This window comes from Corythoichthys intestinalis, chromosome 6, assembly GCF_030265065.1.
Source record: "Corythoichthys intestinalis isolate RoL2023-P3 chromosome 6, ASM3026506v1, whole genome shotgun sequence".
NCBI classification, from domain to species: domain Eukaryota; kingdom Metazoa; phylum Chordata; class Actinopteri; order Syngnathiformes; family Syngnathidae; genus Corythoichthys; species Corythoichthys intestinalis.
The window spans coordinates 8799465-9952897 of record NC_080400.1 but is presented as its reverse complement, the minus strand read 5'-3'; the positions used below and the strand labels follow the sequence as shown (position 1 = coordinate 9952897).

Here is a 1153433-nt window from a genome sequence, read left to right as displayed (position 1 = left end):
ACCCAAAATCAACAGGAAGTGATCCGTAAATGCCCCCAAAATCAACAGAAATTAACCAAAAATATATATTATTATTATTAAATATTGTAAATTGTAGAATGATTTTCCTGACCCATGTATCGATAATCGCCATATCGTGAGATAATCGTCATCTTGAGCCTTGTATCGCAAATCGTACCATATTTTGAGCAACCCAGAGGTTCCCACCCCTATTGTAGAATCAAACAACCTGATGGTCTTTGTGTGGACACCAGGCTAATTTGTGTCCCAAAACCTTTGTTTCAATAATCTCCCTCTTCTTCACGCATACTTATTGTACTTGTGTCAAGTGTTTTGCTTCGGTCTTTGCTCGGAGTATTTGGAGCGTCTCTGGAAAAGACATGAACTGCCAGAGGTTACCTGAGGTCGTCGTCTGTTAACGCAAATGACCCGGCATCTATCATCTCCATAGTTGCCGTCCTGTGCTTCTTGAGGGGTAAAGTGCACCGTGTGACGGCAGAACGAGCGCTCGGGCATTCAACAGCCTTCGCGTTAGTGCTTTTGTAAAACGGTCGCCACGGCAACAGAACAGGCGGAGGCCAACCGGCAGTTCGGGCGCTCACGACATTTCTCGGGTGTGAACCGCAAACGCTTATTGGATCTTAATGGCTTGATAATATTTGTCGAACAGCCTGCTTCCACTGACATCATTAGCTTGCTCTTCAGAAGAGTGAAAGTTGGCAACGGCGTGATTGCTGATTCAGTGTCTGCTTTAAAGCAGGAAGTCTCTGCAGATTTGCAGCGCTTGCATGTCAATCATTGGAAAATCCATTCAGCAAACAGAAACAATTGGCGGTAACTTAGTGTGAAAAACATATTGGCGTCAATCAAAAGCGTGTTTAGTCAATGTGAAATTTTTGTACTAGGTGTTTTTAAACATGTCATGTTACATCACTGAGTGATTAATCACACAGATTAAAAAAGGGTCAAAGTTTACCACCTAACCCCTCACTGAGGGGGAAAAACCGTGTTGGTTTTTTTCCATTAACGGTCACTTATGTGGAGCTGATGTCTTGTTTTTCCTCTGGCACCCAAAGTTTTGTAACTGTTTAAAAAAAGGTCTCTACTGTCCAAATGAACTTGCTCATGCGTCATTCATCAGTGAGTCTATTCATGTTAGCGCACTGGGGCATTGCTGTTCCAGACTAGATATTAAGATTTGAATGAGGCAAAATAACATGCTTTTTCTCCCAAATATATTGTTATAATCATTTGTTTCAGATGTACTGTAATTATTTTTGGTATAAAATTAATTTGGTGTTCAAAAAGTCTTTTTTTCAAACTTGAATCTTGAAAAAGAGGGGGGTCGTCTTATAATCAGGGTCGTCTTATATTCGGGCCAGTACGGTATATATCTGTAGTAAACCAACTAAACATATTGAACAAACCTTAACATTTCACGTTCACAATGTACCTATAGAAAGTACAACTGCTATGCGCTAGCGTAGCGATTAGCCACTCAAAGTGATTAGCGCTAGCTTCATGCTAACGGCTATTTAGTGTCCCATTAATACAAAAAATGACAATATAACCACGGTACTAGGCCTGAACGATATTGGGAAAAACTATTGCTGCGATTTTTTTTGGGTTTGCGATATATTGCGATATTATATTGCGATATTCAAAAACATTTATATATATATTTTTTCAAGATATTTTCACAAGATGACTTAAATAGCTGTTTGGAAAGACTTTAGATCACCACAGTGTACAGTCATCCCTTGTTTTTTGCGGTTAATGGGGACCAGAACCCGCCGCGATAAGTGAAAAACCGCAAAGTAGCCCACCCCCCCATTTTAATTTTTTTTTTGTGTGTGTGTTTTTTGTGCCCAATGTATTTATTCAGATTTAGCATTGGAAAGAGATACATACAGGTTGACCCAAAAAAAAGTTTACACTCAGTTGACTGCTTGTTTAAAAGCCATTGAAACATATCTAAATAGGTTGTCATGCTTAAGTGATTCATTAATCACTCAATGCAGCTGGTAATCTCTCGTCTCTACAATTCCTGTGCTTCTGCTGAAAATGAAGAAAACTTTAGCTGTACCTGAATTGCTGCGTGCCGGTCTGACACCTACTGAGATTACAGCAAATCTGAGAATATCCAGATATGCAGTCTACAAAGTTAAAAAGAAGCTGAAAGATATTGGAACAGCCTCACGAAAACCTGGGTCTGGAAGTGCCGATCTGTGCCGACCAAAAAGTTGATTGACAAGGTGATATGTGGCCACCCCAGAGTCCAGATCTCAATCCCCTGGATTATAGCATATGGGCAACTGTGGAGGACAGTGCCTGTAAGAAGCCACAAACTGCTGTGGCAGCCTTGGAGAGGTCCATTGTTAGATCTTGGGAAAAGATGACAGCATCCTACATAAAGAAGCGTTCCGCAGGCGCCTGGAGGCTGTTGTGACACTTAAGGGAGGACACATTGAAAAATAGAGTGTACTGTACATGTTCTTTACAATAACGTATAATTTGTGATTCAATTCTAATTCTAAGATGAATAAACATGGCATTTAAGTTGTATTATGGCAGGGTAAACTTTTTTTTGGGTCACCGTGTATAAGACATGTTTTTTTTTCTCAACCCCCCGCCCCCCCAAAGTGATTTAAAAAATGTATAAAAATAAATGGTTTTTAAGCACTTCAAATTTCATAATTATGATAAGTTTAAACATAACTGTCCAACCAAATCATTTTTGAACAAGAATAAAGTACTGTAGCAGATAAATGCTTGCCTTTATTAAATGCTTCTGTTTATCTACTTTAGCTGTGATCGTTGAAGTGACATGTAGAAATTTCAAACTCCTCATGATCACTTCTGGCATTTAAATGTCTCCAACGTCCCCACAGTACACACATTCATTCCAGCGCGGCTTCCTTGCAACTGTTTAACAAGTTCAACGATGATTGACAGATGCCCGTGTGAAGTCTGCTTCTTTGGCCAGATCAAAGCCATTGTTGTGCCGCAGTGACTGAGAGGATCAAAAGGCTGGGAGAGGGAGGGTAGGAGGCTGTGCGCAGACCAGAAAGTGAGGGGTATGTGGATCAAAAAAAAGAAAAACTATCGCACGTGCTTGCGATGGGACTATTGCGCACACGCACATCGCGATGGCGATGTTTAAACGATATATCGTTCAGGCTTACACGGTACCACAATAAGGTTAAATATTCCTTGAACCTCGATTTATTTTTATGAACTCTTGAACACATACAGTGTCCTCCATAATTATTGGCACCCCTGAAAAAGATGTGTTTTTTAGCTTCTAATATATATATTTTTTAATTCAAATAATATGGGACCTTAATGGAAAAAAAGAGAAAAATCCAACCTTCAATACAAGTACATTCATTCAGTGGGGAAAAATCCCACATAAAGAAAAGATTATTTGACATCAAATAATGTGTGTCACAATTATTAGCACCCCTGGTGTTAATACTTTGTACAACCCCCTTTTGCCAACAAAACAAGGTCTGGGGACTGAGATGGCCATGGGAGGAGCTTGATTTTGTGTCTGGTGAACCATTTCTATGTAGATTTGGCCATATGGTTAGGGTCATTGTCTTGCTGAAAGACCCAGTGACGACCCATCTTCAGCTTTCGGGCAGAGGGCAACAGATTTTGATTTAAAATGTCCTGGTATTTCAAAGCATTCATGATGCCATGCACCCTAACAAGGTTCCCAGGGCCTTTGGAAGCGAAACAGCCCCACAGCATCACTGACCCACCGCCATACTTCACAGTGGGTATGAGGTGCTTTTCAGTATGCGCATCTTTCGTGGCACGCCAGACCCACTTAGAGTGTTTGTTGCCAAAAAGCTCAATCTTGGTCTCATCTGACCAATGCACACGGTCCCAGTTGAAGCCTGGGATCGTGTGTATTTTTGTATGAAACCAAGATTGAGCTCCTCCCATGGCCATCTCAGTCCCCAGACCTTGTTTAGTTGGCAAAAGGGGGTTCTACAAAGTATTAACACCAGGGGTGCTAATAATTGTGACACATAATAATTGTGACACATATTATTTGATGTCAAATATTTTTTTCTTTATGTGGGATTTTTTTCCCCACTGAATGAATGCACTTGTTTTGAAGGTTGCATTTTTTTCCCATTAAGGTCCCATATTATTTGAATTAAGAAAAATATATATATTAGAAGCTAAAAAACACATCTTTTTCAGGGGTGCCAATAATTATGGAGGGCTCTGTATAACTTTAGTGAAATGACATTTATAAATACAACTAAGGTTTTAGGCCTAATATATGAGATACAGAGGAGAGGCCTTGCTTACCAGAGCTCACAAGAGTTTTGACCCGATGACACCGCTCTTCACGTCAACATTAACCAAGCGTCTTTGTCCTAACAAGTGATTAACTTGTTAAATGGTCATACAAATTAAATAATTATTGTATTATATTATTTTTGGTTTATATTAGGGCTGTCAAAATTATCGCGTTAACGCGCGGTAATTAATTTTTTAAATTAATCACGTTAAAATATTTGACGCAATTAACGCACATGTCCCGCTCAGAAAGTATTCTGCCTTTTGGTAAGTTTTACAGCAAGGCTTTTTTTGCTGTCCAACAGCGAACTCTTGTGGTCGCTTTGCGACATGGTTTATTGTTTTCTTGCCAGTTCATTATGGCTGCACGACGTCTCGGGCTGATAATGTTGTGCTTATATGATCCTTGGACAAGATTTGTCCGTAAGTATGGTTGTTGTAAAGAATGTACATATTATGTTAGTAAGCGAAATGTTATATTTTTTGTATGAGACGCTTTTTGTTTATGTTTAGTGAACCTGTATAGCGTGCTAAGCTAACGTTGTTGCTAATGCAATGCTTGTGTACTTTTATTTTGTAGTTTTACGACGGTCTAAAGAGGACAATGATTTGAGGCCATTTTATTAATAAATCAGATGAAAAAGGAAGAAGTCTAATTATTAAGGCGTCGTTCACTAGCTGTCTAGCTTTGGAAAAAGTAGACGTTTCGGAGTGAGGACAGCATAGACAGATTTAAATGAGAGTAGAGTGAAATGCCCATTACAGTCCTTATGTACCGTATGTTGAATGTATATATCCATCTTGTGTCTTATCTTTCCATTCCAACAATTTATTTTACAGAATATATATATAATTTACAGAAAAATATGGCAAATTTTATAGATGGTTTGAATTGTGATTAATTGCGATTAATTACAATTAATTAATTTTTAAGCTGTAATTAACTCGATTAAAAAATTTAATCGTTTGACAGCCCTAGTTTATATTCATACCGTAAGCTGGCTCTGCTCAGGCACAATGCTCACACCTGTCAACCCGAGGCCGTTGGCAATCTTCCAAATAGTGACGTATGCCCTTACAAATTGGTGACTAATCTTACAACGTCGTATATAGCGTGCGATATGAAACAAAAATAACAATCAATTTTTCAAATAATATGAATTTATTGGTAATATTGTAACATATAACCTGATGCAATCAAAGAACAATATCTTCAGCTACATCATGATTACTACAATTTAACAGTGACTTTTGTTATAATTGTATGGAGCACTTTTGGTAATTTCTATCATGTCTTGATGGCTGCACTTCATGACACTTCAGCTCGCAATTCAGTTTGACTTGAAGGTAGTTCGTTAGTGTGTCCTATTATAAATTAAAAAGGTCAATTGATAAAATTTACTTACCGATGCAATCTTTGAGTCAGGGAACATTTCTTTAGCTAATTCTGAGAAGTAATCAGCAATAGTTGCGGGCAAATTGTGTTCGGTAACAAATTGGCAGAATAAAATTTCCGCTTTCCTCACTGTTAATCTTATTTTTAAAAAGTAATTAATTACAGTAAAAAATTACTTCTCCCAAAAAGTTATTGAGTTAGTAACTCAGTTACCTGAATGTAAGAGTAATTAATTAGTTACTTGTCAAAGTAACTGGTGTTACCTTTCATGTTTTTTTTTTATCATTTTTTCAAAAACAAAAAACATAGTAACCTTTGCTTTGTTTGGAAGTCATTTATTGTGAATCAACTGTTAAAGTTATTAAAATTGCTCCCGTTTTTGCATTCGTTCCCTTCTGTCTACTTTCGACATGTGAAAGTTTTAAAACTGTTTCATCATTTAAAGATAGATTCAAGTCAAGATTTTGCCGATTTAGGAGTATTTTAGATAAAAAGTTACTTAGTTTCGCTAGGAAGTTTCACTACAACAGAGCCTTTCTGAGAAGTCTACTGCTTTAAAATGTTGGCTGTTTACTAACGCCGCCGAGTCTGTCATTTCGCATGTAGTTCTATATGCATGTGATTTCTAGTCGTAGATTGTAGACTGTCGGCTACAGTCAAGAAATACATTCAGGCATCGCGTTTGCTACAGCGTCACAACCAGTGTTGTTAATAACGGCGTTACAATACAACGGCGTTACTCACGGTATTATTTTTTTCAGTAGTGAGTAATCTAACTAATTACTTTTCTCATCTTGGCAACGCCGTTACCATTACTGAGGCGGGAAAGGCGTGCGTTACTAAGTTGGTTGAATAAAAAAAGTCTGAGAGAGACGGACTCACGGAGACGAGAGAGCAGAGCAGGAGTGGGGAAGACGCTGTTGCAAACGTGATGCTAGGTGGCTCCAATAATACCTGACTGTAGCTTACAAACTACGCCCACATGATACGGTAGATATCACATATTATAGAACTAGATGCAAATGGTAGACACGGCTGCATTGGCAACATGTTTTAAGGACTACATGTGTTAGTAAACAGCCGCCATCTTAAAGCAGTAGACCTCTTAGGAAGGCTCTGATGTAGAGATCCTTCCTAGCGAACCTAAGTAACTTTTTTTTTATCTAAAATGCTCCTAAATCGGCAAAATTTTGACTGAAATCTATCTTTAAATGATGAAACAGTGAAACTTACACATGTTGAAAGTAGACAGAAGGGAACTAATGCAATAGCGGGAGCAATTTTAACAACTTTAACGGTTGATTCACAACTTTAAATGACTTCCACACATAGCAAAGGTTACTATCTAGTTATCGCAATACCTTTGTATCTAGTTAAGTGGAGGTAAAGAATTGGGCTAGGGCCAATTGTCCCAAAAAACCCTTTAAACCTTACATTGTGTGACCTTTTTTTTTTTTTTTTTTTTGAGGAAAAAAAAAAAAAAAAACACATGAAAATGATCATTAGTTACTTTGCCAAGTAACTAATCACTCTTAAATTCAGGTAAATGAGTTACTAACGGAATTACTTTTTGGGAGAAGTAATTTGTAACTGTAATTAATTACTTTTTTAAAGTAAAATTAACAACACTGGTCACAACAAACACTTTCTCCGTGTCTCTGACTTTTCTCGCATCATTCAACCAACGTAGTAACACATATTAACGCACGTTGTCTTGTTGCCGAAACGGTGACAAAATCCGAACGGAGAAAAAAAAAACGTAATGCACGAAAACGTACAGATTCTGAACGTACGGCATAAACATTTAAAAATCAGTGCTCACTTGTACAAATTATGCCGAAACTGTACAACTTGACAGGTGCGAATGCTCACCGGACGAGTCTCAAGGTAGTTCTGAATACATTGAGTAACTGACCAATGACTTTCTATCAGGCATATGCGCCACCAACTGGAGAAATGTCATAATGCCTCTGAATTACATAAGTAGGTTTTGTAACAGCATATTTTATAGGGGTTAAATCATAGTCACTGTTGCCACTAGAGGGCAGTGCATCCACCTAAATCAATAAAACAAAATGCAAATACTTTAAAAACAAACCATTACAACGCCACTCAAACGAATCCTCAAAGCAGCAAAGTTGATTTTAAGTTTTTTTTTTCTAAACTAATTATTGTCTTTTTCGGACTATAAGTCGCAGTATTTTTCATAGTTTGGCTGGGGGTGCGACTTAAACTCGAGCGACTTATGTGTGAAACTATTAACACATTATGATATCATTTCACATGTTATTTTGGTGTTTTGGAGTGACACTGATGGTTTGGTAAACTTGTTAGCATGTTCTTTATGCTATAGTTATCTGAATAACTTTTAATAGCTATGTTATGTTAACATACCGGCCTCGTTCGCATTTCGTTGTTCATGCATCATGTAACATTATCATACTGTACACTTATTCAGCATGTTGTTCTCTATTGTATTTTTATATTAAATTGCCGTTCAAGATGACACATCTGTTCTATGTGTTGGATTTTATCCCCCAAAAATGCGACTTATACTCCGGTGCGACTTATATATAGTTTTTTCCTCTTTGGTGGGCATTTTATGGCTGGTGCGTCTTATACTCAGGTGCGACTCATAGCCCGAAAAATACGGTACTCGAGTTAAGCCATTAATCATTGCAGCAGTACGAGCTAGCTAGCGGGCTATAACCGGTACATTTCAACATTAATTCATTGGCTACTATTGGCGGCAATAGACAGCCGATCCAGCCCATTTCCAAAATGTCAGTGTCAGTGAATCAGTTAAGACAAAGAACTTGAGGTTTTGTTTCACATACTCTGTCAGAGTTTCATTTAACACAAGTGACGCAGTGAAATCTGTTGTCGTGTGCACACCAGGTACATATTGTTAGTCATCTCTGTCTTTTAATAACAAGCTTGACTGGTATGTGTGCATTTCCAAAGTGTTTCAGCGCTGACACTATAGGACATTTGTCTTTAAAACGTTTTATTTCTTTGAAGAATTGGAAAAGTTTCGTGACCAGACATTTATCAGTTTCAGTGCGCAGAAGTTGTAAATGAGAACCTGGCGACTTGCGCTTTAAATTCCCCCCTTTTTTTACAACCCAAAGTAGATCAATGAGACTGCTCGCATCTGATCTGGTCGATGGAGTCGGCCTCGACAGACTCTCCTTGAAGCGGGCGTCTGGCCGCTATCTCCGCATTCACTCCTAGATAGGCCCTATCTCTTCTTGGCCGTCTACTCGAAGGTCAGCCAACCACCGTGTGATTAGTACGCCCACCCCCGCCCCTCGCTGTGTGATGCATAAAGCCAGTGAGTCACATTTGTCAACAGGGCGACATCTGACCGGCCCCCGCCAGGTTAATGAGTGATGAGGTCCTGGCCCCGGCGTACAAGGCGCGTCCCTATTCCCCATTTGCCATAGTTAATGACTAATGTTGGGATTGTTTTACTGTTCTTTTGAGTTATTTGGCATATTTGACTTATCCTCAATAATATATTTAATCAGTGTGAAAAAATTTCTGAAAAAGAAGAGTAGGGCTGCAGCTATCAATTATTTTAGTAGTCGATCAATCGATGAACTAGTTAGTTCGTATAATCGAGTAATCGGAAAAGGAACATGAAAAATTAAAATACCTGAGCTGAGCCTCAAACGGAAATAAAAATATATAAATGAGGATCTATGTACAACAAAAGAACAATTGGGTAACTTACATGGCAAAAGTCCGCTAGCTTAAATGCTATAAAATGCTAATGTTTTTTTTCCAATGCTCTTAACAAATGGTTCAGACTCATATTACCACAATAAACGGCTAAATATACATATAAACTAAATTACGATTCACGAATGCATTAAAAAACAACCCAAAGAAAACTTTGCTTACGTTGGTCTTAACAGGGAGCAGTTGGATTCAGCCATGTGAAATGAGGCAGACCAGAGGGCAATGTATCCACCCTAATCATTAACTAAATGTAAACACTTTCAAAATAAAACATTACAACACCACTTTAATTAAACGAATAGTCAAGGCAACAAAATTTAATTTGAATTTTTTTTCTAATCGAATACTTGAGTTAATCGATCAATTGTTACAGCACTAAAGAAGAGTATAAGTGCTACTTAAAATATTTTTTTATCACTACAACAAGTGTGTGACAAGCTAGCAAATGAGGCAAGAAAATCTTCAAACCTTCCCAAGATGCCATTGTCAACAATAGACATAACATCCATTTTGACTGGGAGGGGTGGCAGCGATCGTTCGCCATCCCAGTTGGAGTGGGTTTGATTTCTATCACTGTAAATAGCAGTGAATGATTTAATATCTTGTTCAGCTTTCACTATTGAAAATATTTAGGATAGATCATTCAAACAAATTGACAATTTATCAAATCAAAATTAATTTTGCAATCAAGTTTCATTGTGAAATTCTACTTTTTGCCCTAATTCCACCAGTAGAGGAAACCTACGAAAAGCTTAAATAATTCAGTTCCATATGTGTGTATGTGTTCAAAATAACACAAGAACAAATAAAGGGATTATAATCAAACTTGCAGGAGATGTTTTTAATATTAAATGGAAGTGGTGATTAAATTTTGGGGTAATTAAGTAAAAGGTCCTTGAGGTAAGGAAAATGAATTTCGCAATAACGATAACACATTAGCCTATTTAGCTCAAATTTACATAGTTGGTGATATGATGAGGTGAGTGTACAAACTTAATTTGTTACTATAATTTATATTTTGATAATTGATTTGAGGCGGCACAGTGGTAGTGTGGTTAGCACGTCAGCCTCACAGTTCTGAGATTAAGGGTTCAATCTCAGCCTGCAGCCTTCCCGTGTGGGGTTTGCATTTTCTCTCTGTGCCTGCGTGGGTTTTCTCCAGGTACTCCGGTCTCCCCACCCCACAAACCAAAAACATGCATGGTAGGCCGTTTGATCTAAATTTTCGCTTGGTATGAGTGTGTGCACGAATGGTTGTCCGTCTCCTTGTGCCCTGCGATTGGCCAGCAATCGATTCAGGGTGTACCCCACCTACTGCCCAAAGTTAGCTGGGATTGGGTCCAGCACCTCTGTGACCCTTGTGAGGATAAAAGGCTAGGAAAATGAATGAATGAATAATTGTTTTGAAATTAGGGCTGCAGCTATCGAATATTTTAGTAATCAAGTATTTGTCTGAAAATTCTATCGATTTATCGAGTACGATTCCGCGAGGTGAATAAAATTACATGGATCAGTTTTTAAACTCGAGTTACTCGAGTTGCTCTAGTATTTGTTTTAGCTCTATTTGTAATAGGGCTGCAGCTATCGAATATTTTAGTAATCGAGTAATCGACTGAAAATTCTATCGATTAATCGAGTAATCTGATAGAACTTTTTTTTTTTAGGTAAAGAGCAATTATAAATATACATTAGAAAAAAAAGACATTTAATCCAATATTGAACAATTTTCAGTCAATCAGTCTTTATTTTTGATTGACATTGTTGAAAACAGCCAACAATTGCATCTCAGATGTGACTAGAGAAAAAAATCACTGCTTTCACTCAAAAAACTTCTAGATCGTATTAAAAAAAAAAACATATTTCTTACCTAAAAATGTAATTACGCTTGATAACACACATGACTTGAAAGCTATGTGTTTTTCCCATGTGTTTCAATTGACTTTCCATTTGTGTCAAACTATTTTTAAGTTCTAATTAAGTTAGTCTAAACTGTAAGTACTAATAGGATTTTGAGTTTTTGCAGTGTTCAAAATAAATGTATGATACCTGCTGTATTGGATGGAGCACATTAGGGACCAGTGCTACTTGGTGTTTTATTCAGAAATGACTACTGAGCTAAAACTGACAGTTAGCTTTATTATGTTTTAATTTTACACCCTCATCACTCTACAGCGCTGTGTTTTTACAGATTTTTACAGCAAGCCTGTATGTAAGACACGTTAGCCATGGATCGACAGTGGTCATAATCAGTAGAAACCTAGCCCTCCGAAGGGCTAACGTTACGTGAGCGAGTGACAGTAATGTTATATTTATTAGCGCTGAGAAGTGTACTGCTTAAAGATGGCGGCTATTTACTAACGCCGCCCAGACGCAGCCGAGTCTGTCATTTCGCATCTAGTTCTAAATGCATGCGATATCTATGAGACGCATCGGACACTACCTGCTACCACACTAGCATCATCTGGGCGTAGTTTTTAGCAACGTCGGCGTACTTTGTAGCGACTGTCGGCTGCAGTAAGTTTTTTTATTTTTTATTTTTTTATTGCTTCTTCCTCTACGCGCGTGACGTCAGCGCGTTGTCCCGCATTAAAAGTAGTCCGGGCAAAACGTGATGCTTAGAGCTGGCAAAATTAAACAATTCCTCGAGGTGAATAAAATTACTCGGATCAGTTTTTAAACTCGAGTTACTCGAGTATTCGTTTCAGCTCTATTTGAAATAATGTCAATATGTTGTGTGACCACTTTACCTAATATGGCGATGCTTTGAATTTGGCTGAAATGTGCTGTGTCAGGGTCCTGCGTTAGTTACTGTTGTTGAAAGGCTGTGACGACCAATAATAATATCTCGCCACTGTTTACTATAAAATGATCAAATTCCCTTTATGTAAGCCTCTCAAATATGCAGATTTCAGTAGTCCTCCATGACTGCAGACTAATTGTGGTCATCAGTATTTTTATCCCCCCTCCTTTTTTTTTTTAAATAAACCCAAACAGTTACTCAAACTTGTTTTTGGCAGCCCTTTTCATTTTTGTCGGTCTTTCGGACGATAATACTTATTACAGGTAGTCTGTCATATTTTAGTCATCTCAAAATGTGTTTCTTTGTGTAGTTTTTGTTAATGAAACCTCAAGACTAATTTCGTCTTTCAGTACACGTTTACTAAAAAATTTTCTCGTCTGTAAAATTACAAAAAATTGACTCCAAAAATTAATAAATAAGGTTTCCAACTAAGCATGTACTGTTATGAGATTTTGACTGTATGATAATCTTGAGTTTCACGGTTTCACGGTATTGCAATTATAGCTCTAAAATGTGTTGTTTTCTGTTGTATGTGGTTAAAAAAAAAAAAAAAACTTTTTTCCTTTGAACACGATTTTTTTGCAAATTGAAACATCAACATGAATATAATGTTAAAATAAATAAAATCACAAAAAAGTTAATAACTGAAATATGTTAAATAAATTTGAAATAAATAGGACTTTTAGACTAAACCACAGCCACAGCTCAAGTTGATCCACATAAGAAACACAACAACAAAAAAGAACTGTACATAAAGAATATATGATCAAATTGATTTTATGTAAAATAAAAGTGTGCGTGTGTATGACTCGTATCATGATCACTGCCATTAACATCTTGCACCGTCAACAGCATCCAATGAGTTAAATCCTCCCTTCTTTTGGTTCTGTGTGAAAGAATGGTGAATAAATGTCAACTCTATCCTCCCATTTCTTATTTCTCCGTATAAAAGAGGGCTGAACAATGTCAAATTGTGGGTCATGTGTTGAAATGGGCTCAAAGCGAAACACGTAATAAGTCAGGCATGCTTGCTTTGTGAGGCGGGTGAGTCAAGTATTGGTGCACAAAGCATTGTGGAATGCGAGGTGAAGATTTTTTGGACCCAGAATGCCGCTGTGCTACTTGGAGAGTGATACCCCCCCCCCCCCCCCCCCACACACACACACACACACGCACACACACACACCCACACACACACACCCCTCCTCCCCGCCCCCATTAGTCCAAACACAGTCTGGCAGCTCAGCCATTAAAGACAACCCGTGTTGTCTGTGCAAGGCCTTTTCGCTCTTATCACTGTTCTTTCTTGTCTGCCTCCCTCGCAGCGTCCATGTTGACACCGAGGCTGAGGAGTGCGGCGATGATTGTTGAGATGACTCACTCACCATGTCGCCTCTCTGTGTGTTCAGGTTTGAGTGTGTACACTGAAGCATGAAACTGGAGAGTAGCAATGACGACATCAGGCCTCATCTGCATTTCGAGTGGTTGCAGTAATTGACAGGTTTGAATTATTATTTTTTTTTATACCTTTAAAGTGACAAGACACTCGGACTGCAGTTATCGAATATTTTAGTAATCGAGTAATCGACTGAAAATTCTATCGATTATTTGAGTAATCGGATAATTATTATTATTATTTTTTTTTTTTTAAGGTAAAGAGGAATTAGACATATACATGAGAAAAAAAGACATTTAATCCAATATTGAACCATTTTCAGTCAATCAATGTCTTTATTTTCGATGTACATTGTTGAAAACAGCCAACAATTGCATCTAAGATGTGACTAGAAAAAAAAATTCACTGCTTTCACTCAAAAAACTTCTAGACCTTATATATATATATATATATATATATATATATATATATACACAGTGGGGAGAACAAGTATTTGATACACTGGCAATGGGAAAACCCATTGGCAGTGTATCAAATACTTGTTCTCCCCACTGTACATATATATATATATATATATATATTATATGAAAACCAACATATTTCTCACCTAAAAATGTAATTACGCTTGATAACACACATCATTTTCCCCATGTGTTTCAATTTTGTTTCCATTTGTGTCAAGCTATTTTTAAGTTAAGTTTTAAGTTAGTCTAAACTGTAAGTACTGGTAGGATTTTGAGTTTTTGCAGTGTTCAAAATAAATGTATGATACCTGCTGTATTGGAGCACATTTATTCAGCAATGACTACTGAGCTAAAACTGACAGTTAGCTTTATTATGTTTAATTTTACGCCCTAGTCATCACTCACGTTAGCCACGCATCGACAGTGGTCATAATCAATAGAAACCTAGCCCTCCGAAAAGCTAACGTTACGTGAGCATGTTACAGTAACGTTATATTTATTAGCGATGAGAAGTCTACTGCTTAAAGATGGCGGCTGTTTACTAATGCTGCCCAGACGCGGCTGAGTCTGTCATTTCGCATCCAGTCCTAAATGCATTGGATATCTATGAGACGCATCGGACACTACCTGCTAACAAACTAGCATCATGCGGGCATAGTTTTTAGCAACGTTAGCGTAGTTTGTAGCGGCTGTCGGCTGCGGGGTTTTTTTTTTTTTTTTTTTTTTTTTTTTTTTGTATTGCTTCTTCCTCTACGCACGTGACGTCAGCGCGTTGTCCCGCATTAAAAGTAGTCCGGGCAAAATGGGATGCTTAGAGCTGGCAAAATTAAACCATTCCTCGAGGTGAATAAAATTACTCGGATCAGTTTTTAAACTCGAGTTTCTCGAGTATTCGTTTCAGCTCTACAAGACACCTTTTTCAACTGCATCCATGTGGAAAGAATCTTGTGTATTCAATTGGAAAAAAACACAGAATTTCATTCTTCAAATGGCAGCGCTCAAAGGCGGTATCATTTCCGTGTTTAAACATCCAAACATACTTTCAGAAACACTTTCACTTTACGGGTAAGTTAAAATGTGTTCTCTGTCCCTTTAACTCATAGGCATCACACTCTAGGCCTGGTGGCCAAATCTGGTTCACTACATCATTTCGTGTGGCCGCAAAAGTAAATCATGTGCATCGACGTGTTTCTTGTTCAAATTCAAATTTAAAATATTTAGGGTTTTAAAAAAAAAAATCTGGTGTTTTTCATTCCAATCTTTAAATGTTTATTTTGTGGTTTCCTTTTGGGTTTAGTGTTAGGGTTTAACCAGGGGTGAAAGTGGCTAGAATTTCTGGCAGGAACTCCCCGACGTGGAGGTCGCCACGGAGCCAGAAATTTTGTTTATTTATTCATTTATTTATTTTATTTGGGGAGGGGGGGGGGGGGCTAACCTCCTAAAACTACTGAAATGCAAAGAAAACTGTTTTGGCACAGTTATTTCCATAACACATACAAAAACTGATTTTCATTCAAAATTGTATTTTTTCAATAATTTGCAAAATAAAAGTTAACAAAAACAACAATAACCCCAACCTCCATCTCCTAATTTTTATTTTCCCTCATTTCCTCACATGCTAAATGCCAAATCTCAATTTTAACTACTTAAGAACATATGATAATATTAAGATTGAAGTTAATGTAAACATTTACTTTTGCTTTTTTTTTTTTATAATAAATATATAAGTAACATACATTCAGAAAAATACAAATGACTTATATTATGCAGAGTGAAATGGAATGTATTTTTAAGATCGCGCAAACATTGACTTTTTTAAAATCATATGGAAATGAATAAGTAGCCTTACATAAATGAACAAATATAAGTCCAAAGTGCACATTGACAGCTAAGATGTTCTGAACCTCCCCATCAGAGCAAATAAAACTAAATATGACAAATAAGCCTCCTCAACTCTTTCCTTGCTCTTAAAGATTTAATCCATTTTCTGTTGCATTGCCCTTTTTTGTCAAATCAATTCAAAAAAACTTTTTTTTTTTTTTTTGGTTGCTATTCCAGAAAACATGCACATTTGAACCAATCAGAGCTAACTATCTCTGCTGATCACATGTCAGTATGTCAGCCAATTGAATGTATAAATGAGTCCAGGCATTTTGCTTTGCTGCGTGCATTCGCACATTGACGTGACTATAACTGCAGCAGCTAGGGAAACCGGCATGCCGTCCGTGGAATAAAATAAATAATACCGTGTATTGGAACAGCATTCCGACTGCGTTCCTGACCGTTCTGGCCCTCTTTCACCCCTGGGTTTAACCATAACTTTCAAGTTGTACGGTTTCGACGTAATTTGTACAAGTGAGCTTTTTTAAATGTGTACGGCGTAAGTTCAAAATCTGTACGTTTTTCCTGCATTACCTTTTTTTTTCTCCATTCAGATTTCGTTACCGTTTCGGCAACGAGACAATGTGCGTTACTATTAAAGATACACGATAATATCGGTCACCGATAATTATCGTCCGATAATAGCAATTATGACGTCACACAGATAATCCAGATAATAAAAAAATTCAACCGATAATGCAATCCGATAATTATATACTTGATTTAGCCTCCAAATGTGCGCAACCGAAGAATTCAGCACGCCGCCTCCTCAACCCCTCCCCTCTCTGAAGCCCCTGAGGGAGGAGGGGTTGAGGAGGCGGAGTTACACGACAAGAAGTAGTTGAATATTATGGCGGCTGTTACTAAAAAAACGACGCTCTCGCCATCTGCGAAACATGTACCGTAGAAGTTCCAGGCAGAAAGAAAGCGTCCTCACTCAAAACCACTAACCCAGCAGCCGTTTAAAACTGCGTCACAAAGATTTTTGGAACGAATACGAGGCTGCTGTTAGCGGGAATGCTAAGGCTATTGTAAACACAAGCTAAACTACGGGGCTTGTGACAATACAGAGTCGGGCTGTTTGGGGATGCAGCCCAAGGCGGGTGGTAAATTTGCATCTAAGGCTAAACACCGGCACGACTGTAGACCGATAGTCGGCAAGTAGCCGTCTTCCGACGGAGCCCGCCACTCTGGCCGGTCCGGCAGGCCGCCTCGCCATAGGCGGGGCAGGCCGGGCCGAGCCGAGCCCGATTTCCCGGCTTCAGGACCTCCGGCGAACACCCCGCTTTCTCGAGCGTTCCCCCACGGCGTGCGAGCAGAGCCAGGACCCGAATACGCCGCGGCGAACCAGTCAGGGCGGGCGGATTATCCAGTACGGACGTAGTTGCCGCCGCCGAGACGAGACACGGTTTGTTTTTTTTACCGAAATGTTCCGAGAACCAAAGCCCTGGATAAAAAAATAATGCATTTTAAAGGACCACCATTCTTCATGAAAAAGTGATGTCCAGTAAGCAAACTTATCATGACGGCACAGTGGTTCGATGATAATTTAACATGGAGAAAACGAAGTCAGCCAGCCAATAATGCATCCAGTATGTAAAATGACGAGCGGTCAGATGACTTTGTAACGCTGCCTTTATTTTCGGCTTAACAAAACTCAGGCACAAAACAACACGCACGCGGATGCAAGCTCCAACTCCGTCCAAATAGTCCTGCCGTGTGTCAGTTTAGCTGCTGTAAAGCAAATGTCGCGAAAGCCGCAAATGTAAACAAAGCGCTGCTGAATGGGTACATGACATCTCGCTCGTTTGAGTTAATCATTTTCACAGTGTGCAACAAAGCATATAACATTAGCAATCACTTTTCAAATTATTTAACTTATTTCTCTGATCAATTACAGTCACAGTGGATAATCAAATTCTTAAATCAACATTCTGTAGCCACAAATATTATTCAAAATCTTTCCTTCTTCCAAGTTTTTGTTTTTTTAGGATTAAGTATAATAATGTATTGCTTAAAACAAGGCTGTTAAGATTATTTTCAGCTAGCTATTTTTCTTCCAAGAAATCTGAGAGAAATACAATTGAAGCGATGGCAGATAATTTCACTTATTGTCAATAGATTTACACTTAAAACTGACTAGTTTTAAGGAGGTGTGTTTTGCAGTGTATTAATGTTATATATGTTAGGAATGGCTTACTTTTAAAGGCATTTTTGTGCAACTTAGGTATTTACTCTGTAAGTAATTGTTGCCAAAAGTTTACCATTACACAATGTTAGACAATCTGTCATTATTTAGATGTTTGAATTGACGACTTGTTCATATTTTATGTTGAAAAAAAGAGCAATAAATTATATTTTTGCACAGTAATATTGTCTTTTGTGTGTACTTTAAAATTTTACATAACTCTTTTAATAGAATTATCGGCTTGACATTATCGGTTATCGGTTGGAATGAGGAGGAAATTATCGGTTATCGGTATCGGTTGAAAAATGTATTATCGTGCATCACTAGTTACTATGCGTTACGTTGGTTGAATGACGCGAGAAAAGTCAGACACGGAGAGAGAAGAGGGTTTGTTGTGACGCTGTAGCATATGCGATGCTAGGCTAGGTGGCTCCAATACTTCCTAACTGTATCCGACAGCCTACAATCTACGCCTAGATATCACATGCATATAGAACTACATGGGAAATGACAGACTCGGCGTCGGCGGCACTGGCAAACAGCCGCCATTTTAAAGCAGTAGACTTCTCAGAAAGGCTCTGTTGTAGTGAACCTTCCTAACTAACCTAAGTAACTTTTTATCTAAAATTCTCCTAAATCGTCAAAATCTTGACTTGAATCTGTCTTTAAATGATGAAACAGTTTTCAAACTTTCACATGTCGAAAGTAGACAGAAGGGAACTTAATGCAAAAACGGGGGCAATTTTAACTTTAACGATTGATTCACAACAATAAATGACTTCCAAACATAGCAAAGGTCACTATGTTGTTATTGTTTTTTTTTTTGGTTTTTTTTGGGGTTTTTTTTTTTTTTTTTTTTTTTGGGAAAATTAAAAAAAAAAAAAAACATGAAAGGTAACACCAGTTACTTTGCCAAGTAACTAACTTCTCTTAAATTCAGGTAACTGAGTTACTAACTCGATAACTTTTTGGGAGAAGTAAGTTCTAACTAATTAATTACTTTTTAAAAGTAAAATTAACAACACTGGTCATGAAGATGAAGTCTGCAGAATGAAAAGTGACAAAAGCGGAGATTTTCTCTGCCTATTTGTTGCCTAACACAATTTGCCCGCAACTATTGCTGATCACTTCTCAGAATTAGCAAAAGAAATGTTCCCTGACTCAAAGATTGTATCGGTAAGTTAATTTTATCAATTGACCTTTTTAATTTATAATTGGACACACAAACGAACTACGTTCAAGTCAAACTGAATTGCGAGCTGAAGTGCCATGAAGTGCAGCCATCAAAAGACTTGATTGAAATTGCCAAAAGTCCTCCATACAATTACAACAAAAGTCACTGTTGAATTTTACTAATCATGATGTAGCTGAAGATATTGTTCTTTGAGTGCACCAGGTTATATGGTAAATTCATATTATTTGAAAAATTAAGTTTTATTTTTGTTTCATATTGCATGCTATACAGTATATGATGTTGTAAGATTAGTCACCAATTTGTAAGGGCGTACGTTAGTGATGGGATTTTCGGTGATCCGGTTCATTTGGATCGGCTCAGTGAAAAGAGCCGGCTCTTTTCGGCTCTCAAACGGCTCTTTTAACTTTAGCTTTTCTTTTAAACATTTATGACAAATTTAGCATATATTTTGATAAATGACTTGGTGAAATAAATATTGCACTCAACTGACTGTGAATAGCAACAATTATCAAGCAAAGAAAAGGGTTTTTTACTTATTTTATTGAACATTAAAAAGGCTCCAAGCAATAAACAAGCAACAAAATTAAACTTCAACCAACAACAATCAAACATGCTGCATCATAACAAAAATAGTGACTAGTAACTGCAACAGAAGCAGCGAACAAAACAAACATAAGCTACTCCTTGCTTTATTTTAAATTTGCATTCAAGAACACTAAATACTTCAACTTCGACGGGCTGATCCGGCTCCTTCAATCAGTAATTATTTGTCCAGTCTTTCTCATGGAACCTGCAGATGCATGTGTTGACTTGCATCCTTCATTAAAAAAAAAAAAAAATTCAAATTTCTAAATTAGTCTCAAATTAATGAAATTCTAAGTGTATCAAATGTGACACATTCGGCTATAAGGGGTTAAGTTTGCAGGCACGGCATTCTGCCCTATTGTCATGTGACTTTAACCAATTAAAATGTCTCCAAATGTTATTGCGTTTTCTGCTCATCTTGAAGGCCTACAAACCGCGTTCTTGTGTCGTCCTTTACTATACATACAGACAGACAGACAGACAGAAGGGAAAATGACCGAGCCGGCTCTCGAGGGAGGGTGCCGGCTCTCATCGTTCACTTCAAAGAGCCGGCTCTTTGTACCGGCTAGTTTGCGACCGACACATCACTAGCATACGTCACTATTTATAAGATTGCTAACGGCCTCGGGTTAACAGGTATGGTTTACCCCTAACCTCAACATAGCTACGATTTGACCCGTGACAAAAATGAGTATGACACCCCTGGTTTAACTCATTGGCTGTTATTGACGACGATAATTGTGCAATTCATCGTTCAAACTCAGCCCTGAAAATGGTAACTCTGATTTAAATCTAAAATAACAACTGATTTTTTTGTCATTTCTCTATCAGTGTTGCCTGATCGCAATGTGAGTTCTGGCAAAGGTCTTCTCCGCCGCTCCTCAGCCTCACTCAGCAGCCAATCAAATGCACACGGACAATAAACTGGCCAATCATGGCGAGCAAGGTCACCGGTGACGGACGAGCTCAAATGGCCGCTGTAAACCTGCAAGCCCAGCAGCAGGGAGCCGCCGGTCAGCCGGGCCCCAAGAACCGCCTCGCTTCCGGGGGGCATGGAGGCAACAAGAGTAGCACCGGGTCAAAGGTCGCCGGGCAATTGGCGAGCGGCGCCGGGGGGATGCTCAAAACCAAAAGCAAGCGGGAGAGGAGTGTGTCTGTGGATTCTAATGAACCGAGACAGGCTGCTTCCAAAAGTCAGGAAGCTGATACCAAAGCAGGTGAGACAAATGGGTTCATTTTAATGATCATAATCAGTTTTGGAGCAATCTGTAACCTTCTTACGCGCACTGGTTCTTAGCCATGTTGCAGATATTTTCAAAGAGTCACATTGAGTAAGAATGAGTAGAGATATGCACATTTTGGTGACGATCGGTTGCGGAATCCATAAAATGTGCACTGTCAGTCAATGTAAGTAAATTCATCACGTCGTCACGATAAACCCCCTTAAAAGGATCTACGAATAGAAAGACTTGTAGTTCTTAAAAGATAAACGGTATTATGAGTTGAAGTAATTTGATATGAAAACCCCTTTTGATGTTTTTGTTTTTATACAATTTGTAAAATTAGTTTAATGAGTAGGTCGCCATTGTTGTTGCCGTCGCAGATCGGTGACGTTACATGGTTACGCTGCCGGGCTTGCAAAGTATGATTTTGGCGACATAAACATGTCATCTGTTCAACCCTTTCAATTTGAACCTGAGAGGAACATTAATGAGCATTAAAGCACTGTTGATATTTTGCAAAAGCAAAATGAACAGGAAAGACGGGACAAGACGAGTGTATGACAAAACCGGTGTTCTGCCAAAATGTGCTACACCGGCGAAACGTGCTACAAGAGGTGAATTTGACACCCGAAGACTACCGTGCGCTTTCAGCTCGTTTTGTTTAGAGGCATACAGACAGAACATACTAAAGATGCCTTAAGAAAATGCTTACACGTTGTAATATCAAATAAGGGTGGTTTAAATGCGTATGTAACTAATGTGGTCAACAGATCAACAATCTGCTCTAAAGCTACCACAAGAAAACACAATGCTTAAAAGTATAAGAGGGAACCACATGCAAAAAGTATTTTGAGGCAATGAAAAGGTAATAAAAGACTCGATAAAAACACAACTACTAAGTACTCACCGCTTTTAACCGATGTGTGCATGTGCTGAATTGCAGAACACCGGTAGTGTTCGTCTAGTAACGGTTTACAAACTATGTCATCACCCTGGGCGTCCATTGCACGCATAAAACATGGCGGTGCCCTCCGTAAATCAAAACGTACCAAATATTACGGATTTTTAAATCAATGGCGATATTTTATGTGTTTCTAATAACATATTTTAGTAAAAGAGAACAATTGTGGCTTATTAGGGCCTAGAAGGTTTAAGGTCCAAGGTTCCCTTTAAAGAGACAGACGACATTTACTGTTCATTTTGCTTTTGCTGCTAGTTTTGTGAAATATCTAGAGTGCTGTCATGCTTATTAATGTTCCTCTCGGGTTCAAATTGAAAGGGCTGAACAGATGACATATTTATGTCGATAGAGTCATACTCTGGAAGCTCGGCAGCGGAACCCAGTGACGTCACAGCCCTGCGAAGGCAACAACAATGGCAGCCAACTAGCTGAACTAATTTTACAGATTGTATAAAATAGAGATGCACAATAATATCGGTCACCGATAATTATCGGCCGATAATGGTAATTGTGATGTCACACAGATAATCCAGATAAAACTAAATTCAACCGATAATGCAATCCGATAATTATATACTTGATTTAGCCTCCAAATGTGCGCAATCAACAGTTTTGTCCAATTCTGCTAGTTTTAAGGAGGTGTGTTTTTGCTGTGTAGTAATGTGATATATGTTAGGAATGGCTTACTTTTACAGACATTTTTGTGCAACTTGGGTGTTTACTCTCTACGTAATTGTTGCCGAAAGCTTACCATTACACAATGTCATTGTCATTGCCATTGTTTAGATGTTGGAATTTACCACTTGTTCACATTTGATGCGGAATAAATAGCACAAAATTACATTTTTGCACAGTAACATTTGATCTTTGTATACTTTAAAATTTTACATATTTGAACTGAATTATCGGCGTGACATTATCGGTTATCGGGTGGAAGGGGCAGGAAATTATCGGTTATCAATATCGGTTGAAAAATGTATTATTGTGCATCACTAGTATAAAAACATAAACAGGGGTTTTAATATCAAATTCTTTTCACTCATAATAACGTTTATCTTTTAAGAACACAAGTCTTTCTATCTATGGTTTAAACACCTGAAGCAACTTTCTTTAACTTGGTCATTTTCACTAGATGTTGCAAAATTATTTAAAGGAAGTCGATTTTTGTACTGACATAATTTGACTAACTTATAAGTGCGAGTGTTAAACCCAATGTTATGTCTTGAGATATAGTGGGGCAAATAAGTATTTAGTCAAACACCAATTTTGCAAGTTCTCCGACTTAAAAAGATTAGAGAGGCTTGTAATTGTCAACATGGGTAAACCTCAACCATGAGAGACAGAAAAAAAAGAAAATCACATTGTTTGATTTTTAAAGAATTTATTACCAAATTAGAGTGGAAAATAAGTATTTGGTCACTTACAAACAAGCAAGATTTCTGGCTGTCAAAGAGGTCTAATTACTTCTAACGAGTTCTAACGAGACTCCACTCGTTACCTGTATTAATGGCACCTGTTTTAACTCATTATCGGTATAAAAGACACCTGTCCACAGTAACAAAGGCTACTATCAGTAACACAATGCGCCGCCAGGGGCTCAAATCCTGCACTGCCAGACGTGTCCCCCTGCTGAAGAAAGTACACGTCCAGGCCCGTCTGCGGTTCGCTAGAGAGCATTTGGATGATCCAGAAGAGGACTGGGAGAATGCGTTATGGTCAGATGAAACCAAAATAGAACTTTTTGGTAAAAACACAGGTTCTCGTGTTTGGAGGAGAAAGAATACTGAATTGCATCCAAAGAAACCCATACACACTGTGAAGCATGGGGGTGGAAACATGCTTTGGGGTTGTTTTTCTGCAAAGGGATCAGGACGACTGATCTGTGTAAAGGAAAGAATGAATGGGGCCATGTATCGAGAGATTTTGAGCAAAAATCTCCTTCCATCAGCAAGGGCATTGAAGATTAGACATGGCTGGATCTTTCAGCATGACAATGATCCCAAACACACAGCCAGGGCAACAAAGCAGTCTCCAGATCTCAACCCCTTAGAAAATCTGTGAAGGGAGTTGAAAGTCTGTGTTGCCCAATGACAGCCCCAAAACATCACTGCTCTAGAGGAGATCTGCATGGAGGAATGGGCCAAAATACCAGCAACAGTGTGTGAAAACCTTGTGAAGTTACAGAAAACATTTGGCCAATACTTTTAGTATTGACCAAATACTTATTTTCCACCATGATTTGCAAATATACTTTAAAAATCAAACGATGTGATTTTCTTTTTTTTTTTTTTTTTTTTTTTTTTCACATTCTGTCTCTCATGGTTGAGGTTAACCCATGTTGACAATTACAGGCCTCTCTAATATTTTCAATTGGGAGAACTTGCACAATTAGTGGTTGACTAAATACTTATTTGCCCCACTGTATACTGTAAGTATAAATCGCAGAAATACTTAATGCTAAACACTTACACCTCATATCCTCTTGTTTCAAATGAATGGAAATGCTATTGAGACTTCAGAGGGTTCAGAAACCTTAACTGCTTTTTGTCATAAATTACAGCCCAGAGTGATGCGTTTCATTTCTTTAGCATATTGTAAGATAGACTAATATCTCGCAGTGTATCATTAGAAGACATTATAATATTTTAAAATCCATGCAAAAGTTCACTTCCGTTAGCCTCTCTGTTTCTAAGCTACCTTAAAAAAACCTACAGATGACGAGTCTTAACCTCCTCCGTGACAGGAAGTCAACGTAATATCACTGAAAATGCCCTGACCTTTCAGCGAAGTGGCAGAATTCCCCCCCACCCTTCACTTCCCCAAGGTTTCTGATAGCGGCACTGACGTGTTTTACATGAAAACACCCTTGAGTGTCCTCACTCGCAAGGCTGCGTAGCCTTTTATGTTCCCCCTCGTTGAAAAGATGTGTTTTGTGTACTTATTTTTGAGGTCACATGGAACTGTCTTATGTGTATTAAGTCACTGGCTTCTATTGATGTTATGATCATTATTTGTATGGTGCATTAAGTCATTGGAGTCTATTGATGTTATGATCATTATTTGTATGATGACATATGTGCTTTTGCACAATAAAGGTTGAGAAATACCTACCTCTGCTCTTCAAAAGCACCCGGGAGCTCAAGCAGTGATGAATTAACTAGCGATTTAACCTTCAGTTTATTTCTTTTCTAGTTCTGCCTGGCAACATCTTATTAAAATTGCAAACATTGCTAGTTAAGGACAAATTAGAATGAATAAATAACAGTAATGTATTCTTCTTTCACTTGCATCTTGATTTTGCAGATGAACCAAGAGTTTAGAATTGAAATAAAGGTCAAGCTTGTCTTCAGTTAAGCCTTACATCACTGTGCTGGACAATGCTAGTGACCAAGGCAAACAAATTGGTTCAATGGCTGACTTTATTGTAAAAAGAATCCTGTGGCTCTTGGCAACATAACATTGGCAATCAAACAAGTAATCACTGCGGTTGCACTGGCAGGAGCTCCCTCTGCTGTCCTTTTCATGTACTAATCCTGTTATTTTCACATTTCCCCTTTTTGTTTTACTCTGTGTGTGAATTTGTATGTGCTGAAGAGGGTGTCACGCGCAGTAAGCGTCGATGTGTTCTGGAGAAGAAGCAGCCATACAGTGGAGATGAATGGTGCTCTGGACCCGACACCGAAGACGATGAAGACAAGCCTCGTTTGACCACGCAACGTGAGACCAAATCATTAAAGTTTTTATTTATACTGTTGTGAACAGTTTATTATTCTGTTCTTTGGATGGTAGCACTTAAGTGAAAGACAGCACAAGTACAAAAAGTACAGAAAAAAGCATGATTAACAACATCCATTTTTTTTTTTGTTGGTCCTTTAACTTCTAGTTCTTCCATCACGTAACAACAAATGGATCTAACTTCAAGATGTACTTTATTTTCAGGCGAGCGAGGGCTGTCAGGACCTAGGCAATCTGATAATCCACCTGCAGGGACTGCCACATCTGAGCCTGTAGTGGCTTGTGGACCAGGACCAGTAACTGGACTGAAGCCAGGACCGCCTGCGCCTCAGCCCTCACAGCAGCTGTTGTATGTCTTCACAACCAGTATGGCCAACAGGTAAGCTACACTTTACAGATCTAAAATGCATTTTGAAGCATTAAAATGTAGAATTTGAGATTATACCACTTATTAATACTCATTTTTTGTTTTGTGGTTCAATAGTGCTGCAGAGGCAGTGATGAAAGGGAAGGTGGATTCCATTCTTCAATTCCACCAGCAAAATGTTCCACGAACAAAGTTGGAGCAGGTCAGTCAACAACAAATAAGTGTAATTGTATATGGCGGAAAACACTCAGGTGACTTGAAGTTCCGCTCTGAGATCCCCAATTTGGCCAAATTTCAAAATTGTCCGATATGCGTGTGTGATACATCATTGGAAAGCTTAAAATCTAAATTTTCTAGGGGAAGAAAAATTCTGAACAGGAGGGCATTTAAAAAAAAAAAATTCAACAGCAAAACCCTAACTGGAGGCGAGAGCACACGAGAGCAGAATTACAGACGCCACGACTTGTAACGAGATAATATCGCATACTTAGCTTGTTTCGATCCAAAAACTCCATGAAGCATGTATCACCGAGTGTCAAGACACAGCAATGGCCACAGCCAGATTTTTTGGGGGATTTTATGGGTGAAACATGGTAATATAACAAGGGACGCGATGCAGAAATCGCAGACAAGGAGTGGTCGAGATGTTCTTTTTCATGTATTTACCCTTTCAAACGTTATTTTTCAATTTTTCTTTGTTTGGATCGAATATTTATAATCTAAAACATTGGGGAAAATCCGACAGTAACGAAAAAAATACAGTTAAGCGATAGTTATGAGGTAGATATCGGTGACTTTTTTACAGACGCCAATTTTTTCATTGTGACGTAGTTTGTTTAAAGGTTTAAAATATGCGAGTGAATAATTTTTTAATGTCGTTTTTTGTTTAAACTAAATATTAGACATCAATTAATGATTCTAAGCTAAAAATGACAGACATTTCGAATAATAAATATGATTACTTACCTTCTTTTTATGGCTAGGTTGAAACAAAAGCGGTTGCGCGACGTCTGTAAACAGGGGTTTCCAGGGTAAAACGGACAAATAAAAAATAGTTCAGGGGCTTAATTCGCCATGAATCTGCTATTGCAGCATATAGACATATTGTTCTATCAAACACAACAGTTCTTTTGGCGTAAAATACAGCAGTTTATTTTAAAGAGGGGTGCAAGAGCAGAAACTGCTTTTTCAGTCTTGTCTGTGATTTCCGCCATATCCAATTTTTTAATATCTTTTTGTCATCTGTCTGACCACAACTCATGTAGCATGAGGACCCATTGTATTTGAGGCAATCTGGCGTCTAAACTTTTCTTTTTGTCCCATCTAGGGACATGCACTGCTTAGAACTGGTGAGAAGGTGAACTCCAGCACTTCTCCACCCGCAGGCACACCTAAATCCAAAAGTGGAACCCCTCGACCCAACTCGGCTGGAGGCAGTGTCCCACTCTCTGCGGGAACTCCGATGTCAGCAGGCCGCTCTGATAATGACTCTCCTCAGACCAGACTAAGTGGTCTGTCTGGTTCTAACTCTATTCTCCCCAATAGGCCAGAGGGAGATGGCAAAGGCACACCTTTAGGCTCAGTCTCAGGAGCTGTACACGATGAGGGTCTTCCCGTTCCTAGTCTTTCCCCATCAGGGAGTCCTTCCCTCTTGTCCGTGCATTTACAGGGTGACACAAGAAACAGAAGTGGCCCTGAAAATGTAGGCGGTCTTTCTAAGGAGCAGCTTGAACACAGGGAACGTTCATTGCAGACTCTGAGAGACATCGAGAGGCGATTTCTAGGCACTGGTGAAAGACCTCATAGTGACACGGGAGGCTCCAACAATAACCTTACGAATAATGCTTCCAATGAGATTAACAACAGCAGTAGTGAGCGAGGCGCTATTCTTGAGGACAATAACGGTACGAACACTGGGGATTGCGGTAGCATGGCACTGTCGGCCTTGGCCTCACTGGGAAACGTAAAGAAATTTGAAGAACCACTGCAGTCCATAATGTCTCAAACGCAATTGCTCAGCACTGCTACCCACAGCCCGGAAATAGACCATCACCATAATCTACAGCAGCACTCTCATCATCAGATATCCTCACCTGGTTTAGACATGGGCCCCTTACTTGGACCGGAAGGGCTTAATCAAGAACAAATTGCGTGGCGGAAACTACAAGAGGAGTACTACCAGGAGAAGAGGAGGCAACAAGAAATGCAAAGTCCCCAGAACTTGAGGATGATGACTGAAATGGGCTTGCATGGAGGTCCCATGATAATAAGGGGACCACCTCCCCCATATCATAGCAAGCCTGGAGATCAACAATGGGCTTCTCGAAACATGATGGGAGGAAGAATGGCCGAAAACGTACGAATGGCAAGTATGCATCAAGAAGGACCTGGGCGCCCAAGGTTCCTAGCACAGATGCAGAGAGGGACACCAGGTGGAGAAGGGTTTCCTGTTAGTCCAGGGGGGCTTTTATCTGTCGATGGTCTAGGACCTCAAAGGCCTACAAGGCCAGAGATTTGGCTTGATAATATGCCAAACAACATGGATGGCGGAGGTCAATTCCATGGCTGCTACCCTCCACAGCACTTGCAGGATGAGCCAGAGCATTTATTAACCCGTGAGGAATTGTTTCGGATAACAGAGAAGCGACAAATGCAGGGGCTTCCACGGTTTGAACTGGACCGGATTATTGCACAGAGGCAACATGGCAATATGGGCTCGAGAATCATGGAAAATCCAGGGGGACCAGACTTCTCCAATTTGATAATGGGGAGAGGTCCACCTTCAGATCAAGGGGATCCTTTGGACTTTCCTAGTTCACGGGACATGATGAGTTCTCCTGGAGGTGGGCCTCAGATCAGAGATTTATTGGACTCTCCCCTCGGAAGCAACCTTACTGTAAACATGAACCCACAGATGAATCTTCAACAGCAACATTTGACTCTGTCACAAAAGCTCAGAAGGGGCCAAGAAAGAGCGGGACCTTTTGGTGAGTTTATCAGTCCTGGAGAAATGGCAAGAATACGAGCGTCGCAAAATGAGAGAAGAAATATGGCAATGGTCTCAGGACCTGATGGACCATTTCGTTTTCCGACACAAGGCCCTTTCTCCAGTGGTGAAGGTCCATATCCTCAGCAGCCCCCTGAGCTGTACGGGCCTGAGCCGGAAAGCCGAAATCCATTGGGAAGTACGTCACGTCTCAGTCATATGCCAATCACTGCAGACCTCAGAGCAGGAGGTTCTGGTCCCCGGCATTCTAGCGACCTATCTGTTAATATTCACCCTCTGGCTTCTCCTACGGTCCAGCATCCTCACCATCTTAGTTCTCCATCCTTTCAACGAGATGCATCAACTCACCTTCCATCACCGTCTGCTCCAGGACAGAAGTCTCCTTCAATTATTGTCCCTCCAGGTCCTCACCCTGCTTTTCCCCCTGCTTCTGGTGCAGGAACACCTTGTTCTTCTTCCATCAAATCACCCCAAATAATGGGGCCTTCTAACCATGACTTGCACTCCCCTTCCAACTCACCTGGACGGCTGAAGTCCCCAACTGTGGCTATGGGCTCTCCTACGTGGATTTCTCCGAAAACGGATCCTTCAAGTCCAGGTGGACTTACCGGTGTGGGGGCTTCAGGTAATGGAGGAACACACCCTGAAACAGGTACTCTTTCAGATGCAATCTGATTGCATAATTTATCCTGATAGTTTTGGTGACATTTACATATTTTTGCAGGTCGATCACTACCCGCTAGAAGTTCCAACTCCACCCCAAATAGCCAACCAGGCTCGATGAATCCTAGTATGACATTCACATCTTCGCCCAATGCCCCACAAACACAGAATCCTTTGTCGCTGATCATGTCTCAGATGTCCAAGTATGCTCTGCCCAGCGCCACTCCCCTTTACCACGATGCAATCAAAACAATTGCGACTTCTGACGACGAGATGATGCCCGATCGACCTCTTCTGCCTGGTGTCAGCATTGGAGGTATTAGGGCTGCAGCTATTGATTATTTTAGTAGTCGATTACTCGATGAACTAGTTAGTTTGAATAATGGAGTAATCGGTTAAAGAACGTGAAAAATTAAAATTCCTGAGCTGAGCCTCAAACGGTATTGAAAATAAATAAATGAGGATCTATGTCCAACAAAAGAACAAATGGCTAACTTACATAGCAAAAGTCCGCTAGCTTAAATACTATAAAATGCTAACGTTTTTTTTCTAATGCTCTTAATCAATGGTTCAAATGACTCATATTCCCACAAAAAAAACAGCTAAATATATATATAAACTAAATTACGAATGCATTAAAAAAACATTAGCCCAAACAAAAACTAAGCTTATGTTGGTCTTAACAGGGAGCAGTTGGATTCAGGCTTGTGAAATGAGGCAGACCAGAGGGCAATGTATCCACCCTAATCAAAAAACTACCGTAATTTCCCGAGTATAACGCACACTTTTTTCCCCTCAAAATAAACTTGTAAAATCATGGTGCGCATTATAAACGGGTACAGGGATGGAGACAAAAAATAAATAAATATATATATGTATAAAGTCCGATTTTTTTAATTGACACTGCCATGTTGCCGACCATTACGGTACGTGACGTCACCATTTTGTTTTGGTCGAGGCGAGCTAGGGAAGGAGGCGGAGTATGTGCGCCTTGAAAGGTGGAAAAGCGCTATATAAGTATAACACCATTTAACACCATCAAACAACGGAGCTAATCCGTGTTGCTTTATTGACATTCAGGCTGCAACAAAATATGGTAGCAATGTCTGTCTCACATGCAACCTGCGGAATATAACTATCTTTCCGGCTGTTCCCTCAACAAAATACCTCCCCCGGGAACTATACAACGTGCCAACATACGTTCCGCCGGTGAATTTTGTTATAACTCGCTACACGGTAATACTTCACTCTGATAGGTCGAATGATTTCGTCTGTGTTAAATTCAGCTTTTTTCTCTCTTCATAAAGCACAGAATTTAGTTTCTTGAACTCATTTGAGTCAACGTTTATTGACGCTCCACAACTCGGACCGTAAAAAACGTAACACAACTATATCTGTCTCTCGGGAAACTCAAATCCAAATAATAATAGTTCCTATTGTTACATTCTTGTCAACAGCGATGCGCTCTTCTGATTTCCGACCTAAATCACCACCTTTATTTTACTGTATCAATCCATGGAAGAAACATTTATTCATCACGATGAAACGAGCAAGTTATACAGCAGCCTTTAAAAGAAAAGTCACATCTGTTTTGTTTTCTCCTGGATTCTGGTAAGTTGAAGAAGTTGTCAGCTCATATTATTACCGTACATATTGTCAGTTTACGGTAATGTTTTAAACTACCGATGTGCTATGCTTGTGCTGTGTTTCACCAGTCAGTAAAATGACATTTCTGTATCTGTACTAAAGATGCACCGATACCGATACTAGTATCGGCAGGGGGCGCCGATCCGGCCCGAAATGGTGGTATCTGTATCGGCGAGTACAAACAAAGACGACGCCGATACCATTTACCGGTCCATTATTGTAACATTTGACCGCAGCCTTTTTTTTCTCCTCCTGGCGCTCACTACACTCTGTCTCTGTGTTGTGTGATGACACGTGAACACCAAGCAGCTATCGCTATTGGCCTGCTCCAGACCAATGAGAACGGGCCAATAGCCACTCCTGACCAATGACAAGGCCGCTTGGCGCTGACATGGCGGCGGTCGGGAAATATTTCAAAATAGAAATCCCGTCAATTAAAATCAATGGCTGCATGCAAGATTTGCGGCCTGAAAGTTTCGAGATGTGGAGTTAAATCAGCCAGTTTCAATACCTCGAACCTGATAAAACATTTGAAGATGAAACGTGAACGAACACAACGAGTTTGTGCCTGCAAGAGCAGGACTTCTCTGCAGATGAAGGGCGCTGGACTGGAGCAACAATCTCTGGTCAGTTCATAACGTCTACTTTACTTTTATTGTCTTTTACTGAAAGAAATGCTGCATTAATTTGGGAACTGTTTCCAAAGTAGGGTTGCCACCTTTCAGAAATAGAAATTAGGGACTCCCCCTCTCCCGAAAAAAGGAGGCTAAGAGAGACGGGATGCTGTGGTCAATTATTATTACTTATTATAATTGTTAGCGTCCGCAAATGCGGAAACAAGGTTGGACCTCGAAGCGGACAACAAGCGGGGGATATGTACAAGGGTTTAATTGCAAACAAAAAATTACACGCGATCGCGGGATAGTAGAAATAACAAAAGGAGTCCGTGACAGTAGGTCGACGAAGCTCAATACTACAAACTCGAAGGTTAACTAAGACGATAGGCAGCGAGCCAAAAAGCCAAAATAAAAACACTCAAATACCTGCACAGGGTAGAGGTTACAAACGAGTGCAGCACACTAACAGAAAAAACCCAATGCAGGGGCGTAACAAGCAAATGTAGCGAGACTATAGTGCGAGATGTCAAATGGCGATCAGCAAAGCAAATATCTCAGCAGCCTTCTCGGAGCTCACCCGTGCTTAAATGATGCGTTGATGAGCCTGCATTGGATTCAGGTGCGACGTCAGGAACGCCCCCACGAACAGCCCAGCAACAAAACACAATCTAACCAGCAGCAGAATGTGACAATAATTTCATGAAAGTTGCACTGTTTGGCCTTTGAGAGGTTTAAAAAAAGTTTACTCAGTTCATTCAGTTTATTATTATGAACTTATTTTTACTTTCTTACTGTTGGGCTAGTATTATACTTTGTACTAGTTTTTTTCCTATTTTGCAAAGGTAAGCAACAGCCTGACAAAGCCTTGATAGCAATGATTTCACATCCAATTATGTAGCTCTTTGGGGGAGAAAAAAAAAAATTATATATATATATATATAAACAGGGTGGTATCGGTATGGTATCGGTATCGGCCGATATTGCACAGCCAGGTATCGGTATCGGGGCCAAAAAATGGTATCGGTGCAACACTAATCTGTACACAAGCTCTGCTTTCTTGTATTCTTCTATTTATTGGTGCTAAAATTAGGGTGCGCGTATAAACGGGTTCAATAATGTTCCCTAGATTTTACAAGTAAATTTGTGGTGCGCGTTATACACGGGTGCGCCTTATATTCGGGAAATTACGGTAAATGTAAACACTTTCAAAATCAACCATTACAACGTCACTTTAATTAAATGAATACTTGAAGCAACGAAATTCGAATATTTTTTTCTAATCGAATACTCGAGTTAATCGATTAATTGTTTCAGCACTAGATCCCATTTCAACAGTCAAACTAAGAATATCAAACCTACCCCAAAAAAAAAAAAGGGGGGGGGGGGGGGGGATCACAAAACTGTAGACCTAAGCCAACACATGTCCAGATCTTGGATTTGGTTTAGGATTAAATTTTTATCGAACTATTAGGGGTGTAACGGTACACAAAAATCTCGGTTCGGTACGTACCTCGGTTTTGAGCTCATGGTTCGGTTCATTTTCGGTACAGTAAGAAAACAATGCAAAATATAAATGTGTTAGTTGTTTATTACACACTTTTGTGCTTTCAACAATGGGAACATTTGCCTATACAAAGCTAGAATTCATTTGCCTATACAAAGCTAGAATTCTGCTCAAAAAGTAGCGGGTATTTAAAAATAATAATCCAACAACAATTTGCCTTTCAGACGTCAAAAAAGAAGTCCTGTGCTAAAGAGAAAAGCAGTCCCAATAACATTTTAACATGAATTTTACAAATGAAATGCCTCAATGAATCATTTTTTTTTTCTTATGAACGGTTTTCAAAAGCTTTATTGGTGGATTTTCTCAAGTTAAAGCGCCACGCAGAAATTAATAATTGTGCAAGAAGGATCTGTTTATTATTCATATTATTTAATTACAGGTGTTTTAGCTCATTTCAATTTATTTTATTTAAATGGGCTACTATTTATTTTATGATGTGATTATATTTTACAAATGTGAGGTAGTATTCATTTATATTGTATATTTTATGTTGTATAACATTAGTTCCTACTTGTTTTGTTGTGGTAGAAGGGTTTTGTATTGAAAACGGGGCCCTGTTGGTTATTATTATAGCAGAGAAGACAGCAGTAAATCAACAAAGACAAGTCAACTGTGCCCCGATCTACCACCCAAGAGATCTGATGGACTCAAAAAGTGGGTTACGATTGCATATTAGTTTGAAAATCGACCGGATCCACCGTATTTTTACACGAGTGACTTCCGGTCTGCCCGATACTAGCTACCGGTAGTAGTGTTGACGCAGTAGGGTCGCATCTCACGTCAAATAATAAACTCTTCCGTTCTTTTCTTGTGCGTCGTGTTGAGCCGCTTCTGGGACGCGTTTAACACACGGTTGACTTTAGCGTTTCACTGCATTCTCGCGGCGGCCACGTTGTCGCGCCGTTGAAGTTTCTGTCCTACCGTGTTGGTCCTCATTATAGTAGAGAAGACGGAGTAAATACTATCTACACATAGAAACTGTAACTCACAGCCTTGAAAAGTAAGGGTTACATTACGTCAGAAATTCGTTCGGTACCCCTCCGTTTCGAACTGAGCACCCCCGAACCGAAACAGTTCAATACAAATACATGTACCGTTACACCCTTACAAACTATTCTTTCAACTGTTAACCTACCAAATTTGTTATGCCAACAGGAAACATTGGGAACCCTCCGACATCCCAGGGCCTGGTCTCACAGAGTTCCATCGCTGCCCAGAGTGATTCCCAAAGCCCCGTGGGAATCCCAAGCCAAGGTCAGCAGCAACTATCCCATGATGCCTCGGAACCTGTGCTGTCTTCCCCAAACCCAATGGGCCTTCCTCTCATGACTTCCACCATGATGGGAGGAGGAAATGATGACCTCGGTCCTTGCAATATTTCACCAATGTCTCAAAACCAGATGGCGGTTTTTCCCCGCATGCAGCCTTCGTCTCACAGCCGTATGCGATCTCCCATTGGCAGAATATCTCAAAACTTTTCTCAGTCCAGCGAAGACATTCTTTCTCCTCAGCACCTCAACTTGCTAGGTAAAGACCCACACCAACGCCACCCTCATCCCTCAGAGACCTTACCGCCTCTTACCATGGGAGACGGCCCAGATCTGAGTGAAGTCATACGACCTACTCACTCTGGGATCCCTGAGTTCGACCTGTCTCGCATCATTCCCTCTGATAAACCCAGCAGCACCCTCCAGTATTTCCCTAAGAGTGAACCGCACCAGAATCCAAACCAGGGGCCGCAACCCCAGCAGCTCCTTAAACACTTAACTTCCTCCGGTCCTCCTCACATGTCATCATCCAACCCCCACTTGGCCAATTTGCAGAATATGCTGCCAGAGCAGCAGCTGCCTCCTCACCAGGGTCATGGCGGACTCGGACAAAATATGGCTGTCCTCCAAGGAAATACCAGGGGGATGGTGTCCAGTGCAGGCATGGGTGCTATGTGCCGTGGTGGACACATGTTTGGAAGGACAGGCATGGTTCCCCAACAACAGCAAGTCATGATGGCAAACAGCCTTCTCCACCATCCTGCCAGCCCATATACAGGAATGATGTCACCTCAGCAGCACCAGCACAATTTAATGGCGCGGCAAAATGCGATGATGATGCAGGCCAAGCAACGCAACATGCCCATCCCGGGAGACCCCTTTAGCACCCAGGGTGCTTTAATGTCCCCTCAGGGTCCCATGATGGCCCCATCCCACACGCAGACTGGAATGATGGGACCGCAGTCTCTCAGACAGCGGGGTATGTCTCTGGACAGCCCCATTGGGTACGGTCCTGGCGGTATGACCAACATGCCTTTTTGATCCACCTAAGCGTCGACGTTATAATTGTACTTAGTGTATCATTTGTTCTTTACGGTTACATTTAAAAAAAAAAAAACAATCAGTCACTGTTTTTTATTTGACAATGAAAAGATCAAATTATGCACGGATTGGCGTGACCACTTTTTTTTTTTTTTTTAGTAACGTCTGTTTTTGGGAGAAGAAAACTTAGGAACATCAGTAACAAGCTTCCTGTGGTGGACTGCTACTTTATACTTGTACATTGAAATATTTAAGAGCCTTGTAAAATGGTCCGAGATTAAAAATCTGCAGCGCTTTTCTAGAAAAAAAAAATACTTTATGTACATTTCTGAGATTTGCTTGTTTGTTGGGAATCATTTGGCAGATAAGAGTGCCTCGAATTTGTAATTTTTGTCTCTATTTCTTCAACTACCAAAAACTGCTGCGCAAAGGAGTTATATATATATATATATATGAAAAAAATAATATATACCTGCTGTATATAAAATGCAATTTGTGATTGTTTGCACTCATGTTCTGTACAACTGTGTTTTAATATGTCTAAAAGAAAAGAATGGTCAGAATCTTTGGTGGGTTTTACATGGAACGGTGGTTGTTGTTTGAGGAACTCAGACGGGACACATTTGCAGTCAAATAAATGAAAGCCTTAAATAATTCTTGGTGTGAAGACTCATCCAAACAGTGCTCCCCTTGAAATATTTGTAAATCTTCAAAACTGAATGACCTCCCCCCACAAGTTTATATTTTCAAATTTGTGCACGCTAGGGTACAAACTACCGTCCATAACAACCAACATTATTATTTGTTTAAGCTTTCTTTTAAACAATAAAACTCCCAAGTACAAACCTCTGCCTAAGCTGCGGAATTTAAAGCATCACCATATTTCAGACATCTGACCTTTGACCAGGGGTGAAAGTGGTTACAATATCTTGCCGGAACCCCCCGACGTGAAGTTCGCCACGGAGCCAGAAATTGGGGGGTCAAAACTACTGAAATGCAAAGAAAACTGGTTTGGTAAGTTATTTCTATAACACAAACAAAAACTGATTTTCATTCAAAATTGTATTTTTTCAATGATTTGCAAAATAAAAGTTAAAAACAGCTATAACCCCAACCTCCATCTCCTAATTTGTATTTTCCCTCATTTCCACATATACTAAATGCCAAATCTCAATTTTAACTACGTACTTAAGAACATAGGATGTATATTAAAATTTAAGATAAATGTAAACATTTACTTTTTGTTGGTTTTTAATAATAAAGATACAAGTAACATACATTCACAAAAATAAGTAAAAATGACTTAAGATCGCGCAAACATTGACTTTTTTAAATAATAAATCAATCAGTAGCCTAACATAAATGAACAAATAATAAGTCCAAAGTGCACATTGACAGCTAAGATGTTCTGAACCTCCCTATCAGAGCAAATAAAACTAAATATGATAAATAAGCCACCTTAACTCTTTCCTTGCTTTTAAAGATTTGATCAGTTTTCTGTTGCATTGCCCTTTTTTTTGCTATATCAGAAAACATGCACATTTGAACCAATCAGAGCTAACTATCTCTGGTGATCACATGTCAGTATGTCAGCCAATTGAACGGATAAATGAGTCCATGCGTTTTGCTTTTCTGCGTGCATTCGCACATTGACGTGACTCGTCATCGTCAGACTCAGATTACTGCAGCAGCTGGGGAAACCTCCATGCTGTCAGTGGAATAAAATAAATAGTAAATATCGGTGGAAACGGATTACGCTGCACAAGCACTTTTTTGTGCTTGTTAAAGAAGTTACAGCTCTATGAGAGCCACAAATCTTGGTTGTTTGTAGGTGACCAAATACTTATTTCCCACCATAATTTGCAAATAAATTCTTTAAAAATCAGACGAAATGATTTTCTGGATTTTTTTCCCCTCATTCTCTCATAGCTGAGGTATATCTATGATATTTACTGGCCTCTCTCATCTTTTTAAATAGCTGAACTTGCACAATTGGTGGCTGACAATACTTTTTTGCCCCACTGTGTGTGTGTATATTAGTGTACTCAAAACAGAATGAAGGATTATCAAACTTGCAGGATGTTTATAATAAGAAATAGGTGATTCAATTTTGGGGTAATGAAGTTAAGAGGCTCCTCTGTCCTCCACTGTCCTGTATTATTGGCACGTGTTTGAACTCGTACTCAGGATTTAAAAAAAAAAAAAAAAAAAAAAAAAAAAAAAAAAAACACCTGTCCACAACCTCAAAGAGTCACACTCCAAACTCGACTATGGCCAAGCCCAAAAAGCTGTCAAAGGACACACCAGAAACAAAATTGTAGACCAGAACCTCACCGGGATGACTTGATCTGCAATAGGTAAGCAGTTTGGTGTGAAGAAAGCAAGTATGGAAGCAATTATTAGAAAATGGAAAACATACAACCACTGATAATCTCCCTCGATCTGGGGCTCCATGCAAAATCTCACCCTGTACAGTCAAAAGGATCACACGAACAGTGATCAAAAATCCCAGAACCAGACGGAGGGACCTCGTGAATGACCTGGGGAGAGCTGGGACCAAAGTAACTAAGGCTACTGTCTGTAACACACCCTGCCATCAGGGACTCAAATCCTGCTGTGGCAGACGTGTCCACCCTACTTATCCAGTACACGTCCAGGCCCATCTGAAGTTTGCTACAGAGCATTTGGATGATCCAGAAGAAGACTGGGAGAATGTCAGATGGGCGGGAAAAAAACAGAACCCTTTGGTAGAAACCAACTTTTTGTGTTTGAATGCGAAAGAATTGTATCCAAATAACACCATACCTACTGTGAAGCATGGGGGTGGAAATTTCATGCTTCACAGCAATTTTTCCTGTAAAGTAGGGGTCCCCAAACTACGGCCCACGGACCATATACGGCATCCTCCACATTTGGTCCGGCCCCCTGAACAATACCAGAGAGCATTTTGATTTTTTTTTTTTTTTTTCCCAATAGTGTTATTTATTTCCTGGCTTTTTTCTGTGAAGAACCCAGAGAGGGTTATTTGGTCATTATCTATTTAATTAATAGTGTTAATATTATATTATTTATATATTATACTATATTATTTTTATTTTATTTACTTTTGTTCCGTGAAGATTCCGGAAAGGGTTATTTGATTGTGGCTTTCTGAAAAACAATAAATTTTTACATTTAAAGTTATGTGGCCCTCACAGGAAAAGGTTTGGGGACCCCTGCTGTAAAGGGATGAGGAGACCTGATTCGTGTAAAAGAAAGGATGACCGTATTTTATGGACTATAAGTCACACCTGAGTATAAGTCGCACCAGCCAAAAAATGCGCAATGAAAATTAAAAAAACATACTTTAAGTTGCACTGGAGTATAAGTCGCATTTTGGGGGGAAATTTATTTGACGGAATCCAGCACCAAGAACAGACCTGTCACCTTAAAAGGCAATTTAAAATACAATAGAGAACAACAGGCTGAATAGGTGTACGGTATGCTAACATTACATAACGCTAGAAGTTAGATCGGGCCTAAAAAAAATCCAGCCCGACCCGACCGGCCTGCCGATAAGTTAACCTGATTTGCAGGCCCGAGCCCGAATTTTAAGGTCACTTCCTTGTTAACTCATTGGCTGCCATTGACACAACTAGACGTGCAATCCATTTTGACATGGAGGGACGTTCAAAGATGAACAGCTAGTCCTTCCAGTTCAAATCAATTGGAGGTCTTCCGTTGTCAAAGGCGGGCAACAAGTTAATTTTGGGTCACTTTATTAAATTTAGGGTACTTCATGTGATTTTCTGCTGATTTTAGGGCATTTCTTTGATATTTCCTGTTCCTTGGTCACTTCCTGTAGATTTTGGGAGTCTTATCAGCTCACATCTTATTAATATTGGGTACTTTTTTCCCATTGGAAATGAATGGAGCACTGGAATTTGGAAATAAATGGGGCTGTTTGTCAGATATTGGTGGGACCGTACGTTTTCCGCAAGAACTGTATCTTTGGGACGACTTGATTTCATGACTTTTTTTAAACCCTCAAGCCTGTATTTGAAGAAGTTGGAGGTTATAGAGTTAAAGACATACAGTGATCCCTCGCTACTTCGCGCTTCAAACTTTGGGCCCTCAGTCCATCGCGGATTTTTTTTCCATTTAAAAAAATTATATATATATATATATATATATATATATATATATATATACTGGACATATAATTTTGATGAGCTGTCCCCAGCCGATCATGTAGTGTCACTCTCCCCTCCCTCCCTCCCACCCACTACCTGCTCTTTGTTCGTCAGGCAGTGCACTGGAGTTGCTTATCAAAGTTAATGATGATTGACGGACGTTTGATCTAGCCACAGATGCCTGGAACCCGAAGCTTCAAAACGCCACATGCGTCAATCATTGTATAACTGGTTAAACAGTTGATGGGGCAACTCACTGTATGTAAGTAAGCAGCTTGAGCGGATTTGAGTGGACTCACGCAATGAAGCATTTAATAAAGACAAGCATTTTTATACTTTATTCTTATTTTAAAATGATTTGGTGGGACAGTAACATATTAAAAATGTGTATATATATATATATATATATATCGGAAAACACAGACGACTGAAAAAGCAGTTTCTGCTCATGCACTCCTCTTTAAAAGAAACTGCTGTATTTTAAGCCAAAACAACTGTTGTGTTTGATAGAACAATATGTCTATATGCTGCCATAGCATATTCATGGCGCATTAAGCCCCCAAACTATTTTTAATTTGTCCGTTTTAACATGAAAGCCCCCATTTACAGATGTCGCGCAACTGCTTTTGTTTCAACCCAGCCATAAAACGAAGGTAATTATATTTATTATTCAAAACGTCTGTCATTTTTACCTAAGAATCATTAATTGATGTACAATATTTCTTTAAAAAAAAAAAAAAAACACTAAGAAATTATTCACTCGTATATTTTAAACTTAAACAAATGACGTCACAATGAAAAACATGGTGTCTGTGAAAAAATCACGGATATCTACCTCAGAACTGTCGCTTCACTGTATTTTTTTTTTGTTACTGTAGCATTTTCTCCAATGTGAGATGATAAATTATCAATCCAAACAAAGAAAAAAAAAAAAAAAAAACGTTTAAAGGGGTAGATATATGAAAATGAAAATCTCCACCACTCCTTGATGTCTGCGACTTCTGGATCTCGACCCTTGTTATATTACCATGTTTCACCCATAAAATCCCCCCAAAATCCAGCTGTGGCCATTCACAGCGTTGTCTTGACTCTCAGTGATACATGCTACATGAAGTTTTTGCATCGGAACAAGGTAAGTAAGCGATAATATATACTTAAAGGCATGACATCTGTAATTCTGCTCTTGTGTGCTCTCACCACCAGATAGGGTTTTGCTGTTTAAAAAACTTTTTTTTTTTTTTTTAAATGCCATTCTGTTCAAAATTGTTCTTCACCCAGAAAATTTAGATTTTAAGCTTTCCAATGGCGTATCACACATGCATATCGGACAATTTTGAATTTGGCCAAATTGGCGTCTCAGAGCGGAACTTTTTAACTGTTTTGTGCCATAAATATATATATATGTATATATATATATATATATATATATATGTATATATGTATATGTGTGTATATATATACATATATATGTATACATATATGTATATGTATACATATATGTATATATATATATGTATATATATATATATATATTAGTTTGTTTTTTTTCAATTATACAGTGCCTTGCAAAAGTATTCGGCCCCCTTGAATCTTGCAACCTTTCGCCACATTTCAGGCTTCAAACATAAAGATATGAAATTTAATTTTTTTTGTCAAGAATCAACAAGTGGGACACAATTGTGAAGTGGAACAACATTTATTGGATAATTTAAACTTTTTGAACAAATAAAAAACTGAAAAGTGGGGCGTGCAATATTATTTGGCCCCTTTACTTTCAGTGCAGCAAACTCACTCCAGAAGTTCAGTGAGGATCTCTGAATGATCCAATGTTGTCCTAAATGACCGATGATGATAAATAGAATCCAAATGTGTGTAATCAAGTCTCCGTATAAATGCACCTGCTCTGTGATAGTCTCAGTATACCGGCTTGTTCACGAATGGAGACTCGAGAGTTCTTGTTTTACTGATGTTTACTGTAGTCTTGCCTTTACTACAGATCCACCGTAGAACTGGTGATACAATGAAGTGGTGTACAATTGAATAAATGAAAATATACAAAATATAAAACACAAATGAAAATATACATACCACTTTGGCCTGCTCATGAACAAACAGGGAACTTTACTTGACTTATTTAGCCTTTATACGGCTTACTTTCAGCAACTCGAACGAGCTAGTGCTGCTTATGCTACAGCTTGCTGCATCGGACTTTCACTTCCTTATTGGAGAACAGGACGCGACCTGATTGGTTGTGCGTTCACTGCAATTAAACTTGGAAATTTAACAATTTTAGTTTAACCTTTCAACGAATTATTATTAACAATGTACTTCCATGAATTGTAAAATTACAACAGGAAATAAAAATAATGCACACAAAAATAATTAAGTTGCACGTCTTGTAAAAGTTAAATTAACTTTAGCGATTCAACAGCTCCGCTTGCTGGCGAAACAAAAAAGTTGCGGGACAACTTGACAGCTGTTACACTCCCACCATCACACTATTACTACAGTATGTGTGATCCTTAACATTCAAGTAAACAATATGCAATGATGAACTATTTACAAAGTCAAACATCTATTAGTCCTTAACCAGCTTCTAGCAAAAGTACCGTTTTGTGTATCGGTCTTTCTAAAACAGTCTTAGAGTCACCAATCAGAAGCTTGACCTTTCTGACTCTGCCATCAGCTCCGGGTGTGACTTCTACAACCTTGGCGAGTTTCCACTGGTTCCTCGGAACACAGTCTTCCTGTAGAAGAACGATGTCGTCGATCTTCATGTTTCTTCTGTTCTTACTCCATTTAAGTCTCTGTTGCAGGTTTAACAGATATTCCTTTCGCCATCTGGTCCAAAATACATTCGCCAAATACTGCAGTCTTTTCCATCTTTTTTGCAGGTAGAGGTCTTCTTTGACGAATTCTCCAGGTGGTGGTGTGATCACTGTTGATTTCATAGTCAAAATATGATTCGGTGTGAGCGGCTCAGGTCCTACAGGATCATTAAGGCACTCAACAGTTAGTGGACGACTGTTCACTATTGCCATAGTTTCATACATGAAGGTTCTCAATGATGAAGTGTCCAATCTTGAAGCTGACTCGTCGAGAATGGCTCTAAGAACATTCCTTATTGTCCGAATTTGTCTTTCCCAGACTCCTCCCATGTGACTTGAAGCAGGTGGGTTGAAGACGAAACTTATCCCGAGACTTTTGACCTTCTCTTGAGTTGCTTGTGTTAGGAGCTCATTCCGTGCACCAATAAAATTAGTGCCTTGATCGCAATGCAGTTGACTGACATTGCCACGTATTGCTATGAAGCAACGCAGTGCATTGAGAAAACAGTCTGTGCTGAGGTCATCCAAAACTTCGATATGAATAGCTCTCGAGCACATACATGTAAACAAAAGTCCATACCTCTTGACTTCCTTTCTCCCTTCCTTAACACAGAAAGGTCCAAAACAATCCATACCGCTGCATGCGAATGGAGGGGTTGCTTCTAGTCTTTCAGATGGCAGGTCGCCCATCTTTTGTTCTTGGTTGTATTTCCTGTATCTTCGGCATTTGACACATTTGTATATGAACGATGAAACTTCAGTACTGCAGCCAATTATCCAGATGCCATTAGCACGAATTTCATTGACTGTCATTCCTCGACCTTGGTGGTGTATCTTCTCATGACAATGTTTGATGAGCAAACGTGAGACGTGATGATCTCTTGGCATGATAACTGGATGTTTGATGTTGGGATGGAGCGATGCCTTCGTCAGTCTGCCTCCCACTCTAAGGATATCATGCATGTCAAGGAATGGACTTAACTGGTACAACTTTGATTGAAATGACTTGAGTTCTTCTTTGTCTTTGAGTGATTGGATTTCTTTGCTGAATGTCTCCTTTTGAATTGTGCGTATGATGAACTCTTCAGCTTCTTTTCTTTCTTCCAATGTAGTACTTTCATTTGACATCACTTTTGAATTCTTTGCAGACTTAACATATCTTCTTAATCTTGCAATTGCTTTCACAGCTCTTGTCCAATCTGAGAACTTTTGCAGCCGTTCAGTGACATATTTCTCCTCCTTTGCTTGTACTGTGAAAACATGCATGACCTTTAGCTCTGGATCTTCAGTGTTAATCTCTTTCAGTTTAACATCATCTTTGGGCAGTTCCTTTTGCCATAAGAAACATGGGCCAGTGAACCAGTTGGACTCAACTAATTCTCTGGTCATGATTCCTCGCGATGCGTGATCTGCAGGATTTAGTTCAGAGGCGACATATCGCCATTGACTAGGTTCTGTGCTTGATCTGATTTGTTGTATTCTGTTAGCAACGAATACATGAAAGCGTCTTGCGTCATTATTGATGTAACCAAGGACGACTTTAGAATCAGTCCAGTAGTATTCTTGAATGTCCGGTATTTCTAACTCTCTTTTCAGAAAGCTAGCTGTTCTTGTAGCTACAACAGCCGCTGAAAGCTCCAGTCTTGGAATCGTTGTCACTTTCGTAGGTGCGACTCTTGCTTTCCCCATTACAAGGGTGCAGTGAACTTCTCCAGACTTCGTCACTGTTCTTAGATATGAGCACACGCCGTAACCGGATACACTGGCATCAGAAAAGCTGTGTAACTCATACTGTTGGACTTGGTTGAATGTTGACGGAACATAGCAACGTGATATCTTGATTGTGGACAGGTTCTGGAGGTCTCTAAGCCAGGCTTCCCATTCAGGTTTGAGATCTTGTGGAAGCGGCTCGTCCCAATCCAGCTTTTCCTGACACATTCTTTGGAGGATTCTTTTGCCGACGAGAATGAATGGGGCCACAAATCCGAGTGGGTCGAATATTGAGGCCACTGTGGAGAGCACTCCTCTTCTGGTGAAGGGGTTGTTTTTCATGACAACTCTGAAGCAGAATATGTCCGATGTTACACACCAGTGAACTCCTAAGGCTCTTTCCATCTTTGGCTCTCCCAGTGCTAGATCCAGTTCTGTTGCTCCTTCTGCACATTCTTCCTTTGGAATAATAGCAATCACCTTTTCGCAGTTGCTAATGAACTTGTGCAGGTGCAGCTTTGCTGTGTCACATAGTTCTCTGGCTTCTCTTACAATCTGCAGAGCTTCTTCTTCCAAATTTACACTTAGCAAACCATCATCAACGTAGAAGTTGTGTTGGATGAACTTAACAGTGGCTTGACTGAACTTACTTTTTCCTTGGTCAGCTAAATGTTTCAATCCAAAGTTTGCGCAGCCAGGCGATGATGCTGCGCCAAACAAGTGGACTCTCATGCGAAAAACTGCTGGTGGCTTTTCCATGTTACCGTCCTCCCACCATAGGAATCTAAGGTAGTCCTGGTCTTGTGTGGCGACATGAAATTGATGAAACATGCGCTCTATGTCGCACATGATAGCCACCTGTCCTTTCCTGAAACGACACAGAACTCCAACGAGGGTGTTTGTGAGATCTGGCCCTGACAGGAGATGTTCATTCAGAGATGTATTCTGAAACTTTGCCGAGGCATCGAAGACAACACGTATCTTATGTGGCTTCTGTGGATGGTAGATGCCATGATGAGGTATGTACCATGCTGGTTGGTTGTGTAGCTCAGCTTCTGGCACCTTTTCAGCATCACCCTTCTGTATGATGTCTTGCATGAATGCCACATAATCTTTGTAGTAGCGCTCATCTTTCCGGAGGCGCCGCTCAAGACACTTGAGCCTGTGTTCTGCACAAATTTTGTTATTTGGCAATTCAGGTTTTTCTTTCTTAAAGGGTAGTGGCATTTCAAAGTGACCATCTTGCTTTTGTTTGATGCCTTCTCTTACTTTAGTCAGAAATAACATGTCCTCTTGTGACATCGACTCTTCTTCAATGCTTCTTTCAACGAAGTCCATTTCCAACACTTTAATTATTTGAGCAGGAGTGACTTCTTTGACTTTGTTTCTGTTCACAAAGTGCACTTCAGGTTTGAGTTTACAGCTTGGTTCAATAGCTGGTATGACTTGTTTCACAATAACACGATGGCTCACTCCTATTTCATCTACATATGCACTCTCGGTGTCACTGTAGCCAATAATACACCAACCAAGCAGGGATTTCAGTGCGAATGGCTGGTCTCTTTCACCACTAATGACTTCTAGTGGGAGTAAAGCTTGAGGACAATTATACCCAATCAGTAACCCTACATCGCAGTCAAGCTTGGGTGCCATCTCACTTGCGAGATGTTTCAGATGGGACCAATTCTCTGCCGTCTTACTTGTAGGAATATGTGATCTGTTGGCAGGAATGTAGTTTCGAGTATAGGTTGTGGGCAACTTGATTCTTGTTTCGGAATTCATGCCCCTTACTTGTAGGTCTTTCATCTTGTGGCTTGACACGATCTTTGTTTTAGAAGTCATTGTGGAGATCTTAAGTTTGACCGGCTCAGACTTTGTGTTTAAGGTCTCAGCTGTGTCCTTCAAAATGAATGTGGTGTCGCTTTGAGTGTCAAGCAAAGCATACACAAGTCTTTCGTTTTTTGGTTCATCCACCGTTGAGACATAGACTGGAATAACTGAAGAAGTACAACCTTGTGACCTTTGTTGCACTACTCTGTTAGACGTAACTTGTGTGGACTCTTGTTCTTCTGACACTGTTTCCTGATTTGATGTTGACCTTACTTGATCGTTCTTTGGTCTTTGTTCCTTGTCTCTTTTCTCTCTGTCTTGATGAAGACACGTTGGATGAGGCTTTTGGCACTTGTCACAAACACTTCTTGACGTACAGTTTTTGGAGTTATGACCGGACTTGAGACAGCCAAAACACAGTTTTTCAGACTGCACAAACTTAACTCTTTCTTCCACCGACTTTTCGAGGATCTTTCGACATTTATGAATTGTGTGACCAGGTTTCTTACAAAAAAGACATGTGATATTTGGTTTTTCATTGGAGCTTGTGCTGAGTGATTTAGCATTCAGCATTTTGTTCCCTCTTGGCTTCTCTTTGAACATGTACTTATCTGGTTCACTTGGCTTCATTGCCTGCAACGAAGTGATTGGATTGCATGCAATTCTTGCTTCTTTATTCAGAAATTTCACAAAATAACTGAAGTCAGGGAACATTTTGTGTTCATCTTGGAATTCAGTCGCCTTTCTATTCCAGCGTGCACTTAGCCAATCAGGGAGCTTTGCTGCTATTCTCTGATTTTCTACACAGTCATTCAACACTTGTAGATTTTTAATGCAAAGCATGGCTGATTCAACACTTGTTAGGAAATCTGCAAACTGGCGTAAATCTTTACTGTCTTTGGTGCCGATTTTATGCCACGACTGAATCTTATCTCGATATGACTTGCCAATCACAAATGGATCTCCAAACCTGTCATTGAGAATTTCCCAGGCAGCAGAATAGGCTGCATCTGTTCCAACTAAAAAGTGTCCTTCGATGGCCATTTTAGCTGAACCTCCAACATACTTTCTTAGGAAGAAAAGTTTTTCTTGAGTTGGGATATTTTTACGATCAACTAATGTTTGAAAAGACAGTTTCCAATCATTAAACTGCAGCGGGTCACCTGTGAAGATAGCAGGCTCCGGGATTGGAATTCTGTTTGCCGTGATTGCTTCAGCCAATGTCTGTACGAGATCAATGGATGTTGCAGTTGTCATTGCTGGTTGATGCACAGCTGCTTGTTGAGGTGCAAACTGCTGACTTGTGAGAGCAGCAACTTGAGATGGAACAAATGGTTTAGAATGGACATTGAGAACGCACGGTTGTGGAAGAGAATTATCGTGTTTAACTTCAGAATTGGAAACAGGAGGTTTTTCTTCAAACTCACTGTTTAGACTTTCAGCATACACCCTTAATCTGGCTTGAGCTGCATTGTGCTTTTGAATTTCTTTTAATAGTTCCACTTCTTTTTTCTTTTCCTCTAACTTAGTCTTTATTGTTGTGCTTTCTGTCAGAAATTGAGCTCTTCTCTTTGCATCCTCAACTTCAAGTTCTCTTATTTCTTCTTCACATTGATGCTGTGTTTTCATTATTTTAATGACTTCTTCAGAAGCTGCTACTTCAGCTGCAGCTTGTCTTTGTTGTAGTGAAACTACAGACGACTGTTGGGACATTCCTGACATGGACTTTGATTTATGTGTCAGTATAGAAGAAACGCTAGAAGAACTACCTTCAAAAACTGACTCTGAGTCAGGCCAGGCGATGCTATCTGGATCACCTTTTTCTTCCAGAAGACACTGAGCTTTTGCTCTGGCTGCTTCAGTGATAGACCAGCACATATCACATTTTCTTCTTATTTCAAAATCAGGAATTTCATCCCTACTTCTGAATTTGTCATAGATTTCACATATCTCAGTCCTGATAGCGCTTATAGCACTCACAGCTTCAGGTAGCAAATCAGTGTCCTTGTATTTCAGCATTCTTTTAAAACTGTTAATTTGGTATTTCCACTTCTTATAAATTCGCTCAAAGTCCTTTACCAAATCAATGAACTTGGCTTCTTGTAAGGATTTTCCTTTTTCAGTGAGAGTGCGTGCACGCTGACTTCTACGTGGAACTTCTGGATGTGTGCTATCAGTGAACATTGATGACAGAAGTGTTTCTTCTCCAACTGCTTGAGCTTCTGAATGCTGTTCTTTATTTTCATCCTGCACAAACAATCCTGCACTGCTTTGTTCAGCGGGCTGGATAATATCTTTCTTGTCTTCTGCCATTTTGCCTTGTTTTCACTTTATACGCATACAGTGACTTTTATCTTGCTGGCAAATGTGCAACCTTTTGCGTAAATGTCACCTTGGAAGTACTTGTAATACTTGCGATACACAAGTCTTAGTGCTTTCTTGATTAGCTTTAACTTATTAGCTTGCTTATTGACTTCTTCAATGCATTTCCAAGCGTGTGTAGCATGTCTTACTTGCAGCTTCTTCCGACCGCCATGTTGCCTTCTCTGGAATTCTTTCTCCAGAGCAGAAATGTTCTACTTTCACTTCTCCGAACCAGAGGTGTTGTACTTTCTCTCTCCGAAGCAGAAGTGTTCTACTATACCGGCTTGTTCACGAATGGAGACTCGAGAGTTCTTGTTTTACTGATGTTTACTGTAGTCTTGCCTTTACTACAGATCCACCGTAGAACTGGTGATACAATGAAGTGGTGTACAATTGAATAAATGAAAATATACAAAATATAAAACACAAATGAAAATATACATACCACTTTGGCCTGCTCATGAACAAACAGGGAACTTTACTTGACTTATTTAGCCTTTATACGGCTTACTTTCAGCAACTCGAACGAGCTAGTGCTGCTTATGCTACAGCTTGCTGCATCGGACTTTCACTTCCTTATTGGAGAACAGGACGCGACCTGATTGGTTGTGCGTTCACTGCAATTAAACTTGGAAATTTAACAATTTTAGTTTAACCTTTCAACGAATTATTATTAACAATGTACTTCCATGAATTGTAAAATTACAACAGGAAATAAAAATAATGCACACAAAAATAATTAAGTTGCACGTCTTGTAAAAGTTAAATTAACTTTAGCGATTCAACAGCTCCGCTTGCTGGCGAAACAAAAAAGTTGCGGGACAACTTGACAGCTGTTACACTCAGGGTTCTGTTTAAAGTGCAGAGAGCATTATGAAAACCAAGAAACACACCAGGCAGGTCCGAGATACTGTTGTGGAGAAGTTTAAAGCCGGATTTGGATACAAAAAGATTTCCCAAGCTTTAAACATCACAAGGAGCACTGTGCAAGCCATCATATTGAAGTGGAAGGAGCATCAGACCACTGCAAATCTACCAAGACCCGGCCGTCCTTCCAAACTTTCTTCTCAAACAAGGAGAAAACTGATCAGAGATGCAGCCAAGAGGCCCATGATCACTCTGGATGAACTGCAGAGATCTACAGCTGAGGTAGGAGAGTCTGTCCATAGGACAACAATCAGTCGTACACTGCACAAATCTGGCCTTTATGGAAGAGTGGCAAGAACAAAGCCATTTCTCAAAGATATCCATAAAAAGTCTCATTTAAAGTTTGCCACAAGCCACCTGGGAGACACACCAAACATGTGGAAGAAGGTGCTCTGGTCAGATGAAACCAAAATTGAACTTTTTGGCCACAATGCAAAACAATATGTTTGGCGTAAAAGCAACACAGCTCATCACCCTGAACACACCATCCCCACTGTCAAACATGGTGGTGGCAGCATCATGGTTTGGGCCTGCTTTTCTTCAGCAGCCACAGGGAAGATGGTTAAAATTGACGGGAAGATGGATGCAGTCAAATACAGGAACATTCTGGAAGAAAACCTGTTGGTATCTGCACAAGACCTGAGACTGGGAAAGAGATTTATCTTCCAACAGGACAATGATCCAAAACATAAAGCCAAATCTACAATGGAATGGTTCAAAAATAAACGTATCCAGGTGTTAGAATGGCCAAGTCAAAGTCCAGACCTGAATCCAATCGAGAATCTGTGGAAAGAGCTGAAGACTGCTGTTCACAAACACTCTCCATCCAACCTCGCTGAGCTCGAGCTGTTTTGCAAGGAAGAATGGACAAGAATGTCAGTCTCTCGATGTGCAAAACTGATAGAAACATACCCCAAGCGACTTGCAGCTGTAATTGGAGCAAAAGGTGGCGCTACAAAGTATTAACGCAAGGGGGCCGAATAATATTGCACGCCCCACTTTTCAGTTTTTTATTTGTTAAAAAAGTTTAAATTATCCAATAAATTTTGCTCCACTTCACGATTGTGTCCCACTTGTTGTTGATTCTTGACAAAAAATTAAAATTTTATATCTTTATGTTTGAAGCCTGAAATGTGGTGAAAGGTTGCAAGGTTCAAGGGGGCCGAATACTTTTGCAAGGCACTGTACTTCGGGAAACAAGTGGAAAAACTGTCTTATATGTATCTATTTCCAATGCGAAATCACAAAAAATACATTGAATACACACAAATATGGGGGGCGACATCGTAGTTTTTCACTTATCGCGGCAGGTTCTGGTCCCAATTAACCACGAAAAACGAGGGATCACTGTATTTCTTCATCTGACACTGTGACGTAACAGGTGACCGACTAAAGTATGTAAAAACACGGCTCCATTAGAAGAACTACATTTATATCTCACGAATAAACGAACATTTTTATATAAAACTATGTGAATCATTAATAATGTGGCGGGGGGGAAATGATTAGAAATTTAGTCAGCTGATTGTGGCTGTGGTAGGCGGGCTCAAAAACGAGTGGAAGCCATCTTGAAGGTTTGGATGAGAAGAAGCCTCTTCGTGCTCTCGGCTACAATTCGACACAGCTTAAACAAACGAAATAACCACGATTTACTTCGCTTATTTGAGGTAACGAGGCCGCTCGATTCGAACGCAATATGTGGCTTTAACCACCCGTTTCACATCCAGGCCGTGGTCGCTAATATTGAACGCTATATTTCGCCGTCGATAGCTAGCATGAAGCTAAGCTAGGAAGCTAACTAGGTGACGTCGACTGTAGGTGTTGTTAAAACAAAACCAACAAATGGAGCCGAATGTCGAATATCACACAAATGTCGGCTTGATGTTTGACATTTTTTTGTGTGGGGAGGGGTTTTTAATACAGCGACGGCTCATGAACGCGGAGCTAAATCTACGTCATCGTTTTTTTGAAGGCTAGGTCAGGCAAGCCTGGCTGAACACGAATAGATTTTACAGACGAGGCCTTGGATTTTTTTTCCCCATTTACTTTTAAAGTCATTTTGTATATTTTTCACCTGCTCACATGTCCTTTTTGATGGCTTCTCGCAGTCCAATGAAACCAAAGACTTATATCCTTTACACTCGAATCAAATGACCATTTTGTTTACTGTGTTTGTTTGTGGTCGGCCTAACTACTTCTGTGCTTTAGGGTTTGTATAAAATCCGACGCAGAGGACGCAGCGGCTCAGTGGAGCTCCCTGAAATGGTCAGCTTGAACAAGTGGGCCCGTATTTGAAAAGCCAGCTAAGCCATCCCCAAGTTTGGGATTCCAGACACCTGCTGTCAAGACCCACGCTCGCTTACGACCGCCGTTCCGGACTGAAATCTGTTTATAAACACTGAAAAGAAGTTCTCGCTTCATGTCCCAGAGACGGCAATATTGTGACGTATGTGGCAGACTTAAATATTTGGACACGTATCGAAAACAAAGCCCCGACAGGGAAGGACTACGCTTAATTGTGGATTAACTCCCCACTCGAGTTTCACCATTATTGAACTAAGAAACTAACGAGGAAACATGAGCACTGCCAGGATGGAGAACCCAGTTATCCTGGGCTTGTCAAACCAGAATGGACAGCTCCGGGGCTCGGTGAAACCGGCTGGCGCTCCGGGCGGTGGCGGGGGAGGCCACCAACAACAGCCGCTAAACCAGATGAAGGGCACAATCAACAATGGCAATTCCCAGGCAGCCCCAAATAGTAATGCTGTCATCAAGTAAGTTGCATGAAGAAAAATTTGGTACTGTACCAAACTGCCAAAATTGTCCAAAGAAGTCAATCAGCTAAAATGATGAATATGGAATGGGCACTTCAGTCTGAGCACAACATACCTTGATAGTAGGGCTGTCCCAAATGACAAATTTTTTGTCCGCCGACTATTTTTACGATTAGTCGACTAATCGATTAATTAAAAAAAAAAAAAAAACTTATTTAGCAATGAAATTTTTGTTGACTCTAATCAATTCACAAAAACATTTTGGAACACTTAAATTCTTTGTTAAAGTACAAATAAACACGTAAATAACAATAATAAATCACAAATAAACAATAAATTTAAATGCTGATAGCATTTACTAGTGCAAAAGAATGGAATGTAAACAGATTCAGAACACTGACTTCGCCTATTCAACATGATTCAAAACAATTCTTTAAAAAAATACCTAGCATTAATATTATAGTATAGTACTATATATAATAGTAATTATTCATTGCCAGTCAGATTTTTTTATAGTGTGTGTCATTTTGAAGCTATTCTTAGTGGAGAATCTCAATTCTGAAGTATGTGGGATTAACTCCAGAAATCGTTATTTATATGAAGAGCATGACATGCTTTTATTTTGAAATGTTCACCGGAAGTACATTTGCTAAACAGCTAATTTAAGGTTACCACTCCGCAAAAGAACTTCTTGTCATTGCATGTAGTGTCAGTAAGATTTTTTTTCATTTTTTTGTTTGCAAATGCTGTAACCAACAATTTTCCATGTTTGAAGTGTCACCTTTTAACCGCAAGTTTGCGTTTTGGAGAAGACTGATAACATTTTATAGCAGGCTAATATAGGTTGTATTTTTTTCCCCACATTCACCTTAGTATAGCAATGCTAACGTTTACGGTGTTTAATATAGATGCGTTTTCTTATTTTGTATGTGTAAACTTTAATTCTTTAGCGTGTTGATGAGCGAAAGGAACTGGAGTCTCGTATGCCATCAGCATGTATGCACGCGGCGATAAAACGCAGCCGTGAAAATTACCGCCCTCAATTTTATTTAGCGTGCGCTAAATGGACGCATTGCATATCGCGGCAGGCTTAGCAACTTCAATAAAAGATGTTGTTAGTTAGATGGACTTACTCCTGTCGTCTTCAAAAATTACAACTGGGTGACAGCATAGGTGTTCATTCACGGCTGATGTGCAGCCAAGCTTGGCATTGAAGAGACGGGACACTGCATTGTACCCTCAGTCTTTTATTTGAAATAAGTCAATGTTTTGGACATAGTACGCTTTTTTTGGCTTTGTGACGCTTTCCCGCTTGCATGCAGTTTTTAACCCTTCATTAACCGTCGACGGGATGTTAAGCTCGTCGACGGATTTACAACATGAAAGATGTCGACTACGTCGTCTAGTCGTGACAGCTCTACTTGATAGTTGAAAATGTTCAATTATATTTTTCAAATTAAATTCGTCTAGAATATTTATCACTTGTTAAATTGCAAATGACATATTTCACTTAATTATTCCTCACGAGAGTTTGGACTTTTACAGGCCTGGAGATGACTGGAAGAAAAATTTGAAATTGCCCCCAAGGGACATGAGGATGAGAACTTCGGTTTGTATTATTATTATTATTTTTTTTATAAACTTTATAACTTTTACTTGAATTAAGAAGGACATTCATAACGAGGATCCCAAAAACCTTGTAGAAGTGCTTAGATTTCCCAATTTAGGAGGCGTACCATACTTTGTAACAACTTAAACCCTGTTTTAAATATGTAAAAAAAAAAAAAAAAAAAATGAAATCTGGTGATCACCCAATTTTTATGGTCGTTGAAAAAGGTTGCTGCTCAATGTAGTGGAAAATAACTAGGAATTGTCTTTTTTTTTTTTCCCAAGAAGTTTTAATAGTACTGCTAATCCAAACTTGGGTGTCAATCTTGCAATATCTTCATTTTATTACCGGGGGCTCAATGTGGCAAAAAGTGAGTACTTCAGTGAATGGCAGAGGATATTGTAGATAAATCACTGCTTCTGTACTGAACAAATGCGCACAGTACCTACATTTACTCTATTTTTGGCTTCTATCGGGCTCCTTTCTAATAGGGATAGGAACCTCTGGGTACTTGGTGGTAAGATACGATTTGTGATACAAGGCGCATGTTAACGATCTCACGATATGGCGATATTATCGACACATGAGTCGGTCATTTTAGGATATTCTACAAAACAAACAGAAAAACAAGCTCTTTTCATCCTTCTGTGAATTGGAATTCTATCACTAGTGGATGTCCAATCAGTTTAAAGTTGAAGGGATGGAACTGAATGAATTCATTTGCTGCTATCCTTCCCACTTCAAACGGATTGGATGTCTGGCTGTCAGTGGCAACCAGCGAGTTAATTTTGTGGCATTTCATGGCATTTCCTGTTGATTTTTGGTCGCTTCCTTTCTCTTTTGGAGCATTTCCGGGTCACTTCCAGTTGACTTTGGGTTACTCAAAAGGAGGAATGTCCTCAAATGCCGAGACTGCTCCGTTCACGGTTTCTCTGCTTTCACGAAATGCTAACTGGCGTTCAGATCCGCTTCCCAACATGAAAGCAACACTCGAAACTAACGAAGCAGCGCTGGCGTGACATCAAACAAGTCCGAGTGCAACAAAGTGGACCTGTAATGAAATACCAGTTTTGCATAGCGATTAGAAATCAACCATTTAGATTAAATCAACCGAATAAATAGCCAAATTAACATGCAGTCCTTACAAGGGGTGTGACAAAATATCGAAATGGTGATATATCCTGATACTTTGTATCCCAAAAGGTTATCGATATGCTCCTGCCAAGAATCGAGACAGTTTTAAAATGTGCCAATGTCTTAAAAAATTTTTTTTAAAAATAAATAAAAAGGAACCAACAAGTTGCAACCAAAATCTTCCCCCATAATAGTGTCTCAATTAATTCTAAGGCTGCATTGACAGTGCTCGACGCCCAATCCATTTTGACTGGGAACGTTTGTTCATTCGAAACCAGAGCATTGTCATTCTGTCCGATATTTACAGGCCACTTGCTGTTCATTTTATGGCATTTACAGGTAATTTTCAGTTCAGTTTGAGTCACTGCATATTCATTTGGCCGATTCCCTTTTCTGTAACACAAAATAAACAAGAAATGACCCATAAAATACCCCAAAATCAACATGAAGTAACTGAAAATCAACAGGTAAATGACCTTAAATAGCCCAAAATTACCTCATTTGCTGCCACTGACGGCCATAGACGTTCAATCAGTTTGAAGTGGGGCCACCCTCCCAGTTCAAATGGATTGGACGTCTACTAGTGATAAACTCATTCCAATTCACAGCAGAAGCTTGTTTTTTCTGTTTATTAGTTTTTTTGTTGAATATCCTAGAATGATTTCCTGACCAATGTATCGATAATCGTTGTATCGCCATATCGTCAGATTGTTATCGTGAGTAGGGCTGTCCCAAATGACTAATTTCCTCCCGATTAGTCAGCCGACTATTTTTACGATTAGTCGACTATTCTAATAATTTTTTTTTTTTTTTTACTACTTTAATAATGAAATTTTTGTTGAAGCTTATTATTCACAAAAAACATTTTGGACCACCTACATTCTTTATTAATGTATAAATAAATAACATAAATCAATTAAATAATAAATCAATAATAAAAAATCAATAATAAAAAATCACAAACAAAGGTAAAATGATGCTGGCATTAACTAGTGCAAAAAAATGTAAACGGAAACACTGAGACTTCACCTCTTTAACAGGAGTCAAAACAATTCCCACTCTTTTTGTGGTATGTCATTGTCTATATTGTTCTAAATGTTAAAATGAATTGAAATGTCCCGGACAACCATTTTCAGAATACTTTGTGTGAGTTCAGATGCTTTTTCTGGTGTGCATTCTGCATTTTTGGGGGAGGGGAAAAACTGTTCAACTTTTGTTTGTTTTAACCTGAAAATAGATAAAGTAGAGGGCACACTGAAATATTACAACTATTTTGAATGAGAGGCACACATACTCACAGTAACAAAAATTAAATATACAGTATTAATTTTATAGTATACTCCTATATGTATATACACAATGATACTTTATAATATAAAGTGACTAACATTAGTGCAGTCATGGATTACAGTAAGCAGGCCAGTGCTGTTTCCAGATATATTTTCATTATATTATGTATATACAGGATGCATGTATATATTTTCCCCAAGTGGGAGCTTCCATTATCCTAATAAATATAATAATTAAAAAAAATATATAATTATATATATACATTAATTATTTTATTAAATAAAAATGCACGTTGGTACGACGCACATAAAGGTAACTTCCATTTTGGGAAAAACATCGTTAGAAAGTTGTATGGACTTACAATCCGCTAGCTTGTTGTTTCTTGTTGTCTTCGAAAATTATACAAGTGTTCATAGCTGACGTGCTACTGTTGTATGGGAGCTCAACTTAGCAAAGAGTACACACAGTGGCACCCTCCATATTTTCCTTGATATAATTCCAGGCTCTGGCTATTCTGGTCCGCATTTTTGGCTTTATGCCACTTTCTCGTGCCACCAATTCTGCCCTTTTTGGTAATTGGCGGTGTTTTCAACTCCTCGCCATAGTGAGGAGTGAACCGGCGATTCACTTGGCTCGTTGTCGTCGGTTCGGCCCATGTCCTCCTCAGGAAGGCGGAGGCGTGCATAAAAACACCGAGAGGTGTCGGATGGCTCTTTATAGATACTTTTAATGTCCAAAACAAAAACGCAGGGGCTGCAGCCACTGAACTCCGCGCTAAACGCGCAGTCGCGCACTTTCCAAGCTCACCAATCTCACTCCCTCTCTTTCGCTCCCTCTCTCTCGCTCGCCCACTTTCTTCCTCTTTGCTCAATCTGACAATTCCCGGTCACATTGAAATAACAGCAGCCCCCTTGGGGGTGTTAGTAACAACCGCTTGTATCGCGAGCGCCCGCCATTCTAAACTTTATCCGCATGTAAATTTTTTTTTTAACCCGTCAATACCCGTCGACGCATTTACGTCATCAATGACGTCGACAACATCGACTAGTCGGGACAGCTCTAATCGTGAGCTTTGTATCGCAAATCATATCGTATCATGAGGTACCGAGACGTTCCCACTCCTTGTCCTTACCATCAATGCTGAGAGGTGGCGGATGAGACAATGTTACGCGACCTAAAAAAAAAAAACAAAAACCTGAAGACAAAACTGAGGACGAGCGTCGTAAAGTCGAAATCACGCAAGTTGGGTACATTGTACCTCAGGTACTACCTGTATTGTCACACCCATACTTTTCTAATACGATAATTTTTTTTTCCTCTGGTGAAACTTCAATGGTTTTAGTCACCACAGGGTCATCATTCACTAAACATTGGCAACACACTCCTGTCATAAGCTCGTTCCTATTTGTTAGTGTCAGAATTGCAAGTCGTTAGGGATCCCCCTGAAAAATCTCTAAAATCAGTCACCGAACTTTACATTATCCAAGATTTTACCTTTCGCACAAGTGTTAAAAAAAAAAAGAATAGTACTTTGATGAACTCTCATGGAATTGTGTGGCTGATTACGATATTGCTCTAAATTTGACCTAATGAGCTTTCCGCTTTTTTAATCTCTCCCCTCCCCCTTTTTTCCTGGTACTCTACAGGACGTGACTGCAACAAAAGGCAACGAGTTTGAAGATTACTGCCTAAAGAGGGAGCTGCTCATGGGCATCTTTGAAATGGGCTGGGAAAAGCCGTCTCCTATTCAGGTGCCTTTCTCCTACGCAAATGTTTGATGCCAAATCTACTAGAACAAGCGTATCTTGGTATCACAATGGTGAGCATATCTTCAAAGCGCACGTTATCGCATCTGCTCGTAGGAGGAAAGCATTCCCATCGCGTTGTCGGGGAGGGATATCTTGGCCAGAGCCAAGAATGGCACGGGGAAGAGTGGAGCCTACCTCATTCCCTTACTTGAACGCATTGACCTGAAGAAGGACTACATACAAGGTGGGGATTTTGAAATGAAATGTGCCGTTGAGTGCTTATGCGTAGAACTTAAAAGTTATCAAATATTTTAGTAATCGAGTATTTTACTAAAAATTCCATCGAGTTATCAGATAAAACATTTTTTTTTTTAGGTAAAGAGCAATTGTTAATATACACGAGAAAACAAGACATTTCACTTAATATTGAGCCATTTTTAGACAATCAATTTCTTTTAGATGTATATAGTTGAAAACTGTCAACGATTGCATGTCAGATATGACTAGAAAAAAAATCCAACAAATTCACTCTCAAAAAAGTTAAGATTTTATGAAACAAATTATTTCTTGCCTAAAATTGTCATTACAATTGATAACACACATTACTTAAAAGGTTAGGTGTTTTTTTAACTATTCCCCCCCCCCCACGTTTTTCAATTGAATTTCCAATTGTGTCAAACAATTTTAAGTTCTAATTAAGTTTTACGTTAGTCTAAATCAGGGGTGCCCAAGTCCAGTCCTCGAGAGCGCCTATCCATCTTGTTTTCCATGTCTCCCTCCTTTAAGACACCTGAATCAAATGATCAGCTCATCAGCAAACTCTGCAGGAGCCTGATAACGATCCTGATTATTTGAATTAGGTGTGTTGGAGAAGAGAGACATTGAAAACAAACTAGATAGGAGCTCTCGAGGACCGGACTTGGGCACCCCTGGTCTAAGGGGCAGTTTACATGGCAACTCTGTGCCACAAAGACTCAATGACTGAGTTGCGGACTCGCCTCGCGTGCATATGGTGTCGGCCAAGACGAAAATTCTGAATCCTACCTCCAAAGTGGAAGAATCCGATTGAGGGTGGGCTTCCTCGGCATGCATATCAAGGGCTCCTGCGGCGCGAGACCGCGTTGTTAACGTCAGCACTCGTGCACGTCACATTGGGCGTGCGCAGCGGTGCTAAAAACAGCAAATATGGCAGAATATCAGCTTTAATTTACTGTTTTGATAATATTTTTAAATTAAATATGTTGAACGTTTAAATTTTTGTGCCTTTTTGAGCAAAAGAAAAATGACATTGCTTCGAGTGGGCGGGCATATTTTTTTCTGGGCTGAGGGAGCTTGGTGGGGTCCAAGTGCATCATTCTGTCGCCCAGTAAATCTGCACTGCCCCCTAGGGCCTGGCATGAATACTACATCGTTTTTATGCGGAATTGCGACATTGTTCAAATGGAGCCGCAAATGCAAATTTAAAATTGCTCGTATTCTCGGAGAGTCACCATGTAAACGGCCCCTAAATTGTAGGTCCTGATAGGATTGAGTTTTTGCAGCGTTCAGAATAAATGTATACCTGCTGTATTGGAGCACATTCGGCACCAGTGCTACTTGTTTTATCCATCAATGACTACCAATCTAAAATTGACAGTTTTATTTTTATTTTACATTGTCATTACTCTGCAGCGCTGTTTTTTTACAGATTTAAAAAAGCCTAAATGAAAGACACGTTAGCCACGCATCGAATGTAGTCAAAATGTCCTCCTCCGAAGGGCTAAAGTTGCATTAGCAAGTAGGGGTGCACGATATCCATTTTTTTTAGGCCGATACGATACAATAACCGACAATATATATAATAAATTTTCAATGCATATTCACCTGAGTTTTTGAACGCCTGTAGGTAAAAAATATTAATGGTTGATTCAGCATAGATTTGCCTTTGAGCGAACCAGAATTTTCATGATGACATGAACATTATTATAATGAACAGACAAGACCAGTTTTTACTTCAAATAAAGTGCCCATATTAATTTTTTCAAATTAATATAATTTGAGTCAATCAGAATTCATTAGTCAATATCATTGACAACTGGTTCCCCTGAACAGTGAACACCGATCTAAAACAAACATAAACCCAACAGGTATTGTGCTTTGTCAGCTGATACAACATTTGGTGCAACAGGAGAGGAGACTTTTGTCGTCTTAGTCCATGAAACTTTCTAAACCTGGCAATTCTAGAACAGCAAGCCTATAAATAACCAAAAGGCTGCAAACATTTGCTAATTGCCATAGTAAGGTTTCTAACTCGGTGAAGGAAAGATGCGGCCTCTAGAACAGTTACAAAACTTTGCATACTGGCAAAACAGGAGTTGAAACAAACACACACATCCCAATCCGACACGTGCTGTCAAGTTCAAAAATAGATCCTTAGGTAGACATTGTAAAATTACCCAAAAATAAGGAGACAAGACACTGTTTTCTTGGCCAAGGAGAGCAAGATGTGACTCGTGAGTCACCAAAATTGATCTAAAGGAAAAAAATCCTCCTTGGTATTTTATTTAGGGGTTTGTCCTAAACAAAGATGGATGTCGCCCTCAAGAAGGGGAGAGCAAGCTGGAGACACCCATGTGGTTTTCGATTGGATATGTGTGTGCATGTAGGTGGAACTAAGTGAATACACATGTGGAAGCAAGAGCTTATGTAAACAATCATGTAAACAGTCATTACAATCATATAAACAGTCAAAATAATCCAGACACTTCAGTTATGCAACGCTGCGGCCATGGAAGATGTCCTCGGATGGAAAATTGTACTCGAAGGTCTAGACAGAAGTCCAGACGCCAGGTGCTGAAGATGCCTCCGAAGGTCTAGTTACGCAATGGTGCGGCAATGAGGCAAAATAGTTGTCATCCCGACCCTCTTTTACCCTTTGTAACACTTAAGCATTATACTACAACCTGGTATAGCAAGCAATAATCATTTACTGGTTATATAAGTAAGAAAAATATGGCAATATGTATTATTTATGGTATATATGAGCACAAGCAAATATATAAGTAAGAAAAATATGGCAATATGTATTATTTATGGTATATATGAGCACAAGCAAATATTCAATCAACCAACCAAGCAAACATTTAATCAATCAAACCCCGATAATTACCTCAACACGTGCCAAAAATATTAATAGGACCGATAATATATATTGTTATCAGATTTATTGGTATGACGTCATAATTCCCATTATCGGATCGATAATTATCGTGCTCCTCTATTAGCAAGGTACAGTAACGTTAGTCTTATTTATTAGCGCTGCGTTAACTTTACCTTGTCCCGAGTATCGCTCCTTCGCTCTCAGAGTAAACGTGATGCCTTTGGTGGAATGGGGGCTAAGCGGGCTGGGTTTCGGGGACGATCATTGGTCGCGGGGTCGAGCCGGGGGTACAGAAGCGTCTGCGGGGCCGCGGGTAGCCAGGGGCAGTCAGGGGTAGTGTTATGCAAGTGCTGTCTTACAGTGAATACATTAAATGGTGTTCGCCTTGGTCTTCAACTTGAAATGCTCCCACACTTTTGACATGTTCTGCTTTTTCTTCGCTTTCGTCAGCTTCTTCGTTACCTCTATATTCATGCGTGTTTGAAATCAAATGCATGCGCCACCTCTCCCTTCTACCTCTCTATGCACGTGATGTCAGCGCGTTGTGCCGCAATAAAAGTAGTCCGGGCAAAACGAGTTACTCGAATTATTTAAGTAATCGTTTCAGCTCTACTCATGTGTTCTTCACTCTTTTGGGAGATGATGATGCCTTTTTTCCCTCCCACCTTCACAGCATTGGTGATAGTACCCACCAGAGAACTGACTCTGCAAGTTAGCCAAATATGCATCCAGGTCAGCAAACACATGGGAGGAGTCAAGGTGATGGCAACTACGGGTGGGACCAACCTACGCGATGACATCATGAGACTTGATGAAACAGGTAATGCTTTAAACACCTGGGCGAGGCTCATGACTCATTTTGTGAGTTTAATTTTTGTTATATTTTTTTCACAGTTCATGTGGTCATTGCCACCCCAGGAAGGATTTTGGACCTCATCAAGAAAGGAGTTGCCAAAGTTGGTCAAGTGCAGATGATTGTTCTTGATGAGGTTTGTGCTTTTATTGCAGCAATGACACTTACAGGTGAAGATAGTTTTTATTGTGGGGATGCAATATTTTTACCACTTTAAGAGTGGGAAGACTATTCATTTCGATGGGGCTTCTTTCAACTCAATTTAAGGGATGTCACCCACATACCCCCTGGGGTTGTTACCAGCATTCCATCGCATCACACGTTCAAATGGATGCTCAGGGTTTCCCCAGAAAAAGGCTACACAAACCTCATTTGAACTTTAACATTGCTCAACAATTTTATTTTGAATTGTAATTCATTCCAGGGTTTCCCCTCCATATTAAATATTGTGGCGCACAGCCACACCAAAATAAAAGTTGCTGCGCTGTGGAAAAAAGATTTTTTTTTTTTTTTTTTAAAGACCGTTTCAAACTAGCGGCAGCCTAGTGTGAAGGGTTCAGCAGCAACCTATAGACCAGGGGTGGGCAAACCGGTCCTCAAGGGCCGCAGTGGGTCCTGGTCTTTGTTCCAACTGACCCAGCACAGATAGTTTAACCAATGCGGTTTCAGCAGAAATGAGAAGCACCTGACTGCAATCGACTGATTGCACTTGTAAAACAGCAGATTGGTGAAAAGGTGTCCTCTTAATGGGTTGCAACAAAAACCCGCACCCACTGCGGCCCTTTGTGGAATTAATTGCCCACCCCTGCTATAGACCCTACCCACGTGACGTCACAACTCCGCCCTCCTGACTGGTTCCGCCCAATTGTCCGTCAACACATCGTGTTTACCTGTTACGGCTACCTACATTCCTCCTATTTATGGCGTGTTTTTCTGCTCGTTAACATTAATATTCAAAATGGTGAAGGTGTGTGTGGCGGTCGGTTGCAATAACAGAGAAGATAGACGGAGAGACTTGAAGTTCTACCGGATTCTGAGAGACCCGGAGAGGAGAGAGCGAGATGGGCTGCTGCAATGCGACGAGAAAACTGGGCTCCAAACGATTACCACAGATTATGTAGTAGTCATTTTATATCTGGTAAGATGCATTTAATATATATTTAGAGGGTTGGGCTGACAACCACAATTAAGATCATTGCTAGGCTAATCGCCGACAACATACACGTATGTATGTAGTGAGAGTGCTATCGCTAAACCATATAAACATTAAAAGACCTAGCTCCATTGACAAATGACATGAAATACATTAGACTTGACAGTGGATGTTAGCAAGAACAATAGATTTTGGATTGAAAATTTCGTAACTCACCTTTCCAAGCACAAGATAGATTCCTGCCGAATTTTCGTGGACGAGGACCTGTTTCACCCAACCAGCAACGAAGTATTTATAAGCCTCCAAGCTCTTAAAGTTTTTCAAACTTTCGTGAGAATAGGCTGATTTTGTGTGGACAAGACAGTTGTAAATATCAGGGTAGCGAGCAGATGTCAGGCAAATACGGCAAAGACAGCGGGTCGAAAAACATCGATTTAGGCATCAAATATGGATCTGGCGAATGGATAAACTGAATCTTTTCCACATGACGCCTTTTATGCAACGCATCAAGTGAGTTTACGGCATCCGAAAGCACCGGGTCTTCCATGAAATGCATTATAAATTGCTCGATCAATTGAGACCATTGATAATACAGACACAAAATGACGGACAAGGGGGCGGAACAATACAGTGATCACGTGATTTTGTGACGTCGGTGGGTAGGGTCTATTCATTGTGCATTGTAATGTCCGTAACTTTGCGAGACCCCCTTAAGAGACGATTGGACAGGGAGCTGTGACGTAGAAGGAAGCGAGAAGGAGAATGGGCGAGATGGTGGTCACGTGTTGTTTATTTTGTTTTTGTTTTTCTTTATAATGGTTGCCACAATAAAGTGGGTTAGCCAGTATGTACTTCCTTGATCTAAGTACATGTAAGGCCGAGACTTGAATGGAACAACACTTCTTTATTCAGTGCGCTTCTCAGCATATGTGTCCGACACATCAAATTCATTTTATACTGTAATACCACACCCACAGGAAGTGCACACTATGGCAACAGCAGTGTGACATAAGTATGTCACATCTCCAGAACACCCCCCCCCCCCCCCCCCCCCCCATCTGGGGCATTACAGTGGTTTGGATCGGACTTTTCTGCGAAAGTGAGCGCTCGACGGCCGTCTTGGACGGAACGGCAAGTTTGAATGAAATTGTGCCGAGAGGTGGGCCGAGTGCCGCTGTGCTATTGTCAGGGGCAGGCGTACTCCATATCTGTGCTATCAGGCTTTTTCGGCGGACAGATATAAGCAATCACGGCTGACGAAACCTTGATAAATGCGCTTTTTCATCCAAGTTTCGCAAGCTCTGGGGCACTCGAAAAATGACTCTCATACTTCTCCTTGCTGAGCTAATGGTACCTCGATATGTGTTTGTGTGGAAATGTAGTTCACGAACAACACCAATGCTGGGGATGGGACATTAATAAAACCAAACAGATTAGGTGAACAGGGGTCAGGGCTGCATTTCTCACCAATAAGAACCTAATTAATTGATAGTCTAAATGATCAATGCAAAAACAAACCTACTGACTTGTACTCACTTTCACACTATAAATTTATAACATTTTAATCCGATGCTTAAATCTATTCGAATAATTTTCTCCATGTTGTTTTGAGTGTTAAAGACTAGTTAACAGATTAATGGGTGAGATTATTCAATTTACTTCAGGTAAATATTACCATTTGTTCTTATTAAGCCCATACATTTAAACCTTGGTCATTTTTCACCAAAATCAAATGGAAAAAGGCGTTCAAATAATGTTTTAAACAATATCCATTCTTGAATTAGGAACATTTCTGACGAAAAAAGGTTTTTATGATTAAATGTACCGTATTTTTCGGACTATAAGTGGCAGTTTTGTTCCCCCCCCCCCCCCCAATAGTTTGGCTTGGGGGGGGCGACTTATACTTATTTCATGAAATCTGAGTAAAATTTACTTGAGGTACTGGCAGATAATTTCTATTAGCACCAGTCAATGTAAAGTGATGAACATAAATATGTTTGTCACTTTACCTTAATTCCCTTAATTCTGCCTTATTCAGCACACTTCTGTATATTCATTCAGCAATGTGAGCATTCTCACACAATGGTTCTTTATTTTAAAAGATTGAATTTGTCCTTTTCAGGCTGACAAACTTCTGTCTCAGGACTTTGTGGTCATGATGGAAGAAATCCTGGGCTTCCTCTCCAAACAGAGACAGATTTTGCTTTACTCTGCTACCTTCCCCCTCAGCGTGCAAAAGTTTATGGTACGTCCTCAAATGACTGTTTTGTAACTCAAAAAAAAAGAAAGTAACTCAAATGCTGCCATTGACGGCGTTAGACGTTGAGCTGCCAGCCTCTCCCAGGCAAAATGGATTGGACGTCAATGGCACATGAATGAATCCTAGTTCAAATTCTTTTTCTCAAACACTTTTGACTGTTTTTGTAGAACTCGCACCTGCAGAAGCCCTATGAGATCAACCTCATGGAGGAGCTCACACTGAAGGGTGTCACGCAGTATTATGCTTATGTCACCGAAAGGCAAAAAGTGCATTGCCTCAACACTTTATTCTCCAGAGTAAGACTGACTTTTCTGGTTCAATGTCACATAAAAGACTTACTTCAAAAGAGTTTAAATGTAATAACTGTTCGTATTGTCTTCTAGCTCCAGATCAACCAGTCCATAATCTTCTGTAACTCCTCTCAAAGAGTGGAGCTTCTCGCCAAGAAGATCTCCCAGCTCGGCTACTCGTGTTTCTACATTCATGCTAAGATGAGACAGGTCGGGATGCACGGTTGACTGTCACGAATTATTGTTAAACTGATGCCTTGTTGAAGATTGTCTGTCAGACAACCGTTATTTGTTTTGGCTTTGAGTTCAATTCATCTTTCTTCCTCTCCAGGAACATCGCAATCGCGTGTTCCATGACTTTCGAAACGGTCTCTGTCGGAATCTCGTCTGCACTGGTAAGAAGCACACACTTTGATTGTGAAGAAAAATCTAGATAACGTGCTAAAAATAAATGACAATAGTCCACAATTTTTCCCTAGTTCATTAAAACCCACTTTTTTAAGCAGACAAAAAGTTCAAAAGACACAGAAATAAGTTTTTCTTGGTAAACACTTAACCAGTCACTGCTGTTTTCCTGCTGTGATTAAAAGTGGACAACTGATTTCTTGAATACAGTCTTTTTCTGTCCCCTTATTTGTGCTGTCAGCCTCCAAATACCGAATTTTTCGGACTAGAAGTCCCCCCCACACACACACACACAGTTTGGCAGAGGGTGTGTCTAATACTCTGGAGTGACTTATGTGTGATTATTTACGGTCGAGTCGGGCAGACTTCTCTCTCGCCAACTTTTAAAAAAAAAATATATTCATCTACCGTATTTTTCGGACTATAAGTCGGTTTTTTTCATAGTTGGGCTGGGGGTGCGACTTACACTCAGGAGCGACTTATGTGCGAAATTATTAAATTGTTTTTTTTTTTTCGGGCTCGTGCCTACAAATAAAACATAAAATTTTGGGTTTTTCTGGACTCGGGCAAGCAAATAAAGTTAATTCATCGGGCTCGGGCCATGGCGGGCTTTAATACTCGCGGGCCGGTCTGGTCGGGCTGGATTTTTTAGGCCCGATCTAACTTCTAGCGTCAGTAATGTTAGCCTACCGTACATCTATTCAGCCTGTTGATCTTTATTGTATTTTAAATTGCCTTTCAAGATGACATGTCTGTTCTTGGTGCTGTATTCTATCAAATAAATTCCCACAAAAAATGCGACTTATTCTCCTGTGCAACTTGTTTTTTTTCCTTTTCACTGCGCATTTTTTGGCTGGTGCGACTTGTACTCATGTGCGACGTATAGTCCGAAAAATACGGTAGACAAAGGCAAACCAATTGACATGGAATAATTTGTTGACTAACGTGAAGCTAATGTCCAATTATGTGGCTCTTTTCATCCTTCTGTAAATTGAAATTAATTTCTCTAGTAGACGTTCAATCCATTTGAACTGACAGGGTCGGCAGCAAATTTACGTCTATTTCCATCAAGGGCAGCCAGAATTGTAGTCATGGTATCTGCAGGTTGACATTATGGTGGGATTTTGGTGGCCCGCTAGGCTTATAAAGGAGGGCGCTCTGCATTTGTACTCAAATACTTATAAAATATCTTAAACCTTTTCTGTTTGCCACCTGTCAGTCCATCCTCCATTCCTATTGTGCATTTCCCGCCCATCCCTGACTTTTATGCAAAAAAAAAAAGAGAAAATTGTTCAAAGTATTATGCAAATTGCTAATTTTAGATCGCTGAGATTTTCAAACGCGGGTCAGAGTTAGCCATTTTTTGATATCAGTTATACACATACACACTGGAAAATGTGAGCTCAGGTGCATGTGATAATGGTATTAATGACATAATGTGGAAGGGCGGTCAAGTAGGTAGGGATAATCACATTTGATTGGTGGAAATGGCAAAGGCAATGTAAAAATGTCAGGCGGTCACTTTCTGGAAGTACTAGGTTTTAATTTTATTATCAGTTTAGAGATGTGACCAAAAATTCGGCGCCGAAAACCTTCGGCCAAAAATAGCTAAAATTGCATTTTCGGTTTTTGGTTAAAAAAAAATAAATAAAAGTTTAGTTACCACGGAATAGTGTGAAGAACTGTAGTCCTCATGAAATGATGCAATCAAAACACGGCATAAGCAACACTACTGGCTCACAGCAAACACAATTAAATGAAGGAAAATAAATTTGCTTCATCACTGCTTTTTGTTCTGAAGTTGCTTTCCATATGTCCCGTGTCGCACGGAGTGCAGTGCATTTGAGGCCATGTGTGAGTAGTTTGAAGTTTGCTTTAATCTAGCATGCGGTATCCAAATAAAGTATTTCCAGTAAATGCATACATGTGGATTTGTTGTTTTTTAGTACAGTAATTTTATGGCACAACCACTTCCTCTTTTTGTCACATTTTATCGCGACTTCCACACCCCCCTCTGCCAGTAAATTCGGCCGGGAGCAACTGCGCTTGGCTTCGTCGCCGCGAAGTCTCAGCCCACTCGCCTGGCTCTCGATCGATTTCGCTTGTTGCACAAGAAAACGGCGGATCTTATTTTGAGGAGTATGAGAGATTGTAATATCCTTGTAAAGAGCTTTACTAGTTTCGGCGAGAGCAGAATAATTTTTTGTTGTTGCTGTGAACTACAGTTCCACACAAAAGTACATCAAGATCTCATTTAGCTTAGCAACTGTGAAGGCATAAGATCCATTTTTCGAGTGTCCCAAACTTCCAAGAAAGCGCATTTATCAAGGTTACATCGGCCATGACGTCCACCAAACAGAAGGCTACGATGACGCCAGTACTTCTGGTATAGGACGCGTTGCAGAGTTCGCCACAAAATGCTCACTGCCGCCGGGAACGTACCCTCCCAAAGGGTTTCAGAATCTGCACCTTTCAAACAAATTCCTTAAGCCTCTGGCCGGGGGTCGTAGAAATTTTCGGAAAATGCGTACTAGTGAGAATGGACCATACTTGCAACTGATCGTGTTTTAATAGAAAAAAAGCCATTAATCGGAAAATAATGAATTTTTTTTTTACAAATTGAATATCATGAATACACATTATACATGATTTATTCGGCCTTTCACTTTTCGATGTTTCCAATATTCTGTTCTGGCCAAGAATTCTGCTTTCGGTATACCCCTATATCATTGCCTTTGAGAGGGATCGCCATGAAATCCATTTGAACTGGGATGGCTGGCATTGAGCGATAATGTTTCATTGCCATTGAGGATGACAGACGTCCAATACAGTTTGACGGGGGGCTAGGGATGTCTACCGATGTTAATGGCAGCCAATTAGTTAAAATGTGTTTATTTTTTTATATATTTTTTAATTTTATAAAACAATTTTCTATTGGGATGAACATAACTCATTACTTGATAAATCAAATAACCAGAGTAGTAGTGATTTGTGTTGTGGTTGGTCAAGTGAAGCTCAAACTATGTTGAACCCTTTCTTTCAGACCTCTTCACAAGAGGAATAGACATTCAAGCTGTAAATGTTGTAATCAATTTTGACTTCCCGAAGCTGGGAGAGACATACCTTCATCGCATTGGCAGATCTGGTGAGAAACCTTTGTTACTCAAACCCCCCCTCGAAAATGCAAATAAAAAAACCTTATTAACCCCACCTCGCACAGGCCGCTTCGGACATTTGGGCCTGGCCATCAACCTGATCACTTACGACGACCGCTTCAATCTCAAAGGCATCGAAGAGCAGCTGGGAACAGATATCAAACCCATCCCCGGCATCATTGACAAGAGTTTGTATGTGGCAGAGTACCACACAGAGAGCGGCGAAGAAGTGAAGCCATGAGCCAGTAAGTGCACACCTGCGTCTTAGTCGCAGACATAGACGTCCAATCCATTTGGACTCGTAGGGCTGACAGCGATCATTCGCTGCTAGACTCTTTCACTCAGCGCTGCCAGATTGGGTTGTGTTTTCTGCCCAATTGGGTAATTTCCAAAGACTGAGCTGGAGAGAAAGGCATTAAGCGGGTTGATTAAAATTTTGGCTTTTAACATTGGCATTTTAGTGCCTCACAACTGCATGTCAGTTCTGATTTGTCAGCACACGGTCGACATCAAAATTTTCTTGCTTATTCTGGGTTATTATGAATGATTTTATCTTGACATTTTTATATGCTTCTGCTTTCAACACCAATCCCAGTATTTTTCCCCCAGAATGCCCTATGAATCGGAATTACTCTTAACATACTTAAAATGTCATGGTTGTACTTTCATGGTGATTTCGATTGACAGTCATGTATTTTTGACGTTAACTCATGTAAACACATTCAGTGAATTATTATATTGGAATGAAAATACAGTAGTTTGAACCTTCTGTAAGAACATCTCCAATGATGCTTATTGGCAAAACGGCAATGACTCCATTACAATGTAGTGTTGTCAAAATTATTGATACTGAGGTTTTTGCATCACCACAGGTCACCAAAAATTGCACTCCTTTTGATAGTAATGGAATATAATTTTGCATTTTCCTTGTTAACACATTGGCTGCCATTCACATTTCAAATGGATTTGGACATCCATGAGTGATAAGTTTATTTAAATCTTTACTATAGTTTTTAAGAGGCACAGGATTGGACATATATCACGGTCAATGGCAATAAGAGTTGATTAAAAAAAAGGATATTGAGTTTTATGTAGTACCGAAAAGGGTATAGAGTACTTTTGTTGATTATCGAGTTGAAAATGTTTGTATCATAACAATAGTATTACATCTCGCTCTTTTCTCTCTATAATATCAAAATATAAATTGAGTTGTGTAAGTGAAACTTCTTGAACTTTGGGTTGTTATTTGAGTTTATTTCTTTAAATTGAACTGTTCAGGGGTAATGTGTAACTGAGCTGGAGACTTTTTTTTTTTTTTTTTTTTTTCCTGATCTGGCAATCCTGATCCCAGTTCAAATGGATTGTGTCATCTATCATTATGATAGATAATAAATTGGCTGCCTGCCAGGCTTAAAGGGGAAGTTCAGAATTTTTGACATCAGGCTTAATCTTTAAAGTGCGTACGACAGGATAAAAGTCTTAAATAGCATTGTTATGTGAATTAGAATCCTATTTTTAGATGATTCGACTATATACAACAATTTGGCAAAGCACAGATGACGAGAAATTAGTCTTTTAATCCGCTGTTTAGCCACGCCTACCATTATAGGGCTCTAGCACCCCCAACAGGAGGATGACGTCAGCAGGGTCATGGTTTCATCTGATTTAGAATTCAGCCCATTGAGGGGGAATTATTCAGAACGAGGAAAATGTGTCGAAGAGAGCCGCAAAATGTCATTGTTTGTCTCTGTACTCCAATATTTTTACAGGATGTTCTTTTTGTCGAAGTATTTTTCCCCAATAGCTAAATAAATGGTATGGTCATGACAAATAAGTCTTGTGCTAATTGGAATATGAAATAAAATGCATTTATTCAGTACGACATGGCAAAATTACTCCATAATGGTCAAAACTGTTGACTTCACATTTACTGTCGCACCTCCTGAACAATATTTTATGCCACCCTAGTGCTTCGGAGAATGTAAACGAACCAAGAGGCGTGACAGCTAGCCGACATGCTAACCCGAACCAAGTGATGTTTCAAAGTCTTCAAAGCGAAAAATCACACAACTAGCCCGGCGCATTTCACATGGCAGCGGGGTTGTCGATTGTCTTCGCCGATCGGCAACCCGCCTGGCAGTGAGCAACTTAGAGCTCGCCGTAGCAGGGGCTCGTTTGCGGGGAAGCAGCTGGACAATGACAGCCGGACAAACCGGCCGACGTCGGAGGAGCACGTATCTGCCACATGGTCAACACGAATATGGCGTAAAATAATGCTTTACCACACGGCGAACACGTAAACAGTGAGTTATACGAGAGCGGCTGCAGTTGTTGAGCAGCTAACGTGGCAGGATGTGTCTGAAGAGAACTTTTCTACATGTCAATCTATGATCAAACGTAAGTAAGAAGTCCTTTATTTAAAGAAAGTTTGTAGTGTTTATTTTGTAATCGCTGTATTCGCGGCCATTTTTAACACAAGTTGCAATTTCTGATGGGGTTGAAAATTTGACAGGACACCGGGCACACTAAGAGTGCTGTAAGCAGAGTACAGCGCTCTCCTGGCGGGGGTGGGGGGGTGCGACAAAATGCCGGTCGTCAGCCAAGTGGCATTCTCTGTGGACAAGGATTGTCAGCCACAAAATGCAAGCCACCTCTCTATTAAAACGTGTGCCTTGATCCCAGTATTTGACAGAATACAAAACACGATGTTTACTCACTTCCTCGTAAGTCCAATGGTCCCACAGTTGTCGCACACTTGTTTTGGCCGATGTCTCGGTGAACAGAAACTTTCTGAAACCCAAAAAGGCTCGCACGCCTCTCCCAAGTGCATCTAATAAATGCCTGCAGCCGTTTGGCTGGCATGATGCAAAAAATAAACGAAATAATCAGCAAAATCAGCTGAATCCGCAGTCCATCTGCATGCCGTAAAACAATGCTGTATCGGGAGATGCTGACCCGGATGACGTGACACTGACGTTGCATTCGCATTCGTCCTAAACTCGAGACTGAAGCCGGAAGTCACTCATTTCCATTGCGCGGTATTCAAAAATTGAATATATGAAACGATCGCTTCCATGCACATCCAAGCGGTCCATTTCATTCAGGAGCATAAAACACCTCGTGAAATATGAAATAAACATGCTTTTTTGTGTCATACGCACGAAGTTGGCAGGGATTTAGTCCGCGGAGTTTATTTCAACTAACTGCATGGAATTAAGTTTCAGGGCACTGGAGTGGCTAAGCAAGCGTGAGTCAATGAACCCGTCCTAGCATGCCAATAAAAAAATAACATGCGCGCATGAAAATCACTGATGACCCATGCAATCAATAGTTTTGGCTAAGTTTTCAGGACGAAGTTATCAAAACTTACCATTGCATATCAATAACTGCAGTATAAACGGCAACATTTGTACCGTAATTTCCGGACTACAAGCCGCTACTTTTTTCTCTCATTTTGGGTCCTGCGGCGTGTGCAATGATGCAGCCAATTTATGTAATTTTCTGACGGCCGCCAGGGGCGCTCGAGCATGGAATGTGGGAGTGAGACACGTGGAATATGTGTCGAGGAAGATGCTAGTTTGCACTACTACCGGTAGTTTAACTTTGTGCGTTGTGCATGAATAGAGGTGACGAACCCTCATCTTTGTGCATGAGTAGAATTGGCAGACCTGCATCATTGAAAATGTTAGAAGAAATTAAATTGGCCATCCGAGTTGTATGGGACGCTTTGATGACGAGCGGCGAGAGATCGTTTGCCAAGACTCGCCGTATGCGAAGAGCAGCTTTGGGGGAGCCTGGCATCGTGAAGCGCTTTGAAAGAGTCCGCCATCACCAACGGGCTTTGAGGGGCCAGTCTGCTGCAAGGAGGACTGCACAGGCTGGGAGTGAATATGCCTCATTATGGGAGACATTGAAGGGGACGCGAAGGACAGACTGAGTAGGTGCGTGCATGGCGAAGTGCATCTGAGCGTCTTCATATCCGACACTGAGGGTGAAGACTTTCATGGTTTGAATACACAGGAGGAAGATGAAGATTGCTAACAATTTTATGTTTTTATTAACCAGCACAATTAGTGCTGCACTGCCATGCTGATGCTATGCAACTTCCGTGCCGCTGCTATATAAGGGTTATAGGGAATTTGTGGAAACTCATTTGCCCTTTTCTTCTGTTTCCACAGCCTCTAAATGCACGCTTCACTATTTTGACATTCTTCAGTCAAAACTCTGTAGACTGATGCTGCATTTGAGGAAGGCGGGAAATTAGTTTTCCAATCTCAGATCAGGATAAATATGAGTGGCCGAAGCACTCCACTCTATTGTGGTCTCATTCTGCATCTAATAAAATAGCCCAGCAGAATAAATGAATTACGGCAGTTAGGTGTGACATTGTTTTGGACGCATGGGTATTTTGAACAACGATCTGCATTTTGGTTTGACCGTGTTAGATCTGTTTGTATCGTTTTTTTATTTTTTGGAGGGATGCTAGGAAGGGTCCACTGACTCGCGCTAGCTTAGCCATTCCGGAGCCCTGGAATGAATAAATGCACGGAATTTGTTGATATCAACTCCACCGACTAATATAACCCCCTATAATGCGAAGATTAAGCCTGAAATTCTGAACTTGCTCTTTAAAACACATGGGGGGTGGGAAGGGGACCTTTTGATCCAAAGTACTACTAAAACAAACTGTTTCTGTCTGTCACAGATACTTTATCCACCATTCCCCTTTTGGACCCCCTCACCCATCCCAGCTTGGATTTTTTTTTCTTTTTAATTTGTTTTTGACGCCTTCATCAGGAATGTGAACTTTGGATGCGTTTTGGAAGAACTCATTTTCCTTCTCACGAGGCTCAATGCTGCACCGCTGGCACTGAACACAGTGCTGGACCAAGTTGATGGCATATTTTGGAACCCCACCCACCTCCAGCCACCATTTTCCTTCTCATTTCGAAACGGTTTCGTATGAAGTGCCTTAAGAAGAAGCAGCAGCCCAACTCGTCTCGAAGTAATAACCCTAGTCATCGATCATAACTGCATTTTTCTCCCATTTTTGATTGTCCTGCTGCGCTTCAAGTCTGGCTTATTAACATCGCAGGACAAACTTGGAACCCCATCGACCCCTACTGACAGAAATTTTTTGTTTTGATGAAGAAAGCCAGACTATTCTGAGTTTTTTTTTTTTTTTTCCCCCCTTCCCTAGGTTTGCTTCTAAAAGCTGACAATTTCGTCCTCAAAAAAAAAAAACTTGGACGACGGTGCAGCCGATCAACAACTTGAGTCATCTAAACCAGTGGAGATTTTTTTTCCCATTCACAACCCTTGCTCACCTTCCTACGGATGGCTGGACCTCTATGAACCTGTGTATATACCTTCATTTTAAGATTTTTTTAGACAAGTTAACGAGAAGGCTAGCTGACAACACAAAACCCAGTCTTCCCCACACACATACTTGTCGGCACTGGAGACTGATTACTGCCTGTTGGCCTGGGAGTTTATTTATAATTTTTACGAATGCCAGAATGGTTTCGAATTTCCAACAAAAGACCCCAATTGTCAAAGTGTCACTCAAAATTCGCCAGTCTGTTACACGGACACACGAGGACCGAGAAGAACGCAGATTTCAATGATGTCGTGTGGAAAAAGCAAAGTGGCTCATCTTGCCTGGAAAGAAAAAAATAAATGTAGCATGAAGTCCCTCTCTGCACGACCAGACTTCTTAAAAAATAAAGTGAGAACCTATCGCAGTCTGGCACTTAAAACGTTGAGTTCAGACAATGACAAGGACGTCTTTTTGTACCTGCCACTCTAATGCTAAGAAGTTTGTGGAGAAGACTTCTAAAAATTTGAAAAAATTCATGAAGACACGTAGGGGAAATGGCTTACTCGGATGATGAAATGACTCGGACTGCAAATTCAGACTGAGCCACTGGCTTGTTTCTCTGCCCCCATTTTTTGTTTGTGTGTGTGTGTGTGTGTGGGGTTTGGTTATACGTCCTCAAAAAAAAAACCCAATTTTGCACAAAAGCTCTACGGAGCTTTTTTGGAAAGTTGTGGTTCCCTTTTGCAGCGAGATGCTTGTACAGCCGTTCTGATTGTTTTCAAATGTCAACTAATGTCCTCATTTTGTCAGAACGGCCATCCCCCGCTCGCTCGTGTCTCACGTTGGCCCCTGAATAGTTGATAGATCATCCAATTAGGCGAATTTGGCATGGACGGGAGGGAGGGATTTTATGTTTAAAGGAAATATCAGTCAAAATTATAGCGAGCGAGCCGGGGATCCAAACTTTGCAGACACTAGGCAGCCGTCTGCGTCCTGGCGGTCTGTCGGCGGTACGCTAGGGTGTTTTTGTTTGAAGGTCCAACTGGATCAGCGGCTGTGGTTAAGCTGGTTTGACGCCTACCGCCGACGACCGCCATGCCGAGAACCTTGGAGACTGAGACAATAGCATCTTGCAAAACGCTTTAATTGGATTTATTCATCAAATTGCCTCATTCTTTAAGGTCGTTTTAAATTTTTGGGGGGGTATCAATTGGCTTGTTTGCTGCCCTGATGCACACGGATCCTCCGTGATAGCGGTGACAGATTCAAAACGTAACCGGCTTTTTGTCTTAATTGGGCTTCAGAATGTCAAATTCTGTCGGGGAGGATGCTGCTGATGCATCAGTTGAACTTGGGGTGCGCCTAATCTTCATGGAAATGGAGATGTGGGGGGGAGATCATGAAAAATAAGTTGCCCTTAATTTTTGTTTTTGCCCAAAGAAAGATGTACTATTCTAATGTACTCAAGGAAATTTTAAGTTCAACTTTTATTTTCATGGAAATTTGGTCATTGAAACAATTGGCAGAAATTTCAGTGAAGCTAATTTTATGAAGTTCAAAACAAAAGAAAATGTCAATAATATTGGGCTTGAAGATTGAAAGTTTTGTTCAAAATAAAGCTCACTGAATTTACTTTTTGGTCTGTTTTTCTGACGTTACCTTGAATGGAGTCCTCAAGAGAAAATGGTAAACCCAATTGTTAGATTAATTTGTCGTAATTTCATATTTTTGTTCCAAGAAGTTGTATCTTATGTCAAAAAACCTTTTATGTTCAACTACTTATCAGAATGAAACTGAACAATTTAGGTGTTGCACACGAATTTATAATTTTTATCTAGGAGTCCTTGGTGTTGGGTAATTTTTCCTCCCAATTCTTTTTTTTTTTTTTCCCTATTCAATTTTAGTCCCGACTCCAAATTAGTTTGACATTTGAGGTTTTCCCATTTTTAACTATTTATTGCCAAATGTATCACATTTGATATACCTAAAATTTCATGATTTTCAGGCTAATTCTGAATTTTGACATTTCATTTTGGGAAAAAAGAAATGATGGATGCAAGTCAACACATATGCATCTGCAGGTTCCATGAGAAAATAAAACTGGATTTAGCAAGGGTTATAGATATTGGCGCGCTTATTACACATATTCATTTTGACTTTTTACAAATTCGGAAAAGGTTTCATGAGGACCTTAATTTTGGGATTCTGATAATTGCTTCATGTTGCAGGTATTGAAGGGTTAAAAATGTTTTATAATATAAAATCTGGATCAAGGATATTTTTAGATTTCCCCCTTGAGGGATTTCCACCACATTGTGGTTGGGGGGGCGGGGTTGCGTGCCCCAGTGACCTTAAGCTATACAGTGCCCTCCATAATTATTGGATTTATAATAATTGTGTTTTTTAGCTTCTAATATTATAATATATATATATAATATATATTTATAATATTAATAAGCAAAATATGATATCCCTGGAATGACTGATGACAGCCAGCATGTGATTGTATGGTCAATTGTTTTGATGCTTCTGCGCATGCGGGTCGTCTTGCTCAGCGCATGTCGGACTGCGAATTAGTGCGCAGATATGACAAAAAATCGGATTCGTGCATTAAGACCTGTAGTATGAACGTAGCCATAGGCTTGTTGCTGTTAAAAAGAGGACACAAATAACAGGCATATATAATCCCCGCTTAGACTTATATTCAAAGTATATGGATCGATAGCATGCACGCACTGTTCGTGCATGTCACACACACATACGGGCAGTTCACCCAGACTCTCGGCCGTGTAAGCAATGTTGAAATATTGCTTATATGGAGCAGAGAGAAAACCGATCATTCTCAGGCTTATCCTCAAACCTATTTTTATTTTTTTATGACTGTTGTCAAGTCCGACCCTTCCTAAAAAGCCGTGTTCAAGGCAAGCTAGGCGCTAATAACGCACTGCTGCATCGCTACCGTACAGTCTCTCGCTTTTTTATGACGTAATTGCTGCATTAAATCAGATTTGTTGGACTGGACAGTACAGACCGCCGCGACAGTCTGGAAAAATGTGGCCCAGATCAGATTTAGACCACATATGAAAGTGACCCAGATCGGATTTGAAATGGTCCCGTTCCATGCGACTTGTCACGTTCGGACCGTCAAGTTAATGCCTCACTCGAGTCGGAAAAACACGAAAAAATCGGATTCGTGCATTAAGACCTGTAGCATGAACGTAGCCTTAAGGCTCAAACACACCAGCAACGTGAACGTCGCGTCAACGATCTCGCAGCGATTACACTTCGAAACGCGGCCGTTAAAGTCAATCAGCCAATGCACACCAGTCGCAGTGCGTCCGCGTGTTAGACGAGTCCCAGAAGCGCTAAACGCGATGCACGCGAAAAGAACAGCAGAGTTTGTTTTTTGACGCGAGACGCGGCCCCCCTGCGTCAGTACTACTAGGTAGGATCGGGCAGGCCGGAAGTCACTCATGTAAAAATACGGTGGATCCGGTCGATTTTCAAAATAATATGCAATCGTAACTTACTATATAAATAAGATAAACTGAAATGAGCTAAAACACCTGCAATTAATACGAATAATACACAAATCCTGCTACACAATTAAATTTATTTCTGCGTGGTGCTTTAACTTGAGAAAAAACATCAATAAAGCTTAGAAAAATGTTACTAAGAAAAAAAATGAGGCATTTAATTAGTAAAATACATGTAAAAATCTTTGTCATTGGGATTGCTTTTTGCTTTAGCACATGACTTCTTTTTTTCTTCTTTCAAAAAGAAAGCTGGCCAATACGCGGGGCCTGAAAGGCAAAGTGTTGTTATTACCTTTAAATACCCGCTATTCTCGCGCGATTTTGCAATCCTCGCGTGAACCGATCGAGCCGCTCCACAGACGCGCTGCTCGTGAAACGCGTCCTATGGAAATTGATGCGGAGCGTCACTGGTGCGTTATCGTGGCGGGATCGTTGACGCGACGTTGACGTTGCTGTTGTGTTACCGCCTTTAGTTCGGACGCTCAGTTGCCTTGACATTTTTCTGAGTAAGGCCAACGACGTCATGCATCAAGAGAGACAATAGCTAATTAATATGCTCACTCGCCACCCTATGGTCTGGGGTGTGAATTGCAACCTGTCAAAATGACGGATGGACTTCAGTATTTTCCGTCACCGTTTTAAAAATCCGGTCAACGACGGAAAATATTCGGTTAACGCGACCCCTGCCGCACCCTGAGAAAAATTGTGGAGAAGGGCCGATTCCAGACTTTGGGGGACCTGCAGAAACCTGGAAATGGGCTACAGGTGCCGCATTCCCCTGGTCAAGCCACTTTTCAACCTGAAACAGCGGCAGAAGCACCTGACCTGGGCTACAGAGAAGCAGCACTGGACTGTTGCTCAGTGGTCCAAAGTACATTTTTCAGATGAAATCAAGATGCCAGAGTTTGGAGGAAGACTGGGGAGAAGGAAATGCCAAAATGCCTGAGGTCCAGTGTCAAGTACCCATTGTCAGTGATGGTCTGGGCTTGGTGCCATGTCAGCTGCTGGTGTTGGTCTACTGCGTTTTATCAAAGGTAGGGTCAATGCAGCTCGCTATCAGGAGATTTTGGAGCACTTCATGCTTCCATCTGTTGAAAAGCTTTATGGAGATGAAGATTTCATTTTTCAGCCCGACCCGACACCTGCTCACAGTGCCAAAACCACTGGTAAATGGTTTACTGACCATGGCATTACTGAGCTCAATTGGCCTGCCAACTCTCCTGACCTGAACCCCATACAGAATCTGTGGGATATTGTGAAGAGGAAGTTGAGAGACACCAGACCCAACACTGTGGATGAGCTTAAGGCCGCTATCTAAGCATCCTGGGCTTCCATAACACCTCAGCAGTGCCACAGGCCAATTGCCTCCATGCCACGCCGCAGTGAAGCAGTCATTTCTGCAAAAGGATTCCCGACCAAGTATTGAGTGCATAGCTGATATAATTAATTGAATGTTGACTTTTTTTTTGGATTAAAAAACACTTTTTTTGAATTGGTCGGATGAAATATGCTAATTTTTTGAGATAGGGATGTTTTTTTTTTCCATAATCATCAATATTAAAACAATCTAAGGCTTGTACTACTTCAGTTGTGTGTAATAATTCTAAAATATATGAAAGTCTAATGTTTATCAGTACATTCCAAAAAATAATGAACTTTATCACAATATGCTATTTTTTTTAGAAGGACTTGTATAACCTCCACCTTTTGTAGGTTTCACTTACTGGCAAAGCGAATTGGCTAAATCTATCAATTAGTTTAATTTGAAACCACAATCCCACACTTATTTCTCTCTGAGGTGTTGCCTCAAAACCAGCAGATGGTGCTAGCGCACTATCGAGTTTTAATTCATACCTCCATGCTCCTGTCCAACCGACAGTGTGGCTATACTGTCAAGCAGGGGCGGACTGGTAATCTGTGGGTTCTGGAGGATCACAGAACGGCCGGTGCCCTGGACGGCCGGCGGCCGCCATTCATTATGCATCACTGTTTTTATCCCCCCTATCCTCTGATTATCTACAGTTCGCATCCAATCCGACAGGTGGCAGCAATGCGCCTGGCTTTTCACCGCCAATCTGATAGACTAGGAACGACGAAAGCACAGAGTAGCCTTCATTGGTTCCTTCCTTGTGGAAGCAAAATAGCGACGAGTGTTAATGCACAATATGGATGGTGGTGGCAAAAAAACTGAAAAGAGCAGGGTGGCGCGGAGAAGGTTAGAGAGAAAAAATTAAAGAAACTGGAGAGTGAAGCATTAAAATGTCATAAATCGACAAATATTTTCGCAAGCAGCAGTCTGGCTGCAACGGCCACGTCGGGTAACAACAGCTCAGCTCCCGGCGATGGTGAGAGGGAGCTGCAGCCGCTCTGACGTGCAGACGGTGCTGGGAGAGAGAAAAGAAGAGGGAGGGGGCAACGATAAACTGTTGGAAGTTCCCCAGACAAGCGCAGGGCAAGTAAATTGGGATGAAGAGGGTTACTTGCTCTGTAAACTGGCAATTGTTATCCATCAGGTAGCTACATTTTAAATCAAATAAATGACAATTAAAGGGTTAGTGCCAGCTAGTCGATGTACCCGTTTGCAATCGTGTCAAGTTACAGTATGCTAGTCCTACTATCCCTCTCCTAAGAAAAAATATTTTAGCCGTAAAACAATGTATGCACACGCAGCATAGCAATATTAATCCAAAAGAAATATAACAAAATATTAATAAAATGAATGGTTTTACTTTAAGGTTTAGGTAGTTAAATTGATGTTATATACATTATTAATCATTTATATATCGTTTTGTTTTCTGGTTAATACTTTCCAATGAAGTTTATGTATACAGGATTTGTCTTGAAATGTGTATTGTATTTTCATTGAAATTTATTATTTGTATGGCAAGATTAATTATGGCAGGGGTCTCCAAACCGGTCCTCAAGGGCCGCTGTGGGGCCTGGTTTTTGTTTTAACCGATCGAGTACCGACAGTTTAACCAATGAAGTTTCTGCTAAAACAAGCAGCACCTGACTGCAATCAACTGATTACACTTGTAAGACACCAGATTGGTGCAGAGGTTTTGTCTTGTTTTGTTGGAATGAAATCCTGCGCCCGCCGCAGCCCTATGTGGAATAGTTTGGAGACCACTGAATTATGGCATAAACAATGAAGTCATTTTATAGACAGAGATCTTTAAAGATATATTATAACCAATTGGATACGTAAAACTTGCTTTGAAAAATAAATTCTTTCATTTGTTTATTCAGGTTGATCATAGAGCTAGTACAGAAAATGAATCCAACTCCAGTTCAGCCTTGCAGTACTTTGAGCGCCCGTAGTCAGACAGTCACAGTCTAGACACATTTTCTTCATTTTTCTCTCAAAGTGCACGAAATTGGTGCATTTTACAATAAAATGTAAAAAAAAAAAAAAAAATTCTCCCGGGAGGGGCATGTTCCCGGACCCCCCTATGGGGTCTGTGTTTCCCTTCGTATAGCGATTCTTATGGGCTGGGCTGAGTCAAAGTCCAGGGCTGCTTTTTAGTCCCAGTCCGCCCCTGCTGTCAAGCACTTGCTGGATAAATCGTAAGACTTTACAACATATGTGACTTATAGAAAGTGTTTAATTAGACATTGTTGGCACGTGACTGGGAGATTACATGATTGCTTCCAAAGAAATGTTGATTAACTGTAAATTGACAGCTGCAGCACACAACACGGACATGTGACGTCACGTAATTGAATAATTAAACAGTCTGTGTTCACCAGTTTGCCTATCAACCAAGAGCTGTAATCTAGTAGGGTGACCAAACGTCCTCTTTTGCCCGGACAAGTCCACTTTTCACGTCCTCTCCATAGCGGCCGGCCGGGTTTTATGAATTCATGAAGATGCCCGCTTTTCTTGATTTTTCATGGGGAGCAGCGCCTGCCTGCGTTGACGTGGCACCTACTAGTAGGGGGAGAAGGAATAGCTATTATTCTTGTTTTTTTTGGCAGTTTACCCCTTTTAATATGGGGCATTACCGCCATCTAATGGGTTGACAGTTTGGCAAGAGATCAGGCAGTTACAAACTGCAGTATGGAGTATTTCTAAGAGACATTTATGTTGTTGTAATTTACAAAAATGTTTAGTTGGCACATAGCCTACTGTGTGTGTGTGTATTAACTGGACTACATTTCCATGGGTCTTCATTACCTGTAACCTGTTGAGTAAAAAAAAAAAAAAATCCATATAGTATACATTATGGCAATATATAAACATTTTTTAATAAAACAGATTTTTTTCTATCCAGACAGAGGGGGCACACTGTTAATATATTAAAGTGATCCAGGGGGGATTGACGATGGCTCCTTTGCTGGGCTGCGGGAGGAGAGATGGGCTGCGCCTCCCTCCCTCCCCGGGCTGGCTGGGTGGGGGTTGGCGCCGCTCGTCTGCGTGGCAGTCGCGTGTTTGGCGGGGCTCGCGTGCGGCTGGATGTGATTGGGCACACTCTGGGGGGCGGTCCCGGTGCCGAGACTGATGGTGGGGCGGTGTAGGGTCGGTTGCCAACGGGCTTACACTCACAAGGGATTCACACAATTACTGGGTTCTAGATCACAGAGCGATTTGTGTACACGCTACCCCTCCCAATCACTTGGCTCATAGACTTCCCCTCCCCTTCTCTCCCGGGTCAACAGGCCCCCCACATGGTGTCAACCGGAAATACATCTAGCTGACGATAGCACCAACATATTCATAGTTAGTGTAGGCGTTCAATGTATTTCTTGTTGTTGTTTGTGTTTCTTTTCTTTCTTCCTTGTGTTCCTTTTCCTCTTGTCCCCCATAACCCCTTCCTGTTAGCTGCTATGTCATAATAAACGAGATATGTTGAATGATCACAATGAGAGTATGTCATACTCTTAATGTGAAACATTAAAACTGTTCAGACCAACCGGACACTTAGACTTCCATACTCCGTGTCAAACGGCTGAACAGGAAAGGTTAAAAAAAAAAAAAAAAAAGTCATATAGGCATCTTTGAGTGAACTTTGAGTAAAATTCAAGTGAAAATTGAAAAATGAGTAAAATTCAACTGTTCGGAACAGCCAATGATTGCCTATAGATTGGACATCTATCACCGTCAAAGACAGCCAATCATTCAATGACGACAGGGCCAAGATTTGTTTGTGAGCACGTGTCGTGCGCCGATGACCTCTAAACAGGAAGTATTAGCCTCACGCACGCAGTAGATATAAGACATCTTCGTGCTATCGACCCCGCTCCTCGAGGAGACATTAGGTTTGTTATAATCAATAGCTATTCAGGATTCGTTCCTGTGCAGTTCCTCCTGCTTACAAGAGATTTAAAAAAAGAAGGAAAATCCAATCTAGTGGAAAGAGTGAAAATGAAACACCTCCACACTCCACGTCCTTGAACTTCTACACTAGGCAGATAATGGAAGGAAGACGCATTGGTTGGTGAAATAGTGCTGTCAAAATAGGTGATTTCAATCTTATCTCAAATTTTGACAGTCAATAAATTGATTAAATGGTTGGTGGGTTTCTGCCACTGTCACTGCTAGATTTCCTATCTAACGCCGGCAATAGCATTGACCAGTGGTGTTACCAGGATGCCAGGTGTGGGTGGACATTAATCTTATATTGGGGGGCAAAAAAAAAAAAAAAAAAATGCTCAAGTAGGTCGAAATTCAGCGTAGGGCTACTGCACCTTAAAACATGTTTTGTTTTCTCCTTGAGATAACTGTTGTTGTGATTTGGTCTAAACAAATAAAAAATTGATTTTATTTTATTTTACTTACAACCAGGGGTGCAAGTGGGCCAGAACGGTCAGGAACGCAGTTCCGGTATGAGATTCAGGGCCAGAACGCAGTTCCGGTATAAGATTCAGGGCCGGAATGCTGTTTCGGTACACGGTGCTTTGATTCCGAAAATATGACGGCAACTGTCAAAACGCTATGTAAAAAATAAAAACAGAACAAAAATGCTAAGCTGCCACACATGTATTTCATCTCCAAGAAGAAAACAATCTACCAACATCAGATTTACATACACAAGTGTTAACAACAAACATAATAAAATGCTTGTGTAGCATAATCCGTTTCCACTGATATTTATTATTTATTTTATTCCACGGACAGCATGCAGGTTTCCCTAGCTGCTGCAGTTATCTGAGTCTGACGATGAATAATCACGTCAATGTGCGAATGCACTCAGCAAAGCAAAACGCCTGGACTTATTTATCCGTTCAATTGGCTGACATACTGACTTGTGATCAGCAGAGATAGTTAGCTCTGATTGGTTCAAACGTTGGATGTTTTCTGGAACAGCAAAAAGAAAAAAAAAAAAAAAAGGTTGAATTCATGTGACAAAAAAAGGGCAATGCAACATAAAATGGATCAAATCTTTAAGAGCAACGAAAGAGTTGAGGCTTATTGATCATATTTAGTTTTATTTGCTCTGATGGGGAGGTTCAAAACATCTTAGATGTCAATGTACACTTTGGACTTGGCTACTTATTCATTTCTTTATGATTTAATTTTTTTTTTTTTTTTTTTTTTGGCCAATTTTTGCTCAATCTTCAAAATATATTTCATTTCACTCTGCATAGTATAAGTCATTTGTATAACTGGCTTAAGCCTTACAATCCCTCTCTCAACATTTAGAAATATCTTGGGAAGCAATGTGGGGAAGAAAAGTAGTAGTTGATCTTTTTCTTAACACCCTATTTTATTTCCCAACGCAGAGAAGATATATCAGTTAGTACCACTACGCACAGTCATGGTTGTACTTCCTGTTGTGTCGCTCCTTTTTATGTCTAAATGTAAACACTTTTACATCGACACCGAGCTACACAGACACTGTTGGTTGGTTCACACTTCTACATGTATTATTTCTCTGTTTTCTACTTTCCATACTCAACATGTAGAACATAGACAACTGATACCATCTTGTGGTAAAATCGTGAATAACATGTGCATACATAACATTTCCTTCCCACCGAGATACATTGTCAATAACATTAACTTTTTTTTTTTTTTTTTAACAGTTGTACTCTTACAAATTGCAATCAATTTAGTACCAACTTTTTAACTAAACGCTTACTCATCACAATAACGAGCAGGTGGTTTTGTAATCTTTTAGCGTCTTTCTGTCTCTACAGCTTTGGTAGGTTCCTTAGGTGGTGTTTTAGGTGGATCGGTGATCTTGGGAACTTGATCAGCATGATCTTGATGGTGAGATGAGTTAGTGGTAGCTGTGATTGAACTATCACTTGATGAAGAACTTACAGGAATGCTCACTGTAGTCTGAGATGGTACTGATGTGGAACGAGTCAGCATCTGGTCCACATGGCGTTTCCAGGTTCCATGAGGTTCCACATTTACTTTGTACGACACTGGTCCTGTTTTTTCCATCACCACACCTTGTGTCCACTTCTCTTCCCCCTTCCTATAATCACGCACAAGGACTGGCTCTCCAACATCAAACTGCCTGTCCTTTGAGTGTTGTAGACGTCGCTGCTGTTGGTCATCCTGTGATAGGTGCACTGCTTGAGCAACATCAGGTTTCAGACAATCCAAACGAGAACGCAACTTTCGTCCAATGAACAACGTAGCAGGTGCTTCTTTCGTTGTTGCGTGGGGGGTGTTCCTATATGTCAGCAGAAACGCATCAAGCCGCTGTTGTACAGGCTTGGTTCCTCTGGAAGACTTTAAAGCCTGCTTGAACGTCTGCACGAAACGCTCTGCCAAACCATTACTGGCAGGATGGTATGGTGCTGAACGGATATGTTTGACACCATTTCACTTCAAAAATGTGCTAAATTCTCCCGAACAGAATTGAGGTCCGTTGTCACTAACAAGAATATGTGGAATACCATAGCAACTAAAAAGTCCTCTTAGCACTTGTATAGTCTTACTGGATGTGATATTTTCCATGATGTGTACCTCAGGCCATTTTGAATGTGCATCAACAACAACAAGATACATACAGTTGTGGTCAAAAATGTACATACACTTGTGAAGAACATAATGTCATGGCTCTCTTGAGTTTCCAGTTATTTCTACAACTCTGATTTTTCTCCGATAGAGTGATTGAAACAGATACTTCTTTGTCACAAAAAACATTCATGAAGTTTGGTTCTTTTATGACTTTATTATGGGTTAACAGAAAAAGTGATCAAATCTGCTGGGTCAAAAATATACATGCATGGATCTGAAAAAGCGAATCATTGACTTGAACAAGTCAGGAAAGTCACTTGGAGCCATTTCAAAGCAGCTGCAGGTCCCAAGAGCAACAGTGCAAACAATTGTTTGTAAGTATAAAGTGCACGGCACTGTTTTGTCACTGCCACGATCAGGAAGAAAACGCAAGCCATCACCTGCTGCTGAGAGAAAATTTGTCAGGAGGGTGAAGATTCAACCGAGAATCACCAAAAAGCAGACCTGCCAAGAATTAGAAGCTGCTGGAACACAGGTGTCAGTGTCCACAGTCAAGCGTGTTTTGCATCTCCATGGACTGAGAGGCTGCCGTGCAAGAAGGAAGCCCTTGCTCCAAAATCGGCACCTTAAGGCTCGACTGAAGTTTGCTGCTGATCACATGGACAAAGATAAGACCAACTGGAGGAAAGTTCTGTGGTCAGACGAAACAAAAATCGAGCTGTTTGGCCACAATGCCCAGCAATATGTTTGGAGGAGAAAAGGTGATGCCTTTAACCCCAAGTACACCATGCCTACCGTCAAGCACGGTGGTGGTAGTATTATGCTGTGGGGCTGTTTTGCTCCCAATGGAACTGGTGCTTTACAGAGAGTAAATGGGACAATGAAGACGGAGGATTACGTTCAAATTCTTCAAGATAACCTAACGTCATCAGCCCGAAGATTGGGTCTTGGGCACAGTTGGGTGTTCCAACAGGACAATGACCCCCAACACACATCAAAAGTGGTAATGGAATGGCTAAATCAGGCTAGAATTAAGGTTTTCGAATGGCCTTCCCAAAGTCCCATTGAGAACTTGTGGACAATGCTGAAGAAACAAGTCCATGTCAGAAAGCCATCAAATTTAACTGAACTGCACCAATTCTGTCAAGAGGAGTGGTCAAAGAGTCAACCAGAAGCTTGTGGATGGCTACCAAAAGCGTCTAATTGAAGTGAAAATGGCCAAGGGACATGTTACCAAATATTAGCGCTGCTAATTTGCAATATTAAGTTCGATTTTTGTGATGTATCAAATACTTATTTCATGCAATTAAATGCAAATTTGGTGGCACGGTGGCTTAGTGGTTAGCACATCTGCCTCACAGTTCTGAGATCAAGGGTTCAATCCCGGGCTTCGGCCTTCCTGTGTGGAGTTTGCATGTTCTCCCCGTGCCTGCGTGGGTTTCCTCAGGGATCTCCGGTTTCCTCCCAAAAACATGAATGGTAGGCTGATTGAACACTCTAAATTGTCCGTAGATATGACTGTGTGCGTGAATGGTTGTATGTCTCCTTGTGCCCTGCGATTGGCTGGCAACCAGTTCAGGGTGTCCCCTGCCTACTGCCCGTAGTTGGCTGGGATAGGCTCCAGCACCTCCGCGACCCTCGTGAGGAAAAGCGGCATGGAAAATGAATGAATCAATGCAAATTTATTATTTAAAAATCATACAACGTGATTTTCTGTTTTTTTGTATTAGATTTCGTCCCTCACAGTTGAAGAGAACTTATGATACAAATTACAGACCTCTACATGCTTTGCAAGTGGGAAAACCAGCAAAATCGGCACTGTATCAAATACTTGTTCTCCCCACTGTAGCCGCCGAAATCCCAGTGCTCTGAAAGTCTTTTTAGCACTGCGACATACTGTGCCAGGGATTCTCCTTCCCCCTTATTTCTCTTGTGAAACCGAAATCTTTCAGCTATAACAAGTGGTTTTGGGGCGAAGTGGGATTGTAGTGCAGCAGCAATATCCCCATAGTTCATCGTACCAGGTTTTGTGGGAGCCACCAAACTGCGCAGTAATCCATACGTTTTGGGACCCATCACGCTGAACAGCACAGACACCTTCTTAGCATCCTGTATGTCATTGGCCAAAACGTAATGTTCAAAACGCTCAATATACGTCATCCATTGTTCACGAGCCTCCTCAAAAGGATCCATATGACCGATTATTCCAGCCATAATGTGTCTGCCACCAGTCAATTATACTGTAAATCCACAGTCAATTGATCGCTGGGGGGAAAATCACTTTTTTTCCCCTTCTTGCTAGCTCATTAGCATAGCCGTTCACGAGACGTGGGTGCGTCCAAAACTTGCTTCAGACCAGCGTACCTCTTGCTGCCGCTGAGAAACACTTGGGACTCCTCACCTCGTCGCCAATTTATGTTGTGTCGCTCCTTTTTATGTCTATATGTAAACACTTTTACATCGACACTGAGCTACGCAGACACTGTTGGCTGGTTCACACTTCTTCATTTATTATTTCTCTTTGTTTTCTACTTCCCATACTCAACATGTAGAACATAGACAACTGATACCATCTTGTGGTAAAATCGTGAATAACGTGCATACATAACATTTCCCATCATGGATTTGGGCAGAAGTTAAATGGCTACAGTATCATTTACTGAGAGCTCAACAAATACACTAGATGGTAGAGCAGGGCGGTAAACCGAAAATTTACCAGCACCGAAATTCTTCACGATGACCGACGTAATTTTGACCATGACGGTAAATTCGGTAATTTAATAAAACATGAAAATATAGTCTTTTCATCCCGCTTTGACTCCGTGTTGTTCGGCAATGTTCATTCCCCTTTAAGAACGCAGAAAGTGTGCTTACGTATGGAGTCACGCGGTTATCAGGAAGCCAAACAAACAAGAGCCCTGTGGCTAACGCTAGCAGCTAACGCTACAAGCAAACGTGATGGAGTGTGGCTTAAGGGAGGTTCGCCAAACTTTCACCCGACATTAAATAGACTCTTGGCGGCATCCAGACAGGCTTTCACCCGCTGTCCTCCCTTGTTCTCACGATTTACAAAGAGGATGCTTTCAATGCTTTCTACTAGTAGCCAAGCCACAGGCTAACGCTAGTGGCTAACGCTAGCGGCTAACAATACAAATAAACGTGATGGAGTCGGATAGCGGCTCTAACCTTGGCGAAACAGCTGAATTTAACGAGTGGATTGGGCACGGATTGCATCTAGCAATTAGTATGTCACGTTATTGTGTATCTCTGTCTATGTGTGATTTCTGATGGCTGTTGTGATAGTAAAGCATTCAGCATAAAGTACAATCCAACAGTGAAAATTTTAATATGACTGTTTAACGGCCCCAGCAATTTTTCTGTATGTGCTTAATTCTGTGTCATTAGATCAATGCAGCTTTAATGTGTGTGTGTCTGTGTAGGGGTTCATGCGTGCTTGCATGTATTAAAAAATGCACTGGGAAAAAAACAAACAAACCTTGAAGTAAACACTTGTGTTAAGTAAATATGTCACGGCAGCCATTAACAATAAATTGTCTTTTTGAAGTGTACTGTTCAAGCTGTAAGTCATTTGGATTACAATGACATGTTTGCACAGGCATATTGATTTTGACAATATACATTGTTCAAGCCATACAAGCTGTTATAAATGTTCATACTTGAATTCTTATTGTTTACAATAATTTTTTGTATACTTAATGTTTAGACTGCATGTACGATTGTTAAACATATTAAATTGAAAGCTAGCAAATAAATCAACAAGAAAGGGTTAATCTGTATTTCATGCATTGATTCAGATTTTCAAATTATATAACAGTCCGCTTGGGCAAATTTATCGTCATTTATCGTTATCGAGGTAAATCTGCTCAATTTATCGCGATACGTGCTTAAGGCCATATCGCCCAGCCCTACTAGATGGCAATATTTAGTCACAATATACAAGGTCACATTTATCCTTTAAGAATTACAAGTCTTTCTATCTGTGGATCCCTCTTACAGAAAGAATGTTAATAATGTAAATGCCATCTTGAGGATTTATTGTCATAATAAACAAATACAGTACTTATGTACTGTATGTTGAATGTATATATTCGTCCGAGTTGTATTCATTTTTTTCTTAATGCATTGCCAAAATGTATATGATGGGGAAAAATTATCGGGAATGATTGGAATTGAATCGGGAGCAAAAAAAAAAAAAGCAATCGGATCGGGAAATATCGGGATCGGCAGATACTCAAACTAAAACGATCGGGATCGGGAGCAAAAAAACATGATCTGAACAACCCTAGTTAATACACGTAAAGCTGTTGGAACACGAGAGGTGAATGAAGAGGACACTGGGATACACACAGACAATAAAGGTCCCTCTTAGCCAATTGGATGCTAGGAAGATGCTAGGTAAAAGCCAATGACAGAGCAGCTATAAGTATGTTACGTTCAGTAGCAGCCCATACTGTATTTTTGCCTTTCCTTATCCTGAAATTTCTATCGTAACAAGAAGCAACATTTTCCCGCTGAGGCGCGTCTTAACCTGAAAATTCCTTATGTAGAGACGTTTGTGAGTAGAGGTACCACTGTATGTCGAAACAATGTAGTAATTAGAGATGTCCCGATCGATCGGGTCCGATCACTTCATTTTGAAAGTATCAGAATCAGCAAAAAAATATTGGACATGCCTTTTTTTTTTTTAAATATACAGTATATATATATTTTTAATTAAATCGTTTTCTAATTGTATTTAACGTTACAGACAAAATGTCTTAGACTCATCCAGAGTCTTTAGTTTTGGCTTAAACTAGGGCTTTCAATTTTAAATATTTAAAGCAATTAATGCATGCGCTGCACTACCCACTCACGCATTGTCGCATTCAATCTATACTGGCACCGTTTTACGTATACGTAGAGTTAAAAGGCAACGTTAAATGAGTAGAGAGAATTTTGGCAGCCTTTGAAGCTTTTTATTAATTGGCTAAAGCTTTACAATCCCTCTCCCATCATTTAGAAATATGGTGGGAAGCAATGTGGGGAAGAAAGGTAGTAGTTGATCTTTTTCTTAACACCCTATTTTATTTCCCAACGCAGAGAAGATATATCAATTGGTACCGCTACGCACAGTCATGGTTGCACTTCCCATCATGCATTTGAGCAGAAGTTAAATGGCTACAGTATCATTTTCTGATAGCTCAACAAATACACTAGATGGCAATATTTAGTCACAATATACAAGGTCACATTTATCCTTTAAGAATTACCGTAAATTCCGGACCATTGAGCGGCCGTGTGTCGTTCGACGAGTTTCCAAAATAAAGAATTGCAACCTAACTTAACGGGTTACTATTTGTCATCGTTACAATACCTTAACTTTTCTTTCCAAACAGCGCCAGCAACACGGCACTTAGCTGACTCCTCAAGCTCACTCCTTAGCGTGTCGTCCTCTTCATCACGCAGCAGACCGGCTTTTCGGAACCCGTTGGTGATGGTGGATTTTTTTCACGCTGCTCCACGCTGTCAGACTTTTGCAAAAGTTGCTCTTCGCATACGACCACTTTTGTAAACGATCTGACGCCGCTGGCCATCCAAGCCTTCAATTCAACTCGGCACATCATATCCATTTCTTCTAGCGTGATGCGGGTATGCTAATTCTTGCCTGGCACGGCCAGACTGTTCTCCGTGTGTTTTTCAAACACTGAGAGAAGTCTGAGACCCAGCCCATTAACGCCCTCTCGAGCAAGTACAAAATCAATCGATAGATTCGTTTATTTGCGTGACGTGCTCTTAACGAGCGGTGTCACTCTTCCGCGTCGGAAGTCGTCTCCAAAACACAGATGGCGAACAGGAGAGCCGAAAATATGTTCCAATCCACGGTAAAATCTGTTTTAAATTACCAAAAACACATCGACACAAGTCAGTGACAACAGTCTGTCTCGCGCTAGCCATGTTGAATAAACTCCGCTCTCCTCGTATGTTTACTTCCGCGCGCAAGTCCCTCGTCCCGCCCGTCGCTGATTGGTCCACTCCGCTGTCTGTTTGTTGTGGCTTGCTCCGCTCTGAAAATTTTATCCGCTTAATGGTGGCCAGACTCAATAGCTGGAACAGCGGTGAGTCTGGAGTACCAGGCCATGCTAATTCTACTAATGCACAAAGATGAGGGTCTGCTACTTTTATTCGTGCACAAAGCACAAACTTAAAATACGGGTAAGAGTGCCAACTAGCGTCTTCCTCGACACACATATTCCACGTGTCTTATGCTTGCATTTTATGCTTGAGCGCTCCTGGCGGTCGTTAGAAAAATTGATAAATTGGCCGCATCATTGCATACGCCGCAGGATTCAAAATGAGGGAAAAAAGTAGCGGCTTGTAATCCGGAATTTACGGTACAAGTCTTTCTATCTGTGGGTCCCTCTCACGGAAAGAATGTTAATGTAAATGCCATCTTGAGGATTTATTGTCAAAATAAACAAATACAGTACTTATGCACTGTATGTTGAATGTATGTATTTTTCCGAGTTGTATTCATTTTTTTCTTAATGCATTGCCAAAATGTATATGATCGGGAAAAAATTATTGGGAATGATTGGAATTGAATCGGGAGCAAAAAAAAAAAAAAAAGCGATCGGTAAAAAAAAACATGATCGGAACAACCTTAGTAGTAATACCACTTTTGTTAGAGTAGTTAGTGAGTCAGTTGGTTCTTTGTTTTACAATTAGTATTTAGTTAACCAGTGTGTCAAATGATCGCTTAGTCTGACAGGGTTGTTAGTTAACCATTATTCGGTTGAAAGTTGGGTCTTTGTCCACTTTTAACATCCGACAAAAGGATTTCGGAAACATACTGTGCATATCAAAAAGTCTTCCTGAATGTGAACTTTAATGAGTGCCACAAGACGACTTCCTGTCGCGCTCCTCACAGTTGTCACGGCGTCTACGCAGGTGACTGTCATAATGGCCATCATTTATTCCCACAATTCCTTTGAGGAGATGCCCAGTGTGACGTACGGCCGCGGGTGGGCCGGGAGCGCTTTGGGGTTTTCACTCTTGATGTCCCAGCGGGGTGGGGTCTCGCGAGGTTACGCTCGGTCGTCCCACTCGCCCGCGCAAATCGACTGGAGTGCGAATAATGGGGTCGGCGTGTTTTGACGTCAAGCATCACTTGCACAAAAATCTACAAATTTAAGGAAGCAGAAGAATGCAAATTTCAAAACAGTGTTCTGAAATTAGGCAAAACATTTGAATAAAATTATGTCTGTTTTTTTCAAGATGGCAGCAAAGGATGAGATTTGTCTTCATTGTAGCTTCTCAGCTCTTTTTTTTTTTTTTTTTTTTTCAACCTGTCCTGTTCAGCTGTTTGACACGGAGAATGGAAGTCTAAGTGTCCGGTTATTTATACGTTTTTGGGAGCAAATGAGTTAAATGTGATGGTTCACTTACTTTCCCCCCTTCTGTCATTGTTTGCATGCTATCCTCAATAAAATATGAAAACCTATAAATGTTTGGGTGGTTTTAGTTAAAGCAGAAAAGCAGACATTTTTTTCTTCTTCTGTGTGAGTTTGACATAGATCAAATGACATTTGATGGTGATTTTATGCAGAAATGTGAGAAATTCCAAAAGGTTCACATACTTTTTCATACCACTGTACAGTGTTTTGTATAAGAAAAGCACCCGCGTATTCCTCTCTCTCTCTCTCTCTTTCTCTCGCTCTCTCTCTCTAAGGTAGGTAGAACTGTCATCATAATCATCCTCATTTTTGACCACTAATTCAATTTTACAAAACCCACAGCACTCCACTTCCCGCGACAATGGTCTGATAGGGGCCCAACTTCACGCAAGTATCAAAAACAGCCAAGAAGTTGCAGCAATCACCCTCTGGATGGCAGCGTGCATCCACGTTGGTGGTCCCCCATCGCACCCCCGCCCCCTCCAACCTCCCGCCAATTCTTCCCCCTGGCGCCCGAGGTTTCGGCTCATCTGCTCTCTTGCGATGTTGCCTGTAGGATGGAGAGCCTCGCACTCGTGGTGTCATCGCAATTGGCAAAAGTGCTCTGTCAAGTCATCACCCCCCCCCCCCTTCCACACACACATACCAAAAAAATTACACCCTCAGAACCTTCCCTAGAGGCGAGACCTCCAGCTTCCCAGGAAATGATGTACTGGTGGAAAGGAAAGATTTGTGGGAATCATGAAAAAAATAATACTATTGACATTCCAGTATATATTAGGTTAACATGTACATTTAGGCCAGTGGTCCCCAAACTATGGGACCCGCGGCCACATTTAGTCCGGCCCCCTGAACAAAAAATTTTTTTTTTTTTTTTTTTTTTTTTCAATGGTGTTATTCATTTCCTGAACCCAGAGAGGGTTATTTTGTTATTACCTATTTAATAAATAGTGTTATTATTATTATTATAATTATTGTATTATACAGTGCCTTGCAAAAGTATCTGTACCTGTTGGTATCTGCACAAGACCTGAGACTGGGACGGAGATTTATCTTCCAACAGGACAATGATCCAAAACATAAAGCCAAATCTACAATGGAATGGTTCAAAAATAAACATATCCAGGTGTTAGAATGGCCAAGTCAAAGTCCAGACCTGAATCCAATCGAGAATCTGTGGAAAGAGCTGAAGACTGCTGTTCACAAACACTCTCCATCCAACCTCATTGAGCTCGAGCTGTTTTGCAAGGAAGAATGGGCAAGAATGTCAGTCTCCCGATGTGCAAAACTGATAGAAACATACCCCAAGCAACTTGCAGCTGTAATTGGAGCAAAAGGTGGCGCTACAAAGTATTAACGCAATAATATTGCACGCCCCACTTTTCAGTTTTTTATTTGTTAAAAAAGTTTAAATTATCCAATAAATGTTGTTCCACTTCACGATTGTGTCCCACTTGTTGTTGATTCTTGACAAAAAAATTAAATTTCATATCTTTATGTTTGAAGCCTGAAATGTGGCGAAAGGTTGCAAGATTCAAGGGGGCCGAATACTTTTGCAAGGCACTGTATTTATATTTAGGGCTGTCAAACGATTAAAATTTTTAATTGAGTTAATTACACCTTAGAAATTAATTAATCGTAATTAATCGCAATTCAAACCATCCATACAATATGCCATATTTTTCTGTAAATTATTGTTGGAATGGAAAGATAAGACACAAGATATATACATTCAACATATGGTACATAAGTATTGTATTTGTTTATTATAACAATAAATCTACAAGACGGCATTAACTTTATTAACATTCTGTTAAAGCGATCCATGGAGAGAAAGACTTGTAGTTCTTAAAAGATAAATGTTAGTACAAGTTATAGAAATTTTATATGAAAACCCCTCTTAATGTTTTCGTTTTAATAAAAATTTCAATCAAAAAATAAACTAGTAGCCCGCCATTGTTGATGTCAATCATTACACAATGCTCTTGGGTGCTGAAGCCCATAAAATCAGTCGCACCCAAGGGCCAGCAGAGGGCGACAAAACTCTAAAAAACACAAGTAACAAGTGGTCGTTGCACTGTGCTGTCATTTTAATCTGTTTGAGCAGGCCATGTGCGTTAATTGCGTCAAATATTTTAACATGATTAATTTAAAAAATTAATTACCGTCCGTTAACGTGATAAATTTGACAGCCCTAATTATATTATATTATATTATATTATATTAATTAATTATATATATTAACTTTAACGGTGCAGTAAAGCTGTGTATTGTTTTATTTATTTTTTTATTTTTTTGTTCCTGTTATGGTCCGCAAATGCGAAGAACCAGACTGGTTGCCTGGCACAGCCAGACAATTCTCCCTGTATTTTTCAAACAGTGTGTGAAATAGTCTGGGACCCAGCCCATTAACGGCCTCTCGAGCAAGGTACAAAATCAATCGTCCAATCAGATTCGTTTATTTGCGTGACGTGTTCTTAACGAGTAAGGCCACTCCGAAAGTCGTATCTACAACAACACAGATGGCGAACAGGAGAGCCGAGAATATGTTAAAACCAGTTTTAAATTACCAAAAACTCATCGAAACGAGTCATTGACAACAGTCAACATGGCTCGCGCTAGCCATGTTGGATAAACTTCTCCGCTCACGCTAATTACTTGTCGCTTTAACAACGTCACGTCTGCCCGTCGCTGATTGGTCCACTCCGCTGTCTGTTTGCTGTGGCTTGCTCCGCCCTCGGAATTTGATCCGCCGGACGGTCGCCAGACTCAATCACTGGAACAGCAGTGAGTCTGGTATACCAGGCAACCAGACTGGACCCAAAAACCGAAAAACAGAGGGGAAGTGTTCGGGGTAGGGTTGTTCTGATCATGTTTTTTTGCTCCAGATCCGATCCCGATCGTTTTAGTTTGAGTATCTGCCGATCCCGATATTTCCCGATCCATTTGCTTTTTTTTTTTTTGCTCCTGATTCAATTCCAATCATTCCCCATAATTTTTCCCGATCATATACATTTTGGCAATGCATTAAGAAAAAAAATGAATAAAACTCGGACGAATATATACATTCAACATACAGTAGATAAGTACTGTATTTGTTTATTATGACAATAAATCCTCAAGATGGCATTTACATTATTAACATTCTTTCTGTGAGAAGGATCCACGAATAGAAAGACTTGTAATTCTTGAAGGACAAATGTGATTTTGTATATTGTGACTAAATATTGCCATCTAGTGTATTTGTTGAGCTTTCAGTAAATTATACTGTATCCATGGCCAAATGCATGATGGGAAGTGGAACCATGACTGTGCGTAGTGCTAACAATTGATATATCTTCTCTGCGTTGGGAAATAACATAGGGTGTTAAGAAAAAGATCAATTACTACCTTGTTTCCCTACATTGCTTCCCACGATATTTCTAATCGTAGGGAGAGGGATTGTAAGGCTTTGGCTAATTAAAAAAAGGCTCTAAAGGCTGCCGAAATTCACTCTGCTCATTTCATGCTGCCTTTTAGCTCTCTATATAGGTAAAACGGCACCATTACAGATTGAGTGCGACAATGCGTGAGTGGGTCGTGCAGCGCATGCATTAATTGTGTTAAATATTTTAACGTGATACATTTAAAAAAAAATTAATGACCAACGTTATCGGGATGAATTTGATAATCCTACCTTAAACAAAAACTAAAGACTCTGGATGAGTGTAACATATTATGTCTGTAACATTAAATACAATTAGAAAATGATTTAATAATAAAAAAAAAAAAAATTACGTATATTAAAAAAAAGGCATGTCCGATATTTTTTTGCCGATTCCGATACTTTGAAAATGACGTGATCGGACATGATCGGGATGCCGATCGATTGGGACAGCTCTAGTTCGGGGATTTATTCATCACAATCAAAACAAAACTCTCAAACGCTGAAAAAAGGGACGAACGGGGTCCGTGACAAGTAGGTCAACAGCAAGGGCATAGGTTTGGTCTCAACATTGGTAGGGACGATATAACGACATAACCTGCATGTACACTTTTTGCTTGGAATGGGACATTAAGTAGACCAAATAGATTATTGAACTGTGGTCAGGGTTACATTTCTCGCAAATATGAACCTAATTAATTGATAAGCTAAATCAGAGGTGCTCATTACGTCGATCACGATCGACCAGTTGATTGCAACGCTGGTGTGGGAACTTCTTTTATGCACATAGTTAATTATGATGATGTTGTGTTGTGTGAGCAACATATGAGGTTATGCAGCTCCCGCCTCTCTCTAACCAGCTTCTTGTCTTCACGTCTTTCTGGTTCTATAGTTTCCAGCAGAGTTCACTACATTTCTCACAATTGAATTAACGTTAACAGTAGAAAACACAAACAGTAGGACACGTCTCTCTAAGCAGCTTCCTACTCGAGTTTTGCAGGTTAGCAAGTTCACGCAGTTTAATGTTATGCTAACTCTGATACAGGTCGGACTTTCAGCAGCAAAATTAGTTGTGTGTTTCCCATCTCCACAACATTGGTGTCTTTTTTAAAGTACTTACAGTGGCTGCTGCTGGCTGAAAAAAAATTCTAATATCCCTCGTCTTCAATGGAGACGGAGGAGGCTTGCCTGGCACGGCCGGACTGTTCTCCCTGTATTTTTCAAACACTGTGAGAATAGTCTGGGACCCAGTCCATTAACGGCCTGTGTTATTAACGAGAAACGTCACTCTTCCGCGTCGGAAGTCATCTGGACAACAACACAGATGGCGAACAGGAGAGCCGAGAATATATTCCAATCCATGGTAAAATCAGTTTTAAATGACCAAAAACACATCGACAAAACTCATTGACAAAAGTCTGTCTGCCTGCAATTGTCAACATGGGTAAACCTCAACCATGAGGACAGAATGTGTAAAAAAAAAAAAAACAGAAAATCACATTGTTTGATTTTTATAGAATTTATTTCCAAATTAGAGTGGAAAATTAGTATTTGGTCACCTACAAACTAGCAAGATTTCTGGCTGTCAAAGAGGTCTAACTCCTTCTAACGAGGTCTAACGAGGCTCCACTCGTTACCTGTATTAATGGCTCCTGTTTTAACTCATTATCGGTATAAAAGACACCTGTCCACAACCTCAGGCAGTCACACTCCAAACTCCACTATGGCCAAGACCAAAGAGCTGTCGAAGGACACCAGAGACTAAATTGTAGACCTGCACCAGGCTGCGAAGACTGAATCGGCAATAGGTAAAACGCTTGGTGTAAAGAAATCAACTTTGGGAGCAATTATTAGAAAATGGAAGACATACAAGACCACGGATAATTGCCCTCGATCTGGGGTTCCACGTAAGATCTCACCCCGTGGCGTCAAAATGATAACAAGAACGGTGAGCAAAAATCCCAGAACCACATGGGGGGACCTAGTGAATGACATACAGAGAGCTGGGACCACAGTAACAAAGGCAACTATCATTAACATAATGCGCCGCCAGGGACTCAAATCCTGCACTGCCAGATGTGTCCCCCTGCTGAAGAAAGTACACGTCCAGGCCCGTCTGCGGTACGCTAGAGAGCATTTGGATGATCCAGAAGAGGACTGGGAGAATGTGTTATGGTCAGATGAAACCAAAATAGAACTTTTTTTTTTTTAAAAAAAGCAGAGGTTCTCTATTTGGAGGAGAAAGAATACTGAATTGCAGCCAAAGAACACCAAACCCACTGTGAAGCATGGGGGTGGAAACATCATACTTTGGCGCTGTTTTTCTGCAAAGGGACCAGGATGACTGATCTGTGTAAAGGAAAGAACGAATGGGGCCATGTATCGAGAGATTTTGAGTGAAAATCTCCTTCCATCAGCAAGGCCATTTAGGATGAGACGTGGCTGGGTCTTTCAGCATGACAATGATCCCAAACACACAGCCAGGGCAACAAAGGAGTGGCTGTCGTAAGAAGCATTTCAAGGTCCTGGAGTGGCCTAGCCAGTCTCCAGATCTCAACCCCATAGAAAATCTGTGGAGGGAGTTGAAAGTCCGTGTTGCCCAACGACAGCCCCTAAACATCACTGCTCAAGAGGAGATCTGCATGGAGGAATGGGACAAAATACCAGCAACAGTGTGTGAAAAGCTTGTGAAGAGTTACAGAAAACATTTGGCCTCCGTTATTGCCAACAAAGAGTACATAACAAAGTATTGAGATGAACTTTTGGTATTGACCAAATACATATTTTCCACCATGATTTGCAAATAAATTCTTTAAAAATCAAACAATGTGATTTTCTGGTGTTTTTTCTAAAATTCTGTCTCTCATGGTTGAGTTTAACCCATGTTGACAATTACAAGCCTCTCTAATATTTTCAAGTGGGAGAACTTGCACAATTAGTGGTTGACTAAATACTTATTTGCCCCACTGTACAAATGACTTCTCCCAAAAAGTTAGTGCGTTAGTAACTCAGTTACCTGAATGTAAGAGTAACTAGGCCTGCAAGCAGGACTGAACGGGCCCTCGCAATCTAGCGCAACTCGGACGTCACGCAACTCGGACTGTGTGCAGGTCAGGGTGGTGGCAGATCCTCCTCTCTAATCATCTCATTAGAACCTAAGATGCTCGAAAGTAGCCTATATACATTCCCACACCCAAGAGATAAAAACCCCTATTGGAGAGAGTACTACAAAAAAGGAGCCACTACTGAGCTGTGCAGCCAAGCCCTTATTCAAAACCCAAAACTAATCTTCTAAGTGGGCCAATTCGACCAAGTGTGCCAAATATTGTGGCTCTATAAGCTGCCTGAGTCTCTGAAAAAAAATATTTCCTTTAAATGGCGAACAAAGGGTCGTCACGGCAACAGACAGAGACACGTGGACATGGGCCGTAAATAAGTATTTTAATAGGTCTTGAAACTACAATGACCAACCTGAAAAGAACTGAACATGTATTGGAAAAACGAGTGACTTTCTATTGCCACTAGTTGGCGCTGTAGGTTTGATGCAAATGACCCCTACAAGGCCCTTCAGGGTATGACTCTCAACAAGCACGGGAAGTTTGGCGCAGATATGTTGTATATCTGCCGAGTTATGACTGTTCAAAGTTTTTGGAGAGAAAAATTGTTGACAGTCATTTTCACTTTCCTGTTTGGACCCCTCCGCTTCAACGAAACTTCAATATTTTTCATCAGGCACCTGAAGACAGGTCTTAAGGCTTCCCTTATGCAGCTTTGAGGTAGATTGATTTTTTCCCTTTAGAGGAGGAGTGTGTCCCGTAAAAAAAGGGCATTTCCTGTTCCCACTAGGAGGCGCCAAGCACAAATGGTAAATTTTCAATCCAGTCCTGCTCAGGCTGGTATACCTCACACACATGCCAGATTTAAAATAGATTGAACGTTGTATGAGGGAGTTATCAGTCATTTTCCGAATTCGGTGTTTTGGCGAAAAAATGGCCGACTTTGGCACCCTGCCCAGGTCAGGCCCGTGAATGAAAACACACCATTTTGATAACTTAAGATTTCATATGCCTCATGAACAGTCTCGCCAATTTTGAGAATGATCAAACTAATTCCCTAGGTGCCAAGGTGTAAAATGTGCACACTGTACATCGATAAAAATTTCACATTCAATCCAAAATACCCGATTTCCTGTTGGGTTTGGAATATGCATGCAAGAGACTTTTTGGAGCAGTTTTGTACAAGGTATCGACTCCCCAAATTTCATCACTCTCTGTTGAAAAAACCTAATAGGAAACGCCTTTTTGAAAAATTCAAGGGGGCGCCACTGAGGCATTTTGCTACATTTTTTCGTAACATTGCAAGATTATCGAACGTTATGCAAAGCCACATGTATGTCCAAATTTTTGTGAGTTTTCGTGCATGTTCAAGCCTCCAAATGTAAACTCCTACTGTGAACCGATAAAAATTTCACATTCGATCCAAAATACCCGATTTCCTGTTGGATTTGGAATACGGGTGCAAGAGACTTTTTGGAGCAGTTTTGCACAAGGTATCGACTCCCCAAATTTCATCACTCTCTGTTGAAAAAACCTAATAGGAAACGCCTTTTTGAAAAATTCAAGGGGGCGCCACTGAGGCATTTTGCTACATTTTTTCGTAACATTGCAAGATTATCGAACGTTATCTAAAGCCACATGTATGTGCAAATTTTTACGAGTTTTTGTGCATATTCAAGCCTCCAAATGTAAACTCCTACTGTGAACCCATGAAAATTTCACATTCGATCCAAAATACCCGATTTCCTGTTGGATTTGGAATATGGGTGCAAGAGACTTTTTGGAGCAGTTTTGCATAAGGTATCTACTCCCCAAATTTCCTTGCTCTATGTTGAAAAAACCCAATAGGAAAGGCCTTTTTTAAAACTTCTTTCTGTCGCCACTAGTTGGCACTGTAGAGTTGATGCAAATGACCCCTACAAGAACCTTCAGGGTATGACTCTCAACAAAAACGGGAAGTTTGGCGCAGATATGTTGTATATCTGCCGAGTTATGACTGTTCAAAGTTTTTTGCGTGACAAATTGTTGACGTTCATTTTCACTTTCCTGTTTGGACCCCTCCGCCTCAACGAAACCTCAATATTTTTCATCAGGCACCTGAACACAGGTCTTAAGGCTCCCCTGATGCAGGTTTGAGGTCAACAGATTTTTTTCCCTTGGAGGAGGAACCTGTCTCGTAAAAAAAGGCATTTCCTGTTCTCACTAGAGGGCGCTAGACCTAATGGGTAATATTTCAATGCACTCGTGTTAAGGGTGGGATACCACACATACATGCCAAATATGAAAAAGATTGAACGTTGTGTCAAGGAACTACAAGTCATTTACTGAATTTGTCATTTTGCCGAAAAAATGGTCGACTTTGGCACCACGCCCAGGTCAGACCCGTGAATGAAAACGCACCATTTTCAAAACTTAAGATTTCATATGTCTCCTGAACAGTCTCACCAATTTTGAAGATGATCCAACTAACTCCCTCGGCGAAAAGGTCTCAAATGTGCACCCTGTAAATCGATAAAAATTTCATATTTGATCCAAAATAACCGATTTCCTGTTGGGTTTGGAATATGCGTGTAAATGCTTTTTTGGAGCGGTTTTGGACAAGGTATAGACCCCCCAAATTTCATTGCTCTACGCTGACAGACCCTAATGTTATAGGCCAATTTTAAAATTTCAAGGGGGCGCCACTGAGCCATTTTGTTATATTTTTTTGCAACGTTGCAAAATTATCGAAATTTACAATTTTCCGGACGTATGTGCAAATTTTGGTGACTTTTCGTGCATGTTGAGGCCTCCAAATTGGCCGTTTTCATTTGCCCTGAAAAAAAAAAAAAAAAAAAAAAAAAAAAAAAAAATAATCCTTTGCAAAACAATAGGGCCTTCGCACGTCTAGTGCTCGGGCCCTAATTAATGTTACTGTTCATGTTTTTTTTTTTCTAATTAAAAATAAATAAAACAGTAACCTTTGCTATGTTTGGAAGTCATTTATTGTGAATTGACCGTTAAATTGTTAAAATTGCTCACATTATTGCATTACTTCCGTCTACTTTCGACATGTGAAAGTTTTAAAACTGTCATTTAAAGATAGATTCAAGCCAAGGTTTTGCAGATTTAGGAGTATTTTAGATAAAAAGTTACTTAAGTTCGCTAGGAAGGTTCTCTACAACAGAGCCTTCCTCAGAAGTCTACTGCTTTGAGATGGCTGCTGTTTACTAACGCCGGCAAGTTTATCATTTTGCATCTAGGTCTCTACATGTGCTGACGCCACTGTGTCTATTGTTTCGCAGCTATTTCTATATACATGTGATATTTTGAATCATACTGTAGCATCATGTGGGCGTAGTTTTTAGGCTATTGGCTGCAATCTGGTGTTATTGGAGCCACCTTGCATCGCGTTTACAACTGCGTCACAACTTCCTTCCCTCCTCCCCACTCCTGCTCTGCTCTCTCATCTCCGTGAATCTGTGTCTCTGACTTTTCTCACGTCATTCAACCAACATAGTAACGCATAGTAACGCACGCCTTTACATTGTCAGTAACGGTAACGGTGTTGCCAAGATCAGAAAAGTAATTAATTAGATTACTCCCAGCCATTTTCACCAGTGCAACCCCCTTCACTCTCGGCCGTTTTACTGGATTTGGACTGATTTTGCAAGGCCCACAGAAAATTCTTTCCTATTGCTATATAAACATGGAACCCTTCAAAAGAAAGATTAGACTCTCTTCTTTCAGCAGGAAAAAAAAGTTCATATCTTATTCCATTCTTTAGAAATCAGCATTAGAAAATAGCTCAGTTTGAGCAATTTTCCAATTTCTGATGACAAAAACAGAGAAATTGAGCTTTTTGGAAACGCATACATTTCAAACATAACTTTGACTTTAACACAGCTATTGTTTGCTTTAGTTACATCCCAAACATCTGAATAATGTTTTCCTTTTACAAAATAACATAAACAACAAGACAAATACAGCTTCTGATAGCAAAGTGACAAATTATTTACACATAACTAACTGAGAGATGACGCTGTTGTGGCCGCAATGGCCGGGGTAAACTTTTCCCTCATCGCCACTTGTCTCATAAAGATGGATTTTTTTGAGTCTTTTCAGCACGGACTCAACGGCATCTTCCGCTGCACTGGTGGTCCCGGTCGTTCTGCTCGGTCGTCCAGCGCCTGGCATCCCAAGCATCCTCCCGGTTGTTCTGCTCGGTCGTCCACCGCCTCTTATCATGGACATCCATTCGGTCGCGTCTATTCTGCCTCCTGCGCCCCGGCCTTGCGGCCCGCCGTTCGTTCCGTTGAATCAAGTTGGGGATCTTACCAAATGCGCTACTGCCCTCCAGTGGCCAGTTTTATTGCTTTTAAATGGATTTTCAGCTTTGTGCTTTGGAGCTAAGTTGAATCAGAACCCAGAGATGGGTCTTGTGAAAAAAAACATCAAAGACTTGGGACACTGAAACAATTAAAAATAGAACATATTGATACGTTTTTGAGAGCAAATGAGTTAACAATGCCGTCCGGGAGGGACTCTTGGTTGAGCCGCTACCGAGCCCGTTGAAGTGGTTGGGGAGAGGGAAGTCTGGTCTTACCTGCTAAAGCTGCTCCCCCCGTGACCTGACCATGGATTCAGCGGCACATAATAGATGTATGGAAATAAAGTTACAACAAAAACGAACAAGGACGACACATAATAATGTGATGGGAAAAAAAAAAAAACATATTAATGGATGTAAGTGGAAACCAGAAGGTGTCATGTTTGGCCGCCACCCGCTGCCCTGACCCGGTGTGTCAGCGGGACACGATTCTCATCTCCCGCTGAGACATGAACGTTGCACATTAAGCGGCTTGTAAACGTCCTACCATGCAAGAGTGACTGATATTGAGTTGCAGGGGGTTGGTCAGGTATGGCCTGTGCGGGTGGTCCGCCTTAAGAAGTCTGTTTCATCCTGGGATGCCCACTTCTGGAGATCAGACTTTGTTTTTTTAACAGCGGGAAATAAAAGTGCATCATTATGGAGAGAGCAAGTTTGCTGAGGGTTTGAGTTCATTTGTGTACGTTGAGCTTTCAAAAATAACAAATGTAAACAGGGCCCGGGTGCGATGAGTAAATACGGGTCCAACGAATGGACAGTTTGAGATGGTGCGGGGTACTAGGAAGAAGAATAAAATAAAATATTTTTGCCCAGACATTCAGGACAATCTATTAGTGTAACAAAAACTGAATGAATAGAGGTAAACAATTGAAAGAGAACATACATACATACATACACTCCGGATACGTTTGCTTAAAGGGCAGCTGAAGAGCTTTTCGGATTTTGGTGTAATTTCATTAATATAAACTTTGGACGAGTTCGTCAAAACAACCATGTCATTATTAGCTCGTAATTGCAAGGCTAATTTGCGTTTTTGTAGTTTTTTTGCACTCTGTTAATGGTCCCTTTCCAACCCGGAAGTGTGACATAGGCAACAGAAGACTATCCACAGCTAGCATAGCAGCAACAACGATATCAGTGATATTTCCACCAAAGGTAACCATTCAGGATCGCTCTTTCGTGACGCTATCGATGGCAAAGGCTTCCTTGAAAGATGATCTACAATTAATCCCTGAACCTGAGGCGTCAGATGATGATTTACTTGACACAGCAGACGTCGTCATAATGCCATTTGACAGCTCGACACTTCACGAACGGGAGAGTGGTAAGCCTATGTCCAGCATCGTGATTTTTCTATTTAAGAGAATGGATCACGTGGTTTTATATATTTTCCATGTTCTCCACATAGCTGAAACTGGATATTAGGTTATGGGACAGCTCCTACCCATCTAAATATGGAAAATATAGCCCAAATGTGGCTAAATAAATGATTCATGGTATTGATTTTTCCAAATAAATGACATTTTTTTTTATTTTCCAGGTGTTCCTGTAAACCTTCAAGTAATTACCCTTCCAAGAGAATGCCTGTGTCGGTCGTCAAGAGATCCTAGACGCGAGAGCCAAACATGAGGAGGCTGGAGCACTCACAGGGGCATGAATTACATTGAAAAAAATAAAACCATAAATTTTAAACAACACTGACATATTTTGTTGACTGATTAATGTATTATATTGGTATATATTACATTGTAAGACCAGGACCCACTGCAGCCCTTTGTGGAATCGGTTTGACACCACTGGGCTAGGCCACTCCAGGACCTTGAAATGCTTCTTACAAAAGCCACTTCTTTGTTGCCCTGGCTGTGTGTTTGGGATCATTGTCATCAGGCCCGGATCTAGGTTTACCCACCAGAGTGGGCACTAAGAAAACTTGAGGGGGCACCCCCAATGCAGGCTTTTTTTTTTACCCTCTGCATTTCTCCGGGTTTGGGAGTGGCGTAAGTAGGACACTGGCTTTTGTCTCGTTGAGGCTGCATTAATGTTTTTTTATTTATTTATTTATTTTCAACTATCTACTTATTCTCGCAGTCGGCGTGATGTCACGATGACGTCATCTCGCATAGCAATGTGTCGCCAATTTGAGATGGGGGCACGCACAGGTAAACATCCGTAGACAAACGTCTGAAATTCATATATTTCAACTGTGTTTTGCGTCTTTTTTTCATAAAAAAGTCTTAAACATGACTTATTATTATCATGAGTCACTGCAGACAGACGCGAGGAGGCGATACAACTTAAAATTAGCGTGTATTGGCCTGCAAATCTGCCCATATAAAGTCGCAGCTGATAGCTGGATAAACAATCCAAAGGAATTGCCTGCAGTGGAGTTCGGAAACATCTACAACTACCTCATAAAGTCACCCAGTAAGTTGACCTTTATCAAGTACGTGGAATATGTACTGTGTGGAACGAAGAAAACTGGTAGTATATACGGAGTGATTATTTCTGCCATAACCGGTAATTCGCCTCCAAGCGTTATTTAGCCGTCAATACGTCACGGCAAAAGAACCAATTCCCACCAGGCCAATAATATACCGATTGACCGATCAGAGCAGTTTAAAAGAAAAATAACGCTTTGCGAGTTGTTGGTTACGGTAATAATAACCATTGCCTAGTCTATTGAATCCTAGCAGCTAATTGGGGCAAAAAAAAAAAAAAAAAATCGATTAAAGTTTACTCACCAGTAATAAAATGTCGGCTGCAAACGTAAATGTGCCTGGATTTAGGTTCCCACTGGCGAGAACGGTCCACGGAACTGTCTTTTTACTGTTCCTCGATTGATTGCTTTCAGCCATTTGCTTGTCCTTTTCTTCTCACGAGGAAGAATGAAGAACTTCAAATGCGGCTCCGAACTCTTCCTTGTGTTACAAACCGCAACACGGCAACTTTTAGTCATTCCGACGGAAAAAAAGATCGCAAATAGGACAAAAGTTCAACGCGTTTGTACTACAATGCACGACAGAGCAACTGCTTGTGACTCGTGTTTGCCCCCATTTCAATATGGTGACGCTTTGTTGTGGCCGGTGACGTCATTAATGCCCGGATGTCCGACGGCGAGAATGTGTCTGGAGGAGAGAGAGGAAGCGCGCGGATAACAAATGAGGTCGGAAAAACAGCTTGTTTTGGTGATTGCTTGTTCAGTGTGGTTGCGGCCAACAGCTACCGTTAATCCTGCAATAAAAAAGTAGGTGACACCAACTCTCCGTGCGTTCTCTATATTCCGTGCGACGCTACAATTAGATATTCCCGACTGTGCCGTCACGATAGTCGTGGCTATGAACACCTTTCTCGTATCAACGACTCTGCAGACGTGGCTTTGTCTAAGCAGGTTTATTAACACTCAAAAGGGTGAAACTAAAGAAAACAGACAAAACAACACAATCAAAATATGGAGAATATATGAAATCTCATATGTACTGCCCTATCTGTAGCAAACTGCATATGAATATATGAATATATGAATAAACAATTAGCAGAGCGCCCGAGACGCCATTTTGCCGACCCTCTAACTCGTGGGTAATTAACATATCACAAGGTTCACGCTAAATTAATCTGTCTCACTTTTTTGCACTGAAGTACACACAGTTCACATATTTACATTTTTAAACACATTTAAACAATACATACCGGCGATGCATCCTCAAATTCAAGGCAAAGTGGTCACTGCAGTGCAAACTGACTGCGGCCGTCGTCGTGTGATGCTCTACTGAACAATGTCACTTCCGTGTTGCAGTTTTTTTTTCAAATAATGTGCGCATGAGATGCAGTAAATTAAGGCGTCCACTAGATGATGCTAATAAGACGTAAAAGCAATAAAACTTAGGTATGCAATCACAAAACCCATCACTCTGTTATGCATAACAGAACACCGACATTTTGATTGGGTGGGCACGAGTCACGTCTGGGTGGGCCGTGTACACCCCGCCCCCCCCCATACATCCGGCCCCGATTGTCATGCTGAAAGACCCAGCCACGTCTCATCTTCAATGCCCTTGCTGATGGAAGGAGATTTTCACTCAAAATCTCTCGATACATGGCCCAATTCATTCTTTCCTTTACACAGATCAGTCGTCCTGGTCCCTTTGCAGAAAAACAACCCTAAGCATGATGTTTCCACCTCCATGCTTCACAGTGGGTATGGTGTTCTTCGGATGCAATTCAGTATTCTTTCTCCTCCAATAACGAGAACCTGTGTTGCTATTTTAGTTTCATCTGACCATAACACATTCTCCCAGTCCTCTTCCGGATCATCCAAATGCTCTCTAGCGAACCGCAGACGGGCCTGGACGTGTACTGGATTCAGCAGGGGGACATGTCTGGCAGTGCAGGATTTGAGTCCCTGGCGGTGCATTGTGTTACTGATAGTAGCCTTTGTTACTGTGGTCCCAGCTCTCTGTAGGTCATTCACTAGGTCCCCCCGTGTGGTTTTGGGATTTTTGAACACTGTTCTTGTTATCATTTTGACGCCACGGGGTGAGATCTTGCATGGAGCCCCAGATCGGGGGCGATTATCCGTGGTCTTGTATGTCATTCATTTTTGTAATAATTGCTCCCACAGTTGTGAAGAGTTACAGAAAACGGTTGGCCCCAGTTATTGCCAACAAAGGGTACATAACAAAGTATTGAGATGAACTTTTGGTATTGACCAAATACTTATTTTGCACCATGATTTGCAAATACATTTTTAAAAAATCAAACAATGTGACCCCCCCCCCCCCCCCCATTCTGTCTCTCATGGTTGAGGTGTACCCATGTTGACAATTACAGGCCGCTCTAATCTTTTCAAGTAGGAGAACTTGCACAATTGGTGATTGACTACATACTTATTTGCCCCACTGTGTAAGTCTGAACATAATTAAAATAAATAATATCAGGGTTTATTCTATCCTTACATCATATGGGAAGAAAATCTAAATTACCTATATAACTGAACTAATTTGAGCATCCTAAAAAGTTGCTCATGTTATATCCCTAGGCAATGAAAACTTACATTCTTGGCTCAGGTGGGATTTGAATGTCTGTGATGTCGCCTTGCTGGATGACACCTTTTTTGCCACACTAACTTGTCAGGTGTGTCAATAATGTGGCTGAGTCTCAATAGGGCTAATCGTTACTTAGACACTTGCTAATAAAAGAAGAAGGGTGAACAGTCAGCCCTAAAAATCAGAAAGTGTGAAGAAAGCAAGCACTAGTGTTGTATCGGTCGCGAACGATTCGTTCTTTTTGAACGAATTGTTTGGGTGAACGAGACCGAACTAATCACCATCTGCACTGATTCGTTCTATGAAGTTGGTGGCGCTTGTTCGCTGCGTGGGAGGGCGTTGAGCAAGCGGCAGCGTCTTCTGACATCGCACACGACCAATCAGACGCCAGCCTCATCGCGGGCAGGGGAGGGAGCGGAAACAGAATCATGGCGTATGTCACTCATTTCCACGTGTGGCCAATAAGCAGCCAGCGTGCAGGCAGGGGGGAAAGACTGAGTTTTGTCACTTCCCGTTCAGTGATTCGGTCCTCCGGTTCCTGACCTAGCTTGCTGCTAACTTGACTTTCCAGTAATGACTATGCGGTGAACGAGTCATAAAATGAAAGGAAACGACTTTGTCACATATTTGTTAACGTGGAGCCTATCAAATGCTGCTCAAAAAGACAAAAACACCACACAAATCTAGCGAGCATGGTTTAGTGTTCTACTTTTCTCAACAGACTCGGGACTGTGCCTATGACGATATACTATCAAATTTACAGTAATTTAAAACACGCGTAGCTACGAGGCAAGCAAAACCTGAGCTGCGGTCGCGAGACGGCAGTGAAGCGGGCAGAGAACTGTCACTATATGGAGGCTTCATGGCAGCGATATGTACCTCATATGTGCACAGAAAAAAAATAATATTTAGTATGATCACCATAATACTGATTTGCAATGAAACTGTATATACATGTCAATTTTTTCCGAGTGTTTTTTTTGTTTTTGTTTTTCTGTGTCAGAGGGTGTCGGTTGGTTTGACAAATTATGTCAATCCGTCCATCATGTGCTACTCAAGCGCCCCAAAAACAAAGCGCGCGGACACGGGAGATGTCGCAATATGTCTACATTTTTCTTAACAGACTAATGAGAGTAGAAAGGCGAAATCATAAAGCAAACAATTATTTCTCGTCAGCATTTGACGATCTGAGATGCGGGGACGACAAGGGAGCTGACCGGATTATTTTATTTATTAATACCAGTGCAAAAATTCAAAACGATCATCTTAATAATAAAAAACAAAAATACAACAGAGCGAGAGGTTAATATGATGTGTTGGCCGTTCCATAATTAGAAATTAAACTTTCCGATTTATTTTTATTTTCATGACAGCAGGCATGCCGCGTTGGCTGTTAGCAGCAGCATTGTATATGTGAGCAAGATCATGCTAAAGAAAGTCCGTGCGCCCCCGACCCCAAACCCCGACTTCCCCCTCAAAAGGAAAATGTTTAACCGTGTCCTAATTCGAAATGCAAGCACGAGCCATGACTTTGAGCCCATAGAACTAGGACAGACGACGCGGAAGTTCTCCCTCGCTTTTGCAGCAGCGGGAGGGAGACGAGGCTGTCTCTGAGAGCAGAATGATATCGCCTGTCACTCATTTCTGAAACTACGACGAGTGGTCAATGTGCAAGAGAGGGAGGGACCAAGCAATGTCACTTCCCGTTCAGTTATACTGCGAAGCGGTCTTTGGTGATTCGTTCGGCAACGTCACTTCCCGTTCACTAACCGAACGATTCATTTGGGTGGGGAGGGAGATGAGGGGGGCGAACGATTCGTTGAACGATTCGTTTGAACGAATCGTTTTACTGAACGAACCGGAATGGATTCGTTTACTCAAGTGAACGACAGATCCCGTCACTAGCAAGCACTTAATTGGTTTGCTAAAAAGAGGCTCGAAACCTTTGTCTTTAAATGTGGTTGACGCACATTTCGAATGTGAACGTGTGTTCAAATGTTGTCCTGTAGAAACTGGAATCGAAATGGCTTTTTGAGTGTTAAAGTTTGCCGTCTTAAGCTATCGTCTATCGCCATCAATGATTTGCTAATCATTTGGTGGACTAAGCCAGCTTGGGATATTTCATGGTGTAGTGCAGGGTTCACTAAATCCGGACCTCGGTGCCACTTTTCCTGTCATGTTTTCCATGTCTCCCTCCTCCAACACACCTGAATCAAAAAAATCAGGATCATTATCAGGCTTCTGGAGAGGTTCCTGATGACATAATCATTTGATTCAGGTGTGTTAGGGGAGAAAGACATGGAAAATACAACAGGAAAAGTGGCACCGAGGTCTGGATTTAGTGAACCCTGGTATAGTGAGTCTCAAAAATGATGTCAAAAAACAACAACAAACAGCTCACTGCTGTGGGAATAAGCGGAAGAAAAATGCAGACAGATGCAAAACAAAAAGTTTATTGAGAAGTAAACCTCGGGTATTAAAAAAGGATAACCTACTACACTGCTCAAAAAAAAAAAAAAAAAAAAGAAAACACTAAAGTAACAAGTTGAAGATCAGAATAAATGAAAGATTTTTTTATTAAATACAGTGATACATCTACATAGGAAGTAAATTCATTCCAGGACCTTGTTTGTAATTTGAAACGGTCGTATGTCAAGCAGGATTTTCCCATAAGAATACTTTATAATTCCATTAATTCGTTTCCCAGCCGGAAAACCTACACTAAATACTAGAGATGTCCCGATCAATCCGCATCCTGATCGATCCGGTCCAATCACGTCATTTTCAAAGTATCGGAATCGGCAAAAAAATATTGGACGTGCCTTTTTTAAATATATATATATTTTTAAAATGAAATCGTTTTCTAATTGTATTTAACGTTTCAGACATAATATGTTACACTCATCCACAGTCTTTAGTTTAGGCTTAAGGTAGGGTTATCAAATTTATCCCGTTAACGCAGTACTTCTCAAATAGTGGGGCGCGCCCCCCCAGGGGGGCGCAGAGCGATGCCAGGGGTGGCACGTGTGACCTCGGGGAACATGCTTTTTTTTTTTTTTTTTTGCCGTACTAGAATAAAGTGTACTTGCACATCCACTCAGTGGGTAGCAGTGGCGCTCTCATTTTCAAAGTGCGCGCAGTATTTTTTAAATAAGCAAGAGCACATGGAAGAGACTCACGAAGAGCTGGAGAGTTGTGCGCCCTTTTTGAAAGCCGTTTTCCGGCCGGACTCATGCAGCGACCCACTGTCTTCTCCGGTTCTCACGTGTCCGCCCGAGAAGTGCCATTTTCGGCTTGGGATCGTCACGACGACCGCCCTCACCTACGGTTCTCCCTCGGCCGCCGAGAATGCGCTTTTTTCGGGCCGTTTGCCTTTTGGCTTTGACATTTAATACAGTGGTAGATGAGGAAAGACCACTGTTTACTGTGTCTAAAAATGATTATAGCGGACAGCCGGAAGCCAAATCAATTAAGGCGCCACTTAAAGGTATTAGACCCCAATCTCATTGATAAGCCGCTTGGTTGTTTTTCAGCGAAAACGTGCCGAATATTGCCAACAATCGTCCCGCTTTGTCAGTGTTATAACAGTAAACCAGTGAGCACTGTTAGCATGCTCAGTGCAAAATAACCCCACACCATTGCAAACTGGAGGTGAACTGTGAGCAGCGAAAATAAAAACTGTCCTTCTGTCCAAAGACACCTTTTTTTTCCCTCTTCTATTCAGTTTTGTTTTTTTCCATCAATTTTTTTGGGCATATTGTCCTCATGAGTTCATGTTTCTAATCAATTTGAATTTGTTATTATTTACTGATTTTATTTTTCAGAATCAAATGGTCAAAAATTTACTTTGAGTGTATTTTTACAGTTTGGATGTGACTTTTTTTTTTTAATTCAGGCAAATTGATGCGTGTTAAGTGTTTTCTGTTATAAACAAAACAATGTTAATAAAGTTATACTTTATATAAGTTGATCTCTGTTATTTTCTCTAATAGAAAAAAAAAGGATACAATATGAAGCAGAGGTGTACTTATAATAGTAATATTATAGACAAATGATACTATTTACAGTGGTGGCAGAGTTTGGGGGGGCGCGAAACATTTACGTCTTCCTTGGGGGGCGTAACAGAAAATAATTAGGAAACACTGCGTTAACGGCGGTAATTAATTAAAAGAAAAAAAATTATCACGTTAAAATATTTAACGCAATTAACGCATAAGCTGCACGACCCACTCACGCATTGTCGCTTTCAGTCTGTAATGGCACCGTTTTACCTATACATAGAGCTAAAAGGCAGTGTAAAATGAGTAGAGTGAATTTTGGCAGCCTTTGAAACACTTTTTTAATTGGCTAAAGCCTTACAACCCCTCTCCCTACTATTAGAAATATCGTGGGAAGCAATGTGGGGAAGAAAGGTAGTAATTGATCTTTTTCTTAACACCCTATGTTATTTCCCAACGCGGAGAAGATATATCAATTGGTACCACTACGCACAGTCATGGGTGCACTTCCCATCATGCATTTGGTCACAAGAGTTAAATGGCTACAGTATCATTTACTGAAAGTTCAACAAATACACTAGATGGCAATATTTAGTCACAATATACAAAGTCACATTTATCTTTTAAGAATTACAAGTCTTTCTATCCGTGGATCCCTCTCACAGAGAGAATGTTAATAATGTAAATGCCATTTTGAGGATTTATTGTCATAATAAACAAATACAGTACTTATGTACTGTATGTTGAATGTATATATTTGTCCGAGTTTTATTCATTTTTTTCTTAATGCATTGCCAAAATGTATATGATCGGGAAAAATTATCGGGAATGATTGGAATTGAATCGGGAGCAAAAAAAAAAGCAATCGGATTGGGAAATATTGGGATCGGCAGATACTCAAACTAAAATGATCGGCATCGGATCGGGAGCAAAAATACATGATCGGAACAACCCTACTTAATTCATAATAAATACTTCTGGTACTATTACAAATGGCAATTAAACATAGCAAAACAAATTATAAATAAAAATCAGAATAATAGTATAATAATATAATATTTCCTTTATTAATAATGTAAGGAATGGGGTTCTGATGTGGCTGACATGTTTTGCGTGCTGTGCCTGAATGCACCACGTGACTGACATGACAGAATGACAAAGGTGCGGTAGATATTTTACTTACTATTTCAATGTTATGTTGTTGGCGTCAACTGCAACGGACAACAGGAGTGTTGTGTTGCACAAGTTCTGAAATAAATGATTTAAAACCTGACAACGTTGGGGATTTCTCTGGCAATTTTACCTCAATCATAATTGTCACCTTAACTTACAAAGACTGGCGAACGGAGGTCGAAGGAGGTCCATCGAGATCGTAGACATTCTACGGCCGTTTTGTTGAGCCAGTTCATGGACGCGCACAACACGCTCATATTTTTCCATCACTTCCATCTTCCTTTCAATGGCAAGAGTCACTTTTTTCCAAGTTTCACCCCCTGCACTAACCTTCTGGAACCCACGTTGACCACTGCGTAAATGCAGCACACTCATAGCCTCGCATCAAATCTCCATTTCCACCATGTTTTTTTTTTTTTGCACACTTTAATTTTCTTTAAAAATATGAATCGAATAAGTTAGTTCACTTTGAAGCATTACCTAAAGTTTACAGACGTGTTTGCTAACTACCCACATGCACCTCTAAACAGTATGTGTGTCAAAAAAAAAAAAAAATCCAATGCCTATTGACCGCAGAGTGAATTGAGCTGATTGCATTTCATTTTTAAAAGGAGCTGAAGAGAAGCAATTTCATTTCCGTTTCTATTGGTTGGAAGACCCCACCAACGCCCCCCCCCCACCCTTCTTTATGATTATTATTATTATTATTTCCTATTTCTGTCAACAAGACTTTCTGAGCAGACGCTGTGCTGTGACTGATACCACCTGACCTCAATTTACTGGCGGGCTGCCATGAATACGATTAAGACGCCGCGTCAAAACCTGGCTCAAGTGGAAGGTTGACTGACGTGACGTGCTCGCACAACCATTTTGTACATTATTACAATGGAACTCACAAGACACTTCATTTGATATAGCTTGACGATGGCGTCCGAAACTATTTTCTCAAGCTGTGAATTCATACTTGCGTTCATAATGCCTCACTTAGTTCCCATGGTTGATTCGTGTGTACGATAATTTCGGTTTACATGAACTACTGTCTGAATGTGGTACTTACGTACAGTTCCCTCTATAATTATTGGCACCCCTGAAAAAGATGTGTTTTTTGGCTTCAAATATATATTTTTTATTCAAATAATATGGGACCTTAATGGAAAAAAGAGAAAAATCCAACCTTCAATACAAGTGCATTCATTCAGTGGGGAAAAAAATCCCACATAAAGAAAAAATTATTTGACATCAAATAATGTGTGTCACAATTATTAGCACCCCTGGTGTTAATACTTTGTACAACCCCCTTTTGCCAACAAAACAAGGTCTGGGGACCAGGGCCGGCCCAGGCCATTTGGGGGCCCTAAGCAAAATAATGCAAAGGGGCCCATATTTTTGGCCTACCATTTCATCACAGTGTACTGTGAAACCCATGCATGCAATCCAACCCGTACGTCCATATTTTGTATATTAATCAGATTTTGTTGCACTGCATACTTCAAACCTCTCACCCGAAATGATTGTCAGTACTTACAGTAGATAGTGCCAAACCTTTTTCTAAAAGAGGAAAGAAGTTAAGGAAGAACTTTTTTTTAAGCTTGTAATCAAGTATCAAAACTCACAAAAGTCAAATAAAGCAAACTGTAGTAAACAAAGTAGAATTTACATTAAACAATTGCCAGATTGGTGGCCCCCTAGTGGTCAGGGACCCTAAGCAGCTGCATAGTCTGCGTATAGGCTGGGCCGGCCCTGCTGGGGACTGAGATGGCCATGAGAGGAGCTTGATTTTGTGTCTGGTGAACCATTTCTGTGTAGATTTGGCCATATGTTTAGGGTCACTGTCTTGCTGAAAGACCCATCTTCAGCTTTCGGGCAGAGGGCAACAGATTTTGATTTAAAATGTCCTGGTATTTCATAGCATTAATGATGCCATGCACCCTAACAAGGTTCCCAGGGCCTTTGGAAGCGAAACAGCCCCACAGCATCACTGACCCACCCACCAGTTAAAGCCTGGGACCGTGTGCTTTGGTCAAATGGGATTAAGATTGAGCTTTTTGGCAACAAATACTCTAAGTGGGTCTGGCATGCCACGAAAGATGCGTATGCTGAAAAGCACCTCATTCCCACCGTGAAGTATGGGGGTGGGTCAGTGATGCTGTGGGGCTGTTTCGCTTCCAAAGGCCCTGGGAACCTTGTTAGGGTGCATGGCATCATGAATGCTTTGAAATACCAGGACATTTTAAATCAAAATCTGTTGCCCTCTGCCCGAAAGCTGAAGATGGGTCGTCACTGGGTCTTTCAGCAAGACAATGACCCTAAACATATGGCCAAATTTACACAGAAATGATTCACCAGACACAAAATCAAGCTCCTCCCATGGCCATCTCAGTCCCCAGACCTTGTTTTGTTGGCAAAAGGGGGTTGTACAAAGTATTAACACCAGGGGTGCTAATAATTGTGACACACATTTTTGATGTCAAATAATTTTTTTCTTTATGTGGGATTTTTTCCCCACTGAATGAATGCACTTGTATTGAAGGTTGGATTTTTCTCTTTTTTCCATTAAGGTTTGAATAAAAAAAAATATTAGAAGCTAAAAAACACATCTTTTTCAGGGGTGCCAATAATTATGGAGGGCACTGTATATATTTTCTAACGTCAGAGTGATTTCAATCAAAGTTTGTATGTATCAAAAACATGACGTTTGATGGAATACTAATGATAATTTCACAGCGAACTGCACTGCGTTTATATGAACATGTGAAAATAGCAGCGCAATGACAATGCAGTGAAAATTGAACCTAAATCGGGAGATGAAATGAGAAACTGAAAAAATATATATTAATAAAATAAGTGAGAAAATAGTGAAAAGCAGGAGAACAAAGCACATGATAGTCATACTTTAGAAAATAAAATGCAGGTGGGTGAAAATATTTAAATAGAATTATAATACTAAGGGGCTGTGAGATATCAATAGAACCGTTATGTGGTGAGATAACAAATATTAATAAAGTTAACAAAAAAATAAATCACATTCATGACCAATTATCGAAAATAGAAAATTATGAACATTTCCGAATGTCGCCCGGAAACAGCCGAATGGGGCTGTGACGTCACAGCCAGGAAACAAAAGGTCGAGGCAGGTGCCATCGTTGTTTATCGACGAGAGAGTTGTGTTCGTGTTTCATCAAAAAAATCGCTAAAATTGTTCAAACCTGTCGTGCTATGTGGTGTACAAATAGCCATTTGACGCAATGAGAAAAAGAGCCGGACTACGCAGAAAAATGGGTAAAGTTTGTCTGTGCAAAGAGGGCTAATTTTGCAGACCCAGCCACTGGCACGGTTTTGTGTGGTGCACATTTCACACCTGAAAACTATTCGAACTGTGGACAAATGAAATCAGGTTTTGCTAAGAAATTGCTGCTGAAAGCAGATGCGGTGCCCACCAAGGCTGTCAAAATTATCGCGTTAACGAACGGTAATTAATTTTTTAAATTAATCCCGTTAAAATATTTGACTTTTTTCAATTAACGCACAAATGCCTCGCTCAAACAGATTAAAAGGACAGCAAAGTGAAAGGTGTACTTGCTGTGTTTTTCGGAGTTTTGCCGCCCTCTGCTGGCGCTTGGGTGCGACTAATTTTATAGGCTTCAGCACCCATGAGCATTGTGTAAGTAATTATTGACATTTACAATGGCGGGCTACAAGTTTGTTTTTTGATTGAAAAACAAATTTTATTAAAACGAAACATGAAGAGGGGTTTTAATATAAAATTTCTATAACTTGTACTAACATTTATCTTTTAAGAACTACAAGTCTTTCTATCCATGGATCACTTTAACAGAATGTTAATAATGGTAATGTCATCTTGTTGATTTGTTGTTATAATAAAGAAATACAGTACTTATGTACCGTATGTTGAATGTATATATCCATCTTGTGTCTTATCTTTCCATTCCAACAATAATTTACAGAAAAATATGGCATATTTTATCGATGGTTTGAATTGTGATTAATTGCGATTAATTACGATTAATTAATTTTTGAGCTGTAATTAACTCGATTAAAAATTTTAATCGTTTGACAGCCCTAATACATATATATATATATATATATATATATATATATATACGTTGTAAAGATATAAAACTGAAACAAAAATTAATGTATTTAACACAAAAACATATTTTTATAATGGGTCGAAATTATTTTTCGAGCACCTTAGACAGTCATTTGCTTTGCATATATTTTAAAGTATATATTATATATATTAGCTATATTAACTTTTTGGGGGATTAAATGAATTAGACACAAATGTCCTAATCATAATATGGCCCAAACACAAAAAGGAATTGCTTCAATCAAAGAAACCTTTTAAAATTAAAAATTAAGTGTTCAAATGCAAATTTTTCAATCTCAAATATTTTTTTGCATTCAAAAACTTTTTCCTATGATTTCTATGACCATCCCTGTGGATTATCATCCATTGTGGTTTATACACGAACAAATAGTTTTCCTGTCAAATTTGGTAGGTGCGGCTTATAGTCAGGTGCGCCTTATAGTCTGAAAATTACGGTAAAAATGGCAAACTTCATATCGTCCCTTTAAATAGTGAGAGAGAGAAAAAAAAAGAAAAAATGAAGGTCATTCGCTGCCAACTTTCTAAGTAACTCATTAGCTACCATTGACGGCGCAAGAGGCTGGCAGCGATTATTCGCTACTAGCCCTCCCAGTCAAAATGGACTGGACGTCTAGTGCCGTCAATGGCAGTTTTGTCTGTGGCGCAAGATAGTGAAATAATCCTACGAGCAGCATCTGGCGAATTACGTCCCCTCATTGCCACATAATACAAAATCATAACTAATGCAAAAATGTACATTCCACCGAAAGCACATTGCAGGAAAACATCTGCTGAGCCTTCACAGCTTCGTGTTATGTTGACCATTAATGAACATACACACACACCACAACACACACAGATGACGCATTTGACGGCGATGAATATAAAGTATAAACACTCCTCGGAATGCTGCCCCCCTGGCCTCAATTTCATGCCATTATCTGAGCATAATAAACACATTAGCTCCTCCCGCCTGAGATGAAGCTTCCTGCGCTACATCAAATCATTTGCCCACGTGAATAATGCATGAAGCCCCCTTGCGGCCGAACCCCCCCCAAGAGCTCGCGGATAACCGGCCCCGGGAAGTGGACGACGGACCGGAACGTTGGCGGGTATGATGCTCGGTGTTGACTCTGAAGGGTGCCTTCCTAGCAGAACGTTGAACAAGTCACACCAAATGAGAAAAGAGTTTTACTAATAAACTGGATTGAATCTTAAAATGATAAAATAGCTGTGGAATTTAGGGTTGAACGATATTGGAAAAAAACTATCAGTATGATTTTTGGGGGGTTAGGGTTATATTGTGATATTATATATGGAGGAAAACACAGACAAGACCGAAAAAGCAGTTTCTGCTTATGCACTCCACTTTCAAAGAAACTGCTGTATTTTAAGCCAAAACAACTGTTATGTTTGATAGAACAATACAGTGCCCTCCATAATTATTGGCACCCCTGAAAAAGATGTGTTTTTTTAGCTTCTAATGATGTTTTTTAAAATTCAAATAATATGGGACCTTAATGGAAAAATCCATTCATTCAGTGGGGAAAAAATCCCACATAAAGAAAATATTATTTGACATCAAATAATGTGTGTCACAATTATTAGCACCCCTGGTGTTAATGCTTTGTACAACCCTCTTTTGCCAACAAAACAAGGTCCTCACACAAAAACGGTCCCAGGCTTCAACTAGGACCGTGTGCTTGGTCAGCATGACAATGATCCCAAACACACAACCAGGCCAATCTCAAGATCTCAACCCCATAGAATTCTGTGGAGGGAGTTGAAAGTCCGTGTTGCCCAACGGCAGCTCCAAAACATTGCTGCTCTGGAGGAGATCTGCATGGAGGAATGGGCCAAAATACCGGCAACAGTGTGTGAAAAGCTTTACAAGTTAAGGAAAACGTTTGGCCTCCGTTATTCCCAACAAAGGGTACAGAACAAAGTATTGAGATGAACTTTTGGTATTGACCAAATACTTATTTTCCACCATAATTTGCAAATAAATTCTTTAAAAATCAAACAATGTGATTTTTTTTTTTCCCACATTCTGTCTCTCATGGTAGAGGTTTACTCATGTTGACAATTACTGGCCTCTCTAATATTTTCAAGTGGGAGAACTTGCACAATTAGTGGTTGACTAAATACTTATTTGCTCCACTGTATTGTTCTATCAAACACAACAGTTGTTTTGTGTTAAAATACAGCAGTTTCTTTTAAAGAGGAGTGCAAGAGCAGAAACTGCTTTTTCAGTCCTGTCTGTATTTTCCGCCATATATATATACAGTCTACAGTATACAGTGGGGAGAACACGTATTTGATACACTGCCAATGGGTTTTCCCATTGGCTGTGTATCAAATACGTGTTCTCCCCACTGTATGTATTAGAGATGCCGATCGATCGGGTCCGATCACGTCATTTTCAAAGTATCGGAATCGGCAAAAAAATATCGGACATGCCTTTTTTAAATAAATATACATTTTTTAATTAAATCGTTTTCTAATGGTATTTAACGTTTCAGACATAATATGTTACACTCATCCAGAGTCTTTAGTTTAGGCTTAAGGTAGGGTTATCAAATTTATCTCGATAACGGCGGTAATTTTTTTCTTTTTAAATGTATCACGTTAAAATATTTAACGCAATTAATGCATGCGCTGCACGACCCACTCACGTATTGACGCACTCAATCTGTAATGGCACCATTTTACCTATGTAGAGAGACAAAAGGCAGCGTAAAATGAATAGAATGAATTTTGGCAGCCTTTGGAGCATTTTTTTAATTGGCTTAAGCCTTACAATCTCTCTCCCTATGATTAGAAATATCATGGGAAGCAATGTGGGGAAGTAAGGTAGCAATTGATCTTTTTCTTAACACCTTAGTTTATTTCCCAACGCAGAGAAGATATATCAATTGGTAGCACTACGCACAGTCATGGTTCCACTTCCCATCATGCATTTGGGCATGGCTACAGTATCATTTACTGAATGCTCAACAAATACACTCGATGGCAATATTTAGTCACAATATACAAAGTCACAAGTCTTTCTATCCGTGGATCCCTCTCACAGAAAAAATGGTAATAATGTAAATGCCATCTTGAGGATTTATTGTCATAACAAACAAATACAGTGCTTATGTACTGTATGTTGAATGTATATATTCGTCTGAGTTTTATTCATTTATCTTAATGCATTGCCAAAATGTATATGATTGGGAAAAATTATCGGGAATGATTGGAATTGAATCGGGAGCAAAAAAAGCAATCAGATCGGGAAATATCGGGATCGGCAGATACTCAAACTAAAACGATCGGGATCGGATCGGGAGCCAAAAAACATGATCGGAACAACCTTAATATGTAAAAATACATATATATACAGTATATATATACACACACACACACACATATACAGTGGGGAGAACAAGTATTTGATACACTGGGAAAACCCATTGGCAGTGTATTGGCTGGTGATGGCCAACCAGCCTGACATAGTGGTGGTGGATAAACATTAGAAGACAGCAGTAGTGATAGATGTAGCAATCCCGAGCGATAGCAACATCAGGAAAAAAGAACATGAAAACCTGGAGAAATATCAAGGGTTGAAGGAAGAGTTGGAGAAAATGTGGGGAGTGAAGGCAAGAGTGGTGCCAGTAGTGATCAGGACACTAGGGGCAGTAACCCCCAAGCTGGGTGCATGGCTCCAATTAGGAACAACGTCCAACGTCTCCATTCAGAAGAGCGCAATCCTAGGGACAGCTAAGATCCTGCGCAGGACCCTCAAGCTCCCAGGCCTCTGGTAGAGGACCTGAGCTTGAAAGGAGAGACCATACCGCCCAGGTGGGCGAGACGACAATTTATATATATATATATATATATATATATATATATATATATATATATATATATATATATATATATATATATATATATATATATATATATATATATATATATGTATATATGTATATATATGTATATATATATATATATATATATATGCTTGTATGTATATATATGGATATGTATATATGTATATGTACAGTATATATATATATATATATTTATACAGTGCCTTGCAAAAGTATTCGGCCCCCTTGAATCTTGCAACCTTTCGCCACATTTCAGGCTTCAAACATAAAGATATGAAATGTAATTTTTTTGTCAAGAATCAACAACAAGTGGGACACAATCGTGAAGTGGAACAACATTTATTGGATAATTTAAACTTTTTTAACAAATAAAAAACTGAAAAGTGGGGCGTGCAATATTATTCGGCCCCTTTACTTTCAGTGCAGCAAACTCACTCCAGAAGTTCAGTGAAGATCTCTGAATGATCCAATGTTGTCCTAAATGACCGATGATGATAAATAGAATCCACCTGTTTGTAATCAAGTCTCCGTATAAATGCACCTGCTCTGTGATAGTCTCAGGGTTCTGTTTAAAGTGCAGAGAGCATTATGAAAACCAAGGAACACACCAGGCAGGTCCGAGATACTGTTGTGGAGAAGTTTAAAGCCGGATTTGGATACAAAAAGATTTCCCAAGCTTTAAACATCTCAAGGAGCACTGTGCAAGCCATCATATTGAAATGGAAGGAGCATCAGACCACTGCAAATCTACCAAGTCCTTCCAAACTTTCTTCTCAAACAAGGAGAAAACTGATCAGAGATGCAGCCAAGAGGCCCATGATCACTCTGGATGAACTGCAGAGATGGGAGAGTCTGTCCATAGGACAACAATCAGTCGTACACTGCACAAATCTAGTCTTTATGGAAGAGTGGCAAGAAGAAAGCCATTTCTCAAAGATATCCATAAAAAGTCTCGTTTAAAGTTTGCCACAAGCCACCTGGGAGACACACCAAACATGTGGAAGAAGGTGCTCTGGTCAGATGAAACCAAAATTGAACTTTTTGGCCACAATGCAAAACGATATGTTTGGCATCATGGTTTGGGCCTGCTTTTCTTCAGCAGGGACAGGGAAGATGGTTAAAATTGACGGGAAGATGGATGCAGCCAAATACAGGAACATTCTGGAAGAAAACCTGTTGGTATCTGCACAAGACCTGAGACTGGGACGGAGGTTTATCTTCCAACAGGACAATGATCCAAAACATAAAGCCAAATCTACAATGGAATGGTTAAAAAATAAACATATCCAGGTGTTAGAATGGCCAAGTCAAAGTCCAGACCTGAATCCAATCGAGAATCTGTGGAAAGAGCTGAAGACTGCTGTTCACAAACACTCCCCATCCAACCTCACTGAACTCGAGCTGTTTTGCAAGGAAGAATGGGCAAGAATGTCAGTCTCTCGATGTGCAAAACTGATAGAAACATACCCCAAGCGACTTGCAGCTGTAATTGGAGCAAAAGGTGGCGCTACAAAGTATTAACGCAAGGGGGCCGAATAATATTGCACGCCCCACTTTTCAGTTTTTTAGTTGTTAAAAAAGTTTAAATTATCCAATAAATGTTGTTCCACTTCACGATTGTGTCCCACTTGTTGTTGATTCTTGACAAAAAATTAAAATTTTATATCTTTATGTTTGAAGCCTGAAATGTGGCGAAAGGTTGCAAGGTTCAAGGGGGCCGAATACTTTTGCAAGGCACTATATATATATATATATATATACATATATATATATATATATATATATATATATATATATATATATATATATATATATATATATATATATATATATATATATACACATTAGGGGTGTCAAACAATTAAAATTTTTAATCAAGTTAATTACAGCTTAAAAATTAATCGTAATTAATCGTAATTAATCGCAATTCAAATCATCTCTAAAGTATGCCATATTTTTCTGTAAATTATTGTTGGAATGGAAAGATAAGACACAAGACGGATATATACATACAACATACTGTACATAAGTGCTATATTTGTTTATTATAACAATAAATCCACAAATGGCATTATTAACATTCTTTCTGTTTAAGTGATCCGTGGATAGTAAGACTTGTAGTTCATAAAAGATAAATGTTATAGTTACAAGTTATAGTAATTTTATATTAAAACCCCTCTTCATATTTTTGTTTTAGTAAAATTTGAACAATTTTCAATCAAAAGTAGAGTTAATATAATAATAAGAATAATAAAAATAACAATCATAAGAATTGAGTGACCAAACTCTGAGTAATGCCAATTCACTTTGCATTGTCGTTTAGCTGTGTGAGAATAGGGCTTCATTACTACAGATTGAGGTGCTTTTCCTTTTATGAACATTATTTTTTTTTGAGAGATAGTAATATTATTTTTGTTGTGCTTTCACTAAATGATACTTCTGTTTGTTGTGAAGGAGTTGCAGAAGCGTATGCCAATGAACGGCGCAGCCCAAAGAACGCCTGTGTCCACTCGCCTTTATAACAGATATATCTCTGAGCATATCTTACCCAAAATACAACAAAAGACACATAATTGCCACTAAAAGAAAGCAAACTCACCGAAATATGTGTGGAGCACGAACCAACAGCATAAACGTCTCACAACTACTAATTCTCCCACTATTAGAAGGAATAACATTAGTATGGAACGGCGCTGCGCTGCCCCCAAGCGGCCGGTAGCATTCTCTTCACTCTTAATGTCCATAAACGGCCTCATTGAAATCTGTTTGAGGCAATGCGAGAGCAGCTCATTCAGTGCATGCGTTAATTGCGTCAAATATTTTAACGTGATTAATTTAAAAAATTAATTAATGCCCGTTAACGCGATAATTTTTACAACCCTAGTATATATATATATATATATACATATATATATACATATATATATATATATATATATATATATATATATATATATATATATATATATATATATATATATATATATATATATATATATATATATATATATATATATATATATACACATCCACATGCCATTCCCGCCGCTGTAACCTTTTAACCATCACAGTTTCCTTTTCTCGAAGTCAAAGGTCACAGCCATGACCACCGCTGTTTCAACCACGATGAAACGTTTTGCTCTGACAAGCATACCTGCGAAAAAAAAAAAATAAATAAAAGGAGTTTTAACCAACCTTTCCAGAACCGATATTCCCGCAGGGGGCGTTTAATCCCTGCTCGCGGATCACTTTGACGTGAGCCGATGCTGTTAGCGGGTATCTTAAGCCTCGGGCGAGAATTTAGTGAGGTGCGGACACGACGGAGCCTCCGAGTTGCTGATTTCATTCTTCTATTTCAAGCTGGCGGCGCGGAGATTCACTGTACTGCTGTGAAAGGTGGCGACCCCTTCTCTAAAGGAAAAGTTTTTCCATTTTAAAAAGCAATCGCCATAAAAAAACGGGATTTACAATCCTAGTCAGGTTACTCTCAATTCTGAAGGTTTATTCAAGGGCAGATGAAGAGTGTCAGATTTCGGTGTAATTTGATGAATTTTAAACCTTGGAGGATCTCGTCAAAACGACTGTGTTGTTTCTAAAGCGTAACTGCAAGAAGAATTTGCTTGTTTTTTTAGTTTTTTGGCATTTCGTCAATACTGTCTTCCCAAAACCAGAAGTATGACGTAGGGCCGGAGTGGGACTCATTTTCAGCACGTGAATTTCATGCCTAAGACCGGCCCACTTTATATCATTCAAAATAGGGATGTCCTAGTCACATATTTTTTCAATTAAGTCCGAGTCAGATGATTTTGAGAATCTGCCGACAAAGAGTCCAGATCAAATTCTCATAAAAAAAAAAAAAAATTTGAGCAAAAGTTCCAAACATGTTAGTCTCGTATAGTGCTGCAACGATTAATCGATTAACTCGAGTATTCGATTAGAAAAAAATATTTGAATTAAATTCTGTTGCTTCGAGTATTCGTTTTTAATTAAAGTGGCGTTGTAATATTTTATTTTGAAAGTGTTTGCATTTAGTTTTATTGATTAGGGAGGACACACTGCCCTCTGGTCTGCCTCTTTTCACATAGCTGAATCCAACTGCTCCCTGTTAAGACCAACGTAAGCTCTAAGTTTTTGTTTGAGCTAATGTTTTTTTTTAATGCTTTCATAATTTAGTTTATGGGTATATTTAGCCGTTTTTTGTGGGAATATGTGTCTGAACCATTTGTCAAGAGCATTGTAAAAAAAAAAAAAAAAAAAAAGCATTTTATAGCATTTAAGCTAGTGGACTTTTTTTTAATGTAAGTTAGCCAATTGTTCTTTTGTTGTACATAGATCCTCATTTAAAAAAAAAAAAAAAAAAAAAAAAAAAAACAGTTTGAGGCTCAGCTCGGGTATTTCAATTTTTCATGTCCCTTATCCGATTACTTGATTATTCGAACTAACTAGTCCATCGATTAATCGACTACTAAAATATTCGAAAAATAGCTCTTGTATGTCCTCTTCCTCTTTTTCGAAGAGTGTTTCAGACTGTAAAACGGGGATATATTTGTTTCTTTTGGAAATGCCATTGTAGTTCTGGATTATTTTGTTACTTTTTGCACTGCCCGACAGCAAGCTAACATTGAATGTCCTCCAATAAAATACAAGGCTAGGTCTTTCCCCGTTTTTGTATGAAGTCATTCGTTTTATGTTTGTGAAACTGTAACAATGAAGCATGCTTGCATTCAACACAACTGCACAATACACGCCGGTATACAAATACAATGTAGACATTACACTTCCATTGAGCTACAAGCAGCTCCCAATAACATTCTTCAGTAGATTAAAAAAAATCACCATACTTAAATGACAGCCCAAGAAGGGTTTAATGGCTGATTTTTTTGTCTGACCGTAGTTTGTCAAAATACAAGGACAAAATGGTTGTCTTACCTTATCACGTTACGTCAGAAACGCAGTGAAGTACAACTTGAATTTCATTTTAAGAGCTTGATTAGCAGCTCATTGGCTTGTTGACAGTTATTAATGAGGCCAACCTCTCGTGCGTTCGTAGTCAAAAAGCAGATCAAAGTGTAATTGCATTCAAGGCCTCAGAAGAAGTTTTTCAGGTTACTTTGCAAAAACCTTGGATAAATCTACTTGCAAAGTGCTTGAGTGGTTTGCGTTTCGCGGATTCGGTGCATCGTGGGGTTTTAAAAAGTATTCATCAAAAATGAATCTGAAAAAATATGCATTGTTTCATTTTGAGGAGCAAGAGACATTGTTTCGTTTTTGTATTTTATTTTTAAAAAAAAAATTAACCTGTCATGTTCAGCTGCTGACACAGAGAATGGAAATCTGAGTGTTTTATTGGTCTGAACAGTTTGAATCTCTCACATGGGAATATGATATACAGGTAATCCACGGTTTACGAACGACTACCGTTCCTGCGCTAACCCTAACCCTAAATCGGAATTAACCCTTTAACCCTCATGCGACATTGTCTACATTTTTTGTAAATTTTTGAATTTCTCATCTTTAAATCAAAGACAAAGCATATAAAAAAAAACACCAGAGAGCTGCCATTTCCAGGGGATGTCTAAAATGTCCTGGATTTCAAAATGCCACCTGCTGAGCTTTCTAAGGCATTGCAGCAATGAGATTTTACTTTTGATACTGAAACATAACACATTTAAAATTTTTGTAGCATAGACACCCATTATATGCAGCATAGTTTGTTTTGGTTATAGCACAGTACTGCTTTTATTGTCCATGGAGGGCAAAACATAAAAATAAAAAAATAAAAACTATATATGTATGGATAGCTCTGAGGCCACTGAATCATTTTGAGTGGTTGAATGTAAAAAAAAATATTCAGAAATGACTTAGTTATCGCGCCTCAAAACATTTACAATTGTTGTAAACAATTGTATATTTAGGGGTATTATACACAAAAACGGCCATTGCCAAAAATGGGCATTGATTAAAAAAAATTCTGTTATTATAACTCTTTGATCTTTTCAAGGCTCTAATAGTGTGATATGAAATTTTCCAATTCAATTTTGTTTTATACATATATATCCAACATAGTTAGTTTTGGTTGTAGCACAGTACTGCTTTTATTGTCAATAGAGGGCAAAAAAGTACAAATAAAATATTAAAACTATATGTGAATAGATAGCTCTGATGCCACTGAACATTTTGAGTGATTGAAAGTAAAAAAAATATTCAGAAATAACTTTGTTATCACACTTAAAAAACTTACAATTTTTGTAAAATTTGTATGATGCGTAATATATTTTTTTGCTAACACAAGGGTTAAACACCTCAAAACACCCTCTAAAAAAAAAAAAATCTATCCAAAAACATGTATTATACGTCATTGCGCTGTCCTCGCCAAGACGTTGGAGCTAAGTCCTAGCTAGACAGTGAGCTAAGCTCTGAAATGACGATGTCAGATGTTCGTGTGGTTAGCTGACTTTAGTCAGCAGCTCATGACATCAACACTTACAGAATAATACTAAAATAAAATGAAATCAGTCTCATCTTCAGTAACAGTAGTTCAAATTTGCGTTGAAAAGTAGCTGCTGATACAGCAATAACAAACAATTAGCATGTATCAGTTAGCGTCCGTACATCATGAAAAACAATCACATAAACTCCCTCCGAGTATTTGACTACAATTGAAAACACACAATAAACAGTACAAAAGGGGTTATGTACAGCCATCTCCTCTGGATGCTTTGCAAGAAAACAAATGTGCGCGCAGGCTGTCAACGCTGTCACTCAGCTGCTCTGTGTGTGCATGTGTGGAGTGGGCGGGCGCGTCTATACATGCGTTCGCTTCCTTTTCTACGCTTCCTGCGCCAAAATAAAAGCATGCATCACAAAACAAAAGGGAAAGGAACAGCATCCTTTCCCATATTTACTTTTTGCCACCCCAGGGCCCCAGCGGGGTGAGCCGGAGCAGCCTGTCCCTCCTCCCGCAGCTCTAGCAACGGGGCCGCTGTCATCCCCCTGGGACCCAGGGTGGTCCCCCGGATCATCCACGCCCCCATTAACCGGCCTTTAGGGAAGGGATGATGGGATGCGCTACTGCCCCCCTCCCATCGCCTGCCCACCAAATTTTGCTTCAGCCAAAATTTTAACCATTACTTCTAAATAATATTACTCAAGTTAAAGTACAAGTAGTCATCCCAAAAAAATTACTCAAGTACAAGTAAAAAAGTATTGGTTAAAAAGTATGGAGATAGAATAGTGCCAAAAGAAGTGAGGTTGTAAAATGAAAATTATCCCTGTAAAATGACCAATTTTAACTAAAAAACACTTGTATTTCCAAATTTTGCGTTCTAAAATAAACATGAAAAAAACTCGAAGGAATGAATTGTTCTACAAGTTGTTTTTTTCTGTTTGCAAGTATTTTTTTTTTGTTATAAAGGTGTTTTTTCTTCACTACGGGTTAAAAATTACCAATTACAAGTGCACAAGTTTTGTCACATTCTTGTCGATTCACATTCTACTCGTAACCTAGTTTTAAAATAAAATTTAAAAAAAACTGTAAAATGACTAATTTTAACTTATAAAACAAAAAAAAAAAACAACAACTTGTATTTCCAAATTTTGCGTTGTGAAATAAACATGAAAAAAACAATGTAAAAAAAAAAAAAAAAATTCTACAAGTGTTTTTTTTTCCATTTACATGTGATTTTTTTGTTCTACGGGTGTTTTTTCTTTGCTACAGGTAAAAACCACCAATTACAACCTCACGAGGAAACTCAACCAACTGTTTTGAAGCTTGATAATACAGTGCCTTGCAAAAGTATTCGGCCCCCTTGAACCTTGCAACCTTTCGCCACATTTCAGGCTTCAAATATAAAGATATAAAATTTTAATTTTTTGTCAAGAATCAACAACAAGTGGGACACAATCGTGAAGTGGAACAAAATTTATTGGATAATTTAAACTTTTTTAACAAATAAAAAAACTGAAAAGTGGGGCGTGCAATATTATTTGGCCCCCTTGCGTTAATACTTTGTAGCCCCACCTTTTGCTCCAATTACAGTTGCAAGTCGCTTGGGGTATGTTTCTATCAGTTTTGCACATCGAGAGACTGACATTCTTGCCCATTCTTCCTTGCAAAACAGCTCGAGCTCAGTGAGGTTGGATGGAAAGTGTTTGTGAACAGCAGTCTTCAGCTCTTTCCACAGATTCTTGATTGGATTCAGGTCTGGACTTTGACTTGGCCATTCTAACACCTGGATATGTTTATTTTTGAACCATTCCATTGTAGATTTGGCTTTATGTTTTGGATCATTGTCCTGTTGGAAGATAAATCTCCGTCCCAGTCTCAGGTCTTGTGCAGATACCAACAGGTTTTCCTCCAGAATGTTCCTGTATTTGGCTGCATCCATCTTCCCGTCAATTTTAACCATCTTCCCTGTCCCTGCTGAAGAAAAGCAGGCCCAAACCATGATGCTGCCACCACCATGTTTGACAATGGGGATGGTGTGTTCAGGGTGATGAGCTGTGTTGCTTTTACGCCAAACATATCGTTTTGCATTGTGGCCAAAAAGTTCCATTTTGGTTTCATCTGACCAGAGCACCTTCTTCCACATGTTTGGTGTGTCTCCCAGGTGGCTTGTGGCAAATTTTAAACAAGACTTTTTATGGATATCTTTGAGAAATGGCTTTCTTCTTGCCACACTTCCATAAAGGCCAGATTTGTGCAGTGTACGACTGATTGTTGTCCTATGGACAGACTCTCCCACCTCAGCTGTAGATCTCTGCAGTTCATCCAGAGTGATCATGGGCCTCTTGGCTGCATCTCTGATCAGTTTTCTCCTTGTTTGAGAAGAAAGTTTGGAAGGACGGCCGGGTCTTGGTAGATTTGCAGTGGTCTGATGCTCCTTCCATTTCAATATGATGGCTTGCACAGTGCTCCTTGAGATGTTTAAAGCTTGGGAAATCTTTTTGTATCCAAATCCGGCTTTAAACTTCTCCACAACAGTATCTCGGACCTGCCTGGTGTGTTCCTTGGTTTTCATAATGCTCTCTGCACTTTAAACAGAACCCTGAGACTATCACAGAGCAGGTGCATTTATACGGAGACTTGATTACACACAGGTGGATTCTATTTATCACCATCGGTCATTTAGGACAACATTGGATCATTCAGAGATCCTCACTGAACTTCTGGAGTGAGTTTGCTGCACTGAAAGTAAAGGGGCCGAATATTATTGCACGCCCCACTTTTCAGTTGTTTATTTGTTAAAAAAGTTTAAATTATCCAATAAATGTTGTTCCACTTCACGATTGTGTCCCACTTGTTGTTGATTCTTGACAAAAAAATTAACTTCCATATCTTTATGTTTCAAGCCTGAAACGTGGCGAAAGGTTGCAAGATTCAAGGGGGCCGAATACTTTTGCAAGGCACTGTATTTATTCAACTTGTTAGGATAAACATTCAATAGAAAAAAATAAGATTGAATAGTTTTATGTTTGACAATTCAACACAAACAGCAGGTATGGTCATAGGCGTTTTTGGCCTTTACACATACTATGGTCAAATCAGGTTATATACAGTGGAAAATACTGAGAAAAAAAAAATTATATATCATCTAACACACAAAGGGTTTGAAGGATATCTCTCTGTGAAGTTAGGTGTTGTACCCATAACCTTATCAAAAATATATACGTACATGCAATCAAGCTTCTTGAACACACATCTACATAAAATTGAAAAGATTATAGTGAAGAAAAAACACATATAACATTGAAAAAAAAGTATTTTAAAAAATATTGACAAGTAGTTCAGTTGAATTCAAAATTTTCAGGCATGCGACCCAATAAAGTTTTTTTTTTTTTGCGCACTCAATAAAGCGTCTTCTTGAACAGGTCACGGAGCTGCGTCACACACAATGTCACACAGCCTACTCTTTCGCCGTTTGCGCGCTGCTGTCACATCTACTCGCCGAGACGGCGACTCATCCAAAGAAAACAACGACAAATACGGCTGAGCGTCTTCCTTGAGTTTATGAAATAATGCATTAGCTTGCGCTAAATGTAGTTTTAGATTTATTCTGCACATTTCAAAATCGCTCGCTCAAACCAACCGGCCGTTGCTTGCTTCGCATGCCTCCCTTTCATTAGTTGGCGCCTCGCTCGGAAATTTATTAAAAATGATCACATTTGGTTCGTCCTTCTTGACATCACAATGGCTCTTGCGATATGTAGTCTTTTGTGTTGCTTTCGGTTTTGAAAAAGGACAAGAAATGATGGAAATATGGAGATAGATACAGTACATGGTCCATGCAGCTTTTTAATGGAAATTCCATGAGTGCAATAAAATATATAAAATTCAAATGACAATATCTTGCGTTTTTCTTGGTCAATTGACTTCAAATAAAAACTGGTGTGGACATCAACTTCCGCACTTTCAAATGAGACCAACCAGTGGCACGTGGGTGACGTAATTACAGCGTGACGAAGCTTCAAAGACGATATGCGTAAACGCGTCGCTGCTGACACGTTCGGTGTTAAAGGGTTAACCATCCAGAAATGCAAAAAAATAAACATTTGTCATAAGACCACTCAATATTGTGTGTCTAAATAAAGAAATTAAATATAACTGGAAAAAAAAATCGTAATACGGGATCAACAACAACAAAAAAAAATTGTAAGTCCAATAAATGTTAACAGCTTCCTACTTGTATTTTGCAGGTTAGCAAATTCACACAGTTTGATGTTAACTCTGTGGTCGGACTTTAAGTAGCAAAATTAGTAGTGTGTTCCCCACCTCCACAACACTGATTTCTTTTTACATTACTTACAGTGGCTGCAGCTAGTGGTCGAAACATTTCTGATGTTAAATTGAGTGATTTATTAGCTGTTGGAAACTTAAAGGGGAAATGTGAACCAAGGTTGGCCAACCATGTTTTTTAATAATATCAATGGTTAAACAATTATAAGCATATTTTCATTATTTTTTTTAACGCAACCCTTCCAGATTGTTTGTTTAACCCATAGCAACGCCCCTGACAACGAAAATGCTTTTCTTCGGAAATCTTCGGAAGTTATGTCACACCGGGAAGTGCGAGGGAAGTCCGCCATAGAACAGTATTGTTTGTTGCATTGCTTCTCGGTAAGATGCAGCGGCGGTGTGTGGTGATGTTTTGTTCTCACTCAAACGAAAAGTTGTATGAGTGGCCAAAGGATAGCAGGGCACCTAAATGGACATCTTTTGTTCGTACGAAGCGAATGAATTTCACGCCATCATCGAGTAGTGTTCTCTGCTGCAAACACTTCGAAGATGCCTGCTTCCTTAACCGGTCTGCTTATGATCAAGGATTTGCCAAAAAGTAAGTGTGATTTGTGGATAGATGACTGATGACTTTGTCAAAGCAGAGCTGCCAACTGTTGTGGAATGTACAGTACAAGCTAGCGGCGTTAGCCGAAAGCCAACTCGTGGCAATAGTCGTGGCATAGTTGTTGTTGTGTTCGCTAGTGTTACGTCCGAAGGAGGGCTCGCGTAGGGCGTAACATAAAACGAGCCACACAATTTCACAAGTGGCACAAAATGTACACAACAAACTCGCAATGAATATGGTAAATGATGTTATATAGCGCGTTTCCACCTTTCAAGGCAATATGTACAAAATGTAGATGAAGCGCGGCTTCAGGGTAAGCCCAGGCCAAAACAACAAACAAAAGGAATCTACACTTGAACCCCAACCGCTAACTAAACCCTGATCATGAAAAAGAACGAAGAAAAGACAGCCACTAACCTAGCTTCTTACGCTGAAAAAAAACAGGAGAAAACGGGTTGAACAGAAATGGCGACTTACCCCTTCTTGGTTCAGTGCTCTTATTTACAGTGGTGAACAAAAACGATCCAATAACGAATAAACAGAAAAGACCTCACCGAAAAAGCGGGAGTGTATCAGACTAGCGATCAAATGCAAACGAGCGTGAATGGCGAGCTAACAGCTGGCGAGGAGGACCGCGACAGAATGCTGTCAAATGTGAACGTTGACAGCTCAAGTCCCGCAGTGAATCATGGGAAATGTAGTCTCGGGACAACACTGAAGTGGTGCTTTGTAATCTGTTCGCTTGTGTGAAAAAACTACATTTCCTCACGCCATTAGATGCCACATCCTGCCGATAGCCCCAGGAAGTAGTAGTAGCTGGTAGTACGAGGCGAGGCGGAGATGAGCGACAAGCAAAACTTTGCGGTCGAATGTGGCGGCAGTCCGCTATTATTTTGTTTTCTTATTGTTGCCACAATAAAGTGGAGAAAGCCATCAACGACTCATCTCCTTCTTTCCCCTCAACGTTTTTATATTATTGCACGAGAGCTGCCGGATCTGCCAAAATGAACATGCAGTCTGATTATTATTTTTTTAAACAATGTCATCAGATAGATAAAAACATAAAATTATGTGCAAATGCCTGCATCTTCAAATAATGAAAATAATAACAGCCTATATCTTACCAATCTTGTAATCTCGATGGGTCTTGTCTCCATTCGATGTCAGGTAGTCTGGGCACATTGTTTGCATCCTGATTAGCGTCTGGCTAATACATGTACGATCCAACATAAAATTCCAACCTCCTCCTCTTCCTCCAACTCTTCAAAAACTTGGGTCTCCTCACTTGCGCTTGATCTATCACTTATATCGCTGTTTGAAGCATTGTTTGAAGGGCTTTGTAGGGCGGCCGTATGGAGCGCTGCCATCGCTGTTCTCGGTGTGACGTATCACTTCGGGTTCGTCCCCTTTCAGGCTCGAACTTCGGAAACAGGATTATTTTGTCAAATAAACAACATATAAATTATTTTTTCATGCTTTATTTGTTGGACAATGTTTAATTACTTTAATTGTGACCCTATTTGGCATGTTATGAAATTACTTTACATTACAGCTTTTAAAGTAAATTAAAAAAAAAACAAAAAGTAGCCATATTGGTCAAAAACTTATATCTTAAATATTGCTATTGATCCTGAAAAATATAGGTGATTATCTCTGCATTTGCAGATTTTTGTGCATCTAGTGTAAAATCTGAAGACTTTTATAGCCATTTTAAGTTAACTTATATTAAAAAAATAATCGGGATTTTATAGGGGAACGACTTTGAAATTCTTGATGCCGCTGCTCATGGAGACTCATATATGGCTAAGGTAGGGGTCTCTTTTGGTTTTAGGTCGGGAGCAGCTTTGGTTTTGAAAATATTTGAATTTGAAGTTTTTTAAAATAGGCCCCCTACAAATTGGCCCCGTTTCCAGTATCATGTCAATAGTTGTGAAGTTATGAAGTTATGAAGTCCATGTCACGTGTCACTCGAATGCTTTATGTATATTAATTTAAAGGGGTTAAAGCAGCATTTTATGTTTTAAAAAAAAGTTTGGAAGACGACAAGGTAAAAAGGAATAATAGATGTTATTACCGCTCGAACTTGTCGGGTAGCAAGGGAGCTATAGACTGATAACGCGGGAATGGAAAAGTGGTGACAGTGGTTCGCTGCCTATTTATCAAGAGTAGAGTGCATGAAATTACCTCTTAACCTCAGTTGCAAGGTCTAATTAGAAATCACACGTTTACTACAGGAGACGGTGAGGGTTGCGGGGTGTTAGATATCGAAAAAGTGGTGCGGGAGATAAATTGCACCTCCTGTGTGAAGGAAATTAGTGAGTGAGGTGCTTGTCATTAACACGAAATTTTTTCAAATGCTATTTATATTAGCAAAAAAATAAAAGTGCGTGTCTGGCTATCATTTTTTCCTCAGAAGGCTCTTAAACTATCTCCAGAAAATAAGGTACCATCAGCCAGTGTTGGGAAAATTAAACATTTCTACATGAAATTGCAGTTCACAAATTTTAAAAACTGTTCAGTCCATAATCAAATTTTTTTAACAAAGTTCATGGTTGAAACTTGAACTTTTGTTCTTTTTTTTCTCCCCAATATTTGCTGCAAGCTATTATTGAAGTTCCATATAGAACCAAAGACAGCAATTAATGTATGCACTTTAACACTGAAACTGTCAGATTCATCTTCACATTCGAGTTCAAATCCACGTCAGTACTGACCTATTCGTAAAACTCACTTCACCTCCTGAGACCAGTGTGGTGTGTTGTTAATCTGACTCGAAAATAGTCATTGGGTACAGTTACAAATTACTTTTCCCAAAAATAATTCCGTTAGTAACTCAGTTATCTTATTCTAAGAGTAATTAGTAAAGGGAATAGTATCTTTTCTTGTATTTACTGTTTGACTGTTTGTATTACTATAACACACTTAAAATAATCAACCAGGGAATGGTATCTTTTCTCATATAGAGTGGGGCAAATAAGTATTTAGTCGACCACCAATTGTCCTAGTTCTCCTTCTCCTACTTGAAAAGATTAGAGAGGCCTGTAATTGTCAACATGGGTAAACCTAAACCATGAGAGACAGAATGTGGGAAAAAAAAACAACTGAAAATCACATTGTTTGATTTTTAAAGAATTTATTTCCAAATTAGAGTGGAAAATAAGTATTTGGTCACTTACACACAAGCTAGATTTCTGGCTGTCAAAGAGGTCTAACTTCTTCTAACGGGGCTCCACTCGTTACCTGTATTAATGGCACCTGTTTTAACTCATTATCGGTATAAAAGACACCTGTCCACAATCTCAGTCAGTCACACTCCAAACTCCACTATGGCCAAGACCAAAGAGCTGTCGGAGGACACCAGAGACAAAATTGTAGACCTGCACCAGGCTGGGAAGACTGAATCTGCAATAGGTAAAAAGCTTGGTGTAAAGAAATCAACTATGGGAGCAATTATTAGAAAATGGAAGACATAAAAGACCACTGATAATCTCCATCGATCTGGGACTCCATGCAAGATCTCACCCTGTGGCGTCAAAATGATAACAAGAACGGTGAGCAAAAATCCCAGAACCACACGGGGGCACCTAGTGAATGACTTACAGAGAGCTGGGACCACAGTAGCAAAGGATACTATCAGTAACACAATGCGCCGCCAGGGACTCAAATCCTGCACTGCCAGACGTGTCCCCTTGCTGAAGCCAGTAAACGTCCAGGCCCGTCTGCTGTTTGTTAGAGAGCATTTTGATGATCCAGAAGAGGACTGGGAGAATGTGTTATGATCAGATGAAACCAAAATAGAACTTTTTGGTAGAAACACAGGTTCTCGTGTTTGGAGGAGAAACAATAATGAATTGCATCCGAAGAACACCATACCCACTGTGAAGCCTGGGGTAGAAACATCATGCTTTATGGCTGTTTTTCTCCAAAGGGACCAGGACGACTGATCTGTGTAAAGGAAAGAATGAATGGGGCCATGTGTCGAGAGATTTTGAGTGAAAAGATAAGACGTGGCTGGGTCTTTCAGCATGACAATGATCCCAAACACACAGCCAGTGCAACAAAGGAGTGGCTTCGTAAGAAGCATTTCAAGGTCCTTGAGTGGCCTAGCACTAGAAGTCCCAGAGAATTCTTGTACTCCTAATAGTCCCAAGCAATGGCCGATTTGGCCTCTACCCCGGAAAAACCCAGAGGTGGCCAAAATGGCCCAAGTGCTTTTGAATTGGCTAGTCATTGTCCGACAGACAAGAGCCGTTCATATATGGGAATATTAGGGGTATTTGTCTTGGGGAAAGGCCAATTCAGCCTTTGCTGGGTTTTCTAGTGCTAGATCTCAACCCTATAGAAAATCTGTGGAGGGAGTTGAAAGTCCATGTTGCCCAACGACAGCCCCAAAACATCACTGCTCTAGAGAAGATCTGCATGGAGGAATGGGCCAAAACACCAGCAATAGTGTGTGAAAAGCTTGGGAAGAAGCTTGTTATCATTTCGACACCACGGGGTGAGATCTTGCATGGTGCCCCAGATTGAGGGAGATTATCAGTGGTCTTGTATGTTTTCCATTTTCAAATAATTGCTCTCACAGTTGATTTCTTTACACCAAGCGTTTTACCATATTGCAGATTCAGTCTTCCCAGCCAGGTGCAGGTCTACAATTTTTTCTCTGGTGTCCTTCGACAGCTCTTTGGTCTTGGTCGTAGTGGAGTTTGGAGTGTGACTGACTGAGATTGTGGACAGGTGTCTTGTATACCGATGATCAGTTAAAACAGGTGCCATTAATACAAGTAACGACTGGAGCCTCGTTAGACCTCATTAGAAGAAGTTAGACCTCTTTGACAGCCAGAAATCTTGCTTGTTTGTAAGTGACCAAATACTTATTTTCCGCTCTAATTTGGAAATAAATTCTGTAAAAATCAAAACTTTCTGTTTTTTTTCCCCACATTCTGTCTCTCATGGTTGAGGTTTACCCATGTTGACAATTACAGGCCTCTCTAATATTTTCAAGTGGGAGAACTTGCAGTTAGTGGTTGACTAAATACTTATTTGCCCCACTGTAAATTCAGGCAACAAGGGGTTAACGCCTGGAGTATTCATTCTGTGGCTCACGAGAGTCATTGATTGGCCCTGATGGAATGTAAAACATGATCCGAGAGGGCGAGAGAGACGGAGATAAATGAAAAAAAGGATAGTCATTTTCTAAGGGCGAAGAAGCCAGAAACATTGATTAAGGTCGGGAAAGGCTCGCTTGGATTGGGGATTAATTACCGTCTTTGCTCTGGAAAAGGAAACATTGATCTGTGCCAGTGAGGAGGAAGAAGATTAATGACAGGCAGCTTTATGGTGATGAAGATGAAGTGAGACAGAGGAAGGGGAGAAGGAATCGCAGGACGCTCTCTTGGCGGCTTCCTGGGAGGCCTGAAAAAGGGCTCTTTTTTGAGCTGACATTTTACACTTTGGTGGACCTTGAATCTGCACAGTATCACACTCATTGGCGGATGCTGGCCTTCCAAGGAGGGGAAGCTCAAAGTGAGTGCTTTGTGACAGTGGAGAGACTCAGTGGCACTCGCTGCTCGGTAGGGACAGAAATTAGAGTGACAGAAGTCAGTCTCCAAGCACAAGCAGCTACAAAAGACCAAAAAAAAAAAAACAACCCAGAAATGGAAGCTCGATTTTTTTTTCCAACGAAGAAAATGTCGCTAGGATGATTAGAAAAGTCTTTGGTTCAACTAAGTACATCCGAATGAAAACTGAAAAATGCTGGAGATGTGACCAACAATTAGACGCCGAAAACATTTTGCCGAAAATAGGTAAAATGCATTAGTGGTGTTCGGTTTTGAAGACCGAAAGTTTTACCACCAAAAAGTGTTTAGATCCTTAAGGCTGATCTATGCTTCTGCGTTACGGTGACGGCGGAGCGACGACGTAGACCCTATGGCGTCATTACGCATTCGAAGTTCTACGTCAAGGGAACTCGTTGCTCTGTAATTCACTGCCATACCACTAGAGGGGTGTGGTTTTGTCTTTTGAACAGTTTGGGGGGATTCTCGTTGAATTGCATTAGTTTTCCTCTGGTCATAGACAACAATTGCAACGGAGATGGAGCGTGTCTTTTTGCAGCTGCAGCTAATCAATATTGAACAGCATATCTTGTTATGACAAATGTTGAAGCGTAGTAACATAGGAGACGTTTGCAAATGTGTCAAAACAGCGGTGTTGTTGTGCTGAACCGGAGAGTTTAAGAGGATGCTAGCTGTTAGCATTAGCATAATTTCAGGGAAGCTCAAGTTTGAACTCCGAGACATGTATCAACAGATAACAAAATGAGAATAACGAATCAGACAGCCAAGGATTGCCTACTTCGAAGACTTTTATATAACATTATATATCACGGGTACAAAATGATGACTCAGCTAGGAGATGAGATCAGCCAGAAAGTACGAAGCTGTACAATAGAAGGTGGACATTTTATACTGTGAAAAAGGGTGGTGCCGAAGCGCCCCGTGAAACGTAACTTTACCCAGAAATGAAACTCCATCTCACAAGCATTGGTGTTTTTCCATACAAAAACATCTTTGAGCTGAGACCTTGAATGCAGGTGCCGGGTGGAACGAAGATAAGAAACCACTGTACTCCCTTGCATTCATTCAGGGCACATTGGAAAACAACAGGAAAATAACAGTCCATATTTGGGCATACTGTGACACAGTCAAGGCTACACTCAAGAGATTAATGTAACAATGATGCTCAATGTTCTCATGCAAGTCATCAAAAGCATACAAAATACAATGTACAGTTGTGTTTTAAGCATGAATAAAATTCTTTCACACATAATGTTAACGCCAATGCTATTAGAGTTACATTTAGTGTGTTATGACCGGAGGTGGGTATGGTAGCCAATAATTGTACTATAGTAAGAGTAGCGTGACTTCAAAATAATTTTCCTCAAGTAAAAGTAGTCATCCAAAAAATGTACTCAAGTACAAGTGAAAAAATATTTGGTGAAAAGAATACTCAAGTAAAGAGTAACATTGTAACTGTTACAAATTTGATAATTTTACAATGGTATTTTTTTTCTCGGCACAGGGAAAACAAATTTTCTTCACAAATCTCCTCAGGCAAAAGTAAAAAGTATGGCTTAGTAAAACTACTCTTAGAAGTATTTTTTTCCCCAAAAAGTTAATCAAGTAAATAAAACGGAGTACATGTAACGCGTTAAGACCCACCTCTAGTAATGACCACACAGCACAGACCTTTAAAGGCTAAAGCAACATTGTATACAGTGGGGCATATAATTTAGTCAACCACCAATTGTGCAAGTTTTCCTACTTGAAATGATTAGAGACACCTGTAATTGTCAACATGGGTAATGTTGTGTTACGGTAAGAGCACAGATGGACACAAGCTTGGCTTTCTGAACACTCCTTTACTTCCGTATACACACATGCTAACAACACACTAACTCCACCCACATATCCCACAATCCCATGGTCTTAAACTGTCTATATATATATCTTACGGACACAACAGGTAAACCTCAACCATGAGCGACAGAATGTGGAAAAAAACCCAGAAAATCGCATTGTTTGATTTTTAAAGAATTTATTTCCAAATTAGAGTGGAAAAAAAGTATTTGGTCGCCAACAAACAAGCAAGATTTCTGGCTGTCAAAGAGGTCTAACTTCTTCTAACGAGGCTCCACTCGTTGCCGGTATTAATGGCACCTGTTTTAACTCATTATCGGTATAAAAGACACCTGTCCACAATCTCAGTCAGTCACACTCAAAACTCCACTATCGTCAAGACCAGAGAGCTGTCGAAGGACACCAGAGACAAAATTGTAGACCTGCGCCAGGCTGGGAAGGCTGAATCTGCAGTAGGTAAAATGCTTGGTGTAAAGAAATCAACTGTGGGCGCAATTATTAGAAAATGGAAGACATACAAGACCACTAATAATCTCCCTCAATCTGGGGCTCCATGCAAGATCTCACCCCGTGGCGTCAAAATGATAACAAGAACGGTGAGCAAAAATCCCAGAACCACATGGGGGGACCTAGTGAATGACATACAGAGAGCTGGGACCACAGTAACAAAGGCGACTATCATTAACATAATGCGCCGCCAGGGACTCAAATCCTGCACTGCCAGACGTGTCCCCCTGCTGAAGAAAGTACACGTCCAGGCCCGTCTGCGGTCCGCTAGAGAGCATTTGGATGATCCAGAAGACGACTGGGAGAATGTGTTATGGTCAGATGAAATCAAAATGGAACTTTTTTTGGTAAAAACAGAGGTTCTCTATTTGGAGGAGAAAGAATACTGAATTGCAGCCAAAGAACACCAAACCCACTGTGAAGCATGGGGTTGGAAACATCATGCTTTGGGGCTGTTTTTCTGCAAAGGGACCAGGATGACTGATCTGTGTAAAGGAAAGAATGAATGGGGCCATGTATTGAGAGATTTTGAGTGAAAATCTCCTTCCATCAGCAAGGGCATTTAGAAAATCTGTGGAGGGAGTTGAAAGTCCGTGTTGCCCAACGACAGCCCCAAAACATCACTGCTCAAGAGGAGATCTGCATGTAGGAATGGGCCAAAATACCAGCAACAGTGTGTGAAAAGATTGTGAAGAGTTACAGAAAACGTTTGGCCTCCGTTATTGCCAACAAAGGGTACATAATAAAGTATTGAGATGAACTTTTGGTATTGACCAAATACTTATTTTCCACCATGATTTGCAAATAAATTCTTTGAAAATGAAACAATGTGATTTTCTGTTTTATGGTTGAGGTTTACCCATTTGACAATTACATGCCTCTCTAATATTTTCAAGTGGGAAACTTGCACAATTAGTGGTTGACTAAATACTTATTTGCCCCACTGTATTTTCTCTGGCCAAGTTAAGAAAACAAATCCGAATGTGTGTGCAAGCCTTGAGACTGGAGGACACTTCACTGGTGAGTGGCGGGGGTGTGGAGGGTTAATATCACAAGAGTAACACAAGCAGACATTGCTAGGATGCAGGCTAACAATACATAAATGTGACACATTGTGAACAAGAGACTGAAACCATTGCGCATTTTTGTCTCGGCTCCTCAAACGAAAACTGGCATGAGAGTTGTTGTGTTTTAGTCTCCCAAAACATGTTTGTAGCTCGTCATCGTCTTGTCATGAAAAATGTGTTCGTTGACAAAATATTTTCGTCATCATCATCGTTGATGAAAACAACACTTAAAAGAGCTTTACTTTGAAAGTTTTGTTGTTGTTGTGGACTACAGTTCCACACAAACGTACATCAAGAAGCCCAGTCAAGTCCCATGTGGCGGAGCCTTCCAGCTAAAGCGACTCAAGCCAGAGTCTGCGTTTATTTTTCTACATGTCCGAGTCTAGTTTGCGACTCGAGTTGTGTCCCTGTGACTCGAGTCCAACTGTCTTAATATATTGTTATACAATTTTATAGTAAACCTAAACTTGAAGTCAAACATTATATTACTCCCCAATTTTTTCAGTTTAATTTATTTGATCTAAGTCAATGAAGTATAATTTAACCCAGCCTTTATTTAAATATATCATGCCCACAGAGCCGATTTGGTAACGAGCCCTCGTGACCCAACAGCCAAATGCATGCTAATCAAAACAACCAAAATATTCTGTTAAAATGATTTTTTTTTCATTCCTACAATTTCAAGAAACAAAAACTCTTATAAGGAAAATAGCACGCGGCAGAGTCATTACAAGTCCATTTGAAAAAAGTTTGATTTGAAGGCAATTGGCGTAGACACGGCAACTAAGCTCGTTTTTAGCAAAGAATTGACATCTTTATTTGTTCTGTAAAAGTCTTCATGAAGTGCTGCTATGAGCAAATAATAGCCTGGGAAAGACAAGGGACCCATATCATGAAGCCCATTAGGGCCTAGAAAACTCTATAGATGTCACTCCAATGGAGCGGCTACATTTTCGCGTCTTTACAGTAGAGCCATCATGCTGTGGAAAAGAGTGCTGACGTGGGGTTGATATCAGCGAGGACAAGGCATCTAGGGATAATAATGGAAACAATTAGGATGAAAACTTCAGAACCGGCTTAAAGCAACTACTTTATTTCTACAGGCGCTTTGGCTTGCAGTGGACACAGATGTCTTGACATTATCTTGTCTGACCTTTGTGACAATTTATGGCATGCCTGAAAAAAACAATTTTCACAAGGTTGGCACGACACGTGTTTGCTAACACATTGGCTGCCATTAACGGCAGTAGACATATACTGTATATATAGACATAGTGATCACGTAGTGGACACGTAGTCCATATACTACAAACAGCATTTGCTAACAAAAAAAAAAAAGAAAAAAGAAAAAATCAATTAGTGACACCACAAGCAATGACGAAGAGTGCTTTTTACAGAGTGTCAAGCTTTAGGTTAGTGGTTTAGCGAACGCACTTCCGGTGAACATTTCAAAATGAAGCACGCCATGTTCGTCATATACCGCAATTTCCCGAATATAAGGCGCACCCGTGTATAATGCAGACCCCAAATTTACTTGTAAAATCTAGGGAAATTTATTGTACCCGTTTATAACGCACACCCTAATTTTAGCACCAATAAATAGAAGAATACAAGAAAACAGCTCGTGTACAAATACAGAAATGTCATTTTACTGACTGGTGAAACACAGCACAAGCATTGGTAGTTCAAAACATTACCATAAACTGACAATATTTACGGTAATAATATGATGTGACAACTTCTCCAACTTACCAGAATCTAGGAGAAAACAAAACAGATGTGACTTTTCTTTTAAAGGCTGCTGTATAACTTGCTCGTTTCATCATGATGAATAAATGTTTCTTCCATGGATTGATACGATAAAATAAAAGTGGGGACTGAGGTCTGAAAACGGAAATAGCGCATCGCTGTGGACTGTAACAAGAGGAACTATTGTTATTTGGGTTTGAGTTTCCCGAGGAACGGATATAGTTGACGGACACAGGAACTCTGTGTTTTGTTACGTTTGTTATGGTCCGAGTTGCGGAGTTGCAATAAACATTGACACAAATGAGTTCAAGAAACTAAATTCTGTGCTTTATGAAGAGTGAAAAAACACAGACGAAATCATTCGACCAATCAGTGTGGTATTACCGAAACAAAATGGTGACGTCATGTACCGTAATGGTCGGCAATGGATCGCAGCATACGTTTTCTTCAACACAACATGGCCGTGTCAATAAAAAAAATCTGTCTTTAGATATATATATGATATATATACTTCGTTCTCCATCCATGTACCCGTGTATAATGCGCACCCATGATTTTACAAGTTGATTTGGGGGAAAAACGTGTTCGTTATATTCGGGAAATAACGGTAAATAACGATTTCTGGAGTTAATCCTACATGCTTCAGAAATATAATATGTAAATAAATAATTTCAAGAGGACTGGGAGAATGTGTTATGGTCAGATGAAACCAAAATAGAACTTTTTGGTAGAAACACAGATTCTCGTGTTTGGAGGAGAAAGAATACTGAATTGCATCTGAAGAACACCATAACCCATTCTGAAGCATGGGGGTGGAAACATCATGCTTTGGGGTTGTTTTTCTGCAAAGGAACCAGGACGACTGATCTGTGTAAAGGAAAGAATGAATGGGGCCATGTATCAAGAGATTTTGAGTGAAAATCTCCTTCCAGCAGCAAGGGCATTGAAGATGAGACGTGGCTGGGTCTTTCAGCATGACAATGATCCCAAACACACAGCCAGGGGAACAAAGGAGTGGCTTCGTAAGAAGCATTTCAAGGTCCTGGAGTGGCCTAACCAGTCTCCTGATCTCAACCCCATAGAAAATCTGTGGAGGAAGTTGAAAGTCCGTGTTGCCCAATGACAGCCCCAAAACATCACTGCTCTAGAGGCGATCTGCATGGAGGAATGGGTCAAAATACCAGCAACAGTGTGTGAAAAGCTTGTTAAGAGCTACAGAAAACGTTTGGCCTCCGTTATTGCCAGCAAAGGGTACATAACAAAGTATTGAGATTAACTTTTGGTATTGACCAAATACTTATTTTGCACCATGATTTGCAAGTAAATTCTTTAAAAATCAAACGAAGTGATTTTCTGTTTTTTTTTTTTTTTTTCCCACATTCTGTCTCTCATGGTTGAGGTTTACCCATGTTGACAATTACAGGCCTCTCTAATATTTTCAAATGGGAGAACTTGCACAATTAGTGATTGACTAAATACTTATTTGCCCCACTGCATGTCTCTGTAAGTGGAAATGCATCTATGATTTAAATTTCAGAGCTCTACCCATTTTTCAAGTGGATGAACTTGTAAAATCACAAGATGTGCTCCTCACTGTATGTGTGCTACAGCTTTACAAATTGTCAAAAGTGAAGGGAGCAAGAACCTTCAAAAACCACAACTGCCTTGTTTACTGTCTGTCAAGCTGAACAACTTCAAATTTAGTGGGGACAGAACATAAGTTAATAAAGTTCAAAATAAGATACTGTTGTAAATAAGGTAGGCCTACTGTTTACGCAGCTTAAAAACAAACAAACAAACAAACAAAACAAAAACTGACTGAAGACATTGATGGATGAGACTCCGGCGTCGTAAAGTCAAAATTTTGTAAATCGAGTCTGTCGTAACCCGCGGATTACCTGTAATCAATATCCTCTGAATAAAATGCAGATCATTTAATTTCTCAGCCTTCTCAGGCCACACAATATAATGTTGGCCTTGAGTTTGACACCTGTGCACTTTGCGTGACGTATTTGTTGTTGTGCTGTGAGGGTTTTCTTTATAAAATTCACAGTTTGCCCCAATTAAGGTTGGGAAACATGGGTCTAAACTCTCCAGGAGAGCCATTCATCAATTACACACCCCACTGAGCCGCCACATACTTCTTTAATGAGAAAGCTAATATTTATAATTCGCTCTAATGAATATCATCTATCCGCACTTGGTCTTGACTCCAAGCGCTTGGATTCAAGTGGACCCTCTACGCGGCGTTGCCACGGCAGCTTTTGAATTCCATACCTGCAGCTAGCTATTTGCACATCATTACCAGGCAAAACAATCGCAAGAAGACCGCCGCTTGCATCTTAGTTTGTTTATTCAAATCTCACACCGCCGACGCACATTTGGGATCCTAAGAAACTGGTTCAAGGTTGCCGCCGAGGGACTGCTGATAGTGTGGGAGAGTTAGCGAAACACGAGGTAGCGGAACGCTCGGCGCCAGTTTGCTTTGTTTCCACGCTGGCGAGCCTCGGCAGATTTAAAACGTTCATTCCGGAGAGGTGACGCCGGCAGACGAAAGAGCTGCCAAAACAAGCGCGACTGCCTGATAAAAGGGCAGCGGCAAACAAACGAATAAGTCGAAAACTGGAACGGTGCCACTCTAAATCTCACAGGAACATAGGATGTAGTAAACCCAAACGCGAGCTGGTCCAATTTGCGTTTGGAAGTGTAAATATAACAACGAGCTTTGATTTAGTTCTTCTTGCATTTCGGAAAGTCACTAGGTTTGTGTAAAGCATCATTCCGATCATTCCACATCATTACCATTTTCTGATCTCCAATTTCCAAATTTCCACTACCATTGGGTTGAAAGCAGTGTTGTTAATAACGGCGTTAGAATATAACGGCGTTACTAATGGCATTATTTTTTAGTAGTGAGGAATCTAATTAATTACTTATCTTATCCTGGCAACGCCGTTACCGTTACTGAGGCGGAAAAGGCGTGTGTTACTATGCGTTACTATGTTGGTTGAATGACGCAAGAAAAGTCTGAGACTGACTCACGGAGACGAGAGAGCAGAGAAGGAATGGTGATGAGGCAAGGGAGTTGTGACGCCGTTGCAAACGCGATGCTAGGTGGCTCCAATAATGCCTGACTGTAGCAGATAGCCTACAAACTACGCCCACATGATCAGTGTTGGGCACGTTACTTTAAAAAAGTAATTAGTTATAGTTACTCACTACTTCTTTCACAAAGTAACTGAGTTAGTAACTGAATTACTCTATAGTAAACGTAACTAGTTACCAGGGAAAGTAACTATTTCCGTTACTTTAAGTTGTTGTATGTCAAAGAATTTGAAATTTTCTAAGCAGTATTCAAGTCAGTTGAATAGAGAAGAACAGAAAGGTAGTTGTGTTATAGAACCTTGTAATATTCATTGCCCCTCACCAGCAACAGAATTATCCTACACTTGAAGTGCAACAAAAATAAACAGATTTGAATTGCTTACCACAGATGTCGAGAAAAGCTTTGCCCCGGGACATAAATTACACTTTACCTGCACGTTCTTTCCTTTAATGTCGACCAACTTGAAATAGCGTTTATATCTCCACCTCATAAAGGACAAATTTTCCTCTGAATGCTCTGCCATCATATCCCTCTGCATCTGTTTTGTGTGTGTGTGTTTGCCACACGCGCTGTTCCGGTTTGTGTGTGAAAACAATGTCTCTGAAGTCTTTTTTTTTTTTTTAAACTTTATTAACCCTTGAACACCTAAGCCTATTTTGCATGCATTTGATGTTGCCTTTATATTTCAAAGAAAAAATTGTTCACAATGGCCAAGTTGGGTCCCTTTTTTCAGGACACCTTCATGTCCAAACTGTTGTTTTCCTCACTGACCAATTATAATCCACATTTTGGACCCAAAAAGACAAAAAAATCCCAAAATCTTTTTTCAAAATTTGTAATGTTGATGTCCCATTGACAACCAAACATGCTCGACCAACCGTTTTGAAGCTTGATAATATTTATTTAACTTGTTAGGATGAACATTCAATAGAAAAAAATAAGATTGAATAGTTTTATGTTTGACAATTCAACACAAACAGCAGGTATGGTCATAGGCATTTTTGGCCTTTACACATACTATGGTCAAAACAAATAAAAATAAAAATAGTGAGAAAAAAGATTATATATATCATCCAACACACAAAGGGGTTTGGAGGATATCTCTTTGTGAAGTTAGGTGTTGTACCCATCACCTTATCAAAAGTATATACTGTACGTACATGCAATTAAGCTTCTCGAACACACATCTACATAAAATTGAAAAGATTATAGTGAAGAAAAAAAATATATAACATTGAAAAAAACTATTGTGAAAAATATTGACAAGTTCAGTTCAATTCAAAATTTTCAGGCATGCGACCCAATAAAGTTTTTTTTTTTTTTCGCGCACTCAATAAAGCTTCTTGAACAGGTCACTGAGCTGCGTCACACACAACGTCACAGAGCCTACTGTTTCGCCGTTTGCGCGCTGCTGTCACTTCTACTCGCCGAGACGGCGACTCATCCAAAGATAACAACAACAAATCCGGCTCATCTTCTTGCTTGAGTTAATGAAATAATGCATTAGCTTGCGCTAAATGTAGTTTTAGATTTATTCTGCACGTTTCAAAGTCACTCTCTCAAACCAACCGGCCGTTGCTTGCTTCGCATGCCTCTCTTTCATGAGTTGGCGCCTCGCTCGGAAATTTATTAAAAATGATCACATTCAGTTCGTCCTTCTTGACTTCACAACGGCTCAAGCGTTTACGTCACAGAATGGGGGAATCATGTGAGATTTGACAACAACGCAGCCATATTGGAAGCAGGTGTGGCTCGCGGGACATTAAACTTTTACTTGCCAGTTCGATAAAGAGAAACTCGTTACTAAGGCGAAGAACAGATATGTGATCAAACTTATGGATGTGAACAATGTTGACCCTTACGAGCAAGCCGAAGACAAATGGAGTAAAGATGTCGATGGGCTTCCACAATTACACGAAATGGACATTCTGCTGTATTTATTGTTTGGTGTGTGTTACTAAACTCATCAGCGATTCCGAATTTACAAAGCTACGAACAGTTTTGCTGCGGATGGGTGCAGGATCTGCACATTATTATGACCTAATCAAACGGCAACTCCATCGTTCTTGCAAAGGTAGGCTATGTGTGTTGACTATTTTCATTGCCATGAACCTGAACGCACCCCAAGTCTTGGATGACAAATAAACAGAGCAAAGTACACTCGCTAGGCTGGTAGTTTCTTCAATTTATTCAAAGTAAGTAACGCACCGCTTTTGACCGTCTGTAACTGTGATGGCATTGTAACGGCGGAAAAAATAATTAGTTAGATTACCCCGTTACTGAAAAAATATAACGCCGTTATGTAACGGCGTTATTCTGAAAACTGCACATGATGCTACGGTAGATATCACACATATATATATATATATATATATATATATATAACTAGATGCAAATGACAGACACGGCGACATTAGCAACATGTATAAAGAACTAGATGCATTAGTAAACAGCCGCCATCTTAAAGCAGTAGACTTCTCGGGATAGCTCTGTTGTAGAGCACCTTGCTAGTGAACCGAAGTAACTTTTTATCTAAAATGCTCCTAAATCGGCAAAATCTTGACTTAAATCTAGCTTTAAATGATTAAACAGTTTCAAAACTTACACATGTCGAAAGTAGACAGAAGGGAACTAATGCAATAACGAGAGTAATTTTAACAACTTTAACGGTTGATTCACAATACAATAAGGGGCCCTTAATTAACATTAGTTAATGCATTTTTCGACAATAACTCATTTTTAAGTTACATGACAATAATTCATTTAATCCCTTATCTAACATTTATTAATATATTAATTAACATGAGTTAATGCATTTTGAGATAATAACTCATGTTTAAATAACATTACAATGAATAATACAATTGCTTATCTAACATTTATTAATATATTAATTAACATGAGTTAATGCATTTATTAATGCATTGGTGAATGCATTAGTTAATGCATAACCAGACAGTAACTAATAGTTTGGTAAAATTAAAGAAATATATAGGCCTATATAGGGTGAGGTTTTGTTAAGTTAAGCATTTATAATTTCTTAGTTAAGGGACACATGTGCTACACTTTACAGTAAGGGTCCAAAAAGCATTCAGTAATAGGTAATAAAGGTTAAGGGGGTGTGGGAACATTTATCATTTCTTAGTTAAGGTATACGTGTGCCTCACTTTACAATAAGGGTCCAAAAAACATACAGCAATGGTTAATTAAGGTTAAGTAATACTTATGAGGTACGTTCACGTGAAATAATACCATACTTAAGGTTACCGCAGGTTATAATATATAATATGTATAATACATTACTTAACATTAATTCACATATACATTAGTGCATTAATAAATAGTTATTAATGTATACTGGTACTAGTAAGTGATTATGTTATTTTAAAATGAGAAACATTGCTCTGTGAGTCCTTGGGTGCTGCTAACCCAGTACGTCTCAAATAGTGGGGCGCGCCCCCCCAGGGGGACGGAGAGCGATGCCAGGGGTGGCGCATGTGACCTCAGGGAACATGCTTTTTTTTTTTTTTTTTGCCGCACTAAGATAAAGTGTACTTGCACATCCACTCAGTGGGTGGCAGTGGCGCTCTCATTTTCAAAGTGCGCGCAGTATTTTTGAAGTAAGCAAGAGCACACAGAAGAGAGATATGAAGAGCTGTGCGCCGTTTTCGAAAGCCGTTTTCCGGCCGGACTCACGCAGCGACCCACTGTCTTCTCTGGTTCTAACGTGTCCGCCCGAGACGTGCCATTTTCGGCTTTGGATCATCACGACGCCCGCCCTCACCTACGGTTCTCCCTCGGCCACCGAGAATGCGCTTTTTTCGGGCCGTTTGCCTTTTGGCTTTGACATTTAATACAGTGGTAGATGAGGAAAGCCCACTGTTTACTGTGTTTAAAAATGATTATAGCGGACAGCCAGAAGCATAATCAATTAAGACGACACTGGACGACATTAGACCCCAATCTCATTGATAAGCCGCTTGGTTGTTTTTCAGAGAAAACGTGCCGAATTTTGCCAACAATCGTCCCGCTTTGTCAGTGTTATAACAGTAAACCAGTGAGCACTGTTAGCATGCTCAGTGCAAAATAACCTCGCACCTTTGCAAACTGGAGGTGATACTGTGAGCAGCGAAAATAAAAACTGTCCTTCTGTCCAAAGACACTTTTTTGTTTTCTTCTACTCAGTTTTGATTTTTGGGTCAAATTTTTTGGCGTATATGATCCTCATGAGTTAATGTTTCCAATCAATTTGAATTTGTTATTTTTACTGATTTTAATTTTCAGTATGAAATGGTCAAAAATGTACTTTGACTGTATTTTTACAGTTTGGATGTGACTTTTTTTTTTTTTTTTAATTCAGGCAAATTGATGCGCGTTAAGTCTTTTCTGTTACAAACAAAACAATCTTAATAAAGTTATACTTTATAAGTTGATCTCTTAATTTCTCTAATAGAAAAAAAGGACACAATGTGAGACAGAGGCGTACTTATCATAGTAATATTATAGACAAATGATACTATTTACAGTGGCGGCAGAGTTAGGGGGGGCGCAAAACATTTATGTCTTCCTTGTGGGGGGCGTAACAGAAAATAATTGAGAAGCACTGTGCTAACCTAACCTTAAGTATGGTATTATTTCACGTGAACGTGCGTCATATGTATTGCTTAACCTTTAATACCCATTACTGAATGTTTTTTGGACCCTTATTGTAAAGTGTAGCACATGTGTCCCTTAACTAAGAAATTATAAATGCTAAGTTAACAAACTCTAACCCTAAACCCTAACCCTATACAAGCCTATAATTTTTTAAAAATTTTACCAAACCATTAGTTACTGTCTGGTTATGCATTAACTAATGCATTAACTAATGCATTATCTCATGTTAATTAATATAATAATAAATGTTAGATAAGCAATTTTATTAATTATTGTCATGCTACTTAAACATTAGTTATTGTCTAAAAATGCATTACTAATATTAATTAAGGGACCCTTATTCTAAAGTGTTATGGACTTTTTAACTGCCAATTGCATCATCATCTACATATTGCCTTGTTGATCAAAACAAACACTGAACAAAGATGGCAGTGACACTTGGCCCCTGTTTCAGAAAAATCCTAGAACCGCCACTGACTTCCAGCAAGATGCCCCCGTCTGACAGACGAGAATGACCGCCATGACATTTTGCGAGGACCTTAACAATGCTCGGAGGAAGAATCTTAATGAAATGACGAGCGCCAACCACGTACCCTGACATTTGTTTGCCTTGACAGGAAATGTCTGGTATGAGGATGGATTTCTGTTGCCGCCAAATTTTTCACATGCTTTCCACTCACGTTACTTCCAGACTCGAGTCACCGATTTTCAAAGTTGGCCTAAAGGTTATGAAAGACTACATATAACTTTGTCTTGGAATTAGAATAAAACCACCCAAATCTTTTTTTTTCTTTTTTTGGCCTTAACTTTCGCGCCTTCACGCCCATCATTACCGTTCTCAAAGATAGCAAAACTGAAAGTCGAATACTATATAATCCAAATCAACAGCAGGCTAAGACATCAGGTGAGTTCCTTATAGGTGAACACGAGGCGGAAAGAGAGTGCTGCGCTGGCGCTGATTAGCCTGACTGACAGAACAGGAAAGGATTAGCGGTAAATTATACTTCTGAGCAGCGAGTGCCCAAATTGAAATTCAACTCAAGTTCAGGTAACGTATTAGAACTTGGCTTATGTATTTCGAGCCGCTAAGCTCTCAAGAGGTGTTCGAATTTAGCCCGGCCACAGACCGCTGCCGATAGCTCAGCAGTGTCAATCAACAGGAGAGCCTATTGACAAATCAGCGCAAAGACTCTTAAAAATCAGGCCTAGGGAGTAAGAGAAGACTATTGACGGTACACTATAAAAAAAGATTTTTGTGGGTAGTAAGTATGATCCATATAAATTGTAAAAAAATTTAGGGCTGTCAAACGATTAAAAATTTTAATCGAGATAATTACAGCATAAAAATTAATTAATCGTAATTAATCGCAATTCAAACCATCTATAAAATATTCCATATTTTTCTGTAAATTATTGTTGGAATGGAAAGAAGACACAAGACGGATGTATACATTCAACATACGGTACATTAGTACTGTATTTGTTTATTAAGACAATAAATCAACAAGATGGCATTAACATTAGTAACATTCTCTTAAAACGATCCGTGGATAGAAAGACTTGTAGTTCTTAAAAGATAAATGTTAGTACAAGTTATAGAAATTTTATATTAAAACCCCTCTTAATGTTTTCGTTTTATAAAAATTTGTAAAATTTTCAATCAAAAAATAAACTAGTAGCTCGCCATTGTTGATGTCATTACACCATGCTCACTCATTGTGCTGAAGCCCATAAAATCACTTGGACCCAAGCGCCAGCAGAGGGCGCCAAACACCCAAAAACAAGTAATAAGCAGACATTACACTGCTGTAATTTTAATCTGTTTGGGCGGGGCATGTGCGTTAATTGCGTCAAATATTTTAACATGATTAATTTAAAAAATTGATTTCCGCCCGTTAACGCGATAATTTTGACAGCCCCCCAAAAATTATCCTAAAATTATTTAAGTAAGCAAGTGAACTGAAATAAATGGAATAAAATCGACTTTCTTAACCTAATTTTAATCAATAAAAACTTCATCTTCAACAAACAAGAAAATATCTACCCCAAAATATTAGGTGTGTGCACTGTGACACGAAAAAGCATGTTTATTTCATAATACACGCGGTATTTTATGCTCCTGAATGAAATGGACTGCTTGGATGTGTGTGGAAGCGATCGCTATATTTATTTAGCTTTTTTAATACCGCGCAATGAAAATGAGTGACTTCCGGCAACAGTCTCGAGTTGAGAAACAGGGCGCTGTGACGTGTACGGAGGAAGGAGTCCTCTTCACTATACAGCCGTACTGTTGTTTGAGAAGGACTAAGGATTCAGCTGATTTTGCAGATTAATACGTTTAATTTTCACATCACGCCAGCCAAACGGCTGCAGAAAAATCTTGCTGTATGAGGGAGAGGCGTGTGCGCCTTTTTGGAGTTTCAAAAGGTTCCCATTCACCGGTGGATATTGGCCAAAACAAGCCCTACTACTGTGGGAACTTGGGACTTACGAGGAAGTGAGTAAACATCGTGTTTTGTACTATGTCAAATACTGGGATCATTTTAATACGGAGGTGGCTTGCATTTTGTGGCTGACATGCTCCTTGTCCCCTCGGCCAACAACCGGCGGCTTGTCGCACATGTCCCCGTCGGGCGAGCACTACACTCGGCTTTTTCCCTCTCGGTGTGCCTGCCGTTCTGTCAAATTTTCCACCCGATCAGAAATTGCAAGTTTGTGTTAAAAATAGCCGCGAATACAGCGATTACAAAGTAAACACTACAAACTTTCTTTAAATAAAGGACTACTTACGTTTGATCATGAATAGGCATGTAAAAAGCTCTCCTCATACACAGTAGCTGCGCAAAAGCAGGATAATGATCGGTGTTTTATCTCGTTCATTAATTGAATAATGCTGGCCACTTACTTCAGCCCCAGGACACCTGGGCAGCACCATACAGCCGTTGTTGTGGAAACTGCTGTAGATGTTCTTCCAAAGCTGCACAGGGTCAAAGTAGACCAAGATCTGCTTGTTGCCGTCAGCGTAGGGGTTGGTGTCGGACCAGGTTTCGCCCTTAAGGACCAGAATTTGTGGAGACTGATCGGGATCCCCAAGGTTGCCTGCTCCTGGACACCTGCATGGTTGGACAGGTATCCGGTCTTGCGGCCCACAACCCAACACTTCTTCCCCATGGTCTTTTACTGCAAGTTATTACTTTGAAATGTTACATAATAAAACGTAAAAGCTGATTGGGTTTTTTAATATGGATGCAGGAATGTATAAGAAATAAAATTTAGCGATACAAAATACAACATGGCAGCCGTAGCAAAACAAAGAGCTTTTTCCATTGAAAATCCTTGTGAATAAATGCTTAAATCCCTGAATTCTTTATAGATATGGACATAAAACAGTCTTGATTCTTCGTTAAAAACAAAAAAAAACGTGCAAGTAGCATTTATTTGGCGTAAATATTGTGAACTATGAGGCTAGTCAGTTAGCAAGATTAGCCCGCGCCATGTGTACACAAAAAGCTTTTTCAGTTGAAAATTGTTGTGAATAAATGTTTAAATCACTGACTTCTTTATAGATATGGACGTTAAACAGTCTCAAATCTTGGTTAAAAGAAAAATAAAAAAGAGTGCGGGTAGCATTTATTTTGCATAAATATTGCGAACTATGAGGCTAGTCAGTTAGGAAAAGTAGCCAACGCCATGTGTACACAAAAAGCTTTTTCCGTGGTGCGTGGAGAAACCTTCCCTTCGATGCCTTCATGTGGGTACACTGGCGGCTGTGCCGTCGGCTGGAGTTTATGGCTCAGTGGTTGCGCTGTTTATTTGTCATCCAATGCTTGGGGTGCGTTCAGGTTCGAGAATAGCGCACGTACTTCTTATGACTCCAGGCTGTTTGTCCCTGCTCATTCAGTTTGACAATGCTTTCCAAAGCTAACGTTTCTGTGTTTGCTACACCTGAATGCTAGCCTTGTTCCCATCCTTCACCGTCAGCCAGCAAGAATGCTGCTTCCATCTTGAGGACGGCAGACGCTTTGAGGATGACGGGAGGAGTAGGGGGACGAGGCTACCTGAATGCACCCCCTGGATAGATGCGATGGAAGTGATTGTGATAGGCTGAGGGTTAGAGTCATGTGTCATGGTAAGCCAATCAGAGCCGGTGTTTTCACACACAAACCGGAACAGCGCGTGCGGCAAACACACACACGCAAAACAGATGCAGAGGGATATGATGGCAGAGCATTCAGAGGAAAATTTGTCCTTTACGAGGTGGAAATATAAACACTACTTCAAGTTGGTCGAAATTAAAAGAAAGAACGTGCATGTAAAGTGTAATTTACACTCACCGGCCACTTTATTAGGTTTAATCATGCAAGTAACGGGTTGGACCCCCTTTTGCCTTTAGAACTGCCTCAACTCTTCGTGGCATAGATTCAACAAGGTGCTGGAAGCATTCCTCAGAGAGTTTGGTCCATATCTACATGATGGCATCACACAGTTGGTGCACATTTGTCGGCTGCACATCCATGATGTGAATCTCCCGTTCCACCACATCCCAAAGATACTCTATTGGATTGAGATCTGGTGACTGTGGAGGCCATTTGAGTACAGTGAACTTATTGTCATGTTTAAGAAACCAGTCTGAGATGATTCCAGCTTTATGACATGGCACATTATCCTGCTGAAAGTAGCCATCAGATGTTGGGTACATTGTGGTCATAAAGGGATGGACATGGTCAGCAACAATACTCAGGTAGGCTGTGGCGTTCCAACGATGCTCAACTGGTACCAAGGGGCTCAAAGAGTGCCAAGAAAATATTCCCCACACCATTACACCACCACCACCAGCCTGAACCGTTAATACAAGGCAGGATGGATCCATGCTTTCATGTTGTTGACGCCAAATTCTGACCTTACCATCCGAATGTTGCAGCAGAAATCCAGACTCATCAGACCAGGCAACATTTTTCCAATCTTCTATTGTCCAATTTCGATGAGCTTATGCAAATTGTAGCCTCAGTTTCCTGTTCATAGCTGAAAGGAGTGGCACCCGGCGTGGTCTTCTGCTGCTGTAGCCCATCTGCCTCAAAGTTCGACGTACTGTGCGTTCAGAGATGCTCTTCTGCCTACCTCGGTTGTAACAGGTGGTTATTTGAGTCACTGTTGCCTTTCCATTAGCTCGAACCAGTCTGGCCATTCTCCTCTGACCTCTGGCATCAACAAGGCATTTCCGCCCACAGAACTGCCGCTCACTGGATATTTTTTCTTTTTCGGACCATTTCGTGAAAATCCCAGTAGATCAGCAGTTTCTGAAATACTCAGACTAGCCCTTCTGGCACCAACAACCATGCCACGTTCAAAGTCACTCAAATCACCTTTCTTGCCCATACTAATGCTTGGTTTGAACTGCAGGAGATTGTCTTAAACCATGTCTACATGCCTAAATGCAATGAGTTGCTGCCATGTGATTGGCTGATTAGAATTTAAGTGTTAAGGAGCAGTTGGACAGGTGTACCTAATAAAGTGGCCGATGAGTGTATGTCCCGGGGCAAAGCTTTTTGTCGACATCTGTGGTAAGCAATTCAAATCTGCTGAAGCAGGTAGTGGACAGGTGTCTTTTATACCGATAATGAGTTAAAACAGGTGCCATTAATACAGGTAGCGAGTGGAGGCTCGTTAGACCTCGTGAAGAGAAGTTAGACCTTTTTGACAGACGGAAAGCTTGCTTGTTTGTAGGTGACCAAATACTTATTTTCCACTCTATTTTGGAAATAAATTCTTTAAAAATCAAACAATGTGATTTTTCTGTTTTTTTCCCACATTCTGTCTCTCATTGTTGAGGTTTACCCATGGTTTACCCATGTTACCCAATTAAAGGCCTCTGTAATCTTTTCAAGTCGGAGACCTTGCACAATTGGTGGTTGACTAAATACTTATTTGCCCCACTCTATGTCTCACTCATATGTTAGTCCTACGTTATGTGTCTTTCATAGGGATAGAGAGAGAAACGCAATTTCATTTTCTTTGTATGTATGTGCATATAAAGAAGATGACAATAAAGCTGACTTATGACTAAATGAAGCGGGGTTTGGTACAGCCCCCTACGGGAAGGCGTTGCGCAGGGTCCGGGGGAAGTGATATGTCAATACAAATATGAAATCTATGCTTTGACTTGGCCACTCCAGAACGCGTATTTTTCTGCTTCTGAACCGTTCTGAAGTTGATTTACTTCTGTGTTTTGGATCATTGTCTTATTGCAATATCCATCCTGACAGACATCCTCAGTTTTTCCTGCAAAACATGAATGCTTTACAGCATATTTCACTTCCACCTTTCCTCATTCATTGTAAAGACAGAAGCCAATGCGAACGCTTTTGCGCGAAGGCTGCAAAGATGGCAGGGAAACAAGAGACAAAAATTTTTGTCTAAGGAGGAAAAAAAAAGAGAGGCCACCAGGGTGTACAGAATAAATATTGGCCCAGCTTTCACTCGCTGACGTGACACAAGGCGATACTAGGCCACACAGTTGCTAACCGTCATATGCTATTGTTTAGCCACAACTGGATTCCTTATTACTATTCGTCCTTCACACAGCTGCTGGAAACAGAAATGTTGTTTAATCCATCTGCAGGTGACAGGGAGATTGATTTTTGATTCATTGATGATTTTACAACACTGTTCGGGTGTGCGCTGGTCCTCATGGGTAGTGCAGCGCAGGTCCTCATGGGAAACGCAGTCTTCCTTAGGGTAAAATACTACCGCTTTTGTCCACTGGCGTTGCTAAAATTGACCAAACTGATTAGCTACAAAATGTTGCTTTAAATATATATATATATATATAAAAAAAGGAATATCTTCCATTTTACATCTAAATACAACAACAAGCAACAACTCTTGACGTACCGTAACACATACATTGTATATTTATCCCAAACTCTCGTGTTTAGTGCACGGCCATTATTAATAAAGCAAATACACACCAAGTTTTACAGCAGACTGTAGTTACACTTGGGCAAATAAGTATTTAGTCAACCACTAATTGTGCAAGTTTCCCATTTGAAAATATTAGATAAGCCTGTAATTGTCAACATGGGTAAACCTCGACCATTAGAGACAGAATGTGAAAAAAACCCTCAGAAAATCACATTGTTTGATTTTTAAAGAATTTATTTGCAAATCATGGTGGAAAATAAGTATTTGGTCTATTCCAAAAGTTCATCTCAATACTTTGTTATGTACCCTTTGTTGGCAATAACGGAGGCCAAACGTTTTCTGTAACTCTTCTCAAGCTTTTCACACACTGTTGCTGGTGTTTTGGCCCATTCCTCCATGCAGATCTCCTCTAGAGCAGTGATGTTTTGGGGCTGTCGTTGGGCAACACGGACTTTCAACTCCCACCTCACCCCGTGGCGTCAAAATGATAAGAACGGTGAGCAAAAATCCCAGAACCACACGGGGGCACCTAGTGAATGACCTACAGAGAGCTGGGACCACAGTAACAAAGGCTACTATCAGTAACACAATGCGCTGCCAGGGACTCAAATCTTGCACTGCCAGACGGGTCTCCCTGCTGAAGAAAGTACACGTCCAGGCTCGTATGCGGTTCGCTAGAGAGCATTTGGATGATCCAGAAGAAGACTGGGAGAATGTGTTATGGTCAGATGAAACCAAAATAGAACTTTTTGGTAGAAACACAGGTTCTCTTGTTTGGAGGAAAAAGAATACTGAATTGCACCATACCCACTGTGAAGCATGGGGGTGGAAACATTATGCTTTGGGGCTGTATTTCTGCAAAGGGACCAAGACGACAGATCTGTGTAAAGAAAAGAATGAATGGGCCATGTATCGAGAGATTTTGAGTGAAAATCTCCTTCCATTAGCAAGGGCATTGAAGATGGCATCGTAAGAAGCATTTCAAGGTCCTGGAGTGGCCTAGCCGGTCTCCAGGTTTCAACCTCATAGAAAATCTGCGGAGGGAGTTGAAAGTCCGTGTTGCCCAACGACAGCCCCAAAACATCACTGCTCTAGAGGAGATCTGCATGGAGGAATGGGCCAAAATACCAGCAACAGTGTGTGAAAAGCTTGCGAAGAGTTACAGAAAACGTTTGGCCTCCTTTATTGCCAACAAAGGGTACATAACAAAGTCGAGCTGAAACGAGTACACGGGCAACTTGAGTTTAAAAACTGATCATAGTAATTTTATTCACCTCGAGCAATCGTTTTTTTTGACAGCTCTAAGCATCACGTTTTGCTCGGACCACTTTTAATGGGGGACAACGCGCTGTCACGTGCGGAGAGGAAGAAGGGAAAAAAAAACTTACTGCAGCCGACAGCCGCCACAAACGACGCCGACGTTGCTAAATACTAGCCCGCACGATGCTACGTTGGTACAGGTAGCGTCTGATGCGTCTCATAGAGATCACATGTATGTTGAACTAAATGTGAAATGACAGACTCGGCCGCGTCTGGGCAGCGTTAGTAAACAGCCGCCATCTTGAAGTAGTAGAGCGCTAAGCGCTAATAAATAAGATTAACGTTACTGTCGCTACTAGCTCACGTAACGTTAGCCCTGCGGAGGGCTAGGTTTCAATTAATTATGACCACTGTCGATGCGTGGCTAACGTGTCTTACATACAGGCTTTAACATAACATAGCATTGTGGAGTGATGAGGGTGTAAAATAAAAACTTAATCATGCTAACTATCAATTTTAGCTCAATAGTCATTGCTGGATAAAACACCAAGTAGCACTGGTCCCTAATGTGCTCCAATACAGCCTGTATCATACATTTATTTTGAACACTGCAAAAACTCAAAATCCTATCAGGACTTACAGTTTAGACTAACTTAAAACTTAACTAGAACTTAAAAATGGCTTGACACAAAGAGAAATTTAATTGAAACACGTGGGAAAAAATCCTAACTTTTAAGTGATGTGTGTTATCAAGCGTAACGGCATTTTTAGGTAAGATATATATACATATATATATATATATATATATATATATATTTATATATATATATATATATATATATATTTATATATATATTTATATATATATATATATATATATTTTTTTTTTTTAATAAGATCTAAAAGTTTTTTGAGTGAAAGCAGTGAATTAGTCTTTTTTTTAAAATTCTAGTTACATCTGAGATGCAATTGTTGGCTGTTTTCAACAATATACATCGAAAATAAAGACATTGATTGACTAAAAATGGTTCAAGATTAGATGAAATGTCTTTTTTTCTCATGGATATTTATAATTGCTCTTCACCTAAAAATATATTTGTTTTATCCGATTACTCGATTAATCAATAGAATTTTCAGTCGATTACTCGATTACTAAAATATTCGATAGCTGCAGCCCTATAACAAAGTATTGAGATGAACTTTTGGTCGTGACCAAATACTTATTTTCCACCATGATTTGCAAATAAATTCTTTAAAAATCAAACAATGTGATTTTCTGAGTTTTTTTCCCCACATTCTGTCTCTCACGGTTGAGGTTTAACCATGTTGACAATTACAGGCCTCTCTAATATTTTCAAGTGGGAGAACTTGCACAATTAGTGGTTGACTAAATACTTATTTGCCCCACTGTATTTCCCCAGTATTAAACGCATCGTCTGGAAATTTAATCCCTACTGCAAATTTCCATTAAATTTAAGACAATTTAAGACCCTGATTATTCAGATTTTAAATCCAAGACATTTAAACATTTTTTAAGGACCTGCAGGAATCCCGGAATAGCTGTCTACTCTCCCTGAAAAGGTTAAATGGGGATGCTTTGAATGCTCAAATATTGTGCCATCGAACGCTAGACGTCCAATCCATTGGTGGTCCTTATATCGTTTCCTTGCAGTACTCAGCGATCTGAAGTGACAAATAAAAAGCCAGCATACTAAAAGTCACTTTTAAATGTATGTAGTATAAATAAAATGCAAGTCATCATCAATTTATTACACAGCATAACTTCATTAGCAGCTCTTGCATCTTGCGCTCTTTTATTTGATGTCGTGTTTTTGCAAATTTTTATCCTTTCAATTAATCATGAACAAGATTAATTAATGGAGCGCTTACTTTTGATGAACTGATGAATCATTTAGCTCGCAAAACTGTCTGGTGTCCGAAGTTGGATCGTGATTATTAATGAGGGATGTTCAAGAGCCATAAACAAAACAGATGCAAGAAGTTGAGAGCATAAAAACTTGAGAGTCCACCAGAATCTTGTGAAGAAAGTCGAGCAAAGTCTTCGGGAATATGAAACGGTTCTGTAGTCATGCAATTTGGAAGTTGAGCTCTGAACGAATCAAAGTTGAAAGCCTCAGATGTTGTCAAGCACAATATTTGTGAATGACACTAGTCAAGCAAACGTCCAGATGTTATAGTCAATCAGAATAATCAGCATTTACAATTCGGAATTTGGCAATTGGCCGGAAAAGGAGAAAGATTGTTGAGATTGTTTGACGTAGACAAGCATCTTTAGGAGTTGCAATTCTGAAAAGTTGAAAAACTCAAAAGTTCCATGGTTTGTAAATTGACCCAAATCTTCTGGAAATGATTCTGCTATTTTGAAATTAACCCTAAAAGTACAGCCATGAACGAAATTATTGGCACTGGAATTTTTCCAGAAAATACCGCATTTCTCACTGAAATTAATGCAATTACAAATGTTTTCAGTATGAATGGGTTTATTATTTGGATTTGCATTGGAAAAACACAAAAAAAGCTGAAGAGAAAGCCAAAATGGTCACAATTTTACACAGGATGCAAAAAAATGGGCTGGACAAAATTGTTAGCACCCTCAACTTAATATCTGGTTGCGCATCCTTCAGAACAGGGGTTCCCATCGACCGGACAGCGGACCGGTACCGGTCCGTGGTGCATTTGGGACTGGGCCGCGCAGAAATAATAAATAATTTATTAATGACTGCATTCTGGCCGATTGTGGCTGTGCTGCTTAACACACCAATATCCCTGTCTACTCGAGATATACAACTACAGGATAGGAGGTCGTCATAGAAATGCATTGATTGGACTGTTAGCCAGGGGTGAAAGTGCGCCAGAACAGTCAGGAACGCAGTTCCGGTATGAGATTCAGGGCCGGAACACAGTTCCGGTATACGGTGCTTTGATTCTGAAAATATGACGGCAACTGTCAAAACGCTATGTTAAAAAAAAATACAAAGCTGCCACACATGCATTTCATCTCCAAGAAGAAAAAAATCTACCAACATCAGATTTACATACACATGTGTTAACAACAAGCATAATAAAGTGCTTGTGTAGTGTAATCCGTTTCCACTGATATCTATTATTTATTTTATTCCACGGACGGCATGGAGGTTTCCCCAGCTGCTGCAGTAATCTGAGTCTGGCGATGACGAGTCACGTCAGTGTGCGAATGCACGCAGCAAAGCAAAAGGCCTGGACTCATTTATCCGTTCAATTGGCTGACATACTGACATGTTATCACCAGAGATAGTTAGCTCTGATTGGTTCAAATGTGCACGTATTCTGAAACAGCAAAAAAATAAAAATAAATAAATAAATAAATAAATAAATAAATTAAAGGGCAATGCAAAAGAAAATGGAACAAATATTTAAGGGCAAGCAGGGCCGGCCCAGGCCATTTGGGGGCCCTAAGCAAAATAATGCAAAGGGGCCCATATTTTTGGCCCACCATTTCGTCACAGTGTACTGTGAAACCCACACATGCAAATCAACCAGTACGTCCATATTTTGTATATTAATCAGATTTTGTTGCACTGCATACTTCAAACCTCTCACCCCAAATGATTGTCAGTACTTACAGTAGATAGTGCCAAACCTTTTTCTAAAAGAGGAAAGAAAGAAGTTAAGGAAGAACTTTTTTTAAGCTTGTAATCAAGTATCAAAACTCACAAAAGTCAAATAAAGCAAACTGTAGTAAACAACGTAGAATATAAATTAAACAATTGCCAGATTGGGGGCCCCCTAGTGGTCAGGGGCCCTAAGCAGCTGCATAGTCTGCGTATAGGCTGGGCCGGCCCTGAGGGCAAGGAAAGAGTTAAGGAGGCTTATTAATCATATTTAGTTTTATTTGCTCTGATGGGGAGGTTCAGAACATCTTAGCTGTCAATGTGCAATTAGGACATATATTTTCATTTATGTTGGCTACTTATTCATTTCCTTATGCTTTAAAAAAGTCAATATTTGCACAATCTTCAAAATATATTCCTTTTCACTCTGCATAATATAAGTAATTTGTACTTATTTTTCTAAATGTATATGTTACTTATATATTTATGTTTGAAAAACACAACAAAAAGTACATATTTACATTGTCTTCAATTTTAATATACATCCTATGTTCTTATGTAGTTAAAATTGAGATTTGTCATTTAGTATGTAAGGAAATGAGAGAAAAATAAAAATTAGGAAATGGAGGTTGGGGTTCTTGCTGTTTTTGTTTTATTTTGCAAATCATTGAAAAAATACAATTTTGAATGAAAATCAGTTTTTGTATGAGTTATAGAAATAACTGACCAAAACAGTTTTCTTTGTATTTCAGTAGATTTGACCCCCCCCAATTAATAAATAAATAAATTAATTAAATAAATTAAATATATAACATTTCTAGCTCCATGGCAACCTTCATGTCGGGGAGTTCCGGCAAGAAATTCTAACCACTTTCACCCCTGCTTTAAGCAGTACATCTTTTGTACATAGGAGTGGGAACCTCTTGGTATCTCACGATACGATACGATTTGGGATACAAACCTTACGATAACGATGATCTCACGATATGGCGATACAACGATTATCGATACATTAGTCAGGAAATCAACCTCAGATATTCTACAAATCGACTGATGAACAGATTCTGTTGTGAATTTGAATGAGTTTACCACTAGTAGACATCTAATCCATTTGAACTGGGAGGGTGGCAGCGAATGAACGAATGTTCATTTGCTGCCATCCCTCCCACTTCAAATGGATTGAACGTCTATGGCCATCAGTGGCAGCCAATGCTAGGTAACGAGGTAATTTTGGGGCATTTCAATACATTGTTTTATTGATTTTGAGTCACTTCCTGTTGATTTTGGGGCATATTATGAGCCACTTCCTGTTGATTTGGGGTTATGGAACAGGAAGTGGCCCAGGAATCTCACAAATGAATAGGCAGCGACTCAAACGCAACAGGAAGCGAACTGTAAATGCACTAAAATAAACAAAAATTTACTTGTAAATGGCCTGAAAATCACAACGAGTGACTGTGAATGCTTTGGTTTCGAATGAATGAACGTTTGTTCGACCCTCCCAGTCTAAATGGACTGGGCGTCGAGCGCCATCAATGGCAGCCATAGAGTTAAGTGAGACACTATTATAGTTGAAGATTTTGATAGCAACTTGTTGGTTCCTTTTTTTTTTTTTAACATTGACACCTTTTTAAAACGATATCTCGATTCTTGGCAGGTGCACATCGATAACCTTTTGAGATACTAAGTATCACGATATATCACCATTTCGATATTTTGCCACACCCCTATTTGTACATCTATGTGCGCTTGGCCTCGAAAATAACGTATGACGTAGGTCGTCGCCCATCACATTTGTTCCCGGAAATAATTAGCCCCCAAACTAGAATGACTGAAAAACAGTCCTTTTTTTGGACAGATTTTTTTATGGGGAAAAGGGAACCTGACGAGCCAGAAGATGAGCCTACAACCTCGAAGACAACAAAATCTACGCTACTTCCCAATCACTAAAGACCCATGAACTGCGAAGGAGTGGATTTGTGACTTGTATGTGAATAAACCAAGTGATTCCAGCATGTCTGTGCAACAGGAATATCATCTTGCAGAGATCACAAATTAGATTTGAGACAACAACTCTCCCGAGGTTCTGGATTAAAGTAATTTTGAAATATCCTGACATCGCTAAAAGAGCATTGAAAACAGTGCAACAATTTCCAACGTCGTATCTTTGTGAAGCGGGCTTCTCCCACTCTCCCATCACACATTGATGGGACCATCTCGTCTCAACAAAACAAGGTCAGGCCTCCCACTGATTCAGCAGGTGAGTTATATTTTCCCTGCACTTAACACGACGGGGCTAAAAACAAATGTTATTTTATTAGGGCTGTCAAAATTATCACGTTAACGGGCGGTAATTAATTTTTTAAATTAATCACGTTAAAATATTTGACTCATTTAACGCACATGCCCCGCTCAAACAGATTAAAATGACAGCACAGCGTCATATCCACTTGTTACTTGTGTTTTATGGTGTTTTGTCGCCCTCTGCTGGCGCTTGGGTGTGACTGATTTTATGGGTTTCAGCACATGAGCATTGTGTAATTATTGACATCAACAATGGCGACCTACAAGCAGTGTTGTTAATAACGGCGTTACAATATAACGGCGTTACTAATGGCGTTATTTTTTTCAGTAGTGGATAATCTAATTAATTACTTTTCTCATCTTGGCAACGCCGTTACTGTTACTGAGGACGGAAAGGCATGCGTTACTATGCGTTATTATATTGGTCGAAAAGTCTGAGGGAGACGGACTCACCGAGACGACAGAACAGAGCAGAAGTGGGGAGGAGGCAAGAAAGTTATGACGCCGAGCAAACGCGATGCTAGGTAGCTCCAGTAATACCTGTTGTAGGCGATAGCCTACAAACTACGCCCGCATGTTATGGTAGATATGGTAGACATGGTAGATATCACATATACTGTATATAGGTATAACTAGATGCAAAATGACAGACACGGCTCTAGATGCCTTAGTAAACAGCCGCCATCTTAAAGCAGTAGACCTTTTATTACGGCTCGTTGTAGAGAACCTTCCTAGCGAACCTAAGTAACTTTTTATCTAAAATACTTCTAAATCGGCAAAATCTTGACTTGAATCTATCTTTAAATGATGAAACAGTTTTAAAACGTTCATATGTCGAAAGTAATGAGAAGGGAACTAATGCAATAATGGGAGCAATTTTAACAACTGTTAACAGTTGATTCAGGGTAAAGGGTAAATTAGGTCAAGAATTGGGCTCAGGCCAATTGTACCAAACACCTTCACAAAAAACTTCACATAGTGTGGCCAATGTTTTTTTTTTTTTTTTTTTGAAAAAAAAAAAGTAATTATCACCAATTACTTTGCCAAGTAACTAATTACTCTTACATTCAGGTAATTGAGTTACTAATGCAATTACTTTTTGGGAGAAGTAATTTGTAACTATAATTAATTACTTTTTTTTCAGTAAGATTAACAACACTGCCTACAAGTTTATTTTTTGTTTGAAATTTTTATAAATTATATTAAAACGAAAACATTAAGAGGGGTTTTAATAAAAAAATTCTATAACTTCTACTAACATTTATCTTTTGAGAACTACAAGTCTTTCTATCCATGGATCGCTTTAACAGAATGTTGATAATGTTAATGCCATCTTGTTGATTCATAGTTATAATAAACAAATACAGCACTTATGTACAGTATGTTGAATGTATATATCCGTCTTGTGTCTTATCTTTCCATTCCAACAATAATTAACAGAAAAATATGGCATATTTTATAGATGGTTTGAATTGCGATTAATTACAAGTAATTAATTTTTAAGCTGTGATTAACTCGATTAAAAATTTTAATCTTTTGACAGCCCTATATTTTATATTTGCTATATTTTTCTGCCGCACATTGCCGGTGTTCTGACAAATTTTGCATGCACGTAATGTTAAAAATGGCTGCGAAAGCCGCAAATTCCAAAGTAAACACTGCAAACTTTCTTTAAAGAAAGGAATATTAATTTACGTTTGCCATGTTAGCTGCACACAAAAACTGCACGCAGCTCTCTCACTTAACGACTTCGTTGTGTCGTTAAGCATTAATTTACGCCATTTTCGCGTTGCACATGTTTGTGATGTAAATAGTTTTTTAGCACCGTTGGATAAAATTGAGAGTCCAACTGAATATAAAAGAGGGCTTTTTCACCGCCACAAAAGCTTTGGGAGCAGCATTTTATAAGGGTGCAAAATTTGACAGAACACCGGTCCGTGAAAAAAAAAAAAAAAAAAGACCCAAATCACACCGGTCCGTGGTGCAAAAAAGGTTGGGGACCCCTGCTTTAGAAGAAATAACAGAAAGCAATAGCTTCCTATAACCATCAACTAGTTTCGTGCACCTCTCAGATGGAATTTTGGACCACTATTCTTTTGCGAACTCCAGGTCTCTCAGATTTGAAGGGTGCCTTCTTGCGACAGCAATTTTGAGATCTCTCCATAGTTAGATCCGGACACATCAATGGCCACCTCAGAATTCTCCAGCGCTTTGTCTCTAACCATTTCTTGGTGCTATTTGAGGTATGTTTTGGGTCATTGTTCCGTTGGATCACCCATGCCCTCTGACGAAGACGCAGTTTTCTGACACTACGTCCTACATTGCGGCCCAAAATATTTTGATGGCGTCGAGCAACGTCACTCTTGCGTGTTGGTACTGTCTGAACGTGACAAGTCGCATAGAACTGGACCATTTCAAATCTGATCTGGGTCACTTTCGTATGTGGTTCAAATCCGATCTGGGCGACATTTTTCCAGACTGTCGCGGCGGTCTGTACTGTCCACTCTCCCAAATCGGATTTCATGCAGCAATTACGTCATCAAATAGCGAGAGAGATGCTACCGTAGCGATGCAGCTGTGCGTTATTAGCGCCTAGCTTGCAGTGAACATGGCTTTTGGGGAAGGGCTGGGCTTGACAACAGTCATAAAAAATAAAAATGGGTTGAGGATAAGCCTGAGAATGCTCAGTTTTCTCTCTACTCCAAGTGAGCAATATTTCAACATTGGCTACACGGCCGAGAGTCGGGGCAAACTCCCAGTATGTGTGTGTGACATGCACGGACAGTGCGTGCATGCTATCGATCCATATAAACTTTGAATATAAGCCTAAACGGGGATTATTTATGTCTGTTATTTGTGTCCTCCTTTTGAAAAGCAAAATATGACATCCCTGGAATGACGGATGACGTGTGTCATTTGTTTTGATGCTTCTGCGGATGCGGGTCTTCTTGCTCAGCACGTGTCGGACTGCGAATAAGTGCGCATGCGTAATACTTGAACGGTCTCAATGGACAAAGGCAGTCTGAACGGGCACGCCAAAAAAACAGATATGACAAAAAATCGGATTCGTGCATTAAGACCTGTAGTATGAATGTAGCCTATGTTCCAATCCACGGTAAAATCAGTTTTAAATGACCAAAAACACATCGACACAAGTCATTGACAACAGTCTGTCTCGCGCTAGCCATTTTGAATAAACTTCTCCGTTCTCCGCTCGCGCTAGAGTTTCTTGTCGCTTTACCAACGTCACGTCCGCCAGTCACTGATTGGTCTACTCCGCTGTCTGTTTGCTGTGGCTTGCTCCTGCCTGGGAGTTTGATCCGCGAGACGGTCGCCAGACTCAATCGCTGGAAAAGCGGTGAGTCTGGAGTTCCAGGCTAGTACAGAGGTGGAAGGAAAATATTTCAGAAGATTATCTACAAAGAGAAGAAAGTGGGATGTTACATTAAATTAGTCAAATACCTGTTGATTGTGAAACCAGCATGACATAACCATAATAGTGCCTAACTTCAGCAGCCGACTGTGCCTAGCTCAATCAGGTGTTCGGATCCAGCCACTAACTTTGAAGGGCGAGGTTGAAAAATAAATTCATGAAGCAGAGCAACCCCACAGGACCATCCAATAATAATGAATTAAATAATCTATGAAAAAAAAATAAATAAATAAAACTGAAATTTTTTTTTCATGAACCGAATTGCCATTTTAATGAATTAATGACACATTTTATAACAAATGTTTGCGTTTAAATCAATGGCACTTTTACTCCCCACCAGCACAGAACTATGAAATTATTAATTGTATATTTAATAATGTATTTATTTAATTAACCGTGGGACTTTTAGGCAAGGCAAATTTACTCAAATAGCACAATTTAACACAAGGTAAAAGTCCTTCACATCACTTGGAAATAAGCAAGACACAATTTTAGTCCCTCATACACTTTGTCCAACTTTCTTTAAAATGGGAGAGGGAGTAAATTTAACTAACACTAATCGACACCTGGCTGTATACTAAAAATATTTCTAAAACAACAGGCCTGGCTAATGATATAGTATAATTTAGCTTTAGCAATATGTCATTTAAACACTATCTAAATGACAGCTAGCTTGCAATTAAGCAAAGTATACAGTGGGGAGAACAAGTATTTGATACACTGCCAATGGGATTTCTCATTGGCAGTGTATCAAATACTTGTTCTCCCCACTGTACGTGTTGTTTTTCAGTGCAACAAACCTCTGTCTTTTTCACGTTTATGCTCCTCTTCTTTCTTCTTCTTTCTAAAATGCGACCCGGGGGGGTTTGTCTTTTCATGATGTTGCTCAACTGCGGAGGATTTCATAAAATTAACACCGTCAGTTAGCTCTGTGGTCTCGGAGGGGCGGTGGTGGTGGTGGTGGGGGGGGGGGTATTGAGTGAGATTAGAGACTGTGGTGAAATTACTGCATCACAGGAAACGATGAAACGGGCAGAAGGCGCATTAGAAAAATTATTTCATTATTATTTAAAGACTTATTACTATATGTGTCGTTCTTTTGCTTTATTGTCTTGTGCTAGCGTAATTTTTTTGAATACTACTATCATCAAGTATTGTTTGAACATTTTTTTCTTGACGCCCTCTTGGATGCTGCGATGCCCCTAGCATTTGCCTATCTAACAGTTCAGTTCAGTAAATTGTATCGTAGTATTGTACGTGTCAAGTCAATGAAATTAGAATTTAAAATGAGAAAGTCTAGCAAAATATTTGGAAAGAAAAAAGGAATTTGAGATTGTAAAACAGGGACAAGAACTATCAGTAAGTGCAATTCTGGAAAAACAAACAAACCTTCATTCAGTTTCAGTTTGTAAGTTCCAGAAAGTTGTCAACAATTTCAAACACAACCAGCTTACTCGCCTACGATTGTATGAATTAGAATATATTGGAATTTTCAAACAATGCCTAATTCCTACCAGAGTCATGACAGTCGACTGCAAATATTGGGAAAGACAAATGGTTGTGAGATTCGAATATCCGCCGCATTTTAGGGGTGTGCCATCTTAGGCACCCCACGATTCGATTCGATTACGATTCAGGGTGCTACGATTCGATTCTTGAACGATGATCACGGTATTGACGATGATCACGATTATCGATGCATCGTACATTACTTATAAATAAAGTAGAAAAACAAATTTTTGCCCATTGTTTATTTAGAATATCCTAATGATTCAACAGGAACGATGGAAACATGCCCATACAACAAAAAGCTGCTTTTCTATTTATTCATTTTTACAAGAAAGTGTAAAAACATTAACCATTTTAAAGGGAGTACTTATTTTCTCTCAACAATACAATAAAATTTACACAGGTGGAATGAATTCCACATTTTCTGGAAACAATGTGTCTTTAGAAATAAGCCTTCTTTTAACCAATATACTTTGTTTTCACAGATTTCTGTACTATTTCGCATGTTTGAAGTGTTAGTACAGCTGTACTTAATCATGGTTTTACTTGTTCTTCATATGAAATACACGTTAACGAATTATGTCATGAGCTTAGCGCTCGGCGCTAACTATCAACACCTCAAAAACAACAACAACAAAGACTAAACAGTACAAGAGGGTTCGTGTACTCACCTCTTATAGATGCACACAGGTCTTAGCAAAACACTCAGGACATTTTTCTATTGACATGACTTGAAACCACAGCTGGAAATCCGAAAGACGAGGAGCAACGAACTATCTCTCTTCCCCTCTCGCTCTAAAAAAATAACGTGCGCACAGCAGCCTGCCTGTCTCATACACAAATTTGTTTTCCAGACTTTTGAAAAAGAGTAAATCTCTCACTCAGTTACAAGCAGCATCCATTATAGCGTGCGTGTGTCCGTTAAAGGTGTCCGGGGGGCAGACGTGTCTTGAATTTCGTTCCGCTACGAGCGGCTGTCATGCAGTTATGAGGGAAAATCATCGTTTTTGAGCCTTTATGAATCGTAATCGAATCATCACGTGTCGAATTGCGATGCATGTCATAATCGATTTTTTGGAACTCATCTACCGCATTTGTCACCAAAGTCTAAAAAAAACAACTTTCTGGAATTACAATTCAGAAGTTCAGTAAACCCTTTGGAAAAGTCAATGTCTTACAATTCGGATGTCAGTTCCATTTACAAGATTTTTTACTGACTGATTATGCCAATGACGATTGTTCAAACGCTGCCAGCCCCTCCTGGTTCTAATGCATTGACTTCTCGTGCCATCAGTGGCACCGAATGTCTCACACGTACCGCAACCTATGATCCCCAAACACAAACTCTTCAGATTCATACCTAACTAACTTCAAAACATAATCAGCAGATCCCACTAGGTGAATTTCTAAAAAGACCACCACTCAGTGGGGTATCACTGCATTCACAGCAAACGAGTCGACCGGCATCAAAATCAGCCCAACCCCATTTTCTCTCTTGTTCATTCTTGTTTCGTCTCCATCTTGCTCCCGTCTCTCCCACCGAGTGTCGCTGTTGCAGCGTGGCCTCTGTCTACCCGCTGTGTTTGTTTTAGCGGGAAGGAGGAGTGAGTGAGAGAGAGAACATCAGTCTTTTTCATTTCTCCACATCCTCTCTTTTCCTCCATCCCGCGGCTCAGCCGGCTTGCCCCCGAAACAAGGTAGTTCTGCCTAATTGCTCAAACGCGGCCTGTCCTCATTAGACTCTTGACCTTGGCTGCGTACGATAAGAGGAGGTTGACGTGGATTAGAAGTCCACAGCCACTGTTATCCCCAGCCTCTACCTTGCCCCCACCACTCCCTTAATTCCACTTTTAAAGAAACATCTTAAATGTTTCCTTTAGGGCTGTCCCAAACGACTAATTTCCTACCGATTAGTCAGCCGACTATTTTTACGATTAGTCGACTAATCTAATTTTTTTTTTTACTAATTTAATAATGAAATTATAGTTAAAGCTTATTAATAAAAAAAAAAAACATTTTGGAACACCTAAATTCTTTATTAACGTATAAATAAATAACATAAATATCAAATGAGGTCAAATGCTGCTGGCATAAACTGGTGCAAAAAAAAATGTAAACGGAAACACTGTGACTTCAGCTTTTTAACAGGAGTCAAAACAATTCTTACTCTTTTTGCGGTATGTCATTGTCTATATTGTTCTCAATGTTAAAATGAATTGCAATGTCCCGGACAATCATTTTCAGAATACTTTGTGTGAGTTCAGATGCTCTTTCCGGTGTGCATTCCGAATTTTTGGGGGAGGGGAAAAACTGTTCAACTTCTGTTTGTTTTAACTTGACGATAACGTAGAGGGCACACTGAAATATTACCACAATTATTTTGAAAGAAAGGCACACATACCCACAGTAACAAAAATTAAGTATAGACCCTACTCACCTACGTCACAAAATGGGCGTGTCGCTGTTTCCGGCCGCCATATTGTACCTCTTTTTCAGACCTATTCTCATTGTTTTCTATTAGTCGAGCAAGTTATAGAGCAATTCATGGAAGCCCCGGTGTTATCTGATGCTGTAAACTCATTGGATCCGTTGCATAAAAGGCGTTACGTGGAAAAGCTTCAGTTTATCCATTCGCCAGATCCGTATTTGATGCCTAAATCGATGTTTTTCGACCCGCTGGCTTCGCCTGACATCTGATACCCACACAAAATCAGCCTATTCTCACGAAAGTTTGAAAAACTTTAAGAGCTTGGAGGCTTATAAATGCTACGTTGCTGGTTAGGTGAAACACGTCCTCGTACACGAAAATTCGGCAGGAATCTTGTGCTCGGAAGGTGAGTTACGAAATTTTCAATTGAAAATCTTTTGTTCTTGCTAACATCCACTGTCAAGTCTAATGTATTTCATGTCATTTGTCAATGGAGCTAGGGCTTTTAATGTTTATATGGTTTAGCGATAGCACTAACTACATACATACGTGTATGTTGTCGGCGATTAGCCTAGCAATGATCTTAATTGTGGTTGTCAGCCCGAAACCCTCTAAATATATATTAAATGCATCTTACCAGATATAAAATGACTACTACATAATCTGTGGTAGTCGTTTGGAGCCCAGTTGTCTCGTCGAATTGCAGCAGTCAATCGCGGCCTCCTCTTCGTGTCTCTCGGAATACGGTAAAAATTCAAGTCTCTCCGTCTATCTTCTCTGTTTTTGCAACCGACCGCCACACACGACTTCACCATTTTGAGTATTAATGTTGACGAGCAGTAAAACATGCAATAATAGGAAGAATTTACGAAGCGCTAATGCATTTCTATGGCGAGTATGCGGACATCATGGCGCGGGGGCGTGGCTGTGACGTCACGTGAGTAGGGTCTATATAGTATTAATTTTATAGTATACTACTATATGTAAAACTATGTAAAACTATAATATTAAATAACTAACATTAGTGCAGTCATGGATTACAGTAAGCAGGCCAGTGGTGTTTCCATATATATTTTTTATATTATGTATTTACAGGATATATTTTCCCAAAGTGGGAGCTTCCATGATCCTAATAAATTTAATAATAATAAAAAAAAATATATATATATATATACTTATATTAATTATTTTATTAAATAAAAATGCACGTTCATACGACGCACATAAAGGCAACTTCCATTTAAAATATCGTTAGAGAATTGTGTGGACTTACAATCCGCTAGCTTGTTGTTTCTTGTTGTCTTCGAAAATTATACTTGGGTGACGGCGCTTCAAGTGTTCGTTTATAGCCGACGTGCTACCGTGGTCTGCTTATGCGAGCTCAGCTTAGCAAAGAGTACACACAGTGGCACCCTCCATATTTTCCTTGAAATAATTCCAGGCTCTGGTTATTCTGCTCCGCTTTTTTGGCTTTATGCCGCTTTCACGTGTAACCATCTCTGCCCTTATTGGAAATTGGCGGTGTTTTCAACTCCTCACCGGCGATTCACTTGGCTCGTTGTCGTCGGTTCGTCCGGGTTCGTCCGATTTCCTCCTCGGGAAGGTGGCGGCGTGCATAAAAACACCGAGAGGCGTCGGATGGCTCTTTAAGGATACTTTTATTGACCAAAACAAAAACGTGGGGGATGAAGTCACTCAACTTGGCGCGACCCGCGCACTTTTCCAACTCGCCGATCTCGCTCCCTCTCTCTCGCTCGCTTGCTCGCCCACCCACTTTCTTCCTCTTTGCTCAATCTGACAACGCCACTCACATTGAAATAACAGCGGTCCCCTTGGTGGTGCCAGTAACAACCGCTTGTATCGCGAACGCCTGCCATTCTAAACTTTATCCGCATGTATTTTTTTTTTTAAACCCGTCATTACCCGTCGACGGTATGTTTTGCCCGTCGACGCATTTACGTCATCGATGACGTCGACAACCTTGACCAGTTGGGACAGCTCTAGTTTCCTTATTTGATGCTGATCTTAGTCACAGCCATACGTGGAGATTAAAGTGCGTACGAACCGAGAAAAAAAAGTCTTAAATAGGATTATTATGTGAATTAGAAAACTATTTTGAGACGATTTGACTATATACAACAATTTAGCAAAGCGCAGATGACGAGAAATTAGTCTTTTAATCTGCCGGTTAGCCACGCCTACCAATTATAGGGCTCTAGCGTCCCCAACAGGTGGATGACGTCAGCAGAGTCAGGATTTCATCTGGTGTAGTATGCAGCCCATTGAGGGGGATTTATTCAGAACGAGGAAAACGTGACGAAGAGAGCCGCAAAATGTCATTGTTTCAGTCTCTCTACTCCAATATTTTTACAGGGTATATATATTTTTTTTATCCAAGTATTTTTCCCCAATAGCTAAATAAATGGCATGGTTATGATGAATAACAGTCTTGTGCTAAATGGAATGTGAAACAATAAACATGCATTTATTCAAGACGACATGGCAAAATTACTCCATAATGGTCAAAACTGTCGACTTCACCTTTACTGTCGCACCTCCCGAACGATATTTTATGCCACCTAAATCGGGCTTATGTCATTTCCCTTCCCCGGCTTCGGAGAACGTAAACAAACCAAGAGGCGTGACAGCTAGCCGACTTTGAAGCGGAAAATCACACATAACTAGCCTGGATCATTTCACATGACGACTGGGTTGTCGATTGTGTTCGCCGATCGGCAAACCGCCCGGCGGAGAGCAATTTACAGCTCATTCCCCTGCGGACAGGAGAGCTCGCCAGGGAAGCAGCTGGACAATGACTGCTGAACATTTACATGCCAATATAATGCAACAGCAATATGATTTCTTAAATGTCCCAGACAGTCTAGTTTCTTAATGTCTGCAGCTTGTCCTGGAAGTTGACCTGTGGAGCCTAGGCCAGTTTAGACCAGTCTGAGTGACAAGGCAGTTTCATAATGAATTAAACATGTCTAAGGTAATCAAACACAATATCTTTTATTGCTGTCAATCATGAAACATTGTATTCTAGCGATCATTAATCATTAACACTAATATTTGAATGCAAGCATTCATGCTTAATGATTATCTTAACAGTGTTTTAATTTTCATTTCTTTGTTTCTCGTGATTCCATATATTTTTTCTCAGAATGGAGTGATTCAATATTTATTTCCCTGCGCTTGCTCTATAAAGGTAACATTTACTGACCACCACAATGTTTTTTATTCATTTATTTTAGTGTTTCTGAATGCTAAAGAGTTGCTCTTTCAAACTAATTCATTATTTCTTCAACCTTTTTATCTGTGTTTGTTCTACATAATAAAATCGCTGAGTGCTCATCTGACATGATTCCATACTTTTTGCTAGGGGTTGTAGCAAAACTGTCTTTAATTCATTGGCTAACATTCACAGCAATAGATGCCTGATTGGACGTTTATCCTGGTCAATGGCATAGAAAAATTTAAAGACCCTCAGGTTAAGTTAAGCCAAAGTTTAGACCTGTTAACAAGTATTGGTGATACATTTCATGAAAAGATCCAACTTGCCCGGGACTGTTATCCATTACCACCAGTCTCCATCACGCCTTTCGACTGCCACCTGATATCATTGCCTCCCGCGGCGGCGCTGGCTTTGGGAGTGGGAGGGGAACGCTGCGGCAAAGATAGAAAAGGATGAACAACAATAACAAAAAAAAATGGTACAGTCACATCGCTCCCTGAGGAGAACAAAGGGAGCGAAGTGCATTAAAAGAATTGCACTAGAGTGTTTCCGCAGGCCAAACAATAGACAGCGCATACATACAAAACAGCGAAGCACTCAACTGCAGTCGTTCCTTAACTATTCAATATCTTAGAAACGTATTCAGCACATTTTGGCTAAGGATCCAGTGGGTCATCAAATGCATGATTACTGTACATATAAGGTGTCTAATGGTGATTTCTCTAACGCACTGTTTATGCTTCTGCGTCGGGCCGACCAGCATAGCTACGGCGTCGACACCATGCAGGTCGATGAGCATATTAAAGCTTTGCGTAGAAGTGACCAGTGTTGGGAATAACGGTGTGATTTTTTCAGTAAGGGGGTAATCTAACTAACTATTTTTTTCCGCCGTTACAGCGCCGTTACCGTTACTGACGGTCAAAAGCGGTGCGTTACTTACTTTGAATAAATTGAAGAAACTACCAGCCGTAGCGAGTCTACTCTGCTCTGTTTATTTGTCGTCCAAGACTTTGGGTGCGTTCAGGTTCATGGCAATGAAAATAGTAAACACACATAGCCTACCTTTGCAAGAACGATGGAGTTGCCGTTTGATACGGTCATAATGTGATGGTCCTGCACCCATCCGCAGCAAAACTGTTCGTAGCTTTGTAGCGATTTGTAATTTCGGAATCGGTGATGAGTTTAGAAAGGGTTATTTGATTGTGGCTTTCTGAAAAACAATAATTTTTTACATTTATGCACTTCTGCAATCGTCACACTTTTTCTGTTACAAACTGACCCCGGCCCCTCATCAGAGAAGGGAAAAGTTATGTGGCCCTCACAGGAAAAAGTTTGGGGACCCCAGCTTTTGCCAAAGGCAGAACAACAGCCTATCTGCCAATATATACCAATATTTTTTTATTTCTATTAGATAAATGTTTCAGTAAAATGTTACACATTCTTGTGTATTTGCCACTTATTGCCACAGTTAACATTGAGGCTTTGGGCCTCTTTTGATCTCCTTGTGAGTTTGTAAGGTTGTGACTTCTGATTAAACAAACTCGATGCCAATCAAAACGTTTGTTCTTCTTTTTCCCCAAATTAGAATCCATAAGAGAATCGATAAAGAATCAAATCGTTAAGCAAAATCGATAATGGTATCGGAATCGTAAAAACCCTATCGATTCCCATCCCTAGTCACCGCCCCATTCGGCTGTTTCTGGAACACTTTTGGAAATGTTCGTCATTTTCGATCTATTTTCGATAATTGCTCATTAATGTGATTGATTTTTTTGTTAACTTTATCAATATTTGTTATCTTGGCACATAACGGTTCTATTGATGTCTCACACCCCCTTTGCCGTTTCATACCCTTTAATGCATTAGGTAATGCATTAGTTAATGGATAACCAGACAGTAACTAATGGTTTGGCAAAATAAAATTAAAAAAAATATATAGGCCTATATAGGGTTAGGGTTTGTTAACTTAGCATTTAAAATTTCTTAGTTAAGGGACACATGTGGGTTAATTAAGGTTAAGTAATACTTATGAGGTACGTTAATTATTATTTAACCTTAATTAACCATTACTGAATGTTTTTTGGACCCTTCTTGTGAAGTGTAGCAAACGTATCCCTTAACCAAGAAATTAAAAATGCTTATGTTCCCCCCTCTTAACCTTTATTAACCATTACTGAATGCTTTTTGGACCCTTACTGTAAAGTGTAGCACATGTGTCCCTTAACTAAGAAATTTAACTAGAAAGTTAACAAACCCTAAACCCTAACCCTATATATATATATATATATATATATATATATATATATATATATATATATATATATATATATATATATATATATATATATATATATATATATATATATTTACAAATTAGGGCTGTCAAACGATTAAAATTTTCAATCGATTTACTTACAGCTTAAAAATTAAATAATCGTAATTAATCGCAATTAATCGCAATTCAAACTATCTATAAAATATGCCATATTTTTCTGTAAATTATTGTTGGAATGGAAAGATAAGACACAAGATGGATATATACATTCAACATACGGTACATAAGGACTATTTGTTTATTATAACAATAAATCAACAAGATGGCATTAACATTATTAACATTCTGTTAAAGCGATCCATGGATAGAAAGACTTGTAGTTCTTAATTGAAAAATGTTGTACAAGTTAGAGAAATTTTATATTAAAACCCCTCTTAATGTTTTCGTTGTAATAAAATTTGTAAAATTTTCAATTAAAAAATAAACTAGTAGCCCACCATTGTTGATGTCAATAATTACTTACTCAATGCTCATGGATGCCTATAAAATCAGTCGCACCCAAGCGCCAGCAGAGGGCGGAAAAACTCCATAAAACACAACAAGTGAGCGTTTCAATGTGTACTGTCATTTAAAACTCTGTGAGCGGGGCATCTGCGTTAATTGCGTCAAATATTTTAACGTGATTAATTAAAAAAATTAATTAACGCCCGTTAACGCGATAATTTTGACAGCCCTAATATATATATATATTCTTAATTTTACCAAACTATCAGTTACTGTATGGTTATGCATTAACTAATACATTAACTAATGCATTAACTCATGTTAATTAATATTTTAATAAATGTTAGATAAGCAATTATATTAAATATTGTAATGTTACTTAAACATTAGTTATTGTATTAAAATGCATTAACTAATGCATTAATGCATGCTAATTAATATATTAATAAATGTTAGAAAAAGGATTAAATTAATTATTGTCATGTTACTTAAACATGAGTTACTGTCTAAAAATGCAATAACTAATGTTAATTAAGGGACCCTTATTGTAAAGTGTTACCAGGAATTGTTTAAGTTCATGACACCAATATTTTGATTGTTTGACTGTAAGAAGTCCACGAACGTTTTCACTCTTTTCACTGTTTAGGTTTTTTTCTAGGTTTTTAACCTGCTGTTCTCCTTTCTGATTATTCAAACGAATAGAAAGTGGAAGAAGCCGAGTTGGCTTCGCGTCATATGTGCTCGCCATCCCACTAAGCGGGACAAACGTTTAAAAGAGCTTGACAGTGAATCTGCACACACAGCGGCGGCAAAGAGAGAGGGAACTGGTACTATATCGTCTTTCTTTACCCTTTTTTGTAGATTTTTTTTCCACTACTGAAGATTAATCTGTCAATTCGTAATGTATTAATTTTGTGTGTATATTAAAAATGTGGTTTCTCAACTTCTAAAATTTTGATTTGAAGGGGCAAGAGATTTGAGGGAGCACAGCTCTCTTGCCCCTGCGTAGAGCTGGCATCGGCGTACATTGTCTGCCCGCTTGAAGTCCTATTATTGTTGGAAACGAACCACATCAAACTGTAAACCCAGCACCTGAGTGGTTGTTGCTGGCAATTTATCTCATAAGCGGATTTTAAGGGGGGCCCAGGAGGGCCAGGCCCCGCCTGGTGGCCGAGAAGTGTCATTGCATGTAATTGACTTGTCTACAAATATTCAAGTTGTAAAGCAATAAAACTGCAACAAAAATGAATGAAATTAACAAAAAAATATATTTTTATAATCGGTCAAAATTAGACTTCGAACAGATCATGTGACTAGCAACTTAGACAGCCATTTGCTTTGCATATAATTTTCAAAAAATAACTACATAAAATTGGGGAGGGAAATTTTATTTTTCAGATGATTTTTTTCTTTGATTGAAAACATATATATTTTTTTGGATTGAAGCTTTTTTTTTTTTTGATTAAATGATCTAGACACAAATATCCTACCCATAATATGGCCCAAACACAAAAAGTGTTATTTCAAACAAAGAAAACTTTTTCGATCCAAAATTAAGTGTTCAAATAAATTTTTTTCAATCAGAAATATTTTTTCGCATTCAAAAACTTTTTCCTTGATTGAAATTTTTCCTTTTTTTTTTTTTTTTTGATTGAAGTGATTTTTCTTTTTGAAAATATATTTTTGAAGCAACTTATTTTTTGACTGAACAATAAAGACAAAATGTCCTAGCCAAAATGTGGCACAAAATCAAATCAACATTACTTCAATCAATAAAAATAAAAAAAAAAAAAAAAGAAAATCAAGGAAAAATAGCTTTCACATGCATTTTTTTAAGCTTCAAATGTATTTTTGCATTCAAACACATTTTTTTTCTTAGTCACTTTTTTTGTTGAAAATATATATTTTAATTGAAGCAACTTCTTTTTTATTGAAGCAATTTTTTGTGGATTGAATTATATAGACACAAATCTACCTCCACATGGTTCCGCCCAGAGGATACAATTTTTGACTGGGGTAACTATATTGGCACGACACCGGCGGGCCTACCAAATTCAATGGATGACGATCTTGGCGAAACGTATTGCCTAAGCAGCCTGATTTAGAATTCCCCTCAAGAATGATGGGAAACAAAAAACGCTCATTGTCAACTTATTATTATAAATATTCTTGTAAGTTAATTGACACTGACACTGCGCTTCGGGGTCATCAACATGTTGTGCCCCCCCTGCCCCAAAAGTCAAACTATCTCCATAAATGCATTACTTGTTGATGTTGTAGGAAATAAAAGGCCGCACTTTCCAGACAGATGCTCCTCACGGTGCAACTCTTTTGATAAATAGTCATATTCAGATATTAAACCAAAACAATAAGTGTTGACTTTCCCGTTGTTGGCATAAGCAAGCGGGACTCGTCTTTACGGACCCGAAGGCATCATTGGCTAAGCCTTCGCCATCTGTGTCTTTCTTGTGAATGTGTTTGAGGGATTTGCTCAACTTTACGGCAAATGTCGCGAGTTAACTTTGCTTTCGAGACTCATTGGCTGCCCTTGATGGTGCTCGAAGTCCGATTATTCGCCCCTCCCAGTCAAAATGCACTGGGTGTCAAAGAGCAAAACAAATTATGAGTACAAATGGAAATAATAATAACATAACGAATCAGGTTCTACCGTGGCGGTTTTGTTTTGCATGCTGTTCCTGAATGCTGTGACTGTTGAGAGTGAGAAAGGTGTGGAAGAGTGGGACGTTTGTACTTTTTCATGTTGTTGTTGGCATCAGCCATGGCGGACAACAGTAGCCATGAAACAGAAATAAATGATAAAAAACCTGATGAAGCTGGCGACTTTCTTGCCGATGTTACAATAATAATAAATCAATACATACTAGTATATACAGTGGGGCAAATAAGTATTTAGTCAACCACTAATTGTGCAAGTTCTCCCACTTGAAAATATTAGCGAGGCCTGTACTGTAATCGTCAACATGGGTGAACCTCAACCATGAGAGACAGAATGTGGAAAAAAAAGAAAAAGACAGAAAATCTAATTTTTTAATTTTTAAAGACCCTTCACAAGCTTTTCACACACTGTTGCTGGTATTTTGGCCGATTCTTCCATGCAGATCTTCTCTATAGCAGTGATGTTTTGGGGCTGTCGTTGGGCAACACGGACTTTCAACTCCCTCCACAGATTTTCTATGGGGTTGAGATCTGGAGACTGGCTAGGCCACTCCAGGACCTTGAAATGCTTCTTACGAAGCCACTTCTTTGTTGCCCTGGCTGTGTGTTTGGGATCATTGTCATGCTGAAAGACCCAGCCACATCTCATCTACATTGCCCTTGCTGATGAAAGGAGATTTTCACTCAAAATCTTTCGATAGATGGCCCCATTCATTCTTTCCTTTACACAGATCAGTCGTGCTGGTCCCTTTGCAGAAAAACAGCCCCAAAGCGTGATGTTTCCACCTCCATGCTTCACAGTGGGTATGGTGTTCTTCAGATGCAATTCAGTATTCTTTCCGCAGACGGGCCTGGACGTGTACTGGCTTCAGCAGGGGGACACGTCTGGCAGTGCAGGATTTGAGTCCCTGGTGGCGCATTGTGTTGCTGAGAGTAGCCTTTGTTACAGTTGTCCCAGCTCTCTGTAGATCATTCACTAGTTCCCCCCGTATGGTTCTAGGATTTTTGCTCACCGTTCTTATCATTTTGACGCCACGGGGTGAGATCTTGCATGGAGCCCCAGATCGAGAGAGATTATCAGTGGTCTTGTATGTCTTCCATTTTCTAATAATTGCTCCCACAGTTCATTTCTTCACACCAAGCATTTCACCTATTGCAGATTCAGTCTTCCCAGGCTTGTGCAGGTCTACAATTTTGTCTCTGGTGTCCTTCGACAGCTCTTTGGTCTTGGAGGTTGTGGACAGGTGTCTTTTATACCAATAATGAGTTAAAACAGATGCCATTAATACAGGTAACGAGTGGAGCCTCGTTAGAAGAAGTTAGACCTCTTTGACAGAAATCTTGCTTGTTTGTAGGTGACCAAATACGTATTTTCCACTCTAATTTGGAAATAAATTATTTAAAAATCAAACAATGTGATTTTCTGTCCCCCCCCCCCACACACACACATTCTGTCGCTCATGGTTAAGGTTTACCCATGTTGACAATTACAGGCCTCTTTAAGCTTTTCAAGTAGGAGAACTTGCACAATTGGTGGTTGACTAAATACTTATTTGCCCCACTGTACATCAAATTATAATCAATAGAAGAACTTATACTAATGCGTCGTCGTAGCTCCCCGGCGTCTTTATGTGTCAGGGAGTGTTCTTAGATGGTTTTGATCTCTGTAGGCCTCCATTTAGTGCGGAAAATTAATTCGAAACTCCAAAAATTAGCATAGAAAATGCCAATGTTCACTTCTTCATCAGAGCAACGCCGGGCCAAACTGTTAGTTTAATTCTAATTTTGCGACAAACAGAGCAGTTGGTTGCTTTCTTCTACAAGAAGACATTTCTCCTACTTGCGGCGAGCCAGCGCCTTGGGCTTTGTGATAAACAAACGCAAAAGAAAATTCACTTCTGAAGACCGCAGCTGCCAAGGGATGCGTGAGGAAAAAAAACATCTCGGCTCACGAGTGCTCAGTGAGGAGAGAGAATGGACACTCAAACGTTTGCGATTTCATCAAATGTTCGTTTAAATATCTATCCCGCTCCTCCGCCGGGACGCCCGTCGACATTCCTGCCAGATCGTTCCTCAAGCAGCGACTCAAAGGCCCCCCGCGTGACTCAAACGCATTCAGAAAATCACCCCCCCCCGCATATCGGCACTTATATTGCTTGGTTATAAGCAAGCCCATGTTGGTTTACATTTACATTTGCTTTCATGCGTTTTGTCTCATCTTTGTTCTTCTGCTGACATCCGGGATGAAACGGCAAAAAAAAAAAAAAAAAAAAATCGGTAAACAAAGAGAAGCTGGTCTCATTACCGTAAATCAACCGGGAATTACAAAGACTGATTTATTTGGGCGAAAATAATCAAAGAAGGCCCCCAATGAGGAACAATTGAGCAGAGGAATTATCAGAGGCAACAAGTCTCATTCCTAGAGGGGATTTACCTTTACCGAGAAAATCCATTTGGTCTGAAAATGATGGAGCTGATGGAGTCTTGTAGGCGGATTACTTTCAATCACTTCTTCCCTGATGGGAAAATAGCAGCTTTTATTTGAGAGAGGCGTATGTCTCACCTGGTGACAATTCTGACTTGGTCAATTTGAGTAATTAGCGAAACAGCTTTTTTGGATGTGTTAACAAAATGAATGTCTGTACAGTTGTACCTCTACGTACGAAGTTAATTCATTCCAGGACCTTGTTTGTACGTCGAAATGGGCGTATATCAAGCTGGATTTTCCAAAAGAAATACAGTGGGGCAAATAAGTATTTAGTCAACCACTAATTGTGCAAGTTCTCCCACTTGAAAATATTAGAGAGGCCTGTAATTGTCAACATGGATAAACCTCAACCATGAGATACAGAATGAGGGAAGTAAAAAAAACACAAAATCACATTATTTGATTTTTAAAGAATTAATTTACAATTCATAGTAGAAAATAAGTATTTGGTCAATACCAAAAGTTCATCTCAGTACTTTGTTATTTACCCTTTGTTGGCAATAACAGAAGCCAAACGTTTTCGGTAACTCCTCACAAGCCTTTCACACACTGTTGCTGGTATTTTGGCCCATTCCTCCATGCAGATCCCCTCTAGAGCCGTGATGTTTTGGGGCTGTCGTTGGGCAACACGGACTTTCAACTCCCTCCACAGATTTTCTATGGGGTTGAGATCTGGAGACTGGCTAGGCCACTCCAGGACCTTGAAATCCTTCTTACGAAGCTACTCCTTTGTTGCCCTGACTGTGTGTTTGGGATCATTGTCATGCTGAAAGACCCAGCCACGTCTCATCTTCAATGCCCATGCTGATGGAAGGAGATTTTCACTCAAAATCTTTCGATAGATGACCCCATTCATTGTTTCCTTTACACAGATCCGTCGTCCTAGTCCCTTTGCAGAAAAACAGCTCCAAAGCATGATGTTTCCACCCCCATGCTTCACAGTGGATATGGTGTTCTTCGGATGCAATTCAGTATTCTTTCTCCGCCAAACACGAGAACCTGTGTTTCTACCAAAAAGTTCTATTTTGGTTTCATCTGACCATAACACATTGTCCCAGTCCTCTTCTGGATCTTCCAAATGCTCTCTAGCGAACCGCAGATGGGCCTGGACTTGTACTTTCTTCAGCAGGGGGACACGTCTAGCAGTGCAGGATTTGAGTCCCTGGCGGCGCATTGTGTTACTGATAGTAGCCTTTGTTAGTGTGGTCCCAGCTCTCTTTAGGTCATTCCCTAGGTACCCCGAGTGGTTCTGGGATTTTTGCTCACCGTTCTTGTTATCATTTTGACGCCACGGGGTGAGATCTTGCATGGAGCCCCCGATCGAGGGAGATTATCGGTGGTCTTGTACGTCTTCATTTTCTAATAATTGCTCCCACCGTTGATTTCTTTACACTGAGCATTTTACCTATTGCAGATTCAGTCTTCCCAGCCTGTTGCAGGTCTTCAATTTTGTCCCTGGTGTCCTTCGACAGTTCTTTGGTCTTGGCCATAGTGGAGTTTGGAGTGTGACTGACTGAAGTTGTGGACAAGTGTCTTTTATACCGATAATGAGTTAAAACAGGTGCCATTAATACAGGTAACGAGTGGAGCCTCGTTAAACCTCGTTAGAAGAAGTTAGACCTCTTTGACAGCCAGAAATCTTGCTTGTTTGTAGGTGACCAAATACTTAGTTTCCACTCTAATTTGGAAATAAATTCTTTAAAAATCAAACAGTGTGATTTTCTGTTTTTTCCCCCCCCACATTCTGTCTCTCATGGTTGAGGTTTACCCATGTTGACAATTACAGGCCTCTCTAATCTTTTCAAGTAGGAGAACTTGCACAATTTGTGGTTGACTAAATACTTATTTGCCCCACTGTATATGCTAATCGTTTGTGTGGATTGTTATTGCTGTGCCAGCAGCTAGTCATAAACGCAAATTTGAATTGCTCTTATAGAAGATGAAACAAATTTCAATTTCATTTTTAGTTTAGTTTCATTCTGGAAGTGTTGATGTCATGAGCAGCTGAATGAAGTCAGCAAACTACACTGACGTATGTCATTGTCATTTCGGAGCTTAGCTCGCTTTCTAGCTAGGACTTAGCTCCAACGACTTGACTTGATGATTTAGTCATAACCCGGAGGCTAACTGTATTCAATACTGATTTTAAAAAATGTCGCAAATGGATTATAGATCAGACCAGAACCCGTCGAGGTGCATTTTCATCCCCCAGTCCACTATTTTGATTACAGATGGACCACATAGTGTATTACTGGCCGTGTACACTCCCTTTGCGGTTTTTGTATGGTTCCCCTCCACTTCACTCCCACTTGCTATTTGGCACTGCTCTAAATTGTTTCTGTCAGCTTAGATAAACGCACCCCGGGGTTGGTCCAACTCGGCCACACAAATGCACACAAACGGTGGCGGTGATTGATCATGTTTCAGCACCATTGACGGCGACAGACACCCAATCCATTTTGATTGGGAGGGGGGCGACTGAACGAACGTCAAAATGGATTGGGCGTCTGTCGCCGTCAATGGCGGTGAATGAAGTTCACTATATCATACTTCCACTCTTCCATCCCAGGCCGCTGTAATAGACTGCAGGAGATAGCGGCGCTTTTAAAAGAAGCTTCGTGAATACACTCAGCCATTCACATCATGAATATAGACAGCTAATATGCGGCTGGTTTTATAGGCGAACCCCCCGAGGGGACACAAACCTTCGGGGGAGTTGAACACGGCTCATGTGATGTATTCTGTGTACCGCACAAATGACAGCTGACGCGTATTACGGCACGGCGCTCATATATTTTGCGCAATAAGAAAGTGTTGTAAATAACCGTGTGCCGGATTTGAATGCTATATCAAGAGTTCATGAAATTTTGCAGCTTCCTTGCCAACACAAAAACTACTGAAATACCGTATTTTTCGGATGATAAGCCGCTACTTTTTCTTCAACATTTCTACCCTGCGGCTTTAAGGAAGCGGCTTATTTATGGATTTTATTTTTAAAAATGTTTTTAAAGTAATTTGACATATTTCAAAAGAATGGCTTTCCAAATTTTGCCATGACATAGCTCTGAAGTCGCTACACTAGCACCGATGAAGCTTGCCAGAAGACATAGGCGGAGTTTGACTTTTGGGGCAAGGGGGGCACAACATGTTGATGACCCTGAAACGGAGTGTCAGCAAAAAAATTAATTTACAAGAATATTTATGATAATAAGTTGACAATGAGCGTTTTTGTTTCCCATCATTCTTGAGGGGAATTCTAAATCAGGGTTTAGGCAATACTTTTCGCCAAGATCGTCATCCACGGAATATTGTACGTCCGCCCTTGTCGTGCCAGTTACCCCAGTCCAAAATTGTATCCCTGGGCAGAGCCATATGGAGGTAGATTTGTGTCTTCATTATCCATTAAAAAAAGTTGCTTTAATTAAAAAAAAAAAGTGACTGCAAAAATAAAATTTGAAACTCAAAAAAATGCATGTGAAAGCTATTTTTCCTTGGTTGAATTTTTTTTCTTCGATTGAAGTAATGTAGATCTGTGTTTGGGCCAAATTTTGGCTAGGATGTTTTTGTCTTTATTATTCAATCAAAAAATAAGTTGCTTCAAAATTTTTTATATATATATATATATATATATATATATATATATTATTATTATATATATTATATATATTTATTTATATATTTTTATTATATTTATTGGGGTTTGTAGTGGTTTGAACGATGTGCTAATGCTAGCGAACGAATGCTAACCATTTGTTATTACTGTTATTAGCAGCTAATCATCGCTGATTTACGTTGATGCAAACCTGTTTGTTATTGGGGACGAAATTGATTTGTTTCATTTCTATTCTTAGTTTCACTCTTCAAGTGATGGTTGAATAAAGTCAGCAAATTATACCAACGTCTTCTGCATCGTCATTTGGGAGTTTAGCTAGCTGTATAGCCAGGACTGAGCCTTAGCCTCTTTGTGAGGACAGCGCAGTCGTATTCCCTCCCGATGCAGTTATCTCCACCTTGCAATGACTGCAAGTCGCTTTTTTGTAAGACACACTTTCGAGCGTTTGAACCTACGTGCTGTCATTGTTATGTTTATGGCTGCAATGCTCATGCTTACCCGTCGTAACCTTTAATTTTCACACTCTTTCCTGGTGAAGTGTAGTCAAACTTTGGAGCGAGTGGTTCTTGGCGCCATGCTAGTTTGATGCGTCTGGACAACAACACATGTCACGACGCAATACGCGTCTTTAGGAATCGTTAAAGGGATCGTTAAGGCTTTATTATTTTCATTGTGATGTCGAGGCCTCGATACACTAGGAACCGATTTGGAATTGGATTTCGATTCCCATCCCTAGCCACCGTACTTAAGTCAGTTTTTTTGGATGACTGATTTTACTTAAGTATTATTATTTTGAAGTAACGCTATATCCTCACATGCATGATCGACCATAATATCTTATTGTAGAGACTAGAATGGGACATAGGCATTAGAGGAGCAGCCCTCTGCTGGTTTAAATCCTATTTATCTAATAGGTACCAGTTTGTCAATGTAAACCAGCCATCATCACCGTATTCCAGAGTCAGTTATGGTGTGCCGCAAGGGTCGGTCCTTGGGCACATCTTGTTTTGGCTGTATATGCTTCTTTTAGGTAATATCATCAGAAAACAGCTTTAACTTTCATTGTTACGCTGACGACACACAGCTGTATCAATTAAACCTGAGCAGATCAGGCAAGTGGATAAACTAAGCACCTGCGTCCGAGATATAAATACCTGGATGAGCGCTAATTATCTTCTACTTCACCCTGAAAAGACAGAAGTCCTTATAATAGGCCCAAAAAGTGTGAGAGACTCTTTAACTGCCTAGATACTCACTCTGGACAATGTAAGTGTAGCCTCCAGCACCACAGTTAAAAACCTAGGAGTTCTATTTGACCCAGACTTATCATTTAAAGCTCATATTAAACAAACCTGCAGAACAGCATTTTTTCACCTGCGCAACGTAGCCAAAATTAGAAATATTTATATTATATATATTATATTAAATATTTTGTCTAAAAATGATGCAGAAAAATTAATTCACGTGTTCGTTACATCTAGATTGGATTACTGTGACTCCCTACTTGCAGCTTGTCCTTAAAGTTCTCTAAAAGGTCTTCAGGTAGTCCAGAACGCAGCAGCAAGACTTTGAACAAGAACTAATAGAATTCAATTCAATTCAATTTTATTTGTATAGCCCTCAATCACAACAGAGGTCTCAAAGGACTTTACAGAGGCAATATGATACACAATTAGAAATGAAGCAACAAAGATGAATAGATACAGTTCAAGTCCTGGGTATCCCCTATCCTTAAGACCCTCCATGCCGGCAAGGAAAAACTCCAAAAACTCCAGAGTCAATTGGGAGAAAAATGAGAAACCTTGGGGAGTACCACAGTCAGGAGAGATCCACTCCCAGGACGGATAGACAGGAATCCCAGAACGGCTAATGAGAATTAGCAAGCAAAATTATAGTCCGTAAAAATACAGTGGAGTAAAGGAGCATGAAGAGGTCCCTCTAGTCAGGTGAGACGGGGGTAGCAGCGAGGACGTCTATCCAACCAGGGGTCCGGACAGTCAGGAGGCTGCAGCTGAAAAATAGCCCCTCCCCAGAGGGGAGGGGGGAAAGGGGACACCGGGTGACTAGTGATGAAGAGACTAGACAACTAGATATTAACATTGGAAAATAGAAATAAAGTCAGACAAGTAGTAGGTAGAGTAAGAAAAGGAGATAGAACTCAGCTGCTGTACTGCCCCCAGCATTATAGCTTCTAGTGCAGCTTAGACTAAACAGTGAGTCTACTCCGACTTCAACTAGCCTAACCATAAGCTTTGTCGAATAGGAACGTTTTTAATCTAATCTTAAATGTGCAGACTGTCTCAGCTTCTTTAATGCTAGCTGGAAGCTGATTCCATAAAACAGGGGCTTGGTGGCTAAAGGCTCTAGCTCCGACAGTACTTTTATAAACTCTGGGAACTACCAGTAGACCTGCATTCTGAGATCGGAGTGTTCTGTTGGGGCGGTATGGAACCAGAGCATCGGTGAGATAAGATGGCCCCAACCCATTAATGGTCTTAAATGTAAGAAGGAGTATTTTAAATTTAATTCTAAACTCGACTGGAAGCCAGTGAAGTGCCTGGAGCACAGGGGTGATGTGCTCTCTTCTATTGGTTCCTGTTAAAAGTCTTGCTGCTGCGTTTTGGACTAGCTGAAGACCTTTTAGAGAGCTTTTAGGACAAGCTGCAAGTAGGGAGTTACAGTAATCCAATCTCGATGTAACGAACGCGTGAATTAATTTTGAAGAGAAGAGAGCACATCACCCCTGTGCGCCTTCACTGGCTTCCAGTTGAGTTTAGAATTAAATTTAAAATCCTCCTTCCTACATTTAAGACATTAATGGTTTGGGGCCGATGCTCACCGATGCTCTGGTTCCATACCGCCCCAACAGAACACTCCGTTCTCAGAATGCAGGTCTACTGGTAGTTCCCAGGGTTTCTAAAAGTACAGAAGGCGCTAGAGCCTTTAGCAACCAAGCTCCTGTCTAATGGAATCAACTCCCAGCTAGTATTAAAAAAGCCGACACACTCTGAACATTTAAGATTAGACTAAAAACTTTCCTATTCGACAAAGCTTACGGTCAGGCTAGTTGAAATCGGACAGGACTCACAGTTCAGTCTAAGCTGCACTTGAAGCGAAATGGAGGGTCTAAGGATGAAGGCTGCCCAGGTCTTGGACTAGAACTTTATTTAATTCATCTAATGTTTCTGACTGTGTATCATATTGCCTCTGCAAAGCCCTTGTTGTGATTTAGGGCTACACAAATAAAATTGAATTGAATTATGTGAAGTATGTGTTGTGGGAGTTAGCGGAACCTGCGTTCATTTTCTTGTACCAAGCAGGCTTCCCCCCTGGCAAGTAGCCTTCAGCTCGGGAGCGTGACAATACAAGAGAAGCATTAATCCGACCCGCCGTGATGCTGGGTGGTGCAAATTGGACATTACACCTTCAGATGTACGAGCGCTGCGTCCGAGGAGACGCTAATAAAGCAGAACGGCGCTGGGGACGTGTATTGATAATCAAATCCTACGCGACACTGTATCGCATTGGGGGTTATCGGTGGAATATTGATTAGAGTCTGCAGAGGCTACATGAGGATTAATGCCGAGCTGTGGAGCGTGATGCCTAAATGTTGTATCGTGTAGGAGAAAAGGAGGCAATCTTTAACACTTTCCAGGGCACTCATTAACGCATGAGCTGCAATTGACGGCGCTAGATGTCGGAGGCAAATCACACAGAGCTGCACGGAGAGGCGCATTCTGAAAAATGTGTGTTGGATGAACTCATGCGGAACTTTCATGGCGTGAGGTATAAACCAGCCTTTATAGACTCCTGATCAAAATCTTAAGACCAGTTTAAAAAATTGCTAGAATTTGCATTATGCACTGTTGTATCTTAAGAAGGTTCTAAGTAAGAATTTCAAAATGCAAAAAGAAGAAATGAGAGCAAGAGCAAGAGACTAAATGTTTTGATCAGGCAATTTATTGAAAAGAACAATTTAACTTAGAAAGGCTGTTCATCAATATGAGCAAAACTTTAAGACCATAGCTAAAAAAAAAACCTAAAACAAATTAAAATCTCAAAAACAGACTCAATAATGAGCAGTGTTGTTAATCTTTAATAATAAACTTTAAAAGGTTTTTGGGACAATTGGCCCTAGCCCAATTCTTTAACTCGTCACAGGGATATTGCGGATATTGCGATAACTAGATAGTAACCTTTGCTATGTGTGGAAGTCATCTCATGTTGTGAATAAACCGTTAAAAGTTGTTAAAATTGCTGTTTGTACCTGCTCGTTCGCGACCGACACATCACTAGCGCCCCCCCACCCCACCCCCGCCCCCATAGTCAAACTTCGCCTATGATAACACGGTACTTTAACGCACAGATTCTCTTGGGCGTGTCATTTCCATTTTTATACGCAAGTAGCCCGCTCTGGTCCGTGTAATGAAGGTGTTTACCGGGCACAAAAGAAAAGGGAGATTAAGACGAGGGGATTATCAAAACCCGGGACCACAAAAGACAGCCAATCACTTCCTGAAAAAAGAAATCCCTTCCTGAAATGCTGTTTACTCCTCATCTGGCTACTTATTTTCTGCTTCATGTCCTTCTTCTGCTTAAAATTTAAAGGGACAAAAAAAGCAAGCAGACCGCTTTGAGTAACCGATAACAAAGACCTGAATTGTTCTTGTATATGGAGAAACATTTGATGGTACTTTTTCATCTGCGTGACGGAAATTTTCTCTTCATTATAAGACAGCAATATGACACAGATACGCCGCAAATATCTTTTGAGGTTGAAAACAAATATATGGTCTCGCCGCACACGATGACGGAAGGTTGAATAAACAAAAATATCCCAGCTGAGTTCCAGTTCTTGAATATACTGTACACGCGTACTGCATTTTCATATGGATATTTAAAGCTGTCAAAATAAAAAATAAATACATAAATCCATCCATCCATTATCTTCCGCTTAGTCCGGGGTCGGTGAGGCAGCTTTAGCAGGGAAGCCCAGACTTCCCTCTCCCCGGCCACTTCAGTCAGCTCCTCCGGCGGGATTCCAAGGCGTTCCCAGGCCAGCCGAGCGACATAGTCTCTCCAGCGTGTCCTGGGTCGACCCTGGGACCTCCCGCTGGTGGGGCATGCCCGGAACACCTCTCCAGGGAGGCGTCCAGGACGCATCCGAACCAAATGCCCGAGCCACCTGGCTCTTCTCAACGTGGAGGAGTAGGGGCTCGACACCAAGCCCCTCCCGGATGACCGGGCTTCTCACCCTATCTCTAAGGGAGAGCCCGGACACCCTGCGGAGGAAACTCATTTCGGCCGCTTGTATGCGGGATCTTGTTCTTTCGCTCACGACCCACAGCTCGTGACCATAGGTGACGGTAGGAACGTAGATCGACCGGTAAATCGAGAGCTTCGCCTTTTGGCTCAGCTCCTTCTTCATCACAACAGACCGGTGCAGAGTCCGCCTGTCAATCTCCCGCTCCCTCCTACCCTCACTTGTGAACAAGACCCCAAGATACTTGAACTCCTCCATTTGGGGCAGGATCTCATCCCCGACCCGGAGAGGGCACGCCACCCTTTTCCGGCTGAGGACCATGGTCTCGGATTTGGAGGTGCTGATCTTCATCCCAACAGCTTCACACTCAGCTGCGAACCGCCCCAGTGAGAGTTGGAGGTCACAGCTTGATGAAGCCAACAGCACCACATCATCTGCAAAAAGCAGAGATGCAATGCTGAGGCCACCAAACCGGACACCCTCAACGCTACGGCTGCGCCTTGAAATTCTCTCCATAAAAATTATGAACAGACTCGGTGACAAAAGGCAGCCTTGGCGGAGTCCAATCCTCACTGGGAACGAATTCCACTTACTGCCGGCAATGCGGACCAGACTCTGACACTGGTCGTACAGGGACCGAACAGCCCTTACCAAGGGGCTCGGTACCCCGTATTCCCGGAGCACCCTCCACAGGACTACCCTAGGCACACGGTCGAACGCCTTCTCAAAATCCACAAAACACATGTACACTGGTTGGGCGAACTCCCATGCACCCTGGAGGACCCTGCCGAGGGTGTAGAGCTGGTCCACTGTTCCACGGCTGGGACGAAAACCACACTGCTCCTCCTGAATCCGACTTCCCGACGGACCCTCCTCTCCAACACCCCTGAATAGACTTTACTGGGGAGGCTGAGGAGTGTGATCCCTCTATAATTGGAACACACCCCAGTCTGCCAATCCAGAGGCACTGTCCCCGATGTCCACGCAATGTTGTAGAGGCGTGTTAGTCATGACAGCCCCACTATATCTATCTATCTATCTATCTATCTATCTATCTATCTATCTATCTATCTATCTATCTATCTATCTATCTATCTATCTATCTATCTATCTATCTATCTATCTATCTATCTATCTATCTATCTATCTATCTATCTATCTATCTATCTATCTATCTATCTATCTATCTATCTATCTATCTATCTATCTATCTATCTATCTATCTATCTATACACACACCCACACACACACAAATATATATATATATATATTTATACATACAGTGGGGAGAACAAGTATTTGATACATTGGCAGTGTGTCAAATACTTGTTCTCCCCACTGTATATATATACAGTATGTATATTTATATATATTAGGGCTGTCAAACGATTAAAATTTTTAATCGAGTTAATTACAGCTTAAAAATTAATTAATTGTAATTAATCGCAATTCAGACCATCTATAAAATATGCCATATTTTTTTGCAAATTATTGTTGGAATGGAAAGATAAAACACAAGATGGATATATACATTCAACATATGGTACATAAGTACTGTATTTGTTTATTATAACAAGAAATCAACAAGATGACATTAACATTATTAACATTCTGTTAAAGCGATCCATGTATAGAAAGACTTGTAGTTCTTAAAAGATAAATGTTAGTACAAGTTATAGAAATTTTATATTAAAACTCCTCTTAACTGCTCCTTAACTCCCAAAAACACAAGTAACAAGTGGACATTGCACTTTGCTGTCATTTTAATCTGTCTGAGCGGGGCATGTGCGTTAATTGTGTCAAATATCTATGTGTATATATATAAATATATATTTATTAGGGCTGTCAAAATTATCGCGTTAACGCACGGTAATAATTTGTTTAATTAATCACGTTAAAATATTTGACGCAATTAATGCATATGTCCCGCTCAGATAGTATTCTGCCTTTTGTTAAGTTTTACAGCAAGGCTTTTTGTGCTGTCTAACAGCGAACTCTTGTGGTCGCTTTGCGACATGGTTTATTGTTGTCTTGCCAGTTCAATATGGCTGCAAGACGTCTCGGGCTGATGCCTACGTTGTAATGTTGTGCTTATATGATCCTTGGACAAGATTTGTCCGTAAGTATGGTTGTTGTAAATAATGCACATATTATGTTAGTAAGGGAAATGTTATATTTTTTGTATGAGACGCTTTTTGTTTATGTTTTGTGAACCTGTATAGCGTGCTAAGCTAACGTTGTTGCTAATGCAACGCTTGTGTACTTTTTTTTGGTAGTTTTACGACGGTCTAAAGAGGACAATGGTTTGAGGCCATTTTATTAATAAATCAGATGAAAAAGAAAGAAGTCTGATTATTATGGCATCGTTCACTAGCTGTCTAGCTTTGGAAAAAGTAGACGCTTCGGAGTGAGGACAGCATAGACAGATTTAAATGACAGTAGAGTGAAATGCCCACTACAGTCCTTATGTACTGCATGTTGAATGTATATATCCATCTTGTGTCTTATCTTTCCATTCCAACAATTTATTTTACAGAATATATATATAATTTACAGAAAAATATGGCATATTTTATAAATGGTTAGACTTGCGATTAATTGCGATTCATTATGATTAATTAATTTTTAAGCTGTAATTAACTCGATTAAAAATTTTAATCATTTGACAGCCCTAATATATATATTAAGACAGTACATTATTTTCAATTAATTGTACCCACTTGGACGCCAAGAACTTTATCGAAAATAAAGTTGCCCTAGAGTTAAAGATGACGTTTGGCACGCTAAATGCTAATGCTAACAAGAACATGAATGCTATGGTATTGCTCCGAGCCGCCTTACCAATCATCATCGCGTTTGCAACGGCGTCAACAACCCTTCCCTCTTCCTCCGTCCCGCTCTGCTTTCTCCCAGGAAGCTGTGACAAAATCAAAAAACTCGCGCTTCCTTCAACCAAATTATATTAACGCGCCCTTTCACATCCTCTGTAACGGTGTTGCAAAGATGTGAAAAGTAATTAGGATTACTCACTACTGAAAAAAACAAAAAAAACCCGCCGTTGTTACCAACACTGTTCAACACTATAGTGCAGTTGGGGTTAAAGAATCTTCAACATGGAGGAGACAATTTGAGGAGAAAGACAATTCCATCTGAAATTGAAGCTCCCACTACCCGCGGAGTCGATACAATCTGTGAGCGGAGGCCTTGAGAAAAGGTCACAGATTAAGTGCCGGCCCTGTGGCGCATTGCATCGTCTCCAACTTCAAACCTTTTATTTTCTATGAATTGAGGCGGAAGAAAAAGTCAGTCGGCAATGAGAAATAAACTACACAAGCACAAGAGAATACTGAGAAACTGTTTGACCACGAAGACCAATCAAGCCAGACTGTCAGAATAATTACTTTACTTTGAGTCAAGGGCGTAGGTTTGCATTGGGACAGTAAGGACATAACACTACCAACTTTTCAGGATGCTTAAATTGTCCCCACCATTTTTAAAGCAACCTTATTACTTCACTTATATAGGTAATTTAAAGTGTCTTCCCATATGTTGTAATCATAGAATTAACCCTCCCATTATTAAGTGAATGACAGTACCGTATTTTTGGACGATAAGTCACACCTGAGTATAAGTCGCACCAGCCATAAAATGTATTTATCTATTTATTTTCCCTTCAGGCATGACAAATCCAAACAAACATACAGCATTTATATGTGTTTACAATTAATTCAACCCGAAAAGAAAAGGGCTGACGGGAAAAGCCGAGGCTTATTGAAACCCGTCCCCAGTATACCATACAGGACGCAGAAAATATCAAAAATGCCCAACGAAGCGGAAAAACATGTATAAGTCGCACCGGAGCATAAGTCGCTTTTTTGGGGGACATTTACTTGATAAAATCCAACACATAAACAGATATGTCATCTTGAAAGACAATTTAAATTAAAAATACAATAGAGAACATCATGCTGAATAAGTGTACAGTATGATAATGTTACATGATGCATGAACAACGAAATGTGAACGTGGCCGGTATGTTAACGTAACATAGCTATTAAGAGTTATTCAGCTAACTATAGCATAAAGAACATGCTAACAAGTTTACCAAACCATCAGTGTCCCTCCAAAACAACAAAATAATATGTGAAATGATATAATAATGTGTTAATGTGATCCTCTAACTTAAATACATGTAGGCTCTAATAAACCACAATTGTTCTCTTGTACTAAAATATGTTGTTAGAAACACATAAAATGTTAAATCAATGGCAATATTTTATAATATTTAGTCCATATTTTGATTGTTAGTCGGCGCCATGGTTTGCGGGCTCGCAGTGATGACGTCATTGGGATCTTTCCAAATGTGTTGCGTGTTCAACAGTTGCTTATTGCTGCCTAAACTCGCGAAGTAAAATGCCACGATGTGCTGCTTTTGGATGCAATTTCCAGTCAAATGGAAACAAGGGGAGTGAAGTGAGTGGTCAAGGTGGAATTATTATTTTTAGTGAATAAATGTGAATAAGTGGAAGCTTCTCCCCCTTTTTGGTCCCTGTATGCACGTATCCTACCCACCACTCGTTATAACTGGCGAACGAACATTTGTCCTGGATCCTCAGTCAAGTAAGGGATCCGTCTATTTTCTGGATCCGACGGTCCCACCGCGTCTGCAATATTGGTTTCGGATATGTCTATTTTTTTTTATTCGTCGGTCCCACAGCGGCTTTTCGGATCAGTCTATTTTGTGGAATCGACGGCCTGATCGCGGCTGCAACATTGCCATGGGATCGGTCTAATTACTGGATCTTCGAGTGAGTAAAAAACGCGGATTTGGATTACTATTGCTATCTTTTTTGTTGACTATTCTTCGTGGGAGTTTTCCCCAAACCATACCGAATAATCAAAGCACTATGGCACGATACAGTGACGACAGTGACTCTGACATGGACCTTACAACAATGTTGGAGTTGGTCAGGGAACACGTGTTTGCGTACTGCTGAGCTCCCGAGTGAAGAGTGGTCAAGGTGCAAATATTGTTTTTTGTGAATAAAATTTGCATAGGTGGAAGCTTCTCCCCTTTTTGGTACTTTTATACACGTATCCTACCTACCACGCGTTACAATGTACAAGACATGGATTACACAAGGTGTGCCCTTTGGCCTGTACTGTATGTAAAACACATGACAGCTCTGGATGCTAACAATCTACATAATTATATTGGGATAAGTTTGAAAACGCAATATGCTTACCCATACCTAATATAACCGGAGTTCCCAACAGCATACACTCTCGCTCCTAACCGGAGTTCTCAACAGCACTCTCTCGCATCACCAGTTTTGCCCAGCTTTTGTCTTATCTGGTATTTGCTGCACACATTTTCCCTGAAGCTCGTCTTGTGAACGACCGACAGTGCTATCCTGCTCTTCACTTTTCAGATCTGGTTCAAATAGGAAGGGTAGAACTGACGACATGTTGGGAAATCTAACGAGTGACACGCTGGAATTTCGGCAACAGGACCGGTGACGTCACGCACTGCGACGTAACAAGAATGGCGACCTATCACTTAAAATAATTTTACAAACTTAATTAAAACAAAAACATTAAGAGGGCTTTTAATATCAAATTATTATAACTCATACTAACATTTATCTTTTAAGAATTCCTTGTCATAAAAATAGACGATCGCTTTAATAATTTCACACATACAGCAAGTCGCTCCAGAGTATAAGTTGCACCGTCAGTCAAACAATGAAAAAAAAATGCAATTTATTGTCCGAAAAATACGGTACTTTCATTATGTTCAGACTTACATTGACCCCTTTTCACTTGCTTAATGTGCCAGTCCATTATTTCCCATCAAACGCACGTTTGATTGGCTGATAACTTGACACCCCCCCCCGACACACAAACTTTCACAGCCCTTACAGAAATACAAAATGCCCCCTCCTCTGCCCCCTTTGAAGACGAGGGATATTAGAAATATTTTCCCGCCAGCAGCAGCCACTGTAAGTACTAGGGATGGGGATTGATACGATTTTTACGATTTCGATTCCATTATCGATATTGTTTAATGATTCGATTCTTGATCGATTCTTTTATCGATTCTAACCTGGGGAAAGAGAAGAACAAACGTTTTGATTGGCATCGAGTTTGTTTAATCAGAAGTCACAACCTTACAAACTCACAACGAAGTCAAAAGAGGCCTCATGTCTCAATGTTAACTGTGGAAATAAGTGGCAAATACACAAGAATGTGTAACATTTTACTGAAACATATTTTTAATAGAAATTTTAAAAAAAAAGGTATATATTGGCATAGAGGTCGTTGTTCTGCCTTTGGCAATATGTGTTAAAGTGTACTATTTACCATTATATTGAAATGCATGCCTTTTAGTTTTTAGTGTGCTTTCACGCTCAAGTGGCGCTCACGTGAAGAAGAGTGCGCTTACACGCGAAGAAGTGCAGTTACAAAGCATCCAAGCGAGTTAGCGAGTTAGTGAGAGAGGGAAACACTGCTATGAGCCTACGTTCTTTGTTCATGTTTGTAAAATATCTGCAGAGGCAACGCCTGTATGTATCATCTTTTGTGTTGTTATTGTGTGTTTCCACTCGCGATCGGACACTTAAATCCAGTTGTGTAGTGGTTTGAACGATGTGCTAATGCTAGCGAACGCATGCTAACCATTTGTGTTATTACTGTTTTAGCAGCTAATCATCGCTGATTTACGTTGATGCGAACCTGTTTGTTATTGGGGACGAAACTGATTTGTTTCATTTCTATTTTTAGTTTCACTCTTCAAGTGATGGTGTCATAACGATGGCTGAATAAAGCAGCATATTATACCAACGTCTTCTGCATTGTCATTTAGGAGTTTAGGACGCTGTATAGCCAGGACTGAGTCCTAGCGTCTCGGTGAAAACAGTACAGTTGTATTCCCTCCCGAAGCAGTTATCTCCACCTTACAATGACTGCAAGTCTCTTTGTTGTAATTTTTCCTCGTGAAGTGAAGACACACTTTCGAGCGTTTGAACCTATGTGCCGTCATTGTTATGTTTACGGCTGCAATGCTCGTGCTAAACCATCGTAACCTTTCATTTTCACCCTCTTTCCTGGTGAAGTGTAGCCAAACTTTGGAGCGAGTGATTCTTGGGGCCATGCTAGTTTGATGCGTCTGGACAACAAGACACGTCACATTACGTGATGACGCAATATGTGTCTTTAGCAATCGTTAAAGGTATCGTTAAGGCTTGTTCGTGATGTCGAGGCCTCGATACACTAGGAACCGATTTGGAATTGGATTTCGATTCCCATCCCTAGTAAGTACTGTAAAAAGACGTCAATGTTGTGGAGGTGGGGAGCACACCACTAAGTCTGACCTGCATCAGAGTTAGAATAACATTCATCTGTGTGAATTTCTCCAGGAGGAAGCTGCTTTGAGAGAAATATCCTCTTGTATTTTTCTACTGTTAACGTTAAAGGGTATGTCATGCCCTGGGAAAATGTTAATATTCCATCATTTATCCATGAACGCATGCCTTTTGTATTCATATCATGCCACTTCGTGTAATTACACACAAGAAAATGAGAGAAATTTGGCTCGATTGTCAAGCTAAAACGACCGGCGCCCGAGATCTGGCAGATTGTGTGCGTGACGTCACGACAAGTGAAGAGAGTGCCACCGGCCACTTGGGGAGCAGCGCCTGTTTGCATCAATATAATTCCTTCTAGTGAGGGGAGAATTAGGGGTGTTTTGAGCTGTTTATGCTGATGCATTGTGTTCGTCCTGCACATATTCTAGGTTCCCTCATGAAGAAACACCCCTCGTTGTCAATAAAAGAGAATTCAGAATTGACAGTGAGGGGTGTTCCTTCAACAAGAAAAAGGCTCAGTGCTTTAATACTGAATGGTGGCGATGATGGCAGACAATTTCGTTTCTAGTTTCAGCGACGAATCCAACGTAGAAGGACGTAACAAATGTTCATCTAATGGTGACGAGGAGAGTTACGAAGCTTTAATCGGTGTTTTAGGTTACGAATTTGAGCCCAAACGAACGCCAATGCAGCGTAATGAAACGGTCATTGAGGGGAGCAATGACACTGATGAAACATCGGCAGCAGATCGTGTGGGAAACACCAATGATTTGTTTTGCATTTCTTTTTGTGAAGCTGATACACCGTGACCGCAAAGTAAAGGAATGCATAGAATAATTATCATTTATTGCGCTATCATAGCTTTTCGCTCCGCCAACAGACACAAATATGAATGGGATCAGAGGATTTGTTCTATATATTTTACGAACGATAATTTATTAATGTGTCCAGTCCTGTATCCAATGCGTGACATTTTTTTATTATAAAAGAGTACTCACTCTGGCCATTTCGAGCTTGGCTGCTCCCCTCCTTTGCTTAGCCTTAGCCTCCTTTGCCAGTCATCGTCCTCTTTCTTGATATCTCGGGAAATTTAGGTGGCTGCGCGTGTATGGTTGGCACCACATCTCCTTTGAGCAGCAATCTTGCAGCAAAACCCGATTTCACTTGTCCATAGTTCGAGAAGCTTTCAGGTGGAAAATAACAGAAAACCGTGCCGGAGGCTGGGTCTAGAAAATTAGCCCTCTTTGCACGGACGAACTTTACCCATTGTCTGCGTAGTCCAGCTTTTTTTTTTCGCGTTCAGGAACTCATGGATACTATATTCCGATAAATAGCTATTTGTACACCACATAGCACAGCAGTTTTGAACCATTCTAGTGATGTTTTGGTCAAACAAACCCGAACGCTACTCTCTTGTCGATAAAAAACAATGGCACCTGGCTCCGCCTCGACTTTCATTCAATTGTCGTGACGTCCCCGCCCCATTCGGCTGTTTCCGGAACACTTTCGGAAATGTTCGTCATTTTCGATCTATTTTCGATAATTGCTCATTAATGTGATTGATTTTTTTGTTAACTTTATCAATATTTGTTATCTTGGCACATAACGGTTCTATTGATGTCTCACACCCCCTTTGCCGCTACATACCCTTTAATTAAACTGTAAGAAATCTAGTGAACCAAGGATGACCCTCTTTTCCCAGTTTTCATTTTTATTTTATTACGTGGTCGTAAAGCAGCCGAAAGGAGCATTTATTTTTTTGTTGAGTTTGGCTGTGCTTGTGGACAAAAGCAGTAGTGTTTTACCTGAAGAAAAGATGATTACAACCAGATTTTTTTTAAAAGTGCGCCTTATAGTCAGAAAAAAATAGAAAGTTCTACTCCCCAACCTTTATTGCCTATTTTTCCTATTGCATTTTCCTCGAGAAATCACTCTAGAGCAGAAAAAAATGAAATAAATTGCATGATTGGTGGAAAAATAAAAACCCGACACAGCAGCAACAAAATTACTAACTACTGACAACAAAAAGAATACTTCCAAAATGTCCTTCCATGACCATCGTGGAAAAAATAAAACCTTCCTCATCTCATTCCTCCCTCAGTGTCGGATAATTATTCCAATGACATTTGCTCCTTCCCATGAAAGTAAACACTGTGGGGAGATTGAAAGGAGACGGTAAGCGTACGGCGAGGATCGGTTTGAATGAGACCTGGAACGTTCCGCCGCTGACCTTTTTCTAATTGAGTGATACCGAATCATGTGAAAGAGAGTGACAGTGGAAGATTCGCAATTCCATACATTACATTTAACGAGTGAAGTGCGCATGAGCCCCGAGTGCGTCGATTGGATTTGCTGTCAGCGCCAAGAGGAAAACAGATTTTCTTTTTGTATATTGTGAAGCATAAAACTGCAAGTGGTCTCAAAGGTCAACTATTGTTATGATTGTTATTATACTGATAGTGTGAATTGTGGTCTGCGGCGATATGACCGCTGAAAATTGCATTCTGAAGTCAAACCTGTTCAGAAGTGTCCCAACGGGCCTATTTTAAGCTCGATGAAACAAATTTCTTACCAATGAAGAGCAAAAGATTAGTTGGATTTTCTGAAAGGGTGAAGAGGGTATTACTGACTTGCCATTGATGATTGGACGTACTGTATATCGCCGTCAAAATGCTAATAAACCGCCCAACTTTGTGAGGTATTGTCATAGAATTCACTATCGGTTAAAGAGACACTCGTACAGACATTGCGCCACAGTTTCCCGTAGGGGGCTGGGCCAGGCAGAGCGTTCACTGCGATAAACTCAAACACGGTGCGTTCTAACGCCGGATTTGGTGGAAACAAGATGAAAGTTTTAGTGCATATACAGTGGGGCAAATAAGTATTTAGTCAACCACTAATTGTGCAAGTTCTCCCACTTGAAAATATTGCAGAGGCTGTAATTGTCAACATGGTTAAACCTCAATCATGAGAGACAAAATGTGGAAAAAAACCCCCAGAAAATAACATTGTTTGACTTTTAAAGAATTAATTTGCAAATCATGGTGGAAAATAAGTATTTGGTCAATACCAAAAGTTCATCTCAATACTTTGTTATGTACCCTTTGTTGGCAATAACGGAGGCCAAACGTTTTCTGTAACTCTTCACAAGCTTTTCACACACTTTTGCTGGTATTTTGGCCCATTACTCCATGCAGATCTCCTCTAGCGCAGTGATGTTTTGGGGCTGTCGTTGGGCAACAAAGACTTTCAACTCCCTCCGCAGATTTTCTATGGGGTTGAGACCTGGAGACTGGCTAGGCCACTCCAGGACCTTGAAATGCTTCTTACAAAGCCACTCCTTTGTTGCCCTGGAAGTAGATTTTCACTCAAAATCTCTTGATACATGGCCTTATTCATTCTTTCCTTTACACATATCAGTCGTCCTGGTCCCTTTGCAGAAAAACAGCCCCAAAGCATGATGTTTCCACCCCCATGCTTCTCAGTGGGTATGGTGCAATTCAGTATTCTTTTTCCTCCAAACAAGAGAACCTGTGTTTCTACCACAAAGTTCTATTTTGGTTTCATCTGACCATGACACATTCTCCCAGTCCTCTTCTGGATCATCCAAATGTTCTCCAGCGAACCGCAGATGGGCCTGGACGTGTGCTTTCTTCAGCAGGGGGACACGTCTGGTAGTACAGGATTTGAGTCCCTGGCGGCGCATTTTGTTACTGATAGTAGCCTTTGTTACTGTGGTCCCAGCTCTCTGTAGGTCATTCACTAGGTCACCCCGTGTGGTTCTGGGATTTTTGCTCACCGTTCTTGTTTCATTTTGACGCCACGGGGAGAAGTCTTGCATGGAGCCCCAGATCGAAGGAGATTATCAGTGGTCTTGTATGTCTTCTATTTTCTAATAATTGCTCCCACGGTTGATTTCTTTACACCAAGTGTTTTACCTTTTGCAGATTTAGTCTTCCCAGTTATCATTTTGACGCCACGGGGTGTGGAGGGAGTTGAAAGTCCGTGTTGCCCAACGGCAGCCCCAAAACATCACTGCTCTAGAGGGGATCTGCATGGAGGAATGGGCCAAAATACCACCAACAGTGTGTGAAAAGCTTATGAAGAGTTACAGAAAACGTTTGGCCTCCGTTATTGCCAACATAGGGTACATAACAAAGTATTGAGATGAACTTTTGGTATTGAACAAATAATTATTTTCCCCCATGATTTGCAAATAAATTCTTTAAAAATCAAACAATGTGATTTTCTGGTATTTTTTTCCACATTCTGTCTCTCATGGTTGAGGTTTACCCATGTTGACAATTACATGGCTCTCTAATATTTTCAAGTAGGAGAACTTGCAAAATTAATGGCTGACTAAATACTGTACTTATTTGCCCCACTGTAAGCAGGCAGGAGTGTCTCAAGAGTGATTTGGTCGAGGATTCAAGGTAATGACCGTATTTTTTGGACTATAAGTCGCATTTTTTTTCATAATTTGGCTGGGGGTGCGACTTATACTCCAGAGCGACTTATGTGTGAAATTATTAACACATTATTATATCATTTTACATGTTATTTTGGTGTTTTGGAGTGATACTGATGGTTTGGTAAACTTGTTAGCATGCTCTTCATGCTATAGTTATCTGAATAGCTCTTGATAGCTATGTTACTTTAACATACTGGCCACGTTTGCATTTCGTTTCTCATGTATCATGTAACATTATCATACTGTACACTTATTCAGCATGTTGTTCTCTATTGTATTTTTATTTAAATTGCCTTTCAAGATGACATACTGTATCTGTTCTATGTGTTGGATTTTATCGAGCAAATTTCCCCCCAAAATGTACTTCTTTTGCTCTTCGTTGTGCATTTTATGGCTGGTGTGACTTATACTCAGGTGCGACTTATAGTCCAAAAAATACGATATTACATAAAATAGCACCATGCGTGCACTTTGAAATGTTGTGAAAAAAATCAATGAATGGAATAAAATAGTGTAACTTTAGCTTGAAATATTTTCGTAAAATGAATGATAACTGCCTTTTTTGGCTTTTAATTAAGAATCTAGACTGTTTTACGTTCATATTTATTGAAATTCTGTGATTTACGCATTTATTTACAAGAATTTTCAACTTTAAACGCACTTTGTTTTGTGAGAGCCGCCATGTTGGACTTTGTATCCATACACAATAGCGTAACTTTACATTCAAATAATCAGGTAATTAAAAAAAAAAAAAAAGCTACACTGCTCAAGTAGGTCGAAATGCAGCGTAGGGCTACTGCACCTTAAAACATGTTTTGTTTTCTCCTAGAGATAACTGTTGTTGGGATTTGGCCCAAACTAGGGCTGTCAAAATTATCACGTTAACAGGCGGTAATTAATTTTTATAATCAATCACGTTAAAATTTTTGACGCAATTAACGCACATGCCCCGCTCAAACAGGTTAAAATGACAGCAGTGTAATGTCCGCTTGTTACTTGATTTTTGGTGTTTGGCGCCCTCTGCTGGCGCTTGGGTCCAAATGATTTTATGGCTTTCAGCACAATGAGTGAGCATGGTGTAATTATTGACATCAACAATGGCAAGCTACTAGTTTATTTTTTGATTGAAAATTTTACAAATTTTAATAAATCGAAAACATTAAGAGGGGTTTTAATATAAAATTTCTATAACTTGTACTAACATTTATCTTTTAAGAACGACAAGTCTTTCTATCCATGGATCGCTTTAACAGAATGTTAATGTTAATGCCATCTTGTTGATTTATTGTTATAATAAACAAATACAGTACATATGTACAGTATGTTGACTGTATATATCCATCTTTCTATTCCAACAATAATTTACAGAAAATATGGCATATTTATAGATGGTTTGAATTGTGATTAATTACGATTAATTAATTTTAAAGCTGTGATTAACTCGATTGAAAATTTTAATGGTTTGACAGCCCTAGTCCAAACAAATAAAAGTTGATTTTATTTTATTTGACTTAGAACACATCTATAACTGAACAGTATAGACATACAGATGACAGTTTTTTTTTAAGGTAACCTATTGTGGTTCCTCGGTTTTATTATTATTATTATTATTAGAGTTATTCTTTGCTCCGCAGCCCCTTTAAGCTCAATTTGACCCCCTTAGAATGCTTCAAAATGCATCACAATCGGCAGGCAGGTCAAGACAGGTGCAATCTTTGATACCATGTAAAGACTAATTCCAAATACACTATGTAGCGCTCCCTAGCAGTCATTCTTTGTCCCACCGACGCTTTGAGCCCTACTGTGACCCCCTCTCAATGCTTCAAAACTCAGTAAACTCAACAGCCAAGTGAACACTGGTGAAAACATTGATAAAATGTAAAAAAAAAAAAAATTAAAAAATGTAAATACGTGTAAATCTGTGTAGCGCACCCAAGGAACAAAACCAACATTTCATTTCATTTAAAAAAAAAAAAAAAAATTTAAAAGGTGAAAGAGGAGGTACCAACGCAAAGGTTAAAACTTAGAACCACATCAGTACTATATGAATGGGATACAATTAAAAATGTCCCGATCGATCGGGATGCCGATCACGTCATTTTCAAAGTCTCGGAATCGGCAAAAAAATATCGGACATGTCTTTTTTTAATATATATATTTTGATTAAATTGTTTTCTAATTGTATTTAACGTTACAGACAAAATGTCTTACACTCATCCAGAGTCTTTAGTTTTGGCTTAAAGTAGGGCTATCGAATTTATTGTGTTAACGGCGGTAAAAAAATTTTTTTAATTAATCACGTTAAAATATTTAACGCAATTCACGCATGTGCTGCACGACCCACTTACGCATTGTCGCGTTTTATCTATAACGGCGCCGATTTACCTATATATAGAGCTAAAAGGCAGCACAAAATGAGTAGAGTGAAATTTGGCAGTCTTTGGAGCCTTTTTTAAATTGGCTAAAGCCTTAAAATCCCTCTCTCAACAATTAGAAATATCGTGGGAAAGCAATGTGGGGAAGAAAGGTAGTAGTAATCTTTGTCTTTACGCCCTATGTTATTTCGCAGAGAAGATATATCAATTGGTGCCACTACGCACAGTCATGGTTTCACTTCCCATCATGCATTTGGGCAGAACAGTTAAATGGCTACAGTATCATTTACTGAAAGTTCAACAAATACACTAGATGGCAATATTTAGTCACAATATACAAAGTCACATTTATCCTTTAAGAATTACAAGTCTTTCTATCGGTGGATCCCTCTCACAGAAAGAATGTTAATAATGTAAATGCCATCATGAGGATTTATTGTCATAATAAACAAATACAGTACTTATGTACTGTATGTTGAATGTATATATTCGTCCGAGTTTTATTCATTTTTTTCTTAATGCATTGCCAAAATGTATATGAATGGGAAAAATTATCGGGAATGATTGGAATTGAATCGGGAGCAAAAAAAGAACAATCGGATCAGGAAATATCGGGATCGGCAGATACTCAAACTAAAACGATTGGGATCGGATCGGGAGCAAAAAGACATAATCAGAACAACCCTAGATACAATACGTGGTGCCCAGACTTCCGTTTGTACTACATCCAGTTTTCTTTGGGTGGGCAGAGCGTGTCCGTGGGTGGGCAGTGCCCACCCCTTTCCCCCTGGTAACGCCCCTTATTGTCTACATCCGATTTCTTAGCAAACTCATGTAAGTCGGGTACGTCGGGTACGTCGTAACACGGGGACTACCTGTATATTTGACCTGTGAGAAAATGATATGAAATACTCTAAAGGGTTTTTTCGCCTGTTATTGAGGCATTTAACAAAACTAAATAAATGTGTTCGTACTGACTGTCCTGAAACAGGAGAGATTTTGTCTGATTTGACTTTAGACAGTTAGATAAAAAAACAAAAACAAACATAATGTGTGGTTTTGCACAGCGTACAGTATGTAAACCTCAGTCTTCAACTGTCGCTTGAATTTGTTTCCTCCGCTTAAAATCAAATTGAAATCAATTAATGTTGCGCCCACAGGAACATAAATATTCATGCTATTGTTCATGTTTGCTTTTGTAAGGAAAAAATATATTTTTATATTTTACAAAGTTCAAAAATCAAAATATGAATAGCAGCGATGGGAGGAAACAGAAACAGGACATTTTATCAATAAAATCTTCGGTGTTACATGACGTCACAAAGCAGTGATATTACTTTTCCCCGCTTCATTTCCTGTCTCTACGTTTCAGAAATGATTGAAAGGACGTCGAATATGATGTCTTTTTGTACGCTCGCCATTCAAGCTCCATTCATATTGAGAAAAATGCGCATATATGAAAATGCTGCTCCAACGTGACATCAGTGACTGAAAGATCAGTGAAAATATTTACAGTACTTACAAGACCTTAAAGTGGAAGCTCTCGAACATCTCGCCGCAGAGACGCTTAAATGATTCATAACAGGGAACTTCTAAAGATTATAAGAAAACATTTTTATTTTGCATGCAATCATATTTGTCTATTTACTTTGCCCGGATCCAGGAACATTCCAGGAAGCAAACTGTATGTTTTATTAAAAAATACTTTTACCATCATAATTCATAAAGCAGGTGGGATTTATATAATACAAGGAGGACACTCGGCAGTGATATGCCAGATTGTGCGCAATTAAGCAAATCACACACCCTTTTAATTAGCTGTGAGCAGTCTGCCTTTCACTGACATTTCTCTGATTATGAGTTGCGTCTTGTGTGCGTATTTACTTTTAACCATGATTTAAAAAAAGGAAGAAAAAAAAACACCTGCAGATATTAACCAAGTGATGAATACACGTTAAGTTTGAGAATTAAATTATTCATTGCCATTGGCAGTGATTGACATCCAATCCATTTTAGCTCTGGGATGGCTGGTGTTGAGTTGCCATGATTCAGAGCCATTGACAGTGATGAATGTCCAATCTATTTTGACTGGGAGGGGCCCAAGTCCTCCAAAATCCTTAAAGCAAAGTAAAGATTTAAAAAAATAAATAAGAATGATAATAATAAGAATAAAAAAGAAATACAGTATACTGTATAAAGAAAATGTATTTGATTAGGGTGTAACGGTACATGTATTTGTATTGAACCGTTTCGGTACGTGGTGCTCGGTTCGGAATGGAGGCGTACCGAACGAGTTTCTGACGTAATATAACCCTTACTTTTCGAGGCTGTGAGTCGTTACAGTTACAGTTTCTTTGTGTAGATTATATGTACTCCGTCTTCTCTAAATATAATGAGGACCAACACGATTGGACAGCATAACCCAGAAACGTCAACGGCGCGACAATGTGGCCTCCGCGAGAACGCAGTGAAACGCGGGCGTTAGAGTCAATCAGCTAATGCACACCAGTCGCAGTGCGGCCATGTGTTAGACGCGTCCCAGAAGCGGCTCAATAAGACGCACGCGAAAAGAACGGCAGAGTTTATTATTTGATGCGAGACGCGGCCCTCCTGCATCAATACTACTACCGGTCACTAGGATCTGGCCGGAAGTCACTCGTGTAAAAATATGCTGGATCCGGTCGATTTTCAAACTAATATGCAATCATAACCCACTTTTTGAGTCCATCAGATCTCTTGAGTGGTAGCTGCTCTCTTCTCTGCTATAATAATAACCAACACGGCCCCGTGTTCAATACAAAACCCTCCTACCACAACAAAACAAGCAGGAACTAGGGTTGTTCCGATCATGTTTTTTTGCTCCCGATCCGATCCCGATCGTTTTAGTTTGAGTATCTGCTGATCTCGATATTTCCCGATCCGATTGCTTTTTTTTTGCTCCCAATTCAATTCCAATCATTCCCGATAATTTTTCCCGATCATATACATTTTGGCAATGCATAAAAAAAAAAAAAAAAGAATAAAACTCGGACAAATATATACATTCTACATACAGTACATAAGTACTGTATTTGTTTATTATGACAATAAATCCTCAAGACGGCATTTACGTTATTAACATTCTTTCTGTGAGAGGGATTCACGGATAGAAAGATTTGTAATTCTTAAAGGATAAATGTGATTTTGTATATTGTGACTAAATATTGCCATCTAGTGTATTCGTTGAGCTTTCAGTAAATGATACTGTAGCCATTTAACTGCTTAACCCAAATGCATAATGGTAAGTGCAACCATGACTGTGCGTAGTGGTACCAGTTGATATATCTTCTCTGCGTTGGGAAATAACATGGGGTGTTAAGTAAAAGATCAATTACTACCTTTCTTCCCCACATTGCTTCCCACGATATTTCTAATCGTAGGGAGAGAGATTGTAAGTCTTTAGCCAATTAAAAAAAGGCTCCAAAGGCTGCCAAAATTCACTCTACTCATTTTACGCTGCCTTTTAGCTCTATATATAGGTAAAACGGCGGCAATACAGATTGAACGTGACAATGCGTGAGTGGGTCGTGCAGCGCATGCGTTAATTGCGTTAAAAATTTTAACGTGATAAATTAAAAAAAAAAAATTAATTACCGCCGTTAACGGGATAAATTTGATAACCCTATCTTAAGCCTAAACTTAAGACTCTGGATGAGTGTAACATATTATGTCTGTAACGTTAAATACAATTAGAAAACGATTTAATTAATATATATATACATATATATATATATATATATATATATATATATATATATATATATATATATATATATATATATATTAAAAAAAGGCATGTCCGATATTTTTTTGCCAATTCCGATACTTTGAAAATGACGTGATCGGACATCTCTAGTAAATATATCTTAATTATCATAAAATATACAATATAAATGAATACTACATCACATTTGTAAAACATAAACACATAATAAAATAAATAATAGCCTATTTAAATAAAATACATTGAAATGAGCTAAACACCTGTAATTAAATAATAAGAATAATACACACATCCTGCTTACACAATTAAATTTATTAATATCTGTGTGGTGCTTTAACTTGAGAAAATCCACCAATAAAGCTTTTGAAAACCGTTCAGAAGAAAAAAAAAGTTTCATTGAGGCATTTCATTTGTAAAATACATGTTAAAATCTTTGTCATTGGGATTGCTTTTCTCTTTAGCACAGGACTTCTTTTTTCTTCTGTCTTTCAGAAAGAAAGCTGACCAATACGCGGGGTCTGAAAGGTAAATTGTTGTTTGATTATCTTTAAATACCCGCTACTTTTTAAGTAGAATTCTAGCTTTGTAAAGGCAAATGTTCCTATTGTTGAAAGCACAAAAGTGTGTACAGTGGGGCAAATAAGTATTTAGTCAACCACTAATTGTGCAAGTTTTCCCATTTGAAAATATTAGAGAGGCCTGTAATTGTCAACATGGGTAAACCTCAACCATGAGAGACAGAATGTGGAAAAAACCCTAGAAAATCACATTGTTAGATTTTTAAAGAATTTATTTGCAAATCATGGTGGAAAATAAGTATTTGGTCAATACCAAAAGTTCATCCTCCTCTCCTCGGACTCCGGACAACTCACCATCCTCATCCTCCTGGACCTCACTGCTGCTTTTGACACAATCAACCACACCATCCTGCTCTCCCGACTAGAATCACTACATATCACTGGCACTGCACTTTCCTGGTTCCACTCCTACCTCACTGGCCGACAACAATTCATCAGCATTAACAACTGCACGTCCCCTGCTGCTTCCCTACCACAAGGTGTCCCCCAAGGTTCCGTTCTTGGCCCCCTCCTCTTCATTCTTTACATCCTCCCCCTTGGTCAGATCATCCGCAAATTTGGACTGCAATTTCACTGCTACGCCGATGACATCCAAATATACATCTCCACTAAAACCATCTCACACAGCACTAAAACTACACTCCACAACTGCTTCAGCGAAATCAAATCCTGGATGCAACTTAACTACCTTCAACTCAACAGCAACAAATCTGACATAATCATCATAGACCCTACAGCTCACATCAAAAACAGTCAATTCTCCCTTACCATCGACAACTGCACCCTCCCTATCTCAACACACTCCCGCAACTTAGGTATCATCTTCGACAATAAACTAAGATTCGATCAGCACATCAACCACATCACCAGAACCGCCTTCTTCCACCTTAAGAACATAGCCCGCCTCCGCCCCTCCCTCACCTACTCTGCTGCAGAAACCCTCATACATGCATTCGTCACCTCCAGACTCGATTATTGTAACAGCATTCTTTTCGGATCTCCAGCCAAACTCCTCAATAAACTACAATATATCCAGAACTCCGCTGCACGCCTTCTCACCCGTACCCCCTACAGGAATCACATTACCCCCGTCCTTCACAAACTGCACTGGCTTCCCATCTCACACAGGATAAATTTCAAAATCATCCTTCTCACATACAAAGCACTCAATAACTTGGCTCCTCCTTACCTCACGGACCTTCTCTGTCCCCACACCCCCTCCCGTCACCTCCGTTCATCTAATGGAAACATTCTCGCACTGCCCCCACAAATAACACACCGTACTTGGGGGGACAGAGCCTTCTCCATTGCTGCCCCCTCACTTTGGAACGCACTCCCTAAAACCATCCGCACCTGTTCTGATCTTCCCACATTCAAAAAATTGTTAAAAACTCACCTTTTTAAACTAGCTTTTAATGTGTAATTCTTTCCTCTATTGTTTTGTACTGCTCACGTTGTGTGAGTTTTATTTATTTTTTTCCCTCAACTGTAAAGCGCCTTTGAGCACCGGTAAAAGCGCTCTATAAATAAAATGTATTATTATTATTATTATTATCTCAGTACTTTGTTATGTACCTTTTGTTGGCAATAACGGAGGCCAAACATTTTCTGTAACTCTTCACAAGCTTTTCACACACTGTTGCTAGTATTTTGGCCCATTCCTCCATGCAGATCTCCTCTGGAGCATTGATGTTCTGGAGCTTTTGTTGGGCAACACGGACTTTCAACTCCCTCCTCACCCCGTGGCGTCAAAATGATAACAAGAACGGTGAACAAAAATCCCAGAACCACACATTGGGAGCTAGTGAATGCCCTACAGAGATCTGGGACCACAGTAACAAAGGCTACTATCAGTAACACAATGCGCCGCCAGGGACTCAAATCCTGCACCGCCAGACGTGTCCCCCTGCTGAAGAAAGTACACGTCCAGGCCCGCCTGCGGTTCGCTAGAGAGCATTTGGATGATCCAGAAGAGGACTGGGAGAAAAAAGAACATTTTGGAAGAAACACAGGTTCTTGTGTTTGGAGGAGAAAGAACACTGAATTGCACCATGCACTGTGAAGCATGGGGGTGGAAACGTCATGCTTTGGGGCTGGTTTTCTGCAAAGGGACCAGGACGACTGATCTGTGTAAAGGAAAGAATGAATGGGGCCATGTATCCAGAGATTTTGAGTGAAAATCTCCTTCCATCAGCAAGGGCATTGAAGATGAGACGTGGCTGGGTCTTTCAGCATGACAATGATCCCAAACACACAGCCACGGCAACAAAGGAGTGGCTTCATAAGAAGCATTATAATGTCCTGGAGTGGCCTAGCCAGTCTCCAGATCTCAACCCCATAGAAAATCTGCGGAGGGAGTTGAAAGTCCGTGTTGCCCAACGACAGCCCCAAAACATCATTGCTCTAGTGGAGATCTGCATGGAGAAATGGGCCAAAATACCAGCAACAGTGTGTGAAAAGCTTGTGAAGAGTTACAGAAAACGTTTGGCCTCCGTTATTGCCAACAAAGGGTATATAACAAAGTATTGAGATGCACTTTTGGTATTGACCAAATACTCATTGTCCACCATGATTTGCAAATAAATGCTTTAAAAATCAAACAATGTGATTTTCTGTTTTTTTTTTTTTCTCCACATTCTGTCTCTCATGGTTGAGGTTTATACATGTTGACAATTAGAGGCCTCTCTAATATTTTCAAGTGGGAGAACCTGCACAATTAGTGGTTGACTAAATACTTATTTGCCCCACTGTAATAAACAACTAGCACATTTATATTTTGCATTTTGTTTTCTTACTGTACCGAAAATGAACCAAACCGTGACCTAAAAACCGAGGTATGTACCGAACCGAGATTTTTGTGTACCGTTACACAGCTACTTTCTGGTATTACTTTATAGACAAAAAAAAAAAAAAAAAAAAAAAAAACGGACTTCCAGTGTTAAAGCCTTTTGTCTTAAGGTGTGTGTCTGTGTCAACAAAATAAATAGTAAAAAATGTTCCAAATGAACAAACCACAGCCATTGCTTTAAAGGTCACGGGCCATAAAAATAAGTTTGTCCACAGTATCAGGCTTTAATGCTACTCTGTGGCAGGTCACAATGTTTCCTCCTGTACAGAATACCCACTCAGAGCTAGTGTTCACGTCGCATCAGTGCCCCTTTCTCTCCGGTGTTTAGGTAGTGTAACTACAATTTAAATCTAATAACTTTTATTTAATGTTTTTATTGTTACTCTTGACAAAAATTATATGACGATAATTACCGTTACCGTTTTGCTCACCCAGGGTCACAATAAATGCTAAATACTTTGCGCAACCATCTTTCACATGACGGTCATCTATACTCACTGTTGTCTGGCCCTTTAAGATCCCTAACCTTATATGAACCATCACTGTTTGTATTGAATTTCTCAGTTTGAAGCCTAATCTTCAACCAAATGTGACTAAAAAGAGGCAGCGAGCATAAATTTAAATAGTAATGTGTAATTATTAGGGCTGTCAAACGATTAAAATTTTTAATCACGTTAATCACAGCTTAAAAATTAATTAATCGTAATTAATCGCAATTCAAACCAATTCAACCAATTCAAACCATCTATAAAACATGCCATATTTTTCTGTAAATTATTGTTGGAATGAAAAGATAATACACAAGCCGGATATATACATTCAACATACTGTACATAAGTACTGTATTTGTTTATTATAATTGCTTTTGTTATGTACTTCCTCAATATAAGTACATGTAAGGCCGAGACTTGAATGGAACAACACTTCTTTATTCAGTGTGCTTCTCAGCGTATATATCACAGAGACATCACAGAGATTCCTTTTATACTGTAATACCACACCGACAGGAAGTGCACACTATGGCAACAGCTGTGTGACATAAATATGTCACATTTCGTATTTGTTTATTATAACAATAAATCAACAACATGGCATTAACATTAACATTCTGTTAAAGAGATCCATGGATAGAAAGACTTGTAGTTCTTAAAAGATAAATGTTAGTACAAGTTATAGAAATTTTATATTAAAACCCCTCTTAATGTTTCGTTTTAATAAAATTTGTAAAGTTATCAATCAAAAAATATACTAGTAGGTTGCCATTGTTGATGTCAATAATTACTAAAGATAATCAGGTCCGATCACGTCATTTTCAAAGTATTGGAATCGGCAAAAAAATATCGGACATGCCTTTTTAAATATATATATATTGTTTTTATTAAATCGTTTTCTAATTGTATTTAACGTTACAGACAAAATGTCTTACACTCATCCAGAGTCTTTAGTTTAGGCTTAAAGTAGGGCTATCACATTTATCGCGTTAACGGCGGTAATAACGTTAAAATATTTAACGCAATTAACGCATGCGCTGTACTACCCATTCATGCATTGTCGCGATTAATCTATAATGGTACTGTTTTATGTGTACATAGAGCTAAAAGGTAACGTAAAATGAGTAGAGAGAATTTTGGCAGCCTTAGAAGCCTTTTTTAATTGGCTAAAAACTTACAATCCCTCTCTCAACAATTAGAAATGTCGTGGGAAGCAATGTGGGGAAGAAAGGTAGTAGCTGATCTTTTTCTTAACACCCTATTTTATTTCCCAACGCTGAGAAGATATATCAATTGGTACCATTACGCACAGGCATGGTTGCACTTCCCATCATGCATTTGGACAGAAGTTAAATGGCAACAGTATCATTTACTGAAAGCTCAACAAATACACTAGATGGCAATATTTAGTCACAATATACAAAGTCACATTTATCCTTTAAGAATTACAAGCCTTTCTATCCGTGGATCCCTCTCACAGAAAGAATGTTAATAATGTAAATGCCATCTTGAGGATTTATTGTCATAATAAACAAATACAGTACTTATATACTGTATGTTGAATGTATATATTGGTCCGAGTTTTATTCATTTTTTTTCTTAATGCATTGTCAAAATGTATATGATCGGGAAAAATTATCGGGAATGATTGGAATTGAATCGGGAGCAAAAAAAAAACAAACAAAAAAAAAAAGCAATCGGATCGGGAAATATCGGGATCGGCAGATACTCAAACTAAAACGATCGGGATCGGATCGAGAGCAAAAAAACATGATCGAAACAACTCTAATAATTACACAATTCTCATGGTCATAAAACCAGTCGCACCCAAGCGCCAGCAGACGGCGACAAAACTCCTAAAAACACAAGTAACAAGTGCACATAGACCCTGTGCTGTCATTTTAATCTGTTTGAGCGGGGCATGTGCGTTAATTGCGTCAAATATTTTAACGCGATTAATTAAAAGAATTACCGCCCGCTAACGCGATAATTTTGACAGCCCTAGTAATTATGTTTTGGAATGTGTTTGGCATTTAAGGTGCAGAGCTTATTTAGATAAAACATTCATTTATACGTAGGTCTAAACAGACATTTTTTGGAGCAGCAACGCACTTTTATTTGATAACAGTAATTGCGGGTGTCCGTCGGTTCATCGCGTCACACATTTCCCCTGACAGGCGGCTTGTGAAGTTCGCAAAGCGTCTGCCAAAAAATTCCCCACTGATGTTGTCATCAAGCGCGCTCATCTGCTAACCGCTTGCTTCCATAAATCAAGAGGATAGCAGTCATAACCAAACATCTGAGCAGTTTCTAACCTAATCAACAAAGCAAATTTATCTCCGTCCGATCCGAGTCCATTATCGGCGCGAAGCTAACAACAGCTGCTCGTGTGTGATGGGAGTCTTAATTACACACATTAATTATACTTGGATAAATGCGAGAGAAAAATAGACAATATATGAGCGGTTATCATCAAAATCAATTGAACCATGCGAGACCTAATGAAGTACATGCAGATGATTGGGAAGTGTGCCAAGCTTAGGAGAGATATTAAAGCGGTGTTAACACTTGTTCACACCTCACGTTCACACTGGCATGAATCTTTTCATGCACGAAATGTCCCTTTTTTTCCCCTTGAATAGTTTTATGACATTAATAGGGACCTCAAACTTGTGCTACACAATGCTCATGTACAGAGGCAACTCAAGTTTTACTTTATATATGTGTACGTACAGAGGCAACTCAAGTTTTACTTTATAGACCCCACTCACCAACGTCACACAATGACATGTCACTGTATCCGGCCACCATATTGTCCATCGTTGTTTATCCGTATTCTCAATGGTTTCAATTTGTCATGCAATTTATAGTGCAATTCATGGAAGCCCCGGTGCTTTCAGACGCTGTAAACTCATTGGATGTGTTGCATAAAAGGCGTTATGTGGAAAAGCTTCGGTCGATCCATTCGCCAGAGCCATATTTGATGCCTAAATCGATATTTTTCGACCCGCTGTCTTCGCCGTCTCTGCCTTACATCTGCTACCCTGATATTTACAACTATCTTGTCCACAGAAACTCAGCGTATTCTCACGAAAGTTTGAAAAACTTTAACAGCAGCACTCTAAGCAACATTACCCCCGTGTGACCCTTTACTTCCAATTTTCTAAAATGGCGACAATCAATAAAAAAAAAAAAGTTGACTGCGATGGCCGACGCTTCAAGGATAGGTGGATATTGGACTATTTCTTCAATAAAATACGCAATAACTGTGTCTGCTTTATTTGCAAAGAGACAGTCGCTGTTTTCAAAGATTTCGATGTGACGCGATATTACCAAACAAGACACGCTAACATGTACAACATTTCAGGGAAGATAAGCAGCGAGAAATGAAAGCAACTTGAAGCTAGTTTAATTTCACAGCAGCAGTATTTCGCAAGAGCCCGAGTGTCGAAAGAGAACGCCACAAAGACGAGATTGTTGAAATTATGAATTTAAAAAAAATAAAAAATAAAGCAAATGTGACACACAGTAGGGCTTGCTAAAATCTGTTTAAATATATTGTTCTATGTAAATCAGCCAAGGGAGCCCCACCACATTTTTACCACACCAAATCTGGCCCCCTTTGCAAAAGGTTTGGACACACCTGTTTAACTGATGATCCGTAGACGAGGCCAGCTTCTTTCACTTGGTACCAGCTAAATATAATTTAAAAAATAATGATGGTGGAAGAAATAAGCATCTTGAATTTGAAACTGTATGTTGTCGGCGATTAGCCTCGCAATGATCTTTATTGTGGTTGTCAGCCCAAAACCCTCTAAATATATATTAAATGCATCTTACCAGATATAAAATGACTACTACATAATCTGTGGTGATCGTTTGGTGCCCAGTTTTCTCGTCGAATTGCAGCAGTCCATCTCGCTCTCCTCTCTGGGTCTCTCGGAATACGGTAGAACTTCAAGTCTCTCTGTCTATCTTCTCTGTTACTGCAACCAACCGCCACACACGCCTTCACCATTTTGATTATTAATGTTAACGAGCAGAAAAACACGGCATAATAGGAGGAATTTACTCAGCGGTAATGCATCAACACCACGAGTTGATGGACAATATGGCGCGGAGGCGTGGTTGTGACGTCATGTGAGTGGGTCTATATATGTGTATATACACAAAGTCTGTTTAAAAAAAAAAATCAATTCAGAGATATATCGCGATATTACATCATGCAATTCTCATATCAATTTAAAGGGCAGCTGAAGAGCTTTTCGGATTTTGGAGTAATTTTACTAATATAAACTTTGGGCGAGTTCATCAAAACAATCATGTCATTAATAACTCGTAATTGCAAGGATAATTTGCGTGTTTTTTTTGTTTTTTTGCACTCCGTTAATGGTCCCTTCCCAACAGTGTTGGGCACGTTACTTTAAAAAAGTAATTAGTTATAGTTACTCACTACTTCTTCCAAAAAGTAACTGAGTTAGTAACTGAATTACTCTATATTAGAAGTAACTAGTTACAAGGGTAAGTAACTATTTCCGTGACTTTAAAAAGAAGTTGTTGTATGTCAAAGAATTTGAAATTTTCTGAGCAGTATTCGAGTCAGTTGAATAGAGAAGAACAGACAGATAGTTGAACCTTGTAATATCACCCTCTGCAGGCCTCTTCATGTGGAGGACGCACTTGGCATGTTGATGTAAAACAGCTATTTTGCTTTATTTCCCAAAGCAGAGAAGATATATCCACAGGTAGCACGACGCACAGACATGGTTTTACTTCCCATCATGGTTCCACTTCCCATCATGCATTGGGGCAGGGCTGCAGTATCATTTACTGAAAGCTCAACAAATACACTAGATGGCAATAATTAGTCACAATATAATATGATTGTCACAATATAAAAAGTCACAAGTCTTTCTATCCGTGGATCCCTCTCACAGAAAGAATGTTAATAATGTAAATGCCATCTTGAGAATTTATGCCATAATAAACAAATACAGTACTTATGTACTGTATGTTGAATGTATATATTCGTCTGAGTTTTATTCATTTTTTTTCTTAATGCAGTGCCAAAATGTATATGATCGGGAAAAATTATCGGGAATGATTGGAATTGAATCGGGAGCAAAAAAAGCAATCGGATCGGGAAATATCGGGATCGGCAGATAGTCAAACTAAAACGATCGGGATCGGGAGCAAAAAAACATGATCGGAACAACCCTTGTCCAGGACGTCCTCCCGGTCGTCCTGCTCGGGTTTCCCGCACCTGGCGTCCTGGTCATTCATCCGGTCGTCTTCCGCCAGCGCCCCGGCCGTGCGGCCCGTCCGTTTGTTCCGTTGAATCGGGTTGCGGGTCTTACCAAATGCGCTACTGCCCTCCAGTGGCCAGTTTTAATGCTTTAAAATGGATTTTCAGCCTTGTGCGTTGGAGCAAAGTTGCATGAGAACCTAGAGATGTCTCTTGTGAAAAAAAACATAAAAGATGTATAAATACGTTTTTGTGACACTGAAACAAGTAAAAATAGAACATATTTATACGTTTTTGGGAGTAAATTAGTTTAATATCTGCAGAAATGCGAGGAGTGTACTCACTTTTGTGATACACTGTATGTTTCTGCTGTCTCCGGACAACTCATCTTTGTCAGATTCATCTTATCTTGGGAGATCATTCCTCGTTTAACTAGTCAAAGTACAAAGCCCGGACCAGGCTTGAAATTGGCCCATTCAATTCAAAAGAGCGCAGGCGACCCTGTATTGCTATCTTAAACCTGGCCAAATGGTTCCCGGCGGCCAGAGGGCTTTGTTTGGATCGACTCGGACAGGTGCGAGATAACCTGCCATCACTGCCGCAATCATGGATGGCTTTAAGTCCTGGCGTTTACCTGCAAGACAGTCTAATAGTCAGAGGTGGTGCAATAAGACGTCCCACCTGTCGCAAGCTCCTGGATGAAGACCCCAGCTTCGGGACTGGTACTCCATCAACTGGAGAAGTGTCTTGCGAGCAACAAAAGCTATCCAAGCAGTTATTACGCCCAACATTGTTCCCTGTGATTGCGATCACATGTCCGTATCTCGTCTCCCAGACGCTCCGAGGTGTATTTGATTTGATTTTCCTTTGGTGTTTTTTCCCTCTTGTACAAACTGACAGATGCACGCTGACAGTGTGCTTCTCTGGCTGTCATAACAGCACAAAATGAGTTTTTAGGCTGTTGCAATGAAATTGCAAGGAGGGCGGGTGTCCCCTCCAGGGACTATTTTGGTTGCCATTGTTGTGTCGGTGACAGAAATGTGTAGAACTTTGCCGACGGTAGTCAAAATACACAGATCATTGGTAAAATGTTAAATAGTATATGGTAAAAAGCTAATTTCCCATTAACTCCTGTTGTTCTGATTGCTGGGGTATGACCTGGAATATGCCAATGGTGGTGATATTAAACGGCATAAGTTACCAAATGCAAAAATAAGCAACACAGTACAAGGCAAAGCAAGGCAAATTTATTTATATAGCACAATTCAACACAAGGCAATTCAAAGTGCTTTACATCACATGAAGATCATAAAAATCACATTTAAATCAATACAACGTAAAAACCAAGACAAAAGATCGTATTTAAACACAAATGGAATAAAAATAAATAAATAAAAATAAAAGAAAAACTACTACTACTAATAATAATTGAAATCAGCAATGGAGATAAGCACAAGAGGAATAGAAAGCAGGTAGATTGAAATATATAGCCAGTTATGGATATGCAGTGCTAAACAAAAGCGTTTTTAGCCCTGATTTAAAAGAGCTAACAGTTTGAGCGTACTTCAGACGTTCAGGTAACTTGTTCCAGAGGTGGGGAGCATAATAACTAAATGCTGCCTCACCCTGCTTGGTTCTTGTTCTTGGAATATGCAGAAGACCGGTTCCAGACGACCTTAGGGGTCTAGATGTTTCATAGGAATCTAACAAGTCAAGCATGTATTTTGGTCCAAGGCCATTAAGTGTTTGTAGACGAGCAGTAGTATTTTATAGTCTATCCTTTGACTCACTGGAAGCCAGTGTAGCGATTTCAAAACCGGTGTAATGTGGTCCAGCTTCCTTGTATTTGTGAGGACTCTGGCTGCAGCATTCTGTACTAGCTGCAGCTTCCTGACTGATTTTTTATCAAGACCCGTAAATATACCGTTACAATAGTCCAATCTGCTGAAACTGAATGCATGCATAAGTTTTTCCATGTCTTGTTGAGTCAGAAGCCCCTTAATTCTGGTTATATTTTTTAGGTGGTAATAAGCGGATTAAGTGACAGACTTTAGATGGCTATCAAATTTTAGGTCTGAGTCAATAATTACGCCAAGGTTTCTGACTTGATTTGTAGCTGTAAGTGACATTGTGCTAAGTTGCCTGCTTATCTTTGACCTTTCCTTTTTTGGCCCAAAAATGATCACCTCTATCTTCTCCACATTTAACTGGAGAAAATTCTGGCACATCCATTCATTGATTTGATGAATGCATTTACTCAGGGAGACGAAGGGCCTATACTCATGTGGGGACACAGAAATGTACAGTTGTGTGTCATCTGCGTAGGCGTGATAGGAGATGTCATACTGTTCCATTATCTGAGCTAACGGAAGCATATAGATGTTAAATAAGAGTGGTCCAAGAATTGACCCTTGAGGGACTCCCCGCAGTCAAGTGCCCGTGCCGACTCCCCGCAGTCAAGTGCCCGCGCTGCCCGCTCCTGGTTTCCAAGTGGACTCCGTTCTTGGTTTCCACGCATACTCCGCTGCTGTTCCGCCTGCAGACTCAGACGACGACACTGCTGTCCCGCCAGCAGAATCAGACTCAGACGACGACTACGACGCTGCTGTCCCGCCAGCAGACTCAGACGACGACTTTGCTGTCCCGCCAGCAGACTCAGACGATGACAACGCTGCTGTCCCGCCAGCAGACTCAGACGACGACGACGCTGCTGTCCCGCCAGCAGACTCAGACGACGACGACGCTGCTGTCCCGCCAGCAGACTCCGGCTCCCCTGGTCCGCCGCACGACTCCGGAGTTCCTGACGACTCGGTTCTTGACCCGACAGACGACTTGGTTCCCGGCCCTCGCCCCGAAGGCGCTGCTCCCCCTTCCTGCCACTGCTTGGCGGCATAAACGAACGAGCCCTACCTCGTCTGGGACGCCTGCCTTATCAACCTTTGCGGTCGCCCAACGTCTGGCGGCCCAAACGCCCGCCCGATCAACCCGTGCGGTCGCCCAACGTCTGGCGGCCCAAACGCCTGTCTGATCGACCCATGCTCGCGCCCCACGTCTGGCACCCTGGATGCCCGCCTGACAAGCCCTGACGGGCTGATGTTGCTCCCTCCTCCAGGCATCCGTCTTCTCACCGTGTTTGGGACTTTTTTTTTTCTTCGGGACGTCTGGGATCCGTCCCTTTGGGGGGGGGGGGGGTACTGTTAGGTTTTATGTTGGTTCCCTCCTAGTGTGTTCCTATGATTGCCCATTGATTTCACCTGTTGTGCCTGCTCCTAGTGTATCCGCCAATCTACATCCTTCTGTGTCACCCATGTGTTCCTCGTTGTCTCGTTACCCCTTGTCTGTGTGTGTGTATATAACCTCCCAGTTTATTTTCACTCCTTGTTGCGTCATTGTCTATTTCAACGTCAATTTCAAGTCCTGTCCAAGCCCTCGTGTACCAGTCCCTCCGTTTAAGTAAGTTTGGGTTTGAACATTGCCTTTTTGATCCCCAGTCCTTTTGGTTGTACTTTGTGCTTTTGGTTAGTTGTTTTTAAAACGTTTTTGAGTTCACCGCCACCTGCCTTGCTGCTTTTTGTTTCCCTGCAATTGGGTCCACACCACCTGCTTGCCCGCGTTTTCCTGACAGCGTTTATAACTAGCTGGTGAAATAGCAGTAACAATTAACACAAACGATTAGCATCTATCAGCTAGCATCTGCACATCATCAATAACAATCACATAAACTCGTCCCAAGTCAAACGGACAAAAAACAGTACAAAAGCAGTTATATACACGTGTTTCTTCTATGGGTGCTTCACAAGCACCAAATGTGAGCGCAGGCTTCGAGCTGTAATCTTTGCCCTCTCTCTCACTCTTGTTTGCACATGCACTCTTCTACGTATGCGCTCTATGCTTCCTGTGCCAAAAATAAAAGCATGCATCACAAAATAAAAGTCAACATATATTCAGAAAAAAAAAAAAGACTGGGGAAAAAATGGCGGACGAGGTAAAATCGTAAAGTTAAAATCACGTAAGTCCGATACGTCGTAACCCGGGAACTACGTTTTAAATATTTTAAATAAAAAAAAAAAAAAAAAAAAAAAGGGGCGGGGATATGTAAACATATATTTTTTAATGTAATCAAAAAAATACACAAAAAACAATTTCAAATGAACTAGGACTGCCTGATTGACAAACAAAATGAAGAAGAGGCAATACTGTTATTGTTTGGGTAACTGGAGTAACTACAAAAACAATTCCCCAATTAAGTAGTCAGCCATGAGATTTGTCCCTGTGTACAAGTGTATGGTGCGACTGACTGGTAGGCAACCCTTGCTATAGTATTACTGTATTTGACTGTTAACAAGAGGTAAATAGGTGAGTTTAATTCAATGTTGTAGCTTTTGTTAGCATGCTAGCGGTTAGCAGCTCATCATATAAGAGCCGGCATTTATTGTTGTTGCTGGACTTGTAAATATTATGAATACTGTCAAAACATTTTCTGGGCTATAAAACCTCTCACATTTTTATACATGCTTGTTATATATGTTTTTTCTTAACTACATTTTTATGCAAATTTAGGCGGGTTATTTTGCTGGCCAGAGCTATTAGCTCAGGAGTTAGCACATTCGACTGCTGCTGCAGTGATACAGTTTGCAAGAGCGATGCAATGACAAAATAAACAACAACAACAAACCCAAATAATTTTCCAGTTCTGTTACACAGTATATGATAGCTAAATTGTTTTGTGATGAAAAATGTGTCTTTGAATCACTGTATTATGATACCACATTTATCATGTAGAAAATTGAGTGGGGTGTTGCGATTTTCTTTCCCTCACTAAATTTCATAAAAATGGTCCTTGTTGGAGGTGTGGAAATGGCCACCCTTAGAGAGCAAGAACTCAATGAATTTTGAATGATGTCTGTTGCAATATACTTGAAGAAGCTGAGGTCATGAGTTCACAACGTGTTTTACTGCTAATCACCAATTCTGTGAATAGTCGAGTCACTGACTATTCAATGCTATGAATGCAAACGTAAATGGGCAGCTGCGGCGCAGTTGGTAGCTCTAGTTGTTCTGGGACTGAAAGGTCAGCGGTTCAATTCCTGGCTACAACTGCCTACTGTTAATGTGCCCTTGGGCAAGGCACTGAACCATAATTTCCCCCCAATGGGTTGGCAGCACCATCGGTGTGTGAATGTTTGCTAATGTAAAGTGCTTTGGGCATTGTAACAATGTAGATCAGGGGTATCCGAACGTTTTGCAAAGGGGGGCCAGATTTGGTGTGGTAAAAATGTGGGGGGTCAACCTTGGCTGACGTCCTTTAAGTAGAACAATATATTTAGGCAAATTTTAGCAAGCCATTCTGTGTGTCACATTTGCTTTTTTATTTATTTATTTATTTATTATTAATAATTTCAACAATCTCGCAATTAGCCTTTGTGGCGTTCTCTTTTGACTCTCAGGCTCTTGCGAAATGCTGCGCATCTTCCCTGTAATCTTGTCGTACATGTCAGCGTGTCTTGTTTGGTAATATATTGCCTCACATTGAACTCTTAAAAACAGCATCTGTCTCTTTGCAAATGAGACAGACAGTTGTTGCGTATTTTAGTGAAGAAATAGTCCAATTTCCACCTATCCTTAAAGCGTCGGCCGTCGCAGTTAAAGGGTATTACAATACTAAGGGGCTGTGAGATATCAATAGAACCGTTATGTGGCACAACTATTAATAAAGTTAACAAAAAAATAAATCACATTCATGAGCAATTATCTAAATAGAAAATCTGTGGAGGGAGTTGAAAGTCCGTTTGACCTCCGTTATTGCCAACAACGAGTACATAACAAAGTATCGAGATTAACTTTTGGTATTGACCAAATACTTATTTTCCAACATGAGTTTGAAATAAATTCTTTAAAAATCAAACAATGTGATTTTCTGTTCTTTTTTTCCCCACATTCTGTCTCTCATGGTTGAGGTTTACCCATGGTGACAATTACAGGCCTCTCTAATATTTTCAATTGGTAGAACTTGCACAATTAGTGGTTGACTAAATATTTATTTGCCCCACTGTATTTAAGAAATGTGGTCTGGATATTGCCAACATTACCAAAGTTCATATATCATATACATACAGTATATACTGTATATTTGATTGCTGTCAGGAAGGAAGTAGCAATTATTTTGTTCAAATGCAACTCTTGGTAATTATCCCTACAGGTGGCAAAGGACAAAAGAGGAAGTACAAAGTCAATCACATACAAAATATAGTCTTACAGCCACCCCCCATCAATGCTTTGTGATGATTGCCACAGAAAGGTGTTCATTTGGTCAGTATACTGAATGGAATGAGTTGCCTCATGGGAGGTAGAGTTAAGTGGAGGCTAAAGCCTGAGTTATGCTGCCCTGTTGCGGTGACGGCGAAGTGACTTAAGGCGTCAATGAGTATTTGATAGTTCTGCGGTGAGGGAACGCCTTGCTCTGAAATTCACCGCCAAGCCATTAGAGCAGGGGTGTCCAAACTTTTTGCAAAGGGGGCCATATTTGGTGTGGTAAAAATGTGGGGGCCGACCTTGGCTGATGCCTTTTACGTAGAACAATATATTTAAGCAAATTTTAGCAAGCCATTCTGTGTGTCACATTTGCTCCACTATTATTATTATTTTTTTAAATCAACAATCTCACAACGAGCCTTTGTGGCGTTCTCTTTCGACTCTCGGCTTTTGCGAAATACTGCTGCTGTAAAATTAAACTAGCTTCAAGTTGCTTCAATTTATCGCTACGTATCTTCACTGTAATCTTGTCGTACATGTCAGCAAGTCTTGTTTGGTAATATTGCCCCACACTGAACTCTTTAAAAACAGTGACTGTCTCTTTGCAAACGAGGCAAACACAGTTGTTGCGTATTTTAGTGAAGAAATAGTCTAATTTCCACCTATCCTTGAAGCGTCGGCCGTCGCAGTCAACTTCCTTTTATTTGTTGTTGTTGATTGTCGCCATTTCAGAAAATTGGAAGTAAAGGGTCACACGGGGGACTGTTGCTTGGAGTGCTGCTGCCTTTTAGTGGGTAAATGAGGAGCAGCATTTAGTTTGTAAGCTACTTCATATGCTGGTAGCCGTACTGATGACCAATTTATTAAAGGGTATTATAATACTAAGGGGCTTTGAGATGTCAATAGAACCGCTATGTAGCAAGATAACAAATATTAATAAAGTTAACAAAATAATAAATCACATTAATGAGCAATTAATGAAAATAGATCGAAAATTACGAACATTTCCGAAAGTATTCCGGAAACAGCCGAATGCGGCGGAGACGTCACAACAAGGAAACAGAAGGTGCCATTGTTGTTCATCAACGAGAGAGTTGCGTTCGTGTTTTATCAAAAAATCGCTAAAATGGTTCAAACCTGTCATGCTATGTGGTGTACAAATAACAATAATAATAATAATAATGCATTTTATTTAGCCATTTGTCGCAATGTAGTACCCATGAGTTCCCGAAGGCGAGAAAAAGAGCTGGACTACGCAGACAATGAGTAAAGCTTGTCCGTGCTAAGAGGGCTAATTTTGCAGACCCAGCCTCCGGCACGGTTTTGTGCGGTGCGCATTTTACACCTGAAAGCTATTCGAATTATGGACAAATGAAATCAGGTTTTGCTAAGAAATTGCTGCTGAAAGCAGATGCGGTGCCCACCATACACGCGCAGCCACCTAACTTTAACTTTAACTTAACTTTCTTTCTTTTGTTGATTGTCGCCATTTTAGAAAATTGGGAGTAAAGGGTCATACGGGGTAATGTTGCTGAGAGTGCTGCTGCGTTTAGTGGGTAAATGAGGAGCAGCATTTAGTGTGTAAGCTACTTCATATGCCGGTAGCAGTACTGCTGACCAATTTATTAAAGTGATCCACTATCTTAAATACATGTAGGCTCTAATAAACCACAATTGTTCTCTTGTACTAAAATATATGGTTAGAAACACATAAAATGGTAAATGAATGGCAATATTTAATAATATTTAGTCCATATTTTGACCGTTAGTTGGCGCCATGGTTTACAGGCTCGCAGTGATGACGTCATTGGGATCTTTCCAAATGTGTAGCGTGTGCAACAATTGCTTATTGCTGCCTAAACTTGTGAAGTACAATGCCACGATGCTGCTTTTGGATGCAATTTCCAGTCAAATGGGAACAAGAGGAGTGAAGTTAGTGGTCAAGCTGGAATTATTATTTTTCGTGAATAAATGTGCATAAGTGGAAGCTTCTCCCCCTTTTTGATCCCTGTATGCACATATCCTCCCCACCACGCGTTACAACTGGCGCCCGAACATTTTTCCTGGATCTTCAGTCAAGTAAGGGATCCGTCTATTTTCTGGATTCGACGGTCCCACCGCATCTGCAATATTGGTTTCGGATCTGTCCATTTTTTTTATTCGTCGGTCCCACAGCGGCTTTTCGGATCGGTCTATTTTGTGGAATCGACGGCCTGATCGCAGCTGCGACTTGCCATGGGATTGGTCTAATTCCTGAATCTTCGAGTGAGTAAAGAAATGCGGATTTGGATTACTATTGCTATCTTTTATGTTGACTATTCTTCGTGGGAGTTTTCCTCAAATCATACTAAATAATTAAAGCACTATGGCACGCTACAGTGACGACAGTGAATCTGACGTGGACCTCACAACAATGTTGGAGTTCGTCAGGGAACAGGCACTGTTTGCGTACTGCTGAGCTCCTGAGTGAAGAGTGGTCAAGGTGGAAAAATTATTTTTTTGTGAATAAATGTGCATAGTGGAAGCTTCTCCCCTTTTTGGTACTTTTATACACGTATCCTAGCTACCACGCGTTACAATGTACAAGACATGGATTACACAAGGTGTGCTCTTTGGCCTGTACTGTATGTAAGGCACACGACAGCTCTGGATGCTAACAATCTACATAATTATATTGGGATAAGTTTGAAAACGCAATATGCTTACCTTGAATATCTGCTAATAAAACCGGAGTTCCAAACAGCATACACTCTCGCTCCCAACCAGAGTTCCAAACAGCATACACTCTCGCATCACCAGTTTTTCCCAACTTTTGTCTTATCAGGTATTTATTGCAGTTATTTTCTATCGGGCTTTCTCCCCCATTGCTTTGTGCCACTATTTATCGCCCCCCTGGTTTTAACAAGGATTTTATACAGGATTTTTCTGAGTTTTTATCAGACTTTATTCCAACATTTGGCAGGGTTTTAATTTGCAGGGATTTTAACTTTCACGTCTGCTGCTCTGCGAATCAGCTGGCGAATGAGTTTAAAGGCATTTGGCTCATTTGGCCTCACCCAGTCTGAAAATGCACCAACTCATGAGCATGGTCACACTTTGGATCTGGTGATTTCGCTTGGGCTTTCAGTCTCCATCAGAGAAATAGTGGATACTGCCATCTCGGACCACCTTCCCATCATTTTTGACTTTGCTGCCCCTTTGTCTGCAGAAAAGCAAATTTCTCCAGCTTGTTACCGCCGGCGCATCACTCCATCCACAGCAGGAGAGTTTGTGTCTGCATTTGGAGACCTACAGCAGCATCCTGACGCCGTTCTGCCTTCTCCTGTCTGCTCAGACAGTCTTCTCTCCATTTTTTGTTCCACCTGCACTGCTGTTTTGGACTCCATTGCCCCTCTACGGCAAAAAAGTAGGCGCTAGACTGTCATTGGACTGATCATGAGCTGTTGCTTGTGCGACCTTGGTGGAAGGGGGACGGGTCCCGATAAGCTTTGGCTTTTTTCCGTTCCCTTTGTCATGTCTCTTTTCATCTTCTTGGATAAACAAATATTCTTTTATTTTTTTTCTTTTTCTTTTCTTCTTCCTTTATCACATGATTTAATGCTGCTGATGATGATGATGATGTTGATGATGATGATGACAAATGACAATGACAATAAATTCAAATTCAATTCAAAAAAAAGTTCCAAACCCAAAGCCACTCCATGGTTTAATGACTATACCCGCCTACTCAGGGAAAAATGCAGGAGGGCTGAACGTCAGTGGAAAAAGGACAAACTCCATGTTTCTTTGGAATTGCTGAGGGACACCTTGGCTGCCTATCAGGAGGCCCTAAAACAGGCCAAGTCGAATTATTTATCTTCTATTATAAATAACAGCTCCAGCCATCCAAGACTGCTTTTTAACACAATTGATTCTGTTTTAAACCCACACCCCACTGTCTTAACTGATGTGTCAGGTGCCACTTGTAAGGAGTTTCTCGCTTTCTTTCAAAAGAAAGTCTTTTCGGTTAGGCAAAATGTCTGCAATTCGGGTATCTCATCGGATAATGTACGTCCTCCAGAACTGCTCACTGTTTTTGAACAATTTGATCTCCTTTCATTGTCATCTCTAAATGAAATAGTTTGTGGCATGAAACCCACTAACTCTCCGTTAGATATAATTCCAGCTGGGCTTCTAAAGGAAGTCTTTAGTTGCCTCGGACCAAGTCTGCTGGCTCTTATGAATAACTCTCTCAGTACCGGTTCTGTCCCAGCTGCCTTCAAACAGGCTGTAGTCAGACCCCTTCTTAAAAAACCCCATCTTGACTCCTCCGTGCTGTCCAATTTTAGACCCGTCTCCCACTTGTCTTTCCTTCCTAAAGTTTTAGAAAAAGTTGTTTTAATTCAATTGCAAACATTTCTCCACCCTTGACAAGTTTCAATCAAGCTTCAGGTCCAGACATAGCATTGAGTCAGCACTGTTAAAAGTGCACAATGTCATTGCCCTTTCTGTAGATAATGGAGACCCAGCAATCCTTGTTTTACTAGATCTCACAGCAGCATTTGATACAGTTGACCACACAGTCCTTGTATCTCGTTTAGAACACGTTATAGGTATCCGTGGTAAAGCTCTACAGTGGTTTAAACCGTACCTGGAACATAGGACCTTCTCGGTAATGATTGGGGAATTTTCCTCCTCAAAAACTTCTCTGTCTTGTGGGGTGCCACAAGGCTCCATTTTAGGGCCTGTTCTCTTTGCACTTTATCTCCTACCTTTAGGATCAGTTAAAAAAAATATAATATCTCTTTTCATTTTTATGCTGATGACCTGCAGCTGTATCTCCCCCTGAGACCAAACGAACAAACTGCTCTCACTAAATTAATGGAGTGCATATCCAATGTGAAGCAGTGGCTAGCGCAAAACTTTTTGCATCTTAACGAAAGCAAAACTGAATACAGTGGTACCTCTACATACGATCGCTTCGACACACGAACTTTTCGACATCCGACGTAAAATTTGACTCGCCATTTGTTTCTACATCCGACGACATGCTCGAAATACGACGACAATGGCAGCACCGCAGACGAATGCACGGCGGATTTTCTTGTGTGACAAATCAACACTGGTTTCAGAAAAAGTTGGTACAGGTGGTGAAACAAGGAAAAAGTTGACGCTTACCTTCTAAATGAAGATGCAAATGACAGAAAAATATGAGCGTAGGGTGGGCATCCGTGAAATGGCTCAACAATACATCTCCACGGTCCTCCTCCGACCATCGTTCGCCAGTCTTTATAAGTTAAGCTGACAATTCTTATTGTGGTAACATCTCCAGAGAAATCGCCAACTTCGCCACGTTTTTATCATTTATTTCACAACTTATTCAAAACAAACACACCTTCTGTCTGCCGCAATTGACGGTGTTCTCAAGAAAACATTCAAAGTGAAAGTGAAACTCAAGCTCACCGGTCTGTCTCTGGCACGTCAGCCCCGCGGTGCGTTCAGGGTCAGCAAAAAACGTCCGCCACATTAGAACCCGATTCGTTACATTAATACAGGAATTATTATTATTATTATTATTCCGATTTTGATTTATAATTTATTTGTTTTGCTATGTGTTATTGCCATTTGTAATAGTACCAGCAGTATTTTTTAAGGATTTAGTGAAGGTTTTTGGGCTGTGGAACGAATTAATGGAATTATAATGTATTCCTATGGGAAAATCCTGCTCGACATACGACCATTTCGACTTACAAACAAGGTCCTGGAACGGATTAACTTCGTATGTAGAGGTACCACTGTATATTACTTTTGGCACACCTTCTATGTTAAATGCCCTTGAGCCCAACCCTGGCACTCTGGCTCCCTTTTTTAAAACACATGTTAAAAATCTCGGAGTGATATTCGATTGCAGGCTCAACTTTGAAAAACAGATTAGTTCTGTTGTAAGAGCAAGTTTTTTCCAGCACCGTCTCTTGGCCAAAGTGAAGCCTTTTCTTACTCGCCACGACCTGGAAAAAGCAATTCACGCGTTTATAAGCTCAAGGCTGGATTACTGCAACGCACTTTATGTTGGTCTCCCCAAGTCCTCAATTTCTCGTCTCCAACTTGTTCAAAATGCTGCTGCTCGATTTTTACCAGATACACCTAGACGTGAACATATAACCCCCGTGCTATCATCGCTCCACTGGCTTACAGTGCATTTTAGAATTGATTTTAAACTTTTACTGTTTTTTTTAATTTTATTAATGGCCAGGCTCCTTCTTACTTATCAGAAATTTTCACCATCCGTAACTCTGGCAGGACTCTTCGCTCTACCAGCCAACTTCATTTGCATGTCCCGAGGTCCAAACTCAAACAGTGGGGAGACTGATCTTTTGTGGTTGCTGCACCCAGGTTATGGAATATTCTTCCCCCTGAAATCCGCACCACTACAAATTTGGGACTTTTTAAATCTCGTTTAAAGACACACCTTTTTAGACTTGCCTTTCCCCAAGATTAGTTTAGCCTGGTTTTATTTCTTTAGGGTTTTTAATGTTTTCAGATATTATCTCTTTTATTGATTTATTTGCTGTCTGACTTTAATGGTGATGCGTTGTTTCGTTTCTTTTTTCTTTTTTTTCTTCCTAATGTCATTGTATAATACTTTCCTGCCTTTTATTTTCTATGTGCCATGTTTGTCTTTGTTGTAAAGCACTTTGGGGACCTTCCGGGTTTTGTAAAGGGCTATATAAATAAATTTTATTTGATTTTGATTTGATATTTGCTGCACGCATTTTTCCCTGAAGCTCGTCTTGTGAACGACCGACAGTGCTGTCCTGCTCTTCACTTTTCAGATCTGGTTCAAATAGTAAGGGTAGAACTGACGACATGTTGGGAAAGCTAACGAGGGACACGCTGGAATTTTGGCAACAGGACCGGTGACGTCACGCACTGCGACGTAACAAGAATGGCGAACTATCACTTAAGATAATTTTACAAACTTTATTAAAACAAAAACATTAAGAGGGGTTTTGACATCAAATTATTATAACTCATACTAACATTTATCTTTTAAGAATTACTTGTCTTAAAAATAGAGGATCCCTTTAAGTCTGTGTGCGGGCCAGACATTATTGATTTTATGACGGAGGCTAAGGGCCGGGTGAAATTTGACCAAGGGCCGCGTTTGGTCCCCGGGCCGGACTTTGGACATGTCTGATGTAGATAAATGTGCTGTATATGTACTGTCCATTTACCATTTAAATGTCAGAAGTCAGTGGGAAATTGCAGCTTGCAGATTGTGTTAAATCTGGCTGAATCCACCTCTATAATTGTATTCATTTACACAAAGCTGGAGACTTTGAGAACAAGTTAACTGCTCACCGAAAAGAACAGTTAAGTGTCTATATGTGTCTATAAAACACATGGCTCCATAATCACACGCCATCTCTGAGTTCTGTAGAATGAGAATTTTTAAGGATTTAGTTGAAGTTACTTGGAAAAACCCTGTCCTGAAAAGCACATATTTTCCTCTAACATCATTGCTAATTAAAGGTTGGCCATAACCGACTGTAGGACGATCCCACAAGTGATTGATTTGGCTGAAAAAACAAAGCTAATTTGCTTTTTAATGGAAGTGGAGTGTTGAATTAAAGGGCACAGAAAGGTTAAAATCAAGTAATCGGGCATACTTATCGCCGCACCGGAGGGAGGCTCAAATTGCCGTCGACTAGCGAAAGCGGATTACAGTTCGCTCGCTAATTTTTGTTATTCCTTCTTGGTGTTGCTAATTTTAAAAACCGTCCCATCTGGTTCGTCTCAGCAGCAATATCGCCCGATGAACTTTTCTCTCCCGTTTTTGTTAAATAGAAATGAATTGGCACTCCGTCACAGGTGGGCGGCTTGTCCTACCGATTCGTGTTAACATCTTTGTCGGATGGTTACACCTGCTCTCGTCCATGCTTTCCTTCACGCCTAATCTACTGACAGGCAATCATATCAAATCAGTGTCATCTGCCTTCAAATTTATAAAGTAGGCATGTGACGAAATTTAGAAAAAAATTGTTGCTCAGCGATCATGACCAACAACATTAAAATGGGCATAAAATTTCCAGTGATGTTGTTTTTCTACATTTTTGAATGTTGAAAATTTACCCCTTAAAGTCAATTGCCAGAAATTGATCAGGACAGCCACAAAACAAAAAAATCCCTAATATTAATACGTAGAATTATACAAATGGGTTTGCATAGCGGCGGTAAGGATATAACATTACGAATTTTCCAGGATGGTCAAAGGCTAGGATCAGACCACAGGTCTTAATGCACGAATCCAAATTTTTTTGTGTGTTTTTCCGACTTGAGTGAGGCACTAAATTGACGGTCCGAACGGGACAAGTTATATAAACGTGGACCATTTCAAATCCGATCCGGGTCACTTTCATATGTGGTTTAAATTCGATCTGGGCCACATTTTGGGCCACTGTCAAGTCTCCCAAAATCTGAATTCATGTAGCAATTACACCAGCAAAGAGAGATCGTAGGCGATAGTTGTGCATTAGTATTAGCATGTAGTTTGAACTTGGCTTTTATGCTTGACCACAGTCTAAAAAAAATAAATAAATAAAACAAAAGGAGAAGCCGGATAAAACTTGCGAAATAAGCAACATTTCAGTATTGCTTGCATAGCCAAGTCGGGGCAAACTGAACATACATAGGGTATATGTGTGTCTTCCTATATGTTGTAAGGACGGAATTGACCCTACCATTATTAAGTGAATTATTTTCATTATGTTCAGACTAACATTTCCCCCTTTTCATTTGCTGAATGTGCTGCCCCCCCCCCCCCCCAAACGCACGTTTGATTGGCTGATGAATCATGAATTTAAACATTTTCAAAACCAAAGCTGCTACCGACCTAAAACCAAAACAGGCACCTGCCTTTGCCACATATGAGTCTCCATGAGCAACGGCATCAAAAAATTCATTCCCTTATAAAATCCCGAATGATTATTTTTTTTATATAAGTATAACAAAACTTAAAATGGCTATACAATTCTCAGATTTTACACTAGATGCACAAAAATCACCAAATGCAGAGATAATCACCTATATTTTCAGGATCAATAGCAATATTAAACATATCCTATACGTTTTTGCCCAAAAATAGCAGATTTTCCAGTCCGGTCCAGATTTCGTACATTTTGAAGGTAATTTCACAGTTCAGTTCAAAAAATATGTCTGAGAGTCATTCCCATCGACTTCTAATAAATGATGATTGACTCGCACAGCCCCTTATGGGCTGGCGGCGCGCGAACAACACCCGATCTTACCTGTCAAGTATCTTGTAGTCTATGTATTAACGTTAATTAAACAATGAGAAATGCAGTGAACTCTTCTAGAAACTACAGAACCAGAAAAATGTGAGCAGGAAGCTGCTTGACAGTCCAAAAAAAAAAAAATGCTAAGATTTTCTTCTTACAAATGGCCTGCTTTGGAAGGAAAGAAGGCTAGAGCATGTTGTGACTTTACACCGTTTGAAACAAATACTTATTAGTGCATTTCATTTATTAGTATTTATTTTCTACTTTATTTATTTAAAACTATTTTATCTACAGCCTATGCAGACATTTTTTTCAGATAGTCATACAGGAGTAATAATTGAGGTAAAAAGGTTGATTAATCCCGATTTAGAATTTTTCCATAATTGCTCAACCCACTGAAACACTTTAGAAATGCTTGTGGACAAGAGCGGGGGAGTCTCATATGTCTTGCACTGTGCTACACTTAGAGCGAATGAAAGAAATTGGTGGAGGTGTGGGGGCACTTGGGAGGGACCCTTTCGCTCTTCAAATGAAAATCAGCCTCCACTTAAGGCCGAGTTATACTTCCGAGTCAGACCTTCGCCGTCAAGGAAGACCCTCCGCCGTAGCCTGACATGAACCTACAGAATTTTCTGACTTGGCGTCACGCCGAAACATATGACGTGGCGGAAATGGAATGCGATTGGTCCGCCCAGACTGTTGTTTCCGGTTCAGCGCGAAATAACCTCCACTGTCAAACATGATTTTGCTACACGCCAAGCCAACGAGAGTATCAACAAAGAGCAAGTACGACAACTTCTACAATGTCTCGTCAAGACATAATGAAGATTGCCAAATGGCAAGCAATTCGTGGGAGGAGATTGCTGAAAATACGGGGCTGGAGGTCAACCAATGACTGAATAAAAAAATGGAAAAACCACCGAGACAAGTATGTGTGTGTTCGGAGGCGAATGGCCACACAAAGTGGTGACCCAGCTGGCCAAAAACTGCCAGCTTTTTATCACTTTTTGTGGTATTTTTGGTTGGTGCACTTCATCATTTATTGTGTACATATTTTTGCTGTCAGTCTGTGACTTTTTATGTGTTACACTTCAAGTATATGAAGAATAAAACACAGGTTTGGTGTCAAACGAGTTGTTTTGATGTTTATTTTTCAACAACACTCGATACATCATCACTGATTCAGACTGCCTCGGTGCTTTTATGATAACGTTAGCATCAAGGCTTCCAACGCAGTTTGGGAAGTTCCATAGCCACCAGAAATCTGCTATGGCTTTCCACTGGCTGGTTGTAGGACACAGAAAAACAAATCGGGCTCGACGGCTTTGCAGACCTCGGACAAAACGCTGGACGTAGTGCTCAACGCCAGTTTGAAACTAGCTGCCACAGCTTGCTGGTTTCCACCCGAGGCTAGAACTGTCTGTGCGGCATCAAAAGTCAGACAGACCTCCTCGAAACCGTCTTCTGCGTCGCCTGCGCCTCAATATTTGTATGATCAACATTTATTCAATGTTGATGAGCTGAAGATCCACATTCAAGTGTTCCTTGCCTGGTATACCAGACTCACCGCTGTTCCAGCGATTGAGTCTGGCGACCGTCCGGCGGATCGAATTCCGAGGGCGAAGCAAGCCACAGCAAACAGACAGCGGAGTGGACCAATAAGTGACGGGCAGACGGGACGTTGTTAAAGCAACAAGTAATTAGCGTGAGCGGAGAATGGAGTAGTTTATTCAACATGGCTAGCGCGAGCCATGTTGACTGTTGTCAATGACTTGTTTCAATGTGTTTTTGGTAATTTAAAAATGGTTTTATCGCGGATTGGAACATATTCTCGGATCTCCCGTTCGCCATCTGTGTTGTTGTAGAGACGACTTTCGGCGCGCAAGAGTGACGCTACTTGTTAAGAACACGTCACGCAAATAAACGAATCTGATTGGACGGTTGATTTTGTACCTTGCTCGAGAGGCCGTTAACGGGCTGGGCCCCAGACTATTTCTCACAGTGTTTGAAAAATACAGGGAGAATAGTCTGGCTGTGCCAGGCAAAATGTTCCTTCTTGCATTTTTAATTTATTTTTTTATCCGTTAAACTAGAAGAAGTCGACAACCGTGCCTCAAAACCATACAAACACAACGCCACATCCCTCTAGTGCAAAGATGTGCAATGTCCGGCCCGGGGGCCAAATGCGGCTTTGGGTCAAATTTCATCCGGCCCCAGCCTCTGTCATTAATCAATAACATCTGGCCAGTACACAGACTTAAAGGGTATGACAACACTTGGGGAAATGCTAATATTCCATCATTTATCCATAAACGCATGCCTTTTGGATTCATATCATGCCACTTCGTGTAATTACACACATCGCAACACCAAGAAAATGGTAGAAATTTGGATCGATTGTCAAGCTAAAACGACCGGCCCCCGAGATCTAGCATATTGTGTGCGTGACGTCACAACAAGGAAGCAACTGGCTCAGTGCTTGGTATTGAATGGGGTGCGATGATGGCGGACAATTTTGTTTCTAGTTGCAGCGACGAATCCGACGTAACGAACGTTCTTCTAATGGTGACGGGGAGAGTTATGAACCTTACTTTGGTGTTTTGGGTTATCAATTTGAGCCCAAACGAAAGCTAATGCAGCCTAATGAAAGGATCATTGAGGGGAGCAATCACACTGATGAAACACCGGCAACAGATCGTGTGGGGAACACCGAATGGCTTGTTTTGCATTTCTTTTTGTGAAGCTGATACACCGTGACTGCAAAATAAAGTAATGTAAAGAATAATTATCATTTATTGTGCTATCATAGGTTTTCGCTCTGCCAACAGACACAAATATGAATGGGATTAGAGGATTTGTGCTATATATTTTACGAGTGATAATTTATACATGTGTGCAGTCGTATATCCAATGCGTGATATGTTTTTTATTATAAAAGCGTACTCACTCTGGCCATTTCGAGCTTGGCTGCTCCGCTCCTTTGTTTAGCCTGGGGTGGTGGGGTGGTCTCATCAGAGCCAGTTATCCTCTTTCTTGATATCTCGGGACATTTAGGTGGCTGCGCGTGTATGGTGGGCACCGCATCTGCTTTCAGCAGCAATTTCTTAGCAAAACCTGATTTCATTTGTCCATGGCTCAAATAGCATTCAGGTGTAAAATGCACACCAGACAAAACCGTGCCGGAGGCTGTGTCTGCAAAATTAGCCCTCTTAGCACGGACGAACTTTACTCATTGTCTGCGTAGTCCAGCTCTTTTTCTCTCGCTCGGGAACTCATGGGTACTACATTGTGACAAATAGCTATTTGTACACCACATAGCATGACAGGTTTGAACCCTTTTAGCGAATTTTTTTTTTTTTGGATAAAACATTAACGCAACTCTCTCGTCGATAAACAACGACACCACCTGCTTCGACCTTTTGTTTCCTTGTTGTGACGTCTCCGCCCCATTCCGCTGTTTCCGGAATACTTTTGGAAATGTTTGTAATTTTCGATGTATTTTCATTAATTGCTCATTAATGTGATTTATTTTTTTTGTTAACTTTATTAATATTTGTTATCTTGCCACATAACGGTTCTATTGATATCCTTTAATAAAATGGTCATCAGTACTGCTACCAGCATATGAAGTAGCTTACAAACTAAATGCTGCTCCTCATTTACCCACTAAAAGGCAGAAGCACTCTAAGCAACATTACCCCGTGTGGCCCTTTACTCCTAATTTTCTAAAATGGCGACAATTAACAAAAAAAAATAAAAATAAATAAAAGTTGACTGCGACGGCCGACGCTTCAAGGATAGGTGGAAATTGGACTATTTCTTCACTAAAATACGCAACAACTGTGTTTGCCTTATTTGCATAGAGACAGTCGCTGTTTTTAAAGAGTTCAATGTGGGGCGATATTACCAAACAAGACCTGCTGACATGTCTGACAAGATTACAGGGAAGATACTTAGCGATAGATTGAAGCAACTTGAAGCAAGTTTAATTTTACAGCAGCAGTATTTCGCAAGAGCCCGAGAGTCGAAAGAGAACGCCACAAAGGCTCGTTGTGAGATTGTTGATTTAAAAAAATAATAATAATAATGGAGCAAATGTGACACACAGAATGGCTTGCTAAAATTTGCTTAAATATATTGTTCTACATAAAGGGCATCAGCCAAGGTCGGCCCCCACATTTTTACCACACCAAATATGGCCCCCTTTGCAAAAAGTTTGGACACCCCTGCTCTAGTGGCTTGGCAGTGAACTTCGGAGCATGGCGTTCCCTCACCGCAGAACTATCAAATGCTCATTGACGCCCTGTAGTCACTTCGCCGTCACCGCAACAGGGGAGCATAACTCAGGCTTTAGCCTCCACTTTACTCTACCTCCCGTGAGGCAATTCATTCCATTCAGTATATTGACGAAATGAACACCTTTCTGTGGCAATCATCACAATGCATTGATGGGGGGTGGCTGTAAGACGATATTTTCTATGTGATTGACTTTGTACTTCCTCTTTTGTCCTTTGCCACCTTTAAGGATGATTACCAAGAGTTGCATTTGAACAAAATAATTGCTACTTCCTTCCTGACAGCAATCAAATATACAGTATATACTGTATGTATATGATATATGAACTTTGGTAATGTTGGCAATATCCAGACCACATTTCTTAAATACAGTGGGGCAAATAAATATTTAGTCAACCACTAATTGTGCAAGTTCTACCACTTGAAAATATTAGAGAGGCCTGTAATTGTCAACATGGGTAAACCTCAACCATGAAAGACAGAATGTGGGAAAAAAAAAACAGAAAATCACAATGTTTTTTTAAAGAATTTATTTCCAACTCATGGTGGAAAATAAGTATTTGGTCAATACCAAAAGTTCATCTCAATACTTTGTTATGTACTCGTTGTTGGCAATAACGGAGGCCAAACGGACTTTCAACTCCCTCCACAGATTTTCTATTGGGTTGAGATCTGGAGACTGGCTAGGCCACTCCAGGACCTTGAAATGCTTCTTACGAAGCCACTCCTTTGTTGCCCTGGCTTTGTGTTTGGGATCATTGTCATGCTAAAAGACCCAGCCACATCTCATCTTCAATGCCCTTGCTGATGGAAGGAGATTTTCACTCAAAATCTCTCGTTCCATGGCCCCATTCATTTTTTCCTTTACATAGATCAGTCGTCCTGGTCCCTATGCAGAAAAACAGTCCCAAAGCATGATGTTTCCACCCCCATGCTTCACAGTGGGTGTGGTGCAATTCAGTATTCTTTTTCCTCCAAACACGAGAACCTGTGTTTCTACCAAAAAGTTCTATTTTGGTTTCATCTGACCATAACACATTCTCCCTGTCCTCTTCTGGATCATCCAAATGCTCTCTAGAGAACCGCAGACGGGCCTGGACGTGTACTTTCTTCAGCAGGGGGACACGTCTGGCAGTGCAGGATTTGAGTCCCTGGCGGCGCATTGTGTTACTGATAGTAGCCTTTGTTAGTGTGGTCCCAGCTCTCTGTACAGGGCGACCCAAAAAAAAGTTTACACTGCCATAATACAACTTAAATGCCATGTTTATTCAGCTTAGAATTAGAATTTAATCACAAATTATACATTATTGTAAAGAACATGCACAGTACACTCTATTTTTCAATGTGTCCTCCCTTAAATGTCACAACAGCCTCCAGGCACCTGCGGAACGCTTGACAGGTCTTCTTTATGTAGGATGCTGTCATCTTTTCCCAAGATCTAACAATGGACCTCTCCAAGGCTGTCACAGAAGTTTGTGGCTTCTTACAGGCACTGTCCTCCACAGTTGCCCATATGCTATAATCCAGGGGATTGAGATCTGGACTCTGGGGTGGCCACATATCACCTTGTCAATCAACTTTTTGGTCCGCACAGATCGGGTTTTCCAAACCGAGGTTTTCGTGAGGCTGTTCCAGTATCTTTCAGCTTCTTTTTAACTTTGTAGACTGCACATCTGGATATTCTCAGATTTGCTGCAATCTCAGTAGGTGTCAGACCGGCACGCAGCATTTCAGGTACAGCTAAAGTTTTCTTCATTTTCAGCAGAAGCACAGGAATTGTAGAGACGAGAGATTACCAGCTGCATTGAGTGACCTTAATGAATCACTTAAGCAAGACAACCTATTTAGATATGTTTCAATGGCTTTTAAACAAGCAGTCAACTGAGTGTAAACTTTTTTTTGGGTCACCCTGTAGGTCATTCACGAGGTCCCCCCGTGTGGTTCTGGGATTTTTGCTCCCCATTCTTGTTCTCATTTTGACACCACGGGGTGAGGAGGGAGTTGAAAGTCCGTGTTGCCCAACGACAGCCCCAAAACATCACTGCCCTAGAGGAGATCTGCACGGAGGAATGGGCCAAAATACCAGCAACAGTGTGTGAAAAGCTTGTGAAGAGTTACAGAAAACATTTGGCCTCCTTTATTGCCAACAAAGGGTACATAACAAAGTATTGAGATGAACTTTTGGTATTGACCAAATACTTATTTTCCACCATGATTTGCAAATAAATTCTTTAAAAATCAAACACTGGGGGGTTTTCTCCCCACATTCTGTCTCTCATGGTTGAGGTTTACCCATGTTGACAATTACAGGCCTCTCTAATATTTTCAAGTGGGAGAACTTGCACAATAAGTGATTGACTAAATACTTATTTACCCCACTGTAAGTAGTATGGAAGTAGGCATTAAAGAAACATGCTTTTATTCTAACATGGTTCTCAATGGTTAAGCAGAGATTTCCCTATTTTAAAAACAATGAAAAGGCATTTGTTCCAAACATAAATCTTGGTCATAAAAGGTTACACAAAGTGGTGGCATAGGACGTGGCAGAATACCAGACGAACCGACAAAGGGCAAGGGCAGACGCAGACTATTTGTACACAGGGTCACAGGTAGAAATGATCAGCCCGATTGGGAAGTGAAGGCAGTAAAGGTGAAACAAGGAGGAATGACATTACTAAAATAAAAGCAGAAAATCTTACATGAACGAGCAAAACCTTAACAAGGATTATGAGACATGACAACACTAATTTGTTTCCCATCATTTACTTTCACCCCTCAAAATTCTAACAATTTGGACGTCTATCGGTGTCAGTGGCACTCAAAAACAGTGGCGGACTTGGCAATATTGGGGCCTAAGGCGAACATATCCAGGGGCCCTCTTCATGGGTCAGGGGTTAAAAAGGTGAGAAGGGTGTGGAGGAAATATGTTCTGGTACACTAGGGCTGTCCTAAATGACAAATTTTCTCCTGATTAGTCAGCCCACTAGTTTTACGATTAATCGACTAATCTAATAATTTTCTTTTTTTTTTTTTTTTTTTTTTTTACTAATTTAGCAATGAAATTTTTGTTGACCATTATTAATTCACAAAACTATTTTGGAACACTTAAATTCTTTATTAAAGTACAAATAATCATGTAAATAACAATAATTAATCACAAATAAACAATGAGGTTAAATGTTGATAGCATTTCCTAGTGCAAAAGAATGGAAAGTAAACAGATTCAGAACACTGACTTTGCCTTTCCAACAACATTCAAAACAATTCTTTAAAAAAGATTCTAGCAATATTATTATTAGTATAATAATTATTCATTACCAATCATATTTTTCATGAAGTGTCCTTTGAAAGCTATTCTTAGTGCAGAATCTGTATTTTGTAGTATTTACTCAACATATTATTATATTAATTCTGAAGTATGTGGGATTAACTCCAGAAATCATTATTTATATGATGAACTTGACGTGCTTTTGCTGTTAACCAGCTGTTGGGTGTTATTGTATGACTGATTGGAACTGTACTACATTGTATTGCCACAGGGTGTGCTGTCGCGTATTTTATGTTCGGTGTGAAGTAGAAGAAAAAAGTTCAAAGAGGCATTAGAGGCCTATTCTCAATGTCTCCCTCACTGCACTTTGGCTCTCATGGAGAGCACGTTCGCTCATGTGTTCGAAATAAACGATAGCCGACGTGCAAAGTAGCAAGTGAGCTGTAAAAATAGCGAGTTTAGTGGCGTGAAAACCGCGGGAAAGCTAAGTGAAGCTAACGAACAGCTAAGCGGAACAAAGCGATGCTAAACGGCGCTAAATGAAGCTAAGCGACTGATACTCAGTCCGTCGTCGTGGAACAGTCCATTGTAGTGTGTGTGTGGTGGGGGGAAGGATAATGTAAATGCAGCATTCAAAGAGCTTTCTTTTTTGTTTTGTTATTTGTTTGTTTGGTATGCTGACATAATTATACATGACGAATAGTTGGGGGTGCTTCTGGCTCCGGTGGCCCAAGCCGTTGCTCGTTGGGGCAAGGGCAGCTGGTTGGGGTCCCCCTACTGGTTGGGGGCCTAAGGCGATCGTCTACTTCGCCAGAATAGTAGATCCGCCTATGCTCAAACATTAATATTTGCTGCCAGTTTTTAGCAGTTTAGCCACCTCTGCTCTCATAATTAACTCATGACTGTCGAATCACTCCTACAAGACAAATGGGCTCTTTGGGATAAGTATTGTGTTTTCATTTTGCTTAATTAATTTTTAAAAACCCCTTTTAATGTCGGATTACGGGCCTTAACTTTGTTTGATTTAGGTTTAAAGCTTTTATATGTTTGCTTGCAGCATCCCTCAGTAAACACACAGAAACATGAACGATCTAACGAGAGAAGGCACGCTTTGTCTGCATCGTCCTTTTATTGTCAAAGAGTACGAAACATCTAATAAAGCGATCCGATGGTTCCGGAATGCTGAGAGAAATCTGAGTTGTGCTTTTCATGCCCTAAGCTTCTTGTCTCTAATCTCACCCACTTGTTGCGGAGGTGTCTTTAGGTGTGAAATGCGCTTTTCTATGCCTTGGCTAGCGTCCTACATTGTTGCTGCCAATGGGAATCGGAGAACACGCTTAGCAAGATCTGGCATGATGCGCTAAACCCCGCAGGCGCTCGCAAAAGCGGCTTCCGAATGACAGATGTTGAGAAATCAGCAGCGGCGTGGGTGCTGTGACTTCATCGTTTTGCAGATGAAAACAATTGTCCCTCTGTCATGGCACTTAGATAATTGTTTTGTCCTGAGGAGCAACGTGGAAGAAATTCTTGGAAATTCAAACAATTTGAGTTGGCAACTTGAAATTTGTGTTTGTAGTACTGGAATATTAGCCATTTTACAACAGTTAACACTTCAAACGGGCCCCTCCGACTTCTATGGCCGTCAGTGGCAGACAATGCCAGGCAACGAGGTCATTTTGAGCCATTTCCTGTTCATTATCAGTCACTTGGTTGATTCAGGTTGATTCACCGGTTGATTGAAGGCATTTCTGGGTCACTTCCTGTTCTGTAACTAGAAGTTGAAGGGGAAACGATATCGTCATCGCACACACCATATAATTGTCTGCATTAGTCTAACACATATATAGTCTAACACATACATATGACACCGTCTAAGTGTTTGCATTACTCTAACACACGTAATATAATTAATCAGGAAATAGTATCATTTTCATATTTACGGTAGGACTACGCTACTGATATAAAATAAATAGAACACCATAGTTTAATGAGAGGAAGTAGAAGAGATACACAATGCCGTCTTATCACAGGAGTGACGCACCAACTCTGGCAAATCTGTGGTTTGTTTTGCATTTCTTTTTGTGAAGCTGATACACCGTGACCGCAAAATAATGTAATGTATAGAATAATTATCATTTATTGTGCTATCATAGGTTTTCGCTCTGCCAACAGACACAAATATGAATGGGATTCGAGGATTTGTTCTATATATTTTACGAGCGATAATTTATACATGTGTGCAGTCCTATATCCAATGATTGATATGTTTTTATTATGAAAGAGTACTCACTCTGGCCATTTCGAGCTTGGCTGCTCCGCTCCTTTGTTTAGCCTGGGGTGGTGGGGTGGTCTCATCAGAGCCAGTCGTCCTCTTTCTTGATATCTCGGTACATTTAGGTGGCTGCGCGTGTATGGTGGCTGCTTTCATTAGCAATTTCTTAGCAAAACCTGATTTCATTTGTCCATAGTTCGAATAGCTTTCAGGTGTAAAACGCGCACCATACAAAACCGTGCCGGAGGCTGGGTCTGCAAAATTAGCCCTCTTAGCATGGAACATATTTTAAACAATAAGAATTCTAGTGTGAACATTTATAACAGCTTGTATGACTTGAAAAATGTACAACATTATACAAATCAATATGACGACTGTGCAAACATGTCATTCTAACACAAATGACATGCAGCTTTAACAGTACACTTCAGACAACTTATTGGTAATGGCTGCTGTGACATAATTATTCAACACAAGTGTTTACGTCAAGGTTTCAGTTTTTTTTTTTCCGAAACATTTTTTAATACATGCACCCCCCACACAGACACAACCAGATGAAAGCTGTATTGCTCTGATGCCAATGAAACATTTAAGGTTTTATGATGGCAGAATAAAGCAAACACAAACAGAAAAATAGCTGTGGCCATTAAACTGTCATATTATATATAGGCTTCACTGATGGATTATACTTTATGCTGAGTGCTTTACCATCATGAAAGCTTTCAGAGAAATCACTCAGAGATGCCAAATAACACGACATAATGATTGCTACATGAAGTCCGTGCCCAGTCCACTCATTAATTTCAGCCGTTTCGACAAGGTTAGAGCCGCTATCCGACTCCATCACGTTAATTTGTAGCCGCTGTTAGCCGCTAGCGTTAGCCTGTGGCTTGGCTACCAGAAGAAAGCACTGAAAGCATCCTCTCCTGAAATCGTGAAAACCAGGGAGGACAGCGGGTGAAAGCCCGCCTGGAAGCCGCCAAGAGTTTACTTAATGTCGGGTGAAAGTTTGGCGGAGCTAACTTTAGCCCAACTCCATCCCGTTTACTTGTAGCGTTAGCCGCTAACGTTAGCCTACCGGGCTTCTGTTTGTTTGGCTTCCTGAAAACCACGTGACTCCATTTTAAGCACACTGCTTTCTTAAAGGGGGAATGAACATAGCCGGACAACACAGAGTCATAGCGGGATGAAAAGACTATATTTTCATGTTTTATTAAATTACCGAATTTACCAACATGGTCAAAATTACGTCGGTCATCCTGAAGAATTTCGGTAACGGTAAATTTTCGGCTTACCGCCCTGCTCTAACTGACAGCCATAGAAGTGGGAAGGGTTCATTTGCTGCCTCCCTCTCAGTTCAAATGGATTGGATGTCTCCTACCGTAATTTCCGGACTATTGAGTGCCCCTGATTACAAGCCTCACCCAGTACATTTTTAAAGGAAAAAGCATTTTGTACACACATAAGCCTCTCCAGCCTATAAGCCGCGTGTGCCCACATAGTAAACTGAAATATTTATAAAGAAATACACAGTTTTCTAAGTTTTAATACCATACTTTAACGAATCGGATTATGGTAATAGCGCGTGACTTACAGGTAAGGGAGGTGCGGAAGAGCAAGAGACGTGCTGTTGTTGCGGGTGTGTCTATGTGTGTGCTTCGGCTGCTAGAAGCAGCAGTCGTGTGTTGTTCGACGAGTTTCCAAAATAAAGAATTGCAAATTTTTTTCACACTGCTCCACGCTGTCAGACTTTTGCAAAAGTTGCTCTTTGCATACGGCCACTTTTGTAAACGATCTGACGCCGCTGGCCATCCAAGCCTTCAATTCAACTCGGCACGTCATATCCATTTCTGCTAGCATTTTCCATGATGCGGGTATGCTAATTTGAGCCTTCCTCGACATATATGTTCCACGTGTCTTACGCTTACATTTTATGCTCGAGCGCTCTTGGCGGTCGTTAGAAAAATTGATAAATTGGCCACATCATTGCATACGCCGCAGGATTCAAAATGAGGGAAAAAAGTAGCGGCTCTTAATCCGGAAATTACGGTAGTGATAAGGATAAAAATAGCTTGTTTTTCTGTTTATGAGTTGTTTTGTAGAATGATATCCTGACCAATGTATCGATAATCGTTGTATTGCCATATCGTGAGATCATCGTTATCATAAGCTTTGTATCACAAATGGTATTGCGAAGTACCAAGAGGTTCACACCACGAATTCATGCCATGACACATGTCATGAAAATGAATGAATGCTTATGGCAGATGTCATTAAACAAATTTATCACTTTCAACAGAAAATTTACATTTCAAATGTCTGGATTGAGGTTAGGATTAATTTAACATATGTCATAAGCAGTCAGTCATGTTTGTAACAGGTGTGATGTCCTGGTTATGACTTATGCCCCAGTCATAAGAATTAATCAAAGAGTCTTATGACATTGTCATAAGAAGCACTCAAAAAGTATTACCATCCAATATTATTTATAAAACTAATTTAATGGCATTAAGTGAATAAAAGCAATAATTAACTTTGTTTATGGCCCCCAATAACACTCTAAAGTGGATTTTTAGTTTTTTCAAATGTCATAGCATTTAACTCCTTGTCTGTAATTGACAAAAATCAACAATCATTTAAACAGGACTGGTTGTGAATACACATCTTTCAGTGTCGTCAACGGTAGACCAGTGTTGTTTTTGGCTGCCCTTTTTAATTTTTGTCTTCGTCTTTTGGACTATAATACTTATTAGTCATATTTTAGTCAAAATGTGTTTGTCTTCCTCGAGTTTTTGTTGATGGAAGCTGAGACAAATTTGCATAGTTTTAGTCGACGTTTACTCAAAATGTTTTAGTCTGTAAAATTAAAAAGTTTTAGTCGCCCCCCCCCAAAATAAAATAAATGAAGGACTCCAACAAATCCAAATGAATATTGACAGATGAGCACATATTGTAGCATCTACAAGAAAAACAGCAACCTGGTGATGAAAATACACACTCAGCCGGAAAACAGTACATTATTTTCAATTCTTTATCCCCATCTGAACGCCATGAACTGTGTGTAAACAAAGTAAATTGAGAGTAGTTATATACCGCATTTATCTACAGTACATTGCTACGAGGGATGTAATGGTACACAAAAATCTCGGCTCGGTACGTACCTCAGTTTTGAGGTGACGGTTCAGTTCATTTTTGGTACAGTAAGAAAACAAAATGCAAAATATAAATGTGCTAGTTGTTTATTACACACTTTTGTGCTTTCAATAATAGGAACAGTAGCCTATACAAAGCTAAAATTCTGCTCTAAAAGTAGCGGGTATTTGAAGATAATAATCCAACAACAATTTGCCTTTCAGACCCCCGCGTATTGGTCAGCTTTCTTTCTGAAAAAGAAAAAAAGAAGTCCTGTGCTAAAGAGAAAAGCAATCCCAATGACAAATATTTTAACATGTATTTTACAAATGAAATGCCTCAATGATTTTTTTTTCTTCTTCTGAACGGTTTTCAAAAGCTTTATTGGTGGATTTTCTCAAGTTAAAGCGCCACACAGAAATGGATACATTTAATTGTGTAAGCAGGATCTGTGTATTATTCTTATTATTTAATTACAGGTGTTTTAGCTCATTTCAATTTATCTAAATTGGCTATTATTTACTTTATTATGTGTTTGTATTTTACAAATGTGATGTAGTATTCATTTATATTGTATATTTTATGTTGTATAACTGTTGTTCCTATGTGAATATTAGTTCCTACTTGTTTTGTTGTGGTAGGAGGGTTTTGTATTGGTTATTATTATAGCAGAGAAGACAACTGTAAATCAACGAAGACAAGTCAACTGTGCCCCAATCTATCACTTAAGAGACCTGATGGACTCAAAAAGGGGGTTACGATTGCATATTAGTTTGAAAATCGACCGGATCCACCGTATTTTTACACGAGTGACTTCCTGTCTGCTAGCTAGTAGTATTGACGCAGGAGGGCCGCGTCTCGCATCAAATAATAAACTCTGCCGTTCTTTTCTCGTGCGTCGCATGGAGCCACTTCTGGTCTAACACGCGGCCGCACTGCGACTGGTGTGCATTGGCTGATTGACTTTAACGGCCGCGTTTCACTGCGTTCTCGTGGCAGCCACGTTGTCTCGCCGTTGACGTTTCTAATTACTGTCCTACGGTGTTGGTCCTCATTATAGTGGAAAAGACGGAGTAAATATAATCTACACAAAGAAACTAAACCGATCGACTCACAGCCTCGAAAAGTAAGGGTTACATTACGTCAGAAACTTGTTCAGTACGCCTCCGCTCTGAACCGAGCACCAAGTACCGAAACGCTTCAATACAAATAAATGTACCGTTACACCCTTAATTGCTACAATGCCCAAAGGGCTTTACACTAGCACACATTTACCCTTTCACACACATATTCAGTTCACACACCAATGGTGCTGCAGCCTTTCAAGGCGCTCCGACCCATTGGGGGCAAATTAGGGTTCCGTTCCTAGAATTCGACAGTGGGCAGTCGTAGCCGGGAATCGAACTGCTGACCCTTCAATCCCAGGACAACTTGAGCTACCAACTGCGGCTGTGACACAGTTGTCGAGAGTAAAGGGGGCTCTACGTGTGTGCGTGAAATGACGTGGGTGCGTCAGTTTGCTCATTCCGCGCACAGATGGAAAATCGAAAATTGTCAGGCTTATCCTATTCTTCATCTTATTTTTTTAAGACTGTGTGTCAAGCCCGCTTCGTGCTTAAAAAGCAGAGTTCAAGCTTGAAGGTAATGCACAGCTACATCGCTGCCGTCCTGCCTGCTGCTTTCACTTTTTGCTGACGTCATTGCTGCACAAATTCCGATTTGGGAGACTTGACAGTTCAGACCACCAGTCGCATTCTGGAAAAATGTGGCCTAGATCGGATCTGAACCAAATACGAAAGTGACCCAGATCGGATTTGAAATGGTCCACTTCTATGCGACTTGTCACGTTCAGACCGTCAAGTTAATGCCTCACTCGAGTCGGAAAACCACGAAAAAATCGGATTCGTGCATTAAGACCTACAGTATGAACCTAGCCTCACTGTGTGTGTTTCAAAACAAGCAAGCCTGAAGACTGGAGAGAAGACCGGTGACCTCGCAGAACTTCACATGAGTGGCACAACCAGACACTGCTACGATGCAGGCTAACTTCACATAAAAATGTCACACATTGTGAACATGTGACAGAAAGAATGGCGCATTTTTGTCTCGTCAGACGAAAACTAAGCTTGAGAACGATAAACCGGTTTTACAGGTGAGAGATACAGCTGTATCGATAGTAAAGTTACCATTCGACAGTAATTAGCCATTAAATATTCAATGAACCGATAGTAGAGATAGAATTCGGCTATCGCGAGCACAAGAATCGGCTTCTAATGCCTAGTTCAATGCATTGCTTAATGGGATGATAATTTAGCTTTTACTTCACATGCTGTGCTTGTGTCATTCACCACACAGCGCACTTAGATTGAGACCGCACGCATGATATAATATGGACAAGCACAACTCACGGTCGTGGTTGCCTCAACTTCCCATGCATTTCGGCAGAACCGCTACTAGTCGCCGTCATTACCCGATCGTCACGGGCGTGTCATAACAACGCGAGAGCTAACAAAACCACTGTAATGCACGCTCCGTAGCGTTTTCTTCACAGCCCAAAACGAAAACGAAACTAGTAGTGGCAACGAAGCAACATGCTAAAAGAATGGACAGTTTGAGCACCGACGCCAGCGACGTGCAGCAATTGATTTTCAACGCACCCAGGAAAAACAAAAGTCGGACTTTGAAGTGAGGCAGCCAGATCTGTTCGCATGGGACAGAGCGAGTGAGTTTTTAACCCTGAAAAACAACCCACTACAATGGTGGAAAGGACACCACGACCCTCTAGAGATTTTTTTTCCACGAAACGCAGTCTACTTAAACATTAACATGTGGATTAGTTGATCTTCCTCAAGAAAAAATCTGCCCTTCTCAAGAAAAAATCTGCCCTTCAAAAAAGATATGGACAGTGACAAGGAATAAAAAAACGTGGACGTGCAGGCATAAGTGAAAGACTGCTGTGTATAAGGTTAAAGTAATGATTATTAACCTGTCCGTCTAAAATGCCATGTTTTTATTCCCCCAATTATACCAGTGGTAAAGCATACTTTATTATTTATTTCTGATAAAATTGCAGGTTTATTTTTTTTTTCTAGAGCTGCTGCATATAATTAATATTTTTTGTTTGTAAGATGTTTACGTTGAAAGTTTGCACTTAAATTACTTACCTCTTGTGTTTGAAACACCAGGAAATACAGTAATTGAATTACTGCACTTTATTGTTGTCGGTCACTGGAGTTTTATTTTATTATCAATCCCATCCAACAAAATGACGGTCATATAATAAGCCTTTTTTTTTTTTTTTTTCCCCATAAAAAAATAAAACATAACATTGGTATGAAATTTTGTTATTTCACTTTTAGAAATGTGGTCTTTTTTATATGTTTAAAATACTGTATGAACACACACAACAAATGTTAACTATCGTATCGTTTTCACTCTGTATCGAATTGTATCGTTCTTAAACCGTATCGAATCGTATCGAATCGCTAGTCCTTAAAAATGTATCGTTTTTTAATCGAATCGTAACCTGTGTATCTAGATACATATCCAATCGGCTTCATGCCAGAGATTCCCAACCCTAACGAAAACTGGCATTCATCTTGTGTTTTTTTAGTCACCCAAGACAGGATTTTGGCTCGTTATCGTCTCATCGTCATCATGAAAAAAAAATATTCGCTGATGAAATATTTTCGTTATAGTCATCGTTGATGAAAACAACACTGTGGTAGACAATGAGTGCCCTATAGAGGGATGAAGTAGTTCCTAAGCATATCGTGTAATGGTGGTTTCTCTCAATTTGAGTCAGTTCCCATCTTGGGCACGCGTCCCTCGAGACTGTGGGTGGCTCAAACACAGATTAGTGGACAATATCTGGCTCATTCGGAGTACCCCTGTCTTTTTTAATCAGCGTTGTCAACTTGATGGACAGGTGGGGAGGAAATTTGGCAGGCGGAGACATGACGGGGCTGCTCGCAGGGTTAATTGGCAGTGGGAATAATCGGCCGCCGGGCTTCTTTTGTCTGATGGGAGAAGGAAGCGGGAAGGTCTTCGAGACATGGTCCATGCATATGCCAGATGAAAACATCATTCTTTGAAGTCGGAAAGCACTGAGCAGAAAACCAAGTACAGCCCGTGGACCACATTTTGCCTGTCTGAAGTTGTACCGGTCTACAAGGACATTGTCTAGGTAAAACGCAAAATATTTGACAATTTCCGATATTTTTGGTGACATTTCTGCTAGGAACTATAATTCTATAAAGAGACATGAGACCAGTGGCGCCTCCAGAAATTTTTCATAGGGGTGGCCAGATGGGGCCACTTAAAATCTTGGGGTGGCCAAAACTAAAAGCTATAATTTCAGGTTTTCATTATATTATTGCAGTAAAAAGGTCAGGGGAAAACTATCAGAAAGACTTAAGGACACGGCTACTGATATTCTTTGGTGTATTGTGTAATATTTCATGTTACTAATGATTTAATGTGCATAGTCCGTAACTGTACAGTCAACATTTTGAGTTCCACAACAAATCTGTTTTATTTTGTGATGTATATATTCGGCATAAGGTGTACATTTAACTAGGGCTGTCAAACGATTAAAATTTTTAAACGAGTTAATCACAGCTTAAAAATTAATTAATCGTAATTAATCGCAATTCAAACCATCTCTAAAATATGCCATATTTTTCTGTAAATTATTGTTGGAATGGAAAGATAAGACAAGACGGATATATACATTCAACATACTGTACATAAGTACTGTATTTGTTTATTATAACAATAAATCCACAAGATGGCATTAACATTATTAACATTGTTTCTGTGAAAGGAATCCACGGATAGAAAGACTTGTAATTCTTAAAGGATAAATGTGAGTTTGTATATTGTGACTAAATATTGCCATCTAGGGTATTTGTTGAGCTTTCAGTAAATGCTACAGTAGCGACTTAACTGTTCTGCCCAAATGCATGATGGGAAGTGGTGCAACCATGACTTTGTGTGGTGGCTGCAAATGCTATATCTTCTCTGCGTTGGGTACACTACAGGGTGTTAAGAAAAAGATTGACTCCTGTCATTCTTCCCCACGTCGCTTCCCACATTATTTATGGTTGCTGTGGGAGAGATGACAATGCTTTTGCCAATCAAGAGCATCAATGAACGCTTTTATCTACTCCACTCACTTGACAGTACTGCCTCTTATCTCTGTATAGAAGTAAAACAATGCCATTGTAGGCTGCTTGCGTCAATGCGTGAATGAGTCGTACTGAGAATGCATTAATTGCGATAAATATTTTCACGTGATTCATTTAAAAAAATTAATTACCGCCCGTTAATGCGATAAATTTGACAGCCCTACATTTAACAAAACAAAATAAATGCATTCATTTGGGATGAAATGCATAACTGATGCTACAACAATCTAACGATATACTGGCAAGTGGGGTGGCCAGTGGGGTGGCCAACCAATTTATAGGGGTGGCCGTGGCCACCCCTGGCCACCCCCTGGTGGCGCCACTGCATGAGACAATGGCAACTGTGTACCTTAGGGTGAGTTGAAGATATTTGTTTGGCTAGCTGTTACTGCTAACCAAGAGGACAAACTTAAATAAGTCAAGAATAATAAATATAATTGTTAAAGGCTTTATTAGTTAAGCTCAAAAGTATTTTTTGATTGCATGACTTACTTGGTGACATCACAGCAACAAGGTTGCAAACATGTATTAGTGTTAGCTTTTTCTCATGAGAAGAAGCTAGCTTTTTTGCTAATGAGGACAAACATACTCTGTAAATAAGAACAAAAATATCGCGAAAAGCTTTATTAGTTAAGCTCAACCTACATGTTGTGTTTGTTAGCTTTCTGTTTCTCTCATTGTTACGGGTTTTTTTTTTTTTTTTTGCCGTGCTTTAAATATGCCATAGAAGACCATCAAAAACCCAAATATTTATGATCCAATATATTTCTTCTCTCTTGCTTACTTTAGGTTGGGTTAGGTTTTTTTTTAACCCATGAAATGTTGTTCAAAATTTTTTTTTCTTGTACCCATTTAGGGTTTTTCTTTGGGCCGGATATTCATTTTCAATTTTAAAAATATGTCCTTCAAAAATCCCAAGAGAATGGCATAAATAATTAAAGATATTTTTTTAATTGCACAATTGGCTTAATCGCAGTAACAGGGATTGGAAACCGGTCTTACAATTAGCTTTTTCTCAGGGGTAGAAGCTAGCTTTTTAGCTAACTGTTACTGCTGAACAAAAACTTAAATATGTAAATGAGTCAAGAAAAAAGTATATATTAAAAAAAAAAAAAAGGATCCACGAATAGAAAGGCTTGTAGTTCTTTAAAGATAAACGTTATAATGAGTTAATATAATTTGATATTGAATCCCCTCTTGATGTTTTTGTTTTTATACAATTTGTAAAATGAGCTTATTAGGTTGCCATTGTTGTTGACGTCGCAGGGCGGTGATGTCACTGGGTTACGCTTCCAGGCTTCCAGAGTGTGACTCTAGCGACATAGACATGTCATCTGTTCAACCCTTTCAATTTGAACCCGAAAGGAACATTAATGAGCATGACAACACTGTCAATATTTCTCAAAACAAACAGCAAAAGCAACATGAACAGGAAAGACTGGACAAGACAGGACGGTAAAAATGAAAGCCCACCCGTCTCATCAGACCATAGGACATGGTTTCAGTACAAACTGTTTGCTGGCTTTCTTGTGTACCGTCTTCCGAAGAGGCTTCCTCCTGGGGTGACAGCCATGCACACCAATTTGATGTAGAGTATGGCGTATGGTCTGAGCACTAACAGGCTGACCCCCCACCTCTTCAATATCTGCAGCAATGCTGACAGCACTCTTGTAACGAGTCACAAGACATTTTTGAGGGAAAATGACAAGCAGTACTCAATTTGAACATTTAGGGATGTACGTAGTTTCTAAGGGGTGTACTCACTTTTGTTGCCAGGGGTTTGGATATTAATGGCTATATTTTGAGTTATTTTGAGGGGAAAACAAATTAACTTTATTATGTAAACTGCACTCAGACTACTTTTCATTGTGTCAAAGTGTCATTTTGTCAGTGTTTTCCCATGTGAAGATATACTTAAAATTCTGCAGAAATGCGAGGAGTGTACTCACTTTTGTGATAAACTGTATGCACTCTTTCAAACTTGCCAACTTGTTTCCATGCATTTTTGCATTAATACTCCGTGTGTAAACTACATTCAAGTCATTCAAATAATCATCTCAACTAGGGTTGTTCCGATCATGTTTTTTTGCTCCCGATCCGATCCTGATCGTTTTAGTTTGAGTATCTGCCGATCCCGATATTTCCCGATCCGATTACTTTTTTTTTGCTCCCGATTCAATTCCAATCATTCCCGATAATTTTTCCCGATCATATACATTTTGGCAATGCATTAAGAAAAAAATGAATAAAACTCGGACGAATATATACATTCAACATACAGTACATAAGTACTGTATTTGTTTATTATGGCAATAAATCCTCAAGATGGCATTTACATTATTAACATTCTTTCTGTGAGAGGGATCCACGGATAGAAAGACTTGTAATTCTTAAAGGATAAATGTGACTTTGTATTTATTGTGACTAAATACTGCCATCTAGTGTATTTGTTGAGCTTTCAGTAAATGATACTGTACCCATGCCCAAATGCATGATGGGAAGTGCAACCATGACTGTGCGTAGTGCTACCAATGGCGTACCGCAAGCAACACGTCACTTCCGCTCATTAATATTCATGGCATTAGCTACTGTTGCTAAGCTAGGACAAGCCACCGTTTGTCCCTAATAGGAAATGAATGGAAATCGTGTACGAAGGAGATGTTTACAGCACTAAACCTACCAATTCTCTCCGAAAATGATGTGCCTGGTGCCAAATTGACTGGCATAGATGTGGAAGAACATAAAAATGTTCAGTTAAAGAGATGGCTTTAGTGTCGAAGGCTGAAAAAGACGGGGAAAAAAACGAGCTGACCTAAGCATAGCTTTAGCTTTTTTTTATCGATGCGACTGACAATGACATTCTCCGGTTTCAACAAGCTATCCTTTACCATCAGCCCTGTCTTTCTTATATATCCTCTGGTTGTCCTACATCTCTTACCGTTCTTGGGGGTAATTTAGTTAGCTTTGTGTAGCGATCGCAAATGCTACTCACTGACAGCCAACGAACACTTTTCATTTTTTCATTGATAACACATCTTAATCCTATAATTTATTTACACTTCCCCCTTACTAAAGTTGTTTTTTTATACATACAGGTATATAACAGAAATGGTAACAGTGGCAGTCAGATACCATTGTAATTTTTTTTCAGGTCATTCATTGTCAGACAGACGCAGTACGGCACAACGTTACGCTAAAAAAATTAAGTAAAAATATAAAAATGGCTTACCTCTTTGTCCTCTGAAAGACCATGCCAACCCAACATAATGTTTACTGCATATGAAACGTGAATGGATTCGCCGAGCTGGTGTTGAAGTCCGCGCAAGTTGATTCGTTTTTCACATTTTTTCCTCCCGAGCTTTTGGTTTCCGGGAACGTATGAAGAAAACATCCTTCATGGTCGTAATGTCTAGAGTCGTTTCTACATGTTCCAAAAAAGCAATGCGTGATCGGCATGTTCGTTTTTGAATGATTACCGGCGAAAAGTAGCAGTTTTTACGTTGGGTGTAAGCGAGGGCGGGTCTATAATGTCCCACTTCGGCTTTACTTCCGCTTTACGATGCGACGTCACGGTCTAAAAATAGCCTGCGTGCGGTACGCCATTGATATATCTTCTCTGCGTTGGGAAATAACATAAGGTGTTAAGAAAAAGATCATTTACTACCTTTCTTCCCCACATTGCTTCCTACGATATTTCTAATCATAGGGAGAGGGATTGAAATGCTTTAGCCAATTAAAAAAAGGCTCCAAAGGCTGCCAAAATTCACTCTACTCATTTTATGCTGCCTTTTAGCTCTCTATATAGGTAAAATGGCACCATTACAGATTGAACGCGACAATGCGTGAGGGGGTCGTGCAGCGCATGCATTAATTGCGTTAAATATTATAACGTGGTACATTTTTTAAATTATTACTTTACTTTTAATATTACTGCCGTTATCGGGATAAATTTGATAACCCTACCTTAAGCCTAAACTAAAGACTCTGGATGAGTGTAACATATTATGTCTGAAACGTTAAATACAATTAGAAAACGATTTGATTAAAAAATATATATATATATTAAAAAAAAGGCATGTCCGATATTTTTTTGCCGATTCCGATACTTTGAAAATGACGTGATCGGACCCGATCGATTGGGACATCTCTAATCTCAACCCAAAGTAAGAGTTATCAACAGATTGGCGATATAACTGAGGCACTGCGTCCAAAAGGTTATTATTTGACAATGTAATGTTTGTTTACAACCATTTCTGAACTGGAAGATAGTCTGAGGGCTCCCAGCAGAGAGACACTTTGGCATCTAGTCAGTATAATACCAGTACATTTGTGTGAGTCTTTTGCTCATCTATTAAAACTCTTGCTGAGATTAAATTGGATACTGCGGTGAAAGTAATGACAAATGAGGCCCCTGGTTGGGACTGAGTAATTCTTATTTTCCACTGCATAGCAAGCTGAGGCAAATCTTTTTATTTTTATTTTTCACGGTTGCGTCTGTATACGAGCGCTGTAAATAAGCAAGACATTGAAATTTGCATTCCATAAAAGAAAGGAAGTAGTGGCACAGACAAATATGAGAAAAGCATTAGGAGGACATTTACATAGCATTTACAAGCAATTTAAACATAAAATTAAATAAAAGGAGCTTTTTCTGCATAACGGCTGGCTCAGTTGATGCGAAATGACGTTTGTTTACGTTTGCTGGAAACCTCGGAGACGCTTAAGCGCTGATGAATGTTTGGGTTTAGTCCGACAAACTATGCCCACTCGGGAAACTTGTTAACATTAATAACAAATGACCCGACAAAACAGGCCTGACACTATCGAGGAAGGAATATCAGTGCGAGGAGCGTTAAACTGATTTTATTTATTTATTTATTTTCCAGATTACGCATCTAATTGGTACAGCGTTGTGGAATAGCATTAATGCAAATACAGCACATCTAATGCAAAATCCAAATGTAATAGATACTGTAGTGCAAGGGCGTAGGTTTGCATAGGGACAGTAGGGACATAACACTAGCAATTTTTCAGGCTGCTCAAATTATCCCTTCCAGCTTTGAAGCAACCATATTTGCATTACGTAATGAGTTCAGTTGTATAGATAATTTAGATTGTCTTCCTATATGTGGTAAGGATAGAATTGACCCTACCATTATTAAGTGAATTATTTTCATGATGTTCAGACGTACGTTTACCCCTTTTCACTTGCTGAATGTGCCGGTCCATTTTTCCCCCTCAAATGCAGGTGTAATTGGTTGATAACTTGCATTTTATTTAAAATGTGTTTACTGCATTATTTTATTGAAAAATGATTTTAATTTTCAGCCTGTACAGACATTTTTTTTCCAGATAATCATAATCGAGGTAAAAAAAATGTTCATTTTTTTGTTGAGTTTGGCTGTGCTTGTGGACAAAAGCAGTAGTGTCCTACCCTACCATTTTTATTTTATTTTTGTTATACCCTGACTAAGAAGTTTTTTTCAGTTATATTTATTTATTGGGCATATGTTGAGTGGTCTTAATGCAAATGTTTAATTTTTGCATTTCTGGATTGATAAGAGATTATGAACAAGTTTGCATATATTGTGTATGATAATATAATTTAGGTTATGTTCAAATATTGCAATTTAAATTTGCTAATAAACTCCAGACATTTATTCCGGAAGTTCTCAAAATGTTTCTTTAGTATTTTTTTTTTTTTTTAATACACCTGTCCTGTTCAGCTGTTTTACATGGAGAATGGAAGTCTAAGTGTCAGGTTGGTCTGAACAATTTTATGTTTCACATTAAGTGTATGACATACTCCCATTATGATCATTCAAAAAACAAAGAAAGAAAATGAACATAAGAAAATGAACACAAACAACAACAAGAAATACATTGAACGCCTACACTAACTATGAATATGTTGGTGCTATCGTCAGCTACATGTATTTCCGGTTGACACCATGTGGGGGTATTGTTGACCAGGGAAAGAAAGGGAGGGTGGTGGGGGTCTCTATAAGCTAAGTGATTAGGCGGGGTGGAGTGTACACAAATCAGCTCTGTGATCTAGAAACCAGTAATCCTGTGAATCCCTTGTGAGGGCAAGCCAGTCGGCAACCGACCCTATGCCACCCCATTGGCAATCCTGGGACCGAGGCCCCCCACCCGAGTGCGGCCAATCACAACCAGCCGCGTGCTAGCCCCAACAAACACGCGACAGCCACGCAGACGAGCTGGAACGGGCGCCACACCAGGGCGGGGGGGGGGGGGGGGGGTGTTGGGGGGGTCGGGCAGTGCAGCCCATCACTGCCCCAGGATCCTGGGTGGTCCCCTGGACCACGCGCGCCCACATCAAACGGCCTTCAGGGATGGGAAGCGGGCACGCACCACCAACCCTACGCCCACCCCAATCCCCTTCCGCTCACCCGGCCCACGAGCCACAGCTGCTGCCCCCAACCGGCACAGCACGCCACAGGACCCCCAATGGCCCACCAAGCCTAAAGCCTGAGTTATACTCCTGCGTTGCGGTGACGGCGAAGTGATTACGGCGTCAATGAGCATTCGATAGTTCTGCGACAGACTGATCTGTAGCTACAGGAAGCGTCTGGTTGAAGTTATTGCTGTCGGGGGAGGGGGGTGGCATAAAATATAAAATGTGATGGTTAACATACTTATTTTTCCCCCTTCTGTCATTGCATACTATCCTCATTAAAATATGAAAACCTATAAATGTTTTTTTTTTTTAGTTTGAGCAGACACTGTTTTTTTAATCTGTGTGATTTTGACAAAGATTAGATCACATTTGTTCGCGATTTTAAGCAGAAATGTGAGAAATTCCAAAAGGTTCAGATACTTTTTCATACCACTGTATATTGGGGAAATATAAAAAAGAAATAAGATTTATGTTAATGTTTTAAATATTTTTTGATTTTTAATAAATTTGTCATACTTACTTTAATAATGCCATATTTTGATGTTTTTTATGGTTTTTTTGTTTATTATAGGATTTTTTTCATTTTTTTTCTCTAATGGTTAACAGATGATTTTTGAGCCTGTTTTTTTACATTTTATTATGTATGTTGTATGTTCTTGGTCCCTGATAAAAAAAAATAAATAAAAAAAAATCAGCTCAAAAATGCAACTTATACTCCAGTGTGACTGAGGGGCCATTGACATGGTGACGCTCGATATGACACATTTCATGTTTGCCTTTTCATAATTCCATCTCCATTTGAACGATGTCGCAATTCCGTGTGAAAAAGATGTGGTATTCATGCCAGAGCCTAGAGGGCAGTGCAGTTTTACAAGGCGACAGCCAATGATGCCTCCACGCGTTTTTTTCCCTTTTGCTTCAAAAGGCACAAAAACGCGAAAATAAAATATATTTAAATTAAAAATATCATAAAAACAGACATTTAAATCAGTAATGTGGAGTAAGGTTGGCCAACCATGTTTTTGAATAATATCAATGGCTAAACAGTTATAAGCATATTTTCGTTATTTTTTTTAACGCAACCCTTCCAGATTCTTTGTTTAACACATAGCAACGCCCTTAACAACAAAAATGCTTTCAGGCAACCCTTCCAGATTCTTTGTTTAACCCATAGCAACGCCCTTGAGAACAAAAATGCTTTTCTTCGGCAATCTTCGGAAATTACCTAGAAGTGGAGGGAAGTCCGCCATAGAACAGTATTGTTTGTTGCATTGCTTCTCGGTAAGATGCCACGGAAGTGTGTGGCGATGTTTTGTTGTCACTCAAACGAAAAGTTGTATGAGTGGCCAAAGGATAGCAGGGCACGTAAATTGACATCTTTCGTTCGCACGAAGCGGATGAATTTCACGCCACCATTGAGTAGTGTTCTCTGCTGCAAACACTTCGAAGATGCCTGCTTCCTTAACCGGTCTGCTTATGATCAAGGATTTGCCAAAAAGTAAGTGTGATTTTTGGTTAGATGACTGATGACTTTGTCAAAGCAGAGCTGCCAACTGTTGTGGAATGAACAGTATAAGCTAGCGACGTTAGCCGAAAGTTAACTCGTGGCAATCCCTGATCATAGTTGTTGTTGCGTTCGCTAGGTTAAGCGTGTTTAAATTGTGCGTCATCTACGATCTTGTCCAAAAGGGTTATTAATCCACTGTCAATCGGGAAAGAGGTGTGGATGTGTATATAAGCGGGTCGGCGTCGCGGTAAATTCACGGTCACGTTGCCGTAAGAGACACACACCGCCGGTGAGTTTGTGCACATTTATTTGTATTTGTATTATGTATTTCCACCTTCATGCTTCAAGCATTGCATTGAATTTGTACAGTTCGGCGTTTATTTCATGGTGATCGCTTGATAGCCTTCTAGTTTGTGTTTTACTGTACGAGAGCCGCTGACAGGTGACAACAACATGCGTGTTGCTATTAATGTCTGGCAGCGAATCAGCGAGCGCGCAGGTCACGCAGCGGACCATGGGAAATGTTGTCTTGGGACAACACTGAAGTGGTGCTTTGTAATCTGTTCGAAAAAACTACATTTCCTCACGCCATTAGATGCCACTTCCTTCCGAGAACCCCGAGCTGTGTTGTACTGTTGGCTCCATGTGTTAATAAAGAAACAAAGTTGTCAGCACGTCGTGTGTTCGATACATTTGTAAAAAAATGCTCATAACAAGACACTATGCATGATCCGTTTAAGAGTCGCTGGAGTAGTAGGAGGCGAGGAGGAGATCAGCGAGAAGCAAAACTTCGCGGTCGAATGTGGCGGAAGTCCGCTATTATTTTGTTTTCTTATTGTTGCCACAATAAAGTGGAGAAAGCCATCAACGACTCATCTCCTTCTTTCCCCCCAACGTTTTTATATTATTATTTTATATGCACGAGAGCTGCCGGATCTGCCAAAATGAACATGAAGTCTGATTATTATTGTTTTTAACAATGTCATCAGATAGACAAAAACATAAAATTATGTGCAAATGCCTGCATCTTCAAATCATGAAAATAATAACAGCCTATATCTTACCAATCTTGTAATCTTGATGAGTCTTGTATCCATTCCATGTCAGGTAGTCTAGGCACATTGTTTGCATCTTGATTAGCGTCTGGCTAATACATGTTAGGTCCAACATAAAATTCCAAGCTCCTCTTCTTCCTCCAACTCTTCAAAAACTTGGATCTCCTCCCTTGCACTCGATCTATCGCTTATATCGCTGTTTGAATCATTGTTTGAAGGGCTTTGTATGGCGGCCGTATGGAGCGCTGTCATCGCTGTTCCTGGTGTGACGTATCACTTTTGGGTTCATCCCCTTTCAGGCTCCAACTTCGGAAACGCCATTATTTTGTCAAATATACAACATATAAATTATTTCTTCATGCTTTATTTGTTGGACAATGTTTAATTACTTTAATTGTGACCCTATTTGGCATGTTATGAAATTACTTCACATTACTGCTTTAAAGCCACCGTTCCGCAATGTTTGCCGTCTTGAATGCTTACTAGCAGCGACTGCGCATGCCTAAAGTGACGTGTGTATAGGAGTGCTGACATCATCAGAGCGAGAACGTTCTATTCATTGGTTGCAAAGCAAATCAAATTATTCCGCTTTGGACTCCGGAAATTTTGTGTCTTCACCTTCCGTTTTCACCGTCACCATGTAAAGGCAAGGCCATTCCGCAACACAATTGTTGCGCCTCGGTGTCGCAGCATCACCGTATAAACGGTCCATAAGATATGTTTTATTTTTCCTTCAGTACGGTAATTTGTTTCCAAACATTTGCTGCCATCTCTCCCAGTTCTAATGGATTGGACATCTATTTCTGTCAATGGCAATGAAACAGTATCATTACCCGCCACCTCTCCAAGTTCTAAGGGGTGGAGTCATAACTCCCGCCCCGTTTGTCGAAAGCAGAGCGCAGGCATCCTATCTCGAACCTCCAAAATCATTATGGGCTGATTAAGTGTGATTAAGAGAAGATCATTAGCAGCTGCATGTCCTGTCCGTAACGATTACGGTGATGGGTACGTTACGCCCAATGAACTCGCCTGCCTCCAACGCTAATGGTGGGCGGCACATTGTTTAGCTCCAGGATGGAAGGTCGTTCACATCAGCGGGAGCCCGGCGTCCCAAGACTGCATTGTGTAATGAGTTAAATTACCCGAAGACATTGAGCATATTTAGTACAATTTTATATGCATTGTAGGCTTGTTGCAGAAGTTAATTCAATCACTTACATAATGGTAAAATCTCCATTTTGATGACTCTTAAAGGGATCGTTGATTAAGTGTGATTAGGGATGTACCGAAAGCAAAATTCTTGGCCGAAACAGTATTGGAAACACTTGGCCGAAAACCGAAAGATACACATACAGTGGGGCAAATAAGTATTTAGTCAACCAGTAATTGTACAAGTTCTCCCACTTTAAAATATTAGAGAGGCCTGTAATTGTCAACATGGCAACATCAACATTGACAATGTGATGAATGTGGGAAAAAAAAAAAAGAAAATCAAATTGTTTGATTTTTAAAGAATTTATTTGCAAATTATGGTGGAAAATAAGTATTTGGTCAATACCAAAAGTTTATTTCAATACTTTGTTATGTACCCTTTCTTGGCAATAACGGAGGCCAAACGTTTTCTGTAACTCTTCACAAGCTTTTCACACACTGTTGCTGATATTTTGGCCCATTACACCATGCAGACCTCCTCTAAAGCAGGACTGTTTTGGGGCTGTCGTTGGGCTACACGGACTTTCAACTCCCTCCACAGACTTTCTATGGGGTTGAGATCTGGAGCCTGGCTAGGTCACTCCAGGACCTTGAAATGCTTCTTACGAAGCCACTCCTTTGTTGCCCTGGCTGTGTGTTTGGGATCAATCATTTTCATGCTGAAAGACCCAGCCACGTCTCATCTTCAATGCCCTTGCTGATGGAAGGAGATTTTCACTCAAAATCTCTCGATACATGGCCCCATTCATTCTTTGCTTTACACAGAACAGTCGTCCTGGTCCCTTTGCAGAAAAACTGCCCCAAAGCATGATGTTTCCACCCCCATGCTTCACAGTGGGTATGGTGTTCTTTGGATGCAATTTAGAAGTATTGAGTATGAACTTTTGTTATTGACCAAATACTTATTTTCCACTCTAATTTGAAAATAAATTCTTTAAAAATCAAACAATGTGATTTTTTGTTTTCTTTTTCCACATTCTGTCTCTCATGGTTGAGGTTTACCCACGTCGACAATTACTGGCCTCTCTAATATTTTCAAGTGGGAGAACTTGCACTATTAGTGGTTGACTAAATACTTATTTGCCCCACTGTAACTGGATTCATTACATTATTGCTATTCATCCTTCACACAGCCGCTGGAAACAAAAATGTTGTTTAATCCATCTGGATCTTGATTTTTGATTCAATTATGATTTTACGACACTGCGCGGGTGTGCGCTGGTCCTCATGGAAAATGCGGTCTTCCCTAAAGTGCATATGACACCAAAAAGCATGTTTATTTCATATGTCACGTGGTATTTTATGCTCCTGAATGAAATGGATGGCTTGGGTGTGTGTGGAAGCAATCGTTTTACTTCAATTTTTTTAATCCTGCGCCATGAAAATGAATAACTTCCTGTTTTGAGGAGGAATGCGAATGTGACGTCACCCGGGTCAGCATCTCACAATCCAACATTGCTTTATAGCATCCAAATGCGGATTCAGCTGATTTTGTGGATTAATTTGTTTATTTTTTGCATCACGCCAGCCAAATGGGCTGCAGAAAATTCTTGCTGCACCAGGGAGAGGCGTGTGAGCCTTTTGGGTTTCAAAACGTTCCCATTTACCAAGGATATTGGCAAAAACAAGCCCTACTACTGTGGGACCATTGGATTTATGTCAAATTTTTAATCCCATTGTCACCCCCCGATTAAAAAGTAAACCCTGCAAACTTTCTTTAAATAAAAGACTATTTATTTACGTTTGATCATGGACAGATATGTAGACAAGTTCTCTCCAGGCACATCCTGACGTGTTAGCTGCACAACAACTGCATGCCGCTCTCTCACTGTTTACGTCTTCGCTGTGTAGTAAAGCACCATTTTACGCCATATTCTTGTTGACTTTGTGACAGCTACGCGCTCCAACGACGTCGGCCAGTTTGTTCAGCTGCTTCCCCGGCAAACGAGCTCTCCTGCCGGCAGCAGGGGAACAAGTCCGACGAGCTGCAACTTGCTCGCTGCCAGGCGGGTTGCCGATCGGCGAAGACAAACGACAACCCCGCCGCCGTGTAAGATGATCCTGGGTAGTTTTGTGTGATTTTTCGCTTATAAAGCGGAGAATAAGACTTTGAAACATCACTTGGATGTCGTCTAGCTGGTTTGTTTTCGCTCTCCAAAGCCTGTGCAGGAAAATGACAAAAGCCTGACTAACTCCGGTAGCATGAAATATAGTCTGGGAGGTGCAAGAAGGGGACAGTTTTGACCATTATGGAGTAATTTTGCCATGTTGTACTGAATAATTTTTTTTTTAATATTTCGTATTCCATTTAGCACAAGACTGTTATTTGTCATGACCATACCATTTATCTAGCAAATGGGGGGAAAAAAATACTTCGATAAAAAGAATATCCTGTAAAAATATTGGAGTAGAGACTGAAACAATGACATTTTGCGGCTCTCATCGTCGCATTTTCCTCATTCGGAATAATTCACCCTCAATGGGGTGAATTGTAAATCAGATGAAACCATGACCCTGCCGACGTCATCCGCCTGTTGCGGATGCTCGAGCCCTATAATGGTAGGCGTGCCTAAACGGCAAATTAAAAGACTAATTTCTCTTCATCTGCGCTTTGCCAAATTGTTGAATACAGTAGAATAGTGAATAGTGGAATAATAAAATATGATTCTAATTCAAATAATAATGCTATTTAAGACCTTTTTTTATCCTGTCGAAGGCACTTTAACCCTTTAACACCTATGCCTTTTTGGCCGAATTTGCATGCCTTTGATGTTGCCTTTATATCTCAAAGAAAAAATTGTTCACAATGGCCAGGTTGGGTCCCTTTTTTCAGGACACCTTGAACTTTATGTCCAATCCGTTGTTGGACATCATTTTGGACCCAAAAAGACAAAAAAAATCCCAAAATATTTTTTCAAAATTTGTCATGTTGATGTTCCATTGACAACCAAACATGCTCGACTAACCGTTTTCAAGCTTGATAATATTTATTCAACTTGTTAGCATAAACATTCAAAAGAAAAAGATAAGACTAAGAATAGTTTTATGTTTGACAATTCAACACAAACAGGTAGTATGGTCATAGGCGTTTTTGGCCTGTACACATACTATGGTCAAAACAGGTTATATAGTTTTCGATACATTCCGCACATTTCAAAGTTGTTCGCTCAATCCAAATGGCCGGTGCTCGCTTCGCATGTCCCCCTTTCCCTAGGCGGCGCCTCGCTCGGCAATTATTAAAAATGTTCACATTAGGTTCGTCCGTCTTGAATTCACAACGATCTTGTGATATGTAGTGTTTCGTACTGCTTTCGGTTATGAAAAAGGACAAGAAATTATGGAAATATGAAGCTAAACACATGGTCCATGCAGCGTTTTGATTAAAGATACACAATAATATCGGTCACCGATAATTATCGGCCGATAATGGCAATTATGACGTCACACAGATAATCCAGATAATAAAAAAAATTCAACCGATAATGCGATCCGATAATTATATACTTGATTTAGCCTCCAAATGTGCGCAACCAAAGAATTCAGCACGCCGCCTCCTCAACCCCTCCTCTCTCTGAAGCCCCTGAGGGAGGAGGTCCTAAGGAGGCGGAGTTACACGACAAGAAGCAGTTGCATATGATGGCGGCTGTTGCTAAAAAACACGAGCTCTCGCCATCTGCAAAACATGCACCAAAGAAGTTCCACGAGGCGGAAAGAAAGCGTCCTCCTTCAACACCACTAACCCAGCAGCCATTTAAAACTGCATCACAAAAACTTTGGGAACGAATATGAGGCTGCTGCTAGCGGGAATGCTAACTCGCATTTAAGGCTAAACACCGGCACGACTCCAGACCGATATTCGACAAGTAGCCGTCCTCCGACGGAGCCCGCCGCTCTGGCCGGTCCGGCAAGCCGGGCTGAGCCCAGCTCCCCGGCGACGGGACCTCCGGCGAACACCCCGGTTTCTCGAGCGTTCCCCCACGGCGTGCAAGACGCGAGGCGTGCGCCTCCGTCCGCAGCAGAGCCAGGCCCCGAATACGCCGCGGCGAACCGGCCGAATTATTTGGTACGAACGTAGCTGCCGCCGCCGAGACAAAGCACAATTTTTTTTTACCGAAATGACCCGAGAGCCAAAGCCCTGGATAAAAATATAATGCAGTTAATACGACCACCATTCTTCATGAAAAACATGTCAATCACATCAGTTTCACCACGGACATTTGGACAAGTGATGTCCAGTAAGCAAGCTTATCATGACGGCACAGTGGTGAGATGATAATCTAAACATGCAGAAAAAAGTCAGTAATTCAGTCAGTATGTAAAATGACGAGCGGTAAGATGACTTTGTAACGCTGCCTTTATTTTCGGCTTAACAAAACTCAGGCACAAAACAACTAGCACGGGGATGCGAGCTCCAACTCCGTCCAAATCGTACTGCTGTGTATCAATTTAGCTGCTGTATAGCTAGTGTCGTGAGTGCCGCAAATGTAAACAAAGCGCTGCAGAATGGGTACATGACATCTCGCTCTTTTGAGTTAATAATTTTCACAGTGTGCAACAAAGCATTTAACATTAGCAATCACTTTTCAAATTATTTAATTTACAGTATTTGTCTGCTCAATTACAGTCACAGTTGATAATCAAAACCTTTTGGCACTTATTAACACTTATCAATTTAAATATGCACATTCCTGTTGTAATGAAATAACAATAATATTCTGTAGCCACAAATATTCAAAATCTTTCATTCTTCCAAGTTTTTTTAGGATTAAGTATAATAATTTATTGCTTAAAATAAGGCTGTTATTTTCAGCAAGCTATTTTTCTTCCAAGAAATCTGAAAGAAATACACTTGAAGCGCTGGCAGATAATTTCACTTATTTCCAATAGATTGACACTTAAAACTGACTAGTTTTAAGGAGGTGTGTTTTTTCAGTGTAGTAATGTTATATATGTTAAGAATGGCTTACTTTTAAAGGCATTTTTGTGCAACTCTATAAGTAATTGTTGCCAAAAGTTTACCATTACACAATGTCAGACAATCTGTCATTATTTAGATGTTGGAATTGACTACTTGTTCATATTTTATGTTGAAAAAAAGAGCAATAAATTATATTTTTGCACAGTAATATTTTCTCTTGTGTATAGACCCTACTCACCAACGTCACAGAATGACGTGTCGCTGTATCCGGCCACCATATTGTCCGTCTGTGTTTATCCGTATTCTCAATGGTTTCAATTTGTGGAGCAATTTATAGTGCAATTCATGGAAGCCCCGGTGCTTTCAGATGCTGTAAACTCATTGGATGCGTTGCATAAAAGGCGTTATGTGGAAAAGCTTCAGTCTATCGATTCGCCAGATCCATATTTGATGCCTAAATCGATATTTTTCGACCCGCTGTCTTCGCCGTCTCTGCCTGACATCTGCTACCCTGATATCTACAACTATCTTTTCCACAGAAACTCGGCCTATTCTCACGAAACTTTGAAAAACATTAAGAGCAGCACTCTAAGCAACATTACCCTGTGTGATTTCTAAAATGGCGACAATCAAAAAAAAAAAAAAAAAGTTGACCGCGATGGCCAACGCTTCAAGGATACAGTAGGTGGATATTGGACTATTTCTTCAATAAAACACGCAACAACTGTGTCTTCCTCATTTGCAAAGACACAGTCGCTGTTTTCAAAGAGTTCGATGTGACGCGATAATATTACCGAACAATACACGCTGACATGTACAACATTACAGGGAAGATACGCAGCGAGAAATTATAGCAACTTGAAGCTAGTTTAATTTCACAGCAGCAGTATTTCGCAAGAGCCCGAGTGTCGAAAGAGAACGCCACAAAGACGAGATTGTTGAAATTAAAAAAATAACAAAGCAAATGTGACACACAGAAGGGCTTGCTAAAACTTGTTTAAATATATTGTTCTTTGTAAATCAGCCAAGGCAGCCCCCCGCATTTTTACCACACCAAATCTGGCCCCCTTTGCAAAAGGTTTGGACACACCTGTTTAACTGATGATCCGTAGACGAGGCCAGCTTCTTTCACTTGGTACCAGCTAAATATTATTCAAAATGTAATGATGGTGGAAGAAATAAGCATCTTGAATTTGAAACTGTATGTTGTTGGCTATTTGCCTCGCAATGATCTTAATTGTGGTTGTCAGCCCAAAACCCTCTAAATATATATTAAATGCATCTTACCAGATATAAAATGACTACTACATAATCCGTGGTAATCGTTTGGAGCCCAGTTTTCTCGTCGAATTGCAGCAGTCCATCTCGCTCTCCTCTCCGGGTCTCTCAGAATACGGTAGAACTTCAAGTCTCTCCATCTATTTTCTCTGTTATTGCAACCAACCGCCACACACGCCTTCACCATTTTGATTATTAATGTTAACGAGCAGAAAAAACACGCCATAATAGGAGGAATTTACGTAGCGGTAATGCTTAAACCCGACGAGTAGACAGACAATATGGTGCGGAGGCGTGGTTGTGACGTCATGTGAGTAGGGTCTATACTTAAAAATTTTACATAAATCTTTTAATATGATTATCGGCTTGACATTATCGGTTATCGGTCGGAATGAGGAGGAAATTATCGGTATCGGTTGAAAAATGTATTATCGTGCATCACTTGCTTTAATGCTTATTTATGAGTGCAATAAAACTATCAAACTAAAATGAAATTATCTCCCATGTTACTTGGTCGATTGACTTCAAATAAAAACTGGTGTGGACATCAACTTCCGCACTTTCAAATGAGAGCAACCAGCGGCACGTGGGTGACGTAATTATAGCGTGACGAGGCTTCAAAGATGATATGCGTAAACACGTCGCTGCCATCACGTTTGTTGTTAAAGGGTTAAGGCAAAACACTACCGCGTTTGTCCACAGGCGTTGCTAAAATCGTCCAAAAGAAAAGCTACCAAGTGTTGCTTTAATGGTTCATGGTGGTAAAATCATCTTTGTTTGACACTGTCAAGCAAAGACGATTTTACCGCCACATCCAGGATAATCTCCGTATTGCCTTGTTGACCAAAACAAACACTGATGGCAGCGACATTTGGCCCCTGAGGGTTACTTGTGGCTCCCTCTGGTCAGCTGTTTCAGAAAACTGGATTACACAAACATACTGCCATACTGCTTGTTTACCATAATTACAACATCACATAAAGGCAGCATAAGTAACTTGTTAATTTGAATATTTAACTCATTTTATCTCGTTCAAGTCCGCCAACACAGGAACGCTGGATCAGGGTCCAGCATCTGTGTGAGCAATGGCCACTATTTGAGGAAAAAGAGCACTACATGCATTCCAAAACCTGACACTCAAGGTAGTTTTGCATTTTTCTTCTGCTGAAATTCAAATGTAAAAGTTTGTGAAACTATCTGCAGTTCAAACTTTTGGAATGTGACACACGATGAACTCGGAGCAGAGTTTTCGCCGAAACACGTTTGAAATGGAAAGATTGAAAATGGAATTAAAAAAAAGTCGCCAGTGAGACATTGCATTAATGAGCGTGAGTGGGTGAGCATGTGTGTGTGTGGTCAACCCAGCAGCAGCCCAATGTCATTTCGCAGGTTATTTAATGAAGGCAGACATGCTGGACAGTCGTAATGGTGGCGTAATGGCGCCGCTCTGGGCACTTCACACAACACTCAGGCTACAGATTTATCAGCACTGTTTGCCTTAATAGAGACTGAGAGGATTTAATGAAGCACTACAGCAGACATCGTCCCAGTCATACAAATTAATAAACCATAGAGACACCTTTTGTTTTGCTTCTACTTTACACTATAGTAAAATGACTGAGGTGTAAATCTCAGATTATGTGAGAGTCTTGCCTGATTCATTATATTACAGACAATAATCGGAATAATTTCACAGATCGATCAGATGAATTCTTTAGTGTAAAAATGAAATTTGAAAAATGATCAAAAGGCATATTTTGAGTTTTCTTTAGGGCTGTCCCAAACGACTAATTTCCTCCTGATTAGTCAGCTGACTATTTTTACGATTAGTCGACTAATCTATTTCTTTTTTTTTTTTTTTTTTTTTTAACTACTTTAATAATGAAATTTTTCACCAAAAAAACCCAAAACATTTTGGAACACCTAAATTCTTTATTAACGTATAAATAAGTACCATAAACATCAATAATAAATCACAAACGATGAGGTCAAATGCTGCTGGCATTAACTAGTCCGAAAAAAAAATGCAAACGGAAACACTGTGACTTCACCTTTTTAACAGGAGTCAAAACAATTCTTACTCTTTTTGTAGTATGTCATTGTCTATATTGTTCTAAATGTTAAAATGAATTGCAATGTCCCGGACAACCATTTTCAGAATACTTTGTCTGAGTTTAGATGCTTTTTCTGGTGTGCATTCCGCATTTTTGGGGGAGGGGAAAAACTTTTGTTTGCTTTGACCTGAAAATAGATAAAGTAGAGGGAACACTGAAATATTACCACAATTATTTTGAAAGAAAGGCACACATACTCACAGTAACAAACATTAAATATATAGTATTAATTTCATAGTATGCTATTATATTTATATACACAATAATACTTTATGATATAAAGTAACTAACATTAGCGCAGTCATGGATTACAGTAAGCAGGCCAGTGCTGTTTCCATATACAGTGGGGCAAATAAGTATTTAGTCAACCACTAATTGTGCAAGTTCTCCCACTTGAAAATATTAGAGAGGTCTGTAATTGTCAACATGGGTAAACCTCAACCATGAGAGACAGAATGTGAAAAAAACAGAAAATTACATTGTTTGATTTTTAAAGAATTTATTTGCAAATAATGGTGGAAAATAAGTATTTGGTCAATACCAAAAGTTCATCTCAATACTTTGTTATGTACCCTTTGTTGGCAATAATGGAGGCCAAACGTTTTATGTAACTCTTCACAAGCTTTTCACACACTGTTGCTGGTATTTTGGCCCATTCCTACATGCAGATCTCATCTAGAGCAGTAATGTTTTGGGGCTGTCGTTGGGCAACACGGACTTTCAACTCCCTCCACAGATTTTCTATGGAGTTGAGATCTGGAGACTGGCTAGGCCACTCCAGGACCTTAAAATGCTTTTTACGAAGCCACTCCTTTGTTGCCCTGGCTGTGTGTTTGGGATCATTGTCCTGCTGAAAGACCCAGCCACGTCTGATGTTCAGTGCCCTTGCTGATGGAAGGAGATTTTCACTCAAAATCTCTGGATACATGGCCCCATTCATTCTTTCCTTTACACAGATCAGTCATCCTGGTCCCTTTGCAGAAAAACAGCCCCAAAGCATGATGTTTCCACCCCCATGCTTCACAGTGGGTTTGGTGTTCTTTGGATGCAATTCAGTATTCTTTCTCTTCCAAATAGAAAACCTCTGCTTTTACCAAAAAAAGTTCTATTTTGGTTTCATCTGACCATAACACATTCTCCCACTCCTCTTCTGGATCATCCAAATGCTCTCTCGCGGACCGCAGACGGGCCTGGACGTGTACTTTCTTCAGCAGGGGGACACATCTGCCAGTGCAGGATTTGAGTCCCTGGTGGCGCATTATGTTAATGATAGTCGCCTTTGTTACTGTGGTCCCAGCTCTTTATACGTCATTCACTAGGTCCCCCCGTGTGGTTCTGGGATTTTTGCTCACTTATCTTGTTATCATTTTGACGCCACGGAGTGAGGAGGGAGTGTTGCCCAACGACAGCCCCAAAACATCACTGCTCTAGAGAAGATTTGCATGGAGGAATGGGCCAAAATACCAGCAACAATGTGTGAAAAGCTTGTGAACAGTTACAGAAAACGTTTGGCCTCAGTTATTGCCATCAAAGGCTACATAACAAAGTACTGAGATGAACTTTTGGTCTTGACCAAATGCTTATTTTCCACCATGATTTGCAAATAAATTCTTTAAAAATCAAACAATGTGGTTTTCTGTTTTTTTCCCCCCACATTCTGCCTCTCATGGTTGAGGTTTACCCATGTTGACAATTACAGGCCTCTCTAATATTTTCAAGTGGGAGAACTTGCACAATTGGTGGTTGACTAAATACTTATTTGCCCCACTGTATTTATTATCGGTTTTCGATATCGGTATCGGCTTTGAAGAGCAGGAAGTTATCGATATCGGTTTCAAAAAATGGATATTGTGCACCCCTAGTTTTTTCATCTGTGTGATTTTGATCAGATCAGATCAGATCACATTTGATGGTGATTTTATGAAGAAATGTGAGAATTTCCAAAAGGATTCAGATACTTTTTCATACCTTTGTATTTAGTTTTTTTTTTTTTTTTTTTTTTTTTTTGATTAATAGGGAGATCAGTGCGAAAAGATGAAGCTGGTCATAAAGAAAACTAAAATCTCCGAGTGAAAAACTTCTTGCCTTGTGATAAACACGTTAGAAAGCAACGTGGCTTCGCCCACTCGGTGGTTTCGTAGAGCGGCTGTGAAGCGTGGCCTTTACTAATTGTAAAGTCAATGAAGCATTCTTAACAGATGCCGGTGGAACGGCTCCATTTGGAATTAGGAGGGGCTGCTGTCATCTGCATATCACCACCCCGGGAAGCCAAAGTGTCATTATCACTCCTCTCCGACCGCATCTATGCAGCCGCCAATTTCATTCTTATTAAATGCACATTAAAAGTGGAGATGGATGGTCTTGCTCGAGTGGACTTGGCGCTCAGCAAAGACTTTTGGGCGAACCACCGTCGTCTTAAGTGATGACCATTAAGTATTCATAAACGGGAAACTTTGATTGAATCCGTGGAGCGTGATGGCGGCGCGAAGGATAGCATCACAATCAACCAACTTTTGCAACCTAGAGACCTTGATACAGCTTTATAATTCCCCATAAATGCAAGAATAATTATTGCCTGGGAAAAAAACAAGAGAAAGAGGCTGCGTTTAGCAGATAAGTAATGCAATCAGTTACCCCCCAGGGGCAAGAGAAATGGGTGCGGGGTGGTTTAGTGTATTAATAAAACAAACAGGAAAGTCACAATTGGACACATTTTTCCCTAATTAGCACAAACTAATACAAAACATTAACTGCTGCACATCTCACAAGTGGAGAATGTTTACGAGCGTTGCTGTGTAAACGAGTATTTGATCGACTATTACGCAATTAGCATGCAACAATCATTTTGTGTGTCAGCCATCCAAAACAAATCAGAGTGATATTAAGCTATTATATCCCAGCGAGAGCCTGTGCTACATCATTGCGTTTTTCCCCTTTGCCACATTTAAAAGGCCATTATTTTTGTTAAAAAAAATTGCACAGCGTCACGTTGCGGTTGTCACAGTGCGCGGCGAGGCTCTTTGTGCGTGTACCGACAAGTCGTCCGCTCCTCGGGGACAGCTTTGCAACACAGGCATGTGAATATTCATCACGTCGCCACACACATTCAGGAGATGATCATCATCGGATACAACAATGCGCCTCTGATCAAAGAAAGCTCATTATCTCGGTGACGTGCTGCAGTTTGCCTGGGAAAGAAAAAAAACCAATCAGGAGCGGCTTAAGCTCCTTTCTGCCGGTTTCAGCAAAGCATCGCTTTTGGTCGGGCCACACAAAAAGCGGGATGCATTTAAATTCCAGCCTTTCACCAAAATCACATCTGAGCGCCTGCTTAAAAAGCACTTAGCTTTAGATGAAGATGTGTGTGATTTAAAGCGGACGTTGGTTCCACGGGGATAAAGTGCAGAGTTGGTCCGATGGTAAATGTCTGCCATGTTTAATTGCTAAGCGAGACGCGACATGAGAACAATTGTTCACTCAAGTGTTAGCGGCTCAAGTTGACCAAGAAGGGTTTGCGGTTGCAGGAGTCTTCTTTGGGTCATCAGCAAGGGCATAGGTTTGCACAGGGACAGTAGGGACAAAACACTACCAACTTTCCAGGATGCTTGAATTGTCCCCACCAACTTTTAAGCAACCTTACTTGCACTATATAATGTGCTCAGTTATATAGGTCATTTAGGCTGCGTTCATCCTACAGGTCTTAACGCACGAATCTGATTTTTTCGTGTTTTTCCGACTCGAGTGAGGCATTAACTTGACGGTCTGAACGTGACAAGTCGCATAGCACTGGGCAATTTCAAATCCGATCTGCGTCACTTTCGTATGTGGTTCAAATCCGATCTGGGCCACATTTTTCCAGACTGTCACGGTGGTCTGTACTGTCCAGTCTCTCAAATCGGAATTCATGCAGCAATCAAAAAGCGAGAGAGACGCTACGGTAGCGGTGCAGCTGTGCGTTATTAGCGCCTAGCTTGCCATGAACATGGCTTTTTAGGAAGGGTCGGACTTGGCAACAGTCATTAAAAAAAAAAAAATGGGTTGAGGATAAACCTGAGAATGATCGGTTTACTGTCTGCTCCATATAAGCAATATTTCAACATTGCTTAAACGGCCGAGAGTCGGGGCAAACTGCCCGTATGTGTGTGACATGCACGGACAGTGCGTGCATGCTAGCAATCCATATACTTTGAATATAAGCCTAAACTGGGATTATTTATGTCTGTTATTTGTGTCCTCTTTTTAAAAAGCAAAATATGATATCCCTGGAATCAGAGGCGTAGCAAGGGCCCCCGGGTGCCCCAGGCAACATGGGGCCCTTTAAGCATGTGCAAGTAAGGGGGACTTTATGTATGAAGAAACGCTAGCATGCTGCAATGCTGTGAGCAAACGCTAACAAGCTAGTTACAACAAGTCAAGGCAGTTAATTGGTTTAGGACATTAAAATACTACTACTACTTCTAGTCTACAGAGCTTCGACTACATTAGGACATAAAACTCTAGTAACATAGTACACTCACCACTGTCTTGCTTCCTTTTCTCCTCTTCTGCTTTTTTTTCTTTCTTTTTTCATTTTCAGCCGGATAACTTCTCTTCATTTTGCCAATTAAAAAAAGGCTCGATCGCCGCCCACTCTCACTCTGAGTCACGTGTAGGGATGGGAATTGATAGGATTTTTACGATTCCGATTCCATTATCGATATTGCCTAATGATTCGATTCTTTATCGATTCTCTTATCGATTCTAATTTAGGGAAAAAGAAGAACAAGCTTTTTGATTGGCATAGAGTTTGTTTAATAAGAAGTCACAACCTTACAAACTCACAACAAGGTCAAAAGAGGCCCAAAGCTTCAATATTAACTGTGGCAATAAGTGGCAAATGCACAAGAATGTGTAACATTTTACTGAAACATTTTTCTAATAGAAATAAAAAATATTGGTATATATTGGCATATAGGTCGTTGGTCTGCCGTTGGCAATATGTGTCAAACTTGCAGGGGTCCACAAACTTTTTCCAGTGAGGGCCACATAACTTTTCCCTTCTCTGATGAGGGGCCGGGGGTCAGTTTGTAACAGAAAAATTGCAGGAGTGCCTAAATGTAAATTTTTTAAAATTGTTTTTCAGAAAGCCACAATCAAATAACCCTTTCTGGATATTTCACGGAACAAAAGTAAATAAAATAAAAATAATAATATAATATAATGATAATTAATAATAATAATAACACTATTCATCAAATAGATAATAACCAAATAATCCTCTCTGAGTTTTTCACAGAAAAAGGCCAGAAAATGAATAACACTACTGAGAAAAAAATCAAAATGCTCTCTGGTATCGTTCATGGGGCCGGACCAAATGTGGGGACGGGCCGTATCCGGCCCGCGGGCCGTAGTTTGGGGACCCTTGTTAAAGTGTATTATTTACCAGTGTATTGAAATGCATACCCATTAGTTTTTATGGCGCTTTCACGCTCAAGTGGGGGCGCCCTTGCGCTTCCTCATGCAAAGAACAACGCGCTCACGTGAAGAAGAGCGCGCTTACACACGAAAAAGAAGAAATGCCGCATCCAAGCGAGTGAGCGAGTTAGTGAGAGAGGGAAGCACTGCTACGACCCTACGTTCTTTCTTAATGTTTGTAAAATATCTACAGAGGCAACGCCTGGATGTATCATCTTTTGTGTTGTTGTTGTGTGTTTCCACTCGCGATTGGACACTTAAATCCAGTTGTGTAGTGGTTTGACCCATGTGCTAATGCTAGCGAACGCATGCTAACTGTTTGTATTAGCAGCTAATCATCGCTGATTTACGTTGATGCAAACCTGTTTGTTATTGGGGACGAAATTGATTTGTTTCATTTCTATTTTTAGTTTCACTCTTCAAGTGATGGTTGAATAAAGTCAGCAAATTATACCAACGTCTTCTGTATCGTCATTTCGGAGTTTAGCTAGCTGTATACAGTGCCTTGCAAAAGTATTCGGCCCCCTTGAACTTTGCAACCTTTCGCCACATTTCAGGCTTCAAACATAAAGATATAAAATTTTAATTTTTTGTCAACAATCAACAACAAGTGGGGCACAATCGTGAAGTGGAACAAAATTTATTGGATAATTGAAACTTTTTTAACAAACAAAAAACTGAAAAGTGGGGCGTGCAATATTATTCGGCCCCCTTGCGTTAATACTTTGTAGCGCCAACTTTTGCTCCAATTACAGCTGCAAGTCGCTTGGGGTATGTTTCTATCAGTTTTGCACATCGAGAGACTGACATTCTTGCCCATTCTTCCTTGCAAAACAGCTCCAGCTCAGTGAGGTTGGATGGAGAGTGTTTGTGAACAGCAGTCTTCAGCTCTTTCCACAGATTCTTGATTGGATTCAGGTCTGGACTTTGACTTGGCCATTCTAAGACCTGGATACGTTTATTTTTGAACCATTCCATTGTAGATTTGGCTTTATGTTTTGGATCATTGTCCTGTTGGAAGATAAATCTCCGTCCCAGTCTCAGGTCTTGTGCAGATACCAACAGGTTTTCTTCCAGAATGTTCCTGTATTTGGCTGCATCCATCGTCCCGTCAATTTTAACTATCTTCCCTGTCCCTGCTGAAGAAAAGCAGGCCCAAACCATGATGCTGCCACCACCATGTTTGACAGTGGGGATGGTGTGTTCAGGGTGATGAGCTGTGTTGCTTTTACGCCAAACATATCGTTTTGCATTGTGGCCAAAAAGTTCAATTTTGGTTTCATCTGACCAGAGCACCTTCTTGCACATGTTTGGTGTGTCTCCCAGGTGGCTTGTGGCAAACTTTAAACGAGACTTTTTATGGATATCTTTGAGAAATGGCTTTCTTCTTGCCACTCTTCCATAAAGGCCAGATTTGTGCAGTGTACGACTGATTGTTGTCCTATGGACAGACTCTCCCACCTCAGCTGTAGATCTCTGCATTTCATCCAGAGTGATCATGGGCCTCTTGGCTGCATCTCTGATCAGTTTTCTCCTTGTTTGAGAAGAAAGTTTGGAAGGACGGCTGGGTCTTGGTAGATTTGCAGTGGTCTGATGCTCCTTCCATTTCAATATGATGGCTTGCACAGTGCTCCTTGAGATGTTTAAAGCTTGGGAAATCTTTTTGTATCCAAATCTGGCTTTAAACTTCTCCACAACAGTATCTCGGACAGGCCTGGTGTGTTCCTTGGTTTTCATAATGCTCTCTGCACTTTAAACAGAACCCTGAGACTATCACAGAGCAGGTGCATTTATATGGAGACTTGATGACACACAGGTGGATTCTATTTATCATCATCGGTCATTTAGGACAACATTGGATCATTCAGAGATCCTCACTGAACTTCTGGAGTGAGTTTGCTGCAGTGAAAGTAAAGGGGCCGAATAATATTGCACGCCCCACTTTTCAGTTTTTTATTTGTTAAAAAAGTTTAAATTATCCAATAAATGTTGTTTCACTTCACGATTGTGTCCCACTTGTTGTTGATTCTTGACAAAAAAATTAAATTTCATATCTTTATGTTTGAAGCCTGAAATGTGGCGAAAGGTTGCAAGATTGAAGGGGGCCGAATACTTTTGCAAGGCACTGTAGCTCTGGAGTGACCATCGTTGTTGACTCGATCATGAAGCCCTCTAAGGGTCGATCTCACCAAGTTCACTTCGCTGTTTAGGAAAATGGAACAGCCCTTTAGATGGCGGCGAAGATTCCCCCAAAGGGAAGTGCCTAGGGCAAGTGAGTGAGGGCCCATTTAAACGGTGATTGAAACGCAGCCTATATACAGGTTATGCTGTTATATCGTCCCTACCAATATTGAGACGAAACGTACGCCCTTGGTTATCAGAACCTTAACGTTTGAGGCTTTTGAGAAAAGTTGAAGAAACACCCTTAAAATGTTTCTCTGTTGCTCACATTTGGACCATACAAGACCAAGATCACGCCTACAAATTGGCCGGCGATACTCTGTTGTGTTTTGCTCAAGAGCACTTCAGTGGTCCTTAGGAGGTATCGCTCCAGCCTCATCATGCCAGAGGCCATAAAAATCAGTTAGGGAAGTTTCAATAACAAAGTATTTTTCAGTTGTCTCTGAATGCTTTATCAAAGCTTCCATTATATAATCCTCTTTGGCTGCGTTCCATCTGAAGGCATATCTGATTTCAATCGGATTCCTCCTCAAATCTGAATTTTAGATCTGACTTCACATTATTTTTAGCAAGCGTCCAAATCGGATCTGGGTCTGTTCAGACTGGGCCACATTATTGACCCATCTGACAGGTTGCTGTGGCAATAAAGGATTCATCCAGCATAGATTGTTGTCACGGACAGTCAAAACTCTTCTGAGCTGTTCAGACCGAGAAGCATCTTGTCCATATCGGATATGAAAATACCTCCAGTATGTTGTTTCAATCCATTTAGCAAAAGTCGGATTTCTGTGCTTTGTGACTGTTCAGACTGCAAAAGAGCCATTCAGTTTCAATCTGTGTGGGCTAAAAAATCGAATTTTGGCTGTCAATTTGAACTAGGCCTTGGCTTTCAGACATAAGGCTGTGAGCCAGAACTTACCCGGCTTGGCCGCTTTCAGACATGTTGCATGCCTGTGTAGATTTAGACCGAGCAAATTGTCACACTCGTTTACTCTTTGCATTCTGCTAAAGGCAAGGCAAAGCAAAGTGATAAACATTGACACTCAACGGTCACTTTATTAGGTACACCTGTCCAACTGCTCGTTAACACTTAATTTCTAATCAGCTAATCACATGGCGGCAACTCAGTGCATTTAGGCATGTAGACATGGTTTAAGACAATCTCCTGCAGTTCAAACCGAGCATCAGTAGATTTGAGTGACTTAGAACGTGGCATGGTTGTTGGTGCCAGAAGGGCTGGTGTGAGTATTTCAGAAACTGCTGATCTCCTGGGATTTTCACGCACAAACATCTCTAGGGTTTACAGAGAATGGTCCGAAAAAGAAAAAATATCCAGTGAGCGGCAGTTCTGTGGGCGGAAATGCCTTGTTGATGCCAGAGGTCAGAGGAGAATGGCTAGACTGGTTTGAGCTGATAGAAAGGCAACAGTGACTCAAATCACCACCCGTTACAACCAAGGTAGGCAGAAGAGCATCTCTGAACGCACAGTACGTCGAACTTTGAGGCAGATGGGCTACAGCAGCAGAAGACCACGCCGGGTGCCACTCCTTTCAGCTAAGAACAGGAAACTGAGGCTACAATTTGCACAAGCTTATCGAAATTGGACATTAGAAGATTAGAAAAACGTTGCCTGGTCTGATGAGTCTCCATTTCTGCTGCGACATTCGGATGGTAGGGTCACAATTTGGCGTCAACAACATGAAACCATGGATCCATCCTGCCTTGTATCAACCGTTCAGGCTGGTGTGGGTGTGTAATGGTGTGGGGAATATTTTCTTGGCACTCTTTGGGCCCCTTGGTACCAATTGAGCATCGGTGGAACGCCACAACCTACCTGAGTATTGTTGCTGACTATGTCCATCCCTTTATGACCACAATGTACCCAACTTCCGATGGCTACTTTCAGCAGGATAATGCGCCATGACATAAAGCTGGAATCATCTCAGACTGGTTTCTTGAACATGACAATGAGTTCACTGTACTCAAATGACCTCCACAGTCACCAGATCTCAATCCAATAGAGCATCTTTGGGATGTGGTGGAACGGGAGATTCGCATCATGGATGTGCAGCTGACAAATCTGCACCAACTGTGTGATGCCATCATGTCAATACGGACCAAACTCTCTGAGGAATGCTTCCAGCACCTTGTTGAATCTATGCCACGAAGAATTGAGGCAGTTCTGAAGGCAAAAGGGGTTCCAACCTTTTACTAGCATGGTGTACCTAATAAAGTGGCCGGTGAGTGTATACGTTTAGCACAATTCAACACAAGGTAATTTCAAGTGCAAAGAAATATTGTCACTTTACTGTCCCGATTTGGGCCCTTCATTTGTAAGAGACCAGACTGAACGCTGTCATGTTCTCAAATGCAAATGATATTTAAAAAAATAAATAATACCAAGAAGAAAATATTCTATATGCATTCTTAATTCTTTTGCTCAGCCACAGTCTCACCCTGGCCTATTCAGAAGTTAACAGCAGTAAAGTTTCTGCTAATGTCTGAATCAACTAATCAATGAATCAACTGTTGAGATTACATTAATGTCTTAGCATTCAGTGTTTCCTATATATATATAGTAATGGGGAATAGTAATACTTGAATCATTGTGACCGCTTATTATCATTATAATTAGGACCGTTGACAGAAGTATCCAATCATCATATAATCAGGGCTCCATACTTCTAAAGTTAAATATCGTTGCCCGGCTAGCATTTGATATCAATGTAAATTTTGCTCCCATGCTGACCAAGAACCACTGAAAGCTGTTGAGATGAAAATTGATGGCTAGAAAAAGCTGATTACATACCTTTCAGGTCCGTGGCTCTTTTGGTAATGGACCCCTTCACATATTATTATTAGTTCTTTTAGTACTTTCAGTTCACTCAAGAGTTGGCGGCTCAAGCTGACCAAGAGCGATTTGTGATTGTGGGAGTGTGTGTTCTTTATGTCATCAGGACCAGGCCGTTTGAGGCTATATCTGCTTTTTCCAAGAAGAAGTTGAAGAAACACCCTTAAAACTTTTCTTCGTTGCACACATTTTGACCATGCAGGACCATGATCACACCTACAAATTGGCCAGCGATACCTCGCCGTGTTTTGCTCAAGGGCACCTCAGTGGTAGCCTGGTACTCCAGACTCACCGCTGTTCCAGCTATTGAGTCTGGCCACCATTAACACACAGGGAGAACAGTCTGGCCGTGCCAGGCAACCTCAGTGGTCCTAAGAAGATGCCTCAAGTTGGCTTGTAACTTCGTAGTCAAACGCCGTGCGCTCATGTTATTGTAACCATTATATGACTCCAAGAACATTTACTTACAGTAAATAATCTGAGGAAAAGCTCTAACAACAACTTCACAAAGTAGACAATTTAATAAGAGTCGAGAACAGTAAAAAATAACAAGAACAACAATGAAAACTGTTAGGCAAACAGAGGGAAAAAACTGGGCCCAGGGTACCATTCTAGCAGCATCCTGAGAAGTGACACCTTTACAGAAATGTTCAGTCTTTTTGAAGGTTCTGGAGGCGGGGAGTCGGATCGGAGGGCCCGTACACACGGTCGTTGCCAGTCTTGGATTGGGCAAAAAAGTTTGTGATCACTGTCGGGGCGACGCTGATTATCTTCTGCTGGCGTCAGTCTTGAGTGGGCTGACTCAGCGCACGACACCAGCTTAGAACTATCTGTCAGTCTGTTATTATATGGCGAGGGTGCAACGTGGATCGTCAACGATGTTCTGTTTTTATCACCTAGGGGTCGTTTATATGGTGACTCTCCGAGAAGACGAAAAATTTCATGTTTGCATTTATATGGGCCCGTCTCCATTCGAACAATGTTGCAATTCCGCATAAAGACGATGCAGTATTCATGCCAGGCCCTAGGGGGCAGTGCAGATTTACAAGGTGACAGCGAATGATGCACTTTGACCCCACCAAAGTTCCTCAGCCCAGAAAAAAATATGCCCGCCCACTCGAAGCGCTGGCATTTTTCTTTTGTTGAAAAAGGCACAAAAATGGAAACATTCAACATATTTAATTTGAAAATATTATTAAAACAATAAATTAAAGCCGACATTCCGCCATATTTGTCGTTTTTAATAGGGTTGTTCCGATCATGTTTTTTTGCTCCCGATCCGATCCTGATCGTTTTAGTTTGAGTATCTGCCGATCCCGATATTTCCCGATCCGATTTCTTTTTTTTTGCTCCCGATTCAATTCCAATCATTTCCCGATAATTTTTCCCGATCATATACATTTTGTCAATGCATTAAGAAAAAAAATGGATAAAACTCGGACGAATAATACATTCAACATACAGTACATAAGTACTGTATTTGTTTATTATGACAATAAATCCTCAAGATGGCATTTACATTATTAACATTCTTTCTGTGAGAGGGATCCACGGATAGAAAGACTTGTGACTTTGTATATTGTGACTAAATATTGTCATCTAGTGTATTTGTTGAGCTTTCAGTAAATGATACTGTAGCCATGCCCAAACGCATGATAGGAAGTGGAACCATGACTGTGCGTAGTGCTACCAAATTGATATATCTTCTCTGCATTGGGAAATAACATAAGGTGTTAAGAAAAAGATCAATTGCTACCTTGCTTCCCCACATTGCTTCCCATTATATTTCTAATCTTAGGGAGAGGGATTGTAAGGCTTTGGCCAATTAAAAAAAGGCTCTAAAGGCTGCCAAAATTCACTCTACTCATTTTACGCAGCCTTTAATCTCTATATAGGTAAAACGGCACCATTACAGATTGAGCGCGACAATGCGTGAGTGGGTCGTGCAGCGCATGCATTAATTGCGTTAAATATTTTAACGTGATATATTTTTTAAAAAATTAATTAACGCCGTTATTGGGATAAATTTGATAACCCTACCTTAAGCCTAAACTAAAGACTCTGGATGAGTGTAACATATTATGTCTGTAACGTTAAATAAAAAACCGATTTAATTAAAAAAGAAAAAAAAAAATAAATGTATATATATACTGTATCAATTCTTCGATTCTTCTGATGTATGTATGTATATATATAAAAAAAGGCATGGCCGATATTTTTTTGCCGATTCCGATACTTTGAAAATGACGTGAAACTAGACATCTCTAGTTTTTAATGTTTAGTAGCACCGCTGCGCACGCCCAATGTGACGTGTACGAGTGCTGACGTTATCGGCGCGGTGTCGCGCCGCGGGAGCCTTTGATATGCATGTGGAGATAGCCCCCCCGTCTTTGAATTCTTCCACATTGGAGGCAGGATTCAGAATTTTTCGTCTTTGCCTCCCGTCTTCGCCGACACCATATGCACGCGAGGCAACTCCGCAACACTTATGGTCCTTATAATTAAGACAGTTGACAGAAGTATCCAATCATCTTATAATCAGGGCTCCACACTTCTAAACTTAAATATCGTTGCTCGGCTAGCATTTAATATCAAAGTAAATTTTGCTCCCATGCTGACCAAGAACCACTGAAAGCTGTGGGGATAAAAAATGATGGTTAAGAAAATGCTAATGTAATTACATACCTTTGACATTTCACTTTTAAAACTCGGAATATACAGTATATTATAATGGGGAATAGTAATACTTGAATAATTGTGACCGCTTATTATCATTATAATTAGGACTGTTGACAGAAGTATCCAATCATCTTATAATCAGGGTTCCATACTTCTAAAGTTAAATATCGTTGCTCGGCTAGCATTTAATATCAATGTAAATTTTGCTCCCATGCTGACCAAGAATCATTGAAAGCTGTTGAAATGAAAATTGATGGCTAGAAAAAGCTCACGTGATTACATACCTTTCACTATCAGGTATTTTAGTACTTTCAATTCTGTCAAGAGTGGGCAGCTCAAGCTGACCAAGAGCGATTTGTGATTGCGGGAATATGTGTTCTTTGTGTCATCAGGACCAGACCGTTTGAAAAAACACCCTTAAAACTTTTCTCTTTTGCACACTCTAACCCAAACTCACGATCACATCTACAAATTGGCCAGCGATACCTTGCCGTGTTTTGCTCAAAGGCACCTCAGTGGTCCTAAGAAGATGCCTCTTGTTGGTGTGAGACCTCGATGTCAAACGCCGTGCATTCATGTTTTTATAACCATTATACGACGCCAAGAACATTTACTTACAGACTACAGTAGATAGATACAGTAGATTATCTGAAGAAAAGCTCTAACGACTTTTCACAAAGTAGAGCATTTAATACAAGGCAAGAACAGTAAAAAAAATAACAAGAACAACAATGAAAACTGTTAGGCAAAAAACTGGGCCCAGGGTACCATTGTGGCAGCAGGCTATTCAGCATCCTGAGGAGCAGGTGTGAAAGTGGTTAGAATTTCTTGCCGGAACTCTCCGACGTGAAGGTCGCCACGGAGGCAGAAATTTTATTTATTTATTTATTTGGGGGGTGGGGGGGGCAAAACTACTTAAATGCAAAGAAAACTGTTTTGGTCAGTTATTTCTATAACATACAAAAACTGATTTTCATTCAAAATTGTATTTTTTACAATGATTTGCAAAATAAAAGTTGACAAAAACAGCTATAACACCAACCTCCATCTCCTAATTTTTATTTTCCCTCATTTCCTCACATACTAAATGCCAAATCTCAATTTTAACTACTTAAGAACATAGGATGTACCAGTATATTAAAATTGAAGATAATGTAAACATTTACTTTTGTTGTGTTTTTAATAATAAAGATATAAGTAACATACATTCAGAAAATAGGTACAAATGACTTATATTTCACAGAGTGAAATGGAATATATTTGGAAGATCGCACAAACATTGAATTTTTTAAATCATGAGGAAATGAATAAGTAGCCTCACATAATTGAACAAAAATAAGTCCAAAGTGCAAATAGACAGCTAAGATGTTCTGAACCTCCCCATCAAAGCAAATAAAATTAAATATGATAAATAAGCCTCCTCAACTCTTTCCTTGCTTTGATCCATTGCATTTGCACATTGACGTGACTCGTCATCGTCAGACTCCCGATAACTGCAGCAGCATGGGAAACCTGCATGCCATCCGTGGAATAAAATAAATGATAGATATCGATGGAAACGGATTATGCTACAAAAGCACTTTATTATGCTTGTTGTTAACACTTGTGTATGTAAATTTGATGTTGGTAGATTATTTTTTTCTTGGAGATGAAATGCATGTGAGGCAGCTTTGTATTTTTATTTTTTTTTTAACACAACGCTTTGACAGTTGCCGTCATATTTTCGGAATCAAAGCACTGTATACCAGAACAGCGTTTTGGGCCTGAATGACTGCGTTCCTGACCGTTCCCGCCCACTTTCACCCCTGCTGAGAAGTGACACCCTCTTACGAAAATGGTCAGTCTTGTTGAAGGTTCTGGAGGTCAGGAGGCAGATCGTACGGTCTGTGCACAGGGGCGTTGCCAGTGTTGGATTGGGCAAAAGAGTTCAGGATCACTTTTTAATCGAAATGACGCTGATTATCTTCTGCTGACGTCAGCCTTGAATGGGCTGACTCGGCGCACGACACCAGCTTAGAACTATCTGTCAGTCCGAGGCAAGGGTGTGACGTGGATCGTCAACGATGTTCTGTTTTTATCACTTAGTCATTCAATTCCTGCATAAAGGGCCCACACAAACATTCTTTCTCATGCACTCATATTTTAGGTGTATTTTATTGTTGGTTGCACCTAAGCTTGACACCTCCGATACGAACGGATATCCGTTTTTTCAGGTGAGAGATACAGCTGTATCAATAGCAGAGTTACCATTCGACAGTAATTAGCAATTAAATATTCAATGAACCGATAGTAGAGATAAAATTCGGTTATAGCGAGCTCAAGAATCGGCTTCTAATGCCTAGTTCAGTGCATTGCTTAATATGATAATAATTTAGCTTTTACCTCACATGCTGCGCTTGTGTCATTCACCATACAGCGCACTTAGATTGTGACCGCCGTCGTGGTTGCCTCAACTTCCCATTCACTTCGGCAGAACCACTAGAAGTCGCCGTCATTACCCGGTCGTCACGGGCGTGTCTTAACAACGCGTGAGCTAACAAAACCACTGTAACGCACGCTCCGTAGCGTTTTCTTCACAGCCCAAAACGAAACTAGTAGTGGCAACGAAGCAACATGCTAAAACAATGGACAGTTTGCGCACCACGCCAGCAACGCGCAGCGATTGATTTTCAACGCACCTAGGGAAACAAAAGCCGGACTTTGAAGTGATGAAGGCAGCCAGATCTGTTCGCATGGGACAGAGCTTGTGTGAAGAGCGGTACAGAGATCGTGAGTTTTTAACCCTGAAAAATAACCCACTACAATGGTGGAAAGGGCGGCGTATTGTTTACACGAAATGCAGTCTACTTAAACATGAATATGTGGATCAGTTGATCTTCCTCAAGAAAAATCTGCCCTTCAAAAAAGATATAGACAGTGATGAGGAATAAAAAAAAAAAAAAATGTGGAAGCACAGGCGTAAGTGAATGACTTTGCTGTGTATAAGGTTAAAGTAATTATTATAGACATGTCTGTCTAAAATGCCATGTTTTTATTCCCCCAGTTATACCAGTGGTAAAGCATAATCTATTATTTATTTATGATAACACTAGCAGGTTTAATTTTTTTTTTCTAGAGCTGCTGCATATAATTAATATTTTTTTGCTTGTAAGATGTTTACGTTGAAAATTTGCACTTAAATTACTTACCTATTGCGTTCAAAACACCAGGAAATACAGCAATTAAATTACTGCACTTTATCGTTGTCATTCACTGGAGTTTTATTCTATTATCAATCCCATCCAACAAAATGACAATCATATAGTAAGCTTTATTTATTTATTTATTTTTCATAAAAAAATAAAACAACACTGGTATGAAATTTTGTTGTTTACTTTAATCTTTTTTTACATGTTTGAAATACTGTACGAACAAACACAACAAATGTTTACTATCGTATCGTTTTCACTCTGTATCGAAGCGTATCGTTCTTAAACTGTATCGAATCGCTCGGCCTTAAAAATGATCGTTTTTTTTAATCCGAATTGTAACTTGTGTATCTAGATACATATCAAATCGGCTTCATGCCAGAGATTCCCAACCCTAGTTACACCCAGTGGCGCCTCCAGAAATGTTTCATAGGGGTGGCCAGATGGGGCCACTTAAAATCTTGAGGTGGCACTCCAAAACTAATAGCCATAATTTCAGGTTTTCATTATATTATTGTAGTAAAAAGGTCAGGGGAAAACTATCAGAAAGACTTAAGGACACGGTTACAGATATACTTTGGTGTATTCTGTAATATACACCAATAATCCAATCCACCCATCCAATCCAAATAATCCACCAATATAATAATCTCTTTCTTGGCCAAACTATTCCACATTCTGTAACTGTCAATGATACCGATGATGATGACAATGACAATAAATTTCATTCATTCATTCATTCAATATTTGATGTTACTAATGATTTAATGTGCATAGTCCATAATCCATAGTCCATAGTTGTTCAGTTTATTCCATTTTTTTCACGGCCATCTGAATAGGGTTCAGACTCAGCACAAAATGGATTACTCGCTATTAGAGCTGAAACGAATACTCGAGCAACTCGAGTTCAAAAACTGATCCGAGTAATTTTATTCACCTCGAGGAATCGTTTAATTTTGCCAACTCTAAGCATCACGTTTTGCCCGGACTACTTTTAATGTGGGACAACGCGCTGATGTCACATGCGTAAAGGAAGAAGCAATATAAAAATACCTTACTGCATCCAACAGCCGCTACAAACTACGCGGACGTTGCTAAAAACTAGCCCACATGATGCTACGGTGGTAGCACTAGCAGGTAGCGTCTGATGCGTCTTATAGATATAACATGTATGTTGAACTAGATGCGAAATGACAGAGTCAGCGGCGTTCGTAAACAGCCGCCATCTTGAAGCAGTAGACTTCTCAGTGCTAATAAATGACTGTCACTCGCTCACGCAACGTTAGCCCGGCGGAGGGCAAGGTTTCTATTAATTATGACCACTGTCGATGCATGGCTAACGTGTCTTACATGCAGGCTTTATTTAATCTGTGAAAACATAGCGCTGTAGAGTGATGAGGGTGTAAAATAAAAACTAAATCATGCTAACTCTCAATTTTAGCTCAGTAGTCATTGTTGGATAAAACACCAAGTAGCACTGGTCCCTAATGTTTTCCAATACAGCAGGTATCATACTATAACGTTGACAAAGAGTCACCCGCTTCGTTAGATTGCAATTATTTATTTTTTCGGGAACTTGTGGAACAACCAACACACGACTGCAGACTGCCGATGCACACACAGCTGCTAGAACGACAACAACAGGAAGGGCCGTTTCTCGCCGTCCCGCACCTCCCTCACCTCCGCACGTCACGCGGTGCATTCAGGAACACATGCAAATATCCCCGCTATATTATAACCTGATATGTTGCAATACATTCATTTTGAACACTGCAAAAACTCAAAATATCTGGATTTACAGTTTAGACTAACTTAAAACTTAGCTAGAACTTAAAAATAGCTTGACACAAATGGAAAATCAATTGAAACACGTGGGAAAAATACCTAACTTTTAAGTGATGTGTGTTATCAAGCATAATCACATTTTTAATATATAGAAATTAACATTTTGAAATATATATATATATATATATTTATGAGATCTAAATGTTTTTTTTGAGTGAAAGCAGTAAATTAGTCTTTTTTTTTTATTCTAGTCACATCTGAGATGCAATTCTTGGCTGTTTTCAACAATATACATCGAAAATAAAGACATTGATTGACTGAAAATGGTTCAATATAAGATGAAATGTCTTGTTTTCTCATGTATATTTATAATTGCTCTTTATCTAAAAAATTTTGTTTTATCCGATTACTTGACTAATTGATAGAATTTTCAGTCGATTACTCGATTACTAAAATATTCGATTGCTGCAGCCCTAACGCTATGCACACTTTTCGTACTTTATTGGGCACAGCAGGGCACAGCAGGAAAAACCTAAAGTAAAACATGAGTACAATAAACAAAATGTATCAGTACGTAAAGGTAAAAAATTAAATAAAATTCATCAAATAAGCATAACTTCACTTATTCTTACTATTATAACTGATATCAACTACAATATATTTATAACATAGTATGATCTTACTACTACAACACATTGATTTGAGGATTACGTATTACTATCGTCACCAGTAAATGTTACCGGGTATTTCTCATGTTAAATATATGATATGTAAACATGAATGTATAGTATAAATACAAGATGATAATTAGAGATGTCCCGATCGATCGGGGATCGGGTCCGATCACGTCATTTTCAAAGTATCGGAATCGGCAAAAAAATATCAGCCATGCCTTTTTTTAATATATATACTGTATATTTTTTAATTAAATCGTTTTCTAATTGTATTTAATGTTACAGATATATATATTATATATATATATATATCTGTAATATATATATTATATATATATAATATATTACACTCAATCAGAGTCTTTAGTTTAGGCTTAAGGTAGGGTTATCAAATTTATCCTGATAACGGCGGTAATTAATTTTTAAAAAACTGTATCACGTTACAATATTTAATGCAATTAATGCATGCGCTGCACGACCCACTCACGCATTGTCGCGCTCAATCTGTAGTGGCGCCATTTTACTTATATAGAGAGGTAAAAGGCAGAGTAAAATGAGTAGAGTGAATTTTGGCAGCCTTTGGAGCCTTATTTTAATTGGCTAAAGCCTTACAATCCCTCTCCCTACGATTAGAAATATCATGGGAAACAATGTGGGGAAGCAAGGTTGCAATTGATCTTTTTCTTAACACCTTATGTTATTTCCCAATGCAGAGAAGATATATCAATTGGTAGCACTACGCACAGTCATGGTTCCACTTCCCATCATGCATTTGGGTTGAATGGCTGCAGTATCATTTACTGAAAGCTCAACAAATACACTAGATGGCAATATTTAGTCACAATATACAAAGTCACAAGTCTTTCTATCCGTGGATCCCTCTCACAGAAAGAATGTTAATAATGTAAATGCCATCTTGAGGATTTATTGTCATAATAAACAAATACAGTACTTATGTACTGTATGTTGAATGTATATATTCGTCCGAGTTTTATTCATTTTTTTCTTAATGCATTGCCAAAATGTATATGATCGGGAAAAATTATCGGGAATGATTGGAATTGAATCGGGAGCAAAAAAAAGCGATCGGATCGGGAAATATTGGGATCGGCAGATACTCAAACTAAAATGATCAGGATCGGATCGGGAGCAAAAAAACATGATCGGAACAACCCTATTACCGGGGTTATGCTTGCATGAGAACATTATAGCATAGAGTATTATTGTTATAATAATCTGTTATAATCTTTTTGAACGTGCCTTCTCCTGGCCTTGACGATCATAGACGGTATCACCAAATGCCCAAATATGGACTGTTATGCTCTGTTGTTTTCCAATGTGCCCTGAATGAATGCAAGGGAGTACAGTGGTTTCTTATCTTTGTTCCACCCGGCACCAGTGTTCAAGGTCTCCACTCAAAGATGTTTTTGTATGGAAAAATACCAAGGCTTGTGAGATGAGTTTCGTTTCTGGTTAAAGTTTCGTTTCACGGGGCGCTTCGGCACCGCCCTTTTTAACAGTATAAATGTCCAGCTTCTATTGTACAGCTTCGTACTTTCTGGCTGATCTCAGCTCCTAGCTGAGTCATATCATTCTCTACCAGTGATATATCATGTTACATAAAAGTCTTTGAAGCACGCAATCCTTGGCTGTCTGATTCATTATTCTCATTTTGTTATCTGTTGATACTTGTCTCGGAGGTCAAACTTGAGCTTCGCTGACACACTGGAAGCCAGTGTAACCATTTCATAACTGGTGTAATATAGTAGTCCAGTTTCCCACTGAAAATGAATGTAAAGAAGTTTTTCCATATCTTGTTTAGACAAAAGCCATTTAATACTGGCTATATTTTTAAGGTGGTCATGCTTTTGCTCAGCCACAGAGTCGACAGCAGTAAAGTTTCTTCTAACATCCAAATCAACTAAGCCGGCATGTTGAGAGCATAAGAATGTTCCAGCACTCAGTGTTCCCTGTACATTATAATGGGTAATAGTAATGATTGAAACATTATGACCACTTATGATCATTATAATTAAGACAGTTGACTGATGTATCCAATCACTTTATAATCAGGGCTCCATACTTCCGAACTTAAATATCGTTGCTCGGCTAGCATTTAATATCAATGTAAATTTTGCTCCCATGCTGACAAAAGAACCACTCAAAGCTGATGATGTCTAAAAAAAAAGTTAGTGTGATTACATACCTTTGACATTACACTTTTAAAACTTGGAACATAAAGTTCCTCTGTCTCCTTGATCATTTTATCTTAATTTTGAATGAAATCTTTCCAATATGACTATGTACCGAACTTTGGTTTTATTTGTAACACTAGTCGAATTGTTTTGACACTACCCATTATCAGAATATATATTTTCTTTTCGTAGAGGTTATAGCAGTAATGTAAAGTAATTTCATAACATGCCAAATAGGGTCACAATTAAAGTAATTAAACATTGTCCAGCAAATAAAGCATGAAAAAATCATTTATACAGTGCCTTGCAAAAGTATTCGGCCCCCTTGAATCTTGCAACCTTTCGCCACATTTCAGGCTTCAAACATAAAGATATGAAATTTAATTTTTTTGTCAAGAATCAACAACAAGTGGGACACAATCGTGAAGTGGAACAACATTTATTGGATAATTTAAACTTTTTTAACAAATAAAAAACTGAAAAGTGCGGCGTGCAATATTATTCAGCCCCTTTACTTTCAGTGCAGCAAACTCACTCCAGAAGTTCAGTGAGGATCTCTGAATGATCCAATGTTGTCCTAAATGACCGATGATGATAAATAGAATCCACCTGTGTGTAATCAAGTCTCCGTATAAATGCACCTGCTCTGTGATAGTCTCAGGGTTCTGTTTAAAGTGCAGAGAGCATTATGAAAACCAAGGAACACACCAGGCAGGTCCGAGATACTGTTGTGGAGAAGTTTAAAGCCGGATTTGGATACAAAAAGATTTCCCAAGCTTTAAACATCTCAAGGAGCACTGTGCAAGCCATCATATTGAAATGGAAGGAGCATCAGACCACTGCAAATCTACCAAGACCCGGCCGTCCTTCCAAACTTTCTTCTCAAACAAGGAGAAAACTGATCAGAGATGCAGCCAAGAGGCCCATGATCACTCTGGATGAACTGCAGAGATCTACAGCTGAGGTGGGAGAGTCTGTCCATAGGACAACAATCAGTCGTACACTGCACAAATCTGGCCTTTATGGAAGAGTGGCAAGAAGAAAGCCATTTCTCAAAGATATCCATAAAAAGTCTCGTTTAAAGTTTGCCACAAGCCACCTGGGAGACACACCAAACATGTGGAAGAAGGTGCTCTGGTCAGATGAAACCAAGTATTAACGCAAGGGGGCTGAATAATATTGCACGCCCCACTTTTCAGTTTTTTATTTGTTAAAAAAGTTTGAATTATCCAATAAATTTTGTTCCACTTCACCATTGTGTCCCACTTGTTGTTGATTCTTGACAAAAAATTTAAATTTTATATCTTTATGTTTGAAGCCTGAAATGTGGCGAAAGGTTGCAAGGTTCAAGGGGGCCGAATACTTTTGCAAGGCACTGTATGTTGTTTATTTGACAAAATAACCGCGTTTCCGAAGTTCGAGCCTGAAAGGGGACGAACCCGGAAGTGATACGTCAGACCAGGAACAGCGATGGCAGCTCCATACATACGGCCGCCATACAAAGCCCTTCAAACAATGATTCAAACAGCAATATAAGCGATAGCTCGAGCGCAAGGGAGGAGATCCAAGTTTTTGAAGAGTTGGAGGAAGAAGAGGAGGTTGGACCTAACATGTATTAGCCAGACGCTAATCAGGATGCAAACAATGTGCCTAGACTACCTGACATGGAATGGATAAAAGACCCATCGAGATTACAAGATTGGTAAAATATAGGCTGTTATTATTTTCATGATTTGAAGATGCAGGCATTTGCACATAATTTTATGTTTTTGTCTATCTGATGACATTTAAAAAAAAAAATAATAGTCAGACTTCATGTTCATTTAGGTAGATCCGGCAGCTCTCGTGCAATAATATAAAAACGGGGGAAAGAAGGAGATGAGTCGTTGATGGCTTTCTCCACTTTATTGTGGCAACAATAAGAAAACAAAATAGCGGACTGCCGCCACATTTGACCGCGAAGTTTTGCTTCTCGCTGATCTCCTCCTCGCCTCCTACAACTCCAGCGTCTCTTAAACGGATTCTGCATAGTGTCTTGTTATGAGCGTTTTGTTTACAAATGTATCAAACACACGACGTGCTGACAACTTTGTTTCTTTTCTAACACATGGAGTTAATCAGTACAACACGGCTCGGGGCTCTTGCGAGGAAGTGGCGTCTAATGGCGTGAGGAAATGTAGTTTTTTCACACAAGCAAACAGATTACAAAGCACCACTTCAGTGTTGTCCCGAGACTACATTTCCCATGATTCACTGCGTGACCTGCGTGCTCGCTGATTCGCTGCCAGACATAAAAAGCAACACTTGTCACCTGTCAGCGGCTCTTGTACGTAAAACACAAACTAGAAAGCTATCAAGCGATCACCGTGAAAGAAACGGCGAACCGTACAAATGCAATGCAACGCTTTAAGCATGAAGGTGGAAATACATAATACAAATACAAATAAATGTGCACAAACTCACCAGCGGTGTGTGTCTCTTACTGCAACGTGACCGTGAGTTACCGCGACGTCGACCAGTTTATATTTATAGGCTATGCACATCCACACCCGTTTCCCGATTGACAGTGGATTAACCCTTTTGGACAAGATCGTAGATGACGCACAATTTAAACACGCTTAACCTAGCGAAAGCAACAACAACTATGATCGGGGATTGCCACGAGTTAACTTTCGGCTAACGTCGCTTGCTTATATTGTTCATTCCACAACAGTTGGCAGCTCTGCTTTGACAAAGTCATCAGTAATCTATCCAAAAATAACACTTACTTTTTGGCAAATCCTTGATCATAAGCAGACCGGTTAAGGAAGCAGGCATCTTCGAAGTGTTTGCAGCAGAGAACACTACTCGATGATGGCGTGAAATTCATTCGCTTAGTGCGAACAAAAGATGTCCATTTACGTGCCCTGCTATCCTTTGGCCACTCATACAACTTTTCGTTTGAGTGAGAACAAAACATCGTCACACACCGCCATGGCATCTTACCGAGAAGCAATGCAACAAACAATACTGTTCTATGGCGCACTTCCCTCGCACTTCCCGGTGTGACCGGTGTAATTTCCGAAGATTGCCGAATAAAAGCATTTTTGTTGTCAAGGGCGTTGCTATGGGGTAAACAAAGAATCTGGAAGGGTTGCGTTAAAAAAAATAACGAAAATATGCTTATAACTGTTTAGCCATTGATATTATTCAAAAACATGGTTGGCCAACCTTACTACACATTACTGCTTGAATTATGTGATCAAGATCTGATCAGGGCAAATTGGTCTTCGATTACCCGTGGTTGTGGAACGTTGGAAGAACACTGTCATTTTCGGAATATGTGTTTTTCTTATAGTTTGCGTGGGCGTGTGACTTGTACTCAGGTGCGATTTATACATAGATCCTTCGTTTTTCGCGGTTAATGGGGACCAGAACCCCCCCACGAAAATTTAAAAACCGTGTCCGTCGTGTCCATGTACATACAGTATAATCTCAAGTGTATGTAAAACCCTATAGGCCTAAATGAATGTTCATTAGAACATTAAATAATTGTTTGAAACATGTCAATAAAATATAAATAATAGGATGAGAAAAAGAAAAGGTTATTGGATGTAGTTAAAGACAAGGGTGAAAGTGGGCGGGAATGGTCAGGAACGCAGTTCCGGTATAGACTAAGCTTGAGAACGACAAACCGATACGACCGGATATCCGGTTTTACAGGTGAGAGATACAGATGTATCGATAATAAAGTTACCATTCGACAGTAATTAGCCTAATTAGCCATCAAATATTCAATGAACCGATAGCAGAGATAGAATTCGGCTATCGCGAGCACAAGAGTCGGCTTCTAATGCCTAGTTCAATGCACTGCGTAATATGATAATAATTTAGCTTTTACTTCACATTCTGCGCTTGTGTCATTCATCACACAGCGCACTTAGATCGAGACCGCACGCATGATATAATATGGACAAGCACTACTCACAGTCGTGGTTGCCTTAACTTCCCATGCATTTCGGCAGAACAGCTACTAGTCGCCGTCATTACCCGATTGTCACGGGCGTGTCATAACAACGCGAGAGCTAACGAAACCACCGCAACGCACGCTCCGTAGCATTTTCTTCACAGCCCAAAATGAAACTAGTAGTGGCAGAGAAGCAACATGCTAAAACAATGGACAGTGTGATCACCGACGCCAGCGACGTGCAGCGATTGATTTTCAACGCACCCAGGAATACAAAAGTCGGACTTTGAAGTGATGAAGGCAGCCAGATCTGTTCGCATGGGACTGAGCTTGTGTGAAGTGTGGAGCAGTACGGAGATGGTGAGTTTTTAACCCTGAAAAATAACCCACTACAATTGTGGAAAGGGCGGCATATTGTTTCCACGAAACGCAGTCTACTTAAACATGAACATGTGGATTAATTGATCTTCCTCAAGAAAAATCTGCCCTTCAAAAAAGATATGGACAGTGATGAGGAATAGAAAATGAGGAAGCACAGGCATAAGTGAATGAATTTGCTGTGTATTAGGTGAAAGTAATGATTATTGACCTGTCTGTCTAAAATGCCATGTTTTTATTCCCCCAATTATACCAGTCATAAAGCATAATTTATTATTTATTTATGATAACACTTGCAGGTTTAATTCTTTTTTTTTTCTAGAGCTCCTGCATATATTTAATATTTTTTGTTTGTAAGATGTTTACGTTGAAAGTTTGCACTTAAATTACTTACCTCTTGTGTTAAAAACACAAGGAAATAAAGTAATTGAATTACTGCACTTTATTGTTGTCTGTCACTGGAGTTTTATTATCAATCCCATCCAACAAAATTACGGTCATATCGTAAGCCTTATTTATTTATTTATTTTTTTCATTAAAAAAATAAAACATAACATTGGTATGAAATTTTGTTGTTTTAATTTTGCTATATTAGAAATGTGGTCTTTTTATATGTTTAAAATACTGTACAAACACACACAACAAATATTTACTATCGTATCGTTTTCACTCTATTGAACCGTATCGTTCTTGCACTGTATCGAATAGCATCGAATCGGTCGGCCTTAAAAATGTATCGTTTTTTAATCGAATTTTTAATCGAAAGATACCTGCGTATCTAGATACATATCGAATCGGCTTCATGCCAGAGATTCCCAACCCTAGTATAGACCCCACTCACATGACGTCACAACCACACCTCTGCGCCATATTGTCCGTCGGCTGTTTACGCATTACCGCTACGTAAATTCCTCCTATTATGGCGTGTTTTTCTGCTCGTTAACATTAATAATTAAAATGGTGAAGGCCTGTGTGGCGGTTGGTTGCAGTAACAGAGAAGATAGACGGAGAGACTTGAAGTTCTACCGTATTCTGAGAGACCCGGAGATGAGCGCGAGATGGACTGCTGCAATTCGACGAGAAAACTGGGCACCAAACAGTCACCACAGACTATGTAGTAGTCATTTTATACCTGGTAAGATGCATTTAATATATATTTAGAGGGTTTTGGGCTGACAACCACAATTAAGATCATTGCGAGTCTAATCGCCAACAACATACAGTTTCAAATTCAAGATGTTTTTCTCTTCCGCCATCATTATTTTTTGAATAATATTTAGCTGGTACGAAGTGAAAGAAGCTGGCCTCGTCTACAGATCATCAGTTAAACAGGGGTGTCCAAACTTTTTGCAAAGGGGGCCAGATTTGGTGTGGTAAAAATGTGGGGGGCTACCTTGGCTGATTTACGTAGAACAATATATTTAAAGAATTTTTAGCAAGCCCTTCTGTGTGTCACATTTGCTTTATTATTATTTTTTAAAATTCATAATTTCAACAATCTCGCCTTTGTGGCGTTCTCTTTCGACACTCAGGCTCTTGCGAAATACTGCTGCTGTGAAATTCAACTAGCTTCAAGTTGCTATAATTTCTCGCTGCGTATCTTCCTTGTAATGTTGTCGTACATGTCAGCGTGTCTTGTTTGGTAATATTGCGTCACATCGAAGTCTTTGAAAACAGCGACTGTCTCATTGCAAATGAGGCAGATACAGTTGTTGCGTGTTTTATTGAAGAAATAGTCCAATATCCACCTATCCTTGAAGCGTTGGCCATCGCAGTCAATTTTTTTTTTTTATTGTCGCCATTTTAGAAATCACACAGGGTTATGTTGATTAGAGTGCTGCTCTTAAAGTTTCGTGAGAATAGGCTGAGTTTCTGCGGACAAGATAGTTGTAGATATCAGGGTAGCAGATGTCAGGCAGAGACGGCGAAGACAGGGGGTCGAAAAATAACGATTTAGGCATCAAATATGGATCTGGCGAATGGATAGACTGAAGCTTTTTCACATAACGCCTTTTATGCAACGCATCCAATGAGTTGACAGCATCTGAAAGCACCGGGGCTTCCATGAATTGAACTATAAATTGCACGACAAATTGAAACCATTGAGAATACGGATAAACAATGACGGACAATATGGTGGCCCGATACAGCAACACGTCATTGTGTGACGTTGGTGAGTGGGGTCTATAAGATTCAGGGCCGGAACGCAGTTCCGGTATAAGATTCAGGGCCAAAAAGCTAAGCTGCTACACATGCATTTCATCTCATGCAAAGTGTTAACAATAAGCATAATATAGTGCTTGTGTAACGTAATCCGTTTCCACCGATATTTATTATTTATTTAATTCCATGGGCGGCATGGAGGTTTCCCCAGCTGCTGCTGTTATCTGAGTCTGACAATGATGAGTCACGTCAATGTGCCTGGACCCTTTTATCCGTTCAATTGGCTGACATACTGACATGTGATCAGCAGAGATAGTTAGCTGTGATTGGTTCAAATGTGCATGTTTTCTGGAACAGCAAAAAAGAAAAAAAAGTTGAGTTGATAAGACAAAAAAAGGTCCATGCAACCAAAAATGGATCAAATCTTTAGGAGCAAGGAAAGAGTTGAGGAAGCTTATTTATCATATTTAGTTTTATTTGTTCTGATGGGGAGGTTCAGAACATCTTAGCTGTCAATGTGCACTTTGGACTTATATTTGTTTATTTATGTTAGGCTACTTATTCATTTCCTTATGATTTAAAAAAGTCCATGTTTGCGTGATCTTCAAAATACTGTATGTTCCATTTCACTCTGCATAAAATAAGTCTTTTGTTCTTATATTTCTGAATGTATGTTACTTATATCTTTTATGATTAAAAAAAAAAAAAGCAAAGGTAAATGTTTACATTAACTTCAATTTTAATATACATCCTACCTTCTTAAGAAGGGAAAATTGAGATTGTGCTTTTAGTATGTGAGGAAATGAGGGAAAATAAAAATTAGGAGATGGAGGTTGGGGTTTTTGCTGTTTTTGTTAACTTTTATTTAGCAAATCATTGAAAAATAAAAATTTGAATGAAAATCAGTTTTTGTATGTGTAGAAATAACTGTGCCAAAACAGTTTTCTTTGCATTTCAGTAGTTTAAAAGGTTTGACCCCCCACAAAATGAAATAAATAAATAAATAAAGTTTCTGGCTCCGTGGCGACCCTCACATCGGGGAGTTCCGGCAAGAAAATCTAGCCACTTTCACCCCTGGTTAAAGAGGACATGAAGGTAGATGGAGTGAGAGCAGAGGATGCAGAGGACAGGTTAAGACGGAGACATGGTTGTGGCGACCCCTGAAGGGAAAAGCTGAAAGAAAAAGAAGAGGAGTAATAAGCTTAAAGTAATGTATCAGTAATATAAGTAAAACGTCCTCACCTCCCTGATAATCTTCTTTGTCGGATTTACCTCGGGCGGTAGAATGTGGCGGGGTCGCCACCAGTGTTGTTCATAACAGTGTTAACGGCATAACGTTTTTCTTTTTATTTATTTATTAGTGCATTGGTGTCCAAACTTTTTGCAAAGGGGGCCAGATTTGGTGTGGTAAAAATGTGGGGGGCCGACCTTGGCTGACGTCCTTTATGTAGAACAATATATTTAAGCAAATTTTAGCAAGCCATTCTATGTGTTAAATTTGCTTTTTTTTTTTTTTTTAATTCATAATTTCAACAATCTCGCCTTTGTGGCGTTCTCTTTCGACTCTCCAGCTCTTGCGAAATACTGCTGCTGTGCAATTAAACTAGCTTCAAGTTGCTTCAATCTCTCGCTGCATATCTTCCCTGTAATACTGTCGTACATGTCAGCGTGTCTTGTTTGTTAGTATCGCCTCACATTGAACTCTTTAAAAACGGCGACCATCTCTTTGCAAATGAGGCAGACACAGTTGTTGCGTATTTTAGTGAAAAAAATAGTCCAATTTCCACCTATCCTTGAAGCGTCGGCCGTCGCAATCGACTTTTTTTTGTTGATTGTCGCCATTTTAGAAAATTGGAATAAAGGGTCACACGGGGTAATGCTGCTTAGAGTGCTGCTGCCTTTTAGTGGGTAAATAAGGAGCAGCATTTAGTGTGTAGGCTACTTTTTTTTTTTTTTTTTCATTTTTTTTTTCATTAGTTTATTTCAGGACATTATTCCTTGTCAAGACAACAAATGTATACAGCTCATATAATCAAGTAACAAAAAGAGCAGCAAAGCTAAGTAACATTGTAACATCAACTACATGCCTGAAAAGGAGTGGGAAGAAGAAAACTTATATAATCCCACCCCTATTCTTATCTAATTAAGAACAAAAAATTCTTGCTACTTCCTTCCAAAAATGTAGGCCACCAAAAAATCCGTCCAAACAGTTTTGCACATACACATTTTTGTAACAAATTTTGTCCCTTGTAATGAAGTTACCACAGGTAACACCCAAACCAAAAACAATTTCATACCAACATGGTAAATGAAAGTAAAACCATACCAACAAAAGTAAAGGCCACACACACAGGACAACAAATTATAAATGGCAACAATAACTATAATGGTAAGAAACAACCAGCACTCATACCAAGACAATTTATTGATGTAATTAAGACCTTATATCAGTATACTGTGACCAGACCATAAGTTTGTATAACCTTTTAAATGTGTAGATAGTTTGGCATTGCTTGTGTTGCATTCCCAGATTATTCCAAACTTTCACTCCACACACAGACACACAAAAACTTTTACGAGTTGTTCGAATTTTTGGTATTTTGAAGTCTCCATTACCTCTCAAGTTATGAGTTCTCTCTTTCATTGGAAAAAAAGTTTTGCTATTTAATTGGTAATAATTTATTGAATGCTTTATAGAGGATTATTGAGGTATTATACTTTACAAGATCGTTAAATTTTAGCAGCTTTGATTGAATAAACAAATTATGTGTGTGATCCAGAAACCCGACCTTATGGATGATCCGCACGGCCTGTTTCTGTAAGGTAACTAAAGGATTTATCGTGCTCTGATAAGTGTTTCCCCAGACTTCAACACAATATGAGAAGTATGGGAGAACCAAAGAGCAGTATAAAGTGCGGAGTGTGTTCTCATCAAGGAACTGTTTAACTTTATTTATAATTGAGAGACTCTTGGAAATTTTTGTTTTTATATTTCTGATGTGGGGTTTCCATGTCAGTTTACTGTCATTTGTGACACCCAAAAATGTATTCACATCTACATTTTCAATTTCGATACCATCAATAATTACATGCAAATCAAGATTAGTTTTAAAGCTACCAAACATCATAGCTTTGGTTTTACTTAAATTTAATGATAATTTATATATATCCATCCATTTTTTAATTTTAATTAGCTCCTTGTTCACGACCTTAACCAACTCATTATAATTACAGTGCCTTGCAAAAGTATTCGGCCCCCCTTGAACCTTGCAACCTTTCGCCACATTTCGGGCTTCAAACATAAAGATATAAAATTTCAATTTTGTGTCAAGAATCAACAACAAGTGGGACACAATGGTGAAGTGGAACAAAATTTATTGGACAATTTAAACTTTTTTAACAAATAAAAAACTGAAAAGTGGGGCGTGCAATATTATTCGGCCTCCTTGCGTTAATACTTTATAGCGCCACCTTTTGCTCCAATTACAGCTGCAAGTCACTTGGGGTATGTTTCTATCAGTTTTGCACATCGAGAGGCTGACATTCTAGCCGATTCTTCCTTGCAAAACAGCTCGAGCTCAGTGAGGTTGGATGGAGAGTGTTTGTGAACAGCAGTCTTTCCAGAGATTCTCAATTGGATTCAGGTCTGGACTTTGACTTGGCCATTCCAACACCTGGATACGTTTATTTTTTAACCATTCCATTGTAGATTTGGCTTTATGTTTTGGATCATTGTCCTGTTGGAAGATAAATCTCCATCCCAGTCTCAGGTCTTGTGCAGATACCAACAGGTTTTCTACCAGAATGTTCCTGTATTTGGCTGCATCCATCTTCCCGTCAATTTTAACCATCTTCCCTGTCCCTGCTGAAGAAAAGCAGGGCCAAACCATGATGCTGCCACCACCATGTTTGACAGTGGGGATGGTGTGTTCAGGGTGATGAGCTGTGTTGCTTTTACGCCAAACATATCGTTTTGCATTGTGGCCAAAAAGTTCAATTTTGGTTTCATCTGACCAGAGCACCTTCTTCCACATGTTTGGTGTGTCTCCCAGGTGGCTTGTGGCAAACTTTAAACGAGAATTTTTATGGATATCTTTGAGAAATGGCTTTCTTCTTGCCACTCTTCCATAAAGGCCAGATTTGTGCAGTGTACGACTGATTGTTGTTTTATGGACAGACTCTCCCACCTCAGCTGATTTGCAGTCGTCTGATGCTCCTTCCATTTCAATATGATGGCTTGCACAGTGCTCCTTGAGATGTTTAAAGCTTGGGAAATCTTTTTGTATCCAAATCCGGCTTTAAACTTCTCCACAACAGTATCTCGGACCTGCCTGGTATGTTCCTTGGTTTTTATAATGCTCTCTGCACTTTAAACAGAACCCTGAGACTATCACAGAGCAGGTGCATTTATACGGAGACTTGATTACACACATTTGGATTCTATTTATCATCATCGGTCATTTAGGACAACATTGGATCATTCAGAGATCCTCACTGAACTTCTGGAGTGAGTTTGCTGCACTGAAAGTAAAGGGGCCGAATAATATTGCACGCCCCACTTTTCAGTTTTTTATTTGTTAAAAAAGTTTAAATTATCCAATAAATGTTGTTCCACTTCACGATTGCGTCCCACTTGTTGTTGATTCTTGACAAAAAAATTAAATTTCATATCTTTATGTTTGAAGCCTGAAATGTGGCGAAAGGTTGCAAGATTCAAGGGGGCCGAATACTTTTGCAAGGCACTGTATTACTACTACTATAGAATACATTGGTGTCATCTGCAAAAAGAATAAATTTTAGAGATTGAGATACATTAAAAATATCATTTATATATAGATTAAACAGTTTTGGCCCCAACACTGACCCCTGAGGAACACCACAAGCAATACCAAGTTGTTTTGATGTATACTGTCCCATTTTGACATACTGCACCCTTTTGCTTAAATAATCTTTTAACCAATTCCCTGCAACCCCACGAATTCCATATTTTTCCAGTTTATGAATCAGAATTTGGTGATTGATTGTATCAAATGCTTTTTTTACATCACAAAAAATACCAATTGCATATTTATTCTGATCTAACGCATTAGTGATTTCTTCAGTTGCTTCAATCATAGCCATTGAGGTTGTTCTTCCAGTTCTAAAACCATACTGGCCTTCATTTATTATTTTATGTTTCTCCAGAAATTTTTCTAGTCGAGAATTAAAAAGTTTTTCAAGAATTTTAGAAAACTGGGGCAACAGAGAAATTGGTCTGTAATTTTTAAAACTATATTTATCGCCACTTTTAAATAGTGGTTATACTTTTGCAATTTTCATTTGTTCAGGAAAACACCCAGATTGAAATGATAAATTGAAGGTATGAGTTAATGGTTTTGCAATGTAAAAGATGACTCCCTTAACCAATGTCATGTCAAGGTCATGGCAATCGGTAGATCGCTTACTTTTACACTTGAGGACAGTATTAATCACTCTCTGCTCGTTTGTTGCTGAGAGGAAGAGTGAGTGTGGATTTGGTTCAATACTTACACATCCTTCACCACCTCCGTGGTCCGGTGGTACTTCATATGCTGTTAGCAGTACTACTGACCAAATTATTAAGTCTGTGTGCGGACCAGACGTGAAATATTTTTCAATCCATTCTATGTGTAAGTGTGTGTACACTCTATGGGGCAGCTTTGAATCTCATGACACTTTGTGTAACGACAATAAAGGCTTTCTATTCTATTTTTTTCCCTAAACGAAATATTAGACATCAATTAATGATTCTAAGCTAAAAATGACAGACATTTTGCATAATAAATATAATTAATTACCTTTGTTTTATGGCTAGGTTGAAACAAAAGGAGTTCCGCGACGTCTGTGAACGGTAGTTTCCAGGGTAAAACGGACAAATTAAAAATAATTCGGGGGCATGATGTGCCATTAATCTGCTATGGCAGCATATAGACATATTGTTCTGTCAAACACAACAGTTGTTATGGCTGAAAATACAGCAGTTTAATTTAAAGAGGAGTGCAAGAGCAGAAACTGCTTTTTCAGTCTTGTCTGTGTTTTCAGCAATATATATACTCACCGGCCACTTTATTGGGTACACCTGTCCAACTGCTCGTTAACACTTAATTTCTAATCAGCCAATCACATGGCGGCAACTCAGTGCATTTAGGCATGTAGACATGGTTTAAGACAATCTCCTGCAGTTCAAACCGAGTATCAGTACGGGGAAGAAAGGTGATTTGAGTGACTTTGAACGTGGCATGGTTGTTGGTGCCAGAAGGGCTGGTCTGAGTATTTCAAAAACTGCTGATCTACTGGGATTTTCACACACAACCATCTCTAGGGTTTACAGAGAATGGTCCGAAAAAGAAAAAATATCCAGTGAGCGGCAGTTCTGTGGGCGGAAATGCCTTGTTGATGCCAGAGGTCGGAGGAGAATGGCCAGACTGGTTCGAGCTGATAGAAAGGCAACAGTGACTCAAATGACCACCCGTTACAACCAAGGTAGGCAGAAGAGCATCTCTGAACGCACAGTACGTTGAACTTTGAGGCAGATGGGCTACGGCAGCAGAAGATCACGCCGGGCGCCACTCTTTTCGGCTAAGAACAGGAAACTGAGGCTACAATTTGCAAAAGCTCATCGAAATTGGACAATAAAAGATTGGAAAAACGTTGCCTGGTCTGATGAGTCTCGATTTCTGCTGCGACATTCGGATGGTAGGCTCAGAATTTGGCGTCAACAACATGAAAGCATGGATTCATCCTGCCTTATATCAACGGTTCAGGCTGGTGGTGGTGGTGGTGTAATGGTGTGGGGAATATTTTCTTGGCACTCTTTGGGCCCCTTGGTACCAATTGAGCATCGTTGGAGTGCCACAGCCTACCTGAGTATTGTTGCTGACCACGTTCATCCCTTTATGACCACAATGTACCCAACTTCTGATGGCTACTTTCAGCAGGATAATGCGCCATGTCATAAAGCTGGAATCATCTCAGACTGGTTTCTTGAACATGACCATGAGTTCACTGTACTCAAATGGCCTCCACAGTCACCAGATCTCAATCCAATAGAGCATCTTTGGGATGTGGTGGAACGGGAGATTCGCATCATGGATATGCAGCCGAAAAATCTGCACCAACTGTGTGATGCCATCATGTCAATATGGACCAAACTCTCTGAGGAATGCTTCCAGCATCTTGTTGAATCTATGCCACGAACAATTGAGGCAGTTCTGAACAGTGTTGGGAGTAATGACATTATAAATAACGCCGTTACGTAACGGCGTTATTTTTTCAGTAACGGGTAATCTAACTAATTACTTTTTCCGCTGTTACAACGCCGTTACCGTTACTGACGGTCAAAAGCGGTGCGTTACTTACTCTGAATAAATTGAAGAAACTACCAGCCGTGTCCAGTCGACTCTCTGCTCTGTTGATTTGTCATGCAAGACTTGGGGTGCGTTCAGGTTCGAGAATAGCGCACGTGCTTCTGACTCCAAGCTGTTTGTCCCTGCTCATTCAATTAGACAATGCTTTCCCTATAGAGTAATTCAGTTACTAACTCAGTTACTTTTTGGAAGAAGTAGTGAGTAATGTAACTAATTACTTTTTTAAAGTAACGTGCCCAACACTGGTTCTGAAGGCAAAAGGGGGTCCAACCCGTTACTAGCATGGTGTACCTGATAAAGTGGCCGGTGAGTAATTGTATATTTGATGTAAAAGATGTTACAGTGTGTATAATGTAATAATGTGTAGAACATGAAAAGTAACCTCGGTTACTTTGCTGTGTAACTAATTCCTCATACATTGAGGTAACTGAGTTACTAAATTACTTTTTGGGAGAAGTCATTTGTGTCAGTAACTAATTACTTTTTTAAAGTAATATCAGCAACACTGATCATCACATACTGAGCTATCAATACAGAGGAACAAATGTTCGCCTCAATTCATACCACAGCGAATCCACTGACCTGGTGTTGTAACGTGAGAGACACTGACATTTTAAATGTCATGAGAGCAACTACTAAGTGAGATGGTCCTCACTATGCGGCGGGCAACAAGCTGTGGCTTGTTCGACGATGCGCTTAATGCGGCACTGAATTCGTAGAAGCGAAAAACCGACCCTCAAAAAGTGCTTTGCAGTGGAAAACCACCATTACGACTCCAGTAATTATCTTGTACCCCTTTTTCTGAAGCGTGAATGAAAAAGAAACATATCGCCTCCATTCTGTGTCGAACCGTGTACATTTACTGTATGTGTAGTATAGATTTACTGTCGAGCTCCAGCTAGCAGCACACAAAAGGATGCAAACAAAAACAATGGGGCATCGAAAATGATGTTTCAGCACTGGTTCAGCAGTCTCGGGAACACACACTGACACGTCGGCGAACATCTCTGTGAACAGAAGTGCTGTCACATTCATCTTTTTCCCAGGATTGCGTTCATGTTCTAAAGTGAAAGTCACGGGGCCAAATCCAATAGCGCCATCGATCCGCCGTGTTACATTACAGGAGGATTGGGCGGCCGCTCTCCAGCCTCCTTTGCCTGAAACGGCGTCCGTTTTTGATTCTCGATTACTTGCCTTAATTTAGTTTTATTTTGCCGCGCTGCTCAGCTAATGGCCTTCAACCTTCTCCCACAAGTAAGGCCCTCCCGGGGAGTTTTCTGAGTAATTTGGTTCCACCTGAGGAGACGCACATGCTCGCTCAAACGCACAATCAATATTAATCGACTTTGCCGAGGTTGAAGTCCTCAAGCAGACGTTGCGGCGGGCGGGATCATATTTTTGCCGGGCCGAAGGGTCGAATGGTGCTCACGTGGTCACCTGCGGTGTTATTGATGACGTGACCTTGAGAGGCTCCTCGTGTCGTGATCTTATTTCTGTTTCCCTGTGAGCATCGCCGCCTCCTTTACGGCGCTCCTACGACTTTCTTTTTTCTTCAGATTCCGAGATCAATTCCTATCTGACGTGTTCAAGGCGCGGAACGCTACAGATGAAATATGGATCACTAATGAGGCCTTGATTAAATCTTAAGCATGGTAGGAATGCTGATATATTTTACATATCTAGGTGGCACTGACGTTTTCAGATCTATTTCGGCATAGCTCTGCAAGCTAAAATTCTAACAGGATTACTGGAAAAAGTGAGATTCCAAATGAACTATTCAGACTGACAGTCTTTCAGCAGTCTAACAATGTTTAACGAGGTTATAGTTTTCACAAAAAGAAGTCAAGTACCGAATTGGCCCAAATATAAGACGGCCCACACTATAAGACGACCCCCTCTTTTTCAAGACTCAAGTTGAAAAAAGATTTTTTGAACACCAAATTAATTTTTATTCAGAAAATAATTACAGTACATCTGAAACAAATGATTAAAATAATATATTTGAGAGAAAAAGCATGTTATTTTGCCTCATTAAATCTTAATATCTGAACATTTAAATATGTAAACTAAAGTGCAATCACATTCGTAAATGAATGGCTTCTGGTTTTTGAAATGTAAATAAACCAATCTGTGATAAAACAACAAAATTGCAATAACTAGGGTTGTTCCGATCATGTTTTTTTGCTCCCGATCCGATCCCGATCATTTTAGTTTGAGTACCTGCCCACCCCAATATTTCCCGATTCGATTGCTTTTTTTTGCTCCCGATACAATTCCAATCATTCCCGATAATTTTTCCCGATCATATACATTTTGGCAATGCATTAAGAAAAAAATGAATAAAACTCGGACAAATATATACATTCAACATACAGTACATAAGTACTGTATTTGTTTATTATGACAATAAATCCTCAAGATGGCATTTACATTATTAACATTCTTTCTGTGAAAGGGATCAACGGATAAAGACTTGTGACTTTGTATATTGTGACTAAATATTGCCATCTAGTGTATTTGTTGAGCTTTCAGTAAATGATACTGCAGCCATTCAACCCAAATGCATGATGGGAAGTGGAACCATGACTGTGCGTAGTGCTACCAATTGATATATCTTCTCTGCGTTGGGAAATAACATAAGGTGTTGAGAAAAAGACCAATTGCTACCTTGCTTCCCCACATTGCTTCCCATGGTATTTGTAATCATAGGAAGAGGGATTGTAAGGCTTTAGCCTATTAAAAAAAAGGCTCCAAAGGCTGCCAAAATCCACTCTACTCATTTTCAATGCCTTTTATCTCTCTGTATAGGTAAAACGGCGCCATTACAGAGTGAGCGCGACAATGCGTGAGTGGGTCGTGCAACGCATGCATTAATTGCGTTAAATATTTTAATGTTATACATTTTTTTAAAAAATTAATTACCGCCGTTATCGGGATAAATTTGATAACCCTACCTTAAGCCTAAACTAAAGACTCTGGATGAGTGTAACATATTATGTCTGTAACGTTAAATACAATTAGAAAACGATTTAATTAAAAAATATACTGTATATATATTTAAGAAAGGCATGGCCGATATTTTTTTGCAGATTCCGACACTTTGAAAATGACGTGATCGGACCCGATCGATCGGCATCATCTCTAGCAATAACTGCATTAACCATCAAAGTAAAGTCTAACTGTAACTGTAGTCTTGAAACAAATCTGATAGGGCTGTCAAAATTATCGCGTTAATGGGCGGTAATTCATTTTTTTAAACTACTACAATTAACGCACATGCCCCCCACTCAAACAGACTAAAATGACAGTACAGTGTAAAGTCCGCTTGTTACTTCGTTTTTGGTGTTTGGCTCCCTCTGCTGGAGCATGGGTCCAACTGCTTTTATGGGTTAGTACCATGAGTGAGCATGGTGTAATTATTGACATCAACAATGGCGAGCTACTAGTTTATTTTTTGATTGGAAATTTTACAAATTTTAATAAAACGAAAACATTAAGAGGGGTTTTAATATAAAATTTCTATACGTTGTACTAACATTTATCTTTTAAGAACTACAAGTCTTTCTATCAATGGAACGCTTTAAGAGAATGTTAATAATGTTAATGCCATCTTGTTGATTTATAGTTCTAATAAACAAATACAGTACTTATGTACCGTATGTTGAATGTATATATCCGCCTTGTGTCTTATCTTTCCATTCCAACGATAATTTACAGAAAAATATGGCATATTTTATAGATGGTTTGAGTTGCCATTAATTACGATTAATTAATTTATAAGCTATAATTAACTCGATTAAAAAATTTAATCGTTTGACAGCCCTAAAATCTGAATAAGGAAAAACATTGCAATAAAATAATGCAAACTCGTTAAACTTGACAGTAGCTGAGATCTATCATGATAGAACATTGCTTCAATTATATCTGGCGCCATCTAGCGTCGTGAATGGATATAACGTTTAGACAGCGAATATAAGACGACCCTTACTTTTTCAGTCTTATTTCAATGCAAAAAACACTGTCTTGTCTTTGAGCCAATACGGTAATTTATGGAAAAACTTGCAGAATTTGAGGATTATGATGAGAATTCAAGGGTTATTTGGGTTAAATTTAGTAGTTTGTCCAGCATACAAAAAAAAAAAAAAAATCCAGGCAAAAAAATACTAAAACATGCATTAGATTGAATAGAAAACAATGCTTGAAAATATTTGTAAAAATGCAAAATTCATCTGGAGGAACCCCTAAAATGCTATGCTTTACTTGTCCCATCCTCCAATTGAATTTTAAACAGTTAAAATGAAATTCAAATTATTATTATTATTTTTTTTGAAAGTATTATTTGTTTCATTTCCATCTCTTGTTAGCATAAACCTTTAGCATAGTAGTATGATATGCTTAGACCAGTTCTTAACCTTGCTAAAGGTACCGAACCCCACAAGTTTTACATGTGGATTCACCAAACCCTACGGAATTAGATAATAAAGCAATTTTTTGCACATTCAAAACCAATATATCTACGCCAGCAAGCTAATATTTTAGTTAATTCTCGTTCAAAATTCTTCTCATTTTCACAGCATGTTTTATAAACAGGTCAAAATTTGAGACCGTGCTGCCCATTGGTCTAGTGCAGGTGTGTCCAAACTTTTTGCAAAGGGGGACAGATTTGGTTGTGGTAAAAATGTGGGGGGCTGACCTTGGCTGACGTCCCTTATGTAGAACAATATATTTAAGCAAATTTTAGCAAGTCATTCTATGTGTTAAATTTGCTTTATTATTTTTTTTAATTAATAATTTAAACAATCTCGCATCTAGCCTTTGTGGCGTTTTCTTTCGACTCTCAGGCTCTAGCGAAATACTGCTGCTGTGAAATTAAACTAGCTTCAAGCTGCTTCGACTTCTCGCTGCGTATCTTCCTTGTAATCTTGTTTTACATGTCAGCGTGTCTTGTTTGTTAATATTGCCTCACATTGAACTCTTTAAAAACGGCGACCGTCTCTTTGCAAATGAGGCAGACACAGTTGTTGTGTATTTTAGTGAAAAAAAATAGTCCAATTTCCACCTATCCTTGAAGCGTCGGCCGTTGCAGTCAACTTTTCTTTGTTGATTGTCGCCATTTGAGAAAATTGGAATAAAGGGTCACATGGGGTAATGCTGCTTAGAGTGCTGTTGCCTTTTAGTGGGTAAATGAGGAGCAGCATTTAGTGTGTAAGCTACTTCATATGCTGTTAGCAGTACTGCTGACCAATTTATTAAGTCTGTGTGCGGGCCAGACGTTACTGATTTTATGACAGAGGCTGGGGGCCGGATGAAATTTGACCACGGGCCGCATTTGGCCCCCGGGCCGGACTTTGGACGTGTCTGGTCTAGTGTATTCCCTCATACCAAGTGAAGGTCAACCTTCCACTGAGCAAACCAGTTCCTACTCCCATCAGATCGGGGACTAGCACTTAAAAGAAATTTAAGCCTAAAACCTAGTCTAAAAAGCCACTTTGCCTAGATTTAATCAGCATAGGAAAATAGGGCTCTGCGGTACTTTACCTTCGCCGAACCCCTTAGACTTACTCACCCAGGTTAAGAACCACTGGCTCAGACGCAGAGTTTTTTGTTTTGTTAGGTACCCGTAGAAACCATCAAATCTTAGAATATTTTTAAGTTAAAAATTAGCGTGATTTAGAATTCCCATCATTCTTCAGGGGAATTTTAAACCAGGCTGCTGAGGACAACTATACTTTTCGCCAAGATTGTCATTCATTGAATATGGTACGCCCGCCGGTGTCGTGTCAATGTAGTTACCCCCGTCAAAAATTGTATCCCCTGGGCAGAGCCACTGCGCTGCACTGATTTGCTTGATTTCCTTGTTTTGGTGAAGTTGTTATCTACGAGGTTTTAAAATAAAAAATAAATAATGCAATTCTGTCATATAATGTAACATACGTACTGAACGTAAAAAAAGGCATTGTTTTACTGTTTTACTCGTAGGATGACCTATAACTGTTATTACTGTAATTCAAGTCCTGTATGGAGTTTCTCCAGTTTAATAATTGTCGATGTCCAAAATCTATAACTGTGGTTCTTTTCTGGTTTCAATTAATTGTTTAAGTCAACATAACTCATAACTAATGTGTGTGTGTGTGCGCTCCCGTGGCCAGGGGATACAATTTTTGACGGGGGTAACTACACTGGCAAGACAATGGTGGTGGCGCTGTTGAACAATTAGAGACTTTAGTGGGGCAAATTGAGACTCCGCTCACCATTTTGGAGGTGCTCTCTGGCGTTTCATGGCCCACATTTTCAGTCTTTGGTTCTCGCTCAGTTATTGTTGTGGCTTTTGAAAGCTTAGGTTTAAAAAAATTACGTATGTTCATCCTGCCTCTTCGGTCCTCGAGTGGCTTTGACCGTCTAAGTGTTTAGTCACATGATCTGTTCGAAAAAATAATTTTTACCCATTATAAAAATATCTTTTTGTTCATTTCTAACATTTGTGTGGTTTTTTTTGTGTTTTTTATTTTTTATTTTTATTGCTTTACATCTTTTATTGATAATATTTTAACGGAAGTCTTAATTTTGAAATCTTGAATCTTTTGAAATTTTGAATATATAGGAAAGTCTCCGAGGCCCCCCCCCCCCCCCCCCCCCCCCTTGGTTGCATTCTTCTTCAGCCTTTTTACCTACAGTGGGGGGAATAAGTTATTAGTCAACCACCAATTGTGCAAATTCTCCTACTTGAAAAGATTAGAGAGGCCTGTAATTGTCAACATGGGTAAACCTCAACCATGAGAGACAGAATGTGGGGAAAAAAACAGAAAATCACATTGTTTGATCTTTAAAGATATTCCAAATTAGAGTGGAAAATAAGTATTTGGTCACCTACAAACAAGCAAGATTTCTGGCTGTCAAATAAGTCTAACTTCTTCTAATGCGGTCTAACGAGGCTCCACTCATTACCTGTATTAATGGCACCTGTTTTAACTCATCATCGGTATAAAAGACACCTGTCCACAATCTCAGTCAGTCACACTCCAAACTCCACTATGGCCAAGACCAAAGAGCTGTCGAAGGACACCAGAGACAAAATTGTAGACCTGCACCAGGCTTGGAAGACTGAATCTGCAATAGGTAAAACGCTTGGTGTAAAGAAATCAACTGTGGGAGCACTTATTAGAAAATGGAAGACATACAAGACCACTGATAATCTCTCTCGATCTGGGGATACATGCAAAAACTGACCCCGTGGCGTCAAAAAGATAACAAGAACGGTGAGCAAAAATCCCAGAACCACACGGGGGGACCTAGTGAATGACCTACAGAGAGGTGGGACCACAGTAACAAAGGCTGCTATCAGTAACACAATGCGCTGCCAGGGACTCAAATCCTGCATTGCCAGACGTGTCCCCCTGCTGAAGAAAGTACATGTCCAGGCCCGTCTGCGGTTCGCTAGAGAGCATTTGGATGATCCAGAAGAGGACTGGGAGAATTATGGTCAGATGAACTTTTTGGTAGAAATACAGGTTCTCGTGTTTGGAGGAGAAAGAACACTGAATTCCGTCAAAGAACACCATACCCACTGTGAAGCATGGGGGTGGAAACACCATGCTTTAGGGCTGTTTTTCTGCAAAGGGACCAGGATGACTGATATGTGTAAAGGAAAGAATGAATAGGGCCATGTATCGAGAGATTTTGAGTGAAAATCTCCTTCCATCAGCAAGGGCATTCAAGATGAGACGTGGCTGGGTCTTTCAGCATGACAATTATCCCAAACACACAGCCAGGGCAACAAAGGAGTGGCTTCGTAAGAAACATTTCAAGGTCCTGGAGTGGCCTAGCCAGTCTCCAGATCTCAACTCCATAGAAAATCTGTGGAGGGAGTTGAAAGTCCGTATTGCCCAACAACAGCCCCAAAACCAGGGCCGGCCCTGCCTATTCGCAGACGATGCAGCTGCTTAGGGCCCCTGACAACTAGGGGGCCCCCAATCAGGCAATTGTTTAATCTATATTCTATTTAGTTTACTGCAGTTTGCTTTATTTGACTTTTGTGAGTTTTGATAGTTGATTACAAGCTTAAAAAAAAAAAAAAAGTTCTTCCTTAACTTTTTTCTTTCCTCTTTTAGAAAAAGGTTTGGCGCTATCTACTGTAAGTACTGACAATCATTTGGGGTGAGAAGTTTGAAGTATGCAGTGCAACAAAATCTGATTAATATACAAAATTTGGACGTATGGGTTGGATTGCATGTATGGGTTTCACTACTACACTATGGGTTTCAGTACACTGTGACGAAATGATGAGCCAAAAATATGGGCCCCTTTGCATTTTTTTGCTTAGGGCCCCCAAATGGCCTGGGCCGGCCCTGCCCAAAACATCACTGCTCTAGAGGAGATCTGCATGGAGGAATGGGCCAAAATACCAGCAACAGTGTGTGAAAAGCTTGTGAAGAGTTACAGAAAACGTTTGGCCTCTGTTATTGCCAACAAAGGGTATATAATAAAGTATTGAGATGAAGTTTTGGTATTGACCAAATACTTATTTTCCACAATGATTTGCAAATAAATTCTTTAAAATCAAACAATTTGATTTTCTGTTTTTTTCCCCACATTCTGTCTTTCATGGTTGAGGTTTACCCATGTTGCCAACAGTGTTGTTAATCTTACTGAAAAAAAGTAATTAATTATAGTTACAAATTACTTCTCCCAAAAAGTAATTGCGTTACTAACTCACCTTACTTACTACTCTTACCTGAATGTAAGAGTAATTAGTTACTTGGCAAAGTAATTGGTGATAATTACTTTTTTTTTTTTTCCCTCCAAAAAAAAAAAAAAAAAAAAAAAAAAAAAAAAAAAAAAAAAACCTTGGCCACACTATGTGAAGTTTTTTGTGGAGGTTTTTGGTACAATTGGCCCGAGCCCAATTCTTTACCCTAATTTACCCTTTACCCTGAATCAACTGTTAAAAGTTGTTAAAATTGCTCCCATTATTGCATTAGTTCCCTTCTCTCTACTTTCGACATATGAAAGTTTTAAAACTGTTTCATCATTTAAAGATAGATTCAAGTCAAGATTTTGCCGATTTAGAAGTATTTTAGATAAAAAGTTACTTAGGTTCGCGAGGAAGGTTCTCTACAACAGAGCCGTCCTAAAAAGCCTACTGCTTTAAGATGGCGGCTGTCGTTTTGCATCTAGTTATATCTATATACAGTACATGTGATTTCTATCATGTCTACCATATCTACCATAACATGCGGGCGTAGTTTGTCGGCTATCGGCTACAACATGTATTATTGGAGCTACCTAGCATCGCGTTTGCTCGGCGTTACAACTTTCTTGCCTCCTCCCCGCTCTGTCGTCTCGGTGAGTCCGTCTCCCTCAGACTTTTCGACCAATATAGTAACGCATGCCTTTCCGTCCTCAGTAACGGTAACGGCGTTGCCAAGATGAGAAAAGTAATTAATTAGATTACCCACTACTGAAAAAAATAACGCCGTTAGTAACGCCGTTATATTGTAACGCCGTTATTAACAACACTGGTTGCCAATTACAGGCCTTTCTAATATTTTCAAGTGGGAGAACTTGCACAATTAGTGGTTGACTAAATACTTATTTGCCCCACTGTACCTCCGCATCTGATGGTGGTATTTTTGTGTTGCTACTCTTTCTTCTATGGCTCCAAGTCCAACTGTCCTCCTTACTTGCACACGCTCAAAGGGGCCCCATGCTGCTTGTGGCCCCCGGGGACCCTTACTACGCCTCTGCCTGCACTGTATTTTGTGGGTCAACTGTGGTTGTTTTTTTTTTTTTTGAGGGGGGAGCACACAGTCTTGTCGCCCAGGGCACCATGAAGGCAAGGAACGGCACTGGGAGCTTGGATTAATAAGGTTATGCGCTCAAGTGTTCTGGAGTGTGTTAGGAAATTAGTCATTCTTAAGAGTAACTGTTCAATTTTTATTTTGGCTTTCTTGCACCATTTTATGAGTGTCGTTTAGTATTAAGTGCTTGATTATGGGGCCGTGGTCTTAATCATTGTTTGCCTACAGCAGTGCTTCTCAATTATTTTCTGTTATGCCCCCCAATGAAGACGTACATGTTTCGCGCCCCCCCCAAACTCTCTGCCGCCACTGTAAATAGTATCATTTGTCTATAAAATTACTATTATAAATACGCATCTGCCTAACATTGTGTCCTTTTTTTTCTTCTGAAGAAAAAAAGTAACATAGATCAACTTATAATAAAGTATAACTTTATTAACGTTGTTTTGTTTGTAACAGAGAAGACTTGACGCGCATCAATTTGCCTGAATTAAAAAAAAAAAAAAAAGTCACATCCCAACTGTAAAAAATACACTCAAGGTACAGTACATTTTTGACCATTTGATACAGAAAAATAAAATGTAATAAAATCAGTAAATAATAACAAATTAAAATTGAATAGAAACATTCACTCATGAGGACAATATGCCAAAAAAATTGACTGAAAAAACAAAACTGAATAAAAGAAAAAAAGAGTGTCCTTGGACAGAAGGACAGTTTTTATTTTTGCTGGTCACAGTATTACCTCCTTTGCAATAGTGTGGAGTTAATTTGCAGTGAGCATGCGAACAATGCTCACTAGTTTACTGATGTAACACTGACAAAGCAGGACGATTGTTGGCAATATTCGGCACGTTTTCTCTGAAAAACAATCAAGCGGCTTATCAATGAGATTGGGGTCTAATGTCTTTAAGTGGCGTCTTAATTGATTTGGCTTGTGGCTGTCCGCTATAATTATTTTTTGACACAGTAAACAGTGGTCTTTCCCCATCACCCACTGTATTAAAAGTCAAAGCTAAAGGGCAAACGGCACGAAAAAAAGCGCATTCTCGGCGGCCGAGGTAGAACCGGCGGTGAGGGCGGTCGTCGTGACGATCCCAAGCTGAAAATGGCACTTATCGGACGGCGACATGAGAACCGGACAAGACAGTGGGTCGCTGCGTGAGTGAGTCTGGTCGGAAAATGGCTTTTGAAAACGGCGGTGGCACACTGCTCTTCATATCTGTTTTCTATGTGTGCTGAGTGCTCTTCCTTAGTTCAAAAATACTGCGCGCACTCTGAAAATGAGAGCGCCACTGCCACCCACTGAGTGGATGTGCAAGTACACTTTATTCCAGTACACCAGTACGGCAAAAAAATTTTAAAAATAAAATTAAAAAAGCATGTTACCCGAGGTCACGCGCGCCCCACTATTTGAGAAGTACTGGCCTACAGTATGAAATAACCCAGAGGGACTTAATTGTCTGCATTAAACATAACAATTACCATGTCACGTGTTATCTGTGGTAACCTACTAGTTTAATTATGTCAGGCAAACGTATGAATTAAAGCAAATGCATGATTATCAGTTTTTCTTTCTTTTAGAATGCAGACAGCTCCGATACAACAACAATAAATTAATCATGTTGCCAAAAAGCCCCTGCTCCTATTTGAATCGTTATTTTTCAGGCATCTCGATCCATCGGCGAGCTTTGTCCTGACAGATTCTCATTTAGACAACGGTGGCACGAAGTCAGGCCGCTGCTGATTGATGGGATTGATTGGCGCGGCACACCCAGGATGCGGACAGGTGAGGTTACCGTCCTGTCACTCAGCTGCACCGCTCACATAATTTATTCAAGGCTCGCAATTAACACACGTCTCCTCCAGACTTGAACGGAAACAGGTTTCTGTTGCGTGATAACCGAAATGTCACAAAGGTGAAATTTTGAGCCTTTCAGCAGCAGTCCCCAATTTTGAAGAAAATTGGACCAGTTACACGCAAAGCAGAATTAGCCTTCACTTTCTGGTTTCCTGCTCCAGTTTTTTCAATTAAAGGTAATCAACTATCAAAGGCTTTATTAATTTTTTTGTACACATTAGTGGCAGATGCTAGTCTTTCTGTGAGGTTTGAGGGCTGTGTATTGGCTCAGAGGCACCTGCTGCTCGGTAGGGAAGGAAAGTAGAGTGCCAGAAGTCAAGTCTCCAAACACAAGCAACTAAAATAAAAATTTAAAAAACCACCAGAGGCAAGCTAAATTTTCGCTTGTCGTTTTTAACAAAGCAAGTGTCGCTAGGACGATTCTGAAAGTTCACAAAGCAACGGAATGAAAATTGAAAAATAAGTCCCGTGGATGTTACTTTGCCAACAGGACAAAAATATTCAAATTGGTCAAAAAAGAAAAACAAAGATTGTCTTAATCTGATTACATGCGTAACAGCGCAGCATGATTTTAAGTGAGGGATTCAATCCAGGCTATTTTACAAGAATACCAAAAATAAAAGCGAAGACATATATTTTACTTTTTTTTATCTTTTTTTTTTTTTTTTTTTTTTTTTTTTTTTTACAAAAACTGATGATGTTAAACCCAGCATATCATTTACTGCTTAAATATTAAGGTAACAGGATTTAATATTTGAAATTGAGATATATTTATGATAGCAATTGCTCCCGCAGTTACAAGGAACAGAAATGAAAAAATATTATCCAACCAAAAATTAGATATACAGTGGGGCAAATACGTATTTAGTCAACCACTAATTGTGCAAGTTCTCCCACTTGAAAATATTAGAGAGGCCTGTAATTGTCCACATAGGTAAACCTCAACCATGAGAGACAGAATGTGAAAAAAAAAAAAAAACTGAAAATAACATTGTTTGATTTTTAAAGAATTTATTTGCAAATCATGGTGGAAAATAAGTATTTGGTCAATACCAAAAGTTCATCTCAATACTTTGTTATGTACCCTTTGTTGGCAATAACGAAGGCCAAACGTTTTCTGTAAATCTCCACAAGCTTTTCACACACTGTTGCTGGTATTTTGGCCCATTCCTCCACGCAGATCTCCTCTAGAGCAGGTGGGCAACACGGACTTTCAACTCCCTCCACAGATTTTCTTTGGGGTTGAGATCTGGAGACTGGCTAGGCCACTCCAGGACCTTGATATGCTTCTTATGAAGCCACTCCTTTGTTGCCCTGGCTGTGTGTTTGGAATCATTGTCATGCTGTAAGACCCAGCCACGTCTCATCTTCAATGCCCTTGCTGATGGAAGGAGATTTTCACTCAAAATCTCTCGATACATGGCCCCATTCATTCTTTCCTTTAGACAGATCAGTCGTCCTGGTCCCTTTGCAGAAAAATAGCCCCAAAGCATGATATTTCCACCCCCATGCTTCAAAGTGGGTATGGTGTTCTTCGGATGCAATTGAGTATTCTTTCTCCTCCAAACACGAGAACCTGTGTTTCAACCTAAAAGTTTTATTTTGGTTTCATCTGACTATAACACATTCTCCCAGTCCTCTTCTGGATCATCCAAATGCTCTCTAGCGAACCGCAGACGGGCCTGCACGTGTACGTGATGGTATTGTTTAGGGGGCCGGACCAAATGTGGAGGCGGGCTGTATTCGGCCCGCGGGCCGTAGTTTGGGGACCCCTGCTTTAACCTTTTAAAAGTCTGTGCCGAGTGATCATCACACTAAATGTAACCCTTAGCTTTAGCATAGCATTCACATTGCGTTAGCATTAGGTTATTGCTAACGGTGAGCGTCCTCCTAAACTCTTTACTCTAAACACTGTTTTTTTCATACAGTTCGTTGCGTCTAGGTGGGTAGTTTTTTGTATGTATAGTCACGTGATAGATTTGTAGATGCTCGTAGATGCTACAATATGTGCTTGTCTGTCAATGTTCAAACGATATAGTTGGAAACCCTTATTTCTTGTTGAAGGGAAACTTTTTTACAGACGAAAATACTATGTAGACGTTGACTAAAACTGAATTATAGTCAAAATAAACTAGACAAAGACAATCAAATTTTGAAATTACTTAAATATGACTAGGATGAATAAGCATTATCTTCCAAAAGACTAAGACGAAAATTAAAAGGGTTGCCCAAAACAATACTGGTACCAAAGACTTATTTGATAATTAAAAAATATATATATATGTTCATGCTTTCCTAACCTCCTTTTTATTTATTTATTTACATTTTTCAGATTTTGATGCAGGACATATAAAGTTTATCCGGAAACGACATGCTTTACCATTATGTAAGTGGATTATCTAACTCATTGGCTGCCATCGACAGCGAAAGAGGTCCAATCCAATTGAACCGGGAGGGTGGCAACGAATGAACCACCCGAGTTCAAATGGATTGGATGCCTACTCGTGATTGCCATTCGAAATTCACAGCAGAATGATGAAAAGAGCCACACAATTGGACATCTAACATCGTCAAAGGAACTGAAAGAGGCCCCTAAATGTACTGTTTTGCCTTTTGTCCCTCAGTCAAAAGTGAAGCCAGCACAGGACAGCGAGGATGGAAACATGCACTCAAGCTGAACAGCTGGTGTCACACTGCAAACCCGAGATAAGACGGGACCCTACCCATCGTTTTCGAACCTGTCAAAAACAACACGGGAGTTTTGTTGTTACTGCAACAATCGCTGTTTTTCACCATCTCAAGCAAATTTCCCCTGTCGGTATATGTCATTTATATGTTTTTGCTTGAACACCAAAAAGCATGAGCTTATGAAGAGATAAGAGAAGATAGACCAGGAGTCAACAACTTTTTGGAAAAAGCGAGCTATTTACAGCGTATCACAAAAGTGAGTACGCCCCTCGCATTTCTGCAGATATTTTCATGGGACAACACTGACAAAATGACACTTTGACCCAATGAAAAGTAGTCTGTGTGTAGCTTATATCATAGGGTTAATTTATTTTCCCCTCAAAATAACTCAAACTATATAGCCATTTATATATAAACTAGGGGTGTCAAACGATTAATATTTTTCAATCAAGTTAATTACAGCTTAAAAATGAATTAATCGTAATTAATCGCAATTCAAACCATCTATAAAATATGCCATATTTTTTTCTGTAAATTATTGTTGAAATGGAAAGATAAGACACAAGATGGATATACATATACATTCAACATCCGGTACAAAAGTAAAGTGTTTCTTTATTATAACAATAAATCAACAAGATGGCATTTCCATTATTAACATTCTGTTAAAGCGATCCATGGATAGAAAGACTTGTAGTTCTTCAAAGATAATTGTTAGTACATGTTATCGAAATTTTATATTAAAAACCCTGTTCATGTTTTCGTTTTAATAACATTTGTAAAATTTTCAATCAAAAAATAAACTAGTAGCCTGCCATTGTTGATGTCAATAATTACTTACACAATGCTCATGGGTACTGAAGCCTATAAAATCAGTCACACCCAAGCGCCAGCAGAGGGCGGCAAAACTCCGAAAAACACAGCAAGTACACCTTTCACTTGGCTGTCATTTTAATCTGTTTGAGTGGGGCATTTGTGCGTTAATTGCGTCAAATATTTTAACGGGATTAATTTAAAAAAATGATTACCGCTCGTTAACGCGATAATTTTGACAGCCCTAATATAAACCCCTGGCAACAAACGTGAGTACCACCCTTAGAAACTACGTACACCCCTAAATATCCAAATTGAGTTCTGCTTGTCATTTTCCCTCCAAAATATATCATGTGACTCATTACAGGAGTGCTGTCAGCTTTGCTGTAGAGATTGAAGAGGTGGGAGGGGGGTCATTCCCACCACCATGCTTGTCTGTAGGCATGACATACTTATCTTTGTACTGCTCACCTGGTCGCCGCCACACATGCTTGAGACCATCGGAACCAAACAAATGAATCTTTGTCTCATCAGACAATAGGACATGGTTCCAATATTCCATGTGCTTTTTTGACATGTCGTCAGCAAACTGTTTTGCGGGCTTTCTTGTGTACCATCTTCAGGTGTGCACGGCTGTAACCCCTCCTGGGCATATGGTCTGAGCACTAACAGGCTGACCCCCCATCACCTCTTCAATCTCTGCAGCAATGCTGACAGCACTCCTGTAACGAGTCACATGACATTTTGGAGGGAAAATGACAAGCAGTACTCAATTTGGACATTTAGTGATGTACGTAGTTTCTAAGGGGTGTACTCACTTTTGTTGCCAGGGGTTTAGATATTAATGGCTATATTTTGAGTTATTTCTAGGGGAAAATAAATTAACCCTATGATATAAGCTGCACACAGACTACTGTTGTCCCATGAAAGGATATACTTAAATATCTGCAGATGTGTGTACTCACTTTTGAGATTCGCTGTATTTTTATAGAGACCTAAGATAATGAATTTACTTTATGGATGAAGAATACATTTTACGAAACATTTTTCAAAGCTTTTTTCGCTTCATGTTATGAAAAATTACTAAGCATGCAAAAGATAGTAAGTACTCTATAAAATAATACTTATCAGTAATAAAAATCTGTAATAATTAGTACACATTTTGACCTACAGAGGGCGTCACATTTCATGCGCGCAATGGAGGCTTGGGTATGAGAGAGGCCTGTAATTGTCAACATGGGTAAACCTCAACCATGAGTGACAGAATGTGGAAAAAAGAACAGAAAATCACATTGTTTGATTTTTGCAGAATTTGTTTGCAAATCATGGTGGAAAATAAGTATTTGGCCACTACCAAAAGTTCATCTCAATACTTTGTTATGTTCCCTTTTTTGGCAATAATGGAGGCCAAACATTTTCTGTAACTCTTCACAAGCTTTTCACACACTGTTGCTGGTATTTTGGCCCATTCCTCCATGCAGATCTCCTCTAGAGCAGTGATGTTTTGAGGCTGTCGTTGGGCAACACGGACTTTCGACTCCCTCCACATATATTCTATGGGGTTGAGATCCGGAGACTGGCTAGGCCACTCCAGGACCTTGAAATGCTTCTTACGAAGCCACTCCTTTGTTGCCCTGGCTGTGTGTTTGGAATCACTGTCATGCTGAAAGACCCGGCCACGTCTCATCTTCAATGCCCTTGCTGATGGAAGGAGCTTTTCACTCAAAATCTCTTGATACATGGCCCCATTCATTCTTTCCTTTACACAGATCAGTCGTTCTGGTCATTTTGAAGAAAACAGCCCCAGAGCATGATGTTTCCACCCCCATGCTTCACAGTGGGTATGGTGTTCTTCAGATGCAATTCAGTATTCTTTCTCCCCCAAACACGAGAAGCTGTGTTTCTACAAAAAAGTTCTATTTTGGTTTTATCTGACCATAACACATTCTCCCAGTCCTCTTCTGGATCATCCAAAACCTCTCTACCGAACCGCAGACGGGCCTGAACGCGTACTTTCTTCAGCAGGGGGACATATCTGGCAGTGCAGGATTTCAGTCCCTGGCAGCGCATTGTGTTACTGATAGTAGCCTTTGTTACTGTGGTCCCAGATCTCTGTAGGTCATTCACTAGGTCCTCCCGTGTGGTTCTGAGATTTTTGCTCACCGTTCTTGTTATCATTTTGACGCCACGGGGTGAGATCTTTCGTTGAGCCCCAGATCGAGGGAGATTATCGGTGGTCTTGTATGTCTTCTATTTTCTAATAATTGCTCCCACAGTTGATTTCTTTACACCAAGCGTTTTACCTATTGCAGATTCAGTCTTCCCAGCTTGGTGCAGGTCTACAATTTTGTCTCTGGTGTCATTCGACAGCTCTTTGGTCTCGGCCATACTGGAGTTTGGAGTGGGACTGCACTGTGGACAGGTGTCTTTTATAGCGATAATGAGTTAAAACAGGTGCCATTAATACAGGTAACGAGTGGAGCCTCATTAGACCCCGTTAGAAGTTAGAGCTCTTTGACAGCCAGAAATCTCTCTTGTTTTTAGGTGACCAAATATTTATTTTTCACTCTAATTTGCAAATAAATTATTTAAAAATCAAACAATGTGATTTTCTGTTGTTTTTTTTCCCCCCTACATTCTGTCTCTCATGGTTGAGGTTTACCCATGTTGACAATTACAGGCCTCTCTAATCTTTTCAAGTAGGAGGACTTGCACAATTGGTGGTTGACTAAATACTTATTTGCCCAACTGTAGTTTGTCACCGTCACCAGACAAACACTATCAGTATTCTGCAGTTCCTTGCTATGCGGCGAGATGTCCAACACATGCACACATCGGTTAAAAAGGCCGAGTACTTACTATTTGTGCTTTTATTGAGTCTTTTATTACCTTTATATTGCCTCATAATGTTTTATGCATTTGTGTTTCCCTCTCATACTTTTAAGCATTGGCTTTTCTTATGGTAGCTTTAAAGCAGATTGTTGATCTGTTGACCACATTAATCACATAGCGTATTTAAACCATCCTTATTTGATATCACTACGCTTCAGTATTTTCTTGCGGCATCATTAGTATGTTCTGTTTATATTCATCTAAACAAAACAAGCTGAAAGCGCACGGTAGTACTTTGGGTGTAAAATTCACCTCCTGTAGTACGTTTCGCTGGTGTAGCACATTTTGACAAAAGAAAGGTTTTGTCCTTCTCTTGTCTTGGTTCATCTCATCCCGCCTTTCCTGATCATTTTGCTTTTGCTGCTCATTTTGTGAAATATCGACAGTGTTGTTATGCTCATTAATGTTCTTCTCGGGTTCAAAATGAAAAGGTTGAACAAATGACATGTTTTAGCTGCTAGAGTCATACTCTGGAAGCCCGGCAACGTAACCCAGTGATGTCACCACCCTGCGACGTCAACAGCAATGGCGACCTGCTAGTTAAACTCATTTTTACATATTGTCCATCCATCCATTATCTTCCGCTTGTTCCGGGGTCGGGTCGCGGGGGCAGCAGCTTTAACAGGGAAGCCCAGACTTCCCTCTCCCCAGCCACTTCAACCAGCTCCTCCGGCGGGATCCCAAGGCGTTCCCAGGCCAGCCGATAGACATAGTCTCTCCAGCGTGTCCTGGGTGGTCCCCGGGGCCTCCCGCCGGTGGGACATGCCCGGAACACCTCTCCAGGGAGGCGTCCGGGAGGCATCCGAACCAGATGCCCGAGCCACCTCAGCTGGCTCCTCTCTACGCGGAGGAGTAGCGGCTCGACGCCGAGTCCCTCCCGGATGACCGAGCTTCTCACCCTATCTCTAAGGGAGAGCCCGGACACCCTGCGGAGGAAACTAATTTCGGCCGCTTGTATCCGGGATCTTGTTCTTTCGGTCACGAGCCAAAGCTCGTGACCATAGGTGAGGGTAGGAACGTAGATCGACTGGTAAATCGAGAGCTTTGCCTTTCGGCTCAGCTCCTTCTTCACCACTACGGACCGGTGCAGAGTCCGCATTACTGGAGACGCCGCACCGATTCGCCTGTCGATCTCCCGCTCCCTCCTACCGTCACTCGTGAACAAGACCCCAAGATACTTGAACTCCTCCACTTGGGGCAGGATCTCATCCCCGACCCGGAGAGGGCACTCCACTAAGCCTGTCGCAATATGCAATATTTCCACTTATCGCACGATAAATAAAAAGGAAGGCGATAATTTTTCCGCTGTGATTTATCGCCTCGCGTAGACCTGCGTGCGCGCGTGCGGCTGACGTGCTGTTTAAAGTTCGGCTTCCTTGTTACCAACTACGCAAAATGCATTTTAGTTCTGTTTTTAGTTTAGTGCAGTTTAAGTTTAGTACAGGTGGAGAAAAAAAAGAAAAGGTGACGCTTACCATTGAAATGAAGATGTGAATGATAGCAAAATATAAGCATGGTGTGTGCATCCATGAACTGGGTCGTAGAATGCCGATCTCGGCCGGCAGTCCCCCTCCGTTCGCCAGTCTTTATAAGTTAAGGTGAGAGTTCTTATTGTGGTAACATCGCCTAAGAAATCGCCAGCTTCGTCAGGTTTCAAATAATTTATTCCATCAACTTGTCGAGTGTCCATTGATGTTGACGCCAGGATCGAAAAAGAAAGTAAAATAGCGCTCTCCTGCTCACTGTCAGCCCCGCGGTGAGTTCAAGTACAGCAAAAAAAGTCTGTCACATTAGAAGCCAATTTGTTATATTATTATAGGTACTGTACTGCATTATTGTTATTATTGCTATTATTATATTATTGTTTTTCTGATTTTTATTGATATTTTATTTGTTTTGCTCTTTGTAATTGCTATGTGCAATAGTAACAGCAGTACTTATTTAGGATGTAGTGTGGGTTTTTGGGCTGTGGAACGAATTATTGGAATTATAAAGTATTCTTATGGGAAAATCCTGCTCGACATACGACCATTTTGACTTACAAACAAGCTCCTGGAACGAATGAACTCCGTATTTAGAGGTACCACTGTATTACACATTGAACGCCATAGCAGAAGCTATGAGGGGAAACGTTTTCATTTGCCTAGATGCTTAAATTATTAAGTGGAATTTTATTTTTGTTAAAAAACACATTTTATTTCTTCTGTGTTTCTGTGCAGTATTGTTGTCTTTTACTTAAAAGAGGCATGGTCTATTGTTTTTAGTTGTGATTTTCTAAAAAGTATTTTTGAATTTAAGAGTAAACATTTATTGCGTTTAGATGGGTGTACATGATTTATTAATATATATACTGTATTCTCACAGTGTTATTGTATATATTTTTTTTTTTTTAATTGGGGGGGTGCAATAATATCGCATATCGCAATAATTTATGAAATAAATTATCGCACACTAAAATTTGTTATCGCGACAGGCCTACACTCCACCCTTTTCCGACTGAGGACCATGGTCTCGGATTTGGAGGTGCTGATCTTCATCCCAACCGCTTCACACTCAGCTGCGAACCGCTCCAGTGAGAGTTGGAGGTCACGGCTTGATGAAGCCAACAGCACTAAATCATCTGCAAAAAGCAGAGATTCAATGCTGAGGTCACCAAACCGGACCCCCTCAACGCTTCGGCTGCGCCTAGAAATTCTGTCCATAAAAATTATGAACAAAATCGGTGACAAAGGGCAGCCTTGGCGGAGTCCAACCCTCACTGGGAACGAATTCGACTTACTGCCGGCAATGCGGACCAGACTCTGACACCGGTCGTACAGGGACCGAACAGCCCTTACCAAGGGGCTCGGTACCCCGTACTCCCGGAGCACCCTCCACAGGATTCCCCTAGGCACACGGTCGAACGCCTTCTCCAAATCCACAAAACACATGTAGACTGGTTGGGCGAACTCCCATGCACCCTCGAGGACCCTGCTGAGGGTGTAGAGCTGGTCCACTGTTCCACGGCCGGGACGAAAACCACACTGCTCCTCCTGAATCCGAGATTCGACTTCCCGACGGACCCTCCTCTCCAGCACCCCTGAATAGACTTTAATGGGGAGGCTGAGGAGTGTGATTCCTCTATAATTGGAACACACCCTCCGGTCCCCCTTTTTAAAAAGGGGGACCACCACCCCGGTCTGCCAATCCAGAGGCACTGTCCCCGATGTCCACGCGATGTTGTAGAGGCGTGTCAGCCATGACAGCCCTACAACATCCAGAGCCTTTAGGAACAGATCTCATCCACCCCCGGGGCCTTGCCACCGAGGAGCTTGCCAACCGCCTCAGTGACTTCAACCCCAGAGATCGAAGAGCCCACCTCAGAGTCCCCAGACTCTGCTTCCTCAAAGGAAGGCGTGTCGGTGGAATTGAGGAGGGCTTCGAAGTATTCTCCCCACCGACTCACGACGTCCCGAGTCGAGGTCAGCAGTACACCATCTTCACTATACACAGTGTTAATGGTGCACTGCTTTCCTCTCCTCAGACGTCGGATGGTGGACCAGAATTTCCTCGAAGCCGTCCGGAAGTCGTTTTCCATGGCCTCACCGAACTCCTCCCATGTCCGAGTTTTTGCCTCGGCGACTGCCGAGGCCGCAGTCCGCTTGGCCAGCCGGTACCTGTCAGCTGCCTCCGGAGTCCCACAGGCCAAAAAGGCCCGATAGGCCTCCTTCTTCAGCTTGACGGCATCCCTTACCGCTGGTGTCCACCAGCGGGTTCGGGGATTGCCGCCACGACAGGCACCAACCACCTTACGGCCACAGCTCTGATCGGCCGCCTCAACAATGGAGGTGCGGAACATGGCCCACTCGGACTCAATGTCCCCCACCTCCCCCGGGACAAGGGAGAAGTTCTGCCGGAGGTGGGTGTTGAAACTCTTTCTGACAGGGGATTCTGCCAGACGTTCCCAGCAGACCCTCACAATACGTTTGGGCCTGCCAGGTCTGGCCAGCATCTTCCCCCGCCATCGGAGCCAACACACCACCAGGTGGTGATCAGTTGACAGCTCCGCCCCTCTCTTCACCCGAGTGTCCAAAACATGCGGCCGCAAGTCCGATGACACGATTACAAAGTCGATCATCAAACTGCGGCCTAGGGTGTCCTGGTGCCAAGTGCACATATGGACACCCCTATGTTTGAACATGGTGTTCGTTATAGACAAACCGTGGCGAGCACAGAAGTCCAATAACAGAACACCACTCGGGTTCTGATCGGGGGGGCCGTTCCTCCCAATCACGCCCCTCCAGGTCTCACTGTCATTGCCCACGTGAGCGTTGAAGTCCCCCAGTAGAACGAGGGAGTCCCCAGAGGGGGCGCTCTCCAGCACACCCTCCAAGGACTCCAAAAAGGGTGGGTATTCTGAACTGCTGTTCGGTGCATAAGCGCAAACAACAGTTAGAACCCGTCCCCCCACCCGAAGGCGGAGGGAGGCTACCCTCTCGTCTACCGGGGTAAACCCCAACGTACAGGCGCCAAGCCGGGGGGCAATAAGTATGCCCACACCTGCCCGGCGCCTCTCACCATGGGCAACTCCAGAGTGGAAGAGAGTCCAACCCCTCTCGAGAGGATTGGTACCAGAACCCAAGCTGTGTGTGGAGGAGAGTCCGACTATATCTAGTCGGAACTTCTCTGCCTCACACACCAGCTCAGGCTCCTTCCCTGCCAGAGAGGTGACATTCCATGTCCCAAGAGTTAGCTTCAGCAGCTGGGGGTCGGACCGCCAAGGCCCCCGCCTTTGGCTGCCGCCCAACTCCCTACGCACCCGACCCCTTTGGCCCCTCCCACAGGTGGTGAGCCCATGGGAAGGGGAACCCACGTTGCCTTTTCGGGCTGAGCCCGGCCGGGCCCCATGGGGACAGGCCCGGCCACCAGACGCTTGCCTTCGAGCCCCACCTCCAGGCCTGGCTCCAGAGGGAGGCCCCGGTAACCCGCGTCCGGGCAAGGGAAACTGGGGTTCATTAATGTTGCTCATCATAAGGGGTCTTTTTGAGCCATACTTTGTCTGGCCTCTCACCTAGGACCTGTTTGCCATGGGTGACCCTACCAGGGGCTTGAAGCCCCAGACAACATAGCTCCTAGGATCATTGAGACACGCAAACCCCTCCACCACGATAAGGTGATGACTCATGGGGGGTTTTTACATATTGTATCAAAACGAAAACATCAAGACGGGTTTTAATTTAAAATTATTTTAACTCATAATAATGTTGATTTTTTAAGAACTACAAGTCATTCTATCATTGGCTCGCTTTAAATGCTTACTTTTAAAATCTAAAATTTAAGAAATCAATAAACATATTTAAAATAAAAATAAGACTACTGTTTGATAGTTTTTTTCCCTTTTTGTTTTTAAATCTCTATTTATAAATGCATAATTAACATGAAACCTCTTTAAAAAATACCAAAAACACGCTAAAATTGATCAAATAAGACTGACTGTCATTCCCTTTTTGTTTTTATAATTAAAAAAATGTAAATACATACATTGAAAAATTAAAAACCATATAGGATATGAACTCATCGGCTGCCATTGGCAGCAATAGACGTCCAAACCAAATAATCAATCACATATTAACTATGCAAAACAAAATGTGCCGAGTTAAGTCTTAAACAAAGAGAGCTTTTGCACTATTAATACAGTCATTATTTATTTTTTTGAATGAATACATCTTGTATTAATTTGGTGAATGTGGCTCATTCCACCAGTTGTGCATTTTCAAGATACTCATTTTGCATCACAGGCACACATGAACTCTGTATCTGAGCTGTACAGTCGGACGTTGGGGGGCACCACAGGGAAAAACGCGCTATTTTCCACACTTCTGCCGGCGTTTTTAATGATCTCATAGAGAGGTAATTTATTCTGTGCTTCATTTATTTTCGCAAGCTTCTGTGGGCCGCATTGTTTATTTTTGCCGAGAGCTTCCGCAACACTACAAAGCTCGATGAATTAAGACGGTTTACAATTTGAACTCGCAGACAAGTCTCTGTCTTGTTCTACTTTTCGGAAAGATGATAATAAGAGGGAAAATTAAGATGAAATTTTTTTTTTTTTTTTTAAATCATCAAATAGACTGCAATGATTCATGGACAATTATTTCATTATCAAAGTATCGTAATTATAAGCCACTACACAAATACAGTTTTATTGTAAAATTTGGTAGGTGCGATTACACTACTACGACTTCTACTATTCTTCATTTTCATGTATCACATGGGAGATATCATGAAATCCTATTGTTGTTATTTATTATGTTTTATAGACAAGTTTCCGTGGTGCTTCCGCATTTCTGCTCGCGACTTCCATTTTAAACTTTCTCTAACCAAAACAACAGTGGAGCTGGAGTGGCATTACTCATCAAAATCCCTAAAAAAAAAGACAATTTTGGAAATACCGCATCCATCTGCCATCATTATGACATGGGAAGACAAAATGAAGAAATGGCTAAGAGTCACAACCAAAATGGTTTTGTATTTTATTTATTTTATTTGTATTTTTGGCAGTGGATGGAAAAGCTATCAGGGACCTGAAAAGCTCCAAAGCATTCAGTTGAATGTGTCCATATTAGGGCTGTTAAACGATTAAAATTTTTAATCGAGTTAATTACAGTTTAAAAATTAATTAATCGTAATTAATTCCAATTCAAACCATCTCTAAAATATGCCATATTTTTCCGTAAATTATTGTTGGAATGGAAAGATATGACATAAGACGGAAATGTACCTTCAACATACTGTACATAAGTACTGTATTTGTTTATTATAACAATAAATCCACAAGATGGCATTAACATTATTAACATTCTTTCTGTTAAAGGGATCCAGAAAAGAAAGACTTGTAGTTCTTAAAAGATAAATGTTAGTACATGTTATTCTATTTTTATATTAAAACCCCTCTTAATGTTTTCGTTTTAATAAAATTTGTAAAATTTTCAATCAAAAAATAAACTAGATACACGAAATACACCACATGGTGTCAATGCCGAGTTTTAAAGTGATCCTCTAACTTAAATACATGAAGGCTCTAATAAACCACAATTGTTCTCTTGTACTAAAATATGTTGTTAGAAACACATAGAATGTTAAATCAATGGCAAAATTTCATAATATTTAGTCCATATTTTGACCGTTAGTTGGTGCCATGGTTTGCGGGCTCGCAGTGATGACGTCATTGGTATCTTTCGTGTTCAACAATTGCTTATTGCTGCCTAAACTCGCGAAGTAAAATCCCACGATGTGCTGCTTTTGGGTGCAATTTTCAGTCAAATGGAAACAAGGGGAGTGAAGTGAGTGGTCAAGGTGGAATTATTATTTTTACTGAATAAATATGCATAAGTGGAAACTTCTCCCCCTTTTTGGTCCCTGTATGCACGCATCCTACCCACCACGCGTTACAACTAGCGCCCGAACATTTTTCCTGAATCTTCAGTCATGTAAGGGATCCGTCTATTTTCTGGATCCGACGGTCCCACCGCGTCTGCAATATTGGTTTCGGATCTGTCCATTTTTTGGATTCGTCGGTCCCACAGCGGCTTTTCGGATCAGTCTATTTTGTGGAATCGACGGCCTAATCGCGGCTGCGACATTGCCATGGTATCGGTCTAATTCCTGGATCTTCGAGTGAGTAAAAAACGCAGATTTGGATTACTATTGGTATCTTTTTTGTTGACTATTCTTCGTGCGAGTTTTCCCCAAATCATACTACATAATTAAAGCACTATGGCACGCTACAGTGACGACAGTGACTGTGACGTGGACCTTACAACAATGTTGGGAGTTCGTCAGGGAACGCGTGTTTGCTTACTGCTGAGCTCCCAAGTGAAGAATGGTCAAGGTGGAAATATTATTTTTTTGTGAATAAATGTGCATAAGTGGAAGCTTCTCCCCTATTTGGTACTTTTATACACGTATCCTAGCTACCACGCGTTACGGTGTACAAGACATGGATTACACAAGGTGTGCTCTTTGGCCTGTACTGTATGTAAAGCACACGACAGCTCTGGATGCTAACAATCTACATAATTATATTGGGATAAGTTTGAAAACACAATATGCTTACCTTGAATATCTGCAAATAAAACCAGACAGCATACACTCTCGCTCCCTATGGGGCGCCGTTTGTAAAGCAGCACATGCTCAAAATTACGACAAGATTTTCTCACATTTAGTGCCACACAGTGTTTAAAACGTGGTGTGAAATTTTTAGTCACTTTTCTTTGCACATTTACAACATTATTTAGCAACTTAAATATTCATTTTTAAATAAGAAGTTTTGGACCTGATTGTTTTAAATAAGAAGTTTTGGACCTGATTGTTTAAATCCAGAACTAAATATTTAATTTAAATCCTAAATTCATATCCTATATCCTAAATGCTAAATCTTGAAATGGTTAGGAACTAAATATTTAGCTTAATATTCAAATTCACATGACTGGAGACTGGAAGTAACAAAATAAAAGCTGGATACCAAAAAATACTCTTTAAATAGTTTCTCCTAAATATGTATTTTACCTATATATTGTTATCACAATGACTCATGTCTGAGAGCAGACTGCCACCGTTGAGTAGGTTTAATTCATTTTCAAGCAACGTAAACAGACAATCTGAGCTGCTCCACCAGCTTTTATTTTTGTTACTTCCGGTCTCCAGTCATGTGAATTTGCATATTAAGCTAAATATTTAGTTCTGGCGTTTCCTGATTTAACATTTAGGATATAAGTTTAAGATTTAAATTAAATATTTAGTTCTGGATTTAAACAATCAGGTCCAAAACGTCTTATTTAAAAATAAATATTTAAGTTGCTAAATATTGTTGTAAATGGGCAAAAAAAAGTGACTCTAAAAATTTCACACCATTTTAAACACTGTGTGGCGCTAAATGTGAGAAAATGTTGGCGTAATTTTGAGCATGTGCTTCTTTACAAACGGCACCCCATAGCTCCCAACAGGACTCTCTCGCATCACCGGTTTTGCCCAACTTTTGTCTTATCAGGTATTTGCTGCACGTATTTTCCCCTAAAGCTAGTCCTGTGAACGACTGACAGTGCTGTCCTGCTCTTCACTTTTCAGATCTGGTTCAAATAGGAAGGGTAGAACTGACGATATGTTGGGAAAGCTAGCGAGTGACTCGCTGGAATTTCCGCAACGGGACCAGTGACGTACGTCGCACTGCGACGTAACAAGAATGGCCACCTATCACTTAAAATAATTTTACAAACTTTATTAAAACAAAAACATTAAGAGGGGTTTTAATATCAAATTATTATAACTAATACTAACATGTATCTTTTAAGAATTACTTGTCTTAAGAACAGAGGATCCCTTTAAAGTAAATTAGAAATCAAGCCAAATCGTGTGTTTTGTCCCTGGACTGACGCCATAGTTTCCTGTTTACTGGTCCATCCAGTGTAATTCACGTAATTTGAGTGCTGGCTTCACAACGCACTTAACCTCTGATAGTTTGTATATTGAGAATAAATATTGCCATCCAATGTATTTGTTGAACTAAACGAAATGTTTGAATGGAGTTTGACAAAAGTCTTGAGTAAGTTTTATGTGTATGTTGCATAGCTATTTTGATTGGGAATGCCAGTTCTCTTTGCACTGTTGTTTAACTGTGTGAGAATAGGGCCTCATTTGAAGCTTTTTTTCCCCTTTTTTTCTGAACATTATTTTTTTTTTTTTTGGAGAGATATTATTTTTGTTGTGCTTTCACTAAATGATACTTATGTTTGTTGTGAAGGAGTTGCCGAAGCTTATGCCAATAAACGGCGCGGTCCAATGAACGCCTGTGTCCAATCGCCTTTTGTAATATTCTGATATAGAATTATCCGAAGCACCTTGAAGTGCACGCGGCGCCAACATGTTATTTACACACATGATGCAGGAGTTAGTTACAGTTATAGCATGCCGAGAGCCTTAAGCTGTGTTAATGTTGAAGCTAAATGTGCTAATAAAGAAACAAAGTGCCAGCATGTCGCGTGTGGTATACTTTTGTTAAGAAAAAGCACAAAACAAGACACCTTTCGCTGCCTCTTAGGTCTCAAGTGCATCATTGTAATCTGTTTGAGGCAATGCATGGGGGGGTCATTCCGCGCATGTGTTAAATATTTTAACGTGATTAATTAAAAAAAATAATTACCGCCCGTTAACGCGTTAAATATGACAGCCCGAGTCCTTATTTATGAATATGGGAATTTTGTGTTCATGAAGGCAGATGTGGAACCAACACAGTTCTAATTATTTTTAATTACAAAAACAATTGGTGATTAACAGTAATCTGTCACTTATTTGAAAATCGAAAGTTCTGACTTTAGACTTCATAACATGTGACTTTCTCCCACCATGTAATACGGTGGCGTTGACATTAAAATCCATCCATTCAGAGTGAGTTAACGCAGATAAGAGCAAGCACACTAAAAGGGCATCCATCTACTTAGCGGCAGATGGAGACATCTGCGAGGCCTGCCGCGCCAGGCTACAAAGGCCTCGCCGCCCTCGTTTTAATGACAAATAGCGCTCATTTTTCAAGCCAAGCGCTGGTCGCTGCTCCTCAGCACTTACAGAGCTTGATGTCCATTTTTACTTCAGCGGCGCGCGAGCGGGCCAGCGACCACCAAAGTGGCGCACTTCTTAAGTACCGCACTTTCCAGATGAAGCTGTCAATATTTTTGACCGAGAAGCACCATTCACTAGCTAAATGTATTGGTACAGTTGGTTTCAACTAGAGTTGTCTGATAATATAGGCCGATAAAAACATTTAAGATAGTATCGGAAAATATCGGTATCGTTTTTTGCCAGGGTGACCAACGTGAATTGTGTAGATCCCAGGAGAAAATTTTTAAGGGGTTGGGGGTCGTAAGTCCATCTAACTAACTAACGACATATTTTATTGAGGTTGCTAAGCCTGTCGCGATACGCAATGAGTCCATTTATCGCAAGGTAAATACAAATGAGGACGGTAATTTTCACGGCTGCGTTTTATCACCGCGTGCGTGCATACATTTGTGCCTGGGTGTAGATGACATACTGTATGAGACTCCAGTTCTTTTCGCAGATGTTTATTCGTCATAAACATGCCATAGAATTACAGCTCAGACATACAAAAAAAGGAAACACATCTATATTAAACACTGTTCATTAGCTTTGCTACATAATGGGAAAAAAAAGACAACCTACTTTAGCCTGCTATAAAATATTGGCAGTCTTCTCCAAAACGCAAACTTGTGGTTAAAAGGTGACGCTTCAAACATGAAAAAGCGCTGGTTAACAGCATTTGCAAATGAAAAAATTGAAAAAAAAAAATCTATTAGTGACACCACAAGCAATGTAAAGTTTACATTTAGCGGTTTAGCAAACGTACTTCCGGTGAACATTTCAAAATAAAAGCACGTCATGTATAAATAACAATTTCTGGAGTTAATCCCACATACTTCAGAATTAATACTATAATATGTAAATACTATAATACTACAGAATTCAGATTCTACACTAAGAATAGCTTTAAAATGACACCCTTTATGGAAAATCTGATTGGCAATGAAAAATTATTATACTACTATTATATATAGTAGTATACTATAATATTAATGGAATAATGGTAGATTTTTTTTCTGAATTGTTTTGAATAATGTTGGAAAGGCGAAGTCAGTGTTCTGAATCTGTTTACATTCCATTCTTTTGCACTAATAAATGCAATCAGCATTTGACCTCATTGTTTATGTATGATTAATTATTGTTATTTACATGTTTATTTGTACTTTAATTAAGAATTTAAGTGTTTGTAAATGTTTTTGTGAATTAATAAGCGTCAACAAAAATTTCTTTGCTAAATTAGTAAAAAAAATAAATACATATATAGGCCTATACAGTATATATATTAGATTAGTCGACTAATCGTAAAAATAGTCGGCTGACTAATTGGGAGAAATGTTGTCGTTTGGGACAGCCTTATTGTACTGGAACATATTTCCTCCACACTCTTCTCACCTTTTTAACCCCTAACCCATTTTCATGCATCAGCCTTTGTGCATGGCCTGGTCAAGGCAAAGCAGCAGGTCGAAGAGTGACCTCAAGATGTTTCCAACCTAAGATGCTTTGAATTTCCTTTTGTTCTGTCTAAACCGGAATTTAAAAGGGACAGCTTGCTTGACTGCATTGTTCCTTGTGGAGGCTGGCCTGACCACAGTAGTTTTGCGGGCTAGCAAGTTCACGCAGTTTAATGTTATGCTAACTCTGATGTAGGTCGGACTTTCAGTAGCAAAATTAGTGATGTTTTACCCAACTTCACAACATCGATGTCTTTTTACTAGGGCTGTCAAAATTATTGCGTTAACGGGCGTTAATTAATTTTTAAAAATTAATCACGTTAAAATATTTGGCGAATTTAACGCACATGCCCCACTCAAACAGATTAAAATGACAGCAAATTGTCATTTCCACTTGTTACTTGTGTTTTTTGGTGTTTTGCCGCCCTCTGCTGGCGCTTGGGTGCGACTGATTTTATGGGTTTCAGCACGATAATTATTATTGACATCAACAATGGCGAGCTACTAGTTTATTTTTTGATTGAAAGTTTTACAAACTTTATTAAAACGAAAATAATAAGAGGGGTTTTAATGTAAAATTTCTATAACTTGTACTAACATTTATCTTTTAAGAACTACAAGTCTTTCTATCCATGGATTGCTTTAACAGAATGTTAATAATGTTAATGCCATCTTGTTGATTTATTGTTATAATAAACAAATACAGTACTTATGTACAGTATGTTGAATGTAAATATCCGTCTTGTGTCTTATCGTTCCATTCCAACAATAATTTACAGAAAAATATGGCATATTTTATAGATAGTTTGAATTGCGATTAATTAGGATTAATTAATTTTTAAGCTGTGATTAACTCGATTAAAAATGTTAATCGTTTGACAGCCCTACTATTTACATTACTTACCATGGCTGCTGCTGGCCCCCAAAAAAACAAACATCTAATATCCCTCCTCTTCGAAGAGGGTGAAGGAGGTGGCATGTTGTCGACATGAATGTGTCGGGTTGTGTGGCGGGGGGAGGGGGGTGTCAGGTCATCAGCCAATCAAACGTGCGTTTGAAGGGGAAAAACATTGACTCCCACATTCAGCAAGTGAAAAGGGATAAATGTAAGTTTGAATATAATAAAAATAACTAAAGATACACGATAATATCGGTCGCCGATAAATATCGGCCGATAATGGCAATTATGACGTCACACAGATAATCCAAATAATAAAAAAATTCAACCGATAATGCAATCCGATAATTATATACTTGATTTAGCCTCCAAATGTGCACAACTGAAGAATTCAGCACGCCGCCTCCTCAACCCCTCCCCTCTCTGAAGCCCCTGAGGGAGGAGGGGTTGAGGAGGCGGAGTTACACGACAAGAAATAGTTGATTATAATGGCGGCTGTTAATAAAAAAACGATGCTCGCCATCTGCGAAACATGTACCGCAGAACTTCCACGAGGCCGAAAGAAAGCGTCCTCATTCAAAACCACTAACCCAGCATCCATTTAAAACTGCATCACAAAGAATTTTGGAACAAATACGAGGCTGCTGCTAGCAGGAATGCTAAAGCTATTGTAAACACTAAGTTAAACTACAGGGCTTGTGACGATACAGAGTCGGGCTGTTTGGGAATGCAGCCCAAGGCGGGTGGTAAATTCGCATCTAAGGCTAAACACCGGCACTACTGGAGACCAATAGTCGGCAAGTAGCCGTCTTCCGACGGAGCCCGCCGCTCAGGCCAGTCCGGCAGGCCGCCGCCGCCTTGCGATAGGCGGGGCGGGCCGAGCCCGGTTCCCCGGCCTCGGGACCTCCGGCGAACACCCCGGTTTCTCGAGCGTTCCCGCACGGCGTGCGAGCAGAGCCAGGACCCGAATACGCCGCGGCGAACCGGCCGGGGCGGGCGGATTATCCGGTACGAATGTAGCTGCCGCCGAGACAAGACACAGTTTTTTTTTTTTTACCGAAATGACCCGAGAGCTAAAGCCCTGGATAAAAAAATAATGCAGTTTATACCACCACCATTCATCATGAAAAACATGCCAATCACATTTTCATCACTACATTTGGAAAAGTGATGTCCAGTAAGCAAGCTTATCATGACGGCACAGTGGTGAGATAATAATTTAAACATGGAGAAAACGAAGTCAGCCAGTCAATAATGCATTCAGTATGTAAAATGACGAGCAGTCAGATGACTTTGTAACGCTGCCTTTGTTTTCGGCTTAACAAAACTCAGGCACAAAACAAAACGCACGGAGATGCGAGCTCCAACTCCATCCAAATAGTACTGCCCTGTGTCAGTTTAGCTGCTGTAAAGCAAATGTCGTGAGTGCCGCAAATGTAAACAAAGCGCTGCAGAATGGGTACATGACATCTCGCTCTTTTGAGTCAATCATTTTCACAGTGTGCAACAAAGCATATAACATTACCAATCACTTTTCAAATTAATTTAACTTATTTTTCTGTTCAATTACAGTCACAGTAGATAATCAAAACTTATTGGCACTTATTAACACTTATTTAAATATGCACATTCCTGTTGTAATGAAATAACAATAATATTCTGTAGCCACAAATATTCAAAATCTTTTCTTCTTCCAAGTTTTTTTAGGATTAAGTATAATAATGTATTGCTTAAAATAAGGCTGTTAAGATTATTTTCAGCTAGCTATTTTTCTTCCAAGAAATCTGAGAGAAATACACTTGAAGCGCTGGCAGATCATTTCACTCATTTCCAATAGATTTACACTTAAAACTGACCAGTTTTAAGGAAGTATGTTTTGCAGTGTATTAATGTTATATATGTTAGGAACGGCTTACTTTTAAAGGCATTTTTGTTCAACTTAGGTATTTACTCTGTAAGTAATTGTTGCCAAAAGTTTACCATTACACAATGTCAGACAATCTGTCATTATTTAGATGTTGGAATTGACTACTTGTTCATATTTTATGTTGAAAAAAAAGAGCAATAAATTATATTTTTGCACAGTAATATTTTCTTTTGTGTATACTTTAAAATATTACATAATTCTTTTAATAGAATTATCGGCTTGACATTATCGGTTATCGGTTGGAATGAGGAGGAAATTATCGGTTATCGGTATCGGTTGAAAAATGTATTATCGTGCATCACTAAAAATAACTCACTTAATAATGGTAGGGTCTATTCCAGGGGTGAGCAAACCAGTCCTCGAGGGCCCTGGTCTACAGTTGTGTATCCTTTCGACATATGGGAAGACAATCTAAATTCCTGATATAACTGAAAATATTATAAAATGCAAATAAGGTTGTTTAAAAGTTGATGGGGACAATTTGAGCAAAAGTATATATTAATGTGTCGTCTTTTTTCCATTCAAGTCTCATATCTTCCTTCTCTCGACTCCAGAGAAATTTAAGACTGTCCAGATTTCTGTAGCTACTTCTGTAGCTTGAAAAAACTCTCTGAATGACTGAAAAAACAAGCCGGGCCATTAAAACCAATGGAAATTTTGCATGTACAACTTATTTATCCAAATAAAAATATTTTATGTTTTAACAAGTGCAGAGGAGTAATTAGTACAGTTGTATAAAAGCTGATGTTTTAAGAACTGCTGCACGTGTTTTATGTAGGTTTTTACCTCTTTACATACAGTGGGGCAAATAAGTATTTAGTCAACCACTAATTGTGCAAGTTCTCCCATTTGAAAATATTAGAGAGGCCTGTAATTGTCAACATGGGTAAACCTCAACCATGAGAGACAGAATCTGACAAAAAAAATAAAAAATAAAAAAAAACAGAAAATCACATTGTTTGGTTTTTAAAGAATTAATTTGCAAATCATGGTGGAAAATAAGTATTTGGTCAATACCAAAAGTTAATCTCAATACTTTGTTATATACCTTTTGTTGGCAATAACGGAGGCGCAACGTTTTCTGTAACTCTTCACAAGCTTTTCACAAATTGTTGCTGGTATTTTGGCCCCTTCCTCCATGCAGATCTCTTCTAGAGCAGTGATGTTTTGGGGCTGTCGTTGGGCAACACGGACTTTTGACTCCCTCCACAGATTTTCTATGGGGTTGAGATCTGGAGACTGGCTAGGCCACTCCAGGACCTTGAAATGCTTCTTACGACGCCACTCCTTTGTTGCCCTGGCTGTGTATTTGGGATCATTGTCATGCTGAAAGACCCAGCCACATCTCATCTTCAGTGCCCTTGCTGATGGAAGGAGATTTTCACTTAAAATCTCTCCATACATGGCCCCATTCATTCTTTCCTTTACACAGATCAGTCGTCCTGGTCCCTTTGCAGAAAAACAGCCCCAAAGCATGATGTTTCCACCCCCTTGCTTCACAGTGGATATGGTGTTCTTCGGATGCAATTCAGTATTCTTTCTCCTCCAACCACGAGAACCTGTGTTTCTACCAAAAAGTTCTATTTTGGTTTCATCTGACCATAACACATTCTCCCAGTCCTATTCTGGATCAGTGCCATTAATACAGGTAACGAGTGGAGCCTCATTAGACCTCGTTAGAAGAAGTTAGACCTCTTTGACAGATAGAAATCTTGATTGTTTGTAGGTGACCAAATACTTATTTTCCACTCTAATTTGGAAGTAAATTCTTTAAAAATCAAACAATGTGATTTTCTGTTTTTTCCCCACATTCTCTCATGGTTGAGGTTTACCCATGTTGACAATTACAGGCCTCTCTAATCTTTTCAAGTAGGAGAACTTGCACAATTGGTGGTTGACTAAATACTTATTTGCCCCACTGTATGGTTGGCAAGAGGAGAACATTGGCTAACTATTTAGCTGATATAGGGAAATCTTGAGGCCGATTAGAGGAAGTAGTACGGCATATGGAATCCTGGTAGCAAGTCAACACAAATTTGGGTAATCTGCTGGCCAATATATGCATTCGAGAACAAGCTCTTTTTATTGTGGTATAAATCTGACATATAAAATGTTGACTGAAAGTTTTGGCAATTTGTATTGTCACAACGTACAACACCGGTTTTTATTTTATCTTACTTGAAATCTCCACTGACCACAATTTGGATAGAATAAAAGAAATGAAAAGTTTCATTCCATTGACATTCTTTTCACACAATGTTCAGAGATGTTCTTTCTGTGGTTAAGAGATGTCTGCTTGAAGGATGCACATTTAAAAAAAAAAAGTTTAATATCAGGAAAAAAACGCATTGGATTAATCAAAAGAGTTTTTTGAAAAAAGAAGATGCTGTGACACACCTTGGGGCGCTTCATGCACTCGATGGACTCTCGCTCTGTTTGAATTAAAGGCCCTGAATAGAATGGAAACATTAGAGCCGAGCACATGGGAAACTTTTATGTCTGCACAATGAATCATACAATAATTCTGAACATTTAGTTTTCATCTATTAAAGTCCTGTTCACTCTGGGCTTAACTCATTGGCTGCCATTGGCAACTAAGCCATTTAGGTGGGGGGCTGTGATCGCTGTCAGCCCTCCTAGTTCATACAGATTAGATTATTCACTCTTCGCACTCCCAGTTTCCTTTTCATTGAGTGTTACATATCCTTTTACAGGGATCCACTGATAGAAATATTTGTATTTCTTAAAAGATAACGATATTATAACGTCCATTTGTACAGCTTAGGAGTTCATGTGTGCCCGTGATGCAAAATGAGTGTCTTGAAAATGCACAACTGGTGGGATGATCAACATTCATCAAAATTAATACAAGATGCATTCATTAAAAAACCAAATAATGACGGTAATAATAGTGTAAAAGCTCTGTTTGTTTGAGACCAAACATTTTGTTTTGCATAGTTAATTTGTGATTGATTATTTGGTTTGGACGTCTATCGCTGCCAATGGCAGCCAATAAGCTCATATCAAATATATTTTTTTGATTTTTCAATTTATTTATTTACATTTTTTTTTTTAAGTCCGTGTTGCCTAACGACAGCCTCAAAACATCACTGCTCTAGAGGAGATCTGCATGGAGGAATGGGCCAAAATACCAGCAACAGTGTGTGAAAATCTTGTGAAGAGTTACAGAAAACGTTTGGCCTCCGTTATTGCCAACAAAGGGTACATAACAAAGTATTGAGATGATTTTTTGGTATTGAGCAAATATTTATTTTCCCCCATGATTTGCAAATTAATTCTTTAAAAATCAAACAGTGTGATGTTCTGTTTTTTTTTTCCACATTCTGTCTCTCATGGTTGACAATTACAGGCCTCTCTAATATTTTCAAGTGGGAGAACTTGCACAATTAGTAGTTGACTAAATACTTATTTGCCCCATTGTATTTATACATAGATATTTAAAAACAAAAAAGGGAAAAAAACTATCAAACAGCACATTTTGTTTTACATTGTTAATTTGTGATTGCTATTGCTGCCAAAGGCAGCCGATGAGTTCATATCAGATATAATTTTTAGTTTTTCAATGTACTATGTATTTACATTTATTTTTAAATTACAAAAACAACAAAAAGGGAATGACAGTAAGTCTTATTTGATCAATTTTAGCCTGTTTTTGTTATTTTTTAAAGATGTTTCATGTTTATTATGTATTTATAAATATATATTTAAAAACAAAAAGGGAAAAAACCTATCAAACAGTAGTCTTATTTTTATTTTAAGTATCATGTTTATTGATTTCTTGAATTTTGACCAAAGTATTTAAGTATGTAAAAGGAACCACTGATAGAAAGACTTGTAGTTCCTAATAGATCAACGTTTTTATGAGTTAAAAAAATTTTATATTAAAACCCATCTTGATGTTTTTGTTTTTATACAATTTGTAAAATTAGTTTGACGAGTAGGTCGTCATTGTTGTTGACGTCGCAGGGTGGTGACGTCCCATGGTTACGCTGTTGGGCTTCCAGAATGTGACTCTAGCGACATAAACATATCATCTGTTCAACCCTTTCAATTTGAACCCGAGAGGAACATTAAGGAGCATGACAGCGCTGTCGATATTTCAACAAAACGAGCATCAAATGCAAAATGAACCCGTGGCGCCTCCAGAAATTTTTCATAGGGGTGGCCAGATGGGGCCACTTAAAATCTTGGGGTGGCCAAAAATAAAAGCCATAATTTCAGGTTTTCATTATATTATTGCAGTAAAAAGGTCAGGTCGAAAACTATCAGAAAGACTTAAGGACATGGCTACTGATATACTTTGGTGTATTGTGTAATATTTGATTTACTAATGATTTCATATGCATAGTCCATAACTGTCCAGTCAACATTTTGAGTTCCACAACAATTCTGTTTTATTGTGTTATGTACAGTATACTGTATATTGGGCATATGGTGTACATTTAACTAGGGCAGTCAAACGATTAAAATTTTTAATCGAGTTAATCACAGCTTAAAAATTAATTAATCATAATTAATCGCAATTCAAACCATCTCTAAAATATGCCATGTTTTTCTGTAAATTATTGTTGGAATGGAAAGACAAGACAAGACGGATATAAACATTCAACATACTGTACATAAGTACTGTATTTTTTTATTATAACAATAAATCCACAAGATGGCATTAACATTATTAACATTCTTTCTGTGAAAGGGATCCACGGATAGAAAGACTTGTAATTCTTAATGGATAAATGTGACTTTGTATATTGTGACTAAATATTGCCATCTAGTGTATTTGTTGAGCTTTCAGTAAATGATACTGTAGCGACCTAACTGTTCTGCCCAAATGCATGATGGGAAGTGGTGCAACCATGACTGTGTGTGGTGGCTGTAAATGCTATATTTTCTCTGCGTTGGGTACACTACAGGGTGTTAAGAAAAAGATCAACTCCTGTCATTCTTTCCCACGTCGCTTCCCACACTTAAAAGCACGTCCCCATTGAATGCTTGTATCTACTCCACTCGCTTGACACTGCCTCTTACCTCTGTGTATAAGTAAAACAGTGCCATTGTAGGCTGTTTGCAGCAATGCGTGAATGAGTCGTACTGCGAATGCGTTAATTGCAATAAATATGTTCACGTGATTAATAAAAAAAAAATCAATTACCGCCCGTTAATGCGACAAATTTGACAGTCCTACATTTCACAAAACAAAATAAATGCATTCATTTGGGATGAAATGCATAACCGATGCTACAACAATCTAACGATATACTGGCAAGCGGGGTGGCCAGTGGGGTGGCCAACCAATTTATAGCCCCCTGGAGGCGCCACTGAAATGAACAGGAAAGACGCGATGAAATGAGACGAGAGTAGGAGGGAAAAAAACGGTGTTCTGCCAAAATGTGCTACACCAGCGAAACGTCTACATGAGGCGAATTTGACACCCAAAGTACTACCGTGAACTTTCAGCTTGTTTTGTTTAGATGCATACAGACAGAACATACTAAAGATGCCTTAAGAAAATACTTAAATGTAGTAATATCAAATAAGGGTGATTCAAATATGCTATGTGACTAATGTGGTCAACAGATCAGCAATCTGCTTTAAAGCTACCACAACACAATGCTTAAAACTATGAGAGGGAAACACATACGAAAAGTATTTTGAGGCAATGAAAAGGTAATAAAAGACTCAATAAAACACAAATAGTGCCTACTTGCTGGTTTTAACTGATGAGCGCATATATTGGACACAGGGGTTAATTTGTGCCGGATCATGCCGCAACATGTTCCGGTACCTCTTGATTTTGGACTCCACGCGTTCCGGGACTAATTTAGTCCGATCCTGCACCTTTTGAGTGTAAATATTAATGATAATATTATGCCGGGCGACGTGGAGGACAATGTGAGGCGATGAAATCATCATCGTCACTTGCTACGCTAGCGCCCTCTACAATAAATAGCGCCACGAATCACTGTGCATTGCCGAACGGAGCACCCATTACATAACACTGGAAACCACCACTCTATAGTCATGGTTGCCCAAACTTTTCATCAAGCATTTGGGCTGCACGGAAAACAGTTGCTTTGAATTGTAACGCTTGCTAAGTGAAAGCTTGGCAGCAAAAATAACATAGGAACCTTGACACTTTTTACCCCCTCATTTTATTCTTCTTTCCGCCACCCTAATGCAAAACAAACAACAAGTCACTGGCGGGCGGCTATGCAGTCCACCAATCGGAGCGGCGTGCTGGCGCACCAATAGGAGCCCCACATTGACGCATAAATTACCGTGCCGATGACAGCCCCGGTGATGCTACAATATAAAAACGTTTTTAAAAAATGTCCAGCAATCCATCCATCATCTTCCGCTTGCTCCGGGGTCGGGTTGCGGGGATAAAATAATAAGATGCAGAGATTCATTTACACAACATATCACAAGAATTGCATGTTGTTTCCAATCTGAACTTTTGGTTAGCGGTGCTTTCAACTCCGAACCATAGTAAAAGTCAACACCACGCTTCCTTTCCGTCTTTGTGTTGCTTGAAAAGCGCTCTAGAAGTACAATGTCGTATTATTATTATTATTATCTGAATTGAGGCGTATAAGTCCCACAGCTTGGCAAGTGTGCATTTGTATGTTGTTTCAGCACCATTTCTGCTTATATTCCGGGACCTGTGCCCGTCTCGTCATCACTGCGCTGTCATATGTACTTTGCGTTCCGGCACCTTATGATTTACAAATTAAGCACTGCTTGCTGCGTAAAGGGAATTGCCGTAACTCGGTAGTATTCGTCGAGTGACAGTAACAATCTACGTCATCAACCTGAGAGTCTATTGCACGCTTAAAACATGACGCCCTCCGTAGGTCAAAACATTTACTAAATATAAAAGATTTTCAAATCAATGACATTTATTAATGTGTTTCTGATAACTTATTTCAGTAAAAGAGAACAACTGGCTTATTAGAGACTCCAAGTCTATAAGTTCGAGGTTCCCTTTAAAATCTATGTCAAGTTAAAAAATAGATCCTTAGGTAGACATTCGTAAAATTACCCAAAAATAAGGAGAGAAGACACTCAGTTTTCTTGGCCAAGGAGAGCAAGGAGGGACTAGACAGTGAAATGCTAGATTACGCTGCTTAGTCACCAAAATTGATCTAAACTAAACTCCTTGCTCTTTCTTTTATTAGGGGCTTTTCCTAACACAGAAATGTGCTGCCCTAAAGGGAGGGGGAAAGCAAGCTGGAGACACCCATGTGATTTTGATTGACCTTGTGTGAGCATGTAGGCGGAACTAACTAAATACACGTGTGTAAGCAAAGGCACTTAAATAAAGTGGTCAGAATGACCCAGACACTTCAGTTATGCAACGCTGCGGCCATGGAAGATGTCCTCGAATGGATGATGTCTTCGAGAGTCTAGACGAAAGTCTAGACGTCAGATGCTGAAGATGTCCCGGAAGGTCTAGTTACGCAATGATGCGGCCATGAAGCGAGGCAGTTGTCATCCCGACCCTCTTTACTCTTTATAACACTTAAACATTATACTACAACCTAGTATAGCAAGCAATAATCATTTACTGGTTATATCAATAAGAAAAAATATGGCAATATGTATTATGTATGTATTAGGTATGTATGAGCACAGGCAAATATTCAATCAATCAAGCACATATTCAATCAACCCTCGATCATTAACTAAACAATCTATTATAAAATCATATCCTCTCAAATAGCCCCTCAGGTTTATCATTCTATCTCAGGCTAGGTTCAGACTGCAGGTCTTAATGCATGAATCCGATTTATTTTTTCTTTTTTTCCCCCGTGTTTTTCCAATTCTAGTGAGGCATTAAGTTGACGGCCTAACGGGACAAGTCGCATAGAAGTGGACCCCGTCAAATCCAATCTGGGTCACTTTCGTATGTGGTTTAAATCCGATTTGGGCCACAGTTTTCCAGAATGTGACAAGTCTCCCAAATCAGAATTCATGCAGCAATTATGTGAGCAAAGAGCAAGAGCGGCAGGCAGGACGGCAGCAGTGTAGCTGTGCATTATCATTAGTGCCTAGCTTGAACTCGGCTTTTACGCAGGAGGTGGGTTTGACCGCAGTCATAACTAGGGATGGGAATTCCCTAATTATTCCATTATCGATATTGCTTAACGATTCGATTCTTTATCGATTCTCTTATCGATTCTAATTTGGGGAAAAAGAAGAACAAACGTTTTGATTGGCATCGAGTTTGTTTAATCAGAAGTCACAAGCTTACAAACTCACAACGAGGTCAAAAGAGCCCCAAAGCCTCAATGTTAACTGTGGCAATAAGTGGCAAATACACAAGAATGTGTAGCGTTTTACTGAAACATTTTTCTAATAGAAATAAAAAATATTGGTATATATTGGGATATAGGTTGTTGTTCTGCCTTTGGCAATATGTGTTAAAGTGTATTATTTACCATTATATTGAAATGCATGCCTTTTAGTTTTTATGGTGCTTTCACGCTCAAGTGGGGGCGCCCTTGCGCTTCCTCACGCGAAGAAGTGCAGCTACAAAGCATCCAAGTGAGTTAGTGAGAGAGGGAAAAACTGCTACGAGACTACGTTCTTTGTTAGTCTTTGTAAAATATCTACACAGCCAACTTCTGTATGTATCATCTTTTGTGTTGTTGTTGTGTGTTTCCACTCGCGATCGGACACTTAAATCCAGTTGTGTAGTGGTTTGAACTTTGTGTTAATGCTAGCGAACCAATTCTAACCGTTTGTGTTATTACTGTATTAGCAGCTAATCATCGCTGATTTACGTTGATGCGAACCTGTTTGTGATTGGGGACGAAATTAATTTGTTTCATTTCTAATTTTAGTTTCACTCTTCAAGTGATGGTTGAATCAAGTCAGCAAATTATACCAACGTCTTCTGCATCGTCATTTGGGAGTTTAGCTAGCTGTATAGCCAGGACTGGGCCTTAGCGTCTCGGTGAGGACAGTGCAGTCGCATTCCCTCCCGATGCAGTTATCTCCACCTTGCAATGACTGCAAGTCGCTTTGTTGTAATTTTTCCTCGTGAAGTGAAGACACACTTTCGAGTGTTTGAACCTACGTGCTGTCATTGGTATGTTTACGGCTGCAATGCTCGTGCTAAACCAGGGTAACGACAAGTTTGTTTATTTTTTTTAGACAGCACTGGCTTCCTCCTTGGAGTCTTCCCGTGAACACCATTCTTGGCCATTGTTTTACATATAATTGATGTGTGCACAGAGATATTGGACTGTGGCAGTGATTTATGTAAGTCTTTAGCTGACACTCTAGGGTTTTTTTGGTTTTTTTTTTACCTCTCTGAGTATTCTGCACTGAACCTCTTGGCGCCATTTAGTGGATGGCCACTCCTTGGGAGAGAAGCAACAGTGCCAAACTCTCCATTTGTAGACAACTTCTCTGACTGTTGATTGGTGAACATGCAGACTTTTAAAGATGGTTTTGTATCCTTTTCCAGCTTTATATAATCAACAATCCTTGATCGCAGCTATTTTGACCGAGCCATGATGCACATCAGACAATGCTTCTCATCAAGTCAAGTCTTACCAGGTGTGTGTTTTATAATGGGCAGGGCAGCTTTAAACCACACATGAGTGATTGGGCACACACCTGACTTAAATTGTTTGGTAAAAAAATGGTTTTAATTGCACTTCTAGTCATCTTAGGCAGACGGTTCACTTACTTATTTCCCCCCCTTCTGTCACTGTTTGCATGCTATCCTAATTAAAATATGAAAACCTATAAGTGGGTGATTTTAATTAAAGCAGACACTGTTTTTACATCTTCGTGATTTTGACAAAGATCAGATCACATTTGATTGTGGTTTTATGCAGAAATGTGAGAAATTCCTACAGGTTCAGATATTTCTTCATACCGCTGTAGCACCAACGTCTTGGCGAGGCCGGTGCAATCACGTATAATACATGTTTTAAGGATAGTTATTTTGAGATTTGCGGGGTATTTAGGGGTACTTAAAGGGTTAATTCCGATTTATGCAGAAATTGGAGTTACATCGCCAGCGTAGGAACGGAACTCGTTCGTAACCCAGGGACTACCCGTACTCTTAACTCACTCCCTGCCATTGACGCATGCTCCCCTGCACATTTCCAAAGAGTTGCATGTTGCAGCGCCTTGAGCGCAGACTGCAGTATTATTGAGCATCAGTCTGCAAAGACTTCCCTCAGGACAAATCACTTCCTCCCCCGCAGAGCCGCAAATATGAAAGTGTTTTCACTCACCGGCACAGCAAAATCCCTTGCGGGAGCTGCCGGCGAGGCCCCAGAGGGCAGATGGCCAAACTGCGATTAATCCTGGGAGCCTGACGGAAGCTTTCCATTTGCGTCGGTGACACAGATGCGATCGCTGGCGGTGCGGAAGGCATGGTTAGTGCCGTCGGCGTCGCAGACACCTCAGCCCCCTCAATCTCTGCAAACAGTGAAAAATTTCAAAATGGGACCTGTTTTCATATGGATTTAAACTGCCATTATATGTTTTAATGGTTGATTTTTAGAACTGTGATTTTTATCTGGGTTAGTCATTTTAGTGGTTTTACAAATATATACAGTATTATTGCCTGGTATTAGTGTTTGACTGTTGTCAATTGGGGGAAATAAGGATTGAGTGAGGGACCACCCCAGAGATGATTGGTTGTGACCGTTTTTGTTTTTAAGAGAGGCCAGACGCCCAAAAAGAGTCAGGGAAATGCGGGCAGGCTGGTGGTGTGGACCCAAATGCAGGGAAACAAAATGCGGCAAGGCAGCTGGCGGTGAACTCAAAAAAACGTTTTAATAACTAACAAAACTAACAAAAACACAACGTGCAACAAAAAGCACTGGAGATCAAAAAGGCAATGTTCAAACAAAACTTACTTTATCTGAGGGACAGGACATCGACTTTGACATTGATGCAGCAAGGAGTGAAAAGAAACTGGGAGCTTATATACACACAGAGACGAGGGGTAACGAGACAACAAGGAACAGATGGGTGACACAGAAGGATGCAGTTTGGTGGATACACTAGGAGCAGGCACAACAGATGAAATCAATGGGCAATCACAGAAACACACTAGGGGGGAACCAACACAAAACCCAACAAAAAAAGGGACGCAACAGAGGAATAGCAAACAGGAGGAAGTGAGTCAGAGGCAGGAGGCATGATTGTGAGTGTGTGCGTGCCTGGGCACCTGGAGCTGGACTGACGTTGGCATGGATGTCAGTAGGGCAAGGAGCGGCCCGAATGGCACCGCCACAGCGAGGAGCGGCCCGAAAGCCAGTATCACAGATGCATGGAGTGGTCCAAAGGATGCTGCCACGGACGCAGGGTGCTGCCCGGGAGACGCCGCCACGGACCGATGGAGCGGCCCGGAGGACTCCACAACGGATGCATGGAGCGGCCCAGAGGACGCCACCAGCAAAAGAACGGCTGCCAGTAACAAAACAGACAAGTACTGAGGGTACCAAGGCCAGAACAGAGACCTCTGAAACTACTTGATATTTTTAATGTCTTTTAAAATGCTGTTTCATCATTTTTAAACATTAAAGATAAATGTGTTTTAAAAGTCGATAATTTGAATCCCTTTTTCTGGCGGTGGAACTAGGTCTGTGTCAAAAGAAACTTCGCACCAGCACCTTGGGGGTGACTCTTTTTTGACAGTTTGTAAAGCTGTAACACACATATGTACGCTTATGTTCAAAACGACATGCATTTAAAAAAAAAAAAAAATCACTTGACACAAGACAATTGGGTTTCAAACCTTCATCTAGTCTGATCAATATGTAAATTTAGTAGATTAAATTAGCCTCATTTGCATAACAAACATCCGCTAGCTTAAATGCTACAAATGCTAACGTATTTGTATATAATGTATATTAGCTGAAACAACTTACAGCCTGATGTAGGCAAAACCAGAGTACAACTATCCTTAATCCATGTCAGATGTCTGACTGAAGCTATGTCTACACTAGGACCGATAATGGCCTTAGACGTGTAATTAGTTGGACTATACGACATGTCGGCCACACTAGTATGCCTGTTATCCGGATTAGTTGTTAGACGGATAACGTAGGCGGGTAATGATACCCGCCGTCTACGCGCCGCCTATTATGGACTGCGGTCTCCGTACAACATCCAGATATTCAGGAAGGGATGTCATACCGTCGCTGTTTTTAGTACGGCATGACAGCATGTAAACAATGGAGGTGAACGATCACGATGTATTATTCCTGCTCCTGTTTTCTTTTCCACACATTTTTCTTGAACCTTCAAACTACGTCTCAATAATATGCTTCAATTCAGTTCTCATTTGGGGTCCTCCCATCGCGGATGAGGTGGAGATGAGCGTTTTTTATCGAGCTCGTTTCCCGAGTTAGCCAGTTGCGGGGCTGGCCCCTCCCAACTCAATGCCGACAGAACATGAGCACTGTATATAAAAATGCATAGAGGAAAATTAAACCCCAAAAAGTGACCTGCATGGTACCCCCAGTCAAAGAGGCGCACGATCAGTTTTTTTTCCAAGACATTTCTGCCTGTCAAAACTGTTGCCACTTCCAGGATCGCCACTTTTATGCACAAGCAGCCTGATTGCGGCTTCCAGGAAATATACCCAGCGCCACAACATATGCTTCTATTTGTTATTTTCCAAGTGGTGAGAGCGCAACTGAGCATCGATTGTAACGTCCTAAATAATGTCAGGCTTTCGTTGTTTTATAAAGATTTTTTCAATCACAACTTGGCTCGGCAAATCCTGCTCGTAAAAGCCGAGCGTGCTCTCCCTTCCACTCTCGCTCCTGCATGATGCGTTCGATTCCGATCACGGAAAAAACAGTGATCACAAAATAATGACAGTCTAGAACAGACATGACCAAAGTCCGGCCCGGGGGCCAAATGCGGCCCATGGTCAAATTTCATCCGGCCCCCAGCCTCTGTCATAAAATCATACACGTCTAGCCCGCACACAGACTTAATAAATTGGTCAGCAGTACTGCTACTAGCATATGAGGTAGCTTACACACTAAATGCTGCTCCTCATTTACCCACTAAAATGCAACATCACTCTAAGCAATATTACCCCGTGTGACCTTTTGCTCACAATTTTCTAAAATGGTGACAATCAACAAAAAAAAGTTGACTGTGACGGCCGACGCTTCAAGGATAGGTGGAAATTGGACTTTTTCTTTACTAAAATATGCAACAACTGTGTTTGCCTCATTTGCAAAGAGACAGTTGCTGTTTTTAAAGCGTTCAATGTATGGCGATTTTACCAAACAAGACACGCTGACATGTATGACAAGATTACAGGGAAGATACGTAGCGAGAAATTGAAGCAACTTGAAGCTAGTTTAATGTTACAGCAGCAGTGTTTCACAAGAGCCCGAGAGTCGAAAGCTTAGCCACAAAGGCTACTTGCGAGATTGTTGAAATTATTAATTAAAAAAAAAATAATAAAGCAAATGTGACACACATAATGGCTCGCTAAAATTTGCTTAAATATATTATTCAACATAAAGGACGTCAGCCAAGGTCGGCCCCCCACATGTTTACCTCACCAAATCTGGCCCCCTTTGCAAAAAGTTTTGGACACCCCTGGTCTAGAAGGTGTAGTAATTTCGAAATTTGCCACGGGTGAGGAATGAGTTTCCGGTTCAGAGGTAAACCACGCGGGCGATGACGTAACACATGAGGCTTCTCCTTTTTATGCATGCGTAGTTTGCGCAAATGCAGGCGTACCTTGCAGAAGCAGGGGGGCCCTTAAACGCACCTTAAACGAAGTGTGGACAGGTATAAAAATAGTCAGGAAAATACCCTGGAAAAAATTATCTGTCCTAGTGTAGACATAGCCTGAGTCTGCTCCTCATTCATACAAGGCGACAGGCCAGGCAGACACAACACTGCCACCAGATGGCAGCGTATCCCCCATCATTACACAAAATACAATGCTTTTGGACTTTTTGGATAGTTATTGTGAGATTTAGAGGAACTTAAAGGGTTAATTCTGACTTACGGGGAAATTCAAGTTACATCGCCAGCGTAGTAACGGAACTTATTCGTAACCCGGGGACTACCTGTAAGTAAATTAAGTTCCTTATCCCCTATATAAACTTCGAAGACAATTCGCTAGATGAACTGGTTACATTATTTTAATGAAAATCCTCCCGATTTTACACCTGCTTGAGAATTGTTTATTGAAAGCAAAACTTGCGATGATTAAAGTCGTGCAAAATTGCCCTTTTGTTATGTTCATTGAAAGGACCCCGAGGGTTAAAAGCCTCGCTTAAGGGATACATCTGTGTTTCGCTAATTGCTATCATTTATTTAGCCCTCAAGCTGAGGAAAAAAGGAGCATCGATTCTCATTAATGCTTTTTCTTCCTGTTTCCTGTTGAGGATGGAAATCAATGTGGTGTCACTGACTTTCACAGCTACAGAGTGGACAGTGGTGGCTAGTAATAAAGTACAAATGCAGTACCACATTAGAGTATTTTATGCATTTTGTTTTTTTTTAATTTCATGATCATGTTTCAGATGTTTCAAAACTCATATGTGAAGTTATAAACTTAAGTTTACAATTTAAAATTAATATAATTCAAATAATTCAATTTAAAAGACATCTGGGGAAAAAAGAATATGACAACATAAGGTAAAATAATAAGTAAATAACATTTTCAAAGTAAATTAAAAAATGGAATGAATAGAAAAAGAAAATTAAAATAACTATTTTAAATTCAACACAATAAAAACTAAAATTATAAAAGATATGGGAACAAATACAAAATTTAAAAAAAGAAGTACCATATTTTTCGGACTATAAGTCGCGCCTGAGTATAAGTCACACCAGCCATAAAATGCCCAACGAAGAGGAAAAAAACTATTATAAGTCGCACCGGAGTATAAGTCGCATTTTGGTGGGAAATTTACTTGATAAAATCCAACACATAGAAAAAATGTGTCATCTTGAAAGGCAATTTAAAATGAAAATACAATGGAGAACAACATGTTGAATAAGTGTACTGTATGATAATGTTACGTGATGCATGAACTACGAACTGCGAACGTGGCTGGTATGTTAACGTAACATAACTATTAAGAATTATTCAGATAACTATAGCATATAGAACATGCTAACAAGTTTACCAAACCATCACTCTCACTCCAAAACACCAAAATAACGTGAAATAATATGATAATTTGTTTATAATTTCACACATAAGTCGCTCTGGAGTATAAGTCGCACTCCCAACCAAACTATGAAAAACAACTGCGACTTATAGTCCGAAAAATACGGTATATGAAATAAAAATAAAATAGGAAAAAAAACTAAAAAAAAAAAAAAAAAAAAAACGAAATGATGATCATGTTTCAGACCATTGACTGTGATAAATGTCCTCCCCAAAAATACCACGGGCTTCATAATTATATTGACGTGTCAACTCTCTCAGACACTGCGCCACGCCTTCAAGTAGGGGGCCTGCCCACACCCACCATCAAGAGGAGTTATTCTCAAACACACACACGCAGCGATCTAACGCCGGATTTAGCTTGAAACGTACGAAAGCTGTACCGCATACAACAAGGGCGTAGTTTTGGTCTCAACATTGGTGATATATAATGTATATAATAGAATGAGACATTAATAAGACCAAACACATTGTGTGAATGGGTGTCAGGGTTACATTTCTCACAAATATGAACCTAATTCATTGATAGGCTAAATGAACAATGCAAAATAAATCTTGATTGAATTGCATACTACATACTTACTATACTAACATTCATATGTATTGGTTCAGGTAATACACCGTTCGATTCAAACATTTTTTTTTTTTTTTTAACTACTAAATAAACATTTTGAAAATTTCCAGAATGAATGTCTGTATTTTATTACCAAATTTAAATGTTCAATATTTGAACATAATGTAAATTACATTACAATACACAATAAAACCACACTTGTTAATAATCTCTAACTATCTAGGAATTAAAAAAAATAAAGATTTGTCTTAAGACCACAACATTGTCTGTCTCAATAAAGAGATTAAATATAACTGAACAAACTTCTTAGGGAATAACAAAAAGAAAAAAATAAAAGAAAATGGAGCCTTCCTTCAGGTAAAACACTACTGCTTTTGTCCACAAGCACAGCCAAACTCAACAAAAAAATTAAAGCTCCTTCGGGCTGCTTGAAGATAACATAAATAAAATAAAAATTCAAATTGGGGAGAAGGGGGTTAACCTCGAATCACTACATTTCACTCAGTTTAATTAACGTTAACGTAGAAAACACATACAGGAGGACGCTTCTCTCTAAGCAGCTTCTTTCTCGATTTTTTCAGGTTAGCAAATTCACAAAGTTTAATGTTATGCTAACTCTGATGCAGGTCAGACTTTCAGTAGCAAAACTAGTGGTGTGCTCCCCACCTCCACAACATTGACGTCTTTTTACGTTATTTTGTTTGTTTTATTTATTGTATTGCATTGTATTTCTGTTAGGACTGTAAGTGCGTGCGTGGTTGGGGGGGGTCAAGTCATCAGCCAATCAAACGTGCGTTTGAGGAACAAAAATGAACTTGCACATTCAGCAAGTGAAAAGGGGTAAATGTAAGTCGGAACATAATGAAAATAATTCACTTACTAATGGTAGGTTCAATTCTATCCGTACAACAAATGGGAAGACAATCTAAATCATCTATGTAATTGAACTCATTATATAATGCAAATAAGGTTGCTTAAATGTTGGTGGGGACAATTTGAGCATCCTGAAAAGTTGGTAGTGTTATGTCCCTACCGTCCCTATGCAAACCTTCGCCCTTGGCATACAAACAGGAAGGATATTCTCAGGAGTGATTTGTTCGAGGATTCAAGGGAGTTATTATGTTTTTTGTACCATGCATTCATTTTGAAACGTTGTGAAAAAAAAATCAATGGGAGAAATTAGTCGCTACAGCAGTGGCGTTCATTGGAATTCGCAATATTTACGTAAAATAAATGCTAACTGCCCGTTTTGGTTTTTTTTTTGCTCTTAACCAAGAATCGAGACTGTTTTATGTCCATATCTACAAAGAATTCAGGGATTTTAGCATTTCTTCACAAGAATTTTAAACGTAAAAAGCTCTTTGTGGTGATAAGGCGGCGCCACAGTGGCTTAAAGACTACCAGCACATTCGACATATTTATATAAAATAAATGCTAACTGCCGGTTTTTTTTTTTTTTTTGCTTTTAACCAAGAATCGAGACTGTTTTACATCCATATTTATAACGAATTCAGGGATTTAATCATTTATTCACAAATATTTTCAACGTAAAATTCTCTTTGTGGTGATAAGGTGGCGCCACAGTGGCTTAAAATCTAGCAGCACATTCGACATATTTACGTAAAATAAATGGTAACTGCCCCTTTTTTTTTTTTTTTTTTGCTTTTAACCAAGAATCGAGACTGTTTTATGTCCATATCTACAAAGAATTCAGGGATTTAAACATTTATTCACAAGAATTTTAAACGTAAAAAGCTCTTTGTGGTGATAAGGCGGCGCCACAGTGGCTTAAAGACTACCAGCACATTCGACATATTTATATAAAATAAATGCTAACTGCCCGTTTTCTTTTGCTTTTAACCAAGAATCGAGACTGTTTTACATCCATATCTATAACGAATTCAGGGATTTAATCATTTATTCACAAAAATTTTCAATGTAAAAATCTCTTTGTGGTGATAAGGCGGCGCCACAGTGGCTTAAAGACTACCAGCACATTCGACATATTTACATAAAATAAATGCTAACTTCCCGTTTTTTGCTTTTAATCAAGAATCGAGACTATTTTACGTCCATGTCTATAAAGAATTCAGGGATTTAAGATTTAAGTTTTCTTCCCAAGAATTTTAAACGTAAAAATCTTTTTGTCTGTGTTTTCACTTGGTCAGCTTTGACGGAGAAAGGCCCCCTATGAATTGGCCCCGCGCCCCGTATCCCATCAATATATTAAGAAGTCTATGAAAATACATATAGTGGGCAAATAAGTATTTAGTCAACCACTGATTGTGAAAGTTCTCCCACTTGAAAATATTAGAGAGGTCTGTAATTGTCAACATGGGTAAACCCCAACCATGAGAGACAGAATGTGGAAAAAAAAAACAAAATCACGTCATTTGATTTTTAAAGAATTTATTTGCAAATCATGGTGGAAAATAAGTATTTGGTCAATACCAAAAGTTCATCTCAATACTTTGTTATGTACCCTTTGTTGGCAATAACGGAGGCCAAACGTTTTCTGTAACTCTTCACAAGCTTTTCACACACTGTTGCTGGTATTTTGGCCCATTCCTCCATGCAGATCTCCTCGAGAGCAGTGATGTTTCGGGGCTGTTGTTGGGCAACACGGACTTTCAACTCCCTCCAAAGATTGTCTATGGGGTTGAGATCTGGAGACTGGCTATGCCACTGCAGGGCCTTGAAATGCTTCTTACGAATCCACTCCTTTGTTGCCCTGGCTGTGTGTTTGGGATCATTGTCATGCTGAAAGACCCAGCCACGTCTCATCTTCAATGCCCTTCCAGATGGAAGGAGATTTTCACTCAAAATCTCTCGATACGTGGCCCCATTCATTCTTTCCTTTACACAGATCAGTCGTCCTGGTCCCTTTGCAGAAAAATAGCCCCAAAGCATGATGTTTCCACCCCCATGCTTCACAGTGGGTATGGTGTTCTTCGGATGCAATTCAGTATTCTTTCTCCTCCAAACACGAGAACCTGTGTTTCTACCAAAAAGTTCTATTTTGGTTTCATCTGACCATAACACATTCTCCCAGTCCTCTTCTGGATCATCCAAATGCTCTCTAGCGAACCGCTGACAGGCCTGGACGTGTACTGGCTTTAGCAGGGGGACACGTCTGGCAGTGCAGGATTTGAGTCTCTGGCGGCGCATTGTGTTAATGAAAGTAGCCTTTGTTACCGTGGTCCCAGCTTTCTGTAGTTCATTCACTAGGTACAAGGGGTCCCGTTAACCGAATATTTTCCGTCGTTGACCAGTTTTTTAAAAACGGTGACGGAAAAAACTGAAGTCCGTCCGTCATTTTGACAGGTTGCAATTCACACCCCAGACCACAGGGTGGCGAGTGAGCACATTAATTAGCTATTGTCTCTCTTAATGCATGACGTCGTTGGCTATTCTGTCAGAATATTGTAGCGTCACCAGGGTCTGGCGGTGGCACCGTGATTGACACATCAACGCGAGGTTCTTATTGGTGCACCCGGTGTGCCAGCGTGTCATCCAGTTAGTGGACTAGATTGCCGCCTGTGTATAGACCCCAATCACATGACGTCACAACTCCGCCCCCCCTGACTGGAGCCGCCATATTGTGTGTCAGCTTGTCGTGTTTACACATTACCGCTACGTACATGCCTCCTATTACGGCGTGTTTTTCTGCTCGTTAACGTTAATAATCAAAATGGTGAAGGCGTGTGTGGCGGTTGGTTGCAATAACAGAGAAGATAGACGGAGAGACTTGAAGTTCTACCGTATTCTGAGAGACCCGAAGAGGAGAGCGAGATGGACTGCTGTAATTTGACAAGAAATCTGGGCACCAAACGATCACCACAGACTATGTAGTAGTCATTTTATACCTGGTAAGATGCATTTAATATATATTTAGAACATTTTGGGCTGACAACCACAATTAAGATCATTATGTGACGTTGGTGATTGGGGTCTATATAGTTGCCTCTTTTTCTTTGGGGGTGGAGTTGTTGTTTTGTTGGTGTTGTTGGCGGTAAGCAGAGTAAAAAGAGGGAGAAAAATACCACGACTTCCGTGTCTAATTTTTCGCCGCCAAGCAAGCGTTACAATATTAATTAAAAATGAATGAAAACTAAATACTATTGAATATGTCATCATTATCATTTTAAAAATTTAAGTGACGGGTAAAAATAGATTATGACCGGATTTTTATGACCCTGTCAGTCAAAATGACAGACAACGAAAATGTCTAGCGCAACCTCTGCTAGGTACCCCCGTGTGGTTCTGGGAATTTTGCTCACTGTTCTTGTTATCATTTTGACGCCACGGGGTGAGATCTTGCATGGAGCCCCAGATCGAGGGAGATTATCACTGGTCTTGTATGTCTTCCATTTTCTAATTATTGCTCCAACAGTTGATTTCTTTACACCAAGCGTTTTACCTATTGCAGATTCAGTCTTCCCAGCCTGGTGCAGCTCTACAATGTTGTCTTTGGTGTCCTTCAACAGCTCTTTGGTCTTGGCCATAGTGGAGTTTGGAGTGTGACTGCACTGTGGACAGGTGTCTTTTATACCGATAATGAGTTGAAACAGGTGCCATTAATACAGGTAACGAGTGGAGCCTCGTTAGACCTCGTTAGAAGAAATTAGACCTCTTTGACGGTCATAAATCTTGCTTGTTTGTAGGACACAAAATACTTATCTTCCACTCTGATTTGGAAATACAATCTGTAAGAATCAAACAATGTGATATTCTTTTTTTTTTTTTTTTTTTTTTTTTTCCAAATTCTGTCTCTCATGGTTGAGGTTTACCCATGTTGACAATTACAGGCCTCTCTAATCTTTTCAAGTAGGAGAACTTGCACAATTGGTGGTTGACTAAATACGTATTTACCCCACTGTGTAATGAATGAATAATAACTTTAACATCATAATGTTGTTGTTTTTTTAACTCATGCAATCAACGTTGCTGGCACCTCTTAATCAAAATGGATTGAACATCTAAGCCGTCAATGGCCGATGTCAAACACACACACACACACACACCAAAAGGGCTTATGTCTCAATTCCAACTTCCCAAAAATACAAACATAGTCAAAACACAGATTTTAAAAGTACTTGCGTCTGACAACATCTACTAATCGTATTCCCTAATCTCCTTTTGGCAAGGATTTAAAATCCACAGACTTGCAAGTGCAGAATCGCGTGGTCCGGCTCACTGGCTCGCTCGACTTTGGTCAAGGACGCGGCGGCGCAAACGGGCGCCACATGGGACGTTGGCTTTGTCACACTTTCGGCGGACGTGTATAATCGACAGCTGAGTGACAGCCTCATCTCTGAGCGGGGGTACTCAGGTGGACCGTGATTTCAAGATCATCTCGGTCACCGCTACGGTTCGGAGTCTTCCTCAAGCCAGGTGTTTGACACGTGTCAACGGTGAGCACAAGTTTAACCACAAAGTTCCATTGAAAAACAAAATAGACTCGAGTTGATGAATGAATACTCCGAGACACCAATACGCGTATATGTGATCCGAATACGTCTCAAAAAACAACAGGACGTGATGTGGTAATGCCCCAACAACAACAGGACGTTACCCCAATACGACATAAAGTGACTCTGAATTGCTCCGAATATCATAGGAATTGACATAATGTCAACAGGACATACTTGGAAATGTTCTATAATTAAGAGAAAGTGATCTGAAATATATATAGTATCTATAATATATAATATATATATATAATAATCCCCGATATTAACAGGGAGTGATATCTACAGTAAATGCCAACAAAACTACAAAAAGTGAACTGATATCAACAAAAATGACCCCGAAACAGTATGAAATGACTTGGAAATGCCCCAAAACTACAGTAAAACACTCTTGAATGCCTCCAATACAATAGAAAATGACTTAAAATCAACAAGAAGGGCATACATTTTCCATAATTAAGAGCAAGTGACATCAAATGCTTAAAATACCGTGTGAAATGGTGCAATAACAATAAGAAGTACTTGGAAATGTCCCATAAAGAAGATAAACTGAACTGAAATGACCAAAAATTAACGCGATTGACACGTATGTGCCACCAAAACTACAATAATGACATGATATCAACGCAAATCACCCCGAAACAACCGGGGGTCGCCCAATATCAACAAGAAACGACCTGGAAATCCTTCCAAAAAATCCTACAGACAAAGACTCTGAAATGGCCTTCACACAATATGAAGTGACCGAATATCAACAGGAATGCTTGGAAATGTTCCATAATTAAGAGAAAGTGACATGTGTCCCAAAATCAACAGGAAGTGACCCATAATGCCCCTAAATCAAAAAGAAATGACCCAAGATAATCGGAAGTGATTCCTAAATGCCCTACAATTAACAGGAAGCTTCTCCAGAAATTGCATTTTTTAGTTGGGAACGGACAGTGTCTCGGCATTCTCCTGCATTACCCATTACATCTCCCTTTGACTCACCTTCCCTCCTCTTTCTCCTCAGCTCTCTGTCCTCCCACTTGGTGTCCACAAGTATATACAGTGCTGGCCAAAAGTATTGGCACCCCTGCAATTCTGTCAGATAATGATCAATTTCTCCCAGAAAATGATTTGCAATTATAAATGCTTTGGTAGTAATATCTTCATTTACAGTGGGGCAAATAAGTATTTAGTCAACAACCAATTGTGCAAGTTCTCCTACTCGAAAAGATTAGAGAGGCCTGTACCTGTCAACATGGGTAAACCTCAACCATGAGAGACAGAATGTGGACAAAAAAACTGAAAATCACATTGTTTGATTTTTAAAGAATTTATTTCCAAAATAGAGTGGAAAATATATATTTGGTCACCTACAAACAAACATTTCTGACTGTCAAAGAGGTCTAACAAGGTCTAACGAGGCTCAACTCGTTACCTATATTAATGGCACGTGTTTTAACTCATTATCGGTATAAAAGACACCTGTCCCCAAACTCCACTATGGCCAAGACCAAAGAGCTGTCGAAGGACACCAGAGACAAAATTGTAGACCTGCACCAGGCTGGGAATACTGAATCTGCAAAAGGTAAAACGCTTGGTGTAAAGAAATCAACTGTGGGAGCAATTATTAGAAAATGGAAGACATACAAGACCAGTGATAATCTCCCTCGATCTGGGACTCCATGCAAGATCTCACCCCGTGGCGTCAAAATGATAACAAGAACGGTGAGCTAAAATCCCAGAACCACACCGGGGGGGCCAAGTGAATGACCTACCGAGAGCTGGGACCACAGTAACAAAGGCTACTATCAGTAACACAATGCACCGCCAGGGACTCAAATCCTGCACTGCCAGATGTGTCCCCCTGCTGAAGCCAGTACACGTCCAGGCCCGTCGGCGGTTCGCTAGAGAGCATTTAGATGATCCAGAAGAGGACTGGGAGAATGTGTTATGGTCAGATGAAACCAAAATAGAACTTTTTGATTGAAACACAGGTTCTCGTGTTTGGAGGAGAAAGAATACTGAATTGCATCCGAAGTACACCATACCCACTGTGAAGCATGGGGGTGGAAACATCATGGTTTGGGGCTGTTTTTCTGCAAAGGGACCAGGACGACTTATGGGTGTAAAGGAAAGAATGAATGGGGCCATGTATCGAGAGATTTTGAGTGAAAATCTCCGTCCATCAGCAAGGGCATTGAAGATGAGACGTGGCTGGGTCTTTCAGCATGACAATGATCCCAAACACACAGCCAGGGCAACAAAGGAGTGGTTTCGTAAGAAGCATTTCAAAGAGTACATAACAAAGTATTGAAATGAACTTTTGGTATTGACCAAATACTTATTTTCCACCATGATTTGCAAATAATTTCTTTAAAAAACAAACAGTGTGATATTCTGTTTTTTTTTTTTCCCACATTCTGTCCCTCATGGTTGAGATTTACCCATGTTGACAATTACAGGCCTCTCTAATATTTTCAAGTGGGAGAACTTGCACAATTAGTATTTAACAAAATACTTATTTGCCCCACCGTATTTTGCTTGTAAGGAAAAATAACACAAAAGAAAATGCTTTTTTTTTTTTTTTTTTTTTTTTTTTTTTTTTTTTTTTTAAATCATTATCATTTTACAGAAAACTCCAAAAATGCTCCAGACAAAAGTATTGGTACCCTCAGCCAAATACTTGGTAGCACAACCTTTACACAAAATAACTGCAAACAACCACTTCTAGTATCCATTAATGAGTTTCTTACAGTGCTCTGCTGGAATTTTAGACCATTCTTCTTTGGCCAACTGCTCCAGGTCTCTGGGATTTGAAGGGTGCCTTCTCCAAACTGCCATTTTCAGATCCCTCCACAGGTGTTCTATGGGTTTCAGGTCTGGAATCATTGCTGGCCACCTTAAAAGTCTCTAGTCCTTTCTCTCAAACCATTTTCTAGTCCTATTTGAAGTGTGTTTTGGGTCATTGTCCTGCTGTAAGACCCATGACCTCTGAGGGAGACCCAGCTTTCTCACACTGGGCCCTACAATATGCTGCAAAATATGTTGGCAGTCTTCAGACTTCATAATGCCATGCACACGGTCAAGACGTCTAGTACCAGAGGCAGCGAAGCAACCCCATAACATCAGGGAACCTCCGCCATTTTTGACTGTAAGGACCGTCTTCTTTTCTTTAAAGTCCTTGTTTTTTCCTGTAAACTCTATGTTGATGCCTTTCCCAAAAAGCTCTACTTTTGTCTCATTTGACCAGAGAATATTCTTCCAAAACGTTTTTGGCTTTTTCGGGTAAGTTTTGGCAAACTCAGGCCTGGCTTTTTTATGTCTCTGGGTCAGAAGTGGGGTCTTCCAGGGTATCCTACCATAGAGTCCCTTTTCATTCAGACGCTGACTGATAGTACGGGTTAACACTTGTTCCGATCATGTTTTTTTGCTCCCGATCCGATCTCGATCATTTTAGTTTGAGTATCTGCCGATCCCGATATTTCCCGATTGCTTTTTTTTTTGCTCCCGATTCAATTCCAATCATACCCGATAATTTTTCCCGATCATATACATTTTGGCAATGCATTAAGAAAAAAATGAATAAAACTCGGACAAATATATACATTTAACATACAGTACATAAGTACTGTATTTGTTTATTATGACAATAAATCCTCAAGATGGCATTTACATTATTAACATTCTTTCTGTGAGAGGGATCCACGGATAGAAAGACTTGTGACTTTGTATATTGTGACTAAATATTGCCATCTAGTGTATTTGTTGAGCTTTCAGTAAATGATACTGTGGCCATGCCCAAATGCATGATGGATGACTGTGCGTAGTGCTACCAATTGATACAGTGGGGAGAACAAGTATTTGATACACTGCCAATGGATTTCCCCAGTGGCAGTGTATCAAATACTTGTTCTCCCCACTGTATATCTTCTCTGCGTTGGGAAATAACATACTAGGGTGTTAAGAAAAATATCAATTGCTACCTTGCTTCCCCACATTGCTTCCCACGATATTTCTAATCGTAGGGAGAGGGAATGTAAGGCTTTAGCCAATTAAAAAAAGGCTCTTAAGGCTGCCAAAATTCACTCAACTCATTTTACGCTGCCTTTTAGCTCTCTAAATAGGTAAAACGGTGCCATTACAGATTGTGCGCGACAATGCGTGAGGGGGTCGTGCAGCGCATGCATTAATTGCATTAACTATTTTAACGTGATACATTTTTTAAAAAATTAATTACCGCCGTTATCGGGATAAATTTGATAACCCTATCTTAAGCCTAAACTTAAGACTCTGGATGAGTGTAACATATTATGTCTGTAACGTTAAATACAATTAGAAAACGATTTAATTAATGTATATATATATATATATATATATATATATATTAAAAAAAGGCATGTCCGATATTTTTTTGCCAATTCCGATACTTTGAAAATGACGTGATCGGACATCTCTAGTTAACACTGTTGTGACCTCGGACTGCAGGACAGCTTGAACTTGTTTGGATGTTAGTCGAGGTTCTTTATCCACCATTCGCACAATTTTTCTTTGAAATTTCTCATCAATTTTTCTTTTCTGTCCACATCTAGGGAGGTTAGCCACAGTTCCATGGGCTTTACACTTATTGATGACACTGCGCATGGTAGACATTCAGGAACATTCAGGTCTTTGGCAATGGACTTGTAGCCTTGAGATTGCCCATGCTTCCTCACAGTTTTGCTTCTCTAGTCCTCAGACAGTTCTTTGGTCTTCTGTCTTTTCTTCATGCTCAATGCGGTGAACACGTGGACACAGGACAGAGGTTGAGTCTGGCTGCAAGTTTGATTTAAGTTATTGCCACCACCGGTTATGTGCCACAGGTAAGTAACAGGTGCTGTTAATTACACAAATTAGAGAGGCATCACGTGATTTTTCAAAGGATGCCAATACTTTTGTCCGGCCCATTTTTGGAGTTTTGTGTAAAAGGATAATGATTTAATTTTTTTTTCATTCTCTTTTGTGTTTTTTCATTACAAGCAAAATAAATGAAGATATTACTACCAAAGCATTTGTAATTGCAATCATTTTCTGGGAAAAAATTGAGCATTATCTGAAAGAATTGCAGGGGTGCCAATACTTTTGGCCAGCACTGTATAATTAGCCAACAATAGCAACACTCTGTTCATAGGTCGCATAGGCATGTAGTAATGTATTTCCTATTGTTGTTTGTTCTTCTCCTCTTCTGTCTGCTTCCTTCCTTTCTGTCCCCCCGTAACACCTTCCTGTTTGCTGATTTCTCCTAATAAATAAAACACAATAAACAAAAATAAATAAAAAAATAAAATGACTTTTATCAGGATAGGAAACATGAAAACCACATTTTCTCTGACAAACTCCTTCATGATTAAATCCACTATTTGGCGGTAATGTAACGAGCTGGTTTGCCAAGGGAAAATACAACTGAAGAAAAACAAGGTGGAGGTGGGCAATGTGTGGGGCGGGTTATAATTGGGGTAGCGGGAAAACTTGAGAGCGAACAATGGCGAAAAGGACATTAAGTGACGACTTTCTTTCCCAACACACTTGGAGGCGCAGGGGACGTTATTTCGCATCAAGGCAGACATGATTTTCAGCCATTTTTTGTGGTATTTTTCACTATTTTTATCCACTTTAAGAGCACATAAAGGTTGCTACTAACCTCCAACATCTCTGGGGAAATGTTAACTTCTTTTTTACCATCAAATGAAACATCATATCCCCTGCTGCACGCTCTTTTTGCTCGTGAGTGGACAAACACGACCAGTGGCGGACTTGGGAATTTTGGGGCCTAAGGCGAACATATCCAGGGGCTTTTCTTCATGGGTCAGGGGTTAAAAAGGTGAGAAGGGTGTGGAGGAATATGTTCTGGTACACTAGGCCTGTCCTAAACGACAAATTTTGTCCTGATTAGTCAGCCGACTAGTTTTATGATTAATCGACTAATCTAATAATTTTCTTTTTTTTTTTTTACTAATTTAGTAATGAAATTTTTGTTGACGCTTATTAATTCACAAAACTATTTTGGAACACTTAAATTCTTTATTAAAGCACAAATAATCATGTAAATAACAATAATTAATCACAAATAAACAATGACGTTCAATGCTAATAGCATTTACTAGTGCAAAAGGATGGAACGTAAACAGATTCAGAACACTGACTTTGCCTTTCCAACATTATTCAAAACAATTCTTTAAAAAAAAAATTCTAGCAATATTATTATAGTATACTACTATAAATAATAGTAGTATAATAATCCTAATAATAAGTCATTGCCAATCATATTTGTCATGAAGAGTGTCATTTGAAAGCTATTCTTAGTGTAGAATCTGTATTATGTAGTATTTTCTCAACATGTTATAATATTAATTCTGAAGTATGTGGGATTAACTCCAGAAATCATTATTTATATGACGAACATGACATGCTTTTGCTGTTAATCAGCTGTTGAGCGTTATTGTATGACTGATTGGAACTCTACTACATTGTTTCGCCACAGGGTGTGCTGTTGTGTATTTTACTGTATGTTCGGTGTGAAGAAGAAGAAGAAAGTTAAAAGAGGCAATAGACCCTACTCACATGACGTCACAACCACGCCCCCGCGCCATATTGTCCGTCAACTCGTCACTGTTGATGCATTGCCGCTACGTAAATTTCTCCTATTATGGCGTGTTTTTCTGCTCGTTAACATTAATAATCAAAATGGTGAAGGCGTGTATGGCGGTCGGTTGCAATAACAGAGAAGATAGACGGAGAAACTTGAAATTCTACCGGATTCCGAGAGACCCGGAGAGGAGAGAGCGAGATGGGCTGCTGCAATTCGACGAGAAAACTGGGCTCCAAACGATTACCACAGATTATGTAGTAGTCATTTTATATCTGGTAAGATGCATTTAATATATATTTAGAGGGTTTTGGGCTGACAACCACAATTAAGATCATTGCTAGGCTAATCGCCGACAACATACACTCAGACGTTGTGAATGAACTACCTGAAAATATATAATTATAAGGGGATAATAAGACAGTTGTCATACAATTAATTTACAATTTCACTATTGAGGTCAAAAGCCAAAAAATAAATTCAACTAGGGACAAGCTGGAGTAGTGCTATCGCACTTCATATTTATTACATATTATATATGTATGTAGTGAGAGTGCTATCGCTAAACCATATAAACATTAAAAGCCCTAGCTCCATTGACAAATGACATGAAATACATTAGACTTGACAGTGGATGTTAGCAAGAACAAAAGATTTTGAATTGAAATTTTCGTAACTCACCTTCCCGAGCACAAGATAGATTCCTGCCGAATTTTCGTGGACGAGGACCTGTTTCCCCCAACCAGCAACGAAGTATTTATAAGCCTCCAAGCTCTTAAAGTTTTTCAAACTTTCGTGAGAATAGGCTGATTTTGTGTGGACAAGAATATCAGGGTAGCAGATGTCAGGCAGAGACGGCGGAGACAGCGGGTCGAAAAACATCGATTTAGGCATCAAATATGGATCTGGCGAATGGATAAACTGAAGCTTTTCCACATAACACCTTTTTTGCAACGCATCCAATGAGTTTACAGCGTCAGATAACACCGGGCCTTCCATAAATTGCTCTATAAATTGCACGACTAATTGAAACCATTGAGAATAGGGCTAAAAAATGATGGACAATATGGCGGCCGGATACAGCGACACGTCATTTTGTGACGTAGGGTCTATAGAGGCCTGTTCTTCTCAACTTCTCCCTCACTGCACTGGCACTTTGGCTCTCATGGAGAGCACGTTCGCTCATGTGTTCGAAATAAACGATAGCCGATGTGCAAAGTAGCAAGTGAGCTGTAAAAATAGCGAGCTTAGTGGCATGAAAACCGCGGGAGAGCTAAGCGAAGCTGACAAACAGCTAAGCGGAGCTAAGCAATGCTAAACGGCGCTAAATTAAGCTAAGCGACTGATACTCTGTCCGTCGTCGTCGTGGAACGGTCCATTGTAGTCATGTGTGTGGGGGGGGAAATAATATAAATGCAGCATTCAAATGGCTTTCTTTTTTGTTTTGTTATTTGTTTGTTTGGTCTGCTGACATAATTATACATGACGAATAGGTGGGGGTGCTGCTGGCTCCGGTGGCCCAAGCCGTTGCTCGCTGGGGCAAGGGCAGCTGGTTGGGGGCCCCCTACTGGTTGGGGGCCTAAGGCGATCGTCTACTTCTTCTGAATAGTAGATCCGCCTATGAACACGACATCCAGGAGGTGTTCCCAAATGCGTTACGCAGGCACTGTAATTAAATCCTAATTTGCAGTTTTTCACTTTTTCCAGGGGGTTCTAGTCCCCATTAACCGCGAAAAAGTGGGGGATCACTGTAATGTCATCAATAAAATACATGAGAATCAGAGCGAGAAGTAGCAATGGAATCGTAACTGTTATATTCTAATCAGAGTCCATTAGCTGCAGTCATATAATACCACACCAAGTAATCAGTACATGACCTTGTTATAAGAGTCCAAAAAGTAGATTAAAGAAAAGTATCATATTTTCTTTCCCTGTTAAGACCCATTGTGCATGTCTATTCTCGGCCCATGCACAGAATCCAATCGGGTCAGTCGAGTTGGCTGTGAGCACTCCAATATGTCAATAACCACCGAGTTGATTTGTGCCACGCTGCACTCTTTACTGAAAAGGAGCAGAGAGTTCCGCCCCCCGAGATCAGGGCCCGGCCAGCCACGGTACAAAGACAAATTTCCTGATGTCTGCGTCGAAGTTTGTTGTGAAAGCGAGAGAGACTACTTTACGCTAGCTGACAACAAGCCGCATGCATTTAAAGTAGAAATTACAATTCCCTCGCGGGTGAATGCTCACTGATGATTTTTCCCCGAGCTGAAATGCCACAGCAATAAATGAAGTGAGGAGCATTATTATGCTTGTTAATGCATCGCGCTAGATCATAGCAGTCACCGGATAGCAAACGGAAAGGACTATCTCGATAGCTTTGGCAAATTGACTTAGATTTCTTTTTGCAACGAGTAATCAAAATAGTGATGGATACACAACTCCCATAACCCTCTGGTCCATAGTGGTCACTACAGTGGGCGACTACTCAAACGTACTTCTCTTTAATGAACTGGTTTCTGTGGGTTAACTCAGTACTTCTCAAATAGTGGGGCGCGCCCCCCCAGGGGGGCACAGAGCGACGCCAGGGGTGGCGCGTGTGACCTCGGGGAACATGCTTTTTTTTCTTTTCTTTTTTTTTGCCGTACTAGAATAAAGTGTACTTGCACATCCACTCAGTGGGTGGCAGTGGCGCTCTCATTTTCAAAGTGCGCGCAGTATTTTTGAAGTAAGCAAGAGCACACGGAAGAGACTCATGAAGAGCTGGAGAGCTGTGCGCCGTTTTCGAAAGCCGTTTTCCGGCCGGACTCACGCAGCGACCCACTGTCTTCTCCGATTCTCACGTGTCTGCCCGAGAGGTGCCATTTTCGGCTTGGGATCGTCACGACGACTGCCCTCAACCACGGTTCTCCCTCGGCCGCCGAGAATGCGCTTTTTCGGGCCGTTTGCCTTTTGGCTTTGACATTTAATACAGTGGTAGACGAGGAAAGACCACTGTTTACTGTGTCTAAAAATGATTATCGCGGACAGCTGGAAGCCAAATCAATGAAGACGCCACTTAAAGACATTAGACCCCAATCTCATTGATAAGCCGCTTGGTTGTTTTTCAGCGAAAACGTGCCGAATATTGCCAACAATTGTCCCGCTTTGTCAGTGTTATATCAGTAAACCAGTGAGCACTGTTAGCATGCTCAGTGCAAAATAACCCCACATCATTGCAAACTGGAGGTGATACTGGGAGCAGTGAGCAGCGAAAATAAAACTGTCCTTCTGTCCAAAGACACTTTTTTTTTCTTCTATTCAGCTTTGTTTTTTCGATCAAATTTTTTGGCATATTGTCCTCATGAGTTAATGTTTCTAATCAATTTGAATTTGTTATTATTTACTGATTTTATTTTTCATTATCAAATGGTCAAAAATGTACCTTGAGTGTATTTTTACAGTTTGGATGTGACTTTTTTTTTTAAATTCAGGCAAATTGATGCGCATTAAGTCTTTTCTGTTACAAACAAAACAATGAGTTATACTTTATAAGTTGATCTATTATTTTCTCTAATAGAAAAAAAAAAGAATACAATGTGAGGCAGAGGCGTACTTTTAATAGTAATATTATAGACAAATGATACTATTTACAGAGTTTGGGGGGGCGCGAAACATTTACGTCTTCCTTGGGGGGGCGTAACAGAAAATAATTGAGAAGCACAGGGTTAACTGCATAGAAATCTCATGAGTGCTGATATACTCTATTGGGGTCAATTCAGTGGTCAGTTGATGTAACAAGTAAATATCCTCTGTGATAGCTGACAACCTGCCGTCTGTGTCGACTACAATTGGCATATCCTGGTAATACTTCTGTGGCTGAAGAGCAACAGTGATATAATAAAAAGATATACAGTAACATCTAGGGAAAGATAATATCTGCTTGGAATACAGGGGCGTTACCGAGTATGGTATCCCATTCATAGTACTTAGTACTGATGTGTTCTAAGTTTAAACCTTTATGTTGTTACCTCCTTTTTCACCTTAAAAAAAATGAAATGAAATGAAATGTTGGTTTTGTTCCTAGTGGGCGCTACACACATTTACGCATATTTAGTTTTTTGGTTTTTGTTTTGTTTTTTACATTTTATCAAAGTTTTCACCAGTGTTCACCTGGCTGTTGAGTTTGGTGAGTTTTGAAGCATTCTGAGGGGGTCAAAATAGGGTGTCGGCAGTGCAAAGAATGACTGCTAGGGGGCGCTACATAGTGTATTTGGAATTTGTCTGTACACGGTATCAAAGATTGCACCTGTCTTGACCTACCTGCCGATTTTGGTGCATTTTGAAGCATTCTAAGGGGGTCAAATTGAGCTCAAAGTGGCTGCGGAGCAAAGGATAACTACTGTATATTAATAATAATAAAACCGAGGAACTACAATAGGTTACCTAAAAAAACATTGTCACCTGCATGTCCATACTGTTCAGTTATGGATGTGGATAAAATCAACTTTTATTTGTTTAGACCAAATCACAACAGTTATCTCAAGGAGAAAACAAAACATGTTTTAAGGTGCAGTAGCCCTATGCTTGATTTCAACCTACTTGAGCATTGTATCTTTTTTTTTTTTTTTTTTTTTGCCCCCCCCCAGGTATGACTAATGCCCACCCACACCTGGCATCCTGGTAACACCACTGTTGGAATATGAAATATTTGTTGAAGCGGAGGGGTCCAAACAGGAAATTGAAAAGGACCATTGCCATTTTGTCTCGCCACTAATTTTGAACAGTCATAACTTGGCAGATATTCAACATATCTGCGCCAAACTTCTCGTGCTTGTTGAAAGTCGTACCCTGAAGGGTCCTGTGGAGGTCATTTGCATCGACACTACAGCGCCAACTAGTGGCGACAGAAAGTAGTTTTTAAAAAGGCCTCTCGTATTAGGTTTTTTCAGCGTAGAGCAATTAAATTTGGGGAGTCGATACCTTGTGTAAAACTGCTCCAAAAAGTCTCTTGCAATAATGTTCCAAACCAACCATAAAATCGGGTGTTTTGGATTGAATGAGAAAATTTTTATCGATTTACAAGGCGCAAATTTGAGACCTTGGCGCTTACGGAGTTAGTTGGATCCTCCTCAAAATTGGTAAGATTGTTCATGAGACATATGATATCTTTTCACTCATGAGCCTGACCTGGGCGAGATGCCAAAGTCGGCCATTTTTTAGGCAACACGCCAAATTCAGTAAATGACTAATAATTCCCTGATACAAGGTTATTATTTTTTTCATACCTGGCAAGTATGTAAGGTATCCCAGGCTGAACATAAATGAACTGAAATATTACCCATTAGGCCAGGTGCCCCCTGCTGGGAACACGAAACTGCCTTTTTTACGAGACAGGCTCCTTCCGCAGGGGAAAAAAATCAAATGACCTCAAACCTGTTTCAGGGGAGCCTTAAGACATGTGTTGAGGTGCCTGATGAAAAATATTGAGGTTTTGTCGAAGCAGAGAGGTCCAAACAGGAAATTTAAAAAGATCACCGCCATTTTGTCTTGCCACAAATTTGGACCAGTTCTAACTTGGACGCCACACAACATATCTGCGCCATACTTCCCGTACTTGGCGAGAATCATACCCTTAAAGGGTCCTGTAAGGGTCATTTGCATGAACTCTGCAGCGCCAACTACTGGCAACAGAAAGTCACTAATTTCGCTTATACATGTGCAGTTTTTTTCAGGCTAGTCATTATAGTTACAAGACCTATTCGAATACTACATTTTAAGGCCCATGTCCACATCTCTGTCTGTGGTTCGCCTTTAAAAGAAATCAGATTTTTCCATGGACTTAGGCAACTTATAGAGCCATGAAATCAGGCACACTTGGTTGAATTGGTTTTGAATAAAGGTGTGGCTGCACTGCTCAGTAGCGCCTCCTTTTTTGTAGTACTCTTTCCAATAGGGTTTTTTTCCTCCTAGGGGTGTAAACCCTTTAAAAAAGAAGCGACTTTCAAGCATGCTAGGTTCTCATGAGATGATTAGAGGGGGACGATCTGCCACCACCCTGACCTGCCTACCGTACGAGTTTGCATGAAGTCCGAGTTGCACCAAACTGTGAGGGCCCGTTTAGTCCTGTTTTCAGGCCTTTTTATTATTATTATTGTAACATCGGCAAGGAAGTCGCCAGTTTTTTCAGGTTTTAATCATTTATTTCAGAACTTGTGCAACGCAGCATGGCTACTGTCCGCCGCTAACAACAACATGAAAAGAGAATGTAAAAAACTATTCCACACCTCTCTCACTCTCTCGTCAGTCACACGGTGCGTTCAGGAGCAGCATGCAAAACACAACTGCCACATTAGAACCCAATTAATTACATTATTATTATCATTATTTTTTCTTTGTATTTATAATTTATTTGTTTTGCAATGTGTAATTGCTATTTGTAATTGTACCTGCAGTGTTTATTAAGGATTTGACATAGGTTCTTGGGCTGTGGAACGAATTAATCGAATTATAATGTATTTTATGGGAAAATCCCACTCGACATACAAACCCTGTCCTGCAACGAATTAAATTCATATGTAGAGGTATCACTGTCTATAGAAATTTATTATTAACCATGTGTCCACTGAAGTGGACAACATGCAGTATATTTCTGAACACATATTTTGAACAAATATATGGTGGAAAACACTCATGCGTCTTAAGGTTCCGCTCTGAGAATTTGGCCAAATTTCAATATTGTCCTATATGCGTGTGTCATGCATCATTGGAAAGCTTAAAATCTCAATTTTCTGGGGGAAAAAAATTTTGAACAGGAAGGCATTTAAAAAAATAATTATTATTATAAACCGCAAAACCCTAACTGGAGGCGAGAGCACGCGAGAGCAGAATTAAAGATGCCACGATTTTAACGAGATGTTATCGCGTACTTAACTTGTTTCGATCCAAAAACTCCATGTAGCATGTATAACCGAGTGTCAAGACACAGCTGTGAATGGCCACGGCCAGTTTTTGGGGGGATTTTATGGGTGAAACATAATGATATAACAAGGGTCGCGATGCAGAAATCGCAGACAACAAGGAGTGGTTGAGATTTTCTTTTTCAGATAGTTACCCTTTTAAACATTATTTTTCAATTTTTCTTTGTATGGATCGATTATTTATCATCTACCATATCGGGGGAAATGCGACAGCAACAAAAAATATACAATAAAGCAATAGACGCCAAATTTTTCATTGTGACGTAATTTGTTTAAAAGTTGAAAATATGCGAGTGAATAATTTTTAAAAGTCTTTTTCTTTTAAACTAAATATTAGACATCAATTAAGTATTCGAAAATGACATTTTGAATAATAAATATAATTAATTACCTTCGTTTTATGGCTGGGTTGAAACAAAAGCGGTTGCGCGACGTCTGTAAACGGGGGATTTCAGGGTAAAACGGACAAATTAAAAATAGTTCGGGGGCTTAATGGGCCATGAATCTGCTATGGCATCATATAGACATATTGTTCTATCGAACACAACAGTTCTTTTGGCTTAAAATACTGCAGTTTCTTTTAGAGGAGTGCAAGAGCAGAAACTTATTTGTCAGTTTTGTCTGTGTTTTCCGCCATATACATTTTATCCTCCTATTACCAATATCAATATAGGCCAATTGTTTTTTTCTTTTAAACACTGTGATCATGAAAAATACATTTAAAAAAAAAAAAAAAAAAAAAGGAAAATGCACTATTTTTTTTTCATCATTTAATAAAAAATGTATAGTTTTATAAATTTATAAATTAAAAATGAAAAAAAAAGAAACTATTATTTTTTTTTATTATTATCATTATTTTATGTGTATTTAATTTAATTTTAAATAAATAAATAAATACAGGGGACTCAATGAACTTGAACCACCACTATAGGTCCAATTATTTTTGTCTTTTAATTAAAAAAGAAAGAGTAGTCCATTTTCATTTTTCATACAATCTAGTTTTCTGATTTAACGAATTCCTTTTACCTAATTTATTCATATTTTTAATGTAAAAACAAAGACGAAAAATTAAAATTATTTTTAAACACACAAAAAAATTAAACACAGTGTAACAGTAATCAAAGCTGCATGCTTGGACTAAATTTTCCATCAATATTGTAAGAAACCATTACATTTTATCATAATCGGCTAAATTATATCATTTAAAACAAATGTATAATTTAAAAAAAATGAAATTAAATATATATGGAATGGGGTAAAAAAAAAAGCTTTTTATGGACGCATTAAAGTATGAATTAATTACGGCCCTGAAATAATTTTTAATAAACCAACCATACAACATTTCGATAACAAATCGCGGACTGGGCCACATAATAGACATAACCATCTTTCAACTAAAAATGAACTATTTCAGGTTTTCATGACTATATCCCTAAAATCTTCAGACATACTTTAGCTTAGCTTCATGAGAATCACCCAATTGTGCTATTCTTTGATTAGACAATCTTCATAGATCTCAGCGAAAATCCTCCTAAATCCGCGTCTCATATCAAGACCCTCAAAGCAGTCATGACTCCCCCTGCGGGAATACGCAGATGTGAAGGTGGCCTCTGACGCAGGACGTCCATATTTGACCAGATTATGAGGCGTGATGTGTAAATTAAAGCCGGAACCAATGGAGTGGGAGTCTTTTTGGCATTCCATTGAATAATAATTGAGGTAATTAACTGAGGTAAATTGCTATTTAGGCTGTAATTGGGAGGCGGATGACATTTGAAGTTCACGCAGAACTGAGAAGCAGTCACCCCGAACTGGACACTAATGGCCTCCGCCGACCGTCCAATTAGTTTTGGCCAATCAACCTTCTTGACAGCGACGCGGTGATCGGCGCCTGCGTCAAATTTCAGACCGGAACAGCAGTCTTGCCAATATTAACCTTCCTTTTTTATGCAATGCATCTTTCTTTGCAATTTGAGATTAGTTAGACCTCCTAAGTTTCATTACAAAACTAGGTTTTTGTACATGAAACCGTCTTGTGATAAAAGATGTGCGCATATGAGGAGAGTGGGTTTATCATAATATAAAATATATATATGTATAGGGATGGGAATTGATACGATTTTTACGATTCCGATTCCTTTATCAATATTGCTTGATGATTTGATTCTTTATCAATTCTCTTACCGATTCTAATTTGGAGAAGAAAAAAAAAGAACAAACGTTTTGATTGGCATCGAGTTTGTTTAATCAGAAGTCACAATCTTACAAACTCACAAAAAGGTCAAAAGAGGCCCAAGGTCTCAATGTTAACTGTGGAAATAAGTGGCAAATACACAAGATTGTGTAACATTTTACTGAAACATTTTTCTAATAGAAATTAAAATAAAAAAAAAAAGGTATATATTGGCATAAAGGTCGTTGTTCTGCCTTTGGCAATATGTGTTAAAGTCATAGCCGGAGTTTGACTTTTGGGGCAGCGGGGGCAAAACATGTTGATGACCCCGAAACGCAGTGTTAGCAATAAAATTAACTTACAAGAATATTTATAATAATAAGTTGACGATGACCGTTTTGTATGTCTCATCATTCTTGAAGGGAATTCTAAATCAGGCTGCTTAGGCAATACTTTTCGCCAAGATCGTCATCCATTGAATATGGTACGCCCGCCGAAGTCGTGTCAATGAAGTTACCACAGTCAAAAATTGTATCCCCTGGGTGGAGCCATATGGAGGTAGATTTGTGTCTTTATTATTATTCAATCAAAAAAAGTTGCTTCAATCAGAATATATTTTTCAACCAAAAAAATGTCGCTTCAATCAAAAATGTGTTTGAATGCAAAAAATAAATTTGAAATTTAAAAAAACTAAAAAAAAAAAATGCATGTGAAAGCTATTTTTCTTTCCACTCAGTCAGCTTTGAAAAAGAAAACCACTTGAATCAAAAAAAAAAAAAAAAAAATTTAATCAAAAAAAATTTTTGAATGCGAAAAAATATTTGAGATTGAAAATTTTGCATTTGAACACTTAATTTTTCATTGAAAAGTTTTCTTTGATTGAAGCAATCATTTATATGTTAGGACATTTGTGTCTAAATCATTCAATCCCCCCCAAAAAGTTGCTTCAATCAAAAAAAAAAAAAAAAAAAAATATATATATATATATATATATATATATATATATATATATATATATATATATATTTATTTTTTTTTCAATCAAAGAAAAAAAATCATAATTTTTTTTTTTTCTAATTTTATTTTTTTGTTGTTGAAATTTATATGCAAAGCAAACGACGACCTAAGGTGCTCGAAATATAATTTTGACCCATTATAAAAATATATTTTTTTGTTCATTTCATTCTTTTTTGTTGCAGTTTTGTTGCTTTACTTTTATACATAAAGGAAAGTCAATTACATGCAATGACAGTTTTCGGCCACCAGAGGGGACCTGGCCCCCCTTTAAAATCCGCTTATGGTTAAAGTCAGGGCCGGCCCAGCCTATACGTAGACCATGCAGCGGCTTAGGGCCCCTGACCACTTGGGGGCCCCCAATCTGGCAATTGTTTAATTTATATTCTATTTTGTTTACTACAGTTTGCTTTATTTGACTTTTCTAAGTTTTGATACTTGATTACAAGCTTAAAAAAAATAAAAGTTCTTCCTTAACTTCTTTCTTTCGTCTTTTAGAAAAAGGTTTGGCGCTTTCTACTGTAAGTACTGACAAATCATTTGGGGTGAGAAGTTTGAAGTATGCAGTGCAAAAAATCAGATTAATATACAAAATATGGACGTATGGGTTGGATTGCATGTATGGGTTTCACAGTACATTGTGACGAAATGGTGGGCCAAAAATATGGGCCCCTTTGTGTTATTTTGCTTAGTGCCCCCAAATGGCCTGGGCCGGCCCTGGTTAAAGTGTATTAATTACCATTACTGGTATATTGAAATGCATGCCTTTTAGTTTTTAGTGCGCTTTCACACTCAAGTGGGGGCGCCCTTGCGCTTACTCACGCGAAGAACACGCTCACGTGAAGAAGAGCGCACTTACACGCGAAGAAGAAGTGCAGCTACAAAGCATCCAAGCGAGTGAGCGAGTTAGTGAGCGAGGGAAACACTGCTACGAGCCCACGTTCTTTGTTAATGTTTGTAAAATATCTAGAGGCAACGCCTTTATGTATCTTGTGTTGTTGTTGTGTGTTTCCACTCGCGATCGGACACTTAAATCCAGTTGTGTAGTGGTTTGACGATGTGCTTATGCTAGCAAACACATGCTAACCGTTTGGGTTATTACAGTATTAGCAGCTAATTATCGCTGATTTACGTTGATGCGAACCTATTTGTTATTGGGGACGAAATTGATTTGTTTCATTTCTATTTTTAGTTTCACTCTTCAAGTGATGGTGTCATAACGTAGGCTGAATAAAGTCAGCATATTATACCAACATCTTCTGCATCGTCATTTAGGTGTTTAACTCACTGTGTAGCCAGGACTGAGCCTTTGCGTCTCGGTGAGGACAATGCAGTCGTATTCCCTCCCGATGCAGTTATCTCCACCTTGCAATGACTGCAAGTCGCTTTGTTGTAATTTTTCCTCGTGAAGACACACTTTGGAGCGTTTGAACCTACGCTGTCATTGCTATGTTTACGGCTGCAATGCTCATGCTAAACCATCGTAACCTTTCATTTTCACCCACTTTCCTGGTGAAATGTTACCAAACTTTGGAGCGACTGGTTCTTGGCGCCATCCAAGTTTGATGCGTCTGGACAACAAGACACGTCACGTGACGTGACGACGCAATACGAGTCTAGGAATCGTTAAAGGGATCGTTAAGGCTTTTTCATTGTGGTGTCGAGGCTTCAAAACACTAGGAACCAGTTCGGAATTGGATTTCGATTCCCATTCCTATATACGTATACAGTATATGCGCTGCTTGGCACCAGAATGCTCAATATGGCCAACACTCAATATTTTAGCTTCAAACAAAAAGTGTTTCTCCTAAAAATCAAAAGCTAGCACAATTGTTTTCATTCCCACTGGATTTGGTTTGAGTGGGACATAGGCTACTGTTGGAATTGATATGCGCTGTAAAAGGGATCATTTGTTTGTCTGCACAGACATATTCTGGTCAAGTCTGAAGACGAGATTCGGCAAATTATATGTTATATATATTATAATTATATATTATAAATTTATAATACACAACTGCCAATCAAAAAAGACAACGGCAAATTCCAAAACACAATGACGAATCACATAACACAACAGCAATTTCAAAAACACACCGGCAAATCAAAAATGGCAAACTAAAAAAAAAAAACAAAAAAAACAGCAATTTCAAAAACACACTGGCAAATTTTAAAAACACGCCCGCAAAGTTTTGTTCTGCTTCGGACAATTGAATTTTCCCAGTAAAGGCAAAATGATCAAATTGAGTCCAACTTTATAGCAGAGACATAGTTTGCATATGGTGTCGCTATTTAGCCTGTTAGCTAATTAGCTAATGGATATGGTCAAAAACCTTTTATTTATTTATTTCAAGAATTTCCTAATATTCCCTAGTTTAATTGTTCACACAAACAAGCAAATTTGACACTTGAAAGACGAGTTAGAACTATGCGTCAAATTAACTAATTCCAGAATTCGCAAACTTCTTCACCCAATCAAAATTGTTCATCCCAAAATCCTCAAATGACGACACAAGATTTACTAGTGTTTTACTTTGCAGGTTTTACTAAATAGTGTCAATTTTTTGTTATGCTACATCAAGCTAAAGATGTTATTTTTTTTAAAATTATACTATTTTCGTTCGGAAAACTTGGATGTTAAGGTTACCTGTTTGAATTTTTTTTTTTTTTTTTTTCACGAAACTACTGAAGAAGGCTTGAGCAGATTTTGACGCCATCCCTTCATTCATTTAAATAGGGGTTAAGAAGTGTATGCACCACAAGAGGGTGCTGACACCTAATTGAATATGCCTAAGTGGTCAGTTTAGTTTAGTTTTGGTTAGGGATGGGAATTGATAGGATTTTTACGATTCCGATTCCATTATCGATATTGCTTAACGATTCAATTCTTTATCAATTCTCTTATCGATTCTAATTTGGGGAAAAAGAAGAACAAACGTTTTGATTGGCATCGAGTTTGTTTAATCAGAAGTCACCTTACAAACTCACAACGAGATCAAAAGACGCCCAAAGCTTCAATGTTAACTGTGGCAATAAGTGGCAAATACACAAGAATGTGTAACATTTTACTGAAACATTTATGTAATAGAAATAAAAAATATTGGTATATATTGGCAGATAGGTTGTTGTTCTGCCTTTGGCAATATGTGTTAAGCAGGGGCCCCCAAACTTTTTACTGTGAGGGCCACGTAACTTTTCCCTTCTCTGATGAGGGGCCGGGGTCAGTTTGTAACAGAAAAAGTGTGACGATTGCAGAAGTGCATAAATCTAAAAAGTTATTGTTTTTCAGAAAGCCACAATCAAATAACCCTTTCTGGATTCTTTATAATAATAATAATAATAAATAAATAATAAAAACTCTATTAATTAAATAGATAATAACCAAATAACCCTCTCTGAATTCTTCAAGGAAAAGGCCAGGAAATAAATAACACGATTGAGAAAAAAAAAAAATTCAAAATGGCCGGACCAAATGTGGAGGCGGGCCGTATTTGGGCCGCGGGCCGCAGTTTGGGTCAAGGTGTATTATTTTACCATTACATTGAATTGCATGCCTTTTCGTTTTTGTGGCGCTTACACGCTCAAGTGGGGGCGCCCTTGCGCTTCCTCACGCGAAGGAGAACGCGCTCACATGAAGAAGAGCGCGCTTACACCCAAAGAAGAAATGCCGCATCCATATGAGTGAGCGAGTTAGTGAGAGAGGGAAACACTTCTACGAGCCTACATTCTTTGTCAGTGTTAATATCTACAGAGGCAACGCCTGTATGTATCATCTTTTGTGTTGTTGTGTTTCCACTCGCGATCGGACACTTAAATCCAGTTGTGTAGTGGTTTGAACGATGTGCTAATGCTAGCGAACGAATGCTAACCATTATTACTGTTATTAGCAGCTAATCATCGCTGATTTACGTTGATGCAAACCTGTTTGTTATTGGGGACAGCGCAGTCGTATTCCCTCCCGATGCAGTTATCTCCACCTTGCAATGACTGCAAGTCGCTTTGTTGTAATTTTTCCTCATGAAGTGAAGACACACTTTCAAGCGTTTGAACCTACGTGCTGTCATTGTTATGTTTATGGCTGCAATGCTCGTGCTTACCCTTGGTAACCTTTCATTTTCACACTCTTTCCATGTAGTCAAACTTTGGAGCGAGTGGTTCTTGGCGCCATGCTAGTTTGATGCATCTGGACAACAACACACGTCACGACGCAATACGCGTCTTTAGGAATCGTTAAAGGGATCGTTAAGGCTTTTTCATTGTGATGTCGAGGCCTCGAAACACTCGGAACCGGTTCCGAATTGGAATCGGATTTCGATTCCCATCCCTAGTTTTGGTCTAAGTTTTTTATTTTATTTTTATATTTTTTAAAATGATGTTTATTTGTCTGATGCAGAAGCATGTTGAAGTGGCCATTAAAAATAACGCAATCGGCGAGAACATTTTCTCCAAACTAACCCTAAGCCGGCTTTTATCATCCTGTGTCTTTTATTATTGCTGAAAGCCGTACATCTTCTAAATTTAAAAACGGGATCTGCCTAACAAAGGACTGAAGCAACACAAGGCCGTGGATGACCTGTTTATGAAGAGATAATGACGCAATTCACTCATCTTCATTTTCAATAGCATGGCTCACTGTACTAAGTGCTTGAGTGCAGGGGCAGAGATCCGCTTTCAAAGTTGGGGGGACGACAAACAGTAAATTCACTCCCGCCCGTTTTACTGGATTTTGACTGATTTTGCAAGGCCCACAGAAAATTCTGTTCTCTTGCTATACAGTATAAACATGAAACCCACCAAAAGAACGATTACTCTCTTCTTTCAGCAGGAAAAAAGTTCATATCTTTTTCCATTCATTAGAAATCAGCATTAGAAAATAGCTTAGTTTGAGCAATTTTCCAATTTCTGATGAAAAAAAAAAAACTGAGAAATTGAGTTTTTGTAAATGCATACATTTCAAACCTAACATAACATAGCTTATTTTTGCTTTAGTTACATCACAAACATCTGAATAACGTTTCTCTTTTACAAAATAACAAAAACAACAAGACAAATAGAGCTTTTGATACGAAAGTAACAATTTATTTACATTAAACTGAGAGATGACGCTGTTGTGGCCGCCACGGCCAGGGTAAACTTTTCCCTCATCGCCTGCTGTCTCATAAAGATGGATTTTTTTAACTCTTTCCAGCACGGACTCATCGGCATCGTCCGCTGCACAGGTGGTCCCGGTCGTTCTACACGGTCGTCCAGCGCCTGGCATCATGGGCGTCCTCCCGGTTGTTCTGCTCAGTCGTCCGCCACCTGACACCCTGGACGTCTATTCGGTCGTCTTCCGCCTGCGCCCCGGCCGTGCGGCCTGCCGTTAGTTCCGTTGAATCGGGTTGGGGGTCTTACCAAATGTGCTACTACCCTCCAGTGGCCACTTTTATTGCTTTAAAATGGATTTTCAGCTTTGTGCTTTGGAGCTAAGTTGAATCAGAACCTAGAGATGTGTTTTGTGAAAAAAAAAAAAACATAAAAGACGTATAAATACGTCTTTGGGACACTGAAACAAAAATAGAACGTATCAACGTTTTTGGGAGCAAATGAGTTAATTGTAATCAGCGGTGGGTAGTAATGTATTACATGTACTCCGTTACATTTACTTGAGTAACTTTTTGAGAAAAATGTCCTTCTAAGAGTAGTTTTAAAAGCAATATATTTTTGCTTTTACTTGAGTAGATTTGTGAAGAAAAAAACGCTACTCTTACTCCTCTACTTTGGGCAACACAAGAGTTGTTACATTATTTCTCATTTATATATATATATATATATATTTTTTTTTGCCAGCTATGCGAAGAGTAGCTCTACCAATTTCACCAATGAGACATCGCAACAATAATCACATGACTACATTACAGCAATCTGACGCAAGCTTGCTGTTCGATGATGACGCCAGCCTGTTCATTCACATGGCGTCTTTAAAGCACCGTATAAGAATGAAGTATTTGACTTGAATCGAAAGTGCGGATTTAAACCCCTCTCCCTGTTTTTATTTGGCACCGATTGACCACGGAAAACAGGAGATATGATCCTTTTAATTTCATAATAGTAACTATGAAGGGAGGACAATATTCACTATTCAAACAAGGAACTATTATCTCCACTAGAGGTCACTCATGCTCTTTGGACAACTGATGCTTAATTTCTGTCTTTTTTTCTCTCTCCTGCTGGAATTCAATGATTTTTTTTCTATTTCTTTGGCTTAATGTGGTTATGTATTGGGCTATTGTATAGTATCATTACGACTTCAGTTAATTTAGATAAGTTTGTGCTGAGAGAAAAAAAATACCATTGTTTAAATTAAGCAGTTACTCACAATGTTAGTCATTACTTGAGTATTACAGTGGGGCAAATAAGTATTTAGTCAACCACCAAATGTGCAAGTTCTCCTACTTGAAAATATTAGAGAGGCCTGTAATTGTCAACATGGGTAAACCTCAACCATGAGAGACAGAATGTGGAAAAAAAAAACAGAAAATCCCATTGTTTGATTTTTAAAGAATTTATTTCCAAACTAGAGTGGAAAATAAGTATTTGGTCACCAACAAACAAGCAAGATTTCTGGCTGAGGTCTAACTTCTTCTAACGAGGTCTAACGAGGCTCCACTCATTACTTGTATTAATGGCACCTGTTTTAACTCATTATCGGTATAAAAGACACCTGTCCACAAACTCAGTCAGTCACACTCCACTATGGCCAAGACATAAGAGCTGTCGAAGGACACCAGAGACAAAATTGTAGACCTGCACCAGGCTGGGAAGACTGAATCTGCGATGGGTAAAGTGGGGCAAATAAGTATTTAGTCAACCACTAATTCTGCAAGTTCTCCCACTTGAAAATATTAGAGAGGCCTGTCATTGTCAACATGGGTAAACCTCAACCATGAGAGACAGAATGTGGAAAAAAAAAAAAACAGAAAATGACTTTGTTTGATTTTTAAAGAATTTATTTGCAAATCATGGGGGGGGAAAGGGTATTTGGTCAATACCAAAAGTTCATCTCAATACTTTGTTATGTACCCTTTGTTGGCAATCACAAGCTTTTCACACACTGTTGCTGGTACTTTGGCCCATTCCTCCATGCAGATCTCCTCTAGAGCAGTGATGTTTTGGGGCTGTCGTTGGGCAATGAGGACTTTCAACTCCCCCCACAGATTTTCTATGGGGTTGAGATCTGGAGACTGGCTTGTCCACTCCAGGATCTTGAAATGCTTCTTACGAATCCACTCCTTTGTTGCCCTGGCTGTGTGTTTGGGATCATTGTCATGCTGAAAGACCCATCCACATCTCATCTTCAATGCCCTTGCTGATGGAAGGAGATTTTCACTCAAAATCTCTTGATACATGGCCCCATTCATTCTTTCCTTTACACAGATCAGTCGTCCTGGTCCCTTTGCAGAAAAACAGCCCCAAAGCATGATGTTTCCACCCCCATGCTTCACAGTGGGTATGGTGTTCTTCGGATGCAATTCGGTATTCTTTCTCCTCCAAACACGAGAACCTGTGTTTCTAACAAAGGGTCCTATTTTGGTTTCATCTGACCTTAACAAATTCTCCCAGTCCTCTTCTGGATCATCCAAATGCTCTCTAGCAAACTGCAGACGGGCCTGGATGTGTACTGGCTTCAGCAGGGGGACACGTCTGGCAGTGCAGGATTTGAGTCCCTGACGGCGCATTGTGTTACTCATAGTAGCCTTTGTTACTGTGGTCCCAGCTCTCTGTATCGAGGAACAGAGAGCTGGGAACAGTAAAAGAAGACGGTTCCGTGGACCATTCTCACTAGTGGGAACCTAAATCCAGGCACATTTAAGTTTGCAGCCTACATTTTATTACTGGTATGTAATCGATGTTTAATCGATTTTTTTTTAATCCCCAATTAGCTGCTAGGATTTAATAGACTAGGCAGTGGATATTATTACTGGAACTAAACAACTCGCAAAGCGTGATTTTTCTTTTGCCGTGAACTTCTCTGATTAGTCAATCGGTATATTATTGGCCTGGTGGGAATTGGTTATTTTGCCGCGACGTGTTCACGTCTAAATAACGCTTGGAGGCGAATTACCGGTTACGCCAGAAATAATCACTGCGTATATACTACCAGTTTTCTTACTTCCACACAGTACATATTCCACGTAGCTGATAATGGTCAACTTACTGGGTGACTTTATGAGGTAGTTGTAGATGTTTCCGAACTCCACTGCAGGCATTACCTTTGGATTGTTTATCCTGCTATCAGCTGCGACTTTGTATGGGCAGATTTGCAGGCCAATACACGCTAATTTTAAGTTGTATCGCCTCCTCGCGTCTGTCAGCAGCGACTCGTGATAGTAGTAAGTCATGTTCAAGACGTTTTTATGAAAAAAAGATGCAAAACACAGTTGAAATATGTGAATTTCAGACGTTTGTCTACGGGTGTTTACTCTACCCCATCTCAAAATGGTGACACGTTGCTATGCGACATGACGTCACGCCAACTGCTGGAATAAGTAGATAGATGAATGAAAATAAAAAAAATAAATAAATAAACCCCCCAAAATTAATGCAGCCTCAACAGGACACAAACCAGTGTCATACATGCACCGGTCCCAAGCCCGGAGAAATGCAGAGGTTAAAAAAATGCCTGCATTGGGGGTGCCCCCTCAAGAATTCTTAGTGCCCACTCTGGTGGGTAAACCTAGATCCGGGCCTGGTTGACTTACAGGCATTCTTATTTTTTCTTAGACACATGCCTGTATTTCTTGCTTGCTCTGTATCCCCCTCTCCTAAACCTCGATCACACTCTTTGTTGCTCATTTTGTTTGCTAGTTTTTGGAAAAGAGAACGTCTTTTTGGATCAACTCCACCTCTTCCCTTTTTCATGGTACGGAAACTTCTTGTGGCAATCCTGTCACCATAGGCTGGAATATATAAAGATAGCGAAGCATCATCCAATTCTCCAATTATGAAGCTGTCAATCCACAATAAAAACAAGAATTATGAATTAGACATGAACAAGATCAATTTAAAGGAGAAAAATGTGAACATTTCTTAATAAACAGTTGTCTATTTAGTGGGATGTCCTAGTATCTTTTTAATGTAGGCAAAATACAACAATATGCAGTGGTACCTCGACATACGATTCTTTTCGATATCTGAAGTAAAATTTGACTCGTCGTTTGTTTCGACATATGACATGCTTGAAATACGACGATTTATGACAGCATTGCAAATTCATTGTTTTCCCGCCAGACGGACGCACAGAGATTTTCTTGTGAGAGAAATCAACATGGGACCCAAGAAAGTGCTGCATAGTGCAGGTAGTTAAAAAAAAAAAAAAGGAAAAAGGTGACACTTATCATTGAAATTAAAAAGGAAATGATAGAAAATTATGAACATGGCGTGCATGAATGCAGGCATGAAAATCACTCACCTTTTGGCAATATTTGCCGTTTTGAAGTCAAAAAGGGTGACCTACATGAATTGTGTAGATCCGAGGAGAATTTTTTTTAGGGTGGGGGTCATAAGTCCATCTAACTAACTAACGACATATTTTATTGAAGTTGCTATGCCTGTTGCGATATGCAATGAGTCCATTTATCGCAAGGTAAATAAAATTTAGGGCGGTAATTTTCACGGCTGCGTTTTATCACCGCGTGCGTGCGTGTAGATGACACCAGTTGTTGTGTCCAGTAGGGGTGCAACGGTTTGCGGTTCAAAACTGAACCGTACGGTTCGCCCTGTACGGTTCAATACGCCTTTATGAACCGCGCCTTTTCGGTTTTGAAATTAATTTCATCCGAACGCTTGTGGAATTAATTGGTCGAGCTCTGTGTGAATGTGTGTGACGTGAAGCAGAGCTATGGAGAAATTCCCGCCCCCGCAAGTAAATATCCGATCGCTGTCAAGCACCTGTGTAATACAAGCCGAGTAACGTCCTCTCTCGCTTACGAGCGAAGTGAAAGTGAAACAAGAAAGAAAACAAAAAGCTATGGCTAGCGGAGGAGTGGAGAGACTGAATTTTGAGGAAGCACCGGCTTCTTTCAAATCTGCGGTGTGGCAACATTTCGGTTTCCCCGTGGACTACAATGCGGAGGGAGAGAAAATATTGGGAAAAAAAAATTAAAACAATTTGCAAGCATTGCTCAGCGCTTGTTCCCTATGCTAATGGCAACACTTATAACATGACTTCGGCACCTCAGCCGGCATCACCCACAAATATCACTTTCTCAGAGCAGGACAACCCCAAAGATGACACCAGTGAAAACATACGGCGGGCTTCGTTAATTTATTTGCAACGCTTGACCTGCGTTAAACTGTTCCCTCGCGGACATATTTCTCCAACAACGTAATCCCCGACATTTATTAAAAGGCACGCAAAGCCATCGAAGATGATTTCGCTAAAGTACATAGTTTCGCCCTGACCACTGATAGTTGGACGTCCCGTGCTACAGAGTGCTACTACCAAACTGTGACGGTCCACTATAACATTTCAGCAAAGAGACAATGCGCGTTAGAGAAAAGTCAGAGACACAGAGAGGGAAGAGTGTTTGTTGTGACGCTGTAGCAAACGCGATGCTAGGCTAGGTGGCTCCAATATTTACTGACAGCCTACAAATCTCATGCATATAGAACTACATGCGAAATGACAGACTCGTTAGCATTAGTAAACAGCCGCCATTTTAGAGCAGTCAACTTCTCAGAAAGGCTCTGTTGTAGTGAACATTCCTAGCGAACCTGAGTAACTTTTTATCTAAAATACTCCTAAATCGGAAAAATCTTGACTTCAGTCTATCTTTAAAGGATGAAACAGTTTTAAAATTTTCACATGTCGAAAGTAGACAGAAGGGAACTAATGCAAAAACAGTAGCAATTTTATCAACTTTAACGGTTGATTCACAACATTAAATGACCTCCAAACATAGCAAAGGTTACTATGTTTTTTTTTTGTTTTGTTTTGTTTTTTAAAATGAAGAAAAAAAACGTGAAAGGTAACACCAGTTATTTTGCCAAGTAAATTTTTTACTACTGTGTGTGTATTTCAGTAGTCAGTCACTACACTAGCCAAAGAGCTAAGACGCATTTTAACAGTCGAAAATGTTTACATTTTAAGTGTTTATTTTATATTCTCAAAAGCAAAAAAAAAGGCAGTTTAAAAAAATAAATAAATAAATAAAAATGCAAAACACAAACCGAACCGAAACAGTGATCCAAAAACCGAGGTTCAAACCGAACCGTGGGCTAACTCAACCGCTGCACCCCAAGTGTCCAGATGTTTATTGGTCAACAACACACCGTAGAATTACAGTTCCCACATACAAAATAAGGGAACACATCTATATTGAACACTGTAAATGTTAGCATTGCTCCACTGAGACTAATGGGGAAAAAAGACAACTTACTTTAGCCTGCAATAAAACATTGGCAGTCTTTTCCAAAACGCAAACTTGAAGTTAAAAGGTGACACATCAAACATGAAAAATCGCTGGTTAACAGCATTTGCAAACGGAAAAAAAAAAAAAAAAAAAAAATATTTGTGACACCACAAGCAATGACAAAAAAATGCTTTTTGCGGAGTGTAAAGTTGTTAGCGGTTTACCGAACTTACTTCCGGTGAATATTTCAAAATAAAAGCACATCACGTTTGTCATATAAATAACAAATTTCTGGAGTTAATACCACATACTACAGAATTCAGATTTTACACTAAGAATAACTTATATATAGTAGTATACTATAATAATAATGCTAGACATTTTTTTTTTTTTTTAAATAAGAATTGTTTTGAATAATGTTGGAAAGGCGAAGTCAGTGTTCTAAATCTGTTTACATTCCATTCTTTCGCACTGGTAAATGCTATCAGTGTGCTTGAATTTTGAATAAATATTTTTTTCCTCAGTAGCCAAGCTCAGGAAAAAAAAAATATTCCAAAAATGAACCCAAAAATAAATTATTTTGAAAAACAAAGTTGGGGAAAGAAAATATTTCAAAAAACAAACACGAAAATTAATTATTTTGAAAAACAACATTGGAATTAAACAAATTAATTAAAAAAACAACCCCAAAAATAAATTACTTTGAAAAACAAAGTTGGAAAAAAAAATAATTCAAAAACAAACCCAAAAATAAATTATTTTGAAAAACAAAGATGGGAAAAAAAACTATTTCAAAAAACAAACCCGAAAATTAATTATTTTGAAAAACAAGGTTGGAATAAAAGAAATTAAGGGAAAAAAAAAAAAACAACCCAAAAAATAAATTATTTTAAAAAACACAAAGTTGGAAAAAAAAAAATAATTCAAAAGACGAACCAAAAAATTAATTATTTTGAAAAAGGAAGTTGAGAAAAAAAAATAATTAAAAAAAAAACAACCTCAAAAATAAATTACTCAGAAAAACAGAGGGTTGAAAAAAAAATAATTCAAAAAACAGTCCCAAAAATAAATTACTCAGAAAAACAGAGAGTTGGAAAAAAAAAAATATTTCAAAGAACATCCCCCCATTTTTTTTATTTTTAATGTGAATGCAAGGCATGTTGGAGTGGCCACAACGGAATAAAAAGAACGCAATTGACGAGAACATTTCCCAAACTGACAGTAAGACGGCTTTAATGCCCTCTTTGTGTCCTTTTTAACAGTGCTTAAAGCCCTACGTCTTCTATATTTAATAATGGGATTGGCCTAACAAAAGACAAAAGCAGTAATAGGCTGAAGATGGACCATTAATGAAAAGAAAATGGCACAATTCACTTATCTACATTTTCAATAGCATGGCTCACTCTACTTTTCAAGTGCTTGCGTGTAGGGGTACAGACCCGCTTTCAAAGTTGAGGGCGACAATTAACAGTAAAATTAAAAAAAAAAAAAAAAAAAACAACAGTGAAAAAACTTTTTTTCTGTGATTAATTTCGATTAATTGTATTTTGGTCAATAACTGCAATTGATAGCAATTTACATCTAATCCATTTGAACTGGGAGGGCAGGGATCACTGAACAAGTGAATCTCAAAGTATTCATCGAAACATTAACACGATTATTTTTTGTTGTTGTTGTTGTAGTTGTGGTATTTGTATTTTGGTATCTTAAAAGAACAAAATTAAATTGGAAGGACTGGCTTTGAATGCTCATGTTTCAGTGGCAGTGAATGTTAAGTGTTGATTCACCCCTTCCCAGTCAAAAATGGATTCGACGTCTATCGCCGTCAATAGCACTGAAACATGATCAAACTCTATTCCAAAAAAGGAAAGTTCACTTCGACAGCCAAAGCTCCAAAGAAAATCAGATTTCCTTAAAGTGCGTATGACACGAGAAAAAAAGTCTTAAATAGGATTATTATGTGAATTAGAATCATATTTTGAGACGATTCGACTATATACAACAATTTAGCAAAGCGCAGATGACGAGAAATTAGTCTTTTAATCTGCCGGTTAGCCACGCCTACCATTATAGGGCTCTAGCGTACCCAACAGGTGGATGACGTCAGCGAAGTCACGATTTCATCTGATTTAGTATGCAGCCCATTGAGGGGGAATTATTCACAACGAGGAAAACACGACAAAGAGAGTCGCAAAATGTCACTGTTTCAGTCTCTCTACTCTAATATTTTTACAGGATATTCTTTTTATCCAAGTATTTTTCCCCAATAGCTAAATAAATGGCATGGTCATGACAAATAACAGTCTTGTGCTAAATGGAATATGAAATAATAAAACTCCATTTATTCAAGACGACATGGCAAAATTACTCCATAATGGTCAAAACTGTCGACTTCACCTTTACTGTCGCACCTCCCGAACGATATCTTATGCCACCTAAATCGGGGTATGTCATTTCCCTTCCCCGGCTTCGGAGAATGTAAACAAACCAAGAGGCGTGACAGCTAGCCGACATGCTAATCCGAACTGAGTGATGTTTCAAAGTCTTCAAAGCGGAAAATCACACACAACTAGCCTGGAACATTTCACATGGTACAAGGAGCATGTCACAAAATGCAAGCCACCAACATATTAAAATGATCCCAGTATTTGACATAATACAAAACACGATATTTACTCACTTCCTCGTAAGTCCCATGGTCCCACAGTATAAGGGCTTGTTTTGGCCAATATCCACCGGTGAATGGGAATATTTTGACACCCCAAAAAGGCGCACGAGCCTCTCCCTCCTACAGCAAGATTTTATTGCAGCCGTATGGCTGGCGTGATGCGAAAAATAAACATATTAATCCGCAAAATCAGCTGAATCCTTAGTCCTCATACAACAGTACGGCTGTATAGTGAAGAGGGCTCCTTCCTCCGTACACGTCACAGCGCCCTCTTTCTCAACTCAAGCCTGTTGCCGGAAGTCACTCCTTTTCATGGCGCGGTGTTGAGAGAAATGGTGGAGGAAATGTTTTGTATTCATAAATGTGTCCTCAGTTGATGTTGAAATAATGTTCCTATTGCTTGTTAATATTGACATATTATCTTTTCGCCACAAGATGGCAGGATGGGACTTAATTGTCTAAAGTGCTACATTTATTACTTCTTTGTGTTTGATGACTTTGATTTGTGGGATTGCCTGTGAAGACAGCAATGAGAGAGGATGTATCCGCATGTCAATGGAAATTAAAATACGCCGAGTTTTGGCTAAAAGACAACTTATTCTCCGTCAATTCTTCCTACGAATGCAATCTTGAGCTGCAACCACCTCAACAGGTTATGGGCCCAGGAGTCATTCGAAGGTAAAGTCAGTTTCCACCGTGTAGAAGGTCGCGAAGGACAGCGTGCTCACGGACTGCTGATTAGCGGAAAAAGCTAACAGGCAACATGGATCCTTGAGGAACAAGTAGGTTACCTTGACTGGCATTTGACGGAGATGAAGCTAAATATGAACTCTGGGAAACTAAAATGTTGGGACATTTTCATCTAATCGGGCTAAAGAACACAGTGCTGGTAGGACCAAACACTGAAGCCGAGAGAGAAAATGATGAAATGAAAAATGCAGACGCGTATGCTGAAATGTTAAAATTTCTTGATGATAAACGCCTCTCGTTAATAATGAGAGATGCGCCAAATGACGGAAAAGCTCTGAAAATATTGAGAATATTATGCTGGGAAGGGAAAACCCAGGATTATAAATTTGTACACCATGCTAACATCTCTTCAAAAGGGAACCGAAGAAAGCATAGTGGACTACATAATAAGAGCTGAGACCGCCATCACAGCATTGCGAAATGCAGGTGAAACAATGGCAGATGGTCTACTTATCGCAATGGTCTTGAAGGGGCTGCCAGAAAGTTACACGCCATTTACAATACATGTGGCGCATACCGATGAGAACATGACATTTGCAGAATTCAAAACCAAACCCCGAAGTTTTGAAGAAACGGAAAAGTTAAATGCAGCAGAAACAAGCGACAGAGTGATGAAGACCAAAGCAAGAGCTTCAAAGCAAACCACAAAAGCAAACGCTCGTGACCGGATCAAAGACGACACAGAGTTGGTGTGCTTCAAATATGGGATCAAAGGCCACCGTGCAAAATCATGTCGACAAAAGACATGGTGTAGTCGTTGTAAAACTGACACGCACAAAGACGCCACTTGCAGACGCAAGGAAAGACCGGACGGAGCGAGAAAAATTGCTGAAGATGGAGATCCTGACTTCGCATTCAAGGTGAGAGATGAACAGCCCGACACCAGGCGGCAGGATACACACAGCATCCGGGAACGAGGTCTGATGGTGGACACGGGAGCGACATCTCATATCATCACTGGCGAGACCAAATTCAAAAGCTTCCAGAAGATGTTCAAACCAGGGAACCACAGCGTCGAGTTGGCAGATGGTATCAGGTGAAGTGGAGTCGCACTAAAAAGATAAGATACGGAGTGCTACCTGATTGACAACGGATGACATGATAGCTGATGTCATGACAAAACCTGTAACAAAGTTAAAATTGAAGAAGTTTTACAGTGTTATTTTTGGAATTTGAAATTTAAAAGTTCATTTGGTTGTCCATCAACATGAGAACAAGTGGGGGTGTTGAGAGAAATGGTGGAGGAAATGTTTTGTATTCATAAATGTGTCCTCAGTTGATGTTGAAATAATGTTCCTATTGCTTGTTAATATTGACATATTATCTTTTCGCCACAAGATGGCAGGATGGGACTTAATTGTCTAAAGTGCTACATTTATTACTTCTTTGTGTTTGACTTTGATGACTTTGATTTGTGGGATTGCCTGTGAAGACAGCAATGAGAGAGGATGTATCCGCATGTCAATGGAAATTAAAATACGCCGAGTTTTCGCTAAAAGACAACTTATTCTCCGTCAATTCTTCCTACGAATGCAACGTTGAGCTGCAACCACCTCAACACGCGAGATTAAAAAAACTAAATAAATATAGCGATTGCCTCCACACACATCTAAGCGGTCCTTTTAGGCAGCAAGGCAGGTGGCGGTGAACTCAAAAAACGTTTTAATAATAATTAACAAAAGCACAAAGTACAACCAAAAGTACTGGGGATCAAAAATGCAAGGTTCAAACAAAACTTACTTTATCGGAGGAACTAATACACGAGGGCTTGGACAGGACTTCGACATCAACATTGACATAGACAATGACGGAGTGAAAAGAAACTGGGAGCTTTTATACACAAAGAGACGAGGGGTAACGACACAACGAGGAACAGGTGAGCACAGGAGGATGCATATTGGAGGATACACTAGGAGCCACAACAGGTGAAATCAATGTGCAATCACAGGGACTAGGAGAAAACCAACACAAAACCTAACACAGGAGCATAAAATACTGCGTGTATTATGAAATAAACATGCGTTTTCGTGTCACGGGCACTTTAACCTAATAGCTGCTAAATTTGTATTAAAAATCTAAGGAAACGATTTGCTTTCCACATTATTAACTCACAAAATAACTGCAGTCTTTCGCAGCTGATGGAGTCATTCATCAGCACTCCCAAAATTAATTTAATTAGGCCGACAGAGTAATTACTTGGCTGCGTTTTCAGAGGGCTAAAAAAAAAAAATGGAAAGATTAAGCATAAGCATCAGTGTTTCTTCACCTCGCTTAACACAGCCCAATATCCAGTCAGAGTCAATCAGGTGACGATGACTCTATTTGACGCCTCTCCGCACTTTGATTCTATTTTCAAACTCAATTTACCCGACAACAACGCAGCATTTCTCCCAAAGCGAATCCAGATCGACCCTCGTCTGTTCCGACATGTATTAGCTAGATCAGGGGTTCCCAACCTATTCCACTAAGGCACACTGTGGGTGCAGGATTTCATTCTTACCAAACAAGATGACAACACTTTTTCCCCAATCTGGTGTTTTACAAGTGCAATCAGTTGATTGCAGTCAGGTGTGGCTTGTTTTAGCAGAAGCCTCATTGGTTCAACTGTCTCTGCTGGATCGGCTGGAACAAAAACCAGGACCCACAGTGTGCCTTGAGGACTGGGTTGAAAACCCCTGAGCTAGATTATCGAGACGCTCGTCTCTCGTCAATTCCGGCTGATAACAAGCGCTTGAAGTGTTTGTTTCCTCGCTTACTAGAACTACCAAGGGTGGATAAATTGATACAAATCCCTTTTGTATCCAGAAATTGGTCATCTGACCCTAATCAGCATATCTTTTGTGAGGATTGAGGTCCTCATTAGTCATTCCCATTTACACTCGTAAAACCACAGGGTTGGATTGCTCCAATTAGCATCTTGAGTGTTTGCAGGGCAGGGGTGCCTTGGCTTTGTCGGACAGTGAACCGCTCAGGCATGCAATCGGGTGGACGACCTTTTTACATGTTCAAAAAGCTGCAGTTTGCCTACAGTACAAGGGATGGTGTAATACAAAACAAAACATTTTTTATGTGGTGACATACAACTCTTCACCCTTTTCCCTGGGCCAGAGCCGTATAAAGAGAGTCGCGACACTCTTTGATGTTGCCGCAGGTGGTCACGTGGTTCCTGTAGGGCATGGGTGTCCAAACTTTTTGCAAAGGGGGCCAGATTTGATGTGGTAAAAATGTGGGGGGCCGACCTTGGCTGACGTTCTTTACGTAGAACAATATAACCAAATTTTAGCAAGCCATTCTGTGTGTCACATTTGCTTTATTTAATTTATTTATTTTTAATAATTTCATCTCGCAACTAGCCTTTGTGGTGTTCTCTTTCGACTCTCGAGCTCTTGCGAAATACTGCTGCTGTGAAATTAAACTGGCTTCAAGTTGCTTAAATTTCTCGCTGCGTATCTTCCCTGTAATCTTGTCGTCCATCACAGCGTGTCTTGTTTGGTAATATTGCCTCACAATGAACTCTTTAAAAACAGCGACTGTCTCTTTGCAAATGAGGCAGACACCGTTGTTGCGTATTTTAGTGGAGAAATAGTCCAATTTCCACCTATCTTTGAAGCTTTGGCCGTCGCAGTCAACTTTCTTATTTTGTTGATTGTCGCCATTTTAAAAAATTGGAAGTAAAGGGTCACACGGGGCAATGTTGCTTAGAGTGCTGCTGCCTTTTAGTGGGTAAATGAGGAACAGCATTTAGTGTGTAAGCCACTTCATATGCTGGTAGCAGTACTGCTGACAAATTTATTAAGTCTGTGTGCGGGCCAGACGTTATTGATTTTATGAGAGAGGCAGGGGGCCGGATTAAATTTGACCACGGGCCGCATTTGGCCCCCGGGCCGGACTTTGGACATGCCTGCTGTAGGGCATGGGTGTCCAAACCTGTCCTCAAGGGCCGCTGTGGGTCCTGGTTTTTGTTCTTACCAATCGAGCAAAGACAGTTGAACCAATTAAGTTTGTGCTAAAACAAGCAGCACCTGACTGCAATCAACTGATTACGCTTGTGAGACACCAAATTGGTGAAAGATTGTCCTCATGATGGGTTTGAACAAAAACCCGCACCCACTGCGGCCCTATGTGGAATAGTTTGGAACCACTGCTGTAGGGTGTCGGTAGTTCCAAGCACAAGCAGCGCTGTAGTGGTTTTCAATGGAACTGACAGCGGTAATTGCGACATTTATGGGAAAATGGATAAAATCGCGTATCTAAGTACTAGTTTAGGTCATTGCATTATAACACATATTTAAATGCTAGTTTTACATTTGGAGGGGTAAGGCGACAACTGAAAACTATGTAAACTGTTATGAAGAAGGGAACTTTCCCATGTGGAGTGAAAGTTTCATGCTGTGTTAGCATTTGTACGAGAAATCGACTTTTACATTGAAATGCAAGATGATTTAGGTTTTTCTTTTTTCACAACAAGAATACTGTTTTTCCAGAGAATGTCTAGATTTCCTTGATTCACCTACCTGTGGTAATATATTAAAGACAACACCATGTATAACATAGTTTGTTCCCAAGTATTAAATGGCACATCCTAGTTTGTTTCGTCGCATTGACATATAAAATCACTTTTGTTTCCCAAAAAGTTGAAATTCTATTTTCCACTTTTCTTTACCTTTGTACTTTCTAATGTAGGAATATAAGAATATAAAGACGGCCCTGATTATAAGACGACCCCCTCTTTTTCAAGACTCAAGTTTGAAAAAAAGACTTTTTGAACACCAAATTAATTATATACAAAAAATAATTACAGTATATCTGAAACAAATGTTTATAACAATATATTTGAGAGGAAAAGCATGTTATTTTGCCTCATTCAAATCTTAAAATCGGAACATTTAAAGGGTATGTAACGGCAAAGGGGGTGTGAGACATCAATAGAACTGTTATGTGCCAAGATAACAAATATTGATAAAGTTAACAAAAAAATCAATCACATTAATGAGCAATTATCGAAAATAGATCGAAAATGACGAACATTTCCGAAAGTGTTCCGGAAACAGCCGAATGGGGCGGCGACATCACAACAAGTGATTGACAGTCGAGGCGGAGCCAGGTGCCATTGTTTTTTATCGACGAGAGAGTAGCGTTCGGGTTTGTTTGACCAAAATATCACTAAAATGGTTCAAAACTGCTGTGCTATGTGGTGTACAAATAGCTATTTATCGGAATATAGTATCCATGAGTTCCTGAACGCGAAAAAAAAAGCTGGACTACGCAGACAATGGGTAAAGTTCGTCCGTGCAAAGAGGGCTAATTTTCTAGACCCAGCCTCCGGCACAGTTTTCTGTTATTTTCCACCTGAAAGCTTCTCGAACTATGGACAAGTGAAATCGGGTTTTGCTGCAAGATTGCTGCTCAAAGCAGATGCGGTGCCCACCATACACCAGCCACCTAAATGTCCCGAGATATCAAGAAAGAGGACGATGAGTGGCAAAGGAGGCTAAGGCTAAGCAAAGGAGGGGAGCAGCCAAGCTCGAAATGGCCAGAGTGAGTACTCTTTTATAATAAAAAAATGTCACGCATTGGATACAGGACTGGACACATTAATAAATTATCGTTCGTAAAATATATAGAACAAATCCTCTGATCCCATTCATATTTGTGTCTGTTGGCGGAGCGAAAAGCTATGATAGCGCAATAAATGATAATTATTCTATGCATTACTTTATTTTGCGGTCACGGTGTATCAGCTTCACAAAAAGAAATGCAAAAAATATAATTCGTTGTTTCCCACGTGATCTGCTGCCGATGTTTCATCAGTGTCATTGCTCCCCTCAATGACCGTTTCATTAAACTGCATTGGCGTTCGTTTGGGCTCAAATTGGTAACCTAAAACACCAATTAAAGCTTTGTAACTCTCCTCGTCACCATTAGATGAACATTCATTACGTCCTTCTACGTTGGATTCGTCGCTGAAACTATAAACTAAATTGTCTGCCATCATCGCCGCCATTCAGTATTAAAGCACTGAGCCTTTTTTCTTGTTGAAGAAACACCCCTCACTGTCAATTCTGAATTCTCTTTTATTGACAACGAGGGGTGTTTCTTCATGAGGGAACCTGGAATATGTGCAGGACGAACACAAAGCAACTGCATAAACAGCTCAAAACACCGCTAATTCTCCCCTCACTAGAAGGAATTATATTGATGCAGACAGGCGCTCTCTTCACTTGTAATGACGTCACACACACAATCTGCCAGATCTCGGGCGCCGGTCGTTTTAGCTTGACAATCGAGCCAAATTTCTCTCATTTCCTTGTGTGTAATTACATGAAGTGGCATGATATGAATACAAAAGGCATGCGTTTATGGATAAATGATGGAATATTAACATTTTCCCAGGGCATGACATACTCTTTAAATATGTAAACTAAAGGGCAATCACATTCGTAAATGAATGGCTTCTGGTTTTGGAAATGTAAATAAACCGATCTATTGTGATAAAACAACAAAATTGCAATAACTGCATTAACCATCAAAGTGAGGTCTAACTGTAACTAGTCTTGAGACAAATCTGAATAAGGAAAAAAATTGCAATAAAATAATGCAAACTGGTTAAACTTGAGAGTAGCTGAGATCTGTCATGACACATGTCACATTACTCCTCAAATTCAGTATTCGCTTCAATGATATCTGGCGCCATCTAGCGTCGTGAATGGGTATAATGTCTAGACCCGGAATATAAGATGACTCCCACTTTTTCAGTCTTATTTCAATGCAAAAAACACAGTCTTATATTCGGGCCAATACGATAGTTTTTTACGGCACTTTAGAAATGCCACGTGATTGGAAAGCTTGTGTGTGGTCATGGGACTGTGATTGTACGTCTGACTGGTATAATGGGATTTATGTGATTATTATTGCAATGTTTCATTCATAAAACTGGTCGAGCCACTGTGGGCACATCTCTGGCTAAAATAAAGTAAAATCTAAGATGTAGGATAAGGAGTACAAATCTAACGACTTTAGCGTAACGCAAAGTAGCAGAGAAAGAGTAGCGTTTCTTCACAATCCTGCTCAAATAAAAGTGAAATGTATGGCGTGGTGAATGGCTGTTCTTCATGCTGTTTCTAGCAGCAGAATTCTCGGCGAAAGTAAGCGGTGGCGGCCGTTTTGGACGGAGCCGCAAGTCTTGAGTGGGCCAAAAATAGAAAATTGCTGTATTTTCCCAGTGTTGCCATATCGAAATCAAAAATGCATCCAACTGCAGGGGCAGGCTTACAGATATCTGTGCTGTCAGGCTGTTTCGGCGGACAGATACACTCAAGTCACGGGCAACGAAACCTTGATAAATGCGCTTTTTAAAAGTTTTGCGAGCTCTGGGACACTCGAATAATGGCTTTCACACCTTTCCTTGCTAAGCTAAATGACATCTTGATGTGTGTTTGTGTGAAAATGTAATTCATGAAAAGAAACCCCCAAAAATTATTCACCTTCTCACCCGAACTAGTGAAACTCTTTACACGGCTATGGTAATCTCCCCTATTCCTTGAAAAAGAAAAGTTGCTGTTTTCTGATGCAACAATAAAAAAATAAATTCATTTGGTGTTTGGGACTATCGTAAATATGCTCGCTTGGAGTCCACCCTCTTTTCACTTTCTGACAGTGTCTCCATTAGCCTACGAGTAGGGGTGTGCCATCTTAGGCACCCGACGATTCAATTTGATTACGATTCAGGGTGCCAAGATTCGATTCTTCAAGGAAGATCACAGTATTGATGATGATCATGGTTAACACAATTATCGATGCATCGTACATTACTAATTAATAAAGTAAAAAAACACATTTTTGTCCATAATTTATTTAAAATATCCTAATCATTCAATAGGAACGGTGGAAACATGCACATACAACAAAAAGCTGTCCCTAAGCTGCTTTTTTATTCATTTATTTTTTACAAAAAAGTGCAAAAACATTAACCATTTTAAAGGGAGTACTAATTTCTGTCAACAATACAATAAAATTTACACAGGTGGAATGAATTCCACATTTTCTGGAAACAGTGTCTTTAGAAATAAGCCTTCTTTTAACCTATATACTTTGTTTTTACAGATTTCTGTACTATTTCGCATGTTTGTAGTGTTAGTACCGCTGTACTTAATCGTGTTTTTTACACGTTCTGCATATGAAATACACGTTAGCGAATTAGCTAATTAGCTTAGCGCTCGGCGCTAACTATTAACACCTCAAAAACAACAACAATAAAGGCTAAACGGTACAAGAGGGTTTGTGTACTCACCTCTTACAGACGCACACGGGTCTTAGCAACACACTCACGACATTTTTCAATTGACATGACTTGAAACTACAGCTGGAAATCTGAAAGACGAGGAGCAACGAACTATCTCTCTTCCCCTCTCGCTCTAAAAAATAATATGCGCACAGAAGCGCGCCTCTGTACTTGCCTGTCTCATACACAAATTTATTTTCCAGTCTTTTGAAAAAGAGTAAATCTCTCACTCAGTTACAGGCAGCATCCATTATAATGTGCGTCCGTTAAAGGTGTCCGGGCGGCAGACGTGTCTTGAATTTCTTCCGCTACGAGCGGCTGTCATAAAATTATGAGGGAAAATCATCGTTATTGAGCCTTTATGAATCGTAATCGAATCGTCACGTGTCGAATCGCGATGCATGTAATAATCAATTATTTGGAACTCCTCTACCTACGAGGCTCCTCCCGTTTTGCGCTTGCTGCGGGCAGCTTTTCACGCTAGGCTGCCACTGGTGTAAAACAGCCTTAAGAAGTACATTTTTCACAAAAAGCTACTCAAGTGAATGTAAAGGAGTAAATTTAATGCGTGACTACACACCTCTGATTGTCATACCCCTGGTTTCCATCAGTTCAGTTGAATAAAAACAATTTTTCAACACTCCAAGTTAAAGAGAATGATAATACTAAGGGGCTGTGAGATATCAATAGAACCGTTATGTGGCAAGATAACAAATATTAATAAAGTTAACAAAAAAATAAATCACATTCATGAGCAATTATCGAAAATAGATGGAAAATTACGAACATTTCCGAAAGTATTCCAGAAACAGCCGAATGGGGCGTCACAGCCAAGAAACAAAAAGTCGAGGCAGGTGCAATTGTTGTTTATCGGCGAGAGAGTTGCGTTCGTGTTTTATCAAAAAATCGCTAAAATGGTTCAAACCCGTCATGCTATGTGGTGTATAAATAGCCATTTGTCACAATGTAATACCCATGAGTTCCCGAACGCGAGAAAAACAGCTGGACTACGCAGACAATGAGTAAAGTTCGTCCATGCAAAGACACCTGAAAGCTATTCGAACTATGGACAAATGAAATCAGGTTTTGCTAAGAAATTGCTGCTGAAAGCAGATGCGGTGCCCACCATACACGCGCGGCCACCTAAATGTCCCGAGATCTCAAGAAAGAGGACGATGACTGGCACTGATGAGACCACCCCACCACCCCAGGCTAAGCAAAGGAGGGTAGCAGTCAAACTCGAAATGGCCAGAGTGAGTACTCTTATAATAAAAAACATATCACGCATTGGATATAGGACTGGACACATGTATAAATTATCGCTCGTAAAATATATACATAAAATCCTCTAATCCCATTCACATTTGTGTCTGTTGGCAGAGCGAAAACCTACGATAGCACTATAAATGATAATTATTCTATACATTACTTTTTTTGCGGTCACCGTGTAGCCTATCAGCTTCACAAAAAGAAATGCAAAACAAACCATTCGGTGTTTCCCACACGATCTGTTGCCGGTGTTTCATCGGTGTGATTGCTCCCCTCAATGATCGTTTCATTAGGATGTGTTGGCTTTCGTTTGGGCTCAAAGTGATAACCCAAAACACCGAAGAAAGGTTCATAACTCTCCTCGTCACCATTAGAAGAACATTTGTTACGTCGGATTCGTCGCTGCAAATACAAACAAAATTGTCCGCCATCATCGCTGCCATTCAGTACTAAGCTCTGAGCCGGGTGTTTCCTAGTTGTGACATCACGCACACAATATGCTAGATTATCGTTTTAGCTTGACAATCGATCCAAATTTCTATCATTTTCTTGGTGTTGCGATGTGTGTAATTACACAAAGTGGCATGATATGAATCCAAAAGGCATGCGTTTATGGATAAATGATGGAATATTAGCATTTCCCCAGGTGTTTTCATAGTCTTTAAGAAGTAAATTTTTCACAAAAAGCTACTCAAGTGAATGTAAAGGAGTAAATTTAACACGTGACTACACACCTCTGATTGTCATACCCCTGGTTTTCATCAGTTCAGTTGAATAAAAGCAATTTTTCAACACTCCAAGTTAAAAAGTAAATGAAAGAAATGAAATTGACCATCTTTTCACATGGTATGTCCACCCAAGATATTGTCTAAACATTGCCATTGCGCCATCATGTAAAACGAAGCAAACGAAGAATAACATGAAATGCAACAGAAATCCTTTGCGTCAAACAAAGAAGCAGCAGGCGCCTCGCTTTTATGATTTCGCTCGACGCCATCTGCTCACAGCGCAAACGACCGCCCGAGTGGCAAAAGTGCCGCTTAAGTCCATTAGGCTTCAGCGAGTAAAGGGGGGGAGTGCTGTAATTATCCGCAGTAGCACACGTATACGTCCGGCGAGCCGTGGACTCAATTAGAGGAGCAAAAACGGAATGTTAACAGGCTCATTAGAGGGCGAACACAAAGAAAATGTCACTTTTTCTTTTAGAAGGTAAGCACAAAGACTGTTGAATGACATTATGCTATTAAGGGCTCACCTGAGGCAAAACAGCGTGGCTCATGTAGCACTTCCGTGTCTCAGAATCTAAGGACATTTGTGGGTTCCACCAGTGTTGACTTTTTTTCTCAGGGTACTTCCATCCTACTGTACGTTCTAAACAAAATACGTCTTAGTGTTATACTGTACAAGGGTTGAAATTCGTCAATTGTTCCTTCTTTCCTTTCTGTCCTAATGTCAAATTTACGTGGTAACCACAGACAACTGAAGCCTAGAGAGGGACCAAAAAAATACAGGCTTTCCCCTACATATTTAAAATCGTGGTGCTGCGCCACACCAAAATAAAAGCCGCTACGCCACAAAAATTCTAATTAATAATTTGTATTATTCGACATGACGTCTAAATGGATATATGAAGCTAATTTTTACCCACTATTTGCCATAAATCGTCTGAAATAGCACGACAAACACAAATTGTTCCTTTACACGCTTTATTTTGAGAAGCGCATCCGTTCTCCTACTGAAAGTTTGCGCCTCGGGTACGTCGGCACATGGATCGAAATGGGGAGAAAAATCCACAGAGAGAAATTTGAAGTTAATAAATTGACTTGTCATATACTGTAAAAACGAGCTTAATATTGATATTGACGTAACGTTTAAGTTCTTTATGGCGTGCTTTTGATCCGAATCGTCGCCTCCTAGCATAGCATTTGCTCGGCACTGACGTCACTCGTAATTTCAGATGAAGATTTCGAAGTACAGTTTTTTGGAAAGACAAAAGTTCCTGAATAGACCCCAATCACCAACGTCACACAATCACGTGATCGCTGTATTGTGCCGCCATATTGTCCATCATTGTGTGTCCGTATTGTCAATGATCGTAGTTTCTAAAGGTGGATTCACTTGCAAATTATGGAAGCCCCGGTGCTTTCAGGCGCTGTAATCTCATTGGATGAGTTGGATAAAAGTTGTTATTGTCATGTCATTTCCTGTTTTATTTTGAAAGCTTCACCCTCCTTGTGTCTGCGTACTTGCCCTTCCTCTGGTCACCTAATCACCTATTGTTTCCACCTGTTCCCCATTACCCCCTGTCTATATATTGCCTTAGTTTCCCTTGTCTAGTGCAGAAGTGTCTTTCGTCCAAGGTCAGTCACGTCAGCCTCTCGTCATAGGCTACCGTCATAGTCTATTATAGTTCTACTGAATGTTATCCTCCATTGGAGCGCTTTGTGTTTGAATTTTTTTTTATCTTCGCTATCTTGACTTTTTCCTCCATTAGGAGCGTTTTGTGTTTTTGCCTTTCTTCCCTTATGGAGTGCATTTTTGTTTGAACCCTGATCATGGTTGCTCTGACTGATTCCTCCATTGGAGAGTTTTTTGTTTGTACATTTCTCTCATTCCCGCATGTCAGCGGAAGAACCTGTTTTCAAAATAAAAGTTTTTGCCTGAACCTCCGCAGCTGAGTCCGCCTCGTCATCCCGGTCTGACAGAACACTTCTGCCAGAAATGGACCCAGCGGAGTTTTCTGAATTCTTTGCCACGCTGCGAGAGCAAGCGGCTCGCCTCACCCGCCAGGAGGACTTCTAGGCCGCGATGGCTGCACAGCTGGTCCACATGAACAAGCAGATGATGGAACTCACAGCCCAGCTGCTCTCAGCACACTCAGCCCCCACTACCGGATCCCCTGCCTGCCCCCCTCCTGCTTCCTCCCCCACAGTCTCTGGAAGAGGACCTAGGTTAGCGCCGCCGCAGCGGTTTTGTGGGGATCCAGGTACAAGCCAAGCTTTTATTACTGAATGCAGCATGCACTTTGATTGTTCGCCTCACGATTTCACCTCGGATCGCTCTCGTATCGCCTTCATGGTATCCCATATGTCGGGACGGGCCCGGACCTGGGCCATGGCGGAGTGGGAGTGCGATTCACTATCTTGCCAAGTCTTGTCCTCATTTAAAGACGCCCTAAAGAAGACGTTTGACCCCGTTTGTTCTGAGAGAGACCGAGCCCGACAACTCAGCAGCTTGCATCAAGGTAAAGACTCAGTCAACGACTATGCTATTCAGTTCCGTACCCTGGCCACGGGTTGTGGCTGGTGCCACACTGCGCTGTATGACACTTTTTTCAAGGGACTCTCTCCTACTATCCGGGATCGACTCGTACCACTCGACCTTCCGGAGGGGTTGGACGACCTCATCGCCCTAGCCATACGCACTGACCACCGTCTTGAGGAGCTTAGCAAAAGCCAACCTATCCACGCTGTGAGATCGCCTCCCAAGTCGCTGGAGCGGTCCGAACCTCGCTGCGCTCACACCCCGCCGTTTGCACCTCATAGGGACCATAACGATACCGTACCCATACAACTCAGACCCACACGTACATCCCCAGAGGAGCGCAGACGCCGACACCAGGAGAGACTGTGCTTCTACTGTGGGAGCTCGGGACACCTGGTGGCAGTTTGCGCCGCCCGCCGAGCTAAGCCCAGCCATAACAATCAACCTGTGTGTGCCACTCCTCGCTCTACGACCACCATTCAAGTAAAGCACGGGTCCTCCTCACATACACTCCCCGCCCTCATTGACTCCGGCGCCGATGACTGTCTGATGCCATGGGGGGTTTGCAACCTCCTGGGTCTACAGGCTGTCCCACTTGACCGACACCTGGTGGCCAGATCCCTCAATGGAGAGAAACTGTTTACCATCACCCATTCCTGCGAACCTGTAGAAATCACAGTCCAAGGACACACTGAGACCATGTCATTCCATTTGTTTCCTGCTCAAGCTCAGTCAATAGTTTTGGGACTCTCATGGCTTCGCAAACACCAACCCCACATTGAGTGGAACTCCGGGTCCATACTGGGGTGGGGTGTGGACTGCAGGGGACGTTGTCTGGGAGAAAAGAACCCTGGGGTCAAAGGTCATGTTAATGGTGAGACTGCAATTAACAAGTTTTCTCTCTCTGTCACTCCAGAACCGGAAATCGACTTGAGCACCATCCCAGAGTGCTATCACCATTTACGCCAGGTTTTTGACAAGACCCGAGCCCAGTCTCTGCCACCCCACCGTCCCTATGACTGTGCTATTGACCTTATCCCGGGCTCCACTATCCCTAGGGGGCGCCTTTATCCTATCTCCGTTCCTGAAAAAGTCGCCATGCGTGAATACATTCAAGCCTCCCTGAAAGCAGGGCTCATCCGTCCTTCCTCGTCCGCTGCTGGGGCGGGCTTCTTTTTTGTAGGAAAGAAGGATGGGTCACTCCGTCCCACCATAGACTACCGCCAGCTCAACGACATCACCATCAAGAATCGCTATCCACTCCCCCTCATGTCTTCGGTATTCGACCAATTGCAGCAGGCCAAGGTCTTCACTAAATTAGATCTGTGCAACGCCTACCACTTAGTCCGCATTAGGGAGGGAGATGAGTGGAAGACGGCCTTTAACACCCCAGATGGCCACTATGAGTATCTAGTTATGCCCTTCGGCCTTACTAACGCCCCCACGTTCTTCCAGGCGTTGATCAATGACGTTCTCCGAGATTTTCTTGACCGTTTTGTTTTTGTTTATCTAGATGACATCCTTATTTACTCCCCAGATATAACTACCCACAAGCACCATGTTGAATCTGTTTTAAAGCGTCTTCTCGCCAACGATCTTTTTGTCAAAGCTGAGAAAAGTGAATTTCATGTTAACACAATTTCGTTTTTGGGCTTTATAGTATCTCCTGGGGGTGTCCAGATGGATCCTGCAAAAGTAGAAACAGTAGTTAACTGGCCCACACCGGGCAGTCAAAAAAAGCTTCAGCAGTTCCTCGGGTTCGCCAACTTTTACAGGCGGTTTATCCGCGGTTTTAGTAAAATTGCAGGCCCTCTCCACGCTCTTACTTCCACCAAGGTGCAATTCGAATGGACCCCTGCGGCTGAAGCAGCGTTCCTGGCCTTGAAGACCCGCTTCACCACAGCCCCCATCCCGACCATGCCTGATCCCCATCATCAGTTCGTGGTGGAGGTCGATGCCTCCTGTGAGGGCATTGGGGCAATACTGTCCCAACGAGCTGAGCATGATGGGAAGATGCATCCCTGCGCCTTCCTTTCCCGCCGCCTGTCGCCAGCGGAGCGGAACTACAACGTTGGCGACCGAGAACTACTCGCCATCAAAACCACTCTGGAGGAGTGGCGGCATTGGCTCAAGGGGGCAGAGCAACCCTTCATAGTCTGGACTAATCATCGCAATCTTGAGTATCTAAAGACAGCTAAGCGACTCAATTCTCGCCAGGCCAGGTGGGCGCTCTTTTTTTGACAGATTTTCCTTCTCTATCTCTTACAGGCCGGGGTCCCAGAACATCAAAGCAGACGCCCTCTCACGCCTCTACGACCCCGAGCCTGTAGCCAAGGAACCTGAAACCATCCTGCCACTGAATTGTGTGGTAGGGGCGGTAACTTGGCAAATAGAAACGGAGGTTAAGCAGGCATTAGGGGGGGTCCGGACACCTCGGGGGTGCCCTGAGAACCGACTTCGTCCCGGCTGACCTACGCCCCCGGGTGATCCAATGGGCCCACTCCACGCCGCTTTCCTGTCATCCGGGAGTCAGGCGCACCATGCACGCCATCTCCCGGAGGTTCTGGTGGCCAGGCATGGAGCCGGAGGTCCGGGAGTATGTCGAGGCTTGCTCGGTCTGCGCCCAAAACAAGACGTCCACCAGACCACGCATGGGCCTTCTTCAACCCCTCCCGATTCCCTCCAGACCATGGGCTGAAATTTCCTTGGACTTTGTCACGGGACTTCCTGTATCCCAGGGAAACACCACAATCCTGACCGTAGTTGACCGCTTCTCCAAGATGGCCCACTTCATAGCCCTGCCTGCTTTGCCCTCTGCCAAAGACACTGCAGGGAGGTATTCCGCATTCATGGCTTCCCTCGGGACATTGTCTCGGACCGGGGGCCACAGTTCGTGTCACTCTTTTGGAGGGAATTCTGCCGCCTCATCGGGGCTAAGGCCAGTCTCACGTCAGGATACCATCCGGAGTCCAACGGCCAGACCGAGCGCCTCAACCAACAGTTGGAGACCGGCCTCCGTACCTCCGCCACAGGTATGTCACCGTTTAAATGCGTCCATGGCTACGATCCGCCTTTGTTTGCTGCACAGGAGCGAGAGGTCTCGGTCCCGTCTGCCCATGCCTTGGTCCGCCGTAGCAGACACATATGGGAAGCAGCTCGCCAAGTCCTCGTCCGCCAAGGGGATCGAGTGAAAAGGGCTGCAGACCCCGCCACCGACGCCCAGCACCTGCCTACCAGGCAGGACAGCGAGTGTGGCTAAGCGCACGAAACCTTCCCCTCCGGGCCACCTGCCGGAAGTTGGCCCCCCGCTTTGTGGGTCCATTTCCTGTATCGAAGGTTGTAGGCCCAGCAGCGGTACGTCTACGTCTTCCACGTTCCCTGAGAGTCCACCCCACCTTCCACGTCAGCCAAGTCAAGCCTGTGGTGGAGAGCTCCATGGTGCCTATGCCACGCCCTCCACCTCCTCTGGACATCGACGGCAGCCCTGCCTATCAGGTCAGGAGGTTGCTGGCGGTGCGACCCCGAGGTCGTGGCCGTCAATACCTGGTGGACTGGGTGGGCTACGGCCCGGAGGAGAGACAATGGGTTCCCTCGCGGTTCATCCTGGACCCCTCGTTGATCAGGGACTTCCACAGGGACCACCCCGACCAGCCTGGACCGTCTGGTAGCCGGTCCTAGAGGGGGGGGTTCTGTCATGTCATGTCATTTCCTGTTTTATTTTGAAAGCTTCACCCTCCTTGTGTCTGCGTACTTGCCCTTCCTCTGGTCACCTAATCACCTATTGTTTCCACCTGTTCCCCATTACCCCCTGTGTATATATTGCCTTAGTTTCCCTTGTCTAGTGCAGAAGTGTCTTTCGTCCAAGGTCAGTCACGTCAGCCTCTCGTCATAGCCTACCGTCATAGTCTATTATAGTTCTACTGAATGTTATCCTCCATTGGAGCGCTTTGTGTTTGAATTTTTTTTATCTTCGCTATCTTGACTTTTTCCTCAATTAGGAGCGTTTTGTGTTTTTGCCTTTCCTCCCTTATGGAGTGCATTTTTGTTTGAACCCTGATCGTGGTTGCTCTGACTGATTCCTCCATTGGAGAGTTTTTTGTTTGTACATTTTTCTCATTCCCGCATGTCAGCGGAAGAACCTGTTTTCAAAATAAAAGTTTTTGCCTGAACCTCCGCAGCTGAGTCCGCCTCGTCATCCCGGTCTGACAGTTATTTGGAAAAGCTTCGGTCGATCCAGTCGCCAGATCCATATTTGATGCCCAAACCGATGTTTCCTCCTGTCAGGTCCCGTCCCGTTCGTCAGAGCTCGTCCCGAGACCACAAAATTTCCAATCACACTCCAGTTTATGTCACGATGAGGAGTCGGGTACACAAAATCGGCACCGGCCCGAATATAAACCGACATTTGGTCAGCTGAGTGTCACCGTAGTCACGATTGTAAAATGAAACTTAATCGGCGGTTCGACAACGGACTGGTGTGTGCCGAAAAATAGCCGCCCCGCGTGAAATGTCCCCCCCCTGACGGGAGCGCTTATTTATAACGCTTTATTGAAGTGAAAACATCAAATGTTTTCATGGACGCATTACAGTAATGGATTTACGACTATAAGATCAGTTTTAAATAATTAAATTACACAAAATATTAGTACTGTATTTTAGTAACAAATCGTAGACTGGGCCAAATAACCATCTTTGAACAGAAATGTATTAGTCTACAGGTTTTCACAACCATATCCCAATGACAATCACACAGGTATGACATTTATTAGTTCAAGCAGAGTAAAATAATACATATTCACGGTACAAGAAAGTCGTTTCCGTGTGGGCGCTCCCGTTGTAACGCGTGGCAGGGCAGGATGAGTGCATAAAAGGTAAAAAAGGAGTAGACGTCCACTTATGCACTTTTAAATGACAAAAATAAATAAATCCAGCTCAACCACTCGTCACTCGGGAGTACAACGGACCACGCACACATGATCACACTTGACTCCCCAAAAAGTTTGTAGCAACTCAAGAAGAAAATGAACATACAACATAAAGAGGCGCCACCGTGTGGTGGATGTCCTAAGGAACAAAGAGGATCACAGAAGTGACCGTTACATAGTCCCCCCTGATGAGAAAAAGGCTGTCCACAGCCGTACACAGCTGAAGATGAACCATAAAACAGCTAAACAGCATGCTATACATAGACAACTGTAAAGGCTGAAAGGCACATAGGGCAAAGACTATATGAAAAATAACAAACACAAATGCACAGTGGTTTGTACTCTCTGAACTTCAAAACCTTTGAAAAACATGAACCTCAATTTCAACAACAAACATGGGCAAATATGGTAACCAAATCAACACATGACAAAAAAAGAACAGCAGCACAAAACATGGCCAACGACCAGAAACGGCTTACTCTGGGTCAAGTCTGTCAGTGTGAAAGGCATTGGTCCATTTACGATTAGCCCAAACAGACGCCATCCTGGGGCAATGTCTGGGCCTGAGGTCGCATCGCCTTGACGATCCGGGAAATAGACGGATCCCAAACCAAAGTCGAAACAGCCGTCGGACCATCACATCCAAGAAATAGACGGATCCTTCTCACGTTAATGTCGCAGCCGCGGTCGGGAAAACTCCCATCCTCAGAGGCACAGGAATCGCCAACAACCGTCCACGTGAGGCAGTCAAAGTCACCTTTGGATCCAAAGCTTGACAGAGGTCCAGGGAAAGAATGTTCGGGCGCCATTTGTAACGCGTGGCAGGGCAGGATGAGTGCATAAAAGGTAAAAAAGGGAGTAGACGTCCACTTATGCACTTTTAAATGACAAAAATAAATAAATCCAGCTCAACCACTCGTCACTCGGGAGTACAACGGACCACGCACACATGATCACACTAGACTCCCCAAAAAGTAGGTAGCAACTGAAGAAGAAAGTGAACATACAACATAAAGAGGCGCCACCGTGTGGTGGATGTCCTAAGGAACAAAGAGGATCACAGAAGTGACCGTTACACCGTCAGGGGGGACATTTCACGCGGGACGGCTATTTTTCGGCACAACACCTGTTGTTGTGCTCACCGTCTTGCTGCGCAACCGTGGCCACGAGCTTTGTAGTCTCCGTCTGATGATGTCTGCGATCGTGTTGGCATCACGACTATTTTCGCCGCTGTCTGACGGCTGTCGACACAAACGCATCATGGACTGAGATAAACAAACCGTGCTGCTTTAGAGATTTACCCTTTTAACAATGGACACACAGCAACTACTAAAATGACCGTTTGTCTTCTCTGTTACTGCAAGCAACCGCCACAAATGCCTTCACCATTTTGATTAACCAATGTTAACGATTGTCAGGAAGGTTTTTGGGTTCATTTACTAGGCGGTGATTCCTTAGACAAGCAGAAAAACACAGTAATAGGGGGAATGTACGTAGCGGTAATATGTAAACACGATGAGCTGACGGACAATATGGCGGCACAAGTCAGGGGGACGGAGTTGTGACGTCACGTGATTGGGGTCTATACGAGAGTTCGCTAACAAAATGACAATTATTGTTGTGGCGATCTAGACCGTCGCATTCCTAAATAATTAATTAGCGTCTGAAGCTAATTAAATATTTCAGAACGTGAGGCTCACGCTCCCCAGTTATGAAGGTATTAGCTCTCACGTTCTGAGGAGTAGAAATAAAGAAATGGTTATGGCAAGCAGTGTATTTGAATGTTTATATAAAGTTTTCAAATGAGGCAAGGTCACAGCTGGAGACGAAGATCAGGAAAGTGCACAGTTCAGCTCTCAACTAAGAAAAAAAGGAAACAATCTAGCAGGGACCCAACATGGACAGAAATGGCAAAGTTCAAGTCATGGCTGTACCACACAAATTAAGATGAGTGTTAAGAATCCTGCACCTATTATATTTTTTCATCATCAATTCATAATTGTATCATTTTAATTTAAATTCTGGTGTTGAAAAAAGGTTCATTGTCTATAAATTATAGACATTATTATTATTGTCTATAACCTGGCATATTCCTCATACAAAAAATTACAAGACAGATGGCGTATTTACATTGAAAGAAGTATTTTTCATCTCATTGAAACAAATCAAGATATGAATTTGCACTAACAATCAGAAAAGGAACTCCATCAAAGACGAGTTTGAACTGAAGTCGGATTGACCAATGTAAATTAGACATATTTGATTTGAATCCAAATGGGTAAAACATTGAATGTGTGTTCAGAATATGGACCAGGTCAGATGTCAAAGATGGCATCACAGACTGATGAATGGGGAGTAGGGTGTGTCAAGAAATAAAAGTTGAGAAATTAGAGGGGGCCCTATGTTTTCAAGTTGTCTTATGATATACTTGATCATAATCAAAAGCAAAAAAATGGTTTAGACTTTATTTACCTACCCCCTTTTTTGATTGAAAAAACAGCATTTTTTGGCCGTTTTTGCATTTTTTGACCATTTCCGCCTAAACCCTGTTTTTTCAGATATGTAATTTTTAATGCAATATTTATCATCTCCATTTAAAACCAGATATTTACTACAGTTGAAAATGGTCCCTTAAAGATAAAAAAATGGGGGTGGGCTGTTGGCAGAGGGCAAATGCAATGTCCATGTTGCCACTTCTGATAGCTTTGGTGATCCTGTATCCATAGTACTGGTCTGAGGAGAGGTCTTTGACTATTTAGGTTTAAAGGTTAAGGTTCTTAGAAAAAAATAAATGTTAAAAAAAATCTTATTTGTCATGATATGAAACAAATTCCCCGCAGCACATGATGGGGTTGTCAGACTCTGTTGCGGCCCACCACCACCACAGCTTCAAAAAAATCCTAGGGGAAACACTGAAATAAGTGTTGACCTCAGGCTAGCTGAGTTCAAAAGAGGGGTTTGTGGGAATCATAAATTTTTTTGGACTGCTTATGGTAACGCTACTTGTTTTACCAAATTTCCGGGTCACTCTTTTGCGAAATTTCGTTTCCGGGTCCGCAGTGAGTCAGTAACACGCACACTTTTGCGAAATATACAATGTTTAATGTAGAAAAAGGAAGAAAACAAGAACAACAATAACACTAGATATAGATTTTCACTTCTAAAATCCCCGCGCTACTGTTAAAGCACACAAGATATTCCTTTGAGCAATCAAAACTCTTACCGTTGACAAGCGGGCGGAGAGCCGACACCCCGGTAGAGCTGCAGAGGAATACAAGCTAGGCGTCCGTATACTAACCCGTAGCAGACTCTAACCGAAGAGGGAAAACTCCCCGGCTCTTATAGTGGTGCATCACGTCAGGGATGAGATGGCCAGTCCCTTCCCTCAGATGACGAGCCACTTGCCCAATGATATCGTTACACGTGTTGTGACACATGTTTTGCAACCACACATCACAAAGATGTCAAAGTGGCGAGGAAAACGAGGTAAAGAGAATCATACATCACAAGGACGCCAACGTGGCGAAGATAACAAGGTTGCAGTCATAAAAGGGAATCATCACAATATGCTGATACAGTCACAGGGGGAATCATCACAATATGCTGATTCATAAAGGGAATCATCACAATATGCCTGATTCATAAAGGGAATCATTACAATATGACAATTCACTCCGGGTCATATTTCTCCCATCACTACTGCCCAAATAAAGAAAGTGCAGCAGCAGAGCATTATGCATGGTTTATGCTTCTGCGTCAGGCCGATAGCATTTGAAGCTCTGCCTAGAAGTGGCGCATTGTGCTGTAGTGCGCCTCCCAGTCACTAGTTGGGTGTATGCTTATTTTTGTTTGGTTTCACAGGGCTCCACAGCGCACTCCTTAGTTTCTTTAATGTCAGAAACCGAGCAGCTGTTTCTCGAGCTGGAGCTAATCAAAAACCAAAAAGAATTGCTTTTACTCCAAATGTTGAAATGCAGGAGACACAGAAAAAGTTCATGTGTATCTCTCATTTGCAACATATTTGTCGCGCAGGTCTTCCACTTTTTCATACACTGTGCAACCTCTAGCCCAGTGTTTTCAGTGATTTCTCGTCACAAATTGTTTGCCAATTGGCAGACCTTGTAGTGTTTCAAGGTGGAATTGTAAAGATGGTTATATTTCCTTACTAGGTATTATTGTAGCCACCTCGCATCGCGTTTGCTCGGCGTCACAACTTTTTTGCCTCCTCCCCGCTCCTGCTCTCCCCTGTCGTCTCGGTGAATCCGTCACCCTCAGACTTTTCTCTCGTCATTCAACCAATATAGTAACAACCAATATAGTAACGCACGCCTTTCCATCCTCAGTAACGGCGTTGCCAAGATGAGAAAAGTAATTAGATTACTCACTACTGAAAAAAAAAAAAAACGCCGTTAGTAACGCCGTTATATTCTAACGCCGTTATTAACAACACTGCTGATAATGCCTGTAAACTGCACAAATGTCAGGGTCAGGGAATATCAGACAGGATCCTTTATCATGTTTGTTCAATATCGCTTGAATATCAGTAGACACAGAAGAAATTTAACTGATGTGTCAAATTTTATCACATTACATGCTTTGTTTCTCTTGTCCTTCCGTCCATTGCTGCTTCCTTCCTTCCTCGAGCTTTCCTTCTTGCCACTTTCTTTCCTTTTCTTCTTTTTTGGTTTCCTTACTTTCTTCTACCAGATTTCCTCTTAATTCCTTCCTTCTTTGCATCCTTTCGTCCTTCATCTCTCTGACTCCTACTTTCTTTCCAGTTTCCTTCCTACTTTGTTTTGGCTTTCTTTAATACCTGTCGTCCTTTACTTACTCCCTTGCGTCAACCATTCTTCCTTCCTCTGGCTTTCATGACTTGTTTTGTTCTTTCTTCCCCTCCTTGGTTTTTACTGCTTTTTTCTTACTTTTTTTCTTGCGTCCATCCTTCCATATCATTATTCATTCTTTTCATCTACCTTTCTTACTCTTTACCACCCTTTTTCCTTCCTTTCTTTCCTTCTTCTAAATCTCCACTTCTTTTCAGCACTCCTTCTTGCCTCTCCTCTTTTTTTTGCTTTCCTTACATTCTTTGACCAGCTTTCTTTTCATTCCCTTGTTGCTTCCTTTATTGCATACAGCATTTTCCCTTCGTTTCTCTTTCTTCCATCTCATCCTTTATTCTTTTCATCTATCCTTCTTTTTTTTACCATCCTTCCTTTCTTTCCTTGTCCTTACCTCCATCTTTCATATCCCGTCTCCCTCCCTCACTTAAGTTTGGACACCGTTATTACTAGCCAGCATGGCTGCTTATTTTCCCACATTTTTCACCTGGTGATCACCTGGCGTCCAGTCCATCTTTTCTTACCCCAGTCAACGGGGATTCGTCTTTTCTAGACATGAAGCAGAATAAAGAAGAATCCCCTCGCTCTCCACTTGCCTTTTTGTTTTACCCCAAGCACAGTGGGGACGTTAATGAATCTCAGTGAGACGTCGCTTTTCATACGTTGACACGTGCTGCTTCATATACACTGTAATACAGGTCCTTCTCAAAAAATTAGCATATTGTGATAAAGGTTATTATTTTCTGTAATGTACTGATAAACATTAGACTTTCATATATTTTAGATTCATTACACACAACTGAAGTAGTTCAAGTCTTTTATTGTTTTAATATTGATGATTTTGGCAAAAAAGTCAAGAAAACACAAAAATCCCTATCCCAAAAAATTAGCATATCATGAAAAGGAGCTAAAGAAGCTACTAAGCTAATCATCTGAATCAACGAAATAACTCAAAACCCCTGCGAAAGATTCCTGAGGCTTTTAAAAACTCCCAGCCTGGTTCATTACTGCTGTCCAGAAGGCCATCATTGACACCCTCAAGCAAGAGGCTCAGACACAGAAAGAAATTTCTGAGCGAATAGGCTGTTCCCAAAGTGCTGTATAAAGGCACCTCAGTGGGAAGGAAAAATTGTGGCAGGAAACGCTGCACAACCAGAAGAGGTGACCGCACCCTGAGAAAGATTGTGGAGAAGGGCCGATTCCAGACCTTGGGGGACCTGCAGAAACAGTGGACTGAGTCTGGAGTAGAGACATCCAGAGCCACGTTGCACAGGCGTGTGCCGGAAATGGGCTACAGGTGCCGCATTCTCCAGGTCAAGCCTCTTTGGAACCTGAAAAGGGTTGAAGCGCCTGACCTGGGCTACAGAGAAGCAGCACTGGACTGTTGCTCAGTGGTCCAAAGTACTTTTTTTCAGATGAAAGCAAATTTTGCATGTCATTCGGAAATCAAGGTGTCAGAGTTTGGAGGAAGACTGGGGAGAAGGAAATGCCAAAGTGCCTGAAGTCCAGTGTCAAGTACCCACAGTCAGGGATGGTCTGGGGTGCCATGTCATCTGTTGGTGTTGGTCTACTGTGTTTTATCAAGGGCAGGGTCAATGTAGCTAGCTATCAGGAGATTCTAGAGCACTTCATGCTTCCATTTGCTGAAAAGCTTTTTGGAGATGAAGATTTCATTTTTCAGCATGACCTGGCACCTGCTCACAGTGCCAAAACCACTGGTAAATGGCATTACTGTGCTCAATTGGCCTGCCAACTCTCCTGACCCGAACCCCATAGAGAATCTGAGGGATATTGTGAAGAGGAAGTTGAGCGACACCAGACCCAACACTGTGGATGAGCTTAAGGCTGCTATTGAAGCATCCTGGGCCTCCATCACACTTCAGCAGTGCCACAGGCTGATTGCCTCCATGCCACGCAGTCATTTCTGCAAAAGGATTCCCGACCAAGTATTGAGTGCATAGCTGATATAATTAATTGAAGGTTGACTTTTTTTGTATTAAAAAACACTTTTTTGTATTGGTCGGATGAAATATGCTAATTTTTTGAGATAGGGATTTTTGGTTTTTCTTGACATTTTTGCCAAAATCCTCAACATTAAAACAATACAAGGCTTGAACTACTTCAGTTGTGTGGAATGAATCTAAAATATATGAAAGTCTAATGTTTATCAGTACATTACAGAAAATAATGAACTTTATCACAAAATGCTATTTTTTTTTTTACAAGGACCTGTATATTACTCCAAGTGCGGGCCATAACTTGTGGTTCTATGAAATGAACAGAAATAAATTGTGTTTTTAACATAAAGGCTACCAATGACTGAGAGATGTGGTCGGCCAGGACAAATTTTAGAACAAAAGATCTTTGGGTAGATATTTTAATCCATACACTGCACTACCCTCCCCGCACAATCCCATCACAGTGCTGGATAGTAGCTGCTAGTTGGGGACCTGGCAGCCACAGTAATAGGGCGGTAGGTGGATCCCACACTTTTCTGTATGACGGGACTCCCGGGACGGGCCCTCCTCTACGTCTGGGCTGTCGGTTGCAGGGGTTGGGGGTGACGGGGCTGCGGTCATGCTCCGCCCCACGGCGACCTCTCAGCATTCTCCTCCTTCCGCCTTCCTCTCTCTTTTCTACCTGGGCATCCTCCTTGGGACCTGGTGCATATCGCCGGCTGGGTGCCGTCAGGTTAGCTTTGTGTCGCTACCTCCGGGTGTGGATCCTTTCCTGCCCTGGGCCTAGTGGGTCATGGGGGTCCCTTGGGGTGCCGCGGCGGTGGCTGGGGGTCCGGGTGAGCGGGCGGTAATTGTTTAGTTGGGCTTTGGGAGGTGGTGGCGCGTCCCCTCATCCCTTCGCTGCGGACAGGTTAATGGGGGCGCGAATGATCCGGGGAACCGTCCTGGGTCCCGGGGTGATTGTGCTGGTGCCCTTTTCCCCCCACCCCCCCCAGATTGGGTTGGGTGGTGCCGAGGCTCTCAGGCGGCCCCTGTGCACCATTTCTATTTTTCTGCAGGACTATCACACGTTTCAGTGAGTTCATGCATGACTGCGTGCAATTAGAAACACTCACGTAGAGGGATTGTCGGTGCTAGGATTAGCAATCAGGTAGCATAGAATAGGATGTCGACATATTCACACTTGCATCACTAACATACTCTCTACCTACTCAGTAACACACTAACTACAAAGATGCGCGGGGTTAGGGCGGGTTGGGATAAGGGGGAGGGTGCGGCGCCATGTTTCATTTCGCATACCCTAACAAGAATGCATATTTGCCCCCCTGTTAGGAAGTGACTTAATATCAACAGGAAGTGACCCAAAATTCCCAAAAATCAACAGGAAATGACCCACAGACCGACCAGCAAAGCATCCCTACACAATTTCACTAGAAATTTCATGCTACTTTTGTGTTGATATTGACTTCATATTCAGTTTCTTTAAGAGTACCACTCCAACATCCAATCCATTTGAACTGTGAGGGCAAACAGTCATCATTGAATTGCAGTTGAATTGCAGTAGAAGCTTGGCTGTGTTCAGATTCTAATCGCATTCTTCAACTTGAAGACTTTGCAGCCTCTTATGTATATCATGCATTTTATGCTTCATCCATTCATGTAATCTAAAAAAAACCTGGGGAAAAAACCCACCATTACAAAAGGATTTGTTTCCCCTGAAGGTTGAATGCAAATGAGCACGGGCAGCTACACCGCGCACATCCACGCTCATCTCCCTTTTCCAAACACAGCTGAGAAAACCCGAAGCGCAGCAGAACAATTGGACCAGAACGTTAGGTTAAACATTCCCAGCTGCGACCTCGCGCCGCTTTAGTAGCGGACAAATACTGTATGCAGATAAGATACACAGGAAAAAAACAAACCACTTCGGTTGACAGTTTTAACTAGATGACCACCATTGACGGTGGTAGATGTCCGAATCATTTTGACTGGGAGAGGGCAAATGAACGTTTGTTCATCATGGAAAACGTGTTACATTTACCGTATTTTTCGGACTACAAGTCGCACCTGAGTATAAGTCGCACCAGCCATAAAATGCCCAACGAAGAGAAAAAAAACATATACAAGTCGCACCGGAGTATAAGTCACATTTTTGGGGGAAATTTACTTGATAAAATCCAACACATAGAACAGACATGTCATCTTGAAAGGCAATTTAATACAAAAATACAATAGAGAACAACATTCTGAATAAGTGTACAGTGCATGAACAACGAAATGCGAATATACTGTCCTCACCAGGACGCTACAGCTCGGTCCAGGCTATTCAGCGGGCTAAACTCAAAACCCAAATGACGATGCTGGCCGTCCATATACAGTGCCCTCCATAATTATTGGCACCCCTGAAAAAGTTTTTTAGCTTCTAATAATTGTTTTTTTTTTTTTTTTCAAATAATATGGGACCTTCATGGAACAAAAGAGAAAAATCCAACCTTCAATACAAGTGCATTCATTCAGTGGGGAAAAAAATCCTACATAAAGAAAACATTGTTTGACATCAAATAATGTATGGGACCTTCATGGAAAAAAAGAGAAAAATCCAACCTTCAATACAAGTGCATTCATTCACATAAAGAAAACATAATTTAATGTCAAACAATGTTTTCTTTGTGTAGGATTTTTTTCCCCACTCAATGAATTCACTTGTATTGAAGGTTGGATTTTTCTCTTTTTTTCCATGAAGGTCCTATATTATTTGAATAAAAAAATATATATATACAGTGATACCTCGCCTCACGAACTTAATTGGTTCCCAGAAAGAGTTTGTGAGGCGAAAAGTTCTTCTTCCGAACATTTATTTCCCATAAGAAACCATTAAAATGAAAATAATTCGTTCCCAGGTCCCCATAAAACATAATTTTCTACTAAATAAGCCTTAAAACTACACAAAAATATACCTTATTTTATGTATAATAAATGTGCTATTGTATTGAAATTAAATAAATAAACTGTACTGTATAATAAAGTTTTATTTACCTTTGTGATGGTAGTTGATGGAATGGAGTGGGCGGAGGAGGGAGGGAGGGAGTTACTGTTTGGAAGGAGAGCCACCTTCCATAAGGACTGTAGGTAACTCAACCTCCGGTGTGCCACACACGCACCCTTAATAGCTTCCTTGTTCTTAAGGATGGTAGCAATGGTTGACTTAGCATACTGGTACTGGGATGCTAAGTCACACATACGTACACCTCGTTCGTGTTTACCAATTATCTCCTTCTTCTGCTCAATTGTAATTCTCTTTAGCGTCTTCTTAGGCTTAACAGTTGCCTGTGGTGGGGTCTTTTTCGGTCCCATAATAGCAAAAATACTGTACGTACATTCAATATGGTCCAAAATGTCTAACCACGTCCGCACTCAAAGAAAGGGAGGGGAACGAAGCGAGGCGCTGCTCGACCGTGTGGTGTGTTCGTCCGCCGAAAAGTAGTTCGTCAGCAGAGACTATAAATTCGCGAATTTAAAGTTCTTGAGGCGAAAAGTTCGTGAGCTTAAGCGTTCGTGAGGCGAGGTATCACTGTATATATATATGTTATAACAGGGGTCCCCAGACAAATTTTGATTTGATTTGATTTTGAAAAATTGCAATGATGCGGCTTTTGCGCATGCGCGTAACGTTAAACATAGCCGCAAAATGCGCAAATGCAGCGATTCCAAAGTAAACACTACAAACTTTCTTGAAAGAAAGGAATATTAAATTACGTTTGATCATGGGAGGACTTGTAGAAAACGTCTCCTCAGATTCATCCTGCCATGTAAGCTTCACACAACAGCTGCACACCGCGCTCACCATTAACGACTTCGCCTTGTCGTTAAACATTAATTAAGAAGCCCGCTTCACAAAGATACGATGTTGGAAATTGTAGCAAGGTTTTCAATGCTCTTGTCGCGATGTCAGGATATTCCAGAATGACTTTAATACAGAACCTCGGTAGAGTCGTTGTCTCAAATGTACGTTTAATAAGGACGCCGTCATTTGCGATCTCTCTGTTTATTCACGAACGGGTCACGAATCCACTCCTTCGCAGTTCGTGGGTCTTCGAGGTTGTAGGCTCGTCAGGTGCCCTTTTCGCCGTAAAAATATCCTTTTCGCCGTAAAAATATTTCCAAAGACGTCTGTTTTCCTGTTATCTTCGCTTGTGTGGGGGCTAATTATTCCTGGGAATAATGCGCCGCGGCCTAGTAATACGCTATTATCGAGGACAAGCGCACATAGATATATTATGTACACAAACAAGATGTACTGGTAGCATTCCAATCAATGGACTTCTATGTCAACAATGTAATCTATCCCATAGTATTATATCTAGAGTAGACAGAGATATTGGTGTGTTAAGCAGGGGCACAGGGTTAATTCGGCCAGAATGCGGTCGTTATTAAATTATTTTTTCTTTGCGGCCCGGTCGCAAATGCGCCACGGACCGGTACCGGTCCGCGGCCCGGCAGATGGGGACCCCTGTGTTAGAAGATAAAAAACACATCTTTTTCAGGGGTGCCAATAATTATGGAGGGCACTGTAATTTGCTAAATCAATTTCATCCTCGGTAAATAAAGGATAATTAGGTGCTTTTACAGCAATGACATGACACAAACGGTTAGCATGTGTTCGCTAGCATTAGCGCATCGTTCAAACAACCATACAACTGGCTCTAAGTGTCCGATCGCGGGTGGAAAACACACAACAACAACAGAAAAGATGATACACACAGGCGTTGCCTCTGTAGAGATATTTTACGAGCATAAACAATGAACGTAGGTTCGCAGCCTTGTTTCACTCTCGCTAACTCGCCCACTCACTCAGCTACATAGCTGTCGGTCTTCTTCTGGCGTGTGAGCACTCTTCTTGACGTAAATAAGTGCAAGTGCGCCCCCACGTGGGCGTGAAAGCGCCACAAACTAAAAGCATACATTTCAATATAAAAAAGTCAATAATACAATTGAACACACATTGCCAAAGGCAGAACGCGAACGTGGCCATACCTATTAAGTTATTCAGATAACCATAGCATAAAAAAATGCTAACAAGTTTACCAAACCATCAGTGTCACTCCAAAACACCAAAATAACATGTGAAATGATATCATAATGTGTTAATAACTTCACACATAAGTGGCTCCTGAGTATAAATCGCACCCCCAGCCAAACTATGAAAAAATCTGTGACTTATAGTCCAAAAAATACGGTTCTCTGTTTTACTTGAGTAAGTTTTTGAGAAAAATGTACTGAAAAAAGTTAATAAGCCATACTTTTTACTTTTACTAGAGTAGATTTGTGAAGAAGATACGCTACTCTGACTCCGTTACTTTAGGCTACACTAGTCGTTACATTTTTTTTTCCTTTATTATACATATTAGATTTGGCTGTTTGTTTGTTTTTTTGCCAGCGATGCCAACAGTAGCAGAAATCACAAAATTAATCACATGACTCCATTATACCAATATGACTCAAGCTTGCCATTCTATGATCACGCTGGCCTGTTCAATCACGTGGCGTCTTTAAAGCACTGTAAATAAATGAAGTATTTGACATAGAGGGCTAACCTCAACATGACTCAAAAGTGCAGATTTTAACCTCTCTCCCTGTTGTCATTTGGCACCGATTAACCACGTAAAACCGGAGATATGATTTATATTTTATATTTCATAATAGGAACTATGAAGGAATTATTCACTATTCAACTATTTAAACTAGGAATTATTTTCTCCAGTAGAGGGCACTCATAATCTTTAGACGATTGATGCTTCAGTTCTGTAATTTTTTTTCACTCGCCGGAATTCAATGATTTTAAAAAATTTCTTTGTCTTAAATTGGTCATATAATGGGTAGGGCTGTCAAAATTATTGCATTAACGGACGGTAATTAATTTTTATTAATTAAACACATTAAAATATTTGACACAATTAATGCTCATGACCCGCTCAAAACAGATTAAAATGACAATACAGTGTTATGTCCACTTGTTATTTGTGTTTTTCGGTGTTTTGTCGCCCTCTGCTGGCGCTTTGGTGTGACTGATTTTATGGGTTTAAGCACCATGAGCATTGTTTAATTATTGACATCAACAATGGCGAGCTACTAGTTTATTTTTTGATAGAAAATTTTGCAAATTTTATTAAAACGAAAACAGTAAGAGGGGTTTTAATATAAAATTTCTATAATTTGTACTAATATTTATCTTTTAAGAACTACAAGTCTTTCTATCCATGGATCGCTTTAACAGAATGTTAATGTTAATGCCATCTTGTTGATTTATTGTTATAATAAACAAATACAGTACTAATGTACAGTACGTTGAATGTATTCATCTGTCTTGTGTCTTATCTTTCCATTCCATTAATAATTTCCAGAAAAATATGGCATATTTTAGAGATGGTTTGAATCGCGATTAATTACGAATAATTAACGCGATTAAAAATTTTAATCATTTGACAGCCCTAGTAATGGGTTATTGTACAGTATATTAACAACAGTTCATATTAATATTTTTTTGACGAGAAAAGAATACTATTGTTTAAAAAAACAAATCATATAATGTAAGTAGTTACTCACAATCTTACTCATTACTTGAGTATTGTTTTTACCTTTTTTAATTGTAGTTGAGTACAATTTTTGGATGACTACTTTTACTTTTACTTAAATAATATTGTTTTGAAGTAACACTACTCTTACTTAAGTAAATTTTTTTTGGCTACTTTACACACCTCTGGCCATTAATAATGCTGAATCGTGGTCATTCACATCCAATCCTCCCAATTTGAATGGGGTAGCCTTGAATTTCATATAATCTGAAGCAGGTATTAATGCATTTTTGGATGTATGTCAACATAATTTTATAAAAGTTGTTAGCTCTTTTCTTTCCATTCCAACAATAACTTACAGAAAAATATGGCATATTTCATAGATGATTTGAATTGCGATTAATTACGATTAATTATTTTTTAAGCTGTGATGAACTCGATTCAAAATTTTAATCGTTTGACAGCCCTAATATACAGTGTATGTATATATATACAGTAGTACCTCTACATACAAAGTTAATTCGTTCCAGGACCTTGTTTGTAAGTCCAAATAGTCGAATGTCATGCAGGATTTTCCCATGAGAATACATTATAATTCCATTAATTCGTGCCACAGCCCGAAAACCTACACTAAATTTTTCATAAAAACTGCCGGTGCTATTGCAAATAGAAATTACAAAGAAGAAAACGAATACAATAAGAATAAAAATTGGAATAATTATATAATAATAGTAACAATAATCATGCCTGTAATCATGTAAAAATCGGGTTGTAATGTGGCGGATGTATTTTGTGTGGTGTACCTGAACGCTGACTTGACAGAGTGAGAGAGGACTTTTCACTTTCATTTTGTTCAGCTGGGGTGGACAGTCGGCATGTTCTGTAGCACACGTTCTGAAAGAAATTATTAAAAAATCTGACGCCGCTGGCTTGATTTTTTTTTTGGCAATGTTGCAATCATCATTATTGTCACCTTAACGTATGAAGACTGGTGAATGGAGGAAGACCACTGAGATTGTAGACTTTCTATGGCCGTATTGTCGAGCCAGTTCATGGACGCGCACACCACGCTCATATTTTTCCATCATTTCCTGTTTTCACCAGCTGCACTAATATTGTTGGAACCCATGTGTAAAATTTTACGTCGGATGTCAAAAAGATGTGTCGAAGCGATCGTATGTTGAGGTACCGCTGTATATCACACGTCCTTGCAATGCGAGCATTGCATATACGCACATCGCGATGACGATGTTCAAACGATATATCGTTGTGGCCTACATCCAAGCATTTTCAAGGACTTTTTACAAAGTTCCAGCATTTTTCAAACCTTGAAAATAAGACAGTAAAATTCAAGCTTTTTCAAGGATTTCAAGAACCCGTATGAACCCTTAAATGAGTGACAAAAGCATTGATAGATGAATAAATGAAATGAAAAAAAATGAATGAATGACAGACAGACATTGGATAGGCGTTTGAATGAATAAAACAATGGATGAATGATTGTAGATGGAACTGATATATCAATTCATGGATGGTTGAATGAATGAATGGCAGGTGTACAGCAGAAAAATGGATATTACAAGCCATGAATAAATGAAATGATTGAATAATGAATGGATAAGTGATACCGGTGAATGAATGAATGAATGATGGTAATCAGAAGAAAAGGTGGATGTGTCAATGAATGAAACGATCAACGAATGATTGTTGAAGGCATGAATTGATGGATGAATGACTGGTAATAGACTGGTAATAGATGATTAATTGAGCAACAATAAATGCTTGGTAGACAAATGACAAATGGAAGTGTGAATAAAGAACAAGTAGTGGAAGACAAAAGAATGGACAGATAAATAAATGGAATGAATGAATGAAAAATGAACTGACTCAGATACCGGATAAATAAGGGTATGAATAAATGAATTTAACAACGAATTTATGATTGTAGAAGGAATTGAAAGATCAATTCATGGAAAGATGGATGAATAAATGAACAAATGAACTGTGTTTGCAGAAAAATGGATAATGCGAGCCATTAATAAATGGACTGAATAACCAATGGATGACAGTAGACAGCAAACATATGTGAAAGAATGAAACAATGAATGAGCGAGTGCTGAAAGAATTGAAAGATCAACTCAAGGTGTGACGGGTGTCTGAATGAATGTTGTAATGTAGGAAAACTGAAAGATTAATCAATCCAGCGGATGAATGATACTGCTGAAAAAAAGGAATGGCATGAATGGATGACTTAATGAATGTGGTTAGAACTGCAGTAACGTACACAAGAAGGGTAATGAAAAGATGAAGAATAGATGCTAGATGAATGGTTCATTTGGAAAATGAATAAATGGAACGTTACTAAATGGTTGAATGACGATGGTCCAACCAATGTTTTCTCATCGTGATTCCCGGTGTTCAATGGAACTCCTCGTTTCCTGTTTGTCAATTTACTGAATTTGTGTTGGCGCGCAGGTGAGAACACACGGGACGAGGACGGAGCCGGCTAGCTGGTCGCCACACGTCCTATCCAAGACTGTTGGCAGATTCCCACAGGCTTATCGTCTCTCCGCAGAGAAGCTGGCTCATTCTTTTACTCTGCTCCAAAATGTCTCTCCTCTTCTTTTCTTTTTCCTGCGGAAATTAACTGTCACAGGAATCGAATATAAAACCGGTGAATTTATTAGCACGAATATGCCATGAAAATCTATAACATTTCAAGAATTGAAATGTTGCAACAGTGACAGTGACAATTGACAGTGACAGACATTCAATCCAGTTAAACTGGGAGGACTGGCTTTGTTTGCTCAGCTTTCAGTGCCATTGACGGCGATAGAAGTCAAGTCCCTTTCATAGCAGCTGAATAGCTCAGTGGTAATATTGCTGACTTTGTTATGGGAGGTCGGGGGTTCAAACCCCCCGGGTCAGGGCATAGTGATATGCAGGTGGTATATACATATATGCCTATACCTCTGAATAAGCGGAACAATCAATGATAGAGTCATACGATTACGGTAACGTGCCCGGGTTAACAAGGTTCACGTCAGGTGTTGGGGGACCAGGACAACCTGATGTCAAGTGGGCTACTGGAACATGACGGAGAACAGGGTATTAATGGAGTGCTACTACAGCAGAAAGTGGGGACATGCAGAGAATGTGGGAAGAATAATTACTTCGAAATCCCACATCCACACTGACCAAGAACCAACTAGCTCAGTGTTCTAATATCCGTAAGAAGAACTTAGAGCTATCACAGTTAGAGATTAATGAGGCACAATGTGTCTCATCCAAGATGCTACGTCAAGGGGGAGCCAGGACGACATGGTTTCATCATCACCCCCCAAGCCCCAAGAGCAGCGAAATAGAATGAGAGAGCAGCGGACCTGAGAGAGGAGATCATGAAGTCCTGGGGGAACTCAACTACCTCCTGCTGATCAGCTGATATATGCAGCAGCATCAGTCATCCTAGAGTCACTTGGCTACAAGATAAACAGTGCTAGTATTCTTCCATGGAAACAAAGGCCGGAGGCAAAAATCATGGCAACACGGAGAGAAGTTAGCCTCCTAACAGAGCTGAGCAAAGATGTGAAAACCTAAGAAAAATTGCCTAAGAAATACAGCAAGCTGTCCACACACACAGCTGAGGCACTGGAGAGTGCTAAGCAAAGCTAGCTGCCTAAAGATGTAACCAAGAGAAGCAGAGGACAGGAGAATAAACACTATGTTCTCCAATAATCCAGCTAAGGTCTACTCTCAGTGGCAGGGTAGAACAATACTAGAAGAGTACATGGGAAAAAGAGGCGTAACACCCAATGGCTGGCAGACCAGCAGTCAGAACATCGCAAAATCGCATCCCAGAACAAGACCCAGTAGTCATCACAAGACTGTCCAAAATGAAGAACTGGACAGCTCCAGGACCCGACAAGATTCATGCCTACTGGCTTAAGAAGCTAACTGCACTCCATGAACGCCTAGCAGCACAAATAAACCAGCTGCTGAAGTCGGGGACCCACACAGAGTGGCAAACCCAGGGTCGGACAGCCCTCATCATGAAGGACCCCCAGAAGGGAACAGTACCATCCAACTACTGACCTATCACCTGCCCAGCACTAAATGGAAGCTCCTATCAGGCATCATGGCGGCTAAAATGAGCAGGCACATGGAGCAATACATGCACTGGGCACAGAAAGGGTTTGGAAATAACACCAGGGGAGCCAAGCACCAACTACTGGTTGACAGGGCAGTCGCCAGAGACTGCAAAGCCAGGAGCACCATGTGCACTGCCTGGATTGACAACAAGAAAGCCTATGACTCAATGCCACAGACATGGATACTGGAATGCTTGAAGTTTTATAACATCAACAGGACACTAAGGACCTTCCTCCAGAACTCAATGGGGCTGTGTAAGAGAACTCTAGAAGCCAACTCAAAGCCAGTTGCACATGTGGGCATCAAATACGGTATCTACCAAGGAGATGCTCTGTCACCCCTGCTGTTCCGCATAGGCCTAAACCCCCTCAGCCAGATCATCACCAAGAGTGGTTTCGGGTACCAGTTCCGAAGTGGAACAACCATCAGTCCCCACCTCTACATGGGTGATGTCAAGCTGTATGCCAAGAACGAGCGTGACATCGACTCCCTGATTCACCTCACGAGAATATACAGCAATGACATCGGGGTGTCATTCGGACTAGATAAGCGTGGGCGAATGGTATGCAGAAGAGGGAGGGTGATGTCAACTGAAAGGGCTGAACAACCTGAAGAAAACACAACAGATGTGCAGGACAGCTACAAATATCTGGGTATCCCACAGGCAAATGCAAACCATGAGGAAGCAACTAGGAGGTCTGCCACAACCAAAGACTTACAGAGGGTGAGGCAGGTCCTCAAGAGTCAGCTGAATGGCAAGAATAAGATCCAGGCCATTAACAGTTATGCCCTACCAGTAATCAGATACCCTGCTGGCATCGTATCCTGGCCACTGGAAGAGATGCAGGCTACCGACATCAAGACAAGGAAGCTCCTTACAATGCACGGAGGGTTTCACCCTAAGTCAAGAATCCTGAGGCTCTACACAAAGTGGAGAGAAGGAGGCCGAGGACTAGTGAGCATCAGAGCCACTATCCAGGAGGAAACTACATCCCCCCAAGAATACATCATAAAAATGGTCCACAGTGATGACCTGCTCGGTGAATGCCGAGGACCATGAGGAGCTATCATGGAAGGACAAGCCCCTGCATGGTATGTACCAACAGTACCACTGACAAATTGAGGGGTAGGTGACATGGGCAAAACATACCAGTGGCTGGAAAAGGCCGGACTGAAAGACACCACGGAGGCACTGATCATGGCAGCACAAGAACAGGCCCTAAACACAAGATCAATAGAGGCTGGAGTCTATCACACCAGACAGGACCCCAGGTGCAGGTTATGCAGAGAGGCCCCTGAGACAGTCCGGCACATCACAGCATAGTGTAAGATGCTGGCAGGCAAGGCATACATGGAACGACATAACCAGGTAGCAGGCATAGTGTACAGGAATATCTGTGCCGAGTACGGACTGGAGACCCCAGAGTCAAGGTGGGCGACGCCTCCAAAGGTGATCGAGAACAACCGAGACAAGATCCAGTGAGACTTCCAGATCCAGACAAACAAAATGATGATGGCCAACCAGCCTGACATAGTGGTGTTGGATAAACACCAGAAGACAGCAGTAGTGATAGATGTAGCAATCCCGAGCGATAGCAACATCAGGAAAAAAGAACACAAAAAGCTGGAGAAATATCAAGAGTTGACGGAAGAGTTGGAGAAAATGTGGGGAGTGAAGGCAAGAGTGGTGCCAGTAGTGATCTGGACACTAGGGGCAGTAACCCCCAAGCTGGGTGCATGGCTCCAACAGATACCAGGAACAACGTCCGACGTCTCCATTCAGAAGAGCGCAATCCTAGGAACAGCTAAGATCCTGCGCAGGACCCTCAAGCTCCCAGGCCTCTGGTAGAGGACCCGAGCTTGAAAGGAGAGACCATACCGCCCGGTTGGGCGAGACGACGTTTTCTAACTCAAACCAAAACCCAATTTTATTTTCGTAAAAATAACGCTCTGGGGCCTGTTGTTCGGAGTCCCTAAAGGGACATCGATGGGAATGAAATTAATTTAAACCATCTGGTGCGCTCCAGATAGTGCACACCAGAAAAATCTGATAAACATTAACATTATATAGCACTTAAGCCAGCGGACTTTTGCTACGCAAGTTAGCCAATTGTTCTTTTGTAAGATCCTCATTTACTTATTTTCTGTATTTCGTTTGACGTTAAGCTCAGGCGTGCATCGGACACCAGCACTTTCGGCGCGCTAAAAATGATAATAGAGGATTAAGTTGAGCTTTGTTTCAATCTTAGACTCAATTAGCACCTGATCTTAGCCTGAAAGAATATAAGAAAAATTAATGAATGAGGATCTAAGAACAACAAAAGAACAGTGGACTAACTTGCGTAGCAAAAGTCCGGTAGTTTAAATGCTATATAATGCTAGTGTTTACCAGATTGTATGCGCAGCAGAAACAATCTGGTGAGCACCGCATATGGTTAAAAAAAAAAAAAAATTCTGTCTGGTTTTTGTGTCCCTTTAAGGGCAAGGGTCAGGAACCACATATTTTTAAATGTAATTCCGTGAGAGCCATACAATATGTTTAAAACAAAAAATACAAGTAATGTGTGCATTTTGTGTAATTTCACCACTTTTAAAGTACGATAAGTCTTAATTCTTTTTATTAACATTGTTATGCTGTTGCTAATCAATGATGAGTATTTCTTACCAATAATGCCACTTCTGGTGCTGCATGGTTTTGCTGATGGCTTTGTTGTCTGGTTGACACTTGGTGGGCTTAAGCTTCATGCAGGCATTAAGAAACCAGTGGGCAACACCGAGCCACTCAACATAGCGCTCCCGCGCAGCTCTCTCCCTACACCGGTCTCTTTCTCTCACCATACGCTCACCCACTTCTTCTTCTGCACTAAATTGGCAATGCTGGTCATATTGAAACAGGACAGCGGCCTCTTGGGGATGACGGTAACAGCACAAAGGAGTATAATGAATTTTTTGTTTTTAAATAATTAAAGATTGGTCTGTGAGCCAGATGCAGGCATCAAAAGAGCCAGATTTGGCTCGCGAGCCATAGATTCCCGACCCCTACTTTAAGGGTTCCGTACTGGTGTGGCTAATTTGCACCATACATAAATTACAACCGTATTGGCCCGAATAAAAGACAGTGTTTTTTGCATTTAAATAAGAGTGAAAAAGAGGGGGTTGTCTTATATTCGCGGTCTAGACATTATACCCATTCATGACGCTAGATGGCGCCAGATATCATTGAAGCGATGTTCTGTCATGACAGATCTTAGCTTCTCTCAAGTTCAACCAGTTTGCAATTTTTTATTGCAATGCTTTTCCTTATTCAGATTTGTTTCAAGACTACAGTTACAGTTAGACTTCACTTTGATGGTTAATGCAGTTATTGCAATTCTGTTGTTTTATGACAATAGATTAGTTTATTTTAGGGCTGTCAAACGATTAAAATTTTTAATCGAGTTAATTACAGCTTAAAAATTAATTAATCGTAATTAATCGCAATTAATCGCAATTCAAACCATCTATAAAATATGCCATATTTTTCTGTAAATTATTGTTGGAATCGAAAGATAAGACAAGATGGATATATACATTCAATATACGGTACATAAGGACTGTATTTGTTTGATATAACAATAAATCAACAAGATGGCATTCACATTATTAACATTCTGTTAAAGTGATCCATGGATAGAAAGACTTGTAGTTCTTAAAAGATGAATATTAGTACAAGTTATAGAAATGTTATATTAAAACGCCTCTTAATGTTTTCGTTTTAATAAAATTTGTAAAATTTTCAATCAAAAAATAAACTAGTAGCCCTATTCTGTCCTCAATGTGTGTAAGTACACAAATTGACAGATAGCGAACATAAGTTCCAAAAAGAAATCAGACGGTGTGGCAAAGTTGCATGGGCTTTACTGAAGTCATCTCTTTTTGACAGGAGCACGTTTCTTGTATTTTTGTAAAACTGAAAATAACAAGGCAATGTGTCAATTACTTGCATAAATCACAAAATAACATAAAATGTACACACACGTGTCCATTTGAGCAGTAGCACTAGCCAATTAGCTCACAAGCATCTAACAATGTAACTGCATTTCACCATATATGTGAACAAATTCAAATACACATCATCAATAACTATCTAATGCTCATGAATATAAGCAAAGGAGGAATATAACTCACAAGCGATGCATGTATTAGACACAAACAGTGTGATGGGGCTATGAGAACTGCCACTGAATACTGGATACGGACGTTGGCTGGTCTGAATAGCACTGTCTATTAGTGTGAGTTCGCGTCGACATATAATCACGTCAGAAAAGCGCGCCGAAACCCAAATAATCAGCTGCACTGAATCGCCAGCAGAGGGCGACATCACGCCACATAACATATGCAAGTCACACCCAAGCGCCAGCAGAGGGCGGAAAAACTCCATAAAACACAATTAACAAGTTGGCCTTTCACTGTACTGACATTTAAATCTGTCTGAGCGGGCCTAGTGCGTTAATTGCGTCAAATATTTTAACGTGATTAATTTAAAAAATCCATTAAAGCCCGTTAACGCGATAATTTTGACAGCCCTAGTTTATTTACATTTCAAAAACCAGAAGCCATTCATTTATGAATGTGATTGCACTTTAGTTTACATATTTAAATGTTCAGATATTAAGATTTGAATGAGGCAAAATAACATGCTTTTTCTCTCAAATATATTGTTATAATCATTTGTTTCGGATGTACTGTAATTATTTTCTGTATAAAATTTAATTTGGTGTTCAAAAAGTCTTTTTTCAAACTTGAGTCTTGAAAAAGAGGGGGTCGTCTTATAATCAGGGCCGTCTTATATTCAGGCCAATACGGTATTATTTCTTTTGTATTGATTATTTTATTAATTAATTTATTATGTATTACTTGATTCTGTATTACCAATTAACTAGATTGATCATCTATTTGACAGCAAAAACACAAGTGCAAGATTTTGAAATCTTAACTCGTCCACTGCCATTGATGGCGATAGATGTCCAACCCATTTGAAAGTTGATGTGGAGGTTTTTGTCATAAACCTGCTGATGATGTTGGTGAGGGTGCGCTTTGAATTTGTGAATTTTCTTATTTGTGAAGTATGTGAAACGGGCAACAATTGTAGGACAGGTAGCATTTTGAAAATCAAATATTGTATATTTTTGCTGTTGGAATTGCAGGCCTCTTTTTTGTCAAAAAACGAAGAAGATGTGAGCTTTCAATTATTTCAAATCAACAGAAAGTTAGTTGACTGACCATCGGAGGAAAGGACCCCAACGCAACTTCCACAGAAAGCTCATTTTCTAGTTAATATAATTATTATGAAGCTCCTCTTGACCTAGGTCAACAACTGCCCACAAAATGAAACAGAAACACTTCAAATGAACAGTTCAATAAGGTAACTGAGAGAAAATGGAAGCCGTGAGCAATGTGAGTCGAGCGCATGGAAAGAAAAATCCAGTCAGCGTCACTTCTCCTCTCAAGCGAAGCGCACTTGCATGAATCTGAGCATCACCTCGTGTCCTAGGGCAGGACTTTTCAAATAGTGGGGCGCAAAGTGATCCCGGGGGGGGGCGCATGACATGTGACCTTGCGGAACATACTTTTTGCCGACTACATACTTTTTGACTTTTTTTTACAATAATGTGTAATTGCCCATCCACTCAGTGGGTGGCAGTGGCGCTCTAATTTTCAGATTGTGTGCCGTATTTTTGCATTAAACAAGAGCAAACAGCAAAGAGCAGGATATATAAATTCTCCCGAAAGTTAAGACGAGGATATATCACAAAACATACGTAGCGTTTGACTTCACTTTTTAAATACTGTGTCAAAAAATGTTGGCAGCGGACAGCATGAAACCAAATCAATGAAGACGTCACCTATGATTAGACCCCAAACACAATGATAAACCGCTTGATTTTTTTTCAGCGAAAACGTGCCAATTATTGCCAAAAATCGTCCAGCTTATTTTTGCTACATCAATAAACTAGCGAGCACTGTTAGCATCATACAAGGTGGCATAACAAGTTGTTCAGTGCAAAAAATAACAACATACCATAGCAGAGGATCTGATACTGCCTGCAGCATTAGACATGGTCTCGGTCATGCTGGACGATACAAGCGCTGCAAGAATAAAAACCGTCCTTCTGTCCAATGACACTTGTTTTTGTTTAATTTTGGTTTGGCATATTGTGCTCTGAGTTAATCTTGCTAAACAATTTGAATTTAATGTCATGTGTTGATTTTATTAAATTTGATTTTTCAGTATCAAATAGTTAAAAATTTGCCTTCAGAATTTTTTAAAAAAATTATTCAGGCAAATGGATGCACTTTATAGTGTCATATTTGTTTGAGTTCTCAGTTCTTTTTCCTATATTCAGCACCTGATTGAGCCAGATGGGCGTGGTAATGCGACACACCTGTGCTGCATTAGGAAAGCTTGATATTTAAGGAAGCCTGTCACCATCTGCAAGTGTCGGACTATTACATGCCAACCTGCTTGCTTATCGCTGTGTGCATCATCTCGAGTTCTACTTGCCATTTACGGTTGTATTCTTTGTTATCACATTGTTGTGCTAGTATTTTTGTTGGACTTTGCTATCATTTAGTTTAGCCTTTTTCCGGCCCTTGTGCCTTCTCCTTAGTTTACTCGCCGACTAGGTTCGTGCCATTTTTATTTTGTATTTTGTCTCGCGTGTTCTGGCGTGCTCCCTTAGTTCTTGCTTTGTAATAAATACGACAAACTTCCACCTCTGTGTTGGATCCATGCTTAACGGCTTGCCGTATCATAACAGAATAGTCCGACCACATGGATCCCACAGACTTGGAGGGTGTTCACAATGCTCTGGCTGGTCACGACCGCATGATCGGTAAACATGAGCAATCGTTGCGCGAATTAGTGCGTTTGATCGGTTCTTTAACCACAAAAATTGAAAACATGGCATCCCCTGTACAAACTAGTGCTACTAGTAATATGGCGGCGGCGTCTGAACAATCCACCCCACCGGCGTCATTTCGAGAGCCGGTATTGCCACACCCCTGTCGTTACGAAGGCGAGCCTGGCGCATGCCGACAATTTTTACACCAGTGCTCCCTCGTCTTTGATCAACAGCCATACACGTTTGCTAGTGACAGATCCCGGGTAGCATACGCTATGAGTCTACTCACCGGTAAAGCAGCTACATGGGCCATGGCGGTAAGCAACACAAGGCCCGCGATCCGTAATTCATTCGAAACTTTTGAGGCGGAGTTCGTGACAGTTTTTGATCACCCGGTTAGAGGCAAGGAGGCAGCCAGCCGCCTGCTGGATTTTTTTCAGGGCGATCTGTCCGCAGCTGACTACTCCATTCAGTTCCGCATTTTGGCGGCGGAGTGCGGGTTTGGTGATGCAGCGCTGTGTGGAATTTTTCGGCGAGGGCTGTCTTCTAAAATCAAAGATGAGCTGGCTTCCCGGGACGAATCCTCAAGCCTGGAGGAGCTGATTTCCTTATCAGTCTCTCTGGATGGTCGGCTGAAGGAACGCGAGAGGGAACGGGCCATGGAGCACCGGGGATATCCGTGGTCGTCGCCGAGGAGCTGCCCGACTGCCATCGGTGAGGACGGCTTCGTTGAGTCACCGGTCGTCCGGGCGCCGTCGCAGAGTCCGGGCTCGATGAGGGAGGAGTCCATGCGAATCGGCGGTGGGCGTCTCTCTGCAGCGGAGCGACGGAGACGGATGAGAGCAGGTGTGTGTCTGTACTGTGGTTTGCCGGGGCACCGTCTCGCCACCTGTGACGTGGTCCCCTCGCGTCGACCTGGATCTGCTCTCCCTGGGGTTCGCCTTCCCCGAGGGGGGACGAGGTTCGTGCACGACAACGTCCCATCAAGTGAGTCTCATCACGGAGAGTTAAAAGAACAAATAAAACCCCAGGATATTACGAGACTGCAATTACAGGGGGAAATGTCGCATTGTGGGGTTAATATTGGGATTACTGCTCTGATTGATTCAGGGGCAGATGATTGTTTTGTAGACCGGAGTGTTGTAGAAGCTCTCAAATGTCCTTTAATAAAGCTAGCTAGACCAAAAAGGGTTTTGGACCTCGATGGGCGCCCCCTGGCGGACGTGAGGTTTATTACGGCGCCACTCAAAACTAGACTTTCAGGGAATCATTTTGAAATCCGTAGCTTTCTGGTTATGCCATGTAAATCGGCTCCAGTTGTGTTGGGGCTCTCCTGGTTAAAAGTGCACAACCCTAATATTGACTGGACCAAAACACAAATATTAACATGGAGTACATTTTGTTATTCGCACTGCTTGCGCTCTGCAAGTTTACTTCCCAGCCGAGCGCAAGCGCCTACCGAGCCAATTGATTTGGGGAATGTTCCGGCCGAATACCATGACCTCAAACAAGTTTTTAGCACAGAGTGTGCTAAGACACTTCCACCGCACCGTCCGTACGATTGTGCGATTGAATTGTTGCCTAACGCCCCGCTACCTAGCTCTAGATTGTACCAGGTCTCTAAACCAGAGCAAGAGGCGATGAGGGAATACATCTCCTCTTCCTTGGCTGCTGGCCTTATACGACCTTCATCTTCTCCTTTGGGGGCGGGGTTTTTCTTTGTCGGCAAAAAAGATGGGGGTCTTAGGCCGTGCATCGACTACCAGGGTCTCAATGAGATTACCGTTAAAAACAAATACCCGCTGCCGTTGTTAGATTCGGCTTTCGCCCCATTAAAATCGGCCACCATATTCACAAAATTAGATTTGCGCAGTGCATACCACTTGGTCAGGATTCGTGAGGGAGATGAGTGGAAAACTGCTTTTAAAACCCCGCTCGGGCATTTTGAGTACCTTGTCATGCCTTTCGGTCTCACAAACGCACCTGCTGTATTCCAGTCTCTCATAAATGATGTATTGCGTGATATGTTAAACGTTTTCTGTTTTGTATACTTGGATGACATTTTAATTTTCTCAAGTAATGAGCAGGAACATTGCCAACATGTCCGCATGGTTCTACAAAGACTTCTCGAGAACAAATTATTTGTCAAGGCCGAGAAGTGCGAGTTTCACTGTGGGTCAATACAGTTTCTGGGTTTTATAGTGGAAAAAGGAAAGCTCAGGCCTGATCCGGCTAAGATCCAGGCAGTGGCAGAGTGGCCGACTCCCACGTCACGTAAGCACTTACAAAGGTTTCTTGGGTTCGCCAACTTTTACAGACGTTTTATTCGCAATTACAGTATGAGGGCCGAGCCACTTACTAGACTGACTTCGAACAAACGGCCCTTTGCATGGTCTTCTGCGGCAGAGGCCGCATTTGTAGGTCTAAAACGTGCATTTACGAGCTCACCTGTCCTAGTCCACGCTGATTCTGATCTTCCTTTTGTGGTCGAGGTTGATGCATCGAGTTCCGGAGTGGGGGCCATTCTATCCCAGAGGTCTACGGTTGACCAGAGACTGCACCCCTGCGCATACTACTCCCGCCGCCTGAGCCCTGCAGAAGCAAATTACGATGTCGGCAACCGGGAGCTGCTCGCTATCGTACAGGCTTTGCAGGAATGGAGGCACTGGTTGGAGGGGACGGAAGAACCGTTCCAAATACTCACGGACCACAAAAACTTGGAGTATCTTCGGGCTGCCAGGCGCCTCAACTCCCGCCAGGCCCGTTGGGCGTTGTTCCTGACCCGCTTTAACTTTGTGATAACTTACCGTCCAGGGTCGAGGAACGGGAAGCCAGACGCCCTGTCAAGGCTGTATGAACCATTGGAAGAGGGTCCTTCGGATGAGCCGGTGGTGCCAGAGAACCTGATCGTTGGAGCACTGCGGTGGGAGGTCGAGCGTCTTGTGGAGAAGGCCTTGCGGGGTGTAAGGGTACCTGGAAGCTGTCCCGTTGGCAAGTTATTCGTACCAGACGCACAGCGCGCAGGAGTGCTGAAGTGGGGCCACGTTTCGAAGTTTGCCTGTCACCCGGGCGTTTCCCGCACATTCTTTCTTGTGTCACAGAGGTTCTGGTGGCCAGGCATGCGCAAGGACATCATGGACTATGTCTCCGCTTGTACCATCTGCGCTAGAGGCAAGGCAGTTCATCGGCCACCTGCGGGATTGCTGAATCCACTCCCTGTTCCATCTCGCCCCTGGTCTCATGTTGCACTGGACTTCATCACTGGTCTCCCACGATCCAGGGGCCATTCTGTCATCTTGACCGTGGTGGACAGGTTCTCAAAGATGGCACACTTCGTCGCGCTCCCCAAATTGCCTTCAGCTCTAGAGACTGCTGACCTGTTAGTGACTCATGTATTTCGGACTCACGGCATTCCATGTGACCTTGTGTCGGATAGAGGACCACAATTCATCTCGCGGGTTTGGGGATCATTCTGCAAGGCCTTGGGGGCCACGTCAAGCCGGTCCTCTGGTTACCACCCGCAGTCGAATGGGCAGACGGAACGGGTCAACCAGGAGCTGGAGGCTGCCCTTCGCTGTGTTTGCCAACTGCATCCAGCCTCCTGGTCATCACACCTCCCTTGGGTGGAGTATGCCCACAACACCCTCGTTTGCTCGGCCACAGGGAGGTCACCATTTATGACCGCATACGGGTTCCAGCCTCCGTTGTTCCCGTCCCAGGAAGCCGAGGTGGTTGTGCCTTCTGTCCAGGTCCACCTGCGGAGGGCCCATAAAGTCTGGAGGGACGCAAGGGCTGCACTGGTCCGCACAGCAGCCCGCAACCGACAGATTGCTGACCGCCACAGAAGGCCTGCTCCAGTGTATCAACCGGGCCAAATGGTCTGGTTATCAACGCGGGATTTGCACCTTGCGGGGACGTCCAAGAAGTTGGGCCCTAGGTTCGTGGGCCCTTTTGCTGTGGACTCGGTGGTGAACCCCGTCGCGGTCAGGCTGAAGCTTCCTAATTCAATGAGGATTCACCCAGTCTTCCACGTGTCTCTGCTCAAGCCAGTCTCCACCTGTCCCCTGAACCCTCCGCCAGTGCCTCCTCCTGCTCCTCGTGTGGTCGATGGTGGGCCGGTGTATACAGTACGTACCATACTTGATTCTAGGAGGCGGGGTAGGGGTGTGCAGTACCTGGTCGACTGGGAAGGTTATGGCCCTGAGGAACGCCAATGGGTCCCCCGCTCCTGGATCCTCGATCCGTCGCTTCTGCGGGATTTCCACTCCCTCCATCCCACGAAACCAGGTGGTCCGCCAGGGGGCGTCCGTTGAGGGGGGGGTTCTGTCATATTTGTTTGAGTTCTCAGTTCTTTTTCCTATATTCAGCACCTGATTGAGCCAGATGGGCGTGGTAATGCGACACACCTGTGCTGCATTAGGAAAGCTTGATATTTAAGGAAGCCTGTCACCATCTGCAAGTGTCGGACTATTACATGCCAACCTGCTTGCTTATCGCTGTGTGCATCATCTCGAGTTCTACTTGCCATTTACGGTTGTATTCTTTGTTATCACATTGTTGTGCTAGTATTTTTGTTGGACTTTGCTATCATTTAGTTTAGCCTTTTTCCGGCCCTTGTGCCTTCTCCTTAGTTTACTCGCCGACTAGGTTCGTGCCATTTTTATTTTGTATTTTGTCTCGCGTGTTCTGGCGTGCTCCCTTAGTTCTTGCTTTGTAATAAATACGACAAACTTCCACCTCTGTGTTGGATCCATGCTTAACGGCTTGCCGTATCATAACATATAGTGCCTGTGACACAAGAAAGCATGTTTATTTCATATTACACGTGTTATATTACGCTCCTGAATGACCACCTAGATGTGTTCAGAAGCGATCGATAATTTTTAAAAAATGTTTGAAGCCCGCGCTACGAAAATGAGAGACTCGGCCACGGTCTCGGATTGAGGAAGAAGGCGGATATAACGTTAACGGGAGACATCATCTTCACTATACAGCCATACTATTGTATGCAAAACGACTGCTGATAGGTCTGATTTTGCGGATTACCGTATTGGCCCGAATATAAGACGGCCCTGATTATAAGACGACCCCATCTTTTTCAAGACTCAAGTTTGAAAAAAAGACTTTTTGAACACCAAATTAATTTTTATACAGAAAATAATTACAGTACATCTGAGACAAATGATTATGACAATTGTTATTTTGCCTCATTCAAATCTTAATATCTGAACATTTAAATATGTTAACTTAAGTGCAATCACATTTGTAAATGAATGGCTTCTGGTTTTGAAATGTAAATAAACCAATCTATTGTGATAAAACAACAAAATTGCAATAACTGCAATAACCTTTAAAGTGAAGTCTAACTGTAACTGTAGTCTTGAAACAAATCTGAATAAGGAAAAACATTGCAATAAAATTATGCAAACTGGTTAAACTTGAGAGTAGCTAAGATCTGTCATGACAGAACATTACTCCTCAAGTTCAGCATTCGCTTCAATGTTATCTGGCGCCATCTAATAGCTGAGATCTCTCATGACAGAACATTACTCCTTAAGTTCGGCATTCGCTTCAATGATATCTGGCGCCATCTAGCGTCGTGAATGGGTATAATGTCTAGACCACGAATATAAGACGAAGCCCACTTTTTCAGTCTTATTTCAATGCAAAAAACACCGTCTTATATTCGGGCCAATACGGTAATTTGTTTATTTTTTGCGTCATGCCAGCCGAGTGTACTGCAGGCTTTTTTTGTTGTTGCTACAACAGGGAGAGTGGTGTGAGCCTGTCTGGGATTCAAAAAGATCCTGCTCACCACGAGGAATGGGCAAAACAGGAATGAAAATGGTGCGACCATTGGACAGATGAGGAAGTGAGTAAACTACGTGTTTAATATTATGTCAAAGACCGGGATCATGGCACACGTTTTAATAAGGGGGTGGCTTGCATTTTGTGAGTGACAATGCCCCTTGTCCACCAATAAGGCAGGAGTGGCCACCTCCCTTTGCCGACGACTGGTGGCTTGTCACACACCATGGTCGCCGGCTGATGAAGGTGGGGGCGTCGGTGTTCGGGCAGCCACGCGTTCTCGTCTCCGGTTGACAATTGTGTCGAGACTTCAACCCCCCTCGGCCCTCTTCGCGTGCCCGCCGAGAGAGCGCTATCGTGGGCTTGGGCCAGGGGAGCCCCCCACTCTTGTGTGCGGTTCTCGATTGTGCAGAGACTTCCACCCTTCTCGGCCTGCTTTGTGTGCCCGCCGAGAGAGCGCTATCCTCGGCTTGGGCTTGGGCAGCCATGCACTCTGACGTGATGTCCACCAAGAATGCGCCATTTTTGGCATTCGTTCCCCAGCTGCGTCCCCAGCGACGAGCACTCCTGCCGGGGCCGCAGGAGGATAACGACGAGCCGAAACTTGCTCACTTCCTCCTCCTTTGGGCTCAAAGATAAATCCGCTAAAATCACTTTTGATGATGTCATCGCCCAGATGGAGGCGCCAGAACGCTATAATGACAGGAGCTGAACGTGAATACTAATGCGATTTAAGATTCTTTTTTTAATTGTGTCACAGGCACTTTAAAGTGCCTACGACGGGATAAAAAAAAGTCTTAAACCGCATTACTATGTGAATTAGAATCATATTTTGAGACGATTTGACTATACACAACAATTTCGCAAAGCGAAGATGACGAGAAATTAGACTTTTAATCTGCTGTTTAGCCACGCCTACCATTATAGGGCTCAAGCGTCCCCAACAAGAGGATGTCGGCAGGGTCATGGTTTCACCTGATTTAGAATTCAGCCAACTGAGGGGGAAATCACTCGGAACGAGGAAAATGCGACGAAGAGAGCCGCAAAATGTCAATGTTTCTGTCTCTCTACTCCAATATTTTTACAGGATATTCTCTTTATCGAAGTATTTTCCCCCAATTGCTAAATAAATAGTATAGTCATGATAAATAACAGTCTTGTGCTAAATGGAATATGAAATATTAAAAAATGTATTTATTCAGTACGACATGGCAAAATTGCTCCGTAATGGTCAAAACTGTCCACTTTTTGCACCTCCAAAACTATATTTTATGCCACCGGAGTTAGTCTGGCTTTTGTCATTTCCTGCCCCGTCTTCGGAGAGCGTAAACAAAACAGCTAGCCGACATGCTAACCCAAACCGAGTGATGTTTCAAAGTCTTTTTCTCAGCTTTTGAAGCGAAAAATCACACAAAACTACCCAGGACCATCTCACACGGCGGCGGGGTTGTCGATTGTCTTCGTTTATCGGCAACCCGTCCAGCAGCGAGAAAGTTACAGCTCGTCGTTCCCCTGCTGCGGGCAGGAGAGCCTAGGAAGCAGCTGGACAAACGGGCTGACGTCGGAGGAGCGCGTAGCTGCCACATGGTCAACACCAATTTGGCGTAAAATAATGCTTTACTACATGGCAAAGACGTAAACAGTGAGAGAGGAGCTTGCAGTTGTTGTGCAGCTAACATGGCAGGATGTGTTTGAGGAGAACTTTTCGTTATGTCCGTCCATTATCAAATGTAAGTAAATGGTCCTTTTTTCAAAGAAAGTTTGTAGTGTTAACGTTGTAATCGCAGTATTAGCGGCCATTTTTAACATAAGGTGGCAATTTCTGATGGAGTTGAAAATTTGACAGAACACCGGCACACGATGAGGGCAATAAGCCGAGTAATAACGCTCTCCCGGCGGGCCACGAAGGACCAAGGGGGGTGTGCGGCCGAGTGGCATTCTCAGTGGACAATCAGCCACAAAATGCAAGCCACCTCCATATTAAAACGTGTGCCATGATCCCAGTATTTGACATAATACAAAATACGATGTTTACTCACTTCCTCGTAAGTCCAATGGTCCTACAGTAGTAGGGCTTGCTTTGACCAATATCCGTGGTGAATGGGAACCTTTTGAAACCCAAAAAGGCTCACAAGCCTCTGCCCTGGTGCAGCAACAATTTTCTGCAGCACATTTGGCTGACGTGATGCGAAAAATAAACAAATAAATCCACAAAATCCGCTGAATCCGCGGTACATCTGCATGCTATAAAGCAATGCTGTATTATAAGATGCTGACTCAGATTCGCAGTTGTCCTAAACCTGAGACTGGAGCCGGAAGTTACTCATTTTTATGGCGCGGGACTCAAAAATATAATATATAAAACGATATCTTCCACACACATCCAAGCGGTCCATTTTATTCAGGAGCATAAAACGCTGAATGAAATATGAAATAAACATGCTTTATGTTGTCATATGCACTTTGTCTTTTCTGTCACAAATTAAACAATGTTAAGAAAGTTATCCTTTATTGTAAGTTGATCTATATTATTTTAAATGTTAACAAAGAAGCAATGTAATGCAGAGGTGTGCTTATCATCATCATAATAATAATAATAATAGACAAATGATACTTTTTACAGTGGTGGCAGAAAGTTGGAGGGACGCGAAACATTTACTTCTTTCTGGGGGGGCGAAACAGAAAATAAGCACTACCGTACGGCCACACACTGCTGACCCTCGATGGTATTTTACTCACAGTGGCCCCCCAAGCTCAGCTTTATTGATGTTGTGACTTCACATTTTGCAAAACAATTCATTTTGTTGGCTTCTACCCGGGTGCGGAGAGCAATTGATTTCTCGTTGTTTGTCCAACTCCCGAGAGGATTTGGTTTGTTGGGCAAAATGTAGTTTGCGCCATTTTCTAGTTTTGTTTGGAAAAGATAACTTTTTTTTTTCCCGAAAGATACTGTAGCTAACATAATAAAGAGGTATTGACACCATGTCAAAAACTGAAAACCGAACATTCGTTCATTCGCTGCCATCCCTCCCACTTCAAACGGATTGAACGTCTATGGCCATCAGTGGCAGCCAATACCAGGCAATGAGTAATTTTGGGCCATTTAAGGTCATTTACCTGTTGATTTTCAGTTACTTGCTGTGGATTTTGGGGTATTGTATGGGTCACTTGCTGTTTATTTTGCATTATAGAACAGGAAATTACCTTGGAAACACCCAAATGAATAGGCAGTGACTCAAACTCAACAGGACACCTGTAAATGCCCTAAAATGAAAAGCAAGTGACCTGTACATGCCCCGAAAATCGAACCGAATGACTGTGAATGCTCTGATTTTGAATGAACAAACCTTCCCATTCTAAATAGATTGGGCGTCAAGCACCGTCAATGGCAGCCTTTATTTTATTTTTTTAATTGACACCTTTTTAAAACGATATCTCGATTCTTGACAGGAGCCTATCGATAACCTTTTGGGATACAAAGTATCACGATATATCACCATTTCGATATTTTGTCACACCCCTAGTGAAGTCTATGTATTGCCTTTTCTGTCACTTTTTTGGGATGGATTTTATGGGGCGCCATTTGTAAAGCAGCACATGCCGAAAGTTACGAACATTTTATCACATTTAGCACCATTTAAAATGGTGTGAAATTTTTAGAGTCACTTTTTTCCACATTTACAACATTATTTAGCAACTTAAATATTTATTTTTAAAAAAGAAGTTTTGGACCTGATTGTTTAATCCAGAACTAAATATTTAATTTAAATCTTAAATATATAGCCTAAATCCTAAATGTTAAATCAAGAAACGGTCGGAACTAAATATTTACCTTAATTTCCCGAATATAACGCGCACTTTTTTTCCCAAAAATCATGGTGCGCATTATAAACGGGTACATAAATGGAGACAGAATTATATATGAACCGATTTTTTTTTTATTGACACGGCCACGTTGTGTTGAAGAAACGTATGCGGCGATTCATTGCCGACCATTACGGTACGTGACGTCACCATTTTGTTTCGGTAATACTTCAGTCTGATCGACCGAATGATTTCGTCTGTGTACACGTCCACATCAGTTTTTATTTGAAGTCAATCGACCAAGAAAAACGGGAGATAATGTTTGAGTTTTATAGTTTTATTGCACTCATAAATATGCATTAAAACGCTGCATCGACCATGTATCTATCTCCATATTTCCATCATTTCTTGTCCTTTTTCAAAACCGAAAACAGCACAAAAGACTACATATCCCAAGAGCCGTTGTGATGTCAAGAAGGACGAACCGAATGTGGACATTTTTAATAAATTTCCGAGCGAGGCACCAACTAAGGAAAAGGAGGCATGCGAAGCAAGCAACGGCCGGTTGGATTGAGTGAGCGACTTTAATGCATTATTTCATTAACTCAAGGAAGAAGATGAGCCGTATTTGTTGTTGTTTTCCTGGGATGAGTCGGCGTCTCGGCGAGTAGAAGTGACAGCAGCGCGCAAACGGTGAAAGAGTAGGCTGTGTGACGTTTTGTGTGACGCAGTTCCGTGACCTGTTCATGCAGAAGCTTTATTGAGTGCGCAAAAAAAAAAAAAAAACTTTATTGGGTCGTATGCCAGAAAAATTTGAATTGAACTGAACTACTTGTCAGTATTTTCGAAAATACTTTTTTTCAATGTTATATATATTTTTTCTTCACTATAATCTTTTCAATTTTTATAAAGATGAGTGTTCGAGAAGCTTGATTCCATGTACGTATATACTTTAGATAAGGTGATGGGTATAATACCTAACTTCACAAAGAGATATCCTCCAAACCCTTTTTGTGTTAGATGATATATATATATTTTTTCTCACTATTTTGCACTGTATATAACCTGTTTTGACCATAGTATGTGTAAAGGCCAAAAACGCCTATGACCATACTTGCTGTTTGTGTTGAACTGTCAAACATAAAGCTATTCAATCTTATTTTTTCTATTGAATGTTTAACCTAAGAAGTTGAATAAATATTATCAAGCTTCAAAACAGTTGGTCGAGCATGTTTGGTTGTCAAGGGGACATCAACATTACAAATTTTGAAAAAATATGTTTGGATTTTTTTTGTCTTTTTAGCTCCAAAATGTGGATTATAATTGTTCAGTGAAGAAAACAACAGTTTGGACATGAAGTTTAAGGTGTCCTTAAAAAAGGGGCCCAACTTAGCCATTGTGAACAATTTTTTTCTTTGAAATATAAAGGCAACATCAAATGCATGCAAATTCGGCCAAAATAGGCTTAGGTGTTAAAGGGTTCATGAGGACAGTTAGCACACGACAGCTCTGGATGCTAAAAATCTACATAATAATACTGGGATAAGTTTGAAAACGAAATTGCTTACCTTGAGGAACATAAACCGATGTTCACAACAGCATACACTCTCTAGCTCCATTGCCATTGAGACATCACCAATTTTCTTCAACTCGTCTTATCAGGTCCTGTATTTCCTGCTCTCATTTAGCCTTTGCTGCTCGTCTTGTGAACGACCGACAGTGCTGTCCTGCTCTTCACTTTTCCGATTTGGTTCAAATTGGAAGGGCAGAACCGACGACATGTGGGGGTAGCTAAGAGTGACACGCTGAAAGTTCGGCAACGGGCCAAGTGACGTCACGCACTGCGACGTAACAAGAATGGCAACCAATCACTTAAAATAATTTTACAAACTTTGTTAAAACGAGAACATTAAGAGGGGTTTTAATTACTGTTGCACCGATACCATTTTTTGGCCCCGATACCGATACCTGGCTGTACAGTATCGGCCGATACCGATACCATACCGATACCACCCCGTTTATATATATATATATATATATATATATAAAAATTTTTTTTTAAATAAAAAAAAAAAATTCCACCAAAGAGCTCCATAATTGGATGTGAAATCATTGCTATCAAGGCTTTTTCAGGCTGTTGCTTACCTATGCAAAATAGGAAAAAGACTAGCACAAAGTATAACACTAGCCCAACAGTAAGAAAGTAAAAATAAATTTATAATAATAAACTCTGAATGAACTGAGTAAACTTTTTTTAAACCTCTCAAAGGCCAAACAGTGCAACTTTCATGAAGTTATTGTCACATTCTGCTGTTGGTTAGATTGTGTTTTGTTGCTGGGCTGTTAGTGGGGGTGTTCCTGATGTCGCACCTGAATCCAATGCAGGCTCATCAACGCAGCATTTAAGCACGGGTGATCTCAGAAAAGGCTGCCGAGATATTTGCCTTGCTGGTCGCCATTTGACATCTTGCACTATAGTCTCGCTACATTTGCTTGTTACGCCCCTGCATTGGGTTTTTTCTGTTAGTGTGCTGCACTCGTTTGTAACCTCTACCCTGTGCAGGTATTTAAGTAGAGGTGTGCAAAATTTCCGATTCTGAGATTATTCGCGATTCGGCTGTGGAAGATTTGAGAACGATTCACAAACATCCAAATTCCGATTATTGAAATACAGGGATTCCCCTATATTCAACAGATTGTGGCGCACCGCCACACTAAAATGAAAGCCGCCACGCCTGGCAAATGAGATGTATTTTATTTATTTATTTAAATAAATAAAAAAAAATTTAAGGCCGCTTCAAACTAGCGGCAGCCGAGTGGGAGGAGTTCAGCGGACACCTATTCATTGTGTATTGTAGCCTAATGTTCGTAACTATGCAGGCCCCCCCTTAAGAGACGCAAGGGGAACGAGTAGGAAGAATGGGAGAACGAGCGAGATAGCGAGAGATAGCGGTCGCATGTTGTAGCAGCCCGCTGTTATTTTGTTATTGTTTTTCTTTATTATTGTTACCACAATAAAGTGGGTAAGCAAATACAGACTTCTCTCCTTCTTGCCCATATCCGGGGCATTACAATAATTTGGATCGGACTTTTCGGCGAAAGTGAGCGGTGGACGGCCGTCTTGGACGGAAAGCAAACTTTGACTAACTTGCGCTGAGAGACTGCGGAGAGGCGGGGCCCAAAATAAAGCCTTGCTCTATTTTCAGAGCGTTGGTCACAGTAAACGATTTATCAGTTCAAGCAGAGTAAAATGATACATATTCACGGTACAAGAACGTCGTTTCTGTGTCCATCGATTGGTAAGAAAAGGCTGTTTGTACGAGTGACGTGTGGGCGCTCCCGTCAGGGGGGACATTTCACGTGGAGTGGCTATTTTTCGGCACAACACCGGCGCGCCAACTTCAGACAATTACGGCTGACGAAACTTTGATAAATGCGCCCCCCCACCCAAATTTCGCGAGCTCTGGGACACTCGAAAAATGACTCTCATACCTCTCCTTGCTAAGTTAATGGTACCTCGACGTGCCTTTGTGTGGAAATTTAGTTTACGAACAACGGGGAAAAAACTATTCACCTTCTCCCCGAATCAAGTAAAACTCTTTACACGGCTATTAGAATTCCCCCAGTGCTCTAAATGGGTCAGTTGACAGAAGGACTGTTATTGTTGTGGTAATGTAGTACTTATGAGGGTCAAATAAAAGGAAAAAGGAGGACTACGACGGTGGTCTGCAACCCGCGGCTCTCGGGCCGCATGCGGCTCTTTAGCGATGCTTCGGAGCTTTTTTTTTTTTTTTTTTTAAATGGAAAAAGATGGGGGAGGGAAATATATTTTTTTGTTTTAATAGGATTTCTAGGAGGACAAACATGACACAAACATTCTTTCAATTCATTCATATTGTAATGAAGTTAAACTTGTGGTGGCATAGTACAACAGAGTAGTCACGTGGTGCGTCATTCTCTATAGGATCCACTGCAGGGAAAACAAACATTTAATCATGAAGGCTAATTACGTATTTCTATAGTAGGCTAATATAGCTAGTATCGATAATTATAAGGCTTGTACAAGGCTTTTAATTTTTTGTGGCTCCAGACATACTGTATCAGTTTTTTTTGTGTTTTTTGGGGGGTCAAATATGGCTCTTTCAACAGTTTGGGTTGCCAACCCTGAGTCACTACGAGATGTAAGTCGTACTATTGCCACGAGAAAAAAAGTCGCATTAGTACATCGGGTAACGTAGCTGTAATCAGCTACGCATTTTACATACATGTACTGTAGCTGAGAGGTACAACATTAGCCTGGCTAATGAAATATTTCAAATATATCTTTGTTATGGTTCTTCTTGGGGGAAAAAAAGAAGAAAAAAAAATTCGCTGTGGCACGACATGGTGAGGCTGTCCGACTCCGATGCAGCCCACCACCACAGCTTCAAAAAATCCTAGGGGAAACACTGAAATATGCCAAGTAAAGCGGAAGTACAACACATTCAGCGCGCCGCGCGGTCTTCGGGACGGAACGGAGCGAGAGTAGCTAAGCATTATGCTTCTCATTACCCGGCCCCTCGGGTAATGCCAATGCTCAACTCACGGCTCTAGCTCAACTAATGCCACGAGATAAAAAAACACAACAACATACCTGACTGCTGCCGAAAAGCTGCTACAAAGTACATCCACATAATGTTACGGTAGATATCATTTATATAGGACTAGATGCAATATATATTCGGTAGCGTTAGCAGCACACCTACAAAAAAGCTAGATGCGTGCGTTAGTAAACGGCCGCCATCTTAAAGCAGTACACTTCCCTGCAAGGCTGTTGTAGCGAACGTAATTAACTTTTTATCTAAAATACTCCTAAATCGGTAAAATATTGACTTGAATCTATCTTTAAAATAGTTTTAAAACTTTCACATGTCGAAAGTAGACAAAAGGGAAATTATGGAATAACGGGAGCAATTTTAACAACTTTAACGGTTGATTCATAACATTAAATTATTTGAATGTAGTTTAAAGCTGCTGATACAGAATGGGGACTGGAGTTTTTTTATTTAATGTTATTTTTGTATATTTGTTTACTGCTATATGTTAACTTGATACTGAAATAGTAGTTTGGTTTAGCCTGAGAGTATTTTTGAACAATTTTGGAACTAATGTACAAAACATTAAAAAAAAAAAAAAAAAAAAAAAGGAGGGGGGTGCATCAATAATCGTTTTATAATCGAATCGGAGCCTCTGAATCGTAATCGTAATCGAATCGTTAGGTGCCCAAAGATTCCCAGCTCTATATTTAAGTGTTTTTATTTTGGCTTTTTGGCTCGCTGCCTATCGTCTTAGTCAACCTTCGAGTTTGTAGTATTGAGCTCCGTCGGTTTATTTTTCCTTCATATGAAAAAGCGCCCTTGCCATTGGTCGGAAGTGGCTATTGGCCCGTTCTCATTGGTCTGGAGCAGGCCAATAGCGATAGCTGGTTGGTGTTCACGTGTCATCACACAACACAGTGTAGTGAGCGCCAGGAGAAAACAAAAGGCTGGGCTCCAACTTTATAAAAATGGACCGGTAAATGGTATCGGCGCCGTCTTTGTTGGTACTCGCCGATACTGATACCACAATTTCGGCCTGGATCGGCGCCCCCTGCCGATACTAGTATCGGTATCGGTGCATCTTTAGTTTTAATATCAAATTATTATAACTCATACTAACATTTATCTTTTAAGAATACTTCTCTTAAAGATCGAGGATCACTTTAAGATTTAAATTAAATATCTACTTCTGGATTTAAACATTCAGGTCCAAAACGTCTTATTTAAAAATGAATATTTAGGTTGCTAAATAATGTTGTAAACTTGCTTTAAAAAAGCAACGCTAAAAATTTCACACCACGTTGTTCAACACTGTGTGGCGCTAAATGTGAGAAAATGTTGTTGTAATTTTCAGCATGTGCTGCTTTACAAATGGCGCCTCATAGGATTTATGTCCGAAATACGCCTAGCTATCATTTTAATGTTACTTGCCGTAGCATTTCCTAGCACCTTTAACCCCTCGACGTCAAAATAAAAAATACTCATTGGCTGCCGTTGACGGCGTTTAGACGGGAGTAGCTGGCCAGCCCTTCCTTTACAAATGGGTTGGACGTCTGATTGTGACAAATTCATTTCAGTTCACAGCCGAAAGATTAAAAGAGCCAAACAATTGAACGTCTATCATCGTCAATGGCACTAAGAATTGAGAAGTGGTTTGTGTGAGACTTTCTATCACAGTTGCCATGGTTACAAAAACCTTCCCTTGGTAACAATGGGTCAACACAAACACACAGAATAAAATAGACTGACTTTCTCTATGACAGACTTTTTGTTTGTGTTTGTTCCCCAATCTTTTTCCCCAAATGAAGAAATGTCAACAACAAAAGACATAGGGTCATTTGTGAGGTTTAATTTTAAACTGCATGACTTTTTTTTTTTTTTTTTGTATACACACATCCGATACGTTAATATTTACAGCAAACATGATCATAAAATTAAGTAAAACAGGTACATTTTTTTTTTCTTTCACATGAAATCATCATTCCAGTAAGAAGCTACTCGGGTGTTATCCTCACATAAATGTTAAAAAAAAGAGGAAGAGGAAGGTTGGTAGGCCTATATATAAATATGCATATTTAAAAAAATAAAAGTTACAGCCTTACAAAAAAAAAAAAAACAACACACAAAATAAGGTGAAGTCATAAGATTTGTAGGACTGAATGCAACAAGAAAAACTCAAATTTTGACACTGTTTCAACAAATCAAAACAAATCAATGCCACTTGAAGCATACTTACCGAACAACCCTATTACTTACAAATACGTACATAATCATCATCATCTTCATAGCTATATTAATTATGTGTCACAAATAGAAGACAACGTTGTGTTTCAGTGGTACAACAACAACAAGCTCCTTCACGGGGAGGTCGTACTCATTCTGTTAAGAAGCACCACTCACGAAAAATCACTTTCAACATGTTTTTTTTTTCACATCAGCACAAACACAAATGTACTTGATTTTAAATACATCGGACGTGGCCCCGAAAAAGAGAAAGAGAGCAAAACAGAAGTAAAGAACGTGCTGCGAATCTCCGACGTCAAAAGGGCTTGTGTATTTTTTACTTTATTTACGTACAATTTTACGCTTCTGTAAGGTTTCCGATGAAGCGTCACAGCGAGTGACGCCAAGTGCTTCTGTACAGTAGCAGGCTGTGTCAGGAAAAAAAAAATATTCGCAACAATCTCCTATGAGGTTTCCACTGAAAAGTTCAGAATCATAAATGCTGATAGACCTTAACCCCAAATATTGGCGAAAAACTGTATAATTTAGCAGTCACTCAGACATTGCTAATGCATCTTTTAAGTTTTATATTTAGTTTGTAAATGTTGTCAGACGATAATTTGAAATCTTAGCGAAAGATCATACGCTTTAGTAGCCAGATAGATGTCGCAAAATAACGTGAAATTTTAGCAAAGCATCGAAGTTCACCTACTTAGAAAATAGGTTGAGGTCTGAAATTTCAATCATAGATGCTTTTCCATTTATAGAGACATAATCTAGAAAAAAACTGATGATTTTTCAATAATTTATTTGTAATTTACTAGGGTTCATAAGTATTTGTACCCCTAAGAAAATCAGTGCCAATATTTAGTGCAGAAGCCTTTGATTGCAATTACAGAGGTCAGAAACTGTGTAGTTCTTCACCAGGTTTGTGCATCTGGAAACAGGGATTTTGCCCCACAAATCTCTAGATCTGTCAGGTTTCGGGGCTACTGTTGAGAAACACCAAGTTTCAGCTCCATCCAAATATTTTCTATTGGATTGAGGCCTGGAGACTGGCTAGGCCACACCAGAACATTGATATGCTTTTTACGCAGCCACTCCTTGGTCAGCTTGGCTGTGTGCTTCAGATCATGGTAATGTTGGAAGATCCAGCCACGACTGATCTTCAAGTCTCTGACTGAGGGAAGGAGGTTGTGGGTCAAAATCTGACGAAACATTTCACCATTCATCCTCTGCTTTATACAGTACAGTCGTCCTGTCCCCTTTGCCGAAAAGCAGCCCCAAGGCATGAGGTTTCCACCCCCATACATCACAGTGGGGATGGTGTTCTTGGGATTGTACTCATCTTGCCTTTTCCTAAACACACGACGAGTAAAGTTTGCACCAAAAAGTTGTACTTTGGTCTCATCTGACCGCATGACTTTCTCCCATGACTCCTCTGCATCATTCAGATGGTCCCTGGCAAATGTCAGACAGGCCTTCAGATGTAGTGTGTTCAACAGGGGAACCTTCTGAGCAATGCATGATTTTGACATATTGCACCGTAGTGATCTACTGTCAGTAGCCTTTGAAACTGTGCATCCAGCTCTCTTCAGGTCATTGACCAGCTCCTGTCGTGGTAGTTCTAGGCTGAGCCCTCAATTTTCTCATCATGAGTGATGCGCCACGAGGAGAGATTGCACATGGAGCCCCACTCAAAAGTAGATTATCAATCATGTTTAGCCTTTTCCATTTTCTAAAAATTTCTGCACTGTTGATTTATTCTCACCAAGCTGCTTTCAAATTGTCCCACAGCCTTTTTCAGCTTTGTGGAGCTTAACAATTTTTCCCCTCTGGTGTCTTTCTAAAGCTCACTGGTCTTGCCCATGGTAGCAGTTGGATTATGATTGACTGTGGGGTGCACAGGTAACAATATTGAGCTCAAACGGGTGGTGGGTGGTTGGTTACTCATTGGGTAAAGGTGGACTTTTTTTAAGGTAGACTGACAACTCTTTGAGTGTCATAGTTATTGCTGATTCTCAACGGTACAAATTTTTATGAACCCTCGTAAATTACAAATAAATTATTGAAAAATCATACAATGTGATAACCAGATTTTTTTCTAGATTATGTCTCTACGAGTGGAAATGCATCTGTGATTGAAATTTCAGAACTGTATTTTCTAAGTGGGTGTGTAGTTGCAATGTCTTGCAATATCACATGGGGTGAAAATACAGTGGGGCAAATGGTATTTAGTCAACCACTAATTGTGCAAGTTCTCCCACTTGAAAATATTAGAGAGGCCTGTAATTGTCAACATGGGTAAACCTCAACCTTGAGAGACAGAATGTGAAAAAAAACAAAACAAAACAGAAAATCAGATTGTTTGATTTTTAAAGAATTTATTTGCAAATCATGGTGGAAAATATGTATTTGGTCAATACCAAAAGTTCATCTCAATAATTTGTTATGTACTCTTTGTTGGTAATAACGGAGGCCAAACGTTTTCTGTAACTCTTCACAAGCTTTTCACACACTGTTGCTGGTATTTTGGCCCATTCCTCCATGCATATCTCCTCTAGAGCAGTGATGTTTTGGGGCTGCCGTTGGGCAACACGGACTTTCAACTCCATCCGCAGATTTTCTATGGGGTTGAGACCTGGAGATTGGCTAGGCCACTCCAGGACCTTGAAATGCTTCTTACGAAGCCACTCCTTTGTTGCCCTTGCTGTGTGTTTGGCATCATTGTCATGCTGAAAGACCCAGCCACGTCTCATCTTCAATGCCCTTGCTGATGGAAAGAGATTTTCACTCAAAATCTCTCGATACATGGCCCCATTCATTCTTTCCTTTACACAGATCAGTCGTCTTGGTCCCTTTGCAGAAAAACAGCATGCTTCACAGTAGGTATGGTGCAATTCAGTATTCTTTTTCCTCCAAACAAGAGAAACCTGTCTTTCTACCAAAATGTTCTATTTTGGTTTCATCTGATCATAACACATTCTCCCAGTCCTCTTCTGAATCATCCAAATGCTCTCTAGCAAACCGAAGACGGGCCTGGACATGTACTTTCTTCAGCAGGGGGACACTACTGGCAGTGCAGGATTTGAGTCCCTGGCGGCGCATTGTGTTTCTGATAGTAGCCTTTGTTACTGTGGTCCCAGCTCTCTGTAGGTCATTCACTAGGTCCCCCTGTGTGGTTCTAGGATTTTTGCTCCCCGTTCTTGTTATCATTTTGACGCCATGGGGTGAGGAGAAAGTTGAAAGTCCATGTTGCCCAACGACAGCCCCAAAACATCACTGCTCTAGAGGAGATCTGCATGGAGGAAATGGCCAAAATACCAGCAACAGTGTGTGAAAAGCTTGTGAAGAGTTACAGAAAACGTTTGGCCTTCGTTATTGCCAACAAAGGGTACATAAAAAGTATTGAGATGAACTTTTGGTATAGGCCAAATACTTATTTTCAACCACGATTTGCAAATAAATTCTTTAAAAATCAAACAATGTGATTTTCTGTTTTTTTTTTCCCACATTCTGTTTCTCATGGTTGAGGTTTACCCATGTTGACAATTACAGGCCTCTCTAATATTTTCAAGTGGGAGAACTTGCACAATTAGTGGTTGACTAAATACTTATTTACCCCACTGTATTTCTGCTCCTCACTGTATGCCTGTATTGACTTATCCGAGTAGAGATTTGTGTACGCCTCCCTCTAGTGGTTGGCCACCATTACTGAGGTGTTTACACATCTAGAGCAGCCCAGCGTCAAGTCGATGTAAACAGTCACGTTAGCTGCTGTTGTGTGTGCTGCTGGCGGCACACTTTAGCAATGGCAGATGGGGTACTTCTTGTCCTTTTGCTTAGATTTGCTATCTACGTGCGCTTGTCCTCAATAATGACGTAGGTGCATCAGATTTGTTCCCGGAAATATTAAGCTAACACATTAGCGAAGATGACTGAAAAACAGACGTCTTTGGACAGTTTTTTTTTTTTTTACCGGGAAAAGGCTACTTGCTGATCCAGAAAAGGAGCCTACAATTAAGTCCATCTGGGTAGCAACAAAAGTGAGAGCATTGAGAGTATCATACATCGTGGCGAACCCTATTGCTAAAGCCAAGAAACCTTTAACAATTGGAGAAGAACTCATTATGCCTGCTACCAAGGGTATTTGGCGCCCAGTTTTAGGAGAGGCCGCTGTTAAAAAAAGGTTGATTCAGCGTATGGTGAGTAAGTTTTTACCTGCAATTAATGTGTGTTTTTAGCCCAGTCGTGGTATTTTATATACACTGTAATTTTCTGCCATAAATTGCCAGTCTGTGAAAACCGGTCTGTGGTGCAAAAAAGGTTGGGGACCACTGCTTTAGATGTCACTATGCCTTTTAGATTTTTTTTTTCTTTAATGCTGAAAGAGGATATCGTGAAATCTTAGCGAAAGACCGTACATTTTAATACTCTGCTGGATGTCACTACTACAGTATGCTTTTCACATTTTTCTTCTTCTGTAAATTCTGACAACCGCTAATAGGAAATCTTTGTCAAATACCATGTTTTATTAGTAAATGCTGACAGACAACGTGGCATTTTAAGGAAATATCGTTTTAGTCGTCTGCTAGATTTCACAGATTTCTACAGTATGCCATTCAGATTTTTCTTTTTTTCGTAAATGCTAACAGACGATAACATGAAATTTTAACAAAATATCTTATATTTTACTAGTGCTTTAAATATCGCTAATATGTTTTCATGATTGTATTTTTTTTTTCTAATGCTGCAAATGTTGATAATGAAAAAACAATTGTACTATGACGATTTTTAACTTTTTAGTATTTTTTTTAACGCCATTTTTCTGACAACCACTAAGGACTACAACTAGGACTGCAAATGATGCTAACAACTGAGCAAAGTTGCTGATTCGAACATTTTGTAGCTTGGTTGTCTTAAAACGCAACTTTTTTAGGAACTACTCATGGTGATTTTTCACAATTGAAACACACACAAAAAAATCCAAATATTGTGTAGGCCTACCTAACTGAACCGAACTGTTCGGTGGAAACCAGACTTCATTGGACAGATGATTCCCAACCATATTGTTTGGAGACAGATCGTCAGGTGTGCTGCCAGAAATCATCAAATATATTTCTAACTGTGACATATCATGATAGTCTAGACACTTAAATGCTCTTCAACAAGATGGCAGAATCTACAATGGGCCTCGCAATTTCCAGGAAATTTACAGTATTGTAAACTTTCAGTGGGAAATTACGAGAATTACTAACGTACAAGTTGATTCTACTAAACCCATTCAATGAATGAGTTTTAATTCTGATAAGCAATCATGTTAATTCAGCGCGTTTTCACGTGACACTTATCATGATACAATGTTAAATTGACCACATTTCTACGCGGTATTTATCATGCTAAAACATGGATATTGAGCTTTTCGTTCTGGTGTGGCAGCAATACATTTTCTTAAAGGTCATCATTGTTTTGATATATAAAATATGCACCTAAAATAACAGAGTTTGTTACAAGTCAGGATGAGAGTGATTGTCTCGAGAAAATGAAAGATCACATTAGATCTTAAGTATCGGTGATACTTTACTTTGAATATTGGAGATGGTTTAATGTGTCTTTGGCAGCTACTACTAGAAAATATGTATTTACATAAACAAAATAACACTTGGGCAGATGGAATTAGAGAAACACAAAAGGATTCTCACGCATCGCAAGCCCTTTTTATCAGTCTTTTACGTGTGTGTTTCTTTGCAACTAAACATGTTGACATTCACCTCTAACGAGCCCGAACGTCCGTCAAAAACAGTCTCGCGACAGTCGGGTTCACCGTGACACAAGTTTTCATGAAATGCTCATGACTGCTGCAAGAGCCTAAGTGAAACAGCCAACATCAAGGCAAAATAATATATTGTTTGATATTTCTTCTTAAAAGCCAGTTTCCATGTCAACATATTTCCGTGGTGTCCGATTTTTTTTCATCAACAAAAAGCATCTTTATCAGGGATTATATCTTGTTATTGAAATGTTATTACGAGTAGGTTTAGGTGAAAATTAATAATAGAGAGATGGTTGACAAGGAAACGTTCAATTTAAACCCATTTTCCCACATACATTGGGGCGAATTAGTATTTAGTCAACCACAAATAAGTACAGTGCCCTCCATAATTATTGGCACCCCTGAAAAAGATGTGTTTTTTAGCTTCTAATAATTTTTTTTTTCATTCAAATAATATGGGACCTTCATGGAAAAAAGAGAAAAATCCAACCTTCAATACAAGTGCATTCATTCAGTGGGGAAAAAAATCCGACATAAAGAAAAACTTATTTGACATCAAATAATGTGTGTCACAATTATTAGCACCCCTGGTGTTAATACTTTGTACAACCCCCTTTTGCCAACAAAACAAGGTCTGGGGACTGAGATGGCCATGGGAGGAGCTTGATTTTGTGTCTGCTGAACCATTTCTGTGTAGATTTGGCCATATGTTTAGGGTCATTGTCTTGCTGAAAGACCCAGTGACGACCCATCTTCAGCTTTCGGGCAGAGGGCAACAAATTTTGATTTAAAATGTCCTGGTATTTCAAAGCATTCATGATGCCATGCACCCTAACAAGGTTCCCAGGGCCTTTGGAAGCGAAACAGCCCCACAGCATCACTGACCCACCCCCATACTTCACAGTGGGTATGAGGTGCTTTTCAGCATGCGCATCTTCCGTGGCACGCCAGACCCACTTAGGCTACGTTCATACTACAGGTCTTAATGCACGAATCCGATTTTTTGTCATATCTGTTTTTTTGGCGTGCCCGTTCAGACTACCTTTGTCCATTGAGACCATTCAAGTATTACGCATGCGCACTAATTCGCAGTCTGACACGCGCTGAGCAAGACGACCCGCATGTGCAGAAGCATCAAAACAAATTACACACGTCATCCGTCATTCCAGGGATATCATATTTTGCTTTTCAAAAGGAGGACACAAATAACAGACATAAATAATCCCCATTTAGGCTTATATTCAAAGTTTATATGGATCGATAGCATGCACGCACGGTCCGTGCACGTCACACACACATACGGGCAGTTTGCCCCGACCTCGGCCGTGTAGGCAATGTTGAAATATTGCTCACTTGGAGCAGAGAGAAAACTGAGCATTCTCAGGCTTATCCTCAAGCCATTTTTATTTTTTAATGACTGTTGTCAAGCCCAGCCCTTCCCAAAAGCCGTGTTCACTGCAAGCTAGGCGCTAATAACGCACAGCAGCACCGCTACGGTAAGCGTCTCTCTCGCTATTTGATGACGTAATTGCTGCATGAAATCCGATTTGGGAGAGTGGACAGTACAGACCGCCGCGACAGTCTGGAAAAATGTGGCCCAGATCGGATTTGAACCACATACGAAAGTGACCCAGATCGGATTTGAAATGGTCCAGTTCTATGCGACTCGTCACGTTCAGACCGTCAAGTTAATGCCTCACTCGAGTCGGAAAAACACGAAAAAATTGGATTCGTGCATTAAGACCTGTAGTATGAACGTAGCCTTAGAGTGTTTGTTGCCAAAAAGCTCAATCTTGGTCTCATCTGACCAAAACACACGGTCCCAGTTGAAGCCTGGGACCGTGTGTATTTCTGTGTGAGGCCAAACGTTTTCCTTAACTCTTCACAAGCTTTTCACACACTGTTGCTGGTATTTAGGCCCATTACTCCATGCAGATCCTCTCTAGAGCAGTGATGTTTTGGGGCTGTCGTTGGGCAACACGGACTTTCAACTCCCTCCACAGATTTTCTATGGGGTTGAGATTTGGAGACTGGCTAGGCCACTCCAGGACCTTGAAATGCTTCTTACAAAGCCACTCCTTTGTTGCCCTGGCTGTGTGTTTAGGATCATTGTCATGCTGAAAGACCCAGCCACGTCTCATCTTCAATGGCCTTACTGATGGAAGGAGACTTTTACTCAAAATCTCTCGATACATGGCCCCATTGATTCTTTCATTTACACACATCAGTCGTCCTGGTCCCTTTGCAGGAAAACAGGCCCAAATCATGATGTTTCCACCCCCATGCTTCACAGTGGGTATGGTGTTCTTCGGATGCAATTCAGTATTCTTTCTCCTCCAAACATGAGAACCTGTGTTTCTCCCCAAAAATTCTATTTTAGTTTCATCTCACCATAACACATTCTCCCAGTTCTCTTCTGGATCATCCAAATGCTCTCTAGCGAACCGCAGACGGGCCTGTACTTTTTTCAGCAGTGGGACACTTCTGGCATTGCAGGATTTGAGTCCCTGGCGGCGCATTGTGTTACTGATAGTAGCCTTTGTTACTGTGGTCCCAGCTCTCTGTAGGTCATTCACTAGGTCCCCCTGCGTGGTTCTGGGATTTTTGCTCACAGTTCTTGTTATCATTTTGACGCCACGGGGTGAGATCTTGCACGGAGCCCGAGATCGAGGGAGATCATCAGTGTTCTTGTATGTCTTCAATTTTCTAATACTTGCTCCCACAGTTGATTTCTTTACACCAACCGTTTTACCTATTGCAGATTCAGTCTTCCCAGCCTGGTGCAGGTCTACAATTTTGTCTCTGGTGTCCTTCGACAACTCTTTGGTCTTGGCCATAGTGGAGTTTGGAGTGTGACTCACTGAGGTTGTGGACAGGTGTCTTTTATACTGATAATGAGTTAAAACAGGTGCCATTAATACAGGTAACGAGTGGAGCCTCATTAGAAGAAGTTAGACATCTTTGACAGCCAGAAATCTTGCTTGTCTGTAGGTGACCAAATACTTATTTTCCACTCTAATTTGTTTAAATAAATTCTTTTAAAAAAAAAAGTGATTTTCTGGCTTTTTTTTCTACATTCTATCTCTCATTGTTGAGGTTTACCCATGTTGACAATTACAGGCCTCTTTAATCTTTTCAAGTAGGAGAACTTGCACAATTGGTGGTTGACTAAATACTTATTTGCCCCACTGTATGATTATCCTTATATCAGTACAGACCTGCTTCTTTTGAGTATAAATACGGTAACTTCAGAAATGTACGCTGAATTCCCGATTTTCCCCCCATCATTATTTAAATCCTATTTTTTTCATGCGAGTCGACATTCGGGATCAAGCAGGCAAGAACTCTGAAAGGCAAAGAGGGAAAAAACGGTGGCTACGAAAAAGTGTCAACAAGTAGGTGAAGTGTCAAGATATAAGACTTGTTGGTACAAGACAATAACATGCTGAAAACAGCTGGATGGGCGGGGCTACACTGCACTACACTTTTTTTTTTTTTAAATCTGCCAAATATTTCTTGTTTGTGTGGTGTTTTTGAGTGATAGTCTTCAGTTAAGATATTTTTTGTGGCTGAATTTACAATGGTTGCTGTTATTTTAGAAATATTGAATGATTGCTACAACCAGTGCTGCAACGATTAATCGATTTACTCGAGTAATTCGATTAGAAAAAATCTTCGAATCAAATTTTGAAAGTTGTTTTGAAAGTGTTTGCATTTAGTTTTATTGATTTGCGTGGATATGCTGCTATCTAGTGGTAACAGTGAAGACGCCATAGCTCGTCTAACATGGCTGAATTCAGCTGCTCCCTGTTAAGACCAACATAAGGTATGTTTTTGTTTGAGCTAACATGTTCGTTTATTCATTGGTTATTTAGTTTTGCAGTTTTGTTGTGGGAATATGTGTTCGAACGATTTGTTAAGGGCATTGTAAAAAAACAACAAAAAAACTTCATATTTTATAAGATTTAAGCTAGCGGACTTTTGCTATGCAAGTTAGCCAATTGTTCTTTTGTTGTGCTTAGATCCTCATTTATATATAGCGGAAAACACAGACAAGGCTCAAAAAGCAGTTTTTTCTTTTGCACCCCTCTAAAATAAACTGCTGTATTTTAAGCCAAAAGAACTGTTATGTTTGATAGAAGAATGTGTGCTATATAATGCCATAACAGTTTCATGGCGCATTAAGCCCCTGAATTATTTTTAATTTGTCTGTTTTACCCTGGAGACCCCCGTTTACAGACACCGTGCAACCACTTTAGTTCCCAGCCATAAAAAAGTAGGTAAGTTTTACATTTATTATTCGAAATGTCTATCAATTTAGCTTTGAATAATTTATTGATGTCTAATTTTTAGTTAAAAAAAAAAAAAAAAAAACAATTTGAAAAATTATTCCCGCGCATATTTTAAACTTTTAAACAAATTACGTCACAATGGGAAAAAAATAGTGTCTGTGAATAGGTCAAAGATATCTACCTCAAAACTATCCCTTAGTTTTATTTATTTATTGTTACTGTCATATTTTCCCTGATATTTTAGATGCTAAATAACCGATTCAAACAAAGAAAATTTAAAAAAAAAAAAAAAAAAAAAAAAAAAAAAAAAAAGTTTAAGAGGGTAAATATTTGAATAAGAAAATCTTGACCACTCCTTGATGTCTGCGATTTCTGCATTGTGACCCTTGTAATATTACCGTGTTTCACCCATAAAATCTCCAAAAAGTCCGGCTGTGGCCATTCACAGCTGTGTCTTGACACTTAGTGATACATGCTACACGGAGTTTTTACACGGAGTTTTTGGATCGAAATAAGGTAAGTACTCGATAATATCTCGTTAAAATCATGGTGTCTTGAATTACGCTCTCTCATGCTCTCACCTTGAGTTAAGGTTTAGGGTTTATTTTTTCTTTTAAAATGCCCTCCTGCTCACATTTTCTCTTCCACCAGAAAACAGAGCTTTTAAGATTTCCAATGATGTATTATACATGCATATAGGACAATTTTGAAATTTGACCAAATTGGGGGGCTCAGAGCGAAACTTCAAGCCACTTGGTGTTTTTGAACCGTAGTGTACATAATGAAAAATCCCATACGATACACTACGGTTCAAAAGTTTGGGGTCGCTTAGACCCCAAAATTTTAACGGTAGTGTATATACTAATATATATATATATATATATATTTTTTTTTTTAATTTTATTTGATATCATTTGAGGAATGTTGTTGATGAATTTAATTTTAACTACAAATATTGCTCTTTTGAAATGGAAGTGCAAATCCATCAAGTTTGAAGAAACACTGAGGAATTTTTTATTTGCATTTAATGCTCTTTTGAAAGTGTAAACTTAGCAAGCCCAAACAAATATTATTGCAAGCATAAACACTTCCTTGTTTTACATACGCTAAAATTTATTCTACAACGCATTAAATGTTCATAATCCGATTACTCAATTATTCAAACTAATTGATAGATTAATCGATTACCTAAAAAAATCAATAGCTGCAGCCCAAGTTACAATTGAAGTGATATTGTTCAGCAATGTAAGAACGTGTGCGAATTTGCAAATTGACATGAAATTCTATTCCCGTTTGATATGTTTGTCCCACTGACGTTCATGCTTGGATTTGAAATGAATTTAATCCAAAGTTATTCAGTACCTGAGTAGCTCTTTCACGGTATACTAGTTCTTCTTAACTCATTTGCTGCCATTGACGGTGCTAGATATCCAAATAATATGAAGTGGATTGGATGTCTACTAGTGATGAGCTCACTCAAATTCACAGCAAAAGAATGAAAACAGCCACATGATTGGACGTCTATGGCATCTTGAATCGCCTTTAATGGCAGCCAATAAGTTAATAAAGTTATTATATTAGTAGAGGGACTTTTTCAGACCCTTATCACCAGAGTTAAAACAAAAAAAAAAATGTCCAAACATGAAAATAACATTTGACTATGAGATGTTCATGAACTAAATAAACCAATCCTTGAGATTATTTTTCTGCACAATACTGAATTTAAATGTAATAAAGCACATACATTTACTAACTAGTACTTTAGTAACTACTTTTAAGACACTGGTGTTTTTTTTTTTTTTTTAATTTTTAGTTTTGCCAAGTTAAATATATTTTAGAAATTTTACCAAGTGTAATTCAACTGATGTAGTGACAGCTCATTTCAATTCAATGAATTCATGTGTTGCGTATTTTACAAGTGTATCTGTCTGCGGCTTGCAAGACGGGTGCACACGTCGCAACAAAGGGCTAACAATCACGCTCCTAAAACACAACACAACAGAGCAATGTTAATGCGCAGAGGCGGGGCTAGCATACAGGCAAGCCATGCGGTTGCTTGGGCCCGGCGAAAAAAGGGGCTCCCAAAATGTACTCCATAAAAACGGCAAGAATTGGCCATTCAAAATGACACCTCAGTAGCAAATCCCCCTTATGGGGCTTAAGTGTGTAATTTTACGTGTGGAAGTTTAGTTTATTAATTTATTTGACATTATTTATTAATACTATTCAATACTTTTAATCAATTTAGCATGACCTGGGTGGATCCGGAGAAAAATTAAGAGCGAAAAGTGAGCTAGACTCTTGTGCTGATTTACTGAAGCAACATTCCGCTGCCATTTTTTGCAAGTGCTACAGTATTTATTAATATATTATTTTCTGTAACTTATTCCTTTTTCAACTTTTTCCTTTTGATGTGGCCTAATTGTTTTCATATTTAATGTGCATTAATCTGTGCGAAAACCACATTTTGTGACGCACACAGGTGGGTTGGGGTCCCCAGGAATTTCTTGCTTGAAGCCCCATGAGAGCTTAACTAGGGATGTCCTCGATCTGATCACGTGGTCGGAAATAGAGCCCGAGCATGTCATTTCTAGCAGATTGGAATTGGTTTCTAAGATTTTTTTTTTTAAATTTTAACTCCGTTTCATAAATGTATTCCTAAACATCTCCCAAATTTATTCTTGTGCTCGAAAATCATTGTCCAACAAGCTTTCGCTAGCTTCCGGTAGACACCTCGTTGACGGGTGCGTGGTTGAGGTTAGGGTTACGAATAGGGTTTGCTATAGACCACGTGCCAGGGGAACGAGGGCGTGGTTAAGGTTAGGGTTGTAAATAGGGTTAGCTATAGACCACGTGGCAGTGACGTGGCCGCAGTCAGACCTTTCTGTTATTTCAAGCAGAGTTTTGCGGTGTAGCCAACATTCACTTCACAGGTAATCAAGCGAGTAATATCGGCTACGAAACGGTGACAACGATCTAGCGCGAGAGTCGGTCAACTTATCTTTCACACAGTAGAAAACGACGCAAGCTGGAAATAAGCAGGACTGGAGGGGGGTCGGCGGTGTGATCGAGTATGGTCGGGGGAGTCACACGGATTGCTCTTTAGGGAAGGTCGCTCGTGGGGGGGCGGGGGCGGAGAAGCCGGTGTTGGAGTACATGGGCTCGTTGGAGGGCGGCTGGGCGTAGGCGTGCTGAGGCAGGAAGGTGACAGGTGGGTGGGTTGGGTTTGCGGTGGGCTGACACTCGGGTAGGTGCTCCAAGTCACGCTGGTGGCTCATGTATTCGGTCGGGTTCAACGGCTCTTCCGGATGGTTTCCAGAGTCCTGTTGAGAAGAAAATAAGGAAGTAGCGCAGCGTCAGATGAGCTAGTGGCACGAAAACGACGCTACTTGCAAATACCGTATTGGCCCGAATATAAGACGGCCCTGATTATAAGACAACCCCCTGTTTTTCAAGACTCAAGTTTGAGAAAAGACTTTTTGAACACCAAATTAATTTTCATACAGAAAATAATTACAGTACATCCGAAACAAATGATTATAACAATATATTTGAGAGAAAAAGCATGTTATTTTGCCTCATTGAAATCTTAATATCTGAACATTTAAATATGTAAACTAGGTCTGTCAAAATTATCGCGTTAACGGGCGTTAATTAATTTTTAAAAATATTTGATGCAATTAACGCTTGCACTGAATGACCCGCTCGCACATTGTCTCAAACATATTACAATGAGGCCGTTTATGGACATTAAGAGTGAAGAGAATGCCACCGGCCGCTTGGGGGCAGCGCCGTTCCATACTCATGTTATTTCTTCTAAATGTGGGAGAATTAGTAGTTGTGAGATGTTTATGCTGTATGCACAATACAATGCAAATTGCTATTTGTGCTCCTCACATATTTCGGTAAGTTTTCTTTCTTTTAGTGGCAATTATGTGTCTCTTGTTGTATTTTGGGTAAGATATGTAAAGAGAAATATATTTTATAAAGGTGAGTGGACACAGGCGTTCTTTGGACCGTGCCGTTTATTGGCATAAGCTTCGGGAACTCCTTCACAACAAACAAAAGTATCGTTTAGTGAAAGCACAACAAAAATAATATTCCTATCTCTCTCAAAAAAATAATGTTCACAAAAAGAAAAGCACTTCAGTCTATAGTAATGAGGCCCTATTCTGACACACAATTAAACAACAATGCAAAATGAACTGGCATTCCATATCAAAATAGCTATGCAAAATACACGTAAAACTTAGACTATGGTCACTCTTATTTTTATTATTGTTATTTTTATTCTTCTTATTATTATATTAACTCTACTTTTGATTGAAAAGTTTATTAAAACTAAAACATGAAGAGGGGTTTTAATACAAAATTACTAGAACTACAAGTCTTTCTGTCCGTGGATCACTTTAACAGAAAGAACGTTAATTATGCCATTTGTGGATTTATTGTTACAATAAACAAATACAGTACTTATGTACAGTATGTTGTATGTATATATCTGCCTTGTGTCTCATCTTTCCATTCCAACAATAATTTACAGAAAAATATGGCAATATTTTACAGATGGTTTGAATTGCGATTAATTACAATTAATTACGATTTATTAATTTTTAAGCTGTGATTAACTCGATTAAAATTTTTTATCGTTTGACAGCCCTAATGTAAACTAAAGTGCAATCACTTCGTGAATGAATGGCTTCTGGTTTTTGAAATGTAAATAAACCAATCTATTGTGATAAAACAACAAAATTGCCATAACTTCATTAACCTTTAAAGTGAAGTCTACCTGTAACTGTAGTCTTGAAACAAATCTGAATAAGGAAACATTGCAATAAAATAATGCAAACTGGTTAAACTTGAGAGTAGCTGAGATTTGTCATCACAGAACATCGCTTCAATGATATCTGGCGCCATCTAGAGTCGTGAATGGGGAGAGTAGCTGAGATCTATCATGTTAGAACATCGCTTCAATGATATCTGGCGCCATCTAGCGTCGGGAATGGGTATAATGTCTAGACCGCGAATATAAGACGACTTCTTTTTCAGATTTATTTCAATGCAAATAAAACCCCTGTCTAATATTCGGGCCAATATGGTACTTCAATGTATTTGAATAGCATTTACTGCCATTATTAGTGATAGTCTTTCAATCCATTTGAACTGGGGGGGTCTGATTGCAATCTTTCTCAGTTCAAATGGATTGGACGACTATTGATGCCAGGGGTCGCGTTAACCGAATATTTTCTGTCATTGACCGGTTTTTTAAAATGGTGACGGAAAAAATTGAAGTCCATCTGTCATTTTGACAGGTTGCAATTCACACCCCAGACCACAGGGTGGTGAGTGAGCATATTAATTAGCTATTGTCTCTCTTGATGCATGACGTCGTTGGCCTTACTCGGAAAAATGTCAAGGCAACTGAGTGTTTGCCTGGCACGGCCAGACTGTTCTCCCTGTATTTTTCAAACACTGAGAGAAAAGTCTGGGACCCAGCCCATTAACGGCCCCTCGAGTAGGTACAAAATCAATCGACAAATCAGATTTATTTGCGTGACGTGTTCTTCACGAGTAACGTCACTCTTGTGCACCGGAAGTCGTCTCTACAAGAACACGGATGGCGAACGGGAGAGCCGAGAATATGTTCCAATCCGCGGGAAATTCAGTTTTAAATGAGCTAAAACACATCGACACGAGTCATTGACAACAGTCTGTCTCGCGCTAGCCATGTTGAAAAAATTCCGCTCTCCTCGTATGTTTACTTCTGCGCGCAAGTCCCACGTCCTGCCCTCGTCGCTTTGCTAACGGCACGTCTGCCCATCGCTGATTGGTGCACTCCGCTGTCTGTTTGCCTCTTGTTAAGCTTTTTCGGACAGAATATTAATTAAAAATGAATGAAAACTTACTACTATTGAGTATGTCATTATTATCATTTTAAAAATGTAAGTGACGGGTAAAAACAGATTATGACCGGATTTTTATGACACTGTCAGTCAAAATGACAGACAACGAAAAAGTCTAGCACAACCTCTGATTGGTGCACAATCGTAGTTAAATTTATTGTCAGTCTATTGTCATCAATAGTAGCGAATGAGTGAATTTTCAGAATAACCCTAAAAATGGACAATACATTTTCTGTTTATTGTGAAATTTCCCCTGAAACCTGAATACCCCCAACTTTCAGTGAGTACCGTATTTTTCGGACTATAAGTCACACCTGAGTATAAGTCGCACCAGCCATAAAATGCCCAACGAAGAGGAAAAAAAGCATATATAAGTCGCACCGGAGAATAAGTCACATTTTTTGGGGGAAATTTACTTGATAAAATCCAACACATAGAACAGATATGTCATCTTGAAAGGCAATTTAAAATAAAAATACAATAGAGAACAACATCCTGAATAAGTGTACAGTATCATAATGTTACATGATGCATGAACAATGAAATGCGAACGTTGCCGGTATGTTAAAGTAACATAACTATTAAGTTTTTCAGATAACTATAGCATAAAGAACATGCTAAAAGTTTACCAAACCATCAGTGTGACTCCAAAACGCTAAAATAACATGTGAAATGATATAATAATGTGTTAATAAATTCACAAATACAGTGCCCTCCATAATTATTGGCACCCCTGAAAAATATGTGTTTTTTCGCTTCTAATATATATATATATATATATATATATATATATATATATATATATATATATATATATATATATATATATATATATATATATATATTATGGCTGTCAAAACGATTAAAATTTTTAATCGAGTTAAATACAGCTAAAAAATTAATTAATCGCAATTAATCGCAATTCAAACCATCTATAAAATATGCCGTATTTTTCTGTAAATGATATATATATTCTGTAAAATAAATTGTTGAAATGGAAAGATAAGACACAAGATGGATATATACATTCAACATACGGTACAAAAGGACTGTAGTGGGCATTTCACTCTACTGTCATTTAAATCTGTCTATGCTGTCCTCACTCCGAAGCATCTACTTTTTCCAAAGCTAGACAGCTAGTGAACGATGCCTTAATAATTAGACTTCTTCCTTTTTCATCTGATTTATTAATAAAATGGCCTCAAACCATTGTCCTCTTTCGACCGTCGTAAAACTACAAAAAAAAAGTACACAAGCATTGCATTAGCAACAACGTTAGCTTAGCACGCTATACAGGTTCACTAAACATAAAAAGCGTCTCATACAAAAAATATAACATTTCGCTTACTAACATAATATGTACATTCTTTACAACAACCATACTTACGGACAAATCTTGTCCAAGGATCATATAAGCACAACATTATCAGCTCGAGACGTCGTGCAGCCATAATGAACTGGAAAGAAAACAATAAACCATGTCGCAAAGCGACCACAAGAGTTCGCTGTTGGACAGCACAAAAAGTCTTGCTGTGAAATTTACCAAAAGGCAGAATACTTTCTGAGCGGGACATGTGCGTTAATTGCGTAAAATATTTTAACGTGATTAATTTAAAAAATTAATTACCGCGCGTTAACGCGATAATTTTGAAAGCCATAATATATATATATATATATATTTTTTTTTTTCAAATAATATGGGACCTTATTGGAAAAAAAGAGAAAAATCCAACCTTCAATACAAGTGCATTCATTCAGTAGGGAAAAAATCCCACATCAAGAAAAAAATATTTGATATCAAATAATGTGTGTCACAAGTATTAGCACCCCTGGTGTTAATACTTTGGACAACCCCCATTTGCCAACAAAACAAGGTCTGAGGACTGAGATGTCCATGGGAGGAGCTTGATTTTGTGTCTGGTGAACCATTTCTGTGTAGATTTGGCCATATGTTTAGGGTCATTGTCTTGCTGAAAGACCCAGTGATGACCCATCTTCAGCTTTCGGGCAGAGGGCAACAGATTTTGATTTAAAATGTCCTGGTATTTCAAAGCCTTCATGATGTCATGCACCCTAACAAGATTCCCAGGGCCTTTGGAAGCAAAACAGCCCCACAGCATTACTGACCCACCCCCAGACTTCACAGTGGGTATGAGGTGCTTTTCAGCATGCGCGGGGGACCGTGTGTATTTTTGTGTGAGACCAAGATTGAGCTTTTTGGCAACAAACACTCTAAGTGGGTCTGGCATGCCACGAAAGATGTGCACCTTGTTTTGTTGGCAAAAGGGGGTTGTACAAAGTATTAACACCAGGGGTGCTAATAATTGTGACACACATTATTTAATGTCAAATAAATGTTTTCTTTATGTGGGATTTTTTCCCCCACTGAATGAATGCACTTGTATTGCAGGTTGGATTTTTCTCTTTTTTTCCATTAAGGTCCGATATTATTTGAATTAAAAAAAAAATACATTAGAAGCTAAAAAACACATCTTTTTCAGGGGTGCCAATAATTATGGAGGGCACTGTGAGTCGCTCCAGAGTATAAGTCGCACCCTCAGCCAAACTATGAAAAAAAAACTGCGACTTATAGTCCGAAAAATACGGTAGTGTATTTGTCAGTGTCACACTCCAGCACACACACACACCCACAGCTATTCACATGACTGTAGAAATAAAATTTCTCCCGTCTCTGGGCACGTCTTCGTTCATCTGCCCGGAAGATTTATTAGTCCTCCACTTTTGTTTGGCATCAGAGGAACACACTTGCAATTCTGCGCCAGAGCGAGACCGTTTCTTCCTCCACTCGGGAATCGCTCGTTATGAAGCGGCAAACCCGAGATCATATCGGGGGAGAAAAACAGCAACGTATACTGGTGATATGGACACAAGGCTTCTCAAAAGTACAGACATCAATCCCGAATATATTTAATGGGCTTGGATCTTGGAAGCTTTTTTTGTCCCAGATTTGGGAATTTTCTAAAAGCCAGTGGCAGAATGGATGCCGTGTGAAAGGAAACAAAGAAATGTGGGGCTGCGGTGTAAATTAGGCTGATGGATTAAGAGACTACACCAAAGAATTTCACTCTGCAGTCGCTTTGTCACGCTGCGAGCTACTTCCAAGTCAATGTGCAGCTGCTGTCTGCAATGCGCCGCTGACATGAAGATGCGGGAAGTTAAACGGCATCCGTGGGGAAAAAAAGAATCTCAGGATAAGACTTTTGCTAGTCCATAAATTTATAAGCTACACAGTTAAAAGGCGCAATGTATTGATTATCTGGTGGTTCTTTTGTCATCACGTAGCATTTTGCAGTCTGTGGTCAGTGTAACGGGACATTTTTTTTCATGACGGGAAATTATAAGAGAACCAACAACACAACAACAAAGACATAAATCTAGACATATGTCTCTCATGAGTGAAAAAATGTTTTGTTAATTATCTCATTGACTGCCATTGGTGGTGATAGATGAATCAAATCTGCTCAGAAAATGAACCTAAACTACAGAACAAGCAGGTTCTGAAGGGATTATCAAACTTGCACGATGTTTGTAATATGAAATAGTGATGTGTCGTTCGCGGGTTAAAAAAAGAAAAAAAAAAAAAAACGGCTCTCTTGAAGTGAACAACGAGAGCCGGTGTTCTGACAAATTTTGCAACCCATAAAAAATTGCTACCTTACGGTTTTGCGCATGCGCGTAACGTTAAAAATGGCCGCGAATGCAGTGATTCCAAAGTAAACACTACAAACTTTCTTTAAAGAAAGGAATATTTACTTAAGTTTGGTCATGTAAAGACATGTACAAAAGTTCTCATACACATCCTACCATGTTAGCTGCACACAGCAACTGCACCCCGCGCTCTCACTGTTAATGACTTCGCCGTGTCGTTAAGTATTAATTTACGCCATTTTCGTGTTGCACATGTATGTTTATGATGTATCTAGTTTAGTTAGCACCTTTGGATAACATTGAGAGTCCAACTGAATGTAAAAGAGGGCATTTTCAGCTCCACAAAAGCTTTGGGAGCAAAATTTTATAAGGGAGCAAATTTTGACAGAACACCGGCTCCTAATGCGGAGTCGCTCTTAATAGGAGCTGACTTTTCTTTTTTCTGTTTTTGCCCCTCCTTCGGTTAAAGCTGCACGTGATTGGTCAACATCCGTGGTAGAAGAGGGAGGGGAGGGTTTCACATACATGCTGCAGTGAGCAGAAGGGGGAGGTGTTACAGTGGGGCAAATAAGTATTTAGTCAACCACTAATTGTGCAAGTTCTCCCACTTGAAAATATTAGAGAGGCCTGTAATTGTCAACATGGGTAAACCTCAACCATGAGTGACAAAATGTGGAAAAAAAACAAAAATCCCATTGTTTGTTTTTTAAAGAATTTATTTGCAAATCATGGTGGAAAATAAGTATTTGGTCAATACCAAAAGTTAATCTCAATACTTTGTTATGTACCCTTTGTTGGCAATAACAGAGGCCAAACATTTTCTGTTACTTTTCACTAGCTTTTCACACACTGTTGCTGGTATTTTGGTCCATTCCTCCATGCAGATCTCCTCTAGAGCAATGATGTTTTGGGGCTGTCGTTGGGCAACACGGGCTTTCAACTCCCTCCTCACCCCGTGGCGTCAAAATGATAACAAGAACGGGGAGCAAAAATCCCAGAACCACACGGGGGGACCGAGTGAATGAACTTTTGATATTGACCAAATACTTATTTTCCACCATGATTTGTAAATACATTCTTTAAAAATCAAACAATGTAATTTTCTGTTTTTTTTTTTCCACATTCTGACTCTCATGGTTGAGGTTTACCCATGTTGACAATTACGGGCCTCTCTAATATTTTCAAGTGGGAGAACTTGACAAATAAGTGGTTGACTAAATACTTATTTGCCCTTTGTGAACCCCCTCAACATTTTGGAATTTTCTATTATTTCAACCTGATTTCCTAATCAATCAATTCAGTAGTTTTTTTGTTTGTTTTTTTAACAGTTGTGTTGTCGAGACTAAATTAAAAAGAGTTTTCATCCACTGATGTAGGTGCAAAATTTAACTGTTTGGTCACAACCAAAACCGCCATGTCTGGCGAAAAGTCAACACTGCATACCACCAAAAGAACCTTCTCCCAACAGTGAAGCATGGAGGTGGGAATGTCAAGATCTGGGCTTGCTTTTCATCCTCAGGACCTGGACAACTCCACATAGTCCAGGGAATCATGAATTCTGAGGAATATTGTCAAATCCTAGAACATAACCTGACGCCATCTGTTTTGAAGTTAAAGCTTGGCAGAAGGTGGATCATGCAACATGATAATGATCCAAAGCATTCCAGCAATACAACCAAGGAATGGCTGAAAAAGAAGAAGATTCGTGTTCTGGACTGGCCCAGTCAAAGTCCTGACCTAAATCCCATTGAAATGCTGTGGCGGGACCTGAAGCGAGCAGTTCATGCCAGACGCCCATCAAACCTCTCTCAACTGACTGCGTTCTGCAAGGAAGAATGGGCAAAAATCCCCCAAAGTAGATGTGAGAGGCTGATTAGTCACTACAGAAACCGTTTGGTTGAGGTAATCTCTGCAAAAGGAGGCGCAATATCCTATTAACTGAAGGGGTTCACATACTTTTGCACACATGATATCTGAGTTTTTCTTAAATCAACCACTTTTGTTAAATAAAGAATGACAATATAACTATTTCTTTTGTTTCAGTCCATTATTTGGAATGTCAGTATTGTGGATTTGGGTATAACTTAACATTTAATAAGGTTATTTTAGTTTTTTTTACAAAAAATCTGACCATCGCTGTGGGGTTCACAAACTTTCGAGCAGCACTGTATATATATATATATATATATATATATATATATATATATATATATATATATGTATAAATGCGACATTTGATAATTTCTCGTGGCACATCTGACGATCTGGGCACACCGGTTGAAAAACACTACTAATCTATATATTTATATATATTTACACACTTTGATTATATATGGTTATGATATGGTTTTTCTTAATGCCAATCTTTGCTAAAGACTAGCTAAAACTTTTACCTGGATGCTGCTTTTTCCTTTTTGTTTTACAAATTTTAATTTATAATTCGTTGTGTGGTAATCAAAGCTTACTTATGTTGTTCTACTGTAAATAGTTAAAAGCTTATAAATATACATTGGAACTTTTTGTTGACCTTGTTTTGAGATGGGTCTTTGTTTTTGTACTTATTAATTTCTTTTTTGTAGCACTCCATGTTGTATTCCATGTTGAGTATGTTCAGAAGAATAGAAAGAATATAAATCATAAATATATGTATAATTTTTACATTAGTAATTCGTTTTACACATAACTTTACATTATTTTTGGTAGTAAATTAATTTAAGCAACAAAAAAACTGAGGAGCCATTTGGGAGCCGAAAGAGCCGGCTCTTTTTAGTGAGTCGAGCCAAAAGAACAGACTCATTCCCATCACTAATATGAAACTCGCATCTTTTCCATATCCAACTCCCACGGCTGACGAAGCGTACAAACCCTCTCAATAACAGAGGGGTGTTCCAAAAACTAGCGCAAATGTAGCACAAATAAATGGCACCCCCTCAGGTCCATTTTGCACTGGGGGGCTTGAGAGATTAATGTCATGTGATCACGTGACTCCCAGCCGCCCAAGTTGGGAATCACCACCATACATGACTCAAAATCTGATGTTTAGAGGGTTAGGATTTATTTTTAATGACCAAAAGTAGTCACTGGCCCTATAATCAAATGGGTTTGATGTCTATCCCAGTCAATATCAGTAAATGGCTTATGGCGAGAGGAAAAAAAAGTGTGCACATTTAGACCGACAAAGATAAAAACTGAGTGACTCACAAACATGGTAGGGTGGCTAGAAGCTTTTTGGCTGGACATACAATAAGTGAGGGCAGGCCTAACAAGGGTGAACTTAAAAAGTAAAGTAACATTTCAGATAGTGAAAACATTTGCTCTGTCAGCCAACGAGTTGAGGATCTGACTAGGGGCTAATTAGCTGAACACGAGAAGTTGAAGTGTTAAAATGAAGAAAAAGCTGACAAAAGCGCAACAACAAATCAAGTTAATAGTTGCTGGCACCAATTTGAAAACTGTCACATTGGAACCAACAAAAGTGATACCCTGCTGTTCTATTTGTGTGACCGAGAGATCAAAACCGTGCAGCAGTGAAACTAACACGTTTTCGATTACAAGAGAATTAATTTTCACCAAAGTGAAGACAGCACATTACTCTCTGGGGTTTTGCTGCATTCACTGTTTGGTTTGTATAATTCTTTGAATTTTTCATTGTGAATGGTACTTTTTATTTACAGTGCCTTGCAAAAGTATTCGGCCCCCTTGAACCTTGCAACCTTTCAGGCTTCAAACATAAAGATATAAAATTTTAATTTTTTTCAAGAATAAACAACAAGTGGGACACAATCGTGAAGTGGAACAAAATTTGTTGGATAATTTAAACTTTTTTAACAAATAAAAAACTGAAAAGTGGGGCGTGCAATATTATTCGGCCCCCTTGCGTTAATACTTTGTAGCGCCACCTTTTGCTACCATTACAGCTGCAAGTCGCTTGGGGTATGTTTCTATCAGTTTTGCACATCGAGAGACTGACATTCTTGCCCATTCTTCCTCGCAAAACAGCTCGAGCTCAGTGAGGTTGGATGGAGCCATGTATCAAGAGATTTTAAGTGAAAATCTCCTTCCATCAGCAAGGGCATTGAAGATGAGACGTGGCTGTGTCTTTCAGCATGACAATGATCCCAAACACACAGCCAGGGCAACAAAGGAGTGGCTTCGTAAGAAGCATTTCAAGGTCCTGGAGTGGCCTAGCCTAGAAAACCTGTGGAGGGAGTTGAAAGTCCGTGTTGCCCAATGACAGCCCCAAAACATCACTGCTCTAGAGGAGATCTGCATGGAGGAATGAGCCAAAATACCAACGACAGTGTGTGAAAGCTTAAGTTAAGAGTTACAGAAAACGTTTAGCCTCCGTTATTGATCACAAAGGGTATATAACAAAGTATTGAGATGAACTTTTGGTATTGACCAAATACTTATTTTCCACCATGATTTGCAAATAAATTTAAAAATCAAACAATGTGATTTTTCTGTTTTTTTTTTCTTCTCCACATTCTGTCTCTCATAGTTGAGGTTTACCCATGTTGACAATTTCAGGCGTCTCTAATATTTTAAAGTGGGAGAACTTGCACAATTAGTGGTTGACTAAATACTTATTTTCCCCACTGAATCAGGATAACATATGTTCACTGTTTGGGTAATTCTTTTTTTTTTTAACCAATACATCATTTTTTCAAGATCGGACGATATTAGCCACTGTGTAACCGATATAATAAGACAACTGTGATGTTCGCTGTTTGGTGATGATCTTCCCCATGAAGGTCTACAGATATATTGATCAGCCAATAAACAGGTCCGATATGTGGACTTTTTTTCAAGATCAGCCGATATCAGCCGGTATAAAGCCTATATCATAGAATAACTGTCATGTTCACCAAAATGTCCTACATCGGCAAAACGTCTACATTAGGCGAATTTGACACCCAAAGTACTACTGTGCGCTCTCAACTTGTTTTATTTAGATGCATACAGGCAGAACGTACTGAAAAAATGGCTTAAGAAATTACCTAAATCTAGTTATGTCCGATAAGGACGGTTTGAATACATTTGTAAATATGTGACTAATGTGGTCAGTTGCTTTAAAGCTACCACAAAAAACCACAATGGTTAAAAGTATGAGAGGGAAATACATTCAAAAAGTGCGCATGTGTGTGGATGTTTGCCCAAGTGTGCTGAGCGTTGGGTAGACGTTTCGCCGTGTAGGAAGAATTGCCGAACAACGATTTTGTTCAACACCTAAACAAGTGGCCAGAGTGACAAAAGGACGTAGCAGAAGAATTTTCTTCTGAAACATTTACATAATCAGTGTTTCAATCGTTTTTCTGAATCAACCTGCTTTTAAAAAGAAGCATATCAGCTTCAAATATATTCTTACAAATTCGGCTGTAGACAATGTCAAACGGCTGGATTATCATTATTATCATTATTATTATTAATTTTTTTTTAATCGGTATCTGTCTTTGAAAACCCTATATTGATCCACCTGTAAACAAAACAAAACAAAACAAAACAAAACAAAACAAAACAAAACAAAACAAAACAAAACAAAACAAAACAAAACAAAACATGCAATAATAAAAAAGATAAGCGTGAAAATGGAAACTTACGAAAGTTCGTCACACATCTCTACATCTACGAAAATGACGATCCCCTCTCTGGAAAGTGTTTGGCAACAAAATCACAAAGAGACAAAGATCTCACAGTTGTTAACATTAAAGAATAATTGCTACACAATCTGCATGAAGCTTAGCAGGGGCCATAATGAACAGTTTGGATAAGAGACAGGAAGCGTTAAAGGGAATGTTTAGTAAGCCAGGAAGTAACAAAATGCAGATATTTTACATTGTTACTGATTTAAGCTAATTTTCCGAGGTACAGTATCTCTATTTGACAAAGTTAGCTAAAAAACATCCATGTCCAAGCGGCCAACTTGCATCTGACAAAGCGTCTTTGTGTGAGTGGCGGTTCTGCTACTTGCCCATTAACGTTTCCTTGAAAAGATCTTGACACTTTAAGACCGAGCCAAATGAAAAACAGACCGTGAAAGTTGCACGTCTCCACATTGTGGCTTGTAGCAAATAAGGAAGTTGATTCACTCCAGCAGTTCAATTTTTTTGCTGCTCTTTCAGCTCATCAGAAAACAGTGAACCCTTCTATGAGTCAACAACACAAATTACTTTCAACTTTGTCCATGCTGAACCAACAGTTCTATTGATTTTCTGAGGGGTGGTAGGCTGGAAAAATTAAAACTATTTCAGCAAAAGAGGTTGACACGGTAAAAAAATTGGATACAGGGAGTCCTTGGGTTATAATGTCCTAGACCAACAACGTTTTGTTACGACACCTGTGCCTCTTCCGCCATGAAGTCCCCTGTACCATTCTGAGTGCGTACGACAGGGAAATAAAAGTCTTAAATAGGATTATTATGTGAATTAGAATCATATTATGAGAACATTCGACTATATACTGCAATTTAGCAAAGCACAGATGATGAGAAATTAGTGTTTTAATCTGCCGGTTAGCCACGCCTACCATAATAGGGCTCTAGCGTCCCCAACTGGTGGATGACGTCAGCGGAGTCACGATTTCATCTGATTTAGTATGCAGCCCATTGAGGGGGAATTATTCACAACGAAGAAAACGTGACGCAGAGAGCCGCAAAATGTCATTGTTTCAGTCTCTCTACTCCAATATTTTTACAGGATATTCTTTTTATCCAAGTATTTTCCCCAATAGCTAAATAGACCCTACTCACATGACGTCACAACCACGCCTCCGCGCCATATTGTCCGTCTACTTGTCGTGTTGACACATTACCGCTACGTAAATTCCTCCTCTTACGGCGTGCTTTTCTGCTCGCTAACATTAATAATCAAAATGGTGAAGGCGTGTGTGGCGGTTGATTGCAATAACAGAGAAGATAGACGGAGAGACTTGAAGTTCTACCGTATTCCGAGAGACCCGGAGAGGAGAGCGAGATGGACTGCTGCAATTCGACGAGAAAACTGGGCTCCAAACAATTACCATGGATTATGTAGTAGTCATTTTATATCTGGTAAGATGCATTTAATATATATTTAGAGGGTTTGGGCTGACAACCACAATTAAGATCATTGCGAGGCTAATCGCCGACAACATACATTTTCAAATTCAAGATGCTTATTTCTTCCACCATCATTACATTTTGAATAATATTTAGCTGGTACCAAGTGAAAGAAGCTGGCCTCGTCTACGGATCATCAGTTAAACAGGTGTGTCCAAACCTTTTGCAAAGGGGGCCAGATTTGGTGTGGTAAAAATGCGGGGGGGCTACCTTGGCTGATTTACATAGAACAATATAGTTAAACAAATTTTAGCAAGCCCTTCTGTGTGTCACATTTGCTTTATTATTATTCTTTAATTCATAATTTCAACAGTAATGTCTTTGTGGTGTTCTCTTTCGACACTCGGGCTCTTGCGAAATACTGCTGCTGTGCTAGCTTCAAGTTGCTATAATTTCTCGCTGTGAATCTTCCCAGTAATGTTGTCGTACATGTCAGCGTGTCTTGTTATTATTGCGTCACATCGAACTCTTTGAAAACAGCGACTGTCTCTTTGCAAATGAGGCAGACACAGTTGTTGCGTGTTTTATTGAAGAAATAGTCCAATATCCACCTATCCTTGAAGCGTCGGCCATTGCAGTCAACTTTTTTTTTTTTTTTTTTTTGGATTGTCGCCATTTTAGAAATCACACAGGGTAATGTTGCTTAGAGTGCTGCTCTTAAAGTTTTTCAAAGTTTCGTGAGAATAGGCCGAGTTTCTGTGGAAAAGATAGTTGTAGTTATCAGGGTAGCAGATGTCATGCAGAGAGGGCGAAGACAGCGGGTCGAAAAATATCGATTTGGCATCAAAAATGGATCTGACGAATGGATAGACTGAAGCTTTTCCACATAACGCCTTTTATGCAACGCATCCAATGAGTTTACAGCGTCTGAAAGCAATGGGGCTTCCATGAATTGGTCTCTAAACCAGGGGTCCCCATCTGCCGGGCGCATTTGCGACCGGGCCGCAAAGAAAAAATAATTTAATAACAACCGCATTCTGGCCGAATTAACCCTGTGCCCCTGCTTAACACACCAATATCTCTGTCTACTCTAGATATAATACTACAGGATAGATTATAATGTTGTCATAAAAGTCAATTGATTGGACTGCTAGCAGTACATCTTGTTTGTGTATGTAATATATCTATGTGCGCTTGTCCTCGATAATAGCGTATTACTAGGCCGCGGCGCAGCACATTTGTTCCCGGAAATAATTAGCCCCCACACGAGCGAAGATAACAGGAAAACAGACGTCTTTGGAAATATTTTTACGGCGAAAATGATATTTTTACGGCGAAAAGGGCACCTGACGAGCCTACAACCTCGAAGACCCACGAACTGCGAAGGAGTGGATTTGTGACCCGTTTGTGAATAAACAGAGAGATCGCAAATGACGGCGACCTTATTAAACGTACATTTGAGACAACAACTCTACTGAGGTTCTGGATTAAAGTCATTCTGGAATATCCTGACATCGCGACAAGAGCGTTGAAAACCTTGCTACAATTTCCAACATCGTATTTTTGTGAAGCGGGCTTCTTAATTAATGTTTAATGACAAGGCGAAGTCGTTAATGGTGAGCGCGGTGTGCAGCTGTTGTGTGAAGCTTACATGGCAGGATGAAACTGAGGAGAACTTTTCTACAAGTCCTTGAATTGATCAAACGTAAGTTAATATTCCTTTCTTTCAAGAAAGTTAGTAGTATTTACTTTGCTGCATTTGCGCATTTTGCGGCTATGTTTTACGTTTATGCGCAGAACCGCATCGTTGCAATTTTTGATGGGTTGCAAAATTTGTCAGAACACCGGTCCGTGAAAAAAAGACCAAAATAACACCGGTCCGTGGTGCAAAAAAGGTTGGGGACCCCTGCTCTAAACTGAACGACTAATTGAAACCATTGAGAATAGGGCTAAACAGAGACGGACAATATGGCGGCCGAATACAGCGACACATCATTCTGTTACGTCGGTGAGTAGGGTCTATAAATGGCTTGAGAAGGACCAGTCAGCCCGTTGAGGGGGAATTATTCAGAACGAGGAAAACGCGACAAAGAGAGCCTCAAAATGTCATTGTTTCAGTCTCTCTACTCCAAAATTTTTACAGTATATTCTTTTTTTCCAAGTATTTTTCCCAATAGCTAAATAAATGGCATGGTCATGACAAATAACAGTCTTGTGCAAAATGGAATATGAAATAATAAAAATGCATTTATTCAAGACGACATGGCAAAATTGCTCCATAATGGTCAAAACTGTTGACTTCATCTTTACTGTCGCACCTCCCAAATGATATTTTATGCCACCTAAATCGGGCTTATGTCATTTCCCTTCCCTGGCTTCGGAGAATGTAAACAAACCAAGAGGCGTGACAGCTAGCCGACATGCTAACCCGAACCGAGTGATGTTTCAAAGTCTTCGAAGCGGAAAATCACACATAACTAGCCCGGAACATTTCACATGACGACTGGGTTGTCGATTGTCATCGTTGATCGGCAAACCGCCCGGCGGAGAGTATTTACTTCTCGTTTCCCTACTACGGACAGGAGAGCTCGCCAGGGAAGCAGCTGGACAATGTTGCTAATGTGTATGAGGAGAGCCTTTTACATGCCCATTCATGATCAAACGTAAGTAGTCCTTTGTTTAACCCTTTAACACCGAACGTGTCGGCAGCGACGCATTTACGGATATCGTCTTTGAAGCTTCGTCACGCTGTAATTACGTCACCCACGTGCTGCTGGTTGGTCTCATTTGAAAGTGCCGAAGTTGATGTCCACACCACTTTTGATTTGAAGTCAATCGACCAAGAAAAACAGGAGATAATGTCATTTGAGTTTTATAGTTTTATTGCACTCATAAATATGCATTAAAACGCTGCATGGACCATGTATCTATCTCCATATTTCCATCATTTCATGTCCTTTTTCAAAACCAAAAGCAGCACGAAAGGCTACATATCCCAAGAGCCGTTGTGATGTCAAGAAGGACGAACCGAATGTGATCATTTTTAATAAATTTCCGAGCGGGGCGCCAACTAATGAAAGGGAGGCATGCGAAGCAAGCACCGGCCGGTTGGTTTGAGCGAGCGACTTTGAAACGTGCAGAATGAAAACTACGTTTAGCGCAAGGTAATGCATTATTTCATTAACTCAAGGAAGAAGATGAGCTGTATTTGTCGTTGTTTTCTTTGGATGAGTCAGCGTCTCGGCGAGTCGAAGTGACAGCAGCCCGCAAACGGCGAAAGAATAGGCTGTGTGACGTTGTGTGTGACGCAGCTCTGTGACTTGTTCAAGAAGCTTTATTGAGTGCGCAAAAAAAAAAAAAAAAAACTTTATTGGGTCGCATGCCTAAAAAATTTGAATTGAACTGGACTACTTGTCAATATTTTTTAAAATACTTTTTTTCCAATGATATTCACTATAATCTTTTCAATTTTTATGTAGATGTGTGTTCGAGAAGCTTGATTGCATGTATGTATAAACTTTTGGTAAGGTGATAGGTACAACACTTAAATTCATTAAGATATCCTCCAAACCGTTTTTGTGTTAGATGATATACTGTATATAATTTTTTTTCTCACTATTTTGCACTGTATATAACCTGTTTTGACCATAGTATGTGTAAAGGCCAAAAACGCCTATGACCATACCTGCTGTTTGTGTTAAATTGTCACGCATAAAACTATTCAATCTTACTTTTTTCTATTGAATGTTTATCCTAACAAGTTGAATAAATATTATCAAGCTTCAAAACGGTTGGTCGAGCATGTTTGGTTGTCAATGGGACATCAACATTACAAATTTTGAAAAAGGTTTTTGGGATTTTTTTTGTCTTTTTGGGTCCAAAATGTGGATTATAATGGGTCAGTGAAGAAAACAACAGTTTGGACATGAAGTTCAAGGTGTCCTGAAAAAAGGGACCCAACTTGGCCATTGTAAACAATGTTTTCTTTGAAATATAAAGGCAACATAAAATGCATGCAAATTCGGCCAAAATAGGCTTAGGTATTAAAGGGTTAAAGAAAGTTTGTAGTGTTTACTTTGTAATTGTTGTATTCGTGGCTATTTTTAACTAAAAGTTGCAATTTCTGATCGGTCGGAAAATTTGACAGAACACCGGGCACATGAGCACAATAAGCCGAATATAGTGCTCTCCCTGCGGGGGGATGTGCGACAAGCCGCCAGTGTTGTGCCGAAAAAAAGCCGCCCCGCATGCATGTCAGCCACAAAATGCAAGCCACCTACATATTAAAACGATCCTAGTATTTGACATAAAACAAAACAGGATGTTTACTAAATTCCTCGTAAGTCCCATGGTCCCACAGTAGTAGGGCTTGTTTTGCCCAGTATCCAAAGAAAGCACCACGTGTCTGACTGGAGGGAGGGAGGTTCAATGTTCCCTCTAAACGGCGCACGTATGCAATCGCGCACTGCTCGCACATACTCAGTGCACAAGTAAATCTATGCAGCGCATACAAAATAAAATTCAACAGAAACGTATTGTAGCATCATGAGGACTACTATCGGCGCCGCAGGTTTGTGTCAGGGCGACACACCTATTGCTACGTTCGATACAGCAACGCAACAATCCCATTGGTTGGTTACTACACCACGATTGTATATAGTTAGGTAGCATGACCTGGGTGGGTCCGGAGAAAAGAGCGAAAAGTGAGCTAGACTCTTGTGCTGATTTACTGAAGCAACATTCCGCTGCCACTTTTTGCAAGTGCTACAGTATTTATTACCGTATTTTTCAGACTATAAGTCGCACCTGAGTATAAGTCGCATTTTTGGGGGAAATTTACTTGATAAAATCCAACACATGGAACAGATATGTCATCTTGAAAGGCAATTTAATATTACAATACAATAAAGAACAACATGCTGAATAAGTGTACAGTATGATGTTACATGATGCATGAAGAACGAAATGCGGATATACTGTCCTCACCAGGACGCTACAGCTCGGTCCTGGCAATACAGCGAGCTAAACTCCGAAATGACAATGCTGGACGTCCGTATAATTTGCTGAATCCATTTCGTCCTCGATACCACATAGGTTCGCATCAACGTAAATAAATGATAATTAGGTGCTATTCCAGCAATGACACCAACTGTTAGCATGCGTTCGCTAGCATTAGCACATCGTTCAAACAACCACACAACTGGCTCTAAGTGTCCGATAGCGGGTGGAAAACACCACAACAGAAAAGATGATACACACAGGCGTCGCCTCTGTAGAGATATTTTACAAGCATAAACAATGAACGTAGGTTCGCAGCCATCTCTCTCTCGCCCACTTGCTCAGAGATGCTGCGTAGCTATCTGTCTTTCAATATAAAAAAGTCAATAATACATTTGAACACACACTGCCAAAGGCAGAACGCGAACATGGCCATAGCTATTAAGAGTTATTCAGATAAATATAGCATAAAGCACATGCTAACAAGTTTACCAAACCATCAGTGTCACTCCAAAACACCAAAATAACATGTGAAATGATATCATAATGTGTTAATGATTTCACACATAAGTCGCTCCTGAGTATAAGTCGCACCCCCAGCCAAACTATGAAAAAAAAAACCTGCGACTTATAGTCCGAAAAATACAGTAACATATTGTTTTCTGTAACCATTTTGCAATGTAACTCAATGAGCAACAGGTGTCTAGCCATTAGTATGATACAGTACATTTCACTTACGCTACGCAGCCAATTGACATTGACAGTTCAGTGCATATGTGGCCTGCCCATATGCGCCGTGCAGGTTTGCTAGCTAACAATAGCGCAGCAGAGTTAAGAGACGCACATGCTAACTCCTTGTCATAGTGAAAGAACGGGCAGCTATACTACACTCATCAAGCCAAAGGCAAATAGAAATATGGTTCTTTTAAGATGGAATGGCTGTCGGAGTGTGTGCAAATAGAAGAACAAGAGGTGAAACTGATATTTATTTTTTAACCTGTCCTGTAGGCAATAGCTGTTTAGACACAGAGAATATGAATCTTGAGGGTCCTTAATGTCTGAACAATTTTAATGTGGGAGTGATATTCTAGCATTATGATTGTTCATGATGTTTTATTTAATAACTCACACATGCCGCACCTGAACTTTACCCAGGCCAAAGCAGGACTCTTCCTATTCTTTAAGCCAGGAGTCAGCAACCCAAAATGTTGAAAGCGCAAGATTGGACCAAAAAAAAGCCAAAAACAAATATGTCTGGAGCCGCAAAAAAATTTAAATCCTTAAATTAACCTAATAATGAAGTCAACAAATGCTGTATGTATCTGTATCAGCTATATTAGTCTACTATCAAGTTGGCTAAAAATACATAATGAGTCTTCATGATTTAATGTTTATTTTCCCTGCAGTGCATCCAACTCACCATGTGCCTACTCTGTTGTATGATGCCACCTCAAGTTTAACTTCATTACAATATCCATGAATTATTTAATTGCTTTTATGAAATTATTGAAATGCAATCAATCGATTTTTGATGTCATTTTTATTTTAAGGATTCGAAAAACAACAAATTGGAATGTGCATAACATGCCCCTTATATGGGCATGTCTTTGATTTTCTTTACTATCTCGGTTTTGTTATTGTCTGCAAATACGTGTTCTGATATGTTGATGAATATCTCCTTCATGTACTCACCATCTGTGAACGCTTTTTCACGCTTTATTATCTCCCGGGTTGCAACAAAACATGCAGCAGCAGTGGAGTTTGGCAATGCAATGCACTTCTTAAATCTATTTTTGCGCTCCTCTAAGTTCTTTGAAAGTAATGGAATCGCACGTTTTCTCTCACTGCCAACTGAGTACTCGGCTGTTGGTTTGTTTACAACAGCCACCTGCCTGGCATCCCGCCCTGCTGATAGAAACCTGTGTCGCAGGTTATGACGCAAATCTTCATTGACAGAAATGTTGAAAGTTAATATTTATTCTACACATTTTTACAGCATTGTAAAATGTTGAGAATGTTTGTGTCATTTTTGTTCTCCGCCAGAAACCATATCAAAACAAAAAAAATATTTCCCTCAACCATCTTTTCTGTTTTCAAACATTTTCGAAAATACTCCAGGGAGCCACTAGGGCAGCGCTAAAGAGCCACATGCGGCTCTCAAAACACGGGTTGCCGAACCCCGGTTAAAGCAAAACTCTGACGTATAACAAAGTACACATCTCATGAACAACGAAATTTTTGTCTTTTTCATTTTAAGTGGGCCAGATCAATTATACTAAAAGTAAACAAATCAAAATTGCTCCTGTAATTTCATTATTTTAACATGCCATGTAACTTGCTATGATCCCAGATTTTGAACAGGCGTTATACCGGTGTGTGGCCCCTCCGCACACATCTGGTGTTGCTAACAGTGGTCCTCAGTGTGCTCAGGGTACTTGTGTGTATGTCAGACACATGAAAATTTAGATGGAACATTGGAGAGGTTGCAGACATGTTGGCTGCTTTATTATCATACTCAATAGTAGTGTTCCGTGCTTTCGGTTGCAAACAAACCATTGAAAACCCTAACTCTCCATCCACCTCTCAGCAATAATGGTAAGTACAGCATCTTATTATTATTTTTAAGTAGGGGTGTAACGTAACGGTACACAAAAATCTCGGTTCGGTACTTACCTCGGTTTTGAGGTCACGGTTCGGTTCATTTTCGGTACAGCAAGAAAACAAAATGTCGCGCCGTTGACGTTTCTGGGTTATACTGTCCTACCGTGTTGGTCCTCATTATAGTAGAGAAGATGGAGTAAATATAATCTATACAAAGAAACTGTAACCCGATCGACTCACAGCCTCGAAAAGTAAGGTTTACATTAGGTCAGAAACTCGTTCGGTACACCTCCGTTCCGAACCGATCACCACGTACCGAAACGGTTCAATACAAATAAATGTACCGTTACACCAGGGGTGGGCAAACTATTCCACAAAGGGCCGCAGTGGGTGCAGGTTTATGTTCATGCTCATCTGAGGACAACTTTTCACCAATCCGGTTTCTTACAAGTGCAATCAGTTGATTGCAGTCAGGTGCTTCTTGTTTTCACTGAAACCTCATTGGTAAAACTGTCTGTGCTGAATCAGTTGGAACAAAGACCAGGACCCACTGCGGCCCTCGAGGACCGGTTTGCCCACACCTGTGTTACACCCTAATTTTTAAGGTATTTAGATTTTTTTATACTTAGTATTTTGACGTAAATTTTGATTTTAGCAATGAAATCTGACTTGTAATTTTAGGAAAAGTAGCTTTAAAAAGTTAATAAATAATAAATGCGTTTTTTATTAATACTGACAATTAGGGCTGTCCCAAACGACTAATTTCCTCCCGATTAGTCGGTCGACTATTTTTACGATTAGTCGACTAATCTAATAATTTTTTTTTTTTTTTTTTTTAACTACTACTTTAATAACGAAAGTTTTGTTGAAGCTTATTAATTCACAAAAAACATTTTGGAACGCCTACATTCTTTATTAATGATAAATGACATAAATCAATATAATAAATAATAATAATAATAAATCAATAATAAATCACAAACAATGAGGTCAAATGATGCTGGAATTAACTAGTGCAAAAAAATGTAAACGGAAACACTGAGACTTCACCTCTTTAACAGGAGTCAAAACAGTTCTCACTCTTTTTGTGGTATGTCATTGTCTATATTGTTCAAAATGTTAAAATGAATCGAAATGTCCCGGACAACCATTTTCAGAATACTTTGTGTGAGTTCAGATGCTTTTTCTGGTCTGCATTCTGCATTTTTGGGGGAAGGGAAAAAAACTGTTCAACTTTTGTTTGTTTTAACCTGAAAATAGATAAAGTAGAGGGCATATTACCACAACTATTTTGAATGAGAGGCACACATACAGTAAAAAAAATTAAATATACAGTATTAATTTTATAGTATACTACTATATGTATATACACAATGATACTTTATAATATAAAGTGACTAACATTTGTGCAGTCATGGATTACAGTATGCAGGCCAGTGCTGTTTCCAATTATATTTTCATTATATTATGTATATACAGGATGTATGTGTATATTTTCCCCAAGTGGGAGCTTCCATGATCCTAATAAATTTAATAATAATTTTAAACATATATATTTATATAATTATACATACATTGATTATTTTATTAAATAAAAATGCACGTTGATACGACGCACATAAAGGTAACTTCCATTTTAAAAAAACATCGTTAGAAAGTTGTATGGACTTACAATCCGCTAGCTTGTTGTTTCTTGTTGTCTTCGAAAATTATACTTGGGTGACGGCGCTTCAAGTGTTCATAGCCGACGTGCTACCGCGGTATGGGAGCTCAACTTAGCAAAGAGTACACACAGTGGCACCCTCCATATTTTCCTTGATATAATTCCAGGCTCTGGCCATTCTGGTCCGCTTTTTTGGCTTTATGCCACTTTCACGTGTCACCAATTCTGCCCTTTTTGGTTATTGGCGGTGTTTTCAACTCCTCGCCATAGTGAGGAGTGAACCGGCGATTCACTTGGCTCGTTGTCGTCGGTTCGGCCCATGTCCTCCTCAGGAAGGCAGCGGCGTGCATAAAAACACCGAGAGGCGTCGGATGGCTCTTTATAGATACTTTTAATGTCCAAAACATAAACGCAGGGGCTGCAGCCACTGAAATCCACGCTACCCGCGCAGTCGCGCACTTTCCAAACTCATGGATCTCACTCCCTCTCTTTCGCTCACTCTCTCTTGCTCGCCCACTTTCTTCCTCTTTGCTCAATCTGACAATGCCGGTCATATTGAAATAACAGCAGCCCCCTTGGGGGTGTTAGTAACAACCGCTTGCATCGCGAGCGCCCGCCATTCTAAACTTTATCCGCATGTAATTTTTTTTTAACCCGTCAATACCCGTCGACGGTATGTTTTGCCCGTCGACGCATTTACGTCATCGATGACGTCAACAACGTCGACTAGTCGGGACAGCTCTACTGACAATAGTGATATACTGTATGTCATCCTATTCCGGCTGTCATGATTAATTGGCAACTAACAATTAGAAAAACATAGTTCTATAGTATTCAAAGCCCAACTTTTCACACCGCTAATTTTTGGTTACAATGCACATTTACAGATTAGATATTCAGACTAGAGGACTATTACAAGAAAAAAATGCAAATTGTTTAGGCCTATGTGACATTTTTTTTTTGACAAACTACAAAATGATAATGAACTGAGAAATAAATTTTTTGGCATCCCTAATGGCAATGTAGTGTAAATACTTTAGGTACAGTGTGGCAAATAAGTATTTAGTCAACCACTAATTGTGCAAGTTCTCCCACTTGAAAATATTAGAGAGGCCTGTAATTGTCAACATGGGTAAACCTCAACCATGAGAGACAGAATGTGGAAATAAAAACAGAAGATCACATTGTTTGATTTTTAAAGAATTTATTTGCAAATCATGGTGGAAAATAAGTATTTGGTTAATACCAAAAGTTCATCTCAATACTTTATTATATACCCTTTGTTGGCAATAACAGAGGCCAAACGTTTTCTGTAACTCTTCACAAGCTTTTCACACACTGTTGCTGGTATTTTGGCCAATTCCTCTATGCAGAACTCCTCTAGAGCAGTGATGTTTTGGGGCTGTCGTTGGGCAACACGGACTTTCAACTCCCGCCACAGATTTTCTATGGGGTTGAGATCTGGAGACTGGTTAGGCCACTCCAGGACCTTGAAATGCTTCTTACGAAACCACTCCTTTGTTGCCCTGGCTGTGTGTTTGGGATCATTGCCATGCTGAAAGACCCAGCCATGTCTCATCTTCAATGCCCTTGTTGATGGAAGGAGATTTTCACTCAAAATCTCTCGGTACATGGCCCCATTCATTCTTTCCTTTACACAGATTAGTCGTCCTGGTCCCTTTGCAGAAAAACAGCCCCAAAGCATGATGTTTCCACCCCCATGTTTCACAGTGGGTATGGTGTTCTTCGGATGCAATTTAGTATTCTTTCTCCTCCAAACACGAGAACCTGTTTTTCTCCCAAAATGTTCTATTTTGGTTTCATCTGACCATAACATATTCTCCCAGTCCACTTCTGGATCATCCAAATGCTCTCTAGAGAACCGCAGATGGGCCTGGACGTGTACTGGCTTCAGCAGGGCGACACGTCTGGCAGTGCAGGATTTGAGACCTTGGTGGTGCATTGTGTTACTGATTGTAGCCTTTGTTACTGTGGCCCCAGCTCTCTGTAGGTCATTCCCTAGGTCCCCCCGGTGTGGTTCTGGGATTTTTGCTCACCGTTCTTGTTATCATTTGATGCCACGGTGTGAGATCTTGCATGGAGCCCCAGACCGAGGGAGATTTTCAGTGGTCTTGTATGTCTTCCATTTTCTAATTGCTCCCACAGTTGATTTCTTTACACCAAGCGTTTTACCTATTGCAGATTCAGTCTTCCCAGCCTGGTGCAGGTCTACAATTTTGTCTCTGGTGTCCTTTGACAGCTCTTTGGTCTTGGCCATAGTGGAGTTTGGAGTGTGACTGACTGAGATTGTGGACGGGTGTCTTTTATACAGATAATGAGTCAAAACGGGTGCCATTAATACAGGTAACGAGTGGAGCCTCGTTAGACCTCGTTAGAAGAAGTTAGACCTCTTTGACAGCCAGAAATATTGCTTGTTTGTAGGTGATCAAATACTTATTTTCCACTCTAATTTGGAAATAAATTCTTTAAAAATCAAACAATGTGTTTTTCAGGCTTTTTTTCACATTCTGTCTGTCGTGGTTGAGGTTTACCCATGTTGACAATTACAGGCCTCTTTTCAAGTAGGAGAACTTGCACAATTGGTGGTTGACTAAATACTTATTTGCTCTACTGTGTGTATTCCTTACCAGTGTCTAACTCATGAACTCATGGAGATGAAGACATCGAGTAACTCCCTCTGGAGAGATTGATAAGGTCAAATGGTGCACATTTCTTGAGGGCTCAAAGATCTATCAAACACTAGTCACGTTTCTAGTAAATTCACCTCTTCCAGAAGCAGCTCAACCAACAAAACACTTAGGAACAAACAGAAAAATTCAGCTGTCAAAGGTTGTTACTTTTCTGACAGTAAAATGATGGACTTAGAGAGGTGAACTCACATTGGCTAGCACGAAGGTTTGAGTTTGATTGCCATCGATTTTCCAAATGCAAGCGAAAAGTGTACTGCAACATGACCCAGCCTTGACTAACATCTAATGTTCTGACACACTGTAAGATACCATTATATTGTCAGTTTTGATGCTTTATAGAATGTATCACTGTTTTCTTTCTATTTTTGACACAGTCACAATTTCTCGACGATGGAAAAAGATGAACTCAGACACTCAGAATGTCAGCAAATTTGGCTTCCTTTTAAATTAAAACAGTTTTCTGGGTATATTCCTCTTTTAGATCCTGCCACTTATTTTTTGAATAAAGGTCAAATAAGTAAATGTATCAAAAGGTTTTTTTTTTAATCTTGTTTTTTTTTTTTAAGTTGTAATCTCTGAGAATGAAGTTGTATCAGTGGTGGAATGTAATAAAGCAAAAGTACTTCGTTACTGTACTTAAAAACATTTTCGTGTATCTGTACTTTACTTGAGTACACATATGAAGTGATAATTTTTAATCTTACTACACTACATTTTACAGCAGATAACTGTACTTTTTACTCCACTACTTTTTAAATTGTTGCCTGTGTTACACTTACTTTTGTTTCTTTTCTTTTTTTTCATTGTTAAATAATTTCATTGTGATCGCTTCGTTTTCGTGCCTCTGGTGCAATGCAATCAATAAGCCCGCTTGCTGCCTAAAAGCGTAGTTCAAGCTAAGCGCTTACACTAATGCAAAGCTGTATCGCTGTTGTCCTCCCTGCATCTCTCGCTCTTTGCTTACTTAGTTGCTACATGAATTCCAATTTGGGAGAGTGGAAAGTTCAGACCTTAGCCAAATTCTGGGAAAATGAGGCCCGGATCAGATTTTCACCGTATACGAAAGTGACCTAGATTGGATTTGAAATTGTTCACTTCTATTCGGCTTGTTCCCTTCAGACCATCAAGTTAATGCCTCACCCAAGTCGGAAAAACACGAAAAAAATCGGATTGGTGCATTCAGACCTGCGGTTTGAACCTAGCCTTAGACTCACTCGGTGTCCTACCCAGACTTGCTTATTTTGAAACATATAAGATGCGTATTCTTATCTTGGCAAGAGAAAATACGCAATGTTTGTTTATCCTTTAAAGGTCTTTGCTGACTGATCATAACACACTAAATGTAATTCGTAGAGTTAGCATAGCAACTAGCGTGGCGAGCGTCATCTTAAACTCTCGGATAACTTTTTTTATATAAAGTTTGTAGCCTCCAGGTGAGTATATTTAATTGAAAATAATGTACTGTTTTACTGCTGAGTGTGTAATATCTTCACAAAGTTGGCGTTGTCATTGCAGATGCTACAATAGGCCTAAGTGCTAATCTCTCGGTGTTTGAAACTGTTGGAAACCTTTATTTATATACATACGAAAACATTTTGAGTTTTTGTCAACGAAAACTTAGATATTTATATAACACATTATGAAATGGCTAAAATATGACTTAGACCTACATTTTAAAAAAGGGCTGCCAAAAACAATACTGATCCCTACTTCAGCCATGTACAAGATACATGGCAATGATATAGCCGACAAAAAGGTTGCTGTAGGGGACTCGGTTACAATTTTTTCAGCGTCCTGCTACTACACGTACAATGCAGTCTCGCTTGAGGCGCGACAGAAGACCAAAACAAACTTTGCACATAGTTTGTTGTCAGACCAAATAGACAGCAGGCCTAACTCCCAAATTGTTCAAACTGACTTTTAGAATTTGTTCTCTTTTCACAAACTAGTAATACATGAAAATGTGTTATTGTGACTGCATATCATGACTGTTTATGACCTACAAATTGACCACAACCGAACCGACAGCGTCAGTCGCATTCATCCATGCTTCTGTGATTGGTTCTTTCTTTTTTTTTTTTTAACCTGTCCTGTTCAGGTGTATGACACAGAGAATGGAAGTCTAAGTGCCCGGATAGTCTGAACAGTTTCAATGTTTCACATTGAGAGTCTGACATACTCCCTTTGTGATCATTCAACATACCTCATTTATTATGACAAAACAGTGAACAGGAAGGGGTTATGGGGGAACAAAAGAAAAGAAACACAAGAGAAGAAAGAGAAAAAACATAAACAACAAGAAGAAATACTTTGACCGCCTAACTACACTAACTACCAATATGTTGGTGATATCGTCAGATAAATGTATTTCCGGTTGACACCATGTTGGGGGCCTTTTGACCAGGGAAAGAGGGGGAAGAAGGTGGGGGAGTCTATAAGCTAAGTGATAGAAAGCGGGAGACAGGGTCCCACCAGGATTGATAAATCTAAATTCAAGACTTTTAAGACCTTTTTTAATGCCATTTCAACTGAAAATTAATACTTTTCTCGCACCCATTATTTAGATAATATTGAATTATATTTAAAAAATAACGCACTGAACATCAAATTTAATCTCAACTACTAAGTGTGTTTGACAAAAGAATGCACATTTATTGAAGATACAATTAAAACACATTTAAATATAAGGTCTTTCAGAATTTTTTTTATCCCAGGATAAAATGGATTTTACACTATTATTGTAAAGCAACTTCAGAAATTACATTAGCAATACAACAGGTTTCCCTTTTAAGAGGACCTAGTCAAAGTGGTACGTAGGTGATTGTCAAGTTGCCCACCTTAACTGTAAAGTGTTGCAATTGGCAGTGAAAGTTTAAAAAACAGCCACTAAATGGCAGTAGTTTACCATTAATTACCACAAAATAAAAAAGCTACACATGACCATTTCCCTTGGTAATCGTTTTTTCGAATCACATTACAAGAAGTATACAAAACACATGTTAATCCTTTGTTAGCTATTGAAGACATTTCTTTTATTCAGATACAGAAAATCCATAGTCTTATTTAATCAAGAAAAACATTTAAATATACCAGGAGGTGTTTTACCATCATCTACATTATAATTTGCCTATAACCATGCCATGTTATTCAGATCAACGTTACCCCGTACTCGTTCCAATAATAGACAGTGTCAACCGTGTTGTGTATCTGAGAGTGATGGTGAATATACGACTCCGGTTTATCCATGCTAAGGCTAGTGCACCTGCCAATACCCCATTGAACATGGCTAACTCTTGAGTTAAAACTGCATAATTCACATTCATTCGAAAGGCAAACCGTGCAGAAATACATTACTGCATCTAACACATTTTAATTGGAGAAATTGGCAACTTAGTTTGAAATGTTAAGCAGGTCCACTGCCTTCGCATGACCCATAAACTGCGACCCAAAGTATCTGGATGCGACTTGGTCGCCAATCCAATACCTCACATGCTGGTCCAACTGTTTGGACTTGGTTGTCTTGTTGAGGCTTTCGTCGAACATAACAACTAAGGCATTTGAGCAGTTCCTTGCGTTAGCACACAGTACTGTGCGACTGCCTGCAGTTATGATGTTGATGCTAATGATGCTAACGGCGCGCACGCACGAGGTGCAGTGCATCGTAAAAATTCTACGCGTCATCTTCGTTATGGATTAAAAAAAAAAAAAAACTTCGTCACGGATTTAATTTAGGTTGCACTGAGATGTTCTTAAAAAATTAAAAACACTGTGAAAAAATTCTAGACTTACGACAGCTAATTTAATACTTTTAATACCTTTAATAATGGAAAAGTAAATTCAATGCTTTTTTAATACTTTTAATAACCCGTGGGTACCCTGGTAGAGTGTACACAAATCATCTCTGTGATCTAGAACCCAGTAATCATGTGAATCCCTTGTGAGTGTAAGCACGTTGGTGACCGACCCTACGCCGCCCCATCGCCAATCTCGGCACCGGGACCCCCTGCCCGAGCGCGCCCAATAACATCCAGCCGCACGCGAGCCCCGCCGGGCACGCAGCAGGCACACAGACGAGCGGAGACGCCACGCGAGCGCCGACACAGGGCCACGGCCCCCACCCAGCCAACCTGGGGGGGGGGGGGGGCAGCAGCGCAGCCCACCCCTGGGCCACCATCGCGCCCATCTACCGGGATGGCAAGAGGGGATGCACCACCAACCCCACGCCCGTCCCCAATCCCGTCCACCCACCCGGGCCACGAGCCGCCGCCGCAGCCCTCCAGCTGACACGGCACACCACCGGGCTCCCAGCGGCCCAGCAAGCCAAGGGCAGGGCAGGGTCCCCCGCCGTAGCAGGCAACATCCAGCCGATACTCCGCCGCCTAGCCAGCGATCCGCGGCGGAGCACAGGGCGGATACCCAGTTAGAGAAGAGAACGACGAGGAGCCGCCACAGGGCGACGCGAGACCGGAGCCCCGACCTCCCCCCACTCCCACGGCTGGCAGCCCAGGCAGAGAGGAGGCCATGCCTCAGGAGCCATGCCATAGAAAGACGTGTGGGACCCACCTACCTACCAGGTTCCCGGCTGGCAGCCATAGTGATTGGTTCTTTCTGATTCAGTCTGTGCATGTTCAACCCACCTCTAGCTTCGATTTTGAACCATGGCGAAAGTCAGGCTTCTTTGCCAGGCTTTGTCAAAAAGAAACGCTAAAGTTGAGATTCAAACCTGAACCTTAACGTCTAACATAGACAACCACTAAACCCACTTTTCTGCCTATGATATGCAATGACTTTTCATATTTTCCCTCACCTTTCTTCAATTCCTACACTGATTTCAATCACTTTTAATATATTCCCTCACCTTTCTTCCATTCCTACACTGATTCCAAGAGTCATGAAACTACAAATGAACGCTTGATACAGCCACACATAAATTTGAATGTCCACTGGACTTTCACTTAAATAACTTTCAATACCTTTTAATGGCATTAATTTTCACCATTTTCATTTACAACTTTTTAATACCTTTTAAAACCTCTGCGCACCTCCTGAATACCCACCTGGGGAAGATTTAGCTAGCCCAGCTGATACAATGCATTTCTATGCAGCCTGTTGATATTCAGAGTAATACACTCCATCAACTCGATTCCATTTTGATGTCAAAAAAAAAAAAAAAAAAAAACTTTGCCAAAATCCATCCCCTAGAATGTCGTCTTTTTTGGAGATCACCTATCAGGTCCTTCCTCTTTTCCCCACTCCAATTAAAGTTCTATCCAACTCTGAGCAAACAGGGAGACCGAGGGGAACTTTATCAAGCACATACATTTGAACCGAGCCGCTAATCTAAATGAAATCTGGCTCACCTTGAAGTCATTTTGTAGTAGTTTGAAGTACTGCGGCCCCTAAACATCTGATAATGTAATAAGTCTGTCAAAGCGACACTTAAAAAATACACACCCAATCAGTCAGTGATTAACAGGCAGCTGATTCATTTCATAGATTATTCCAGACCCCAAAAAGCAGAAACACAAAAGCATTTATTGGAATTTGTGTGATGTCGAGTTGAATGAATGAGAAGTTGAATCGGGAATGCAGCGATGGTTTTATCGAGCGATGTAACCCGGGGCCGGAGTGAGAATGTCGATAGGAGACTCCCACGAGAACTTTCATGTTGCTGGCATGGCTGCGGCGTCATCACTTCCTGAGCTGCTGACTGAACACGAGGGGAGACAGACTTGCAACTCTTTATTCAACTCGCCAAGGGGTTTGCTTGTCGACATATTTAAAATCTAGCACAGGATATTTTAACTCATAAGCTTCCATTTTTGGGGATAGACAGCCCATCCACTTTGACTTGAACGGCTGGCAGCAATCATTAGCCTAATGATGTAATGGTCTGAAATGTCCAAACAAACAGTCGTTGGTGGTGCGCCCTTGAGAGCAGAGATTGCCTACCCAGACCCGTGCCACCCATAAGGCAATTTAAGCAACCGCCTAAGGGCGCACCAGAGTCCAGAAAGGCGTCAAGAAAAATATTAAAATAATATTTGATTAGAGAAGTTTTCAAAAAATTATACAAAACAATAAAACAAAAGAACAACAAAACCGTTCATAATAGTTCTTTAAATAATAATGAAATCATTTTTCTAGTGTGCCTTCTGCCTGTTTAACTTTTTCCTGTGATGCGATAAGTTCACCACGGACCCTATTCTCACCACCCAGCAGACCAGCGAGCTACCTGAAGGTGCTATTTTTAGCCTCCGCAATAGACCCTACCCACGTGACGTCACAACTCCGCTCTCCTGCCTGGTGCCGCCCACTTGTCCGTCAACACATCGTGTTGACCTGTTACGGCTACGTACATTCCTCCTATATACGGCGTGTTTTTCTGCTCGTTAACATTAATGATCAAAATGGTGAAGGCGTGTGTGGCGCTCGGTTGCAATAACAGAGAAGATAGACGGAGAGACTTGAAGTTCTACCGGATTCCGAGAGACACGGAGAGGAGAGAGCGAGATGGGCTGCTGCAATTCGACGAGAAAACTGGGCTCCAAACGATTACCACAGATTATGTAGTAGTCATTTTATATCTGGTAAGATGCATTTAATATATATTTAGAGGGTTTTGGGCTGACAACCACAATTAAGATCATTGCTAGGCTAATCGCCGACAACATACACGTATGTATGTAGTGAGAGTGCTATCGCTAATCCATATAAACATTAAAAGCCCTAGCTCCATTGACAAATGACATGAAATACATTAGACTTGACAGTGGATGTTAGCAAGAACAAAAGATTTTGAATTGAAAATTTCGTAACTCACCTTCCGAGCACAAGATTCCTGCCGAATTTTCGTGTACGAGGACCTGTTTCACCCAACCAGCAACGTAGCATTTATAAGCCTCCAAGCTCTTAAAGTTTTTCAAACTTTCGTGAGAATAGGCTGATTTTGTGTGGACAAGATAGTTGTAAATATCAGGGTCAGGCAGAGACGGCGAAGGCAGCCGGTCAAAAATCATCGATTTAGGCATCAAATATGGATCTGGCGACTGTATAGAACGAAGCTTTTCCACATAACGCCTTTTATGCAACACATCCAGTGAGTTTACGGCATCAGAAAGCACCGGGTCTTCCATGAAATGCATTTTAAATTCCTCGATCAATTGAAACCAATGCTAATACAGAGACAAAATGACGGACAAGTGGGCGGAACCATACAGCGAGCACGTGGTTTTGTGACGTCGGTGGGTAGGGTATATTGAGCGACGTTACGGTGACAAGTCAACTTCATGAAAAGAAAAAAGCCCTTCGGGTCAGAAGAAAAAGAAAGAAGACAGCAAAGATGTGAAGAAAAACAGAGGTTTGTTGTGATGATTTTTTTCAACAGCATAAGCACGTAGACTTAGCGCAACTGCAAGCTAGCGGTTATTTACATAGACCTTATATGACTTAGTGCTAAAGCAAAATTATACTGCATCATTAGTCAGGCTGTTGTTTTGAAATATTTTCAGTATTCAGCCAGCAGTGGATTAGTTTCAGTTAAATTTAACCCCCCTCCAATTTTAGAGAAATTTGGACAAAGTGTATGGGAGACTACAATTGTCTTGCTTATTTTCATGTGATGTGAACCACTTTTACCTTGGGTTAAATTGTGCTTTTGTGATTTTTTGATTGTGCTGTGATTTGCCTTGCCTAAAAGTGCAAAGGTTAATTAAATAAATACACCATTAAATATGGAATTAATAATTTCAAAGTTCTGTGGTATGGGGGAAAAAGTGCCACGGATTTAAATGCAAACATTTGTTATTAAATGTGTCATTAATTCATTAAAATGGCGATCACATTCATGTAAAAACATATTCAATGTATTATTATTTTTTTGCTATCATATATTATTTAATTCATTATTATTTTTTTATATATATATATATATATATATCTGTGCGCTTGTCCTCGATAGTGCCATAGGCATATCACATTTCTTCCCTGAAATAATAAGCCCACATGTTAGCGAAGATGACTAAAAAAAAGAGATATTTTTAGACAGCTTTTTTTGGGGGAAAAGGACACCTGCTGAGCCAAAAAAAGGAGCCAATACTTCTAAACGTTGGTGGTGTCCAAATTGCTAACACTACCGGCTCACAGCCAACATGTGTTCAATTTGCAAGTATTCTCCAAACCATGGATATGTTAGCTGTGAGCCAGTATTGTTAGTTAGATAGCGTCAACTAGCGTGTTGCTTCTTGTCGTGTTGTGATGGCGTATTCACAAGAGATAGATCCATTATCGGCCGGGCAAATTATTGGTGCCGATATTTGGAAATTTGATGTATATCTGTATCGGCCTCTATTAATTTTTGCTTTCATCTGACTGGCCGATATGAAAAAAATCCATTTAAAACTTGGTTATTTTGGGTCAGATGCAGGAACGCTACTTTCTCCTGTCTGCTGTCTCCTGCAGTAGTATTCACCTTGTCGTCTTCTGGTTAAATCAGACATGTCCAAAGTCCGGCCCGGGGGCCAAATGCGGCCCGTGGTCAAATTTCATCCGGCCCCCAGCCTCTGTCATAAAATCAATAACGCTTGGCCCGGACACAGACTTGATAAATTGGTCAACAGTACTGCTACCAGCATATGAAGTAGCATACACACTAAATACTGCTCCTCATTTACCCACTAAAAGGTAGCAGCACTCTGAGCAACATCACCCCGTGTGACCCTTTACTTCCTATTTTCTAAAATGGCGACAATCAACAAAAAAAAGAAAGTTGACTGCGATGGCTGACGCTACAAGGATAGGTGGAAATTGGACTATTTCTTCACTAAAATATTCAACAACTGTGTCTGCCTCAGTTGCAAAAAAGGCAGTCGCTGTTTTTAAAGAGTTCAATGTGAAGCGATATTACCAAACAAGACACGCTGGCATGTACGACAAGATTACAGGGAAGATATGCAACGAGAAATTGAAGCTAGTTTAACTTCACAACAGCAGTATTTTGCAAGAGCCCGAGAGTCGAAAGAGAACGCCACAAAGGCTAGTTGCAAGATTGTTAAAATTATTAATTATTAATTAATTAAAAAATGAATAAATAAAGCAAATGTAACACCCAGAATGGCTTGCTAAAATTTGCTTAAATATATTGTTCTGCGTAAAGGACGTCAGCCAAGGTCGGCCCCCCACATTTCTACCATATCAGATCTGGCCCCCTTTGCAAAAAGTTTGGACACCCTTGGGTTAAATGGTAATGGTAAATGGAGTTACACTTGTATTGTGCCTATTCCACCCGAAGCAACAATTACATATTGTTCAGTATTGTCCCAAAATTGTCATACCCAATTTCCTTGAAATATCAGGATAAAATTTTCATAGGGCTGTCAAATGATTAACATTTTAAATCTAGTTAATCACAGCTTAAAAATTAATTAATCGTAATTAATTTCAATTCAAACCATTGCTAAAATATGCCCAATTTTTCTGTCAATTATTATAAGACAAAAGACGGATATATACATTCAACATACTGTACATACAGTGCCTTGCAAAAGTATTCGGCCCCCTTGAATCTTGCAACCTTTCGCCACATTTCAGGCTTCAAACATAAAGATATGAAATTTAATTTTTTTGTCAAGAATCAACAACAAGTGGGACACAATCGTGAAGTGGAACAAAATTTATTGGATAATTTAAACTTTTTTAACAAATAAAAAACTGAAAAGTGGGGCGTGCAATATTATTCGGCCCCTTTACTTTCAGTGCAGCAAACTCACTCCAGAAGTTCAGTGAGGATCTCTGAATGATCCAATGTTATCCTAAATGACCGATGATGGTAAATAGAATCCACCTGTGTGTAATCAAGTCTCCGTATAAATGCACCTGCTCTGTGATAGTCTCAGGGTTCTGTTTAAAGTGCAGAGAGCATTATGAAAACCAAGGAACACACCAGGCAGGTCCAAGATACTGTTGTGGAGAAGTTTAAAGCCGGATTTGGATACAAAAAGATTCCCCAAGCTTTAAACATCTCAAGGAGCACTGTGCAAGCCATCATATTGAAATGGAAGGAGCATCAGACCACTGCAAATCTACCAAGACCCGGCTGTCCTTCCAAACTTTCTTCTCAAACAAGGAGAAAACTGATCAGATATGCAGCCAAGAGGCCCATGATCACTCTGGATGAACTGCAGAGATCTACAGCTGAGGTGGGAGAGTCTGTCCATAGGACAACAATCAGTCGTACACTGCACAAATCTGGCCTTTATAGAAGAGTGGCAAGAAGAAAGCCATTTCTCAAAGATATCCATAAAAAAGTCTCGTTTAAAGTTTGCCACAAGCCACCTGGGAGACACACCAAACATGTGGAAGAAGGTGCTCTGGTCAGATGAAACCAAAATTGAACTTTTTGGCCATAATGCAAAACGATATGTTTGGCGTAAAAGCAACACAGCTCATCACCCTGAACACACCATCCCCATTGTCAAACATGGTGGTGGCAGCATCATGGTTTGGGCCTGCTTTTCTTCAGCAGGGACAGGGAAGATGGTTAAAATTGACGGGAAGATGGATGCAGCCAAATACAGGAACATTCTGGAAGAAAACCTGTTGGTATCTGCACAAGACCTGAGACTGGGACGGAGATTTATCTTCCAACAGGACAATGATCCAAAACATAAAGCCAAATCTACAATGGAATGGTTAAAAAAAAAACGTATCCAGGTGTTAGAATGGCCAAGTCAAAGTCCAGACCTGAATCCAATCGAGAATCTGTGGAAAGAGCTGAAGACTGCTGTTCACAAACACTCTCCATCCAACCTCACTGAGCTCAAGCTGTTTTGCAAGGAAGAATGGGCAAGAATGTCAGTCTCTCGATGTGCAAAACTGATAGAAACATACCCCAAGCGACTTGCAGCTGTAATGGTAGCAAAAGGTGGCGCTACAAAGTATTAACGCAAGGGGGCCGAATAATATTGCACGCCCCACTTTTCAGTTTTTTATTTGTTAAAAAAGTTTAAATTATCCAATAAATTTTGTTCCACTTCACGATTGTGTCCCACTTGTTGTTGATTCTTGACAAAAAATTACAATTTTATATCTTTATGTTTGAAGCCTGAAATGTGGCGAAAGGTTGCAAGGTTCAAGGGGGCCGAATACTTTTGCAAGGCACTGTAAGTACTGTATTTGTTTATTATAAGCGGGGTGCACATAATTTTTTTGTCCAGGTTCTCAGAGGAGGACCTGGAGATGTGACTTGGCCCTCATTGAGCTTGAGAGCCAACCCGCCTGATGCGATAAATTTATGACAAGCTTTACTTAGAGCCAATTAACTTTAATTAATTATATTAACAATTAATGCTTGATTAACATCAACTGACACAACAAAATTGCCATTACTTTGAAATGTAAAGAAATAAAAAGCACCAATTCAAAATAAAGGGCATTATGCGGCTCCCACATTAACTCCAAGCCTTTTTAAAAGTGGGATGTCCTCCTCATAAGACCTCATTGAACATGCATGTTTAGCTTTGTAAAATGCGAGCAAAAACACGTTTGTCAGTGCATGTCGCTGTTCATTACCTTTATTCCGCCACTTGTCCATAGGGCGAGCGGGGTCCTGTTTGACATCGATAGTTTGCTTAATTGCCACATGCTCAGTTTTTTTTTTCGTGCTTTTCAAAGTTTGGATGGCTGAAATTCTTTGACCCTACATAAAATGCGCTGCTCTTATCGGCGACATTGGGATTCTCACAGCACATTTTGTATCGCATTTCCGTGCGAGCATCATTTGCTTCTAGCCATGGTACCTCCTACTTTTCAGCAAAAGTCCTTTTTTTCGGTAGCTCCGGTGACGTCTCTGTCGTCTGTCTGTCTTTTGACGGGGGTAGGGGAACACGGAAGTAATTACTCAGTGTGGCCTGCCTCTTTGACATTTTGAGAAGTTATTTTCTCGTGTCCGCCGCAAATACGGTGGTCAGCCATCGGTACGCAAAAGCGTATGGAAGTCGTTGAGGGCCAGTGCGTTTGTCTACGTCCGGTACGCATGCGCGCATGCGGACCACTTATGTGCACCCCTGATTATAACAATTAATCCACAAGATGGCATTAACATTATTAACATTCTTTCTGGTAAAGGGATCCATGGAGAGAAAGACTTGTAGTTCTTAAAAAAAAAAAAATTGTTAGTACAAGTTATAGTAATTTTATATTAAAACCCCACTTAATGTTTTCGTTTCAATAAAATTTGTAAAATTCTCAATCAAAAAATAAACTAGTAGCTCGCCATTGTTGACGTCGCCGAGCGGTGATGTCACATCAGGCTCCCTACCGTTCTTCCACAGTGTCTTTAACTACGTAAGGTAGTGAATGAAATACATCACAAGGTGTCAATGGCGAGTTTTAAATTACTTAGAAATCAAGCCAATTAGTGTGTTTTGTCTGTCGACTGACGCCGTAGTTCCCTGTTTTCTGGTCCATCCACATCATTCGAGTGCTGGCTTCACAACGTACCAGACCTCTGATAGTTTGTATATCGTGACTAAATATTGCCATCCAGTGTATTTGTTGAGCTAAACGAAATGTTTGAATACAGTTTGACCAAAGTCTGAGTAAGTTTTATGTGTATTTTGCATTGCTATTTTGATTGGGAATGCCAGTTCTCTTTGCATTGTTGTTTAACTGTGTGAGAATAGGGCCTCAATTTGAAGCGCTTTTCTTTTTGTGAATATTATTTTTCTTTGAGAGATAGGAATATAATAATACTTACAGTATGTTTGTTGTGAAGGAGTTGCAGAAGCTTATGCCAATAAACGGCGCAGTCCAATGAACGCCTGTGTCACTCGCCTTTCTCTGCCTCTTAGCTCTCAATGTGCACTAAACTGCGTCATTGTAATCTGTTTGAGGCAATGCATGAGCGGGTCATTCCACGCATGAGTTAAATGCATCAAATATTCTAACATGATTAATTAAAAAAAATAATTACCACCCGTTAACGCAATAAATTTGACAGCACTAAAAATTATTAGGATATAATTTTAAGGCTCTATCTCTCACCCTTAATGTACAGTAACTATGACAACGTACCGGCATCCTTGCTCACACGCCATTGCTCCTACGCAGCTCAAAACCCGGTCATACAGATGGTAGGACACTCCTGAAAATAATTTGCCCAACCATGCAACATGTCCGAGTGGTTCACTGTGCGGCGGGATTTAAGGACACCTGTTCAATAAAATGACATCGACTCCAAAAGCTGCATTGAATCAGAACAGTACTCAATTTGCCCCATACTAGGTATCGATTTTAAAAACATGTTTAGTATTGTAGTTTGCACTGGCGTCCAGCTTCACACACCGAGAGCAGTGCGACGCTACAGCCACACACACACACACACACACACACACACACACACACACACACACACACACACACACACACACACACACACACACACACACACAAAAAAAGCTAACATAATGGAATCAATATCCAGCATGAATACCTGGGTAAACATGTCCCCCCCCCAAGGGAAGTGAATGCCTCTAAATGAGGAGAGAATTGCTGCCGCTGCGACGTTTCAGCAAAACCTCTCGACCCATCTGGCCCTTAGTTGCTGGGTTGTCTTGGAGACTGTTCAGCCGACAAAGCTCAGTGGGCTCTGAATCTAGGATCCAAATCGAATTCAACTGATTGAAAGTTGACAGTAGCATAAGCACTTTACTGCTCTACTGCAAAGGCGTAGGTTTGCTTAGGGATGGTAGGAGCAAAACACTACAAACTTTTCAGGATGCTCAAAATGTCCCCACCAACTTATAAGCAACCTTATTTGCATTAATATAATGACTTCAGTTATGTGGGTAATTTAGATTGCCCCCCCCCCCCCCCCCCATATGTTGTAAGGATAGAAATGATCCTACCATTATTAATTGAACTATTTTCATTATGTTCACAGGGTCCCCCCAGAATTGATAAATCTAAATTCAAGACTTTTAAGACCTTTTTTAATGCCATTTCAACTGAAAATTAATACTTTTCTTGCACCCGTTATTTAGATCATATTGAATCATACTAAATAAATAAAGAACTGAACATCAAATTTAACCTCAATTACTAAGTGCGTTTGACAAAAGAATGCACATACTGTATAGTGAAGATACAATTAAAACTAGGGCTGTCAAACGATTAAAATTTTTAATCGAGTTAATTATAGCTTAAAAATTAATTAATCGCAATTAATCGCAATTCAAACCATCTATAAAATATGCCATATTTTTCTGTAAATTATATATATATTCTGTAAAATAAATTGTTGGAATGGAAAGATAAGACACAAGATGGATATATACATTCAACATACGGTACATAAGGACTGTAGTGGGCATTTCACTCTACTGTCATTTAAATCTGTCTATGCTGTCCTCACGCCGAAGCGTCTACTTTTTCCAAAGCTAGACAGCTAGTGAACGACGCCTTAATAATCAGACTTCTTCCTTTTTCATCTGATTTATTAATAAAATGGCCTCAAATCATTGTCCTCTTTACACCGTCATATAACTACAAAAAAAAGTACACAAGCATTGCATTAGCAACAACGTTAGCTTAGCACGCTATACAGGTTCACTAAACATAAACAAAATGCGTCTCATACAAAAAATATTTCGCTTACTAACATAATATGTACATTCTTTACAACAACCATACTTACGGACAAATCTTGTCCAAGGATCATAGAAGCACAACATTACAACGTAGGCGTCAGCCCGAGACGTCGTGCAGCCAAAGTGAACTGGCAAGAAAATAAATCATGTCGCAAAGCGACCACAAGAGTTCGCTGTTAGACAGCACAAAAAGCCTGCTGTAAAACTTACCAAAAGGCAGAATACTGTCTGAGCAGGACATGTGCGTTAATTGCGTCAAATATTTTAACGTGATTAATTTAAAAAAATAATTACCGCACGTTAACGCGATAACTTTGACAGCCCTAATTAAAACACATTTAAAGTAACATTATAAAGTCTGTCAGAATTTTTTTAAACACACACACGCACACAATAAGACAAAAAGAGGAGGAGGACAGGACTCAGACCAGCCATCTTCTGTAACAGTCTAGCCGCTAGTGCACCTGGCAAGACCCCAGTGAACATGGCTACTCTTGAGTTAAAACGGCGAAATTCACATTCATTCGAAAGGCAAACCGAAATGTTTAAGCAGGTCCACTGCCTTCGCATGACCTAAAGTTTCTGGATTTAACTTGAGCCCCTATCACATACTCCAAAACAACGGGAATATCGCGGGACTTAACCGTGCAGCAGTTGTGTGTGAAAACAATTTCCCGTGTCGACTGACATGGGAAGCAGTGTGCGTGAAAGCAGGCATTAAATTCCCGGGTCACAGCAGATGGCTGATGACTTAAATATCATAGCGGCGGCCGATGTAACTTCCTCCCTCTTCGCAGTAAGAGGAAAAACAGTAAACAAACATCGCAATTATAAACATAGCAAGCTGGAAACAGCTAAATTAAACTGAAAACATGACCAAAATTAAAATGTCAATCATTACGTCGGGCCGGGCCAGGGTTCTTTCTTGCTAACTTTTTGAAATAACTATATATTAACGATGTATGAATGATAAACTAAGGAATACTTGTTATAAAATAAATAATTTGAATGATAAACTAAGGAATACTTGTTATAGAATAAATAATTTGGATTTAAAAAAAAAAAGAAGGCGCTGTATGGTCATTGCAGAGCCAGAGCGTGCCTATACGCCCTTTTTAATCTTCCCCTCTGCGAGTCCACAAAACCACACCTGTTTATTTATATTTAACAAACTTTTCCAGCCTTATTTCGTTGTGTAAATAAATTTATAATGATCATAAAAATATGTAGTCTATTTAAACATTAAGAAAATGTGTGGTTTTTTGTTCTGCCAACTGAGAATTCGTTACAAAAGACAGGCTTTTATGCAGACATCGTCACAAATGTTATCACACAAAACGCGGGTCGGGCTATACCCGCGGACCAGTTCGGGTTGGGCTGAATTTTTTAGGCCCGATTTTACCTCTATCTTAAAGTCTTGATGAGCTTAAATTGACTGCAGTTACGAAGTCAGGAATGCTCCCTCCGGAAAAAAACACGATTTGACCAACATTATGTTTAACAAACTTTTCCCCTGTTATTTCATTGTGTAAATGCATTTATAATCATAAAAATATGTAGACTATTTAAACATTAAGAAAATGTGCGTTTTTTCTGCCAACTGAAATTTGTTACAAAAGACAGTTAAGACATTGGGAACGCTCCCTCTGGAACAAAACGCAATATGACCAACATTGTGACAGCCGATGCCGAGCAAAAATGACGTAATATCCTAAACAGATCACCAATGGACTCATTTGAAGTATATGAATGGTGGTCTGTTTTGGTGTTCAGAATCCACAATACTTCTGCCTGCAAGGTTTTCGTTCCACACATTCCTGATGCAGAGGTGGGTGGATTCTCCGTTTTGCCGGTTGTGGTGGTTTGGCACGCATGAGTTGCATTTGGATTTGTAGTGCAGTGCATCGTAAAAATTCTATGCGTCATCTTCGTTATGGATTTTAAAAAAAAACAAACAACAACTTTGTCACGGATATAATTTAGGTTGCACTGAGATGTTCTTGAAAATTAAGGCCACGGTGAAAAAATTCCAGACTTACAACAGCTAATTTAATATTTTTAATACCTTTAATAATGGAAAACTAAATTCAATGCTTTTTTAAATACTTTTAATAACCCGCGGGTACCCTGGTTCAGACTTACCCGTATTTTTCGGACTATAAATCGCACCTGAGTATAAGTCGTACCAGCCCAAAAATGTGCAATGAAGAGGGGAAAAAAACATATATGTCACACCGGAGTATAAGTCGCATTTTTCGGGGGAAATTTACTTGTTAAAATCCAACACATAGTACAGATATGTCATCTTAAATGACAATTTAAAATAAAAATACAATATAAAGTGGCTAGAATTTCTTGCCGGAACTCCACGTCGTGAAGGTCACCACAGAGCCAGAAATTGTATGTATTTATTTATTTATTCTTTCATTTGGGGGGGGGGGGGGGTCAAACCTCTTAAACTACTAAAATGCAAAGAAAACTGTTTAAGCGCAGTTATTTCCATAACCAGTGTTGTCAGTAACGCGTTACAACTCGTTACTTTCTTCAGTAACGAGTAATCTAACGCGTTCATTTTTCCAAGCCAGTAATACGATTAAAGTAAGTTTCCCTAGTGCCTGTGCGTTATTTTGTTTTTGCCTCATAATGTATGTAGAATAAAGAATACTGTAGTCATGTACGAAGAGCATTTCTCATCGGGGGAAAAAAAAAAACGGGTCACGTGTATTACGATGCTGTTTGAGGCTGTCTGCCACGGCGGTCAACAACATAGCATTCTGACGAGGTAGCGAGGCTAACAGTGAAAGGCAGGATATATACCGCAAATGGATGCCTTTGCTCACTGGAAATACAGCCATTACTTCACATTTCCGTCCAGTAAAGATGACAAAAATATCTCCGTGCGTTGCAAACTTTACGCTGGCTGAAAATGACTGTCGGTCGCTAAATCAACAAAGAAGCACTTGGAATTACAGTACAACGCGACAAAACTCGAAACAGGTTACAAGACAGCCAGCACTTCTACAGTTTGTAACCAGCCTTTATGCACATTTTATTGTCAGTGTTTGTAACCATAGGCGGAGTTTTACTTTTGTGGGGCTGGGGGCAAAGCATGTTGATGACTGAAACAAAAGTCAAAAGTTTGGACACGCCTAAACGTTTTTACGTTTTATATACTACTATTGTAAATCCTCTCTGAATACATCAAAACTATGAACGAACATGTGGAATGTCAAAAAAAGGTGAAATAACTGAAAACAGGTTTTATATTCTACATTCTTCAAAGTATCCACCTTTGAGGTGTCGCCAAACTTTTGGCCAATACTGTTCATATACATATATATAAAACTGTTCAAGCTCAGTTGTTGTTGGTTGCGTTTGAAAGCTTAGGTTTACAGTAATTCTAAATACCCATCTTGCCTCCACAGGTGTAGTTTTGGCTTAGCAAAGCAAAAGCTAGTGTCTTAGGTGCTAGTCACATGATCTGCTCGAAAAATTTATTGCTTTACAAGTTTTATAGACAATATTTTAACAGCTAGGTCTTTATTTTAAAGGGGAAGTTCAGAATTTTTGACAATCGGCTTTATCTTGGAGTTAGCGGGGGTTTATTTAGTCGTTGGGGGTTGATTTGAACAAATTCCGTGCAGTTTGTCAGTTATTTGTTAGTTTTAGGGCTCCGGGGTGGCTAAGCTAGCGCGAGTCAATGGTGGTTGAAATCAACTCCATCGACTAATCAAACCCCCGCTAACTCAAAGATAAAGCCTTATGCGAAAAATTCAATTACATGCGATGACATATTTTTGTTGTCATTTTTATGTTGAGGCAGCAAAAGGAGAAAAATTGGTAAAAAGTAACTGATAAGTTACTTTTAAAGTAACTTAGTTACTTTGATAATAAAGTAATCGGTAAAGTAACTAGATTACTTTTTTGAGGTGTAATCAGTAAGCAGTAATTAAATTACTTTTTTAAGTAATCTGTGACAACACTGTCCATAACTGATTTTCATTCAAAATAATATTTTTTCAATGATTTGCAAAATAAAAGTTAACAAAAACAGCAATAACCCCAACCTCCATCTCCTAATTTTTATTTTCCCTCATTTCCTCACATACTAAATGCCAAATCTCAATTTTAACTACTTAAGAACGTAGGATGTATATTAAAATTGAAGTTTATGTAAACACTTACTTATTGTTTTTTTTTTTAATAATAAAGATATAGGTAACATTCAGAAAAATAAGTACAAATGACTTATATTATGCAGAGTGAAATGGAATATATTTGGAAGGTCGCGCAAACATTCACTTTTTTAAATCATAAAGAAATGAATAAGTAGCCTAACATAAATAAACAAATATAAGTACAAAGCGCACATTGATAGCTAAGATGTTCTGAACCACCTCATCAGAGCAAATAAAACTAAATATGATAAATAAGCCTCCTCAACTCTTTCGTTGCTCTTAAAGATTTGATACATTTTATGTTACATTTTCCTTTTTTTGTCGCATTACTTCAACAAATTTTTTTTTTGCTGTTCCAGAAAACACGCACATTTGAACCAATCAGAGCTAACTATTTCTGCTGATCACATGTCAGTATGTCAGCCAATTGAACGGATAAATGAGTCCTGGCGTTATGCTTTGCTGTGTGCATTCGCACATTGACGTGACTCATCGTCAGACTGTGGAAACCTCCATGCCGTCCGTGGATTAAATAAATAATAAATATTGGTGGAAACGGATTACGCTACATAAGCACTTTATTATGCTTGTTGTTAACACTTGAATATGTAAATCTAATATTGGTAGATTGTTTTCTTATTGGAGATGAAATGCATGTGTGGCGGCTTTGCCTTTTTTTAAAATTATTATTATTATTATTATTATCATTATTATTTTTTTTTTTTACATAGCGTTTTGACAGTTGTCATATTTTCGGAATCAAAGCACCGTGTACAGCATTCCAGGACTAAATCTTATACTGGAACTGCGTTCCTGACCGTTCTGGCCCACTTTCACCCCTGATTATACATAATATACAACATGCTAATTGGCCCAAGACCGATAATGAAAAACCGTTTTCGATATTTTCTGATATCATTTAAAAATGCTTTCATCGACCCACATTATCGGCTACCTGATAACATCAGACAACTCCAATAAATTATGTAAAAAAAGAAATCAATTTTTAAGAAATCAAGTTGACAACTTTTATGCCTCAGACATTTAGTTTAATGATTTTAATACTTTTTAAGGCCTGGATTTTGACCAAATTCAATTAATGACTTTTAATATTTCTTAATGACCCCCATAAACCCTTAATTGTCATCATTTAGAGTTGAGGTTTTGTAAGAACTATAAAAGGTTTTCATTCATATTGCTGAAATGTTTTAGCAACAAAATTGCCAGAAATGTCAGATAGATGAAATGTAACCGATTATGTGTGACTAGTATCGTAATAAATTGATCTAAGAATTGAATTGATTTCTGGCAGATTTTTTTGTATTAGGAAATATCGTATTGTTGTCCAAAGAATTGATATGGTAACGTCAAGAAGTTGTTGATTTACACCGCTAATTATCATTATATATAGTTTTTGAATTATTATTATCATTCTATTTGTTGCAGTACCTCATCAACTTGAAAAAGGACTCTGAGGATTCATTGTAGTGTTATATGTTCATTAGAAATGCATGAGGATGTTCATTTCCGCTCCTCGTTGCTCCTAAGTGCAATATAATTGTTTTTACCACAGTGTTGTTGTTGGCAGCCCTTTTAATTCTCGTCTTGGTCCAAGTCTTCTGGTCGAAAGTACTTATTAGTCTTAGTCATATTTTAGCCATTTCAAAATGTGTTCATCTTCGTTTAGTTTTAGTCACAAAAATCTCAGACAAAATTTGTCTAGTTTTAGTCGACAATTGCTCAAAATGTTTTTGTATGTAAATTTCAAAAGTTTTTGTCCATGAATGAACAGATAAGTAAAAGGTTTCCAACAATTGAACATTGACAGACGAGCATAAAATTGTAGAGTTTACAAAGAAGATCACCATCTTCCTGATGATAATATACACCCAGGGGGAAAACAATACATTATTTTCAATTAATTAAACTCACCTGGACTCCATGAACTGTATTTGAAAATTTTCCAAGAGTTTAAGACGATACCACCACGCTAAATGCTAATGCGAACAGTATGCTAATGCTACAAGTTACATTTAGTGTGCGATGATCACTCAGCATAGGACTTTAAAGGCTAAAGCAACATGGCATATCTAGCCATGATAAGAAAACAAAACTTACCAAGCAGCACCTGACAGGTACTTCAGAAAAGGTAAGTCTGGAGCCTGGAGGGCACCGGTGAGTAAGCATGGGTGTGGGGTGGTGGGGCGCAGCAGCTCACATGACTGACATCAGGGGTCCCCAAACTACGGCCCGCGGGCCGAATACGGCCCACCTCCACATTTGGTCTGGCCCCCTGAACATTTTTTATGTTATTTATTTGTGTTATTTATTTCCTGGCTTTTTTTTTCTGAGAAGAACCCAGAGAGGGTTATTTGGTTATTATCTATTTAATTAATAGTGTTATTATTATATTATATTATATTATATTATATTATATTATATTATATTATATTATATTATATTATATTATATTATATTATATTATATTATATTATATTATATTATATTTTGGACTGTCAAACGATTAACATTTTTAATCGAGTTAATCACAGCTTAAAAATTAATTGATCGTAATTAATCGCAATTCAAACCATCTATATAATATGCCATATTTTTCTGTAAATTGTTGTTGGAATGGAAAGATAAGACACAAGATGGATATATACATTCAACATACTGTACATAAGTACTGTATTTGTTTATCATAACAATAAATCAACAAGATGGCATCAACATTATTAACATTCTGTTAAAGCGATCCATGGATAGAAAGACTTGTAGCTCTTAAAAGATAAATGTTAGAACAAGTTATAGAAATCTTATATTAAAACCCCTCTTAATGTTTTCGTTTTAATAACATTTGTAAAATTTTTAAACAAAAAATAAACTAGTAGCTAGCCATTGTTGATGTCAATAATTACACAATGCTCATGGTGCTGAAACCCATAAAATCAGTTGCACCCAAGCGCCAGCAGAGGGTGACAAAACACAAAAAAAAACCAAGTAACAAATTGACAAGACACTGTGCTGTCATTTTAATCTGTTTGAGCGGGGCATGTGCGTTAAATGCGTAAAATATTTTAACGTGATTAACTTAAAAAAAATTAATTACCGCCCGTTAACGCGATAATTTTGACAGCCCTATATATTATATTATATTATATTATATTATATTATATTATATTATATTATATTATATTATATTATATTATTATTTTATTGACTTTTGTTCCGTGAAGAATTCAGAAAGGGTTATTTGATTGTGGCTTTCTGAAAAACAATAAATATTTACATTTAGGCACTCCTGCAATCGTCACACTTTTTCTGTTACAAACTGACCCGGCCCCTCATCAGAGAAGGAAAAAGTTATGTGGCCCTCACAGGAAAAAGTTTGGGGACCCCTGACTGATACGATCAAACACTGCTGCGATGTGCGGAAACTACACATACAATAAGAAAATGTCACAAATTGTGAACTTCTGACGGAAACTATGGCATATTTTCATCTCATTCTTGTCTCAACGGCAGAAAACTGGCATTCGTCTCGTTAAGTTTTAGTCTCCCAAGACACATTTTTAGATCGTCATCGTCATGAAAAAAATTGTTGGTTGACGAAAAATGTTGTTATCGTTGACGAAAACAACTCTGCTACCGCATTAATATTACAGCAGTGATTCTCAAAACATGGTACTACTTGTATGTTTGCCTCCTCCAATCTAGATCAATGATTAGATATCTTCATGAGCCGTGATGTAAGTGATTGGAAAAAATATATAATTACCAGGCGCAAGGGCAACGGAATCATTATGATAGTCCCAGTGCTATTTCTGAGGGAAGATGGGGATAGTTTGTCCTCTAAATGAAATGATTCCAAGAGTAATTGATCTCATTGGAAAATTGCTGCGTGTATTTTCAACCCACAATATGGAAAGACCCCACCGGGTAATTTTTACAAGCCCTCGCCTAGTTTAACAGGCTAGTTTGGGTTCCGCTTTCACTGCCAAACTGCACGTCTGAGCCACGAGCGCCTGAAGGCATCTCTCTGCAGAGCTCCAAAAAAAGAGAAGACGGCCAACACCAAAGGAGAAGGTGGACAGCGGGGTCGGAGGTGGAGGAGGGGGGTTACTCTGTGTATAATTTAAGAGGGAAGTCGGCGCGAGCCACGGGAAGAAAAAGAGGAGGAGGAGGAGTGCATCGGTCTGTGTACCTGAAGGCCAAAGTCTGAGGGGAAAGGCCTATAATGGCATGCGCTAGTGTGAGCTAGGCTGGATGGTTGCATACTCGACAAGGTCCCCGGGGCCGGAGTGAGCCGAGCTTCGCGGGCTGGGGGAGGAGGCCAAGGCTGCAGTATCCAGCTCCGCGTACTGGACCTCGCAGTCCTTGTGACCCGAGTTCTGGAGACAAGAAAGGGCGAGATGCGAGTGAGGAGCCGCCGAAGAGGCGGAGGAAGAAGTGCACCGGGTCCGCGTGCCGGCCGATTGCGTGGCCAATGGACACAAATGGAATCGTACTGATGAGATGAAAAAACACTGAAGCCAAGTGTGGTGGGTATTTTTAAAAACTTACATAATGCCCACCCCCGGGTCCAAGAATATCAATATGGTGTATTTGGAAAGTGTTGGCAGTGCTTCACGTTTTCTGCATTTTGTTGCAGCCTCATTCGGAAAGCGATTATATGTCCTTCAAAATCCGAACACGCCATTAAGACAAGTCAAAAATATTATTTTCCCATTAGCAAAATTATTCATCTCAGGCTCTTGACAGTTTTTGGGGTGTCAACCTGTAAGCTGAAGTGAATTTGTAACCACTTAGTGAAAAACGTGACTTTTAAGTGACAACAAGTGGAAGAAAAGTCCTGTCAATAAACACAAGTAACGTCAAAACCTAATGTGAAGAAAAAGCTGCGTGACCAACGCAGTCAATTTCAGGAAAAGATAGAGACTTAAGAATTAAAACACCAGACATCATTACTCAGTTAGACAATCTCGTTCAAGAAATGTTAGAGCTCTAAGGTGTTATTAATGAAGATTGAAAAGATCGAATTAGTACAATTTTCCTATAGAAAATTAGCAACATTGGGGGGGAAAATATCTACACGTGCTGATAAAAATAGCATTGGCGACATAAATAGCTCATGAAAATGGTATTTAAAAACAGAGGAAAATGTTCCTTTTATGACAATACATATATACAGTGTATCTCAAAAGTTAGTACACCCCTCACATTTCTGCAGATATTTAAGTATATCTTTTCATGGGACAACACTGACAAAATTGCACTTTGACACAATGAAAAGTAGTCTGTGTGCAGCTTATATAATAGAGTTAATTTATTTTCCCCTTAAAATAACTCAAAATATAGCCATTAATGTCTATACCCCGTGGCAACAAAAGTGAGTACACTCCTTAGAAATTACGTACATTCCTAAATGTCTAAATTGAGTACTGCTTGTCAGTTTCCCTCCAAAATGTCGTGTGACTCGTTACAGGAGTGCTGTCAGCATTGCTGCAGAGATTGAAGAGGTGGGGGGGTCAGCCTGTTAGTGCTCAGACCATACGCCACACTCTACATCAAATTGGTGTGCATGGTTGTTACCCCAGGAGGAAGCCTCTTCTGAAGACAGTAGACAAGAAAGCCCGCAAACAGTTTGCTGAAGACATGTCAACAAAGCATATGGATTACTGGAACCATGTCCTATGGTCTGATGAGACCGGCAGTCTTAAATACTTACCGTAATTTCCCGAATATAACGCGCACTTTTCCCCCCCCCAAAATCAACTTGTAAAATCATGGTGCGCATTATAAACGGGTACATGGATGAAGACAGAAATATATAGACAGAATATATATATAGTTTCTTGAACTCATTTGAGTCAACGTTTATTGCAGCTCCGCAGCTCTGACCATAACAACCGTAACAACACAGACTTCCCCATTGTCCGTCAACAATATATCTGTCCCTAGGGAAACTCAAACCCAAATAACAATAGTTCCTATTGTTACCGTCGTGTCGACAGCGATGAGCTCTTTCGGATTTCCGACTCACGTTCTCACTTTCATTTTACCGTATCAATCCATGGAAGAAACATTTATTCATCATGATGAAACGAGCAAGTTATACAGCAGCCTTTAAAAGAAAAGTCACATCTGTTTTGTTTTCTCCTGGATTCTGGTAAGTTGAAGAATTTATCAGATCATATTATTACCGTACATATTGTCAGTTTATGGTAATGTTTTGAACTACCAACGTGCTATGCTTGTGCTGTGTTTCACCAGTCAGTAAAATGACATTTCTGTATCTGTACACGAGCTCTGTTTTCTTGTATTCTTCTATTTATTGGTGCTAAAATTAGGGTGCGCGTTATACACGGGTACAATAATTTCCCCAAGATTTTACAAGTAAATTTGGCGTGCGCGTTATACATGGGTGCGCCTTATATTCGGGAAATTAAGGTAATATCTGAACAATTAGATATGTAAACTACAGTGCAATCACATTCGTAAATGAATGGCTTCTGGTTTTTTAAATGTAAATAAACCAATTTATTGTGATAAAACAACAAAATTGAAATAACTACATTAACCATCAAAGATAAGTCTAACTGTAACTGTAGTCTTGAAACAAATCTGAATAAGGAAAAACGTTGCAATAAAATAATACAAACTGGTAAAACTAGTAGCTGAGATCTGTCATGACAAAACATCGCTTCAATGATATCTGGCGCCATCTAGCGTCGTGAATGGGGAGAGTAGCTGAGAGTCGTCATAACAGAACATCGCTTCAATGATATCTGGCATCATCTAGCGTCGTGAATGGTTATAACGTCTAGACCGCGAATATAAAATGACCTCTCTTTTTCAATCTTATTTCAATGCAAAAAATACCGTCTTATATTCGGGCATTGGGGGGGTGCGCGAAACGTTTACGTCTTCCTGGGGCGTAACAGAAAATAATAGAGAATTACTGCCTTAAGGGGAGAAAAAAATGCAATGGTGGGTGATTTTGTCAAGTTGTAAGCCAAGGAGTTCAAACAAATTTTCCTGTTTAAGGAGGATAAAAGGTCCAAAACTGCTCCTGCAAACTGACTTGCAAATGTATTCTTAAAGTTCAATAAAAGCTGAAAAAGTTTCAGCAAAATGCAAATGTAGGTTCCATTTGCAGTCAAACAGCAATCAGGGCAAAAAATAGAAAAGAAAAATAATTTTCATCCTTGACAATTGAATCATATATCACCGCTTCGGTACGTTGGAGGAATCCAATAAATTATGAAAGCGATCAATAAAATTAAAGACAGATATGAATTTTGCATCTACACGCGCCTTCTTTGAACGGATGGCGATGCGATGCCACCTCGCTGCTCTCCATCTGCATCCATGGCAGGATTACAGGGAAAAGATTGAGGCTTTTACAGAAATGGATGTTAATAATTCACATCTCTCCGCCGTCGTCGCTGGCGTTCCGCGCCGGCTGCCTTTTTGAATATCTGGAATATTTGTCACGAGCAGGGTGCAATCAGGGGGAAAATTACAGCCGCCTCGCATTGAGAATTGGCAGACAGTGTTTTGCCCCCAGAGAATCGTCATTAGCAACAGCCGGTGCGCTGCACGTCCCTCCCAAAATCGCAAGTGGGAAAATCACATTTTCCTCACGCCTAAAAAATGGAAGGTTTCTTAGAGTACAAGCATGATCGGGTTGACATATTTAAGCTCTACTGAGGCTGAAATTTGATACATTCAATAACTCACGAGCTCTAAATGAAGTCATCCAGGGGAAAAGGAGTATTTAGTTACTGAATAAGGCCCAGCGAGTTCAGATTAGCCATTTATAATTTTTTTTTTTTTTTTTTTTTTTAATCATAACTGCCAAAGCAGCAGTTTGAACACAATAGTTGTTTTGGCTTATAACACAACAGTTTCTTTTAAAGAGGAGTGCAAGAGCAGAAACTGCTTTTTCAGTCTTGTCTGTGTTTTCCGCCATATAAAAAGGGCGGACAAACAAAACACAACAACAAAACAAAAACATTAAGTTGCAGTAATTTTCCTATCCTATTTAATCCATTCTCTACCTTTGACAGCAGTAGACATGTAATCCATTTTGACTCGGATCTCTGCAAACCTTACCAGTCAACATGGATTGGACATACCGTAATTTCCCGAATATAAGGCGCACCCATGTATAACGCGCACCCCAAATTTACTTGTAAAATCTAGGGAAAATTATTGTACGCGTGTATAACGCGCACCCTAATTTTAGCACCAATAAATAGATGAATACAAGAAAACAGAGCTCGTGTACAGATACAGAAATGTCATTTTACTGACTGGTGAAACACAGCACAAGCATAGCACATTGGTAGTTCAAAACATTACCGTAAAGTGACAATATGTACGGTAATAATATGATCTGATAACATCTTGTACTTACCAGAATCCAGGAGAAAACAAAACAGATGTGACTTTTCTTTTAAAGGCTGCTGTATAACTTGCTCGTTTCACCATGATGAATAAATGTTTCCTCCATGGATTGATACGGTAAAATGAAAGTGAAAACGTAAGTCGGAAATCTGAGAGAGCTCATCGCTGTCGACTCGACAGTAACAATAGGAACTATTGTTATTTGGATTTAAGTTTCCCCAGGGACAGATATACAGTGGGGCAAATAAAAGTATTTATTAAACCACTAATTGTGCAAGTTCTCCCACTTGAAAATATTAGAGGCCTGTAATTGTCAACATGGGTAAACCTTAACCATGAGAGACAGAATGTGTGAAAAAAAAACAGAAAATCACATTGTTTGAATTTTAAATAACTTATTTTCAAATCATTGTGGAAAATAAGTATTTGTTCGATACCAAAAGTTCATCTCAATACTCTGTTATGTACCCTTTGTTGGCAATAACGGAGGTCAAACGTTTTCTGTAACTCTTCACAAGCTTGGCCCATTCCTCCATGCAGATCTCCTCTAGAGCAGTGATGTTTTGGGGCCGTTGTTGGGCAACACGGACATTCAACTCCCTCCCAGGGGTCGTGTTAACCGAATATTTTCCGTTGTTGACCGATTTTTTAAAACGGTGACAGAAAAAACTGAAGTCCATCTGTCATTTTGATAGGTTGCAATTCACACCCCAGACCACAGGGTGGCGAGTGAGCATATTAATTAGCTATTCTCTCTCATGATGCATGACGTCGTTGGCCTTACTCGGAAAAATGTCAAGGCAACTGAGTGTCCAAAGTTTCTTCAAAAAGCCCCAAAACGATGATGGTGTTGATAAAAGAGGTGAAAAAACAGGGACTGCACAAGCGGGCACGCAATTCAAGTCCATGCGCACCAGGAGGAAGGTGTAAGACTCCGTTCAGGCCACAGCAGGTGAACTGTTAATTTCATTGTTCCATAAGTAGCCTACCTACTGGGGCCACAGTCAGCTGTTTTTGTCACTGCGGAGAAAAAGTTACATATTCATCTGCTTGATGTGTGATGGCACGGTTTGGATTCTCTGTTAAGCTTGTTCGGACAGAATATTAATTTAAAATGAATGAAAACTAAATACTATTGAATATGTTGAAGCGGTATGCAATGTTAAGAGTCTTGTTAGCTCGAATTGCTGTGTCCAGCCGCTGTAGCTCTGCTGCTCTCAGTGAACTCTCTATTCAAGCCGGAACGCATGCCTCTGTCACGTGACTGTGTCGTAGCCGGTAACGCGCTCGGCCAAATGCCAAACAAACGATCATCACAATGTCATTATCATCATTTTAAAAATTTAAGTGACGGGTAAAAATAGATTATGACCGGATTTTTATGACCCTGTCAGTCAAAATGACAGACAACGAAAAAGTCTAGCGCAACCTCTGCTCCCTCCGCAGATTTTCGATGGGGTTGAGACCTGAAGACTGGCTAGGCCATTCCAGGACCTTGAAATGCTTCTTACGAAGCCACTCAATTGTTGCCCTGGCTGTGTGTTTAGGATCATTGCCATGCTGAAAGACCCAGCCACGTCTCATCTTCAATGCCCTTGCTGATGGAAGGAGATTTTCACTCAAAATCTCGCGATACATGGCCACATTCATTCTTTCCTTTACACAGATCAGTCGTCCTGGTCCCTTTGCAGAAAAACAGCCCCAAAGCATGATGTTTCCACCCCCATGCTTCACAGTGGTTATGGTGCAATTCAGTGTTCTTTTTCCTCCAAACAAGAGAACCTGTGTTTCTACCAAAAAGTTCTATTTTGGTTTCATCTGACCATAATACATTCTCCCAGTCCTCTTCTGGATCATCCAATTGCTCTCTAGCGAACCGCAGACGGGCCTGGAAGTGTACTTTCTTCAGCAGGGGGACACGTCTCGCAGTGCAGGATTTGAGTCCCTGGCGGCGCATTGTGTTACTGATAGTAGCCTTTGTTACTGTGGTCCCAGCTCTCTATAGGTCATTCACTAGGTCCCCCCATGTGGTTCTGGTATTTTTGCTCCCCGTTCTTGTCATCATTTGACGCCACAGGGTGAGGAGGGAGTTGAATGTCTGTGTTGCCCAAAGACCTTCCATCAACAGGGCATTGAGGATGAGACGTGGCTGGGTCTTTCAGCATGACAATGATCCCAAACACACAGCCAGGGCAACAAAGGAGTGGCTTTGTTAGAAGCATTTCAAGGTCCTGGAGTGGTCTAGCCAGTCTCCAGATCTCAACCCCATAGAAAATCTCTGGAGGGAGTTGAAAGTCCGTGTTGCCCAACGACAGCCCCAAAACATCACTGCTCTAGAGGAGATCTGCATGGAGGAATGGGCCAAAATACCAGCAACGGTGTGTGAAAAGCTTGTGAAGAGTCACAGAAAATGTTTGCCCTCTGTTATTGCCTACAAAGGGTACATAACAAAGTATTGAGATGTACTTTTGGTATAGACCAAATACTTATTTTCCACCATGATTTGCAAATAAATTCTTTAAAAATCAAAAAATGTGATTTTCTGTTTTTTTTCCACATCGTCTCTCAAGGTTGAGTTTTTACCCATGTTGACAATTACAGGGCTCTCTAATATTTTCAAGTGGGAGAACTTGCACAATTAGTGGTTGACTAAATACTTATTTGCCCCACTGTAGTTGACGGACACAGAAAGTCTGTGTTGTGTTACGTTTGCTATTGTCCGAGTTGCGGAGCTACAATAAACGTTGACTCAAATGAGTTCAAGAAACTAAATTCTGTGCTTTATGAAGAGTGAAAAAAGCAGAATTTAACACAGATGAAATAATTCGACCAATCACAGTGAAGTATTACCGTGTAGCGAGTTATAACAGAATTCACCGGCGGAACTTATGTTGGCACGTTGTATAGTTCCCGGAGGGAGGTATTTTGTTGAGGGAGCAGCCAGATTCCGCGGGTTGCATATGAGCATATGAGACAGACATTGCTACGGTATTTTGTTGCAGCCTAAATGTCAATAAAGCAACGCGGATGAGCTACGTTGTTTGATACTCCACCTCCGACTCCTTCCCTAGCTCGCCACAACCGAAACAAAATGGTGACGTACCGTAATGGTCGGCAACGGATCGCCGCATATGTTTCTTCAACACAACATGGCCGTGTCAAAAAAAAAAAAAAAAAAAAAATCGGCCTTTGTATATATATATATATATATATATATATATATATATATGTATGTATACAGTGGGGAGAACAAGTATTTGATACACTGCCAATGGGAAAACCCATTAGCAGTGTATCAAATACTTGTTCTCCCCACTGTATATATAATATATATATATATTTTTTTGTCTCCATCCCTGTACCCGTTTATATTGCGCACCATGATTTTACAAGTTGATTTTGGGGAGAAAAAAAAAAGTGCTCGTTATATTCAGGAAATTACGGTATATCGCCGTCAAAGGCAGCAAAAGAGTTAGGGTCATGATATAAAAATAATGAAATAGCCGAATGATGCCTAGAGGCCTGGCAACTTTTAGCATTTTTTTTTTTTTTTGAATGTTTTTTTGACTTTTCAATTTAGAATTAATTCAAACTTGGTGGGCTTCATGCAAGTGCGTAAGTTTGGTCTCAAGATTGGTAGGGACCATATAACAGCATAACATGCATGAACACTTTTCTGGGGGGGACGGTACATTAATAAGACCATACAGATATACAGTGATATGAACCTAATTAGTTGATCATTGCAAAATAAATCTGTATTATACTTACTTTCATATGTATTGGTTCAAGTTATACACCGTTCGATTCAAACATTTATTTTCAAAAACTACTAAAAAAACATTTTCAAAACTTCCAGAAGAAATGTCTGGATTTTATTTGCAAATTTAAAGAGCAACATTTGAACACAAATTACATAACATACTCAATACAAACTTGTTAATAATATATAAACCATCCAGAAATACAAAAAAAATAAACATTTGCCACTCAACATTGTCCGTCTAAATAAAGAAATTAAATATAACTGAAAAAATGTCTAAGTCAGGAAATAACAAAAAAAAAAAAAAAAAAAAAATATGGAGCTTTCCTTTAGGTAAAACACTACTGCTTTTGTTCACAAGCACAGCCAAACTCATAAAAAAAAAAAAAAAAAAAAAAAAAAAAAAAGCTATAGTGGCTGCTGCTGGCCGAAAAAAAACGTCTAGTATCACTTCCCTGTGAAAGGGGTGGAGGAGGCGGCATGTTGTCGACATGTATTTCTGTCGGGGCTGTGAGTGCATGTGTGTGTTGGGGGGGGCAAGTCATCAGCCAATCATACGTGCGTTTTTGGGGAAAAATGGACTGTCTCATTGAGCAAGTGAAAAGGGATAAATGTAAGTGAATATAATGAAAATAATTCCTTTAATAATGGTTGGGTCATTTCTATCCTTACATCATATGGGAAGACAATCTAAATCACCTATATAACAGAACTCATTATATAATGCAAATAAGGTTGCTTAAAAGTTGGTGGGGACAATTAAAGAACCCTAAAAAGTTGGTAGTGTTATGTCCCTACCGTCCCTATGCAAACCTACGCCCTTGGGGTCAGGATTAGGCCTGCTTGGCCTTGGAGGATGTCTGCGAAGATGTCCGACTGCTCATTTGCGGCAGCGGCTGCATAGTTGGAGTTAACATATTCCTTTTACTCGCTTCTATTGCAAGACCATCTGCTATCAAGGCTGCGCTGACCATGTTTTTACTCTCTACTTTACATGATAACTCACTTTGTTTGTAAAATATCAGTAAGTTGGAATGAATCAACAATTTTTGAATAAATATGAAGCAAGCAGGACATGGTTGCTCTGTTCTGGCCAGAGCAAAAGGTGCACAGGCAGGTAAATTCAGTCAGATGGTGATGAATATGTATTTAGCTTGTGTTTCGTGTTTTTGCAAGAAAAAAGAATCAAATTGTTGTTGCTCTGTAACCATGTCTTTTTTTGTATTGTGTTGTATTTCTGGCACTGAGACAATTTACACGATCACACCCAATTTCGTCTTGTCAGTGCTTTGCTAATTTACCTTTCCCTAGGGTTTGTGCACCTGTGATTTGGCAGCAAGGGGAAATATATTTAGAAATGACAGCTGATAACTACTCTGACATACAGAAGGAAGGTTTGGAATGAGACGTGAATAGATCCAGAGAGAAAAAAATGTGCGCAGAAAGTAACATTTTTGCAGGGGTGTGTAAATTTTTATATAAATGTCACCGATCCGATGACTTGCTCAGAGATCGGGCCAAATCACGTCATTTTCAGAGGATCGGAATAGGCTGAAAAATATACTTTTAAAATGTTAGTGTTTAAGGGCTACATAATTCAGAACTTTTAAGATCTTTTGTTGTTCCTAAGGATTAGGGATGTCCCCGATCCAATCACGTGATTTGAAATGGGTTTCGATCACATCACTTTCAAAGTATTGGAATCGGGTGAAAGACATAAGATTGAGAAAAATGTATTTAAATGTAATTATTTTTAGGTTTTAAGAGATACAAAGCAACAAAATTATCCAGAAGTACAAGTATATTGTGTGTGTGCGTGTGTGTGTGTGTGCGTGCGTGTGTGTGTGTGTGTGTGTGTGTGTGTGTATAGTGCCTTGCAAAAGTATTCAGCCCCCTTGAACCTTGCAACCTTTCGCCACATTTCAGGCTTCAAACTTAAAGATATAAAATTGTAATTTTTTGTCAAGAATCAACAACAAGTGGGACACAATCGTGAAGTGGAACAAAATTTATTGGATAATTTAAACTTTTTTAACAAATAAAAAACTGAAAAGTGGGGCGTGCAATATTATTCGGCCCCTTTGCGTTAATACTTTTTTAGCGCCAACTTTTGCTCCAATTACAGCTGCAAGTCGCTTGGGGTATGTTTCTATCAGTTTTGCACATCGAGAGACTGACATTCTTGCCCATTCTTCCTTGCAAAACAGCTCGAGCTCAGTGAGGTTGGATGGAGAGTGTTTGTGAACAGCAGTCTTCAGCTCTTTCCACAGATTCTCGATTGGATTCAGGTCTGGACTTTGACTTGGCCATTCTAACACCTGGATATGTTTATTTTTGAACCATTCCATTGTAGATTTGGCTTTATGTTTTGGATCATTGTCCTGTTGGAAGATAAATCTCCGCCCCAGTCTCAGGTCTTGTGCAGATACCAACAGGTTTTCTTCCAGAATGTTCCTGTACTTGGCTGCATCCATTGTCCCATCAATTTTAACCATCTTCCCTGTCCCTGCTGAAGAAAAGCAGGCAGGCCCAAACCATGATGCTGCCACCACCATGTTTGACAGTGGGGATGGTGTGTTCAGGGTGATGAGCTGTGTTGCTTTTACACCAAACATATCGTTTTGCATTGTGGCCAAAAAGTTCAATTTTGGTTTCATCTGACCAGAGCACCTTCTTCCACATGTTTGGTGTGTCTCCCAGGTGGCTTGTGGCAAACTTTAAACAAGACTTTTTATGGATATCTTTGAGAAATGGCTTTCTTCTTGCCACTCTTCCATAAAGGCCAGATTTGTGCAGTGTACGACTGATTGTTGTCCTATGGACAGACTCTCCCACCTCAGCTGTAGATCTCTGCAGTTCATCCAGAGTGATCATGGGCCTCTTGGCTGCATCTCTGATCAGTTTTCTCCATGTTTGAGAAGAAAGTTTGGAAGGACGGCCGAGTCTTGGTAGATTTGCAGTGGTCTGATGCTCCTTCCATTTCAATATGATGGCTTGCACAGTGCTCCTTGAGATGTTTAAAGCTTGGGAAATCTTTTTGTATCCAAATCCGGCTTTAAACAACAGTATCCCGGACCTGCCTGGTGTGTTCCTTGGTTTTCATAATGCTCTCTGCACTTTAAACAGAACCCTGAGACTATCACAGAGCAGGTGCATTTATACGGAGACTTGATTACACACAGGTGGATTCTATTTATCATCATCGGTCATTTAGGACAACATTGGATCATTCAGAGATCCTCACTGAACTTCTGGAGTGAGTTTGCTGCACTGAAAGTAAAGGGGCCGAATAATATTGCACGCCCCACTTTTCAGTTTTTTATTTGTTAAAAAAGTTTAAATTATCCAATAAATGTTGTTCCACTTCACGATTGTGTCCCACTTGTTGTTGATTCTTGACAAAAAAATTAAATTTCATATCTTTATGTTTGAAGCCTGAAATGTGGCGAAAGGTTGCAAGAGTCAAGGGGGCCGAATACTTTTGCAAGGCACTGTATATATATACAGTATATACTGTATATACAGTATGTATGTATAGGGCGGAAAACACAGACAAGGCTGAAAAAGCAGTTTCTGCTCTTGCACCCCTCTTTAAAATTAACTGCTGTATTTTATATGCTGCAACAGCAGATTCATGGCACATTAAGTCCCAAAACTATTTTTAATTTGTCTGTTTTACCCTGGAAACCCCTGTTTACAGACGTCGCGCAACCGCTTTTGCTTCAACCTAGCCATAAAAACAAGGTAAGTAATTGTATTTATTATTTGAAATGTCTGTCATTTTTAGCTTAGAATCATTAATTGATGTCTAATATTAAGTTTAAAAAAAAAAAAAAAACGACTTTAAAAAAAAACATTCACTCGCATATTTTAAACTTTTAAACAAATTACGTCACAATGACAAAATTAGCGTCTGTAAAAAAGTCACGGATATGTACCTCATAACTATCACTTAATTATATTTTTTTGTTAATGTTGCATTTTCTCTGATATGTTTGATGATAAATAATCGATCCAAACAAAGAAAAATTGAAAAAAAAAAAAAAATGTTTAAAAGGGTAAATATATGAAAAAGAAAATCTCGACCACTCCTTGATGTCTGCGATTTCTGCATCGCGACCCTTGTTATATTACCATGTTTCATCCATAAAATACCCCAAAAATCCAGCTGTGGCCATTCACAGCTGTGTCTTGACAGTCGGTGATAAATGCTACATGGAGTTTTTGGATCGAAAAAAGTAAGTATGCGATAATATGTCGTTAAAATCATGGCGTCTGTAATTCTGCTCTAGTGTGCTCTCACCTCCAGTTAGGGTTTTGCTGTTTATTTATTTATATATTTTTTTAATGCCCTCCTGTTCAAAATTTTTCTTCCCCCAGAAAATTCAGATTTTAAGCTTTCCAATGATGTATCACACATGCATATCGGGCAATTTTGAAAGTTGGCCAAATTCGGGGTCTCAGAGCGGAACTTCAAGTCACCTGAGTGTTTTCCGCCATATATTTGGCGGAAAACACAGACAAGACTGAAAAAGCAGTTTCTGCTCTTGCACTCCTCTCTAAAAGGAACTGCTGTATTTTAAGCTAAAACAACTGTTGTGTTTGATAGAACAATATGTTTATATGCTGCCATAGCAGATTCGTGGCGGATTAAGCCCCCGAACTATTTTTAATTTGTCCGTTTTACCCTGAAAACCCCCGTTTACAGACGTCGCGCGACCACTTTTGTTTCAACCCAGCCATAAAAACCAAGGTAATTAATTATATTTATTATTCAAAATGTCTGCTGTTTTTAGCTTAGAATCACTAATTGATGTCTCATATTTCGTTAAAAAAAAAAAAAAACTTTAAAAAATTATCCACTCACATATTTTAACCTATTAAAAAAATTATATCACATTGAAAAAAATGGCGTCTGTAAAAAAGTCACGGATATCTACCTCAAAACTATCGCTTAATTGTATTTTTTTTTTTGGTTACTGTCGCATTTTCTCCAATATGTTAGATTATAAATAATTGATCCAAACAAAAACAAGTTGAAAAATAAAACGTTTAAAAGGGTAAATATATGAAAAAGAAAATCTCGACCACCCCTTGATGTCTGCGATTTCTGCATTGCGACCCTTGTTCTATTGCCGTTTTTCACCCATAAAATCCCCAAAAAATCCAGCTGTGGTGATTCACAGCTGTGTCTTGACACTCGGTGATACATGCTAAACGGAGTTTTTGGATCAAAACAAAGTAAGTACTCGTTAATATCTCGTTAAAGTCATGGCGTCTGTAATTCTGTTCTCGCGTGCTCTCACCTCCAGATAGGGTTTTGCTGTTTAAAAAACATAAAAAAAAAAAAATAAAAAAAAAACCCTCCTGTTCAGAATTTTTCTTCCCCCCAAAAATCGAGATTTTAAGCTTTCCAATGATGTATCACACATGCATATCGGTCTCAGAGCGGAACTTCAAGTCACCTGAGTGTTTTCTGCTATATATATGTGTGTGTGTGTGTGTGTGTGTGTGTGACACTTCTTAGCCACTGTAGACATAACTTAATCTTACAACTGGACATCAGATTTCAGATAAACACATCCAAAATATCAGAACTGTCAGCAGATACACAATGCCACCACAGAATCTTTCTGGGCGCTTGTCTCCACTTCAACTAGCTGACCGAATACTGACTGAATGTTAAACCAAAAATGATCCACAGAAGAAAAAGCTTGTGAATGAAAGGCAAGTGTTAACAACATGTTAAGATGACAACCCCCACGTGTCGAACGGCCTCGGCGGCGTAGAAATGCAATGGAAAAAGTGGCTTTGAATCAGCTGTAGTCGCATAGCTCCGTCAAACATTTACATAACGCCCAGCGAGACAAACTCACACACACATCTAAACACACAATTCATGCTCATTGTTTAAAGCCCCCCAAAAGACTTTGTGTAACTCAAACCAGGGACTCCAGCCAAAGCAAACTAAAGCTGCAAAGGGAGTGGGGAGGACTGGAGCGTTCCCAGGGGTGGGGAGCGCCTGATGCAACAAGGCAGTCATTTCATGGTCAACACGCAGCGGCGTGATGCTACACTTATCTTCACGCGCCAGCCACACAAACGTCAAGTCATTACGGCGGATTAGTGGGAGGCAGAGTTGAGGTGAGCCGGCGTGCAGACAGCCGGGATAAAGCGTGTGACTACGTCGCCATAAGGAGAATATAGGGGTTCGACAGGTCTAAGGCAGGGGTTCATAAAATGGGCTGTTCAGGGTTAGACAATAAGGGAAATTAGCCGGCAAATTATATCACTAACTCCATTTATGTCCAGCTCGAATTTTTTACATCCTTTCAAAAGTCAGATAATTTGCCGGATAACACTACCGTATTTTTCGGACTATAAGTCGCAGTTTTTGTTTCATAGTTTGGCTGGGGGTACATTTATACAGAACTAGATGCAAATGACAGACACGGCGGCATTAGCAACAAATATAATAAAGAACTAGATGCGTTAGTAAACAGCCGCAATCTTAAAGCAGTAGACTTCTCAAGAAGGCTCTGTTGTAGAGAATCTTCCTAGCGAACCTAAGTAACTTTTTCTCTAAAATACTCCTAAATCGGCAAAACTTAACCCTTGAGAGTCGAAGGACGCGCCGGCGCGTCCTCAGCGCACGTCGTCTTTGAAGCGCCCTCACGTTTTAATTACGTCACCCACATGCCGTTGGTTGGCCTCGTTTTAAAGTGCGGAAGTTGCGGTTTACTCTCGTTATTATTCGAAGCCAATCGACCAACTAAAACGTGAGATATTGTCATTTAAGTTTTATAGTTTTATTGTCCTCTCAAAAAACATTAAAACGCTGCATGGATCATTTGTTTATGTCTATATTTCCATCATTTCTTGTCCTTTTTCAAAACGGAAGCTCCATGAAAAAAACACAAATCAAACGAACCCTTTCGAAGTCACAGTGGAAGCACAAAATGCGTTTTTTAAATAAATATAACTGCCGTGCGAGGTTCCACCGAACGAGAGGGAGGAGTGTTCTGAAGCAGCGAGGTGGCGAGCGACGGCCGTGTGGCTCGAGCAGCGACTTTGTGTGACTTTGAGAATGAACGGAAAACTAAATTTAGCGCAGGCAATTGTGCTTTTTGAGCAACTTGAGGAAGAGGATGGTCCAAATTCGTCATCATCGTCTTCTTCGGAAGAGTCCTCGAGTGAAGATAGTGACGGATTTGAACACGTGGGTGACGCCATCGACGAGCAGAGGTAAGCAAACTCACTTTTTTTTTTTTTGATGCTGAAAAAGTTTCTTTTGAAAGTTTCTTTTGATATTGCAAGACAAAGTTAATTTTGATGCAATATAAGTGTGTGTTTGTGTATATAATAATAAAATGTGCATATCAGATCAAAGTCGTACGTGCACTGTGTGTATCCAAGGCAGGAATTTATAATTGTGGTGTTCTTCTTTCTATATGAAGATTAGGGATGTAGCATATATTCAGCTATGGTATTCTTTCTATTGTCATATATATAGATTTCCATTATTATTTATTGCTGTATATATATATATATTTTAATACTTTTTTTCATGTACATTTATAGTGACAATGAAAGTAAAGTGAAATGAAAATGGAAGGGCGGAAGGGTGGAAAGAGGACCGACACCCCATGGAAGTGTGGGCTGTGTGATGTCGCCCTGTGTCTAATTCCAGGACGAAACTGCTTTTCGGAGTGGCATGCCTGAAAAAAATTAACTTGTTTATTGTAAATATTTTTGAAAATACTTTTTTTCCCAATGTTATATATATATTTTTTTTCCCCACAATCAGTCTTCTCAATTTGTGTATATAAATGTGTGTTCAAGAAGCTTGATTGTGTGTACATAGTTTTCATCAGGTGATGGGCCGCAATACCTAAACTCATAAAGAGATGACCTCTAAACACTTTTTGTGTTAGATGGTATATATTTTTTCACTGTTCGGTCTGCTGTATATAACCTGTTTTGACTAGAGCATGTATAAAGGCAAAAAACGCCTATGGCTATACCTGTTGTTTATGTTGAATTGTCAAATATAAGACTATTTATTCTAAATTTTTTTGGTTGAATGTTCATCCTAACATGTTGAATAAATATTACAAAGTTTCAAAACGGTTCGTTACGCATGTTTGGTTGTCAATTGGACATCAATATTAAAAATTTTGACAAAACGATTTTGGAATTTTTGGTCTTTTTGGGCCCAAAATGATGATTTATAATTGGTCAGTGAAGGAAATAACAGTTTGGACATGAAGTTCAAGGTGTCACAAAAAAAGGGACCAAACCAGGCCATCGTAAACAATTCTTTCTTTGAAATATAAAGGCAACTTCAAAGGCATGCAAAATCAGACAAAATAGGCCCAGACCTTAAAGGGTTAACTTAAATCTATCTTTAAATGATGAAACAGTTTTAAAACTTACACATGTCGAAAATAGACAGAAGGGAACTAATGCAATAACGGGAGCAATTTTAACAACTTTAACGGTTGATTCACAACATTAAATGACTTCCACACATAGCAAAGGTTACTATCTAGTTATCGCAATATCCACAATACCCCTGTGTCTGCTTAAGTTTAGGGTAAAGAATTGGGCTAGGGCCAGTTGTCCCAAAAACCCTTTAAACTTCACATTGGGTGACCTTTTTTTTTTTTTTTTTTTTGAGAAAAAAAAACATGAAAATTATCACCAGTTACTTTGCCAAGTAACTAATTACTCTTACATTCAGGTAACTGAGTTACTAAAGCAATTACTTTTTGGGAGAAGTAATTTGTAACTGTAATTAATTACTTTTTTAACTCATTCACTCCCAGCCATTTTTACCAGAGCAAGGCCCTTCGCTCCCCGCCGTTTTTCTGGATTTTGACTGATTTGAAACTTTTCCTTCATCGTTGTCTGTCTCACAAAGATGGATTATTTTTGCGTCTCTGCGGGGTCTGCTCGGCGAGCCGCTGCACTGGAGGTCCCTCTGGTTTTGCTCGGTCATCCAGCGCCTGGCCTACCAGGCGTCCTCTCGGTTGTTCTGTTCGGTCGGAGCGCCGCCTGGCATCATGCAGCCAGCGCTCTGACCGTGCTGCCCGGCCGTTCATTGCTGTTGAATCGGGTTGCGGGTCTTATAAAATGCGCTACTGCCCTCCAGTGGCCAGTTTTATTGCTTTAAAATGGGTTTGGAGCCTTGTTTTTTGTTTCTCAGATAGATCGCAAGCTATAGATGCTTCTTGTAAAAAAAAAAAAATAACGCAAAAGACGTATAAATACGTTTTTGGGACAATGAAGCATTTAAAAATAGAACATATTTATACGTTTCTGGGAGCAAATGAGTTAACGTAAGATTAACAACACCGCCAAATACCATAACTAGCAAAGAATGAAACAACTGGAACAGTAACTGAAGAAATAATTGGCACAGAACATGAATTTGGATAGTTCTTTACATCTGTAGCGCTACAATGCATGCTGGGAGGCATGTGTTGGGCAACAACAGTGTTGACAGCAGGTGGCAGCAGAGGTTGACTGTCTCCCCAAAGGGAGCAGTGATGGCCAAATAAAGCTTCTTGAAGCAATAAAGCTTTATAACCAATCGGTTCAAAGCTTCATGGTAGTTCATTTGGTCTTATGACAGTCGTATGATGCCGCTAGAGGGGGGAATCTTTGGGCACCTAACGATTCGATAACGATTCAGAGGCCCTGATTCAATTATAAATCGATTATTGATGCACCAAAAAACACACCCCCTCCCCGCTTTTAATTTTTTGTACACTACTTCCAAAATTGTTCAAAAATCCTCTCAGGCTAAACAAACTAGTATTTCAGTATCAAGTTAACCGTTGAAAACAGTAAATAAAATACTCAGGTCCCCATTCTGTATCGGCAGCTTGAAACTACATTCAATTAAGTTAATGTTGTGAATCAACTGTTAAAGTTGTTAAAATTGCTCCTGTTTTTCCTTAATTTCCCTTCTGTCTACTTTTGACGTGAAAGTTTTAAAACCGTTTCATCATTTAAAGATAGATTCAAGTCAAGATTTTGCTGAATTGTTTTTTTTTTTTTTTTTTTTTTTTTTTTTTGATAAAAAGTAATTAGATTCGCTACAACAGGGCCTTCTAGAGAAGTCTACTGCTTTAAGATGGCGCCTGTTTACTAGCACGGGAAAGTCTGTCATTTCGCATCTAGTTCTTGGTATATGATCTAACACGGCCGTCGTCTGTCTTTTCACATCTAGTTCTAGATATATGTGATATCTACCATAGCCGTATGTTGCCGTATGTTTGTAGCAACTAGCAACTGGGCGCTGTTTGTAGCGGCTGACGGTCACAGTCAGGTATGATTGTTTTTTTTTTTTTTTTTTATCTGGCGGCATGAGTTGAACATGATATTTACTCTCGGTCAGTTCGTCATTGCGTCCTGAAGACCGCGCTGACTGTATTTCCGCTTTACCTGGGATAATTTAATAATCGGAATTTGGATGTTTGTGAATCATTCTCAAATCTTCCACGGCCGAATCGCGAATGTAAGATAAGCTTATCTGTATGACACTTATTATGCCAGTTGTACAAGTATGCGCTCCCATAACTACTCCCAAGCTATGACGTGAATGATAGTTAAACACTGTAACAATGCATACTCACGCGGCGTGACTAATGTACATGTTCGTACTTCCCCAACCACATCGTGTGCGAGTGTGTGTGTTCAAAACAAAGTTGCTATCTTCACTTAGAGGTACGCTGCAAATCACAAACTGCCGTCACAATGACCCCTTGCAACTGATGTAATGCATGACTGTGTTGTGTAAACATAACAACGGTTCCCTAATAAAACGACGGCAGAATGAGGAGCTCAGAGAGAGACTTCGGTGAGACTCCGATTTGGCACGTTGCGCTCTCTCCGACCTCTCCCCAAGCGGCCGTCTGGTAAAATCTCACTCTCTGTCTCCTGTCTCAGTTATTTACGTCCTCTCTCGGGTCACTTTTAGGTTTAAGCCTAGTTTAGACCCAACAGCGAATAATCTAAGAATCGGAAATTTCGCACGCCTATAGATGCCGCTGTCAAATACATTGTTACCGGTTAATATCTTTTGGTGTAAATATCCCATAATACAGTGCGGTTTTTCTATGAACAAATGTCGTTTTCGTGCCAAATTTGGTGGATGGCGGCTTATAGTCAGGTGCGCCTTACAGTGCGAAAATTACAGTAGTCATATTTGGTGAAAGCAAGGTGTTAAATTTGCAGGTTTTTTTTTTCCTCCTTTGCTTACATCTTGGAGGCGGTCACCTCTGCTTAATTTTGGTCTGCTTGCAGCTCTAACACCTCTGACATCAATTCAACTATTATTACCAAACCAGCTTAGCCATAGTTGAGTGTACTGTAATTAATGTATTACGCTGACGAGGCGTTATCAGGCATGTTGGAAGTCCCTCCTAAAACCGCAGAAAAACAGGGATTATCTTTCATTCCCTTTGAGCAACGAGGCGCTGTATTGGAAGTCAACGGAAGCCCTTCCCAAGATCTTTAAATAGCGGATTTAACAACAAAGTGTATTTTTAAAACTCCTCTTATTTGGCAAATCAAAAGTTCTAAGGCCCTGACATGAAGCACCGATGTTAAATATTCGGTAAAATTGTGAGTCAATTCAATGGCCAGCTCATCGTAAAGCCTCCAATCGCTTTGACCTGCTGGGAACGGAGGTCATCGCGCTCCAAAAGGCGTTGGGTGTGAATCAATTCTCCGGAAGCACAGGCCAGCTCGGCCTCTCGCTGGCAATTACGACTGGCCGGAGGCAGCGGACGAGGGCACGCCCTCGTCGGAGACAACAACTCACCAGTTTATCGGTGAAGGGGGTCGACTCGGAGGGGGCCATGTCGTAATACGGCGGTTGGAGAGGAAGTTTTTGTATCTCCTCGTCTTTATCCAGATGCACTACCTGCAGGAGATGTGCAAATAATTATCAACATGTGTATCTGGATTATGTCATGCAAAAAGTAGACGGATACAAAGTTAACTTTGCCCCAAAAGTGCTTCCTACGAGAATACAGAGTTCAAGTTGGAGTGTGACATTGCGCTCAAGGGTCTGACATCCCTCCCTCCCTCCTTCCTTCACTCACTCAGTCAGTGAGTGAATCTGAACTTTGACAAGGAATTGTTTGCTTGACAGCAATTTCTACTTCAGTTGCTCGGCAGAACCTGGCATTTGGATCAAGTAAACTGCTTGCATGTGGCACAGAGGCATGATGCAAACAGTAGCAATAGCAAGGCGCAAATGCAAAAACAAGTGTTGGCCTTCCACAACGAGAAAATAAACATTCTTTTTTTTCCCATTCCTAAGCGTGTTTTTCGGGGGCTGTGACCCCAACCAACACAGACATAGCTACACACACATCACTACAAAAATAAAAACTTCTTCTAAGGATTCACCAATCCAGTTTTTTCACTTCCGATCCACTCCTGATAATTGATTCAGGATACAGTGGGGCAAATAAGTATTTAGTCAACCACCAATTGTGCAAGTTTTCCGACTTGAAAAGATTAGAGAGGCCTGTAACTGTCAACATGGGTAAACCTCAACCATGAGAGACAGAATGTGGAAAAAAAAAGAAAATCACATTGTTTGATTTTTAAAGAATTTATTTCCAAATTAGAGTGGAAAATAAGTATTTGGTCACCAACAAACAAGCAAGATATCTGGGTGTCAAAGAGGTCTAACTTCTTCTAACGAGGTCTAACGAGGCTCCACTCGATACCTGTATTAATGGCACCTGTTTTGACTCATTATCAGAATAAAAGACACCTGTCCACAACCTCAGTCAGTCACACTCCAAACTCCACTATGGCCAAGACCAAAGAGCTGTCGAAGGACACCAGAGACAAAATTGTAGACCTGCACCAGGCTGGGAAGACTGAATCTGCAATAGGTAAAACGCTTGGTGTAAAGAAATCAACTGCAGGAGCAATTATTAGAAAATGGAAGACATACAAGACCACTGATAATCTCCCTCGATCTGGGGCTCTATGCGAGATCTCACCCCGTGGCGTCAAAATGATAACAAGAACATTGAGCAAAAATCCCAGAACCACACGGGGGGACCTAGTGAATGACCAACAGAGAGCTGGGACCACAGTAACAAAGGCAACTATCAGAATGCGCCGCCAGGGACTCAAATCCTGCACTGCCAGACGTGTCCCCCTGCTGAAGCCAGTACACGTCCAGGCCCGTCTGCGGTTCGCTAGAGAGCATTTGGATGATCCAGAAGAGGAATGGGAAAATGTGTTATGGTCAGATGAAACCAAAATAAAACTTTTTGGCAGAAATACAGGTTCTCGTGTTTGGAGGAGAAAGAATACTGAATTGCATCTGAAGAACACCATACCCACTGTGAAGCATGGGGGTCGAAACATCATGCTTTGGGGCTGTTTTTCTGCAAAGGAACCAGGACGACTGATCTGTGTAAAGGAAAGAATGAATTGGGCCATGTATCGAGAGTTTTGAGTGAAAAGCTCCTTCCATCAGCAACGGCATTGAAGATGAGACGTGGCTGGGTCTTTCAGCATGACAATGATCCCAAACACACAGCCAGGGCAACAAAGGAGTGGCTTCGTTAGAAGCATTTCAAGGTCCTGGAGTGGCCTAGCCGGTCTCCAGATCTCAACCCCATAGAAAATTTGTGGAGGGAGTTGAAAGTCCATGTTGCCCACCGACAGCCCCAAAACATCACTGCTCTATAGGAGATCTGCATGGAGGAATGGGCCAAAATACCAGAAAATGTGCACGAAAAGCTTGTGAAGAGTTACAGAAAACATTTGGCCTCCGTTATTGCCAACAAAGGGTACTTAACAAAGTACTGAGATGAACTTTTGGTCTTGACCAAATACTTATTTTCCACCATGATTTGCAAATAAATTCTTTAAAAATCAAACAATGTGATTTTCTGTTTTTTTTCCCACATTCTGTCTCTCATGGTTGAGGTTTACCCATGTTGACAATTACAGGCCTCTCTAATGACAATAAAGGAATTGAATTGAAAATATTAGAGAGGCCTGTAATTGTCAACATGGGTAAACCTCAACCATGAGAGACAGAAGGTGAAACTGATGTGATTGCCATGTTATTCATGAAGAATGGTGGTCGTATAAACTGCATTATTCTTTTATCCGGGGCTTTGCCGTTGGGTCATTTCGGTAAAAAAAAAAAAAAAAAGTCACTTGTCTCGGCGGCGGCAGCTACATTCGTACCGGATAATCCGCCCGCCCCGGCCAGTTCGCCACACCGTATTTGGGGCCTGGCTCTGCTCCGGACGGAGGCGCATGCCGTGGGGGAACACTCAAGAAACCGGGGCGTTCGTCGGAGGTCCCAGGATGCTTCAATAGCGGCCTTAAGCTCATCCACCGTGTTGGGTCTGGTGTCTCTTAACTTCCTCTTTACAATATCCCACAGATTCTCTATGGGGTTCAGGTCAGGAGAGTTGGCAGGCCATTTGAGCAAAGTAATGCAATGGTCAGTAAACCATTTACCAGTGGTTTTGGCACTGTGAGCAGGCGCCAGCTCGTGCTGAAAAATGAAATCTTCAGCTCCATAAAGCTTTTCAGCACATGGAAGCATGAACTGCTCCAAAATCTCCTCATAACTAGCTGCATTGACCCTGCCCTTGATAAAACACAGCAGTCCAACACTAGCAGCTGACATGGCATCCCCCCAGACCATCACTGACTGTGGGTACTTGACACTGGACTTCAGCCATTTTTATATTTCCTTCTCCCCAGTTTTCCTCCAAACTCTGGCACCTTGATTTCCGAATGACGTGCAAAATTTGCTTTCATCTGAAAAAAGTACTTTGGACTGGACCACTGAGCAACAGTCCAGTGCTGCGTCTCTGTAGCCCAGGTCAGGCGCTTCTGCCGCTGTTTCAGGTTCAAAAGTGGCTTGACCTGGGGAATGCGGCACCTGCAGCCCATTACCAGCACACGCCTGTGCAAGGTGGCTCTGGATGTTTCTACTCCAGACTGAGTCCGCTCTTTCTGCAGGTCCCCCAAGGTCTAGAATCAGTCCTTCTCCACAATCTTTCTCAGGGTGCGTTGACCTCTTCTGGCTGTGCAGCGTTTGCTGCCACACTTTTTCGTTCTCACTTCGGTGCCTTGATACAACACTCTGGGAACAGCCTATTTGCTCAGAAATTTGTTTCTGTGTCTTAGCCTCTAGCTTGAGGGTGTCAATGATGGCCTTCTGGACAGCAGTCAGGTCGCCAGTCTTGCCCATGATTGCGGTTTTGAGTAATGAACCAGGCTGAGAGTTTTTAAAAGCCTCAGGAATCTTTTGCAGGAGTTTTGAGTCAATTTGTTGATTCAGATGATTAAGTTAGTAGCTTCTTTAGAGTACCTTTTCATGATATGCTAATTTTTTGAGATAGGGATTTTTGTTTTTTCTTGACTTTTTTGCCAAAATCATCAATATTAAAACAATAAAAGGCTTGAACTACTTCAGTTGTGTGTAATGAATCTAAAATATATGAAAGTCTAATGTTTATCAGTACATTACAGAAAATAATGAACTTTATCACAATATGATATTTTTTTAGAAGGACCAGTATATTTGTTTATATATTAAATTTTTATAATTGATGATAGTGACAAACTACAAAATTATGATGATACATTCACGACATAGCGCTACACTTTCACTGTCTGAAAATATTCTTTACTTTTTAAAGTCAGCTTTTATGAGCCATTTTTTTTTCTTCCTAATGTAATGATGAAGGGAGTGGGCGGTCATACCTGGATATCATCAGATGTCAAGTGTCCCTTCATATCGCTGTTCTTCTTCTTGGGTGGTGGCGGGGCGGGCTTGTGAGCTGGCGGGAGGTCGGTCCTGTTGAGAGGGAGACAGAGCACAAAAACAACGTGACACCCAGGCACCTACAGCGCCAGCCGCCTGTCATGTCCCCCTAACCTTCCACGGCACTCTGTAATAAGAAGGCCTGCCTGCACTTGCCTTTTTTGCACTCTTTCTTGAGCTTTTGATAGATCTGGACTTGGCGGCTGCGTGGCGGCGGCGGCCATGCGCCCTTGCCCTTTCAAAGGCTGCAGACAGACACTGTGCTAACGAGAGTGGGCTGTAATTGGATACTGAGGTGAGAAGGATGAGATGGCGGGGTAAAGGTTAGAGGCGGGGTATATGAGTAGAGTTTAGGGGGGTGGGGAGAAGCGCATGAGTGAGTCAGGTGCTCCGGGTCGATGGAGACTCATTGCCGACCGGCCCGTCGTGCTCGCTTGACATGTCACTGACAACCTTAAAGTTGCCTTAGAACAGGACGGGAGCATTTAACCCTGGTAGCTTCCTTCACTGTATATTTTGTTATTCAAAAACAACATTGCAACCTGGTACAGTATATAGTAAAAAGTCTTGATTATCTTTTTTCTCGGCTCAATTTCTCCACTATGAATTTAATTGGTGTTGATAAAATTGTCATGGATGTTATGGAGACCTAGCCCAGCTGTTCAATTCGGATGCAGAAGATGAGGACTTTGAGGGATTTGTGGATCGATTAAGATTGATGTGAGTACTTTATTAAATTCTTTAATAAAGTACAATTGAAATCCTGTTTTGCTCCTGGTGTCTTAAAAAAAAAAAAAAAACAGAAAAAAACAGAAAAAAACGCTAGCGCGCATGCTAGCGTGCTTTCTAGTGCGCATGCTAGCATCTGTTTTTCATAAGCCCAACAATGCGGTGCACCTTGTGAGTGTGTAAAATAGTAAAAATATCACCCCAAAACGAGCCAGCGCCTCTTGATACGGTGCGCCCTACAGTAGCAAAAATACGGTATAATTCCCGACCTCCCTTGTATAGGACCAACTGTACAGGTGTCGTAGAACTGAAGTAAACACACTGGGGCATTTAGTATTTAGTCAACCACTAATTGTGCAAGTTCTCCCACTTGAAAATATTAGAAAGGCCTGTACTTGTCAACATGGGTAAACCACAACCATGAGAGACAGAATGAGGGGGGGAAAAAAACAGAAAATCACATTGTTTGATTTTTAAAGAATTTATTTGCAAATCATGGTGGAAAATGAGTATTTGGCAATACCAAAAGTTCATCTCAATACTTTGTTATGTACCCTTTGTTGGCAATAACGGAGGCCAAACGTTTTCTGTTACTCTTCACAAGCTTTTCACACACTGTTGCTGGTATTTTGGCCCATTCCTCCATGCAGATCTCTAGAGCAGTGATGTTTAGGGGCTGTCGTTGGGCAACACGGACTTTCAACTCCCTCCACAGATTTTCTGTGGGGTTGAGATCTGGAGACTGGCTAGGCCACTCCAGGACCTTGAAATGCTTCTAACGAAGCCAATCCTTTGTTGCCCTGGCTGTGTGTTTGGGATCATTGTCATGCTGAAAGACCCAGCCACGTCTCATCTTCAATGCCCTGCTGATGGAAGGTGATTTTCACTCAAAATCTCTCGATACATGGTTCCATTCATTCTATCCTTTACACAGATCAGTCGTCCTGGTCCCTTTGCAGAAAAACAGCCCCAAAGCATGATGTTTCCACCCCCATGCTTCACAGTGGGTATGGTGTTCTTCGGATACAGTTCAGTATTCTTTCTCCTCCAAACACGAGAACCTGTGTTTCTACCAAAAAGTTCTATTTTGGTTTCATCAGACCATAATACATTCTCCAAGTCCTTTTCTGGATCATCCAAATGCTCTCTAGCGAACCGCAGACGGGCCTGGACCTGTACTTTCTTCAGCAAGGGGACACGTCTGGCAGTGCAGGATTTAAGTCCCTGGCGGCGCATTGCGTTACTGATAGTAGCCTTTGTTACTGTGGTCCCAGCTCTCTGTAGGTCATCCACTAGGTCCCCCCGTATGGTTCTGGAATTTTTGCTCACCGTTCTTGTTATCATTTTGACGCCAAGGGGTGAGATCTTGCATGGAGCCCCAGATTGAGGGAGATTATCAGTGGTCTTGAACGTCTTCCATTTTCTAATGATCGCTCCCACAGTTGATTTCTTTACACCAACCGTTTTACCTATTGAAGATTCAGCCTTCCCAGCCTGGTGCAGGTCTACAATTTTGTCTCTGGTGTCCTTCGACAGCTCTTTGGTCTTGGCCATAGTGGAGTTTGGGGTGTGACTGACTGAAGTTGTGGAAAGGTGTCTTTTGTACCGATAATGAGTTAAAACAGGTGCCATTAATACAGTGGAGCCTCATTAGACCTCGTTAGAAAAAGTTGGAACTTTTTGACAGCCAGAAATCTTGCTTGTTTGTAGGTGACCAAATACTCATTTTCCACTCTAATTTGGAAATAAGTTCTTTAAAAATCAAACAATGTGATTTCCTGTTTTTTTTCCACATTCTGTCTCTCATGGTTGAGGTTTACCCATGTTGACAATTACAGGCCTCTTTAATCTTTTCAAGTAGGAGAACTTGCACAATTGGTGGTTGACTAAATACTTATTTGCCCCACTGTACATTTAAGAAAATGAAATAAATTAATCAAATGCTTCTTTTTTATTTTGCGAACAAAATGCTTTTTCCATTCTATTTGAGCTGGTCACCACCACCTCTATTGGTAAACTCATATTTCGATCATTTCTATTCAGTCGAAATGTGTTTATATCCCTATTCCCGTTTCGGATTATATACACCTCAAGGTACTCTGTCTCATGTTGAGAAATACCCTGCCGTTAGCCAATCTACATGTCAGTCTTGACACACAATGCCATTCAAGTCTGCGTAATTAGGGCACATTCAAATGGTAAATACATCGTGATTGAAAGCTTGAAAGTCTTTGACGTGTGCCGTGCTAATTGTTTCAGAAGGATGTCCCGTTGTTAGCTGGAGTCACGTGTCACGTCCTGACACAACATGGGAAGCCATCACGGATCATGAAGAAAAACATGGCTTATCTGCGCCACTCTCAGCTTCTCATTCATGCTGCTTGGTGTCCTTATTGAATAACATGACCTTTTCCAGCAAGGCTAAGCCTGCGATTTAATGCGCGGAAAATTTGTGCATGACTGCACCAATTAACTCTTTCTTTCACGCTCTTTATTTCTGCTCACCCCGCACCCTCCAGGATAAAAAAAGACTGAACAAGGGTTCAGTTGAGATGAGATCAGCGCAGTTTGGATTGGTTTGGTTATTGGTCTGTCTAAATGTCACTCATGGACAGAGGTGGGTAGTAACGTGTTACATTTGCTCCGTTACAGCATTAACAGCATCACTTGAGTAACTTTTTGATAGAAATGTACTTCTGAGAGTAGTTTCACCACACAATACTTTTTTACTTTTACTTGAGTAGATTTTTTTAAGGAAGAAAAACTACTCTTTCTCCGCTACTTTGGACTACTCTAGAGTCGTCAGCAGGGATCCCAAACCATCGGGCCGGGGAGCGGTGTTCTGCCAAAATGTCCTCCATCGGCGAAAGGTCGTACAAGAGGCGATTTTTTTTTTTTAACCTGTTCAGCTGTTTGACACGGAGAATGGAAGTCTAAGTGTCCGGTTGGTCTGAACAGTTTTAATGTTTCACACTGAGAGTTGACATACTCCCATTGTGATCATTTAACATACCTAATTTATTATGACAAAGCAGCAAACAGGAAGGGGTAATGGGGGAACAGAAAAAAAGCAACAGCAAGAAAAAGATTGAACGTCTAAACTAACTAATAATATGTTGGTGCTATCGTCAGCTAGCTGTATTCCCGGTTGACACCATGGGGGGTGCTGCTGACCAGGGAAAGAAGGGGAGGGGGTGGGGGACACTATAAGCTAAGTGATTGGGGGGGGGTAGAGTGTACACAAATCAGCACTGTGATCTAGAACCCAGTAATCGTGTGAATCCCTTGTGAGTGTAAGCCCGTTGGCAACCGACCCTATGCCGCCCCACTGCCAATCCCGGCACCAGGACCCCTGACCCGAGCGCCCCCAATCACAACCAGCCGCACGCGAGCCCAACCAAACACGTGACAGCCAAGCAGACGAGTGGACACGCCGCGCGGGCGCCAACCCAGGGCTTGGGGATGGGGAGGCATTGCAGCCCATCCCTCCTACCGCAGCCCAGCAAAGGAGCCATCGTCACCCCCCCCGGTATCCAGGGTGGTCCCCCGGGCAACCCCCGCTCCCATCAACAGGCCTTCAGGGATGGGAAGAGGAGACGCACCACCAACCCCACTAATGTGGTCAACAGATCAATACCCTGCTTTAAAACTACCACAAGAAAACACAATGGTTAAAAGCATGCAAAAAGTATTTTTGAGGCAATGAAAAGCTAACAAAAAAACTCAATAAAAACAAAAACATTGAGTACTCGCTGCTTTTAACCGTTGTGCGCATGCGTGTGGATTATTGCGAAGCGCACTGAGCATTGAGTAGAACGTCTCGCTTCATAGGAAGAAATTGCAGAACACCCGTACCAGTCTGTGGTGCATCTGCTACCGGGCCGCAGAGAAACAATAAATAATTTATTAACGACCCCAATCTGGCCTGTACCTTTTGACTAATCCGAGTAGAGTTTTGCGTATGTCGCCTTCTAGTGGTTGGCCGCCATTACTGGGGTGTTTGCACACTTATAGTATCCCAGCGTCAGTCAACAACAGTAATGTTAGCTGCTGTGTGCTGCGGGCGGCAACATGTTTGGACAGCTTTTTTACGGGGAAAAGGCCACCTGCTGAGCCAGAAGAGGAGCCTTCAACCAAGTCCATTCTGTATAAAATGTGGCTAAAAGCTAGCAAACGAGGCAACGGAAGTGAATGCACCGAGAGCATCATACCTCATGGCAAACCGTATTGCTAAAGCCAAGAAACCTTTCACGATTGGAGAAGAACTCGCCTGCAACCAAGGACATTTGCAGTCACATTTTAGGAGCGGCCACTGTTAAAAAAAAGTTGATTCAGCGTCTGGTGAGTAACATTTTCCCTGCACTTAATCTTTGTTTTTAGTCCTTTCATGTTCTTTTTTATTTACTGTAATTTTCTGCCACACTTTGCCGGTATGTGAAAAAAGGCCCACATGACATTGGTCCATGTTGCAAGAAAGGTTGTGGACCACTGGGCTACATATATATTATATTTATAATTCAGTATAATAATAACAGTTCATTTAGATGAAATTGTGCTGAGAAAAAAAAAAGAATACCTGTATTTAAAGAAAATTAGACATTGTTAGCAGGTACTCACAATGTTACTCATTACTTGAGTAATCTTTTCAATTAATACTTATTTACGTGTACTTGCGTCTTTTATTTTTATGACTACTTTTACTTGAGTCATATTATTTAGAAGTAGCTGTTGCTTGAGTAAATTTTTTTGGGCTATTCTACCCACCTCTGCTCATGGAACAACATACCGGCAAAGTTTGAGTCACACATGTATGGCTAAAACCCACAGATACACTATACCAGCGTTCACTAAATCCGGACCTCGGTCCCACTTTTCCTGTTGTGTTTCCATGTCTCCCTCCTCCAACACACCTGAATCAAAATCAGTGTTTCCCACCAATGTACGAGACTGTGGCGGGCCGCCAGTCTCGTTGCCCCCCCCCCCCCCCCCCGCTGAAAAAAAAAAAAAAAAAGAATCAGATGCGTCAGTCAGCCGATTACGCAGCTGTAGCCCACTCCACTCTACTACCCGCGTGAGCTAGAGCGCGCGCGTGCGTGCGTGCGTGCACACACACACACACACACAGACACACGCGCCAACAGATCGCGCTCATAGACGGGACTACTAGCCTGGTACACCAGACTCATAGCTGTGCTATGCAGGCATGAAAATCTCTCACCTTTCGGCGAAATTCGCCGTTTTGAAGTCAAAAAGGGCGACCTACGTGAATTGCGTAGATCCGAGGAGAAATTCTTTTTGGGAGGAGGGGGGTCGGGAGGTTTTATTTAATTATTATTATCATCATGTGATTAACTTAGTAAGTAAACTGAGCATTTAAGAACACAGTCAGCAAATCCTTCTAGATGCTTCGCTGACGAGAACCAATCATCGGCCCAAACTGCGTTCCATTATTCCAAACGTGCGCACTCCTTACTGTACATGGAGTGCTCGGAGAGCCTTTGGTTGCATTGCAAAACTGCGAAAACAAAAAGCAGGCCTTATCCACACTGGGGCAGACCAGAGCACAGCATACACACTTGCCTGTATTTGCCAGCAGATTGAATTTGGTGAGTAATGGTTTCAATCGTTTTCACATTTTGCGATATAAAAAAGTTACTACCATTCGTTGCAGCTTGCGTTGAACACTGCCAGAGCTAGCCAAATCTCCCATGAAAAAAAATAGCTCCCGTTAAATCGGCGTCAAGCTTGTGTATTTAGCGGTAATATAAACGAAGAAACACACTGTTGAGTCAAATTAAGCAGTCACATCGCTCCCGTCGTCCGCCGGAGACGCGTTATTTTCGGCTTGGATTTGAGCTGACGGCCGGTGTCGGCACAACACCGGCCTGACGAGTGGTGGGAATGAGTCCTGCTTCTTAAAGCTTTTCAGAAATACAGGGAGCCCTCGTTTTTCGCGGTTAATGGGGACCAGAACCCGCCGCAATAAGTGAAAACCGCGAAGTAGCGCCCCCCATTTTTTTGTGCTTGTTCAATGCATTTATTCAGATTTTACATTGGAAAAAAGATACATATATATAAGACGTTTTTTCACTTTTTTCACCAAAGTATCATTTATAAATGGTTTTCAAGCACTTCAAAATGTAAGAATTATGATAAGTTTTAAACATGTTACTGCCCCACCGAATTATTTTTAAACAAGAATAAAGTAGTAAGAAAATGCTTGGCTTTATTAAATGCTTCATAGTGAGTCTACTCAAACCCTCTCAGGCTTTGGTAAACGGTGATTGACACATGTGCAAAGTTTTTCTTTTTATATATATTTTTTTGTTTGAAGCAACTTATTTGGTTGAATAATAAAGACACAAATGTCCTAGCCAAAATGTGGCCCAAACGCAAAACAACATTACTTCAATGGAAACATTTGTTTCAATCAAGAAAAATAGTTTTCAAATGTTTTTTTTTTGTCTCAAATTTATTTTTGCAATCAAAAAATATTTTTTTTATTGAAGTGACTTTTTGGGGATTAAAAGTATATACTGTATTATGATTGAAGCAACTTTGTTTTTGATAGAAGTAACTTTGTTTTTTGATTGAATAATAAAAACACAAATCTACCTCCATCATTATTGAGAGAGAAAGAAATTAAGAAAGCTTTAAAACTAAAAGCCACCGGGGAGTCTGTTTTTTTGTTTTTTTAAATATTTATATTTCATTACATAGACATGCGTCGTAGGGAAGGGAGATTGAGGGATAAAAAAAGAAGTTAGATGAGACTGCTAAAGGCAGTGGATACCTCATCAGCTGGGTGAATAGCAGACCTGGTAAGAACAAGTTTGCAAGGATAGTCGGGTATTAAATACAATTATAAACACAATTACAATGTTATTTTTCTATAAGATTTTTATGTCATTGCTTTATTAATCATTAGGTGCTAGAGTTGTTAAGTATGGATAATAATGAAATCATAGTTTTAAGAAAACTGCGCTGTTGGTGGCTCAGTGACCATCTGATGTGGTTTGTTCTCGGATGAACAAGTTGAGGAAGGAAGTTTTGATGCAGAGGTTGAAGGAAGAAAAGAGGCAGACTGACTGAGTCACAGCCAGAAAGTGTTGATGACAGTTTTGATTTCTATTCACTGTTGCCCCCTCCCAATTAAAGTATGTCACAGTCGCAGCCAATTATTATCTAAAGCTGGTTAAAATTGAAGTTATGTTGTTTTAAGGTGTATTAAATACTTGATCATGTGCCCCTTTTGATCTACGAGCACCCGCCCCTCCACCGGTCTCTGCATGGCCCTGCTGAAACACAGTGTGGGTCGACAGAGCTCAATATTTCTTTGGGGTGTACAGTTTACTGGAACATATTTCCTCCACACCATTCTCACCTTTTTAACCCCTGACCCATTTTCATGCCTGGCTATGAGAGTATGAGTCTGGCCACCATTAAGCAGAAAAAAATTTCCAGGGCGGAGCCAGCCACAGCAAATAGACAGCGGAGCGGGCCAATAAGCGACGGGCTGACGCGACGTCGGTTAAGCAACAAGAAACTAGCGAGAGACATTTCAACATATTCAACATGGCTAGCGCGAGACAGACTGTTGGTTTTAGCGACTCGATGTGTTTTTGGTCATGTAAAACGGAATTTACCGCGGATTGGAACATATTGCTGCTGAGTCTGGTGTACCAGGCTACGGGACTACTATCTGCTGCATTCTGCTGCATTTGGCGCGATCCGGCGACACCGCATACAGCAATTTATATTACATTCAGTGGTCTCAAAATGCCCTAAAGAGATACACCAGGCTTGAAAATGTACACACACACCATACCCCGAGGGTCAGAGACCCTCCCACCACAGTCTCCTAAAATCCTGTGGCAAACACTGCAAAATAATCAGGATCATTATCAGATGTGTTAGGGGAGAGAGACGTGGAAAACACGACAGGAAAGGTGGCACTGAGGTCCAGATTTAGTGAACCCAGCACGATACAGTCACTGGCTGGTCTACATGTAAATTACACCAATCAAACTTAGATCCAGTGTTCGAAAAATCTAGCAATGATGACAATTTTTTTCCTCCCCATATAATCTGATCCAATCTTGGTTAATGTCACGTTTTTTTTTTTTCTGTTTTTTTGTTGTTGTTGTTTTTTTAAATGTGTTTTTGATCATGTGTTTTAAAGTAGTTTTTTTTTTTTTAAGAATGTGTACTAAAAATTTTGGAAATTGGATCATGAACCATTTCTAATATATATTTTTTTATAATTAAGAAATATGATTATATGGTGGCTCGGTGGCCGAGTGGTTAGCACATCCACCTCACAGTTCTTAGATCAAGGGTCAATCCTGGTTTCCGGCCTTACTGTGTGGAGTTAGCATGTCCTCCCCATGCCTGCGTGGGCTTTCTCCAGGGACTCCGGTTTCCTCCCACATCCGAAAAACATGCGTGGTAGGCTGATTGAACACTCTAAATTGTGCATAGGTACTGTATGAGTGTGTACGTGAATGGCTGTTTGTCTCATTGTGCCCTGCAATTGGCTGGCAACCAATTCAGGGTGTACCCTGCCTACTGCCTGTAGTTAGCTGGGATGGGCTCCAGCAACTCCGCGACCCTCGTGAGGATAAGTGGCAAGAATGAATAGGATTATATATATCGTCTTCTTTTTTTCTTTTTTTTTTCTCTCTGTTTGAAGTCTAAATAAAAACAATGATGAAAACAGAAAAATATATTTTAACCAAAAAATTGAGTAACAAATGTTTTTCTTTTTAAACTCCACAAAAATCTTTTTGTGCCTTTAAATTTAAAAAAAAAAAAAAAAAAAAATCAGTATATTAAAAAGAAAAGTATCAAGGTTTCCTCCTTTTCCCTGCAAAATTTGATACAATGCAAGTATTTTTTCATGTACTCATGCCTGTGGAAACAGTACTTTTGCTGATGTTGCGGCTACATAAAAGCAGATTTGAACTATATACAATTTGAAACTTTTTTTTTTTTTTCCGGAAAATTGCCGTTTACGGGCGAACGGCAAATTTTTCGGGGCCGTTTGAAAAAGCTAGCGAACGCATGCTAACTGTTGCATTGCAGTAATAGCACCGAATTATCATTTGTTTACGTTGATGCGAACCTGTATGGTATCGAGGACCAAATTGATTCAGCAAATTATATGGACGTCCAGCATCGTCATTTGGGAGTTCGCTGTATAGCCAGGACCGAGCCGTAGCATCCTGGTGAGAACACTATATTACTATATTCGCATTTCGTTGTTCATGCACTGTACACTGTACAGCATGTTGTTCTCTATTGTATTTTTATATTAAATTGCCTTTCAAGATGACATATCTGTTCTATGTGTTGGATTTTATCATGTAAATTTCCCCCCAAAAATGCGACTTATACTCCGGTGCGACTTATATATGTTTTTTTTCTTCCCTTCGTTGGGCATTTTATGGCTGGTGCAACTTATACTCATGTGCGACTTTTAGTCCGAAAAATACGGTAATTAGTTACTTGGCAAAGTAACTGGTGATAGCTTTTATGTTTTTTTTCTCCATTCAAAGAAAAAAAACAATCATAGTGACCTTTGCTATGTTTGGAAGTCATTTAGTATCGTGAATCAACAGTTAAAGTTGTTAAAATTACTCCTGTTTTTTCATTAGTTCCCTTCTGTCTACTTTTGACATGTGAAAGTTTTAAAACTGTTTCATCATTTAAAGATAGATTCAAGTCAAGATTTTGCCGATTTAGGAGTATTTTAGATAAAAAGTTACTTAGGTTCGCTAGGAAGGTTCACAACAACAGTACCTTTCTGAGAAGTCTACTGCTTTAAGATGGCGGCTGCTTACTAACCCCGCCGAGTGTCGTTTCGCATCTAGTTCTATATAAATGTGATATCCAGCGTAGCATCAAGTGGGCGTAGATTGTAGGCTTTCGGCTACAGTCAGAAAATATTGGAGCCACCTAGGCTAGCATCGCGTTTGCAACAGCGTCACAACATTCTTCCCTCCTTTCCACTCCCGCTCTTCTCTCTCCGTGTCTCTGACTTTTCTCACGTCATTCCACCAATGTAGTAATGCATAGTAACTAAAGTTGCACCGATACCGATACCAGTATCGGCCCGAATTGGTGGTATCGGTATCGACGAGTACCAACATTTAGGGCGCCGATACCATGTACTGGCATCACTTGAACGCAAATGTATTGTCCTCCCTACGTGAACTTCCCAAATCCCGATGCATGACATCTGTGTGTCTTTGTCTCGAAATTACCAAACGAAATTAACGCCTTCGTCTTCAATATTAAGGATGTAAACTACAACGCATGTCCGTGATATTACGCTGCTCATTTAGCATGACATTCACAAATGATTAGCATGCGTAAGCTAACGCCTGCCGTAGTACAGCCATTGGGATCAGAAAGGCTAAGACAGTGGGTGACAAAGCAAACTCATGGTTTCATGATAAACAATGAGTGGCAAATTAAGAGGGCCGTACTTCAAACTCGTCCTGTTTATGAAAGTCGAGTGTCATATGCTGGTGTTGTGCAGTAAAGAGCAGAAGTGACTTCTGTGGCCAGAAAACACTCTAGCGGCGCAGCGCGCACAATAGATATTATCAAATAGCAACCTAGATGTCCTATGTTAGATCCCATGCCAACTCTCGCACGCATACACTAGATATCATCAAATAGCAACCTAGATGGGCTACATTAGATCCCATTCCAGTAGCTGCGTGAGCCCAGAGCGACGTGTAATCCATACACTACATCGATGAATTAGAAACCACCATGACTGAATGGAAGTTAAGCAGGCCAAATCAATGCATACCAGTGACTATATATAATGCTGCAAATACTGTTATTTCAGTACATGTTACAGATGGACTCGGACCACAAATAGGATGTTTTGCTTATATGGTAAATATAGCTGGCCAGAGAGCTGCAGCAATCAACAGTGTGCCCCACTTTACTAACAGTAAAGATACAGTAAACAGTAGAGAAGACAAAATTTCTTCAGATCAGTACGAAGTAATCACATAAATATTATGCACTAAAATGCTTGTTTATATGATGGCACTGTTATTTTTGCTTGTTAGCAAAGAAAGAAATAAATCAGTAAAATAATTATAATAACAGTTGTATTTTCTGTTTCAGAGCATTAAATGTATTGAATTGTATCAAAAATCGTACCGAACCATGACTTAACTGTATCGTTGCATCCCTATATGTACATATATATATATTTTATTTAATTTTTTTTGCAAACAGAGTGGTATCGGAATGGTATCGGTATCAGCCGATACTGCACAGCCAGGTATCTGTATCGGGCCCAAAAAATGGGATCGGTGCAACACTAATAGAAACGCACACCTTTTCTGTGCATCGTCTCTTTGCCGAAACAGTGACAAAACCCGAAGCGAGAAAAAAACCTTAATGCACGAAAAACGTACAGATTTCGAACGTTCGGTGTACACATTTAAAAATTAGTGCTCACTTGTACAAATTACGTCGAAACCATACAACTTGACAGGTATGATATCCTGTCATTGACTAGTCATGATACACAATACCAGGAATTGATGAATAACACTTGCAGAAGCTGACGCACCTCATGCAGCACTGTATCAAGCCCTGTGGCGAGGTGACGAAAACCCTCCTGCCATTGCAGTGCTTTAAAAAAAAAAAAAAAAAAAAAAAAAAAAAGGTGTGGAAATTATTTTCTCAAGTGATGCGCAAGGATCTGCAACAGCTCGAACAGGGGAATCGGCGGGCTCATTAGTCGACATTGTAATCTTGCTCCCTTGATGCACACAAACACAAAAGCTTTGACAGCTGCCTTGGAAAAAAAATTACAAAAAATCTCATTTCCAGCCTCCATCGACACAGCGTGACATCAAACCGCAGTGAGAGAAGCCGCCGAATGCCTTCTGCACTGACCTACATGTCGCTTCTTTTCAATAACATCACCCAATATTTGACACTTTTTAACATCCACCTCCATGTTGAGATGAATTGTCAGGCTGTACACACATTTTGCAGCGAGAACTCATCTTCAAACCTGCAGGGCCCTCTCATCATGACATTTCATTGGTGGCGGCTCGGAGGGAGCCATCATGTTTCACGGCCAACACACGTGCGCACATGCGGCCACCCCAGGCTTTTTTTTCTTCTCGTCGCACCTCGTTTTTCTCCTCGATCGCCATCGTCCCATGTCACAATTGAGAGAGTGAAAAGGAAAGAGGCCCCCGAGTGAGATGAAAGAGATGTGTGTTTGTGTGGATCGGGATGTCCCCGATCCGATCATGTGGTCAAATATCGGGCCATCATTTCAAGTTTCAGGTTTTAAATTAAAAAAAATATATACATATACAGTGGGGCAAATAAGTATTTAGTCAACCACTAATTGTGCAAGTGTTCCTACTTGAAAATATTAGAGAGGCCTGTAATTGTCAACATGGGTAAACCTCAACCATATGAGACAGAATGTGGATAAAAAAAACAGAAAATAACATTGGTTGATTTTTAAAGAATTTATTTCCAAATTAGAGTGGAAAATAAGCATTTAGTCACCTACAAACAAGCAAGTATTCTGGCTGTCAAAGAGGTCTAACTTCTTCTAACCAGGTCTAACGTGGCTCCTCTCGTTACCTATATTAATGGCACCTGTTTTAACTCATTATCGGTATAAAAGACACCTGTCCAAAACTGTCCACAAGCTCAGTCAGTCCAACTCCAAACTCCATTACGGCCAAGAACAAAGAGCTGTCGAAGGACACCAGACACAAAATTGTAGACCTGCACCAGGCTGAGAAGACTGAATCTGCAATAGGTAAAACGGTTGGTGTAAAGAAATCAACTGTGGGAGCAATTATGAGAAAATGGAAGACATACAAGACCACTGATAATCTCCCTCCATCTGGGGCTCCATGCAAGATCTCACCCCGTGGCGTCAAAATGATAACAAGAACGGTGAGCAAAAATCCCACAACCACACGGGGGGACCTAGTGAGTGACCTACAGAGAGCTGGTACCACAGTAACCCTCATTAACACAATGCGCCGCCACGGATTCAAATCCTGCACTGCCAGACGTGTCCCCCTGCTGAAGCCAGCACACGTCCAGGCCCATCAGCGATTCGCTAGAGAGCATTTGGATGATCCAGAAGAGGACTGGGAGAATGTGTTATGCTCAGATGAAACCAAAATAGAACTTTTTGGGAGAAACACAAGTTCTCGTGTTTAGAAGAGAAAGAATACTGAATTCCGAAGAACACCATACCCACTGTGAAGCATGGGGTGGAAACATCATGCTTTGGGGCTGTTTTTCTGCAAAGGGACCAGGACGACTGATCTGTGGAAAGGAAAGAATGAATGGGGCCATGTATTGAGAGATTTTCAGTGAAAATCTCCTTCCATCAGCCAGGGCATTGAAGATGAGACGTGGCTGGGTCTTTCAGCATGACAGTGATCCCAAACACACAGCCAGGGATACAAAGGAGTGGCTTTGTAAGAAGCATTTCAAGGTCCTGGAGTGGTCTAGCCAGTCTCCAGATCTCAACCCCATAGAAAATCTGTGGAGGGAGTTGAAAGTCCATGTTGCCCCAAAATATCACTGCTCTAGAGGAGATCTGCATGGAGGAATGGGCCAAAATACCAGCAACAGTGTGTGAAAAGCTTGTGAAGAGTTACAGAAAACGTTTGACCTCCGTTATTGCCAACAAAGGGTACATAACAAAGTACTGAGATGAACTTTTGGTATTGACCAAATACTTATTTTCCACCATGATTTGCAAATAAGTTCTTTAAAAATCAAACAATGTGATTTTCTGTTTTTTTTCCCACATTCTGTCTCTCATGGTTGAGGTTTACCCATGTTGACAATTACAGGCCTCTCGAATATTTTCAAGTGGGAGAACTAGCACAATTAGTGGTTGACTAAACACTTATTTGCCCCACTGTATGTAGTAGTTTATAGTCTACTGATTCAAAGTATAAAAATAAAAGTTCGTATGGACAACTTTGTGATGAGAAAAAAAGAATACCATTGTTTGCAAAAAATATCAAACATTGTAAGCAATTACTCACAATGTTACTCATTACTTGAGTGTTTTTTTCACCAAATAAATTTTTACTTGTACTGAAGTACATTTTTGGATGACACTTTTACTTTTACTTGAGTAATGTTATTTTGAAGTAACGCTGCTCTTAATTGAGTAAAAGTTTTGGCTACTTTACCCACCTCTGCTCATATGGAATCAACACACACTTGTGCCAAGTGCACGCAGCACACACAAACACAAGCACGCACAAATTTATCCACGCACATATGCGGTGATAAATCGCAGCCAGGAAAATTACCTATCTCATTTTTATTTACCGTGCGTTTAATTGACTTATTGCATGTCGCGACAGGCTTAGCAGAGTGGCACTCCAAAATCCAAGCCGCACCACCATTTTTTAAAGTAATTGTAAATACACCTACAATCTGGTTAGTGCTGACATTTTAAAAACTCATTGCAGACATTTGGCAGATGAGTTAATACTGGCTAATGGCTATAGCGGAGGGTGGCAAGTCTCCTTCTGTTACAGTGTCACATAGTTTCTATGCTGTAGATGCCATTTACTCCCCCTATCATCTCAGAAAATACATCAGAGAGCTGCGGTATAAATGCTGCAAAATGTGCTGCCTGGACTCTGCCTGTCTCATTTCCGCACGGTTGAAGTTATAAAGACGTTCAGAATAAATTGATGACAATAATTGATTAGTCTTACTTTAATATCTTCACGCTTTACTGAATCATGGCTCACCTATAGCCTACTGTTAATGGCGTTTTTCAACTTTTTCTTTATTTTTTTCCACAATATAGGCCTGCATCTTAAAATTCTGTTAAATAAATAAATAAATAAATAATGAATACATTAAAATAAATAATTATTTGAAATGATAACATTTCTCTAGATATTTACACATTGATTTACAAAATACATCAATTAAATATAATTTACAACTTATTTGTGCTCCTAGTAAAAAAAATCCTAGAGGAAACTGTATAGCATAGCATAGCATAGCATAGCATAGCATAGCATAGCATAGCATAGCATAGCATAGCATAGCATAGCGACAAACTAAATTAATGGGTTACCGCAAGCAACTCTTCACTTCCGCTCATTAATATTCATGACATTAGCTACTGTTGCTAAGGGGAGGACACGCCACTGTTTGTCCCTAATAGGAAATGAATGGAAATCGTGTACGAAGGAGATATTTACAGAGCTAAACCTACCAATTCTCTCCGAAAGTGATGTTTCTGGTGCCAAATTCACTGGCAAAGATGTGGAAGAACATAAAAATGTTCAGTTAAAGAGATGGCTTGAATGTCGGAGGCTGAAAAAGACGGAAAAAATGAGCCGACCTTAGCATAGCCTTAGCTTTTTTATCTACTCGACTGACAATGACATTCTCCTGTTCCAACAAGCTATCCTTTACCACCAGCCATGTCTTTCTTATATATTATATCCTCTGGTTGTCCTACATCTCTGACCGTTCTTGGGGGTAATTTAGATAGTTTTGTGTAGCGATCGCAAATGCTACTCGATGACACCCAACGAACATTTTTAATTTTTTCATTGATAACAAATTTGATTATATAACTTATTTACACTTCCCCCTTACTAAAGTTGTTTTTTTTTTACAACAGAAAATGTAATAGTGGCAGTCAGATACCATTTTAATTATCTTTTCAGGTCGTTCATTGTCAGACAGAAGCAGCACGGCACGTCACGCTAAAAAATAAGTTAAAAATATCAAAATGGCTTACCTCTTTGTGCTCTGAAAGACAATGCCAACCCAACAAAATGTTTATTGCATAAATGTTTACCGCCGAGCTGGCGTTAAAAGTCCGCGCAAGTTGATTCAGTCTTCACATTTTTTCCTCTGAGTTTTTGCTTTCGGGGAAACGTATGGAGAAAACATCCTTCATAGCTCGTAATGTCTAGAGTCGTTTCTACAAGTTCCAAAAAAGCAACGTGTGATCAGCATGTTCGTTTTTGAAAGATTACCAGAGAAAAGTATGGGTGTAACGGTACACAAAAATCTTGGTTCGGTACGTACCTCGGCTTTGAGGTCACGGTTCGGTTCATTTTCGGTACAGTAAGAAAACAAAATGCAAAATATAAATGTGCTAGGTGTTTATTACACACTTTTGTGCTTTCAACAATAGGAACATTAGCCTATACAAAGCTAGAATTCTGCTCAAAAAGTAGCAGGTATTTAAAGATAATAATCCAACAACAATTTGCCTTTCAGACCCCGCGTATTGGTCAGCTTTCTTTCTGAAAGAAAGAAGAAAAAAGAAGTCCTGTGCTAAAGAGAAAAGCAATCCCAATGACAAAGATTTTAACATGTATTTTACAAATGAAATGCCTCAATGAATCATTTTTTTCTTATGAACGGTTTTCGAAAGCTTTATTGGTGGATTTTCTCAAGTAAAAGCGCCACACAGAAATTAATAAATTTTTTTGTGTAAGCAGGATCTGTGTACTATTCTTATTATTTAATTACAGGTGTTTTAGCTCATTTCAATTTATTTTATTTAAATGGGCTATTATTTTATTATGTGTTTACTGTATATTTTACAAATGTGATGTAGTATTCATTTATATTGTATATTCTATACTGTATAACTTTAGTTCCTCTGTGAATATTAGTTCCTGCTTGTTTTGTTGTGGTAGGAGGGTTTTGTATTGAACACGGGGCCGTGTTGGTTATTATTATGGCAGAGAAGACAGCAGTAAATAAACAAAGACAAGTCAACTGTGCCCCGATCTACCACTCAAGAGATCTGATGGACTCAAAAAGTGGGTTACGATTGCTTATTAGTTTGAAAATCGACCGGATCCACCGTATTTTTACACAAGTGACTTCCGGTCTGCCCGATAAGTAGTATTGACGCAGGAGGGCCGCGTCTCGCGTCAAATAATAAATTCTGCCGTTCTTTTCGCGTGCGTTGAGCCGCTTCTGGGACGCGTCTAACACGCGGCCGAACTGCGACTGGTGTGCATTGACTGATTGACTTTAACGCCCGCGTTTCACTGCGTTCTCGCGGCGGCCACGTTGTCGTGCTATTGACGTTTCTGGGTTATATACTGTCCTACCGTGTTGGTCCACATTATAGTAGAGAATACAGAGTAAATATAATCTACACAAAGAAACTGTAACCCGATCAACTCACAGCCTCGAAAAGTAAGGGTTACATTACGTCAGAAACTCGTTTGGGTACGCCTCCGTTCCGAACCGAGCACCCCGTACCGAAACGGTTCAATACAAATACATGTACCGTTACACCCTTAGAGAAAAGTAGCACAATTAAAATGGTTTCTATGTGAGGGGCGGGTCTATAATGTCCCACTCCTGCTTTGCTTCCGCTTTACCAAGCGACGTCACGGTCTAAAAATAGCATGCGTACGGTACGCCATTGCAGCCGCAGCTTGGAGCCTTGTATCATTGTCAATGGCTCTGAAAAAGTTTAGGATTTTGATCAGGTTCAGGCAGAGGTTAGCGTATTTCCCAGATACTCAAAAACAAACAACGAGGACGAGATATTTTTGCACTCTCTTGGATGAACAGCTGCCTTGTGTTAATGCCCTTAACGTCTCTCTGCACACGTGCGGCGACGATGCTGAGTTGTTTGGAAAAACCTGCGTAAAGAGTGGGAACAAACTCACGGGAGGGTATAATAACCCATGTTGTCGGATTAAAAAGTCATCAGTTTCAATTTGTACGCCTTCGTGTCACCAAAGTCTTCAAAGCGGCAGCTGTCGGCACCACTCGAGGGAATGCTTGCCTCGCAGCTGCCTAAAGGACATCCCATCTTGGGAAGATAGAGTACAGTAGTTTTCAAAAGATGGTTTTAAGATGTCTGTACGACTTTGTTTGATTTTGTAATTCTCTTTTGTAGTTGAATCATTAAGAAAACGCAATCAATCGCAGGTAACCCACAGTTCAAATGTATTAGATGTCCATCACTGTCAATGAAACTAAATGAGTTAATTGTGATTAACTCATTGGGTCCGCTTGCATGGGTCCAAAATTCCTATTTATAATCCGACTGAAAGGCCAATATGAACTAAAAAAGTGTCATAAATAAACACCTTAGCCAAACGGATTCACCTGGATCGGATTGTATTTTGGATCGGATTGTAAGAGGTAGTCTACTACGCCAATTGATAATTCGTTCCTTGCCCCATGTAAACTGTTGAGTGTAGCGGATTGGGTTGATAGAGAGGATTGTTCAGTTTGTAAAAGCACGGTGAAGCAAGAAGTGCACCTCTTCTTCTCTTATGCCGCCTTCATGTGATTTCGTAATTATGGTAAATACTAGAGGTACGAATCTTTGGGCACCTAACAATTTGATTACGATTACGATTCAACGGCTACGATTCGATTATAAATTGATTATTGATGACCCCCCCCCCCCCCCCCGCTATTAGTTGATTTTAATGTTTTGTACATTAGTTACAAAAACTGTAAAAAAAATAAAAATAAATAAATAAAATTTAAAAAAAGCCTCGCAGGCTTAAATAAACGACTATTTCAGTATCAAGTTAACAGTTAAAAACAATAAATAATATACTCAAATCCCCATTCTGTATCAGCAGCTTTAAACTACATTCAATTAATTTAATGTTGTGAATCAACCGTTGAAGTTGTTAAAATTGCTCCCGTTATTCCATAATTTCTCTTTTGTCTACTTTCGACATGTGAAAGTTTTGAAACTATTTTAAAGATAGATTCAAGTCAATATTTTACCGATTTGGGAGTATTTTGGATAAAAAGTTAATTAGGTTCGCTTGGAAGGTTCGCTACAACAGCCTTGTAGGGATGTCTCCTGTTATAAGATGGCGGCCGTTTACTAACGCCCGCATCTAGCTTTTTGTACATGTGCTGCTAATGCCACTGAGTCTATAATGCATCTAGTCCTATATAAATATGATATCTACCGTACCATTATGTGGACGTAGTTTGTAGCAGCTGTCGGCAGCAGTCAGGTATGTTGTTGTGTTTTTATCTCGCGGCATGAGTTGAGCTAGAGCCGAGAGTTGAGCATCGGCATTACCCGAGGGGCCGGGTAATGACAAGCATGATGTTTAGCTACTCTCGCTTCGTTCCTCATAGCGCCCCGAAGACCGCGCGGCGCACGGAGTGTGTTTTACTTCCGCTTTACTTGACATATTTCAATAATCGGAATTTGGATGTTTGTGAATCGTTCTCAAATCTTCCACGGCCGAATCGCGAATAATCTAAGAATCGGAAATTTCGCACACCTCTAGTAAATACCTCTTGTCGAGTGAAAAATTACAAGTGAATGCCCACTCAAGTTGTATTTTCTGCCGGATTTTATTATGATACCCGAGTTTCCGAGATGGGAGGACCGTTTACTTTTCAAAATGGTGGAGCACGAACAAGACCTTGTGAATGGTAAGAAGTTATACATTTTTTAAAGAATATTTATCGACCGTTTGCATTTTGATGCAATATCTTTTTATTGTCGGTAATGAATAAATAGGTCTAAAACCATTTTGGCCACGCAACAAACCAAAATTAAATCCGTGACTTCTGCTGTATTTTCGTGACCATCGGGCTCATCGTATTGAAAGGCGCAGGCTTATTTTCGGGTGCACGAGATGCACAACATTATTGGGCGCATGAAAAAAATACGCTAGCATGAATGCTAGCATGAGGGCTAGCGTTGTTTTTTTTTTTTTTTTTTTTTTTTTTTTTAAGGCAACAGGCGAAGCAAAGCTGAGTTTAATTGTTCTTTATTAAAGAAATTAACAAAGTACTCACATCAATCTTATTCAAACCAGAAATCCATCAGAGTCCTGAGCAATGGCTAGGTCTCCATTATCCGTGTACCACTCGTTTTTTCCATATCAGTTTCAGAATCCAAAATCGGAAAGTGGATCACGACTTCTTATTTCATTTTTCCTTTACAAATAAAAAATTGGCAAACGAATAACGACTTGTTATTTCATTTCTTTGTTTTTGAATCCCAAATCGGATAACAGAAAATGACTTTTTTCATTTCTCATTTTCAAATCTAAAATCAGATGTAAGAAATAAGAGCACAATTTCAGCTGAAGTTATAGAAGATAAATGTCCCAAATAAATAATACAAATTCAACTGAGCTAAAATGGCCATAATTAAATACGAGGAGTCATTCACAATTTAATCACATTTACAGTAGCTACCCCAAGCCACCAGGGGCGACCAAAGCATTATAAATACAGGCAGGCAATCATAAGACATGCTAATGCAATGACAATTCCCAAGATGCAATTTGCTGGGCTTTTGCACAGTCTTGTATTTTATTACTTTTCTAGTTTTTAAGAGACTATTTCTTTCTGGTAATGCAGTAGTTATATGTAATGTAGGCCTGAACCATATTGGAAAAAACTCATTGCAATTTTTGGGGCATTTGCAAGATACCGTATTGGCCCGAATATAAGATGGCCCTGATTATAAGACGACCCCCTCTTTTTCAAGACTCAAGTTTGAAAAAAGACTTTTTGAACACCAAATTAATTTTTTATACTGAAAATAATTACATCTGAAACAAATGATTATAACAATATATTTATGAGAAAAAGCATGTTATTTTGCCTCATTCAAATCTTAATATTTGAACATTTAAATATTTAAAGTGCAATCATATTCGTAAATGAATGGCTTTTGGTTTTTGAAAGGTAAATTAACCAATCTATTGTGATAAAACAACAAAATTGCAATAACTGCATTAACCATCAAAGTGAGTTCTAACTGTAACTGTAGTCTTGAAACAAATGCGAATAAGGAAAAACGTTGCAATAAAATAATGTTAAACTTGAGAGTAGCTGAGATCTGTCATGACAGAACATTACTCCTCAAGTTCAGCATTCGCTTCAATGATATCTGGCGCCATCTAGCATCGTGAATGGGTATAATGTCTAGACCCCGAATATAAGACGACCCCCACTTTTTCAGTCTTATTTCAATGCAAAAAACAAGTCATATTCGGGCCAATACGTTATTACGCATTTTCACCACATAACTTTAATTCTTCTTGTTTGGTATCGGCCTGAATTGGAAAAAAATAACATTGCGATATAAATTGCTAAGGCTGCACATTTACTTTTTGCATTGGTGCTCCTAACTTGTGCACACAGTTTACATTGCATCCTTAACGCCATACTCTCCATAACATTCACAATAATTCATTAACCTTCCTCGCGAGGGTGCTGGAGCCCATCACAGCTTACTCCAGGCAGAAGGTAGAAGGAACTGGTTGACAGCCAATCACAGGGCACACACACACACAACCATTCACGCACACACTCACACCTACGGACAATTTTGAGTTTTCAATCAGCAGGAACCCCGAGAAAAGGGAAGAACATACAAACTCCTCACAGGGACACCAGAGATTGAACCCACAATTCCAGCACTGTAAGGTGGACGTGCTAACCAGTGTGCCACCATGCTGCCTTCATAATATGAATTATTTTCAAATAAGAGTAACTTCGAAAAATGCTTGTCTTTATTAAATGCTTCATTGAGTGAGTCTACTCAGCCTCTCACACCTCCCTCCTGGTAAGCAGTGCGACCAAACCTTTCCTGCCAGTGCAGCGGGCTTGGTACTTAAAATTAATGATGATTGACAGGTTTGTTACTTTGATCTGTTGACAAACACCTTTCTAGCTCTAAAAAAACAACTTATCCGTTGTCTAAGCCAGAGGCTGTTCTCGGCAGCGTGAGCGTCAAAGCGTGAGTGAATTTGTGGTTTTGTACAAACATTAAAAAGCACAACGAGTCCTTGCGATGCGAGTATTGCGCATCCACACACCGCAATGACGATGTTCAAACGATATTTCGTTCAGGCCTAATGTAATGAAAAGCTTTACCCCGGGACCTAAATTACACATTACATGCAGGTTCTTTCCTTTAATTTCGACAAACTTGAAATAGTGTCTATATCTCCACCTTTTATAGGACAATTTTTCTTCTGAATGCTCTGCCATGCCGACCCTGTGCATCTGTTTTGCGTATGTGTGTTTGCCGCATGCACTGTTACGGTTTGCTTGTGAAATCACAGGCTCTGATTGGCTTACCATGACACATGACTCTAACCCTCAGCCAATCACAATCACTTCCATCGCATCTCTCGAGGGGCTACATTCGTTTCCCGACAGCACCTGCCGTCCTCAAGATGGAAGCAGAATTATTGCTGGCTGACAGTGGGAGATGGGAACGAGGCTAGCATCAGGTGTAGCAAACACAGAAACGTTACCAAGACGTTATCAGAAGTACGTGCGCTGTTCTCGAACCTGAACGCACCCCAAGTCTTGGATGACAAATCAACAGAGCAAAGAGTCGACTCGACACGGCTGGTAGTTTCTTCAATTTATTCAGAGTAAGTAACGCACCGCTTTTGACCGTCAGTAACGGTAACGGCGGAAAAAGTAATTACTTAGATTACCCCGTTACCGAAAAAATAACGCCGTTACATAACGGCGTTATTTATAACGGCGCTACTCCCAACACTGGTTAACAATGAATAGTTTTTCAATCATTTCTTGTTCCTTTACTTTTGGCACCATAATGCAAATGGCCTGGTCACATAACTAATCCCAAGCATCTTAGTTTGTAGACATAAAGAGGTCAATAGGCATAACTGCTGTGCTAAATTGAGACCAACCCTCTTTCAAAGGCAGAAAGACTCTATGATCACTATGAAATAAACATGCATATTGGACCAATACTGATAATAAAAATCCGACGACAATATTATTCAATATCATTTTAAAATGCTTTTTGTTGTCCGATATTGCCGGGGTCACTCTGTTCGAAACTTTTTTTTGTGGAATATTTGACGTGGCCCACAGACCAACCGGACTATAACAAACAGCCTCCCATGCAAGAAGCCTGATTTGGGGTCGAACAAATTCATGGTTGTTGACAATTGGCTACATAAAACAATAGGATTTTAATAATTACCGTAATTTGCCGAATATAACGAGTACTTTTTTCCCCCCAAAATCAACTTGTAAAATCATGGGTGCGCATAATACACGGGTACAGGGATGGAGACAGAAATATAATATATAGCAGAACACACAGACATGGCAAAAAAAGCAGTTTCTGCTCTTGCATCACTCTTTAAAATAAACTGCTAAATTTTAAGCCAAAATAACTGTTGTGTTTGATAGAACAATGTGTCTATATGCTGCCATAACAGATTCATGGCCCAATAAGCCCCCGAACTATTTTTAATTTGTCCGTTTTACCCAGGAAACCCCCATTTACAGACATCGCGCAACGGCTTTTGTTTCAACCAGCCATAAAAAGAATCATATTTATTATTTCAAATGCCTGTCATTTTTTGCTTAGAATCATTAGTCGATGTCTAATATTTAGTTTTAAAAAATTATTCACTCATATTTTCAACTTTTAAACAAATTACGTCACAATGAAAAAATTGGCATCTGTAAAAAAGTCACGGATATCTACCTCATAACTATCGCTTAATTGTATTTTTTTCGTTACTGTCATATTTTCCCCAATATTTTAGATGATAAATAATCGAAGAAACAAAGAAAAATGAAAAAAAAAAAGTTTAAAAGGGTAAACATATGAAAATGAAGATCTCGACCACTCCTTGATGTCTGCGAGTTCTGCATCACGACCCTTGTTATATTATCATGTTTCACCCTTAAAATTCCCCAAAAATCTGACTGTGGCCATTCACAGCTGTGTCTTGACACTCAGTGATACATGCTACATGGAGTTTTTTAATCGAAACGAGGTAAGTAAGCGATAATATCTCGTTAAAGTCATGGCGTCTGTAATTCTGCTCTCGCGTGCTCTGGCCTCCAGATAGGGTTTTGCTGTTTAATTTTTTTTTTTTTTTTTTTTTTTAATGCGCTCCTGTTCAAATGTTTTATTCCCCCAGAAAAGTGAGATTTTAAGCTTTCCAATGATGTATCGTACAAGCATATCGGACAATTTTGAAATTTTGCCAAATTGGGGGTCTCAGAGCAGAACTTCAAGTCACATGACTGTTTTATATATACACATATATATATAATATATATATACAGTGCCTTGCAAAAGTATTCGGCCCCCTTGAACCTTGCAACCTTTCGCCACATTTCAGGCTTCAAAAATAAAGATATAAAATTTTAATTTTTTGTCAAGAATCAACAACAAGTGGGACACAATCGTGAAGTGGAACAAAATTTATTGGATAATTTAAACTTTTTTAACAAATAAAAAACTGAAAAGTGGGGCGTGCAATATTATTCGGCCCCCTTGCGTTAATACTTTGTAGCGCCAACTTTTTGCTCCAATTACAGCTGCAAGTCGCTTGGGGTATGTTTCTATCAGTTTTGCACATCGAGAGACTGACATTCTTGCCCATTCTTCCTTGCAAAGCAGCTCGAGCTCAGTGAGGTTGGATGGAGAGTGTTTGTGAACAGCAGTCTTCAGCTCTTTCCACAGATTCTCGATTGGATTCAGGTCTGGACTTTGACTTGGCCATTCTAACACCTGGATACGTTTATTTTTGAACCATTCCATTGTAGATTTGGCTTTATGTTTTGGATCATTGTCCTGTTGGAAGATAAATATCTGTTCCAGTCTCAGGTCTTGTGCAGATACCAACAGGTTTTCTTCCAGAATGTTCCTGTATTTGGCTGCATCCATCTTCCCGTCAATTTTAACCATCTTCCCTGTCCCTGCTTAAGAAAAGCAGGCCCAAACCATGATGCTGCCACCACCATGTTTGACAGTGGGGATGGTGTGTTCAGGGTGATGAGCTGTGTTGCTTTTACGCCAAACATATCGTTTTGCATTGTGGCCAAAAAGTTCAATTTTGGTTTTATCTGACCAGAGTACCTTCTTCCACATGTTTGGTGTGTCTCCCAGGTGGCTTGTGGCAAACTTTAAACGAGACTTTTTATGGATATCTTTGAGAATGGCTTTCTTCTTGCCACTCTTCCATAAAGGCCAGATTTGTGCAGTGTACGGCTGATTGTTGTCCTATGGACAGACTCTCCCACCTCAGCTGTAGATCTCTGCAGTTCATACAGAGTGATCATGGGTTCATCTCTGATCAGTTTTCTCCTTGTTTGAGAAGAAAGTTTGGAAGGACGGCTTGGTAGTGTCAATATGATGACTTGTACAGTGCTCCTTGAGATGTTTAAAGCTTGGGCGTTCTTTTTGTATCCAAATCCGGCTTTAAACTTCTCCACAACAGTATCTCGGACCTGCCTGGTGTGTTCCTTGGTTTTCATAATGCTCTCTGCACTTTAAACAGAACCCTGAGACTATCACAGAGCAGGTGCATTCATACGGAGACTTGATTACACACAACATTGGATCATTCAGAGATCCTCACTGAACTTCTGGAGTGAGTTTGCTGCAATGAAAGTAAAGGGGCCAAATAATATTGCACGCCCCACTTTTCAGTTTTTTATTTGTTAAAAAAGTTTAAATTATCCAATAAATGTTGTTCCACTTCACGATTGTGTCCCACTTGTTGATTCTTGACAAAAAAATTAAATTTCATATCTTTATGTTTGAAGCCTGAAATGTGGCGAAAGGTTGCAAGATTCAAGGGGACCGAATACTTTTGCAAGGCACTGTAAATATAAAGACCGATTTTTTTTTTTTATTGACACGGCCACATATGTGGCGATCCGTTGCCGACCATTACAGTACATGACATCACCATTTTGTTTCCGTAATACTTCACTCTGATTGGTCAAATGATTTTGTCTGCGTTAAAGTCTTTTTTTCACTCTTCATAAAGCACAGTTTCTTGAACTCATTTGAGTCAACGTTTATTGCAACTTGTCAACTCAGACCATAACAAACGTAACGCAACACAGACTTCCTGTGTCCGTCAACTATATCTGTCCAGGAAACTCAAACCCAAATAACAATAGTTCCTATTGTTAGTCTACAGTGATGTACGCGGTCCGATTTCCGACCTCAGTCCTCACTTTTATTTTACCATGTCAATCCATGTAAGAAACATTTATTCATCATGATGAAACGAGCAAGTTAAACAGCAGCCGTTAAAAGAAAAGTCATATCTGTTTTTTTTTCTCTTGGATTCTCATAAGTTGGAGAAGTTGTCAAATCATATTATCACCGTGCATATGAATGAATGAATTTATTGTCATTGTCATCATCATCAGAATCATTGACAGTTTCATATTGTCAGTTTACGGTAATGTTTTGAACTACCAATGTGCTATGCTTGTGCTGTGTTTCACCAGTCAGTAAAATGACATTTCTGTATCTGTAGACGAGCTCTGTTTTCTTTTATTCTTCTATTTATTGGTGCTAAAATTAGGGTGCGCATTATACACTGGTACAATAATGTTCCCCTAGATTTTTACAAGTAAATTTGGGGTGCGCGTTAAACACTGGTGCGCCTTATATTCTGGAAATTAAGGTAGGTCGGATCAAATATGTGAACTGGTGGAATCGAACTGTTGCACACCAGGCTGTTTGTACCTTATCCAGACTCTCTAGTGGTTGCACCCATTGCCATTTCCAAATTTTGATACTTCTGCTGTGCTGTGATGCAGTAATGAGGCCTTGATGTTAATGGAAGCAGACAAGCATCGTACGCCTGTGGCCAGCAGGAAGCACCATGTGGGGGAAGGGGAAAGCGTGACCAGGTTGAGCACGACTCGTGTGTCCACCTTGCAGATCTCTCGGCCACCGCGCTCGGCTGGACACTGATGCTCACGGCGGCTTAAGGGAAGATTTAAGGGGGATAGCGTGGTGAAAACATTGCTAATCCCCAAATAGAGTGAAGTAATCTGGGCGGGAGATTTACGGGCCAAGCCCTACAATGCACACACAAAAGGAGGCGCTCCTTTGACCAACATTGATGACCCAGGGGAGCAATTTTTGGCCAATCAGAGTGAAGCCCGTCGGGATCACAATGCCACTGTTTGGTGAGGTTGGAACAACATGCCCCGACGGTAGAGCTGACCCGCTCGGCTCTCATTGATTTCTGCTGATCGCAATCTTATTTGCCAATTTAAATGTTAATGATACTTTTAATTGCACTCCAGCGATGAAAGCAAAGTGATTTTCAGGAGGCAATTACTTTCCCGCTTTGTCTCGCGAATAGTCACTCACACACAAAAAAAAAAAACACACACAAGAATGCAACAAATGTCTTTTGTTCTTGGACAAGTTTATCAAAAAAAATAAAGTGTTCTGCACCATGACCAGAATTAACTTTACAATGATACATATTTGGCTTATATCCAGACCTCAGGCATTGGCGGATTACACATAGAGTACATGGCTATGACAAAAGAACACCGGAGGTAACGCAGTTCACAACTAAGCACCGATTTAGAGCAAATTTAAAACAGTGACACTTTGGTAGAAAGTTTCAAGCTACAGGATGTTATTAGCATATGAAAACTTTTGCAAGGGAATTAACATTGTTCGCGCCTTACATTATCATGTAGTCACACCTATAACAACATGTCAACTGAAATAAATTTGACGTATATAAAGTGACAACATCAGAAAGTCACGTGTATTCCGATCGTCACATTTAAAAGTGCTATCAGACACACGTATACGTGCACACATGAGCCAGTGAAGCGATATGAGATAGGAAATTGTTCTTTTTCTATTAATTAGAAATTGACACCCACACGCCACACTTTCAGTGTCATTTTTTTTTTTTTTTAACTCAACAACCCGCACTATTTTTCTTTCAAATTTCTTTTTATTTTTTTCACAGAAATACAATTCAACCCCCCTCCCCAAGCTAAAAAAAAAAGTTTCACTCTAAGTTATCCAAACAACCAAAAACGTTTCACTCTAAGTTATCCAACACAACCAACCATGAGGTCTAAGTCTAATCGTAAACGTCCAAAGAGCCATAGAAAGTTCTTCAGTGACATCACTCCCAATACATAATGGTTACAGTATCAAAGTACAGTATCAAAACAGAATACAATACAGTCCCACCAAATAGGAGCAGCATGGAAAGCGACCTTACCGTTGCCATCCTCCATAGCTAAAATAACAATACAACAATAACAATATAACAGTGTATGTCATTCCTGCACTTGTGTAGTGGTGTTCTCATAGAATAAAAGAAAAGGTCCTCATGTACAGTGGGGAAAATAAGTATTTAGTCAATCACTAATTGTGCAAGTTCTCCCACTTGAAAATATTAGAGAGGCCTGTAATTGTCAACATGGGTAAACCTCAACTATGAGAGACAGAATGTGGGAAAAAAAAAAAAACAGAAAATCACATTGTTTTATTTTCAAAGAATTTAACTGCAAATCCTGATGGAAAAAAAGTATTTGGTCAATACCAAAAGTTCATCTCAATACTTTGTTAAGTACCCTTTGTTGGCAATAACATAGGCCAAACGTTTTCTATAACTCTTCACAAGCTTTTCACATACTGTTGCTGGTATTTTGGCCCATTCCTCCATGCAGATCTCCTCTAGAGAAATGATGTTTTGGGGCTGTCGTTGGGCAACACGGACTTTCAATTCCCCTCCACAGATTTTCTATGGGGTTGAGATCTGGAGACCGGCTAGGCCACTCCAGGACCTTGAAATGCTTCTTATGAAGCCACTGCTTTGTTGCCCTGGCTGTGTGTTTGGGATCATTGTCATGCTGAAAGACCCAGCCACGGCTCATCTTCAATGGCCTTGCTGATGGAAGGAGATTTTCACTCAAAATCTCTCGATACATGGCCCATCCATTCTTTCCTTTACACAGATCAGTCGTCCTGGTCCCTTTTCAGAAAACAGCCCCAAAGAATGATGTTTCCACCCCAATGCTTCACAGTGGGTATGGTGTTCTTCGGATGCAATTCAGTATTCTTTCTCCTCCAAGAACGAGAACCTGTGTTTCTACCAAAAACTTCTATTTTGGTTTCATCAAACCATAACACATTCTCCCAGTCCTGTTCTGGATCATCCAAATGCTCTCTAGCGAACTGCAGATGGGCCTGGACGTGTACTGGCTTCAGCAGGGGGACATGTCTGGCATTGCAGGATTTGAGTCCCTGGCGGCACATTGTGTTTCTGATAGTAGCCTTTGTTACTGTGGTCCCAGCTCTCTGTAGGTCATTCACTAGGTCCCCCCGTGAGGTTCTGGGATTTTTGCTCACCATTCTTGTTATCATTTTGACGCCACAGGGTGAGATCTTGCATGGAGCCCCAGATCTAGGGAGATTATCAGTCGTCTTGTATGTCTTCCATTTTCTAATAATTGCTCCCACAGTTGATTTCTTTACACCAAGCATTTTATCTATTGCAGATTTAGTCTTCCCAGCCTGGTGCAGTTCTACAGTTTTGTCTCTGGTGTCCTTCGACAGCTCTTTGGTCTTGGCCATAGTGGAGTTTGGTGTGTGTCTGACTGAGATTGTGGACAGGTGTCTTTTATACCGATAATGAGTTAAAACAGGTGCCATTAATACAGGTAACGAGTGGAGCCTCGTTAGACGAAGTTAGACCTCTTTGACAGCCAGAAATCTTGCTTGTTTGTAGGTGACCAAATACTTATTTTCCACTCTAATTTGGAAATAAATTCTTTAAAAATCAAACAATGTGATTTTCTCCCCCCCTCCCCCCCACATTCTGTCTCTCATGGTTGAGGTTTACCCATGTTGACAATTACAGGCCTCTAATCTTTTCAAGTAGGAGAACTTGCACAATTGTTGGTTGACTGAATACTTATTTGCCCCACTGTACTATAAAACATTTCTATTCAGAACCGCAAATAATATGTCTGATTTTCTCGAGCCTAAGGTTCATCAGCACATCCCTTATCCAATGCGACGTTGTGCGTGGGGCAGCCTCCTTCCACCTCAGAAGAACCAAACGTCACGCCAAAAGGGTAGTAAAAGCAATAACCCTACACCCCCAAGTAGGCAGCCACAGACCCTCTGGTAAAACTCCAACTATTGATATTAAATGATCAGGAGTGATTCCGACCCCTAACACTAGAGAGACGCCTTCAAAAATACCCTTCCAAAATGTTTCTGAACTCGGACATAAACAAAACATATGGATCAGTGTTGCATCCGCCAGCTTACAACTATCACACAAAGGGCTGATTTCTGGAAAGATTCTGGATAATCTTACCTTACAATAGTGTACCCGATGTACTACCTTTAATTGAATCAGAGCATGACGAGCGCACATTGACAAATTACAGTGGGGCAAATAAGTATTTAGTCAACCACTAATTATGCAAGTTCTCCCACTTGAAAATATTAGAGAGTCCTGTAATTGTAAACAGGGGTAAACCTCAACCATGAGAGACAGAATGTGGAAAAAAAAAACCAGAAAATCACACTGTTTGATTTTTAAATCATTTATTTGCAAATCATGGTGGAAAATAAGTATTTGGTCAATACCAAAAGTTCATCTCAATACTTTGTTATGTACCCTTTGTTGGCAATAACGAAGTCCCTGGCAGCACATTGTGTTACTGATAGTAGCCTTTGTTACTGTGGTCCCAGCTCTCTGTAGGTCAATCACTAGGTCCCCCCGTGTGGTTCTGGGATTTTTGCTCACCGTTCTTGTTCATTTTGACGCCACGGGGTGAGATCTTGCATGGAGCCCCAGATCGAGGGACATTATCAGTGGTCTTGTATGTCTTCCATTTTCTAATAATTGCTCCTACAGTTGATTTCTTGACACCAAGCGTTTTACCTATTGCAGATTCAGTCTTCCCAGCCTGGTGCAGGTCTAAAATTTTGTCTCTGGTGTCCTTCGACAGCTCTTTGGTCTTGGCCATAGTGGAGTTTGGAGTGTGACTGACTGAGTTTGTGGAGAGGTGTCTTTTATACCGATAATGAGTTAAAACAGGTGCCATTAATACAGGTAACCAGTGGAGCCTCGTTAGAAGAAGTTAACCTCTTTGACAGCCAGAAATCTTGCTTGTTTGTAGGTGACCAAATACTTATTTTCCACTCTGATTTGGAAATAATTCTTTAAAAAATCAAACAATGTGATTTTCTGTTTTTTTTTTTTTTTTTTTTTTTCACATTCTGTCTCTCATGGTTGAGGTTCACCCATGTTGACAATTGCAGGACTCTCTAATCTTTTCAAGTAGGAGAACTTGCACAATTGGCGGTTGACTAAATACTTATTTGCCCCACTGTATGTACCCTACCCAAAACCTTAGACCACAGTCCATCTCCGATTGGTGTTTGAAGATCTCGTGCCTACAGTCTTTATTTATGGATGAGGACGGAGCTACCATATGAAAAATTAGATTAAGAATACGCTTAATTCCCCCTTTCTCTGTTGGATCTAAAGACATGATATAATCTAAAACTGTTGTAGGAGGTTTATTTGGGATAATAAACGGTATGGCACTCTTAACAAAGCTTCTCATTTACAGATATCTAAAATGATGTGAGCGAGAAATATTGAATCTTTGGACTAGCTGTGCGAAAGAGGCAAATATATCATCCACAGAAAGGTCATTTAAACGTGTAAGACCCAGGTTGGACCACGAATGAAGGGCTTTATCGACTGTTGAGGGTACAAAAAAAAAAGATTCGACGCAACTGAGCTAAAAAGGCAAATACCAAGTACACCATTTTTTTTTCCTAAATTGAGATGGTATCCGAAGGGAGTGAGATAATACTGGGTTATTTCCTGATACCTCAACTGTCAAGAGCAGTGGCGCACCACACAAGGCGGCTAATGAATTTGGGAGACATGCACATGCTTCCATCTGCACCCAAGTGGGACCATTCTCCTTAAGATGGTAATATAACCAATGTGCAATACTATTTAGATTTGCGGCCCAGTAATACAACTGAAAATTAGGAAGAGCCAAACTACAACCCGCACAATTTTTCAGGTTTTATTTAAGATCCGCGACAGTTTCCATGATAAGGATTTAGATAACCGGCATACTGTTTTTAACTCATTGGCTGCCATTGACGGTGCATAGACTTCACCATCAGTTGACAAGACAGCTCCGACAGAGATTCCGCTACATCTTTACGTAGGGGGCCAGACCAAGCAGAGCATCGTGCAGCTTTCACTGCTACAAACTCAAACACACTGTATTCAAAAGCCGGATTTAGGTGGAAAATGACAAAAATTTTAGTGCGTACAAGCAGGCAGGAGTGTCTCAAGAGTGATTTGGTCAATGATTCAAGGTAATTATTATATAAAATAGCACCATGCATGCCCTTTGATACGTTGCGAAAAAATGAATGGGAAAAAATTAGCGTAACTTTAGCTTGAAATATTTAACAGTTGGGCAAATAAGTATTTAGTCAACCACTAATTGTGCAAGTTCTGCCACTTGAAAATATTAGAGAGTCCTGTAATTGTCAAATAAGACGACACCCCGTTTTTCAAGACTCAAAATGTGAAAAGACTTTTTAAACACCAATTTTAATACAGAAAATAATTACAGTACATCTGAAACAAATGATTATAACAATATATCTGAGAGAAAAAGCATCTTATTTTGCCTCATTCAAATCTTAATATCTGAACATTTAAATATGAAAACTAAAGTGCAATCACATTCGTAAATGAATGGCTTCTGGTTTTTGAAATGTAAATGAACCAATCTATTGTGATAAAACAACAAAATTGCAATAACTGCATTAACCATCAAAGTGAAGTCTAATTGTAACTGTAGTCTTGAAACAAATCTGAATAAGGAAAAACATTGCAATAAAATAATGCAAACTGGTTAAACTTGAGAGTAGCTGAGATCTGTCATGACAGAACATCGCTTCAATGATATCTGGCGCCTTCTAGCGTCGTGAATGGGTATATGCCTATACCGCGAATATAAGACGACCCCCACTTTTTCAGTCTTATTTCAATGCAAAAAAAACCACTGTCTTATATTCGGGCAAATACGGTATATGGAAAAAGAAATCAGTTTATGAAAGCCATTCCGGAATTAATTAATTCTGTATCTCGAGGTACCACTCTACTTTGCCTCTTCCCATGTGAATTAAATAGTGTTTCAAAGAGCTGCAGAGGCTTGAACAAGTTCAGAAAGCTGGCTCCAATATTCAGCGGACAGAAGTAGAAACCGGGTACACAAAAAAGAAATTGTGGATTCTAGGGGAATAGGTTGCGTGCATTATTCCAAACTTCAAAGAGCGGGACATGCATTTTCAAATCTGGTTTCAATTGACTCAATGCCATAGTTCTGATTTTGACACATTCGTAGTGGCGCTGATATTCATGTCAAAACAGTTAAAATAGATCTGTATAGCAGTGCAACACAATAAAAAGGCAACACGTTGGAAGAGTTGGTCTCTTGGATACTTTTTGAGGCTCTGTTGCTTGTTTTTCCATTTATGGGAGGCCTCTAAACTAATAGGTTGAGTAAAACCAAACTATGTTCTATTGCAGTTTACTATAGAATGAAATTAGCAACAAACAAACTTTTTGGTTTTTTTTTTTCCTGAAGAAAGATGAGAATCAAATCACTCATTTGGTCTCCCTCTTTACATCATCATACTCATAGGTGGAGATTTGCGAAAAATTTCATTGCATTTAATTGACTTTCTTATTAATTAATTTGACTTTCTTATTAATTAATTTAAAGGTGAAGTTCGGAATTTTTTTACATAAGGCTTAATCTTCGAATCTTCGAGGGCGTTTAATTGGTCGGTAGAGGTGATTTCAACAAATTCCGTGCAGTTTGTTAGTTATTTGTTGTTTCAGGGCTCTGGTGTGGCTAAGCTAGCAGCTAGCTACGGAGCTAGTTTTGACAGTAAGTTGTCTGAAAATTGGCAAAAATGTGAATAGTTGTTTTCCAACGTAATTTTTGTACATGTCCTACTTTGACTAATAATGTATGAAGAAATCTGATAATATACTGCTCCAAAAAATAAAGGGAACACTAACATAACACATTTTAGATATAAATGAATGAAATATTTTTTATTAAGTACTTTGTTCGTTCCATAGTTGAATGTGCTGACAACAAAATCACATAAAAATTATAAATGAAAATCAAATGTATCAACCCATGGAGGTCTGGATTTGGAGTTCTCAAAATGAAAGTGGAAAAACACACTACAGGCTGATACAGCTTTGATGTAAATAAGTCAAAATGAGGCACAGAAGTGTGTCTGGCCTCCAAGTGCCTGGATGACCTCCCTACAACGCCTGTTCATGCTGCTAATGAGATGACGGCGGGTGTCCTAGGGAATCTCCTCCCAGATCTGGACCAGGGCATCACTGAGCTCCTGGACAGTCTGAGGGGCAACCTGGCTCTGCCAGATGGACCTAAACACAATGTCCCAGAGGTGTTCTATTGAATTTAGGGCAAGCGAACATGGGGGCCAGTCAATGTTATCAATTCCCTCTTCCTTCAGGAACTGTTGCATACTACAGCCACATGAAGTTGGGCATTGTCATGGACCAGGAGGAACCCGGGTCCCACTGCACAAGCTGCGCTTATGACAATGACTCCAACGATTTCATACCGATACCTAATAGCAGTCAGGGTGCCATCATCTAACCTGTAGAGGTCTGTGTTTCCTTCCAGGGATATGCCTCCCCTGACCATCAATGACCCACCACCGGTCATGCTGAATGATGTTGCAGCATAACGTTCTCCATGGGATCTCCGCACCCTTTCATGTCTGTCGCATGTGCTCAGGTTGAACCTGCTTTCATCGGGGAAAAGCACAGAGCCAGTGGCATAGTTGCAAATTCAAGTGGTCTATGGCAAATGCCTCTTATGCTCTACGGTGATTGGCAGAGCACAGGGCTCTCGACAGGATGTCAGGCCCTCAAACCATTCTCATGGAGCCCATTTCTGATTGTTCGGTCAGAAACATTCACACCAGTTGCCTGCTGGAGGTCATTTTGTAGGGCTCTGGCAGTGTTCATCCTATTCCTACTTGAACAAAATAGTGGATACCGATCAGGCTGATGGTTAAAGGATCTTCTACGGCCCTGTCCAGCTCTCCTGGAGTAACAACCTGTCTCCTGGAATCTCCTACAGGACGACAGATTGGTCCTCAGACTGTCCAGGAACTCAGCGATGTGCTGGTCCAGATCTGGGTGGAAATCCCTCAGGAGAACACCCACCACCTAATCAGGAGCATGCCCAGGCATTGCAGGGAGGTCATACAAGCATGCAGAGGCCAAACACACTACTAAACTTCATTTTGACCTGATTAAAGGACATTACATCAAAGTGGGATCAGCCTGTTTTTCCTCCTTTCATTTTGAGTATAAATCCAAATCCGGACCTCCATTGGTTGATACATTTCATTTTCATGGATAATTTTTGTCAGATTTTGTTCTCAGCATGTTCAGATATTGAAAAAACAAAGTATTTAACAAAAATATTTCATTCATTCAGATCTACAATGTGTTATGTTAGTGTTCCGTTTGTTTTTTGAGCAGTATATTTACAACTGAAAAGTTATTTGTATGTAGGGTTGTTCCGATAATGTTTTTTTGCTCCCGATCCGATCGTTTTAGTTCGAGTATCTGCCGATCCCGATATTTCCCGATCCATTTGCTTTTTTTTTTTTTTTTTTTTTTTTTTTTGCTCCCGATTCAATTCCAATCATTCCCGATAATTTTTCCCGATCATATCCATTTTGGCAATGCATTAAGAAAAGAATGAATAAAACTCGGACAAATATATACATTCACCATACAATACATAAGTACTGAATTTGTTTATTATGACAATAAATCCTCGAGATGGCATTTACATTATTAACATTCTTTCTGTGAGAGGGATCCACGGATAGAAAGACTTGTGACTTTGTATATTGTGACTAAATATTGCCATCTAGTGTATCTGTTGAGCTTTCAGTAAATGATACTGTAGCCATGGCCAAATGCATGATGGGAAGTGGAACCATGACTGTGCGCAGTGCTACCAATTGATATATCTTCTCTGCGTTGGGAAATAACTTAAGGTGTTAAGAAAAAGATCAATTTCTACCTTGCTTCCCCACATTGCTTCCCATGATATTTCTACACGTAGGGAGAGGGATTGTAAGGCTTCAGCCAATTAAAACAAGGCACCAAAGGCTGCCAAAATTCACTCAACTCATTATAAGCTGCCTTTTATCTCTCTATATAGGTAAAACGGCACCATTACAGATTGAGCGCAACAATGCGTGAGTGAGTCGTACAGCGCATGCATTAATTGCGTTAAATATTTTAACGTGATACATTTTTAAAAAATTAATTACCGCCGTTATTGGGATAAATTTGATAACCCAACCTTAAGCCTAAAGACTCAGGATGAGCGTAACATATTATGTTTGTAGCGCTAAATACAATTAGAAAATGATTTAATTAAAAACAATATATATTTTAAAAAAAGGCATGGCCGATATTTTTTTGCCGATTCCGATACTTTGAAAATGACGTGATCGGACCCGATCAATCATCTCTAGTTATTTGTACGTATTTTATCAGTTTAAGGTGAAGAAGATCCTAAACGATTGATTGGTTATCAAAGTAATTGTTGATTAATTTGCTCATCAGTTAGTCGTCAGTTAATTGTTGCACCTCTAGTTTATATTGTCATAGAACACAATATTCTGTCGGTCTTAAAAGAATGCTCAAATGATCCAAAATGGAGCTCCAATATGAGGGATCTTCATCATTTCCCTCTGACGTGCGACTCCATCCTTATAGAAAAAGTAATCCTCTGTACACTTCACTTCACTATAATTGCCGTTTTTTTACCCTGTACTTGGAATAATTCAACACTTGGGAATTTTCTCCTCTCTGAAGTGCACTAAGATACCATAAAATTACACCAAAGACCTCTAAATTAATTCGTGGAAACTCTTTGCCCAAATTAATTCGCGGAAACTCTTCTGTTTCCACAGCCTTTAAATGCACGTTCCACTATGTTGCCGTTCTTCAGTCAAGACTCCGTAGACTGATGTTGAATTCGAGGAATGTGGGAAATCGTTTTTTTCGTATTTTCCAACCTCCGACCATGAAAAATATTACTGGAACGCCTCTCAAACTGAGAGGCCCTAGTTGCGAAGTCAGGAAAAAAAAGCACCCCGACTTCACGGGTTGCTTCAATCAGACGTCACCCGACAAAGTGCGCTGCCCGTCGAAAAGAAGACCGTAAAACTAAAGAAGGCAGTTTACAGTGTGGTCTATTTACCTTAGCCGTTGTTTTTTCCTCTACTATTTGATCACTTATGAAAAGGCAGGTTTGCTGGAGGTCAACGTTTCTTTTGATGGCCAAAATAAAAAACGCTTGGAACGCTTTGAGATCGCAACTGCAACCATCCTGGTGGGATAAGTCCGACTTCCCACCTTCCTCGAATGCAGCATGAGCACAAGTGGCTGAAGCACTTTTCCCTATTGTGGTCACATTACGCATCTAAAACAAATGGTCCCACAGAAATAAATGAAATACGGCAGTTTGGTGTAACATTGTTTTTGCCGCATGGGCGTTAGATCTGTTAATATGTTTTTTTATTGGCATGCTAGGAAGGGACCATTGACTCGCACTAGCTTAGCCACTCCGGAGCCCTGAAATTAATGAGTAACTAACAAACTGCACGGAATTTGTTGAAATCACCTCCACAGACTAATTTAACCCTCGCTAACTCAAAGATTAAGCCTAATGTCAAAAATTCAGAACTTTCTCTTTAAGTACATCTGTCATGGAAATAGTGCAATTCAGGTTCATCTTGAAATTTGACCTGAAATCTGAACAAGCTGTAAGAGTGCCCAATGTTGCTTAACTTTTTAATATTACCAGAGAGGCCGCGACATTTCCCTTCACAATTGCTCCTTGCATCTTTTTTGGAGAGCATGGCGGTAACCTGGGCAACAAGCTATCTGATAAAAGCAGGTGTCTGCGACAGGGACAGTTGGTTGGATACAACGTGAGCTGTCACGTTGTCGATCGTGTGGCCTCTGCAGTTCTTCGCACAGCAAATGGATGGATGGCTTTATTTGTTTCCCCTTTAACTTTCACAAACACATACAGTGGGGCAAATAAGTATTTAGTCAACCACTAACTGTGCAAGTTCTCCCACTTGAAAATATTAGAGAGGTCTGTAATTGTCAACATGGGTAAACCTCAACAATAAGAGATAGAACGTGGAAAAAAAACTCAGAAAATCGTACTGTTTGATTTCCAAAGAATTTATTTGCAAATCATGGTGGAAAATAAGTATTTGGTCGATACCAAAAGTTCATCTCAATACTTTGTTATGTACCCTTTGTTGGCAATAACGGAGGCCCAATGTTTTCTGTAACTCTTCACAAGCTTTTCACACACTGTTGCTGGTATTTTGGCCCATTCCTCCATGCAGATCTCCTCTAGAGCAGTGATGTTTTGGGGCTGTCGTTCGGCAACACGGACTTTCAACTGCCTCCACAGATTTTCTATGGGGTTAAGCTCTGGAGACTGGCTAGGCCACTCCAGGACCTTGAAATGCTTCTTACGAAGCCACTCCTTTGTTGCCCTGGCTATGTGTTTGGGATCATTGTCATGCTGAGAGACCCAGCCACGTCTCATCTTCAATGCCCTTGCTGATGGAAGGAGATTTTCACTCAAAATCTCTCGATACATGGTCCCATTCATTCTTTCCTTTACACAGATCAGTCGTCCTGGTCCCTTTGCAGAAAAGCAGCCCCAAAGCATGATGTTTCCACCACCATGCTTGGGTATGGTGTTCTTCGGATGCAATTCAGTATTCTTTCTCCTCCAAACACGAGAACCTGTGTTTCTACCAAAATGTTCTATTTTGGTTTCATCTGAACATAACACATTCTCCCAGTCCTCTTCTGGATCATCCAAATGATCTCTAGCGAACTGCAGACGGGCCTGGACGTGTACTGGCTTCAGCAGGGGTCACGTCTGGCAGTGCAGGATTTGAGTCCCTGGCGGCGCATTGCGTTACTGATAGTAGCCTTTGTTACTGTGGTCCTAGCTCTCTGTAGATCATTCACTAGGTCCCCCCCGTGTGGTTCTGGGATTTTTGCTCACCCTTCTTGTTAGCATTTTGACGCCACGGGGTGAGATCTTGCATGGAGCCCCAGATCGAGGGAGATTATCAGTGGTCTTGTATGTCTTTCATTTTCTAATAATTGCTCTCACAGTTGATTTCTTTACACCAAGCGTTTTACCTATTGCAGATTCAGTCTTCCCAGCCTGGTGCAGGTCTACAATTTTGTCTCTCGTGTCCTTCGACAGCTCTATGGTCTTGGCCATAGTGGAGTTTGGAGTGTGACTGACTGAGCTTGTGGACAGATGTCTTTTATACAGATAATGAGTTAAAACAGGTGCCATTAATACAGATAACGAGTGGAGCCTAGTTAGACCTCCTTAGAAAAAGTTAGACCTCTTTGACAGCCAGAAATCTTGCTTGTTTGTCGGTGACCAAATACTTATTTTCCACTCTAATTTGGAAATAAATTCTCTTAAAAATCAAACTGTGATTTTCTGTTTTTTTTCCCATATTCTGTCTCTCATGGTTGAGGTTTACCCATGTTTACAATTACAGGCCTCTCAAATCTTTTCAAGTAGGAGAACTTGCACAATTGGTGGTTGACTAAATTCTTATTTACCCCACTGTATGTTAGATCTTTTAATATCTTTTTTTTCATTATTATTTATTATCCATCCATCCATCCATTTATCTATCCATCCATCCATCCATCCATCTATCCATGCCCGTAAAACTGCTGTCTGTCTGGCTTGATTTGGACAGTACGAATCATCTTGGCCAGAGGGTCTAAGAGTTTATATTTTTAAAGCAATTGGTCAAAATATCTAAAATATATGATATCAGGCACACATTGTTTCCGCCAAAGGAACCTAGCGGTCCCTAGGATATAGAGATTATTTGTGTGTGGCCATAATGCTGAGGCTGAGAGGACAGACTAAATGCTAGCGGAGATAAAACGATATTATGTGGGGCTTGAAAGTTCATTTAAAAATGCTGTAAATCAACGTGCACTGAAGCGAGAGTTAAAAAACAAAACAAAAAAAAAACTCAAAGCTAACAAACAAGAGTTTGGTTATAGATACATAACTTAACTGGTTGTGACTGGAACATCCTCGAACACGATGGGACACTTTTTCATATCATCCTTGAGCAATTTATTTTGCTTAGGTAAGTGTACATTTATGGTTTTACATAGAAAAATTGTAAACATTTTAAATGGTTGCTGATATGCCAATACATAACATTTCTGGTAAGATTTCCTCCCACTTCCAGTGTGAAAATCATGAACAAGGCTCATTAAGGGTGGTGCGCATGCATGTTTGCACCAGGTGTGAACATCTTCTTATTCAACATTTTGACTTTTTTGTGTATGATCAATATCCTCTTCTCTGCTCACGTCAAGTGTCCTTTCAGTCCCAACTGTGAAAATCTGCTGACGACGTCCAGCGTCAACAGGGTTTCCCGTGCTGCATTTACAAGTTAGCGGCAACGGCGGCGCTGTCAAAGTGATTTATCCTGCCCAACGTCTGCAACTGTGTCAATGTCAGGAAGGCGCGAGAGCAAATTCATTTCGCAAGGCGGCTTGCCGATGCTATGCTTGCCATTGTGGTAGCGATTTCAGGCGGGGGGTGGGGGGTCGTAAATCACGGCGGGTACGAGCAAGAACGATGAACACATTCTTCTCCGCCGATTGCTTTTGACAAACACCCGTCTGTTTTGATAATCATTAGACGCTCGGGGTCGCTAAACGGCTGCGTGATTTATTAGCCTTGACCGACAGCGAGTGCTGCTCGGCTGAGGCAAACACAATCAACCGTGTTGGTGTTGTCTATTTTCCTCATTTTGTAGCATTTTGTTTTGCTGTGCTAAGTGTGCTTAACTACATTTCTTAAACAGCAAATAATCTTGTTTCTGAACCACTGAGAGTAATAGACGTCAGGTCCATTTTGAGTAGGAGACATGTGCAGATAACCAGTTTAAAGCTATATCAAGGATTTAAAAAGTCACGGCATGAAATACCACAAAAAGACTTGGATTTTTTTTTTTTTTTTTTTTTTTTTGAGTGTTCACTTTGCAGCCTGCAACATATTTGCAAACTAGACCTCAGATAGCAGACCCACAATGAATAAATGTTGATTTCGCCAACAAAATCATCAGTATGGTTGACATTGAAATTTCCGACAATGAACAATGTTGAATCAATGTTGCAAATAACGATGACGCATGGCAGTGACGTTGAAACAACGTTGTTCTATGGTATGTCAGGCGATGGTTGAGTTTACATTGTTTTATAGTTGATGAACTAATGTTAACAAATAGTTGATTTATGATTGACAGGGAAATATGATCAAAAAGTAATCAAATTATAGATGAGCGGGAGTTTCGGTTGTTAAATAGTTGTGTTCTTGGTTGACCAGGAAGACAGCCACACACCTCGAACGAACTCCACTGGAAACGTCTCATTTAAGGAGAGCCATATTTAAAGGTAAGCCTGCTGCGCTTTTTCAGAGCCTTAAACAGCAAGAATGTCTTACGGTAGAAAAACCGCATTTGTCATTATTATTTGCACTGTGGGGCAAATCAGTTTTTAGTCAACCACCAATTGTGCAAGTTCTCCTAATTGAAAAGATTAGAGAGGCCTGTAATTGTCAACATGGGTAAACCTCAACCATGAGAGACACAATGGAAAAAAAAAAAAAAAAAAAAACAGAAAATCACATTGTTTGATTTTTAAAGAATTTATTTCCAAATTATAGTGGAAAATAAGTATTTGGTCACCTACAAACAAGCAAGATTTCTAGCTGTCAAAGAGGTCTAACTTCTTCTAACGAGGTCAAACGTGGCTTTACTCATTACCTGTATTAATGGCACCTGTTTTAACTCATTGTCGGTATAAAAGACACCTGTCCACAATCTCAGTCAGTCAAACTCCAAACTCCACTATGGCCAAGACCAAAGACCTGTCGAAGGGCACCGGAGACAAAATTGTAGACCTGCACCAGGCTGGGAAAACTGAATCTGCAATAGGTAAAACGCTTGGTGTAAAGAAATCAACTGTAGGAGAAATTATTAGAAAATGGAAGACATACAAGACCACTGATAATCTCCCTCGATCTGGGGCTCCATGCAATATCTCACCCCGTGGCGTCAAAATGATAACAAGAACAGTGAGCAAAAATCCCAGAACCACAAGGGGGGACCTAGTGAATGACCTATAGAGAGCTGGGACCACAGTAACAAAGGCTATTATCAGTAACACTATGTGCAGCCAGGGACTCAAATCCTGCACTGCCAGACGTGTCCTCCTGCTGAAGCCAGTACACGTCCAGGCCCATCTGTGGTTCGCTAGAGAGCATTTGGATGATCCAGAAGAGGACTAGGAGAATGTGTTGTGGTCAGCTGAAACTAAAATAGAAGTTTTTTGGTAGAAACACAGGTTCTCGTGTTTGGAGGAGAAAGAATACTGAATTGCAGCCGAAGAACACCATACCCACTGTGAAGCATGGGGGTGGAAACATCATGCTTTGGGTCTGTTTTTCTGCAAAGGGACCAGGACGACTGATCTGTGTAAAGGAAAGAATGAATGGGGCCATGTTGGGAGAGATTTTGAGTGATAATCTCCTTCCATCAGCAAGGGCATTGAAGATGAGACGTGGCTGAGTCTTCCAGCATGACACTGATCCCAAACACACAGCCAGGGCAACAAAGGAGTGGCTTCCTAAGAAGCATTTCAAGGTCCTGGAGTGGCCTAGCCAGTCTCCAGATATCAACCCCACTGAAAATCTGTGGAGGGAGTTGAAAGTCCGTTTTGTCCAACGACAGCCCCAAAACATCACTGCTCTAGAGGAGATCTGCAAGGAGGAATGGGCCAAAATACCAGCAACAGTGTGTGAAAAGCTTGTGAAGAGTTACAGAAAACGTTTGGCCTCCGTTATTGCCAACAAAGGGTACATAACAAAGTATTGAGATGAACTTTTGGTATTGACCAAATACTTATTTTCCACCATGATTTGCAAATAAATTCTTTAAAAATCAAACAGTGTGATTTTTTTCCCCACATTCTGTCTCTCATGGTTGAGGTTTACCCATGTTGACAAATACAGGCCTCGCTAATATTTTCAAGTGGGAGAACTTGCACAATTAGTGGTTGACTAAATACTTGTTTGCCCCACTGTATATAAAACCCTTTGCCTGACCCAATGTGACAAAGTTGCCAAAGTTGCCAAAATTGTAAGATGGGCATAGACGTGTCAGAATATGCATTCGCTGCTGTTATGCAAAAGTGGCTATGCTATGCCCCAGACCACCATGTGCCAAGGTTCGCAGCAAAGCTCATCAGACTGAAGAGGAGGCCTAAGTTTGCAATATGTTTACTGAGCGTTATTAAAAATAATTTAAAATTTAGACAAGTTCTAATTTTTATTATTTATTCAGTATATTTTATTATTCAGCATAGCTTTTTCTTCTCTATGTAAAAAAAAAAAAAAAAACAGGACCTTTAAATAAAGGCATATTTGAACACATAATAGCGTCATGGTTGAAAATGAAGGAAAACATGACATTGATTCACCGTTGTTCTAATATTAACAATAATCAAAATTACATTTAGGTTTTGTTAGGATTTCAACGTTAAAACAACATTAATTGAGGGTGCAAAAGTGATGACAAATCAACGTCGGGTGTCAACGTTGATTCAACGATATAAAATCGACTTTCAACATTGGTCTGCTGTCTGGGACTTAACCCATTGGCTGCCATTGACAGTGCTAGATATCCAATCCATTGAATTCATCCTTTCTACTTGTCACATTTCAAATGGATTGGATGTCTACTAGTGATAAATTAATATCAATTCACGTCAGAAGGATGAAAAGAGCCAAATGATTGGGTGTCTATCATCATCATCAATGGCAACGAAGGAGTTACCAAGCAGTGTGCCGTTGTTTTTGAAGTAAACGAGCAGAGCCGCGGGTGCAAAAGGGGGGATCAGGTAGGATCTTTGAATGTATATTTTCTCGTGTTTTACAGTGATTTATGTTTTTTGTTCAGAAAATAGCTCACCAGTGATGCAAAATTGTTTCCTGTGTATCGTTTTAAAGCTCTATTTACAAAATGAAATATACAACTCCTAATAGGGCTGTCGTTGGGTAACACGGACTTTCAACGCCCTCCTCACCCCGTGGCGTCAAAATGATAACAAGAACGGTGAGTAAAAATCCCAGAACCACACGGGGGGACCTAGTGAATGACCTACAGAAAGCTGGGACCACAGTAGCAAAGGCTACTATCAGTAACACAATGCGCTGCCAGGGACTCAAATCCTGCACTGCCAGACGTGTCACCCTGCTAAAGAAAGTACACGTCCAGTCCCGTCTGCGGTTCACTAAAGAGCATTTGGATGATCCAGAAGAGGACTGAGAGAATGTGTTATGGTCAGATGAAACCAAAAAAACAACTTTTTGGTAGAAACACAGGTTCTTGTGTTTGGAGGAAAAAGAATACTGAATTGCACCATACCCACTGTGAAGCATGGCGGTGGAAACATCATGCTTTGGGGCTGGTTTTCTGCATAGGGACCAGGACGAGTGATCTGTGTAAAGTAGAGAATGAATGGGGCCATGTATCGAGAGATTTTGAGTGAAAATCTCCTTCCATCAGCAAGGGCATTGAAGATGAGACGTGGCTGGGTCTTTCAGCATGACAATGATCCCAAACACACAGCCACAGCAACAAAGGAATGGCTTCCTAAGAAGCATTTCAAGGTCCTGGAGTGGCCTAGCCAGTCTCTAGATCTAAACCCTATAGAAAATCTGTGGAGGGAGTTGAAAGTCCATGTTGCCCAACGACAGCCCCAAAACATCACTGCTCTAGAGGAGATCTGCATGGAGGAATGGGTCAAAATACCAGCAACAGTGTGTGAAAAGCTTGTAAAGAGTTACAGAAAATGTTTGGCCTCCATTATTGCCAACAAAGGGTACATAACAAAGTATTGAGGTGAACTTTTGGTATTGACCAAATACTTATTTTCCACCATGACTTGCAAATTAATTCTTTAAAAATCAAACAATGTGATTTTCAGTTTTTTTTTCCACATTCTGTCTGTCACGGTTGAGGTTTACCCATGCTGACAATTACAGGCCTCTCTAATGTCTTCAATTTGTAGAACTTGCGCAATTAGTAGTTGATGAAATTTTATCCCACTGTAACTCAACTTGAATTCAATGGTGGTATTTTTGTATTGCTACGACTAACGGAAGTTGATGGTTCAAATTACTTCCCATAATGCACCTGACGACTACAGCCAATCAGCGTATTTTTGCCCGTAATTCGAGATAGGATGGTCCCATTGGTCCCAAACCACTTTTATTCTACTCAGTATCAAAAGGCCTTTCCATAGAGGAGATTTTCACTCAAAATCTCGCGATACATGGCCCCATTCATTCTTTCCTTTACACAGATCAGTCGTCCTGGTCCCTTTGCAGAAAAAAAGCCAAAAAGCATGATGTTTCCACAACCATGCTTCACAGTGGGTATGGTGTTCTTCGGATGCAATTCAGTATTCTTTCTCCTCCAAACATGAGAACCGGTGTTTCTACCAAAATGTTCTATTTTGGTTTCATCTGACCATAACACATTCTCCCAGTCCTTTTCTGGATCATCCAAATGCTGTCTAGCGAACCGCAGATGGGCCTGGACGTGTACTGGCTTCAGCAGGGGGACACGTCTGGCAGTGCAGGATTTGAGTCCCTGGCGGCGCATTGTGTTACTGATAGTAGCCTTTGTTACTGTGGTCCCAGCTCTCTGTAAGTCATTCACTAGGTCCCCCCGTGTGGTTCTGGGATTTTTGCTCACCGTCCTTGTTATTATTTTGTCGCCACGGGGTGAGATCTTGCATGGAGCCCTAGATCGAGGGAGATTATCAGTGGTCTTGTATGTCTTTCATTTTCTAATAATTGCTCCCACAGTTGATTTCTTTACACCATGCAATTTACCGATTGCAGATTCAGTCTTCCCAGCCTGGTGCAGGTCTACAATTTAGTTTCTGGTTTCCTTCAACAGCTCTTTGGTCTTGGCCATAATGGAGTTTGGAGTGTGACTGACTTGAGCTTGTGGACAGGTGTCTTTTATACCGATAATGAGTTGAAACAGGTGCCATTTATTCAGGTAACGAGTGGAGCCTCGTTAGACCTCGTTAGAAGACGTTAGACCTCTTTGACAGCCAGAAATCTTGCTTGTTTGTAGGTGACCCAATACTTATATTCCACTCTGATTTGGAAATAAATTCTTTAAAAATCAAACAATGTGATTTTCTGTTTTTTTTTTTTCCACATTCTGTCTCTCATGGTTGAGGTTTACCCATGTTGACAATTACAGGCCTCTCTAATCTTTTCAAGTAGGAGAACTTGCACTATTGGCGGTTGACTAAATACTTATTTGCCCCACTGTATATCTTAGAGCTTTCATTTTGATTTCATGATACAACGATATTTTTTGCTCTAGGTTATCATACCATAGATATTGATGTTGGCCCAAGCCTATTCCAAACTTCTCCAGGTAATGTGTCACACAGTTGCATGCTGTAATATTGCAATGTTGATGGTTCCCATAATCTGATAATCGGGGATTTCACTCAGCTAAGTACCCACGGGAGGCTGAGATAGCATCGCCCAGCCTTCCGCTGATAAAACTAAGAATCTCCAACATTCACTTGATTAAACATTTGAACACATTTCATGTTAAGACACTGTACAACGTGGACACTTAAAGTTCTAAGTCACATTTTGACAACAGCGCATGCACAGTTACACACCATGGACACAGCTTTTATCATGCATGGGCGACGACAATCATGCACAGCAGATCAGCGAGGGACAGTCGGAAGGGGGTTTAAGAACGATTGACAAAAGGAGAGGAGGTTGCACTACTCTTAACAAATAAAATTTATCGGAGAGATTGGGTTTATGGGAAGATTAACAGCAGCCAAATCCTCTATCAGATCACAGATGATTTTCCTCTGATTAGCAATTTGATTTGATATCTTTGCCATTAGTCTGCCTGAGCTCATCCAATCAGATAAACTTGAAGCTTTAGAGTCCCTCTTAAGGCTTTGAACGGAGTCTGATTTATCGAGTTTATCAAACGAGACAGATATATTTGAACAAAGTTTGACATCAAACTTGTGGCGCCACTTTTTGTTCCCCCTTTCTTTTTACAGCGGTGTGCTTAAATAAGTCACTTGCAGGCCGCCGTTGGAGGCGGGCAAGAGAATAGAGGATCCGGGGGGGCAAGGCTGGGCGGGGGACAGACTGGGGTCAGGTGCCTCTACTTTCCTTGTGGCGGACTCTGGCTTCTCTGCAGCCTGTGTCACGCAACTGTCAGTGACAGCGGCGACGGCGATGCTGAGGGAGGCGAGAGTGGGAAACAGACAGACAGATAGATACGTAGTTACTTGCACATCACAGTGAGAAAGACAGATTAGCAGAGGGTGGGAGATGGAGACAGAAAGCAGTATTTTTGGGTGGTCGTAGGGTTGCTGTGATAAGTGGCTACTGCACTTGCTTTACACTCAGTGCTTCCCAACCTTTTCTGAGCCAAGGCACACATTCTATATTAAAGAGAACCTCGAAGACTTGTAGGCTCTAATAAGCCACAATTGTTCTCTTTTGCTAAAATATGCTATTAGAAACCCATAAATTATAGACCCCAATCACCAACGTCACAAAATCACATGATCGCTGTATTGTGCCGCCATATTGTCCGTCATTGTGTGTACGTATTGTCAATGATCGTAGTTTCTAAAGGTGGATTCACTTGCAAATTATGGAAGCCCCGGTGCTTTCAGACGCTGTAAACTCATTGGATGAGTTGCATAAAAGCAGTTATTTGGAAAAGCTTCGGTCGATCAAGTCGGCAGATCCATATTTGATGCCCAAACCGATGTTTCCTCCCGTCCGGTCCCGTCCCGTGCGTCAGAGCTCGTCCTGAGACCACAAAATTTCCAATCATACTTTAGTTTATGTCACGATGAGGAGTCGGGTACCCAAAATCGGCACCGGCCCAAATATAAACCGACATTTGGTCAGCTAAGCTGTCACGATTGTAAAATGAAACTTGATATACAACGGGCCGGTGTGTGCCGAAAAATAGCTGCCCGGTGTGAAATGCCCCCCCGAAAGGAGCGCTTATTTATAACGCTTTATTGACGTGAAAACATCAAATGTTTTCATGGACGCATTGCAGTAATGGATTTACGACTATAAGATCAGTTTTAAATAATTAAATTACACAAAATATGAGTACTGTATTTTAGTAACAAATCATGACTGGGCCACATAACCATCTTTGAACAGAAATGTATTAATATGCAGGTTTTCACGACCATATCCCAATGACAATCACACAGGTTTATTTATTAGTTCAAGCAGAGTAAAATACATATTCACGGTACAAGAAAGTTTTTTCCGTGTGGGCGTTCCCGTCAGGGGGGACATTTCACGCAGGGCGGCTATTTTTCGGCACAATACCTGTTGTTGCGCTCACTTACTTGCAGCGCGACCGTGGCGACGAGCTTCTTAGTCTCCGTCTGATGATGTCTACGATCGTTTGGCATCATATTGATGTTTTCACCGCTGTCTAATGGCTGTCCACACAAACGCATCATGAACCGAGATAAACAAACCGGGCTGCTTTAGAGATTTGCCCTTTTAACAACGGGCACACAGCAACTACTAAAATGATCGTTTATCTTCTCTGTTACCACAACCAACCGCCACACATGCCGTCACCATTTTGATTAATCAATGTTAACGATTGTCAGGAAGGTTTTTGGGTTCGTTTACTAGGGAGTGATTCCTTAGACAAGCAGAAAAAACACACAGTAGTAGGAGGAATGTACGTAGCGGTAATATGTAAACACTATGAGCTGACTGACAGACACTATGACGGCACCAGTCAGGGGGGCAGAGTTGTGACGTCACGTGATTGGGGTCCATATAGTATTTTGTGTGCGTGTCTTTCATGACTCTTTATATTATTCATCAACAAATTAACCTACTTCATAACTAGCTAACTAACTAAGGCTAGGTTCATACCGCGGGTCCTAATGCACAAGTCCGATTTTTTTGTCATGTCTGTTTTTTTGGCGTACCTGTTCAGACTGCCTTTGTCCATTGACCCTGTTCAAGTATCACACATGCGCTCTAATTCACAGTCCGAGATGCGCTGAGCAAACTGGCCCGCATGCGCAGGAGCATTGGAGCATAGAGAATTTTAAATTCTGTTAATTGCTGCATGAATTCCAATTTGGGGGACTTGACAGTTCCGACCGCAGCCACGTTCTGGAAAAATGTGGCCCGGATGGGATTTTAACCACATACGAAAGTGACCTGGATCGAATTGAAAATGGTCCACTTTTATGTGACTTTTCCCGTTCAGTCGGGTTGGAAAAACACGAAAAAATCAGATTTGTGCTAGATTTACAGCTGAAATGGTCCTACAGATGTTGGATGATGGAGAGGCAGTGACGGGGTTGGACTCAAGTGTCCCAAATTTCTGATGATGAGGACCCAAACTATTGTCCAGGTGGCAGTGGCAGTTGTCCACCTAGAAAATCCAACTGAACAGGATCAGTCTGACTCATAGGATTCCACTTATGTGTCCTCTGAAGAAGAAAGTGTCCAAATCATGGCCAACAGAATGCGTTGATAGGGCTCTTACTAGAGACAATGACCCCCCACCAAGGGCAGAACACAGAGCCACAATATCCTCAGAAATCAGTCAGTGCCTCCACAAGGGCTTAGCACTGCTGTCTCACCAAAAAGATGCATGTGAGCTCTTCATCATTGATGATAAAATACAAGGAAGGATGAAGTCCATTGCTGTTCTGTTTTGGTTTTTTTTTCTCCAAAAAATGTTAATTGAATCATAAAGATATTTCAAGCATGAACTAATTTTTGTGTGGCCCTAAATATAATACTAACTAATATAAGTGATAATCCTTCACCAAAATGGCATAAAAACACATTGGTTCTAATATGGGTCACTTTTGACCCACTTATGGAAGATTGTAGGGTCCAGTAACTTGTGCATCTAAGGGTTTAAGTACTGTATATCTTTTCATGGGACAACACTGACAAAATGACACTTTGACACAATGAAAAGTATACTGTGTGCAGCTTATATAATAGAGTTCATCTATTTTCCCCTCAAAATAACTCAAAATATAGCCATTAATATATAAACCCCTGGCAACAAAAGCAAGTACACCCTTTAGAAACTACGTACATCCCTAAATGTCCAAATTGAGTACTGCTTGTCATGTGACTCGTTACAGGAGCGCTGTCAGCATTGCTGTAGAGATTGAAGAGGTGGGGGGTCAGCCTGTTAGTGCTCAGACCATACGCCGCATTTGAAATCAAATTGGTGTGCATGGTTGTCACCCCAGGAGGAAGCCTCTTCTGAAGATGGCACACAAGAAAGCCCGCAAACAGTTTGCTGAAGACGTGTCAACAAAGCACATGGATTACTGGAACCACGTCCTATGGTCTGATGAGACGAAGATTAATTTGTTTGGTTCCGATGGTCTCGAGCTTGTGTGGCGGCGACTAGGTGAGGAGTTCAAAGATAAATGTGGTGCATGGTGGTGGGAATCACCCCCCGCCCCCCACCACCACCACCACTTCAATCTCTGCAGCAATGCTGACAGCACTCCTGTAACGAGTGACATGACATTTTGGGGGGAAAATGACAAGCAGTACTGAATTTGGACATTTAGGGATGTACGTAGTTTCTAAGGGGGGTACTCACTTTTGTTGCCAGGGGTTTGGATATTAACGGCTATATTTTGAGTTATTTTGAGCGGGAAATAAATGAACTCTATTATATAAGCTGCACACATACTACTTTTCATTATGTTAAAGTGTCATTTTGTCAGTGTTGTCCAGTGAAAAGATATACTTAAAATATCTGCAGAAATGCGAGGGGTGTACCCACTTTTGTGATAGACTTACTATTTGTGTTTTTATTGAGTCTTTTATTACCTTTTCATTCCTTCAAAATACTTTTTGCATGTGTTTCTCTCCGATACTTTTAAGTATTGTGTTCTTTTGGTAGCTTCAAAGCAGATTGTAGATCTGTTAACCACATTCGTCACGTAGCGTATTTATACCACCCTTATTTGATATCACCACGTTTATGTGTTTTCTTAAGGCATCTTTCGTATGTTCTGTCTTTATGCATCTAAACAAAACAAGCTGAAAGTGCACGGAAGTACTTTGGGTCTCAAATTTGCCCCTTGTAAGACGTTTCGCCGGTGTAGCACATTTTGGCAGAACACCGGTTTTGTCATACTCTTGTCTCGTCTCATCCACTCTTTCCTCTTCATTGTGCTTTTGCTGCTCGTTTTGTGAAATATCGACAGTGCTCTCCTGCTCATTAAAGTTCCTCTCGGATTCGAATTGAAATGGTTGAACAGATGTTTATGTTACTAGAGTCATACTCTGGAAGCCCGGCAGCGTAACCCAGTGACATCACCGCCCTGCAACGTCAACAACAATGGCGACCTAATAAACTAATTTTACAAATTGTATAAAAACAAACACAAGAGGGGTTTTAATATCAAATTATTTTCAAATTATTCTAACTCATAAGAACATTTATCTTTTAAGAACGACAAGTCTTTCTATCCGTGGTTCCCTTTAAAAAAAGACGTATACATATGAAAGTACGGTGGTATGAAAAAGTATCTGAAGCGTTTGGAATTTCTAACATTTCTGAACAAAATCACCATCAAATGCGATCTGATCTTTGCCAAAAACACACAAATGATAAAAACAGTGTCTGCTTTTACTAAAACCACCCAAGCAATTATAGGTTTTCATATTTCTATGGAGATAGTATTCAAACAATGAAAGAAGGGGAAAAATTAGATAAGTGAGCCATCACATCTAATATTTTGTAGCCCCCCCCCCCCCTTTGGCAGCAATAACTTCAACCAGACGCTTCCTGTAGCTGAAGAAAAGTCTAGCACATCGATCAGGACTAATCTTGGCCCATTCTTCTCTACAAAACTGCTGGAATCAGTTAGATTCCTGGGATGTCTGGCATGAATGCTGTCTTTAGCTGATGCCACAGCATCTCAATGGGGTTCAAGTCTGGACATTGACTTGGCCGCTCCAGAACATGTAAAACTATTCTGAAGTTGATTTACTTCTATGTTTGGATCTTTGTCAGCATCCATCCTCTTTTAAGCTTCAACTGACTGACAGACGGCCCAATATTTTCCTGCAAAACATCCTGATACACTTTTGAATTCATTCAATTATATTAATACCGTAATTTCCCGAACATAACACGCACTTTTTTCCCCCAAAAATTAACTTGTAAAATCATGGTGCGCATTATTAACGGGTACATGGATGGAGACAGAAATATATATATATATATATATATATATATATATATATATATATATATATATATATATATTTGTTTTTTTTTTAAATTAATTTATTTATTTTTTTTAATTATTGTTGACACGGCCATGTTGTGTTGAAGAAACGTATGCGGCGATCCGTTGCCGACCATTACGGTACGTGACTTCACCATTTTGTTTCGGTAATACTTCACTCTGATCGGCCGAATGATTTCGTCTGTGTTAAATTCTGCTTTTTTCACTCTTCATAAAGCACAGAATTTCGTTTCTTGAGCTCATTTGAGTCAACGTTTATTGCAGCTCCGCAACTCGGACCATAACAAACGTAACAACACAGACTTCCTGTGTCCGTCAACTATATCTGTCCCTCGGGAAACTCAAATGCAAATAACAATAGTTCCTATTGTTACTGTCGTGTCGACAGCGATGAGCTCTCACGGATTTCCGACTTACGTTCTCACTTTCATTTTACCGTATCAATCCATGGAGGAAACATTTATTCATCAGGATGAAACGAGAAAGTTGTACAGCAGCCTTTAAAAGAAAAGTCCCATCTGTTTTGTTTTCTCCTGGACTCTGGTAAGTTCAAGAAGTTATCAGATCATATTATTACCATACATATGGTCAGTTTACGGTAATGTTTTGAACTACCAATGTGCTATGTTTGTGCTGTGTTTCACCAGTCAGTAAAATGACATTTCTGTATCTGTACACGAGCTCTGTTTTCTTGTATTAGGCTCGAGCGTTTACGTCACAGCAGCACGGGATCATGCGAGATTTGCGACAACGCAGCCATTTCGGAAGCACGTCTGCATCACGGGACATTTAAACTTAACGGCAAATACAATTCAACTACGAGTGCCAAAGAAAAAAGAAAAAGTAAGGAAAACTTGCCAGTTCAATACAGAGACAAACTTGTTACCACGGCGAAGGACACATATGTGAGCAATTTTAAGGATGTGAACAATGTTGACCCTTACGAGCAAGCCGAACACAAATGGAATAAAGATGTCGACAAGCTTCCACCACTACGCGAAATGGACATCATGCTGTATTTAGTGTTTGGTGTAAGTTACTACACTCATCAGCAATTCCGAAACTACAAATCGCTACAAAGCTCCGAACAGTTTTGCTGCAGATGGGCGCAGGGTTTGCAGATTATGACCATAGTAAACGGCAACACCATCTTTCTAGCAAAGGTAGGCAATGTGTGTTTACATTAGTCTGTGACCACGGATGTACACATTTTTTGTTGCAGAAAATGTAGCCTGTGTACAAATTCTTTGCCACTCTCTCACGTCAAAATATTACAGCTTTTTCATTTAGCAACGACAGGAATTATGTCTTATGAAGACAATGCACATGTATGCATGCTAGTTGTTTACCTGTAGCTATAGCTAACAACAGGCCGACTTAGGGCACAAAGTTACCGAAATTTGCGTAAACAAACGAAATTAACTTACTCGAGTGGAAGTGCATAGAGCAAACTCTGTGTGTAACTGGAGAATCAAACGTTATGCCCTTCCTTCTGATCGAAGCCACCCATGCCATTCTTCGACGTTTGGTAAGTTCAGATATGACCTTTCCCTCGCCTTTTCTCCATGTAGGGATCCGGAAGAAACTCAATGGTGTTCCGTCGAGCTGTACATTCTCCTTTCTATTCGATCGGTTGTTGCAATTCTTTACCGCACAATAATTTCCAACCATTTTTAAAGAGTGACCTGTGTTGAAATGCCTCACTGTTTATGTTTCCCGCTTCCAAAATGGCGATAGCGGCGGAAACCTCGCGAGTGCCACCTCATACGCTCGAACCTAATTCTTCTATTTAGTGGTGCTAAAATTAGGGTGCACGTTATACACGGGTACAATAATTTCCCCTAGATTTTACAAGTAAATTTGGGGTGTGTGTTATACATGGGTGCGCCTAATATTCGGGAAATTACGGTAATCATTCTGCTTTTATTGTGCAAAATGTTGCTTTACTTTTTAATATTACCAGAGAGGCCACGGCATTTGCCTCCAGAATTGCTCCTTGCATCTGTTTTTGGAGAGCATGGCAGCAACCTGGGCAACAAGCTATCTGATAAGAGCAGGTATCTGCAACAGGGGCAATTCGTGGGATACGACGTGATCTGTCACGCTGTCGATCGTGTGGCTTCCGCTGTTCTTCGCATTACAAATAGATGGCTTTATTTGTTTCCCCTTCCATTTTCACAAACACATTTAGAATTATTTTCGCTCAGTGACTTGTTTCCTCTCAGCTGCAGCCCTCCGCTACTTCGGCTGTGCAGCAGCTGGCTGAGTTGTACAAATGCAGATTAGCTGATAAACTTCATAGCAGGCTGTCTGTCTTAAAAATCTTACACTGGAACGCTAACAATAAATAGTGAATTGATCTATTTAAGACGCATTTGCATAACAATTTACCTCAATATTAGATCTTTATTACTGCAGATTTAGGCAAGCAAAATAAAGACTTTTAAAGCCACTTTGATGAAATAAAGGATCACATATAAACTAAATGCTGCTGTTGTATTACAAATTTTAAAGAGATGGCGCAGAGTCAATATTGCTGCTTTCTGTGTGTTAAAGTGGTAACTGTTTGAGTCTTGTATTATTGTGACACTGAGGCTAAGTTTTGTGAGGAAGTACACTGCATTTTTTATTATATGACAATGTTAAGCTAGCAAGCTTTGTGCAGACAAAGTCTATGGTTTAGCCACACATACTGGTCCTAACACATGTTTAACCCTTTAACACCGAACGTGTCGGCAGCGACGCGTTTACGCATATCGTCTTTGAAGCTTCGTCACGCTGTAATTACGTCACCCACGTGCCGCTGGTTGGTCTCGTTTGAAAGTGCGGAAGTTGAAGTCCACACCAGTTTTTATTTGAAGTCAATCGGCCAAGAAAAGTTGGAGATAATGTCATTTGAGTTTTATAGTTTTATTGCACTCATAAATATGCATTAAAACGCTGCATGGACCATGTATCCATCTCCACATTTCCATCATTTCTTGTCCTTTTTCAAAACCGAAAGCAGCACAAAAGACATATCCCATATCCCAAGAGCTGTTGTGATTTCAAGAAGGACGAACCGAATGTGATCATTTTTAATAAATTTCCGAGCGAGGCGCCAACTATTGAAAGGGAGGCATTCGAAGCAAACAACGGCCGGTTGGTTTGAGCGAGCGACTTTGAAACGTGCAGAATGAATCTAAATCTACATTTAGCGCAAGCTAATTCATTATTTCATTAACTCAAGGAAGAAGATGAGCTGTATTTGTCGTTTTCTTGGGATGAGTCGGCGTCAACAGCGCGCAAGTGGCGAAAGAATAGGCTGTGTGACGTTGTGTGTGACGCAGCTCTGTGACTTGTTCAAGAAGCTTTATTGAGTGCGCAAAAAAAAAAAAAAAAAAAAAAAAACTTTATTGGGTCGCATGCCTGAAAAATTTGAATTGAAAGGAACTACTTGTCAATATTTTTTAAAATCCTTTTTTTCAATGTTATAATTAAAAGTAGTGTGTGTGCAGCTTATTTAATAGAGTTAATTTATTTTCCCCTCAAAATATAGCCATTAATATCTATACCCCTGGCAACAAAAATGAGTACACTCCTTAGAAACTACATCCCTAAATGTCCAAATTGAGTACTGCTTGTCATTTTCCCACCAAAATGTCATGTGACTCATTAGTGTTACTAGGTCCAGGTGTGCATACGGAGGAGGTGTGCTCAAATTCGTAGTGCAGCTTTCACACTCACTCATACTGGTCACTGAAAGTTCCAACATAGAACCACATGGAACAGAACTCTCTGAGGATCTTAAAAGACATATTGTTGCGCTACATGAAGATGGCCAAGGCTACGAGAAGATTGCCAACACCCTGAAACTGAGCTCCAGCACAGTGGCTAAGATCATCCAGCGTTTTAAAAGAGCAGGGTCCACTCAGAACAGGCCTCGGGGTTGGCTGTCCAAAGAAGCTGAGTGCACGTGCTGAGCGTCACATCCAAATGCTTTCTTTGAAAGATCGTCGCAGGTATGCTGTCAGCATTGCTGCAGAGATTGAAGAAGTGGGGGGGTCAGCCTGTTAGTACTCAGACCATACGCCGCACTCTACATCAAATTGGTTTGCATGGCTGTCACCTCAGGAGGAAGCCTCTTCTGAAATGGTACACAAGAAAGCCTGCAAACAGTTTGCTGAAGACATGTCAACAAAGCACATGGATTACTGGAATCATGTCCTATGGTCCGATGAGACGAAGATTAATTTGTTTGGTTCTGATGGTCTCAAGCATGTGTGGCAGCGACCAGGTGAGGAGTACAAAGATAAAAGTGTCATTTCTACAGTCAAGCATGGTGGTGGGAATGTCATGGTCTGGGGCTGCATGAGTGCTGCAGGTGTTGGAGAGTTACATTCCATTGAGGGAAACATGAACTCCAACATGTACTGTGAAATACTGCAGCAGAGCATGATCCCCTCCCTCCAGAAACTGGGTCGCAGGGCAGTGTTCCAGCATGCCAATGACCCCAAACACACCTGACCACTGCTTTACTGAAGAGGCTGAGGGACTGGCCAAGCATGTCTCCAGACTAAACTCAATAGAAAATCTTTGGGGGATCCTCAAGCGGAAGGTGGAGGTGTGCAAAGCCTTAAATATCCGGCAGCTCTGCAACGTCATCATGGAGGAGTGGAAGAGCATTCCAGTGGCAACCTGTGAAGCTCTGGTCAACTCCATGTCCAGGAGAGTAAAGGCAGTTCTGGGTAATAGTGGTGGCCACACAAAATATTGAAAATTGACATGTTGTATGTTAATATTGACAACTTTCACTAAGGGGTATACTTACTTTTGTTGGCAGGGGTTTAGATATTAATGGCTATATTTTGAGTTATTTTGAGGGGAAAATAAATCAACTCTATTATATAAGCTGCACACACACTACTTTTCATTGTGTAAAAGTTTCATTTTGTCAGTCTTGTCCAATGAAAAGATATGGCGGAAAACACTCAGGTGACTTGTTTAACACCCAATTTGGCCCAATTTCTAAATTGTCCGATATACATGTGTGATACATCATTGGAAAGCTTAAAATCTCAATTTTTTGGGGAAAGAAAACATTTGAGCAGGAGGAATTTTTTTTTTTTAATAGTTTTTTAAACAGCAAAACCCTATCTGGAGGAGAGAGCACGCGAGAGCAGAATTACAGACCCCATGACTTTAACGCTAGATTATCGCTTACTTACCTTGTTTCGATCCAAAAACTCCATGTAGCATGTATCACTATCAAGGCACAGCTGTGAATGCCCACAGCTGGATTTTATGGGTGAAATATGGTAATATAACAAGGGTCGCGGTGCAGAAATCGCAGACATCAAGGAGTGCTCGAGATTTTCTGTTTCATATATTTACCCTTTAAAATGTTTTTTTTTTTTCAATTTTTCTTTGTTTGGATCGATTATTTATCATCTAACATATCAGAGAAAATGCCACAGTAAAAAATAAAAATACAATTAAGCAACAGTATTGAGCTAGATATCCGTGAGTTTTTTACAGACACCATTTTTTAAATTGTGACGTCACTTGTTTAAAAGTTTAAAATATGCGAGTGAATAAATTTTCTAAGTTTTTTTCTTTTTTTTTTTATGAAATATGACACATCAAGTAATGATTATAAGATAAAAATGACAGACATTTTGAATAATAAATATAATTAATTACTTTCGTTTTATGGCTGGGTTGAAACAAAAGTGGTTGCACGACATCTGTAAACAGGGATTTCCATGGTAAAACGTACAAATTAAGAATAGTTCTGGGGCTTAATGGCTATGGCAGCATATAGACATATTGTTCCATCAAACACAACAGTTCTTTTGACTTAAAATAAAGCAGTTTATTTTAAAGAGGGTTGCAAGAGCAGAAACTGCTTTTCCAGCCTTGTCTGTGTTTTCCGCCATATACTTAAATATCTGCAGGAATGTGAGGGGTGAACTCACTTTTGTGGTACACTGCATGTGTGTATATATATATATTGTATATGTATTAGGGCTGTCAAAATTATCGCGTTAACGGGTGGTAATTATTATTTTTCTAATTAATCACGTTAAAATATTTGACGCATTTAAAGCACATGCCCCGCTCAAACAGATTAAAATGACAGCACAGTGTCATGTACATTTGTTACTTGTGGTTTTTGGTGTTTTGTCGCCCTCTGCTGGCGTTTGGGTGCGACTGATTTTTATGGGTTTCAGCACCATGAGCATTGTGTATTTATTGATATCAACAATGGTGAGCTACTAGTTTACTTTTTGTTTGAAAATTTTACAACTTTTATCAAAATCAAAACATTAAGAGGGGTTTTAATACAAAATTTCTATAACTTGTACTAACATTTATTTTTTAAGAACTACAAGTCTTTCTATCCATGGATCGCTTTAACAGAATGTTAATAATGTTAATGCCATCTTGTTGATTTATTGTTATAATAAACAAATACAGTACTTATGTACAGTATGTTGAATGTATATATCCGTCTTGTGTCTTATCTTTCCATTCCAACAATAATTTACAGAAAAATATGGAATATTTTAGAGATGGTTTGAATTGCGATTAATTACGATTAATTATTTTTTAAGATGTGATTAACTCGATTAAAAATTTTAATCGTTTGACAGCCCTAATATGGATGAATATTAGAGAGAGACCGATCATCAGCGCCAATATTTGGAAATTTGATGCATATCGGTATAAATGAATTGATGGCAAAGCTCTCATAGAGTAAATGAGGAATGCCAACGAAGAAGTCAACTGATGTTCAATTTGAGTCAATCATTGTCATTCATGGTGCGTTTCATAGTCATAATTAGAGATGGACTGATTATCGGCCGGGCAGATTATCGGTGCCGATTTTTGGAAATTTGACTTCAATCTTTTTTTTTTTTTAAACCTGACCGGCCGATATGAAAAAATCCATTTAAAACTGGGTTATTTCAGCTCAGATGCAGCCGTGCCTCTCTCTCCTGCACTACTATCCACCCTGTCCTCTGATTGGTTAGATGGTAATGGTAAATGGAGTTACACTAGTATTGCGTCTTTCCCCGTTTTTAAGGCCCTCAAAGCGCTTCAGACTATATCATCATTTAACTCCTGGGACAGCACCAGGAGCATCAGGGGTTTAGTATCTTTGCTCAATGATACTTAAGACAAGGTCACCAGGGCTTTCTTTTCAATGGAAAATTTTCAGAGAGCTATTTATTTTCTTCAACTATATAAGATATGCTTCTGAGTCTAGGAAAGTCAGGCACTTCTTATAATTTTCTATTTGTGTGATTCAATAAATATGCTTTACGCATTTCAATGAAGTTCAGCGTCTGTATTGTTCAATTTTCTTACGCCAATTTTGACATTTTTACTACAGTGGGGCAAATAAGTATTTAGTCAATGAATTATCAATCCCAGTGCAAGCCCGGTTGTCTGAAGGACCTAGCAACGCCAGTCCCCCATGCCATGAGTCCACAACCAGAATGGCGATGCAACCTACTACGAAACTGCAAAACCTTGAGATTAATGTTTGTCGGGAGACAGCAAGGAATGAAAACAGCAACGAGGATTAAGTCGACAAAAGGAGGGTGGCGGACACGGCCTACCATCGGTCCTCAGCTATTCCCTATCTTCTGGATCGAATCACCTGAATAAACTAACTACTGAATTATGAACTAATCTACTGGATCTAATCAACATAACGAGCACATTGCCACGATCGACAATAGACTATTGGGAAAATGAACAATCAGAGGGGATGGTTATTAAAAAAACATTTAATCACTACGAAATCTGAATGTCAAAAACTATTATTCGATATTTTCTGCGTCCTATATGGTATACTGGGGCGGGATTCAATAAGCTTCGGCTTCTCCCGTTTGCCCTTTTCTTTTCGGGTTGAATTAATTGTAAACACATATAAATGCTGTATGGTTGTTTGGATTTGTCATGCCTGAAGGGAAAATAAATAAATTATAAATAATAATAATAATAATATAAATAAATACAAAAAAAAAAAAAAAAACACCAATGTTCCAAGTTCTCCTACTTGAAAAGATTAGAGAGGCCTGTAATTGTCAACATGGGTAAACCTCAACCATGAGAGACAGAATGTGGAAAAAAAAAACTGAAAATCACATTGTTTGATTTTTAAAGAATTTATTTAGAAGTATTTGGTCACCTACAAACAAACTAGATTTCTGGCTGTCAAAGAGGTCTAACTTCTAACCAGGTCTAAAAAGGTCAAACGAGGCTCCACTCGTGACCTGTATTAATGGCACCTGTTTGTACTCATTATCGGTATAAAAGACACCTGTCCACAATCTCAGTCAGTCACACTTTAAACTCCACTATGGCCTAGATCAAAGAGCTGTCGAAGGACACCAGAGACAAAATTGTAGACCTGCACCAGGCCGGGAAGACTGAATCTGTAATAGGTAAAAAGCTTGGTGTAAAGAAATCAACTGTGGGAGCAATTATTAGAAAATGGAAGACATACAAGACCACTGATAATCTCCCTCGATCTGGGGCTCCATGCAAGATCTCACCCCGTGGCGTCAAAATGATAACAAGAACGGTGAGCAAAAATCCCTGAACCACACAGGGGGACCTAGTAAATGACCTACAGAGAGCTGGGACCACAGTAACAAAGGCTACTATCAGTAACACAATGTGCCGCCAAGGACTCAAATCCCGTCTGCAGTTTGCTAAAGAGCATTTGGATGATCCAGAAGAGGACTGGGAGAATGTGTTATGGTCAGATGAAACCAAAATTGAACTTTTTGGTAGAAACACAGGTTCTCGTGTTTGGAGGAGAAAGAATACTGAATTGCATCCGAAGAACACCATATCCACTGTGAAGCATGGGGGGGGAAATGCTTTGGGGTTGTTTTTCTGCAAAGGGATCAGGACGACTGATCTGTGTAAAGGAAAAAATGAATGGGGCCATGTATCGAGAGATTTTGAGTGAAAATCGCCTTCCATCAGCAAGGGCATTGAATAAAAGACGTGGCTGGGTCTTTCAGCATGACAATGATCCCAAACACACAGCCAGGGCAACAAAGGAGTAGCTTTGTAAGAAGCATTTCAAGGTCCTGGAGTGGCCTAGCCAGTCTCCAGATCTCAACCCCATAGAAAATCTGTGGAGGGAGTTGAGAGTCCGTGTTGGCCAACGACAGCCCCAAAACATCCCGGCTCTAGAGGAGATCTGCATAGAGGAATGGGCCAAAATACCAGCAACAGTGTGTGAAAAGCTTGTGAAGAGTTACAGAAAATGTTTGGCCTCCGTTATTGCCAACAAAGGGTACATAACAAAGTATTGAGATGAACTTTTGGTACTGACCAAATACTTATTTTCCACCATGATTTGCAAATAAATTCTTTAAAAATCCAACAATGTGATTCTCAGTTTTTTTTTTTTTTTTTTTTTTTCCACATTCTGTCTCTCATGGTTGAGGTTTACCCATGTTGACAATTACAGGCCTCTCTAATATTTTCAAGTGGGAGAACTTGCACAATTAGTGATTGACTAAATACTTATTTGCCCCACGGTACAAATGAATATCGGCTCCAAAAATCGTTTATCAGCCCCTCTAACTACAAATAATCGGTATTGGTCCTGAGAAAATATATCGGTCAATCTCAAATACTGTATATCCATGAAGTCTTCTCACTTGCTACTTTATTGTAGCAACAAAATAAATGCACAACAATACAAAGGGCTGCTGGAGCCACAACCCATGCTAGCTCTCAGCTCCCAAATCACTCGCTCGCTACCTCGCTTCCGTATATGTCACATGCCCCGAGCCCCTCTAAAAGGGGACACGTTTATTTAAGGACATTACAGTAGGCTATCATTCATTGTCATTCTGTCATAAAACATTTTAAATAAGCAATCACAAAAATTGGTTTCACCACACCATACCTATAAATTACTGATTGCAATCTGCTTGTGCGTGCGTGCATGCTTCGGCACATGTGTGTGGTGCTGCAACGATTAATCGATTAACTCGAGTATTCGATTAGAAAAAAAAGATTGAAATTAAATTTTGCTGCTTCGAGTATTCGTTTAATTAAAGTGGGGTTATAATGGTTTATTTGACAAATGTTTGCATTTAGTTTTATTGATTTGGGTGGATACATTGCCCTCTCTTCTGCCTCATTTCACATAGCTGAATCCAGCATGTTTAGCCATTTTTTGTGGGAATAGGTTTCTGAACCATTTGTTAAGAGCGTTGTTAAAAAAAAAAGAAAAAGAAAAAAAAAGTTAGCATTTTAGAGCATTTAAGCTAGCGGACTTTTGGTATGTAAGTTAGCCAATCGTTCTTTTGTTGTACATAGATCCTCATTTATTTATTAGTTTAATACTGTTTGAGGCTCAGCTAAGCTGTTTTAATTTTTCATGTTCCTTATCAGATTACTCGATTATTCGAACTAACTAGTTCATCGGTAATCGACTACAAAAATAATCGATAGCTGCAGCCCTACATGTGTGTGCTAGAAGTAAAAACATTTTTTTTTTATACTTGAATGTTACATGTCCGTGATGCACAGTACTTTATTTTATAGTTTAATTCTCGAAGACTACCCTACAGTACATACACAGTATTTTATTTTGTTTATTTTGTAGTATAATAATTTAATGCATAGTGGTAACCCTTGAACAAAAATCCTCTCAGGCTTAAATAAACAACTATTTCAGTATCATGTTAACAGTTCAAAACAGTAAACAAAATACTCAAGTCCCCATTCTGTATCAGCAGCTTTAGACTATATTCAATTAATTTAATGTTGTGAATCAACCGTTAAAGTTGTTAAAATTGTCGGTCATTTCGCATTTAGTTTTCTATACATGTGCTGCTAACGACACTGAGTCTGTCATTTCGCACCTAGTTCTTTATACATGTGATATCTACCGTAGTATTACATGGACGTAGTTTGTAGCGGCTATCGGCAGCAGTCAGGTATTATTGTTTTTTTTTTTATCTAGCAGCGTGAGTTGAGCTTTGTCATTACCGGGGTAATGACAAGCATGATGTTTACTCTCGGTCCGTTCCTCATTGCGTCCCGAAGACCGCGCTGATTGTGTTTTAGTTCCGCTTTACTTCACATATTTCAATAAATGGAATTTGGATGTTTGTGATTTATTCTCGAATCTTCCACGGCCGAATCGCGAATATTCTAAGACCGGAAATTTCTCACACCTTTGTAATGCATATTATTTTATTTTTATGCTATAAAGCTACATGCAGGTTGTTCTGCATAAGCACACAGTATTGTTTTTTACGTCTAATAAAGAAGTGTACGTTAAAGTTATTGTTTATTACCGTATTGGCCCGAATACAAGACGGTGTTTTTTGCATTGAAATAAGACCGAAATAGCGGGAGTTGTCTTATATTCGGGGTCTAGACATTATACCCATTCACGACGCTGGATGGCACCAGATATCATTGGAGCGATGTTCTCTCATGATAGATCTCAGCTACTCTCAACTTTAACCAGTTTGCATTATTTTATTGCAATGTTTTTCCTTATTCAGATTTGTTTCAAGACTACAGTTAGACCTCACTTAAATGGTTAACGCAGTTATTTCAATTTTGTTGTTTTATCACAATCAATTGGTTTATTTATATTTCAAAAACCAGATACCATTCATTTACGAATGTGATTGCACTTTAGTTTACGTAATTAAATGTTCAGATATTAACATTTGAATGAGGCAAAATAACATACTTTTTCTGTCAAATATATTGTTATAATCATTTGTTTCGGATGTACTGTAATTATTTTCTGTATAAAAATTAATTTGGTGTTCAAAAAGTCGTTTTTCAAACTTGAGTCTTGAAAAAGAGGGGGTCGACTTATAATCAGGGCCGTCTTATATTCGGGCCAATACGGTAATACCGTGGTATCAAAATTTTGTATTGTTGTAAATGAATTACCGTAGTTTTCGGACCGTAAGCCGCTACTTTTTTCCCTTATTTTGAATACTGCAGTTTATAGTTTACTAGGGACGGGTTTCAATAAGCTTTGGCTTCTCCCGTCAGCCCTTTTCTTTTCGGGTTGAATTCATGCCTGAAGGGAAAATAAATGAATAAATAATTAAATAAAATAGTCCAGTTTTGCTTATTTGTTGATTTATTGGGTTAATAGGTAGCACTTTATTTGACAGCGGCGTCATAAGACTGCCATAATACCATCATAATTATGACATGACACTATCATATGCATTACTGAATGCATATAACAGATGTCATTAAGTATCATCCGGCTAATTATGTCCCTAACTCCATTTAAAGTGTCTCGGATCTTTTAGATCCATTCAAAAGAGATAATTTGCCGGATGACACAAAATGATTGTCATAAGCATTGATTAATGCTCATGGCAGTGTCAAGTCCTAATTATGATGGTTTTATGACAGTTTTATGGCACCACAGTCAAATAAAGTGTTAACAAATACCATAACTAGCAATGAATTAGAGCTGAAACGAATACTCGAGCAACTCGAGCAACTCGAGTATAATAAACTGATCCGAGTAATTTTATTCACCTCGAGGAATCGTTTAATTTTGCCAGCTCTAAGCATCACATTTTGCCCGGACTACTTTTAATGGGGAACAACACGCTGACGTCACGTGCATAGAGGAAGAAGCAATAAAAAAAGAGAAAAAAAAAAAGAAAAAAAAAAACTTACTGCAGCCGACAGCCGCTACAAACTACGCTGACGTTGCTAAAAACTACGCCCGCATGATGCTAGTGTGGTAGCAGGTAGTGTCCGATGCATCTCATAGATATCGCATGCATTTAGGACTAGATGCAAAATGACAGACTCGGCCGCGTCTGGGCAGCGTTAGTAAACAGCCGCCACCTTTAAGCAATAGACTTCTCAGCGCTAATAAATATAACGTTACTGTCACTCGCTCACGTAACGTTAGCCCTTCGGAGGGCTTCTATTGGTTTCTATTGAATATGACCACTGTCGATGCGTGGCTAACGTGTTTACATACAGGCTTTATTTAATCTGTTAAAACACAGCGCTGTAGAGTGATGATGGTGTAAAATTAAAACATAATAAAGCTAACTATCAGTTTTAGCTCAGTAGTCATTTCTGAATAAAACACCAAGTAGCACTGGTCCCTAATTTGCTCCAAAACAGCAGGTATCATACATTTATTTTGAACACTGCAAAAACTCAAAATCCTATCAGTACTTACAGATTAGACTAACTTAAAACTTAACTAGAACTTAAAAATAGCATGACACAAACGGAAATTTGATTGAAACACGTGGGAAAAACACATAGCTTTCAAGTGATGTGTGTTATCAAGCGTAATTACATTTTTAGGTAAGAAATAGTTTTTTGAGTGAAGGCAGTGAATTTTTTTTTCAAGTCACATCTGAGATGCAATTGTTGGCTGTTTTCAACAATGCACATCGAAAATAAAGACACTGACTGAAAATGTTCAATATTGAATTAAATGTCTTTTTTTCTCATGTATATAATTTCTCTTTACTTAAAAAAAAAAATGTTTTATTCGATTACTCGATTAATCGATAGAATGTTCAGTCGATTACTCGATTACTAAAATATTCGATAGCTGCAGCCCTACAATGAATGAAACAACTGGAACAGTAACTGAAGAAATAATTAGCACAGAATATGTATTTTGTTTGTTATTAACATCTGTAGTGCTGCATTGCATGTTAGGAGGCATGAAACAAAGACAGTGTTGACAGCTGGTGGCAGAAGAGGTTGAATCTCTCCCTCAAGGGAGCAGTGATGGCCAAATGAAGCTTTGCAGCCAATTGGTTCAACGATTCATTGTTGTTCATATGACAGTCTTATGATGGCACTGTCAAATAAAGTGTTACCGGTTAAAAACTTTTGGTGTAAGTATCCCATAACACAGGGGTCCCCATCTGCCGGATTTGCCACCGGGCTGCATAGGAATAATAATTTAATAACGACCGCATTCTGGCTGAATTAACCCTGTGCCCCTGCTTAACACACCAATATCCCTGTCTACTCTAGATATAATACTACGGGATAGATGAGAATGTCATCATAGAAAACCATTGATTGGACTGCAGCAGCAACAGTACATCTTGTTTGTGTATATAATATATCTATGTGTGCCTGTCCTCGATAATAACGTTTTGCTAGGCGGCAGGCGTAGCACATTTGTTCCCGGAAATAATTAGCCCCCATGCGAGCGAAGATGACTGGAAAACAGACGTCATTGGAGATATTTTTACAGCGAAAAGGGCACCTGACGAGCCTACAACTTCGAAGACCCACGAACTGCAAAGGAGTGGATTCGTGACCCGTTTGTGAATAAACCGAGTGATTCGAGCATGTCTGTGCAACAGGAAAATCAACTTGTAGAGATCGCAAATGACGTCGACCTTATTAAACGTACATTTGAGAGAACAACTCTACCGAGGTTCTGGATTAAAGTTATTCTGGAATATCCTGACATCGCTACAAGAGCTTTGAAAACCTTGCTACAATTTCCAACATCGTAGCTTGTGAAGCGGGCTTCTTAATGTTTAACGACAAGGCAAAGTCGTTAATGGTGAGAGCGGTGTGCAGTTGTTGTGTGCAGCTTACATGGCAGGATGTATCTGAGGAGAACTTTTCTACACATCCTTCCATGATCAAACGTAAGTTAATATTCCTTTCTTTCAAGAAAGCTTGTAGTGTTTACTTTGGAATCGCTGCATTTGCGCATTTTGCGGCTATGTTTAACGTTATACGCATGCGCAGAACCGCATCATTGCAATTTTGATGGGTTGCAAAATTTGTCAGAACACCGGTCCGTGGTGCAAAAAAGGTTGGGGACCCCTGCCATAACACAGTGAGGCTGCTGCTTATAATCCAGTGCGGGTTATCTATGAACAAACGCCGTTCTTGTGTCAAATTCGGTGGGTGGCGGCTTATGGTCAGGTGTGCCTTATAGTCCGAAAATTACGGTATTGTTTGGACAAACTGAATGAAATTGGTTTATTTCCCACACACACGCACACCTGATGAATAGTGGTTGGGAATCACTCTTCTTAAATACAAGGAGCTCGAAATACTTCACATATTTCCATGCCACATGAATTAACACTCCCAAACAATATTATGAAACCACTTAGATCCTTCTTATTTTTGTCCGCCAGCAGACTGACTAACAGCATGGTTCTCAGGATGAATGGCAGGGAGGCGGCAGCCTCTATGCACTATTAACTCCTAGCAAATGGTGTTTTTGTGCCTTTCAAAGCCCTGGACTCTCCGCAGGGACGACATGAGTTCACATCTAATCTCCCGCTAACCTCCCCTGCCCAACAACACTCTTTTGGCAAAAGGCTCTTGCTACTCACAGGTCATTATCTGTCTCCGTACGGGTCTTCTGCTGGCGCCGGTGAACCATGACCACGGTGACGGCCACGCCGATGATGAGGCCGATGGCCACGATGCCTCCGAGGATTCCGATAACGCCGCCCGGAGGGCCCCGCGCCATCGGTTTCTCTGCATGTACGGGAAAAGAGGAAGAACAGTGTCAGCATGAAGCTAAGAAAGAAAAACTGTTGCTGAGCCACCGCGGATTACAAAATGGCAGGGAAGGATGGAGACATGTGGTGGGATTCATTTGCAGTGGATGCTAGAAAAAAAAGCTCTAAACTATGCCCGGTTGTATTGTTTGTCTACAAATAGACAAAGTAGTTCTAAAAGAAAAAAAAAAAAGACAAGGTGAAAAAGGTTAGAGGACATTGGAGGGGAAACAACTTTACCGGCAGAAAAATGAGAGTGAAAATCTAATATTTGAGTGTTTGGACTCAGAAAAACAAGAGCTTACAAATGGGAAATAAGCAAATATTGCTGATACCTAATTTGAAATGCTATTGGCAGTAAATGATCATGCTTCACTGCCATTGATAGATGCCCAATCCGTTTGAATTAGTAGAGGCTGGCAGCAATTCCGAAGTCGAATGGGTTGGACCTCACTGTTAATGGTAGGCAATGAGTTACTGTGGGAAAACAGTTGTAAGAACTAGGGTTGTTCCAATCATGTTTTTTGCTCCCGATCCGATCCCGATGGTTTTAGTTTGATTATCTGCCGATCCCGATATTTCCCGATCCAATGCTTTTTTTTTGCTCCCGATTCAATTCCAATCATTCCCGATAATTTTTCCCGATTATATACGTTTTGGCAATGCATTAAGAAAAAAAATGAATAAAACTCGGACGAATATATACATTCAACATACAGTACATAACTACTGTATTTGTTTATTATGACAATAAATCCTCAAGATGGCATTTACATTATTAACATTCTTTCTTTGAGAGGGATCCACAGATAGAAAGACTTGTAATTCTTAAAGGACAAATGTGACTTTGTATATTGTGACTAAATATTGCCATCTAGTGTATTTGTTGAGCTTTCAGTAAATGATACTGTAGCCATGCCCAAATGCATGATGGTAAGTGGAATCATGACTCTGCGTAGTGCTACCAATTGATATATCTTCTCTGCGTTGGGAAATAACATAGGGTGTTAAGAAAAAGATCAATTACTACCTTGCTTCCCCACAGTACTTCCCACAAAATTTTTTTAATCTTAGGGAGAGGGATTGTAAGGCTTTAGCCAATTAAAAAAAGGCTCCAAAGGCTTCCAAAATTCACTCTACTCATTTTACGCTGCCTTTTAGCTCTCTATAAAGGTAAAACGGCGCCATTACAGATTGAGCACGACAATCCGTGAGTGGGTCGTGCAGCGCATGCATGAATTGCATTAAATATTTTAACGTGATTTATTTCTTAAAAAAAATTAATTACCGCCATTATCGGGATAAATTTGATAACCCTACCTTAAGCCAAAACTAAAGACTCTGGATGAGGGTAACATATTATGTCTGTAACGTTAAATACAATTAGAAAACGATTTAATAAAAAAATATATACAGTATATATTAAAAAAAGGCATGTCCGATATTTTTTTGCCGATTCCGATACTTTGAAAATGACGTGATAGGACCCGATCGATCGGCATCGGGACATCTCTAGTAAGAACCAGTCTCCATCCATCCATTCATTCATTATCTACCACTATATTGGTGAAAACCCTTTATCTTCCTTTCAGACAGCTCAAGTATAGTCACGAGGACCCCTGACTGTTCTCGAGGGTGCCTGACTAAATGAGTAATAAACATGAGCAGTACTTTGGATCATTGAGTCGTACAGTTCATAAGGGTGGTAGCAGATGGTGAAAACATTCAAACATGAAATATGCATAAAGCATATGTTTTTTTGTAATTATTGTATGCTATCTGGTTGGAGAGAGCCATTTCCAGAGGCGATGTGTAGTTATACAGTGGCCAGGGGTGCTGTAAGTTACTCACAGCAAGGGGTGCTGAGGATCTTTTTTAGTATTTTCCATCAAAAAAAAACCTTTCGATCCATATTTGTCATGCTCGCGTGTTTTCTCCATACAAGGCGTGCACAATGGCAGGACACACGCATGCTGGATAGTTTACGTACTACTATTAAGATACTACACAGACAGTATTCTATTTCACCTACAGTGTGTGTTGGAGTTTTTGTATTTGAAATAAAGGGCCTGTGTATTATAATGCAAATCCCCGCAGCTAGACGGCGCAATGACAGATGAACACATTTGATCATTAAAAGGGCCAATAGGCCTCGGTTTAACGCCCCGTTTCCACAACACTAAAATAAACTGCACACAAATATCCAACAGCGGCGGCAGCTCAACAGCATGAACAAATAATAATATGGCTACAACGCAAGCACGTCTAACTATTTGAAGACACCAAAGGACAATCATCTTCATTTTCGACCTCGAATTGAATTTTAGAAAATGTCGCTGATTTTGTAAAGATGCCAATTTGTTTTTATGCCATGTTAATGCCTCCTCTGTCAACAGTTTACTTCTCCGTTCCAATAGCACCTTATTCAACGTGACCAGTAGCAAGCAAGGTGTCAGGTGGTGTTATTAACAAAAAAAAAAAAAAACTTATTCAACATGTGTATTTAATCCGTAAAGTTAAATACACTATTGTTTCAATATGTTTTATTTTTAACAAAAAAAAAAAACAAAAAAAAAGAATTTACCAAAAACTTTATTTCTCTCTCCAGCTGGCCTTTTTCTGACTTTTTTGGTCATATTTTCTTTTGTACTTTATTCAATGTTTTATTTATTCGTATTATGTTTTCTTTGTCTCTCCGGGATTGTGCCGTCATCTTCTGTTCATTTAACAGAATTTTAAAAACCTGTAAAAAGAAAATGTTAATCTTTGCTTTGACTTTTTCCTCTTTAAAATCCAGCTACTGGAAATCTCTGGCAAGGATAAATAAGGGTTTATCAAGGAGGGCAAATAGCCATTTATAACATAAAATGCAGGATTCCTCTCACTGTTTTATAAGCCTGACGAGCCGCCTAGCTTTTTTAAAAATCTGGCTTAAACACTGCTACAAAACAAAGTATAAAAGGTATACTGATTTATTTTATCCACATAAAGCAACAATATGATTGGTCGAAAGCAGAAAGGGCGACTTATTATGGTCGATATGTGAACAAAGCTGTCCCAGCTCTCTGCTATTGCACGAACTAGCATAGTATTTTTAAACTGTATTTCAAGACTGTCGTTTGCAATAGTCTTAACTTCAAAATCCCTGTCAACCTAACATTTTTATTTATTTTCCAAAAATGTGATGGGCCACTTCTCTACCTGCAGGCTTTTCATTTTTCCTTTTGAAACATTTCATTTTTCTCCATATAAAATTTAGAGGTTGACGCTTTCGCCTAATTTCGGATCGCTACCAGCCAGTGACGTGCGGTCAGGGGAGGCAGGTGAGGCTCTGCCTCACCTGTCATCATGACAGAAAAATAATTATAGTATCAAATTTATATTAATATTTGTCCATTGCTCTTTATATATGACTCATTTCAAACATTTTTTATAGTCAAAATCACTTAATTTGCCTATTTCCTATTCAAATAAAGAAATGAAACGAGAGGTGCAGCAGCAACGAGTAAAGCCTCACCTCTGAATGCGCAATCCATAACAAACTGGGTCGATACATGGAATTGGAGCGTGCTGGTTGCCGTACATCTGCATGTCGGCATTATAATGTTTCCAGATACGTTTATTTGACCTGATTTTCCATAGTCTGGCTAATGTATTTAAAGTTTAATGTTTGTTAGCGCCATATTTAGTTTTGCTGATGGGAAATAAAACCGCAGTGAAAAGGCACAGGTTGCGGCAGATAGTACTCTGCCGCACTGACAGGGGGCATACGTGAAACTGGACTTTCCGTTAAAAGTGGACGCGGTTAACACAACACCGGAGCTAAAAGGTTTGCTTCAAACTACGGGACAGAAGATAACTCGCACTTTTCAAACGGACTGGTACACCCGAAAAGACTGGCTATGTGGCTGTCCTTCGAAAAATCGCCTTTGCTGCTTTCCCTGCCTTTTCTTCTCAACTTGTGCCAATGTCTGGACTAACACGAGATATTGTGACATTAAAAAACTACCACAAAGCCTCAGCAAACATGAGAGCTCGACCACTCACATTCAAAGCCTGATTGCTTTAAAAACTTTTGGAAGCTCAAGGATCGATTTGGCTTTGACGAACAACGGAAGCTCAACAGTAGCATCCACAATGCTAAGGTAAAGGAAAACCGAAAGAGTTTGAAAGACCTCATTAATGCAACCTGCATCCTTGCTAAACAAGAGTTAACATTTCGTGGTAACGACGAGCGTGTAAGCTCTTCTAAACGTGGCATATATGTAGAACGATTACATGGTTTGCTGAGAAAGATGAAAGGTTAGCTAGACATTTGGACACATCCACTGTGTTTTCTGGCTTGTCAAATAGAACACAGAACCATCTAATTGAAGCAATCCTCTCCATTGAGGCGGAGAGATTTTTTAAAGTAAAGGAAAATAAGGAGGACTTTTACAAAAAGGGCGTAGGTTTGCATAGGGACGGTAGGGACATAACACTACCAATTTTTCAGTATGCTCAAATTGTCCCCACCAACTTTTAAGCAACCTTACCTTTTTTGCATGATATAATGTTCGGTTATATAGAGAATTTAGATCTTTCAATAGTTCCATATGTTGTAAGGACAGAATTGACCCTACCATTATTAAGTGAATTATTTTCATTATGTTTATGTTTGCTAATAAAAACCAGACATTTGTTCAGGAAATTTTCAAAATGTTTCTTTAGTATTTTTTTAAAACAAAGGTTTGAATCGAACTGTGTATCATCTGAACCAATGCACGTAAAAGTTATCAGTAGATAAGGATTTATTTTGCATTGATCATTTTGCCTATTAATTAATTAGGTTCATATACATGACAAATGTGGCCCTTTGCCCCCTTCATCCAATCTGTTTGGTCTTTTTAATGTCCCGTCCCCAGCTAAAAGTGTACCTACATGCAGATTATGCTGTTATATCGTCCCTACGAATGTTGAGACCAACCTATGCCCTTCCAAAGTAACGCCGGTTTTTGTGGTGAAGGACAGGCGCAAGACCACAAACAGTTTTTATTTCGATCTTATTAAAAAAAAAAAAAAAAAAAAAAAAAAAAGCTTAGACTAAGAAAAATACAATAGAATATTTAAAAACTAAATTTTGGCCTTAAATAAAATATTCTTTGTTTTTCTTTTCACACTTTTTGTTTAGCAATCTGTAATAAATTGATTAAAAGTATCACAATTAAAAGTTTTAAAAACAACTGAATATTTCACTAAAGGTCAGAATTGAATTCTGTGGTTTTGTACACCACTCTTTATTCTCATTTATGTTGCATGAATTATAGAATTGCGACGGCCAACACATTGAGGGTGTAGAGCAAATGCATGTTATTTTCTTACTTTTACGTATCGATAATATGTACCGTGTGTGCGTGTTTTGTGAAGAATGCTGATGAGATATGAAATAACCAATAGCCAATTGAATAAGCTACCCTGTTTGGTTTATATATTTGGAAATCTGACACTAAAGGAGTCAGTGCCTCACCAACCATGAACCTCACCGCACGTCACTGCTACCAGCGTTAAAACATAAAAAAAAAATAAAAAAATAAAATAAAATAAAAAAATACAAGGACATGCTCAGAAACTCACTTAAACTCTTAAAACCTCGGATAATTTTTCAATTACAGCCGTGTCAGAAATGGCCTTGTCCGTGTCCTTTGATATCATCGAGGTTTTTCTGATCCTTCCACGAGTTGTACAACATGTCAGCGCTGGCTGTGCGAGAGTGCTCACCAGAGACCAATCTAAGCTAAGGGCTGCGAATTCTCGCAATCTCCACTCTGGAGGGGAGGGCCGCCCTCATGATGACTCCATTACAACGCGGCTATACCTCCCCGCGGTGACAAGGCAAGGCCTCGCTCGCCTGCCTCCTCGATTCACTGCCCATAATCGCAGATTCTCAGAGGACCATCTCTCAAATGAGCACATGATAGCGTGATAACGAGTCCTTGGCCACAAAAAGTCAGCCAGGAGTTTCTGAACAGACAATTCACGATTTTGAGCTCCTTCTCCCCTTCCCGGCGACGTGATTACAGTAGGTTCTTATTCACAAATTCACCGATTCTCATTATTTTTTCGATAGAACTTGTTTTTAGATATATGCTGAAAAAGTCCTTTAAAGTATTTGCAGTTCTGTAATGTTACAAAAAACACAAGATGACCCAAAAGTTGATGTATCGTAAGATATTGGTGTCATGTACAGTGGGGCAAATAAGTCTTTAGTCAATCACCAATTGTGCAAGTTCTCCTACTTGAAAAGATTAGAGAGGCCTGTAATTGTCAACATGAGTACACCTCAACCATGAGAGACAGAATGTGGAGAAAAAAAAAAGAAAATCATATTGTTTGATTTTTAAAGAATTTATTTCCAAATTGCAATGGAAAATAAGTACAGTAATTTTCGGACTATAAGTCGCGTTTTTTTTTCATATTTTGGCTGGGGGTGCGACTTATACTCAGGAGCGACTTATGTGTGGAATTATTAACACGTTATGATATAATTTCACATGTTATTTTGGTGTTTTGCAGTGACACTGATGGTTTTGTAAAGTTGTTAGCATGTTCTTATGCTATAGTTATCTGAATATCTCTTTATAGCTATGGCCACGCTCGCGTTCTGCCTTTGGCAGTGTATGTTCAATTGTATTATTGACTTTTTTATCTTGAAATGGATGCATTTAGTTTGTGGCGCTTTCACGCCCACGTGAGGGCGCACTCGCACTTGTTTACGTGAAGAAGAGTGCTCACACGCCAGAAGAAGATGGACAGCTACGTAGCTCTGAGTGGGCAAGTTAGCGAGAGAGAATAGACGGCTGCGAACCTACTTTCATTGTTTATGCTTTTAAATCATCTCTACAGAGGCAACGCCTGCGTGTATCATCTTTTCTGTTGTTGTTGTGTGTTTTCCATCCGTGATCGGACACTTAGAGCCAGCTGTGTGGTTGTTTGAACGATGTGCTAATGATAGCAAACGCATGCTAACCTGTTACTTATTACTAATAGTACCTAATTATCATTTATTTACGTTGATGCGAACCTGTTTTCTATCGAGGACCAAATTGATTCAGCAAATTATACGGACGTCCAGCATTGTCTTTTGGGACCGAGCCGTAGCGTAGGACAGTATATTCACATTTCGTTGTTCATGCACCGTACACTGTACATTTATTTAGCATGTTGTTCTCTATTGTATTTTTAATTAAATTGCCTTTCAAGATGACATGTCTGTTCTATGTGTTGGGTTTTATCAAGTAAATTTCCCCCAAAAATTCGACTTATACTCCGGTGCGACTTGTATATGTTTTTTTTCTCTTCGTTGGGCATTTTATGGCTGGATCGACTTATACTCAAGAGTGACTTGTAGTCCGAAAACTACGGTATTTGGTTACCTACAAACAAGAAAGATTTCTGCCTGTCAAAGAGGTCTAACTTCTTCTTACGTGGTCTAACGAGCCTTCACTCGTTACCTGTATTAACGGCACCTGTTTTAACTCATTATCGATATAAAAGACACCTGTCCACAATCTCAGTCAGTCACACTCCAAACTCCACTATGGCCAAGACCAAAGAGCTGTCGAAGGACACCAGAGACAAAATTGTAGCTCTGCACCAGGCTGTGAAGACGGAATCTGCAATAGGTAAAACGCTTGGTGTAAAGAAATCAACTGTGGGAGCAATTATTAGAAAATGGAAGACATACAAGACCACTGATAATCTCCCTCGATCTGGGGCTCCATGCAAGATCTCACTCCGTGGCGTCAAAATGATAACAAGAACGGTGAGCAAAAATCCCACAACAACACGGGGGGACCTAGTGAATGACCTACAGAGAGCTGGGACCACAGTATCAAAGGCTACAATCAGTAACACAATGCGCCGCGAGGGACTCAAATCCTGCACTGCCAGACGTGTCCCCCTGCTGAAGTAATTACACATCCAGGTCCGTCTGCGGTTCGCTAGAGAGCATTTGGATTATCCAGAAGAGGACTGGGAGAATGTGTTATGGTCAGATGAAATCAAAATAGAACTTTTTAGTAGAAACACAGGTTCTCGTGTTTGCAGGAGAAAGAATACTGAATTACATCCGAAGAACACCATACCCACTGTGAAGCAGGGGGTGGAAACATACTTTGGGTCTGTTTTTCTGCAAAGGGACCAGGACGACTGATCTGTGTAAAGGAAAGAATGAATGGGGCCATGTATCTATACATTTTGAGTGAAAATCTCCTTCCATCAGCAAGGGCATTGAAGATGAGACGTGGCTGGGTCTTTCAGCATGACAATGATCCCAAACACACAGCCAGGGCAACAAAGAAGTGGCTCCGTAAGAAGCATTTCAAGGTCATGGAGTGGCCTAGCCAGTCTCCAGATCTCAACCCCATAGAAAATCTGTGGAGGGAGTTGAAAGTCCGTGTTGCCCAACGACAGCCCCAAAACATCACTGCTCTAGGGGAGATCTTCATGGAGGAATGGGCAAAAATACCAGCAACAGTGTGCGCAAAGCCTGTGAAGAGTTACAGAAAACGTTTGGCCTCCGTTATTGCCAACAAAGGGTACATAAAGTATTGAGACGAACTTTTGGTATTGAACAAATACTTATTTTCCACCATGATTTGCAAGTACGTTCTTTAAAAATCAAACAATGATTGTGTGACAGTGATTTTCTGTTTTTTTTCCACATTCGATCTCTCATGGTTGAGTTTTACCCATGTTGACAATTACAGGCCTCTCTAATATTTTCAAGTGGGAGAACTTGCATAATTAGTGGGTGACTAAATACTTACTTGCCCCACTGTACATATGCTAAATTCATACACTGGTCCTGATCCTCCGTCATAGAGCCAAGATCTCTGTTGTACTTTGCCATATTTATACAAAACAAAAACAAAAAAAAACCAACAGATTTACAGTACGCATTTATGCTACCGACCACAACACTCTGCAAATGAACATGTAAATTACAGGGCTGTGTTCAAATCTCAAATGGTGCATTGCTGCCAAACTGCTGGTGTTTTTACATCCTTACAACCAAGTTAGGAACAAATTCACTTCATTTCCATGCACTTCATAGCAAACAGATTGGTTATTCAAGTGCAAGACCTTAAAAACATAATTTAAGACCAAAATATGTCGTGAAAAAATTTCCGATTAAGGAAAAAATAAAACTACAGTGGTACCTCTACTTACGAAATTAATTGGTTCTTTAAGTAAAGACCTGTTTTCCATGTAAATGCCCTACTTCGTTCCAAGCCCTCGAAAATTCAGGCATAAATCTATTAAAATTCATAAAAATGTATCAAAACATGAAAAAAAATACATTTTACAATTAAATAAACATCATTGTGCATGATGTAAAAACAAAAAAAAAAAAAATAGAGTAAAGACTCAAAGTTAATACACTCATGTAAAGCTGTCAGAACACGAGGGGCGATTGAAGAGGTCGCTGGGATACACACATACACATACAGTAGAGAACCCTCTTAGCCAATTGGATGCCAGGGATGCAAGGCAATAGCCAATGGAAGGCCAGTGGAATTAGTAAAGAAAAAAAGAAAATTATTAGATTAGTCGACTAATCGTAAAACTAGTCGGCTGACTAATCAGGACAAAATTTGTCGTTAAGGACAACCCTTGTCACCTTTTTAACCCCTGACCCATGAAGAGGGCCCCTGGATATGTTCACCTTAGGCCCCAAAATTACCAAATCCGCCACTGGGCACCCCCGCCTGTCGCAGACTGCGCGCTCGCCAGCCACGGCTGCCGGTTATCATCAGTGTCCCACCGGACACCGTGACGTGGAAGCGGACGGCCTCCGTGCTGGGGCGGGGGTGTTAATGTGTTCCACTGTTAAAAAAAGATATAACAGTTGGAAGGGTGTTTATTGGGTATCTTCGTGGCTGTGTTAACTTATCTGTGTTTCTCGACTTTTGTGTCAAAGAAAAAAAAAAAAAAAAACACTCAATTTTTATAGCAACTCTTCGGTTCATCTATAGGCATCAGTGGGAGGGAGCCAATGCGTTAACACGCATTTTTACATACTGTAGGTGAAAATTATTTCACTTTATTTACAAGTGGATAGGCGCCAATTACTGCAACTCGCATAATTGACAAACTAACAGCCTGAGACATTTTCTTTCCTATGAGACACCTGAAATCTCACCCCCAAATTAAGATCAGCTTTGAAGCATGTGACCTAGCTGCAGCATTGCATCAGCTAAGCCACAGCCGCTACTGTTTTCTAACAGAGCTGCGAGGTGCACGAGCCAGTGGGCTAAATTTCATGGGCCCTAATGCAAATGCCAGACACAATAGTCTGTTGTGTAACCAACACACACATGGACATTGACTGGATCAGCATACCATTTCCGCAGGCAGCCAGCATGGAGGATTTAGACCTCGCCCCGCATAAAGGAAGGCGGTGACTGCGCTTAACAGGTGCTATCAAAAATTACCCCTCATTTTGTGTCCACAGACTGCATCAGACATCCCAAATCCACATGTGGGAAAGTCCACGACACGGCTGGAGGCTGTTGATGGCAAACCCATTTTTTTGTCTTTTTTGCTTTCCGAAAACCAGAGGTGCAAACGCCACACAACTTGGCTTCACGTTCAATGAGGCGGATGTGAGCTTGCGTGACTGGACCGAGTCAAGCGTTTTTTTCCGCTGCTGCAGTCAACAAGTTTTCAAGGACACCGCTCAGTGGTTTCGAGCAAAGCCGTTGCTCTTGGTATAACACCAGAATGCAATATTTTGTAAATGTAAAAAAAATTTAAAAAGGCCAAATTTGGGCAACTCCTGTTTAAATAACTATGGTGACCAAATGTCCTTTTTTGCCGGACAAGTCCTCTTATTACGTGCCCTCCGGAGCGTCCGGCCGGGTTTCAAAAATTCTTGAATGTTAGGTTTTTATGATTTTTCACGGGACCAATTTGAAGAGAATCCCTCCGATCGCTAGGGGGCAGCACCTGCCTGCGTTGACATGGCTCCTACTAGTAGGGGCAGGAGAAGGAGTAGATCTTCTTCTTTTTTGTTGGCAGCAGGGCCGGCCCAGCCTATATGCGGACTATGCAGCTGCTTAGGGCCCCTGACCACTAGGGGGGCCAGATAGGGAGCAATCTGGCAATTGTTTAATTTATATTCCATTTTGTTTACTACAGTTTGCTTTATTTGACTTTTGTGAGTTTTGATACTTGATTACAAGCTTAAAAAATAAAAGTTATTCCGTGATTTCTTTCTTTCCTCTTTTAGAAAAAGGTTTGACGCTATCTACTGTAAGTGCTGACACTCATTTGGGGTGAGGAGTTTGAAGAATGCAGTGCAACAAAATCTGATTAATATACAAAATATGGACATATAGGTTGGATTGCATGTATGGGTTTCACAGTACACTGTGACGAAATGATGGGCTATAAATATGGGCCCCTTGGCATTATTTTGCTTAGGGCCCCCAAATGGCCTGAGCCGGCCCTGGTTGGCAGTTTACCCTTTGTTTCATGGGGAATTACTATAGAGTTAGATTTGTGTGTTTATTATTCAATCAAAAAAAAAAAAATGCTTCAATCAAAAAAAAAAAAAAAATGTGTTTGAATGCAAAAATAAATTTGAAACTCAAAAAAATGTATTTGAAAACTATTTTTCTTTGATTGATTTTTTTTTTTTTTTCAATTTAAGTCTTTTTTTTTTTTTTTCAATTTAAGTCTTTTTTTTTTTTTTTTTTATTGAAACAACAATATTGATTGAAGTAACGTAATTTTGCGTTCGGACCAAATTTTGGCTAAGACATTTGCGTCTTTATTATTTAATCATAAAATAAGTTGCTTCAAACAAAAAAGAAATATATTTTCGAAAGTACCATCGCAGGCACTCCAGTGAGATGCCGATGTCACACCCTCGTACCGGTGCCCTATTTTCGGCTTGGACTCGAGCAGAGTCCGATGGCTGGAGAGAGCCCTGGTGGCCATTATTCTTGCTTCATACTTTTATGCCAGTGGCGTAGTCACCTACCACTCAAACATGTCGGAAGTAGCGTTGAAGTTGAATCTTTGTGTCAAAATGATTCAATCGAAAAAAAGTGCCTTCAAAACTTTTTCCACTTAAAAAAAAAGTGTTTAAAACTTTTCCACTTAAAAAAAAAAAAAAAACAGTTTAAAACTTTTTGCTTTTTGAAAAAAAATAAGTTACACTTCAATAAAAAAATGTATATATATTTCAAATTAAAAAAATATTTTCAAAAAGATTTTTTTCTTTGATTAAAAACAGTTTTTTTGATTGAAGCAACTTTTATTGGGATTGAATGATTTAGACACAATTGTCCTACCCATAATATGGCTCAAACACAAAAAGGATTGCTTCAATCAAAGAAAACAGTTTCATTGAAAAATGAAGTGTTCAAATGCAAATTTCTGTCTCAAATATTTTTTCACATTCAAACCTTGTTTTCTACGATTGATTATTTAAAAATTTTTGATTGAAAAAATTTTTCTTTTGAAAATATATTTTTTTTTGATTGAAGCAACTTATTTTTTGATTGAATAATAAAGACACAAATGTCCTAGCCAAAATGTGGTCCAAACGCATAATTACTTACTTAATTACTTCAATCAAAAAAGTTGTTTCAATCAAAAAAAACTTCACCTAAATCAAAAGAAAAAAAAAATCAAAAATAGTTTTCAAATAATAATTTTGAGTTTCAAATTTATTTTTGCATTCAAAAACATTTTTTTTGATTGAAGTGACTTTTTCTTTGATTTAAAATATATATTTTGATTGAAGCAGCTTTTTATTTGATTGAAGCAACATTTTATTTGATTGAATAATAAAGACACAAATCTACCTCCATAAATTACCACCATCTACCGACGGTTTGGCGAGAGATCAGACTACAGTAAGGAGTTCAATAAGGAGTTCTGAAAGACGTGGCTCCATACACCTTTCTGTAAATTTATCTCCTGTCGATCACGTGTCTTCTGTTGTATATTAGGTTATATGTGTACACAGAGTTACAGCATATTGTATGAGTCTTGTAATTGTTCTACGTTAGTTTATTTGGTTTAATGCTAGTAATCGAAATAGGTGTGTTTAAGTTTTTTTTTTTTTTTTTTTTTTTTTTACGATAAACACGTATATATTGGTAACTGTTGACTTCTGTTGGAGATTTGTACTGATGTAATCTGTAAAATCCCGTTTGGTGTCGCATCTTTGCGCTGCCGATGATTGTAAACTTTTAGAGCAAAGTCTGATTTTGCCTCGGCTCCTGTACTCGCGAATAGGGTAACAATCAGGGAGCTCAGCCGCGCTAGGCATTATGGGCAATGTAGTTTTGAACTGCTGCGTTTGGAAACATGCTGGTTGAATAGCTTGTTGGTTTATTTCGGTTATTGTTTGCGTACAAATCAATTGAGTGGGAATAACAATTGTCGTAAAAGTAATTTTAAAAAATGTTGAGTTGGCACAAGAGATGTCCCGATCGATCCGGATGGATCGGGTCCGATCACGTCATTTTCAAAGTATCGGAATCGGCAAAAAAATATCGGACATGCCTTTTTTAATATATTATATATATATATATATATATATATATTAGGGCTGTCTAAATTATCGCGTTAACGCGCGGTAATTATTTTTTTTAATTAATCACGTTAAAATATTTCACGCAATTAACGCACATGTCCCGCTCAGACAGTATTCTGCCTTTTGGTAAGTTTTACAGCAAGGTTTTTTGTGCTGTCTAACAGCAAACTCTTGTGGTCGCTTTGCGACATGGTTTATTGCTTTCTTGCCAGTTCAATATGGCTGCACGACGTCTCGGGCTGATGCCTACGTTGTAATGTTGTGCTTATGTGATCCTTGGACAAGATTTGTCCGTAAGTATGATTGTTGTAAAGAATGTACATATTACGTTAGTAAGCGAAATGTTCTATTTTTTGTATGAGACGCATTTTGTTTATGTTTAGTGAACCTGTATAGCGTGCTAAGCTAATGTTGTTGCTAATGCAATGCTTGTGTACTTCTTCTTTGTAGTTTCACTACGGTCTAAAGAGGACAGTGGTTTGAGGCCATTTTATTAATAAATCAGATGAAAAAGGAAGAAGTCTGATTATTAAGGCGTCGTTCACTAGCTGTCTAGCTTTGGAAAAAGTAGACGCTTCGGAGTGAGGACAGCATAGATAGATTTAAATGACAGTAGAGTGAAATGCCCACTACAGTCCTTATGTACCGTATGTTGAATGTATATATACATCTTGTGTCTTATCTTTCCATTCCAACAAATTATTTTACAGAATATATATATAATTTACAGAAAAATATGGCATATTTTAATAGATGGTTTGAATTGTGATTAATTGTGATTAATTACGATTAATTAATTTTTAAGCTGTAATTAACTCGATTAAAAATTTTAACCGTTTGACAGCCCTAACATATATATATATATATATATATATATATATTTGTTTTTTTTTTAATTAAATCGTTTTCTAATTGTATTTAACGTTACAGACAAAATATCTTACACTCATCCAGAGTCTTTAGTTTTGGCTTAAAGTGGGGCTGTCAAATTTATCGCGTCAACAACGGTAATTACATTAAAATATTTAATGCAATTTACGCATGCGCTGCACTACCCACTCACGCATTGTCGCGTTCAATCTATAATGGCAACGTATTACGTATACGTAGAACTAAAAGGCAACGTAAAATGAGTAGAGAGAATTTTGGCAGCCTTTGAAGCCTTTTTTTAATTGGCTAAAGCCTTACAATCCCTCTCTCAACGAACAAAAATATCGTGGGAAGCAATGTGGGGAAGAAAAATAGTAATTGATCTTTTTCTTAACACCCTAATTTATTTCCCAACGCTGAGAAGATATATCAATTGATACCATTACGCACAGTCATGGTTGCACTTCCCATCATGCATTTGGGCAGAAGTTAAATGGCCTAATTATCATTTACTGAAAGCTCATAAAAATCCACTAGATGGCAATATTTAGTCACAGTATACAAAGTCACATTTGTCCTTTAAGAATTACAAGTCTTTCTATCCGTGGATCCCTCTCACAGAAAGAATGTTAATAATGTAAATGCAATCTTGAGGATTTATTGTCATAATAAACAAAAACAGTGTTTATGTACTGTATGCTGAATGTATATATTCGTCAAGTTTTATGTTATTTTTTTCTTAATGCATTGCCAAAATGTATATGATCGGGAAAAATTATCGGGAATGATTGGAATTGAATCGGGAGCAAAAAAAAAAAAAAGCAATCGGATCGGGAAATATCGGGATCGGCAGATACTCAAACTAAATCGATCAGGATCGGATCGGGAGCAAAAAAACATGATCGGAACAACCCTAGTTGTCACATATCCTACAGTGTGTGAGTATTGACTGGACTACATTTCCATGGGTCTCCATTATATTATTTTATTAATCAGTATTGTTTTTTTTTTTTAATTGTTTCATTATTTTTTTTAGGAGGAATAAAGCCTGTTGAGTAAAATTGGGCGACAAAGGCATCTTTGAGTGATCCTCGAGTAAAATTCAAGTATCTCGAGGCCGGGCCGAGTGTCCTCTTTTTTGGAAATCAAAATATGGTCACCCTAAAATGACCTATAATTTTATTAAAATTCTTTACACAATTAACAAGCTTTTGAATCTTGTCAGTTTGAATGAGTAAAATTTATAATGCTCAAATACAAAGCTGCTCAATTTAATTGCGCTAGCACCTGTAGTTTCCGTGATACAGTGATCCCTCGCTACTTCGCGCTCTAAACTTCGCGGCCTCAGTCCATGGCAGATTTTTTTTAAAAATTGAAAAATAAAAGAATACAGTTTTTTTATAGAGATGTGTCAATCTGTTCACATAGTTTTTCACCTCTCCCTCCCGCTGCTTTTCTTGCTCACCAAGCAGCTGCTTGTTAAAGTCAGTTTTTTTTTAAATGAAAATAAACTCCGCAACTACTTCGCAGATTTCCGATGATCACGGAGTGTAGGTCCGCATTAGCCGCAAAAAACTAAGAGAGCACTGAATTTTTTAGTTTTTGCACTATAAACAATAAACCGACACCCACCAAATCTGTCACGAAAACGGCATTTGTCCATAGATAATCTGCACTGGACTAGAAAACGCAGCTGTCCTCAATGTGTGATATGTACACCAAAAGAGATTAACCGGTAACACTTTATTTGACAGCGGCATCATAATACTGACATAAGACCAAAAGAACCACCGTGAAGCTTTGAACCAATTTGCTGCAAAACTTCATTGCTTCAAGAAGCTTCATTTGGCCATCACTGCTCCCTTGGGGAAGACATTCGACCACTGCTGCCACCTGCTGTCAACACTGTTTTTGTCCAACATGCCTCCTAGCATACATTGCAGCACTACAGATTTAAATAAAAATCAAAATTCATGTTCTGTGCTAATTCTTTCTTGAGTTCCAGTTGTTTCATTAATTGCTAGTTATGGTATTTGTTAACACTTTATAAGACTGTCAGAAGTCCATCATAATTATGACGTGACACGATCATGGGCATAAATGAATGCTTATAACAGATGTCATTTAGTATTATCCGGCAAATTATCTCACTTTTGAATGGATGTAAAGATCCAAGCTGGACATAAATGGAGTTAGTGACATAATTTACCGCATGACACCTGTCATAAGCATTCAGTAATGCCCACGATAGTGTTATGTCATAATTATGACAGTCTTATGACGCCACTGTTAAATAAAAGTGTTACCTATTAACCCAAATAAATTAACAAATAAGCCGCACTGAACTATAAGCCGCAGGATTCAAAATGAAGGAAATAGTAGCTGCTTATAGTCCGAAAATTATGGTATGTCAGTTTCTTTGAGGGCACCCAATACATTAGGACTTTAGTTCCATCATAAGTCAGTCTTTAAAGGCGCACAACGTCCAGCAAATGACACATTTGCCTTTGTGTTTGCTATCAAGGTCTAACTGTGAATTATTTGTTAGTAATAGTAATTGTTCAAAAATTTCTTCCGTGCCAAGCTCTGCAAACAAATAGGACTTTCTACTTCATATCAGACAAAGGCCACCGCAACAATAGGAACCAAAGGTGCGTGGGTGGACCGTGTCAACCACCGCAAAAGTGGTGGCAAACACATTAAGTAGTCATTATGGTCACTTTGTGTGGCTGTGAAAAACACATAGGGTGAAAAGAGCACTGTGCTACTTAGTGTATGTGTGTGTGTACCAGGGGTCGCGTTAACCGAATATTTTCTGTCGTCGACGGTGACGGAAAAAACTTTCATTTGACAGGTTGCAATTCACACCCCAGACCACACGGTGGCGAGTGAGCTTATTAATTAGCTATTGTCTCTCTTGATGCATGACGTCGTTGGCCTTACTCGGAAAAATGTCAAGGCAACTGAGTGTCCGAAGTTTCTTCAAAAAGCCCCAAAACGACGATGGCGTTGATAAAAGAGGTGAAAAATGAGTGTGGCCGCAGAGCGCAGATTCAGCCTCCAGAACTACATCAAAACGGCCATGAAAAGTCATCTGTCCGAGGCAAAAGTCCAAAACCTCATCACAATAGCCTCTGCAGCAATCCCACTTGAGACATTTAATTATGCACAAGCGGGCACGCAATTCAAGTCCATGCGCACCAGGAAGAAGGTGTGAGACTGCGTTCAGGCCACAGCAGGTGAACTGTTAATTTCATTGTTCCATATGTAGCCTACCTACTGGGGCCACAGTCCGCTGTTTTTGTCACTGCGGAGAAGAAGTTACATATTCATCTGCTTGATGTGTGATGGCACGGTGTGGATTCTCTGTTAAGCTTGTTCGGACAGAATATTAATTAAAAATGAATGAAAACTAAATACTATTGAATATGTCATTATTATCATTTTAAAAAATTAAGTGACGGGTAAAAATAGATTTTGACCGGATTTTTATGACCCTGTCAGTCAAAATGACAGACAACGAAAAAGTCTAGCGCAACCTCTGGTGTGTACCCAGTTTACCATTCCATCTAATAACTAGGGCTGTCAAACGATTAAAAAATTTAATCGAGTTAATCACAGCTTAAAAATTAATTAATCGTAATTAATCGCAATTCAAACCGTCTCTAAAATATGCCATATTTTTTTCTGTAAATTATTGTTGGATTGGAAAGACGGATATATACATTCAACATACTGTACATAAGTACTGTATTTGTTTATTAAAAAAATAAATCCAAAATATGGCATTAACATTATTAACATTCTTTCTGTCAAAGGCTTCCAAGGATAGAAAGACTTGTAATTCTTAAAAGATAAATATGAGTTTGTATATTGTGTCTAAATTGCCATCTAGTGTATTTGTTGAGCTAAACGAAATGTTTGAATAGAGTTTGACCAAAGTCTGAGTACTATTTTGCATAGCTATTTTGATTGGGAATGCCAGTTCTCTATGCATTGAGCGCTTTTCTTTTTGTGAACATTATTTTTCTTTTTTTTTTTTTGAGGGATAGGAATATTATTTTTGTTGTGCTTTCAGTAAATGATACTGTAGCGACCTAACTGTTCTGCCCAAATGCATGATGGGAATTTGGGCAACCATGACTGTCAGTGGTGGCTGCAAATGGTACAGTGGGGCAAATAAATATTTAGTCAACCACTAATTGTGCAAGTTCTCCCACTTGAAAATATTAGAGAGGCCTGCAATCATCAACATGGGTAAACCTCAACCATGAGAGAAAATGTTGAAATAAAATAAAAAACAGAAAATCACATTGTTTGATTTTTTTAAAGAATTTATTTGCAAATCATGGTGGAAAATATGTATTTGGTCAATACCAAAAGTTAATCTCAATACTTTGTTGTGTACCCTTTGTTGGCAATAACGGAGGCCAAACGTTTTCTGTAACTCTTCACAAGCTTTTCACACACTGTTGCTGGCATTTTGGCCCATTCCTCCATGCAGATCTCCTCTAGAGCAACCATGTTTTGGGGCTGTCGTTGCGCAACACGGACTTTCAACTCCCTCCACAGATTTTCTATGGGGTTGAGATCTGGAGACTGGCTAGGCCTCTCCAGGACCTTGAAATGCTTCTTACGAGGCCACTCCTTTGTTGTCCTGGCTGTGTGTTTGGGATCATTGTCATACTGAAAGACCCAGCCACGTCTCATCTTCAATGCCCTTGCTGATGGAAGGAGATTTTCACTCAAAATCTCTCGATACATGGCCCCATTCATTCTTTCCTTTACACAGATAAGTTGTTCTGGTCCCTTTGCAGAAAAACAGCCCCAAAGCATGATGTTTCCCTCTCCAAGCTTCACAGTGGGTATGGTGTTCTTCGGATGCAATTCGGTATTCTTTCTCCTCCAAACACGAGAACCGGTGTTTCTACCAAAAAGTTCTATTTTGGTTTCATCTGACCATAACACATTCTCCCAGTCCTCTTCTGGATCATCCAAAAACTCTTAAGCGAACCGCAGACGGGCCTGGGCGTGTACTTTCTTCAGCAGGTGGACACGTATGGCAGTGCAGGATTTGAGTCCCTGGTGGCGCACTATGTCACTGTGTTAATGATACTAGCCTTTGTTACTGTGGTTCCAACTCTCTGTAGGTCATTCATTAGGTCCCCTCCGTGTAATTCTGGGATTTTTGCTCACTGTTCTTGTTATCATTTTGACGCCACGGGGTGAGATCTTGCATGGAGCCCCAGATCGAAGGAGATTATCAGTGGTCTTGTATGTCTTCCATTTTCTAATAATTGCTCCCACAGTTGATTTCTTTACACCAAGTGTTTTACCAATTGCATATTCAGTCTTCCCAGCCTGGTGCAGGTCTACAATTTTGTCTCTGGTGTCCTTCGACAGCTCTTTGGTCTTGGCCGTAGTGGAGTTGGGAGTGTTAGTGACTGAGGTTGTGGACAGGTGTCTTTTATACCGATAATGAGTTAAAACAGATGCCATTAATACAGGTAACGAGTGGAGCCTCGTTAGACCTCGTTAGAAGACGTTAGATCTCTTTGACAGCCAGAAATCTTGCTTGTTTGTCGGTGACCAAATACTTATTTTCCACTCTAATTTGGAAATAAATTCTTCAAAAATCAAACAATGTGATTTTCTGTTTTTCTTCCACATTCTGTCTCTCATGTTTGAGGTTTACCCATGGTGACAATTACAGGCCTCTCTAATCTTTTCAAGTAGGAAAACTTGCACACTTGGTGGTTGACTAAATACTTATTTGCCCCACTGTATATCTTCTCTGCGTTGTGTTCAATACAGGGTGTTAAGAAAAAGATCATCTCCTGTCATTCTTCCCCATGTCGCTCACCACAATAGATATAATTGTTGTGGAAGAGATGCAAAAGCTTTTGCCAATAAATAGCGCGGACCCAATTAGTGCCTGTGTCCACTCCACTCGCTTGTGTCTACCTGTTATCTCTCAATATACATAAAACGGCGCCATTGTAGTCTGTTTGCGGCAATGCGTGGGTGGGTCGTTCCGCGCATGCGTTAAATATTTTAATGTGATTCATTAAAAAATTAATTACCGCCCGTTAACGCGATAAATTTGACAGCCTTACTAGTAACATTCTTATCAAAGCAAGCTGAGGCTTATCACTTCATCCACTTGGTACACTCAAAAAATGCACATGCACTATTTTATTTGGTTGTTTTTCATTGTACTGTACATATATATTAGCTTTGTGTTTTTACAAATTATTGAATCCATTATTCTATTTATCATGTAAGAGTCAATTAAAGCACTTTTGAAAACACATTGCTTGTATACACTAGCGTTCAAAAGTTTGGGGTCTAAGCTACTAGTGTACATAATGAAAAATCCCATATGATACACTACGGTTCTAAAGTTTGGGGTTTCTTGGACCCCAAACTTTTAAACGTTAGTGTATATTTATGTGATTGCACAAATTGCATCAGTTTTGTCCCTCTGAAGATGCCGTACACAGCAAAATCCGTGGAGTTGAATTTTTGGTGTAACTTATTTTTGAGTTGATCAGTGTTGATTTGGGTGTTGTTTTAACACTAGCAGTGTTAGGATCGCTCTTGGCGTAGTGTGAATGAAGTGTGTTGAACACAGAAACTCCTAATAGAGTAAATGTGCTGCCAATTAATCACCCACACCCAGTTTAGGTGCAAGTATCAAAAACAAAGCTGGTGCAAAGACTTGTAGGTGACTTATGCGTCACCAGGACTGTAAATGGCAAATGGTGTTATATTTATGTTGCGCTTTTCCGTTGTCTGGAAATAGCTGGAGTGTTCGGTTGAAAAGGCAAATAACAGTGAGCTTAGCTTCTACTGTATGCATACCTAAAGTGATCCTCGATCTTTAAAACACGTAATTCTTAAAAGATAAATATTAGTATGAGTTATAATAATTTGATATTAAAACTCCTCTTAATGTTTTCATTTTAATAAAATTTGTAAAATTATTTGAAGTGATAGATCGCCATTCTTGTTACGTTGCAGGGCGTGACGTCACCGGGCCGAACTTCCAGCGTGTCACTCTTAGCTACCCCAACATGTCGTCGGTTCTGCCCTTCCAATTTGAACCAGATTGGAAAAGTGAAGAGCAGGACAGCACTGTTAGTTGTTCACAAGACGACCAGCAAAGGCAAAATGAGAACATGAAATACAATACCTTATAAGAGAAGAATTGGGCAAAACTGGTGATGTACTCGCTGCAAGTGCGTCTTAATGATAACGGAGCAGAGAGTGTATGCTGTTGAGAACTCCGGTTTTTGTTGGCAGATCTTCAAGGTAAGATACTGCGTTTTGAAATTTATCCCAGTATAATTATGGAGATTGTTAGCGTCCAGACCTGTCGTATGCTTTACATACAGTACAAGCCAACAGTTTGACGGGAACAAATCCTGGAATCGAGTGTAATCCATGTCTGGTACATTGTAACGTGCGGTAGGTAGGATACGTGCATAAAAATACCAAAAAGGGGAGAAGCTTCCACTTATGCACATTTATTCACACAAAAAATCATATTTCCTCCTTGACCACTCGTCACTCAGGAGCTCAGCGGTATGCACACACGCGTTCCCAGACTAACTCCAACATAAAAGTAAGGTCCATGTCAGAGTCACTGTCATCACTGTCGCGTGCCATAGTGCTTTAATTATTTGGTATGATTTGGGGAAAACTCCCACGAAGAATAGTCAAAAAAAAAAAAAGCTAGCAATAGTAATTCAAATCCGCGTTTTTTCACTCACTCGAAGATCCAGGAATTAGACCGATCACATGGCAATGTTGCAACTGCGATCAGGCTGTCGAATCCACAAAATAGACTGATCCCAAAAGCAGCTGTGGGACCGACGAATCCAGAAACTAGAGAGATCCGAAACCAATAGTGCACCTGCGGTGGGACCGTCGGATCCAGAAATTAGACAAATCCCTTACTTGACTGAGGATCCAGGAACAATGTTCGGGCGCCAGTTGTAACGCGTGGTAGGTAGGGTACGAGCATAAAGGGATCAAAAAGGGGAGAAGCTTCCACTTATGCACATTCATTCACAAAAAATAATAATTCCACCTTGACCACTCACGTCACTCCACTTGTTACCATTTGACTGGAAATTGCATCCAAAAGCAGCACATCGTGGCATTTTACTAAGCGAGTTTAGGCAGCAATACGCAATTGTTGTACACGCTACACATTTGGAAACATCCCATTTACGTCATCACCGCGAGCCCGCAAAACATGGCGCCAACTATCGGTCAAAATATGTACTAGATATGATCAAATTTGCCATTGATTCAACATTTTATGTGTTTCTAGCAACATATTTTAGTACAAGAGAACAATTGTGGTTTATTAGAGCCTATATGTATTTAAGGTAGAGGATCACTTTAAGGGTTGCAAAGTCCCTCTGTTACCTCTCGCGAGTACAACAGGATGTACAATGTTCTGCACTAGGGTCCCCCACTCATCCAGAATATTAGCAACATCACAATGAATATTTAAAATTAACACTCATTGTAAGAAGACAAAAGGTGGTTACACCTTTTGCATGTAAAAAGTTTGAATAGGAATTGCTTAACTTGTTAAAATAGTTTATTAAAGTGATCCTCTAACTTAAATACATGTAGGCTCTAATAAACCACAATTGTTCTCTTGTACTAAAATATGTTATTAGAAACACATAAAATGTTAAATCAATGGCAGTATTTTATAATATTTAGTCCATATTTTGACCGTTAGTTGGCACCATGGTTTGCGGGCTCGCAGTGATAAGTGGAAGCTTCTCCCCCTTTTTGGTCCCTGTTTGCACGTATCTTACCCACCACGCGTTACAACTTGCGCCCGAACATTTTTCCTGGATCCTCAGTCAAGTAAGGGATCTATTTTCTGGATCCGACGGTCCCACCGCGTCTGCAATATTGGTTTCGGATCTGTCCATTTTTGTGATTCGTCGGTCCCACAGTGGCTTTTCGGATCAGTCTATTTTGTGGAATCGACGGCCTCATCGCGGCTGCGACATTGCCATGGTATCGGTCTAATTCCTGGATCTTCGAGTGAGTAAAAAACGCGGATTTCGATTACTATTGCTATCTTTTTTGTGGACTATTCTTCGTGGGAGTTTTCCCCAAATCATACTAAATAATTAAAGCACTATGGCATGCTACAGTGACGACAGTGACTCTGAAGTGGATCTTACAACAATGTTGGGAGTTCGTCAGGGAACGCGTGTTTGCGTTCTGCTGAGTTTCCGAGTGAAGAGTGGTGAAGGTGGAAATATTATTTTTTTGTGAATAAATGTGCATAAGTGGAAGCTTCTCCCCTTTTTGATACTTTTATACACGTATCCTAGCTACCACGCGTTACAATGTACAAGACATGGATTACACAAGGTGTGCTCTTTGGCCTGTACTGTAAGCACACGAAAGCTCTGGATGCTAACAATCTAAATAATTATATTGGGATAAGTTTGAAAGCGCAATATGCTTACCTTGAATATCTGCTATAAAAAAAAAAGGAGTTCCCAACAACATACACTCTCACTCCCAACCGGACTCCCCAACAGGACTCTCCCACATCACCAGTTTTGCCCAACTTTTGTCTTATCAGGTGTTTGCTGCACGTATTTTTCCCTGAAGCTCGTCTTGTGAACGACCGACAGTGCTGTCTTGCTCTTCACTTTTTAGATCTGGTTCAAATAGGAAGGGTAGAACTGACGACATGTTGGGAAAGCTAATGAGTGACACGCTGGATTTTCGGCAACGGGACCGGTGACGTCACGCACTGCGACGTAACAAGAATGGCGACCTATCACTTAAAATAATTTTACAAACTTTATTAAAACAAAAACATTAAGAGGGGTTTTAATATCAAATTATTATAACTCATACTAACATTTATCTTTTAAGAATTACTTGTCTTAAAAACAGAGGATCCCTTTAAGTGTTATTTACATCATTTAGGCTTTTTTCATGTAACTACATAACTTAAAAGTTACCTAAAGCAGTTGTGTTGAAATAAGGTTCTTGCATAAATATTACGTTTCATTTCTTTGACTGTATGTTTATTATCTGTCTGTGAAGTTACTTAATCTACAAACGTCTGGCAGTATAAAGACAATATAGTTAACTAATGAACTGCCATTGACAGCAACAGACATCAAATCCATTTGAACTGTGATGTCTGGTATTAAGGGATCACGTTTCACTGCCATTGACGGCGCTGGACATCCAATCCAATTTGGTAACTATCATCCCTGTTAAAATAGAATGGACGTCTCACGCTAAGGGTGTCAACAATAATCGATGCGGCGATATATCCCGATCCGGGGCATGGACGATTCGATTCGATGCAGGCAACAAGCCGAATCGATTCGGCACATTTTAAAATATATAAGTACTTTCAAAAATCTTCCCTGTGCAATTCCGGTGATGCAATGGATTTGGTTTCCCCATTTGTATTATTATTCTCATGTTTAATTTTTTACACACCGCATAACTGTGGTCAAGTTTCCCACCAACCTCGAAGAAGCCAAAATGTCTCCAGATGTCTGCTTTTAATGTGTTAGGTGCATCAATAATCTTTCTCGCTCCCACTTTCTCCGCTTCAGCCATTGTTATGTTATGTCCTATCTCTCTGCTCTCTCGATTAGAGCTTAGTTTGGGCCTAAAAAATCCAGCCCGACCCGACCCGGCCCGGCCCCGTGTATTAAAGGCGGAGAGCCTGAAATTTTACGTTTTATTTGTAGGCTCGAGCCCGAAACCCCCCCACCCCCCGAAAATGTACGTTTCATTTGTAGGTCCGAGCCCGTTTTATTTGTGAGGACTCAGCAGGAGGAGCAAATGCGGGGATGCAATGCGTGGTTGCGTTTTGTGTGATCACAACTGGGACGATGGCTATGTGCATAATGATGAATTAAAACCTGTCTTTTGTAACAAATTCTCCCAGATAAACAAGACTGTAAGATGCATATTCAATAAACATTTATATCGTTTATATTTGTGTGTCAGTTCTATCAGGTGGCTAGTTCATGCGTCATTCCTCGGCAAAATGCAATAGACATTTATTTCTATTTCTTCGAGTTGGCAGAAAAAAACGCAAGTTTTCTTGATGTTTAAATAGTCTACATATTTTTATTATAATTATAAATGCATTTACACAACAAAATAACACTGGAAAGGTTTGTTAAATATATTTCTGTGTGGGATATTGTGCTCACTATACGCGCCTCTCTGACAAGGAGAGGAACAGCAGCATATTCAAAAATAAACTAAAATACTTTTAAATAACATTCTTTATTTTAATGACTCGCATCAGAACACACAAAAGAACAACCTGCCTTAAGGAGCATTGAAACAAAATAAAGACGTTTTAAGGAACACCACGAACTCCACGATGTCCTGCTTAGCACGAAGAGGTGCAGCTCTTGAAATAAATGATAATAACGATGTTTGACTAATATCTTTTAGGCCAGTACAGTTTTTAAAATGTCTGCTCAGCGTCAACGTGCCAGTCTTTCTGCTCTCGTACGAGAGCAAAGCGCCACATTTGTTGCATTCGGCAAGGCCGACAGTTTTCTGTAACATCTTCCACTATCAATTTAAATCCTTTCCACACACCACTCGTGGATTCTTGCCTTTTCAATCCCACCGTCTTTAGTTTGCTTTTCACCTCTTGCGGCTCTATATTGAAATTCAAAAAGGAAATACCAGGATGCAGCGTTGCAGACTCGCGGAGAGCGCCAAGAGCGGGTGGGGAAGATTAAAAGGAGGGCGGGGCCACGGCGTTCATGTGCGCAAACAACGCACTGGCTCATGTTTGTGATTACAAAAACGCCTTCTCACTGTTTCATCCAATTTATTTATTTTATAACAAGTATTCCTTAGTTTAACATCCATACATTCTTTGAGTATACAAATATATATTTATTTAAAAAAACGTTAGCGGGAGTGAAGTCCGGCCCGACCCGACCCGAACATAAATTGACATTTTGGGCCCGACCCGGCCCGAAATTCGGTCGGGTCGGGTTCAGGTTTGGACTCAAGATCTAGGCTCAACTGTAGAAGGAGCTACTTTGCATTCAAATATCAATCAATTCCCTGGATTGTTATTGTGATAAAGATGCTGCGGCACTACAATATTTTCTTTGTCGTTTTCTTTAATATTTACTTGAATATTTTTATTGATGGGTCGTTGTGACTAAAATACAGTGACTGTTATTACTGATTTTGCACAGGAGTTCAGATGTTGCACTGTGTGAAAGGCTGTTACTGTGTGTAAAAAAAAGAGAAAGCACTAATTGAATGCTGTGATCTGTTTTTATATATCTGAAAGTATACTATTTTCATCTGACTTCAATCAGGCGTGACACAAGAGCCAATAAAAATTAGTTTAACGTCTGACCGCTTGTGTTGCCTCATGATTCACGAAAAATATGCTTTGCCTTAGAATTTTAATGCATCCCAGGCTTTAATGCATCGCGATGCATTGCCAAATCGAACCGAATCGAATCGTGGCCCTCTGAATCGAATCGAATCGGATCGAATCGAATCGTGGCCCTCTGAATCGAATCGAATCGTGAGGGCAGTGCCGATGCACACCTCTATCTCGCGCTGTCAATGGCAGCTAATTAGTTAATATTCATACTGCTTATATTTTACTTTTTAAAAAATATAATCTCATTTGAAATCAATGTCTGCAACATGGTCCAAAAAATGAAGGATAAGAATGATCATAAAACACGTAATTGAAATATTCCACAGATTGGCAAAAGTCGACATCATTGTGTAAAGGATATTGGCACAAAGGGTCAGGAAAACCTCAGAAAACCATTGGCAGTCTTTACAGTTCATTGCTACAAATTCAAGTTCAAAACAATAGCAGCAGGTCGAATTTTCGCGAGGAGGGATACAATAGATTTTTGTATTGTAGATTAATAACATCCAAACTCAACATATCCAACATTTAAATATCAAGCCCTTAGATCAGACCCGTGCCGCCCATAAGGCAATTTAAGCAACCGCCTAAGGGCGCACCAGCGTCCAAAAAGGCGTCAAGAAAAATATTCAAATAATATCTGATGAAAGCAGTATTCAAAAAATTATACAAAACAATAAAACAAAAGAACAACATAAACATTCATAACAAGTATTTAAATAATAATGAAATCATTTTTCTAGTGTGCCTTCTGCCCGTTTCACTCTTTCCTGTGATGCGATAATTTTACCACGGACCCTAGTCTCACCACCCAGCAGACCAGCGAGCTACCTGAAGGTGCTATTTTTAGCCTCCGCAATTGAGCGACATTACGGTGGCAAGTCAACTTCATGAAAAGACAAAAGCCCTTCGGGTCAGAAGAAAAAGAAAAAAGACAGCAAAGACGTGAAGAAAAACGGAGGTTTGTTATAATGACTTATTGTAATGAGCGTAAGCACGTAGACTTAGCGCAACTGTAGCGTACTGAAGGGGGCGCTGCGGACAAGCGTCTGAACTCTCCCCCCCAGGTGCTCCCAATTACCTTAATTAACACTTGGCCGCTATAAATACGGCCTTGGGAGGACACACGGAGAGGTCCCCCGCTTCGTGGACGAACGCCGCACCACGGGAAGAGTACTAGAGGTGGACGCATTTTTATTCTTTTTTTTAAATCCATTTTTATTACTGTTTTTAACCTTTTAGAGACACTTTAAGGGGTGGCCCAGCAGGGCCTTGGGAGGAGGCTCAACCCCTTGGAGGCCTGCTCAGGGGTATTTTCTTTTGGGTGGTTTGCAGTGACTTTTCCTCGTTTTGTTTTTTACTTTTGCGGTGCATGCCGAACCATGGAGCAGTGTCGTCCCAGGGGTGAGATGAACGCCACGCCACCCTGCCCTAGCTGGGACCTAGGCAACCCTCTTTTAACCCGTTTTTAAGCTTGTTTTAATGTGTTTTAAATAAACTCTGGTGTGAACTCAAAAGCCTCGTTGAGCCTCCTCCTTGCCGCTGTCTCAGGGGTGAAACGAACTTCCGCGTTTGTTACACAACTGCAAGCTAGCGGTTATTTTACATAGAGCTTATATGACTTAGTGCTAAAGCAAAATTATACTGTATTATGAGCCAGGCTGTTGTTTTAGAAATATTTTCAGTATTCCGCCAGCTGTGGATTAGTTTCAGTTAAATTTACTCCCCCTCCCAATTTTAGAGAAATTTGGACAAAGTGTATGGGAGACTAAAATTGTCTTGCTTATTTTCATGTGATGTGAACCACTTTTACCTTGTGTTAAATTGTGCTTTTCAAATAAATTTGCCTGTTTAGCACTGCATATCCATAACTGTCTATATATTTCAATCTACCTGCCTTCTATTCCTCTTGTGCTTATCTCCATTGCTGATTTCAATGATTATTAGTAGTAGTAGTTTTTGCTTTATTTTTATTTTTGTTTTATTTTTATTTATTTATTTTTATTCTGTGATTAAAATGCGATCTTTTGTCTTGGTTTTTACGTTGTGTTGATTTAAATGTGATTTTTATGGTCTTCGTGTGATGTAAAGCACTTTGAATTGCCTTGTGTTGAATTGTGCTATATAAATAAATTTGCCTTGCCTTGCCTAAAAAAGCCAAGGTTAATTAAATAAATACACCATTAAATATGGAATTAAAAATTTCAAAGTTCTGTGGTATTGGGTACTATAAGTGCCAAAGATTTAAATGCAAACATTTGTTATTAAATGTGTCATTAATTCATTAAAATGGCGATCACATTCATATAAAAACATATTCAATTTTTTTTTTTTTTTTTTTTTTTTTTTGATATCATATATTATTTAATTCATTATTATTGGATAGTCCTGTGTATTTGCCGTGCTTCAAGAATTTATTTTCTTTTAACTACGCCCATCAAAGATAGTGGCTGGATCCAATAGACAGGTACAGCAGGCTGCAATAATTTAGGCGCTATTATGGTTATGTCATGCTGGTTTCACAATCAACAGCTATTTGACTAATATAATGTAACATTCCACTTTCTTCTCTTTGTAGATGCTCTTCTGAAATATTTTCTTTCTACCTCTGTACATCCTGGGCCATCTTTTACAGCGAATTTATCAACATCAGCACCAAGTCCAAGCCCACCAAGTCCAGGAAAGAAGTGCACCTTCCAAAACAACTGTCATATAAAAGTGCAATAGATGCTTAAGTGAAGACAAGGTGAGTAAGGTTATAAGTCAAGGTAAAAAAAAAAAAAAAAGTTGCATTTTAAAGTTCTGTGCGTCGTTATATAGGTTTGTGTGGGTGGGTGTTAATCACATTGTAATAACAATTGTAATTTATTTAGTGCATTTGTTTTTGAAGTGTTTTCATTGGTGCTTTTGAATAGTTATTCCACAATTTTTCTTTTAATTTCTGCACTTCTTCGTTGTGTTTTTTATATAATAAATTACAAAGAGATAACGTGCTTTTTCAATGTGAGTGTTTAAATATATGTGGTGAAAATAGGCGCCAATAAATATGTTGCCTAGGGAACCAATTTGGTCATGAACGGCCCTGCCTTAGATCTTTCAAAAGCTATTTTTCCAATTGCTAGCACTGTTAGCATACTCTAATAGATTTTAAATGATCACAATTAGCATTGATGCTAACGGATTTTTGGCCCACAATGGTACGTCCATAGATATGGAGTCGGCGCCGCAAGTAACTAGCGGCCATCTTATGTAGGAGAAGTCCTACGGCAAGCTCTTTTGGAGCAGGTGTTATGCCATTGATGTCTTCCAAGTCAATACTCCAAACTCGTTGTCATCTTGACGGATTGACAAACGGTTTTGTTGAGAACAAACCGTATCAACATAGCTATGATCGTGGCTGAATGTTGAGGAAAAATATTATTTTAAAATATAGAGTACGTTCGCTGCATTTCTGATGTTTACGGAAAACTCAAGCCGTTTGAAAATCGGTCAAAAATTAGCCCTGAGGCAAAATGGCAGACAAGTGACAGCATCGAACATATATCCATAAATATATGATTACGACTAGCATTGTTGGTTATCATAAAATAGTTACTTGAGTGAGCTGACTCACCAGAAGTCACATTAGCGATAATTGAGGATACCTTTTCTCTGTTTTGCCAACTTGACAATGCTGATCTCGACTTAGGATATTCAATATAACTTATTTGCAAACTATATGAACTCGAAAGCGCCATTACTTTGCATAAGCGGCACGGAGGATGATCACTTTCCTCTTCAGTTGAAGATGAATTACGTAAGAATTCAAGGTCTAATAAGGCGATTGGTTGCTGGGGGCAGGAAGCGGAGACAAAAATATATCTTCCAATGATAAGTGAATTTGATTGAAGGCAGAAATTGTGCGACAGTGGTATGAAACAAAAAAATACTCCAAAAATCAACAATACCTTAACTGTATTAAAATTAGAATTTTGTAATTCACATAGGATTTATTAGACTATAGCTTTACTTTAAAGTTTACTTTTGAAGTACCGTATTTTTCGGACTATAAGTCGCGTTTTTTTGTTTTTTTTTTGATATTTTGGCTGGGGGTGCGACTTGTACTCAGGAGCGACTTATGTGTGAAATTATTAACACATTATGATATAATTTCAAATGCTATTTTTGTGTTTTGGAGTGACACTGATGGTTTTGTAAACTTGTTAGCATGTTCTTATGCTATAATTATCTGAATAACTCTTAATAGCTATGGCCACGTTCGCGTTCTGCCTTTGGCAATACAGTATGTGTTCAATTGCATTATTGACTTTTTTATACTGAAATGGATGCATTTATTTTGTGGGGCTTTCACGCCCAGGTGGGGGCGCACTCGCACTTGTTTACGTGAAGAAGAGCGCTCACACGCCAGAAGAAGACGGACAGTTACGTAGCTCTGAGTGAGTGAGTGGGCGAGTTAGCGAGAGAGAAAGACGGCTGCGAACCTACGTTCATTGTTTATGCCTTTAAAATATCTCTACTAGGGCTGTCCCAAACGACTAATTTCCTCCCGATTAGTCAGCCGACTATTTTTACGATTAGTTGACTAATCTAATAATTTTTTTTTTTTTTTTTTACTAATAATGACATTTTTGTTAAAGCTTATTAATTCACAAAAAACATTTTGGAACACCTAAATTCTTTATTAACGTATAAATAAATAACATAAATATCAATAATAAATCACAAACAATGAGGTCAAATGCTGCTGGCATTAACTGCTGCAAAAAAATGTAAACGGAAACACTGTGACTTCACCTTTTTAACAGGAGTCAAAACAATTCTTACTCTTTTTGCAGTATGTCATTGTCTATATTGTTCTAAATGTTAAAATGAATTGTAATGTCCCGGACAATCATTTTCAGAATACTTTGTGTGAGTTCAGATGCTCTTTCCGGTGTGCATTCCGCATTTTTTGGGGAGGGGAAAAACTGTTCAACTTTTGTTTGTTTTAACCTGAAGATAACGCAGAGGGCACACTGAAATATTACCACAATTATTTTGAATGAAAGGCACACATACCTACAGTAACAAAAATTAAGTATATAGTAATTAATTTTATAGTATACTACTACATGTAAAACTTTATAATATTAAATAACTAACATTAGTGCAGTCATGGATTACAGTAAGCAGGCCAGTGGTGTTTCCATATATATTTTTAATATTATGTATATACAGGATTTATGTGTATATTTTTCCTAAGTGGGATCTTCCATGATCCTAATAAATTTAATAATAATTTTAAAAAATACATAATCATATTAATTATTTTATTAAATAAAAATGCGCGTTGATACGACGCACATAAAGGCAACTTCCATTTAAAAAAATCGTTAGAGAGTTGTATGGATTTACAATCCGCTAGCTTGTTTCTTGTTGTCTTCAAAAATTATACTTGGGTGACGGCGCTTCAAGTGTTCGTTTATAGCCGACGTGCTACCATGGTATGCGAGCTCAACTTAGCAAAGAGTACACACAGTGGCACCCTCCATATATTCCTTGAAATAATTCCAGGCTCTGGTTATTCTGGTCCGCTTTTTTTGGCTTTATGCCGCTTTCACGTGTAACCATCGCTGCCCTTTTTGGAAATTGGCGGTGTTTTCAACGCCTCACCGGCGATTCTCTTGGCTAGTTGTCGTCGGTTCGTCTGGGTTCGTCCGATTTCCTCCTCGGGAAGGCGGCGGCGTGCATAAAAACACCGAGAGGCGTCGGATGGCTCTTTAAGGAAACTTTTATTGACCAAAACAAAAACGTGGCGGATGAAGCCACTCTACCCGCGCACTTTTCCAACTCGCCAATCTCGCTCCCTCTCTCTCGCTCGCTCGCCCACTTTCTTCCTCTTTGCTCAATCTAACAACGCCGGTCACATTGAAATAACAGCGGCCCCCTTGGGGGTGCCAGTAACAATCTCTTGTATCGCGAGCGCCTGCCATTCTAAACTTTATCCGCATGTAACTTTTTTCAACCCGTCATTACCCGTCGACGGTATGTTTTGCCCGTCGACGCATTTACGTCATTGATGACGTCGACAACGTCGACTAGTCGGGACAGCTCTAATCTCTACAGAGGCAACGACTGTGTGTATCATCTTTTCTGTTGTTGTTGTGTGTTTTCCACCCGCGATCGTAGAGCCAGTTGTGTGGTTGTTTGAACGATGTGCTAATGCTAGCGAACGCATGCTAACCGTTTATGTCAATCCTGTAATAGCACCTAATTATCATTTATTTACGTTGTTGTGAACCTGTTTGCTATCGAGGACCAAATTGATTCAGCAAATTATACGGACGTCTATGGGGTTATATTGCTGACACTATTCTGAGCGAGCAATAATGGATATTGAGCACACTAAACTAGATTTCGAGCACAAAAAAATATATTGTAGTCAAAGGGGGGAATTAAGCGGCACAGAGTAGATTTTTTTTGCTCAATATTATTTTCTGTGCTCAAAATCTATGATTGCTCACTTAAAATCTTCAACTGCTCGCTCAATATATACTTTTTATGCTCGAAATCTAGTTTAATGTGCTCAATATCCATTATTGCTCCCTCAGATCTCGGTTAATGTGCTCAATATCCATTGTTGCTCACTCAGAATAGTGTCAGCAATATAACCCCATAGATGTCCAGCATTGTCTTTTGAGTCTTGGCTGTATAGCCAGGACCGAGCCGTAGCGTCCTGGTGAGGACAGTATATTCGCATTTCGTTGTTCATGCACTGTACACTGTACATGTATTCAGCATGTTGTTCTCTATTGTATTTTTATTAGGGCTGTCAAACGATTAAATTTTTTAATCGAGTTAATTACAGCTTAAAAATTAATTAATCGTAATTAATCGCAATTCAAACCATCTATAAAATATGCCACATTTTTCTGTAAATTATATATTCTGTAAAATAAATTGTTGGAATGGAAAGATAAGACACAAGATGGATATATACATTCAACATACGGTACATAAGGACTGTAGTGGGCATTTCACTCTACTGTCATTTAAATCTGTCTATGCTGTCCTCACTCCGAAGCGTCTACTTTTTCCAAAGCTAGACAGCTAGTGAACGACGCCTTAATAATTAGACTTCTTCCTTTTTCATCTGATTTATTAATAAAATGGCCTCAAAACATTGTCCTCTTTAGACCGTCGTAAAACTACAAAATAAAAGTACACAAGCATTGCATTAGCAACAACGTTAGCTTAGCACACTATACAGGTTCACTAAACATAAACAAAAAGCGTCTCATACAAAAAATATAACATTTCGCTTACTAACATAATATGTACATTCTTTACAACAACCATACTTACGGACAAATCTTGTCCAAGGATCATATAAGCACAACATTATCAGCCCGAGACTTCGTGCAGCCATAATGAAGAAAGAAAAGAAGAAAATACGGTAATAAACCATGTCGCAAAGCGACCACAAGAGTTCGCTGTTGGACAGCACAAAAAGCCTTGCTGGAAAATTTACCAAAAGGCAGAATACTTTCTGAGCGGGACATGTGCGTTAATTGCGTCAAATATTTTAACGTGATTAATTTAAAAAATTAATTACCGCGCGTTAACACGATAATTTTGACAGCCCTAATTTTTATATTAAATTGCCGTTCAAGATCACATCTGTTCTATGTGTTGGATTTTATCAAGTAAATTTCCCCCAAAAATGCGACTTATACTCCGGTGCGACTTGTAGTCCGAAAAATACAGTTTTAATTCCTCAATATGTTCCTTTTCGGCTGGTGTTTACAATAGTGCAAAACTGCATTCCATTGAGAGCCTTATTTGTCCCCATAAGAGGATAACAAAAAATATCTTAATCTCTTTCATTTCAGCTATTTGGTTTGTACCTTATGAAGCGACCTTTTTAAATGTCACCAAAACAAAATAGCCAACCATCTTTTGTATGAAAATGACCTGTTGAACGCTTTCATAACGTGTGTTGCAACTTAATCTGATCTTCAAATGTGTCCCACAGACACTGCTGAGACATTACAATTGATTTACAATAATTGTAACGCAGTCAAGCATGCACACCAATCCTCCAGTGTGGTGCACCTGACCTTGGTTTATTTGCCGACCTGAGCGTGAATAAGGAACAACTTCATATATGTAATTCTGAAATGCTATTGACTTATAACAATATGTGTTCTCAGGACTTTACTATTTCCACATATACCGTATTGGGCCGAATATAAGACGGCCCTGATTATAAGACGACCCCCTCTTTTTCAAGTCTCAAGTTTGAAAAAGACTTTTTGAACACCAAATTAATTTTTATACAGAAAATAATTACAGCACATCCGAAACAAATGATTATAACAATATATTTGAGAGAAAAAGCATGTTATTTTGCCTCATTCAAATCTTAATATCTGAACATTTAAATATGTAAACTCAAGTGCAATCACATTCGTAAATGAAAGGCTTCTGGTTTTTGAAATGTAAATAAACCAATCTGTTGTGATAAAACAACAACATTGCAATAACTGCATTAACCGTCATAGTCTAACTGTAACTTTAGTCTTGAAACAAATCTGAATGAGGAAAAACATTGCAATAAAATACTGCAAACTGGTTAAACTTGAGAGTTGCTGAGATCTCTCATGACAGAGCATCGCTTCAATGATATCTGGCGCCATCTAGCGTCGTGAATGGGTATCATGTCCAGACCGCGAATATAAGACGACCCCCTCTTTTTCAGTGTTATTTCAATGCAAAAAACACCGTCTTATATTCGGCCCAATACGGTATTTGTTCACATTTTCGCTCATTATCATTTTCTAGCTCCTTGCAAGGTGGCAGCAACCTTCATTCCGCAGCACACGAACTGGGCTGCTGTTATTCGCGGCCGGACTTGATGTATGAGCAATTCCTGTTGCTTGCTGCGGCACGCAAACATCCGTGGCTTCCCAGCGCTCGCTTCCTGTCAGCTCCACCGGGGCCCTGAGCGCCATGATGGATATGTCACAGAGCATCACGCACCCACGCAAACCCTCAGTTGCAGCCGTCTGTCAGCGAGCTGTGTTCGAGGCCTGCAGGACGTCATAATCGCCTGGTATCCACTAAAATGCAGACGTGGTTATATTTAAACTGAGCGTGGCAAACAGTCGGGGATGATTATACAAGTGTAATAAACAACCTGTGTATAACCGTTAAAAATACGACTAAAAAGGTGTGTACTATGGAAAAGGGTTCTAGCAATTGTTATATATATATATATATATATATATATATATATACATATATATATATATATATATATATATATATATATATATATATATATATATATATAGTTGCATCTCCGGAGAGTCTACATAGTCATCAAGTGTGAAATTGACAACCAAGTAAATCCCTCATAGGAGAAGACTGAACCCTGCCATGTTAGCATTTAGCTGCAAAAATGTCAACTGCTACGTTAGCTGCTAAATGGGCACTGGTATAGATTAAAAAAAAGGTGAAGTGAAGAATTGGGCGTGGGTGTAAACGAATATGTTAGCAACTTAAATGTGTCGATATACAGTGGGGCAAATAAGTATTTAGTCAACCACCAATTGTGCAATTTCTCCTACTCGAAAAGATTAGAGAGGCTTGTAATTGTCACCATGGGTAAACCTCAACCATGAGAGACAGAATGTGGAGAAAAAAAAACGGTAAATCACATTGTTTGATTTTTGAAGAATTTATTTGCAAATTAGAGTGGAAAATAAGTATTCGGTAACCTACAAACAAGCAAGGTTTCTGGCTGTCAAAGAGGTCTAACTTCATCTAACGTGGTCTAACGAGGCTCCACTCGTTAGCTGTATTAATGGCACCTGTTTTAACTCATTATCGGTATAAAAGACACCTGTCCACAACCTCAGTCATTCACACTCCAAACTCCACTATGGCCAAGACCAAAGAGCTTTCGAAGGACACCAGAGACAAAATTGTAGACCTGCACCAGGCTGGCAAGACTGAATCTGCAATAGGTAAAACGCTTTGTGTTAAGAAATCAACTGTGGGAGCAATTATTACAAAATGTAAGACAAACAAGACCACTGATTATCTCCCTCGATCTGGGGCTCCATGCAAGATCTCACCCCGTGGCGTCAAAATGATAACAAGAACGGTGAGCAAAAATCCCAGAACCACAATGGGGGACCTAGTGAAAATGACCTACAGAGAGCTGGGACAACAGTAACAAAGGCTACTATCAGTAACACAATGCGCCGCAAGGGACTCAAATCCTGCAATGCCAGACGTGTCCCCCTGCTGAAGCCAGTACACGTCCAGGCCCATCGGCGGTTCGTTAGAGAGCATTTGGATGATCCAGAAGAGGACTGGGAGAATGTGTTATGGTCGGATAAAACCAAAATAGAACTTTTTGGTAGAAACACGGTTCTCATGTTTTGGAGGAGAAAGAATACTGACTTGCATCCGAAGAACACCATACCCAATGTGAAGCATGGGGGTAGAAACATCATGCTTTGGGGCTGTTTTTCTGCAAAGGGACCAGGACGACTGATCTGTGTAAAGGAAAGAATGAATGGGGCCATGTATCGAGAGATTTTAAGTGAAAATCTCCTTCCATCAGCAAGGGCATTGAAAATGGGACGTCGCTGGGTGTTACAGCATGGCAATGTTCCCAAACACACAGCCAGGGCAACAAAGGAGTGGCTTCGCAAGAAGCATTTCAAGGTCCTGGAGTGGCCTAGCCAGTCTCCAGATCTCAACCCCATAGAAAAGCTGTAGAGGGAGTTGAAAGTCCTTGTTGCCCAATGACAGCCCCAAAACATCACTGCTCTAGAGGAGATCTCCATGGAGGAATGGGCCAAAATACAAAATGTCACTCTAATTAAACAAATCCTCAAAGCAGCACAATTTGATTTGAAGCTTTTCTCTATTCGAATTACTCGAGTTAATTGATTAATTGTTGCAGCACTAATAAAGTAAATACATTTGTACTTTGGAATGTTTCTTTAGTAGTTTTTGAAAACAAAGGTTTGAATCGATATTCTTTCGGATTCTTCCTTATTTCTCCCGGATAAGCGTGAGAAAATGGATGGATGGATGGATGGATGGATGGATGGATGGATGGATGGATGGATGGATGGATGGATGGATGGATGGATGGATGGATGGATGGATGGATGGATGGATGGATGGATGGATGGATGGATGGATGGAGATTTGAATCGAACGTTGTATCACCTGAACCAATACACATGAAAGTTAGTATACTGTAAGTAAATACAGATTTATTTTGCATTGATCATTTAGCCTATTAATTAGGTAGGTTTATATTCATGAGAAATATAGGCCTGACCCCCATTCAATTATCCGATTGGTCTTATTAATGTCCTGTCCCAAGCAAAAAGCGTACATGCAGGGTATTCTGTTAAATCGTCCCTACCAATGTTGAGACCAACCCTAGGCCCTCCCTAGAGAAGAACTATATTGCCACTTTAGAACCCTCCTGTGTTCCAGCTGACACAAAAACACCTGTTGGAGTTCTATCTCACTCCGCCACATGCTGTCGCTTATTATGTGCAGTCCTAGCAGGAGGTTGTCACTGTTTCGAGCAAATCTGGCTCGCTGAAATCGCTTAATAACCGCCCCCCCCCCCCCCCCCCCCCCCCCCCACGCCATTGTCGCTGGTGGACATTTATTTGGAATAAGTACGCACGGTGTGAAATGGCAAATGAAGAATTTTTTTTCAAAGAGGTGGCCTGTCGTGTTAGCATGCTCTCCCTGTACGGGTTAGTCGAGTATACCAAATGGAGCAGGTGGGATCTTGAAGGCTGAGAGGGCCACCTGGAGTAGGAATTTTAAAAACCATGGCTGACAGACAAGCAGGGGCTCGCTAGTACAAACAAAACATGATTGAAATGTAAAAAATATCCATCTACAGTGAGGCAAATAAGTAGCCTACTGTATATAGTCAACCACCAATTGTGCAAGTTCTCCTACTTGAAAAGATTAGAGAGGCCTATAATTGTCAACATGGGTAAACCTCAACCATGAGAGACAGAATGTGGAGGGAAAAAATACCTGAAAATCACATTGTTTGATTTTTAAAGAATTTATTTCCAAATTAGAGTGGAAAAGAAGTATTTGGTCACCCACAAACAAGCAAGATTTCTGGCTGTCAAAGAGGTCTAACTTCTTCTAACGAGGTCTAACGAGGCTCCACTTGTTACCAGTATTAATGGCACCTGTTTTAACTCATTATCGGTATAAAAGACAGCTGTCCAAAAACTCAGTCAATCACACTCCAAACTCCACTATGGCCAAGACCAAAGAGCTGTTGAAGGACACCTGAGACAAAATTGAAGACCTGCACCAGGCTTGGAAGACTGAATCTGCAATAGGTAAAACACTTGGTGTAAAGAAATCAACCATGGAAGCAATTATTAGAAAATGGAAGAAATACAAGACCACTGATAATCTCCCTCGATCTGGGGCTCCATGTAAGATCTCACCCCGTGGCGTCAAAATGATAACAAGAACGGTGAGCAAAAATCCCAGAACCACATGGGGGGACCTAGTGAATGACCTACAGAGAGCTGGGACCACAGCAACAAAGGCTACTATTAGTAACACAATGTGCCGCCAGGGACTCAAATCCTGCACTGCCAGACGAGTCCCCCTGCTGAAGTCAGTACACGTCCAGGCCAGTCTGCGGTTCGCTAGAGAGCATTTGGATGATCCAGAAGAGGACTGGGAGAATGTGTTATGGTCAGATGAAACCAAAATAGAACTTTTTGGTAGAAACACAGGTTCTCGTGTTTGGAGGAGAAAGAATACTAAATTGCATCTGAAGAACACCATACCCACTGTGAAGCATGGGGGTGGAAACATCATGCTTTGGGGCTGTATTTCTGCAAAGGGACCAGGACGACTGATCTGTGTAAAGGAAAAAATGAATGGGGCCATGTAATGAGAGATTTTGAGTGAAAATATTCTTCCATCAGCAAGGGCATTGAAGATGAAACGTGGCTGGGTCTTTCAGCATGACAATGATCCCAAACACACAGCCAGGCCAACAAAGGAGTGGCTTCGTAAAAAGCATTTCAAGGTCCTGGAGTGGCCTAGCCAGTCTCCAGATCTCAACCCCATAGAAAATCTGTAGAGGGAGTTGAAAGTCCGTGACAGCCCCAAAACATCACTGCTCTAGAGGAGATCTGCATGGAGGAATGGGCCAAAATACCAGCAACAGTGCGTGAAAAGCTTGTGAAGAGTTACAGAAAATGTTTGGCCTCTGTTATTGCCAACAAAGGGTACATAACAAAGTATTGAGATGAACTTTTGGTATAGACCAAATACTTATTTTCCACCATGATTTGCAAATAAATTCTTTAAAAATCAAACAATGTGATTTTCTTTTTTTCCCTCAACATTCTTTCCCTAATGGTTGAGGTTTACCCATGTTGACAATTACAGGCCTCTCTTATATTTTCAAGAGGGAGAACTTGTACAATTAGTGGTTGACTAAATACTTATTTGCCCAATTGTATCTATTGATAGTGCCCTGAACAACAACAAAAAAATCCAGCAGCCTCTAGTATCAGCATCCCAATTCAGGTATTTAGTGGCCTTTATCGCCTCATTCGTGAATTACGTGGACCTTATGCGTGTGTAAAACAGCAATCTGTTTGCAATTAATCTACAAAACACCCGCTACACCATCAGCACACACACGCACACCCACACACATTTGGGTAAATGCTGCAGGGCCAGCCAATAAAAAGACAGAAATGTGGCTTAATGGAGTTCATAAATCTGTATTTCATGCTGCCAACTGCAGGGACCCCCACCACTTCCCCCCTTATTGGAGTCAGGAGTTAACCTCGTTAAAGTTTCTAGAGCTGGCTCCTCTGGGAACTTCAGCTTGCTGATGTCACCTTCTTTTTTTGAACGCAGCATCCTCTAGAGAGCATTACTCACATGACCACTTTGTCTACAAATGGAGTGAGAGGGGTTGCTGTTCTACACCAACCAGTAGAAGGCAGTATTTGATTAGCTAGCTCATAGTAGAGGTGGCAAATACAGTGGTACCTCTACATACGAAGTTAATCCGTTCCAGGACCTTGTTTGTCAGTATCATTTAGAAGGTAAGCGTCAACTTTTTCCTTGTTTCACCACCTATACCAACCTTTTCTGAAACCAGTGTTGATTTGTCACACAAGAAAATCCGCCGTGCATTCGTCTGCGGTGCTGCCATTGTCGTCGTATTTCGAGCATGTCGTCGGATGTAGAAACAAATGGCGAGTCAAATTTTACGTCGGATGTCGAAAAGTTCGTGTGTCGAAGCGATCGTATGTAGAGGTACCACTGTACTCTATACCAAGGGTGTCAAACTCATCTTTATCATAGGTTATGTCATAGTATAGTTTCCCTCAGAGGGCCAGACCTATGCACGGCACAGGGCATAGGACGAGCTAGGCAAATGCTAGGGCCGTCACAGCATCCCAAAGGGTGTCAAGAAAAAAAAAGCTCAAATAATATTTGATGATAGCAATATTGAAAAATATGTATACAAGACAATAAAACAAAAAGAACAACAATATGTGCAGTAATAAGTCTTTAAATAATATCAAAATTAGGGCTGTCAAACAATTAAACATTTTAATTGAGTTAATCACAGCTTAAAAATTAATTAATCTTAATTAATCGCAATTCAAACCATCTATAAGATATGCCATATTTTTCTGTAAATTATTGTTGGAATGGAAAGACAAGACGGATATATACATTCAACATACTGTACATAAGTACTGCATTTGTTTATTATAACAATAAATCCACAAGATGGCATTAACATTTTTAACATTCTGTAAAAGCTGTACTTCTCAAATAGTGGGGCGCGCCAGGGGGGCACATGAGTCCTCGGGGAATATGCTTTTTTTTTTTTTTTTTTTTCTTTTTTGCGCAGTACTGGAATAAAGTGTACTTGCACATCCACTCAGTGGGTGGCAGTGGCGCTCTCATTTTCAGAGTGTGTGCAGTATTTTTGAACTAAGGAAGAGAACTCAGCACACAGAAAACATATGAAGAGCAGTGCGCGGCCGCCGTTTTCGAAAGCCGTTTTCCGATCGGACTCACTCGTGCAGCGACCCACTGTCTTGCCCGGTTCTCACTTCGCCGCCCGAGAAGTTCCACTTTCGGCTTGGGATCGTCACAACGACCGCCGAGAATGCGCTTTTTTCGGGCCGTTTGCCTTTTAGCTTTGACTTTTAATACAGTGGGTGATGAGGAAAGACCACTGTTTACTGTGTCGAAAAATAATTATAGCGGACAGCCAGAAGCCAAATAAATTAAGACGCCACTTAAAGACATTCGACCCCAATCTCATTGATAAGCCGCTTGATTGTTTTTCAATTCAGCGAAAACGTGCCGAATATTGCCAACAATCGTCCTGCTTTGTCAGTGTTGTATCAGTAAACCAGTGAGCATTGTTAGCATGCTCATTGTAAAATAACTCCACACCATTGCAAAGGAGGTAATACTGAGTGTGAGCAGCAAAAATAAAAACTGTCCTTCTGTCCAAGGACACTCTTTTTTTCTTTTATTCAATTTAGTTTTTTCGGTCAAATTTGTTGGCATATTGTCCTCATGAGTGAATGTTTCTAATCAATTTGAATTTTTTATTATTTACTGATTTTATTACATTTTATTTTTCTCTATCAAATGGCCAAAAATGTACCGTGAGTGTATTTTTACAGTTTGAATGTGACTTTTTTTTTTTAATTCAGGCAAATTGATGCTCGTCTTCTCTGTTACAAACAAAACAATGTTAATAAAGTTATACTTTATTATAAGTTGATCTATGTTACTTTTTTTCTTTATTAGAAAAACAGACACAATGTTAGGCAGATGCGTATTTATAATAGTAATTTTATAGACAAATGATACTATTTACAGTGGTGGCAGAGAGTTTGGGGGGGGCGCGAAACATTTACGTCTTGCTTGGGGGGGGCGTAACAGAAAATAATTGAGAAGCACTGTGTTAAAGCGATCCATGGATAGAAAGACTTGTAGTTCTTAAAAGATAAATGTTAGTACAAGTTATAGAAAATTTTATATTAAAACCCCTCCTAATGTTTTCGTTTTAATAAAGTTTGTAAAATTTTCAATCAAAAAAATAAACTAGTAGCTCACCATTGTTGATGTCAATAATAATTATGGTGCTTAACCCCATAAAATCAGTCGCACCCAAGCACCAGCAGAGGGCGGAAAAACACCAAATAACACAAGTAATAAGTGGAAATGATACTTTGCTGTCATTTTAATCTTTTTGAGCAGGGCATGTGCGTAAAATTTGTCAAATATTTTAACGTGATTAATTTAAAAAATTAATTAACGCCCGTTAACGCGATAATTTTGACAGCCCCAACTGAAATATTTTTTTCTCATGCCCCTTCTGCCCGTTTCGCTGTTTCCTGTGACGTGGTAATTTCCCCACAGTCTTTAATCTCACTCACCCGCCCACAGACCAGTGAGCTACCGTACAGTGTTATTTTTATGCAATTCTCTGCAACTGAGCGACATCATGAAAACACAAAAGCCCTCCGGGTCGCATTTGAGAAAGAAGAAGAAAGAAGAGCATAAACGTGAAAAAGACAGGTGTTTGTTGTGATGAGAACAACTTTTAATTACATAAACTTAGCACAATTGTAAGCTAGCGGTTATTTACATAGTTTAGATGACATACTGCTAAAGCTAAATTATACTGTATCACTAGTCAGGCCTGTTGTTTTAGAAATATTTTCAGTATTCAGCCAGGTGTGGATTGGTGTCAGTTAAATTTACTCTCGCTCCTATTTTGGAGAAAGTCGGACAAAGTGTATATAGGAATAAAATTGTGTCTTGTTGATTTTCAGATGATGTGAAGCACTTTTACCTTGTTTTAAATTATGTTATTCAAATAAATTTGCCTTCCCTAAAAGTGCCAAGGTTAATCAAATAAACACACCATTAAATATGCACTTAATAATTTCATAGTTCTGTGGTATGGGGGACTAAGAGTGCTATGAATTTATATGCAAACATTTGTTATCAAATGTGTCATTAATTCAATAAAATGGCAATTCCGTTCATGTAAAAAAAATATTCAATTTCATTTTTTTTATCCTCAGATATTATTCAATTCATTATTATTGGATGGTTTGTACAGTGCTTCATGAATTTATTATATTTTTTTAACCTCACCTGTCAAAGTTAGTGGCCGGATCTGAACACCTGATTGAGCCAAGTACAGTAAGCTGCTACTGCTATGCGCTATTATGGTTATGTCATGTTGCTTCCACAACCAACAGAATTCCCACTTTCTTCTCTTTGTAGATGCTCTTCTGAAATATTTTCTTTCCAACTCTGTATATTCCGGGCCATCTTTTACTGCCACCTTATCAACATCAGCACCAAGTCCAAGCCCATCAAGTCCAGTACCTTCCCACACACAAACTGCCAGTGGCGAAAGAAGAACAGTGTGAGTGCTTAAATACCGTATTGGCCCAAATATAAGACGGTGTTTTTTGCATTGAAATAACACTGAAAAAGAGGGGGCGTCTTATATTCGCGGTCTAGACATTATACCCTTTCACGACGCTAGATGGCGCCAGATATCATTGAAGCAATGTTCTGTCATGACAGATCTCAGCTACTCTTTTTAGTTTAACCAGTTTGCATTATTTTATTGCAATGTTTTTCCTTATTCAGATTTCTTTCAAGACTAAAGTTACAGTTAGACTTCATTTTGATGGTTAATGCACTTATTGCAATTTTGTTGTTTTATCACAATATATTGGTTTATTTACATTTCAAAAACCAGAAGCCTTTCATTTACGAATGTGATTGCACTTTAGTTTACATATTTGAATGTTCAGATATTAAGATTTGAATGAGGCAAAATAACATGCTTTTTCTCTCAAATATATTGTTATAATCATTTGTTTCAGATGTACTGTAATTATTTTCTGTATAAAAAATAATTTGGTGTTCAAAAAGTCTTTTTTCAAACTTGAGTCTTGAAAAAGAGGGGGTCGTCTTACAATCAGGGCCGTCTTATATGCGGGCCAATACGGTATTTGTGATGAAAATAGCTATTTTTGTTGGGGGGCACCAGCATATATGTTGCCTAGGGTACCAATTTGGTCAGGAACGGCCCTCCAGAGAGCTATTGTTTTCCAACATGGTCTTGTACGATTAATCAACTCCTTAACAACTAATCGATTAGCAAATGACAACCAAATCACTTAATCTTTATGAGGAATTGTTGAGCTAAAACTGACCAAATCCACATTATAGCAAATATTTTATTTTTGATTATGTTTTGTCTTTTTAAATGGAAAAAAAAAAAAAAAAAAACATTATTTGTATTTTATTAATCAACTAATAAACAACTAATTGATTAGCAAATGAGAACCATATCACGTAATTTTTATGAGGAATTGTTGAGTTAAAACTGACCAACTTCACGTAATAGCAAATATTTTATTTTTAATTTAATTATGCTCTGTGTTTTTTATTAAAAAAAAAAAAAAAAAAAACATTATTTGTGTTTTATTGTTTGTTTTTTACATCAAAAATGGGGGGGCAGAAAATATTATTTTATCATTTCTATTTTATACATTTATTTTTATTTTACTTAATTAATTTTTTTTCAGAAATTAATTAAGGAAAAAAAACAGTAAACAAAACAAAACAAAAAAATCTGATTTCTGAAGTCTGCAATGTTTTATTGGGTACAACAGAAATTTCTATTTAAATTTTAATTTAGCAAGAAACATGAAGTCAAAGCACAAGCTACACAAAATGATGTGGTGGGTTGCATCTGGCTCCCCAGACCTTGATTTTGACACAGGTGCTGTAAACTGGCACACAGCAGTTGCGAAAAACACTTAAGTACAAGTATTAGGGGTGTAACGGTACACAAAAATCTCGGTTCAGTATGTACCTCGGTTTTGAGGTCACGGTTCGGTTAATTTTCGGTACAGGAAGAAAACAAAATGCAAAATATAAATGTGCTAGTTGTTTATTACACACCTTTGTGCTTTCAACAATAGGAACATTAGCCTATACAAAGCTAAAATTCTGCTCAAAAAGTAGCGGGTATTTAAAGATAATCCAACAACAATTGGCCTTTCAGACCCCACGTATTGTCTGCTTTCTTTCTGAAAGAAAGAAGAAAAAAAAGTCCTGTGCTAAAGACAAAAGCAATCCCAATGACAAAGATTTTAACATGTATTTTACAAATAAAATGCCTCAATGAATCATTTTTTTTTTCTTATGAAAGGTTTTCAAAGCTTTATTGGTGGATTTTCTCAAGTTAAAGCGCCACACAGAAATTAATAAATTTAATTGTGTAAGCAGGATCTGTGTATTATTATTATTATTTAATTACAGGTGTTTTAGCTCATTTCAGTTTATTTTATTTAAATTGGCTATTATTTATTTTATTATGTGTTTATATTTTACAAATGTGATGTGTATTCATTTATATTGTATATTTAATGTTGTATAACTTTGGTTCCTATGTGAATATTAGTTCCTACTTGTTTTGTTTTGGTAGGAGGGTTTTGTATTGAACACGGGGCCGTGTTGGTTATTATTATAGCAGAGAAGACCGCAGTAAATCAACAAAGACAAGTCAACTGTTCCCCGATCTACCACTCAAGAGATCTGATTGACTCAAAAAGTGGGTTACGATTGCATATTAGTTTGAAAATCGACTGGATCCACCGTATTTTTACACAAGTGACTTCCGGTCTGCCCGATCCTAGCTACCGGTAGTAGTATTGACGTAGGAGGGTCGTGTCTCGTGTCAAATAATAAACTCTGCCGTTCTTTTCGCGTGCATCGTGTTGAGCCGCTTCTGGGACGTGTCCAACACGCGGCCGCACTGCGGCTGGTGTGCATTGGCTGATTGACTTTAACGCCCGCTTTTCACTGCGTTCTCACGGCAGCCACGTTGTCGCGCCGTTGACATTTCTGGGTTATACTGTCCTACTGTGTTGGTCCTCATTATAGTAGAGAAGATGGAGTAAATATAATCTACACAAAGAAACTGTAACCTGATCGACTCACAGCCTCGAAAAGTAAGGGTTACATTACATCAGTAACTCGTTCGGTACGCCTCCGTTCCGAACTGAGCACCACGTACCGAAACGGTTCAATACAAATACATGTACCGTTAAACCCTTAACAAGTATTGATTCAAATAAGGTCAATGTCAGACTGCCCTGCCATTCCCTAATCTGTCCTGTCTTCTCTCTTCCTGTTCAATCGGTTATTAGGCGTTTCCCCTCGGAAAAATAAATAACTAAATACAGTACAATAAAAAGGTCAGACTCTAAACTCAAACCACACCTGACGACATAGTGCCGCAAGCACTTCCCGTCTTTATGATGTTGTTGCTTTCCCCGCCACCGCATGGCTGTGTAAACACCGACGGAGATGTCATTACAGCTCCCTCCCCTGCGCACTGAACAATTGCTGGCTCAATGACACGTCCAGGCAATGCGGACAACTAATCATCCCACATGGCATAATCGTGACGGAAATAAACAGTGAGGCCGTTGGCCTGGACGACGATCACGCACGAGTCAGCGGGAAGTCGAGGCGAGCTAGACGCGGATGTTGTCGAGGGCTTACGTGTGGGCTTGTGCTCGTCTGTGAGTTATTTAGGACAAGCAGCAGGACTTTGAAAGCAGTGATGTAAACAAATGTATTTAAATCTACAAATTGCATGACGGAGTTGATAGAGTAGAATCCAAATGTTGAGTTCTAGTATCAACGTTGTCGTCAACTCCCTTATTTAATTCATTCAAATCTCTGTCAACGGCACTCAATAAGTTAAGAGTATTGAAGTCACTTTTGAAAAATATAACATTATAACCTTAAGTATGGTATTATTTCACGTGAACTTACCTCATAAGTATTACTTAACCTTAATTAGTGGCGCCTCTAGAAATTTTTCATAGGGGTGGCCAGATGGGGCCACTTAAAATCTTGGGGTGGCACACCAAAACTAAGAGCCATAATTTCAGGTTTTCATTATATTATTCAGTAAAAAGGTGAGGGGAAAACTATCAGAAAGACTTAAGGACACGGCTACTAATATACTTTGATGTATTGTGTAATATTTGATGTTACTAATTAAGAGTGTGACAATATCTCGATACAGCGATATATCGCGATATTTTGCAACCCGATGGGTTATCGATATGCTCCCGCCAAGAATCGATACTTTTATTTAACATATTGGCCATACAATGGAGTATGGGTGCTGTAAACTGCTCAATGTTTGTTGAGCAATTCCTTGGCGGTCCACTAGGGGCGCTCGGGAGTGGCGGTGAGGGTAAAGTGCGCACAAGTTGTCTAGAGAAGAAGAGAGGAAGCTCCAAGTGAGTTGAAAAAATAAAAAAGCTCAGTGAAAACGGTGGAGGAAAAAATGAGAAAAATATTGCCACAAATCACACATGGGGACACACTTTAGATTTTACACCAACAAAAAAGGAAGTAAGGTGAACAAGGACTTTGCTGTATGCAAGAATTGTGTATGAAAAATAAGTTTCACTGGGAGCTGGTGACGTAGTGGACACCGGAGATTGTGAGCTTCGCTTTCATCACTTGAGGTAAGAAAATTTTGCAATGTAATTGACTTTTTAATTGACATGTATTATTTTGATGACGTTTGGTGTTGAATGACATAAAATAAACCAGGACCCTAAACTGGATGAAAATGAATATCGATCAAGCCCACGTGAATTTACCGATTTATTTGAGAACCAATTTCCATCTAGTTTACTACACAAACTGTTATTACTGTCATTTTGATACAATAAGCTATAAAAATGGTTTGAATAGGTTCCAAGTTATATAAAGTGATGTGCATGATAATTAATGTAGCCTACATATTAAAAATAGGTAATTATTGATGTAGCCTACATATTAAAAATGGGTAATTATTGATTTTTTTTTATTTCTATACATTCAATTCATATTTTTTTTAATTCAATACTTCCAACACAAAAAAAAAAAAAAAAAAATCAGGATTTCAACTCAAACGCTATGAAGTAGCTAATATTTTTTGTTTTATTTTGTTGTTTTTAAGGTGAGGAAGACTGTGACTGAGCAAGTCTGACATCTTAAATGCTGAAGCAGATAGCGGAAGTGCTCAAACCAAGCAACAAAGGTCATATACGAAGAAAAGACCCAGCAATTTTATCATTGCCCCACTCCAAGCTCAACTGCTGACACCTACGGCACTTTTTATTTATTTTTTTTTTTAAAGATTTTAAACTTTAAAGAAATTAAGGGTGCCATTCATCATGATCTCTCCAAGCGATATCAGTGGTCGTGGTTGGTTTCCTCTATGTGTGCAGGGGCACAATTTGCAGTAGATTTATATTTTACAGCAATGTTGCACAGAAAAGGTGTCACTGTTTAATAAATGACTTAAACAGTATTTTTTCTATTTTTAAATATCTTTTTTTTTTTTTTTTTTTTTCCGTTTCAACAGTTGTATCGTAGAATGTCATGTATCCAATTTCTGACCAATATATCGATAATCGCTGTATCGTGATATAATCGTTATCGTGAGCCGTGTATCGCGAATCGTATCGTATCGTGAGGTGCCCTGAGGTTCCCACTCCTATTACCAATGATGTACATAGTCCATAATTCATAGTCCATAGTCCTGGCTGTGCATTTGGGATGAAATGCATAACTGATGCTACAATAATCTAACGATATACTGGCAAGTAGGGTGGCCAGGGGCGTGGCCACCCCCTGGTGGTGCCACTGCTTAATTAACCATTAATGAATGTTTTTTGGACCCTTTTTGTAAAGTGTATATAAATGCTTCATCATTTATCCATAAACGCATGCCTTTTGTATTCATATCATGCCACTTCGTGTAATTACACACAAGAAAATGAAAGAAATTTGGCTCGATTGTCAAGCTAAAACGACCGGCGCCCGAGATCTGGCAGATTGTGTGCGTGACGTCACTACAAGTGAAGAGAGTGCCACCGGCCACTAGGGGGCAGCGCCTGTCTGCATCAATATAATTCCTTCTAGTGAGGGGAGAATTAGGGGTGTTTTGAGCTGTTTATGCTGATGCATTGTGTTCGTCCTGCACATATTCCAGGTTCCCTCATGAAGAAACACCCCTCGTTGTCAATAAAAGAGAATTCAGAATTGACAGTGAGGGGTGTTTCTTCAACAAGAAAAAGGCTCAGTGCTTTAATACTGAATGGCGGCGATGATGGCAGACAATTTCGTTTCTAGTTTCAGCGACGAATCCGACGTAGAAGGACGTAACGAATGTTCATCTAATGGTGACGAGGAGAGTTACGAAGCTTTAATCGGTGTTTTAGGTTACCAATTTGAGCCCAAACGAACGCCAATGCAGCGTAATGAAACGGTCATTGAGGGGAGCAATGACACTGATGAAACATCGGCAGCAGATCGTGTGGGAAACACCAATGATTTGTTTTGTCGTGTATGGTCGGCACCGCATCTCCTCTGAGCAGCAATCTTTTAGCAAAACCCGATTTCATTTGTCCATATTTCGAGAAGCTTTCAGGTGGAAAATGCGCACCATAGAAAACCGTGCCGGAGGCTGCGTCTAGAAAATTAGCCCTCTTTGCACGGACGAACTTTACCCATTGTCTGCGTAGTCCAGCTTTTTTTTTCGCGTTCAGGAACTCATGGATACTATATTCCGATAAATAGCTATTTGTACACCACATAGCACAGCAGTTTTGAACCATTCTAGTGATGTTTTGGTCAAACAAACCCGAACGCTACTCTCTCATCCATAAAAAAACAATGGCACCTGGCTCCGCCTCGACTTTCATTCACTTGTCGTGACGTCCCCGCCCCATTCGGCTGTTTCCGGAACACTTTCGGAACACTGTCATTTTTGATCTATTTTCGATAATTGCTCATTAATGTGATTGTTTTTTTGTTAACTTTGTCAATATTTGTTATCTTGGCACGTAACGGTTCTAATGATGTCTCACACCCCCTTTGCCGTTACATACCCTTTAAGTTCCCCCTCCCCCCTTCACCTTTATTTACCATTACTGAATGCTTTTTGGACCCTTATTGTAAAGTGTAGCACATGTGTCCCTTAACTAAGAAATTATAAATGCTAAGTTAACAAACCCTAACCCTAAACCAAAAACCCTAACCCTATATAGGCCTATATATATCTTTAATTTTACCAAACCATTAGTTATTGTCTGGTTATGCATTAACTAATGCATTAGGTAATGCATTAACTCATGTTAATTAATATATTAATAAATGTTAGATAAGCAAATATATTTAATTATTGTGATGTTACTTAAACATGAGTTATTGTGTGAAAATGCATTAACTAATGTTAGTTAAGGGACCCTTATTGTAAAGTATTACCCAAACTTGTTGTCTCTTAACTATCCAGGAATGCAAAAAATAAACCTCTGCGGTAATTCTAAAAACGGCTGCGAATGCCGCGGTTCCAAAGTAAACACTACAAACCTTTGATAAAAAAATGAATATTATGTTTGATCATGGACGGACATGTAGAAAAGTTCTGCTTAGACACATCCTGCCATGTGGCTGCACACAACTGAACCATACACTACACGCTGCTTTCTCACTTTTAACGTCTTTGCCGTGTCTCTAAGCATTTGTTTATGCCATATTCATGTTGCACTTGTATTTTTATGATGTAACCAGTGTTGGGAGTAACGCCGTTACGTAACGGCGTTATTTTTTCAGTAACGGGGTAATCTAACTAACTACTTTTTCCGCCGTTACAACGCCGTTACCGTTACTGACGGTCAAAAGCGGTGCGTTACTTACTCTGAATAAATTGAAGAAACTACCAGCCGTGTCAAGTCGACTCTGCTCTGTTGATTCGTCATCCAAGACTTGGGGTGCGTTCAGGTTCGAGAATAGGGCACGTACTTCTGACTCCAAGCTGTTTGTCCCTGCTCATTCAATTGGACAATGCTTTCCAAAGTTTGGTAACGTTTCTGTGTTTGCTACACCTGATGCTAGCCTCATTCCCATCTCCCACTGTCAGCCAGCAATAATTCTGCTTCCATCTTGAGGACGGCAGACGCTTTGAAGGTGACGTGAATTGTCGGGAAACCAGCCTACCTGAATGCAGCCCCTCGAGAGATGAGATGGAAGTGATTGTGATTGGCTGAGGGTTAAAGTCATGTGTCGTGCTGAGCCAATCAGAGCCGGTGATTTCACAAGCAAACCGGAACAGCGCGTGCGGCAAACACACACACGCAAAACAGATGCACAGGGTCGGGATTTGCCTGGTACACCAGACTCACCGCTGTTCCAGCTATTGAGTCTGGCCACCATTCAGCGGATACAATTTCCAGGGCGGAGCAAGCCACAGCAAACAGACAGCGGAGTGGACCAATCAGCGACGGGCAGACGTGACGTTAGTAAAACGACGAGGGCAGGACGAGGGACTTGCGCGCGGAAGTAAACATACGACGAGAGCGGAGTTTATTCAACATGGCTAGCGCGAGACAAACTGTTGTCAATGACTCGTGTCGATGTGTTTTTGGTCATTTAAAACTGATTTTACCGTGAATTGGAACATATTCTCGGCTCTCCTGTTCACCATCTGTGTTGTTGTGGAGACGACTTTCGACGCGCAAGAGTGACGCTGCTCGTTAATAACACGTCACGCAAATAAACGAATCTGATTGTCGATTAATTTTGTACCTGCTCGAGAGGCTGCTAACGGGCTGGTTCCCAGACTTTTCTCTCAGTGTTTGAAAAATACAGGGAGAACAGTCTGGCCGTGCCAGGCAAGGTTGGGATGGCAGAGCATTCAGAAGAAAAATTGTCCTTTAAGAGGAGGAGATATAGACACTCTTTCAAGTTTGTCGACATTAAAGGAAAGAACCTGCATTTAATGTGTAATTTATGTCCCGGGGCAAAGCTTTTGTCGGCATCTGTGGTAAGCAATTCAAATCTGCTGAAGCACCTAACAAGTTAACTACCTGTCTGTTCTTCTCTATTCCACTGACTCGAATACTGCTCAGAAAATTTCAAATTATTTGACATACAACAAGTTCTTTTTTAAGTAACGGAAATAGTTACTTTTTCTATAGAGTAATTCAGTTACTAACTCAGTTACTTTTTGGAAGAAGTAGTGAGTAATGTAACTAATTACTTTTTTAAAGTAACGTGCCCAACAATGGTTGTATATTAAGCAGCTTTGGATAACATTGAGAGTCCAACTGAATGTAAAAGAGTGATTAATCACCACCACAAAAGCTTCGGTAGCAAAATAGTATCAAGGTGAAAAAATTGACAGAACACCGGCTGTGAACGTGTGTGTGCGTGTGTGTGTGTGTGTTTGGGGTTCAAGTCATCAGCCGTCAAACTTGCGTTTGAGGGGGGGGGAAAAATCTACTAGCACAGTCAGCAAGTGAAAAGGGGTCAATGTAAGTCTGAAAATATTGAAAGTACTGTAATTCACTTAATAATGGTAGGGTTAATTCTATCCTTACAACATGGGAAGACAATTTAAATTACCTAATGGATGAAGTCATTATATAGTGCAAATAAGGTCGCGTAAAAGTTGGTGGGGACAATTTGAGCATCCTGAAAAGTTGCTAGTGTAATGTCCCTACCGTCCCTATGCAAACCTACGTCCTTGCTTTCAGGGAGTATTTCAGTTGATTTAAGAGTATTTTGGTCACTAATATGGAAAAGTTTAGTAGATTTGTTAGTGATGAGGAAGTTATTTTAAGGAATATTTTAATAGAATTAGTAGTATTTAGGTAATGTCCAGGAAACATTTAAGTACTTACAGTGTATCACAAAAGTGAGTACACTCCTCGCATTTTTGCAGGGACAACACTGAGAAAATGAAACTTTGACACAATAAAAAGTAGTCTGTATGCAGCTTATATAATAGAGTTTATTTATTTTCCCCTAAAAAAAAATCAAAATATAGCCATTGATATAAACCCGTGGCAACAAAAGTGAGTTCACCCCTATGAAAAAATGCACATCCCTAAATGTCCAAATTGAGTACTGCTTGTCATTTTCCCTCCAAAATGTCATGTGACTCGTTACAAGAGTGCTGTCAGCATTGCTGCAGAGATTGAAGAGGTGGGGGGGTCAGCCTGTTAGTGCTCTGACCATACTCCGTACTCTACATCAAATTGGTGTGCATGGATGTCACCCCAGGGGGGAGCCTCTTCTGAAAACGGTACACAAGAAAGCCCGCCCGTCTAATCAAACCATAGGACATGGTTCCAGTAATCCATGTGCTTTGTTGACATGTCTTCGCAAACTGTTTGCGGGCTTTCTTGTGTACCGTCTTCAGAAGAGGCTTTATCCTGAGGTGACAGCCATGCATACCAATTTGCTGTAGAGTACGGCATATGGTCTGAGCACTAACAGGCTGACCCCCCACCTCTTCAATCTCTGCAGCAATGCTGACAGCTGTCCTGTAACGAGTCACATGACATTTTGGAGGGAAAATGACAAGCAATACTCAATTTGGACATTTAGGGATGTGCATTTTTTGTGCATAGGGGTATACTCACTTTTGTTGCCAGGGGTTTAGATATTAATGTCTATATTTTTAGTGGATGATAAATATATTCTATTATATAAACTGCACACAGACTATTTTTCATTGCGTTAAAGTTTCATTTTGTCAGTGTTGTCCCATGAAAATATATACCCCAATTTTCTGACTATAAGCCGCTACTTTTTTCCCTCATTTTGAATCCTGCGGTTTATAGTCCAGTGTGGCTTATTTGTTGATTTATTTGGGTTAATAGGTAACACTTTATTTGACAGCCGCATCATAAGACTGTCATAACAACATCATAATTATGACATGATACTATCATGGGCATTACCGAATGCTTATGACAGATGTCAATATGTGTCATGTGGCATATTATGTCACTAAATCTATTTATGTCCAGCTCAGATCTTTTACGTCCATTCAAAAGTGAGATAATTTGCTGGATGACACTAAACGACATCTATTATAAGCATTCATTAATGCTTATGACAGTGTCATGTCATAATTATGACTGTCTTATGACAGTATTATGGCACCACTATCCAAGAAAATGTTACCAAATACCATAACTAGCAATTAATGAAACAGCTGGAACAGTAACTGAAGAAATAATTAGCACAAAACATGACTGTTATTTACATCTGTAGCACCGCCATGCATGCTAGGAGGAATGTTGGATGACAACAGTGTTGAGAGCAGGTGGCAGCAGAGGCTGTCTGTCTACCCCAAGGAAGCAGTGATGGCCAAATGAAGCTTTTAGTGACAATAAGGCTTTGCAGCCAATTGGTTCAAAGCTTAATGGTGGTTCATTTAGTCTCATGACAGTCTTACGGTGCCATTGTCAAATGAAGTGTTACCAGTTAATATCTTTTGGTGAAAATATCCCATAATGCAATGACGACAACTGCGGCTTACAGTCCAGTGCGGCTTATCTATGAACAAATGCCGTTTTCATGTCAAATTTGGTGGCTGGCGGCCTATAGTCAGGTGTGCCTTATAGTCCAGAAATTACGGTACTTAAATATCTGCAGAAATGCAAGGGGTGTACTCACTTTTGTCATACACTGTAACTTACAGTATGTTTGAGACTATTTACGTATATGAGTTCTATTGAGTATTTGAATAGATTTAACAATATTTGGGTTATATCAGAATATTTATAATTATTTTGGTAAGTTCTTGAGTACATTGAATAATGTTTTAGCCATATTGTACATGAAGACTTGGTGCTACTAGGGCACTGTATTTTCATGTTGGTTAGTATGGTGGTCCTCAAAGAGCCAAGTATTTCTGAGGGCGCTACTTGGTGTCCAAAGTTTAAGAAGCACTTCTCCATGTATTCCATGACCCTCAACAGTAGAATTTTATTCTGCTTTTTTCAACAGGTCATCCAATTTGAGGTCACCTAAATCCGCCAACCAACTCTATCTACTAGGGGGCGCCAATTCTTCCTTGGCAAGTAAAAGCATCACCCCGGGCAGCCCCCAAACTGAACCTGTGCTCGAAAAAGTATGTCAATGTTATGTTATCTTCTTGCTGCTCTAATTCAACACGCAGGACTCCCGTTACAGTAGCCAGTGAACACGTGCATGCATCATCACTAATCTCCAAACCAGATTCCATGGCTTCATCAAATGAGCTCCCTCTCTCCCTCCCTCCCTCCCCTTCTTTCCCTTTCATGTCCCAGCCTCCATGTTTGGAATGTTAATGCAAGCATCCTTTTGCTCTTCCTCACTCACACACAGGCATTCACTCTCCGAGCATGTCAGCAGAAAGACTCCACGCTCAGGTCACGGCTAATTTTCTCTGGCCAGTTAAAAGCCGACACACCAGCTCACTTGTGTTCCGCGCAGCCACTTTTCAATTGAAGGATTTAGAGGGTGGGGTGGGGAGATTATGGCAGACCCCCAACTCCATCTTTCCCCTTGCTAAGCCGCCGTGTCGCCACACAAGAGCAGGACATTTGTATTCTCTGTCGGAAGTACAGTTACGGGAATGTCGCCGTTTCCGGATGACTCATCAGGTGTGTGTTATATATTTCGCTGAGGCTTGAGTTTCTGAAAGATGAGCTTTTCTGCATACTCTCACTCAAGTTTATGAAGTTACTAAAGCATTTCTGGCCTGGTCTGGTCTCCACCAGGCAGATCATTTTAACACAATTTACTTTGGAGGCAGCCAGTCGGCCATCAAGTATCACTAGTTGATTACAAATGTTGCTGCTCAAATAGTCATTCATTGGAGGCGGACTTTCTGTCCTAAATCATTAATGGGATGGAAACTGGTAGGAATAGCAGAGAATGGTCATGTTTCAGCGCCTTTTACAGCAAAAGACGCTTGATCCATTTGAATTGTCAGTCAATGGATGCCAGTGAGTTAATTGGAAGCAAGCACAGAATTCCCTATTCTGGTTTTACTTCAACCATTAACTTATTCACTCCCAGCCATTTTCTTTGTTTCTCAGATAGAGCGGAAGCTATATATGCTCCTTATTTAATTTTTTTTTTTTTTTTTTTTTAAACGCAAAAGACGTATAAATTAGGGCTGTCAAACGATTAAAATTTTTAATCGAGTTAATTACAGCTTAAAAATCAATTAATCATAATTAATCGCAATTAATCGCAATTCAAACCATCTATAAAATATGCCATATGTTTCTGTAAATTATATATATATTCTGTAAAATAAATTGTTGGAATGGAAAGATAAGACACAAGACGGATATATACATTCAACATACGGTACATAAGGACTGTAGTGGGCATTTCACACTACTGTCATTTAAATCTGTCTATGCTGTCCTCACTCCGAAGCGTCTACTTTTTCCAAAGCTAGACAGCTAGTGAACGACGCCTTAATAATCAGACTTCTTCCTTTTTCGTCTGATTTATTAATAAAATAGCCTCAAACCATTGTCCTCTTTAGACCGTCGCAAAACTACAAAAAAAAAGTACACAAGCATTGCATTAGCAACAACGTTAGCTTAGCACACTATACAGGTTCACTAAACATAAACAAAAAGCGTCTCATACAAAAAATATAACATTTCGCTTACTAACATAATATGTACATTCTTTACAACAAGCATACTTACGGACAAATCTTGTCCAAGATTTTTGGGACAGTGAAGCATTTAAAAATAGAACTTATTTATCTTATTTATTCTGGGAGCAAATGAGTTATTTATACAAGAAATGTGAACAAGCTAAATGTATAGACCCTACCCACCGACGTCACAAAACCACGTGCTCGCTGTATGGTTCCGCCCACTTGTCCGTCATTTATTCTCTGTATTAGCATTGGTTTCAATTGATCGAGGAATTTAAAATGCATTTCATGGAAGACCCGGTGCTTTCTGATACCGTAAACTCACTGGATGTGTTGCATAAAAGGCGTTATGTGGAAAAGCTTCGTTCTATACAGTCGCCAGATCCATATTTGATGCCCAAATCGATGTTTTTCGACCCACTGTCTTCGCCCTGTCTGCCTGACATCTGCTACGCTGATATTTACAATTATCTTGTCCACACAAAATCAGCCTATTCTCACGAAAATTTGAAAAACTTCAAGAGCTTGGAGGCTTATAAATACTTCGTTGCTGGTTGGGTGAAACAGGTCCTCGTCCACGAAAATTCGGCAGGAATCTATCTTGTGCTTGGAAAGGTGAGTTACGAAATTTTCAATTCAAAATCTTTTGTTATTGCTAACATCCACTGTCAAGTCTAATGTATTTCATGTCGTTTGTCAATGGAGTTAAGGCTTTTAATGTTTATATGGTTTAGCGATAGCACTCTCACTACATACATACGTGTATATTGTCGGCGATTAGCCTAGCAATGATCTTAATTGTGGTTATTTGTCAGCCCAAAACCCTCTAAGTATATCTTAAATGCATCTTACCGGATATAAAATGACAACTACATAGTCTGTGGTGATTTTTTGGTGGCCAGTTTTCACGTCGAATTGCAGCCGTCCATTTCGCTCTCCTCTTTGGATCCCTCGGAATACGGTAAAGCTTCAAGTCTCTCCTTCCATCTTCTCTGTTAGTGCAACCAACAGCCACACACGCCTTCACCATTTTGATTATTAATGTTAAGGAGCAGAAAAACACGCCCTAAATAGGAGGAATGTACGTAGCCGTAACAGGTTAACACTATGTTTTGACGGACAGTTGGGCGGTACCATTCAGGAGAGCGGAGTTGTGACGTCACGTGGGTAGGGTCTATACACTAATAGGGATGGGAATTGAAATCCGATTCCAATTCCGAACCGGTTCCTAGTGTTTTGAGGCCTCGACATCACAATGAAAAAGCCTTAACAATCCCTTTAACGATTCCTAAAGACGCGTATTGCGTCGTCACGTGACATGACGTGTCTTGTTGTCCAGACACATCAAACTAGGATGGCACCAAGAACCACTCGCTCCAGAGTTTGGCTACACTTCACCAGGAAAGAGGGTAAAATGAAAGGTTACGATGGTTTAGCCCACAGGTGTCAAACTGATTCCAGAAAGGGCCAAGTGGGTGCAATCAAAACGTTTGTTCTTTTTCCCTAAATTAGAATCGATAAGAGCCTCGATAAAGAATCGAATTGTTAAGCAATATCGATAATGGAATCGGAATCGTAAAAATTGTATCAATTCCCATCCCTATACACTACCGTGGAAAACATAAGAAATGTCTTTATTTTTCCACGACAACAACATTAAATTATTCCGAAAAACAAAACATCAACGTTAAGCTATCATATTTTTAAACCAATTTTGATTAATTAATCTCTAGCAATCTGTTATCTAAAACATAAAGTCATCCTTTCAATCAATGGGGATCGATGTTCTGCCAAAATGTCCTACATGAGGCGAATTTGACACCCAAAGTACCACTGTGCGCTTTCAACTTGTTTTGTTTAGATGCATACAGGCAGAAGGTACACAAATATGCCTTAAGAAAATACTTAAATGTAGTTATATCAAATATGAACCGTTTTAATACGCTACATGACTAATTTGGTCAACTGCTTTAAAGCTACCACAAAAAAACACAATGGTTAAAAGTATGAAAGGGAAATACATGTAAAAAGTATTTTTGAGGCAATGAAAAGGTCATGAAAAACTCAATAATAACAAAAATAGTGAGTACTCACCGCTTTTAAACAATGTGCGCATGCATGCGTATGCTTGCGCAAGCGCGCTGAGCATTTTGTCGGACGTTTCGCCGCGTAGGAAGGAATTGCAGAACACCGGTTGGTTACTGGGGAGTCAAGGAATTGCTTCCCAACATATGCTTCTCGGATGTTGATATATATCTTTGTACAGTGGTACCTCTACATACGAAGTTAATTCGTTCCACAGCCCGAAAACCTACACGAAATCTGCTGCTAAATTATAAATAAAAAGTCGAATAAGATAATCATAATTACAGTAATTCCTTTAATAATGTAATGAATCGGGTTCTAATCATAGGCATAGTTCGACTTTTGGGGCAGGTGGGGCACAACATGTTGATGACCCCGAAACGCAGTGTTAGCAATAAAATTAACTTACTAGGATATTTATAATAATAAGTTGACAATGAGCATTTTTTTTGTTTCCCATCATTCTTGAGGGGAATTCTAAATCAGTCTGCTAGGCAATGCTTTTCGCCAAGATCGTTATCCAGTGAATATGGTTCACCTGCCGGTGTCATGCCAATGTAGTTACCCCAGTCAAAAATATCCCCTGGGCGGAGCCATATGAAGGTAGATGCATGACTTTATTATTCAATCAAAAAAAAAGTTGCTTCAATGAAAACAAATTGCTGAATGTTCAATCAAAATACATATTTTCAACCCCATAAATTTGAAACTCAAAAAAAAAAAAAAAAAAAATGCTTGAGAGAGCTATTCTTCTTTGATTGTTTTTTTGTTGTTGTTTTTTTTTGGGGGGGGGGGGATTTTGATTGAAGTCATGTTTTTTTTTTTTTTTTTTGATTGAAGTAATGTTGAAGGTGGAAAAGCGCTATATAAGTATAACACCATTTACCATTTGTTTTTGGGCCACATGTTAGCTAGGACATTTATGTCTTGATTATTAAATCAAAAAATAACTTGCTTTAAAAAATATATATTTTCAAAAAGAAAAATCACTTTAATCAAAAACAGAAAAATTTCAATCATAGAAAAGTTTTTGAATGCGAAAAAATATTTGAGATTGAAAAATTTGCATTTGAACACTTGATTTTTCATTAAAAAAGTTTTCTTTGATTGAAGCAATCCTTTTTGTGGTTGGCCATATTATGCGTTGGAAATTTGTGTCTAGCTCATTCAATCCCAATGTTTCAATCAAAAAAATATTTTCAAAGAAAAAAATTAATTGAAAAAAAAAAAAAAATTGCTATCCCCTAATTTTTTTTTTTTTAAATTATATCCAAAGCAAATGACCGTCTAAGTTGCTAGTCACATGATCTGTTCGAAAAATAATTTTGACCCATTATAAAAATATCTTTTTTGTTCATTTCACTCATTTTTGTTGCAGTTTTATTGCTTTACAACTTTTATATACTGTATATAGGAGAGTCAATTACATGCAATGACACTTTTAAATCCGCCCCCTTAAAATCCGTTAATGGTTCTAATGTGGCGGACGTGTTTTGTGTGGTATAACTGATCACAACATGTGGCTGGAATGGAAGAGTAAGAAAGGTGCAGCTGAGATTTTATTGTGTCTTTTAACGTTCTGTTGTCGCTGGCGTGAACTGCGGAGACAGTAGGCGTGATGTGCTGCAAAAGTTCTGAAATAAATGATCAAAACATCCGTCTTACGGCAAAACAAATAAACTGCGGCGCTGTCATAAATCCTCGTATTTCGAGCATGTCGTCGGATGTAGAAATAAATGGCGAGTCAAATTTCACGTCGAATGTCAAAAACATAGTGTGTCGAGGCGATCATACGTCGAGGTACCACTTTAATTGTAAAAGTGTTATCTAAAATTCAAAAAAACAGAAATGATCCTTTTAATTTCATAGATGGAAATGTTTTCTCCACTAGAGGGCACTCATGCTGTTTGGACGAATGACGCTTCATTTCTGTAGATTTTTTTTGTCACTCACAAGAATTCAATGATTTTTTTGGTACTTACTTCATGTAATTATGTATAGGGTACAGTACAGTGTAATACACAATGCTGGCCATAAGTATTGGCACCCCTGCAATTCTGTCAGATAAAGCTCAATTTCTCCCAGAAAATGATTGCAATTACAAATGCTTTGGTAGAAATATCTTCATTTATTTTGCTTGCAGTGAAAATAGACAAAAGAGAATGAAAAAAAATCATTATTATTTTACACAAAACTCCAAAAATGGGCCAGACAAAAGTGTTGGCACCCTCAGCCCAATACTTGGTATCACAACCTTTAAACAAAACAACTGCGAACAACCACAGCCGGTATCCAACAATAAGTTTCTTAGGCTACGTTCATACTACAGGTCTTAATGCACGAATCCGATTTTTTGTCATATCCGTTTTTTTGGCGTGCTCGTTCAGACTGCCTTTATCCATTGAGACCGTTCAAGTATTACGCATGCGCACTAATTCGCGGTCCGACACGCGCTGAGCAAGACGACCCGCATGCGCAGAAGCATCAAAACAAATGACACACGTCATCTGTCATTCCAGGGATATCATATTTTGCTTTTCAAAAGGAGGACACAAATAACAGATATAAATAATCCCCGTTTAGGCTTATATTCAAAGTTTATATGGATCGATAGCATGCACGCACGGTCCGTGCACGTCACACACACATACGGGCAGTTTGCCCCGACCTCGGCCGTGTAGGCGATGTTGAAATATTGCTCACTTGGAGCAGAGAGAAAACTGAGTATTCTCAGGCTTATCCTCAACCCATTTTTATTTTTTATGACTGTTGTCAAGCTCACCCCTTCCCAAAAGCCATGTTCACTGCAAGCTAGGCGCTAATAACGCACAGCGGCACCGCTACGGTAAGCGTCTCTCTCGCTATTTGATGACGTAATTGCTGCATGAAATCCGATTTGGGAGAGTGGACAGTACAGACCGCCGCGACAGTCTGGAAAAATGTGGCCCAGATCGGATTTGAACCACATACGAAAGTGACCCAGATCGGATTTGAAATGGTCCAGTTCTATGCGACTTGTCACGTTCAGACCGCCAAGTTAATGCCTGACTCGAGTCGGAAAAACGCGAAAAAATCGGATTCGTGCATTAAGACCTGTAGTATGAACGTAGCCTTACAGTGCTCTGCTGGAATTTTAGACCATTCTTCTTTGGCCAACTGCTCCAGGTATCTGAGATTTGAAGGATGCCTTCTCCAATTTGCCATTTTCAAATCTCTCCACAGGTGTTCTATGGGATTCAGGTCTGGACTCAATTCTGGTCACTTTAGAAGTCTCCAGTGCTTTCACTCAAAACTATTTTCTAGTGCTTTTTGAAGTGTGTTTTGGGTCATTGTCTTGCTGAAAGACCCATGACCTCTGAGGGAGATCCATTTTTCTTACACTGGGTCCTACGTTATGCTGCAAAATTTGTTGGTAGTCTTCAGACTTCATAATGCTATGCACACAGTCAAGCAGTCCAGTGCCACAGGCAGCAAAGCAACCCCAAAACATCAGGGAACCTCCGCCATGTTTGACTGTGGGGACGGTGTTCTTTTCTTTGAAGGCCTCATTTTTCCCCCTGTAAACTCTATGTTGATGCCTTTTCCCAAAAAAGCTCTACTTTTGTCTCATCTAACCAGAGAACATTCTTCCAAAACATTTTTGGCTTTCTCAGGTAAGTTTTGGCAAACTCCAGCCAACTTTTTTATATCTCTGGGTCAAGAGTGGGCTCTTCCTGGGTATCCTACCACAGAGTCCATTTTTATTCAGATGCCGACGGATAGTACAGGTTGACTCTGTTGGACCCTCGGACTGCAGGGCAGTTTGAACTTGTTTGGATGTTAGTCGGGGTTCTTTATTCACCATCCGCACAATCTTTCGTTGAAATCCCTCGTCAATTTTTCTTTTCCGTCCACATCAAGGGAGGTTAGCCACAGTGCCATGGGCTTTACACTTATTGATGACACTGCGCACGGTAGACACAGGATCATTCAGGTCTTTGGAGATGGACTTGTAGCCTTGAGATTGCCCATGCGACCTCACAATTCTGCTCCTCAAGTCCTCAGACAGTTCTTTGGTCTTCATTCTTTTTTCCATGGTCAATGTGGTACACACAAAGACAGAGAACGGGTTGAGTCAATTTATACTCCATTTTAATTGGCTGCAAGTGTGATTTTGTTATTGCCACCACCTGTTATGTGCCACAGGCAAGTAACAGGTGCTGTTACTTACACAAATTAGAGAAGCATCACATGATTTGCCTGGCCCATATTTGGAGTTTTGTGTAAAATGATAATCATTTAATTTTTTTCTTCCATTCTCTTTTGTGTTTTTTTTCATAGCAAGCAAAATGAATAAAGATAAAACTACCAAAGCATGTGTAATTGCAATAATTTTCTGGAAGAAATTGAGCATTATCGGAGAGAATTGAAGGGGTGCCAATACTTTTAGCCAGAAGTGTAATAATAGAAAACGTGTGCTGAAGAAAAAAAAAAAAAAAAGTTCAAGGGAAAAAAAAAAAAAAAAAAAAAAAAAAAAAAAAAAAAAAACAACAAACACCGAAAGAAGTTACTCACAATGTTACTCATTAATTGAGTATTCTTTTTTACCAAATACTTTTTTAGTTGGACTTGGGTACTTATTTTGGATGACTGCTTTTACTTTTACTTGAGTAATATTGTTTTGAAGTAACATTTCTCTTACTTGAGTAAAAGTTTTGACTACTGTACCCACCTGTGCCCGATCGAAGTAATTCTTATTACCTTATTAATTCAGCCCGCCGCCATCATCCCTCCAACGATCCGCTTTTATTTTTATGAATGTGTGGCACCAGAGTGCTATCTTGCCTTCACCTGCTCATTAACCCAATTCAAAGTGGCCCATTTGCAGCTAATAAACAACGGTGTGGAACTCATCGTAGCTTAATGACCCAATGGTGACAACGCAACGCGCAACGCACAACGCAATTAGCTGCTAGCGACACAGTAAAATGTGTAGAAGCCACGTTGGGCTTTGTTGTTTTAATGACCTGTTCCGCTGCACTAGTTTGACGCCATAAAAGTAGAAATAGGACAACACATACAGTTTGTTTGCAAGATAAAAGCGAGGATTTGGATGAGATGACACTAGTTTTTCCTCACTGCGGACTTTATATTGCACAAGTTTTCATCAGTAATTCAAAGCATAAATGTGCACCTGCGCTTATCAATTGTGTTAGCAAACCTGCTGACATGAAGGTGACATTAATCCACAATTTATCAATAACAAATCCACCAATCAGTGTCATTACCCTGCCTCACACTTAATTAGGAACGGAGGAAATATCAACATCAATCATCTACAATTTGGCACAGTCTCCTTCATGGATACTCTTTATTCACTTTTTTTACACCTTTGCATCAATCACTCAACGTTAAATGAATATGAATTATAATTAGAGCGCACGCAGCTTTATCATAATTGGATTTTTGGACTGTGGGAAAAATACGGACTCCACCAATAAAAATCCTTTTGTCACAACTGAGGGAACAAATTCATTTCAATTAAAGGAGCTGGTCTTGAAATATCGCTTGCCAGTATGACAGATAACATGCACACGGGTGCACACAAACACACCGTAAAAGGCCATTTAACAGAGTAAAATAATGAATGTATATTCAATAATTATCTGATTTTGATATGAGGTCACGTCCTCAGTAAATAAATGAAACAAAGTATAAACTAATCACATCAAATACCCGGAAAAATGTAAGGAAAAGATTAAAAATGCTGTATAAATGAATAATCAAATATGTAGTCTCTACTTGGTGTATTTTATTTGAAGCATGACCCTTACAATAAACAAGGGATTACTGTACTGTTGTAAACACATTAATTATTCATAAAGTGTCCAGTGAGTGTATTCAGACTAGTGCAGTACTGCATTTAAATAGGAATCATGCCGCATGCCTGAGTGTAGCAAGCATAATGAGTGGGAAAATACAATGGATAGGTTTTTGCAGTATTCATGCGACGCAAGAGCAGATGCTTTAACTCAGGGAACCTCAACCACAGAGCAGGGGACCGGTACCGGTCCGTGGTGCATTTGCTACCGGGCTGCAGAGAAATAATAAATAATTTGTTAACGACCGCAATTTGGCCTTTGCCTCTTGACATACGACTAATGTGAGTAGAGATTTGTGTACAGTACAGGCCAAAAGTATGGACACACCTCATTCAATCTAACACAAATGAAGGTACCAACCCCATTGATAAAGCATTCAATTCCACTAATAGACCCTAAATAGACAAGTTTCCTGAGCGAAACATAGGCGGCGCCATCTTCGAAAATTTCTGCTCCGTACCTCCGGTTTAGGAAGAACAGCATGAATTGAGGTTGAAGTAAGCAGTGTGTTGATAATGTTAAAGTGATCCCCTAACTTAAATACATGTAGGCTCTAATAAACAACAATTGTTCTCTTGTACTAAAATATGTTGTTAGAAACACATGTTAAATCAATGGCAATATTCAGTCCATATTTTGACCGTTAGTTGGCGCCATGGTTTGGGGGCTCGCAGTGATGACGTAATTGGTATCTTTCCAAATTTGTAGCGTGTTAAACAATTGCTTATTGCTGCCTAAACTCGCGAAGTAAAATACCACGATGTGCTGCTTTTGGATGCAATTTCCAATCAAATGGAAACAAGGGGATTGAAGTGTGGTCGAGGTGGAATTATTATTTTTAGTGAATAAATGTGCATAAGTGGAAGCTTCTCCCCCTTTTTGGTCCCCGTATGCACGTACCCTACCCACCACGCGTTGCAACTGGCGCCCGAACATTTTTCCTGTATCCTCAGCCAAGGAGGGATCCGTCTATTTTCTGGATCCGTCGGTCCCACCACGTCTGCAATATTGGTTTCAGATCTGTCCATTTTTTTGATTCGTCGGTCCCACAGCGGCCTTTCGGATCAGTCTATTTGGTGGAATCGACAGCCTGATCGCGGCTTTGGATTACTATTGTTATCTTTTATGTTGACTATTTTTCGTGGGAGTTTTCCCCAAATAATACTAAATAATTAAAGCACTATGGCAAGCTACAGTGACGACAGGGACTCTGACGTGGACCTCACAACAATTTTGGGAGTTCGTCAGGGTAAGCGTGTTTGCGTACTGCTGAGCTCCCGAGTGAAGAGTGGTCAAGGTGGAAATATTATTTTTTGAGAATAAATGTGCATAGTGGAAGCTTCTCCCCTTTTTGGTACTTTTATATACGTATCCTAGCTACCAAGCGTTAAGGCCGAGTTATACTTCTGCGTCAGACCTGCGCCGTCAAGGAAGACCCGAGTTACGACCCTGCGCCGGAGCCTGACGCGCGCCTCTCGAATTTTCTAACCTTTGCGTTGGGTAGACGTGTATGACGTGGCGAAAACGGACTGTGATTGGTCCGCTCAGACTGTTGTTTCCGGTTTAGCGCGAAATCACCGCCGTTGTAGAATAGAATCAAACATTATTTTCTACACGCAAAAATGAGCCAAGCCGACGGGAGTATCATCGAAGAGCAAGTCTCGTCAAGACATTATTGTGATTGCCAAATGGCAAAGTCGGCGATTGGGAAAAAAAAAAAAAAATTGAAGAACCACCGAGACGTGTGTGTTCGGAATCGAGTGGCCACACGAAGCGATGACCCAGTCGGCCAAAAGCTGCCAACTTTTTATCACTTTATGTCATATTTTTGGTTGGTGCACTTCATCATTTATTGTGTACATATGTTTGCTGTGAGTCTGCGACTTATTTACGTGTCACACTTCAAGTATATGAAGAATAAAGCACAGATTTGGTGTCAAAAGAGTTGTTTTGATCTTTATTTTTCAATAACAGACAGTTCACACACGATACATCATTACTGATTGAGAGTGCCTCGGTGCTTTTTATGATAACGTTAAAATCAAGGCTCCCAACGCAGTTCGGGAAGTTCCATAGACGCCAGAAATCTGCTATGGCTTCCCACTGGCTGGTTGTGGGACACAGCAAACAAATCGGGCTGGAGGGCTTTAGAGACCTTGAACGCAGTGCTCGACGCCAGTTTGAAGCTAGCCGCCACAGCGAGCTCTCCCCACCCGAGTCTAAAACTCTCTGTGCGGCATCAAAAGTCGGCCAGACCGCCTCGAAACCGTCTTTTGGGTCGCCTGCCCCTCAACATTTGTATGTTCAATATTTATTCAGTGTTGATGAACAGAATATTTACTTTCAAGAGATCCATCTTGCATTGTTTATTTTTTCTCCGACTAGCGGAAGTCAACAAGCATGGCATGCCACAAAACCGTACAAACATAACGCCACATCCCTCTATTGGCTTGCCGGTGAATTACAGAAAAACGCGTTCCCTCACCGCAGAACTATCGAATGTCGAATGAGGCCGTAGTCGCTGCACCGTCATCGCAACGCGGGAGTATAACTCAGGCTTTACAATGTACTAGACATGGATTACACAAGGTGTGCTCTTTGATCTGTACTGTATGTAAAGCACACGACAGCTCTGGATGCAAACAATCTACATAATTATATTGGGATAATTTTGAAAACACAATATGCTTACCTTGAATATCTGCTAATAAAACCGGACAGCATACACTCTCGCTCCCAAGCGAGTTCCAAACAGCATACACTCTCGCATCACCAGTTTTGCCAAACTTTTGTCTTATCAGGTATTTGCTGCACGCATTTTTCCCTGAAGCTCGTCTTGTGAACGACCGACAATGCTGTCCTGCTCTGCACTTTTCAGATCTCGTTCAAATAGGAAGGGTAGAACTGACGACATGTTGGGAAAGCTAACGAGTGACACGCTGGAAGTTTGGCAACGGGACCAGTGACGTCACGCACTGCGACGTAACCAGAATGGCGACCAATCACTTACAATAATTTTACAAACTTTATTAAAACAAAAAACATTAAGAGGGGTTTTAAAATCAAATTATTATAACTCATACTAACATTTATCTTTTAAGAATTACTTGTCTTAAAAATAGAGGATCCCTTTAAAACTGCAAAATCAAACTCATGGAATCTCCAAAAACGGATTCAGCACGACGTAGATGACACTCAGAGACTTTCTGTGCTGTGCGTGAGTTTCTTGAAGCCCCTTTATATATGGTTTGAAGTGGAATGTTTTGAACAGCATCCAGATTTAAAGAGCCAGTGTGGATCTACCTCGCCTTACGCCTTAAATCGAAACCAGCTGCAGACAAGAAGTTAAGGATGTGATTTAAACCTAAGGATATACCTAAAATATGGTATGATTGTTCTTATCACTTCGTTGATCATTTGTGGACAAAAATATAACAACCTGTCAGCCTGTGTTGACGTGACGTGTAGATTGATACGCCGTTCACTTGAGTGACCAAAATGAGGTGAAATTACAAATAATATGACATTTGCCGAATGCAGAAGGGCTGACATAGATTTTGTTGTTACAATTTCTATCGAACTCGAACAGTGTCAAGATGTTTATATATATAGTACTGGCCAAAAGTTTGGAAACACCTCAAAGGTGGATACTTTGAAGAATGTAGAATACAAAACCTGTTTTCAGTGATTACCCTTTTTTGTTTTTTTTGCCATTCCACATGTTCGTTCATCGTTTTGATGTCTTCAGTGAGGATTTACAATGGTAGTGAAAATATATAAAACGCAAAAATCATGATGTGTGTCCAAACTGAAAACTTTTGTTTCAGAGTCTTCAACACGCTTTTCCCCCAGTCCCACAAACGCAAAACTCCGCCTATGATTACAAACTCTAACTATAAAATGTACATAATTACACATATTATAAAGGCTGGTTACAAACTGTAGAAGTGCTGGCTGTCTCATTACCTGTCGAGTTTTTTCGCGTTGTGCTGTAATTCCAAGTGCTTCCTTGTTGAATTGGATGTCGAGTTTTTAGCGGTCGACAGTCTTTCTGAGCCAGCGCAGAGTTTGCAACGCACGGCGATATTTTTGTCATCTTTACTGGACGGATATGTGAAGTAATGGCTGTATCTCCAGTGAGCAAATGCAGCCGTTTGTTGTATCTCTCCGGCTCTTTGTTAGCATCCTGTTAGCATCCTGATAGGTAGCCAGGCTATGTTGTTGACCGCCGTGAAAGACGGCGCGCACACAGCGTGGTAATACACGTGACCCGTATTTTTCCGATGAGAAAACGTGAGATGTGATGTCACTCCCAAACTCAAGAGCAGTATTTTCTATTCAAATGCTCTTCGTACATGACTACAGTATTCTTCATTCTACATACAGTATGAGGCAACAACAAAATAGTAACGCACAGGCACTGAGGAAACTAAGGCTAGATTCATACTACAGGTCTTAATGCACGAATCCGATTTTTTCGTGTTTTTCCGACTCGAGTGAGGCATTAACTTGACGGTCTGAACGTGACAAGTCACATAGAACTGGACCATTTCAAATCCGATCTGGGTCACTTTCGTATGTGGTTCAAATCCGATCTGGGCCACATTTTTCCAGACTGTCGCGGCGGTCTGTACTTTCCAGTCTCTCAAATCGGAATTCATGCAGCAATTACGTCATCAAAAAGCGAGAGAGATGCTACTGTAGCGGTGCAGCTTTGCGCTATTAGCGCTTAGCTTGCCTTGAACACGGCTTTTTAGGAAGGGTCTGACTTTACAACAGTCATAAAAAATAAAAATGGGTTGAGGATAAGCCTGAGAATGATCGATTTTCTGTCTGGTCCATATAAGCAATATTTCAACATTGCTTACACGGCCGAGAGTCGGGGCAAACGGCCCGTATGTGTGTGTGACATGCACGGACAGTGCGTGCATGCTATTGATCCATATACTTTGAATATAATCTTAAACTGGAATTATTTATGTCTGTTATTAGTGTCCTCTTTTTAAAAAGCAATATATGATATCCCTGGAATGACTGATGACAGCCAGCATGTGTGGTCATTTGTTTTGATGCTTCTGCGCATGCGGGTCGTCTTGCTCAGCGCGTGTCGGACTGCGAATTAGTGTGCATGCGTAATACTTGAATGGTCTCAATGGACAAAGGCAGTCTGAACGGGCACGCCAAAAAAACAGATATGACAAAAAATCGGATTTGTGCATTAAGACCTGTAGTATGAACGTAGCCTAACTTTACTCAGATTACTGGCTTGGATTAATGAACACTTTAGATTGCTCGTTACTGAAAGAAAGTAATCAGATTTACGCGTTACTGACATCATTGCGGACGAGGTATTTCCAGTCGTTTTAGTCGGATTACCGTAATTTCCCGAATATAAAGCGCACCCGTGTATAATGTGCACCCCAAATTTACTTGTAAAATCTAGGGGAAATTATTGTACCCGTTTATAAAGCACACCCTAATTTTAGAACCAATAAATAGAAGAATACAACAAAACAGAGCTCGTGTACAGATACACAAATGTCATTTTACTGACTGGTGAAACACAGCACAACCATAGCACATTGGTAGTTCAAAACATTACCTTAAACTGACAATATTTACGGTAATAATATGTAGGGCTGTCCCAAACGACTAATTTTCTCCCGATTAGTCAGCCGACTATTTTTACGATTAGTCGACTAATCTAATAATTTAAAAAATATAGATATTTTTTTGTTTTTGTTTACGAATTTAGCAATGAAATTTTTGTTGACGCTTATCAATTCACAAAAAACATATTGGAACACGTAAATTATTTATTAAAGTACAAATAAACACATAAATAATAATAAATCACTAATAAACAATGAGTTCAAATGCTGATAGAATTAACTAGTGTAGCATCCCGATTGAAAAGGTGGTCTCTTAAACTGATGGTTTACAACTTTTATTCCATCCTTGATGTAATCACACTGTAAGAGCTATGGTGCACACAGATAAAACAACACAATTAGAAATTAACAAAAACTTTTCACCTTTTTCCTTTTAAACCTTATTTATATATCAATGAATTGCCTTTACCTTAATTTATTACCTTATCATTGACAATCTCTCCCTTGAGTGCAATCACTGTATATATTTATGACCTTTTAACCTTACATAATTTTCTATACCATAAAATAAACCATAACATGAAATAAACCTTTCAGTTAGCATTAAAGACAATACTAATAGCACTTATAGGCCCATTGTCAATGAAACATTATTATTCAGTAAGGCGACAGCACCCTCTGGCGTACAATAAATGAAAAAAAAAAAAAAAAATTACAAACGGTGACGGCGCTTGAGGTGTTTATTCACGGCCGACGTGCAGCCATGCTTGGCATTGAAGAGACAGGACAGAAGAGTGTACCCTCCGTTGTTTCTTTGTAATAAGTCAGTGTTTTGGACACTCTGGCGCGCTTTTTTTGGCTTTGTGCAGCTTTCCCCGCTTGCATACAGAGCATCCGACATTCTGAACTTTCCACGCATGTATATATTTTTTAACCCTTCATTAACCGTCGACGGGATGTTGTGCTCGTCGACGGATTTACGTCATCGATGACGTCGACTACGTCGACTAGTCGGGACAGCTCTAATAATATGATTTGACAACTTCTCCAACTTACCAGAATCTAGGAGAAAACAAAACAGATGTGACTTTTCTTTCAAAGGCTGCTGTATAACTTGCTCGTTTCACCATGATGAATAAATGTTTCTTTCATGGATTGATACGGTAAAATGAAAGTGAGAACGTAAGTCGGAAATCCGTGAGAGCTCATCGCTGTCAACACGACAGTAACAATAGGAACTATTGTTATTTGGGTTTGAGTTTCCCGAGGGACCGATATAGTTGACGGACATAGGAAGTGTGTGAGCTTAAGTTTGTTATGGTCCGAGTTGCGGAGCTGCAATAAACGTCGATTCAAATGAGTTCAAGAAACTAAATTCTGTGCTTTATTAAGAGTGAAAAAAGCAGAATTTAACACAGACAAAATCATTCGGCGATTAGTGAAATATTACCGAAACAAAATGGTGACATCATGTACCGTAATGGTCGGCAACGGGTCACCACATACGTTTCTTCAACACAACGTGGCCGTGTCAATTTAAAAAAAAAAAAAAAACGGTTTATATATATATATATATATATATATATATATATATATATATATATATATATATATATATATATATATGTCTCCATCCATGTACCCATTTATAATGCGCACTATGATTTTACAAATTGATTTTGGGGAAAAAAGTGCAGGTTATATTCAGGAAAACGGTAGTCTATAGATATAATAACAAAACTGAGTAGGAAGTCGACATTGAAATTCATTGGGGCTAGCATCTATTTTTCATATCTATGTGCGCTTGCCCTAAATAATGAGATAATCGCATCAGATTTGGAAATAATAAGCCCACACGTTTGCGAAGAAGGCTGAAAAACAGACGTATTTGGACAGCTTTTTTACGGGTAAAGGGTCACCTGGTGAGCCAGAAAAGGAGCCTACAACCAAGTCCATTTTGCATAACATGTGGCTAAAAGCTAGCCAACGATGCAACAAAAGTGAATGCACTGAGAACATCATAAATCATGGCAAACTTCATTGATAAAGCCAAGAAACCTTTCACGTTTGAAGAAGAACACATGATGCCTGCAACCAAGGATACTTGCCGTCAAGTTTTAAGTGTTAAAAAAGGTTGATTCAGCGTATGGAATAGAAAGTTCTAATGTACAAGTACAAGTAAAAGTATAGAGGACACGAAATTGCGTTTGATGGAAAGCATGGAGAGTTACATTTTCCCTGCACTTAGTGTTCGTTTTTAGCCCTGTCCTGTTATTTTATCATTACTGTAATTTTCTGCAACACATTGCTGGTCTATGAACAAAGGCCCACATTACACGGGTCCAGAGTGCGAAAAAGGTTGGGGACCACTGCTTCAACTCATTGGCTGCCATTGACGGCACTAGACATCCAATCCATTTAGACGGAGTCAAAATGGAAACCGTTTTAATGAAGTGGAAATCTATCATTGTCAAAATCGTTCCTTATTTCAAGGGACAGGTGGCAACCCTATTCTTGGAGGCAATTTACATTGCTATTTTTGTGTAGCGATAGCAAATGCTACTCGGTGACAGTCAACGAACACTTTTATTTTTTTCATTAATAACAAATCTTAATTCTACTTTCTTAATTAGACTTCCCCCTTAGGCATGTGCCGGTATGATATTCTGAAGGCATGTTAACCGTATGTCAAAATATCACGGTATCACAATTAAATTTCAGATATCTGGGTTTAAAAAAACAACAACTTTTTTCCATTGAACAGGATTTTTATTTTTCAAAACATGTTAGCAAATTGGAACATAAGTGTAATGTTAAGTTAAAATAAATTTCAAAAATAAAAAAATAATGGAAATATTCTCAAAATAAATGCAGTCCTTTAGGTGAGCCTAAACCCACAGACACAGCTCAACATTATTACCATCAGAAGAAAAATAATTGAATTATTTTTCATTAAAAAAACACGTGTGTATGACTCGTGTCAATATTAAAAAGTCGCCAGAGAAAAAAAAACAAACACATTTTTTACCACTGCTTGACACACTTAACACACTGGAGTCAACTTTCATAGCTGGTGGGAAACATGACATTTATGACAGTGTTTACTAACCTTTAATTTTGTATAAATGCAAAATCATATTGGAGGTATTGCTTCCTCCGCAGCTACCCTCTGCAAACATAATTTACGTGTCGGTTGGCCCTCCTCCTCTAGGCTGCTGCCGTCTGTAACTTTTCTGTAGCCGAAGTATTCCCATAACAGCGATTTTGTTTTCTCCGATGGGAGAAAAAGTTCAGGAGTTTTACCTCCTCCAGCCATCGTGTAGCACAGTTGACTCAATGACACTGAGCAACAACCGGTGGGGGAGGGTTGAGCCTTGAAGCTGCAAGCGAGGGATTTCTCTCTGCATTTTTGGGACATAAAAAAATGGCTAATTCCTTAAAGGACGGTATGACGGAAAATGTTTGCGGTATTGAAACCTTGACGTTTTCCTACCATGGTATACTTGAAGGTAATTGGCACATGTTTATTCCCCCTTAATAAAGTTTTTTTTTTTTTTTTTTTTTTTTTTACAAGAGAAAAGGTAACAGTGTCAGTCAGATACTATTTTAATTATTTTCAGGTCATTCATTGTCAGACAGAAGCAGCACAGCAAAACGCTACGTTAAAAAATAAGTAAAAAATATCAAAAAGGCTTGCCTCTTCATCCTCTGAAGGACCAGGTCCTCAAACAAAATATTTACTGCATCTAAAATGTGAATGGCTTCACCTTGCTGGTATTAAACTGGTCTTTTGGATGTCCGTGCAAGTTGATCCATTCTTCACATTTTTTCCTCCAAGTTTTTGGTTTCAGTAAACGTATGAAGAAAACATCCTTCATATGTCGTAATGTCTAGAGTCGTTTCTACAAGTTCCATAGCAGCAGTGCTTGATCAGCATGTTCTTTTTTTAAAGATTACCGGAGAAAATAAGCAGAAATAACATGGTTTGTGTGCGAGGGGGTGTCGAAAATGTCCCACTTCCGCGTTACGGTGGCGACATCATGGTCTAAAAATAGCATTTGTGCGGTACGCTATTATGTGCATGATTTGGCTGTTCCCTCTTAGTTCAATACAATAAAATTAGAGTGTTATTTGGTGCGAACTGAACTCTATTTATGTTGTTATTATTTTCATTGTCTTATTTGTGTTTTAATATTTTATTCATTTTTCAACGTGTTTATTTGTTAGAAGGTATATAAATAATCTCCTAAATACAATAAAAATTAATAAGGAGAAAGTATGTATTTATAAAAGTGTCACTTATATGATACAAAATGTGATGTATAGGTATGTGGATGCCAGGTCTTTTTTTTTACAATTACCAAAGATAATCACTGGCTCTGTAAAGGGTTATATAGTCGGGGGACGCAACAATAACAGAAAACAAGCCCTGAGGCTCATCAAGAGAATGGCAAGAGTGGCAAAAAAGTAACTGGAGCAAAGGGTGGCTACTTTAAAGATGCTAGAAAAATATACATGTTTTAAGTTATTTCACCTTTTTTTTTTTTTTTTTTTTGCTAAGTACATAATTCCACACGTGTTCATTCATAGTTCATTCAATGAGAATTTACAATGTAAATAGACATGAAAATGAAGCAAATGAAAGAATGAGAAGGTGTGTCCAAACTTTTGGCATGTACTGTACGTCCCCTAGTGCATGGGGTGTTGAACTGACATTAAAAAATTATGGAAAGAATTTGCACCTGATAATATTGCTTTCCTTCAGCATTTAGCAATTGTGTCCTTTTAACATAAAGCACACATGTCTCGCCAACATTAGGCACTTATGTTGCGCGAACATAACGCACTCTTGTTGAGCCAACATAAGGCACTCATGTTGACCCCAAAATACATGTTGAACCAACATTAAAGAAATACATAATTTGCGCCTGATTAAATTGCTTTCCTTCAGTATTAAGCAATTGTGTTCTTTTAACATCAAGCACACATGTTGAACCAACATAAAGCACAACTAGGACTGTCAGATTTATCGCGTTAACGGGCGGAATTAATCACGTTAAAATATTTAACGCATGCATGGAACGACTCACTCATGCATTGCCTCAAACAAACTACAATGGCGCCGTTCTACGCATATATAGAGTTAAGCGGCAGTGACAGGTGAGTAGAGTGGATGCAGGCATTCATTTGGACCGTGCTTTTATTTATCTAAAGCTTTGACATGTCTTCCACAACAATACTAACTATTGAGGAGAGCAATGTGAGGAAGACTAACAGGAATTGCTCTTTTTCTTAACACCCTACATTGTACACAACACAGAGACGATATAGTATTTGCAGCCGCTACACACAGTCATGGTTACCCACTTCCCATCATGCTTTTGGGCAGAACAGTTTTGTCACTACATTATCTTTTACTGAAAGCCCAACAAATACACTACATGGCAATATTTAGTCACAATATACAAACTCACATTTATCCTTTAACAATCTATCCGTGGATCCCTTTCACAGAAAGAATGTTAATATTGTTAATGCCATCTTGTGGCTTTATTGTTATAATAAACAAATACAGTACTTATGTCAGTATGTTGAATGTATACATCCATATTGTCTTATCTTTCCATTCCAACAATAATTTACAGAAGAATATGGCATATTTTAGAGATGGTTTGAACTGCGATTTATTACGATGAATTAATTTTCTAAGCTGTGATTAACTCGATTAAAAATTTTAATTGTTTGACAGCCCTAATTTTAACGTAAATGGCCGTCAATCGCATCAATTTATATATGCCTCAATGGAATCCAGTACATTGGCATCAATAGTAGCGACATTCATGATAGTCAATGGCATGGACGTACATAGCTGTCAGTGGTATTGACTTACTTAGGAGCCACTTTAATGTCAATGGGCTGTAATGGTAAGTGGTCAAAAATCACAACCACCTATGTTTTCCTGTCATTGAAAATGAAGGGAAAATGTTTGCCATTAAAAATGAATGGAATTCCGGTCATTTTGATATTTAAACGGTGCCGGTCGGTGAAACGGTTTGGAGTCTCCAGTGTGCCGAAAAAATGTAGATAATAAGATTATGAAAGAAAGAAATACAAATAAAGTTGAGGAATTTTTCCAGCTGGGCCTGTGCCTTGCAAAGCCCTATCTAAAAAAAAAATAATTAAATGGTGACGATACCAATGAGGTGTCCCTTACTTTTTCAGGGAGTTGGCAATCCTACTTTTAAATGTCGTGAGAAATCATGAGACTATTGCAATTAGTTGGAAAGACACATTAACATTATGTTGCATCAACAATATCTAATCAAGCTCCTCATTCACTGTTCATGTTTATGTAGAGACTGCATGATTCAATCATGCTCACCTTGGACACATGATGGTTTCTTGCTGAAAATGCACAGTCTTTTAGTAAACTTTACTTTTATTTTTTTGAGTGTGGTTGCCTGCCATTGTTGGGGTCTTTATACACTTACAGCAGCCCAGCGGCAGTCAATGTAAACAGTAACGTTAGCTGCAGTTGGCTGTGTGCTGCGGGCGGCACACCTCAGCAATAGCGGACGAAGTACTTCCAGTCGTTTTAGTGGGATTAGTCTATAGATATAATAACAAAATTGAGTAGGAAGTCAACATTGAAATCCACTGGGGCTAGCATCTATTTTTCATATCTATGTGCGCTTATCCTCATTAATGAGATAATCGCAACAGATTAGGAAATATAAGACAGCTTTTTAACGGGAAAAGGGCCACCTGCTGAGCCAGAAAAGGAGCCCACAACCAAGTCCATTTTGCATAACATGTGGCTAAAAGCTAGCAAACGATGCAACAAAAGTGAATGTACTGAGAACATCATAAATCATGGCGAAATACATTGATAAAGCCAAGAAACCTTTCACGTTTGGAGAAGACCACATTATGCCTGCAACCAAGGATACTTGCCGTCAAAGTTTAAGTGTTAAAAAAGTTGATTCAGCGTATGGAAGAGAAAGTTCTAATCTACAAGTACAAGTAAAAGTATAGAGGACAACGAAATTGCATTTGATGGAAAGCACGGAGAGTTACATTTTCTCTGCACTTAGTGTTCGTTTTTAGCCCTGTCCTGTTATTTTATCTTTACTGTAATTTTCTGCAACACATTGCTGGTCTGTGAAAAAAGGCCCGCATTACACCGGTCCATAGTGCAAAAAAGGTTGGGGACCACTACTTCAACTCATTGGCTGCCATTGACGGCACTAGACATTCAATCCATTTAGACGGAGTCAAAATGGAAACCGTTTTAATGAAGTAGAAATCTATCGTTGTCAATGACAGATGGAGTTAATCACGTTTAACGTGAAAAGTGACAATGTCAGGTTATTGCCTTCAATGGGAACGTCAACCCTGCCAATATGGTCGCCATGTAGGTGCGTCGGTTTGCTGGGCTTCTACAGAGTGCTGGAATTCGGCAACAGCCGAACGAGGTGGAGCTCCGCTGCTTAACGCTTCCGTGCGCCAACCGGGAGGGCGGATATTCCGAGTGTTCACTGCCTGTGTTAACCCTTTGTACTGAATCCATGTCCCAAAAGTTTGAAGAAGACTCACCGAAAGGGGTTGGCTCTACTTGTTTTAGGACAAAGCGCGCTGCTCTTTGTCCTTGCAGAACTGATTGCAAGAGTTGGTGCGTCAATCTTGCTCGTGACGCACACGTTGGGCTTCTATGATAAGATGGCATTGTGTATCTATTCTGCTTTTCATTAAACTATGGTGTGCTATTTATTTTATATTAGTTGTGTTTAGAGTAGTTCAGTCCTACAGTAAATATGAGAAATGATACTATTCCCTGATTAATTATATTACGTGTGTTTGAGTAATGCAAACAGTTAGACGGTGCCTACGAGAAACTGTACCATTTTTCCATTTCCCCCTCATGAGCCCCGATAAGGTGATTCACTTAACTGTGTTCAAGGGCATGGAGTGAAGTCTGCCTAAACTATAGTTAGATTAATGTGTTAGACTAATGCAAACAATTATATGGTGTGTGCGTGAATGACACCTATTCCCTTCAAGAGTGCTGACTTATCTCGCCTTGGTGACTCCTGAGCAAAGTATTCTTACTACTACTATGATTGATGATGTCACTTCCAATTGTGTACTGCAAGCAACACGTCACTTTTGCTCATTAATATTCATGACGTTAGCAATTGTGGCCAGGCGGGTCAACCTTCCGTTTGTCCCCAATAGTAAATGAATGGAAATAGTGTACGAACAAGATGTTTACTGAGCTAAACCTACCAATTCTGTCCGAAAATTATGATCCTGGTGCCAAATTCACTGGTAAAGATGTTGAAGAATATACAAATGTTCAGTTAAAGATGATGGCTTGAGTGTCGAGGGCTGAAAAAGACGGGAACAAGAGCTGAGCTGACCTAAGCTTAGCATTAGCTTTTTTACCTTTTTCTTACACCACTGACAATGACATTCTCCTGACTCAACAATCTATCCTTTAACACCATATGCCCTGTCTTATATATTATATCAGGGTTTCCCCTACATGTTAATTATTGTGGCACACCGCCACACCAAAATAAAAGCCGCCACGCAAAAAAGTTTAAATGTTTAAAAAAAAAAAAAAAAAAAAAAAATTAGGCCGTTTCAAACTAGCGGCAGCCTAGTGTGAAGGGTTCACCGGCAACCTATTCATTGTGTATTGTAATGTCCGTAACTCTGCGAGGCCCCCTTAAGAGACGATCGGATGAAGAGCTGTGACGTAGAGGGAAGCGAGCTAGCAGTCGCATTTCACGGAAGCGCACTGTTATTTTATTATTGTTGCCACAATAAAGTGGGTAAGCCAATACAGACTCCTCTCCTTCTTTTTTTTGTTGTTGCTTAATATAAGTGTGTTAAAAAAATCTGAATATCTGAAAATAATCTTATTTCAAGAAATCTGAGTAAAATTTACTTAAAACACCAGCAGATAATTTCACGTATTTCTAGTAGATTAAAAACAAGGGAATTTAATCAACTGCCAATCAAACGTGCGTTTGAGGGGAATAAATGGTGTCAGTGTAAGTCTGAACATAATTAAAATAATTCACTTAAAAATGGTAATGTCAATTCTATCCTTACAAAATATGTGAAGACAATCTAAATGACATCTATAACTGAAATCATTATCAAATGCAAAAAAGTTGCTTAAAATTTGGTGGGGACAATTTCAGCATCCCGAAAAGTTCCTCGTGTAATGTCCCTAACGTCCCTATGCAAACCTAAGCCATTGGTCCATTAAAAGAAGTACTATTATTGTTGTGTTAATGTAGTACATATTAGGGCCAAATAAAAGGAAAGAGAGGGACAACGAAATGTAAGTCATACTATTGCTACGACAAAAAAATAGTCGTATTATTACGTAGGGTAATATAACTGTAATCAGGTATGCATTTTAAGTACATTAACCGTAGCTGAGAGCTACGACATTAGCCTGGCTCATGAAATATTTCAAATAGATCTTTATTATGGTTCTTTTTGGGAAACAAAATGTGGAAAAAAAAAATGTCATGATATGACGCAATTTTGCCGTGGCACGACATGGTGAGGTTGTCCGGCTGTCCTCGCGCCCAAAGTTGTACAGGCCGGAAAAAAGGGATATCCCCAAAACTCCTAAAATGCATAGAAATGTATCTATTCAAATATGTTCTGTATTGGTGCAATACGTAAGGCAACATTTAATTCCCAATTACGGATCGTGCCTTATTTCAAGGGACAGGTGGCAACCCAATTCTTGGAGGCAATTTACATTGCTATTTTTGTGTAGCGATCGCAAATGCTACTCGGTGACAGTCAACGAACACTTTTAATTTTTTCATAAATAACAAATCTTAATTCTACTTACTTAATCATACTTCCCCCTTAGGCATGTGCCGGTATGATATTCTGACGGTATGATAACCGTATGTCAAAATATCACGGTTTCACGGTATCGCAATTAACTTTCAGATATCCGAGTTTTAAAATATAAAAAAAAAAAACTTTTTACCATTGAACAGGATTTTTATTTTTCAAAACATATTAGCAAATTGGAACATAAGTATAATGTTAAGTTAAAATACATTTTATAAATAAAAAAAAAATAACTGGAATATTCTCAATAAAATATCTAAATAAATGCAGTCCTTTAGGTGAGCCTAAACCCACAGACACAGCTCAACATTATTACCATCAGAACAAAAATAATTGAATTATTTTTCATAAAAACCATGTGTGTATGACTCGTATCAATTTAAAAAGTTGCCAGAGGAAAAAAAATAAATAAATAAAAAAATACCACTGCTAGACACACTAAACACACTGGAGTCAACTCTCATAGCTGGTGGGAAACATGAAATTCATGACACTGTTTACTAACCTTTAATTTTGTATAAATGCAAAATCATATTGGAGGTATTGCCTCCTTGGCAGCTACCCTCCGCAAACATGTTTTACATGTCGGTTGGCCCTCCTCCTCTAAGCTGCGGCCGTCTGTAACTTTTCTGTAGCCGAAGTATTCCCATACCAGCGATTTTGTTTTCTCCGATGGGAGAAAAAGTTCAGGAGTTTTACCTCCTCCAGCCATCGTGTAGCACAGCTGACTCAATGACACTGAGCAACAACGGGTGAGCCAGGGATTTCTCTCTGCATTTTTGGGACATAAAAAATAGCTAATACCTTAAGGGACGGTGTGACGGAAAATTTTTGCGGTATTGAAACCTTGACGTTTTCATACCACGGTAAACCTTGAAGACGGTATTTGGCACATGTCTATTCCCCCTTAATAAAGTTGTTTTTTTTACAAGATAAAAGGTAAGAGTGTCAGTCAGATACCATTTTAATTATTTTTCAGGTCCTTCATTGTCAGACAGAAGCAGCACAGCAAAACGTCACGTTAAAAAATAAGTAAAAAATATAAAAATGGCTTGCCTCTTCGTCCTCTGAAGGACCATGGCCACCAACAACATGTTTAATGCATCTAAAATGTGAATTGCTTCACCTTGCTGGCATTAAATTGGTCTTTTGGACGTCCGCGCAAGTTGATCCATTCTTCACATTTTTTCCTCCGAGTTTTTGGTTTCGGGAAATGAATGAAGAAAACATCCTTCATATGTCGTAATGTCTAGAGTCGTTTCTACAAGTTCCATAGCAGCAGTGCTTGATTAGCATGTTCTTTTTTGAAAGATTACCGGAGAAAATAAGCAGAAATAACATGGTTTGTATGCGAGGGCATGTCGAAAATGTTCCACTTCCGCGTAACGATGGCGACATCACGGTCTAAAAATAGCGTGCATGATTTGGCTGTTCCCTCTTAGTTCAATACAATACAATTAGAGTGTTATCAGGGGCGAACTGAAGTCTATTTCTGTTTTTAATATTTTTCATTTTCTTATTTGTGTTTTAATATTTTATTCATTTTTCAACGTGTTTATTTGTTAGAAGGTATTTAAATAACCCCCTAAATACAATAAAAATTATTAAGGATTTATAAGTTTTTTTTTTTAATTTTATTTTTGTTTTATACAATTTTTTTTATTTTTATTTTTTTTATACAATTAGCAAAGATAATCACTGGCTCTATAAAGTGTTAATTAGTCAGGGGGACGCAACAATAACAGAAAACAAGCCCTGAGGCCTGGATTTCTTTCTTTCCTTCTATCTAAGGGAATGAAGACAAAAACAAATAAAAGATGGTGGTCTTCCAACAGATAACCATCTTGACTTCATCGTCCCATCACCTGAAAGTAAACAAACATGTTTTCCAATCCTAACATGTCCACACTTACTCGTGTTATTGTTAAGGCAAACAGTTTTCTTTTGGAATATTTAGGAATAGATATTCCACTTTCATGTACAGAATTTTTTTTTTTTCTTACACCACACATTTACTGCCATTGAAGACAATAGAAGGACGTCTGTTGTCGTCAACGACAGCCAAAAAGTATCATTTTAACTATTTTGTTATTACTTATTTTGTTATTATCAGTCTCTACAGCCATAAGCGGATTTTAAGGGGGGGCCGGGGGGGGGGGGGGTGTCTGGTGGCTGAAAAGTGTCATTGCGTGAAATTGACTTTCCTATATATGCTGTATATAAAAGTTGTAAAGCAATAAAACTGCAACAAAAATGAATGAAATGAACAAAAAAATATATTTTTAGAATGGGTGAAAATTATTTTTCGAACATATCATGTGACTAGCACCTTAGACAGTCATTTGCTTTGCATGTGACCCCCCCCCCCCCCAAAAAAAAAATAAAATAAAAAATGAATGAGGCAGGTATTGAATGATTTAGACTCAAATGTCCTACCCATAATACGGCCCAAATACAAAAAGGATTGCTTCAATCAAAGAAAACTTTTTAAATGAAAAATTAAATGTTCAAATGCAAATTTTTCAATCTCAAATATTTTTTTGCATTGAAAAACGTTTTCTATGATTGAAATTTTTATTACTATTTACTTATTTTTTGATTGAATAATAAAGACAAAAACGTCCTAGCCAAAATGTGGCCCAAACATATATCAACATTACTTCAATCAAAAAAGTTGCTTCAATAAAAAAAAAAAAAAAAACTTAGCTCCAATAAAAAAAAATAATAATAATAAATCAAGGAAAAATAGCTTCCACGAGCATTTTTTTAGTTTCAAATTTATTTTTGCAAACACATTTTTTTTTTTTTTGATTGAAGCGACTTTTTTTGACTGAAAATATATATTTTGATTGAAGCAACTTTTTTTTAATTGAATAATAAAGACACAAATCTACCTCCACATGGCTCCGCCCAGGAAATAGAATTTCTGACTGGGGTAACTACATTGGCACGACACCCGTGGGCGTACCATATTCAATGGATGATGATCTTGGCGAAAAGTATAGCCTAAGCAGCCTGATTTAGAATTTCCTTCAAGAATGATGGGAAACAAAAAAAACACTCATTGTCAACTTATTATTATAAATATTCTTGTACAGTGCCCTCCATAATTATTGGCACCCCTGAAAAAGATTTGGTTTTTAGCTTCTAATATTTTTTTTTTATTCAAATAATATGGGACCTTAATGGAAAAAAAGAGAAAAATCCAACCTTCAATACAAGTGCATTCATTCAGTGGGGAAAAAATCCCACATAAAGAAAAAATTATTTGACATCAAATAATGTGTGTCACAATTTATTCAATATTTTCTGCGTCCTATATGGTATACTGGGGACGGGTTTCAATAAGCTTCGGCTTCTCCCGACAGCCCCTTTTCTTTTCGAGTTGAATTAATTGTTAACACATATAAATGCTGTATGTTTGGATTTGTCATGCCTGAAGGGAAAATAAATAAATAAATTATTAGCACCCCTGGTGTTAATACTTTGTACAACCCCCTTTTGCCAACAAAACAAGGTCTGGGGACTGTGATGGCCATGGGAGGAGCTTGATTTTGTGGCTGGTGAACAATTTCTGTGTAGATTTGGCCATATGTTTAGGGTCATTGTCTTGCTGAAAGACCCTGTGACGACCCATCTTCAGTTTTCAGGCAGAGGGCAACAGATTTTGATTTAAAATGTCCTGGTATTTCAAAGCATTCATGATGCCATGCACCCTAACAAGGTTCCCAGGGCCTTTGGAAGCGAAACAGCCCCACAGCATCACTGACCCACCCCCATACTGCACAGTGGGAATGAGGTGCTTTTCAGCATACGCATCTTTTGTGGCATGCCAGACCCAATTAGAGTGTTTTTTGCCAAAAAGCTCAATCATGGGCTCACACAAAAATACACACGGTCCCAGGCTTCAACTGGGACCATGTGCTTTGGTCAGATGGTTTTATTGGTCTTTTTCAGGGGTGCCAATAATTATGGAGGGCACTGTAAGTTAATTTTTATTGCTGACACTGCGTTTTGGGGTCATCAACGTGTTGTGCCCCCCCGACCCAAAAGTCCAACTCCGCCTATGTCTACAACTGTTTTTTTTTTTCTCGAGATATGTGTTATCAGCTTGTGAACAAGACTAAATATAATAATGAAATGACATCGCCAAGTGCGGCAAAAGGTGAAAATGTTGCTTTTAGGACACCTTTCATCCAGACTGAGCTTTATAAACAAATAATAAAGACAGTTTAAACAGACTGTGTGCTGCTTGACTGGAAGGTAAAACTCCCCGACGTGCCTCTAACATGCACTCGACTGTGATTTATGGGATGCTGGGGGTCCTAAAAAAAAAAAAAAAAAGCACTCATGCTCTTCAAATTTGGCAAAGGAAGACAATTGGCGGCGACAAAATGTAAACTTTGGAGGTGAAGAGGAAGAAGACATGATTGAAGACTAACTTGTAACATTAAGTGTATTTTCTTTTCATGTCTCAGAAGCGTGTATAAGTGTGGAAAGATACACGAAAGCAACAAAATGTACAATAACATCCAATCAAAAGGCTGCTTTCAAGTAATGGCGCACAGCAGAAAGAAATAGAATGTGACATGGCACAAAAATACAAAGAGAAGAACACTTTCAAGTTGATTTACATACAGTTTTACGATAAACACAGAGTGTCATTTTTGCTAACAGCTTTTAGCGCCTGGGTTCATTTGGAAAAACACAATAAATCTTTATTCACATGGAGGACTAAATATTTGTCACTACAAATATCACCCGATATTTTTCACATTTGTCATTTTGTTAGGCTAACAAAGCATGCATATAGCATATGCTACTCCATGTGAATGCAATTGTGTTGATTTTTGGTGACAAAAAGAACAATATCAGCTCGTAATAGGCTATAAACATGGTAGACCAGTTATTTGTCATTGTTCCTATAAATTTAGTTTAATATCTAGCCCGTAGGCTAACCATCTCCGGGCCCAAAAAGCTGCACTAACACTCAGGTGGCAAGGCTACAAATTAAGATATTTTTAAGACTAATGTACCCCTAAATGTACTATTTTCCCCCCCTTTTTTTCTCCCCCGTTACATTGTAAGAGACGCTCCAACAGACACTGGGCTCGCAAAGTGCGACTGTGGTGTTTGCAATGGCAGCGCTCTGTTCGTTCTCCGGCGCCTTTGCGACGCCGCTCATGTCACGCTGATAAAAACGCACGCATACGCGCACATCCATCTTAGCATAAAATGAAAAGGATGAAGGAAAGGTTTTTTTTGTCTTCATGCAGCTGCTGCTTTCTGGCTGTCTTTCGGAGTCATGAAAAACAAGAAGCCACAACGTACAATTTAAAGACTATTACAGTCACTGTGCTAAATGAATCACCTTTTTTGAGGGGGGGGTGTCTGGACATGCCTGAAAACTTACCAATTTCTGCAATTTGTGGATTTCATGTCATTTTTGGGTCCAGGAAAGAAATATTTTCCCGTTGTAATCCTAACATTTATTACAAATGGCTACCATGTGTAGCCTTAACCCTTTACCGGGCACTCACTGAAATATTATGAATTGAAAAAATAAAAATAAAGTGCTTTCAAGGGGCATAAAAAAGAGTATATTTGTCATGGAAATGCATCAAATCAACAGGAATTGATCTGGTATTGAAGCTAAATCAACAGGAAGTGACCCAGGAATGCCCCCCAAAACAACAATAAGTGACCAATTAATGCCCCAAAATGAATTTAAAAAAAGACTAAAAATTAGAGTGAGTGACCCAACAATGTTCCCAAAATCAACATTGCTTTTCCTATTTTTTTTTCTAAATGTATTTATCAAGAAAATATATTATAAAAACACAATAATATTAGTAAAACAAAATAAAAACATACATTTTTTAAATGATAAATAATTTTCAACTCAACTTTTTTTTTTCATCCAAAGTAGCCCCTAGCTGAAGAGATACATTCTAAAGGAGTTGAAAAAAAAACAAGTCAATTTTTGTCAAAAATAAACTGTCATGTACTGATGAAAAATTTATACAAACACACACAAAAATAAATAAATAAATAAAGGGAAAAAAAGCAAATAATCTCATGGTAATGACACCTCATTTGTCCAACATAATGTAAAACACAGCCTTTAAAGGGTACCAAGGATAGAAAGACACGTAATTCTTAAAAGATAAATGTCAGTACTAGTTATAATAATTTTATATTAAAACCCCTCTTAATGTTTCGGTTTTAATACAATTTGTAACATTTTAAACCAAAAAATTAACTAGTAGGTCACCATTGTTGTTGACGTCGCAGGGCTGTGACGTCACTTGCGTACGCTGTCGGACTTCCACAGTGTCACTTTTTAACTACATAAACATGTCGTCGATTCTGCCCTTCCAATTTGAACCCGAGCGGAATATTAATGAGAATGACAGCCTTGTCGATATTTCTCAAAATGAGCAGCAAAAGCAAAATGAAAAGGAAAGGCGGGATGAGACGAGTAGCGTACATTTGTAAAGTTTGCTAGTGACAGCTAGCACTTTCCTGCTCTGGTGATGGCAGGAGAGTGATATCAAAAATTGTTTGCAGATCTTCACGGTAAACTATTGTGTGATCCAACTTATTCCAATAATATTATGGAGATAGTTAGCATCCACAGCTTTCGTGTGCTTTACATATAATTAGGGTATAAAGTGAAACACGGCAGTCTCATCCAATCTTTCCTGTTCATTTTGCTTTTGCTGCTTGTTTTGTAAAATATCGACAGGGCTGTCCTTCTCATTAATATTTCGCTAATGTTTCAAATTGGAAGGGCAGAACCGACGACATATTTTTGTACTTAAAGAGTGACACTGTGGAAGGACGGCAGCGTACCTATGTGACAATACTGCCCTGCGTCGTCAACAACAATGGCAACCTACTAGTTAGAATAATTTTACAAATGTTATTAAAACGAAAACATTAAGAGGGGTTTTAATATCAAATTAGTATAACTCGTACTAATATTTATCTTTTAACTAATTTGCTCCCAAAAACGTATATATACGTTCAATTTTAATTGTTTCAGTGTCCCAATGACGTATTTATACGTCTTTTACTTTTTAAAAAAAAAAAAATTACATCTCTGGGTCGTGATTCAATTTAGCTCCAAAGCACAGAGCTGAAAATCCATTTTAAAGCAATAAAACTGGCCACTGGAGGGCAGTAGCGCAACCGAATTCAACGGCAACCAACGGCCAAGCTGCACTGCCAGGCGGCGGACAACCGAGTAGAACAACCGGTAGGACCAGAGGCGTCACGTCCAATTAGGCAAACCAGGCAATTGCCTAGGGCCCCCAGAGGGCCAACAGATTAAGCACAAGCAGCTTTACTGCGTGTAGGGAGTGTTTCAATACCATGGAATCACTTGGCAGATTATCTAACAATTCTGTTATCAATCCCAATCAGTACTAACCATGTCACGTAGATTATACATGCTTAAGAAAGTCCAATCAGCTATTAATACCACATGATAGTTTAAAGACTGACTCACCAAGTACTGTCTGGAAAGTCATTGCTGAGTTGTTTTACGTTGATTTTCACAGGCCAACTCATTATTCATGTGACTACTTAAAGAAATGGTGATTTTTCAAAAAAAGTCTGTTAATGGGTCTATCGTGTTCCCCTAACATTTATGCATCTTAAAATAATCCTGAACAATTTAACTAGCAATTTTAATACTGCTTTTAGTAAAGTTCCTTGGGTATGCGTACGTTCCCGTAGCAACCAGTCCTGTTATTGTCCTACGTCACAAGCGCTGCGTATTCTGGGAGTGACAATAGGTGTAAGGTGCGCATTTCGAGCAGAGGATGGCCACCTGTTAAAATGTGTGTGTTGATAAACGAATGTAAGTACATCCATATGAGTCAGTGTAAAGTTCTTAGTTTTCGCCACTTTTATGGCCAAGATGACCGCACGTGCACGCAGCGCGCACTCACCCCCCCCACCTTTGTGTTCATTATACTGCGCAAGTATGTGTGTGTGTCACGTGAATCAGAAGGACCCCATGTTGCTTGTTGCCTGGGGCCCCCGGGGACCCTTGCTACGCCTCTGGGTAGGACGCCTGGGATGCCAGGCGGTGGACGACCGAGCAGAACGACCGGGACCTCTATTGAAGTGGACGATTGAGTCCTTGCTGCTCGTGAGCAGAGCCCGCATAGACAAAAAAAAAATTCATCTTTATGAGACAGACGGCGATGAGGGAAAAGTTTAGTTCAGTTCAGTTAGTTATGTGTCTGATGAAACTGTTACAGTGATCTTTGTGTGTGGGAATTGTTGCCACCATATACACCTTAGGAATGTACCCTTTAAAGAGACTTATAAGACAAGCATTTTGAGTCGCTACTCACACCAGCTGTGATAACACATAAAATTTTTGCCAAACTCATAGCCACAACAAAATGTTCCCACAACAAATAGATGCTAGAATGTCAGGGACAATGACTAAGCCATAACCTTGTACACCCTGAAACTCAGACCACTAATCTTGTGCAAGAGAGCTGCTTGACTGGACGCTGAGTTATTGTAAACCCAGATTGTTGATTGTGTTATTGTAAAGTTTGTGGCCATGTGAGGTATGTAACTGTACCATGTCTGATGTATGGGGGGACGGGAAAATGATAAGCTTATGCTTCCTCCCGTCTACCTTTGTCTTTTTTCTTCGGTTCTCTCTTCCTTCGCATATCACATTTTGTAACTGTCAATGATACCGATGATGCTGACAATAAATATTTTATTCATTCATTCTTTCATTCATAAATAAATTGTTACTTTGCTATCAAAAGCTCAATTTGTCTTGTTGTTTATCTTATTTTGTACAAGGAAAACATTATTCAGATGTTTGGGATGTAACTAAAGCAAAAAATAGCTGTGTACAAGTCAAAGTTATGTTTTGAAATGTATGGTTTCACAAAAAGCTCAGTTTTTTTCATTAGAAATTGGAAATTACTCAGACTAAGCTATTTTCTATTGCTGATTTTTAAAGAATGGAAAAAGATAAATGAACTTTTTTCAGTTTTTTCTGCTGAAAGAAAAGAGTTGAATCTTTCTTTTGGTGGGTTCCATGTTTATATAGCAATAGAACAGAATTTTATGTGGGTCTTGCAAAATCAGTCAAAATCCAGTAAAACGGCCGGGAGTGAAGGGCCATGCTCCGGTGAAAATGGCTGGGAGTGAATGAGTTAAGAACTACATGCCTTTCTATCCGTGGTTCCCTTTAATCCATCACATTCATTTTGACTGGGAGAGGCTGGAAGCGATTATTCGATGGGACGTCCATCGCCGCGAATGGCAGAAAAAGAGCTTAAAACTTAATTTCAATCATTATTCTACTCAGAGAGTAAAAAACTAGCGACAAAAATGTAACCCGAGTCCACAATTATTGTATATCAAAGAAATATGTATTTCCTTTTTTTTGGGGCAGCATAAAGATGTGGTTTTGTGCAGGAATGTACATTTATGTTGCATATCTTCTTCCACGAGGGGGGTTGTTTAGTGGGAGGGATGTGCAGGGATTTTAAGGAGGGGGCATGACCTAACACAAACCAGACCTGCCTGTGATGTTCATCCGATTTTGCTTTTAAGTCAAGGGGGTAGCGACACAAATCTGCCGAAGACTTCATAACAAATAACGGGTAACTTTTGTGATTCTACGTGCATACCAGTCAAGCCATTGCTCAGCTGAGCACGACTACCAGACCCGGCTGCAGAAATAAATTAGGGGGAGGGGGAATTACATTTTTTTGGGGGGGGGCACACTTCTTCAACGTAAATTTAGCCTGAACAGTGGCGTTTTTACCCGTTCAATCGCCATTTTTGTAAACCGAAGCAATCCCTATCCAATTGCAGTACCTAATGGTACTACTCGGCCGACCCCCCCTTATCTGTTATTGGCTAGAAATTGCCTCATTCGCTGCTCAGATTGGTTGAATTGAATGACGACAGATCAAGGTAGGAAGAATAGAGCAGTGTTTTTCAACCTTTTCTGAGTCACGGGACGTTTTTACATTGGAAAAATCTCGTGGCACACCGCACCAAAATGTTCCAAAATTACTTCTTCAACAGCTCTCAGTCTCTCTCTGTTTTTATTTTATTTTTTTAGCAGTTAGGCTTGAAAAACTCAAAATTATCAGACAGGGGGACTTGAGCAATGTCTTTAAGCACATCAAAATAGTCCATCGACTTGTTCTGAAGCGACGGGCGTTCATTTGGAGATGACATTTACGTTTGTATGGCGTTATGGCGTTCAAGAACTGCTTGGATTTCAAGCCATCACCCCACCTTGCTGTCCTCGATAATTCTCGCAGTTGGCGTGATGTCACGATATCGTCATTTCGCATAGCAACGTGTCGTCATTTTGAGAGGGGGGCACGCACAGGTAAACATCTGTAGACAAATGTCTGAAATTCATATATTTCACCTGTGTTTTGCGTCTTTTTTTCATAAAAACATCTTAAACATGACTTATTATTATCACGAGTCACTGCCGACAGACGCGAGGAGGCGATACAACTTAAAATGAGCGTGTATTGGCCTGCAAATCTGCCCATACAAAGTCGCAGCTGATAGCTGGATAAACAATCCAAATTAATTGCCTGTGGTGGAGTTCGGAAACATCTACAACTACCACATAAAGTCACCCAGTAAGTTGACTTTTATCAATTACGTGGAACATGCACCGTGTGGAACTAAGAAAACTGGTAGTATATACGGAGTGATTATTGCTGCCGTAACCGGTAATTCGCCTCCAAGCGTTATTTAGCCATGAACACGTCACGGAAAAATAACCAATTCCCACCAGGCCAATAATATACTGTACCGATTGACCGATCAGAGCAGTTCACGGCAAAAGAAAAATAACGCTTTGCGAGTTGTCGGTTACGTAATAATAACCACTGCCTGGACTATTGAATCCTAGCAGCTAATTGGGGCAAAAAAAAAAAAATTGATTAAAGTTTACTCACTAATAATAAGATGTCGGCTGCAAACATAAATGTGCCTGGTCCACGGAACCGTCTTCTTTTACTGTTCCTCGATTGATTGCTTTTAGCCAATTGCTTGTCCTTTTCTTCTCACGAGGAAGAATGAAGAACTTCAAATGCGGCTCCAAACTCTACCTTGTGTTACAACCCGCAGCACGGCAACTTTTGGTAATTTCGACGGAAAAAAAGACCACAAATAAGACAAAAGTTCAACGCGTTTGTACTACAATGCACGACAGAGCAACTGCTTGTGACTCGTGTTTTGACCCCATTTCAATATGGCGACGCTTTGTTGTGGCTGGTGACGCCATTAATGCCCGGATGTCCGATTGCGAGAATATGTTGAAATAAAACACAGAGGGAGGATTGATGGTCGTCAAATATGTGCTTTTGTGTTTATCGACACTTGACGGGTCAAATGATGAACAGTAGACGTGTTGGGGTCCACATTGTTGCGGAAAGCAAGGTGGCTGATGGCTAGAAATTCGAGCAGTTCTCGAACGCAACACGAGCAATGCCTCGCCCATCTGCACACAACCGAGAACTTTTTGCCTACTCCTTCCTTCCTACTGCAACTTTGCCTTACGATGTTAAAAAAAAGCGACATTGGATAATTTCTCGCAGCAAACCTGACGATCTCTCACGGCGGCGGCACAATCGATGGAAAAACACTGCAATACAGGGTTTGTCCTCTCCATGTGTGTGTTTTTGTGGAAGATTTTTTTAAAAATTACACAGTACAGTCTAATCGAGCTAGGGTGGGCACAGCAGTCTGTCAAGGCGGACCCGGCCCCCTAATGCCCGCCCATGCCGCAGGGTCTGACGACTACCATCCCCGCCCCCCACTATCCCTTCAAAGCCAGCCCCCCACCATCTCGCTAAGAGACATTCAAAGGCATTGTAAAGAGCTGCTGATTCCCAATGTTAAATACCACCGCGGAATCTCAAGACTCTGCTGCGGTCTTTCGAAAAATGATCTGCAGTGGGAAAACTGTGAGGGGAGAGCGCACATGGGTGGGGGTAGTTTGAGGGACGGGGGGCGGGGGTGAAGCCTTCCCAAGAAATATAAAATTGAGCAAGTCGTTTGGAATAGAAAAAAAGCAGTGCTGTATTACTGTAAAAACAACCAGTTGGCTTTGTAGTCTACTCCTTCCATGGTAGAGGAGAACGTCTTCCAGTCATTGAGGACATGCTTCTAGAGTTACCAGTCGGATAGACTGGCTAAAGACTGCAAGTTACCTCCAAATTAGGAAAAGTTGATGAAATAAAGGATGCCAAGATGGTAAAGCAAAAATAAATGAATAAATCATGAATGCAGGACCATTTGCTGGTGTTGAGAGTAGTGTTGCACTACAAAGACGAGACTAAAAATTGCTGGAACGTGAGACTGTAGACCTTAAGGAATCGAGACCAAAATCAAAACGGAGTCTTCAAGGAGTCCATGACCTCGAAAGTGGGGTCTTACTTACTCTTCAGTCACGTGCTGCCTAAGTACAGTTGCAACCCAAAATTACGACAAGAAACATTGTTGTCTTAAACCGGCCAGAGCTGCAAATTTGGTGTGTATGGTAAAACATGTACAGTGGGGCAAATAAGTATTTAGTCAACCACTAATTGTGCAAGTTGTCCCACTTGAAAGTATTAAAAAGGCCTGTAATTGTCAACATGGCTAAACCTCAACGATGAGAGACAGAATGTGTGGGGAAAAAAAACTGAAAATCACATTGTTTGATTTTTAAAGAATTTATTTGCAAATCATGGTGGAAAATAAGTATTTGGTTAATACCAAAAGTTCATCTCAATACTTTATTATGTACCCTTTGTTGGCAATAACGGAGGCCAAACGTTTTCTGTAACTCCTCACAAGCTTTTCACACACTGTTACTGGTATTTTGGCCCATTCCTCCATGCAGATCTCCTCTAGAGCAGTGATGTTTTGGGGCTGTTGTTGGGCAACACGGACTTTCAATTCCCTCCACAGATTTTCGATGAGGTTGAGATCCGGAGACTGGCTAGGCCACTCCAGGACCTTGAAATGCTTCTTACGAAGCCACTCCTTTGTTGCTCTGGCTGTGTGTTTGGGATCATTGTCATGCTGAAATACCCAGCCAGCTCTCTAGCAAACCGCAGACGGGCCTGGACGTGTACTTTCTTCAGCAGGGGGACACGTCTGGCATTGCAGGATTTGAGTCCCTGGCGGCGCATTGAGTTACTGATAGTAGCCTTTGTTACTGTGGTCCCAGCTCTCTGTAGGTCATTCACTCGGTCCCCCCGTGTGGTTTTGGGATTTTTGCTCACCGTTCTTGTTATTATTTTGACGCCACGCATGGAGCACCAGATTATCAGTGGTCTTGTATGTCTTGCATTTTCTAATAACTGCTCCCACAGTTGATTTCTTTACACCAAGCATTTTACCTATTGCAGATTCAGTCTTCCCAGCCTGGTGCAGGCAATTTTGTCTCTGGTGTCCTTCGACAGCTCTTTGGTCCTGGCCAAAGTGGAGTTTGGAGTGTGACTGACTGAGATTGTGAACAAGTGTCTTTTATACCAATAATAAGTTAAAACAGATGCCATTAATACAGGTAACGAGTGGAGCATTTCAAGGTCCTGGAGTGGCCTGGCCAGTCTCCAGATCTCAACCCCATAGAAAATCTGTGGAGGGAGTTGAAAGTCTGCGTTGCCCAACGACAGCCCCAAAACATCACTGCTCTAGAGGAGATCTCTATGGAGGAATGGGCCAAAATACTAGCAACAGTGTGTGAAAAGCTTGTGAAGAGTTACAGAAAATGCTTGGCCTCCGTTATTGCCAAAAAAGGGTACATAACAAAGAATTGAGATGAACTTTTGGTATTGACCAAATACTTATCTTCCACCATGATTTGCAAATAGACTCTTTAAAAATCAAACAATGTGATTTTCTGTTTTTTTTTTTTTCTTCCACATTCCGTCTCTCTTGGTTGAGGTTTACCCATGTTGGCAATTACAGGCTTCTTTAATATTTTCAAGAGGGAGAACTTGCACAATTAGTGTTTAACAAAATACTTATTTGCCCCACTGTATATTTTGCTATCTGGGATCTGAAATATTTTCCTTCCACCTCTCTACATCCCTGGCCATCTTTTACAGCCACCTTATTCACATCAGCACCAAGTCCAAGCCCGCCAAGTCCAGTACCTATCCACACACAAACTGCCAGTGGTGAAAGTACAGTGTGAGTGTGTGTGTTTAAATATTTGTGGTGAAAATGGCTATCGTTGGGGTGGGGCAAGGTACCAAATTGGTCAGGAACAGCCCTGGCCACATTAGCCTCAGTGAAAACATTTCTTTCAAAAGAATGAGTTAATGCAGTTGTTGGTTGGCCTATCTGTCAATCATCACAGAGAGCATCACTGGAACCAGCGACATCAAAACATACTAGTAGTGCTGAACGTTATATTTTGCCTGTTGGATGAGTTAACCTTAAGATTTTTTTGAGTGAGACGCAATTGGACTAAAGGTCAAGTTCATCACTGGGACTTCAGAAAAAGCGACTGGCGTGCGTGTGTGTGCGTGGCTGAGTGAGTCATCCCCGCAGCTGCTCTCGTGTTTCAAACATGCATCGGAGCAAACAATGTTATCATTTTGCCTGCCAAAACCGAGACCGTTTTGGAATGGGGCAAACTTCCAGGACTTTTTTTTCCTTCTTCGAGTAAATGTGACGGACAAACGGGAGAAATTATAGAAAGATGAAGACCACTTGGGTGTTATCCGTCATGTTACATTAAAGGGTCGACCCCATTGGTGGAAAAAACAGCCTATACTGTAGTCGACAAGGTGATTGTGACGACAATCATCCCTGTTTTGGATCGTATACTCGCTTGACTACTAAAGGTAGAGTCAAGGTCAGCGCATGTTTGCTTTGGCTTCTTTGTCTGCGTGTGTTATTACAAGACTGGCGGAGAATAATGAAGGATATTTTTGCAGGATCATAATAACATGCTTTTTGTCCTTAATTTTCCTTCTTCTATTACTTTAACCACAAGCGAGTGATTTCTAAAAGTAATAAACAGAGCCCAGAGAAGACAAATCCGTTTTGCTTTTATGTATTCAGCGCAGTGGGAGATTAGAATTGCTTGTGTGGACTGCATACGCTTTCCTTTCAATCATGCAACAAAAGGATATTCAGCTTTTCTCGCCATTGGGTTGTTTACATGAAGTTTAATACCAATTGCAATCCATTTAAATGTGCACGGAATGTAACATTCACTGCTATGGACAGCGATAGACGTCCGATCCAATTGACTCTAGGGCTGTCCCAATCGACACATTTTAGTGAGCCGACTATTTTTACGATTAATTTACTAAGCTAACAAAATTTTTTATTTATTTATTTATTTATTTAAAACATTAAAAAAAAATAAATAAATAAATAAATAAATACAAATTTTGCATTTAAATTTTTGTTGATGCTTATTAATTCACAAAAATATTTTGGAACACTTAAATGCTGATAGCATTAAATAGTGCAAAAGAATGGAATTAAAAACGATTCAGGACACTGACTTCGCCTTTCCAACATGATTCAAAACAGAAAAAATATCAAGCATTAATATTATAGTATACTACTATATACTAGTATAATAGTATTATAGTAATTATAATAATTATTCCTTGCCAATCAGATTGTTAAAAAACGGTGTCATATTAAAGCTATTCTTAGTGTAGAATCTGAATTCTGAAGTACCGTATTGGCCCAAATATAAGACGGCCCTGATTATAAGACGACCCCCTCTTTTTCATGACTCAAGTTTGAAAAAAGACTTTGTGAACACCAAATTGTTATACAGATAATAATTACAGTACATTTGAAACATAATTATAACAATATACCGTATTTGAGAGAAAAGCATGTTATTTTGCCTGATTCAAATCTTAATATCTGAACATTTAAATATGTAAACTAAAGTGCAATCACATTCGTAAATGAATGGCTTCTGGTTTTTGAAATGTAAATAAACCAATCTATTGTGATAAAACAACAAAATTGCAATAACTGCATTAACCATCAAAGTGAAGTCTAACTGTAACTGTAGTCTTGAAACAAATCTGAATAAGGAAAAACATTGCAATAAAATACTGGGTAAACTTGAGAGTAGCTGAGATCTGTCATGACAGAGCATCGCTTCAATGATAACTGGCGCCATCTAGCGTGGTGAATGGATATAATGTCTAGACCGCGAATATAAGACGACCACCACTTTTTCAGTCTTATATCAATTAAAAAAACACCGTCTTATATTCGGGCCAATACGGTATGTTGAATTAACTCCAGAAATCATTATTTACATGACGAACATGACATGATTTTATTTTGAAATGTTCACCGGAAGTACGTTCGCTAAACCGCATAACCGCTGTGTACTGATCTGATGTTGCTAACCGTGGTCCACAGTGTGCTCAGGGTGCTTGTTTATCTGCTCAGACACATGAAAAATTAGAGGGTACACTGGACATGATAGAAAATTTTAATATTTCAATGATTTTGAATCACACCCTAAACATGTTCTCAAAAGTGGAAACAAGACCAATCTGTGCTAGCCTGGTACACCAGACTCACCGCTGTTCCAGCTATTGAGTCTGGCCACCATTCAGCGGATAAAATTTCCAGGGCGGAGCAAGCCACAGCAAACAGACAGCGGAGTGGACCAATCAAAGATGGGTGGACGTGACGTTAGTTAAGCGACGAGGGACTTGCGCACGTAAATAAACATACGAGGAGAGCGTAGTTTATTCAACATGGCTAGCGCGAGACAGACTGTTGTCAATGACTTGTGTCGATGTGTTTTTGGTATCGTAATTTCCCGAATATAAGGCGTACCCGTGTTTAATGCGCACCCCAAATTTACTTGTAAAATCAAGGGGAAATTATTGTACCCGTTTACAATGCGCACCCTAATTTTAGCACCAATAAATAGAAGAAAAGAAGAAAACAGAGCTCGTGTACAGATACAGAAATGTCATTTCACTGAATGGTGAAACACAGCACAAGCGTAGCATATTGGTAGTTCAAAACATTACCATAAACTGACAATATTTACGGTAATAATATGATTTGACAACTTCTCCAACTTACCAGAATCTAGGAGAAAACAACACAGATGTGACTTTTCTTTTAAAGGCTGCTGTATAACTTGCTCGTTTCATCATGATGAATCAGTGTTTCTTCCATGGATTGATACGGTAAAATGAAAGTGAGAATGTAAGTCGGAAATCCGAGAGAGCTCATCGCTGTCGACACGACAGTAACAATAGGAACTATTGTTATTTGGGTTTAAGGTTCCCGAGGGACAGATATAGTTGACGGACACACACAGGAAGTCTGTGTTGTTACGTTTGTTATGGTCCGAGTTGCGGAGCTGCAATAAATGTTGACACAAATGAGTTCAAGAAACTAAATTCTGTGCTTTATAGGAGTGAAAAAAGCAGAATTTAAGACAGACGAAATCATTCGGCCGATCAGAGTGAAGTATTACCGAAATAAAATGGTGACATCACGTACTGTAATGGTCGGCAACGGATCGCCGCATACGTTTCTTCAACACAACGTGGCAGTGTCAATAAAAAAAAAATCGGTTTACACACATATATATATGATGTTACCGTGGATTGGAACATATTCTCGGCTCTCCTGTTCGCCATCTGTGTTGTTGTGGAGACGACTTCCAATGAAGAGTGACGTTGCTCGTTATGAACACATCACGCAAATAAACAAATCTGATTGGACGGTTGATTTTGTCCTTGCTCAAGAGGCCGTTAATGAGCTGGGTCCCAGACTATTCTCATAGTGTTTGAAAAATACAGGGAGAACAGTCTGGCCGTGCCATGCAAAATCTGGGCCACTTGTCATGATTGACCACTCACTGCTGCAGTTTTCAGGGTTCCTGTTAGTTGTTAAAATGTCCGAAATGTACTCATCTTGATAAAGTGTCTTAAAACTGCATTACATTTGATAGGTCTTAAATTCCTCCATTTGAATAAAATTGTGAGTGAGATATTTTCCAACATTCTAAGAGTTACTAATTTTTCTTTCTTAGGTTGTCCATGAAATTTACCCTGGAATTCTGTTTAATTCAATTCTAGGTGGTCTTTGAAATGCCAAAAAATGTCTTACTTTTCACTTGATGAAACCCGAAAGAACCATGGTCTGGCATTTGAGCATAAAAACGTGAAGTCGATAAACACGATTTGCTTAGACGGGCCACACAAAATAATGTAGCGGGCCAGATACATCCCCCGGGCCATGAGAGACACTAGTGATCGATTGAATTCTGTGGATTCCTGACTTAAAGAATCGTTCTCAAATACTGGGTACAGCTCCCGCTGTGATGATGAATTGTTTAATGCACATCCATTACAGTAGATGGCAGTAAAAGGGGTGTTTGCTTCATCAAAGAACGTCAAATAAAGAGTGCTATGACAAGTACGAATGGTCTCCTAAAAGGGAATATGATGATGCATATGTACAGTAGCACTTGGTTTCACTCTGACTATGGTGGCACACAAACCAAAACAGCTGTTTATTGTGTCTAAAAATGTTGACAAATAAATTAATCCAAATAAAGGCGTCACTTCCAGACATTACACCCCAATCAAGTTTTTTTTTTGTAAGTTAACAGACCATTCTGATCAGCCAAGCATCTGGTTACCAACCTCAGTTACCCTGCGGCATGGATGCACGCAATCCCCGGGACGGTAAGCTCCACTGAAAGCGAACAAAGAGCCACATGGGAACACTTTGGAGGGTGCTTTAGTGACGTGTCTCCAAAGTGCTTCTGTGATTCCCGCATGATTATCCGTCAGAAGCCATCCTTCAGTTTTCATGAGTGATTCTGGACCATGTTTAATCAATGCTTGTATGAGGAAGCAGATGACAAACAGGATATTCTCTGCCATGCATGTGGGCTTAACTTCATAGAGTTTTTTCCTACATGACTAAGAGTTTGTAATGTGAGGGCTAAAGTGTTTCATACAGTAATGCATTGGCTGCTATTGACGGCAATAGATGCCCAATTAGGGATGAGAATCGAAATCCGATTCCAATTCCGAACCAGTTCCTAGTGTTTCGAGGCCTCGACATCACCAATGAAAAAGCCTTAACGATCCCTTTAACGATTCCTAAAGACGCATATTGCGTCATCACGTGACATGACGCGTCTTGTTGTCCAGACGCATCCTGGACGCATCAAAATAGCATGGCACCATGAACCACTCGCTCCAAAGTTTGGCTACACTTCACCAAGCAAGAGGGTGAAAATGAAAGGTTACAATGGTTTAGCACGAGCATTGCAGCCGTAAACATAACAATGACAACACGTAGGTTGAAATGCTCGAAAGAGTGTCTTCACTTCACGGCAAACAATAACAACAAAGCGACTTGCAGTCATTCAGGCATGAAAATCACTCACCGTTCGGCTAAATTCGCCATTTTGAAGTCAAATAGGGTGACATACTTGAATTGTGTAGATCCGAGGAGAGCATTTTTAAGAGGGGGGTCGTAATTCCATCTAACTAACTAACGACATGTTTTATTAAAGTTTCTAAGCCTGTCGCGATATGAAATGAGTCCATTTTTCGCAAGATAAATAAAAATGAGGGCGATAATTTTCACGGCTGCGTTTTATCAACACGAGCGTGCATGCATTCATTTGTGTGTGCGTGTAGATGACTATTAGGCTAGGTTCATACTACAGGTCTTAATGCACAAATCCGATTTTTTGTCATATCTGTTTTTTTGGCGTGCCCATTCAGACTGCCTTTGTCCATTGAGAAAATTCAAGTGTTACGCATGCGCACTAATTCACAGTCCGACAAGCGCTTAGGAAGACGAACCGCATGCGCAGAAGCATCAAAACAAATGACCACACATGTGGCTGTCATCCGTCATTCTAGGGATATCATATTTTGCTTTTTAAAAAGAGGACACAAATAACAGACATAAAAAATCCCAGTTTAGGTTTATATTCCAAGTATATGGATAGATAGCATGCACGCACTGTCCGTGCATATCACACACACATACGGGCAGTTGGCCCCGACTTTCGGCCGTGTAAGCAATGTTGAAATATCGCTTACAGGTATATGGAGCAGACTGAAAACCGATCATTCTTAGGCTTATCCTCAACCCATTTTTTTTTTTTTTAATGACTGTTGTCAAGCCCGACCCTTCCTAAAAAGCCGTGTTCAAGGCAAGCTAGGCTCTAATAACACACAGCTGCACTGCTACCGTAACTTCTCTCTCGCGTTTTGATGACGTAATGGCGTACCGCATGCAACACGTCACTTCCGCTCATTAATATTCATGGCATTAGCTACTGTTGCTAAGCTGGGACAAAGCTAGGACAAGCCACCGTTTGTCCCTAATAGGAAATGAATGGAAATCGTGTACGAAGGAGATGTTTACAGCGCTAAACCTACCAATTCTCTCCGAAAATGATGTGCCTGGTGCCAAATTGACTGGCATAGATGTGGAAGAACATAAAAATGTTCAGTTAAAGAGATGGCTTTAGTGTCGAAGGCTGAAAAAGACGAAAAAAACGAGCCGACCTAAGCATAGCTTTAGCTTTTCTTTATCGACGCGACTGACAATGACATTCTCCGGTTTCAACAAGCTATCGTTTACCATCAGCCCTGTCTTTCTTACATATCCTCTGGTTGTCCTACGTCTCTTACCGTTCTTGGGGGTAATTTAGTTAGCTTTGTGTAGCGATCGCAAATGCTACTCAGTGACAGCCAACAAACACTTTTCATTTTTTTCATTGATAACACATCTTAATCCTATAATTTATTTACACTTCCCCCTTACTAAAGTTGTTTTTTTTTATATATATAACAGAAACGGTAACAGTGGCAGTCAGATACCGTTGTAATTTTTTTCAGGTCATTCATTGTCAGACAGAAGCAGTACGGCACAACGTTACGCTAAAAAAATAAAGTAAAAATATAAAAATGGCTTACCTCTTTGTCCTCTGAAAGACCATGCCAACCCAACATAATGTTTACTGCATATGAAACGTGAATTGATTTGCCGAGCTGGTGTTAAAGTCCGCGCAAGTTGATTCGGTTTTCACATTTTTTTCCTCCCGAGTTTTTGGTTTCCGGGAACATATGAAGAAAACATCCTTCATGGTCGTAATGTCTAGAGTCGTTTCTACAAGTTCCAAAAAAGCAATGCGTGATCGGCATGTTCGTTTTTGAAAGATTACCGGCGAAAAGTAGCACTTTTTACGTTGGGTCTATGCGAGGGCGGGTCTATAATGTCCCACTTCGGCTTTACTTCCGCTTTACGATGCGACGTCACGGTCTAAAAATAGCCTGCGTGCGGTACGCCATTGCTGCATGAATTCCGATTTGAGAGACTTGACAGTACAGACCGCCGCGACAGTCTGGAAAAATGCAGCCCAGATCGGATTTGAACCACATACGAAAGTGACCCAGATCGGATTTGAAATGGTCCAGTTCTATACGACTTGTCACATTCAGACCGTCAAGTTAATGCCTCACTCAATTCGGAAAAACACGAAAAAAATCGGATTCGTGCATTAAGACCTGTAGTATGAACGTAGCCTCAGACTCCAGTTCATTTCATAAATGTTTATTAGTAATCAAAACGCCGTAGAATGACAGTTCAGAAATACAAAATAAGGACACACATGTATATTAAACACGGTAAGTGTTAGCATTGCTACATTGAGACTAATGGGGAAAAAAAAGACGACCTACTTTAGCTTGCTATAAAACATTGGCAGTCTTTCCCAAAACGCAAACTTGCGGTTAAAAGGTGACACTTCAAACATGAAAAATCGCTGGTTAACATCATTTGCAAACAAAAAAATAGAGAGAAAAAGAACAAAAAAACTATGAGTGACAGTTACACCACAAGCAATGACGAAATGTGAATTTTTTGCAGAGTGTGAAGCTGTTAGCGGTTTAGCGAACGTACTTCCGGTGTACATTTCAAAATAAAAGCACGCCACGTTCATATAAATAACAATTTCTGGAGTTAATCACACATACTTCAGAATTAATACTATAATATGTAAATACTATCATACTACAGAATTCAGATTCTACACTAAGAATAGCTTTAAAATGACACCCTTGATGGAAAATCTGATTGGCAATGAAAAATTACTATACTACTATTATATATAGTAGTATACAATAATAATAATACTAGATTTTTTTTAGGAATTGTTTTGAATAATGTTGGATGGCTAAATCAGTGTTCCAGGCATGAAAATGGGTGAGGGGTTAAAAAGGTGAGAGGGGTGCGGAGGAAATATGTTCCGGTAGAGTTGTCCCAAACGACGAGTTTTCTCCAGATTAGTCAGACGACTATTTTAACAATTAGTCGACTAACGATTTTTTATTTTTTTGAATTTTTTTTTTTTTTTTTACTAATTTAGCAATGAAATTTTTGTTGACGCTTATTAATTAAAAAAAACATTTTGGAACACTTAAATTCTTTATTAAAGTACAAATAAACATCTAAATAACAATAATTAATCACACATGAACACTGAGGTCAAATGCTGATAGGCTGACAGCATTTACTAGTGCGAAAGAATGGAACGTAAACAGATTCAGAACACTGACTTCGCCTTTCCAACATCAGTCAAAACAATTCTTATAAAAAAAATGTCTAGCATTATTATTATAATATACTACTATATATAATAGTATTATAATAATTATAATATTAATTGCCAATCATATTTTTTAAAAAGGGTGTCGTTTTAAAGTTATTCTTAGTGTATAATCTGAATTCTGTAATATGATAGTATTTATATATTATAGTATTAATTCTGACGTATGTGGGATTAACTCCAGAAATCATTATTTTTATGACAAACGTGACGTGGTTTTAGTTTGAAATGTTCACCGGAAGTACACTCGCTAAACCGATAACAACTTTACACTCCGCAAAAAGCACTTTTCTTCATTGCTTGTGGTTTCACTAAAGCTACGTTCATACTACAGGTCTTAATGCATGAATCCGATTTTTTCGCGTTTTTCCGACTCGAGTCAGGCATTAACTTGACGGTCTGAACGTGATAAGTCGCATAGAACTGGACCATTTCAAATCTGATCTGGGTCACTTTCGTATGTGGTTCAAATCCGATCTGGGCCACCTTTTTCCAGACTGTCGCGGCGGTCTGTACTGTCCAGTCTCTCAAATCGGAATTCATGCAGCAATTACGTCATCATAAAGCGAGAGAGACGACACGGTAGCGGTGCAGCTGTGCGTTATTAGCGCCTAGCTTGCCTTGAACACGGCTTTTTAGGAAGGGTCGGACTTGACAACAGTCATAAAAAAAAATAAAAATGGGTTGAGGATAAGCCTGAGAATGATCGGTTTTCTGTCTGCTCCATATAAGCAATATTTCAACATTGCTTATACGGCTGAGCAGAGGTTGCGCTAGACTTTTTCGTTGTCTGTCATTTTGACTGACAGGGTCATAAAAATCCGGTCATAATCTATTTTTACCCGTCACTTAAATTTTTAAAATTATAATAATGACATATTCAATTGTATTTAGTTTTCATTCATTTTTAATTAATATTGTAATGCTTGCTTGGCGGCGAAAAATTAGACACGGAAGTCGTGGTATTTTTCTCCCTCTTTTTACTCTGCTTACCGCCAGCAACACCAACGAAACAACAACTCCGCCCCCAAAGAAAAAGAGGCAACTATATACACAGGCGGCAATCTAGTCCACCAATTGGATGACGCGCTGGCACACCGGGTGCACCAATAAGAACCTCGCGTTGATGTGTCAATCACGGTGCGGCCGCCAGACCCTGGTGACGCTACAATATTCTGTCCGAACAAGCTTAACAGAATCCACACCGTGCCATCAAGCATATGAATATGTAACTTTTTCTCCGCAGTGACAAAAACAGCGGACTGTGGCCCCAGTAGGTAAGGCTACATATGGAACAATGAAATTAAAAGTTTACCTGCTGTGGCCTGAACGGAGTCTTACACCTTCCTCCTGGTGCGCATGGACTTGGAATTACGTGCCCGCTTGTGCAGTCCCTTTTTTTCACCTCTTTATCAACACCATCGTCGTTTTGGGGCTTTTTGAAGAAACTTCGGACACTCAATTGCCTTGACATTTTTCTGAGTAAAGCCAACGACGTCATGCATCAAGAGAGACAATAGCTAATTAATATGCTCACTCGCCACCCTGTGGGGTGTGAATTGCAACCTGTCAAAATGCCAGATGGACTTCAGTTTTTTCCGTCACCGTTTTAAAAAACCGGTCAACGACGGAAAATATTCGGTTAACGCGACCCCTGCGGCTGAGAGTCGGGGCAAACTGCGCGTATGTGTGTGTGACATGCACGGACAGTGCGTGCATGCTATCGATCCATATACTTTGAATATAAGCCTAAACTGGGATTATTAATGTCTGTTATTTGTGTCCTCTTTTTAAAAAGCAAAATATGATATCCCTGGAATGACGGATGACAGCCAGCATGTGTGGTCATTTGTTTTGATGCTTCTGCGCACGTGGGTTGACTTGCTCAGCGCTTGTCGGACTGCGAATTAGTGCGCATGCGCAATACTTGAATGGTCTCAATGGACAAAGGCAGTCTGAACGGGCACGCCAAAAAAAAAAAACATATGACAAAAAATCGGATTCGTGCATTAAGACCTGTAGTATGAACGTAGCCTAATAGATTTTTTTACCCATTTTTTCGTTTGCAAATGCTGTTAACCAGCGATTTTTCATGTTAGAAGTGTCACCTTTTAACTGCAAGTTTGCGTTTTTGGAAAATATTGCCAATGTTTTACAGCAGGCTAAAGTAAATTGTCTCCCCCCCCATTAATCTCAGTGTAGCAATGCTAACGTTTACAGTGTTTAATATAGATGTGTTTCCTTATTTTGTATGTGTGAACTGTAATTCTACGGCGTGTTGTTGACCACTAAACATCTAGACACAACAACTGGAGTCTCATGTCATCCACACGCACGCACAAATGTATGCACGCACGCGGTGATAAAACGCAGCCGTGAAAATTACCGCCCTCATTTTTATTTACCTTGCGATAAATGGACTCATTGCATATCGCGACAGGCTTAGCAACTTCAATAAAATATGTCGTTAGTTAGTTATGTAACCCCTGTAGAGTCTACAGGAATTTTTCCAATTGGGCACGTGCGCTTAGGTTCGTCTCTTGAAGGAAAATTTTGGTGTAACAAGAAGAATTTCGAACACAATAAATAACTGGAGCCACGAAAGGGTTAAAATTCAAAATTATAATTAAAAGAGAAAACTATGTACAAATATTTACAATATATTCACAATGACTGCCTATTAGAGCCGGCTCTCTAATATACAACAGTTCAGATTGGTGCCAGAAAAATAATAAATTAAAGTGTCCCTTCAAAATAAGTGAAGAGTGTCTCAATTTGTATGAAAATAAAAGTGCACTGTTCAGTTTTTTATCCTATCCACTGCAGAAGCAGTTCGCAATCCTACCACACTGGAGAGGTAGGAAGTGAAGATTGTGCTCCTTGGGAAAAGGAAGCAGCCAGGTCCGTCAATCAAGGGTTAGCTCGCCATCCCCCTCTTCAGGGAGAATCCAGAATCCAAATCCAATTTAATTCAAGGTCCTCAAAAAACCTAGCCTGTATAAAACAAGGCTATTAAAATCTAATTCTTTTTCTAATTCCCAGCCAATGTTATTTTTAACATTAACTGCAGTTCAACTCAATTTGATAATTGGGTTGAGTCTGTTCTCATTTAAACAAATACAGAAATCACATTAAACATTGAAAAGAAAAATAAATGTTGCCATTGTCAGCAATTTAGTATCACAGACAATAGGAGTGCATATGGTTCAACTGCTGTGACTACATTATAGCACTTGACTGTAGTTCGCACATTTGAAGTAACTCACCAAGATGCTTTCAAAGAGCTCCACAAACTCCAGGCTCAAGGAACTCCGGTTCCACTCCCTTCTCTATTCGTCAACATATAGGATGACAATCATTTTACTGACTTTAGTCAACAATTAGTTGACAAATTCTTATTAACGGCCGAACTGGTCAGCTAATGCTAACGTTAGCGCCGATTAGCTCGATAGGCTAAACTTACCAAGGACGAGTAAACTGCACTTTTGCCTCACGCACACCGTCTCCAACTCAGCCCACGCTGATAAGGATGTGCTACAAAAGGGTAACTCGCTTTTTGGAGGGATTTTAACCATAAAATATCGAATAAATTCGTTCAGTGGCTCTCCTATGCAGCACCTCTGCTGGAGCAGCTCACACGCGGTCAATTGAAAAAAAAAAAGGGGTTGGTCTCATTGTGTTGCTGGTAATTTTCCACTGGCCCTATGCTACAGCAGAGGGGTGGAGACCCGTTTAATCTATAATTCACATTTTGTGAATTAGATCATTTTAAAACTAAAATAATTGAGATGCAAATATAAAATTTAAAATATTAAGTTCCATCAAGTTATTCAATTGAAAATATTTACTCAATTATCCATTGGGTTACATCCTCCCCCTCTAAATCTCATGCAAGTCCCTTTGCATGAAAACCTTATTTAACACAAGGATTTGTAATGCGGGAAGAACGCTGTTGTAACCAATAGTCATCGGATTCTATCGCATCAGAGAAAGCTGTGCTCAAACCATGCAACAGTGACTTTACAATAGTTACAAGGGGATTCCCTAGCACAGGATATTCAAGTCTTTGTGGTGGTTGCCGTGCTCTTTCTGATCTACGAAGAGGTTGAGTATTTACAACACCATTGTTCAATTTATTTTCTGTTTGCTCAGCGATTTGATTTCCGTTTTCCAGTGCATTTGTCATTTCCTCACTGGTTTCTGAACTTTGGTTCGTTCCATTGTCAAACTCTAATGTAGGAGATATTGTATCTCGAGGTTCAACATCTATTGATTCAGCGTCATTACTGTTATCATTAGAAGATGATTCAGGTTCTATGACTGCTAGATTTGTTTCAGTTTCTTGTTCGTCTTCATTGTTCCTTTTGCTGGAAAATGTCCCAGGTAAGTGAAGAGTTGTTACTGTTTGCTCTGGTAAACTATTCACCGGCTTGGAGACATTGGGCACTTCAGTATCATACACTTTAATGAACCGAGTTTCCTCCAGGTGTGGGGAAAATTTGAAGAGAACATCATCTTCATACTCCTCATCTTCAACAGGGTTGGAATCTTCAGCCTGTGAGGCCATTTTCCGGGTTTGTCGTGTTATTGGCTTACTGACCTGATCTGGCTCATCTTCTATGGACGGAAGGAAACCACAGGGCAGTAAGTGATCTCTGTGGAGTGTTCGTAAAGGACCATCGCTCTTCTCTGGTTTCACTGTATAGACAGGCATACTTCCCCGTTTCTGGGTGACAACATACACAATGGGCTCCCATCGGTCTGCCAATTTGTGTTTACTTCTGAAATGGAGATTCCGGACTAAAACTCTGTCTCCAATTTCTAGAGTGGTCTCTCTGATGACTCGGTCAAATCTCTTTTTATTTTTTTCTGCCATTTTACGAGAATTTTGGATAGCGATTTGATAACTTTGTTCAAGGTGGTCTTTCAGCTGCTTCACATACTGAGAATGGGAATTTGTCTGTTTGCTGTTACATGGCAGTCCAAATGCAATATCAATGGGTAGTCTGGGTTGCCTACCGAACATGAGTTCGTATGGGGAGAAGCCTGTAACATCATTTCGGGTACAATTGTAAGAATGTGTCAATGGTTTAACGAAATCACGCCAGTGGGTTTTGTCTTTTTCTTTCAAGGTGCCCAACATACTGAGTAGGGTTCGGTTATATCGCTCAACTGGATTCCCTCTCGGGTGGTAAGGACTGGTCCTAATTTTTTTTATTCCGAGTAGGGAACACAATTCTTTGATTGTATGCGACTCAAAATCTCTCCCTTGATCGCTGTGTAATCTTTCGGGCAAACCGTAATGAGAAAAGAACTGCTCCCAGAGACACTTTGCTACTGTGTTAGCTTTTTGGTTCTTTGTTGGTATAGCTACCGCATATTTGGTGAAATGATCTGTAATTACCAATACACCTTTGGTGTTCCTGCTGTCGGGTTCTATGGACAAAAAATCCATGCAGACTAGTTCCATGGGCCTCGTGGTATTAATGTTTACAAGGGGAGCTGCTTTATCAGGCATAGCTTTCCTTCGGACACACCTTTCACAAGCTTTTATTTTTTCTTCAATTGTGGAGGCCATTTTAGGCCAATAGAATCGAGACCTGGCTAGATCCAAGGTGCGCTCGATTCCTAAATGACCCATGTCATCATGAAGATTCTCGAGTACACTGGACCTGAGAACTTCAGGGAGAACTAACTGCATTGCAATTTCTTTTCCAATTTGACGCTTACGGTAAAGGAGAGCATCATGAATCTCAAAACGGTTCATTTCTTTCAACATCAACTGAAGTTCAGGTGAGTTATTTTTAAAATTAGCAGGTGGATGCTTCCCAGCCTCTAACAAACTGATAACTTTTCCAATGACCAAGTCTTGCCTTTGAGCCTGTATGAGATCATTACGACTATACTTGGGAATGGTCGATAGACCACTGCCCAGGCCCTCCTCCTCAAAAGAGGTGGGGATAGCAGCCGAAGACATGGCCAACGAATGAACCAGACCAAAGGAAGTCTCATAATCTTGAGCTTGAACTGTATGTCTTTGACAGGTTGCAGCGACAGTGTCTGCCAGAAGATGGTCAGAATCGATTAGGTTTGCTGTCGACAAAAGACGAAATTTAAATGACTCAATTTGCTTGCATTCCTCTTGGGAAACTATGTCATCCTTGAGGTCTTTACAAGGCCGTCTTGATAGGAAATCGGCATCAAGATTTTTCTTTCCAGCTCTATACTTTATGTCAAATTGAAAGGTAGACAGAGCTGCAAGCCAGCGATAACTCGCTGCATCCAACTTCGCCGTCGTAAGAAGGTAAGTTAACGGATTATTATCCGTAATCACAGTAAATGTATTGCCATACAAATAATCATGGAATTTATCAGTTATGGCCCATTTGAGCGCCAAAAACTCAAGTTTATGGGCTGGGTAACGAGACTCACTGCAGGACAACCCTCGACTGGCGTAGGCAATGACCCGCATTCTCCCATCTTGCTCCTGATACAGGGCGGCACCCAAACCCGTGGTGCTAGCATCCGTGTGCAGGAGATAGGGTAGCTTTGTGTTAGCATATCCAAGCACAGGGCAAGAAGTAAGACATTCAATTATGTCTACAAACGCTTGTTGACAAACATCATTCCACCGTTCATTGAAAGGTTCTTTGGGATTCAGGTAACCTGCCATACTCACTTTAGAACCCTTCCGCTTAGGTGGGTAACCAGCGGTGAGTGAGGTGAGTGGTTTGACTATTTTAGAATAGTCCTTCACAAACCTTCGGTAATAACCAGTAAATCCCAAAAATGACTGCAGCTCTTTGAGATTTTGGGGTCTTGGCCAGGTTTTTAATGTTTCAATTTTTTCTGGATCTGTTTTCACACCATCTATGGACACAATGTGACCTAGGTAACGAACTGAGGTTTGATAGAACTTACATTTGTCAGGTGAAAGTTTAAGTCCGTACTCTCTCAGCCGTTCCAACACACGTGTTAGCCTGTTTTCATGCTCCTCCAAGGTACTGGAGAAAACAATTAAATCATCCAAAAATACAAGTACTTCTTTCAAGTTAATGTCTTTCATACATTTTTCCATAAGCCTTTGGAAAGTACTTGGAGCATTTGTGACACCCTGAGGCATTCGATTAAACTCATAGAACCCAAAGGGACACACAAACGCAGTTTTTGACTTATCTGTTTCGTTCATCTCAATTTGATAATAGCCTGATTTCAAATCCATCACTGAGAACCATTTGGATCCCGCAAGGGCTGAAAAAGACTCCTCTAGGTTTGGCAGAGCATATGCATCACGGATGGTCTGCAAATTTAATTTCCGATAATCAACACATAATCTCACTTCTCCGTTCTTCTTCCGAACAACAACAATCGGAGATGAATATGGAGATTCGGATTCTCGGATGACACCGGCATCTAAAAGTGTTTTGAGATGGTTTTTTACTGCCTCAAAGTCACTGGGGTGAATTGGTCGAGACCGTTGTTTAAACGGTGTCTCGTCCTTGAGACGAATGTGATGGTGAACTTGAGTCACATGACCAAACTCAAGCTCATGATGTGAAAAGACATCAGAAAAAGCGTTCAACTTCTGTTTAGCCCTCCGTTTCCAGTCCTCAGGAAGTGGTGAAGAACCAAAATTGAAGTCCAAATTCGGTTTCGCTTCTGCCACTCTCTGTTGGGTAGAGCAGGTAACAGATCTTTTTCGGTCATTGTTAATTTGAAATTCGTGTAATGACACGACATCCTTAGCTGCCGCCAACTCGGCAACTACGCAATTGATGGGCAGTGTAACATCATGGTCTGACACATTCCTGATTATCACAGGGACTTTGTAAGGACCTTTCCTAGGTAGGGTAATTAGACAACTTTCAACAAAAACACCACCAGGTAAGGACATGCCAGATGGTGATTCAACCACCACCACCGTTTCTGCATTCTTTTGTACACCATGTACAAAACCTTCAAATACAACTTTCTGGTTGGAAGGAACAACTTCATGTGTTCGGCCCTTAAGCTTTACCACACCCACAGTACCCTTGTTGATTTGTTTTTTCCGAAAACTCAAGGTTTTCAACACCTGACAATACCCATATGGAAGGGATTTTGAATCAGCCAAAGGTTCGTCTCCATACTGCTCGTACAGAGAATCTAATGCATTGGTGCCGATTAACAAAGGAGTGCCACCATTTGAGCAAGAGTTCGGTACGACTAAGGCCAAGGTGGGTATTTCAGGAACTGATTCGAGTAGCTCTTTAGGAAATTTTATATCAATTTCCACATACCCCAAATATGGGACAGCTTGGCCATTCGCTCCTTCCACTTCAAGGTCAGGAAGAAGTTCAGAAATGGGCAAAATTGGACGGTCAGACAGGTGGTCTTTGTAGAAAGCCTGAGTCAAAGTTGTCACTTGAGAACCTGTATCAAGTATACAGAAAGTGTCAACTCCTCCAACAGAAACTTTTCCAGTACATCTTTCACCAATAAGTTGGCGAGAACGATTGTTTTTTAAAGCAGCCTCAGCACTCTTATTTATATTTCTCTTAATCTTTGGATAAGTGGGACATGGTTCAACCCCAACTTCAGTTTGTCCCTCAACAGAAGTGGAAATTAGTTTAACTGATGACAATCAGTAGTTTTAAACTTAACATCCCAAGCGCGCTGTTTTTCTTTGAGTGTGTTTTTCTTAGCCTCAACTAGTGCTGGGTTTCGATCATTGCTACAGCGAGAAGCTATATGGGAATCTTCTCCACAATTGAAGCAATACCAAGGCTTAGGTTTATTCAAACTTGTGGTAGTTTGTTTTAGGTCTTGGAATTTTGGTTCACTTTCTGCTCTTTTTCCTTTTTGGTTTTGGCTTGTAGCATCTTTTTTAGTATTTTTTGCAAAGCTTGCTTTCATTTGCAAAATCTGAGCACTGAGATCAGCAATTTGCTTTCTGAGATCGTTGGTGACATCCGAAGAAGTATCAACAGGTTGAGTACTGTCTACGCCTGAAATATGCACTGTTTGCATTTGTGAGAGGCTTTTTGGTTTAACAGTTCCTAGATGTTGCTTCATTCTGGCGGCTTTATTTGCCAACTTATCCTCTTCAGTCCGTAGGAGAAGCAGGAATTCAGAAAAAGGTGGAGGACAATCTTTGCGCTGCTCAAGCTGAAGACTATTCAACAATCCGCTTTCCCAGCAGCCACGGCAAAACTGTCTGAGAAGTTGTTTGCTAGCTTCCTCTGGTGCAATTCCCTTCCTCCTCACAACTAGATTCAAGGTGGTACTCAATCTTTGCAAGTAATTGGATGCTTTTTCACCAACATCCTGATTGGTGTTCAAGAACCGAGCGAAAAGTTCATCCCCGTCTTCCACAGTAGCGTAAGCGGAATCAAGTAAGGTCAGATATTCAATGGGTCTGGCATTTGGGCCCAGTGACCTTACAATGCTTGACGCAGGGGGTGAAAGACTTTCCATAATTTTCCTCACAATCTGATTGGCTGAGAGTGTTGCATCGTTTAAGCAGAACTCCACACTGCTACGCCAAGAATCATAGTCAACTTCGTAAGACGGAAGTGGATTTCTACCTGAAAACGACTTTAATTTGAAAGACGACGTGGCGTGAGAGGTCATTTCATTAGTTTTAACAATATGCTCAACAATAACGCGCTGGACTTCTGGCGTGTTAAAATGATCAGTTGGCGCTAATGCTGGAGAGGGTGTCTTTTTTTCTTCTGGAAGACTTTTGACAACACCACCAATTGGTGGAGTCGGAATACTTACTGGCTGTCCATCATCGCTGATGGACTCGGCTGTAAGAGAATGAGTTTCATCTATAGACGGAGGAGGTAGATTAGTGGGTTCTCCTCCCACTAAAAAGCCTATCCTATTTAACTCCTCTCTCAAAATTTCCTCAAAAGGTCTGCTAGACATCATAGACAAGGACTTTAGTTCAGTGAGGTAATCAGCTGTAGCTGAAGCACTTACCTCAGTAGTGTACATGCTGGCTAGGTTTTGAATGTGATGACTAACCTGTGGGTCTGCTATACACTGTCTATTTAAAGGTAACAGTTTCTGAAGCTCTTTGACTGTAGCTTCATGTTGAAATTCAACAATAACATCTTTTTTGTCAGCAGAAACTTCAATGATCCTCTGAATCGGCCCAAGTTGTTCTAGATAATCAAAAATTTCTTTATCTGACGAACTGTCAGTTAATCCACTAACATAAACAGCATTTGTGATTTTAACATTCTCTTTTTTAACAATATCCATTTTGATGAATGAAAAAAATTCAACAGTAATTCAAATACCCTTTTCGTTGCTCCGGTTTCCCAATTGTATGGATTGTAATCCAAAATTGTAACCAATTTTCCTCCTGGCTAGCTCGCCAAGTATTTGTAACCCCTGTAGAGTCTACAGGAATTTTTCCAATTGGGCACGTGCGCTTAGGTTCGTCTCTTGAAGGAAAATTTTGGTGTAACAAGAAGAATTTCGAACACAATAAATAACTGGAGCCACGAAAGGGTTAAAATTCAAAATTATAATTAAAAGAGAAAACTATGTACAAATATTTACAATATATTCACAATGACTGCCTATTAGAGCCGGCTCTCTAATATACAACAGTTCAGATTGGTGCCAGAAAAATAATAAATTAAAGTGTCCCTTCAAAATAAGTGAAGAGTGTCTCAATTTGTATGAAAATAAAAGTGCACTGTTCAGTTTTTTATCCTATCCACTGCAGAAGCAGTTCGCAATCCTACCACACTGGAGAGGTAGGAAGTGAAGATTGTGCTCCTTGGGAAAAGGAAGCAGCCAGGTCCGTCAATCAAGGGTTAGCTCGCCATCCCCCTCTTCAGGGAGAATCCAGAATCCAAATCCAATTTAATTCAAGGTCCTCAAAAAACCTAGCCTGTATAAAACAAGGCTATTAAAATCTAATTCTTTTTCTAATTCCCAGCCAATGTTATTTTTAACATTAACTGCAGTTCAACTCAATTTGATAATTGGGTTGAGTCTGTTCTCATTTAAACAAATACAGAAATCACATTAAACATTGAAAAGAAAAATAAATGTTGCCATTGTCAGCAATTTAGTATCACAGACAATAGGAGTGCATATGGTTCAACTGCTGTGACTACATTATAGCACTTGACTGTAGTTCGCACATTTGAAGTAACTCACCAAGATGCTTTCAAAGAGCTCCACAAACTCCAGGCTCAAGGAACTCCGGTTCCACTCCCTTCTCTATTCGTCAACATATAGGATGACAATCATTTTACTGACTTTAGTCAACAATTAGTTGACAAATTCTTATTAACGGCCGAACTGGTCAGCTAATGCTAACGTTAGCGCCGATTAGCTCGATAGGCTAAACTTACCAAGGACGAGTAAACTGCACTTTTGCCTCACGCACACCGTCTCCAACTCAGCCCACGCTGATAAGGATGTGCTACAAAAGGGTAACTCGCTTTTTGGAGGGATTTTAACCATAAAATATCGAATAAATTCGTTCAGTGGCTCTCCTATGCAGCACCTCTGCTGGAGCAGCTCACACGCGGTCAATTGAAAAAAAAAAAGGGGTTGGTCTCATTGTGTTGCTGGTAATTTTCCACTGGCCCTATGCTACAGCAGAGGGGTGGAGACCCGTTTAATCTATAATTCACATTTTGTGAATTAGATCATTTTAAAACTAAAATAATTGAGATGCAAATATAAAATTTAAAATATTAAGTTCCATCAAGTTATTCAATTGAAAATATTTACTCAATTATCCATTGGGTTACAGTTAGATGGACTTAAGAACCCCCCACCCCTAAACATTTTCTCCTAGGATCTACACAATTCACGTAGGTCACCCTTTTTGACTACAAAATGGCGAATTTCGCCGAAAGGTGAGTGATTTTCATGCCTGGTGTTCTGAATCTGTTTACATTCCATTCTTTTGTTATTTACATGTTTATTTGTACTTCAATGAAAAAATGTAAGTGTGCAAAATGTTTTTGTGAATTAATAAGTGTCAACAAAAATTTCATTGCTAAATTAGTAACAATTAAAAAAAAAAATTTTTTTATTAGTCGACTAATTGTAAAAATAGTCGGCTGACTAATCAGGAGAAAATTAGTTGTTTGGGACAGCCCTACCAGAACATATTTCCTCCACACCCTTCTCACCTTTTTTTACCCCTGATCCATTTACATGCCTGGTCATTGCAAGGTGGAGATAAATGCGTCGGGAATACGACCAATATGCCAATACATATATCAATATTTTTTAAAATTTCTATTAGAAAAATGTTTCAATAAAATGTTACACATTCTTGTGTATTTGCCACATACTGCCACAGTTAACATTGAGGCTTTGGGCTTCTTTTGACCTCGTTGTGAGTTTGTAGGGTTGTGAATTCTGATTAAACAAACTCAATGCCAATCAAAACATTTGTTCTTCTTTTTCCCCAAATTAGAATCGATAAGAGACTCGATAAAGAATCGAATCGTTAAGCAATATTGATAACGGGGATGGCGTGGCTCAGTGGTAGAGCAGTTGTCCCCCAACCCAGAGGTTGTGGGTTCCCTGATGAACTCGCCTATGTATCCTTGAGCAAGATACTGAACCCCACATTGCTCCTGGTGCTGCGTCACCAGTAGGTAGATGACGATGTAGTGTAAAGCGCTTTGAGTGCCTTAAGGTGGAAAAGTGCTATACAAGTATAACACCATTTACCAACAAGTATACCACCATGTAATGGAATCGGAATTGTAAAAATCCTATCAATTCCCATCCCTATGCCCAATTGATTTTTATTGGGATAATCACGAGAACGTGACCCAAAATCAACTGGAAGTGATTGGTTTTTGCCCACAAATCAGAAGTATCTGACCTGAAATTGTCCTCAAATCTACAGGAAATTACCCCAAAACAACAGGAGGTGACACGGAACTGCCCCAAACTCAACAAAAAAATTGTATCAAAAACAATAGGAAATTACCTGGATTTGCCTCATAAACAGGAATAGACGTAGATAATGTAAACGTCTCAAAATCATCAGAAAGTGAATATCATTATTTTGAATCATCTAATAACTGTATGTTTTGACTTATTGGCTTGTGAGAGACATCCAATCCATTTGAACTAGAAGAGGCTGATGGATTGGATACCTACAGCCATCAATACCAGTCATGTACACACAAAAAAAAAAAAACTTTCTCTCAACTTGACATGGTGAGTGCAGAGCGGAGAGTCGCTGACAAACCTCGAAACACAAACTGCAATTTGTGGCAATTTGTGAACTAATCAAAATTTCACAGCTGACAGGTACAAGGCTTTATTTAGCTGCTTTGAGAGCTTCTATTTCATTAGCTTGTCAGAAGTGTGAAACGCCTGCCTTTAACTGATGTTTCGAGCGTCGTTGCGTGTAACTGTCAATTGCAGTGCACCAGCAAACAACCCGTACTGTTAAAGATTGGCTTTCAGGGTAAAGATAATAAAATAGGATCACAAATTGCTTTGACAGTCATGTGTAAGAACTAGGGCTGTCAAACGATTAAAATTTTTAATCGAGTTAATCACAGCTTAAAAATTAATTAATCGCAATTCAAACCATCCATAAAATATGCCATATTTTTCTGTAAATTATTGTTGGAATGGAAAGATACGACACAAGATGGACATATACATTCAACATACTGTACATAAGTACTGTATTTGTTTATAATAACAATAAATCAACAAGATGGCATTAACATTAACATTCTGTTAAAGCAATCCATGGATAGAAAGGCTTGTAGTTCTTAAAAGATAAATGTTAGTCCAAGTTATATAAATTTTATATTAAAACCCCTCTTAATGTTTTCGATTTAATAAAATTTGTGAAATTTTCAATCAAAAAATAAACTAGTAGCTCGCCATTGTTGATGTCAATAATTACACAATTCTCATGGTGCTGAACCCATAAAATCAGTCGAACCCAAGCGCCAGCAGAGGGCGTAAAAACTCCAAAAAACACAGGTAACAAGTGCATATTACCCTGTGCTGTCATTTTAATCTGTTTGAGCGGGGCATGTGTGTTAATTGCGTCAAATATTTTAACGTGATTAATTAAAAAAATTAATTACCGCCCCTTAACGCGCTAATTTTGACAGCCCTAGTAATAACACTTTTTGGAGTGCTTTTCTATATTATATTTAATAATATATATTTGCAATTTCTGAGCAACTGGTTGGAAGGCATTAGGCCTACAGTAAATACAAGATACAGCATGATGAGTTTTAGGTCATTTACCTCCAGTGTTGTCACAGATTACTTAAAAAAGTAATTTAATTACTGATTACACCTCAAAAAAGTAATTTAGTTACTTTGCTGATTACTTATCAAAGTAACTAAGTTACTATAAAAGTAATTTATCGGTTACTTTTTACCAATTTTTCTCCCTTTCTTGCCTCAATATAAAAATGACAACTGAAATATGCCATTGAACGTAATTTACTTTCCATTAATTGAATTTATAGAAGTCGATGGAGTTGATTTCACCACTATTGACTCACGCTAGCTTCGTCACTTCGTAGCCCTGAAACTAACAAATAACTGAAAAACTGCATGTAATTTGTTGTAATCAATTCTGCCGACTAATAAACCCCAGCTAACTCGAAGATTAAGCCTAACGTCAAAAATGTTGAGCTTCCCCTTTAAAATAAAGACCTAGCCGTTTAAATTGTTGTCTATAAAAGTGTTAAAGCAATAAAACAAACAACAAAAATGAATGAAATGAACCAAAAAAACAGTTTTATAATTTTAAAAAATTATTTTTGGAACAGATCATGTGACTAGCACCTTAGAGACAGTCCTTTGCTTTGCTTAGCCAAAACTACACTTGAGCAGGGCAGATGAATATTGAGAATTTCTTTAAACCTAAGCTTTCAAAAGCTTCAACAACAACTGAGCTTGAACCGAGAATCTTTTGACCTCGTTGCGAGTTTGTAGGGTTGTGAATTCTGATTAAACAAACCCAATGCCAATCAAAACATTTGTTCTTCTTTTTCCCCAAATTAGAATCGATAAGAGAATCGATAAAGAATCAAATCGTTAAGCAATATCGATAATGGAAACGGAATCGTAAAAATCCTATCAATTCCCTTCCCTATGCCCAATAGATTTTTATTGGGATAATCACGAGAACATGACCCAAAATCAACTGGAAGTGATTGGTTTTTGCCCACAAATCAAAAGTATCTGACCTGAAATTGTCCTAAAATCTACAGGAAATTACCCCAAAACAACAGGAGGTGACACGGAACTGCCCCAAACTCAACAAAAAAAAATGTATCAAAAACAATAGGAAATGACCTGGATTTGCCTCATAAACAGGAATAGACGTAGATAACAACACAAACAAAACAAACAACAAAAATGAAATGAACATTTGAAAGCTTAAAATGTCAACTTTCTGGGGGAAGAAAAATTTTGAACAGGAGGGCATTTTAAAAAAAATAAATAAATAAAAAAATTTAAACAGCAAAACCCTAACTGAAGGCAAGAGCACACGAGAGCAGAATTACAGACGCCTTGATTTTAACGAGATATTTTCGCCTACCTACCTCTTTTCGATCCCAAAACTCCATGTAGCATGTTTCACTGCGTGTCAAGACACAGCTGTGAATGGCCACAGCCGGATTTTGGGGAATTTTAAGGGTGAAACATGGTAATATAACAAGGGTCACGATGCAGAAATCGCAGACATCAAGGAGTGGTCGAGATCTTCATTTTCAGATATTTACCCTTTTAAACGTTTTTTTTTTTTTTTTTTTTAATTTTTCTTTGTGTGTATCAATCATTCATCATCTAAAATATTGGGGAAAATGCAACAGTAATGACAAAAATACAACTAAGCAATAGTTAAAGGTAAATATCTGTGACTTGCAAACGCCATTATATTTCATTGTGACGTAATTTGTTTAAAAGTTTGAAACATGCGAGTGAATAATTTTTTAAAGTCGTTTTTTTTTTTTTTTTTTTTTTTTTAACTAAATATTAGACATCAATTAATGATTCTAAGCTATATACGACAGGCATTTCAAATAATAAATACGACTACTTACCTTCTTTTTATGGCGGGGTTGAAACAAAAGTGGTTGCGCGATGTCTGTAAACAGGGGTCTCCAGGGTAAAACGGACAAATTAAAAATAGTTCGGGGGCTTATTGCACCATGAATCTGCGATGGGAGCATATAGACAAATTTTTCTATCAAACACAACAGTTTTTTTGGCTTAAAATACTGCAGTTTATTTTAAAGGCTGAAAAAGCACTTTCTGCTCTTGCACCCCCCTTTAAAATAAACAGATGCGTGTTTAATGTGTCAATATGTCTATATGCTACCATAGCAGTTTCATGGTGCATTAAGCCCGGAACTACTTTTAATTTCTCCGTTTTAACCTGGAGACCCCCCGCAACCGTTTTGTTACAACCCAGCCATAAAAAGAAGGTAAGTAATTATATTTATTATTCGAAATGTCATGGCTTAGAATCATTAATTGATGTTTAATATTTAGTTAAAAAAAAAAAAAGACTTTAAATAGCTATTCACTCGCATATTTAAACTTTTAAACAAATTACGTCACGATGAAAAAATAGTGTCTGTAAATAGGTCACAGATATCTACCTCAGACCTATCACTTAATTAGGGCCCGAGCACTAGACGTGCGAAGGCCCTATTGTTTTGCAAAGGATTATTTTTTTTTTTATTTTTTTTTTTTATTTTTTTTTTCAGGGCAAATGAAAACGGCCAATTTGGAGGCCTGAACATGCACGAAAAGTCACCAAAATTTGCACATACGTCCGGAAAATTGTAAATTTCGATAATTTTGCAACGTTGCAAAAAAATATAACAAAATGGCTCAGTGGCGCCCCCTTGAAATTTTAAAATTGGCCTATAACATTAGGGTATGTCAGCGTAGAGCAATGAAATTTGGGGGGTCTATACCTTGTCCAAAACCGCTCCAAAAAAGCATTTACACGCATATTCCAAACCCAACAGGAAATCGGTTATTTTGGATCAAATATGAAATTTTTATCGATTCACAGGGTGCACATTTGAGACCTTTTCGCCGAGGGAGTTAGTTGGATCATCTTCAAAATTGGTGAGACTGTTCAGGAGACATATGAAATCTTAAGTTTTGAAAATGGTGCGTTTTCATTCACGGGTCTGACCTGGGCGTGGTGCCAAAGTCGACCATTTTTTCGGCAAAATGACAAATTCAGTAAATGACTAATAGTTCCTTGACACAACGTTCAATCTTTTTCATATTTGGCATGTATGTGTGGTATCCCACCCTTAACACGAGTGCATTGAAATATTACCCATTAGGTCTAGCGCCCCCTAGTGAGAACAGGAAATGCCTTTTTTTACGCGACAGGTTCCTCCTCCAAGGGAAAAAAATCTGTTGACCTCAAACCTGCATCAGGGGAGCCTTAAGACCTGTGTTCAGGTGCCTGATGAAAAATATTGAGGTTTCGTTGAGGCGGAGGGGTCCAAACAGGAAAGTGAAAATGAACGTCAACAATTTGTCACGCAAAAAACTTTGAACAGTCATAACTCGGCAGATATACAACATATCTGCGCCAAACTTCCCGTGTTTGTTGAGAGTCATACCCTGAAGGTTCTTGTAGGGGTCATTTGCATCAACTCTACAGTGCCAACTAGTGGCGACAGAAAGAAGTTTTAAAAAAGGCCTTTCCTATTGGGTTTTTTCAACATAGAGCAAGGAAATTTGGGGAGTAGATACCTTATGCAAAACTGCTCCAAAAAGTCTCTTGCACCCGTATTCCAAATCCAACAGGAAATCGGGTATTTTGGATCGAATGTGAAATTTTCATGGGTTCACAGTAGGAGTTTACATTTGGAGGCTTGAATATGCACAAAAACTCGTAAAAATTTGCACATACATGCGGCTTTGGATAACGTTCGATAATCTTGCAATGTTACGAAAAAATGTAACAAAATGCCTCAGTGGCGCCCCCTTGAATTTTTCAAAAAGGCGTTTCCTATTAGGTTTTTTTAACATAGAGTGATGAAATTTGGGGAGTCGATACCTTGTGCAAAACTGCTCCAAAAAGTCTCTTGCACCCGTATTCCAAATCCAACAGGAAATCGGGTATTTTAGATCGAATGTGAAATTTTTATCGGTTCACAGTAGGAGTTTACATTTGGAGGCTTGAACATGCACGAAAACTCACAAAAATTTGGACATACATGCGGCTTTGCATAACGTTCAATAATCTTGCAACGTTACGAAAACATGTAACAAAATGGCTCAGTGGCGCCCCCTTGAAATTTTCAAAAAGGCCTCTCTATTTAGGTTTTTTCAACGTAGAAGGATGAAATTCGGAGAGTCGATACCTTGTACAAAACTGCTCCAAAAAGTCTCTTGCATGCGTATTCCAAACCCAACAGGAAATCAGGTATTTTGGATTGAATATGAAAATTGTATCGATTTACAGTGTGCACATTTTACACCTTGGCACCTAGGGAATTAGTTTGATCATTCTCAAAATTGGCGAGACTGTTCATGAGGCACATGAAATCTTAAGTTATCAAAATGGTGTGTTTTCATTCACGGGCCTGACATGGGCGGGGTGCCAAAGTCGGCCATTTTTTCGCCAAAACACCGAATTCGGAAAATGACTGATAACTCCCTCATACAACCTTCAATCTATTTTAAATCTGGCATGTGTGTGAGGTATACCAGCCTGAGCAGGACTGGAAAATTTACCGTTTGTGCCTGGCGCCTCCTAGTGGGAACAGGAAATGCCCTTTTTTACTGGACACACTCCTCCTCTAAAGGGAAAAAATCAATCTACCTCAAACCTGCATAAGGGAAGCCTTAAGACCTGTCTTCAGGTGCCTGATGAAGAATATTGAAGTTTCGTTGAAGCGGAGGGGTCCAAACAGCAAAGTGAAAATGACTGTCATCAATTTTTCTCTCCAAAAACTTTGAACAGTCATAACTCGGCAGATATACAACATATCTGCGCCAAACTTCCCGTGCTTGTTGAGAGTCATACCCTGAAGGGCCTTGTAGGGGTCATTTGCATCAACGCTACAGCGCCAACTAGTGGCAATAGAAAGTCACTCGTTTTTCCAATACATGTCCAGTTCTTTTCAGGTTGGTCATTGTAATTTCAAGACCTATTAAAATACTTATTTACGGCACATGTCCACGTGTCTCTATCTGTTGCCGTGACGACCCTTTGTTCGCCATTTAAAGGAAATATTTTTTTTCAGAGACTCAGGCAGCTTATAGAGCCACAATATTTGGCACACTTGGTCGAATTGGCCCAGTTAGAAGATTAATTTGGTTTTGAATAAGGGCTTGGCTGCACAGCTCAGTAGTTGCTCCTTTTTTGTAGTACTCTCTCCAATAGGGTTTTTTATCTCTTGGGTGTGGTAATGTAAATAGGCGACTTTCGTGCATGTTAGGTTCTAATGAGATGATTAGAGAGGAGGATCTGCCACCACCCTGACCTGCACACAGTCCGAGTTGCGTGACGTCCGAGTTGCGCTAGATTGCGAGGGCCCGTTCAGTCCTGCTTGCAGGCCTAGTTGTATTTTATTTTTTGTTACTGTCGCATTTTTCCTGATATTTTAGATCAAGGCCGGCCCAGACTATACGCAGACTATGCAGCTGCTTAAGGCCCCTGACCACAAGGGGCCCCCCAATCTGGCAAACTCATTTTATACGTTGTTAATAGAGCATCGTGAATAATGTGGCGCGCATTGCCGTTTATCTATGCAAACATCCATTTTCTTAGCATTACAATCTGGCAACCTGGGGAGTGACGTTGAACCTGCTTTAAACTGGATATACTTTATTTGCTGTTGTGATATTTGACGTTCACTTTATACAACAATTGTGTACTGTTGTACTGGTTGTGACAGTACAGTACATTGTGAGACTGTGAAATTGTTTAATTTATATTCTATTTTGTTTACTACCTGCTTTGGGGGAAAAAGTGAGAAAAAAACATGTCTTATATGTATCTCTTTCCAATGCTAAATCTGAATGAATACATTGAGCACAAAAACACACACAACAAAAAATTGGGGGGGGGGGGGGGGGGGGGGGGGCGCTACTTCACGGTTTTTCACTTATCGACGTGGGTTCTGGTCCCCATTAACCGCAAAAAACGAGGGATAACTGTACACTGTTGTGATGGTGAGTCATCCAAAGTCTTTCCAAACAGCTATTCAAGTCATCTAGTTTCTTTCTTTTGAAAAAAAAAAAAAAAGTGTATATGTATATATATATATATATATATATATATATATATATATATATTAGGGCTGTCAGAATTATCGCGTTAACGCGTGGTAATTAATTTTTTAAATTAATCACGTTAAAATATTTGACGCAATTAACGCACATGTCCCGCTCAGACAGTATTCTGCCTTTTGGTAAGTTTTACAGCAAGGTATTTTTGTGCTGTCTAACAGCGAACTCTTGTGGTTGCTTTGTGACATGGTTTATTGCTTTCTTGCCAGTTCAATATGGCTGCATGACGTCTCGGGCTGACGCCTACGTTGTTATGTTGTGCTTATATGATCCTTGGACAAGATTTTTCCGTAAGTATAGTTGTTGTAAAGAATGTACATATTATGTTAGTAAGCGAAATGTTATATTTTTTGTATGAGCCGCTTTTTGTTTATGTTTAGTGAACCTGTATAGCGTGCTAAGCTAACGTTGTTGCTAATGCAATGCTTGTGTACTTTTTTTTGTAGTTTCACTACGGTCTAAAGAGGACAGTGGTTTGAGGCCATTTTATTAATGAATCAGATGAAAAAGAAAGAAGTCTGATTATTAAGACGTCGTTCACTAGCTGTCTAGCTTTAGAAAAAGTAGACGCTTCGGAGTGAGGACAGCATAGACAGATTTAAAGGACAGTAGAGTGAAATACCCACTACAGTCCTTATGTACCGTATGTTGAATGTATATATCCATCTTGTGTCTTATCTTTCCATTCCAACAAATTATTTTACTGAATATATATATATAATTTACAGAAAAATATGGCATATTTTATAGATGGTTTGAATTGCGATCAATTGCGATTAATTACGATTAATTAATTTTTAAGCTGTAATTAACTTGATTAAAAATTTTAATCGTTTAACAGCCCTAATATTTATATATATATATATATATATATATTTTTTTTTTTATGATATCGCAATATAATATCGCAATATATCGCAAACCCCCCAAAAAATCGCAACAATAGTTTTTTTCCAATATCGTTCAGGCCTACTGTTTACCACTCTGAGCAAGAATGACATGACAAAGTCGGCCAACTAAAAACTGCTAGCAAGTGGCTACATTTTTACATGCAGCAAATAACCAGAGGTGGTTAGTAATGCATTATATTTACTCTGTTACATTTACTTGAGTAACGTTTTGAGAAAAATGAACTTTGAAGTTTTACCACCCCATAATTTTGACTTTTACTTGAGTAGGTTTTTGAAGAAGTAGTTACATTTTTCCTCTTTATTCGACATATTAGATATACCAGAATATAATTGTCTAAATCCGTGAATAAGTGTCAGACTCGGAACCAATTACCGTTTATAAAATGTCCTAACTTCCTCCAACAAAGACCATTAAAACTATCACCTGTGTGCAACGTGCATGCAAGTGTGTGTTTTAATTAAAGTTTGGAAGGGGCAGGACACAAGGGGAGGAGGAGCAAAGAGCGGAGGGGGGCAAGTTTAATTTAGTCGCGTCAGATTGAAAAATGGGCTTGTTTTCTTGTCTTCATTTCTGTCGCTTCTTCTTTATCACCACTCAAGTCGGGACCCGAACACACCTCATTTATTCCCCAAGCCAATTGGACCCTGCGAGAGAAGAGGTCGGCCCTAGCAGGTGAAAACAAAAAGTCATTGCCATTGAGGCGATAAGACGTCCAATCCATTTGAACTGGGAGGGTGGCAGCGAAAGACCACAATTGTCATGTTTGTTTGCGTTCTCAGTTCTTCTTCCTGTATTCTGCACCTGATTAAGCCAGATGGGCGGGGTAATGCGACACACCTGTGCCGCATTAGGAAACCTCAATATTTAAAGGGTATGACAACACCTGGGGAAATGCTAATATTCCATCATTTATGCATCAACGCATGCCTTTTGAGTTCATATCATGCCACTTCGTGTAATTACACACATCGCAACACCAAGAAAATGATAGAAATTAGGTCGATTGTCAAGCTAAAAGGACCCGCCCCCAAGATGCCGGAAATCTAGCATATTGTGTGCGTGACGTCACTATAGGGAAACAACCGGCTCAGTGCTTAGTACTGAATGGCGGCGATGATGGCGGACAATTTTGTTTCTATTTGCAGCGAAGAATCCGACGTAACGAACATTCTTCTAATGGTGACGAGGAGAGTTATGAATCTTTCTTTGGTGTTTTGGGTTATCAATTAGAGCCCAAACGAAAGCCAATGCAGCCTAATGAAAGGATCACTGAGGGGAGCAATCACACTGATGAAACACCGGCGGCATCAGAATCACCGAATGGTTTGTTTTGCATTTCTTTTTGTGAAGCTGATACACCGTGACCGCAAAATAAAGTAATGTATAGAATAATTATCATTTAATATGCTATCATCGGTTTCGCTCTGCCAACCGACACAAATATGAATGGGATTAGAGGATTTGTTCTATATATTTTACGAGCGATAATTTATACATGTGTCCAGTCCTATATCCAATGCGTGATATGTTTTTTATTATAAAAGAGTACTCACTCCTCCTTTGCTTTGCCTGGGGTGGTGAGGTGGTCTCATCAGAGTCAGTCATCGTCCTCTTTCACCGGGCACCGCATCTGCTTTCAGCAGCAATTTCTTAGCAAAACCTGATTTTCATTTGCCCATAGTTCGTATAGCTTTCAGGTGTAAAATGTGCACCACACAAAACCGTGCCGGAGGCTGGGTCTGCAAAATTAGCCCTCTTAGCACTGACGAACTTTACTCATTGTCTGCGTAGTCCAGCTCTTTTTGTCACGTTCGGGAACTCATGGGTACTACATTGCGACAAATGGCTATTTGTAAACCACATAGCATGACAGGTTTGAACAATTTTAGCGATTTTTTGATAAAACACGAACGCAACTCTCTCGTCGATAAACAACGACGGCACCTGCTTCGACCTTTTGTTTCCTTGTTATGACGTCTCCGCCCCATTCGGCTGTTTCCAGAATACTTTCGGAAATGTTCGTAATTTTCGATCTATTTTCGATAATTGCTCATGAATGCGACTTATTTTTTTGTTAACTTTATTAATATTTGTTATCTTGGCACATAACGGTTCTATTGATGTCTCACACCCCCTTTGCGTTTTCATACCCTTTAAGGAAGCCTGTCACCATCTGCAAGTGTCAGACTATTACATGCCAACCTGCTTGCTTACCGCTGTGTGCACCATCTTGAGTTCTACTTGCCATTTAGTTGTTGTGCTAATATTTTAGTTGGACTTGGCCATCACTTGTTTTAGCCTTTTTCCGGCCTTTGTGCCTTCTCCTTAGTTTTCTCGCAGACTAGGTTCTTGCCATTTTTGTTTTGTATTTTGTCTCGCGTTATCTGGCATGCTCCCTTAGTTCTCGTTTCTAATAAATACAACAAAATTCCACCTCTGTTATCGGCTCACCGTTTCATAATAACAATGTTAATTTTAGGGATGTACTGAAAGCAAAAATCTTGGCCGAAAAAAACGAAAATCAAAAGGCATGTATATACCGTAATTTTCGGACTATAAAGCGCACCTGACTATAAGCTGCCACCCACCAAATTTGACACGAAAATGGCATTTGTTCATACTAGACTATAAGCCGCAGGTGTCCTCATTGTATTATGGGATATTTACACAAAAGCTCGTAAAACCAGAAACACTACATTTAACAGCGGCATCATGAGACTGAAAATCAAATGAACAACCATTGAAGCTTCATTTGGCCATCACTGCTCCCTTGTCAACTTCTGCTACCACCTGCTGTCAACACTGTTGTAGTCCAACATGCCTCCTAACATACATTGCAGCGTTTCAGATGAAAATAATCAAAATTCATGTTCTTTGATAATTATTTCTTCAGTTGCTGTTCCAGTTGTTTCATTAACACTGGAAGTCCCGGGGGGGGGGGTTGGCTGCAAAGAAAGGCCAGAAAGGCATCAAATGACCCTGATACTAAGCTGACTACTTGGCTTTGTCACACAATAGACCACCCAAACAAGCAATCAAGCAGACAACCCCCTTACACACTCCTGTAGAGTCGTCCCTAGGTGTCAAGGGGGGGGGGGGTTCACTCTGGATAGCTGCAATTAGCATCTTGAATATTTCCAAAGCCAGGGCTCCTTTGGCTTTGTCAAACACAGAGGAACACGGAGATGGCCAGTCGGCGTGTTCTACAATATGATTGACATGGCAGCACTGAATGCATTGCAAATGAATGCAAAGGAATTGGTTCACTCTCATGTGGCGCAGAAGGAAAAATTGCTTCGGCGACAACTTATAACACCTAGACCCGGGAAAACGGCGAAGTGTCATAGGTGACCACATAAAAAATGTATTGTTTTGTTTTTCATTACACCGTCACTTGTACTGTATACAGGGGCGTTACAGGGGGGGAGGGGGCAAAGAAAACTGGATGTAGTACTAACGACAGTCTGGGCATTGCGTATGGTATCCCATTCTTTCACAAAAAAAAAAAAAAAAAAAAAAAAAAAAAAGGAAATGTTGGTTTAGTTCCTAGGGGCCTGTATACACACATTTATTTACGCATATTTTGATTTTTTTTAATTTTTTTTTTACAGTGATTCAAAGTTTTCACCAGTGTTCACCTGGCTGTTGAGTTTGGTGAGTTTTGAAGCATTCTGAGGGGGTCGAAGTAGGGCTAAAAGTGTCGACGGGACAAAGAATGACTGAATGACTGCTAGGGGGCGCTACATAATGTCAATCTTTACACTGTATCAAAGATTGCACTTTTCTTGACCTGCCTGTCGATTTTGGTGCATTTTGAAGAATTCTAAGGGGGTCAAATTGAGCTCAAAGGGACTGTGGAACAAAGAATAACTATAGTAATAACAATAAAACCGAGGAACCACAATAGGTTACCTAAAAAAACATTGTCACCTGCATGTCCATACTGTTCAGTTATGTATGTGTTCCAAGTCAAATAAACTCTAATCAACTTTTATTTGTTTAGACCAAATCACAAGTTGAATCTCAAGGTGAAAACAAAACGTGTTTTAAGGTGTTTTAAGGTGCAGTAGCTCTGCGCTGGATTTCGACCTATTTGAGCATTGTAGCTTTTTTTTTTTCTCCGTTTTCGCCGAAACTAGTAAGCTCTTTACAAAGCGATTACAATCTGTCATACTACTTAAAATGAGACTCGTTGTATTCTTGTGCAACAAGTGGAGTCGATCGAGAACCAGGTGTGTGGGCCGAGTTCCAGAGGCGAGGAAGCCGAGCGAAGTTGCTCCCGGCCGGATTAAATGGCTACTGGCAGATGGGGGTGTGGGAGTCACGGTAAAAAAGTGACAAAAAGAGGAATTGGTCGTGCTATAAACGTATTGTACTAAACCACATCACATGCACATGTATTCATTTCAAAACCACTTTGATCAAAGGAACAGCATACAAATAAACTCCAAGCTACTCATGCACAGGTTCAACTTCCCTGTACTTGATGTGATGCCGGACATAAATGGAAAGCAACTTCAGAATGAGCGTTTAGCAGCGATGAAGCAAACTTATTTTATTTTGCTTAATTTAATAATTGATGTTATTTCTTTGATACCTCAAAATACTTCCAAACCGCGGATATGTTTGCTGTGAGCCAGTAGTGTTAGCTTGTTGTGTTTTGATGACGTCATCAGAATAGGACTAAGGTTCTTCATACTTTTTGGTAGTAAACTTTTGGCCTTTTAACCGAAAACCAAAAATGCAAATTTAGCAATTTTTGGCCGAAAGTCTTTCGGTTACAATTTTTTTCGTTTACATCTCTAGTTATTATGACAAATTTATTTATTTATTTTTTTAATATTATTTTTTTAAATGATTTTTAGTATTATTTGTTATAAATATTTTAAATTTACTCATTTATAAAGGCATGTGGGTTTTTTTATGGATACATATTATTCATAGGATAATATTATTATTAGGATATATCTTTTGATTGTATATATTTTAATAATTTAAAAAAATCTCAATCTGAAATTAAAATGTATATAAACATATACAAACTGTTTTTGTCCCACAAAAAAGATAAAAATTTAATTATTTTAAATTTCAACGTATTGAAATGAGCGCAATTAAAGGGACAAGTAGTTTTTCATATTTTCTTTTTTAAGAAAACGAGGATCCTATAGTTCAAAAACTTTATTTTTTAATTTACAACTCTCTGACCAAAGACAATAAAAATTATGTTTCCCAGTGACATAATAGTTTAATTATGTCAAATAAAAACGAGATTAGAGGCAATTTTAAATTGCTTGTGTACACTATAGTGTAAAATATTTGAAATAAAGTTTGTGCCAAGTTGTTCAACATGTAAAATCAATATAACGTAGGCACCCGTCAAATAATTTACTGACAAAATAAGGTGTTGACTTTCATGTTCTTGTGTTAAAAATGTTTTTTAACTCAAAGAAAAACATTTTTTGCCACAAGGTAAAAAAACAAACAAACTGAACCCGAGAGCATCTTTAACAGTCATGATGCCTTCTTACTCACTCGGAAAAAAAAGTGCACCTCAATAAAAACGTTTGAAAAGAGGTCGTCTGGCGTTTGTGTAAAGATCGCACTCCTTTTTGTCAGTGTCTCAGATGCTTTCATTCAGTTGTATTTAGCGCTGAAACGAATAGTCGAGCAACTCCAGTAACTCAAGTTTAAAAACTGACCCGAGTAATTTTATTCACCTCGAGGAATCGTTTAATTTTGCCAGCTCTAAGCATCACGTTTTGCCTGGACTACTTTTAATGCGGGACAACGCGCAGAGGTCACGTGCGTAGAGGAAGAAGCAATAAATAAATAAAAAAAAACTTACCGCAGCCGACAGCCGCTACAAAATACGCCGACGTTGCTATAAACTACGCCCGCAGGATGCTAGTGTGGTAGCAGGTAGTGTCCGATGCGTCTCATAGATATTGCATGCATTTAGGACTAGATGCGAAATGACAGACTCGGCTGCATCTGGGCAGCGTTAGTAAACAGCCACCATCTTTAAGCAGTAGACTTCTCATGGCTAATAAATATAACGTTACTGTCACTCGCTCATGTAACGTTAGCCCTTTGGAGGGCTAGGTTTCTATTGATTATGACCACTGTCGATGCGTGGCTAACGTGTCTTACAAACAGGCTCTATTTAATCTATAAAAACACAGCGCTGTAGAGTGATGAGGGTGTAAAATTAAAACATAATAAAGCTAACTGTCAGTTTTAGCTCAGTAGTCATTGCTGAATAAAACACCAAGTAGCAACCAGGTATCATACATTTATTTTGAACACTGCAAAAACTCAAAATCCTATCAGTACTTACAGTTTAGACTAACTTAAAACTTAACTAGAACTTAAAAATAGCTTGACACAAATGGAAATTAAATTGAAACACGTGGGAAAAACACGTAGCTTTCAAGTGATGTGTGTTATCAAGCGTAATTACATTTTTCGGTAAGAAATATGTTGTTTTGTTTTTTTTAAATCTAGTTTTTTGAGTGAAAGCAGTGATTTTTTTTTTCTAGTCACATCTTAGATGCAATTGTTGGCTGTTTTCAACAATGTACATTGAAAATAAAAACATTGATAGACTGAAAATGGTTCAATATTGGATTAAATGTCTTTTTTTCTCATGTATATTTATAATTGCTCTTTACCTAAAATAATGTTTTATCCGATTACTCGATTAATCAATAGTATTTTTAGTCGATTACTCGATTACTAAAATATTCGATAGCTGCAGCCCTAGTTGTATTCACAAGACTCCCAGATTTCAATGAAATGTACTTTTGCATGCCTCAATTTAAGCTAAACTTTGATATTTGGAAGCGTTATTAGATGAATCATTTTTATTTAAGGTAAAAAAATCGTGTAGTTATAAGGCTAATTTTGATCCTTTTTTTTTTTTTTTTTTTTTTTTTTTTTTTTTTTTTTTACTTTCAGTGCCATTGACTGTGATAGACATCCAACCTTTTGTATTTTGTATTTAAGTATTTTGTTCAACTGGATTAGACAAAGAAGTATTATTTAATATAAAGATAAATTAGGATAAATAATATAATCCTGTTGACTGAGTAAATGCGTAACAACAATGACCTCGTTAAATAAGTGAGTACAATTCTAATTAAAGATGCACCGATACCGATACTAGTATCGGCAGGGGGCGCCGATCCGGCCCGAAATGGTGATATAGGTATCGGCGAGTACCAACAAAGACGGCGCCGATACCATTTACCGGTCCATTATTATAACATTTCACCACAGCCTTTTTCTCCTCCTGGCGCTCATTACACTCTGCCTCTGTGTTGTGTGATGACACGTGAACACCAAGCAGCTATCGCTATTGGCCTGCTCCAGACCAATGAGAGCGGGCCAATAGCCACTCCTGACCAATCAAAAGGGAGCTTTTTCATATGGACGAAAAACAAACCAGGAAATATGGCGGCGCCGCGGTGGTCGGGAAATATTTCCAAATAGAAATCCCGTCGATTAAAATCAATGGCTGCATGCAAGATTTGCGGCCTGAAAGTTTGGAGATGTTCAATACCTCGAACTTGATAAAACATTTGAAGATGAAACGTGAACGGACACAACGAGTTTGAGCCTGCATGAGCAGGACTGCTATCTGGAGGCCGCTGGACCGGAGCAACAATCTCTGGTCAGTTCACTTCGTCTACTTTACTTTTATTGTCTTTTACTGAAAGAAATGCCGCAGTTATTTGGGAAGTGTTTCCAAAGTATTGTTGCCACCTTTCAGAAATAGAAATAAGGGACTCTCACCTCCCGAAAAAAAGGAGAGACGGGATGCTGTGGTCAATTATTATTACTTATAATTGTTAGCGTTCGCAAATGCGGAAACAAGGTTGAACCTCGAAGCAGACAACAAGCGGTTTAATGATTGCAAACAAAAAATAACAGCGATCGCGGGACAGCAGAAATAACAAAAGGAGTCCGTGACAGCAGGTCGACGGACAAACTAAGACGATAGGCAGCGGTTACAAACGAGAGCAGCACACTAACAGAAAAACCCAATGCAGGGGCATAACAAGCAAATGTAGCGAGATTATTGTGCCAGATGTCAAATAGCGATCAGCAAGGCAAATATCTCGGCAGCCTTCTCTGAGATCACCCGTGCTTAAATGCTGCGTTGATGAGCCTGAATTGGATTCAAGTGCCACGCCCCCACGCCCAGCAACAAAACACAATCCAACCAGCAGCAGAATGTGACAATAATTTCATGAAAGTTGCACTGTTTGGACTTTGAGAGGTTTAAAAAGGTTTATTCAGTTTATTATTATGAATTTATTTTTACTTTCTTACTGTTGGGCTAGTATTATATATGTTTTATTAATTTCACAAATTTAGCACTATTTTGGCCTTTGAGAGCGCAAGGTTTATTCAACTATTGTCTACTAGGGTTTAGTCTACTTTTTCCTATTTTGCCTAGGTAAGCAACAGCCTGACAAAGCCTTGATAGCAATGATTTCACATCCAATTATGTAGCTCTTTGGGGAAAAAAAAAAAAAAAATGTAGAAAAAAAAAATTAATATATATATATATATATATATATAATCGGGGTGGTATTGGTATGGTATCGGTATCGGCCGATACTGCACAGCCAGGTATCGGTATCGGGGCCAAAAAATGGTATCGGTGCAACACAAATTCTGATGATATGGGGAAAAAAATAAATTATATATTAATTATTATAATTACATATTAAGAATATCAATGAATAAGTAACAGAAAATGAGCAATATATACAGTGGGGCAAATAAGTATTTATTCAACCACCAATTTTGCAAGTTCTGCTACTTGAAAAGATTAGAGAGGCCTGTAAGTGTCAACATGGGTAAACCTCAACCATGAGAGACAGAATGTGAAAAAAAAACAATAGAAAATCACATTGTTTGATTTTTAAAGAATTTATTTCCAAATTAGAGTGGAAAATAAGTATTTGGTCACCTACAAACAAGCAAGATTTCTGGCTGTCAAAGAGGTCTAACTTCTTCTAACGAGGTCTAACGAGGCTCCACTCGTAACCTGTATTATATTAATGGCACCTGTTTTAACTCATTATCGGTATAAAAAACACCTGTCCACAATCTCAGTCAGTCACACTCCAAACTCCACTATGGCCAAGACCAAAGAGCTGTCGAAGCACACCAGAGACAAAATTGTAGACCTGCACCGACTGAATCTGCAGTAGTACTGCAGATTCAGTCTTCCCGGCCCGGTGTAAAGAAATCAAATGTGGGAGCAATGAGGCACTCCCACTTCAAACGGATTGAACGTCTATGGCCGGTAGTGGCAGCCAATGCCAGGCAATGAGGTAATTTTGGGCCATTTATGGTCTTTCACCTGTTGATTTTCAGTTACTTCCTGTTGATTTTGAGGTATTTTATGGGTCTCTTCCCGTTTATTTTGAGTTACAGAACAAGAACTGACATGGGAATTACCCAAATGAATAGGCAGTGACTCAAACTCAACAGCAAATCACCTGTAAGTGCCCTAAAATGAACAGCAAGTGGCCTGTAAATGCCCTGAAAATCAGACAGAATGACTATGAATGCTTTGGTTTCGAATAGGGCTGTCAAACGATTAACATTTTTAATCGAGTTAATTACAGCTTAAGAAATTAGTTAATCGTAATTAATCGCAATTCAAAGCATCGATAAAATATGCCATATTTTTCTGTAAATTATTGATGGAATGGAAAGATAAGACACAAGGCGGATATATACTGTACATTCAACATACTGTACATAAATACTGTATTTGTTTATTATAACAATAAATCAACAAGATGGCGTTAACATTAACATTCTGTTAAAGCGATCCATGGATAGAAAGACTTGTAGTTCTTAAAAGATAAATGTTAGAGGAAGATATACAGTAGAAATTTTATATTAAAACCCCTCTTAATATTTCCATTTTAATAAAATTTGTACAATTTTCAATCAAAAAATAAAACTAGTAGCTCGCCATTGTTCATGTCAATAATTACACAATGCTTAAACCCATAAAATCAGTCGCGCCCAAGCGCCAGCAGAGGGCGACAAAACTCCACAAAAACACAAGTAACAAGTGGCCATAGCACTGTGCTCTCATTTTAATGTTTGTGCGGGGCATGTGTGTTAATTGTGTCAAATATTTTAACGTGATTAATTAAAAAAATTAATTACCGGCCGTTAACGCGATAATTTTGACAGCCCTAGTTTCGAATGAACGAACGTTCCCGGTCTAAATGGATTAGGCGTCGAGCACCGTGAATGCAGCCTTAAGCGTTACCAGAGACAGTATAATGGTGAAAGATTTTGGTAGCAACTTGTTGGTTCATTTTTATTTTTTTTTCTAGACGACAGCTTTATAAAACGGTAAGATTCTTGGCAGTGGCATATCGATAACTTTTGGGATAAAAAGTATCGCGATATATCACCATTTCGATATTTTGTCACACCCCTAGATGCAACACTAGTTTGCAATCGGGTTTTGACACTCCTGATTTTCTTCTGGTCCAGGAACGAAGATGGCCGTGAACCTTCAGAGAGCGAGCTAACTACCAACGGCACACTCGGCCTCCAGGCAGACTCTTGTGATAAAAAGAAGAAAAAAAGACCAAGTTAATGTGCTGTTAAAAATGATGCGGGGACTCCAAATGAGAAATATGCCCCTTGTAATCCATTTTGAAATTGCAGCCAGTTGTTCATCTCATGAATATAAAAGACATCTTTTCCCACTGCGTAATTACACCAAGGCTTGGCAAACAGTGCTTCTTTCACTTTGTGCCTCGTGAGAAAGATTTGAATAATCAAATCCTCACATTGCTCTTTTCTTGTGTGAGGAAAACGCTTTTAAAAAAAAAGCATCGGTCGTCAGGGCGACGGGCCTGTCAACGACCATGATGAGCTCCTTCTGAAAAACAAGAAAAAACTCTCGCTTCCAACATCTGCTTTCATTTTTCTCGCTTTGTATGACAAAGACAAGAAGAAATTCCAAACTGTGGTCGCAGCAGCCCACCCTTTTTCCCTCATCTGGCCTCAGAACGGTGAGCGCTTCGCCAGGCGGTCAGACCCGGCGAGATTTAGAGGAGTGGGGGGGATGGTGGAAACCCGATCGTTGTTAAAGCTTCCCATAAAGCGCTGGGAGCGTGGCCAGCGACGACTAAAACAACAGACTCGTTTTGGGGGTTCTTTGGAAGCAAATTAGAGTGAGGTATTAAAAAGAAAAAATGTATAACAAAGTTTAAATCTCAATAAAAGCTGAGCAGATGGAGAACGTCGCCCTTTGTTTGAATTCTGACAGTCAAAGAGGGCTGCTCTTCAAGTGCCATTTGGTACATTTTTACAATGGAAGTCCGACATCTGTGGTCACTCGCTGTCCAGGAACCTTTTTTTTTTTTTTTTTTTTTTACTTTTGTCATAATTTTAGACTTTGAAATGCCTCCATTTTTTGTTATTTGCACTTGAGTTATTAAGAATGTCTTATTTTAACTAGAAGATGCAATTTCTGGAGAACTTGGGATGGTAGCTTTGCTGCGATGATTGGAAAACACCCGACATTTTTTGCAGATTTTTGGGCGTTTTGAAGTCACTTTATGTTTATTGGAGAGCACTTTGGGTCACTTCTTCTTGGTTTGGGAGCATTTCAGGCTCACCTCCTGTTGATATCCGGTCACTTCTTGGTGATTTGAGAGCGTATTTGGTTCACTCCCTCTTGATATAAGGTCACTTTCTGTTGATTTGGGTCAAACGGTTTTGGCTAGGCGACGCGCCGAAGAAACGCAATTAAAAAGAGAAAAACGTATAGATGGTAGCCTTCGCATTAGCTGGAAAGCTACCATCGGTACCGGCTTTAATATCGGAACCACTAACATTAATATATTAGGATCGGTATTGGTACCGATATCGCACTAAAATGATCGGTATCAGCGAGTAGTAAGTAATACCCGGCCTCTGTTGACCAATATTTACTTTTTCAAGATCGTTTCCAGCTGCTGATCGGACTTCACAAGATAACCGCTTATGCAAAAAAAGGAGTGTTTGTCGCCCTTTTCAAGATTATGATTGGCGTCCAGTCATCCTTTTCCTGTGAATTTAAATGAGATTATCCACTGTACAGCCCAGGGGTTACCAAACTTATACTGTGAGGGCAACATAACTTTTCCCTTCTCTGATGAGGGGCCGGGTCAGTTTGTAACAGAAAAAGTGTGACGATTGCAGGAGTGCCTAAATGTAAAAATGTATTGTTTTTCAGAAAGCCACATTCAAATAACCCTTTTTGGATTCTTCACAGAACAAAAGTAAATAAAATAAAATAATAATATAATATAATATAATATAATATAATATAATATAATATAATATAATATAATATAATAATAACACTATTAATTAAATAGATAATAACCAAATAACCCTCTCTGGGTTCTTCACAGAAGAAATCCAGAAAGTAAATAACACTATTAAAAAAAAAAAAAAAAAAAAAAAAATGCTCAGGGGACTGGACCAAATGTGGAGGCGGGCCGTAGTTTGGGGACCCCTGGTACAGCCAGTGAATTTCCATATTGGGAATATCTATTCTAAATCTAGTGACAGTGGGTCGGAGGGGAGTTACTCCCATTGGGTGGGGATGCTATCCTGCCCGGGCCTAGTGGGCTGTGGGGGTCCCACGGTGTGCTGTGTAGGTTTCGGGCTTGCGGCGGTGGCTGGGGGATGGTGGTGCACCCACTCATCCCTTCCCTGAAGATTGGCTAAAGGGTGCATGGATGTTCTAGGGAACGACCCTGGGTCCCATGGGGATGGTGGTGGCCTTTTTGCCGGAGCTGTGGGGATTGGGGTTTGGCCGCGCGGGCTTACCCCCCGCCCAATTGGCTGGGGAGGGGCCGTGGCCCTGGGGCGGCAGAACATTTCCACTTGTCTGCAGGACTATCACACGTCTGATGGGATTCCCGCATGAGTGGATGCAATTAGACACACTCAGGTAGAGAAATTTTCAGTGCCAGGATTCGCGATCAGGCAGCATAGAATACACAGTCAACATATCCACACTTACATGTCATTCACATAATGCTGGGTTCCCCACCTCACATTGCTGATTTGTGTACCCCACATAACCACATCTCTTTCTGACTTGCCCCCTCATCCTCTTTGTCCTTGGTTATTGGGCCCACCACATGGTGTCCACGGGAAACACAATTAGCTAACGATATCGCCACTATATTCATAGGTAGTGTAGGACAGACATGTCCAAAGTCCAGCCCGGGGGCTTTATGCGCCCTGTGGTCAAATTTCATCCGGCCCCCAGGCTCTGTCATAAAATCAATAACGTCTGAACCGCAAACAAACTTAACAAATTGGTCAGCAGTACTGCCACCAGCATATGAAGTAGCTTACACACTAAATGCTCCTCCTCATTTACCCACTAAAAGGCAGTAGCACTCTAAACAACATTACCCTGTGTGACCCTTCCAATTTTCTAAAATGGTGACAAACAACAAAAAAAAAAGGAAGTTGACTGCGACGGCCGACGCTTCAAGGATAGGTGGAAATTGGACTATTTCATCTCTAAAATACGCAACTGTGTCTGCCTCATTTGCATAGAGACAGTCTCTGTTTTTGAAGAGTTCAATGTGAGGCGATTTTACAAAACAAGACACGCTGACATGTGCGACAATATAACAGGGAAGATACGCAGCGAGAAATTGAAGTAACTTGAAGCTAGCATAATTTCACAGCAGCTATATTTCACAAGAGCCCGAGAGTCCAAAGAGAATGCCACAAAGGCTAGTTGCGAGATTGTTTAAAGTATTTTTAAAAAAATAATAATAAAGCAAATGTGACACACAGAATGGCTTGCTAAAATTTGCTTAAATATATTGTTCTACGTAAAGGACGTCAGCCAAGGTCGGCGCCCCACATTTTTACTTCACCAAATCTGGCCCCCTTTGCAAAACCTTTGAACGCCCCTGGTCTAGGAGTTGATTGTATTTCTTGTCGTTCTCCTGTCTCTCTCTCGTCTTCTATTTTCCTCACGGCATACCCCCCTCCTGGTGGCCGTAAATGTCACTGCATGTAATTGACATTCCAATATAGTATAGTATACTGTATATGGATTTGCCAGGAAAATGCTGTCTATAAAAGTTGGAAAGCAATAAAACAAACAACAAAATTGAATGAAATGAACAAAAAAATATATTTCTATAATGGGTCAAAATTCATTTTCGAACAGATCATGTGATTAGCACCTTAGAGATGGTCATTTGCTTTGCCTTGCCATAACCACCTGAGCACAGAAGAAACAGAATTGATGTACGTAATTTTTATAAAACCTAAGCTTTCAAAAGCGACAACAACTACTGCGCGACAACCAAGGATTGAAGATGTGGACCATGAAATGCCGGAGAGCTCCGCCAAAATGGTGAGCGGAGTTTCACTTTGTCCCACTAAAGCCGCTAATTGTACAACAGAGCCACAACAGGGCGTACCATATTCAATGTACGACATCCTTGGCCAAAAGCATAGCTGTCCTAAGCAGCCTGATTGAGAATTCCCCGAAAAAATGACGGGGAAAAAAAAACACCTCAAATTTTCAATGTATGAATATAAATATTCCTGGCTGAAATATTCAGTCAAAAAGGATGCCATGTCGTTTTTTTGCCTGCCGCCATTTTCAAACTCACCAGAGTGAGGATTCGTTTTGCAAGGGTGTAAGTGACTGGAAAAACTTAAATTGGATATCTCACAACGCAAAAATCGGCGTCTACTTCTCCACAGAAAAATGCGCAACCTCACATGCACGCACACCCATAGGATGCCTGTATTTACAAGCATGGGCCAAGCTACTAACCGAGCATATATCTTGTAAGCAAGGCCGGCCCAGCCTATACGCAGACTATGCAGCTGCTTAGGGCTCCTGACCACTAGGGGGCCCTCAATCTGGCAACCTCATTTTATACGTTGTTAATAGAGCATCGTGAATAATGTGGCTTACATTGCCGTTTATCTATGCAAACATCCATTTTCTTGTCATTACACTTTGGCAACCTGGGGAGTGACGTTGAAACTGCTTTGCGATGATTGGTGCTCAAACTTGCCTGGAAAATAGATGCACGAATATGCTGAAGAGAATTTGTCCTTCTGGAGCAGAGAAACGAAAGAGGAAGAAAATCGGAGAAGAAAAGAAACAACAGTAGCAAGGTAATAAAGCATGTTGTTGATGTTGTTGTTGTTGTGCAAGACACTTCGACGTGAATGTTGTTCTCAGCTGAGCTTGTCAATATGTTGTACTGGTAATTGCCATTAGCAGCAGGGCTAAGTCCCGGAGCGAATCAAGTAAAGCCGAGCAAGTTGTCACCTGGCAAACGTACGGCTCCCGCTGATTGTAGTAAAACGAAATATTGGCATACTGGGGTGAGAAGTTTGAAGTATGCAGTGCAAGAAAATCTGATTAATATACAAAATATGGACGTATGGGCAGGGCCGGCCCAGCCTATACGCAGACTATGCAGCTGCTTAGGGCCCCTGACCACGAGGGGGCCCCCAATCTGGATATTGTTTAATTTATATTCTATTTTGTTTACTACAGTTTGCTTTATTTGACTTTTGTGAGTTTTGATACTTGATTACAAGCTTAAAAAAATAAAAATTCTTCCTTAACTTCTTTCTTTCCTCTTTTAGAAAAAGGTCTGGCGCTATCTACTGTAAGTACTGACAATCATTGGGGGTGAGAAGTTTGAAGTATGCAGTGCAACAAAATCTGACTAATATACAAAATATGGACGAATGGGTTTGATTGCATTTATGGGTTTCACAGTACACTGTGACAAAATGGTGGCCCAAAAATATGGGCCCCTTTGCATTATTTTGCTTAGGGCCCCCAAATGGCCTGGGCCGGCCCTGCGTATGGGTTGGATTGCATGTATGGGTTTCACAGTACACTGTGACAAAATGGTGGGCCAAAAATATGGGCCCCTTGGCATTATTTTGCTTAGGGCCTCCAAATGGCCTGGGCCAGTCCTGCTTGTAAGTTATTTTTATTGCTAACACAACATTTCGGGGTCATCAACATGTTTTGTCCCCCGCAGTAACATAAGTCAAACTTCGTCTATGATTTAATCGAGTTAATCACAGCTTAAAAAATAATTAATCGTAATTAATCGCAATTCAAACCATCTATAAAATATGCAATATTTTTCTGTCAATTATTGTTGGAATGGAAAGATAAGACACAAGACGGATATATACATTCAACATACGGTACATAAGTACTGTATTTGTTTATTATAACAATTAATCAACAAGCTGGCATTAACATTATTAACATTCTCTTAAAGCAATCCATGGATAGAAAGACTTGTAGTTCTTAAAAGATAAATGTTAGCACAAGTTATAGAAATTTTATATTAAAACCCCTCTTAATGTTTTCATTTTATCAAAATTTGTAAAAATTTCAATCTAAAAAATAAACTAGTAGCACGCCATTGTTGATGTCAATAATTACACCATGCTCACTCATTGTGCTTAAACCCATAAAATCATTCGGACCCAAGTGCCAGCAGAGGGCGCCAAACACCAAAAAACAAGTAACAAGCGGACATTACACTGCTGTCATTTTAATCTGCTTGAGCGGGGCATGTGCGTTAATTGTGTCAAATATTTTAATGTGATTAATGAAAAAAATTAATTAACTCCCGTTAACGCGATAATTTTGACAGCCCTTATTGAAACACACTTCAATAAGTTGCTTCAAACTGGTTACAAAGTAGCCTCGACTTTGCGTTCCAACTTTTTTGTGTACTAAGGAAGTGGAAGGAAGCGGCATGGGGACACATGTGATCTATTAAACAGGCTAAGATTTCCAGTTCCAGTGGCCCGCTTGCCATCCGTCCTGGATAATTGCATCCTGAGAAGAGATTGCTTTCAGGGATCACGTAATTGAGTGGCACGCGAGCCTAATCGTTTTTTTCCCTTCGCCAGTCCCTCGAGGCCTTTAGGGAGAAGTCGACTCTTTATCTCCGAAAGAGACGCGGTGCTCTTAATCAAAGTAAAGCGGCGGGCCGTGGCAATGAATGGCGATGAAGGGCAATGAATAACAACCAACGAAGCTGTTGTCTTCGGACGACGTCGCCTTTTTCGGCCCGGCTGACGTCGTCGGTCGTTGAGAAGAGTGGCTAATTACTTTGTTTGTCTGTCTTGCCAAAAGCAACTCATCTAAATTAAGTTGAGCAGCTACTCGTGGCCCGAAAATCTTCATTTTCAGGAATATGGAAGGAAAAACTGAAGGGTGGAGTAATTGCTATTTAATGAAGTGATGTGGAGCTGCATGGCAAGTCTAATTTTTCTGTGCCACTGATGTGAAATGTTGTCAACATTATCAAGCAAAATATAGAGTTATAAAAAAAAAATAAAAAAAAAACCTCAACTCTACACCAAAAACTACTTCTTTTCTATCCAAAACAGGGTGTGATACAGTGCCTTGCAAAAGTATTCGGCCCCCTTGAATCTTGCAACCTTTCGCCACATTTCAGGCTTCAAACATAAAGATATGAAATTTAATTTTTTTGTCAAGAATCAACAACAAGTGGGACACAATCGTGAAGTGGAACAACATTTATTGGATCATTTAAACTTTTTTAACAAATAAAAAACTGAAAAGTGGGGCGTGCAATATTATTCGGCCCCTTTACTTTCAGTGCAGCAAACTCACTCCAGAAGTTCAGTAAGGATCTCTGAATGATCCAATGTTGTCCTAAATGACCGATGATGATAAATAGAATCAATCCGCCTGCGTGTAATCAAGTCTCCGTATAAATGCACCTGCTCTGTGATAGTCTCAGGGTTCTGTTTAAAGTGCAGAGAGCATTATGAAAACCAAGGAACACAACAGGCAGGTCCGAGATACTGTTGTGGAGAAGTTTAAAGTCGGATTTGGATACAAAAAGATTTCCCAAGCTTTAAACATCTCAAAGAGCACTGTGCAAGCCATCATATTGAAATGGAAGGAGCATCAGACCACTGCAAATCTACCAAGACCCGGCCGTCCTTCCAAACTTTCTTCTCAAACAAGGAGAAAACTGATCAGAGATGCAGCCAAGAGGTCCATGATCACTCTGGATGAACTGCAGAGATCTACAGCTGAGGTAGGAGAGTCTGTCCATAGGACAACAATCAGTCGTACACTGCACAAATCTGGCCTTTATGGAAGAGTGGCAAGAAGAAAGCCATTTCTCAAAGATATCCATAAAAAGTCTCGTTTAAAGTTTGCCACAAGCCACCTGGGAGAAACACCAAACATGTGGAAGAAGGTGCTCTGGTCAGATGAAACCAAAATTGAACTTTTTGGCCACAATGCAAAACGATATGTTTGGCGTAAAAGCAACACAGCTCATCACCCTGAACACACCATCCCCACTGTCAAACATGGTGGTGGCAGCATCATGGTTTGGGCCTGCTTTTCTTCAGCAGGGACAGGGAAGATGGTTAAAATTGACGGGAAGGTGGATGCAGCCAAATACAGGAACATTCTGGAAGAAAACCTGTTGGTATCTGCACAAGACCTGAGACTGGGACGGAGATTTATCTTCCAACAGGACAATGATCCAAAACATAAAGCCAAATCTACAATGGAATGGTTAAAAAATAAACGTATCCAGGTGTTAGAATGGCCAAGTCAAAGTCCAGACCTGAATCCAATCGAGAATCTGTGGAAAGAGCTGAAGACTGCTCCAATTACAGCTGCGACTTGCAGTTGTAATTGGAGCAAAAGGTGGCGCTACAAAGTATTAACGCAAGGGGGCCGAATAATATTGCATGCCCCGCTTTTCAGTTTTTAATTTGTTAAAAAAGTTTAAATGATCCAATAAATGTTGTTCCACTTCACGATTGTGTCCCACTTGTTGTTGATTCTTGACAAAAAAATTAAATTTCATATCATTATGTTTGAAGCCTGAAATGTGGCGAAAGGTTGCAAGATTCAAGGGGGCCGAATACTTTTGCAAGGCACTGTATGTCCTGATTTATTGATTCATCATACAGTAGCCTACCGTCCTTCAAACCTCAACTGTCCAACCACTTCCTGTGTCACCTAATGTTCGAGTATACACTTCACTATCAGTTGACGGGGAAACAGGGCGCGGAGGCCGCTCCATTGGGGGCCTATTTTCAAAAACCTAAAATTCAAATATTTTCAAAACCTAAGCCGCTAGCGACCTACTCCCAAAACAGGCTTCTTATGCAGACATAAGGCTCCATGAGCAGCAGCATCGAAAAATTCAAAGCTGTTCCCTAATAAAATGCTGATTAATTATTAAACACAGACAAGACTGAAAAAACAGTTTCTGCTTTTGCACTCCTCTTTAAAAGAAACTGCCATCGCAGATTCATGGCGCTTTAAGCCCCTGAACTATTTTTAATTTGTCCGTTTTACCCTGAAAACCCCCGTTTACAGACGTCACGCAACTGCTTTTGTTTCAACCTAGCCATAAAACGAAGGTAATTAACTATATTATTCAAAATGTGTCTTTTTTTAGCTTAGAATCATTAATTGACGTCTCATGGATCGTTTAAAAAAACATACAAAAAAAAAAAAAAAAACGACTTTTAAAAAATCATTCACTCACATATTTTAAACTTTTAAACAAATTATGTCATAATGAAAAAAATGGCGTCTGTAAAAAAGTCACGGATATCTACCTCATAACTATGGCTTAATTGTATTTTTTTAGGGCTGTCAAACGATTAAAATTTTTAATCGAGTTATTTACAGCTTAAAAATTAATTAATCGTAATTAATCACAATTCAAACCATCTCTAAAATATGCCATATTTTTCTGTAAATTATTGTTGGGATGGAAAGATGAGACACAAGACGGATATATACATTCAACATACGGTACATAAGTACTGTATTTGTTTATTATAACAATAAATCAACAAGATGGCATTAACATTATTAACATTCTCTTAAAGCAATCCATGGAAATGTTAGTACAAGTTATAGAAATTTTATATTAAAACCCCTCTTAATGTTTTCGTTTTATTAAAATTTGTAAAATTTTCAATCAAAAAATAAACTAGTAGCTCGCCATTGTTGATGTCAATAATTACACCATGCTCACTCATTGTGCTTAAACCCATAAAATCATTTGGACCCAAGTGCCAGCAGAGGGCGCCAAACACCAAAAAACAAGTATCAAGCGAACATTACACTGCTGTCATTTTAATCTGTTTGAGCGGGGCATGTGCGTTAATTGCGTCAAATATTTTAACGTGATGAATTTAAAAAAATAATTAACGCCCGTTAACGCGATAATTTTGAAAGCCCTAATTTTTTTGTTACTGTCGCATTTTTCTCTGATATGTAAGATGATAAATAATCAACAAAGAAACATTTTTTAAAAAAACGTTTAAAAGGGAAAATATATGAAAAAGAAAATCTCGACCACTCCTTGATGTCTGCGATTTCTGTATCGTGACCCTTGTTATATTACCATGGTTCACTCATAAAATCCCCCACAAATCCAGCTGTGGCCATTCAAATATGTGTCTTGACACTCAGTGATACATGCTGCATGGAGTTTTTGGATCAAAACAAGGTAGGTACGCAATAATATCTCGTGAAAGTCGTGGCGTCTGTAATTCTGCTCTCACGTGCTCTCACCTCCAGATAGGGTTTTGCTGTTACAACATAAAAAAAAAAAAAAAAAAAATCCCTACTGTTCAATTTTTTCCCCCCGTAAAAATTGTGATTCTTAGCTTTCCAATGATATATCACACATGCTTATCGGACAATTTTGAAAGGTGGCCAAATTGGGGGTCTTCGACCGGAACTTCAAGTCACCTGAGTGTTTTCGGCCGTATAAATATAACAAAACTTAAAATGGCTATAAAATTCTCAGATTTTACACAAGATGCAAAAAAATCATCAAATGTAGAAATAATCACCTATATTTTCATGATAAATAGCTATATTTACGATATATTTTTTTGCCCGAAATAGCGATTTTTTTTTTTTAGTGCAATTTTGACATTATTTTTGAACAGCTAATTAAACTCAATTTTCACATAAGAAACTTAATGAAGAAAACATGCAGAATCATCTTCTTCTCAATCATTTTACTCAACAAAAGTAACTTTTGCATTTTTCTATAAACAATCAAAACTTATTTAGGTTGAATTCCGATGTCACTATTGTTTCAGGATGTCTTGCCGGCTATCTGTTTTTAGATTGAAATGTTACATAAAATAAAATGTGTTTGTATGGATGCAGAAATGTCTAAATTATTTGTTGTTTTTTTTGGCCAAAAAACAGGCAGTTGGCCGAAAAATACCTAATTATTTGAATGTGAAGTTACGCTTTTGTGTATGGATACAAAATCCAATCGGACATCACAAAACAAAGAGCTTTTTAAGTTGAAAATTCTTGTGAATAAATGGATAAATCCCAGAATTTCTATAGATATGAAAGTAAAACAGTTGAGATTCTTGGTTAAAAGCAAAACAAAAAAACAACAAAAAAGGGCAGTTATCATTCATTTGACGCCAAGATTTCAAGTTAGTCACGCAATTTCTTTCCATTCATTTTTTTTCACAACATTCAAAGTGCATGGATGGTGCTATTTCATATAATAATTACCTCGAATTCTCAACCACATCACTCGAGAGAATCTCGCCTGCCTGTATGCACTAAAACTTTTGTCCTGTTTCCACCTAAATTCGGCGTTAGAACACAGCGTGTGTTTGACTTTATCGCAGTGAAAGCTGCCACGACGCTCTGCCTGGCCCGGCCCCCTAAAAGCTGTGGCACAATGTCTCTAGGAACTGTCTTGTCAACTGATAGTGAAGTTTATGGTTCGAGCCATTCAGGAGAAAGAGGCGGGAGCTGCAGATGTGACCACATGGGTGTCGCCAGACATATTTCACTGGGGTATGAGCCCCAGTATTGATTTGAAGTGCCTCAGTATAAATTTCACTGGTAAAAATATATTTTTGATTAATTATATGTATGTATATATATATATATATATATATATATATATATATATATATATATATATATATATATATATATATATATATATTAGGGCTGTCAAAATTATCGCGTTAACGGGCGTTAATTAATTTTTTTAATTAATCACGTTAAAATATTTGACGCAATGAACGCACTAGGCCCGCTCAGACAGATTTAAATGTCAGTACAGTGAAAGGCCAACTTGTTAATTGTGTTTTATGGAGTTTTTCCGCCCTCTGCTGGCGCTTGGGTGTGACTTGCATATGCTATGTGGCGTAATGTCGCCCTCTGCTGGCGATTCAGTGCAGCTGATTATTTGGGTTTCGGCGCGCTTTTCTGACGTGATTATATGTCAAAGCGAACTCACACTAATAGACAGTGCTATTCAGACCAGCTAACGTCCGCATCCAGTATTCAGTGGCAGTTCTCATAGCCCCATCACACTGTTTGTGTCTAATACATGCATCGCTTGTGAGTTATATTCCTCCTTTGTTTATATTCATGAGCATTAGATAGTTATTGATGATGTGTATTTGAATTTGTTCACATATATGGTGAAATGCAGTTACATTGTTAGATGCTTGTGAGCTAATTGGCTAGTGCTACTGCTCAAATGGACACGTGTGTGTACATTTTATGTTATTTTGTGATTTATGCAAGTTATTGACACATTGCCTTGTTATTTTCAGTTTTACAAAAATACAAGAAACGTGCTCTTGTCAAAAAGAGATGACTTCAGTAAAGCCCATGCAACTTTGCCACTCCGTCTGATTTCTTTTTGGAACTTATGTTCGCTATCTGTCAATTTGTGTACTCACACACATTGAGGACAGAATAGGGCTACTAGTTTATTTTTTTATTGAAAATTTTACAAATTTAATAAAACGAAAACATTAAGAGGCGTTTTTAATATAACATTTCTATAACTTGTACTAATATTCATCTTTTAAGAACTACAAGTCTTTCTATCCATGGATCACTTTAACAGAATGGTAATAATGTTAATGCCATCTTGTTGATTTATTGTTATAATAAACAAATACAGTCCTTATGTACCGTATGTTGAATGTATATATCCATCTTGTGTTATCTTTCCATTCCAACAATAATTTACAGAAAAATATGGCATATTTTATAGATGGTTTGAATTGCGATTAATTGCGATTAATTACGATTAATTAATTTTTAAGCTGTAATTAACTCGATTAAAATTTTTAATCGTTTGACAGCCCTAATATATATATATATATATATAATATTATTATATTGTTATATTATTTATTTTATATTTATTTATTTGGTCAATACCAAAAGTTCATCTCAATACTTTGTTATGTATCCTTTGTTGGCAATAACGGAGGCCAAACGTTTTCTGTAACTCTTCACAACCTTTTCACACACTGTTGCTGGTATTTTGGCCCATTTCTCCACGCAGATCTCCTCTAGAGCAGTGATGTTTTGGGGCTGTCGTTGGGCAACACGGACTTTCAACTCCCTCCACAGATTTTCTATAGGGTTTAGATCTGGAGACCGGCTAGGCCACTCCAGGACCTTGAAATGCTTCTTACGAAGCCATTCTTTTGTTGCTGTGGCTGTGTGTTTGGGATCATTGTCATGCTGAAAGACCCAGCCACGTCTCATCTTCAATGCCCTTGATGATGGCAGGAGATTTTCATTCAAAATATCTCGATACATGGCCCCATTCATTCTTTCCTTTAAACAGATCAGTCGTCCTGGTCCCTTCGCTGAAAAGCAGCCCCAAAGCATGATGTTTCCACCCCCATGCTTAAAAGTGGATATGGTGCAATTCAGTATTCTTTTTCCTCCAAAAACGAGAAGCTGTGTTTCTACCATAAAGTTCTATTTTGGTTTCATCCGACCATAACACATTCTCCCAGTCCTCTTCTGGATCATCCAAATGCTCTCTAGCGAACCGCAGACGGGCCTGGACGTGTACTTTCTTCAGCAGGGGGGCATGTCTGGCAGTGCAGGATTTGAGTCCCTGGCGGTGCATTGTTTTACTGATAGTAGCCTTTGTTTCTGTGGTCCCAGCTCTTTGTAGGTCATTCACGAGGTCCCCCCGTGTGGTTCTGGGATTTTTGTTCACCGTTCTTGTGAACTTTCATTTTGACGCCATGGGGTGAGGAGGGAGTTAAAAGTCCGTGTTGCCCAACGACAGCCCCAAAACATCACTGCTCTAGAGGAGATCTGCATGGAGGAATGGGCCAAAATACGCGCAACAGTGTGTGAAAAGCTTGTGAAGAGTTAAAGAAAATATTTGGCCTCTGTCATTGCCGACAAAGGGTACATAACAAAGTATTGAGATGAACTTTTGTTATTGACGAAATACTTATTTTCCACCATGATTTGCAAATAAATTCTTTAAAAATCAAACAGATTTTGTTTTTTTCCCCCACATTCTGTCTCTCATGGTTGAGGTTTACCCATGTTGACAATTACAGGCCTCTCTAATATTTTCAAGTGGGAGAACACAATTAGTGGTTGACTAAATACTTATTTGCCCCACTGTACGTAATTAGTTTACACAACAATGACGGAGCTCAAGTACATTTTCCGCAACGCTGATCCAACACGTCATGAATTTTGGCCTCAAGTTACATCAGCGGGTCAGATTATGGTCATCCCGTTTCATTTGACTGCTCTGACTTCCTAAGAAAAAGCGATAGCATCTGAATAAAACGAAATTAATAACACAGCTTCCATTTTGCTGCGCTTCTGTCGTCACCGCTCATCAGACATCTGCTGGAAGCGTGTCATCGCCCACTCCCACATTACACAGCCGACACAACCGATCCGCAGTGGGGGTGGGTGGAAGGTCTACGAGGGGGCAGCGGGAGGGGGCTTTGTAAAACTGTGCCGAGTCAGCAGAAAATGGCTGAACTCTTCTCCAGAGTGGCGGCGGTGGCGGCGATGCAGGTGGTCGCCATTACAGCACATGAGCTGCTTGAGAATTGGCACATGTACTAAATCAACACAGACTAAAACTCAAAAACCTTTCACTTGTATATCATGTTTATAAAAGTTCATGAAAAATGAAAATTATTTACATGTTTTCTGTACGAAGGAAATAAACAAAATACAACGGTACTGTACCTCGACATACGATCGCATTGACATATGATACTTTAGACATCCAATATAAAATTTGAGTCGTTGAGTTGTCTCGACATATGAGGACATGCTCTAAATACGACGGATTTATGAGAGCATCTCAATTTCATTGTATTTCGGCAAGACAGAAGCACAGCGTATATTCTTGCGAGAGAAATCAGCATGGGTCCCAAGAAGGTTAGTGCAGGTGGTGAAAAAAAAGGAAAAAGGTGATGTTTACAATTGTATGTATTGTATGTAAAGGTACCACTGTATTTTAATTAAAAATAAATAAAATAAAATTAAGTAGATGAGTAATTATGTCGGGAAAAATGTACTTTAAGATTGATTTTATATACAGTATATATATATATATATATATATATATATATATATATTAGGGCTGTCAAACAACAAAAATTTTTAATCGAGTTAATTACAGCTTAAAAATCAATTAATCATAATTAATCGTAATTAATCGCAATTCAAACAATCTATAAAATACGTCATATTTTTCTGTAAATTATTAGGGCTGTCAAACAATTAAAATTTTTAATCGAGTTAATTACAGCTTAAAAATTAATTAATCGTAATTAATCGCAATTAATCGCAATTCAAACCATCTATAAAATATGCCATATTTTTCTGTAAATTATTGTTGGAATGGAAAGATAAGACACAAGATGGATATATACATTCAACATACGGTACATAGGAGCCATAAATTTTATTTATTTATTTATTTGGGGCGGGGGTTCAAAACTATTGAAATGCAAAGAAAACTGTTTTGGTCAGTTATTTCTATAACAGATACAAAAACTGATTTTCATTCAAAATTGTATTTTTCCAATGATTTGCAAAATTTAAAAAAAAAAAAAAAAAAAAACAATAAAAAACAGCTATAACTCCTACCTCCATCTCCTAATTTTTATTTTCCCTCATTTCCTCACATGCTAAATTCCAAATATCAATTTTAACTACTTAAAGGAATCCTCTATTTTTAAGACAATTCTTAAAAGATAAATGTTAGTATGAGTTATAATAATTTGATATTAAAACCCCTCTTAATGTTTTTGTTTTAATAAAGTTTGTAAAATTATTTTAAGTGATAGGTCGCCATTCTTGTTACGTCGCAGTGCATGATGTCACTGGCCCCGAATGCCAAAATTCCAGCTTGTCACTCGTTAGCTTTCCCAACATGTCATTAGTTCTACCCTTCCTATTTGAACCAGATCTGAAAATTGAAGAGCAGGACAGCACTGTCGGTCGTTCACAAGACAAGTTTCAGGGAAAAATGCGTGCAGCAAATACCTGATAAGACAAAAGTTGGGCAAAACTGGTGATGCGAGAGAGTCCTGTTGGGAGCGAGAGTGCATGCTGTTGGGATTTGGGAACTCCGGTTTTATTAGCAGATATTCAAGGTAAGCACATTGCATTTTCAAACGTTTTCTCAATATAATTATGTAGATTGTTAGCATCCAGAGCTGTCGTGTGCTTACAGTACAGGCCAAAGAGCACACCTTGTGTAATCCATGTCTTGTACATTGTAACGCGTGGTAGCTAGGATACGTGTATAAAAGTACCAGAAAGGGGAGAAGCTTCCACTTATGCACATTTATTTACTAAAAATAATAATTCCACCTTGACCACTCACTTCACTCCCCTTTTTTCCATTTGACTGGAAATTGAATCCAAAAGCAGCACATCGTGGCATTTTACTTCGCGAGTTTAGGCAGCAATAAGCAATTGTTGAACACGCAACACATTTGGAAAGATACCAATGACGTCATCACTGCGAGCCCGCAAACCATGGCGCCAACTAATGGTCAAAATATGGACTAAATATTATAAAATATTGCCATTGAGTTAACATTTTATGTGTTTGTAACAACATATTTTAGTACAAGAGAACAATTGTGGTTTACTAGAGCCTACATGTATTTAAATCAGCGGATCACTTTAAGAACTGAGGATGTATATTACAATTGAAGATAATGTAACTTTTTGTTGTGTTTTTTAAACATAAAGATATAAGTAACATATACATTTAGAAAAATAAGTACAAATGACATATCATACAGAGTGAAATGGAATATATTTTGAAGATCGTGCAAATATTGACTTTTTTTTAAATCATAAGGAAATGAATAAGTAGCCAACATAAATGAATAAATATAAGTACAAAGTGCATATTGACAGCTAAGATGTTCTGAACCTCCCCGTCAGAGCAAATAAAACTAAATATGATTAATAGGCCTCCTTAACTCTTTCCTTGCTCTTAAAGATTTGATCCATTTTCTTTTCCATTGCCCTTTTTTCTGTTTCAGAAAACATGCACATTTGAACCAATCAGAGCAAAGTATCTCTGGTGATCACATGTCAGTATGTCAGCCAATTGGACGGATAAATGAGTCCAGGTGCTTTGCTTTGCTGCATGCATTTGCACATTGATGTGACTCGTCATCGTCAGACTCAGATAACTGCAGCAGCTGGGGAAACCTCCATGCCGTCCGTGGAATAGAATAAATAATAAAAATTGGTGGAAACGGATTACGCTACAAAAGCCCTTTATTATGCTTGTTGTTGACAGTTGTGTATGTAAATCTGATGTTGGTAGATTGTTTTCTTCTTGGAGATGAAATGCATATGTGGCAGCGTAGCATAATTATCTTTTTTTTTTTTTTTTTACATAGCGTTTTGACAGTTGCCGTCATATTTTCGGAATCCAAGCACCATATACCGGAACTGCGTTCCGGCCCTGAATCTTATACCGGAACTGCGTTCTGACCGTTCTGGCCCACTTTCACCCCTGCATATTGTTCTATCAAACACAACAGTTGTTTTGTCTTAAAATACAGCACTTTCTTTTAAAGAGGAGTGCAAGAGCAGAAACTGCTTTTTCAGTCTTGTCTGTGTTTTCCGCCATATATATAAAATATATAAATAATATAAATATGTAAAAAAAAAAAAACAAGTGAGAACTTCATCCAACGCTGCATGAAGGACATTTCTTGTCTTTTGCTTGAAGAACTTTAAGGCTGAAGACGAGTGATTCAGGTTATTATTGTTGCTATTTCAAAGTAATGTATTTTTTCTTTAAAAGTGTGTTGCATTCCAATCCGTGACAAATAGTCACAATGCGTATTTGCTGCAGTTGAGCTTTCCCAAACAAAGTCAGCATGTGCACAAGCTCCATTAGCTTCTCCCGCTGTTGAGAAACGAGCTCTGACACCCGCTGTCCACCACATTCTTTTGTGCAGCTTTGCTCGCAATAATATTACTTTATTCTTCTTAAAAAAATTGTTTACCCTTCGTTTCAGTTTACCCTTCCACCCCGCAAGCTTTGTTTGTCTTTCTGAGCCACTGGCAAAATGAAGACGTACAAACTACTCCTTCCTCAGTTAGGCTTTGAACAAAACCAAAACAACAGGCTCATCGATCAGCGTCAACTCGCAACTCGGCTTGTTTTTCCCGCCAGTTCCGCTACAACCGCTTCAATGGCTTAAAGGTCAAATGTGAAGTAAGGTTGGCCAATAATGTTTTTGAATAATATCAATGGCTAAACAACTAAAAGCATATTTTCGTTTTTTTTTTTTTTAACGCAACCCTTCCAGATTCTTTGTTTAACCCATAGCAACACCCTTGACAACGAAAATGCTTTTCTTCGACAATCTTCGGAATTGACGTCACACCAAGAACTGCGAGGGAAGTCCGCCATACACACAGTATTGTTGCATTGCTTCTCGGTAAGATGCCACGGCGGTGTGTGGCGATGTATTGTTCTCAATCTAAAGAAAAGTTGTATGAGTGGCTGAAGGATAGCAGGGCACATAAATGGACATCTTTTGTTCGCACTAAGCGAATGAATTTCACGCCATCATCGAGTCGTGTTCTTTGCTACAAGGACTTCGAAGATGCCTGCTTCCTCAACCGGTCTGCTTATGATCAAGGATTAGCAAAAAAAGTAAGTGTGATTTTTGGATAGATGACTGATGACTTTGTCAACGTAGAGCTGCCAACTGTTGTGGAACAGTGCTTAATTTGTAAATCATAAGGTGCCGGAACGCAAAGTACATATGACAGCGCAGGGATGACGGCATGTGGACAGGTCCCGGAACATATTGTAATAGCCCGAATAGGGAAATAGAAAGGAGAGGAGTGAATGATGGCTTCTTTCACTTTATTGCGGCAACAGTTAAATAACAAATAACAAAAATAACAGCGGACTGCTGCAACATGTGACCGCCAACTTCGCTCTCACGCCACACTCTTCTCCTCACTTCCCGCTACGTCACCACTCTGCTGTCCGATGGCCCTTTCACGGGCCCAGAGACAGTTACGGACATTACATTATGCAGAAAATGGTGCTTGTCAACATGGGTAAACCTCAACCATGACAGACAGAATGTGGGGAAAAAAAATCACATTGTTTGATTTTTAAAGAATTTATTTCCAAATTAGAAGGGGAAATAAGTATTTGGTCACCTACAAACAAGCAAGGTTTCTGGCTGTCAAAGAGGTCTAACTTCTTCTAATGAGGTCTAACGAGGCTCCACTCGTTACCTGTATTAATGGCACCTGTTTTAACTCATTATCGGTATAAACGACACCTGTCCACAACTTCAATCAGTCAGACTCCAAACTCCGCTATGGCCAAGACCAAAGAGCTGTCGAAGGACACCAGAGACAAAATTGTAGACCTGCACCAGGCTGGGAAGACTGAATCTGCAATAGGTAAAATGCTTGGTGTAAAGAAATCAACTGTGGGAGCAATATTAGAAAAAGGAAGACATACAAGACCACTGATAATCTCCCTCGATCTGGGGCTCCATGCAAGATCTCACCCCGTGGCGTCAAAATAATGACAAGAACGATGAGCAAAAATCCCAGAACCACATGAGGGACCTAGTGAATGACCTACAGAGAGCTGGGACCACAGTAACAAAGGCTACTATCAGTAACACAATGCGCCGCCAGGGACTCAAATCCTGCACTGCCAGACGTGTCCCCCTGCTGAAGAAAGTACACGTCCAGGCCCGTCTGCGGTTCGCTAGAGAGCATTTGGATGATCCAGAAGAGGACTGGGAGAATGTGTTATGATCAGATGAAACCAAAATAGAACTTTTTGGTAGAAACACAGGTTCTCGTGTTTGGAGGAAAAAGAATACTGAATTGCATCCGAAGAACACGATACCCACTGTGATGCTTGGGGGTGGAAACATCATGCTTTGGGCTGTTTTTCTTTAAAGGGACCAGGACGACTGATCTGTGTAAAGGAAAGAATGAATGGAGCCATGCAATGAGAGATTTTGAGTGAAAATCTCCTTCCATCAGGGAGGGCATTGAAGATGAGACGTCGCTGGTTCTTTCAGCATGACAATTATCCCAAACACACAGCCAGGGCAACAAAGGAGTGGGTTCGCAAGAAGCATTTCAAGGTCCTGGAGTGGCCTAGCCAGTCTCCAGATCTCAACCCCATAGAAACTCTGTGGAGGGAGTTGAAAGTCCGTATTGCCCAACAACAGCCCCAAAACATCACTACTCTAGAGGAGATCTGCATGGAGGAATGGGCCAAAATACCTGCAACAGTGTGTGAAAAGCTTGTGAAGAGTTACAGAAAACGTTTGGCCTCTGTTATTGCCAAAAAAAGGGTACATAACAAAGTATTGAAATGAACTTTTAGTATTGACCAAATACTTATTTTCCACCATGATTTGCAAATAAATTCTTTAAAAATCAAACAATGTGATTTTCTGGGTTTTTTTTCCCATATTCTGTCTCTCATGGTTGAGGTTTACCCATGTTGACAATTACAAGCCTCTCTAATCTTTTCAAGTAGGAGAGCTTGCAAAATTGGTGGTTGACTAAATACTTATTTGCCCCACTGTACATCCATTTCCTGGTTTCACGTTGGTCCCTATTGGTTTCATATACTTGCCTCAACAAAGTGTTTATTACTGTTGCCATGGTGATGTTTTTAAATACATCGAGCAGTCCACGCACGCTCTTATGATTGCGATTATAGTCCGTAATGACTACATTGATGTTCCTCCCGGACAATGTCAGTGTTTTTTTTTTTTTGTAATGGTGACGCATATGCTTTTATTACCTTTTTGAGCACCGCAATCATTGTCGAGTACTGTACTTGTTTTTTTTTTTTCTTTGGTTGTCCTTGATTTGATTTGCCAATCACAGGCAAAAACATATTTGCAATTGAGTGATGTTTAATGATGGAAGTCAATTTTGTTTGCTGGTCACTGGCCTTTAACATGTTCGCTGATTAGTTTACCTTCTGGTGTTAAAGTAGTTACTGGAGAATTTTTATTTTCTGCTAAAATATGAACAGTTATCTTTTTTTAATAGCTATTCAAGAAAAGCCAATGTGAATTTTTACAAAGACTGTTTATAGGGGTTGGACAAAATAATGGAAACACCTTCAAAATATGAACAAAAACTAATTTAATATGGTGTAGTTCCGCCTTTTGCGGCAATTACAACCTCAATTCTCCGAGGTATTGATTCATACTACGGCTGTCCTAAACGACTAATTTTCTCCCGATTAGTCAGCCGACTATTTTTACGATTAGTCGACTAATCTTATATTTTTAAAATTATTATCATTTTTTTACTAATTTAGCAATTAAATTTTTTTTGACGCTTGTCAATTCACAAAAACATTTTGGAACACTTAAATTCTTGATTAAAGTACAAATAAAAAGATAAATAACAATTATAAATCACAAATAAACAATGAGTTCAAATGCTGATAGAATTAACTTGTGCAAAAGAATGGAATGTAAACAGATTCAGAACACTGACTTCACTTAGTGTAGAATCTGAAGTATGTGGGATTAACGCCAGAAATCGTTATTTACGTATATGACGAACATTACATGCTTTTATTTTGAAATGTTCACCGAAAGTACGTTCGCTAAACCGCTAATTTAAGCTTTACACTCCGCAAAAAAGCACTTTTTGTCATTGCATGTGTTGTCAGTAATAGATTTTTTTTCCTTTTGCAAATGCTGTTACCCAGCGATTTTTCATGTTTGAAGTGTCACCTTTTAACTGCAAGTTTTGGAGAAGGCTGCCTGTTTTATTGCCGGCTAAAGTAGGTCGTCTTTTTTCCCCATTCACCTCAAATTAGCAATACTAACGTATATAATGTTTAATATAGATGTGTTTTCTTATTTTGTATGTCTGAACTTTAATTCTACAGCGTGTTGATGAGAGAAAACCATCAGCACGCACGCACAAATGTATGCACGCGTGCGCAGCGATAAAACGCAACCGTGAAAATGACCGCCCTCATTTTTATTTACCATGCGAAAAATGGACTTATTGCATATCGCGACAGGCTTAGCAACTTCAATAAAACATGTCATTAGTTAGTTAGACGGACTTACAATGTCCTGTCGTTATCATTCACGGCCGAAGTGCAGCCAAGCTTGGCATTGAAGAGACAGGACACAACAGTGTACCCTCCTTTGTTTCTTTAAAAATAAGTCAATGTTTTGGACTCTGGTGCGCTTTTTTGGCTTTGTGCCGCTTTCCCCGCTTGCATACCAAGCGTGCGACATTCTGAACTTTCCACGCATATATTTTTTAACCCTTCATTAGCCGTCGACGGGATGTTGTGCTCGTCGACGGATTTACGTCATCGATGACGTCGACCATGTCGACTAGTCGGGACAGCTCTAATTCATACAACTTGTGAATTCTTCAGTTAGAATACCCTCTAACTCTTTTCGAGACGACGGTGATGGAAATCGACATCTTAATTGAATCTCTAAATCTGACCATAAATGCTCAATAATGTGGAGGTCTAGGGATTGTGCCGGCCATAGAAGATGCTTAACTTCATTAGAATGTTCCTCATGCCATCCTTTACAATTACAGAAGGGCAAATAAGTATTTAGTCAGCCACTAATTGTGCAAGTTCTCCCACTTGAAAATATTAGAGAGGCCTGTAATTGTCAACATGGGTAAACCTAAACCATGAGAGACAGAATGTGAAAACAGAAAATCACATTGTTTGATTTTTAAAGAATTTATTTGCAAATCATTGTGGAAAATAAATATTTGGTCAATAACAAAAGTCCATCTCAATACTTTGTTATGTACCCTTTGTTGGCAACAACAGAGGCCAAACATTTTTTGTAACGCTTCACAAGCTTTTCACACACTGTTGCTGGTATTTTGGCCCATTCCTCCATGCAGATCTCCTCAAGAGCAGTGATGTTTTGGGGCTGTTGTTGGGCAACACGGACTTTCAACTCCCTCCAAAGATTGTCTATGGGGTTGAGATCTGGAGACTGGCTAGGCCACTCCAGGACCTTGAAACACTTCTTACGAAGCCACTCCATTGTTGCCCTGGCTGTGTGTTTGGGATCATTGTCATGCTGAAAGACCCAGCCACGTATCATCTTCAATGCCCTTGCTGATGGAAGGAGATTTTCACTAAAAAATCTCTTGATACATGGCCCCATTCATGCTTTCTTTTACACAGATCAGTCGTCCTGGTCCCTTTGCAGAAAAACAGCCCCAAAACATGAGGTTTCCACCCCCATGCTTCACAGTGGGTATGGTGTTCTTCAGATGCAATTCAGCATTCTTTCTACTCCAAACACGAGAACCTGTGTTTCAACCAAAAAGTTATATTTTGGTTTCATCTGACCATAACACATTCTCCCAGTCCTCTTCTGGATCATCCAAATGCTCTCTAGCGAACCGCAGTCGGGCCTGGACGTGTACTGGCTTCAGCAGGGGGACACGTCTGGCAGTGCAGGATTTGAGTCCCAGGCGGCGCATTGTGTTACTGATACTAGCCTTTGTTACTGTGGTCCCAGCTCTCTGTAGGTCATTCACTAGGTCCCCCCGTGTGGTTGTGGGAGTTTTGCTCACCGTTCTGGTCATCATTTTGACGCCACGGGGTGAGATCTTGCATGGAGCCCCAGATCGAGGGAGATTATCAGTGGTCTTGTATGTCTTCCATTTTCTAATATTGCTCCCACAGTTAATTTATTTACACCAACCGAAGAGTGACAGAAAACGTTTGGCCTCCGTTATTGCCAACAAAGGGTACATAACAAAGTATTGAGATGAACTTTTGGTATTGACCAAAATTCTTATTTTCCACCATTATTTGCAAATAAATTCTTTAAAAATCAAACAATGTGATTTCCTGTTTTTTTTCCACATTCTGTCTCTCATGGTTGAGGTTTACCCATGTTGACAATTACAGGCCTCTCTAATCTTTTCAAGTAGGAGAACTTGCACAATTGTTGGTTGACTAAATACTTATTTGCCCCACTGTACGTTCAATGATTATGATGCCAAAATGTTAGGTGTTTCCATTATTTTTTCCAACCCCTGTTTATAGTTTTACGACTACAACTATTACTATTACTCTTATTACTGTAATTTTTGGACTATAAGCCGCTTTTTAAAAAAAAATGTTTTTCTGGATGTCTTATTACCGTAATTTTTGGACTATAAGCCGCTTTTTTAAAAAATTGTTTTTCTGGATGGATAGAAAATTACGAGTTTTTTTTTTTTTCTTTTCTTTTTTTTTAATCAAATGCATTCTGAATCACTGTTTCCTCCACTCTGGTTTGAGTAAATACATTCTAACCAGCTTCTTTACAGTGAAAGATTTGGGTGTAGGTCCTAATTAAGCAGCTTTATCACCAGGTCTTTTATTTCGGTGTGAGTAGGCCGGTGTCTTAGCCTCATTCTGTCATCTTCTTTCAATCCACAATGAACGTCCGCTTCCTTTCTTGTCGGACAAAACTCATCGGCGGTGAAGGGATTGGAGCTAAGTCTCTTGTTTTGTTCAGGCCGCCACGTTCGGGGAGCGGCCATCAATCAGGTGATCCATTGTGCTCACTGTGGAAACCTTTTACACTTTTCAATTGACAATCCTATTGAACATAGCGCAGGGTACATTATAATCTGAAGCCGCAAAAGCCCATCGTTCCTCACACTCTTCTCTTCGTCTGATTTAATCAGCTCTGAGTGGTGACAATCAACGAGAACACAGGTGTCAAAACAGCGACCGTGTATGGAATTAGATTTGTGTCAAAAAGATTCAAATAAAACTTCTGGCGTCAAAGAAAACTTCCTAAAATTCAAGCGAAAAATTAGACTTGAAGCAAAATAATTGAACTTAAACAAAGAAATGCATCTGAAAAGTAAAACTAAACACTTAATGTTTTGAGTCTGCCCAGACTTTTGCACTCAATGTCAAGCTTCCTTGCTTGCACCGCCATTCTTTTAGCTTGCGAAACAGGTTTCTTTGTGCGCTGCCTCGGTTTTCTCGTGCATTTAGATTTTTGCGATCGCTAATTGCAAAAAAAAAAAAAAACAGGGTGCGGGTTTTATGTCAAGTGCGCCCTCATTAGTCAATTAGATTTCCAGTGCCCCTGGGAGTTTGTTTAGTGGGCTCTCAAACTGCATTTATGAAAACATCCTAGCATAACACTGACAACATATATGATAATAGTCACACTTCAGGTTAGTCCGCTGTCCATGAATTTGAAGACTGCAGACATCGTTTCGCGTAGACAAGGAGTCGTGAACCTATGTTTCGCGCAGTGTTCTTAATAATTGCCTTAGAATATAACGGCGTAACTAACGGCGTTTTTTTCTTCAGTAGTGAGTAATCTAATTAATTACTTTTCTCAATTACTGTGACTGAGGCGGGAAAGGCATGCGTTACTGTGTTGGTTGACTGACGCAAGAAAAGCCAGAGAAAGACGGACTCACGGAAACGAGAGAGCAGAGCAGGAGTGAGGAGGAGGCAAGGGTGGGTGACGCCGTTGCAATCGCGATGCTACTATGCTAGGTGGCTCCAATAATACCTGAATGTAGCCGATAGCCTACAAATTACGCCCACATCATGCTTCGGTAGATATCACATATATACAGAACTAGATGCAAGTGACAGACACGGTTGCATTAGCAACATGTATAATAAAAAACTAGATGCGTTAGTAAACAGCCGCCATCTTAAAGCAGTAGACTTGTCAGGAAGGCTCTGTTGTAGAGAACCTTCCTAGCGAACCGAAGTAACTTTTTATCTAAAATACTCCTAAATCGGCAAAATCTTGACTTACAGTAAATCTATCTGTAAATGATGAAATAGTTTTAAAATTTACACATGTTAAAAGTACACAGAAGGGAACTAATGCAATAACTGGAGCAACTTTAACAGTTGATTCACAACATTAAATGACTTCCACACATAGCAAAGGTTACTATCTAGTTATCGCGAAATCCGCAATACCCCTGTGTCTAGTTAAGTTTAGGCATAGTCTTAGAGTCATCAAGTTTGACTTTTGGGGCGGGGGGGCACAAAATGTTGATAAACCCGAAACACAGTTGCAGCAATAAAATTAACTTCCGAGAGTAATATAATAATAAGTTAAAAATAAGCGTTTTTTTGTTTTTTGTTGTTGTTGTTGTTTCCCATCATTTTTTAGGGGAATTCTAAATCAGGCTCCTTAGGACAGCTATACTTTTCGCTAAGATCGTCATCCATTTAATATGGTACGCCCGCTGGTGTTAACAGGTGTTCAGTCAAATTTTGCACCCCATCAGAAATTGCAACTTTGTGTTATAAATGGCCGCAAATACAGCAGTTACAAAGTAAACACTACACGTTTTCTTTAAATAAAGGAATATTTACTTTCATTTGATCATGGACTGACATGTAGAAAAGTTCTCAGACACATTCTGCCATGTTAGCTGCACACAACAACTGCACGCCGCTCTATCCCTGTTTATGTCTTCGCCGTGTAGTTAAGCATCAATTTACGCCACATTCGTGTGGAACATGTATGTTTACGATGTTACTTGTTTAGTTAGCACCTCTGGATAAAATTGAGAATCCAATTGAATGCGAAAGAGGGCTTATTCACCCCCACAATAGCTTTGGGAGCAAAATATTATTAGGTGCAAAATTCATTATACAATTAGCATCTTTAGTGGGGCAAATTGAAACTCCGCTCACCATTTTGGCGGTGCTCTCTGGCTTTTCATGGTCCACATTTTCAATCCTTGGTTCTTGTTCGGTAGTTGTTGTCGCTTTTGAAAGCTTATGTTTGAAAAAATTGCGTAGGCTATATCCATCTTGCCTCTTCATTCCTCAGGTGGTTTTAGCTAAGCAAAGCAAATGACCGTCTAAGGTGCTAGTTTTGTTACTTTGTGGGTTTCTTGAATAAGACAACTTACTGTAAGGTTTGATTGACAGATCTTTAGTTAGAGAACAGAAGAGAGGCACCATCAACATTAACTGTCCACTGGCGGTGTTGTGCCGAAAAATGTCCCCCCCGCGTGAAATGTCCCACCTGACGGGAACGCTATTTTTAACGTTTTATTGAGGTGAAAACATCAAATGTTTTCATGGACGCATTACAGTAATGGATTTACGACTGTAAAATCAGTTTTAAATAAATTACACAAAATAGTAGTACTGTATTTAAGTAACAAATCGTGGACTGGGCCACATAACCATCTTTGAACAGAAATGTATTAGTCTACAGGTTTTCACGACCATATCCCAATGACAATCACAAAGGTATAACATTTATCAGTTCAAGCAGAGTAAAATAATACATATTCACGGGACAAGAAAATCGTTTCCATGTCCGTCGTTTAGTAAGAAAAAGCTGTTTGTACGAGTGACGTGTGGGCGCTCAATAATAAAATAAATAAGCAAATAAATAAAATAAAATAAACGCTCAATAAAGCGTTATAGGTAAGCGTTCCCGTCAGGGGGGACATTTCACGCGGGGCGGCTATTTTTCGGCACAACAGCGGTCTGTTTATCAGCTGTCTCGAGCTCCTGTGACGAGCAGACATTACTAATCGAACATGCAGATACGATTTGCTCATATCATTACAATAGTCACATGATCTGTTTGAAAAATAATTTTGACCCGTTGTAATTTTTATTTTGTTCAATTCATTCATTATTGTTGTTTGTTTAATTGCTTTACAACTTTTATAGACAATATTTAACCGAAAAATTCTTAATTTTAAAATCATATAAAGGAAAGTCAATTACATGCAATGACACTTTTCTTCAGCCACCAAGGCCCCCCCCCCCCCCAAAAAAAAAATCCGCTTATGAGTTTAGAGTAAAGAATTGGGCTGGGGCCAATTGTCCCCAAAAACCCTTTAAACTTCACATTGTGTGACCTGGTTTTTTTTGTTTTTTTGTTTCTTTTTAAGAAAAAAAAAACATGAAAATTATCACCAGTTACTTTGCCAATTAACTAATTACTCTTACATTCAGGTAACTGAGTTACTAACGCAATTACTTTTTTAAAGTAAGATTAACAACACTGGTTTCGCGATGCATATCTGGGTCTTTTAATGAGTGCATCTGGCTCGCCGTCTACCCATAATTTTAAATGTTTAACTGGCCGGCTCGCTTGACATGAATGAGCTATACACATATACAGTACTGTATATTTTTATTATATTATGTATATACAGGATATACTGTATGTATATATTTTCCCCAAGTGGAAGCTTCCATGATCCTAATAAATTTAATAATTAAACAAATATATATACAGTACTGTGCAAAAGTTTTAGGCAGGTGTCCTGCCTAAAACTTTTGCACAGTACTGTATATATATTTCCATATAGACCCTACTCACCAACGTCACAGAATGACGTGTCGCTGTATCCGGCCGCCATATTGTCCGTCATTGTTTATCCGTATTCTCAATGGTTTCAATTTGTCGTGCAATTTATAGTGCAATTCATGGAAGCCCCGGTGCTTTCAGACACTGTAAACTCATTGGATGCGTTGCATAAAAGGCGTTATGTGGAAAAGCTTCAGTGTATCCTTTCGCCAGATCCATATTTGATGCCTAAATCGATATTTTTCGACCCGCTGTCTTCGCCGTCTCTGCCTGACATCTGCTACCCTGATATCTACAACTATCTTGTCCACAGAAACTCAGCCTATTCTCACAAAAGTTTGAAAAACTTTTATGAGCAGCACTCTAAGCAACATTACCCCGTGTGACCCTTTACTTCCAATTTTCTAAAAAGGCAACAATCAAAAAAAAAAAAAAAAAAAGTTGACTGCGATGGCCGACGCTTCAAGGATAGGCGGATATTGGACTATTTCTTCAATAAAACACGCAACAACTGTCTCTGCCTCATTTGCAAAGAGACAGTCGCTGTTTTCAAAGAGTTCGATGTGACGCGATAATGATATTACGGAACAAGACACGCTGACATGTACGACAACATTACAGGGAAGATACGCAGCGAGAAATTATAGCAACTTGAAGCTAGTTTTATTTCACAGCAGCAGTATTTCGCAAGAGCCCGAGTGTCGAAAGAGAACGCCACAAAGACGAGACTGTTGAAATTATGAATTTAAAAAAATAATAAAGCAAATGTGACACACAGAAGGGCTTGCTAAAATTTGTTTAAATTTATTGTTCTATGTAAATCAGCCAAGGTAGCCCCCCCGCATTTTTACCACACATTTGCAAAAGGTTTGGACACACCTGTTTAACTGATGATCCGTAAATGAGGCCATCTTCTTTCATTTGGTACCAGCTAAATATTATTCAAAATGTAATGATGGTGGAAGAAACAAGCATCTTGAATTTGAAACTGTATGTTGTCGGCGATTAGCCTCGCAATGATCTTAATTGTGGTTGTCAGCCCAAAACCCTCTAAATATATATTAAATGCATCTTACCAGATATAAAATGACTACTACATAATCTGTGGTAATTGTTTGGAGCCCAATTTCTCGTCGAATTGCAGCAGTCCATCCCGTTCTCCTCTCCGGGTCTCTCGGAATACGGTAGAACTTCAAGTCTCTCCGTCAATCTTCTCTGTTATTGCAACCAACCGCCACACACGCCGTCATCATTTTGATTATTAATGTTACTGAGCAGAAAAATACGCCATAATAGGAGGAATTTACGTAGCGGTAATGTGTCAACACGACGAGTAGACGGACAATATGGAGGGAGGCGTGGTTGTAACGTCATGTGAGTAGGGTCTATACTAGGAGTATGACCTGGCAATGCTCGGGTTTGTGTCGCGTGAACTCATTAAAAACGAAGGTAGATAAAACTTTCCATCATTGTGTTCAGTATTATGACGAGCGACATGGAAAAGAATGAGAGAGGCAGTTTTCATGTTTCACACATTCTGCTCTTGTGCCCCATACACTGGATAACGCCAGCGCCATTATTTAACAGGAAACACGAGAACATAACAACGGCTAACAATACTGAGATTGCGGCCGTAACACATAATAAATAAAAGTAGCGTCGGTACGAATAACCAGCTAAAATGAATCTCTGAGTAATATTTCGGAAAATTTTACTTTTTTTTTCCAGATCCAGCGTCTTGTTGTGGACTACTCAAAGCCACTAAGTATCATCACAACAAATTCAAATGTATACATGAAAGAAGAAGAAAATGCTATCCCCTCCACAATTAGGGATTTTTGGCATTTCAAATTCAAAATGTTTTATATGTACCTCTTTCCAATGCTAAATCTGAATAAATACATTGAGCACAAAACACACACACACACACACACACACAAAAATAAATAAATAAATAAATTGGGGGGGGTGCGCTACTTCGCGGTTTTTCACTTATCGCGGCAGGTTCTGGTCCCCATTAACCGTGAAAAACGAGGGATCACTGTACACTGTGGTCATGGTGAGTCATCCAAAGTCTTTCCAAACAGCTATTCAAGTCATCTAGTGAAAATTTCTTTCACAAAATATACATATATATATGTATATATATATATATATATGTATTTTTTATATCGCAATATAATATCGCAATCTATCACAAACCTCCCAAAAATCGCAACAATAGTTTTTTTTCCGATATCGTTCAGGCCTAATATATACGTACAAGTATTTGATACACTGCCAATGGGAAAACCCATTGGCAGTGTATCAAATACTTGTTCTCCCCACTGTATATTCACGCTCGGCTTTAACGAGTAGTCTCCGAGTTGTGATTGAAATAAATCTTTAGAAAACAACAATGAAAGCCTGACATCCTACTTGGGATGTTCCAGCCGATGCTCTATGTGCACTAACCACTTGGAAAATACCAAATAGAAACATGGGTTTGGGTTCGGGTGGTGGCGCTGTGTATATTACTGAAAGAGGAAACCCCAACCAGAGGGGCATGTGCATGACAGTAACCGAGACAGGTGGAGCCTCTCAACACAGCCGTTTCGTGAGTGTCGCTCTCCTGAAAGCAGCGACCGTTTTGACAGGAGGAAAAAGTCATGAAAGTGAAAGTGAATGCACCTCTGCGACTTGGGGTACCACGCAGTTCACTTTCATGGTTGAATTTATTTCCAAATAATATCAATAGGTGTATATAAAACCCTATAAATGCATATACTGTATTATCATGAGAACATTATAGTTTGAAACGTAGAAAATATTAATAACATACTGTAAATAATATACTTAAAATAATGTATAAATTGTACAAATGTATAAATAATCACTTATAAATAGCCCATGACAAGACTTTACATAATCTTAATCCTCTAAAAACACACAGCACCGATCTTCGCTTTTACCGACACTAATATTGGCTCTCGTGTGCGTGCCTGTTAATCGTCGGTTAATCCCTTTTTATTTTCATGCAAATTAAATGGAAATCAATATGCAATCAGAACGATGCCGGCGTGTAATAAAAAAAAAGTGTATAGAAAATCCCCTCAAAGGCAGCAGCTTCAAATACTCACATTTAGACATTACAGAAAATCACATTGTTTCATTTTTAAAGAATTTATTTCCAAATTAGAGTGGAAAATAAGTATTTGGTCACCTACAAACAAGCAATATTTCTGGCTGTCAAAGAGGTCTAACTTCTTCTAACGAGGTCTAACGAGGCTCCACTCGTAACCTGTATTATATTAATGGCACCTGTTTTAACTCATTATCGGTATAAAAGACACCTGTCCACAATCTCAGTCAGTCACACTCCAAACTCCACTATGGCCAAGACCAAAGAGATGTTGAAGGACACCAGAGACAAAATTGTAGACCTGCACCAGGCTGGGAAGACTGAATCTGCAATAGGTAAAATGCTTGATGTAAAGAAATCAACTGTGGGAGCATTTAGTAGAAAATGGAAGACATACAAGACCACTGATAATCTCCCTCGATCTGGGGCTCCATGCAAGATCTCATTCCTTGGCGTCAAAATGATAACAAGAACGGTGAGCAAAAATCCCAGAACCACACGGGGGACCTAGTGAATGACCTACAGAGAGCTGGGACCACAGTAACAAAGGCTACTATCAGTAACACAATGCGCCGCCAGGGACTCAAATCCTGCACTGCCAGACGTGTCCCCCTGCTGAAGCCAGTACACGTCCAGGCCCGTCTGCGGTTCGCTAGAGAGCATTTGGATGATCCAGAAGAGGACTGGGAGAATGTGTTATGGTCAGATGAAAACAAAATAGAACTTTTTGGTAGAAACACAGCTTCTCGTGTTTAGAGGAGAAAGGATACTGAATTGCATACGACGAACATCATACCCACTGTGAAGCATGGGGGTGGAAACATCATGCTTTGGGGCTGTTTTTCTGCAAAGGGACCAGGATGACTGATCTGTGAAAAGGAAAGAATGAATGGGGCCATGTATCGAGAGATTTTGAGTGAAAATCTCCTTCCATCAGCAAGAGCACTGAAGATGAGACGTGGCTGGGTCTTTCAGCATGACAGTAATCTTAAACACACAGCCAGGGCAACAAAGGAGTGGCATCGTAAGAAGCATTTCAAGGTCCTGGAGTGGCCTAGCCAGTCTCCAGATCGCAACCCCATAGAAAATCTGTGGAGGGAGTTGAAAGTCCGTGTTGCCCAACGACAGCCCCAAAACATCACTGCTCTAGAGGAGATCTGCATGGAGGAATGGGCTAAAATACCAGCAACAGTGTGTGAAAAGCTTGTGAAGAGTTACAGAAAACATTTGGCCTCCGTTCTTGCCATCAATGGTACATAATAAAGTGTTGAGATGAACTTTTGGTATTGACCAAATACTTATTTTCCACCATGATTTGCAAATAAATTGTTTAAAAATCAAAAAAATTGATTTTCTGTTTTTTTTTTCATGGTTGAGGTTTACCCATGTTGACAATTACAGGCCTCTCTAATACTTTCAAGTGGGAGAACTTGCACAATTAGTAGATGACTAAATACTTATGTTCCCCACTGCATGTACAGTGGTATGTCGAGCAGGATTTTCCCATAAGAATACATTATAATTCCATTAATTCGTTTCACAGCCCGAAAACCTACACTAACACCTTAATAAATACTGCTGGTACTATTACAAATGACAGTTACACATAGCATAACAAATAAATTATTTATAAATATTGGAATAATAAAAATACAGATTTTACTTTCTTTTTTAATGTTTTGTTGTTGCCGTCAACTGGGGCGGACAGCAGGTGTGTTGTGTTGCACAAGTTCTGAAATAAATGATTAAAAACCTGACAATTACTTTGAACGGCGGTCGGAGGAGGACCGTCGAGATCGTAGACATTCTACGGCTGTATTGTTGAGCCAGTTCACGGATGCGCAGCCCACGCTCATATTTTTCTGTCATTTCCATCTTCATTTCAATGGTAAGCATCACCTTTTTTTTTACCACCTAAACTAACCTTCTTTGAACCTGTGTTGATTTCTCTCAAAAGAAAATCCACCGTGCGTCCGTCCGCGGCGCTATCATGTCATCGTATTTCGAGCATGTCGTTGGATGTAGAAACAAATGGCGAGTCAAATTTTACGTTGGATGTCGAAAAGATCGTTTGTCGAAGCAATCGTATGTCGAGGTATCACTTTTCTTAACCCATCCACTGCTATTGATAGTTCTAGATGTCAAAGCCATTCAGTCACTGCCAGCTCCTCCAGTTCAACTCATTTGTAGATTTAAGTTGGAACGTGTGTACTCCCCCAAATAGCAGATTTGCATCATCTTGTGAAAAAAAAAAAAAAAAATGCAACTGCATGCTGGGAAAGCACGGTGGCATCAAAAGCGCCCCGCAGACACTTTACAGCAGTGAAGAATGTTGGATTCTCTCCCTGTCTCAGTGTTTGGCCTCGTCAACCACATAAAGACTGCAGGTGGACATTTGAGTATTATCTATGGCGGGAGGTGGAGTTACATCATTCCTGCTGGGTGGTCCGCTTTATAGTCAGGGAAGTGTCTTTTGATGAGCCCAGCTTAGCAAACAGCGTGACATCATAACGTGGCGACATCGAGGCTGCGTCGTAAACAAAAATGGAGGGCATTTTTCTTCATGACATTTATGGGGAAAGATCTTTTTTTTGGAGGGGTGTTCTTCCCCATTCAGGAAGTAATCGCTTTCCTTCCACCTGTCAACAAAATGCTGCTCTGTTGCAGGGGTCGGTAACAGTGTTGTTAATCTTACTTTAAAAAAGTAATTAATTACAGTTCCAAATTACTTCTCCCAAAAAGTAATTGCGTTAGTACTCAGTTACCTGAATGTAAGAGTAATTAGTTACTTGGCAAAGTAACTGGTAATTGCGTTAGTACTCAGTTACTTGAATGTAAGAGTAATTAGTTACTTGGCAAAGTAACTGGTAATAATTTTCATGTCCCCCCCCCCAAAAAAAATAGGTCACCCAATGTGAAGTTTAAAGGGTTTTTTTTCGGGACAATTGGCCCTAGCCCAATTCTTTACCCTACACTTAACCCTTTAACACCGAACGTGTCGGCAGCGACGCGTTTACGCATAACGTCTTTGAAGCTTCGTCACGCTGTAATTACATCACCCACATGCCGCTAGTTGGTCTGGTTTGAAAGTGCGGAAGTTGATGTCCACACCAGTTTTTATTTGAAGTCAATCAGCCAAGAAAAACGGGAGATAATGTCATTTGAGTTTTATAGTTTTATTGCACTCATAAATATGCATTAAAACGCTGCATGGACCATATATCCATCTCCATATTTCCATCATTTCTTGTCCTTTTTCAAAACCGAAAGCAGCACAAGAGACTACTTATCCCAAGTGTCGTTGTGATGTCAGGAAGGACGAACCGAATGTGATCATTTTTAATAAATTTCCGAGCGAAGCGCCAACTATTGAAAGGGAGGCATGCGAAGCAAGCAACGGCCGGTGTTGTGCCGAAAAATGCACAACACCGGTTTGTTTGAGCGAGCGACTTTGAAACGTGCAGAATGAATCTAAAACTACATTTAGCACAAGCTAATGCATTATTTCATTAACTCAAGGAAGAAGATGAGTCGTATTTGTCGTTGTTTTCCTCTGATGAATCGGCGTCTCGGCGAGTAGAAGTGACAGTAGAGCGCAAACGGCGAAAGAGTAGGCTGTGTGACGTAGCTCCCTCCGTGACCTGTTCAAGAAGAAGCTTTATTGAGTGCGCAAAAAAAAAAAAAAAAAAACTTTATTGAGTCGCATGCCTGAAAAATTTGAATTCAACTACTTGTAAATATTTTTTAAAATACTTTTTTTCAGTGTTATATATTTTTTTTCTTCACTATAATCTTTTCAATTTTTATGTAGATGTGTGTTCGAGAAGCTTGATTGCATGTACGTATATACTTTTGATAAGGTGATGGGTACAACACCTAACTTCACAAAGAGATATCTTCGAAACCCTTTTTGTGTTAGATGATATATATATATATATAATTTTTTTCTCACTATTTTGCACTCTATAACCTGTTTTGACCATAGTATGTGTAAAGGCCAAAAACGCCTATGACCATACCTGCTGTTTGTGTTGAATTGTCAAGCATAAAACTATTCAATCTTATTTTTTTCTATTGAATGTTTATCCTAACAAGTTGAATAAATATTATCAAGCTTCAAAACGGTTGGTCGAGCTTGTTTGGTTGTCAATGGGACGTCAACATTACAAATTTTGAAAAAAGATTTTGGGACTTTTTTGTCTTTTTGGGTCCAAAATGTGGATCATAATTGGTCAGTGAAGAAAAATACAGTTTAGAGATGAAGTTCAAGGTGTCCTGAAAAAAGGAACCCAATTTGGCCATTGTAAACAATTTTTTCTTTGAAATATAAAGGCAACATCAAATGGATGCAAATTCGGCCAAAATAGGCTTAGGTGTTAAAGGGTTAACTAAACACAGCGGTATTGCGGATATTGCGATAACTAGATAGTAACCTTTGCTATGTGTGGAAGTCATTTAATGTTGTGAATCAACCGTTAAAGTTGTTAAAATTGCTCCCGTTATTGCATTAGTTCCTTTCTGTCTATTCGACATGTGTAAGTTTTAAAACTGTTTCATCATTTAAAGATAGATTTAAGTTAAGTTTTGCCGATTCAGGAGTATTTTAGATAAAAAGTTACTTAGGTTTGCTAAGAAGGTTCTCTACTGTACAACAGAGCTTGAGAAGTGTACTGCTTTAAGATGGTGGCTGTTTACTAACGCATCTAGTTCTTTATAATACTTGTACCTAATGCCGCCGTGTCTGTCATTTGCATCTAGTTCTGTATATATGTGATATCTACCGAAGCATCATGCGGGCGTAGTTTGAAGGCTATCGGCTCCAGTCAGGTATTATTGGAGCCATCTAGCATGGTAGCATCGCGTTTGTAACGGCGTCACACTCCCTTGCCTCCTCCCCACTCCTGCTCTGCTCTCTCGTCTCCGTGAGTCCGTCTTTTTCAGACTTTTATCGCGTCACTCAACCAACATCGCAACGCATAGTAACGCACGCCTTTCCCGCCTCAGAAACGGTAACGGCGTTGCCAAGATGAGAAAAGTAATTCATTAGATTAATCACTACTGAAGAAAATAACGCCGTTAGTAACGCCGTTATATTCTAACGCCTTTATTAAAAACACTGGTCGGGAATCTGTCTTGCGAGCAGTGTTGTCAGTAACGCGTTACTGTAATCCTAGGGTATAGGATTGGTCTCAATATGGGTAGGGACTATATAAGAGCATAACCTGCATGTACACTTTTTTGCTGGGGACGGGACATTAATAAAACCAAACAGATTGGGTGAACCGGGGTCAGGGCTACATTTCTCACCAATATGAACCTAACTAAATAATAGCTAAATAATTACTGCAAAATAAATCTGTATGGGCTTATAAGAACTTTCACACTTGATGTGAATTGGAATGAGTTTATCACTGCCATCCCACCCTCTTCAACGGATTGGACATCTATGGCTGTCTGTGGCAGCCAGTGAGTAAATTTTGGGGCTTTTTGGGCCTGCATGTACATTTATTCCTGGGGGACAGGACATTAACAAAACCAAACAGATTGGGTGAACGGGGGTCAAAGCTACATTTGTCATGAAGATGAATTTTTAATTGATAGGCTAAATGATCAATGCAAAATAAATCTGGATTACTCTAACATTCACACTGCAAATTTATAACGTCTTAAGTCTCATAATTTTCTCCATCTTGTTTTGAGTGTTAAAGACAAGTTTCAAGAAATCAGAGTAAAATTTTCTTGAAGCGCTGGCAGATATTTTCACTTATTTCTAGTAGATTTACACTGAAAACAAGGGAATTTAACAAGTTTTAAGAAGGTGTGTTTTTGCAGTGCATACGCATTGGTTCAGGTGATACGGTGTTTGATTCAAACCTTTGTTTTCAAAACCTACTGAAGAAACATTTTGAAAACTTCCAGAATAAATGTCTGGATTTTGTTAGCAAATTTAAATTGCAAAATTTGAACATAAATTATATTAACAGACACAATACAAAACTGTTAATAATCTCTTAATTACCCAGGTATGCCAAAAATAAACATTTGTCTTAAGATTTTCATGAGCAAAATTAGTGGTGTGTTCCCCACCTCCACAACACTGACGTCTTTTTACATTACTTAAGGTGGCTGCTGCTGGCGGAAAAAAACAAATATTCCTCGTCTTTGAAGGGGGCGGAGGCGGCGGCATGTTATATTTGTGTCGAGGCTGAGGTTGCGTGTGTGTGGGAGGGAAGGCGGTCAAGTCATCAGCCAATCAAACGTCCATTTGAAAAAAAGAAAAATAGACTGGCAGATTCAGCAAGTGAAAAGGGGTCAATGTAAGTCTGAACATAATAAAATTAATTCACTTAATAATGGTAGGGTCAATTCTATCCTTAAAATATATGGGAAGACACTCTGAATGACCAATAAATCTGAACTCATTATATAATGCAAATAAGGTTGCTTAAAAGTTGGTGGGGACAATTTGAGCATCTTGAAAAGTTGGTAGTGTTATGTCCCTACCGTCCCTATGCAAACCTACGCCGTTGCTGTAATCTGATTACTTTCTTTCAGTAACGAGCAGTGTTGGGCACGTTACTTTAAAAAAGTAAATAGTTATAGTTACTCACTACTTCTTCCAAAAAGTAACTGAGTTAGTAACTGAATTACTCTATAGTAAAAGTAACTAGTTACCAGGGAAAGTAACTATTTCCATTACTTTAAAAAGAAGTTGTATGTCAAAGATTTTGAAATTTTCTGAGCAGTATTCGAGTCAGTTGAATAGAGAAGAACAGACAGGTAGTTGTGTTATAGAACCTTGTAATATTTATTGCACCTCACCAGCAACAGATTAATCCTACACTTGAAATGCAACAAAAATAAACAGATTTGATTTGCTTACCACAGATGTTGACAAAAGCTTTGCCCCGGGACATAAATTACACTTTACATGCACGTTCTTTCCTTTAATTTCGACCAACTTGAAATAGTGTTTATATCTCCACCTCGCAAAGGATAAATTTTCCTCTGAATGCTCTGCCGTCATATCCCTCTGCATCTGTTTTGCGTGCGTGTGTTTGCCGCACGCGCTGTTCCGGTTTGTGTGTCAAAACACTGGCTCTGAAGTACGTGTGCTATTAGGATCGAGCGTTTACGTCACAGAATGGGGGATCATGTGAGATTTGACAACAACTCAGCCATATTGGAAGCAGGTCTGGCTAGCGGGACATTAAACTTTAACTTGCCAGTTTGATAAAGAGACAAACTCATTACTAAGGCGAAGAACAAATATGTGATCGAACTTAGGGATGTGAACAATGTTGACCCTTACGAGCAAGCCGAAGACAAATGGAGAAAAGATGTCGACGGGCTTCCACAATTAAGCGAAATGGACATTCTGCTGTATTTAATGGACGGCTGCAATTCGACGTGAAAACTGGGCACCAAAAAAATCACCACAGACTATGTAGTAGTCATTTTATATCCGGTAAGATGCATTTAAGATATACTTAGAGGGTTTTGGGCTGACAAATAACCACAATTAAGATCATTGCTAGGCTAATCGCCGACAACATACACGTATGTACGTAGGGAGAGTGCTATCGCTAAACCATATAAACATTAAAAGCCTTAACTCCATTGACAAACGACATGAAATACATTAGACTTGACAGTGGATGTTAGCAATAACAAAAGATTTTGAATTGAAAATTTCGTAACTCACCTTTCCAAGCACAAGATAGATTCCTGCCGAATTTTCGTGGACGAGGACCTGTTTCACCCAACCAGCAACGAAGAATTTATAAGCCTCCAAGCTCTGGAAGTTTTTCAAATTTTCGTGAGAATAGGCTGATTTTGTGTGGACAAGATAATTGTAAATATCAGCGTAGCAGATGTCAGGCAGACAGGGCAAAGACAGTGGGTCGAAAAACATCGATTTGGGCATCAAATATGGATCTGGCGACTGTATAGAACGAAGCTTTTCCACATAACGCCTTTTATGCAACACATCCAGTGAGTTTACGGCATCAGAAAGCACCGGGTCTTCCATGAAATGCATTTTAAATTCCTCGATCAATTGAAACCAATGCTAATACAGAGACAAAATGACGGACAAGTGGGCGGAACCATACAGCGAGCACGTGGTTTTGTGACGTCGGTGGGTAGGGTCTATAGCATCCATTGCTAAATAATGACATGTCCTATTGCTGTATTCAATTAAAAGCCCAGGCACCATAAAAATTCTGTCTCACAAAAAACACACACGTTGGACTATTGAACTCATTTAATGCTTAAAACAAATACAAGTTACTTCACTGAGTCATCACAATGTTGAACAAGTGATTTTTTTTTCCCGTATCTGTAACACCCTCCAAAATATACATTCACGTGGCTGCACACAAACATTTTTTTTTTTTCTCTTGTACCTTTCCACCATCATAAATATGCCAGAACATAACATGGACATTAAAGTGAACTGGCGCCTCCTAGTAGTGGCAAACTATGGCTACGTTCATACTACAGGTCTTAATGCACGAATCCGATTTTTTCGTGTTTTTCCGACTCGAGTGAGGCATTAACTTGACGGTCTGAACGTGACAAGTCGCATAGAACGGGACCATTTCAAATCCGATCTGGGTCACTTTCGTATGTGGTCTAAATCCGATCTGGGCCACATTTTTCCAGACTGTCGCGGCGGTCTGTACTGTCCAGTCCCGCAAATCGGATTTCATGCAGCAATTACGTCATCAAATAGCGAGAGAGTCGTTACCGTAGCGATGCACCTGTGCGTTATTAGCGCCTAGCTTGCAGTGAACACGGCTTTCGGTGAAGGGCTGGGCTTCACAACAGTCATAAAAAATAAAAATGGGTTGAGGATAAGCCTGAGAATGCTCAGTTTTCTCTGTTACAAGTGAGCAATATTTCAACATTGCTTACACGGCCGAGAGAGAGTCGGGGCAAACTGCCCATATGTGTGTGACGTGCACGGACAGTGCGTGCATGCTATCGATCCATATAAACTTTGAATATAAGCCTAAACGGGGATTATTTATGTCTGTTATTTGTGTCCTCCTTTTGAAAAGCAAAACATGATATCCCTGGAATGACGGATGACGTCTGTCATTTGTTTTGATGCTTCTGCGCATGCGGGTCTTCTTGCTTAGCGCGTGTCGGACTGCGAATTAGTGCGCATGCGTAATACTTGAACGGTCCAATGGATAAAAGCAGTCTGAACGGGCACGCCAAAAAAACGGATATGACAAAAAATCGGATTCGTGCATTAAGACCTGTAGTATGAACGTAGCCTATGAAACACGAGCATTACGGGGGGCGGGGCTTTACGTGGAGTCTCGAGGGTTTGCAGTCCCATTAATTTGAGACTCTAAAACACGCGCACACACACAGTGGACCGACACGCTCAAGCTTATGTACACTATTTACAGCGCGATGAGTACAAAAAAGTGGGATGGAATGAAGAAGAGTCACAATTATTACAAAATGGATTTTTTTTCCCCAAAAAAAAAAAAAAAAAAAAAAAAATACAATGAACAAAAAAAAGATGTCAAGCGAGACGTTTACTTTGTGCTTGAAGCGTTTGTAATCTCTTTCACAAAATTCTTGTGCTTACACATGGGGTTAAGACTTCTTTTTTTGGCGTTTTTTTTCTTTCTTTAAGCACGACAATAAACACATTTTTCATGACGTGAACTTTACCACTCTGATAGGCACTAAATGCACAAGGGAGATAAGATAACATTGTAAAAATAACATGTTTCTTATGCTAACAAAGCAAATAGGGACGTCAAAGAAAACAGAACTTGGAGAGTATTTAACGAAAAAAAAAAAAAGAATGACACCAAAGACAAACGTCCTGACGCCCTCCGCTTTGTTACATTTTTAAAATCTTTGACAAGCTCATCTAAAAAAATACTGCAAAAACATTCAACCACTGAGATCCTTTCCTCCCTCTCCTACTTATATTTATATAGATGACATTTTAAAAAGCACTCGCGTTGCTTGTGTACCTGTCAACTGCAAATGAAGACAAAAACACAACACCCACGTAAACATGCTAACAGTGGAGGAGATCATGACTTGATAACCTGCTAAATTGAACCAGAATAAAAAAGTAAAATTGAGTTGGAGCATGGTAATAGACAGAATACCAGTCGAAAATGCATAAAAACACCTAATCACCGTTGAAATATGCATTTTATTAGGCAAAAATAAGTACAGGTAGTCCCCGGGGTTACAAACGAGTTTGAACTGTTCCCACGAATTACCGCGTAAATCAGAATTAACATTAAAGTGCTTTGAGCGTCTTGAAAGGTGGAAAAGTGCGATATAAGTATAACACCATTTACCATTTTAAAATTCAAAATAACTATCCAAAAAGTCCAAAAGTATTGTATTTTGTTTAATGATGAGGGATACACTGCCCTCTGGTGGCAGCGTGGGAGAAATAAGTTTTATTTCTTCTCACTCCTTTTCGAATACTCATATTTTGTTCTTCTTTTCTTTTGATTGTTGTCACCGATTATTGGTACCTATTTATTGAATATTCGAAATAAACATGTTCAATCAAAAAGCATTCGGTCTGGCTGCACTGACAATGGAGCTTACACACTCGCTGACTTGGATAAAAGACAGTTGCGCTCTGGTTTGGCACAAATAAGGCTGTTAGTACTTTCAGCAAATACATGTTTGTATGCATTTGTAATCATGTTTAGAGCTTTGGGAATTGTAAATACTTTAGCATTCGTAGCGTTGAAGCTAGCGGAGTTTTGCTAGGCAAATTTCATCTTCTAAATTTACTTATTGATCAGACTAGGTGGACGTTTGAACACCAATTCTTTTGTGTGAAGTCTTTTTCTGTTATAATGTGTGTTGTTTTGAACATACCGTATTTTTCGGACTATAAGTCGCAGTTTTTTTGTTTTTTGTTTTTTTTTCATATTTTGGCTGGGGGTGCGACTTATACTCAGGAGCGACTTATGTGTGAAATTATTAACACATTATGATATCATTTCACATGTTATTTTGGTGTTTTGGAGTGACACTGATGGTTTGGTAAACTTGTTAGCATGTTCTTTATGCTATTTTTATCTAAATAACTCTTAATAGCTATGGCCACGTTCGCGTTCTGCCTTTGGCAATGTGTGTTCAATTGTATTTTTGTCTGTTTTGTATTGAAATGCATGCTTTTAGTTTGTGGCGCTTTCACGCCCACGTGGGGGCGCACTCGCACTTGTTTATGTGAAGAAGAGCGCTCACACACCAGAAGAAGATGGACAGCTCCGTAGCTCTGAGTGAGTGGGCGAGTTAGCTAGAGAGAAAGACAGCTGCGAACCTACGTTCATTGTTTATGCTTGTAAAATATCTCTACAGAGGCAACACCTGTGTGTATCATCTTTTCTGTTGTTGTTGTGTGTTTTCCACCCGCAATCATAGAGCCAGTTTTGTGGTTGTTTGAATGATGTGCTAATGCTAGCAAACGCATGTTAACTGTTTATGTCAATCCTGTAATAGCACCTAATTATCATTTATTTACGTTGATGCGAACCTGTTTGGTATCTAGGACAAAATTGATTCAGCAAATTATACGGACGTCCAACATCGTCTTTTGGGAGTTTAGCTCGCTGTATAGCCAGGACGGAGCCGTAGCGTCCTGGGGAGGACAGTATATTCGCATTTCGTTGTTTATGCACTGTACACTGTACATTTATTCAGCATGTTGTTCTCTATTGTATTTTTATATTAAATTGACTTTCAAGATGACATATCTGTTCCATGTGTTGGATTTTATCAAGTAAATTTCCCCCAAAAAATGCGACTTATACTCCGGTGGGACTTGTATATGTTTTTTTTCTCTTCGTTGGGCATTTTATGGCTGGATCGACTTATACTCAGGAGCGACTTGTAGTCCGAAAAATACAGTAAGTGTACATATGTGTGTTACAGCTTTACAAATTGTCAAAATTGAGGAAGGGAAAAGCTTCAAAAAGCAGAAACTGCCTTGTCTGCTGTCTGTAAACCTGAACCTATGTCCTGTGAGGCACCATAAGTTACTGTATGTGCGACCTAAAAAAAAAAAAAAAAAAAAGACTGGAAACAAAATGGTGGACGAGATTCTGGGTTTGTAAAGTTGAAATTGCGTATGTTGGGTATGTTGTAACTCGGGGACAACCTGTATTTGATCGCCTGAAATTGGCAACTACAGATTGGTTGCTGTTTAGCACGTGATTAATAACACTGCTCGTGTTCTTGGAATCAATTTTAAAACTTAAAAGAGTTGTCAAAGGATGTCAAGGATAAGCTTGCAGACCTGCAAAAAGTTGGAATGTTTTCAAAAACCATCATTGGTGCACGGTCTTGCTTGGTAGCGTGAGGACGACCATAACAAAAGTTGTAAACCTTGTTAAAGGCCTGAAGGCTATTGGGATCTCATGAGTTTTCCACATGCAAGGCATGTTTACAGGCCCGCCTTGAAACTACAGGTGAGTATTTCGATGAATCAAAGAAGGCTTGGGTGAAAATGCTGCGGTCGGATTAAAGCGAAACAAGAGTAATTTGGCATCAACTCCACCTGCTGTGTTTAGAGGATTGAAAACAAACACCATTCCATTCCTACAGTTAAAAGTGGAGATGAAAACATCATATTATTATTCATATTTTAGGGGCACAAAGCAACTGGACCACATCGAGTGAAGGGGAGCACTTAACATATTGTTGAAGCCTGAATGAAAATCGGAGCTAAAGAACTCAGAAGATGGGTTGTGGATTGGCAGATCTTGATTTTTAAAAAAATGCTAGGACTACTAAAGCGTGCTCCCCAAACCTGAACTCAGTAGAGCATGTATTAAAGTGCCTGTGACAGCAAAAATCACGTTTATTTCATATTTCAAGCGGTATTTTATTCTCCTGAATGAAATGGACCGCTTGGGTGTGTGTGGAAGCGATCAATATATTTATTCCATTTTTTTAATCCGGCGCCATGAAAATGAGTGACTTCCTAGATTGAGGAAGAATGCGAATGTGACGTCAGCAGACTAATCATCCTCAGTATATAGCCAATACTACAGTATGCAGAACGACTGCGGATTCAATTGATTTTGCGGATTAATTTGTTTATTTTTCGCATCACACCAGCCCAATCAATGTGCTGCAGGCTTTTGTCGGGGGTTTGTCCGGCGTTCATTCTCCAGCTGCGTCCCCGGCGACGAGCACTCCTGCTGAGGCCACAGCAGGGGAACGACGAGCCGAAACTTGCACGCTGCCGGGGGCTGGCCGATCGGTGAAGACTGTCACCCTCGTCGCCGTGTGTGACATGACTCAGGGTAGTTTTGTGAGATTTTTCGTTTTCGAAAGGCGAAAAAGAGACTTGGAAGAGCCGCTCGGTTCTGATTAGCATGTAGCCTAGCTCTTACACTTCCTCTTTTGTTTACGCTCGTTCCTCCGTCTCCGAGTCGTCGGGAGCTGCACTAACTCCGGTGGCATAAAATACCGTTTGTGGTAAAAAGTGGGGAGTTTTGGTCATTACTTGGTAATTTAGCCCTGTCGTACTGAATAAATGCATTTTTAATATTTCATATTCCATTTAGCACAAGACTGTGATTTTGTCATGATCATAAAATTTATTTAGCAATCGGGAAAAATACTTAGCACCAAAGAATATTCTGTAAAAACATTGCAGTACCGAGTAAACAAGTATGGCATTTTACAGTATGCTGGAGTCATCAGCCCCATGTTTGTTGTCGTTTGAAATCTTCCTCCTCCTCCAAATATGACTCAAACATATGGCTGTATGCCACAGCCTTCCTCTGGATCGACAATATCACTTGAAAGATCCACACTTGAACGAGAATCACAGAAAAATGCTTCCTTCTCAATTAGTCTGAATTCTAAAATCATAAATCCGCCGACGTCCTCACCCATGTGGAGGCGCCAGAGCGCGATAATGACAGGCGGGGCTAAACAGCAGATTAAAAGACTCTTTTCTCGACATCTTCGTATTGCCAAATTTTTGTACATAGTCAAATTGCCTCAAAATATTATTTCCCTTCCAATGATAATGCTATTTAAGTTTTTTATGGTGTCACAGGCACTTTAAAGGAACAGAATGACCTCAGATTTGAGAGTTTCTGAGAGAAAGTTCAAAGACTTTGAGAGCTTCCTGTGTGAACACTACCTGTTCTCCTTGCGATGCATTATTTTCATAGGGGTTTCTCCTGCTTGTTCAATCTATTTTATCAGCTCTTGTCCTTAATATCAGTCACAGGTAAGCTGAAACGATCTTATAGCAAGAGGATGAGTTCACCTTGCCTGGCTGTCAGCCAATCTCAGACTCCAGCTTCCTCTGACATTCTACTAACACGCGCGTTCTTTGAAAGCTCTTAATATTCTGAATGGTTGTTCAGAGTGGAATAGACTCCAGCTCTTTGAAAACCAGAAAAGGATGTACGATTCTGTCTATTACCATAAAACAAACGAAAAAAATTGAAATTTGAAAACACTAATATCTGACTCAGACTACACGAGTTCAGCTAGACTATAGCAAGGCAGGCACGTCGTGGAGAATCGTTGATGGCGTTGCCGACATTCTGAAGTGTGTGTGTGTGTGTGTGTGGGGGGGGGGGTACGTGGTGTGACACATCCACTGATTGCCGATCTGGCATCTCGGGTGCCTCACCATCACATTGTATCATTGTGTGTGGCAAGTTCTACATCAGGGGTGCCCAAGTCCAGTCCTCGAGAGCCCCTATCCAGCTTTTTTTCCATGTCTCCCTCCTTTAACACACCTGAATCAAAAGATCAGCTCATCAGCAAGCTTTGCAGGAGCCTGACAGCGATTCTCATTATTTGATTCAGATGTGTTGGAGGAGGGAGACATGGAAAACAAGCTAGATAGGGGCTCTCGAGGACCGTACTTGGGCACCCATGTTTTACATGTTCCTACTATTTGTTGATGAGTATTGACCAACTGTGTAACTTTGTAACCGGCATGTACTTCTCTTGCGTGCACTCTTTTGCTCTCATATTTATTTAATTATTTTTTAAATCTCCCTGAGTATGCAGACGCCAGTAACGTGTGACACCTACACTTGTTCCTCGATCTCACGCAGAGAAAAAAACCCAACAGTAAATCCCATTTCTCATCTTGTTTATAGCGAATGTGTTGATTCGACCAAAGTGGATGACTGCCACTATTATGATATCAAGTGCCTCCCTTGCTATTACTGATTGACAGCTGCTAGTTGCGACTCCCGACAATGTCAGCTCTTACACCGCGCTCTTTTCGGCAGTATGCACTGATCAGGCAGGCTCTGGCCATGTAGTGTGACAATTCGTCCGTTCCAAGACACACTGTGGCATCGTGACACAATGTCGTGTAATCTGACACTGCGATCGCCGGGCACCACCAATAAAAATCGTGTAGTCCGGGAAAGGCATTAGTGGCAAATTTAAATTCCAGCAAGACATCAAATCATTATTTCCTCCATTGTAACATAAGGCGTAATAAACTTTCTATATTTTTCCCAGCACTTGGTAACAGTGATTTTTTAAAAATCTATAAACAAAAAAAGACGGACAAGCGTTCATTACTGTAAGAGAAAAAAAAAAAGAAGAAAAAAAAAACAACAACAAACATGAAAGCAGCAGGCGACCTATCTCTCTCCAAGACGGCCGCCGTAGTGTTCCCTTTGATTAGTCGGAGGTTCCGCTACCGTCCGTGTACGTTAAACAGATGCTTTAACGCGCGACCTCAATAGTTGCGAGCGCTCGAGTGTTGTCGGTGACATTTCGCACCCTTCTGAGCGCTCTTTTGTAAATGTCATGACGTGTTGCGTGTTGGATAGTGGGGGTGGAATGTTAAGGGGCTTCCTCCTGCCACATTGTAGGCATTTCGGGGTTAAAATAATGCCCCCGCAATTAACCAAAAAAAAAAAAAAGCTACTTTTGTTTTGATCGCGTGTAAGACATATATTTTTTAAAGAATTCAGAAAAAAACAATGAATCCAGTGTCAGACTCTTTTTTTTCTTTTTTTTTTCCCCCGACATATGTGCCCGAAAAACTCCTCCACCAGCGAGTAAGTGGTCTACACCAGTGATCCCCAACCACCGGGTACCGGGCCGGGTCCGTGGCACATTTGTTACCGGGCGGCAGAGAAATAATAAATCATTTGTTAACAACCGCAATCTGCCCTGTGCCTCTTGACACATCAATATGCCTGTCTACTCTACTGACTAATCCGAGTAGAGATTTGTGTACGTCGCCATCTGGTCGTTCGCCGCCATTACAGGTTTATTTGCACACCTATAGCAGCCAAATGTCAGTCAATGTAAACAGTAAAGTTAGCTGCTGTTGGCTGTGTGCTGTGGGCATTGACGTCTTTGGACAGCATTTTTACAGGGAAAAGGCCACCTGCTGAGCCAGAAGAGGAGCCTACAACATAGTCCATTCTGCATAATATGTTGCTAAAATCTAGCAAGCAACAAAAGCGAATGCACTGAGAACATTTTACCTTGTGGCGAACCGTATTTGTAAAGCCAAGGAACCTTTCCGATTGGAGAAGAACTTATTATGCCTGCGACCAAAGATATTTGCTGTTTAGTTTTAGGACAGGCTGATGTTTTCCCTGCATTCAATGTTCGTTTTTAGCCCCGTCGTGTTATTTCGTGTTTACTGTAATTTTCTGCCACACATTGTCGGTCTGTGAAAAAATAGACCCACATTACACCGTCCGTGGTGCAGAAAAGGTTGGGGACCACTGGTCTACGCGATAATACATTTACAACATGACAATCATAGAGATCAAAGACACCAATGAACCAATCAGCTCTCGCCACCCCAAAAGGGTCAACATCCCTGTGGGCCCTCCGGACAAAAACGGTGTTAAATATAACGGTGATGGGTTTCCAGCAAGGGGCGTGGGATTGGTGAGGAAGGGATGGGGTCAGTTTGACCAGTGAGGGTTCGTGATGGACATACCGAAAGAAAAGCCACAATGTATCCAGTGTCGGACTTTTTGCCAGACAAAAAAAAAAAAAACATCCACCAGTGAGTGGTCTACACGTTGAGACATTGACAACATGATGATTTAACATGTCCGTGTGGCTATTCAGTCCTTCTTTTTGGTTGTTGAATTTGTTTCACTTTTAATCCAAGAGGCTACTTCAGTTTGAAGTATGTCAGGTGCGGTGACACAATCTGTTGTAACTGCCCACCAGATACATACACCACTGATACAAACTGGAGGGCAATGGGTGCCGAGATATCAACATGCTGGGTGCCATTCGACACCTTGTACTCTTGAATTTTGTGCATTTGCTAGCTTGTTCTTCTGCCGCCCTTGTTTTGAGTATTTTTTTGTTGTTGTTGTCTTATCGGCTCTCTACCTAACACTTAAGTTAGTATTATTCAACCCTGTCGATTTATTGTCACAGACCCGTTGTGTTATTCCCCCTTCTCTGCCATCACATGTATTTTTTTTTGTATTTAATAAACCCTTGAACGCTTCCTTCTGTTGTTTTATGCTTTGGATACAACCTAGTTTCCGCAGTTGCGGACCCTAACATTGGCAACAAAATAAACCAAATATTTGCAAAGATGGACGATGGGCTCGCTTCCTCGGCTCTACGATCCAGTTATTTAATTTCATTATGTTTTCAGTTTAATCTTGCCATTTCTAGTTTGCCATGTTGATAATTGTGATGTTTGTTTACCGCTTTTCGTCTTACTGGGAAGAAATAGGAAATGATGATCGGCCCGCCATGTTTACGTCATCAGCCATCGTGGTGTGACCCGGGAATCAAACACGTGCTTTCACGCATGCCTTGTCCTGGTAAAGCCTCGTACATAATACTAAGATGCGACCCGTTGAATGTCCGCGTAATCTCCGTGCAGGCGACGAGGTAAATTGCTTCCACACACAAGGGCTACCCGTTTAAATCCCGGGATTTTAACGGTGTTCAGGTGAAAGGGGCTATAATGGACACTTCAACAGTTAGGCTTTCATTTGAATGTTTCAAACAATATTCTCAACTTTTTGGGAATTGCGTGAACAGAACTCCACACCTAAACCTATTGAATCAAAGAAACCTTTTAGATTAAAAGTGAAATCGAAGAACCGAGGAGAACTCAATCAAATTGATTCAATATTTGTGTCCAGGAGAAGTGAAGGTGGTGGGCTGCAGGTGTTTGGTAGTGAGTGCGCCACCGCAGGACCCTCACATTTGCCAGATGAAAAAAACCCTTCCACTGGTAATTGGTCTACACTTTAAGACATCTACAACATGATCCAAGAGATCCAAGACACTAACGAACCCATCAACTGCCACTTAGAGGTCAAAGTTTGCATCCCAATGAGGCTCCTGATAAAAACGGTGTTAAATAGAATTGATCTCGGGGGTCCAGCAAGGGGATGGGGGTTTGTGGGAAAGGGAATGGGTTCTCTGAGGGGGGTCCAGTTAAACCAGTGTGGGTTGGGGATGGAGGTGAAGGGCTTGTAGGTGCGTCACCACAGGGCTGTTTGACTTCCTGGCGGGGCAGCACCAGCTACACGTACCACTCCTTCTTAGAGATGACCGAGCCGTCGGTTTGGGAGATCATGTCGTCGGCTATCTCGGGCTCGGGGTCGTACTGGAAGGCGAGAGTCCGCTCATCGTAGTCGCGGCTCTCGCCTTCGTCCACCGTGAAGTAAGGCCTCTTCAGGTCCTCGGCCTCGCCGTCAAAGTCGCGCTCGCCTCCGGTCTGTGTTGGTTTCTTTTCATCATCTGAGTCGTCCGGGTATTGCAGGTTCTTGGGCATGGGGGGGTGCGCCGAAAGTCCCCCGCCGCCGCCCGCCTTGCTGTAGCCGTTGCCAAACACGTGCTTCTTGGTGCTGTAGTCGCCCTTGAAGGTGCGCTGGCGGCGGCGCAGGAACACGAAGAGCAGTATGGCGGCGGCCCCCAAAAGGGCCACGCCCCCTACCGCCACCCCGATGGCCACACCTGCAGTGTGCTGCTCCGGCGGGATCTCATGGCCCCCGGGTGGGTTGTTAGGGAATTCTGGGTAGGAAAAGACAGATGGAAGGGAGTGTGTCAGTGCTCTGGTGGGAGGAGGTGCAACTGTGCAGATGGAAGGACGGGAAAGACGAGGACAGGGAAGCAAAGGGGAAAGGGAGGTACCCCGAACCCTGAGGTGGACTCCTGGATCTTCCAACCCAAATCAGGCAGCATGCAAAGTCAAACTGGAAAAACAAAAGTACAGAGCCCAAGACATGACAAATATTTCTGGCTGTAAAATGACCAGAAACACAAATTGGAGGCCACGTGTGCACAAAATACACATTTTTATGAACAATTTGGATGTCAGGGTAAGCCAATGGAGTGCAACTTCACATGAAACTGCAACAAGTCACATCCTCTAATCTATAGGTTTCTATAGAAATTGCTCCATTTGCTTCCTAGTATGTCCTGGAATGTTAATACCAATTTGCATTTTGTGCACACCTAAATTGGACATATTTGTGTAAATGGAACGCAACTTCACAAGAAACTGCAAAAAATTATTCCCTCAATCTTTTGGCTTCTATAGAAGTTGCTCCATTTGTATACCAGACTGTCCTGAAATGTCGTACGTCTCTTGTGTGGCCATAATCTAATTGTGTCATTTCTGGGACTCCATATAAAAGTGAAGAGTGATTTGAAAAATTTGTGCACGAACCAGGAATTGGAAATTCCACGTGGTCTCATTCGACAAGCAACGGACACGGCGACGTTCAATCAAAGATCGTCATCAGCTTGGAAGTGTTGAAAGCAAACAGCCAGAAAGCGTTCAAAGCAGCCATCGTTCAAATGAACAGGAACTTCAAAAATCACACAAAGGCAACTGAGGAAAAATAAACTTCCGTGGTGCGGAACGAGTTCATCAAGGTAGAAAACACCAATCCCTGCCTGCTGTAAGCATTCATTTCAACAAGTCAAACAGGGCAAAATTTTAGGTGGGACAAAAGGAAGACAAACTGTGCTTTCAAGTCACAACCTGCACTACCATGACGTCATCCAGTTCTTCTTGCTAGGACAAAACTATGCATGAATAACAGCCATTCAGTTGATAAAAGCCACAAAGAAGTTGCGATACGCACTTCCAATTTTGTAAAGGTCTTCAAATTACCTCAATGTTTGCCTTCCGTTAATAGCGGTACACTTTACTCTGAATTTCAAGCTCAGAAACAACTTTGAGAGATGCGGAAATGCCAGTGGGAGCACAGTAAAAGGTTAAAAAAAAATTGTACAAACTACCTATGTTCTTCTGCTGATTTCTAAAAAAATAGGTAGAATCAGTCCAGTCTTTCATCACTGATGTCAAACTGGCGGCTCTGGGGCCAGAGCTGGCCCTCCAAATTATTTTGTGTGGCCTGTGCAAGTAAATGTGTACCAACTTCATGTTCAAGAATTTTTAAAATGAAGATAAATATATAAATATTTATTATTTTTACAAAATTAGGGCTGTCAAAATAACGGACGGTACTTAATTTTTTAAATTAATCACGTTAAAATATTTGACGCACATGCCCCGCTCAAACAGATTAAAATATCAGCACAGTGTTATGTCCACTTGTTACTTGTGTTTTTTTTGGTGTTTTGTCGCCCTCTGCTGGCGCTTGGGTGCGACTGATTTTATGGGTTTCAGCACCATGAGCATTGTGTAATTATTAACATCAACAATGGCGAGCTACTAGTTTAGTTTTTCATTGAAAATTTTACAAATTTAATAAAACGAAAACATTAAGAGGGATTTTAATATAAAATTTCTATAACTTGTACGAACATTTATTTTTTAAGAACTAAAAGTCTTTCTATCCATGGATCGCTTTAACAGAATGTTAATAATGTTAATGCCATCTTGTTGATTTATTGTTATAATAAACAAATACAGTACTTATGTATATCGTATGTTGAATGTATATATCCGTCTTGTGTCTTATCTTTCCATTCCAACAATAATTTACAGAAAAATATGGCATATTTTATAGATGGTTTGAATTGTGATTAATTACGATTAATTAATTTTCAAGCTGTAATTAACTCGATTAAAATTTTTAATCGTTTGACAGCCCTAAAAAAATATGTTCATTGGTGTTCTTTTTAACTAAAAAACAAATTAACAAAATGATAAATAAATAATAAATAAAATAAAAAAAAACTAAACAAAACTTTATTTGCAGATTTTCCCATTCTGAAATGTAAATACAAAAATATAAAGACAATGTAGCATAAATAATAATTATAATTTGATAAAAATAAAATAAAAGCAACAAAACGTATGAAAAAAGACATTCCTAAGAGACAATTACATATTCAAATATAAATTTTAATTCAAATTTAAAAAGAAATACATTAACAATGATTAAATCCTTAATATATACACCTGTTACAATTACAAATAGCAATTGCACATAGCAAAATAAATAAATTATAAATACAGATCATGATAAAAATATAATAATACTAATTATGTAACAAATTGGCTTCTAAAGTGGCGGTTGTGTTTTGCATGTTGTTCCTAAACGCACCGTGTGACTGACGACAGAGTGAGAGAGGTGCTGAAGAATTTTTACTTTCTCTTTTCATGTTGTTGTTGCCGTCGCCTACGGCGGACAGCAGCTGTGTTGTATAGCGCATGTTCGGGAAAATAATGATTGAAAACCCAACGAAGCTGGCGACTTCCTTACCGATGTTACAACAATAATAATTGTCACTTGTGACTTATAAAGAAGGGTGAACGGAGGTCGTCGGAGGACTCAAGATCATAGACATATTAACCAGTACCGTGGTGCACACCACGGTCATATTGTCCTATCGTTTCCATCTTAATTTCAACGGAAGGCGTCACCTTTTTTTACCACCTGCACTAACCTTCTTGGGACCCATGTTGATTTCTATAACAAGAAAATCTGCCTGCTCAACCGTTTTGCGGGAAAACAATGAAATTGTGACCCTGTCATAAATCGTCATATTTCGAGCATGTCGTCATATGTTTCAACAAGTCAAATTTTACGTCTGATGTCGAAAACATCGTATGTCGAGATACCACTGTAACTGATACCCTCACAAATGGTTTTTAAGTCGAAATCACGTAAGTAGTGTACGTCGTAACCCGGTGACTACCTGTATAGTGTTTAAGGGGCAGTTTACATGGCGACTCTACGACACGAAGACACAATGACTGACTAGCGGAATGGCCTCGCGTGCACATGGTGTCGGCGAAGACGGAAGGCGAAGATGAAAAATTCTGAATCCTGCCTCCAAAGTGGAAGAATTCGATTACGGCAGCGCATTCAAATGAATGGAAACCACTAGTACTTCAATGATTAATCGATTAACTCAAGTATTCGATTAGAAAAAAAAGATTCGAATTAAATTTTGCTGCTTTGAGTATTCATTTAATTATCGTGGCGTTGTCTAGGTTTATTTTGAAAGTGTTTGCAATCAGTTTTATTGATTTGAGTGGATACACTGCCCTCTAGTCTGCCTCATTTCACATGGCTAAATCCAGCTGCTCCATGTTAAGACCAACATAAGCTAAGTTTTTGTTTGTGATAATGTTTTTTTTTAATGCATTCGTAATTTAGTTTATGGTATATTTAGCTGTTTTTGTAGGAATATGTGTCTGAACCATTTGTTAAAAGCATGGTAAAAAAAAAAAAAAAAAAAAAAAAGTTAACGTTTTATAGCATTTAAGCTAGCAGACTTTTGCTATGTAAGTGAGCCAATTTTTCTTTTGTTGTACATATATCCTAATGTAATTGTTTTACATACCGTTTGAGGCTCAGCTCAGGTATATTAATTTTTCATGTTACTTATCCGATTACTCGACGAACTAGTTCATCAGTTAATCAACCACTAAAATAATCGATAGCTACAGCCCTAGAAACTGCCTTCGCTTCGATGACGTAACCACTTGCACACGTCACATGGACGTGCAAAGCGGTAGCCTGGTACTCCAGACTCACCACTGTTCCAGCTATTGAGTCTGGCCACCATTAAGTGGATAAAATTTCCAGGGCGGAGCAAGCCACAGGAAACAGACAGCGGAGTGGACCAATCAGCGACGAGGGACTTGCGCGCGGAAGTAAATACGAGGAGAGTGGAGTTCATTCAACATGGCTAGCGCGGGACAGACTGTTGTCAATGACTTGTGTCGATGTGTTTTTGGTAATTTAAAACTGATTTTACCGTGGATTGGAACATATTCTCGACTCTCCTGTTCGCCATCTGTGTTGTTGTGGAGACGACTTTCGACGCGGAAGAGTGACGTTGCTCGTTAAGAACACGTCACGCAAATAAACGAATCTGATTTGTCGATTGATTTTGTACTTGCTGGAGAGCCCGTTAATGGGCTGGGTCCCAGACTATACTCTCAGTGTTTGAAAAACACAGGGAGAACAGTCTGGCCGTGCCAGGCAAGCAAAGCGGTGCTATTAAATCTTAAAAACAAAAAATGGTGAAACGACGGTTGTAATTTACTGTTTTAATAATATTTTTTAATTTAAATATGTTGAATGTTTCCATTTTTTGCGCCTTTTGGAGCAAAAGAAAAAAAACATTGCTTGGAGCGAGCAGGCATGTTTTTTTCCGGGCTGACGAGCTTGGTGGGGTCAAAGTGCATCATTTGCTGTCGCCTTGTAAATCTGCACTGCCCCCTAGGGCCTGGCATGAATACTAGATCGTTTTTATGCGGAACTGCGACATTGTTCGAATGGAGATGGAACCATATAAACGCAAATTTAAAATTTTTCGTATTCTTGGAGAGTCACCATGTAAACACCCCCTAAGTGTTGGAGGATCTTCCTGAGGGCCCGTGAAAAATGATACCCCCCCCCCCACACACACACACACACACACCATTGGACCATCCAATCGGGGGATCCTGTATATGCTCATCGCACCCAGGGTCTGCTCACATCCCGCCACTGCTCCCAGTCAAAACGAACTGGAGTCTAGTGCCATCAATGACAAAGAATGAGTAAAATATTATCAGACTTAATATGCAAAAGAATATTTCCCACTCAAATCCTTTTTTTTTTTTTTTTTTTTTTTTTAATGAAATCCACATGAAAACCGTAGCTACGTATAATATTGCCCGTAACCAGACCAACAGCAGTTTGAATAATTTTACATAAACTCAAGGATGTATTTTCTGTATGTGACCCTGAGTTGAAAAAGACCATCTCCACCTCTCTTGCGAGAACATTCAGCTGAAACTCCCCTCCATGCCGCTACACCACTTTTTTAAGTCATGGTTATTGAGACACTATTAACTCATTCACTACCAGCCATTTTCACCAGAGCAAGTCCCCTCACTCCCGACCGTTTTTCTGGATTTTGACTGATTTTGCAAGAAAATTCTGTTCTATTGCTATATAAACATGGAACCCACCAAAAGAAAGATTAGACTCTCTTCTTTCAGCAGAAAAAAAGTAAGTTCATATCTTTATCCATTCTTTAGAAATCAGCATTAGAAAATAGCTTAGTTTGAGCAATTTTCCAATTTCTGATGAAAAAACGGAGAAAATGAGCTTTTTGTAAACGCATACATTTCCAACATAACTTTGACTTTAACACAGCTATTTTTTGCATTAGTTCCATCCAAAACATCTGAATATTTTTTTCCTTTCACAAAATAGCATCATGAACAAGACAAATAGAGCTTTTGATAGCCAAGTAACAATTTGTTTACACATGACTACTGAGAGATGACGCCTGTTGTCGCTGAAATTACGCCGCTGTCGCCGCGTCTGCCGTGTAAACTTTTCCCTCATCGTTGTCTGTCTCACAAAGATGGATCATTTTTTAATCTCTGCGGGGTCTGCTTGGCGAGCCCGCTGCATGGTGGTCTCAGTCGTTTTACTCCGTCGTCCAGCGCCTGGCATTCCAGGCGTCCTCTCGGTTGATTTGTTCAGTCGTCCGCCGCCTAGCATACTGCCGCCAGCGCTCCGACCGTTCTGCCCGGCCTTTCATTGCTGTTGAATCGGGTTGCGGGTCTTTACAAAATGTGCTACTGCCCTCCAGTGGCCAGTTTTATTGCTTTAAAATGGGTTTGGAGCCTTGTTTTTTGTTTCTCACATAGATCGCAAGCTATAGATTTTTCTTGTTTAAAAAAAAAAAAAAAAAAAAAAAAAGGCAAACGACGTACCAATGTTTTATGGACAATGAAGCATTTAAAAATAGAACGTATTTATATGTTTCTGGGAGCAAATGAGTTAATAACTTATATTAGAAGTAACATAGTAGGTGCAGAATTGTCCGTGACAGCGCGTGGGAGGGAGCTGGCGTTCCACCAACGCTTCATCGCTTGTGGCAACACCTGCCAACGGACTGATAAAACAGCCGCAATTCCGACAATACAAGGGAGCCTCTATTAGCGATACAGTGAGAAAATATTCTGATGGTGCCGTAACCTTGACTTGGAAGCACTAAAATGTACCATTGAGATTAATAGGTGCCAAAATGTGCAGTAAGAGGCAATAATTCAATCTAGGGGAGTGATAGATTTATAAAAGCATTGAATAAGATGAAATAGTGCCCTTTTTTCCCTCTGAATCCTTTTTTAAAATTTTTATTTATTTATTTATTTATTTATTTATTTTTACGCTCTAACTACGCCATCCTCTGTAGAGGTGCATTCATCATAGCGCTTTTGCACCCGACGTGATCAGGTGATCAAGATTTATAGCTTGTGAACATTTTAGGGACAAAGTGCATGGAAAGGCAGAAGTATTGGGACAGAAGGCTGGATCTAACTATGGAAAGTAGGGCTAGACGATTTTCAGATCAATTTCCCAGATAAAATATTTTTGGGGTCAGCTCGGTGATCAGCTGTTACATTTTTAATCAGACATGACATTGAGCCAAAGGAAACTATCCCTCAAATCGATTCCAATGTTGGTGGTTTTGAAGCTGTTTATTGCACTCCAGGTGAGGTAAACTGTAGCACAAAGCCAGAGGTGGGTAATAACGCGTTACATTTACTTGAGTAACTTTTTGAGAACAATGTACTTCTTAGAGTAGTTTTAACACGCATTACTTTTTACTTGTGTGGATATGTGTGGAAAAACAAAAAAAAAAAAACAATATTCTTACTCTACTACTTCGGGCTGCTAGAGTCGTTACATTTTTCCTTTTTATTCAACAAATTGAATTTATTTTGGCCAGAAATGCCAACAGCAGCTGTCTCAGTTTCACAAATGAGACGTTGTTGCTATAATCACATGACTCCATTATACCAATCCGAAGGGATCAATGTTTTTTTCTCCACTAGACGGCACTCAAGCTCTTTGGACGGGTGACGTTTCATAATGTTGTTCTGGTCTGAATTCGATGTGTCATCTTTTTGGCCGAGTATGGTCATGTATTAGGTTGTAGTACAGTATATAGCAGTTGGCTGCTTTAACTAAAACCACCCAAACATTTATTATTAGTATATTATTAGTATTCTTTCTCCTCCAAACACGAGAACCTGTGTTTCTACCAAAAAGTTCTATTTTGGTTTCATCTGACCATAACACATTCTCCCAGTCCTCTTCTGGATCATCCAAATGCTCTCTAGCGAACCACAGACAGGCCTGGACGTGTACTGGCTTCAGCAAGGGGAAACCTCTGGCAGTGCAGGATTTGAGTCCCTGGCGGCACATTCTGTTACTGATAGTAGCCTTTGTTACTGTGGTCCCAGCTCTCTGTAGGTCATTCACCAGGTCCACCCGTGTGGTTCTGGGATTTTTGCTCACCGTTCTTGTTATCATGTTGACACCACGGGGTGAGATCTCTCATGGAGCCCCAGATCGAGGGAGATTAACAGTGGTCTTGTATGTCTTCCATTTTCTAATAATTGCTCCCACAGTTGATTTCTTTACACCAAGCGTTTTACCTATTGCAGATTCAGTCTTCCCAGCCTGATGCAGGTCTACAAATTTGTCTCTGGTGTCCTTCGACAGCTCTTTGGTCTTGGCCATTGTGGAGTTTGGAGTGTGACTGACTGAGATTGTGGACAGGTGTCTTTTATACCGATAATGAGTTATAACAGGTGCCATTAATACAGGTAACGAGTGGAACCTCATTAGAAGAAGTTAGACCTCTTTGACAGCCAGAATCTTGCTTGTTTGTAGGTGACCAAATACTTATTTTCCACTCTAATTTGGAAATAAATTCTTTAAAATCAAACAATGTGATTTTCAGTTTTTTTCCCCACATTCTCTCATGGTTGATCTTTACCCATGTTGAGAATTACAGGCCTCTCTAATCTTTTCAATTAGGAGAACTTGCACAATTGGTGGTTGACTAAATACTGATTTGCCCCACTGTAAGTGAACCCTCTGCCTAAGGAGACTTAAAGAGCAATTGAAAACAATTTTACCGAACAATTTAAATCAGTTCATAGACTTTCATAATATGTTGCCGGGACACGAGGCGTAATGGGGCAGATAAATAGGGGTTCTGCATTGTTGGCGAGGCTGTCAAAGCTGACCGAATGGAATCACAGAGAAAGAGCTTTTATGTTGAAAACTTTTGTGAATAGGTGCTTAAATCCCTGAAATCTTTATAGATATGGATGTAAAACAGTCTCGATTCTTAGTTTAAAGCAAAAAAAAAAAAAAAAAAGTGCAGTTAGCATTTATTGTACGTAAATATGTTGAAGTACATTGCTCGTCTGTTGGTCAATGTAGCTAGCGGCGGCCTTATGTAAACAGAGCTATTCCGGTGAAAATTCTTGTGAATAGGTGCTTCAATCCAAGTCTGTGAAAAAAAATACCATTATAATAATTAAAAAAAAAAAAAATCTGACATTGTAAGCAGTTACACATTCAATGAATACGTTTTAATTGTACTATAGTAAATTTTTTGATGACTACTTTTAATTGTACTTGAGTAATATTATCTAGACGTAACCCTACTCTTACGTGAGTAAAATCTTCGTTACTCTACCCACCTCTAGCTTAATGCTAATATCCAATGGAGAATGTCATTCAAGTGCTAATATGAATTCATATCTCTAGTTGTGATCCTTTGTTTGGTCTGATCGCCTAGCCCTAATAGAAAGAAATACGAGTATACTTTAATGTGAACTAATGGCAACTTCTGATTTACAATATAGTGTAAATATTTTCAACTCGATATTAATACTCCTCCCTCCCCAAAAAAAAAAAAAAAAAAAAAAAAAAAATCAATACAATTTTCAATCTTACATACTTAAAAAAAAAAGGTATATTTTTTAATGAACAGCTGGATTGGCAATGACAGATGTCCAATAATGTAGCTCTTCAAAACGAAATTAAAACTCTTTAATTGAGTTTATCACTTGTAGACGTCCAATCCATTTGGAGTGGGAGTGTGGCAACAAATGACAATTTACAAATGAATTGGACGTCTAGTGCCGTCAATAACAGCCAATGAGATTAAAAAAACTTTTTTTTTTTTTTTTTAAAGTACAATATCGGTGTGTAACACTGATGTTTTTGTTATAATAATCATAAACTGAGTATCCGGACCAATTATCTGCAAAAGAAAAAACATTAAGCCTATGTAAAATAAAAAAAAAACTTTAATTTCTCCCTTCCAGCATTCTTTTAGAATTTTATGTAGTAATTTTTTTTTTTTTTTTCCCAGCTCACTACATTGTGTCATTTTATTCAGCAGTCGAATGCATGAAAAAGCACATTCCTACGTAACTTGTTTATATGTATTAATAAAAGCAAAATATTGTCCCGTAGAATGTGCACATTGGATGGAAAGGATAATAAATAACTTCAAGGATACTAAACATTAATATCATGTTCGAATGATGATCTAACACAGGGATTAAAAAAAAGAATAACAAGGACATTTAGATCCATTGTGTTATGATTTAATCCAGACATTGTAAAAAAAAATGATGATGGCACACATTATGTCATTTTTTTAGTTGTCCTTCCTCGTTGGTGTCTGAATGTCGCCCTTGTAATTTCCTCCTTTTTTCTCCTTTTCATCCTCACTTAGTCATGTTACCACGCCCTGCATTTCTATATAAACGGCCCCCTCCGTCTCCTTTTAGTTCTCCCAGGAATGGAAATTCCTCGTCAAAGCGTGTGCTGACATGCAACTGAGAAGACGAGTGGCTGCAGATCGCCTTTTTGACACTGTTTTTCTTCTTCTCGCATTCTTGCTGGCACCTTGTTTACTTTAGAGGAACGCACGTTTGTCCGGGATACAAAAGTCTATGGACACACCTCTAAATCAATGTAAACATCCATCAAGGTTTGGAGTACAGGCCCTGAATCTTGATTTGCTGTCTTTGCTACCATAGGCTGAACCCCGGTGAAAAAAAGTACTTTATTGTATTTCAAGAATATTCACAATTTTAGTAATACGTTTAATGTACTGGAATAAACTGCACTTTTTCAGAAATATAAAAATTAGGGCTGTCAAAATTATCACGTTAACGGGCGGTAATTAATTTTTTACATGAATCACGTTAAAATATTTGACGCAATTACCACACATGCCCTGCTCAAACAGATTAAAATGACAGCAGTGTAATGTCCGCTTGTTACTTGCTTTTTGGTGTTTGGCGCCCTCTGCTGGCGCTTGGGTCCAAATGATTTTATGGGCTTCAGCACAATGAGTGAGCAACTGAGCATAGTGTAATTATTGACATCAACTATGGCGAGCTACTAGTTTATTTTTTGATTGAAAATTTTACAAATTTTAATAAAACGAAAACATTAAGAGAGGTTTTAATATAAAATTTCTATAACTTGTACTAACATTTATCTTTTAAGAACTACAAGTCTTTCTATCCATGGATCGCTTTAAGAGAATGTTAATAATGTTAATACCATCTTGTTGATTTATTCTCTCAATAAACAAATACAGTACTTATGTACCGTATGTTGAATGTACTGTATATATCTGTCTTGTGTCTTATCTTTCCATTCCAACAATAATTTACAGAAAAATATGGCATGTTTTATAGAGGGTTTGAATTGCGATTAATTACGATTAATTATTTTCTAAGCTGTAATTAACTCGATTAAAAATTTTATTCGTTTGACAGCCCTAATAAAAATATACTAAAATCATGCTTTAGTCCAAAGGCATAGGTTTGGTCTCAATATTGGTAGGGACCATATAACAGCATAACCTGCATGTACACTTTTTGCTGGGGACAGGACATTAATAAAACCAAAGAAATTGGGTGAACGGGGGTCAGGGCTACATTTCTCACCAATATGAACCAAACTAAATAATAGTTAAACAATTAATGACTTATTGGCTTATACGAACTTTCACACTTGCTGTGAATTGGAATGAGTTTATCACTGCCATCCCACCCTCTTCAACGGATTGGACATCTATGGCCGTCTGTGGCAGCCAATGAGTTAATTTTGGGGCTTTTCAAATCATTTCCTGTTGGTTTTCGGCCATTTCCTTTTCCTTTTGGGGCATTTACGGTTCACTTCCTTTCAATTTTCGGTCACTTCCTGTTAACTTTAGAGCATTTACGGGTCACATCCTGTTTATTTTCGGAGTACAGTACTTTATTTTCGGAGTACTGGGCAATTTCGCGTTATTTCCTATTGATTTTCGGTCACTTTTTATAATGTTAACAGTAGAAAACATACAGTAGGATATTTCTCTCAAAGCAGCTTCCTCCTCGAGTTCGAAAAATTCATACAGATTAATGTCACGCTAACTCTGATGCAGGTCAGACTTTCAATAGCAAAATTAGTGGTGTGTTCCCCACCTTCACAACATTGGTGTCTTTTTACATTTCTTACAGTGGCTGCTGCTGGCGGAAAAAACAAAAAAACAAACAAACTCTAATATCCCTCGTCTTCGAGGGAGTGGAGTAGTCATCAGTCAATCATACATGCGTTTGAAGAGAAAAAAACGGACTGGCACATTCAGCAAGTGAAAAGTCTGAACATATTGAAAGTACTGTAATTTACCTAAATAATTGTAGGGTCATTTCTATCCTTACAACATATGGGTAGACAATCTAAATTACCTATAAAACTGAAGTCATTATATAATGAAATTAAAGTTACTTAAAAGTTTGTGGGGACAATTTGGGCTCCCTGAAAAGTTGGTAGTGTTATGTCCCTACCGTCCCTATGCAAACCTACGCCCTTGCTTTAGTCCTTATACTTTTAACACAGTTTTGAATAATTAGAGTATAATACACTAGATATAAATATAAGGGCTGTCAAAATTATCGCGTTAACAGGCGGTAATTAATTTTTTTAATTAATCACGTTAAAATATTTGACTCAATTAACGCATATGCCCCGCTCAGACAGATTTAAATGACAGTACAGTGAAATGCCCACATGTTTTATGTTTTAATTCTGTTTTATGGAGATTTGCCACCCTCTGCTGGCGCTTGGGTGCGAATGATTTTATAGGCTTCAGCACCCATGAGCACTGTGTAAGTAATTATTGACATCAACAATGGCGGGCTACTAGTTTATTTTTTGATTGAAATTTTTACAAATTTTATTAAAACGAAAACATTAAGAGGGGTTTTAATATAAAATTTCTATAACTTGTACTAACATTTATCTTTTAAGAACTACAAGTCTTTCTCTCCATGGATCGCTTTAACAGAATGTTAATAAAGATAATGCCATCTTGTTGATTTATTGTTATAATAAACAAATACAGTCCCTATGTACCGTATGTTGAATGTATATATCCATCTTGTGTCTTATCTTTCCATTCCAACAATGATTTACAGAAAAATATGGCATATTTCATAGATGGTTTGAATTGCCATTAATTGCGATTAAATACGATGAATTAATTTTTAAGCTGTAATTAACTAGATTAAAAATTTTAATCGTTTGACAGCCCTAATAAATATTTTATACTACAATATTTAAAATAGAAATTATGTGTCATTTTTAAAACATACTTTTTTTAAATAACATTTTACAATAGTTTTTGACAATTCAAAATGTACGCTCAAAGCTGTCACTGTTACATTCACTGGGTGCATAATTTTAAAGGGCATATTTTAATATTAACAATGTATTATCAAGTTTGAGTTATATGTTTCAGTTTAATGAAGTGAAGTTAATTACACTTGTACTTCAATGCAAATATTTTGGAAACTTGTCAGTATTATTCCTGCATAAATGCACTCAAACCCATGTCCTGTGTGTAAAGTACACTGATAGCATTTCTTGCAATTGTAATGTAATTTTTAAAAAGTTAAGTTCTTAATTGCTATATTTGTATCGTATGCATCGTATATTTTATGTATTCAACACAGACTCAAGGTGCACCGCATTACTGGGCGCATGAAAAACATATGCTGGCATGCACGCTAGCACACGCGCAAGCGATTTTTTTTTTTTTAAAGGCAGCGGGAGGAAAACTGAGTTAAATTATACGTCATTGAAGAATAATATTAAAAAAAAAAAAACTAACATCAATATTCATCAATCCACAAATATGTCAAAGTCCTCAATCTTTTGTCTTCTTTAATTGTAACTGCATTACTGCTACTACCAAATATGTCAAGAAAATGTAAGCCATTGAAGATACTATTCGATGTAAAAATATGAGACTTTAATGTGTTACTTTGTCAGCCGCATCGTAATTTATTTGACGTGTCAAACTTTTGCTAAATGTTGACTTATGGTTTAGCTAGCAGTTTCGAAATCACAAATGAACTCAGCAAATTTATTGTTGAATGGTTCAGTTTTTTGTGTTCCCTAAAAAGTCGGAAGAATGACTTAGGTGATTATTTCAAGAAGGCGTCAACATAAAAAAATATATATATTTACACACGCACACAAAAAATTCTGTTTAATTAAAATTAGCCTTTTAATTGGACAAGGAAACAGCAAATGTTCTGTTTGTAATTGGATTATTTTAAATTTCTATTTCATGTATAATAAAACAAAAAAGGGAAAAACTAAATATACCTTTTTTTTTCATTTTTAATATTTATTTTATTCAGTATATTCAATGGGAAAAAAAAACTTATTTTAGTCATCTTTTTTATTTTATTAAAATATATTTTCAATTTAAAAAAAAATCTTGAATGAAATCAGATATTGTCTGTTTGCGGCAGTCGTCAAAGAAAGTGTCATAATTTTTTAGCAAAAAATTGTCGCTCTTGTTTGACTTTCGCGGGCCAGAGAAAAATATGTGGTGGGCCTGATCTGGCCTAAAGGCCTTGGTTATGACACCTGTGACCTGGATAAAGCTTTAGGGTTATGTATAATTCTACAATATCCCAACCGCACACATAAGCAATGTACATTTGTTATGTAAAATGCACCAGTCCCTCATGAAGCAAAACAACCCCAAAAGTGATGCAATTGCTATATTTCACACTTGGGATAGTGCTTTTACATCTTTTCACATTAATAGTTTTAGAATTAACTAAGGCTGTTCTTCTGTCAGTTAGAAGCGACCGAACAATTGCTGCAAGTCCTTCCCAGTTCAAATGGATTGGACGTCTATCACCTTCAATGGCAAGGAGACGTGATCATTCCCAGCCTGTCTTCCATTGCTATTTTATAAATCCAAAGAAAGCGTTTCTCGTATCAGATCAGGTTTATAAAATGACCACATAATGGGATTACAGAGACAAAGGCTCTCATTAGACACATGAATAAGAGGTCACATACTCCCACCCACTCAAAGCGGGATAAATATGGGAAAAGGCTTTCCCGTAATCCTCTGTCTTAGATTCAATGGTGCGTCATTCGATTCGTCATCAGAGCTTAATTAGCCTGGACAGGATGGAGGACATCAAAGACTGTCCGCAGCTAGGTTCCCATAAAGGATCAGGTGACGCGACGCTTTAACACCTGCCTTGGAAATCTTGCCCAACTGTAAAGTGGGACAACAGGTGAGCACTCAGATATGAAAGAAACCGTTTAACGAGGCGGCATTTTTTGTAAGTCCCCAAACAAGAATTATTAGTCTTGTTACGATGAATGATGCAGTTGTCAGCCGTGAAGTTGTTCAACTTGTTTGTCGAGAAACTGAAATCAAATCATAACCTGATTTTAATCCAACGATTTAAAATGTAATCTGATGCCACTTTAATGCGTATTTAAAGCTTGGAACAATTTTCCTGCCATACAACCGCCCAAATACGGCAGCCGTATACCATTTCGAATGAATTGGCGAGTACGTCAGAGATTTTTAGGACAAAATGGCTGCATTTAAATTAAACAACTGATGTTTGAATGTTGATTATTATAGAAAAAAAGGTAGAATCAAAGTTTTGTTTCAGGTGAAAGACGGGAGCGAGTAGCCCTTCTGTTGATAAATTTAGTGTATACTGGATTTTCCCGACTAAAAGCCGAGTATACGGTGCACCAGTCAAAAAATGCGCAATGAAGAGGAAACAAACATATATAAGTCGCATTTTTGACGGAAATTTATTTGATAAAATCCAATACTGACTTGTCATCTTGACAGGCAGTTAAAAATAAAAATAGAATAGAGAACAACAGGCTGAATAAGTGTATGGTATGGTAACGTTACATGATGCATAGACAACGAATTGAGAACGTGCCCGGTATGTTAACGTAACATAGCAGTTACTACTAATATTGAAATACAGGACTTGAGAACCCTCTTGCGGTTCAGTGTGAAAAAAACATCCAAAATGATATAATAATATGTTGATAATTTCACATTTAAGTCACTCCAGAGTATAAGGCTATGTCTACACGTAGCAGGGTAATTTTTCTATGGTCTGGTTTATCATCCACACACAGATACACATTTTGGTCATTAAAAACTAGGGTTTTTAAAGCTCTGACCAAAGTGAATATTTGCGAATTCTGCGTCGTACATGTGTACAACCGGAGGTTTGTGTTATTGTAACAGTCAATACGTCACTGCTTGCGGGGAAAAAAAAAAAAAAAATGCTCAAATGTCATATGTGCGACCCATGTTTACATTCAAGGACTTAGCTTCCGCTCAAGGAGGATTTAGAATTTTACATTATCACATGTACATCGCGAATGTTTGGAACACACAAGCGACAATGCGCGATAGTGACCCGAGTTACCATGCTAACAGTTTACGAACATCTCATAAGGCAAGAACCATTTTACTTTTTGTCATTTACTCTGTGCCTGAATGCACATCGAAAAATTTGTGCAAAAAAAAAATAAAATAAAAAAGACACAATTATACGGTCGGGTGCGGATGATATTTTTCCTACATACGAGGAGGTGTGGATGTTTTTTTTCATGACAACGGAGCAAAATACTCATTTTTTAAAAGTCCTGCTACATCTGGACATGGCCTAAATCAAACCGCCGGCCAAACTACGAAAAGCACTGCGATTTATAATCCGAAAAATACGGTACGTATACAGGTAGTCCCAGGGTTACGACGTACCTGATGTAAATTGATTTTGGGGCAGGAAAGCATAGAGCAGGTTGTACCTCCGCACGTGAGAACATTTACACACCGCCCATCCCACACACGCACATATGAAGACCGGCGCAGCTGAGTGAAGAATTGACCGCCTGCGCACTATTTTTTTCTTGTGAAGGATCCAGAGACGATGACTTTATATAAACCCTTTTGTACTGTACTGACATCGTCATTTCACAGCTTGGCTCGCTGTCTAGCTGGGACTTAGCTCCAACGTCTTGGCAATGACGGTGCAATGATATATAATACATGTTTTTGGATAGTTTTTTTTTTTTTTTTTTTTTTTTTTTCATTTAGACGGTGTTTAAAAGTATTTAAAGGGTTCATTCCAATTTACGCGAAAATCCGAATTGCGAATGGAGCTCGTTCGTAAATCGGGGACTACTAGTATAATCAATAGTATACTTTTACAATTTTATATACTTGTAAAATTTTCTGTTGATGCTTTTCGACTCCATATAGCAAGCACACTTGGCACGTTTATAGGCTCAAGGCCTGTCAAGTCGCCACTCATGTTGCTGTTGTTAACTCTTTTGAGCATTTTAAGCTATTCCACCATTCCTGTATTTTTCGGACTATGAGCCGCTTCCTTTTTCTTCCATATTGAATCCTATTTGTTGATTTATTTGGGTTAATAGGTAATACTATGACAGTGGCCTCATAAGACTGCCATAAGACTGTCATAATTATGACATGACATCATGGGCATTAATGAATGCTTATGACAGATGTCATTAAGTGTCATCCGGCAAATTATGTCACTAACTCCATTTATGTTCTGTTCGGATTTTTTACATCCATTCAAAAGTGAGATAATTTGCCGGATGCCACAAAATGACATCAGTCATAAGCATTCACTAATGCTCATAGCAGTGTCATGTCATAAGTATGATGGTCTTATGACAGTCCTATGGTGCCAATGTTAAATAAAGTGTTACCAAATACCATCACTAGCAATTAATGAAACAACTGGAACAGTAACTGAAGAAATAATTAGCACACAACATGAATTTTGATTGCTATTTACTGTACATCTGTAGGATTTAGGGCTGGGCGATATGGCCTTAAGTATGTATCACGGTAAATTGAGCAGATTTACCTCGATAACGATAAATGACAATAAATTCGCCCAAGCGGATTGTTATTTAATTTGAACTTTTGAATAAATGCATGGAATAAAAGTTAACTGTTTCTCGTGAAATTTATTTACCAGCTTTCAACTTAACAATTACACATGCAGTCTAATAAAAATTCTAGTGTGAACATTTATAACAGCTTGTATGTCATTATATCAACATGTCATTGTAACACAAATGACTTGCAGCTTTAACAGTAAACATCAGACAACTTATTGGTAATGGCTGCTGTGACATAATTATTCAACACAAGTGTTTACGTCAAGGTTTCAGGTTTTTTTTTTTCAGAACACTTTTTAATACATGCACCCTCCACACGGACACACCGGATTAAAGCTGTATTGCTCTGATGCCAATGAAACATTTAAGATTTTATAATGGCAGAATAAGGCAAACACATACAGGAAAAATAGCTGTGGCCATTAAACTGTCATATTATATATAGGCTTCACTGTTGGATTATACTTTATGCTGAGTGCTTTAACATCATGAAAGCCTTCAGAGAAATCACACAGATATACCAAATAGCGCGACGTAATGATTGCTAGATGAAGTCCGTGCCGAGTCCACTCATTAATTTCAGCCGTTTCGACCAGGTTAGAGCAGGGGTGTCCAAACTTTTTGCAAAGGGGGCCATATTTGGTGTGGTAAAAATGTGGAGGGCCGACCTTGGCTGACGTCCTTTACGTAGAACAATATATTTAAGGAAATGTTAGCAAGCTATTCTGTGTGTCACATTTGCTTTTTTTTTTTTTTAGCGCTGAAACGATGAATCGTTTAACTCCAGTATTCGATTAAAGAAAAAATATTCAAATTAAATTTTGCTGCTTCGAGTATTCGTTTAATTAAAGTGATACACTGCCCTCTAGTCTGCCTCATTTCACATGGCTGAATCCAGCTGCTCCATGTTAAAACCGACATAAGCCAAGTTTTTGTTTGAGCAATTTTTTTTTTTTTTAAAATGCATTCGTAATTTAGTTTATTGGTATATTTAGCAGTTTTTTTTGTTTTTGTTTTTTTTTACCATTTGTCAAGAGCATTGTAAAAAAAAAAAAAAAAGAAGTGTCAGTGTTTTATAGCATTTAAGCTAGCAGACATTTTCTATGTAAGTTAGCCATTGTACTTTTGTCAATCCTTATTTATTTTTTATACCATTTGAGGTTCAGCTCAGGTATTTTGATTTTTCATGTTCCTTATCCGATTACTCAATTATTCGAACTAACTAGTTCATCGATTAATCGAGTACTAAAATAATCAATAGCTGCAGCCCTAATTTTTTAAAATTAATAATTTCAACAATCTCGCAACTAGCCTTTGTGACGTTCTCTTTCGACTCTGGGGCTCTTGCGAAATACTGCTGTTGTATGTAATGTAATAATGCTGCTGTAAAATTAAACTACCTTCAAGTTACATATCAGAGTGTTGCCTAACATTGAACTATTTAAAAACAGCGCACTGTCTCTTTACAAATGAGGCAGACACAGCTGTTGCGTATTTTAGTGAAGAAATAGTCCAATTTCCACCTATCCCTGAAGCGTCGGCCGTTGCAGTCAACAGTTTTTGTTGATTGTCGCCATTTTAGAAAATTGGGAGTAAAGGGTCACACGGGGTAATGTTGCTTAGAGTGCTGCTTCCTTTTAGTGGGTAAATGAGGAGCAGCATTTAGTGTGTAAGCTACTTCATATACTGGTAGCAGTACTGCTGACCAATATATTAAGTCTATGCGGGCCAGATGTTAATGATTATTATGACAGAGGCTGGGGGCCGGATGAAATTTGACCAAGGGCCGCATTTGGCCCCCGGGCCGGACTTTGGACATGCCTGGGTTAGAGGCTTAGAGCCGCTATCCGACTCCATCACGTTCATTTGTAGCGTTAGCCGCTAGCGTTAGCCTGTGGCTTGGCTACCAGAAGATTGCAATGAAAGCTTCCTCTCCTGAAATCATGAGAACCAAGGAGGACAGCGGGTGAAAGCCCATCTGGAACCATCCAAGAGTTTACTTAATGTCGGGTGAAAGTTTGGCGACACTTCCTTAAGCCCGACTCCATCACGTTTGCTTATAGTGTTAGCCGCTAGCATTAGCCTACCAGGATTCTGTTTGTTTGGCTTCCTGAAAATCACGTGACTCCATACGTAAGCACACTGGATCCTTTCTTAAAGGGGAATGAACATAGCTGAACAACACAGAGTAAAAGCGGGATGAAAAGACTATATATCCTTGTTTTATTAAATTACCGAATTTACCGACATGGTCAAAATTACGTCGGTCATCGTGAAGAATTTCGGTAACGGTAAATTTTCGGTTTACCGCCCTGCTCTAGTAGGACTGCAGTGCATGCTAGGAGGCATGGTGGATGACAAAAGTGTCGACAGCAGGTGGCAGCAGAGGTTGACTGTCTCCTCCAAGGGAGCATTGATAATAAAATGAAGCTTCTTGAAGCAATGAAGCTTTGCAGCCAATTGGTTCAAAGCTTCATTGTGTCTTATGATGCCACTGTCAAATAAAGTGTTACCGGTCAATATCTTTTTGGTGTAAATATCCCATAATACAGTGAGAACAGCTGCGGCTTATACTCCAGTGCAGCTTATCCATGAATAAGTGCCATTTTCATGTCAAATTTGTTTGGTGGCGGCTTATAGTCCGAAAATAACAGTATTTGTGGACGGATCACGTTGAAATTTTGTAGGTATATTTTAGGGATGTATACACATCGATCCTCATAGCCCTATCTAATTTTTTTTTTGTATCAGGGCTAATTAATTAATTCCACGAATATACTGTAGTTAAGAGTTAAGGAGTAGGTTAGGAATTTGCCAGTAGAGGCCTTGAACGCACATCATATGGATTTATTGGTGTGTGTGTTTTCTGGAGGTTACGAGATGGCCAATAGAGGGTAGCCTGCAGTGATACATACGTGATTGTTTAAGACCTTTTTCCATCTAGCACAGAGAGAAGGCAGAAAAGACATTGAGGATGAAAAATAAAAAATGTTCACTCATAAATTGAATTTTGACTCACTCAAAACAACCGAGTGATGGATTGTACTTAAAACCAAAAGTGGTTTGAAATAGACAATATAGAAAAAAACAGCAACTTTCTTTTTTAAACGACGTCAACTCTTCCCCTGACAGAGCCTCGGGCTACGTTCGGGACGAGATAACAGCACGCATCAGAACTCAGCTGACGTCACGGGCGGCGAATGTTATGCGGACATGCTGCGATTCCGAGGACGACTCTCGTTGCGAGGAGCAAAAAATGCTCTTTGTTTTCGTTTTTTTGCTTTTATCTCACAGAAGCAGCAGCGGCGGCACGTGTTGACCGCTGTCTGCTTTGTCAAGCACACACAATGACTGCTATGTTGCTATTAAGGTGAGAAGAAAATGGAGCGGCTAAGCCGATACACTCTTCACTTGTGTCATGAAACACAATGGGATTACATTTTTTTTCCCCCCTGTATTAAGTAATTTTTGTTCATTTTTAAGTTGAATCTTCATTACATGAGTGTAATGTTATCATTTAATATCCATTAAAATTGTTGTATTCATGATGGCAGACTATTTGATACTATCATGTACAGTATGTATGTGTGTATAATTTTTAAAAGCAATAGTTGCATTTCATAATAATAATTACTACGAATGAAATAGTAATTTTTGTGGCGATCAAGGCATATAACTTTTAATTTGTTTAATTCTTTTAATTTTGATGCTAGTTTGATTTTCACATTTTATTAGTAATATTTTACAAACACAAATGTATCTTTTATATGGCTATTTAATTTATACCAGTTGGATATTAATTCCATATTTACATCTAGGTATTATTTAATTAATTTTACTGTTTTGTTCAGTTTCTAGCGTTTAAAATTCTTGATTGACACAAAATGATTTCAATATATTTTGATTTATTAGATGCACTATGTATATATATATATATATATATATATATATCGCCTACTTCGCCTCTGAATAGTAGATCCGCCTATGCTCCTCTGTCACTCGGCTGCTCTGTGTGTGCGTATAGACCCTACTCACCTACGTCACAAAATGACGTGTCGCTGTATCCGGCCGCCATATTGTCCGTCATTTTTTAGCCCTATTCTCAATGGTTTCAATTAGTCGTGCAATTTATAGAGCGATTCATGGAAGCCCCGGTGTTATCTGACGCTGCAAACTCATTGGATGCGTTGCATAAAAGGCGTTATGTGGAAAAGCTTCAGTTTATCCATTCGCCAGATCCATATTTGATGCCTAAATCGATGTTTTTCGACCCGCTGTCTTCGCCGTCTCTGCCTGACATCTGCTACCCTGATATTTACAACTATCTTGTCCACACAAAATCAGCCTATTCTCACGAAAGTTTGAAAAACTTTCAGAGCTTGGAGGCTTATAAATACTTTGTTGCTGGTTGGGTGAAACAGGTCCTCGTCCACGAAAATTCGGCAGGAATCTATTTTGTGCTCGGGAAGGTAAGTTACGAAATGTTCAATTCAAAATCTTTTGTTCTTGCCAACATCCACTGTCAAGTCTAATGTATTTCATGTCATTTGTCAATGGAGCTAGGGCTTTTAATGTTTATATGGTTTAGCGATAGCACTCTCACTACATACATATATAATATGTAATAAATATGAAGTGCGATAGCACTACTCCAGATTGTCCCTAGTTGAATTTATTTTTTGGCTTTTGACCTCAATAGTGAAATTGTAAATGAATTGTATGACAACTGTCTTATTATCCCCTTATAATTATATATTTTCAGGTAGTTCATTCACAACGTCTGAGTGTATGTTGTCGGCGATTAGCCTAGCAATGATCTTAATTGTGGTTGTCAGCCCAAAACCCTCTAAATATATATTAAATGCCTCTTACCAGATATAAAATGACTACTACATAATCTGTGGTAATCGTTTGGAGCCTAGTTTTCTCATCGCATTGCAGCAGCCCATCTCGCGCTCCTCTCCGGGTCTCTCGGAATCCGGTAGAACTTCAAGTCTCTCCGTCTATCTTCTTTGTTATTGCAACCGACCGCCACACACGCCTTCAACATTTTGATTACTAATGTTAACGAGCAGAAAAACACGCCATAATAGGAGGAATTTACGTAACGGTAATGCATCAACAGTGACGAGTTGACGGACAATATGGTTCGGGGGCGTGGTTGTGACGTGATGTGAGTAGGGTCTATATGAGGTGTGCGGGCGCGTCTGTACATGCACTCGCTTCCTGTTCAACGCTTACTGCGCCAAAATAAATGCATGCATCACAAAACAAAAGACAACATTCATTAAAAAAAAAAAAAAAAATAAATAAATAAATACATAAAAACGATGAGATGCAAGTGCCGTAATGTCGAAATCGCGTGCGTCAGGTCCATCGTAACCCGGGGACTATCTGCACTAGTTTACTGATTTGCAGTTATTTATTTAACTTATTTTATTTGCTTTTCTTTTTGAAAACCGTGTAAGTCGACATCTTGACGATCGGTTCGTTAATGCTCTCTTAAGAGCAAGCAGCCTCAGCAAAACCGATGCGTCTGGCCTCCTCAATGCACATTTTGCCTGCGGGAGGCTGCAGTGACGTAAGGATGAGTTATTGGGTCATCGTGCATCATGCCGCGCAAATCTGCAGCCCAGTGTGCTTTTTTAAACAGGCCGCGCTTATTTTACTATCCTACTTCCTCCCGTTCTGGTTTTATTTATTTATTTTCACCAAACCACAAACACACTTTAATTTATTTTAACATATCTGGAGCTGGCACGGAGTTCAGATGCCTTCCCGGGGTCTGACCTCCATGACATCGCTCTCGGGGAGGCATGACATCGAAACGGAGGACGGAGAACACATTTCTGTCCTGTTTCGTCCTGCGCTCCTTTCCTCTGGAGATGCCGAACGAGCAGAGCTGGCAGAATGAAATGCTGATGATAAATCATGTTCGTTTGTCACGTGTCCTCCCTTGGTGACATTTTACTCCTCCAAAACAAGATGGAGGAGTACCCAAAGCGCCTTCTCCATTTTCTCAATCCTCAGTCCATCCGTCTCCATATTCACTCTGCCACCAGCCCTCATCGAGAGAGAATGGAAATTTATAAGGAACCTATGCTTGAAACGCCAAACGTAGTCAGTCAAGGTAAATATCAAAATAATGTTGATGGTGAAGATTTTGATGATAACATTTTGACACTGCCAGGCTACAGAGCATGAGTATGTGTAAGATGGAAATTAATATTGAAACCCAGTGGTGGATGAAGTAGTCACTTTTTTTTTTACTTGAGAAGTACGGATACAGGTTCGAAAAATTACTTAAAGCAACACTAGGTAACTTTTCAACGTTTGTAAAATATTTTCATAAAATTTGTGATAATATATCGACTGACAACTAGTTGAACGACATCTATTTTATATCTTGAGTGGGTCTGTATCACTCTCAGTGGCATTATTTACCTTTGAAGAGGGTGGCAGGAACTCTGCCACAAAAAAAAAAAAAAAAAACTACAAATGTGCGACTGCTTTACGGCGTACGTCACTTCCCCTTTTCCTAATTCATTATTAAAGACGGAAGTCGATGCCTTCCATTTCACGCGAATTCTTCAAAAATGGCAGAGCAGCAGAGACAAAAAGTTTTGTCTGTGGAGGAAAGACAAAGGGAGTCTACCAAGAAATACAGAATAAACATTGGCCCGGCTTTCAGCACTGACGAGTTCGGGTGGGGTGCGTGGGGGAGCTACACTAAGCCACACGGTTGCTAACCATCATATGCTATTAGATGATAGATAGATACAGCAGGGCAAATAAGTATTTAGCCAACCATCAATTGTATAAGTTCTCCTACTTGAAAAGATTAGAGAGGACTGTAATTGTCAACATGGGTAAACCTCAACCATGAGAGACAGAATGTGGAAAAAAAAAACAGAAAATCACATTGTTTGATTTTTAAAGAATTTATTTCCAAATTACAGTGGAAAATAAGTATTTGGTCATCTACAAACAAGCTTTCTGGCTGTCAAAGAGGTCTAACTGCTTCTAAAGAGGTCTAATGAGGTCTAACGAGGCTCCACTCGTTACCTGTATTAATGGCACCTGTTTTAACTCATTATCGGTATGAAAGACACCTGTCCACAACTCAGTCAGTCACACTCCAAACTCCACAATGGCCAAGACCAAAGAGCTGTCGAAGGACACCAGAGACAAAATTGTAGACCTGCACCAGGCTGGGAAGACTGAATCTGCAATAGGTTAAACACTTGGTGTAAAGAAATCGACTGTGGGAGCAATTATTAGAAAATGGAAGACATAAAAGACCACTGATAATCTCCCTCGATCTGGGGCTCCATGCAAGATCTCACCCGTGGTGTCAAAATGATAACAAGAACGGTGAGCAAAAATCCCCGAACCACACGGGGGGACCTAGTGAATTACCTACAGAAATCTGGGACCAAAGTAACAAAGGCTACTATCAGTAACACAATGCGCCGCCAGGGACTCAAATCCTGCACTGCCAGACGTGTCCCCCTGCTGAAGCCAGGCCTGCCTGCGGTTCGCTAGAGGGCATTTGGATGATCCAGAAGAGGACTGGGAGAATGTGTTATGGTCAGATGAAACCAAAATAGAACTTTTTGGTAGAAACACAGGTTCTCGTGTTTGGAGGAAACAATACTGAATTGCATCCGAAGAACACCATACCCACTGTGAAGCATGGGGGTGAAAACATCATGCTTTGGGGTGTTTTTCTGCAAAGGGACCAGGATGACTAGTCTGTGTAAAGGAAAGAATGAATGGGGCCATGCATCGAGAGATTTTGAGTGAAAATCTCCTTCCATCAGCAAGGGCATTGAAGATGAGCCGTGGCTGGGTCTTTCAGCATGACAATGATACCCAAAAAAACAGCCAGGGCAACAAAGGAGTGGCTTCGTAAGAAGCATTTCAAGGTCCTGGAGCGGCCTAGCCAGGCTCCAGATCTCAACCCCATAGAAAATCTATGGAGGGAGTTGAAAGTCCGTGTTGGCCAATGACAGCCCCAAAACATCACTGCTCTAGAGGAGATCTGCATGGAGGAATGGGCCAAAATACCAGCAACAGTGTGTGAAAAGCTTGTGAAGAGTTACAGAAAATGTTTGGCCTCTGTTATTGCCAACAAAGGGTACATAACAAAGTATTGAGATGAACTTTTGGTATTGTTCAAATACTTATTTTCCACCATGATTTGCAAATAAATTCTTTAAAAATCAAACAATGTGATTTTCTGTTTTTTTCCCCCGCATTCTGTCTCTCATGGGTGAGGTTTACCTATGTTGACAATTACAGGCCTCTCTAATATTTCAAGTGGGAGAACTTGCACAATTAGTGGTTGACTAAATACTTATTTGCCCCACTGTAAATACATTTAAAATGTTCTCTGTCCTAGTCATGTCTTGTTTGCAGCTTTTTTGAAACCTAGTTTTTAAAAATTTTTTAAAAAAAATCTCTACTACCGTATTTTTCGGACTATAGGTCGCAGTTTTTTTCATAGTTTGGCAGAGGGTGCTTATGTGTGATTATTTACGGTCGGGTCGGGCCGACAACTCTAGCTAACTTTTTCAAAAATAAATATATACTCATATATTTATACTAAAACGATGTATGGTTGTCAAATTAAATGAATAATTTGGACAAAACATGTTCATGTACATGCCCGCGCACGTGAACGCAGAGGCTCTCTTTTCAATCTTCCCCTCCCGCACCCTGGCACCTTCTGCGAGCATCCTGGTATTTCCTTTTTGATATGGAGCAGTTATAGGAGTGAAAAACAAATTAAAGACAGAAGAATTGAAAAGAAAACAACTGCGGTAGGAGTGCGACTTAAACTCAGGTGCGTGGTATAGTCCGAAAAATACGGTACTTATTTACTATCAACATCAAAGAAGTCCTACCCACCTAATAATGTTACTTCTACTTTAGTTACTTCCTTCATTTTCTTTAAAATGATTGGTATTTTTTTTTTGCCCCATTATGAAATAAGTGTGGGCAATACTAATACTTGCAATTGGATGTGAAATGGGGACCAAAGAATATTGTCCCACGGGCCGCAGATGGCCCCTGGGCTGCAAGTTCTAGACCACTGTAAAACATTTCGTGAAAGAAATTTTTAATTTTAGTTTTTATTCATGTAGTATCAGAAAGCGAAACGAGTATTTTTTTTTGGAGTGTCGATATCTAATTGCAAACATTTGCATGATGACACTACATCCCATACAAAGTCCATTTTTGACCCATTACCATTGCAAATCACTCATCCGTTGCGGCGCCTGTGGCGATTTATAAAATAGGAAATCAGCCCCTTCATTACGCTAATCACCTTTCCGAAACAAGCACGCTCTGTTTTTGTGCGGCGAACAAATTGATGCTGCAGTCTTCATTTTCTTCTTGGAACAATAAGTGCTGATGAATGGACTCTCTGTTCGCAAAGGCCTCACAATTACACCGTAATCGCCCACTTTGTTGTCGTCGATGTCTTTTGTTTTCACTGTTCTGATAAATGTGGGAACGTTTCTTTTCCCTCGTCGTGAGATGACCCTTGGGAGGGATCGTTTGTAAACTGTATCAAGCAAAGACGTTTAATCGGTGTCAATTTTTCTTCCCCTGTGGTCAAAAATAGCAATAAAATTGTTAAAGATGAAACGCAGCTGCACTTGTTGATTATGATGGGGAGATTATTAGGTTTTGCGCAAACTGCCGAGGTTATTTGCCGCCATTGACTGCGATAGACGTCCAATCCATTTAAACTGGCAGAGATTGAGCAAATGGAATGGATGTCTACTGTCGTCAAAGGCAGTCAAGGAGGTAAGAATAGAAAAATAATACATCGATTTAGATCAGAGGTGTCAAAAAATTGTCCCGGTCCACAATGTAGTTATGGTTTCCTTTGAAATGCCAACAAGGGCTGCCACGATTAAGCAACAACTACTTTGATAATTTATTAAATGCTCAGAGACATTTTTTTTTTTTTTTTCCGTAGGCCAATAATAATAACATTTCTTATTTTGAATTCTAACTTCATGAAAACGGAGAAATACAGTGGGGCAAATGAGTATTTAGTCAACCACTAATTGTACACGTTCTCCCACTTGAAAATATTAGAGAGGACTGTAATATTCAACATGGGTAAATCTCAACCATGGGAGACAGAATGTGGGAGAAAAAAAAACAGAAAATCACATTGTTTGATCTTTAAAGAATTTATTTGCAAATCATGGTGGGAAATAAGTATTTGGTCAATACCAATAGTTCATCTCAATACTTTGTTATCTACCCTTTGTTGGCAATAACGGAGGCCAAACGTTTTCTGTAACTCTTCACAAGCTTTTCACACACTTTGCTGGTATTTTGGCCCATTCCTCCATGCAGATCTCCTCAAGAGCAGTGATGTTTTGGGGCTGTCGTTGGGCAACACGGACTTTCAACTCCCTCCTCACCCCATGGCGTCAAAATTATTAAAAGGCTACTATCAGTAACATAATGCGCCGCCAGGGACTCAAATCCTGCACTGTCAGACGTGTCCCCTGCTGAAGAAAGTACACGTCCAGGCCCGTCTGCGGTTCGCTAGAGAGCATTTGGATGATCCAGAAGAGGACTGGGAGAATGTGTTATGGTCAGATGAAACCAAAATAGAACTTTTTGCTAGAAACACAGGTTCTCGTTTTTGGAGGAAAAAGAATACTGAATTGCACCATACCCACTGTGAAGCATGGGGGTGGAAACATCATGCTTTGGGGCTGTTTTTCTGCAAAGGGACCATGACGACTGATCTGTGTAAGGGAAAGAATGAATGGGGCCATGTTTAGAGAGATTTTCAGTGAAATCTCCTTCCATCAGCAAGGGCATTGAAGATGAGACGTGGCTGGGTCTTTCAGCATGACAATGATCCCAAACACACAGCCACTGCAACAAAGGAGTGGCTTCGTAAGAAGCATTTTAAGGTCCTGGAGTGGCCAAGCCAGTCTCCAGATCTCAACCCCATAGAACATCTGTGGAGGAAGTAAAAGTCCGTAATGCCCAACGACAGCCCAAAAACATCACTGCTCTAGAGGAGATCTGCATGGAGGAATGGGCCAAAATAGCAGCACCAGTGTGTAAGACGCTTGTGAAGAGTTACAGAAAAACGTTTGGCCTCCGTTATTGCCAACAAAGGGTACATAACAAAGTAGTGAGAATAACTTTTGGTATTGACCATATACTTGTTTCCCACCATGATTTGCAAATAAATTCTTTAAAAATCAAACAATGTGATTTTCTGGGTTTTTTTTCCACATTCTGTCTCTCATGGTTGAGGTTTACCCATGTTGACAATTACAGGCATCGCTAATATTTTCAAGTGGGAGAATTTGCACAATTAGTGGTTGACTAAATACTTATTTGCCCCACTGTAAGTGATGCATGTGGATATGTAAAATCAAATAATTCTCCTAAATATTTTCTTTTTCTTTCAAATTGTCAAAATTACAATTTTTAAAAATATATTTTCATTGCTAATTACAAAAAAAATATCTTTTTAACGTTTTAAATGTGTCTTTGATTATAAACAAAAGTTAAGTGTTTATACTGTTTACACATTTTTCAAAATAGGGGATAAAATCTTAAATGTAATTCTATAGACCTCGATCTGTCATTGATGATTTTAGCTAGAAATAAAATCATGAGCCACCCAAACTACAGTCTGCTAGTTTGACCCCCCTGATCTAGATCGACCACCGTGACTTTTCACCTCCCCTGACAGACGTAAATTTATCTAAAAATGATGTCAACTGTTTGTGCTACATTTGAGATATTTACAACTCTTTTATAGGTCAATCTGAGGTCTATCACTACCCCATTTTGAATAAAAAAATGGCTAAAAAATGGTGCCAACCATTTGTGCTTCTTTGTGCTGTAAAAATTGTTGTTTGTGCTGCAAAGGTTTTGTAGGTATTATGCTTTTAATTTGTAGGGATACCGTCACGTAGCATCCTATTTACTGCAAAATGGACCCGAAGATGTGCCATTCGTTGGTGCTACGTTTGAGCTAGTTTGTGCTGCTATCATTTTATACTAGGGCTGTCAAACGATTAAAATTTTTAATCGAGTTAATCACAGCTTAAAAATAATTAATCGTAATTAATCGCAATTCAAACCATCTCTAAAATATGCCTTTTTTTCCCGTAAATTATTGTTGGAATGGAAAGATAAGACATTACGACGTTCATTCAACATACTGTACATAAGTACTGTATTTGTTTATTATAACAATAAATCCACAAGATGGCATTAACATTATTAACTAAATTTGTAAAACTTTTCTCTCTAAAAATAAACTAGATACACTTAATACACCACAAGGTATCAATGGTGAGTTTTAAATTAAATTAGAAATCAAGCCAATTAGTGTGTTTTGTCCCTCGACTGATGCCGTAGTTCCCTGTTTACTGGTCCATCCACGTCATTTGAGTGCTGGCTTCACAACGTACTTGACCTCTGATAGTTTGTATATTGTGAAGAAATATTGCCATCCATTGTATTTGTTGAACTAAACGAAATGTTTGAATAGAGTAAGTCTTGAGTAAGTTTTAAGTGTATGTTGTATTTCTATTTTGATTGGGAATGCCAGTTCTCTTTGCACTGTTGTTTAATTGTGTGAGAATAGGGCCTCATTAATACAGATTGAAGCGCTTTTCTTTTTGTGAACATTATTTTTTTGAGAGCTATTATTTTTGTTGTGCTTTCACTAAATGATACTTATGTTTGTTGTGAAGGAGTTGCCGAAGCTTATGCCAATAAATGGCGCAGTCCAATGAACGCCTGTGTCCACTCGCCTTTTGTAATATTCTGATATAGAATTATCCGAGGTACCTTGAAGTGCACGCAGCGCCAACATGTTTACTCACATGATGCAGGAGTGAGTTAAGAGTTACGGCCTGCCGAGAGCCGTAAGGTGTGTTAATGTTGAAGCTCAATGTGCTAGTAAAGAAACAAAGTGCGTGTGGTATACCTTTGTTAAGTAAAAGCACAAAACAAGACACCTTTCTCTGCCTCTTAGCTCTCAAGTGCGTCATTGTAATCTGTTTGAGGCAATGCATGAGCGGGTCATTCCACGCATGCGTTAAATGCGTTAAATATTTTAACGTGATTACCGTATTTTTCGGACTACAAGTCGCACCTGAGTATAAGTCGCACAAGCCATAAAATGCCGAACGAAGAGAAAAATATATATATAAGTCGCACCGGAGTATAAGTCGCATTTTTGGGGGAAATTTACTTGATAAAATCCAACAAATAGAACAGAGATGTCGTCTTGAAAGGCAATTAAATATAAAAATAAAATAGAGAACAACATGCTGAATAAATGTACAGTGTACAGTGCATGAACAAAGAAAGGCAAATATACTGTCCTCACCAGGACGCTACGGCTCGGTCCTGGCTATACAGCGAACTCCCAAAAGACAATGCTGGACGTCTGTATAATTTGCTGAATCAATTTGGTCCTCGATAGCAAACAGGTTCGCATCAATGTAAATAAATGATATTTAGGTACTATTACAGCAATAGACCCTACCCACGTGACGTCACAACTCCTTCCTCCTGACTGGTGCCGCCCAATTGTCCGTCAACACATCATGTTTCCCTGTTACGGCTACGTACATTCCTCCTATTTACGACGTGTTTTTCTGCTCGTTAACATTAATAATCAAAATGGTGAAGGCGTGTGTGGCCGTCGGTTGCAATAACAGAGAAGATAGACGGAGAAGACGGAGAGACTTGAAGTTCTACCGTATTCCGAGAGACCCGGAGAGGAGCGCGAGATGGGCTGCTGCAATTCGACGAGAAAACTGGGCTCCAAACGATTACCACAGATTATGTAGTAGTCATTTTATATCTGGTAAAATGCATTTAATATATATTTAGAGGGTTTTGGGCTGACAACCACAATTAAGATCATTGCTAGGCTAATCGCCGACAACATACACGTATGTATGTAGTGAGAGTGCTATCGCTAAACTATACAAACATTAAAAGCCCTAACTCCATTGACAAACGACATGAAATACATTAGACTTAACAGTGGATGTTAGCAATAACAAAAGATTTTGAATTGAAAATTTTGTAACTCACCTTTCCATGCACAAGATAGATTCCTGCCGAATTTTCGTGGACGAGGACCTGTTTCACCCAACCAGCAACGAAGTATTTATAAGCCTCCAAGCTCTTAAAGTTTTTCAAACTTTCGTGAAAATAGGCTGATTTTGTGTGGACAAGATAGTTGTACAGTTCAGGGTAGCTAGCAGATGTCAGGCAAATACGGCGGAGACAGTGGGTCGAAAAACATCGATTTAGGCATGAAATATGGATCTGGCGAATGGATAAACTGAAGCTTTTCCGCATAACGCCTTTTATGCAACGCATCAAGTGAGTTTACGGCATCCAAAAGCACGGGGTCTTCCATGAAATGCATTATCAATTGCTCGATCAATTGAGACCATTGATAATACAGACACAAAATGACGGACAAGTGGGCGGAACCATACAGCGAGCACGTGATTTTGTGACGTCGGTGGGTAGGGTCTATAACGTAACAGGTTAGCATGTGCTCGCTAGCATTAGCACATCGTTCAAACAACCACACAACCGGCTCTAAGTGTCCGATCATTGGTGGAAAACACACAACAACAACAGAAAAGATGATACACGCGGGCGTTGCCTCTGTAGAGATATTTTAAAAGCATAAATAATGGACGTAGGTTCGCAGCCGTCTTTCTCTCTCGCTAACTCGCGCACTTACTCACTCACTCACTCAGAGCTACGTAGCTGTCCGTCTTCTTCTGGCGTGTGAGCGCTCTTCTTCACGTAAACAAGTGCGAGTGCGCCCCCACATGGGAGTGAAAGCGCCACAAACTAAATGCATCCATTTCAATATAAAAAAGTCAATAATACAAATGAACATACAATGCTAAAGGCAGAACGCGAATGTGGCCATAGCTATTAAGAGTTACTCAGATAACTATAGCATATGAACATGCTAACAAGTTTACAAAACCATCAGTGTCATTCCAAAACACCAAAATAACATGTGAAATTATATCATAATCTGTTAATAATTTCATAGATAAGTCGCCCCTGAGTATAAGTCGCACCCCCAGCCAAAATATATAAAAAAAAAAGAGACTTATAGTCCGAAAAATACGGTAATTAAAAAAATTAATTACCGCCCGTTAACGCGTTAAATTCTACAGCCCTATTTTATACATATTGAGATATTAATTTTGAGTGAGGACGTTACTCGCAGCTCTTCCTTATCCTACCTCCGGTGGCTCACGGAGCGTATCAACTCTCTCAATAACATGGGGGTGTCCAAACAACTAGCACGAACATAGCACAAACGGATGGCACCACTTCAGGTCGATTTTGCTGTAAATGGGGAGCTGCGAGTGACATCATCACTCCAAATAAATAGTTCAAGCCCCCATTTTACTACAAAACGAACCTGAATTAGTTTGTAATTCCTTCCAGATGCCATAGGACAAAGGAAAAACACTCCGTGAAACTCCTCAACCCACTTCAACTGTTCAGTCTACATTGTAAAACCATGAACTCAGCTTTTTGGCTGCCATTGACGCTGTGAGACGTCCAATCCATTTCGACTGGGAGAGGGCGAATGAATGAAATCCCGCACCGTCAATCACACCGAAGCATGAGCATTCACAACAAGTCGTCCCAGTTTAAATGGAGTATGACTATATCGCGTTCCACTATGAAAAAGGGTTTCATATGCCGGTTTTATCAGGCTCAACGATGGGGGAGATGAGATCAGTTAAGGTTCAGCCACTGGGTGAATCATCCACGGACTGTTTTTCCCCTTCTTTTTGATCTAAAGCTTCTTCTTTAAAAAAAAAAATCCGAATTGAAATGTAAAAAGTTTTTCTTGTCCTACCAAATCCACTCGAGAACAAAAGGACAGTGAATGCACAAATGGATGCAACCCGCTAGCAGGAAAAAAATGGAATTGAGATGGCTAAGGCACATGACGAAAGTGGATTTTAAAAAGGATTGAAGGTCAAAAGAAACCTTACGTAGTAAACTAAATATAAGTGGATGCCTGACTTTAGAGAAAATGTGTGAATAATAAAAAGTTTCCCACATTGAAAAGAAAGCAGTGGAGGACATGGACAAAAATACTTAATATACATGTATTTGGATGGATGATCTTGGAGCACTTTAGGGCTGCAGCTATCGATTATTTTAGTAGTCGATTAATCTATAAACTAATGAGTTCAAGATCGAGTAATTGGCTTAGGAACATGTAATGTGTTGCAGAATTAATTTTAGGGATGTAAAACAAAGGCTTGCTAGGATTGCGCTTTCAAAAGAGCATTAAATGTAATTACAAAATAAAATTCCCGAGTGTATCTTCAAACTATGCAGAATTGCACTTTCATTTATAAATAAAATACCTGAGCTCAGCCTCAAACGGTATAAAAATAGTTACATGAGAATCTGAATACAACAAAGAAACAATTGGCTAACTTGCGCAGCAAAAGTCTGCTAGCTTAAATGCTATAACATGCAACATTTTTTTTACAATGCTCTTAACAAATTGTTCAAACAAAATTCCCCCAGAAAGGGCTAAATATACCTATAAATGAAATTAAGAATGCATTAAAAGAACATATTAGCTCAAACAAAAACTAATGTTGGTCTTAACAGGGAGCAGCTGGATTCAGCCATGTTAAATGAGTTATGTCATATTCATTGTTGCCACTGGAGGGCAGTGTATCCACCCAAATCAATAAAACTAAATGCAAACACTTTCAAAACAAACCATTACAACACCACTCTAATTAAACGAATACTCAAAGCAGCAAAATTTGATTTGAGGCTTTTTTCTAATCAAATTACTCAAGTTAATCGATTAATCGTTGCAGTACTAGAGCACTTACATAAAATGTTTTTCTGATTTTACCAGTAAATCTTAAGTTTACTTTGTTGTTATTTGCTAATTTATTCAGTTTTGTAAGTATAAAAGCTAATGCAATAAATTACCTAATATTATTTGCATTTTACCAAGTTTATTCACAAAAGTATTATGGCAATTTAAGAGCGTTTCCGTTGAAGTCTGTTTTCTACAAAGTCGCATCTCGTATGATTTTACTGAAGCAAGATGGACGCCTAAAACCGGTTGCTGGTGGAGAAGAAACCATGTGATTTGGATCACCACGTACTGTGCCATAACATTCGAAAAAAGTGTTTTCATTGCAATCTTGTGATATATTTTAATCTAGGTTGGGCGAGTTAACTCAGAGTTCATTTGGATATTCATTAGCACAGTACAGGTAGTCCCCGTGTTACGAACAAGTTACGTTCCAACGCTGGTGCTTAACCCGAATTTCTGTGTAAGTCTGAATTAACCCTTTAGGTGCCCCTAAATACCCCTTAAACCTCAAAATAACTATCCAAAAAAAGTATTATACGCCATATTAAGAAAATAAAGTCAAAAATAAGATGATGTACTTACCATCGGTGCTGAGAGGTGTTACTGTTATGCCCTTTCAAACATACGCTGAACTCTGGTTAAGTCCCGGGATTTAAATGGGTAGCCCTTATGTCCGAAAGCAAATTCCCGGGTCAACTGAGACGGAGATGATAGAGACATGAACTGGGTCACGTCATACTATAACGTCCGGGATTTAACCGAGACATGGCATGTATGAAAGCAGCCAGTTAATTCCCCGGTCACAGCGCGAACGCTGAAGACGTAAATATCATGAAAGGCTGATCGTCGTTTCCTCTTTCTTGGCAGTAAAACGAAAATAGGTAAACAAACATCGCAATTGTCAGCATGGCAAATTGGAAAGATAGCAAAATTAAACTGAAAACATAACAAAAGTAAATTGCGACTGGATCTCAGAGCCAAGTAACAGACAGTCCATTGTCAATCTTTAGAAATAGACATTGTTTGCATTAAAGTTGTACAATTCTGTTCTTCCAGCCTCTTATTTGTAAATATTTTGCTATTTCTGCAGTCCTCCATGAAAATTGACAGATTATCCAAGATTATTTGCAAACATCTGGTTTTGCTTTGGAAATAAATCATACAGTTACGGTTACATGCATTTTTTTCTAGAGCATAATTTTTTGTTTCCAATGCACATCTACATCAAAAATGTTGAACAAAGACTAATAAACCGGTAATTAACATAATTTGTTATTGATATATGGGCAAACGAATCGCCAAGATAATCTGTGATTAGTTGACAGTCAAAATAATCATTTGTGGCAGCTTCAGTCTTCATTGATTATTTATTCTTAATTCAACCTAACGTGTGATTAAAATATGATATCTAATAGATTTGCTAACAAAGATAATTTAAAGTCTTCTACAAACCCAACGTATGCTTATGTAAACGAAGACAATTTACTGCGTAAGGGTTTTCTTGTTCCTACGGCATACTAGACATGAAAATTCCTCATTTTTGGTGGTTAATGGGGATCAGAACCCACCGCCATAAGTGAAAAACCGCAAAGTAGGCAAAAAAAAAAAGATGTTTTTTTTTCGTGTGTGTGTTCAATGTATTTATTCAGATTTATCATTGAAAAGAGTTAAATATACGACATGTTTTACATTTTTCCCAAATTATAATTAATAAAAAAAGTTTATCCATATATATTTTAATAAATGTTTTTTAAGCACTTCAAATTTAATAATTATGATGAGTTTTAAACATGTTACTGTCCCAAAAAATTATTTTTAAAGAACAATAAAGTAGAAAAATGCTTGTGTTTATTAAATGCACTCAACTCCACTCAAGCTGCTCACTTACAAACAATGAGTTGCCACAGCAACTGTTTAACAAGCTCAACGATGACTGATGCATGCGGCGCTTTGAAGTTTCGGCTTCCAAGCATCTATGGCAAGATCAAACCTTAACATCTGTCAATCATGGTTAACTTTAATAAGCAAATCCAATGCATTGTCAGACCAAGAAAAGCAGCAGGAGGGAGAGGGAGACTACGAGATCGAATCGGGACAGCTCATCTGTATTTATTTATTAATTCTTTAATTGAAAAAAAAAAATCCATGATGGACTGAGCGCCCGAAGTTTGAAGTGCGAATTAGCGAGACATCACTGTATTGCAAGAACTATTTTTCTCCCTGTGAAGAAGATGGACTATTCCCATTCCACACACACAGCCAAGAATCAAATTCAGGTGACGGTTGCCGTTGTTTTTTCTTCATTTGTTTTTTTTTTTTTTTTTTTTTTTTTTAATCAGATGACAAGCAGCCGTCGCCTTCCGCTGCTTCTCCATGGAATTAAAGTCGCGATGAGCCGTGTATCTTCACAGAAACGCGACTGTTCGTCTCCCCGCCGAAATGTGTGTTGTTTGTCACGTCGCCGTCTGTCTTTATCGAAGATCTCGATGACCGGCGCGCCCACTTGCATTATTCAAACAAGCGGAAAAGACCGCGTGTGTATTCTTGTACGAGAGTTTTTTGGGTAATGCCAGTTAAGGACATTGTGAATGAGCCTGTTGCGATAACAAATTTTAGTAGGCAAAATATTGTCTCATTGTCTCAATTTTTAAACCAATTCAACCACTAATGTAGTGACAATACATCCTAATTAATCGCACATTCAAATGCAATAAATTGTTATTAAATAAAACCAAACTATATTAAAAATAACAAATATATAAAAAACACAATACATAACTAGTCATTTAAGCTGCTAAGTGCAGAATATGAAATAGGTGAGAAACCCCAATGCCATTTTTGTTCTTTGCCAAATAGAGCACGTCAAAGTGTTTGTATCTGATCCAAAATGACTGTCATCTTGTCCTGCAAAGTCACGTTAGCAAATTTGAAGCCAAAGTATTCATTGCCAATAAGATTTTTCATAATGAATGTTATTTTGAAGCTATTCTTAACTCATTTGCTCCCAAAAACGTATAAATACGTTCTATTTTTAATTGTTTCAGTGTCCTAACGACGTATACCTCTTCTACTTTTTTTTTTTCATAAGAGACATCTCTGCGTTGTGATTCAACTGAGCTCCAAAGCACAAAGCTGAAAATCCATTTTAAAGCAATAAAACTGGCCACTGGAGGGCAGTAGCGAATTTGGTAAGACCCGCAACCCGATTCAACGGCAACGAACGGCCGGGCAGCACGGCCGGGACGCTGGCGGAAGGATGTCAGGCGGCGGACGACCGAGCAGAACAACCGAGAGCATGCCCGGGATGCCAGGCGCTGGACGACCGAGCAGAACGACCGGGACTACCAGTGCAGCGAACGATGTCGTTGAGTCTGTGCTTCTCGCTGAGCAGACCCCGCAGAGACAAAAAAAATCCATCTCTATGAGACAGGCGGCAATGAGGGAAAAGTTTACGTGGCTGTCGCGGCAACAACAGCGTCATCTCTCAGTTAGTTATGTGTAAATAAATTGTTACTTTTCTATCAAAAGCTCTATTTGTCTCGTTGTTTATGTTATTTTATAAAAGGAAAACATGATTCAGATGTTTGGGATGTAACTAAAGCAAAAAAATAGCTCTGTTAAAGGCAAAGCTATGTTTGAAATGTATGCTTTCACAAAAAGCTCAATTTCTCTGTTTTTTCATCAGAAATTGGAAAATTGCTCAAACTAAGCTATTTTCTAATGCTGATTTCTAAAGAATGGAAAAAGATATGAACTATGAAGTTTTTTTTCCCGGCTAAAAGAAGAGAGTCTAATCTTTCTTTTGGTGGGTTCCATGTTTATATAGCAATAGAACAGAATTTTCTGTGGGCCTTGCAAAATCAGTAAAATCCATTAAAACGGCCGGGAGCGAAGGGCCTTGCTACGGTGAAAATGGCTGGGAGTGAATGAGTTAATGTAGAATCTGAATTAAGCGATATTACCTCCAGAAATCTACATTTTCCATGTTGAACATGACGTGCTTTTATTTTGAAATGTACAACGGAAGTATGTTTGCTAAGCCGCTAACCATAAGCTTTACACTCAGAGAGAGAAAAAAAAGTACTTTTCTCTTTTCGTCATGCAAGTGGTGTTTTTTTGGGGGTTTTTTTCTTTTTTTTCTGCATCGTTTGCAAATGCTGCGTGTTTTCATGTTAGAAGTGTCACCTTCTAGACTGCCAATGTTTATAGCAGGCAAACGTGGTTAGCACATTGTCTTTATTCCATTAACCTCAATGTTATGCAATGCTAACGTTTTACAATGATAAATATAGAAGCGTTTCCTTATTTTGCATGTCTTAACTATAATTCTACGGCGTGTTGATGACCATGCACTCAACACGCACGTACAGCGAGTGCACGCAGCACACGCACGGAGTGATAAATCGCACCGGGGAAAATTACGACCCTCCTTTTTATTTACTGTGCGATAAATGGACTTATTGCATATCATGACAGGCTTATGTAACCCTGTACAGAAATTATGAAGCCATTTTATTTTGAAAGTGCAATTAGTTTGTAAAAGGAAATAGTTGTTATTTTACACTTTACCTCCTCCTGTGCGTTCACATGTGAGGATAATATTTTTTTAATTGGTCCGATTAACATGATCCCGCCCTCTCGAGACATCGTCTCGAAGGTTCTTTTATTTTCCGTTCTTTTCCGCTTGAATGCCAAGGAGGAAGGACGTAGTGAACTTCCTTGGCACTTGGAGCCAATAAGTCAGCCATGTTGAAATAAAAATAATTTACTCAACGCTGAAATAAGGCCACTGGAACAAGTAATAAGAGGGAAATTACATTTCCTCGGTGGGTGTTGACAAAATGAAGAAAAATAGTGCAGACATTCATAATTGCTAATTTGAGAATGTCATTTTGAACTTGTAGTGTATGTGAACCGGAGGATTGGAGCCTGCATCCACCCAAGTTCACATTAGAAGCAAAACTTTGTCTTGGTGAGTTGTTTTGTTCTCACTGAGTTTGGCTAAATGCTAAACGCGAAGCTAGTGAAATGCTAATGCTAATCGCGACACTAACATGAAGCTAGCGAAATGTTAACGCTAAGCTAGCGCGACTCCAACGTTGGCAGTGGGGGAAAAACTTTAGATTCAATGAATAATTGTTTGCTGTGTAATGTTGTAGCACAAAATGATGTGACCATTGTGTTATGTTGATTAAGATGATGTTAGATGATGATGTTATGTTGCATTTGAATGGCAGATGCATAAGCCGAAACTTTTGATTTGGATAATTTTAAAATGTGTGACTATTACTAGTGCAATGTAATATTTAGACAAAGGAAAATAAGCTATAGCTACTGAAAGGATTCAATTATTGATAAAAGGCTATATACAATAATTTCATTCTTTTTATGCAGGCTGGTTTTTTTTTTGTTTCCTCCTTTCATTACATTCATTGGATGTGGATGAAGAATTCGAAACTGGATAAAGACTCTGGATAAAGACTTTTCCAATGGATGAAGATTTCGAGCCTTTGTCCGGAAACCGACTGATAGGAATTTAGACAAACTGTCTGGTTTGAATTTTAATTTTATTGTATATAGTTGTGTATACAGACTGCCGGCTTAAAATTGTAAATAGTTTTGTATTAATATAATTATTTTGTTACTCATCTCGACTCCAGTTATTTCAGTTACTAAACATTTTCCTTATTGTAATCGCCGAGAACCGTGTTCTCTGACCAAATACAATTGCACTGCAACCAAACCCCGTCATCTCGAATCGGGGGTTAAGTTTAATTTTGAATACATAAAATGCAACTCTGGTTACATGCAGGAATTCTGACATTGAGTGTCATTCCATAGCATTTTTCTTGAAATGTCCAATTTGCTGGAATATACTGTAGCTTGTGTCAGCAGTGTGATTGACAGCTATGACAGAATTTGGCCTCTCTTTGGGGCTAGGAGAAACTGATAGACTGACTGATGAAAGTTGGTTACAACCAGTCTACATTGCTGTTGTTGCTGCTGTCAATTGGGGGAAAAGCAGTCCAAAACCTTGTCTAAAATGACACTTCGCCTTTAGTCAGTGTATTAAAATAGTGCCCTGCGTGTCTTGAACATCACCAAATCCCTGGAGTTTGATCGAACCTAGGTTGAGAACCACTGGCCTAGATAGTAGTATTGTACACTCGAGACCGATCTTGGTTCGATGCAATATTTGGTCTCTGACTGGATTACCAAAAGTCTAAAGGCCCAAGTACACCGCATGCGTGATCGTTGCGGTTCCGGTCCGACTCCGGTAAAAAATAGCGCCGGAGCCAATCCGTTCCCATTATATCCTATTGTTCAACGTATACCGGCCGCGTCAGTTTTCCCGGATTGACTGCGAACCACCTCCAGCGTGCCGCATGCCCGCCGGATGGTATAGGCTATTTTCTATTTTTGCCGGACACGCATCCGACAAAATGGGCGGAGCTGGGCCTGACGTCAAAAGCCCAGGTGCCTAATCACGGTTTAAACACGAGCGAAAATGGATGATGAGCGCTTCATCATGGAGGTGGAAAGTCACAAAGTGATATACGATGCAGCAGATCGTTACTATAAGGACAACATTAAAAGCGAAACTGCAAAGTGTCCTATTATGTGTGTTTTTCTGGCAATGATATCAAACACACGATGGGCTAAGAAAAAAAAAAAAAAAAAAAAAAAAAGCAGCGTATCTGGAAGTGGTTCCACTGCAGACATTCTCGTGCCCCGCGCACAAACAATCTCGGTTTGTATCCAGAGTCGAGGAGGAAAAGTACGAAAGAGAAAAAAAGAGATGAAAGAGAAAAAAGAGACACCCACAAGTTTCGACCTGGTGGTCTATTCAAGATGTTTCTCTTTCTTTCCTACATTTCACTTGACTCTTAATAGAAAAAACAACAGTTTGCGCTGGGCACATGAATCTGCAGTGTTGAGACACCAATTCCAAGTACGCTGTTTTTTTAGTTCGTGTCGTATATAATTTGCTATCCATTTTATAAATATGACAGATTATTTATCAGTTGTTTATAACAGCTCTATGAGATGTTATGTGCCATAAATTTTAAATGTGCACAAAGATATAAAGGCACCGACACAACCAAGGGCATAATAGCCCCCCTGCACGGAGCCCTGATCTCAACATGATGCAGTCAATCTGGAATTAAGAGACAAACACAACTAAAATATTGTAGCGTCGCCGGTGTTGTGCCGACCGGGGCTGTCATCGGTGGGTTAATTTATGCACCAACGCGGGGCTGTCATTGGTGTGCTGGTGCACCAGCCCGACGCTCCGATTGGTGGACTAGATAGCGTCAGTGTAAATACAGTGAGGAGAACAAGTATTTGATACACTGACAATGGGAAAACCCATTGGCAGTGTATCAAATACTTGTTCTCCCCACTGTAGTTGATGTTTTTGCATTGGTGAGGTGGCGGTAAATTAATAAAGAAAAAGAGGAAAAAGGCGTTGAAGCTCGTGTGTTGTTTTCGCGGTCAAACTTCCGCTTAGCAAATGTTACAATATCAATATGCAAGGAAAAAAATGTGCTGTGTCTCTCTGCTTCTCTGATGAGTACATACTACAGACTCCGTGTGTTTGTCGTTGTTTTAAATGGCACATTATCGCACGAGATCACGCGAGAGCTCACGAGGGGAAGGATTTGGCGGACCGCAGCCGTGCAGCAGCCAGTATGATTTGCCTGTTTTTGACGGACTGCGTGGCACGCAGTCAACACTGAACCGGACCGGAACCGCAACGATCACGCATGCAGTGTACTTGGGCCTTAAGTCTTGGCGTCAGTCTCTGTCTTCATCTTGACTCTCAAAACTGATCTTGATCGCAGTGATTTCTGAGTTCAGGCAAGTTTTGTTAGTATCTCAATGGGCAAAACACAACTAGACAGACTTAGTACCACATTAGTGTTTAACACGCGAGCTATTTGTTTTCGCAAAAGCAGGCTGATTTTCTTCAGTTTCAGCATCTTCTTAAGGGAAGAGTGATTAAAAGATGAGGGTGCTTCATTAGACTGCAACAAGCGACGCGTGTCCTTGGAGGAAGCGCTCCCAGCCCGCGTGACTCTCCGCGTTTAGACAGCCTCCCTCCAAAACTAATTGAAACAAGGCGCTCCTTGGCCGCCACTATCTGCAGAGCGCTGACAAATGCAAGAGCGAGGAGCTTGATTAAAATTTGCCTTTCTTAAGTGCTCCGTCAGTGTTGCTTCCCGGCGCAGAGAAAACAGATTTCTTCGGATACACAACGGCTCGCCTCTGACGTTTTATCTCGACGAAAACTGGAAACGGGGATGTTTTTCCTGGCAGGCGAATATTGCCGTGTCAGTCCACGCTCATGCATAATGCACGTTGTACACGGCGGCCACGCATTTGGATAACATTCCGGTCGTGATAGTCGCCCGGCGTCTTTATATTTTTCTCCTCGGAAAAGGCCACGCCGTGAACAACTTATTGGCTAAACATGTAATGATTATGTTTCTGCCCTTTAAAGGAGCCCGTTGCGACGGTTGTACTTGTAAAATAGACGATTGGAAATCAAATGAAAGAGCGGGTAAACAAACTTGTCCCTGTCGGAGCCAGAGAGTGGAAAATCAGTGAATTAGACACTATGTACGAAACAACAAGGAAACACTGAATGATCCCGAGACATGTTTGTACCCGCATTGGACGAGGTCACAATTTTATCTTTGTGTCACACCTGCGAGCGAGAGGTGTGAGGGCAGGTTCTGACAAGCTGCCGCATTCTTTACCACATCAAACGGCAACCAAACCTGTGTTTGACAGTCATCTGTTGCCCTGAAATCTGACATTGTCTCAAAACATGCAGCTGCTGCACAGGGTCAGAAAAACGAGTCTGAAAACCAGCATTGTGAGTACGGCTGGTTGATATGGCAATTTTTGTTGTTTGTTTTTTTTTATTGTCTGATCTCAATTCATTTCACAATTTATTGTAAAATAGCATTGAATATTAGCAATGAGGTAGCGGGCGAGCAGCTAATGAGTTACGAGGTTTAGCGGATGATATTTTAGCGCACCGATAGGCAGGGGTGAAAGTGGTTAGAATTTCTTGCCGGAACTCCCCGACGTGAAGGTCGCCACGGAGCCAGCATTTTTTTAAATGAATTTATTCTTTTCCCTTTTGTGTGTGTGTGTGTGTGTGTGTGTGTGGGGGTGGGTGGGTGGGCGGGGGGGGGGGGGGGGGCAAACCTCTTAAACTATTGAAATGCAAAGAAAACTTTTAGCACAGTTATTTTTATAACACATACAAAAAAAGGATTTTCATTCAAAATTATATTTTTTCAATGATTTGCAAAATAAAAGTTAACAAAAACAGCAATAACCCCAAAATCCATCTTCTAATTTTTATTTTCCGTCATTTCCTCACATACTAAATGCCAAATCTCAATTTTAACTACTTAAGAATATAGGATATACAGGGTCCCCCCCCCCAGGATTTTTTGCTTCAAAACGTCAGCTCTGGAAAGGGAGATTCACTGCTGTCCTGATATATTTTACTTTGTGAGATGAGATTGACTGAGAATGTGTTTTAAGTCGTGCAAAAACAATCTCTGACTTGCTATCATGAAGGTCAACCAAAGGCCGATCACCAGGCTGGGTAGGTGATATGCTAAAGGGGCCGTGACGTTTGTTCCTCTGGTAACGTTTTACTGCTTTACCTGTATGTCAATAAAAAGACAAATCCAATACCAAGGAAGGATTGACTATCAGTTCATCGCAATTGATGTACAGTGATATCTCGTTTTTCGCAGTTGATGGGGACCAGAATTGGCCACGATAAGTGAAAAACCGGGAAGTAGCACAAAATTGTAGACCTGCACCAGGCTGGGAAGACTGTATGCGCAATAGGTAAAATGCTTGATGTAAAGAAATCAACAGTGGGAGCAATTATTAGAAAATGGAAGACATACAAGACCACTGATAATCTCCCTCGTTCTGGGGCTCCGTACAAGATCTCACCCTGTGGCGTCAAAATGATAACAAGAACGGTGAGCAAAAATCCCACAACCACACAGGGGTACATAGTGAATGACCTACAGAGAGCTGGGACCACAGTAACAAAGGCTACTATCAGTAACACAATGCGCCGCCAGGGACTCAAATCCTGCACCGCCAGACGTGTCCCCCTGCTGAAGAAAGTACATGTCCAGGCCCGTCTGCGGTTCGCTAGAGAGCATTTGGATGATCCAGAAGAGGACTGGGAGAATGTGTTATGGTCAGATGAAACCAAAATAGAACTTTTTGGTAGAAACACAGGTTCTCGTGTTTGGAGGAAAAAGAATACTGAATTGCATCCGAAGAACACCATACCCACTGTGAAGCATGGGGGGTGGAAACATCATGCTTTGTGGCTGTTTTTCCTGCAAAGGGACCAGGACGACTGATATGTGTAAAGGAAAGAATGAATGGGGCCTATGTATTGAGAGATTTTGAGTGAAAATCTCCTTCCATCAGCAAGGGCATTGAAGATGAGACGTGGCTGGGTCTTTCAGCATGACAATGATCCCAAACACACAGCCAGGGCAACAAAGGAGTGGCTTTGTAAGAAGCATTTCAAGGCCCTGTATAGGCCTAGCCAGTCTCCAGATCTCAACCCCACTGAAAATTTGTGGAGGGATTTGAAAGTCTGTGTTGCCCAACGACAGCCTCAAAACATCACTGCTCTAGAGATCTGCATGGAGGAATGGGCCAAAATACCAGCAACAGTGTGTGAAAAGCTTGTGAAGAATTACAGAAAACGTTTGTCGTCCGTTATAGCCTACAAAGGGTACATAACAAAGTATTGAGATGAAGTTTTGGTATTGACCAAATACTCATTTTCTACCATGATTTGCAAATAAATTCTTTAAAAATCAAACAATGTGATTTTCTGTTTTTTTTTTCCACATTCTGTCTCTCATGGTTGAGGTTTACCCATGTTGACAATCACAGGCCTCTCTAATATTTTCAAGTGGGAGAACTTGCACAATTAGTGGTTCACCTTATACTTATTTGCCTCACTGTATTTTAAACAGGTTACGATCCCACCAAATTATTTTTAAACAAGATTAAAGTCAAAAGATGCTTGCCTTTATTAAATGTTCCATTGAGTTGGTCTATTCAAATCTGCTCAAGCTGTTCACTTACCCACAATGAATTGCCACAGCAACTGTTTCACAAGTTGAACGATGATTGACGCATGCGGTGCTTTGAAATTTCGGCTTCCAAGCGTCTCTGGCCAGATCAAAACGTTAACGTCTGTCAATCATCGTTAACTTTAATAAGCAACTCCAATGCACTGCCTGCCCAAGAAAAGCGGCAGGAGCAAGAGTGAGAGACTTCGTGATCATGTCGGGAAAGATCTATAAAATATATATTTTTTAATTGAAAAAAAAATCCGCGATGGACTGGGGGCATAAAGTTTAAGGTGCGAAGTAGCGAGGAATCACTGTATTGAGCAAAGAATCGTGTAACTCAAGGCAACCTGTCGGTTCTTCTCAGCCTCTCCTCCCCTATGTTCCTGTCATTTTTACAGAATGTTCCTTGAGTGGGTTGAAACTGAGAAGTTTACACCACGGGTGTTACCAACATATCTTCTCAATTAAGAAGGTTCTCATTCTCAAGTGTGAGTAAATTCACCAGCCGGCTCAACACACATATTGATTTCAGTCCAACTACCTTTCTGCTAGCAAGGCTATATTACCAATTAGGGCTGCAGCTATCGAATGTTTTAGTAATCGAGTAATCGAATGAAAATTACATCGATTAATCGAGTAATCGGAGTAAACATTTTAATTTTCAGGTTAAGAGCTATTATAAATGTACATGAGAAACAAGACATCTAATACTGAACCATTTTCAGTCCATCAATGTCTTTATTTTCGATGTACATTGTTTTTTTTGACCGTTTGACACAGAAAAAAATAAAATAAAATCAATAAATAATCATAAATTCGAATTGATTAGCAACATTAACTCGAGAGGACAATATGCCAAACTATTGGACTGAAAACACAAAAATGAACAGAACAAAAACGACAGTGTCATTGGACAGACAGACAGTTTTTATTTTTGCTGCAGGCAGTATCAGCTCCTTTGCTGTGGTGCTGGGTTATTTTGCATTGAGCAATTTGGTATGCCACCTAATGTAATCATGGTACCCGTGGGTTATTAAAAGTATTAAAAAAGCATTGAATTAAGTTTTCCAGTTATCTCAGTGCAACCTAAATTATATCCGTGACGTTTTTTTTTTTTTTTTTTTAATCCGTAATGAAGATGATGCGTAGAATTTTTACGATGCACTGCACCTCGTGCGTGCGCGCCGTTAGCATCATTAGCATCAACATCACAACAGCAGGCAATCGCACAGCACTGTGTGCTAACGCAAGGAACTGCTCAGATGCCTTAGTTGTTATGTTCGACGAAAGCCTCAACAAGACAACAAAGTTCAAACAGATGGACCATGTGAGATATTGGATCGGCGACCAAATCACATCCAGATACTATGGGTCATGCGAAGGCAGTGGACCTGCTTAACATTTCAAAGTAAGTTGCCAATTTCTCCAATTAAAATGTGTTAGATGTTATAATGTATTTCTGCACGGTTTGCCTTTTGAAAGAATGTGAATTTTGCAGTTTTAACTCAATAGTTAGCCGTGTTCAATGGGGTATTGGCAGGTGCACTAGCCTTAGCATGGATAAACCGGAGTCGTAGATTCACCATCACTCTCAGATACACAACACAGTTGAGACTATTACTGGAACGAGTGCGGGGTAACGGTGATCTGAATAACACGGCATGGTGATAGGCAAATTATAATGTAGGTGATAGTAAAACACCTTCTGGTATATTTAAATGTTTTTCTTGATTAAATAAGATTCTGGATTTTCTCTATCTGATTAAAAGAAATGTCTTCAATAGCTAACTAAGGATTAACATGTGTTTTGTGTACTTCTTGTAATGTGATTAGAAAAAAAACAACTACCAAGGGAAATGGTTATGTGTAGCTTTTTTATTTTGTGGTGATTAATGGTAAACTACTTCCATTTAGTGGCTGTTTTTTAAACTTTCACTGCCAATTTCAAGCACTTTACAGTTAAGGTGGCCAACTTGACAATCACCTATCTACCACCTTGACTAGGTCCTCTTAAAAGGGAAACCTGTTGTATTGCAAATGTAATTTCTGAAGTTGCTTTACAAAAATAGTGTAAAATTCATTTTATCCTGGGAAAAAAATTCTGAAAGACCTTATATTTAAATGTGTTTTAATTCTATCTTCAATAAATGTGCATTCTTTTGTCAAACACACTTAGTAATTGAGGTTAAATTTGACGTTCAGTGCTTTATTTTTTTAATATGATTCAATACTATCTAAATAATGGGTGCGAGAAAAGTATTAATTTTCAGCTGAAATGGCATTAAAAAAGGTCTTAAAAGTCTTGAATTTAGATTTATCAATCCTGGGGGGACCCTGGTAATGCTGACAGTGCTCGCTGGTTTACTGATGTAACACTGACAAAGCAGGACGTTGTTGGCAGTATTCGGCATGTTTTCGCAAAAAAAAAAAAAAAAAAAAATCCTGCTGTCCACTGCGAACATTTTTAAACAAAGCAAACAGACTGGTCTTTCCTCGTCTCCCACTGTACTAAAAGTCAAAGCCAAATGCTACATACGCTTTGTCATATTTCTTCATCTTAGCTTTTCATATCTCCAGTGCTGTTTGCTGTGTGCTCTTGTTTGGTTAAAAAATACTGCGCACATGCTAAAAATGAGAGCGCCACTGCCACCCACTCAGTGGATGTGCAATTACACTTTATTCTAGTAGGGAAAAAAGTATGTTTCCCAAGGTCACATGCGCCACCCCAAGCATCGCTCTGCGCCCCCCAAGGGGGGCCCGCCCCACTATTTCAGAAGTACTGGTCTAAACTGTAAGTCCTGATAGGATTTTGAGTTTTTGCAGTGTTCAAAATAAATATATGATACCTGCTGTATTGGAGCTCATAAAGGACCAGTGGTTCTTAGTGTTTTATCCAGCAATGACTACTGAGTTAAAATTGACAGTTAGCATTATTTTTTATTTTACACCCTCATCACTCTACAGCGCTATGTTTTCACAGATTAAAGAAAGCCTGTATGTAAGACACGTTAGCCACACATCGACAGTGGTCATAATTAATAGAAAACTAGCCCTCCGCAGGGCTAACGTTACATGAGCGAGTGACAGTCACGTTAATCTTATTTATTAGCGATATGTAGTCTACTGCTTCAAGATGGCGGCTGTTTACTAACGCCGCCCAGTCTGTCATTTCGCAGCTAGTTCTACTTATATATGATATCTATGAGATGCATCAGAGGCTACCTGCTACCACCGTATCATCATGCAGGCGTAGTTTGTAGTGGCTGTCGGCTGCAGGAAGGTTTTTTTTTTTTTTATTGCTTCTTCCTCTCCGCACGTGACGTTAACGTATTGTCCCACATTAAAAATACTCCGGGCAAAATGTGATGCTTAGAGCTGGCAAAATTAAACGATTCCTCGAGGTGAATAAAATTACTCGGATCAGTTTTTTAACTCGAGTTACTCGAGTATTCGTTTCAGCTCCATAACCAATTGAAGTTACCTTCACTCTTTTCACATAAATTTAGTATCGATCGATCAAAGAAACATTTGTAATTTCACCTATGAGCACATAAATGACATAATTACTTGTCGTCTACCGAGATGAGCTTAAGCCTTTTCCTCTTCATTTTCTACAAGCTGCAAAACAATGCGGAAAAATGAGCCTGTATTCAAATGTTATATGCAAACATCAAACAGCTGAATGCGTTTACATAAAATACCCGCTCTTTGGAGTCACTCAACACAAAGACACAGTCGAGGGCGATTGAACAAAGCCCACTCATTGAAAACAAATATAGAAAAGGCCTTTTTGTCTTTGCGAGGCATTGTGTCACTTCCAAGGGCCCTAGATTGCTTCCTCCCTTTCCTGTCTGGCGGCTAACGGCCAAGTCTCACACCTGAATGATCACACAATACACCGCAAAAATTGCAATCAGGAAAGAATAGGGAATAAAAAAAACAGACGGGATGTGAGTCAAACAACAAGTACGGAGACTCAGAACACTTCTGCCCGCGCTCAGAAAGACCGCAAAGAAATATTTATGTTGGAGTTTAATACTCCACCAACCACTGCTATCACCAATCAGTACACCCTCTACTCACACAACATCGGGGAAGGCGTACAGCTTTGTTAGTAGCTTTTTTTGTTCGGTTATGAAGCCATGCCAAATAGAGCGAAAAGAGCAAGGTTGTTAGGAAAAAGGTCTTCCTACCAGTTATGTTGACGTCAACAATGCCGGTGCGCGTGCCGATGCCGTTGGTGGCGTCGCACACGTATGTGCCAGCTAGGTCGTAGGTGACGGGGCCCTTGAAGAACAGGCTGTTGTTCTTGATCTCGACGTTGCTCGGGAGTGAGCCGTTCAAGCTGGAAGGTGGAAATTGGAAAAAAGTTAGGTGGACAGTAGAGGAATTTTTTTCTCCATCATGCTCTTCTCCTAGTGTCATTGACAGTACTAGACTGTCAATGACACTTACAGTGGGGCAAATAAGTATTTAGTCAACCACTAATTGTGCAAGTTCTCCCATTTGAAAATATTAGAGAGGCATGTAATTGTCAACATGGGTAAACCTCAACAATGAGAGACAGAATGGGGAAAAAAAACAGAAAATCACATTTTTGATTTTTAAAGAATTTATTTGCAAATCATGGTGGAAAATAAGTATTTGGTCTATACCAAAAGTTCATCCCAATACTTTGTTATGTACCCTTTGTTGGCAATAACGGAGGCCAAACGTTTTCTGTAACTCTTCACAAGCTTTTTACACACTGTTGCTGGTATTTTGGCCCATTCCTCCATGTAGATCTCCTCTAGAGCAGTGATGTTTTGGGGCTGTCATTGGCCAACACGGACTTTCAACTCCCTCTTCACCCCGTGGCGTCAAAATGATAACAGGAACGGGGAGCAAAAATCCCAGAACCACACAGGTGGACCCCGTGAATGACCAGATACAGAGAGCTGGGACCACAGTAACAAAGGCTACAATTAGTAAGACAACGCGCTTTCAGCGACTCAAATCCTGCACTGCCAGACGTGTCCCCCTGCTGAAGAAAGTACACGTCCAGGCCCGTCTGCGGTTCGCTGGAGAGCATTTGGATGATCCAGAAGAGGACTGGGAGAATGTGTTATGGTCAGATGAAACCAAAATAGAACTTTTTGGTAGAAACACATGTTCTCTTGTTTGGAGGAAAAAAAGAATACTCAATCACACCATACCCACTGTGAAGCATGGGGTGGAAACATCATGCTTTGGGGCTGTTTTTTTGCAAAGGGACCAGGGCGACTGATCTGTGTAAAGGAAAGAATGAATGGCGCCCATGTATCGAGAGATTTTGAGTGAAAATCTCCTTCCATCAGCAAGGGCACTGAAGATGAGACGTGGCTGGGTCTTTCAGCATGACAGTGATCCCAAACACACAGCCAGGGCAACAAAGGAGTGGCTTCGTAAGAAGCATTTCAAGGTCCTGGAGTGGCCTAGCCAGTCTCCAGGTTTCAACCCCAGAGAAAATCTGTGGAGGGAGTTGAAAGTCTGTGTTGCCCAACGACAGCCCCAAAACATCACTACTCTAGAGGAGATCTGTATGGAGGAATGGGCCAAAATACCAGCAACAATGTGTGAAAAGCTTGTGAAGAGTTACAGAAAACGTTTGGCCTCCGTTATTGCCAACAAAGGGTACATAACAAAGTATTGAGATGAACTTTTGATATTGACCAAATACATATTTTCTACCATGATTTGCAAATAAATTCTTTAAAAAATCAAACAATATGATTTTTTTTTTTTTTTTTACATTCTGCCTCTCATGGTTGAGGTTTCCCCATGTTGAAAATTACAGGCCTCGCTAATATTTTCAAGTGGGAGAACTTGCACAATTAGTGGTTGACTAAATACTTATTTGCCCCACTGTGTGTGTGTATATGTATATATATATATATATATATATATATATATATTAATGTGGAAAATAAATAATACAAGATCAAATCACAATGAAATCAGCTAAAAACAGTTAATAAAAAATTAAAAAAAAAATTTTAATGAAAATGGCAACAACAACAGCAAAAACAACTTAAAAAAACATTTGAAATATAAAACAAATAAAAATAAAACGTACATTTTGGAATATTTTGACACACCCGACAATTAGCCCACCCAACAAAACTGACAAGAAACATTATTTTTCACATGTACACCACATGTTTAAAACAGAGAGGTAAAAGTAGTAAATGGCATTATGAAAAGTATGATACATGAATTAAAAAACTGGAAAGTTAATTTAAAGATGAATAATACAAAAGCCAGTGCAAGGTAGGTCTTGGCAAATGCACTTAATAGGTGACTCACTTGAACGACTGACTGACAGTCTGCATATCATCAGGTCACGCACAAGCAGCATTCTATAATAACGACATGGTAAAGCTGCCCTGGGGGAGGTAAGCAGTAAGCGGGGGAAAATCCGCATGCATATACCGTATATGAAACGGTACACATGATGTATTTCAAGCTTAATCCATCAGACGCAATTACCAGGGGAACAGGTCCAAACATGTAAGATGGAGCCTGGAGGCTGGTAAACAGGTATGCATGCATGTGTGTGCCCTTTTGTCAGGGGGCTCACTCCCCCCGAGACGACCAGCTGATCCTATGATAAGGTGTCACCGAGAGGCCGCCTCGGGTGTTTGCCGACACTCAGACGCTTCCGCTTGTCTGCGTTTGATCAGGTCGCGCATCGGATAGCCTCCTTTCTATTCCCGAGCCGGAAGGTCGTGTTTGGGAAAGGGACAGATTTCCGACGACAAGTTGACATGTCAGCCTCCTCGCTCGTGAATGGACATGAGCGTCGGACCGCGTCGCGAGAAACAGACACGTTTTGAACTTTGAGAGTTTTTATCATGAAAACGGTTCACGTATATTTACACTTGACGTTCTAAACTCCTTTGCTACCATTGATGGTGATAGATGTCTGATGTATCGATCCATATCCAGTGTTGTTAATCTTACTTTAAAAAAGTAATTAATTACAGTTACAAATTACTTCTCCCAAAAAGTAATTGCGTTTGTAACAATGTTACCTGAATGTAAAAGTAATTAGTTACTTGACAAAGTAAATGGTGATAATTTTCATGGGGTTTTTTTTCTAAAAAAATAAAATAAAATAATAACTGGTCACACAATCTGAAGTGTAAAGGGTTTTTGGGACAACAGGGGTATTGCGGATATTGCGATAACTAGATAATAATAATAATAATAATAATAACTAGATAATAACCTTTGTTATGTGTGGAATTCATTTAATGTTGTGAATCAATCGTTAAAGTTGTTAAAATTGTTCCCGTTATTGCATTAGTTCCCTTCCGTCTATTTTCGACATGTTTAAGTTTTAAAATTGTTTCACTATTTAAAGATAGATTTAAGTTAAGTTTTGCCGATTTAGGAGCATTTTAGATCAAAATTGACTTAGGTTCGCCAGGAAGGTTCTCTACAACAAAGCCTTCATGAGAAGTCTACTGCTTTAAGATGGCGGCTGTTTACTAACGCATCCAGTTCTTTACTATATATGTTGCTAATGCCGCCGTGTCTGTCATTTGCATCTAGTTCTGTATATATGTGATATCTACCGAAGCATCATGTGGGCGTAGTTTGTAGGCTATCGGCTACAGTCAGGTATTATTGAAGCCACCTAGCATAGTAGCATCGCGTTTGCAACGGCGTCACACTCCCTTGCCCCCTCCCCACTCCTGCTCTGCTCTCTCGTCTGTGTGAGTCCATCTTTTTCCAGACTTTTCTCGCCGCGGTAACGGCGTTGCCAAGATGAGAAAAGTAATTAATTAGATTACTCACTACTGAAGAAAATAACGCCATTAGTAACGGCGTTATATTCTAACACCATTATTAACAACACTGGTAATTTTGACAGTAGAATAATATAGCTAATACAGATACATACAGTATGTGCTGCCTTCATTATTAGGCTTATTTAAGGCTTTTAATTTTTTTGCGGCTCCAGATATATTTGTTTTTTTGGTCCAATATGGTTCTTTCAACATTTTGGGTTGCCCACCCCTGGGTCAAGACTTCTCTACTGTTAATTCCGAGTTTGTAGGCAAGGTTACTGTAATTTCCCGAATATAACGCACACTTTTTTCCCCCCAAATCAACTTATATATATATATATATATATATAAAGACCGTTTAAAAAAATTTTTTTTTTAATCGACTCGGCCATGTTGTGTTGAAAAAAAAACGACCATTACTGTACATGACGTCACCATTTTGTTTAGGTAATACTTCACTCTGATTGGTCGAATGATTTCGTCTGTGTTAAATTCTGCTTTTTTCACTCTTCATAAAGCACAGAATTTAGTTTCTTGAACTCATTTGGTGCAACGTTTGTTGCAACTCGGCAACTCGGTCCATAACAAATGTAACACAACGCAGACTTCCTGTGTCCGTCAACTATATCCGTCCCTCGGGAAACCCAAATAACAATAGTTCCTCTCGTTACAGTAACAATGCGCTCGTTCCGATTTCCGACTTTGGTCCTCACTTTTATCTTACCGTATCAATCCATGGAAGAAACATTTCATCATCATGATGAAACGATCAAGTTATACAGCAGCCTTTAAAAGAAAAGTCACATCTGTTTTGTTTTCTCCTGGATTTTGGTAAGCTGGAGAAGTTGTCAGATCATATTATTACCGTGCATATTGTCAGTTTACGGTAATGTTTTGAACTACCAATGTGCTATGCTTGTGCTGTGTTTCACCAGTCAGTAAAATGACATTTCTGTATCTGTACACAAGCTCTGTTTTCTTGTATTCTTCTATTTATTGGTGCTAAAATTAAGGTGTGCGTTATACACGGGTACAATAATTTCCCCTAGATTTTACAAGTAAATTTGGTGTGCGCGTTATACACGGGTGCGCCTTGTATTCGGGAAATCACTGTAACTCATTTAAGTCATCGTTACACCTCAATTGCAACTAATGAACTTGGAGTTAGCATGATCCTGGAACAGGTGCTTTTCATTTCTAATCCTATTGTGAATTTTTGTCAATGTTGTGTGAATGTCATTGGTACGATCACACCTCTATTTGGCTGTATTTGCAGATTGACGCAAGGGCCGGCTGGCCGGTCCAGTTCATTCCGTCACAGCCTTGAGCTGACCTCCATCACCGAGCCCAGGGGAGCCTTCACAACAAATTTGGTGTCTGGCTTTCAGCGCTGCAACGGCCGTCCCCTCCGATCTGTCAGCACCGCGCCCTCGTCTTCCTCAATCACATCTTCCCTCTCTGCCGCCTTCATCTCCTAACTGCATCGTCCTTCCCCTTCTTTATCAGAGTTTTTCCTTGCTGAAAGCTAAATATAGATATATGTATGCATGCATAAAGGCGCCTCATTAGCCGCGAACTGGAGGGAGGCTTGTGGCGTGGCTACCATGATCTATTAATTTACATCCACTCGGCTGGCATGACTTATCCCTTCACCTAACCTCCGCTGAGCAATTACTGTAGAAATTGCCACATTTATCTCTGTGTACTTGTGCACAGTGTTCACATTAAATATTAGAAAAGGGTCAGGGCAGTGTTCATATAACAAGCAAAATGGTATGATTGAAGAACACAAATAAAGGTATTGTTAAAAGCACAGGGATCAAAGTCAGATTTGGCCAGCCACAACATTTTGTGTGGTCACCGAAAGTAAATCATGTAAAAATTACTGTATCCTTAATGAAAGAAGACTGCAGAAAACAGAAATATACAAAAACAAATTTTCCCTTTTAAAAATACAAAATAGATCAACGTTTTTTGTTTTTTTTTAAAGAAAATATATACCGTAATTTCCCGAATATAACGCATACTTTTTTTCCCCAAAATCAACTTGTAAAATCATGGTGCGCATTATAAATGGGTACATGGATGGAGACAGAAATATATATACCGTATTTTTCGGACTATAAGTCGCATTTTTTTTCATATTTTGGCTGGGGGTGCGACTTATACTCAGGAGCGACTTATGTGTGGAATTATTAACACATTATGATATAATTTCACATGTTATTTTGGTGTTTTGCAGTGACACTGATGGTTTTGTAAAGTTGTTAGCATGTTCTAATGCTATAGTTATCTGAATAACTCTTTATAGCTATGGCCACGTTTGCGTTCTGCCTTTGGCAGTGTATGTTCAATTGTATTATTGACTTTTTTATCTTGAAATGGATGCATTTAGTTTGTGGTGCTTTCACGCCCACGTGAGGGCGCACTCGCACTTGTTTACGTGACACGCCAGAAGAAGACGGACAGCTACGTAGCTCTGAGTGAGTGAGTGGGCGAGTTAGCTAGAGAGAATAGACGGATGCGAACCTACTTTCATTGTTTATGCTTTTAAATCATCTCTACAGAGGCAACGCCTGCGTGTATCATCTTTTCTGTTGTTGTTGTGTGTTTTCCACCCGCGATCGGACACTTAGAGCCAGTTGTGTGGTTGTTTGAACGATGTGCTAATGATAGCGAACGCATGCTAACCTGTTACTTATTACTAATAGTACCTAATTATCATTTATTTACGTTGATGCGAACCTGTTTTCTATCGAGGACCAAATTGATTCAGCAAATTATACGGACATCCAGCATTGTCTTTTGGGAGTTCGCTGTATAGGCCGTAGCGTAGGACAATATATTCCCATTTCGTTGTTCATGCACTGTACACTGTACATTTATTTAGCATGTTGTTCTCTATTGTATTTTTATATTAAATTGCCTTTCAAGATGACATGTCTGTTCTATGTGTTGGATTTTATCAAGTACATTTCCCCCCAAAATTCGACTTATACTCCGGTGCGACTTGTAGTCCGAAAAATACGGTATATAAATATATATATATATATATATATATATATATATATATATATATATATATATATATATATATATATAAATATATAAACCAATTTTTTTTTTTTATTGAGACGGCCACGTTGTCTTGAAGAAACGTATGCGGCGACCCGTTGCCGACCATTACGATACGTGACGTCACCATTTTGCTTCGGTAATACTTCACTCTAATCGGTCGAATGATTTCGTCTGTGTTAAATCCTGCTTTTTTCACTCTTCATAAAGCACATAATTTTGTTTCTTGAACTCATTTGAGTCAATGTTTATTGCAGCTAAGCCTGAAGGATATATCGTTTAAACATCGCCATCGCGATGTGTGCGTGCGCAATAGTCCCATCGCGAGGACGTGAGATAGTTTTTTTGTTTTTTTTTTAATCCACACACGCCCTGCTTTCTGCTCTGCCAGAGCCTCACACGCTCTTTGAACCTCAAAGTCACTGCAGCACTTGCTTATTAAAGTTAACGATGCTGGTATCTTTGATCTTGCCAAAGAAGCGGACATCACAGCACAGCAGCTGTCAATCATCGTTAAACAGTTTCTGCAAGGAAGCTGCTTTGGAATAAATGTGTGTGCGTGTGGATAGGCCTGTCGCGATAACAAATTTTAGTGTGCGATAATTATTCTCATAAATTATTGCGATATGCGATATTATTGCCCCCCCCCCAATTTTTTAAACCAATTTACAATAACACAGTGCGAATACAGTATATATTAATAGATGAAGTACACCCATTTAAACGCGATATTTACTCTTAAATTCAAATCTACTTTTTAAGAAATCACAACTAAAAACAATAGACCATACCTCTTAAGTAAAAAACAACAATATTTATACCGCACAGAAACACAGAATAAATAAAATGTGTTGAAAAAAAAAAAAAATGCACTTAACAACTTCAGCATTTAGAAAAAAATTTCCCGTCATAGCTTCTGCAATGGTGTTCCATAGGGATGCAATGATACAGTTAAGTCATGGTTCGGTACGAATTTTGATACGAGGGACATAATTTTCGATCCGATTCAATACATTTAATGCTCTGTAAAAAAACAAAAAACAATTGTATTTTTTTTTTTTTTTTTTTTGCTAACGAGCAAAAATTAAATTGCCATCATATAAACATGCATTTTAGTGCATAATATTTATGTGCTTACTTCTTACTGATATGAAAAAAAATTGCATAAAAGTGCTGAGAACAATCTTTACTGTTTGTAAAGTGAGGCAGGGCACACCGTTGATTGCTACAGCTCTCTTAGTAGCTAGGTTTACTACATGAGCAAGACATCCTATTTATGGTCCGAATCCATTTGTGTCACGTACTGAATTAACAATACTTGCAACATTATCTATAGGCACTGGTATGGATTGATTTGGCCTTCTTAATCTCATGTGACAAATGACAGTTTAGAATTCATCGATGTAGTATATGGACTACATGTCCCATAATCACTCTGGGCTCACGTAGCCAATGGCATGGGAAGTAGCACATCTAGTTTGCCATTTCATGATATCTAGTGTGTGCGCGCATTAAAAAAGTTAGCAAGCGCCGCGAAAGTCACGTCTGCTCATTACTACACAACACCAGCATATGAGGGCTTTCATATACAGGACGAGTTTGAAGCACAGCGCTCTTACCGGTAATTTCATTCAGCTGTTCTTTGTCAAAGTGAGGTTATTCGTAGCAGCCAAGTCGGTAACAATGTTTTGGCGGACTTAATTGTAAATATCCAGCGTTGTGCCGAAAAATAGCCGCCCCGCGTGAAATGTCACTCCTGACGGGAGCGCCCGCACGTCAACAACACCGGTGTTCTGCCAAAATATTCTACATCGGCGAAACGTCCTACATTAGTCGAATTTGAGACCTAAAGTACTACCGTGCGCTCTAAACTTGTTTTGTTTAGATGCATACAGGAATAAGGTACTAAAAAAATGCCTGCAGAAAATACTTAAATGTAGTTATATCAAATAAGGACGGTTTAAACACGCTACGTGACTAATGTGGTCAACTGCTTCAAAGCTAACACAAAAAAACACAATGGTTAAAAGTATGAGAGGGTAATACATGCAAAAAGTATCTTTGAGGCTGTGAAAAGGTTCTAAATAACTAAATAAAAACAAAAATAGTGAGTAATCGCCGCCTCTAACAGATTTGCGCATGCGTGTGAATGCATGCGCAAGCGCCCTGAGCATTGTGTAGAACGTTTCGCCGCGTAGTAAGGAATGGCCGAACACCGGCGCGCCATAGATGGTCCACAGTCACTCCGGAGCACTGACGCGGCCGGTATACGTTGAACAATAGGATATAATGGGAACAATTGGCTCTGGCGCTAGTTTTTGGCGGACCTGGAACGAAGATGCATTTTGCGCAGTTGGTAACGAACTATTAACAGCACGTCTGCCGCACGCGCACACACACGTGCACGCGAGGCGATAAATCGCAGCGGAAAAGTTATCGCCTCCATTTTTATATATCGCGCGATAAATGGAATTATTGCATATTGCGACAGGCTTACGTGTGGAGACGTTTGAGACATAAATTAAATGCCAGAAGTGATCATGAGGAGTTTGTAATTTCTACATGTCCACCAAGAATCACAGCTAAGGTAGATAAACAGAAGTATTTAATAAAGCCAAGCGTTTTTCCACTACAGTACTTTATTCTTGTTCAAAAATTATTTTGGTTGGACAGTTATGTTTAAAACTGATCATAATTATTACATTTGAAGTGCTTAAAACCATTTATTGATATGTATATACATTTTTTTAAATCATACTTTGGGGAAAAAATGAGAAAAAAACATGTCTGATATGTATCTCTTTCCAATGCTAAATCTGAATAAATACATTGAGCACGCACACAAAAAAAAAAAAATTTAAATTGGGGAACGGGGTGCGCAACTTCGCAGTTTTTCACTTATCGCGGCAGGTTCTGGTCCTCATTAACCGCGAAAAACGGGGGATCCCTGTACACTGGTCATTGTGAGTCATCCAAAGTCTTTCCAAACAGCTATTCAAGTCATCTAGAGAAAATTTCTTAAAAAAAAAAATATATATATATATATATATATATTCATTCATTCATTCATTCATTTTCCATGCCGCTTATTCCTCACGAGGGTCGCGGAGGTGCTGGAGCCTATCCCAGCTAACTTCGGGCAGTAGGCAGGGGACACCCTGAATTGGTTGCCAGCCAATCGCAGGGCACAAGGAGACACACAACCATTCACGCACACACTCACACCTATGGACAATTTAGAGTGTTCAATCAGCCTACCATGCATGTTTTTGGGATGTGGGAGGAAACCGGAGTTCCCGGAGGAAACCCACGCAGGCACGGGGAGAACATGCAAACTCCACACAGGAAGGCCGAAGCCCGGGATTGAACCCTTGATCTCAGAACTGTGAGGCAGACGTGCTAACCACTCAGCCACCGTGCCGCCTATATATATATATATATATATATATATATATATATATATATATATATTTTTTTTTTTTAATATCGCAATATAATATCGCAAACCCCCCAAAAATCGCAGCAATAGGTTTTTCCAATATCATTCAGGCCTAATTGCAGCTCCGCAACTCAGACCATAACAAATGTAAGCACCCACACTTCCTATGTCCGTCAACTATATCTGTCCCTCGGGAAACTCAAACCCAAATAACAATAGTTCCTATTGTTACTGTCGTGTCAACAGCGATGAGCTCTCACGGATTTCTGACTTACGTTCTCACTTTCATTTTACCGTATCAATCCATGGAAGAAACATTTATTCATCATGATGAAACGAGCAAGTTATACAGCAGCCTTTAAAAGAAATGTCACATCTGTTTTGTTTTCTCCTGGATTCTGGTAAATTGGAGAAGGTGTCAAATCATATTATTACCGTAAATATTGTCAGTTTATGGTAATGTGTTGAACTACCAATGTGCTATGCTTGTGCTGTGTTTCACCATTCAGTAAAATGACATTTCTGTATCTGTACACCAGCTCTGTTTTCTTGTATTCTTCTATTTATTGGTGCTAAAATTAGGGTGCGCGTTATAAACGGATACAATAATTTTCCCTAGATTTTACAAGTAAATTTGGGGTGCGCATTATACACGGGTGCGCCTTATATTTGGGAAATTACGGTAAGAACATTTACTGCTTCTATTTATCTATTAGTTTTTTTTAAATAGACAAACACTTAAAAACAATAAAATATAATTTATGGGTTTCCACCCCTTTTTTCCAACCTCCCCTTTTGTTCAACAATTAAAAATTGATTAAATAAATAACTAAAAATTAAGAGAATATTTATTGTTTTTCAGTTTTGTTTTAAAAATGCATATAAAACAATATGATCAAATAACCGGACAAAAACTTTTAAAATTAAACATTAAATGAGAATATGTACTGATTTTTTCCACTTATATATGGTGGGAAACACTCAGGTGACTTGAAGTTCCGATCCGACACCCCCAATTTGGCCAAATTTCAAAATTGTCCAATATGCATGTGTGATACATCATTGGAAAGCTTAACATCTCAATTTTTGGGGGGAAGAAAATGTTTTAACTTGAGGGCATTTAAAAAAATTAAAAAATAAACTCAAGGTGAGAGCATCAGAGAGCATAATTAAAGACACCATGATTTTAACGAGATATTATCATGTACTTACCCTGTTTCGATCCAAAAACTCCGTGTAGTGTGTCTCACCGAGTGTCAAGACACAGCTGTGAATGGCCACAGCCGAAGTTTTTGGTGATTTTATGGGTGATACACAGTAATATACCGTATTTTTCGGACTACAAGTCGCTCCTGAGTATAAGTCGATCCAGCCATAAAATGCCCAACGAAGAGAAAAAAAACATATACAAGTCGCACCGGAGTATAAGTCGAATTTTTGGGGGAAATTTACTTGATAAAATCCAACACATAGAACAGACATGTCATCTTGAAAGGCAATTTAATATAAAAATACAATAGAGAACAACATGCTAAATAAATGTACAGTGTACAGTGTATGAACAACGAAATGTGAATATACTGTCCTACGTTACGGCTCGGTCCTGGCTCTACAGCGAACTCCCAAAAGACAATGCTGGACGTCCGTATAATTTGCTGAATCAATTTGGTCCTCAATAGAAAACAGGTTCGCATCAAAGTAAATAAATGATAATTAGGTACTATTAGTAATAAGTAACAGGTTAGCATGTGTTCGCTATCATTAGCACATCGTTCAAACAACCACACAACTGGCTCTAAGTATCCGATCGCGGGTGGAAAACACACAACAACAACAGAAAAGATGATACACGCAGGCGTTGCCTCTGTAGAGATGATTTAAAAGCATAAACAATGAAAGTAGGTTCGCAGCCGTCTATTCTCTCTCGCTAACTCGCCCACTCACTCACTTACTCAGAGCTACGTAGCTGTCCGTCTTCTTCTGGCGTGTCACGTAAACAAGTGCGAGTGCGCCCTCACGTGGGCGTGAAAGCGCCACAAACTAAATGCATCCATTTCAAGATAAAAAAAGTCAATAATACAATTGAACATACACTGCCAAAGGCAGAACGCGAACGTGGCCATAGCTATAAAGAGTTATTCAGATAACTATAGCATAAGAACATGCTAACAACTTTACAAAACCATCAGTGTCACTGCAAAACACCAACATGTGAAATTATATCATAATGTGTTAATAATTCCACACATAAGTCGCTCCTGAGTATAAGTCGCACCCCCAGCCAAAATATGAAAAAAAACGCGACTTATAGTCCGAAAAATACGGTAAGAAGGGTCGCAATACAGAAATCGCAGACGTCAAGGACTGGGTCGAGATTCTCGATATCAAATAAACCTTTTAAACTTTTTTTTTTTTTTTTTTTTTTTCAATTTTTCTTCATTTGGATCGATTATTTATCATCTAAATTATTGGGGAAAATGTGAAAGTAACAAGAAAAAAATACAATTAAGCGATTGTTAAGAGGTAGATATCCGTGACATATTTACAGACGCTAATTTTTTTCACTGTGACGTAATTTGTTTAAAAGTTTAAAATATGCGAGTGCATAATTTTATAGGTTTTTATAAAACAAATATAAGACATCACTTAATGATTTTAAGCTAAAAATGATCGACATTTCAAATAATAAATATAATTAGTTACATGTCGTTACTCTTTTTATGGCTGGGCTAAAACAAAAGCGGTTGCGCGGCGTCCATAAACGGGGTTCTACAGGGTAAAACGGACAAATTAAAAATAGTTTGTGGGCTTAATGCGCCATGAAACCCTATGACAGCATATAGACATATTGTTCTATCAAACACAACAGTTCTTTTGGCTTAAAATACAGCAGTTTATTTTAAAAACGGGTGCAAGAGCAGAAACTGCTTTTTTAGCCTTGTCTGTGTTTTCCGCCATATAAACACACACACATATATATATATATATATATATATATATAAAAATAAAAAATAAATAAAAAGAATATTTATTATTAATGTACTATGTAATATATACTATTTACAATGTAATACACACATTATATATATATATATATGTATATATATATATGTAACTCTTTAAAACTAAGAATATTTACCATTTATTAATGTGAAAAAATGACAAAAAATAAAAAACATTTACTGTTGTACTTTATAAATAAAAAAGGAATAATAATAAATATACGCAATTAAAAGGCTCAGTGAAAGAGGATTGACCGTTTTGATATCAACAAAGTCTCTAAACGATAAATAGTTTTTGATTTATTTGATCATCAATTAGTTGTTGATTAGGGGATTAATCATAATAGCCCTATTTGGCCGACATAATGCCCCTCCAAAGGGAGACATAAATGTTATGTGGCAAAAATGAGTTTGCCACCCATGATTTGAAGCATGTAAAATCTTTTTCACTATTTTGCCATCAGCTAACATTTAACTATAATCTGCAATAGCATTTTTAGATCGCAAGGCTGCGTGACGTCGCCATTGTAAACCGGAAGGAGGTCAATATAGAAGTGCGCTCGCATACAGCCAATGCTAGTACTGCTTGTTTTCTGCTGGTAATTTTTCAAAAAATAGTAAACACAGCTGCTAATACGGAACTTGTAGGAACGACTCTAGACATTACGACCTTCCACATATGAAGGATGTTTTCTTCATACGTTTCCCGAAGCCAAAAACTGAACAATGGATGAACTTGTGCGGACGTCCAAAAGACCAGTTTAACGCCAGCAAGGTGAAGCCTTTCACCTTCATATGCAGTAAACATTTTGTTGGGAGCCATGGTCCTACAGAGGACGAAGTAAGCCATTTTGATATTTTTACTTATTTTTTCGCGTGTTTTGCCATGCTTCTTCTGTCTGACAATGAATGACCTGAAAAAAATGAAAATTTTATTTATATATCACAACAGTCATGTAGGCCTATTTTTCCAAAATACGGATGTTTAAATAAACTATACATGTTTGGCCTTGGTCTTTTTATAGTCAGGCTATTCATGCCGACAGGTAGGCTCAAGATTTAACAGCTTTATCTTAGTAATGGGGAAGTGTATATAAATTAATTGAATTAAGATTTGTTATTAATAAAAAAAAAAAAGTAAAAGTGTTCGTTGGCTGTTACTGAGTAGCATTTGCAACATAAGCGGAGTTTAAGGGGGGCCAGGGCCCCCCTGGTGGCCGAAAAGTGTAATTGCATGTAATTGACTTTCCTATATACATAAAAGTTGTAAAGCAATAAAACAAACAACAAAAATGAATGAAATGAACAAAAAAAATATTTTTTTTTATAATGGGTCAAAATGATTTTTCGAACAGATCATATGACGAGCACCTTAGACGGTCATTTGCTTTGCATATATTTTTTTTTTTTTTAATTAAGGGAGGGCAATTTTATTTTTCAAATAATTTTTTTTGTTTGAAAATATTTTTGGGGGATTGAAGCAACTTTTTGGGGGATTGAATAATTTAGACACAGATGTCACACTAAAAGGATTGCTAAAATCAAGAAAACCTTTTTTAATGAAAAATTAAGTGTTCAAATGCAAATATTTGAGTCTCAAATATTTTTTCGCATTCAAAAACTTATTTTTTATAATTGAAATGTTTTTCTTTTCAAAATATATATTTTTTATTTGAAGCAACTTATTTTTTGATTGAATAATAAGGACACAAATGTCCTAGCCAAAATGTGGCCCAAACGCAAAACAATATTACTTCAATCAATAAAGTTGCTTCAATCAAAAAAATAATAATAATTATTTAAAATTTAAAAAAAATGAAAAAAAAAAGCTTTCAAATGCATTTTTTCGTTTCAAATTTATTTTGCATTCAAACACATTTTTTTTTTTTTTTTTTTAATTGAAGTGACTTTTTTTTTATTAAAAATATATATTTTGATTTAAGCAACTTTTTTTTTTCTATTGAAGCAACTTTTTTGGGGGGATTGAATAATGAAGACACAAATCTACCTCCATATGGTAACTACATTGGCACGACACCAGCAGGCGTACCATATTCAATGGATGACGATCTTGGCGCAAAGTATAGCTGTTCTAAGCAGCCTGATTTAGAATTACCCTCACGAATGACGGGAAACAAAAAACGCTCATTTTCAACTTATTATTATAAATATTCTTGTAAGTTAATTTTATTGCTGACACTGCGTTTTGGGGTCATCAACATGTTGTGTCCCCCCCTGCCCCAAAAGTCAAACTCCTAAACCTATGATTTTCAACCGCTACACAAAAATAGCAATATAAATTACTCCCAAGAACGGTCAGAGATGGAAGACAACCAGAATCTAATATATAAGAAAGACAGGGCATATGGTGGTAAAGGATAGCTTGTTGAAACAGGAGAATGTCATCGTTAGTGTCGTAAGGCAACGCATGCAAGAAAAAAAGTGTCGATAAAAAAGCTACCTCTGGATCAACTCGGCTCTTTCACCCGTCTTTTTCAGGCCTCGACACGCAAGCCATCCCTAACTGTACATTTGTATGTTCTTCCACATCTTCACCAGTGAATTTGGCACCAACGACATCATTTTTGGACAGAATTAGTAGGTTTAGCTCAGTAAACATCTCGTTCGTTATTTTGCTATTTACATGCATCTAGCATGAGGGACAAACCCGAGTTTGACCCAGAGTTCATTAGCAACACTTGCTAATGTCATGAATATTAATGGGCAAAGGTGATGTGTTACTTGTGGTATGCTACTAGCCTATGACTTTTATTTAGCGACTATTTACTGCCAGCCTCTCCCAGTTCAGATGTATTGGACGTCTATAACCGTCAATAGCAGTCAATGGCTAAAAAATGATTTACTTGTTTATCACTAAGACTGCTTGTTATTTTCTGTCCAATGGGTATTGATTTTGCAAGGCAAGGAGATCACGGTATCCTCATTTTAAAAATTTGCACCACACAGAGACCAAGCTGAGCAGGCCCACTCATTTTGTTAACTTGTAATCATTATGCTCTTTTATTATGCGCCCCACATACAGTATACTGTACACACCCACAAAAAAGGTTTATACATAGAACACAGAGGTGTGCATCACAATGTGGGTTTAAAAAAAACAAAATAGTTAAAGACAAATAAAACAAACAATTTGAGTGGGAAGTGGTTAGAAAAAAAAAACTTTTTGAGATAACAAAAAAAAATTACATGAAAAAAGTAATAATACATAAGTGTGCTAAAACCCTCTCAAACTATGTCAGAATAAAATAGGTAGGAAAACTAAGTTGCATAAAATAAATAAATAATAATAATAAAATTCCAGAAGAAAAAAAACAGCAAAAAACTATATATTATACATACAGTGGGGCACATAAGTATTTAGTCAACCACTAGATGTGCAAGGGGCTCCACTCGTTACCTGTATTCTCTTCACAAGCTTTTCACACACTGTTACTGGTATTTTGGCCCATTCCTCCATGCAGATCTCCTCTAGAGCAGTGATGTTTTGGGGCTGTTGTTGGGCAACACGGACTTTCAACTCCCTCCACAGATTTTCTATGGGGTTGAGATCTGGAGACTGGCTCGGCCATTCCAGGACCTTGAAATGCTTCTTACGAAGCCACTCATTTGTTGCCCTGGCTGTGTGTTTGGGATCATTGTCATGCTGAAAGACCCAGCCATGTCTCATCTTCAATGCCCTTGCTGATAGAAGGAGATTTTCACTCAAAAGCTCTCCATACATGGCCCCATTCATTCTTTCCTTTACACAGATCAGTCGCCCTGGCCCCTTTGCAGAAAAAACAGCCCCAAAGCATGATGTTTCCACGCCCAAGCTTCACAGTGGGTATGGTGTTCTTCGGATGCAATTCAGTATTCTTTCTCCTCCAAACACAAGAACCTGTGTTTCTACCAAAAAGTTATATTTTGGTTTCATCTGACCACAACACATGCCATGTTTACATGGAGCCAAATATTCCAATTACAATCGGAATATTTGTTCAAACCGAATAAATGTGTTCCATATAAACACCTCATTCGGAATGAACAGGCCCAAACCGAATGGAATTTCATTCCGATTCACAGGGGTGGAATATTCCTTTTCCCAAACCGATTAGAAGTAAAATTATATCATGTAAACAGGGAAGCGGAATGGTGTCTGGTTGCGTTCTTTCTGCACATGCTCCGTACTGACGTGGTGACGTCACTTGGTGACGTAAGTAACGTCACTTGCAACATGGCTTCCAAGCACACGCACAGCGCACCCACACAACTTTTTAAATGAACGGCGTATCATTCTGAAGTTTTGTTTCCACTCGAAAAGTTAAAACAGCAGCTGATCTGACGATCGATCTCAATGTTTTGCAACGTGACGCTTTGTTTTGATTAATCTGCGCATGTCAGACGGCAGTTGTCAAACGTCCTTTCGGAATAAAAGGATGTAAACGCTGGATCGGAATAGATGAAGTGACATGTAAACAGCTGATGTGAATTTTTCATTCGGAATGATTTGAATCGGTATGAATAAAAGTCAGCATGTAAACGTGGCTACATTCTCTCAGTACTCTTCTGGATCATCCAAATGCTTTCTAGCGAACCGCAGACCGGTCTGGACGTGTACAGGATTCAGCAGGGGGACACGTCTGGCAGTGCAGGATTCGAGTCCCTGGCGGCGCATTGTGTTACTGATAGTAGCCTTTGTTACTGTGTTCCCAGCTCTCTGTAGGTTATTCACTAGGTCCCCCCCATGTGGTTCTGGGATTTTTGCTCACCGTTCTTGTTATCATTTTGACGCCACGGGGTGAGTGAGATCTTGCATGGAGCCCCAGATCGAGGGAGATTATCAGTGGTCTTGTATGTCTTCCATTTCCTAATATTTGCTCCCACAGTTGATTTCTTTACATCAAGCATTTCACCTGTGGCAGATTCAGTCTTCCCAGCCTGGTGCAGGTCTACAATTTTGTCTTTGACAGCTCTTTGGTCTTGGCCATAGTGGAGTTTGGAGTGTGACTGAGGTTGTGGACAGGTGTCTTTTATACCGGTAATGAGTTAAAACAGGTGCCATTAATACAGGCAACGAGTGGAGCCTGGTTAGACCTCGTTAGAAGAAGTTAGACCTCTTTGAGCTTTGAGCTACAATCTTGCTCGTAAGTGACTAAATACTTATTTTCCACTCTAATTTGGAAATAATAAAAAAAAAAAAAAAATCAAACTGTGATTTTCTGCTTTTTTTCCCACATTCTGTCTCATGGTTGAGGTTTACCTATGTTGACAATTACAGGCCTCTCTAATCTTTTCAAGTAGGAGTACTTGCACAATTGGTGGTTGACTAAATACTTATTTGCCCCACTGACTATGTATACAGTACATATATATATATATATATATATATATATATATATATATATATGTATACATATATATACAGAGCTGGGTAGGAACGCGTTACATTTACACTGTTATATTTACTTGAGAAAAATGTACTTTTTAGAGTAATTTTACCACACAATTTTTACTTTCACTTGAATAGATTTGTGAAGATTTGTGACTTCTCTTACTCTGCTACTTTGGGCTACACCAGAGTGGTTACATTTTTCCTCTTTATTCTACATATTGACTTTATTTTTGCCAGAGATGCCGGCAGTAGCCCTACCAGTTCCACCGATGAGGTGCAACACATTATCCTATTCAGAGGTACCATTTTTTTTCTCCACTAGAGGGCACTCATGCACTTTGGACGGGTAGTGGGTCATAGTGTTCTGGCCTAAATTTGCAGATTTTTGTGTCATCATTTTGGCGTAATGCAGTCATGTAATTGGCTCAGCAACTCAGCTGTGATCCCCAACCAGGACTGGTACAAATCGATGGCGCATTTGCTACCGAGCCACAGAGAAATAATAAATAATTTGTTGACGAACCCAATAGGGCCTCTGCCTCTTGACTTATCTGAGTAGAGATTTGCCGATGTCGCCCTCTAGTGGTTGCCCTCCATTACTGTGGTGTTTGCACACCGACAGCAGTCCAGCGTCAGTCAATGTAAACAGTAACGTTAGCTGCTGTTGGATGTGTGCTGCACGCAGAGTTAATGATGAATACATACATACATACATACTCAAGAAAAAAAAAAAAAAAAAAGGTTAAAAAAACAAAAGCTTTTGGGTTAAAAAAACGAGTTCACAAAAAACAGCAACAAAGTTAAAAAAAAAAAAAAAAAAAAAAACTGCTTGGGTGAAAACAATCACAGTTATTTAATACAACAAAACAAACAAACAGACAAAAAACATGCTCAAATCTATGATGTGTGGACACCACTCACAGTTTCCACTGGTAGATGGTGACAGGTGGGTTGGCATCAGCCCGGCAGGTCAACTGCACGTTTTGGCGGTTCAGGTACCAGTTAGCGTCGAAGCCTTCGATCTTCACCTCGGGTTCATCTGTGGGAGGAGTGCACGTTCACACAAATCCACTACTGCAGACCTTCCACATCAAAATATGGCAAGAATTTGCTGCAACTCAAAACAGACGTGTTGCGTTCTGTTCTCATACCGAACTTCCTACGGCATTCTCGACTTGTCTCACTTTTGTTTCAATTTGTCAACAACTGATGCGTTGCGTGGTGCGACAGGACAATATCTGCTGGTTCTACACGGAATGCACTTTTTCGTTTACTTAGAGCAAGAAAATTTTGAGACTTTCACTGTTTGTCTCTCAAAAATAAAAGGAAAGAGATTATCTTACAGTTGTATGAAAAAAGCATCTGTACCTTTTGGAATTTCTCACATGTCTGCATATAATCACCATCAAATGTGATCTGATCTTTGTCAAAATCACACAGACGAAAAAAACAGTGTCTGCTTTAACTAAATCCACCCAAACATTATTAGGTTTTCAAATTTTAGTAAAGATAGTACGCAAACAATGACAGAAGGGGGAAAAGGGTAAGTGAACCATCACATTTTGGCAGCAACAACTTCAACCAGATGCTTCCTGTAGCTGCAGATCAGTCTGTCACATCGATCAGAACTAATCTTGGCCCATTCTTCTTGACAAAACTGCTGTAGTTTAGTCAAGATTCCTGGGGTGCCTGGCATAAATTGCTGTCTTTAGGTCATGCCACAGCATCTCAATGGGGTTCAAGTCTGGACTTTGTCTTGGCCACTCCAGAATGTGTATTTGTTCTTCTGTTTTTCGGATCATTGTCTTGTTGCAGCATCCATCCTCTTTTTAGCTTCAACTGTCTGACAGACGGCCTCAGGTTTTCCTGCAAAACCTCCTGATAAACTTTTGACTTCATTCTTCCATTAATGATTGCAAGTTGTCCTAGCCCTGAGGCAGCAAAACAGCCCCAAATCATGATGCTCCCTCCACTATGCTTCACGGTGGGGATGAGGTGTTGATGTTGGTGAGTTGTTCCATTTGTCTTTCACATACGACATTGTGTTTTACTCCCAAACAATTCAACTTTGGTTTCATCAGTCCACAAAATATTTTGCCATAACTTATGTGGAGTGCCCAAGTGCCTTTTTACGAACGTTAAACAAGCAACAATATTTTTTTAGACAGCTTCCTCTGTGGAGTCCTCGAATGAACACCATTCTTGGCCATAGTGTACACATAGTTGAAGTGTGCACAGAAATATTGGACTGTGCCAGTGATTCTGTAAGTCTTTAACAGACACTATATGGTTCTTTTTTCCGTCTCTGAGTATTCTGCGCTTAACTCTTAGCATCATTTTTGGTGGACGGCCACTTCAGAAGCAACAGTGCCAAACTCTCTCCATTTGCAGACAACTTCTCTGACTGTTGATTGATGAACATACAGACTTTTAGAGATGGTTTTGTATCCTATCCCAGCTTTATAGAAATTAACAATCCTGGATCGCAGGTCTTTAGACAGCTCTTTTGACGGAGCCATGATGCACATAAGACAATGCTTCTCATGAAGACAATTCTTACCAGGTGTGTGTTTTATAGTGGGCAGGGCAGCTTTAAACCACTCATTAGTGATTGGGCACACATCTGACTTAAAATGTTTAGTTACAATTGGTTTCAATTGGTCTTTGTCTCCCCGTCTGTCATTGTTTGCATGCTATCCTCATTAAAATATGAAAGCCTATAAATTCAAGGGTGGTTTTAGTTGAGACACTGTTTTCACATCTGTGTACTTTTGACAAAGATCAGATGGCAGCGAATGCACAACCACCCTCTCAGTTCAAATGAATTGGACGTCAAGTGCCAAAAATGAGAGCCAATAGCTGCTTTCACACTGTTGTAACTGTCTAAAGTTCCTAGAACTTTTTGGGGGACGATGACACAATTTTGCATGTTCACACATGTAGGAACTCAGGACCAGGAACTCGAGCTCCGAGAACCATTTTAGTTTCTACACTGAGGTAGTGACTTTCTAGTCTGGACTGGCACTGCGTTTCCCCTTGGCTTCTGGTTTTTGGCGCTAAACAGTTGACAAGGAAAATGCAAAGATTTTGTTTATGACGATCAAGAGTATTGCAAAGTCAAGTTTAAACCATTACACCTAATTTCTCATGACTTGTGGTTGTGCAAAAATGAATAACTGACAATTGATAATTTTGCAATCAATATCGTATCCGGATACAACATTTTTAGTATTGATAGTCTGATATTTTTGGATAATTTTGACAACTGTTTTCTGAGTGAATCCCGGATCCATTGGACTCCTGTAGGTCTCCTGCAATATTTGCGGCGACCGTGGTGTAATTCAATGGAAGAGTCATCTAAAAAATCCACCTTTTGCCACAAAACAGTGAAGTTTGGTGTTGGCAAAATCATGGTCTGGGGTTACATCCAGTGTATGGTGTGTGAGAGATCTACAGGGTGGAAGGCAAAATAAATAGTCTGAAATATCAACAAATCTTAGCTGCCTCTTACATTCCCAACCATAAAAAGGGACAAATTCTGAAGCAGGATGGCTCTCCATCTAGAGCTGAAACGAATACTCGAGCAACTCGAGTAACTCGAGTTTAAAAACTGATCCGAGTAATTTTATTCACCTCGAGTAATCGTTTATTTTGACAGCTCTAAGCATCACGTTTTGCTCGGACTACTTTTAATGCGGGACAACGCGCTGATGTCACGTGCGTAGAGGAAGAAGCAAAAAAAAAAAACTTACTGCAGCCGACAACCGCTACAAACGACGCCGACGTTGCTAAATACTAGCCCGCACATGCTACGTTAGTTGCAGGTAGCGTCCAATGAGTCTCATAGAGATCACATGTATGTTGAACTAGATGCACAATGACAGACTAGGCCGCGTCTGGGCTGCGTTGGCAAACAGCCGCCATCTTAAAGCAGTAGAGCGCTAAGCGCTAATAAAGAGCGCTAAGCGCTAATATATAAGATTAACGTTACTGTCACTACTAGCTCACCTTACGTTAGCCCTGTGGAGGGCTAGGTTTCAATTAATTAAGACCACTTTCGATGCGTGGCTAACGTGTCTTACATACAGGCTTTAACATAACATAGCGTTGTGGAGTGATGAGGGAGTCAAATAAAAACTCAATAATGCTAACTATCAGTTTTAGCTCAGTAGTCATTGCTGGATAAAACACCAAGTAGCACTGGTCCCTAATGTGCTCCAATACAGCCTGTATCATACATGTATTTTGAACAGTGAAAAACTCAAAATCCTATCAGGACTTACAGTTTAGACTAACTTAAAACTTAACTAGAACTTAAAAATGGCTTGACGCAAATAGAAATTCAATTGAAAAACGTGGGAAAAAATCCTAACTTTTAAGTGATGTGTGTTATCAAGCGTAAAGGCATTTTTAGGTGTGTTTATATATATATATAATATATATATACTTTTTAAAAATAAGATCTAAATGTTTTTTGAGTGAAAGCAGTGAATTAGTCATTTTTTAAAATTCTAGTTACATCTGAAATGCAATTGTTGGCTGTTTTCAACAATATACATAAAAAAAATAAAGACATTGATTGACTGAAAATGATAGAATGTCTTGTTTTCTCATGTATATCTATAATTGCTCTTCACCTGAAAATATATTTGTTTTATCCGATTACTCGATTAATCGATAGAATTTTCAGTCGATTACTCGATTACTAAAATATTCGATAGCTGCAGCCCTATCTCCATCGCATACTTTAATCTCTACCTCAAAGTTCCTCAAGGCAAAGAAGATCAAGATCCTCCAGGACTGGCAAGCCTGAGTCACCAGACATGAACAAGATGAAAGAGGAAGCATGGAAGACGAAACCCAAGAATGTTGATGAACTCTGGGAGGCATGCAAGACTGCTTTCTTTGATGATCCTGATTACTTCATCAATAAATTGTATGAATCCTTGCCTAACCGCATGGATGCAGTCCTTCAAGCCCATGGAAGTCATACAAAATATTAAATTTGGATCTCACAGCACCACTACTTAATTCGCTTATGTTATGTAACATATTTTGAATTAGAAGTACATTTTTTGTTCAATTTTCACACTAATTTCTGTAGGCGACAAAACTTTTGACTTGCCGAAATTGGACCTCTATGTCTTCATTAAATGATAAATCTTTTTTCAGTGAAACAAATATATTTTTGTACATTCACCATAATTTGGGAGGGTCTTAGCGTTCATATGAGCCATTTCTGAAACCAATTGAATAAATAAAAGTCAGGTTATTAGCAATTGCTTCTACAAAATGGATGAGCGACAAGACTTTTGTCAGGGACTGTATTAACTAACTGGACTATAGGCCGCAGGGTTCAAAGGGGAGGGAAAAAATGAGTCCATACTCCCAAAAGTATAGTACCTCTAAACTGTAGCTGTCACTGTTCCCAAAATAAAAGTTTTTTCTATTACCAGGCTTGTGGCTCCGAATGTTTATTTAGTAGGAAGGGTGAGCGCCGCATATTCAGCAGCTCATTTACGTCTCAGTTTGTTTGCGCAGGCGTCGCTAAGTTGACTTTTGTTTACCGTAAACTGAAGCGAGTGGGTCCACTAACAACACAGCCAGCAGGCACAGGGTGACCTATGTGAGGCTCCAGAAGTTAAGTTACTACATGCATAAAAATATCATTATAGGCAGCCTTATTCTGCTCATTACCCACACTGGCTTTGAGAAATGAGATCATAATGTTCAATCAATTAATTAGCTTGTTAATTTGAGGACGCAAATACCCTAGATGACGACGGAGAGATAATTTATATACATTTGTGGTTTCAACTCAGTCTGTGAAGACTTATTCCGAATCATTTGTTCAAGTACCGCTACCGACTAGTAGAGGTGTCGAAATGAATCAGACGTAAATCAATGAACATTTCCGTCAGTTAATCATGTGAGATCATTTTTTAAAAACTTCAACGTGTATCCATCTTTGAAATTTTGGAGTCTTTAACTCAAGAATATATCATTTCTTGGACATGTGTATTAGAGATGGACCGATTATTGGTCTGGCCGATTATCATTGCCGATATTTGGAGATTTGACATGAAGTGGCACCTCGACATACGATCGTTTCGACACATGATCTTTTCAACAGCCGACATAAAATTTGACTCGCTATTAGTTTCTACATCCGACGACATACGACGATTAATGCTAGCGCCCCAGTTTCTTTGTTTCCCGCAAGACGGCGCACAGTGGATTTTCTTGAGAGAGAAATCAATATGGGTTCCAAAAATGTTAGTGCAGGTGGTGAAAAAAAGGTGAGGCTTGCTATTGAAATGAAATGTTAGAAATGATCGGAAAATATGAGCGTGGTGTGCCAGTCCGTGAACTAGCTCGACAATACGTCTACGATCTCGACCGTCCTCCTCTGACCTCCGTTTGCCAGTCTTTATAAGTTAAGCTGACAATTATTAATTTTTGTAACATTGTCAAAGAAATCGCCAGCTCGTTTTTAATCATTTATTTTAGAACTTGTGCAACACAACATGCCTACTGTCCGCCACAGCTGACGCCTGCAGAACATGAAGAGTGAAAGTAAAAAATCCTCTCTCACTCTGCCACGTCAGCCACAGGTGCAAAACACAAAACACATCCGCCACATTAGAACCCGATTCGTTACATTATTACTACTATTGTTATATTATTATTCCGATTTTTATCCATAATTTATTTGTTTTACTCACTTTAATTGCTATTTGCAATAGTACCAGCGGTATTTATTAAAGGGTGTGACCACACCTGGGGAAATGCTAATATTCCATCATTTATCCATAAACGCATGCCTTTTGGATTCATATCATGCCACTTTGTGTAATTACACACATCGCAACACCAAGAAAATGATAGAAATTTGGATCGATTGTCAAGCTAAAACGACCAGCCCCCAAGATCTAGCATATTGTGTGCGTGACGTCACAACAAGGAAACAACCGGCTCAGTGCTTAGTACTGAATGGCGGCGATGATGGCGGACAACTTTGTTTCTAGATGCAGCGACGAATCCGACGCAACAAACATTCTTCTAATGGTCACAAGGAGAGTTATGAACCTTTCTTTGGTGTTTTGGGTTATCAATTAGAGCCCAAACGAAAGCCAATGCAGCCTAATGAAAGGATCATTGAGGGGAGCAATCACACTGATGAAACACCGGCAACAACAGATCGTGTGGGAAACACCGAATGGTTTGTTTTGCATTTCTTTTTGTGAAGCTGATACACCGTGACCGCAAAATAAAGTAATGTATAGAATAATTATCATTTATTGTGCTATCATCGGTTTTCGCTCTGCCAACCGACACAAATATGAATGGGATTAGAGGATTTGTTGTATATATTTTACGAGCGATAATTTATACATGTATCCAGTCCTATATGCAATGCGTGATATGTTTTTTATTAGCGATGCACGATAATATCGGTCACCGATATTTATCAGCCGATAATGGCAATTATGACGTCACACAGTTAATCCTGATAAAACGAAATTCAACCGATAATGCAATCCGATAATTATATATTTGATTTAGCCTACAAATGTGCGCAATCAACAGTTTTGTCCAATTCTGCTAGTTTTAAGGAGGTGTTTTTGCAGTGTAGTAATGTGATATATGTTAGGGATGGCTTACTTTTAAAGGCATTTTTGTGCAACTTGGGTTTTTACTCTCTAAGTAATTGTTGCCTAAAGCTTACCATTACACAATGTCATTGCCATTGTTTAGATGTTGGAATTTACTACTTGTTCACATTTGATGTGGAAAAAAATAGCACGAAATTACATTTTTGCACAGTAACATTTGATCTTTGTATACTTTAAAATTTTACATACATATTAGAATAGAATTATCGGCGTGACATTATCGGTTATCGGGTGGAAGGGGCAGGAAATTATCGGTTATCGATATCGGTTGAAAAATGTATTATCGTGCATCACTATTTTTTATTATAAAAGAGTACTCACTCTGGCCATTTCCGTCCTTTGCTTTGCCTGGGGTGGTGGAGTGGTCTCATCAGAGCCAGTCATCGTCCTCTTTCTTGATATCTCGGGACATTTAGGTGGCTGCGCGTGTATGGTTGGCACCGCATCTGCTTTCAGCAGCTATTTCTTAGCAAAACCTGATTTCATTTGTCCATAGTTCGAATTGCTTTCAGGTGTAAAATGCGCACCACACAAAACCGTGCCGGAGGCTGGGTCTGCAAAATTAGCCTTCTTAGCACGGACGAACTTTACTTATTGTCTGCGTAGTCCAGCTCTTTTTCTTGGGTACTACTCATGGGTACTACATTGCGACAAATGGCTATTTGTACACCACATAGGTTTGAACCATTTTAGAGATTTTTTGATAAAACACGAACGCAACTCTCTCATCGATAAACAACGATGGCACCTGCCTCGACCATTTGTTTCCTTATTATGACGTCTCCGCCCCATTCGGCTGTTTCTGGAATACTTTTGGATATGTTCGTAATTTTCGACCTATTTTTGATAATTTCTCATGAATGTGATTTATTTTTTTGTTAACTTTATTAATATTTGTTATATTGCCACATAACGGTTCTATTGATATCTCACAGCCCCTTAGTGTTTTAATACCCTTTAAGAATTTAGTGTAGGTTTCGTTCTGTGAAATGAATAAATGGAATTATAATGTATTATTATAGGAAAATCCTGTTAGACATATGACCATTTTTACTTAAACAAGGTCCTGGAACGAATTAACTTCGTATGTAGATAGAGGTAGTATATCGGTATTGGCTTTTTTTTTCTTTTCTTCTTTTTAAATCCTACCAGCCTATATAAAAAAAAAAAAAAATTTTAAACTGAATTATTTTGGCTTAGATGTAGCCACGCCTCTCTCCTGCACTAGTATTCACCCCGTCCTCTGATTGGTGAAATGGTAATGGAGTTACAATTGTATTGCGCCTTTCCAGGGGCCTTAAAAAGACCCTCAAAGTGCATCACACTGTATCCTCATCTACCTACTGGTAACGCAGCACCAGGTGCAACATGGGGTTTAGTATCTTGCTCAAGGATATTTAGACGATGTCATCAGGGGGGAGAATTGAACCCACATCCTCTGGGTTGGGGAGCGACTACCTTACCACTGAACCACACCAGCCACTGTTTTTAGCTATTATTTTCTGTAATTTTCTATTTGTGTGATTCAATAAACGTACTTTCGGCATTTCAATGAAGTTCAGTGTTTGCATTATTCAATTTTTTTACGCCAGTTTTTTACACTTCTACTGCAAATTAATATCGGCTCCAAAAATCGGTTATTGGCCCCTCTAACTACTACTAATCGGTATTAGTATCGGTCCTGAAAAACCCATATCGGTCGATCTCTAATTTGTATGTATATATGTATATGGAGAGAAAAAATAGTCATTGATCTATAATTAATCATCATTTGAAGCTGTGGACTGACTGATTTACAGTTGTGGTCAAACGTTTACATACACTTGTGAAGAACATAATGTCATGGCTCTCTTGAGTTTCCAGTTATTTCTACAACTCTGATTTTTCTCCGATAGAGTGATTGGAACAGATACTTCTTTGTCACAAAAAACATTCATGAAGTTTGGTTCTTTTATGACTTTATTATGGGTTAACAGAAAAAGTGATCAAATCTGCTGGGTCAAAAATATACATACATGGATCTGAAAAAGCGAATCATTGACTTGAACAAGTCAGGAAAGTCACTTGGAGCCATTTCAAAGCAGCTGCAGGTCCCAAGAGCAACAGGGCAAACAATTGTTTGTAAGTATAAAGTGCATGGCACTGTTTTGTCACTGCCACAATCAGGAAGAAAACGTAAGCTATCACCTACCGCTGAGAGAAAATTGGTCAGGAGGGTGAAGATTCAACCGAGAATCACCAAAAAGCAGATCTGCCAAGAATTAAAAGCTGCTGGAACACAGGTGTCAATGTCCACAGTCAAGCGTGTTTTGCATCTCCATGGACTGAGAGGCTGCCGTGCAAGAAGGAAGCCCTTGCTCCAAAAGCGGCACCTTAAGGCTCGACTGAAGTTTGCTGCTGATCACATGGACAAAGATAAGACCCTCTGGAGGAAAGTTCTGTGGTAAAAATCGAGCTGTTTGGCCACAATGCCCAGCAATATGTTTGGAGGAGAAAAGGTGAGGCCTTTAACCCAAAGTACAATATGCCTACCGTCAAGCACGGTGGTGGTAGTATTATGTTGTGGGGCTGTTTTGCTGCCAATGGAACTGGTGCTTTACAAAGAGTAAATGGGATAATGAAGAAGGAGGATTACCTTCAAATTCTTCAAGATAACCTAACGTCATCAGCCCGAAGATTGGGTCTTGGGCGCAGTTGGGTGTTCCAACAGGACAATGACCCCAAACACACATCAAAAGTGGTAATGGAATGGCTAAATCAGGCTAGAATTAAGGTTTTCGAATGGCCTTCCCAAAGTCCTGACTTAAACGCCATTGAGAACTTGTGGACAATGCTGAAGAAACAAGTCCATTTCAGAAAGCCATCAAATTTTACTGAACTGCACCAATTCTGTCAAGAGGAGTGGTCAAAGATTCAACCAGAAGCTTGCCAGACGCTTGTGGATGGCTACCAAAAGCGCCTAGAGTAATTGAAGTGAAAATGGCCAAAGGACATGTTAGCAAATATTAGCGCTGCTGTATGTATATTTTTGACCCAGCAGATTTGATCACTTTTTTCTGTTCACCCATAGTAAAGTCATAAAAGAACCAAACTTCATGAATGTTTTTTGTGACAAAGAAGTATCTGTTCCAATCACTCTATCAGAGAAAAATCAGTTGTAGAAATAACTGGAAACTCAAGAAAGACATGACATTATGTTCTTCAGAAGTGTATGTAAACTTTTGACCACAACCGTACAAGTACATGAACCTAAAGCACCTTCTGAAATGTACATCAAACTAACCAAAAAGAAGGATTCAATTTCTTGAGTAATTTTTCCTAATTCATTGCCTGCCATTGACAATGTGAGGTGTCCAATTCACGTAAAATGGGAGAACTACCTGTGAATAGTTATGTTCCAGTGCCATTGACAGCGTTATACGTCCAATCCATTTTGAATTTGAGGTCAAAATGGATTGGATAACTACCACCATCAATGGCAGCCAACAAGTCAATTGTTGTTTACATGGTTTTGTGTACTCATTATATGGTACAATACCAAATATCTTACTAAAATTGGTTTATAAAGATTCGGCAAAACGTTAAGCATTCTCAAGAAACTAAAGAAAAATAATTCAGAATAAAGAAGCAATAGTGTACAGTGACAGCTCTACCGATGATGTATTATTTCGTATATTTGAAAAAATCGGCAGGGTTCTGGATCTGATGCTAGTCAATCATGTGTAAAAGTTTCAAAGAAATCAATGAAAAATTGAATGGCAAACGCACCAATCAGTATGGCTGAAATTCCTATTACATGTCCCTTACCAAGCAGGAACCTCTCCACATGGTAGTAATGTTTAATTGGCATTAGGATTATGAGCCCCAATAAAACCGCCAGGGTTCCTGCTCTAATGCGGAAAACTATCCCATCTATCTCAAGGGACTATAAAAGCAAGCGTCTGCTTACACTGTACATTGAGCACCACACTGTCGGTGAACCTCTCATTGCGGTAAGTGACGATGCAGGTCAGCTTCTGCTTGTGTGTCTCTCGGCCGGGCACGATGACATAGTTGCTGCGCACGGTCACCGTGCCATTCTGGTTGCGCGTCTCCTGGAAGGTGGCTTCTCCCTTCAGCCTGGTGTCCCACCTAATGATACTGGGCGGCTTGCCGTTGGCCGACACACACGTGGCCACCGTCATCTTGCGGCGCTGGGATCGGGCCACGATGGTGGGTGTGGTCAGGGTCATGCGAGTCATTGGGCGAGCTGTGGAGACAAAGGGGTTCGAGAATCAAGTCGATTGTTTGATGAATTTCGTGTCAGGCTTTATTTGTGCTATGAAATGTTCCAACAAATGACTTAAAAATGATAGCAGAGCATATTTTTTGACAAAAATCCATTCCCAAAAAGTTACAGAAAAGGCTAAACAATTAAATTAGATCCACTTAGGCTAGGTTCATACTGCACGATTCCAATTTTTTGTCATACAGTGGGGCAAATAAGTATTTCGTCAACCACTAATTGTGCAAGTTCTCCCACTTGAAAATATTAGAGAGGCATGTAATTGTCAACATGGGTAAACCTCAACCATGAGAGACATAATGTGGAAAAAAAAACAGAAAATCAAATTGTTTGATTTTTAAATACTTTATTTTCAAATCATGGTGGAAAACAAGTATTTGGTCAATACCAAAAGTTCATCTCAATACTTTGTTATGTACCCTTTGTTGGCAATAACGGAGGCCATATGTTTTCTGTAACTTCACAAGCTTTTTATACACTGTTGCTGGTATTTTGGCCCATTCCTCCATGCAGGTCTCCTCTAGAGAAGTTATGTTTTGGGGCTGTCGTTGGGCAACACGGACTTTCAACTCCCTCCACAGATTTTCTATGGGGTTGAGATCTGGAGACTGGTTAGGCCACTCCAGGGCCTTGAAATGCTTCTTACGAAGCCACTCCTTTGTTGCCCTGGCTGTGTCTCTGGGATCACTGTCATGTTGAAAGACCCAGCAACATCTCATTTTCAATGCCCTTTCTGATGGAAGGAGATTTTCACTCAAAATCTCTCGATACATGGCCCCATTCATTCTTTCCTTTACACGGATTTGGTCCCTTTGCAGAAAAACAGCCCCAAAGCATGATGTTTCCACCCCCATGCTTCACAGTGGCTATGGTGGTCTTCGGATGCAATTCAGTATTCTTTCTCCTCCAAACACGAGAACCTGTGTTTCTACCAAAAAGTTCTATTTTGGTTTCATCTGACCATAACACATTCTCCCACTCCTCTTCTGGATCATCCAAATGCTCTCTAGCGTAACGCAGACGGGCCTGGACGTGTACTTTCTTCAGCAGGGGGACACGTCTGGCAGTGCAGGATTTGAGTCCCTGGTGGCACATTGTATTACTGATAGTAGCATTTGATACTGTAGTGCCAGCTCTCTGTAGGTCATTCACTAGGTCCCAACGTGTTCTGGGATTTTTGCTCACCATTCTTGTTATCATTTTGACACCACGGGGTGAGATCTTGCATGGAACCCCAGATGGAGGGAGACTATCAGTGGTCTTGTATGTCTTCCATTTTCTAATAATTGCTCCCAAAGTTGATTTCTTTACACCAAGCGTCTTACCTATTGCCTGGTACAGGTGTACAGTTTTTTCTCTGGTGTCCTTCGACAGCTCTTTGGTCTTGGCCATTGTGGAGTTTGGAGTGTGACTGACTGAGCTTGTGGACAGGTGTCTTTTATACTGATAATGAGTTAAAACAGGTCCCATTAATACAGGTAACGAGTGGAGCCTCGTTAAACCTCGTTAGAAGAAGTTGGACCTCTTTGACAGCCAGAAATCTTCCTTGTTTGTATGTGACCAAATACTTATTTTTCACTCCAATTTGGAAATAAATTATTTAAAAATCAAACAATGTGATTTTCTGTTTTTTGTTCTATATTGTCTCTCATGGTTGAGGTTTACCCATGTTGACAACTACAGGCCTCTCTAATCTTTTCAAGTCTGAGAACTTTCACAATTGGTGGTTGACTAAATACTTATTTGCCCCACTGTACAAGTTCAACCCTTTTTTTTTTTTTATCATGGTAGAAGAAAGAAGAGAGTGAATCACATAATGTGCTTGATATGTTCATGAAAGTTGTTCAAAATAATGGCTCGAGCAAATGTGTGTCTTTTTTTCTATTTCTCATTTTTTTCATAAAATATTTAGTCCTGATTAAATGTTGAACAGTTATTTCCTTACAGTAAGTTTATCCTCTTGGTCAGCGTGAACAGCTAGCTAAATAGCTAGCTTCTACACCCCAAAATATCTACCGTTAGAACGGATTTGCAACCCCTTTACTGTGTTCATGCTAAATATTTTTTTATATCAAATCAATCATAAATATTTTACAATTGATCCGTAAGCTGAGCGAATCAAGCTGTTCATATTTTATTATCTAATGTTGATGAAAATGAAGCAGAAAATGAGATATGTGAAGGCTTATTTTTTAAGTTCTGAAGTACTGAAGTCTGCGACTGATGCGTAAACTCGAGTCAAGTCGCGTAAACCCGCATCCCCCAACATTGTTAATTAAAACTCATTAAACAAAAGACTTAGTCAATGAAGTGCGTTAGCTCCCCAGGGGGCGTGCTAGGTAAGCAAACGCTAGATTGTGCTGCCTCCTCAAAGCTAAAAAGCAAGTCTTGCAGATGGGAAAGCCAGTGGGCCGGTCCAACATGCACACTCATCTGATTAGAATCCTTTGTGAAGTGCCAATTAGCAATCTTGTCTTTGTACATCAAAAGGCAAGCTTGATCGTAACTAAATGCAAAGTGCAAGCGCGCTAGCGGATCGGGACGCGCTCACCAAGACCAAAACAAAAAATGCAGAGGGCACTTGGAATAAAAAGGGGCATCTGAGAGTTCTTTTGAAACAAGAGCCACTTAGGCAGAGTGCTCATTTCTTTCAAAAGTAAACATATGAACACTTAAGAGTTCTCTGATAAGATTTCTTAATCAAAGATTTCACTTCTTACGCTTCCTTCAGCCCCAGCAACAGATTATTTAACTGCAGAGGTGATTGCTCTAAGGGCTGCAAGGGAAGATGAGCTTCCTCCAAAATGTTGAAAAATAAATGATTAAATGTATACTGTAGTGTGAACATGTCATTGACTAAATATGTGCTCCAATGTGCGCAACTTTTGTTCAGAATTAGCTTCTTATCACTGGTCACGATGCAGCTTGCTTTTCATATCTTCGCGCAGCTTCACAGTCCTTTAAACAGTGTGGAAGGTGTGCTTCTCCAGAGATGAGAGTACATTGTTCCACACATAAGCAGAGTTTAAGTGGGAGCCGGGGGAACAGGCCCCCTGGTGGCCAAAAACTGTCATTGCATTAATTGACTTTCCAATATATATGGCGGAAAACATTCAGGTGACTTGAAGTTCCGCTCTGAGACCCCCAATTTGACCAAATTTCAAAATTGTCCTATATGCATGTGTGATACATCATTGGAAACCCTAAAATCTCTATTTTCTGGGGGAAGAAAAAATTTTAACAGGAGGGCATTTAAAAAAAATAAATAAATAAACAGCAAAACCCAAAGTGGAGGCGAGAGCACGCGAGAGCAGAATTAAAGACGCCATGATTTTAACGTGATATTATCGCGTACTTACACCGTTTCGATCCAAAAACTCCATGTAGCATGCATCATCGAATGACAAGACACGGATGTGAATGGCCACAGCCGGATTTTTGGGGGATTTTATGGGTGAAACATGGTAATATAACAAGGGTCGCGATGCAGAAATCGTAGACATCAAGGAGTGGTTGAGATGTTCTTTTTCATATATTTTCTCCTTTTAAAGGTTTTTTTTTTTTTCAATTTTCTTTGTTTGGATCGATTATTTATCATCTAACATATTGGGGAAAATGCGACAGTAACAAAAAAATACAATTAATTGATACTTATGAGGTCGATATCTCCGTGACTTTTTTACAGACGCCATTTTTTTCGTTGTTTCGTTGATTTTTATTTATTTTATTTTTTTAAACGAATTTTTAGACATCAATAAATGATTCTAAGATGAAAACAACAGACATTTTGATTAATAAATATAATTTCCTTCCTTCTTTTTATGGCTGGGTTGAAACAAAAGCGGTTGCGCGACGTCTGTAAATGGAGGTTTCCAGGGTAAAAGGGACACATTAAAAATAGTTTGGGGGCTTCATGCGCCATGAAACTGCTATGGCAGCATATAGACATATTGTTCTATCAAACACAACAGTTCTTTTGGCTTAAAATACAGCAGTTTATTTTAAAGAGGAGTGCAAGAGCAGAAGATGCTTTTTCAGTCTTGTCTGTGTTTTCCGCCATATACTGGACTGTCTCAGAAAATTAGAATACACAATATTCAAATTTTTTGAGACAGTCCTGTGTATATATACAGGACTGTCTCAGGAAATTAGAATACACAATATTCTAATTTCCTGACTGTCTCAGGAAATTAGAATATTGTGTATTCTAATTTTCTGAGACAGTCCAGTATAAGTTGTAAAGTAATAAAGCAAACAACAAAAATAAATGAAGTGAACCAAAACACATATTTTTAGAATGGGTCAAAATTATTTTTCAAACATATTATGTGACTAGCACCTGAGACGGTCATTTACTTTGCATATATATAAAAATATAGCAGCGAATGTTGCTGCCACCCTCCCAGTTCAAATGGAGTGGACGTCTACTAGTGATAAACTAATTCTAATTCACACTAGAAGCTTGTTTTTCTGTTAGTCCTTTGTAGAATATCATTGAATGATATCCTGACCAATGTATCGATAATCATTGTATCGCCATATCGTCAGATCATCGTTATCGTGAGCTTTGTATCACAAATCGTATCGTATTGTAAGGTACCAAGAGGTGCCCACTCCTAGTGAAGAGCCTCTTGGTCCAAAAAAAACCTACGTAAAATAGACAGAAACACTGCTTTCCAGACTCGTTCAAAGGCGTTTTTTTTCCTTCACACGAGCACGGCGATCATTCTTTGAACGCTTGGCTAAATTGGAAGTGATACCTTTGACCTCGCTTTATCAGACCCCGACAAAAAACATAAAAGCAAGAGGAAGTTTTCGTTTGATGAAAAAAAAAAAAAAAACCTTGACTTGGCGGATATTAAAAGAATCTTTCAACAGCCCATCTTTTTCTGATAAATAAAAAAAAAAAAAAAAAAAAAAATTGTAAGAAGCACAAAGCCTGTGACCAGGCTAGTTGTGATTATTCCATCGTTTGAAAACCTTCCTCTGGCTTCAAAGACTAATTTGATGACCTGACCCTTGTTAAATATGGCGCGAGTAGGGTGACACTTGAAAATCTAACTTAAAGTGAACCTCGGACTTAAATACTTGTAGGCTCTAATAAGCAAAACTGTTCTCTTTTACAAAAATAGGTTATTAGAAACATATAAAATTTTGCCATTGATTTAAAAATGTATAATATTTAGTACGTTTTGACCTACGGAGCGCGCCATGTTTTATGCGCGCAACGGGCGCTCGGGGTGATGATGTAGTTGGCCTGGACTGGGAGAATAGGTGTGCTATCTAGCAAGCGAAGCTAGTATGAAGACTGGCATGATTTTGTCACATTCTGCTGCTGGTCAGATTGTTTTGTTACACAGCTGTGGGATGAGTTTCCGACATCGGTACCTGCATCCAATTCCAGCTTATCAGCAGTGTCTTCAAACCGATACCCGGCATGTCGCCGAGATATTGGCTTGCTGCAATTTGGCAGTTTGTATTCTCGATCCCTTCTTTGCTTGCCTTGGTTTTTTAGGCGGCGAGACGTCCAACGCATGGGCACATTGGTTAAAAGCCGTGAGTACTTACTATTGGTGTTTTTATTGAGTCTTTTATTACCTTTTCATTGCCTCAAAATACTTTTTGCAGGTGTTTCCCTCTCATACTTTTAAGCATTGTGCTAGCTTTAAAGACAATTATAATTCTAAGGGGCTGTGAGATATCAATAGAACTGTTATGTGGCAAGATAACAAATATTAATAAAGTTAACAAAAAAAAATAAATCACATTCATGAGCAATTATCGAAAATAGATCGAAAATTACGAACATTTCCGAATGTAGCCCGGAAACAGCCGAATGGGGATGTGACGTCACAGCCAGGAAACAAAAGGTCGAGGCAGGTACCATCGTTGTTTATCAACGAGAGTGTTGCGTTCGTGTTTTATCAAAAAAAAATCGCTAAAATGGTTCAAACCTGTTGTGCTATGTGGTGTACAAATAGCCATTTGTCGCAATGTAGTACCCATGAGTTCCCGAACGCAAGAAAAAGAGCTGGACTACGCAGACAATGAGTAAAGTTTGTCCGTGCTAAAAGGGCTAATTTTGCAGACGCAGCCTCCGGCACTGTTTTGTGTGGTGCGCATTTTACACCTGAAAGCTATTCGAACTATGGACAAATTAAATCAGGTTTTGCTAAGAAATTGCTGCTGAAAGCAGATGCGGTGTCCACCATACACGTACAGCCACCTAAATGTCCCGAGATTTTAAGAAAGAGGACGATGACTGCCACTGAGGAGACCACTCCAGGCAAAGTAAAGGAGGGGGAGCAGCCAAGCTCGAAATGGCCAGAGTGAGAACTCTTTTATAATAAAAAACATATCACGCATTGGATATAGGACTGGACACATGTATAAATTATCGCTCGTAAAATATATAGACCAAATCCTCGAATCCCATTCATATTTGTGTCTGTTGGCAGAGCGAAAACCTATGATAGCACAATAAATGATAATTATTCTATACATTACTTTAATTTGCGGTCACGGAGTATCAGCTTCACAAAAAGAAATGCAAAACAAACCGTTCGGTGTTTCCCACACGATCTGTTGCCGGTGTTTTATCAGTCTGATTGCTCCCCTCAATGATCGTTTCATTAGGCTGCATTGGCTTTCGTTTGGGCTCAAATTGATAACCCAAAACACCAAAGAAAGGTTCATAACCCTCCTCGTCACCATTAGAAGAACGTTCTTTACGTCGGATTCGTCGCTGCAACTAGAAACAAAATTGTCCGCCATCATCGCCGCCATTCAGTACTTTGTCAGGACCCAAGCACTGAGCCAGGTGTTTCCTAGTTGTGACGTCACGCACACAATATGCTAGATTTCCGGGATCTTGGGCACCGGTCGTTTTAGCTTGACAATCGATGCAAATTTCTATCATTTTCTTGGTGTTGCGATGTGTGTAATTACACGAAGTGGCATGATATGAATCCAAAAGGCATGCGTTTAAGGATAAATGATGGAAAATTAGCATTTCCACAGGTGTTTTAATACCCTTTAAAGCAGATTGTTGATCTGTTGACCACATTAGTCAGGCAGCGTATTTAAACTACCCTTATTTGATATTACTACGTTTAAGTATTTTCTTATGGCATCGTCAGTATGTTCTGCCTGTATGCCTCTAAACAAAACAAGCTGAAAGCGCATGGTAGTACTTTGGGTGTCTATTTTGCCTTTTGTAAACGTTTTGCCGGTGTAGCACATTTTGGCAAAACACCGGTTTTGTCCTACTCTCGCATTGTCTCATTCCGTCTTTCCTGTTCATTTTGCTTTTGCTGCTCGTTTTGTGAAATATCGACAGTGCTGTCCGGCTCATTAATGTTCCTCTCGGGTTCAAATTGATGACAGGTACGGCAGCGTAGTCCAGTGACATTACCACCTTGTGACGTCAACTACAATGGGGACCTACTAGTTAAACTAGTTTTACTAATTGTATAAAAACGAAAACACCAAGACTTGTTTTTAAAAAATTCAATTTCAAAAATACATTTTAACAGATGTTTTGAAGAATATATTCTGAAAATTTAAACTAAAGCATTGAATTTTTTATTCACTCTACTTTAATTTGGCATATTTAACTTTCCCATCAAATTCACCTCAATATTTCTTGAGTTATCCTATTTACCAGAAATATTGTTTAAATTTCCCTGAGGTTTCCCTTTATAGTTACCTTTTAAATCATCAGTTCTTACATGTCTTGAGGGCGAAAATCACATCATCACATCCTCTCTACCTCCCCAAAATCCCACTGGGATAGTCTTACCGAAAACGGTGAGGTTGACCATGTTCTCGCGGTTGCCTGCCGGGAAGGTTGTGTACTCGCAGATGTACGCCGCTTCATCGTACAGCTGCAGATTGGAGAAGACGATAGTGGTGTCTTCCAGCGATGGAGTGCGGTGGCGCACGGCAGCCTGCTTGAAGCTGACACGCTCCTTGAAAGGCGGCAGCACTGAGACGCCCAGTGCTGGGTTGGCAATGGCCACATTTTGCTTGGTGCCGTTGAGAAGCTTCTGCCAGGTCACCTGCGAGATCTTCACCGGCGGGTTGCTGTTGATGAAAATGCAGCGCAGCTCCACCTGGGAGCCGACAAAGCCGGACTTGCTTGAGTCCATCTGAACCATCTGGCTGCGAGCACCTGTGGTGGAAAAAGATGGAAGATATTCATCAGGACTTGGGGCAACTTCTTTCGGCAACTACGTGGCGTCAGTATGAAGATTCACTCTCAGACGTCATGGTTTTAGCACGACAAAAACATGACTCAGAGATTCTTATGTAGCACTGTCAGGGTGAACGCTAACAATTCATTCAAACTCCAATCAATGAAATAAATCCCATATTGTAAATCTATATCAGATTTGAAACCCTAATTTATAACACTAAGCCAGGGTTGAAGCCTTACATATTTTGAAATTGCACTTAGGACAGAAACCCAAGCTTGAAACTAGATACAGTGTATCACAAAAGTGAGGACACCCCTCGCATTTCTGCAGATATTTAAGTCTATCTTTTCATGGGACAACACTGACAAAATGACACGTTGACACAATGAAAAGTAGTCTGTGTGCAGCTTATATAATAGAGTTCATTTACTTTCCCCTCAAAATGACTCAAAATATTGCCATTAATATCTAAACCCCTGGCAACAAAAGTGAGTCCACAGCATGGGAACTACGTACATCCCTAAATGTCCAAATTGAGTACTGCTTGTCATTTTCCCTCTAAAATGTCATGTGACTCGTTACAGGAGTGCTGCCGGCATTGCTGCAGAGATTGAAAGGGTGTGTGTGTGTGGGGGGGGGGGGGTTCAGCCTGTTAGTACTCAGAACATACGCCGCACTCTACATCAAATTGGTGTGCATGGCTGTCACCCCAGGAGGAAGCCTCTTCTGAAGACGATACACAAGAAAGTCCGCAAACAGTTAGCTGAAGAAATGTCATGGATTACTGGAACCACGTCCTACGGTCTGATGAGACGAAGATTAATTTGTTTAATTCTGATGGTCTCAAGCATGTGTGGCGGCGACCAGGTGAGGAGTACAAAGATAAGTGTGTCATGCCTACAGTCAAGAATTGTGGTGGGAATGACCCCCCTCATGTATGTCCAGTAATTACTTTTTAACCGATATCCCGATATTGTCCAACTCCAAAAATCCGATACCGATATAAAAGTGATACCGATATATGCGGTCGTGGACATATTATGGCTAATTGTATTGTGATGCCGCATTGGATGACTATAATAGTGATAAATGTAACAACTTTAAGGTTTTCCAAATAAAAATTCTGTGTGAAACTTCAACTGGAGTTATGGAATAAGTGCCTATATTGCACCACTATATTGTTGAAATCAAAATAGTGCAAATATCAGTTTTTTGGATCAAGTTTAAGTTCAAAGTGCCAATAAGGCACTGCCATATCACTGCCACATATGGCTCACATGGTGCTTATGGCTCAAAATAACAATGAAGGCACACAGCTTCAGTACATTGGATGAGGTAAAAGGTTGGCATTTGAAAACCAACTGGCAATACATTTTCAAATAAAAAAAGTGCAATAATTTTATTGTCAACTGAAATCAATCTGCCCTGATCTCCTAAACCCTAATAAGGAGCAGTTTTGGTGTTGCCTTCTTGAGGTCTGACATTCGGGGAACATTCACTTTTTGGCAGTAATTCTGGTTGTGACATCACAACCAGAATTGATGCGCTAGCTATTACATGTTGACAGAATGGTCGCACGGCAGCAAGAGAATAAAATACCTATGGATGTCATGCTAGAAGACTGCAAAAATCTGCAGTTTATTCTGGGCCGAAAGCCCAAGTAGGATTTAATTTCATTATTAAGATTTGTGTCCAAATTATGCTTTGCAATGCTGTAGTATTTCATACAACCTTTAAAATTTCCTAACCCTAGCTACTTGCTGTAAAATGTTTGCGAAACACTGTTTTAAAGAATTTTTTAAAAAAAAGAAAAGGCAATCGTATGAACTTGGAAGTTTACTTTTTACCGCTGGTAGTCAAAGAATGACAGATATAAATACCCAGCGGTACAATTGACTACAAAATACAGCTTCCGTATTCGTTCAAAAAAACACCTCTACCCCTCTCTTTTTATTTAGGACGGCCCTAGTAACAAGAGGGGTGCCAACCCTAAAGGGATGGGGAGCAAAGCGGGCAACACGTCTATGAATTTGGTTGGCTATGTTTATGCATGTAGGTGGGATTAATACATGTGTGTCAGCACATTCTAGCAAAGCAAAAACTGTCTTTGTTATTGCCAAGAGGCAAGAGTCTTCAAGGCTTCTTCAAGAAAAACATCAATTAGATTTCATGAAGCAATAGCATTTGGCAAGTAATAAATGTCCCAGACAGATTAAATCTCAATGTCTGTGGCTTGTCCTTGAAGGTGACCTGTGAAACCTGGGCCGGAACCGGTTAAAATGGCAAGGCCGATTTAAATGTGTGTATAGTAATCAATCACTAAAATGTCGGTTTACTGCACTCAATCATGGAACATACTATTATAGCAATCGATACTTTATTGTGAGCCTTCTTTGGTTAAAAAAAAAAATTTAATAACCATTTAATAATTGTCTTGTCAGTTGGCGCAAAGTCCGTGTGTCGCCGCACCACCCCTTCTCCATCCTCAGCTTATACTGCCAAGGCTATAGCACTTTTAATTACCTTTTATTTTCTCCTGCACAATGCCCGAGGCTACTATTATCAACTCCAAGGCTCTTAATAAACGCAACGGGAACATGTGCCTATAGAAAAATCGAGTGCGAGCTACGCCAGTTTTAGTGTCTCGGAAATTGCTTGTGAAAAACATTTTTTTTTTTCATTAGCCTCCAAAAAGGAAGTTAATGATGTATTTATTTAATGAAATGCAGATGGGAGGAGACATCCATGCAAGGTTGAGTAATGCTAGCAAACGCAACATTGGAAAAGATGGGTCACTATCTGGGGAATTGCGTTTTACAGCTCTGTATGGACAATTATTTGACTTAACGACACTGTTTGTTGCTTGCGTATTTGTTTATGACCACGTCAGAGCGAAACATGACAGCACTCCCGTCAAGTCGATGCACCCATAACACGACCAAAACTTCTGCAGTTTGCTTCATCCCACTTTGTCTTTACCACATCTTTGTTACTGCACGTCCTTGATTTACATGGACTTGCAGCTAAGGTCCCCTTCTACCCTCCCACCCGCCTTACAAAGCCTGGGATTTACAACGTGCTGTAATCAGCCACAAGGTACGAGCCGGGACTAGCTGCAAGGGGAAAGTCCAGAGTTAACGACTCATAAAGCAACCGGGGATCGTGTCGTAAAAAACTACCGAGCAACTGGTGCACAAATTCAACTCAATTTCAAGCTCGAACCCTGATTTCAACACTTTAAAAGTAGACAATGTAGAATTGTTGGCCAAAAACGGTACTGCAACTAGATCAAAATTTTGATGAGCACAAAATGGGTTGGCAGAACAATGCTTCACATTGGAGAACGTGCAGGAAAAGAACTTCAAGTGGCAAGCGACAAGCCCTCTGCAAAGGACTCTTAATTTGAATTTTCATGCAAGATGTCTTTTCAATGTTAATCATGCCAACATTTAGTAATGACAATTATAAAAGCTGTGGTACGAGGTAGAGCAGGGCGGTAAACCGAAAATTTACCGTCACCGAAATTCTTAACGATGACCGACGTAATTTTGACCATGTCGGTAAATTCGGTAAATTAATAAAACAAGAAAATATACAGTAGTCTTTTCATCCCGCATTGATTCTGTGTTGTTCGTCTATGTTCATTTCCCTTTAAGAAAGCAGTGAATGTGCTTATGTAGGGAGTCACGTGATCATCAGGAAGCCAATCAAACAAAAGCCCGGTAAGCTAACGCTAGCAGCTAACGCTACAAGCAAAACGTGATGGAGTGTGGCTTAAGGGAGGTTCACCAAACGTTCAACCGACATTTAGTAGACTCTTGGTGGCATCCAGACGGGCTTTCACCCGCTGTCCTCCTTTGTTCTCACGATTTCCGGAGATGGTGCTTTCAGTGCTTTCTACTGGTAGCCAGGCTAACGCTAGCTAGCGGCTAACGCTACAAATGAACGTTATGGAGTCGGATAGCGGCTCTAACCTTGTCGAAACGGCTGAACTTAATGAGTGGATTGGGCACGGACTGCATCTAGCAATTACTATGTGGTGTTATTTTGTATCTGTCTGTGTGTGATTCCTCTGATAGCTTTTGTGATGGTAAAGCATTCAGCATAAAGTACAATCCAACGGCAAAACTTATAATGACCGAGAAATGGCCCCAGCTATTTTTATTGTGCGTGCATTTATTAAAAAATGCACTGGGGGGAAAAAAACCCTTAAACCATAAAGTAAACACTTGTATTTAATAATTATGTCACAGCAGCCATTAACAATAAGTTGTCTTTTTGAAGTGTACTGTTCAAGCTGCAAGTCATTTGTGTTACAATTACATGTTTGCAAAGGCATATTGATTTTGACAATGTACATTGTTCAAGTCATACACGCTGTTATAAATGTTCATACTTGAATTTTTATTGCTTACAATACATTTTTATAAACTTAATGTTTAGACTGCATGTACAATTGTTAAATACAGTATATCAAATTGAATGCTGGTAAATAAATCAACAAGAAATAGTTAATCTGTATTTCATGCATTGATTCAGATTTTCAAATTATATAACAGTCCGCTTGGGCGAATTTATCGTCATCGAGATAAATCTGCTCAATTTATCGTGATACATGTTTAAGGCCATATCGCCCAGCCCTAGTACGAGGTCCATTTTAGTTTATGTGAGGGAGGGCTACTTTTCTCAATGCACTGGCAAATAAATACTGTATATCATTTGGCAATGCATTGACACCATCCACAAAGACAATTTAATTGCTCCATCGATTTTAATTTTAATTACTGACTAAATATATACACCATTTAAGACTTAATCTTTGCCCCGGTCAATGGATCCACATGCTAAATAACATAGCACAGATCAGTGGATCCACATGCTAAATAACATAGCACAACCACCCCAAATGAATGCAAATCATTCTTTTGATTCCGTTGTTGTTTTGAATCATTTTTATAACGTTTTTTTTTGTTTTGTTTTTTGCATGAGTCGTAGACATAATTCAGACTGTCAAAGTTGGCGCAGCCTTCAGGCTTATTTATGCTTCTGCGGCAGACCTACACCATCAAGGCAGACCCGATTTATGACCCTACGCCGTAGTCTGAAGTGCACCTCCACAAAATCCTGACTACGCGTCACGTCAACGCGTGCTGATGTGACGCAAATGGACTGTGATTGGTTCGTTCAGACTGTAGCTTCCGGTTCAGCGCGACATCACCCCCATTTACAAAAATTATTGCGCTACTCTCGAAAATGGACCAAGCCGATGAGAGGATCATCGAAGAGGTCCGCAAGTACGACCACCTGTACAATGTTTCGTCAAAGCATTATAAAGATTGCCAAATGGCAAGCAATTCAGGGAAGGAGATTGCTGAAAATGGGGGGCTGGAGGTCATCGAATGCATAAAAAAAAATGGAAGAACTTCTGAGACAAGCATGTCTGCGTTCAGAAGCTTGCTGGCTTCCACCCGAGGCTCAACAGTTTCAGTATCAACAGTCAGGCAGACTACCTCCGCAACAGTCTTCTGCATCACCTGCTTCTCAACACTTATATGATCAACATTTGTTGCTCAATATTGATTAGCTGAAGATCCATATTCAAGCGTGCCATCTCCGTTGCCATTGTTTTCTAACCGGAAAAACCTCGAGGAATTCGACAACAGTTCCCCAAAACTGCACATACACAATGCAACACCCCTCTGGTGGCTTGGCGGTGAATTGCAGAGCAACGTGTTTCGTTGACGCAGAGACTAGTTTACGACAGAGTTGTGGCAACCCGGACGTAGACTGGAAGCTGGTCTCGTGATTGGCTGATGATGAAGCAAAACAGGAACAAATTTGCAACACATAACTTGTCCTATAAAATGTGAAAATCTGCGCTTAACCATTGAGGTCCATTTTCGAGCTATTTCCAAAAAACATGTTTATTTAATGTCTATTATTATTATCATAATGGCCATTTCATGAATCATTGAAATGCAAATCCTACATTGTGCACCTTTAAACCAGTACTGAAACCCTAATTTTCCCCAGACTTTAACACGAACTAAAACTTTATTAACACTTTCAGGGACAGTGGTCATAACAATGGACAGCTATATTCAAACTTTGACATTTAAGACCTTTAAATGTTCATAGAGCAAGTAACTATGTTTGCTAATTAAAAAACAACAACTTTTTTAAATTATCCTATTTTTTAAAGTTACTAAACATGAACTTATTTCTTAATATTATTTTTACATAATTATACTATGTTAATAAATGCTAAATTAATGAAATAAATTATTTAGGTCATTTAACACTTGATAGGGGAATTGATTATTTTTGGTGATTTAAAAAAAACTCGTATTATTATTATTATTTCAAAGTATTAATTACTTTTGTATTTACGTTTTAAGTAATTTTGTATTAATTTTTAATAACTATACACAATTGTGTAAATTCATTCAACATTAATAAAAACGTAATATTATAAATATGAATTAAAACTAGGGCTGTCAAAATTATCGCGTTAACGGGCGGTAATTATTTTTTTTAATTAATCAAGTTAAAATATTTGACGCAATTAACGCACATGCCCCGCTCAAACAGATTAAAATGACAGCACGGTGCAATGCCAACTTGTTACTTGTGTTTTTTGGAGTTTTGTTGCCCTCTGCTGGCGCTTGGGTGGGACTGATTTTATGGACTTAAGCACCCATGAGCATTGTGTAATTATTGACATCAACAATGGTGGGCTGCCAGTTTATTTTTTGGATTGAAAATTTTACATATTTTATTAATACAAAAACATTAAGAGGGGTTTTAATATAAAATTTCTATAACTTGTACTAACATTTATCTTTTAAGAAGTCTTTCTATCCATGGATCGCTTTAACAGAATGTTATTAATGTTAATGCCATCTTGTTGATTTATTGTTATAATAAACAAATACAGTACTTATGTTATATGTTATATGCGTATGTTGAATGTATATATAGATGTCTTGTCTTATCTTTCCATTCCAACAATAATTTACAGAAAAATATGGCATATTTTATTGATGGTTTGAATTCCGATTAATTACGATTAATTTTTAAGCTGTAATTAACTTGATTAAAAAATTTAATCATTTGACAGCCCTAATTAAAACACATACTGGTTACAGCCCCGAGTAATAATCTAAACATTTTTTCATATTATTTCACTTAATGCATGCCATTAACCGCAAAAGACGTCCAAATCATTTAAATTGGCAAGTTTCAGTGCCAATGATGTCGTTAAGACGTCCAATCCATTTTGACTGGGAGGAGTGAATGACTAAATTCTTCGCCACTCCCAGTCAAAGTGGATTGGACGTCTAGCACCATCAAAAGCAGCCAAAGACTTAAATGAGTGCTCTTAAAGGTTAAAAAGAAAAAAAAAACACTAAATTTGGGCAATTGAAAACAATAAACACGGCCTTAAACCCTAATAGATGCTGTATTGGTTTGCTAGCAAAATAAATGAAAAAAAACATACAATAAGAGACTGATGGGTGCAACATTTCCACAGTGAGATACTGATGTTGTTTCACAGTAATACCTGACTCGCAAACATCAAATTCGTAGCAAACTTAGCTGTCAAATCCGTCTGAGCCGTACTAAATAAGCGGGAGCGCATTCTATCTCTGACACCGTCACGACAAACACACTTCATTCTCCGCCGTGAAAAAAGACCATTTCAATGCATTGTTATGGCTTTCGCTCAAGCGCGGCCACAGCCAAAGAGACTTAAGTGACAACCTTTAGAAGTTAGCGAGCGCAACATCATCTTTCATTTCCCCCGTACAATGTCTGTGGAGATTTGGACCCGCACCGCCCACCAGATGACAGATTGATTCGCTAACGCGCTTTGACAGCGAGGACTAGCAACCTTGTCATGTGTACCTTGAGGAACACCTGTGTCCTTGCGCACCTCTGCTCCACTTTATCACCGCTCGCATTAGCGGAGCGCCGCCGCCGGCCGTATGATATTTGGTTCACCGTATGATATTTCATGAGACGGCAAACGCAATTTGCCGCATGACAGCGCTTGTTAAAGTTAGATGTCTGGTCCATTTCAAACAATGCGTGCCAAATATTTCCTGTTTTTTTGTTAAAGTACTTCTGTGTATATCCTCCAGGTTGTGGAAATGCAAGAAATCTTTAACTTCTTTTTCAGTACTTTTACTTTTTTTCCAGTACTTAACTTTTTCAGGGACACTGGTCACTACAGTGGACATCTATTCCACTGAACTGGCGATGTGCTGTGATCATTTGATGGCTTCCAACCCCTCCCAGTTAAAATGATGACAATGAGTTGATACTTCCGCTTATCCGAGGTACTCTCTCCAGCAACTTTGTCTAGCTCTTCCAGAGAAATCCCGAGCTGTTCCTAAGTCAGCCGGGAGACACAGTCTTCCCAGCGTGTCCTGGGTTGACCCCGAGGCCTCCTCCTAGTGGGACATACCTAGAACACTCCACCTGGGAGGGGTCCAGGAGCATTCCTAATTAGACGCCCGAGCCACCTCACCTGGCTCCTCTTGATGCGGAGGAGTAGCAGCTCTTCTCTGAACACGTTTAGTTTAGAATTAAATTTAAAATCCTCCTTCTTACATTTAGGACCATTAATGGTCTGAGGCCATCTTATCTCACTGTTGCTCTGGTTCCATACCGCCCCAACAGAACACTCTGTTCTCAGAATGCAGGTCTACTGGTAGTTCCCAGGGTTTCTAAAAGTACAGTAGGAGCAAAAGCCTTTAGCTACCAAGCTCCTGTCTTGTGGAATGAGCTTCCAGCTAGTATTAAAGAAGCCGTCAACGTCTGTAAATTTAAGATTAGACTAAAAATGTTCCTATTCCACAAAGCTTATGGTCAGGCTAGTTGAAATCGGACTAGACTCACAGTTCAGTCTAAGCTGCACTAGAAGCTATAATGCTGGGGGAAGTATAGCCACCGAGTCCTATCTCCTTTTTCTCACTCTACCTACCACTTGTCTTACTTTATTTCTCTTTTCTAATTTTAATATCTAGTTGACTAGTCTCTTCATCATTAGTCACCCGGTGTCCCCTTTCCCCCCTCCCCTCTGGGAAGGGGCTATTTATGAGTCGCAGCCTCCTGACTATCCGGACCCCTGGCTGGATGGACGTCCTCGTTGACCCCCGCCACCGTCTCATCTGGCTAGATGGAGTGCCTCTTGTTCCCTCACTCTAGTGCATCTCTACAAACTGTAACTCCGTCTGCTAATTCTCGTTAGCAGTCCTGGTGCTACCTGTCTATCCGTCTTGGGAGTGGATCTGATTGTGGTTCTCCCCAAGGTTTCTCATTTTTTCCAAAGGGTTTTTGGAGTTTTTCCTTGCCGACATGGAGCGTTTAAGGATGAGGGATGCCCAGGGCTTGGACTAGAACTTTATTTAATTCATCTACTGTTTCTGACTGTGTATCATATTGCCTCTGCAAAGCCCTTTGAGACAACATTGTTTTGATATAGGGCTATACAAATAAAATTGAATTGAATTGAACCCCTCCTGGATGACCGAGCTTCCAATCCTATCTAAGAAAGAACCCGGTCAAGACCCACAGCTCGTGACCATAGGTGGCACTAGGAACGTGGATCGACCGGTAAATAGAGAGCGTTGCATTTCGTCTCATCTCCTTACCCACAATGGCCCAATACAGAGACTGCATCACTGCACATGCTGCAGTTATTTGCCTGTCAATCTCGTGCTCCATTCTTCTCACACTCGTGAACAAGACCCTGGAATACTCCTCCACTTGGGGAAGGACCTCATCCCTGACCTAGAGAGGGTTTTCCACCTTTTCTGACCAAGGACCATAGTTTCAGATTAGGAAGTGCCGATTCTCATTGTCTAGCGAGAGCTGGAGATCGCGGCTTGATGAAGCCAACAGAACAACGTCATCTACAAAAAGTAGACACGTTATACTGAGGCCACCAAACCCTTCAATGCCTGGGCGGCGGCTAGATATTCTGTCCATAAAAGTTATAAACAGAATCGGTTGATACCTCAAAATACAAATTATTAAATTGATTACATATCGGACCCGATTGTAGATCACGTGATGGTGGACATCCCGAGTACAAACACCGAAAACACCGAAAACACAGAACACTAAGGGTGTCACGGTACATGTATTTGTATTGAACCGTTTCGGTACGTGGTGCTCGGTTCGGAACGGAGGCGTACCGAACGAGTTTCTGACGAAATGTAACCCTTACTTTTCGAGGCTGTGAGTCGATCGGGTTACAATTTCTTTGTGTAGATTATATTTACTCTGTCTTCTTCACTATAATGAGGACCAACACGGTAGGACAGTATAACCCAGAAACGTCAACGGCGTGACAACGTGGTCGCCGCGAGAACGCAGTGAAACGCGGGCGTTAAAGTCAATCAGCCAATGCACACCAGTCACAGAGTGGCCGCGTTTTAGACGCGTCCCAGAAGTGGCTCAACACGACGCACGCGAAAAGAACGGCAGAGTTTATTATTTGACGCGAGACGCGACTCTCCTGCGTTAATGCTACTAATGGTAGGCAGGATTGGGCAGACCGGAAGTCACTCGTGTAAAAATACGGTGGATCCGGTCGATTTTCAAACAAATATGCAATCGTAACCCACTCTTTGAGTCCATCAGATCTCTTGAGTGGTAGATGGGGGCACAGTTGACTTGTCTTTGTTGGTTTACTGCTGTCTTCTCTGCTATAATAATAACCAACATGGCCCCATGTTCAATACAAAACCCTCCTACCACAACAAAACAAGTAGGAGCTAATATTCACATAGGAACTAAAGTTATACAACATAAAATATACAATATAAATGAACACTACATCACATTTGTAAATTATAAACACATCATAAAATAAATAGCCCATTTAGATAAAATAAATTGAAATGGGCTAAAACACCTGTAATTAAATAATAATAATACACAGATCCTGCTTACTCCGCGACCCTCGTGAGGAATAAGCGGCATGGAAAATGAATGAATGAAAGATCCTGCTTACACAATTTATCAATTTCTGTGTGGCGCTTCAACTTGAGAAAATCCACCAATAAAGCTTATGAAAACCGTTCATAGGAAAAAAAAAAAAAAGATTCATTGAGGCATTTCATTTGTAAAATACATTTTAAAATCTTTGTCATTGGGATAGCTTTTCTCTTTAGCACAGGACTTCTTTTTTTCTTCTTTCTTTCAGAAAGAAAGCTGACCAATACACTGGGTCTGAAAGGCAAATTGTTGTTGGATTATCTTTAAAAACCCGCAACTTTTTGAGCAGAATTCTAGCTTTGTATAGGCTATTGTTGAAAGCACAAAGGTGTGTAATAAACAAATAGCACATTTATATTTTAAATTTTGTTTTCTTACAGTACCAAAAATGAACCGCACCTTGACCTCAAAACCGAGGTACATACCAAACCGAGATTTTTGTGTACCGTTTCACCCCTACAGAACACAGAAAAACCTGAGGTTGTTAAGCCTTGGAACAAAGACTCAGTCAAGGGGAAAAGTCAAAGAATGAGACTTGGAAGTCTAATACCAGAGACTGTTCTTCAGCACTGTTATCTCAAAACCAATCGTATCAACACGCTACTGTCCAAGAACCTCAGTTTCGTCCCTTTGACACGATCTCACCCTCACTTCTTTAGCTGATATCTATGTGAAAAACTCCAGCTGCTGTTCTGTGACGTCGCTTTTATTTTCCAACATTGTGCAAAAAGGACCTTTTTTTCCCCTCTGGATTGGGTTCTTTAACAACACAAAATCCGTCCAGACCCACAAATACTGGCAGGAGGTTTTTTAGTGCGAAGTGCTGCAGCCCCTCCCTTCATCTTTACAGAGTGAAGCAAATAAACAGGCCCTCGCACAAATGGAAACCAGAGGACTACGCGTAATTACGCAGCCACAGAGCCCAAATCCCCGCTGTCGGAGGGCCAGGGGCGCCCACGGGGACCTCAGAAACTGGAAGAGTCCTTGCCTGACACGGTGGAGCTCTAATTACAGTGTTACATGGGGAGGTAGACTTTAAGATGAGTCCTAAGAGAATACTCGAACTTTAAAGACGAGAGGAGAAAACAAATAACGCAGAAAATGAATGATGAATGATGAAAAGAAACACTTTCAGGTGAGCTCAGTCAGATGGAGAAAGGGGGATGATGTTATTAAAACGGCAGCACAGCTGTCTGGGCTTCTGCTGATAGCAACACTCCGGAGACCTCGTCACCAAACGACCACGGTCAGATCCAGCAAGCTTTGCGCTGTCTGGCAAAACCGTAACTTCTGTTAAAACCGCCATCTCTTATTGTGATAAGTAGCGTCACTTTGAAGGCAAACACGGGGAACGGGCTTAACTCGTTCCTATCGACAGGCCGTGGGATGTTTGTTCTGCTGCAGGCATGAGAACACTCAGCCAATTGTATCGTTACATTCATGAGTTATGTGTCAGCAGAACAATAAAACGGTACCACAAAAAGCTTTTGAAACTAAACAGGCAATGCTTTAAGCCGGATGTTACCATTCATAACTAGTACTAAATTAATTAAGTCACGGGTGTCAAATTAATCTTTTTTTGTGCCATGCAATCAATTACCTAAAATTGTCAAACTGCTCTTTATCTTCGTGTAATTATTATTATTTTTTTTAAAGTCAATTTCCAAAAAATCCCCCCAAAAAGGAAGAACAGTAAACATTTATTTTTTTTCTAATTCATTAGTTTTTTAAATTATATATTTTTTTTTGTACGATTTACTTTCGCGGGCCACACAAAACGATGGGTGGTCAAGATCTGGTTTGTCACTTCTGAATTTAGTTAGAAATATTGTTAAACACACGCAAACCAGATTGATTGTTCCATATGTCCGCTACAAATATATTACCTATGTAAATTCGGGCAAGACCAATTAAGAACTTTTTCATGGAAAGAACTTTGAAAAAATTGGACGATGGCCCTTCTTGTCACACTCGCGAAAACATTGTTTCCCATAAAAAAAAAAAAAAAAAAAAAACAGTTTTAATGTGGAAATTTGGTGTACAGTGATCCCTCGTTTTTCACGGTTAATAGGGATCAGAACCTACTGCATTAAGTGACCCTCCCCCAAATTGTTTTTATTATTTTATTTTTTTTGTTAAATATATTTTTTCAGAGCTATCATTGGAAGAAGATACATATAAGACATGTTTTTGTTTTACCTTTTTCCCCAAAGAATACTTTTTAAAAAAAATGTAAATATATATATTTAATAAATGTTTTCAAGCCCTTTAAATATCATAATTATGATCAGTTTTAAACATATTACACATTACCACAGAATTATTTTTAAAGTACACACCCAATCCATTAAAAAAAAAAAAAAGCCTCTCTTTATTGAATGCTTCATTGAGTGTCCACTCAAATCCGCTCCAGCTGCTCACTTACACACAATGAGTCGCCACGGCAACTGTTTGACAAGTTAAACGATGATTAACGCATGAGGCGCTTTGAAGGTCGAGTCTGTATTTTTTTTAATTGAAAAAAAAAAAATGCGCGATGGACTGAGGGCGCGAAGTTTGAAGCGCGAAGTAGCGAGGGATCACTGTATTTTAGACAAACCAAGAGGCGTGACAGCTAGCCGACATGCTAACCCGAACCGAGTGATATTTCAAAGTGTTCGAAGCGGAAAATCACACATAACTAGCCCGGAGCATTTTACATGACTACTGGGTTGTCAACTGTCTTTGCCAATTGGCAAACCGCCCAGCAGAGAGCAATTTACAGCTCGTTCCCCTCCTACTACGGACAGGAGACCTTGTCGGGGAAGCAGCTGGACAATGACCGCCGAACAAACCGGCCGACGTCAGAGGAGCGTGTAACTGCCAAATGGTCAAGACGAATATCGCAAAATAATGCTTGACTACAAGGCGAAGTCGTAAACAGCGAGACACTCAGTGGAGGAGGGCGGCTGCAGTTGTTGTGCAGCTAACATGTGCAGCTAATGTGTATGAGGAGAGCTTTTTTGCGGTACATGCCCATCCATGATCAAATGTAAGTAGTCCTTTATTCAAAGAACGTTTGTAGTGTTTACTTTGTAATCGCTGTATTCGCGTCTATTTTTAACACCAAGTTACAATTTCTTATCGTTCGGAAAATTCGACTGAACACCGGGCACATGAAGAGGGGAATAAGCCAAGTATAGTGCTCTCCAGGCGGGTGGATGTGTGACAAGCCGGTTGTCAGCCACAGAAGGCAAGCCACCTACATATTAAAATGATCCCAGTATTTGACATAATACAAAAGACGTTGTTTACTCACTTCCTCGTAAGTCCCATGGTCCCACAGTAGTAGGGCTTGTTTTGGCCAATATCCACCGGTGAATGGGAACCTTTTGAAACCCCAAAAAGGCGCACACGCCTCTCCCTCGTACAGCAAGATTTTTCTGTTTAGCTGCCGTGATGCGAAAAATAAACGTATTAACCCGCAAAATCAGCTGAATCCTTAGGACTCATTCCTCCGTACACATCACAGCGCCCTCTTTCTCAACTCGAGACTGTTGCCGGAAGTCACTGATTTTCATGGTGCGGGATTCAAAAAACTAAATAAATATTGCGATCGCTTCCACACACATCCAAGGGCTCCACTTCATTCAGGAGCATAAAATACAGCGTGTATAATGAAATAAACATGTTTTTTCATGTCACAGGCACTTGAGGCAAAGAGTTGCTTCCTGTTCAGTTCTGCAGCTCCCACCTCTTTCTCCTGATTGTCTAGGTCATCAGATGGCCGCAAAGTGGTTAGACGTTTGAGTTTGAAAAGACAGTACTAATGAATGACTCAGACAGGATAGTCATATTGCGTACAACAGGATAGTTATAGTACATACAACGCTAGCTAACCCTTTAACACCGAACGTGTCGGCAGCGATGCGTTTACGCATATCGTCTTTGAAGCTTCGTCACGCTGTAATTACGTCACCCACGTGCCGCTGGTTGGTCTCGTTTGAAAGTGCGGAAGTTGATGGCCACACCAGTTTTCATTTGAAGTCAATCGGCCAAGAAAAACGGGAGATAATGTCAATTGAGTTTTATAGTTTTATTGCACTCATAAATATGCATTCAAACGCTGCATGGACCATGTGTCTATCTCCATATTTCCATCATTTTTTGTCCTTTTTTCAAAACCGAAAGCAGCACAAAAGACTAAATATCCCAAGAGCCGTTGTGATGTCAAGAAGGACGAACCGAATGTGATCATTTTTTAAAAATTTCCGAGCGCGGCGCCAACTATTGAAAGGGAGGCATGCGAAGCAAGCATCGGCCGGTTGGTTTGAGTGACCGACTTTGAAACGTGCCGAATTAATATAAAACTACATTTAGCGCAAGCTAATGCATTATTTCATTGACTCAAGGAAGAAGATGAGCCGTATTTGTCGTTGTTTTCTAGGGATGAGTCGGCGTCTCGGCGAGTAGAAGTGACAGCAGCGCGCAAATGGCGAAAGAGTAGGCTGTGTGACAGTCGGTGTGATGCAGCTCCGTGACCTGTTCAAGAAGAAGCTTTATTGAGTGCGCACAAAAAAACAAAACAAAAAAAAAAACTTTATTGGTTCGCATGCCTGAAATTTTGAATTGAAGCGAACTACTTGTCCATATTTTTTAAAATACTTTTTTTCAATGTTATATATATTTTTTTCTTCACTATAATATTTTCAATTTTTATGTAGATGTGTGTTCGAGAAGCTTGGTTACATGTACGTATATACTTTTGATAAGGTGATGGGTACAACACCTAACTTCACAAAGAGATATCCTCCAAACCCTTTTTGTGTTAGATGATAAATAGAATTTTTTTTCTTACTATTTTGCACGCTATATAACCTGTTTTGACCATAGTATGTGTAAAGGCCAAAAACGCCTATGACCATACCTGCTGTTTATGTTGAATTGTCAAACATAAAACTATTCAATCTTATTTTTTTCTATTGACTGTTTGTCCTAACAAGTTGAATAAATATTATCAAGCTTTAAAATGGTTGGTTGAGCATGTTTGGTTGTCAGTGGGGCATCAACATTAAAAATTTTGAAAAAAGATTTTGGGATTTTTTTTGTCTTTTTGGGTCCAAAATGTGGATTATAATTGGTCAGTGAAGAAAACAACAGTTTAGACATGAAGTTCAAGGTGTCCTGAAAAAAGGGACCCAACTTGGCCATTGTGAACTATTTTTTCTTTGAAATATAAAGTCAACATCAAATGCATGCAAATTCAGCCAAAATAGGGTTAGGTGTTTAAGGGCTAAACTCCTTTGTTACCAAAATAAGCACAATCAAGCTTCATTCAGTGTTCTTCTACTAAACGTCTTGGATAAAGAGTGCCACTTTTAGGGCATTGAAAGTATCAACGTCTCGCTCTTCTTACATTACACTTCACATTGAAATTGAGGGCACCCGTCCTTTTTTAAGCCTGTCTTTTTCTCCATAAAACAAGCGCTCCCTGGCAGAGACGCCCGCCCAGCTGGCCGGCTCCCAGCCAGCTTTTCAAAAGACAATTATTGGCTCGTTTGCCGCCGCGCTCATCCCAGAAGAAACTCATTTGTGCCAGAGTTGAAGCATAATTCACGGCCCGCAATGTGAGCGAGGCCAAGACAAAGTAGGACCCGATGCATATTTTAGAAGAGATGCTCATTAATGTCGTCTATTTAAAGCCACGCCAGGCAGTTTTGGCGGAGAAACGGCGTCCCCAGAACGCTAGCGAGACGTCGCCGTTTTGCGAAGGGTGGCGCAGGCTCGAAAGAGGTGATGACAATACATCCAGATGGGCGCAGCTGGTGAACTTTAGTGTATGTTTTGGTTAGTGGGACACGGAGGGATCAAACGCGACGCAACCCACTCGGGATAATGAGCCTTTAATGCGGTCGCTGTTCCCACGGCGACCATGACCGGGCCGTCCTTGGTAGGTCGTGGTCACGCACGCGACTGTTTAGGGAGGCGGGAAATATTTTGGCCCATATGTGAAAAATCAAACAAAAAGAACATGTTTGATGTATTTATTTATGTTGAAGTACTTATTCATTGGCTTCCATTGATGTCGATAGACAAATCCATTTTGACTGGGAGGGCAGACAGCGATCTTTCAATCGCTGCCAAACCCCCGGTCAAATTGGGTTGGACGTCTATACCGTTAATGGCAGTGAAACATACTCACTCAGTGCCAACCTTAGCAGTTAAAACAGATTTGATGTCTATAACTCTCAATGGCAGCTATAAGCATATTCAGGTAATACGCGTATGTTCAAAACGACACACATTTTAACAATGAAAACACTTGACACAAAAAACTGGGGTTCAAATGTCCATCTCGTCTGATCCATATGTAAATTTAGTAGATTAAATTAGCCTAATTTCCCTAACAAAAATCCACTGGCCTAAATGCTATGAATCCTAACGTACAGTGGTACCTCTACATACGAAGTTAATCCGTTCCAGGACCTTGTTTGTAAGTCGAAATGGTCGTATGTCGAGCAGGATTTTCCCATAGGAATACATTATAATTCCATTAATTCGTTCCACAACCCAAAAACCTTCACTAAATCCTTAAAAAATACTGCTGGTACTATTACAAATGGCAATTACACATAGCAAAACAAATAAATTATAAATCAAAATCGGAATAATAATAATAATAATAATTCCTGTATTAATGTAACGAATCGGGTTCTAATGTGGCGGACGTTTTTTGCTGACCCTGAACGCACCGCGGAGCTGACGTGCCAGAGACAGACCGGTGAGCTTGAGCTTCACTTTCACTTTGAATGCTTTCTTGAGAACACCGTCAATTGCGGCAGACAGAAGGTGTTTTTGTTTTGAATAAGTTGTGAAATAAATGACGTGGCGAAGTTGGCGATTTCTCTGGAAATGTTACCACAATAAGAATTGTCAGCTTAACTTATAAAGACTGGCGAACGATGGTCGGAGGAGGACCGTGGAGATGTATTGTTGAGCCATTTCACGGATGCCCACCCTACGCTCATATTTTTCTGTCATTTGCATCTTCATTTAGAAGGTAAGCGTCAACTTTTTCCTTGTTTCACCACCTGTACCAACCTTTTCTGAAACCAGTGTTGATTTGTCACACAAGAAAATCCGCCGTGCATTCGTCTGCGGTGCTGCCATTGTCGTCGTATTTCAAACATGTCGTCGGATGTAGAAACAAATGGCGAGTCAAATTTTACGTCGGATGTCGAAAAGTTTGTGTGTCGAAGCGATCGTATGTAGAGGTACCACTGTATTTACACTTTTCATAGCAAATCGTTCACGCATTACTCCATAATCTGTAAACTTAATTAAAATGCATACACAAACATATATTAGCTGAAACAATTTACAGTTTTACGTGGACAAAACCAGAGCACAGCTGTCCTTTCTCCGTGTCAGATGAGCCTGCTGCTCAGTGATACAAGGCAACAGTCGAGCCAGACCCAACGCTGCCACTAGAGAGCAGTGTATCCTCCATCATTACACAAAATACAATACTTTTGGACTTTTTTTTTTTCAGATTTCGAGGTACTTAGAGGGCAGTGTTGTTAATCGTAGTTTAAAAAAGTAATTGATTACAGTTACAAATTACTTCTCCCAAAAAGTAATTGCGTTAGTAACTTATTATCCCATTAAGCACTGCATTGAACGAGGCATTAGAAGCCGATTCTTGTGCTCGCGATAGCCGAATTCTATGTCTACTATCGGTTCATTGAATATTTAATGGCTAATTACTGTCGAATGGTAACTTTACTATAGATACAGCGGTATCTCTCACCTGTAAAACCGGATATCCGGTCGTATCGGTTTATAGTTCTCAAGCTTAATATCTAGTAGAGCTGGGAATCTGAGCACCTAACAATTCGATTACGATTCAGAGGCTCCGATTCGATTATAAATCGATTATTGATGCAGCTCACCACACTTTAAATGTTTTGTACACTAGTTTCAAATTTGTTCAAAAATCCTCTCAGGCTAAACCAAACTATTCAAGTATCAAGTTACTAGTTCAAAACAGTAAATAAAATACTCAACTCCCCATTCTGTATCAAAACAACAAAACAACGTTCAATTAATTTAATGTTGTGAATCAACCATTAAAGTTGTTAAAATTGTTCCCATTATTTTAATAATTTCCCATCCGTTTACTTCCGACATGTCAAAGTTTTAAAACTGTTTCATCATTTAAAGATAGATTAAAGTCAAGATTTCGCCGATTTAGAGATATTTTAGATAAAAAGTAATTAGGTTCGCTACAACAGAGCCTTCAAGAGAAGTCTACTGCTTTAAGACAGCGGCAAGTAAGTCATTTCGCATCTACTTCTTTGTATATGTTCCAGCACTGTCGTTACTGTCATTTCACATCTAGTTCTACAATATGTGATATCTACCATAGCCATATGTTGCCGTATGTTTGTAGCAACTAGCAACTGGTTGCTGTTTGTAGCGGCTGTCGGCCGCAGCCAGGGATGATTGTTTTTTTGTTTTTGTTTTTTTATCTAGCAGCATGAGTTGGACAAGATATTTACTCTCGGTCCGTTCCTCATTGCGTCCCTAAGACCGCGCTGACTGTGTTTTATTTCCGCTTTACCTGGTATAATTCAATAATCGGAATTTGGATGTTTATGAATCGTTCTCGAATCTTCCACGGCCGAATCGCGAATAATTTATGAATCGGAAATTTCGCACACCTCTAATATCTAGGTATCTAACGATCTTATTTTTTACTTGGTTTTATTAATAAGATGTATAATATACCGTATTGATAGACAAACCCCAAAAAAGTTGTAGTGATAAAAATAGCCATTCTAAGACTGCTTTCAAATTTCCCAAATGGAGATAAATTAAATTTTAAATGCTCAATAAGAAAATAAACACATTCTAAATTGGAGGTCAGTTTCTACCAGGCATGTGCCGGTTACCGGTTTCACGGTTTACCGTGGTGTGAAAACGTCGCGGTTTCAAAACCACTAAAATTTTCCGTCAGACCGTAGTACGGTATTAGCTATTTTTATTGTGTCAAAAATGCAGCCAGAAGCGGCATGGTGCAGCAGCGCTCACCCCCTCCCGTTTGTTGCTGTGTGTGAAAGTGACGCTATCAGCTAGACAGCCAGCTAACCCAAATACAAATACTCCAAACATTAGGCGTACTGTTCTTCCAATTTATTGAGCTCTCAAATCGTGGTAAGTGTAATATACAAAATGAATACATTTAAAATGTTGTACAATTAGATTTTTACATGTGAGTAGCTTCAACAGATTAGCACCATGGAAAAAGTTCACCAAACACAAAACACACATTTTCCTTTCAAATTCAATATACAAACTAACTAAAAGCTTACAAAGATGAATGTTAGCCTTGGCTTAGCTGGGAGGGCAACTTCGTTGAGTGTTACAGCCGCAGAGTGAGAAAACAAGCTTGATTCGCTTGAATGAAGGGGGAAAAGTGATAGCGTCAAAGATCGCTAACTGCGAAAGATGATCTTGCCCTAAGCACAAATCCACGTTCGATGGATCAAGGAGAGGTCTCACTCCCAATGTTTTTTTTTTTTTTTTTTTTTTTTTTGATCAAACCTTTCCATAACAATATTAACATTTTGACTAACTTATACATTTTTAACTAACTTATGAATTCTTTGTTCTTTTTAACACAAAGGCATGGCATCATGTAGACTAGATTTGACACAGTGGCTGAAAATGGCGAAACTTCACTTAAGCTTTTCCACCCTCAAAAAAAAAAGTCATGCAGTATAAATTTTTAAAAATTTTATTCAGAAGTGTTTACTTTTTTATAGAAATTATTTTGTTCTTGCTCTAATCTTGAGCAACTTGAGCTGTGGCTGTGAGTATAGTCTATAAGTTATATTTATTTTAATTTTTTTTTTAAATATATATTTTTTATTGATAATTTATTTAGTTTAACACTATATTCATGTTCCAAATCACAACTATGGCCTGAAAAAAAATCCTGTTCAATGGAAAAAAAGTTATTTTTTCAACCCATACATCTCGAAATTTTTTTGAGCTATAATTGCAATACCGTGATACCGTGAAACCGCGGTATTTTTGCTCACGGTTATCGTACCGTCAAAATCTCATACTGGCACATGCCTAGTTTGTACCTTTCATTTGTCAAGAAAATTCGAAGAATACAGCCACCGATCACAGTGCCTTGACCCTATACTGCCTATTATAAACCATAATAACTCCAAAGCATACTGTGTTGTTTGCCTGCTATAGAAACGACCATACATTGCTGACTGTAGGTCACGATAAAATAAATTATTCTATGGTGACACATTTAGGCCATGAAATGATTTGCAAATCTATTCCGTGGCTCATCAAGGTATGGCGCATGTTTCTCATCAAGATGGAAACACAAATTCGCTATTTGACATTCAAGGTCTGAAATCAGACTTATCTTTATTTTGTTCCAGCAACGTTCCGACTGACAATTTGCTTTCCTGTAGATTTATTCGCAATCCTCCCGTCCTGCTTGTTTATCGCCACTGCCAATTAGTGTGCTGCCGCTGCTTTGTCACTATTTCTCCCTCCATAACTGTGACACTTGTCGAGGGATGGCAGCATTTTCATTTTTCCCCCCCGAATGCGACATTTTGCTATTTGGGATTTTGATGCATATATGAGATGTCAGCAAAATGTGATTTGAGGACGGGTCGTTTAAACCATTATTAATTATGGAGAAAAATATTATTTTGTCATGACAGACATTACGTAAAAATCTCCTGATGAATAGGAATGTTAGACTCAGAAAATTCTCTTGAAAAACAAAGAAAACAACACTTGTGTAGACAAAAGGAAGTGGGAAAAAAGGCAGTACTGACAAACTAACAAGTCCAAAAGGTAGAAAAGTTACTGAAGTGGAAACTATGAGTCTGGGGAATTGTGGATCGGATTTTCACTAATTTCATGAAAATAAGATACAATACTCATTTTTTTGGCACGCAAAACAATACTCGCAAATATTATAGACAATAAAAGTAACATAAATATAAAAGAGTTGTTTGATAGCATCGGGTAACAGATAATATCGGCCCATAAAACAATTTTAAAACAGTATCGGATAATATCGACATTGTATTTTCATTAGCGGTTTTGGGCCAATATGCATGTTGCCCTAAAAGTGACGATAGCAGCCTTCTTTCTGACTTCTGCCTTTGTACATTTTATCACAGCAGTTATGCTTATTGATCATTAGATGTTGCCAAACCAAAATGCTGGGTACTCATTCATGGTACAAAAATTCAATGAATCATAAATGATTGAAAAATAATTAATATGTTAAGTCCACGACTGCTTATATCGGTATTGGTTTGATAACGATATCGGATTTTTTGGAGTGGGACAATATGGGGATATCAGTTATCTGTGAAGAAGTCATTATTGGAAAAGTCTATAATAATTTTTTTTTTTTTAAGTAATAAAAACAAAGAAATGTTTATGTTTTTAACAATGTTGTTGCTGAATCGTAATCGAATCGTCAGGTGCCTCAAGATTCCCACCTCTAGTCATTGGAGTATGTCCTCCAACTAAGACTTCAATCAATCGATAAATCGGGGCAAACTAACCGGTTAGCAAACGAATCAAAAACTATTTTATCATTTAGAGATGATCGTCCATCATTTAGAGACTAGTGACGAGATTTGTCGTTCACTTGAGTAAACGAATCCATTCCGGTTCGTTCAGTAAAAAGATTCGTTCAAACAAATCGTTCAACGAATCGTTCGCCCCCCTCATCTCCCTCCCCGCCCAAACGAATCGTTCGGTTACTGAACGGGAAGTGACGTTGCCGAACGAATCACCAAAGACCGCTTCGCAGTATAACTGAACGGGAAGTGACATTGCTTGGTCCCTCCCTCTCTTCCACATTGACCACTCGTCGTAGTTTCAGAAATGAGTGACAGGCGGTATCATTCTGCTTTCACAGACAGCCTCGTCTCCCTCCTGCTGCTGCAAAAGTGAGGGAGAACTTCCGCGTCGTCTGTCCTAGTTCTATGGGCTCAAAGTCATGGCTCGTGCTTGCATTTCGATTTAGGACACGGTTAAACATTTTCCTTTTGTGAGGGGAGTAGGGGGCGGGGGCGCACGGACTTTCTTTAGCAGGTTCTTGATCACACATACAATCACATATACAGCATGTTTGCTGTCACGAAAATAAAAATACATCGAAAGTTTAATTTCTGAGTATGGAACGACCAACACATCATATTTACATCTCGCTCTGTTGTATTTTTGTTTTTTAGTATTAAGATGATCGTGTTGAATTTTTGCACTGGTATTAATAAATAAAATAATCCGGTCAGCTCCCCTGTCGTCCCCGCATCTCAGATCGTCAAATGCTGACGAGAAATAATTGTTTGCTCTTTACGATGTCGCCTTTCTACTCTCATTAGTCTGTTAAGAAAAATGTAGACATATTGCGACATCTCCCGTGTCCGCGTGCTTTGTTTTTGGGCGCTTGAGTAGCACATGATGGACGGATTGACATAATTTGTCAAACCAACCAACACCTGACACGAAAAAAAAAAAAAAAAAAAAAAAACACGGAAAAAAATTACATGTATATACAGTTTCATTGCAAATCAGCATTGTGGTGATCATATTGTTTTTTTGCACTGGTATTAATAAATAAAATAATCCGGTCAGCTCCCCTGTCGTCCCCGCATCTCAGATCATCAAATGCTGACGAGAAATAATTGTTGGCTCTTTACGATGTCGCCTTTCTACTCTCATTAGTCTGTTAAGAAAAATGTAGACATACTGCGACATCTCCCGTGTCTGCGTGCGTTGTTTTGGGCGCTTGAGTAGCACATGATGGACGGATTGACATAATTTGTCAAATCAACCAACACCCGACACGCTGACACGAAAAAAAAAAATAAAACACTCGGGAAAAAATTGACATGTATATACAGTTTCATTGCAAATCAGTATCATGGTGATCATACTAAATATTTTTTTCTGTGCACATATGAGGTAAATATCGCTGCCATGAAGCCTCCATATAGTGACAGTTCTCTGCCCGCTTCACTGCCGTCACGCGACCGCAGCTCAGCTTTTGCTTGCTTCGTAGCTACCCGTGTTTTAAATTACTTTAAATTTGATAGTATGTCGTCATAGGCAGTCACGAGTTTGTTGAGAAAAGTACTATTCTAAACAATGCTCGCTAGATTTGTGTGGTGTTTTTGTCTGTTTGAGCAGCATTTGATAGGCTCGACGTTAACAAATATGTGACAAAGTCATTTCCTTTCATTTTCTGATTCGTTCACCGCATAGTCATTACTGGAAAATCAAGTTAGCAGCAAGCTAGGTCAGGAACCGGAGGACCGAGTCACTGAACGGGAAGTGACAAAACTAAGTCTTGCCCCCCTGCCTGCACGCTGGCTGCTTATTGGCCACACGTGGACGTGAGTGACAAATGCCCTGATTCTGTTTCCGCTCCCTCCCCTGCCCGCGATGAGGCTGGCGTCTGATTGGTCGTGTGCGATGTCAGAAGACGCTGCCGCTTGCTCAACGCCCTCCCACGCAGCGAACAAGCACCACCTTCATAGAACGAATCAGTGCAGATGATGATTAGTTCGGTCTCGTTCACCAAAACAATTTGTTCAAAAAGAACGAATCGTTCGCGACCGATACAACACTATTAGAGACATTAGTCACCTAACGATTGCCCAAGTACTCTATTAGGACCTTCTCGTTGTCAAATATTTTAAATAAAGGTGTCCGATATTATCGGGTAACCGATAACATCAGGCGACAGCATCATTTTAATTGGCACTTGATCAAAAAAAAAAAAAAAAAAAGATGTTTGCACTATTTTGATTTCAACAGTAAATACAGTGGTGCAATATAGGCACTTTTTTCTAACTTCAGTTCTTTTCTAATTTTTCACAGAATGTTTATTTGGAAAACTTTGAAGTTGTTACATTTATCATTGTTAAAGTAATCCAATGGGGCATCACAACACAATTAGCCATATTACGTCCGAAAACTGCAATTTTAGCTATTTTCGGACAAAGGTTTTCGGCGCCAACTTTTCGATCACATCTCTCGCATTTCATTATCGGTTTTGGGGCAATATTGGTGACATTTCATGTCAGACTTCAAGAGGGCAACATCAAACCTGTTCCTTATTAGGGTTCAATAAATAAAGGAAGATTTATTTTAGTTTACAGTAAAATTATTGTACTTTTTTCATTTGAAAAGATATTGCCAGTTGCAATTACCCGTATGATAATTGATTAACCAGAAGAAGACTCTGGTAAAGGACCAAACAGTGCAAGTTATGATTCATTGAGATGCTCTTTATCAAAGGCTAATGTTAAACTCATGATTATGGAATATCTGCAGGTGCAGCAACAAGTGCTTTCAACTAAAAAAAGACAACAGACCGGACCTGTTTCCAATTGTCCAGCGATTTGCTTCCCATTTCCAGTGTTTAACTGGAAGAATACAGCATCTGCTGCAGCGCTGTAAATGTTAATCATTATCGACAGTATTTACAACCATGGGCCAACGTCCCGCACCGACTTCTAACCGCGTGAAAGGCCGTTTGTTTGAAGCGATGGCAGTGCTATGATCCTGTGCACTCTCAGGTCGCTGTGAAAACTAACCGAGATTAAGATATGTCAAATCAAGGTTGTTGTTTATCTGCCAAGATATTCCAGCTGACCGGGCAGTTTTTGTCCAAGAGTTGTTATTTCGGGTTAGCAGTTGAACCTCACCATGAATAAATTCAATTTAAGAAAATTAATGAGGTTGCAGCATCAATTAGTCACTGTTTTGGGCAATTCAGCCGGATTCAGTCCTTTTCCTTATAGTAGCCCAGTTTTTTTTACCACCATTTGGCTCACTTAATGTAGCTCCGCGTGTGGTCGCCATGGCAACCCCACTTTTTTGGGTACACAGACACACAAATAAAAACGCCCAGAGCAGTTTTAAGGCATTCCAAATGTCAAGGGGATGCATCAGTGGGGTGAGCATTCATAGTATTTCAGCGGGATAATGATTCACCCTTGCAAGGCTGTGCTGTGAAAAACAGCGACTTGTCATTTTTCTCCGTTTTAAAAAAAAAATAAAAAATTTTATATGTAAACATAAAAATCATTCAAAATCAAGATTTTTTTGGTGATATTGTCATTTTCCGTGTCTACATTGGAAAAGAACTGAGCGACTTTCGTTGCATGTTCTTCAATAGACCCACAGAAACATTTATTCTTTTAATAATAACAAAATTGAGATATTTTAACATGTTAACTTCCTTTTCCTTTTTTCTAAATTACATTTTTGTTTTATGTTCATATTCATATTCAGGGCCTGCGTGACAATATTTTGCAGCCCCTATTTGACATCCATTTGTAGTATTAGTTTTACCCGCACGTATGTTGCAATGGTAATAAAAAAAAAAAAAATGTATAAGGCGGAAAACCCGTAGGTGACTTGAAGTTCCGCTCTGAGACCCCCAATTTGGCCAAATTTTAAAATTGTCCGATTTGCACGTGTGATACATCATTGGAAAGCTTAAAATTTCAATTTTCTGAGGGAGGAAATTTTTTGAACAAGAGGGCATTTAAAAAAAAAAAAAAATTTAAACAGCAAAACTCTAACTGCAGAATTAAAGACGCCATGATTTTAACTAGGGTTGTTCCGATCATGTTTTTTGCTCCCGATCCGATCCCGATCGTTTTAGTTTGAGTAACTGCCGATCCCGATATTTCCCGATCCGATTGCTTTTTTTTTGCTCCTGATTCAATTCCAATCATTCTTGATAATTTTTCCCGATCATATACATTTTGGTAATGCATTAAGAAAAAAATGAATAAAAATCGGATGAATATATACATTCAACATACAGTACATAAGTACAGTGGTACCTCTACATACGATCACTTCGACACACGATCTTTTCGACATCCGACGTAAAATTTGAGCCGCCATTTGTTTCTACATCCGACGAGTTGCTCGAAATACGACGACATGACAGCAGTGCAAACGAACGCAAGGTGGATTTTCTTGTGTGAGAAATCAACACAGTTTTCAAAAAAAGTTGATACAGTTGGAGAAACAAGGAAAAAAGTGATGCTTACCTTTGAAATGAAGATGCAAGTTATAGAAAAATATGAGCTTGGGGTGCGCGTCCCTGAACTGGCTCAACAATACAGCTCCATGGTCCTCTTCCGACCACCGTTCGCCACTATTTATAAGTTAAGGTGACAATTATTATTGTGGTAACATTGCCAAGGAAATCGCCAGCTTCGTCACGTTTTTATCATTTATTTAAGAACTTATCCAACACAAAACGCCCATTGTCTTAAGCAGTTGACTGCTCTCCAGAAAACGAAAGTATTATCTCTACCGCACCGACCTATCTCACTGAGACGTCATCTTCGCGGTGCGTTCAGGGACAGTAAAAAGTGTCCGCCATATTAGAATCCGATTCGTTACATTATTTACAGGAATAATTATTAATTATTTTTCTTCTTATTATATTATTCTGAATTATTTATTTATAACTTATTTGTTTTTCTATGTTTAATTGCCATTTTTAACAGTGCCAGCAGTATTTATTAAGAATTTAGTGTATGTTTTTAGGCTTTGGAACGAATTAATGGAATTATAATGTATTCCTATGGGAAAATCCTACTCGACATACGACCATTTCGACTTACAAACAAGGTCCTGGAACGAATTAAATTCGTATGTAGAGGTACCACTGTACTGTATTTGCTTATTATGACAATAAATCCTCAACATGGCATTTACATTATTAACATTCTTTCTGTGAGAGGGATCCACGGATAGAAAGACTTGTGACTTTGTATATAGTGATTAAATATTGCCATCTAGTGTATTTTTGAGCTTTCAATAAATGATACTGCAGCCATGCCCAAATGCATGATGGGAAGTGGAACCATGACTGTGCGTAGCGCTACCAATTGATATATCTTCTCTGCGTTGCGAAATAACATAAGGTGTTAAGAAAAAGATCTATTGCTACCTTACTTCCCCACATTGCTTCCCATGATATTTCTAATCGTAGTGAGAGGGATTGTAAGGCTTTAGCCAATTAAAGGCTCTAAGGCTGCCAAAATTCGCTCTACTCATTTTGCGCTGCCTTTTATCTCTCTATATAGGTTAAACGGCGTCATTACAGATTGAACGCGACGATGCGTGAGTGGGTCGTGCAGCGCATGCGTTATTTGCGCTAAATATTTTAACGTGATAAATTTAATAAAAAATTAACGGGATAAATTTGATAACCATACCTTTAGCCTACACTAAAGACTTTGGATGAGTGTAACATATTATGTCTGTAACGTTAAATACAATTAGAAAACGATTTAATTAAAAAGTATATATACATCTCTCTCTATATATATATTTTATATATATATATATATATATATATATATAGGCATATTTTTTTGCCGATTCCGATACTTTGAAAATGACGTGATCGTACCCGATCGATCGGCATCTAATTTTAACGAGATATTATCGCGTACTTACCTTGTTTCGATCAAAAAACTCCACATAGCATGTATCACCGAGTGTCAAGACACAGATTTGAATGGCCGCAGCTGGATTTTTTTCGGGATTTTATGGGTGAAACATGGTAATATAACAAGGGTCGCGATGCAGAAATCGCAGACGTCAAGGAGTAATTGAGATTTTCATTTTCCTAATATTTACCCTTTTAAACGTTTTTTTATCTTTCAATTTTTCTTTTTTTTGGATCGATTATTTATCGTCTAAAATATTGGGGACAATACGACAGGAACGAAAAAAATACAATTAAGAGATAGTTATGAGGTAGATAGACTTTTTTTACAGATGCCAATTTTTTCATTGTGACGTAATTTGTTTAAAATAGGAGTGGGAACCTATTGGTACCTCACGATATGATACGATTTGTGATACAAAGCTCACAATAACGGTGAGCTGACGATATGGCCATACAACAATTATCGATACATTGGTCAGGAAATCATTCTCGGATTTTCTACAAATAACTAATAAACAGAAAAACAAGTTTCCGCTGTGAATTGGAATGAGTTTATCACTAGAAGATACAGAAAAACACAATTTTCATCCTTCGACTGTGTGTTTATCACTAGTAGACGTCCAATCCATTTGAAGTGGGAGGGTGGCAGCGAATGAACGAATGTTCATTCGCTGCCATCCCTCCCACTTTAAACGGATTGAACGTCTATGGCCATCAGTGGCAGCAAATGCCAGGCAATGAGATAATTTTGGGCCATTTAAGATCATTTACCTGTTGATTTTCAGTTACTTCCTGTTGATTTTGGGGTATTTTATGGGTCACTTCCTGTATTTGAGTTAGGTTAGGACGTGACCTGGGGAATCACCCAAATGAATAGGCAGTGACTCAAACTCCACAGGAAATGACCTGTATATGCCCTAAAATGAACAGCAAGTGACCTGCAAATGCCCCGAAAATCGGACCGAATGACTGTGAATGCCCTGGTTTTGAATAAACGAACGTTCCCAGTCTAAATGAATGGGGCATCGAGCGCCATCAACGGCAGCCTTAGAGTTAACTAAGACACCCTTATGGCGGAAGCGACTTGAAGGTTCCTTTTCCTTTTTTTAATTTATTAAAAAAAAAAAAAAAAAAAAAAAAAACATTGACACCTTTTAAAACGATATCTCGATTCTTGACAGGAGGATATCGATAACCTTTTGGGATACAAAGTATCACGATATATCAACATTTCGATATTTTGTCACACCCCTAGTTTAAAACTTTAAAGCTTTTGAAGCTAGCCGCCACAGCTAGCTGGTTTTCACCCTAGGCTAGAAGAACTCTATGCGGCATCAAAAGTTTGACAGACTGCCTCGAAACCGTCTTCTGCGTCGCCTACGCCTCAACATTTGAATGATCAACATTTATTCAATGTTGATGAGCTAAAGATCCACATTCAAGCGTTCCATCTTGCATTGTTTATTTTTTTTCTCCATTAAACTAGACAAGAGGAAGTCAACAAGCATGCCCCAAAACTGTACAAACAACGCCACACCCCTCTAGTGGCTTGGCAATGAATTACAGAGCAACGCGTCACCTGCCATGAGAACCATCGAATGTAGAATGACGCCGTAGTCGCTGCGCCGTCACCGCAACGCGGGAGCATAACTCAGGCTTTAAGATAATGATAACTCTTGCTAGTGTTTATGCTAACAAGTTAACCAAATGCAAATTAAATGTCAGAGCAGCCACTTTCTTAATAATTCAGTACTTTCCCATTTTCTCTTTATTCCCCTCCTTTCTACATCGTTTGAGTTCAGCATCAGCTCTTCAGCGTTCATTCGCAATTCCTCCCCAAATTGCTCTCTCGAGTCGTAATTAATGCTTTTATGTTCCCAGACGACGCAGCACGTACAGTAATCTGGGATTTTGCACATCTCTGACCACAGCAATGACAAACAGAAAGCGGCTCTTGGCTGGCTGAGTGAGAGTAAACAACATCCCATCACCGTCCCTCTCCCCACTGCAGCTTAACTGAACAAGGCCACAACCGGTTTCGGTGCGACGACACAAAATAAACAGAGATGACGCGAGCTGACCAAATGGTGGGATGACATCACCAGTTGATACTCGATACTGAGCGAGCGTCTGCAAACAAAAGGAGGGGGGCCCGCATGCGGGGGTCGGTCCACCTGGTGAATGAGTTACTGTAGGCTCTCCAGCTGTTCAACAAACTGATCTCAAAGCAGTGAAATGATGAGAGGCTACTGTTAGCCTCTAATAGCTTTTAGTCTACATTAGTTCCACTTACAACAGGAAAATAAACATTTAATTAGGAACAAACAATGTTTAGAAGGTGAACATTCAATCGTTTGTGAATTAATACAATGATACACACTTTTAATGCATGTATTGATTAGATATAGTGGGTGTTTGCAGATTGACTACTGTAGCATTTACGCTACATTAGCTTTAGTGTCACAGCGATCAATAAAAAAGCCTGGAAAATCAAATTAATGTGAGTACATTTGAACTCATTCAGCTAGAAAGACCTGTTTTATGTCTTTTTAGACATAACATTAACTTTATTGACAGAACTTCCAGTCAAAATGCATTCGACATCTGTCACTGTCAATGGTTTATTTTTTTAGGAATGTCTACATGTGTCAGTTTATGCAAAAGTGTATATTAAAAGAAAATTATACATATACCTCTTCAGTCTCTGCAGCAATGCTGACAGCACTCCTGTAACGAGTCACATGACATTTTGGAGGGAAACTGAGAAGCAGTACTCAATTTGGACATTTAGGGATGTACGTAGTTCCAATGCATTTTACTCACTTGTGTTGCAAGGGGGGTTTAGATATAAATGGCTATATTTTTGAGTTACTTTGAGGCGAAAATAAATTAACTCTATTATAAAAGCTGCACACAGACTACTTTTCATTGTGTCAAAGTGTCTTTTTGTCAGTGTTGTCCCATGAAAAGATATACTTAAATATCTGCAGAAATGCGAGGGGTGTACTCACTTTTGTGATACACTGTAATAGTGCTGCAACAATTAATCGATTAACTCGAGTATTCGATTAGAGAAAAAAAAAAATACAATTTTGCTGCATCGATTATTCGTTTACTTAAAGTGGTGTTGTAATGGTTTGTTTTGAAAGTGTTTGCATTTCATTTTATTGATTTGGGTGGATACACTGCCCTGTAGTCTGCCTCATTTCACATGGCTGAATCCAGCTGCTCCTTGTTAAGACCAACATCAGCAAAGTTTTTGTTCAATTCAATTCAATAAAATGTATTTGTTTGTTCGAGCTAATGTTTTTTTTAACGCATTCGTGAAGTAGTTTGTAGGTATATTTAGCTGTTTTTTTTTGTGGGAATATGTTTCTGAACTAGAGCAGGGCGGTAAACCGAAAATTTACCGGCACCGAAATTCTTCACGATGACCGACGTAATTTTGACCATGTCGGTAAATTTGGTAATTTAATGAAACAAGCAAATATAGTCTTTTCATCCTGCTTTGACTCTGTGTTGTTCGGCTATGTTCATTCCCCTTTAAGAAAACAGACAATGTGCTCACGTATGGAGTCACGTGGTTTTCAGGAAGCCAAACAAACAGAAGCCCGGTAGGCTAACGCTAGCGGCCAACGCTACAAGTAAACGGGATGGAGTCGGGCTTAAGTTAGCTTCGCCAAACTTTCACCCGACATTAAGTAAACTCTTGTCGGGTTCCAGACGGGCTTTCACCCGCTGTCCTCCCTGGTTCTCACGATATCAGGAGAGAATGCTTTCAGTGCTTTCTTCTGGTAGCCAAGCCACAGGCTAACGCTAGCGGCTAACAGCGGCTACAAATGAACGTGAAAGAGTTGGATAGCGGCTCTAACCTTGTCGAAACGGCTGAAATTAATGAGTGGACTGGGCACGGACTTCATGTAGCAATCTTCACGTCGCGTTAGTTGGCATCTCTGTGTGATTTCTCTGAAAGCTTTCATGATGGTAAAGCACTCAGCAGAAAGTGTAATCCAACAGTGAAGCATATATATAATATGACAGTTTAATGGCCACAGCTATTTTTCTGTATGTGTTTGCTTTATTCTGCCATCATAAAACCTTAAATGTTTCATTGGCATCAGAGCAATACAGCTTTAATCTGGTTGTGTCTGTGTAGAGGTGCATGTATTAAAAAATGTTTCAAGAAAAAAAAAAAACCTGAAACCTTGTCGTAAACACTTGTGTTTAATAATTATGTCACAGCAGCCATTACCAATAAGTTGTCTGAAGTGTACTGTTAAAGCTGCAAGTCATTTGTGTTAGAATGACATGTTTGCACAGTCGTCATATTGATTTTTATAATGTTGTACATTTTTCAAGTCATACAAGCTGTTATAAATGTTCACACTAGAATTCTTATTGTTTACAAGATTTTTTTTAATACTTAATGTTTAGACTGCATGTGCAATTGTTAAATTGAAAGCTGGTTAAATAAATTTAACGAGTAATGGTTAATTTGTATTCCATGCATTGATTCAAATTTTCAAATTATATAACAGTCCGCTTGGGCGAATTTATCGTCATTTATCGTTATCGAGGTAAATCTGCTCAATTTATCGAGATACGTACTTAAGGCCATATCGCCCAGCCCTAGTCTGAACCATTTTTAAGAGCATTGTTTAAAAAAAAAAAAAAAAAGAAGCGTTAGCGTTTTATAGCATTTAGGCTAGTGGACTTTTGCTATGTAAGTTAGCCAATTGTTCTTTTGTTTTACATCAATCCTCCTTTAGTGTATTTTTTTATACCATTTGAGGCTCAGCTCAGGTACTGTAATTTTTTAATGTTCCTTATCCGATTACTCGATTATTCGAACTAACTAGTTCATCGATTAATCGACTACTAAAAGAATCGATAGCTGGAGCCCTACACTGTAAGAACACCATTTTACCAGCAGCCGAAATGTGACAAATACATGTTTTTGGATAGTTATAGGGGTACTTAAAGGGTTAATTCTGACTTATGCAGAAATTCAGGTTACGTCGCCAGCATAGGAACAGAGCTCGTTCGTAATTGCATATTCAAAAACTAAGATGAAAAGACAGACGTTCCAATAATGTAGTCCTTCTGTTTGATTCCAACCAAAAAACATCCTTTCTTCTTTTTTAAATCAAACCAGTATTCATCTGAAGAAACGATGCGGAGGCGGCTTTGACTTCCACAAACAAGCAAATCCATACAACCCCAGCGAGGTGACCTTTCAAAATACTCCACCATCCAGAATATCTTTTTTTTTTTTTCCTCGACGTTGCTCGACCTACGCCGTCCGCGGGGAGTTCGTTTTTCTGACTTCTTCCGTTTTTCCTCAGCAAAAAGCTTCATGGCAGGAAGGCCGGGGGTGAATATGCACATACGTTGGCTTTATTAACGTGAAGAACAAGAGCGGTCGGCACACGATCAATATTTGATAAGAGGAGCATTTCTACTGTCGTGGAAAGACATACATTTTTAAAGACGCGTGAGATGAAACAAACAAAGTCATCAAAGTGCATCCTTAATGTGCGGTTGGGACCTGAGAAGGACATGCTTTTCCTCAACTCCATTAACTCCGCCTCTTCCTCCAGCTGTGGCTCACGTCTGTTATCAATTAACTGCTGCCGCGTCACGTCTGGATAAGCGACGGCGTAACCTGCACGCGTCGCATCTGTGCACGTGTCGGGAGGAATTAAATGCAAATGGTATGATTAGAAATACGGCCCCCGCGGGTCAAGTCGTTTAGGTATGGATTAGCGTACCGCGATGGGTTTAAGATGATCCACTTAAGATGCGTTAGAGTAGTGTTAGCGCGGAACATGTTTTTCTCATGATTGGAATTGGATTTTCATACGGAGAGGATACAAGTGTATTTCTTAATCGAGTACTTGAGTAGTTGAAGTCCTGGGTAGATTTTTACGCACTGAGGTGTTTTTCGGCGGGATGGTTCTTCTGGCAGAATTTCAGAGCAGAAAGTATCATAAAGTGTTATGAAATTGAGTTTAAAATGATGGCAGATACAAAAAGTGTCAGAAGATAATAAAAGCAGATCGCAGTAGGGCTGAAGCTATTGATTATTTAGATAATTGATTAATCTATCAGGTCTAATAATTAATTAGATTACAAGCATTTAATGCGTTGCAGAATACATTTGAATTTTAAGACATGCAAAACAAAGAAACAAGTGTTTATGCCTGAATTACATTTATTTTGGCTTGCTAAAATTGCACTTTCAAGAGAGCATTAAATGTGAATATACAGTGTATCACAACAAAAGTGAGTACACCCCTCGCATTTCTGCAGATATTTAAGTAGTGCTGCAATGCTTAATCGATTTAACTCGAGTATTCGATTAGAAAAAATCGAATTAAATTTTGCTGCATCGAGTATTCGTTTCATTAAAGTGGCGTTGAAATGGTTTGTTTTTGAAAGTGTTTGCATTACTTTTATTGATTTGGGTGGATACACTGCCATCTAGTCTGCCTCATTTTACTGGAGGCAAATCCAAATCCAGCTGCTCCCTGTTAAGACCAACATAAGCTAGGTTTTTGTTTAAGCTAATGTTTTTTTTTTGTTTTTTTTTAATGCATTCGTAATGTAATTTAAAGGTATATTTGCCAGTTTTGGGGGGAGTATGTGTCCGAACCATTTGTTAAGAGCATTGTTAAAAAAAAAAAAAAAAAAATTAGCATTTTATAGCATTTAAGCTAGTGGACTTTTGCTGTGTAAGTTAGCCAATTGTTCTTTTATTGTACATAGATATATATATTTTTTTTTTTTTTTAAATACCGTTTGAGGCTCAGCTCAGGTACTGTATTTTTAGCTGAAGCTAAATATTTAAGTATATCGTTTCATAGGACAACACTGACAAAATGACACTTTGACACAATAAGGGCTGCAGCTATCGATTATTTTAGTAGTCGATTAATCGATTAGCTACTTATTTCGAATAATTGAGTAATCACATAAGGAACATACTGTACAAAATTAAAATACCTGAGCTGAGCCTCAAACGGTATGAAAAAATAAATTACAACCTATGTACAATAAAAGAACTATTGGCTAACTTACACAGCAAAAAGTCTGATAGCTTAAATGCTATAAAATGCTAACGTTTTTTTTTTTCCCAATACTCTTAACAAATGGTTCGGACACATAAGGCCACAAAAGGCTAAATATACCTATGAACTAAATTATGAATGCATTAAAAAACATTACATCAAACAAAAACTTAGCTTATGTTGGTCTTAACAAGTTGCAGCTGGATTCAGCCATGTGAAATTAGACAGACTAGAGGGCAGTGTATCCACCCAAATCAATACAACTAAATGCAAACACTTTCAAAACAAACCATTACAACACCACTTTAATTAAACGAATACTCAAAGCAGCAACATTTAATTTGAATCTTTTTTGTCAATCGAATACTCGAGTTAATCAAGTAATCGTTGCAGCACTAGACACAATTAAAAGTAGTCTGTGTGCAGCTGAGTTCATTTATTTTCCCCCTCAAAATAACTCAAAATATAGCCATTAATATCTAAACCCCTGGCAACAAAAGTGAGTACACCCCTTAGAAACTACGTACATCCCTAAATGTCCAAATTGAGTACTGCTTGTCGTTTTCCCTCTAAAATGTCATGTGACTTGTTACAGTAGTGCTGCCAGCATTACTGCAGAGATTGAAGAGGTGGGGGGTCAGCCTGTTATTGCTCAGACAATACGCCGCACACTACATCAAATCGGTGTGCATGGCTGTCACCCCAGGAGGAAGCCTGTTCTGAAGACAGTACACAAGAAAACCCGCCCGTCTCATTAGACCATAGGACATGGTTCCAGTTATCCATGTGCTTTGTTGACATGTCTTCAGCAAACTGTTTGCGGGCGAAAATTTTACAGATGTAAACATTTTGAAAAGAGTGGACTAAAATTATACAAAATTTGTCTGCGATTTTGTCAGGCAAAACGAGACAAAGACTTAAACATTGACTACAATAAATATAGATGGATGGATGGATGGATGGATGGATGGATGGATGGATGGATGGATAGATGGATGGATGGATAGATGGATAGATAGATAGATAGATAGATAGATAGATAGATAGATAGATAGATAGATAGATAGATAGATAGATAGATAGATAGATAGATAGATAGATAGATAGATAGATAGATAGATAGATAGATAGATAGATAGATAGATAGATAGAGATAATGTAGATAGATATATAGATATATATATATATATAGATAGATATACAGTATATGTATAATGTAAAATCCAGACCCATGGAAATGTAGTCCAGTCAATACACATACACACAGTAGGCTATGTGCCAACTAAATTTGTATAATTTTTATAAATTACTATAGCGACAATTGTCCTTGACGAATTGTTATTCCCATTCAATTGATATTCTCATTCAATGTTCTAGATTGCACACAAACAGGAACAGAAAAAAACTGACAAACTATTCAACCAGCATGTTTCCAAACGTAGCAGTTCAAAACTACGTTTCCCATAATGCCTAGCGTGGTTTAGCTTACTGATAGTTAGCTGAGGCAACGATACCACACCAAACGGGATTTTACAGTCAAAGCTCCGACAGAAGTCAACAGTTGCCATTATATACGTATTTATTGTAAAAAAAACTTAACAACTGGGCAGGCGTTGTGGCCAAATCGTCAACCCAGTAGATGGCGGTAATGCCTCATGGTAGGGGTAAACTGCCAACAAAAACAAGAAGAACTACTCCTTCCCTCCCTTCTAGTAAGAGCCATGTCAACTGCTGCCACCCAGCGGCCGGAGGGATTCTCTTCAAATTGGTCCCGTGAAAAATGATAAAAACCGGACATTTTTATGAATTTATAAAACACGCCCGGACAATGACGATACTACGTGAAAGTAGGACTTGTCCGGGCAAAAGAGGACGTTTGGTCACCCTAGTAATATACTCGTAAAATTTTGCTAGCACAATTTTTTGGCTTTGCCACCACTTCGTCTTAGAGAAATCTACAAGCTTCCAAGCCGTGAAAGTGACCGTCTTATGAAGGTTTCAGGCCCATCCAGTCACTCTGCACTCGCTCAAGTAACACTAACCTCATCTCCCAAACCACAGTGAGTTTGCAATGCTAACAAAAAACATGAGCTCAACGCCAGCACATGGTGGCAGCTAGCACGGGAACACACAAAGCTTTCCAATGCAGTGCTCGGCTGCCAAACTAGGCCGTTTTCATGTGTGTTTTTGATCGTAAATCCCAGCGGTTGTCGCCAGCTCTGCGAGGCCGGGGGCTGAAGCGTTTCCGAAACCACGACCGCAGCGTGGCTCGGCCAGGCGAGCCGCAGCCGCGTGTTCCACATACATACGAACATTGGAATGCTCGCCGCGTCGCCTTTCGCGCCGCATGTGCTCTCCAGCTGGGAGTCCTTGTCAGCCTTGCCTCCCGTCCCTGATGTACTTTACACATGCTGTAAATCAGACCTGCGACGGTTGCGTTGAAATTATGTCTCTTTGTCACATGGCAGATTACCGTATTTTCCGCACTATAAGGCCCATCGGAGTATAAGGCGCACCTTCAACGAATGGCCTATTTTAAAACTGTTTTCATATATAGGGTGCACCACATTACAAAGCGCAGTAGTAGTAGTAGTAGTAGTGATTGGGATTTCTTTATATTTGCACCAGACGGTGCTGCGCTACAGGGAATGTAATGCCATGATTAACCAATATTGATCCATGTATAAGGCGCATCGGATTATAAGGCACACTGTCTGCTTTTGACAAAATGGAAGGAGTTTAGGTGCGCCTAAAATATAACACGAGAAAACACACAACATGCAATAAAAACAAAATCCAATGACGTTTTGTGTGGACCAATCACAGTCCTTGCCGTTCTTGGTCACTGCAACATTTGTTAGGATTTTTGGGAGGCGCAAGTCAGGGTATGGCGTAGGTTCCAAGCAAGGTACGCCCATAGACAGCGTAGCTACTGAGTCGCCCCGATGCTGAAGCATAATAAGCATGAGGCAGAACAACCACCACAGGCCGGGTTGACCCCATAGCGGGCTGCTTCCGGCCCGTGCGTTTGACACGCCTAACCCAAACCCTGCAAAAGATTCATTTTAAAGTTCATTATAAAAGCACAACTTTTTTTCCTGATAAAAATACTAGGGCTGTCAAATGATTAAAATTTGTATTCGAGTTAATTACAGCTTAAAAATTAATTAATCGCAATTCAAACCATCTATAAAATATTAGGGGTGTGCCATCTTAGGCACCCCACAATTCGATTCAATTACGAATCAGGGTGCTACGATCTGATTATTGAACAATGATCGTGATATTGACGATAATCGCGGTTATCGCGATTATCGATGCATCGTGCATTGCTACACTACAGTAGCCAGACAAATTTATGTCCATTATTTATTTAAAATATCCTAATGATTCAGGAACAATGGAAACATGCCCATACAACAAAAAGCTGCCCTTAAGCTTTTTTATTTATTTTTATTTATTATTTTTTACAAGAAAGTGCAAAAACATTAACCATTTTATTTATTTTTTTACAAGAAAGTGCAAAAACATTAACCATTTTAAAGGGAGTACTTATTTCTCTCAACAATACAATAAAATTTACACGGGTGGAATGAATTTCACATTTCCTGGAAACAAAGTGTCTTTAGAAATAAGACTTATTTTAACCAATATACTTCGTTTTCACAGAATTCTGTACTATTTAGTATGTTTGTAGTCTTACCGCTGTACTTAATCGTGGTTTTACACGTTCTGCATATGAAATATATGTTAGCGAATTAGCTAATTAGCTTAGCGCTCGGCGCTAACTATTAACATGTCAAAAACAACAACAATAAAGGCTAAACAGTACAAGAGGGTTCGTGTACTCACCTCTTTTAGATGCACACGGGTCTAAGCAACACACTCAGGACATTTTTCAATTGAAATGCCTTAAAATCCTGCTGGACATCTAAATGACAAGGAGCAACGAACTATCTCTCTTCCCCTCTTGCTCCAAAAAAATAACTTGCGCACAAAAGCGCGACCAACGCTGCTGTTCCAGTCTGTGTAATACACAAATTTATTTTCCAGTCTTTTAAAAAGGAGTAAATCTCCCTTTCAGTAACCGGCCGCATCCATTATAACGTGCACGCGCCCGTTAACTATGCCCGGCGGCAGAGGTGTCTTGCATTTCGTTCTGCTACGAGCGGCTGCCATAAAGTTATGAGGGAAAAACATCGTTTTTGAACCTTTATGAATCGTAATCGAATCGTCACGTGTCGAATCGCGATGAATGCAATCATTGATTTTTTGGAACTCCGCTGTAAAATATGCCATTTTTTTCCGTAAATTATTGTTGGAATGGAAAGATAAGACACAAGACAGATATATAGACCCTACCCACCGACGTCACAAAACCACGTGCTCGCTGTATGGTTACGCCCACTTGTCCGTCATTTTGTCTCTGTATTAGCATTGGTTTCAATTGATCGAGGAATTTAAAATGCATTTCATGGAAGACCCGGTGCTTTCTGATGCCGTAAACTCACTGGATGTGTTGCATAAAAGGCGTTATGTGGAAAAGCTTCGTTCTATACAGTCGCCAGATCCATATTTGATGCCCAAATTGATGTTTTTCGACCCACTGTCTTCGCCCTGTCTGCCTGACATCTGCTACGCTGATAATTACAATTATCTTGTCCACACAAAATCAGCCTATTCTCACGAAAATTTGAAAAACTTCAAGAGCTTGAAGGCTTATAAATACTTCGTTGCTGGTTGGGTGAAACAGGTCCTCGTCCACGAAAATTCGGCAGGAATCTATCTTGTGCTTGGAAAGGTGAGTTACGAAATTTTCAATTCAAAATCTTTTGTTATTGCTAACATCCACTGTCAAGTGTAATGTATTTCATGTCGTTTGTCAATGGAGTTAAGGCTTTTAATGTTTATATGGTCTAGCGATAGCACTCTCACTACATACATACGTGTATGTTGTCGGCGATTAGCCTAGCAATGATCTTAATTGTGGTTATTTGTCAGCCCAAAACCCTCTAAGTATATCTTAAATGCATCTTACCGGATATAAAATGACTACTACATAGTCTGTGGTGATTTTTTGGTGCCCAGTTTTCACGTCGAATTGCAGCCGTCCATTTTGCTCTCCTCTTTGGATCCCTCGGAATACGGTAAAACTTCAAGTCTCTCCTTCCATCTTCTCTGTTAGTGCAACCAACAGCCACACACGCCTTCACCATTTTGATTATTAATGTTAAGGAGCAGAAAAACACGCCGTAAATAGGAGGAATGTACGTAGCCGTAACAGGTTAACACTATGTTTTGACGGACAATTGGGCGGTACCATTCAGGAGAGCGGAGTTGTGACGTCACGTGGGTAGGGTCTATACATTCAGCATTCGGTACATAAGTCCTGTATTTGTTTATTATAACAGTAAATCAACAAGATGGCATTAACATTATTAACATTCTGTTAAAGCGATCCATGGATAGAAAGACTTGTAGTTCTTAAAAGATATATGTTAGTACAAGTTATAGACATTTTTTTTTATATCAAAACCCCTCTTAATGTTTTCGTTTTAATAAAATTTGTAAAATTTTCGATCAAAAAAGAAACTACTAGCTCGCCATTGTTGATGTCAACAATTACACAATTCTCATGGTGCTGAAACCCATAAAATCAGTTGCACCCAAGCACCAGCAGAGGGCGACAAAACATCAAAAAGCACAAGTAACAAGTGGACATTACACTGTGCTGTCATTTGAATCTGTTTGAGCGGGGCATGTGCGTAAAATGTGTCAAATATTTTAACGTGATAAATAAAAAAAATAATTAAAAAATCAATTACCGCACGTAAACGCGATAATTTTGACAGCCCTAAAAAATGCATTTACAGTTACACCTGGTCGTCCTGTTTAACTACTAGTGATAAACTCAGAGCAGAAGGATGGTTGGACACCACACCATTGGACGGCTACCATCGTCAATGGCAGTGAGAGTTCAATAGCACTATCCTTTTTCCACACAAAGTTTGAGATCCCCTTCAGAAAATAAGCTTTCAAGGAGAAAGCGGGGTAACCACAAAGCCACAGCAAGGGGGAGAGCTAGCAGCACGGTGGGTTCCAGTTTCTCGCATCTACTCTGTTTGTTAGAAGTCTGACAATGAGTAGCGACATGCAGCAACCTGGGCTGCCGAGTCGTGCGGCGGGTTTTAAGCGGCGCGCGCGTTGCTAGAAAAACAACAAGACTCAAAGAAAAGGATGGCGGCTGAGCTCTATCGCGGGGTGTCAGAAATGCTAAGTGATTCCGGGGTGTCGAGGGTTTGCACCGAGGTGGGTGGGCTGTGGGACGGGGGCACGGAAAATGGCAGGAAATGAACTCATGATCCCTCCCCTCCTGCTGTCAAAAAAATTGAGGGGTGGGATTCGCTTAGCGCCAGAAAGGGGGAGCATAATTGCAAGCAGGGCAGTTCAAATATGGGAAGGGGATAAGGTCTCTGGGAAGTTTGCGGGTCAAATTGACCCACTTTAAAACCAGAACAAATATTTGGATCCAACTTCTTTTGATGTGCTTATCTCTTTCAGGGACATTAACGGTCTACTGTATTAACGTCTAATGTATTTGAATATCAAAACCCAATGGCTTTTTAATTCTTACAATTAGAGCTGAAACGTTTACTCGAGCAACTCGAGTTTAAAAACTGATCGGAGTAATTTTATTCACCTCGAGGAATCGTTTAATTTTGCCAGCTCTAAGCATCACGTTTTGCCCAGACTACTTTTAATGCGGGACAACGGACTGACGTCACATGCGTAGAGGAAGAAGCAATAAAAAAAAAAAAAAACCTTACTGCAGCCGACAGCCGCTACAAACTACGCCGACGTTGCTAAAAACTACGCCCGCATGATGCTAGTGTGGTAGCAGGTAGTGTTCAATGCGTCTCATTGATATCGCATGCATTTAGGACTAGATGCGAAATGACAGACTCAGCCGCGTCTGGGCAGCGTTAGTAAACAGCCGCCATCTTTAAGCAGCAGACTTGTCAGCGCTAATTAATATAATGTTACCGTCACTCGCACACGTAACCAGACACGGCGCTCTGCATACGCATAACACGCACTGCGCGTAGGGCACCAACTCTGCCTGAAGAGGCACAAAAAAAAAAAATCAAGTTTGTAAAAAATCCTAAAAAATAGTAATTGTAATAATAACAACAATATATAGTATTTAAAATAAAACTTACAACTGATAAATGCAAGTAATACAAATATAAGTAACATAGCCTCATTATTTACACACAAAAAGAATCTACTTTGCTGCCCACTTTGCCTGGTACACCAGACTCACCGCTGTTCCAGCTATAGACCCTACTCACATGACGTCACAACCACGCCCCCGCGCCATATTGTCCGTCAACTCGTCACTGATGATGCATTACAGCTACGTAAATTCCTCCTATTATGGCGTGTTTTTCTGCCCGTTAACATTAATAATCAAAATGGTGAAGGCGTGTGTGGCGGTCGGTTACAATAACAGAGAAGATAGACGGAGAGACTTGAAGTTCTACCGGATTCCGAGAGACCCGAAGAGGGGAGCGAGATGGGCTGCTGCAATTCGACGAGAAAACTGGGCTCCAAACGATTACCACAGATTATGTAGTAGTCATTTTATATCTGGTAAGATGCATTTAATATATATTTAGAGGGTTTTGGGCTGACAACCACAATTAAGATCATTGCTAAGCTAATCGCCGACAACATACACTCAGACGTTGTGAATGAACTACCTGAAAATATATAATTATAAGGGGATAATAAGACAGTTGTCTTACAATTAATTTACAATTTCACTATTGAGGTCAAAAGCCAAAAAATAAATTCAACTAGGGACAATCTGGAGTAGTGCTATCGCACTTCATATTTATTTCACATATATATGTATGTAGTGAGAGTGCTATCGCTAAAACATATAAACATTAAAAGCCCTAGCTCCATTGACAAATGACATGAAATACATTAGACTTGACAGTGGATGTTAGTAAGAACAAAATATTTTAGAATTGAAAATTTCGTAACTCACCTTCCCGAGCACAAGATAGATTACTGCCGAATTTTCAAAGTTTTCAATTCACAAAGCATTTATGCCTAGGGCACCAAAATAGCTAGCGCCGGCCCTGCACGTAATGTTAGCCCTTCGGAGGGCTAGGTTTCTATTATGACCACTGCAGATGCGTAGCTAACGTGTCTTACATACAGGCTTTAATTTATATGTAAAAACACAGCGCTGTAGAGTGATGAGGGTGTAAAATTAAAACATAATGAAGCTAACTGTCAGTTTTAGCTCAGTACTCATTGCTGAATAAAACACCAAGTAGCACTGGTCCCTAATGTGCTCCAATATAGCAGGTACCATACATTTATTTTGAATACTGCAAAAACTCCAAATCCTATCAGTACTTACAGTTTAGACTAACTTAAAACTTAACTAGAACTTAAAAATAGCTTGACACCAATGGAAATTCAATTGAAACACGTGGTGAAAATAGGGTTCCCACCTGTCCCTTAAAATAAGGAACAATCAGAAATTGGGAATTAAATGTTGCCTTCCGTATTGAATTAATATGGAATATAAATGAATAGATACATTTCTAGGCATTTTAAGAGTTTTGGGGATGTTCCTTTTTTTCTCTGCCTGTACAGCTTTGGGCGCGAGGGGAGCGTCCCGTATTTCTTATTTCTGAAAGGTGGCAACCCTAGGTGAAAAACACGTAGCTTTCAAGTGATGTGTGTAATCAAGCGTAATTACATTTTTAGGTAAGAAATGTTTTTTTTTTTAATAGGATCTAAAGTCTTTTGAGTGAAAGCAGTGATTTTTTTTTTCTAGTAACATCTGAGATGCAATTGTTGGCTGTTTTCAACAATGTACATCAAAAATAAAGACATTGATTGACTGAAAATGGTCCAATATTGGATTAAATGTCTTTTTTTCTCATGTATATTTATAATTTCTCTTTACCTAAAAAAAAAAAAAAGTTTTATCCAATTACTCGATGAATCGATAGAATTTTCAGTCGATTACTCGTTTACTAAAATATTCGACAGCTGCAGCCCTACTTACAATATTTGAAGCTACACTGTTTAAATCGGTGACTGCCTATGACGGCGATAGACGTCTCATCCATTTGATTTGTGAGTTGCTGGCAGCGGGAAAAAATGGCTTTATTATCTAATTCCAAAGGGCTCAATGAACGCACATGTTAAACACGTGGGTTTCCTTTCGCAAGTTTAAGAACCACTGATCTACTATCAATCCCACACATACACACCCTCATTCCCTCCAATTGAACAAACACAAAGAGCCGAAAAGTGACAGTAGGTTTAAATGTAGCAGCTTCCAGGTAACTGCGCACTGAGCGAAGGTAATTGCGCATTTCGAGCGCGGCCAAATCGCGAGCGTTTGACAGGCCCCCTTTTGTGCGCCATCAGCAGCAATAAAAAGCGAACCCGAATTACCCGGCAAAGCGCGGGGCAGTTAAGGCCCTCGCCGTTCCCCGCTGCCTGAATGGCCTACGACTCGCCAAGCGCTTTGATGAAACAAAGAGAAAAGCATCGCTGACACATCCTGATAGTGTCGTGCTATTGATCACCAGGCGGCGGTGTGAAGCGGGCCAGATTCAGCAACTCAATTAGGCCGTGTTGAAATCGCTGTCATTCACCCGGGGAGAACCAGCCATGCCAAAGTGCTTCGTTTCTTCTTTTTTGAAGGATTGCGAAGAAACGGCCCAATTAGAATTCTCAAAGCACATGAGAGGTTAGTTCTCTTGTCTCACAGAGGGAAGGTTTTCGGATCGAAGCGCCCATTGGGGTCTCTGGCCTTTCGGTGTAGGACGGGATGTTCTTCTCAAAATCGAATGTCCGCTATCAGTCAGTGAATAAGCTCATCAAGACTCCGAATCAGTGGTTCTTAAACTGGGGGCGCTCAATCGATTTACTGCTGTGCACCAACGTTTACACTGCAACATTTATTCAGCTTGATCGGAATAAAAATGTTTCATAGTACACTAGGGGTGTGACAAAATATCGAAATGGTGATATATTGTGATACTTTGTATCCCAAATGATTATCGATATGCTCCTGTCAAGAATCGAGATATCGTTTTATAAAGGTGTCGATGTTTTTAAAAAAATAAGTAAATATATAAATAAAAAGAACCATCAAATTACTACCAAAATCTTCCACCATAACAGTGTCTCAGTTAACTCTAAGGCTGCCATTGACTGTGTGTGACGCTCAATCCATTTAGACTTGGAACGTTCATTCATTCAAAGCCAGAGCATTCACAGTCATTCGGTCCGATTTTCGGGGCATTTACAGGTTACTTGCTGTTCATTTTAGGGCATTTACAGGTCATTTCCTGTTGAGTTTGAGTCATTGTCTATTTATTTGGGTGATTCCCAAGTCACTTCCTGTTCTGTAACTCAAAATAAACAGGAAGTGACCCATAAAATACCCCAAAATCAACAGGAAGTAGCTGGAAATCAACAGGTAAATGACCTTAAATGGCCCAAAATTACCTCATTGTCTGGCATTGGCTGCCATTGATGGCCATAGACGTTCAATCCGTTTGAAGTGGGAGGGATGGCAGCGAATGAACGAATGTTCATTCGCTGCCACCCTCCCAGTTCAAATGGATTGGACGTCTACTAGTGATAAACACACAGTCGAAGGATGAAAATTGTGTTTTTCTGTTTATTAGTTGCTTGTAGAATATCCTAGAATGATTTCCTGACCTATGTATTGATAATCGTTGTATCGCCAAATCGTCAGATCATCGTTATCTTGAGCTTTGTATCGCAAATCGTATCGTATCGTGAGGTACCAAGAGGTTCCCACTCCTGTTGTACACACAATATTATTTGCACGTTTTACTGACTGACTATGCCATTTCTGTTTGTTATTTATAATGTTTTGTGTTTGTCACTGAATAAACAGGTTAGTTTGTTGTTACCAACCGTTGTGTGATATTCAAACTCACCTAATTCAGCTGGCTAGTTGTTATCAAGAGTACTAAAACCCTTTTCAACATGAGTCTGACAACTAAGTAAGGAGGCTAAATAACTCTAAACTTTAACACATGCTCAGATAGGCCGGTATCGGTATCGGCCAATATCGGTATCGGATCGGAAGTGCAAAACAATATCGGTATCGGATCGGAAGTGCAAAAACCTGGATCGGGACATCCCTAATCTTAATATCTGAACATTTAAATATGTAGACTAAAGTGCAATCACATTTGTCAATGAATGGCTTCTGCTTTTTGAAATGTAAATAAACCAATCTATTGTGATAAAACAACAAAATTGCAATAATTGCATTAACCATCAAAGTGAAGTCTAACTGTAACTTTAGTCTTGAAACAAATCTGAATAAGGAAAAACATTGCGATAAAATAATGCAGACTTGAGAGTAGCTGAGATGTCATGACAGAACATCGCTTCAATGATATCTAGCACCATCTAATGTCGGGAATGGGTATAATATCTAGTCCGCTGAGATCTGTCATGACAGAACATCGCTTCAATGATATTTGGCGCCATCTAGCGTCATGAATGGGTATAATGTCTAGACCTCTAATATAAGACGACCCCCTCTTTTTCAATCTTATTTCAATGCAAAAAACACCGTCTTATATTCAGGCCAATACGGTATTTCAGTCTAAATCCGGCGTTAGATCGCTGCATGCGAGTGTTTGAGAATCAACTCCTCTTTATGAGGGCAGGGCCCCTACTTGAAGGCGTGGCACAGTGTATGACGGATGTGACCCTCCAATATAATTATGAAGTCTATGCGCAGGCGCCGTAAAGTTGAAATTGCGTAACTCGAGTCCGTCGTAACCCGGGAACTACCTGTATTTATATATGAACTGATTAGTTGATAAATTACATACATTTTTGGTGACTAGTTGACTATCAAAATAATCATTTGTGGTTAAGCTGCTCGACTTCAGAAATTACACAACTCTAAGTGAAAAATAGCTAAAGTTGTCCGATTTCTCCTCTCTCGTGTTAAATGTGATAAACCGTAATTCAACCCCTAATCTTGATCTACTGAAAAGCAGAAGAAATCTGCTGATCTCAAATCCAAAGCGATTCAACTACATTTCCTGAGCTTTCATTTTCCAGATGATGACCAGATACAAATGTGCACCTTTCATTTTCTTCACATATCAGGTTGCAAGAAAATCCCACCAGAAAGTGAGGACGCCGCTCTCCACTGGAGCGCTTATCTTAATTCCCCATCATCCCGAGTAAATTGAAATGTCCGTTTGTGGATTACGACTCCCGGCCGGCCCATGTCGGACCCTCGCTCGCTGCCGGGACTTAATCGAAGAGGTTTCGAAAGAACTCGAGCATCACTTTTATGATCTATAATCCTTCAGCAGGCAGCCTGGGACCGGAAGGTTATTTTAACAGGTATGTAAAAAAAAAAAAAAAAAAAAAAAAAAAAAAAAAGGACAAAATGACATCTGATCCACGTGGTCTTACAGTTAAAAACACATTTAAAAGTCGAAAAGTGACGAGTGAGGACGCAGGAAGTGCACGCGGGGGGTGTTTGTGCTGCCAAAAAATAGAAAAAGGCCGGCATCGATCTTACACGAGTGGAGGACCTCCCTGGCGTGTAGAAACAGGTGTTGTTCGATATCCGTCCCACTTTCTTTGACCTTAAAGCTTTTAATCAGCTCGGCCGGGGAGCTTGTCATTCCTGTCAAACAATGCGTGGGGCGCGGGACGAGGTAGAGGCCAGCCCCTGGGCCAAAGAAGCAAATAATGCTAGCGTAGGATCCGTGGTACTTCAGGCTGTTTTCCTTAGCTAGCTTGTAACCGTAACCGCTTGAAAAACGTAGATCAGTCAACAATTGACAGGAGTGAGAGACAGTGATTCATAACTTATAAAAAACTTCCAGATTCAAAAACCCTGATGCAATACCAAAGCAGAAAAAAAAACACATCCAAATGTTGTTTAATTTGAAAAAAAAAAAAAAAAAAAAACTATCCTAACATAATCAGGGTTCCCCCAGGATTTTTCCATTCAAATTTAAGACTTTTTAAGGTCTTTTCAAGACCACATCCAATGCAATTTAAGACCAATCTCACACCTATTCGGGCATACATTTTTGAAATAATGCAAAAGAGTCTTATTATATTGTCATTTGAGGAATACGAGTGGTGGTCCGATATTGTCTTTAGTGTCCACGTCACCTCTGCCTTAAGAGTTTGTGTCGAGCCACAGAGAGCTCGCATGTTACCTGGCTGAGAGGGCTCGGTGCTGCTGGCAGCCGAGGTGACTGTTGAGGTTAGCGTCAGGTTAGCTGAGCAGAACTGGGATCTGGGTGCCTGCCTCCGTGTAGCCGCTGAGCATGCTAAATGTTTAGCACTCTTCAGGAGCTTGAAGTTTTTACGGCACAGGCAGCACATAGCCTCCCACTCATTCCCTGGTACAGCCTAACCCAGTCATATTTTGAGTCACTCAACCACAATGGGTTAAATCTGCACTTTCCCATCCCAATGTTTCTGGGCCGCCGCCGCCGACAGCTTGTCAGCGATTAACTTTAAGTAAAGCTCCAACGTAATGCTGCATTTTCGAAAGCGCAAAAATCTGGATTTTCCGACCGAAACGGTGCATTTATCGATTAGAGATCGATAAAGTCGGAGAAAATGAAAAATAATTTTACGACACAACGTTCCATACTGTTTATGTTAGTTTATTTATTATACATTTATTAGCTCTATCACCCAGATAAGACAGGGAAAAATAACTACATTTGAGAATGAAATTTAAGACTTGTAAACAAAATTTAAGACCTTTTCAAGGCCTAAAGGTTAAAAATGTGTTGTTTTTTGCGCATCATTCCTGCAGCACAAAAATTTAAATTGCAAACAGTAGCTTTGAATATTCTGTTTCACATTAACAGTATATTTAACACAGTATTGTGAAATGCTACTAATTGATGCTACCATCTATAATATGCCAAAACCAACCTCACCTTTGACTCACCAACACCGTTCTTACACCAAAACGACCAGACACGGGCTCTTTTTCTTTTGACACCCCAAAAATGACTGTCAGCCCAAAAATACGGGTTATTTGGGAAAAAAAAAAATATATATATATATATACACCGGTATTTATCCATAAGAATCACATGTCCAAGACATTTAAAAATCATAAAACCTGACCCTGATTTACACTCCATTATTCTGCTAGTGATGATTATAATGAGCACGCGGCATGTTCAAATAGCAGCCTGGTGACTTATTGGTCATTTTCTATGATTGTCAGGGGCAATGCAAGCATCCAATCATTTTGCAACCTGCTACCTTTCTAAATAACAGATCCTTCTGGACAACCGACTCACTGTTCGTAGCATAACCACTTCCAATCAACAGGCATTCAAACTCATTCAAACTCCAGCAGTGCACCTCAAACGTATATACTGTATTGGCCCGAATATAAGACTGTGTTTTTTGCATTGAAATAAGACTGAAAAAGAGGGTGTCGTCTTATATTCACGGTCTAGGCATTATACCCATTCATGATGCTAGATGGCGCCAGATATCATTGAAGCGATGTTCTGTCATGACAGATCTCAGCTACTCTCCCCCATTCACGACGCGAGATGGCGCCAGATATAATTGAAAGCGAAGTTCTGTCATGTTTTTTCCTTATTCAGATTTGTTTCAAGACTACAGTTACAGTTAGACTTCACTTTGATGGTTAATGCAGTTATTGCAATTTTGTTGTTTTATCACAATAGATTGGTTTACATTTCAAAAACCAGAAGCCATTCATTTACGAATGTGATCGCACTTTAGTTTACATATTTAAATGTTCAGATATTAAGATTTGAATGACGCAAAATAACATGCTTTTTCTCACAAATATATTGTTATAATCATTTGTTTCAGATGTACTGTCATTATTTTCTGTATAAAAATTAATTTCGTGTTCAAAAAGTATTTTTTTCAAACTTGAGTCTTGAAAAACAGGGGGTCGTCTTATAATCATGGCCGTCTTATATTCAGGCCAATACGGCATCTCCTAAATTTATTCTGCAACACGTTAAATGTTCATAATCCGATTACTCGATTATTCGAAGTAATTGTTGATCGATTAATCGATTACTTAAATAATCAATAGTATCCACCCTAGTTAGTACATTGTCTTTTTTCCGTTAGCCTCAATGTAGCAATGCTAACATTTTACAATGTCTAATATAGATGTGTTTCCTTGACCAGTAAAGATCTGTGAAAAGAACTGGAGTCTCATATGCAGTCAACACGCATGTGTGCTGAGGACACACAGCACATGCACATACAAATGCCGGGAAAATTACTGACCTCATTTTTATTTACCGTGCGATTAATTGACTTATTGCATATCTTGACAGGCTTACCCAAATCAACAGTAAGTGACCCAATTTCAACAGGAAAAAGAACCTAAAATGCCCCAAAATAGACAGGAAGTCACCCGATATCTACGGGAAATCCGAGATGACTTAAATTCAACAGGAAATGACCCAATGTACAAACCATCACATCAAAGGTACCGTTGCAGTTTTTCAGGTAATAATAAAAGATTAAGGATTATATTAGTGCTGTACAGCCTGTAAAAAGTAAAAATGAAATCAATTTTACAAAAATTATGTTTTAAAATTGACACACACCAATCCTGTCCTAACATCCAGCCATTCCAGTAATTTTCCATTGATCTTCTTATCCAATCTGCCATCTCCAATATCAAAATAAACACTTCAACCTCGCAGTGGTCTATTCAAGGCTATTTCCATGTACAAATTGAATATATTACAAGGAATATGAAAACAGTCAAGTTAGGCTCAGCATGAGATCCTTGTGCGAATATTAATCATGAGATTAATTCACGTACACACCCGCTGCTAAAATAATGCCACGGAGCAAAAGAGGGGGAAGCGTTTCGGGATCATAGTTTGCTGTATATTTACAGTGTCAAATATTTCATTAGGCTATACAATTGATAAGCCTCATGTACCATGGGTTCATGTTCGTGTACATGCTAGATGCATTCAAAATGAGCAAAGTCTCACTGGTGTCCTTGAACAGCTCAACCTGCGAAGTCCAGCACCAGCAGCTTCGACAAAGGAAAAGTGTACAGCAGTACACTTGAATTCAGACAAGTCCAAGGATATTTCTCAAGAGAATTTCATAAGCATAACAGCCTTTGGAGCACACGTATGCTATGCTGCAGACAATGGCGCCAGTCATATGAGGCTCTTAAAGCTGCTTTTATGCACTGCTGCATGGCCACCGCGTACGCTCACATGCTATACAGCGACACAGCCAACCATACATAATAGATGTGCAGCAGAGGAGGCGAGATAAAGTTGTTACAGGGCAGATACACTGAGGTGTTTGAAAATTTTCTCTTTACTATTCGTCGCTAACCATCAATTCAGGTATCTGTTCGTCGTATACCTGCTAAGAAATCCAGCATATGGCGCTCTGAGACCCCCAATTTGGCCAAATTTCCAAATTGTCCGATATGCATGTGTGATACATCATTGGAAAGCTTAAAATCTCAATTTTCTGGGGGAATAAAATTTTGAACAGGAGGGCATTTAAAAAAAAATAATAATAAATAATGGAATTCATGGAATTACAATGTATTCTTATGGGAAAATCCTGCTCGACGTGATCATTTCTACTTACAAACAAGGTCCCGGAACGAGTGAACTTTTTATGCAGAGGTACCACTGTACTGCTTTTCCTGAAGAGTGTTTACTATCATCACAAAGCTACAATATATGCGCGTCAGTCAATGTTTATTACAAATTGTTGGAAACCTTTATTTTTGGACTAAAGCTTTTTAATTCTAGAGAAGAAAACATTTTGAGTAACTGTTGACTAAAACTAGATGAGATTTGTATGAGATTTCGTCGACTAAAACTGAACGAAATCGAACACATTTTGAAATGACTAATAAGACTAATAAGTATTTTCGTCCAAAAGACTAAGCCAAAAATTAAAGGGCTGCCAAAAATAACACTTGTAGGTCTGAAGTCTCAACATTCAAGTGGGGCTGTTGCGGTATACATCGAATCAAGTTACTGTCAAATTATAAATACAAAAAAGTGAATTGCACATCCTTTTTTAGAAAAAAAATCCACATTCCACTCCCTAAAAGCTAATGCTAAATAGCATAAATGTTGTGGTTTATAATTGACTAATCCCTAATTATTTTTTGTTATTAGTAGGGACGGGAATCGAAATCCGATTCCAATTCCGAACCGGTTCCTAGTGTTTCGAGGCCTCAACATCACAATGAAAAAGCCTTAACGATCCCTTTAACGATTCCTAAAGACGCATATTGTGTCGTGACGTGTCTTGTTGTCCAGACGCATCAAACTAGCATGGCACCAAGAACCACTCGCTCCAAAGTTTGGCTACACTTCACCAGGAAAGAGGGTGAAAATGAAAGGTTACGATGGTTTAGCACGAGCATTGCAGCAGTAAACATAACAATGACAGCACGTACGTTCAAACGCTCGAAAGTGTGTCTTCACTTCACGAGGAAAAATTACAACAAAGCGACTTGCAGTCATTGCAAGGTGGAGATAACTACATCGGGAGGGAATACGACTGCACTGACCTCACCGAGACGCGAAGGCTCAGTCCTGGCTATACAGCTAGCTAAACTCCCAAATGACGATGCAGACGACGTTGCTATAATTTGCAGACTTTATTCAACCATCACTTGAAGAGTGAAACTAAAAATAGAAATGAAACAAATCAATTTCCTCCCCAATAACAAACAGGTTTGCATCAATGTAAATCAGCCATGATTAGCTGCTAATACAATAATAACACAAATGGTTAGCATGCGTTCGCTAGGATTTGCAAATCGTTCAAACCACTACACAACTGGATTTAAGTGTCCGATCACGAGTGAAAACACACAACAACAACAACAACAACAACACAAAAGATGATACATACAGGCGTTGCCTCTGTAGATATTTTACAAACATTAACAAAGAACGTAGGCTCGTAGCAGTGTTTCCCTCTCTCACTAACTCGCTTGGATGCGGCACTACTTCGTGTGAGGAAGCACAAGGGCGCCCCCACTTGGGCATGAAAACGCCATAAAAACTAAAAGGCATGCATTTCAATATAATGGTAACTATTCGGCCCGCTTCCACATTTGGTCCGGCCCCCTGTACAATACCAGAGAGCATTTTGAATGTTTTTTTTTTTTTTCCTCAGTAGTGTTATTTCCTAGCCTTTTTCTGTGAAGAACTCAGAGAGGATTATTTGGTTATTATCTATTTAATTAATAGTGTTATTATTATTAGGGCTGTCAAATTTATCGCGTTAATGGGCGGTTATTTATTTTTAAATTAATCACGTTAAAATATTTAACGCAATTAACGCATGTGCGGCACGACCCACTCACTCACCCACTTATCGCATTCAACCTATGATGGCGCTGTTTTACCTATATACAGCGCTATAAGGCTTCGTCAAATGAGTGGCGTGGATTCTAGTAGTTTTTGGAGCCATGTTTATAATTGGCTAAAGCCTTAGCATATCTCCCACACCAATTAGAAATATTGTGGGTAACAACGTGGGGAAGAATGGTAGTAGTTGATCTTTTTCTTAACACCCTATGTTGTTCCCAACGCAGAGAAGATATATCAATTGGTGCCACCACGCACAGTCGTGGTTGCACTTCCCATCATGCATTTGGGCAGAACAGTTAAACTGCTACAGTATCAGTTTACTGAAAGCTCAACAAATACACTAGATGGCAATATTTAGTCACAATATACAAAGTCACATTTATCCTTTAAAAATTACAAGTCTTTCTATCCGTGGATCTCTCTCACAGAAAGAATGTTAATAATGTAAATGCCATCTTGTGGATTTATTGTCATAATAAACAAATACAGTACTTATGTACTGTATGTTGAATGTATATATTTGTCTTGTCTTATCCTTGCATTCCAACAATAATTTACAGAAAAATATTGCATATTTTAGAGATGGTTTGAATTGTGATTAATTATGATTAATTAATTTTTAAGCTGTGATTAACTCGATTAAAAATTTTAATCGTTTGACAGCCCTAATTATTATTTATTATTATTATATTATATTATATTATATTATTATTTTTATTTGATCTACTTTTGTTCCATGAAGGGTTATTTGATTGTGGCTTTCTTATTTTTTACATTTAGGCACTCCTGCAATCGTCAAACTTTTTCTATTACAAACTGACCCCGGTTAGATGTTGAACCTTATCAGTGGCAATGAGTAAAATATGTTAGAATGTAAAATACAAAGCATGAATGAACTTGTGTTATTGGGATGAATAACAAGAGTGTAATTCAGTTTTTTTACTTTTTTTTCCCAGTTTAGTTATTTTTAGGGCTGTCAAAATTATCGCGTTAACGGGCGGTAATTAATTTTTCAAATTTATCACGTTTAAATTTTTGACGCAATTAACACACATGCCCCCTCAAACAGATTAAAATGACAGCACAGTGCAATGCCAACTTGTTACTTGTGTTTTTTGGAGTTTTGTCGCCCTCTGCTGGCGCTTGGGTGCGACTGATTTTATGGGCTTAAGCAGCCATGAGCATTGTGTAATTATTGACATCAACAATGGCGGGCTACTAGTTTATTTTTTGATTGAAAATTTTACAAATTTTATTAAAACGAAAACATTAAGAGGGGTTTTAATATAAAATTTCTATAACTTGTACTAACATTTATCTTTTAAGGACTACAAGTCTTTCTATCCATGGATCGCTTTAAGAGAATGTTAAGAATGTTAATGCCATCTTGTTGATTTATTGTTATAATAAACAAATACAGTGCTTATGTACCATATGTTGAATGTATATATCCGTCTTGTGTCTTATCTTTCCATTCCAACAATAATTTACAGAAAAATATGGCATATTTTATAGATGGTTTGAATTGCGATTAATTACGATTAATTAATTTTTAAGCTGTGATTAACTCGATTAAAATTTGTAATCGTTTGACAGCCCTAATTATTATTTATTATTATTATATTATATGATATTATTATTTTTATTTTATCTACTTTTGTTCCATGAAGAATCCAGAAAGGGTTATTTGATTTTGGCTTTCTGAGAAACAATATTTTTTTACATTTAGGCACTCCTGCAATCGTCAAATGTTTTCTATTACAAACTGAACCCGGCCCCTCATCAGAGAAGGGAAAAGTTATGTGGCCCTCACAGGAAAAAGTTTGGACACCCCTGCTTTAAAACATATTGCCAAAGGCAGAACAACGATCTATATGCCAATATATACCAATATTTTTTATTTCTGTTGGAAAAATGTTTCAGTAAAATGTTTCACATTCTTGTGCATTTGCCACTTATTGCCACAGTTAACATTGAGGCTTTGGGCGTCTTTTGACCTCGTTGTGGGTTTGTAAGGTTGTACTTCTGATTAAACAAACTCGATGCCAATCAAAACGTTTGTTCTTCTTTTTCCCCAAATTAGAATCGATAAAGAATCGGATCGTTAAGCAATATTGATAATGGAATCGGAATCGTAAAAATCGTATCAATTCCTATCCCTAGTTATGAGTAGACTAATCGGCTCAGATATAAATCACCTCATTTACTGTTGTATGACTCCTGGCTTCACGTTTTTGCTGCAAATAGTGGAGAGACAAAACTATGCAGTATGCACCAAGAAAAGTTTGACTATAAAAATTAGGGCTGTCAAAATTATCGCATTAATGCGCGGTAATTAATTTTTTAAATTAATCACGTTAAAATATTTGACGCAATTAACGCACATGTCCCGCACTTTCCCATGTCAGACAGTATTCTGCCTTTTGGTAAGTTTTACAGCAAGGTTTTTTGTGCTGTCTAACAGCAAACTCTTGTGGTCGCTTTGCGACATGGTTTATTGCTTTCTTGCCAGTTCAATATGGCTGCAAGACGTCTCGGGCTGACGCCTACGTTGTAATGTTGTGCTTATATGATCCTTGAAGAAGATTTGTCCGTAAGTATGGTTGTTGTAAAGAATGTACATATAATATGTTAGTAAGCGAAATGTTATATTTTTTGTATGAGACGCTTTTTGTTTATGTTTAGTGAACCTGTATAGCGTGCTAAGCTAACGTTGTTGCTAATGCAATGCTTGTGTACTTTTTTGTTTGTAGTTTCACTACGGTCTAAAGAGAACAATGGTTTGAGGCCATTTTATTAATAGATCAGATGAAAAAGGAAGAAGTCTGATTATTAAGGCGTCGTTCACTAGCTGTCTAGCTTTGGAAAAAGTAGACGCTTCGGAGTGAGGACAGCATAGACAGATTTAAATGACAGTAGAGTGAAATGCCCACTACAGTCCTTATATACCGTATGTTGAATGTATATATCCATCTTGTGTCTTATCTTTCCATTCCAACAATTTATTTTACAGAATATATATATAATTTACAGAAAAATATGGCATATTTTATAGATGGTTTGAATTGCGATTAATTACGATTAATTAATTTTTAAGCTGTAATTAACTCGATTAAAAATTTTAATCGTTTGACAGCCCTAATAAAAATATAACAAGGTATCGTTTATATTTTTTAAGCCTATATTTTCAGTCATCACATTTTGATTCATTACAAAGGGAATCATGTGTTTTTACTAGGGACTAATCACAGAAAGATTCGCTAGGCTCCTTTTGTTTTTCTTTTTTATAAATTTAAAACAGGTTTTAAATAAATATTAACAACACAAGGAATTAAAATGAGAATAGTTACGGTTTTTCCTTTGTTTTCCCCATTAGAAATGTAATTAATTCATAAAAATAGTCAAAACTTCTGAATAAATTAGAGAATATGTTCGACTAGGTCTGGAAACGGTTAATAAAATATCAGTACGGCTGTCGAATAGTCAATGAATCGTGGCAACCCAATAGTTGTACATTCATGATAATCAATATGTATTTCCTCATTAACTAATTAGCTGCCATTCACTGCAATCAAAGTCAATGGCATCCAGTGCGTTAAACAACACATACTAGACGTTTTCTTGAATCTCACAGTTAGCAACACTCCACACAGAAAAGCAGTGTCGTTATTTTTATTTATGGATCATCTCATCACTGCTGATGAATGTCGACTAACCGACTAATTTGCATTTAATTGCATATCTTTTGTCCGCGCGACGATCAAAAGACGCCGGCTCCCCAAGCGATTGTGGTCCGACTCCCCAAACGATGTCATTTAGCCCGCCATTATCTTGCCCGTGCACTTTATTACGCGAACACACGTCTTCCTCATTGTTAAGAAAAGAAGACAAAAACCACACACATGAATCGCTGTTAAATATTTATCTAGCTTTGAGGGCTCTCCGGCTCGCTCGGCTGCACTAAAACGAAGCTGACCTAGTTAGGGCCTGGGATCACGTGACCGCAGCCGCGCCCACCCCATCGCAACGTGAGAGCGGCCATGCGGAAAGTGGACGCGGCCGTAGCGTGCTAAAAGCACTTTCCTCTAAAAGTCACCTTAGAACCTTGAAAAATGTGATGAAGCACATTTGGACTCTTTGACTTTTTGGCATTAAAACAAATGCAAACAAACAAAACATTTTGTCTTAGAATAGCAGAGGGACCTGAAGTGCAAAACACAATATGCTAATTCGCTTATTTAAATGTTAGTGGATTACTGAAGGGAAACTGTTTTTTTTTTTTCTTTCACAAAAGAGTGATAGTGTTTTTTAATGATTGCATTACTTTTATCAACAAGCAAAACACATTTACACATTCTTCAAGCATTATTCATTTATTTATAACCCATTTAACAGGAGTCGTCTGTGTGCATTTACAACAAATATTGTGTGTTAGCTACATAACTAGCGTCTCTGAGCGAGTGGGCGAGAGAGAGAGAGGAACACGGCTGTGAACCTACGTTCATTGTTTATGCTTGTAAAATATCTCTACAGAGGCAACGCCTGTGTGTATCATCCTTTCTGTTGTTGTGTGTTTTCCACCCGCGATCGGACACTTAGAGCCAGTTGTGTTGTTGGAACGATGTGCTAATGCTAGCTATAATATCACTTTTAACATCAGTTTCAATATAAACGTTATTACGAGAGGTTTACATCCCCAACTTTATTACAATACAATACTGATCCATACTTGTCGATATTACAAGATAAGATTTGATTAACGGGCCTTGGATCAATTTAAAACTAGGTACACATTCAACACAATCAGTACATATGTCATCTCAAGAAATAAAAAAAAAAAAAATCATATTTTCGACAGTTTAGTTGCTGAAACATTCAACTTCTGAATGGAAAACATTCTTTTGAATAGCATAGGGACGATGTATCGAAAAGATGACGATGTTGATCCAAATTTTGAATTTCCATCAATTTGATTGGATTGTTGCTTAACCAATCGATATACAGATCCAAATCGGTGTATCGTTATCAGCCAAATTATAACTGCATTAATTCCCAAGCCTGCAGGCCGAGACAGTACGAACTAGAGGTGGGAACCTCTTTGTACCTCACGATACGATACGATACAAAGTTCACGATAGCGATGATCTGACGATATGGCAATACACCGATTATCGATACATTGGTCAGGAAAACATTCTAGGATATTCTATTAAACAGAAAAACAAGCTTCTGCTGTGAATTGGAATGAGTTTATCACTAGTAGACGTCCAATCCATTTGAACTGGGAGGGTGGCAGCAAATGAACAAATGTTCCATCCCTCCCACTTCAAATGGATTGAACGTCTATGGCCGTCAGTGGCATTCAATGCCAGGCAATGAGGTAATTTTGGGCCATTTAAGGTCATTTACCTGTTGATTTTCAGTTACCGTATGGCCCGAATATAAGACGACCCTGAGTATAAGACGACCCCATCTTTTTCAAGACGCAAATTTGAAAAAATATTTTTTGAACACCAAATTAAATTTTATACAAAAAATAATTACAGTACATCTGAAACAAATGCTTATAACAATGTATTTGAAAGAAAAAGCATGTTATTTTGCCTCATTCAAACCTTAGTACCTGAACATTTAAATATGTAAACTAAAGCGCAATCACATTTGTAAATGAATGGCTTCTGGTTTTTTAAATGTAAATAAACCAATCTATTGTGATAAAACAACAAAATTGCAATAACTGCATTAAACATCAAAGTGAGGTCTAAGTGTAACTGTAGTCTTGAAACAAATCTGAATAAGGAAAAACCCTGCATAAAATAATGCAAACTGGTTAAACTTGAGAGTAGCTGAGATCTGTCATGACAGAACATTACTCCTCAAGTTCAGCATTCGCTTCAATGATATCTGGCGCTATCTAGCGTAGTGAATGGGTATAATGTCTAGACCGCGAATATAAGACAACCCCACTTTTTCCGTCTTATTTCAATGCAAAAAACACATTTTATACTCGGCCCAATACGGTACTTCCTGTTGATTTTGGGGTAACTAATGGGAACTGACCTGGGAATCACCCAAATGAATAGACAGTGACTCAAACTCAAGAGGAAATGACCTAAAATGAATAGCAAGTTACCTGTAAATGCCCTGAACATCGGACAGAATGACTGTGAATGCTCTGGTTTCGAATGAACTAACGTTCCCAGTAGAGCTGAAACGAGTACTCGAGCAACTCGAGTAACTCGAGTTTAAAAACTGATCCAAGTAATTTTATTCACCTCGAGTAATCCTTTATTTTGACAGCTCTAAGCATCACGTTTTGCTAGGACTACTTTTAATGCGGGACAACGCGCTGTCACGTGCGGAGAGGAAGAAGGAGAAAAAAAAAAAAAAAAAAAAAAACTTACCGCAGCCGACAGCCGCCACAAACGACGCCGACGTTGCTAAATACTAGCCCGCACAATGCTACATTAGTAACAGGTAGCGTCTGGTGCGTCTCATAGAGATCACATGTATGTTGAACTAGATGCGAAATGACAGACTGGGCAGCGTTTGTAAACAGCCGCCATCTTAAAGCAGTACAGCGCTAAGCGCTAATAAAGAGCGCTAAGCGGCAATAAATAAGATTAACGTTACTGTCGCTACTAGCTCACGTAACGTTAGCCCTGCGGAGGGCTAGGTTTCAATTAATTATGACCACTGTCGATGCGTGGCTAACGTGTCTTACATACAGGCTTTACCATAACATAGCATTGTGGAGTGATGAGGGTGTAAAATAAAAACTTAATCATGCTAACTATCAATTTTAGCTCAGTAGTCATTGCTGGATAAAACACCAAGTAGCACTGGTCCCTAATGTGCTCCAATACAGTCTGTATCATACATTTATTTTGAACACTGCAAAAACTCAAAATCCTATCAGGACTTACCGTTTAGACTAACTTAAAACTTAACTAGAACTTAAAAATGGCTTGACACAAAGAGAAATTCAATTGAAACACGTGGGAAAAAATCCTAACTTTTAAGTGATGTGTGTTATCAAGCGTAACGGCATTTTTAGGTAAGATATATATATATATATTTTAATAAGATCTAAAAGTTTGAGTGAAAGCAGTGAATTAGTCTTTTTTTAAAATTCTAGTTACATCTGAGATGCAATTGTTGGCTGTTTTCAACAATATACATCGAAAATAAAGACATTGATTGACTGAAAATGGTTCAAGATTAGATGAAATGTCTTGTTTTCTCATGTATATGTATAATTGCTCTTCACCTAAAAATATATTTGTTTTATCCGATTACTCGATTAATCGATAGAATTTTCAGTCGATTACTCGATTACTAAAATATTCGATAGCTGCAGCCCTAGTTCCCAGTAGGGCTGTCCCAAACGACTAATTTTCTCCTGATTAGTCAGCCGACTATTTTTACGATTAGTCGACTAATCTAATAATTGAAAAAATTAACTAATTTAGCAATGAAATTTTTGTTGACGCTTATCAATTCACAACAACATTTTGGAACACTTAAATTATTTATTACAGTACAAATAAACACGTAAATAACAATAATAAATCACAAATAAACAATGAGTTCCAATGCTGATAGAATTAACTAGTGCAAAAGAATGGAATGTAAACAGATTCAGAACACTGAACTGGAAGTACGTTCGCTAAACAGCTAACTTTAGCTTTACATTCCGCAAAAATACACTTTTTGTCATTGCATGTAGTGTAATAGATTTTTTTTCCCATTTTTTCGTTTGCAAATGCTGTTAACCAGCGATTTTTCATGTTTGAAGTGTCCCCTTTTAACCGCAAGTTTGCTTTCAGGAGACGACTGCCAATGTTTTATAGCAGGCTAAAGTAGGTTGCCATTTTTCCCCCATTCACCTCAGTGTAGCAGTGCTAACCTTACAGTGTTTAATATAGATGTGTTTTCTTATTTTGTATGTCTGAACTTTAATTCTACAGCGTGTTGATAAGAGAAAGGAACTCTCAGGAGTCTCATATGCCATCAGCACGCACGCACCAATGTATGCACGCACGCGCGTAGCGATAAAACACAGCCGTGAAAATTACCGCCCTCATTTTTATTTGCCGTGCGATAAATGGACTCATTACATATCGCGACAACTTCAATAAAACATGTCGTTAGTTAGAAAATATGTCGTTAGTTAGTTAGTTAGTTAGTTAGATGGACTTACAAACTGGGTGACGGCGCTTTAGGTGTTTATTCACGGCCGACATGCAGCCAAGCTTGGCATTGAAGAGACAGGACACAAGAGTGTACTCTCCTTTGTTGGGATAAAAAGTATCACTGTATATCACCAGTTCGATATTTTGTCACACCCCTAGTACTAACACGACCTGATCAACTTCTACTTGCAAACAACAATGGCTGCTCCAAGGTTAGCAACAGGCCGGTCACGGTAGACACGCTGTCGACCTTCCTACCGTGCGACACGCTTGGACGCACACCTGAAACATCCAGGCTGCTAGCGTCCAGACAGGACCCGCAACGGACATATTTTATGTCTCAGAAAACATCTAAGCCTGTGATCGCGGGAGCCAAATCCGTCAAACGACCGAGGATGCCGCTTCACAAGTGAACAAAGCTTCACGTGGCGTGCAAAGGGATGACAACAATGTCTTTGAATTAGCATTCGTGTCGCTTGCGTGCGCCATCTGCACCTCGAGCTTGAAAGACTCAATGCCGCCACTTAGGGAATTGCACAGCTTCCTACAGAGTGTTTTCTTTTTTTTTTTTTTTTTCTCGGTTTGGAATATTTAGAAGCAAACTCACTTCCTGCACCGGAATACGTGATCAATGTTTATCTGTGGTTGAGTCATAAAGAAACTTTTCAGGATGTTTGCCGTCTGAGATCACATCATTGGTGTCGTTTTTTTATTTTAATGTTTTAAACACTGGCTGCCATTGACAGCGATAGACGTCCAATCCATTTGGACTGTGAGAGATTGGCAGTGGATAAAGTATGAAAATTAAGGGATTAAGGGTCTAAATTTTAATACATTTTAGTTATTATTTGAATGCAGAATACAGTTGGTTATTGTTTCGTTCCTTCTAATTATACTTTTAATTTATTTCTGTTAACAAAATATTTTTCCAATTTCAGTTCATGTCTTTTCGCTCGTTTTCATTAACAATGATGCACACAAATTTTCCGTGGGTGGTATTGAATTTTGTTTAGAACACTGTAAAAAGTACTTCCAACAAGTTATGCTAAATTAAGTAGACATAATACAAATTATTAAGTTCCTTCTGGTAATTTTTTGAGTATTGGAACTCATTTTATCACGCTAATATTGTAAACTTAAAATATTGAGTTGTAGCTGGTGTAATTTGAAGACGATAATGCGTTACCCCCCCCCCCCCCCCCCACTTTGAACCCTGCGATTTTTTTTTTCAATCCAATACGGTTTATGGTAGTCTATATGGGTTTTAAGGGCGCTTTCACACTACCACCGTTTGGTCCTTTTTAAACAAACCAGAGTTCTTTTCTTACTTCGACATATTTGCATTAAATAAATGCTAACTGCACGTTTTTTTTTTTTTTTTTTTTTGCTTTTAACCAAGAATCGAGACTGTTTTACATCCATATTCATAAAGAATTCAGGGATTTAAGCATTTATTCACATGAATTTTCACCGGAAAAGCTCTGTTTACATCAGGCGGCCGATAGCTACATTCTCTAACAGACTAGCATTGTACTTCGACAGATTTACGTAAGGTAAATGCTAACTGCACGTTTTTTTTTTGTGGTTTTTTTGCTTTTGACCAAGACAGTTCGAGACAGTTTTGCATTCATATCTATAAAGAATTCAGGGATTTAAGCATTTATTCACAAGAATTTTCATCGAAAAAAAATCTTTGTCTGTGATTCCACTCAGCTTTGACGGCCACGCCAACAATGCAGGCCCCCTATTAATCGGCCCCGCGCCCTGTCAATGTTATTATGAAGTCTATGTGTATATATATATATATATATATATATACAGTGGGGAGAAAAAGTATTTGTTACACTGCCAATGGGTTTTCCCATTGTGAGTGTATCAAATACTTGTTCTCCCCACTGTATATATATATTTATATATATACATTTATTATTTAGAAAAGTAGCAGTTTGCAAAATGACTGGATCCTTGCATTGCCCCTGACAATCATGAAGAAAATGACAAATAAGTCACCAGGCTGCTATTTGAACACGGCGCAGGCTCATTATAATCATCACTGGCAGAATAATGGCGTGTAAATCAGGGTCAGGTTTTATGATGTTTAAATGCAATTTATACTCCGGAGTGACTTATATACACTGCTGGCCAAAAGTATTAGCACCCCTGCAATTCTGTCAGATAATGCTCAAAAATGATTGCAATTACAAATGATATTTTTATTTTGCTAATAAAAAAACAAAAGAGAATGGGAAAAAAAATATTAAATTATTATCATTGTACTCAAAATTCCAATAATGGGCCGGACAAAAGTATTGGCACCGATTGAAAAATCATGTGATGATTCTCTAATTTGTGTAATTAACAGCACCTGTTACTTACCTGTGGCACATATCAGGTGAAGGCAATAACTAAATCACACTTACAGCCAGTTAAAACGGACTAAAGTTGACTCAACCTCTGTCCTGTGTCCTTGTGTGTACCACATTGGAAGTAGAAAAGAAAGAGGACTTGAGAAGCAAAATTATGAAGAAGCATGGGCAATCTCAAGGCTACAAGTCCATCTCCAAAGACCTGAATGTTCCTGTCGCTACCTTGCACAGTGTCATCACTAAGTGTAAAGCCCATGGCATGGTGGCTAACCTCCCTAGATGTAGACGGAAAAGAAAAATTGACGAGAGATTTCAACGAAAGATTGTGCGGATAGGAGATAAAGAACCTCGACTAACATCCATAAAAGTCCAAGCTGTCCTACAGTCCGAGGGTACAGCAGTGTCAACCCGTACTATCCGTTGGCATCTGAATGAAAAGGTATTCTGTGGCAGGATACCCAGGAAGACCCCACTTCTGACTCAGAGACATAAAAAAGCCAGGCTGGAGTTTGCCAAAACTTACCTGAGAAAGCCAAAAACATTTTGGAGGAATGTTCTCTGGTAAGATGAGACAAAAGTAGAGCTTTTTGAGAAAATGCATATCAACATAGAGTTTACAGGAAAAAGAACACGGTCCCCAGAGTCCCTAATGTTTTGGGTTTCTTTGCTGCCTCTGGCACTAGACTGCTTGACCGTGTGCATGGTATTATAAAGTCTGAAGACTACCAACAAATTTTGCAGCATAATATAAGACCCAGTGTGAGAAACCTAGGTCTCCCTCAGAGGTCATGGGTCTTTCAGTAGGACAATGACCCAAAACACACTTCAAAAAGCACTAGAAAATTGTTTGAGAGAAAGCACCGGAGACTTCTAAAGTGGACAGCAATGAATCCAGACCTGAATTTCATGGAGCACCTGTGGAGAGATCTGAAAATGGCAGTTGGGAGAAGGAAACCTTCAAATCTCAGAGACCTGGAGCAGTTGGCCAAAGAAGAAAAGTGTAAAATTCCAGCAGAGCATTGTAAGAAACTCATTGAGGGCTACCGGAAGCAGTTGTTCGAAGTTATTTAGTCTAAAGGTTGTGCTACCAAGTATTAGGCTGAGGTTGCCAACACTTTTATCCGGACCATTTTTGGAGTTTTGTGTAAAATTATTATGATTTTATTTCATCCTCTTTTGTGTTTTTTCATTGCAAGCAAATTAAATGAAGATATTACTACCAAAGAATTTGTAATTCCAATCATTTTCTGGGAGAAATTGAGCATTAGCGGACAGAATTGCAGGGGTGCTAATACTTTTGGCCAGCAGTGTATGTTTTTTTTTTTATGGCTGCTGGTGTGACTTATATTCAGGTGCAACTTATAGTCTGGAAAATATGGCTGATAAAATTGAACTATTGTCACCTTTTTATGGATGAGGGAAAAATGAAACAAGAAGACTCCCATGGGTGGGTTTCACGGTGCAAAATCAAGAAAAACACCTCAGCACATAAGCAAGAAGACAGAAAATTCCACCAGAATTCAAAGACTAGCAGATTGGAAGCATGTATCACATAAAGCGCAACATAACGTAGCACTATGTAATAAAGTAACAATTTAAAAGCATATTCAAGGTAGTACAACATGTAACTATCTTAAAATAACCGCCTGATGCAATGACCGACCTATTGACAAATCACTGCAACACCCTCACCCGTGTGCGTTGTCATAAAATCTCCAACCTAATTTACATTCCGGAATTCTGCTAGCTGTGATTATAATTAGCGGGAATCCTGATGACAAATGACAAATTTTCCATGATTGTCGGGAGGCAAACGTGATGTGTTTTGCAATTACCTTCACAATTTAACTTGGAGGTTTTTTCGGGACCTGTTGTAAGTAAGAATAAAAACAAAATGGATGACTACTCCCTTCAAAAATAATATTTTATTACAGCTTCCTGATTTAATTGTAATCTGCAGCTGCACTGTTTTAAGTACATAAAATGTGTTAAAGTTTGTTAAAGGTTCTGAGCATAAAACATAAAAGAATTTATAAGTACACAAATCAGACAAAAGTCCTGTTCATTAAAATAAATAAAAAGTTCTGCTAATTGACATTTTTCTTTCTTGTGGGCAAAGCGCTGATATAAATTGTGTCAATGACACATTTATTTTCTTTACACTAAACAACAAAATTGAATAGGAGGCGGCAGACTGTTCTTTATCAAACAGTTGTACATAAATACAATCCAAATCCAATTTCAAAGCACACTCTCTTGTATGACAATTTACAGTTTGAATGGGAGTTTGTGTAAAAAGGAGACTGTTATATGAATGGGTTTATGTGTTTGGTTTCTTTATTGAAAGAAATGAGACAACTTTACCATCTGACAATAACTGAAGTGCTAATATGCTTCTCCAAAACACAATACAAACGGGCACTTAAAACAATGATTAGCATAATCGCTAACTAGCTTGACACTGTACTAAGTAGTAACGCCTCATCAACAAAGAATACAAACAAAACAATTGGCTTCATTTTTCATTTCATTTCTCTGTTGGAGGAACACTGAAGCTAACAACGCAAGACTATTTAACTCTCGACACTGAGTAATTTTATTGATTCAGCAACGCAACCTAAGTGTAGCAGTGAGCTCTCTCTCTCTTGCTCTAATCACTGGCGCACGCGTGCAGCCTCACATAACACACAAACAAGGACCCAAACGGGACCGCTCATAGCTGCCGGCAAAAATAGATTCTCAAATTTGTCGGGAAATAATTTATTAATCGATATAATCGAATAGTTGTTACAGCCTTACAGTTCTCCCAGTTTAAATGAGTTAGATGTTTAACCTTATCAGTGTCATTGAGTAAAATATGTTGAAATGTAAAATACAAAGCATGAATAAACTTGTGGTATTGGGATGAATAACAAGAGTGTAATTCTGTTTTTTTACTTTTTTTTCCCCGTTTAGTTATTTTTAGGGCTGTCAAAATTATCGCGTTAACGGGCAGTAATTATTTTTTAAAAATTAATCACGTTAAAATATCTGACGCAATTAACACACATGCCCCGCTCAAACAGATTAAAATGACAGCACAGTGCAATGCCAGCTTGTTACTTGTGTTTTTGGGAGTTTTGTCGCCCTCTGCTGGCGCTTGGGGGCAACTGATTTTATGGGCTTAAGCACCCATGAGCATTGTGTAATTATTGACATCAACAATGGCGGGCTACTAATTTATTTTTTGATGAAAATTTTACAAATTTTATTAAAACGAAAACATTAAGAGGGGTTTTAATATAAAATAAAATTTCTATAACTTGTACTAACATTTATCTTTTAAGAACTACAAGTCTTTCTATCCATGGACCGCTTTAACAGAATGTTAAGAATGTTAATGCCATCTTGTTAATTTATTGTAATAATAAACAAATACAGTACTTACGTACCGTATGTTGAATGTGTATATCGATCTTGTGTCTTATCTTTGCATTCCAACAATAATTTAAAGAAAAATATGGCATATTTTATAGATGGTTTGAATTTCGATTAAATACGATTAACTACGATTAATTAATTTTTAAACTGTAGTTAACTGGATAAAAAATTGTAATCGTTTGACAGCCCTAGTTATTTTCTCATAAACAAAAATAGACACTTAACCTATAAGAGGTTATCAGTAAATATTATCCTTTTTATTATTAGTTTTAATCATATTTGTCTATTTTTTAATTTTAAAATAAAAACAAAAAGCAAAAAACTGAAAATATTCTCTTTTTAAACATTTTATTTTAAAAATAAAAATGACATTTTGAATTTTTAAAAAAATTAAATTGAAAAAAAAATTTGATTCATGTAGTCTTCAATAAAACAAGATTATAATCTTTGCAGTTAATAAAAGAAAGATATTTTGAAACATCTACAACGTTGTAATCGCAGCCCTTCAAATGCCTCCAAAGGTTTGTACGTCCATCGCCGTCAATGGCAGCCAATGATTTAGCACACCCCCTACGTCTATATTAGCTACTTACTCAAATATCAATACCACATTTCTCAAGAGAAACTGTTGGAACGCTAGTGTGAAATTGCAGCATGGAGACAAAACAACTATCATACAGTAGAAACAGTCAAAGCCAGCTTGGAAAAGAACAACAACAAAATCACAAGACCAAAGATTCGTGATGACTAAGAATTTGTATGCTGTTTTTTTTGTTTTTTTTTAATTTGGCGAAAGAATAGTGCCTAAAGTAAAAACAATAAAAGTACAAAGCCGCATTGAGAGTGCCACACAAGAGCAAAGAACATAAAAGCTCTACAAACAATAAAAAAAAAAAAATGAAACGCTCACCCAGAATGAGCACTGTCGCAATAGGCGTGATCATCATAGGATCAAAAAACAAGCTAACGGTCCAAAACTTCAAGCGGATGCGAAAGTACAAAGGATTTATACTGTTTTTAATCAGCTATTTGATGCAACTATTCTAAAGAGTACGCACGCGGACGGTGCATGAATTAAAAATGATATGGAGGCAACGGCTTTTGGCTTTCACCCTACATTACCGAGATTTGACACGTGCCAAGTTGACATTTCTATTTTAGCCATGCTGGCATTTTAAAATAATTAATAAGACCTATCGCTGTCGAAGCTCTTTGCTCGTTCGAAAAATGCCAGCACCCCACTTATTACCCTGTCCATTTGCAATACGTTCAAGATATAATATATATTAAAATACATACTGTGAATATGATAGCAAGATAGTACTAGACAAATTTTTGCATTTTCCTTGTCGACCTACTGGCTGCCATTGATGGGCATTCAGAGCCAGTCCTTCCACATGAAATGAATTGGAAGTCTCTCGTAAATGGCAGGCAATGACTTAATTTTGGATGACTCCCTTGTTATTTTTAGGATACTTACGGGTCACTTTCTGTTAAATTTGGGGGCATTTTTAGGTCACTTGCTGTTGATTTCGGGTCACTTTCTGATAGGGGTGCACGATATCCATTTTTTGAAACCGATATCGATAACTTCCTGCTACTCAAAGCCGACACCGATATCGATAACCGATAATAAATATATAAATTTTAAAATGTATAACCTGAGCTTTTGAACACCTGGAGGTTTAAAAAAAAAAAAAAAAAAAAAAACTAGTGGTGGATTCAACATAGATTTGCCTTTGATAACACCAGATTTTTCATAATGACATGAACAAAACAGCGCTTTTCACTCCTGTACTGCCCAACAGCCAGCTAAGAATGAATGCACTTCCATAAACCACAAGGCTTGGTCTTTTCTTGCTTTTATGGGAAGACACTCATCTTAATATTGTGAAAGTACAACAGAAAAATGCACATATTCAATACTCAATATACAACAAATTGCACAATACACTTATATACACAACTATTATATGTATAGCATAGCACACTAGCTTCAGCTACTAAGGCATTGGCTGGCTTCTATAACACAACTTATGTTAAGTTCTGTACATATGACCCTTCATCACGGAAGTAAACATATATTGCACATCCATATGTTATAGTAAACATAAAATACATATATTTCCGAGGCGGACACGTAACAGAAAGCATTCACGACTGTAATTGCTACCGCTAGACACCGCAATGTGTTTCAACTAGCAATAATCGCGCCTCGGATAAACCTCATAGGCTACGATACTGTATGTGATTGAACCAAACTACTGTAACAAAAAATAGATGCAGTGAATTATGCTGACCAGCAGGTGGGAGCAATGGCCCGGTCAACTGATTTCCCATACTAGTGTGTAAACTGTAAAGCCACAACAGTACATATTATCGGTCCTATTATAAATGTTATTGGATTTATCGGGATGACGTCATAATTCCCATTATCGGACCGATAATTATCGGACCAATAATTATCGTGCACCAGTACTTTCTGATATGGTTTTCGGGCATTCCCATACTTTTTAAAAAATTTTTTATCTGGGTAGGGGGTCAAGAATAATGACGACAAATATTGAAAAACTGAGAGAGTTAATATATACAGGTTAGGCCTGAACCTTGGACTTAATAATATATTAACGGGACACGGGGCGCGGGACCCATTAATAGGGGGCCGATCTCCGTCAAAGCTGACCAAGTGGAAACACAGACAAAGCGCTTTTTACATTAAAAATTCTTGTGAATAAATGCGTAAATCCCTGAATTCTTTATAGGCAGGGGTGCACATAAGTGGTCCGCCATGCGGACCTGACATAGACAAACGCGCTGGCCCTCAACGGCTTCCATACGCTTTTGCGTACCAATGGCTGACCACTGTATTTGCGGCGGACACGAGAAAATCACTTTCTCTCGGCCCCACTGAGTAATTATTTCTGTGATCCCCCACCCCCGTCAAAAGACAGACAGACAACAGAGACATCACCGGAGCTACCGAAAAAAGGACTTTTGCTGAAAAGTGGCTGCAGGAAGTAACATGGCTAGAAGTAAATGATGCTCGCATGGAAATGTGGTGCAACATTTGCCGTGAGAATCCCAATGTTGCTAATAAGAGCAGCGCATTTTATGTAGGGGCAAAGAATTTTAGCCATCCAAACTTTGAAAAGCACGAAAAAAACAGAGCATGTGGCAGTTAAGCAAACTATCGATGTCAGATAGGACCCCACTCGCCCTATGGACAAGTGGCGGAATAAAGTTATTGTAGAACAGCGCCATGCGCTGACAAACGTGTTTTTGCTCGCATTTCACGAAGCTAAACGTTCAATGATCTCTTATGAGGAGGACATCCCACTTTTACAAAGGCTTGGAGTTAATGTGAGAGCCGCATATGAATGCCCTTTATTTTGAATTAGTGTTTTTATGTTTATTTCTTTACATTTCACTTCAAAGTAATGGCAATTTTGTTGTGCCAGTTGATGTTAATCAAGCGTTAATTGTTTATATAATTAATTAAAGGTAATTGTCTCTAAGTATAGCTTGTCATAATTTTATCGCATTAGGCGGGTCGGCTCTCAAGCTCAATGAGGACCAAGTCACATCTCCAGGTCCTCCTCTGAGAACCTGGGCAAAAAAATTATGTGCACCCCTGTTTATAGATATAGATGTGAAACAGTCTCGAATCTTGGTTAAAAGCAAAAAAAAAACGGGCAGTGAGCATTTGTATTACGGAAATATGTCGATTGTGCTGCTAGTCTTGAGGCCGCTGTGGTGCCACCTTATCACCAAAAAGAGCTTTTTACGATGAAAATGGTTGTGAATAAATGCCTAAATCCCTGAATTCTTTTTAGATATGAGCATAAAACAGTCTCGAATCTTGGTTAAAAGTAAAGATGCACGATAATATCGGTTACCGATAATTATCGGCCGATACTGGCAATTGTGACATCACACAGATAATCTAGATTTTAAAAATTCAACCGATAATGCAATCCTATAATTATATACTTGATTAAGCCCCCAAATGTGCGCAAACGAAGCAGTTTTGTCCACTTCTCCACTGCCGCCTCCTCAACCCCTCCTCTCTCTGAAGCCCCTGAGGGAGGAGGGGGTTGAGCAATATTGCGTCATAGAGGAGGCGGAGTTACACAACAGAGATGAGGCAATATTATAACCGATCTCACTAATGTGGGTTGTTTTACGTGTGGTAAACAAACGTCGCTCTCGCCATTTGCAAAACATGCAGTGCAGAAGTTCCTCGAGGCGGAAAGACAGCGTCCTCATTCAACACCATTAACCCAGCAGCCATTTAAAACTACATCACAAAGATTTTTGGAACGAATACGAGACTGCTGCTAGCGCGAATGCTACATCTAAAAACACATAAACTAAGCTAAACTACAGGGCTTGTGATGATAGAGACATTACGGCCTTCCCGGAGTCGGGTTGTTTAGGAACGCAGCTCAAAGCGGTGGTAAACTCAATCCAAGGCTAAACACCGGGAAGAAGACCGATAGTCAACAAGTAGCCGTCTTCCGACGGAGCCCGCCACTCTGGCCGGTCCGGCAGGCCACCGGCGGGGCTCGGCCCGACTGCCCGGCGGCGGGACATCCGGCGAACACCCCGGTTTCTCGAGTGTTCCCCCAGCATTTTTTGGCTCACTATACCAACAAAGTGTGGTATTGGCCGATGCCGATACTGCACCGATACCATGATTTTTGATGAAATATACTATTTTATTATGACTAAATTTACTACACACTCACACTTGGTCAGCCACTGCTTATTTTCAGCCATGACTTTAATAGACATCCAATCCATCTGAAGTGGGACACTGGCAATGAATGTCCACCCTGTCACTTCAGATGGACAGGACGTCGTGTGGCATTCTTAGTGACGATAGTGACAACATCATTTTAGTGCCGTATTGGTACGGACACTAGTGTCTGTATTGGTGCAAAACTAGTAATTATTTACCTATTGATCAGTAGGGATTTCACTATAGAATACCTTAAGAATTGATCATTGTATCAATTGATTGCATTAGTACATAGTTACATAAAGTATCTACCAGAATGATTATCCCCGTTCTTTGATTGGTCATGGCAGTTCATCTATGAAGATTAAAAAAAAAAAAAAAGAAAAAAGGGAAAAAAAAGATGTGTCCTTGGAGCGACCATGCAACACCTCATTAATCCAAGCTCTGTAATTCACTGAAGCGGCAGCTGAGATCGAAGTGGAGCAGATGAAAAAAAAGCTTCCAGTCTTTGGCGAATACGAACAACAGGCAGGATCCACTTCAGTTGAATAAAAAAAACATGCAATAAATAAAATGGCGGTTCAAAGAACTACTGAATGATGATTAATGAATACACAGAACTATTAATTGGAGCTGTTCATCAACTACAATTTCAGTTGATCAATACAGCACTAAAATGAGTTGATCTGTGCAGAGACAAAGAATATATGTCCGCTAAAACTGTTGTAAATTCTATTGTGCTGTCTAGGAGTTGTAACCATTGAATCTGTTTGTGAAATGTTAGTACCAAAACACTGATGCTATTTGGTATTAGCATTGGACCTTGCTAAATGTGTGCTAAAATCATTTTTTTCTATATGTTATGTGCGCATTATTAAGCACAGCTAAAACTGACATAACACAAAATGCAGCAAGACTAAACAGTAACCTGATAGACAAAACATGTAGCCATTGAGTGGACTCCACATCTCTATTTATTCCTGGCGAGACGCAACAAAACATGACAATGGAGTGGGTAGAGTGCAGCAAAGAACATCTCCTCAGAGACTCATTTTATTAGACAACACTTTCCCTGTACGCTCTTCTTTCATGTATTTTTTTTTAGTGCTTTTACGCGCCGCTACCAAACAAGCAAACGCCCACACTGTGGTGGAAAAATGAGAACGGCTTATTGCACTTCACTTGCCTGCTGACTGTATGCTCTCACATGCTAAAATAAAACCTTGGAGGAATCCAAAACACTAATTTGTTTTTCCTCTCTCACGTATCTTTAGAAAAAAAAATGTAAACGTATATGAAAGAGACATATAAGCACCTATAAAAAGGCTTTCTTTTTTCATTTGACTGATATTAACTCTTTGGCTGCAGTTGACAGTGACTGTTAACGGTTAGGGTTAACAGCATATCAGTGCCAATGTAAAACAATGCAAATTGACTGCACAATAATCAACAACACACAAATTAAGTCCACAGTGCAATAAACACAACGGTGGGCGTGGGCGCGAATGCGCGCACACAACCCTGAGGCACGCCGTACGCACACGCGGTCAATTTGGCCACAAAAAGTCGCATCAACTAAGCACTTTACTGTCAATCAGACTTACAACATATCCCAAAGAAGCAAAATGAATAGGTGACCTCACGGCATAATGTCAAACATGAATATGATCTAAACAATGCTTGCCAACTTGGAGCGACAAGTACCCACCATTACAATGGCAAAGCTACAAAACTGCCGCGCATGTAGGGGGTCCAACTTATCGCTGGAACCCTCAAGAATGACGGAAAAATACTCACATTCATTAATGTACGCACACAGATCAACATTCCCTCGCACACCTCAACAGGCGGCTGCACTCGGCTCGAATGTGCACCCGCACAAGCACACGCCTTTCTCAGTCCCAAAATACTTAGCGGGTGGGACTCCAGGCCAAAACAAGAAGTAACTGTGAGCGGTTTCCATGGAAATGAACACGTAGCGGAAACCTTTATACCCTGTTCTATTTAAAATGATCTTGGTACATAACTACAATATTCTTCATTCTACATACAGTGGGGCAAATAAGTATTTAGTCAACCACCAAATATATTAAGTTCTCCTACTTGAAAAGATTAGAGGCCTGTAATTGTCAACATGGGTAAACCTCAACCATGAGAGACAGAATGTGGGGAAAAAAACAGAAAATCAAACTGTTTGATTTTTAAAGAATTTATTTCCAAATTAGAGTGGAAAATAAGTTTTTGGTCATCTACAAACAAGCAAGATTTCTGGCTGTCAAAGAGGTCTTCTTCTAACGAGGTCTAACGAGGCTCCACTCGTTACCTGTATTAATGGCACCTGTTTTAACTCATTATCGGTATAAAAGACAACCTCAGTCAGTCACACTTCAAACTATACAATGGCTAAGACCAAACAGCTGTCGAAGGACACCAGAGACAAAATTGTAGACTGCACCAGGCTGGGAAGACTGAATATGCAATAGGTAAAACACTTGGTGGAAAGAAATCAACTGTGGGAGCAATTATTAGAAAATGGAAGACATACAAGACCACTGATAATGTCCCTCGATCTGGGGCTGCATGCAAGATCTCACCCCGTGGCGTCAAAATGATTCACTAGAGAGCATTTGGATGATCCAGAAGAGGACTGGGAGAATGTATTATGGTCAGATGAAACCAAAATAGAACTTTTTGGTAGAAACACAGGTTCTCGTGTCTGGAGGACAAAGAATACTGAATTCAGCCATGTATCGAGAGATTTTGAGTGAAAATCTTCCATGGACAAGGGCATTGAAAATTAGATGTTGTTGGGTCTTTCAGCATGACAATGATCCCAAACACACAGCCAGGGCAACAAAGGAGTGGCCAATCCAGTCTCCAGATCTCAACCTCATAGAAAATCTGTTGATTGGAGTTTGAGTTGAAAGTCCGTGTTGCCCAACAACAGACCCAAAACATCACTGCTCTAGAGGAGATCTGCATAGAGGACCTTTTGGTATTGACCAAATACTTATTTTCCACCATGATTTGCAAATAAATTCTTTAAAAATCAATGTCATTTTCTTTTTTTTTTCCACATTCTGTCGCTCATGGTTGAGGTTTACCTATGTTGAGAATTACAGGCCTCTCTAATATTTTCAAGTGGGAGAACTGGCACAATTAGTGGTTGACTAAATACTTATTTGCCCCACTGTATATGTGATATCTACCATGGCATCATGTGGCCGTATAGTATTTGATTGGAGCAACTGTCGGCCGCAGTCAGGTATTACTGTTTTTTTATCTAGCGGCATGAGTTGAACATGATATTTAGTGTCGGTCCGTTCCTCATTGCGTCCCGAAAACTGCGCTAACTGTGTTTTAAGTTCCGCTTTATCTGGTGTAATTCAACAATCGGAATTTGAATGTTTGTGAATCATTCTCGAAACTCCCACAGCAGAATTGTAAATAATCTAAGAATCGGAAATTTCGCACATCTCTAGTAGGTACAGTATCCTATTTTTTCATTTTATTAATATAACTTATAATACATGTTTTTGAATAGTTATTTTTAGATTATTTTTAGATTTAGGGGATACTTAGGGGTACTCAACGGGTTAATTCCGACTTGTGCAAAAATTTGTGTTACGTCGCCAGCGTAGGGACGCAACACATTCGTAACCAGGGGGACTGCCTGTATAACAAAATATATATGTGTATATATGTAGATGTGTATATACGTATATATATATACATATACACACACACACACATATACATACATATATATATATATATATATATATATATACATACATACATACATACATTTTTTTTTTTTTTTAATTATAGTGAGTTCAGTTGCATACATTGCTTTTGGTTTTGGTTAGTAACAGAGTCTGCGCTCACAACACATCATTAACAGTATATTTATTTAAAAATGTTAAATGTTAATGTTAATTAACTCGATCAAAGCCAAAGACGTGTTTTTACGTCTACGTTTATTACACGTGGTGGAATGTCTAAGGAATTCTCAGTTTGTTGGACAGGGTTAACTCATTTACTGCCATAGAGGGCAACAGAAATCCAATTAATTTAAACTGGGAGGACTAAATGAGGACTGAAAAACTGTTCATTCGCCCTTCCCTGTCCAAATCAATTGGACGTCTAACACTGTCAATGGCACTGAAAGAGATATTGTGAATTTCTAAAAATTGTGATTAAAAAGGGACTTGACAGAGCATGTACTCTGGAATGAAGTGAGTAATTGAATCGGTGCCAACTTTAATCCGTCTTAATTAAAAATCACATAGAGCAGCCCCAAGTGTGTTTCAGAGAAGCGAGAGCTGACATTTTTCCTGAAAGACTTCAAAGGTCAGTCGAGTGTTTAGGTCTTTTTCACACAGTGTCGCCCCCTGCCGACAGCCGAGACAATCCGAGTCGACGGGCGGGATGAAACATCTGGCGAGGCGCGAGCGGGGGCGAGTTGAAGCGAGCGTGCAGTGCATGAAATTTTCATCAGAGCGTCAGTGGAAGTGCATTATGGAAGCAAAGCGGCAGAAAATCTCCTGGAGGAGAGGAGAGTCGGAAAAATAAAGATTCCTTATTTATGGCACGTGCTGGCAACACATAGCTGACTGCACTCATTAAGCTAATTAAAAGGACAGGCAAACACTAGGAGAAAATGCATTACTTTGCAATTATATTCTAAAGCCACTCTCCAGTATGTATGCGAGGCATTTAATATGCAGACGTCAATTATTAACCGGAGAGCTTGTTTGCTTTAAAGGCTTGACTACAACAACGGTGGGTATTTTTTTTTATGGTAGCCAGTCAACAGCAAGGCAAAAATAAGCACGGTTGCCATAAACGATTATTTACAATTTTGAAATTTTCATAATTGGGGGTCTGAGAGCGGAACTTCAAGTCACCTGAGTGTTTTCCGACATATCTCGATTCTTGACAGGAGCATACAGTGCCCTCCATAATTATTGGCACCCCTGAAAAAGATGTGTTTTTTAGCTTCTATTTTTTTTTTTTTTTTTCAAATAATATAGGACCATCCCGGCATCCCGATCGATAGGGTCCGATCACGTCATTTTCAAAGTATCGGAATCGGCAAAATAATATCGGCCATGCTTTTTTTTAATATATATATATTTTTTAATTAAATCGTTTTCTAATTGTATTTAACGTTACAAACATAATATGTACTATATATTGTAAGCCGCCCAACTACCTCCCCAGTGCTGTGTTATCTTTACTCCAGGCTGTATTTTCTGCTTTCATGTGAGCAGATGTTATTCTCCGGTCAAACTGTAACAATTAGGCTAATTTGCTGAGAAAATGCTAAAAAATATATACATATCTATGTGGCGGAAAACACAGACAAGATTGAAAAAGCAGTTTTTGCTCTTGCAACCCTGTTAAAATAAACAGCTGTATTTTAAGCCAAAAGAACGGTTGTGTTTGATAGAACAATATGTCTATATGCTGCCATAGCAGATTCATGGCGCATTAAGCCCCCGAACTACTTTTAATTTGTTCGTTTTACCCTGAAAACCCCCGTTTACAGTCGTCGCGCAACCGCTTTTGTTTCAACCTAGCCATCAAAAGAAGGTAAGTAATTATATTTATCATTCAAAATTTCTGTCATTTTTAGCTTTGAATCATTAATTGATGTCTAATATTCAGTTAAAAAAACAAACACGAATTTCAAAAATTATTCACTCGAATATTTTAAACTTTTAACCAAATGACGTCACAATGAAAAATATGATGTCTGTAAAAAAGACACGAATATCTACCTCATAACTATCACTTAATTGTATTTTTTTTCTTACTGTCGCATTTCGCCCAATATGTTAGATCAGGGGTGCTCAAAGTTTTTTGCTCCAAGCTCTACTTTTAAATGAGACAACCTCCCGCGATCTACCTTAAGAGAGGAGGGTGAACTAAAAAAAAGAAAAAAATTTAAATGTACAGTTACAGTAATTATGCTTTGTGAGCAACATATGAGGTTATGTTGCTCACAAAACACAAATAACTGTGTACATTTAAAAAAATATAAATAAAAAATGGACGGTAAATTATGTTTGCTCACATAACATAATTAACTATGTACATTAAAAAAAAAAAATTATTATTATTATTATTTTTTTTTTTTTTTGATGCTGCGAGCTACCCACACTAGCGTTGCGATCGACTGGTCGATCGCGTTCGACGTAATGGCCACCCCTGTGTTAGATGATAAGTAATCAATCCATACAAATTTTTTTGGAAAAATAACGTTTAAAAGGGTAACTATATGAAAAAGCAAATCTCAAACACTCCTTGTTGTCTGCAATTTCTGCATCGCGAGCCTTGTTATATCACCGTGTTTCACCCATTAAAAAAAATAAAAAATTCGACTGTGGCCATTCACAGCTGTGTCTTGACTCTCGGTGATACATGCTTCGTGGAGTTTTTGGGTCGAAACAAGGTAAGTACGCGATAATATCTCGTTAAAATCGTGGTGTCTTTAATTCTGCTCTCGCGTGCTCTCGCCTCCAGTTAGGGTTTTGCTGTTTAATTTTTTTTTTTTTTTAAATGCCCTCTGGTTCAAAATTATTCTTCCTCCAGAAAATAGAGAGTTTAAGCTTTCCAATGATGTATCACACATGCATATCGGACAATTTTGAAATTTGGCCAAATTGGGGGTCTCAGAGTGAAACTTCAAGTCACCTGAGTGTTTTCCGCCATATATATAATGTACAAAAATATGTTAGCTTTCAGATCATGGAACTGCTTATTTTCGGTAAAGACATGCTTGAAGAAACATGTTCGGCCATCTTGCGTGACTGATAGAAGCTACTAATAGTGTGTCAAAACATATTTTATTGCAGTTTCCCGGACCGCCAAGCTGGAGCTCACAGTTCCTGTGGGATGAGGACCAATGTTTGAGAACCACTGCTTTATGACATTGCCTCCATCCGATGTGTATGTAAGCTTGTGTGTATGAATTCACTTTATTGACCTAAGATGAAGCTTGCGTGCCGGTGACTTATTGTTTTATGGCGCTGGGGAGTTTAAAAAAAAAAAAAAGGTACATGCTCCTGTGTTGCTTGTTCATGCACTTTCACGGACACAATTACACGGCAGCGTGACTGTAGCAAGTGTGTGCGTGTATATGTGTGTAGATTACAATTCAAGTGGGCCCCCCTCTCATTTGTTTTACACACACGTTACACAGCGGCACTTCCTCTCCGAGGCACATCTGCTCGTCGCATCTGGGATGCGAGGGGAGTGCGGCGGAGGTAGGCGGGGATAGAAAAGCAGGTGTGTCGCTGAGTTGTCGTTTGTTAGCCTAACATGGTTTCCTTTTTTAATTTTTTTTTTTTTTAGGTCACATGAGTAGTTCTGTAGCTTTCTTGCTTCACTGAGGGCAATAGAGGTCTAATCCATTTTAACTGGGAGGGCTGGCAGCGGTCGTTCGCAAATAGGTTTCTGAAGACATACTGTAAAGAAGGATGGATAGTTAATATACTGTTCATTAGAACATCTCAACTTCTCTTTAAGCGCATCAGTACAACACTAAAATTAGTAGTTCTTTGCAGGGATAAAGAATACAGTGGGACAAATAAGTATTTAGTCAACCACCAATTGTGCAAGTTCTCCTACTTGAAAAGGTTAGAGAGGCCTGCAATTGTCAACATGGGTAAATCTCAACCATGAGAGACAGAATGTGGGAAAAAAAACAGAAAATCACATTGTTTGATTTTAAAAGAATTTATTTCCAAATTAGAGTGGAAAATAAGTATTTGGTCACCTACAAACGAGCAAGATTTCTGGCTGTCAAAGAGGTCTAACTTCTTCTAACGAGGTCTAACGAGGCTCCACTCGTTACCTGGCACCAGTTTTTACTCATTGTCGGTATAAAAGACACCTGTCCTCAATCTCAGTCAGTCACACTCCAAACTCCACTATGGCCAAGACCAAAGAGCTGTCGAAGGACACCAGAGACAAAATTGTAGACCTGCATCAGGCTGGGAAGACTGAATCTGCAAAGGTAAAATAATTGGGGGACCTAGTGAATGACCTACAGAGAGCTGGGACTACAGTAACAAAGGTGCAGTAACACAATGCGCAGTAACAGTACAGTACAGTAACACAATGCGCCACCAGGGACTCAAATCCTGCACTGCCAGATGTGTCCCCCTGCTGAAACCAGTACACGTCCAGCCCCGTCTGTATGGAGGTAGATTTGTGTCTTTATTATTCAATCAAAAAGTTGCTTCAATCAAATAAAAAGTTGCTTCAATCAAAATATATATTTTCAATCAAGAAAATGTCACTTCAATAAAAAAAAAAAAGAATTGAATAATAAAGACACAAATCTACCTCCATACATCTGCGGTTCGCTAGAGAGCATTTGGATGAACAAGAAGAGGACTGAGAGAATGTGTTATGGTCAGAAGAAACCAAAATAGAACTTTTTGGTAGAAACACAGGTTCTCGTGTTTGGAAGAGAAAGAATTTGCATCCCAAGAACACCATACCCACTGAGAAGCATGGGGGTGGAATCATCATGCTTTGGGGCTGTTTTTCTGCAAAGGGACCAGGACGACTGATCTGTGTAAAGGAAAGAATGAATGGGGCCATGTATGGAGAGATTTTGAGTGAAAATCTCCTTCCATCAGCAAGGGCATTGAAGATGAGATGTGGCTGGGTCTTTCAGCATGACAATGATCCCAACCACACAGCCAGGACAACAAAGGAGTGGCTTCGTAAGAAGCATTTCAAGGTCCTGGAGTGGTCTAGCCAGTCTCCAGATTTCAACCCAATCGAAAATCTGTGGAGGGACTTGAAAGTCCGTGTTGCCCAACGACAGCCCCAAAACATCACTGCTCTAGAGGAGATCTGCATGGAGGAATGGGCCAAAATACCAGCAACAGAGTGTGAAAAGCTTGTGAAGAGTTACAGAAAACGTTTGGCCTCCGTTATTGCCAACAAAGGGTACATAACAAAGTATTGAGATGAACTTTTGATATTGACCAAATACTTATTTTCCACCATGATTTGAAAATAAATTCTTTAAAAACCAAACAACATGATTTTCTGTTTTTTTCCACATTCTGTCTCTCATGGTTGATGTTTACCCAGGTTGACAATTACAGGCCTCTCTAATATTTTCAAATGGGAGAACTTACACAATTAGTGGATGACTAAATACTTATTTGCTTCACTGTATGTTCTTGTATTCATTTTTCTAAAACAGAGGGCCTCCAGGGACTCTTTAAAGATGTTTTCCCAAGGACAAACACTTTATACGAACACCAATTAAATGTATACTCAATGTCATAGGAATTAACGAGTTGCCTAAAATAGAGAAAACATATTGGATTATTCGCATCAGAAATTATTGTAGCTTTAATAATCACATCCATCTTTTAATATCACCATTTGACAACAAATGTATGAGGGTCCTTTGCCCTGCTTCCGTTGCAGTTTTCTGGGTCGACACATTTTTCATTTCAGTATCAAATGTGTCATTTTATTTTGGTCGTCGCAAGAAGAACATCTAGAGCAGGCAGCTTTTAGTAATAGTGTCAGGATGTCACTGCTTTGTGTTTTTCTTTTCTCTTTTGTTATTTATCACAGGAGTTTTTGTTGTTAATTTATTGGCTCACATTGACAGGGATAGACGTCTCTTTGGCGCTGGGATATCATGCCAAAAGGAGATTTTTTTTGTGTGTTTCATATCGTTTGGTCTTAGTTCTTCTCATGACTTCTTTTACTTGATTTTTGTATTGTCTAAGAATTTTTTGGTTATTTTTTGTTATTATTTGTTTTTACAGTCAATGGTTGATATAACTTGTTTTTGGTAGCATATGAAGAGCTAATAATGCTGCAATGAGTGTTGCTGTAGTTCTTGTCTTTGAATGCTCCAGGCAAGTTTGTGTGTGTGATTATTAATTATTTTGAGAGTTAAATAAGGCAATCGACTTAATTTTTTCGTCAGCACTTCCAACGAACATTCACATTAACCAAGCACGCACTTAACAAGATTTTTTTTTCTTTTTAGTGCACACTCGGTATAATTTTCTTTGTTATGTGTGTTTAATGTGCTATTTTACCTCAACTGGAGTTAATAAATTGCTTAAAAACCTTTAACATTTGTCTTTTTGAGGGACTGGTCAAATTCTGTTAGACTATAGTCAATTTGCATCTCAGCAATGTTTGGTTGATGAAATTTGTCACCGCTTTGTGGCAGTGTTGTTTGCGTCAACGATGACTGTAACGAAAATTTTTCGAACCATTTTTTTTCTGACAATTACGAAATTATAAAGAGCTAAAAACGTGCCTTGGGAGACTAAAACATGACAATAGCCAGCTCTCTGTAGGTCATTCACTAGCCCCCCCTGTGTGGTTCTGGGATTTTTGCTCACCGTTCTTGTTATCATTTTGTATGTCTTCCATTTTATAATAATTGCTCCCACAGTTGATTTCTTTACACCAAGCATTTTACCTATTGCAGATTCAGTCTTCCCAGCCTGGTGCAGGTCTACAATTGTGTCTCTGGTGTCCTTCGACAGCTCTTTGGTCTTGGCCATAGTGGAGTTTGGAATGTGACTAACTGTGTCTGTGGCTGTGACTGTGGACAGGTGTCTTTTATACGGATAATGAGTTAAAACAGGTGCCATTAATAGAGGTAACGAGTGGAGCCTTGTTAGACCTTATTAGAAGAAGTTAGACGTCTTTGACAGCCAGAAATCTTGCTTGTTTGTAGGTGACTAAATACTTATTTTCCACTCTAATTTTGCAATAAATTCTTTAAAAATCAAACTGTGATTTTAGGTTTGTTTTTTTCCACAGGTTTACCCATGTTGATGATTACAGGCCTCTCTAATCTTTTCAAGTAGGAGAAATTGCACAATTGGTGGTTGACTAAATACTTATTTGCCCCACTGTATAAAATACTGTTCAGTCAAGAGGCGTCAATTGCAGTATTCCTTGTGCAAACTGGACCTGGTTAATCACTTGGCGTCAGCTGAATGAGCCACTCTGTACGCTCCCAAGCGCAAACAAGTCCCTAATGGACGCACACGCCAAACAAACACTCCATCTTTGGCAAACGCAAAATCAAAATCAATCAAAAGCTCCAGGGGGGCTTTTAACGCCTTTCCCCCACTCTTGCTTTCCAGCTCTTGCCTGCCGACCGGTTTAGCGGCCTGCATTTGATCTGTCTGGCAGACGTGCATGCGGGTGCGAACGCGGGTGTGTCCGTCACCGCCCACGCCACAGTTTAGCCTTTTTGGCCTGACTGCCGTGTAATTTGCACACGTTTGGACTTGACCGCGACATGGCCGCCGAGAGTGAACCACATTCAGCTGTGGTAACTGTTTGTGGGTTGTTGTTGTGATTTTAAGTGGACTTTGGGTACAAAATAACAGAGTCGCGGCGATAGATGTCCTATCTGTTCGAACTGGGAGAGCTAGCAGTGGGCACAAAATGGTGGTCTGTTTCCCCACCAAATGGTTGCAACGCAAGCAAATGTCAAGGTGTGGAAAAACTGCCTACAACGGACAACAACAGCAGCAGTCAGTGTTATTATGAGTAATAGTTTCAGCCGAGCAGACGTCAGAGTGGGTTTGGCGGCTCGGCCGCGCAAGCTAAAACTTGTCCGCCTGTCAAGGCTCGACTTCGCTTCCAGCACGAGCGACCTGACGAGGAGAGTCATCATCTGATAAGTGCACATGGCCATTATTTATTCAAAACCACCAGTAACATTTTGGCAGAGTAGCGTTTTTGAGGTCGGAGGGCAGAAAAAGATTAACTCAGTGGTTCTCAAACAGGGGGTCTGGGAGACCGCGAAGTCATTTGGAATAAATTATGTGGTGTTATTTAGAAAAGTGCATGTGTATATATAAGGAGCTATGAAGCAAAAATAGGCAAGTAATTAAAACTAAACTAATGTTGACCCAAAAAAACCTTCACTTTGAGCCAATTAAAAAACTTACAGTAGGATCTCTCACTCTCCCCCCCCCCCCCCCTCCCCCACACACACACAAGTGATTCACAAAGTGCGGTTGTCATGAATGAAACACTGAATTTTATTTGCGAAGTGTAACGTTAAAAAGGCTTCAACTTTCCTTGAAAATTCAGCACATGTACTTAGGACAGTTTAGATTTTTTGATGTAAAATACATTTGTATTAAATCGTTTAGAATAGTTTTGTTTTTATTATTTTTACTTCAAGCTATGGGAAACCATAGACTCCACCATCAGTTGACAAGACAGCTCTTACAGACATTGCACCACACCTTCCCGTAGGGGGCCGAACCAGGCAGAATGTTGCGTTGGCTTTCACTGTGATAAAGTCAATCACACACTGCGTTCTAACACCGAATTTAGGTGGCAATAAGAGTGTCTCAAGAGTGATTTGGTCGAGGATTCAAGGTAGTTATTATATTCAATGCAACATGTCATGAATGCACTTTGATACAATGTGAAAAAAAAGATGGATAAAATTAGACTGGACTAGAAAACTAGACTTTTACGTTCACATCTGTAGAAATTCTGCGCTTTACGCATTTATTTACAATAATTTTCAACTTAAAAAACTTTCTTTTGTAACAGCTGCCACGTTGGATTACACAATATATTTATATAATACATATATAAATATTTATAATAAACATATAAAAATACATATACACTATATACATACATATATACATATATTTAAAAAAGCATATTATAGATAGATAGATAGATAGATAGATTTATTTATTTATTTATATTAGGGCTGTCAAAATTATCGCATTAACGCGCGGTAATTAATTTTTTTAATTAATCACGTTAAAATATTTGACGCAATTAACGCACATGCCCCGCTCAGAAAGTATTCTGCCTTTTGGTAAGTTTTACAGCAAGGCTTTTTCTCCTGTCCAACAGCGAACTTTTGTGGTCGCTTTGCGACATGGTTTATTGTTTTCTTGCCTGTTCATTATGGCTGCACGACGTCTCGGGCTGATAATGTTGTGCTTATATGATCCTTGGACAAGATTTGTCCGTAAGTATGGTTGTTGTAAAGAATGTACATATTATGTTAGTAAGCGAAATGTTATATTTTTTGTATGAGACGCTTTTTGTTTATGTTTAGTGAACCTGTATAGCGTGCTAAGCTGACGTTGTTGCTAATGCAATGCTTGTGTACTTTTTTTTTGTAGTTTTACGACGGTCTAAAGAGGACAATGGTTTGAGGTCATTTTATTAATAAATCAGATGAAAAAGGAAGAAGTTGAATTATTACGGCGCCGTTCACTAGCTGTCTAGCTTTGGAAAAAGTAGACGCTTCGGAGTGAGGACAACATAGACAGATTTAAATGACAGTAGAGTGAAATGCCCACTACAGTCCTTATGTACCGTATGTTGAATGTATATATATCCATCTTGTGTCTTATCTTTCCATTCCAACAATTTATTTTACAGAATATATATATAATTTACAGAAAAATATGGCATATTTTATAGATGGTTTGAATTGCGATTAATTGCGATTAATTACGATTAATTAATTTTTAAGCTGTAATTAACTCGATTAAAAATTTTAATCGTTTGACAGCCCTAATAATATATATATATATATATATATATATATATATATATATATATGTATGTATATATAGTGGGGAGAACAAGTATTTGATACACAGTTAATGGGAAAACCCATTAGCATTGTATCAAATACTTGTTCTCCCCACTGTATATATATATATATATATATATATATATATATATGTATGTATATATAGTGGGGAGAACAAGTATTTGATACACAGTTAATGGGAAAACCCATTAGCATTGTATCAAATATTTGTTCTCCCCACTCTGATGTGAAAATTGAGTGATTTATTAGCTGTTAAAAACTTGCATCAAAATTGTATTAAATAAAAAAAAAAAAAAGTTGCTATTTCAGGCAAAAACCTTTATGATATGTGAAATATTGCTATTGATCCTGAGCATTTGGTGATTTTTGTGCATCTACTGTAAAATCAGAGAGTTTTAGAGCCATTTTAAGTTTTGTTATACTTATATAAAAAATAATCAGGGTTTTATTATGGAATGTCTTTGAATTTTTTTGATGCCGCTGCTCATGGAGTCTCATATATGCCTAAGGGAGGTGACTTTTTTGGTTTTAGGTCACTAAAGGCTTTGGTTTTGAAAATATTTGAATTGTAAGTTTTTTACCCCGAGTCCCATGTCCCGTCAACTGATAGTAAAATCTATGGTGAAACACTATACTGTAAGTATTTCTCTTTTAATTTTAGGTAACTTTCAGGGAGTGTTTTTGTAGATTTAAGAAGTTTTGAGAGAGTATTTTAGTAGATTTAAAAGTATTTAAGATACATTCATGGTATGTGAGGGGTATTTCCGTATTACATTATATATTCATATATTATAAAGTATGCTGTCTTTAAGCAACTTTTTATGAAGTGTTTGGGTCAATCTAGGACATTACATTTGATTACATCAAAGGCAAAGCTACCAGTTGATCGCAACACTCTTGTCTTGTGGGTAGACCGCAGCATTAAATTTTGTTTTTTTTTAAAGTCCAAAAATGCTGAATAGTGTTTCATTGTGCTATATTGCTGCTGATATTTGTAGGTGCTATACAATTCTAAACAAAGTTGAATTTTAATGAAAAGATAGACAAAAGCCATTTGTCCATACCATCACTTGATTCATACAGCCAGTCAAATGTTTTTTTTTTTGTTTTTTTTTTTTTACCCACACATAGGTCACTGTGCATGCTCAAACAACTGCTCTAAGTTCAGCACAGCTAACAAGCTACTAGCTCGAGACATAGATTACCGCAGAGTTTATAAATCAATCAATCAATCAATCAATCAATCAATCAATAAGAGGTTGTCTCTTTAAAAACTAAATCTTAGAGCAAAAATTGTGAGCACCTCTTATGGTATGAGAACACTTGGGCCTACTGCACAACTGTATTTCACTGTAATTTTGGTGGCAATTCAGTACTAGCATTTTTTTGAGCTGGTACATGTCAAGTTTTGAGGACCATTATTTCAAACGATAAAGGCCTAAACTATAGAAGGCATTAAATTAAGATACAGTGAAAATTTAGCAACTCATTAAACTTGACTTTGCTTTTATAAATATAATGACTTTGCTCTTATAGCGACACAAATCTTCAAATCTCGCTTCCCTCTTTTTTTCGTCACGTGATGCCTGACTGTCGCGTTAACTGCTAACATCTCTGCTGACTGACAACCCAATAGTGACTGCTGAGCCAGCAGAGTCCCGCTTGATGTTCCGCGGTATGCCAACGCTCACCACAACAAGACTTGCGAACAACCACAATTCACAGTCGATACAACATACCACAGATTCCAAAGTCTCGATCAAAAACAGCCTTTTTTCTATTCTTCGCAGCCACCATGGAGGGTTTAGATTTACACGTTGAGCCTACTCTGCTTTAAAAAAAAAAAAAAAAAATGAAAAAGAAAAAAAGACACAAAAAAACTCACACGTACAATCATATGCAGTCTTAATTATTTCTCACTTGCGATTCAAACTCAAAATAAATTGGATTGATAATTGGATTGCCTGCTTTTTTTTCCAGAATGCAACACCAATAAAAAAGCGACTTTCACATTACAATTTGCACATGCCTCCTTTCGTTGCATCACATTAACAACCCAAAGTCTATTTGCTTTCATTTTTACACTCGCTGGCAAGCTGCCACTTTGGAATCGACTTTTAATTCCCGAGCGTTGTGTTTCCATCAAGCCGATCCAATGTGTCGACTTCTTCTTTTTCAATATTTCCAAGTATTCATCACAATCACTGATTAGCCTCTCAGAACAAAAAAGCTTCACTGCCAAACTAAAGCAATGTTTCAAGTAAAATGTCAGAAAAATAAATGTACTTCAATTCCCACCGCTGTCTTTCACACATAAACAAACACAAACAATTGAAAACCATAACCTCATAAAGACCTGAGTCCACATTTTGGGTCATACAGACCGCAATATTAACATTTGGTATAAGGGATGTTTCTGATCCGATTGAGGGATCAGAAAACAGATCCGATAAGATCATTTTAAAATCGGAATTAGGTGAAAACGATCGAATTTTTAAAAATTACTTACCGTATTTTTCGGACTACAAGTCGCAGCTGAGTATAAGTCGCACCAGCCATAAAATGCCCAACGAGGAGAAAAAAATGTATATAAGTCGCACCGGAGTACAAGTCGCATTTTTGGGGGAAATTTACTTGATAAAATCCAAGACATTGAACAGATATGTCATCTTGAAAGGCAATTTAATATAAAAATACAGTAGAGAACAACATGCGGAATAAGTGTACAGTGTACAGTGCATGAACAACGATATGCGAATATACTGTCCTCACCAGGACGCTACGGCTCGGTCCTGGCTTTACAGCGAGCTAAACTCCCAAGTGACGATGCTGGACGTCCGTATAACTTGCTAAATCAATTTCGTCCTCGATACCAAACAGGTTCGCATCAACGTAAATAAATGATAATTAGGCGCTATTACAGCAATGACAAACGGTTAGCTTGCGTTCGCTAGCATTAGCATATCGTTCAAACATCCACATAATTGGCTCTAAGTGTCCAATTGCGGGTGGAAAACACATAACAACAACAGAAAAGATGATACACACAGGCGTTGCCTCAACAGAGATATTTTACAAGCATAAACAATGAACGTAGGTTCGCAGCCATGTTTCTCACTCGCTAACTCGCCCACTCACTCAAAGCTGCGTAGCCGCCCATCTTCTACTGGCGTGTGAGCGCTCTTCTTCACGTAAACAAGTGTGAGTGCGCCCCCACGTGGGCGTGAAAGCGCCACAAACTAAAAGCATGCATTTCAAAATAAAAAAGTCAATAATAAAATTGAACACACATTGCTAAAGGCAGAACGCGAACATGGCCATAGCTATTAAGAGTTATTCAGATAACTATAGCATAAAGAACATGCTAACAAGTTTACCAAACCATCAGTTTCACTCCAAACCACAAAAATAACATGTGAAATGATATCATAATGTGTTAATAATTTCACACATAAGTCGCTCCAGAGTATAAGTCGCACCCCCAGCCAGACTATGAAAAAAAACTGCGACTTATAGTCTGAAAAATACGGTAATTTGAAATATGAACTCACTGGCTGACATATATGTCGCTATACTTCCAATCCATTTTGACTGCGAGGGCTGGTAACAGTGAAACATGATGAATCAATGCCAGCTTTCCCAGTTCAAATAAATTTAACATCTATCACTGTCGTTGGCATTGAAGGAGTTAAGGCTACCCACCGACAAAATAATCCATAGGTATAAAAATTGGGGATATCCCCAATCTGACCACATGATCAAAAATCAGCCCCGAGCACGTCATATTTGGAAGATCGAATTCGAGACACAAAAGATCGTGTTTTTACAACTTTTTGAATTAATTTAAGAGCTAAAAAGTACAAAATTAAGACGTAAAAGGATCAAAATAAAACTAAATAATGTATGTTTTGTACTACACAACCATTTTAGAAGATCGGGATTGCGTGGAAAAAGATTGCGTTGTTAACAGGGACATCCCCGATCGGATCGGGTTTTTAATTTTAAAAAATCTTTTTGTTCTGGCTAGAGTCTCCAGTATTAAGAGCGAGTTGAGATTTTACAGTATGTTACTGCCACCTTGTGGTTATAATAATTAATTGCTTCCATTGTGGGCTCATTCACTTGCACATTACACAGCCTGTAGGTTACATTGACACTGTTGAGTGATTTATGTTAACTTTCTGCCTTTGAAACTACAGTAATTTCCGCACCATAAGGCGCACCTGACGAAAAGCCGGCACCCACCAAATTTGGTACGAAACGGAAAACATTTGTTCATCGAAAAGCCGCGCTGGACTATAAGCCGCAGCTGTCCTCACTGTAATATGGGATATTTACACCAAAATATATTAACTGGTAACGCTTTATTTGACAGCTGCATCATACAACTGTCATAAGAACAAATGAACCACCATGAAGCTGTGAACCCATTTGCTGCAAAGTTTTATTGCTTCAAAAAGCTTCATTTGGCCATCACTGCCCCATTGTGGGAGACAGGCAACCTCTGCTGCTACCTGCTGTCAACACTGTTGTTGTCCAACATGCCTCCTAGCATGCATTGTAGCGCTACAGATGTGAATATCAAAATTCATATCCTGTGCTAATTATTTCCTCAGTTACTGTTCCAGTTGTTTCATAAATTGCTAGCTATGGTATTTGGTGACACTTTGTTTGACAGTGGTGTTATAAGACTATCATTAGACAATCATAATTACGACATGACACTGTCATGAGCATTAATGAATACTTATAACAGATGTCATTTGGTGGTATCCGGCAAATTATCTCACTTTTGAATGAATGTAAAAGATCTGAGATGGACATACATTTTATCTGTTTTATTGTTTTACTTGCTGTCTGACTTTAATGGTGATGCGTTGTTTCGTTTCTTTTTTCTTTTTTTCTTCCTAATGTCATTGTATAATACTTTCCTGCCTTTTATTTACTATGTGCCATGTTTGTCTTTGTTGTAAAGCACTTTGGGGACCTTCCGGGTTTTGTAAAGGGCTATGTAAATTAATTTGATTTGATTTGATTTGATAAATGGTGTTCGTGACACAATTTACCGAATGACACTTAATGACATAAGCATTCATTCATGCCCATGATAGTGTCATGATTACGACATCTTATGACAGTCTTATGACCCCGCTGTCAAATTAAGTGTTACCTATTAACCCAAATCAATCAACAAATAAGCCGCATGATTCAAAATGAAGGGAAAAAGTAGCGGCTTATATTTAGAAAATTACGGTATATGTAAGTGTTTTACATCTATACCAACCTGTTTATACGCAGTATATGTGTGTTTATGGGGAAAACAAATGTGAACGAAATTTGTTAATAAGTCTTGCTGTATGGAAGCTAACCTATAATTATAGCTTGTAGCTCAAGTGAAATGCAGGTGGCGTTGTAATGGTTTGTTTTTGAAAGTGTTTGCATTTAGTTTCATTGATTTGGGTCGATACACTGCCCTCTAGTCGCTTCATTTTACATGGCCAAATCCAGCTGCTCCCTGTTAAGACGAACATAAGCCAGGTTTTTGGTTGAGCTAATGTTTTTTAATGCATTCGTAATTTAGTTTGAAGGTATATTTAGCTATTTTTTGTGGGAATATGTATCGGAACTATTTGTTGAGAGCATTGTACAATAAAAAAAAAAGTTAGCATTTTATAGCATTTAAGCTAGTGGATGTTTGCTATGTAAGTTAGCCAATTGTTCTTTTGTTGTACATATATAGATCCTTATTTATTTATTTTTTTCATACCGTTTGAGGCCCAGGTCAGATATTTTAATTTTTTCATGTTTATCCGATTACTTGATTATTCAAACTAACTAGTTCATTGATTAATTGACTGCTAAAATAATCGATAGGTGCAGCCTTAGTGTGTTATCAAGCGTAATTAAATTTTAAGGTAAGAAATAAGATTTATTTTTATTTTTTTTATAAGATCTAGAGGTTTTTGAGTGAAAACAGTAAAAAAGTTGTTTTTTCTAGTCACTTCTGAGATGCAATTGTTGGCTGTTTTCAACAATCGAAAATAAAGACATTGATTGACTGAAAATGGTTTAATATTAGATGAAATGTCTTGTTTTCTCATGTATATTTATAATTGCTCCTTACCTCCGATTACTCGATTAATCGATAGAATTTTCAGTCGAATACTCGATTAGTAAAATAGTCGATAGCTGCAGCCTTAAAAATAAATGCTTTGGCTCTTTAAAAAATGCTTAAAGCCAGTCTAATCAGCATTAACACCAGTGACGACTTCATTTGTGGATCTGTAGTCTCAGGGGTGGCGAAGGGTGCAAAAAACGTCTTCGGGGATCAATGTGGCCGTTTCAAATTACATGTCTGCAGCACATACATGAAAATAATTGGCTGCCTCACCGCCCGTCCTCTGCCAAACCACCGCGTAGTCAATCCAGGGGACCTCCCCGTTTACAGATTGGGTATAAAAAGATGTTGAAATGGTGCAATTAGTGTAGTGGGGGGAGGCCAACTGCTAATTGATCACACAAGTGCTGGTTTAAATAGAAGTAGAAGAGCGGCATTGTAACAATAAACTGCAGCAGCGGACATTGGGGAAATTATATGAGTGCAGCACAGGTGGGGGGTGCTTTGAGAAAGTGGGACCAAGCGGAGCAACATGATAAATATTATTAAGGCGTAAATAAGGGGAATTTGCTAGAGTGAGGACAAATGGTGAAAGGGCATTTTTGTCATAAATAATGCTTTATAAGGCACTCGTTGGCTGTCATTGACACCGCCATACGTCCAATTCATTTGACTGGGTGAGGATGGCAGTGACTCATCGAGAATGATCAACAATACTCTTAAATGTACTTGCTCTGTAACCAAGCCAGCCAAAAATAAATAAATAAATAAAGTAAAAAATAAAATAAAAAAACTGACGGAAAACCAATGACCTCCCCCTCCAATGACCAAATCATTGACTTCATAAACCATAGACTAGACTTCATAATGTACTGACGGGGCGCGGGGCCGATTCATAGGGGGCCTATCTCCGTCAAAGCTGACCGAGTGGAAACACAGACAAAGAGCTTAAAATGATTGTGAATAAATGGTTAAATCCCACAATTCTTTACAGATACGGACGTAAAACGGTTGTGATTCTCGGTTAAAAGCATAAAAAACGTGGAGTTAGCATTTATTTTACGCAAATATTGCAAAGTATGATGCTTGTCAGTAAGCAAATTAGCGGCCGCCATATCACAGACAGAGCTTTTTCCATTGAAAATTCTTGTGAATAAATGCTTAAATCCCTGAATTCTTTATAGATATGGACGTAAAACGGTCTAGATTCTTGGTTAAAAGCATAAAAAATGTGCAGTTGGCATTTCTTTTACGCAAATATTGCAAACTATGATGCTAGTCAGTAAGCAAATTAGCGTCCGCCATATCACAGACAAAGAGCTTTTTCCATTGAAAATTCTTGTGAATAAATGCTTAAATCCCTGAATTCTTTATAGATATGGACGTAAAACGGTCTAGATTCTTGGTTAAAAGCATAAAAAACGTGCAGTTGGCATTTATTTTATGTAAATATTGCAAACTATGATGCTAGTCAGTAAGCAAATTAGCGTCCGCCATATCACAGACAAAGAGCTTTTTCCATTGAAAATTCTTGCGAATAAATGCTTAAATCCCTGAATTCTTTATAGATGTGGACGTATGCAGTCTCGATTCTTGGTTAAAAGCAAAAAACCGTGCAGTTATTTTACGTAAATATTGCGAAGTATAATGCCAATGCTTTAGCGGCCAATTTCTCCCATTGATTTTTTTCACAACGTTTCAAAATGCATGCATGATACGAAAAAAATAATAAATATCTTGAATCCTCGAACAAATCACTCCTGAGACAATCTTTCCTGTTTGTGTGCAGTACAGCTTTCTTAGTTTTTCAACCTAAATACGGTGTTAGATCGCTGCATGTGACCGACTGCTAATAAATAAAGTGGAGTGTGGGACACTTTGATTGCTCATTAGCTATTATTCATATGTAGCGGAACACCCGAGAAGTGAAGGCTTATTTTTGAATTTTGAAGCCATAAAGTACAGTGGCACCTCTACTTGTGAAATTAATTGGTAGTGGAAGTAGTTTCATACGTTGAAAATTCTATAAGTAAAGACAAGGTTTCCATGTAAATGCACTAATCTGTTCCAAGCCCCCCAAAATACGGACATAAATCTTTTATCATGCATAAAAATGCATCAAAACATTTAACAAATACATGTTACAACTAGATTATTGCAGAATAAAAATACGATTAGAGTTGTGCATAATGTAAAAAAAAACAGAAATAGCTGTCGGAACACGAGGGGCAAATGAAGAGGACACTGGGATACACACGTACAGTAGAGGTCCCTCTTAGCCAATTGGATGCCAGGAAGCTAGGCAATAGCCAATGGCAGAGCAGCTATAAATATGTTTCGTTCAGTAAACTCTGGGAGCTGTGTAACAAGAGGCGCTATTTTCCCATTGAGGCGTGTCTTAACTTGAAAATTCTGTATGTAGAGACATTCATAAGTAGAGTTACCACTGTATCTCCTATTCAGGTACGGCCCAGACTGTATATTCTTAATTTTCTTGCTCATTATTTGTATTAAAAATATTGTTTCACATTTACACATCCATATTTCACCACATATGCTTTTTAATGCATACCCTGCTATTATACTAGTGCTGCAACGATTAATCAATTAACTCGAGTATTCGATTAGAAAAAAATGTTCGAATTAAATTGTGTTGCTTTGAGTATTCGTGTAATTCAAGTGGCGTTGTAATGGTTTATTTTGAAAGTGTTTGCATTTAGTTTTATTGATTAGGGTGGATAAACTGCCCTCTGGTCTGCCTCTTTTCACATGGCTGAATCCAATCGCTCCCTGTTAGGACCAACGTAAGCTAAGTTTTTGTTTGAGCTAATGTTTTTTTAATGCATTCATAATTTGGTTTAGAGTTATATTTAGCCGTTTTTTTTTTTTTTTTTGTGGGAATATGTGTCTGAACCATTTGTTTAGAGCTTTGTAAAAAAAAAAAAACTTTAGCATTTTATAGCAGTTAAGCTAGCAGACTTTTCTATGTAAGTAAGCCAATTTTCTTTTGTTGAACATAGATCCTCATTTAAAAAAAGACAAAATACCGTTTGAGGCTCAGGTATTTTAATTTTTCATGTTCCTTATCCGCTTACTCTATTATTCGAACTAACTAGTCCATTGATTAATCGACTACTAAAATATTCGATAGCTGCAGCCCTATATTATACGACAATGTAGTTCTGTAATAGACCACTGCAGTCGTCCAACATCAAACTCATAACTAAAAGAGCCACAATTAATACCAGTCTTCACCTGGTTTTATTATGACCTTGACAATCCTGTTTGCGTGTTTGACTCACTTAACTGTATTATGTGTATGATAATAATATAAAGCAGTATACACGTATAGATGGAATTTCATCTGTGGGCCACTAAGAATGAGAGGGAAAAAAGAAAGCAGAGGGATGCTTTTACACGCCAGGCATCGGGTGACCCGAACGTCTCCCCGGGTGATGGCTAAAAATAATAAGACACGCGGCTGTACGACAAGAAAAAAAAAAAAAAAAAAAGAAGTAAAAAACAACAGTAAACTTTCACCCCATAGGAGAAAGCGGAGCACTCTGTCAATAATGAGTCAGTTTCTCCAGAGCCAGATGTCACGGTGGATACTTTTTTTTTCCTCCCAACAAAAGACTTTCTGGCATTATCTCGACAGGAATGACCAACGAGCAAACAATGAGGGCATTCGGCGCAGGAAATGTGCTGTTATAAAATAATACAAGAGATCTCGTAAGATAACAAGCTTCATGCAAATCCCAAACAAAGAGTTAAAATACTGACAGAGCAGAACCAGAATGACAATTTTGCAAATGAGCCAACACTAACCTACAATGTTTCATAATGGCAGATTTAAATTGTGTTTTGTTTGGCAGGGTTTTTTTTCAGCTCTGCAATGGCTGTAATAGCAGAATCTAAAATAACATTCTCTGTCAAAATCCTAGTCCTAACTCAGATCGATGTTGCATAACATTTACTGCCTAATTTTAGAAAGGATGGAATTACACTAGAAGTTCCATGTGACACAATCCCGGTTTTGCTAACAAGTTGCACAATTGGAATATGAGTGAGTCATGTAAGGCTAGGAAAAACAAACATGCAGAATGAGTTATCCTTAGATCCAAATCAGGAGTTTTCCAGATGTGGATAAAAATCCAATTACCGGTAATTAGGTCTTGTCAAAAAGACCCCTTATGATGAGCAAGATTATTGAACCCCAGTTTCCCTTGCCCGGACGCGGGTTACCGGGGCCCCCCTCTGGAGCCAGGCCTGGAGGTGGGGCTCGAAGGCAAGCGTCTGGTGGCCGGGCCTGTCCCCATGGGGCCCGGCCGGGCTCAGCCCGAAAAGGCAACGTGGGTTCCCCTTCCCATGGGCTCACCACCTGTGGGAGGGGCCAAAGGGGTCGGGTGCGTAGGGAGTTGGGCGGCAGCCAAAGGCGGGGGCCTTGGCGGTCCGACCCCCAGCTGCTGAAGCTAACTCTTGGGACATGGAATGTCACCTCTCTGGCAGGGAAGGAGCCTGAGCTGGTGTGTGAGGCAGAGAAGTTCCGACTAGATATAGTCGGACTCTCCTCCACACACAGCTTGGGTTCTGGTACCAATCCTCTCGAGAGGGGTTGGACTCTCTTCCACTCTGGAGTTGCCCATGGTGAGAGGCGCCGGGCAGGTGTGGGCATACTTATTGCCCCCCGGCTTGGCGCCTGTATGTTGGGGTTTACCCCGGTAGACGAGAGGGTAGCCTCCCTCCGCCTTCGGGTGGGGGGACGGTTTCTAACTGTTGTTTGTGCTTATGCACCGAACAGCAGTTCAGAATACCCACCCTTTTTGGAGTCCTTGGAGGGTGTGCTAGAGAGCGCCCCCTCTGGGGACTCCCTCGTTCTACTGGGGGACTTCAACGCTCACGTGGGCAATGACAGTGAGACCTGGAGGGGCGTGATTGGGAGGAACGGACCCCCCGATCAGAACCCGAGTGGTGTTCTGTTATTGGACTTCTGTGCTCGTCACGGTTTGTCTATAACGAACACCATGTTCAAACATAGGGGTGTCCATATGTGCACTTGGCACCAGGACACCCTAGGCCGCAGTTCGATGATCGACTTCGTAATCGTGTCATCGGACTTGCGGCCGCATGTTTTGGACACTCGGGTGAAGAGAGGGGTGGAGCTGTCAACCGATCACCACCTGGTGGTGTGTTGGCTCCGATGGCGGGGGAAGATGCTGGCCAGACCTGGCAGGCCCAAACGTATTGTGAGGGTCTGCTGGGAACGTCTGGCAGAATCCCCTGTCAGAAAGAGTTTCAACACCCACCTCCGGCAGAACTTCTCCCTTGTCCCGGGGGAGGTGGGGGACATTGAGTCCGAGTGGGCCATGTTCCGCACCTCCATTGTTGAGGCGGCCGATCAGAGCTGTGGCCGTAAGGTGGTTGGTGCCTGTCGTGGCGGCAATCCCCGAACCCGCTGGTGGACACCAGCGGTAAGGGATGCCGTCAAGCTGAAGAAGGAGGCCTATCGGGCCTTTTTGGCCTGTGGGACTCCGGAGGCAGCTGACAGTTACCGGCTGGCCAAGCGGACTGCGGCCTCGGCAGTCGCCGAGGCAAAAACTCGGACATGGGAGGAGTTCGGTGAGGCCATGGAAAACGACTTCCGGATGGCTTCGAGGAAATTCTGGTCCACCATCCGGCGTCTGAGGAGAGGAAAGCAGTGCACTATTAACACTGTGTATAGTGAAGATGGTGTACTGCTGACCTCGACTCGGGACGTCGTGAGTCGGTGGAGAGAATACTTCGAAGCCCTCCTCAATTCCACCGACACGCCTTCCTTTGAGGAAGCAGAGTCTGGGGACTCTGAGGTGGGCTCTTCGATCTCTGGGGTTGAAGTCACTGAGGCGGTTGGTAAGCTCCTTGGTGGCAAGGCCCCGGGGGTGGATGAGATCCGCCCGGAGTTCCTAAAGGCTCTGGATGTTGTAGGGCTGTCATGGCTGACACGCCTCTACAACATCGCGTGGACATCGGGGACAGTGCCTCTGGATTGGCAGACCGGGGTGGTGGTCCCCCTTTTTAAAAAGGGGGACCGGAGGGTGTGTTCCAATTATAGAGGAATCACACTCCTCAGCCTCCCCGGTAAAGTCTATTCAGGGGTGCTGAGAGGAGGGTCCGTCGGGAAGTCGAATCTCGGATTCAGGAGGAGCAGTGTGGTTTTCGTCCCGGCCGTGGAACAGTGGACCAGCTCTACACCCTCAGCAGGATCCTCGAGGGTGCATGGGAGTTCGCCCAACCAGTCTACATGTGTTTTGTGGATTTGGAGAAGGCGTTCGACCGTGTGCCTAGGGGAATCCTGTGGAGGGTGCTCCGGGAGTACGGGGTACCGAGCCCCTTGGTAAGGGCTGTTCGGTCCCTGTACGACCGGTGTCAGAGTCTGGTCCGCATTGCCGGCAGTAAGTCGAATTCGTTCCCAGTGAGGGTTGGACTCCGCCAAGGCTGCCCTTTGTCACCGATTTTGTTCATAACTTTTATGGACAGAATTTCTAGGCGCAGCCGAAGCGTTGAGGGGGTCCGGTTTGGTGACCTCAGCATTGAATCTCTGCTTTTTGCAGATGATTTAGTGCTGTTGGCTTCATCAAGCCGTGACCTCCAACTCTCACTGGAGCGGTTCGCAGCTGAGTGTGAAGCGGTTGGGATGAAGATCAGCACCTCCAAATCCGAGACCATGGTCCTCAGTCGGAAAAGGGTGGAGTGCCCTCTCCGGGTCGGGGATGAGATCCTGCCCCAAGTGGAGGAGTTCAAGTATCTTGGGGTCTTGTTCACGAGTGACGGTAGGAGGGAGCGGGAGATCGACAGGCGAATCGGTGCGGCGTCTGCAGTAATGCGGACGCTGCACCGGTCCGTAGTGGTGAGGAAGGAGCTGAGCCGAAAGGCAAAGCTCTCGATTTACCAGTCGATCTACGTTCCTACCCTCACCTATGGTCACGAGCTTTGAGATCCCCTTAGAGATAGGGTGAGAAGCTCGGTCATCCGGGAGGGACTCGGCGTCGAGCCGCTACTCCTCCGCGTAGAGAGGAGCCAGCTGAGGTGGCTCGGGCATCTGGTTCGGATGCCTCCCGGACGCCTCCCTGGAGAGGTGTTCCGGGCATGTCCCACCGGCGGGAGGCCCCGAGGACGACCCAGGACACGCTGGAGAGACTATGTCTCTCGGCTGGCCTGGGAACGCCTTGGGATCCCGCCGGAGGAGCTGGTTGAAGTGGCTGGGGAGAGGGAAGTCTGGGCTTCCCTGTTAAAGCTGCTGCCCCCGCGACCCGACCCCGGAACAAGCGGAAGATAATGGATGGATGGATGGATAGGTCTTGTGTTTGCCAATAAGAGCCCACATATCGATTATACATCGTCATTTTGTGACGTATACGCAGCCAATGGGGGTAGAATTGTCTGTTAATTACTCAATCCCACCAAAACAAAAAAAGTTGCTACAATCAAAATATACATTTTCAATTAAAAAAAAAAAAAAGGCAAAGAAAAAAAAATGTTTTAATGCAAATCAGACTCAAAGCATTTGAATACTTTTCTGGATTTAAAAAAATTGAATTGGGGGTTGAAGTGATTTTTTGTTTGTTTGTTTGTTTGTTTTTAAACAACTTTTTGGATTGAAGTAATTTTGTTCTGTGTTTGGGCTACATTTTGGGGAGGACATTTGTGTCTTTATAATTAAGTCTAATGCTGCAACGATTAATCGATTAACTCCAGTATTCGATTAGAAAAAAATATTTGAATTCAATTTTGTTGCTTCGAGTATTCGTTTTATTAAAGTGGTGCTGTAATGGTTAATTTTGAAAGTGTTTGCATTTAGTTTTATCGATTAGGGTGGATACACTGCCCTCTGGTCTGCCTCTTTTCACATAGCTGAATCCAACTGCTCCCTGTTAAGACCAACGTAAGCTTTTTTTTTTTTTCAAGTAATGTTTTTTAATACATTCATAATTTAGTTTATAGGTATATTTAGCCATGTTTTGTGGGAATATGTGTCCTAACCATTTGTTAAGAGGATTGTAAAAAATAAATAAATAAATAAATGAATAAAAACATTTCATAGCATTTAAGCTAGCGGACCTTTTCTATGTAAATTAGCCAATTGTTCTTCTGTTGTACATAGATGCTCATTTAAAAAAAATAAAATAAATAACAATACTGTTTGAGGGTCAGCTCAGGTATTTAAAATTTTCATGTTCCTTATCTGATTACTCGATTATTCGAACTAACTAGTCTATTGATTAATCGACTACTACTAAAATATTCGATAGCTGGAGCCCTAATTCAATCATAAAATAAGTTGCTTCAAACAGAAAAAAAAAACATAAAATTAATTAGCAGATTATTCACTGGTTTTATGCTTTTGTTGATTTAAATATAAATAAATAAATAAAACACATAAATGAAAAAAACAATAATGGAAAAGTGATATCATTTAAAAACAAACATATAAATAGGAGCGTTTCCCTTTTACTTTTTTTTTTTTTTTTTTATTAAAAAAATGTCAATAAATAATTACAAATAGAAGAGAATATATTCTAGAGCGGATACGAATATTTGAGTAACTCGAATATCTCGAGTTTAAATATGTATCCGAGTAATTTTATTCGCCTCGCGGAATCTTTTAACTTTGCCAGCTCTAAGCATCACGTTTTTTCCGGACTACTTTTAATGCGGGACAACGCGCTGACGTCAACGTCTGTAGAGGAAGAAGCAAAAATACTTGATTGAAGCCGACAGCCGCTACAAACTATGCACGCATGATGCTACAGTGGTAGCAGGTAGCGTCTAATATGTCGTATAGATATCACATTTTAACAGCCACCATCTTAAAGCAGTAGACTTATAAGCGCTAATAAATAAGATTAACGTTATTGTACATTGCTAACATAACGTTAGCCCTGCGGATGGCTAGGTTTCTATTAATTATGACCTCTGTCGATGCATGGCTAACGTGTCTTACATACAGTCTTTATTTAATCTATAAAAACACAGTTCATTCGCTGCCACCCTCCCAGTTCAAATGGATTAGAGGTCTACTAGTCATAAACTCATTCCAATTCACAGCAGAAGCTTGTTTTCTGTTTATTAGTTGTTTTTAGAATATCCTAGAATGATTTCCTGACCATTCATCAATTCATTTTCCATGCCGCTTTTTCTTCAGTGTTTCGATAATCGTTGTATCGCGGTATCGTCAGATCATCGTTATCGTGAGTTTTGTATCGCAAACCGTATCGTATCGTGAGGTACCAAGAGGTTCCCACTCCTATCCTATAGAGTCATTGACAACAATAGATACCAAATTCATGTAATTGGGGGGACTGGATGAATTGATCGGATTTCAACTGCCATCAATAGCAGCCAGTAAGTCAAGAGACTCAAAATTTAGGTTGCATTAGTCGAATAATCGTTTGTGCCAGCCCTTGTTAGCAAGTGCCTTGAATTCCTCTCACAAATTCCTCTTCCAAAAATAAGGACAAACACAGAACGTGGTCGAATAGATGGTACGTAATTATTGTTGTTTTCAAAGCAACGACTCCACCGTGATCAAGCTGTACAGTACCACCAGGTGGAAGTAGAAACTTGATTAAAAAAAAAAAAAAGGTGCCCTCGTTATTATTCTGTGCTCGATATAAGGGACTTAGAAGAACGAGGCGGAGACTTATTCCCGACAAATAAAAGCTTTTGAAGCGCTTTCAATCACAGAGAACATGACTGGGCCTTCCGTGTACATTTCAAAGTACATCTCCGACATCAAACCCGCGATCGTTGAGGTGTCAAGAGCACCAGCGTAATCTGATGGCGGGCCCGTAAGTCCTGTCGAGCCCCCTGGCCTGTATGGAAAACAGCGCTGTCAGGATGTGCGCGGCACAAGCCCCCTCTCTTTGTGTCACTGTCATTTTGCATCTGCGGCCGCCCGTCATGCTGAATGCCAAGCTGGCGCTGGCTTGGAGCCCCCGCATCAGACAGGATGCTGAACAAAGGCGGCGGGATGATAGATGATGTTGTACAACGGTCGCACTCTTTGTCAGGAGGAAGAGGAAGGCCTCTGCCTGACGTCCACTGATGGATACTGTGATGGAATCACGTCAGGGGATGAGATGGCGCTATCTGTGAACGCCACGAGGCAGAAAACAGTGCATCTTATTCAAGATCCAACTCTTGATTTTCACCCTTGGAATATCTTTCTCCGGCGACACGGATGATGACGTATCTGGGCTCCAACCTTTCTTGCTTGGGCTATTTCTGAGTAATCCAGATTTCCAAAATTCATTGAAGACTCAATCAGTGAATGTTAAACGTGTTGGGGTACGCATACCGTTAGTGGTACAAGGGATTTTTCTAGCGGTAAGCGAAATAATCGCTACCTAAACAAACTGATCTGGAAAAGGCTCAAACCCTTATAACTGCTACTAAATGGATGGATAGAATCCTATTGCGTTCCAAATATTGTGTTTTTCTGACTACAAAATCACACCTGAGTATAAGTCGACATCTTATGTTTAATGTTATCTTTACAGATATAAAGATGCCTCAAGTAGAGGTCGACCGATATACGGATTTGTTTCCGACATCAGTCATCGGCAGATTGATTAATAAAATAAGCTAATAAGAAAGGATTTTGATCAGGCATATGTGTGGACAACTGTGGCCGCCACTAACTGACGGTGGAACAACGGAAGGACCCTGCAGCAGCTTGAAGGCAGGCTGCTAAAGGAAGCTTCAAGCTTGCCTGCTTTATAAATATTGTAAGAATGTTTTTTTTCTCCTGCATGAAAGAATATGCAATGTTGGTTTAGCCTTTCAAGGTGTTTACTGTGTGATCCTTACACTCTAAATGTAACTCGTAGCGTTAGGATAGCATTCGCGTTAGCATGGCGAGCATCCTCTTAAACGCTCACTTGATTACATCTCACCGTGACTGGTAGGTTTAATGATTTGAAAATAAGGTACTGTTCATGCTGAGTGTGTCTAATCATAAAACAAAGTGCCACGCTTGTTAGTTTGGTAGCACTAGACCGAATTAATCCTTTAAGTCTCAGGTCATCTTTGTAAATTTGAAGCTGTTGAAACAATTTTAAAAAATTGCTTTTCATTATTTACATGCTTTTAATAAAAGTATATCGCCTTATATATCAGCTCACAAAATCAGCTTTGAATATCGGCTGAATTTTTTTTTTTGCCATATCGGTTGACCTCAAGATTCAAGCATTCGCCAAATCCGTTAGACTTACTCAAACCCAGGTTAAGAACCACTGCACTACAGTATAAGTTCAATTTTTGGGGGTGGAGGGTATTTTTTCGAAGACTAATAGCAAACATTAGATATTGCACTGAAATGGGCAACATGCTATAGCCTAAACAACACAACATAACGTGTTTACCAAACTCTTGATATCACGCCAAATCACTACCAAACCATTTAAGGTTCCATCTAAAGTATGATTGATAATTGTGGAAGTAGAGGGCATGCCAAGAATGACATTCTCACATATGTTAGTGTAAAAAAAACAACTCACATCTGAGTATAAATTGCAGGACAAGCCAAACTATTAGAGGTGTGCGAAATTTCCGATTCTTAGATTGTTCTCGATTTGGCCGTGGGAGATTCGAGAACGATTCACAAACATCCAAATTCCGATTATTTAAGTATACCACGTAAAGCGGAACTAAAACACAGTCAGTGCAGTCTTGAGGAACGGACAGAGATATCATGTTCAACTCATGCCGCTAGATAAACAAACAATAATACTGGACTGCGGCCGAAAGCCGCTACAAACAACACCCAGTTGCTAGTTGCTACAAACACACATAATAAGCCACATTATTCTACAGTGGATATCACATATATATATAGAACTAGATGCGAAATGACAGATGATGGCGGCTTTAGAACATGTATAGAGAACTAGATGGGAAATGACAGACTTGCCGGCGTTAGTAAACAGCCGCCATCTTAAAGCAGTAGACTTCGCTGAAAGGCTCTCTTGTAGCGAACCAAATTAACTTTTTATCTAAAATACTCTTAATCGGCAAAATCTTGACTTGAATCTTTAAAACAGTTTTAAAACGTTCGCATGTCGAAGGTAGACAGAAGGGAAATTATGGAATAACGGGAGCAATTTTACCAACTTCAATTGTTGATTCACAACATTAATTGAATGTAGTTTAAAGCTGCTGATACAGAATGAAGACTTGAGTATTTAATTCACTGTTTTGAACTGTTAACTTGATACTGAAATAGTAGTTTGATTTAGTCTGAGATGATTTTTGAACAATATTGGAACTAATGTACGGAACATTAAAAGCCCTCTGGGCGGCATCAATAATCCATGTATAATTGTATCGTAGCCTCTGAATCGTAATCGTAATCAAATCGAATCGTTAGGTGCCCCAAGATTCCCACCTCTACAAACTATGGATACAATTGTTGTTTTATAATCTGGAAAAAATCGGTTGTTAGTTCAACAAAGAATGTTTTCTTTGTTTGTTTGTTGTCAACATCTTATTTTTAAAGTAGTCGGGATTTTCCCAGTCAGAGTGTTCTCCCATTAAACAGCCAAAATGCCATCAAAAAATCCCTCAGGATACACTTTTTAAAATCATTGTTTATCAGTTTTATCCAGATCTGATTCCAATTATCAGCACAACTTTTTACCAGACTTTTTCGGGATGTTCTCAAAAGCCCTTAACTCTTTTAGAACCATTGACGATAATAGACATCAGTGGTGGTACCGAGATGCCAGGTGTGGGTGGGCATTAGTCTTACCTGGGGGGGAGGGGGGGGGGGGTTAAAAAAAAAAAAAAAAAGCTACAATGCTCAAGTAGGTCGAAATCCAGCTTAGGGCTACTGCACCTTAAAACATGTTTTGATTTCTCCTTGAGATAACTGTTGTTGTGATTTGGTCTAAACAATTAAAAGTTGATTTGATTTTATTTGACTTACACATCCATAAATGAACAGTATGTACATGCAGGTGACAATGTTTTTTTTAGGTAACCTATTGTGGTTCCTCGGATTTATTATTATTATTAGGGCTGTCAAAACTATCGCGTTAATGGGTGGTAATTTTTTTTTTAAATTTAATCACGTTAAAATATTTGACACATTTAACGCACATGCCCTGCTCAAATAGATTAAAAGGACAGCACAGTGTCCTGTCTATTTGTTACTTGTGTTTTTTGGTATTTTGTCGCCCTCTGCTGGCGCTTGGGTGCGACTGATTTTATGGGTTTCAGCACCATGAGCATTATGTAATTATTGACATCAACAATGGTTGACGAGTTTATTTTTTGTTTGAAAATTTTACAAATTTTATTAAAACGAAAACATTAAGAGGGGTTATAACATTTCAATAACTTGGACTAACATTTATATTCAAAGAACTACAAGTCTTTCCATCCGTGGATCGCTTTAACAGAATGTTAATAACGTTAATGCAATCTTGTTGATTTATTGTTATTATAAACAAATACAATACTTATGTACAGTATGTTGAATGTATATACCCGTCTTGTATCTTATCTTTCCTTTCCAACAATATACAGAAAAATATTGCATATTTTATAGATGGTTTGAATTGCGATTAATTATGATTAATTAATTTTTAAGCTGTGATTAACTCAATTAAAAATTTTAATCGTTTAATAGCCCTAATTATTATTATTAAAGCTATTCTTGGAATTCAATTTGACCCCCTTAGAATGCTTCAAAATGCACCAAAATCGGCAGGCAGGTCAAGACAGGTGGAATCTTTGATACCGTGTAAAGACAAATTCCAAATACACTATGCAGTGCCCCCTAGCAGTCATTTTTTGTCCCGCCGATGCTAATTTGACCCCCTCGGAATGCTTCAAAACTCACCAAACTCAACAGCCAGGTGAACACTGGTGAAAACTTTGATAGAATGTAAAAATACACAAAAAATCAAAATATGCGTAAATGTGTGTTGCGCTCCCTAGGAACAAAGCCAACATTTCATTTATTTATTTATTTTTTTATTTTAAGGTGAAAGAGACGGTAACAACGCAAAAGTTAAAACTTACAACACATCAGTACTATATGAGTGGACTACAAGTCACACCTGAGTATAAGTCGCACTAGCCATAAAATGCCCAACAAAGAGAAAAAAAAACATATAAGTCGCACCGGAGTATAAGTCGCATTTTGGGGGGGGGGGGGGGGTTTACTTGATAAAATCCAACACATAGAACAGATATGTCATCTTGAAAGGCAATTTCATATAAAAATACAATAGAGAACAACATGCTGAATAAATGTACAGTGTACAGTGCATTACAAAGAAGTGCGAATATACTGTCCTCACCAGGACGCTACGGCTTGGTCCTGGCTATACAGCAAACTCCCAAATGACGATGCTGGATGTCCGTATAATTTTCTGAATCAATTTGGTCCTCCTTACCAAACAGGTTCACATCAACGTAAATAAATGATAATTAGGTTGTTTTACAGCAATGACATAAACGGTTAGCATGTGTTCGCTAGCATTAGCACATAGTTCAAACAACCACACAACTGGCTCTAAGCGTCCGATCGCGGGTGGAAAACACACAACAACAGAAAAGATGATACACACAGGCGTTGCCTCTGTAGAGATATTTTAAAAGCATAAACAATGAACGTAGGTTGGCAGCCGTCCTTCTCTCTCGCTAACTCGCCACTCACTCACTCACAGCTACGTAGCTGTCCGTCTTCTTCTGGTGTGTGAGCGCTCTTCTTCACGTAAACAAGTGCGAGTGCGCCCCCACGTGGGCGTGAAAGCGCCACAAACTAAAAGCATGCATTTCAAAATAAAAAAGTCAATAATACAATTGAACACACATTGCCAAAGACAGAACGCAAACATGGCCATAACTATTAAGAGTTATTCAGATAACTATAGCATAAAGAACATGCTAACAAGTTTACCAAACCATCAGTGTCGCTCCAAAACACCAAAATAACATGTGAAATGATATCATAATGTGTTAATAATTTCACACATAAGTCACTCCTGAGTATAAGTCGCACCCCCAGCCAAAATATGAAAAAAACTGTGACTTATAGTCCAAAAAATACGGTACATCTAGCTTTTTTTGGGTGGGCAGAGCGTGAACGCCCCTGATAGACTTCCAATGATGTGGGTCTTTTGATCCTTGTGCTGTGACTGTAAATGAGTTTGTCACTCATAGATGTCTGATCCATTTGTACAGGAAGGGAACCTTGAACCCGGTTCAAATGAATCGGATGTCTCGCAACGTCTTAAAATCGAACAAAAAAAGTAAATGCAGAGTTTGAAAGTGTGATGTCATTTTGGACAAGGGTAAATAAAATGATATTACACAAATAGTTAAGCTGTTCAAGTTCAGCAAACAAGCGCTCATAAAAGGACAAAGATCATAACCTTCCTGATTGAGATTTACTAAGTAAACAGAACTCTTGACGCAAAAAGGAACCTGGAGCTAAATGACAACAATTCTAGTGCAGCTGTTGTGATGAGAAAAGCTTCGCTAGCACTTTCTCACCCATACACCCTTTACCCCCTCCCCCACATATGTTCGAGTGCTATAGTCTACAAACAGTAGAACATACTGACTCTGAAAATGAGACGTGTAAGATTCTGGACATAAGACTCACACATTGACAAATGGACTAACGGTTTCATTGCTTTCCTACTTGGCGGAAGAGAAAATAAAAGACAAAAACTATCTGAAAAAGAGATGTCAGATGGCTTTAATGGCAACTGTAAGGAATACAATACAACCTTGGACAATATCCCGACATCGATCAGAGTGCTTGACTCGCATTCTTATTTCAACGATGAAGAAATGAACAAAGCTAACACAGGTTTTGCATTCCACATGTAGTGTTGTAAATTTCTCAAGGCAACCTACGTTTCCTTTTTTTTAGGTAGACATTCAAAGACATTGTTTAGATGTCCATGGCTGCGAAAAGACAGCAAACACTACTTCACGCCGTCTTTAAACGATTTAAGATGTTCATGAACGTGGCCTTGTGCGTACAGGTGCTAGCGAGTTGAAAACAAACACCGATGCCATGTCAATTTAAGGATTAAGTGACATTTTTAAGGATAATTAAAGCCTGAAGTTTGGAAAATCAAATGTAACACTCGTTAATGATCCGTGGAGATCCTGTTAAACGCCACGTCGAGCTGCTGTGAAATGCTTCATTGCTAATAGACGCGCTATAAAGACTTTAATACCTACTGGACGCTACAGCGAAATAAACATCAATAAAGCAGCGGAGAGGCAACAGTCGTAAACGATATTGACGCGTCACGCTGACCCGAATACAATCCCTCACCAGCCATTGACGGGAGAAGGGAGGGGGGCTTTTTTGCGGTGGTTTTAATCCAAATAGAGAGGAAAAAGGCTTTGATTTTAACACTATCAGTCAGCTGTTAGCCGCCTCTTCGGCCCACACAACTTTCATGTTTTTACCCAAACATGCGTCTGTTTATGCGGGTACACAAAACAGTTTCACATAGCAACGTGATATTTGGTAGACAAGTCTATATTGAGGATACTCATAAAAATAACTCAAGACTTTTGTCTGAATTGACATAGGAAGCTGCCATGTTGCTTTGAGTTAGTGTGCTAGCTAAAATGTTTTTGGGCGCTCCTTACTGGTAAATTTTCTTCTTGCTATTTTTGATGTATTTATTTTGCAGTTTTTACAATAAAAAACTGGAGACATTCTCCTTTTTAAGTTAGGTATTTTAGTACTATTTTACTTTTTTTTTTTCATTAAAAAAAAAAACAATGTTCTCAGAATTATAATAGATGTTGTGTGTTAAAGTCCTCGAAAGCAAATTATCTTACAAATGTAGTATATATCTGGTTTGCTTTGGAAAACCCTGAAACACTTTCATAGTTACATAATGTTCAAAGTCCAGTTTTTTGTTCCGGGCAATCAATTAGGACTGTCATAATTAGTCAACTTATTTCGTAGACGATTGTTTATTGATCGAAAAATGGTCCAAATCCTTTTTTCCCCAGCCTCTGAAAAGTAAGTAAATATTCCAAGTTTTTTTTTTTTTTTAAACAGTTTTACATTAAAAAAAAACAAACTGTAAATATTCTTTTTATAATTTACCTATTTTTTCAGTTTTTTGTAATAATTTTTTAGATGAGGAAAAAAATATCTAATTTCAGTGGTCCTCTGAAAAAAATGATGTGCTTACATATATACAAAATAATCAAAGTCTAGTTTTTAGTTCTAATTAAGAAGTCCAGCTAAAATGTGAAGCCCATAGTAACATAAACGGAAATAACTTGATTTATATATGCACCGATGAGTCGACTAATGGCAAAAAAAAAAATCTGTGATTACCGTAATTTCCCGAATATAACACACACTTTTTTCCCCCCAAAATCAACTTGTAAAATCATGGGTGCGCATTATAAACGGGTACATGAATGGAGACAGAAATATATATATATATATATATATATATATATATATATATATATATATATATATATAATTTTTTTATTGACACAGCCATGTTGTGTTGAAGAAAACATATGCGGTGCTCCGTTGCCAACTATTACGGTACATGACGTCACCATTTTGTTTCGGTAATACTTGTTTCGGTAATACCACACTGATTGGTCGAATGATTTCGTCTGTGTTAAATTCTTTTTTTCACTCTTCGTAAAGCACAGAATTTAGTTTCTTGAACTCATTTGAGTCAACGTTTATTGCAAATCGGCAACTCGGACCATAACAAACATAACACAACACAGAGTTCCTGTGTCCGTCAACTATATCTGTCCCTCGGGAAACTCAAACCCAAATAACAATAGTTCCTCTTGTTACAGTCCACAGCGATGCGCTTTTTTCGTTTTCCGACTTCAGTCCCCGCTTTTATATTACCGTATCAATCCATGGAAGAAACATTTTGTCAACATGATGAAACAAGTTATACAGCAGCCTTTCAAAGAAAAGTCACATTTTCTCCTAGATTCTGGTAATTTGGAGAAGTTGTCAAATCATATTATTACCGTAAATATTGTCAGTTTATGGTAATGTTTTGAACTACCAATGTGCTATGCTTGTGCTGTGTTTCATCAGTCAGTAAAATGACATTTCTGAATCTGTACACGAGCTCTGTTTTCTTTTATTCTTCTATTTGTTGGTGCTAAAATTAGGGTGCACGTTATAAACGGGTACAATCATGTTCTCTGGATTTTAAAAATGAATTTGGGGTGCGCATTACACACGGGTGCGGCTTATATTCGGGAAATTACGGTATTTTTAATTTGTCCGTTTTACCCTGGAAACCACTGTTTACAGGTGTCGCGCAACCGCTTTTGTTTCAACCCAGCCATAAAAAGAAGAATTGCGGTAGTCTAGCATCAAAATAATGGATTGCGACAGCCATAATTTCAATAATAGGTACAGTAGCAGTCTCAAAATTTACCATTTTACTGAACATTGCTATCATCATTCGTTATGACCAAAAAATTTTCTACTTAACTCGTTGGCTGCCATTGACAATGATAGACGTCCAATCCCTTTCAACTGGAAAAAATTGGTAGACAACAAACGGTCCAATGGATTGGATGTCTGTCACCATCAATGGCAGTGAAACATGAAACATATCTTTGTGCCTGAAGATGCCTTTCTATTCTGTATTTAAACTTTCTTTTGTGTGAAAGGCAAGAAAGGTCAATGGGCAACAGATGAAGGTTAAGTGAACTCCTACACACCTGGACACAGCGTCACCGAGCCTCCTGATAAGTGTTATTAACCTCCTGTTTCCCACACTTCCCTTCACCAACAACACAATCAGCCCCCCACCAGGCCCACTTCTATTACGGCAACTTTTTCCTGTGTAAGCATCTGCTTCCAGGCAGTAGTTAATTCAGTGCTGAAGGAAGTGGGACAGCTGCGATGTTAGAACGGCCAGGAAAGAGAGTAGAAGGGGCACTTTTGAGAGGCTCATGTTTCACATCATTACAAGGGTTTAAAACACTGTTATCGTTAACGATGACGACAATGAAAATATTTCGTCAACGAACACTTGTTTTCATAAACAATGATAAGCTTAAAAACGTGTTTTGGGAGACTAAAACATGACGAGACGCATGTTTGTTGAAGTCTGACAACATGAGAACGAGACGAAAATGCGCAAAAGTTTCCGTCACATTTCACGATGCGTGAAATTTTATGTTTAGTAGACTGCATCGTGGCAGTGTCTGCTTGTGTCACTCGTGACGTGCTGCGCCTTTCCGACTCAACTAGTGTGTCGTCTCCAGACTCTATTAAGGCTTGCACACGCGGTAAGATTTGTTTTCTTGACCAGAGAGAATATGCAATGTTGCCTTAGCCTTTAAAGGTATGTGCGGAGTGATTATTACACACTAAATGTAACTCATAGCGTTAGCATAGCATTCGCGTTAGCAATAGGCTAATGCTAACGGCGAACATCTTCTTAAACTCTTGGACAACTTTTTCTTCATACAGTTCGTGGGGTCTAGGTGGGTATAATTAATTGAAAATAATGTACTGTTTTCCTGATGATTGCATATAATCACCAAATTGGCATTGTCCTTGTAGATGCTACAATATGTGCTGATTTAACTCGAGTATTCGATTAGGAACAAAAGATTCCAATTAAATTTTGCTGCTTCGAGTATTTGTTTAATTAAAATGGCATTGTAATGGTTTATTTTGAAAGTGAATTTAGTTTTATTGATTTGGATGGTTACACAAACCTCTAGACTGCCTCATTTCATATTGTTGAATCCAGCTGCTCCGTGTTAAGACCAACATAAACTTTGGTTTGAGCTAATGTTTTATTAATGCATTCGTAATTTAGTTGATAGGTATATTTAGTTGTGTTTGTGGGAATATGCATCTAAACTATTTGTTAAAAGCATTGTAAAAAAAAAAAAAAATAAATAAATAAATAAAAACATTAGCGTTTTATAGCATTTAAGGTAGCAGACTTTTTCAATGTAAGTTAGCCAATTGTTTTTTGTTGTTGTACATAGATCCTTATTGTTTTAGTTTTTTGTTTTTGTTTTTAAACCGTTTGAGGCTCAGCTCAGGTATTTTAATTTTTCTTGTTCCTTATCCGATTACTCGATTATTCGAACAAACTACTTCATTGATTAATTGGCTACTAAAATAATCGATAGCTGCAGCCCTAGTTAAGTTTTTTCTTTCCTTCAGTAGAGAGGGTCCGGGTAGAACACGCGCACCTGTGCACGTCCATGTGTGCCGCGGCAACAGCAGAGCTATGTCACCGAGCCTCCGTCTAGTCTCCGCTTGGCAAAAACACTTTTCTAACCTACTTAAGACTTGTTATTAACTTTTTTGGGGGGTCCTGATTTAATGGGCCAAACGCTTGTTGCTTCATGTTTGTGCTCGTACAACATGCACGTCATGCAAGCACCATGCATGGGTTACGTAAAATAAAAAAGTGACACTGCGCATTGTCCCAGGGGGGTTCTGTCATGTGTTAATGTTTCAGCTATTAATGTTTCATCATATTGCATGTATTAATGTTTCAGCTATTAATGTTTCATCATATTGCATGTATTAATGTTGCAGCTATTAATGTTTCAGCATATTGCATCACACTCATGCTTCACAAAGCTTTCGTCACATGTACTGTGTACCCTTTATTATGTCACAAAGAACAACTGAGAACACTATATAAGCCTCAAACAGACAACATTCAGTGTCAGGTCGTCAGCGATTCAGCATATGCTTGCATGCCAACGAGCCATTACCGCTTGACCTGATTGTTTCCTTTGACCTTGAAAGGTGGAAACGCGCTATACAAGTATAACACCATTTACCATTTAACCCATTAATGTATTGCTCGAGATTGATGCATCATTAAACCTCAAATATTTTATGCAATTGGTTGAACAGATTTTTTCCCATTAATACACATTTAGGGCGCATCAGCAACAAAAAACTGCTAACGGGTAGTCCTGCAAACATGTTTATTTAATAGCTTTTAGTATCCGTCAATCAAGTGAGGGGTGAATACAGTGAACATGAACCTCTTTAAAAAACATCAATCTGACTTTTATAGCTACACAATTGGAAACTGATGTAACACAGAGCAGAGGGGGCCCAGGGCGGAGACGTCGAGCCTAATAAAGCATGTCAGCTCCTTTTTTCCAGGGATGAAAATACTAAATCTCCCCCAATTTTAGCAAAGGGATCAAGGAAAACGTTTCTGTCTCTGCTTTATTTGTGTCAGGGAAGTCAGTTGGTTTTTTCACAGTAAGCCTACTCCGAGATAAGTCACTCTCGCGCAGAGTCAAAAGCCTACTCGTGCACACAATGAGGTCAGCACGTGACACGGTGCGCTCCCGCCCAACTCATCGCTGCGCCCGCGGTGTTAAGGACCATCTGACTGAATCTTTAACATGATGCTAGCCCTGACACATTGCATGGGAATCAGCGCGTTCCTGTGTATAGCTAAAAATAGCTCCACATCCTAACACAACTTAGTGATGTGTGTAAGTCGACCTCAAAGAAAGCCACGCGCACGCTCTGTCACCAGGCCCGCCTCTGTACAACTCAAAAGGCATCACAGGGGGGAAAAAGTGAGACCGTTCAATTCCAACATGAAATTCCAGTAATCTATTTGAACAGAGTATGACAGTAAATAATGTTTCCGTGCCATTGAAGGCTATGAACATCCAATCCATTTAAACAGGGAGGGGTTGGCGGTGATGCCACCCCCCCAGTTCAAATGGCTTGAACATTTATCGATGCCAATTAAGGGTGGAACGATACATGTGTTTGTATTGAACCGTTTTGGTACGTGGTGCTCGGTTCGGAACGGAGGCGTAACAAGTTTCTGACGTAATGTACCCTTACTTTTCGAGACTGTGAGTCAATCGGGTTACAGTTTCTTTTTGAAGATTACATTTACTCCGTCTTCTCTACTATAATGAGGACCAACACGGTAGAAAAGTATAACCCCGAAACGTCAACGGCCCGACGGAGAATGCAGTGAAATGCGGGCGTTAAAGTCAGTCAGGCTATGCACACCAGTCGCAGTGCGGCCGCGTGTTAGACGCGTCCCAGAAGTGGCTCAACACAACGCATGTGAAAAGAACGGCAGAGTTTATTATTTGACGCAAGACGCGACCCTCCTGCATCAATACTACTACCGGTATCTAGGATAGGGCAGACCGGAAGTCACTCGTGTAAAAATACGGTGGATCCGGTCGATTTTCAAACAAATATGCAATCGTAGCCCACTTTTTGAGTCCATCAGATCTCGAGTGGTAGGTCGGGGCACAGTTGACTTGTCTTTGTTGATTTACTGCTGTCTTCTCTGCTATAATAATAACCAACAAGGCCCCGTGTTCAATACAAAACCCTCGTACCACAACAAAACAAGTAGGAACTAATATTCACATAGGAACTAAAGCTATACAACATAAAATATACAATATAAAGGAATACCACTTCACATTTGTAAAATATAAACACCTAATAAAATAAATAATAGCCCATTTAAATAAGATAAATTGAAATGAGCTAAAACACCTGTAATTAAATAAAAAGAACAATACACAAATCCTGCTTCCAGAATTAAATTTATTAATTTCTGTGTGGCGCTTTAACTTGAGAAAATCCACCAATAAAGCTTTTGAAAACCGTTCATTAAAAAAAAAAAAAAAAATCATTGAGGCATTTCATTTGTAAAATACATGTTATAATCTGTCATTGGTATTGCTTTTCTCTTTAGCACAGGACTTCTTTTTTCTTTTTTCTGAAATGTTCACCGGAAGTACGTTTGCTAAACTGCTAATTGTAAGCTTTACACTCCGCAAAAAAAGCATTTGGAGAAGACTGCCAATTTTTTATAGCTGGCTAAAGTAGGTTGTCTTTTTTCCCCCCATCAGCCTCAATGTAGCAATCCTAACGTTTACAGTAGGGATGTGACAAAATATCGAAATTGTGATATATCGTGATTTGTCGATATGCTCCTGCCAAGAATCGAGATATGGTTTAAAAACGGTGTCAATGTCTAAAAAAATAAATACAAATTTTCCAGCAAGTTGCGACCAAAATCTTCCACCACAATAGTGTCTCAGTTAACTCTAAGGCTGCATTGACGGTGCTCGACGCCCAATCCATTTAGACTGGGAACATTCGTTCTTTCGAAATCAGAGCATTCCCAGTCATTCTATCCGATTTTCAAGGCTGCCACTACTGGCCATAGACGTTCAATCCGTTTGAAGTGGGAGGAATGGCCGCCATTGGCTGCCACCCTCCCAGTTCCAACGGATTGGACGTCTACTAGTGATAAAATCATTCCAATTCACAGCAGAAGCTTGTTTTTTTCTATTTATTAGTTGTTTGTAGAATATCCTAGAATCACTTTCCAACCAATATATCGATAATCGTTGTATCGCCATATCGTCAGATCATTATCGTGAGCTTTGTATCGCAAATCGTATCGTATCGTGAGGTACCAAGAGGTTCCCACTCATAGTTTACAGTGTTTAATACAGATGTGTTTCATAATTTTGTACGTCTGAACTTTAATTCTACGGCATGTTGATGACCAAGAAACATCTGAAAAGAACTGAAGTCTCATATGCCATCAACACGCAAGCACAAATGTATGCACGCACACACGCTGCGATAAAAAAAATTAACACCCTCATTTTTATTTACTGTGCGATAAATGGACTCATTGCATATCGCGACAGGCTTAGCAACTTCAATAAAACATGTCGTTAGTTAGTTAGTTAGTTAGTTAGATGGATTTACGATCTGCTAGCTTGTTGTCTCCTGTCATCTCCCAAAATTACAACTGGGTGACGACGCTTTGGGGGCTCATTCACGGTCGACGTACAGTCAAGCTTGGCATTGAAGAGACAGGACACAACAGTGTACCTTTGTTACGTTGAAATAAATCAATGTTTTGGCCACTCTGGTGTGCTTTTTTTGCTTTGTGCAGCTTTCCCTGCTTTCCTGCTGAGCGTTCGACATTCTCAAATTTCCACGCATATATCTTTTTTTTGACAGTTTTCAGTTTTACATCGAAGGACAGCCTTTCCAATGTATTTTACGTAACGCGCCCACTTTGACCTCCAACAGAGTTGCCGTCCCCAGCAATACAGCACAAGAATGGAAGTCAGTTTAGCATATTGCTCAGTTGAATTTTCACCTTAGGGTTAAAAAAATATGTAAATCTGTAATTTACATACAACATTACAATTTTAATCCAACGCACCCCTAGAGGTAAGGACTTTGTAATCCTCCTTTATTGCAGATAGTGGTGAGAAAGAAGGTTACCCCTTCTGAATTGACTTTCTGGTGCACCTTGGGAAATATTTCCACCCAATAGCTGCAACGATTTTACGATTTGGGGCAGCCTTCGCCAAACTTTAACACCCTGACAGAGTTGGCACCACTTAAAAAACTTTGTAAATCTGTCATTTACATCACCATTTGAATTTAGCGCACCCCTTGAGGTTACACTAGTAATCCCTGGCATGTCAGCGCGCGGTTACTCCTACCTAATTGGCACTTTCTCGCACACCTCGGTGGGATTTTTTTCTCCTGCTTTGGCAGCTGATTTACGAGCCATCGAGCAGCTCTCCGTGGCAGAGGCCTTGTTGATTCATCGAAGGCCGCCAACTCTTGACAACCCCCCGTAAATATGAATCGTAAATCTAAGGTCGAAGGCACGGCGGGGGAATAATCTGACATTACCGACTCGGAATATTAAACGAGCGCATTTGAATAATCCCTTCTGGATGTACTCCTACATGAAATCATTTGAGAGCTCCGGTTAGCATTTTAGTGCTAGCTCATTACAAGTAAGCGTCCTTTTGTTTCTTGTGCCGCTTCCTCATCAGAGACTCAATTTCAATTAACTGCAAGCAATTTTATTAAGGCCGACAATGATTTGCGGGAAAAGCATTCAGACCGTGAGGCAAAGTAACTGACAATTAGGTGGGATTATGACAAAGTTACTGTAATGCCTGTAATCCCTTTGTTATTCATAACTGGCATCTAAGAAAGAAAAACAAACGAGTGTACAAAGCGAGCATTCATGTTGTCCGGATCCTAAAACGCTTTTAAGGCCACACCTAGTATGGGACCAAAGCAGCGTCGAAAGTCTTTCAAAAGGCTTTCATTCAGTTTTTGTTCAGGTTTAAGTTACCTTTGGTGCTACAGCGAAACCTTTATCTCATTGACTGCCATTGACAGCACTAGAGATCCAATTAGTGCCGCAATGATTAATCGATTAACACGAGTAATTTGCTTAGAAAAAAAGATTTGAATTAATTTTTTCTGCTTCAAGTATCCGTTTAATTAAAGTGGCATTGTAATGGTTTGTTTCGAAAGTGTTTGCATTTAGTTATGTTGATTTGGGTGAATACACTGTCCTGTAGTGGCAACAGTGAATATCATATAACTCATTTTACATGGCCGAATCCAGCTGCTCTCTGTTAAGACCAACAAGGTAATTTTTTTGTTTGGGATCATGTTTTTTTTTTTAATGCATTTGTAACTTAGTTTATACGTATATTTAGCTGTTTTTTGTGGGAATACGTGTTTGAACCATTTGTTAACAGGATTGTAAAAAAAAAAAAAATGTTTGCATTTTGTAGCATTTAAGCTAGCGGACTTTTGCTATGTAAGTTAGCCCATTGTTCTTTTGTTATATTTCGATCCTCATTTATTATTATTATTATTATTTTTTATACAGTTTAAGGCTCAGCTCGGGTATTTAGTTTTTTTTTTGTATTAAAACATTGATATATGATTTTTTTTATATAAATTTCTTTGATTGAAATAAAAACATAAAATGAAATAAAAGAGACTTTTATTTTTTTGAATTTCATAGTACATTTAAACTACTTTTATCCAGTTTTGTTGTTGTTGTTGTTGTTGAATTTGAAGATTTTTTTTTTGCCTGAGTACATATTCTTCTGATAGTTCAGTATTTTACTGATCTTTTTAAAAATTATTTCATTATTTTATTCTTAATATGTGTACGTTTTTCAAATTGAGCAAATTTTGCTTTGTGTGGGTTTTTTTTGGGTTTATTTTTTTCCCGAATGTATTTTTTTTGGGGGGGGGGGGGGGTGTCTTTAAGTTTGTCATGTTTTTTATGTGCTTTATCTGTATTTATTTATTTATTATTTTAAACCAAACATTTCCAATAGTATACTTATGTATTACATGTATTGTGTATATGAGTGATAACTGTTTTTTTCCAATATGAAATTAGTAAAAATTCATAGTATTTACCAATGCTCTTCTAAATGTATGTAAATGATGTAAATATGCCAGATTGTAGCAAAAAAAATGCTAATTTACACCATTAGTCCCTAGGGAAGTAACACAAAGACACCAAAAGACAAAAAAGAACAAAAGATTTCAAAAAACAGTACAGTACAAAAGTTTACTAAGAACTTAAAAGTCAGTGATTGCAGGACTGGTTTATTTTCAACAACTGCTTGAGCTAAGTTTTGAAGGTTAGTATTGCGGGACCCTCCCTGATGGCGAAAGGTAAACTGTTCCAGAATTTACTGGCCTTTACAGAAAGAGAATTGTGACCAAAGGCTGTTTTTCTGATTGGGACCTCACAGTCCCCTCTAGAGGAGGCCCTGGTCCTGAGACCACTGTGAGCCATTTTTTTTTTTTTAACCGACATGGTAGGTGGGGTAAGTTCATGTAACACCTTGAACATTAGTACTGTTTTAAAATGTTACAAACATGGAATGACATTGATTTTCTGGCGAAGACCTTTAACGATTTCTTGTAGAGTGATTCTATGTTATTGCATTTTTTCAGATGTTATAATTTTTTTCCCCAAGTGTTTATTTCTTGGATAAAACTTTTATTTCTCGTCTTAACCCCACAAAAACCTGGCATCTACCTCTGCGAATATCATATTTTGGGTCTCCAAAATATGAACAGTTGGTATACATGACTCAAAATGTGATGTCTACGTATAAAGAAGCCAGGTCTTCGAGTTAATTTTTCTTGAGATCTTTTTTTTTTCTTTTTTTTTCTCCTACCAGTTAGGCTCCAATTCAAGCAGAAATACCTGGCGGAATCCCGTCGAAAGCGACAAGCCAAAAAAGTGATGATGCAAAACAGGACCGAGGCCACAACCTGATCTGAATCCAATAAAAGCAGCCGCCCGTCTGTCCGCTCAAGGAGAGACAAGGAAGGCGTCCTTTGTCTCAACAAATCAAAAGCTGAAGGAGGGCTAATTAACACGAGCGCCGTTCCAAACCGCAATCAGCACCTTGGCAAAGCACGCACCACATGGCGCGTCCACCGCCACCGCACTCTCAATCCTTTTCTGCTTTTTTTATGCCACATCATTTTGTGTTCTGCTCTCTGTCCACAAGAAGATGAAGGGCAAACAAAGCGGAGGTAGAAAAACAGATGAAAGCCAGCTTGAGGGGCTTAGAGCTGCGTCAACAAACTACAACAAACAGAATATCATACAATTTCATCTCACCTGCAAGGGTAGCGACTTTAAGACTTTTGTGACCTTCTGCGGCAGCTTGATTTATTAAATCATTGCCTGACTTTGACAGCGATGGACGTCCAATCCATTTGAACTGGGAGGGTGGCAGCAAATTAGCCATCCCTCAACTTATTTAAATACCCAGCACCTCGCATGACTGGACAACGAAGAAAAGACCCACCAATTTTATCATTGCCCCACTCCAAGCTCAACTGCTGACACCTACGGCAATTTTTATTTATTTATTTTTTTAAAGATTTAAAACTTTAAAGAAATTAAGGGTGCCATTCATCATGATCTCTCCAAGCGATATCAGTGGTCGTGGTTGGTTTCCTCTATATGTGCAGGGGCACAATTTGCAGTAGATTTATATTTTACAGCAATGTTGCACAGAAAAGGTGTCACTGTTTAATAAATGACTTAAACAGTATTTTTTCTATTTTCAATTTTTTTTTTTTTTTCGTTTCAACAGTTGTATCGTAGAATGTCATGTATCCAATTTCTGACCAATATATCGATAATCGCGGTATCGTGATATAATCGTTATCGTGAGCCTTGTATCGCGAATCGTATCGTATCGTGAGGTGCCCTGAGGTTCCCACTCCTAATCAACAGTGTGCCCTGCCTCACTTTACAAACAGTAAAGACTGTTCTCAGCACTTTTATGCAAAATTTCTTCAGATCGGTAAGAAGCACATAAATATTATGCACTAAAATGCATGTTTATATGATGGCAATTTAATTTTTGCTCGTTAGCAAAAAAAAAAAAAGAAAAAAGAAAGAAACAAAAAATACATTTTTTTTTTCTGAGAATTAAATGTATTGAATTGGATCGAAAATCGTGTCCCCTTAACTGTATCATTGCATCCCCATGGAACACCAGTTTTTTTTCTTGAAAGAAACATTTTATTTATTCTGTGTTTCTGTGCGGTATTAATATTGTTGTCTATTGGTCTATTGTTTTAGTTTTGTTCTTAAAAAGTATTTCTGAATTTAAAAGTAAATATTTATCACATTTAAATGGGTGTACTTGAACTGTTAACATATACTGTATTTTCACTGTGTTATTGTAAATTGGTTTAAAAAAAAATTGGGGAGGCGCAATAATATCGCATATCGCAATAATTTATGAGATAAATTATCGCACACTAAAAATTGTTATCGCGACAGGCCTAGTAACATTGCATATTCTCTCTCGGCAAGATAAGAAAACAATTCTTACCATGTGTTTCAAAACAGGCGAGCCTGCAACCTGGAAAGGACACCGGTGTGTGGGGATTGGGAGGGGAGTTTGCTGCAACCAAACACTGTTACGATGCAGGCTAGCTCCACAAACACTAAGAAAATCTCACACATTGCGAACATATGACGAAAAACTATGGCGCATTTTCGTCTCGCTCTCGTCCCATCAGACGAGAACTGGAATTCGTCTCGTTATGCTCTAGTCTCCCAAGACATGTTTTTAGTGTCATCATCGTCACGAAAAAAATTGTTCGTCGACGAAATATTTTCGTTGTCGTCATCGTTGACGAAAACAACAATGCTAGTACCTACTGTATAAATCTATATTTGTTTACAGCATACAGTACTTAAAATAATCCCATGATATTCGTATTTTGAATTTTTTGTCCAATATATTACATTTTATTTCACAATTTTGTGTATTTTCCCTCATATTCTCCCTATCATAGAATGTCTGAATTCGTGAATGATGGTAATGTTAGAGAACAGAATTTTCTCTACTTGGAGATAACCTGCACTCATGATGCAATAATGTCAGACCGTGGCTTCTATTTTTTATTTTTCATTTTAAATCCTAAAAGTAAACAAATTAAACAAAGCTTCTCTATTTTGTGGTACACAACATCCCGATTCCGAGTCTTAGGCTGTAAACAGGGGCATCTCTGTGACACGGACGAGACAAAACGCTGGCGGATTGCTAATGAGCCTTTGACCTATGAATGTCGCCTCCGAAAATGACAGCTACCAATACTGACCTTTAACGAAACGGATAAACATTAAGAATTTCCCACAAAACTTGGCCTCGGCACGCGGGTCGAGTCCTCGCCAATGTCTCTGTTAGAGTCATCAAGTTCAACAACGAGAAAAATAAAAAAGGACACGCTTTGCTTGTTTGAGGAAATTACGGCAGCGGTAGCTGGAGAGCCTCGGCAGTGGGACCGGGGGCACCTGATTGGAAACACGGTGTCAGCGCCAGTCATCGGAAACTAATTTGGAGTGGAATAGCATGATGGGATAATTGAAGTGGTCACATGTTACAAAATGGAAGGAATTCTAAGAGGGAGAGTACAGTTTAAGATGTGGTGTTGACATGTTTTGGATTAATTGTTTTCCTGTATTTATTGTGTATTTTGTAGTGTGCTGCTTTGTCTATATACTAGTAGTTTGGATTCAGTTCAGTTTTAATTTCTAAATATGTTGTAGTTTTTCAAATATTTTTTTTTATCAGTCCAATATGTGTTATTTTTCTCATATTTTAATGGCCTCAGTTCGGATTTTGTCTATTGTTTACTTCATTTTTAGGTGAAAAAATTTGCGTGCATTTGAGCTTTTGAAATAGTCGATTAATTCGTTGATTAATGTGTATTTTTTTTTTAATTGGATTTTTTTCCCTAACCCTTAGATTGCATCTAATTTTTACGTCTTTCACTATTAAATACTGTACTGTACTTCGTATTCAGTTGATGTTTTCACATAAACCGTGATTTCTTTCTGAGATTTTTCAAAAAAATGTTCATTTCATACATTTTAAGATTTTTTTTTTCCCGCCAAAATATATATTTGGGGCTGATGGTTTTTTTCTACGGATTTTTAATGATCTTGAATAACTTTTCTATAAAATATATAAAATACTTTCATCCCACTCCCAAAAAAATCTAATTTTTTTTTAGTTTTCTTTTCAGAAATCATAAAAATAAATAATAAATACATAATAAAAAAAAAATAATAAAAATGTATTTTTTTAAAAAATTATTTATTTTTTATTTTTTTTAAATATGTGATGTTTTATTCACTGCGGAGCATTTGAGTCCATCGTCCCAGGTGCACCACCCTGCGAGTGTCCGGCGCCACCCCTCCCGCCGCACCCTCTATCCCCTGACCTCCATTTCCCTGTCGGTCACTCAGCGACAAATCCGAAAAGCCTCCCGGCATCTCCATGGCGACCGGCCCTCAGTTGGAGCAGATGGCCTGGCTGTGCCGCTCGGCAATTAAACAGCTAGCGATGAGCACCGAGAAGAAAAGTGGGTCAGGATCGGCAGGAGGGGCCGGAGCGACTCGCGCTCGGTCCTCAGCCTGTTACTCGTTAAAGTAAACACCCACCCAAATTACAAAAACTTACTCTTTCAGTCCTATTGACTGGGAGGAGCACCCAGTCCAAACGTATTTGACATCTTTCGCCATCAATGGCAGCAAGTGAGTAAGAAAACAAGAATGAAACACAGGTTGTAGTTTACGACACCGCATTATAAGGCGCAGTAGTGGTTGGGGTTGCGTTATGCATCCACAAGATAGCGCTGCGCTAAATCTTGCCATCAATAACCAATATAAAAGGCGCATAGATTTATAGGACGCAATGTTGGCTTTTGAGAAAATTTCAGGCTTTTAGGTGCGCCTTATAGTGCAGAAAATACGGTAAATACAGTACATTACATAACATGTGTTTTGATATACATACGTATATTGTCATTGTTCTGTTTTGCTGACCACTGGTACTTCCAATTGTTTTAAATGCATCACTTACCACACGGATTGGGAGGGACAGAGAAAGGACGACGGACTTCCAAGCATGCCTTTAGATGGCCTTTTATAAACCGTTATTAAACCGTTTAAATATTTGACGCAATTAACGCACATGCCCCGCTCAGACAGATTTAAATGACAGTACAGTGAAATGCCCACATGTTGTGTTTTATGGAGTTTTGCCGCCCTCTGCTGACGCTTTGGTGCGACTGATTTTATAGGCTTCAGCACCCATGAGCATTGTGTAAGTAATTATTGACATCACAATGGCAGGCTCCTAGTTTATTTTTTGATTGAAATTTTTACCAATTTTATTAAAACGAAAACATTAAGAGGGGTTTTAATATAAAATTTCTATAACTTGTACTCACATTTATCTTTTAAGAAGTCTTTCTATCCATGGATCGCTTTAACAGAATGTTAATAATGTTAATGCCATCTTGTTGATCTATTGTTATGATAAACAAATACGGTCCTTATGTACCCTATGTTGAATGTATATATCCATCTTGTGTCTTATCTTTCCATTCCAACAATAATTTACAGAAAAATATGGCATATTTTATAGATGGTTTGAATTGCGATTAATTACGATTAATTACGATTAATTAATTTTTAAGCTGTAATTAACATACTTAAAGATACTTACAATAGTTGTCGGATAATGACTTTTTAACCGATGACCGATATCCTGATATTGTCCAATTCCAAAACTTCAATACCGATATCAAACCGACCCCGATATATGCTATCTTGGACTCCTCATATTCGATATTTTTCAATCATCTATTGTTCTTTTTTTTTTTTTTTCACCATGAATGCAAATGGTCTGCTCACATAACAAATCCCAAGCATCTTAGTTTGGAGGTATCTAATGGTCAATAAGCATAACTGCTGAGCTAAGCTGTGACCACCCCTCGTAGAAAGGCAGAAGGCTTCTACATTCACTTTGAAGACAACATGCATGTTGGTCCAAAACCGATAATGAAAAAACGAATATCGATATTAGGGCTGCAGCTGTCGAACATTTTAGTAGTCGATTAATCGATGGACTAGTTAGTTCGAACAATCGAGTAATCGGATAAGGAGCATGAAAAATTAAAATACCTGTGCTGAGCCTCAAACGGTATAATTTTTATTTTAATTTTTTATTATTATTTTTTTTAAATGACGATCTATGTAAAACAAAAGAACAATTGGCTAACATACATAGAAAAAGTCAGCTAGCTTAAATGCTATAAAATGCTAACTTTTTTTTTTTTTACAATTTCTTGAAAAATGGTTCAGACACAAATTCTCATTAAAAACGGCTAAATATACCTATAAACTAAATTGTGAATGCATTAAAAAACATTAGCTCAAACAAATACTTAGCTTACGTTGGTCTTAACGGGGAGCAGTTGGATTCAGCCATGTGAAAAGAGGCAGACCAGAGGGCAGTGTATCCATCCTAATCAATAAAACTAAATGCAAAAACTTTCAGAATCAACCATTACAACGCCACTTTAATTAAACGACTACTCGAAGCAACAAAATTCAATTTGAATATTTTTTTCCTAATCGAATACTCTAGTTCAGGGGTCTCCAAGGACCGGGCCGCGAACCGGTCCCGGTCCGTGGTTCATTTGGTACCGGGCCGCGCAGAAATAATAGATTATTTATTAACAACTGCATTCTGGCCAATTGACTTTGGCCTGTGCCGCTTAACACACCAAAGTCCCTGTCTACTGTAGATATACAACTACAGGATAGGAGGTCGTCATAGAAATGCATTGATTGGGCTGTTAACACTAAATCTCGTTTTGTATATCTATGCGCGCTTGGACTCGATAATAACGTATGACGTAGGTCGTCGCCAATCACATTTCTTCCCGGAAATAATTAGCCCCCACACTAGAATGACTGAATAACAGACGTCTTTGGACAGACTTTTTACGGGGGAAAGGGAACCTGACGAGCCAGAAAATGTGCCTACAACCTCGAAGAAAACAAAATTTATGCTACTTCCCAATCACTAAAGACCCACGAACTGCGAAGGAGTGAATTCGTGACCCGTATGTGAATAAACCGAGTTATTCAAGCATGTCTGTGGAACAGGAATATCAGCTTGTAGAGATCGCAAATCACGGCGACTTAAACGTACATTTGAGACAACAACTCTACCGAAATTCTGGATTAAAGTCATTTCAGAATATCCTGACATCGCTAGGAGCGCACTGAAAACTGTGCTACAATTTCCAACATCGTGTATTTGTGATGCTAGCTTCTCTCACTCTCCCATCTTGGGACCATCTCGTCTCAACGAAACAAACTCAGGCCACCCACTGATTCAGCGGGTGAGTTGTATTTTTTCCCTGCACTTAACACGACGGGGCTAAAAACAAATGCTATTTTATATTTGCTGTATTTTTCTGCCGCACATTGCCGGTGTTCTGACAAAGTTGGCATGCGCGTAACTTTAAAAAGGGCCGCGAATGCAGCGATTCCAAAGTACATACTACAAACTTTCTTTAAAGAAAGGAATATTAACTTACGTTTGCCATGTTAGGTGCACACAACAACTGCACGTAGCCCTCTCACTTAACGACTTCGCCGTGTAGTTAAGCATTAATTTACGCCATTTCCGTGTTGCACATGTATGTTTATGATGTAAATAGTTTTTTGGCACCATTGGATAACATTGAGAGTCCAACTGAATATAAAAGAGGGCTTTTTTCACCGCCACAAAAGCTTTGGGAGCAAAATTTTATAAGGTTGCAAAATTTGACAGGACACCAAAGACCCAAATCGCACCGGTCCGTGGTGCAAAAAAGGTTGGGGACCCCTGCTCTAGTTGATCGATTAATCATTACAGCACTTGTCGATATTATCCGATATCGTTTTAAAAAGCTTTTATCGACCGAAATTCGGTAATATCGGACAACTGTAATACTTACCATATACTACATTTCCCAGCACTCACCTCATTGAGATATTTCAAATGAAAAAAAAAAATCCAAACTCATGAAATTGTAACTTTTTTTTAGATCGTTTTAAATTAGGGGTGTCAAACAATTAAAATTTTTAATCGAGTTAATTACAGCTTAAAAATTAATTAATCGTAATTAATCGCAATTCAAACATCTATAAAATATGCCATATTTTTCCGTAAATTATTGTTGGAATGGAAAGATAAGACACAAGATGGATATATACATTCAACATACGATACATAAGTACTGTATTTCTTTATTATAACAGTAAATCAACAAGATGGCATTACCATTATTAACATTCTGTTAAAGCGATCCATGGATAGAAAGACTTGTAGTTCTTAAAAGATACATTTTAGTACAAGTTATAGAACTTTTATATTAAAACCCCTCTTCATGTTTTCGTTTTAATAAAATTTGAAAAATTTTCAATCAAAAAATAAACTAGTAGCCCGCCATTGTTGATGTCAATAATTACTTACACAATGCTCATGGGTGCTGAAGCCTACAAAATCAGTCGCACACAAGCGCCAGCAGAGGATGGCAAAACTCCAAAAAACACAACAAGTACACCTTTCACTGTGCTGTCATTTTAATCTGTTTGAGCGGGGCATTTGTGCGTTAATTGCGTCAAATATTTTAACGGTATTAATTTAAAAAATTAATTACCGCTCGTTAACGCGATAATTTTGACAGCCCTATTTTAAATGTTTCAAGTTTCTTACATTTTAGTTTTTTTGCAGAGTGACAATCGGAGTTATGAGACTAAAACTCGCAACCTCAGCCTAACAATGCATCCAATAGCAAAAGGATGGAAAAACTCCTGGCGGGATTATGCCAGCAAATCCCGCCATCCAATCGATAGAATTAACCCTTGAAAATCTGGCATCAAGGCAAATAGATTGAATACAACACAACTGGATTTCTTTGTCCGTCTATGGCAAAAATGTGGGTCACCGCCAGTGACCAGGGACAAGTTAAGCCATTGACATACAGTAGCTTCACTTTGGATTGTTGTATTTAAAAAACTACAGGTCCTCACTGTGCCATTTCATTTCATTAGACTCATTCAAAAAATAATGATATAATTCCAGCAAGCGACGACGCCGTTAATTAAATTTATTCTCACTTTTCAGTGTCATTAAGTCGCAATTATGCAAAAGAAGAGAATTTGCAAAGATATCGCTGAGTGGGGTTCATGAAAGAGGAGAAAAATACAGCTGGAAAAAATTAATGAGCTCTTATTGGTACAAGCGGCCCTGGACTTGTCCAAGTGGAGACACCGCCAAGAACGCAGGAGCGAATCATGCTTGGATGTCAGCCATGCTCAGGAACAGCAGGTCCAATCCCCCTCAGGGCCTACATAAGGATCTTCATCTCCTTTCCTTTTTACATGCAACCATAGTCACTTTTTTAAATGTCTCAGTCAGGACACGCAAGCCCAAAAGGAAAACGGATTTTTAAAAAATTGCTTCTATACAACAAATGATAAGCAGATCTGCTTTCACAGTCAAGAGATTCAGGGTTCAAATGTGAAGCGGGGACAGTCAAATGCAGGCTGGAACACGCACTCTTGCAAAAACAGGAAAGCCTGGGGCTGCTTTGTCTCTGCAGGGCCCGGACGATTTGGATTTTGTCTTTCAACAGAAAATACAGTACTGCATGTGAACGTCTGTATGTACCCTCAATATCAAGCACTCTTTGGTAATGTATGAAGACAAAGACAAAAATAAATGAAGGTTTGGAGCATTGTTGTTTTTGGCAGCTCTTTTAATTTTGGTCTTAGTTTTAGTCTTTTGGACAATAATACTTATTAGTCGTAGTCATATTTTAGTCATATTAAAATGTGTTTGTCTTCGTCTAGTCTTTGTTGTCGAGAACTCAAGACTAATTTCATCCAGTTTTAGTCGCCTTTGCTAAAAATGTTTTCGTCAGTAAAATGAAATTTTACTCCACAAATACAGGTTTCCAACTTTTTCGAATGAACATTGACAGATAAGCAAATATTGTAGAGTATCTACAAGGACAACACCAAGGTGGTGATACTACACGCTCAGAAGTAAAACTGTACTTTATTTTCATTTAATTATACCCAACTGGACGCCACGAACTGTAAGTAAGAAAAAAGTTGTCCGAGAGTTTATGACAGGGGTGTCAAACCGATTCCGCAAAGGGCCGCAATGGGTCCTGGTCTATGCTATAACAGATCCAGCATAGACAGTTCAACCAATGAGGTTTCTGCTAAAATGAGCAGCACCTGACTGCAATCAACTGATTACCGTATTTTTCGGATTATAAGTCGCAGTTTTTTTTTCATATTTTGGCTGGGGGTGCGACTAATACTCAGAGCGACTTATGTGTGAAATTATTACCACATTATTATATAATTTCACACGTTATTTTGGTGTTTTGGAGTGACACTGATGGTTTTGTAAACTTGTTAGCATGTTCTTATGCTACAGTTATCTGAATAACTCTTAATAGCTATGGCCACGTTCGCGTATCTCTACAGAGGCAACGCCTGTGTGTATCATCTTTTCTGTTGTTGTTGTGTGTTTTAAACCCGCGATCGGACACTTAGAGCCAGTTGTGTGGTTGTTTGAACGATGTGCTAATACTAGCGAATACATGCTAACCTGTTACGTTATTGCTGTAATCGTAGCCAATTATCATTTATTTACGTTGATGCGAACCTGTTTGCTATCGAGGACCAAATTGATTCAGCGAATTATACGGACGTCCAGCATTGACTTTTGGGAGTTCGCTGTAGGGCTGCGGCTATCGATTATTTTAGTACTCGATTAATCGATGAACTACTTTGTCGAATAATCGAGTAATCGGATAAGAAACATGAAATATTAAAATGCCTGAGCTGAGCCTCAAATGGTATTAAAAAAAAAAAAAAAAAAAGGATCTATGTACAACAAAAGAACAATTGGCTAACATACATAGCAAAGGTACACTAGCTTAAATGCCATAAAACGCTAACTTTTTTTTTTTTTTTTTTTTACAATGCTCTTAACAAATGTAAACACATATTCCCACAAAAAATCCGCTAAATATACCCATGAACTAAATTACGAAATGCACTAACAAAAAAACATTAGCTCAAACAAAAACTTAGCTTATATTGGTTTTACCATGGAGCAGCTGGATTCAGCCATGTGAAATGAGGCAGACTAGAGGGCAGTGTATCCACTCAAATCAATAAAACTGAGTGCAAACACTTTCGAAATAAACCATTACAACCCCACAATAATTAAACGAATACTCGAAGCAGCACAATTTAATTCGAATCTTTTTTTTCTAATCGAATACTCGAGTTAATCGATTAATCGTTGCAGCACTAGTTCACTGTATAGCCAGGACCGAGCTGTGGCATCCTGGTGAGGACAGTATATTCGCATTTCGTTATTCATGCACTGGACGCTGTACATTTATTCAGCATGTTGTTCTCTATCGTGTTTTTATATTAAATTGCCTTACAAGATGACATATCTGTTCTATGTGTTGGATTTTATCAAGTATATTTCCCCCAAAAATGCGACTTAATACTCCGGTGCGACTTATATAGTTTTTTTCTCTTCGTTGGGCATTTTATGGCTTGTGTGATTTAGACTCATGTGCGACTTGTAGTCCGAAAAATACGGTACACTTGTAAGACACCAGATTGGTGAAAACGTATTCATCTTGTTTGGTTGGAATGAAATCCGCCGCTGCGGCCCTTTGAGGACCGGTTTGACACCTGTGGTTTAAGAGGACGCTCACCGTAACGCGAATGCTATGCTAAGTCTACGAGTTACATTTAGTGCGTGATGATCACTCAGCACAGACCTTTAAAGGCTAAAGAAACATTGAATATTCTCTCTGGCCAAGAAAACAAATCTTACCGTGTGCGCAAGCCTGCATGGAGACTGGAGATGACACACTGGTGAGTCGGAAAGGCGGGATGGGGCGGGGCGCAGCAAATGACACAACCAGACACTGCTATGATGCAGGCTAACTACACATAAAATGCCACACATTGTAAACGTGACGTTTCTTTTTCATCTCATCAGAGGAAAACTGGCATTCATCTCGTTACGTTTTAGTACCCCCAAACATGTTTTCAGATCGTTATAATCTCATCATCGTAATGAAAAAAAAGTGATCTTTGACCAAATGCTTTTGTTGTTGTCATTATTGATGAAAACAACACTGGTTTGGGGCAAGGTTATAATAGTTTTGGATGTTTCATTGTACGTAGATTAACTCCATGATACAGTAGATGTGCAATCGTGTATTGTCCAATCATTGTGAATTTCAATATGTTTGTCACCAGTAGAGGTGGGAATCTTTGGGCACCTAACGATTCGATTACGATTCAGAGGCTCCGGTTCGATTATTAATCGATTATTGATGCACCACAAGCCCCCCCCAATCCCCGCTTTTAATTTTTTGTATTATTAATTAATACAATCGTCGTTAATTAATCGCTGCAGCACTACATTAGTTGCAGACCTACTGGGGGCCTACTTTGTCAAAATGGATTAAACATCTATCACTGTCAATGGCATTCAATTAATTAATACTTAGAAATAAAAATAGAACAATATATTTAAAAAAAAAAAAAAAACAACAACAACAAAAACAACGATCAGTCACTTCCAATTCTGTTCCTCTGATAATGACTTGATCACATTGATTTATGATCACATCCCAAGTCCATCAAGTCAAAAATCTGTCTTTGAATTACAACATTGAAGGTGTTCAAAGATGCTCCCGAAACATGACGCTGTTTGCGTCCATTAAACACGAAAAAAAACTATCACGTCTCAACTCCCAAAGCGACCATTATACCCAGCCACTAGCTGCATAATTTTCCGCCATGTAAACGCAGCAACACGCATGTTTGACCCGTAGGGGTTGCCGCCCTCGATGTGACATTTGCCATCTTCTCTGCTCAACTGACAGTCACGGCGGAATACAAAATGGCTCCCCCGTATGATTCGGGCGTGCGGGTTCGCTGAGGCAAACGTGTGCGTGCACTCCCATGTGGATAACACAGTTATTCAGCTGGAATCGGCAAACAGGCGAACGAGGAGAGTGTGGGCGGCGTGTACAGGAGGAATTTATGTAAAAGTACAATATTTTGCTGAAATTTCAAGGTTTATTATAGACATTATGTGTAGTTTTGCTTTGTAAGATACGCCATCTTTTTCAGTAAAACCAGCAATTAGTATAAACCTGAGCCAGCAGAGTTACAAAGACACAATGATAGCGTTGAGACACTTTAATGAGCTTAACCCCAAGAAGAAAGTCAACCTGTGGCTTTCCCTGCTGTGGATGAAACACGTTGTAAGCTACCTAGTGCAACAAAGAAAAATACTAGAGCCAGATTAACTCATCTTTGTGTCAGTGAGACAGTAAAAGGTAAATAAGGCAAGCCTGTCGCATGAATAATACATTAGGGATGCTGCGGTGGCCTGTTGAAAAGAATTAATTCCAGATGCAAACTGATGCAGTTTTTTTTTTTTTAATTACTGTTTGTTTATTTCCCACATTTAATTGCATTTGTGGTCGCTTTACCCTCATTCGAATCAATTGTTTTGTTTTGTTTTGTTCAGTTTTTAAAGTCTGCCAACCAAACAAAATGTTACAACATTGAAAGTACGCAACTCAAAATGTGTTCATTTTAAAATCCAGGCTTGTCAAAAAGTATCGAAAAGTATCAATGAAGAAACGTTGTATTCAATTATGATAATAAAATAGGCTCACAATAAAATATGAATGACGGCAACATTTTTTCAACCCTATTATGTTTGAATAAAGTACAGTAACAGCGTAGTAAGTAGAGAAGCAGTGGAAATTTTTGTTAAAGTGCTATTAGAAAAGCTGACAGCAATTTTGGAATCAGCATGCCAATTTTTGTTTTAATAAGCATCCAAATCTAAACTGATTTATTTCCTTCGAATTGAGCTTTTAGTGAAGACTACAGAAAACAGAGAATATGTATTGCTTAGAGCCCCAAAAAGATTTTGGCCAGGTTTAGGGTAAACAAGGTCTCGAAACGAAAAAAAGGATAGGAAATCTTCAGGTGCGCCGTAGAGACACCAGAAATAACATTGCTGTTTCAAACGCGAGCAATTGAATTTGAAGACTGCAATTATTTCCCAAGGAGAGACAGCGGAGGGCGGCGGGAATGACGGTGGCAAGCCGAGAGCGGCTCTGACCCACTATCCGTCATATTTTTGCTTGTCTGTCAACGCGGGGTGAGACCGCTAAGAAGCTTTGCGAAAGCACAGAACTGTGTCTGAGATGAAGGCATAAACGTAGATATTTTTATATTTTATTTGACTCCTACCAGGACACAAAATATATGATCTGGTTGGGTGACTAAAAAGGCAAGACAGCCTTGTACCTGTAACAGAAGTGCATTTTTCTCTTACAAGTGATACTTTTCTTTGTGAGTTTTAGTGTTGAAGTTAGATATTGTTTTTGTGTTTCTTACAGTGGGGCAAATAAGTATTTAATCAACCACTAATTGTGCAAGTTCTCCCACTTGAAAATATTAGACAGGCCTGTAATTGTCAACATGGGTAAACCTCAACCATGAGAGACAGAAAGTGGGGAAAAAAAACAGAAAATCACATTGTCTGATTTTTAAAGAATTTATTTGTAAATCATGGTGGAAAATAAGTATTTGGTCAATACCAAAAGTTCATCTCAATACTTTGTTATGTACCCTTTGTTGGCAATAACGGAGGCCAAACGTTTTCTGTAACTCTTCACAAGCTTTTCACACACTGTTGCTGGTATTTTGGCCCATTCCTCCATGCATATCTCCTCTAGAGCAGTGATGTTTTGGGGCTGTCGTTGGGCAACACGGACTTTCAACTCCCTCCACAGATTTTTTAATGGGGTTGAGATCTGGAGACTGGCTAGGCCACTCCAGGACTTGAAATGCTTTTTAAGAAGCCACTCCTTCGTTGCCCTGGCTGTGTGTTTGGGATCATTGTCATGCTGAAAGACCCAGCCACGTCTCATCTTCAATGCCCTTGCTGATGGAAGGAGATTTTCATTCAAAATCTCTCAATACATGGTCCCATTCATTCTTTCCTTTACACAGAACAGTCGTCCTGGTCCCTTTGCAGAAAAACAGCCCCAAAGCAAGATGTTTCCACCCCCATGCTTCTCAGAGGGTATGTCGTTCTTCGGATGCAATTCAGTATTCTTTATCCTCCAAACACGAGAACCTGTGTTTCTACCAAAAAGTTCTACTTTGGTTTCATCTGACCATAAACACATTTTCCCAGTCCTCTTCTGGATCATCCAAATGCTGGACAGGTGTCTTTTATACCGATATTGAGTTAAAACAGGTGCCATTAATACAGGTAACGGGTGGAGCCTGTTTAGACCTCGTTAGAATACGTCAGACGTCTTTGACAGCCAGAAATCTTGCTTGTTTGTAGGTGACCAAATACTTATTTTCCACTCTAATTTTGATATAAATTCTTTAAAAATCAAACAATGTGATTTTCAGTTTTTTTTTTTCTTCCCACATTCTGTCTCTCATGGTTGGGGCTTACCCATGTTGACAATTACAGGCCTCTCAAATCTTTTCAAGTAGGAGAACTTGCACAATTGGTGGTTGACTGAATACTTATTTGCCCCACTGTATCTGAGGTACAAATCCTGGAAGTTGCCATTTTTTCCCGATTTCATAAAAAAAAAAAATAAATAAAAAAAATATGCCGATTACAGGTTTCAAGGTACACCGTGGTATGAAAACTTCAAGGTTTCAAAACCGCAAAAAATTTTCCGTCACACTGTCCCTAAGGTATTAGCTATTTTTTATGTCCCAAAAACGCATGGAGAAATTCCTCGCTTGCAGCTGCAAGGCTCTACCCTCCCCCACCGGTAGTTACTCAGTGTCATTGAGTCAGCTGTGCTACACAGTGGCTTGAGGAGGTGAAACTCCAGAACTTTTTCCCCCATGGAAGAAAACAAATCACGAGTATGGGAATACTTCGGCTACAGAAAAGTTACAAGCGCCACGGCTTAGAGAATGAGGGCCAACCGACATGTAAAATATGTTTGTGGAGGGTGGCTGCTGAGGAAGCAATGTCTCCAATATGATTTTGCATATGTACACAATTTACCATACAGTGCCCTCCATAATTATTGGCACCCCTGGTTAAGATGTGTTTTTTAGCTTCTATTTTTTATTTATTTTTTTAAATAAAATGGGACCTTAATGGAAAAAAGAGAAAAATCCAACCTTCAATACAAGTGCATTTATTCAGTGGGGAAAAAATCCCACATAAAGAAATAATTATTTGACATCAAATAATGTGTGTCACAATTATTAGCACCCCTGGTGTTAATACTTTGTACAACCCCCTTTTTCCAACAAAACAAGGTCTGGGGACTGAGATGGCCACGGGAGGAGCTTGATTTTGTGTCTGGTGAACCATTTCTGTGTTGATTTGGCCATATGTTTAGGGTCATTGTCTTGCTGAAAGACCCAGTGACGACCCATCTTCAGCCTTCGAGCAGAGGGCAACAGATTTTGATTTAAAATGTCCTGGTATTTCAAAGCATTCATGATTCCATGCACCCTAACATGGTTCCTAAGGCCTTTGGAAGTGAAACAGCCCCACAGCATCACTGACCCACCTCCATACTTCTCAGTGGGTATGAGGTGCTTTTCAGCATGCGCATCTTTCGTGGCACACCAGACCCACTTAGAGTGTTTGTTGCCAAAAAGCTCAATCTTGGTCTCATCTGACCAAAGCACACCGTCCCAGTTGAAGCCCCAATACCGCTTGGCGAACTCCAGATGTTTGCGTTTATGAATGTGAGTGAGGAAAGGTTTTCCTTGTGCATGCCTCCCAAACAGCTTGTTGGCGTGTAGACAGCACCTCATACCCACTGTGTGTGAAGTATGGGGGTGGGTCAGTGATGCTGTGGGGCGGTTTCGCTTCCAAAGGCCCTGGGAACCTTGTTAGGGTGCATGGCATCATGAATGCTTTGAAATACCAGGACATTTTAAATCAAAATCTGTTGCCCTCTGCCCGAAAGCTGAAGATGGGTCGTCACTGGGTCTTTCAGCAAGACAATGACCCTAAACGTATGGCCAAATCTACTCAGAAATGGTTCACCAGACACAAAATCAAGCTCCTCCCATGGCCATCTCAGTCCCCAGACCTTGTTTTTGGCAAAAGGGGGTTGTACAAAGTATTAACACCAGAGGTGCTAATAATTGTGACACACATTATTTGATGTCAAATAATTATTTCTTTATGTGGGATTTTTTCCCCACTGAATAAATGCACTTGTATTGAAGGTTGGATTTTTCTCTTTTTTCCATTAAGGTCCCATATTATTTGAATAAAAAGCTAAAAAACACATTCAACCAGGGGTGCCAAGAATTATGGAGGGCACTGTAAGTAAACACTGTCATGAACGTGTCCCACCAGCTACGAGAGTTAACTCCAGCGTGTTTAGTGTGTCTAGCGGTGGTAAAAAGTGGTGTTTTTTTTCTCTGTGACTGTCTGTGATGAGAAAGAGAGTGTGTGTTTAATGTAAACATGTTATGAGTCATAAACATGAGCTTTCTATGGAAAATAATTCCATTATTTTTGTCCTGATGTGACTGTAATAGCAATACCCTGATACCGTGATATTTTTGCTTAAATTTATCATCCCATCAGAATCTCATACTGGCACATGTAATACCTATGGGAGCCACCCTGGACACTCTTTGTGCAAAATATTTTCAAATGTAAACTACTTGTCATACAATTCAATACTAGAGTTATCGTAGTTCACAAAAACTAGCGAGAATGTTTAAGAAAAAAAAAAAAAAAAAAAAATCAGGTCGTCCAGCCTTACGACAGTTACTGTATATAACAAATACTGTATATAACAGCCAACCAATACCGTTTTTCATACCAAATTTTGACACATGATTCCGAAACACACCTTTGCACTATCGGCTGATTCCGATATTATATCGATACAACACTGTTCAAAAAAAATATATACTCATAGTTTCTTATAAGGTCTTGTTACTACCAGGTATGTCTGAAACCAGACACAAATGAGACCGCGTTTCAGTACCTAAGTCTACATGCCAGCAGCAGTCTTCTGTGGTTTTATGGTAATTGGAAATAACATTTCAAAAACTACAAAAGGCAATGGCGCATTATTTGTTAGAATTGGCCGATACTGGACCCCTTCCAATACTAGCATCGGTACATCACCCCATTTTTAAAAAACATATATTGAAACTAAGTAGTAAAAAAGTAAAGTAGATAAAATCGATGTCAGGATTAGTGATCAGGCAGCATAGAATAGGATGCTAGTATATTCACACTCACAAGGGATTCACACAAATACTCGGTTCTACACCACACATGGCTGATTTGTGTACACTCCGCCCTTCTCAATCACTTAGAAAAACTGAGCATCAAATTGGCAAATCAAATCTGTCTCTATAGCTCTGCTATGATTTTATAATAACCCCCATGCGGGGAAACGGCAAACTAGTGTTTCCAACGCGAAACCCACCAAAACAGCTCCCGTTTACAAGCCCGCAGATACTTTGAAGCCTTGTCATCTCCCGGTGAGATAACATGGCAGCATATTAAATGAACTGACTGCATCACTCATTAAAAAAGGAAACATTTCATGTAACAAAGCCCTTCTTTGTATCGCGAGCAAACCGAGTCTCGACTCGACAGGAAGAACAAGGATAGGAGACGTTTTTGTCGGTGAGGGAAGATGGGGAGGGTGGGTTTGGAAAAAGCGCGAGAAAGATGTAAAAGTCTGGCAGCGCAATGTGATGAAAGAGCCACACACACGCACGCGTGGGGAAGATGGAAATTTCATCACAGCTCACTTTTCTGGAAGGCGAGGTTCATGCTTCGCTTTAAGAGTTAAAGACTTTCATCAAAGGGTGCAGTATTGACAGAAACACTCTCCGGAGGGAGGCGGCTTCGGATGGTTTGAGTCACGAGTTGGACGTGGCGACCATTCCTGAAATCTGAAATGGATCTCTAGCCACGCTGGAAAAATAGGCACGCGTCCGCGAAATACTGTCTCCATTCCAGCACAAATATAGACATGGTAATTGTTTTGAATAGTATTTTTTGGGAAGTTTTAGTGGTACTAGTGAATGATCATGTTTCAGTGCCATTGACAGCGGTAGATGTTGAATTAATTTGAAGTGGGGAGGGCATTATAGAAACTATCACAAAATGAGCTATTTTATATCACAAAATGCCACGATTTAGCATCTTTTTCATTATTTGACTTTAAAAAAAGAAAAAGTTCAAAAACGACAAAAGTTATTAAGAATCCAGTGTTTGTCTTTGTCCAATCCACTCCAAATGGATCAGACGTCTACCGCCATCAAAGGAAGCCAATAAGTCAACTGTTTGTTTTGATTTATGCACCATATGTTTGTATTGAGGGGGGGTGATTTATCACAACCGTAGTTTGCTGATAATGGCCATTCTGCATCATTAATTTAGGAAATATCAGAGTATACAGACAGTATTTTTTATATTATGTATGATTTATATTTAACAATTGAAGGAATTTATGACGATACATAATTCACTATTATTTTGGCGACATATATCGTCATATCCCCAGGACCCCCCTAATAAACAATAAAAATAACATGTATTAAAAAATAATTACACTGGCGATCAATTCATGGACAACTACATTAGTAGACCCTCAGTTTTGTTGTTTTACAATATGACAATATAGATTACCAAAACGATCTAAAACGTAATCCACATTTTACATCTACGTTATTTTTTGTCTATCCTCATAATCGCCAAAAATAGAATGGTTCGGCAATGCACATTTTAGCCAGCAGTTGACGCTCAATTTGCTACACTGATTGGTTTCCATATGACATAGACATACCACCAATCGACATAAAAATATTCTTATCTCCACTCAATAGTTAGCCACTTGGTTCCCTCTACCGACCGTACGTGAGTAATGCATGCAAAACAATTTAAAATGGCACATACAGTTCACACAGACAACACAATTAATTCCAGTATCAATTTAAATTGATTTATTATTGATAATATGCTAACTTAATACAGCTAGTCCCTGGGTTACGAACAAATTCCATTCCTACGCTAGTGACGTAACCCGAATTTCCACATAAGTTGGAATTAACCCTTTAAGAAATAACTCCCAAAAGTCCAAAAGTATTTTTCTGTGTTTAATGATGGAGGATACACTGCCCTCCGGTGGCAGCGTTTGGTATGGCTGTATGGACTGTCGCCTTGGCTTCTATGACTGAGTAGGAGACTCGTCTGGCATGGCTATAGGATAGATGCCCTCTCGTTTTGCTCACATGAGGCTGTAAGTTTTTTCAGCTAATATATGTTTGTGTATGCATTTGCAATTAAGTTTCCAGCTACAGTTTGTGGAGTTACGTGTGAGCAATGTGCTATGAAAACTGTAAATATGTTAGCATTTGTAGCATCTAAGCTAGCGGACTTTTGCAATGCACATTTTAGCCAGCAGTTGACGGTCAATTTACTACACTGATTTGTTTCCATATGACATAGGAACATCTTGATGCTGATTGGTGGTAGTACTATCTCCACTCAATAGTTAGCAAATTGGTTCCCTCAGCCTACCGTATGTGAGTAATGTATGCAAGACAATTGAAAATAGCACATACAGTTCACACAGACAACACAATAAATTCTAATATGAATATAAATTAATTTATTATTGATATTATGCTTACTTAATACAGATAGTATAGTCCCCAGGTTACGAACAAATTCCGTTCCTACACTGGTGACATAACATGAATTTTCGCGTAAATTGGAATTAACCCTGAAAAAAAAAAACTATCCAAAAAGTCCAGAAGTATTTTATTTTGTTTAATGGTGGAGGATGCACTGCCCTCCTGTGGCAGCGTTATCTGTGGCTGGACTGTCACCTTGTCTTCTATGACTGAGTAGGAGACTAGTCTGACATGGCTGTAGGATAGCTGCCATCTCATTTTGCCCACATAAGGCTGTAAGTTTTTTCAGCTAATATATGTTTGTGTATGCATTTGTAAATATGTTTCGAGCTACAGTTTGTGTAGTTGTGTGTGAGCGATTTGCTATAAAAATTGTAAATACGTTAGCATTCGTAGTATTTAAGCTAGCGGACGTTTGCTAGGCAAATTCGGCTAATTTAAACAACTAAATTTACATTTTCATCGGACAAGATGGACGTTTGATCACCAATTGTTTTGTGTCAGGTGTTTTATTGTGAAATTATGTGATGTTTTTTAACATGAGTGTACATATGTGTGCTACAACATTACAAATTGTCAAAAGTGAAGGAAGGAAAAAGATTCAGAAACTAGAACTGCCTTGTTTGCTGTCAGTGAAGCTCAACAACTCGACGTTTAGTGAGGACAGAACACTATCAAGTTAATATGGGAGCGGGGAGCAGGGGTGCCCACCCAAAGAGAACTGGATGTAGTAGTAACGGCAGTCTGGGCACTGCGTATGGTATGCCATTCATATTGTACTGATGTGTTCCAAGTTTTAACCTTTGCGTTGTTACCTCCTCTTTCATCCAATTAAAAAAAAAAAGAAAAGAAAAAGAAAAACAGAAATGGAATGTTTTTTTGTTTGTTTGGTTGTTTTTTTTTTAACATTTTACAAGTTTTCACTAGTATTCACCTGGCTTTGAGTTTGGTGAGTTTTGAAGCATTCTGAGGGGGTCAAAGTAGGGCTCAAAACGTCGGCGGGACAAACAATGACGGCTAGAGGGCGCCACATAGTGTATTTGGAATTTGTCTTTATACAGTATCAAAGATTGCACCTGTCTTGACCTGCCTGCCGATTTTGGTGCATTTTGAAGAATTCTAAGGGGGTCAAATTGAGCTCAATGGGGCTGCAGAACAAAGAATAACTATAATAATAATAATAAAACCAAGGAATCACAATAGGTTACCTAAATAAAACATTGTCACCTGCATGTCCATACTGTTCAGTTATGGATGTGTTCTAAGTCAAATAAAATTAAATAAACTTTTATTTGTTTAGACCAAATATCAAACAACAGTTATCTCAACGAGAAAACGAAACACTTTTTAAAGTGATCCTCTAACTTAAATACATGTAGGCTCTAATAAACCACAATTGTTCACTTGTGCTAAAATATGTTGTTAGAAACACATAAAATGTTAAATCAGTGGCAATATTTTATAATATTTAGTCCATATTTTTACCGTTAATTGGCGCCATGGTTTGTGGGCTCACAGTGATGACGCTATTGGGATCTTTCTAAATGTGTAGCGTGTTCAACAATTGCTTATTGCTGCGTAAACTCGCGAAGTAAAATGCCACGATGTGCTGCTTTTGGATGCGATTTCCAGTCAAATGGAAACAAGGGGAGCGAAGTGAGTCGTCAAGGTGGAATTATTATTTTTAGTGAATAAATGTGCATAAGTGGAAGGTTCTCCCCCTTTTTGGTCCCTGTGTGCACGTATCCTACACACCACGCGTTGTAACTGCCGCCCGAACATTTTTTCCTGGATCCTCAGTCAAGTAAGGGATCCGTCTATTTTCTGGATCCGACGGTCCCACCGCGTCTGCAATATTGGTTTCGGATCTGTCCATTTTTTTGATTCGTCGGTCCCACAGCGGCTTTTCGGATCAGTCCATTTTGTGGAATCGTCGGCCTGGTCGGGGCTGTGACATTGCTATTGGATCGGTCTAATTCCTGGATCTTCGAGTGAGTAAAAAATGCACATTTGGATTACTATTGCCATCTTTTTTGTTGACTATTCTTCCTGGGAGTTTTCCCCAAATCATACTAACTAATTAAAGCACTGTGGCACGCTACAGTGACGACAGTGACTCTGACGTGGACCTTACAACAATGTTGGAGTTCGTCAGGGAACGCGTGTTTGCGTACTGGTACTGCTGAGCTCCCGAGTGAAGAGTGGTCAAGGTGGAAATATTATTTTTTGTGAATAAATGTGCACAAGTGGAAGCTTCTCCCCTTTTTGGTACTTTTATACACGTATCCTAGCTACCACGCTTTACAATGTACAAGACCTGGATTACACAAGGTGTGCTCTTTGGCCTGTACTGTATGTAAAGCACACGACAGCTCTGGATGCTAACAATCTACATAATTATATTGGGATAAGTTTGAAAACGCAATATTCTTACCTTGAATATCTGCTAATAAAACCGGACTGCATACACTCTCGCTCCCAAGCGGAGTTCCCAACAGGACTCTCTCGCATCACCAGTTTTGCCCAACTTTTGTCTTATCAGGTATTTGCTGCACGCATTTTTCCCTGAAGCTCGTCTTCTGAACGACCGACAGTGCTGTCCTGCTCTTCACTTTTCAGATCTGGTTCAAATAGGAAGGGTAGAACTGACGACATGTTGGGAAAGCTAACGAGTGACACGCTGGAATTTCGGCAACGGGACCAGTGACGTCACGCACTGCGACGTAACAAGAATGGCGAACTATCACTTAAAATAATTTTACAAACTTTATTAAAACAAAAGCATTAAGAGGGGTTTTAATATCAAATTATTATAACTCATACTAACATTTATCTTTTAAGAATTATTTGTCTGAAAAATAGAGGATCCCTTTAAGGTGCAGTAGCCCGACGCTGGACGCACGACCTACTTGAGCATTGTAGTTTTTTTTGGTTTTTTTTTTTGCCCCCCCCCCCCCCCCCCCTCCCCAATTAAGACTAATGCCCAACCCACACCTGGCATCCTGATAACTTTGGCGTTGTAAAGTGGAAATCGCCTAACTAGAGTCCATCATAACCCGGGGACTCCCTGTATATGGCAATCATCAATCAGTTAAAAAATCGTGTCATATCAATATTGTGATAGAAATGTATCATCGTGATTTTTTTTTTTCAATATCACACAGCGCTGGTCATCATATTGGAGCGCCTGTTCTGTGGCCTAATGTAGGCTCACTTGTTGGAGTGCTGGGAAAGGGGGCACTTTCCTCAAATCTGCTTTATTTTAAAAGCATTCAGCCTTGGAAAGGTTGCGAATTATCCGCTTCCAATCCCTGATGAGCTCGCGACTTAACTCGCATCTTTTAGGGTTTTCTTTTTTCCAGCTGAGTCCATGAAAACACTGCTAACGAAGGCTGTGCTTCCTTTTCCGTGTCCCGCCTATGAATTAAGATCACGTAAAGAAACAAATATCATTTGCTTTTTCGAAGTACTGTATGTGGAGAAAGGTTGTCACTATGGTAACAGCCCAAGAGGCTCAAAGAAATCCTAGCAGTTATTTGCAAGCCAATTAGTGTCATAAAAAACAGTGCGGGCCGTCAGAATTCCTCCAACATTTGGTCGGAGAAGATTAAGATCAATTTAGAAGGCATGATAAGCCTATCAAGTCACGCCGGAACGCCCCACACAGACAAATGCGTGAAGAGACAGCGCTGGGGACGAAGCGAGTGGGATTTTAACCGTTTAATCCCTCGACAAGAATCTGTCGTTTGAAAAGAAGCAGAAATGTTGAAGACAGATTAAATGCCGAATCAGAAAAGCTCGGGGCGAGATTTGATCCCCTTCATTGATTTCCTCTTTTGCTTCGCTTTGCTGATTCTGGCATTCCAGTTGAAACCGAGTGGAATGTCAAGGACTTAAAGTGGAAAATTACAGATTGCTGAGCTTTCTTTTCATCTGAATTGACGGAGACAGTCATCACATCCATTTGAACTGGGAGGGTCCAGCACCGATCAAACTAACACCGTCAATGGCAACCATGCATTAATATTAGGGGTGGGAACCTCTCGCTACCTTACGGTATGATAGGATTTGAGAAACAAAGCTCACGATAACGATGATCTCACGATATGGCGATACGACACATTGGTCAGGAAATCATTCCAGGATATTATACAAAACAACTAATAAACAGAAAAACAAGCTTCTGCTGTAAATTGGAATGAGTTTATCACTAGTAGACGTCCAATCCATTTGAACTGGGAGGGTGGCAGCGAATGAACGAAACGTCTATGGCCATCAGTGGCAGCCAACGCCAGGCAAAGAGGTAATTTTGAGCCATTTAAGGTCATTTACCTGTTGATTTTCAGTTACTTCCTGTTGATTTTGGGGTATTTTATGGGTCACTTCCTGTTTATTTTGAGTTATAAAACAGGAAGTGACCTGGGAATCAACCAAATGAATAGGCAGTGACTCAAATTCAACAGGAAATGACCTGTAAATGCCCTGAAAATCAGAATGACTGTGAATGCTCTGGTTTCGAATGAACAAATGTTCCCAGTGTAAATGGATTAGGCGTCGAGCACCGTCAATGCAGCCTGAGAGTTAACTGAGACACTTTTATGGTGGAACATTTTGGTAGCAACTTGTTGGATCTAGGGTTGTTCCGATCATGTTTTTTTGCTTCCGATCCGATCCCGATCGTTTTAGTTTGAGTACCTGCCGATCCCGATATTTCCCGATCCGATTGCTTTTTTTTGCTCCCGATTCAATTCCAATCATTCCCGATAATTTTTCCCGATCATATACATTTTGGCAATGCATTAAGAAAAAAATGAATAAACCTCGGACAAATATATACATTCAACATACAGTATATAAGTACTGTATTTGTTTATTATGACAATAAATCCTCAAGATGGCATTTACATTATTAACATTCTTTTTGTGAGACGGACCCACGGATAGAAAGACTTGTAATTCTTAAAGGATAAATGTGACTTTGTATATTGTGACTAAATATTGCCATCTAGTGTATTTGCTGAGCTTTCAGTAAATGATACTGTAGCCATGCCCAAATGCATGATGGGAAGTGCAACCATGACTGTGCGTAGTGCTACCAATTGATATATCTGCTCTGCGTTTGGAAATAACATAGGGTGATAAGAAAAAGATCGACTATTACCTTTCTTCCCCACATTGTGTCCCTCGATATTTCTAATCGTTGGGAGAGAGATTGTAAAGCTTTACCCAATTAAAAAAAGTCTCCAAAGGCTGTCAAAATTCACTCTACTCATTTTACGCTGCCTTTTAGCTCTATATATAGGTATAACGGCGCCATTAAAGATTGAACGCGACAATGCGTGAGTGGGTCGTGCAGCGCATGCGTTAATTGCGTTAAATATTTTAACGTGATACATTTTTTAAAAATTAATTACCGCCGTTAACGCAATAAATTTGATAACCCTACTTTAAACCTAAACTAAAGACTCTGGATGAGTGTAACATGGGATCCACGGATAGAAAGACTTGTAATTCTTAAAGGATGAATGTGACTGTGTATATTGTGACTAAATATTGCCATCTAGTGTATTTGTTGAGCTTTATGTAAATGATACTGTAGCCATTTAACTGTTCTGCCCAAAAGCATGATGGGAAGTGCAACCATGACTGTGCGTAGTGGTACCAATTGATATATCTTCTCTGCGTTGGGAAATAACATAGGGTGTTAAGAAAAAGATCAACTACTACCTATTATCCCCACATTGCTTCCAACGATAATTGTAATCGCTGAGAGAGGGATTGTAAGGCTTTAGCCAATTAAAAAAGGGCTTCAAAGGCTGCCAAAATTTTCTACTCATTTTACGTTACCTTTTATTTAGCTCTATGTATACATAAAACGGTGCCATTATAGATTTGAACGTGACAATGCGTGAGTGGGTAGTGCAGCGCATGCGTTAATTGCGTTAAATATTTCAATGTTATTACCGCCGTTAACGCGATAAATTTGATAGCCCTACTTTAAGCCAAAACTAAAGACTGGATGAGTTGAAGACATTTTATCTGTAACGTTAAATACAATTAGAAAACGATTTAATTCCCCCCCCCCAAAAAAAAAAAATATATATATATTAAAAAAGGCATGTCCGATATTTTTTGCCAATTCCGATACTTTGAAAATGACGTTATCGGACCCGATCCCGATCGGGACATCTTTAGTTGGATCCTTTTTATTTTATCTGTTTTTAGACGTTGACACCTTTTTAAAACGATATCTCGATTCTTGGTAGGCGCATATCGGTCACCTTTTGGGATACAAAGTATCACGATATATCACCATTTCCATATTTTGTCGCACCCCTACGGGAAAGTACAACAAATATTTGCCTTCTTTTTCAGAAAGTGCGAGAACATTTTTCTTTCTTTTTGGTAAGATCGATGGTTATATTTTTCTTCTTAGAAAATACAATTACCATATTTCCACGACCATAATGCGAACCTAAAAGTCAAAAAATTGTCCACGCTACGCCTAATAATATAGTGCGCCTATTGTGTGGACTGAGTACCAAAATGTGTCTGTCTGACTGAAGAATTTTTGAAGAGTAAGTGAAAGCCACATGAGAACCTTAAAGGGAGAAGGTTGCGAGTGATTAGGGGCATGTACCCATTAGCTGTAAAGTTTGAGTGTGTGTGTTAGGCCAAACAACATTGGTTTGGCCAAGGACACTCGAAAATGGAGGAAAGTTCAACGTATATTTTGCGTCCATTTTATTAAACGTGATTGTATGTGTTCTCTTGAGGAAAGTGCAAAATCAATAGCTTTTCTTCTTTCTGGGCAAGTTCAACAGTTAAAATCTGTATTGGTAGAATCCAACAGCGATATTTTGTCTTCTTTTTAAGTGACGTTTGACATCAATAGTGTCATCTTTCGAGGGAAATGTGACAATATTTTTATTTTTTTTTGTCTTACAGTGCAAAATAAATAGTTTTTCTATTTTTTAGGACAGTTGTGTCATTTGGTGAAATACAACAGTGATTGTTTCCTTTTTTTTTGTTTTTTTTTTGTTTTTTTGTGCGACATAAAGTATATTTGTCTTCTCAGGAAAATGTGACATTTTTTTGTCTAAATGTTTTTTCTTTTCAGAACAGTTTAACAGCCAAAAGTTGTATTTTGTTGAAATGCAAGTTTTTCTTACCAGCAAACTTCCACATCAATATTGTGTCGGCTTGATACTGTTGCTGTTTTTGTTGTTGTTGTTTTGACGAAAATCTAGCATCAATAGTTCATTTTTTTAATGAGTACAGCATCAATAGTTTTATAGTTTTAAGTATTTTTATTACAATGCTATCAAACCACAAATGGCTTCCTATCCACCATTGCCCGAGGCTGATCTGCACTGTTTTGTTCATAAAGGAGATTTGCGACTCTCGTGTGTGGCAGCGACACTTCGCAAGCCTTACCTAATATGTTCCTCGAACTGTGGACACACAAAGCAAGCTATTCAAATATTTTGACTAAAAAAAAAAGTGGTTTTGAGCGCCTGGAAATTACCGCAGGGCAACTCGTGGCAGACAAAACGGAATCTAAACTTTCCATTTCACGCAGCGTTCTGGGAGAGATTTGACAGGCGCGCTGCCGCGTCGAGCCCGAGACGCTCAAAGAGAAGTCAGAGCGAGCGAGTAAACCCGCTCTTCCATTAGTTCCCGCGAGCGGCGAGAGAAGCGACGCTTAATCTCCTGTCAGCTCGCCTTCAAGCAACTCTCCCAGGAAGGCTCCTGCCCATCCATCACTGCAGGAGATGCCCCCCAGAGGAGGTCTGAATCACAGCAATTAGTATTCACGCTCCAACCATCAAGACTTACAATCCCCGTGTGGTTTTGCGCCCATTGATCGACGCAGTCATCGGCGCTGGGTACAAATTGCCACAAACGAGCAAATTACAGAGGGAAGGAGGACGGCTTTAGACCTCCTTCGGAGGCCCAATGTTGTCAATTTCGGTGAGCATCAAATTGTACAGGCGACTCATTCATGTGCATAAAGTAGTGAATGAACTTGATTAGAGCTGAAACAAATACTCGAGCAACTCGAGTAACTCGAGTTTAAAAACTGATCTGAGTAATTTTATTCACCTCGGGGAATCATTGTATTTTGCCAACTCTAAGCATCACGTTTTGCCCAGACTACTTTTAATGCGGGACGACGCGCTGACGTCACGTGCGTAGAGGAAGAAGCAATAAAAAAAAAAAAAATTACCTTACTGCAGCCGACAGCCGCTACAAACTACACCAGGGGTGGGCAAACTATTCCACGAAGGGCTACGGTGGGTGCGGGTTTTTGTTGCAACCCATTAAGAGGACACCTTTTCACCAAACTGAAGTGCAATCAGTCGATTGCTGGCAGGTGCTTCTCATTTCTGCTGAAACCTCATTGGATAAACTATTTAAACTCTCTGTGCTGGGTCAGTTGGAACAAAGACCAGGACCCACTGCGGCCCTCGAGGACCGGTTTGCCCACCCCTGAACTACGCCGACGTTGCTAAAAACTACGCCCGCATGATGGTAGCAGTTAGTATCCGATGCGTCTCGTAGATATCGCATGCATTTAGAACTAGATGCGAAATGACAGACTCGGCCGTGTCTGGGCAGCGTTAGTAAACAGCCGCCATCTTTAAGCAGTAGACTTCTCAGCGCTAATAAATATAACATTACTGTCACTCGCTCACGTAACGTTAGCCCTTAGGAGGGCAAGGTTTCTACTGATTATGACCAAGGTTGATGCGTGGCTGACGTGTCTTACATACAGGCTTTACGTAATAAAAAACTTGATAAAGTTAACTGTCAGTTTTAGCTCAGTAGTCATTGCTGAATAAAACACCAAGTAGCACTGGTCCCTAATGTGCTCCAATACAGCAGGTATCATACATTTATTTTGAACACTGCAAAAGCTCAAAATCCTATCAGTACTTACAGTTTAGACTAACTTAAAACTTAACTAGAACTTAAAAAGTAGCTTGACACAAATGGAAATTATATTGAAACATGTGGGAAAAACATATAGCTTTCAAGTGATGTGTGTTATCAAGCGTAATTACATTTTTAGGTAAGAAATATGTTGTTGTTTTTAATATAAGATCTAGACGTTTTTTGAGTGAAAGCAGTGGATTTTTTTTCTAGTCACATCTGAGATGCAATTGTTGGCTGTTTTCAACAATGTACATCGAAAATAAAGACATTGACTGAAAATGGTTCAATATTGGATCAAATATCTTTTTTTCCTCATGTATATTTATAATTGCTCTTTATCAAAAAAAAAAAAAAAAAAAAAAAAAAAAGGTTTTATCCGATTACTCGATGAATCGATAGAATTTTCAGTCGATTACTCGATTACTAAATTATTCGATAGTTGCAGCCCTGAACTTGATTCAGTGCCATTGACTGCAATAGACCTCCAATCATGTGGCTCTTTTCTAGCCTGGAAGTTCAGACTCACCGCTGTTCCAGCGATTGAGTCTGGCGACCGTCCCGTGGCTCAAATTCCCAGGGCGGAGCAAGCCACAGTAAACACAACGGAGTGGACCAATCAGCGACTGGCGAATGCAGGGGCGCTGCCAGGGATTTTAGGCCCCATGAAAAGAGGCCCCACCACCAGTGCCCGGACACACACACACACACACACATTTAGAGCATCAACTACGTAATTTCGAATAAATGTTTTGTTTTACCTGAACTATACTACAGTATACATTACAGTATACAGTATGCGGTATACAACTGTTTTAGTATGAAGAGCTTGCTAAGGGTTTGCCTGCTGTACTGATTAAATGTAAGCTAAAAGCAGAGCCAACACTATCTAGCAAGCCTCATCTGGAAACTCGCGGTCTCCACTATAGTCTACAGCTCCGAAGCGAGGTCCCTTGTTGACAAACTAAATTTAATTGATGACAAACTAAATTCAATAAATTCTTGACAAACTGGATTCAAGCAGATTTTAAAAAAGAAAATTTCCGCACCAACTTTAGTTTCAATATTCGTAGGATACCAAAAAAATGCCGTCATTATTTGGAATTCATGTTTTTGAATAGGTAAATGTCACTCATTGAGGCTGGGAAAATCCCGAATTTCTTACAAAGTGAGCTGGGACCTCACTTCGGAGCTGAGATAACAGGTTAATTTTCAGCACTACACTTACACAAGACACCAACCTTCCTTTGGAATGAGTCAAGCTTGAGCGGCTAAAGAACTTTCAACATTCGAAATTTTACATCGGACCACACCTGACAGTCCCACATCAATTTTGTGTGGAACCCAACATTTATAATAAGACAAGAAATAAGCAAACAAGTGCATGCCTACAGCAAAAGCAAAAGGGGGAAAAAAAAAAAAAAGAGTTATTATTCTTTATTAAATGTTAAGTGAGGGGTGCAAGTGCAAAAAGTGGTTAAAAAAGTGGTAGCCCGCAAAATCAGTCAACAATCCCTAAGGCATCATTCTAAAAAATGCCAGGAAATTCTACCAACTTTGAAGAGTTCTTTCAAAATCAAGCTGAAGTTTGGTTATTGGTTAATTTGGAGCGCAAAACAAACAAACCGGCTTACCTCTACCGGGGCCCGTACTTTGGGATGCATCATTTCCTGGGAAATTGAGGACAAATTTAGCAAAATCTTACCATTTGTCATCCGTTTATTTAAATTCCAGAATCCAAACAGTTGTAATAAACTATTTGCATGCTCTACTGTACTACACTGTTCCTCCACCAAAGACTAACCATTCAAACATTTTATTCAATACAGAATTGAAGGGAAAATTTGTCATTTATCCGTTGTTTTTGCGGGGCTGATATTCCGGAATCCAGACGTGTTATGAGATAAGCAGTTTATGTTTAATCCTGATAATTTAAACAAACATGGGCTTCCCTCCACCAAGTCCCAACTTCACAAATAGCAAATTCACTAGAAATGAATTGTTGATGGTGACAGACATCCAATCCCAGTCAAAATGGATTGGACGTCTATCGCTGTCAATGGGAATCTGGAAATCAATGGGAAAAACTGTCTCATGTCTTACCTGCAAATTTGATTCCAACTGAGGGAATCCAATTACGACCTGAGAGGAACCAGATTGTTTTCTTATCGGAAAGTCAGATCAACCTTAAAATCGTTTTCGGTTACAAACGTTGGCGCTCGCCTATGGAATCCCTGTGACCCAGCACTCACGCGCATAGAATTATTTGGATCCTTCAAAAGGACCAATAAGGAAACCATTTTGAGTTGTTACTTGAACACCAGTTATAATAACACATAACACTACTGCCACACACACAACCATAACATAATGTTACCACAACAAATGAATGATGGAATGTCAGGGACAGAGACAAAGTTATGGGAATGTGAGAAGAGTGTCGATAGGCCAGGAAATTGTTCGTAAAAAGCCATAACATTGCACGCCCTGAAAATATGCCCTGTAGCAAACACATATCATTACCTGCTCGTGTATGTGCCTGATGCCTGAACTGTAACAACCGTACACGATGGAGCTGCTTGACTGGACGCTGAGTTCACTGGACAGAATTTTCTCAACAATGCGACCTACACCAAACCAACGCCCATGTCCGGCCAACACCTTCACGTCTGGAAAATCTGACAATCACCCTAATCAATGAACTCACACTAATCGACAATATTGCTAAGTGCTATGGCAAATCAATAACTTTTTGGGAAGAAAATTCATGCGGAAAAAAACAGAAAAGCTCATGTCGTATGATGTATGCAACTCTACCATGTTTGATTGTGCGTCCTTGGCTGCAAGAGGACGGGTCTTGATAAGCATATGCTTCTCCCGTCTGCCCTTGTCTTTCTTCGGTTCTTTCTTTCTTCGGGCTACTCATATTACATTTTGCAACTGTCAATGATACCGATGATGATGACAATAAAACATTTCATTCATTCATTTCATTCAATATTAGCTAAAAACAAATTCAATTCAAGTCAATTCAATTTTATTTGTATAGCCCTGGCTATATCCCCCATCCTTTGACCCTCCATGGCGGCAAGGAAAAACTCAAAAAAAAAAACTCTGTCATGAGCCAATCAAACCTGCATGTGAGGGAAAATCTGCATTGACCTATACTAACTTTCACACTGCAAATTTATAACATCTTAATCTGATATTTTTTGTTAAATCTAGTCAAATAATTTTCTTCCATCTTGTTTTGAGTGTTATAGGCTAGTTAACAGATTCATGTGTCAGATTCTTCCACTTACTTGAAGTAAATATTACTACATTATTTGTTTTTATTAAGCCCATACATCTAAACTTTGGTCATTTTTCACCTAAATCAAGAAAAAAATGCTTTCAAATAATGTTTTGAACAATATTCTTGCATTAAGAACATTTCTGACAAACAAGTTTTTCTTTTAAGATTAAATATACAACCCTTTTGCTTAAAATAAGTCTGTTAATCTTATTTCCTGCTAGCTGTTTTTCTTATGTCAAAAAATCTAAGTGAGTAAAATTGACTTGAAGCACTATAGCTGATGCAAAATTAGTGGTGTGTTCCCCACCTCCACAATATTGACATCTTTTTACATTACTTCTACATTCTTCACTCTAATATCCCTCATCTTCGAAGGGTGCGGGGGATGTTGTATTTCTGTCGGGCTGTGAATGCGTGTGTGTGTGTGGGGTGGGGTGGGGTGGGGGGGGAGAAATCAAGTCATGAGCCAATCAAACGTGCGTGAGAAAAAAAATTGACTGGCACATTCAGCGAGTGAAAAGGGGTCAATGTAAGTCTGAACATAATAAAAGTACTATAATTCACTTAATAATGGTAGGATCAATTCAATCCTGACAACATATAGGAAGACAATGTAAATGACCTACAGTATATAACTGAAGTCATAATGCAAATAAGGTTGCTTAAAAGTTGGTGGGGATAATTTCAGCCTCCTGAAAAGTTAGTAGTGTTATGTCCCCACCCTTCCTATGCAAACCTACGCCCTTGACCCATGATGACCACCAGGTACGCACGTCACCGTTAAAAAAAGGAGGGCTTGTCGCCTTTCCCGAGATGAGAATAGACATCCAATCGTGTGGTGTCTAATCATCTCTTTTGCTGTGAATTTAAATTGAGTATATCACTAGTACACATATTTTCTTCCTCTGTCCAAGATGCACAATCCAACCAATTAGGGTACTGCTATTAGACGTCCAATCTATTTCAACTGGAAGGGTGAGAGCGAATGTGCGTCCGTTACTTTACATTCGAGCATGCAGTAATTTAGCATTAACCCTGAAAAGTCGCGGGACACGCCTACGCGTTCTGCATGCATGTCATCTTTATAGCCTCGTCACGCTGTAATTACATCACCCACATGCCACTGGTTGGTCTTGTGTTAGTGCGGACGTTGAGGTCCCCGCTCGCTTTTACTTGAAATCAATCAACCAAGTAAAACAGGAGATGATGTCATTTGAGTTTTATTGTTTCATTGCCCTCATAAATAAACATTAAAACGCTGCATGGACCATTTGCTCATGTACATATTTACATCATTTCTTGTCCTGTAAATATATATTTTTTAAATACTTTTTTCAATGTTATATTTTTTCACAATCAATCTTTTCATTTTATATATGGCAGAAAACATAGACAAGGCTGAAAAAGCAGTTTCTGCTCTTGCACCCCTCTTTAAAATAAACTGCTTTATTTTAAGCCAAAAGAACTGGTGTGTTTGATAGAACAACATGTCAGTATGCTGCAATAACAGATTCATGGCGCATTATACCCCCGAACTAATTTTAATTTGTCCGTTTTACCCTGGAGACCCCCGTTTACAGACACTGCACAACCGCTCGTTTCAACCTAGTCATAAAAAAAGGTAAGGAATAATATTTATCATTCGAAATGTCTATCATTTTAGCTTAGAATCATTAATGGATGTCTAATATTTAGTTTTAAAAAAAAAAAAAAAAAAAAAAAAGGTTTGAAAAAATTCTTCACTCGCATATTTTTAACTTTGAAACAAATTACGTCACAATTAAAAAAAAATAGTGTCTGAAAATAGTTCACGGATATCTACCTCATAACTATCGCTTAATTTTTTTTGTTACAGTCGAATTTTCCCCCGATATTTTTGATGATACAGTGTATCACAAAGTGAGTACAATTAATTTGTCCGTTTTACCCTGGAGACTCCGGTTTACAGACACTGCACAACCGCTCTTGTTTCAACCCAGCCATAAAAAGAAAGTAATTAATAATATTTATTATTCAAAATGTCTGTCATTTTTAGCTTAGAATATTAATTGATGTCTAATATTTAGTTTAAAAAAAATGACTTTAAAATATTATTCACTCGCATATTTTTGTTTTTTTTTAATTAAAAATTATTAACACACATATTTTAAACTTTTAAACAAATTACGTCACAATGAAAAAAATGGCGTCTGTAAAAAAGTCGCAGATATCTACCTCTTAACTATCGATTAATTGTATTTTTTTGTTACTGTTGCATTTTCCCCAATATGTTAGATGATAAATAATCAATCCAAACAAAGAAAAATTGCAGAAAAAAAAACGTTTAAAGGGTAAATACCGTATTGGCCCGAATATAAGACAGTGTTTTTTGCATTGAAATAATACTGAAAAAGAGGGGGTCATCTTATATTTGCGGTCTAGACATTATACCCATTCACGCCGCTAGATGGCTCCAGATATCATTGAAGCGATGTTCTGTCATGACAGATCTCAGCTACTCTCAAGTTTAACCAGTTTGTATTATTTTATTGCAATGTTTTTCCTTATTCAGATTTGTTTCAAGACTACAGTTACAGTTAGACTTCACTTTGATGGTTAATGCGGTTATTGCAATTTTGTTGTTTTATCACAATAGATTGGTTTATTTACATTTCAAAAACCAGAAGCCATTCATTTACAAATGTGATTGCACTTTACATATTTAAATGTTCAGATATTAAGATTTGAATGAGGCAGAATAACATGCTTTTTCTGTCAAATATATTATTATAATCATTTGTTTCGGATGTACTGTAATTATTTTCTTTATAAAAATTAATTTGGTGTACAATAAGTCTTTTTTTCAAACTTGAGTCTTGAAAAAGAGGGGGTCGTCTTATAATCAGAGTCTTCTTATATTTGGGCCAATAGACCCCAATCACATGACGTCACAACTCCGCCCCCCTGACTGGTGCCGCCATATTGTCCGTCAGCTCATTGTGTTTACATATTACCACTACGTACATTCCTGCTATTACTGCGTGTTTTTCTAATTGTCTAAGGAATCACCGCCTAGTAAACGAACCCAAAAATCTTCCTGACAATCGTTGACATTGATTAATCAAAATGGTGAAGGCTTTTGTGGCGGTTGGTTGCAGTAACAGAGAAGATAAACCGTCATTTTAGTAGTTGCTGTGTGCCCATTGTTAAAAGGGCAAATCTCGAAAGCAGCACGGTTTGTTTATCTCGGTCCATGATGCGTTTGTGTCGACTGCCGTCAGACAGCGGCGAAAACATCAATATGATGCCAACACGATCGCAGACATCATCAGACGGAGACTACGAAGCTCATCGCCACGGTCGCGCAGCAAGAAGGTGAGCGCAACAACAGGTGTTGTGCCGAAAAATAGCCACCCTGTGTGAAATGTCCCCCCTGACGGGAGCTCCCACACGGAAACGACTTTCTTGTAATGTGAACATGTATTATTTTATTCTGCTTGAACTCATAAATGTCATACCTGTGTGATTGTCATTGGGATATGGTCGTGAAAACCTGTAGACTAACACATTTCTGTTCAAAGATGGTTATGTGGCCCAGTCCACGACTAAAATACAGTACAAATATTTTGTGTAATTTAATTATTTAAAACTGATCTTACAGTCGTAAATCCATCACTGTAATGCGTCCATGAAAACATTTGATGTTTTCACGTCAATAAAGCGTTATAAATAAGCGCTCCCGTCAGGGGGGACATTTCACGCAGGGCAGCTATTTTTCGGCACACACCGGCCCGTTGTCGATCAAGTTTCATTTCACAATCGTGACAACGGTGATGCTCAGCTGACCAAATGTCTGCTTATATTTGGGCCAGTGCCGATTTTGGGTACCCGACTCCTCATCGTGACATAAACTGGAGTATGATTAGAAATTTTGTGGTCTCAGGACGAGCTCTGACGCATGGGACGGGACCGGACGGGAGGAAACATCGGTTTGGGCATCAAATATGGATCTGGCGACTGGATCGACCGAAGCTTTTGCAAATAACGGCTTTTATGCAACTCATCCAATGAGTTTACAGCGTCTGAAAGCACCGGGGCTTCCATAATTTGCAAGTGAATCCACCTTTAGAAACTACGATCATTGACAATACGGACACACAATGACGGACAATATAGCAGCACAATACAGTGATCACGTGATTGTGTGACGCTGGTGACTGGGGTGATACGGTATATTGAAAAGCCTTTTCAAATTTTTTTTCTTCCCCCAGAAAATAGGGGATTTTGAGCTTTCCAATGATGTATCACACATGGATATAGGACAATTTTGAAATTTGGTCAAATTGGGGGTCTCTGAGTGTTTTCTGCCATATTTTGGATCACTAACAAATAAACAAGGTTTTGGCTGAGGTAAAAATGTGCAACGTCAGCACGCGCTAATTCAAGACACATGCAATCAAATGGTGCCTCCAACGGCCTCAGACCCTATTGAACTCGACCACCCAAACAACAGAGTTCTTGACATGACAGTATACCGGCAACCGAGCGATGATTCACGCCAAGGACGGCCAGGGTGCATTTTACACTCGCCCCGAGTCTTGGTTAATAACTCACAGGTTGCCACTAAATAAAAGAGACATCAGTGCCCTAACTCCACTGACCACCACCTGGTGGAGGATTCAAATTAAATCCAAAATCTGGAACGGTGGCTGGCCAAGAACAGCAGGAGCTCGTATTACCCGCTCGCACCGATCATCTCTTTGGCGATGGCTCGCCGTTTCAAATCTGGCGCGAGGGCTGTTCGGGCCGCGGGGCGTCCTGCTACATGCGTTTAGCTCGGGACACTCCCACTTGTTTGTGCTTCCACAATGAGGCCGGAGTTTGGAACAGGTTGTATATCAATTAGGACTTAAAAAGCTGGCAGGCATTTATGGTGACGCCCTTTAACCCCCAGGGGGCCAGAGGAGCAAATTCTTGTTGCTGCGTGTCTAACAGGAGAATTTAGGGTGCAGCTTCTTTTTTATTAACGCACACTCATTCCTTTTTACTGTTCTTTGTAAAAATCTGTTTTGGGACCCGTGTTTTTACCACAGTGCTGTTTGGAATGCAATAATCGTTCCATAATATTAATGCAACATTCAAATTGAAAGATGACACTTGGGTTGGAAGCTTAAAAATTTGATTTTGAGCTGTTTTTCCCAGGATTTGATGATGTTTCGAGAACTGCAACAACAACAAAATGTTCGTTTCAAAATTTAAGATCACATCATTTGAGAAAATGGCTAAGGAAGATGAGACATGTTGGCATTTGGTTGGCTTTTGATTTTGACAAGCTTTTGGAAAGTGCAATGTTGAAATTTCAGCCACAAGTTATCAAAACATTTCTTCAAATTTAGTACAAAATTTGAGAAAGATGAGACATGTTCGCTCTTCAAAATGCCATGTTTGGATGTCCTTATTGAAATTTGGATGAGATTTCCAAAAATGCAACAAAAAAAAAAAAAAAAAAAAAAAAAAATTAACATTAAGTTATCAATGTATTTTTAGTATAGTTTTTTTTTTTTTTAGAGGTGTAACGGTACACAAAAATCTTGGTTAGGTACGTACCTCGGTTTTGAGGTCACGGTTCGGTTCATTTTCGGTACAGTAAGAAAACAAAATGCAAAATATAAATGTGCTAGTTGTTTATTACACACTTTTGTGCTTTCAACAATAGGAACATTAGCTTATACAAAGCTAGAATTCTGCTCAAAAAGTAGCAGGTATTTAAAGATAATAATTCAACAACAATTTGCCTTTCAGACCCCGCATATTGGTCAGCTTTCTTTCTGAGAGAAAGAAGAAAAAAGAAGTCCCGTGCTAAAGAGAAAAGCAATCCCAATGACAAAGATTTTAACATGTATTTTACAAATGAAATTCCTCAATGAATCAATTTTTTTTTCTCATGAATGTTTTCAAAAGCTTTATTGGCGGATTTTCTCAAGTTAAAGCGCCACACAGAAATTAATACATTTAATTGTGTGAGCAGGATGTGCGTATTGTTCTTATTATTTAGTTAAAGGTGTTTTAGCTCATTTCCATTTATCTTATTCAAATGGGCTATTATTTATTTTATTGTGTGTTTATATTTTACAAATGTGATGCAGTATTCATTTATATTGTATATTTTATGTTGTATAACTTTCTTTCCTATGTGAATATTAGTTCCTACTTGTTTTGTTGTGGTAGGAGAGTTTTGTATTCCGGTCTGCCCAATCCTAGCTAGTAGTATTGACGCAGGAGGGCCGCGTCTCGCGTCAAATAATAAACTCTGCCGTTCTTTTCGCATGCGTCGTGTTGAGCCGCTTCTGGGACGCGTCTAACACGCAGCTGCACTGCGACTGGTGTGCATTGGCTGATTGACTTTAATGCTCGCGTTTCACTGCGTTCTCGCGGCGGCCACGATGTGCGCCGTCGACGTTCTGGGTTATATACCGTCCTACCGTGTTGGTCCTCATTATAGTCGAGAAGACGCAGTAAATATTATCTACACAAAGAAACTGTAACCCGATCGACTCACAGCCTCGAAAAGTAAGGGTTACATTACGTCAGAAATCCATTCGGTACGCCTCCGTTCCGAACCGAGCACCCTGTACCGAAACGGTTCAATGCAAATACATGTACCATTACACCCTTAGTTTTTTTTTTTTTTTTTTTTAAATACAGTTATACAGGGTGTTCCAAAATGGTTGACCCCATTCTAAATGCCCATATGTCGGAAACTACTAGATGAATCTTAATGAAACTGAATACACTTTATGTTGAAGGCTATACGTTTTATTGGTTAAATTTACATAGAAAAGTACAAATATTTGTTGGTTCTATGACAGATTTTCATCAATGTTCAATACGAGCGCTGCCTGTGACTCTGCACACGTCGAGTAGGTATTCGAGCTCGTGCCAAACTCGCTGTACAGTTGGCCAAAGAAGAATGTCATGTATTCGGTAACAGTTTCCAGTGCAGCTGTAATTCTCTGTTTTGTTGTTTAGTTGGTGCCTTGTTTGCAACATTTTTGCTCGCTGCATTGTCTTCGGTGACTGACTCCGAGGATACTCTAACACGCAAAATGCCTTTTCTTTTGAGTGATCGGCATTTCTTAACCTGAACTGATAGAAATGCCAAACGTTACACACAAAAACTTGAAAGTTTTCTACACAAGCTGTGAAAATTTGCGGTCATTCCAACGAAAATTGTCCAAATTATTGGCCAACGAAATGGTGTCAAGCATTTTGGAACACACTTTATTTTTCTCAAATTTCTAGTCGATCAATGTGAGAGAACGGCAATGATGGGGACGGGATGTTGGCAATTGCCATAAAAATTGAAAAATAAAATTTTTGCCTATCCCTCTTATCAGATTGACATACTTTTAAAAACTGAAAAAAAATTGGAAATGGATAGGAAGTTTCCCTCTTTAAATTGTGAAGAAATTAAAATCACAAAATACAATAGCCAAACAACATGAGACATGTATTCTTGATTTATCCATTTTGATCATTTCTCCAAAATTAGTACCGCCGCTCTATATTGTATCATATTGAACAGCTGATATTCAAACACAGTGTGAAAGCCATTCGAAATACAGCCAATTTATGATCTCTTTTTTTAGTCATTTTCTCAACGCTTATGTTGGGTCGGCTTTCAAAAGCGCTTTAGGACGCAACCTTTAAGTAAACGTTTTTCAGGTGCGTCTATATACGGAAATAATATAATTTAGATTTTTTTTTAAATTACATAAAATACCCTTATTTAATTTAGAAATTGTCCTATTTCATTTTAACGCTGTGCAAGAAGCATATGGTTTTGGTGTAACTGCTCCAATTTAGTTTGTTCTGGACTGAATTTTAACTTCAGTTGACTACAACACTTTGACCGGCAATCAAGAAAGCAACAATTAATTAATAAAAAAGCACATGGCCGAAAACACTCAGGTGACTTGAAGACCCCCAATTTAGCCAACTTTTAAAATTGTTTTTTCTATTTTTCTTTGTTTGGATCGATTATTTATCATCTAACATATCGGAGAAATTGCGACAGTAACAATATATATATATATATATATACATATATATACAATTAAGCGATAGTTATGAGGTAGATATCTGTGACTTTTTTACAGACACCTTTTTTTCCTGGTGACATAATTTGTTTAAAAGTTTAAAATACGTGTGTGAATACATTTTTTAAGTAGTTTTTTTTTTTTTTTTAAACAAAAAAAAATATATATATGAGAGATCAATTAATAATTCTAAGCTAAAAACGACAGACATTTTGAATAATAAATATAATTAATTACCTTCGTTTTATGGCTGGGTTGAAACGAGCGGTTGCGCGACGTCTGTTGACGGGCTTTTCATGGTAAAACGGAAATATTAAAAATAGTTTGGGGGCTTAATTCGCCATGAATCTGCTATGGCAGCATATAGACATATTGTTCTATCAAACACAAAAGTTGTTTTGGCTCAAAATACAGCAGTTTCTTTTAAAGAGGAGTGCAAGAGCAGAAACTACTTTTTCAGTCTTGTCTGTGTTTTCCGCCATAAAGCGTTCATATCATTTCGCTTGGTCTTACTTTCCTCGCGCTTCTCCCGTCAGTTGCCCGCGATGAGAAATTTGACTACATTACCTTCATCACCTAAGCGATAAATTAAAATTACAGTAATTCATCAGGATCCCTAATGAGAGTCAGGAATCCATTCCAATGACGAATATTTACGACCAGCGGAGTTCAGAGGTCGTGGGTTCAAATCTGCTTTCCTCCCACATTCCAAAAACATCCCTAGGTTCATTGAAGACGAAATTGTTCGGCGTTAATGTGATCATCCGTGATAGGATGGCTGTACACCTACGATCATAATGAGACGGGTGTTCAACAACTACTCTTCCGATGTCCTGCATCTCGTTCGGCTGTCGATTTTTTTCTTTCGCTTTTCCCGAGATGCCGCAAGTACAATTTGGGAGACATTTTCCACACACACCCTTGGTTGAACAGCTTCAAACGCTTTTTACCCCCCTCCTCTGATACGTGCGCGCACACACAGACAAGGGAACTGCGCTAATCCTGATCTTCTCCACAAGCAAAGGGATCATCTCTCTGTAAATCACACAGAGCTCTTTGTGATCAAAGTATTCCATCTCTGCTCGAACACACCAGCCGGCAAGGTCGACATCTTCCTGGTCTTTCACCTTGGATGGAAAATCAGCAATGGACGAATGACATATACTTATTCGGGCACATTTTCCCACCAGATTATTTGGGAACATTTGCCTGACCTCAGCGTTTTTGAGTTTAACTCTTTCAGTGCAATTGACGATGATGGAGGATTAATTTCAATGAGTTCATCCCTACTAAGCCTGTCGCAATATGCAATAATTCCATTTATCGCGCGATATATAAAAATGAAGGCGGTCATTTTTTCCGCTGCGATTTATCGCCTCGCGTGCACGTGTGTGCGCGCGTGCGGCAGACGTGCTGTTAAAAGTTCGTTACCAACTGCGCAAAATGCATCTTCGTTCCAGGTCCGGCAAAAACTAGCGCCAGAGCCAATCGTTCCCATTATATCCTATTGTTCAACGTATACCGGCCGCGTCAGTGCTCCGGAGTGACTGTAGACCACCTATGGCGCGCCGGTGTTGTTGACGTGTGGGCGCTCCCGTCAGGAGAGACATTTCACGCGGGGCGGCTATTTTTCGGCACAACGCTGGATATTTACAACGAAGTCCTCCAAAACATTGTTACCGACTTGGCTGCTACAAATAACCTCACTTTGACAACGAACACCTGAATGAAATTAAAAGCGCTGTGCTTCAAACTCGTCCTGTTTATGAAAGCCGTCATATGCTGGTGTAGTAATGAGCAGACGTGACTCCAGCGGCGCTTGCTAACTTTTTTAATGCGCGGTTGTGCGCACGCACACACTAGATATCATGAAATGGCAAACTAGATGTGCTACGTCCCATGCCATTGGCTACGTGAGCCCAGAGTGATTATGGGACATGTAGTCCATATACTACATCGATGAATTCTAAACTGTCATTTGTCACATGAGGTTAAGAAGGCCAAATCAATCCATAACAGTGACTATAGATAATGTTGCAAATATTGTTAATTCAGTACGTGACACAGATGGATTCGAACCATAAATAGGATGTCTTGCTCATGTTGTAAACCTAAGAGAGCTGTAGCAATCAACGGTGTGCCCTGCCTCACTTTACAAACAGTAAAGATTGTTCTCAGCACTTTTATACAAATTTTTTTCATATCAGTAAGAAGTAAGCACGTAAATATTATGCACTAAAATGCATGTTTATATGACTGCAATTTAATTTTTGCTCGATAGCAAAAAAAAAAAAAGAAAAGAAACAAAAAATACAGTTGTTATTTTTTTTGCAGAGCATTAAATGTATTGAATCGGATCGAAAATCGTGTCCCCCGTATCAAAATTCGTACCGAACCATGACTTAACTGTATCGTTGCATCCCTATGGAACACCATTGCAGAAGCTATGATGGGAAATGTTTTCATTTTCCTAAATGCTTAAGTTATTAAGTGCAATTTTTTTAGTATTTTTTTAAACACATTTTATTTATTCTGTGTTTCTGTGCGGTATCAATATTGTTGTTTTTTACTTAAGAGGCAGGGTCTATTGTTTTTAGTTGTGATTTCTTAAAAAGTATATTTGAATTTAAGAGTAAATATTTATCGTGTTTAAATGGGTGTACTTGATCTATTAATATATACTGTATTCGCACTGTGTTATTGTAAATTGGTTTTAAAAAATTGGGGGGGCGCAATAATATCGCATATCGCAATAATTTATGAGAATAATTATCGCACACTAAAATTTGTTATCGCGACAGGCCTAATCCCTACTAGACGTCCGATCCATTTTGGAGGTTTGACGCGAATATGATCGTTCATTCGCTGCCATCCCTCCCACTTCAAATGGATCGGACGTCTATCACAGTCAATGGCAGCCAGTGAGTTAATTTACCAGGCTTCAACATGCACACACATAAAATCAGGCATGAAATATAAGACTCCAACGGGGTTGAATCCACAAAGCGGAATAAAGGATTTGGACAAGAGAGGATGAAGAGAGGGTGGTCATTGCATTAAATATATTCATCCCATTACAACTGGAGAGCAGAGGATGCTTGTATTCCAACCCCCCGCTAACCTTAAATTATTAGCCAAAACTTCTTCTTCGCTCACAACGCCATCTGCTGACCACCTGTGTTCCTGCACCTTTATTTTGTATTACAGCTAAATAAGTATTCTGCAGCAAACACACTCAGAATTGCAAATGTCACGTGAATAGATGTGTGTTGGAATTTATAAAGAATGCAAACAAAGATTAAAAATTATAAAGACGAACATTTATGAGAGTGTAAAGTCTTTTGTATTTTAGGATCTTATCTTACCTTGGACGTGCAGCGCCAGGAGGAGCACGCAAATTCCCGCACACAGCTGCGCCATGGCACCTCAGTTCTCCCGAGGGGTCTTCTCTGTTAGAACCGCGCACAAAGAGCGGGCATGCAACTTGCGCAAATCCCACTTGAGAAGGAGGGGGGCAGAAATAACCACACACGCAAGCAGAGTGAGGGTCCCCTGGTCTGAATTGGACTGCTACCTCCAAAGCCAACGAGAAAACTAGAGATCGAGGCGGTGGCCGAGCATTAATTTGACGGAACGAGTCTTCTCTTGCGAGTTGAGCGTCAAGCGATCTGCTGCAGCTCCATCCAAGTCTATGGATCGATGGCCGGCCAGGCTAAGGGGTTAAGTTTCCAAACACTTCGGCGTCCCCCTCCCCTTGGACTGAGCGCCTGAAGTTCCTCGCGGTAGGAGGAGGGAAAGAAATAGGAACGATCCGGAATGTTCTACTGGAGTGAAGGTTGTCGGTTCACGCTGGACGTCGCGGAGCTCCACGCAGATGCGGTCGTGTGCACTCGCTGCTTCCCGACCGAGACTGGCAGGCAGGCGGCCGGGTGAGGGAGGGAGTAAGTGGAGTGAGCAACGAGAGTCCCTCCTCCTCCTCCTCCGGGATCCGAGGGGGAAGCTCGGGATCGGCCGACGTCTCGGAGGGGGAGGAGTCGGGAAGGCTGGATTGACGGGCCAACCAACACGCTCGCGCATGCGCAGTCATAGCTTTTCCGGGGGAGTTTAGTCAGGTGGCGAATGGAATCATGTTTGGGAAAAGCTTAATTTTTCATTTAATTTTTGTTTTGTTTTGTTGTTGCTTAATTTATAAACGAGGATGAAAATAAATTGGTTTGTTTTGTTTTAATTAAATAAAAAAAAAGTTGTGTTTCAATTGAATTACAGCAACATTTACCAAGGGGTGAAGGTGGACCAGAACGGTCAGGAACACAGTTCCGGTATAAGATTCAAGTGTGAAAGTGGCTAGAATTTCTTGCCGGAACTCCCCGACGTAAAGGTCGCCACGGAGCAAGAAATTTTGTTTATTTATTTATTTTTCTTTCTTTCTTTTTTTTTTTTTTGTTTTTTTTTTTTTTGAGGGGGTCGAATCGCTTAAACTACTGAAATGCAAAGAAAACTGTTTCAGCACAGTTATTTCTATAACACGTACAAAAACTGATTTTTATTCAAAAGGTATTTTTTCAATGATTTGCAAAATAAAACTTAACAAAAACAGCAATAACCCTAACCTCCATCTCCTAATTTTTATTTTCCCTCATTTCCTCACATACTAAATGCCAAATCTCAATTTTAACTACTTAAGAACATAGGATGTATATTAAAATTAAAGGAAATGAACACATTTACTTTTTTTGCAATAATAAAAAAGATAGAAGTAACATACATTCAGGAAAAATAAGTACACATGACTTATATCATGCAGAGTGAAATGGAATATATTTTGAAGATCACGCAAACATTGACTTTCCAAAGTGCACATTGACCTCTAAAATGTTCTGAACCTCCCCAACAGAGCAAATAAAACTAAATATGATAAATAAGCCTCCTCAACTCTGTCGTTGCTCTTAAAGATTTGATACATTTTATGTTGCATTGGCCTTTTTTGTCGCATTAACTCAATATCCTTTTGTTTTTTGATGTTCCAGAAAACATGCACATTTGAACCAATCAGAGCTAACTATCTCTGCTGATCAGATGTCAGTATGTCAGCCAATTGAACGGAAAAATGAGTCCAGACGTTTTTCTTTGCTGCGTGCATTCGCACATTGACGTGACTCATCATCGTCAGACTCAGATAACTGCAGCAGCTGGGGAAACCTCTATGCCATCCGTGGAATAGAAGAAATAATAAATATTGGTGGAACCGGATTACGCTACACAAGCACTTTATTATGCTTGTTGTTAACACTTGTGTATTATGTAAAACTCGATGTTGGTAGATTGTTTTCTTCTTGGAGCTCAAATGCATGTGTGGCAGCTTAGCATTTTTTTTTTTTTTACATAGTGTTTTGACAGTTGCTGTCATATTTTCAGAATCAAAGCACCGTGTACCGGAACTGCGTTCTGGCCCTGAATCTTATACCGGAACTTCGATCCTGACCGTTTTGGCCCACTTTCACCCCTGATAAGATTCAGGGCCGGAAAGCAGTTCCGGTATAAGATTCAGGGCCTGAATGCTGTTCGGTACACAGAGTTTTAATCCTTTAACACCTAAGCCCATTTTGGCCGAATTTGCATGCCTTTGATGTTGCCTTCATATTTCAAAGAAAAAATTGTTCGCAATGGCCAGGTTGGGTCCCTTTTTTCAGGACACCATAACCTTCATGTCCAAACGGTTGTTTTCCTCACTGGCCAATTATAATCAACATTTTGGACCCAAAAAGACAACAACAACAAAAAAATACCAAAATCGTTTTTCAAAATTTGTAATGTTGATGTCCCATTGACAACCAAACATGCTCAACCAACCGTCTTGAAGCTTGATAATATTTATTCAACTTGTTAGGATAAACATTCAATAGAAAAAAAATAAGACTGAATAGTTTTATGTTTGACAATTCATCACAAACAATAGGTGTGGTCATAGGCGTTTTTGGCCTTTACACATACTATGGTCAAAACAGGTTATATACAGTGCAAAATGAGAAAAAAAATATAAATAGATATATACATACTGTACTGTATGTATACATATATATATATATATATATATATATATATATATATATATATATATATGAAAATGAATGCATGAATGAATATATATATATATGAGCAGTCAAAATTATCGCGTTAACGGGTGGTAATTATTTTTTAAAATTAATCACGTTAAAATATTTGACGCATTTAACGCATATGCCCCGCTCAAACAGATTAAAATGACAGCACAGTGTCATGTGCACTTGTTACTTGTGTTTTTTGGTGTTATGTCGCCCTCTGCTGGCGCTTGGGTGTGACTGATTTCATGGGTTTCGGCACCATTGTGTAATTATTGACATCAACGATGGCGAGCTTCTAGTTTTTTGATTGAAAGTTTTACAAATTTTATTAAAACGAAAACATTAAGAGGGGTTTTAATATAAAATTTCTATAACTTGTACTAACATTTATCTTTTAAGAACTACAAGTCTTCCTATCCATGGATTGTTTTAACAGAATAATGAAAAAAATTCTTTTCAAAAATATTGACAATAAACTAGTTAGTTTAATTTTTTCAGGACTGCAACTCAAAGTTTCCTCTCGAACAGGACACGGAGCTACGTCTACGTCACACACAACATCACACAGTCTACTTTTCCGCCGTTTGCGCACTGCTGTCAGCCTGATGATCTTCTAACTCGCCGACTCATCCAAGGAAAAAAACGACAAATACGGCTGATCGTCTTCTTTGAGTTGATGAAATAATGCATCAGCTTGCTCTAAATTTAGTTTTTGATTCATTCCACACGTTTCAAAGTCGCTCGCTCAATCCAACCGGCCGTTGCTCGCTTTGCATGGCTCCCTTTGCTTAGATGACGCCTCGCTCGGCAATTTATTAAAAAATATTCACATTGAGTTCGTCTTTCTTGACTTCACTACGGCAGGATCCTGGGATACGAAGACTTTAGTGCTGCCTTTTGGCTTTGAAAAAGGACAAGAATTGATGGAACTACAGTATAGAGATAAGCACATGGCCCACGCAACGTTTTAATCCTTATTTATGAGTGCAATAAAACTATAAAACTCAAATTATATTATCTCCCGTTTTACTTGGTCGATTGACTTCAAATAAAAACTGGCGTGGACATCAACTTCCGCACTTTCAAATGAGACCAACCAGCGGCACGTGGGTGACGTAATTACCGAGTCACAAAGCTTCAAAGACGATATGCGTAAACGCGTCGCTGCCGACACGTTCGTTGTTAAAGGGTTGGCAAAGCCCGCACACAGTTTGCGAAAACATGCCAACAAAGCACATGGATTACTGGAACCATGTCCTATGGTTTGATGAAAAACATGTCAAATAAGCACAGAGATTACTGGAACCATGTCCTATGGTTTGATGAGACGGGCGGGCTTTCTTGTGTACCGTCTTCAGAAGAGGCTTCCCCCTGGGGTGAAAGCCATGCACACCAATTTGATGTAGAGTGCGGCGTGTGGTCTGAGCACTAACAGGCTGACCCCCCACCTCTTCATTCTATGCAGCTATGCTGACCGCACTCCTGCAACGAGTCACATGAACATTTTGGAGGGAAAATGACAAGCAGTACTCAATTTGGACATTTTGGAATGTACATATTTTTCATCGGGGTGTACTCACTATTGTTGCCAGGGTTTTAGATATATCTGCAGAAATGCGAGGGGTGTACTCACTTTTGTGATACACTGTATCATCTACAATATCGGGGAAAATGCGACTGTAACAAAAACAATCAAGCGATAGTTATGAGGTAGATATCCGTGAACTATTTGCAGACACTATTTTTTTTAATTGTGACGTAATTTGTTTCAAAGCTTAAAACATGCGAGTGAAGAATTTTTTTTTTTTTTTTTTTTTTAAGTAAATATTAGACGTCAGTTAATGATTCTAAGCTAAAATGATAGACATTTCGAATGATAAATATTATTACTTACCTTTTTTTATGGCTGGGTTGAAACAAGAGCGGTTGTGCAGTGTCTGTAAACGGGGGTCTCCAGGGTAAAATGGACATATAAAAAAATATTCCAGCGGCATAGTGCGCCATGAAACTGTTATGGCAGCATATAGACATATTGTTAAATCAAACACAACAGTTCTTTTGGCTTAAAATACAGTCGTTTATTTTAAAGAGGGGTGCAAGAGCAGAAACTGCTTTTTCAATCTTGTCTGTGTTTTCCGCCATATATACAGTTGGGCAAATAAGTATTTAATCAACCACTTATTGGGCAAGTTCTCCCACTTGAAAATATTAGAGGCCTGTAATTGTCAACATGGGTAAACCTCAACCATGAGAGACAGAATGTGGGGGGGGAAAAAAAAGAAAATCACTTTGTTTGATTTTTAAATAATTTATTTGCAAATCATGGTGGAAAATAAGTATTTGGTCAATGCCAAAAGTTCATCTCAATACTGTGTTATGTACCCTTTGTTGGCAATAACGGAGGCCAAACATTTTCTGTAACTCTTCATAAGCTTTTCACACACTGTTGCTGGTATTTTGGGCCATTCCTCCATGCAGATCTCATCTGGAGCAGTGATGTTTTGGGGCTGTCATTGGGCAACAATGACTTTCAACTCCCTCCACAGATTTTCTATGGGGTTGAGATCTGGAGACTGGCTAGGCCACTCCAGGACCTTGAAATACTTCTTACGAAGCCACTCCTTTGTTGCCCTGGCTGTGAGTTTGGGATCATTGTCACGCTGAAAGACCCAGCCACGTCTCATCTTCAATGCCCTTGCTGATGGAAGGAGATTTTCACTCAAAATCACTCAATACATGGCCCCATTCAGTGTTTCCTTTACACAGATCAGTCGTCCTGGCCCCTTTGCAGAAAAACAGCCCCAAAGCATGATGTTTCCACCCCCATGCTTCACAGTGGGTATGGTGCAATTCAGTATTCTTTTTCCTCCAAACACGAGAACCTGTGTTTCTACCAAAATGTTCTATTTTGGTTTCATCTGACCATAACACATTCTCCCAGTCCTCTTCTGGATCATCCAAATGCTCTCTAGCGAACCGCAGACGGGCCTGGACGTGTACTTTCTTCAGCAGGGGGACACGTCTGGCAGTGCAGGATTTGAGTCCCTGGCGGCGCATTGTGTTTACAGCCTTTGTTACTGTGGTCCCAGCTCTCTGTATGCCATTCACTAGGTTCCCCCGTGTGGTTCTGGGATTTTTGCTCTTCTAATTCTTATCATTTTGACGCCACAGGGTGAGGAGGGAGTTGAAAGTCCGTATTGCCCAACGACAGCCCCAAAGCATCACTGCTCTAGAGGAGATCTGCATGGAAGAATGGCCCAAAATACCAGCAACAGTGTGTGAAAAGTTTGTGAAGAGTTACAGAAAACATTTGGCCTCCATTATTGCCAACAAAGGGTACATAACAAAGTATTGAGATGAGCTTTTGGTATTGACCAAATACTTATTTTCCACCATGATTTGCAAATAAATTCTATTTTCTGGGGTTTTTTTCACATTCTGTCTCTCATGGTTGAGGTTTACCCATGTTGACAATTACAGGCCTCTCTAATATTTTCAAGTGGGAGAATTTGCACAATTAGTGGTTGACTAAATACTTATTTGCCCCACTGTACACTTCCAATTGTTGTGAAATTCAAATTGGAAAATATTTGCTGGTAAAATCAGTTAACCTACAGACCATTTAATATGTAGATTCTGTTCTTAATTGTATTTATATATTCAGTTAAGAATCATTTAAGTGTGTCTCAATCTTACTGACATTATGACCTGCTGGTAAACGTGATTTATTCATACATTTATCTGATTTATATTGGAAAACATTGGCATGTGAAATGAAGGGAAACTAAAAGCACATGTACAGGGGTACCTTGACTTACAATAATTTGTCATAGACTAGAAATTTTCTACAAGGCTCGTAAAACACCAACGTTCTGCTCTTCATAGAAATGAGATTGTCTGCTAGTGTAAATACAAGATGTTAATTTTAGAACTTGATGTTGACAGCATGTAAACAGTGAGTATAATGCCTAACGTAAACCTGAGAAACTGGCAAACCTATGTGACGCTTCCTGAAATTCTACCGACCATTTTAAAAGTAAAGATGAGCTCCTGCCAAGTCAATGTTTAGCTAAGTTTTGTCTATTGACGAGGCAAAGTGGAAACCCCCGACTGTCTTGAATTTCGCTTAGTGTAAGCACAAAGAGACCACGAATACTTTTGCCCCCTTTGACTGGCGTTAATCACTCGCCTTCTCCACTTCTCAAAGGGCCAGCATTGGGTTCACAATTGGATCAATGGTCAGCTTCCTCTTGAGCGTCAGAAGCCATAAAAGGTTCCGCTTCGCCCCTTCGGATGTGCCGCATTGACTCCGATGCTCCGGGTTGTGATCAATTTATAGGCACGTTGATGACATTTGACTCGCCAGTAGTGAGCTACTTTGAGGATAAACTGTACCATTTCAGGATCCTGCGCTATGCTGAGTTCAAAGTACTTGGAGTGTAAAGTAGGCCATTGGTGTATCCTGTCAACTGTGACGTTGCAGTTTGCTATTCATGTTCAAGTTAAATGACTACAGGCTTGTAGATAAGGAGGCACGGCTGGAAATGAATGTGACTAAATGTTCTGCTGTTTACATTAGCATCTGCTGCGTAGAATGTGTTTAAATGTATTACGCAGAGCCAGAAGCTTTGCTGTGTCGGGTTTCCTTTTTCTTACACTTGGTTTGAACCCCACCTTTGGAAGTATGAACCTACTTTTTGTTTTTTTGGACAATGCTAATTATTGGCTTCACTTCTGGACAAAGAGAAAGCTCCTGTGTTGACATGCTAAGTCAGTCTGCCTGTTGGTACTTGCCATTACATCAGGTTGGTTAAAACTCTGAAGAAATATGTTTTCAGATAATTATACATACTGTACAATACTTGTTCATTGCTGTGCTCCAGCTTTTCTATAAACATTTGATTAGAGCAGGGGTCCCTAACCTTTTTTGCACCACGGACCGGTGTGATTTGGGTCTTTTTCCCACAGACCAGTGTTCTGTCAAATTTTGCATCCTTATGAAATTTTGCTCCCAAAGCTTCATTCGAGGATATTTTACAAAATAATAACCAGAAAAACAAGCACTTATCATCCTATTCCTATGAATTGGATTGGTTTATCACTAGTATACAGTGGGGCAAATAAGTATTTAGTCAACCACTAATTGTGCAAGTTCTCCCACTTGAAAATATTAGAGGCTTGTAATTGTTAACATGGGTAAACCTCAACCATGATAGACAGAATGTGAAAAAAACAGAAAATCACATTGTTTGATTTTTAAAGAATTTACTTGCAAATCTTGGTGGCTAGGCTACTCCAGGACCTTGAAATGCTTCGTACGAAGCCACTCCTTTGTTGCCCAGGCTGTGTGTTTGGGATCATTGTCATGCTGAAAGACCCAGCCACGTCTCATCTTCAATGCCCTTGCTGATGGAGATTTTCACTCAAAATCTCTCGATACTTGGCCCCATTCATTCTTTCCTTTACACAGATCAGTCGTCCTGGTCCCTTTGCAGAAAAACAGCCCCAAAGCACGTTTCCACCCCCATGTTTCACAGTGGGTGTGGTGTTCTTCGGATGCAATTCAGTATTCTTTCTCCTCCAAACACGAGAACCTGTCTTTCTACCAAAAAGTTCTATTTTGGTTTCATCAGACCATAACACATTCTCCCAGTCTCTTCTGGATCATCCAAATGCTCTCTAGTGAAGCTGGACGTGTACTGGCTTCAGCAGGGGGACACGTTTAGCAGTGCAGGATTTGAGTCCCTGGCGGCGCATAGTGTTACTGATAGTAGCCTTTGTTACTGTGGTCCCAGCTCACTGTAGGTCGTTCACTAGGTCCCCCGTGTGGTTCTGGGACTTTTGCTCACCGTTCTTGTTATCATTTTGATGCCAAGGGTGAGATCTTGCATGGAGCCCCAGATCAAGGGAGGTTATCAGTGGTCTTGTATGTCTTCCATTTTCTAATAATTGCTCCCACAGTTGATTTCTTTACACCAAGCGTTTTACCTATTGCAGATTCAGTCTTCCCAGCCTGGTGCAGGTCCACAATTTTGTCCCTGGTGTCCTTCGACAGCTCTTTGGTCTTGGCCATAGTGGAGTTTGGAGTGTGACTGACTGAGATTGTGGACAGGTGTCTTTTTTACCGATAATGAGTTAAAACAGGTGCCATAAATACAGGTAACGGGTGGAGCCTCGTTAGAAGACGTCAGACCTCTTTGACAGCCAGAACTCTTGCTTGTTTGTAGGTGACCAAATACTTATTTTCCACTCTAATTTGGAAATAAATTCTTTAAAAATCAAACGATGTTATTTTCTGTTTTTTCCCCACATTCTGTCTCTCATGGTTGAGGTTTACCCATGTTGACAATTACAGGCCTAGCTAATCTTTTCAAGTAGGATAACTTGCACAATTGGTGATTGACTAAATACTTATTTGCCCCACTGTACGTCCAAACCATTTGAACTGGGAGGGTGGCAGCAAGAATGTTAATTCGCTGCTATCCCTCCCACTTCAAACTGATTGGACGTCTATGGCCGTAAGTGGCAGCCAATGCCAGGCAACGCCAGGCAACGAGTTCATTTTGGGGCAATTCACATCCTTTCCCCTTGATTTTTGTTCACTTCCTTTTCCTGTTGAGTCATTTACGGGTCAATTTGGGGCATTTAAAGGTCCCCTCCTGTTAATTTTGGGTTACTAAAAAGGAAGTGACTTGTAAATGCCCCCAAAAGACTGGCTGTGAATGCTGTGGTTTTCGTGCCATTTTGGCACCAGACGTCCAATCAAGTCAAAATTAATTGGATTTCTAGGGCCATCAATAGCAGCAAGTGAGCTAACACTATTCTAATTCTGATCTAAAGCTTTTGGTTGCAACCAGTTGGTTCCATTTTTTTAGAGACACTTTTTCAAAACATATCAATTCTTGGTGGGGGTATATTGATAACCATTGAGTACCACGATATATCACCTTTTCGATATATTGTCACATCCCTACTTTGCACCGCACAGTACACACGGTTGTTATTTTCACCAGGGGTCAACCACTTCTTAAATAAACCATCTTCCATCTATTTTAGATAAAATTCACACTTCTCTGCATAATACCGCTCACCTCTCCACCCACGAATAACCAGGAAGTGGCGTCATGGCGACTACTCAAGTCGCTGATGTACGCAGAAGTTGCGGAAAACGTACCGTACAACATACTCTGGATATTAATCCAAAATTCTCGTATAAATTTAGTGCACGGCCATTAATAAAACAAATACACACCATTAGAAGTTTTACAGCAGACTACAGTGATTTTCCTGGCATTAAACACATCGTATGGAAATTTACTACCTACTGTAATTTTCCATTAAATTTAAGACAATTTTAGACTTTGATTATCCTGATTTTAAATTTAAGACTTTTTAAGGACCCGTGGGAACCCTGTTATTACCTATCGTTATGAAAGTGTTGGTTTACACGCCTAGGTAAAGACATTGATCGGTTAAACAATGATGCAATCAAATTCATGGATATATAGGGCAATATTAGCATCACTTAGATATGTCATTTTTAGAAAAACATTTTCATCCAAATGATGGAAATGTCTCAGCAACAATATTGTCAAAAACATCAAAACTTTTGTATTTTTTATTGGTTTCGTTCAAATTTATAGATTTCGTATTAAATTGATCAAAGTCACTAAAATCTAATTGTGCTAGATTAAGTAATATCATTGATTATTGTATTCGTTTTCCAATGTCACATGCACAGGCACATGACAAAATGAAGGAAGCCAAGACAGAGGTATGGGCCAATCTCAATTATGGATTCAAAGAAGGTTTAAACAACATAACAACAGTGTGTGTGGGTGTAGAATCAGAGGTGTCTGCAAAGTGTGGATGCAAATGGATATGTAAAGTATGTCAGCCAAGTGTGAATATCTAACTAAGGGGCCGTTTACATGGTGACTCTCCGAGAATACGAAAAATTTCAAATTTGCATTTGCGTCTCCATTTGAACAATGTCGCAATTCCGCATGAAAATTATGTAGTATTCATGCCAGGCCCTAGGGGGCAGTGTATATATTTACAGGGTGACAGAGAATGATGCACTTTGACCCCACCAAGCTCCCTCAGCCCGGAAAAAAATATGCCCGCCCACTCGAAGCAATTTTTCTTTTGTTCCAAAAGGCACAAAAATGGAAACATTCTACATATTTAATTTAAAAATATTATTAAAACGATAAATTAAAGCTGACATTCCGCAATATTTGCGGTTTTTAATGTTTAGTAGCACCGCTGCACACGCCCAATGTGACTGTGCTGACGTTTTCAGCGCGGTCTTGCGCCGCGGGAACCTTTGATATGCATGCCGAGAAATTCTCCCTCGATCCCCCGCAATCGGATTTTTCCACTATGGAGGCAGGATTCGGAATTTATGCACGCGAGCCGAGTCCGCTACTCAGTCCTTGCGTCTTTGTGTCGCAGAGTCGCCATGTAAACTGCCCCTAAAGCAGGGGTGAAAGTGGCTAGAATTTCTTATCGGAACTCCCCGACGTGAAGATCGCCACGGAGCCAGAAATTGTATTTATTTATTTATTTTTCCCTTTGTTTCATTTTTTTGGGGGGGGGGGTCAAACCTTTTCAACTACTTAAATGCAAAGAAAACTGTTTTAGCAATTATTTCTATAACACTTACAAAAACTAATTTTCATTCAAAATTGTATTTTTTCAATGATTTGCAAAATAAAAGTTAACAAAAACAGAAATAACCCCTACCTCCATCTTCTAATTTTTTATTTTCCCTCATTTCCTCACATACTAAATCTCAATTTTAACTACTTAAGAACATAGGATGTACAATAAAATAGAAGTTAATGTAAACATTTTTTTTGTTTAATAATAAAGTTATTAACCCTTGAGAGTCAAAGGACGCGCCGGCGCGTCCTCAGCGCACGTCGCCCTCGCGTTTTAATTACGTCACCCACATGCCGTTGGTTGGTCTCGTTTTAAAGTGCGGAAGTTGCGGTTTACTCTCGTTGTTATTTGAAGTCAATCGACCAACTAAAACGTGAGATATTGTCATTTAAGTTTGATAGTTTTATTGTCCTCTCAAAAAAACATTAAAACGCTGCATGGATCATTTGTTTATGTCTATATTTCCATCATTTCTTGTCCTTTTTCAAAACGGAAGCTCCATGAAAAAAACACAAATCAAACGAACCCTTTCGAAGTCACAGTGGAAGCACAAAATGCGTTTTTTAAAAAAAAATATATATATAACTGCCGTGCGAGGTTCCACCGAACGCGAGGGAGGAGTGTTCTGAAGCAGCGAGGTGGCGACCGACGGCCGTTTGAATCGAGCGAGCGAGCGACTTTGTGTGACTTTGAGAATGAACGGACAACTAAATTTAGCGCAAGCAATTGTGCTTTTTGATCAACTTGAGGAAGAGGATGGTCCAAATTCGTCATCATCGCCTTCTTCGGAAGAGTCCTCGAGTGGAGATAGTGACGGATTTGAACAAGTGGGTGACGCCATCGACGAGCAGAGGTAAGCCAACTCACTCTTTTTTTTTAATGCTGAAAACGTTTCTTTTGAAAGTTTCTTTTGATATTGCAAGACAAAGTTAATTTTGATGCAATATAAGTGTGTGTTTGTGTACATAATAATAAAATGTGCATATCAGATCAAAGTCGTACGTGCACTGTGGGTATCCCAGGCAGGAATTTATAATTTGTGGTGTTCTTCTTTCTATATGAAGATTAGGGATGTAGCACATATTCAGCTGTGGTATTCTTTCTATTGTCATACATATAGATTTCCATTATTATTTATTTCTGTATATATTTTTAGTTTATACTTTATTATTTTCATAAATACTGACTTTTTTTTCATGTACATTTATAGTGACAATGAAATTAAAGTGAAATGAAAATGGAAGGGTGGAAAGAGGACCGACACCCCATGGAAGTGTGGGCTGTGTGATGTAGCCCTGTGTCTAATTCCAGGACGGAACTGCCTTTCGGAGTGGCGTGCCTGGAAAAAATGTAACTTGTTTATTGTAAATATTTTTGAAAATACTTTTTTTCCCAGTGTTATACATATATATTTTTTCCCCCCACAATCAGTCTTCTCAATTTGTGTATATAAATGTGTGTTCAAGAAGCTTGATTGTGTGTACATAGTTTTAATCAGGTGATGGGCCGCAATACCTAAACTCATAAAGAGATGGCCTCTAAACACTTTTTGTGTTAGATGGTATATTTTTTCACTGTTCTTCACTGTTTGGTCTGCTGTATATAACCTGTTTTGACTAGAGCACGTATAAAGGCAAAAAACGCCTATGGCTATACCTGTTGTTTATGTTGAATTGTCAAATATAAGACTATTTATTCTAAATTTTTTTGGTTGAATGTTCATCCTAACATGTTGAATAAATATTACAAAGTTTCAAAACGGTTCGTTACGCATGTTTGGTTGTCAATCGGACATCAATATTAAAAATTTTGACAAAACGATTTTGGAATTTTTGGTCTTTTTTGGCCCAAAATGATGATTTATAATTGGTCAGCGAAGGAAACAACAGTTTGGACATGAAGTTCAAGGTGTCACAAAAAAAGGGACCAAACCAGGCCATCGTAAACAATTCTTTCTTTGAAATATAAAGGCAACTTCAAAGGCATGCAAAATCCGACAAAATAGGCCCAGACCTTAAAGGGTTAAATTACTAAAAAGTTATTGTTTTTCAGAAAGCCACAATCAAATAACCCTTTCTGGATTCTTTATTATAATAATAATAATAATTAATAATAAAAACACAATTAATTAAATAGATAATAACCAAATAACCCTCTCTGAATTCTTCAAGGAAAAGGCCAGGAAATAAATAACACGATTGAGAAAAAAAAAAATTCAAAATGGCCGGACCAAATGTGGAGGCGGGCCGTATTTGGGCCGCGGGCCGCAATTTGGGTCAAGGTGTATTATTTTACCATTACATTGAATTGCATGCCTTTTCGTTTTTGTGGCGCTTACACGCTCAAGTGGGGGCGCCCTTGCGCTTCCTCACGCGAAGGAGAACGCGTTCACGTGAAGAAGAGCGCGCTTACACCCAAAGAAGAAATGCCGCATCCATATGAGTGAGCGAGTTAGTGAGAGAGGGAAACACTTCTCCGAGCCTACGTTCTTTGTTAATGTTAATATCTACAGAGGCAACGCCTGTATGTATCATCTTTTGTGTTGTTGTTGTTGTGTTTCCACTCGCGATCGAACACTTAAATCCAGTTGTGTAGTGGTTTGAACGATGTGCTAATGCCAGCGAACGAATACTAACCATACTGTTATTAGCAGCTAATCATCGCTGATTTACGTTGATGCAAACCTGTTTGTTATTGGGGACAGCGCAGTTGTATTCCCTCCCGATGCAGTTATCTCCACCTTGCAATGACTGCAAGTCGCTTTGTTGTAATTTTTCCTCGTGAAGTGAAGACACACTTTCAAGCGTTTGAACCTACGTGCTGTCATTGTTATGTTTATGGCTGCAATGCTCGTGCTTACCCGTCGTAACCTTTCATTTTCACACTCTTCCCTGGTGAAGTGTAGTCAAACTTTGGAGCGAGTGGTTCTTGGCGCCATGCTAGTTTGATGCATCTGGACAACAACACACGTCACGGTGCAATACGCGTCTTTAGGAATCGTTAAAGGGATCGTTAAGGCTTTTTCATTGTGATGTCGAGGCCTCGAAACACTCGGAACCGGTTCCGAATTGGAATCGGATTTCGATTCCCATCCTTTTTTTTTTTTACATAGCTTCTTAACAGTTGCCGTCATATTTTCGGAATCAAAGGATCGTGTACTGGAACAGCATTCAGGCCCTGAATCTTATACCGGAACTGCGTTCTGGCCCTTAATCTAATACCGGCGTTCCTGACTGTTCTGGCCCACTTTCACCCCTGCCCTAAAGTCCAACACAACCAAGGAACAATCAACGACAGTACCTTAAGGGGAGGGAAGAGAGAGTGATTAGCAGGTAACCCAGGCCTTTTTAGCCCAGGTGCCTTCAATCGAACGACATGGCCTCTGCCTGATAGGGAGCCACCCACAACAGGCATGGGAGTGCCGTGACACCAAAGAATTTAAATTATATCATAAATTAGTGATTTACAGTCCTACTACCGTATTGGCCCAAATATAAGACGGTGTTTTTTTGCATTGAAATTAGACTGAAAAAGAGGGGTTCGTCTTATATTCGCGGTCTAGACGTTATACCCATTCATGACGCTAGATGGTGCCAGATATCATTGAAGCGATGCTCTGTCAGAACAGATCTCAACTACTCTCAAGTTTAACCAATTTGCATTATTTTATTGCAATGTTTTTCCTTTTTCAGATTTGTTTCAAGACGACAGTTACAGTTAGACTTCACTTTGATGGTTAATGCAGTTATTGCAATTTTGTTGTTTTATCAAGATAGATTGGTTTATTTACATTTCAAAAATCAGAAGCCATTCACTTACGAATGTGATTGCACTTTACATATTTAAATGTTCAGATATAAAGATTTGAATGAGGCAACATAACATGCTTTTTCTCACAAATATATTGTTATAATTGTTTGTTTCGGATTTACAGTATTTATTTTCTGTATAAAAATTAATTTGGTGTTCAAAAAGAACGAGAAAGAAAGAAAGAAAAGACATTTTTTTTTTCAAATTTGAGTCTTGAAAAAGAGGAGGTCGTCTTATAATCAGGGCCGTCTTATATTCGGACCAATACGGTATTAGCGTTGGTACCTTGTTAACAAAGCACTCGCCCGGTAAAATATATGGTTAATATTAATTAAATCTGTTCCATGGTCAAAATCACACCTTACCAGCTTTCTCAGATGTTCACTAGACTGAATCTGAAACGAGAGAATGACATGCCGTTGTAATTTTCCAGACGATTTTGGTTTACCTCCAAACACTAAATTCAAAAAAATACATAACGATACAATTAGAAGGCTATCGGGAAATGACTTTTTTTTTTATGATCCCCCAAATCATTAGCCACACCCCTACAGGCTCAGTAATCTGCAGTCCAGGCTTTTAAAAGTGCCTGGGTCCAGCGCTTCATAAAAGCTGACATCTGTCCCACTGATGGCCTCATGAAAGATGTCACACATTCGCCACCGCTGCCGCTTGCTTGCTCATAAATTACAATGCAACTTTGGCAAAAGCGCTGACAAGGGGGAGCGGCGCCGTCCAGGTCTGCGGCGTGAAATCTGCTTTGGGAGCATCCCAAGTTTTTTTTTTCTGTTCCTTAGAGAGCAGACTGGTCTGTTGATCCAAGAGTGTTTGTGTTTGTATCATCTGGAGGAAAAAATGCAGAGTTGCTGAAAGTTCTCACATGCTGTACTTACTTAATAGAAGCACAGATACTGAAATTAGAATCACTGATTCAATTTGAGTAGACATATACCGATTGACAAGTGATCACATTCAGGTGCCGTTGACAAGAATTGACGTCAACCCCATTTTGACTGGTGATAGGATGGCAGCGAAAAATCGCTGCTAACCCTTCCAGTCAAAATGGATTGGACGTCTATCACCGTCAATGGCAGCCAGTGAGTTAATAAGGAACATTTATGGCCTACAATAGTCATTTTTATTAAATGCCTCATTTAAAATAACATAACATAGGGGTGCAACGATACTGCATTTCGATCCGTAAAAATAATTCGAACGGTAAAGCAAAGAGTTAATCAAAGTGATTGAAATGCAAAACATATTTTAATATACAGGTAGTCCCCGGGCTACAAACGAGTTCCCGAATTTCCACGGAAGTCGGAATTCACCCTTTAACTACCCCTTAAATCTCAAAATAACCATCCAAAAACATGTATTATACATCATACTAATAAAATAAAATAAGATGGACAGACAATCTAATCTATCTATCTATCTATCTATCTATTAGGGGTGTAACGGTACACAAAAATCTCGGTTAGGTACGTACCCCGGTTTTGAGGTCACGGTTCGGTTCATTTTCGGGACAGTAAGGAAACAAAATGCAAAATATAAATGTGCTAGTTGTTTATCACACACCTTTGTCCTTTCAACAACAGGAACATTAGCCTATACAAAGCTACAATTCTGCTCAAAAAGTAGCGGGTATTTAAAGATAATAATCCAACAATAATTTGCCTTTCAGACCCCGTGTATTGGTCAGCTTTCTTTCTGAAAGAAAGAAGAAAAAAGAAGTCCTGTGCTAAAGAGAAAAGCAATCCCAATGACAAAGATTTTAACATGTATTTTACAAATGAAATGCCTCAATGAATCATTTTTTTTCTTCTTATGAACGGTTTTCAAAAGCTTTATTGGTGGATTTTCTTAAGTTAAAGCGCCACACAGAAATTAATAAATTTAATGTTGTAAGTAAGATCTGTGTATTATTATTATTATTCTTTAATTGCAGGTGTTTTAGCTCATTTCAATTTATTTTATTTAAATGCGCTATTATTTATTTTATTATGTGTTTATATTTTACAAATGTGATGTAGTATTCATTTATATTTTATATTTTATTTAGTATAACTTTAGTTCCTATGTGAATATTAGTTCCTACTTGTTTTGTTGTGGTAGGAGGGTTTTGTATTGAACACGGGGCCTTGTTGGGTATTATTATAACAGAGAAGACAGCAGTAAATCAACAAAGACAAGTCAACTGTGCCCCGATCTACCACTCAAAAGATCTGATGGATTCAAAAAGTGGGTGACGATTGCATATTATTTTGAAAATCGACCGGATCCACCGTATTTTTACACGAGTGACTTCCGGTCTGCCCGATCCTAGCTACCGGTAGTAGTATCGACGCAGCGGAGTCGCGTCTCGCGTCAAATAATAAGCTCTGCCGTTCTTTTCGCGTGCGTCATGTTGAGCCGCTTCGGGACGCGTCTAACACGCGGCAGCACTGCGACTGGTGTGCATTGGCTGATTGACTTTAACGCCCGCGTTTCACAGCATTCTCGTGGCAGCCACGTTGTCGCGCCGTTGACGTTTCTGGGTTATACTGTCCTACTGTGTTGGTCCTCATTATAGTAAAGAAGACAGAGTAAATATAATCTACACAAAGAAACTGTAACCCAATCGACTCACAGTCTCGAAAAGTAAGGGTTACATTACGTCAGAAACTCGTTCGGTACGCCTCCGTTCCGAACCGAGCACCACGTACCGAAACGGTTCAATACAAATACATGTACCGTTACACCTTGTCCGTCTATCTATCTATCTATCTATCTATCTATCTATACTTCTTATGTCTGCTCACAACTTCCGTTTTAGAATTTAGAGCTGAAGTAACAATTTGGAAATAGCCAATGCCCAGTGTTGGGAGTAACGCTGTTATAAATAACGCCGTTACGTAACGGCGTTATTTTTTCAGTAACAGGGTAATCTAACTAATTACTTTTTCCGCCGTTACAACGCCGTTACCGTTACTGACGGTCAAAAGCGGTGCGTTACTTACTCTGAATAAAATGAAGAAACTACCAGCCGTGTTGAGTCGACTCTCTGCTCTGTTGATTTGTCATCCAAGACTTGGGGTGCGTTCAGGTTCGAGAATAGCGCACGTACTTCTGACTCCAAGCTGTTTGTCCCTGCTCATTCAATTAGACAATGCTTTCCAAAGTTTGATAACGTTTCTCTGTTTGCTACACCTGATGCTAGCCTCGTTCCCATCTCCCACTGTCAGCCAACAATAATTCTGCTTCCATCTTGAGGACGGCAGACGCTTTGAAGGTGACGTGAATTGTCGGGAAACGAGCCTACCTAAACGCAGCCCCTCGAGAGATGCGATGGAAGTGATTGTGATTGGCTGAGGGTTAGAGTCATGTGTCGTTGTAAGCCAATCAGAGCCGATGATTTCACAAGCAAACCGGAACAGCGCGTGCGGCAAACACACACACGCAAAACAGATGCACAGGGTTGGGATGGCAGAGCATTCAGAAGAAAAATTGTCCTTTAAGAGGTGGAGATATAGACACTATTTCAAGTTTGTCGAGATTAAAGGAAAGAACCTGCATGTAATGTATAATTTATCTCCCTGGGCAAAGCTTTTGTCGACATCTGTGGTAAGCAATTCAAATCTGCTGAAGCACCTAACAAGTTAACTACCTGTCTGTTCTTCTCTATTCTACTGACTCGAATACTGCTCAGAAAATTTCAAATTCTTTGACATACAACAAGTTGTTTTGAAAGTAACGGAAATAGTTACTTTCCCTGGTAACTAGTTACTTTTACTATAGAGTAATTCAGTTACTAACTCAGTTACTTTTTGGAAGAAGTAGTGAGTAATGTAACTAATTACTTTTTTAAAGTAACATGCCCAACACTGTCCGCAACTCAATCCTTGCGTCTTTGTGTCACAGAGTCGCCATGTAAACTGCCCCTAAAGCAGGGGTGAAAGTGGCTAGAATTTCTTGCCTGAACTCCCCGACGTGAAGGTTGCCACGGAGCCAGAAATTGTATTTATTTATTTTTTTTCCCCCTTTGTTTCTTTTTTTTTTGGGGGGGGGGGGGGGGGTCAAACCTCTTAAACTACTGAAATGCAAAGAAAACTGTTTTAGCAATTATTTCTATAACACTTACAAAAACTAATTTTCATTCAAAATTGTATTTTTTCAATGATTTGCAAAATAAAAGTTACTTTCCCTGTTAACTAGTTACTTTTACTATAGAGTAATTCAGTTACTATCTCAGTTACTTTTTGGAAGAAGTAGTGAGTAATGTAACATAACTTTTTTTTAAGTAACGTGCCCAACACTGCAATGCCCAACGACAGCCCCAAAACATCACTGCTCTAGAGGAGATCTGCATGGAGGAATGGGCCAAAATACCAGCAACAGTGTGTGAAAAGCTTGTGATGAGTTACAGAAAACCTTTGGCCTCCGTTATTGCCAACAAAGGGTACATAACAAAGTATTGAGATGAACTTTTGGTAAAGACCAAATACTTATTTTCCACCATGATTTGCAAATAAATTATTTAAAAATCAAACAATGTGATTTTCTGTTTTTTTTTCCACATTCTGTCTCTCATGCTTGAGGTTTACCCAAGTTGACAATTACAGGCCTCTCTAATATTTTCAAGTGGGAGAACTTGCACAATTAGTGGTTGACTAAATACTTATTTGCCCCACTGTATATCGGCAAATTACAATTACAGTATCTTTTTTCCCTTCTGTGTAAAGCATTATCTTGCTTAAGTAAAATTGCTTTGTATTATCATGAAATGTAACTTATTGTGTTAAATATGTATGTATCGTATTAAATCGATCGTAGGCCCTTGAACCAAATTGAAATCGAATCATGGCAGACCTTGTAATGTCGGTAAATATCGTATTATTGTCCAAAGAATCAATATCGGATCACATTGTCATGAAAAGGGTGGTTTTCACTCCTTGTATCAGCACACATTGCACATTGGAGAAATACGCAGCCTGCATTGACAGTGGTGGAAAGCAAATATAGGCACTAACATTTATGTTGTTTATCAGTCAGTATATTTCAGGTTTTTGAGTCATACAAACTGCAGCTCTGCTTCAAAAGCCGTGTATGCAAATGCAAAGGCAATGAAACCCAATTTACGCCAATATCGCTTCCATATTTCATGAGCGCCTTTGAACAGGCCTTCCAGGGATAAATAACTTCCACATTAAAGAGATGACTTGACTAGGGCTTCTGTACGTTTTACGGCGCAATGCATTCTGTGCGCAGTCACGTTTAATAGTTTTCAGACTAGAGCACAAGGAGAACATATGAAAAATCACTTAATAATTCAAATAGCTCTATACATGAGACTTCAAAAGATGAGTAACTTCATCTTATTTTAGATAGATCGATACATAGTTCAGGTTTTACGACGGCTCGAATGAATTTAAAAACAGAAATGGAGAACATTTGTTGAGTTCTTTACAGTTGGGATTTTCCATGTGCCTTTCCAAGCCAACTGTAACAAAATCATGGCTTACTTAAGCAATTCTGCCGCCCACTTTTTTGTACTCATTGTCAAAGTTACGAGCTGCAACATTTGTCACGACAAGACAATGACACGCGTTGGATGCTATCTGTGGCGCCGCCGTATATGATTTAGAGGGATCCAATGTCCCCAGAAGTGAAGAGGCTAAAATCAATTTTCTTTTCTAAATTACAGCTGACTAGCAGCGGATGATCCACTGTTGGAGTTACTGTACTTCTTCAAGTGTGTTGGCATTATATTAAACTTTTTGGAGTTTACAGTATCTAGCAGCACAACTCCAAAAACAAGTTTCAATCATCGTTTCAGTTAATGCTAGCCATTAGCTTTCAACCAACCAAAGTAATGCTGGATGATATAGCGAAAAAAATCCCATATCATGACAACATTATGCCACAATATAGTATTATATTATGGTAGATTATGCAATGATTATAATGATTAGTATTGTAAGAGATTGGGTTTTTTTCTGCTCTCTGTAGTAAGACTTTTTTTATATTGTACTCGCTTTGATCTATTCACGATTTTTTTAAGTTTGTTTCTTTTTCGATTGATTTTTTTTGTAGTGTTAAAAAAATCTACAATGAAAACATGAAATTAGAGAGTATCTATATACAGTGGGGCAAATAAGTATTTAGTCAACCACTAAATGTGCAAGTTCTCCTACTTGAAAAGATTAGAGAGGCCTGTAATTGTCAACATGGATAAACCTCAACCATGAGAGACAGAATGTGGAAAAAAAACAGAAAATCACAGTTTGATTTTTAAAGAATTTATTTCAAAATTAGAGTGGAAAATAAGTATTTGGTCACCTACAAACAAGCAAAATTTCAGGCTGTTAAAGAGGTCGAACTTCTTTTAACGAGGTCTAACGAGGCTCCTCTCGTTACCTGTATTAATGGCACCTGTTTTAACTCATTATCGGTATAAAAGACACCTGTCCACAATCTCAGTCGGTCACACTCCAAACTCCACTATGGCCAAGACCAAAGAGCTGTCGAAGGACACCAGAGACAAAATTGTAGACTTGCACCAGGCTGGGAAGACTGAATCTGCAATAGGTCAAACGCTTGGTGGAAAGAAATCAACTGTGGGAGCAATTATTAGAAAATGGAACACATAGAAGACCACTGATAATCTCCCTCGATCTGAGGCTCCATGCAAGATCTCACCCCGTGGCGTCAAAATGATAACAAGAACGGTGAGCAAAAATCCCAGAACCACACGAGGGGACCTAGTGAATGACCGACAGAGAGCTGGGACCACAATAACAAAGGCTACTATCAGTAACACAATGCGCTGCCAGGGACTCAATTCCTGCACTGCCAGACGTGCCCCTCCGCTGAAGAAAGTACACGTCCAGGCCCGTCTGCGATTCGCTAGAGAGTATTTGGATGATCCAGCAGAGGACTGGGAGAATGTGTTATTGTCAGATGAAACAAAAATATAACTTTTTGGTAGAAACACAGGTTTTCGTGTTTGGAGGAGAAAGAATACTGAATTGCATCCGAAGAACACCATACCCACTGTGAAGCACGGGGGCGGAAAAATCATCCTTCGGGGCTGTTTTTCTGCAAAGGGACCAGGACGACTGATCTGTGTAAATGAAAGAATGAATGGGGTCATGTATCGAGAGATTTTGAGTGAAAATCTCCTTCCATCAGCAAGGGCATTGAAGATGAGGCATGGCTGGGTCTTTCAGCATTACAATGATCTCAAATACCCAGCCAGGGCAACAAAGGAGTGGCTTCGTAAGAAGGATTTCAAGGTCCTGGAGTGGCCAAGCCAGTCTCCAGATCTCAACCCCATATAAAATCTGTGGGGGGAGTGTGACAGCCCCAAAACATCACTGCTCTAGAGGAGATCTGCATAGAGTAATGGGCCAAAATACCAGCAACAGTGTGTGAAAAGCTTGTGAAGAGTTACAGAAAACGTTTGGCCTCCGTTATTGCCAACAAAGGGTACGTAACAAAGTATTGAAATGAACTTTTGGTATTGACCTAATACTTATTTTCCACCATGATTTGCAAATAAATTCTTTAAAAATCAAACAATGTGATTTTCTGTTGTTTTTTCCCACATTCTGTCTCACGTGGTTGAGGTTTACCCATGTTGACAATTACAGGCCTCTCTAATAATTTTAAGTTGGAGAACTTACACAATTAGTGGTTGACTAAATACTTATTTGCCCCACTGTATGAAGTTATTGTTTTGAGTGTTAAAAAAGGGAAATCAAGCTAATTTTATTTAGCGTGTGAAATGTCTTCAATTGTGTATCATCATTAAGCTTGTAGGTGTTTAAAAAATTGCTTGTGTAAATAGCATGTGTACATTTCTTTGTGATGAGTATTCAGTGTACAATAAACTGCTTGAAAACCAATTTTAGATTATTTTTGATAGTTCTCAATCCAAACTAACTAAACTAACAAAAACTATCTACCAAACAGTTTATTTGCATCTCAGCTGTGTTTGGTCAATCACTGAGATTCCACTTTTTTTTTTTTCTATGATCTAGAGCTTTGAATCTCCCAGCCATACTCTGTAGTTTGATTTGTTTAATTGAAAACTACAATTCCCAATATTTGTGATGGCATTAGAGGAGTGAGAGGGTTACAGGGGAGAAAGTGTTCGCGTGGCTGTACACCGCAGTTCAAGATGGAATTGATGCAGAAATTGCCAGAATGCCTTATGGTGTCATTTAGTAAATGTTTTAATTTCATATTTATCCTCTCTGTTAGTGGCTATTTGTGTTCACCACTTCATGATTTATTCATATTCATGAATTGTTTGTATAATTTATGAACCGTACATTTATGCTGTATGGTGATTTATCACATCCTTGGTTTGTGGGTATAGGGACATCTAGTGGCTGATCCAAAATACTAACTGAAGTAATAGCAACTTTAACCTCTGTACAGTACATGTTTTACTATCATTTTGGTAAAAAAAAAAAAAATTATATACCTTGTGATCGCTTAAGTCTATTGAATTCAATCCAATCTTCATTCATTCGCTGCTAGCCCTCCCACTTCAAATGGATTGAATGTCAGCTAGTGACAAACAAATTTAACTTCACAGCAGAAGGATGAAAAGAGCCACATGATTGGACATTTATCATCGTCAATGACACTGAAAGGAGTTCAATAGCATATTGAGAGAGGTAAAGAGAATACTGAAAACTGTCTTCACTCATTGAATGTAAATGTCAGAGTTTCTCAATGTGAAAATAGAAGCCCTCCACTTTGAATTCCATTTCCTCGTCCACACTCAAAGCGCTGAGATGACACCAAGTGGTGATAAACAATAGATAAATCTGTGCTTGCCAGGAAGATAATGACACTTGCTCTGATACATGCTTCTCAACCGTCAATCAGCGGGCTTCTTCTAAACACTTCAAGCCGCTGTGGCTTCAGTCAGGCACAAGTGTACCCCCACCCTCACCGCACCGCCGCCTGACCTCCCTCCTTTTCAAAAACGCATCAGTCCGTAGGTGTTACTTTCACACATCAGCGTGGAAAAATTGAAAAGCTTTTGACTTTAAAAGCAAAACGTCTCTTCGTCACAATCTATTTAAGCCGAAAGCACTCGAGGTAAGAATCTCCATCACTGAAGCCGATGCGGATCTTGATAAACTGGCAACGATACTTTCCGCGGAAAGCTTCTGTATTATGCTATTGTTGTTACGCAATGCGATTCACTCCCATGTGACAAAATACATCCCAATTTGCATGCAATATGATATAACTGTCTGGCAATTTAGTCACATTGAGATATGATACAATTGGCCTCTGTTACAGTGCAACATGAGTTGTTACCATAATCCAAAATGATTTCGTCAAGTTACAAAGCGATGCAATTGACTCCAATAGCATTGCAATACTCCAATTAGCATGCTATTCATCACTACTATCATTCACTCCTCACTCATATTCGGTACGGTTCCTCCATCTCTCGAAACTGCTTTCATCACACCCATTCTGAAGAAACCCAACCTGTATCCCGCCAATTTCAATAACCTCCGCCCCATCTCCAACCTACCTTTCATTTCCAAAATTCTAACTCCATAACCAGCTAATTACCAATGACATTTACGAGCAGTTTCAATCCGGTTTCTGCCCCCTCCATAGCACCGAAACAGCCTTACATGGAATTACAAACGACCTCCTCATAGCATTCGACTCTAGTCTTATCAATTCTTGTCCTCCTCGATCTCACTGCCGCCTTCGACACCATTTCCCACACAATCCTTCTCGACCGACTCTCCTCCCTTGGTATCATCCACACACCCCTTTCCTGGTTTACTTCCTACCTGTCCAACCGCACACAATTCGTCCAATTCGGCCCCCATAAATCCAATTCCCTCCCTGTCTCCACTGGCGTGCCCCAGGGTTCTGCCCTGGGGCCGCTCCTCTTTATCATTTACATTCTCCCCCTCGGTTCCATCTTCCGCAAACACAACATGATGACACCCACAGATGACACCCAGCTCTACATCTCCTTAAAACCAACCGCTTCCCTCCAACCTTCCTCCCTCACCCTCTGCTTGAATGACATTAAATCTTGGTTCTCCTCTAACTTCCTCCTACTCAACAGCTCAAAATCAGAAGTCCTTCTAGTTGGAACCACCGCAACGCTCTCTCGTGTCCATAAGTTCTCTATTACCATAACCAATGTACCGATCTCTCCTTCTAATCAGGTTAAGAGTCTGGGTGTCATCCTCGACAGCACGCTCTCCTTCCGGCCACATATCAAAAGCATCACCAGCCTATTTCCACCTTCGCAACATTTCTCGTCTCCTCCCTTCTCTCACCCTCCATACCGCGTCCACCCTGGTCTGTGGTCTAATAACCTCCCGGCTCGATTATTGCGACTCACTGCTCTTTGGTCTCCCTAATAAGTCCCTCCAGAAAGTGCAGCTTCTCCAGAACTCAGCAGTACGCCTCATCACTCGGACCCCTGCAACACACCACATCACCAACATCCTCCGTCAACTTCACTGGCCTCCCGTCAAACAAAGAATCAATTACAAGATCCTCATCATCACCTTCAAAACACTCCATGGCCTGGCCCCTCCATTTAAACAATCCACCCCGTCCACTTTGCTCTTCCACTATCCCCCCCTTTCCGTCCCCCGTGTCCGCCTCTCCCCTTTTGGTTCCAGAGCTTTTAGTCAGTGTGCCCCCCAGCTCTGGAACTCCCTACCCCCTGATCTTTGCAGTATATTTACCCTATCACTTTTCAAATCCAGAGTGAAAACACACCTGTTCACTCTTTCTTACCCACCATAACCCCTAGCTCTGTTATATCTTTACTTCTCTTTATTGTGCTTTTAATCTTTTATCCTTTTAATACCTTTTTTGATCATACTGTGATTCCATGTCTCTTGTGAAGCGTCTTTGTGTGGTTTGAAAAGCGCTCTGGAAATAAAATGTATTATTATTATTAGGGCCCGAGCACTAGGCGTGCGAAGGCCCTATTGTAATGCAAAGGATTATTATTAGGGCCCGAGCACTAGACGTGCGAAGGCCCTATTGTAATGCAAAGGATTATTATTATTATTATTATTAGGGCCCGAGCACTAAGCGTGCGAAGGCCCTATTGTTTTGCAAAGGATTATTATTATTATTATTATTATTATTAGGGCCCGAGCACTAGACGTGCGAAGGCCCTATTGTAATGCAAAGGATTATTATTATTATTCTTCTTTTTTCATGGCAAATGAAAATGGCCAATTTGGAGGCCTGAACATGCACGAAAAGTCACCAAAATTTGCACATACGTGCAGATTCGCGTAAATTTTGATAATCTTGCGTCGTTTTGAAAAAATGTCAAAAAATGGCTCAGTGGCGCCCCCTTGACCCTTAAAATTTTCAAAAAGGCCTCTCCTCTCAGGTTTTCAACGTAGAGCAATGAAATTTGGGGAGTAGATACCTTATGCCTAACTGTTCAAAAAAGCCTCTTGCACCCATATTCCAAATCCAACAGGAAATCGGGTATTTTGGATTGAATGTGAAATTTTTTCGGTTCACAGTTGGAGTTTACGTTTGGAGGCTTGAACATGCATGAAAACTCACCAAAATTTGCACATACATTCAACTTTGCGTAGATTTTGATAATCTATAAAAAAAATTAACAAAATGGCTCAGTGGCGCCCCCTTGAAATTTTCAAAAAGGCCTTTCCTATTAGGTTTTTTCAACGTAGAACAATGAAATTTAGTGAGTCGATACATTGTACAAAACTGCTCCAAAAAGTCTCTTGCACCCATATTCCAAACCCAACAGGAAGCCGGAAATTTTGGGTCAAATGCGAAATTTTATCGATTTACATTTGAGACCTTGTCGCTGAAGGATAAAGTTGGATCGTCTTCAAAATTGGTCAGACTATTCAGGAGACCTATGAGATCTTAAGTTTTCAAAATGGTGTGTTTTCATTCAAGGGTCTGGCCTGGGCGTGGTCCCAAAGTCGGCCATTTTTAGGCAAAATACCAAATTCAGAAAATGATTAAAAACTCCGTGATCCAACGTTCAATCTTTTTCATTTCTAGCATGTTTATGAGATATCCCAGCCTGAACACGACTGCATTGAAATATTACCCATTAGGCCTGGCGCCCCTAGTGGAAACAGGAAATGGCCTTCTTTACGAGACAGGCTCCTCCTCCAAGGGAAAAAAATCTATTGACCTCAAACCTGTTTCAGGGGAGCCTCAAGACATGTGTTCAGGTGCCTGATGAAAAATATTGAGTTTTCGTTGAAGCGGAGAGGTCCAAACTGGAAGTGAAAATGACCGTCAACAATTTGTCTCGCCAAAAACTTTGAACAGTCATAACTCGGCAGATATGCAACATATCTGCGCCAAACTTTCCGTGTTTGTTGAGAGTCATACCCTGAAGGTTCTTGTAGGGGTCATTTGCATCAACTCTACAGTGCCAACTAGTGGCGACAGAAAGAAGTTTTAAAAAAGGCCTTTCCTATTGGGTTTTTTCAACATAGAGCAAGGAAATTTGGGGAGTAGATACCTTATGCAAAACTGCTCCAAAAAGTCTCTTGCACCCATATTCCAAATCCAACAGGAAATCGGGTAATTTGGATCAAATGTGAAATTTTTATCGGTTCACAGTAGGAGTTTACATTTGGAGGCTTGAACATGCACGAAAACTCACAAAAATTTCGACATACATGCGGCTTTGCATAACGTTCAATAATCTTGCAACGTTACGAAAACATGTAACAAAATGGCTCACTGGCGCCCCCTTGAAATTTTCAAAAAGGCCTCTCCATTTAGGTTTTTTCAACGTAGAGGGATGAAATTCGGAGAGTCAATACCTTGTACAAAACTGCTCCAAAAAGTCTCTTGCATGCGTATTCCAAACCCAACAGGAAATCGGGTATTTTGGATTGAATGTGAATTTTTTATCGATTTACAGTGTGCACATTTTACACCTTGGCACCTAGGGAATTAGTTTGATCATTCTCAAAATTGGCGAGACTGTTCATGAGGCATATGAAATCTTAAGTTATCAAAATGGTGTGTTTTCATTCACGGGCCTGACCTGGGCGGGGTGCCAAAGTCGGCCATTTTTTCGCCAAAACATCGAATTCGGAAAATGACTGATAACTCCCTCATACAACGTTCAATCTATTTTAAATCTGCCATGTGTGTGAGGTATACCAGCCTGAGCAGGACTGGATTGAAAATTTACCATTTGTGCCTGGCGCCTCCTAGTGGGAACAGGAAATGCCCTTTTTTACGGGAGACACTCCTCCTCTAAGGGAAAAAAAAAAATCAATCAACCTCAAACCTGCATAAGGGAAGCCTTAAGACCTGTCTTCAGGTGCCTGATGAAAAATATTGAAGTTTCGTTGAAGCGGAGGGGTCCAAACAGGAAAGTGAAAATGACTGTCAACAATTTTTCTCTCCAAAAACTTTGAACAGTCATAACACGGCAGATATACAACATATCTGCGCCAAACTTCCCGTGCTTGTTGAGAGTCTTACCCTGAAGGGCCTTGTAGGGGTCATTTGCATCAACCCTACAGCGCCAACTAGCGGCAATAGAAAGTCACTCGTTTTTCCAATACATGTCCAGTTCTTTTCAGTTTGATCATTGTAGTTTCAAGACCTATTAAAATACTTATTTACAGCCCATGTCCACGTGTCTCTGTCTGTTGCCATGACGACCCTTTGTTCGCCATTTAAAGGAAATATTTTTTTTCAGAGACTCAGGCAGTTTATAGAGCCACAATATTTGGCACACTTGGTCGAATTGGCCCAGTTAGAAGATTAATTTTGGTTTTGAATAAGGGCTTGACTGCACAGCTCAGTAGTGGCTCCTTTTTTGTAGTACTCTCTCCAATAAGGGTTTTTATCTCTTTGGTGTGGGAATGTAAATAGGCGACTTTTGAGCATGTTAGGTTCTAATGAGATGATTAGAGAGGAGGATCTGCCACCACCCTGACCTGCACACAGTCCGAGTTGCGTGACGTCCGAGTTGCGCTAGATTGCGAGGGCCCGTTCAGTCCTGCTTGCAGGCCTAGTTAGGGCCCGAGCACTAAGCGTGCGAAGGCCCTATTGTTTTGCAAAGGATTATTATTATTATTATTATTATTATTATTATTCTTTTTTCAGGGCAAATGAAAATGGCCAATTTGGAGGCCTGAACATGCACGAAAAGTCACCAAAATTTGCACAAACGTGCGGCTTTGCGTAAATTTCGATAATCTTGTGTCGTTTTGAAAAAATGTCAAAAAATGGCTCAGTGGCGCCCCCTTGACCCTTAAAATTTTCAAAAAGGCCTCTCCTCTCAGGTTTTCAACGTAGAGCAATGAAATTTGGGGAGTAGATACCTTATGCCTAACTGTTCAAAAAAGCCTCTTGCACCCATATTCCAAATCCAACAGGAAATCGGATATTTTGGATCAAATGTGAAATTTTTATCGGTTCACAGTTTGAGTTTACATTTGGAGGCCTGAACATGCACGAAAACTCACCAAAATTTGCACATACATGCAACTTTGCGTAAATTTTGATAATCTACAAAAAAATTTAACAAAATGGCTCAGTGGCGCCCCCTTGAAATTTTCAAAAAGGCCTTTCCTATTAGGTTTTTTCAACGTAGAACGATGAAATTTGGCAAGTCGATACATTGTGCAAAACTGCTCCAAAAAGTCTCTTGCACCCATATTCCAAACCCAACAGGAAGCCGGAAATTTTGGATCAAATGTGAAATTTTATCGATTTACATTTGAGACCTTGTCGCTGAAGAAAATAGTTGGATAGTCTTCAAAATTGGTCAGACTATTCAGGAGACATATGAGATCTTAAGTTTTCAAAATGGGGAGTTTTCACTCAAGGGTCTGACCTGGGCGTGGTCCCAAAGTCGGCCATTTTTGGGCAAAATACCAAATTCAGAAAATGATTAAAAACTCCGTGATACAACGTTCAATCTTTTTCATTTCTAGCATGTATATGAGATATCCCAGCCTGAACACGACTGCATTGAAATATTACCCATTAGGCCTGGCGCCCCCTAGTGGGAACAGGAAATGGCCTTCTTTACGAGACAGGCTCCTCCTCCAAGGGAAAAAAATCTATTGACCTCAAACCTGTTTCAGGGGAGCCTCAAGACATGTGTTCAGGTCCCTGATGAAAAATATTGAGGTTTCGTTGAAGCGGAGAGGTCCAAACTGGAAGTGAAAATGACCGTCAACAATTTGTCTCGCCAAAAATTTTGAACAGTCATAACTCGGCAGATATGCAACATATCTGCGCCAAACTTTCCGTGTTTGTTGAGAGTCATACCCTGAAGGTTCTTGTAGGGGTCATTTGCATCAACTCTACAGTGCCAACTAGTGGCGACAGAAAGAAGTTTTAAAAAAGGCCTTTCCTATTGGGTTTTTTCAACATAGAGCAAGGAAATTTGGGGAGTAGATACCTTATGCAAAACTGCTCCAAAAAGTCTCTTGCACCCATATTCCAAATCCAACAGGAAATCGGGTATTTTGGATCGAATGTGAAATTTTCATGGGTTCACAGTAAGAGTTTACATTTGGAGGCTTGAATATGCATAAAAACTCACCAAAATTTGCACATACATGCGGCTTTGGATAACGTTCGATAATCTTGCAACGTTACGAAACAATTTAAGAAAATGGCTCAGTGGCGCCCCCTTGAAATTTTCAAAAAGGCCTCTCCATTTAGGTTTTTCTAACATAGAGTGATGAAATTTGGAGAGTCAAAACTTTGTGCAAAACTGCTCCAAAAAGTCTCTTGCACACACATTCCAAATCCTACAGGAAATCGGGTATTTTGGATTGAATGTGAACTTTTTATCGATTTACAGTGTGCACATTTTACACCTTGGCACCTAGGGAATTAGTTTGATCATTCTCAAAATTGGCGAGACTGTTCATGAGGCATATGAAATCTTAAGTTATAAAAATGGTGTGTTTTCATTCACGGGCCTGACCTGGGCGGGGCGCCAAATTCTTCCATTTTTTCGCCAAAACACCAAATTCGGAAAATGACTGATAACACCCTCATACAATGTTAAATCTATTTTAAATCTGGCATGTGTGTGAGGTATACCAGCCTGAGCAGGACTGGATTGAAAATTTACCATTTGTGCCTGGCGCCTCCTAGTGGAAACAGGAAATGCCCTTTTTTACGGGACACACTCCTCCTCTAAAGGGAAAAAACCAATCTACCTCAAACCTGCATAAGGGAAGCCTTAAGACCTGTCTTCAGGTGCCTGATGAAAAATATTGAAGTTTCGTTGAAGCGGAGGGGTCCAAACAGGAAAGTGAAAATGACTGTCAACAATTTTTCTCTCCAAAAACTTTGAACAATCATAACTCGGCAGATATAGAACATATCTGCGCCAAACTTCCCGTGCTTGTTGAGAGTCATACCCTGAAGGAACTTGTAGGGGTCATTTGCATCAACCCTACAGCGCCAACTAGTGGCGATAGGAAGTCACTCGTTTTTCCAAAACATGTCCAGTTCTTTTCATGTTGGTCATTGTAGTTTCAAGACCTATTAAAATACTTTTTTACGGCCCATGTCCACGTGTCTCTGTCTGTTGCCATGACGACCCTTTGTTCGCCATTTAAAGGAAATATTTTTTTTCAGAGACTCAGGCAGCTTATAGAGCCACAATATTTGGCACACTTGGTCGAATTGGCCAAGTTAGAAGATTAATTTTGGTTTTGAATAAGGGCTTGGCTGCACAGCTCAGTAGTGGCTCCTTTTTTGTAGTACTCTCTCCAATAGGGGTTTTTATCTCTTGGGTGTGGGAATGTAATTAGGCGACTTTCGAGCATGTTAGGTTCTAATGAGATGATTAGAGAGGAGGATCTGCCACCACCCTGACCTGCACACAGTCCGAGTTGCGTGACGTCCGAGTTGCGCTAGATTGCGAGGGCCCGTTCAGTCCTGCTTGCAGGCCTAGTTAGGGCCCGAGCACTGAGCGTGCGAAGGCCCTATTGTTTTGCAAAGGATTATTATTATTATTATTATTATTATTCTTTTTTCAGGGCAAATGAAAATGGCCAATTTGGAGGCCTGAACATGCACGAAAAGTCACCAAAATTTGCACATACGTGCGGCTTTGCGTAAAATTCGATAATCTTGTGTCGTTTTGAAAAAATGTCAAAAAATGGCTCAGTGGCGCCCCCTTGACCCTTAAAATTTTCAAAAAGGCCTCTCCTCTCAGGTTTTCAACGTAGAGCAATGAAATTTGGGGAGTAGATACCTTATGCCTAACTGTTCAAAAAAGCCTCTTGCACCCATATTCCAAATCCAACAGGAAATCGGATATTTTGGATCAAATGTGAATTTTTTATCGGTTCACAGTTGGAGTTTACATTTGGAGGCCTGAACATGCACGAAAACTCACCAAAATTTGCACATACATGCAACTTTGCGTAAATTTTGATAATCTACAAAAAAAATTAACAAAATGGCTCAGTGGCGCCCCCTTGAAATTTTCAAAAAGGCCTTTCCTATTAGGTTTTTTCAACGTAGAACAATGAAATTTGGCGAGACGATACATTGTGCAAAACTGCTCCAAAAAGTCTCTTGCACCCATATTCCAAACCCAACAGGAAGCCGGAAATTTTGGATCAAATGTGAAATTTTATCGATTTACATTTGAGACCTTGTCGCTGAAGAAAATAGTTGGATCGTCTTCAAAATTGGTCAGACTATTCAGGAGACATATGAGATCTTAAGTTTTCAAAATGGTGAGTTTTCACTCAAGGGTGTGACCTGGGCGTGGTCCCAAAGTCGGCCATTTTTGGGCAAAATACCAAATTCAGAAAATGATTAAAAACTCCGTGATACAACGTTCAATCTTTTTCATTTCTAGCATGTATATGAGATATCCCAGCCTGAACACGACTGCATTGAAATATTACCCATTAGGCCTGGCGCCCCCTAGTGGGAACAGGAAATGGCCTTCTTTACGAGACAGGCTCCTCCTCCAAGGGAAAAAAATCTATTGACCTCAAACCTGTTTCAGGGGAGCCTCAAGACATGTGTTCAGGTGCCTGATGAAAAATATTGAGGTTTCATTGAAGCGGAGAGGTCCAAACTGGAAGTGAAAATGACCATCAACAATTTGTCTCGCCAAAAACTTTGAACAGTCATAACTCGGCAGATATACAACATATCTGAGCCAAACTTCCCGTGTTTGTTGAGAGTCATACCTTGAAGGTTCTTGTAGGGGTCATTTGCATCAACTCTACAGTGCCAACTAGTGGCGACAAAAAGAAGTTTTAAAAAAGGCCTTTCCTATTGGGTTTTTTCAACATAGAGCGAGGAAATTTGGGGAGTAGATACCTTATGCAAAACTGCTCCAAAAAGTCTCCTGCACCCGTATTCCAAATCCAACAGGAAATCGGGTATTTTGGATCGAATGTGAAATTTTTATCGGTTCACAGTAGGAGTTTACATTTGGAGGCTTGAATATGCACGAAAACTCACAAAAATTTGGACATAAATGCGGCTTTCCATAACGTTCAATAATCTTGCAACGTTACGAAAACATGTAACAAGATGGCTCAGTGGCGCCCCCTTGAAATTTTCAAAAAGGCCTCTCCATTTAGGTTTTTTCAACCTAGAGGGATGAAATTCGGAGAGTCGATACCTTGTACAAAAATGCTCCAAAAAGTCTCTTGCATGCATATTCCAAACCCAACAGGAAATCGGGTATTTTGGATTGAATGTGAAATTTTTATCGATTTACAGTGTGCACATTTTACACCTTGGCACCTAGGGAATTAGTTTGATCATTCTCAAAATTGGCGAGACTGTTCATGAGGCATATGAAATCTTAAGTTATCAAAATGGTGTGTTTTCATTCACGGGCCTGACCTGGGCGGGGTGCCAAAGTCGGCCATCTTTTCGTCAAAACACCGAATTCGGAAAATGACTGATAAATCCCTCATACAACGTTCAATCTATTTTAAATCTGGCATGTGTGTGAGGTATACCAGCCTGAGCAGGACTGGATTGAAAACTTACCATTTGTGCCTGGCGCCTCGTAGTGGGAACAGGAAGTGCCCTTTTTTACGGGACACACTCCTCCTCTAAAGGGAAAAAATCAATCTACCTCAAACCTGCATAAGGGAAGCCTTAAGACCTGTCTTCAGGTGCCTGATGAAAAATATTGAAGTTTTGTTGAAGCGGAGGGGTCCAAACAGGAAAGTGAAAATGACTGTCAACAATTTTTCTCTCCAAAAACTTTGAACAGTCATAACTCGGCAGATATACAACATATCTGCGCCAAACTTCCCGTGCTTGTTGAGAGTCATACCCTGAAGGGCCTTGTAGGGGTCATTTGCATCAACCCTACAGCGCCAACTAGTGGCAATAGAAAGTCACTCGTTTTTCCAATACATGTCCAGTTCTTTTCAGGTTGGTCATTGTAGTTTCAAGACCTATTAAAATACTTATTTACGGCCCATGTCCACGTGTCTCTGTCTGTTGCCGTGACGACCCTTTGTTCGCCATTTAAAGGAAAGATTTTTTTTCAGAGACTCAGGCAGCTTATAGAGCCACAATATTTGGCACACTTGGTCGAATTGGCCCATTTAGAATATTAATTTTGGTTTTGAATAAGGGCTTGGCTGCACAGCTCAGTAGTGGCTCCTTTTTTGTAGTACTCTCTCCAATAGGGGTTTTTATCTCTTGGGTGTGGGAATGTAAATAGGCGACTTTCGAGCATGTTAGGTTGTAATGAGATGATTAGAGAGGAGGATCTGCCACCACCCTGACCTGCACACAGTCCGAGTTGCGTGACGTCCGAGTTGCGCTAGATTGCGAGGGCCCGTTCAGTCCTGCTTGCAGGCCTAGTTATTATTATTATTATTATTCTTTTTTCAGGGCAAATGAAAATGGCCAATTTGGAGGCCTGAACATGCACGAAAAGTCACCAAAATTTGCACAAACGTGCGGCTTTGCGTAAATTTCGATAATCTACAAAAAAATTTAACAAAATGGCTCAGTGGCGCCCCCTTGAAATTTTCAAAAAGGCCTTTCCTATTAGGTTTTTTCAACGTAGAACGATGAAATTTGGCGAGTCGATACATTGTGCAAAACTGCTCCAAAAAGTCTCTTGCACCCATATTCCAAACCCAACTGGAAGCCAGAAATTTTGGATCAAATGTGAAATTTTATCGATTTACATTTGAGACCTTGTCGCTGAAGAAAATAGTTGGATCGTCTTCAAAATTGGTCAGACTATTCAGGAGACATATGAGATCTTAAGTTTTCAAAATGGTGAGTTTTCACTCAAGGGTCTGACCTGGGCGTGGTCCCAAAGTCGGCCATTTTTGGGCAAAATACCAAATTCAGAAAATGATTAAAAACTCCGTGATACAACGTTCAATCTTTTTCATTTCTAGCATGTATATGAGATATCCCAGCCTGAACACGACTGCATTGAAATATTACCCATTAGGCCTGGCGCCCCCTAGTGGGAACAGGAAATGGCCTTCTTTACGAGACAGGCTCCTCCTCCAAGGGAAAAAAATCTATTGACCTCAAACCTGTTTCAGGGGAGCCTCAAGACATGTGTTCAGGTCCCTGATGAAAAATATTGAGGTTTCGTTGAAGCGGAGAGGTCCAAACTGGAAGTGAAAATGACCGTCAACAATTTGTCTCGCCAAAAATTTTGAACAGTCATAACTCGGCAGATATGCAACATATCTGCGCCAAACTTTCCGTGTTTGTTGAGAGTCATACCCTGAAGGTTCTTGTAGGGGTCATTTGCATCAACTCTACAGTGCCAACTAGTGGCGACAGAAAGAAATTTTAAAAAAGGCCTTTCCTATTGGGTTTTTTCAACATAGAGCAAGGAAATTTGGGGAGTAGATACCTTATGCAAAACTGCTCCAAAAAGTCTCTTGCACCCATATTCCAAATCCAACAGGAAATCGGGTATTTTGGGTCGAATGTGAAATTTTCATGGGTTCACAGTAAGAGTTTACATTTGGAGGCTTGAATATGCATAAAAACTCACCAAAATTTGCACATACATGCGGCTTTGGATAACGTTCGATAATCTTGCAACGTTACGAAACAATTTAACAAAATGGCTCAGTGGCGCCCCCTTGAAATTTTCAAAAAGGCCTCTCCATTTAGGTTTTTCTAACATAGAGTGATGAAATTTGGAGAGTCAAAACTTTGTGCAAAACTGCTCCAAAAAGTCTCTTGCACACACATTCCAAATCCTACAGGAAATCGGGTATTTTGGATTGAATGTGAACTTTTTATCGATTTACAGTGTGCACATTTTACACCTTGGCACCTAGGGAATTAGTTTGATCATTCTCAAAATTGGTGAGACTGTTCATGAGGCATATGAAATCTTAAGTTATAAAAATGGTGTGTTTTCATTCACGGGCCTGACCTGGGCGGGGCGCCAAATTCTTCCATTTTTTCGCCAAAACACCGAATTCGGAAAATGACTGATAACTCCCTCATACAACGTTCAATCTATTTTAAATCTGGCATGTGTGTGAGGTATACCAGCCTGAGCAGGACTGGATTGAAAATTTACCATTTGTGCCTGGCGCCTCCTAGTGGGAACAGGAAATGCCCTTTTTTACGGGACACACTCCTCCTCTAAAGGGAAAAAATCAATCTACTTCAAACCTGCATAAGGGAAACCTTAAGACCTGTCTTCAGGTGCCTGATGAAAAATATTGAAGTTTCGTTGAAGCGGAGGGGTCCAAACAGGAAAGTGAAAATGACTGTCAACAATTTTTCTCTCCAAAAACTTTGAACAGTCATAACTCGGCAGATATACAAGATATCTGCGCCAAACTTCCCGTGCTTGTTGAGAGTCATACCCTGAAGGGCCTTGTAGGGGTCATTTGCATCAACCCTACAGCGCCAACTAGTGGCGATATAAAGTCACTCGTTTTTCCAAAACATGTCCAGTTCTTTTCATGTTGGTCATTGTAGTTTCAAGACCTATTAAAATACTTTTTTACGGCCCATGTCCACGTGTCTCTGTCTGTTGCCGTGACGACCCTTTGTTCGCCATTTAAAGGAAATATTTTTTTTCAGAGACTCAGGGAGCTTATAGAGCCACAATAGTTGGCACACTTGGTCGAATTGGCCCAGTTAGAAGATTAATTTAGGTTTTGAATAAGGGCTTGGCTGCACAGCTCAGTAGTGGCTCCTTTTTTGTAGTACTCTCTCCAATAGGGGTTTTTATCTCTTGGGTGTGGGAATGTAAATAGGCGACTTTCGAGCATGTTAGGTTCTAATGAGATGATTAGAGAGGAGGATCTGCCACCACCCTGACCTGCACACAGTCCGAGTTGCGTGACGTCCGAGTTGCGCTAGATTGCGAGGGCCCGTTCAGTCCTGCTTGCAGGCCTAGTTAGGGCCCGAGCACTAGGCGTGCGAAGGCCCTATTGTAATGCAAAGGATTATTATTATTAGGGCCCGAGCACTGAGCGTGCGAAGGCCCTATTGTTTTGCAAAGGATTATTATTAGGGCCCGAGCACTCAGCGTGCGAAGGCCCTATTGTTTTGCAAAGGATTATTATTATTATTAGGGCCCGAGCACTAAGCGTGCGAAGGCCCTATTGTTTTGCAAAGGATTATTTTTTTTTTTATTTTTTTTATTTTTTTTTTTTTTCAGGGCAAATGAAAACGGCCAATTTGGAGGCCTGAACATGCACGAAAAGTCACCAAAATTTGCACATACGTCCGGAAAATTGTAAATTTCGATAATTTTGCAACGTTGCAAAAAAATATAACAAAATGGCTCAGTGGCGCCCCCTTGAAATTTTAAAATTGGCCTATAACATTAGGGTCTGTCAGCGTAGAGCAATGAAATTTGGGGGGTCTATACCTTGTCCAAAACCGCTCCAAAAAAGCATTTACACGCATATTCCAAACCCAACAGGAAATCGGTTATTTTGGATCAAATATGAAATTTTTATCGATTTACAGGGTGCACATTTGAGACCTTTTCGCCGAGGGAGTTAGTTGGATCATCTTCAAAATTGGTGAGACTGTTCAGGAGACATATGAAATCTTAAGTTTTGAAAATGGTGCGTTTTCATTCACGGGTCTGACCTGGGCGTGGTGCCAAAGTCGACCATTTTTTCGGCAAAATGACAAATTCAGTAAATGACTTATAGTTCCTTGACACAACGTTCAATCTTTTTCATATTTGGCATGTATGTGTGGTATCCCACCCTTAACACGAGTGCATTGAAATATTACCCATTAGGTCTAGCGCCCCCTAGTGAGAACAGGAAATGCCTTTTTTTACGAGACAGGTTCCTCCTCCAAGGGAAAAAAATCTGTTGACCTCAAACCTGCATCAGGGGAGCCTTAAGACCTGTGTTCAGGTGCCTGATGAAAAATATTGAGGTTTCGTTGAGGCGGAGGGGTCCAAACAGGAAAGTGAAAATGAACGTCAACAATTTGTCACGCAAAAAACTTTGAACAGTCATAACTCGGCAGATATACAACATATCTGCGCCAAACTTCCCGTGTTTGTTGAGAGTCATACCCTGAAGGTTCTTGTAGGGGTCATTTGCATCAACTCTACAGTGCCAACTAGTGGCGACAGAAAGAAGTTTTAAAAAAGGCCTTTCCTATTGGGTTTTTTCAACATAGAGCAAGGAAATTTGGGGAGTAGATACCTTATGCAAAACTGATCCAAAAAGTCTCTTGCACCCATATTCCAAATCCAACAGGAAATCGGGTATTTTGGATCGAATGTGAAATTTTCATGGGTTCACAGTAGGAGTTTACATTTGGAGGCTTGAATATGCACAAAAACTTGTACAAATTTGCACATACATGCGGCTTTAGATAACGTTCGATAATCTTGCAATGTTACGAAAACATGTAGCAAAATGGCTCAGTGGCGCCCCCTTGAATTTTTCAAAAAGGCGTTTCCTATTAGGTTTTTTTAACAGAGAGTGATGAAATTTGGGGAGTCGATACCTTGTGCAAAACTGCTCCAAAAAGTCTCTTGCACCCGTATTCCAAATCCAACAGGAAATCGGGTATTTTGGATCGAATGTGAAATTTTTATCGGTTCACAGTAGGAGTTTACATTTGGAGGCTTGAACATGCACGAAAACTCACAAAAATTTGGACATACATGTGGCTTTGCATAACGTTCAATAATCTTGCAACGTTACGAAAACATGTAACAAAATGGCTCAGTGGCGCCCCCTTGAAATTTTCAAAAAGGCCTCTCCATTTAGGTTTTTTCAACGTAGAGGGATGAAATTCGGAGAGTCGATACCTTGTACAAAACTGCTCCAAAAAGTCTCTTGCATGCATATTCCAAACCCAACAGGAAATCGGGTATTTTGGATTGAATGTGAAATTTTTATCGATTTACAGTGTGCACATTTTACACCTTGGCACCTAGGGAATTAGTTTGATCATTCTCAAAATTGGCGAGACTGTTCATGAGGCATATGAAATCTTAAGTTATCAAAATGGTGTGTTTTCATTCACGGGCCTGACCTGGGCGGGGTGCCAAAGTCGGCCATTTTTTCGGCAAAATGACAAATTCAGTAAATGACTAATAGTTCCTTCACACAACGTTCCATCTTTTTCATATCTGGCATGTATGTGCGACATCCCACCCTTAACACGAGTGCATTGAAATATTACCCATTAGGCCTAGCGCCCCCTAGTGAGAACAGGAAATGCCTTTTTTTACGAGACAGGTTCCTCCTCCAAGGAAAAAAAATCTGTTGACCTCAAACCTGCATAAGGGAAGGCTTAAGACCTGTCTTCAGGTGCCTGATGAAAAATATTGAAGTTTCGTTGAAGCGGAGGGGTCCAAACAGGAAAGTGAAAATGACTGTCAACAATTTTTCTCTCCAAAAACTTTGAACAGTCATAACTCGGCAGATATACAACATATCTGCGCCAAACTTCCCGTGCTTGTTGAGAGTCATACCCTGAAGGGCCTTGTAGAGATCATTTGCATCAACCCTACAGCGCCAACTAGTGGCAATAGAAAGTCACTCGTTTTTCCAATACATGTCCAGTTCTTTTCAGGTTGGTCATTGTAATTTGAAGACCTATTGTAATACTTATTTACAGCCCATGTCCACGTGTCTCTGTCTGTTGCCGTGACGACCCTTTATTCGCCATTTAAAGGAAATATTTTTTTTCAAAGACTCAGGCAGCTTATATAGCCACAATATTTGGCACACTTCGTCGAATTGGCCCAGTTAGAAGATTAATTTTGGTTTTGAATAAGGGCTTGGCTGCACAGCTCAGTAGTGGCTCCTTTTTTGTAGTACTCTCTCCAATAGGGGTTTTTATCTCTTGGGTGTGGGAATGTAAATAGGCGACTTTCGAGCATGTTATGTTCTAATGAGATGATTAGAGAGGAGCATCTGCCAACACCCTGACCTGCACACAGTCCGAGTTGCGTGACGTCCGAGTTGCGCTAGATTGCGAGGGCCCGTTCAGTCCTGCTTGCAGGCCTAGTTATTATTATTATTATTATTCTTTTTTCAGGGCAAATGAAAATGGCCAATTTGGAGGCCTGAACATGCACGAAAAGTCACCAAAATTTGCACATACGTGCGGCTTTGCGTAAATTTCGATAATCTTGTGTCGTTTTGAAAAAATGTCAAAAAATGGCTCAGTGGCGCCCCCTTTACCCTTAAAATTTTCAAAAAGGCCTCTCCTCTCAGGTTTTCAACGTAGAGCAATGAAATTTGGGGAGTAGATACCTTATGCCTAACTGTTCAAAAAAGCCTCTTGCACCCATATTCCAAATCCAACAGGAAATCGGATATTTTGGATCAAATGTGAAATTTTTATCGGTTCACAGTTGGAGTTTACATTTGGAGGCCTGAACATGCACGAAAACTCACCAAAATTTGCACATACATGCAACTTTACGTAAATTTTGATAATCTACAAAAAAAATTAACAAAATGGCTCAGTGGCGCCCCCTTGAAATTTTCAAAAAGGCCTTTCCTATTAGGTTTTTTCAACGTAGAACGATGAAATTTGGCAAGTCGATACATTGTGCAAAACTGCTCCAAAAAGTCTCTTGCACCCATATTCCAAACCCAACAGGAAGCCGGAAATTTTGGATCAAATGTGAAATTTTATCGATTTACATTTGAGACCTTGTCGCTGAAGAAAATAGTTGGATCGTCTTCAAAATTGGTCAGACTATTCAGGAGACATATGAGATCTTAAGTTTTCAAAATGGTGAGTTTTCACTCAAGGGTGTGACCTGGGCGTGGTCCCAAAGTCGGCCATTTTTGGGCAAAATACCAAATTCAGAAAATGATTAAAAACTCCGTGATACAACGTTCAATCTTTTTCATTTCTAGCATGTATATGAGATATCCCAGCCTGAACACGACTGCATTGAAATATTACCCATTAGGCCTGGCGCCCCCTAGTGGGAACAGGAAATGGCCTTCTTTACGAGACAGGCTCCTCCTCCAAGGGAAAAAAATCTATTGACCTCAAACCTGTTTCAGGGGAGCCTCAAGACATGTGTTCAGGTCCCTGATGAAAAATATTGAGGTTTCGTTGAAGCGGAGAGGTCCAAACTGGAAGTGAAAATGACCGTCAACAATTTGTCTCGCCAAAAATTTTGAACAGTCATAACTCGGCAGATATGCAACATATCTGCGCCAAACTTTCCGTGTTTGTTGAGAGTCATACCCTGAAGGTTCTTGTAGGGGTCATTTGCATCAACTCTACAGTGCCAACTAGTGGCGACAGAAAGAAGTTTTAAAAAAGGCCTTTCCTATTGGGTTTTTTCAACATAGAGCAAGGAAATTTGGGGAGTAGATACATTATGCAAAACTGCTCCAAAAAGTCTCTTGCACCCATATTCCAAATCCAACAGGAAATCGGGTATTTTGGATCGAATGTGAAATTTTCATGGGTTCACAGTAAGAGTTTACATTTGGAGGCTTGAATATGCATAAAAACTCACCAAAATTTGCACATACGTGCGGCTTTGGATAACGTTCGATAATCTTGCAACGTTACGAAACAATTTAACAAAATGGCTCAGTGGCGCCCCCTTGAAATTTTCAAAAAGGCCTCTCCATTTAGGTTTTTCTAACATAGAGTGATGAAATTTGGAGAGTCAAAACTTTGTGCAAAACTGCTCCAAAAAGTCTCTTGCACACACATTCCAAATCCTACAGGAAATCGGGTATTTTGGATTGAATGTGAACTTTTTATCGATTTACAGTGTGCACATTTTACACCTTGGCACCTAGGGAATTAGTTTGATCATTCTCAAAATTGGTGAGACTGTTCATGAGGCATATGAAATCTTAAGTTATAAAAATGGTGTGTTTTCATTCACGGGCCTGACCTGGGCGGGGCGCCAAATTCTTCCATTTTTTCGCCAAAACACCGAATTCGGAAAATGACTGATAACTCCCTCATACAACGTTCAATCTATTTTAAATCTGGCATGTGTGTGAGGTATACCAGCCTGAGCAGGACTGGATTGAAAATTTACCATTTGTGCCTGGCGCCTCCTAGTGGGAACAGGAAATGCCCTTTTTTACGGGACACACTCCTCCTCTAAGGGAAAAAATCAATCTACCTCAAACCTGCATAAGGGAAACCTTAAGACCTGTCTTCAGGTGCCTGATGAAAAATATTGAAGTTTCGTTGAAGCGGAGGGGTCAAAACAGGAAAGTGAAAATCACTGTCAACAATTTTTCTCTCCAAAAACTTTGAACAGTCATAACTCGGCAGATATACAAGATATCTGCGCCAAACTTCCCGTGCTTGTTGAGAGTCATACCCTGAAGGGCCTTGTAGGGGTCATTTGCATCAACCCTACAGCGCCAACTAGTGGCGATAGAAAGTCACTCGTTTTTCCAAAACATGTCCAGTTCTTTTCTTGTTGGTCATTGTAGTTTCAAGACCTATTAAAATACTTTTTTACGGCCCATGTCCACGTGTCTCTGTCTGTTGCCGTGACGACCCTTTGTTCGCCATTTAAAGGAAATATATTTTTTTCAGAGACTCAGGGAGCTTATAGAGCCACAATAGTTGGCACACTTGGTCGAATTGGCCGAGTTAGAAGATTAATTTGGTTTTGTATAAGGGCTTGGCTGCACAGCTCAGTAGTGGCTCCTTTTTTGTAGTACTCTCTCCAATAGGGGTTTTTATCTCTTGGGTGTGGGAATGTAAAGAGGCGACTTTCGAGCTTGTTAGGTTCTAATGAGATGATTAGAGAGGAGGATCTGCCACCACCCTGACCTGCACACAGTCTGAGTTGCGTGACGTCCGAGTTGCGCTAGATTGCGAGGGCCCGTTCAGTCCTGCTTGCAGGCCTAGTTAGGGCCCGAGCACTAAGCGTGCGAAGGCCCTATTGTTTTGCAAAGGATTATTTTTTTTTTTATTATTATTATTATTTTTTTTTTTTTTCAGGGCAAATGAAAACGGCCAATTTGGAGGCCTCAGCATGCACGAAAAGTCACCAAAATTTGCACATACGTCCGGAAAATTGTAAATTTCGATAATTTTGCAACGTTGCAAAAAAATATAACAAAATGGCTCAGTGGCGCCCCCTTGAAATTTTAAAATTGGCCTATAACATTAGGGTCTGTCAGCGTAGAGCAATGAAATTTGGGGGGTCTATACCTTGTCCAAAACCGCTCCAAAAAAGCATTTACATGCATATTCCAAACCCAACAGGAAATCGGTTATTTTGGATCAAATATGAAATTTTTATCGATTTACAGGGTGCACATTTGAGACCTTTTCGCCGAGGGAGTTAGTTGGATCATCTTCAAAATTGGTGAGACTGTTCAGGAGACATATGAAATCTTAAGTTTTGAAAATGGTGCGTTTTCATTCACGGGTCTGACCTGGGCGTGGTGCCAAAGTCGACCATTTTTTCGGCAAAATGACAAATTCAGTAAATGACTTATAGTTCCTTGACACAACGTTCAATCTTTTTCATATTTGGCATGTATGTGTGGTATCCCACCCTTAACACGAGTGCATTGAAATATTACCCATTAGGTCTAGCGCCCCCTAGTGAGAACAGGAAATGCCTTTTTTTACGAGACAGGTTCCTCCTCCAAGGGAAAAAAATCTGTTGACCTCAAACCTGCATCAGGGGAGCCTTAAGACCTGTGTTCAGGTGCCTGATGAAAAATATTGAGGTTTCGTTGAGGCGGAGGGGTCCAAACAGGAAAGTGAAAATGAACGTCAACAATTTGTCACGCAAAAAACTTTGAACAGTCATAACTCGGCAGATATACAACATATCTGCGCCAAACTTCCCGTGTTTGTTGAGAGTCATACCCTGAAGGTTCTTGTAGGGGTCATTTGCATCAACTCTACAGTGCCAACTAGTGGCAACAGAAAGAAGTTTTAAAAAAGGCCTTTCCTATTGGGTTTTTTCAACATAGAGCAAGGAAATTTGAGGAGTAGATACCTTATGCAAAACTGCTCCAAAAAGTCTCTTGCACCCATATTCCAAATCCAACAGGAAATCGGGTATTTTGGATCGAATGTGAAATTTTCATGGGTTCACAGTTGGAGTTTACATTTGGAGGCTTGAATATGCACAAAAACTCGTAAAAATTTGCACATACATGCGGCTTTAGATAACGTTCGATAATCTTGCAATGTTACGAAAAAATGTAGCAAAATGCCTCAGTGGCGCCCCCTTGAATTTTTCAAAAAGGCGTTTCCTATTAGGTTTTTTCAACAGAGAGTGATGAAATTTGGGGAGTCGATACCTTGTGCAAAACTGCTCCAAAAAGTCTCTTGCACCCGTATTCCAAATCCAACAGGAAATCGGGTATTTTGGATCGAATGTGAAATTTTTATCGGTTCACAGTAGGGGTTTACATTTGGAGGCTTGAACATGCACGAAAACTCACAAAAATTTGGACATACATGTGGCTTTGCATAACGTTCAATAATCTTGCAACGTTACGAAAACATGTAACAAAATGGCTCAGTGGCGCCCCCTTGAAATTTTCAAAAAGGCCTCTCCATTTAGGTTTTTTCAACGTAGAGGGATGAAATTCGGAGAGTCGATACCTTGTACAAAACTGCTCCAAAAAGTCTCTTGCATGCATATTCCAAACCCAACAGGAAATCGGGTATTTTGGATTGAATGTGAAATTTTTATCGATTTACAGTGTGCACATTTTACACCTTGGCACCTAGGGAATTAGTTTGATCATTCTCAAAATTGGCGAGACTGTTCATGAGGCATATGAAATCTTAAGTTATCAAAATGGTGTGTTTTCATTCACGGGCCTGACCTGGGCGGGGTGCCAAAGTCGGCCATTTTTTTGCCAAAACACCGAATTCGGAAAATGACTGATAACTCCCTCATACAACGTTCAATCTATTTTAAATCTGGCATGTGTGTGAGGTATACCAGCCTGAGCAGGACTGGATTGAAAATTTACCATTTGTGCTTGGCGCCTCCTAGTGGGAACAGGAAATGTCCTTTTTTTACGGGACACACTCCTCCTCTAAAGGGAAAAAATCAATCTACCTCAAAGCTGCATAAGGGAAGCCTTAAGACCTGTCTTCAGGTGCCTGATGAAAAATATTGAAGTTTCGTTGAAGCGGAGGGGTCCAAACAGGAAAGTGAAAATGACTGTCAACAATTTTTCTCTCCAAAAACTTTGAACAGTCATAACTCGGCAGATATACAACATATCTGCGCCAAACTTCCCGTGCTTGTTGAGAGTCATACCCTGAAGGGCCTTGTAGGGGTCATTTGCATCAAACCTACAGCGCCAACTAGTGGCAATAGAAAGTCACTCGTTTTTCCAATACATGTTCAGTTCTTTTCAGGTTGGTCATTGTAGTTTCAAGACCTATTAAAATACTTATTTACGGCCCATGTCCACGTGTCTCTGTCTGTTGCCGTGACGACCCTTTGTTCGCCATTTAAAGGAAATATTTTTTTTCAGAGACTCAGGCAGCTTATAGAGCCACAATATTTGGCACACTTGGTCGAATTGGCCCACTTAGAAGATTAGTTTTGGGTTTTGAATAAGGGCTTGGCTGCACAGCTCAGTAGTGGCTCCTTTTTTGTAGTACTCTCTCCAATAGGGGTTTTTATCTCTTGGGTGTGGGAATGTATATAGGCTACTTTCGAGCATCTTAGGTTCTAATGAGATGATTAGAGAGGAGGATCTGCCACCACCCTGACCTGCACACAGTCCGAGTTGCGTGACGTCCGAGTTGCGCTAGATTGCGAGGGCCCGTTCAGTCCTGCTTGCAGGCCTAGTTATTATTATTCTTTTTTCATGGCAAATGAAAATGGCCAATTTGGAGGCCTGAACATGCACGAAAAGTCACCAAAATTTGCACATACGTGCAGATTCGCGTAAATTTCGATAATCTTGCGTCGTTTTGAAAAAATGTCAAAAAATGGCTCAGTGGCGCCCCCTTGACCCTTAAAATTTTCAAAAAGGCCTCTCCTCTCAGGTTTTCAACGTAGAGCAATGAAATTTGGGGAGTAGATACCTTATGCCTAACTGTTCAAAAAAGCCTCTTGCACCCATATTCCAAATCCAACAGGAAATCGGGTATTTTGGATCGAATGTGAAATTTTTTCGGTTCACAGTTGGAGTTTACGTTTGGAGGCTTGAACATGCATGAAAACTCACCAAAATTTGCACATACATTCAACTTTGCGTAAATTTTGATAATCTATAAAAAAATTTAACAAAATGGCTCAGTGGCGCCCCCTTGAAATTTTCAAAAAGGCCTCTCCTATTAGGTTTTTTCAACGTAGAACAATGAAATTTAGTGAGTCGATACATTGTACAAAACTGCTCCAAAAAGTCTCTTGCACCCATATTCCAAACCCAACAGGAAGCCGGAAATTTTGGGTCAAATGCTAAATTTTATCGATTTACATTTGAGACCTTGTCGCTGAAGGATAAAGTTGGATCGTCTTCAAAATTGGTCAGACTATTCAGGAGACCTATGAGATCTTAAGTTTTCAAAATGGTGTGTTTTCATTCAAGGGTCTGGCCTGGGCGTGTTCCCAAAGTCGGCCATTTTTAGGCAAAATACCAAATTCAGAAAATGATTAAAAACTCCGTGATCCAACGTTCAATCTTTTTCATTTCTAGCATGTTTATGAGATATCCCAGCCTGAACACGACTGCATTGAAATATTACCCATTAGGCCTGGCGCCCCTAGTGGAAACAGGAAATGGCCTTCTTTACGAGACAGGCTCCTTCTCCAAGGGAAAAAAATCTATTGACCTCAAACCTGTTTCAGGGGAGCCTCAAGACATGTGTTCAGGTGCCTGATGAAAAATATTGAGTTTTCGTTGAAGCGGAGAGGTCCAAACTGGAAGTGAAAATGACCGTCAACAATTTGTCTCGCCAAAAACTTTGAACAGTCATAACTCGGCAGATATGCAACATATCTGCGCCAAACTTTCCGTGTTTGTTGAGAGTCATACCCTGAAGGTTCTTGTAGGGGTCATTTGCATCAACTCTACAGTGCCAACTAGTGGCGACAGAAAGAAGTTTTAAAAAAGGCCTTTCCTATTGGGTTTTTTCAACATAGAGCAAGGAAATTTGGGGAGTAGATACCTTATGCAAAACTGCTCCAAAAAGTCTCTTGCACCCATATTCCAAATCCAACAGGAAATCAGGTATTTTGGATCGAATGTGAAATTTTCATGGGTTCACAGTAAGAGTTAACATTTGGAGGCTTGAATATGCATAAAAACTCACCAAAATTTGCACATACATGCGGCTTTGCATAACGTTCGATAATCTTGCAACGTTACGAAAACATGTAACAAAATGGCTCAGTGGCGCCCCCTTGAAATTTTCAAAAAGGCCTCTCCATTTAGGTTTTTTCAACGTAGAGGGATGAAATTCGGAGAGTCGATACCTTGTACAAAACTGCTCCAAAAAGTCTCTTGCATGCGTATTCCAAACCCAACAGGAAATCGGGTATTTTGGATCGAATGTGAACTTTTTATCGATTTACAGTGTGCACATTTTACACCTTGGCACCTAGGGAATTAGTTTGATCATTCTCAAAATTGGCGAGACTGTTCATGAGGCATATGAAATCTTAAGTTATAAAAATGGTGTGTTTACATTCACGGGCCTGACCTGGGCGGGGCGCCAAATTCTTCCATTTTTTCGCCAAAACACCGAATTAGGAAAATGACTGATAACACCCTCATACAATGTTAAATCTATTTTAAATCTGGCATGTGTGTGAGGTATACCAGCCTGAGCAGGACTGGATTGAAAATTTACCATTTGTGCCTGGCGCCTCCTAGTGGAAACAGGAAATGCCCTTTTTTACGGGACACACTCCTCCTCTAAAGGGAAAAAACCAATCTACCTCAAACCTGCATAAGGGAAGCCTTAAGACCTGTCTTCAGGTGCCTGATGAAAAATATTGAAGTTTCGTTGAAGCGGAGGGGTCCAAACAGGAAAGTGAAAATGACTGTCAACAATTTTTCTCTCCAAAAACTTTGAACAATCATAACTCGGCAGATATAGAACATATCTGCGCCAAACTTCCCGTGCTTGTTGAGAGTCATACCCTGAAGGAACTTGTAGGGGTCATTTGCATCAACCCTACAGCGCCAACTAGTGGCGATAGAAAGTCACTCGTTTTTCCAAAACATGTCCAGTTCTTTTCATGTTGGTCATTGTAGTTTCAAGACCTATTAAAATACTTTTTTACGGCCCATGTCCACGTGTCTCTGTCTGTTGCCGTGACGACCCTTTGTTCGCCATTTAAAGGAAATATTTTTTTTCAGAGACTCAGGCAGCTTATAGAGCCACAATATTTGGCACACTTTGTCGAATTGGCCAAGTTAGAAGATTAATTTTGGTTTTGAATAAGGGCTTGGCTGCACAGCTCAGTAATGGCTCCTTTTTTGTAGTACTCTCTCCAATAGGGGTTTTTATCTCTTGGGTGTGGGAATGTAATTAGGCGACTTTCGAGCATGTTAGGTTCTAATGAGATGATTAGAGAGGAGGATCTGCCACCACCCTGACCTGCACACAGTCCGAGTTGCGTGACGTCCGAGTTGCGCTAGATTGCGAGGGCCCGTTCAGTCCTGCTTGCAGGCCTAGTTATTAGGGCCCGAGCACTAGGCGTGCGAAGGCCCTATTGTAATGCAAAGGATTATTATTAGGGCCCGAGCACTAGGCGTGCGAAGGCCCTATTGTAATGCAAAGGATTATTATTATTATTATTATTATTATTATTATTATTATTATTATTATTCTTTCTTCATGGCAAATGAAAATGGCCAATTTGGAGGCCTGAACATGCACGAAAAGTCACCAAAATTTGCACATACGTGCAGATTCGCGTAAAATTTGATAATCTAGCGTCGTTTTGAAAAAATTTCAAAAAATGGCTCAGTGGCGCCCCCTTGACCCTTAAAATTTTCAAAAAGGCCTTTCCTCTCAGGTTTTCAACGTAGAGCGATGAAATTTGGGGAGTAGATACCTTATGCCTAACTGTTCAAAAAAGCCTCTTGCACCCATATTCCAAATCTGACAGGAAATCGGATATTTTGGATCAAATGTGAAATTTTTTCGGTTCACAGTTGGAGTTTACGTTTGGAGGCCTGAAAATGCACGAAAACTCACCAAAATTTGCACATACATGCAACTTTGCGTAAATTTTGATAATCTACAAAAAAATTTAACAAAATCGCTCAGTGGCGCCCCCTTGAAATTTTCAAAAAGGCCTGTCCTATTAGGTTTTTTCAACGTAGAATGATGAAATTTGGTGAGTCGATACATTGTGTAAAACTGCTCCAAAAAGTCTCTTGCACCAATATTCCAAACCCAACAGGAAGCCGGAAATTTTGGATCAAATGTGAAATTTTATCGATTTACATTTGAGACCTTGTCGCTGAAGAAAATAGTTGGATCGTCTTCAAAATTGGTCAGACTATTCAGGAGACATATGAGATCTTAAGTTTTCAAAATGGTGAGTTTTCACTCAAGGGTCTGACCTGGGCGTGGTCCCAAAGTCGGCCATTTTTGGGCAAAATACCAAATTCAGAATATGATTAAAAACTCGGTGATACAACGTTCAATCTTTTTCATTTCTAGCATGTATATGAGATATCCCAGCCTGAACACGACTGCATTGAAATATTACCCATTAGGCCTGGCGCCCCCTAGTGGAAACAGGAAATGGCCTTCTTTACGAGACAGGCTCCTCCTCCAAGGGAAAAAAATCTATTGACCTCAAACCTGTTTCAGGGGAGCCTCAAGACATGTGTTCAGGTCCCTGATGAAAAATATTGAGGTTTCGTTGAAGCGGAGAGGTCCAAACTGGAAGTGAAAATGACCGTCAACAATTTGTCTCGCCAAAAACTTTGAACAGTCATAACTCGGCAGATATGCAACATATCTGCGCCAAACTTTCCGTGTTTGTTGAGAGTCATACCCTGAAGGTTCTTGTAGGGGTCATTTGCATCAACTCTACAGTGCCAACTAGTGGCGACAGAAAGAAGTTTTAAAAAAGGCCTTTCCTATTGGGTTTTTTCAACATAGAGCAAGGAAATTTGGGGAGTAGATACCTTATGCAAAACTGCTCCAAAAAGTCTCTTGCACCCATATTCCAAATCCAACAGGAAATCGGGTATTTTGGATCGAATGTGAAATTTTCATGGGTTCACAGTAAGAGTTTACATTTGGAGGCTTGAATATGCATAAAAACTCACCAAAATTTGCACATACATGCGGCTTTGGATAACGTTCGATAATCTTGCAATGTTACAAAAAAATGTAACAAAATGGCTCACTGGCGCCCCCTTGAAATTTTCAAAAAGGCCTCTCCATTTAGGTTTTTTCAACGTAGAGGGATGAAATTCGGAGAGTCAATACCTTGTACAAAACTGCTCCAAAAAGTCTCTTGCATGCTTATTCCAAACCCAACAGGAAATCGGGTATTTTTGATTGAATGTGAAATTTTTATCGATTTACAGTGTGCACATTTTACACCTTGGCACCTAGGGAATTAGTTTGATCATTCTCAAAATTGGCGAGCCTGTTCATGAGGCATATGAAATCTTAATTTATCAAAATGGTGTGTTTTCATTCACGGGCCTGACCTGGGCGGGGTGCCAAAGTCGGCCATTTTTTCGCCAAAACACCGAATTCGGAAAATGACTGATAACTCCCTCATACAACGTTCAATCTATTTTAAATCTGGCATGTGTGTGAGGTATACTAGCCTGAGCAGGACTGGATTGAAAATTTACCATTTGTGCCTGGCGCCTCCTAGTGGGAACAGGAAATGCCCTTTTTTACGGGACACACTCCTCCTCTAAAGGGAAAAAAATCAATCTACCTCAAACCTGCAAAAGGGAAGCCTTAAGACCTGTCTTCAGGTGCCTGATGAAAAATATTGAAGTTTCGTTGAAGCGGAGGGGTCCAAACAGGAAAGTGAAAATGACTGTCAACAATTTTTCTCTCCAAAAACTTTGAACAGTCATAACTCGGCAGATATACAACATATCTGCGCCAAACTTCCCGTGCTTGTTGAGAGTCATACCCTGAAGGGCCTTGTAGGGGTCATTTGCATCAACCCTACAGCGCCAACTAGTGGCAATAGAAAGTCACTCGTTTTTCCAATACATGTCCAGTTCTTTTCAGGTTGGTCATTGTAGTTTCAAGACCTATAAAATACTTTTTTACGGCCCATGTCCACGTGTCTCTGTCTGTTGCCGTGACGACCCTTTGTTCGCCATTTAAAGGAAGTATTTTTTTTCAGAGACTCAGGCAGCTTATAGAGCCACAATAGTTGGCACACTTGGTCGAATTGGCCCAGTTAGAAGATTAATTTTAGTTTTGAATAAGGGCTTGGCTGCACAGCTCAGTAGTGGCTCCTTTTTTGTAGTACTCTCTCCAATAGGGGTTTTTATCTCTTGGGTGTGGGAATGTAAATAGGCGACTTTCGAGCATGTTAGGTTCTAATGAGCTGATTAGAGAGGAGGATCTGCCACCGCCCTGACCTGCACACAGTCCGAGTTGCGTGACGTCCGAGTTGCGCTAGATCGCGAGGGCCCGTTCAGTCCTGCTTGCAGGCCTAGTTATTATTATTATTATTAGGGCCCGAGCACTAGACGTGCGAAGGCCCTATTGTAATGCAAAGGATTATTATTATTATTAGGGCCCGAGCACTAGGCGTGCGAAGGCCCTATTGTAATGCAAAGGATTATTATTATTATTATTATTATTATTATTATTATTATTCTTTCTTCATGGCAAATGAAAATGGCCAATTTGGAGGCCTGAACATGCACGAAAAGTCACCAAAATTTGCACATACGTGCAGATTCGCGTAAATTTCGATAATCTTGCGTCGTTTTGAAAAAATGTCAAAAAATGGCTCAGTGGCGCCCCCTTGACCCTTAAAATTTTCAAAAAGGCCTCTCCTCTCAGGTTTTCAACGTAGAGCAATGAAATTTGGGGAGTAGATACCTTATGCCTAACTGCTCAAAAAAGCCTCTTGCACCCATATTCCAAATCCAACAGGAAATCGGTTATTTTGGATCGAATCTGAAATTTTTTCGGTTCACAGTTGGAGTTCACATTTGGAGGCTTGAACATGCACGAAAACTCACCAAAATGTGCACATATGTTCAACTTTGCGTAAATTTTGATAATCTTTGAAAAAAATTAACAAAAAGGCTCAGTGGCGCCCCCTTGAAATTTTCAAAAAGGCCTGTCCTATTAGGTTTTTTCAACGTAGAATGATGAAATTTGGTGAGTCGATACATTGTGTAAAACTGCTCCAAAAAGTCTCTTGCACCTATATTCCAAATCCAACAGGAAGTCGGAAATTTTGGATCAAATGCGAAATTTTATCGATTTACATTTGAGACCTTGTCGCTGAAGAAAATAGTTGGATCGTCTTCAAAATTGGTCAGACTATTCAGGAGACATATGAGATCTTAAGTTTTCAAAATGGTGAGTTTTCATCCAAGGGTCTGACCTGGGCGTGGTCCCAAAGTCGGCCATTTTTGGGCAAAATACCAAATTCAGAAAATGATTAAAAACTCCGTGATACAACGTTCAATCTTTTTCATTTCTAGCATGTATATGAGATATCCCAGCCTGAACACGACTGCATTGAAATATTACTCATTAGGCCTGGCGCCCCCTAGTGGGAACAGGAAATGGCCTTCTTTACGAGACAGGCTCCTCCTCCAAGGGAAAAAAATCTATTGACTTCAAACCTGTTTCAGGGGAGCCTCAAGACATGTGTTCAGGTGCCTGATGAAAAATATTGAGGTTTCGTTGAAGCGGAGAGGTCCAAACTGGAAGTGAAAATGACCGTCAACAATTTGTCTCGCCAAAAACTTTGAACAGTCATAACTCGGCAGATATGCAACATATCTGCGCCAAACTTTCCGTGTTTGTTGAGAGTCATACCCTGAAGGTTCTTGTAGGGGTCATTTGCATCAACTCTACAGTGCCAACTAGTGGCGACAGAAAGAAGTTTTAAAAAAGGCCTTTCCTATTGGGTTTTTTCAACATAGAGCGAGGAAATTTGGGGAGTAGATACCTTATGCAAAACTGCTCCAAAAAGTCTCTTGCACCCGTATTCCAAATCCAACAGGAAATCGGGTATTTTGGATCAAATGTGAAATTTTTATCGGTTCACAGTAGGAGTTTACATTTGGAGGCTTGAACATGCACGAAAACTCACAAAAATTTCGACATACATGCGGCTTTGCATAACGTTCAATAATCTTGCAACGTTACGAAAACATGTAAAAAAATGGCTCACTGGCGCCCCCTTGAAATTTTCAAAAAGGCCTCTCCATTTAGGTTTTTCTAACATAGAGTGATGAAATTTGGAGAGTCAAAACTTTGTGCAAAACTGCTCCAAAAAGTCTCTTGCACACACATTCCAAATCCTACAGGAAATCGGGTATTTTGGATTGAATGTGAACTTTTTATCGATTTACAGTGTGCACATTTTACACCTTGGCACCTAGGGAATTAGTTTGATCATTCTCAAAATTAGTGAGACTGTTCATGAGGCATATGAAATCTTAAGTTATAAAAATGGTGTGTTTTCATTCATGGGCCTGACCTGGGCGGGGCGCCAAACTCTTCCATTTTTTCGCCAAAAACCGAATTCGGAAAATGACTGATAACTCCCTCATACAACGTTCAATCTATTTTAAATCTGGCATGTGTGTGAGGTATACCAGCCTGAGCAGGACTGGATTGAAAATTTACCATTTGTGCCTGGCGCCTCCTAGTGGGAACAGGAAATGCCCTTTTTTACGGGACACACTCCTCCTCTAAAGGGAAAAAAATCAATCTACCTCAAACCTGCATAAGGGAAACCTTAAGACCTGTCTTCAGGTGCCTGATGAAAAATATTGAAGTTTCGTTGAAGCGGAGGGGTCCAAACAGGAAAGTGAAAATGACTGTCAACAATTTTTCTCTCCAAAAACTTTGAACAGTCATAACTCGGCAGATATACAAGATATCTGCGCCAAACTTCCCGTGCTTGTTGAGAGTCATACCCTGAAGGGCCTTGTAGGGGTCATTTGCATCAACCCTACAGCGCCAACTAGTGGCGATAGAAAGTCACTCGTTTTTCCAAAACATGTCCAGTTCTTTTCATGTTGGTCATTGTAGTTTCAAGACCTATTAAAATACTTTTTTACGGCCCATGTCCACGTGTCTCTGTCTGTTGCCGTGACGACCCTTTGTTCGCCATTTAAAGGAAATATTTTTTTTCAGAGACTCAGGGAGCTTATAGAGCCACAATAGTTGGCACACTTGGTCGAATTGGCCGAGTTAGAAGATTAATTTTGGTTTTGAATAAGGGCTTGGCTGCACAGCTCAGTAGTGGCTCCTTTTTTGTAGTACTCTCTCCAATAGGGGTTTTTATCTCTTGGGTGTGGGAATGTAAATAGGCGACTTTCGAGCATGTTAGGTTCTAATGAGATGATTAAAGAGGAGGATCTGCCACCACCCTGACCTGCACACAGTCCGAGTTGCGTGACGTCCGAGTTGCGCTAGATTGCGAGGGCCCGTTCAGTCCTGCTTGCAGGCCTAGTTATTATTATTATTATTATTATTATTATTATTATTATTATTATTCTTTCTTCATGGCAAATGAAAATGGCCAATTTGGAGGCCTGAACATGCACGAAAAGTCACCAAAATTTGCACATACGTGCAGATTCGCGTAAATTTCGATAATCTTGCGTCGTTTTGAAAAAATGTCAAAAAATGGCTCAGTGGCGCCCCCTTGACCCTTAAAATTTTCAAAAAGGCCTCTCCTCTCAGGTTTTCAACGTAGAGCAATGAAATTTGGGGAGTAGATACCTTATGCCTAACTGTTCAAAAAAGCCTCTTGCACCCATATTCCAAATCCAACAGGAAATCGGGTATTTTGGATCGAATGTGAAATTTTTTCGGTTCACAGTTGGAGTTTACGTTTGGAGGCTTGAACATGCACGAAAACTCACCAAAATTTGCACATACATTCAACTTTGCGTAAATTTTGTTAAATTTTTTTGTAGATTAACAAAATGGCTCAGTGGCGCCCCCTTGAAATTTTCAAAAAGGCCTCTCCTATTAGGTTTTTTCAACGTAGAACAATGAAATTTAGTGAGTCGATACATTGTACAAAACTGCTCCAAAAAGTCTCTTGCACCCATATTCCAAACCCAACAGGAAGCTGGAAATTTTGGGTCAAATGCGAAATTTTATCGATTTACATTTGAGACCTTGTCGCTGAAGGATAAAGTTGGATCGTCTTCAAAATTGGTCAGACTATTCAGGAGACCTATGAGATCTTAAGTTTTCAAAATGGTGTGTTTTCATTCAAGGGTCTGGCCTGGGCGTGGTCCCAAAGTCGGCCATTTTTAGGCAAAATACCAAATTCAGAAAATGATTAAAAACTCCGTGATCCAACGTTCAATCTTTTTCATTTTTAGCATGTTTATGAGATATCCCAGCCTGAACACGACTGCATTGAAATATTACCCATTAGGCCTGGCGCCCCTAGTGGAAACAGGAAATGGCCTTCTTTACGAGACAGGCTCCTCCTCCAAGGGAAAAAAATCTATTGACCTCAAACCTGTTTCAGGGGAGCCTCAAGACATGTGTTCAGGTGCCTGATGAAAAATATTGAGGTTTCGTTGAAGCGGAGAGGTCCAAACTGGAAGTGAAAATGACCGTCAACAATTTGTCTCGCCAAAAACTTTGAACAGTCATAACTCGGCAGATATGCAACATATCTGCGCCAAACTTTCCGTGTTTGTTGAGAGTCATACCCTGAAGGTTCTTGTAGGGGTCATTTGCATCAACTCTACAGTGCCAACTAGTGGCGACAGAAAGAAGTTTTAAAAAAGGCCTTTCCTGTTGGGTTTTTTCAACGTAGAGCAATGAAATTTGGGGAGTAGATACCTTATGCCTAACTGCTCAAAAAAGCCTCTTGCACCCATATTCCAAATCCAACAGAAAATCGGGTATTTTGGATCAAATGTGAAATTTCTGTCCATTTCTAGTACAGTTTACATTTGGAGGCCTGGACATGCACAAAAACTCACCAAATTTTGCACATACATGCGGCTTTGTGTGGATTTCGATAATCTTGCAACGTTACAAAAAAATGTAACAAAATGGCTCAGTGGCGCCCCCTTGAATTTTTCAAAAAGGCGTTTCCTATTAGGTTTTTTTAACGTAGAGCAATGAAATTTGGGGAGTCGATACCTTGTGCAAAACTGCTCCAAAAAGTCTCTTGCACCCATATTCCAAACCCAACAGGAAATCGGGTATTTTGGATCGAATGTGAAATTTTTATCAATTAACAGGGTGCACATTTGAGACCTTGTCACAGAGGGAATCAATTGGATCATTTTCAAAATTGGTTAGACAATTCAGGAGACCTATGAAATCTAAACTTTTCAAAATGGTGTGTTTTCATTCATGGGTCTGACCTGGGCGTGGTGCCAAAGTCGGCCATTTTTTCGGCAAAATGACAAATTCAGTAAAGGACTAATAGCTCCTTGAAACAACGTTCAATCTTTTTCATATCTGGCATGTATGTGCGGGATCCCACCCTGAACACGAGTGCATTGAAATATTACTCATTAGGCCTAGCGCCCCCTAGTGGGAACAGGAAATGCCTTTTTTACGAAACAGGCTCCTCCTCCAAGGAAAAAAAAATCTATTCACCTCAAACCTGCATCAGGGGAGCCTGAAGACATGTGTTCAGGTGCCTGATGAAAAATACTGAGGTTTGGTTGAAGCAGAAGGGTCCAACAGGAGAAGTAAAAATGACTGAAGCCATTTCGTCTCACCACAAGTTTTGAACAGTCATAACTTCTACAACATATCTGCGCCAAACATATCGTGCTTGTTGAGTCATAGTCTGAAGGGTCCTGTAGGGGTCATTTGCATCAACCCTACAGCGCCAACTAGTGGCAATAGAAAGTCACTCATTTTTTTAAATATATGTCCAGTTCTTTTCAGGTTGGTCATTGTAGTTTCAAGACCTTTTAAAATACTTATTTTACGGCCCATGTCCACATGTCTCTGTCTGTTGCTGTGATGACCCTTTATTCGCTCCTTTTTTGTAGTCCTCTGTCCAATAGGGGTTTTTATCTCTTAGGTGTGTGAATGTAAAGAGGCAACTTTCGCGCATGTTAGGTTCTAATGAGATGATTAGAGAGGACGATCTGCCACCACCCTGACCTGCACACTGTCCGAGTTGCATGACGTCCGAGTTGCGCTAGATTGCGAGGGCCCGTTCAGTCCTGCTTGCAGGCCTAGTTATTATTAGGGCCCGAGCACTCTCAGCGTGCGAGGCCCTATTGTTCTTCGAAGGATTATTATTAGGGCCCGAGCACTAGGCGTGCGAAGGCCCTATTGTAATGCAAAGGATTATTATTATTATTATTCTTCTTTTTTCAGGGCAAATGAAAATGGCCAATTTGGAGGCCTGAACATGCACGAAAAGTCACCAAAATTTGCACATACGTGCAGATTCGCGTAAAATTTGATAATCTTGCGTCGTTTTGAAAAAATTTCAAAAAATGGCTCAGTGGCGCCCCCTTGACCCTTAAAATTTTCAAAAAGGCCTCTCCTCTCAGGTTTTCAACGTAGAGCGATGAAATTTGGGGAGTAGATACCTTATGCCTAACTGTTCAAAAAAGCCTCTTGCACCCATATTCCAAATCCGACAGGAAATCGGATATTTTGGATCAAATGTGAAATTTTTTCGGTTCACAGTTGGAGTTTACGTTTGGAGGCCTGAACATGCACGAAAACTCACCAAAATTTGCACATACATGCAACTTTGCGTAAATTTTGATAATCTACAAAAAAATGTAACAAAATCGCTCAGTGGCGCCCCCTTGAAATTTTCAAAAAGGCCTTTCCTATTAGGTTTTTTCAACGTAGAACAATGAAATTTGGTGAGTCGATACATTGCGTAAAACTGCTCCAAAAAGTCTCTTGCACCTATATTCCAAATCCAACAGGAAGTCGGAAATTTTGGATCAAATGTGAAATTTTATCGATTTACATTTGAGACCTTGTCGCTGAAGAAAATAGTTGGATCGTCTTCAAAATTGGTCAGACTATACAGGAGACATATGAGATCTTAAGTTTTCAAAATGGTGAGTTTTCATCCAAGGGTCTGGCCTGGGCGTAGTCCCAAAGTTGGCCATTTTTGGGCAAAACACCAAATTCAGAAAATGATTAAAAACTCCGTGATCCAACGTTCAATCTTTTTCATTTTTACCATGTTTATGAGATATCCCAGCCTGAACATGACTGCATTGAAATATTACCCATTAGGCCTAGCGCCCCTAGTGGAAACAGGAAATGGCCTTCTTTACGAGACAGGCTCCTCCTCCAAGGGAAAAAAATCTATTGACCTCAAACCTGTTTCAGGGGAGCCTCAAGACATGTGTTCAGGTGCCTGATGAAAAATATTGAGGTTTCATTGAAGCGGAGAGGTCCAAACTGGAAGTGAAAATGACCGTCAACAATTTGTCTCGCCAAAAACTTTGAACAGTCATAACTCGGCAGATATGCAACATATCTGCGCCAAACTTTCCGTGTTTGTTGAGAGTCATACCCTGAAGGTTCTTGTAGGGGTCATTTGCATCAACTCTACAGTGCCAACTAGTGGCGACAGAAAGAAGTTTTAAAAAAGGCCTTTCCTACTGGGTTTTTTCAACATAGAGCGAGGAAATTTGGGGAGTAGATACCTTATGCAAAACTGCTCCAAAAAGTCTCTTGCACCCATATTCCAAATCCAACAGGAAATCGGGTATTTTGGATCGAATGTGAAATTTTCATGGGTTCACAGTAAGAGTTTACATTTTGAGGCTTGAATATGCATAAAAACTCACCAAAATTTGCACATACATGCGGCTTTGCATAACGTTCAATAATCTTGCAACGTTACGAACACATGTAACAAAATGGCTCAGTGGCGCCCCCTTGAAATTTTCAAAAAGGCCTCTCCTTTTAGGTTTTTTCAACGTAGAGGGATGAAATTCGGAGAGTCGATACCTTGTACAAAACTGCTCCAAAAAGTCTCTTGCATGCATATTCCAAACCCAACAGGAAATCGGGTATTTTGGATTGAATGTGAAATTTTTATCGATTTACAGTGTGCACATTTTACACCTTGGCACCTAGGGAATTAGTTTGATCATTCTCAAAATTGGCGAGACTGTTCATGAGGCATATGAAATCTTAAGTTATCAAAATGGTGTGTTTTCATTCACGGGCCTGACCTGGGCGGGGTGCCAAAGTCGGCCATTTTTTCGCCAAAACACCAAATTCGGAAAATGACTGATAACTCCCTCATACAACGTTCAATCTATTTTAAATCTGGCATGTGTGTGAGGTATACCAGCCTGAGCAGGACTGGATTGAACATTTACCATTTGTGCCTGGCGCCTCCTAGTGGGAACAGGAAATGCCCTTTTTTACGGGACACACTCCTCCTCTAAAAGAAAAAATCAATCTACCTCAAACCTGCATAAGGGAAGCCTTAAGACCTGTCTTCAGCTGCCTGATGAAAAATATTGAAGTTTCGTTGAAGCGGAAGGGTCCAAACAGGAAAGTGAAAATGACTGTTAACAATTTTTCTCTCCAAAAACTTTGAACAGTCATAACTCGGCAGATATACAAGATATCTGCGCCAAACTTCCCGTGCTTGTTGAGAGTCATACCCTGAAGGGCCTTGTAGGGGTCATTTGCATCAACCCTACAGCGCCAACTAGTGGCGATAGAAAGTCACTCGTTTTTCCAAAACATGTCCAGTTCTTTTCAGGTTGGTCATTGTAGTTTCAAGACCTATTAAAATACTTATTTACGGCCAATGTCCACGTGTCTTTGTCTGTTGCCGTGACGACCCTTTGTTCGCCATTTAAAGGAAATCTTTTTTTTCAGAGACTCAGGCAGCTTATAGAGCCACAATATTTGGCACACTTGGTCGAATTGGCCCAGTTAGAAGATTAATTTTGGTTTTGAATAAGGGCTTGGCTGCACAGCTCAGTAGTGGCTCCTTTTTTGTAGTACTCTCTCCAATAGGAGTTTTTATCTCTTGGGTGTGGGAATGTAAATAGGCGATTTTCGAGCATGTTAGGTTCTAATGAGATGATTAGAGAGGAGGATCTGCCACCACCCTGACCTGCACACAGTCCGAGTTGCGTGACGTCCGAGTTGCGCTAGATTGCGAGGGCCCGTTCAGTCCTGCTTGCAGGCCTAGTTATTATTATTTTTTTTTCATGGCAAATGAAAATGGCCAATTTGAAGGCCTGAACATGCTCAAAAACTCACCAAAATTTGCACATACATCCGGCTTCGCGAAAATTTCGACAATTTGGCAACGTTTACAAAAAAAATTAAAAAATGGCTCAGTGGCGCCCCCTTGCAATTTTCAAAATGCCCTTTGCTTTGATGTATTTCAACGTAGGGCGATGAAATTTGGGGAGTGGATATGTTGTCCAGAACCGCTTCAAAAAGTCTAAAGCACCCATATTCCAAACCCAACAGGAAATGGGATATTCTGGATTGAATGTTGAAAAATATAGCATTTTGGGCGAAAACCAGCATGCACGTTTCAGACCGTTGCGCCGAGCCAGTACGTTGGATCTTCCTCAAAATTGGTGTAAGTGTTCATGAGACATATGAGATACTAAGTTGTGAAAATGGTGAGTTTTCGTCCATGGGCCTGACCTGGGCGGGGTACCAAAGTCGGGTGTTTTTTTGGCAACGCGCCAATTTCAGTAAATGATTAATAACTTCCTGATACAAGGTCCAATCTTTTTCATATTTGGCATGCATGTAAGTTGTCTTAACCTGAACACGACTGCATTGAAATATTTTCCATTAGGCCTGGCGCCCCCTTGTGGGAAGAGGAAACACCCTTTTTTACGAAAAAGGCTCCTCCTCCTGGTGAAAAACATCAATTGATCTCAAACCTGCATCAGGGGAGCCTTAAGACATGTCTTTAGGTATCTGATGAAAAATATTGAGTTTTCGTTGATGTTGCAGTATCCAAACAGGAAAGTGAAAAGACCCTCGGCATTTTCTCTCAAAATGGCAAATTTCAAGGTCTGAACATGCTCGAAAACTCACCAAAATGTGCACATACATGTGGCTTCATGTAGATTTCATGAATTTAGCAACATTGCCAAAAGATGTAATAAAATGGCTCAGTGGCGCCCCCTTCAATTTTTAAAAAAGGCCTGTCCTATTAGTTTTTTTCGACGTAGAGTGATGAAATTTGGGGAGTGGATACGTTGTGCAAAACTGCTCCAAAAAGTCTCTTGCACCCTTATTCCAAACCCAACAGGAAATCGGGTATTATGGATTGAATCTTGCATTTTTGTCAAAAACCTGCATGCACGTTTGAGACCATTACGCCGAAGCAGTAAGTTGAATGCTTCTCAAAATTGGTCAGACATCCCAAAAACATGCATGGTAGGCTGATTGAGCACTCTAAATTGTCCGTAGGTATGAGTGTGCGCGTGAATGGTTGTATGTCTCCTTGTGCCCTGCAATTGGCTGGCAACCAGTTCAGGGTGTCCCCTGCCTACTGCCCCGAGTTAGCTGGGATAGGCTTCAGCACCTCCGCGACCCTCGTGAGGAAAAGCGGCATGGAAAATGAACGAATGAATGAATGTTCATGACACATATGAGATGTTAGGTTATCAAAATGGTGACATTTCATTCACGGCCCTTTCCTGGGCAGGGCAGCAAATGTGTCTTATTTTTGACAATACAATTCAGTAAAAGACTACTGTATTTTTCCGACTATAAGTCGTGTTTTTTTTTCTTCATATTTTGGTTTGGGGTGCGACTTATACTCAGCAGTGACTTATGTGTGAAATTATTAACACATTATGATAACATTTCCCATGTTATTTAGGTGTTTTGGACTAATGGTTTTGTAAACTTGTTAGCATGCTATAGTTATCTGAATAACTCTTAATAGCTATGGCCATTTTCATTTGCCATGAAAAAATAATAATAACGAGTGCGCTCCCAGTTGGGCGTGAAAGCGCCACAAACTAAATGCATGCATTTCAATATAAAAAAGTCAATTATACAATTGAACATACATTGCCAAAGGCAGAACGCGAACGTGACCATAGCTATTAACAGTTATTCAGATTACTATAGCATGCTAACAGGTTTACAAAACCATTAGGCCTGGTGCCCCCTGGTGAGTGAAATTATTAACACATTATGATATAATTTCCCGTGTTATTATGGTGTTTTGGACTGATGGTTTTGTAAACTTGTTAGCATGCTATAGTTATCTGAATAACTGTTAATAGCTATGGCCACGTTCGCGTTCTGCCTTTGGCAATGTATGTTCAATTGTATAATTGACTTTTTTATATTGAAATGGATGCATTTAGTTTGTGGCGCTTTCACGCCCACCTGGGAGCGCACTCGCACTTGTTTACGTGAATAAGCGCTCGCACACCAGAAGAAGACAGACAGCTACGTAGCTCTGAGTGAGTGAGTGAGTGAGTGAGTGAGTGAGTGAGTGAGTGAGTGAGTGAGTGAGTGAGTGAGTGAGTGAGTGAGTGAGTGAGTGAGTGAGTGAGTGAGTGAGTGAGTGAGTGAGTGAGTGAGTGAGTGGACTAGTTAGCGAGAGAGAAAGACGGCTGCGAACCTACGTTCATTGTTTATGCCTTTAAAATATCTCTACAGAGGCAACGCCTGCGTGTATCATCTTTTCTGTTGTTGTGTGTTTTCCACCCGCGAGCGGACACTTACAGCCAGTTGTGTGGTTGTTTGAATGGTGTGCTAATGCTAGCGAACGCATGCTAATCTGTTACATTATTGCTGTAATAGTACGTAATTATCATTTATTTACGGTGATGTGAACCTGTTTGCTATCGAGGACCAAATTGATTCAACAAATTATGCGGACATCCAGAATTGTCTTTTTGGAGTTCGCTGTCTATAGCCAGGACCAAGCGGTAGCGTCCTGGTGAGGACAGTATATTCGCATTTCGTTGTTTATGCACTGTACACTGTACATTTATTCAGCATGTTGTTCTCTATTGTATTTTTATATTAAATTGCCTTTCAAGATGACATATCTGTTCTATGTGTTGGATTTTATCAAGCAAATTTCACCCACAAATGCGACTTATACTCCGGTAAGACTTTTGTTTCCTTAAAGCAGAGGGGTCCAATAGGAAAGTCATAATGACCGTGTTCAGGTGCCTAATAAACACTTTTGTTTTGTTAAAGCAGAGGGGTCCGATAAGAAAGTCATCATGACCGTCGCCATTTTCTCTCCCCACTAATTCTGAACATTCAGACATGCAATATATCTGCCTGGATATCTGTCTGTTGTCGACTGCCACCGCCCCGACCTGCCTGCCCTCCGACTTTGTTTGACGTCCGAGTTGCGCCATACGCGAGGGCCCGTCAGTCCTGCTTGCAGGGCTAGTTAGGGCCCGAGCACTAAGCGTGCGAAGGCCCTATTGTTTTGCAAAGGATTATTATTATTATTATTATTATTATTATTATTATTAGGGCCCGAGCACTCAGCGTGCGAAGGCCCTATTGTTTTGCAAAGGATTATTATTATTATTATTATTATTATTATTATTATTATTATTATTATTATTATTATTATTATTATTCTTTTTTCAGGGCAAATGAAAATGGCCAATTTGGAGGCCTGAACATGCACGAAAAGTCACCAAAATTTGCACATACGTGCGGCTTTGCGTAAATTTCGATAATCTTGTGTCGTTTTGAAAAAATGTCAAAAAATGGCTCAGTGGCGCCCCCTTTACCCTTAAAATTTTCAAAAAGGCCTCTCCTCTCAGGTTTTCAACGTAGAGCAATGAAATTTGGGGAGTAGATACCTTATGCCTAACTGTTCAAAAAAGCCTCTTGCACCCATATTCCAAATCCAACAGGAAATCGGATATTTTGGATCAAATGTGAAATTTTTATCGGTTCACAGTTGGAGTTTACATTTGGAGGCCTGAACATGCACGAAAACTCACCAAAATTTGCACATACATGCAACTTTACGTAAATTTTGATAATCTACAAAAAAATTTAACAAAATGGCTCAGTGGCGCCCCCTTGAAATTTTCAAAAAGGCCTTTCCTATTAGGTTTTTTCAACGTAGAACGATGAAATTTGGCGAGTCGATACATTGTGCAAAACTGCTCCAAAAAGTCTCTTGCACCCATATTCCAAACCCAACAGGAAGCCGGAAATTTTGGATCAAATGTGAAATTTTATCGATTTACATTTGAGACCTTGTCGCTGAAGAAAATAGTTGGATCGTCTTCAAAATTGGTCAGACTATTCAGGAGACATATGAGATCTTAAGTTTTGAAAATGGTGAGTTTTCACTCAAGGGTCTGACCTGGGCGTGGTCCCAAAGTCGGCCATTTTTGGGCAAAATACCAAATTCAGAAAATGATTAAAAACTCCGTGATACAACGTTCAATCTTTTTCATTTCTAGCATGTATATGAGATATCCCAGCCTGAACACGACTGCATTGAAATATTACCCATTAGGCCTGGCGCCCCCTAGTGGGAACAGGAAATGGCCTTCTTTACGAGACAGGCTCCTCCTCCAAGGGAAAAAAATCTATTGACCTCAAACCTGTTTCAGGGGAGCCTCAAGACATGTGTTCAGGTCCCTGATGAAAAATATTGAGGTTTCGTTGAAGCGGAGAGGTCCAAACTGGAAGTGAAAATGACCGTCAACAATTTGTCTCGCCAAAAATTTTGAACAGTCATAACTCGGCAGATATGCAACATATCTGCGCCAAACTTTCCGTGTTTGTTGAGAGTCATACCCTGAAGGTTCTTGTAGGGGTCATTTGCATCAACTCTACAGTGCCAACTAGTGGCGACAGAAAGAAGTTTTAAAAAAGGCCTTTCCTATTGGGTTTTTTCAACATAGAGCAAGGAAATTTGGGGAGTAGATACATTATGCAAAACTGCTCCAAAAAGTCTCTTGCACCCATATTCCAAATCCAACAGGAAATCGGGTATTTTGGATCGAATGTGAAATTTTCATGGGTTCACAGTAAGAGTTTACATTTGGAGGCTTGAATATGCATAAAAACTCACCAAAATTTGCACATACATGCGGCTTTGGATAACGTTCGATAATCTTGCAACGTTACGAAACAATTTAAGAAAATGGCTCAGTGGCGCCCCCTTGAAATTTTCAAAAAGGCCTCTCCATTTAGGTTTTTCTAACATAGAGTGATGAAATTTGGAGAGTCAAAACTTTGTGCAAAACTGCTCCAAAAAGTCTCTTGCACACACATTCCAAATCCTACAGGAAATCGGGTATTTTGGATTGAATGTGAACTTTTTATCGATTTACAGTGTGCACATTTTACACCTTGGCACCTAGGGAATTAGTTTGATCATTCTCAAAATTGGTGAGACTGTTCATGAGGCATATGAAATCTTAAGTTATAAAAATGGTGTGTTTTCATTCACGGGCCTGACCTGGGCGGGGCGCCAAATTCTTCCATTTTTTCGCCAAAACACCGAATTCGGAAAATGACTGATAACTCCCTCATACAACGTTCAATCTATTTTAAATCTGGCATGTGTGTGAGGTATACCAGCCTGAGCAGGACTGGATTGAAAATTTACCATTTGTGCCTGGCGCCTCCTAGTGGGAACAGGAAATGCCCTTTTTTACGGGACACACTCCTCCTCTAAAGGGAAAAAATCAATCTACCTCAAACCTGCATAAGGGAAACCTTAAGACCTGTCTTCAGGTGCCTGATGAAAAATATTGAAGTTTCGTTGAAGCGGAGGGGTCCAAACAGGAAAGTGAAAATGACTGTCAACAATTTTTCTCTCCAAAAACTTTGAACAGTCATAACTCGGCAGATATACAAGATATCTGCGCCAAACTTCCCGTGCTTGTTGAGAGTCATACCCTGAAGGGCCTTGTAGGGGTCATTTGCATCAACCCTACAGCGCCAACTAGTGGCGATAGAAAGTCACTCGTTTTTCCAAAACATGTCCAGTTCTTTTCATGTTGGTCATTGTAGTTTCAAGACCTATTAAAATACTTTTTTACGGCCCATGTCCACGTGTCTCTGTCTGTTGCCGTGACGACCCTTTGTTCGCCATTTAAAGGAAATATTTTTTTTCAGAGACTCAGGGAGCTTATAGAGCCACAATAGTTGGCACACTTGGTCGAATTGGCCCAGTTAGAAGATTAATTTGGTTTTGAATAAGGGCTTGGCTGCACAGCTCAGTAGTGGCTCCTTTTTTGTAGTACTCTCTCCAATAGGGGTTTTTATCTCTTGGGTGTGGGAATGTAAATTGGCGACTTTCGAGCATGTTAGGTTCTAATGAGATGATTAGAGAGGAGGATCTCCCACCACCCTGACCTGCACACAGTCCGAGTTGCGTGACGTCCGAGTTGCGCTAGATTGCGAGGGCCCGTTCAGTCCTGCTTGCAGGCCTAGTTATTATTATTCTTTTTTCAGGGCAAATGAAAATGGCCAATTTGGAGGCCTGAACATGCACGAAAAGTCACCAAAATTTGCACAAACGTGCGGCTTTGCGTAAATTTCGATAATCTTGTGTCGTTTTGAAAAAATGTCAAAAAATGGCTCAGTGGCGCCCCCTTGACCCTTAAAATTTTCAAAAAGGCCTCTCCTCTCAGGTTTTCAACGTAGAGCAATGAAATTTGGGGAGTAGATACCTTATGCCTAACTGTTCAAAAAAGCCTCTTGCACCCATATTCCAAATCCAACAGGAAATCGGATATTTTGGATCAAATGTGAAATTTTTATCGGTTCACAGTTTGAGTTTACATTTGGAGGCCTGAACATGCACGAAAACTCACCAAAATTTGCACATACATGCAACTTTGCGTAAATTTTGATAATCTACAAAAAAATTTAACAAAATGGCTCAGTGGCGCCCCCTTGAAATTTTCAAAAAGGCCTTTCCTATTAGGTTTTTTCAACGTAGAACGATGAAATTTGGCAAGTCGATACATTGTGCAAAACTGCTCCAAAAAGTCTCTTGCACCCATATTCCAAACCCAACAGGAAGCCGGAAATTTTGGATCAAATGTGAAATTTTATCGATTTACATTTGAGACCTTGTCGCTGAAGAAAATAGTTGGATAGTCTTCAAAATTGGTCAGACTATTCAGGAGACATATGAGATCTTAAGTTTTCAAAATGGGGAGTTTTCACTCAAGGGTCTGACCTGGGCGTGGTCCCAAAGTCGGCCATTTTTGGGCAAAATACCAAATTCAGAAAATGATTAAAAACTCCGTGATACAACGTTCAATCTTTTTCATTTCTAGCATGTATATGAGATATCCCAGCCTGAACACGACTGCATTGAAATATTACCCATTAGGCCTGGCGCCCCCTAGTGGGAACAGGAAATGGCCTTCTTTACGAGACAGGCTCCTCCTCCAAGGGAAAAAAATCTATTGACCTCAAACCTGTTTCAGGGGAGCCTCAAGACATGTGTTCAGGTCCCTGATGAAAAATATTGAGGTTTCGTTGAAGCGGAGAGGTCCAAACTGGAAGTGAAAATGACCGTCAACAATTTGTCTCGCCAAAAATTTTGAACAGTCATAACTCGGCAGATATGCAACATATCTGCGCCAAACTTTCCGTGTTTGTTGAGAGTCATACCCTGAAGGTTCTTGTAGGGGTCATTTGCATCAACTCTACAGTGCCAACTAGTGGCGACAGAAAGAAGTTTTAAAAAAGGCCTTTCCTATTGGGTTTTTTCAACATAGAGCAAGGAAATTTGGGGAGTAGATACCTTATGCAAAACTGCTCCAAAAAGTCTCTTGCACCCATATTCCAAATCCAACAGGAAATCGGGTATTTTGGATCGAATGTGAAATTTTCATGGGTTCACAGTAAGAGTTTACATTTGGAGGCTTGAATATGCATAAAAACTCACCAAAATTTGCACATACATGCGGCTTTGGATAACGTTCGATAATCTTGCAACGTTACGAAACAATTTAAGAAAATGGCTCAGTGGCGCCCCCTTGAAATTTTCAAAAAGGCCTCTCCATTTAGGTTTTTCTAACATAGAGTGATGAAATTTGGAGAGTCAAAACTTTGTGCAAAACTGCTCCAAAAAGTCTCTTGCACACACATTCCAAATCCTACAGGAAATCGGGTATTTTGGATTGAATGTGAACTTTTTATCGATTTACAGTGTGCACATTTTACACCTTGGCACCTAGGGAATTAGTTTGATCATTCTCAAAATTGGCGAGACTGTTCATGAGGCATATGAAATCTTAAGTTATCAAAATGGTGTGTTTTCATTCACGGGCCTGACCTGGGCGGGGTGCCAAAGTCGGCCATTTTTTCGCCAAAACACCAAATTCGGAAAATGACTGATAACTCCCTCATACAATGTTAAATCTATTTTAAATCTGGCATGTGTGTGAGGTATACCAGCCTGAGCAGGACTGGATTGAAAATGTACCATTTGTGCCTGGCGCCTCCTAGTGGGAACAGGAAATGCCCTTTTTTACGGGACACACTCCTCCTCTAAAGGGAAAAAATCAATCTACCTCAAACCTGCATAAGGGAAGCCTTAAGACCTGTCTTCAGGTGCCTGATGAAAAATATTGAAGTTTCGTTGAAGCGGAGGGGTCCAAACAGGAAAGTGAAAATGACTGTCAACAATTTTTCTCTCCAAAAACTTTGAACAGTCATAACACGGCAGATATACAACATATCTGCGCCAAACTTCCCGTGCTTGTTGAGAGTCATACCCTGAAGGGCCTTGTAGGTGTCATTTGCATCAACCCTACAGCGCCAACTAGTGGCAATAGAAAGTCACTCGTTTTTCCAATACATGTCCAGTTCTCTTCAGGTTGGTCATTGTAGTTTCAAGACCTATTAAAATACTTATTTACGGCCCATGTCCACGTGTCTCTGTCTGTTGCCGTGACGACCCTTTGTTCGCCATTTATAGGAAATATTTTTTTTCAGAGACTCAGGCAGTTTATAGAGCCACAATATTTGGCACGCTTGGTCGAATTGGCCCAGTTAGAAGATTAATTTTGGTTTTGAATAAGGGCTTGGCTGCACAGCTCAGTAGTGGCTCCTTTTTTGTAGTACTCTCTCCAATATGGGTTTTTATCTCTTGGGTGTGTGAATGTAAATAGGCGACTTTCGAGCATGTTAGGTTCTAATGAGATGATTAGAGAGGAGGATCTGCCACCACCCTGACCTGCACACAGTCCGAGTTGCGTGACGTCCGAGTTGCGCTAGATTGCGAGGGCCCGTTCAGTCCTGCTTGCAGGCCTAGTTATTATTCTTCTTTCTTCATGGCAAATGAAAATGGCCAATTTGGAGGCCTGAACATGCACGAAAAGTCACCAAAATTTGCACATACGTGCAGATTCGCGTAAAATTTGATAATCTAGCGTCGTTTTGAAAAAATTTCAAAAAATGGCTCAGTGGCGCCCCCTTGACCCTTAAAATTTTCAAAAAGGCCTTTCCTCTCAGGTTTTCAACGTAGAGCGATGAAATTTGGGGAGTAGATACCTTATGCCTAACTGTTCAAAAAAGCCTCTTGCACCCATATTCCAAATCTGACAGGAAATCGGATATTTTGGATCAAATGTGAAATTTTTTCGGTTCACAGTTGGAGTTTACGTTTGGAGGCCTGAACATGCACGAAAACTCACCAAAATTTGCACATACATGCAACTTTGCGTAAATTTTGATAATCTACAAAAAAATTTAACAAAATCGCTCAGTGGCGCCCCCTTGAAATTTTCAAAAAGGCCTGTCCTATTAGGTTTTTTCAACGTAGAATGATGAAATTTGGTGAGTCGATACATTGTGTAAAACTGCTCCAAAAAGTCTCTTGCACCAATATTCCAAACCCAACAGGAAGCCGGAAATTTTGGATCAAATGTGAAATTTTATCGATTTACATTTGAGACCTTGTCGCTGAAGAAAATAGTTGGATCGTCTTCAAAATTGGTCAGACTATTCAGGAGACATATGAGATCTTAAGTTTTCAAAATGGTGAGTTTTCACTCAAGGGTCTGACCTGGGCGTGGTCCCAAAGTCGGCCATTTTTGGGCAAAATACCAAATTCAGAATATGATTAAAAACTCCGTGATACAACGTTCAATCTTTTTCATTTCTAGCATGTATATGAGATATCCCAGCCTGAACACGACTGCATTGAAATATTACCCATTAGGCCTGGCGCCCCCTAGTGGAAACAGGAAATGGCCTTCTTTACGAGACAGGCTCCTCCTCCAAGGGAAAAAAATCTATTGACCTCAAACCTGTTTCAGGGGAGCCTCAAGACATGTGTTCAGGTCCCTGATGAAAAATATTGAGGTTTCGTTGAAGCGGAGAGGTCCAAACTGGAAGTGAAAATGACCGTCAACAATTTGTCTCGCCAAAAATTTTGAACAGTCATAACTCGGCAGATATGCAACATATCTGCGCCAAACTTTCCGTGTTTGTTGAGAGTCATACCCTGAAGGTTCTTGTAGGGGTCATTTGCATCAACTCTACAGTGCCAACTAGTGGCGACAGAAAGAAGTTTTAAAAAAGGCCTTTCCTATTGGGTTTTTTCAACATAGAGCAAGGAAATTTGGGGAGTAGATACCTTATGCAAAACTGCTCCAAAAAGTCTCTTGCACCCATATTCCAAATCCAACAGGAAATCGGGTATTTTGGATCGAATGTGAAATTTTCATGGGTTCACAGTAAGAGTTTACATTTGGAGGCTTGAATATGCATAAAAACTCACCAAAATTTGCACATACATGCGGCTTTGGATAACGTTCGATAATCTTGCAATGTTACAAAAAAATGTAACAAAATGGCTCACTGGCGCCCCCTTGAAATTTTCAAAAAGGCCTCTCCATTTAGGTTTTTTCAACGTAGAGGAATGAAATTCGGAGAGTCAATACCTTGTACAAAACTGCTCCAAAAAGTCTCTTGCATGCATATTCCAAACCCAACAGGAAATCGGGTATTTTTGATTGAATGTGAAATTTTTATCGATTTACAGTGTGCACATTTTACACCTTGGCACCTAGGGAATTAGTTTGATCATTCTCAAAATTGGCGAGCCTGTTCATGAGGCATATGAAATCTTAATTTATCAAAATGGTGTGTTTTCATTCACGGGCCTGACCTGGGCGGGGTGCCAAAGTCGGCCATTTTTTCGCCAAAACACCGAATTCGGAAAATGACTGATAACTCCCTCATACAACGTTCAATCTATTTTAAATCTGGCATGTGTGTGAGGTATACTAGCCTGAGCAGGACTGGATTGAAAATTTACCATTTGTGCCTGGCGCCTCCTAGTGGGAACAGGAAATGCCCTTTTTTACGGGACACACTCCTCCTCTAAAGGGAAAAATCAATCTACCTCAAACCTGCAAAAGGGAAGCCTTAAGACCTGTCTTCAGGTGCCTGATGAAAAATATTGAAGTTTCGTTGAAGCGGAGGGGTCCAAACAGGAAAGTGAAAATGACTGTCAACAATTTTTCTCTCCAAAAACTTTGAACAGTCATAACTCGGCAGATATACAACATATCTGCGCCAAACTTCCCGTGCTTGTTGAGAGTCATACCCTGAAGGGCGTTGTAGGGGTCATTTGCATCAACCCTACAGCGCCAACTAGTGGCAATAGAAAGTCACTCGTTTTTCCAATACATGTCCAGTTCTTTTCAGGTTGGTCATTGTAGTTTCAAGACCTATTAAAATACTTATTTACGGCCCATGTCCACGTGTCTCTGTCTGTTGCCGTGACGACCCTTTGTTCGCCATTTAAAGGAAATATTTTTTTTCAGAGACTCAGGCAGCTTATAGAGCCACAATAGTTGGCACACTTGGTCGAATTGGCCCAGTTAGAAGATTAATTTTAGTTTTGAATAAGGGCTTGGCTGCACAGCTCAGTAGTGGCTCCTTTTTTGTAGTACTCTCTCCAATAGGGGTTTTTATCTCTTGGGTGTGGGAATGTAAATAGGCGACTTTCGAGCATGTTAGGTTCTAATGAGATGATTAGAGAGGAGGATCTGCCACCGCCCTGACCTGTACACAGTCCGAGTTGCGTGACGTCCGAGTTGCGCTAGATCGCGAGGGCCCGTTCAGTCCTGCTTGCAGGCCTAGTTAATATTATTATTCACTCCAATCAAAGTATCATTCACTCCAATTACAAAATGATTCACTGTATTTACAATACGACTGACTCCAATTAGGATGCAATACTTATACCTATCGCAAATGAAGTCCTCAAATGTCATCATTGACTGTATTTAATTGCTCTATCACATCCCCATTATTCAACAATCATTTTTTGCCGCATCATTATCAGGACAACAAAAGGTCTGCATCCATGCTGAATTGATAAAGCGTTGGGTCGCCAAAGGTCTGATTACTTCTGAGAAATTCCCGGGCTGTTTAAGGGACGATTTAAAGTCAGCCACACCCACAATTCCAGCCCCACTCGGCTCAGCACGCAGCAAGAGTGGGGGAACGTCGGCAAGGTCGAAGAAAGAAAAACAAACTATGTGGAGGACGATAAGAGCAGATGGAGAAGGTGACACCGTGGAAGCAAGGAGGGTTTTTCGATGTTAGAAAGATCATAAAAATTGGCTTACTTTTGCTTTTACCATGACTATTAGCATTCTAAATCTCAACTGGAAATGAATGTGCGTGGGTGAGCAGAGAGAAAATTTAAGGTATTCATTATGAATTGTGCTAACAATTTTTTGTCAGAGATTTTTTTTTTCTTGAGTACAGCAATAGTTCTGCTCCATTAATTCTGCCTAGCAACAAGTGACTTCACAAATCTGTCAGCTAAAATGTATTTGAATTAAGAGGCAGGCTTCTGCAGGCGTGGCCCCATCAGCCAGAACCACAGGCCGCCGGGCTGGAGAAGCACCAGGGCCCCGATCAACCCCCGCCCAAGACAACCCCCGCCGCACCCGCATCTGCCCACCCTTCCCCCCGCCTCCCAAGCACCTACCCCGCACCCCGAACAGGTGCTACGCCAAGCGCCGGAGACCAGGGTATATCCACCCTACCGCCAAGGGACAACAAGCCCGACCCAAGGCCCCATGGGCCTTCCCGCCGACGACCCCGCTGACAGAAGGGCAGCGGCAGCCGCTGCGGTCTGGAGACAGACCAAGGGGATGGAGGCGCGACGCCCCCAACCCACGCCCGGGCCAGCAGGGGTACACGGTATGAGACCACGGAGAACCTCCCCGGTACCTGGTCTAAGGAGAAGGCCATTTGATGGGGGCGCAGGTGGCCCGGGAGACCACCCTGGATCCCGAGTGGGTGACGATGGGCCCTTTGCTGGGCTGCGGGAGAGGGGATGAGCTGCGCTAGCTTCCAACCCCCCTCCCCCCACCGCCCTCCCTCCCAGAGCTGGCTGGCCTGGGGTGGCGCCTGCGCGGCGTCTCCGCTCATCTGCGTGGCTGTCGCGTGTTGGTGGGGCTCACGCGTGGCTGGATGTGATTAAGCGCGCTCGGGTGGGGGGCCCCGGTGCCAGGATTGGCAATGGGGCAGCATAGGGTTGGTTGAAGACAGGCTTACGCTCACAAGGGATTCACACGATTACTGGCTTCTAGATCACAGAGCTGATTTGTGTACTCTCCACCCCTCCCATTCACATATCTTATAGACCCCCCCCCCCCCTTCTTTCCTTGGTCAACAGGCCCCCCACATGTGGTCAACCAGAAATACATCTAGCTGTTCATAGTTAGTGGAGGCGTTCAATGTATTTCTTGTTGTGTTTCTTTTATTTCTTTTCTTGGGTTTTTCTTTTCTTCTGTTCCCCCATAACCCTTTGCTGTTCGCTGCTTGTCATAATAAACGAGGTATGTTGAATGATCACAATGGGTGTATGTCATACTCTCAATGTGAAACATTAACACTGTTCAAACCAACCGGACACTGAGACTGCCATTCTCCGTGTCAAACAGCCGAACAGGACAGATTTAAAAAAAAAAAAAAAAAAAAAAAAAAAGAATTTTAGCCTGGTAGCAACCTAACATTTCATGTACAAAGTTTACTTACATATCATTTCATCGATCTGTTTTCTGATTCAAATTCATTGATTTTTTGCTATTGAGGGGCAGCAGCTGTCATGTCCCATGGATTCTGCCTAGCAACAAGTATCCACTTAAAATAGTATACTTTTCCATGTACGGTACCTTCCTATCTTAAAAACTAAAGATACACGATAATATCGATCACCGATAATTATCGGCCGATAATGGCAATTATGACGTCACACAGATAATCCAGATAATAAAAAAATTCAACCGATAATGCAATCCGATAATTATATACTTGATTTTGCCTCCAAATGTGCGCAACCAAAGAATTCAGCACACCGCCTCCTCAACCCCTCCCCTCTCTGAAGCCCCTGAGGGAGGAGGGGTTGAGGAGGCGGAGTTACAAGACAAGAAGTAGTTGAATATTATGGCGGCTGTGACTAAAAAAACGACGCTCTCGCCATCTGCGAAACATGTACCGTATAAGTTCCACGAGGCAGAAAGAACGCGTCCTCATTCAAAACCACTAACCCAGCAGCCATTTAAAAATGCATCATAAAGAATTTTGGAAAAAATACGAGGCTGCTGCTAGCAGGAATGCTAAAGCTATTGTAAACACTAAGTTAAACTACAGGGCTTGTGACGATACAGAGTTGGGCTGTTTGGGAATGCAGCCCAAGGCGGGTGGTAAATTCGCATCTAAGGCTAAATACCGGCACTACTGGAGACCGATAGTCGGCAAGTAGCCGTCTTCCGACGGAGCCCGCCGCTCTGGCCAGTCCGGCAGGCCGCCGCAGCCTCGCCATAGGCGGGGCGGGCCGAGCCCGGTTCCCCGGCCTCTGGACCTCCGGCGAACACCCCGGTTTCTCGAGCGTTCCCCCACGGCGTGCGAGCAGAGCCAGGACCCGAATACGCCGCGGCGAACCGGCCAGGGCGGGCGGATTATCCGGTACGAATGTAGCTGCCGCCGCCGCCGAGACGAGACACGTGTTTTTTTTTTTTTTACCTTAATGACCCGAGAACCAAAGCCCTGGATAAAAGAAATAATGCAGTTTATACGACCACCATTCTTCATGAAAAAGTGATGTCCGGTAAGCAAGCTTATCATGACGGCACAGTGGTTATAAGATCATTTAAACATGGAGAAAACGAAGTCAGCCAGTCAATAATGCATTCAGAATGTGAAATGACGAGCGGTCAGATGACTTTGTAACGCTGCCTTTATTTTCGGCTTAATAAAACTCAGGCACAAAACAACACGCACGCGGATGCGAGCTCCAACTCCGTCCAAATAGTACTGCCGTGTAGCAGTTTAGCTGCTGTAACGCAAATGTCGTGAAAGCCGCAAATGTAAACAAAGCGCTGCAGAATGGGTACATGACATCTCGCTCTTTTGAGGTAATCATTTTCACAGTGTGCAACAAAGCATATAACATTAGCAATCACTTTTCAAATTATTTAACTTATTTGTCTGCTCAATTACAGTCACAGTAGATAATCAAATTCTTAAATCAATATTCTGTAGCCACAAATATTATTCAAAATCTTTCCTTCTTCAAGTTTTTTTTTTTTTTAGGATTAAGTATAATAATGTATTGCTTAAAACAAGGCTGTTAAGATTATTTTCAGCTGGCTTTTTTTCTTCCAAGAAATCTGAGAGAAATACACTTGAAGCGATCGCAGATAATTTCACTTATTGCCAATAGATTTACACTTAAAACTGACTAGTTTTAAGGAGGTGTGTTTTGCAGCGGATTAATGTTATATATGTTAGGAATGGCTTACTTTTAAACGCATTTTTGTGTAACTTAGGTATTTACTCTGTAATTGTTGCCAAAGGTTTACCATTACACAATGTCAGACAATCTGTCATTATTTAGATGTTTGAATTGACGACTTGTTCATACTTTATGTTGAAAAAAAGAGCAATAAATTATATTTTTGCACAGTAATATTTTCTTTTGTGTATACTTTAAAATTTTACATAAATCTTTTAATAGAATTATCGGCTTGACATTATCGGTTATCGGTTGGAATGAGGAGGAAATTATCGGTTATCGGTATCGGTTGAAAAATGCATTATCGTGCATCACTATTAAAAACAATCAACTTTTAGCTCATGAAGGATTTTTCCCCATTAATCCATGTTTATTAAATAACTGGAAAATTAGAGCAAAGGAAAAAAAAATCATCAACCAGCAAAATACAGGAACCACATGACAGACGAGCTAAACTGCTTCATATACCAAAAACAATAATGAAAAAAAACAACACCTAAGCTCAAATGACTGTTGAGATGCAATAGGAGGGATGCTGCAGCTATTTTTGACTCCTGCCTGAGGGAAGTCATTTTACTTCGATTATCCAAAAGCGGCACATCAATAAAAAATATAAATTTGCATGGAGACACTCTGTACTGTATGGCTTCCATTTACGTCCAGTGATTTATTTCATCGCAGCATACATTTATCACAAATCCTGATTCATAAGGACACTTACTGGTTTATACCACGTGTATCTAATGAACTAATGTTGGGCCGATATTGCCTGCAAAATTAAAATGACCCTCAAAGTATCCTTTTATATGGTTTTACAGTTGTTAGCGTGCATATTTTCAGAGGGGTAATATCTAAAAGCACATGTAATGCTTTTAGCAATCACTTCTTCGCCTCTCTTCTTCATTGTGAGTTGTCAAGTTAAGCATCCAAATCCAATCAATAGTTCTCCCATGAAAATGTCAGTGAAAGCACCGCAGGCGGCAGCTTTTAATGTACTTGTATCATTTAAGTGCAATCTGAATATATAGTCAGCCTTACACTGAATAGAGCACTTCATTTTAAAAGCATTAAAAAAATACTGAAGTGTCGATTCAAACGACTTTCATTGAGAACATTTCTGTGGCTGTTGTGTTCAAAATGCCCCCTGCAGTTTAGAGAAAAATAATATTTCAAAACAAATCTTTTGAACTAAAGCAGCATCGGCGGGTACAAAAGAAAATAAACTCAGCTTTTATAGTTACGGATTTGATTGAACGTTTCTGTAATTGTTGCTTTCATCATTTTTTGTTTGTTTTAATATCTTGGAGACAGCAATGTGTGTGGCCCTTAAAATTATGTCTAGCAACAAGAGGTCACGACCAGAAAGACGAAATTTATTCTGAGAGCAAAATGAATACTCATTTTAATTCAATGTTGTTATGTTTAACTTACTTTTCAGATAGGAGTAAATGATGCGCTGAATAAATTCTTCTCAGGAACAAGTGGCCACATTGCCAGAAAGAGAAAAATCAAGGTTTAAATTGTCAAAATATTTAATTCCAAACATGTTTTCAGGACTGATCGTGCCTTAATCCTAGTGTCCTCAATGTCAAAATTCAATTTTGCAGACCATTAATTCTTCCCAGCAACAACTAGTTGCAAAACTGAAAATGTTTGCATGATTTTAACAGTGTTGTTAATCTTATTTTAAAAAAGTAATTAATAACAGTTACAAATTACTTCTCCCAAAAAGTAATTGCATTAGTAACTCAGTTACAGTGGGGCAAATAAGTATTTAGTCAACCACCAATTGTGCAAGTTCTCCTACTTGAAAATATTAGAGAGGCCTATAATTGTCAACATGGGTAAACCTCAACCATGAGTGTGGGAAAAAAAAAAACAGAAAATCACATTGTTTGATTTTTAAGGAATTTATCTCCAAATTAGAGTGAAAAATAAGTATTTGGTCACCTACAAACAAGCAAGATGTCCGGCTATCAAAGAGCTCGAACTTCTTCTAACGAGGCTCCACCTATTACCTCTATTAATGGTACCTGTTTTAACTCATTATCGGTATAAAAGACACCTGTCCACATTCTCAGTCAGTCACACTCCAAACTCCACTATGACCAAGACCAGAGAGCTGTCGAAGCACACCAGAGATAAAATTGTAGACCTGCACCAGGCTGGGAAGACTGAATCTGCAATAGGTAAAACGCTTGGTGTAAAGAAATCAACTGTGGGAGCAATTATTAGAAAAAGGAAGACATACAAGACCACTGATAATCTCCCTCGATCTGGGGCTCCATGCCAGATCTCACCCCGTGGCGTCAAAATGATAACAAGAACGGTGAGCAAAAATCCCAGAACCACACGGGGGGACTTAGTGAATGACCTACAGAGGGCTGGGACCACAGTAACAAAGGCTACTATCAGTAACACAATGCGCCGCCAGGGACTCAAAACCTGCACTGCCAGACGTGTCCCCCTGCTGAAGAAAGTACACGTCCAGGGCCATCTGCGGTTCGCTAGAGAGCATTTGGATGATCCAGAAGAGGACTGGGAGAATGTGTTATGGTCAGATGAAACCAAAAGACAACTTTTTGGTAAAAACACAGGTTCTCGCGTTTGGAGGAGAAAGAATACCCAGTGCGCATACCCACGGTTAAGCATGGGGGTGGAAACATCATGCTTTGGGGGCTGTTTTTCTGCAAAGGGACCAGGACGACTGATCTGTGTAAAGGAAAGAATGAATGGGGCCATGTATCGAGAGATTTTAAGTAAAAATCTCCTTCCATCAGCAAGGGCATTGAAGATGAGACATGGCTGGGTCTTTCAGCGTGACAATGATCCCAAACACACAGCCAGGGCAACAAAGGAGTGGCTTTGTATGAAGCATTTCAAGGTCCAGGAGTGGCCTAGCCAGTCTCCAGATCTCAACCCCATAGAAAATCTGTGGAGAGAGTTGAAATTCCATGCTGCCCAACGACAACCCCAAAACATCACTGCTCTAGAGGAGATCTGCATGGAAGAATGGGCCAAAATACCAGCAACAGTGTGTGAAAAGCTTGTGATGAGTTACAGAAAACGTTTAGCCTCCGTCATTGCCAACAATGGGTACATAACAAAGTATTGAGATGAACTTTTGGTATTGACCAAATACTTATTTTCCAACATGAAAAAGATCAAACGATGTGATTTTCTGTTTTTTTTTTCCACATGCTGTCTCTCATGGTTGAGGTTTACCCATGTTGACAATTACAGGCCTGTCTAATATTTTAAAGTGAGACAACTTACACAATTAGTGGTTGACTAAATACTTATTTGCCCGACTGTACATGAATGTCAGAGTAATTAGTTACTTGGAAAAGTAACTGGTGATAATTTTCATGTTTTTTTTTTTAAGTTTTTAAAAGTTAAAAGTTTTGATTTAGATTATCTGTTGATAGAAATTCTACCTTGCGACAACATTTTACAGAGAGCATGTTATTGCCTAAACCAGACATGTCCGGCCCGGGGGCCAAATGCGGCCCGCGGTCAAACTTCGTCCGGCCCCCAGCCTCCGCCATAAAATCAATTACGTCTGGCCCGCACAGACTAAATAAATTTGTCAGCAGTGCTGCTACCAGCATATGAAGTAGCTTACACACTAAATGCTGCTGCTCCTTTACCAGGCATGAAAATGGGTCAGGGGTTGAAAAGGTGAGAAGGGTGTGGAGGAAATATGTTCCAGTACACTGTACACCCCAACAAAATATTGAGCTCTGTCGACCCACACTGTGTTTCAGCAGGGCCGTGCAGAGACCGGTGGAGGGGCGGGTGCTCGTAGATCAAAAGGGGCACATGAACAAGTATTTAATACACCTTAAAACAACATAACTTCAATTTTAACCAGCTTTAGATAATAAATGGCTGCGACTGTGACATACTTTAATTGGGAGGGGGCAACAGTGAATAGAAATCAAAACTGTCATCAACACTTTCTGGCTGTGACTCAATCAGTCTGCCTCTTTTCTTCCTTCAACCTCTGCATCAAAACTTCCTTCCTCAACTTGTTCATCTGAGAACAAACCACATCAGATGGTCACTGAGCCACCAACAGCACAGTTTTCTTAAAACTATTATTTCATTATTATCCATACTTAACAACTCTAGCACCTAATGATTATAAAGCGATGACATAAAAATCTTATAGAAAAATAACTTTGTAATTGTGTTTATAATTGTATTTAATACCCGACTATTCTTGCAAACTTGCTCTTGCCAGGTCTGCTATTCACCCAGCTGATGAGGTATCCACTGCCCTTAGCAGCCTCATCTAACTCCTTTTTTTATCCCTCAATCTCCCTTCCCTACGACGCATGTCTATGTAATGAAATATAAATATTTAAAAAAACAGACTCCCCGGTGGCTTTTAGTTTTAAAGCTTTCTTAATTTCTTTCTCTCTCAATAACGATGGAGGTAGATTTGTGTTTTTTATTATTCAATCAAAAAACAAAGTTACTTCTATCTAAAACAAAGTTGCTTCAATCAAAATACAGCATATACTTTTAATCCCCAAAAAGTCACTTCAATAAAAAAAATTGTTTTTGATTGCAAAAATAAATTTGAGACAAAAAAAGCATTTGAAAACTATATTTCTTGATTGAAACAAATTTTTCCATTGAAGTAATGTTGTTTTGCGTTTGGGCCACATTTTGGCTAGGACATTTGTGTATTATTCAATCAAATAAGTTGCTTCAAACAAAAAAATATATATAAAAAGAAAAACTTTGCACATGTGTCAATCACCGTTTACCAAAGCCTGAGAGGGTTTGAGTAGACTCACTATGAAGCATTTAATAAAGCCAAGCATTTTCTTACTACTTTATTCTTGTTTAACAATAATTCGGTGGGGCAGTAACATGTTTAAAACTTATCATAATTCTTACATTTTGAAGTGCTTGAAAACCATTTATAAATGAAACTTTGGTGAATAAAGTGAAAAAACATGTCTTATATATATGTATCTTTTTTCCAATGTAAAATCTGAATAAATGCATTGAACACGCACAAAAAAATGGGGGGGGGGGGGGGGGCGCTACTTCGCGATTTTCACTTATTGCGGCGGGTTCTGGTCCCCATTAACCGCGAAAAACGAGGGATCCCTGTATTTCTGAAAAGCTTTAAGAAGCAGGACTCATTCCCACCACTCGTCGGGCCGGTGTTGTGCCGACACCGGCCGTCAGCTCAAATCCAAGCCGAAAATAACGCGTCTCCGGCGGACGACGGGAGCGATGTGAGGCGCCCCTCCATCCGAGAGCATGCCGCTTAATTTGACTCAACAGTGTGTTTCTTCGTTTATATTACCGCTAAATACACAAGCTTGACGCCAATTTAACGGGAGCTTTTTTTTTTCATGGGAGATTTGGCTAGGTCTGGCAGTGTTCAACGCAAGCTGCAACGAATGGCAGTAACTTTTTTATATCGCAAAATGTGAAAACGATTGAAACCATTACTCACCAAATTCAATCTGCTGGCAAATACAGGCAAGTGTGTATGCTGCGCTCTGGTCTGCCCCGGTGTGGATAAGGCCTGCTTTTTGTTTTCGCAGCTTTGCAATGCAACCAAAGGCTCTCCGAGCACTCCATGTACAGTAAGGAGTGCGCGCGTTTGGAATAATGGAACGCAGCTTGGGCCGATGATTGGTTCTCGTCAGCGAAGCATCTAGAAGGATTTGCTGACTGTGTTCTTAAATGCTCAGTTTACGGACTAAGTTAATCACATGATGATAATAATAATAATAATCAAATAAAACCTCCCGAGCCCCCCCCTCCTCCCAAAAAGAATTTCTCCTCGGATCTACGCAATTCACGTAGGTCGCCCTTTTTGACTTCAAAACGGCGAATTTCGCCGAAAGGTGAGAGATTTTCATGCCTGATTTACCCACTAAAAGGCAGCAGCACTCTAAGCAACATTACCCCGTGTGACCCTTTACTTCCAATTTTCTAAAATGGTGACAATCAACAAAAAAAAAAAAAAGAAAGTTGACTGCGACAGCCGACGCTTCAAGGATAGGTGGAAAATGGACTATTTCTTCTCTAAAATACGCAACAACTCGGTCTGCCTCATTTGGAAAGACAGTAGCTGTTTTTAAAAAGTTCAATGTGAGGCGATAATACCAAACAAGACACGCTGACATGTACGACAGGATTATAGGGAAGATACACAGAGAGAAATTGAAGCAACTTGAAGCTAGTTTAATTTCCCAGCAGCAGTATTTCGCAAGAGCCCGAGAGTCAAAAGAGAACGCTACAAAGGCTAGTTGCGAGATTGTTGAAATTATTAATTAAAAAAAAAATAATAAAGCAAATGTGATACACAGAATTGCAAATTTGCTGAAATATATTGTTCTACGTAAAGGACGTCAGCCAAGGTTGGCCCCCCACATTTTTACCACACCAAATCTGGCCCCCTTTGCAAAACGTTTGTACACCCCTGGCCTAAACCAAATGAGCTACCAGCAAATAGACACCAATCACGTGACGTCACAACTCCGCCCCCCTGACTGGTGCCGCCATATTGTCCGTCAGCTCATCGTGTTTACATATTACCGCTATGCACATTCTTCCTATTACTGCGTGTTTTTCTGATTGTCCAAGGAATCACCGCCTAGTAAACAAACCCAAAAACCTTCCTGACAATCGTTAACATTGATAAATCAAAATGGTGAAGGCATGTGTGGCGGTTGGTTGCAGTAACAGAGAAGATAAACGGTCATTTTAGTAGTTGCTGTGTGCCCATTGTTAAAAGGGCAAATCTCGAAAGCAGCATGGTTTGTTTATCTCAGTCCATGATGCGTTTGTGTCGACAGCCGTTAGACAGCGGTGAAAACATCAATATGATGCCAACACAATCGCAGACATCATCAGACGGAGACTACGAAGCTCGTCGCCACGGTCGCGCAGTAAGAAGGTGAGCGCAACAACAGGCGTTGTGCCAAAAAATAGCCGCGCTGTGTGACGTCCCCCCTGACTTTCTTGTACCGTGAATATGTATTATTTTACTCTGCTTGAACTAATAAATGTCATACCTGTGTGATTGTCATTGGGATATGGTCGTGAAAACCTGTAGACTAATACATTTCTGTTCAAAGATGGTTATGTGGCCCTGTCACGATTTTTTACTAAAATACAGTACTAATATTTTGTTTAATTATTTAAAACTGATCTTACAGTCGTAAATCCATTACTGTAATGCGTCCATGAAAACATTTGATGTTTTCATGTCAATAAAGCGTTATAAATAAGCGCTCCCGTCAGAGGGGACATTTCACGCGGGGCAGCTATTTTTCGGCACACACCGGCCCGTTGTCGATCAAGTTTCATTTTACAATCGTGACAACGGTGACGCTCAGCTGACCAAATGTCGGTTTATATTCGGGCCGGTGCCGATTTTGGTTACTCGACTCCTCATCGTGACATAAACTGGAGTATGATTGGAAATTTTGTGGTCTCACGACGAGCTCTGACGCACGGGATGGGACCGGACAGGAGAAAACATTGGCTTGGGCATCAAATATGGATCTGCCGACTGGATCGACCGAAGCTTTTCCAAATAACAGCTTTTATGCAATTCATCCAATGAGTTTACAGCGTCTGAAAGCACCGGTGTTTCCATAATTTGCAAGTGAATCCACCTTTAGAAACTACGATCATTGACAATACGGACACACAATGACGGACAATATGGCGGCACAATACAGCGATCACGTGATTGTGTGACGTTGGTGATTGGGGTCTATAGTAACGCTGCCCTTCATATATAAATACCAATTTTGTTTAAAAGAAACTGCCGTGTGAGTCCATCCGCTGGCGTCATGCAAATTTTCCGCGGGGTTGTGTCACAGAGATAAGCCGCCTGTCGGACTCCTCCCTCCGTCAAGAGCCGACACGTCGCCTCGCTCGCTGGGCTCATTTAGTCCGTATCGAAGCATGTATCAAAGTGGATTAATTAGCCGAGGTTGGCTGTCACACTCGAAATCCGGATTAGCCATTAGCGCATAGCTCAAGGACGGGTGTAAGTTGACACTTTTAAGAGTGTCAATCATTTCTTTAATGTGAAGCACTAGTGAAATATCAGAGTCTGTTTGTTCAAATTACATTTTAATAAACAGCATCACATTAAAAAATGTAGTGATGTATTGTCTTGTAAATTCCACAGGAAAAAAAAATGCTGAATTGAATTTATAAATAGTGAGCGGGAATATCCAGAGGTTTGGTCAACTGTATTTCGATTCCTGTTTTTCATGCTGTTTGTTTTATGTGGTGTTTAATTAACCGTTACCGTGTCCTTCTGTATCGGTCAATTCCTGCCCTTGTGTTCGACTTGTGTCTTTGTAATTAGTTTCCGTTCAAGTTCTGTGGGATAAATTGGTCTGTATGCTAATTAATCTCAGTGTAATCCGTTAAAGATGTTGTCTTTAACTGCTTGCCTTGTTCTGACTTAACTGTGTAATTTCTTTTCGGTGAAGTACTTTTTTAGGGTTGCAGGTATCAAATATTTTAGCAATTGAGTATTAGATTCAAAACGAAATGACTAATTGAGTAATCGGATAAAACGTTTTTTTTTTTTTGGGGGGGGGGTAAAGATCAATTATAAATATACATGAGAAAACAAGACATTTCCCCTAATATTGAACCATTTTCAGACAATCAATGTCTTTATTTTCGATGTACATTGTTCAAAACAGCCAACAATTACATCTCAGATGTGACTAGAAAAACAATTAACTGCTTTCACTCAAAAAACTTCTCGATCTTATAAAAAAATAAATAAATTCGTACCTAAAAATGTCATTAAACTTACACACATCACTTAAAACTCAAGTGTTTTTGCCACGTGTTTCAATTAAATTTCCATTTGAGTCAAGCTATTTTTAAGTTCTAGTTAAGTTTTAAGTTAGTCTAAATTGTAAGTTTTTGTGGTGTTCAAAATAAATGTATGATACCTGCTGTCTTGGAGCACATTAGGCACCAGTGCTACTTGGTGTTTTATCCAGCAATGACTACTGAGCTAAAATTGACAGTTAGATTTATTATGTTTTTATTTTACACCCTCAACACCCTGCAGCTCAGTATTTTTACAGATTAAATAAAGCCTGTATGTAAGACACGTTAGCCACGCATCGACAGTAGTCATAATTAATAGAAACCTAGCCCTCCGCAGGGCTAACGTTAGGTTAGCAAAGTACAGTAACGTTAATCTTATTTATTAGCGCTGAAAAATCTACTGCTTTAAAATGGCGGCTGTTTACTAACGCCGGCGAGTCTGTCATACCGTATCTAGTTCCATATACGTAAATGTGATATCTATGAGACGCATCAGACGCTATCTGCAACCACCGTAACATCATGCGTGCGTAGTTTGTAGCAACGTCGGTATAGTTTGTAGCGGCTGTCGGCTGCAATCAGGTATTATTTCTTCTTCCTCTACAGACGTGACGTCAGCGCGTTGCACGTGATGCTTAGAGCTGGCAAAATTACCGTATTGGCCCGAATATAAGACGGCCCTGATTATAAGACGACCCCCTTTTTTTTAAACTCAAGTTTGAAAAAAGACTTTTTGAACACCAAATTTTTATGCCGAAAATAATTACAGTACATCTGAAACAAATGATTCTAACAATATATTTGAGAGAAAAAGATTGTTATTTTTGCCTCATTCAAATCTTAATATCTGAACATATGTAAACTAAAGTGCAATCACATTCGTAAATGAATGGCTGCTGGTTTTTGAAATGTAAATAAACCATTCTATTGTGATAAAAGTACAAAATTGCAATAACTGCATTAACCATCAAAGTGAAGTCTAACTGTAACTGTAGCCTTGAAAAAAATCTGAATAAGGAAAAACATTGCAATAAAGTAATGCAAACTGGTTAAACTAAAAAGAGTAGCTGAGATCTGTCATGACATAACATCGATTCACTGATATCTGGCGCTATCTAGCGTCGTGAATGGGGAGAGTAGCTGAGATATGTCATGACAGAACATATCATCAATGATATCTGGCGCCATCTAGCGTCGTGAATGGGTATAATGTCTAGACCACGAATGTAAGACGACCCCCTCTTTTTCAGTGTTATTTCAATGCAAAAAACACTGTCTTATATTCGGGCCAATACGGTAAAGGATTCCTTGAGGTGTATAAAATTACAATTTTTAAAACTCGAGTTACTTGAGTATTCGTTTCAGCTTTTATGTCGATTGAGCTTACTGGACTGCAAAAGAAGAATCATAGTGAGTTTTGCAATCATTCTTGTTCAATACATTACTGTTGGTCGACAATCAAAGCCTTGGGGTACAAATGATTGTGAGCTTTGTCAAGCAACAGGTAGCATCAAAAATCACCAAAATTCAAACTCAGTGTTTTATGATGCATTGGGTTGGGTATTTGTTGTCTGTCTTTCTGCATTTCTAATATGGCAAGTGATGATGTCTCATATATTCGGCCTAGTGGAGAAGTTGGATCAAATAGATCACATGACCAGAATTGTTGTCTTTGGTATTATTGTTCAGAACAGCAGTGAATGTTCCTCATACAGTGGCCGAGACGTGTCAGGGGAAATGCAAAGTCCAAACGCTTTGCAAAAAGAATAAAGCACAACTGCAAATTGCCACAACGCAAACACAATTTTAAACACTTTCAAAAAACAATAAAACACAAATGCAAACTGCAACACGATTCCCGAATGCCAAAACACAAATGCAAATTGGACAAAGCACAAACGTCAACTCTCACGACACAAACCCCAATAGCGTACCGCACGAATGCTATTTTTAGACCGCTGCTTGTTTTCTGCCGGTATTCCTTCAAAAAAGAACATGTCGAGTAAACACTGCTGCTATGGAACTTGCAGAAAACGACTCTAGATATTATGACATGTGGAGAAGCCAAAACTTGCGTGGACGTCCAAAAGACCAGTTTAATGCCAGCAAGGTGAAGCCATTCACCTTCATATGCAGTAAACATTTTGTTGGGGGCCATGGTCCAACAGAGGACAAAGATGTAAGCCATTTTGATATTTTTACTTATTTTTTAGCATGGCGTTTTGCCGTGCAGCTTCTTTCTGGCAATGAGTGACCTGAAAAAAATTAAAATCGTATCCAACTGCCACTGTTGTTACCTTTTCTGTTGTAAAGAACAACTTAAGTAAGGGGGAAGTGTAAATAAATTAATAGAATTAAGATTTGTTATTAATGAAAAAATTGAAAGTGTTCGTTGGATGTCACTGTGTAGCATTTGCGATCGCTACACAAAAATAGCAATATAAATTACCCCCAAGAACGGTCAGAGACGTAAGACAACCAGAGGATATAATATATAAGAAAGACAGGGCATATGATGGTAAAGGATAGATTGTTGAAACAGGAAAATGTCATTGCCAGTGGCTTAAGGCAAAGCACACAAGAAAAAGGTGTCGATAAAAAAGCTCAGGAACAGGTCGGCTCTTTTTCCCGTCTTTTTCCAGCCCTCGACACTCAAGCCATCTCTTTAACTGAACATTTGTATGTTCTTCCACATCTTTACCAGTGAATTTGGCACCAGGCACATCATTTTCGGACAGAATTGGTAGGCTTAACTCAGTAAACATCTTGTTTGTACACTATTTACATGCATCTAGCATGAGAGACAAACGCGAGTTTGACCCCCCCCTAGCAACAGTTGCTAACGTCATGAATATTAATGAGCAAAAGTGACGTGTGGTACCCCATAGCCCGCAACACAAACCACAAATTGTTTGTGACACGCGATTTGCAGTCGTGCTTTGGCCAATTTGCATGTGCCGTTTTCTTTTGCAAAATGTTTGGAATTAGTGTTCGTATTGTGGCGATTTATATTCATACTTTTCCTTTTTACAAAGTGTTCGGACCCAGTTTGCCTGATGCTGCTGGATCACCTTAGTCTAATGAATTCTGCCCAGCGACAAGTGCCCCAAAATGACTGAAAAATCTTGCAAATGTACTGTTACAAATTTCACTCAAGTATTATTGCCGTGTAATCTGAATCCTACCTGGCAACGGAGGACCAGGAATGACCTGAATTAAAGAAAAAAACTTAAGCTTACTCGCACCAAGGGGAAAAAAAATTGAGTACAGCATTTTTCGGACTATAAGTCGCACCTGAGTATAAGTCGCACCAGCCATAAAATGCCCAACGGAGAGGAAAAAAACATATAAGTCGCACCGGAGCATAAGGCTAGGTTCACACTACAGGTCTTAATGCACAAATCCGATTTTTTGCCATATGCCTTCTTTTGGCGTGCACGTTCAGACTGCCTTTGTCCATTGAGATCGTTCAAGTATCACGCATGCGGACTAATTCGCAGTCCTAGATGCGCTCTGAAAAGAGACCCGCATGCGCAGAAGCATCAAAACAAATTACACATGCTAGCTTTATGTCATTCCAGAGTGATCATATTTTGATTTCCAAAAAGAGGACACAAATAACAGACATTAATAATCCCCGTTTAGCCTTATATTCAAAGTTTATATGGAATGATAGAACGCATACACGCACACACATGTAGACGTGTGTGCGTGAAATGACGTGGGTTTTCCCCGACTCGGCCATTTGTGCAATAATGAAATATTGCTCATTCGGCGCACAGAATGAAAATTGAAAATTGTAAGGCTTATTCTTTTCCTAATTTTATTTTTTTATGTCTGTGCTCAAGCCCGCTTCGTGCTAAAAGCAGAGTTCAAGCTAGGCGCTAATGCCTACATGGGTGCCGTCCTCCGTTCCGATTTGGGACTCTTGACAGTTCAGACCGCCAGTCACGTTCTGAAAAAATGTGGCCCAGATCGGATTTGAACCACATACGGAAGTGACTCAGATCGGATTTGAAATGGTCCACTTCTATGCGACTTGTCCCGTTCAGACCGTCAAGTTAATGCCTGATTCAAGTCGGAAAAACACGAAAAAATCGGATTCGTGCATTAAAACCTATAGTATAAACCTAGCCTAAGTCGCATTTTTGGAGAAAATTGACTTGATAAAATCCAACACACTGAACAGATGTCATTTTGAAAGGCAATTTAAAACAAAAATACAATAGGGAACAACATGCTAATTAAGTGTACAGTATGATAATGTTACATGATGCATGAACAACGAAATGCGAACGTGGCCGGTATGTTAACGTAACATAGTTATAAAGGGTTATTCAGATAACTATAGCATAAAGAACATGCGAACAAGTTTACCAAACCATCAGTGTCACTCCAAAACACGAAAATAACATGTGAAATGACGTATTAATGTGTTAATAATTTCACACATAAGTCGCTCAAGAGTATAAGTTGCACCTCCGGCAAAACTGAGGAAAAAAAAAAAAAAGACTTATAGTCCGAAAAATACAGTACACTGTCATTTACGTACCTCTGTTTTTATTGTTTAGGGCTGCGGTGATGACTCCTGCCTAACAACACAAATGTGTGACATGAAAGGAAGAAGATTATTAGCTTTATCTCTTTTACAAATTATTAAGCGATACAAAGGCAGAAAGAAAATGATTTTGCATCGAATCTTGATATCTGTTCCTCATTCATAAAAAATGGCATTTTGTCTCCGATACTATTTTAAATATATATTCATTCACCCAAAACGAATATAATACAATAGCAACTACCACATATCAGTCGTGCAAGGTGGAGCGATACGGGCGGGGGTGCCGAGCGCAGCCAGCAATGGGTGGGTGATATCTGAAGATCTTTAATTTCTGTCTCAGGCTTCAAAGCCCCGCCGAGGGAAAATGAGAGCGCTGCCGAGTGACCGGTAGGCTATCAGCAAATGGGTGGGCAGTGACACTGGGCTCAGCAGCAGAACAGTCCAAAAGCCAGAATGATTCTGCCTAAACCATTCTATTTTAGGGCCTCTGCCCCTCCCTCCAGAGACCTGACCCACCTTGGGCAGGTGTGCATGTTTTTATCTGATTACAGGTCAGGACTGGATGAGCAGCCACAGGTGTGGGCAATAACAATCAGCCAAGGGTGTAGGTTTGCATAGGGACGGTAGGGACCAGTGTTATCAGTAACGCGTTACTTACTGTAATCTGACTACTTTCGTTCAGTAACGAGTAATCTAACGCGTTCATTTTTCGAAGCCAGTAATCTGATTAAAGTTGGTTTCCTTAGTGCCTGTGCGTTACGATTTTGTTTTTTCCTCATGATGTATGTAAAATAAAGAATACTGTAGTTATAGGATGCTAACAGTGGAAGACGTAGGAGAAGAACCACAAACGGCTGCATTTGCTTATTGGACATATAGCCATGACTTCACATTTCTCTCCAGTAAAGATGACCAAAAATATCTCCGTGCGTCGCAAACTTTGCACTGGCTCAAAAGGGCAGTCGACCGCTAATAACTCTACATCTAATTCAAGGAACCACTTGGAATTACAGCACAACGCGACAAAAATCGAAACAAAGCCATCAGGTAACGAGACAGCCAGCACTTTTACAGATTGTAACCAGCCTTTACGTACATTTTATAGTTATAGTTTGTAACCATAGGCGGAGTGTGACTTTGTGTGTGTGTGTGTGTGTATGTGTGCGGGTGGTTGGGGGGGGGACAAAAGAGCGAGTCAAAAGTTTGGACACACCTCATCATTTGTGCTTTTTATATATTTTCACCAGGATTTCTCCGATCATGTTTTTTTGCTCCCGATCCGATCCCGATCGTTTTAGTTTGAGTATCTGCCGATCCTGATATTTCCCGATCCGATTGCTTTTTTTTGCTCCCGATTCAATTCCAATCATTTCCGATAATTTTTCCCGATCATATACAGGGTGACCCAAAAAAAAGTTTACACTCAGTTGACTGCTTGTTTAAAAGCCATTGAAACATATCTAAATACGTTGTCATGCTTAAGTGATTCATGAGGGTCACTCAATGCAGCTGGTAATCTCTCGTCTCTACAATTCCTGTGCTTCTGCTGAAAATGAAGAAAACTTTAGCTGTACCTGAATTGCTGCGTGCCGGTCTGACACCTACTGAGATTGCAGCAAATCTGAGAATATTCAGATGTGCAGTCTACAAAGTTAAAAAGAAGCTGAAAGATACTGGAACAGCCTCACGAAAACCTGGGTCTGGAAAACCCGATCTGTGCGGACCAAAAAGGATTGACAAGGTGATATGTGGCCACCCCAGAGTCCAAATCTCAATCCCCTGGATTATAGCATATGGGCAACTGTGGAGGACAGTGCCTGTAAGAAGCCACAAACTTCTGTGGCAGCCTTGGAGAGGTCCATTGTTAGATCTTGGGAAAAGATGACAGAAAGAAGACCTGTCAAGCATTCCGCAGGCGCCTGGAGGCTGTTGTGACACTTAAGGGAGGACATATTGAAAAATAGAGTGTACTGTACATGTTCTTTACGATAATGTATAATTTGTGATTAAATTCTAATTCTAAGATGAATAAACATGGCATTTAAGTTGTATTATGGCAGTGTAAACTTTTTTTGGGGTCACCCTGTACATTTTGGCAATGCATTAAGAAAAAAATGAATAAAACTCGGACGAATATATACATTCAACATACAGTACATAAGTACTGTATTTGTTTATTATGACAATAAATCCTCAAGATGGCATTTACATTATTAACATTCTTTCTGTGAGAGGGATCCACAGATAGAAACACTTGTGACTTTGTATATTGTGACTAAATATTGCCATATAGTGTATTTGTTGAGCTTTCAGTAAATGATACTGTAGCCATGCCCAAATGCATGATGGGAAGTGTAACCATGACTGTGCGTAGTGCTACCAATTGATATATCTTCTCTGCGTTGGGAAATAACATGAAGTGTGAAGAAAAAGATCAATTGCTACCTTGCTTCCCCACATTGCTTCCCATGATATTTCTAATCGTAGGGAGAGGGATTGTAAGGCTTTAGCCAATTAAAAGGCTCCAAAGGCTGCCAAAATTCACTCTACTCATTTTACGCTGCCTTTTATCTCTCTATATAGGTAAAACGGCGTCATTACAGATTGAGCGCGACAATGCGTGAGTGGGTCGTGCAGTGCATGCATTAATTGCGTTAAATATTTAGACGTGATACATTTTTAAAAAAATTAATTACCGCCGTTATCGGGATAAATTTGATAATCCTACCTTCAGCTTAAACTAAAGACTCTGGATGAGTGTAACATATTATGTCTGTAACGTTAAATACATTTGAAAACGATTTAATTAAAAAATATATATATATTAAAAAAAGGCATGGCCGATATTTTTTTGCCGATTCCGATACTTTGAAAATGATGTGATCGGACCCGATCGATGCTCGGGACATCTTTACTTTAAACTATTAATGTAAATTCTCACTGAAAATATCAAAACTATGAATGAACATGAGGAATTATGCACTTGAAAACAGGTTTTATATTCTACATTCTTCAAAGTATCCACCCTTGAGGTGTCTCCAAACTTTTGGCCTATACTGCATGCATTATGAAATACTTTGTAGGTTTCTTGTTCATTTCATTTGTTTTTGTTGTTTGTTTTATTGCTTTACAACTTTTATAGACAGCATTTTAACGGCTAGGTCTTTATTTTAAAGGGGGAGTTCAGAATTTTTGACATTAGGCCTAATTTTCGAGTTAGCGGGGGTTTAATTAGTCGTTGGAGTTGTTTTGAACAAATTCCGTGCAGTTTATCAGTTATTTGTTAGTTTCAGGGCTCCGGAGTGGCTGAGCTAGCGCAAGTCAATGGCGGTTGAAATCAACTCCATCGACTAACTAAACCCCTGCTAACTCGAAGATAAAGCCTTATCTGAAAAATTCAATTACATGCGATGAAATTTTTCTGTTGAGGCAGGAAAGGGAGAAAAATTGGTAAAAGTAACTTACAAATTACTTTTAAAGTAACTTAGTTACTTTGATAACAAAGTAATCAGTAAAGTATCTAGATTACTTTTTTGAGGAGTAATCAGTAATCAGTAATTAAATTACTTTTTCAAGTAATCTGTGACAACACTGGTACGACATACCACTAGCAACTTTTCAGGATGCTCAAATTGTCCTCACCAACTTTTAAGCAACCTTATTTGCATTATATTGTATAATGAGTTACATAGGAAATATAGATTGTCTTCCCATATGTTGTAATGATGGAATTGAATCGACCATTATTAAGTGAATTATTTTCATCATGTTCAGACTTACATTTACCGTATTTTTCAGACTATAAGTCGCAGTTTTTTTTTCATAGTTTGGCTGGGGGTGCGGCTTATACTCAGGAGCTACTTATGTGTGAAATTATTAACACATTATGATATAATTTTACATGTTATTTTGGTGTTTTGGAGTGACACTGATGGTTTGGTAAACTTGTTAGCATGTTCTTTATGCTATAGTTATCTGAATAACTCTTAATAGCTATGGCCACGTTCGCGTTCTGCCTTTGGCAATGTGTGCTCAATTGTATTATTTTTTTTATACTGAAATGCATGCTTTTAGTTTTGGCCCACTCACGCCCAAGTGGGGGCACACTCGCACTTGTTTACGCGAAGAAGAGCGCTCACATGCCAGAAGAAGACCGACAGCTACGCAGCGTCTGAGCGAGTGGGCGAGAGAGAGAAACATGGCTGTGAACCTACGTTCATTGATTATGCTTGTAAAATATATCTACAGAGGCAGCGCCTGTGTGTATCATCTTTTCTGTTGTTTCTTTTGTGTTTTCCACCTGCGATCGGACACTTTAAGCCAGTTATGTGCTTGTCTGAACGATGTGCTAATGCTAGCGCACACATGCTAACTGTTTGTGTCATTGCATTATTTACGTTGATGCGAACCTGTTTGGTATCGAGGACGAAATTGATTTGTATTATTTCTATTTTTAGTTTCATTCTTCAAATGATGGTGTCTTAACGACGGCCAAAATAAAGTCAGCAAATTATACGGACGCCCAGCGTCGTCATTTAGGAGTTTAGCTCTCTCTGCGCACCCCCAACATTCCAGCTGTGGATGACGTGAGCTTCAACGTTATCTAATGTTGGGTCCGAATAGTCTGAAAAACACGTCTCTCTACGTGAACATATTTGTCGTGATGTCCTGTTATATATAATTTTACTGCTTTACATGAATGTGAAGGTTCATTTAACTCATTGGAACCATTGCCATTGACACCATAAAATAAGATAATCCCTTATTGATCCCTCATTGAGAAAATTCACGTATTGCAGCAGCATCAAAAGTATACAGTCAAAAGTGTTAAATATAAACTATGATATCCATATAAAATATATGGCTGAAAACACTCAGGTGACTTGAAGTTCCGCTCTGAGACCCCCAATTTGACCAAATTTCAAAATTGTCCTATATGGATGTGTGATACAGTGCCTTGCAAAAGTATTCGGCCCCCTTGAACCTTGCAACCTTTCGCCACATTTCAGGCTTCAAACATAAAGATATAAAATTTTAATTTTTTGTCAAGAATCAACAACAAGTGGGACACAATCGTGAAGTGGAACAAAATTTATTGGATAATTTAAACTTTTTTAACAAATAAAAAACTGAAAAGTGGGGCATTATTCGGACCCCTTACGTTAATACTTTGTAGCGCCACCTTTTGCTCCTATTACGGCTGCAAGTCGCTTGGGGTATGTTTCTACACTAAATACAGCATGATGTCCATTTCGTGTAGTGGTGGAAGCTTGTCGACATCTTTATTCCATTTGTGTTCGGCTTGCTCGTGAGGGTCAACATTGTTCACATCCTTAAAATTGCTCACATATCTGTCCTTCGCCATGGTAACAAGTTTGTCTCTGTTTCGAACTGGCAAGTTTTCCCTACATTTTTCCATCTTTGGCACTCGTAGTTGAAGTGTATTTGCCGTTAAGTTTAAATGTCCCGTGATGCAGACGTGCTTCCGCAATGAATGCGTTGTCGCAAATCTCGCACGATCCCGTGCTGCTGTGACGTAAACGCTCGAGCCTAATAGGAGGCATGTACGTAGCGGTAATGTGTAAATATGGCGAGCTGACACACAATATGGCGGCTCCGGTCAGGGGGGCGGAGTTGTGACGTCATGTGATTGGGTGATTGGATGACGCGCTGGCACACCGGGTGCACCAATAAGAGCCTTGCGTTGATGTGTCAATCACGGTGCCGCCGCCAGACCCCGGTGACGCTACAATATTCTGACAGAAGAGCCAACGACGTCATGCATTAAGAGAGACAATAGCTAATATGCTGACTCGCCACCCTGTGGTCTGGGGTGTGAATTGCAACCTGTCAAAATGACGGATGGATTTCAGTTTTTTCCGTCACCGTTTTAAAAAACCGGTCAACGACGGAAAATATCCGGTTAACGCGACCCCTGCTCCCAGGTGGCTTGTGGCAAACTTTAAACAAGACTTTTTATGGATATCTTTGAGAAATGGCTTTCTTCTTGCCACTCTTCCATAAAGGCCAGATTTGTGCAGTGTACGACTGATTGTTGTCCTATGGACAGACTCTCCCACCTCAACTGTAGATCTCTGCAGTTCATCCAGAGTGATCATGGGCCTCTTGGCTGCATCTCTGATCAGTTTTCTCCTTGTTTGAGAAGAAAGTTTGGAAGGACGGCCGGGTCTTGGTAGATTTGCAGTGGGCTGATGCTCCTCCCATTTCAATATGATGGCTTGCACAGTGCTCCTTGAGATGTTTAAAGCTTGAGAAATCTTTTTGTATCCAAATCCGGCTTTAAACTTCTCCACAACAGTATCTCGGACCTGCCTGGTGTGTTCCTTGGTTTTCATAATGCTCTCTGCACTTTAAACAGAACCCTGAGACTATCACAGAGCAGGTGCATTTATATGGAGACTTGATTACACACAGGTGGATTCTATTTATCATCATCGGTCATTTAGGACAACATTGGATCATCCAGAGATCCTCACTGAACTTCTGGAGTGAGTTTGCTGCACTGAAAGTAAAGGGGCCGAATAATATTGCACGCCCCACTTTTCAGTTTTTTATTTGTTAAAAAAGTATAAATGATCCAATAAATGTTGTTCCACTTCACGATTGTGTCCCACTTGTTGTTGATTCTTGACCAAAAAATTAAATTTCATATCTTTATGTTTGAAGCCTGAAATCTGGCAAAAGGTTGCAAGATTCAAGGGGGCCGAATACTTTTGCAAGGCACTGTACATCATTGGAAAGCTTAAACTCTCTATTTTCCGGGGGAAGAAACATTTTGAACAGGAGGGCATTTAAAAAAAATAAATAAATAAAAATAAACAGTAAAACCCTAATTTAAGGCGAGAGCACGCGAGAGCAGAATTAAAGACGCCATGATTTTAATGAGATATTATCGCGTTCTTACCTTGTTTCGATCCAAAAACTCCCATGTAGCATGTATCATCGAGTGTCAAGAAACAGATGTGAATGGCCACAGCTGGATTTGGGGGGGATTTTATGGGTGAAACATGGTAATATAACAAGGGTCGCGATGCAGAAATCGCAGACATCAAGGAATGGTTGAGATGTTCTTTTTCATATATTTACCCTTTTAAACGTTAAACGAATAATCATCGCCTATGACCCCCACCAACCTGACATTCACCTCGGGGCCCGTTTTTACTTATTGCATCCGGGCCCTGTTCACATTTATTCCGCCACTGGTCCAATCCAATAAATGCTTGATAACTATTTATTCATTCACTGCCAGGCCTCCCCCTTCAAATGGATCTGACTTCTCGGGCTGTCAATGGCAGACAATGAGTTAAGTACTGTCTGACTGAGGCCATGTCCACACCAGGCAGGGTTTTTTTTTTTTTCTTTTAAACCGAGGATCCTGCCCTAATACGTTGAGAAAAAAATAATTGCGTCCACACCTGCAAGTTTGTGTGAAAAAAAAAAAAAAAAAAAAAAAAAAAACTTCCACAGCCAACCGCTTTCATTCAATTTACGTACATTTATGAAAATCAAATAATTATCCATAATACCATTTATCAATAAGAGGCACAGCAAGAGTTTGTAAAAAGAAATGGAAGCAAAAAATCGCCTGTCTTATGTAATGTAAACATTGGTCTTATATGTGACGTAAGGACGAAGTTTGTCGCAGTCAGTGACGTTTCCAGTCAAATCTTCGGTTATTAGTGTCCACATGATTGCGCCACAAATGCAGAATTCGCACTTCTTCACTTTCCCCGTCGTTCTTAAGAACCCTGGTTTGAATGTGTGCGTGCGTGTGGATGATAGGCCAAACCATAGAAAAATGTCTTCTTTTTGCCAAATATCCTGCTACGTGTGGACATGGCCTAAGCCAGGGGTCATGAATTAAAAATCCTCTGGGTCCAAAATTTAAAAATTACAACAATCTCGGGTCCGGAAATATTTTCAATGCTTCTTTGTTTCCGAAAAATACAAACGTATTTTTACGTGGCCATGCTGATAATTACAACATTCAAAAATTTAAATAAAATATAAAAGGTGCATAAAACTAAAAAAGTGCTTTAATTGAATCATTAAATAGCAACATAAGAGCATGTTCAAGACTTTTTTTTTTTTTTAAATTGTGGATGCTGACAGGGGGAGTTGCTTTATTTTTTGATAGACCTCTTCTTTTTGCTTTCCATCAACAAAGTTTCAGCAACTACACTCATACAATGTTTGACAATCGGTGCGTCACTGAAAGACTTTTTGTTTTGACCCAATATCCACACTATTCTGAGGGAGAATTCATTTGCGCGTTGCTGTGCAGTGAATAAATGAACCATGAGCCTTGAGGTGCGATCATATTGAGCCCTTAATTCCTTAATTTTTTTAGAACGGATGGCAGAGTTCTTAGGGAAATTTTGCAAAAAAAGCTGCGTGCTTCGTCTCACAGTGCCTTTTCAAATTGCCGCTTTTAACAAGCGCTACCGTCTCTGAATGAGTCTCAGATGAGGCATAGCGGTCTTGTGTTGCAGCCAGGTAAAATGAACAAAAATGTCTTGGTCCACTACTCCTTAAACACTCTGTTTTCTGCATCAATCTTGCGTAGTTTTGAGCACGCCATTTGCGATACCTTTTCGCCTCTTCCTCCAACTTCATTTGGCTCAGTTTTTGGCTATCACTCCGCGGAGTCTGGAAAGCGAGTGTGAGACATGCTGTTCTAAAAAGACTTTCAAATGCTTCACTCCCATTGGCTGGCTCACGCGCGTCACCGCTAAGGTTTTTGTTTGTTGCCCGCCTCCACTCTTCAAACCCGCAGAAAAAAATGATTTTTGTTGATGCAACGTGTATTAGTCCGGACAGCTTGAGATCCGGTCCAGACGGCTTGGGGGTCCTGAACCGGACCGAGGTCTGCGGTTCCGTGACCTCTGGCCTAAGCCATGAAAGCATATACTCTACAGTCAAGTGAATATGCAGTTGTCAGGTAGTGTGGACAAGGTGGAATCAAATGCAGGGGAAGTAGAAGGCGAGGTAAGGTGGTGACTAACTCAAAAATGTTTTAATAATAGTAACAAAAACACAAAGTTCAAACAAAAGTCCAGGGGATCCAAAACAGCAAGGCAAAGAAAACTCAGGGTACTAATAAACAGTGTTGTTAATCTTACTTTAAAAAAGTAATTAATTACAGTTACAAATTACTTCTCCCAAAAAGTAATTGCGTTAGTAACTCAGTTACCTGAATGTAAGAGTAATTACTTGGCAAAGTAATTGGTGATAATTTTCATGTTTTTTTTTTCTCAAAAACAAACAAACATAAAAAAAAAAAGGTCACACAATGTGAAGTTTAAAGGGTTTTTGGGACAATTGGCCCTAGCCCAATCCTTTACCCTAAACTTAACTAGACACAGGGGTAGACATGTGCCGGTTACCGGTTTCACGGTTTACCGTGGTGTGAAAACGTCGCGGTTTCAAAACCACTAAAATTTTCCGTCAGACCGTAGTACGGTATTCGCCATTTTTCATGTGTCAAAAATCCAGCCAGAAGTGGCGTGGCGCGGCAGCGCTCACCCCCTCCCGTTTGTTGCTGCGTGTGAAAGTGATTATCGGCTAAACAGCCAGCGAACCCTAAACAAATACTCCAAACATAAGGCGTTCTTTTCTTCAATTTATTGAGCTCTCAAATCGTGGTAAGTGAAATATACAGAATGAATACATTTAAAACGTTGTACAATTGTATTTTTCCATGTGTGAGTAGCTAAACAGATTAGCACTATGAGTTCGCCAAAAACAAAACACATATTTTCCTTTGAAATTCGATATACAAACTAACTAAAAGCTTATAAAAGACGAATGTTAGCCTAGGCTTAGCTGGGAGAGCAACTTCGTCGAGTGTTACAGCCGCAGAGTGAGAAAACAAGCATGATTCTCTTGAATGAAGGGGAAAAAAAGGCATTGCATCAAAGATCGTTAATTGAGGAAAGATGATCTTGCCCTAAGCACAAATCCACGTTCGCTGGATCAAGGAGAGGTCTCACTCCCAATTATCATTATTATTATTTTTTTTTAAGATGAAACCTTTCCACAACAATATTTACATTTTAACTAACTTATACATTTTTAACTAACTTATTAACTTTTGAATTATTTGTTCTTTCTAACACAAAGGCATGACATCATGTAGACTAGAGTTGACACAGTGGCTGAAAATGGCGAAACTTCACTTGAGCTTTTCAATCCTCAAAAAAAATTATGCAGTATAAATTTTTAAAAATTTTATTCAAAAGAGTTTTTACTTTTTTTATAGAAATAATTTTGTTCTTGCTCTAAACTTGAGCAACTTGAGCTGTGGCTGTGGGTATAGTCTACGTTATATTTTAATTTTATTTAATTTTTTTTATTGATAATTTATATATTTTAACAATACATTCATATTCCAATTTGCAACTATGTTCTAAAAAAAAAAAAATCCTGTTCAATGGAAAGAAGTTGTTTTTTTTTTTAAACCCATACATCTCAAAATAACACATTTTGGAGCTATAATTGCAATACCGTGATACCGTGAAACCGCGGTATTTTTGCTCACGGTTATCGTACCGTCAAAATCTCATACCGGCACATGCCTACACAGGGGTATTGCGGATATTGCGATAACTAGATAGTAACCTTTGCTATGTGTGGAAGTCATTTAATGTTGTGAATCAACCGTTAAAGTTGTTAAAATTGCTCCCGTTATTGCATGAGTTCCCTTCTGTCTATTTTCAACATGTGTAACTTTTAAAACTGTTGCATCATTTCAAGATAGATTTAAGTTAAGTTTTGCCGATTTAGGAGTATTTTAGATAAAAAGTTACTTAGGTTCGCTAGGAAGGTTCTCTACAACAGAGCCTTCTTGAGAAGCCTCCTGCTTTAAGATGGCGGCTGTTTACTAACGCATCTAGTTCTTTATAATACTTGTTGCTCATGCCGCCGTGTCTGTCATTTACATCTAGTTCTGTATGTATGTGATATCTACCGAAGCATCATGTGGGCGTAGTTTGTACGCTATTGGCTACAGTCACGTATTATTGGAGCCACCTAGCATAGTAGCATCATGTTCTCAACGGCGTCACACTCCCTTGCCTCCTCCCCACTCCTGCTGTGCTCTGTCGTCTCAGTGAGTCCGTCTTTTTCAGACTTTTCTCGCGTCAGTCAACCAACATCGCAACGCATAGCAACTCACGCCTTTCCCGCCTCAGTAACGGTAACAGCGTTGCCAAGACGAGAAAAGTAATTAATTAGATTACTCACTACTGAAGAAAATAATGCCGTTAGTGACGCCGTTATATTCTATCGCCGTTATTAACAACACTGTTAATAAAGGTATCAAAACTTAACTAAACAGGATCAAGGGCTTGGACGGAGAAATACACTGGGATTGACATGGAAACGGCAAACTGGAAAGACAATGACGTAAAAAGAACAGACAGCACATGGGGAACTGAAATACAGACATGGGGTAACGAGACAATGAGGCACAGGTGGGTGACACAAGAGGTAGTGGATTGGTCAACACACAAGGAGCAGGCCACAACAGGCGAAATCAATGTATAATTACTAGGGCTGTCAAAATGATCGCGTTAACGGGCGGTAATTACTCTTTTTAATCAAGCACGTTAAAATATTTGACGCAATTAACGCACATGCCCCGCTCAAACATTAAAATGACAGCACAGTGAAACGTGTACTTGTTGTGTTTTTCGGAGTTTTGCCGCCCTCTGTTGGTGCTTGGGTGCGACTGATTTTATACGCTTCAGCACCCATGAGCATTGTGTAAGTAATTATTGACATCAACAATGGCGGACTACTAGTTTATTTTTTGATTGAAATTTTTACAAATTTTATTAAAACGAAAACATTAAGAGGGTTTTTAAAATACAATTTCTATAACTTGTACTAACATTTATCTTTTAAGAACTACAAGTCTTTCTATCCATGGATCGCTTTAACAGAATGTTAATAATGTTAATGCCATCTTGTTGATTTATTGTTATAATAAACAAATACAGTCCCTATGTACCGTATGTTGAATGTATATATCCATCTTGTGTCTTATCTTTCCATTCCAACATTAATTTACAGAAAAATATGGCATATTTTATAGATGGTTTGAATTGCGATTCATTATGATTAATTTTTAAGCTGTAATTAACTCGATTAAAAATTTTAATCGTTTGGCAGCCCTAATAATTACATGACAAAACACATGACTAGAACACAAACCTAACACAACTCAACTCAAGGCATGACAGCAGTAATTAAGCGTTTTGTTTTCTTTTAATACTTATTTTTTTCAAAAAGTGTAGTATCGGTACAGTATCGGCCAATACTGCACAAATGCTATTGGTGCGACTCTAACATTAAAAACTTGCCCAACAACTGGACACGTGACATTGTCCCAAAGTGGCCGTTGAACTTTTAGTGATTCTTGCAGACAAAAATCCATCCTCTTTGTTGGGCATAAATTCACAAGCTGAAAAAAACAGGATGTAATCAATTTAGCCAGCGGTGGCTTATCTGCAATTGCAGATCCCAACCCCCACCACCTTCACAGTGTTCCCTCCACTCCCTTTTTATTTATTTCCTCCCGCTATCTTTGAATTCTCAAATGTTGCTTCCTCTGGTGAAAATAACTTTTTTGTCAAGTTGATGAGACAGCTTGTTAGCCAGCCAGGTGAGTGCTGATAACCTGACTTTCATTGAGTGAATCAGTCAGCCTTTGGACCATCACTGAGGTTTTTCTTCTTCTTCCCTCCTGCCCATTTGAGAGTGTATTTATTCATCTCAGCTGGGATTTATTTGCTGTTTGGCGACTTATATTCCTCCGGCGTGCTTGATCTCCTCGAATCAGATTGCACCTTATCGGGTGGAGCAGACCGCACCGAGGCCGTTGCCAGATATTGCACTGCCGGCTGAGCTCTCAATCCGCTTGTCGCACATTAGCTGCGCCATTACCGCCGTGCCATTTGACGTCCACCAGCGTTGACTCAACATCTAATGGAAAAGATCGTTTGGATCGCAAAAAAGGAATCGGCGTTCATCGGAGATCTTGTCAAGAGTCATTGTGACATGCTTTTGATGACATGTGACTTGATAAATATCTAGTCAGGTTTGTTTATACTAACTCAGTGGCTGCCAATGACAGTGCTAGACCTCCAATCCGTTTTGACTGGGAGAGGTTAGAAGAAAATAATTGCTTAGAACCCTCTCAGTCAAAATGTATTGGACATTTAGTGCCGTCAATGGAGCTGGAAGAGGAGCATTCACAGCCAGTCCACCAAGTTTAAATGCATAGAACGTTTATTTGTCAATAGCAGGAAATTATATATGGAAAACCAGGGGTGAAAGTGGCTAGAATTTCTTGCCGGAGCTCCCCGGTGTGAAAGTCGCCACGGAGCCAGAAATGTTATTTGTTTATTTTTTTTCTTTGGTGTTTTTATTTTTTGCGGGGGGTCAAACCTATTAAACTACTGAAATGCTAAGAAAACTGTTTTAGCACAGTTATTTCCATACCGTATTTTCCCGAATATAACGCACTTTTTTCCCCCCAAAATCGACTTGTAAAATCATGGTGCGCGTTATAAACGGGTATACATGGATGGAGACAGAAATATACTATATATATTACATATACTGTATATATAAACTAGGGCTGTCAAAATTATCGCGTTAACGAGCGGTAAATGCCCCACTCAAACAGATTAAAATGACAGCACAGTGAAAGGTGTACTTGTTGTGTTTTTCGGAGTTTTACCAACCTCTGCTGGCGCTTGGGTGCGACTGATTTTATAGGCTTCAGCACCCATGAGCATTGTGTAAGTAATTATTGACATCAACAATGGCGGGCTACTAGTTTATTTTTTGATTGAAATTTTTACAAATTTTATTAAAACGAAAACATTAAGAGGGTTTTTAAAATACAATTTCTATAACTTGTACTAACATTTATCTTTTAAGAACTACAAGTCTTTCTATCCATGGATCGCTTTAACAGAATATTAATAATGGTAATGCCATCTTGTTGATTTATTGTTAAAATAACGAAATACAGTACTTATGTACCGTATGTTGAATGTATATATCCATCTTTCCATTCCAACAATACCTGTAATTTACAGAAAAATATGGCATACTTTATAGATGGTTTGAATTGCGATTGATTGCGATTAATTCCGATTAATTAATTTTAAGCTGTAATTAACTCGATTAAAAAATTTAATCGTTTGACACCCCTAATATGTACCGATTTTTTTTAATTGACACGGTCACGCTCTGTTGAAGAAACGTATGCGGCGACCGGTTGCCGACCATTACGTTACGTGACGTCACGATTTTGTTTCAGTAATACTTCACTCTAATCGGCCGAATGATTTCGTCTGTGTAAAATTCTGCTTTTTTCACTCTTCATTAAGCACAGAATTTAGTTTCTTGAACTCATTTGAGTCAACGTTTATTGCAGCTCCGCAACTCGGACCATAACAAACGTAACAACACAGACTTCCTGTGTGTGTCTGTCAACTAAATCTGTCCCTCGGGAAACTCAAACCCAAATAACAATTGTTCGTATTGTTACTGTCATGTTGACAGCGATGAGCTCTCACGGATTTCCGACTTACGTTCTCACTTTCATTTTAACGTATCAATCCATGGAAGAAACATTTATCCGTTATGATGAAACGAGCTAGTTATACAGCAGCCTTTAAAAGAAAAGTCACATCTGTTTTGTTTTCTCCTAGATTCTGGTAAGTTGGAGAAGTTGTCAAATCATATTATTACCATAAATATTGTCAGCTTATGGTAATGTTTTGAACTACCAATGTGCTATGCTTGTGCTGTGTTTCACCAGTCAGTAATCTGTGCACGAGCTCTGTTTTCTTGTATTCTTCTATTTATTGGTGCTAAAATTTGGGTGCGCGTTATAAACGGGTACAATAATTTCCCCTAGATTTTACAATTAAATTTAGGGTGCGCCTTATATTCGGGAAATTACGGTAACACATACAAAAACTGATTTTCATTCAAATTGTATTTTTCAATGATTTGCAAAATAAAAGTTAACAAAAAAACAGCAATAACCCCAACCTCCATCTCCTAATTTTTATTTTCCCTCATTTCCTCACTTACTTAATGCCAAATTTCAATTTTAACTACTTAAGAACATAGGATGTATATCAAAATTGACGTTAATGTAAACATTTTTTTTTAAATTTTAAATAATAAAGATATAAGTAACATACATTCAAAAAAATAAGCACAAATGACTTATATTATGCAGAAATTAATATATTTTGAATATCGCGCAAATATTGACTTATTTAAATCATAAGGAAATGAATAAGTAGCCTGACATAAATGAACTAATATAAGTCTAAAGTGTTCATTGACAGCTAAGATGTTCTGAACCTCTCCATTAGAGCAAATAAAACTAAATAAATAAGCCTCCTCGACTTTTTCGTTGCTCTTATAGATTTGATCCATTTTATGTTGCGTTGCATCAATTCAACACTTTTTTTTGTTTTGCTGTTCCAGAAAACATGCACATTTGAACCAATCAGAGCTAACTTTCTCTGCTGATCAGATGTCAGTATGTCAGCAAATTGAATGGATAAATGAGTCCAGGCGAATGCACACAGCAAAGAAAACGTGACTCATCATCGTCAGACTCTGATAACTGCAGCAGCTGGGGAAACCTCCATGCCGTCCGTGGAATTAAATAATTAATATTGGTGGAAATGGATTACGCTACACAAGCACTTTATTATGCTTGGTGTTAACACTTGTGTAGGTAAATCTGATGTTGGTAGATTGTTTTCTTCTTGGAGCTGAAATGCATGTGTGGCAGCTTAGCATTTTTTAAATTTTTTTTTCTACATAGCGTTTTGACAGTTGCTGTCATATTTTCGGAATCAAAGCACCGTGTTCCGAAACAGCATTCCGGACCTGAATTTTATACCGGAACTGCGTTCCTGACCGTTCTGGCCCACTTTCACCCCTGCGGAAAACACAGAAAAGACTGATAAAGCAGTTTCTGCTATTGCACTCCTCTTTAAAAACTGCTGAATCTTAAGCCAAAACAACTGTTGTGTTTGATAAAACAATATGTCTACTGGACTGTCTCAGAAAATTAGAATACACAATATTCTAATTTTCTGAGACAGTCCTGTACATTAATCCACCATTTAAAGCAGGGGTGTCCAAACTTTTTGCAAAGGGGACCAGATTTGGCGTGGTAAAAATGTGGGGGGCCGACCTTGGCTGACGTCCTTTACATAGAACAATATACAGGACTGTCTCAGAAAATTAGAATATTGTGTATTCTAATTTTCTGAGACAGTCCAGTATATGCTGCCATAGCAGATGCAGATTCATCGCACATTATGCCCCGAACGATTCTTAATTAGTCCGTTTTACCCTGCAGACCCCTGTTTACAGACGTCGGGCACCTGCTTTTGTTTCAACCCAGCCATAAAACGAAGGTAATTAATTATTTATTAATGAAAATGTCATTTTTAGCTTAGAATCATTACTTGATGCTTAATATTTTGTTTAAAAAAAAAAAGACTTTAAAAATTTTTAAATTATTCACTCGCATATTTTAAACTTTTAAACAAATTACGTCACAATGAAAAAAATGGTGTCTGTAAATAAGTCACGGAGATCTACCTCATAACTATTGCTTCATTGTATTTTTTTCTTTACTGTCGCATTTTCCCCAATATGTTAGATGATAAATAATCGATCCAAACAAAGAAAAATTGGGGAAAAAAAAGTTTAAACGGGTAAATATATGAAAAAACATCTCGACCACTCCTTTATGTCTGCGATGTCTGCATCGCGACCCTTGTTATATTACCATGTTTCACCCATGAAATCCCCCAAAAATCCAGCTGGAGCCATTCACAGCTGTGTTTTGACACTCGGTGATACATGCTACATGGAGTTTTTGAATCGAAACAAGGTAAGTACGCGATAATATCTGGTTAAAGTCATGGCGTCTGTAATTCTGTCTTGCGTGCTCTCACCTCCGTATAGGGTTTTGCTGTTTAAAAAACATAAAAAAAAAACAAACAAAAAAAAACTGCCCTCCAGTTCAAAATTTTTCTTCCCCCCCAAAATTGAGATTTTAAGCTTTCCAATGATGTATCACACATGCATATAGGCCAATTTTTAATTTGGCCAAATTGGGGTTCTCAGAGCGGAACTTTAAGTCACCTTAGTGTTTTCCGCCATATAGATATTTGGGATGTACCGAAAGAAAAACCGAAAGGCCAAAACATACACATGCATATAATTATTTTATTCTATTTAATTATTTTTCGATTATTAATAAAATGGGAACTGGGGCACTTCAGGGACCATTCAAATTAGAGAGGGGGTGGTGCCCGTGTGCCCCCCCCCCCCCCCCCAACTCTCCTGTTAGTAGTTAAAATTGAGATTTGGCATTTAGTATGTGAGGAAATGAGGGAAAATAAAAATTAGGAGATGGAGGTTGGGGTTATTGCTGTTTTTTGTTAACTTTTATTTTGCAAATCATTGAAAAAAAAACTTTTTATATAAAAAGCAGTTTTTGTATGTGTTATAGAAATTACTGTGCTAAAACAGTTTTCTTTGCATTTCAGTAATTTAAAGGGATCCTCTATTTTTAAGACAAGTAATTCTTAAAAGATAAATGTTAGTATGAGTTATAATAATTTGATATTATAACTTAATGTTTTTGTTTTAAAAAAGTTTGTAAAATTATTTAAATCCTTAAAAATTCTCATTCTACAGAACTCAGAGATGGCGTGTGATTATGGAGCCACGTGTTTTATAGACACCTATAGACACTTAACTGTTCTTTTCGGTGAACATAATGAGCATTTAACTTGTTCTCAAAGTCTCCAGCTTTGAGTAATTGAATACAATTATAGAGGTGGATTCAGCCAGATTTAACACAATCTGCAAGCTGCAATTTCCCACTGACTTGACATTTAAATGGTAAATGGACAGTACTTATACAGCGCATTTATCTACATCAGACATGTCCAAAGTCCGGCCCGGGGACCAAACACAGCCCTTGGTCAAATTTCACCCAGCCCTCAGCCTCCGTCATAAAATCAATAATGCCTGGCCCGCACACAGACTTAAAGGGATCCTCTATTTTTAAGACAAGTAATTCTTAAAAAGATAAATGTTAGTTTGAGTTATAAAAATTTGATATTAAAACCCCTCTTAATGTTTTTGTTTTAATAAAGTTTGTAAAATTATTTAAAGAGATAGGTCGCCATTCTTATTACGTCGCAGTGCGTGACGTCACTGGCCCCGAATGCCGAAATTCCAGCTTGTCACTCGTTAGCTTTTCCAACATGCCGTCAGTTCTACCCTTCCTATTTGAACCAGATCTGAAAAGTGAAGAGCAGGACAGCACTGTCGGTCGTTCACAAGACGAGCTTCAGGGAAAAATGCGTGCAGCAAATACCTGATAAGACAAAAGTTGGGCAAAACTGGTGATGCGAGAGAGTCCTGTTGGGAGTCCGGTTGGGAGCGAGAGTGCATGCTGTTGGGATTCGGGAACTCTGGTTTTATTAGCAGATATTCAAGGTAAACATATTGCATTTTCAAACGTTTTCCCAATATAATTATGTAGATTATTAGCATCCAGAGCTGTCGTGTGCTTTACATACAGTACAGGCCAAAGATTACACCTT

At 39.7% G+C, this 1153433-nt stretch overlaps 4 protein-coding genes across 10 annotated transcripts; 2 read left to right on the top strand and 2 right to left on the bottom strand.

The window, feature by feature from the left end:
- Positions 1 to 20875: 20875 nt before the first annotated feature.
- Positions 20876 to 36510, top strand: LOC130917317 (B-cell CLL/lymphoma 9-like protein). The gene is given in 9 exon segments (XM_057838588.1): positions 20876 to 20914; positions 20916 to 21186; positions 25748 to 25870; positions 26093 to 26267; positions 26373 to 26457; positions 27583 to 27719; positions 27801 to 29914; positions 29987 to 30241; positions 34909 to 36510. Coding segments are annotated over 9 exon segments (4353 nt in total). The 3' UTR covers positions 36063 to 36510.
- A 5496-nt stretch (positions 36511 to 42006) lies between these two features.
- On the bottom strand, positions 42007 to 49796 carry LOC130917316 (uncharacterized). 3 transcript variants are annotated; one of them, XM_057838585.1, is made up of 3 exons: positions 49412 to 49796; positions 48030 to 49332; positions 42007 to 47918 (listed from the first exon to the last, which is right to left on the bottom strand). In XM_057838585.1, the coding sequence occupies exons 2-3, from the start codon at positions 48913 to 48915 to the stop codon at positions 42820 to 42822; spliced, it is 5985 nt and encodes a 1994-aa protein (XP_057694568.1). In that variant the 5' UTR covers positions 48916 to 49332; positions 49412 to 49796; the 3' UTR covers positions 42007 to 42819. The 3 variants fall into 3 exon arrangements, with proteins under 3 accessions (XP_057694568.1, XP_057694570.1, XP_057694567.1); XM_057838587.1 differs by having other exon boundaries at positions 49116 to 49332; XM_057838584.1 differs by having other exon boundaries at positions 42007 to 49332.
- Positions 49797 to 51416: 1620 nt separating this feature from the next.
- On the top strand, positions 51417 to 76861 carry LOC130917861 (probable ATP-dependent RNA helicase ddx6). The gene is made up of 14 exons (XM_057839598.1): positions 51417 to 51560; positions 52102 to 52667; positions 54213 to 54276; positions 58347 to 58451; positions 58563 to 58692; positions 62261 to 62407; positions 62482 to 62576; positions 65716 to 65838; positions 66021 to 66149; positions 66237 to 66353; positions 66475 to 66538; positions 69592 to 69693; positions 69769 to 69948; positions 74409 to 76861. Exons 2-13 carry the CDS (start codon positions 52471 to 52473, stop codon positions 69942 to 69944), a joined length of 1449 nt encoding a protein of 482 aa, XP_057695581.1. The 5' UTR covers positions 51417 to 51560; positions 52102 to 52470; the 3' UTR covers positions 69945 to 69948; positions 74409 to 76861.
- A 379478-nt stretch (positions 76862 to 456339) lies between these two features.
- LOC130917360 (nectin-1-like) lies at positions 456340 to 1045292 on the bottom strand. 5 transcript variants are annotated; one of them, XM_057838685.1, is made up of 12 exons: positions 1044734 to 1045292; positions 1031630 to 1031665; positions 881061 to 881432; positions 872924 to 873223; positions 862220 to 862337; positions 842770 to 842921; positions 606939 to 607086; positions 586435 to 586501; positions 538306 to 538401; positions 534362 to 534463; positions 514558 to 514744; positions 466125 to 466269 (listed from the first exon to the last, which is right to left on the bottom strand). In XM_057838685.1, the coding sequence occupies exons 1-11, from the start codon at positions 1044786 to 1044788 to the stop codon at positions 514601 to 514603; spliced, it is 1590 nt and encodes a 529-aa protein (XP_057694668.1). In that variant the 5' UTR covers positions 1044789 to 1045292; the 3' UTR covers positions 466125 to 466269; positions 514558 to 514600. The 5 variants fall into 5 exon arrangements, with proteins under 5 accessions (XP_057694665.1, XP_057694667.1, XP_057694666.1 ...); XM_057838682.1 differs by lacking the exon at positions 514558 to 514744 and having other exon boundaries at positions 456340 to 466269; XM_057838684.1 differs by lacking the exons at positions 514558 to 514744; positions 586435 to 586501 and having other exon boundaries at positions 456340 to 466269; positions 538306 to 538399.
- Positions 1045293 to 1153433: the final 108141 nt, after the last annotated feature.

What these genes read in the sequence shown, in the direction of transcription:
- LOC130917316 (XM_057838584.1), bottom strand. Translation starts at nt 48,915, where the DNA reads ATGGCAGAAGACAAGAAAGATATTATCCAGCCCGCTGAACAAAGCAGT.
- LOC130917861 (XM_057839598.1), top strand. Translation starts at nt 52,471, where the DNA reads ATGAGCACTGCCAGGATGGAGAACCCAGTTATCCTGGGCTTGTCAAAC. An exon ending in AATAGTAATGCTGTCATCAA is followed by an intron (nt 52,668 to 54,212) that starts GTAAGTTGCATG and finishes GGACTTTTACAG; the next exon opens with GCCTGGAGATGACTGGAAGA. An exon ending in AAAAGCCGTCTCCTATTCAG is followed by an intron (nt 58,452 to 58,562) that starts GTGCCTTTCTCC and finishes ATCTGCTCGTAG; the next exon opens with GAGGAAAGCATTCCCATCGC.
- LOC130917360 (XM_057838682.1), bottom strand. Translation starts at nt 1,044,788, where the DNA reads ATGGCGCAGCTGTGTGCGGGAATTTGCGTGCTCCTCCTGGCGCTGCAC. An exon ending in AGAAGCCAGAGTCCGCCACA is followed by an intron (nt 538,402 to 586,434) that starts AGGAAAGTAGAG and finishes CTCCCTCTCAAC; the next exon opens with AGGACCGACCTCCCGCCAGC. An exon ending in CCCCCTTCACCGATAAACTG is followed by an intron (nt 466,270 to 534,361) that starts GTGAGTTGTTGT and finishes TCTTCTCAACAG; the next exon opens with GACTCTGGAAACCATCCGGA.